The 1,153,433-nt window shown below is 43.6% G+C and overlaps 1 protein-coding gene across 1 annotated transcript; it reads right to left on the minus strand.

Annotated features, from left to right (window-relative positions):
- Nucleotides 1-100,272: 100,272 nt before the first annotated feature.
- On the minus strand, nt 100,273-622,251 carry SLC7A10 (solute carrier family 7 member 10). The gene is made up of 11 exons (XM_086945141.1): nt 621,959-622,251; nt 378,053-378,257; nt 293,445-293,596; nt 274,578-274,703; nt 214,922-215,075; nt 202,015-202,138; nt 201,818-201,921; nt 185,399-185,495; nt 116,346-116,495; nt 104,896-105,073; nt 100,273-100,424 (listed from the first exon to the last, which is right to left on the minus strand). The coding sequence occupies exons 1-11, from the start codon at nt 622,128-622,130 to the stop codon at nt 100,294-100,296; spliced, it is 1,593 nt and encodes a 530-aa protein (XP_086801267.1). The 5' UTR covers nt 622,131-622,251; the 3' UTR covers nt 100,273-100,293.
- Between the last annotated feature and the right edge of the window lie 531,182 nt (nt 622,252-1,153,433).

Below are 1,153,433 nucleotides of genomic sequence, written 5' to 3' on the forward strand. Positions count from 1 at the left end.
AGATGCTAAAAAACAGGTCAGGGAGATCTTAGATCAACTTGAATACAAAGGGGTGATTGAAACATGCACCTCGTCAATGAACAATCCTTTGTTTCCTGTCTCCAAACCAGACAATACATATCGTCTAGTTTTGGACTACAAACATTTAAACTCTTGTTGCAAAACCTTTGCAGTTCAAAATGCACACAGTGCAGCACTGATGAATAACATTGTGCGCAAAAAATATAAAACCACATTAGATATTTCTAACGTTTTTTTTCAGTCAAAATATTGCACCTGAATGCAGGAAAGTGACCACATTCTCAAATATGGGGACACAGCATCCCTTCCGTCGTCTCCCCCAGGGATTCAAGAATAGTCCGGGGTTATTTTCAGCCAGAGTAACGGAGTTTCTACAAACGTATGATGATGAGGCATTATCATTATACATGTCAAGTCAAAAGTCTTTATTTCGATAAAAAATGATCATAAAAGCTTCAAGTAAAAAAATATACACAAGTTCATTTGGTAATGAAAAAAGTACAACAAATTGATTACATTAAAGTTTAAAAACCATACTTTTTCGTTAAAAGAAGCGTATCATAAAGGTTTAAGTTAAAAAAGGATTAAACATTTTCTTTAAGCCTTTTGCTCCTAATGCGCCAGGCCCACAATAGAAATTTTGAGAGGGTGCAAACATACAATGGACGTGAGTCTGACATTAAAATACGCAGTGCCTCAGCATGATACCTAGTTCCCAGCATGCAACACAGATTCTTGAGCCATTTTCTTCTTGGTTGGGCATACTCCTGACACTCAAACATAAAGTGTGCCACTGACTCCTGTTTATGTGGGCACGAAGGGAAGAAATCTGTGGTCTGAGTTGGCAGTTTCCACCGAAATGTAAAAGTATGCAGAGGTAGTGTTCCAGTTCTAAATTTGAAATATAGGGACCTATCAAATGGTTTCTCAATAATGTCTAGATAGAGTTCCTGAATTGGTAAGTCCTTGAATCTCAAAAAGTCCTCTGTCAATCTGCCCAGTGTACGGTCGGTACTCCTTTTATTCAGAATCCAGCTCCAGTACAAGCTCTTGAGTACTGCCTTTGGTGGAGATGCTTTTTTTGTCCAGGCTTCACTTATGCCCAAGTCACACAAAAGGGATTTCATGTCTCTTATCCATTTAATTTCATACCATCCTGGTAAAGACATTATTTTGGAAAGCCCTTTTGCGTAGTTCGCGAGCTCCGGGACTCGCCACAACCGAGCCCATAGGAGTAGGGGTCTGAACCTTGCTAGGTCTTCAATAGGTCGACAACCTAGATCAAGCATTAGTGGAGTTGTGGGAGTACCTTGGGGGGAGTGACATAATTGCCCTGCAGAACTACCTTTCAGATCTTGCCAATTCATTGATTTTACATGAGCCCCATAACTCTGCCCCATACAGAGCAGAGCTAACTCCCTTTGCTATATAGATGTCAATGACAGGGGCTATGGGTCTTATGGCACAAGAACGTTGTTCCTTCAGAAGGGCCCCAGTTACCCTCTTGTGGGCTAACAACATTTTATCTAAGTGGGGGGCCCACTGCATATTGTGCGACAAACTGATGCCTAGGTAATCAAATACGTCTACCCTCCCGAGGTACACCCTTCAACTTAGGGGGGCGTACAGGTTTTTTGGGGGGATTCATCACAAGATACTTTGTTTTATCGGTATTGATTACCAGGCCCCGTTCCACGCAAAAGGTCTGGAAGTTGTTGAGAAGTTTTTGGAGACCCATTGGGGATTTAGACAGGAGGAGCGTGTCGTCAGCAAAGAGAAGGGTCTTTCAGCAGGTGCTCAACCACTCCATTGATGTACAAAGAGAAAAGGGTGGGAGCTAGGACACATCCCTGGCGAACCCCTCTCTCCACTGGAATGCTGGTGGTTTTTTCTCCCCCTGTACCCCATCTAATCTGGGCAAAGCTATTGTCATGGAGTCTTACAAGTAGTGATAAAATATAGTACAGTATCCCCATATCACTAAGGACTCTCCAGAGGGTCTACCTAGGTACAAGGTCAAAGGCAGTCTTTAAATCGATAAATGCAAGATAAAGACTGCCTTTGCCTATGACCACCACCTTCCAGTACACTAGCATCAGTCTAAAGGCGTGTTCTATTGTGCCAGTGCCTGTTCTAAATCCTGCCTGGAAGTCGGAGAGGATGTTATTATCATTGATCTATTCCAGTATTCTAATCAACAATACCTTCCCGACTACCTTTTGGCTTATGTCCAGCAAACTAATAGGCCTGTAGTTGGACGGGTCGTCCCTAGCGCCTTTTTTATAAATAGGGACGACCTCCGCCCCTTTCCAGGATGTGGGAACAGGTGCGCCCCTACAGATGGCAATAAGTAAACTGTGGATGAATTTCCCCCATGTCGTGATGTCAGAACGCAATAGATCCCCGGGAATGCCATCCGGACCAGGTGCCTTTTGGGGCATAATGGTACTAATGGCGTATTCTACTTCTTTTATAGAAAAGTCTACATCTGTTGGGTCTACATCCCAACCCTTTTGTAGCATAGTTGGAGCCACTTCCCATACCTGATCTTCCTTGGGTGTATCTAGGGTGTTGTGATCAAATTGGCGAGTATATAATTTAGAGAAGTGGTTAACCCACTCTTGGCTAGTGATGCTACATCACTATATGGTCTATTTCTTGTTCTGATAATGTCCCAGAAGCACCTTGAATCTTTCCTGGCACTTGCCTCTTTTAAAGTGCACCAGAAGTCCTCATCCCACTCCTTTTTTGCTCTTGCCAGTGTTCGTCTATACCCTTTCCTGGCTTCCTGTATCTGGGGTTGTAATTTGCCTTTGACAGCTTTAATCAAGAGAGATTTGGCATGTCTGCATGCGGGAGTATACCAATCATGCTTACCCGTAGGCAACCGGGATACCGTATTTCTTTTCACACACCCCTTTTTCAGAAATATTTCCCCTATGGACCTAAGTGTGTCTTCAAAAATAGATGTCACCCCACCTATTGCCAGGACTGGATTGGTGGTATCTAGTTCCAATTATGAGGTCACAAGTAATTCATTAATTGTTTTAAGTTTGGCCTCATCAGTAGAGATTTGATTCCACTTTAGGCGTTTCCCGCAAGTGGAAACAGAAATTTTGTGGGCATGTTTGGAGGGTTTTTCAATTGATTTGTTGGGCCAGGGATTTGATAAAAGGAGAGAAAGCGGATTATGGTCGCTTTCTACCGTGGATTGGACTGCCATATCTTGAACTAGTCCCCATAGCGTGAGATCTATCAAGATGTAATCGATCCTCGAGGTGTGGTTGACTCTATTATATGTAGCAGCACCCAGGGGGTCGGATGGTGTGCGGCCGTTCGCAGCTCTTAAGCCAAACTCCATTGTCAGAGCATTTAACTGGATCGCACTATGAGACCATCTTTTGATCGGGAGAATGGTTAGGGGCGGAATGCCCCTTCTAGTGTCATCCTCGCCCAGGTCCAAAATATCATCTGAGGAAAGTGGCTCATAGGTACGATTAAAGTCACCCGCAACTATAATTTTGGCACCCTCAGTTTTTTTTCTTAATTCCACTTCAAGGGTGGTTACGGTAGGGGACATAGACCCATATTTGGTACCTCTGACATAAATGTTAAACAGGTCCAATGTAAGCCCCCTGCGAGGACCATTTAAGGAGAGTCCTAGAATGTCTGGGCTATTGATCTGCTTAAATTTTATGTGACAGTTAAGAGAGATGCTTATCCAAGTAAGCAGACCCCCTGAAGGGCGTCCCTTCCCATTCGTATGTCTCCCCGCAGGCACAAAATATGTGACGTAGCCGACTCGGTGGAGTGGTTCTAAGCTCCAGGTCTCCTGGAACAGGCAGATCTTGTGCGCCTCCACTAGAGAGTTCCATTCAGGCGACGCCAATTTCCTGTGGATACCTGCTAGGTTCCAACTAAGGATTGTTAGTACACCCTTGGGATCGTGACCATCACTCTTTTCAGGACCCAAAACTTTATTTAGAGGCATAGTCACTGTTGAAGATGTTAGCTCGGCGTGACTAGCCATTGCTACAGAGATGGGGAGGGGACTAGAGATTGGAGTTTCCATTAGGATATTCCCTTCCACGTCTAGCCTCAAATCTAGTGGCGGAGTATTGGTTTCCTCAGTATTGAGTCAATCCACTTCATCCAGTGCGCAAAACCTGTTCCAGTGTGCGTACTGAGATAGGAATGGATCGAAATTAGGGGTACCTTGCCAGGGGGATTGCCTTTGCAAAAATCTTTGCTGGGGAACTTGCTGGTATGCCCTGTTCATAGGAATTCTGTTTCTTGGAATTTGCCTTTGGTGCATTAAAGGATAAAAGTATGAGAGATGTAAAGGATGGATCTGTGTGTTGGATCCACAGGTGGGTGTATTGCATATGTAATCTACTGCAGCCATGTCTCTAAAGTTAATGGTTATAATGTCCCCTGCTATTGTTTTAATGCTTCTACCTATCCATTCCCCTCGTCTCACCGCTAATATTTCTCCAGAAATGTTGGGGGGTAAGGGTCTGTTTAACTGCAACCATTGTACGCATTTGTTCTTTAGTTCAATTTGGGTTTGCCTTTTTCCCTCCTTCATCGGTGGTAGTCCTGTTAGCACGACCACAAAGGGAAGGGCTTCAGGGGGGAGATTAATTGTTCTGAAGCATGTCAACCTTGTCTTCTCTGCTTGGTTTTTTGTCTGGGCAGTATCTATGATTGTTCCCTTTTCTAGGTGTTGTCCAGTTTTGTCTGCCAGAGATAGAGCATTTCCCAATCCGTGCCCTTGCTTTGGTTGAACTTGTGAGGTGGTAGAAGATGCACTAGGGTTCAAGGATACGGGAGCTTTCTTCCCAGGCAAAATATTACTTTGAGTTGTGTTCTTTGGTTTAACTAAGGGTTGTTTAGCTGTAGAGACCTTATCAGTCGAGATGTTATTAGCAGTACCCCCTTTTGCCCCCCCTTTGGTTGATGTACTGTCCTTTACAGTTTGCCTGGTCGCGCCCATCCCTTTGTTGTTTATTAGGGACGTCAGCCTGTCGATTTTTGACATAAGTGGTTTAATGTGGGCAATGATAGTATCTTCGAGGTCTGCCTTAAGATGAGCTACCATATTTGCTACCCAGCAAGGTATTCCTGGTGTAAGATTAGGGATTGGGGCAACAAGGTTATGATTTTGCGTAGTGCTCTGACCCTTTTTCTTCTTCTTATATACAGAGGGATCACTAGCTTTGATTGACTCTAGATTGCTTAGGGTTGACTTTTCTCCGTCCCGAAGGTTGCTCAGATTGGACTGGGGGAGTTCTGTATCCCCTAGTAGCTCAGTTGGAGCCTGAGCACACGGAAGCTCAGCAAAGGAGGAGGTAACACCAAGACTTAGATCTAAATTGTCAGTGGCATCTATAGTCGTTGCCAGAGGATCTGTAGCTACATCTTGCGAATCATGGTCAAATATTGTCTGTGGTAGCGACATCCTTCTTTCTGTATTGGCTATAGCAGTTGATACCGCCCCTATAGTCTGTTGCAACATTATATCAATTGCGGTAAGTGTAGGGACTGGTTGGGGGGCAACCCCCTTCTGCTTAGTGCTTGACCTTAGAGTAGGCATCCTGGTCGATTTGATAGTCTTCCTCATATCGCTCAGAGAAGGGATCAGTAGCACCTAGAGATTATATAATGAACAAATAGAGCTGACAACGGACCACCCACACACAGGGAAATAGAGAAAGTTTGGGCTTCCAATGGTATCAAGATAAGAAGGGTACCTTCATCGGTGGTATGCAGCAGTTAGGGGGGTGGCCCAGCCCAGCCTCTTCTGGCCTTGGAGGGCCGTAGAGGGCCCGCCCTTTGCCCGGGCTTCGCCCGGCACTCCCGGGCCCTCCCGTGCCGTGGGTGTGGAGCCTTGTTTATAAGCGCCGCCTGGCGCGCTGGTTCACTGTCGCCCTTCCGGTCCCGGTGCAAGGGCAGCTGGGTGTTGAAGTTCGGCACCCTCTCGCTCTCCCTCACTCGGCGGCTGCTATTGGTCTGCGGAGGGGGAGCGGTGAGCACACGCAGGTCCGGGGTCGAGGAGGCAGGTACTATCGGGCAATAGGGAATCCGGTAAGAAGCTATGGGCAAAATGCGCTGACTGCGTCCCTCGCTCCACCGATGTGGAGCCTTGTTTATAAGCGCCACCTGGCGCGCAGGTTCACTGTCGCCCTTCCGGTCCAGGTGCAAGGGCAGCTGGGTGTTGAAGTTCGGCGCCCTCTCACTCTTCCTCACTCGGCGGCTGCTGTTGGTCTGCGGAGGGGGAGCGGTGAGCACACGCAGGTCCGGGGTCGAGGAGGCAGGTACTATCGGGCAATACGGAATCCGGTAAGAAGCTATGGGCAAAATGTGCTGAGTGCATACCATTATACTTGGATTCGCCTCTGAAGGGTACAAATTCAATTTTAAGAAATCGAGAATTGCCCAACTCAACGTCCTTTTCTAGTATACGAGTTATTAAGTAAAGGCAAAAGCCTGGCAGCCAACTTTTTAGAAAAATGTGAGCTGCTCCAAGCTCCAAAAACGCTGAAAAACTTAGTCAATTATAGGTTTCCTGAATTTCGGAAGAACATACATTCTAAATTACGCAGAAAGGGTTAAACCTCTCTACGAATTAATCAAACCTGATTTTAAAACAATAAATTGGACTCAAAAACACACAGAAATGTTGCGTTCAGTGCAAACAGACATGTTAGCAACATCACATTTACAGACACGCGTAAACGTACGCAAACTTGTAATCAGAATAATCCCAGGAAGATGCAGATTTACATACTTAACCTTTAATGAAGGTGAAAAAGTACTATTGCTTACAAAATCACACTTGTACACACAAGCTGAAATGAAATTCACTTTAACAGAAAAAATTCTGACAACGGTTCAAACTGCAGGAGCAAAAGAGAGAGCTCTCGCACAGGGTAAACGCATAATGGTCGTTACTCCTGTACCTGCCTTAGAAGCAGTGACAAAAGCAAGCATTCCGAATGCAAAGGCTTACATCCAAGATGGATACAATGGGTTAACTCTCTTGCTGCAACAGACGTTGAATACGTTTTTGACCCCTACTTGAAAACTCAAGAATTTCTACAATACGATCAAGAATGTCCTCTGCCCACTGAGATTCTGCCTCTAGAACAGTACGAATGTATAATTTATACAGACGGATCAGCACAACCCGCAATTAGGGGTAAACAAGCCTATAGTGCTGCATGCGCGATTGTTAAAGGTCGCAGGCGCAATGGTAAATTCCGACCTATGGTAACACAAACTCAATCACTCAGACTGTACAGCTCAGCGAGCTGAACTACAGGATGGCGCTTGAAAATATCGATCGCGATTTTCCCACACTCATAGTGTGAGATTCGTATTACTGCATCCAGTTTTAAAATGAATACTTGCAGAACTGGGTTCAAAATGATTTCAAAGATGCAGAAGGTGGCACAATCAAGCATATGTTGCTTTGGGAAACAAGTAGTTCAATTACAGAAGGAACTAGAAAAGACTCACATGATCCATACACTGAGTCATCAGCGTGATGGCGTTCACGTTGAAGGGAATTCATTTGCGCATGAAGCCGCAAAGGCAGCTGTGAAGACAGCTTCCGTATCTGCAATCACTCGTTCACAAACAAAAATAGACAGCAAAATAATGCAGGCTGTCACCTCTTCCAAAAAAAGACAGTGGTAAAATGTTACCAAAAGGCTTTCCACTCAAGTACTCATATATAACTGATGTAAATAATGTTCCTTTTGCTCAAATCCCTGTAGTGGGGGATAGAGTAATTCTAAACATGGAACACAGATTAGGACTAATTTTAGCAGCATATGAAGGGCTCGCCTCTGCACAAGCAGGTGTTTCCACTACAGTGTCATTTTTAGGCAAAGATACTGGTGGCCGCGCATGAGGAAACAGACCAGAAATTACGTTTTGGAATGTGAAATCTGCCAAAAAATTAAGGTTTCAACCGTAAAACGCCCGGCGCAGACGCCCCTTTTAATTTCAGATAAACCATTAGCATGTGTTTACCTGGACCACTGTGGTCCCTTACAGTGGGATGGTAACAAAAAATATATCATTGTCGCAGTAGATTCTTGCTCAAGATTCATTTGGATGTGGCCTCAGCGCTCGTCTGACGTACAAACTGTTATAAAAGAATTGCGAGTCTTTATCAGCACATACGCAATTGGCATGCTACATTCTGACCAGGATCCTGCGTCTAGCTCCTGAGCTTACAAGGAGGCCATGGACAATTTGGGCGTTGCATTGCGGTATTCGAGTCAATTCCATCCTGAGGGAAATTCGGTTGTGGAAAGAAAAAAACGTGACATAAAGCAATCTATAACAGCTAGGGTATTAGGCTCGGGAGACAGTTGGTCAAACATCTAATAAGTGTCCAACGTAGTTTAAACAATCTGCCAAGAAATTCTCTGGGTGGAATCACTCCATATGAAATCTTTTTTGGTACTAGAAGGCTTGTCCAGGACCTCGATCGTCACACTTCAGTGGTGGAACAAAAACCCTTTGATATCAAAGACCGTTTGGCTGTTTTGCAGGACTTAAACGAGAAAAGAAGTCCAAGCTACACAATACAGAAGCCAACAACCACTGAAGGAGAACCACCCGTCCCAGCAAGGACTGTCTGAATTCCAAAGATTGAGGATCTAGTCAGAGAAAAGATTGCGGATAAGAAGGAATTTGGGCCTTCTTACAGAAAACCAGTACCTGTACTAGCAATCCACGGATAAAGAACAGTGTTACTGCCGCCCCTTGCTGGAAGAAAAGAGAACAGGTTTGTATCCATCGACCTGGCCAAACCACATCATGTGGCCGATAATAAGTAGTAAGCCCAGTGGACTACAAAGATGTAGCAGAAGACCAAATCTTGCTACTATCCAAGAGGTTCAAACTGAAAGACCCATCACCTTTGAAGAATCTGCAGTAGGAAAAGAAGGACTAAGCAAAAAAGCAATGGAACTTGTACCTCTTGAAACCTAAATTACAGTTCGTCTAGACACTCCCATCTACAATGATGTAGCATCGGACTACACTAATGTGACAAAGGATCCGGTAGCCGCAGCGATTTCAAATAATCCTGATGCAATTCCAACAATTGACAGAACCTCCTCTGGCTATTTCATCAACTTTGATACGTTTTCTGAGGATCCCAGTGAGCCTGAAACGACGCCAGCAAATAAAACTTTTAAAGATCAAGTAACAGAACTCTTTCATCAACTTGAAAAACGTATCTAGTTTTACCATGGGTTGAACTTTGGATTGTGCTTGGCGTACTTTTTCTCCTACTTTGGCTAATTATGGTAATAACTTTGGGGATGCTGATAAATCGAAAATATAGTAAAATGGACACAGCAATTAAGAACATCAACTTGCTCCTGAAGCCACACAAATCATCTCATTGTGAACAAATAGACTTGACATCAGTAAACCTCACAGCCGTTCCTATACCTAGTGGTATAGCATGGGATAGAACTGATTATGATATCTATGGTCCAGCATAGCTGCTGAAGATTCCACATCAATTTAAGGTTTCCTTGAGTGACTCCGTGGATGGAGCTGCTGAAGGGTACGGAATAAAGCCAGATTAGGCATGCGGTCACTAACCAGTCAACTAATCACCCTAAGACGCAGGCTCATGAGGCCCTATCACCACGCTTCAAATAGACCATATTAGGTCATTTTTCATGATAATGCCTCACAAAGGGACAACTCAAGCCCCGAGGCTAAACCTAGCACCCGATTTTTGCTGTTAAGTTTTAGGACCATAGGCATTTACCATTTAGTTTAGAATTGAGTTTTTTTGTAGGGATCAACAGAGGTCCTGATGAGCAGGCAGGAGGGGTCTGCTATGAAACATGTAATGTAGACAGAGTAGACCACCCTTGTAATTCTACTTACTAACCCCCTTTTTAATGATCCCAGCTTGCGAAGCCATTAAAGTTAATTTTTTCGACTAGCCAGGGAATTTTTATCCTTTTTTTACACTTCTATTCCCGTAATGAGGTCCCTACACTCCCTAACACATATCACTATCCTCATCACATCACATAGCCTATTGTCAAAAATACAAGTGCTCCCGCGTCACTCGTAGGTCGAAGCACGCCCCGCCCCGTAGAGGGACGGGAAGACCCCAATGATGGGAGAATGACACTATGGGATTCATAGTGTGTGAGGGGTATTTTAAAAATACACAGTGCCCTCATTCTGCCACTCGCAGAGAGGCCTGATTTCCAAATTGCAGTGTATCCACGAGTTTAGAGAATATACAATATCATATAAAATTAGTCACGACTTACATTGATAGAATCCCATTGTTTACAAGTCTAGTTCAGGAGGGTGATTCTATCATTTCCTCTACACTTCCCCAATTGTTTTTTGGGGATTTATAACACATCATGCTTTAAATATGTTTTGAATGCTTAGAATGTAGTAATATTGAACATAATAAAGTGGAGTGGGTGTTGTATGGCGTTTTAAGATCCGATAGAAATTTACAGATTCATGTCCTTGTATAGGTATAATTCACATTGCCCTTATATAGACATAGAAATCATAGCCATATTTAGACCTAACCCATCCAGTCCAAATACATGCATGGCTGCTTCCATTAGTTCCAAAAAGCCACAACGATTTCTTGGAAAACTTGGCTTCAGCAGTCAGGGACATCCCCTTACTTGAATATTGATTTGTCCTAGAAATCATGGCGTTTTCAAAGAACTATCATTCCCTTGGAGTTCTTTGGTGACGTTATTATGTCCGACTTTACGTCAAACAAGGCAACTTCAAGGTATAAATATACCTACACTTGCCCTAGCAAACACATGGTGGTTCAGAGCAGCTCAACTATCTACTAGCCGGACGCAGCTCCCTACAGCAAGTGCCGAAGGAAGCCGACCCTCCAGCTGACGCACTGACAGAGAAGCTGTCCTTTCTCTCGCTGAGAATCCAGCTTCAGTGTTTCCAAGCTCCCCTCGCGGGGTGTTGGGAAATCGAGTCCCGAGACAGAGATACCAGACCTCCTTCATTCTAAAACCAAGGTATGGAGCTGATTAGACCCTAAGAGAAATCTTGGTTAGATTCTTGGCAAAAACAGACTAAACCTATGCTACACCTCACTTACTTCTTCCCTGGGACTACACTTAGATTAGGTACATTTGAGGTAGGCATATTTTAGAAACACCAGTTGAGTACTTTTTAGCCTTTGTTATTTATGTATGTATTTATATATGGTTTAGGAACCATACAATGCTTTTACAGTATTATTTTATAATACTCTTCTTACAGTACGCATTATACTTTGCAACCAGTATTACAATTGTAGCAGTTCACTTTACTTGCATGAGAAAGAAGACTGTTCAATAAATCCTTTTATTGAAAACGCCCATCTCTCTATTTTTCTGCACCTCTGATAAAACAAAGCATGCACGATTGACTCAGTAAAATATCTATCTATTGTTTCCACGACTCTGAAGATCAGTTTTATTCTTGGAGAAACAAAGTTGTCATGTTTATGCGGTTGTCAGAAACTAATCCCCTCTTGTGTATTCGAGAAAGTTTCTAGTGACCTCTGAGCTAACTGGCACTCACAATTAAGTCTAATATATTCGATAGAAACATAGTCGACCTAAATCCTACATCAAATCTATAGGATATAATATTCCAATGCGCAGAGCCTATTGGGAGTATAGGAACTACACTACAGCAGGGAGCGGTCTTCACTGGCACCCTGCGCCTCTCTTCTCCCTGCGCAGAGGCCTCTTCTTCTGGGCACCGGTCCTGGGCTCTTCTTCTGGTGCTGTTAGGGGCCTGGGTGACAGTCACTCCTTCCAACTGCCCATTGCCAGGCTCCAGCACCTTCTGCCTCAGCAGACCACACCCCAGAAAGAGCTTCTCTTCCTGTGCAAGTACTTTTTAAAAGTTGAGTGCGGGGCTGGTAGGAAGTCTCTGTGTGTCCCATCAAACAGCAACACATCACTTCCCTGCCCCGGCTCCCTTCTTCTTGTCGAGCCTCAGGGTTTGTTCAAAATGGCGTCGTCCACTGTCTCTGGCCTCATCGCCTCTGAAACCTAACTCCTTCCCCCCTCACTGCCTACACCGGGGTTCAGCTTGGTGCCTGACATCCAGCGACAGCAGTTGATGGATTGGCTTGTAGCTCCACCTCTCTTTTCTCCTTGGAGGGAAAATCTTCGCTCTGGGAGGAAAGGTCATCAATCTAACCTGCCAGGGCCAGACCCCAACCAGGGACTCAGAGAAATATGACATTTCTGGACGACCCAAAAGCAGTACAAATATGACTTTGGACTCTGCAGAATACTTCTTTTCACATCTGCTACACTGGCCTTTAGTGCATGTCTGGAATATGTAGGCCTTGTGAAAGTTACTCTAGCCATGGGTTCCACCTAAAAAAAAGAAAAAAGTGAAAAATCCAGGCGGTGCCTAGTCTCTGAACCACCTTCTAACAGATCTCAACTGATCTTTCTTGGTGAGCTGTGGGGCCTCATCAATGGCCCTCACTAATTTAATTTTGGGTTCCACTCCATGTTCAGATATATGATGACTTAGGTAATCAACACTTCTATCCTCAAACCTTCATTTGTCATGTCTCAATGTCCCACCTCTTTTCTGAGGAATTTGACAAACGTTAATCAATCACAAATTATGTTGCTCAGTACCATCCCTAAAAATCAATGTTGTCTTGAAAACACCTCACGCCCACACATCCTTTAAACATCTCTTGATCCTCTAAAGTACTGAAGTACTAAAGAGGCTGACACCAAGACAAACGACATATGCTTAAAACAAAAGCATCTTCAGAAATCACAAAAGATGTCAGATATCTTGACTCTTGATTAAAAACTACTTGATGGTATGCAGCGGACATATCCAGTGTGGTAAACACTAAGGCGTCTTCCAAAGTAGTCAACATTTCAATAATGTTTAAATGACATTAAATTAAATTTGTAGATTTATATAGCATGACTTATCAACTGTGAAGGTATCCAGGCACTGTCCATGGGCCCTGGAAGATTACTTGATTTGCCCAGAATCACAGGATGTTGACGCCAAGACTCAAACTCAGATCCCCAAATCCAGAGTCTAGGGCTCTGACCACTGCTCTACATCCTCTAATAAATGTTCTGATTTAAATGATGCAGATCAACACGCAAATGTAATGAGTTGTCTACCTTGTGTGCGAAAACCCCCCAGAGAAAGCCACTCGGGGCCTTCTGTCTGCTCAATCACATCCAAATTACACAGTCTGTCTAACTCTTTCCAGAGATTAGCCATTAGGGATAATGGTACTCTGCTAACCTGAAGAGCAACTGGTATGGTTCTAGACTTTAAAACAATTTTATGTTGGAAACCTCTTAGTTTTCCTAGATGCTCAGCAAAGACTTCAGGATATTTTCTTACTCATTGGTTCTCATTAACAACATTCAAACACATTCGCTTAGATCTTGAAACTACACTCTCTGGATAATCGGGATCAAGTGCTATGTCCAATTCACCTTGATGATGCCATCCTAATACATTTCATCCTTGCTTTGCCACATAGACCACACATCTTGCTTTTTGTTGCCCAAATTCTAATAAGGCATCAAATTGACCCTCAATTTTGATTATTTTCCCCCATAAGCATACACTGTAATGCTTGACTCAACAAGTTTTTGAGACATGAACTTATTGAACACCTCAGAAGCAATCAATGTGAATGGTGATCCCGAATCAGCCATTAAACGTATGTGTATGCCATTTTCCAAAACATTACAGTACAGGGGCTTCCTCCTCATCTGTTTTAACCCTGGAATTTCTATTCCATTTTCACACACTCCCACTGAGGAGCGGGGTTCATTGCAGCGGACACCTACCTGTTGGAGGGTGGATTGGCCACTCGTTCAGCACCATTCGTCTGGGGCCCTGACGCTGTCGGTCTTCCCTGCCGCCACCGCAAACTCCATCGCGGGGCTGCAGCGGGGGAAGACTACAGCTCCCAGACTCATTTGCGGGGACGCCCACTTCCGGGAATCACCACGCACGGAGGCGCACAAAGCCGAGCAGCTTCCTCCACGTCGCGGACGGCGCCGGGCTAAGCCCGGGAAAAGGGCGGGCCCTCTGTGGCCGGAGGAGGCCGGGACAGGCCACCCCCCTTGACTCTACTACATCACTGAGATAACGAGTTCTTTACTCCTCCTTACACACTGGCAAGGGATTTCCCTACTGGACACTAGTCAAAAATTCCCAAATATCCCCAGATTGTCTTGTTGTCCCGCTATACTCTAACATTAGCACACCCCATCATGACTCGCAAGGAGGCTACCAAGAAACCTATCAGCCAGAGAGGCTCACGTCCTGGGTCACAAGACCATGGTAGGTCATCTCCGCCCACCTCTAACACGAATGAATCTTGCAAGATTACAGATAGCATATCCACCAACCAATCTCCCGAACTAACGAATGGTACATCGCAAAACCTCTCGCTGTTGGACGAGTTAAATTCCCTTTGCAAAACTAGGTATGCCACTGTGGAAGTCAGAAAAAAGTCCCCCACCTTGCCCCGCCAAAATAACCACTATATCAACTCCAATCGCCAGCCCACTGGAACACTCCCCATTACCCAAAAACGCAAATACGCAAAACATAGTATTTCCCCAGCACTCATCCAGTAAAAGGAAGTGGGATGGGGTCAATCCCACAGGGAACCAACCCAAACTACAGAAACTGTGCGCTAGCCCCTCATCGACAGTAACTAATCCCCCCTAAATTCGGTAGAAAAATTAGATCAACGGGTAACTTCTTTCAATTTGAATTTTCTGTCTCGGATCGAACAATTGGTTAGATCAATCATTTCTCAGCTGATTGAACAAATTACTACTCTAGAGGATAGGCTGCTGGGAATAGAGAAAAGTATGAAGGCCAAGTTACCTCCCATTGAAAAATCTGTACCACCTAACTGTTCCAACCCACCTGGTACAACCGAAGTGCCAATGCCACCTGCAAAAAACAGTAATAATCAAACTCATCCTCTAGTCTCTAACTTACCATCCCCTACTGCCCCTAAAGTCCACTCCAAACCTGGTCTATCACATAATACTGCTACAAGAGTAGAGCCTTATAAAACAACTCATATACAGCTACCTCCGTGTATGTCCTTGCAGGAGTCCCAGCACTCGAACATGGAAAAACCGAACGGGAACAAGACCTACTAAATAAAGTCACATATTGGCTACCTAAAAATAGGCCCTTGCCTCTAGATCTTGATGGTACAATCATGTCTGTTAGAAGGGTGGGCTGGTTAGGTCCCCTACAAAAAGACATTGACGGCGACCTAGTTCTAATAAGATTTAAAAGTAGTCTAATTGTTCCCTACCTGCAAACTTTGCATCCCCGAGAAGGCGACGGCCCTATATCCATCTGGGACCTAAACGATTTTTATCCAAGCAGGGCATACATCCCTCGACTAAGACCAAAGGCAGAGACAATTTACTCGATGGGTAGAAGCATCTGTGCATTGAGTCGCTGTGACCTGTCCGCTTTCAATTACCCCGTAACAATGCATATTGTCCATAAGTACGGAAAACTATGAATTGTCATATGGACCTAAGGAACTTACTCCTGCAGCTTGGACCAATGTTTTTATCTTTTAGGCATCTTGTGTTTTTGTATGTAAGTTTTTATGATTGTTTTTAATTGTACGCTTTTATGATTTTAAACTAAAATCGGATAAAGCTATGAATTGAATTGAACATACACACTACTCAGCCTGTAGTTTGATATACACCTCATCGCAATCTAAAGCAAGCACAAAATCACTTTCATCCTTACTTGGGCTTGTCACACCACATTCATCTACCAGACCTACTGTGGATTTACATACACCACAACATACTAGCAAAATGTCCTTTACGGTTTCATTTGAAACACATTTGTAACAGTGTCAGACAGTTTTTTGCTATTGCCACATGTGTTGTACCACCTCCTCTAAAGTAATTGCTCCTGTATCTTTTTTTTATTTGTTTTCTCCATTTGCTTGTCCCAGATAATCTTGTCTTCGAACTCCATATATTTACAAGTAATAGCTAAACTCCTTAGAGCTGGTACAAAGTCATCAATTGATTCTCCCTGTTGTTGAGAACGTTGCAAAATTGTAAGCCTTTCTAATACCACATTACTGGATGGTGAGAATCTTTAATCTAACTTTGTGAGAATTAAGGAATACTCATCTATGACTTCTCTTGTCACCACTTCCCCAGATGCTCTCTCTTGATTCAATTGAATATTCACAACACTCAACGGTAATGTCTTTAATATAGCCCTGCCTTCAGGAATCAGATTATTTAGCAATTAGGCTTTCTTTTTTTAATTATTAAATGTATCACTATCTATTGCCACCAAATAGGTTTCAAATCGATCTTTACAGTGCAGCCAATCCAGAGGCAGAGGACCAAAAACAACCAAAAAGGAGCCGGATCAGAAATAGTTTCTATTTTGGTTGTAATAGTGAGGTAACAAATCCTAAAAATACAAATTGGGCCCAATCTAAGATGGCAGCTAAGAATTCTCTGTGTATACAAATTCTTTCCCAAGTCAAAATGGGGCTGAAACTCTAGAAATGGTTCATTTGAATCCAAACCCAGATAATTGCTGTAGATACACTCCACCTTGACAGGAAGTCAATCTAAGATGGCGCCTGAAGCTGTACAGTATAAAATGGTGGCACACAATGCACAGTCCTCTTTCCATGGCACCTCTTGTAATACCACCAATAATGTGTACATTTGCTGCAACCTAATGCCGCATCTATCTCTGCAATGTTTGCTGTACCGGTCAGGGAGTTGGATAATCCCGTAACACTTCCATCCATGTGCAGCTGGCAGCAACAGGGATTTAAGCTCCCCAGAAGTGGAAAACTGGTGGTTGGCAGGCTCCAGACCTACTCGTTGCCAATAAAATGAAAGACACTGCACCAGAACTTGGAGGTAAAGAGATTTTACTTGGGTCTCTTCATATTGAGCGACCACCAGCACCTCACCTCCTCCAACTGTCTCAGAATCCTGAACCTACATTCCAACCGTGCGTTCTACCACCAGCTATGTTATCACAGCACTACGTAGATTACACAGTCTGTTTTTTTTATGGCGAAAATTCACATTGATCATCGTGGATCAAACCCAAAATCACTTCAGTTAACCTCATGCCCAGTACTTTGCTAAGTACTTTGGCATCAGCATTCAACATTGATCGTGGTCGGTATGCCGAGAATTACTCCGGGACCCTATCGGATTTAGGAATAAGGACTGTCTGGGCCTTCCTCCTGGACTCTGTGTAACACAGCGGTGTTATATGCTTCTTTATTGACCTCAAACAATTTCTCCTATTTGCCCTATATATTTCTGATGGAATTCTGTTGGTGAGCCATCATCTTCTGGGGCCTTGGCCTTCTGAATATCCTTGATTGCTGCTGTGACGTCTTCTCAACTTAGCGGTGCAGCAAGTATTTCTGGTTGCAATGGAGTGACTTTTTGAGGGGCAAGCGCTCAGTGTAGGCTCTAACCTGTTGTTGATCGGATATCTGATCTTGACTATGTAGGTTTCCATATTGTGAAAACATGTGTGTTTATGCTTTCCTGGATGAGGACCTCATATCCCCACCTATCTCTAACCCTTAATATATGTGTGTATGGTATCTCTGTCTTAAGTAGCCATGCCAGTAACCTACTTGCTTGTCCCCTTCTAAGTATAATATCTGTGCCTATATGTCCTGTTAGTGTACGTTTTGAGTCTATCCCTGGTGTCCATATCTGCTACCTTTAAAGCTGCTCATAGCATGATTTTTGTGGATGCTGGCGTAAGTAGTCCATCTGAGTCTCTGCCTCAACTGCGGAGTCTCTGCACCTTTAAGTATAGACTTTAGTAGTAAATGTGGGAAGAGCATGGGAGTGGGTTGGAAAAGTGGCAGACATACTACTAAAAGGGATGGGATAAGGAAGAAGCAGGAGTAGTTTAGGAATATTCATGGAGGGATTATAGGAGGGTTGTCCAACACCCACACAAGAGTAAACCAATTGCTTTACTCTGGAGGTGGAGATGTAACTTACCTTTTTGTAATAAGTTTATAGTCTGAGTTTGTGAATAATGAAAGTAATTAGCTTACCTTTGTGAATCACGCTCAGCATTTTCTCGTGGTTGTGGTGTTGCAGATCCACTGCAGTGAGATGTAGAAACCATCTCCCTTCCTGGATGTGGTTCGGAAAATCGGATTCCCCCCTGCTCCAGTGGCTTTGCAAGCTTGTACTGGGATGAGTGATCAGCGGGATAGGGTGTAGCTAGGCCTTTTGCTGCCCATGGTGGCTGAATATAAGAGCGGGGTGCTGGTGATTGCCCCGTGACAGCTGCAAATAAGAGCTATGCCACTGGATCACCTCCTCCTGTGGAGCTGTCTATGTTGAAGTAGCATTGTGATCAGGTAGGCCCACTTACTAGCTCTTCCTCCTCTCTCATGATTGAGGCTGGCACTGTGCCGATGAGTAGTTCAAATGGGACCTCCATACAGGTATCCCTGTTAAGTCTTTCCACAAGAAACCTAGGAGGTACATCTCCCCCAGTGCAATGAGCTAGCTTTTCTGGATACCCTGTGGCCTCAGTCTTGTCCAAATTACTCACCTCAAATTCCTTCTTCAATGCACTGAGTGTGAAGTTGATGACTGGAGGGATCACTGACAGAATATCGAAATCACAAATATCGACCTACAAGAATATCGAGTCAACAATATCGAAGGCAAAAATATCGACATCCTATCTACAACATGGTAAGTACAAAAATATCGAAAATTTAATATCGATGTAAAAAATATCGATGTTAAAAATATCGATATTTTTTTAAATATATATAAATGTAAAATTAAGTATATAACACTAATAAATAAATTATACATATTTAAAAGTATCTAAAAATGTTTAAAATTAAATAATTAATACATATATATTACTAATACATTAATTAAATATATACACTAAATATATAATATATAAATACAGAACAATAAGTATTAATACTTATTTTACTAATTTATAAATTAATAAAATATATTCTAATTTACTAATTAACATTTACAAACATAAAACAATAACATAAATAAAATGTAAGTAATAAAAAATGAAAAAAAATTTTTTTACAATTAATTATATAAAACATTGGATAACATAAGGGTAAAAATTACTATTCCTACTCCAGAGAGTGCAACAGTAGTCAAAACTGACCCTGATCCCTAAAAATACCCCTTTACCCAAAAACTGAAAACTGACCCTGAAGCCTAAAAATACCTTTACCCAAAAACTGAAAACTGACCCTGAACCCTAAAAATACCCCTTTACCCAAAAACTGAAAACTGACCCTGAACCCTAAAAATACGCCTTTACCCAAAAACTGAAAACTGACCCTGAAGCCTAAAAATACCCCTTTACCCAAAAACTGAAAACTGACCCTGAAGCCTAAAAATACCCCTTTACCCAAAAACTGAAAACTGACCCTGAACCCTAAAAATACCCCTTTACCCAAAAACTGAAAACTGACCCTGAAGCCTAAAAATACGCCTTTACCCAAAAACTGAAAACTGACCCTGAAGCCTAAAAATACCCCTTTACCCAAAAACTGAAAACTGACCCTGAAGCCTAAAAATACCCCTTTACCCAAAAACTGAAAACTGACCCTGAAGCCTAAAAATACCCCTTTACCCAAAAACTGAAAACTGACCCTGAAGCCTAAAAATACCCCTTTACCCAAAAACTGAAAACTGACCCTGAACCCTAAAAATACCCCTTTACCCAAAAACTGAAAACTGACCCTGAAGCCTAAAAATACCCCTTTACCCAAAAACTGAAAACTGACCCTGAACCCTAAAAATACCCCTTTACCCAAAAACTGAAAACTGACCCTGAACCCTAAAAATACCCCTTTACCCAAAAACTGAAAACTGACCCTGAACCCTAAAAATACCCCTTTACCCAAAAACTGAAAACTGACCCTGAAGCCTAAAAATACCCCTTTACCCAAAAACTGAAAACTGAAAACTGACCCTGAACCCTAAAAATACCCCTTTACCCAAAAACTGAAAACTGACCCTGAACCCTAAAAATACCCCATTACCCAAAAACTGAAAACTGACTCTGAACCATAAATATACCCCTTTACCCAAAAACTGAAAACTGACCCTAACACTAAAAGTACTCCTTTACCCAAAATTAATTAATATTACAATTATATTACTTCCCACCCTATTCCCCTATAAACCCACAACCCGCTCCAGTAGTAAAACATATAATTTACTTAAAAATATACATAAATTATCAATTAATTAATCAATTAATCAATTAAAATAATTAATTGACAATTAATATTTAATTGTAAAATAATTAATCTTTTTAAAAAAATTATTTAATTAAAAATAAATTACTTCCCACCCTATTCCCCTATAAACCCACAACCCGCTCCAGTAGTAAAACATATAATTTACTTAAAAATATACATAAATTATCAATTAATTAATCAATTAATCAATTAAAATAATTCATTGGCAATTAATATTTAATTGAAAAATAAATTAATCATTAAAAAATAATTATTTAATTACAAATAAATTACTTCCCACCCTATTCCCCTAAAAACCCACAACCCGCTCTGGTAGTAAAACATATAATTTACTTTTATATTTCTTTAAGTTATAAAAACATATTAAACACATATTATAACAATTACTTTAAATACTTAACTAAAATTTCTAACACATATTAGTAAATCGAAATTACTTACATCGATATATATGCTATCGATATTAGTGATTTCGATATTACTTACATCGATATATATGCTATCGATATAAGTAATTTCGATATTACTTACCTTAGGGTCGATATTCTGGCCATCGATATTCTGTCCTATCGATATTTGCAACTCGATATTAGTGTGGTCGAAATTACTGTAATCGATATTTTGACTGTTTACCGACTGGAGAACATCTTGAAGCCCTTCTGCCTCCGATCGAAGTGCAGATTCTGCTTCCTCTTCTCTAGTTCATCCGCCCCAGTCTCTGTTATGGTTCCCAAGACCAGAGGACCAGCCAAAGGCACCAGTCCCCTACTAATAGTTGACACTCTACTGGTCTGGTTCAGGCCCCTAGATTGGTTCAACTTCTGACTGCACTTACTGAAAAAGTACTCCCTGGAAATCCCTCCCAAGTTTACTCCCTGCAAAAGGGTTTGTCTGGGAGAGTTTGACACTGACCCGAAGACTGATGCTGGTGACTGAGGGCCAGCTCACAACTAGGTATGACCATGTTGTCATAGCCAAGGCTTTGGATTGCCTTTCCATCAAGACCATGTTGTCCCCATCAGAAAGTGTTGGTCACAATAACTCCTTCATCAAAGCTAACCCTGACTACAGAAACTGAGAGGCAATGTGTAAAGTAATTATGCAGCACGCATAGAGTAACCAAGTGAAAACACAACACAAGAAAAATCCCAAACCAATTTGGAAAAATAGAGTAAATGTAATAAATGAAATGAACAACAAAAATCCAATCAAAGCGTAGCGATATTCTGTTTTAACGTTTTTTTATTGAAAATAGCGCCTAAAAGCATAAGGAGTCCTTTGCTATTATCTGGTTACACTGGACCAGGATAAAGGGACAAGCTCAGGCTGACCACGGTGGAGCATGGGTTGGATACAGAGATCAGGCTCGTCCCACTGAAGAGTTATCTACTCAAGTCCTGAGAAGAACTGCTGTTCACCTCGGCTGCAAGGAGGTTGTTGTTTGTATGAGGAGCAGGTTGGTCGTTGTGGATGGTCGCTGTTTCAGAGCGAAGTCCAGGTCTCACTGGAGCTGTGTTGCTGGTCGTCACAGAAGGTCGCTGTTGGCATGAAGTGCAAGTCCTGCTGAAGCTTTGTGTTGCTGAATATACTCTGATGCCATCCAAGACTCCTGGACCTAGGAGCACCTGTTGGAGATCAGAACTAACTCCAACAGCAGGACATAGGCTGGTCCAGTTGGTGCTGGTCAGTGGGGCAGTTGCATGGAGGCCTCTGGAACCTTGTTGTGTTCCTATAACTCAAATAATAGGTCAGCCACCTGACCCTTGGAGTCACTTCTGGGGAGCCTGGGTTCAATGCAAGCAGGTCTAAAATTCCTTCTTCAGACAGCAGGGCAGTCATCTCTTTGAATCTTCCACAGGCCCAGGAGTGTTCTGATGTAAGGTTCAGAAGTGCCATCTTGATTGCCAGTGTTTGGGTTGGGAGAATTACCTGACCTACCCCCAAAACTGGTTCTGGTCAGTTTCTTTCCCTTCTCTCTGGTCGTGGCTTCAAACTGTAAGGGTGACATAGGCAAGGGCAGGCTTGGTGTCAGGTTCCTTTGTGTGTGCTTCAGGCAGAGCTCTTTGAAGCCTAATCAGGCCAAGGCACAACTCCTCCTCAGTCATTCTGTCAGGAAGTTCCGTCTCCCCCACACCTAAGCCTCTTTTATCCCAATGTCTGGAATGTATACACAGCCCACAATAGGAGAGCCACTCATTCTGTGACATGTAATAAACACTATGTACATTGCAATACAAGACTTTCGCGCCTACCCTAGGGTTGGTCCACACATTCCAAAAAGCAAGATATAGGCTTGGCATAAGGGCCCACTTTGCAAGGTTGAAAATGGCAGTCTCAAAACAGCAGTACAGGCTTCAGTAGTAGGCCTGAGACAGGTTCTGCAGTTCTACTTTAGTAGGTGTCACAATGTGTCCTGTAGTCCACTGGCAGCATTTAATTTGCAGGCCCTGGGCACATGCACAAACACACCAAGGACCTATAAGTAAATTATATGTGCCAACTGAGTGCATTCCAATATTACCATGTCTAAAGAAGAGAGCACAAGCACCCTGCCACTGGATAGCAGGAGGAAGGTCCCAATGGCCCTAGCCGCTAAGCCATATCCCCTCCAAAATCAGTTTGCAGTCTGATACTGAGAAACAGCTGGATGCAAGTGTAGGATAGAGTTACCTTTATGGTAAGACTCTAAACTCATAGCTCTAAGGTTGGATGATTTTTCCCAATATCTATAGGATCACACCAACTCCTATGCTATGATTCATGAAACATACAATGATCGGCTCTTTCTGGAATGTAGAACCTGCACACATTGTCAGTAGTGTGCATCATGTGGCAGGAATTTGTGTTTCGTACAAGTCTGCAAAGCCTTGTATTGGCTTGACCAGTATTTTCATGTCAGGGCTGACTGCATGGGTCAACCATAACCTGGGTTCTTCATCATCACTATATTGTACATTTGCAAGCTCTACAGGCAGGTATGATGAGATGGAGCTCACACTGGTGGGCCTGGAGTACTCTGGCAAGACCATCTTCGTCAACTTGCTTGGGGTAAGAGATGTTCCTACTCCTGCTTTCCATTGTGTCCAGAATTATAGATGGGTCTGTCCTGTACCTTATGTTTAACTAAATGGATGTTGTGTAAGCATGAAAACACGGGGTAATGCTGGAGATGGGCAGCCAGAGAGGTGAAGGTTGTGGGTGGGGGGCTGATGAGGTGGCGGGGGGGAGGGGGTCTGAAAATTGCAGGCTGCTCAAAATATACATAACAAATCCTTGTGATAGAAATGTAAAAAGGGTTGAAATATCTTATTAAAGAGCTGTCATTACTATGCAGGGCCGAGAGAAGAAAATGCAATGATCTGAATAAAATGTCCGGGAAGATGATATGGTGGGGATTGCAACGCAGCAGCAGAGTGAGGTGGGGCATCACAAGTTTTGTATCAGAGGCATTTATTGTTTACCATCATTGCTGTAGAACCAGTTGGGAGTGGTTCACCTTTCTAATGTCCCTTCTAGGTTGTTCGCCAGACACAACCTTTGTTGTAGTGAGTGATGGCCCTCACAGAGGGGAAGACTTCAACCTGGAACACCCATAACAGAGGACAAATAAGTGTGAGGTTTCGGCACTTGTTTGTCTTTAGCCTAAGTGAAAGTGTGATCAAGAAAGACAAGAGGCTGGGCATCATCTGAGGCTCTCTTTCACCTTTCAGAACAGTATCTATCAATTTTGCACCACCATTTACCAAAGGTCAGTGCTTCCGGAAGCCTAATGTGCATGCAGCCTCTTGCTAACAAAGTTTTCATTACTTTTCTAATGGGAAACCCCATTCCTGCCACCATCCTCTTCATCTCAATATCTGGATCACCACTGCCAGGCGCAGGAATTCAGGCAATACCCTTCAACTATCTAGGGAAGCTGTCCTGTTGTGACTTGTCTACTTTGTAATTAATACTATGAGCCAAACATGAGGATGAACATCAGACAACATCTGCTGCAACCTATATCTTTATATGCTGCAGCCTTTAAATGTTTATGCTATCTATCCAATGTTTTCTCACATTGCTATGATCTTCAATTTCTGCTTTTGCTTCCTTTACACTCAGCCTAAAGCATGCCATATATATGTACCCAGCCATTGCTTTATGCTTCCAGCTAATGAGGTGATCAGCTGACCTTGCGTGAGAGATGGCCTAGTGGTAACCTAGCAGTGGACAGAATGTTTGAATGTTTGATTAATTCTAGCGCATATTAAAGGTACCTAATATAGCACTTTCTTCACAGACTTGCATCCTCAAATTGCACGGTCTCAAAAAAGCATCCTCCCTATTATTAAAAATCCAGCATTAAAAAATGACTGTTAAATACATTGTCTGATTGTCACTCCTCCTTTTTTTTCTTTCAAATGCCCTCTCCTTACTTTTATGCCTTGCTGTCAAATGCAAGGTTTGCTTTAATCTCTGATCATTTACATTTGCAATTTGCCCACAACTCTTTACAAAGATCTCAACCTCTCCATATTAGAAATTTATACCCTACAATTTCACAATTCCTAATCTGCTCCAGCTCATCTATTAACTCCACAACCATCCGCATGAACTCACATATTCACCCCCAACCCCACTAATGTTAACACCTAACTCACATTCATTTAATCCACCACAAAGAAACTTGAGTGAGTGCATGGAATAGTTTGGTGAAGAGCACAAGACTAATCCCAATAACAAACAATAACCATTGGATTAACCACTAACCTTCAGTTCCAGAGCAGTTGCTGACTGGCGTAAAGCACGTCAACTCCTTGTCAGGAGAGGTAAGCGCTTTATAAATACAATTATAATGCAATATTAAAACAGCTATAAAAGTGGTTTACAGTCCCACCGCAAAGTGTCATGGTTACCAACAGGTTAGTAATTGGAAAGCGACTAAGGGCTTGTATTCGCCATAAAGGTAGCTCTAAAAGTGCAACTTGTTTTTATGTGGTAAGTCTGCCATTTCTAAGTACTGCAATTACAAGGTGTTGTTTTACCTCATTTCATGGTATTCAATTTACTGACTTAAGTCTTCGTAACTACATTTTGACAAGTGGTCTCAAAAATCAGAGGATGTGTATTTGGGCACTTGCGTACAAAGGCAGTTTTTGAGATGCTACACAACTTCTACACTCCTTTCCTGTGTTTTTTGCAATCAGTTCCCCAACCAAGATCTGTATTCAAGTTCAGTGCATTGTCAAGTAGGATTACCTGCTGTGCCTATTTCGGGTCTCCCGTCGCATGTGCTTTTGATTTTATGACTCAAAAAATGGCTTGAACATGACAAAATCTACTTTTGGAACAGCAGGCTACTCCACTTCAATCTATAACCAAGCCACCCACATACCCATCACCCAAATAGAAAATAATAAACAATCCTGCAACTTGTTGCAAAATATTATGGCCCTCATTCCAGATTTGTTGGAATCAAGATGCTGTTTATCGTACCTCATCAGTAACAGTATCTCAGGATGTTATTTATCGGGTGGGAAAAACCATGGCTAATGCCCGGTATATACTGTCCCATGTGGACACATGGGACAGTATATACCGTACACTTTTCCCCTGTTAAATTTCGACAAGCTTGACCTGTCCAAATTTGATGAAGGGTGAGGTATTTACTGTATACCCAGTGCCTTTCATAATCTGATCGTAAGTGTCTCCTGTCAATTGATTTGCACTATGCTTTATTGGACTGCTTGTGGAGTTCCTGCCACTTTCCTTTTATTGTTTGCTTATCATGGCCCAGAACGCCTTTGGAGTAGCTCATTTGCCCCTTCAAATTTTGTATTTAAAGGCAAACTTGATGCAGTTACAATCATTGCTTAAACTAGTAGGTATTGCTTTTTTTGTTAGAAGAAGTACCTGGTAATAGTTGGACTTTGGAGTGTGTTGTCCGGGATATTCAGGCTATGATTCCGATCTTTCAGCCTCTAACCCGGGTTTCAGTCAGGATGACCCTCCGGCCTCCTGCATCCTGCTGGTGACACATGCCAGATGGCATATGCAGGCTTTGCAGTGGTGAAGAACCAGGGTTTAACCCAGCGGCGTCAGGGGCACGCCTAAGATCTTCGAGTTCACCTGTCTTGGTATACAGAGACACAGAATACTTCTGGATGGCATCAGAGACCAAGTTTATTAGCTGCAGCTAGTAACAGTGATCCTAGAAATACATCACAGTGTAAATTCTCAGGAGACTGCTCATTTTACTAAGGCGAGACGTCTCCTTTTATACCCAATATTCACATTATAAATGTACACCCACTGCACAAAATTCTAGCCAATAAGGTAAATTTGCAAACAAAGTATCACATAACAAAAACTCAATTTACAGTATCCCAACCCAAAAGTTAATTATTAGGAATGTCCCAAATTCAATCTCCACAAGCCGGACAAACCAATAATTGAAAGCATAACCCATGTAATGAAGAAACATAAAAAAGAAACAGTAACAGATGCTGAACAAGATAAGACATGTGCAAGGAAACTAAAAGTTAACGATGTCCTGAACATTAATTGGCAATCTCAGACAAAGATCGATCAGGGAAATTGGCTTTGCGAGGTCCGTTTCAGGTGAAGAGGTCAGTTTCTTACAGTTCATTTCAGAGACAAAAAGAAACCTAGTTAATGTATACATGAACTAAGAAGGCCAGGCCACTTTTTTCGCCAGGCTACCTTCACAGGCCTACATGAGGGCAACACAAAATGGTGGCACAGAACAAAATGGAGTCAGACTCGAGAATTACAAAACCTCAGACCCTCCTTTTGCCATTACGTAGGCAATAACCTAAGATTCATGTTAATCTGAGTCTAGGTCTATGTCGATATTCATTAGGTCATCAAGGTGTTGCTGTAGCATCATCTTATTATATTCTACTTCTCTCTGGACCGGTCTCCGAACACACATAGTAGCACAAAGACTGCAAATGGCGGGACCACACTGAATGCAAAGACAACAAGAGAAAAGGATGGTTAAAACCATACCAAGGAATGTCCGAGTCTTCCATCCCCATTTGGACAGCAGTCCCCAAAACCATCCCGTCAATGACCAGTCTCCTTCGTCTACATGGATAGACTCAGAGATTTTATACAACCTAGAGATGGCATGGTACACTGTAGGGGCATTATATGGTATGTAAACACAGGAACTGGATCCAATCAATTTACATACTCCTCTTTGATCTGTAAGTATGATGTCTAATACCATACGGTTCTGCAAAGTCATAAGGCTGTCCGCTTGAAGCTCAGCTGTAACATTACTAAGAGCACCAGCTGTCTCATTAATAGTAGCTTCAACAACGTGGACAAGCTGTCAAATATGCCTACTATTGATCATAGGACCCCAAAAGGGCAGGAAGCCCTTGGAGAAATCTCCTACTTCGTGTGCTGCAGTATCTTCCTGATTGAAGACACCTCTACCATATCTCGTTCTATGATAGTCTGAAGCAGTAGTGTATGTAGGGGGAAGCAGAAACGCCACATAACACGTTCCTCAAAAATCAGGTGGCAACCATGTGTAGGCTCTGTCATGACAAACAAAATATGTGCCTTTAGCTGGCACAAACGGTAGGGAAGTCTGAGATGAATAGACATAGGGTTGAGCACACGCACTCTGACCTAGCTGAGCATTCGTATTCCGACCATTACCTTGCAAACAAAAATTGCCTCGGTGGGGTACAATCCAAATAGGGGGAGACCTTTTTCGTCTCTCCTTCTCTGTCTAGCTGGTACTATATCCAGTCACGGTCCAACCAATGTAAGCCTGCACCTCATCCTTAGGGATAGCATTGTATGCATCAATATCTCGAATCATAGCTACTATTCCCCTTATCAAGTCACTATTGCTCGAGTTATCTTTAAGGGAACGTAAGGGGCGTACCTCATTTGCATAGATAAACATGGTCTGAAAAGCCCACACAGACCCATTAAATGAAAAAGGCAAAACCAAATATGGCATATCTTTATCTGTCTTATAAGGCATAAGACCACAAACCCCACAATTAGTGATATTTACTACTAACTGATGCTGATGAACAACTGTATGAACGAGTTGTTGACAAATTCTGATCTCCTTGTCTGTTCATGTTCAGGCAACGTATAAAACTGGTGCAAAGAAACAGTAGTGAAAAAAAGCATAGGTTGGGAGGTGGGTGCAGGTGTCTGTTGGGTAGCATAGACAGTCCAACCCACACAAGCTAATGTGATACTTAAAAACATCAAAAAGAACAATATTATAAAACATTTACTATGTATAAAGGTACAAAATCTTGTCTTAAGATCTATTCTCTCAACATCTCTTTCAGTTACAACAGACTCCATCCTCTAACGTGCTGCTCGCGGCAATTTTCCTTCTTCACTCAAGTGTGCGTCCAGGCATCCTAGATGTCCCTAGAACCGCAGACCTTTCGTCAATATGCGGGCCACCCCTTAAGTCTTATACCGCGACCCTGCAGCTGAACCCGGATGGTGGTTCAAAAAAGAAAAATAGTCTCTTGTCTGAAAGAGTGTAATTCACAAAAAAATTCAGATTTTATTTGTCCTTTTTAGACCTTAAGTTGTAGCGTTCTTTACCAGGCACAGTTTGATCCTGAAAGAGTGTCTCTGGGTGCGTAGTATCAAGTCTCAAACACGGCGGCACAGCTCCTTGCAAGAATTCATCATCTGCACGTTCTGACTGAGTCCATTCCAGATGTGCATCGCTAAAAGGTACAAATCTCAGAACCCTTTCACTCTCAGAATTGGCAACATCTTCCCGGACCCACTTACTGTACGGTAAGGGCAAAGGTATCTTCTTGCAATGGGTACCATGTACCCAGTTTTTCTTGCTGAACACCTTAATAGCAGTCCGAGTTGATAACAGGACTTGGTATGGACCGGTCCATCTTGGTTCCAAGTTCTTTTACCTCTGGAAATTTCTGGTTAGAATCCAGTCACCAGGTTGAATTGTGTGGCCTGCGTCTACAGAAACTGAAGGCAAAGTGCCATGGACCTGTTGGTGAAGAACATGCAATTTAGCAGTCAAATCATGTAAGTAGTCAACCAACATAGGGTACTCGATATCACTGTACTTCTTAGGCCTCGGCACACCCCAGACATTCGCCGGACGTCCAAAAACAATCTCGTATGGGCTAAGTCCCACGCGAGAATGTACTGTTGTTCTCGTGGACAAAAGTGCCAATGGTAAGACATCGGGCCATGTAAGACCAGAGCTCACTTGCACCTTGGCCAACTTCAGCTTCAGAGTGCCATTATAGCACTCGACCAGGCCTGCTGACTGGGGGTGATTCGCAGCGTGAAATTTCTGTTTAATACCCAGACCCGCACATACTTTCTTCATAATCTGACCCATAAATTCACTTCCATTATCACTCCATACCATCCTTGGCAAGCCATATTTGGGAAAAAATTATTTGAGCAAAACCTTGGTTGTAGACAAGGCATTATTATCCTTTAGGGGGTAGGTCTCTATCCATCTGGAAAAGGCACAAACAACCACAAGGACATACTTCAAGTTATTGCATCTTTCCATATGAATGTAGTCTATCCGCAGCACCTCGAATGGATACGTTGGAGGAGCAAAATGACCCGCTGAAGTTGGGGTTCCCTTTCCAGGATTATGCATCAAGCAAATCATGCAGTGTTTAACCAAATTCTCAGCACACCTAGGAATTCCACCATTCTGCCGGAGCCAACAACTTATATATCCCTTTTGAACTAATGTGAGCCAACCCATGAGCCATAGTAACCATCGGAAGCACATATGCATCCGGCAACAACCATCGCTGGTGCTCGACAACTCAACCCAACAGCCTGTTGAATCCAACATTCCCGTACTGTCTCTCCACATACTCAATTCTTTCTCAGTAGCTTCTGCCTGAATCATCTTCACACTTTCTGTTGTATCTTCACACATTCCTCCTTCCACAACCCATCTGTCAGGACATGCAACATACATCCGACTCGTCACATCTTCCGCTGTTTCTCTTGCTACTTCATCTGCAAACGCATTCCCTAGACCCACATCATCCGTAACCTTCTTATGCACACTACACTTCACTATCGCAATTTAGGTCGGAAAAGTAAGTGATTCAAGAAGGTCACTCACTAATTGTCCATCCTTCATTTTCGTACCATGGGAAGTAAGAAATCCTCTCTCTTTCCACAAGCGACCAAAACTGTGAGCCACGCCAAATGCGTATTGGCTATCAGTATAAACATTGGTACACAGACAAAATATCGAGTTTTAAATTTCGATATACAATTATATCGAAGTTTAAATATCGATGGGACAAAATATCGAAGGTAAGTAATATCAACAGTCTTAATATCGATATTAGTATGATATCAGTAATATCGATGTTTTAAATATCGATGTCAATAATATCGAAATAAATAACTTCGATGTTCCTAATATCAATTTTTAAATAAATGTAGTGTACATTATATTGTATTTATTATGTTTTATTATTTATTTTTAATGTAATTTAATTAAATATTGTCTTTTACTACTGTAGCGGGTTGTGGGTTTATAGGGGAATAGGGTGGGAAGTAATTTAATTATGTTAAATTAATTATTAATTAGTAGGAATTATTAATTAATTATTGAGAATTAATTTTTAATTAATTTTAATTAATTGATTAATTGATAAACATGTTCTGTAGCGGGTTATGGGTTTATAGGGGAATAGGGTGGGAAGTAATTTAATAATATTTAATTAATTAATATATGTTTGTACATATTTTAATTAATAATTATTTGGTAATTAATTTATATTAATTAGTTAATTAATTAATATAATTTTGTACATATTTTTAATTATTAATTAGTTGGTAATTAATTTATATTAATTCGTTAATTACATTAGTTAGAGTAATTTTTTTATATATAATTATTTGTTATTCTTAATTAATTAATTGGGAAAAATAATATTAATTATTAAATTAAATTAATTACAGCTAATGTGCTAATATATTTACTTTATTGTTATTGTTAATTAATAATTAATTGGTAATTAAATAATATTAATTAATTTTGGGTAAAGGAGTATTTTTAGGGTTAAGGGTCAGTTTTCAGTTTTTGGGTAAAGGGGTATTTTTAGGGTTCAGGGTCAGGTTTCAGTTCTTGGGTAAAGGGGTATTTTTTGGGTTCAGGGTCAGTTTTCAGTTTTTGGGTAAAGGGGTATTTTTGGGGTTCAGGGTCAGTTTTCAGTTTTTGGGTAAAGGGGTATTTTTAGGGTTCAGGGTCAGTTTTCAGTTCTTGGGTAAAGGGGTATTTTTAGGGTTCAGGGTCAGTTTTCAGTTTTTGGGTAAAGGGGTATTTTTAGGGTTCAGGGTCAGTTTTCGGTTTTTGGGTAAAGGGGTATTTTTAGGGTTCAGGGTCAGTTTTCAGTTCTTGGGTAAAGGGGTATTTTTAGGGTTCAGGGTCAGTTTTCAGTTTTTGGGTAAAGGGGTATTTTTAGGGTTCAGGGTCAGTTTTCAGTTTTTGGGTAAAGGGGTATTTTTAGGGTTCAGGGTCAGTTTTGGGTTTTTTGGGTACAGGGATATTTTTAGGGTTCAGGGTCAGTTTTGGGTTTTTGGGGTACAGGGGGGTTCAGGGTCAGTTTTGGGTTTTTGGGGTACAGGCGTACAGGGTAAAAATAATTTTTTTTACATTAAATCAATTAAATGAAATAAAAAAAAGAAAATTACAATAAATTATTAAGTGTTTTATTTATTTTAAAGGTATGTGTATTCGTTTTAATTTTGTTTAAATATTTTTATTTAATATTTGTAAAATTATATGTATTTTAAAATTATTTTTACATTATTATTAATACATTTATAAAAACGATAGTTTTAATTTCGATATTTTTGTACTACGATATTATTTTTTCGATATTTTTGTACTTACCTTAATGAAGATATGACTCCGATATTTTTGATGTCGATATTTTTGATGTCGATATTTTTGTGCCGATATTTTTGTATTCCGATATTCTGTCTGTCGATATTATGTCAGACATTCATAAACATTCACTCACTTTCCTTTTGACAACACACACGCTCTATTCAATGCTATCAACTCTGCTGCTTGCGCTGAATTCTGTGCAATACGTGCTGTTTCAACAATCGTGTGCAAAGATGTGACAGCATATGCTGCAGTTGTCTCTCCATTCGGAAGCTTAAAGCACGAACCATCTAACCATAGGGTGCCATAAGGATTCAAAAGAGGAGTATCTTTCAGATCAACTCTACCCTTCGTTTCCTCCTCTGTCCAGAGAAAACAATCATGCTGTTCCTGAGCATCTATCTCTACAAAAATCGGCAATAATGTAGCTGGATTCAATGTGTTGCACTGCTTGATGTGCACATGGCTAGCCAAAAGCGTCAACTCATAACCTGGCAAACGTGCACTGGTAAGATGTTGAGTCTTCGTTCTATTTAATAGGGTATCCACTGCATGTGGGACCATCACAATCAATGTATTATCCAATATCAAACCAGCAGACTGTCTGATAGAAACAGCCGCTGCCGCTGTTGCTCTTAGACAACTTGGCAACGCCCTAGCTACCGGATCTAAAGTAGCTGAAAAATACGCACATGGGCGCTGCTTGTCTCCAAATTGTTGCGTCAACACTGACAACGCACAACCTTCTCTTTCGTGTACATAACGTGTAAAAGGTTTACTGTAGTCGGGGGTACCCAACACCGGAGCAGAACACAATGCATCACGCAATTCAGAAAAACTCTTCTGACATTCGTCAGACCAAGGAAGAGGGTGTGGTGTGTCCTTAAGAGTAAGTGCCGACAAAGTTTTCGCTAGCAAAGAAAAATTCGGAATCCACTATCTACAATACGAGGTGATACCTAAGAAGGCACGCACCTCTCTCTGTGTGCATGGCAGTCATTTGGGCAATCGGTTGAATACGCTCTGGGGTCAATCGTCTTTCCTCCTTCGACAAGAGATGGCCTAAGTAGGTCACTTCCTGGCGGCAATACTGCAACTTCGAAGGTGACACTTTGTGATGAAGGTCAGACAGGTGTCGCAACAAAGAAAGAGTAACTTCTTTACAAATCTCTTCAGCATCAGCAGCAACCAACAGATCATCAACATAATGGATAAGAGTAGCACCAGAAGGCAATGCAAGAGTATCAAGCTGAGTTTTCAAAGCCTGACTATAAATGAAGGGACTCTCACAATAACCTTGAGGAGCGCGCTTAAACCGGAAATTGCGGCCTCCTAAAGAGAAGCCAAAAATATCCCTACTTTCCTCAGCAATCGGAATACTGAAGAAAGCGTTCTTCAGATCAATAACAGAAAACCAAGCAACTGAGGCAGGGATTATAGTCAATAAAGCAGTAATGTCCGGGACAACAGGAAACTTTGGCACAACGATCTTATTGACCTCTCGAAGGTCGCTCACAAACCGATACACAGGTGGCTGAGAAGAGTCAGTACGCTTAAGGACAGGCAGACCAGGACTATTACACACATTACCTCTTGTTTCTTCAACCACACCTTTCTCAACCAAATCATAGATAATCGCTAAAAGAGCTCTTTCGCCATCACTGGAAATTTTGTACTGAGGAATGCGAGGTAACTTAGCACTCGACTTAAGGGTAAAAACGTAGGGTGGAATCTGCAAGAGACCAACATCATTGGGACCTGTAGCCCAAAGTGTATCAGGGAGAGAACGCAGTTCCAGTGGAAGGCGATCCTTAGACAGATACATCGGGGAAATCACTTTCTTACCCACCGTAAGATGTACTCCAGAAGGAAAACAATGTAATGTTGCATGCAATCTTTTCAACAAGTCCAAACCCAACAGATTCTCACCACAGCCAGTCGTCAAAATAAGGGGAGCCTCCAATTCACAGGGACCAATAGAAAGGGGCAAAGGACAAGAAACCGGGTTACCAACTGGGGTGCCAGAAAATCCTACTGAAACATTGGTCAAGCCAGACAAAGGTGTGCCAGGGAGTTTAGAGTGCATGATAGAACTCTTTGCTGCACCGGTATCCAAAAGAAAATGTTCTGCCACACCTGATGTAATCACTTTAACATAAGGTCCACTCTGGTCTACTGGAACTGACACTACTCCCTTCCTTTGTCCATGGCTGTCCTAAATATCATTAAAACCAGCACTCTCACTTCCAACATAATAATCATCAGTGTAGTACTGAGCGGACTGGACGGTCGGAACATTCTGTTGGTCAAAATAATTCATAGAATTCTGAGGGGAAAAGGAACGTTCATTCTGGGGAAACGTACCACGCCCCCTACCCCTAGGTACTTGTTGGAAACCACCACGACCTCTCAGACCAGACATACCATTCACACGCTGTAGCTAGATCGGGCAACTATTCTTGAAGTGACCTTCTTCTTTACATTAAGCACACTGATTAGGGCCTAGCGGGAGTCGCGAAGCTAAAGACTCTGACTTCTGAAACAGTTTCTGAAACTGTGGGGGTTGCTGAAACTGGGAAGGTTGCTGAAACTGACGCTGATTTGAAAGAGGCGGATAAGCCTGCTGCAGAAGAACTTTTGTTTTTAATTCTCTAATCTTCTTCTCTACTTTATCCTTCTCATCTTTATCTCTATTCTCATAGTATTGTGCAGTAGCCAATATCTGGGCCGAAGAAGAAACAGCCCATGAACTCTGAGTCCTTTAACTTATTAGAAAGTTCGGGAAGTAAATTAAAAGCAAACTTATCTACAAACAACCTCTGACCACCTTCTGTACTCATGTCCTGACCACTATGATCAATGAATGTTTCCTCAAACCTAGTGAAGAAATCAGACACACTCTCATCTTTCTTTTGTATGCATGCTGCTAACTTGTCCCAATTCACCCGCAGAGGAGGCATCATAGTTTTCATTAAATTAATAATCCTACCAGTTAGTTCTGCAACTAAGGGTTCAGGTTTGGCACGTCCTACCTGCTGACCATCTGCAGCAGTAATACTAACCCACGTATCTCCTAACTCTGGCGCGTTATCCTCGTGACGGATCTTCGCTCCCAAGGGTTGAGGAACTACATTACCCATCAACATATCTATGTCAGCTAAATTCATAACACACGCATCAACTGTATGAGACAACTCCTTGTAATAACCAGCAGGATTTTTACGGGGGTCAGGCAAGGTCTGCTTAAGAGCCAGGACCTCAGCTCTCTTCCAACGGACCTGCACCCACACTTGCTGAAAATGAGCCGGTGCAGCCACAATGCCATGAGCGGCATCAGCCACAACTGCCTCTCTCCATACAGGGGGAACCTCTCTCATAGGATACTGCTTCACTTTTCTCCTAACAGAAGAGTCAGGTTCGAACAATGACTGAGGTGGAAGTCTAGACCTAAAAGTGAGTAGTGTCCCTACCGCTTCCTCAACATCGGATCCCACTATCATCCCTTTAGCAAATTCAGGCTGAACATTAAGCAATTCCAGTGGAATTGAACCCAACTCATTATCTTCCCACTCCTGACAAAGGAAGGTACACATGACATCAAAAACATACCTTTGTTTTGGTGCCTCCCACTGTAGGAAGATATCCATAACCACTTGTGGACTGTACTTGGAGGTATTCAAAACCGATCTACGAGCAAGGAGATCTAACACTGCTCGGTCTTCGGGACCAGGGAGCTGACTAAGTCTCTGCTTACATTCAGAAACAGGGGTCATATTCAGTGACCCAAAGAAAGGAGACAAAAGACTAGTGACAGTCTCAGTCATTCGTTGCCGAGCAGAAGGAGAAGAAGTTGACATAAGGACAGGAGACAAAGTGTTTTGAGGCGACAGAGACGTACGGACAGAAATAAGAGAAGTCGAAGATAAAGGAGTGTAAGGCAAAGGAGTTTGAGGTGAGGCTGGTGACAAGGCTGGCGACCCTGGAGGGGGCTGCGCCGGGGGAGGAAGAACCACCCGTGAAGCAACGGGTGGCTGAACAACAGGGGGTTGAACGACAACAAGGGGTGCAACAACTGGAGGTAACGGAGGTGCAGTAGCACCCTGTACATAAGGGGGTGGTAATCTCAGTAAATGTGACATCAAAGGATCCTTTTCAGGGTCTTTAGTCACATTTGAAAGGGGGGGTGGCAAAGCCGGGTAACATTTGTCAATGGCCATGCAATGTTGCCTATCTGACACTTCAATCGCACAATCTTCTTCATCTTCCTTAAACTGCCTAGCAGCTTGCATTACCGATATATTCCTTTCCTTCCTATCTCTCTTAGCTTGCTTAATTTCTCGCTGTTTGGCTTCCTTACACCAAACGCGGAAAGAGTCAAACATCGCCGGCCGGGCTTTCTTCTTAAATAGCGCAACTTCTAGGTTATCTAAAACATCTGATTCAAAACTACCATGTTGGGGCCATCATAAAACACCATCTTTCCTTCTATAATGGACCCATACTTCATTAAAGGTAATGGGACCTACACCATGCTTTGAATAGAGCTCATAAGTTGGAGTTCCAACCGGAGGTATCGGACACAAGTCCTCCAATCGGGAATCTCTATTACAACTACAACAAAACCATTTCCTATATTTGCTAACACCAGCCATATTTTAGCTCACTAGTCTTGCTTCAAACTTCAAGGGGTTATCAAAAATGATACACTCGCAAATATACAAACCCCTCGGCTTCGACTATTGCAATGGCCGAATCAAAACCAAGAAACAAAACAAAGTCGTGGGAGCGACCCACCTATACTTAACCAAACTGTCTGTCACGCCACCAGAAGACCGTCTAAAGTCTCACCTTACAAATCATCACAAGAGGGTGCAAGACAGGACAACAGTCAGGGCAGCAGTCCTTCGCAGCCGTCGGAAAGGGGAAGCCTCGCAGAAAAAAACCTTCGGTCCACGTCGACATGCAGAGGTCGATGAAGTGGCGGCCATCCTCCAGAATTTCCTCACGGGGCTCCTCACAATCTTCGGGCTTGGACCAGTACCGCTGAAGTCGCCCCACGTTTGGCGCCAGTTGAAGAACCGGGGTTTAACCCAGCGGCGTCAGGGGCACGCCGAAGATCTTCGAGTTCACCTGTCTTGGTATACAGAGACACGGAATACTTCTGGATGGCATCAGAGACCAAGTTTATTAGCTGCAGCTAGTAACAGTGCTCCTAGAAATACATCACGTGTAATTTCTCAGGAGACTGCTCATTTTACTAAGGCGAGACGTCTCCTTTTATACCCAATATTCACATTATAAATGTACACCCACTGCACAAAATTCTAGCCAATAAGGTAAATTTTCAAACAAAGTATCACATAACAAAAAATCAATTTACAGTATCTGAACCCAAAAGTTACTTATTAGGAATGTCCCTAATTCAATCTCCACAAGCCGGACAAACCTATAATTGATAGCATAACCCATGTAATGAAGAAACATAAAAAAGAAACGGTAACAGATGCTGAACAAGATAAGGCATGTGCAAGGAAACTAAAATTTAACGATGTCCTGAACATTGATTGGCAATCTCAGACAAAGATCGATCAGGGAAATTGGCTTTGCGAGGTCAGTCAGTCAAAGTACTTTATTCGGTTCATAGCAAAAACCATAAAAGTATACACACATCAGAAGTCATTACCAAGGTAAAACACAATATTAAAATAATTTCTTCATATATTGCACTAGCCAGTTAAAATGGACATAAAACAGTTTTTTTTAAATCCAACTAAATGCAACATTCCAATTAAATCCCTTAAAATCTGCTACTTACAACTAGACCAATTACATTTTTTCCCTAGTCTCATAGCTATTGTTAAAAAATTCGCCACATTAAAAATTTCCCAAATGTTAGATAGTAGCTGAAGAGACATAAGGGTAGGTTTAACTTGTCTAAACCCTTTATATTTAATTAGGGGTACAATAAACTTTTTCTGTATCCCGTAAAAGTATTTACAAAAAAACATAAAATGTACAGTGTCCATAACAGAGAACCCATCACAAGGACAGATATCCAAATCTGTCACCTTGGACCAGCCTGGGCGTGCAGTTAGAAGGAGATGGAATTTATTCAGCCTGAACTTGGTCAACAAAAATCTATGGTTAGCATTATTGACTATTCTCAGGTATAGTTCATTGTCTACAGAGTTAATTAAAAGCTGGTGAGCCCTCACAGTTGATTTACTCAGCTCCTTTTCCTCCCTAGCCAAACCCTTATTAAGCTTAAATGTGTCTTTTACCCATTTCACATCTCCCTTAACTAATTTAAGGGGCTGATCAAACAGTTCTGGGCGACCTAATATGTCAGCTAATTTTTTGACGTATTTCAGCCATGGGATGGAGTGGCTATGGTCGAGGTCCAAACAGTCTCTCAGAACCTCGTGATTTAGAACCAGTTCAGGGTTTAACTATACTGTAATCCACTTTAAGACCGGTGCCACAGCTATACGATCTTCCAGATAATCAACCCCGAGTTCCTGATGAACAATATAACCAGGGGTTGATTGTGGCACTGATAGAATGGTTTTCAGGAACTTAACCTCTGCAATCTGTAACACTTTTGGATTTTTAAAACCCCATAGGTCTGCTCCATACATGGCTAAAGAGACACACTTGGAGTTGTGAACTTTCAAGACAGCTTCCAATGTCTTCACCCCTAATTTGAGAGAAAAATCAAGAACAGCCAAAATTGATCTCGCAAAGACATTGCGTTTGGTGGCCATTCGGGGCAACCATGTAGAGCTGTCATCAAAAATGACTCCTCGGTATGGGAAACTTGTAACCCGGGATAAAACGTTCCCCTCACAATACAGGGTTTTCAGTTTTTTGCCCCTACTACTCACCGCCATTACATGGGGTTTAGAAAAATTTACACTAAGGTCTAGTGCTTTTATGAAATTGTAAAATGAGTTTAAAAGACGTGGTAGCCCTACTTTTTGTACGGGCTAAAAGAGCGGCGTCATCTGCATAAAGCAGAGCCGGTATGGTAAATTTACCCACCCTTGTATGTCCTTAAATGCCTCCCCCAACACAACGCCCAAGTCGTTAATATAGAGGGTAAAAAGTAGGGGGGCTAAAATACAACCCTGCCTGACCCCATTCGTAATCCCTATCTTTCCTGTACAGTTGCCTTGACAATCATATCTGACTGTGGCCGTGAGGTCCCTATGCAGGTCAGCTAGAAAATACACAATATTGTCATCTATAACTAGCTTCAAAAGCAAATCCCATAATTTGGACCTGTTCACTCGGTCAAAGGCCTAGGACAGGTCCATGAAGGCTATATATAGAGTACCCGTTTTAGCAATTGTGTATTTCCCAATTAATAATTGGAGATTGAGGCTTTGGTCTATAGTGCCTCGCCCTTTCCTAAACCCGAATTGAAGGGGTGAGAGGGTATTTGTGTCCTCCAGTTTATCTGTTAGTCTGCTTAGGATCACTCGGCCAAGGACTTTCACCGTAGAATCAATAAGAGAGATTGGGCGATAGTTAACGGGGTCACCTCTATTACCTTTTTTAAAAATCGGAACAATAACTGATTCCGACCATGTGGATGGAATGCCAGAATTACTAACTCTGTTAAAAACATTGGTTAGAACTTTAGCCCAGGTCTTGACATCTGACTTGAAGAGGTCTGCGGGGACACCATCGGGACCTGGGGCCTTGTTACTAGTCATTTTCAGAATGGCATCAGCTACTTCTGTCTCTGTGACTGATAAAATGTATGTATGTGGGGCAGGGGTGCGCAAAACCTTACCTCCTGCATTTACCCCTTCATACACAGTTTTAAAATGGGTAAGCCATTGTTGTTCCTGGATACCACAATCCAATTGGCTGTTACAAGGATCAAGGAAATAAGGCTTATTGATAACAGCCCAAAATTTGGCACTATTTTTTAATACATCAATAGAAGTTAATTCATCCCATGCGGCTTTCCTGATTTCTCGTTTCCTCGCTTCCACGACACTTTTATAAGTTGACCTTAAAGAAGCTACGAGGGACCTATCAATTGGTTTGCTTTTCAGAGCAGTCCTTAATTTTTTATTGGCTAGTGAGCCTTTATGATCAAACCAGCCAATCCCCCCTTGCTCCTTCACTTTGCCTGGTCGCTTAAGATCGGCTGCTATCTGGGTACAGATCTTTAGAAATGCATCAAGGACCTCTCTATCCCCAGCTTTGGGGTCCATACATTTCTGCATCTCTGTACCTCTGCTCTTAAAAAGATTATTTAGGAAATCCCCCGGAACAACCCTGTCCCATCTGATCCTGCGCGCCTGATCTGTTGGTCGGATGTCATACTTGTCCACCCTAATTTGGCTTTTCTCACATGTTTTAATAAAATTCATTATGGTCAGATTCACTGGGTTATGGTCACTAAAATGTGACCGGGCCACAGAATATCCACTAATGTAATTCCCCAGCGCAATGCTAATAAAGATGTAATCAATGTTTGAGCGACTAACATTATTTTCGAAAGTTGGGATCTCCTCGTCTTCCCTCTGCGGTAACATCAGATCACTATTCGCCAACATATTCTCAAGGACCGCACCTTGAGCAGTTTGCTCAAAGTGTATTTCACCTTGGTTAAGAGGGCTTCATTTGTCCAGTAATAAACATTTATCTGGGCACCCGTGAATATTAAAGTCTCCCAACAATATGACCAAACAATGATTATTTCTAGCCTCATTATACCTTGACAGAAAAAGGTCCAAGGTTGTCAAGTGATCGGTCGGGGTAGCTCTGTCGTAAGAATTATAAAAATTGACAATTAAAATTGTTGCGTGTTTATCTAGGTTCCTGATCGATACTGTGACCTTATGCCCCTATTCGGCTATAAATCCATTTATTCCCTATATTGGCATAACCGTTCAAGTGCGATTTTCTGAAAAGTCATCTCTGGCCTCACACGAACAGAGCCACATTCCAGCATAGTTCTCTCTGCCACTTCCTTTGCGACCAATTAGTGCAATGACAGAGCAGTAGTCACTATCTGATATTCCTAGATAACACTCCGAGTTCTTCAACAAGATAAAAACTCAGCAAACCTGGAAATCCCCGCTTGCTGTGTTTTGATTAGTAATGGAACTCTAATGAGCAACTGATAACTATCACTTCCTAGTGACATCTTTAATTGACGTCTTATGTCCAGCAAACTTGCGTCAAACCCGGCACCTGTCAGGTATAAATATTACCAACGTTGCCTTAAGCAATGCGAGCTACTGTTGCTGATGCCAGCTGCCTGCAAGACCCCGTGTTGGTAAATCTAGCACTCTGTCGCTGCAGCCTGCTGTCCCTGTGGTGGTGATTCAGAAAAGGGGGTGGTGATGAACAGAGTGTCTGAATTAAGCAGACCACTCTTACCCAGTCCAAAGATCAGGGCTTGATCCATCACCGTTATTTATCTCACTGCCCCATCCCAGCTCAGAACCTGGCTATATGCAAATTAGTCTGTCCCTGGCCCAGTGCATCATGGGAACAGGGCAGACCAAACTACCAAGCCAATTCTTCACCAGAAAGGAGACAAGCTACCGTGGACCGGTTTCTGGCATTTCAGCCTCTTCGGCCCGGCTTGCTTGAATCCTGATGGAGCAGTGAGAAAGGGACTCATGTCTGAGTATACCCTGCCACACTTATAGTGGCCAAAAACGATTCAGAAAAGGGGGTGGTGATGAACAGAGTGTCTGAATTAAGCAGACCACTCTTACCCAGTCCAAAGATCAGGGCTTGATCCATCACCGTTATTTATCTCACTGCCCCATCCCAGCTCAGAACCTGGCTATATGCAAATTAGTCTGTCCCTGGCCCAGTGCATCATGGGAACAGGGCAGACCAAACTACCAAGCCAATTCTTCACCAGAAAGGAGACAAGCTACCGGGGACCGGTTTCTGGCATTTCAGCCTCTTCGGCCCGGCTTGCTTGAATCCTGATGGAGCAGTGAGAAAGGGACTCATGTCTGAGTATACCCTGCCACACTTATAGTGGCCAAAAACGATTCAGAAAAGGGGGTGGTGATGAACAGAGTGTCTGAATTAAGCAGACCACTCTTACCCAGTCCAAAGATCAGGGCTTGATCCATCACCGTTATTTATCTCACTGCCCCATCCCAGCTCAGAACCTGGCTATATGCAAATTAGTCTGTCCCTGGCCCAGTGCATCATGGGAACAGGGCAGACCAAACTACCAAGCCAATTCTTCACCAGAAAGGAGACAAGCTACCGGGGACCGGTTTCTGGCATTTCAGCCTCTTCGGCCCGGCTTGCTTGAATCCTAATGGAGCAGTGAGAAAGGAACTCATGTCTGAGTATACCCTGCCACACTTATAGTGGCCAAAAACGATTCAGAAAAGGGGGTGGTGATGAACAGAGTGTCTGAATTAAGCAGACCACTCTTACCCAGTCCAAAGATCAGGGCTTGATCCATCACCGTTATTTATCTCACTGCCCCATCCCAGCTCAGAACCTGGCTATATGCAAATTAGTCTGTCCCTGGCCCAGTGCATCATGGGAACAGGGCAGACCAAACTACCAAGCCAATTCTTCACCAGAAAGGAGACAAGCTACCGGGGACCGGTTTCTGGCATTTCAGCCTCTTCGGCCCGGCTTGCTTGAATCCTGATGGAGCAGTGAGAAAGGGACTCATGTCTGAGTATACCCTGACACACTTATAGTGGCCAAAAACGATTCAGAAAAGGGGGTGGTGATGAACAGAGTGTCTGAATTAAGCAGACCACTCTTACCCAGTCCAAAGATCAGGGCTTGATCCATCACCGTTATTTATCTCACTGCCCCATCCCAGCTCAGAACCTGGCTATATGCAAATTAGTCTGTCCCTGGCCCAGTGCATCATGGGAACAGGGCAGACCAAACTACCAAGCCAATTCTTCACCAGAAAGGAGACAAGCTACCGGGGACCGGTTTCTGGCATTTCAGCCTCTTCGGCCCGGCTTGCTTGAATCCTGATGGAGCAGTGAGAAAGGGACTCATGTCTGAGTATACCCTGCCACACTTATAGTGGCCAAAAACGATTCAGAAAAGGGGGTGGTGATGAACAGAGTGTCTGAATTAAGCAGACCACTCTTACCCAGTCCAAAGATCAGGGCTTGATCCATCACCGTTATTTATCTCACTGCCCCATCCCAGCTCAGAACCTGGCTATATGCAAATTAGTCTGTCCCTGGCCCAGTGCATCATGGGAACAGGGCAGACCAAACTACCAAGCCAATTCTTCACCAGAAAGGAGACAAGCTACCGGGGACCGGTTTCTGGCATTTCAGCCTCTTCGGCCCGGCTTGCTTGAATCCTGATGGAGCAGTGAGAAAGGGACTCATGTCTGAGTATACCCTGCCACACTTATAGTGGCCAAAAACGATTCAGAAAAGGGGGTGGTGATGAACAGAGTGTCTGAATTAAGCAGACCACTCTTACCCAGTCCAAAGATCAGGGCTTGATCCATCACCGTTATTTATCTCACTGCCCCATCCCAGCTCAGAACCTGGCTATATGCAAATTAGTCTGTCCCTGGCCCAGTGCATCATGGGAACAGGGCAGACCAAACTACCAAGCCAATTCTTCACCAGAAAGGAGACAAGCTACCGGGGACCGGTTTCTGGCATTTCAGCCTCTTCGGCCCGGCTTGCTTGAATCCTGATGGAGCAGTGAGAAAGGGACTCATGTCTGAGTATACCCTGCCACACTTATAGTGGCCAAAAACGATTCAGAAAAGGGGGTGGTGATGAACAGAGTGTCTGAATTAAGCAGACCACTCTTACCCAGTCCAAAGATCAGGGCTTGATCCATCACCGTTATTTATCTCACTGCCCCATCCCAGCTCAGAACCTGGCTATATGCAAATTAGTCTGTCCCTGGCCCAGTGCATCATGGGAACAGGGCAGACCAAACTACCAAGCCAATTCTTCACCAGAAAGGAGACAAGCTACCGGGGACCGGTTTCTGGCATTTCAGCCTCTTCGGCCCGGCTTGCTTGAATCCTGATGGAGCAGTGAGAAAGGGACTCAGGTCTGAGTATACCCTGCCTCCTTCCCCCTCCTTCCTCGACGCGCTGAAGAGAAGCCGCTGCCTTTCTCATGCTGAGAAATCCAGCTCCGGCGTTTCCGGTCTACCCTCGCGGGTGACTGGGATATCGAGAGAGACCCCTGAAGGAGAGACCAATCCTCCATCATTCTATTCAGAGGTATGGTGTTGACTAAACCCTTAGACGAGAATTCTTGAAACAAACCTTGGCAAAACCAACTTAACTTAAAGCTACTTACTTGCTCCCCTTCCACGTGTTAGGCTTAGGTCAGGCACACTGGGGTAGGCTTAGTTAGAAGCACCAGTTGAGTATGTTAGCCTAATGTATATATGACTGTATATATGTTTTATTACTTTTAAACCATTGTATGGCTAAGAAACCATATCAATGCTTTTACAGTTCTATTTCGCAATACTTATCCTACTGTACGTACTTTTTATAATAACAATTCTTGCAATTGTGGCAATACATTTCTCTTGTACGAGAAGAAAGACTGTTCAATAAATGTTAACCCTTTATTGACAAACGCCCGTCTCTCTATTCTCTACATCTCGTGAAAGTAAACTGCACTAGACTGACTGAGTGAAATACATGTCTATTGTTTCACACGACCCTAGAGATTGACTCTTGATCTGAGGAGCAAAGTTGTCATGTTGCACAGTTGTTGGAAAGCTGAATCCCTTCTTGTCTGTGCCAAGGAAGCTGATCACTTCCTATGCAGAGAAGAAAGTTTCCAGTGACCTCTGAGCTAGTTGGTAACACAACCCAATTAAGTTTAGCATAGTCAGTGGAGGCCTGGAATATCCGCAGTTCCATGTCGATACTACTGTTTATGTTATTCCAATGCGCAGGGCCTAGTGGGAAACTAGGAACTACACTACATGGCGCCCTAACGTTTGGTAAGGCGATAAACTAACGCAAGGCAGTTAGAGTAACTCAGTCGTGCATATTTCACACCCCTTTCTCCCGTAAATACTCCAATAGACGTCTGGAGTGGGTGAAAGGTTAAAATCCGCCCGACCTTAGTAGGAAGAGATTCCTATGTAAAGCTCTGGTTTATTCAACGTTGAAGGATACAGTGTTCCAAAATATTGTGCACCTAATCTTTGTCTCCTTGGAGACCTACTCTGCAAAACCTGCATTTATACAATGTCAGTAGAAAATAACGGAACCACTGGGGGCGCAGTAGAAGCGACTCAGCAAGGTCCCGAATACACAGACCCGGATGCTATTATCATCCCGGTCCACTTAAGAAGATCTATAACGTTAAAACTTATAGAAAACGGACTGACACCTCAAGGTGGTACAGTAATTTTCGTGATAGAGGCTCACGAGTATCGGCAGACAGAGGTATTCTATTCATGGATAAACTTTCCAGCGGTAAACGCTAGAACAAAAGAGTTTCACTATTACAAAATAGAGAAACCTCCGGAAGAGTACGCTCCTTTCGAGGAGATTGAAATTCCACTTAAATTTCAAGAGCACCTGCTCTGGTTTAATGGCGCCCTAAAACATAATGATCACATTACCAGGCTCGGTCCACTAGGTAGACCAGGAGCAACGTGGCCGGTTCTAGCCAGCTACACACCACATCCTGACATTGAAAAAATGTCTAGAGAAGAGCTGTTAGTACAGCTAAACACATTAATAAAAATACATAGGCAATTATTCCAATATGTAATGCGGACTGCAACAGTCCAACCAGCTGTCAATATACCACAGCTGACCCCTCATCAGGGGAACACAAATAAAATTACACCACAGAACATACAGTCATGTCTTGGTAAAACACCCGTAAAACGGGAACAAATTCCTTTCTGGTTAGCACAGAAAATCACTCAAATAGAGGCAGTATTTCCTGATACTACCCCCATTGAGAAACACAGAATCTTGACCATCTGCCTTCCTATGGGAATCGCACCACACGTGGAGGACTGCGACACTTGGGGTACAGTCTTTGCTTCCATTTACACAAAAACACACGGTGTTCCGTCTATGGCGGTAATACCAGAAGTGCTAAAACAGATTAAAAAAGAATTCGGTCCAGAGCCGGCTTTAAATCTAGGTGTGAAATTACTGAAAGACTTCAAGCAGGTCACGGCTATATTATTAGCCAACATTAAAGGAGAAGCAGCATCTGTGGCGATCCGCCAGAAGTTGAAGGAAACAGATATAAAAGATCCTGTTGAGCTTGCAAAAATCATAGAAAAATGCTATGAAGAATTAGGTAGAGACAGCTTGAGTGGGAAACCAGTAAAGCCCCAACTGCTCAAAAATCCTGAAAAATTATTTATTAAAAATAATTCAAACACTCCTAAAAAGAGCTGGGATGGAAATAAACAATCCACTCCCAAGGAAAAAGTTTTCCAGTCCAGAGGAAGGTCTCCTCGACGGAGGGAAAGAACTCCGACTCGAGAACGCCAGTCTCCCCAGAGGAGAGCCCTCTGAGAAAAGATATAACCTTAGAAATAGGGATAATCTGAAAAAACCTGATAGATATCAAAGTATTGATACACGTCCCTCTCGATCTTTTCCACAGAATTCGGAAAGAAGAGGACGGTCAGACCCAGGAGAGCACACCAAGTCCAAAGACAAGGAACCTGCTCAGAGTAAAAAATCTCAATTTCAGAAAAAGAAGGTAGCCAGTATTAGAGTAATCAACCATGCCGAGAATACTGAGGACACAGTTGAAAAACGGGGAGTGGGCATTGACAATGTTGGACAGTGCAGCAGAAATCAGTATAGCGCGCAAGATCTTGATGAGTCATCTGGAGACAGTGGACACGAATGAATACATTCAAGTTGAAACTGCCGACGCCAGACTTAGCGAGCCCCATAAAATATACGAAATAACATTGCGTATAGAGGGTGATAAGACTAGGAAAATTAAGGGTCTATTTTGGGATAAGCTCTCAAAAGGCTATGATATTCTGTTAGCTGAAAAAGATTGGCCCCCAGAGTTTGTCAGGGAGTGCCCTCGTGGCGAAGAAGTGATTATGCCTGCCTTCTCGAATCACATTCCGATTCACAAAAAATATACATATGCAAGGAAAAGGGCAGTAGCCCAGGCACCTGCATTATATAAAAATCATGTAGGATGGGATGAGGATTCACCTCCTCACAAAATCCAACTAAAAAGTGAACCAACTGCCCAACGGCAGTATCCCATAAAGCAAGAAGCTAAAAAACAAGTCAGGGAGATCTTAGATCAACTTGAGTACCAGGGGGTGATTGAAACATGCACCTCTCAAATGAACAATCCTTTGTTTCCTGTCTCCAAGCCAGACAATTCATATTGTCTAGTTTTGGACTACAGACACCTTAATACATGTTGCAAAACTTTTGCAGTACAAAACTCGCATAGTGCAGCCCAAATGAATAACATAGTTAGGAAAAAATATAAAACGACATTAGATATTTCTAATGGTTTCTTTTGTCAAAACATTGCACCAGAAAGCAGATATTTGACCGCTTTCTCCGCATTTGGGTCGCAGAAAAAATTCTGTCGACTCCCACAGGGGTTCAAGAACAGCCCAGGACTATTCTCAGCTAGGGTAACAGAGTTACTACAAATCTATGATGATGAAGCATTGTCTTACGTAGATGATATTTATCTCACAGACGACGACTTGGATACTCACTTGAAAAGAGTGAACACCATTATACTTGGGTTCGCAGCAGAGGGTTACAAATTCAACTTTAAAAAGTCCTGAATTGCCCATCTGACAGTACTATTTTTAGGGTACGAATTATCAAGTGAAGGGAAAAGCCTAGCGGACAACTTCTTAGAGAAGTGCGCTGTACTCCAAGCTCCAAAAACGCTGAAGAATTTACAATCCATACTAGGTTTTCTGAATTTCGGGAGAACTCACATACTAAATTACGCAGAGAGGGTTAAACCTCTCTACGAACTAATTAAACCTGATTTTAAACAAATCAATTGGACTCAAAAACACACAGAAATTTTGAGATCGCTGCAAACAGACATGTTAGCAAAAACAAAATTAGATACACGTGACAACACACGTGATCTTGTAATCCGAGTCATCCCAGGAAGATGCGGATTCACATACCTGACCTCTAATGAGGGAGAAAAGGTACCAATAGCTTACAAATCACATTTGTACACAAAGGCTGAAATAAAATTCAGTTCAACGGAGAAAATTCTAACTGCGGTTCAGACTGCTGTAGCGAAAGAAAGGCCCCTAGCACAAGGTAAACGAATAATAATCGTAACACCCATACCGGCTTTAGAAGCGGTAACTAAAGCAAGCATTCCTAATGCTAAAGCTTTGCATCCGAGATGGATTCAGTGGATTAATTCTCTTGCTGCAACAGACGTAGTTTCCGAATTTGATCCTAACTTAAAAACACAGGAATTTTTACAATATGAATATGAATGTCCTCTGCCAATTGAAATCCTGCCTCTCGAAGAATACGGAAGTATTATATATACTGACGGATCGGCACAACCCGCAGTTGAGGGTAAGCAAGCTTACAGTGCTGCGTGCGCGATTGTTAAAGGTCGCTGGCACAAAGGAAAATTTAGACCAGTGGTCACTAAAACACAATCTCTAGGAGATTGCTCGGCTCAACGAGCTGAATTAGTAGCATTTAAGATGGCGCTAGAAAATACCGATCGCGAATTCCCCACACTAATAGTGTGCGATTCTTTTTATTGCGTACAATCTTATAATGAATACTTGCAGAATTGGGTGGAAAATGGTTTCAAAGATGCAAAAGGTGGCACAATAAAGCATAAAATGCTTTGGGAACAGGTAGTTCTTTTACAGAAAGAACTACAAAAGACTCACGTGATACATACACTGAGTCATCAACGTGATGGCGTTCACGTTGCAGGGAATTCATTGGCTGATGAAGCCGCGAAGGCAGCTGTGCAAACGGCTTCCGTAGCTGCGATAACTCGGTCACAAACAAAAATAGACAGCGATATTCTACAAGCTGTCAGTGCGTCAGTAAAAAATGATAAGAAAACACTCCCAAAAGGCTTTCCTGAAAAGTACTTGTACTTAACGGATACAAATAATGTTCCTTTTGCTCGAATCCCTGGAGTGGGGGATAGAGTAATTCCAAACAGGGAACACAGATTAGGACTAATCAAAGCGGCACACGAAGGGCTTGCTTCTGCACACGCTGGCGTTTCCGCAGCAATATCACTATTAAAACAGAGATATTGGTGGCCTCGCTTAAGAATACAAACTAAAAAGTATGTATTAGAATGCGATATATGCCAAAGGATAAAAGTATCAACAGTAAAACGACCAGCGCAGACACCCCTTCTCATCTCGGATAAACCATTTGCATGCGTTTACCTGGACCACTGTGGTCCCCTACAAAGGGACGGCAACTATAGATATATCATGGTAGCAGTGGATTCCTGTACGAGGTTCATATGGATGTGGCCCCAGCGCTCGGCTGACGCTAGAACGGTTATAAAAGATTTGCGAGTATTTATCGGCACATACGCAATTACCACGTTTCATTCTGACCAGGGTCCTGCTTTCAGCTCTCGAGCTTATAGAGAGGCCATGGCTAGCATGGGAATTGGGTTGCGGTATTCTTGTCCGTCGCACCCCGAAGGGAACAGTGTGGTAGAAAGAAAAAAAACGTGACATAAAGCAATCTATAACAGCGAAGGTATTAGGTTCAGGCGCTGGGTGGGTCAAACATTTAATAAGTGTCCAGACTAGTCTTAACAACATGCCAAGAAATTCTCTAAAAGGTTTCAGCCCATACGAACTATTGTTCGGAATTAGAATGCGAGTTCAGGACCTCGATAGTCAGATGTCAGTGGTACAAGAAAAAACAACAGACTTTGACATCAAAGATCGTTTGGCTGTTTTACAGGAACTGAATGAAACAAGAAAATCCTTAAGCAACATAAAGTTAAAGCAACAGCCAAGTACCACTGACGAGGCACCACCCGCAACAGCCCCAGCAAGGCCTGTCTGGATTCCAAAGATTGGGGATCTAGTCAGAGAAATGATCGCGGTTAAGAAGGAATTTGGGCCTTCTTACAGAAAAGCAGTACCTGTCTTGGCAGTCACCGGAACAAGATCAGTTGTGCTACCGCCCCTTGCTGGTAAAAAGGAGAACAGAGTTGTGTCTATCGATCTGGTAAAACCACAAGCATGTGGCCTATAATCAACAGTAGGCCCAGTGGACTCCCAAGAAACAACAGAATACCCAAACTTGCAACAATCCAAGAGGTTCAAACTGAAAGACTAATCACATTCGATCAGCCTGCAGTGCACAATGAAGGACTATGCAATAAGGCCATGGAACTCGTGCCTCTTGAAACACAGATTGAAACAGTTCGTCAAGAAACAACACCAGTCTACAATGATGTGGCATCAGAAAGTGCTACCGAAAGACAGATTGAAAGAACAATCCCATCAATTGACAGAACTGCCTCTGGTTATTTCATCAACTTCGACAACTTCTCTGAAGATTTAAATGACCCTGAAGTGATGCCAGAAACAAAAAGACTTTTAAAGAAAAAGCAACAGAACTCTTTCATCAACTGAAGGAAATCTACCTAATTTCCCCTTGGCTAGAGTTCTGGTTCGGTCTAGGTGTATTTTTCCTCCTGCTTTGGCTCATCATGGTACTGTGTTTGGGAAAATTCATTGAAGGAAAATATATTACAATGGACACAGCAAGTCAGAACATCAACCTAGTCCGGAAACCACACAGATCATCCCATGTGAAGAAAAGAGAACTGTCAACAGTAAATGTCACAGCAATTCCAATACCTGGTGGGGTAGTATGGGAGAAAACAGACTATGAGATATATGGTCCGGTCGAAATCCTGAAGTATCCTCATCAACTAAAGGTTTCCTTAAGTGACTTTGTGACACCTAGTACATTCTCTGATGATTGGGACTTTAACAGTATTAATGACATGATGTCTGATTTAGTAATGTCAGCTAGATTCACAGATCATGATTATTTACAAGGTTCATCTAGTTATGAGCAGTTATTCTGTTACACCCACTATGGGGATCATTACTTGCATAAATCTGCACAGCCTAGAAATGTTTTTATGTATAATCAATGGGAACATTGTTCTACACCACCTAAAAGCAGTTCTAAAGCATTTTTTGAGAAATTCAAATACTTCTCAGGGTTTAACACCAGTGATGCAGAAACGTTTTATTACAAACTGTTAGATAAAACAGGAATGAAAACAATGCTGACAAATTCTAAATTGATATATTCAGAAGCATTTTATGACCAAATGATGACATTTGGTTTTGATTATTGGAAAAATAATATTGAAACAAAAACAATTTGGGGTACAAAAGATTGGCAGGTGCAAGGCATTGAAGCACTATTTAGAACCTGCATGATACCAGAACAAATGTTATTTTTAAATGACACAATACACCAAACATCTTGTCTTGGCCTAGCTAAGATCAAAGACCTTAAAACACCGTCTATACCAAAGCCAATACCTGAGAATACAACCACAGATATTGAGTTAGACGTGTCACAAATTTTACATTTCAACAGAACAAATCCTGATTGGAAAAAGTGGTTAATCTGGCCTACAGACACAAATAGCTGTCAAGATAGATTCCTGAATAAAACACAGGGGTTAAAAATGACCAGATTAGACCCTAGATACTCCCAGAGACAACATCCGGGGATTATAACAACATACAGTGTAGGGAAACTCTGCCTTGAATGGCTAACTTCGTCCACACTGGCTGAAATTAAGCAACACTTGTCTTTACTAAAAGATGGTGCTGATTTGCGCGATTTCATTCTTGGACCACGCAAACAGCGTCAAAAGTGTTCCATAGCGACCAGTATCTATGCTGCTTACAACGAGGCTTGGAAAGTAAAGCAAATTGAAACTGCTGAAAAAATACGAGAAATTGATCGTATTAATTTGGAGAAATCACTTTCTGTAGTAGACAATGGGTTAATGACTCTGTCTTCCAGAATATATTTGTTGGACAATATTGTATCCTCTGCCTTTGATGTGATAGACAGAGACTTGCTAATGTTACAACATGGCCAGTCTCAATTACGTTCTATTATAGAATTAGGCTGGACGCTGCAAAATCTTCGTTCAGGCTATGTGCCTTGGCGTTTAATCAACACAACGTCATTATTTTCCAGTTTTAACCTTACTGATAAACAGATCAGTTTGGCACAGAAAGGAGCAGACTATACAATCCTGAGCATCGAAAAACTCGAGAGATTACCATTGACAATGTCAGAGAGTCCTGTCATTGAATGGATAATACACGGAATTATCACAATTCCGATAACAACTTTCCGATTTAAAAAGTGCCTTGAGTACATACCTGCTGGCCAGTATGAACAATTGGGTAAAGGATATGTAAAATCAGAATGGAAATTACCATACACTCATTCTTGCTATAGTGACAGCGACAAAAATGTATTTCTTAGTGGTGAAAATTGTAAACATTCACTAAGCGGTATACTTTTGTGTCAGGGTATTAATTTACACGGAGCATGTGATGGAAATTCAAACAACCTTTCATGCCACCAGCTAGTCACACCTGCAACTCAGATAGAGCCCTTCTTTATGCAACTCGCGAACGGGAGTTACATTCTTAGAACGGATCACAGATGTTGTGGCCTCGTGGCAGGGAAAAGTTATCTAGTAGAAGTAACATCCATGGTCAAATGCTGTATGCAAGCATTGTTTCCGAGTGGGCCAGCAGACATAGTGACTCCCATCTGGCCTCATCTGAATCTCTATTCTATACGAATTGATACATTAAGCAAAATGAAATCTGTACTTTTACAGACAACAGTGCCTATAACGTCATCTAAAGAGACGTATGATCTTCTAGTTGCAAGGACAGCTACTGAAGTTCATGACCTTTTATCAACAAATTGCCCCGTGCATTTCGTAGAAATGTTCAGCCAACTCCTTAACATGTCTAGTGCAACAAGCATCCCAGGCATATTTAAGACAGTCTTTACGGGACTGCTAACACCCTTCCAGGCAATTTTGGGAATCTTTCCTAATTTTGTGCACTCCATTTTTGGCGGCATACCATTATTTTTGGGACTCGTCGCAGGGATTCTATTTTTGACCCTCCTGCTACGTTATGGCAAGCCTCGGCTCAGACATAGCTCCCATGGGAATGGAAGAGACAATCCTAGCAATGCGCTACCGGGACAGGATAACTAACGTCCTTGGATTGGCCAGGCTGAGAGATCTAAACATGACCTGGTTCCTTTCATTCAGACCGATATGGCAAAATTGCATTTTACCTGTGCTACGGTGTATGCTTTGCGGCGATGAATGCATGTTGGACATCTGTCTTTCACTTCCATCAGCAGTACCAATGGACGTCGATACTTTGCTCAGTCCAATAACGGCTCACGCATTGTGTTGTCCCCAGCGGCTACCAATCCTGATGACGGCATTCGTGGAGACTCCTGTACTACAGCCAAGTGGTAACAGTGGAGCGAGTGACAAAAGCAACATCATCCAGGTACAACGTTCTGTGAGCATTGCTAGTCCCGACTATGATGACAGCAATCATTCTCACACCTGCCAAGTTACAGCGCTATCTAATTTGGTTGAACTATCACCTGAATTTGTAGACCAATTCTTTGTGAGCCTGTCTGATACGATGTTCTCACCCGTACAGAAACAATAACTTGTAGAAGCTTTCCGACACACGGCGTTCCCATGAACTCTGAATTCGGCCTTCAGTTTTGATCAACAAAAACTGCCAAGAGCTTTGGAAATCTATTTTCTTTGAATTGGACAATTTTTCTAATATTGACCTTTTTTGGCACGAACAATTCTTTGCTTAACGTAAAAACTATTCTTAGAGAACAGAAGCTTCGCACTTCTATTTCTAAACACATCTAGAGACATAACAACATTACACCAGCCTCTAGCACACATGTTATTACTATGCATTTTTATGTAATGATTTGTCTCGCCCTTCTTCTGTCAGAGATACTTCATGTGTAATTCCTTTTGCATAATCGTTCATTGATTTTATATGCAATAATTTTTTGAATGATTACTATGCTTTAAAAAATCGTACAGTACCTAAATTCATGTATTAAGTACGCCTATTTCGATTGCATTTATGTATTTTGGGGTGGGCAATGTTACACATGCATCTAATTGCTTTAGTTTTAGTAATTTTGATGGACATTAACCCGTGGAGTGGGTGTTGCGTGTTTATCTAGGTTCCTGATCATAGCTTTTCACCCTCTGAGGCGGAAGCCGGAGGTTCCTCTCTGCTATTCTTTATCATTACGATTTAACATTCATTTATAGAGGGTTTTTGTGTACTTTTAGCGCGTCCCGAGTGACGCGTGTATTTTACTCGTTCTCGCTTTTTTAAAAGCGGACTTTTACTTGCATCTGTGTCTCATACCTCCTCTACCTCCTGGGCCGCTCTCAGCTGAGTATTGACGCTGAGAGCTGGTCCCGGGGAGGCGAGGGCTGTTCGGCGGCCATCTTTAGTGTAGGCGCGCCCTCGCGCTCTAGCTTCTATAAAAGAGTACTCAGCGGCTCCGCGCAGCGGACGCGGCAGCGGATGCGCCGGATGCCCGCCGGAGTCACGCCAGAGTCCAGCCCGTCTGCGCCCGTCCGCGCTAAGGACGCGCTGGACGGCGGGACACTGGACTCGGACAAAATGTCACCCCCCGCCTGTAGCTATTCTCTGCGTGACATGTTGGCCCTTAAACCTAGGAACAAACGCTGTCATCATACCTACGATCCGGACGCTTTCTTGTTTTCCCCCCGTTGCGGCTGCTACCTTTCTCCAAGATCTTCCAATCCCGTTTCCATCCACCCTACCTCTGAACCCTCTACTTCTCCCACTTCCAATCTAGTAGAAGTAGAGGGCATCTTAATTAATGCCCGCTCGCTGATTAAGAACAGGGTTATGTTTAGGGAGATGGTATTGGATAGAACGCCTACTGTGGTGTTTGTGACAGAAACTTGGGCCAAGGACTCCTCTGACCCCGATCTAACAGAGGCCGTTCCGGAAGGTTACTGCCTGGCCAGACTCGATAGGCAGAGACGAGTGGGAGGGGGGATAGCGATCCTCTATAAGGATCACCTTCAATGCCACACTGTACCCCTTACTGATTTCCCTGATAGTTTTCAAGCTCTTCACTTCTCAATAAAGGAAGAACAACGCCCCTTCTTTAACGGCATTCTCATCTACCGTCCCCCTGGCTCGAGAACTCATTTCACACACCACCTTCTCCAATCTCTTGAACCCTACTTTGGTCTAGATAATTTTTCCATCATGGGTGACTTCAACTACCACCTAGAACGACACGACCTCTCTGACACTTCCTGTCTTACTGAGGCCTTACAATCTTGTGGGCTTATGCAACGTGTCATGGGAGCTACTCACCGTGCTGGACACACCCTAGATGGCATCTTCTCCAATGATCCTCGTCTGACTACCAAGGATCCGATCCACCTTTCTTGGTCTGACCATCTGGCGGTCCCTTTTCTCTTGAATCATCTTAGGGTAAAGTCCCCTATACCAGCAAACCACACTATAGAGACGACGAGGAATTTTAGGAATATCAACAGCAATTCCTTCGTGCCCTGGGCTGCAAACCTTGCCATCTCTGGCCCGTGCAGCGTTCAGACTGCAGTCGCCCATTTTGACCAGGTCACGACTGAGGCCTTGAATCAACTGGCCCCAGAACAATCCCGACGCCGCGCTAGAAAGAGACCCTCTGCACCCTGGTTTTCTAACTCCCTTAGGCTTCTTAGGCAAGAAGTGAGGAGAATGGAGAGACTATGGCATGCCAGTTGGGATTTTAAAAACAGGGAAGCGCATCGACTTCTGGTTAAAAAATACAAGGCAGAAATCTTGCAGGCTAAACAACAATACTTCGTGACAGTGACCTCCTCGCTTTCTTCCCCGAAGGAACTTTTTAAAACTGTTGACTCCCTGATTAGACTGCAAGTCCCTGACCCCGTTATCCCCTCACAGGATCTCTGCGAGAAGATCGCCTCCTTTTTTCACTCCAAGATCCAGGACATTTACTTAGCCCTTGAGGAACAAAGAGCTGCCCTCAGTGCACCTACACCTGGTGTGGAGATGAGTCTAACCATCACCGAAATCTCCACTCCTTGCACTCTGGACACCTTTCCCTCGCTGACCGTACAAGATCTTGAGCTCTTGTTAGCCAAGACTAAGTCCGGATCTCCTTTGGATCCTTGTCCGCTGAAGGTCATTAAACAATGTAGGGAGACCCTCCTACCTCCTTTGGTGGAGATAATGAATCTTGCCATTAGAGATGGTATCTTCCCTGCAGAGTGGAAGAAGGCGGTAGTGAAACCCCTGCTGAAAAAGGCTTCCCTGGATCCGGGGGTTTTAAAAAACTTCCGGCCTATCTCCCTGCTCCCCGCTCCTGCCAAGATGCTTGAGACTCATCTCAACAAACATCTCGCCGCCTTTGTCGAAAGTTCTGGATGTCTAGACTCCTCTCAGCATGGATTCAGGAAGGAATTTAGTACTGAGTCAGCCCTCACCATCGTACTTAACAAGATCCGTACATCAGTAGATGAGGGCCAGACATCTCTCCTGGTCCTGCTAGATCTAACGGCGGCTTTCGACACCCTCTCCCCCTCGGTACTTACATCTCGGCTGAGGGAGGTGGGGGTGAAGAATGCAGCTCTTGATCTCTTGACCTCCTTTCTTACAGGGAGGGAACAAAGAGTCAAACTTGGGGAGTTTCTATCTCCATCCCGTCCGGTGCTATGTGGGGTTCCTCAAGGGTCGGCCCTCAGCCCGACCCTTTTTAATATCTATGTTACCCCACTGGCCAAACTTATAAGATCTTTCGGGATGGAGGTAGTCTCGTATGCAGACGACACTCAAATCCTCGTTTCTCTACCCCATTCAGATGAACCAATCGCCTCCAAATTTAGATCTTGTATGGAGGCGGTCGGCAGGTGGATGGTTCTGAATTCTCTGAAACTGAATGGGGAGAAAACTGAGGTGATGGTGTTTGGGGGAAAAGAAAACATCTGGTCAGCCAACTGGTGGCCTGACTCCCTGGGTACCTGTCCCTCCCCCACCTCCTCTGCTAAAAATCTCGGGGTGATAATAGATCCTGCCCTTGACCTAGGCAACCAGGTGAGCAGAACTGTCTCCACTTGCTGGGGCTTGATTCATACTCTCCGTAGGGTTAGGAAATTTCTTTCCCTCCAGGCAAGAAAACAAATAGCTGTCGCTCTCATCGGCTCGCGCTTGGACTATTGCAATGCGCTGTATGCAGGACTCAATAAAGGACAGCTGCAGCGCTTGCAGGTGGTCCAAAATGCCGTAGCCAGATTTGTTCTGGATATCCCCAGACGCTCTTCAGCCACGGCAGCCAGAAAAACTCTGCACTGGCTGCCGGTGGAACTGCGTATTCGGTTTAAGGTCCTGTGTATGACCTACAGAGCCATTGCTAAAAAGAGCGACACTGGAATTGGATCCATTATCTCCCACTATGTTCCCCGTAGAAACCTGCGTTCCTCCGGGAAGCTGCTTCTTGCAACTCCCCGTGTACGGAAAGCCAGGTGGGGCGGCAGAGCCTTTTCCACTCTGGCTCCTAAGTGGTGGAATGAACTTCCTTTGGATCTGAGATCCCTTCCATCCCTACAGATTTTCCGCACTGCCTTAAAGACCTTTTTCTTCAAGCAAGCTTATGTCTAAGATCTTTGTCTCCCCTCTTGGTCCTTCCTGACCTTTTGCTAGGCGCCTTGATACCTTCGGGTTATTGTTCTGCGCATTACAAATTATTTTTCAATTCAATTCAATACTGTGACCTTATGCCCCTATTCGGCTATAAATCCATTTATTCCCTATATTGGCATAACCGTTCAAGTGCGATTTTCTGAAAAGTCATCTCTGGCCTCACACGAACAGAGCCACATTCCAGCATAGTTCTCTCTGCCACTTCCTTTGCGACCAATTAGTGCAATGACAGAGCAGTAGTCACTATCTGATATTCCTAGATTAACACTCCGAGTTCTTCAACAAGATAAAAACTCAGCAAACCTGGAAATCCCCGCTTGCTGTGTTTTGATTAGTAATGGAACTCTAATGAGCAACTGATAACTATCACTTCCTAGTGACATCTTTAATTGACGTCTTATGTCCAGCAAACTTGCGTCAAACCCGGCACCTGTCAGGTATAAATATTACCAACGTTGCCTTAAGCAATGCGAGCTACTGTTGCTGATGCCAGCTGCCTGCAAGACCCCGTGTTGGTAAATCTAGCACTCTGTCGCTGCAGCCTGCTGTCCCTGTGGTGGTGAAGCTGCTGATACCATTATCGCTGCTAAAGCGCAAACTATGGTGCAGTACGCTTAGGAGCTGAACAGCCGTCCTCTGCGAAGACATCCAGCAGATTCCAGCTGCCCGCGGACGCTGTCCCCCCTCCTTCCTCGACGCGCTGAAGAGAAGCTGCTGCCTTTCTCGTGCAGAGAAATCCAGCTCCGGCGTTTCCGGTCTACCCTCGCGGGTGACTGGGATATCAAGAGAGACCCCTGAAGGAGATACCAATCCTCCATCATTCTATTCAGAGGTATGGTGTTGACTAAACCCTTAGACGAGAATTCTTGAAACAAACCTTGGCAAAACCAACTTAACTTAAAGCTACTTACTTGCTCCCCTTCCACGTGTTAGGCTTAGGTCAGGCACACTGGGGTAGGCTTAGTTAGAAGCACCAGTTGAGTATGTTAGCCTAATGTATATATGACTGTATATATGTTTTATTACTTTTAAACCATTGTATGGCTAAGAAACCATATCAATGCTTTTACAGTTCTATTTCGCAATACTTATCCTACTGTACGTACTTTTTATAATAACAATTCTTGCAATTGTGGCAATACATTTCTCTTGTACGAGAAGAAAGACTGTTCAATAAATGTTAACCCTTTATTGACAAACGCCCGTCTCTCTATTCTCTACATCTCGTGAAAGTAAACTGCACTAGACTGACTGAGTGAAATACATGTCTATTGTTTCACACGACCCTAGAGATTGACTCTTGATCTGAGGAGCAAAGTTGTCATGTTGCACAGTTGTTGGAAAGCTGAATCCCTTCTTGTCTGTGCCAAGGAAGCTGATCACTTCCTATGCAGAGAAGAAAGTTTCCAGTGACCTCTGAGCTAGTTGGTAACACAACCCAATTAAGTTTAGCATAGTCAGTGGAGGCCTGGAATATCCGCAGTTCCACGTCGATACTACTGTTTATGTTATTCCAATGCGCAGGGCCTAGTGGGAAACTAGGAACTACACTACAAAATGTTACATTCCCCTTTGCGGGCAATTTGAACTGCTAAGCAGTACGGGGAGCCTGTTACTATCTGTTTATGAGTCCCAGGGATGGAGGCCGCAGTCAAAGTGGCTAGCCCCCCCTTCGCCCTCCCCATAGCAGAAGCCGTGGCTGGGAGAAAATATGAGGAGTAACCGTCAATGCTAAGAGTGTTCCCAGTATCCCAGGTTTCTTGTGGCCCTATGATATCAAATGCCCCTAGAGAATTTCTCCAGATTGGGTTATCTACCTTATTTCTTAGGCCCGCAATATTCCATGACGTGAGCTTTAGAGTTGAGTTTCTGAGTGGAGTTACATGGTTTATCTAATTGGCTATTTATGCTAGTCTGGGAGGAGCCCTCATCGTCTATTACCCGGGTATCCGGTACGTAGTCCTCAGTCTTCACAACAGGGCACATAATTGCCTGTTCATTCGTTACAAAGTTAGGAGTGAGGATTTCATGTCCCGTTACTGTTAATTTATTGCCCACTTGTCAATCAACCCAGCCTAAGTTAGACAATGCATCAAAACAATTGGTAGTTGGGACATTGAAAAAATGTCCAGCTTCATGAATACGTTGAGGATAATGTTGGGAATAACCTCCAGCCCAAAGCTCTCTTTGAGGACAGTTTCTCCCCTGATATGGATTGAATAGGCTCCCATACCCAGCCATAGCGGGAGTCAGGGGATAAAAGTGACCTAGATCCAAAGACACGATCCCACCCTCAGTGTTCTGATTCGGAAAACTGCTAATGAACTGGACTACATGTGGGTTTCTAAAGTTCACTATGATGCAATCTCTGTCTACATCCTTGGCATTAGGGCCTACCCAACTTGTTCTCCTGACATTGATAATTTTCCCATCCAGGACTGGTCTAAGGGGCCGATTTTTAGCTAACCAAAACATCACCTTGTTTTTTTAATTCATAGAAGGTTTCCACCCTGTCATTTTGCCATTCTGGAACCCTAGGCAGTACAATAACAAAGGGATAGGATTCACAGGGAAGTTCAACTCTATGTTTATGCCTCCGGCCATTTAGTGGTACCGTTTTTACCTGATCTAACATGGTATCTGTTTTCTTAAGCCCTTTAACAGTACTATCGTTAACAATTGCTGCACCTTTGGACACTTTACTCCCTTGCTGAGGTGTATTACATATGCTCAAAATCTCGCCTTGCTTTTCAGGGACGCTGTTCTTTTTTGGCAACTTCTCATTTGGGACTGTTTTTTGAGCAATTTTAGGTTTTTTTTCGCAGGAACGGGCGGAGTACCGTTAACCAAGGAAGGATGTTGTCATCTGCCAGTTTCTTCAGCACAGCTGTATTTGCCTGGGTAACCTCATGAAGGGCATCTAATTGACTACCTATCCTTTTCAGACGCTCCACTAGGGGATAAATTAAGGACTTAACCAGATGTTGTATTTTATCTAATGAGAATGCTATATCCCCTCCATCTTTATGAGCACAGTCTACAATTTCAGGGATAGAGCAGTCTTCTATACAAGTAAGTGACTCCCCCTGGGTTGAGGTATTGATGTTATCTTTCTTTGCCTTAACCATGTGAGTCAATGAAGTTACTTTAGACCTCTTTATACGGCCTCCCTTTTGTCGAGCTCCACCACGTTTACGCTTGACCGCAGATACCGGCATACTTTCCAAAGATTTTTGTATCAGTGGTGGTGGGTTATTTAATTCGACACTTTTTCTGCTCCCCTTGTCAACATTCGGATAGGCCATAAAGGAAGCCAGACTAGTGTCTATCCCACTTATGTCTAAGGTAATCGAGTGCTCTCTAATGGTCTGGGTTATAGGTTGGTTCTGGGTCTGAACCTGAATAGGAGATTTCGCTAGTTCTATCTTCCCAAGTGAGGAAGTTTTTTTTTTTGGAGCACAGGTTCTAGGGACAGACGTCGAATCTCCTTATCTAAGGCAGAAGCGGCCATGGTGATGTAAGCATCAATATGACCGATAATTCCCCCTCCCCACCCTTATTACTGGCTTTGCTACATTTAGTTCTGTTGGATACCATACTATGGTACTAATGTAATAATGTTAGTGCCGAGAACAACAGGTAACTATTATTAATAACCTTGATGAATCCCTTCTAGAACAAACAGCCCACTATACGCAAGGATGGTAAAATGTAAGGGGGTTGGCCCAGCCCAGTCTCTTGCTGTCTCTGACGGGCTCAGATGGGCCCGCCCTTGGCCCGGGCTTCGCCCGGGAGCTCCCGCGCTCGACTCGCGGGGTGAGAGGCGTTCCTCTCTTTTCACGCGCCTCCGGGCGCTCTGAAGGCGTCACTCGCGCGCCTCAACCGCCAGGGCACCTAGGGGTTGGAGTCCCTGCTCTCGCGGCAGCTGCGATGGTGCTGGCACTGGTGCTGCGACGAGCCGTTCCCCTCACGGCAGTAGGTGAGTCTATGTGGGTCCGCAAACAACACTCCTCCTCGGACAAGAAGTTCCTTGGCTTTGCGAGGTCAGTTTCAGGTGAAGAGGTCAGCTTCTTACAGTTCATTTCAGAGTCAAAAAGAAACCTAGTTAATGTATACATGAACTAAGAAGGCCCGGCCACTTTGTTCGCCAGGCTACCTTCACAGTTCCATGTGAGGGCAACACAAAAATGGTGGCACAGAACAAAATGGAGTCAGACTCGAGAATTACAAAACCTCAGTGGGACCTGAAGTTCCAGCGGGCGCAACATCAGGGCAACATGTCCGATCATGTTCAGATCTCGGAGGGCACTGCATGACAATTGCAGTGGTGGCTCATGAATCGCCATTGGGTCAATGTCAGATCCCTCTCCCTTCCCCAACCGGAGCACACAGTGGGGACATATGCATCCCTCCTGGGGTGGGGAGGCCACTTGGGAGAGGCGGAGATCAGAGGCCTCTGGTCTACGGCGGAGTCCCGGCTCCATATCAACCTTTTGGAGCTGCAGGCGATCTGACTTGCACTGCAGACATTCCTTCCCTCTGTCCAGGGAAGTGTAGTGCAGGTGTTCACGGACAACACCACCGCCATGTGGTATTGCAACAAACAGGGTCCTGGACCCTTTGTCAAGAGGCTCTGCGCTTCTGGACATGGATGGAAAGTCAAGGTAATACCGTGGCGGTTCAACACCTGGCAGGTTCTCAGAACGCCAGGGCGGACGAACTCAGCCGCCGGTGCTTGATGAATCATGAATGGCGTCTGAACTCAGACGTGGCGCACGGTCTCTTTCTGCAGTGGGGAGAGCCTTGGGTAGAACTATTCACCACCGAAGAGCATGCGCCATGTCAGTTCTGCGCGTTGGAATTTCCAAGGCAGCGCTCGCTCGGAGACACTTTTCGTCACCAGTGGAGCTGCGGTCTGTTGTACGCCTTCCCGCCTATACCACTTCTGCCCAGAGTGCTGAAGAAGATCAGGCGCAACCAGGCCCAAATCATTCTGGTGGCTCCGGACTGGGTTCGAAGAGTATGGTATCGCGAGCTACTCAGTATGAGCATCGATCCCCCAAGCCGTCTGCCTCTTCAGGAGGCTCTTCTGTCGCAGCTGCAGGGGACAGTCCTCAACCTGAACCTGTCCAGCCTTCACCTCCATGCGTGGAGATTGAATGGCGACAGTTGACCGCTTTCGACCTTCCTCCCGAAGTCTGTAATGTCATTCTGGCAGCCAGGCATCCCACTAAAACAGTGTACGCTTGCCAATGCAACAAATTTGTGGCATGGTGCACAGCAAAGGCTGTGGATCCCCTTTCTGCCCCTCTTTCTGAGGTTCTTCTGTTTCTTTTGTCTTTGGCCCAGCAGAGCTCTGCTCTGGGCATTCTCACAGGTTATCTTTCTGCCATCTCTGCTTTTCTACGGCTTCCTGATCAGCCTTCTCTTTTTAAGTCCCCAGTTGTTAACGTTTACTCAAGGGCATTACACACACGTTTCCTCCCGTGCCTTTCATAATGCTCAGTGGGACTTGAATCTTGTCTTGACTTATTTGATGTACTCTCCCTTTGAGCCCCTTCATAACTGTCCCTTACGTCTTCTCACTTTAAAGACGGCTTTCCTGGTACCTATCACCTCTGCCAGAAGAGTGAGTGAGCTCCAGGCTCTTTCTTCCAAGCCTCCTTTCCTTTCGGTTCATCTGGACAAGGTGGTTCAAAGGACCCGTCCTTCTTTCTTGCCAAAGGTTGTTACGTCCTTCCACATCGGGCAGACCATCACTTTGCCCACCTTCTTTTCACCTCTGCATCCTTCCAGGGAGGAGGAGAGGCTCCACCGTCTGGACCCAAAGCGTGTGCTCACCTTCTATCTGCCGCGCGCACAACAGTTCCGGGTGGATGATCAGCTCTTTGTTGGCTAAGTGGGTGCCAAAAAAAGTTGGGGCATGAACAAACTGACCATCTCCCGGTGGGTCATTCTGTGCATCAAAGCTTGTTACTCCTTGGTCAAAAAGGAGCCTCCTGTGGGGCTGCATGCCAATTCGACCGGTGCAACTGCAGCCACTACTGTCTTGGGACGGGGCTTTCCCTTGCAGGACGTTTGACAGGCAGCTACGTGGGTCTCGCTGCACACGTTTACAATGCACTACTGCCTTCACAGTCAAGTTTCGGAGAGACCGCTTTTTTGGCCGTTCTGTATCCATGACTTTCTGGTGTAATCCTGTTCGCAGACCCACTTCTGGGATTGGTACTGCTGGGGTATCTATTCTAAGGTAAGGAATCTATCACTAACGTGTCTCTTTCAGATGCACAAGTTACTACTTGTGTAACAATAATGTAAGAGTCATTAGTTAGTGATAGATTCCTTACCACCCCACCCATCTTCCCTGTTCTGCGGACTGATTACTAGGGTTAAGGTCATCCCTGTCAGGGCCCTAGTTTTATGCACCAATGGTCAGTATCTTGCATGGCTTTGTGTTCCTGGCGCTGAAAGTCGTATACAGAACTGATGTCCGCGCGCATGGGTGACGCCTAAGTAATCTCTGTGACGTCATCCCGCCAGTGACGGACACGGAGCTGCAGGACCGCACCTACTGACACGCTGGGATACTGCTAAGCAAAACTTTCCGGATCCAGTCTGATGCCTGGAGATATTCGAAGGTAAGGAATCTATCACTAACTAATGTCTCTTACAGATATATCGTTACACAAGTAGTAACTTGTGCATTGAGTTGTAAGCAGTGAATGAAAGAGGCTTAAATAGCGAAATATTCTCTAATAGATACTTTAACAAAGGGCCAGTATTTTAGAGTCCTCCTTAACCGCATCGCTGCGGCGGCTTTTCCCGCTGTGTGCGGCTATTTTCAAAATACCGCGTTACATGACGAGATCAGCTCGTCAGCATACGAGCGCCGTAGCTGATGACGAGCTGAGCTCGTCATCAGCAACGAAGGGGTTAAGTATGTTTGTGTGCACACACGAATGTAATTGGGGAATAAAAGCTGTAAAACTAAAAACATGGTATCATGACAGCAGGGATAAACAAATGAACATGTAAAGGCAATTATTGAATAACACTGTGTCTTTGACAGGCTAAAGCATCCAAAAATGCATGCACTTCCTAAGCAAAATAATGAATACATGTAAAACTAAAATGTTGTCCGGTGAGCAAAGACACACACTGCCTCTAGTCTACCAAGAAAAATGGACTTTATGCCCAAATCACCAAAGGCTAATAAAAATGTAAATGGTACAATGCAACCATCCGTCAAAATTCAAGGATTTTGATAAACCGCCCATGGAAGCACTAGCAAACCATGGAAAATACGTGATGCAAATTCCAGATAGGGGCTATGCCAAAAAACACCATATCTCTGTATTTCCTACTATACTAGATCTTAAAAAGCTAAAGCCGCCAGTACCCAGATTTAGAAACAAAATTCAACAAATAATGACAAACCACTGTAGTTTTGTAGATGTTCATGAATCTGATGTTTTGGCGGCTCTACTACATATTTTTAGCCATTCGGAGCAGTAAGACCTCATCTCTGGACTGTTTTATTAGCGCTGGATATTAACTATATAAACTGAGTGTAAAATAAATGGTTAATTTAATCCATGTAAGTATTGCAATTTCAGTACAGTATTCCTGCTTTGCAGTGTCAATCTGTTTCTCTCATAATTAAAACGTGTGGAGTCTACTCAATCAAATCAAAATTAACTTAATTCGGTTTTCATTGTTTACAAAACCATAAAAGTACAGTTTGATAAAATTTTCTTTGAACAGCTCATAAAAGAGATTTCATAATTTAAAAGCAATTGTAAAATAAAATTTAGGTTTAAAGAGCTTCTTGTGAGGAATAGAAGAGTCTAAGTTAAAAAGGGCATGATTAGATATTTACAGTACAGGTAGTTAAAATCCTGGGCTGGAGGATGGTGCTCTATTCCAAGTTTAATCTGTGGCAAACAATGAATTTTAAAAATTTAATTACAATATTTATTAACCATTCCTCCTCAGAAACTGTAAGAATAACATTGCAGGTCGACATCTCCTAAAAAATAACATTGCAGGTCGACATCTCCTATTCAAACTACCTTCTTTCTTTGATTCTATTCTCACATCAATTCGAGTATCTTATACCATAACACTCAGTATTCAAGCCAGATGCATTGAGTATCCTTGTTGTGAAGTGCTGGAGTGTATCCTTAAGAAGGGATGTCAAGAGGGGTAACATTGGGCTGCAGAAACCATGCCAAGTGCAGACTTCCTGTCATTGAAACAGCGAGGCATATATTTCTTGGACCCCTCATTGACTAGGCACAATAGGTGCTTTCAATGCCAGGAAGGGTGAACGTACCTGTCCGTATGACCGTTATTCCCACAATACATGTTTTTTTGTTTCCGCGAAATCCAATTTTTTAAAACTCCAGGAAATGGGTGTCTGATGCCTTGTAGCTGATGGCCATTTGGCTACCAAACCACACCACTCCACAGACTCTTCACTTTTGTGTGGATATCATTTGGTGGCATTTGTAAAATGGGATTGACCAAGTATGCTGTTGTGGACTTGTTTCTGACCCATTGCACTGAGATGTTAATCATACATCCTTCTATGGTCAAGCGCCATGAGACCCAACGGGGTTTGCACAGAAGAGTAGAGTCAACATTAGTTTCTGGCATCCTCTTTCTTACTGTCAGTTTGGCAAGGCCTGTCCAACTACCCCACATTTGAGTGGTACTTTCTTTCACTGCAGGATGCTTTTATTATTATTATTATTATTACTATTATTATTATTCTTTCAGAATTTATAGTGCGCACAGCTACTTCATGGGGTTTCCTGGTGCAGAACGATGGAAGGGAACAGAGAATGATGGAAAAAAGGATCAAGTTTGAACAGCCAAATATTTAAACCCTTGCAGAATGTGAGAAGAGGTGTTGAGTCTCTCAAAGAAGCAGGCAGGGAATTCCATAATGTCTGCTCTAGATAAAAGAAAGACCGGCCTTTCATGTGGGTAAGGTGGATTTTGGGAGCCACAAACCAAATCTGTCTAGCGGGGAATGGGAGGAAGGTATACATTGACCAAATCCATCAGGTATTTGGGAGCAGATCCCGATTTGACCGTGAACATATAGCACAGTGCTTTGACCTTGATACAGTTGACATAGTCACCCAGTGTAGGTCTTGAAGGATGCCAGGGATGGTGGTGAAATTGGGTAGGCTGTAGAGAAGCCTGGCAGCTGCATTCTGAACAAGTTGCAGTCTATAGATGGTGGTTTTATCAGCTACCAGACACAGGACGTTACTGTGATCCAGTCTCGAAATCAAAAGGGATTGGATCACTGATCTCTGTGCTAGGAGGGGAATCAGCCATAGTATCTATTTTAACCACTTCAAGACTGCAAAGCAGGTGGACGTCACCTTGCCCACTTGTTGTTTGGTGGATAGTGACTCATCCAAAATGAACCCCAGTTTCTTAGCACTACTATCAGATGTGGGAAGAGTTCCCAGTTCAGTGGGTCAATGCTGAGCCCCCCAGAGATTAGGCTCTTTGCTTGAAATCATGTCTTCAGTTTTATCACCGTTAAGTTTGAGCAGATTATTCTGCATGCAAAGGGAGACCTTGCTCAGGCCCAAACTGAGGTCTGAGGGTTCATACACTGAAGAAAGGGTATGCATAATCCGTGTATTTTCAGCAAAGGAAAAGAGAGACAGTCTTGCATGTTCGTCCACCACAGCTAAAGGGCGGACATATATATCAAATAGAAGAGGACTCAACATCGAGCCCTGTGGAACTCCAAAGGGGAAAGCGTGCAAGTTTGAACTGGCCAATAGAGAGGAGACCTGGAAGGTTCGGTCCTTAAGAAAGGAGCGAAACCATTCTAAGGCTATTCCTTTCAGGCCCAATGTCTTCAATTCTCCCAGGAGGATATGGTGGAACACCGTGTCAAAGGCTGCACTAAGATCTAACAGGATGAGTGCCAGAGTTTCACACTCATCCAAGCTGTGTCTTAGCATTTCTGTGGCCCCCCAGAAGGTTGGATTCAGTAGAGAAGCCAGCTCTGAACCCCAATTGGGAAGGATGAAGACAATTCTGGGTTTCCACAAAGGAGGACAATTGGCAATTAGCATGCTCCTCCAAATTCTGGAGAAAATGGGGAGCAGAGAAATGGGACGGGAATTAAAAGAGTTGCCAGGATCCGAATTTGCTTTCTTTAAGAGGGGAAGAACTATTGCATGTTTCCATCTTTCAGAGACTATCCCCTCCTTCAGAGAGGCATTGAGGAGATCCATTAACATCGATAGTATGGAGGGATTCAGCTGACCCAACACATGGGGAGGTAGAGGATAAAAGGGGGAGCCTGTTTTGGTGAGTAAGTGATTTGGTTAAAAGAAATACTATCCAATGGGCACAGGTGTCCAAATTTACGTGGGGGGGTTACGCTATTTGTGGGAATTAGCTGCATAGGTAAGCCTAGGGTTCTGTCTCATATTAGGTGAGTTCGCTTCCTCAATTACTGAAAAGTGAATGGCCACAGAGTCACTAAGTACAGGGCCATATTGCAAGTAGAAGTGAGAAAGGAAAGCGACTCTCAGTATCAGTATGCAGTCCTATACCACAGATTCATAATAAATACAAAAAGTGGAAGTTTTAAGGGGCACTGTACTCCACTGTGTACACCTCTCTGACTGGGCATCTCTAGGTTCTGCTGTGAGTTAGCTGTTAGATTGAAGCAGCACTGAGACCAGGAGTATGTGACACTACCCTCATAAATCCTGTACCAAACTCTCGAGGGACAAACAGTTAGACCAAACTCTCTGGATCATTCCTCGACTGTGCAGCAGTTACCAGTGGTCATTCTCAAAACTCCCTTAACTTCAGAGTTATCCACCGTCTGTCCATTTTTCTTGAAGGGTCTCCAGTAGTGAAGGATGGATCATTCAAAAACAATTTTATTTTGAGTTGATCTGTTTTCATCTGCTTTCCGAATTTGATCCACCAACTTGCTGTCATACTTCCTGGTTTCACACTGCCAAGTTGAAGGCCAGGCATATGGCTAGAACTCCTTCTTCACGATCCACTCTGCAGACTGCAGTGGTTCTAGAACAGCTTCCTGTACCACAAATCCTTTCCTCCAGTTACCTCCTGAGTTGCTAATATTCTTGCTGCACCACCCCCATTGCTGCTTCAACAACTACTGCTACCTACCCCGCAGTCATTTTAGAGCATGCTTCTGGACTTCCTTGTAAGACCAACAATTGCAAGGGAATCTTCATCTTATCATTCTTCATGATCGCCAAGCCATGCTTAGTGGATCTGAAGGTAAACCAAATACTGACTCCGATGTTGTTACCTATGGGCCCATGGAGTTGCGTCATACCAAACAGTACATCTTTGTGTTCGCTAGGGTTTTTAAAGAGCAGTCTACTGATATACCTGTTCCCTTGCTGCAGGCAGCGACAATCTATGCACTGATAAAAAACGCATCCTCTCTTTTTTCCCTCTCCAAAATTTGTGCCATTGTGAGTTACAAGTCCTCAAACAGTGTTAGGAGATTTGGAAGAAGCCATTCTGGGTACATATGCAGAGCATATGTGCTGAGGATGGTCTGTTAAGGAGTTCGGACGGAGTGACCTTGAAAAAATAAAGCTTTTTGACACTAAGGACACTCCGAAGGCACTCATCTTTACTCCTGAACTAGTGAACTGTACAATGGAGGGACATCCTCTTAGGTACATGAATAAGTGCAAGGTATTTGAGACCTCTAAAGATAGGGCATTGTACTGATGAAAACAAAAGTGATAAGTGAAATGCTTCACTTAATCACAGTCATTGGTACCACATCTCAATCCACTGTGCCATCTCACATTGGAACCAGTCAAAAACAGATCAGCCTTGGTCATGTTCCAATAGTACAGTCCACCCCAAACTGCCGGGACCCCACTGATTGAGAACTTAAGCTGCCCCTGCCTAGTTACACCTGGTTATTGAGCTATACTATACTGAGTGTGACTAGCTGTGGGTCACTTGAACGCTTTGCCACCGGATCCATGCTATGCCTCACTTCTTTAGGTAATTAGGTCATAATTGCTCTGGAGTTGCTTCTGTTCCCTCCTGAAGGAGGCCTCGCTTTTCAGTTCAAGATAGACTGTTGCTTCTAGGAGCAGGGTCAGTACTGATTTGCATAATGTGGACTTTGGCTAGAGATAATCTCTCTTTGTTATTTGAGTTTATCCCCTGGAATAAAAGGGGGCATCCTACCGAATTGAAAGAATCAGAATCATAAAATGGTGTCAAAACATATTGTAAAAGGACATGTTGTTCTGGAAGTTGCATGTATTTACCAAAGTCAATTAAAGGCATTGAAAAAGTGACAAGTGCCATGATACAAATCTTCACATTGGTGTAGCAGGAGTGGATATGAATCATGTAACCTGACAGGAAAAGTAATTTACTTACAAATAAACACAAATGTGTACAAAAACTTTATTTTGGACGAAAATTCATGTGATAAAAAGCTTGACATTGGATTTTGATTGACAGGGTAGAGGTGCCCCTGCAATCGGTGTTTTGGAATATCGATATAGGGATTTGCTGTTGATGTTGAGTGTGTAGTCCACAAATAGGATTATCTCTGTACACTTGTGGGTCAGAATTGGGGGTCCTCCAAAAATGTTCCTCTCTATCACACTGTGGTCTTAACACACTGGGATGCTTAATAAACATCCAAATTGTATTTGTTCATTTGATGTCTAAATAGTATATGATGTTCTAATTCCTGAGCCATGTTTTAGGAAAAATATATGTTTTTATTATAGGTGGTTGCTTATTTTATTGGGTCAGGGTTTCCACAGTTTGCAAGATTTGTACTTAGAAGTGACTTTCACCTATATGGTTTCTTCTGAAAGGAGATATGATTAATAGCAGCACCATTCTTGACCTACGGTTCTTCCTTTGGGTGTAGAGTATAGATTTCAGTTGGAGAAACATCACCCCAGTGGTATGAAGTGCCCTCTGGGCAATGCAACAGGTTTGAAAGGAATGGTAACCAGTTTAGGGACTTGAGGTCGGGTCATGTAATCACTGGCCCCAATTGGCGAGAAGAATTTTTACAACTAGAAAATAATATTCAGAACCAACCTATGTGCAAATCAGTCAGTTTGGATGGTTCAGATTCAGACTGGATTGCACGTTGCTTTCCACTCCGAATAGAGGCCGTCACTGGATGATGTCCTGCTGCAGTCAGCAGCACATTTCTGAAGCCCTCTGGCTTACCCCCTTCTTACTGCTTGCTGTCAGTGCTTTAGAAGTTATCGCGGTACAAAAGGGGGTGGTGGTGGACGGAGCATCTGAATCAATCAAACACTCGCACCCAGTCAAAAGATCTGGGCTTAATCCATCACCGTTCTTTAGCCCACTCTGTCACCCCAGTTCGGACATGGCTATATGCAAATCAGTCTGACCCTGTGCCTCATGGGAACAGTCCAGCCCGAACTGCCAAGCCCTGTCTTCCCTGGACCGGAAACAAGCTTCCGAGGACCGGTTTCTGGCATTCCAGCCGTCTTCAGCCCGGCTTGCTTGAATCCAGTGGCAAAGTGAGCAAGGGACTCACGTCTGAGCATACCCTGCCACACCTGTGGCGGCCAAAAGTGGTACAAAAGGGGGTGGTGATGGACGGAGCATCTGAATCAATCAAACACTCACACCCAGTCAAAAGATCTGGGCTTAATCCATCACCGTTCTTTAACCCACTCTGCTACCCCAGTTCAGACATGGCTATATGCAAATCAGTCTGACCCTGTGCCTCATGGGAACAGTCCAGCCCGAACTGCCAAGCCATGTCTTCCCTGGACCGGAAACAAGCTTCCGAGGACCGGTTTTTGGCATTCCAGCCGTCTTCAGCCCGGCTTGCTTGAATCCAGTGGCAAAGTGAGCAAGGGACTCACGTCTTAGCATACCCTGCCACACTTGTGTCATAGGCAGGGGAAACCCAATAAACCCTTGTAGGTGTAGTATTCTCTTCATATCTATTGTATGTCTGTACCTTGGAACCTAGAATGTTAATAGGATGAATATTCCTGAAGTGTCAGTTGCTGCCTGGTAGCTGATGGTTAGGGTGTTAAGAATAAACCTTGCTTAAACCTTCATCGTACTTATACATTCATTTACATCTTTTCATTGGCGACGAGGACGGGATAGATTGAAAGAAAAGAAGAAGAACACCTTAACATCAAGCTAAGTGGTTTGACGCGTTTGTTGAGCTATTTTTTTTTTTAGACTTTGTGAAAAATCGGTTTGAAGATTAACATTTTAAAAATTTACATGAGGAGTTGGAGAATTACATTTATAATTATCTTTATCTATTTTGACTTTGAGCTTCCCCAGCGGCTGAAATTTTGAATGGGAGGTTAAAGATCTTCCCCAGTGGCAGTTAGTTGAATCTGAGGAAGCATTTTGAAGGTTAAAAGGGAGATTACGATAATTTTTGTTGTGGCTCACTCAATATTATTCCTTCTCCAGCGGATGTAAAGAGCAAAGAGAAGTATAAAAATATAATATCGTAATGGTGACTTCTCCCGCGGCAGTTTGAAAGATTGTGTTGTGAAGGAATGGAAGCGAAGGTGTAACATTGCAGCATAAACGGGAAGAAGAAAATTGTGTGGAGTTAAAGTGGATGAAACATTAGTTTTTGTTACCATTTACTTCTTGTTTTGAACTGCAAAAATCTGCGAGTTGAGCTCTTCTTTGGTCGGCGTTTCTTCAGGAATGATGACGTAGTGAAACGTGAAACGGGAGTTGGCGAAAGGCACGCATGAGACATTGTGAGATCTAGAGCGCCTGCTTCTCATCGCGCATTCAAGGAAACGTCATTTCCAAACTGCCTGTACCTGTCATTTCATTTATGTGTGTGGATTATCATTTGCGCGGCAGCCTTTGTTTCAAATGTGAAGAAAACTAACGGAAGTGAACAACCAAGAAGGAAAATTGTTGTGGCACTTCGAGAATAAGATAATTAGTTTATTTTATTTTCGATTTCTTCTTGCTGTATGATTGTTTGCTCTCTTTTCATTTATTAAGAGAAGTATATATATGTAATGCAAATTAGAGCGTAATCTCTTATATATATAGCAAAGGAAGATATCTACTTTTATTTAGAATATAGGTATTTTATGACAAGAAGTTATTAGATATCTAGTGCTGCGCATTTAATTTTTGATAAACTTTAAAGATGCAGAATGTAACAACTCCACCATTTTGTTTGAGTGATCCGGGAGAACCAAAGGTAAAATAGAGTAAATGGAAAAAGATTTTTGCACATTATGCAAGGGTTTGTGGAGCAAATTTAAGCGCAGAAAGAAAATATTCCTTGTTAATGCATTGTTTTGGTGGGGAGGGCAAGAAGTTCTTGAAAATTTGCCAGCTTTGTCTCATCAGGAACAGAGAGGTTTGGATAAATATGAGGTATGTTTGTTACAACTTGACAAACATTATTAACCTCGTGTAAGTACCATAATGGAAAGATATCATTTTGGTAGAAGGGAACAAGGTAAAGACGAGTCAGTTGAGGAGTATTTAACTGCGTTGAGAAAATTATCTTCTACTTGCAAGTTTGGTCCTGCTAGTGAGGAACGTTTAAGGGATCAGCTTGTGTTGAAATGTATAGAGGATAAAATTAGAGAAGAATTGTGGCTCAAGGATGAACCACCTCTAGAGGAGGTTGTAAGTATAGCCAAGAGGGTTGAACACATGATTAAATGTGTTGATGAATTAAGGAATGACAAAGGGAGGATTGAAGAAAAGGTGGAAAAGTTAGAGGAGAAGGAGGATGTTTCTCAGATAAAGGAGGTGAAAGAAATTAAGACCTCGGTAAATGATAAAAGTAAAGAGGAGACTACTTTGTCAGCTGTAACATGCGTTAGATGTGGAAAATCTGGTCATAAAGCTAATTCAAAGTTCTGTTCGGCAATGAGTTTTCTCTGTCATGGGTGTGGGAAAAAAGGTCATTTTGTTAAATTTTGCAAATCTAAGGAGAAAAAAATAATTAATAAGGAAATAAAAGAAATTATATGTCAAGTGAAGGACAAAAATGTTAAGGATTATCCTACTGGAATAGTTAAGATTGAAGGTATAGAACTTGAAATGAAATTTGACTCTTGTGCACGTATAACAATTGTATCAAAAGAGTTTTATGAAAAATGTTTAAAGATGAAAAACAAGCTAATAAAAATGGATGTAAGTGCAGGAGGTTATGGTGGTGCCCCTATAAGCATGATGGGTTATTTCAATGCTTCCATTGAAAGGATTATTGTTGGAAAAGTGTATGTTTCCAAGGTTGGTGATTGTTTAATTGGGTGGCCGCATCAACGTTTGCTGGGGGTTATACTGAATCCAAATTCTAATCCACAGATTCAAATTCAGGAGATTGAATCAAAAAATAACTTTTTTATGGAAGAGTTTCCCAAACATTTTCAATAAGAATTGGGTTGTCTTAAAGGCTATAAACATTGTATAAAATTAAGAAAGGATGCTGTACCTGTGGTTGCTAAAGTTAGGAGGATTCCAATAGCTTTTCAGGAAAAATTTGAACAGGAATTGAGGAAATTACAAGAACAAGATATAATTACTTCTGTTGAGGCAACTGAATGGTTGGCTCTAATTGTTGTCGCTAACAAACCTAATGGCGATATAAGATTATGTTGTGATTTAAGGTCACTCAATAAGGAAGTTGTAGTGGACAAATTCCCTTTGCCTAATATAGATGAATTACTATCATCTTTAGGTGATGCTAGAATTTTTACAACACTTGATCTTACTCAGGCTTATCATCAAATTGAGTTGACGCAGGATTCACAAGACCTTACGGCTTTTATCACTCCAATGGGTGCATTCAAGTATAAGAGAATGCCGTTTGGTCTTGTGTCTGCTGCGTCGGTTTTCCAACGTGTTATGGCATCCATTTTGAAAGGAATAAAATCTGTGAAATGCTATCAAGATGATTTGTTGATCTATGGTGTGAATCAAGAAGAGCATGATAGAATTTTGAGGACAGTTCTTAAAAGATTAGAAAATGCTGGTTTGACTTTAAAATATGAGAAATGTAGATTTTCTGTCACTGGAGTGAATTATTTAGGTCATTGTATATCAGCGGTTGGTATTTCACCTAAGAAAGAATTGGTTGATACCATTAAAAATCTGGTCTCACCAAAGAATAAGGAGGAGGTTGTTTCTTTTCTTGGTATGGTGGAATATTCTGGAAAGTTCATAAAAAATTTAGCAAGCAAATCTGGTGGTTTAAGAGATATTTTAGGAAAAAACAAAGAATTTAAGTGGTCAGATGAATGTCAAAGGGAGTTTGAGGTTATTAAGAAAGATTTAGTTGTTGCTCCAGATTTGCAAGCATTAGTTCCTTTTGAAGAGACTTATGTAATTACAGATGCAAGTTTGAAGGGATTGGGAGCAATTTTGAAACAAAGAAGGAATGGACAAGAGAAGCTTATTGCCTGTGCTTCAAGGAGTTTGAGAGGTGCAGAACTGAACTATTCGGTCATTGAGAAAGAAGCCTTGGCTATATTTTGGGCTTTAAGGAAGTTCAGGAATTTTCTATGGGGGTCTAAAATTTAAAGTTTGTACAGATCATAAACCTCTAAGAGAGATTTTCATGGTGAAAGGTTTGGATAATGTTTCTTCTGAAATCAGAAAATGGGTTATTTGTCTTCAGGAATTCAGTTTTGACATAGACTATATACCAGGTGTGGAGAATGTATCTGCGGATTGTCTTTCACATCTTGTGGATGACTCTCAAGGTGTTGTTTATGAGGAAGTTGACTGTGAAAGTGAGGTAAATGTATGTGAAATTACTTCAGGTGTCATACTTGAAGAGGAATGGTTGGAAGAGAGTAGTAAAGATTGTAAGATAAAAAGTGTAATTTCTTCGGTTACATGTAATTCTGATTTTGACAAAGATTTATCTAAAGTGTGGCATTTGATTAAAAATGAATTGTCTGTAGAGAATGGTATCCTTTTAAGGGGTTCAAAGTTGATTCCACCAAGCTCTTTGAGGAAAAGGTTGATTGAAGAGGCACATCAAGGTCATATGGGAATTGTAAAAACTAAGGAAAGGATTTGTTGTTCTTTTTGGTGGCCAGGGATGGATTTGGAAATTGAAAGAGAGGTGAGGGAATGTTTACAATGTACAATAAGTGATAAGATCTTAGTTTCTCGCACTGCTCCCATGATATGTCGTAATCTTCCTAATGGACCTTGGGAAGACATTGCTATGGATATTGTGGGTCCACTTTCTGGTGAACATCGAACTCCTTATCTGATAGTTGTGATTGATCTTTATTCAAGATGGGTTGAGATTTCTTCTGTTTCAGAGGTAACATCTTCATGTGTCATAGACTTTTTAAAAGACATTTTTAAAACAGAAGGTTTTCCGAAAACTCTGTTGTCAGATAATGGTCCTCAGTTTTGCTCAGGTATGATGTCAGATTTTTTGTTAGCATGTGGAATTCAACATAAAAGATCTTCGGTTTATCATTCAGAGACCAATGGAACTGTGGAAAGGTTTAATAGGGTGATAAAGGAAAATATTCAACTTTCTAGGGTTAATGCGTTAGATTGGAAGAAGGAATTCCAAAAGTGTATTCTGGCGCATAGGTTTTCTCCTCAGATGTCTACCATGAAAACTCCTTTTGAATTATTTAAAGGAAGAACTCCTAATACTAGTTTAAGTCCAGCTTGGATGTTCTGGGGCAAAGGGGTTAAGGATAATAGTATTGGTGATTGGAGACTAAGAGAGATAAAACTGCGTTTAAAAAATAAGTTGTGTTTTGATGAAAGAAAAAGGGTAAAAGAAGGTAAAGTTGCAGTTGGAGATGAAGTAAAAGTCAGAGCACCAGTAGGTTCTTTGTCCTGGTCTAAAGACTCTTCTCCCATGAAGGTTATCAAATGTTTTAGTAATTCAGTGAAATTGGAGAATGGAAAGATTTGGAATTTAAATTGTGTTGCTATTGTTAAAAAATGCAATTCTGATATGAATTCTAGTGTATATCATTCTGTCTCTTCTAATAGCTCTGTGGTATATCAAAATAGATCTAGCACTCGTGTAAAGGAAATTCCAACTTATCTCAAGGACTATACTACTTGAAAATTCCTTTATATGTTCTTGTGCTATGTTCTTTACACTGCATTCTGTTTTATTCTGTTATACAAATTCTTACTTTGTGAAGCTGTTTTTATTTGTATTTTATTTGTAAGTTCTATCTTGTTATAAGAAAGAAGATGTGTAGTATTCTCTTCATATCTATTGTATGTCTGTACCTTGGAACCTAGAATGTTAAGATGATGAATATTCCTGAAGTGTCAGTTGCTGCCTGGTAGCTGAAGGTTAGGGTGTTAAGAATAAACCTTGCTTAAACCTTCATCATACTTATACATTCATTTACATCTTTTCAGTAGGCTTGGGCACTGAATATTTAAAGTCAAAGTATGCAACAAGGGATTTGTTTTAGAAAACAATAAATCTTAGTTGCGAGCCGTACACATGTAACACACTCCAGTGTATCCACAGGATATCACACTTTGTAATTAGCTAGAATGAATCAAAGGAAGGAAAAGAGAACACCCGGAGAAAGTAAGTTTACTTGGAAAAAAGTTTTTGTATTTAGTGATGAAGCAACAAATTTACATCTGGGGAGACGAATACAAAGAAATGAATTCAAGCAAAAAGCTATGAACAGAGGTATAGATAACAATAACTCTTCAGTTCACAACTAAAACATCAACTCCTGGTGAATATAACATAAAACCAAGAATAATCAATAGACAATGGTCGTATGTTGGTGACAACGCAACGTTTCTGGAGATGATGAAGGTGTCAACGTTTCGTTCTAATATGCAGTCGTCATGAAGACCATCATCAGGACAGAATATTTCATTGCTGAAAAAACTCCCTACATTAAAACAATAAATCCAAGTTACTAACAATACATGTTAAAAATCACTAATCTAACACATAATCAATAGTCTATCAGTTTAAAAAAAACGTGTCAGTCAGGAACCTGATGTCTGATTAATACCAAGCATATTACCCCTTCCTGGTAATGCTTAGGAGAAACATTCATTATACAGTTAATCATAAGTTTGATTTTTCATTGAGCATCATAGAATCCATATGAAAATTCTCAAATCTTAAAGACTGGCAAGAGAAGAATTGTACATTATTTGATCCTGAAAACGTTGTTGCCATCCCAAAAAATATTTACATTTGTGCAGCAATCAAAACAAAACACAGAAAAAAGAAAGACTTATAATCCTACTGGATGTGGATACAATCGTGTAGTCATTGCAAAGAACTGGTAAAACAAAATGTTTGTCACCTGAAATTTCCAAGAAGGTATATTTTCAAAATTCGGTGAACGGCAAGAGATGTGGGGCAGAATATCCAATTGATTGGTTCAAATCTAAAGGGATATATAACTCCTATTAGTGTGCTATTTCGAATCCTAGGAGAGGTAGCCTAATGGAAAAGGTGTAGTTGAAAGCCTACCTTTAATCTGGTATATAGAGACCCCCTTTGATGAGCGGTTTTCAGCTAGTAACTGAACATACGGCGTAAATTTGCAATTCTAAAAAAGATGGACATAGCGTCTTAGAATACTTATCTTTATGTAGCCTTTATCTATTCTACGGCATGACATGGCAAACAATCTAATTTTGTTAGCAAGGGTCATGAAAGAAATGTGACAACTTATGCGGCATGTGGAAAGTCCGATTCTATTTCAAATAGATCTACCCTGCCGCTGGTGGCTCTGAGATGACAAATGGGCACATTAGGTAAATAAAGACAGTGGTTATATAGATCTAAACTGTGTCTATTGTGAGAAATACCCTGACAGGTATGCTGTTTATGTTAGCGAAACATGTGGCAAAGTGGAGACACGATTCTGTTTAAGCTAATAGTCACCACTCATAGCTACAAGATGACAAATATGCACATCATAAATGTAAACAATTAGGAAGAATAAAGATTCATCAAAATAAACGACACTTTGGGCATACGGCTAAAATTCTCACCGTCTATGACTAAGATTCTCATGGTCCACGGATATCTTAGACACGGAAATACAGACTAGCGGTACTGACTTACTTCAATCTGACAAGTTGCTCGGTCAAGAGAACAGCGTCTTGCGTCGGCATGCCGGGTCGTCAATTACCAATAGTGACCCAGGTTGTGTATTTAAACCTGACGAACCGGAAGTGTGACACATACAACCACAGTCGCCATATTGGATGAGGATATCGCTATATCATGAAATCTACTCGGGGATTAAGCTCAGTATCTGACACGAGATAATTCTGAAAATGTTGTATTACGTGCCAACACCCTCTTAAAGCTCATGAGGCAAATAAGGTGTCTATCTAGTTACTGATGATTTATTAACATATATGTGCGCTTGGCAGACATATTGGAGCAATGTCTCCACTTGGCAGATATATTGGAGGGATGTCAATGCCAATTGTATATCGAAAAAATATTAAATAACAAAGTCAGGAGATTTCAAATGACAAACAGAACGCATGAACAGTTAAATCTCATAGTTTTAAGTAAAGTACAAAGTCACATTAACATTTTAATAGAACTCGGTTAGACATGAAATGAAGCCTATATGTAAGAGGACAATGAACATACTAGTATAAATGGTCTTAAACGATGGATATGTTGCAATGCTAATCACTAGGTGTAAAGTGACTGCTACAGTAATTTAAGTAAGGGTTCGATTCCCCGCCTCGGCGGGTCTCGGGCTCAAAATTCCACGGACTCGACAATTCTCGCTCTGGTGCCTACTCAACTCACGGGGTCACACTCTGCGACTCTGGGCAATAGCTTGCTTAATCTCCACTACGGCCCCTCGCGGTGGGATGCCTGGCTTTCACCTTGTGGACACCCTGCCGTGGTTTCTCACAGGGGAATACCAGGACGGGTTCCCTAAGCAAGCGCCGGGACGCTTACGGGCAGCTGTGCACTTTACAAGTCCAGCACATTTACATTTACATTTACATCTAATGCATGCCATTCTGTGCTAGAATTCAGGCCGAATTTCACTGAGTCTGCCAGACAGATCCAACGTTGTTCTTTGAGTGTCAACAAGTGGTCGACATGGGGGGGCGTGGCCTGGAACCGAAGATGGTGGCCGTGTAGTTATCAAGCTCCGTCCCTAGCCCTAAATACTTGCAATCTATCCTGCATCCCCTACCTACAACCCACCTGATTCCTGTGCAACAGGCCCCCGGGGGTGTGCTGCGTGAAGCGGAGCGGTGTCTCTCCCCGCGGCCCGCATTAAAAGAACGTTGTGGGTCCGGCACCTTTTGCGGCCTATGAGACTATGAGAAGCCCCGGGCTCAGGTGCATGGCCTACCCGACCTGCCCCCATCTGCTGACGCGGTCCGATAGGGACCCCAGACTGGAAACACCCCGAAACACCAGTCGAGGTAGCGGAGTACAGAGAGGCATCCTACCCTCCCTGTGGCCCCGCTGCCTCCCTCTCCATTGCTGTGCCCTGCCGGCCATCCTACTGCGAGGTCCGTGGAGGACTCGGGAGCATACTTGGACCGGTTTGTCGGCTCACCGCCCGCCCGCAAGGCCGGCAGCACGCCTCCCATCTACGGCGCTGGCCGGGACAGCGGGGCGGGCGATACAGGATACAAGTTACCCGACACCAGCACTGTGAGCCCGGCTCCCCCCGGAATTCATTGGGCACTACAGGTCGCGGAGCGGCCGGTCCCTGGGGCGCACTCTCGCCGGGGCCATCTTGTCTCCACACCCGGGCCGGGATCATCATACCCCCGGGTCTGGATAGTGACATTTTGCACGCCCCCTGGCTTACTAGTTGGCGGACCGGGAGCGAGGACTCAGCACGGGGTGGCGCACAGCGGGGACCAGCGCACCCCACAGCGAGAAGCGGACCCCGGATACCCGGGCTGCCGGCCCCGGCCCACGGTAAGAGAGTGTGTCAAGCGCCTCGGAGCCCTGCCACTGCGCTCCAGTCCTGTCGTCTGTCGCGCCCCTACTTGGGTTTCAAGAATTGCATGGTGACAGCTTGGGCCCTACTGTCTGCCCCCACCCGCCCCTGCCAAGCCGGAGACACACCTGCCTGCGGGGCCCCCAGTGGAACATCGGCTCACCCAGCAGCGGCACCACGTCCAGATAGCTTGCACTGTCCCTGTAGATCCTGGGGTCTACACTGCTGCCACCTTTAACCACCATAACTCGATCCCTTTGCATCCACAGTCCGACGCTCTAAGAGGACACTTAAGTGGACAGCGTCAGACTGCCGCGCCCACTACAGCGCCACCCTGATAACGAGATCCATGGGCAAACACAGGGGAAAGACTCATGACCAGGGCACTACGGCGGACATGCAGTCCACGGGCTCCGAAGACCCGCTGGCCTCCTCCAATGTGGACATCATTCCACCGACCGGAATGGGGTCACAGGACGCCAAGTTGGACCTTATCCTCAATGAGATACGCGCGACGCCCTGGAATCGCGCATAGACAACATGGCGACTGGCCTGTCCCTATTGAGGGCGGACCATAACAAGTTGGCGGAACGGGTTGCGGAGCAGAAGATGGCGCTGAGTGACCTCGTGCCGCAGCAGACGGAACACTCCACGAAGTTGGAAGGCGTGGAAAAACAGCTTAAACAACTGTGGGAGAGGGTGGACGATGCCGAAGGACGGGCCCGCCGCAACAACGTCCGCATCCTGGGCATACCGGAAAGAAGCGAGGGGAGGATCTCCACCCAGTTCGTGGAGGACTGGCTACGAAACCTAGTGGGCCAAGAAGACCTCACTGCCCTGTACAGTGTAGAACGGGCGCATAGGATGTCACCGCGGCCCACGAAACCTGGGGCACCTCCTCGCCCCCTGATCGCACGCCTCCTCCACTACAGAGACAGAGACACTGTCCTACGTGTGGCCAGGGAGAAAGCACCGATCCGCTTTGAGGATAAGAACATTTCGATCTACCCTGATTTCACGCCCACTGTCCAGCGCGCCAGGTCCACCTTCATGGGTGTGAAACGCAAGTTAAGAGACAGGAATATGAAATATGCACTTCTTTTCCCCGCTCGGCTTAAAATACTGCACAACAATAAATCTCACTTCTTCGACTCCCCAGAAGAGGCGGAGGAATGGATGGAAATCACTCTGACGCCACCGACCTCACAGGACCCGTTTGAAGATCACCACGGTGCCGACCACAGGGACCCTCTGGACCGAAGGAACAACGCTTCCAGCCCCGGGCGTCACTCTTCCCACGGAAGACCACCGGCGGAGACGCATCCTCATGGTAATCAGATGGAGGGCCGCTCGTCATCACCTCGGCTGCGGCTAAGGGAGGAGGCACTGGCCGCTCACGACGCGAAAGCACCCGGAGACAGACTCACCGCCACCACCGACACCCACACGGAGGTATCCGGATCTGTAGACAGTTTGCAGCTCTTTCTGAAGATCACAGCTCAGATGGCGGCGGAGTTCTGATCTGCTACACGTTTGTTCCATCCGGGTGGTAACGTATAACTGGTCCCCCCCTTTTTTCTTTCATATAAGGTGGGTTGCATAGGGGGCACACTTTGTTGAGGGCTATCATGCCCATGCAGGCCGTTCAGTGACAGTTGCCAGAGGCCTACCACCCCCGGTATGCACACAAACTTAACTGACTTGTGCCCACGTTGGGCACCATGGTTTGGCTCCCGGGCACGTTGGCTTGGGGACCTTTTTGTTCAGGGGTTACATGTTTACGGGACACTCTCAACTTCTAGCAAAGCAGAACTCACATGGTCACCCAGGTGTTTCACTTGGCAGCAACACACGGATAGTTATGGGGCCACTTAATAATTACCAATTGTGCACCTGGAACGTACGCGGCATGGGGTCAGTACACAAACGTCATAGAATTTTGGCTCAGCTCACGCAGGGGGACACAGATTGCTTGCCTGCAAGAGACACACTTGAACGCTGCTGAAAACATGAAACTGCGCAAGAAATGGAGAGGTCAGCTCTTTGCTACCTCCTATTCTGCGTTCTCCAGAGGAGCGGCGATCTGGCTCCGCGGCTCTGTCCCCTTCCAGATGTTGGAGAAAAGAATTGATCAAGAGGGACGTTATGTATTTGTGCGGGGGCTGTTAGACGGGGATGCTATTGTATTTGGGTGTGTGTACTCGCCGAACTCAAGTCAATCGGAGTTTTTGTTAACTGTGAACGGGGTACTTGCGGATTTGGCTGATCATCACTGGTTAATTGGAGGTGATTTTAATGCTGTGCTTGATGTTACATTGGATAGGTCGCATCCCCCTTTACAGGCAACTGAGAGTAAAAAACAGGCAGATGCTCTTACAAGGTGGGCGGAGGGTTGGGATCTGGCTGATGCATGGCGCAGCACACACTCACAAGAGAAGGAATATACTTTTTTCTCCCCACCTCACCAGCTTCACACCAGAATAGACCATGTATTCTGCTCCCGCTCCCTCGCAGATTCAATTGTCCAGACACAACACGTGGGGAAAACTCTCTCCGATCACAGCTCCGTAGAACTCACCTGGCAATGGGGCAGGCGACTGGCCCCCATCCCAACTTGTAGACTGTCTCCAGATCTCCTTGAAGACTCGGTATTCCGGTCCTCCCTATCTGACACTATAGAAAACTACTTCTCCACAAATGTGAACACAGGTAGCACCCGGCAAGTGGAATGGGACGCTTTCAAAGTTTGTCTGAGGGGGGTAGCTATGACCGCTGGAGTGGGCAGGAAACGGGAGGTAATCAGACAACTGAAAGAGGTAGAGGGCTCGCTAGCGTCCCTAGAGAATGAGGCAGCCGGCACAAATGTTCCCTTCACACCACTGCAGGAGGCTCGCATTAGACACGCAGAGCTGCTGGAAGACCTGAGGCTCCTAGACTATAGAGAATACACGAATAGGCAGCACACACAAGCAGATAGGGCCGGTCCCCTTCTAGCTCGCCTCCTGCGAGACTCCCCAGTTCACCACCCTATCCTGAAAATCTTAGACCAGACAGGCAGCCCAACTACCACCCAAATTGGGATTAACACAGCGTTCAAGGACTATTACACCACGCTGTACAGCCCCCAACAGCCCCTATCCGAGACTGTATTCGAGGCCTTCACGAAGGGCCTGGACCTGCCTCAACTCACTGACAAGCACACCAAAGACCTGAAGCGCACTATTACAATAGCAGAAATCAGGCAGGCAATACAAGCTCTCCCAAAGGGCAAGGCCCCTGGAACAGATGGCCTACCGGCCGACTTTTATGCTACATACATAGATATACTGGCCCCACGGTTGCACACTGTTTATTCGGAAGCACTACGGACAGCCTCCCTACCACAATCGTCCATGCAGGCATTGATCACGTCCCTCTTGAAGCCTGCCAAAGACGGCCTACAGATGGGCGACTACAGACCCCTGTCCCTTCTCAATACTGACTCCAAGATTTTGAGCAAAGTGCTGGCGTCGAGGCTGGTGCAATACGTGCCACAGTTGATCCATCCGGATCAATGCGGTTTTGTGCCGGGCCGCAACACGGCCATGAACCTCAGGCGCTTGGCCCAGCTTATGCTCGGTGACCGGGTGGACACGAGCTCCGAAGGCTGCATATCTCTGGATTTGAAGCAAGCGTTTGATTCCCTTAGGTGGGACTATATGTTTGCCACACTGTCAAAATTTGGGATACCACCCGAATTCCTCGCCTGGGTCAGATTGCTGTACACCATCCCCACAGTTAGAGTGCGCACCTCCAGCCACATATCAGCTCCTATAGCTATAGCACGGGGCACCAGGCAGGGCTGCCCGCTCTCCCCCCTCCTTTTCGTCCTGGCCCTCGAACCTCTGCTCTGTAGACTTAGGTTGATGGCCCCCCGACATGGCATACAGAGACATGGGACGGCGCACATTGTATCCGCTTACGCGGATGATATAATATTATATCTCTGAGACTTAAGGGGCGACTTGAGCCCTGTTTCCCAGGTCTTTGAGGACTTTAGGACGATCTCTGGCCTCACCATAAGCGAATCTAAGTCCTATGGGTTCACCTTCGCAGCCACAGACCTGACTACCCCCCTACCCTTCGCCCCCCACGAATTCCAGATGGCGGAAACCACTTTCCGATACTTAGGTATGCATATTTACAGGGAGGCTGACATGATGATCAACGGCAATCTTGAGAGGGCAATCAGAGCACTGAAATCGCAGATCCAATTCTGGCCAACACTACCACTGTCAATACCCGGCAGAGCGGCAATATCTAAGATGGTGATGCTCCCCCGCCTCCTCTACCACTTCACCAACTTACCGTTCCTGATCCCAGCAGCGACATTTAAAACCCGTGACACTCTACTCACCGAACTTGTGTGGGGCCACGGCCGCAGACTTATAGGTCTATCCAAGCTACAGCTCCCCTCTGACGCCGGTGGTATGGGTCTGCCGGACTTTAGAGCCTATAACTATGCGTGCCAGTTACAATGGCTGGCATTCTGGGTGGTGGGTCGCAATCTTCAGGAGATCAATATGTCGGAGGAAGAACATGAAAAGGGGAGAATACACACATTACTTCTACCCAACTCGGATATACCGAGAGATGCCCCGCCACTCCTCAGGCTGGCTATAACTTACTGGCGGAAGGCATTAAAATACACGTCCCCTAAGTCATCTTATGCCCCCACGATCCCGCTCTTGGGCATCCCGCTGGGCTCGGGAATGCTCACGGCGAACTCACTTGCGCCCTGGCACGACGCAGGAGTGTCACATGTGGGGGACCTGTTTGCGGAGGGACACTTGTTGTCCTTTGAAGACTTTAGAGCCACACAGGGAGTTCCTAGAGGCTCATTCCTTTTGCACGCTGGCCTCCGCCATTATGTAACACACAGGTGGTCACCTGAGGGCTAGGAGCCTGCTACCAACCCTCTCATCACGATGCACTACCTCATGGGCACGGGTGACCACCTGACAAAATGGCTCACTGCTAGCATCAAGACGGGGAGGGCGCTTACACTGTCGCCACTCCGGGTGACATGGGAGGAAGATATTGGTAGGCCCCTGAGAGACAAAGAATGGGAGCGTATACTTCAGTTTCCCAAAAAGGTAGCTAGGAACCCCAAGTTCAAGTTCATTCAATTGATGTTGCTGCACAGAACCTACCTGACCCCACACCGCATACATGTGATGTTCCCTGATGCGAAAAGCAACTGCCCCCGATGTGACACTGACGATGCATCACTGATACACATGCTGTGGCAATGCCCCAAGTTGGGATATTACTGGACCACGATCCATGAATCGCTTGAGAGGGCGGGTGCTCTGTCCCAATCACCTACACTAGAACCCACACTGCTGGGGCTGGGACCCTCAAAACGCACCAGAACCGTGGCGGCACGTTTTTCAGACCTAGCCCTGTTGCTGGCAAAACGTGCCATCACGATGAGATGGAAGTCACCCAAACCACCCAACCCTGAACTGTGGAAAGCGGAGGTAGTACGGTGGGGTAAGGCAGAGGGCGAAGCACTGCAGCGAGAGGAACACAGAGGTCTGCGGAAAACGCCGATCTCGCTGGACTGGTTTGCCACATTGGAAACGTTTGAAACAGGGGATGATGGGGATGTCGGGGATACATGTGGCTCACCGCTTGTGGAATAAAGGTGTCCTGAACCAGTCTTTCATGCACCATCACTGACTATGGTGCACCACGATGAGGCACGGGGAAACCCAAGATTTTGGCCATTCCACCTCATCCTACCTGTGTGTATAGATAAATGAAACTACATGTTACAGCACCATGGGTGACCCAATATAACAATATTTCAATCATATGCATGTTGAGAGAGTGTCGGGAGGGTTGCTTGAGGGCAGAGGGAGGGTTGAATAGACCGGGGTTTGTTTACTTGTAATGTTCGAAGTCACCATCAAAAGGAAAAATCAAGATACCTATATAATTGTATGCCCTGAGCAGGCACATACATGTACCACCCTGATTACTACTGAGCTCGGTAATTTATGTAACTGCTTTACTTACTATGCTAATAAACAGATTTTCAAAAAAACAAATGGTCGACATTCGGTTGTCAAATTGTGGGCTTGACAACCTCTACTACCCACCAGTGCAGCTCATTTTCGCTGTGTTTTTTGGCAGAATAATGATCTACAAGTGGAGCATTCTCAGTATGGCAGCGAATTCTGGATTGATGTTGTAGTATTCGTTATTTGATGGGCTGTGATGTCTTACCAAAATATTTCAGGCCACAAGGGCATTCAATGCAATATACAACATTAGTTGTGTTGCAATTAGAGAAATTCTTTAACAAAAAGGTTTTGTTATTCAAGCTAAATTGTTTGGTGTTGACCGTAGTGGCACATGCTGTGCAATTATTGCATCTATAGTGTCCTTGCAGTGGACTTAGTTGTCTCATGTTGTCCACTAAATGGGTTTCTTTATTCTTATAGGCATGCACCAGCATATCTCTCAGGTTCCTACCTCTTTTGAACGCAAACATTGGTGAGTCGACCAATTTCGGTAAATCTGAGAGAAGGGACCAATGTTTAGAGATTGATTTTTTGATGGAATTACTTGATGTGCCAAAAGTGGTACTGCATACAAGTTTGGGTTCAGTTGTTCTAACCTTAACTTGAAGAAGTGATTCTCGGTCATTATACCATGCCCGCTTTAATGAGCGTTTCAATAATCTGTTTGGGTAACAACGTGCGCGCAATTTAAGTTTAAGTTGTTGTGCTTCTCTGAAATAGTCAACCTGCGTAGAAATTGTCCAAACGGTAACCCATCGCGTAAAGCTTGTGGATGACAACTGTTATATTTTAACAGGGTGTTTTTAGCGGTGGGTTTGGTGAACAGAGTAGTATATAGGGTTTTTTCTTCATTTATCTTAATAGAAATGTCTAAGAAATCAATACTAAGGTTGTTAAAAACCATTATAAACTGTAGGTTGATGTTTCTAGAGTTTATCCATTCGTGGAATTTGATTAGTTAGTCAGAGTTACCATGCCAAATGAAAAAAATGTCATCTATGTAACGCAGCCAACATCGAAGATGGGCTGCGAAAGGGTTGTTAATGTCATAGATTAACCTGTCTTCGAAGTCAGAGAGATAGATATTAGCTATGTCTGGCGCAAAAACTGCGCCCATGGCTACACAATATTCTGCCCCACATCTCTTGCCGTTCACCGAATTTTGAAAATATACCTTCTTGGAAATTTCAGGTGACAAACATTTTGTTTTACCAGTTCTTTGCAATGACTACACGATTGTATCCACATCCAGTAGGATTATAAGTCTTTCTTTTTTCTGTGTTTTGTTTTGATTGCTGTACAAATGTAAATATTTTATTGCATGCAACAACGTTTTCAGGATAAAATTATGTACAATACTTCTCTTGCCAGTCTTTAAGATTTGAGAATTTTCATATGGATTCTATGATGCTCAATGAAAAATCAAACTTATGATTAACTGTATAATGAATGTTTCTCCTAAGCATTACCAGGAAGGGGTAATATGCTTGGTATTAATCAGACATCAGGTTCTTGCCTGACACACATTTTTTTTAAACTGATAGAATATTGATTATGTATTAGATTAGTGATTTTTAACATGTATTGTTAGTAACTTGGATTTATTGTTTTAATGTAGGGAGTTTTTTCAGCAATTAAATATTCTGTCCTGATGATGGTCTTCATGACGACTGCATATTAGACTGAAACGTCGACATCTTCATCATCTCCAGAAACGTTGCGTTGTCACCAACATACGACCATTGTCTATTGATTATTCTTGGTTTTATGTTATATTCACCAAGAGTTGATGTTTTAGTTGTGAACGGAAGAGTTATTGTTATCTATACCTCTGTTCATAGCTTTTTGCTTGAATTCATTTCTTTGTATTCGTCTCCCCAGATGTAAATGTGTTGCTTCATCACTAAATACAAAAACTTTTTCAGAATATAACTTACTTTCTCCGTGTGTTCTCTTTTCCTTCCTTCGATTCATTCTAGCTAAGTACAAAGTGTGATATCCTGGGGATACACTGGAGTGTGTTACATGTGTACGGCTCACAACTAAGATTTATTGTTTTCTAAAACAAGTCCCTTGTAGCATACTTTGACTTTAAATATTCACTGCCACACTTGTGGCGGCCAAAAGTGGTACAAAAGGGGGTGGTGATGGACGGAGCATCTGAATCAATCAAACACTCACACCCAGTCAAAAGATCTGGGAGATGATGGATTAAACCCAGATCTTTTGACTGGGTGTGAGTGTTTGATTGGTCAGATGCTCCGTCCATTACCACCCCCTTTTAGAAGTTATCGCAGCACAGCACTCATTTCAAAATTTGGTGGGTGACATCCCCGTCAGGGTGACGGAGTAATTTACTCTGTCACTCTGGTGGTGAAATTGACCGCCCACCTAAATATAAATTGGGCCCTGAAACTGCAAGCCAGCAATGCTCCAAGAAACCACCACTCTAGCACAGAAGTTCATTTATCTAAACATGTAATTATGTCGGAAATGTTGTTTTGATTCTTTTCCCCCAGCATCCATGTAGTGAAGTGGTGGGAATGCCTCAACACTCAAGAATAAAACACATAGGATTTGGTGATGGCCTTTATCCTTCTCCTAGATTATTGTCCCTTACGCTTCTTGGGAGCAGTGACCACTTGCCCCTTCTATCTACAGTCCCTCATTACAATGCTGCACTTGTCACATTGAAAGCATGTGTCTGCTTTCCATCGTGTTCCTAAACAATTTTTCTGCTCCCTTCCCTCTAAGGTTAACATTCATCTACTGTTTCAGTAATTTGGTTTTTGGTAGTTATAGTTGTCAGGCACTGGGAAAAAAGTAACTGATTTAACATAGCACTGTGTTCTGATCTTGGTAGGGGCATTGTCACATGACTTGGTCATTACCACACACGCGTGAAGGCCCTTCTTGTGAAACAGGAGTTGACACATACATCCAGGTTTATGGTGGCGAGTTATTCAGGATAGCAACATGTGAACAACAATTTTAGCAAAGAAATAGCATGTAGCTGCATAATAGTACCTTTCTTCAACTGCATACGATGCGTTTACTCAGATGCTGATATTATTATTAGAGCACCATTAGAGCTAGCTCACTTTATTCTCCTATGACAAAGACAGGTGATGGAAGGCCCAGTCTGTTGTGATGCTTTGTTTTTCAATATCCTTCTTTCTCGACCATAAGGCTTGTTTACTCTTGTGCTCTGTTTTGTTTATTAAGACTGAACTACTATTTAATTTGTTGCGATCAATGAATAATTAATTACAATTCAAGGTTAGCAAATTGAGGTCTTTCAAGTGGATTTATTAGAATGATAAAGTGATATATTGTGATGGATATTGTTCCCCAAGTGCCAGATTGCAGCTGGAAACTTTTCAAAGCAGTGCTCTTGCGCGCAACCAGGTAGCAGCGTACAACACTGCATTGACCCCAGAGGTGAAGAAGTAGAGCAGCATAAAAGTGGCACCCATGTCTGCTGATTTCAGTTCCTTGCCTTTGAATGCAGATTTGGAGCTCCGCTCCTCCTTTTGTCAGTATTTAATGATTTTGATTCAAAATCCAGTGTGCAACTGAATAATGATTTCCCAATCTAAAACTACATGGATAAAGCCTTGCAGTGACTGTAGGACACAGATGTCAGTATCAGACCTGCAAGAAGTGTACCTTTGGTGTTTGGACACAGGACACTACTCTAAGTCGTGCAATGAGCCTACCTGAAGGTGATCCGGGACAATGAAGCAAAGTTTTATGTTGCAGAACATGCTCAAGGTCTGTGACTTTCTTAGTCCCATTTGAGTCGAGCCCGTGGACCCACTCCCACTCACATGCCCGATCCCGCAACTGTTCTTCTGAATGGTCAAAGTCATCTGGTAAGTCAAAGTCCAAATCGTAGAGGAGACATAAGAAGTCAATGCAGGACTTGACCCATCTCGTCTCTCTAGCTAAAGAGAAGTCACCAGGGCGTCAATGTGGCTATTGATCTCACTCGATTCCGCAGTTGATCCCAATGCACTCAAGTTGCCTGACCCATTGCTGATGCTGTAGGAGGTCGAGGCATTTAAGAAGGCTATGCTACATATTGTTGGCACTTTGCATCTTGTGCGTCTTTGGTCTCCAAGGATCCGCATGGGCCTTTAGTCAAGTCACAACCAGCAGACCCATCATCTGCACAGTATGAGCCCGTAGAACCTGTCTCTGGTTCCACACTGACCCGGTGCTAACTTCCATTCTAGCGTCAAGACCTGCTCTGGTCCATCTTTCATTGATACTGGTTCCAATGTCATTAATACCAGAGAGGAATCCTGTGTAGACTCCGATATCTGATACAAAGCTAAATTTGTCTCGACCCCGATAGGTCATGTTCCAACTCCACTTCAGTGCAGCCGGTACCTGTTCAGCTTGATTCAGCCAATATACTTCCATTAACATGGAGCCATACTCAGAGGCTCCATCATCTTTTTGGTTCTGATACTAACCACAGTTTGCCTCCACTTGGAGTTGACAATGGTGATGATGGGGGTGATTTACTCCCACAGTATGATGACAGTTTATACTATGGGTTTACAGGATGCCAGTAGGCTTGATACCTTGCCTGATACAGGGGTTCATTTCCCCCCTTGGGCCACCAAAGGAAGAAAGTGCTTCCTATGCTGTGGTAATTTGATGTGCTGCTGAAGTTTTGAATTAAGAACTGACTTCCGTTGAAGTTCAGACAAATGTCCTTACAAAATTCCTGCAGCTTGGGTCTGCTTCTTTTGAGCCTTTGCTAACCACTATGAAGCCCTAACTAATACTCTGATGGGCACTTGGTCTGAGGCTTGTTCTTGCCCACCAGTGAACAGGCAGGTGGCCAGATGCTATAGACCGGCACCTGGCAGCCTTGATTTTCGTGCACAACATCCTACTTCTGAGGGTTTGCTACTCCAAGCTTCCACCAGAAGGTGAGCCCCAATTAAGTTCCTACAACAGCCCAGACAAGGAGTCAAAAATTATTGAGGCTTTCAGAAAACAGATGCTGTCTTCGGCCAGTCTAGCCTTGAGTTTGGTTAATGCAGCATGCCTCTTAGGGTAGTAAATGCATGCCCTCTGGGATAGTACCAGCAAGATCTTCCCCGGGGCCCAGGAGAACTTAGGCCCTCCTTATTTAAGGTGGTCAGAATGTACATCATTTGTGCTGGTCTGGATACTACAGAATGCTTGGACTAATCTGTCAGCACTAGTGTGTTTTTTAGCTATGTGTAGATGCTATCCACATCCTTTTCATATGTGCAGGCAATCCTTATGGATATGCCTGTCGATTAATCCCGCCAATTTGCAAATAATTGCTGACTCTGCTACAGAACGCTTAAAGGAATGTTGGGGCAAAGGTTGTTCTTTGAGCATTTCGACCCCTGCCAGACTGTTACCCCATCAGTTCCTGCCTTTTCAAGCTACTCCAAAGTTTTGGTGTACACCAGGGCCACCTGTTCCCACTGCAGTCATTTCAATCTTTCTGTGGTCAGGGACAGGGATCTGGAAGGCAACATTAAGATCACCAAAGGCAACATTCTTGCAAGTACCCCTCCCCTGCAGCATCAGCATCCAAGCCACTTTAGTTTGCCCTTGGTGGTGTATAACTGCCAATCACTTTCACTGAGTGAGGCAAACCATCACATCTGACAGATGGCTCCTCCAGATCATTCAGCAGGCTATGCCCTTCCATTCATATCTGAACAGTTACAGCTTCCTCCCACACCAGAGTGGATTTCAGAGGCGCTCCTTTCCTTGTTACTGCAAGAGGTGTAAGGTCTACTGTCCAAAGGAGACATCAACAGGGTTGTAGACTCGGATATAGGGACAGGATGTTACACCCGCTTTTTCCATTTGCCAAATAAGCATGGAGGTCTTCATCCTAGTTTAGATCTTCGCTCTCTAAATGTCTACCTATGGAAGTACAAATTCATAATGCTCACAATGGCCCAGTTTCTGTCTGCCCTGGATCCAGGCGTCTGGATGGTAACCTTAGACCTGTTGGACGCATACTTTTATGTACCTATCCAGCAGCTGCAGTTCAAGGTTGGCCTTTTCAGTTGCCAATTTCAGTTTGTTGTGCTTCCTTTTGGCCTTACCATTGCATTGCCCCTTTGGAGGGTAAAGATTCCAGTTTTCCCCTACCTGTTCAACTCGGTGTTGAAGGACGGCCTTGCCAAAGTCAGTCTTAGACCACCTGCAGACGATTATGAACATCCCATTCAGACATCGTTGGGTTCCTTAATCCATGAGCCAAAGTACCACCTGACTTCGTCATAGAGTTTATACGAGCTGTTTTGAACAGTGTACAATTTATGTTCTTTCCTCCATCACATTGAGTCAAGGACATTCAAGCTATGAGTCTGATAATTCAGCCTTGGATCTCAGTGACAGCAGCTCAAAGATGTCTTTGCCTCATACATCCTGTTTATCCACTGCGCTAGGTGGTATATCCAGACTCTACAATGGGATCTGAAGTCTCAGTGGGCCCAGCACCAAGGAAACATGGCAGATGCCATTCCACTTTTGGAGGAGACTGCACAAGAGATCTACAGTATTGGCTGCTCGATCACAACCTGACCAGCGGAAGACCACATATTCATTCGTCCATCCCTCCCTCTACAGATGACAGTAATGATGGATGTGTCACTGCTAAGCTGGAAAGATCAACTGGTAGATGTGGAGATTAGAGCACTTTGGTCTGCTGTAGAATCACAGACATCAATCTTTTGGAGTTACTGTTACTGGCCATTCGTCTGGCTTTGAAGGCCTTCCTAAAGTCCACTAAAGGGAGACTAGTACCAGTCATAGCACAGCACAACCACCATGTGAGCCACCTGCCATGAACCTTGAATGGCATGGCAGACAAGCTCAGCTGGTGATACCTGGTGTATCACAAATGGCAGCTGCACACCAAAGGGACACAGGGCATCTTCTCACAGTGGGGGGAATCCTGGCTAGATCTCATTTGCACCGTCAAGAACTCAGTGTCCATACTTTTGCACATTAGAGTTCCCACAAAGGCTCAGCTCTGGAGATGCATTTCGACTAAAGTGGACTACTGGACTGTATGCCTCCTGCCTCTAAGTCTGCTCTCCAAAGTTCTGAAGGAAATTAGGAATGACTGGACCCAATTCACTCTAGTGGCTGGTCACTTGGCCAGGAGAGTGTGGTACCTCAACCACCTGTGCTTGTATGTCTGACCCCCAAAAAGACCACCCCTTTAGGAAGATCTTATGTTGCAGCAGCAGATCAGGGTTCTCCACTCGAGCCTGTAGATTCTACATCTCCATCAGTGGTGTTTGAGCAAAGCAATTGACTGAATTTTATTTGTAAACTGAAATTGTGGCTGTCATCCTTGCTGCCAGACATCCTTCTATGAAGACTATTTACGTCAGGTGCTGGGACATATTTCTGGCATGGTGTGCAGTTGGCAGGACAAATCCTTTACATGCCAAACTGTTGAATATTTTGTTATTCATTTTGTCTTTGGCCCACCAAGGCCTTTCAGTGGGCACTATTAAAGGTTATTTATTGGCTCTTTCTACATTTCCCGGACCAAATGCCCTTCAAGTCAACTGTTGTGACATGATTCTTTTTTAAGCCTTGCCATCCAAGTTTACTCTCAGACCAGTTGTGATACCACGGTGGGACCTTAATTTGGTTCTGAAATTTAGCATGTCTACTCCTTTCAAGTTGACCCGCAGCTGCTCATTGTTTCTTCTGACCCTCAAGACTTTATTCCTCGTTGCGCTCACTTTAGCTCATCGCGTAAGTGAGCTTCAGGCTCTCTTTGTACAACTGTTCTGCACCACCTGTCCCTGGACTAACTGGCACTGTGGGCCAGGGCGACATTCTTGCCAAAATACATAACTTTTTTTCATGTAGGTAATGTATTATCCTCCCAGTGCTCTTTGCCGCACCTGATCCCTTGAAAGAGGAGAGACTCCATCGGCTAGACCCCAAAAGGGCTTTAAGCTCATGCATCAATTGCTTTAAAGATCAGGGTCAAAGAAAGGAAATGCGATGCAGAAAAGGAATCTATCAAAGTGAGACTAGTCCCTTGCATTAAGATCTGCTACACATTGGCCAGAAAATGGCCACTGGAAGGCCTGAGGGCCCAATCCACTAGAACCAAGGCCGCCACCACTGCTGTGGCCATCAGAGTGCCTGTCTGTGACATTTGCAAGACTGTGACATGGGTATCAGTGAGCACATTCATGTCGCACTACCATCTTGACAGCCAGTTAAGAAAGGAAGGGTGTTTCACCTGTTAAGTCCTGCATGACTTCTTGGTCTCAGTCCACTTCACAGACCCTGCATCTTTGAGAGGTACTGCTTTGGTATCTAATCCAAAGGCATCTGCATTTAGAAGTATCCTTCAGAAAAACTGATTACTTACTTTCAGTAACGTGCTTTCTGATGCATACTCTTTCTAACTGCAGGTTCCACACTGACCTCTCACCTCCCTGTTCTGTGGAGTGGACTCTTCTTACCATCTAAAATGGTTGCAATATAGTGGCCCGTACATTGGTACCGCCAATTGTTTTGAGATCCACATCCAAAGGTGTGGAAAGAGTGAAGCCAGAATCTGACATTGCTGCATCAGTGATGATTATATGTGGCCCTATGTATTCTGGGGCAGTACGAGGACAACACAGAACTGCTCAGCATGTGAGAGCACTGTACTGAAAAGGTTCCAGGTCCAGTTTGACACCTGTGGAAGAATCTACCGGTAAGGAATCTTTGGTTAGAGCATCCACAAAAAGGAACGTTACCGAAGGCAAGTACCTTGTTCTCTTTCTAATTATTCCTAGTGTTCTTTTGTTTGTGCTTTGAGAAGTGGGGTTCAGAACTAATTTTTACTTTCAAGATGCACACAGTTTGCTTTTCATGTGAATATACTTAAACTTTGAAGATAATTATTTGAATGATAGAATAGATGTAGAAGCTAACCAAATGGAATTCACAATGATTCAAACCTCACTGAGTAAATCCTGTTGAATTTCATAAACCAGATTCTCCGGTGAGCTCTTATACATCGTACTTGGACTTTACAAGCTAAAGAAATGTCTACCATTTTAAATGTTTATTTGTTGTTTTGTCCGCCATCGAGGTGAAAGACTGGCTATGAAAAATATAGAAGCATGTAGCACACATTAGGTGCTTCTTTGGTTGGAAGGTTATCTCTGTCAGTACAAATTTCTACTTTCACTTGAATGGTCACACACAAAGTGTATTGGGCCATCCTGTTCATGGGATAAGTCTATCTGTATTTTATACCGGTTTTTTTTATATCTGGCTAATTTGGACCTCTGTGGCAGCTCTGTTATTGCAAAAGCTCTCTCTTGTTTCTTAGCATCTCACTTTTGTTGATGCCTTTTCAAATTAATGGCAAGCTATGCATTACATTGAGAAAGAACTTCCACTTTATGTGAGCCATAGTGGCATTGAATAGGACAATGATGTTTACCTCCACCAAGAGAACCTTAATGCTCAGATTGATAGAGCTTCAACCCTAATGGCTTTGTTTATACCAGTTGTCTCACTGGAAGGCTCAATATGACTGACTTGCAGATTCCTTGGCCCTAGCATCGGGATTGGGAAACAGAGCAACGATCAAAGGTGGTTGATCATTGTGTTAATAATCCACACAGTAGTTGTCCAGTGGGCGTTGAAAAATTACCTTTTTAAAGTGGACTTCAGACGAACAGGCCTTGGGGATTCACTTCCATCACATCGGCAACCTTAAGAGGGATAAACCTTGTCAACAACTTAATTTCTGCATAGACATGGCTTTTATAAAGCATCACCAAAAAATAATAATATGGAATGCACCCTAACTGGCACAGATTAATTTAAGCATTTCCAATCAGCACATGTTTGCTGTCTAAGTGAGTCACCTTAAGTGTTGTGGCTATGGCCAGACAGGGCTCCTTTGTCCACAAAGGCTGTTTGTGGCCTCATTAAGAGGCATTCATTCTCTCCATCACTTTTTTGCTGTCTATTACATCAACCTGTTTTAACTATGACTTTGTCAATTTGCTGGTCTAACTCCATTTGTAGGAATTTGGGCGGTAGATCCAGGTCAATGTCATGATCATTTTGAAAACAGTGCTTTTGGTGCAAAGGTTTTGTAGATAGCAATGTATGTTTCTGGAAAGGTCATTATATAATGAGAGTGATTTTTATCAGAGATGTTGGAGGTGCCTTATGCTCCATAAATTCCTAGAGACCATGATAAAAGGATGATGGTGGGCACCACTTGAACACAAAATGCTTGTGAAATGGTCTGGGGCCATATTACAGAAAGTTCCCATGTGCACCCTGGGCACTTTGGTATTACAGAAGGGGTTGCAAACCACTTCTGCAGCCCCTTCTGTAATACCGATAGTGCTGGCGTACATAAAGCGCCAGTGCTAGCTTCAGGGGGTATTCCCTCATTTGCAAGGGGGAGTGCCCCATGCAAATGAGGGAATCCCTTTGCCTCTGTGCCCCCAACGTATTACAGGCACGGGTGCAGGTGCAAAGAAACTGTCAGAGGACACACTCGCAGTGCGCCACCAGAGAGCAGCCCTCTAGAAGGGGAAAAGGGGGTCCTACGGATCCCCCTAGACATTCCCTTGCAGGCGGGTGCAGTCACTGACTGCACCCGCCTGCAAGGGGGTCTCTAATGCCCTTTAAAGTGCACAGTGAAAACACATAGTTGCTTGAAAGCAGCCACTCCGTTTTTCACTGGAAGTCGCTGCCCCAAAGGCAGCACAAGCTTGCGTCTGCCCTGGGGGGAGCGCATTCCCAATAATAGGGAGCATAATCATTTTTTTCGTTTGGCGCACCCTTTAAAAGGTGTGGTCGACACAAAGAATGAAAATACACAATGTACATAATATGGGCCCTGATGTTCACAGAAATTTTTTTTGCGCTACACTAGATGGCCATGTGCATCCAACCTAGCTGATTATTATGCCTATTGTCCCAACATCGCCGGATCTTGGTTCTAGGCAAACAGATCATCTCGTGACTGTCTGAGTAATGAGTAAAGAATGTGGTGTTGGAAAGACGGGATTGAGGTGAACATAAAAAAAACTGTCACAAATTCCCACTTTTCTAGGGTTGAGATGGTTGGTGTGACCCTTCCTCTCATCTCACCTGACATACCTTTGTAGATCTCACCTGGTCAATCCTCCTCTGTCTCCACATTCTTTTTTGTGGTTTTCTTAGTCATTTCGTCCGGGATTATGGGTTTCCTGGTAATGGGGGTAGTGTTTTTAACATAATGCTTGACAGACTGTGCCAATGGACTCTGTCAATCAGAACAACTCTAAGTGACAGGCCTAACATGAGTAAGGACTCAAGGGCTTAAGTGGTTAAGTAGCTGACTTTGTATTGTTTAGACTTAGACTCTAATTTCTTCATCTTCAGGGTTTTAATCCTTCTGGCACAAGAGGCACCATGAGTATTATTTCTCCAGTGGAACCAACACTCCTTTGTTGTGAATCTATTATTTATACTAGAAGCCGACTAGAGACAGCACTACTGCCTCAGAACAATACTGCGTTCATGTACGAACTTTGGCATTTTAGCTAATCTTTAGGACTTTAAAAACAAATGTCAGCTGAGCCTCTACACTGAGGTACCACATTTTAAGAATACACAAGTGCCACATTTTCAAAAACATACAAGAGGCGGGTAAGCCCTTAAATGCTAGCTTTCCTAGACCCCACTTGCATGCTACATGACAAAGCAGCCGATTCACAAAGACAAAGTGCTCGATTCACAAAGACAAAGGGCCTCTGCACTCGTGGCGGAGGCCCCGCAGTCTTATTCGGGGACCTGCACTTGTTGCAGGGACCCCACACTTGTGACGTGACCTCTGCAATGGCTAATGGCAGTATTGAGGTCCCGCCACGAGTGCCGGACCCCCGCCACGACTGTGGGGCCTCTGCCACGAATGCTGAAGCCCTTTGTGAATCAGACCCAGCGTTTCTTTTGTCATTTTGTTCGGGATTATGGGTTTCCTGGTAATGGGGGTAGTGTTTTTAACATAATGCTTGACAGACTGTGCCAATGGACTCTGTCAATCAGAACAACTCTAAGTGACGGCCTATCATGTGTAAGGACTCAAGGGCTTAAGTGGTTAAGTAGCTGACTTTGTATTTTTTAGATTTAGACTCTAATTTCTTCATCTTCAGGGTTTTAATCCTTCTGGCGCAAGAGGCACCATCAGTATTTTTTCTCCAGTGGAGCCAACACTCCTTTGTTGTGAATCTATTATTTATACTAGAAGCCGACTAGAGTCAGCACTACTGCCTCAGAACAATACTGCGTTCATGTACGAACTTTGGCATATTAGCTAATCTTTAGGACTTTAAAAACAAATGTCAGCTGAGCCTCCACACTGAGGTACCACATTTTAAGAATACACAAGTGCCACATTTTCAAAAACATACAAGAGGCGGCTAAGCCCTTAAATGCTAGCTTTCCTAGACCCCACTTGCATGCTACATGACAAAGGAGCCGATTCACAAAGACAAAGCGCTCGATTCACAAAGTCAAAGGGTCACTGCACTCGTGGCGGAGGCCCCGCAGTCTTATTCGGGGACCTGCACTTGTTGCGTGACCTCTGCAATGACTAATGGCAGTATTGAGGTCCTGCCACGAGTGCCGGACCCCCGCCACAACTGTGGGGCCTCCGCCACGAATGCTGAAGCCCTTTGTGAATCAGACCCAGCGTTTCTTTTGTGACTGAATTGTTTATGACTGAGGAAGGCCTATAAATAGCTGCCACGTCATGAACCGTTTCTCCTTGTTTGACGCTTTTTAAGTAGTGGCCAGAGGTAATCCTCCGATTAAAAATCGAAATAATAAACAACTAGTTTCTGGTTGTATTTTTTAGGAAAATCCAAGAACATGTTGGTGTCTATAACACGAGTTGTGGGTGAAGGAGTGCCTTAATTTGTGAATTTCTCTATCCTAAACACATTTTTTAAAGTATTTTTATAAAAATCAACCTGGAAACACAAAAGCTATTTCTATTAGAATATTTTATTTTTTCTTTAATGAAATTTCATTTTCTGCAACTTCTGAATTATTGTAAGGTATGATGTCTTCTGTTGGTGCATCGTCCTGGGGATATACCACATAGCAAATCTTCTGGCCACAGTATGTCATGGACTCTGCAGAAGGAAAAAACAAACAAAGACGGCTCTGTAATTCATCTTATTAAAACAATATATACATTTGGACTACGCAAAGACATCATTGGGCTGCAATTAACGAACTGCAAATGCTGTGCCACGTGATATTCAACTCACAAACTACAAATCGAATAAAAATGTTAACTTTTAGATGTTGGTTTAGAGATGCGATACAATGTATTCAGACAGATGGCACGTTTGAAAGATTTGTTTAGATAAGCAAATAAACTATTCTGTATGACACATAGATTTTGGTCTTGATTAAATGTTTTAGATTGTTTTGCAATCCTTGAAGAAATTGCATCACACTCTATTGTTGTTAAGTAATAAATAAAAATACGTGTTACAAAAAATGGACATTGCTTTGCCAGGCTTCAAACAGTAATATTAACACAGTAGCAATAACTGACACAAAGTGGACACAGACAGTAGTGCAGTGGGTTAAATGTGTATACACCACGTAATTTATGTGATACATGTGTAGCCTCCAAATTGGTGTCAGAGGAGATTAACAAATACCAAAAGTTCTTTATACATTCTGTTTATAGGTTGTGCAGGATTGTCCATTAGTTCAAATAAGCTTTATTCGGCGTTTGGCCATAAAAGCAACACAATAAAATACATACAAGTAAAAAATAACTCAACATAACATTGCCTGGTTAAAAGAAAAATGAGATAAGACCCAACTAAAAACAGTTTAGCATGTAAGCAGTTATAAATAAAAAACCCAAATACACAGAATCCCCCTTTTTCACCCGCTGTTATTGTGATTCGGTGCTCGAGGACCAGGATAAAAGTCATGGAGGTCCCAAATACGAATGGAGCCATCACCAAGTTTTGGCTGGATAGATCGCAAGTAGGGGGCAGTGTTCCTGTCCTTAAACCTAACCAGAATTAAGTCCCCCGGAACATTTTTGGGCAGATGACCAAGCCACCCCACCCTTCTGACGCTCTGTATCCCACCGTCTAGCAGGGAAGGTAATGGTCTATTGTTTTGGAGCCAAAAAATGGCTTTGTTCAGAAGGTCCCGATGCAGTTCACGTATTCCTGGTCTGAGAGCAGGGACCCCAGAGAGAATGGTGACATATGGGGCTGCTACGGGGGGTAAATCGATGCAATGTCTTCTATCTAGTGCGATCACAGAAGCTCTTTGTGGGACATGCTCGTGAATACGGGTGATATTGTGATCACTTTGAGTCAGTGGTGTAACAGGGGAGTCACATGTTTGGAAAATCCTTGGAGCATTGTCCGTAGGCCTTTTGTGGGTATTAGTGGGGGAAGAGCGTATGGGAGTAACAGTGTTTCTAGTCGGTGGGTATGACTGTGATACCGTTTTTTCAATCCTGCACAGTCTATCTCCCAAATCATTTATTTTAGCAACCAGTGGAGAGAGAGCAGTATCAAGCAGTCGCTCGATTTGGGCCAGAAGAGACGATTGTAGGGGGGATCGAGACTCAGCCTTGTCCACAGGTGATGAGGCTGTACTGGGTCCGGGTACTGAGGGGCTGCAATTAATAGATGGAGGGAGAGTTGTAACGGGGGAAGCCTGGGGGGAGCAGGTAGTTTGAGCAGTGTCTCGAGACACTATGGGGGGGGATAGAGCATCCGGGATATAGTGTGTGCCACAGAGGGCATTCAGCTCTTCCCAGATGGACATTGAAGTTGAGTGACTGTATACAGTTATCCTGATGACAGCTATAAGCAGTTCAAGGCAATAGGGATGGATGAAAAGGGGCTTGACTGTACCTTGTCCAAAGCTGGAGCCAGGAGTGGTGGCCCGTCCCGTCCTCCTAGTGCCTCTGAGGGCCACAGAGGGCCCGCCCTTTGCCCGGGCTTAGCCCGGCACCCGCCCGCGCGCGTCCGCGACGCGGAGGGAGCTCACTCCGTTTAAGCGCCTCCGGGCGCGACTGACCAGGAAGTGGGCGGTGCTAAGAGCAGAGCTCGCTGGGAGATGTAGTTTCCCCCCACGGCGGCCGTGCTAGGTGGTGAGCAACGGCGGCGAGGGAAACATCCAGCGTCAGGAACCCAGCGGTGATCCCCGTGGCAGGAGCGTCCCTCCAGGTAAGTTGTCCACAATGTCCATTAAAATGTTATAAGTTTCTCAACATTTTCCAAGTTCTCTTAAAACACTTAATGCAGAGCCATTCTTGTTGCTTCTCTTTTTTCAATGTTATTCCGTCCTGTAAGGAAGTTATATTTTCATTGAGATATGCAGCTGACACCGCTTTAGTCCTGTATTGTTGGAAAACTAGCATTCTAATGGTTGATGAGATGCAACCTTTAATCTTAAACAAAGTACTAAGTGCCAGATTCATTGGAGAATGCATACATCTACACAGTGCATGTTTCTACCTATTGTTCATGTTAATTTCTGTTTTTTGTTTTTAGGATTTACACTCTGATTTGTTTAATATTTAATTGTTTATTTTTAGTTTCCTTATATGTATGTTGCCTCACACTGTAGGGATGTGGTACTTTCCACCTGCTACCTTTTCAATGAAACTAGGGGACGATGCAGCCAGCGTTTTATTTGACTGTAGCAATCTTCTGAATAGACATGGAACATGACAGGATCATTACACACAACATTTTACACACTTAAGTGACGTCGCACAAAGTTTAATTAGAATCCTCGAGTATTGATTCACAGAATGAGGAATGCCTGACTGCAGATTCCACTTCCAATGTGGGAATCAGGATTTTCAAACGAGAAATTATTTTTGCAACTGGGTAATATCGGGAAGAATTCCAGATTTTCTGCACTTGTTTGGGCACAGGTGTGTGGGTAGAATTAGGGACTTATGGGCAAGACTAAATCCGGAGGAAGATCCTTCTACCCCTCAGGAAAGACAAGGAACACCCTGCTCTCCACCTCAGGCAATCATCATTACTGCCTCATTTCAGGAAGGACCTCACGACTTTGCTGTTTGACTGAACCACAGTGCCTTCGATGGATCAGCACCGCCACCAACCCCCCCATCCCCCAGTGCCTTGAGACACTTATAGGTGAGTAGTCACGCTTTACAAGTCACTTGATTGATTGATTGATTGATGACAGTGTTGGCAGGTGTGACGGACTCTGCAAAATGTTTGGAATAGTTACAAAGTGGGACACCTGTGAGTGTTCCCAAACATTATACATAGCCATTCCCACTTTGAAAATGCATGTGAAGTTACTCGTATTGAAGTTAAGAACCAGTGTTTCAAGAATGTCAAAGTGTTTTTGCCATCCCCTTATTTTCTGTGCGCATGAGGCAATGGAGGTTTCCTTCCCCTAAAAAAATATATTCTTGGTGGAGAAAAAAAATGTTTGCTCATACTGATGTGCATAACTGCTATATGTACACCTTCATGTAGCAGGTTCTGTGGAATATGGATGGGCCAGTAAAAATTTGCATGGAATCCCACAATTTGTAAAGAAAAGAAGAACATCCTTATTTACTTCTGGGGATTTTCATAATTCCAAAAGTCGTCAATTTTCCCAACTCCTAAAAAGAAATCTATTGATTTAATTTGTGACCTAATGAAGACTAAAACTTACTATGGTAAATGACAGAGCACGAGGCAAGAGGTGATGGTCATAATTGGTATGCAACACATTTGGTTGCTCTGATATACTTTAATTTGGGCTTTGTTGACAATTGATCCTAAATGCCCTTTTAAACTGTCTGGTTTGATTTCCCAGTGCAGCAAAGCAAACTCTGTCTGGCTTCTTCATTGTTAAAACTAAAGAGAATATATTGAAGGACTCTAGTAGTGCCACTTAATTCCCAGTGGAAAACAAGCTTGGGATCTGATTAGCAAACATGCGTGCCACAACATTAATTAAAATAGTTAAGAAAGAATCACTGTGGTGGCGTTAGAATAGCCGCTGCATGAGGACAATGTATACGTTGAGTAGTTGCCTGCGTGGTTGATCCTGATCTCACAATTGATCACTCCCCTGGTCCTACAGTTACTGGTCAGGAGATGTCCTATGGGAAATTGTAAGGTTATGTGATAGTTGTAGTTTTATTTCATGCCTTATTGAAGTTCTGTAGACAACTTTGCACGGCATTTTGCAACACTACACCCCACGCATATGAATTTGGAAGGATAAATTCTACTTCCTTTTGCAACTGTACATAGAAAACACTGATAAACTTGAATTTAAAACAATCTATATACATCTTTGCTGGATTTAACTAGAGTGAAAATTTTCTCGCCGTGAGGTGAAAATTACTTTGCAATACACATAAACTATGAAGGGGTGATGGCGGCCCTTTATCAAAACATTGTGCAAACTTCAGAAATTAAGGAAAATTGTGAACTTTGCTGGCATAAAATACTAAGAAAACCCTTACATTATACTACAGATGTTTTCTGGTGTTAAAACAATATATTACCCTTGACATTCCGAATAAAGGAGACCATATGATGTTTTGTACAGTAAAGTAAAATTAGTCCTCACCAATAAAACTATTTATGCATTTTGGTTTGTTTCTCCAATATACGCCCAGAAAAAAGACAGGTACTCCTGTCAATATGATTATGAGACCAACTCCGCAGACGACTGGTTCCGAGTAAAAACTGAAGATGAGTAGGAATGCCCAAAATAGCAGGTACGTAATTGGAATAATCAGGCTAATCTAGAGAAAGAATAGACATGTTAGCACATTATATATATAAACTGCGCATTTTTTAAAATAAAATTATGCAATTAAATGTAATCTAAGATATGCATTTCTATACACATTATTGGCTTTTTTGTATAACACTCAATTTGACTTTTTCTGATTTGACAAAAACCTACCCGCATTATGTTTTTTTTTCCAGCCCATACTGGTAAAGACAAAGTATGAATTGTGCTATCTATACTAATATACCTCCTCCTAATGTTATGTGTTTAACCCTTATGTTTATTTCTCACACAAATTTGCATTTTACACAGCGCTCTGTCACTTCCTTAAGTCTGATTTCCACTACAAGGAAAGGGCACTAATTTGGCCATAACCGTTGGTTCTTACCAGGAGAAATAATTTTCCTGTGCAAAAGTAAAATGTTGTGGCGTACATGCCAGATGTAGTTTTATTTTCATCTGGTAGGCAATAAAGGTTTATTTCAAGTTGGATAATTGGGAAGGGGACATTCACCAAGCATAGTACATTGCTGGCCTTTAGCATTTGAACAGCAGACTCAGCTTCTACACTCCCACCCGCCAGCTTTGCTCTGCCAACCTTACACTCGCCGCTGTCCCCCGCATCCAACGAATGACCTCCGGCAGCAGATCCTTCTCCTACCTCGCCGCCAGGACCTGGAACACCCTCTCTACCCACATATGACAGACCCAAGACTTACTCGCCTTCAGAAGAATCCTCAAGACCTAGCTCTTCGAGCAGTAGCAGCACCCCCTCTCCCATCAGCGCCTTGAGACCCTCACGGGTAAGTAACGCGTTCTACAAGTACTCTGATTGATTGATTGATTGATTGATTGATTGGAGAACTCCTATCCCCCTTCTTTGGAGACCAAACTATATCAATTAAACTGCGTATTGTTTAGTAAGTCTTAAACCAGCTTAAACCCTTTACTGCTCACTTTGCTGCTACATGCTCATTTTATACTATTAGGTATTTTAGATTCTTAGTCAACAAGTCCCTTAACATCTCCCTCATTGAATCCTTAGATGGCTTCTTGGCATCCTCCATGTACCACTATTGCTGTGCTTGAGACAATTCTTCAATCGTCTTCACAGATTATCTGTAGCACTAAATAGTAGGTCAACACATAGCATGTTTACTTCATGCCAACAACCTTGTAATTATAGATAGGACTCAGATAAGCCTTCAGATGAAATTGCATGCATTTGCTTGCTACTGTAGAAAAAAGTGGTTAGTGGTAAAAATGGATAAAACTAAAATACTGGTGTGTGGTAAAAATGGATTTAAGTGGGATCTAGGTACAGCAAAGATCGATAAGGTAGATGCATATACACGGATGTATGACGTTACAGCGCATGCTTTTGCAACGCATGCCTTTACAACACGGTTTTTACAACGCATGTCTTTACAACGCATAGTGCTTTGGGGCGCTGGATAGTGAGTAGTTTAATTTACTATTCCAAATCCAGTCCCAGTGGATAGTAGGGAAGGTGTTGGATAGTACATTAAACCTATTCCCTATCCTAGAGCGCCCCCCCAGCGCAATGCGTTGTAATGGTTTGCATTGTAAAAGTTGCGTTGTAATGGTAGTGCGTTGTAAAAGTTTCGTTGTAAAGGTTGTTTACCCATATACACATTTGGCATGCACTTCTTCTATGCAGATTTAGGAGACACTATGAGGGGGTTTGATATTAGTTGGAGTCCTTACTACTTTTAAGGTATTGATTCAGACTAAGCTTTTTATAGGGATCAGCAATTTTATTTTTGAATCTCATGCAGGATTGGGAAAACATTGAAGTGCAGTGTCTAAGACTTGTATTGAATCTACCCAAATCAGCTATGGTCCAAGCAATAAGGCTGGAAACTCGGCTGATGTCATGGTTTATCATCTCGAAGAGAGCCCCTTTGAAATTTTGGAGCAAACTATCAGTTTCAGGTGAGGATAAGGTGGTTTCTTATTGTAGAGATGAGATTCTGAAAAGTAAATTAAGATAGGCTGCAAGTCTAAGAAGGGATTTCCTAAATGCTGAAGAATACTACCATTGTCTCCATACCTGTAATCCACTCAAAAGAAAGTGCATCTAACAATGGACAAAATCTCAAGTTAAGGATCATAGGCACACGTTGTTAACTAGAAAGTCCACAGACCACTTGTGAGACACTTGGTTTAAACACCCTCCATTTACGTGTCTATGCTCTTTGGTTAATTATGAAATGAGATAGAAATGTTTAGATTTAGGATTGGTCTTAGCTCCATTTATTCTTGTACAGTGATGGCTAAACTTTTAAACAAAAGTGCTGGGGTTTGTAATTGCGGGTTGCAAATGAAATGTACAAAGGATCATATTTTATGTGACTGTTTTTATTTTTTGAACGGACGGATAGACAATTTTAAAGCCTAGTTTAATGCTCTATGGGATGTTATTTTTATTTATTTATTTAAAAGGTTTTATATAGTGCTGCTGGACCCTAGAGTATCGATTGGCTTTGAAACTCTTATTTAACATACTGTTCCTCAATACTGTGTGCATAATTGGAGGGTTTTTATTGTTAATCAAGCATAAGATTGCTGAACATTTTATTGAGGGCAATGCCATGATGGAATTGTTAGGGTTTTTGTTTGGCAAAGAAGAGCAATGTTAGCTAGGAGATTTTATGATTCTTGTGTTTTTTTTTGTTTTTTTGTAAATATTTTAGTGTATTTCTTGGATGAAGGTCTAAATAAACTTATCTTTGTAAAAGATAAGATAATGTTTCACTCTACTGGCTCCCCCTAATTTTCTGCATTTCTGTCAAGATAGAATACATGTCTTGTAAATATGTCCGAATCTCCCAGCTCTGAAAACTAAGGTATAAACTGCTGACCGGGGGAAGATTCTGCAGCACTGGAAACATTTAAATATGCTCAACCACACATCTTATACCTCAGTCACTTGCTGTTGCATTCTATCCCCCATGGCATTAGATTGCTGCCAAACTGTTGTTCTTCCAATGCCAAGTAAAGCCATTGCATTTTAGTGCCAATCCAGAATTCTTCCCTTAACTCTGACCAAGTCTTGCAAGCATTTAGACCTCTATCTACAAAAACTCAAGATACATAATAATGAATGATACGTCTGAAATTCCACATAGTCAAAACAAGTGACTGTTTCCTCCAGTTATTCAAGAAAAAACATATTTTCATTAATACTTTAAAGAAAGGGGCAGGATGAGATACATTACCAAATGCTCTGCAAACATCCTACAGTGTCATTCTAGTAGTGGCAGTATGGCTAAACTAAGGAAGAATGCTGCTGGATAGCAAACACAAAGAGGCTGCATATTGAACAAATAACATTGACAAATACCATTTCTCTTCAGATTCTGGACCTACGCATAGATGATCCCTAGTAGGGAAAGCTCAAGGTAAGGGTACTTCAGAAAAGTACCTCATATAGTTTAAAGAGTTAGATTTTAACTTATGGCTGGAAAGGTGACCCTTCTGCAAACACTTGAGGATCCATCATTAATGAAGAAAGGCTTTATTTCAAAAGACTTCAAGAGGACTAGACCAGCACATCGACAACCAGTAAATAAAGACACTTGCAATAGGGTATCTTTATCAGACATTGATGTAAAAGGGGCTAAAGCAGGATTTCCTGTCTTCCGTTTGGAGGTGCTCGAACCAAGACTCTTTACTTCAGGGCCTTCACATCTGCAGGTCACAGCAATTGCTTTTTAAATGTGCAAGAGCAAGGCTAAATCCATTTGCCTGCTCTGCACCAAGGTTTCCCTGATCCTAGACATGTTCTTGATGAATTGAATGAATGTACACTTTTCCTTGTACATCAGTAGTGCCACTGCATATCTGGCACAAATCGCTTCAGAATTAGGGCTTCATTTAACCCTGAAAAGTCCTCTCCCGATGCAGCCATGCATGAGGACATGATGAAAGGTTTTGTGACTCTTTAAAATGGACTACCTTATCTTCCTCGAAGTGACCAAAGACCTAAATATAACACATCTGTGTTCAGCTGAACCCAAACTAAAAACTCTCCCTGACAAACTCCTAGTTTTTTTTACAACCCTCTAAAATGTGTCTTCTTTTTATTGATCACAGTTTTATGTAAGGCACAATAGACTTGAAAGTCATTGCATGCTCATCTGACTCCAAACCCTTGACTCACCTACCTGCTAATTCTAAGAACATAATTTGTAGCTTGTATGTGGGATGCTCAAATCATTAACATGAGATGGTTTAGAGGAGAGAGCCTAGGAGGAACCCTTGATAGACCTCCCTTCCCTCTAAAATTGATGCTGCCTTCTCTTCATGTTGTCCTCATCTGACCCTCAATGTAGTCTTCACCTTTTAGCAATTATACTGTTTAGCAATGTCGATTGCATTTGAGAGATTGTACTTTGTATTAACATTAACATGCCTAATTTAGGTTTGCTTTAGTTAGCATAACTAGGCTGCATTACAATAGGGGGCATGTTTATTTAGCTGTGAACGGGCTGTGCACATTCATGTTTTATTTTGCTTTCAGGTATCATTCAAATTCTGCTGCAAACAGTGGTCTCCAAATGCATGTAACAAAACAATGTTTCTCTAGCTTCTCTAGTAAAGGATGTTCTGATATCGCAACACTGCAAGGCCACTCAGCTGAGCCTCTATTAACACATCAATGTTTTGTTATGTGCAAATACAGTTTACTGTTCTCATGTTTTGCATTAATAAAATAAACCATATTTTCTGTGCAATAAATTATGTGCACTGTTAACCAGTGCAAGTAATGCACAAGTAGAAGTTATTTTAAATTGATAGCTGACTGGCTCACTGTAATTTTTCAGTGCTGCTTTTTCCAAATTTTGTGCTATGAAAATTGTGTGTGTGTTTTCATTCTTCTGAGCAATAAAAAATAAAAGAGTATTTTGGGGAAGAACCAGCTATCTTTTTCTTTTCTCCTTGATCCTCAGAGAGGGCTAGATGGTAGTGGCCCATTCTGTATTGAGTACCTATTTACTATTATTTGATTGACTTCCAGATGTGCAGTGGCTTGCCTATTTTGTTAAAGGCACATTTATCCTGGTTTGGGTTTATGCTAATTCACATTATGAACAAATGTGTTTCCCTTTCTGTAATGATACTTATATTTGACTAAATGTGCAAATATTGAGAACTTACATATTCTTGTAGTGCAGCCTTTCGTAATGATCTCAATTGAGTGGTAATGTCCAGGATTCTCTCTTTCCTGCTTATTGACCCACCTCAATTAATTATAGGTGGGCGGTTGACACATTATTTTAAAGCATTACCTTCCTGTAGAAATTATTACTCTAATAGACTGAAGGCTGAAGTTTGAAAAAGCAGTGTTCACTTCGATGCGAGGAACTCATGGACTTGCATCCCTTTCTAGTTAATTGTACTTTTATATTGCAGTTCATAGGTGACACTTGTGCACCCACTTATGCTAATCAGGATAAATTACACCGCCATGAAGGTATTTCCATGGGTCCATACAAGTTAAAAATCTATTTGACATGGTTTCTCACAGTGCTTTGATTCAGTCACTTTTATATTTGACTCCTGTAGACTATAATCAATTGCAAACATAACTTCTTGTTTTATACCATCACAGGTATGAGCATTTATTTCCAGAGTAATCCCTTCATATAATGTTCCCAGATGGGGACTTTTACAAATATTACTAAGTGCCTTTCATTTTGTTATCAGACCAAGAACAAGAACTTCTGACGGTTGGAAAATTCAAACACCTATGGCACAATTATTGTGAAACCAAGTCATTTAGTAATGCCTCAACAATTATGCCTAACATTATTCATGCAACTTTAAGGATTAACATCCACTTACTTTTGAACTAAAGTAGCTCTTCCTACATCATTTACTCTGTTTTCTGCACCAAACCCATTCAATAGCATTAGTCTTCAGAAGGTCAAGTTCATTTGATAGTATAATGTATATTGTTTAAAGTAAATGGATCCCTGAACATTGGAAATTAATGTTGAAAGGAGTGGCTGGCCATGGGTCAAGTTTCAATAGTAATCAGTGAATGCAGAATTATCAGTTGAAATTTATTGCATGCAAAGTTTTGTCATGTGGCTATCATGAACATCTGGAACAGCTCCAGCCCTTTTGGAGAGCAATTCTATGAATGCAGAACTGATAGAATAACCAAATCTGATTGCTGTTCCACAAGGAAGCGATTATCTGGAGATAAAAAACTGTTAAACACTTGCATGAACTGCTGAGCAATCCATCTCACTAGAGTTATATTTTAATGTATAACAGTGCCTCAAGCAGGAAGGAATTTTACTTTCAATACCTTTTGCGTTTTCTGTTTTCCAGGCACCTCCGATTCCACACCCACCAAAGTACTCTGAAATTGCCTTACTTAACACTTGTACCAGTAAGGAAAGCAAAAAATCACATTCCCCAAAACATTGTATCTTTAAGGGGGATTAATTATTGACTGGGCCATAAGAAAGATAATTTTTCACTTAGCACGGTTATTATCCTTTGCATTTGCACTCCACAGCGTTGCTTACTGTAGTAATGTATAAAGTATGTAGCAGTGTATAAATGCACTTTAGCAATTTACTTTAGAAGCAATAGCCTTGCATCTCTATGCCTGTGTTCATTTGTATATATTTGAGTAGCACCATGGTAATAGAACCTGGGGCTAGAGAACCGGTTGTTTAGCTGGTCAGTTGCACCTGACTCAACCCACTGGATGGATGGGACCAGTTTCCTTCTTGGATTAAATTTACCTCTTCATCTACAAAATTGAATCTTCTTTTATTTGATTAGCAACCCCTTTCTCGAGTTTCAAGAAGCGCTCTGTTTTATATCTACAAGAAGTATTTGGTCCCAACAACCTGAAGTCTCTTATGGAATCCTATGCAACCTGTAAGTTTATTTTCTCATATTATCTCATCACCTTGAACTTTTAACTTTCCTCACACACCTCACCCTTTGACTTTGGGTTGGTGTGACTGCCCTTGGTGCAGGCTTTAGTTACATGGGACAGTTTATCACAATACGCTTATTGGTGCATATCTCGCCTTGTTGAGTGGCCTGGGAGGTCACTGCACGTTTGCTCTTGAATGGTTGAAGTCTGCGTGTTACTCACCAGTTGAAAGTGAGTTTTGTGACACTGCGTCTTTCCCTCACAAAGTTTATAAAGTGACATTTATTTGCACACTCAATTAATTTTTTTAGAGGAATGCTTACAGGCTCTGCTCTTTATTATTCTTATTTTGGCATGTTCTGTTACAAGTTGATGAATGCACATGCACATCAACGTTGATAGACTTGTTTACACTTGAATCTAATTCAAATTCTTACTTTGAAGTCGTGCTTCATGAAGATCTGGAGCAGCTGTATTGTTCAACTCATCATTGTGTAGTGACGACATGCCAAACGCTTCGCCTTTGTTACTGCTGTCACTGAAGAAGAAATCTAATCCTGCGTGTCTGCCTATCCTGCGTCATTATCCCACGTTACGCTTCCTTTACAGTACGTGCGTAACGTGGCGGCCATCTTGCTGCAGCTTTAACTTGTTTGTAATTTTTTTGTGTGTAAATTCCAGCAATATTTAACAGTGTAGCGCACCTGCCACAACAGTGATTGCAGCCGTTTATCAACCTTCATTTCAAGAACATGTAAGACTATTTTAAATTATTTAACTATCTTTGCAATTATTATTTTTTTCTTCTTTTGCGGTGTCCGTTTTTTAACGGAATGTGACACTTTGAAGGAACTGTTTTGCCACTGTATTCAAGTAATCTAAACATTTGTTTTCACTTTCAAAGATCTACTTCTACCATCTCCATTCAAGTTAGCTGTAGAACTATTTCTGCATCTACATTCACGTAAACTGTGTCCATTTTCACTTTATTCAACTTAACTGCATCTCTTATGGGATTTTAACAATGATACTAGTGGATGTGGTTGTTTTTATGCTATATCTTATGCTGTGAATGCTATAGGTGGTCATGTTTATTTTTTTATGTTTTCATTTTAATATTGAATGAGACTTTGACTGACTTTACGCTGTACTTACACTTTAAGATAACACTTTTGTTCTTTATTGGGTACAACTATGCAAAACGTTGCAACACTACCTTTCTTTCTTTCATCTTCTGGTGATCTCCCCCATCAAATGGAAAAAGTGGAAGAAAGTCTTTGAAAGATATGCCAAAGTGTGTGGTACAAACCTCGGTGAGGAAAGGAGAACTGCTCTCCTGCATTGTCCTGGCTCATAAGTTCAAGAGGTTTTTGATCATTTACCTGACATTGACGATTAAAGCTTGAATGAGTATGAAATATGCATTTTGAAACTGGACAAACACTATTTACCCAAAGTGAGTACTATCCTAGAACGTTATCATTTTGGTCATAGGGCTCAAAATAATGGGGATTCTGTAGAAAACAACATTACTGCTCTAAGGAAGTTAGCTTTGTCATGTAAATTTGGGGCCCTACTAGAGGACAGAATTGGAGTTCAATTCATGGTAGGGTGCAATGTCAAGAAAGTCAGAAGTCATTACTAAGCGTGAAACAAAGGATAGTACTGTTCATTCTGTAAAAGGGTATTCTAAAGATAAAAGTATAAAGAAAAATCAGTATGGAAAACCAGATACAAAAATGTATGTCAAATCACAAATGAAAGCTCTCCGTAATGTTCAACCTAAGTGTTACAGGTATGGTCATGATGGTCATCTTGCTAATGATACTAAATGCCCAGCTCTAAAATCTACCTGTTCAAATTGTAAAAAGATAGGGCATTTCACTGCTGTTTGTAAGGCAAAGAAAAGTAAAGGAAAGATTTACACTGTTGCTTGTGACAGCAATAGTGATAGCGAAACTTGCTCAGAATTTGACTGTCGTCAGATTGAGTCTCAGGTTAGTGACAACTCTAAGAAAGGCCCTTTGGATGATATCTGTGTTGAAGGTAAAACCACAAGGGTACTTTTTGATTTGGGAGCTAAGATTACCATTGTGTCTAAACAATTGTATTTGTCGAATTTGATAAACACAGTGAAGATTTTGAAAGCTGACATTAATCCAACAGCTCACGGTGGTGAGCCTATAAAACGTATGGGATAATTTTCTGGATTAATAGAATACAAAGGAAGATTTATATCAGGAAAAATGTACGCCTCACAGAAGGGTGATAGCATCTTGAGCTGGTTTCACCAGAGGGATTTAGGTGTGATGCTAGATCCTTCCAATGAAGCACCCATCATTTTGAGAGAACTTTGTAGTGAATGAAGTGTTAGCCAATGACAGTAATAATGATTTCACCTCAACTCTCAAGGAAGAGTTTCCCAGCTTTTTCAGGGATAAATTGGGGTATTTACATGATTATATTCACAAAATCAGATTGGTGTCAGGAGCGGTTTCTGTAGCTGGTAAAGTGCCAGTGGATAAGTATCCTCTTCCCAAAATTTCAGATATGTTGATGTTATTGCAAGGGGCTAAGGTGTTTTCCACCATGGACATAAAGTCCACGTATCATGAAATTAAGTTGGATGAAGAATCCAAAGACCTGACTGCTTTTATTACACCCTTTGGAACGTTTAGATTTATAAGACTTCCCTTTGGTTTGGTGTCAGCAGCATCAGTATTTCAGAGAGCATTGGAAAGAGTGTTAAAAGGCCAATCAAGGGTTAAGATCTACCAAGATGGTGTACTAATGTTTGGGAAGGATGAGAGTGAACAGGATAGGAGACTTAAAGAAGTGCTTGAAAGGTTCCATAACAATAACCTTACAGTTTGGTTAGATGAATGTAAATTCAGGAGGTCTTCTATTGATTATCTAGGTCACACTATTACAGGTCAAGGTGTTGAACCCAAGGGTGATTTGGTTGGCACCATACAAAACTTAGCTTATTCGGTTGACAAAGGAGAACTTCCATTTTTAGGTATAGCGGAGTATTACAGCAAATTCATGAAAGATTTTGCTGGAAAAGTGTGTTAACATGCAGAAGTTACTATGCAAGGGGGTTGATTTTGTTTGGTCTGATGCTTGTGAGGCAGAGTTTATAGAAATCAATAAAATGCTTAGAAATACCCCTAAATGGAAGAGTGTTGATCCCACAAAAAGGTCCACAATTATCATAGATGCCAGCATGAAAGGTTTGGGGGCTGTTCTACAAGAAAGAGATGGTGACCGAGAAAATGTGATTCTATTTTTGTCACGAAGTCTTTGTGAAGCTGAATTACACTATTCAGTTATTGAAAGGGAGGCCCTTGCCGTTCATTGGGCTGTAAAGAAGCTAAAAAATCTTCAATGGGGTCTGGTATTTGTAGTGAGGACTGATCACAAGCCTCCATGTCAAGTGTTTAATAAGAAGGGCATTGATGCCATTTCAGGCAGAATATCCAAATGGGTGGTTGCTCTTCAGGGATTTGACTTTAACGTTGAATATTTATCAGGAACCAAAAATATGATTACTGACACGCTTTCGAGACTTGTTCCACTTAATGTTTGTGATTTGAATATTGAGAGTGATAAACTCAATGAATGGATATGTAATATTGAGAGTGATGGCATGAGGGAAAGTAGATGGCGTGGGCAATGTAGTTTTGACAAAGAATTTACTGAGCTGGCCTAGTTACTCAAAGAAGGTGAGGATAACAAGGTCAAAAGAGACTGTACAAAACATTGGAATGTGAGGCAGGAACTCTCTAAATGTGAAGATCTTATATTTCAAGGTACCAGATTGGTTCCACCTGTTTCTCTTCGCCAAGAACTCCTGGATTTGGCACATCAGGGTCATCAAGGTGTGTCCAAAACGAAAGAAAGACTCAGACTCAATTATTGGTGGCCTGGTATGGATCTGCAGGTTGAGCGCTTGGTCAGAGAATGTGTGCTGTGTAGTTTGAGTGACAAGAGCCTCAAACCTAGAGTACAATATATCTTTGTCAGAGAATGCCCCAAAGAGCCTTGGGAAGAATTGGCATTTGACATCTTTGGGCCCATACAAGTGAATGGGTGTGAGAACTATGTTTTTGTTCTCATTGACATGTATTCCAGATGGCCGGAAGTCAAAGTTACTAAGGGTATTGATTCTAAACATGTCGTTTCATTCCTCATGGATGTTTTTGGACGAGGAGGGTTGCCATGGAGTCATGATCACGTAACTTTTGATTCCAAGAAAGGTGTTAAAATTACTCCTGTCAAAGTTGGAGATTTTGTCATGATTAGAGCTCTTTTTGGTATTTGGATTATCAACATAGCCTAATTTTACACTTACCTTTATAGGCCGGTAGAGTTTGGGCTTCTTGAAGCGTAGTACAATCAAGCCCATGATCGTCACTCCATAGCAGAGGTAGTTAATGAAAGACACATAATTGATTAGTGTGTACGTGTCACCCACGAGCATGATGACGATGGTGGTGCCACACTAGAACAAAAAGAAGTCAGATGGAAATGGTCAGTGACATCGAATGAATGATTATCAGAAGCAAACAAAGATATATTGAATGTCAAGTTGTGTGCCTTAATTCTGATGTTGTAGGCTCTGACAACCCTTGAGAGTGGTGGGCCACTGATCTTTGGAACCTGCCATGAGATTGAATAGTTTTATGTTCTCCGCTACCTTCAAGAGAAAATGCCTCATTGTTTAGTCACTCATATGATAGAGTGCTGCTCGGGAGATACATTAAATACTCCAATTTGAAAATTTGCCAGAAACTTTTGCCACCTTTCAGTTCTAGGCACAGCTGGCTTTAGTTGGTTTCTTGATCGGCTGAGAAGTCCAGCTCGTGTGAGCAGGATCTGCATATCTTTCATAATCATAATGAAAGTTACTACTATGTTTTATATCTGGTTGAAAGTGCTCACTACCACCTACGAAGACCTGTTGTTAACAGGCCCCATGTGTCCGCTCAGGTGATCAGTCCTAGTCCTCCCCGACCATGGGATTAAAGGTCCTCGTTTGCAGTCAACATGTAGCATCTGAGGGGCGTGCAACCGTTGGTGAGGTGGAGGTGGGTAGATGGCAACAACCAATGATTGTCTCAAGCACTGTGTAGGATTCAGGTTGGGCGCATGGTTTTCCATGAATTCTACTATCAAGTTTTATTGTAACTGTGTTTGCACAAGTAAAAGTGCTGCAGTGCAGTTCAGTAAGAAAATGCACATTTATTTTTAAGCTTTTCTTCGTGTGTATAAATTACATGTCCTAAAGTTCTTACATGTTTTATGGCATAGGAACTCAACAAGACCCACAAGAAGTACATTTCATTAAGCTATAGGGCAGAGTTCTATTTCGCCATAGCACTATAATGAGGGAACAGAGCCAAGCCACACCTTGAATAAACTGATGGTTTTATAGGTCAGATAGGTTTAATAATGAAATGTATACAAACCCTTTGGGCTCTCTGCGTTTGAAAGGCCCATGGAGCTCTTTGAGTTAACGTTAGATGTAAAAATATAAAATACAGCTTCTGGTGTAAAATGAAAATAAAATTCCACTTTGTGCAACATTTGAACAAAATATACTTTTTCTAACTTTCCCCATCTGTACTGCAAGCTACAGCCACACAACTGAAGCAATGATATGTCTTGCATGACTTTAGAGTTCAGTCATGTTACATATAATAGTGTGTCGCTCTTAGGAGGGTAGCTCACTTAAGGACACTATCAGTTTTTCACTGTTTGTCGGTATTCTGTACTTTGTTTTGCCCCCAACCAAATGTGACATTCACCCTGCACAACAACATAAAGGTCCTGCTCTATAGCTGTTGACACTAATATCCTGTAACAGCTGTTGTGAGTCTTTCTGGGCATTTTAGCATCGGCTACTTATATATGTAGGGCATAATGTTGATGTGGATATGGTGTCATTGACACCACTTTGTCGCAGGTGAAGAAGTAATGTTTTCTGCGTCACTATTTTGCATACATAGAGTACTGGTATCATCATGTGCCTTATTTACGTATGACAAGCCAGGGGCCTTGGTATTGCCAATGTTTTTTTCTAGTTTGAATCCCAGCATGTGGAATGGTTGGAATATCTATGCAATTGTTTGCAGCGTGCTTATTTACTAACAAATTTCGAGAGGAATTTTAACATGAAAACATTGTAAGCTACAGTATATCGACATCGGAAGAACAAAGAACGTTACTGTTGGTGGAAATGTGTACAGACGATGTAAAATAATCGCAAGAAGGACTGTGTCGATGTTACAAAATTATGGAAAATCATCACTATTAACCTTTCTTTCATTAAGAAAAATTGCAAACTGATTTTGCTTAGTTATTTTAAAGTTGTTATCTATGATACAGGAGAATGTAATTGCATTTGTGAAGAATTTCGCAAGACATGTTTTATCCAGTAGACAAATATCTAGACACTCTTGCAAAGAGTAGTCTTTGCTTAAAATATGAATTGAAAATTTAACAACTTAAATGTGTGGCTGTAGCTTTCAGCGCAGATGCAGTAAATGATGGCAAAGACACAGGGCAAGTATACATGCAAGGCTACGAGGATGTCTATATATAAGCCTCTGTACAAGTCACTATATAACTACAGTTAAGAAAATTGTTAGTGAGCGAGCATTTGAATGACTATACTTTATTAAAAAGCCATGGGATGACATTTGTAAGTAATCCATTATCTGCAAGAAACAGAACCCCCATGTTAGTCTGGTGGAATCTTCTTTTCTAGGTTCTCTCAGCAGAGATTTTTCTCAAAAAGATTGTAATTGAGTCTTCAGTAAAACCTTTGAAAAAGGGGTCTCCCATATGTGTAGATGATGGCGGTATACATGCCGTATCTACATGAAAACCACTAACCATGTAGATTAGGATAATTTAAATGAATTGCATTTAAAAGTATTTTATGTGAGATCCTAATATTCTGTCGTGGATCCGGTCCCTTGGCCTATATTGGACACCTATGCTTCAGAAGGTTTGCTACTTGTTTTTGATCACTCCAAGGTAGCTTCGGTATCGGTATTGCTTATCACCTGTTTTCAAAGCGTCCTGACCCATTTCACTTCTTTGTTGCTGAAAGGAGCAAAACCGAAATGACAGCAACTTCCCTCTACCTATATGAATTTTAGGTTAAAAATACACTGCTATAAATACTAGCCAGGGACGAACTAAGGCCGCAATAAAGCCTCCAGTCAAAAACAAGATGGAGGCACTGGAACTGTTATCAAGATGTACACTCTGGACCTGTAAACAACATCGACGCCCTGGAAACTGTAAACAAGATGTGCACATTCCATCAGAAAGTTATTTCTTGGCATTGGGTTAAAGCCTGAGGTACAAGGGTAGCAGAGATTACAATACACCTCTGTTCTAAGGAGGAATAGGACTTAATTGTTGGGGTGAGGAACGCTACAAAGCCAATTAGTTGCACTTGAGTCTACTTGAGTTGGCCTGTCAGTCCTATACATTATACTTGTACCTTTGAATATCACACCAACAGTAAAAACGTTCTTTATTTTTCCGTTTATTAGTTCACTTTTTCCCCCGTTCTGATTCCAACAACAGGTTCATCCAATCACTCATTTTCTGGTGACAGTGTGACCCTCTGGTAAGCAGACAAGCATTTGGAGCTAGACAGAAAACAGAAAAAATTACGTCTTTTAATACTGGTGGAAATTATTTCTTAAAGAAGTGCGTGTCACATGTGAAATCAGACCCAACAAACAACTTTGTTGATCAAAATAGTTCCTGTATTTCCCGTGACATATTTTGATATTTTTTCAAACATGTAATTCTTTTGGGAGTGAACTTGTGGGTTCTAACTATGTGTACCCATCCTAACTTCTGTTAATTGTTGTAAAGGGAGACACATTGGTGAAACAGCAGGCCTACTGAGAATTTAAGAAACAGAAAAACCCTCTAAACCTTGCTTTCATCTTAATCCGACTATCCTGGTCATGTTTTCTAGATTTCAATTCTGGACCTGACTTAGTGTTCGGTGGTGTTGAAAAACCTTCTGATATTTAGAGATGGTGCTGAATTCGAGGGAAAATCCACTTGTGAAATTTTCTTTACCTTATGGTTGTATTTTCTTCATTTTGTTTATATAGTGTAATGTTGGAATAAAAATGCTTCACATAGCAGGGAAAGAGATAGAGAGGGTGGATACAGATAGAAGTAGTGTTACAACATAGTACCCTCAACTTCAAGAAAATCATCAACAGACACATTGCCAAATACCTCATTGACCACCAAACTCCTCAAGACCACTCATTCTGGTTTCAGACCCAACCACAGCATGGAACCTTCCCTTATTTCCTTCAAAGATGAGGCCAGTATGACTTTGGATGGAAGAGACATGGGCGGCCTCATCTTCCTGGACCCGTCCGGATCGTTTGACACGGTCTTCCACCTCATTCGACACCTACACGGCATCGGAGTACAAGGACACACACTGTGATGGATCTGCTCCTTCGTTACTGGAAGGTCCCAGTCAGTCACCCTGGCACAGTTCATCTTAGACACCCGCAACCTCATCTGTGGAGGTCCACATGGAACCTCCTTCAGCACAACCCTCTTCAACGCATACATGATCCCTCTAGTCAGCATCATCCACTCTCACAACACCAACTTCCTCTTCTATGCCAACAAAACACAACTCATTCTCTTCCTCGTGGATAAGATGCAGAGGACCTGGCTCAAGTTCAGAGCATGCATGGCTGACATTTCCCACTGCGTGAAGAGCAACTGTCTGAAGCTGAACACTGACAAGACCGAAATTGTGATCTTTGGGAAAAGAGCCCTTCACTGTAGGACACTACCTGGTGTTCAGCAGACTAGGACCAACACTCACCCCCACCACCCTCACCAAAAACCTCGGGATTCTCCTCAACAGAAAACTCGAGATAACCGTCCAAGTCAATGCTGCCACTGCCTCATTTCGCTACTCTCTGAAGATGCTGAGGAAGATTTTCAAATGGCTCCCAATCAGATTTTGCTGACTTACACCTGCTCAGCACCATTCCCGGGTGATAGTGAGATCTACAAATCTGCACAACATAAGATGGCACATTACTTCTGTGGGCATCAGTCTTGATATACCAAAAGGCATGCCCCAACAGATGCAATTTCATGTCTTTCCTGAATCTTAGAAGGTCTGGTTCAAGGTGGTGGGGACGAGTTGCAGAGGACAGAGCCTATTTTCAGGTGATATCTGCTCCCAAAATATTTACATCTCTCCTGATTGGTGGAGAGACAGCTGGAGAGGCTTACCATAGATGCTTGGTCAGTTTGTAGGAAATCATCAACTTGGAAAGGTGGTAGGCGCATGTTCGTGATGAGCCAAGTGTGCAAGGTATGACGTTTGGAATTCAGCTCATTATTTAGTTTTGTGCTAGTGCATGGCCGGTAATATCAACCAGATTTGTGACTTTTTCAGCAATCAGAGGTTTGTACATTGCCTCACAGATGGAAGGAAGAGGAAAAGTCCATGATGATGCACTTTTTGCAACAGTGTGGTGCGGGAAATAGTGCTATTTTAAATAATTTGTTTACTTTGCCTGATTCTATTTTATTTCATTTTAATTTGGCGTTTTCTTATTCAATTTTACTTTAATGATTTACTTAGGGATCCTTTACCTTGTAATCGCTTAATTTGCTTGCAGATTCCTTGTGAACAGCAGAGGTTACCTGGTCTCTAGTTCTTGCCTCAAAAGGACTTGTGTGACCTTTTTGTACAGTCAATTCCCTGAAATCGCATAGCCTGAGAATAATGTCATGGAATATTAATGGATTGGGGGGGTCCGACAAAGGTGGATAGCCTAAATCATGTTGCAAAGTATGTTGACATTATTTGCTTACAGTAAATGTGGCTATGAGGCAACACCCCAGCAGTTGAAGGGTTTGTTGAGATCCATAAGCCAGCTAGGAAATGGAAAACGTTTGGACGACTGTCAGGCGGGATCATGACTCTCATCTCAACCAGGCTGGTGAAAGAGGCAAAGTCAATTAACACATTAAGTAAATGGTTGTTGGTCTGTAAGGTATCCAATTCAGGTAGTAATGTGAAGGATGTTTACCTGATTCTCATAAATGTATACATTCAATGGGGTTCTCAAAAAGAATATGATACAGAAATGGGGCTTTTTAAAAAGGATATAATACATTTAAATGAAGTGTACAGAAAAGACGCAATGGTGATAATGGGGGATTTTAATCACAAACTAAATTATGGGAAAATAGATCACTGGTTTGAGGAGATTTTGAGCTCTTATAATTTAGGGTTAGCAAAATTCCCCATTTGTCTCTCCAATAAACAGGATGAAGCATTAGGGAAGTTTCTGGCTTCTAGGGGATTAATAGGTTTAAATGGCAGGTTGGACCCAGACAGCCCTGCTTCACAGACTTTCAGAGCAGGCAATCAACAGTGTCCTATAGATTATATTTTTATACAGGCCTGGAATTACGTAATGGTAAATAAATTCTGGGTAATCAAGCGCAGAGATAGCGACCATAATGCATTGTATTGCGAATACTTAAGGGGGACTTCAAACTATTGTGGGAGAGTGATACCCCAAGATGTGGAATATCCCAAGCGCCAGACGAAAAAACTGTCTGAAGAATACATTGAGGAATTAGTAATCTTCCAACAAAAAATAAAGGAGGCCAACAGATAGGATGGTACGTGGATAGAATAGAGCAGGCAGTGCAATGCCTTAGAGCGCATTCAAAAGATAGGAAACAGGTTAAGGTAAAAACACCACATAACCATGGTAAGCATCCTAAGTGGTTTGATCTTGCCTGCCAGAATAAAAAAAGGCTTTATAAACAACAAAGTGCCGACCATACAGTTCGTTTTTTTAAGCTCCTGAATTTGAGCAACAAACCAGTCTTATTTCTAGATTTGTTACGGTATAATTTATTTATACCCTTTACTTTATCATTTGTTCAGAATTAGGAATTGATTTGAGTGAGAAAGACGTTACATTTGGACATTACACATATACACAATTCTTAACAATACACATACAGATGCCAGTACATTCAATGAACATTACATATATATTTATATGCACCATTTATATGCAGCAAATATTAAATCTTTGCATTATATTTCATCACATATTTGAAGGATAAAGTCACATTTTAAAGGAATAGAAAACAAAATTAATGAAGACAACTAGATTTGGTCAATATTATAGTCACTCCAAGCATTAATTAGCTCCTTTTTGCCAACAATTAATTTGCTCCTTTCTGCCGACGCGTTTCGAACTTGTTATTTCATTTTACGGGTTCTCATCAGGGCTTTATCACTTGTTATCTTTAATACAATTTGTAGCAGTTCTTGGGATTCACTCAGTATCTTTATCTTTGTTCAAGGTTCTTTTTCGTGAGGTTTCTATCTCTGTGTCGCTTTTCTTAGTTGTGTCGACACGGAGAGAATGTATTTTTTTGCGTCAGTCGCAAGTTCATGGATGCCTACAGGATTCCTACACATCTTTGTCTTTTGGTGTGCTCGCTCGAACTCTTCTTCGATGCGGCGCCTTTTGAACTTTCGGCCACATGCATCAAAGTCCGGTTTTGCGATTCCTTATTTGCGATTTTTAGGGAATCGCAAATAAGGAAACGCAAAATGGGATGCATGATTTAAATCGCATAATATTTGAGATTCGGTAAAAATCGCAATTTTTACCGAATCGCAAATATTATGCAAATTCTAATTTGCGATTTCGCAATTCCCATTGATTCCTATGGGCCAAAAGGCGCATAGGAATCAATGGGAAGGCATTTATTTATTTTATTTGTTTACATTTGTATGGCGCACAGCTACCCAACAAAGGGTTTCCCGGCTGAGCAGATCCCAATGTCAATGCGGTTACAGAAAACTAGATGTTAAATAGCCATGTTTTTAAGGCTTTTCTGAATTTGATGTAACTCGGCTCAGACCGCAGTGTATGTGGCATTGAATTCCAAAGTGAAGGTCCTAGGAGTGAAAAGGACTTGCCACCCATACGTGACAACTTGATCTTTGGAATTTCAAAATGATTTGCCGTGGAAGATCGAAGAGATCTGGAAGGACGATAGGGGCGCACCAGGTTTTGCAGATATTTTGGAGCGGTATTGGTGGAAATCCTGTGCATAAAGCATAGGGATTTAAATTTGACTCGTTTTTCTATTTTTAGCCAGTGTAACTTCCTAATATATTTAGTGGTTGGAGTAGAGATGGGAATTTTCCAGAGTAGTCTGGCTGCTGCATTTTGTACTGACTGTAACCTGCAGACAGTGGCTTTATTCGCCCCCAGGTACAGAACGTTGCCATAATCTAGCCTGGATGTTATTAGGGCGTTGACAACTGTTTTCTTGGTGTTTTCAGGCAGCATCCAACAGATCTTTTTTAGCCATTTTAATATGGCGAAGCAGGTGGCCGAAGTCTTTACCGCTTGCTGGTGTAGACTGAGTGAGTCGTCAATAATGACGCCCAAGTTGCGAGCATGAGTGACAGGGGTAGGGGGGGGGTGCCCATTTCAGTTGGCCAGTGTTGAGGTCCCCAGAGTTCTTTATTTTTGCCCAACACAATTAACTCGGTTTTTTTCGCCGTTAACTTTTAGGAAGTTTTTTTGCATCCATTCAGCAATTTTACTAAATCCGAGTTGTAAGGAAGAGGAATTGTCAGTGTCTACAGCTGATAAAGAAAAGAGCAGCTGAGAGTCATCAGCGTAAGAAAACATTAAAAGCCCTGTTTCCTCCACTATCTTGGCCAGGGGACTCATATACACGTTGAAAAGCAACGGGCTAAGAATGGAGCCCTGTGGTACTCCGTGTTTAAATGTCATGGTATCAGAGCAGGCAGTCTGTGAGAAGACCTGGAACGTGCGGTTTTCCAATAATGATCTGATCCAGTTGAGAGCCGCCCCACGGATGACCAGGGAGTGGAGTGTCTGGGCGAGGACTGCATGCGACACGGTGTTGAATGCCGCGCTGAGGTCGAGTAGCACAAGTGCCACTGTTTCGCCCTTGTCCACCATGCGACGGATATTTTCGGTTACCCCCAGCAAGGTAGTCTCTGTGGAAAAACCTGCACGGAATCCCGACTGATGGGACGGTAACAGGTCATGAATGGTGATAAAATCAGTAAGGCAACGATGTACATGCTTCTCTAATATTTTTGCAAAGGTGGGCAGCAAGGATATTGGGCGGAAGTTAGCTGGCAAATTGGGGTCTGCGCCAGCTTTCTTCAAAAGCGGATGAATCATTGCATGCTTCCATTCACAGGGTACAGATTGTTCCAGTAACGAAGCATTGAGAAGATCAGTAATAGTAGCTAAAACGTTGCTGTTAAGTTGCTTTAAAACTGAGCATGGCAATGGGTCTTTAGGTGAGCCAGATTTAATAGTTTTTAGCAGCCTTTGAACCATATCAGGATTCAGCAAGGGCCAACTATCAAGTGTGGCAGAAGATGCATCAGCCAGAGTAGGGCACTCAGGAGTACCTATGGCATTACCTGGAATAGGTGATGCACAGTTGGAGGTAGCTTCAGAGGTTGAATCATGTTTATTAGAAGCTTGGTTAATATCTTGGTGAATTTTGTCAACTTTGTTGATAAAGAAGGCGGCTAACAGGTCACATTGTGTTTTGTTAAGTTCAGGTGGGAGTTGAGACGTATTAGAGCCAGTCAGCTCTTTTACTAACTTGAAAAGTGTTTTGGAGTGGTCTAAGGCATTTGTGATTTTAGTGCAGATGAATTCTGCTTTAGCTTTGCTACACTGCTTTTGGTATGTTATTAACTGAATTTTATATTTTTCCTTATCTGCAGGTGAGTAACTCCTCCTCCATTGACGTTCAAACTTTTACATCTAGTTTTTTCGTTTTGTAAAATATCATTGAACCAGGGTGCAGGAGAGCGGTGGGTATTTTGTTTTAGCTTTGTTTTGGGCAGGGTGGAATCAATGGCTGCAAGAAGCCAATTTTGTACTGTAGAGGAAAGCTGTTGGACAGTAATCTTAGTGCAAGGACTATGTACTTCCAGGAGGGCGTTAAGACTATCAATGTCAAGTTGTTTCCATTTTCTTATAAACTGAGTGGGTAAGGGTGTGTTGTCTTTATTTGTTAGATCAACCTGAAGAGCAAATTTAACCAAATAGTGATCGGACCAGGGCAAAGGCTGGGCAGAATGCGTCACAATGTTGTTAAGATTAGAGAAAATAGGATCTAGCAGGTGTCCGGCACGATGTGTAGGCCCTGAGTTCTTTAAGGTTAAATTGAGAGCTGCTAAGTCATTTATAAAATCTTTGGCCAGAGAGCATTCCTCATCCTCTAGATGCAAGTTTATATTGCCTAGGATTGTGAAATTGGCAGTTCTCATGACTAACGGTCCGATAAGTTCAAACATATTTGTCACCCCTTTGGATGCTGCCCCCGGAGGCCGATAAACAAGGACTCCGGATAAGGTGAAATTAGGGGCTAGTGTAAGTTTGAAGGTCGCCGCTTCACAACCACCACATGAAAGAGGTTTGAATTCGCAGTTAAAACATTTTTTGAAGATGATAGCAATTCCTCCGCCAGGGTTCTTATCCCTGTCAAGTCTAGTGATGGCGTAAGAGTCCGGAAGTGCCATGGCTATTTCTGGACCCGAACTCTCTTTGAGCCATGTTTCTGTTATAAACAATGCGTCGGGTGCTTCATCTAAGAGCAGGTTAAAAATTTCTATTTTATGCATTGATAAAGAGCGACTATTGAGGCTAATGAAGGAAAATGATTTTGACTTTGATTTTGGATGCTTCTTGATGGAATCAGTCAGCGTGGATTTGATCCCTACAGGGTCAATGTGTAATTGGCAGGTTTGACAGGAATCCTTCTCCCACCCCAATTTTAACAACCTGCAGGAGGGTTTTGTTGCCGGTTGTAGAGCCTTCAAGTTGACATTTTGCGAATTTCAATTAGCGATTCGCAAAATGTTAATGCATTCCATGGGTGCAGGGGGGTCCAAAGGACCCCCCCTGCACCCCTGAAATGTGTTTTGAAGTGCATGTTTCACACACACATGTCCTAAGGACATGTGTGTCTGTAACATGACAGTGTTTTAAAATGCAATTTTGAGCATTTTAATCCATTTTTGCAAATTACCACGAGGTTCACCCTCGTGGTTATTTGCACCCCATAATTGTGGATTCGCAATTTTCAAAGTAATCATGCATTGCTTTTAAGGAATCGCAAATTTGCGATTCCTTAAAAGCAATCGCATTTTTGGAATTCGCTAAAAATAGTGATTTTTCCAAAAATGTTTGATGCATTCCAAAAACCTATTTACGAATCGCAAACGGCCGAATTTACCGATTCGCACCGTTTGCACTTCCTAAATAGGTTGATGCAGGTGGCCGTTAGTTTCTTGTGCTTGTGTTCTAATCACGATCCTGTTATCTCCATTCAGCGCTGCTACAGTCAATCACCGCGGCTCTTCGTCAGTGCCGGAGAGCCGCGGTGATTGACTGTAGCAGCGCTGAATGGAGATAACAGGATCGTGATTAGAACACGAGCACAAGAAACAAAGTTCAAAAGGCGCCACATCAAAGAAGAGTTCGAGCGAGCATACCAAAAGACAAAGATGTGTAGGAATCCTGTGGGCATCCATGAACTTGCGAGTGACGCATAAAAATACATTCTCTCCGTGTCGACACAACTGAGATAAGCGACACCGAGATAGAAACCTCACGAAAAAGAACCTTGAACAAAGATAAAGATACTGAGTGAATCCCGAAAACTGCTACAAATTGTATTAAAGATAACAAGTGATAAAGCCCTGATGAGAACCCGTAAAATGAAATAACTAGTTCGAAACGCGTCGGCAGAAAGGAGCAAATTAATTGTTGGCAAACAGGATTTAATTAATGCTTGGAATGACTATAATATTGACCAATACGCCTAGTCAAATCTAGTTGTCTTCATTAATTTTGTTTTCTATTCCTTTCGAATGTGACTTTATCCTTCAAATATGTGATGAAATATAATGCAAAGATTTAATATTTGCTGCATATAAATGGTGTAATATATATGTAATGTTCATTGAATGTACTGGCATCTGCATGTGTATTGTGTATTGTTAAGAATTGTGTATATGTGTAATGTCCAAATGTAACGTCTTTCTCGCACCAATCAATTCCTAATTCTGAACAAATGATAAAGTAAAGGGTATAAATAAATTATACCATAACAAATCTAGAAATAAGACTGGTTTGTTGCTCAAATTCAGGAGCTTGAAAACAAACTGTAGGGTCGGCACTTTGTTGTTTATAAAGTCTTATATGGTCCAGCTGCCCCTACTTCCTAGGACCTATCTTCCCATTTTTATAAAGAATAAAAAAAGGGCCATTCCGAAAATAGAGTGGCGTCAGGGGATATGCTATAACTATGGTAATTTAGAGACCCTGCTAATTTTGAAGACCGAATACTAATCCTTAGTAAGGAAGCAGAAAAGGACCTTCAAAGAAAAATGTTGGGAAAACCTACTAGAGACGATAAAAACTAAAAATATAAAACGGTTTTGGAGGTTGATACAGGATGCTGCAGGTAGGACCCCGAGAAATATGAGCTGTGTGGTGGAAGAGGCGGCCTGAGTAAATTACCTAAGTAACCTATACAAAGCTAGTAGGACTCTGAAAGTAAATGAGGGAAAATCTACTTGGACAGTGTCGTAAGAAGCACTAAAATCAGCTTTTAATACTGAGAAAGTAAAAGAAACAATCAAGAAGTTGAACTTATCTCGGGCTGCAGGCCCTGATAACCTCCCCGCCATCATAATTAAAATGCAGATAGATTGGTGGGCAGGTTTCCTATCCCATATGTTTGTTGCTATTTTAGACTCCGGCTGTATCCCCAAATCCTGGAGAGGTTCAATAATTAGACCTTTACATAAAAAGGGTGAAAGGTAGGATCCAATGAACTATAGACTAATTAATCTGCTGGACATTGGAGAAAATGTATTTTCAAAAATAATCCTTGGTAAATTAAAGGAATGGGTGGAGCTGCGGTCGATAGCCCCATTAGAACAGGGTGGTTTTAAGGAAGGAAATTCTACTATTGACCACAGCTTTGCCTTGTGGGGTGTGGCGCGGAAGTCCATAGAGCTGCAGGGTAAGTTTTACTGTTGCTTTGTGGACTTTCGAGCAGCTTTTAATTGGGTAGACACGGACTGTCTGTGGGAGACCATGATAAAGTATGAGATTCCCGACGATCTATTGTTGGTAATCCAGGAGTTGCACAGGCAAAACTGGGCACAGGTAATCAAAGATACATCAGGCGGGCTGTGATACTGTCCCACGGGTCGTAGGTCCCTTACTCACCCCGCCAGGATTGCCGCCCCTCCGAAGCCCTCCCTTCCAGGAACCGCGGTCAGAGACAACCACTAAAGCGTCCATGACAAAGGGAATCCCGCCCCTCTCTCTATTACAGGACCCAATCCGGAGAGATAACGGACCGGAAGTTCTTCCCCCTGACCCCGGAAGTCCCGCCTCTTCACCGACGTCAGGATACAGAAAAGACGGAAGTGGAGGTTCAGGAGTCGTCGGAGTATCGTGGCAGGAGATTTGGACTGGAGCGGCCGAAGTGGAGGACGGGAGCGGAGAAACTGAAGAGTGGTCCGAAGACTGTTGGTGTCCCCCGGAGGTGGCTGAAGAGCGGCCGTAACTCGACGGAGAGTTACGGCAGAGCGCTTGAGTACCAGCTACCTTCTTTATGGCACGCTAGGTGATCTGTGTAAATACTCCGGCCCCTGTATAATTACTCCCTCTATCCTAGGCATGTCATAAGTAGGAACCCAGCACCGTATATATATTGTATAGCACCTCGCACTGTATAAAGACTTCCCCTACACGAACCCCTTTTCGAACACACTCAGTACTTTGCCTTTCCTTGTCCTCCCCACCCTTCCCTCACGGTCCTTTCTCTTCTCCACACCCTGGTGAAGGTTACGGTACATGACCTCCAGCCCCAGTGGGACTAACGGCTCCTTCTCCTTGTTTCTCTTGTTGCCCTCCGAGGTTTCACCCTGAACACAGAAGACGTCTGCACCCAAGACCGGACCCTACCGAACCCCTACAACACCCGGAGACAGACGACGACTACACCCCTTTGGAGCCCTGTATTTTGTTTCCCCTGTTTCTCTACGAACAACCTTGTGTGCAATAAAAAACCAATATTGCCCACTATATCCGGCCTCCTTGCCTGCTTTTCCAGTCCGCCGACCGCCCACGATCACACGGGCTAACACCAGAAATAGCAATAAACAACGGACTCGGGCAAGGGTGTGTTCTGGCCCGCTTCTTTTTGCAATATTCCTTGCTGATCTGCCCCTTACTTTTGGGGTCAGCTAGAGGTGCAAGCCCAAAATTAAATGGAAGGCATCTGTCCTGTTTACTGTATGCCGATGACCTAGTAATCCTGGATCAAACCGAGGTGAGTCTTCAAAGAAAGCTGAACACATTTATTGCATACTGCTCAGCAAAACGACTAACAGTAAACCTGGACAAAACAAAAATCTTGTGCTTCGGGAAAAGGAATATGAAGTTTAACTGGTACTTGGGCCAAACCAAACTTGATATAGTAAATGAATACACATACCTTAAAATATGGTTCACACACACTTTGAAGTGGGGGTTGCATTTGGAGGCACAGAAAATAAAAGCACATATGGCGGTATATGGGCTGAACAGATTTAACCAAAGTAATGGTGATACGTCACATAAACCATTATTGCCGGCCTATAAAGCAATGATCCCCCCGCAACTCCAATATGGTTCAGAAATGTTTTGCATTGATGGTAAAATCTCCTGGGATAAGGAGGAAGGGAAATGTTTAAAATCTTTACTGTCCCTCCCTAGCTTGGCAATGGTCCAGGCAATTAGATTGGAACTAGGACTGACTGCGTGGAATGGTCAGGTACAATTAAGTCTACTCAGATTTTGGAATCGCTTGGGCCTTGAGGAGGTCACAAAGGTGTCGCAATGGTGTATGAAAGAAATTCAAGATAGTGAGTTAAAATGGGCGAAAGCCACAAGGAGTAAAATTCAGACCATTTGCGACCACCTAAATGTGAAAATAGACCCGAAGACATTGCATTTTAAAATAACAAAGAGCGTTCTTGAAAGGCAGGGAAAAGAGTTGTCTAGAGCCCAGGAGAATTTGAGTAAAAAAGATTCTGTAAAATGGATGTGCAGTAGCTGGGAGAAAGATATAAGTTACCCTTACCTAGACACAATAGCGAATCGTTGGCTAAGAATGGAAGTGCTAAGGATAAGAATTGATATTAACCCAGCTGTGATAAATAGTGCTATAAAAGCTGGATTAATGCAACAAGATGGTAAATGTATATGTAACATAGGGATGAAAATCAATATTTTACACATTTTATTGGATTGGGAATTTTTTTTTGAGCTACGTAAATTAATCTTCCGTCCTATCTTTTAAATGTATAATGTAAGGGCGTTTCTACAAGCATGGGAGCTTCTTGCGGAAATAGAACATTTAGATATTGCGATAGCCATTGGGAAATTTATGCAGGGTGTATATAAGTTCCCTGCTGCATTAGAGGTTTAAGTGCAGAAAGGTGTGTCATAATCTAAAAAGAAATGTTATTAATGTTTAAATTGTTAGGAATTAATTTTTAATGTTACCATGATTTTATGAGTATAATGTTTTATGTGTAGATTCTTTTTAATATTAATGTATGAGCTGTTGTTTAAAGACCGAATGGTCTAAATAAACTTAGTTTTGAACTGAACTGAACTGCACCCTGAAATCAGATGGAATAGTAGCAGAGTAGAAGATGCTGCACCCATTGTGGTGAAGTGGACCATGACTGCTTCTATTTTAAAATGTCAATTTTCCATACTTGGTTTGACTGGTTCTCTTTTGTTTCTTACAATTTTACATTGTAGGCCACTGCCTCACTTGATCCTATTTGAGTTGGGGCTACTTTACTTTGTAATCAGTTGCTTTCCTTATATGCTACTTGTGGAGTCTTGAGTGTGCCTTACCTCTGTCCCTACCTAGGGCACTTATGTGACCATCTTACTCCACCCTTTCTAAAATGACATCATCCAAACTCAGCATTTGTGCCTATGGTGGAACAGCTAAAGAGGAGAATATGCCATCCTTGTCGCAGCATGATGGTCAATCAATCAATCAATCATCGCATTTATATAGCGCACTACTCACCCAGAGGGTCTCAAGGCGCTGGGGGAGGGGGGTCCGCTACTGCTCGAACAGCCAGGTCTTGAGTTGCTTCCTGAAGGCGGGGTGGTCCTGGGTCAGGCGGAGGTGGGTGGGGAGGGAGTTCCATGTCTTGGCGGCGAGGTAGGAGAAGGACCGTCCCCCTGTGGTGGCTCTTCGGATGCGGGGGACGGCGGCGAGGGCGTGGCTGGTCGATCGAAGCTGGCGTTTGGGAGCATAGAAGTTGAGGCGGCTGTTGAGGTATCCTGGGCCTTGGTTGTGTAGGGCTTTGTGTGCGTGGGTGAGGAGACGGAAGGTGATTCTCTTGTTGACCGGGAGCCAGTGCAGGTCTCTCAGGTGTCCGGAGATGTGGCTGCGATGGGGGATGTCCAGGATGAGTCGTGCTGAGGCGTTCTGGATCCGCGGGAGTCTCTTCTGGAGTTTGGCGGTGGTTCCGGCGTAGAGGGAGTTGCCGTAGTCCAGACGGCTGGTGACGAGGGCCTGGGTGGCCGTCTTCCTGGTTTCGGTGGGGATCCACCGGAAGATCTTACGTAGCATGCGCAGGATGTTGAAGCACGACGAGGAGACGGCGTTGACTTGTCTGGTCATGGAGAGGGAGGAGTCCAGGATGAAGCCCAGGTTGCATGCGTGGTCTGTTAGTTTGGGTGCGCTGCCTAGGGTGGGGGGCCACCAGGAGTCGACCCAAGCGGCGGGTGAGGATCCCAGGATGAGGACTTCCGTCTTGTCCGAGTTCAGTTTCAGGCGGCTGTTCTTCATCCATTTGGCTACCTCTTTCATCCCTTCGTGAAGGTTGGCTCTGGCGGTGGCGGGGTCGTTGGTAAGGGAGAGGATCAGCTGGGTGTCATCGGCGTAGGAGATGATGTTGAGGTTGTGCTGGCGTGTGATGTCTGCGAGGGGGCTCATGTAGACGTTGAAGAGGGTTGGACTGAGCAAGGAGCCTTGTGGAACGCCGCAGATGACTTCGGTGGCTTCAGATCTGAATGGAGGGAGGCGGACTCTCTGTGTCCTTCCGGCGAGGAAGGAGATGATCCACTCCAATGCCTTCTCCTGGACTCCGACGTTGCTGAGGCGTTGTACTAGGGTACAGGGGCAGACAGTGTCGAAGGCCGCGGAGAGGTCGAGGAGGATGAGGGCCGCTGTTTCTCCGTTGTCGAGCAGCGCTCGGATGTCATCGGTGGCTGCGATCAGGGCGGTCTCGGTGCTGTGGTTGGCCCGGAAGCCAGACTGCGAGGGGTCGAGGGATCCGTTCGTCTCGAGGAAGGCGGCCAGCTGCTTGTTGACGGTCTTCTCGATGACTTTTGCAGGAAACGGGAGCAGCGAGATGGGGCGGTAGTTCTTGAGGTCGGTGGGGTCGGCCGATGGCTTCTTGAGTAGGGCGCTGAGTTCGACGTGCTTCCAGCTCTCCGGGAAGGTAGCGGTGTCGAAGGAGGTGTTGATGATGTTCCGCAGGTGGGGTGCGATGACAGCGTCGGCCTTGTTGAAGACGTGGTGGGGGCAGGGGTCATCCGGAGTGGATGGAGTTCATCGTGCGGACGGTGTCTTTGGTGCTGATCGGAGTCCAGGCGCGGAGGGTGGTGGTGGAGGGCGGTGGTTCGGTCGTGGCGTTCGTCGGTTGAGTGCTGAAGCTGTTGTGTATGTCCGCGATCTTGTTGTGGAAGTAGGAGGCGAGGGAGTTGCAGAGGTCTTGCGAAGGGGTGATGTCGTTGTTTCCGGCGTTGGGGTTGGAGAGCTCTTTGACGATGTTGAAGAGTTCCTTGCTGTTGTGTGCGTTGTTGTCCAGTCGTTCCTTGAATGCAGTTTTCTTGGTGGCGTGGATGAGTTGGTGGTGTTTTCGGGTGGCGAGCTTGAGGGCAGTCATGTTGTCCGGCAGTTCTTCTTGGAGCTCTTGAGTTCGTCGGTGAACCATGGGGCTTTCTTGCTACCGGGTCTGCTAGGCGGGGTCCTCAGGGGGGCGAGCTCGTCTGCGCAGTCGCTGATCCACTTCGTGAGGTTGGTGGCCGCCTGGCTAGGATTTGTTGTGCTGGTGGGAGGGTTCATGCTCAGGAAGGTCGCGAGTTGTTCCAGCTCCTGCGTGCAACCTGTTGCTGGTGGTGGTGGATCGTGGTCCTTCCGAAGCTGAAGTGGACACAGCTGTGGTCCGTCCAGTGGAGTCCGGTGGCGTGGCTGAAGGCGATGTCCTTGCTGGATGAGAAGACGGGGTCGAGTGTGTGTCCGGCATAGTGGGTGGGAGTGGTCACCAGCTGCTTGAGTCCCAGGTTGGTGAGGTTGTCCAGCAGGGTGGTGGTGTTGCGGTCGTTGTTGGTGGATCTTCTGTTTATTTTACTTTTGAAGTTTTTTATGATTTCTATTGGCTTCCTTGTAATTTGATGTTGCAGTACATCACCTCACTCTAAACAATTTTCAAGAGCTATTTTTCCTTCTAATATGCTGCTTTCTTTCCAAACTACTTGTAATATCCAACAGGTGATTGGCCTCTTTCCATGAAAAGATGGGGCCTGTTGACCTTGCTGCTCCCCTTTGGACTGGCTTCATTCACATTCAGGGTGTGCCAGTAGGCAGTTTGTTTCATCCCATCTATGTCAAACCTCTGCCAATGGGGTAGGGCATTATTGTTCAAGTAAATTCCACTCCACTCCAATACAATATTCATCTGTGGCACTTCAGCTGAGGTTTGCTTTTCCACTAGTGAATTCCGATGTGCAGTTTTACATCATAGGTAGATAACCTCTTTGGAAGAGACCTCCCTAACTACTTGCAAGTGACTGTTCTCTGCTCAGTCTATTCCACATGTGACATCCATTGTTACGTCCAAGGGCGCCTTCTGGAACACAATTATCACACCTTAAAGCAGCTCTTCTAAACACTTGCTCTCTTCCCCGCCTTCAAGACAGATTGATCGTACTGATGGGAGAGGATTAGAGGACATAAAGTTCCTTAGAGAAACTTGGCTTCAAACATCATCCTTGGGGAGTCTTCCAGTGACCATTCATTGAGTTACAAAGTTCTTCCTTTTGACAACAGACTGAAGCTGACTTTATTCACCAAAGTACTCCATGCAGACCAAATTCCATCATCCTGGCAAGTGTTACCTATTTATCTACTTTATGAAAAAGGTGATACTGACAACCAGAAAAAACTATTGTCTCAGTGCATTATATTGGATGCCGAAAAGAACCAATTTGGAAAATTTTTGTTGAAATACATGTTTTACTGTGCCTTTAAATAGTTAATTCACCACTGTTAAATCACCTTGGATTTAGGTCAGGTTGCTCTGCATAAGACAACATATTGGCATTACATTGTTTAATCAATCATACCCTGCCACTATTTGATTGTTATATTGACTATTCTGCTTTTTCACAAAGTTAATCCTTCCAAACTCTGGGAAAAGCATAGGAACAGGGGAATTACCCATTTGCTTATCCACTTCTTGGTTGCTTTACATGATAACACCTGCCGACAATTCAGACTTTCAGAGTGAACACTTTCTCTGCAGATAAAAAAAAACTCCATTGAGCTTTAAGCAAGATTGCACCCTCGCACCATTGCTTTTTTCTCCTATGACCTCTCCTTATACCTTAACGATCCGAAGGGGCTGCCTCTCAAGCATGGTGGAAAATGCATCTCAGATTTACCTTATGCAGATGGCATTGTCATTTTCTCTTTACCTCAAGCTGATCTACAGTTTTAGTTACAAAACCTGCAAGAACATAATGACATCAACAACTTACAGGTCAATTTGGCAAAAACAACAATGATGTCGTTTGGTATCTCTTAAAAAACTACTACAGATGGAAAATCGATAACAATATTATAGAAAAAGTAATCAAATAAGACTACCTTGGTGTAACAGTGGACCATAAACGTGCTTGGACTGACAAGATCATAAATAAAGAAAAAAAGGCCAATATTGTTGCGAATTTTATACACAGATGTTCTAAGCTCTATGGTGGCTGAGCAATTGTTCAGGCATTACACATTTTGGACAATTCCTCCTATATGATTCTATAATTTTCAATAACAATGCAATCTTGGCAAATTTTCAATAACAGTGCAATCTTGGCTCTGGCCAAAATTTATATGAATGGGATCAGAACCTCGTGCCCTCCTAAATGATTATACCTAGTGAGACAAATCGAAGCCATGAAGCCAGATTGTGGACCCAAGGGAGAGGGAAACGGTAACCAAACTGGAATAAACTGCAGGAAACAGTGAAAAATAGGTGTTGCTAAGAAGAGTGGGGAGCAGAATTTGGAGTATTGAACATCAGACACAAGGTACGTAGAAGCCTTTTAAAAAATTATTTGTCGATGTTTCCTGCACAACATTGCTCGAAAACTAGTTTTCTACCGATGTACTTTTAAGGTCAAATGTTTTGTGTGTTACTGGTTGTGCAGCTAAATAGCACACCAGGAAAATAAAGTTGGACAGTCTTACTTACTCAAACAAAAACTCTAGTGTTACAGATCTCACCTGACCACTGTTTAGATAAGACCTATATAACAGGGACACTTGAGGATAGCTGTGAGTCCACCGAATTCATTCATATCCATCGAAACCCAGTTTAGGACACATAAAGGGCTGCCAATCAGGTCTTGGAAATTAAATATGATTTCTCAAAACAAGAAAAACACTCCTAAGGAAGGACGCCTTATAAATTAAAATGATGATGAATTAATGTGTGATCTATTTGACCTACAAGAAGCAAATGCTGCTCTTATAGATAAGGGTTCAAAGGTTTGGAAAATGCTAAATCAGAGCTTAACAGTGGAGTGCTTCACAACATCAGACCCACAAATCTGGTCAGTAAACAAGCTGCTAGTGAGTATCTTTCTTCATTATTATACATTGAAACTCTGACCTTAGTCACGACTCGCTTAATCTCACTTAATAATAAAGTAGTAACTATAAAGCAAATAAATAGTACAACGGGTCCTGAACATGCACCAAACCTAAACTCCAACACAAATTTAACTTTTATAAGCTTACAAACGGCCAAAGCTTTAAATGATATCGTGGCTAAAATTGTTCAATAAATCTTTAATTTAAGAACATCAACACGTTGTGTCCAGATCAGATTAGAATTGGGTCTTGAAGATTTTTCAGATCAACGTAAATTATCTATGTCCTTGTCACAATGCACCTTAGTCAAGATTAAAGAGTTTAATCAATAAAGACTCAAACATTCACACTAGCAATAGAGTTGCGTCTACAGAAGCCGAGTTAAAGATAATACTACAAAACTGTAGTCACACTTCACTATCGACGCTTTTAATCAAAGGAAACATGACATCCATATTCTATGATAATTACAAAGAATGCTTAACTACATATAAAAACTCAAATTATATGATTGAAACATATACAGGCAGAAGGCAAGACTATTCAGACTATTATTCAAATGCCTGGCCAAAAAAAGGCCTATCTAAGATTCACACTGCAATACATTTCTTTTTTACATTTTGAAAGCTTCTAGCTAAAACCAGCAGAGAAAAATAGTAAGTGTTGCCTGTGCAATATATACTTAGAAAAATAGTCCACACGATATATTTATTTTCAATATGGCAGGATCTGAGGCATAAGCTTTTAAAACCACTCTTCTGTGAAGCTGGTGTAAGAACAATCAAGGATGCAACGTTATTGTGCTCCTCTGGTACAACAAACAAAATAATCGGGTACACATGCACGTTTCTCTCACTTATGACCTCTTATTTAAAAGGATTAGTTTGACTAAGTTGGTTGAATAATGATACATTTTGATGGTGTTAATTACCAAATGCATTTTCCTAATAAACTTGACACACTCGCAATTGATGTTTAACAGCAATGTTTTTCTTTAAAAAAGCCAGTTTTGTAAATGATTTTTTTATCCAATTGTATTGTTTAAATTTAAATTGCACAGTTAAATTATTACTACTGCTTCTGCTAGTGAAAATGTTTTTGCATTGTTAATATGCTTTGTTTGTTGAAGAGTCTATTGTTGCCTTGTGATTGTTATGTTATGTTAAAGATATTTATCAAGCGCACGTTCACCACACGGTGTCTTGGCGCTGGAGTGGAAGTAAGGTAGCAGCAGAAGGAAGAAGCCTAGTTGTCATATGCCTGGGAAAAGAACCAGGTCTTCAGCTGTTTTCTGAATAGTGCACATGAAGTAACCTATTTCAACTCCACAGGGAGCGAATTCCAGAACTGGTAGGGCTACGACTGCGAATCGGGAGCCACCATGTTACTTACGTTAAAATGTGGGAGTGACTAACAGATTCAGATAGAAGGTTCATAGGTTACGAGTGGGGGCATAACATAGAATCTTGGATGAAGGCTGGACTATTGCAGCGGAAAGCTTTGAAAATAGTGCATCCTAACTTAAATGAACAACACATGGCCACTGTGAGCCAGTGGAGGCTTTTCATCAGTGGTCTGACGTGATGCCATTTAGGTTGGTGAAAGATCAGTCTAGCAGCCTGATTCTGGACTAGCTGAAGGCATTTGCGTTGGGAAGCCAGGATACCTACATAGAGGAATTGGCATAGTCCAGTCAGAAGATGACCAAAGTCAAGATAACTAAGGTCAGGGCTTCCCGAGACAGAAATCTGCTGATCTTCTTAATTCTACGCTGTTGAAAAATCCCAGCAGAGACCACTGAGTTGATCTGAGCATTCAAGGTCAGGCCATTGCTTATCACTATGCCCAAACTTTTGGCTTAACTGACCGAAATGGGAGGGTCACCCAGGAAAGAAGGCCAAAAGTTGGAGTTCCATGGATTAGCAAGCCCGCCAGTGAGAATAAGCTCAGTTTTATCAGTGTTGAGCTTCAATTGATTTTCGTTCATCCATTCACTTATGAAGTTCATAGTGTCTTGAAAATGAGACACAGAGGATGGAGAGAGATTGATGTCGAAGACCAATTGAAAATCATCAGCGTAATTATAAGTCCCAACTTTCCTTTCTCGCAAGGAGGAGATTAAAGGAAGGAGGTACACATTGAAAAGAAGCACGGAAAGAGAGGAGCCCTGGGGAACCACCAAATCAATTCCATTTTCTTAGAGGAGAAGTTGGCAAGACGTACTTATTGAAAACCGGTTGCTGAGGAAGGAGGAGAGCCACTTCAGAGCCAGATCCTGGATCCTGGCATTGCTGACACGGTCAGTCAGAATGTTATGATCAACCATGTCAAAAGCTGCTGACAAATCCCGGAGAACCAGGACCTGGGTTAGGCCCCTCTCCGTCCCCCCTCTATTAAGGTCTTAGATTTTCATTCTGAAAGTAAATTGTCCAATTCTTGACTAAACATTTAGCCCATAGGCTGGGGAGCGACTGATAAGGGTGTTTTATAACCTCAAGCGAGTGCAGAGGTTTTTTAAAAAAAGAGAAAAATGGGAAAAAGGAATGAAATTGTTAGTCCATCTTTTATTTTTTTTTAAAGAAAAAACTTTAAGTGGTTTGTCAAACATATTAGTCGGATTCAAGATTTTCTATGCCAATGTGAAGTTTTCTGGTCTCCTCTTCATTTATTGTGATACTATCAATGGTAAACGTTAATCTAAGAAGGAGCATTGCTCATCAAAGTCTTTTATTGGAAGGCGAGAAAAGGAAAGAGTCCTGAATTCCTTTGAGGCACACTAAGAAAGGAAAGCAGCACACAGAGAAGAAGGCCTTATCTTTCAAGGAAATGCAGGTCTTAATTATAGAGGCAGTGACTTGTGTATTAAAGAAAAAGAGAAGTAGGAAGACGAAACAAGAAGGAATGCTGATTTCTCATCTCCTTCTACAGAATCAGGCACATGTTCGACAGTGGCTGGCAAATACATTCACAAAGAATAGGTCTGTCAGGTCCTAAAGCATGTGAAAAGTGACCTAGGATTTCATGACGGTAATCTGTTGGATGAAGAGGAAGGTCTTTTTCTACAATGTACAAGACCAGGGAGTTTGACCACGCTGCTACATGACAAAATAGAGAGCTTAATTCTGCATGAGGGAAAGGATTTGGACCATATAAATATTCCTTCCAAAAAAGAATATGCTAGACGAGTGATGCCATGCTAGCTCCATTGGTTGAACATACTTCTGAGAACCCAGTGGGCATACTGCTAAAGATCAAGTAGATAGAATAATTCATAAAGCTATGGATATAAATTTTTAGGCAAATAACATGACATTGAGTGCAGGTACGTATGCAGCGTATATGGCACAATCTTTAGTGAAGGACTTTTAAAATCCAATGGCTGCAATATAAGAACAAAAGGATTGTTCTGAACTGTTGAACAACATTGAGCAACAAGCCAGATTTGTATCGGTCATTTAGTGTGACTCAATTAAATCTTTTGCATCTGCAACTGGGGCTTCAGTTCTGGCCAAGACGCATGTGGCTTAGAGACTAAAAAGCAGACTGTGCGGAAAAAACTACTCTACTGAAAACTCGGATTCAAGGAAAAAAGTTATTTAGATAGCAATTAGAGCAAATGTTTACAAAGACATTCAAAGAGAGGAAGCATGCCTTACCAAATAAAGGTAGAATGTCTTCATGATCTGAGGACAACAAGAATAGGAATATATACACCGTGGAAGGCATTCACAGCCAAAGAGAAAAAAAAACGTTCTGAATACTCAACTTTCAAACCAGTACAAAAGCATTAAATAGTTTGACATTCAAAGGGGAGATACTTCCAGCTGGAGGACATCTACAGCATTTCCTACACAAACAGTAGTTAGATGTAATGGATCAGTGGGTTCTGAATATCAGTTGCAGAGGTTAAAGAAAGGAATTTGAGTGCAAGCCTTCAAATTCAGAAAGCATTCTTACTCCTGTTTAATGCACAAGCTAAAAGCTTCAGCACTGATGGGTGGAGTTCTGACATATCTACACAAAAAGGTAATTGTTGTAGTACGAGGGTAAAGTCAGGGTTTTTTCATTCCTTTTTTAAAAAAAAGTTTTTATTGACAAACTGATGAGGAAGACATACCAATATACATATAATGAGACAACCATTGTTTACAAAATAAAAATAGATAGTTCTCAAGACAGGACTTATTTTGGTTTCCACTTGGAACACATTATAACATAATTCATTTTTTACGCACAGAAGGCAGAACAGCAAAAGAGAGAAAAAGTTTTTACTACAGTACAACAGCTGTCTACCCAAAAACAGAGCGTCTACCAGATAGGGAGTATTACGGTAAGTGTATAATCTTCAAATGATAAAATTACCCGAAATTTTCTCAATTTTTTTTAATGAGCGTGCTCCTCTAATTTTTGCAAGGGCTAGCTCCATAGAATAAATCTCAATTACTAGTGTCCACCATTCCCAGACGTTAGGCGGTTTGGGGCAGATCCAGGCTCTAGCCAGTATTAATTTGGCACAAGATATAAGAATCTTCACCAGAGCGGGCCGAGGTAAGAAGACAGGATGAATGTCTAGTAATACTGTTAAAGCGGTGATAGAAGGTAGCTGGATCTTCTTAATTTCCAAAACGTTGTGTACTTCCCCCCAAAAGTCCCTAAGGTTAGGACAAGAGAACAGCATCTGTTCCAGATCTGCTGCTTCAGCTAAACATTTAGGACATTTTGTACGATCGCTATAAATGTTGTTAAGGGACCATTTAGAAATCCTTTCCGGTGTGTAATACAACATACAAATTGTTCTAAACTGTTGCAGCCTTAAACTAGATGATCGTACAGAGTTATTAATATTAGATAAAGAGAATATTATCTGTTTAGTTGTTATATTTAAACCCATTTTACTGCTCCATTTCTCGGCTAGTTTTGAACAGTCATTAGTTTTAAAGGCCTAAAGATGCCTATAAGCTTTGCTTATAACTGACTTATTTTTATTTGAGTATAAACAATTCCAAATATCACAGTCTGAAATGTCATAGATTTGATTTTTCCTGATCAGAAAATCATGCATTTGTAGATATTTGAATCTCATTGTTTCGGGTAAGTCGTATAAAATTTTAAGTGTGTGAAAATCTAAGAACCCTTGTGTGCCTTATAAGTCTCCCAAAACATGAATTCCCTGCCTAGACCATATAGGGGCCGTGCCATCATTAAAAATCCCCGGAAGACCCGGGTTACCCCACAGCTGGAGTTTCGAGTCATAGAAGGAGGTCTTACAAAATGCTAATATATTAGCCCAAATCCTGTCTATGTCCAGGGCAGTCTTAAATTTCACCCTCTTGTAATAATTAGGGTCGTTAACTCGAAACAAACATGTTTGAGTCAGTTTTTACCAAAAATAAATGAAAGAAAAATGTGTCTTCACTATTAAGTAAAGACCGGAGGCGCCTGACAAATGAAGACCAAAAATATAGCTTAACATCGGGAAAGTTAAGACCACACTTATGCGTGCTATTTTTTAGGAATTTAAATGATCTTTTAGCTTTTTTGTAACCCCATATAAAACTGCTAAATATTCCATCTAATTGCTTGAAGAACTAATTATTTAGTGCTAGTGGAATGGAGCTAAAAAGATACAAGAATTTGGGTAATACCTTTGTTTTGATTAAGTTAATTCTGCCAATTAAATTCAAGGGCAATCTATGCCATATTTTTCAATAGTAGAGTAGTAGATTTAATTAGTTCATTATAGTTAATGTTGTTAATTTCCCGTCTTTTAGATGTAACTTTAACACCTAAATATGTAGCGAGTTTACAAATCTCAGGGACCGCTACCACTGGTACATAACTAGCTATAATTTGTGTCTTGTTTATGTTAAGCTTATAGCCTGATACTTTCCCAAACTTACAAGCCTCAGTGGTGATCCCTTGTAGTGCCTCGATGACATCAGAAGAATAGATGGCATGTCATCGGCATATGCCGTAATTTTCAATACCTGTGAACTGTACCTAAAAGGTACAATTTGGGGTTGAGCCTGAAGAGCAAACAAAAATGGTTCTAAGGAAAGGGCAAATAATAAAGGTGATAAGGGGCAGTCTTGACGAGTGCCCCGAGAAATTAAAAAGTTAAAAAGTCTGAGGAGGACAGCCCCCCATAGCTGATACAGGCTGAGGGATTATCATACAATGCCTGTATACCCTTTAAGAAGTGCCCACCAAACCCCATTTTCATCATAGCGTGCCAGAGATAGTCCCACCCCACTCGGTCAAAAGCCTTCTCAGCATCCAACAAATTCATGCCGAGTGGGGTGGACTCTGTCTCTGCCACGTCAAATGCCGTTATGGCCATATTGACGTGGGTGGTAGTGTCTCTCCCAGTCACAAACCCGTGTTGCTGCGGGGTAACTACTTTAGGCATAAGAGGGGCCAACCTAGTTGCTAGTATTTTCGCAAATATTTTTGCATCAGTATTAATCAGAGAGATGGGTCTGTATGACCCTCTCTCCTGTTTTGGTTTACCCTTTTTAAGAAAAAATATCATTTTAGCCCTGTTCCATGAGTTGGGAGGTTTTCCAGTTGACCCAATAGATTGTATAACATGTAGTAATAGGGGTGTCAGTTCTTCTAAGCAAACTTTATAGATCTCGAGGGGGATAGTGTCTTCCCCTGCAGCTTTTCCTGAAGTGAGGGTTATGTAATCTCAATTCTTCCGACACAAGACGTCTCTTATTTTTACTGTTTAACCCCGAAACATTCCATGCTAGACATCTTAGTTTATGCATTCAAAAGAAAAACATACATCAAACCAAAAACCAAGTGGAAAACTTCTATCCTTAAACCACACAAAAGTAAATATTTGCTCGTAATTTTATTCCTAATAGCATGTCTCCCCATCAGATTGAAAATACAATTTTTCAAATTTTCATCTCCCAAACCCCCCACCCTGCGGAGAACGGAGAACCCCCTCCCTCTACCCCCCTATCTCCCACCCCCGCCGGGGAGGGACCACCCTTCAGCTTCTGCTGCCGCAGTAGTGGCAGCACCTACGATAGAGCGCCTGGTAGAGACCCCACCTCCCCCTCTGAAAAGAAAACTTTTTTTAATCAGAATAATTATTCCTGAGAACTAGGAGGAAAAAGTAACAATGAATTAGAGCCCCTAAAGTTTTCTAAACTTAGTCTCCCTAGTTATTATACCCGCCTGATAGTAGTTCTACCTAATCAATTACTATAGCCTAGCTCTTACTCGTACTAGATAAAAATGCCTTGGCTTCTTTTGTATCAGTGAAAAAGAATGTACGCCCGCCTTTAATAACCCTAAGACGGGTGGGTTCCTGAAGAAAAACCTGTCTCCCAATGGATTTGATTGGGTCGATCAGTTTACGAAGCTCCCACTGTCTGTCCATAGTGGCTTTACTTAGGTCAGAGCGAGCAAACAAAGAAAGATTCCCTATAACTGTAGGAGCATTAGGACGTGCTTTCTGCCAGACAGCCTGTCATAATAAAAAGTTACCAAAGCAAATGAGATAAGGGCGTGGAAATTTGCTCTCTTTGTTCTTTTGAACTAGATGCAAACAGTGTGCCCGTTGGATTTGGGAGTCCCATTCCCAGTCTGCTAAGTCCAGGAAAGCTTTTTTGTAGTAAACCAACAAGGAAGGCCCTCTGGTCGGAGCCTTCAGATCCCTCCGGTATCCCAAATAGTCTCAGGTTTGATCTTCTCTGCCGATTTTCCAAGTCCTCGACTTTCAGCTGAAGAGACGTCATCTGGATATCGTGTTGGCTTACTACAGTATTCATACGTGTGGTCACCTCCTCTACACCCACCACCCGATGCTGCAATTCTTCGATGCCCTGCGAAACCCCACTAAGATTAGAGGTCAGCTCTTGTAAAGAGGTCTACAGTTTGTTATTTTCCTCCCTCAGCTGTAGATAGTGTTCTTGCGCTTCTGTGCGTTGGTTGGTTAATATTTGCAGTATAATATCCAGTTGGGGGAGTCAGTCTCTTGTTTATCTTCATCTTCAGGTCCCTGAGACATGATTGGAATTTTATCGGTCATAGAAGTAGCTGGTAATGCTGGGGTTATGACAGTAGAGGAGGCGACACGTATGGCTGGTGGCTTTGTGTTGGTAGTAAGCTTCGAGCTATTAGATAGTAATATTACTGGCTCGTGCTCTAACATAGGCAACGCCTCTTGTTCGGTTGGTGCAATTGATAGTGCATTTAATGATTCGAAAGTCAGGGTTTTAACTCTATTCTGTTTCTAGTTCAAAAATCTTCAGGAACCTTCCTCCAAGTTCTGGATTTGAAAAGAGTCAATCAATGGATTACATCTATGCATTTCAAAATGGACAGCCTACAAATGATTATTCCAATGGCCTAGCCAAAAGGTTTTATGGTGGCTATCAACTTGCAAGACGTCTACATTACTTATCCATTTTTTCATGATCATCAGAAATATCTTAAGTTTGTGAATCAAGACCAACATTTTCAATTTGTAGTTCTTCCCTTTGGGATAAAATCAGTGACAAGAGTCTTCACAAAGGTTCTTGCACCTGTGGTAGGCATTTTTCACAAAGAAGGGGTGCTGCTATTCCATCCTTATTTAAATGACTGGCTTGTTCGTGCAAGATCAGAAAATCAGATCATTAAAGAAAAAAGACCAATTGCTAGAGGTGTTATAGTCCATGGATTCCTGATAAATTGGGAGACATCTCCTTCACAAGATCTGGAATTCATTGAAGCAAGATTTCAGACAGATGTGGTAATTCGTCTGTCTTCCACGCAGGAGACAGAGGAAAACAGTCAGCAATTTAGTTAACTATCTGGAGAAGAAGTGGCAAGGGAATGATTTAAAATTGAAGAATTCAAAGCAGCAGAATATTTCCTTCATCTCAAAACTGTCCGTTTAATCCTCTAGTTTTTGCAAAGATTTGCCATAAGTGAGATAGAAGAAAACTTTCTTGTCTGTGGCCTCAATGAATATTGTATGCCTTTCCCCCATTTCCTCTGATCTCGATATTTCTAGTCCAGATGAGAGCAGTGATTCTGATTGCTCCGGCTTGTATTTGCTCTGCCTGGTAACCTCTGATAGTACATGTAGCGTCCTCCCAAGCCGGGGTATCCGCCAATGACTACCCCATACACAGAGCTTGGCATTACATGTCTTTATTCATCTGCGTGTAACTGCAAACTCAACATTCTAAAACAGTCTTGATTCTACTCTGCTCTAACACTTACGTCACAGCTCTAAGGAGACTATCAGGAGATGGAAAAGTTCCATAAATTCTAATTTGAAAGACAATACATCTCCCCCTCTATTAATTTTTTTAATTTTGTTTACAAAATAAACATATATAAACAATGTTCAATTAAATCTCTTCAATCAATCTTTTTGGCACTTTAATTGTTCAGTGACCAATCCGGGGTAGTGGAGAGCCCCCCCACTATCCACACAAAGGGGTAAGAGAGTTAAGGGTGAGGATACCTCCTCCCAAGTTTAAACTCTACTCACAAAAGTGTATGCAGGTCCGAAGTGACTCTTAAAGTCTCTTTAACTCCTTATGGTGGTGTATACCGCACCAACGGAAAGGAAAAAAATCATTTTTTTATTTAACCCTCACACGACCTATTGGTGTCATGCTTCATCATCGTGTTCACCCAGACTCGTAAAGGTCTGGGTGGGTTCAACCGTATTTCAGGGAGCTCTTTGGAGATGTAGGCCAAGGGGACTTAAAGATAAAAATCTTACTACATCCCCAGGTATCCCTTTATTAATGGGGATGTAGTTGATGTTAAAAAGATATAAAAGCGGATCTTTTTTGGAGTTATGGTCCCAAGACCCTACAAGATTGCCAAAGGCGGATGGCCAAAAATGGTCCTGAGCTTTCATCAGGGCACGATGGACTTCCCTCCCTGGTATAGATCAAAAACAAACTATGATGACCTATGTATTGGTTTTGAAGGTGCAGAAAGCTGCAACCTTCGTGACAAAAGTGACAGTAAAAACAATCACAATAGGGAGAATACTTATCTCCCTTCTTCTGTTGCGAAAAATTCCGCCTGTTGGGAGAAAAAGGAGAAAACAAAGAAAGGGACAAACAACATTGTATTTCAATAGTAGTCTTAAAGTGCAACTCCTCATCATGCATGGGTGCAGATGTCCTGTTCATGCATTGTCTGTGTTCATATGACCACATCAGGCAAAGCCATGTTGAATCTATTATTCCAAAACTGCCCAAAAGGGTAATGAGCACATTAGCATAGCATACAATTTGTACTTACAAAGTGAAAAACGGCTTTTCCAGTTTCACCACCCGAGCTTAAAACAACAATCTGTGTCACAGTTCATACACTCAAAGACAGTGGTCTCACTTATGCCAAATGATGTTATTCTTGACTGAGGAATTCAAATTCATGTCATTTTTGCCTTATATTCTTCAATACATTGTAACTGTGTAATCTTCTTTGTGTATATGTATTACATTCATGCACTCTCACTCAGTAATATTTTGTATAACAGTATATGTCACTCGTGCCTCATTCTTTGCAGATATACTTTTAATCACCCGTACCCAATTAGAGGGGAATGTGCATATCACCGGGTCACGATAGGGTAGCTTTGTAGTCAAACGCTATTAAGAGGAGAAATGGAAGTAATAACCTTCCGTATTAGTATTAAAATTAAAGGTTGCATTCCAGAGTACCTCTCTCGATGTATCAGAGTTTTTCCGCTTACTACTCCAAAGGTCCTGCCCAGCAGTAAACTTATTTGGTACCTCTATATGCGAGTGATTTACTCAGCATTGCTATCGGCATGGGGGCGGGGCAAGCGCGCATGGCGCTTTCTGGTATGCGTCACTACCGGTGCGCGAGTCACAGAACCATCATTGCCTAATGGGAAATGTAGTCCTGTCTCAAAACGCTGTCTTTTATAGCGGATAGTCTACCCGGAGTGTCTATATCAGAATCATCAGGATAAGTAAGAAGAAATACAATTATAAAAATATTTTTAAAACCAAGTGCGAAGTAGAAAAATTGGGGCAACGGTGTTAAATTATTGATATATAAAAAACAAACTTTGTGTACTTTTTCTGTATTGCAACGGATCACCAGTCATGCCCGGCTCGGACAAGAGTCTTTTTGATAATATGTTGAGCCATATGGACATTATTAACCATAAATATGTTGATGGTAATGGGTTTTGCAGAGATAGTATTCTTCATCTATGTTAAAAATGTGTATAATTAACACCGGGTTTTGTATATATTTTTAGTGATACACTACAAAGATACCAATGATAAAAGGGCTTTGTGCAGCAGTATTTAGACATCTGTGGAATGCCTGTAATTTACACCATGGTAAACCTCCACAATGGATGGGATGTTATAAAATTGTGTGAAAAAACTTATGAACCACATGTATGACACTACAATTATTGGTTTTTTAAATTGGTGTTCAGTCTTTAGAGCATGTAATTATGAATTTGAAGGGATCAACTAATATGTAGTCTTAAATTCAAGGGCAGATCTCAGTGTATTCATTTTTACATAAAGTTTTCAACTTCTATTCATGGTATTCCAAGGGATAGAGTCATTCAGTCCATGGTCGTCAGCCCTCAACTTATATACCCAACGTTGTTCTCGTTCAAGGAATTTTTTAGCGATGTTGGGAACTTCTTTGACTTTTTAAATCACTGTCCATTCCAGGTCCTAATGTTTTGTTATGTTATGTTATTTATTCTTTTGTATAGCGCTCGGCTACTCAAAAAGAGTGTCCCTGCGCTTTATTGGAAAAGGAAAACTGCGACAGAATAACATAACACCGCTAAAAGAAAGAACAGAGTGCCAAACAAAGACTCACAAACAAAACAGGCTACTGAGTAAACAACCAAGTTTTAAGGCCTTTTCTAAAAGCCAACAGGCTAGTAGCTCCCCGCAGAGCAAGCGGCAAGGAGTTCCACAACTGTGGTGCCAGCAATCCAAAAGAGCGGCCTCCGAGGCGCGCTCTCTTTACACGCGGAACAACTGCCAAGTACAGGGATTCCGACCTCAGAGACCTGGTCGGTTGATAAAAGACCAGTCTCTTTTGAAGGTACTTTGCTCCCCCCTCGTGGAGAGCTTTATAGGCCAGAGTCAAAGCCTTAAAGGCGATCCGTTTCCGGATGGGAAGCCAGTGCAAGGTTTTCAACAGGCCCGAAGCACTGGAGCGTCTATTTAGACCATAGATTGCCCTTGCAGCGGCGTTCTGCACCACTTGAAGCCGCTGCAGCAAGTACTCTGGGAGGCCCAGGTAGAGAATGTTGGAATAATCCAACCTGGACCCAATCAGAGCCTGCACTGTCAGTTTCCTGTGCTCCTCGGACAGCAGGGGAAGAAACCTTCGCAGCATCCTAAGAATGCCGAAGCAGGTGCCCGACACCCCCAGGATCTGGGATTTCAGAGTTAGCCTATTATCCATCTTGACCCCCAGATTCTTGGCAACCTGGGAAGAGCAAGACGGGGGGAACATATTCATCGGCCACCAGGCCTGCCAGTCTGGCTCTGTGTCACACCCAAAGAAAAGTACCTCGGAATTATCGGAATTGCACTTGAGGCTGTTCAGATGGAACCATTGAAAAACAGCCCCAAGGCAATCCCGGATACTCTCCCCATCAAAGTCACCTCCTCTCTTACATGAGAAGAGGAGCTGGGTGTCGTCAGCGTAGGATACGATCTGGGCGCCATGCGACTCCACCAACGCCGCCAACGGGGTCATAATGATGTTAAACAGGGTCGGGCTCAAGATAGAGCCCTGTGGGACCCCGACTCCCAGAAGCGGCATCACGGCGGAATCAGGCGGAGCCCAGATCTTTTGCCGGCGGCCGGCTAGAAAGGAGGAAAACCAGTCGAACACCGTCCCCCGTAGACCTATCTCAAAGAGTCTTGCGAGAAGACCATCATGGGGAACGGTGTCGAACGCCGCCGACAAGTCTAACATCACCAGCATGGCTTTGCCCCCAGAGTCCAGAACCCCTTTAATGGTTTCTGCGACCTCAAGGAGCGCAGTCTCTGTGCTTAGATGGGGCCGAAAACCCGATTGGGTGGCATGCAGGATCTCGTTGGTTTCAAGAAAATTGGAAAGCACACCCTGAACGTGTTTTTCCACAATCTTCGTGAGAGCCGGCAGCAGAGAGATGGGCCTATAATTAACCGGGGCCTTCGGATCTAGGCCTGGTTTTTTGAGCAAAGGAATCACCATCGCCTGTTTCCAGGCTTGTGGGACCACTCCCTGACTCAGCGAGAGATTTAACAGCGGGTTAGCCAGTGGATTGATCACCTCCGCAACTTTCGCTAGAAATTTAGCAGGGCATGGGTCGAGGGGTGAACCCGATTTTAAATTGCCCATTAGAGCTAAGGAGTCAGGAGCAGAGATCGGTGGAAACACGCTCAGCGTCACACCTGGCCAGGTCTGCGGTGATATGGTGGTCTCAGGTTCAGTCTGGACCATGGGCCCTGGTGGAGGGAATGAATCCTGAATGCGTTGGATCTTGCTCGTAAAGAAATCAGCAAGGTCCGTAGCCCAGGTACCTGATGGCTTTTCGTCCGAGGTGTTAGACCATGGGGAAGTGAATTCTCTCACAATGGAGAAAATCTCCTTGCAGGAGTTAGAAGCAGCTTCTATTCTCCTGGCTAGATATGCTTTTTTTTCCAGGCGAATGTCCCGGTAATAGGCCTTAACCACCGTCTTGTAGGTCAGCTTGGCAACAGTATCATATTGTGCCCGCCAGACTCTTTCGGCTACCTTGCACTGCTGCCGCGTAGCCGACAGTGCAGAGGTGAACCAAGGCGCAGAGACCCGTTTCGGTGTCAGGCGAGATGTCAATTCCGGGGCGAGATCATTTAGCCTGTCAAAAAGCCAGTCCTGCAGGGTCTGCAGATCCCTGTCCAGATCGCCAGAGAGGGGGCAAGGGTGGGCCACTGCTGCCTGGGCCAGCATCTCTGGGGTTACTCGATGATATGCCCTATGGACACGACCCTGTTGCTGTGCCAGGATAGGCACCTGTTTAGCTATGCCTTTGATCACAAATTTGGCAAGAAAGTGGTCTGACCATAGGACAGGAGAAATCTCTATTTCCTCAAGAGGGGAGGACGAGAATACCTGGTCAAGAGTGTGCCCCTTCTCGTGCGTAGGCTCCTGTAAATAAGGGATCAGTCCCAGCGGGGTCAAAGCCTCGGAAAGTTTGATGGCAGCAGGGTCGGACGGATCATCCATCCGAAAGTTGAAGTCCCCTGCCACGATACAATGTTCAGCTTTCAGGGCCAGCCCCAACAGCACAGAATCCAGATCTTCAAAGAAAGTGCCGGGTGCGCCAGGTGGCCTATACACGAGTAGTCCCTTAAAGGATTGATGTGGCGACAGAGTAATAGAAAAGGCTAGGGTCTCCGAGCCTCGGATGTCCATTGCTGGCAGGATCGCACACGGGGTACCTTTCTTGACCACCAATGCCACTCCACCGCCCCTTCCTTAGCTCTATCCTTCCTGAAGATGTTGTAGTCAGGCGGGATTGCCGTAACAACATCAGGGTTGGAGAAATCACCCCACCACGTCTCAGTGAGCATAAGACATAGTGTCTTCACTGTATCTAGGAGCTCAAAAAGGTCTTGCGCATGTTTACATGCTGACCTGGCGTTTAATAGCATGCAACAGAAGCCCACACTAAGGGTGTTATTGCTCGGCCGTGGAAAGAGCGAGCGGTTAGGGCGCCAGCCACAACCCGGGCAACAGGATTTCCCATGATGACGTCCGTGAAAGACAGTGCGACAGCCTGAGACCCGAGGGTTGAGAGAACGAAGTTCCAAAGGGGAATAATGCTGGACAGGAGTACCAGGGGGACACATCCCTGGTGGTAGAGCCCCACCCGCCGCTCCGCACGCCTCCGGGACGCTGACGGGGGCAGACGGGCAGGACTCTGGCTTGACTCCGGCGCGAGTCCGGCGCTACCGCTGTGCGTCACCGCTGCGCGCAGGAGGCGAGCATTAAGTAGGGCTCACCTGTGGTCCAAGTGAGCGCTAGAGCGCTCAAACAAGTGGCACACTCGCTACACACGACCCCCAAGATGGCGCCCGGCGCCAAACACGAAGGCAGAAGAAAAAGTGACACAGATCCGCGAAAAGCGCGGTGGGGGGCCCAATTTAAGGTGCAAGTAAGAGGGCACACAAGATTGAATTAAAAACGGGGGAAATGCAAATTATAGCAACCAAGATACAAAAGCGGTATTTTTAAAATATCAGCAGCGCTGAGGATTGCAATTCAGCAGCATAGCGCGCGTGCGTGCTACTACCTTCTCCAAGGCCGAGCAACTGCCAAGCTCACCTTAAGTAGGGCTCACCTGTGGTCCAAGTGAGCGCTAGAGCGCTCAAACAAGTGGCACACTCGCTACACACCACCCCCAAGATGGCGCCCGGCGCCAAACACGAAGGCAGAAGAAAAAGTGACACAGATCCGCGAAAAGCGCGGTGGGGGGCCCAATTTAAGGTGCAAGTAAGAGGGCACACAAAGATTGAATTAAAAACGGGGGAAATGCAAATTATAGCAACCAAGATACAAAAGCGGTATTTTTAAAATATCAGCAGCGCTGAGGATTGCAATTCAGCAGCATAGCGCGCGTGCGTGCTACTACCTTCTCCAAGGCCGAGCAACTGCCAAGCTCACCTTAAGTAGGGCTCACCTGTGGTCCAAGTGAGCGCTAGAGCGCTCAAACAAGTGGCACACTCGCTACACACCACCCCCAAGATGGCGCCCGGCGCCAAACACGAAGGCAGAAGAAAAAGTGACACAGATCCGCGAAAAGCGGGGTGGGGGGCCCAATTTAAGGTGCAAGTAAGAGGGCACACAAAGATTGAATTAAAAACGGGGGAAATGCAAATTATAGCAACCAAGATACAAAAGCGGTATTTTTAAAATATCAGCAGCGCTGAGGATTGCAATTCAGCAGCATAGCGCGCGTGCGTGATACTACCTTCTCCAAGGCCGAGCAACTGCCAAGCTCACCTTAAGTAGGGCTCACCTGTGGTCCAAGTGAGCGCTAGAGCGCTCAAACAAGTGGCACACTCGCTACACACCACCCCCAAGATGGCGCCCGGCGCCAAACACGAAGGCAGAAGAAAAAGTGACACAGATCCGCGAAAAGCGCGGTGGGGGGCCCAATTTAAGGTGCAAGTAAGAGGGCACACAAAGATTGAATTAAAAACGGGGGAAATGCAAATTATAGCAACCAAGATACAAAAGCGGTATTTTTAAAATATCAGCAGCGCTGAGGATTGCAATTCAGCAGCATAGCGCGCGTGCGTGCTACTACCTTCTCCATCATTGTGTTTTTGCTCTAAATAATGTGCCGTCAGTCTGGTGGCGGTGATTGCTCTTCTGATCCTGCTTCTGTGTTCACCAATTCGGAGCTTCACTTTTCTTGCTGTCCTTCTGATATATTTCAACCTGCATGGGCAGACGGTTGTGTAAACCACAATCGCTGAATTACAATTGATGTGGTTTGGTTGTTCTCACTCAGATCACATGCCCAAATCAATGCTTCTGGTGTGTTTGGTGAAGGGGCATACCGCACAGTTCCCATAGGGAAAATGGCCCTGAACTTTTGGTTTCTCAAACTTCAATTTGATAAATGTTAGAATATGCCAGTTGTTCTGTATGATTTTCTTTATGTTATTGGAGGATGAATTGTGTGTAGTAACACAAATAAGTGCTGTACTTTCTTCTCTTGTATTGGTTTGCAGTAAGACTTTTCGGGGAGTATTACATGATCTTTCTTTTAACTTGTTCATTCACCTTTCTGGGGTAGCCCTTCTCTTCCAGTTTGGTTGTGAGTGTTTTGGCCTCTTTATTGTAATCCTGCAGATTTTAACAGTTTCTTCGTATCCTTAGATATTGTTCAACCGGGAGGTTTTCTCTTAAGGAACGAGGATGCACGCTATTGAAGTGCAGAAGACCGTTCCGGTCGGTAGATTTCTTATGTGGCGAGCTTTATAGTCCCCCATCTCTGGCTAAGATGTTAATGTCCAGGAACGATACACTCATGTTATTACTGGTGCTGGCGAATTTTAGAAACAGATTGATGTTATTGATCCATGTCATGAAGTTCTTGATACTGTCATCATCTCCATGCCAAATGGCAAAAATGTCTTCTATGTACCATAGCCATTTTCGTACTTTATCCGAGAAGGGATTGTTGTTCCAGATGTATTCTTCATCTATATGCCCCATGTAGGGACAGACAATACTAGGGGCAAATATACTGCCCATCGAAGTATCATGGACTTGCAAGTACATCTGGTCCTCAAACCTGAAAAAGTTTTCCTTGAGAGTGATCAGCATAAGTTCCACAATAAATTTGGCTGGTGCATTCCAGGGCCACTCAGTTCTCCTTAGTATAGTCTGTATGACTTGGATGCTCTCCTCTTGTGGGATGCTTGTGTATAACGCTTCTACGTCTAGACATAGCATTGTTTCCTCTGATGGATCATACTGAACATCTGCAAGTATGTTGTGTAGGTGTTTAGTATCCCTGACATAAGATTTCATTTCTGGAACCAAGGGGCGTAGGAAGAAATCCGTACATTGTGAGAGCGTTTCCAGGACTGAACCTATTCCAGACACATTGGGTCTCCCAGGTGGTGGCATCTTCCCTTTGTGTATCTTGGGGATTGTATAGAACAAGGATGTTCTAGAATCCTTGTTGTTCAAGAAAGCTTTCTAATTTTTATTAATCCTTTATCTTTTGAATGCGTCCTTCGTGATCTCAGTGATGTTTTGTTGCAGTCTTGAAGTAGGATCTCGCTGGATCTTCCTATAATTCCGTCCGTCAGAGAGGAGGGAGATACAAGCTGATCTGTAAGCATTAATCCCTTATAGTACTCTTGCTCCCCCCTTGTTGGCGGGTTTTATGACAAGATTCTTCCGGTTGTTTAGTGACTCCAGGGCACCTCGTTCAACTTTGCTGAGATTATTGTATGATTTGTAATTAGGTTGGAGTAGTTCAATTTCCCTGCTGACTCCCTGTTCAAAAGCCATAACCTCAGGTGGCATCAGGGATGGTGGAGGGTGAAAGGTATATTTCTCACGAAGTGTGGTATATCCAGTGTCCTTGTCTTGGATTGGTTGACCATCAAAGAATGTTTTCACACAAATCTTCCCAAAGAACTCTCCAAGTTCACAGCGTGTTTTGAATTTGTCTATATGTGTAGTGGAAACGAATCCTAGGCCTTTATTCAGTACCATTAGTTCTGCTGTAGTTAGTACTTCATCAGTGAGATTGACCACCAAGTCTACTATGAGCTGTAGCCTGCTATTTTGATCCATTGTTTGGCTTCTTGTGTTCATCCATTTGTCCTCTCCCCATTGGACTCTTCGGTTCGTACATCTTCCTCTTCTGTCTCTCCTCCCGCCCTGTCCTAAAAATACTGTTGGTTTTGGTTGGGCTAGAAGAAGGGCATACCGTAGAATTGAGGTAGTCCATGAAAAGGTTGTTGATGGTATGGATTTTGCCATTGAAAGATTGGGGGTGGGGTATCCCTGGTTGTATCCCCCTCTTCTTTGTCTTCGTTGTTTGCCTCGCCAGCTTTTGTTGGAATTTTCGCTGGACCATTCATCTTGGTCTGAATTTGATGAGCCTGAATCACTCCTGTTTGAAGATCCCGTATCACTATCCGATTGTTTGTTGTAATCGTCCTGAATATACGGGTAGATCTTCTCGTGTGAGAATGTTTTTAGGTCCTTCTGTAATTTATCTATTTTGCTCTGCATCAAAAATTCTTTGTGCTCAGTTATGTTATGTTATGTTATGTTATGTTAAAGTGCATTTTTATAGCGCTCGGCTACTCTAAAAGAGTGTCCCGGCGCTTTCCACAGGCAACTTACAGTGTATAATCAACATAACAAGTAAAAACAGAACCCAAAAGAGAAGGAGAAAGAAACCCACCTAAACCGAGTGATTAAAAAGCCAAGTCTTCAAATTCTTCCTGAATTGAAGCAAATTGGGAGTGCTACGGAGTGCCAATGGAAGCGAGTTCCACAGCTGGGAGGCCTTAAGGCTGAAAGAGCGCCCCCCAATGCGGGCCTTCCTCACGCGTGGAACCACAGCAGTGAAAAGGGATTCCGAACGCAGTGAGCGAGCAGGGCGATAGAAAGCTAATCTTTTCTTCAGATATCCTGCGCCTGAGCCAAACAAAGCCTTGTGCACCAGCGTCATAGATTTGAAAACAATCCGCTTCCGGATTGGAAGCCAATGGAGCGTCTGCAGCAACACAGAAGCCCGTGCTCGTCTATGCAGACCAAAGATTGCCCGGGCTGCCGAGTTCTGTGCCACCTGCAGACGCTGAACCAAATAATCCGGAAGGCCTAAGAAAAGGGCATTAGCATAGTCTAGCCTAGATCCGATGAGCGCCTGCACCGTAATCCGTCTGTGCTCCGCAGACAGTAAGGGAAGAAACTTGCGGAGCATTCTGAGGATGCCGAAACAGGTGCCGGACAGGCCAAGGATGTGCGCTCTCAGATAAAGTTTGTTATCAAGCTTAACACCCAGGTTCTTGGCAACCAAGGACGATTGTGCCGGAGGACACATGGCGGTCGGCCACCACTTCCGCCACTCGGGATCGAAGGCACAGCCGAAGAATAGAACCTCCGACTTGCTGGAGTTGGCCTTCAGACTATTTCGCTGGAACCAGCTGAAGACCCTGTCCAAGCAGTCCCGGATTCTCTCCCCATCAAATGTCTGATCTTTTTCACATGTGAAGAGGAGTTGTGTGTCATCGGCGTAGGACACGATCTGGGCTCCGTAAGCCTCAACCGCAGCCGCCAGGGGGGACATAAAGATGTTAAATAATGTCGGGCTCAACACAGAGCCCTGTGAAACCCCAACACCCAATGGCGGCATCTCGGCGGAGCTCTGGGAAACCCAGACCGTCTGGCGGCGGCCCTCCAGGAAAGATGTAAACCATCTGAGCACCGTCCCCCTTAGGCCGATGTCATAAAGCCTGGCGAGCAACGCCTTATGGGGGACGGTGTCGAAAGCCGCCGACAGGTCCAACATGACTAGCATGGCCTTGCCACCCCCATCCAAGGTCTCCCTGATGATCTCAGAGACCTCCACCAACGCTGTTTCCGTACTGAAATTCGGACGGAAACCGGATTGGGCTGGATGGAGCAGATTGTTAGACTCTAGGAAGTTCGACAAGACGCCATGAACATGTTTCTCGGTGATCTTGGCCAGAGCCGGGAGAAGTCAAATTGGCCTATAATTGGCCAAGACCTCGGCATCAAGACCAGACTTTTTCAGGAGGGGGATCACCATCACCCTTTTCCAGGTGTGTGGTACACTCCCCTCGCTCAAGGAGGCATTGAGGATCGGGTTGACCAGGGGATTCACCACTGCCGCCATCCCGGCCAAAAATTTGGCGGGGCAGGGGTCAAGTGGGGAGCCAGATTTAAGACTGGCTAACAGAGTCCGGGACATGTCACTGGAGACAGGTGGAAAGTCCTCCAGGATGGCCATAGGCATGGCCGATGTTCCAAGTCCTGCCCCAAGATCACAGCAACCCTCCACCGTGCTCTCCGAGAAGGAGGCCTGAATAGCCTTAATCTTGTCGGTGAAAAAGGTGGCAAGATCACGCGCCCACGCATCAGGTGATACAGGCGGAGGTGAGTAAGAGGTGGGAGACGTGAACTCCTTCACAATCGTGAAGATCTCCTTACAGGAGTTCGCCGACGCCTCAATCCTCCTGGCAAGGTATTCCCGCTTGGCACCAAGAACATCACGGTGATAGGCCATCACTGCCGACCTATAGACGAGTTTGGCCTCCCCATCGTATTGATGGCGCCAGGCCCGCTCAACGACCTTACATTGGCTGCGAGCCTTACGTAGCGCCTCTGTAAACCAAGGCGCAGATTGCCGTTTTGCCGTGGACCGGGGGGTTGCCCTGGGGGTAAGGTCATCTAACCTCTCAGTCAGCCATCGCTGCAGGGCCTCTGTGTCTCTTTCCGGATCCCCCGAGAGAGAACAAGGATGTTCCGTGAGCGCCTGCTCTAGCATAGCAGGCGTCACTCTGTGTAACGCTCTCGAGGCCGATCTGGGCACCGTGGGGGCGCAGGTGTCAGACCGCCCATTCTCCAACACAGAGAACCCAATCAGCCTATGATCCGACCAGAGCACAGGCCGCGTTTCAATGTCGACAATAGGGACAGAGGAAACCACTTGATCAAGGGTATGCCCCTTCTCATGTGTAGGCCCCGACACAAACGGTGCCAGGCCAAGCGGAGATGTAATATCCAGCAATTTAGCCCCATCCAGGTCGTCCGTGACATCAAGATGAAAATTGAAATCGCCTGCCAGCAAACAATGCTGTGCAGACAGCGCCAGCTCCGAGATGGCTGTCTGTAGGTCCTCCCAAAAGGAGCACACCGGGCCAGGAGGCCTGTAGACCAACAGACCCTTAAGCGCTTGGCCTGGAGACAGTCTTAGCATGAAAGCAAGGGATTCAGAGCCCCCAATGGAGTTCACGGGAACAGTGGCGGCTGGTGACATTTGAAAGTGGTGGGGCGGAAAGTGGTAATCACACTGCACCGTAGCACCTCAGGACCTCACACTCTGCTGCCTGCTGTCTCCAGGCCTCTGGGCTCAAGCCCTCAAACCCAAGACCTCAGGCCCACTCATCCTGTAACACAGACCCCCACACTCTCTCTGTAGCCCTCTCACCCCGGACCTCAGACCCTCCCACCCTCGGACCTCAGTCAGCCCCTCTCACCCTCTCAGACCTTAGACCCTCACACCCTGGCTGCAGCCCTCTCACCCCCGGACCTCAGACCTTCACACTCTCGGACCTCAGCCCCTCTCCGACCTTAAACCCTCAGGCTCACACCCTGCAGGCAGCCCTCTCACCCCCGGACCTCAGACCCTCACACTCTCGGACCTCAGCCCCTCCCACCCTCTCGGGCCTTAGACACTCACACTCTGCAGCGCTCTCACCCTGGACCCCAGCCCCTCTCACCCAAGACATCGGGCTCTCACACTCTGCAGCCCTCTAACCCCCGGACATCAGGCCTTCAAGTTCTCACCCTCGGACCTCAGGCAGGCCCACGGACCCTGCCGTGCTTGGCTGAGTGAGAAGCGATCACGGTGGCGCGTCCGACTTTGTGTTAAGACCAGTCACGGCACTGACATTGCTGACAGCATAGTAAAGGCACTAAGGCAGGCATGTTTGATCTTTACAAAAGGTAACTACAAACAGTAAGGAAGGACTGGACCATTCACATATTGTTCCTATTAAAGTGGCAGAGGCTCAATGGTTGCAGAGTTATTGTCACATACAATGCATAAAGACAGTGCATCTTCTCGCCATTCTTATCATGCAGTTAAGTCTTTAGTAGTTACATGACTTCCCAAATTTCATTTCAGCACTGTCTTAATTTAGCGTCTTTTATTCATTTCACAATACTCGAGACGGACCACAGTAGCCACAACGACGATTTGTTCTTATATTATCAGATCCCAGACCTTACCCGTTTCATCTTTGGTTTACTGTTTCATTCCATCAGTGTCTCTTCAAAGCCATTAAAGAATTCTTTTCCACACATGGCAAAGACATTTGGTTTCAGTTGATGTCACGGAGATGTTGCCCACATTCCCAACATACTTGTCACATAATTCGTTCGTAACTTGCCTTTCTTCCATGTCCTTCAAATCGCACGTCGTGCTAGGGTAAAATACCCCTACTACAAACCCTGGCCGGTCCATTAAGTTTTTAAAAATAGAGGCGGCCCTTACAATCATACTCTGTCCGTGTCCTGTTGTTCTTATTTTCATATCAGAACCCTAGGTCTGGATCTATATATCCATTGTGTCTGTCCTGCAACCAAACCCAGCTACATCCACCTCTCGGGCTGGTACAAATCATCGGATACGGGTCCCATAGTACACTCATAGCAGTCATGGACAGGCAGTTGCTATGAATGCCGTCAGCTGGTACCTGCAGATTAAGGACGACCGACGAGAATACATTTTATGCAAGAAATTCACAATTGCACCCAAGCATTCCAGTGTTAATAGCAAATAAATTTGCTTTCAGTCGCTAAAATGGAGAAGCTCTGATAGTAATTTGAGGCAGTGGGAAACAGTACTACCCACTATGCGCATTCTGCCCCCAGTGCATCATCGCCGGCGCCGCCAGTTAAACGCAGACAGTAACTCTGTACATGTAAGCATAGTAAAATATGCGATAACATAAACCAACCAATGGTAATAACGCACCACCTGATGATTGCGGGGATGTTACCACATCGAGGTATTACCAATGTGGTAATACCTCGATGTGGTAACATCCCCGCAATCATCAGGTGGTGGAATGAGTTTACTGACGACGCCCTCTAAGAGCGGTATTGAAGCATGATTCTTAACTAATGCAACGAGGTGCAGTAAAACATTCAGAGTCCAATCAGGGCTTTTACCTGAAAAGAAAAATAACTTTAATCATTCACTACTACATTATGTTAGCGCACGTGTACATAAACAGTATCACAATCACGTACAATAGGCCTAAAAATACCATTTGCCATAATGTAGGACAACAAACAATACTCACCCCACCCCACAGACCTAAAAAGTTCTTTGTTGTGGAGCAAGGAGTAAACAAGAATGCCAGGAATACTTCCAGACTGTTTATTCTGAGAGCCTCTAAGCCTGCAGGCAGGGAGAACGCGTAAAGCTATACTGCAGGCTTTCTAACTTGGCATCTCAGAACTGGCGCAAGGGCATTGTCTGGCATACACTCGAACCGGAGTGGGTGGTAGCGTAGCAGGCAGGCGCAGAGGCGCGGGAGCCATCCTGTGGGTATTTATTTGAAGAACACAAGTTTTTTGCACTTGTGGCGCCTCCGAGCCTGTGGGTCAAATGCGACTCTCACTCTTCATTCTGGTCACAAGACAGTCCCACCCCACAGTTCACACCAGTTTTCAGCCTTCTAGTAGAGTTCTCAGTACAGAGAGTTCTGGACTGGTATGCGGTCATCAGATTCAGCAGGGTAGGTTAAGTTTAAATTAGGGTCACACAGGCCGAGTGCAGCCGACTACTCACCTGCGGCAAGTTACAGTAAGTAACACTAACGCATTTCATTCACATTATGCTAACTGTAGCAGCAGCCTACAGGCAAAAGCGCGGGGGGCGTCTGTAACATGCAGGTACAGGTGAAACAGTACTCGTGAAACAGTGGTGTGGTGTGCGCTGCTACTGTCTGTGCTGTGCACAGTAAAAGACTTACGTCGTAGACGGTGGACGAGGTGCCGTGTCACGGTGGTCGTGAGGTCCGGTCCGGGTCCGTAGGGGCACACTGGGCACACACACTCTCAGTCTCTCACTACTCTGTAACCAGGCCAGGGCAGGACGACGACGACGGACGGACTCCTTGTGAGTTGTGAGTGACTCTAGATTAGAAGACACACTCTCTCTGACGATGACGAGTCTACTTCTACTTTCACTTAGTAGACTTGTTGTTAGTTTCGTATTCTGGTTGTTGTTTTGGTGCGCCACGCGTGGTAATGGCCAATCACCTCTACTTTGCTGGATAATAGCCACAGGTGATTGGCCATGCAGTGCGGGCCGCAGCAGAGCAGCCAACACCCACGCCGCGAGGTACCATCCTGCTGCAGCAGCCAATCCTGGCGCAGCGTTAAGAGCGCCACAGCGCCAGGATTGGTTTACGAGCAGACTGCTATTTGCCCCTAATGAGACCGGGGCCCGGGTCCCATGCCTGTCTAGTCTCTGAGTGATATGGGGGGTGGGGGGTGGATGGACCACAGTACGCATGCGCAGGTCAGTCAAAATATCGAGGCCTCCTGGATTTCACTTGCGCGGTGTGTACAGTTACTGTAGTACACACTGCGCATGTGAAACCCACGAGTCCTCAATATTTTGACTGGCCCGCGCGCAGTTACTGCCAGTGCCAACGCAATTCTGCTTGCGCCGCCCCCCGCACGGCCCACTCCCTTATGCGCTGCCCGATTCTGTCGGGCTTCTCCCGGCCGGGGACGGTAGCACGCTGCTCAGATTAATCCCGTTCTGAGAACGTTCTGACTTAGTTTTTAAATTATGCATGTTGTTGTTGTTGGCAGGTGCGTCCATGGCTAGTGGGGCAACGCCCCAACGCCCCCAATGGACGCACCGCCACTGCACGGGAAGAACTGAACAAGAAATGTTCTTCCTCACCACCACCGCGACTCCGCCCCCCCTGCCCTTAGCTCTGTCTTGGCGAAAGATGTTATAGGTTGGAGGGATCGCAGTGAAGATATCCGGATTGGACGCTTCTCCCAGCCAAGTTTCGGTCAGGAGTAGACAAAGAGGATTATCCCTGACCAATAGATCATAGATGTGCAGAGCATGTCTTCCTACCGACCTTGTATTAAGCAGCAGACAGAGATGCTTCGCATGCACCTCGGTAGCCCTAAGGGCGCTACACAGCGTCCCCATGGGCGACCAACCGCAGGCCGGACAGCGGCGTTTACCCTTGTATCGACCAGGGAAAACTGAGCGACACTGACAAGATGTAGTACGCAAGGCGCGGAGCGTCGCCGAGGTATAATGGATCATCCTCGCCCACGCCTGACCAGAGTCCTACGCCGCCCTGCCGCCTCCGGGACGCTGACGGGCAGGACTCCGGCACGACTCAGGCTAAGCGAGGGCGTCCACCTGCGCGTCCCGCTGCGCGTGGGGAGCGACTTTAAATAGGCTCTCCAGTGAGCCCTTGGCGCGCGTGACCGGTCCAAAATGGCGGCCGTCGCCGAACAACAATCCCCAATCAAAGATGGCGCCTGAAATGGAGCCCAGGAACCCGGACCCACCAAAGTGGTGGTGCTTTAGAGGCACAGAGGTGCACTTTTTAAATGCGGTAAGGGGAGCGGGGCGCTAGCTGCAGGCAGCACAATTTAAAACAGGGGTAAATGTAAAGCAGGCAATAACCAAAATACAAAACGAGGAAAGCTTAAAATTACACAGCGCTAGTGCAGCGCAGTCGCAGCAATGTGGTAGATGGTGGAGAACGCCACCCCACGAAGGACCGCCTTAAATAGGCTCTCCAGTGAGCCCTTGGCGCGCGCGACCGGTCCAAAATGGCGGCCGTCACCGAACAACAATCCCCAATCAAAGATGGCGCCTGAAATGGAGCCCAGGAACCCGGACCCACCAAAGTGGTGGTGCTTTAGAGGCACAGAGGTGCACTTTTTAAATGCGGTAAGGGGAGCGGGGCGCTAGCTGCAGGCAGCACAATTTAAAACAGGGGTAAATGTAAAGCAGGCAATAACCAAAATACAAAACGAGGAAAGCTTAAAATTACACAGCGCTAGTGCAGCGCAGTCGCAGCAATGTGGTAGATGGTGGAGAACGCCACCCCACGAAGGACCGCCTTAAATAGGCTCTCCAGTGAGCCCTTGGCGCGCGCGACCAGTCCAAAATGGCGGCCGTCGCCGAACAACAATCCCCAATCAAAGATGGCACCTGAAATGGAGCCCAGGAACCCGGACCCACCAAAGTGGTGGTGCTTTAGAGGCACAGAGGTGCACTTTTTAAATGCGGTAAGGGGAGCGGGGCGCTAGCTGCAGGCAGCACAATTTAAAACAGGGGTAAATGTAAAGCAGGCAATAACCAAAATACAAAACGAGGAAAGCTTAAAATTACACAGCGCTAGTGCAGCGCAGTCGCAGCAATGTGCTACCTCCAATTTATTTTTGAATACCGTGATCTTTATTTGTGTGCTCACTTGTTTTTATGTGTATAAGAATTGCCTTAGATAGATGTTTGGCCTTATTAATTATTATAATCAACTAGTTGCGCGTACACTTCCACGAGATTAGTGACCACTCCTTTTTGAAAGTGGGATTGTCCAGAAAATGCAGGGTTCATTTGTAACTAACATGCCGGTTGGGGCTGCATTGCCTCTTAAATATTCAGTCATAATCGCCCTGTGGATTTAGATCTTCCTTTGATTTCGCGTCATTTCTTTTAGTTCATCCCAACTCTGGCATTGGCCTAGACACTGGGTGATGTTGGTGTCCGGTAGTAATGAAGGAGCTGCCAAAATTGCTGATGCCATGTCATCAGAATATCCTACTCCTAGTTGTTCTGCCATATTGGTGTTTACCGCTATATCTATGCAATTAACAGGTTGTTTGCATGGTGGTTGGTTAGGTTCAGGCGTTCATTATTTTCTTTTTTCTTTGAACAGACGCACTTTTTATATTTATAGAATGTGGAAATTATCCTATACCCCACAGCTGTACGCTGCACAAGTACTGTTCTTCAGCCTGAGCTTGTTTTTGGAAATGGAATTGTCATCACCACTGTCCATAATCTCCGTCAACAGTTTAGAGGCAACAGCAGTCACTGATGTTTCAGACCCAGTCTCTCCTTTAACAGTTAGAACTGATAAATGATTATTTAAGTGCCTGAAATGAGAAGAGTCTCTGGTAATAGACTTCCCAGGGCACTTGACAGTCACGATGTGTCCTTTAGTAGACACCACTTGTAAAGGTTCTACATAAAATGGAGCAGATTTTCTTCTCCGCATTTGTTGTGCGAGCATGGATCTCCGTTCTTAAAGACTATGTTTTTCACATGTTGTCTTTTGTCAGCATACGCTGTCATTTTTTGTTTGTTAACCAGGTCCTTCTTATGAGTTGCTGTCTCCTCATCTTTCTTTCTCTGATTGGTCCACTGAGGGAACTTGGTGTTCATTGCGCTCCCAAACATCAATGTCACAGGACTTTCACTTGTGGTCAAGTGGGGTGCTGAACGATAAGCTCTCACGGTAGAATTCAACGCAGTTTTTAATTTGAGTTTTTCAAGAATTGCACACTGCATTGCTTTCTTTAGCGTACTCATAACACGCTCAACAAGTCAGTTGGCCAGTAGCCACAAAGGTGTGCTCTTCTGATGCTTTATTTTCAAATGCTCCTAGAAATCTTTAAGCTCTCAACTGTTGAAAGGCAGGCCATTGTCAAACTTCACTATGGCTGGAATGCCCCATGTATAAATTCATAATCACCAGCAGGTGATGTCCATTGTCGGGTGAACTGAAAAACTCAATAGATATACTCTCCCATGCATGCTTTGTGAGTTCTGACATGTTCAAGGTGTGGTGAATAGTTTTTGTAGAAAGGCATTGCATAGATGACAGGCCTTTTTTTTTTTTTTTTTGTAAGACATTTATTATAAACAAATGAAAAAGAAGATGCACACTGCGTCACGCCAACAACCCGGAGGCAGGCCGCTATCAGGTAGTTCATACAAAGATTTCAGAGAAACAGATCAGAGGCCGTCATCCGGCCGGGTTAATCATTCAGAGGTAAACATGAAACACAATAAAATCTGTAGCGTGTGCAGTGCAACTTCAGCGAGTAAACGGTCTTACTTTTCTCACAGTGCTGCTGACAATTGAAAAATAGCGAAAATCAATGAAGCCGCCCCTAAGTAAGCAGCGGTCAACCACCCGCTACAGCGGCCTATGAAAAGGATGTGTCTGTCAGCACCATTTTTCTCCCAACAGGACCCCCCAACAAGCTAAACCAAAAACGTCAAACATAGGTGCAAGTACGTGGAAACAGCATCCATACAACACTTCAGTCCACAAAAGGGTCTCGTGGGCCTGCCACAAGTCGTTCAGATAGAGGGCCAGCCATATTCAGGGCGGGCATGTAAAGGCATCTTGTCTGTGCACGTATAGGCAAAGGGCGTGTGGGGGGGGGGGAGGGGGGGAGGGGTAATGAATAGGCCACAGGAGGGCCAGTGGGATGGGGGGGGGCCAGGGACACAATCCGGGTCAGTGGGGGCAGCAAACGCATAGCGTGCGTCTGGGCAGGGCCTGTCAGTGTCAGCGCGGGACTGCGGGACCACAATCATTAACCTACGCAGCGCGCACCTTCAGCCCATGTCGTCTGAAATACTCGTAGCACGTGAGGTACCTGGGGTGTCTGAGCTCGTGCGTTCTTTAGTCCACTGTATAAACGGGCCCCATATGTCAGTGGGTCTGGAAGCGGTGGGCATGGTCTCCCAGTAGTGCGTCAGTTGTGTGTGGCCGTAAGTCACATCTCTAATCCAGCTCTCAAGAGATGGGAGGGCCGGTCTGCCCCAGTGCAGTGCGATCTGTCGTTTGGCGTATAAAAGGAGTAATGCATGCAGTCTCCTGTCGCAGGGCTCAGTGTCCTTAACATACCCCAGCAGACCCAGCAGTGGGGACGGTGAGTCATTCCTTTGTGTGATTTGATTAATGGCAGTGAAGACCTCCGACCAGTATACACTCAGCTTGGGGCAGCTCCAAGCCACATGAATAAAGGACGCATCGTCTCCCCCACACTTCCAGCAAGAGGCATCCTCGCGGATACCCATTCGGTGTAGTAGTGTCGGAGTGCGGTAATATCTGTGTAGGAATTTGAAGTGGATAAGCCGCAGTCGATAATTTGGGGATAGGGCTGTGAGTTGCGTACAGCAATACTCCCATGCGTCGTCCGGTAACTGGTCCCCCAGGTCCGCAGCCCAAGCGGTTTTGGCCGTGGCCACTGTCACCGGGGCCTGTTCCTGCATGCAGTTATATAATCTGGACACCAGCTTTTTGGGGGAAGGTCGTGAAAGCAAGTTTTGGAGGGCGGCTAGTGTGCAAGGTTCCTCCGGGAAGCACGGCCCTATCGTCTTGCAAGATTCCCTAAGGGAATGATATAGTAATTTGTCAGCAAACGTGTAGGGCTGGTCGTCCCCATCAGCAGGCATCTCAAAAAAAGTGCCATCTGGATATAGGTCAGCGAAGGTGAGAAGCCGATTTCCACGGATAGTGAGGACGTCACCCCTTGCTGTCAAACAAGGCAGCATCGGGTTGCCCCTCAGGGGGACAGCTGGCGCATAAAGCAGGGAGAGACCGGCTCGTTTCTGAAGTTCGCGCCAGGACCAGCGGACCATTTCCACTGTGTCTACCTCACGCGACAGGCATGTAACTTTTCCATATAGTGCCACTCGTAATGGCAAGGGGGCGACCACTGCTAGTTCCACCGCCGCATGTGGCTGGTAGGGGGTGGGGTAGGCCCAGAAATGCAGGAACTGAGCTTGCGCACAGAGTGAATAGAGCTTCAAGTCCGGGGCACCCAGGCCCCCCTGTCGGAGCGGAAGCGTGAGTAGGTCCCAGGAGACTCTGGCTTGACCGCCAGCCCACGCCAGTTTCAGCAGCAGTGAGCGGACACGGGCGTGGAAGTGCGCAGTCATAGGCAGTGGTACGTTGACGAACAAGTATAAGAATTTGGGGAGGACCACCATTTTAGCCAGTGCAATTCTCGCGACCAGGGACAGCGGTAGTCTGTTCCAGACCTCGACCTTCCCTTCCAACCAGTCCACCGCCCTACCGAAATTCAGCGACCACAACTCCTGCACATCTCGGCTGATCCAGATGCCCAAATACTTGACAGCTTCCGTCTCCCATCTGAGGGGGTAGTCAGGGGCAGGGCGATCAGTGCTCTCCGTCAGGGGGAAGGCCACTGACTTCGACCAGTTAATGGATATCCCCGCCAAGCCCTCAAATCGTACAAATTCCCGGAGTAGGGGGCTCAGGTTATCTTTAGGATTCAGGACGTACAAGGTGACATCGTCCGCGTATAGCGAGATCAGTAAGCTTCTAGCACTAAATCCGATGCCCCTGGCGGTGTGGTGCTGCCTAATTCGAGCCGCTAGCGGCTCCATCGCAATCGCAAAAAGGAGCGGGGACAGAGGGCAACCCTGCCTAGTACCCCTTGAGACACTGAATGGCTTGGAGACGAGACCATTAACGCTCACCCGGGCTATGGGTTCCGTGTAAAGGAGCTTGATCAGGGTCATGAAGTTCTGGCTGAAGCCCATCCGCCTTAGTACACTGAAGAGGTAGGGCCATTCTAAGGAGTCGAAGGCTTTGGTGGCGTCCAGAAACACCACCGCCGCCTGTACTGATGGGTGTAAATAGTGAAGGACCGAAAAGATCATTCTGAGATTATGTGATGTCGCGCGGCCAGGGATGAATCCCGATTGATCTGGGAGCGCTATCATAGGCAACATCGGTTGTAATCTATCTGCAAAGACTTTCGCGTATATCTTAGCATCCACGTTTATAAGGGACAGGGGCCTATAGGAGTCTAGCTGCCGTTCATCTTTATCCGGCTTGAGGAGCGTGATAATCAGAGCCTCACGCATGGAGTCTGGAAGGGAATTTGATTCGAGAGCCTCGACAAATACAGAGTGTAGTCTCGGCGCTAGTTCAGCTACGTAGGTTTTATAGAAGGAGGTGGTCAGGCCATCTGGGCCAGGAGCTTTATTGGCCGGCATGCTTCTAATCACCTGGGCGATATCTTGTATTGTGACGGTGAGGTCCATGTATTGTCTGTGGTTGTTGTTGAACCATACGAGTGCTATGGAGTCAAGAAAGTCTCGCAGTGATGCCGGTGCCGTGGGTTGTCTTGAGGTGTACAGGGTAGCATAGAAGTCTGCGAAGGCGCCTAATACTGCCTCCTGGCCTACCACTAGGTGTCCGGTGTTATCATAAATAGTGTGGATATAGTTCGATTGTGTGCGAGGAGCAATCAGTCTGGCAAGGGTCCTGCTCGGCCTATCTCCCTCCCCATACCTGCGCGCCTCTGCTTGTTTCCCCAGAAACCGCACCTCCCGCTCCGCTTCCTCATTAAAGGCCAGCAATTTGGTTTTTAGAGCGCCAGCAATCTCCAACGACGGGTCAGAGCTAAAAGCAACATCAAGGTCTTTCAGTTCCCCCTCAAGTTTAGCTAACGCGCCCCTTATGGTGCGTAGGACCCCTGCTTTTCGTGCTATACATTGACCTCTGATTACAGCTTTAAAGGCATCCCACACAATAGCCTCAGATGTGGCAGACCCAGCATTCTCAACAAAGTAGTTAGTGATGTCCTCTCTTATCTCCTCTACGAACACAGGGTCTGTGAGCACGTGTGGGGGAAGGCGCCATTGGAACGCCCTATGTATAGTGTCGGGGGGGGTGCAATTCCAACATACACGGAGCATGGTCTGACAGTGATCTAGCCATGATATCAACATTCGACACCCATGTCGCAACTTCAGGAGACACCAACCAGAAGTCTAGCCGCGACCATGCAACTTTATGGTAGGTGTAACAGGTCCCCACTTTTGCTCCCGGATTTCTAGCTCGCCACACATCTGAAAGCAGTCCCTCATTCATGATATCAGAGATCGCTTGACGCGCTCTAGTGTGCTGCGGTCTGCTCACACCTCTACGATCCATGTCGTCATTTAACACAATGTTGAAGTCCCCCCCCAACACAACCGTCTGGCAATTCAGCAACACAATTTTCGCCCAAACATTTCTGAAAAAGTCAGGATCGTCCACATTGGGGCCATAGATTGCAGCTAGGACAATGGGTCGCCCCTGTAAAGACCCATGGAGCAGGACATACCTTCCCTCCTCATCCCGCACCTGTGAGTACTCTCGCCAATCCAACCCTCTACGAATGAGTATGGCAACGCCCCTCGCATAATTTGAGTAGATGGAAGAATAAACGTGCGCCCATCTGGAATTTTTCAATCGAGCTGAGGGGGTGACATTCAGATGGGTTTCTTGTAGGAAGCAAATATCTACATTGTGTCTGGACAGCATGCCATGCAGCAAACGGGCCTTCTTGAAGTCCCCAAGGCCTCTAATGTTCCAAGTCCAGAGTTTGATACCTCCCATTAAAGTACTTGACAGCATCTAGCCCCCACCACATATCCCCGCCCCCGGAGGCCATTCGGGCACCCAGACACCATAGTTGCAGACACAGCGCGCAAATATATAGGCATGTGTAGTAGTACATTGCACCAGATACGAACCAAAACTCGCAACTTTTGAAAACCCCCCATCCACCCCCCTCCCTCAGCAACCCCCCAATTAGGTCGTGACATATCCCAGAAACATGCACGCAGTGCGTGGAAATACCCCAACATCAACAACAAAGGGAGGCACCCCATGAGGCGTGGTGCGCTCGGCAAACACCCCCGTATACGCGGGGTGGCTACAGTCAAACTTTAAGGTTCCTGGGTTCTGGCAGTGCCCCCCATCCCGTAGTCCTCAAGGTCCGCAGACAACCAATGTCCCAGAGGAGGCGCGGAGACAGCAGCAAAATTTGCCGCACAAAAGCGTCTCAATGACTTACCCCCAATGAGTCAGTTCGGGAGGAGCAGACCTGTGCGAGAGACCGATCCAGGCTCCCAACCTCAATGCAAAGAGTAAATTTGCAGCCGTGCAGGGTGAGCGTTGTAGAGTTCTCAGTCATTGTCACTGAGTTGCTCCGAAGCTTCCTCAAGTCTTGGCGATTTTCTCCTGGCTCCAGCACAAATGTGTTTGGCGAACTTGAGGGCAGATTTGGCTTCAGTGAAGAAGTGAGAGGTGTTTTCGTGGTTAACCTTCAGCTTTGCCGGGTACAGGAGAGAGTAGGGCACGCCAGCTTGCAGTAGAATTTTCTTTGCTGGTAAGAATTCCTTACGGGCCGCTTGCACCAGGGGGGTGAAATCCGGGTAGAAGGAGATGTGGTTGCCCTGATGTGTGATCTTACCCTTCTCTCTCGCCAAGCGTAGAATGACATCCCTATCTTGGTAGTTGAGCAGTTTAGCCAGAATTGGACGCGGTGGGGCGCCCACCGGGGGTTTTTTCCCAAGGGACCTGTGTGCTCTCTCCACCGTGAAAACCGGGGACAGATCCGGATCGAACAGTTCATGCAGGAGGCTCGATACAAACGATTTCATCTTTCCTGTGTTTGTAGTCTCTGGAATGCCTGTAATGCGGATGTTGGATCTTCTGGAGCGTGCTTCCAAATCGTCCGACTTGGCGCGCAAATTGTCGATTTCCCGCTCCAGCGTCGTGATGTGTCGCTTGGCCTGTTGCTGGAATTCGCAACATCGGTTTGCCTATTTTCGAGACAGTCCAGTCTCTTCTCGTGAGTGTCCACCTTTGCCTTCACGGTTTCGAGTTGCGCCGCCATGTTATCAAGCTTGGCATCTATGCTCTTCAAGCTGGTTCTCACCTCCATGATGAGGGCCCCAAAATCTATGTCCGGGGCAGCACCTTGCGATGACGATGCGCCAATATCCGACTCCATCGTCGTGTTCTTCGGTGGTTTTCTATTGTCAAAGCTCAGTTTAGATTGTTTGGCGTCATTTTTCCCCATCTCAGCAGTCCAGAGAAATCCACCGGCCACTTATTGGGGCAGCATCTTTCTGCGCCACAGCCAGCAAGTGCCCCGTTTGCTTGTGACTGCCCAGGCGGTGCCAGTGCGCGCCAGGCGTGACTATGCAAACGCGGTATGTCGGGCCAGCCGCGTTAAGGACCGCTGTAGGTTTCCAGTGAGGTCATCAAACTGCCGCGGGTGGCTAGGGCCTCCTCAGGTCCCAAAATGGCGGGCTCCCGCAGTGCAATGGGGGATCCACTCGCACCGCTGGAAAAGTGCAGCTCAGGGGCTCCAGGGGATCAGGGCTGCAAGGCGCCTCTCCGTGCGTGCGGCGGTGTGCCCCGCCGAGTTTAAGATCAGCGGGAGGTCCAGGCGCAACTGCGGAACGGTAGGATCATCAAGGGAACCCCGTCCCACCGTAGCACCTTCTCACCTCCTCTCCGGCCACCGCAGTGATGTAGTTGGTGCAGGCGCGACCTGTCCGTCCCTCACCGGGCTCCACACAGGTCAGCGCCGCCTCCGGCGGACGCAGGATCACTTCTCCACAGCGCGGCTGTTCCCGCCAAGCCGCGCCGGTCTCCGCTAGCTCCCCGCAGCCTCTCGCCAGTTTAGATCGTTGTCGGCTGCAGCGGGGGTTCAACAGTGAGACGCCGTCGGCAGTGTCGTAGCAAGCGTCGGTCCTTCGCAAGGTCCGCTCAATCTGCAGGGGCCTCCGCAGCCGCGGCCCACAGTGTCTCGCGGCTCCCAGCAAGAGGCACTTCCGGTGAGGGTCAGGACCAGCCCGCCGGCCGGCGAAAATGCAGTCCGTCTCCGCTTCTAAGGAGAGCCGTCTCCGCGCTCCAAACTCGGGCTGGAGGATCACCTGGGTGTAATGAGCAGAACCCGGGAGGAATGGGGGTCTGCAGTCGCCAGGAACAGGATAATTAAAGGATTAATCGGAGTAGCCGGCGGAGCTCACTCAGAGAGCGGCCATCTCGCTGCTCGGCTAGCCACGCCCCAGATGACAGGCCTTTAATTTCCTTTCAACCCTGTCATCAAGTTTAGAAAACCAGGCTCGGTTTTTGGAGACCTCGTTTTGTGGCAACAATTCTGCAATGCCCTTCATATACCTTTTCAATTATTTCTGTCGCAGACTTTCTGGAATCAGAATTCTCAATCCTCATAGTAAAATACTTCCTGAGTTATGGACAGTTCCTTCTTGACATTTTTGTATTTTTGATATTCACCATCACTGGTGAGCAGTTCGAGTGTGTTGGATCCATGATTGATGTTGTTAGAAATGGGCTCTCTGGTTGGCAGAGGTTTGCACCCTGTCCAAGTAGGAACCATAATTATAGTCATAGGTCATAGACCCTAAATTAACCTGTACTCAACTTGTGGTAGCTTGGCACAGTGCAGTCATGCTTAACTTAAGAGGCTATATGTAAACTTTTTCTGCAAAACACACACGCACAAAGTAACACAATGAAAGCGCTACAAATAGACTCCACACCATTTTGGTAAAATGGAAAATATTTATCTGAGTGAAACAACAACAAGACCAAAACAACAAAAATCCAATAAGTAGAAATCAAGGTATGAACTTTTAAAGATTCAATGTGAAAACACTGCTTAGAAGTCACTAGCTGTCTAAAGGTTACTTGAGTTCACGAGGGACCAGTACAAATTCAAAGTTCAGTCTGACCGCGATCAACGGTAGGCCAGCTATAGGACACAGACAGGTCCCTTTGACAAAGTACCTTGGATTGAGCAAAGCGTCAATTTCGAGTACTCTGGTTGAGGAGGCGATGTGTCATTGATGAGTCAATGTAGAAAAAGTTACACAAACCCCCTTCTGAGGCCCCGGACAGAAGAGGGCACCTCAATCAAGGGTAGGACTCTCAGATGGCAGAGTCTAGCAGCACCAGTAGGATTGTAGGAAGTTGTCTGTGATCTGGGACTTCAGAAAACAGAAGGCAAGCCCTTGGAGTCACTGTGGGTTCAAGTGAGATGGGTCCAGGCCTTGCCCTCAGCAGAGCAGAGATCAGAAGGCAGTGAACAGCTCAGCAAAGCAGTGAAGCAGTTCCTAGGAACAGTCAGTCACAGCAAAGTGGCAATCCTTATAGCACAGTAGCATTTACTCCAGCAGAGTTTTTCCCAGGCCCAGTAGTTTACTGTCTTGGTAAGGTCAGAGCCCTGGTACTTATACCCAAATGTGCCTTTGATGTGGGGGATGACTTCAAAGTAACACTCTGGAGTGCACAAGGATCCCGTTCAACCCAACCCTGTCTGGCAGGCTATATGTGGGGAGCAATCAGCCCTTTTTGTGAGGACAGGACACAGTCTTTTCAGATGTATGTGTGAGCCACCTCTACCCCTTCCTGCCCAAGAAGGCTTTCAGAATTCAGAGGATCCCTCTTTCAAACTGAGCCTCAGACTCCTAAGGCCAACCAAAAGATACAGCAGGAAATACTGCCTCGATTTGAGTAATTTTTTGAGGTATCCAGAATGGAATTTGTTCCCTTTTTGCGGGTAATTTACCAATGACTGATTGTATAGTCTGTGGTGTGATTTTATTTGTGTTCCCCTGGTAAGGGGTGTGTTGTGGAATCCTTATATGAGGTTGGACTGTTAGAGCCCGCATGACATATTGAACCAATTGTCTATGGATTTTTATTAGTTGTTTTAGTTGAACAAATAGTTCAGCATCTGACATTTCTTCAATGGCAGGATGTGGTGTATAGCTGGCCAATACCGGCCATGTTGCTCCTGGTCGACCTAGTGGACCGAGCCTGGTAATGTGATTTTGATGTTGTAGTGTGCCTTTAAACCACAGCGCATGCTCTTGGTAAGTTAGTGGAATTTCAATATCCTCGAAAGGAATGTATTCGTTGGATGTTCCTCTTCTTTGTAAAAGTGGAACACATGTGTTACTGGATTTGCTGAAGCAATATACCTTCGCTTGCTCTAGCAAGAGACAGTGGTTTGGAGCAGTTCGAATATCTACTTGCAAAAAGGGAACACATTCCATTCTGGATACCTCAAAAAATTACTCAAATCGAGGTAGTATTTCCTGATACTATCCCTCATGAGAAACACAGGATTTTAACAATCTGTTTAACAATGGTGATCGCACCACACCTGGAGGACTGCAACACATGGGGTACAGCCTTTGCTGCAATCTACACCCAAACCCATAGTGTTCCGTCTATGGCGGTAATACCAGACGTTTTGAATCAGATTCAAAATGAATACGGGGCAGAGCCTGCTTTAAATCTAGGTATGAAATTACTGAAGGATTTCAAACAGGTCTCAACAATAATATTAGCTAATATTAAAGGTGAAGCAGCATTCGTGGTGATCCTCCAAAAGCAAAGAGAATTTGATGTAACTGAGCAACCATACGAACTGGCCAGAATAATAGAAAAATCCTATGAAGAACTAGGTAGAGACAGTTTGGGTGGTAAACCAGTGAAAACCCAGCTGACTGAGAGTCCTGAAAAGGCCTTTATTAAAAACACTCTCACGCTTCCTAAAAAGAAGTGGGAAAACACTAGACAACTTCTAAAGAGAAGTGTTCTCAATCCCGAGGTAGATCTCCTCAAAAGGAGCACACTGAAAGGAGGTATAACCTCAGGAATAGGGATAATTTGAGAAAACCTGATAGATATAAACATACTGATACACGTTCCTCTCGAACCTTTCAGACATCATCACAGAAATCCAAAAGAAGAGGACGGTCAGAACAAGAGGAAGAAAGCGTGAAGTCCAAAGACGAACAACATGTTCCAAAAAATAAGAAAACTTAATTCCCCAAAAAGAAGGTAGCAGGTCTAAAAATCAGACATGCTGAGGATCTTGAGGACACAACTCAAGAACGGGGAGTGGGCTCAGAGACAGCGCTGCAGAAGTAACCGTAGCTCGCAAGATGTTGAAGGATCATCTGGAGACAGTGGACTTGAATGAGTACATCCAAGTTGAAACTGCTGATACCAGGGTTAGTGTCCCACACAAGTTATATGAAATAACACTCCGGATCGAGGGGGATATAACTGGAAAAATAAGAGCACTCTTTTGGGAGAAGCTCTCTAAGGGTTATGACATTCTTCTAGCTGAACAAGACTGGCCACCTGTATTCGTCAGGGAGTGCCCACATGGCGAAGACATCATTATGCCAGCCTTCTTCAATCCTATTCAAATTCATAAAATATATACATATGCCAGGAAATGGGCAGTAGCCCAGGCTCCTGCATTATATAATATATATCATGTAGGATAGGATGAGGATTCTCCTTAACATAAAATACAGTTAAAAACTCATCCAACTGCACAAAGGCAATACCCAGTTAAGCAAGAAGCTAAAAAACAGGTCAGGGAGAAATTAGATCAACTAGAATACCAAGGGGTGATCGAAACATGCACCTCGTCAATGAACAATCCTTAGTTTCCTGTCTCCAAACCAGACAATACACATCGTCTAGTTTTGGATTACAGTCATCTAAACTCTTGTTGCAAAACTTTTGCAGTACAAAATGCACACAGTGCAGCACTAATGAATAACATTGTGCACAAAGAATATAAAACTACATTAGACATTTCTAAAGGTTTCTTCTGTCAAAACATTGCACCGGAAAGTAGGCATTTGACCGCGTTCTCAATCATGGTGGCACAGCATCAATTCTGTTGTCTTCTCCAGGGATTCAGGAATAGTCCAGGGTTATTTTCAGCCAGAGTAACAGAGTTACTATAAAGGTATGATGATGAAGCGTTATCATATGTTGATCTAACAGTCGATGACTTGGATAGGCACTTGCACAGGGTGAACACCATAATATTGGGCTTCGCCTCTGAGGGGTATAAAATCAAATTTAAAAAATCACGAATTGCCCACCTCAACGTCCTGTTTCTAGGATATGAATTATCAAGTGCAGGCAAAAGCCTGGCAGCAAACTTTCTAAAGAAATGTGCGCTGCTCCAACTTCCAAAACGCGGAAAAACGTTGTCAATTCTAGGTTTCCTAAATTTCAGAATATCTTACATTCTAAATTATGTAGAAAGGGTTAAACCTTTCTATGAATTAATCAAACCTGATTTCAAAACAATTATTGGACTCAAAAACGCACAGAAATTTTGCGTTCAGTGCAAATAGACATGTTAGCAACAAAACATTTACAAACATGCATAAACATACGTAACCTAGTGATCCGAATCATTCCAGGAAGATACAGATTCACCTACTTAACCTTTAATGAAGGAGAAAAAGTACCTATTGCTTATAAATCACACTTGTACAGACAAGCACAAATGAAAGTCACTTCTATAGAAAAAATTCTGACAGCAGTTCAAACTGCAGTAGCAAAAGAGAGAGCCCTCGCACAGGGTATGCGCATAATGGTAGTTACTCCTGTACCTGCCTTAGAGGCAGTAACAAAAGCGAGCATTCCAAATGCAAAGGCTTTACATCCGAGATGGATACAATGGGTTAATTCTCTTGCTGCAGCAGACGTTGACTACGTTTTTGGCCCCTATTTGAAAACACAAGCATTTCTACAATACGAACAAGAATATCCTCTGCCTACTGAGATTCTACCTCTAGAACAGTATGGATGTATAATATATACAGACGGATCAGCACAACCCGCTATTGGGGATAAACCAGCTTAAAGTGCTGCGTGTGCGATTGTTAAAGGTTGCTGGTGAGATGGCAAATTCCGACCAGTGGTCACTAAAACTCAATCTCTAGGAGATTGTACTACAAGCATTCAAAATGGCGCTTGAAAATACTGATTGCGAATTCCCCACACTCATAGTGTGCGATTCCTATTATTGCGTTCAATCTAACAATGGATACTTGCAGAACTGGATTCAAAATGGTTTCAAAGATGCGAAGGGTGGCACAATCAAGCATAAGTTGCTTTGGGAACAAGTAGTTCAGTTACGACAAGAACTACAAAAGATTCACATGACACATACACTGAGTCATCAATGTGATGGCGTTCACGTTGCAGGGAATTCATTGGCTCATGAAGCCGCGAAGGCAGCTGTACACACTGCTTCCGTAGCTGCAATCACTCGTTCAAAAACAAAAATAGACGGCGAAATAATGCAAGCTGTCAATGCTTCAAGCAAAGACAGTGGTAAAACATTACCAAAAGGTTTTCCACTTAAATACTCATACATAACTGATGCAAATAATGTTCCTTTTGCTCGAATCCCTCGATTGGGGGATAGAGTAATTCCAAACATGGAACATAGATTAGGACTAATCTTAGCAGCACATGAAGGGATCGCCTCTGCACATGCAGGTATTTCCGCTACAGTATCATTATTAAAGCAGAGATACTGGTGGCCGCGCATGAGGAAACAAAACAGAAACTATGTTTTGAAATGTGAAATCTCCCAAAAGATGAAAGTCTCTACAGTGAAACGTCCTGCGCAGACACCCCTGTTAATTTCAGATAAACCATTAGCTTGTGTTTACCTGGACCACTGCGGTCCCTTACAGAGTGATGGTAACTATAAATATTTCATAGTCACAGTTGATTCATGCTCAAGATTCATGTTGATGTGGCCTCAGCTCGCAGTTGACGCTCAAACTGTTATAAAAGATCTGCGAGTCTTTATCGGTACATACGCAGTCGGCACGCTACATTCTGACCAGGGTCCTGCGTTTAGCTCAAAAGCTTACAAGGAGGCCATGGTCAATCTGAGCATTGCATTGCGGTATTCTAGGCCATTCCATCCTGAGCAAAATTCGGTAGTGGGGAAAAAAAACGGGACATAAAGCAATCTATAACAGCTAGGGTATTAGGCTCGGGTGACGGGTGGGTCAAACATCTAATAAGTGTCCAATGTAGTCTTAACAATCTGCCAAGAAGTTCTCTAGGGGGAATCACTCCATATGAAATCCTTTTTGGAACTAGAATGATTGTCCAGGACCTTGATCGTCACACTTCAGTGGTAGAACAAAAACCTTTTTATATCAAAGACCGTTTGGCTGTTTTGCAGGACTTAAATGAAATAGGAAAAAGCCAAAGCAACGTGTTCCTAAAGCAAACGACCACTAAAGAGAAACCACCCGTCCGAGCAAGGCCTGCCTTCAAAGATTGGGGATCTAGTCAGAGAAAAGACCGCGGAAAAGAAGGAATTCGTGCCTTCTTACAGACAACCAGTACCTGTCCTAGCAATCCACGGATCAAGAACAGTAATACTGCCATTTTGCCTTGCTGCTAAAAAAGAGAACAGGTTTGTATCCTTCGACCTGGTCAAACCACATCATGTGGCCACTCATAAGTAGTAGGCCAACTGGACTCCAACGATGTAGCAGACACCCTAATCTGGCTACAATCCAAGAGGTTCAAAATGAGAGACTCATCACCTTTGAAGAATCTGCAGTGCGAAAAGAAGGACTATGCAACAAAGCCATGGAACTTGTGCCTCTTGAGACCCAAATAACAGTTTGTCAAGAAACGCCTATCTACAATGAAATAGCATCTGACTATACTAATATGACAAGTGATCAAGTGGTTCCAGCGATTTCATCGAATACTGAAGCAATCCCTACAATTGACAGAACTGCCTCTGGCTATTTCATTAACTTTGATACGTTTTCCGAGGATCCCAGCAAACCTGAAAGGACGCCAGGTAAAAGTACTTTTAAAGAACAAGCAACATAACTTTTTCATCAACTGGAAAAGACGTATCTGGTTTCACAATGGATTGAACTATGGATTGTGTTGGGTGTACTTTTTCTTCTACTTTGGTTGACTCTGGTATTTACCTTGGGAATGCTGATCAATGGGAGATATACTAAAAAGGACACAGCAAGTAAGAACATCAACTTACTCCTCAAACCACACAAATCATCCCATCGTGAACAAAGAGACTTGCCATCAGTGAACATCACAGCCGTTCCTATAAATGGTGGTATAGCTTGGGACAGAACTGATTATGACATCTTTGGTTCTGCAGAGCCGTTGAAGATTCCACACCAATTCAAGGTTTCCTTGAGTGACTTTGTTTCATCCAGCACCTTTTCTGGTGATTGGGACTTTGAGACTATTAATAATATGATGTCAGACTTAGAAATGTCGGCAACATTTACAAATCATGAATACTTAGAAGGTTCATCAGATTATGAACAAATGTACTGTTATAATCACTATCGTCATCATTTCTTGCATAAATCTGCAAACCCTAGAAATGTCCTGAAATGTAACCAATGGGAACATTGTCTACGCCAGCGAAGGGTAGCTCAAAAACATTTTATGACAAATTTCCATACTTTTCAGGTTTTAATGTTTCAAATGCAGAAATATTTTACTTTAAAAATGTTAATAAGACAGGAATGAAAAGTATGTTGACAAATACAAAGCACATTTATTCATCTGCCTTTTATGCTCCACTGTCTACTTTAGGCTTTGACTTTTGGAAAGACAACATTGAGACAAAAACTGTCTTGGGCACAAAAGCCTGGCAGGTGCAGGGATTAGAAGCTTTATTTAGAGCCTGCATTATCCCAGAACAAATAATGTTTTTGAATGACACTGTTCAACAGACATCTTGTCTTGGATTAGCTAAGATAAAAGATTTAAACAAACTGTCCATACCAACACCTATACTGGATAGTAATAACACTACAGCAGGGGTGGTCGACGTACATACTATATTGCTTTACCACAGAACAGATCCTGATTGGAAAAAATGGTTAATCTGGCCCACAGACACAATCACCTGTCAAGATAGATTCCTGAATAAGACACAAGGGTTCACATACACAGCATCCAGGAATAGTAACATCATACAGTGTAGGGAAACTGTGCCTTGAGTGGCTACACAAGTCCACACTGAAGGAAGTGAAACAACACTTATCTTTACTTAAAGATGGCGCTGACCTGAGGGACGTCTTACAAGGATCTAAAAAACCACGTCATAAACGTTTTATATACGGCGGTATCTATGCGCTATATAATGAAGCATGGAAGATTACGCAAGCAGAGACTCGTATATGAGAAATTGATCGTATTCATTTAGAGAAATCTCTCTCTGAGGTTGACAATGGGTTAACTACTCTGTCATCCAGGATATATTCTTTGGACAGCATAGTATCCTCTGCCATAGACATAATGGAACAGGACTTGGTCATGTTGCAACATGGTCAGTCACAATTGCGTTCTATAATGCTATTAGGCTGGACGTTACACAACCTTCGTTCAGGCTATGTGCCTTGGCGTCTAATCAACACCACGTCATTGTTTTCTGAATTTAACTTTACAGTTAAACAAATCACACTGGCACAGAGGGGAGCAGACTATACGGTGCTGAGCATTGCAAAACTGGAAAGATTGCAATTAACTGTTTCTGAGAAACCAGCAACAGAATGGATAATATACGGTTCAATCACTCTGCCGGTTACAATTTTCCATTTTCAGTATTGCCTAAAACATATACCAGCAGGCGTAGATGAAAGGTTGGGTAAAGAATGCATCAAGACTTCCTGGGATTTACCTTATACATACAGATGTTGGAGTGGGGGGAAAGAAGTGCTTCTTAGTGGTACAAATTGTGAAAGTGCACTAAGCGGTTCACTCCTATGTCAGGGTATTAATTTACACGGGCCTGCAATGGTTCTTCGAACAACTTATCCTGCCACCTGCAAGGTTCTCCAGCTGCAGTGATTGATCCAATTTTTAGGCAGCTTTCTAATGGAAGTTACATTATGTTGAATGATCATAGCTGCTGTGGCATGTTGCCAGGAACCCCCTATCTCATAACTGTGTCAGCCAGGGTCACTTTCTGTATGCATGTACTGTTTCCTAAAACCAAGACTGACGGGGAGTCGCCATTATGGCCGTCACTGAACATCTCTTCTATACAAATTGATACTTTAAGCAGAATGAAAGCCATTCTTTTACAAAAAATGGTGCCACTGACCTCGGCCAAAGAGACGTATGATCTGCAAGTTGCAAGGACTTCTGCAGAGATACATGTCCTTTTATGGACAAACCGCCCTATACAGTTCTCAGAAATGTTAGGTCGTATCTTAAACATGTCTGATACGAGTGGAATTGTACATTTATTTAAGATGATTTTTTCGGGTCTGTTAGCACCCTTTGAAGCAGTCCTAGGCATATGTCCAAACTTCGTGCACTCTGCGTTTGGTGGACTGACTCTCATTTTGGGACTCGTAGCAGGGATACTATTTTTGCTCCTTCTGCTCCGATATGGCAAGCCAACTCACCATCGACACCCAGATCACCTTGGAGAACACTCTCCTGGCAATGAAGTGTCGTGAGCACTTGATACAAATTCTGGGATTGACTTGTTTAAGAGATTTGAATACCACGTGGTTTCTGTCATTCTGACCAATCTGGCAAGATTGGATCCTACCTGTTCTACGATGCCTGCTATGTGGAGAAGAATGCATGCTAGACATCTGTCTGACACTCCCATCAGTCCTGCCAATGGAAGTTGATACTTTGCTTGAACCAGTAACGGCTCATGCACTGTGTTGTCCCCAGCGGCTACCAATCATGATGATGTCATTCGTTGAGATCTCACAGACGCAAAATGCTGACTGTGAGGTACGAGAGGAAAGCGGCACACAGGTACCTTCCAATTCGAACATTGCTAATGTGACTGACGCTGATGGCAATGCTTCTCATCTATGTGCGGTTAATCTGCTTAATGAGGTAGTCCAACTTTCACCTACAATAGTAAACAAATTATTTACAGACTTAAAAGGTTTGATGTTTTCTCCCAACAATAACACTGACTTTTAAGTTGGCACACAGTGTTCTGAGAGACTCTGAATTCAACCTTATTTTTTTCAAAACAAGTTTCTAACTTTGGAACTCTATTTTTTCTAAATTTGTATTTTTTCATTTTTTGGCACAAAGTAAATCTGCTTAAAGTAGAACTATTCATAGAGAACTAGAATTCTTTGAAAACTTCCAAGAGGCAATATTTGACCTTGTACACATTCAACCAGTTTATATAATTTGCCATGGAATGGTCTCGACTTTTTTTTCTGTAATTCGGAGCCATTTCATAAATGTATTTTCGTGATTCATTCGGATAGCGTTTTCAAATGTCATTTATATGCTTTGAATTAACCAATGCATTCAATGCGTACAGCACTAATGCTTTTGGTGTACAACCAGTACCAATGCATCTTTATGTATTTTGGGTGGGTTTTAACACATCATGTTTTGATATGTTTTATGTGTTTAGAACTTCGTAATGTCGTACATAATAAAGTGGAGTGGGTGTTGTGTGGCGTTTTAAGCTCAGAGTGAATTTTCCCTTTTCATACCCATATATAGGTACAATTCACATTGCCCTAATATAGGCATAGAAATCAAGCCCTTATTTAGACAAAGCCCATGCAGACCAAATACAGGCATGGCTACTTACACCCGTTCCAAACGTCACAACGATTTCTTGGAAAATCGGCTTAAGCAGTTAGGGAACTTATACTTGCTTGAATATTGATTTGTCCAACAACTCATGTACTTTGCAAAGAACGACAATTCCCTAGGGGTTCTTTCCTGACGTTATAATGTCTGACTTTATGACAAACTATGGCATTTCTAGACACCTTCAAGGTATAAATATACCTTCACTTGCTCTAGCAAGACCCAGTGGTTTGGAGCAGTTCGACTATCTACTTGCCCAACGCAACTCGCTACAGCAAGTACCGAAGGAAGCCGACCCTCCAGCTGACGCACTGATCAAGAGGCTGCATTTCTTTCACCGAGAATCCAGCTCCAGTGTTTCCAAACACCCCTTGCGAGGTGTTGGGAAATCGAGTCCCGAGACAGAGACACTAGACCTCCTTCATTCTATCTAAGGTATGGAGCTGATTAGAACCTAGAGAAATCTGGATAGATTCTTGGCAAAGAATACTAAACCTATGCTACACAATACTTACTTCTTCCCGCGTACTAGACTGAGGCTAGGTACATTGGGGTAGGCGTATTTTAGAAAACACCTGTTGAGTATTTTTTAGTCATTTATATTTATGTATGTATTTTTATATGGCTTAAAAAACATACAATGCTCTTACAGTATTATTTTATTATACTTTTCTCACTGTACGCATTATACTCTGCAGTCTGCTTAACGATTGTAGCTGTTCACTTCTCTTGCATGAGACAGAAGACTGTTCAATAAACCTTTTTTATTGAAAACGCCGTCTCTCTATTTCTCTGCAACTCTGTTGAAATGAAGGTTGCACGATTGACTGAGTGAAATACTTATTTATTGTTCGGTGACTCTAGAGATATATTTCTTATTCTTAGGAAACAAAGTTGTCATGTTTATGCGGTTGTCAGAAACTAATCCCTTCTTGTGAATTCAAGAACGTTTCTAGTGATGTCTGAGCTAGCTGGCATTCACTATTAAGTTTCATATATTCGATAGAGACCTAGTCAACCTCAGTCCTACTTCTAATCTATAGGATATATTATTCCAATGCGCAGAGCCTATTGGAAATATAGGAACTACCACTACTACACCAAAGGAAGAGAGGCACTATGACCCAATAAGCATACCAGGATCTCAACACTGGTGTATTATTTTTTAATTTTGAGCCAGCAAACAAAGGGGGCCATTCATCACTTCAGCCTTTGAGCAAGTGGCTTAAATTAACAGTTGTTTTGGCTTACCAGAATTAGGAGATGCTCCACCACCTGATTTACAATGTAGGCAAACTAGAAGCATGTCTGCTTCGTTGGCAGAATCTCAAGAGGCTTGTTAGGAAGGGATACACAAGGCTGCCACGTGGACAAATCAGTCTACTTTTGTCAATCAACAAGACAAAATGTTTACTGTAAATTTTTTATATGGTATGAAGTTATAGTAGAGAAATAAAACAATATTAGTGCATGATATTGATCAGAGCTTATACTTCTTTTCCACTATAATAATTGCCTTATGACTTGAGCATTCCTCATATGTAATAAAAAGAACAAGGAAGGGGATGAGGACGTAATATTTAAATTACTTACTAGTAATTCCATTACTCTGAGTCCATACTTCCTTCTTCTGATCAGTATATAATTCAGATCACTCCCTTTAATGTATTCTAAAATATTTATTGAGGGGAAATGCAAGTGTGACAAGCATGATATAAGTCAGGAGTAAGCAAAAAAGGGGAGGTTGTATATCCACTGCCTGGGGGAGGAGCAAGCTGCATACTTACGTCTAGGGGAAATTGGGTTTGAAAACGTGTCTTTTTTGGCATTACGCATCAAGTGTATTGATCAGAACATGAAAGTATGGACTCAGAGTAATGGAATTACCAACAAGTAATGTAAATATTACTTGGATCAATATCACGTTTTCTGGTCTTTATGAAAACAGCTTATCAGTCTTTGGATGCGAAAGGGTTGTCAGTGTCCTCTGGCCTAGTTGTATAAGGAAGAAGATGGCATTCAATAATCAACCGTTATGGCACCATTCTGCTATGGACGTTTTCTTCCCAGTACTTCCCCACCCCTGCCCATCTCATCTGAGTTACCAATGCCAGGAACATCCGTAGTTCTAGGGGGAAGAAATATTCCAAATTAGGAGATTTTGTAAAAAAAATGTAAGAATTTGTATTTTACACTTGGTTATGCACATTCTAGTCTGATATTTAACCTTTAGATGATGGTTGCTTTCAGTCTTCCAGTAGACAGTAGAAAAAAGCTTTTAGATGCATACAGGCAATCAATAGTGGTTGGTATTCTTGGGCAATGCAAGTGACAAAATAGCGCCTCTGATGCGTGAATTTGGAATGCAAGCAAGTTAAATGTGTTCTGTGATCTTTTATTCCAATTTATTTCTTTGTTTCTGTTACAGCAGATAGTATTATCCATAATCTATTTACTATCCTATCTCTTATGGAGAAAGCAATTCAGGTTTCACTTGAATATTCTACCACCACAGATGGTTTCCTCCAACCCTTCATCAACTGGGGAAGATAGATGATTTCATCAATATTGTTTTAATCAGAACTGTTGGGTCTAATGCATTCTTCCTAGGTCACCCCTGTGATCACCATAGGTATAATTGTACTTACTTAGGTTAACAAGATTGCTACAATACTATACAATTTTGGAAACTTACACAAACTAGAAGAGCTGGAATCGGAGTGCAATATTTAAAATGAATCATAGCAAGCAAGCTTGGCAAATGACCTTCTCGTGCTCCAGAAAAACATAACCTTAACAAAGAAAAAATAAAACTAATTTTAATTCATGCATATAACATTTTAGCATTTGAACGTGAGTGGAACAGATTTAAAGGTTGCATATCCATCAAGTATTTAATACAGTTCATGAAAAATACAGTACAATATTCTATCATTAATACACAGAATGGATATGATAACGGATTGCTCTGTAAATAAGGCAATTTTCAATCGTCAATTTGTCACTGACTGTGCAACTGTTCACCAAGCTCCTCCTAGTGTTTTCTATGGACCATATACATTGTTCATGGCTCTGTAGATTTTATAATGTTTTATGTTTGGCAGACTATTTTAAATCTATTACGCATGTTCCACAAAATAATCCTTTAACATTTTCTAATTAATCAGCAGTCAAGTTCTACTACTTCTATTTAAAAAAGCAGGGATATCACTCTAGTCTTTTGTTGGTGAATGTATGGAATCTCTAGATCGTAGACTTTGTGAAACGTCAGCCTTCCAACTTCAAAACCCTGATTGCGTTTAAGATCTTCCATAATCCTCACTATTAACATTCACCAGTTGCTGCTGTTCTTGCATAACAGGATATCACTTTTGAATGTGGCTATATTTATGGAGATTCATGAAGTAACACAGAGCGGCTGATCTGGAACATTGATACATCTTTGCTGAAGTATACAACCCTCTATATCTCTTTACCTTGATTATTTTAAGCATGACGGTCTGGCTGCCCAATTTAGATGCTAGCGTACCATAGGTTTGGCTACAGTGGTGATTTTCTGTCATTGCCATAGCCAGACTCTCTGACGGCCCTTACTCTGGATGGGAGTAAGGGTTAGAACACATATAGCCATTTCTTTACTGTGCATCACCACCAGGTAAAGCCCGGTGGTGAGGGACATTAAAATGATAATAATGCCCCCGTCGCCATTGGAGATAGCTTCCATGGCAAGGGGAGCATTACAGTTTTAATTGCTTTAGACCATTTCTTCCTTTTGTATCCCCCAACCTCTCACGGGAAATAATACCTCTTCTTTATTGTGTGATGACCTGGACTCTTCCTGTCTCAAGGGCTTGTAGCAGTGTGTGTTGTGGATGGCTCCTGCTAGGCTTGGGGCTAAAAGTTGTGAACCATGTTGAGCTGCCTACTTGGTGAGGCTGACAGGAAGGGGGTGGAGGTGCTGCTTACTGATCTGTCTGGTTCGAGTTAGAGGAAGCAGTACTACAAGGCCATTTGCACTGAGTGACTTTCAACAAAGTAAAGGCTGCCTGTCATTACAGAGTATGGGCGCTAACTGGAATCAGGGGACGCACACTCAATTCACATGGGGATCATGCTACGCATTGGAGCAGCAGCAGTGAAGTACGTTTTCTAGCGGGTCACAGATTGTTGAGTGTCTAGAGAGACAGCAGCCAAGTATAAACTTTCTTTGTGGTGCTTTGCACCCTTACTAAGCAATTGTGCTATGATGTTGCTGCAGTCGGACCTAGCTACATGGATGTTGGTTTTCAGTCATTGAAATCTCTAAACCTTAAATGATTGGATTCTGGACATGTTGGTTTATGGAGAAGTATCCTGAAGTTGTGTGTGATTTATTAACACAATTTGAAAGCACTTGTTTGACTCTAAAGACTGGGGTTATGTTTTGTGCTTAGGGCTCCTGTGATGGAATAGAATGGTTACTTAATAAGACAATTAACATGTGTATGTGCCAATTGACCTAGTGTGTAAGGTAACATTGCCAGTCTTTATATGCAATGCTACGTTTCTTTTTTCCCTGTTCTACGTAAGTCAAGTTGATAATATATACATCTTCCACAAAAGGACATGTAGTGACATAGCTTGAGGATGTTATTCTAAAGATAGTGAAATGTTTAAGTTCATATGCATTTAGCCAAATATCAATGTATCTTATGTTTTACCTTCAAGACTTCAAGAAATTCCAGTTACCTGTCAAAGCACAGAGTTGGTTACACATAAATACTGCTAAAGGAAGGGGGCGTGGTTCTTCCCCCCCCCAAAAAATACCATTTTGGGTATTTGTTTTGGAAAGTGATATTTTAAGTTTGCAGCTCAAAGGTCAACACAGAATATCTGATTATTTACTGAAGGAAATGGTCTGGTGGTAGTCCTGTGGAGGATTAAAAAAAAACATAATTTCAATGCCTTTGCAAATGGCAGACCCAGCAATGAATCTTACTGTTCATCATTCTAGGGAAGCACCCTGCAGCGTTAGCTCAGATGTACCCCTACCTTCATATTCAAGCCACCAAATGTCACTGGCAGCTCCTCTTAGTTCTAGTGAGGACATTCACAATTACTTCAAGGTCTAGGTCTTCATTCTCAAGTTATCACAAAAGTCCTGACTCCAGTAGTTGGCCTTCTAAATTTGCAGGAAAGCTCTGTTTTACCAGACCCGGATAACTGGCTAGTTTTAGCACCTCTGTAGAATAAAGTGGAGCATGACATGCACTGTGCATGCTGAAATCTCCTCAGAACGGATTCTTATACAGTGAGCACAACCACCAGTTGATTCTTTCATAACATCTAATTTAGAGCAGGGCCAAATACATGACCTCGATAAGGATGGTGTTTTGGGCAGAGGAGAGGGACAAAAACATCTGGGCTCACATGATCGAGCTGTTAAATTTCAAATAAGTGTTGGCTCAGCAATGGCTCTGAGTACAGGGACATTTGACTACATGTGAGTTCTTGGGCCCACTCACACCTCAGAACTTTAATATGGGGTTCCATCTTTATACACACTCTAAACCTCAGAGGTACAGTGCGAACATCCCAGTCTAACTGGAATGACAAAAGTCATGCAATTGTGACTGGTTTCTGATAACCTGGCAAAAGAAATTCTCCTGACCCTAACCATCCGAAAACAGATCTGAGCGATTGCGAATGTAGATGTAAAGAAAATAAGCACTTATGGGATGCGCAAGAGAGGCAATGCTTCTTCAAATGGAAAGAGTTAGCTGTGTTGTTTGGAACCCTCTAAACCTTCCTGCCATAATTTAATCAACATGCTTCTGAACTCAGGGCAGAGAATATAAGAATGCTTTGTCATAGCTAGTAAGCGATATGTAAATATATTCAGTCAATAGTGAGGCAGAAGATAAAATCCCTTAAGAGATGAGTGGCCAAAGAAACACCTTTACACTGCAAGCAGTGCAAGTGAGGGGAAAATAAGACACAGAGGTGTGCCTTTGTCATCCACGGACTGAAGTCAGAGATAACAGAGGTTGTTATGGTAGCTCCTTTTTGTCCGAAGGGATTGTAGTTTGATTTCTAGTCCAAATGCCTATTATTCATGTGAGGTCTCTCTTTCCATAGAGGAAATCCATCTCCCACTGAGGGTATTTTGGTATTTGAACCTCGACCAGATGGGCATGAAGAAGAATGTCAGCAACGGATAGAGAGTCACTTTAGTGTGGATTGTAGATGGCAGAGAGAAAGTGTCTGGCCCAGCTGCATGAGAAGGCCAGAGGCCAAATAAAGTGAGAGCTGAATTGAGAATGGAGATCAGTAACAATCGAATATGTTTCAGGGAGGATGGTAGTATTTTGTGCATATATGTATTTATGCATGCATATGTCCATATGTACTCGTGCACATTTATCGGATTGCTGTCTGTGTGCCTTGCATTGTGTCACTCTCTGATAGAAGGCACCCCAGCCTGGTAGCTTATCCTCTAGTCAGAGACCACCAAAAGGTATCAGGTGTTCCCATCATAAACTTTATCTTTTCTGTCACAATGGGGTTTATTCCTGGTGTATTGATGGCTCTGGTGAATTAATGGACACTCTTGACATATTTTGGGCATCCTTTGATTAATCATCTCGCAATGGCAGCCATCCTTGGCATAGGAAAGGGCATCCTTGGCCTAATTGTGCCCATCCTGGATTATGATGACCACCCCTGGCTTACCTATGTCCACGTTTGACATATTATGATCATATTGGCATTATGATGCCCAAACCTGGCACCAATATGCCCTGGCATAGTGGTGGGCATTCTTGCGTTATGTGATGGTAATACCTGGGAATGGCAGGAAGTCCGTTTAGGGCTTTGATCTGTGTGAATAGTTGATGTCACTGACAAGCTGCTATTTGGTGACCATGCACTTTTTAAAAATGAAACATGGTATTTTGTGGCAAAGATTGTGTTTTTTGTTCTTGGAATTTAATCAGTTTGCCAAACACGGAAAGTATCAATTACATCGAAAAAGGTGCATTTTCACCACCATGTGTGCTGATGTTTAAAGCAAAGTTTATATATTTCCAAAACATATTTAAAGCTAATATTTGAATGTTTATTCATGCTGAGTTGGGGTAATATATTGCTTTTGTTATTTCTTTTGTACCAGAGGGCATTTGCTGCTCTGGCTGTTATGAAGTTAGTTGTGCAAAGGCATTTCATATTGATAAAGCTTTTGCTGGCGTTATTGTTGGCAAACACACCTAATTCTTTGGGATGTTCACCAATAGCAGCTCTGTGTAGGGGGGTCATTATTGTAATCTTATAGGTTGTGGCCACTTGTGTAATCGTGGTAAATGTAAGTGGCTCTGGGTGATATTCTTTAATCAGAAGTTGCTCTTTTTATGGAAACATATGGAGGCCCCTAATTTGCAAAGAAGAACAATGTTTTCGAGATAATTAAATGGGTTTAGTGGGGTGCATAGGGAATGGTGTCTTCAAACGAAGCAACGGTTGGGTTACCACTTTGTATACTCTATAAGTGTTAGAAAGCTAAACCTTTTGAGTCCTATGTGCCGTTCTGGAGATAACCCCACTGTGAAGGACTGGGTTCTTTTGGACCCAGCGGTGCCAGGGCACAACACCTGAAACCTTCGTGGGTAACCTGCTCCGGCGTACAAGTCACAGAGACACGGGACACTTCCTTCGGCGTCAAAGAGTCAAGGTTTATTTACTGCAGGGAACACAGAAATCACGACAAGCACACCACGTGCAACTTGGGGAGACTGCTTCAAATTGGTTTTGTGGATCGCTCCTTTTATACAGTTTTTACCCATAGGCTAACATTGAACACAAAGGTTTACAACTCAGTTCCCACATCAAGCTCCCAGAGGGGTCGTTTTGGTCGCTTTGAAACATACAAGGTCCGGAACATAAGTGCGGAAACATTTGGCGGTTCCCAACTGAAAAAACCCATCTTCCCACCATTAGCAAATTCCAATCGGCAGTAAAGTACATCGAAACAGGAACGAAGACAGGTGCAGAGGAAGACGGAGACAGTGGGGAGATCGAAAAGGGTGTAAAAGGGGAGGTGCCGGGAAGCACGAGATACAGGCATCAAAGGGACGTGCCTAATGAGATGCACGGCTGAGACAATAAGGCCGTGCGGCAAGATGAGCCTCGAGCGGCGCCATCTGCCTTACAGTAGCAACCCCCTCGTCATAAAGACACTTTCAAAGGACATGTGTCTTCCGCAAATATCTTGGAAGTCCCAGGGTCGCGAAGCGGACAGCGTCCGTTCGCTGACTACTTGAGGGCAAGAGAAAAAATGGACGCCGTATCTAAGATGGAACCCGTGGGTACAGATGAAAAGCCCACGTAACAAACGAACGGTTTAAGTTAGCACAGTGAAACTGCGCACACTTACTAAACTCGTCATTTGCGGTTCATAGATACTAGACTCGACCATATTCGTGCGAGTCGAAAACACCACTTACAATCGTCACGGAACCTCAGACGCTCCTTTTGCCCTCATGTAGGCAAGCACTAGTCGGAATCATATTCGATATTCATCAGACCATCAAGATGTCGTTGCAGCATAGATCTGTCCGACCGAGTCCCCTTGGTAACAGGTGGTTGTCTCATACACGTTGTAGCACAGAGGCCACATAAGGCAGGACCACACTGCACACAAAGGCAACACGTGAACAGGAACACTACCACAACCCCGATGATCGTCAGAATCTTCCAACCCCAGGTAGACATCAGGCCCCAAAACCAACCGAGTAGCGTCCAATCCCCTACATCCACGTGTATGGATTCGGAGATCTTATGCAACTTCGAGATGGCTTGATAGACAGTAGGAGCATTATCAGGTATGAAAATGCAACAGCTCGAATGGATCACTTTACATACCCCACCGCGATCTGCCAAGACGACATCTAAAACCATACGGTTTTGTAACGTCATAAGTCTCTCCGCCTGAAGTTCTGTGGTGATATTACCAAGGGCACTGGCAGTAACATTAGCTGTCGATTCCACCACTCGAGTCAAATGTCTCAGGTTCCTACTATTAACCATAGGTCCCCAAAACGGGAGGAAACCCTTGAAAAAGTCTCCTGCCTCTTGACCGGCAGTATCCTCTTCGCTAATTACGCCTCGTACAACTCTAGTCTTATGGTAATCGGCATCTACAGTGAATGTCGGAGGCAACAGATTTGCAACAAAACATGAGCCCATGAAGTCTGAGGGCAACCATGTATATGCACGATCATGACAGATGAAGTACGTACCCTTGGCAGCCAGAAGCACAGGGATCGGGGACATTGACAGAACGTAACTTTCAGTGCAAGCACTTACTCCAAGTGAGGCTTGCGAACCACGACCCACGATACAAAAATTACCAGTGTGGGGTACGACCCATATCGGAGGCGAGCTTTTAAGCTGCTTTTCATTAGTGAACGCAGTATATTCCCCTCTATCCGGTGCCCTATAGGCTTGTACCTCTGCCTTAGGGATGAGAAAAGCATCATAGATCTCATCTTCCAAATCCTGTATTATCATCGATACCACCCACTGCCACGAGGTAGGACCCGGTTTGGGGGAACGTTCTAGAGAGGGGTGGAAACCTAGTGCGCTTCGAAGCATTGTTTGGTATGCTCGAGCTGACCCTTGGGAACTATACGGTAACACCAGATATGGGATCCCCTTACCCGTAGTATGTGGCATCAATCCACACACCCAACAATTAGTAGTGTTAACCACTAACTGATGCTGATGGAGGAGCTGGATAAAGGAATTGTTGCGGAATTCTACACGTCTAGCCTGTTCGTGTTCCGGTAAAATATGAAAGGAGTGGGGAGAAGCAGTAGTAGCAGTAGAAGTAAGGTTAGGGCAAGAAGTAGGAGTAGGGGTAGGAAGTAAAAAATAAGACATAGCATAGTACACCCCACCCGCCAAGAATGCAGAAGCAGTTAAAAACAGTACAAACAATTGGAATACAACACATTTAGTACGACTGAGTTTCTGTAGTTTGACTCTATACGCCTGAGCTCCTTCCAAATCGTTCAGCTTCGAAAATGCCATTTCCCTACGACCGTCCGCAACGTTTCTTGACGCACTTCGTTCTGTGCAGCAATGGTCAATCCCCAGGAGTTCCTAGGAACCGACGGCCTTTAACCTAGCGTCAAGACCTACTGTCCAGAAGGAAGTACGCGCGCGGCCCTACGGCCCTCAATGCACAATATGTATTTTATTTAGCACAAAAAATCAGCTGTGGAAGGAAAAAGATGCAAAAATCTCAATATATGTACAAACAATTTTCAATCATACGAAATGTTCAAAGTTGATCAGGGGAAACGAGGATATTGCAGTTATCAGTTTCAGCAAAGCAAGAAAACAATTTTATTTGTCCTTATTATGAGAACGCAAAGAATATCGATGTTTCCCGGGACGTGTCTGCTCGTCAAATAAAGGATCCGTTGAAGAGACAACGTCCTGCTGATCAGTTTGTTGATTTGGTCTTGAGTCTTTTGCTGACAATGTTCCAACAGTGGCTTTCTGCTGCGCTGAGTGTTCACCAACAAGCTGTGCGTCGCTGAAAGGTACGAACGCCGGCAATGTCTCTGCTTCTGTTGACGCAATGCCTTTCCTCACCCACGGGTCTGCCGGCAAAGGAATAGGGACTCGTTTGCAATGGGTAGCATGTACCCAGTTCTTCCGTCCCTCAAGACGAACGGCAGTCCTCGTGGCCAAGAGCACCTGGTGAGGTCCAACAAAGCGGGGGTCCAGATTCTTCTTGCGCGAAAAATTTCGGGTGACAACCCAATCACCAGGCTGGAGCTGGTGGCCTGGACCCTCCGTCTGCGTCGGCAAGGCGTCGTAAACCTGTTGATGAATTAACCTCAGTTTAGCAGTCAAGTCATGTAAGTAGTCAATCAACATCGGATACTCAAGATCAACGAACATACCTGGCCTAGGAACCCCCCACACATTCGCAGGACGGCCGAACACTATTTCATAGGGACTAAGCCCTATTCGGGAGTGTACAGTCGCCCTAGTTGACAGTAATGCTAGAGGCAAAGCGTCAGGCCACGAAAGTCCAGTCGTAGCCTGAATCTTCGCTAATTTTAGCTTGAGGGTACCATTGTAACCTTCAACCAATCCAGCTGACTGGGGATGATTGGCGCTATGGAATTTTTGATTAATTCCAAGGCCCTTACACACACTCTTCATCACACTTCCAACAAACTCACTTCCGTTATCTGACCACACGACTCTAGGCATTCCGTACCGAGGAAAGTATTCCTTCAGTAGGATTTTCGCAGTAGACAAAGCAGTATTATCTTTGAGGCGATAGGCCTCGATCCATCGGGAGAATGCGCAAACCACAACCAAAACATATTTCAGGTTATTGCATCGCTCCATATGGACGAAGTCCAATTGAATCACCTCAAAGGGATACGAAGGAGGAGCAAAACTGCCAGGGGGGGTTGGGGTTCCTTTGCCAGGGTTGTACATTATACACACCATACAATTCTTCACCAGACGTTCAGCACACTTCGTAATACCATCATTCTTCCACACATCAGCCAACAACTTGCAAATACCTTTCGCGCTAATATGTGCTAACCCATGTGCCATTGTCACAACGGCTAGTACATACGCATCCGGTAACATCCATCTTTTCTGATCCGACAAATCAATCCAACAACCATTCGCATCCAACCTTCCCGTACTTTCTTTCCATTTCGTCTTTTCAGTGTCGGTGGCCTCATTCTGAATTGCTTTCACGCTCTCTATAGTATTCTCACACATACTCGATTCTGTAGGCCACCTAACCGAACTCGTCACATACATTCGAGTGCTAAGGTTCCGGGCAGTCTCCTTAGCAATCTCATCTGCAAACGCGTTACCACGACCAACATCATCCGTCACCTTACGGTGCGCACTACACTTAACAATCGCAACCTGAGCAGGCAAAGTCAATGCATCCAAAAGATCGTTCACGAGCTGGCCATGCTGTATTTTCGTGCCATGCGACGTGAAGAAACCACGCTCTCGCCACAACCGTCCAAAGCTATGCGCTACACCGAAAGCACACTGACTATCGGTGTACACATTCACACGTTTATCGTTTGCTAATACACATGCTCTAGTAAGAGCAATCAGCTCTGCAGCTTGGGCAGAATTCTGATTCAATCTCGCAGTCTCAACCACAGTATTCAACGTTACAACAGCATAAGCAGTAGTCACATCACCATTCGGCAATTTGAAACATGACCCATCCACATACAGGGTGCCGTCAGGGTCTTCCAATGGGGTGTTTTTAAGGTCCACTCGACCTTTCGTTTCCTCCTCTGTACGCAAGTAACAGTCATGTCCTGTTACTGCATCTGACTCTGCACTAATTGGTAACAAAGTTGCCGGATTTAGGACATTACAACGTTTTATCTGAATATGGCTTGCCAAGAGCGTCAATTCGTACCCAGACAACCTCGCACTCGTCAAGTGCTGAGTTTTCGTTCGATTCAAAAGAGTATCGACTGCATGCGGAACCATCACCGTAAGCATATTATCCATGACCAATCCTGCTGATTGTCGGATAGAGACCGCAGCTGCCGCAGTTGCTCTCAAACAACTCGGCAATGCTCTAGCTACTGGGTCTAAGGTCGAGGAAAAATATGCACATGGACGTTGCTTACCACCAAAAGGTTGCGTTAAGACACTCAACGCACAACCTTCCCTCTCGTGAACATATAACGTGAACGGCTTGCTGTAATCAGGGGTACCTAACACAGGAGCCGAACACAATGAATCACGTAGTTCAGAAAAACTTTTCTGACATTCTTCCGTCCATGGTAAAGGAGTTGGAACATCCTTGCACGTAAGAGCCACCAATGGTTTCGCTAGCAATGAAAAATTTGGAATCCACTGCCTGCAGTACGACGTGATACCTAGAAAGGCACGCACATCTCTCTGGGTTTGTGGCACAGCCATTCGTGCAATCGCTGCAATTCTCTCTGGGGTCAATCTCCTTCCCTCCTTTGACAATAAGTGACCTAGATAGGTTACTTCTTGACAACAATATTGGAGTTTAGAAGGTGACACCTTGTGATTTAACTCACAGAGATGTTGCAGCAACGATACCGTAGCAATTTTGCAAATGTCCTGAGTATCAGCAGCCACCAATAAGTCGTCGACATATTGGATTAAAGCCGCACCAACCGGCAACCTAAACGCATCTAATTGACCCTTCAAAGCTTGACTGTAAATCGATGGACTTTCACAGTAGCCTTGAGGAGCGCGTTTGAAGCGGAAGCTACGTCCACCAAGAGAGAAACCGAAAAGGTCCCTGCTCTCTTCGGCAATCGGGATGCTGAAAAACGCATTTTTCAAATCAATCACCGAAAACCATGAAGCAGTAGCTGGAATCAGAGTCAGTAGCGCCGTGATGTCAGGCACAACAGGGAATTGAGGAACCACAATTTTATTTACCTCCCGTAAATCGATAACAAAACGATAAACAGGCGGTTTGGTAGGATCAGTACGTTTAAGAATGGGCAGTACAGGGCTATTGCACACGTTTCCCCGAGTCTCCTCAATAACATCTTTCTCGATCAAATCATAGATGATCGCTAACAACGCTCGTTCACCATCAAGGGAGATACGGTACTGGGGAATACGTGGCAATCGCACATTCGATTTCAACTGAACAACATAAGGGGAGATATCAAGCAGGCCCACATCGTTTGGACCCGTCGCCCACAAAGACGCAGGAAGAGAATCCAATTCCGGTGGAAGCTTATCGAGGGACAAATACATGGGAGAGACTACTTTCTCTCCGAACGTAAGCTTTACACCCGCAGGAGAACAATACAAAGTTGCATACAGACGTTTAAGCAAATCCAGACCCAAAAGATTTTCACCACAACCAGTGGTTAAAATCAACGGAGCTTCGAGCTCACGAGGCCCAATTTTAAGGGGCAAAGGGCGCGAAACTGGATTGCTAACGGGGGCGCCAGAGAATCCAACGGATACATTTGTTAAGCCAGACAAAGGTGCGCCAGGGAGTTTCGAATGCATGATAGAACTTTTCGCTGCACCAGTGTCCAACAGAAAAGGCTCAACGACGCCCGATGTAGCAACTGCGACGTAAGGCCCTCTCTGATCGACCTGAACTGATACCACTCCCTCTCCTTGTCTTTGGCTGTCCTAGTAATTACTGTCGTCAGTTCCCTGATCGACGTAATAATCGTCTACATTGTACTGCGCAGATCGTCCTTGTGATGATCCACGTTGATCGAAACAATTATTAGAATTTGATGAATTGTCAGAGCGGTCGTTCTGAGCACCACGACCTCTACCACGTGATGCATTCTGTGAACCACCACGGCCTCCTCTAGATGAATTACCACTATTACGATCATTTAAAGCAGGACAATCAAATTTAATGTGTCCCTCCTGTCTACAATAAGCACATTGATTGTACCCTAATGAAGATCTGTTGAAAGAGGAATCATTACGCGATTGCGATCGATTCGATTGCGACTGTGATCTATTCTGCTGAGACGCATTCTGATTAGAACGCGGCGGATATGCTTGTTGTAACAACACTTTAGTTTTCAGCTCTTTTGTCTTTTTATCAGCGCGGTCAGTTTCCTCTTTTTCTCTATTTTCGTAATATTGTGCCGTAGCCAGAATCTGAGCTGAGGTAGAAACGGCCCACGCACTTTCTGAATTCTTCAATTTATTGCACAAGTCGGGCAATAAGTTCGATACAAATTTATCAACAAACAACCTCTGTCCACCCTCAGTACCCATATCCTGTCCACTATGATCAACGAATGTTTCCTCAAACCTCGTAAAGAAGTCTGAAACACTCTCATCTTTCTTTTGCTTACAGGCTGACAACTTATCCCAATTTACCTTCACAGCTGGCATGAGCGTTTTCATTAACGTAATGATTCGCTGGGGAAGAAGTTCAATCAACTGATCGGGTTTAGTAGCAGCCGCTTGTCCAGCGTCTGCCGCTGTAATAGCAGCCCAATCACCACCTAATTCATTTGTGTGATCTTGGTGACGAATCTTGGCCCATACCGGTTGCGGTACGACATTGCCAAACAACATGTCGATATCGGCAAGATTCATTACCGTAGCATCTACGAGCTGCGATAATTCCTTATAATACCCAGCAGGATTTTTGCGAGGATCGGGCAAAGTTTGTTTCACCTGAAGCACTTCCGATCGTTTCCATGGGAGATGTATCCATATTCTCTGGAAATGCGCCGGTATGATGTTATTAACATCGGTATTATCAGCAGGTACCCAAACCGGCGGAACTTCACGCATAGGATATTGACCAGACTCAGCTTGTTGGCGTTCAAGATCCTCTACAAACAGTGCGTGAGGAATGGGAGCTAGACGGAAAGACAACAACTGCTCGATAGCACGTCGGACATTAGTATCGACTATCAGTCCAGTTGCGAACTGAAGCCGAAGATTAGACAGGGCGGTCAGCACCTCGTCAGGCGCAACAGCCGCTATCTGATCATGTAAAAGTTTACACATTTCGTCAAACACATATCTCTGAGTCGGTATGTTGAATTGACTAAATGTTTCAAGAACAACACGGGATGGATTTCTCTGCGGATTGTCTATCCAACTCATCGCCATATTGTATAGCGCAGCGCGTTCCCTATTACCAGGAAGCTGACTACGCCTCTGCGGTGGACCAGCAGACCCAAAAACAGGTCCGAGCGACTGAAAGAAGCTAGCCGCAATGGGAGAATTACGATTACGAGTAGAGGGACAAGAGTAAGACACAGGACTAACAAGAGAAGGAGTTGAGACATTAGCAACGACAGGGGTTAACAACACAGGAGCAGTAGTGTGAGCAGGAGTATGTGGAAGCGGAGGAGCAGTAGGAATAGACACAGGCACAGGAGCGGGAACAGTCGGAAGAGCGGGTGCAGGTTGAGGAATAGGTGGAGGAATAACAAGTGGGGGAACAGGTACGGCAGGGACCACAGGAACTGCGGTACCCTGTACGTACGGAGGTGGCGACTTCATAAGATAGGACATTAAAGGATCCTCAACTGCCTCTTCCTTCTTATCCGACTCCGTAGGCAAAGCAGGATAGCATTTATCTATGGTCATACGCTGCAGCCTCTCAAACACTTCCTTATCCTTCTCCTCCTTATCACGCTGAAACTGCTCAGCTTTCTTTACAATAGTAGCAACATTATCTCGCTCACTACGCTTATTCTGTCTGATCTCTTTCTGTCGGGCTTCTTTGCGCCACAACCGAAAGGCATCAAACATGGCCGGCCTAGATTTACGTTCGAACAACTTAATTTCCAAATTATCTAAGATCGACGCTTCGAAGCTACCGTGAGGTGGCCAACGAAGATCGCCGTCTTTCTTTGTATATTTTATCCAATAATCGTTAAAAGCAATCGGGCCTAGCCCATGTTTGCTATATAAGTCATAAGTAGGAGTTCCTACCGGAGGTATCGGACACGAGTCCTCCAGCAGGGAATCCGCCCCACAAGGTCTAAAACAACTAAACAAAGTACTGCGACCAGGCATCTTGCACGCTAGCCGAGTTTCACAAACTTCAAGGGTTACGAGATTTACCAAGTCCCAGCAAGAACAAAACCCTCGGTCTTTGGCGGCTGCAGTCGTCAAACAAATACAACAACAAAGTTACGCTAGCAAAGTGTCACCGACAAAAACACTCACACAGCGTGTACAACAACAACAAACCACTAGTGTTTACAACAAAGACACTCGCTAAAGTGTCTACAACCAAGGATTCTGGGAGCGACCCACAAATACTTAACTCAAAGATCAATGGCGTCCTCAGGAAGGCCCGTCAATCGTCTCGCTATACCAAGGTCTACGCCAGGCGCCAAAACAGGTCTACAGTCAGGGCAGCAGTCCGTCGCAGCCGTTAGGAGGCGGGAATCTTCGCGGGAAAAGTCTTCGGGCCACTTATTTCGACAACAGGATCGATGAAGCGGGGTGCACCTTCCCTCGGAGATTTCACACGAAGTTCCTCACGATCGTCGGGCTTGGACCGGTACCACTGATGCAGCCCCACGTTGGGCGCCAACTGAAGGACTGGGTTCTTTTGGACCCAGCGGTGCCAGGGCACAACACCTGAAACCTTCGTGGGTAACCTGCTCCGGCGTACAAGTCACAGAGACACGGGACACTTCCTTCGGCGTCAAAGAGTCAAGGTTTATTTACTGCAGGGAACACAGAAATCACGACAAGCACACCACGTGCAACTTGGGGAGACTGCTTCAAATTGGTTTTGTGGATCGCTCCTTTTATACAGTTTTTACCCATAGGCTAACATTGAACACAAAGGTTTACAACTCAGTTCCCACATCAAGCTCCCAGAGGGGTCGTTTTGGTCGCTTTGAAACATACAAGGTCCGGAACATAAGTGCGGAAACATTTGGCGGTTCCCAACTGAAAAAACCCATCTTCCCACCATTAGCAAATTCCAATCGGCAGTAAAGTACATCGAAACAGGAACGAAGACAGGTGCAGAGGAAGACGGAGACAGTGGGGAGATCGAAAAGGGTGTAAAAGGGGAGGTGCCGGGAAGCACGAGATACAGGCATCAAAGGGACGTGCCTAATGAGATGCACGGCTGAGACAATAAGGCCGTGCGGCAAGATGAGCCTCGAGCGGCGCCATCTGCCTTACAGTAGCAACCCCCTCGTCATAAAGACACTTTCAAAGGACATGTGTCTTCCGCAAATATCTTGGAAGTCCCAGGGTCGCGAAGCGGACAGCGTCCGTTCGCTGACTACTTGAGGGCAAGAGAAAAAATGGACGCCGTATCTAAGATGGAACCCGTGGGTACAGATGAAAAGCCCACGTAACAAACGAACGGTTTAAGTTAGCACAGTGAAACTGCGCACACTTACTAAACTCGTCATTTGCGGTTCATAGATACTAGACTCGACCATATTCGTGCGAGTCGAAAACACCACTTACAATCGTCACGGAACCTCAACTGGAAAGATTAAAATACACTGTTGGCAGCTCAGAGACATGCTAGCAAAATGATGCGTGGTTGGAACCACATACTCTGCGGTGTGAGAAGAGCCTCAGGAATTGAATGCTTTGTGGGATGGAGTAAAGGAACGTGCGAGGCATGTGAAATATGCATAGATGTTCCTAAAGTGAATATTCACTGTATATAAGGCAAGTGGTTTGAACCGCCTAGAGGTTCCTTAGATGAGATTGATTCTTTTTTTCTTTGAATAAATATGTGTTATTGTTTCTTCTGCCATATTCTATCAGTCACCAAACAGAATATATGGAAAGCAAACTAGAGAATGGATTAAAACGATATCCAACAGGCACTGAGCAATGGTAATAGAGAGAAATTGAGAGATGTTGGGAGACCATGCATTCTGCATATGTCAAGAGTGGATGCAGGGAATGCCCAGTCTTTTATTATATATGTTCTCTCAAATAATTTGTATGACTGCTTCTGTGGCAAAATGCAGAAATACCATTACTGTTTCAATACTTACCAACGAAATTTCTTCTGAGAAAACCACAGCCTCACTTATCAATCAAGCAGGGGCGCTTTTATCAACTGTTGCCCATTCTCAACTCGCTCCACTAGCTTTCAGTCAAGGAACAAAATCAATTATTGTGCTTGAGCCTAACTGCAAAGTCTACAACAACAATGTATCTCTCCAGTTGGATCACACCCATTCACCCCATGTATGTTTGCTTGTGGTAGCCTCGGAGACCTCTTTGTCGTTCGTCACATGATCACAGTGAAAGCATACTTCAAATCCTTCTGTCTGGGAGGGAGAGGATTGGCTTGATAGGAGCAACCTTATTGAAAGCTCTGTAAATCCTGTTCTCTTTCTGGGATACTGAAGAATTGGTTAATACCCAAAGCCTCTTAATAAATGTTTCTGCTTTCACACCTGTTCGCTCTACTCTCCACATCCTTTTGCTGAGGCACCTTGAAGCAATAGTGATATGTTGCACCTTAAAATACCCAACATAAAATATAGATTCAAATGGTTTATTATGCTTTTGGTTTAAAAGGAAGGCCTGTGTAAAACCCATTGCAATAAGCAATCCCACTTACCTTGATGAGGTAAATAGGTATCCATTTATTCCACCAAATGTGGACAGCGCGACTGATACCGGCATGATCCATGAAAAATAGCCCAGCAACTTTTCACCGAATGTCTGAAGTGAGAGAAGGCAGACTTTTGAAAATGCAGAGCAAGGTGTAGCACAGATATAATGACATGTTGTAAGGGTTTAGGGTGTCATACTTACAACTGCTACTGCGTTTGAAGCCAGGAGCTCTTGAGGTGACATGGCAGTGAAATATGCTATATTCGTGAAGGTGTACACAAATGTCACCAATGGAATAGATATAAATATGGCACGAGGTAGGTTCCTGCCAAAAGAATGCAGAGTTTAAAAGCAAGGTTAAAAACTTCCGTTAACTTTTCAGCAGGTTTTACTGCAATGGTTATAATACATTCTACAGAATCTATGAATCTATATGCAAACAGGCACTGGCAAAGCACATTTGTCTGACGTTTGTTGGGGGAAGTGTTGGGTAAGAGGTATGCAGATTTATGTGTTGACTCCAGCAGTCCTAGAAGAGAAAATCCCATTACTGAAGTAACATATTGGGTTGCAACAATGTTGAATATGGAGTTCTTCCCTTTTGCTGATCAGACTGCATTAGCAGAGTTCCCCTTTACTCTAAAAGAAGTGTGCTATGAAAAGGAGTAGAGATATGGAATTTGTGGTAAACTTAACAGGCATATACAACAAATATTGCCTAATAGATACCTTTGACGACACAGTATTTTTATTACATCTTTAAAAAAGGCTGTAAGAGTGCATGCCTTTACTTTGTGAACAAACAAAAAAGCAAGCAATCCAATATCATGTTATCCTAACAGCAAAGTAAACCACATAAATGCAGTCGGAGGCCAACTCGAAAGAGATTACTGTCTTGAAAGGGAATGAGATCCTATTAAAGGAAAAGATGGAATCCTTAGAAAACAATCAGAGAAGAAACAACCTCCGTATTTTAAAAATCCCGGAATGGACAGAGGGAGAGGATATTAAGGCTTTTGTTGCTCATTTGATTAAATTGGTAGTGCATATGGAATGCTCTGAAAAAGATCTGGTTAAGGACATGCAGAGAACTCATAGAGACACTTTCAGGTTAAAATCAAAACCCAGGAGTAAGCATGGGCGGAAAATCCGTTCCGCTCGCGGATTTTGAGGATTTTCGGTAAATTCGCAATCCGCGAGATTCACGAATTTCCCGCAAAATCCACGAGCGGAACGGATTGGGTCAAAAGTTCAAGCTAACTTTTTGTAACTATTTTAGAATGCGCCGGCAAGCTGCCAGAGCCTCTAAAATAGTTACAACAAGTCAGCTTCAACAGGAAGCACTAATAGATAAAGTAAAGCAGGTGCTAGAGTTGAATCTCAAATTCAGTTACACAATCATTAATCACCCCAAACTTGGGGTGATTAATGACTGTGTAACTTAATTTGACCTTCAACTCAAGCACCTGCTATACTTTATCTATTAGTGCTTCCTGTTGAAGCTGCCTTATGGCTGAGGGCAGAAAGGCACAAAGTGGGACAGAGGGCATGAGTTAGGCAGAGGGCAGAAGGGCACAGAAACCAGTGGGGCAGAGGGCAAAAGGGCACAAACAAGAGTGGGGCAGAGGGCAGAAAGGCACAAAAACAAGTGGTACAGAGGGCAGAAGGGCATAAAAAACGAGAGGGTGGCAGTGATGAACCAGGCGAAAAAAAAACCGCGAACACGCAAAGCGCCCCGCGAATACGCAAAATTTCCCCTCGAACACTCAAAAATAAAAAATACGCAAATTCGCGCGAATTTGCGAATTTTGCAGACTGCGAATTCGCAAATTCGCGGATCGCTAATTCGCAAAATTCGCCCATGCTTACCCAGGAGAATCCTGGTTAATTTTCTTACCTATAAAATAAAGGAGGAAATACTATCAAGAGCCTTAAGGCAGAAATATTTGCAGTAGATGGAATAAATTTCGATATTAGATCTGATGTCAGCCAATAAGCAATGGGAGTTTGGTAACCTGATTGAACCTTTTAGAAAATGGGGAGCGACAGCACAAGTAAGGTTTTCTGCTTGTCTGAGAGTGATGCATAATAAAAAATGCAGACCTTTCACAGGGTAGACGATGCTGAGGAATTCCTTAGATGTCTGTCAGGTACTGAGGTGAGGTAGGAAAGTAGAGATTGGTTTTCTTTATATACAACTTTTTTTTGACTACCTACTGACAGTCTCTACCCCCCTAGCTGTAAGTTGAGATTTTCTTTAGTGCCTCTTTTGTTGTTTTTGTTTAATTTTTTGCCGGTATTCGTGCCGTATGCACTTAACTTCTGAATAGAGAATCACTTGTTTCACTGGGATGTATAAATTTATAGAATAGGTCTCTAAACCTCGGAAAAGTCTCCTAAGGCTTAGGCTATGAAGAAGGAAGAGGAGAGTTTTCCAGGGAAGGGAAGGAAGATGATACAGGTTGAGTTGTATGCACAGGTGGGGGAGCAGAGGAATAAAATGCAAAAAAATATTTGTCCCCAATTAAGATTATGGAACTCCGGAAGCAAGGGACTGAAGAGAGTAAAGATTAGAAGATGAGTATAAGACGGGAGGCTCAGATAGAGCTATTATCTTGGAATGTTAATGGCCTCAGGGTAAAGCAAAGAAGAGAAAAGATCCTGCAATAGATAAGAGCTGCCCCAGACCAAATTATATTCCTCCAAGAGACCCATCTAACCAGCAAAGAAATTACCGTATTTTCCGGCGTATAAGACGACCCGGCGTATAAGACGACCCCCGACTTTGGCAGAAAAATTTTAGGTTTAGTGCTATACTCGCCGTATAAGACGACCCCCCACTTCCAGCGCAGCATAGCCATTCCGAGTATGTACCGGTATTTTGAACTTACCGTATTAGTCTAGTCCTCCTCCCTGTGGGTGAGCAGTAAGGCTTTATCAGTGGGCAGTGGGTACCTATAAGCGTTTATTTTACAAACTGAAAGACTGAACGCAAAGAAATTGGTTGTAGAAACAATCTTGCTTTACTCGGAAACATTTTATTTAAAACCATATCAAAAACTGTCACTTCTGAATAACGGCAAACATAAATAACGTAGTGCATGAAACAGTGCAAGTGCATTAAACGTTCCATAACTTCCCATAAATCCAAGCGATTTCTACAGGATTTATAACGTTCCCTTTAAAAACCTTCAAAATCCTCCTCTTCGTCATCTGATCTCATAAGTAAGTCTATGAGATCTTGTGGTACATCTGTAAGGCAGTCATCGTATGGATCTTGTACCAATTCCGTATCAGATGATGTGGTCTCTTCTTCGGCATCCTCTTCACCTTCCCACAGATAGTCGTCCTCCATACCATCTAATGAGTTCGATATGCCACACTTCTTGAAAGACTTTATGACTGTTTCTGCATCGATGTCGTTCCAGGCCTTTATGACAAAGTTGCACAAAACATCCAACTGTGGCGCACGCATGTTTCCTCCTTTTGTGAATGTTTTTTCACCGCTAACCATCCACTCATTCCACTGTTCTCGGATGCGATCTTTAAATGGCTTGTTTAGGCACACATCCAGTGGCTGCACCAACGATGTCAGTCCTCCAGGTATAACAGCAGCATCCGTTTTCAGTCTTGCCAGCCTTTGCTTGGTGCTGGGAGTTAAATGAGCCCTGAACATATCCCACACCAGTAGACTACGCCTTTGTAGAAGTCCACCTGGTCGCCTGCTCCATACGTTATCAAGCCATAGCTTTACCCCTTCTTCATCCATCCATCCTTTCTCATTAACATGCACAAAACAACCAGCAGGAAACTTAAGTTTCGGCATTGTTTTCCTTTTAAAAATAACCATTGGCCTCAGTTTGCCACCATCAGCTGTGCATGCAAGTACCACAGTGAAACTGGACTTCTCATGTCCTGTTGTTTTTATTAAAATTGTCTTTTCGCCTTTTTGATGGACAGTTTTGTTGGCGATCATATCAAAATTCATCGGAGTTTCATCCATGTTTCCGATGCTACTTAGCGCATACACATGTTCATTGCGCAGCCTAATGACGTAGCGATGGAAGCTATGCATTTTGGCATCAAGATCCGCTGGTAATTTCTGGGCAATTTTTGTCTTTTGCCGCAATACCAGATTATGCCTTCCCAAGAATCTGGTACACCAGGACACAGTGGCCTTAAATCTGTGGCTGAGATCGGGATTAGATTTGGCCCACTGAAGTGCAACCAAGCGGATTTTATTTCGGGTCACGACATACCCGCTTTGCCGATGCTCGGCCACCATGTCTGCTACATGCTTTTCCAGTTCTGGCCAATGTGGGGTGCCTCTTCTTAGTGCACACTTGCCCCTTGGCATACTCCGCAATGCTTGCTCATTTGCTCTCCAGGCCCGAACCATCTTCTCTGTCACTCCATATTGCCTAGCAGCAGCACAGTTATTATGTTCCGTGGCAAAAGCCACAACTTTGAGTTTGTAGCTGGCTTCATATTTTCTTCTCCTTGCCACTGCTGGAGCCTTGCTGAGTTCTAGACTGCCAGCCATTTGCTCTGGATGCGCTGCTGGAGCCTTGCCGGGTTCTTCGCTGTCTGCCATTTGCACGGAATGTGCTGCTGGAGCCTTGCCGGGTTCTTGACTGTCAGCCATTTGCACTCGATGTACGGTACTGGTGCTGTACAGAATGGACAGGTGCAGAGACTGTCTTCAACACCACACGTACGGTACGGCAAATACGCTATCTGGTCACGAGACTGTTTTTCCTCTTAGCAACAACCAGCCAATCACGGCAAGTGCTCTACTGCCTTCGGGAACATTCGGGAACATTGTACAGTCCCCTTTCTATGCCACGCCCATGCCAAGGGGAGAGGTGAGCGTGCCAAAACGTGCCAAACGTGCCAAACGTATCAACACACTGGGCGCTGCCATCTTCGGCGTTGGCTGCCCATTACCATGTACCGTGTTTCGGACGTCCTGCTGCCTCGTCCTGCTGCCTCGTCTGCCTGGGGATGTGCAAGCGGTTGGAGGCGCGTGTACAGCGGCAGCGGCAGTCGAGGTAAGACTCATGGCGCCATTTGCTCGCTTGTGAAGCGGTTTGACACCTTCGAGTGAAGTCCTTGCTATGAAAAAAACGCTCGCTTTCGATACTTCATGGCGCGGGGCCTGGGTGTGGACGTTGCCAGGGTCGGTGGCTGTATTTTTTGACATAAGGTGTGTTGTTTCTTGTTATTTCCTATTGTGAAGCGGTCTGACACCTTCGAGTGAAGTCCTCGCTATGACAAAAACACGCTCGCTTTCGATACTTGCACAATTCATGGCGCGGGGCCTGGGTGTGGACGTTGCCAGGGTCGGTGGCTGTATTTTTGGACGTTGCCAGGGTCGGTGGCTGTATTTTTTAACATAAGGTGTGTTGTTTCTTGTTATTTCGTATTGTGAAGCGGTCTGACACCTTCGAGTGAAGTCCTCGCTATGAAAAAGCGCATGAAAAAATACCATAAAATTTTATACCCGGCGTATAAGACGACCCCCGACTTTCCAGAAAATTTTAAGGGGTTAAAAGGTCGTCTTATACGCCGGAAAATACGGTACTGAGATCTTAAAGTCTAGAAGATGGCTTCAGAATGTGATGTTTACAGATCATCAACTCTCTATAAGAGTGGTGATCTTTGTGAAAACCAACCGTCAGATAATTATTGAAGAAAGTAGAGGAGATAAGTCTGTCAGATGGGTGATTGTCAAAGTCAGATGTTCTAACCAGATGTACAATATTGTTGGCTATTATGCCCCAAACGTAGACAATTCTACCCTGTTTAGTAACTTACTCTTGGAGATTCTGGACTTCCCGGACCCCATTGTTATGGCAGCCGATTTCAATGTGGTCCTAGATGATAGGCCAGATCGTTCCACCAAAAGTAGAGCGACAACACATAATGAATCACGCTCCTTAATAATAAACTCATTAAAAATTCTAGGTTGGTGTGATATTTGGAGGAAAAGACAGGGATCCCTAAAGAGTTTCACTTTTAACAATAAAAATATGGACGCCAATCGAGAATAGACTTTTTTTCATCTATAAAGGGCCAGGTTAGGGATGCCAGTCTTATAGGATCTCATTTGTCTGATCACTTGGCTATATCCTTACTTTTGGTCCCCCCAAATATGGTGAGCCAAAAGAGATGGACTATCGATCGTACCATACTGTCGGATGAAGGGATGATAGAGAAACTGGGGCTGGAATCTCAAGAGATTTTTTAACATAATCTAGATAGTGCCCCAATAGGTATAGTATTGGATGCTTACAAGGCCTTCTTGAGAGGGAGGATAACATCTATCCAATCTTACAAAAATAAGCAATGGAGAGCACAAATAGCTAATATTGAAGACCAGATTAAGCGGCTAGAACAACAGATACAGGGAAAAAAATAGTACAGGAGTCTGGAGCAGTTGGTATTGAGGCCCTTAAAATGGAGTTGGTTGGCGTTCTGGAAAAAAGACTTCAGGAAAGATGGCAAGCCCCATTTTAACTACAGAGAGGGCTGTGGTAAGCTACTTGCCTGAAGATAAAAAATGACCAAGTAAGCCATTTTATAAAAGAATTAAAGTTTGATGGGTCAGGATGCCTAACTAGGTCATGTGAGGGTATAGAAGAGGCCTTATTAAATCCCTTTGGGGAAGTGTGCTCCGAAAATGTATCTACATGGGGCGAGGAAGTGAGAGAGTGGCTGGGTCAAGAAGCTCCCCACAAGGTGTCTGAAACACAGAGGGAAGTAATTAATAGCCCAATAGCAGATTCCGAAATTAGAAATGTTATTAAAGCAGGAAAAGCGAATAAGCCTGCAGGTCAAGATGGTCTTCCAGTTGAAGTATATGAAAAACTGGAGAGATTTTTAGTCCCGGTGATGGTCAGGCTATTTACTGAGACTTTTGAATGTGGTAGGGAGAACCCACACTCCTGGAATGATGCCATTGTCACGCTTATCCTCAAAGCGGATAAACCACCTAACTGTTGTGACTCCTTTAGACCTATCTCACTGCTTAACTCAGACTGCAAGATCTTTACGAAAATATTAGCAGATAGGCTGAGTGGGGTTTGGAGGTGCTACTACACGAGAACCAGAAGGGCTTTGTGCGTGGCAGGGGAATTAAAGAACTTACTTATTACCTAATTGGAGCTGTTGATATAGCAACCACATTCAAAATACCACTGGCAGTTATTACAGTGGGCGCAACAAAGGCATTCGACCAGGTGAATTGGACTTATCTGCAGGAAATTTTGCGGCTTTCTAACTTGGGGGAGAACTTCTGTAAGGCAACAGCTCTCTTATATAAGAATCTGACAGCTAGGGTTTTGGTGAATGGAAACATATCTAATAGTTTTAAAATCTATTGAGGACCAGGCAGGGATGTCCGCTGTCCCCCTTAGTTTTTAAAACGTTTTAATCTGTACATTGAACCACTGGGTGAAAAGATAAGAGGGCTTGAGAGCATACTTCCTTTTGGATTTCAAGGATGGGAGGAAAAAGTAGGGCTTTATGCCGACGATTTAGTGGTCTACTCCTCAGATCTCAATACAGCTCTACCAACAGTATATGACTTGGCATCAAGGTTTGGGCGGCTCTCAGGCTATGAAATTAATGAAAAGACAACTGTTGTAATGAAGTGGATTATAAAATCGCAACTGAGCTGTGTGAAGGAAGAAATTAGGTATTTAGGCATCAAAATTGTGCAGAAAATAGAACAAATCCCAGAAATTAACTTTCAAAAGGTTAACAAGGCAGTGGGGAAACTTTTGCTTAGCTGGTCCCACCTTCCGCTAACAATTTATGGCAGAGTTAATCTTGTAAAAATGACAATCCTTCCCAAGTTTACTTTCTTGTTTCAAAATATCCCAATGGCCTTTAAAGAAGAGTGGCCTAAAAAATCTCAATCAAAGATTACTAGCTTTATTTGGGCGTCAAAAGGTACGAGATTTGCTTGGAAAAAGCTTAGATGGCAATATTATAAAGGGGGCCTACGACTCCTAGATCTTTCCTATTATGCCTGGGTTTTTCATAAAGGGAGTAAATGTCTGCTAGGCAAACAAGATAGTTCTGATATGGGCAAAATATTTAAAAAGATATGTTATCCGATGTAGAACGGGGTGAGCAGGTTTTTACACATAAATATGGAGACCCACACTATTTAAAAAAAAATGCTGCTTAAGACTTTGCAAAGTTTTGCAATAACCTGGTATAACATCAGGTAAGAATCTAATATTAACTACTATAGTGAATTAGCCCCTGTTTGGGACTCTCCGGGATCTTCAGAGTGGTCAAAGGACAGATTGGCTTGTCCATTAAAAGAAGCAGGGATAAAAACCTGGGGACAATTGATTGTAGGTGGAGTATTGATTCCCTGGGAGGAGGCCCAGGAGATAGCTAAGGGGCAACTGTCAAGATTCAAATATCTTTAAATAAAGAGTTGGAGCCTTACTGATGGGCTAAACGCGGGACATTACAATGAACTAGAATCTTCAATAAAATCTGAAGGATCCTGTGGAAAAGAGGTGGCAAGATGGTATGGGATCCTAGTGGAGAGTTCGATGGAGACTTTAAGTTACCAGCAACACTGTGGGAAAAGAGCTTGCCAGGAGAGCACCTAACAGAATTATGGGAAGTATCTCTTGTGACATGCTGTACTCCACGGTATGCGTTGCAAATTTAAGGCGGAACCACCTTTTCTGTCTCCACAGGGTCTACTGGACACCATATAAGCTGACAAAATTTGTGAAAGGCGTTACGCCCGAGATTCCCCAAGTGTGGTAATGAAAAAAGCAATGACTAACATATATTTCTGGATTGCCCGGAACTCCACGTATTTTGGCTGGACGTGAGTAACACGATATCTTTAATACTTGGAGTGTTGCTCCAGGTAAGCAAATCTCGTGTCTTTTTTGGGCTCCCGGATAACTATGAATCATTGTCACAAAACACCCCAAAAATTATTTTCTACTTAATACTGCTTGCCCGTAGGGAAATTTGTAAGAATTGGACAAATGCTTTGACCTCAAGTAAAGCAGAATGGCTGGCCTCAATAAAATATATTGGCCAGCTAGATAGAGCTATTGAGCTTAAGCACAATGAGTTCTGGATCCCCTATTAGAACTGGGTAAATTCCGGTATTTAATTACAGTCCAATGATTAGGCATTTATACCATTTTTGCTTGATTACTCTGGTTGTAGCCTTGAAGAGGGTCAGGTCGAAAGATAGGCTTCCTATGGTTGGAGTACAAGAAGCAAGGTATAGAGTTACCCATCTTAGGTCTAATAACAAAAGGACTCTGGACGGTGCTACTTTTAGGGAGACCCGGGAGCTCGTGTTTTCTTACCTTTTGTGGACCTGGGCTGATGAGGACAAAAGAAAAAATAAATAAAGGTGCAATGGCTACCCGTGAGTAGCATTGTAACTTACACTAGGCCAAGGCAACCACATAGTAAGCACTCTATGCGCAAAATCGCCATAAAGAAGCAATTAAAGTCTAACCGTGGCAACAAAGTAAACACATCACAGTATACACAATGGGCCTTGATTAGAAGCTGAAACTCATGTCTCATCTGCAATCTAACAAAAAATCTAGTTGATGTCTCATCAATAACACCTAATGGGTACACAAATGGGACAATGTAACTCATTTAAATGCCATCAGCGTCATGGACAGCTCAGACGAGCAATGGCAAACAATGAAAAACACATGAAAGCCAATGGCTGAAGGGGCTGACCACTCTTTCTGTGTAATTAATTTTCATGTACTTTACTTTTAACTTGTGTGTGAATGACGAGAAGGTTTCATCATCAGATTAGCCCAGTGGCGGCAGGTATGATTAGCAGGTGGCAAGGAGGGGGGAGAATTCCGGGAGGGTAGGGTCACGCTTGGTGCAATAATAGCAAGAAAATAAAAACTTACCTTGCAACCGGCCGGGTCCCGCATCTCTGCTCCTGCTCTCCTCGTACACGTCCAGAAACAGGAAGCAGGCCCACTGACCAATAACAGCACTGCAATGCAGCATTGTGATTGGTAAGCACCCAGGCTTCTCAGACCAATCACAACGCTGCAATGCAGCATTGTGTTTAGTTTTGAGTATCCTGGTTCGATACTCAACCTGGGAATGGGGGGCTCTGCATGTTCTCCATGCAGGTTGTAATGCAGCCTGCATGGAGAATGGGAAAAAGTGGCATGACTGGTTTGGGCGGTGTGAGAAGGCTGACCAAACAGTCACTGTGCACTTAGGAGTGGACAAACCACTCCTCCTCTGGCCTGCTCCAAGAGCAGAGCAGCCCCGATAACCCACCCGCCCACAAAGCAGCAGGAAACAGCATAACATGATAATAATGCAAAGTTAATATCATTTTATGTTTCTACTTCACACTGCTTCAAAACAGTGGGGTGACGCTCCGCCACCATAGCGGAGGAGCCACCACTGGTTTAGCCTGAGGATGTGACCATTTCGTCCAAGCACCCTCTACATGAAATTCCTCTGTTGCTCGCACCAGAGAGATTTCCTTTTTTAGTTCAGACTGCTAAGAAAGAGCTTCTCCAGCAAACCAAGAGTTTCTTTTTTTTTTGTAATGATGATCAGCATGAATGGCATGCTGACGTCATTACAAAAACAGCGAAAGTAAAATAACACGATCAGCTCAGTTACTGACAATTACATTAGTGCTCGGAGAATATTTCAGCCCGCTGAGCACTGATTTACACGTGGGGGTATTGTTAGGAGGAACAGAATGTCCCCTTTCCATTGGTGTCCCTCCCTAGTGGATCCTTGCTTGGGAATTCCCACAGCAGTATGATCCACAAGCAGGGATACACCCAGACACCAGGGAGTAGTTTTGGAGGAGAGGAGCAGCCTCCCTGGCAATGGGCTAGTGCTCCCCCTCCCCATACCGAAAAGGTTTTCTGACTGCTCCCCTTGGGAGGCAGATTCATGGTTATTACCTTCAGTCTGTCCTGGGGGCATGGGAGGCAGAAAGCACATTATACACCTGGGTTTAATAAAAAGTGGTTGGGAGCAGCCCCCAAGGTATCAGGTCTAGGCGCCACCCCCCAAATCACCCACAATAGTCTTTCTGTACCCTCTCAGTGGCATAAAGGTGGTATTTTCAACAAATAAGCCCACTAGATCCCAGGAAGTTCATTTGGAGAGTGGGAACAGCCCCCTGGCTATGGGCAAGTGCTCTCACCTCCTTCCAGCCACAAACATTGTTCTGTGACCCTGGAGCAAATAGTAGCATTACCTCCAGTTTGCACCGTGGGGGGCCAAAATCCCACTAGGCACCACAAATTATTTCCTTTCAAAACATGATGTGGGCAGTCTAACAAGGCATTGGGGCCTAGACACCACACCATACATTATACCCAACAATCTGTCTGCACCCCTTAGGAGAAGAGGGGGTGTCTATACCTCCAATCAGCCTAAAGCCCACTAGACCCCAAAGAGTTATTTTGGAGTGGGGAATGGACCTTCTGGTGTTGGGCTAGTGCTCTCCCCCACCCCATGCATAAAAGGCGTTTTGCCACCAGGGGCATATAGGAGGTCTTTAGGGGTTGGAAGAAAACCCACTAGACCCTAGGGATTTGTTTTAAAAATATAAAAATGGGTGGGATGGCCCACCAAGGTTTCGGGCCAAACCCCACAGTGGGCGGAGAGGGGGTTTGGCCCAATTATCTTAACAAGGGATGGGTAGAAAGCCACCTGGATACCAGGAATACATTTTATTAATTAGTAGGATTTGATCTGGCCCATTCGGACTTTAGGCCCCACCCCTAAAGGCTCAACTGTCTTTCTGCTCCCTTGGGGACTAAAGCATTCCTATTCCTATAGCAAGAGAGTCAATTTTGATCGGTGCAGTTTTTCTAAATGGGCCAACCGAGAGTGGGGCTAAATCCCAGTATTGTCTCACTTGCCATGCTGAACGGCTGCACTTTCGGGCTCAGTTCCGGTGCCAACTGGGAAAACCTATACATTTCAGACATTTCTTAAAACTAGACACCAGGGGAAGAGTCCAGGGTGGTGTGCCTTGCATGGATCACACAACATTTTCTTACGCACAATACCCTGCAAACTTCAATCTTTGTCTCAAAACGTGCATTTTCTTTGCATTTCCTTGATGTAAACATCCAGAATCAGTAGGGATCCACAAAATTCCTACCAACCAGCGTTCCCTCACTTGTGCTGATAAAAACGCTACCCCATTTGTGTGGCTGGGTCTAGTGCCCACGACAGGCACAACTCAAACCAGGATCAATGTGAGATCCCCTCTGGTAGCACTGCCAGTTCAAACCACAAAAACTAGGAAAAATGCACAACATCTTCGAAAATTCACTGATCATTGCGAAACCAGTGGTAATTTTTTATTTCCATACTGTACTTTTTCTGAATGCTGGGAATATGGTGGTCCAAGCACAGCAAACCTTTTTTTGCCAACGTATGCTTTATTGCACAGCACTTCTTTTCCCATTTTTCACCCAAAAACATTTAGCCATATTTTGGCTATGTTCTTGGCCCCCTCCAGGGGAAACCACCAACCTTGGGTACCTTTAGAATGCTGAGGATGCTGGGAAAAAAGAGGCACATTTTGCATGGATACTGTTAAAGCAGAAGATCGCCTGACATGGAAGATTTTCTACACTTATTTATTCAGAACATATCAGCTTCCACACAGCTATGCAGGCAGTCAACTCAACTGCCACCTCCAACTGACAGTAGAATGTTGGCATGCACTCGTACCCTGAGCAGAGAGGGGTATACCGCGGGAAAAACAAGGAGGGGGAATTAGTGACAGTACCATTGTTCATAATAAGATGTTAAAAGGTAGACAATTACAGCAGATACCTTATGTAGATAAAACTTTATGAAGGCGTAAGTCTGAAGTACCCCAAATAGCAAAAAAGGACATAGCAAGGGGTAAAATAATAAAGAACAGGAGATCTGCCACATTGCTAAAACTGATTTCAACCAGACCTAAAATAGGAAGCCACTCTTCACAAGAATGTTCACTTAGTTCAGCCTCTAGCTCTTTAACCATTTGCATGTGCTACTGTTGCAGGTACAGTGGTGTAGAGTGCATACTTGCCTTCGAGGATCTACCATCTCCTCGGTCACATAATTGAGAAAGTTCCATCCACTAAATGCAAATGACCCCTGGAGAAAGGCTAATGCCAAATGTCCTACTGTGGGGGTCATCCAGAAGTTTAATGCATTGCTCGGCTTCAGCTCTTCATAATGCCCTGTAGGAATCACACAATGGAAAAGCCAGAAACATATCTAGTTACTGTTAGGCTTTATCCAAAGTCAAGTTTCTTTAAAAAATTCCATATGAAAGCTGTGCAATGTTAAACATACAGAAAATAAATCAGTAATTGGAACAGTTTCTTTTTGAATAATTAAAGATAAAATAAAAGTGTTTGCTACATCATCACACATTAATTTTATAATAGTTTAATAAACATTCCCAATATTTCAAATCAGTAAAACAAGTATATCTTATTCATTTTCAACAGGTAATTATTCGAACTTTGAGATAACTAATAAAAAAGCCTTGCCTTGTTGGTTTTGATAAAACAATTTTCAACACCATCAAAGTATGCATATCGCTTAGGGAAAATACTCACATTGTTACATAGCGATATCAATGACAGCAACTTTTGGCAAAGCCAATAGCGCTCTCCTTTATAATGCAAGTGCTAACACTCGTTTGTAAAGCATTGTTAAAAAGAGAATGCTGGAGGAAAAGCTAACATATCTTAAGGTATCTTGAAACTGTACCCTGGATTGAGTATTTTCAATATTTATGAATGGCATGGTTTAGGATGTGTTCGAATTTAAAGGAAACTGGTAACTGATGTTCTACAGGACTGGTTCCAACCATTTGGTGCTCTGCAGGAACCCCAGGATCAGGTTTATGGGCCTCTGGGAAAAGAGATACTCTTTTAGTCAGTGTTCTGACTGAAACACTGGTTGTGTGAGTGTTGAAGCCTGACCCTTGCCCAGTGTCATAAACGCCGCCTTTGTGTGTCACAGTGTCGACTTTCATGCTACAGATGCACGGAAAGAGATAAAAGGAAAATTAATCTTGATAAAGTCCGCTCTGAGTCAAGCCTTTGCAGTATCTTTATGGATGAGCTGGGACGGGGGTGGGGGAGCAACATGGAAAGTCAGGGGAAAGCAGCACATGAGGAAAGAACAAGAAAGCACATGTTCTCCCAGGGAGCACCTTCCACAGCTCCCTTATGTGAGCTGTGGAAGGTTAAAAGACATGCAGTTCAGAAGGATGGTGACAAGACTATGCTTTGGAGGACGGACAAATTCAGAAAGAAGAAGGAATGGCACTGAATAGGACAGCAGAAAATGAGATTGATAAAAAAAACAATAAATGATGAGCAATTTCCTGCCCCAAATCTCAGACCTGAAAATAAATAGCATCTGTTGCTCCAAAATCTTAATTGTTAATACATTATTCTGCCTCCCTTGTGTTAGCATAAATTTAATGAGTAGAATAAATTGAATTTATTCTAATTAATTCAAAGTAAGACCTTATGGAAATAGTTACATTTTCTTTTTAAAAGACTTAATTTGCAGAGTCATTTATTTTTAAACAAAATTGCATTTCATAAAACGTCTTCATTCCTAACATGCATTGTTGAATGTTGTTTAATTCATTTGTCAAAGCAAGATTCTGTAGCAAATAAAAATGAATTACTTGACAGGCAGTTTGAACTTTTGTAACATTTTAAACTTTAACATATTGAGTCGAATTTTTATTAACATTTAGATGAAGTGAAAATATCTGTAGACACAATTTTTTACTTTTGTATACCTCCTGAATAACCTTAGAACAAATTGTGTTTTGTTACACATTTCCAAATAACATATAAGACTTTTTAGCAAACAATTCTAACTAAGAACAATTCAAAGACCATAACTTAAAATGAATGTCATAAAAAATTGGGTTTTCTACAAAGCTGTTATTAAAGTTTAGAGTATTGTCAAATATTCTTAACTTTGTAAAAATCCTAGCTAACGTTTAAAAATAGCTTTTGCAGCTGACTGCATGTGCTCTTTTTGTACAGGGACTACTTTTTTAGGTGTGCTGCGAGACAAGACCTTTTGTTTTTACAAAAGCTATATAAAACATTTGATTATAGGGGGTTTGCAGGCAGTCCTTTTCATCAATTTGTCTTTTGTCTCATTCACATTTTTTTTGTTCAGGATAGCAAAGCACCTGGGGCTATGGATCATCCCACTTCAACTATTGACTAACTTCAATATAAGTGACCCATTCTGTTCTTTTACAAAGAGCACAGTCATGCAGAGTAGATCCCTTCAGTAACACGGACTGCTATGGCAAAGGGTGCTTTATGAGGCCATACATGTTTTTGCTTTAGTCAAAATCTATTTTTTTGTAGCTGAAGGCCAAGTATCTCCCCAGAATTAAAGTTTTACAAAAGCCAGGACAAAACAAAACAGTCATTCACAAACCAAAAACGCTGGCACCTGATGTCAGACCTACTACCTTTGCCAATGCGTGTTATTCTAAACTTGCAAGCTAATACCTTCCTGATTTGGTACTGATGCATATATCCTATTACAAAAAAAGCTACCTTATTACAAGGTGAGTACCAGGGAGAGCAGGAGGGCCAGAGTGACATGGATGAGATTTCAGAGAATGACCAGGGTGCAAGGTAATCAAAGTATTATATCTAACGCTTCCTTGTCTCAGTCATTCCATCATGAGGATCTACCAAAAAGGATGACACCCAGAAAATGCAAAGTCCATACACAAAGGAGGAAACACTGAACCAAGAAGGCTCGGAATGCGAACACAGGCACAGGTGCCAGTGGTGGTTCAACAATGTTTTGTGGAAAGAATATCATGAGACACAAATATTGTGTATTATATATCATGATGTCAAAAATGTTATGGGTTTTGATATCACAGGTAAGACAGTTTCCTCAAATGTATTTTAAGATCTTTTGTTAGAAATATTGTTGTGTGTTATTGTTGTATTATTTTTAAAGTGCTTTTAATTTAAAAAAATCTGTTCGGTATTTGATTTTAAAATATTACTTTTTTCTATAATAATTTTATGAGCAGGGTGTTGGGTTTATATGGGAATAGGGTGAGCTGTAATTAACATTTTTAAGTTTTCTATGTTCAAATCGTGTTATCATTTCTTATTTAATTTGCATATTTTTGTAACTATTTCTTTATAAAATTAATATTTACATTAAAAAATTGATTTATTATTTGAGAGGGGTAATAACTCTACAAAAGCAACAACCACAATGCTTGTCGGTTGAAACACAAATGTCACTAAATTAACCTGTGCTTCCCCCTCCCCCCCCCCGGTAGCTTGGCACAAAAGCAGTCAGGCTTAACTTACAGGCACTGAGTTAAGATTTTATGCAGCACACACAAAATAATACAGTGAAAACATAGCAGAATCAATCTTTAGAAAGTAGAACAATTGTAATAAATAAAATGACACAAAACTGTTGCGGGGATTCTGCACATACACAGAACTATGCGCAAGAAAGCAGGACTTTGGTGTATAGGGGTTGTACCTTCCTACCACCTTAGTATCCAAAATCCCAATACCGACTAGCTATAGTGTCTCATTCGTTCTCCTACATAATCATGAAGCTACAAATGATTAGACAACCCAGAACACAATACTCCTGACTCTCTCAGGAATCGAGGAAGCAACACATACACCTTCGCTCACTCACTCGGACTTGTCCGCAATAAGGATTGTCAGAGTCACTGTATAGTTTAAAATGTTTATTTTATCTTTACCATTAAAGAGGATTTTTAATGACAATTCATTTGTGTCTAAACATAACAGTTCTACCCGCACCCAAACAAAAGATAGCACTTATTAAATGTTATAAGGTAACCCAATGTTATCCAATGGGAGAGGTAGCTCTTACAGTAGTGAAAAAAAAATGTATGTGTTTTTACACTACCAGTACATGTAAAACTTAAACAACACATGGACTTCTTAGAGCGTACCTTAGGGAGTCACATATATTTAAAAAGGAAGATGTCGGCCTGGACAGGTCGAATTTGCAATTTAAAACTACACTAAAGATTGCAATGGCAGGCCTTAGACATGTTTTAAAATGCCACTAGAGTGTGTGGCACAAAGTGTGCTGCAGGCACACTAGTAGTATTTAATTCACAATCCCTGGGTGAATGTAGTACCATATACCAGGGACGTATAAGTAAAATAAGAGTGTCAATCAGGCATTAGCTAATTTTACCATGTTTTAGGGAGAGAGAGCAGAGGCACATTTGCTCTGGTTAGCAGTGGTACAGTGCACAGCGTCCTAATACCAACAAAAACAAAATTCATAAAACAGGAGTGGTGAAGACAAAAAGTTTGCGGGTGAGCCTGCAGAAAAGCCAAGTCTAACATTTACATTAATTTGTCTTTTTCTTAATTATGTAAAATAAAAATGTATTTATGTAGTATTTTTATTGTTTATGAAATGTCAATATGGTTATATTTTTTACATACATTTCTAAAACTTAAGCTCATTGTTTTTTCAGAATGTTTTTTTTTAATTTGTATTTATTTATTTACATTGGCAGTTTTGTATTCAAGCCATTTAATTATATAGCTTTACAATTAACTATTGTATTATTCATATTAATTATAGTTATTAATTTCTAAGTTCAAGTCAATATTTTTTATTTTCTGGTAGTACTTTCTATTTCTTTTTTTATGTTGTATAGTTTAATTGTTTACAATAATTAAATTGGATTTCTGTAATGTATTCTTTTTAGTGTAATGTCTAGTATAGGTTTGTATTACTAGTTGATTTTAAAATCTGTTTGGAGTTCGAATAGTAAATTTGATTCCGCCACATCAAACTACTATACTCTTGCCATTGTGGTTACATGGAGTTTAAAGATTATATATGAACCACTCAAATCCAACATTTACCCCAATATGCTTAAGTTTGGAGTGATAATATACATTTGACCCCTTCTGAGTTTAACAGTTTCCCAACTGGCTGAAAAAAGGTCATTTTTGCTCACTTTCCCTAATTGAAAAAAGCGTTTTTTGTTTATTTGGCAGAGGGAATTGGGGGGAATACTTCTCTGTGAATTGTAGCATTTTTAGAACTTTTTTAATAAAATCAAATTGTAGGAAGGATTTTATCGGCTGACACTTTTTGGGAATTTAAAATTGATTGCACCATACCCCACACTCTTGGGTTGCACTCGTGGGAGGTCATTGCGGGATAGCGGCCATCTTGGACGCGACTTGCGTAGTTCGCGGTCAGCGTTTTAGTTGAGGCACGCTGCATACCAGCTTCAGGCAAACCCTATTTAATGGGGTTAGTCCGGTCGTGCGGCGCTGAAAAAAGGTCATTTTCGCTAACTTTCCCTAATTGAAAAAGGCGTTTATTGTTTATTTGGAAGAGGGAATACTTCTCTGTGAATTGTGGCATTTTTAGAACTTTTAAAAAAAAAACAAATTGTAGGAAAGATTTAATCTGCTGACACTTTTTGTGAATTTAAAATTGATTGCACCATACCCCACGCTCTTGGGCTGCACTTGTGGGAGGTCATTGCGGCATAGTGGCCATCTTGGACGCGACTCACGTAGTTCACAGTCAGCATTCTAGTTGAGGCACACTGCACACCGGCTTCGGCCACACCTTTTTTAAAAGGAGTCTGCTCAGACGCACAGCGGGCGTGCCTAAGACAAGCCTGTTTACACCCGTCCGCACTCAGGCCGAGCCATTCTGTCTGATGTGAATCAAGGATCTGTAACTTCATTCACCTATTAAGTGAGGTATTGAAGTCTCTCAACCCTCTTCCTTGTCTGTCCCACAGCAGCTCGTGGGAAGTGCCTTCAAGGGACTTTGTATCTATGGATTGCGGGTTCAAATTTTCACCGGAGCACCCATCAACTGATACGTCTGCTGACACACGCAGGCCTGGGAGTATTAGTGCTTGCCTTATTAATGCTAGATCAGTGAAGAAGCACTATGTAGACGTTGCTGATTTGATCACTGCCAATGATTTAGATTTATTGTTTATTACTGAGACGTGGATTGATGCCTTTTTCAACCCCACCGTGCCCATGGCTACACCTGCTGGCTTTAAAGTCCACAGGGTGGATCGCCCCGTAGGCAGAGGTGGTGGTTTTTGCCATTTGGTATAGGGAATGTTGGACCCTTTACAGTGAAACATCCACCCTTTGGGGTGACTGTGAGGCTTTGGATTTTAGCCTGCAGCTCTCTGCCCACTGTACTCCGGGGGGGGGGGGGGAGGGGGGGAGTCCCTGATTTATTGGCCTCCTGGGTCAGCCAGGGTTTTTTTGGATACCTGTGGGGATGTGCTGGCAGAGCATGCATTGCGATTCTCGAATAATGTGCTTCTTAGGGATGTTAATCTCCATCTTGACCATACTGAGATGACCGATTCTACAGCCCTTCTGGACTCCCTTCACCTGGCCAGTCTTTCACAAAGAGTCATGTTCCCCACACACCAAGGAGGGCATATCTTGGATATCATCTGCTCTAATGTCCCTATATCGGTGTTGAGGCCGAGGCCGGTCGCTTAGTCAGATCATTTTCCCATATTCTTCTCTTGGTATACGAAGCATTAATCATGACCAGCTAACTGCCACCGCCCCCCATCTACTAGGAAAATGGACCCAGGCCATCTCAGTGACTTGTTGGCTACTTCCCGACCCTCCCTTTTGGGGGACCTGGACAAAAATGTGTCTCAGTTCACTGATTGGATTGCAAGCTCGGTTGCTACTCTATCGGCAACATGTCAGCCAAAGCTGAGGAGAGAGTCCCCCTCTAAGCCTTTGTTCACTCCTGAGCTGAGGACTCTGAAACATGCATGCAAAATATTGGAGAGAGCAAGGCGCTCCAGTGGCTATTGCCCTACTGATAAACACACTCTTAGAGCCAAACAAAAGCTCTTTTCTGTGGCTATTGGAGTGGCCAAAGGACAGCACAACTCCGCTCACATTGAGCGGGCCAACAACAACTCTAAAGAAATCTTTGCAATTTTGCAGATCTTTTTGACCCCTAGCGCCCAGGCGGCGGTGGCACCTGTCTCAGAGACTTGGTGCAACACTTTGGCAAAAATCTTTAGGGATAAAATAATTAGCATCTAAGAGACGTTCTCGACTTCTCCCAAGAAGCCCTTGGGGCTGTATGGGCATGGCCAATGGCAGAATCTGCCCCCACTTTTTCTGCATTTAGGTCTGTCGATCTCTCCAGCTCCCTCAGATTTCTTAAGGCCCTTAAGTCGGGTTCACCTAATGACCCATGTGCAGCCAGGCATTCTGTCTGATGTGGCAGATACCATTATTTCAGCAGTAAATTTCATGGTTAATAAGTCAATTTGTGAGGCCCCTGTTCCAATGTTTTGGAACCAGGCGCTGATTCATACCTTACTTAAGAAGCCGTCACTTGACCCTCTGCTACCTGAGAATTACCACCCGATCTCGCTTTTGCCAAGTGTGGCCATGGTATGCGAGAAGGTGGTTACGTCTCAACTCACCAACTATGTTGAGGTCTCAGGTCTGCTTCATCCAGCACAATCTGGCTTCCGAGCTTCGTATAGCACGGAGTCAGCATGGCTAGAGGTGACAGAGGCGATTCTGTAGTGTCTGGATGCCGGTGGGAGAGCAGCGATGGTTATGCTTGATCTCTCTGCGGCATTCGACACTGTGCCCCACTCTCTGCTCCTGGACCGTTTAATGGAAATAGGTATCTCTGGCCTGGCGTTGCAATGGATCAGGTCCTTCTTGGAAGGACGATGGCAGCAGGTTTGGCTTCCTCTGTGTGCCTCTGCACCTATGTAGATGACACTCAGCCCCCTACTTTTTAACATCTACGTGACTCAGCTGGTCTACCTTGCGGAGGCACTGGGGGCTAAAGTGATGGCCTATGCCAATGATATCCAGCTGTTGTTCTCTTGGAGTAAGGAGGATGATTCGGTTGTGGTAGCCCAACACTGTATGTCTTCAATCTTTCACTGGCTGGCGAATGCACAGCTGAAATGCAATGAAGGAAAGTCTGAAGTGTATGGCTCCTTTTCGACGGATTTCAGAGAGAGGCTCTGGCCTCCTGGTTTTTCACAACCTATTGTGGGCAAAGGCGCGGTTAAAAATCTAGGCGTCTGGTTCAATAAACATCAACATTTTGTGACACAAGTGATAAAGTTGACCGGTACCTGCTTTGGCAGTCTGAAAATCTTGAGGAAGTTTCTCCACCTCCTGCCAGGTAGTGCCAAAGAAACAGTGGTCCATGCCCTGATTTTGTCCCGCTTAGACTATGCCAACGCCCTCTTGGTCGGCAGTCCAGGTTCTCTTGCTAAGAAATTGCAAGTTGTTCAAAACTCGGCGGCCAGACTTCTCTTGGGTTTGTCATCAAGGCATAGTGTTTGCACCCACTTGCGCTCCTTGCATTGGCTCCCTGTTCAATCTCGTCTGAAATTCAAAAGGTTGTCAATCGCTCATCTGGCCCTTTATGGCCTAGACCCTATTTATTTGCAGAAGAGGTTTGGCTTCTATGCACTAGGAAGACAACTGTGCTAGTCTGCTCAGCTGTTGATGCAGACCCCTAGGTTTAATCGCCAACGACTTGGTGGGAATTTCTTCGTGTGTAAAGCGGGTCTAGCCTGGAACATGCTGCCCCTGGCTCTTCGGGGCATACAGGACCCACTGCTCTTTAAGAAAAAAATAAAAACGCTGCTCTTTTAATCTTTGATGGTTGTGCATTTTTCCCTTTTCTGAAGCTAGCGCCGGGACACTTTCGAGTAGCCGTGCGCTGTATAAATTAAAATAACATAACATAACATAACTGTGGGTACACTTAGAGTTGGAACAGTAAATCTGACCACCCCCTCGGCCCCCCAAAATCCAACCTTTTGCCCAATGTGGTTAAGCTTGGAGTTCAGATAGTACATTTGACTTCCCACGCCCACTCCCCCCAAAGAAAACCTTTCTGAACCCTTAATGTCCAAAACTTTCCCTAATGTGGTTAATTCAGGAGTTTGAATAGGAAATGTGAACTCCCCAGAGTCTAGCACTTTCCCTAATGTGGTTAGTTCTGGAGTGATAATAGTAAATCTGAGCCTCCCAAAGTCAAACACTTTTCCTAATGTGGTTAAGTTTGGAGTGTGAATAGGAAATCTTAACCCCAGTTCAAAACTACAACACTTTCCTGGATGTGGATACGTTCGGAGTGGAATATTAAATATATTTCATTCAAACACTGTCACCAGTGCACCATAGTTTCAAATCAGAAATGTAGTTTTGAATGCTTCCAAAGTACAACAGATCCCAATAAAGCTAGGTTTGGAGTGGGAATAGTAAATATGAACCTTCCAAATCTACCACTTTCCTTAGTGTGCTTTAGTTTGGAAAGGGAATAATACATTTGACCCCAACCCAATTCTTTTTTCCATTGTGGTGGTTTAATGTAGGAGTAGTAAACTAGACTTTGCGCACATGTAAACACTTTCTCCAATGTGGTTACGTTTATTGGAATAGTAAATGCAATGACCATAAACTGGTTGCATTTGTTTGTAATTTTATTTAGTACATTAACAAGTTAGAGCCATTTATAGTAGAAATTGTTTGTTTTTAATGTAATTCTGTACCAAAGTATTTTTCAATAATTACAGCAACTTGTTTGGATACTACTTTTTAACACACATATTTACTTACATTTTTTAAACATAATATATTAGAATACACTGAAAAAATGTTTTTATAATGTATCAATTTTTTATATTATATTTTATATTATATATTACATTTTTATACATTTTTAACAGACCTTTTAGCATGTTTATTATTTTATCAACAGTAATAAATAAAATATTTTTACCATTGATTTCATTGTGATGAAAGTCTTTTCCTTTTTTTTTTTAAATCTTTTTATTCACAGAATTTTTTAACTTTTTTCCACCCTCTGGAGCACAGAGAGGGCATGGAGCAAATAATAAAGAAAAACAGCATTGTCTACTCATATGAGGTTTACACCATATGTTTCAGCTGAGGTAAACAAACAGAAAAAAAAGAGACATCTTCTTAATATCAAAATAATACAACCCTCCATATTGGGGTGAATTCCCTCTACTTATACATACAAATTAACTTCAAATACATTCTATATATGTTATTCGTTGTTAAGCCCCTTTTTTTTTTTTATATACAAGTTATATATATATATATACATTTCCTATACACACTAATACAAGTTATATACAAATTATATACATATACATTTCCTATACAGATCATTCTTCTTCCTTCCATTTCGTTATTATCCCCCATATTTCCAAGCCTATTTTCCTCAGCCTTTTCCCTCTTCTGGAGTAGATCGCTTTTTCTAAATTGTATATACTCAACAGCCTGGCTAACCATTGTTGGAATGATGGAGCCATTTGGTCTAACCATGCAGTGGCAACACACAGTCTGTACACTGCCATAGCCACAAAAATGAAATATTTCCCTGTCTCAGCAGCATTATTTCCATCTACACCTAGCAAGATAATCGCAGGTGTTAGGTTAACAGGTAGTTTTAATGCCCTTTGTAGAAACATTTCTATATCTTTAAGTACTGTAGCTAAACTCGGACATGTTGCAAACATGTGGATGGAGTCTGCGACTGCGCTCGTACATCTGGGGCAATTTATACCAGTTGTCGCTCCCCACTGTGCCAGTTTAGCCGGAGTATAATATAGCCAATACATAGTCTTGTAGTGTTGTGCTTGTAATGACGCAGAGCATAAAATATTCACCCCTAATTCTAATGATGTATTAAAACACTCTTGTTCTACGCCCAGCTTCATTGACCAAGTTTCCCCCCATTTAGCCATATCATCTGGCCTTTTTTCGTTTAGCTCAAAATAGAATCTTTTAATTGTGCAATCTACTCCAGTCTCTATTATCTCTAATATGCTATTTTTTTCAAATCCACATGTACCCCCTCTTTTGTTTTGTAAACAACTTCTTACTTGTAAATATTTGAAGAAATGTCGTGTTGACAAATTACATTTTTTCTGTATTGTTACAAATTGTTTCACCCCTTGTATCCCCATTACATCCCCTAATTTTCTTATCCCTTTCCCATACCATTCTGTAAAAATTGAATCAGAAAATATATCTCCCGAAAATAACATATTCTTGTATAACCTTGTGTACCTATTAAACTTCCCTAAACCAAACTTTTTCATAAAAGCCTTCCATATTTTATGTGCATCCAATAAGGTCTTAAAGCGTGTTCTTTTAAAATATGCCGTGTCAAAATTTTTCAAAAAAATATCTTTTGTTTCTTCACCCATCAGTATACCATATACCGCTAATGACCCTAAGTGATCTTCCCCTTCTACTTCAGCTCCGCCTATTAGTCCTACCATATACTGCAGGGCAGCGGCCCAATAATACGACTTGATGTCTGGTAACGCCCATCCTCCTCTTTCTCGCGGGAGTGCCAAAAATCTCGCCGCTCTCCTTGTTTTACCCTTGGACCAAATAAATTTGTTGATCATATTTTCAATCCTTTTGAACCACGTGTTATCAAACCATAAAGGAATTGTTCGAAAGAGGTATAAAAATTTCGGCATGATTAACATTTTTATAATATTCACTCTTCCAACCAGGGTAAGATGGAGATTATTCAATCTATCTAGTTCCCCCCCAACTTTCCGTACAATAGGGTCGATATTTAATTCAACTATCTTATCTAATTCTGAAGTTATGGTTATTCCCAGATAGGTTCCCGTCCGTGCCACCCGAGGGTCCTGGCATAAAGCCTTACTATTTTTTATAATTTGTGTTTTTCCAGTATTCAAAGAGTACCCGGAAATCTTCCCAAAATTCTTTGCCTCCTGCTCCACGTGTCTTATAGCCTCTGTGGGTGATGATGTTATAACCGCCACGTCATCGGCATAGGCTAATATCTTACACTCCCCCCTAAGTGTGACAATTGGGGAGATGTTCCTGTTTAACTCCAGTCTTCTAATTAGAGGGTCTAGATATATTGCAAATAGCAGCGGGGAGCATGGGCAGCCCTGCCTTGTGCCCCTGTTAATTTTTACTTTATCCGTTAACCCCGCATTGATTCTAATTGCCGCCACAGGCTCTCTATACAGTGTTTTTAACGCTGTTATAAAACCACTCCCAAATCCAAATTTTTCCAAAACACTCCACATATATACCCGTGACACACGGTCGAAAGCTTTTTCGGCATCAAGTAATAATACCGCGAATGGGTCCCCATCAGCCTCTGTTTTATCCATAAGGGTAATTAACTTCCTTACATGATGTGTAGTCCCCCGCCCCGGTATAAAGCCATGTTGATTGTTAGTAACTAAAGGTGTTATTACACTGGCAAATCTTGTTGCCAGTGCCTTTGAGTAAATCTTAGTGTCCGTATTCATAAGAGTAATCGGTCTGTATGACCCCGGGTTAGTTGGTGTTTTCCCTTTCTTAAGAATAACCACAATTTCAGCCTCAGACCAAGTGCCTGGTATTGAGATTCCCTTCTGTGCCTGTTTCATAGTATAGAGCATATCTCCACATAGCTCCTCCCAAAATACCTTGTAGAACTCTAGCGGGATTTTATCCGGGCCAGCCGCCTTTCCTGATGGTAAACTCTTCATGGCTGCTTTTACCTCCTCTAATTCTATCAAGTTGTCAATCCTCTTCTTCTCTACTTCCTCCAACTGTCTCCCCTCATGATTGTTCAGGTACTCCATTATGTCTTTAGGGTCTCTTATATCACTTTCAGAGTATAGATCCGTGTAAAAATTCCTGAAGACTTCCCTTATTTGTTGTGCATTGGTAACAATCGCCCCTGAACTGTCTTTGATTGCTTTTATCTCCCCAAAGGACACCTTCTGCCTAGTTCTAGCAGCTAACATTTTGCCCACCCTTTCATTCAACTCGTAACAATTCTCCCTGTTTACTGTATGTTGTTTGGCTGCCCTTTCTGCTATCTGTTCTTCCTCCTCCATTCGCAGTTTTACAAGTTTAAGGTATGCGGAGTCCGTTGGAGCGTCATTATCAGTTTGAACTGTCCTACTGTTCAATTCCTCCTCTGCCCGCAGTAGTTCCCTCCTTACCCCCTCACTTCTTTCTTTCTCCTGTTTCCTTTTCCTAACCCCATAACTGATGGTCTCGCCCCTCACTGCGACTTTAAAGCAATCCCACACTGTTCCTACGGGTGCTGTATGCCTATTTATATCCAAGAACTCAGTTATCCATCTCCTCATATGTTGGATATATGCGTCCTCCACTAAAAAAGCCTTTTCAAAGGACCACTCCGAAACCTTCCTTACCACTGTCATATCTTTTAAAGTGATTATAAGAGGATTATGGTCCGATAACAACCTTGGTATTCTTTCGATATCTATCCCATCAATGCCTTGGTTGTTGACTAAGAAATAATCTAGTCTGACACTTATCCTATGGGGTGCTGAATAATATGTAAAACCGTCTTGACCAGGGTTAAGAGTATCCCAAACATCAATCAAGCCATTATTCCTGGCTAAATTAACAACTGCTTTATAGACTCTTTTCTTCCTTCCCTTATATTTAATTGGGGGCCCCAACCCCATTCCCAATCCCCCTGCTCCATTGATGTTAAAATCTCCTCCTATCACTATAAATGGAGCCCAGGTTGCCAGCTCAATATCAATTTCTTCAAAGATCTCAGGATCATCTCCTGTAGACCCATAAATAGACCCAAGGGTGACCCATGTTTCTCCAATCAAACATTCTATCAAGGCCCATCTACCCCATACATCCTCCCATTTTTTCCTAGTAGTGACGCCTCTTTGCCTTGCCATAATCGCAACCCCCCTATTCCTACTTCCCTGCCTAGAGTGTGCTAAAACAGTAAAACCCAACTGGTCTAACAGACTAATTTCAGACAGTTGTATATGGGTCTCTTGGAGTAGTAAAAAATCTATTTTTAAACTTTTAATCAAGACAGCTGCCTTATTCCTTTTGGTCTTATCATTAAGGCCACACACGTTCCATGTCATTATTCGTATACTCATCCTGGGTTTTTAACAGATACAATCACAATTTTAATCATATAAAAAGAAAACAAGTTGCACATTGTAACCACGGCTTTATATAACACAACGAACACAAAGCTTCCTTCAGTTTCATTATTCCCCTTATTCCGTAATATTTCCTGTATTATACATTTCCTGTATGTTTTACGCTCCTTGCCCCCCCCGTGTCTCCCACCCTTTCCCCCCACCCCAACTATCCCACCCCCCTACAGGCAAATAGGTCCATCGGACCTATATGTGACAGCTGTGTCTGTTTGGGTCCCACGCCACCCCCCCCGCTCTTGTTGTGTCACAGACCCTCTACGTAGGAGATGCTCACTTATTGATATCTACACATTTATATAGCAATTCTTGTGTTTCTATAGAAAGTTCAGAGGTCTTAGTTTTTATATCCTACTGCCTTTAGCTGGTAAGTCTACCACTAAGTCCTGAGATTGTGCACTGTTCTGCGGGCTCCTTTCCTTGAGCCATGTCAAAAATTCAGCTGCTCTGACCTCAGAATAAAAAATCTTAAACTGGCCATCCTTAACCACTTTCAGCCTGCTAGGGAACATTAGGTATGCCTCACACCCGATTCTCTGAAATGGAGCTATTAGCTCCCGGAGTCTCCATCTACGTTCTACCGTTATATGGCAGAAGTCAGGTCTAGCAAAAAACTCTACCTCCTGGTATCTGCATTTTGCTTGTGGTCTTGCTTTGGCCATTATCTCCTCTCTTAATAAGAAATTGCCCACATATATTAAAAATGCTCTAGGCTTTTTTAATCCGTCCCCCTTTCTCTGTATAAAAGGAAATCTATGGGCACGCTGAATCTCAGCTTCCCAGTTCCAGCCTTTTATATCTGGGAGAGCACCCTTGAGGAATTCGATTATGTAGGCTCTTGCATCCTGCCCCTCCCTTCCCTCCGGAATACCTAAGAGTCTGACATTGTTTCTCCGCTGCCTATTCTCGAAATCTTCGAGCTTCCATAATATATCATTGTTCATTTTCTCTTGGTCTTGTCTGAATTCCTTCCATCCCTTCATTTCATCTTCCAAACCCCCTGTTCTTTCTTCCACCTCTGTAACTCTCCCTGCCAACTCTGTGCACGCTTTGTTTACCTTTCGAAGAGCATTTTGTATCTTTTTACTTTCCTGTCTGGCTCTCTGGCTCTCTACCCTTGCCTCCGTCTGTATTTGTTTGAGCATTGAAAACATCATTTCAAACCCTAAGGGCGATTTTTGGCGTTGGGGCTGCTCCTGATTTTGAATCTGGGACTCGGGTAGGCCTTGCCTTACTCTCTCCTCATTCAACCGTAAAGACCCTAAGGACACATCTACACTCCCAACCCCCTCTTTATACATCTGAGATGTAGCTGCATAGTCCCAATCGAGTCTCTTTGCTACATTTATAGCTGCTGGGCTTATAGATCCTTTTGCTCTTCTCCTTTTTTTCGTCAATACCTTAGATTTATGCTTTGTAGCTGTGTCTTTTTCAGAAAGCTCTCCAGAGCTAGAACCAGATGTAGATGCAGTCTCTGTTACAAGTCCTGACAATGTCTGGTCACTTCCCAAGTCGGCGATAGAGGAATCCTCTGACTCACCCCCCCCCAACTGCCCCCACCTCCTCACCTTCCTCCTCACCCTCATTAACAGAGAAGAAACATTCATCAGAAGGGGAGCCAGTTAGAGAGATCACGACCTTAGGGTCGCTGCTAATCATTTTGCTCAGGTTATCTCTTCCGTTTCCATCACCAGACCCCCCAACAGCTATCTCCCTCTCCGGCTGCTTAGATGCATTAATATCCTTACTGCACCCCTCTATAGTAACAAGGGTACTGGAAGCATTAATATTGCTCTGCTCCTCCCTTAATGCCTCTGTCAGTGCCTCCGTCAGAATCATAACATTGTCTGACCCCGGATCCGGAGGCGGAGTACTCTCTTCAACATGGTGTGGGAAACTGTCATTCTCTATGCAGCCGTGTTTAACATTTGTGTAAATTGGAACATTATTATTATTTCCAGCATTCCCATTCCCAGTAGCTTTCCCAGTATCAGGAAGAAGTTCGCCCCCTGTCTCATGACTCTGTTTAACCTGTCCAATAGGAATCTCCACAGTCTCCACAGTCTCCACAGTCTCCACATTCTCCTCATTCTCCTGTATCGGAGCACCTCGTAGCGGCTCATCTTTCCTATGCACCTTCTTAATTAAGGCTCCCAAATGATCAGATTGTGTTAGAGAGCTGGCTGCCAACAAATTAGTGTCTATCTCTCTCATACTGGGACCGTTATCCAATCCATTATCCAGCTCTGAGGCCACAGCTTCACCAAGATCTGTTTGGGGGATAGTTGAACCAAGCGTTGCATGAGAGCTGGTTGTAATTACCGGAAAGAAAGCTTCTGAAACCAATGGCTGCCTCAGGTTCCCCTGCTCCGTTACTTTTCCCCTGTTACCTTTCATTACCAATACTGCCTTAGTTTTGTCTTTTTCTTTTTTTTTCGGCCTCTCCCCCACGCCGCTGCCAGCCTCCTTGCTCCGAGTTACACTCCTTACTTGCTCGGTAGCTTGAAGATCCTCACTCGTCTCCTGTGTCCGCGTCGGCTTCTTTGTACGGAGGTTAGCCGCCGGAGCGTCCGACTCGCTCCAGGCAGCTTTCTCCTCCCTCAGCGCTTTCGAAATCTTTGGCGCCATTGAACGCCAACTCATGGATGAAGCTCCCGCTGAACTTTGCTGCTGATACCGCTTCAGCTGCTGCTGCTGTCGGTACTGTTTTTTCCAACCGCCCGCCTTCACCATCAGCTGACGAGCAGCAGCCAATGCTCGAGTCAGCACCACTTCCACCGTCGGGAGGGCTAGTGCCTCCGCAATCACCTTCGTGGTGAACCACATCAATCGCTCTTCAGCCCGTTACACCTCGTAATTCGGAAGCCGCTGAACAGAGCCAATAACCGCTATCAGAAGCATCGCTTACAGTCCATTCTTCTCCTTTCTCCTAGCATTTGCACCTTTTCGGCGAGATCCTGAGCGAGGGAGCAGGTAGGAAGCGCGTCCTCACCCCGACAGACTGTCAGCGGCCATCTTGCCTCCGGACTACCGCCGTGATGAAAGTCTTTTCCTTTCACTTTGTAGTTTTCGGCATTTTGTACTGTTCATTGAATTTTTTCATTTGTGGTTCCCATTACTTCTGATTCAGGTAATACCATTTTAAAGGATTTAGTTGTGGGGGAGGTGTATAAACTTAGTTAGACTAGTCTTTGTTTTAGCATATCTTTTCTTTAGTGTAGTATGTGTTAGTTTACATTATTGTAGTAGGCCTTATTGTGAAATGTAATCTTTATATGTATTTTATATTAGTTTTCTGTGTCTAACTTTCATTTTAATGTTATTTTGCTGAGTTTTGTTTCATACTAGGATTGTAAGTGTTTTGCATGTTTTTTCCTTTGCAGGTATATAATTACAGACTTCGGACTTTATTTTTAAGCTGAAATATAGTTGGTTATTTTTAACCCAAATTATTTGTTTCTTTCTCCTTGATTCTTCAGTTTACCTGGAGCGTTTCTTTATTTATATGTTTGGGGTTGGCTTGGATAGATTCATTGGATTATAGGATTTGTAGTGAATCTTCAATTGTGCTCTGGTATAGTTTTGGGGGTGTTGTGTTTTTTTTGGAATTGGTATTTCACTGACCAGGACTTCAGCTTCAAAATAGTAATGGTTAACTTATTTGCTTTGTGTTTTTTGGGTAGGCAGTGTTAATTTGTTGATATTATGTTATTTCTTTATTCTTTCAATCTATGAATTTTATGGTGTTAGCATATTTTTGAGGTTGTACAAAACAGTTTTTTTAATCAATGTTTTCTATTTTATATTGTCTATTTATTTTTAAATATTTATTGTTGGAATTTTGACTTATCAATTAGAATTTTCAGATTTCGTATTTTAAATGTGCTTAAATATTTTTTAGAAATAAATATTAATAAAGTATCAGTGTTTGTGCTTTAGTGTGCTTAAATGGTGTTGTTGTTAGGTATGTTTTTTTATTAAAGTAGGGTTCTTGCAATTGAGTCTAGATATTGCATGCCATGGTTCTTAGTAAAGATTCTTACTTAGAATGCTAAGTGTTCATGTGTTTGTTTAGTTTGTTAGAAGATTTTTGGTTTGAGTTAGGTTAGGGGTTGTTCGAATTCTTAGCTCCTGGAAATGTTGTTCTTTTCATGAACTGGTAGAGTCTAAAGTGGCTTCTTCCAAGTGTTCCTTGGAATAAATTGTGCAACCCTTGAAATGTGTTATTTGTCTTTAATTATAGGGATATGGTACTGTCTTAGACATCCCATCATGGAATGTGATAATTGGGTTGGCGTCTGTTGCTTGATTAGTGAAGACGATTACCCCATATACCTTCCAAAAACTTCATTAGTGAAGCTAGTTTTGTTTCATGTTGTTAGTAATGGGGTGCAGAGTTTAATTTGCAGATCATAATCTTTACTGCCTACAGTTACAGGAATGTATGCTACAGCAAATTAGCTTTTTCATATGGTGTGAAAATTCTAGGTTAGTTACATATTTTATTCTTAGGGTGCATTTTTGCAAGTGCCTCCACATCTTCTGGTTAAAGTAGAAGAATCCCCTTTAAATTGCAGGTTGTGGGTAACAATTTAGTATGGTTGAAATCACTGCCTATTCATAATCTATGTTTATTTTCTCTGGGTTATAGATGTTAGTTTGTTGTTTTATATGTGTTAAAATGTATTTATAAATTTAAATTTGTTTGTTAAGTTACAGTCCATAAATGAATGGGATGTTTATATTTTGATATTGATCTTGTAGTGTGTCTACCTAAATAAATGGTGGGGGCACGACTTAAAAGTTTAAGCCATCATCCATGTATTACATTGCATTAAAGTTAGTAAATTGTTAGTAAAGAGGAATCATGTGAACAGAGGTCAACTACTGAGCTGAACTCTCAGTTTGAATAGTGATAATGTTCACTGGAAGAAGAAAGCTGGGGTTTGCTATATGAAAAAGTATTTAGAAGGCTAGCTTTATCAATATCTACTGGCTCCCTGTTGGTTCCTATCTTTCCAAGAATCTAGGAGGATAGAGCATTTGAAATTTTTACAACATTACAAATAATCTGTAACCATTCCTTAACACTATGAATTGTACCATCCATGTGTAAGAAAGCCATGGTAACACCATTGTTAAAGAAACCCAGGACTGATGCCAAGGACCCTTCTATCATCCAGTTTCTTTTCTCCCCTAACCTATTAAAGTCCTTGAAAAATATGTCAGCAAAATATTGGCTAGCTACTTGAAACAAAATAAACTATTAGGGCCACAGCAAATGGGCTTTAGACCAGTCAATGTCAGTGACGCTGCCCTTGTAGTAGCTACAGACGAGCTAAGACTGATGGTTGATGGTGAACAGGTAGCAGTCTTTGTTGTGCTGGACCTATTAGCTGCCTTTGACACACCAGCCATCACATTCTGCTTACCAGACTTAAGGAGATAGTTATAGGTGGCTTCCTTCTTGACTGGATTGAATCCTACCTTACTGGTAGATTTCAGGCAATATCTCTTCCCCCCATGCGTCTGAAATTAAAGCAATTCTCCAATGTGTTCCTCAGGGCGCAGCTTTGAGCCCCAATTTGTTTGTTATTTATCTTCAGCCAATTCTGATGAAGATAACATTTTTAGGTGTCATTTGTAAACTACTCCGATGATGCACAGCTGATAGTGTCCATTGACAACAAGGATCTTAGACAGTTTGAAAAATGTTGTGCCTGCTTAATAGAGATGGCCAAATGGCTCAGTAAGAACAGGCTCAAATGTAATTGCAGCAATCCTGAATTTCGTTGCTACTCCTCTAGTAAAATACAGTGTGCACAGCTGTGTAATGTTTGGCCATGGTTGAGGCTACTAGCCTATGTTCTGCGCAATCAGTTTGAAATTTAGGAGTGCTGATCAATGACAGAGTCTCTATGGAGGTGAATTTTAACAGAACAGTGGCCACATGTCAGGGACTGTTGAGGAGTTTAAGCTTGCCAGGAAATTGGTGGTGCAAGGTATAATCTTGAGCAGGTTAGACTACTGCAACTCTCTTTTGATGAAAGCACCAGACTGCCTGTTCAAAAGACTTTATAGGCTATAAGTGCTTGCTGCCCAATTAGCCTTGAATAAAACCAGGTTCAACTTGGTGACTGAAACCCTGAAAGAACTTCAGTAGTTACCAGTTAGGCATAGAAGGATTTTTGAGACCATGTGCTTAATTCACAAAACTCTAAATGGGCATGGATCAAGTTTCTACAGGAAAAAGTCTGTTAATATTGACCCTTCATATCTTTAAGGTCCTTCACTGCAAACCTGGTTTGTGTGCCAAGATTTGGTGGGAGAACCTTCAAAGTCAAGGTTGCACAAACATGGAAGGGACTCCCGAATTCTTTGAGATGAAACACAAATTTGTTGAGTTTTAGAAAAGGTCTGAAAACATCTCACAAGCAGAGGATAAAGGATTTGTATCTCGCCTATCCAGAGAAAAGCCATGTTATCAGACTTTTTCTAAAACTCAGCAAATTTGCAATGCATTTGGAAGCTTTGAGGCGTCAGCTGAACAGTGGCAGAACTGTAAAACAACCCACTGTGGTTTTTTATATTAGATACTGGTTGTTCTTGCATGACACCTCACATGAGGAAAAACTTTGGAAGCACTCCAGATACCATAAGGCCTTGTGAGCGGCCACACCCACTGGGGGCGGTATCAATGTGGAAGATAAAGTGCATCTTTCTGCCACTAGAACAATTTGAATTGACCTTGGAAGAAGGGCGGGAGCCCAAAACGCGTCGGCCTGAGAAAAGACTTTAAGGACTGCTTTGTCACTGCTGCAGCTTTCAAATAAATTGGAGAGCATTACAAACCTGTGTGGGCCTCAGCCGTTGGGGGCAACTCTTTTAGATGTGTGTATGTATATATATAAGTGAGAAGGCAAACTACCCACTCGGGATGTATTTCTTGACAGCTTCTCTCTTAGTTGTTTTGTTTGTTATTAGCAAACTTTATCGATTAATTACAATTGTAGTATTGACATGTGGATATTATGATATAATATATGAAGTGATATGGCCCAATTGAGAGTTATATAGCCCACTGGGGATTTTGCGTTGGCAATATGAATTTTTTATTTATCAATGAAAACTTTATTGAACAATTGTGATATGGGAAGATTCATGATTCATGAGATCTTAACTTATATGAAATTCGATTGGATCTGTGACTTACGCAGCAACAATTATGTTTTGTTGGGCACCATTTTATATTTAAATTCAGGAGAGATATAATACTGTGAACGATGATTTTCAGATTCACTCGAAAGTTTACAATTTGGTGAAAGTCAGGAATATGTTTTCAAGACTAGATAATAACATTTTGAAATTCAAGAGAAGATTACACATAACACTTAAAAATTATTGTGTTTGTGTAAGTAAAAACATATTGTAAACAAGAATTGAGATAATGTTAAGTTTCACCATTCAAAGATGGCTGATACTTTTACTGTTTTGAGTCTATTTTCTTAGTTTATTGTGACGTACTGTTTCTGTGCACGTAAAGTTGAACTATATTTAAATGTCTGCTTGTCAATGGAAAATCACCCGTGACCAAGGCGATTTATCGCCGAAACGCTTTGGGTTTCGTTGGCTTGATGTTTGAATATAATTTTTCAAGCTTCTCTGGCTCGTGGATATTATTGGAAAGAGTGCATCATGTACCTGATTGTACGATGTGGAAGGTATGTGTATATGTATATATATATATGTGTGTGTGTGTGTGTATATTTAATATATATGTAGTTGTCATGTAAATAAAAGGTTTATTTGTTATGTGTTGTTAGTAAATGTGGGGGTATGTCTATATTTTCTTATTTCTAAGTACTACAGCTGCTTCTTTGACTGTTCTATGTGTTTTGACAAATAATATTGTAGAGTTGGTATAGAAGGGAGTTGGCCTGTTTCTTGTTCAGGAATGTTTAGTATAATATTTTTCAATATCGCGATTGTTGGCTCTTGTGTGCTGATACTGGCCTTTTCTAGGGCTTCTAAAATATTTCTGACTTCTATTTCAGTATTATTAGAGAGATTGTTATGTTCTGCCATAGAGTGAGTTTGATTAATATGTTGTGCATTTCCATTGTGTTTGCCACTGGTGGTATTCCCCTTACTATCCATAATATCCTCTGTAATTTATTAACAGCTTTACTTTTTGGGGATCTGATGCATTTTGCTGTTTGTGATATTTCATCCATGGATTTATTATAGCAAAGAAAATGTGAATATTTTATTCAAATATGAGAATCTGTGGATCTGCAGTACCTCACATATTGCATCATTTAGGACATGCCATATTACACCATTGTTAACATCAACTCAATATCGGAAATAAGATCATTGATTACATAACTGTGCATGGCAGGGGTGTGAGTTATAGTTACTTGAGGGCACGAGTTAGTGTAACTTCAGATCACTATAACTTGTGAATTTCAGTTGCATTGCTTAATTAAAATTGTATGTTTTACCTGACCTTTTCACTTGAATACTGACCCTTTAACCTTTGATTTTTTTTCAGTGAATGAATATATATATTTATAACTTTAGAATGATTAAAAGTTACTCCAATGCAGCAAGCAAGATAAGAGCCATTTGGCAAAGGAACTAGATAATTTAAAAATACGATGGAGTCATATGGAAAGATCTGCCTTCTCATACATGAATGACATTCAGGAGATTGTGGTCGATAAAAGACCATTTAGTAGAAAGCCATCTACCGATGGTAAAACAAACTCCAGTCTACAACATCTCTGTGGTTCTTTCCCATGTGGGAAATGTAAGGCAGGTGCTAACAGCAGAAAAGTAATTTCATATCAGATCAAGGGCCTTACGAAATAGAAGAGGATAATAAAATGTGTGATCTATACCACAACACATGTGGTCTATTGCTTGGTCTAGAGTTGTGTTTGCGGGAACCGCAGGTACATCCCCAATGAGGCACACCAAAAATGATCATCAAAAGTGCTTCATAGATTCGTGAAAAGTATAACGTTTATTTTCTTCAAAGTCGTTTCATTTGTAACTTGTTGGTTATTTGCTGATATTTAAGGCATATCAGAGGACAACATCGTTGGACACCTGAACGGTTATATCCAATGCATTTCGGGCTGTTTAGCCCTTGATCACGGATAGGCTGAGGAGGAAGAATACATAAAGAGGTGTAAGGAATAATGAGGTGAAATGACATGGGGTTATTCTACGAGTGCTCGTGGTGCAGATTAAACAAACTACCAGCAAATTATGGCGTGAGGGAATTGTGGCGGAATTCTCAACTAATTAAAAAAACTATGCAAGCAGGGTCGGCTAGTGAAGCCAGGTTATAGGGCTCAAGTAGCTGAGTAACGTGCGCATGCTTTGAATATGTTTAAGCCGGCGAGGGCGTGCTCCGGAAAAAAGCCGGTTGCGTGTTTCTTAGAGCGAAGGAGATGCGAGTACGCGTGTGTGCATGCACTTACTTCAAGGTGAATAACGTGGCGGCGTGAAGACGCATGCTCATGCAGGTAACAGCCGGTTGTCTGTCGTGCAGGAAGAAACACGAGAAAATAAATAAATGAAAAGTGAAGATGGACTTACACATGCGGGTTGTGGTGGAAAGTGTAGCAGCCATATTGGAATGGTGCTGTAGTGGCGGATATAGAAGCAAGGTAGAACAAATGTGTGAGCAATGCAATTATGTACATTTCAGAATTATACAAAACATTTCAGAATTATAAAAAACAACTAAATTCAGTGCGGTCATTGAGCCCATACGGCTTAAGTGTCTGTAACATGTAAAGACGGACAACACCACCCTGTGAGAGCACCCTATAACTTCAATAACCTGTGTCAAACTTCCAGTTTAATCCAGTTGTGCACCCCCCAAACTCTTTTTCGAAACTCTTTTTCTATTGCTTGGTCTGCCCATGTGACCTACTTTACGTGGGCAGCACTATACATCCTGTCAAAACACGAATTTGAGAGCACCAAAGGGCGATAAACAATAATGACTAATAATAATTGGGGAGAGGAATTGGCCTAACGGTTGGGGAAGTTGTCCTTGAATCTGGGGAACTGGGTTCGAGTCCCGGCAACGACGCTGAACATCCTGTGATTCTGGGCAAATCACTTAATCTCCCTGTGCCTCATAAAAAAGGACTGTGTCTTCATGTAATACAACTGGTGCCATGTAAAGCACTCTGATACCCGATTCGGGTCAAGTTCGCGCTATATAAAACTACGTAGAAAAAAAAAAAATGACGTGAACTATCCAGTTGCATGTCATTTTGCGAGCCATCATAATAGCAACAGGGCATTCCTGGAATATTTCTGTTTGGACCATGTGCCTAGGGATGTTAGAGGAGGTGACAGGGAGAAACAATTGAGGCGATTGGAATTGCAATATATAATAGACATGAAAACTAAGTCACCAGACGGCCTCAACAGTGGAGAGGAACTAGCAATACATTTATGATTTGCATAGTTGGAAGGGAGGAGATGTCATTGAGGAACAGGGATGGACAGCACAGGGTGGCCCAGTGAGGGCTTGAAAGCTGATGCATATAGATAGAAGCACACAATGTAGAGAGTAATTTGCCATTTGCAAGTGAATTAGCAATAAGGAGAAATATTTTTACTCAACCTGAAGAGTTAATGCCCATACATGGCATAATAAGTGGAATTGTGATATACACATAAATGACCTTAGATTGGGTATACATATCATATTGGCACCTGAAATTATTTAGGCATTTAGGCCGAATTTGTAATATGGCGACAATTGTTGATACAGTGATGATCAAATGATAATAATAATTAATTATGCATGCTGAAATATATACATGAAGCAGCGCGTATGATGAATTAAAACATTGCCTTATGTTTTAATGAAGAATTTGCACATGTAAAGATGGCACCCAAAAAATAAGTAAATGTGATTGTCCTTCCACATTTTCAATGAAATGAGTTCTATACAAATATGATTTCAGAAACGGTGCCCGTCGACATTGATGAAGGCTCATGCCCAAACTCATCTGTTTGTAATAATTGTGCGTGCGCAATAAATCCCAACGAGGATTAACCCAACATGAGTGCTAGTCCTTCCGTTTGGAGTGGAGCGGGAGATATATATGTGTATATATATATGTATAGTTTTAACTGACATTTTCACCTAATTATAATACCCCTTAAAGCTTTGGTTATTGTTTGGTAATATTTGTGTATGTCATATTGTTTTTCCTGATATAGCGTCATGCAGTCAGGGCCAGCACTAAAAAAGGCACTACACACCCAAAGCCAGACAGCACAACCAATATGTCCACAGGAGGAGCTTTAACCAATTTTTTAACATTCTTACCATAGTTTGCCATTTTACAAACTATATAAAGATATCTTTTCTTCTGTTACTGACTTTTCCCATGAACTGTCCCACATAATGATTTCATGGTTTCATTTACATTATCTCACTAGATGCACAAACTAACATCTAGCTGATGTTGCTCCTGGCTCATCAGGCATCAGCTGGGCATACCTTTATTGGTGTAACCTTTACCTTCTTAGTCTTTGGATATAGAAGTTTGCTCTATGTCATGTAGGCGTACATACATGTTTAGGTGAGATAGCTGTTTGTCTACTGGGATGCACTGTCCTTTCCTAAACTGTAGCAGGACTTGTACTGTCCATTGGTGTATGAATATCAATGATGGCATTATTCTGATTCTCTACCTCATCCTGATTTTTTTCCCTCATGGCCCTCTGATATGTTTGCCTCAATGTCTGTAGTGCAAGGATTGAAAGGTAATAGAAAATAATGACAATGTCATGTGGACATATTTAAAATGAATTCTATGTGTGATGTGTTTTTCAACTTTGAAAGGTATAACAATATATCCCACGAAGAAAAACAGATTTTAGATAAATGGAACCAATTATTGAACTATCATGCAACACTTCTAATAAAAGCATTTATTATTAAAAATAAATAAATAGTGCATTTTGGGTTTGACTGAGGAGGTTGAGACGTGTACATAGAAGTCCAGATATCATCTATGATGATAAAGTACTTTCTATAGTATCATCCAAAGGTGTGGGTGGTGGCTGTGTGGATGGACCCCGCCTAGATCCAGCAGGTTCATTTCCATGCAAAGATTCTCCTTTGTTCTGGACAAAGGTCATACCACCTCTTTCTTATTTCTGCCACACTGTTTATTTCCCCCAAAGCTGTAATGCACTCTAGGATTCTGCTCCGGATTCTTTTTTTTGGTGGGTTCTGAAGTTAAAGAAGCTTTCCAAAAAAAGATGTTCATTATTGTCCACACATTCCTCCACAAGGATTTAAATTTCTTCATCACAACTTAATTTTTTTATTTCGCCCTGAATGGTCCTGCTGACCTTCGTAAATTACCATTTTAGCAGAATCCAGTAGATTGTATGCCCAGCTCTTATTTCCTGCCAGTTCCTATGCTTTTTAATGTGAGTTCAATAATGTAGTTCCTGATTCTTATGTCCTCACTGTGGCCCAGATGTACGGAGTCACTTAGCATTTCTTAACGGGCCGAATTGTCATTTTGGCCCATTAAGAAATACTGAATGGCCTTTTCCGATGTACAAAGGGATAAAACTGGTTGTAATTTGTGATTTCTACAAGGTAGAATGTGCAAATTGAAGGAATCGTAAATAGAGATTACCTATTTGCGATTCCTAAACCAGAAGTATAAAGCATTTCCTAAATGCTAATTGGGCATTTAAGAAATACAATAATCATCAACTACAAGATGATGGTTACCCTGTGCAAAAACAAAATTAATAAAAATTGCATTCATTTTCTATTGTGACATAAAGCTCACATATGCCCCTGGGGCATTAGTGCACTTACATGTGCACTAGGAAATTCAGGGTACCTCCAGGGGGGACTTAAGCCTAGATGCACCCTTGGCTGTGCATTTCTTAAATCGTGATTTCTTATTAGGAAATCGCAAGTTAGGAAATGCAAACCATTTCCTATTTCGCCCATAGGCAGGAATGCAATGGCATTTCCTATTTGCGATTTCCCAATAGCGATTTCTTACCTGTAGGAATCGCAAATTTTGTACATATCCTTTTGCATTTTTTCAATAGAGATTCATATGGTGTCGCTGTTTAAGAAATGCAAATGGGAACCTTACTACACCTGGCCCCATGTATCTTACATTCAACATTTTACAAACATGAATGATTCGCTTTGACCAAATCTTCATTTTAGGAACGCAAATCTTAAAAAATTGCTATTTGTAACATGTACTCAATAGTACATTTCATTTACCAAATCATAAATAGGGCTCCCGGTTTATGGTATTTATTTTTTTAACATTTGTGTCTGTATTTATCCATATTTATTTTTTGCCTATCCATTGGTGTCTGTACATATTTATTTTGTGTTTTGAGAGTTAATGGAGTCATAAAATGGTGCATTTCCACATTTTCACATTTATTTAATTGATAAACATGCACTAATTTATCAATGCCTGTCTCGTTTTAGCAAGTAAAGCAGCCAAATATATCAAAACACTACACCCTCAGGTAAATATCAACATGATATAAAATATATATATATATTAATAATTGCCTGTATTGAAGGAAATATCATCATGTTCTCTAACTCCGCGTGCTGTCTATCTGCTCAGTTGGTGACCTGGAATTCATGGAGAGCCACTATTTGCTGTATTTTTCCCTGTTAAAAAATAAATACAGACAGGAAACATATTGTTTTCTGTCTGTATTTATCTGTAAAATACTGCAAAAACGGAAAACTGAGAGACTTAATAATAACATTTGATTGCTTATCAACAAGAATTTATGATTCATTATATTATACATGAGTACTTCTAACCCTTAGTGATCAGCTATGGTTAAGCTCATTGTGGCAAGGAGTCTTCAAATTGATGTCTAGCAGGAAAATAAAGGAAAACAAAAAAAGAGCCAACAAGGTGAGCAAGGCAAAAAACAGCTTTAAAGATTCCAGCATCCACATCATCCATCCCACTTACAACCAACACTATCAAGAGCAAAGTGAACAAGACTAAACTTGAGGAGGAAACAAGGATAAGTTATAGGGGCATTGAGAGAGTGGAAATTGTGGAGGATGCATGAAGCACGGTCAGCATAGCCTTCTCTTCAGGATGGAGAGCACCAATGTGAAAGACGTGTAATGTTAAATAGAGATGGGGTAGAGAACATGGAGTTCAGGCAGGTTAGCAACCAATGTGGCCAGCAGATGGGTCAGTGGAATGCATTGGATGGGGTAGAGATGGTAGGGAAGAGGACCAGGTACATTGCACTCTAGAGGGTTGGTTAGGTGCTTTAGAAAGTGATATGGCAAAGTGAAAGGAACAAGGGCTGGGTCCTAGACCAAAGAGCTGTTGCAGTCATTCAGTATGAGATTTAACCTGTGGGATTTGGTACCTCTGTACTTCTGTGGAGAGCCAAGAAGCAAGAATATGATAGTCCCACTCAAAACTATCTCTTCCTAGGAGAGCTCATTACCCCAATACCAGCAGCCAAGCCAATGCCTAAGTACAGCCCTTCAAGCTTCCACACACTAAAACCAACACACCTCTCACCCAAACAATGTGCAGTCCACATGCTCTGAGTGTGAGGAGAACAGGATGAGATGGAATAAAAGCATGCTGGACTTTGGTTAAGGTTGAATAGAATGGGAGGTGGATGCATATAGACATCAGTCAGGACGGCCCCTCTGTGCATGAGGGTATGCGCTACAGAAGAGGGTCAAAAGTGCACAGTGAGTTATAAAGGAGAAATGGAGAGTTTGGCCAGGTCTGTCCCACAGGACAGTTGATGGGTAGGGCTGCTGTGCTGGTGCTGAAGTTGCAAGGCTGCAGATCTCAAGCTGTCTTGCCTTGAGTTGCCTCCTGCCTTGGCTCCAGTCAAGGAATGTTTCTATCAGTTCTTTGTTCTTTTTTATTGCGGTAATCTGCGGTCCTCGCACGATCTACTGGCCAGACGTCTGGAGAGGTATGATAACAGGGTCCGACGGAACAACATTCGTCTAGTCGGAGTACCGGAGGACAATGGTGCTGCTTCTATCGATCTCTTGATCGAAGAGTTGATTGTGACCAAGCTTGCTCCCGCAGGTCTCAGTAAATTCTTTGCGGTCGAGCGCGCGTACTGTTTCCCGGGTGGACAGACCAAGCCGGGGGCACCCCAGATGCCTATCATTGTTAGGCTATTCCACTTTCGGGACCAAGACGCCATCCTTCAGGCCTCTCGTAGATACGGTCCGCTGAAATTTGAGAACAGCTCCATTTCCATCTACCCTGACTTCACTCCTCAGGTGCAGCGGCAACGATCTGGATTCATGGGTGTGAAACGTCGATTGCGGGACTTGGGACTTCAGTACGCGATGCTGTTCCCAGCTCGTCTTCGCATCGAGTATAGAGAACGTACTTTCTTTTTTGATCAACCGGACAGTGTTAGCGACTGGTTGGACTCATTGCCCAAAGAGAACACCAAGAGCGGAGGCCTTGGAGGCGCGGACGGAGGTGCATCGGCATAGGAGTGACATTCTGGTTCCTGAGGTTCAATCCTGGGTCGTAGTATCTACAGAGTATCGTGTATATGCTTTCATTGTTAGGCCCGAGGGTGGGGCGGGGTGGGATTGTCTCTCCCTTCCTCCTCAGGGGTTCTTTGTGTAGAGTTTGATGAAGGGGCGACAGGCACACTGCAGTTTGGGGTGGCTTCTAAGTCAGCAGGGGTGCAGGGTGGGGGGTGTTGTAACGGGTTCTTGGTTGGGGGTGGGGGGGGGGGTGTTCCGGGTTGTTCTTTGTGTTTTGTATGTGGTTTCTCACATGGTACTTTTTCATTTGCTTGTATCCTTAGTTCTGGGATTTCGGGAGAGGGTGGTTTGGGGGTTCTGCGGGGATGGGGGGGGTGATATGAAAGTGTTGTCTTGGAACGTCAATGGTCTGGGAGACAGGATTAATCGGGGTATTGTGCTTCAATTTATTAGACGTCACTCCCCTGATGTAGTTTTACTGCAGGAGACCCACTTGATAGGGAACGCTTGTAAAGCCCTGGATCGTCATGGCTACCGACTGGTGGCACATGCGGGTTTCACTTCCGGTTCCCGGGGGGTTGGCATAATGGTGAAATCCTCCCTGCCCCTTGAGATAGACGAAGTCACGCTTGACGATCGGGGCCGCTATGCTGCTGTTTTGGGGAGGTGGGAGGGAATGCTGATTGTAATTGTGGTTGTTGTTGTTTATGTTCCTCCGGGACTTCAGGCTACTACGTATGCTGATCTTGGTAGGACCCTCTTAGGGCTTCCAGACGGTGTCCTTATAATGGGAGGGGACGTTAATTCGGTGGTTTTGGGTGAATGTGATTGGTTGCCTCCCAGGGTTTTGCCCTCGTCCCAGTTGTGGCTGACTGAGTTGATTGAGACTTTTGGGTTAGTGGATGTCTGGCGGATGTTGCACCCTACACAAACCCAGTACACCTTTCACTCTGGGGCCCACGGCAGCCTTTCGAGGATTGATTATTTTCTGATGTTAACTGCTAATACCTCCTTGGTGCGTGGGGTCCGACATCTTCCCAGGGGTATCTCTGACCATTCCCTCCTGTTGCTCGAGGCTTCGGTGAGAGACTGTTCTGGAGGTAGGGTCCCCCCTCTTCATCCCTGGCATTTTAGAAATCCTCAGCTTCGCTCAGACCTGGTTAAGGCCATTGACTGTTACTTCGACGAGAATGAGGGTTCCGTTTCTTCACCTACTACCCTGTGGGAGGCCTTTAAGTCCGTCATACGGGGCTCCGCGTTGTCCTTCATTGCTGCTGACAAGAAGGCCAGGAGAGAAACTGTGTCAGCTCTTGAGGCGGAAATTACTTCGCTTGAAAGTGGCCTGGGTGGTGACGATACCCCTGCAATCCTGCACTCCTTAGCGTTGAAACAGGCAGACTATAGGGCCCTGGTGACTGACGCGGCTAAAGTGATGCGTATGAATCAGCTGGGCCGGCTCTATGATGTGGGCGATAAGGCTAGTAAATTGTTGGCGGGGTTGGATAAATCTGAGCGACTGAATCGAGTAGTGCCCGTAATAACCCATGAGACTGGAGTGTGTGTGACTGATCCGGGGGAGATTGTCGAATGCTTTGTGGACCACTTTCAAACCGTATACCGATCTGTGAGTGACCGAGACGAGGCTGACTCTCGGTTGCTTCTGCGGGACATTGTGCTTCCCTGTGTGTCGAAGGAGGATAGCTCCGCTCTAGATGCACCTTTTACGGTGGATGAGATTGCCATTGCCATTCGGTCCTTGCGATCAGGTAAAGCGATGGGGCCCAACGGTTTGCCTATCGAGTTATACAAACTGCGTCCGGACAAAATGGCGACCCATCTGTGCACTATGTTTGTTGATGCTTTTGAGGCGGGCAGCCTCCCTCCCGACCAGTGTTTGGCCACTATAGTAGTAATCTACAAGGACGGCAAACCTCGGGATCGATGCACCTCATATCGCCCTATCTCGTTGCTTAACGCCGAGCCTAACATCCTGGCTAAGGTCCTCGCTAATCGTTTACTGACAGTTATCTGTGACTTGATCCATCCGGATCAGTCCGGTTTCATTCCTCATCGGAATACTGCGCTCAATCTCCGTAGACTGCACAGCGTTCTTGCGAGAGCTGGGACCCTTACTGAACCCGCTGTCGTGGCCTCCCTGGATGCCACAATGGCTTTTGATACCATTGAGTGGCCATATTTGTGGGCGGCCCTCTCGAAATTTGGTTTTGGCCCTAACTTTATCGCGTGGGTGCGGCTTCTGTATGAACAACCGTTGGCCCAAGTCGTAGTTAACGGCAGAGTTTCTGGACCGTTCACATTGGGGCGTGGCACCCGGCAGGGCTGCCCGCTCTCTCCACTTCTCTTCGCTCTGGCATTGGAACCACTGGCGGCGTGGCTTCGATGGGAGCCCTCGATTAAGGGGATCCGGTGGGCACCGGACCTGGAGGATCGCGTCTCTCTGTATGCAGACGATATTCTGCTCTATTTTACCTCACCTCAGAAATCCCTCAACGTGCTCTTTGATGTTCTTACCTCTTTTGGGAGGAACTCTGGGCTCGTTATTAACTGGACCAAATCGTGTGTTTATGTTATAGCCGGGGAACTGCCTCTGCTACCTCGTAGATTCCCAATCCAGGTGGCAGAGACTGGGTTCAAATATTTGGGAGTTTTCATTTCTATGGATTCCTCTGTGCGGTATGATCGCAACCTTTATGCTCCTCTTCGTCGCCTCAAACAGGATGTTCGGAGGTGGCGCGGTTTGTCTCTGTCCCCACTGGGACGCGCAGCACTTTTTAAAATGATGTCCCTTCCCAGATTTTTGTATGCCTTGCAGAATTTTTTTGATCCTGTTCCTTCCCGTTACTTTCGCGAGGTTGAAGGTCTACAGAGGCAGTTAATTTGGGACGGATGAGCTCGTATCTCCTTATCTAAACTCACGCTCCCGTGGTACGATGGTGGCATAGCCCTTCCAGACATCAGACGTTACTACTGGGCCTCACAGCTCAGCGCAATTAACCACGTGACGTACTCCCCGGGGCCCGCACCCGCCTTCGCTATGGATAAACTCGTGTTGCCGGGCGGCAACTTCAACAGGGCTTTATATTCGAAGGCACCACTCCGCCTTCTGACTGGCCCTACGAAATGCGCCGTGCGTGCTTGGAAGGATGCGACTGTGGCCACAGGTTGGAGTGATAGATTGACGCGAATGACCCCGCTGTATGACTCAGAGCGGTTGGTGGCCTGTGGCGAACGAAAGGGTTTGATAGATGGGATATGATCGGTATTAGCAAGGTGGAAGATCTTTGGGCCGGAGGCACAATTAAGTCCTTCAAGGCCCTGAAGGTGAAGTATCAACTGGATGACAGGGAATATTTTTGTTATCTTCAGGTGCGTCATGCGTTGCTCTCTGTTTTCCCCCCTGGGACGGAAATCCCCCAATCATCCCCGCTCGAGCATCGGATCCCTGACGGCCATGTGCCGGACAGCACGATTTCTCTAATTTATAAAAAACTTATTAATAACAGAGCTGATCTTCTGGTGAGGCCTAGGGCCTCTTGGACGGCAGATGGCCTTGAATTAGATGATGAGGACTGGCAAATGGCGATTTCCTCCCCCTTGGGAGGTGGCTATTCCGGCCCGCCTTCGCTTTGTGCAGTTAAAGATCCTCCACTGAGTTTACATGACTGGTACGCGTCTGGTTCGGATGGGGTTCTCGACTGATGGGCTTTGTAAACATGGTTGTGGTATGGATGGCACCTTTCTTCCCATTCTATGGGAATGCCCGGTGATTGCCGCTTTCTGGTCCAGAGTGCATGATGTAATGGGGCAAGTCACCAGGGTCTCCCTCCTCCCTGAGGCGAGGCGCTGCCTGCTTAATGTGTGGGAGCCTACGGATTGTACGGCTGCTCAGATCTTTTGGATCACTCTGGGCAACATGGTTGCCAAGAGAGATATAGCGCAACTCTGGGGCTCCCACAGACCACCTGGGATCAGTGCTTGGAGAGAAAACATGGACTGGTGCATGTTTCGGGAGAAGACGGTATATGAGGCTCGGGCCGACCCAGGAAATGGGGTAGAATTTGGTCACAATGGAATGCATACCGTGGAGACATCTGTACCCCACCACTTGATTTTACTGCTGACATCCCCTCGTCCCCGTAGTTGACGTTCATATGGACTGACTACTATACCTTTTCAATGATCCTTTTCACCGTCTCCACCCTCCCCAGAAGGTTGCCTTTATTCTTTCAAATTGATCTCCCCCTTCCCCCATCCCGTGCCTTAGACACTGATCTACCATGTGAGTGTTTGTGTTGATTCTTTCAAATTTCATCAAAATTATAAAAATGAAACCTACATGATCCTTCCTCTATGTATGATGCCAATGCACTATAGTGATGCTATTTTTGGCTTTTTCCGCAGCATAATGTGGTCTGGAATATTGTAGATTGTCATAGCGGCCGGCCCGATTGGGTTGTAGGCAGACGCTGTGTACTGCGCATACGATAATAAAGGTTTTTAAAAAAAATTTAAAAAATGAAAAATAAAAAAATATTTTTTCTTCTCAGTGTGGGTGTAGGGAGCAACTGTATGTTTTGAAATGCAATTTTTGTACATGTGTGTTGGCATATTGGAGATATGTATATATTGCATGGTTTCTTCCTTTTTTTGTACATATATATGTATACAAATGTATATTTTATTTGCTTTCAGTCCTGATGAAGTCCCATTCTGGGGAAGAAAAGTTTGGCTGGCCTGCTGTTGGAAGTTATAAAGAATAAGGAAAATTTGTTTTGAAACACAATACCATGGCTCCAGCGTTATTGAATGTATAAGAAGACCATATTTTGTGTGTTAAGAATGTGAACCAATTGAATTTTGAATGTTCAAATTGAATATTGCTGAACTTCTTAAGTACTCCCTTTTTTGTATATATTTTCTTTTTTGGATTTACGATCTCTGAGCAGTAGGACCATTAGAAGTTTCAGTGCTGTATTCACATACTTTTGTTACGAACACCTGTGTTGCAGAATTGGAGCCAATACAGCTCTTTCTAGTGGGATTGGTTTTCCTAAAGAACTAACTATTTAAAAAGGTCCATTGTCGTGTTTGGTGGAGTCTCAAGAGTACCAGACTAGATTTTGGATTTGTTATGCTAATTGCAGTATGTAGTAACGAGGTCCATACAAGTAGATGTGGTTCAAGGTGTTTTATTGTAGTTAGTTACAGAATATGTAGATGAGTCGCACCAGGAGCAGCCAGCCTGCTGCTCAGCCCACTCTCAACTGTGACATCTCCACACAGGCTCCCAACATTCCTAAGCACATCATTACTGCAACATTCCACTGACTGAGTAGATGGTTAAAATGGAATGACATTAACATGGATAGGATTCTAGGATACTACATAGTAGATTTCAGAGTATATGGATCCCAGTGAGAGCACAAGATGAGATATGCAGAGTTTAAAGCTGAGCATTTTGCCTTTGCTACTGATAAACGGGCAGCTCATGACTTTGTAAACATGGTGAGAAGTGGCTGGTAGGTCAGGATTGGAGGCTTTGTGCATCCATTACTTGTTTGGGAAGAAACTAAATCCAACTTGCAGATTTGTTTTTAGTTTCGATTTGACCATATACTAGGCATTTATTAGAGAGCAGTGCAGGGTGCCAAGGATGTTCCTCAAGCAGGGGAGAGACATTTCTAATCAAGGAAGGCAAAGGACTTGCATAAGTAGAGGATTCTGCCTGCTGAAGGATCAGAGCCAACGGCATTGTGGAGTCTACATGTTAGTGAATAGGAGCATAAACGGGCAGGGTACCTGGTGCTGGAAATGGTGGGTTATAGGTAGCTCAAACTAGCTTTCCTCACCTGTGTTTTCAGAACATCAGCTGCATGCCTGCAGTGTGACTGTGACAAGCCCATTGTAGGAGGATAAATCAACTGATCTCAGAAGCCAAAGTCTTGTCTTGGGCAACTGTACATTGTAGGTTAAACAGAAACGAAACACAGGTGAGGAAAGTAAAGGAAATTAGCTCAGCAACTCTTGCATACAGGAAATTCACACCCAGTACAGCTTAGTGAGAAATAAAAAGTATAAATAAACTGTGAGCTCTAAATCAGGGAAGTTAAAACAAAAATAACAAAGCGTTCCACTGAGTGCCTAACTTAAACTTAAATATAGATTATAAAATATTACCCAAAGATTAACAAACCAATTCATTTCCTTTTCTCTGTTTTGAAAAACCTTAGATTAGAGTGGGGTTATCTCCTACTACCTCCTAACCTTTTCTCTTACGGCAGCAAACCAAGTGCTAGTATTCTCTCTTTGGGTAAAAGCCCTCTTAATAATACCCAGAACTAAACTCTCAACCATCCCATGTCTTCAGATTACAGTCTAATCATAGAGAATAAACAAAGAATTCGCAGATAAAAGCAGCGTGAGGTAATTTTCTTCACCAGAATCAAAAATATAAACAAATGGCCCAGAGGAACAAAAAAGTAATATCCTAGTGATGTATATACAGTGTGTTATTGTTATGCATGATTCATTAGGAAGCATCTTAAAGACTGCTCCAGGGTCTTATTCAACCTCTCAATCTGCCCATCAGTCTGAGGATGTAAGCTTGTCAACATGCAATATATTACCCCGAGATTTGTATGTAAGGCCTTCCAGAATTTGGCAATAAACTGGGATCCCTTATTTGGTGTGAAAACAAAAGTTAATCCATGCAACCTTACTCTTTCATTCAGGAAAGTTATTGCCAAAGCAGGGGCAGTAGCCATCTTGTCAAGGGGAATGAAATGGCCACTCTGAGTAAAATATTCAAGCACAATAGAAGCACTGTTCTCCCTTACTGTCACAAAATCAATGGAAATTCGGCACCAAAGTTGTTGGGGGTAGGAAGTGACAGTAATAGTCCCCTGGGTTTACTTCTGGAGGGATTAGCTTGTGTGCTTAACAAACACTGTTTAATAGAGTACTCTGAGGGTTTGATTTAGAGGTTGACAGACAGGGTGAAGGTAGCCTGTGATACACCGTGCCTTTACTCTGCCTGCCAAAGTTAATGTTCAGCGCCAACCCTGTAGTGAACTCCATGGGTTTGTATGAAGTTCTGCCACACCATTTAAAAGTTTGGTGTGCGTCCGTCATCAATAATGGACATGTACAGTAAACTTTGAAAATGTTTTTCTTTTCCAAAAACAAACCTCCAAAGCATTTGTTTTTGGAAAAGTATAATCTAATGGCCCAAACACCATGGGAGTTTTCTTCCATGGTGTAGGGGTAAATTTTTTTATTCTTCCCATCACCGCCTGGAATGGACAGTAAAAGACAGCTATCCGACAGCCCACTCTATATATATGGCAGACAGTTGGATGGCTTACCTCTGATAGATCGTGCTTCCTCCGGGCCATACTCCCTTGGGTTAAACGAAGAAGGTTTATACCGACTGAGTAAAATGTACTCCATCAGTGTAAACGTGGACGCCACCCGACCCTCCTTGACAGTTTTGACCCTACATCTTTTCTTGGAGAAATCACGTCCTGTGTCTTTCGCATCCCTGGATATCATACCACAGGGGAATAAGATCCTCTCTTGAAAATGTTTTGTTAGAGATCTCTGACAGGGATATGAATATTACTTTGAACATGACATAATGGTTGATTCTGTTATTTTCTTTTGTAGAGATCTTTGGAAACCTATTGTTTCAGACAATTTTGTAAAAGGTGTTTCATAAACCTTTGATCAGTTTCTAATTAATTGATCTGAGTGACTAAAATGGCTGTAAGGCTACTGATCCCCTTTCCCATGTTTGATTCCTAGTCTGTAACTTACCTCATTGTCAAACCTAGAAAAGAAAAGAGATCACCTGGCATGTCTAGGACCATCTCTTGTTCCTTGCCCATTGACAAGGAACCTAAGCTGGTTGTGCTTTGAAATCGGATGTAAATCTCAACATTTTTAGTTATACAATACCTATCACAATCGGAGAACCCCAAGTCCTGCTGAACTTCTTTAATGGTTCAAGATGGGGAGTCAATCATGTGCTGCCTTAACCTTTCCCAAATCCACAGGTATTCCTTTTGGTGAGATACAGAACCCAAGGAATATGACTTCAAGCACTGCATACACACATTTTTTTTACTCTCCAAAAGCAAATGTTTTCTTAAACTTGTTAGTACTTCCTTGACATAGGTATAATGTTTTTCTAGATTATTTGAAAAGATCAAGATGATATCAGGTTATATAATGATGTATGTGTAGAGCAGGTCTCAAAAAATGTTATTTATACAATTCTGGAAATACGCAGATTCATTGCACTGACAAGAAGCATCATTGCATACTCAAAATGCCTGTATCTTGTGTTGACCGCTATTTTGCATTTTTCTCCTGGTCGTAGCCTCACTAAATTGTAGGCTTCACGAAGCTCAGTCTTGGAAAAGATCTTGGCTGGCTTGATCTGATGTAATAATATGAATATCAATGGTAAGTGATACCTATTACTAATGGTGATGCATTAAGTCCTCCATAGTCTATGAGTGGTCTAAAGTCACCCCCCTGGACAGGAATGAAGAAAATCGGGTCTCCCTCAGGTGAAGCAGAATTGTGAATTGACCCCTTCTGTAGATTTTAGGTTAAATGTTTTTCAAGGATCTTATCTTCTTGTACTGTTAATAGATATGTCTCCCCATCAGGAATCTTTGCTCTGGGGATCAAACCAATAGGGCTATAATAAGGATGATGTAACAGGGCAGTTGAACCACTCCCCTTTCTCTAAAGACATCATGGAAAACCTCACGTGAATCTGGCATCTAAATTTGCTCTTTCCCCTTTGATGCTGTCCAACATGATAAAGAAGTACACGTTAATACGTTCAGAGGAGAGCAGCCCCTATGGCAACCTTGGGATGAAAATGTAATGTTCTATTGTTGCCAATCAATAAAAGGCTTACGTTTGTATAGGCAAATTGTACCCAGCACAATGTCAAAAGATAGAGTTTCAATGAGGTCACATTAAATGGTCTCAAAATATTTATTGTTCAAAACCATTCCTAATATGGAGTTTCCAATCTGTTTTCCCCTGAGTCAGTGCATTCATGGAATCTATGGTCCATCAAACATCCTGAAGGAACACAATCCATGAGAGCCAAGCTGGAAAGCAGACCTTGACTGTTAAGAATCTGTACCAGGAGTGGGAAATGCTCTCTACTTGAGAATATGGTGAGACTTAGATTGGGGAACTCCCTTTATAGTTGAGACCTTAAGTATCCTATTGGGACGGGAACATTTTTGAACAAAATTTCCTTTGTTTCCACAATAAATGCAAAGGCCTTTTGTAGCAGGGAGGCCTGGCGGGAATCAAACACTACCCCGGTTCATGACTGGTGGAACCATAACTCATGTCCTGCCTCTCTTTCACCATCCCAGGAACCGTGGGAGACTGACTCTGTCAGCTGGTGGGAGCAGCCCGAACCGCAAGGAGAGACATGTACCTTTTACGGGGCCGGCTTCGAGGCAGAGACACGCCCCCCTGCAGCGTCAATGCTGTGCCTACCAATTAGTGGAGGAGAAGCTGACATGCCCCTGGATGACGTGCATCCAATCACGCCGCTAAGAAGGCCGGAAGGCGGAAGAGCGGTGTGCAGCGACACCGAGGCGAAGAAGAGTGGAGAGCGAGCCGACATGGAGAAGACCGAAGGAAGCGAGGCTGACCGAGTAGCAGAGCCAGGAGGCCAACATTTTCGCTCAGTGCCCAGCCACGCTCACGGAGGAGTGTGGCTCTCCCAGGTGCGTGACCGGGTGGCCGGGTGGCAGGGGAGGCGGGACGCCACCGTGTAGATGTGTACAGTGACCCCATTCTTCCTGACTGCTTCACCCGTCCTCGTTTCCCCCCCCTCTCTCTCCCCGAACCTTACTTCTTGCCTGCCCGACCTATCCTCACAGAGTGACCTCACCGTACAGAGCACAGAGTGTAATTAAGCGCACCGGTGTCCTCACTTCCCCGGTCCCCCCCCTCTTGGGTATTACTCAACTCATGAACGCCTTACTGAGAGTGTTCTTTTCTCCCCCGCATGTGGCGCTGGAACACCGCGAGAGACGACGACCGCGCCACCAGGGAACCCGAGCGCAGGCGTGCAAGTCCAGGAAGATCCAACACCCTAGCTGACACCTTGGATCCGGCAGCCCTAGCCCGAGAAAGACTCACACAGAGACGTAAAAAGACCTTTATAATAATAAAACCTTCTTTACCACGCTCCCGACTCAGTGTCCCTCCTTCTGAAGTGCCACAACTGGTGTCAGAAGTGGGATCTGACCCTCCCATCCTGGTAATAGAGATGGAACAAGTCATTCAGCACATCATAAAGGGTCAGGAGAAACTCGAATGGGCAGTGGAACGCCAGATGACGTCAGTACAGGCCGACAGGGAGGCGTTCAAAGCCGCTATGACATCACAGATGGAGGGACTACAAAAGGCAATGAAAGAGACGGGAGCAGGGCCGTTTATAGAGAGAAGGGCACCAGTACCCCATCCCTCCGGAGTGTCTCTACAGATGTATACGCATGGCGAAGACCCGGACGCTTTCTTAACGAACTTCGAGAGGGCGGCCAGAGCTTGTGGTTGGCCAGAAGAAAAGTGGCCGTTTTTTCTCGCTCCTCTCCTGTCCGGAGAGGCCCAGGCAGCCTACCAAGTCGCTAACCCTATGGGTACCACCCCCTACCAACAAATAAGAGCACTAATACTCGATCACCTTGGAATGGACGCTGAAGCCTATAGAGTCCGTTTCCAAAAAGAGAAGGGCCTGCCTGGCGAGAACCCGAAGACCCTGTACTTCCGCCTCAAGAACGCAGCTGACAAGTGGATCAAAACGGAAGGAAAGACCAAGGAAGAGATAATGGACTGCATTTATCTTGAACAATTTATGGAGGCCCTACCTTATGGGACCCAAATATGGCTGCGGCAACATGCAGGTCTTACTCCTACACAAGCCATTGACATGGCCTCCACCTTTTCACGGGCACAGCCCAAGACGGGGCCGTGGGGAGGCGATAAGGCGAGGCTCCAGACAGCTGCTGTGAAATCCGATAAAAAAGGAAAGCCCATACCCGATCTACCCAAACCCCGACCCTACAAAGTCGAGTACCCGGTAAAGCGGGGTCCACAATGTTTTGAGTGCGGGGAATGGGGCCATATCGCCAGGATGTGCCCCAGAAAAAAACAAGGAGAAGAACCCATGGAAGTGGGCTATGCCCCGAAAGCAGTCATGTACACGGCCGAGATGGGCCCCTCATTCTACGTAAGGGTTTTAGTCAATCAGCGATGGGTTAGAGCCTTACTGGATTCAGGCTGCCGCCAGTCTGTTATTTAAAAGTCATTAACGTACTCCCACCAACATATTCCTGGGTCATGCGTCTTCATACGGTGTGTCCATGGGGACGTAAAGCCCTATGCTATAGCCAGAATCACGATACAACCAGAAGGAAAGAAACCTTGTGTAGTTCAGGTGGGGGCGGTTGAGGCCTTACCCGAAGATCTGATATTGGGGGTGGATAATCCAGATTTCTTAGCCTGTTTTATGGAGAAAGCAAAAGCCCAACGGGAGCGGAAATCTAACACCTACCCCAACCTGATAGCAGCCGAACCCTGGGTTCTAGATAGGAATTTCCGTTTTGCCCAAGCCAATGACGCCACGCTGTTTAATGCTTGGGAAGCGGCACATGTACACCAGGGAAACCCCAATGCTCCATTTCCTAGGTTCATCATCATGAATGACCTTCTTTATAGGGAAGGGAAAGAAAGGGAGCCTAAACAGCTGCTAGTTCCCAAAGACTTCAGAGAACAAATACTGTATTACGCCCATTCCCATCTAACAGCAGGGCATATAGGAGCGGAAAAAACCTTGCAAAACATCCTCAAGTGCTTCTATTGGCCTGGTGTATACCAAGAAGCAACAGCTTATTGTAGAACGTGCGAGGTCTGCCAGAGAAAAAACATGCAAAGACCCCCAGCAGTTCCCCTTCACCCCATGCCCATCATAGGAAAGCCGTTTGAGCGGGTGGGCTTGGACATTATTGGACCCCTCCCCCGTACATCGAAAGGGAATACCTATGCACTGGTACTCGTGGACTATGCCATCCGCTTCCCGGAAGCCTTTGCCCTCAGAGCGCCCACAGCCAAAAACATAGCCGAAAAATTCCTGGAACTCTTTTCCCGAGTGGGGTTCCCCAAAGAGGTCGTAACCGACCAAGGAAACCCCTTCATGTCCAAATTAATGAAAGAGGTCACTCAGATGTTAAACATACACCAGATTCGCACGTCTGCATATCATCCTCAGACAGACGGCTTGGTGGAGCGCTATAATCGCTCCCTTAAGACCACCCTCAGAAAAATGTTGTCCCTAGAGAGTCAAGATTGGGACCGACTTCTCCCCTTGGCTCTATACGTACTGAGAGCCCAGGTCCAAAGTTCCACCGGCTACTCGGTTTTTGAGCTCCTCTATGGCAGACAACCGCGTTCTTTACTAGAAATAACGCGGGATGCTTGGGAGAAAGAGGAGCAAGAGGACTCCAGGTCACTGCTAGAATACACTCAGCAGTTGCGAAGTAAAATAGGGAAACTTAGAGACCTCGCCTACTTGAACTTAGAGCGTAGTCAACAACGTCAGAAGAAAACATACGACAAAGGAAAAAGGTGGAGGTCCCTGAAAGTAGGGGATTGGGCCCTAGTCCTTCTACTCACCTCGGCCCATAAATTCCAGAGGGAGTGGAAAGGCCCTTATCCGGTCATACAGGTAATAGGAAGCACTACATACCGGCTCCAAATCTCCCCGGCTAGGAAACAGTGTTTTCACATCAATTTACTGAAAAAGTGGTTAGGGCCCCCATCCCGAACCACCCAGTTTGGGCTTCATACCCCCTCCGAAGCCTCGACACTGAGGTCCCTACCGATAAACGAAGAGTTCCCCTCAGGAAGCAAGATCTTGAGCAGCGACGGGTCGTAGCTCGCACTGCATTGCATTTTGCGATGCAAGGCGCACTACGAAATTCGTTTTATTAATTAAATTGTTTACTTACCTGCAATTATCCATATGCCGGTTTTTAGCAACCTCCACCCTGCCCCTCCCCCTCCCCGCCCTCCTGCCCCACCGTAACTCCCTCCACGAGCCGTCGCTGAACTTGAGTCCACCCTGAAACCCTTCTCTGACCTCTTCTCTGACCAACCGGGGCGTACATCCCTGATCGAACATAAGATAGAAACGGAGCCAGGAAAAACAGTCAGATTACGGCCCTACAGGATTCCCGCAGCCAGGCGAGAAGCCGTCAGAAAGGAAGTACAGGATATGTTGAAACTTGGCGTAATCAGACCTTCTCGCAGCTGCTGGTCCTCTCCCATAGTAATGATCCCAAAACCTGATGGGTCCTCCCGCTTTTGTATGGATTTCAGAGCCCTCAAGTTCATTTCAACCTTTGATGCTTTCCCCATTCCTCGGGTGGATGAGTTGATAGAGAGCATAGGGGAAGCCCAGTACATAACCACGCTGGACCTCACGAAGGGGTACTGGCAAGTACCCCTACGGGAGGAAGATAGACACAAAACAGCGTTTTCCACCGATGAGGGCCTCTTTGAGTTTAATGTGTTACCTTTTGGGTTACATGGGGCCCCGGCGACCTTCCAGCGTCTCATGCACCAAGTCCTCCTCCCTTATAGGGCATTTTGCTCGGTGTACTTGGATGATATTGTCATATTCAGCAACTCATGGGCAGAGCATCTGGTACACCTACAAACCATAATGTGCGCGTTAAGGGAAGCAGGGCTACACATAAACGCCAAGAAGTCACGAGCAGCTTATGGCAAGGTCAAATACCTAGGATACATGTTGGGAGAAGGGGCCATAGCACCCCAGGAAGAGAAGATAAAAGCAATCCGAAGCACTCCCTTTCCCTCTTCCAAAAAGGATCTTAGGGCCTTTCTGGGCCTTATCGGTTATTACCGTAGGTTTATCTCAAATTTTGCTGAGATAGCCACTCCACTGACCAACATGTTGCAGAAGGGAGCAAGCCACAAAACCCTACTACACCCCTCTGACGAAGCAAAACAAGCATTCGAGGAATTGAAAAGCTCCATAACCACCAGTCCCGTCCTGATAGCCCCCGACTTCGGTAAGACCTTTATGTTAGCCACTGACGCTTCTGATAGGGGTATAGGAGCCGTCCTTTCTCAACTGGGAAAAGACGGATTGGAGCATCCCATTCTATTTATTAGCAGGAAACTATACGATCGGAAAAGAAAGTACCCCACTATAGAAAGGGAGTGCCTGGCCATTTGGTGGGCGGTGGAGAAGCTGAAATACTATCTGGAAGGAAAGCCGTTTATTCTCTTCACTGACCATGCTCCACTACAGTGGATGTACCATCAGAAATCCCAAAACCAAAGGGTGTTAAGGTGGTTCCTCTTCTTACAGCCCTATTCCTTTTCAATACAGCACAAAAAGGGGAGAGACAATAGTAATGCAGATTACCTGTCCAGGACACACACTCTCCCCGATCGGGAGAATCCAAGGAGGGAGGAGTGTAGCAGGGAGGCCGGGCGGGAATCAAACACTACCCCGGTTCATGACTGGTGGAACCATAACTCACGTCCTGCCTCTCTTTCACCGTCCCAGGAACCGTGGGAGACGGACTCTGTCAGCTGGTGGGAGCAGCCCGAACCGCAAGGAGAGACATGTACCTTTTACGGGGCCGGCTTCGAGGCAGAGACACGCCCCCCTGCAGCGTCAATGCTGTGCCTACCAATTAGAGGAGGAGAAGCTGACATGCCCCTGTATGACGTGCATCCAATCACGCCGCTAAGAAGGCCGGAAGGCGGAAGAGCGGTGTGCAGCGACACCGAGGCGAAGAAGAGTGGAGAGCGAGCCGACGTGGAGAAGACCGAAGGAAGCGAGGCTGACCGAGTAGCAGAGCCAGGAGGCCAACGTTTTCGCTCAGCGCCCAGCCACGCTCACGGAGGAGTGTGGCTCTCCCAGGTGCGTGACCGGGTGGCCGGGTGGGTGGGGAGGCGGGACGCCTCCATGTAGATGTGTACAGTGACCCCATTCTTCCTGACTGCTTCACCCGTCCTCTATTCCCCCCCCTCTCTCTCCCCGAACCTTACTTCTTGCCTGCCCGACCTATCCTCAGAGAGTGTCCTCAACGTACAGAGCACAGAGTGTAATTAGGCGCACCGGTGTCCTCACTTCCCCGGTCCCCCCCCTCTTGGGTATTACTCAACTCCTGAACGCCTTACTGAGAGTGTTCTTTTCTCCCCCGCATGTGGCGCTAGAACACCGCGAGAGACGACGACCGGGCCACCAGGGAACCCGAGTGCAGGCGTGCAAGTCCAGGAAGATCCAACACCCTAGCTGACACCTTGGATCCGGCAGCCCTAGCCCGAGAAAGACTCACACAGAGACGTAAAAAGACCTTTATAAAAATAAAACCTTCTTTACCACGCTCCCGACTCAGTGTTCCTCCTTCTGAAGTGCCACACCTTTCATTCTTACTTGATTCTTCTTCTCTGAAGATAAATCTCTACAAATATTGCCAATTGCATGGTTTTGTCAGAGACAGTGATGGATATCTTTGCTGAAATCCAACAACTTTCTTGCTTTCTCTGAGTTTTTTGGACATATATTTGCAATGGGAGATCAATTAGCACAGCAGGGGATGTTGTTCCAATTTACTACTAATGAAAGTGCCTCCTTTATTCCCTCAAAGTGGCCTTAATAGATGATGGCTGCTGCATGTTCATCTGTCTAGGTTACCTTAGTGATTACCTGCTGGTAACAGATAATATAGGATCGCCGATTCTCCTTGCCTTGTCAAAGGAAGTAAAGCAGCATGTATGGCGGCCCTTATCTGACTCTTACTGAACATTGCTATCAACTGCTACACTAATGATCCAGAGTAAATCAAATGAGGTTTTAGAATAAAATGATGGGAGTTGTGCAGTCTAATGCATTCTTGCTTATGTAAGATAACATAACATTTACCTTAGCCTGATCAGTTGCAAATTGCTGAGGTTTTGCTTAAAGTGCAAATTACTATAAGCCATTAACGCTTGAAGGGGATATGAATTCCCAGTGCATTTTTAGGGTGGTGCCAAAACAGAAACTACATAAGGTGCAGCTCATGCCTGACTTGTTGCTGAATTACTCCCTCCTGTATCTGGGGTGGTATCGATACTAGGAAAAGTGGTAGGATTCAATCCTCCTCACCTGAATACATTAGGAAGGTTGAGTTCCTGATTTATTTTCGCTAACATGAATGCATAAACTGAACAAGCAACTTCAAGATCCTTTTGGATCTTATGGATCACATGTGCCACTGTCTGCAAAGGACGGGCTTCCGACAACATTTTATATAGTTCTGGCAATTTGTCACAGATACAGTTATTCAGCAATGTGGATGTGAGGCCAATCTCATAGTCTACCCCTTGGAACAACTTAGCCACTTGCACTGTGACAAGGATGCTACTGAAGACCAAGGCTAAGGTGAACAGGCGATAAGGAGGGTGAGAGAAACACACTTTCCTTTAGGCTGATTTTTGGAAAACCTGGAATGCATTTCAGAGGTTCAGCACTTCAGGGCGCAACTATGAACATCCCGGTCTTCCCCAATGGGAGACAGAACACAATTACTCTTGAGGTGACTAAATAGGATAGGAGTTAGAATCAAAGGGCACAAAATGTGGGACTTACCTGGTGCAAGAAAAGGGGCTGGTATAACTAGCCCCCAACATACTGTAAATCCTGCTGAGGAGCCGAAGGTGAAAGCCCATGCTGCACTAGCAGAGAGTCTGTTTGGACAAGGAGACAAACTGGCAAGATGGTAACAAGACAGGAACCCCTATCAGTAGGTAAGAGAACAAGAGAACCAAACGAGGGAGAAATCAACTAAAGTTAGTGGGTAAAACAAGCTGAGTGCAACGTGTAGTAATTTGCGAAGCATGGCACCAACTGCTGTTGCCAGAGAAGTGAACTCTATACAGGTGGATCGGAAATACCCAGATTGCCACTACTGATCTGGAAGTTTGCCTGATTGTGCTGGTCCTATAGTGGCTGTGGCTGTGCGTGTTAGTGAGAAATCTAGTCTTTCGGGTACAAATGTTTATGTTTCACTGTCGTTGTAACCTTAGTTTGTGAGGCTTGATAGCAGAGTTTGACGTCAGGGAGAGCTCAACCTACTCTCCATAGACATTTACGGGCTAGGCAAGAAGATTTCAAAGTCGTAACAACATTTTATATTACTTTCTATATTATATTTAAGAATTTAAGTTTGATGTATATTGGGAAGGCCTGAAAAGGAAAGTTGAACTGAAGGAGAGCTACAACTTTCATAGCATGAATCTAGTCAATTTAAGTCAGGAATAGGGAGTTCCACTTTCTGAATTCTTATTGAACACATGGACTAGAGTGCACATGGGTATAGTCACTGATGCTTTTGAACATTTCCCTAATGATCTTCATGAATTAATTTCACCTGTTATGTTAACTTGTGTGTTAACTAAGCCTTAAGCCAAAATCTTAGCACAAATCCTAGCATCACATTTCAGTAAAGATAAGGAGTGGTAAGAGAAATATTGATGTGGATCTTTTACCAGCTTTTTGAAAACTATGATCAATGCAGAGTAACATGAATGGCGAGCTACAGCCAAGGGAAACATCTTATTAAATAAAGTATCAAACTGAGGAATAAACCCCTCCAGAAATATGTATACATTTCGACGGAAATTACCTTCCCATTTGCCTTTTTAACTAGGGTCATATGCATTTCTTCCTTTGTTATGGTGGCAGTTACAAAAAAAGAATAATCTTCATATGACCCCGTTGTGTGAGGTATCATTTATGAAACTCTCTGAGATGACACTTACTGCCATTAAAACTTTTTAGTAGATCTTCAAAGCACCCAGTATATTGTTGGTGCCAATAAGTCATTACAAGTGATCTCCTTAATTCACAAACATACCTGTTGTATTTATTGTAGCCATGCAAGTTGATATTATCTTTTCTCCACTATCTTAAATGTTCTAATGTCTTTCTACAGCCAATTTCTCATCATTGTTAAAGATCATAAAGTTCAGTTATTTTACCTCTAATGGGTCTTGCCTGTTCGTCATCTAAATGGAAACCAAGATCTCTCCCTGCCAAGGGCTACTGAAAGAACACCAAGATTTTTACTGGTTGCTATATACTAGCTGGCACTCAATGAGTTATTTAGATCTTAGTCTTTCAGTTAACCGAGTCATCATTTGGGAACAAGCTGATCTGATTTAAGTCTGCCATAAATGTGATCACATATTTGCTGCTCCCGGCCCCTCCACATTCCCCAGAAATTCTAGGTTATTTCTCCATGCTCAATCCTCTAAGCTTTCCATCATAGTCTTCATAGGTTTCATATTACTTTTGTTTTTCATTAGTGTGGTTTCTTGCTTCCTCATCTCCTAATTTAACTTTTTATGAGCAACTTTGAGCTTCTGTAGCTACATCCTAAATCCCTCCACCTTACTAACAACCTGTGCCATAGATTGCTGGATCATGCTAAATTTAGAGGCTGTAGAAGAAAGCTCTTTTTGATTGTCATTACCATTTGGATAAGCATCTTTGTGATGAAATCCGGAAGCAGTGGTAACTCTTTAGCTCTCTCAGTTTTGAATGTCCCTTTGTTGTCAAAGCACCTCAACACTGACATCTACTCCATTAGCTTTGTGAGTAGCTTGTAAACTTTAAAACGATTGAGGCCATAGTCTCTCAACATATCTTCCCCTGAAAGTTTCTTCATTCATCCCAGGAGCTTCCCTATTGACTGCTCCCTGTAATGACCTGACTGGAGCTTGTAGGAACAGATATAATCTTATCATTCTGAGGCCCACCAATGGTTGTGGCTGATTGGTCTCATGATGGCCCCAGTGGAGCTCTATCCATAAGTATATTAGGTGGTTGAGTATTATCCTTATCTTCTCTCCTCTCATGTGTAGCATGACTGAAGGTCCAAGTCTGTGATCTTCTTGTTGAATATTATTGGAAATCTTCTTTATTTTCATCTTGAGGCTATAGTTTAGGTCACAGATAAAGTCATAGATATTATAACAAGTATGATAGGGGTCTTTCAGGACATAATACTCAAATAATGGCATTTTAAAGTGACTTTCATAAGGATGTGGGTGGAACTCCTTGAGGGCAGGGTCCCTTCCCCTCACCATATATTGCAAACACATTTTCACATATTGTAAAACACACACGCTTATATAATTCTTTTTTATTTTAATTTAATAGATATCAGGTGTATACAAAAATAATTTTCCAATTAAAACAGATGTTCCAATGCAGTACCAATCCATCTACAAAAAATGTAATAACAGTTCATCATAAAAATCCATAAATACATTAATACGCCATGATTAAATATGGGTCGGAATTTATCCACGGAATAAAAGAGCAGGGTATCCATCAATGACTACATACTACCATCCCTACAGCTCGAAAGGGGGGCCCAGATCTTTTGCCCCAGCTCCCTCATTCTTCTACCCCTACGGGAGTACAAGGATGCTTCCATATTGTGGATGACAAGCAATCTAGATAGCCACATCTGGAAAGAGGGTGCCGAGGAATCCTTCCACCGTGCAGCCACAAGTATTTTTAAAACTGCTATACAAATAAAAACAAAAGCTTCCTCCTCCTTTTTCAATCTTAACTTAGAATCCATTTCAAATATCATCAATACCGGGGATAGGGTGATCTTAATCCCTAGCAGCCCCTCCCAAAATTTTTCAATCTCCGTGCCAAGTTTGTTCAGTGCACTGCAATCATAAAACATGAGGACTAAATTTGCCGGTCCTAAGGAACACCGTGGGCACCTATCGTCATCTCTTTCCCCCCACTCAAACAGCTTGGCTGGAGTAAAATATAGCTTATACAGCGTCTTATAATGTTGTGCCCTAAGGTTTGAGGAGCAGAATATATTACTAGCCATTCTGCAAATCCACATCTGGGTCCCCTAACGTCAGCGCCCAGGAAGCCTCCACCTTCTCCATATCGTCTTGCAGTGTATCAGATAGAGCCCCATATATCGTGCCGATCCTGGTACCAGCCCCTAGAACATAATTGATGATCTTGATCCTTCCACCTGGGTTAATACGGGGTCTGATGGACATTAGGGTTTGAAATATTTGCATGTACTTAAAACTATGTTTACCCTCAACCCCAAATTTCTGTTGGAGCTTCATAAAGCTCATCGGGACAGTGCCTACCCAAAAATACCCTATTCTGCTAATTCCTTGCAATTCCCAAGCAACCCACCCTCCATCACTACTCAGATGACGAAAGAGTTTTGACTTCCAGAGTGACGTATAATAATTATATCTCGGAATTCCTAGCGCCTTCCTGACCACTTACTACACCCCCCAAACACTATCCAACACCTTATATATATTTTTATTATATTATCAGCGGTCAGTGTTACGGAGCAAGAACCCTACTGCTTCTTTCCACAACAACAAATCATAAATAGAGGGGGGATAGGTACTTACAGATTGGCTATCAGGATAACCAGAGATGTTGTCCATAAGTATCGCCATTTGGCTAAACAGAGAGGCCACTAAGTAATACCTAATATTTGTTGCCCCCCAAACCTCCTCTTTCTTGCGGCAACAACAAATATTTTAGGGATCTTCTTATCTTTCCATGCTGCCATAAAAAGTTGCTAAATGCTGATTCCATAGATTTTAACACATTTTCCCCTACCATAAGCGGGATCTATCGAAAAAGATACAGCAATTTCGGAAGCATGGTCATTTTTAAGACATTAATTCTCCTATTAATGAAAGATGAATAACATCTATCCTCTTTAGCTCCGATATAATTCAGTCAGCCAACGGCTCATAATTTTCTTTAATTATAGACTCCATTGAAGAGCTGATTCTAACTCCCAAGTAGATTTCCGAATCTGTATATCTACCATCCCGCTGTACGATGTTATTTGAGCAGACTATCTGGGTCTTTTTTTCATTAAGTAGATACCCGGAACAACAGCCAAATTCTTAGGTAATTGCCTTCAGAGCGGACATAGCAGTATCAGGGTCTCTAGTTATAACTGCTATGTCATCCGCATAGGCTAACACTTTTGTTTCAAATCCATTCTGTACCACTGCTTTAATGTCCCAACATCCCAGAATCTTTCTTATTAACAGATCTATATATAGAGCAAATAAAATTGGGGAAAAAAGGCACCCTTGACTGGTCCCCCGGGAGATGAAAACTCTGTCTGAACCACCACCCATTAACTGAACTCTGGCATATGGGTCGGTATACATTGCCTTAATGGCCTTAATTATTTTAGGGCCTAAGCCCCTCCGTTCAAATATCCCCCATAAATACATCCAAGTAACACGGTCAAAGGCTTTTTCGGCATTGAGAAGGATCATGGCGATCCGACCCCCCCGAGGCAGCAAGTGCATCAAACAGCGTGATAGCATGCCTTATATGGTCCGTTGTTCCCCGACCCGGGATAAACCCATGCTGCCAAGGGGAGACCAAACCACCAATGACCCCCCCAGCCTATTAGCTAAGACCTTCGAATACATTTTAGTGTCTGCATTTATGAGGGATATTGGATGGTACGACCCGGGGTCCTCCTTAACTTTACCCTTTTTATTGAAGATTATGATATTCGTCTCTTTCCATAAATCTGGAATTACACCAGAACATGAAATACCACTAAATAGGTCCAATAATATTGGGGTCAGAACTTCCTGCAGACTCTTATACACTTCAGCTGGGATATTATCTGGCCCAGCGGCCTTGCCAGCTGGCGAGTTCTGCAGTGACATTACCACTTCATTCAATTCAATGTCCCTATCTAATATATTTCTCTCTTCATAAGTCAAAGGGGGTCCACAATCCTCAAATGCTAAACTGAGGGATCTGCCCTAGTCTCCTCTTGATACAGTTTTTGGTAGAATTCCATAAATATCCTTCTGATGTTCTGTATATTCTTGATTATTAACCTGTATTCTACCTATCAGATGTTTACTAAACCCCTGCCTAACCCTTAATGCTAATAGCTTAGCAGCCTGTTCCCCAGTCTTGTACATTCTTCCCTTATGCACCTGGTAGTCATCAGCACTTTTCTGAGCATCCACCATATAAATTTCCGCCCTTAGCGCTGGGATCTTGCATAGGCTTTCATTTGCATCTTTCCAGACTGCAATATCTCTTACATGTTGTTCCTCTCCCAATACTAGTTGAGCCACTATTGTCTTGTGTACTTCCCGAGCTTTTTTCCTTTGGCTAGCAGAGAAACTGATTACCTCCCCTCTTAATGCTGCCTTGAAGGCGTCCCAAACAGAAATACGAGAAGCACTATACCTGTTCATATCGAAATAGCCCTGGGTCCAGTTCTTAATATGGTTCACAAATTCAGGGTCTAGCAATAGTCTCCTCTCAAACGTCCACCTATAGGGGGGATTTCCTACATTCACCATCTCATATTCTAGAATCAATGGGCTATGATCTGATATTACCTTCAGCATTTTACGAATCCCTATCCTTCCTGCCTCAGTATGTGACATGAAAAAATAATCCAGTTTGGTGTATTTTTTGTAGGGGCATGAAAAATAAGTAAAGCCTGGATTCGATGGTTCCTTAAACCCCCAAACATCCAGCAAATTGTGCGTGTTAATTAAGGCGGACAAAGCTCTAAACACCTTAGGTTTACGCCCTACATAAACCACATTATTATCTCCACTAGTAAAAACTGCAGATATATTAAGGTCACCGCAAACTATAAGAGGATACGGCCAATTCAATAATTCCATCTCCAGTTTATCAAATAAGTCAGGTTCGTCCTCATTGGACCAATAAACTGTACACAATGTGATCCCTATCTTAAGTTCGACTATAGCCCACCTCCCCCAAGCATTAGATATAGAGCGTTTACATCCACCCAGATTATTTGTAACCAATACGGCCACCCCCCCCCTGACCACAGATGTTTGCGTAGAGCACCCCCCAAGATCGAAACCCTTAATATTTAACAGATGTTTCTTGGACCAGGGCAAGTGCGTTTCCTGAATGCAAAGAACGCCCAAGTGGTTCACATCTGCAAAATGTCCTAATTTCTGACTTTTAAGCCCGTCATTCAGACCCCCTACATTTAAAGAGCAGATCCTAAGTTTTCTCATCATTCCTTAGCTCAAGAGATGACCCTCCATACATTGGAACTGTGACAATAATACACCTGAATCTATTGCGTTTTTCTCTTTTTACCCCCAACTGCCCACCCAACCCGCCCCCAAAAGTGGGACTCCTCCAACTTCCATTGTATGTCCTTGATCTGGGCATAATGGGTCTCCACCATCGTAACTGCTTTGTCAGCATCAGTTTCGGCACCCATCACCATTTCCTCCAGGTTTGCAACTCTTTCCCCCATATTGGAAAATGCCTTTGATAGTTTTCTGACCACGCCCAGCATTTTCCTCATCTCAGCCTGCATTTTTCTCCTATCTTGGCGTGCCTCATCACTATGGGCAAGTATAGCCTGATGGATGGTATTGAGCTAGGGGGATCTTCGGGTCTCAACTGGGAGGTTGATTTACCACAGGCGCCTGAAAGTGGGGTGGTCGCAGAATAGTCCCATGAGAGACCTTTTCTCCCCTCTTTTTCCCTTCCCATTTGGCCTGGTACTTTTTTAGTAGTTGAAAATAATTCCTCCTCGCTCTCCTCCAAGTCTGATTCCAGGCTACTAGCCCCCTGCGAAGTACTTAAAACATCATCAGACCACTCAGCTTACTCCGTCAGGGAAAAAAAAACAGTCACTTGGCTCCCTCTCTTCTTACAAACTGTTTTTATCCTCCAGCGAACACTTGTCTTCTAGTGTACCAGATGCTTTTTGACTGTCTATATTATTCTCAACCTCTTGAGTTACTGGCATACTGATAGACTCTGGTGCTAGATTAGTACGGATCTCAGTGCCCTCAACACTCTTATTACTGCCTTCATTATTAATTGGTGGGGTATTCAAATATCCGTTTTTTACACCCTGGCTGGTTACAGGACTCTGTTCCTGGAGCGCCACTCGCCCCTTAGCACCCCCATAGCATCAGGGAGACCCGTACCCGACAAGCTCTCTCTGACCCGGGTTGCCTGAGCTGCTTTGATTAATACTTCGGGGCTTTCCGCAATATCCTTCCGAGCTCCCACTCCGCTTCCAACACCGTCACCAGTGTTTTCAGCCGACAAACTCACAGCACTGATACTCAATGTGGCCGCTGATTCTCTTCCTCGCTGCAGCAGGTCTACCACTGTAGGTCCAGCCAGCTTGTTTTTCATGGTGCCTGTATTCGTGGATCCGTTCTTCCCTCTCCTTATCTCCATCAGGCATGGTTTTTGTGCTTGTCCAGGAGAGTTTTCGGTGGGGGCCGGGCCGCTCTCACCAGAGGGGAGAGAAGCCTCGCTCTGCGAGCAGCTGCCGTTGCTGCCACTTTGGCTGCTGCTCCACTCTGCACTCCTTCGGTGCCATGACGAAATCCTTCCTCAGACAGAGGACAAGCAGGCGTCACAGGTAAGACTCCACGCAACGTCTCATCAAAGAGGCAATTCCCAAATTTTGAAGCCAGGGGCCTTTACGGCAAAGCAGCATTCATAGCGCGCGGGGGGGGCAGAGACAAGGTCCGACGCGGGGGTGCACTCTGTTCTTCAAACCCACACCAGCCACATCAGAGCAACCGGACCGCTACCTCCTAGCTCCGCTAGCGTCCACCTATGCGGGCGCCATCTTGCTCTCCCGAAGCCCACGCTTATATAATTCTATACTAGAATTACTGTATTCATCATAGTGTGTAGAAAAAAGAAAATGTTGGAAATACAGTTTGTGGTAAGGTATTCTGTGTTCTTCATTTGATGCAATGACAGCCAACACATGTTTTGCCTCATAACAGCACACAAGCCAGGGTCCTTTTCAAGGCTTTCAGGTTCACTTGTCACGTGGCTAAGTTGGGCCCAGAAAGAAACACTGCCATTTTACATGTACACATTTCTTAAGTCGCCTTCTTTTCTAAACAATAACTGATACATGTGCTTGTGTGACAATGCAGAATTAGTTTCTCTGAAACCATATTGCTTACAATTTTACTTCGTAAGTACACTATCACGATGCCTTGAATATTGAGTACAAGGCCTTAGCACACATTGTACAAATTTTGTTGTTTGTTATTCGTCCATGAGGCTAAATGGCTATCACAAAGAAAATAAACATTGTTGGCCCTGCTGAGGCCTCGACAGGGAAGCACGCATTTCCTTGCTCAAATTAGAGGAGCACTCTGCTGTTATTGCAAGGTCGTTGCTGTGTCTGAGTCTTAGCCAAGCTAAATCCTGTTTACCCTTTGCGAGGTGGGATGTCCAACACGTGACCAAGATGGGGACCTATATACCTTGCCTTCAGGTAATGGAGACTTAGATCATCCTGTAGGGATTTCTTGGTGGAACACCCGCCCTAGGCAACTAGGTTAGGGAGCACATAGTAGGAGTACACTATACCCAGTACTTATATGCCAGCATACATACATTGTTTTACCACAATGGTGGAATCTTTCATTCTTTTCACTGTCCTTATATTGCTAATCACTTTTATCTGCTTCTGCCTATTAATCATGGCAGTGCATACATTTTATGCAAGAATCACAATGGTTCAATAAATATTGAAGATGCCCCTTTGTGTATCTCTCTGAGTGAGAATGAGTGACTGAGAGAAAAGGATCTAGATCTGGTATGATTCCTTTTGGAGTCAGTTGTCATATTCTGAGGTTACCTAAACCATTTATTACCTTGCCAGATATAGGGGTACTTATGGTGGCACTGAGAGCCAGCAGGTCTATAGGCCAACATATCCTGAGGGGGGAGTGAGGAATCGTTCTGGCACCATCTCGACATAGAACAGTTCCTACTGAGTAAGTGGAAACCGTACACCATATTTATCAGGGTCAAATAACCTTGACTGTCGCAGGAATCAATTTAAAGTCCTGATTGTAAAACTGTAAGGACTAGTGTCCCAGGCCACAGGTGACTCAACTTCTCTCCATGTTAGACGGACTGAGCGGAGATGGTACTGGAACTACATCCTTCTTGTAAGGGGTATTAAGTGGCACAACTTTCTTCCTTTACAGAATCTACAGTCTTACACTCCAGATTTTCAATTGACTTCTAAGACAATCAAGGGTATTTGACCCCAAACAGAAATACCTGAAAGCCTTGAAAAGGCCCCAGGCCTGTGTGCCCATAGATTTCTGTGTTTAAAAACTGAACCTAACTATAAGTTGTTTTTAATTCTATTTCCTAACTATAACGTCCCTGTAACCTTTGTTTGTTTCAGTGAATTTCGACAGTCTTTTTAATGCAAAGTAATATTTAATTACCATATGTTAAACCAACCGCTGCTGCATACTGCATGTGTAGTGGGGGTTGACCACAAGGCCTAGCCATGTGGCCAGCCCCCCCAAATGTGGCCCGCCCCCCGAAGACAGCCAACCTGTGCGCCCCCACCCTGGGCTGTAGTATGTATGAGTGGGTCTGTGGGTGGCTGTATGGGTCAAGGAGTGTGTGTGTGTGTGTGTGTAGCTGTATGGGTCTGTGAGTGGGTGTGTGAATGGTTTTATGGGTCTGTGAGTGGTTCTGTGGGTGTGTGAGTGGTTTTGTGGGTGTGTGAGTGGTTTTATGGGTGTGTGAATTTTTGTGGCTGCCTGAGTCTATGAGTGGGTTTGTGAGTATTTGAATGGGGGTGTGAGGGAGTGTGTGAGTGGATGTACTTTTTTCATTGGCCCCTGGATCTGTGGCTCCTCGTGGGTGTAAAGAAAAAAGCTTTTCGGCAACTTCCTGCACTTATCCCTCTACCACACACATGGTGGCAGGGTATCTCTACCCTGACCTCTTCTATTTTCACTTTTATTTTCTGGCCCGGACCATGTCTCAATATGTAAAATGGTAGCTGCAACTTTCCTCTCAGACTTCGGCCGGCCAATCACAGCACTGCTATTGGCGCATGGATCCGCTGACCTGCCGCGGTGGATTCACGCCCGTATATATCTATAAATATTTTTCTTTAATAACTCTAAAACTACTGAACAGATTCACACCAAATTATAAAAAGAGATCTTTCTGGACCAAGATCTAGCTTTCTGCCTAATTTGGTGTAATTCTGTTCAGCCGTTCGGACTGTCGTCATGTCTAAAATCCCTTGTGGAAAACGAGATTTGGGTCCCCCTTAGTCTCAGCTTTGCTTGATGACTCAAACCGAAACTTTCAAGAAAGCAGCAGAGGTGAGTGGCAAACAACTTTTGAGAATTTTGTAAAGATTCATCTATCACGCCAAAGTTATTATCAAAACCCAAAACACTTTGTCTATGGAAAGTAGGTCCTAACTATAACTATCTACTGGCAACTGCCTGCAAGTTTGACATATATATATATATATATTTCAAGGAGATCCGAATCTAGTGCAGAGTTTCGAGGCTGCAGAAACAGATACGGGCCCAAAGTAGGTGCAAAATTAATTCTTTATTGTTGGTGCTTTCAAATCACCGTGACACATTTCGCGCTTCCCTGAGCGCTTGATCACATGACACAGTATATCGGCAGGGTATTGGTTTAAGTAGTCACATTGAGCAGTCACATGTTACAGCCTAAATTGCATATAGACATAGAAGAGTTTTGTAGTTTAAATAAACTACAAGCAATTATTCGAGTGTAAAAGACAATTCATCAAATAAAATACAATTTGGCTGTAGCTATATATATATATATATATATATATATATATATATATATATATATATAGAGAGAGAGAGAGAGAGAGAGAGAGAAAGAGAGAGAGAGAGAGAGAGAGAGAGAGAGAAAGGAAAAAGAGAGAGAGAGGAGAAGAGAGAGAGAGAGAGAGAGAGAGAGAGAGAGAGAGAGAGAGAGAGAGAGAGAGAGAGAGAGAGAAAGAGAGAGAGAAGCTTAGATTAGGAAAATAACCCACACTTACATTTGTTTTTTGGAAAAGGCCCCATTTTGGGTTATATAATACAGATCTCTTACTTTCTTGGGGGACAGCTTGGTCTAAAACATGTTCCTGGGGTGATCTGGTGAGTCAATTATTTTGTATTTAGACAACCCAGAACATTTTTTTAGGTCTCTTAAGGATTATGTAACGTGGTATACAAACAGTAATACAATACAGTAAAATCATGGACACATATGTCTGAGTTTGTCAGGGCCATCCCATCCTATGGTGTGCATAGTATAACTCTGTGTAATGCTCTGTGTAATGCTTGCTGCCCCTAAAAGTCAAGAGCCGGTGTTGCATAACATAGACCACCTTCTCCATTAAGAGAATGCTGGGCCTGGAATATTTCTATCATAGGAACATCCACTGGGCCAAGCTGGAATCCCCTTCTTTACATCTAGCAGATTGCAAAGGAAAATAGTTGCTTTTGTCAGATTGCAACCTCAGACAGCACATGCTCCTCTTTGTACAGGGTTGGAATCCAGAACATGGTGTCAAAATACTATTTTCTAATTATGGGTGTCACAAATGCAAGTGTAGCCTCATCCCTGCCCCCTGCTGTCAGCTAAAGAAGAAAACTGAAGAGACGTGAATCGAAGAAATAGCCAGTATTTGGTTGGAGGACTTCATAAGAAAGATGCATATTATGTGCTCGATATCTCTAATACCATGGAATCTGATCCACTGAGAATTTTATGGAATCTTTGTTACTCATAGATCAAACTATACCTGGATATAGAAGTAATGATCCAAATTGGTGCCTTCCACAATTTCAAATATTACATCTGCTCTCACTGGTTGATTGACCTGACCCAGCGGTCACTGTTTGTGAATGCATGTTGGCCCTTTTTTGACCTAAAGGAGAAGGAAGCAGACTGTTCTAAATGCTAAGAACCTGATTTGCATTTGATCAACAACTATAGGCCCATCTACATCAGGTGCAGCCACAAGGGCCACTGAAGAGAGAAGTGTGGCCTAAGAACCCAAAATCTCAATCAACAAGAGTAGTGCATTCAATGCTCTCCATATGACACCCCGAGAGAGCGGAACATGAACCCATTGTGCCATGCCACCAGCAAAAGTCCAAGAAGGAACAGTTCAAGTAGCCTTTGGGCATACCTGTTCCATTGAGTATTGCCTGAGGAACTGCTCCTTCGCCTGGGAGTGCCACCCCCATTAAGTGAGCTTGTAGGTTGTGGAGCTTGCCTCATTCTCCTTGTGGAGCCTTGGTGCTGCCCTGCCAAACTGAAAAGGCTTCACCACCTCAGAGAGCATGCACCCTCACCATCTGTTGTTGAACCTGGGCCTTTCCCCTTGTGATCAGTTTGCCCTGTGTGCTGAGGCCTCACTGCACACTGTTGCCTGAGAGAACCATTCTAAGGACTTTCCTGCACCTGATGGAGTCCAGTGGTTGCACAGCAAACCAACTGTGCCACCATGCTTCCATTATAAAGTAGTGTGACTTGCTGACTAATTGACTAGTCTTTGTGAATGGATCACTCTACATGTTTTCCTTAAGTAAGCATATCTTACTCTTGAGTTTTATCAGTAAGTGACAAAAAAGTCTTAATGAATAAGGCCTGACTATTTAGGTGTAGTTTATATACAAAGATTAGTAAGCCGCAACTACTCCGAAAACGTTTTGTAAATTAGCCCCTGAATGTAGCAATGAAGTGATAGGCTTGCATCTTTCCTAACTTTGTAGCCAGGGCTTAAAATAAAGTTGTTTATTCATTTTTGATAACCACAGTCCCAAACAGTGTGCTTCGCTATAAAACTATTTCTATGCCCTTAAGCAGCAATAAGTTGCTTTTAAATTCTTGACTACCTCCTCTTTCGCCTAGCTTCTGTATTCAGTAATCTTACCAGTAAATATCTTTCATTTTGTAAAAACAAAGAGCAAATCTAATGTTAGAAATAATAGAATTATAATGTAATATATGAACAGAGCAAAGGTCCTAGTTGTATGGGTTAGTAGTACCTTTAAAGATCTGCATCAATCCCACAGCGATGATGAGGGCGAGGGCCAATAGTTTTCCGGCTGTGAATATATCTTGAATGCGAGTAGCCCATCGAACGCTGGAGCTATTCACCCAGGTCAGAAGTACTGCATGGAGAAGAAGAATATTCAATAGAGCAGGGTGGAGTGTATGCAATTTACAGTAGAAAAATGTGACAAATGCTTCCAGATGGAGCATTAAACAAATTGGCTATAAAACACAGAACCATTCACATAGCAAGATTTGCTTAGGCCTGCTTCTTCCACACTCATAGCTCACTGCCCAACCAATCAGTGAAAAAAGTAACAATAACTGCACGATCAATAATAGACCATATAAAGTTTGCTAAAGCAGAAAAAGGCCAATTTTATTTATTAACTTGGGCACTGGCATAATATGCCATTTGTCTTGATATTCCTTCTGTTCATCCTTGTTGTGCCACAACTGCAGTCATCTTCCACTTGAAAAGTGATCATATACCAAAACAAAGCATCGAATAAACAGGCACAATACCAATTCTAGGCACAGATATGTAGGAACAGCTCTAAATGCTTTAGACAAATCGCTAAGTGATTAGGCACAACCTCCAAATACAAAACACAGCACTAGTGCCCAGCCCCAACGCCTACTGCCCAGGTGGAACTATCAGTGCACATATACAGCTTCAAACGCAGACACCATTATTGCAAATCACAGCCAAACACAGAGTAGGGAGAGCATAAGCAGCAGCAGAGTAAGTGAAGTGGGCACAAATGCCCAAATAAATATAAAATGAATAAAAGTTATTCTCTATGGAAGTCCGTCTCTTTGGTAGCTTTGTAACTCAGTGAACAAACAAGGGGTAGGGATCCAAATTGAGTGGGAGATCAGCAAGAATAGGTTGTAGAGAGAAGGAATAAGTGTGACTTTAGTTGTTTCAAGAACTTGATGAGGGTTGTCAGAGTTCTGAAATGTGCTGTTCCACACCAATGTTGCAGCCCCTGAACAAGATCTGTTTTGGTTATGAGCCTTTCAGAATTCGGAGACTTCAATTCCCAGTTCATTTCCGCTGAGGAGATTTCTTTGGTCTCTGATATGAGAATAAGAGTTGTAAGTGGGATTCTTAGCCCTTATTGCATCGTAAGACAGTCAGCACAGATTTAGATTCATCCTCACTTTTAGCGGTGACCAGTATAGGTCACAAAGTATGGGGAGATGTTGCTGATCTTTCTTGAATACATTGCTAGCCTAGTTGCTGAGTGCTGTACTGCCTTTAGTGGGGCAGTATATGATTGAGAGATACCTGGCAGAACAAAATGTCTAAAGTCTAGCCTACAAATCACAAAGACATGAACTGCAGTTTTCATTTGATCTTTTGGGAATGATGTATCTACTTTTTTGACACAATAGTGATAAAGAAATGCTGGTCTTGGCCACATTGTTCATGTGAGGCGTAAGAATGAGTGAGGAATCGAAAGTCCAAAGATGTAATATTTGGTTTGCAGGTAGGGGGAAGCCATCCATTTTCGTGTAATCAAAAAGATTGGCATCCAGCTTACCCCTTGGTGGGGTGAACGTGGGGATTGGTAAACATTCAGCCTTATTTGAAATCATTAGGAGAAATTGTGTCGACATCCAGCCTTCGATTGAACGAAGGTATAAGTGGGCTGGTATCTGAGATGGTGGAGGTTTTGAGGTAACTTTGTGTGTTGTTCGAATATTAATGGGAGGACACGCCTGCCTGGCTAAGGATCACACTTAGTGACTCAAGGTCTGAGGTAAAAAGAGTAGGTGGGGCATAGATGCTTGGGGAACCCCAAACAACACCTCATTTGCTGAAAATGTATTTTTTACATACAATTAAACTTAGACAGTGCAAAAGTACATTGCATATGCATCTCATGGTACATTGGTAAAATGTTCTAAAACATTCTAAACTTACAAAAAGTAATGAGATTTGTGCATGCTATAGTGCCAAAGGAGCATTCTGTTTTGTTACCCACTAACAATGCTGGCAGATCCTATAGAATCATGCAACCTTGTAAAATCTGAAAAAATTGAAAAATGAAATGTGTTATTAAAAAAGAAGTGGAGACCTTTGTTGGGAAGTGGAGAATCAAGAAAAGAATGAAATACTACTCAGCATGAAACCAATATTTTCTGGTCAATATCAATCAAGGGTATGATGTTTATAAAAGTATTTGCACTGAATCACTCTCCGAGTTGGAATAGAGGAATGGGAGAGTCCTTTGATGTTGCAAAGATTCTGCACCCATTCATTTAGATAAACGTAAGCATTGTTTTTTGAGTCGGATTTACAAAAAACTGAAAGTGAGACTTGTAGAGTTGCACCTGAATTTAGGAATGGGTTTTCACAGTTCTGGAATCCTCAAAGAATTTCTGGAACTTTTACAGCCATAGCTTTCAAAACTCAATCATAAGTAGTTACCTATGTGCAAACATATATAGTGGACAATTATTGTGAAAATGCTTGCCAAAAGGGCATTTGCACATGCTTTTTGATCCATGAAGAAAATATTTCCCCGTATGTAGAAACTAATTCTCTAACACCTCCACCAATTTTGGGGGTGTCCCTTTCTCAGTTAGGGGTAATCTGCAACCATTTACAGGATGGGTATAAGCTGAGAAGAGGTTTGTGAATGCCATCAAAGTACCAGGTTTATGGACCTTCATGAACTGCCCTGTGCATCAATGCCCTGAAAAGGACTAGATAACAGCTTTCAAAACCCAGGCCATGCAAATCTGAGTACTGTAAGTGAAAAATTATAGTTACTCTTAGTTATATGATCATGCAGTCTATTTGCGAGATGTAATGCATATTTCTCCTTGACATCAATTAGCAATTTGTGTGTGCGAAAACATAGCAGCTGAAAAACAGTCACACATACACACACCCTCTCTCTCTCTCTCTCTCTCTCTCTTTCTCTCTCTCTCTATTTCTCAACTTTCACACACAAATTTTCAGTTCTCACATTCTATTTGTCAACTCTTTGTCACCTGGCAAGATTTGACAGTCCTTTATATACAAGACATTCTACAAGAGATATATTTTATGGGACAGAGCAAATACTACGACCGCCAAACAATTTGTTGCCTTTGCAATGCGGGCGAAACAACAAATGGGTCTGAACCAAGCATTGCCTTTGCAACGCAAGTCAATGACCTGCGCTAGGTAAAGTGGCGTTGGACTTTAAATTCCAGCGCTTTCCCTGCTGTTGCAGGGACTGGAGTTGGAATAGAAAATTATACTATTCCAAAGTTCAGCAACCCCCTAAGGCAAGTTGTTGTAACAACTTGTGTTGTAAATGGAATGATAGTTCAGGCACATTCGTTGTTCCGAAAAAGAAAAGTGTGGTTGTCTCATACAATCTTTGAGTATTGTGGCTCAAGTTTGTCAGGAGAGATAGGTAGGACTAAACGAAATTTGGAAAAGCTCTCCTTTAGGTAAAGTTTAACCACAGTGAGACCAACTTATTCATCTAGATATTGTTCTAATGAAGTAAGATGCCAAATTCCATGACATCCATCAGTGCGTAAAAAGTCCATGATAATCTTGATATGCATCACAACTAATTGCTAGGTTTCTGTGAATTTTATTTGTTTGAAAATTACTTCAATGTCACAATTAAAACTGCATTCTGTAGCGGGGGAAGCAGTACTGTATGACCAGCAAGAGGACTACAGTAACGCGGGGGGTAGTAATGTATGGATTACGGACTTTAACAGGTAAGTAAACATATAAATAAATAAAACAAATTTCATTGCGGGCACTGCATCGCATTTGGTGATGCAGTGCACACAATTAAATTAGTTTTATTTATTTATATGTTTACTTACCTGTTAAAGTCCGTAATCCATACATTACTACCCCCCACCCTGCCCCTCCCCCTCCCCACCCTGCAGTTACACCTACTACCGGCCGCGGCGGCATTAACAACTGTTTATGCTCTACATAACAAAAACATTTCTTCAACATTTTCAACTTGTAGTGTTTTCTAAGAGCTAAATATTTATATCAATGTTATGGCCATATCTACAAATTTGACTCTGGCCATCTGTGCAACATGTACTGCAAAATGTGTCAGATGGGTGTTTATTGGACTTAGGGAAAAAACGTATAGTGCCATCAATGTAATGTAGTCTGGGAGTCATAAAAATGTGTAATCAAACACCAACAGATTGCAAGTGCACGCCTAATTCATGGCCTCACCAAACAACATTGGTTGATTGGGGTGCTACATCAGGATAGATCACAAGTACAAATGGATGAACTATGTAATTCTCTTTTCTATAAGGAATGATCAATTTGATATGTGACCACTTATGATCCTGACCCAAAAACCACATAAATTAAAAAGTGTATTGTGCCATCAATGCAATGTAGTCTGGTAGTCATAAAAATGTGTAATCAAACACCAACAGATTGCAAGTGCACGCCTAATTCATGGCCTCACCAAAAAACATTGGTTGATGTGGGTGCTACATCAGGATAGATCACAAGTACAAATGGATGAACTGTATAATTCTCTTTTCTATAAGGAATGATCAATTTGATATGTGACCTGACCAAAAAACCACAAAAATTGAAAAGTGTATTGTGGTTGATATAAATTGCATCTGGTGCACAGACCCAATAACATCCTTGCTCACCCCCTAGCATCTGATGAAAAATTGGAGTTTTTGCACTGTACTGTGTGAAATGTGTCATTGATACAGCCAGAATGTTAGGAACTACACACTACTAGCCTACCATGCAAAGGTTCATGAAAGTTTCTTCATGTTGCTTTAGCTTTCTACTAAATACATTAAAACAGAACTTATATTTCAGATTTGAAATGGATGCTGTACATGTTGATACCTCAATTTATAAAGTACAATGACCCCCTACTGTGTACCTGTGATACATAAGTACACTTGCAAAGGCTTTTGCTTTTCCATTTTATAATGGTCATTTTTCACATTTTGTTAAAACTTGATATTTTAAATGGGTGTAGTGATACAATGATTACACTTTTAGAACTTCTTTTAACCAACAGCAAAGCAACCAAGGGCAACAGTCAAAGTTAAACAAAAAAAGTGGATTATGATACTTGATCATATCTTAGTCACAAGGAATCTGAGTGCACTACTATTGCCTCTATTTGAGGAAGAAAATGTCCATTGTGCCACTTTTTTTTTAAGACTTGAGAGAATCAAAACAATGTGGGTTCTATTCCTTCTCTTGAACTTTGCAGTTCATATTTGCAGGCACTAGTGTGAAATATGGTTTTATGATATAGTACTTGTTAGAAATGGGGGTCTCTAGTTGACAGAGGTAGATACCTTTGTCCAAATAGGGACCCTTCTTCCTAGTCAGGATAAGGGAGTTACACTACTAAAATAACCCCTGCTCACCCCCTTGGTAGCTTGCCACAAACAGACAGGCTTATCTCAGAGGCAGTGTGTAAAGCATTTGTGAAAACATACAGTCATACAGGGACAACACTACAAATGGACACCAAACCAGTTTAGAAAAATAAGTAATCCTTACTGGACTTAACACCAAACCAAATGACAAAAATCTGCAATACTGTAATAAAAATATGACTTTAAAATGGTAGAAATAGCTAGAGGCATTGTATAAAACATTTGCACATAACCAAGAGTAATTCAGTGTAACCACTACAAAAGGAAACAACACCAGTTTAGAAAAATATCCAATATTTTTATATATTCAAGACAAGAGAAAAAATTATTAAAAAATCCCCAATACAGTACTAAGAAATTTTCAGTTATCAAAATCACCTTGAAATACAGTTCCTTGAAGTCAATAGCTCCGTCTGGGGCTATCACAGTGTCGTGAACAAACAAATCCAAACAGTTTTGGCTGACTGCGGTGTTGCCGGCCAGCTACTGTGTCTGGAAGACCCCCAAACAGTACCTTTAGAAATGGAGGTCAGGTCCTGCCTCGCATTTTATACCTCTTCCAGATGTTGCCTTTGAGCCCCCAGCCGGGTACCATACAGAAGCTGCAGGGACTGCTTACCAAAGTCTTATGGAATCACAAAGGTCCAAGGATTGCCTCCTCGGTGCTAATGGCCCCTAGAGCTAGCGGTGGGCTGGGCTTTCGCGCATTGCAAGCGTATTACCAGGCGGCCTGTCTGCGATTTATTCTCGAATGGAATAGGCCATACTCCAGTAAGCATTGGGTGTTTATGGATCAGGCGGTGGCGGCCTGCAATGTTTGGCGCGAGTTATGGCTCCCCGAAAACATAGCGCTTGGGGCTTATTCTCGTCCCCGGTGACGTCGCCGACTATGAAGGCGTGGAACCAATTGGCGAGGCGTAAATGCTGGACCACCTTCCCCTCGCCCTTGACGCCCATTGTCGATAACCCAGACTTCCCGCCTGGGTGCTCCTCCCCGATCTTTCAGCGCTGGAGGGAGTAAGGATGCAAGAGGGTGGGCCAACTCTTTGATCTGAATGGCTTAATCTCATTCCCCTCGCTCCGTCGGGACTACTTTTTCCTCTCCGATTCTGATGCCTTTCCCTACTCGCAAGTCGCACATGGGGTCACTCAGTCTCCTAACATTGCTGATATGTCCCGGCCACTGACGGCCCTGGAACATTGGGTGGTTTGAAAAAAGATGATCGCAAACTTATCTCTGACTTATATGCTAAGATCATTGCATGCCTTAAGGCTCCGCGAACTAAAGCGCAGGTTTGCTGGGAGACGGAGCTGGGACGCCCTTTGTCACATAAGGAGTGGGAAAAGGTGTTTTACCGGGCGCATCACTCCGCTGCCAATGTTGCAGGTGCTGAATCGGCCTACAAGGCAGTGGCATACAGGTACCATACCCCAGCGCGTATTAAGGCCTGGTACCCGAAATGCTCAGGCCTGTGCTGGCGGGGCTGTGGCGCGCCGGGCACCTTGACGCACCTGCTCTGGCACTGGCCAAAGCTAGAGCGCTACTGGAAGGTGATCCTCGATGATATAGATGACGCATTTCACATCACATTTCCCAGGGCTCCTGAACATGTGCTGCTAGGACTACCGCATGCGAAAGCGTTTCCTCTGCGTTCTCTGAGGGGTAAGCAGATTGCTCTGGCATTGTTAGCGGCTCGCTTAGTTATCCTTACGCATTGGCGATCCGCTGACCCTCCTGATCCGAGGGACTGGATTCGGGGGCTGTGGCATTCATTGGCGATGGAAAGACTTTCTTTGTGCATGGATGGCAGGGGGGAGGATTGTGCACAGCTGTGGGAACCATTCATTCACCTCCTATCTCGTGATCTGCGCAAGGTAACGTGTCCAAAGTATCTGCAGATCCTGCAACTTATCCCGGTGGTGCCCCAAGGGGTAGTCCAATAGATTCGAGGGCTTTGGGTTGTGCTGGGGGGCGGGTGTGATTTAGCGCGTGCAGGGGGAGTAGACGAGACTGATGCGGAGGGGGGTGGTGGGAGGAGGGGTGGGGTGGTGGTGGGGTGTGGGGTGGCGGGAGGGGTTCCTATTTTGTTTGCTGTTCCTGTTTTTATTCTTAAATGCAGTAAAACACTAAGCGGGCTGGCCCTTCCACCTGACATTGCATACACCCTCGCCGGGTCACCCCGGGGTGTAGACCCAAAGGCTGTGTTTAATTAATGTTTAGTATTACTTGATCTTGCTCTGCCGGCTGGTGGATGTAGGCAGCTGAGCTGTGTTCTGTGACGTTATACTGCTCAATAAAAATGATTGATTCTAGAAATGCAGGTCATCTAGGACCTCTCGATGAGCTTCTGGAAGCACGACGTCCCCAGGCATTGGTTCCGGACGTTGGTGGAGGAGTCAACGGGTCCTCGAAGTCACAGGGGTTGCAGATCGAACTCCTCATGGTTGAAGTCAGGAGGGCTGGTGTCGGCAGGTGGTGTGAAGAGCAGCGGTGCGGCGTGCATTGCCCTCAGGTGGCGGTGCGAGCAGCGGCACAGTGGCGCGTCAGATGGCGTCATCAGTAAGATCAGGGGCACGGTGCGAAGTGATGTGGTGCTCGTTGCGGTACTGGCGCTGGAGTCAATGGTACCTGCATTGGTAGGCCAGGGCTGCGGTACTGGATGAGGACGGTGCGTCGTGCAGCTTTACGAGCGGTTCCCTCGAACCACAGTGCAAGCTGCTGCATTGATTTTGGCATGGAGCGTCGTTGTCAGGGATACCAAGGCGGCAGCGTGAAGTGGGGTGATGCGGAGTGCAGTGCCCACAGGTTGTGGTGCAAGCAGTGGCTTGGTGGTGGTGTTAGAAGGCGTGGTCAGTGAGACCTGGGTTGCGGTGCGGCGTTGCCACGTGCTCTCAGCGGTGCCTTCAGGACATGGAGTCGGCAGCAGCATCATAGATGGCGTTGGGTCGCTTTTTCTTCTTTTGCAGCACAAAACACACTGGCCCCAGTGCTTAGGGTAGAAGAACTTGAAGTCTTTGCTGTTCCTGAGACTTCTTAAACAGGGGGCAAGCTCTACCTCAAGCTCTTGGAGAAACTCACAATGATGGACTGCAGGCCAACATAGCAAAGCACTAAAACAAAGTGGTAGTTCCTCCTCACAGCTTCTCCAGCTCTTCGCCAAGCATATTTTTTGAAACCAGAAAGCATATAGACCTAGTACCACCCAGTTTGAAAAGCAAACAAAACCATTATTTTATACTGATAGTTCAGTTTCTGACATACATTTCTACAAAGAAAGAAATGTTTTTTTAGCATGCTGTAGAAGGCACAAAACATCAGGTGGATATCCTATATAGATGGTGTACCAAGACTTGTATTTACCACTGATACATTCAGTGCTAGAGGCACAATTAATTTATAACCCAGTAGGGTATTAACTTTGAGTAGCATCCTCAACTGGCATTGGTAAATACACATGTGGTTTCCAACCACCACATTGATGTCAGAACCTTCTGGGAACATGAGCAACTATAGATGTTATGAAAATGACTTTTTTTTAAGAACATGGGTCTTCTAGAGTCTCCAGAGCCCTGCAATACTTTATTTCTCCAGTATTAGGGGTGTCTTTCATAGATTCACATGCTTGAATATTCCCCGTCGTCGAAGTGGGAGTCCCACGGTACATAAAATAGCAATAATGCTAATATATATATATATATATGTAATATCATAATACATAATAAAACAGAAAAAATATACACTGAAAAACCTCAACAATGGCTCCTACATAGGAATGCATTAGAGAGAGAAAACTCATTTGCAACATATCAGTGTCATTATGTTAGTCCAAACTGCAGCCAATCAGGCTCAAGCACCCTCTAGAACCTTCTCCTCAGAAGCTCAAGCCCTCAGATTTTCTACCGCACGTCGTGTGAAGGGAGTCTCCCTGAGCTCTGCTCAGTTTTCTTCATATCGACTCTTCTACTCAGTGTTTTTCTCAAGATGTCAAGTAAGAAGTCTTTGTTTAGACCTTGCTCTTCCTGTGGGAAACTGCGTTTATTTGAGAAGGACCCCCACCAAAAGTGTATTTACTGCTTATATCCAGAACACAAGGTGGCTGACTGTAAGTTCTGTAGAACTTTCCCTGCTAAAACCCTCAGAGACAGGGAGGGTCGTCTTCTGTTATGGCTGAAGCGCCTTCAGGATAAGGACGCAGTTTTGTCAGACGCAGAACGTTTCCAGTCAGGTCCTTCTACTGTTGCTGCCAAGCGTGGCAGTGTTCAGGAGTTACCATCTCCTTTTCTAAAGAAGAAAAAGCTGGCCTTAACTGTAGCTCCAGTAAAACCTACTGCTACTATGACTGCTGTGTCTACGCCCACGAGACTTGGCTCTCAGGCGTCTTTTCCAGCCTCTATAAGTGTTGTTACACTTATGACAGCACGGTCGTCGACGGGCTCGTCGACGACCATTCCATCGACGAGATTGGCTGCTGTGGCTTCGTCGACGACTACTGTCACTACGACGTCGGCGTCGTCGACGAGGTTACCGTCGACGGCTTTCACGACTACGAAAGCCTCTACCTCTTCAGTCTCGTCGACGATTCCTATTATATCGTCGACGAAGAAGCCAACGTCCACAAAGAAGTTATCGTCGACGATTCCGTCGACGTCGAAGATCTCGGCGACTGCAAAGTTCCCGTCGACGGCGAAGTCTCCGTCGACATCGAAGACTCCGTCGACGGCGAAGATCCCGTCGACGGCGAAGACCCCATCGACGGCGAAGACCCCATCAACGTCGAAGACCCCGTCGACCAGCTTGTCGACGACGGCTTCGTCGACGGCGAAGATATCATCCAAGGATTCGACGACGGGCCCGTCGACGAAACCACCGTCGACGGTTGTATCAAAGCATTCGACGTCGACGAATACATCCAAGACATCACCGTCTCCGACGACTGTTTCTAAATCATAGTCGTCGACGACTGCTCCAGTTGAAGTATCTACGTCAACGGCTGTGTCGACGACAGCTTTACCTTTACCTTCAGGTACACAGCAAGAGGACGCAGCATCCACTTCAGGATCACTGTCCTTCGCCAATATGCCCTTAGTTCCTTTGGACATTTCAGCCCCTACAGTCATTATGGAGTCTTCTGTCAGCAATGTTGAGGATTCTGCTCTCCAATTGCCAACTCCTACTCTTCAGCCACCTTCTCCATTGTTCGTAACTGACCATGAAACGGAATCCGTTGCGGACGACACTGTTTATGGTGATGCTCAAAGTCCATCGGATTTGATTATCAAGTGTCAGGACACTAGTTCTGAAGAAGACGAGGATGAGGCTGTAGACCAAACAGGAAGAACAATATGTGCAGGTTCCTATGGCGACTTTTCCAGTATCGCTATTTTCCAACCTCCAACATATGTTGGATGATTACAATAAGAGATTTCCTCCTACCCCCCAGGGGTACTCCGGGACATGTTACCTCTGAGACCACAAGGTCTTTTCAGCCTCAGCAAACTCCTCCGAGTCAGGCTACTCCATCAGAAGAGCCACGTCCAGCTATCCCCACTAATTCACAACGAGATGGGGAGTCAGAGCCGGAAAGAAAGGAAGGGGAAGTTAATCAAGATACAGATGATGAACAGGATCCAGATATGGCAGAATTCGATGACTATCGAATACAGACACCCTCGCCTCAACAGGGCGATTCCAGTGATTCACCTCCGGTTGACATCGCTAGCTTCCATAAATTGATGGATAAAGCGGCAGACCGCTTCAAATTACCTAGAGTGTAGTGAGAGGAAGACTGCTTTCTTTATGATTTTAAGAACCAGCCTTATAGCAGGTCCATACCATACCAATTATCGAGTTTGTTTGGAAGGAGGGAATGAAGATCATGCAGGCTCCTAACTCCTTGCCTGCTCAAATACCTCGATTGGAAAAGAAATATAAGGCCCCAGCAGGCTCGCCTGCTTGTTTGCTCTCGCATCCTAAGCCAGATTCCGTAGTGACTCAGGCAGCGCAGCGTCGGGCGCGTAACCCGGCAGCTCCTATCACTTCCCCTCCTTGAGGAAATATAAATTTTATGGTCAAATTGTGTTCCCTAGCGCGTACGCCACCGTCTCCATGTACCAGCTTAAAGTGCATGTAACTTCCCTCCTGTGCCAGCTATGAAGACGCAAATACATTTGCGTCCAACGTTAACATGTCCTCTTTCAGACCCACCTTGAATGGATTAATTAGTCCGTTCCTAAGTATGCTATGCCAACGTCTTTTTGTAATGTACTTTACACGTTTTTCAGCTCTGGCAAAGTAGGCCCTGAATTTCTGCCATCGAGCCATTTTTCTGGCTTCTGACTCTGAAAGCCTTAGCCCAGGCTGCCTCTGTACCCGTGAACTCTGACTTACTTCCAGCGCGGCCCACCGCGCTCAGCTCAGCCTGCTGCCTGCCAAGACTGACTATAACCTTCGAGTTATCTGTTCCGCTCCTCGAAAATACATTCCTGCCTACTAGCTTCAGTAAACATCCCCCTCAGCTACAGGGCCAGAGGGCCAACCCGTCTCCGTGCAAGTAATTCATAGACTCTGTTACCATGCTCCCATGGAAGGCCCCATGCCCCACGCTTCTCATGCAGACACTCAGGCGCTTACACACGCATCCATAGTCAGTATAGAGTAGCTTCTGCCCCAGAGACCTTTCCGTCCAGATAATATGGTTCCCAAACATCAGATATCAGATATGATAGAAGTACAAGTTGATCTGACATGCCAGACTTCTGTCTCTTTCCGTCAGTGTAAATGTCAAGTCCCCTGCACCCTCCAGTTTCACGTCAATCACACGTCATGCAGCTGCGCGCGCATCCAAGCTTCCGATTTCTGCTGACATTGCAACATTTCTGTTAGTGCCACCCCTTTTGTGACACCTACCGGTGACGTTTCTAGCACACACCTCCAGTTCACGCCTAGTCCACGCCTTCTGATTACGTACTAGTAACACGTGGATACTGTTATCTTGTCTTCTCTCAGCTGTTACGCCTACTGTACTGTTTTCTATGACATGAATTAAGTATATAAGCTATGTACTGTCAATAAAATGTAGCGCGCTCTATCCCTTCTTCCACTCCTGTGGTGGGAAGAACATGATATTCTGGTCTGGACCATTCCTTTTTGAGGAATAAAACCCCTAAGAACTCTAACACCACGGACTCTGATTCTTTCTTTCCGATTTGAGTTATTATTGATCAATTACTTACCTGCATAGAAATTAAGACGGTAAATTATATATTTACATCATCCTGATAGAGAGGGTCGACGTTTGGATGCAATTGGGAAAAAGTTTTCGTCCATGGCATCTACTTCAGCCCGTGCCGCTAATGCTTTGGCCATTTTAGGTCGTTTCGACCGACAAATGTGGTCAGAAATTTCAGCGCTGATTGCGTTAATTCTGGAAACATCCAGAGCGGAAGCGCACCAGATCCTTCAAGATGGGCAAAGGGCTTCAGAGAAAATAATTGACTGTGCTGTGGACGTTGCGGGTACTGCCTTCCGTATCCTTGCCAGTGCTGCGGCGCTCCGACGCCAGGGTTGGCTGAAATCCATGTCGTTCCGACAAGAGGTCCAGTCAAAAATACTTGACATGCCGTATGACAGAGAGTCTTTGTTTGGTTCTCACATCGATGAGTCGTTGGAGTCCATAAAGAAAGATACCGACACGGCAAAGTCGCTTGGGTCCTTACAGTTCAAGAAACAGCCTTTTCGTGGAGCGGGGCACCTCGTCCAATTTTTCCTGAGGAGGACAGTCACAGTACCGCCAGTACAATCAGGGGAACCAGCGTTACTCAAACCAGCAATCTTCTCGTCAGCAACACTCCAATCCCTATAGAGGAAAGTCTAACTATAGAGGATCCAACAACAACAACAAACGTCATTGACTTTCAAGTTCAGCAGAAAGTTGGAGGGCGAATCTCGCAGTTTTACTCCCAGTGGTCTTTGATAACATCAGACCAATGGGTTTTGGACATTGTGCGCAAGGGTCATGCCTTGGAGTTCACAGAGATTCCTCCACATTCTCCGCCTTCCGGCCCGCCACCTCCCTATCTAGAGGAACTGCAACATCAAGTTCTTCTTTTATTAACAAAGGGTGCAGTCGAAGTGGTTCCTGTATCTCAGCGAGGGAAAGGTTTCTACTCAAGGTTTTTCCTCATTCTAAAAAAGACGGGGGAGTGGCGACCCATTATGGACTTGAGAGCTCTCAATCTATTCCTCAAACAACAATCTTTCCGCATGTTGACGTTATCGGAAGTCTTACGACTTCTCTGCAGCGGAGATTTCTTAACGACGATAGACTTGCAAGACGCCTATTTTCATGTGCCAATTATCCATCAACATCGGCAATACTTGAGGTTCAAGGTGGGTCACGTTCACTATCAGTTCAGAGTCCTACCTTTTGGCCTCCGATCAGCTCCTCGTGTCTTCACGAAGGTTCTGGCTCCGGTCATGGCTCATCTGCGTCTTCAGGAAGTTCACATTTTTCCTTACCTCTGCGAAAAAGGAACTTCCTCGGAGCAATCCTAGACGCAAACTTGTCAAAAGCCTTCGTCTCCATCGAACGGCGCCAGAAGATAGTTCATCTGGTCTCAATCATCAGGTCAAAGCAGTCAGTTTCTGTGCGAATGTTAAAATCGTTTCTGGGGATGGCATCATCTTGTATCGCAATGATCCCAAATTGCAGGTTACGTACCCGTCCTGTACAGGAGGAATTGGACCTGCAATGGCGTCAAGTGTCAGGGTCGTTCAACCATCAGGTGGCGGTCACACCCCGCATGAAGACCAGTCTGCTCTGGTGGGAACAACCAGCCAATCTAGACGAAGAGATTTCTTTTCTTGCCCACTCTCCGGATCTGACATTGACCACGGATGCGTCCATGGAAGGTTGGGGCGCTCATCTTCTGGACCTTTCCATCAAGGGCAAATGGACGGCGACACAGCAAACCTGGCATATCAATCGGCTGGAGTTGATGGCAATCTTCCTAGCACTCAAAGCATTCTTGCCCGTAGTGCAGGGGGAGTCGGTGCTGGTTCAAACAGACAACACCACCAGCATGCACTACATGAACAAACAGGGCGGCACAAGATCTCAGCCACTGTCTCGTCTAGCTCAAAGAATTTGGGAATGGGCACTTCGTCACAACATTTCTTTGACGGCAGTCCATCTGCCGGGGGTATCCAACATACTGGCAGATTCCCTGAGCAGGTCCGCGTCATCCACTCACGAATGGGAGTTGCATCAACCAACTCTAGACCTGGTGTTCCGCCGATGGGGTCATCCCAGGATAGACCTCTTTGCAACCCCAGTGAATCGGAAGTGCCAATCTTTCGCAAGTTGGCATCCTCATCCAGAGTCCAGCGGAAATGCCCTACTGATGGATTGGAGCGGACTGTTTTCTTATGCATTTCCACCGATCCCGTTGGTGCCAAGAACGTTGTGGAAGATGCGCAGGCAACCCTGCCGCTTGATACTGATGGCCCCACGTTGGCCCAGACAAGCTTGGTTTTCGGAACTCCCTCTACTGTCACAATGCACGCCCATTCATCTGCATCCACGTACGGACCTCCTGACGATGGACGACGGTCAAATTTGCCATCCAGACCCATTGACGCTTCAATTGTCGGCATGGAACCTGAGTACGTTGAATTTGCCTCCTTAAGTATGCCCCAAGAATGCAGAGACATTCTAGCGTCTGCTAGAGCTCCATCAACCATCAAGACATATAAGCTAAAGTGGAAGCGTTTCTGTCATTGGTGCGCTGCTTCCAATGTTCACCCAATTGACTCCACTCCGGAGCAACTTTTGCCTTTCTTTCTGAGCCTCGCTCAGTCTGGTCTCTCTCATGCCACCTTGAGAGTTTTTCTGGCGGCTATCTCATGCTACCGCCATGACGGCTGAACGTCTCTCTGTTCATCCAGAATCATCCGACAGTCCTTTTAAGGACTTTTCAGGAAGTTTCCTCCGATAAGGCGCCCTCCTCCAGCATGGCACCTCAACGTGGTATTGTCACAGCTTATGAAGCCTCCATTTGAACCGATTCACCGAGCACACATTAAGTATCTTACCTGGAAGGTTGCTTTACTTTTGGCTTTAACATCGTCTCATCGTGTAAGTGACCTTCACGCTTTCACGATCAAGCCTCCGTATTTACAGTTTAAGCCCGATGGAGTGTCACTTTGTACCAATCCCTCGTTTTTGCCGAAAGTACCTACTGACTTCCATTTGAACGAACCTGTCTTCTTAAAAACTTTTTTCCCGGATCCTAAATCTCCGGCAGAACAACGACTACATTCTTTAGACATCAAGCGTTGTCTAAAATTCTACATTTCAAGGACCACCCATTTCCGTAAATCCGATCAACTGTTTATAGCATATGGACAGCTGCGGAAGGGGCATTCAGTGACTAAACAAACAGTTGCAAGATGGCTCTCTTCAGCCATATCCTTTTGTCACCAGCAGGCTGGCAGGTAGGCCTTTACAGCGTCCAGTGAAGGCACATTCAACGAGAGCGATGGCGTCATCCACCGCGTTGTTTGCTGGGGTGCCTCTACACCAGATTTGTCGGGCAGCGACATGGTCCAGCAGGCACACCTTTACCAGACATTATTGTTTGGAAGCTATCAACGAAGCGGATACCGCAGTGGGGCAATCAGTGCTTCGTCATCTTTTCAAATAAGGTGAGCCTCTATTCCCTCCTCCGTTTCTCTTGAGATTGCTAATGCTTTTAAGCTATAAGTTGTTCTTTTCAAGTGTTAAGAATATATTGCAATCTCAGCTTCTAAGTAGGTTACTGCTATCTATTCTATTCAAGCATGTGAATCTATGAAAGACACCCCTAATACTGGAGAAGAACAATTGTTACTTACCTGTAAACAGGTGGTTCTCCAGTATTGGTGTCTTTCATAGATTCACATGCGACCCTCCCTCCTCCCCTCAGAGGCTCTTTTCTCCTCATACGCTTTTATTACTTGTGCTACGAAAATCTGAGGGCTTGAGCGTCTGAGGAGAAGGTTCTAGAGGGTGCTTGAGCCTGATTGGCTGCAGTTTGGACTAACATAATGAAACTGATATGTTGCAAATGAGTTTTCTCTCTCTAATGCATTCCTATGTAGGAACCATTGTTGAGGTTTTTCAGTGTATATTTTTTCTATTTTATTATGTATTATGATATTACATATATATATGTATTAGCATTATTGCTATTTTATGTACCGTGGGACTCCAACTTCGACAACGGGGAATATTCAAGCATGTGAATCTATGAAAGACACCAATACTGGAGAACCACCTGTTTACAGGTAAGTAACAATTGTTCTTGTACACCTTTATAGCACTGTAGCAGAAGGAAAAAAGTACACTGCAGTTTTGTGAGTTTTGGCACCCTTGCATGCACTGCTAATTACGTCCCATATTACATCACCCATGACATATTCTATGACTCCATTGATAACATCACTGCAGCATCTGAAATTACGTCATTGATGTCAACACTGTGCATGGTGGGGTAGGGAGTTTATAGTGCCCATAGGGAATGAGTTAGAGGTACTTAAGATAACTGTAACTGGTGAAAGGAATTTTTGCGATTTTGTTTGTTTAAAACTGAAAGTTTTACCTACGATTTTTATCTAACTATAACGTCCCTTTAACCTTTGGTTTTTGCAGTAAATATATATATGTGTGTTTGTGTGTGTTTTTGTATTCTTCTTCCTTTCTGTAACAAAATGAATCCTTTTTCAAACATGTGTTTAAAAACCTTTTAACTTTTTCAAATATTACAATTTAAAGTTTCTCCTTCCTTTTCCTTTTAATATTGATTGTTAAGAATTGAAAATCAATATAAAGCACTTTCTAAAGGAGTTTCTTGCAGTTTTCAAAACAGGTCAGGGTATATTTACACATATTTCATGACATGGTGCAGGGTATATTCTTATGGGATTGGTACACTATACTATATTATGGTAATCCTCTATGTCACTTTCCCTGTGATTTGCCTGGTAGAAAGTGTGAGGGTGGATTGACAGGATGTAGGGTCACTAGTTCCATTACTTACTGCCTATAGCACTATGGGAAGAGTTGAAGGAGAAGTGTGGTTTGACCCCCTGGGAACCTGGAAGTTAGGGTCACCAGTTACATCACTTCTTGCAGGTTGGATGCTCAGAAGGTTTGCAGAGATAGTGTGGTTTGACCACTTTGGACTTGGATATTTGGACACACCAGTTAGAATACGTCTGTGCATTGCATGCAGGTAGAGTTTAGGGGTAAGTGTGGTTTGAACTCTTGGAAACTAGTTGCTCAACTCACCAACTAAGTCAAGTCTTACACACTGTATGGTTGGGATATGTTGAAGGGTAACTGTAATTGGACCACTTGAGTTTTAGATGGTGGGGTCACTTAATACAGCACTGCCTGTCAAGCCCCTTCATACAACACCAATACCTACCAAGTTACTTCTTGAGTAAGCTTCTGGCAGGTTCATGGATGATATCACTTCTGGGGTGGGACGTTCAGGTCATGGGTCGTAGGTATCATCACTTCTAGGACAGGTGATGGAGGTCCGGATCAGGAGTTCATGGGGTGTGGTGTTACCCAAAAAGAGGCAGGGTCACCAGCAAACCACACTAACCTTTAGCCTGATAAAGGTTGTGTGATTTGTAGAGTGTAGTCTTTGTGGTGACAGCTGTAGCAGCATGTGGAGTAGAAGGAGTAGCTGGTGCTCCACATGCATAGCGGTATAAATACTGTACCATGTGGCTACTTTATGTAAATACAAAAAGGGCAGCTTAAGGCCCTACCAAGGTCTGTCTAGGACCGACCTTCCCTGTGCACCTCTTCTGGCACTGCTATTAAGGCAATTGTCCCCTAACTGTTGTTGAAAATGGTAGGGCTCGTGGACATTTACAAGTAGCATAACATTGTTCTTTCAATATTTTTGGCTGGAAACACATATTGAGCAACCCAGAAGGAAGTGTAAGAGAGCTGATATGATCAGTGTCGAGAGGATGAAAGAAACGCGGAAGGGGTGAAAGTACATAAAAATATCAGTAGCATCTGTGGAGATAATTTGCAAACTCTTTCTCACAAGGACTATTAATGTACAGAAGGAAAGAAATTGACAATAGTTTTCAAATTCACTTTTTCCATTTTGTTTTATGTTAATGTAAATGTTATCAAGATACTCCCCTTTACAATGCACATAAAAGGTATTTGGCAATTTAAGAAAGAGAGCTCACTCTGGGCCTCCTCACATTGATGATTTAGCCACAATGTTACCATGCCAACTTAAAGGAACAGGCCATTTGAAGGTTAATGCAAACAATCATATTTATTGATGTCAACCGCCAATTGTGGTAACTCTTTAGCCTCACATCTCTGTCTGTTGTTACTAAAAGGATAACATACATTATCAATACTTACATAAGCAGACGATGGAAAGTACTCTTGAAGCATTGTAAGGTGGGATACAGTCTGGGAACACAGGTTGCAGAACATAGTTTGAAAATGTCAAGGTGATCACAGCAAGGCTAGTGGGATACATGATAATTACTGTGCTCCATAGCAGCAAAAAACTGTAGACAAAAAGAGACACAATGGTTGATGCATTTCCAGGTCAAGGTACTTTTTACAATACAATATTGTCACTTGTGCACTTTTCAAATTTTCTGGAAAGAAAAATCTGTTTTCAATGATTAACAGGTATCAGTTTTTGCGGAGCGGTCTTAGAATGCAGCACTGATGGTCAGTACCGCACAGCTTTCTGTAACATATGGCTGCAAAGAAAGCTTATCAGTCATTGTGATGTTGTTCACTAGTAGCCTGCATTAACTGTGAGTACCATCTGAATTTAATTGGCTATTATATATGTTTGAGTATCCTTTCTGCTCACATGGTCCGATTTAGAAAGTTACTAGGAAACGTTATACAATTTCCTCCCACGAGTGCTGCTTTGTTAGAAGCACATTTCTGACGTTTATGGGATTCACAAAGTATCCCAGTAGTAACTCATGAAAACATAAAACAGATGAAGTTTCAAAAAGTATTCAAGCATGCAAATTTTACCAATGTGAAATTTTCACATGATGGAAAATTGAGCATGAGTAAATCAAGCACTTTATTGTCTTTGTATTTGTACCCTGGGAGAAATCTCATGTCTTTTAGACTACACCACCGTGAAAGATGGAGCTGTTACCTTGATGCTGTTAACACACTCAAAACCAAAAACTTCTACCTTTAACAGGAACATACATGTGTGGATTTTCAAGTTGGTAAATTAGCTGCAAGGACTATGTGGACCTAGGACTTTAACTGCTCCTATAGAAGCCTGTTAGAAATCGGATTTCTGTTGGTAAGTGAGGTACACATTAAAGGATAATTTGTGCTCACCCTCTCCTAGTTTGGCACAGAGCAATCAGGCACATCTAAAGAGGCAATGAGTAAAGTATTTGTGCACACACACACACAGACAGTAACACAGTGAAAACAACACTAAAAGATTCCACACCAGTTTAAAAAAATAAGTTATTATATTCTGAACAAAAAAGACCAAAACAACAAAAATCCAATAAGTACAAGTAAAGATTTAATTTTTAAAAGAATAAGTGAAAAACAGCATTTAGAAGCAAATAGCGCTTTGGGATTACTCAGAAGTCAAGAGTTCAGGACGCCCGTGAAAGAGCGCAGGCTGGTTACAGGACCCATGGAGGGTCCGCTGAGCAAAGTACCTTATTCCTTGTTGCAGAACAAAATACAGTAGTGGCAAGGCCTCGTTTCCATGGTCGAACCGCCAAGTCTGGAATGCAAGGGCAAGGTGCTGGATCAATTCACACTGGAGACAATGTGTTATCTTTTCTACGCGCTGGTGGCGATGTGTTGAGATTCTGGAGGTGCTGCTGTGGTGCTGAGTGCAGTATGCCAGGTCCAGACCTCGCAGCCGCGGTGGCGATGCGTCAGTCCCAATGTCATGGCAGGTGATAGATTGGTGTCTGATTGGCTCAGAGATATCGAAGGGCAGGTACTGGCAGATGCATTACTTTAAACTCACATCCAAGGGTCATGGACTGGATTGGTACCACTTGGCAGAGCAAGACTTATATCGAGCAAAGTCCAGGTGCTGAAGTGAAGATGAAATGTGAAGTCTTTGCTATCCCGGAGACTTCAGCAACAGGAGGCAAGGCAACAAGTCCTTGGAGAACAGGTACAGTCCTTCTCACTTTCAGGCAAGAAGAAACAGGTAGCTGTCCAACATAGCAGAGCAGGTAGCAACATTGCAGTCTCTCCTACAGCACAGCATCTCTTCTTCCTGGCAGAATAGCCTTAGTTCGAGCAGTTTTCTGAGTATATGGTGTCAGAGGACCAGTGCTAATACACATTTCAGCCCTTGAAGTAGGGAGACTTCAAAACAGGTCTTTGTAGTGCACAAGACATCCTTTGTGTGTGACTGGAGGGAATGCAGAAAGCTAGCTGTCACCCACCCCAGACGAGTATTCCAGAGGCAAGCAGAAGGCACCAAATGATATTAAGTAAGAAAATGCCAACTTTCAAACAGGTAAAAAGAGGTGGCTGGTTTTTATAGCGTTTTCTGCAGCAAAAAATATCCCAAAGTCATTGAACAAGAAAACAACTTAATTTTATCGTCATCATAGCTTAATGAGGTGATTAGGACTAGTGGTGTTACTACCAGCACTGATAGTTATGGGGGAGAGGTATTAATCATGTACAAGGCCCGGATAGTTTCGGTTGGTCCATACTAGCTTGGCTAGGACTAAATTTAAATTAAACAATCAATTTGTAAAGAAGTTCCATTTCAGAATTCCGGCAAGTCAAAAGAATTAACTTACAAATTATGTTGAAAAAGCAGTTATAAGCATGGTTTTAAAAGCTATTGCATGCATTGTACATGCCAACTACACTTTTAAGATAGATAATTATGCGCAGCACACAGTTGGTGAGATTGCTAAGCGCCCCCCTCATTTGAGTGAAATGTGCATGCAATTTAGTCATGTCACTGGGAGCACCAATATCAATAAACTAAGTATATTGATTTGTAGGTCCAAAATGCTAATTTTAATTCCAACTAATCCTTACAGTTTCAGGAGGCTCTACAGTCCGGATGATGATCTGAAATTCATACAGATCGAAACGTCGTCGACCTACCCAAGGAAATACCCCCACTCCATTGTATATATTCACGTGGTTTTGTAGCCTTGTTGTTGTGTGAGAGTCCGTTTTTTCACTATGTTCACTCATGTCACGTTCTGCACCTTACCACTTATTTGAGCACCTGAAAAACGTTATAAGAATTGTATACAAAAAGAAAGAAAGAAAATAAAAAATATTTCGTATGAACCTACTTCTCAAGCTCCCTAGCGTTAAGTAATTATTCGCTATAGTAGTATTATTATTCCTTTGAGGACCTTACCAGGCCACCCTTGAACCATTGTTCTTTTAATAGTACATACCTACCCCAGGTTCGCTTTATGGGGTACCCTTGTTCTTCTAAAAACAACTTTCAAACAGTGGCATTTTCAGAACTGCAATCTAAAAACCAACTTCACTAAAAGATGTCTTTTTTTCTCTAATGCAACAGATACTAACGCACAATACACTACAGACCTACATTGTCCTTCCACTTTTTACCCACCATCAAATACGTGCCTAAAGAGGTTACAACATTTGATTATGTTTTCTTGACAGAAATAGAGTTCAAACAGCTCAAATATGTGAATTACAACTTTACTAAATCAAAAAGTGAAGCTCTAACAACTTTGTGAAAATGTAGGAATATTGTAGTAAAACCCGTGGATAAGGGTGGGAGATCATAGTTCAAGGTGAACTAGACTATGACACCAAGGTGTTGAGGCAGCTACAGAATCCTTTGTATTATAAGAAACTCGACTTTATCAAGAAAGAAATCCTTACACTATCTGTGGCATGTTTGATTGCTATGTGACTGAGTAACAAAATAATTTTATTATATGAACAAAGATGTTTATACCATACCAGCATTGTATACGCTACCTAGTTTACATAAAAATGACAAAAGACCACCAGGATGACCGACTGTTGCAGGGTTTCAATCCATTTCACAGCCACTTACAGAATACGTAGACTTTTTCCTAAAACGTTATATTCCTGTGACTACCAGACTATACCAGAGATAGTCTTACAGTTATTACACAAATGGAAGGTGAGACATTCGATGCTGACTGTAAAATTCTTTTAACAATGGACATCGAAAGTCTATAGACGAAAGTCCCACAATCAGTAGCGTTGGAAGCTATAGAGTCTACTCTTGAAACCAGACATAGGCCTCATAATATACCAACCAGTTTTATTAAGGATTGTGCTAAGATAGCTTTGGAACGCAACAATTATATTTTTAATGAGGACTTTTATGCCCATAGAAAAGGTGTTGCGAGGGAGGCAATTTTTGCCCCAGACGTAGCTAATTTGAATGTTACTGCTTTTGAAGAGGGAACTATTTATACTAGTACCAACCTCTATGAGAGGAACATAAAGAAGTGACTATGATACATAGATGGCGTTTTGTTAATTTGCAGGGGTCCACTGATGAATCGCTTGAAATTTACAGTTCTCGAAGTTAACAATTTGATAAATTTTATGGATCTGAAAATCACCAATGAGAAAGGCTGCCTTTATATAAGCCTCCATACTAAACATACAGCAAGAAATACTCTGTAGAAATATAAAAGTCACTATCCTAGGAACTTGAGAGATAAGCTTCCCTTTGGGCAGCTGTTACGGATTAGGCATAAGTGTACAAAAAAGGATGACAATTTTGCCGTCACAAAGGCACTACTTTCTAAATTGGTCACCAGAAGTTACTCATATTGGTTGGTCAAAAGATCGCTAAAACGGGCATGGTATTTTGATCGTGATTCATTGTGAAGAGTAAAAGAGAGACAGAATCAGTCCCATTGGGCATGTATGACTATGTTTGGTACGGAGTCTAATAGGATTAAAGAGATAATCCTAAAAACAAGCATTTATTAGATGCACTCCACATCAAACGGGAGAAACCTTTGTTCTCCTTTAAACGAGCGAGAGATCTTAAAGATTGATAGGTCATAGCATGTGCGGAACCAGAACCAATCACAATCAGTCAGATGTGGGGGCTAACTCCTACTTGTGGACATTATCATGTGTCAATTGCACAGCATGTTCAACCACAACTTTCATGAAATCATGTGTTTTGAATGAAAGAACATGGGAACTGAATTTATTTTCCAACTGCTGGTAATTTTATTATTTAGAGCAGTGAATGTCCTTGTTTATTGTACATTGGTAAAACCACACAAGAGGTGAGGAAAAGTATCATACAGCATCAATCTAGAATCAGTTGTAATGTCATCAATTCTCGTTTGGTTGACCACTACAAGACTATGTCACATGCCCCTAATGCAATGAAATGGTTCGTTCTGGAAGTTGTGAAGTGCTCCAGGAGAAGACATGATGTAGATCACTTGCTCACAATAAAGGAGAATAGGTGGATTTGGATGGACAATATGTTAAAGGAGGGGCTTAGCCAACAGGTTCAATGGCATGTTTTGGCCATCTTGTAAGAATATGATCGTTGCTGTGGATAGCATCTGAACATGAGTATATGATATTGTCTGATTTACATTTAGGAAGAGATTTGAATAAGAATTAGATCTTGCTTTGACATTTCATTGTCCCTGCTTTGAATGTGGTTCCATTTTCACAACTTGTTGTTGGTTATATTTAGGCTGTAATATTGTGCCATGCAATCTTTTGATTATTGGTTCGCTTTTAGTGTTTCTTGATTGTTGTTTTTTCCTTAAGTGTACACTGGAATGAGTCTATAGTTAGTTATACACTTATTTAGAGACATAGGCCGGGTGTTTATGTGAGGTCTAATAGTTTGCTCCTGAGGATTTTCTATATCCCCGGAAGGTAATTTTGTTATTCCTCAAAGTCTTGTAGTATGGCCTAAGGCCTGCTTTGCGCGCATGTTATGTTAGCATGGCATATTAGAAGTTTAGAGAGATGAGAAAAACAAGGACCCCCTGGGTAGTAGTAAAAAACAGACTCCTAGGGCAGGGTAAGTAAGGTATGTGAGCAAAATGTCCTAGGCCGTCTAATGAATAGGAAAACAATTAATCTGACCCAGTAGTGAAAGGAACACCCAAGAAATAAAATTATATAAAAAACATGTTTTTAATTAACATAGTAAAAATCATATAGAACCTGAACATAAATCAGACTATATGATAAGATCAAACAAGAATCGTGATATATACAATCAAAACATCTACATTTAATACAAAAGCATATAAAATACACGAGAATTATACACAATTCAATAAAAAGTACACCCTAACTTGTAAGTGGTGCCTAGAGTACAGGAATAAATAAAAACTAATTTTGCTCACATACCTTATTAGAAGTTTAAACACCATTTTACCTTTTGCCGCTTTTGCACACAATACTGCATAGCTGTTTTTGTAAGTTAACCTTTGTGAAGGTCTACACATGAGAAAGGGTTTTGTTTTCGACATCTCTAGACTTACATCATGCCCCTAGTCTGCAGAGTGAGTGCTGAAGCCGTCAACGTTATCAAAACATGGTAGCTGTTTTTCGACATGATCGAGTAAAGCTTTCTAGACATAACAATTTGGCAGCTGTGAGCCAACTAAGATTCTGGCGCCCTTATTATTGCACACTTGCTATGATTTCACACACTTGGAAGATTTTCCGTTTCCAGGGATGCAGAGAGCTTTAGCTGATCCAGATGTGATTTACTCTTACTGAGCGGAAAGGTAATGGGGTCCCTAAAACAAGCCTTCTTTAGTTCATAATACATTGTCCCTATGTAGGGAGGGTGTTAAAACTAGGCGCTATAATTCCTGTTTTCACCATCATTGTAATGTGATTTCTCCTTTTGTATTTTATTAAATTATAACAATGATGACCATATAATTTTTAATGATATGTCTGCTTATGTTGGCTATGATACTGCATCTGAGATCACGTCGTTAAAATAAATATTTTAACCTTACTGTGTCTCTTCTTTACTCCTGTTGTGGACTGGTATGAGAGTATAACAAAAGAGTGTTCTTACTTCCCACCATTCCTGAGTGTGTACTAAGTTGCATGTTCTAGGTTGTCTAATCATTGGTTACTTTGCTATAGGACGAAGAGCTAATGTGACACTGATGCTAGCTGGTTGGAGTTTTTCTAGGTACTGAGGTGCGTTTCTGGTACACCATACGTCACTGATGTCCTAGGCCTCTGTGCACAGTTCTGTGTATGAGCAGGATTCTTGCAACTGGCTCCTTGATTAATATATTCACTTTGAATTATTTACATTAGTGTTGCTCCTCAATATAGGCTTTTTGACTATTTTATTCCCTCTGAATTTATTGCATTAGTGTTTCTCCTCAATATGGCGCCGATTGTACAGTCTGTAGGTAGAGCCAAGTGTCTGTGGTCCCCCCTTTCTGTTTATGACTCCGCCTGTGCCGTAAAGCTGCAGTTTGGTTTTGATAACCTAGAGATTAGTAAGTGTCTAAGCGGTTGTTCCGTTCAGCTTTTAGTGGGCTGATGTACCCCTAATCTCATTATTGTTTAATACCAGCTACATTGTCCGCCCTCTTTAATGCAGTTGGGCTGCTTTTTTTGTCTCAATATAGCGCAGATGGGACCACAGTTTTGAATTAACAAGTGTTTGTGGTCCTTCTTCTATGCTGATTGGCTCTGGGTGCGCCTTATAGTTACAGACTGACACCCTTTCTCCATGAGTCTAGTAAGTCTTTAAAGCTTTGATACATACAGCACTGAGGAGGTAGCTGCACTCTGAATTAATTTATTCATGACAGCACTTTCTTTCATTTACTTGTGATGGTGGGAATGCACATTGTAGTAGCTTTTAGATGATGTGTCTTATACTGAGAGTGTGTGCCCCATTCTCAGTGTAATGCTATAGGTAGGTTCTTCTTTAATAAGGGACAGTGATGGCCTGTGCCATTAAAATATTATGCGTTCCTGTTAGTGGGTACCACATGACCTTCTCTGGGCATGTCCACCACACATGCAGTTATAGCATTTTCAGTTACAGTGCTGTTGATTGCAACTTTTGGAGGTGATCTCGATGCGAGTTAGGCGGACGTGTGCATGTGCAAAATTGATTAAGATTGAGCATTGGTAAGAATGTAATTTTTTCATTTATATGCCATTGGGTGTAATTTCTTTCAGATGCTTGACATACTTTAACATTTTTATTTCTCAGTTTGGTGGTCAAAATCTAGGCGAGATACATCTTTTTGACACACCAATGTGGTTGAATGTGAAATGGGTACTTGACACTGTGGGCCTATGTTCTGATGTGTGCATTCAGAGGCACAGTGTGGTGTTCTGAACCACCTCCCCAGGGCATTCAGTAAATTAAATATAGGGATCTGTTTCCTCCCAGGGGCTATGCAAATGATGGGAGGGGGGCCACACATCCCTCTCCTGGTGCCATTCATGGCCCTGGGGACTGCCAACCCCCAGGTCCGGCTTCTGCAATGTCCTGGGGTGCCCACACCTGGGACATTGCTGTTTGCTATGACAGGGCAGGAGCACGACTCCCACCCTGCCATAGAAAACTTCTGCTTTGCTTCTTGAAAGCGAGAGCCAGAAATCTGCTCTTGCTTTCAAAAAGCAAAGCAGAATTGCTTTTGGGCAAGGGGAGCTGCATGTTAGCAGCTCCCCTTGTCCAAAAGCAATGCCAGCTCCTGCAGGAGGCGGGGAGCCGGCAGGGACCGTGGGGGCTTTGGGGCTCCCTCCATTGTACCCATCAAAGAGACCAGGCCCTGGAGGATTGGGTCTCGGAGCCAAAAGTGGCCCGGAGAGGGGGACTGCACAACCCCCTCCATAAAAATGATAAATAAAAGGATTAAATATGTGACCAGGCCCAGGGGGATGGCGTCACCGGGGTCAAAATAGGTCACCTGGACCCTCCTGTTTTATTTTTTATTTTTTTTAAATACCAAAAAATGTTCAGGCCCTGGGGGGTGGGGTCCCCAGGGCCCAAAAATAATAAAAGGAAGGGGGTGCCACACAGCCCCCCTTCCAAAAAACAAATTTTAAAAAAGCTGGCATATAGCCGGAGGCCCCCACTCCCTCCCTGCACCACTCTGCAGACACGTCCCCTGGCTCGTTCTAAGTTGGGGGATTAAGTTCCCTTCATTGCTGAGGGTCCCTGAGGGCCACCTAGCCCACTAGAGTGGAATTCCTGAGAGGTGGTCTGAGGCCATGCACCTTTTATACACCACTCTGCAAATGCCACTTTTGACGCACTGCTGGTGGGGCAATGAGGTCCTCTTGTGTCCTGAGGACCTCAGGACACAAGTGGACTTCATCCTCCGAGCTGCAGTGCACCAGGAGGCGTGTTTGAAGAGTGGTGTAAAAAGGGGGCATGGCCTCGGACCGCTCTCCGCAATCCAGCTATGTGGGGCTTAATGGAGGTACCTGGTGGGCTATTTGGCCCCAAGGGACCATCAGGAGACAAGGGGACTTCATCCCCCAACCAAGAGTGTGCCAAGAGGCACGTTTGCAGAGCAGTGGAAAAAGGGGTGTGGCCTCTGCCCACCTATCAGCAATTCCACTATCTCGGGCATACTGGAGGTATCAGGTAGGCTAGTTGGCACCTAAGGACCCCCAGCAGCGAAGGGGACTTCAATCCCCATCCAAGAGTGCACCAGGGAGTGTGTTTGCAGAGTGGTGGGGAAAGGGGGCGTGGCCTATGAAAATTTAGCAATCCTGCTCAGTGGGACTTACTGGAGGTAATAGGAGGGGTAATTGGCCCCCAAGGTTGTCCTTGGGGGCCATCTACCTCTCCTATTTCCTCCACTAAATCCAACACAGTGGGATTGTTAAGAGGTCTTCGGAGGACACGCCCCCCTTTCTCCACCACTCTGCAAATGCACCTCCTGCCACAGTACTGGTTGGGGGATGAAGTCCACTTTACTCCTGAGGGACTTTAAGGGCCAAAAAGCCCTCCTGGTATCTCCTGTAAGTCCTACGCAGTGGACTTTCTGAGCGCTGGTCAGAGGCCCAGCCACCTTTCTGCACCACTCTGCAAACCAGTTATAGAAGCATTTGAAATGTAATAGGTCTTGCAATTGCGAGAGTTAGAGCTATTGGCATTGTAAATGTAAAATATTTTTACAAATGTTTTTGGGTGTAGAGTTGGTGTACGTTGTGTGTAGTAGAATTATGTTGTATGTTGTGCAATGAAATTATGTGAATAGAAAAAATATGGTATTTAGTATATAGGAATTATGTGGAGTGGGATTATGCGTTTTGGAGAGTAATTATGTGATATTGAAGTCAGTGTTGTGGAGTGGTAACCTCAGGATTAGTCTTCCTCGTTTCCATGGAAGTTAAACGATTAACTCTATGAAAGACAAAAAACAGAAAGAACCACCGAGGAGCACTTCTGTAACTAGTCGGAAGTATGAGCAGGGCCACTGGAATTATGTGACTGTTTGGTGCACCAATTTTCACGTAATTAAACAAGTTCCACATTTGACAAATGTTCCATCATCTGCTGCCTAATCTGCAGATTTGAACAAAAAAGCCTTGTTTCAAGCTCAAACGACTCAAATGTTCCCAAAAATTAAGTATCAACTGCTACAGTGTGGTGGAAGGCCCTTTGCAAAGCTGAAATGGTCACGTATTACTTATTGCAAAATGTCGGTCTTAAACTGGTACTAATGGTGCACAAGCATTTCTTCTTTCTGTGCCTCTTTCTGCATTTCTCTTGCTTTTTTTCACACCTCTCTTCTTTTGTTCTGCAGATCTTTTGCCTGCACCTCACTGTCGTCTTTCTGCACTTCAGTTGCCTCTTCCTGCACCTCTCTTGCCTCTTTCTGTACCTCACTTGCCTCTTTCTGCACTTCTCTTGCTTCTTTCTACATCTCTCTTGCCTCTTTCTGCTCCTCTCTTGCCTCTTTGTACATTTCTTTTGCCTTTTTCTGCACTGCCCTTGCTTCTTTCTGTACCTCTCTTGCCTCTTTCTGCAACTCACTTGCCTCTTTCTGCACCTCACTCTCTTCGTACTGCACCTCTCTTGCCTCTTTCTGCACTTCTTGAGCCTTTTTCTGTACCTCTCTTGCCTCTTTCTGCACCCCAGGTGCCTCTTTCTGCACTTCTCGGGCCTCTTTCTACACTTATCTTGCCTCTTTCTGCACCTCACTTGCCACTTTCTGCACTTCTCTTGCATCTTTCAGTGCCACTCTTGCCTCGTTCTGCACCTCTGTTGGTTCATTCTGATATGCTCATGCTTCTTTCTGCACCTCTGTTGCAAGTGTATGCATCCCTCTTGTACCTTTCTGCACCTCTCTTACCTCTATCTGCACACCTGTCCCCCTGTTTGCACCCGTTTTGCCTGTTTCTGCAACCCTCTTGCCTCTATCAGCAGTTCTTTTGTCTTCTTCTGCACCTCTGTTGCTTCTTTCTGTACTTGGCTTGCCTCTTTCTGCACCTCTCTAACCTCTTTCTGCACCGCTGTTGCTTCTCTCTGTACTTCTCTTGCTTCTTTCTGTGCCTCTCTTCTTCTTTCTGAACCTAGCTTGACTCTTTTTGCACCCCTCCTCCCTCTTTCTGCACCTCTCTTGCCTCTTTCTGCACCTCTCTTGCTTCTTTCTGTACCCCTGTTGTCACTTTCTGCACTCATATTCCCTCTTTCTGTACATCTCTTGCTTCTTTCTGCACATTTCTTGCTTATTTCTGCACCTCTCTTGCTAAGTTCTACTGCACTAAAACTGAATTAACAAAGGTGCCTGCCTTCCCTTATCTGGGGGTGCTCTTTGATGACCGACGCTCGTGGGTTATACAACGTACGCATAAAAGAAATACTTTAGCCCGAGCGTTAGGAGCCATCATGGAGTTTGCGAAAAGAATTGGCTCAAAACCCCTCCCTGCACTTTAAAAAATATATAACGCAAAGTGAGTCCCAATGGCAACTTATGGGTGCGACCTATGGGGTTATCTAGATACGGGCGACATCCAGGCGGTAGAAAACGGGTTCTTCCATAAACTATTGTCGCTACCAGTCTCTATCCCTATTTTTAATATCCATTAGGATCTTGGAGCTGGGTATATCTCAGACCAGATTGCGGTTGCTCCGATACTGTGCTGGTCAAGAATTTGGGCACAACCATCACCTAATTTAAATCAGCTGATAATTCAAGACTGCATTACGCTAGACAAGGGCTTAGATATACCCTGGATTCGCTACATTAAGACTCAAATGGCCATCCTTGGCTGCCCCGAATTATTCTCTAGTCCAAGGGCTATGGCCAAATTGGCAATCAAAGACTTGAAGCAGCAGTTTTTGAATAGATCTATGCTGTACAGGGAGGAGAGGGAATTAGTGAAACCTAAAGTAAGGAGTTTTGTCACACTGAGTATAACTAGTCAGTTGCAACCAACTCTGACATATATAAACAAGCCTTATCATCTGTTTGTCTTAGTCAGATTTAAGCATAATATGGTACCCTGGCTGCTTGCATTCCCGAAAGGGTTCTTTAAAGAAGGTTCGATAAGACCCTGTCCTTGTGACAACTTCTCAGAACAAAATCTATTACACATGGTATTTTTCTGTGAGTATCATGATTCTATGCGCAGGAAATTTATTATCTCCCTCCTAAAAGGCGAAAACTTTGAGAAAGTAAGACCAGCGCTATTTTATTTACAAATGTTGGCATCGCCTGTGGTGTGCTTTGGGGTTGCAAGCTACTTAATAGCCGCCATTAGGTGCAGGAATAGACTGATGACTGTATAATGGATTATGTTTTAAATTACATATTTATGATCTTTTGTTATATTTTTAGCATTATTATCTGTATTTATTGATTATTTATTACTTAGTGTGTGGGATAGGATTGCGTTGTATCCGATGGGTTTTAAAGACTGTCTAACATCATGAAATAAGAATTGTAATTAATGTAACTAATGTATTAATTGATCATATGCACTTTGATGGTTTTAATTTACCCGAATAAAGTTATACTTGACTTGACTTTCTTGCTTCCTTTCTACAGCTCTGTTGCTTCTTTCAGCAATTCATTCTCTTGCCTTTTTCTGTACTTGCTTGTTTCTGCACCTCTCTTGCCTCTTTCTGCACCCCTCTTGCCTCTTTTTTCACCCCTACTCCCTCTTCCTGTACCTCTGGTGCTTCTTTCTCTACCTCTCTTGTTTCTTTCAACAGCTCTGTTGCTTCTTTCAGCAATTCTCTTGCCTTTTTCTGTACTTCTCTTGTTTGTTTCTGCACCTCTCTTGCCTCTTTCTGCACCCCTCTTGCCTCTTTTTGCACCCCTCCTCCCTCTTTCTGCAGTTAAATGTTAATTTCTAACTATAACGTCCCTGCAAACTATGTTTTTTTCCAGTGAATATCTAAGCTTTTTTAAATGCTCATTTCTAACAATGCCTGCAGAAAGAGGAAGAAAGGTGCAGAAAGAAGCAAGACATATGCAGAAAGAACCAACAGAGAGGCAGAAAGAGACTTGTTGCAAAGTCATCCTATGCCCCCAACATTTTGCTGACGGGTACTGGTGGTCGCTGACTCTGACTAACCAGGCCTAGAGCCAGTGCTATGCTAAAAGACACTTAGAATACAGTGAAAACAATGACATACTCTAGGGTACACTATACGTTGGGGTACCCCTGTGATTGGCCTGTAAGGCCCTAGTATATAATAGGGCAGGGGGATTAAAACTACCTCCAAGTCAGAGGTGAAGAAATACGCTTCTTTAACTAGTGGTCATTTTTGCAGAGTGGTAGAGAAAGGGTGCCTGGCCTCCGGCCAGCGCTCAGGAATTCCGCTGACCACGACTTACATGAGGTACCAGGAGGGCTTCTTATTCCCAAAAGTCCCTTAGGAGTAAAGGTGACTTCATCTCCCATCCCATATTCTGCCAGGAGGTGCGTTTGCAGAGTGGTGGAGAAAGGGGGTATGGCCTCAGAAGACGTCTTAGCAATTCTACTGCGTGGGACTTACTGGAGGTAAAAAGAAGGGTACTTGGCCCCCTCCTATTACCTCCAATAAGTACCACACAGCATGATTGCTAAGTTCTCGAAACGGGCCACGCCCCCTTTGCCTACCACTCTGCAAATGCGCTCCCTGGGGCGCTCTTTGATGGGGATTGACGTGCCCTTCACTGCTGGGGGATCTTAGGGGTCAACTAGCCTATCTCATACCTCCAGTAAGCCCCACACAGTGGGATTGCTGAGAGGTGGTCACAGGCCAAGCCCCTTTTTCCACCACTCTGCAAACATGCCTCCTGGCATGTTCTTGGTTGGGGAATGAAGTATCCTTTCCTTATGAGGCTTCCTGAGGGTCAACTAGTCCACCAGGTACCTCCAGTAAGCGCCACACAGCTGGGTTGCTGAGAGTGGTCTGAGGCCACGCCGCCTTTTTACATGCACTCCACCGGCCGCATCGATTCTTTTGTTGAAAAATGTAGCACAGACCACAAAGTAAGTGCTTGAAGTTTGTTTTATTCCACCAAGTTTACATGGCAGCCATAACACGTTTCAGCCCCTGAGGTCCTTGATCACATGACGCGCATACCAGTCAACAGCTGATTTTGAACTTGTTTTTTTACCCTGAATTAAATTGACAAGTGCATGAAAAAAGGAAATGTAACTGGAAACATAGACAAAATACTGCTTGTTCTCTGCCTTTTCATGCACCATCCAATATGTGTATTTAACTACTGCCATATATACACATTCAATATTTATTATAAATTGTCATTGTGTGATCGGTATGACTGCGTAGATAACTTATGGTTTAAATACCATTTGCCAACTGGTTTATAAACAGATTAACTAGCTATACAATAAAAGCAAGTATATCGTAAAAATTGCATGTTAAAAACTGTGAAAAATGAAACATCATTGTACAGTACAATATGTGCAAATTATTCCAAATACAGTACTTGATTCTTCAGATATTCAGAGTGAGCCCACTCTGAATTTCCAAAATAAGGTGCTTGCATCAACAGTGTCCTCAACCGCTTATACTATGTAAACATAAGCTACAAAAGTGCAAAAGTCCTTGGTTTATAGATTAAAGCGCAAGTGCTAAAAAAACTCGAGTGTCTGAATGCTAAAAAGAGCTAAAACGATACATATAGAATAAAAACCTATTGTTTTTTGACTGTCCTATCGAGTAGTCTATCAGCATATTCCCAGTATGTATATTGGGTTAGAGATAATCATGGTCAATACCTTGACTTCAAAGATGTATATATCTTGAGCATTCCTAACGTGAGTTATAGACATGGATAAAGGTCCTCATAAATATTTAGTCCACCATGGTGCTTTGAATCTAGCTCCAGAATTTATCGAGTTTCTAACCTGCACAGGGCTTTTTCTCTTTTCCCACCTCTTTTACTGACTTGTACAGCATCAATTAGAAAATATTTCAGATCTTTAGGATCAGATTGATGTTTTTCTCCGAAATGGCAAGCTACTGTTACATTTGGTCTTGGTTTTTTATGGCTCTAATATGTTGCAATATCCTCTTGTGACCCTGTAGTATGGTACTTCCCACATACCTCAGACAACAGGGACACTGGAGCACATATACATCATAATCAGTTTTGGAAGTCAGAGCTTTGTCGATGGTAAGAAAGATTAGTCTCTATGCTGATATTGGCTGAAAATTCCAAATTAATGTCATTGTTATTCAGACTGTCTATAAATTTTTGTACATCTGGCACGGTCCCATGCCAGATTAAGAACAAATCATCTATAAATCTTAACCACATTTTCACGTTATTTCGTAATACTGTCTCATAGGTTTTTTGTAGAACCAGCTCCTCCCACCACCCCATGTGGTGGCAGGCATAGCTGGGGAGAAGCTGGCCCCATTGCGTAACTGTTGGTATAAGGTACTCTGAAATAAAAATATATAAATATTCAAGCAAAATTCAATCATATTGATGAGCATTTTGCTGAGCTGCTCATGTGGGGCGGGTCTTTTTCTGAGGTAGTGCTGCACCGCCATCATGCCATCTTTATGGTTAATGCTTGTATAGAGTGCCGTAATATCCAGGTTATTAAATGAGAGTCATCTTGCCCCTGGAAACCTTGAATTTTAGTTAGGAAATCTCCAGTGTCTTTTAAATAGGAGAGAAGTTGCTGGACGTGCCCCTGCAAAAAATGGTCTACATATTGTGATGTTTTTTCAATCAGACTGTTCCGTGCAGGTATTATTGGCCGTCCAGGGGGCTAGCGAGTTTTTATGTAGCTTTGGGATGACGTAAATGACCGGAGTTGTTGGTGTGTCATTTAAAAAAAATGTATATTCATCCGTTGTAAGCAGACCTGCGCTTTTCCATGCTAGTAGTCTATTATAGTATGCATTATAGGTTGCTTTTAAGGACAGCATGTCACTCTTGTGATATCAGTTTCGGTCTGATAATTGCCTTGTAGCTTCCTCTATGTAGTCTGTTTTCCCCCAAATAACTAGATTGCCTCCTTTGTCAGCATTTCTTATGATTAGCTGGGGATTGTTCTTCAATTTGGCCATGAGTTGGTGGTTTTGGATTTCCTGTCTGTTGTTTTTTTTTCTTTTTTGAATCCTCTTACTTTGTGGTTTAGTCGTTTTATACCCGGGATGGTCTGTTCGTGGGATATATCAATCGAATCTCTTGCCATTATTGGAATAAATGTTGATTTAGGTATTAAGAGTGTGGTGGCAGCGATCTGTTTATTCCTGTTAGTGCCGAATTCTTCTGTTGTTGCTGATGTTAGAACGTTCACTTCCGCTTGTGGATTTTCTTTTGCAAAGTCCTCTAGTATAGACCAATTGGTCCAGTTAGCCCTCAACAACAGACATTCATTGACATTCAGTATAATATGTCACTCACTCATTCTAGAATGATTATCCTGGGAGATTTTAATCTATGGGCTAACGGGAATTCAGGCCCGGCACTTAAGTACCTTCTTCAATCTTGTGAGAATTTAAATCTGCAACAGAACCAACGCATCAGGGAGACCATATTTTAGACGTAATCTTTTCGGAGAAAAACGTGGCAGAAGTGGAAGCTATTCTACCTTTATACTGTACTGACCACTTTCTTATTACATTTTCAGTGTCCAACCCCAGAAGGAATAAAAACAATGTTGCCACGTGCGATAACCATCAAGGCAGGGGATGGAACAAACTGCTAAAAATAACAAAACAATCCCCAGTATTCACTGATATATATGCTTTTGATGAAAGTACATCAGTGGATAAAACTATTTAAAATTCTGTAACCAGGTGAGCAATACTCTTGATCAGATCATTCCAGTGAAAAAAAAGAAGCATAAGTAGTCAGTCCCTTGGTATAATGAGGAGCTAAAAAATTAAAAGCAGGGCTGCAAACAAGCAGAAAGAAAGTGGAGAAACCTTTATGAGGAGAAGGATAAAATAGACCTAGAGGTAAAATTGGGTAACTATAAAGGGGAAATCGCTAAAGCGAAAGCTGAGTACTATGCCAAATACCATCTTAGGGATGTCTAACAATGCTAGAAGCATATTTATAATAGTGAATGATCTATCCAAACCCGACTGCATGAAAAATAAGATCATTGTGACTCAAGACCTATGTGTTGGTTTAGCGATTTTCTATGAGGAGATGATAACTAAAATTATTGACAATCTTGAAATAGACCAGGTGGATGATATAGAAGGTAAAATCTGAGCGACGAGGTGCTGCTACTAATGCAGAAGGATGCAAAAACAACAGTTGATGGACAGAATGCAGAACCATGTCATACATTCACCCCAGTACAGAGATCAGGGCCTAAATCGATCGTTTTTTGCACTCCACACCACCCCAGTTCAGACATGGCCATATGCAAATCAGCCTTGACCCTGTGCCTCATGGGACAGTCCAGTCAGAACTGCCAAGCCATGTCTTTCCTGGACCGGAATCAAGCATCCTAGGACCGGTTTCTGGCTACCAGCTGTCTTCAGCCGGGATAGCTTGACTCCAGTGGTGTGAAGAGCATGGGACTCACGTCTGAGCATACCCATCCCACTCGGGGTGACAAATGCAAAAAAAACAATAATTCAGAAGGAGGAGGGGACAAGTTATGTTATGTTATGTTATGTTAAGATAGATTTATTAAGCGCACGTACACCATAGGTCTCTTGGCGCTGTTCCTACACTGGCAGCTGCGAGGATCCGACTTAATCAGTTTGTCCAAAAAGCCAGGTTTTTAAGGTCTTTCTGAATCCTAAGAGACTGTCGCAGTTCCTAACTGAGAGTGGAAATGAATTCCAGAGCCTAGGGGCTAAATAAGCGAACCTGCGTCCGCCTAGTCGTTTTAGTTTATTAGTTGGAATAGACAAAAGATGAAGATGAGCGGAACGAAGGTTGCATGTGGGGACGTGTCTCGTGATTAAGCTGTTAAGGAATTTAGGGCTAGTGCAGTGCAAGGCCTTAAAGATTATACAGCCCGTCTTGAACACCGAGTACTGTGCTATAGGTAGCCAATGTAAGGTGCGCAGAAGCATCCTGGCCGACTGCCATCTCGGCTGCTTGTAAATCAATCTCGCCGCCTGATTTTGGATTATCTGTAAACGGTTTACCAGGCTTATGGGGAGGCCAGAATACAGTGAGTTAGAAAAATCAAGGCGGGACAAAACCAGCGCAATCACCACCTGGGTCAAGGCTTGATGAGACAAAAGGTAGGCGATCTTCCTTATTTTCCGTAGTTGAAACAGAGAGGAGGAAATCACCGTGCCCACATGGCCCCTAAGAGAGAGATCTGGGTCTATAGTCACTCCAAGACTCTTCACCGAGGGTGACGGTACAGGAGCGGGGCCTAGTTCGGCCGGCCAAAAATGGGGTCCCCAACTAGCAAGGCTTTACCCAGGCAACACCAATTCGGTTTTCCCGGGATTAAGCTTCAGTTGGTTCTGATCCATCCAGCCTTGAATGTGCAGCGTTGTAGCTTGAAATTCAGCTGCTGCATTTTGGGGATCTAGCTTAAAGACCAGCTGAAGATCGTCAGCATAATTGAATACTGTTACATTCCTATCCTTGAGTGATTGAATCAGAGGTCGAATTTACAAGTTAAACAATAATGGGGATAGTGATGAGCCTTGGGGAACTCCACATGAGGTGGTCAAGTTAGGGGCAGTTTAACTTCCAAGACGCACCGCCTGGGTTCTACCAGTCAGGAAAGATTTTATCCACCCAAGTGAGACAAGTCAGTGACTTTAGATCACTTTGAGACTCCTACAGAGGAAGATTTTAACAGACTTGCTCTAAGTATTTTGTTCAGGGTCCCCAATGGATCCTCTCCCACATAGGGTATGGAAGGAGCTCTTTCCGCAGCTCAGTCAAATTTGCTGCCAATCCCTGAGTAGTGGGGTAGTACCTACATGTTGGAAACAGGCAACTGTGACACCCCTGTTAAAAAAAGCTACGCTTGATTCCCTGTGCCCAAATAATTACAGACCCGTCTCTTTTCTATCCTACCCTGTGAAAATTTAAGAGTGCTTGGTCAGTAAAACTCTTTCGCAATTTCTAGAAATTAATCACATTCTAGAAGATGTACAATTTGGCTTTGCCCAGGTCATGGAACTGAGGTTGAATTAGTAACAGTCCTGGATGAACTTAGAATGCGAGCAGAAGGAGGACAATCTGTTATACTGATCCTACTGGGTTTGTGATCCGCATTTCGATACGGTCAATCATAAGATCCTTCTGAGGCTGCTTATAGAAATTGAGATAGAGGGCATGGCATTGAAATGGTTCCAGTCATACCTATCGAATAGAGAACAAGCAGTACCCTTATCCCCCTTTCTATCTAAATATGGTACCATTCAGTATGGTGTCCCCTAAGGATCAGCAATTAGTTTGATTCTGTTCAACATATATATGAGCCAGCTGATTCCAATTATTAAATCATATAAAGTTAATTTGGTGAACTATGCTGATGATACGCAACTCATTTTGTAATTGGAGGGGAATCAGTCATTACCACTCAGTAGTTTTCATGAGTGTATGCAAAAAACTGCTTGATGGCTTTGAGATAATTCCTTGCAGTTCAACGGAGATAAAACACAAATTCTGTATTGCATGGCTAAGAAAGTCCCTCTCCCTCTCCGGACCAACTTTTGGCCTATCCCTACAGATAAGCCATTAACATCCTCTGAGGCAGTACGCAATCTGTGGATGCTATTTGATGACAAGTTGAGGTTAGAAACCCAAGTGAACAAAACGGTTGGAACATGTTTTTCCCTTATCAGAACACTGTGAAAAATACTCCCAATGCTAACGACAACAGCTAGGGCACTTGTGGTGAGAAGTGTCATTCTGAGTCGGTTAGATTAGTGTAATGCTCTGATACTGGGTGCCCCAAATTCCTTGATCAAAAAACTTCAAAGAATTCAGACAATAGCTGCCCATAGGAATCAATGCCAATTACCGAATCGGTAAATACCGATTTGGTAAAATTACCTAATTTGCAAGGGGGACAGGGTGTCACTTTGACACCCTGTTGCACCCCTCAAATGTGCATGGGTGCACATGTTGCTGACATACATGCCCTTAGGGCATGTATATCTGTGAGAGAGCGCAATTTGAATGAAACATATGTCCGTACCATATTTACAAGACTGTAGCATATTTAGGACTTGTAACGTGAAATTAGAAGCTTGTAGCATGAAGTTAGCACATGTAACTTAAGTAATAAGAAATGTATTCGTATGTATTCTAGAATGTGCATTAGAATTAGAAAGGCTCATATATAGGTTGGGCTAATATAGAAATGTGAAAATGCTTAAGAACAGTAGAACGTGCTAAACAGAGTTCATATATGTATGTAATTATTAAACGGAGAAAGCGGTGCAATGTAAAGTGAAGAAATGTGCAGACTATATAGCACTGTGTAGGAACGAGAGTATAACATTGTATTTTATGTAACAAGGATTCGATTATAATGAATAAGTTACTAATTCGATTATATATATGTGTGTTAAAAGTCATACTGTGTAGAAGAGTTTGTAGGAATTTTAGAATGGTGTGATCATATGTGATTTTAACCTAACGGACCAAGGGTTCGCAAGAGTGTAGTCCACTGCATATAATTTAGTGGCCTCTCAGGAAGAGGGGGATAGCTTTGATCTGTACGTGCGAGCCAAGAGTCAAAGGTCTTGTTAAATTAAAGTGACAATGCTGGACGAAGTTTATGGCTTAAGTGAGATAAGGGGCGCTTGGAATTTGGGGTCTTGTTTAGAAGTGACTGTTCACAGGACCAAAAGAGGTTACAATCACATCTGTAATGAATAGAGCTCTGTTGAGGTGATAGACTTTGCTCTGAAAGTGTCAACTGGAATGTCATGAGGTTACCAGCACGATGACGAAGATGGCGCCTAAGAAGCAAGGTCAACTTAACAGACGACGCGAAGAGATGAAGCTATGGAAAAACCCAGAAGCGGGACTACGTGAAATGTGTACGTGGTGGGCGTCTCAAAGGGGCGTTCCACCCATACTGTGATTTTGTATTTAGGGACAGCACCCCGGGGAGAAGACAGAGCAGATGGCCTGAGCAAGAGAGAGAAGAGAGCAGTAGGCCGAGGACCCTTAGAGAGCGGATGGGTAGGCAGATAGGGTACTGTTTCTCGACATAGGTTTCCATCAGAGATTAAGAGAGTTTGAACTTCTTTGGAAGTCAAACTGCTGACACCTTTTTAGGTAAAGGACTTTCTGAGTAGGGATGTCATCTAGCATAGAGTAGGGACAGATTTAACTTGTTTATTCTTTTATGTAAATGACGCATCATATTCATTTTGTATCTATGCTATTCAATTTGTTGATTCTAGAATTGGTTTTAATCGTTTTCTTTTGTAGACTGAGATTCTTTAGGGAATTTATGTTCCTTTTAGTTCCTGTATACTTGTTGAATCTTATCTTGAGAGGATTGTATTTACAATTGACTTTAGTTTTATATTAAACTTTTAAACTTTACCAGTCGTAAGTGGTTCTTCAGAGTTGCGTCAGTTTATGGGGTTGATTTAACTTATGTGGGTTTGCCTTTTACTCAATGACAGTCAATAATCGATCCAAAAATTGGATGAATGAGATAGGTATCTAGGTAATCAGAAAAGATATCAAAATCTCATTCCCCGCAGTTGCAACATGGCACGTTTTTTAGAGCAAAAAAAATATTTTTTGAAGAGTTTTCATTATTTACCACCAACTTCTAGTTGGTGGTAAATAACGAATTCTTAAACCCTTGTAGCACTGATTACAGTGCTACCTACATGTTGAATTACAGAATCAGTAATTTTACCAATTCGGTATTTTACCGAATCGGAAAAATTACAAATTCGGTAAAATTACCGATTCTGTAATTTAACATACCCCTACATCTCAATATCCAAATACCGGTCAGAAACGGCCGAAAATCGGTATTTTTGTCCATTTCCGACTGGTATTTGGATACCTACATCTGCCCCTTAATAACTTAACATAACATACCATTTGAAAATCCTGATATTATTTTGCAGAGCAGCTCTTTAGATTGAAAGAAACATATATCACCCTGTGGGCTAGGGAAATCTCCACACATATACATTTCTGCAAATGCCTGGACACAGACAGGCACACAGAAAGCTCTGACATGGATGGTATTAACCAATTATGGTTGCATATATCTGCCACCTAGTAGTAGAATGCGTCTTCATCTCCTTACACAGGGATGTAGCAGGTGAGGCATGTACTCCAAGGCATAAAGTATAAATGTCAGTGGAAGCAAAGCTGAGGAAGAGATGTCGGTCTCTGCTGTTTAGAACTAGGAATTGAAGAGTATAGGGAAGCAACACTCATCTCAGCAAAACAACACACATCTGACAAACATGAATCCCGCAGGCATATAAAGTGCAGAGCAGACCAGCTGAGCTCAGCACTCTTCCCCTTGTACTGGCAGTTGCCAGATGGCAGCACCAGCCTCTAAGATGCAGCTAACCGCATTCAAGAGGAAGAAAAACTTCACTGAGCAAGAGGCAGAACTTAAGGTTAACTTTGTAGTGGATCTCTACAGGCAAATAGTTGATCTGCCTCCACACACCCTCAATGAAGCTGGAAAGGAGGCCATGTGGGAGGAAGTCACAGACTCTGTGAATGCATTTGGGTGGTAGAGGTATGCATTGTGGAGATTTAAAGAAAAGGACGTAACACCTTTTTTTCTAAAAAACATAAATGCAAAGATGGAACACAGAGTCAAAGGACTGAGGAAGGGTGATTCACTGTGGCTCACAGTTCAGTGAATTAGAATCAGAATGAAGAAAAGTGCTTTACGTGAACCCTCTGGTGATGTTAATTAACTGCAGATGTGATTGCAATGCTAAGTGACTTCTGCTTTTCTCTAATCTTCTCGGTCACTCAGTCAGTCAAGAATGTTCATTGTGACCTTATTCTGTGGACATCATAAAAACCACACCATATAAAAAAACATTGTCTTATATATAAAAGCAATCAAAATCACTTTACACAACTAGACATGAAATGCATACATTAGATAAACATTTTTTTAAAACCCCTTTAAGAATCAGATAATATGCATTTAATGGCCACTGCAAATCTTCCTACGGCGCATGCCACGCCCAAAAAGCACACTTCAGTTATTGGCGCTACTGCTTGCCTCCGTTCATAAGTGCCATATTTAAAAAATATTGTCTTCAAGATTGCATTGCGAGGTATCTGCAACTTTTAACAATCCAAAAGGATGTGCAGGCAGTTATGTTTTACCTGCAACCCACATGTACATTTTCCCTGCTCATCCATCATTGCAGACTTTAATTGGCTGCTTAACCAATTCTTAGTCTTAAAATCTCCCCTCGTAGACTGGGTTTTAGTAGGGCGTCAACATAGGGAAACCATTCTTCATTCTGCCAGGACGTAAATATAAACCGATCGAAGGATTTTCCCTGAAGAAACTGCATGTCCTGTTCTCTGGCTTTATTATTGACCAAACTGCGGATCCTACCCTTTGTGATCCCCATCTGTAAAATCTAGACCCAGGATCCTGCAAATTTCGACCAGGTTTCCATTGGCATTCTTGACCCACTTCAACTCACTACACAGGATCTCACTTTTGCACAGCGACATATTTTGCCCTTCTTCTGTCTCCAGGCGTAACCAGAATCGTACTGTCTCGTCATAGGCGAAGTAACTCCAGGATGTTATGCCTGGTTCATTGCGGACCTCTGTAGTGATAGCACGCTTTTCAGGCATTGTCCCTCCTCATGTTCCCAGATCATTTTGCCACTTATACATAATTATCCTACACCATAATGAAATTGCAGGTATAGCCATGTAGGCAGTCAACACAGGTCTTAGAGACATGCATCCACAGTATTTCTTAAATATTTAAGGGCTAAGGCAACTTATTGACACCAAGGTTTTCCCTTGAAGAGACTCAATATGTTCTGTCTATGTTAGGCTCATTTCAAACCAGACTCCTGAGCATTATATATGTTCACAGTTTCTAATTTGTGCCACAAAGTACCATGCACATTTTGCAAGTTTTTTCTTAAATGCCAGGACCTTGGACTTATCCATATTTATCACTAGCTTTTTCTTAATATAGTACTCCTGAAATGCATTCAATTTGTTTTGTAGGTCTCTTTCCATCATATCCATTATGACCAAATCATCTGCGTATAGGAGGCATGCTATATGGCTACCAACCATTTTTGGGCTGAGGCCCTTTGCTGTAGCTAACACTGCCGGAGAGTCGGCGATGAACAGCAAGAAGAACAATGGGGCCATGACACATCCGTGGCGTAGGCCATTCCTAATTGGAATTTTATGGGTAAATCTGCCTTATATGTCAATGATTACCTGGGCCCTATTTTGTTAATGCAGACCGTGTCTAACAGAAAAAAGACTTGAAGGAATGTTCATTTGGATCAGCGTTTCCCATAGACATATGTGATCCACTGAATCAAATTCTGAACGGTAGTCAACAAAGTAGCTAAACAAGTCGCCCCTTTGTTCCACTGCCTTCCTTGTACAGGGCCACAGGCTGAAACAACGGTCAGCCATTGTGTGTCCTTCCTTGAACACCTCTTATTCAAGTGGGACAATGTTATGGAGTTCTACCCAGTCCTTAAGGCTGCCTAGGACAATCTTTGCATTTTTGAAGGTTCTTCTTCAACTCAGTTGGTAAGTTTTCAATTACTTCTATTGATTGCTCCACTGGTTTGCCTATTTGGCGCTTCCCTCTGTGCCTTTTTCCCACCTTCTGTATTTGCAAATCATGCCCTTGGCGTATCTTGGATCTTGTAGGAGACATATTTGCTACCTCGGAATTCCGCTCCTAAAAGCGTATATTTGCGCTCTCTGGCTATTTTCAAAGGGAGCTCAGGAGAGTGTGGAGACTATGGAGCTTAACTTAAATGTCTTCCCCTGTCCAGTGTGTACCAGCTACATAATGCGGGAGATAAGCTGCTAAACCACTCACATAATCAACCAGACCTCTTACACTTACCTCACCCTCCTGACATGCTGTTTCTGAGGATGACGCCACCACCACCCTTCCACTCCGCCAGTCCCATTCCTGCAAGTACTCAGGGGCGTAGCTAGAGCTTGTGGCGCCCGGGGCTACCCCTCGGATTGCCGCCCCTTGGGGGGGGGGGGTCCTGGGAAAAAAGGACGGTGAGCACTTCAAAGATGTCCGAGTCTCCGAGGAGAGACACGTAGTATTGCTGCTAACAGTTACCTCGATCATGAAAGTTACATTTAGTTATTTATAAAGTTTTATATAGAGCGAACTTGAACCCGAAGGATATCAGAGCGCTTTAAAATTTGAGGCAAACGTAACAAATCAGAACATTAGTCTAACATGGGGAATCTAATGGGCATTGAGATGTTTACTCCTCTCAAAATCGCAATGGTTGTTTGTTAGAAATGGGGGTCTCAAGTTGGCAATGGCTGGCCACTGTCCAAGTGGAGACCATTCTTCCTAAGTCAGAGTAAGGGGGCTACACCCTTTGATAACCCCTGCTCAACCCTGTGGTAACGTAGCACAAGCAGCTAGCCTTATCTCAGAGGCAGTGTGTAAAGCATTTATGATCATACACAGTAACACAGTGAAGAACACTACAAAGGGACACCACACAAGTAGTTATAAAAAATATGTATCTTCATGCATAGACTTAACACAAGACCAATAACGATAAAAAGCCACAATACTGTAAACTAGGGATACTCTTGAGATGATGGAAAAATAGTTCAAAGTGTGCAAAAATGCACATACATGACACGGTCAAAGGCTAGACAGTTGAATACACCGGTGTCTGGCAGTACAAAAGAGAACACATAGACTGCATGATCTATCTGGGGACTCAGAAAAACCACATGCGACATCCATCAGAGAGCTTTGTGAACAATTACCCTTCAGCACAAAGCAAACATGCACATACATGACACTGTTCAGGGATCCATCATCTACAGCTGACCATTAAATGACCATACATCATAGTCCCCCTCAGCCTGTGTCCGGCCCCCAGAATTGTAGCTTTCTCCTGGCAACACTGGAATGAAGTTCTTCACCACACAAGCATAGTTACTCTTTCACCAACACCATCCACGAGCCTTGCTTGCATTATACTCTGCATCTATATATTGTTAAAATAATGAAGGTAGCAGCTGGTCCGTTTACACGGACAGATTTACATAACCGATCTTAAACAAATCTTTATTTTCCCCCCAAAAATTGTTTTCTCTTTTGAAAGGGCTCAGTACTTGGGTGAGCACAACGTGTCATACATCGAAACATTATTTCTTTGAATATGTGCAAAACCAGTATAATATAATGTATAACTTTTTTTTAGGACTTCACTTTACACCTTTGTGATAGTGCAATTTGTATTTATTCATTTATTTATTTGCACCATCGCATGTTAAGAGCAAAACACCACCGGGTTTTGCGCTGACACTTCCCAGCATTCTTTTTGATCTTATTGCACTAGCAACCAATAATGCCTGAGAATGAGTGATAGTGGATCTGGAACCTGAAGGTAATGGTTACATAATAAAGCATTTATAGAAGAGTGGATATGCACATAAACCACATAATAAGGTTTCCAATGCTGAAAGAGGAGCTTGAGAGTAGAGCTGGTCACAATGTCATTTACACTGGCATAATGTTGCATAATTTCCGGCATTTTGTAATTTGATTGTTACGTGACATGCCTGAGTTTATAACATTATGCAATGTTGTATAATTGAGTCTTTGTTCACATATAAATCCTATCAAGTGAGCACAGGAAGAACACGATTGAACTGAAGGAGACCCGCTGTTGTGCACATCACATGCGTTTTTGCTCTTTAGGGCGAAATGCATCCGTGTGCCAAAAAACGTTGGGAGGATGCATTTTACTCACAAATAGTGAAAAATACAGAAGCTGGTATTTTGCGTATTAACGTATCATTTTGTATATATTATTGGGCATATTATATTATTTCCACAAAGGAAATTATGCAAATTTCACCCTGGTCTATAGTAGACCTGTGCAAAATTCTCGAGTAATTTGTGTCATTTTAGTTCTGTCTTGAACTTATGCTTTTCACTTTTTACCAGTAGAGGCAACCACCCTCCTAATGCATTGAGCAGTTATCTCTCATGACTTGTGTACTTGACTCGTTTGCTGCGTGCATCGGCCAACGGCCGTCGCGATCACTAATAGTGCTGTGCACGTCCGTTTGCCGACGCGGCCCCGCCCGTGCACGGAAACGTCCGCACCGCAGCGGATTCTATGCCGCGCGTAACGGGTTAAAGACACACTTTGTGATTTCCTGCAGAAGACTGCACAGCGCATGCTTCATGTCACTCATATATGACTTTTAAACACAATGGCATGCACCGTGTGCAATTTGCACTCGAACATAGGCCTACATATAAGTCAAATACTTCTGAGAAAATATTGTGAGAAAAAAATCATTCCATTTTGCCCACTCCTGGTTCAGAGTATCCCCAATGCCTGATAGAAGCTGACTCTACGGGGCGTTTGACAACAGGTTCCACCTAGTGAACCCTTAGGGGCTCCTTCACAAAGCCAGAGGGAGTTAATTATTCTCAGATGTACGATGTCATATTCTAGCTCTCTTTCCTATAACCAGATAGGTATATACCATGTAGAACACAGTTCAAATTTAACCTACCCCTCTGAGTGAAGGCATGTACGTAGGAAGCTGTGAAAAATGGGGTTTGCGATTACTGTAGAATACTGAGACATGTACACACGCCTACATAACCACTTCTAAAAGGATGGTGAGATGTTAGAAAAAAAAGTGTTCAGTTAACAAAGCGTAGGGTACACTTAGTACATCTGCTAACATGACGGCCAATTAATCTTTTGTAGCTGGACATTCACCAATATGTTTTCAAAGAAAAAAATAGGAAGTGAGAATGAGTGATGGTATAACCAACCTAGTTGCACTTGCTATGCTATTAATTTTTTTAGGCTAGCGCAGGTCATGAATGAAGATGTCACAGTCACACTCACACATAGCCATTTGAAACTCAGCTATAATCAATCTCTCACCTCAATTATTTTGGTGTGTGTCGCGCAGAGAGTGCTTCCCGCCCGCAGCTACAGTGACAGCCCACAGCACAGAGAGACAGTACAGTGAGTACTGTAAAGCGCTGAACAGGGCAAGGCGGAGGGGAGCAGGGCCCCGGCCAGGCCGGGCAAGAAGAGAATTGTGGTGGTGGTGGTCTCCAGTCCACTCCTCGACACGACGGGAGGGGCTGGGGCAGTGAGCGCGCAGCCACAGCCCCTAACGCGTCACAGGTCACACTGGCGCGGCGGCGAGAGGGCTGGCCCAAAATGTTACAGGGCCGCCGTCATTGGTTGCGGCTGTGCGCACCGCGCACGCTACCTGATTGACGGCCCTGTGAGTGAGTGAGGCTGGGAGCCCTGAGTTGATGACGTCGTGACTCGTGATTCATGCTAATCGGAAACCGACAGGTGTACATTTATAATTAAATGCATGATCGATGTGCTACTGCTACTGTGCTTAAATAAGAATGGGAGATGGCCTGATTTACTTTTACTGACTGTCACTGTCCGTCCCGTCCGACGGGTGTCACCACCGCACGGCCGGCCCACCACGGGTGCCGTGGTCAAAACTCTGATCCTGATAATGTGTAGAGCAGGCGCTGCCCTGCGCCACCGGCCACGGGCCGCCCTAGTCACTCACAGTTCACAGGCCTCCGCGGCCGCAACGGGCCTCGGCCGGGCCTCCTCCAGTCAGTCAGTGACAGTGAGAGTGCCGGCCCGCCCGTGCGGCCTCGGCGGCCGCCTCAGCCGCCTCTGCCGCCTCAAAAAAGGTGCCGCCTGGGGCGGACCGCCCCCCCCGCCCCCCCCTAGCTACGCGGCTGCAAGTACTCCTTATATTCTGCCATTCCAAAGCTCCCCCATGCGTAGAGTGTAGATGTCAAAGGTTTTTTAAACATGGCATCGGCCTGTCTCTAGGTACGCTCAATAATTATTAGGTTTTCCTACTGCCTTAACTCATGCCTTATCAGCACCTGTCCATCAGAGAATTACCACCCCAAGCTCCTGTAGTTCATATGGCACAGTAGCTGCTTGCAGCCTCAAATTTACAAAAAAGGAAGCTGATTTAACGGTCGGTGGCAAGCAGGCTCTAACTTAAATTCAACTTTTTGGTGTTGACTTGGCTGCTGGCCTGAATATCTGCCGCCTTCCACCATTAACCTCGCCCCCTCTGTGCCTCCTTGCGCTGCCCTGTGGTGAAGACCGTCTGGAGTACCGACGGACAGAGCGGTGCTTCATCTCCCTGAGCCGCAGCCAGGTGAGGTGGGGTGTTATCCTCCTGCTAACTAGTGGCGTAACAGCCCGACTGCAGAGGAATTCCCTATACACCTAGGACTGCACTTCTCCAAGACGGCTTGGAAGACCGCCTTCTATGTCTCTCGATGGAAACACTAAGAAGAAAGCCCAGATGATGACCAGGGCGGTATCGAGTGGCGACTGATGGGTATCTTCATTTTTGAAGAGTTTTTCATTTTCATTATAACCTATACACTTAACTAATGAGACTAGGTAGTTGCATTTCTAAGGCAGAACTCTTGTTAGACCCGTGGACACTTGTGTTGTAATTTAGACATATACTATCCTCATAAAAAACCCTCTCTTCCTCCTAGCTACCAATCTCTCCTGGTTCCCTTGAAGCTTAGTAGGAGGCAATATAATTCCACTGCCGGACAGCGTTTCCCTTCCTAGTGTTATCCTCATTATTACAAGTCCCTACTGACCATCACTGAGTGCTCATGCCTCCCAGTATCTCTGTTGCCTCCCCTATTCCTTCCTGCCACATGTCATTGAATTTTGATATGCCACAACAATCCGTCCTGCCACCTTTCCAGTGATCCATCAGACCCCAAGTGACTGTACTGGCCAAACCCCCACAAAATATCTAATAGAGGCAAAAAGTAATCCGCAAATACTAGAGAACTAACTTTAGAGGTGCTTCTAGAACAGAAGAGTTTTCATTCTAAGATATATAATAATAGCTCAAAACTGTAACAAAACAAAACTTTCTCAGAACGTTACACTTTTCCTGTCACAGATGGGACAATGACTACTGCACCTCTCCCAATCCCTAATGCACTTTATTATTTGGGACCTTTCCTTTTATAAGTAAATTCTTCGCAAGGTTTGTGTACTGCAGAAGTGTTCTTTTGAGCTAGTCTTTAAAAATCTCACATTTAATGCACATTTTGCCGTCTTGTATGGCATGGAACATCGTAAGGTAGAGTAGGAAGCTGGCTCTCTATATATAGTGAATGAAAACATGGTACATTGTGTAGAGAGTCCAGGCGAACCCCAATTGGTTTACAGAGGCACAAATGGTATCCCAAATGATCTCTTTTGTGGTAGTGTTTGCGAGCCTTTAGTTGTATAAGAGGGTAGTGCTAAGCATTTGTTGTACACAAGGAGGCAATACATGACACACAAACTCAAGAATAATTCGGAGACCAATTTTTTTTTTTAAATTCATATTTTATGTAAATTTTCGTACCAAAAACGTAATTATTATGTTTGTACTTTTACAGGTAAGTAAAAGAGTTCAATGTCATGCGTCTTTAGGCAGTAATGCTTCCCTATGGCATATGTTGCACACAGTTATTTTCTATTGGTTTCTGGGGGTCCCCTTCAGGACCTAGGGTCGTAGGGAGCCTAGGTCCAAAGTACCACCAGCAGTTATTTGTTACCTCCGGGTGCAGAGGTGCTAGTCGTTGGTAGCTGTGCGCTCTCCGCTGGTGGAGAGAAGGGGGTCCACCTAGAAACAGACTGCAGAGGGGGGCTTGGGGACAAGACTGGGAACTCCCACACTGGGGAGCTCAGGTCACATGGTTCCTGTGGAGAAGGGGACAGAGTTGGTACATCGGTACATGGGCTGGGGTGCTTGGGTGCAGAGTGAAAAGGTCGGCTGGGCTCTGTGTGTCCTAGATCCTTGATGTTTTCAGTCTCGCTGGTTGAGGATGCAAAATCAGGACAGCTCATCCACTCAGGAGGTGGGTCTCTGTGGTGCTGATGTCCCTCGATGGCTGCTTGACCTTGGTGTTGTTGGTGTCTGGATTGGACTCTCATGGTCCTTGTTTGTTGCAAGAGTTCTGGTACCCTGGGTATTGGTCCTGTGAGGCTTTGATTGGCGCTGCTGTCCTCTCACCTAGGGCTAGATGTAGGTAATTCCCATTTAAAGACTCTTAAATACCGAATTTTACCGATTCGGTATTTAAGAGTCTGTAAATGGAAAGGGGGCAGATTTAGGTAATTTTAAAATCTGAATTACCGAATCTGTAAAATTCGGTATTTGTCGATTCTAAGCCCATAGGAATCAATGGGAAATACCGATTCTGTATTTACAGAATCGGTAAATACCGAATCCTGCAAGGGTGCAGGGGGTGTCACTTTGACACCCTCTAGCACCCCAAGTACAGGCTTGTGTGCAATGTGACACACATACATGCCCTAAGGGCATGTCTGTGTGTCACATTGCACAGGTGTGCATGCACAGATGTGCATGCACACCTGAATTCGGTATTTTACCACACAATAGGATTGTGTGGTAAAATACCGACTCTTAAGGGCCTCTGGCACTGTAAACTGTGCCACCTACATTTGTAATTACAGAATCGGTATATTTACCGATTCGGTAATTTACTGAATCAGTAATTTTACTGAATCGGTAATTTTACCGAATCGGTAAATATACTGATTCTGTATTTTTTAGCCCCCTACATCTGAAAACCCTAATACCGGTTGGAAACGGCCGAAATCGGCCGTTTTCGACCGGTATTAGGGCTCCTACATCTGGCCCTTAGTGAGGGGACAGATCTGACCTTCAGGAGCACAGGGTCTTATTCCAGGGGGGTGATGTGTCTGGCTGGGTGGGGAGCAGCAAGTCAGTCGAGCAAACTTTGCGTTTCGTTGCTAGTGGTCTGCAGGGTAGTAGCTCTACTCCAAGGGAGAACGCTTGGGAATTTGCAAAGGGCTGGTGGTCTCCTGGGGTTCTTGGAAGCTGCTTAGCTGCAGGACGAGTCGTTGGTCAAGATAGTCGAGACTTGGTGCAGGAAGGTAGGTTTCATGCCAAATGTCTACAGCAGTCCTCAGTTCTCACTTTTTTCATGGTTCTTCTTTGTCCTCTCTTCTTCCTGGTGTGAGAAGTGCCACCTAAATACTCAATTTAGGTTTGTTACTGGGAATTACAGGTAGTAGCCAATGTGCTACTTTCCTTAGGGTGTCTACACCCTCTATATTACTACTTCCTGTGGGAAATGTGCATAACCCTGATCCAGAGAGGGAAATTCCTCCAAAAGTAAGATTGTGAAATTCTAAAAGTTGTGTTCACTTCAAGTGAAGACCACTGCAGGGGTGGAACTAACCTGAGAGGGGAACGCACCTCCTGACTTACTAATTTTCCCACCTGTCCTGGTGCCAAATGGGCCCGGGCGGGGGAGGAGTGGCAATTTCTCTTGTCTAGGGAAGCCATGGGTTACATATTAAAGGTGGCAGAGGCCTTTGAAGCCTCCCGCCTTGATATGCTGATTACTTAGCCATCCTGCTTGGAGTGACAACACCTCTGGTCAGGGCAGGCATTGCTTATGCCTTCAGAGAGTGCAGGCTCCTTCTGGCGGGGAGGTCAGAAAGCTGTCTGTGGTGGCAGGTTGGTCTGCACCAGTCAGCCAGTACACAGGCAATTGGTAGGTGCCCTCTGGGTGCATGTGCTAATAAATCCATCACTGGAATCAGTTTGGGCTTATTAATAAGAGATGTTTGATACCAAACATCTCTAGTTTCAGTAGAGCCATCATGTAGCTGAGGAACTCGTAAACACCAGTGTCCAGCACAAGTACTCAAAATGGCTTCCCTGTTCACATGCAATATCTAGGAATTGACTTAGACATCACAGGGTCATATCTACTCATGCAGATATGCCCAGGCAGGTCATATAGTGCACCCTACCATAGGGCTGTAAGGCCTGCTGTAGCGGTGACTTACCTATACTGCATGCAGTGTCTGCAGGCATGGCACACAGGAGGTGTGCCTTGTTGTGTCTTCAATTTTCTCTGCGCCATGGCATGCAGCCTGCAATAGCAGTCTGTATGTTTGTGCTGAGGGGTCTCTTAAGTTGTCAGAATACATGCAGCAGCCCTTAGAGAACCTCTTTAGCCTCCTGCCCTAGGTAACAATGGTACCATTTACTAGGGACTTACAAGTGGGTGCTAAAGGTATTGCCAATTGAAGGAACAATTGTAAAGATTTAGAGAAAGAGATCAAGCACTGGGGACCTGGATAGCAGGTGTTATATTCCATATAGATACTCAAATATAGACTCAGGTAACATCCTAAACATTCACCTATATTCTTCCCTACATTACATACATAACGGTTCTTAGGGACTGACCTTTTACCTGGATACGACACTGCACACAGAACACGGAATTGTCACTCGTAAAGGCCTCATACATTACGCATAAGGATTCTCGGAAACTCAGTAGGACTACCATCTCCTGTATAATATCTATATATAAAGTTCATTCCCAACGTCATCCTAAGTTGGACAAGTGGTACAGCAAGGTAGAACCTCCGGGGAGACCTTTGGGTATAAAAACATCACATCTTGCTGAACCAAGGGGAGGAGATCAGGACTTCCCATTTTGACACACACTGATGTGAGACGCTGAGGTTCCTGCATGCATATATTCCAGCAAGCAGTGGTCTAACATCCCTTGTGGGGTGTCCAAATCGAGACCAAGACAGAGTCCTACAGTCTCTCACTTCAGGTAATGGGGTTGACTTTATCCTAGAGGGATTCTTAGCTTGACACCTACATACATGCTAGGTACATTTAAGTACATCTAGTTGGGGTAGCATTGTGGGAGTACGCATTTTAATGCCATGTATTTTATATACCTGCCTGTATTGATGGTTATAGCAAAATGGCAGGAATCTACCATCCTTTTACTTTCTTAGTGCTTCTAATCATTTATATCTTTTATTGTCTAACTAGCAGCCCGCCCCAGCGTTGCCTGGGGTAGAAGGGGGCTGGGGGCTGGGGGCTGCATTTTTTGGCCAGGGCAGAAGGGGGCTGGGGGCAGCATGTGGTGGAGCGAGCAGAGGTAGGTGTGATGTACCTCACGACCCCCGCAGCCCCGACCCCTGACCCCCTGCCCTGGCAGATTGCTCCTCCACCATGCTCCGCTCCGTTCTCGGCCGCCCTCAGCCCTCAGCCGGTCAGCTCTGCTCCCCTCCCCTACGCTCGAAGTGCTGCAGCTGACGGGACTCCTCCTTCTCCTTCATGCCATCAGAACACGGACAAGGACCACCTCCCACCCCCCTCCCTCCCCGACATTTTCCGTGTTTGTAAATGCCTTACCTGATCCGCTGCTCCTCACATCACCGCCGCTCCATGTCCCGTCATCACGCACGTCGCGGGCAGCGCGTCGCGGCCAGCACTACGTCGCGGCCGGCGCTTCTTTCAGGGGACTACTTTGTTTTTAAAGTTCATTTTTTAAATTTACGTTTTTTTTAAATTTTATGTAGCCTATGTCCATCTACACACCCTTTTTTCAAACAACATTGGTCCCATGCATGCAAAGGAGTTGGAAGCAAATAAAAATATAGACAGAGTCAATCTATATTAAGAGAGACATGTCCAGCCGGACAGTGGTCTTTCAAAGTTTTACTCAATTGTCATGTAGTTGATATCACACAGAGTACCTTCCACAAGTCCAGTGGGAACACAAGCCTGTGCCCAGCACTTACAGAGCGGGTACAAAGGGTGGATATAGAAAGCAAAGAAGGGCTTTATAAGGCAAAACACGTTGCTCTGTCATAAATGCAATTGTACAGAGTATTACAACTAAGCACCTCAGAACACATAGTAATCACGTTTAAGCTTTTTTGGTGCTTTAAAGGTCGACGGCGTTTCGTGGCCACTCCAGGTGTGGAATGTGTGTTGTGTGTGACTTCTCAGTAGATGGTACAGAATTTGTCTACAAAGATGTAAAAAATGTACTGAAAACATTCACTAATTGTAACAGTCAAAATATTATTTATGCCATTTTTTGCCCATGCGATAAGATATATGTGGGCCAAACCAAACAGAAAATTAAGCTGAGGATATCCCAACACCGGAGCCGCATTCGCTGTAGAACACCAAATGCCCCATGTCTCTCCCTGGTAAGAGAAGTTTCTAGTAGGCACTGTGAGCTAGCTGGTACACAGGCCAACATACCCAGTGGGGGTGTCTAGAATTAGTCTGACACCATTCCTGCAGTGTATTTTGTCTAAACGCACAGATCCTATATAGGATTTATAGGAACTACACAACACAGAAACCCAGTGCACTTCTGTCAAAATTGAATCAGAGACTAGGAAAAACGTGGGGGTGAACATGTCAAAAAGGTGCCCTTTCCTACAGATATTGGTTTCGAATGTTTGAACTGCCCATCCCCCATTTGTTTTGCTTTTGTTCCTCTGGTTTTTGGACCTCTGTAGAGACATGGGAGTTTCTAATGTAGGCTTGCTCAGTGTATCTATGTTAAAATGGATTTGGCCTGTAACCTCCAGTGCACACCTTTTAACGTCTGGCTCACTGAGGTGGAGCTGGAGCAAGCTACTCTGCAGAGGTTATGTTTGAAGAACTGTGTAGATGCATGTGCAGACACATGCAGACTAAGTAAGGAATATTATTGTCTTACTTAGCCTAGTACCTGCCGCACAGATAGTACTATATCAGTGAGGTACGAAACAAAATTGGTTGTGGCCTGCTACAGTCATATGATTCAATTGAGGATCCATAAGGTAAGGTCAGATTTGTTATTGGATGATGTGTAAATCTGTAGTGCTTATAGTGATTTGTACTTTAAGTACTGTGTGCCTAAAATGTAACTTAATTTGCGCAAGGTAGAAAGGTCATTTATGTGCCTATTTCTATCATTACTAGGTCAGGACCTCATCTCAAGAGAAGGTTTTAGGGGCACATGCATCAAGGTATGATTTTGTGAGTCCTTAATTGCGATTATTAAGCAATCACAATTAAGGACTCGCAAAAGCCTATGCATTTAGGAATGACTATAAAAATAGCGATTCCTAAACATTCCTTAATTGCGACTTGCCAATTGCCTACAGGCCCATAGGAATGAATGGGAAGTTCCATGCACTATTGGTACTCGCAAATTGCGCATGCAATTTCAAGGGTGTTAAAGGACACCCTGTTCCACCCCTGGAATTGTGATGTGCACTCATGCTGCGCACACACATGCCCCAAGGGCATGTGTGTGTGCAACATGAAACTCTGAAAAATGCACTTTAGTGCATTTTTCAAAGTTTTTGCAAATTACCGACCAGTTCAATTGTTCGGTAATTTGCAGCCCCAAATAGTGAAATTGATATTTAAAAGTGGTTATTGCTTTGCATTTAAGGAATCGCAAATTGCGATTCCTAAAAATGCAATCCCAATTTAAGAAATCTCAATAAATCGCGATTTCCTAAATTGCGAGTGACTTACAGTTTGATGCACCGCAAAAGCCCTTTTTGCAGGTGCAAACGGCCGATTTTTGCAAATTGTACCGTTTGCGCTCTCAAAAAAGGTTGATGCATGTGCCTGTTAGTCTTTATGAGTTCTTTCTTATACTTCTAAATTTCATGTTTTTAGCTGCCCTGCTGAGAGTGTTCATATAATCTGCTGTTTCTTTATGAATGGTCTGTCCACCTGTCAGTTTGTAAATATTTTTAATATTATGTGTAGTATGTAGTTACATGTGTATTGACATGATTTTATCTTTTGAAAAGAAAAGGCCCCAACTAGACAATGGTATTTGCTGTGTTATGAGTTTCTAGCCTACAGTACGTGCCTGAGTCAGCCATGGACTGCTCTGCCTTTTAAACCTTAGAGGGAAGGGGTACTTGGTCCCCAATTTGAGGATCCTCAGAACAGGTCTGCCAAGATACCAGAGGTGAAAGATCCCAGTTGATGCAATTGAGGCCCAGTAACTTCTGATTTCCCTGAGACCTGCCGACCCTGATACCTCATGTTGGCACCAGCCATGTAGGATCACTGAATTCCAATTAAACATCTATTAATAGTTTTTATTATGTCTGGGTAGCCTCTTAGCTGAGTGAGAAACTGTACAACCTCCCAAAGGGATCTGTATGGTCCCTGGACTATCCTCAGTTTAACTACTTGGAAACAGGGAAGTTGTTGGAGATTGGGATATATCAGGTGAGGCCTAAAAAGTGCTAGAGACACTCCCAATTGACCCATTGGGTTTTACAGTTCCTAGGTAGGAGCTTTGCATCCTGTTCTTGAGGGAGGCAGGTGGGTTAGTGTTCCTAGATCGGTTGGTTTCTATGAGTGGGATGGGTGGGGCTAACAAATAGAGCGTGTAGAATGGTCCATCCGGGGTGACATCAGCACTCCTGAAATCACCAGCATGCTGGTGAATGGCTTTGGCCTGATACATGGAGGCAAGTGCTGGTCTCTGGTGCCCCAGACAGAAACCAGGTCAATGACCCTGAGGTGAGGTTGTTACTCAGGGGATTGAGTGGGTTGTTCTTCCAGAAGAGTAACAAGTACCAACCTTTGTGGTAGACAGTATCTGTGCTGAGCCACTGAAAAATTGCCAGAGAGAGTTCAGGAAGAATTGTGTGATCATGGGCAGAAAAGACCATATAACTGCTATTGCCATAGAGTTGGTTAGAGGTTTGGATCCATCTAACACAGAATAAATTTGGATCTTAGTGAAGTCTAGCTTGCGGAGGCAGACCGTGCCCTTTTGGCTAGGTATGTGGGGTTGCTCTAAATTTAAGAAGGTCATGTTAGGATACCTGGTTTCCAAATAACAGGTGTGTCTTATGAAATGTCAGAACCCGTTTATTTATTTATGCAGGTTTACTTAGTGAAACATGGCTCAAAGGCACTGGAGTTCTTTACAATAAATAGATGGAATGCAGTAGTTTACGGTTGCAATACATAATCAGACAAGTTACAGCACATAGTAATGCAGAATGATAAAACATATCTAAACTGCAGGACGGGGTAAAATACAAGTAGTATTACATTTTCTAGAATAATACAAGGGATATTTTTTGAGGAGCAGTAGAATCAACATATACAAGCAAGGCAATTTTAAGAGTGCATTATGGATTAAAGTGATAACCAAAATTACTATAAAAGGAAACAGTCATATATAAAACAAGGAATGGAGCAAAACTAAATACTTAGATAGCAAAATAGATATGGAGTTAAATGGAAGGAATGATAACATGCAATCCAAACATATCAGTGGGCAAAGTAGTCGAAAGTTCAGTGGTAGAAACATCTGTACTTAATAAAGGGAGCCACAGGATGAGTTAACACAACTCTTACAAAGGAGTAGGAAGCATCATATGAATAAGGAGAACAGAGTTAATAGGAGAAAGTGAACAGAACCAGCAACCGGTCAGTGTGTAAGGTTAAGGTTGGCAGCAGGACAGGAAATGGTGATAAGGGAATACATGGAAAGTAAAGGAGGAAGAACTGGGGATGTGACATTGGAGAATATATTGGAGCAGACAGTTAGGGCCCATTTCCATTGTGATTGCTTGCATTGGAAGAACACTTACAGTGTTGGCTTGGTTCTTCCTAAGTCTAGGTGGTGAAAGAGTTTTTTATATTTAATGTTTTTGCTTCACCATGACAGTAACACATAGATATATTATTGTCATCATGTGGACAGAAATTATGTTTATTCACGTTTACATTTAGTAAAGCTAACGAAGGCCTCAATGTTAAAATTGCTAGCGTTGGTTGCCCTCTTTGCTTTGTGATACATGCACATTTTATTTGTAGGTTAGCTGGAGGTCCAATGCTGCCAAACCCAATATTCTTTTCCTTTCGTTCTATGTGAAGAAATGTTTTATTTTCTTTATAGTAATCTTGGAAACTTTTCTTGAATGGCACATTGCAGACAAAACGCAACAGTGTCCTAAAGAAGGAATTGTTTGATACATTAGTGCGATCCTATGTTACCACAAGTCCACAATTATCTTTAATTTATTGGTAAGATCCTTCTGGGAGAACGCCACGAACCTTACGAACTTGTCAGACCCTGAACCGCTGTGTCCACGCAAAAAGGACCAGGGGAGGAGACCAGGAAGAAAGCAGTAGCAGGAGCAGAGTCCCCCCCGCCGCCGCTTATTTCCACCTGAGCGGCCACCGAGCGAGGGGACTACAACCCCAGGAGCCTTTGCGGGGGCGCCATCAGTGATGCGCTACAGGCGCCCGGAGGCGCATAAGACAGCAGCGCTCCCGGAGCGCTGTGGGAGAACGCCACGAACCTTACGAACTTGTCAGACTCTGAACCGCTGTGTCCACGCAAAAAGGACCAGGGAAGGAGACCAGGAGGAAAGCAGTAGCAGGAGCAGAGTCCCCCCCGCCGCCGCTTATTTCCACCTGAGCGGCCACCGAGCGGGGGGAGTACAACCCCCAGGAGCCTTTGCGGGGGCGCCATTAGTGACGTGCTACAGGCGCCCGGAGGCGCATAAGACAGCAGCGCTCCCGGATCGCTGTGGGAGAACGCCACGAACCTTACGAACTTGTCAGACCCTGAACCGCTGTGTCCACGCAAAAAGGACCAGGGGAGGAGACCAGGAGAAAAGCAGTAGCAGGAGCAGAGTCCACCCTGCCGCCGCTTATTTCCACCTGAGCGGCCACCGAGCGGGGGGACTACAACCCCCAGGAGCCTTTGCGGGGGCGCCATCAGTGACGCGCTACAGGCGCCAGGAGGCGCATAAGACAGCAGCGCTCCCGGAGCGCTGTGGGAGAACGCCACGAACCTGTCAGACCCTGAACCGCTGTGTCCACGCAAAAAGGACCAGGGGAGGAGACCAGGAGGAAAGCAGTAGCAGGAGCAGAGTCCCCCCCGCCGCCGCTTATTTCCACCTGAGCAGCCACCGAGCGGGGGGACTACAACCCCCAGGAGCCTTTGCAGGGGCGCCATCAATGACGCTCTACATGCGCCCGGAGGCGCATAAGACAGCAACGCCCCCTCCGCGTAGCGGGACGCGTGCGGGACCAAGCGCGGGGCTAAGCCCGGGCAAAGGGCGGGCCCTCTGTGGCCCTCAGAGGCCTGAGGAGCCTGGACTGGGCCACACACCCTGCTCGATCTCCACCAGCTTATGGACATTTGGACTTCTAAATTGTAAGTTTGCCGACCCCATATGTATTTCATTTCTACATAATAGGGCTGAACGTTGACTGCCTGTGCCGGGAGCTACCCATGCACTTGACTTATTAGGATCAGTTAACATAATTGTTGATATTTCCAACTGCTTTATTGGTGGGTAGTTATAGGGTCTGTTATGAACTGTCGAGAGACCAGAAGCATGGCAGCTGCAGGAGCAAAAAAGTTGACTGGTACCCTCGACGACTTTATTGTTCGTACCCATGCCTTAATCGATGATGGGATTGTTTTACTGGACAGAAGGGTGTCTCAAGACTTAGCCATGGCTAAGCGATCCTCCTTAGGCCCTATCGCTCAGGCTTGTACGCCTAACAATGTAACCGGTCCGAATACTCTTGCTATGGTACATAACGATGTGGACTATGATGTTCCAAGTTCCCAAGAGGGTTTGGAGGCCACCCCCAATCTCCATCTGTTGACAGACGGTGGCTTAGTTAGTAACGAGACAGATAATCCATCTATGGCTAGTGTCTCAAATCAAAGGGGTTTGAAAGAGGGAGCAATTCCTAAACAAAAGGCCATTAAATCTACCATTCGTAAAGGGAAAAAAGCACACACTACCCATAACCGAGACTTAACCAACTCAGACTCGGCGATTGCGACTGTGAATAGCAACCTGGTTGCTTGTACTAATGATACTGGGGGAGCGCACCCGGCCAATGTTGGCCTACCTTTAAGCCTCCCGGATGATACTGTTGTAGACAGCAGTTTGGAGGAAATCTTGGAACTAAGTGGCGAGGTAAATAACCTAGTCAGAAGAAGTGAGGATGGAAGTGGGTTAAGCATGGTTAACAACAATATCTTTGAAATGTTAAAAATCCTCCTCAAACCCATTGAGGTTAGGTTACGTTGCTTAGAAACAATACTAAAAAATATCCACAAAGATATAAGTGCCCCTAGCTTTAACTTGAATAACAAGGCACCCCATGTGAAGACCACAGTGAATAAGCCACCTTTAGCTGATAAAAGTGTCTCTATCGCTAAAAATAATGTGCTTAGAAATCCTGGTAATACTACAAATCCAGGAGGTGCTATGACAAAGTCCCCTGACCCCAAACAAACACCGAACCCAGCCAAACCTAAGACAACTCCTCAAGTCAAATTTAAAGAATCCACACCCTTGACCCCAAATCTGGACCCGGCCCCAAAAGATAAGAGAGAGGCCCGGAGAAACATTCATCTCCCTCCTGACGCATGTCCATATGTAGTGATCCTGACTGGGGTTACTGAAATGTCTCCAACTGAAGCAGAATCTTACCAGGCTCTGAAAAACAAAGTATGCCAATGGCTGTCCAAAAACCACCCCCTACCACCCAACATGCCCAGCAACATTTTAATGGTGGAGAGAACTCCATGGGTTGGCGGAAATAGAAAAAATTTACAAGGGGACTGTATCGTGGTCACCTTTGAGAACCCACAAGTGGTAAATTACATCTGTGGAGGAACTCCGCGTTACCATGCAAGCACTGTCACTGCCAGGCCCCTTTCTTATTTCTACTTACCAGGGAATCAAGTGGACAAAAGATGGAGTTGGTTAAGGGGTCCACAGGAACACAAAACTAGACAGAGGTTTAATTCCCCATGGGAGGTGCAAGCTCATGGGTGGGACGAGGGCGGTGAGGACGGATGGAACCGGGTAAGGAAAAGAAGAGGTAGACCTTTTCAGGGAGGGTTCGCCACAGGGCCTCGAAATAGTCATCCATATCATGACCACCATATTGCGAATGGGCAAGAAAACTACTTTAATATTCCGACGTTTAACCACAATGAGTGCCCGTCATTTATGGATTGGGTTGATTGACAAAAACAGGGCTCACCTTTTAGACAGACGCAAAATACCTTTCCCATTGCCTCGCAAAATGAACAATGCAGTCAGGTCGTGCAGGAGCTAAATACTGATCTAATTTTAGCTACAGATCAGGGCGCTGAAGGCGGGGCCTCACTCTGCGGGAAAATTGATAACGCAATGGGAGGGCGGGAGATAACCTTGGCAACATGGAACATTGCGGGTCTTAGGAGTAAAATGGATGACCCCTTCTGGAGGGATCTCATAGGCACCATGGACATAATAGCTATACAGGAGACTTGGGCCACCCAAAATATGCTCACAGTTGACGGTTTTACCACCATTTTTCTCCCAGCAGTCAGCTCAACGCGGGGGCGGGCCAGAGGTGGCCTGGTCACTCTGATATCCGCCAAAATCCCGGGCACTTATATGGAAATAGCAACTGATAGCCCCTATTGTCTTGCGGTTCTAATTACCCACAGGGGTACCAATACCATATTGGTAGTGAATTTTTATAATTCCTTTGATAGGGACCAGCTAGTTGGCAACCTGATGAGGTTAAATTCTTTTTTGGCCAACTTTAAGGACTCTATAGAGTCTGAATGCATCATTATTTTAATGGGAGACTTTAATGTCCATGGCTGTCAGGATAAATGTCCCCCTAATGTTCTATTTGGTCGTCCGGAAGAGGAGAATATTCACTTTGAACACTCAGAACAGGGCATTTTTTTGGAATCCTTACTGGCCGAAAATGGGTTAATATTACCAACTGGGTGTGATGAGGATATCCCCACCTTTACAGGTCATGGCAGCGGGTCTGTAATTGATTACATATTTTTGAGTAGCAGTTGTGGAAACCAAATCACTAGTTATTCAGTTGTGCGGTCTCATTTTAGCGACCACAATCCGGTTGTATTAAAAGTTAAGAATGTAATTGTTATTAAGGAATGTAGCTTGAATCTAGTAGATAAATGTGATATGCGGTTGACTGACCAGGCACGTAGAATCAAGTGGTGCAAAATAATTCCTGAGGATTTTTTTTGTAATCTTTGTAATAGTAGCCAGGAGGCTTTAAAGCTCTGTATGGATGATCAGGCTGGGGACAATGAGGTAATGGAGGCATATAAAAAGGTTTGTGCCGACATTTTTTCCAACCTGACGCGACAGGGTAAAGGTAAATCACAAGGGAAGGAAGGCTGGTTTGATAAGAAATGTTCTGCTGCTAACCATAAACTTAAAGGAGCACTTAAATCCAAACCAGTAGACAGAATGCTCGTGGCTAATCTCAGGAAAGAATATAAGACAACCATTGAAAAAAGGCGGCGTGAGATCAGAGAGGATGCCTGGGCTGACTTGACCTCAATCGATGTATTGAAAAGCAGCGCCAAGTTCTGGGCCGTGGTCAACCAACCCTTTTTCTCTGATTCAGGCAATAATGAACTGGATTGTGGAATCCAAGCAGATAAATGGCACTCACACTTTAAGTCTGTTTACGAACAGGAAACTTTGGGGGCTGAGGGCACGACCACCTTTTCCCAACTACCTTATAGTCTAACCGTGGACGAGGAAGAGGTGGCCGTGGCCATTGGTAAAATGACTAGCAATAAGGCACCCGGGCCGGATGGCGTTCCCTCTGACCTTTTTAAAGTTGATATTTTATTTTGGTCCAAAGTTTTAGCTAATGTTTAATAGAATCTTCAAAGTAGGAATCCCAGAGTCATGGACCCAGTCAGTGATTGTCCCTATCTATAAAAAAGGGGATAGGGGTGACCCTGGAAATTACCGCCCCATATCCCTTATCGATTCTGCAGTTAAGGTCCTAGGGAGAGTGGTCCTATGTAAACTTACTGAATGGTTAGAGGAGACTAACACCCTTTCCCCTCTACAGTATGGCTTCAGAAAGGGGCATAGTACCATTGATCAAAGTTTAAACCTACAACTGCTCATACACACAAGTGAAGCAAGGATCTTTGTACATCGCATTCAATGATCTGTCCTCGGCATTTGACCGAGTTAACAGATCCAAGTTGTGGGGCCAGCTTCTTAGTGTTGGAGTAGATCCAAATATTGTGTATTTCTTAGCAGACCTCCATAGGGACCTTACTGCCACGGTTCGTTACGATAGAAAAGGGAACTGCACGGGGAAAATCAGCATCATCAATGGTGTAAGGCTCTTTACACTATATATAAACGATTTGGGTGGAATTTTGGGTACAGCGTGTAAGGACATCTCCAGGGCAGGGAAACATCTATTGCCCGCCTTATTATACGCGTATGACGCTGCTCTCATAGCCAGAACTGCAGTGGGTCTTCAAAGCCTGTTGAATTCTTTTTATGTTTTTATGACAAATCTTGATTTAAGTATTAACTTTGGAAAATCTCATGTTATGGTGGTAGGCCGTAAAGCAAAGGCCAAAAAATTGTGATGACGCTGCATAGTAACGGCCACAAGCTGACAAGAGTCTCCAGATTTCCCTATCTGGGGGTCGTTTTTGATGACCGTTCTACATGGCACCCTCAAATGCTGGAGAAAAAAAAAGTTTTGGCACGCTCTATTTCTGCGGTGCTGGGTTTTTCACGCAAATTAGGGGTGAAGCCCATTGAGGCAGTTTTAAAAGTGTATGCTGCTAAATGTATTGCCATCACCATGTATGGTGCACACCTGTGGGGCTTTAGGCCAATTAAATCGCTCCAGGTTACGGAAGATAATTTTTAAAAAACAATCCTTTCCCTGCCAAGATCCACGGCCAGCTTCATAGTCCATCAGGAATGCGGCGTGGATTATCTGGAGGATCGAATCGCCATGGCCCCCCTTTTAAAATGGATATCAGTCTGGCTTAATTTAGAGCTCGAAGTCAACCACGAAATTTTGAAGGACTGCCTAATGCTAGATCACTGGGACAAGATCCCCTGGCTGAAATATGTACAACAAATGTGTGTGAAGTTGGGACGGCCTGAACTGTTTCACAAACCATCCGCTCTGGTGAAAGCTGATCTGAAGTGGGCAAAGAACACTTTTTTGCTGCATAGAGGAATGGATAGAGAAGGCAGGGAGCTGTTAAAGCCCTCCGTCAGGACTTATCAACTGATTGCCTCTTCTGACCATGATTTAGAACTCTACCTAAAGGTTGTTAACAACGCAAACCATAGGTATCTTTTAACTAAGTTCCGACTGAATAAAGTCCACTTATTCATTTCAGGCCGCCCTGGCTGGACCAGGGATTTGGATTTGGATCTGTGTAAATGTGACGGTTGCTTGATCATGGATACTGTCCACTTCTTGTTTTTTTTGTGACTACTTCAATGACATTAGGAAAAAATTCATTATACCCCTGTTAAAGGGGAAAGGGTTTAGGCAGGTCAAGCCAGCTTTATTGCATCTCCAATTGTTAGCAGAAATATGGGAAATTTACAATGTGGCTAAGTTTTTAACCATAGCAGTGAGATTGAGCAAAAAGATCAATTGGTCTTAGAACATCCATCATAAATATTGCTCATTGTAACTTGAATCAAGTTTTTTCATTTGTAATTCTTAATGATGCTTCTTTTCAATTATAGAATGTTACACATATCGCTGTTTTTAATCTCTGACACCATGTGCTGCACGTTTTAATGGGTATTCTCCCCTTTTTTTTTTGTATTTTATCAATGTCATGCTGCCTGGTGACTCCTGGACCATTTTTACGTGTCTTGTACTTTTATGGTTTTTGTAAATTGAACCAAATAAAGTATTTCTTGACTTGACTTGGTAAGATCCTCACACACCTATTGGAGTCATGCTTCATCATTAGCTCATCTCGGTCCCTAAAAACCTGGATGAGCTCAACCATTCGGTGGGGAGAAGAGGCCCAAATAGGTGCATGTGTGACATGGTACCCTTTACGACTGGCTACAGGGACATGTTCCTCACTCCTCTGGTTTAGTTTAACTTCCTGAAAATTCAGAGACCCAATGATATCATGTCGTGGGACAGGGCAAACAAGCCTTTCTTGCATGCTTTACATGTATATATAGGTATATATATATACTGGTTGTTGTGGTAAATGCTTCTATGTATTTTCCCTCTCTACCACTTTATGAGAATGTCCTGTGACATCATGGAATGTTGGTGTGCCTCTCTGTGTAAAGATTGTCAGTTGGTCATCTGAGGCTGAGGAGCTGGTAGCAGAATGTCCTGTGACATCATGGAATGTTGGTGTGCCTCTCTGTGTAAAGATTGTCAGTTGGTCATCTGAGGCTGAGGAGCTGGTAGCTCTCTCCTGGTGGGGTTTCTCTCTACAACTTACTATCCTGTAACCTGCCACCTAACTACTTGTCAATAAAGAGGGATCTTCCACTACACCTGGACTACGCATCCTTGTTTGTGTACCACAGTTTGGCGACGTTTTGAAGCTGATGAATCTACGTGTCAACCAAGAACAAGTGTCTACTTAAGGACTAAGCAATTTAAAAGAAGGAACCTGAACCTAAATTCAAAGGTAACGCCCAGCTAACCCCACCAGTGTCCTTTTCATCTTGGACAGCCTCCACCCTGGGCGTCTGTTTTGTGAAGGAGCTAACTGCTGTTCTACTGTCATCTGGAGATTGTCTGCCTCCAGCTTCAAAAGCGAGTGTGACCCAGCTGGCCTGATCAACCCGTTGTGTCCCTGTTGCTTTTACTCCTTGACAGTTCGCCCTCGCTACATTTGATGTGGGACTGGCTAGACAGCTGTGTGTTCTCCCACGTTTCTTGGGTGAGTCTTTCCTGCCTTTGCCTTCATGGATGCTCTGGGCGCAAGCAGTACTTCTTTCACAACAGTCACTACTATCTGTAGTGTCGTACCAGTCATGTGTCTTGGGAGGGCCTGTTGAGCTGGATTGTGTTATCCTTTTTCTTTGTCTGCTTCGGTGTTCTACTTGACACACTGCCGTCTTTCAGACATGCCAGCACACGTTGAATTTGAGGCCGATATCGAGGACGGCAAGTATCTGACTACATTGTGGTGAGACATTGAACCTTTATTTTCCGAAAGTGACTGTGTGGAGGATTTTAATGTTTGACTCGTCAGCGTATTTTACCCTGAGCGTAGGGTCACGCAATCCATTGTGCTGTGTCTACGCTGCCTGCTTGGTTTGATGCGCTCGAGTTTGAAAGAGTTTCAAACTTGACTGTTGTTTACCTGCTTTGGCGTGGGAGTCGCGAGACTGCTCGTTCGTTGCCAACGGCACTTCTGTTCTCAACCGTTCTGCACTCCCTGCTCTCTTCTGCCTTACTGATGACGTTCTCGGATGTCCAAGGGAGCTGGTGGAAGGCATTGATGACGCGTATTCTAGCCTCCAATCAGGTGTTTCTACGTTTCTTCTTCTTTCCGGCTGAGGTCACACGCCTGATTACGTGACTCCTTCCTCTCTTCTTCGTTGGGCACACGTATTGAAGGAAGCCGTTTTCGTTACCATGGTAACCTGTTCGTCTCTTCAGTCTTCGGTGGAAATTCAAAGCTGATCCTCTGTTGCGCTTTCAAGTTTACACGGTGCATCTGTTCTTCCGTTTTGTCATAATCTGAAAAGGAACAACAACACACGATCTTTTCCTCAGTGTAATTCACACGCTGCTCGTGTGTATGTCAACATGTATGTCATTAGTATCCAGAACTTGCTTGCGTATCACCTCACGTTTCCTGTGCTGCAGTCACCCATCGGAACTTTTGGACTATTCTGCCTAAGAAGATCTCGGGTGAGATATCGCTCACCGGAGCTAATGTCTGTTGTTTTATCATTTCCTGTGCTTCAACTCATTTGTTTTTCAGTGTATGTTGTGGGTTGGTGTATGTGTTGAGCATATTGGATTGTTATATTTACCTTTTGGGGGTTGTTGTATGTCAATGTTGTTTTATGCTGTACTCTACCATTGTGAGTTTGCGTTGGGTTCCTTAGGCAATGTTTTAACACCTAGGGGAGTGTCTGTGGCCAGTCAATGCCATATTTCTCCTTAGGGGGATGTTGTACCTTTTGGTGTACCCTGTATACTTACAGGGGATGTTGTAGTTTTTTTTTTTTTCGTTTTCACAGGGTGTGTATCCTGTGTTTCATCCTGCTTATGCAGCTAGGGTGTTTGTGTCTAATTAATACCCCATCCATGTACTTAGGGTTAGTACTCATGGTGTATCCTTACTTAGGGGAGGTTTTGGGGTTGTGGTGCCAGTCAGTGCCTACATGTGGTTTCCTAGGGTCTTGTCGTTATTCTTTGGAGATGTTACGTTGCGCACACTATTTTTCTCCAAAGTTTCAAAGTTTGGTTTTCTTTGTGTACCCTTTTCTGGGGAAGGTGGTGTGCGTTGTCAGCGCCGCCACTTAGTGATGTTATCTTGAATAATTCCTACATTGTTCAATGGTGTACCCTTTTGTTTGGGGAGGAGTTGCATCACTCTATGTGGGTTGTCGGGGTGCGTTGTCAGCGCTACCTCTTGGTGTAGTTGTGCCACTTTTGCGTGGCTACTGTCTATTTTGTTCCAGCGGTGTTATGTTCCTCTGGTGTACCCTTTCCTGGGGAGTTGTTTTGTTCCACGGTTTTAAGGTTGCCTTTCTACGTGTACCCTTTATGGGGAGGTTGTTAGTGCACGTCATGCACTAGTCTCTTTTGCAAGGCATTCCTTTTTCTGTAGGTTGCTATGTTCATCTTTTTGTGCTTATTTCCATCTGCACTGATTTGGTGATTATGTTGTTACACCCTGCTTGATTTGCCAGGATCGCTACCTTGTTTTATTAAGGAGGGTGGATGGGCATGTTATATAATTTGCATTTAGTTTATCTGTGCATCTTATGTTTATCTTTCTACATGCCTCTTTTTATTGTCCTTTGTTTCTGCTTTCTTGCTTGAGTTTCTTGCTTTTCAATATGTCCCTTTGATTAGCTTTTGTGTCTACAGTCTCCTCTGAATCCTTCTGCTCCGTCTTAACTTCTTTCTTGCTGTTGTTTGTTAACGGAAGAGGATGTGTGGTAAATGCTTCTATGTATTTTCCCTCTCTACCACTTTATGAGAATGTCCTGTGACATCATGGAATGTTGGTGTGCCTCTCTGTGTAAAGATTGTCAGTTGGTCATCTGAGGCTGAGGAGCTGGTAGCTCTCTCCTGGTGGGGTTTCTCTCTACAACTTACTATCCTGTAACCTGCCACCTAACTACTTGTCAATAAAGAGGGATCTTCCACTACACCTGGACTACGCATCCTTGTTTGTGTACCACAGTTGTCATGGTTTGTCCTGACTTGAACTGATGGTTAGGGTGATGTACATATATAGAACTCTGGTATAATTCTGGAACATACAGTAGTGATTTAGTCCTGGCCCCTTAGGCCTCTCATGTAGGGCTGAAACATGTTGACTTTACACAGGTGCAGGAACACTATCTCCATAGACACCCCTTCTTGACCTTTTTAATCATAGCAGGAATGCCCCTAATAAAGGGATACCTAGGTGTCCGGAGGTATTTTTTAGCAATCCCTGGTAGGAAACTATCCAAAGTGCTCCCTGGAATATGGTTAAGCCCATCCTGGTTTTTAGGGACCAGGATGAGCTCAGATAACGAAGCATGACAAAAATAGGGTGTGTCCGGATCTTACAAAAAAATCAAGGATGTTTGTGAACTTGTGGTAACATAGGAAGATACTAATGTATCAAACAATTCTTTGTTTAGGACACTGTGTTGTGTTTTGTGTTTAAGACAGGAGGATGTGTCCTAAACATCCTTCCACTCTTCCCCCCATGTGTAGCTTTCGATTGAGTTTGATCACTCCTTTGCTATTCCTGTGAAATTGATATAGCACATTGAAGGAACACCTGAAGTGCACTGACGAATCCCTTCTTCTTATCCTGTTACAGATAGTGTAAGTTTGAAGAACGCAGAGAAAAGCTTGTACTGTGAGATATCATGAGAACCTAATGAGTATGAAATTAAATAATTTCTCATTAACCTGATTGGACAGCCTTATGAGAGCTCTGTATAGGTGTGTAAAATGTTTGAGTTTGTCTGCTTTTAGTTTAGCAGTATAGCACTTCAAAGCAGGAGAGTGAAGAGGAGAGTAGGGCAGAGCAGAGTAAGAGATCTTTAGAGTGCTCTCTCAGAGAGAAGACTGACTTTCCTTTGAGGCGACTCTATACTGGATTGTCATTTAAGTTATATGATTGTGATTTATTTGAATTGCATTTTAAATGGAGCACACTAGTTGCAGGTAATTTGATTTTTGCATTCTGAAAACCATTAACTCATAAAAATACCTTCATGGATGGAAACTAAAATATTTTCTATCCTTTCTGTGGAGCCCAATGTGCTTCACATAATGTTAGATGCATTTATTTGTTGACCACGCTCAGCCATGAAACTCAATCCATCTGATATTTAGCACACACAGAAGCGCCAGCAGTGGTATGTGTCAAGTTGTAGCCCCTTTTTGATTTTCGAACTCTGATTTTTGGAACTTTGTTGTGGCTTTGGTCCCCCAATGGGGTCTCACTCACCAAAATCTCTATTTTTAAAAGGGATTTCAGCTGCAACCTCCTGTGCCCTGATTTTAAAATAAGGGACACTGCTGCACATCTGGGGTAAGAGGCCCTCCGATGGTTACACATGAACACATGCACAGAAATATGCACAGATGCAGGCTCAGCAAAGAAAACTGTAATCTGAGCTAACGGTTGCACTAGTAAAGTGCTGTTTTCTATATTACCTTGCAGATTGATTCCTTCTCTTTTGTACTTTTTAATGAGTTGTTCACACTTAGATGCAGAGGGGGGATATAATACCACCACTACTACTATTACGACTACTACTACTACTAATACTACTACAATGGATGGAATTTAAAACTGTTATTATACGTCAATTTTATGTTATTGTGCATATGGTACTCCACAGAAACCATCAAAGTTAATACGCTTTTGAGCCTGTCTTGACCTAATTACCCAATTTAATTCAGTGTAGAAGTAATCTAATTGAGATGAAAACTACAACTTGTAGCTTATTTTTATTTCATTATATTGTTCTTTACAACCAAAATGCTGAAAAACAGAGCTGTATCAAAAGGCTTAGAAACATGGGAGAATGCTTAAATCTCTAGGCTGAAAAAAGCAGGGAGGTCTGGGTGACAGGATAGGTTTAAATGCATATTAAATTTTATGTCAGTTATTTATTGGCAGCTTAGTTGACATCGTGACATCTTAACACATGCAAAGTGTGAACAGTTAATTCTCCATACATTTCATACACAATTCGTCCACCAATGCTTACTCGTTCACATCTTTGATCCATTCCTCTAAAGTGGGGAGCTATAAACCCTTGCATTGTATGTAGTTTATTTGTTTGTGCAGTAGTACAGCAAATAGGCAAACATTGTGAGGTTCTTAGCCTTAATTCTGAAAAGAGCTATGCAGAGTGGGCCAGTATCAAGGCCTATGCTGTCAACCCTATGTTTTGTGTGTGTCTGTTCATGATTTCCTCCCAATATGTCTGAATAAGGGGTATGGCTTAATCAAAGGTATAAATGTTGCACCAGCCCATTGACATTTCAAACACATATTTGACCTACATGAATCTATTCGACGTAGGTGTATCATACGTACAAAGCAAAATCTTAAATTGTATCACTCAAAATCTAGCCTTACATAATGATTTTGTTTTTATATTTACCAGGACTTCAGTCTAGTCATTGGCTATGATTACATCTCTGCAATTCCTCTCTTATGTACTCTTCATCCGTAATGCCTTCTTTATATCTACCCCAAGAACTCTATATACTGTCACAACAGTTGATCTGGACCTTTGCAAGTCTAGCATTGCTGTCAATTATATTATATACATACTGTCCCACTGGAAGCAATTGCCATGTATTTCTGGCTGCTTTCCAGACTCTGCTTTGTTGCAAGTGTTGACCAAAAAAGGCCTAGCCTACTCAAATATCAAACACCTATAATTGAGGTATATTTCTCCAATCACCACACAGACTCCCATCCTCCATTTCCCCATGATGCTATCCACCATTACTTTTCAAGGAGCGTTTTGTAAGGTCTTCCAATAATTTTGGTTCTAGGAGCAATGTCCAATCTAAACTTGTTTCCTCAGAGAGCAAGCGTACTTGAAAACATTTGGCAGGAGTTAGAGTTTGGCTGTCAGGGTATTCCGCTACAACATGGTGGAGTACTTTCTTGACCAATCTGATAGACTGCCCACTTTGTAGAGTCATGTGGGCTGTCATGTATCAATCAGCAGTGACCCTGGCACTGCAAGTGCAAACCTTGCCTGACGGCTTGACGTACTTGGAGGCTATGAGTGTAAATACATGGGTATGTGATGTCGGTCCAGCACAAGGGCTATATCAGCGAACCTTGAGGTTATTATCTCAGTTTTGGGTTTCGGGACTAATTTCAAGAGACAGACGATTGAAGTCTGATCTGGTTTTTTTAGTCCTCTGGTGGTGTTAATAAGGTGTAACACTGTTTCCCAATGTGGCATGAGAGACGGGATGCTTGGGCAAAATATCAAGTGTAGTTTTTAATATTGCTGAAAGACATATTGTTCGAGAAAATATTGTTGTGTATAATATAGGTAAATAATTTTAAAAACAATTTTGCTTAAAAAACTTTTTTTTTAAATGTGCTAAACTAATTTAAAAATAAACGTGTATTTGTATGCTTTTAATCCAAATTTCGTAAAACATATATATTGTTACTTTAAGAAATAAAAACATTTGAAATTAAAATAATATTTTTTTAATTATTTAATGTTAATGTTTTTGTACATTTATTCATTGAATTCATGTATATATTTTCATTAAAATATATATATATATATATATTTGTACTTTTACAAAAACCTTTTCATTGTGATAGAAAAACAATATTTCAATATTTTATTAAATAAAACATCTACATTATATTTAAACAGTCTTGTATGTTTTAAATGTTTCTGTATTTTTTTTATTTGTGTTACATAAATTTGCTAATATGAATAGTTATTTCAAGTACATTTTAAAAACTATTTTTTAAATTACTTTTTCAGTATATATTAAATCACACTATATTTGTATAGTATTATTTAATTTATACTTTACATTTTTTTCACATATTTTTACAATTTTTTTTACATGCTTTAAGTTATTTAGGCGAATTTGAAAACATTTTTTAAACAGTTTTACATTAAATTTCCATTGTTTTTTTTAGTTTCATTTAGTAGCTATTTTTTATTGTTAACATCTATTTTGCAATCTATTTGACTCATTTTGAGTCTATTTTTCTGGAGCTTGAGGGCTCGTTATGATGTCAGTGGGACTGACACCGACGGCACATCAGTGTCGGTCCCAACGACATCTGAAGCAGCAGTCAGACTGCCGAATTACAATGCGGTCACTCCACCCGCATGGGTGAGGGACCAACCGATGCAGTTCCAACGGGCTCAAAAAGTTAATCAGCCAAGCGGTCGAAATGTAATCCCTACAATGTGGGGGGTGCCTGCTCAGGCACCGCCGTAAGGATTACGATGGCCCTTTCCGATGGCCTCTTTCAACGGCTGTCTGCCTGCCATTTAAAGGCTGTTGGAAACAGACTTTGGGGGCCCATAGTAGGGCCCAAGCCCCTACGTAGCCTCCGCTATGAGGCTAGGGGGCACCACAAGTGGCCCTACAAACATCCATGCCCCATGTAGCAGACACCGTGAGATGCCTGCCACAGGGCGCAGAGATGTTTAAAAACATGCCTTTTGGCCAGTGGCGGTGCGTCCATTAGGGGCGATGGGGCGTTGCCCCACAAGCCTCCCGTGCCCGCAGCTCCTGACATTAAGATAATGTATGTCAGTCACTTTGAGTCAGCATGACGCTGGACCGCCCACCCCCGGGTAGGCGGTCTGGCGTCATGCTGACACACTGTGACTGACATGCCTTGTAGGGCCGGCAAGGGGGGGGGGTGCGCGGAGCGCACTGCAGGCAGCAGCACAAGTGCGCATGCTGGGCTCAGGTCAGAGAATTTTTCCGACCAGCCCACTCATGGGCACTAGTGTTGCGTCTGGTTGGCGTGCGCATTTAGGAAAGTGACGTTTGAGCAACGTTGCAACCCTCGCTCTCATAATGGGCAGGCGGGCGGTGAGTCACTCTGCTCTGAGTCAATCCTGGCGCTGGAGCAGCGCCAGGATTGGCCCAGAGGGGTTGCCACTCCAGTCAGTCACGTGGACGTTGAAGGCGCCATCACAGTGTGGGAGTCGGACCCCAGCCCAGCCGCAGAGGCGGCGCGGACCGGGTAAGTTGTTTGCTTTATTTTAGGCTTCCCTGTGCTCGTCCCTCCCCCGCTAGTATTGCGAGCGCCGTGACTGGATATTACATGCTGTCAGAGTTAGCTGCTATTTCCGTGTAAGTTGTTGCTTATAAACTTTCTGATGTCGTTAGTGCTGCTGTAAAAGATATTAGATGCCGTTATTCGATGTGACAGGGTGTTCGTAGATGGTGTCTCGGGTGTTGGCCCCAACATAGAGGAGTTTGTGATATAATCACTCCTAATGCTACACACATGCAGGCACGGCCGTCCATGCAGAGCGGGATTTGTTGCATGTCCATTTATTCTCCTAGTAGTTTCTCCGCCTCTCCTGACACATGTTGTTCCCTGTTCTTCTCTTAAGAAAATAGGCGGCTGCTGTACATTTAAGGACGGGCTTTGCATTCGGTTGGTTTCTGTCAGGTTTGGTTGGACAGTTACGTTGCATGGACTGTGTACTGGGGCTGGGTTCTTGTACAATCTGTGTTGATGCTCGGTTTCTGGCCCAGTCTATAGTAGGTTTAGCTGGCAGGTCAGCGCCACGGCTTTAATTTCACAGTAAACAGACGTCTCCTTCAATGTCTATCCTCTGTGCACGAGAAACACTAAGGCCCTTCTTCCTCGCGTAGCTAGCGCCCACCTCACACACAGAGATCCAGGCGCTAGTCCGTTGGGTGGTGGTGTGAGAACAGTACCTCGCTCCGGAGTATGGTGGAGGCTAGTAGAATAATGCATTAATTGCTTGGTATAGGATCACACCATGGGTCAGAGGGATTCTGGTCTCCTGCAGTCTACACAGCAACACCTCACATGTTAGTTAGATAATTATTTGAAAACAGGGGCCCAAGAAATGTTTGCAGTATGTAGCTGAAAGTTGTTTAGCATTTTTATATCTTACAGGGTTAAGTACATCCATCATATCTCCATTGTCCCATAGGTAGTCCCATGTTGCATGCCCATCAACAATAAAGTAGTTTATTGCAATTGTATCATATTACTTCTTGGCTTGTGTAATAACATTATTCATATAGGTATTGTGCCACCAACACAAACAGTGCCATAAAGTCAAATCCGTTATTTGTTTTTATCCAAAATAAACTGTAAATTGTTCAAAAGCATTTATTTCATTGCCCCTAAAAAGCTACACAGATCATTTATAGCTCAAATTCAGATATTTCTTTCAAAGTTTACCGTTCATAGCCAATATCAGTTCAAGAACTGTACAAGGTACCATCACTCACTACTCATTCTAAGATACTGTGTGAAAAGTATGTCAGGTTAATCGTAGCATCATGCAGCCAACAGCAGACTGTATAAATAAGGTTTCATGCAGCCCAAACGGGGTCTCCACTTGATATAAAGGGGTGGCCTTTTTAAGAACTTCTTCAGTCATAACATGTACATACGGCCAAATAACTGGAGGCTAGAGAAATGATCTCCTAATTATTTCCATGCTTTCTTACACGTTCTGCATTCCCTCGGAGTGGGTGGTATATTGTCTCCTATCAAAATGGGTCTAGTTCACTATAAGCTATAGACTCACAAGCTGTTTATTTAAAAGTGCGCCACAAAAACACGGGCGGTTTGCAGGCCCAACTGGGCGCTGTGGGTAATTCAAAGAATTCAATGTATGTATGCATGTGTATTTGTGAGTGTTGTGAGTGGGTGTGTGTGTTTGCGAGTGTGAATGCATGGGTGTAAGTGAATGTGTATGTGTGTTTGTGTGGCTCCCTGCTAAAACTACCGACCGCCACTGGATTGGGGCTTGTGCTGCGGGCCTTTTCCTGGCAGCAGTACAAGCCTCAAATCAGAGGCATGTTTCCGACCACCTTTACAGCGGTCGCATCCTAATTTGGCAGTTGGGGCTGCCTACAACCAGTCGTCCAGTCTCTTTACCACAACGATGCCCGAAAGCTCGTCCGGCAGGCAGCGTAATTAGGGCCTTAGTGCTGCTATTTATCGGAACAGGTAAGACTTTTTAATAGTTTTTTTTGTGTTTTGAAGGTTTGGGGGATGTAGGGAGTACTTGTGCATTGTAGTTAGAAAGTTATTATTGGGGTTTGTGGTAGATTTAGTTCTTTGTGTGGTTTTATTTATTAGTGTTTTGGGCTAGGTTTATGTAGAGTTTGTTAGAAATGTATCATTATATTAGGTTACATTATGGGCTTTGTGTTGATTAAGTGCGATATATAAGTTTAGTTTGAAGTTATTGTTTTTTGTAGGTGGGCACGTCCTTCTGTTTTACAGGTATTCTTTCGCCAAGGTGTCCTAAAGACGTTTGAATTTTCACATTTTCTTTTAGACAAAATCAGTTTGGGTTTCTAGTCAACTAATATTTCAGGAGTCTTTCGGTTTTGAAACACTTTTTCTGTTTTTTAGGTTCTTGAAGACTTTGGATTGCTTTGCTGGATCTCTAATGGATTTATTTTATTTTTGCATTTTTGGTGCTTTTTAAAAATTATTTTTCCATTTTTGGCAGAATTGACTTCTTGAGTACAAGGATACAGAGGTGGATCTGCAGCTTCAGAACTGTAAGTTATATTTGAGTTCTTTGTTTTGGGTGCAAAATATTATATTTTATGAATTATGTGAATTTTATGTGAGTGTCATTTGTTAAATATATTTTCTGTGTTGTAGTTAATTTTTAAATTCCACTTCATTTGTAATTTCAGGTTTGTTGATGGTGAGACTAACATGTTTCATTTAATTAATATACATAATCTTTTTATTCATTAGCCTTATAAAAAATTCTAGTTGTATATGTTTTTTGGCTCATGAATAGAAATCATATGTTTATTATTTATTTTAAAAATAATTTTGTTATGCTGCTTTCGATTGTGATTTTGATTGATTGGGTCTTTTGTTGATTATTATTTCTTTTATAATTGGGTTTTGGCTGTTGATTCTAAGTAGTGTACTCATTTGTTGTTAATAAACAGACTCATAAATCCTCCATTTTATGTTGTACCATCAGGACAAGGTGTTTCTCTCTTTTCAAACAGAGGCTGTGCCGGTGGGGTCGGGACACTGGTGGGAGGGAATTAAAATTCCTTTAGGAGGTCCTCCTGGTGAACGATCTAATGCCAGATATTTTGGCAGTACAGTGCCCCCTAATGACTACTTAAAGGCCTCCCATTCCACTAGGGGAGAGGACATGATTCAGTCGTTCTCTGTGAAACAGTTGCATATAGCATCAACTCAGACTGAAAAACAGAGTCATCGAAGGCAGCAAAATGTAGGCACTAACTGGAGATGCAAGGTCTGGGGACTCCCCAAACGTGGATGAGGAGCACTGTTTTATGGGGGTGGGGGGTGGGGGTTGCAAGGTTATCAGTGTCAACCACCTGATCATGAAGTGTTACTGTGCATAGGAACCTATTGAGGCAGACAGTGGGCTGATGAATGCCAGAATAATAGGAATATGTCATACCCCTTGTGTTATGGGCCATCCAGGAATCAATGAGGCCCCACTCTGATGTCCTGTTGCAAAATAGACTAGCATCCTTGTGAATCTGAGATGCGGGGAGGGGGTGGGACCTGTCAAGGTTGACATCTGCTATACAGTTGAAATCCCCACCCACCAACAATGTGTAACGTAGTACAGTGCTAAAGAGGACAAGAAAGATGATTGGTTTCTGTTTGGGGCATATACATTAATGAGAGTAATATTTTTACCACCTAATTTGCCCCCTAGCTCCACATACCAACCCTCTGGTCCAATGATCTCCACTTGGGACAGAAAGGGAGTGCCAGGGAGCACCCATATCAGTGGTCCCCTTGCAAAGCCTAAGTGAGTGGCATTTTGAGCCTATCCACATCGGTGCCTCTGAAGCACCTGGCTCTCCCCTGTAGAAAGGTGTATTTCCTGGATAAATGCTATCTGCACCTTCCGTCATCTAAGAAAGGCTTGAATGTTATGTCTTTTATTAGGGGAGTTGAGGCCATACATATTCCAGGTGATTGCCTGCAAAGTAGGGGCAATGCCAGCCCATTGAAGAACATAACCAATCACCCACATCAGTGAGCAAACAACAAGAACATACCCCAACAAGATCCCCCCCCCCAAAGGACAGTCGTGACATGGGTCCCATAAAACTCATAACAAAATCTCAGCTCGCGTGAGGTCACAAGGGCCAAACACTGAAGGTCAGAAGCCGGAGCGGGCGAGAGACACATGAAATGTGGGGAGCCTATCCCTTTTCTCCAGACTCCCCCAGTGAACATAAAACACATTGCTACAGAGAAGTGATAGCCCAGGCCCCAATATTGTAAGGTACAAATGAGAGAGCAATAGAAGCCCTGTTGGTTCCCAGAGAATCCAGTAGGGAAAGGAGGCGGTTAGATAATGTTGTCTGCAGTGCCAGGCAGGACCCAGGGCAGGGCAGTGTTGGGACACTCTCTCTGCTAGATCTACAGTTTTCAGCTGATGAAGCTCTAGTGTCCCTACTTTCCGTTGACCATATCATAGACGCGGCACAGCCAGAGCCTGAGCTCTGCCAACCTGGGCCTCCAGTGGTGTGGGGAGAGCACACCCTCCACCTCCTCAAACAAGGCCATTTGCGTCTCCTGGGAGTGGGAGGAACTTGCTATTTCTCAGGGAGAAGGTGGGTTTCATAGGTCTCAAACCAGTTCCATGCCTCAGTGTGAGTGATAAAGAATAAAGACTTTCCAACAAGCTACACATGTAGCCTGGCTGGGAAAAGAAGGGCAAAGGGTATGGAAGGGCATAGAACTTAAAAAGGCCCTCAGGGGTCACCACCTCCTGGACCCAGGTCCTCAAGAAAAGTGACAATAGAGCTCCCTTCAGTGTTCTCTCAGAGACTGATCTTAGCATTGTCGCTCCTGGCCCTGCCCTCTTGATCCTTGATTCTGACTTCAAGAGTTTGGACATGGTCAGCCATAGCAGCAAACTTAAAAGCATAATATTGCATGGCTGGGACAAGGTCAGATACAGTAGCTTAAACTGTACATACGTGATCAGCCACTTTCCAGTGATCATCTCTTAGGCGGGTGTCGTCCACTGCCAGGGAGTCGATTTTAGTCTCTAATGCTTCCCTCAAAGAGCAGATGGTGGCCAGAATAATGCCAAGCGTATCTCCTGTCCCAGGTGTTGACTCAGTAGAGGTAGAAGCAGCCCATGAAGCCGGGGTGGGTTCCCCCACTATAGGAGGTGGGGGAATCCATCTTCGGTCGGTGAGTGCCCCCAAAGCAGAAAGAGGACAAGGAGGGGAGGCAGCCAGCCAGTTGGAATAAGCATGATAGGCGTGGTGGCGATGGTCAACACAGCTACATGGTAAAGGGCTCAGCAGCAGCCAAAGGTGGTCGGAAGAGTCGGTGTAGGGGGCTGCCAACAGACCCACTCTTAGCAGTATTACACAATGGCCCCCTTTTCATGAGAGGGATGAACTGGGGTCAGGAAATGAAAGATGCAGTTCAGGAGGCAATGTGGGCCATTGTGCCACCCTGTAGACACATCTAGGTACTACTACCAACAAGGGGGTATTCTACCATGGAAGAGAAGGCGGTCAAGTCAGAGGTGGCTGTCTCCCCTGGTGTCAAGGTCCAGAGGTCAGGTCAAGCGTGAAAGGGACACCTATCTCCAATGATACCCCACTTGCAAGGGGGCAGCTGCAAGTGGTGGAAAAGGTGCAGTAGTCCCGGAGTGGTTCGACAGTAAAGTCTCATGTGGGAGTATTCTCAATTTCCAGCAAGGGAGTAGGACCTCTGGTCTTAATGAAGGCACTCATAGGTCATGGACCCTGGCTATGCAGGCACCTTAGAGGAGCTTTCAGAGCGCAGCCATCCTCCGTAAACTCACAGCACCTGCTACAGGCTCTTAGAAGCAGGTTACCAGTAGGGGGTGGTCTCCAACAGTGTCAAGTTCTACAGGTCAGGTGAATGTGGGTTGGTGGAGCGGCTATCTTCTCTGAACACAATCCCCGCTGAAGAGGGCAGTTGAAGAACAGCAACAGAAAGGTGCAAAACATAAACTATATGTGGGCCATCACACCACAGATGACTGCATCTCACCCCACAAGGGAGCCACAACTAAGCAGGTGAGCACCAAGTGACCAGTGGAGAGGGGGCCTAATTTCCTAGCAGAGGTAGCCTCAGTCTCTGTGATCACCTCTGGAGAGTTCACGGAGCTCAGCTGCCATGTTGGAATCTGATGCGCAGGCCGACTGCAGCTCCCAAACTGGCAGGATTAAGGCAGTTGCAACAGTCATAGGTGATCGGCAACTAGAGAGACCAGCTTCCTTGCACCCAGCCAGCGTTCCTGACTTATCGAGTGGGGGTCCTGACAAGAATAGAGTCGGAAGGATCTAGGAAAGACAGAGAGCTCCAAGACTCTGCTCCTTACAGCTCACCCCTGATGCCTGACTTGAGTTAAAACAGAGGAGTGCTGAAATAAGATATTTGTCAGAACCAAGCCCATCAGATAAACCGTACAGTTGGAAGAACATGTAAAGTGGCATTACCACTGTTTTAGGGTTGCCACAAATACAAAACTTCCCTATTCAACTTCATTGGATTATTTAAAATTATGTGTAGTCCGTTAAAACTGCTTGCTAAGGATACAGAAATAGTAAAGTAATTCAACTATATTGCTATGACTTCAGTGCATACTTACTAACCATCGGACCTAGGTATGCATCCTACTCCTTTCCTTTTTTTATTTATTTTTATTTATTTTTTCCACAGTAACTCAATGAACCAATACATAAGTTACAAAATCACTTCAAGTGGACACATAATCAGAGAACATTCCCCAAATTCCTAGCCCAACATTTCGTTTCTTGACACCTGGGCAGAATACAAACTATACTCTAACAGAAATCAATTATGCATCTTAGCCCTCCATCGATCGAAGGAGGGAGGTTCAGCCTGTAACCACTCAGCCGCAATGCAAAGTCGGGCAACAGTCATTGCAATAAAAATAAAATATCTATGTTTTTATAAGGGAGTACCCTTGCCAACATCCTATCCAATACCCAAAAGCATCATTATAGGCGTTATAACAATTTGAACTCCTATTACTCTAGAGAAAAATTGTTCAATGTGTTGGATATAATTTGTCATACAAGCACATGAAAAAAAATGCAAAATATCTGCATTATCCCCCCGGCATCTAAAGCATTTTCCATCTTGCCCATTCCTCCATTTTAACATACGTGCCTGTGTATAATATACATTGAAAAAAGCTTTAAAACATTGAGCTTTCAGGTTCGCAGACAGCAGAGTCTCCCTGGATCTAATAATAGCATCCTTTAAACTCAAATTCTCAATGCAAGGATTGCGGCCCATTTAGCACTTTGTTGATCTAGGTCATCCTTTCTGCAGGATAACAATAATTGGTACAGCTCCCCGATTTTGACCTGACGTTGGACAGTAGGGACTACTGAAGTGGAATCCGATCTGACTTTTTTTCTGGAAAATAAAATCTCTTAACTGTAGAAACCTAAAAAATAGTTTTTTGGGCAAATTATACTGTCGTGATAATTCTTCATAAGACATCAGAGAGCTATCATTACCAAAAAAATCCCCCAATTGGACAACGCCCTTTCCCCTCCAGCCCACAGCAGTAGTATCCCAGAAAATAGAAGGAAGAATATTTATAGCACTTGTTGGGGTATACCGGGACATTTTCTCAACTAAGCAAAGCTTTCTTATTCTTTTCCAGACATTAAAGGCGGATATAAGAACCTTAAACCTTGTGCGCTTGTAGTAACTGCCGTCAATTTGTTTAAAGAAACATTGACGTGCTACAGGACCCAGAAGAATCTGAAAAATAGAAGGGGCCTCCGCGATATTACCATATTAAAAATAAAAGGCAAAGTTCAGAATAGCAAGCCCCCCCCCACCCGCTCAGTGGATAAAGTCATAAGTCTCATTGCTCATCTTGGTTTACCCGGGGCCCAGAGAAACTTAGAACAAATAGACTAGGTGCTGCAGTTGCGCTATAAAGATTTCCAGCGGAACTGCACAAAATACATACAACACCTTAGGTAAAACATTCATCCTGATAATATTGCTTCTGCCAATCAAGGTAAATTGCATCCTGGACAATCTATCCAACGAATCTTGACTATGACGTAAGAACGAGATCCAATTGACATTAACCAATTCATCCATGGATGCCCAAATTTTGACATCCAGATATACCACTTCTTTTACCACACGAGGATCGTGCATGTTCACTTGATCAGTAATTAAAACCTGTGTCTTAGCAACATTTAGTTTGTAGCCAAATACTTGCCCAAATGAAAATGCAAGCCGCTCAATCTCTTGAAGCGCTAGAACAGGGTCAGAAGTAGTTACTGCAATATCATCTGCAAAGCAAACACTAAATAAGACACATTGTGCACCTTGAAAGGCTTGATCAAAAAGTTATTCCTTAGTTGTTCTAAAAACGGATTTATAAATAGCGCAAAGAGGAGCGGGGTACAGGGACACCCCTGCCTTGTGCCTCGAGTGATTTGAACCGTTTCAGAAAGTAGGCCCATTGAAGCGATCTTGGCGACCGGTGAAGTGTACAAAACTTGTAGGGCATTTATAAACTGTGCACCAAATCCCATCATTAGCATCAATTCCCACAAGTAAGCCCACTCCACACTGTTGAACGCCTTTTCTGCGTCCAATAATATAAGGCCTAGTTCCCGCTTCTTCATCTGTGCAATATCAAACAACAGACACAACCTTATTAACATGTGAAACTGTACTGCGCTGAGGAATACAACCATGTTGATTTTGTGACACTAAAGGAGTTATGACTTTAGAAAATCGATTAGCTAAAAGTTTAGAATATATCTTGCTATCGCAATTCATTAATGAAATTGGCCCATAAGAGCCCACTAATTCAGGGTCTTTGCCTTTTTTTCCAAAAACCACAATAGTGGTTTCTGCCCATGATTTAGTGGCGGATTCATTCTGGGCAGCCCTAAATGTACTTAACATATAATGTTTTAAAACACTGAAAAATAACGTATAAATTTCTGCCGGAAGTCTGTTCGGGTCCAGCCACTTTCCCCAAAGCAATTCCATTAACAGCTGCTTCCAGCTCTTCCATGGTTATTGGCTCATCTAACCTCAAACTTTCAGCATTATCAAGCTGTAATATAGGCCAATCCCTACTTTATAAACTGGGTATACTAGAAGATAGGTTTCTGAATAAAACTGTTGAAAAATGGCTTCCTGGCAACGTACTCCAGCATTATCCTTTATACCCGCAATACGCCGCACAGAATCTTTCATATGTAGGCGAAGCGTCAAACACTGGCCAACCGATTCCCCAATTTGTGAATTTGTTTTTTATGGACCAGGGATTTCCTGGCATTATCAATGTTCCAGACTCCTTTAATTCTGGACCTAGCCACCTCCACAGCCTCCTCTAGTACTTGTAAATTACCAGTGCATGCAGTGGTCCCCTGAATTAATTTCTTTTCTGCGTCACTCAAATTTGCATGTAGCTCCAGAATCTCCTGTTTTCTCTTCCTATTCTGATAACTCACAAAGCTTAGTACCTCCCCTCTGAAACATGCCTTGAATGAATCCCATACTATAGCACATTGTGTAGAGTTGCACTTAATAGAGAAACATTCCCTAATCCACTCCGACATACATCCCTGAAAATCTTCATTCAGACATAATTTTCGGTCAAAAGAAAATATTTGAATCGGTGGTAAAAAAGCAAGAGCAGGTACAATTGGAGAGTGATCAGATTGGATTCTTGACAAAGTTTGCATTGAAGCCCCATCAATTAATGAGCCCGACACATAAAAATAATCTAGACGCACAAACGTTTTGTGAGGAAATGAATAATAAGTTTATCCTGGATCTACCACATTCAAGTACCCCCAGGCATTCACTAGTCCATGATCTATTACCAGATTATACAAAGCTTTAAACTCTTTTGGCTTGCGTCCCTTGAAGGGGCCCCTTCTTTAATTCTCCAATGGATAAAGATATATTAATATCCCCACAGACTAAGAGAGGTGTCCCCCACATTGCTAGCTCATTATTAAGTTCTATTAAAGCAGAAGCGTTGTCCCAATTGGGGCCATGTATTATGCAGAGGGTAAATTTAATCTGCCTTATTAGACACTCCACAATAGCCCATCTCCCAGCTTTATCAGCTAAACTTCGTCCTACCGTAACTAAATTAGATTTGGCAAGAATCGCTACCCCCCTAATCAATGATGATTGTTGAGAAGCCACTAGCAGTGAGTACCCCAGCGTTTCTAAGGTTGCACGCTGTGACCAAGGGATGTGTGTCTCTTGGAGACATACCAAGTCTGGATAGATACTGTGCAGTTCTGCAGAGATTCTATTTCTTTTATGCCAATTATTAAGGCCACTGACATTTAATGAATAAATCTTTACCCCATTAGACATCATGGTAATAATTTGACACTGTCACATCAACCATGCCTTCATCGCATTTTACCTGAAGAACCGACCCAATAAATCTAACTTTATTAACTCCTTGAGTTACTGTGATTTTTTTACCCCTTTTCCCCCACCTCAGTGCCCCCCCAATCAAACCAGCCCTCTCCCACCTTAGCCACCCTCCCCACCCACCATCCCCTGAACAAGGCTTTAGGACACAGGGTCCTGTAGATGCAGGTGATCGCACTCCTCCTTGCCCCTACTCATGACTATAACTATATCTAAACACAGTAATACAGAAAATTTGGAATTGCAACATCTCTCAATCAACAAACCAAAATTAGACTAACGCTACTGTGAGGAGGATCCACAAGGGGCGGACCGGAAGTGGGAGAAGAGCGAGCCGACACCGTTACCAGCAGAAGCATGCAGCGGTCTAGCCGCTGAGCGAGTCAAGAAGGAGGGGTCAGTGAGGTATGCGGAAGGGGAAAAGCCCAAAAGGAGAACGGGAGTAGAACCGGCGTGCTACAGAATCAGAGGCGTACAGGAGCGGAGCGAGGAGTGGAACAAGGAGGCGAAGGAAATCATCAGAGGCGTACAGGAGCGGAGTGAGGAGCGGAACAAGGAGGTGAAGGACAGCACCAGAGGAGGCGTGCAGGAGCAGAGCGAGGAGCGGAGCAAGGTGGAGACCGGAGGAGGCACCGGCGCTAAGGAAGCAGCACAGCAGGACGCCAATGGAGCACTGTACACCGCGAGTATACCCGGCAGGCTGGAGAAAGGAGAAGACGCCCCGGGTCCTGACGCCACGGCCCTGGACACGGTTCGTGGCCTGAGGCGAGTACTTCTTGGTGGATCGTTCTGGTGTGGGTGGTGGGGAGGTCTGAGGAGATAAGGCACTCGGGTGTGTCAATAAATAATAATCCCCAACACCAACCTACCCTAATCACACATTTGTATTTGGTGAAGGTAGCACAAGCCCTAACAACTGAAAAGCAAGACATTGACCCAATCATTTATTTTTTCTTTCTTTTCTTTCTCCTTTCTTTACCCGACGGCCACAAGAGAAAAGAGACAAGAGAGAGAAACCCAGAAGACCCTGACAGTCTCGGCCCAGACCTCGAGGAGAGGACTTATTATTTTATATATATTCTTAATTTTCTTTTGTGCTGTATTCAGCCAACCTTGTCCACATCACCAAACTGTGTAAAATAAAAAGCAAATCAAATACACCATTCTTCCCATTTCTTGTGTTCCCTCATACCCACACGGCCACAGCTACATTGTTACCCCTTTAGCTAAGATGGGCCGGCCACTAAATTGATTTAAAAAACTCATTAGCGGAGCTCTCACTGGAAAAAAAATATGTGTGATCCCTAAAAATCACTTTCAATTTTGCTGGATTCAGCAGATACGCTTGTGCATTTTTTGCCTGAAATCTGGGGATCATCTCGCGAAGCAGCCATTTAAGCTCAACTGTTTGCTTACAAAAATCGAGCTGTACAAAAAACTCAAAGTCACCCCCTGATCTTTTTTTGTTAGGTCGTGAGAGCGATAGACTTCCTCTTGCACCAAAAAACTATTGAATGCAATTAGCAAGGCTCTAGGGCACTCTTCCTGCTGGGCATTACTAGCACCAGCCACAGAACGCCTATTAAATGGAAAACGAAGCGCTCTCTCAATTTCACGGTCCCAGTCCCACTTGGACAATTCTGGGAAGGATTTCGTAAAAAGTTCAACAATATAACACCGTGGGTCCTGTCTTTCCTTCCCCTCGGGAATCTAAATCACTCTCAAATTATTACGACGAGTACGGTTTTGAATGTTGGCCCTCTTCCATTGTAAGTCGTCCTTGACAGATTAAATCGAAGCCATTTTAGATTTTTGCTGAACCAGTTCATCCTTTAAATTGGATATCCGAGTTTCAGCTTCGGTCACCTTAGAGAGAAAATCAGCCTTTGACTTAGACATCTGCCGTACAGAGTTCTGTAACTTCCTACATATATTCTGGACTCGCTGGCTATCTTCACGAGTTTCGGCTCGATGAGACATGATGGATTGATAGATAAGAGACAAAGAAATCTCCTCTTCCCCTAGTGGCTGTAAATTCTCATTGGAGTACTCTGGACCTTTATCCTCATTTAATGGAAATTTTTTCCGCACAGTATGTGATTGCCCTTCATTAAGGCTGGCAGCATCCTCGAGGAATGAGCTACTGTGCTCACTACCATTATTAATATTTATCTGCGTTTCTATATTGTAGCTCCGCCTCATCCCCTGATGTATTAGATTGGTCGGACAATGAAAAGAAGTCGCCAGACTCTGTGTCAGGCATCACATTTTGATCATCAGGTGAAGTTTGCGAAAGACAATCTGGTATCTCTATCGCTCTGCCTGTAGCAGTCCTCTCCTCCACTACTGCACTGGCCCCCTCTCCCCATACCGTATCTCCACCAGGGTTTAAATCATTATTTCCCCATCTAGTCATCACCATTACACCACTAGAAGAATCATTGTTTTGCACAGCAGGTGCACAAGTCCCAGACATAGAATCCACAATTGACTTCAATTGTGCAGAGTCATTGACAGAGGGGGGAGGCAGTTTACCTTTGCGCTTCTCTTTAGTGGCAGAAAAAATTGCTGGTATTTTCTTCACAGCTCCCTCTTTATCTTTATCTTTATTTTTAGCTGACCCAGACACCGGAACAACACCAGCTTTCCCAGAGTTTTCAGAACTTTCACCCGTGTTATCTCGTGCCTCCAAATCAGCACTACTACCAATAATATTCGCCATGTCTGTATCAGGTGCCCGGGCTCTCCCACGTGCTCCCTTAGGGGGCATCTTTATTATTTAAATCTCTCCTCAGATGTTATATGACGATTAAATCACAGTAATTGATCTCTCCACCGCGGGGATATCACAAAATCCCAACAGCCTCCTGAAAACGCCTAAAAGCACTGTATCGTCAAACGCCGTCCGCCGAGTCTGCCAAATGATGTACCTCCTCGTAACGCTCTCAGAAAAGCAGTCCGACATTCGCTCTGCAGCCCGCAGGCAAGGTGAATCCACTGCCGAATGAAAAAATCAATTTGTCCGTTGACAAGCGCTGGGAGCTAGACACCAAACTCCACTCCCCGAGCCTAGGTCCCGAAACGCCAACGCACCAAGCCCCGAACTCCCAGGGCTTCTCCCGATCAAACAGGGCCCTCTGTCACCTCTTCATCGCACCACCGGTCCAAGATTCAGGAAAACCGCTGTAAGTAAACCGGCAACAATGTAGCAGCAGTGTAGCGATTATTGCACAATACTCATGAGAGGGTGCAAAGGAACGATCCTCCTATGCGTCCGCAACGGGCGCCATCTTGCCTCTTCCTCACATCACCCTACTCCTTTCCATTGAGGAAAACAATGTTTTAGTGTGTGGATTTATCACTCATGGCCATATAAGATGCATTCATATGTGTTGAGCTCTCCACCTTTAGGTACTCCTGTATGACCTGACCATGAGCTAGTGATTGTTCCGTGTTAGTAAGTAAACTGCGTTAGATGGTCTCAGATTGACTTCAATTATATCTATCAGACCATTTGGGGATATGCATGGCCTAACAAATAAACTACCCCACAAGTATGGCATATCCAGAAAATGAATGGCCTGGAAGAACAGTTTCATCCCAAGCCATTTTCAGGTAGTCATTTGATTCCTCTGTTTTTGAAGCAATTAAGGTAGGGCATACAGTTGAGGATTACTGGTCATAGCAATGGTAATGTGAACAAAACATTTGGGAGATTTAATTTTCCCCATCGCTATCTCTTTGGCTCCTCTAAGCACAACATATCATATTAATACGCCAAATCAATAATAAAGAGAGAAACAGAGTTGCATAGAAGGACCTTGACGGTTTTGATGAAAAACCATCAAGGAAAATTTAGCACATTGTTTCACATGCTTTGCTTGATCCTTACTAAACGTGAACAGCAGAGCTACTTTGAGGTGAAACCTAGAGTCAGTTGTGTAAGACTCCCACCATGGGATTTTCCATATTTTCAGAAACCATAGGATTCCCACCAGTATAGCCTTAATTTCCGCCACCAGGAGTGTAGATTTTAGGTCAAACAGACTTGCATGCAGGAGTCCTGAAAACTAAAAACAGCTCTAGAAAATGCAATATCACACCAGTATTGCACAGAGTATACAGTCATAGTGAATGAATCCACCAATTTGGGGAAATTGAGAGAGAGTTAAAGAGTAAGGCTTTTTTGTCAGAAGCAATTTAAAAGTGAAATTTAAGTAAAGTCAGTATATCTGTATTTGAATTCATATCTGATGAATAGGGGTGTTAACACAATTTGTATCATTTGTTTTAATAAATTATGCAACATTTTAGAATATTTATGCAAAATCATGCATATTTACACGAAACAGAATTCCGCTATTTAGGTCAAAATGTGTCCTAGTGTACAATTCTGACACAAGGAGTCATTTGGCACTGCAAAAGTGCGAAAAAACAAAGGCACTGTGAATATGAGCTGCTCACATTCTGCTGTTCCCATGCATTGCTGTAAATGTTAAATGCGAATGGCGTGTTTGTGTAGTTTTTTATGATGAGTGGCACGTACATGATGTGGCGTAATGGCATAATCTGGGGAATTTAGTGTAACATGTGTAATGTGAAATTCCTGAAATTATGCAAATTACGCCACCATAAATTACATTTTGCCCAGGCCTAATGATGATTTGCATACAATGGCATTGATGGAGAAAGGAGAACACTTTATGGAGTGATGCATGCTGACATTGCAATAATAAGTGTAGTTGAAGGTTTTGATTGTCATTTGTGATTATGTGTCAGAAGTTGGACAACAAAAATATTGTCCTACACAAATATCGACACAAGAATATCGATTACCACAATACTGTCATGGTATTTATATAAAGGAAAATATAGTTCTATATTTATCTATATATTTATTCACTGAAAAAACGTAGGTTTCAGGCAAGTTATAGTTAGGAATTAGCATTTAAAAAACCTTAGAAATTCACTGATAAAAACATTTGGACATTTCACTCATACAAAACCATTGAAATTCCCCTGTTATAGTTAGTTCAGCTAACTATAACTTGCGCCCCCGCAATGCACTGCTTCTGATGTCACATGTTACATCACTCATGAAATGGTCAGTGACATCACTCATGACATCACTGATGACATCTCAAATGTTTTTTTCAGGGAATTTCAAAGGTTTTTTAAATGATAATTTCTAACTTTAACGAGACTAAAAGCTATGGTTTTTTGAGTGAATTTCAAAAGTTTTTAAATGCTAGTTTTTAACTATGCCTACAGAGGTAGGACATGTGAAGAAAGAAGAAAAAACGCACAGAAAGAAAAAAAAGTAATGCAGAAAGAACCAACAGAAGTCCTCAAAGACGAAGAAAAGTGCAGGAAGAAGGAAAATGTGCAGAAAGAACAAACAGAGGAGCAGAAAGAAGCCTTGTTGCAAAATCATCCTGTACCCTCAACTTTTTCAGACGGGTACTGGTGGTAACTGAGTCTGACTAATCATTCCTAGAACCAGTGCTATGTTAAAAGACACATAGAATACAGTGAAAACACCTACATACACTAGGGAACACTAGGCGTTGGGGTACCCCTGTGATTAGCATGATCTCCTCTGTAAGCCCCTAGTATATATTAGGGCAGGGGGATTAAAACTACCTCCTAAAACGCGCCACAGGGTGTGTTTGCACACTGATAAAGGGAGGGGGGGGCTGAGATGACACGTGTGCAAACACGACCTGTGGGCATTTTAAGTTGTGGGATAAAGTCCCCTTGAATCCTGAGGGTTCCTAGGGTCCAACTAGCCTACTAGGTACCTTCATTAGGTGCCACAGAGCTGCGTTGCAGAGAGGTGTAAAAAGGAGCACGGCCTAGTCCACCACTCTGCAACACAGCGTAGTGGTGCTTACTGGAAGCACCTGGTGGGCTAGTTAGCCCCCAGGGGCCCTCAGGGTTGAAGGGGAAGTAGTTCCCCAACTTAAAACGCGCCACAGGGCGTGTTTGCACACGTGACCTAAGGCCCCGTCCTCTCCCTTCACCACTGTGTAAACACGCTCTGTGGCCGTTTTAAGTTGGGAGAGTAAGTCCCCTTGAATCCTGAGTGGCCCTAGGGTCCAACTAGCCCACTAGGTACCTCCAGAGTGCTGCAGGAATGGGACGGGGCCTCCGGCACAATGGTGGTCTTTTTTTTTTTTTAAAGAAGGGGGGCTGTGTGGCCCCCATTCCTTTACTATGTTATGGGCCCTGGGGACCCTATCCCCCAGGGCCTCACCCCCATTTTATAAAAATAATAAAAATGTTACGGGAGGGAGGCCACGTGGGGCCCCCTCCCGTGGCTGATTCTGGCCCTGGGGACCCCATCAAATTTTTGTTTTTTTTTTATTATGGAGGGGGGCTGCGTGGCCCCCTCCTAAGGCCTCTATTGGCCCCGGGGACCCCATCCCCCTAGCCGGCCTTTATCTATTTTTTCTTAGGGAGGGGGGCTCTGTGGAAAAGCATCTGCTTTGGTATTTGGAAGAGAGAGCAGGTTTCCTGCTCTCTCTTCCAAATACCAAAGCAGAGTTTGCTATAGCAGGTAGGGAGCCGCGAGGCTCCTGCCCTGACATAGCAAACTACAGTGTCCCTGAGCCGGCCGGGGGCCCGGGCGGTCCCCAGTGCCATGACAAGGCTCCAAGAGGGGGGCCGCGTGGCCCCCCTTCCACCATTTACAAAGCCCCAAGAGGAGGTGGTCCCCGGGGCTTGAGGGGGTGTTCAAGCCGCCCCACAGGTTTTTTTTAAAGAAAAGCAAGCCCTGGGGTTGGTGGTCCCTGGGGCTGCGGGGGGGACCATGAGCCCCCCTCAAATATTTTAGATAAGCCCCGGGGTGGCAGTCCCGGGGCTTGGGGGTGCCTTTGAGCCCCCCCCACCCATTTAACTCAAAATCCCCGGGGGTAGCGGTCCCTGGGGCTGGGGGGGCTGTGAGCCCCTCCCACACATATTTTTTAAAAGCCCCGTGGGTGCGGTCCCCGGGGCTGGGTGGCCCCCTTGGGCCCGCCATTACAATTTAACAATTGCCCCCGCGACTTGGCCCACCCAGGGGCTAAATATTAACGTAGCGTGGGAGCCCGCACTTCTCTTTTATTTTTTCTTCGGCCGGAACCGCAAATCCTCCGCGGATTTTGCTGATTTATAAAATCCTTGTGGGACCCCCTAAGCAGGCCTAGGGGGTCAGGGTGTTTCTACCCTGTCCCCTTTTCGTGTTTTGCACATTTGTTTTACTGATTTCTTGTGTCTCGGTTCTACTGAGGCACAAGATGGCTGCCAACACTTCCTGGTTTGGAGTGTTGACAGCCAATTAGCATAAAGTTCGTGATCGGGAGGGTGCGTGGATCCTACGTGGCCATAGATATCAAAACTTTTTTAATTTTGATTTTCTCAGCAATCACTGAAAGGATTTACACAATTTAACAAAAAGGGATCTTTCTGAACCGAGGGCTACCTTTTTACCAAATTTGGTGTAATTCCGTTCAGCAGTTAAGGGCTGTAGCCGTGTCTAAAATTTCCTATAGGAAATTGCATAGGGAAAACATGTTTTGAGATCCCCCTTTTTTCTCGGCCCCCGCTTGACGAAACTTTCAAGATAGGAGTGGACCTGAACCCCCTACGAGTTTTGAAAATTTTGCGAAGATTCGTCAATCGGCGCCAAAGTTATTGGGAAAAGAATGTTACGATTTTTCAATGGATAATAGGTCCTAACTATAACTACCTACTGGCGACCGCCAGTAGGTAGTATATGTATGTATAAATAAAACCAAAGGATAAAGTGGAGTTATACCCAGGTCTTCTAATATTAGAAAATTATGTTTTAAACTAAAATAAGTCTGAAATTCACCAGTGATATGTAACTGACCTAAGTATAACTTGCACCGCCATATCTTTCAGATGTCATTTGTTATGTAATATTTAAGGTCATAAGCAGTGCATCATAGCATACACTTAGGTCAATTATGTATAGGTGGTGATTGTCAGTGTATTTTTTAAGCATTACTTTATTATTCGGAGATCTACTATAACTGCACTTTAACCTTTGTTTTTTTAACATGAGTTAAAATCTTAATATCATACGTAAAATTAAATGGAGTCAAAAAATTCAAATCATGCAGCACATTCTCTGACTGTATTATTTTACCCATTCAAACTAGAAACATAATGTCTGTGAACTCCGTAAATTATTCAAATTAAGTGAAAATGCTGTAAATCCTTAATAACTAGGTAAATGTTATAGTCATGGGATCAGATTAACACTTGCCCATACCACTGTCCTTTGGTGTCAACAATATAATCATAAAGGACAAACCACTAAAGCATTCTAATTAGATTGTTATATGTACTTTGAAGAAAGCAGTGTGCTCTCTCTAACTAACCCAAAATACACTTGTGATATAAAAATGCCAAATTGAATAGCATATGTAATATAGTTCTGTATTGTTGTCTCGGGGTTCTGTTACAAACCACTTGCCTTTCAGCCTTGTTGGCACCCAGAAGCCCTAGATGGCAATATAGAATCTTAGGCAAACTGTGCACCGCAGAACCTTCGACATACACAGTCAGACTTGACATCAAGACTTGCGCTATTCCCATTCTATGCACACACATGTGCTGACAGTAATTGTGTGAATATATATGACTATAGGCCCTTAACTCCCAACTTTCTTTGGGAAAACGATGTAAGGGTTTATGGAGTAATGTGAATAGCGGTATCATGGATGACGTCATTAGTTATAAGTGATGTTATCAATGACGCCATTTGAGATATCATCCAAAATACCATTTAATATGTCATAAGTGTTTTAATAATGAGAGGTGTAATATGTGAGATCATATGCAGTGCATGGCAAGGCCAGAAGTTATAGTTAGTTCACTAAAGTTATTTGAGTGGCTTTTAGCTTTTGCTTTGTAACTGCACTTTAACTTTGTTTCAGTGAATTGCTGAATTTTTAAACATTTTTTAAAGAAAGAAAGACATTGTTAGACCTAAAATATGTTAAGATCTTTATCATTTGTTTTTTTTGCTATGCATTTGTTATGTTTCTTAATCTAAATGGATTTTGTTTAATCTCACCTCTGTGTACAGCTAATGGCATGCTAGGCCCTAAGCCCCACCCTTTGCAAGTGTCTAAACTAAGCTGCACACAGCCTTCAGATGTGCACAGTGTGAGTAGGGCACACAGCCTAGCCTGGGGATCCCAACTTTGATCAGAAGCCAGCTTCATGACATTGGTGCCTCAGTCCTGTGGAAGCTATCATGTTGATAGGTCCCAAGAGGCCAGGTTCTGTACCTCGCCATCCACGAACTCCAGTGCACACAGCACTCTCAGACTCGCACCCCGTTCATGACATGTGACCTGCCCCACCATCCAAGGCCATTGGCTGTACACAGCAGTGTGGGCGCATGGCCTGGCATGCAAGGCACTGCAGTTTTCTCTCTGTGAATGCCCAATCTTGCTCAGTGGCATAACAAATATTTAAGGCCCCCCTGAAATGTACACGGAGGCGCCACCACTCCGAATTTAATCCAGAGCGCTCAGGCTTGAACTCTGCGCTGAGGGGACCCGCTGCAGCTTGGGGGCCCCTCCGCACCACGGGGGATGCGAGGGCCTGTTTTACGCCCCTGACCTTGCTCTGAATTGCATTTGGCCCAGTGTAGGATAGACACAAGGCCTGGTTTTTGCCCAGGCCTTTGCTCTTCCCTCCATGGATGCCAAACTGGCTGTGCGTAACAAAGATGGTGTGCAGTGCCTGGCCTGTGGTCAGACCCTGCATCCATGCCTCCCTGGCCAACTAACCCTAACATGTACGAACTTCAGCACCCCAACCTTCACGAGCAACTGACTGATTACGCAAAATGCAATGCAGCGCAAGTAACAAAATTCGTTTTATTTATTTAAATGTTTACTTACCTGTAATTGGCTGTAATCTGGAATTTTCTACCCCCCACCCTGCCCTTCCTCCTCCCCACGTCAGCCCGGCAGACCTCCCACCATGGGCCGCTACTGAGTCCAGGCTTATAGGCAAATAAAAAAATGGCTTCTCAATGGAAAGTGCGGCTAGCCTGTCATGTGCCAGAGTTAGGCCTGGTAGAAAATAGTACCTTTCTTGCACACACATGCATCTTTTTATCTATAGTTGCCTTCTCTTTGCCACACTAACATTTGTCACACATTTTGCATTTGTAACACTTGGATAGGTTTTTGCAGAAACACCGACCTTGCTGACACAGAACACTTTGTGAGAATCCTATCACACTGCCATTGCATTTGATGCAAGGACTCTCACATGCATAATACAAATGTATTTTATTATTGCATCCACATGGTGACACAGCAATCTGTAGAACACAAACATTGGTTACCAGATTACAATCTCAACTCAAGGCAAGGATGTCATTTTCTATATATAGCCTTTTGTTTCCTAACATACACAGAGGAGACACTTCTGCTGATCTCGAGGGATGCCTGCTTGCTTAAGCTTTTGTATAACAGCTGACTGACATCTCCGTGATGGGTGTCCAGTTCATGACCAAGACGGGGTCTTACACTCTTGTCCATCAGGTAAAGGGGTTGGATCATCCAGAAGGGTATTTTCTTTGCAGACCACAAATTCACATCTTAGACACATAAGTTAGGGCTAGCTTCTTAGGTACGCTGGATTGTTATGATCCTTTATACGTTTGCATATATAGCTTGTCCCAACAAGATGGTGGAACTCTTTGTTTTATTTTCTGTGTTGACACTTATTATAACGTTTATCTGCTTCTGTCTATTAATCATCACAGCCAATATATTCTACATAAGAATCACTCTGGTTCAATAAATATTGAAAACACCCCTTTGTGTATTTTTTGTATATTTCTCTGGGCGAAAGAAAGCACAAATTACTGAGCGAAAGTTTGAAATCTGTCACCGCGGTTCCTGAGGGACCAGAGTTGTCATGTTCAGTGGTTGTCAAAACTGTTTGCTCCCTATTCAGGTTTAGGGGGGATGGCAGTGGCACTACTAGCTACCCTCTAAAAGGGAAAATATTTCCTACCAGCGATGTCTCCTCGGTTAGGGCAGAGAGGTGTCGCCCGACAGCTTTTGAACAGTGAAAAATGAAAAATACAATGATAAAGACAAAGGTTATTATTCGTTTATTTTTCCTTCCTTCGCCCTTACTTCTGCGACTGAGCCAAGGGCGGGCCATCCAATACAGGCGCTTGTACGAATACCGCTGTGGAACCCATCCTGGCTTTCCCTGTGAGGCGTCCACTCCTGGGCACCCCCAAGGTGGAGGCCAGGCATCCTTAGCGTTGTGGAGACCGTTGTGGAGATTTAGCAAGCTATTGCCCAGAGTTGCAGAGTGGGACTACATGATTGGAATAGGCACCGAGGCGAGAATTATCACGTCCGTGGAATTTTTGAGCCCAAGACCCGCCGAGGCGGGGAATTGAACCCTGGTCCCGGGCTAGACCTCTGCATCAGGGTCTGCCGCTCTAATCACTGACCGTACAAAAGGGGGTGGTGATGGACGGAGCATCTGAATCAAACACTCACACCCAGTCAAAAGATCCGGTTTTGATCCATCACCGTTCTTTAGCCCACTCTGCCACCCCAGTTCAGACATGGCTATATGCAAATCAGTCTGACCCTGTGCCTCATGGGAACAGTCCAGCCCGAACTGCCAAGCCATGTCTTCCCTGGACCGGAAACAAGCTTCCGAGGACTGGTTTCTGGCATTCCAGCCGTCTTCAGCCCGGCTTGCTTGAATCCAGTGGCAAAGTGAGCAAGGGACTCACGTCTGAGCATACCCTGCCACACTTATGGTGGCCAAAAGCAGTACAAAAGGGGGTGGTGATGGACGGAGCATCTGAATCAATCAAACACTCACACCCAGTCAAAAGATCCGGGTTTGATCCATCACGGTTCTTTAGCCCACTCTGCCGCCCCAGTTCAGACATGGCTATATGCAAATCAGTCTGACCCTGTGCCTCATGGGAACAGTCCAGCCCGAACTGTCAAGCCATGTCTTCCCTGGACCGGAAACAAGCTTCCGAGGACCAGTTTCTGGCATTCCAGCCGTCTTCAGCCCGGCTTGCTTGAATCCAGTGGCTAAGTGAGCAACGGACTCACGTCTGAGCATACCCTGCCACACTTGCCACACTGGCTGAAGACGGCTGGAATGCCAGAAACCGGTCCTCGGAAGCTTGTTTCCGGTCCAGGGAAGACATGGCTTGGCAGTTCGGGCTGGACTGTTCCCATGAGGCACAGGGTCAGACTGATTTGCATATAGCTATGTCTGAACTGGGGTGGCAGAGTGGGCTGAAGAACGGTGATGGATTAAACCCAGATCTTTTGACTGGGTGTGAGTGTTTGATTGATTCAGATGCTCCGTCCATCACCACCCCCTTTTGTACCAATTTTGGCCGCCATAAGTGTGGCAGGGTATGCTCAGACGTGAGTCCCTTGCTCACTTTGCCACTGGATTCAAGCAAGCCGGGCTGAAGACGGCTGGAATGCCAGAAACCGGTCCTCGGAAGCTTGTTTCCGGCCCAGGGAAGACATGGCTTGGCAGTTCGGGCTGGACTGTTCCCATGAGGCACAGGGTCAGACTGATTTGCATATAGCCATGTCTGAACCGGGGTGGCAGAGTGGGCTAAAGAACGGTGATGGATTAAACCCGGATCTTTTGACTGGGTGTGAGTGTTTGATTGATTCAGATGCTCCGTCCATCACCACCCCCTTTTGTACCACTTTTGGCCACCATAAGTGTGGCAGGGTATGCTCAGACGTGAGTCCCTTGCTCACTTTGCCCCTGGATTCAAGCAAGCCGGGCTGAAGACGGCTGGAATGCCAGAAACCGGTCCTCGGAAGCTTGTTTCCGGTCCAGGGAAGACATGGCTTGGCAGTTCGGGCTGGACTGTTCCCATGAGGCACAGGGTCAGACTGATTTGCATATAGCCATGTCTGAACTGGGGTGGCAGAGTGCGCTAAAGAACGGTGATGGATTAAACCCAGATCTTTTGACTGGGTGTGAGTGTTTGATTGATTCAGATGCACCGTCCATCACCACCCCTTTTTGTACCACTTTTGGACGCCATAAGTGTGGCAGGGTATCCTCAGACGTGAGTCCCTTGCTCACTTTGCCACTGGATTCAAGCCGGCTGAAGACGGCTGGAATGCCAGAAACCGGTCCTCGGAAGCTTGTTTCCGGTCCAAGGCAGACATGGCTAGGCAGTTCGGGCTGGACTGTTTCCATGAGGCACAGGGTCAGACTGATTTGCATATAGCCATGTCTGAACTGGGGTGGCAGAGTGGGCTAAAGAACGGTGATGGATTAAACCCAGATCTTTTGACTGGGTGTGAGTGTTTGATGATTCAGATGCTCCGTCCATCACCACCCCCTTTTGTACCACTTTTGGCCGCCATAAGTGTGGCAGGGTATGCTCAGACGTGAGTCCCTTGCTCACGTAGCCACTGGATTCAAGCAAGCCGGGCTGAAGACGGCTGGAATGCCAGAAACCGGTCCTCGGAAGCTTGTTTCCGGTCCAGGGAAGACATGGCTTGGCAGTTCGGGCTGGACTGTACCCATGAGGCACAGGGTCAGACTGATTTGCATATAGCCATGTCTGAACTGGGGTGGCAGAGTGGGCTAAAGAACGGTGATGGATCAAACCCGGATCTTTTGACTGGGTGTGAGTGTTTGATTGATTCAGATGCTCCGTCCATCACCACCCCCGTTTGTACCGCTCTAATCACTGAGCCACACTTCTCCACTCGGTGACCTCCCCCCCACCCCTGCTGCCCTCCACTATGCTGCCCTACTACTTAACTGCTGTAGCAGCCGGCACTGTATCCTATGGGGTGCATAGAATCAGTCTGGCACCATCCTAAGTTTATGTTGTCCACAGATGATCAGTTCCTACTGATTAGTGAAAACTACACAACAAGCCCATAATTACATACCAGCGACTGCCAGATGTACGCCAGACTTGGCATGAAAGTTGAACTTTACTCAGAAAGCATTTTTTTATTGGGTTGGTGGGAATATATTCAGTAATTTCTGAGAAATTAATGTTCAGAAAAGGGGACAGGTGTGAAGGATTAACACTTTTGTGTATCTGGACACTTTTGTCCTCAGAGGTTCAAGGACTAGGTCTCAGATTAACATTAAAAAACATGAATGCTTCAATGAGCTGAAGAAAGTTTCTGCTGCTGTGGCAACTTTGGGTCCATGGACAAAAAGACACAGCTGCATACCTGATAGCCCCATATCAGTAAACGTTGTCTTGCTGCTGCCATTATACATGCTGGCAACCCTCCCTGGACTCTAAAGGAAAAAAGGCAAAAGTATCACAACTACTTTGAGATTCTGATTGGTTGCCCGCTCAGATAAAAAAAAAGTGCAATTTTCTTGGCAAGCAGTGTCATAAACAGTATTTGCTGAGAAACCGGAGATCAGAGAGCGCGTTTCAGCAAGCCACTGCTCTATAGTCCAGAATATGTCACGGTCGAGATAAAATAATCTAGGATTATCTGCTGTGCAGGAGGAGAAGGAAGATGTCAAAGAAAGAGAAACAATCTGACCTGTGGGAAATCTTTAACATCCTAGAAAGGGAGAAAAACATGAATGAATGCAGAATTATGTAAAACCTCTGCAAGAGGAAGCTTAGCCTGGAAAAAAGAAGCCTATACTCCTTCGGCACCGCAACCATTCAGTGAGATCTAAAGTCTAGGCATGACAAGGTGAACAACACGTGTGAGAAAGTGCATGCTGAATTGCATGAGTGTAACAGAGGCAATGATGGTTCAAGTAGCAGAAAGAAACCCAATTGCACCTAAGAGTGTTTGCAGTCTATTGCATAGAGTGCAAGGTTCACATCTGCTGTTAAGAGCAGAACAAACGGTTTTGATGAGTACCAGATGGAGTAACAATATCAGAGGTTCTACTAGTAAGAAAACAAAGTGGAAGCTTGAAAAAACACATTCCCACCCCACAAAGACAAAATCTCCACCCAAAACAAAAAGGTTTTTTCAAGAACCACCCACAAAATACTGAAAAATAGCTTGTCTCTATTAACTCATAGGCCCTGCACATTTGCACATAGTGGGTGTGCCAGGCCCTGTGGCCAAAACCAGCTGCACAAGGCTTACAACCCTGAGGCCAATCATTTCTGCACATGGCTTGGCGTAAGCCCTGAATAGCTGGGTTGTCTACCTACAGCAATTGGGTGAATGGATTGGCTTCAGGCCGGGGTCTGTGGACAACTTTGGCTGTGCATGGACAATGCATGCATAGTGGGAGTTGGTCATTAACAGCAGATTGGGCTCAGGGCCCAGTTGCAGGCCTGACCCTGCGGCCATCGCCCGCTGTTTATAGGTGGAGGCTGTGGCAGTTGGATGTCTGTGGCAGGTTTGGAGTAGGCATTGGCTCCTATGGTGGCTTTAGTAGAGTGACTGTGTGCAGGATAGGCCCTAGGGCGAATCTTCACTGCACATGGATATATGGATATGGCCATGCACATCCGGGTTTGGGCGCTTGTGATGGATTGGGCACAAGCCTAATCACAGTTCATGATCTGCAGCCAACACCTCTTGTGTACAGATGAAGGCTGTATGCAGCCTGAGTTGGATGCCTGTGGCAGGTTGAGCGTACCGCCTAGCAAAGAGCCATATGCAGTTGGGGTTAGGAATAAAAAGTATCATAAAATACTCCTAGAAATTCAAAGCAAAAATCAATCAGAAACTGGGTTATGATTCTGGCTCAAACACGGAAAAATTCCGAAATAAGTCCGTTGTGGTATACAATGCACTCATTGAATGCCATAACTTACATGGCCACAATGCTCAAATGACACATGTGGAAATGGCACAGGAAAAGGTCACTCTCTCAATAGAAAACCATGCCAAATCTGATGAATTGCAGTGTTTCCTTGTATTTGAGCCAGAACCATAAGTCAGTTTGTAACTTGACTTTTTTCATTGACTCTATCTGTCTGTCCGTCCATCCATCTGTAAGTCTGTCAGTCTGTCAGTCTATATATATTTATATATAGATAAGTTAAGTATATTAAATCTATAATTGCCTCTATATAATTATGTGAGAAAAGAAAGATCCCTTTGAGTAAATTTCTTAACCCCTTCCATGCTGATGACGAACCCCAGCCGTCATGCACTACGGTGCTCGTGTGCTGATGACGGCTGGGGTTCGTCACGGCCCGCCCCTGTTCGTGTTGTTTACAGCACACCAGGGGAATCGCGGCCGCATGGAAGGGGTTAACAGGGAGGAACCTGTCTGCAAGTAACATTCACCCTAATGCACTCTAACTATCATTCATCACTATCCAAACATTTTAAGATTGAACCATATGTAATAGGGAAAACACATAACATTTTATGTTGGAAAAATATATCACAAAAATGTATTGTTATAGAATTATTCAATAAAAACCCAGGAATAGCCAGTCAGTCAATACATTTAATATCACAAAAATTCATAAAAAGCACACTACAATTAAAATATTTATCACAATATGCATGAAAATATAAAAAGAGTGAGAAAGCAAGGGCTAGGCTGGAAAACTCAGTCTTAGCTATTTACACATCCGTTAACATGTCATGTTATGGGCATGCAGATAAGCATTCTATAATTGGCTTTTTTTGCACCAATGTCCAATGGGCGGATTGTGTATCAAGAAATGACGTTGATGCGTTTCGATGGAAAAAACCTTAAAAATCCATCTTGATCAAGACTTGGGTATAAGCACTGTGTATCTTGTTAAACATTTTTTCATGCAGACACCTGTTTAACTAGGGGAGACTCCCTTAGTTGTGGTCTTTCACACATTTTATCATTGAAAACATCAATAAAACTCAGTATTTTCATAAAAACTTTGTTTGACATAACAGGGATCGCAGCTGGTATCAAAACTGATTGTATCTAAAATACGGACCTTCTCTGTATTTATCCTTTAGCAGAGAATCAAAAGCGTAGTAGAATAACTGCTTGGTTTTATTGGAAGTTCATCCTCAAACTGGCATTACACGTGATGGGCGGTGTTGTAGCTATCGGTCCCTTTAATAAGTAGGGATCCGTGCTAGTGTGATGGTCGGCGCGGTCCTCTCCCACGGGTCAGCTTATGTCTATATAATTATGTACCGAATATGATGATAGTTGATATTCTAGATACAATAGTTTGTGGGCAAATATTTAAAAACTCAGTATTCTGGTAGTAGACCTCACTGGTAATGTAACAAATGGGAAACGTTTAAGCTTCATACATAAATTGAGGAAAATGTAGTAGAACTATGTAAACATTGTTATAGGGGCATTACCGTCTTATGCATTTAAAGTTCTTTGTGCTATTTGTAGTGAGGTATTTATTTTATAGACAAGAGCATGTGGAATGAGCAGTTACGATTTATAGTGGAAAGAAAATGTTGAGGTAGATGCTGAATAGATGTTTGAAAGTTGAGTAATACATACACAAGTCACCATATGGATAGTAGCAGACAATGCTTATTTCAGATACACAAAGAATCTTTACATGCTGCTGCACTTATTATACCTGCTCAGCCTGTATAAGAGTGCACATGCTCCTGAGGCCTGTGCTTTAACTAGTCGTTGTGTTAGGAAAGCCTGCAATGCTGCTGTCTAGGCTGTATTTCTGTTTTTTATTAGTGAAGCTTACTGAACCTCATTCTACTATCCAAAAGCCAAAGCGATAGTTATGATAAAGGTAAAAAAGTATAGGGACACTACCGATTGCATTGAGGAGCACAGGTTGCAAAAGGAAATCAATAGTGCAAATGGATTGGGTAGTATTCCAGGAGTGCAGACTTTCTTTCCAAAAACACAACTGGTTTGGAACAGGCAGCAGCATTTTAGGCTCCTCCTCACCCAGAACAGGTACCCCAAGGGCATCAGCAGTGTAAATGCGCCTCACACACACAAAAGTGTTACATGTATGCATTGATGTCAGTATACGTTTGGTAGGTTGCACATCTCAGAGATTAAATCAGTGTTGCTGTCTTTGTCCATTTGTGTACATTCAATGGTTGAAGTGGTTGTTAAGACAGGGGATAAATGACTTCAGGAACATCAGGTAATTTCTTTCCTGCCCTACAAACCTTACAGTGTGTGACTGACTCTGTCATAGACCTACTTGCACACAATACATAAGTACTCTAGTGAACTACACCATAAAAGTACAGTGCTCATATATTGTTAATCCAGATTGGTATCCCAACATTCTCTGTTTGTTTTAAATAGCAGTAGAATATTGTATGAACTCATTTAGTCATGTTGGCTGGTCAACCAAAAACCATAGTTTCCTGGAAATGTTTTCCTGGTCCAGAAAATAGAAAGCAGCTGCATAACACAAAGACAACAGGGCACCCCTTTGTATGTGGCCCTATCTGACTGTTGGACCAATCAAACTGTGTTTACAAATTCAAAACTCCAATAGTCAGGAAAAGCATATGCACTCAACCTGTTGCTATTGAACGTGTTGAATGACAATTCAAAAAAATATATACTGTTCTCTATATACATTAGATTAGTTCCAAACAATAGATAAAGCTGTCTATCAGACCTAAAATTGAGGGCAAATAATACATTTTTCTGCAAAGTTCTGAAACTATTATGGTAAAATATATTCAGTGAAGAAACATATTTTTTGTGATCTGTTCTGAAGGGTAACCTGTCAAATATTCCAGTATTCTGTGGGCTGACACAGTATCTAGGAACATTATTTCCTGGGAGGCTCCTCCGTAAAGGTGGAGGAGCGTCGCCCCACTGCCCGCAGATGATAAATAAAACTATAATAACACACTGTTATTAATGTTTCATTTATCTCTGTCGGAGTTACTTACGTCACACAGAAGGGGTGGGACCAGGCTGGGGCAGGGAAGAGTAGTGTGCACTTATAAGTGCGCATGTGTGTTTATCTGGACGACACACATGTCCACTTATGTTTACCCAATCCAACTGTATTTTTTTAAAGCCAAGTTGGAGAAACTCGACAGGCTCCCAGGCATCATATGAGCGGCAAACAAGGCCGCTCACACTAATTCTGGCACTGCTCTCACGCTGAAGAGCAGCACCAGAATTGGGTGCGGAGCCTGTCCTGGGAGGACCTGGCATAGTAGTTAGGGCTGAACAGTCCAGCCCGAACTGCTAAGCCAGGTCCTCCCTTAACCCGAAACAAGCATCCTGGGACTAGTTTTGGGGTATCACTCTTCATCAGCCAAGTACTTTTTGCTGGTTTGCGTTATTTTTTCTTACAAACCAACACAAATACAATTTTGCGTTTGTTTGTAAGTCCCCAAAAAGATTTTGCATAGGTCTGCGTTAAAAAAAGTAACAGAAACCCGACGCAAAACCTTTCTAAATCTGGACCTGAGTTCTGTTCCCCAAGCCTGATTAGACTGCGGATCATTCCGCCCCCTAAGCCCTGAAATCAGCTATTGCCTCCCAGCCCATTTTGCGTTTCCCATTGCCCCCAAACAGCAATCCTGCATGTAACAGAACCAGCTCATTATTTGGTATTCCTATAAGAAATAATTGTAAAGCACATCGTACGGAAAAGGAAATATGGTCAATGTTTAAGTTTTAGAACCATTGAAGTCATCAATTTAAAATGTTGACATTTGACATGATGTGAAATAATCCGGTAACAAGGAGATAAAATAAGAGGATCTAGTACTTACCCCGCTAAACCACCAAAGATCTCTGTGACGTAAGAATAATCACCACCTGATTTGGGGATCGTTACCCCAAGTTCAGCATAACATAAAGATCCAAGGGCAGAAATCCCCCCTCCAAGAACCCAAACAATCAAAGCTAGTCCAACTGAGCCAGTGTGTTCAAGAACTCCTTTGGGTGAAATAAATATTCCGGAACCAATAATATTACCTGCAAGAAAGGAGAGGATAGGGAAATGTTATAGAGGCAATATGAAAGCAGATTTACAGCAGCTACCATTGTTAAGCACCAACACAATAGAGGTGATGGTACACCCATGAGGTTAGACTACATGCTGCTCTGTTAAATGCCTCTCTAATATTATTATTAAAAACTTGTGGTTTTATCTCAACAGTAGAGTGTGATGCAACAAGGAATAAATGAATTTTGTGCACAGCTATTTTTTGATTTGTGTAATATAGGATGATGAGTCTTTCTTACTCTATTTAACATGTGCAATGTATATATTTTACATCAAAGAAACAGGTTTGCTTCATAGTTTAGGAGCACAAATAACCTAGGCACCATGCACATGTTTGTGACTGCAGAACTCTTGGATCATGAAAAACAGGCTTTGTGACTTTGTGACTGCAGATGAGCATTTTATGTACAGAACCCCTTGTAGGAATCAAAAAAGTATTTTGGACCCAGACAACGTTTTTTCCATTCCAATGGAATATATCAATTAATAGTTATCGTGGTTGCAAATCATTGATCAGCTACAGATATCTCAAAGTCGTTGGTATCTGATTCCCAAATGGGAAGTTATCCTGTTGTAAGAAATGTGGTTGTTGGTTGACTGGGTGTGAACCCTGGTCAAGCAGCAACCGCAATATTTTTCAGGCTGAGGTACAAACCACCCATAAATTAACCTGTGCTCAACCCTCTGGCAGCCTAGCACAGAGCAGTCAGCCTTAACTTAGAGGCAATGTGTAAAATATCTGTGCAACACTTCAAAAAGTAATAAAGTGATATAATCACCATACAAAAAGATTCCCACACCAAGTTGGAAAAATACAGATTTTGTTAATAAATAAAACAAGACCAAAACAACAAACATCCAGTCAGTAGGGCGCCAGGACGCTCCTTTGCTGGAGCAGCTGTGCGCACAATAAATACCTATAACATAACATAACATAACATAACATAACATAACATAACATAACATAACATAACATAACATAACATAACAGTAGAACTGGAGATCTACAATTTTAAAGATTTTACTGAAAATAGTGCCAAAATGGTCAAAGCACCAGCTGTGGATATCTTGTCCCAATGACCTAGGACAAAGACACACGTTCAGGCTGACTGTGATGGAATGTGGGCCAGTGATATGGATCCGGTAAGACCTCAAAGCCTGGTTTGTGAAGCATTGTTAAGATTCACGTTGAAGATGTGTTGCACAGCTGAAGTGATGCATCGGTTCCCAGTTGTGGGGAGGCTGTGCTGCAAGGTCCTCCACCATCATCGACGATTCCATCCATGAGGGCTTGTGATGCGAAGTCCGGTGTTGAGAACGCATCACACAGTCGGGGTGATGCATTGGTTCAGGAGAACAGCGAGTCTGCGATGTTTAGCCTGGTGTCATCGCTGAGGTTGTCGTCAACAAAGGATGTGAGGGCTTGTGCCGAGGATGTGTTGTAGAGCTGTAGTTCCAAAGAGGCTGTAGAGGCAATTTGGGTCTTTGCAGTGGGTCCAATCCACATAGCAAAAGAGATGTGTTGGGTTTGTTCTAGGTTGCGCCGCGCAGCAGAGGAGATGCATTTGTTCCACTGGATCCACAGAGGATGGCAGAGCACTTTTGGCCCACTTCCAAGGATCCAGGACTGAGGTGGAACCACTTGGCAGGACAGACTCACAGATGACAGAGTCTAGGTGCTGGGGTCAAGGTGGTTGGAGCCTTTCGTACCTGAGGCTCAAGTAACGCATCTAGCACACTAGCCCTTTGAGTCACTCTGGTGTTTCTGGTTTCAACAGATGCAGGTCCATTCCTTTTCGCCGAGGCAGGAGGGCAGCAGGTCAGCAATGCAGGACAGCCGTTCCTTCAGAGGAGCAGTCAGCAAAATGATAGTGCTTTAATCAGCACACCAGTCCTTCTTCCTAGCAGAGTATCCACAGTTTCAGAAGTGTACTAAAGATTTGATGTCTGTTGTCCAGTATTTATTCCCAGTTGAGCCTTTGAAATGTGGAGAAGCATCTAGAGGTATGCCTTTGAATTGCCCTGTCCTCCTGGCCCTGGCAGAAGACTGACTACAGGGGGTATACAGTCCTTTCTGTGGCAGCAGGACACAGCCTATTTAAGTATAAATGAGGCTGTGCCCAACTCCTTCCTCCAATACAGCCAGTTATAGCCCATCCATGTACACCAAAGCTCCCTATTGTGTGTGACTGATTATGAGGAATACACAACGCCCAACTGTCAACTACACCTAGTCATGTGACCCAGAGACAAGCTGCAGACACCAAATGGCTAAGGCAAGAAAATGCCACTTTTCTAAAAGTGGCATTTTCAAAATAGTAATTTAAAATCTGACTTCACCTTAAGTTAGGATTTTTCATTACAATTCCACAGACACCAACCATGAACTGGCTACTTGTTCCCATTTGGAAATTACAGCTTGTTAAATGTAATAAGGTAACTTTGATAATATCCTATGGGAGAGGTAGGCCTTGCAGTAGTGAAAAATGAATGTAAGAGTTTTTCACTACCAGGGCATGTAACACTTAAGAGCACATGTCTCTTTAAAAACATTGCAAACTGACACCTGGGCTGTCCAGGGCCTACCCTAGGAGTGTCTTATCTGTATTACAAATGATAGTTTGGGCACTACAAAAGGTTTATATTTCCAGGTTGAAAAGGCAGTTTAAAACTGTCCATACAGACTGAAATGGCAGGCCTGATGCCTATTTAAAGTGCTACTTAAAGGGATGACACAATCAGTGCTGCAGGCCCTATGCTAGCATTTAATTTACAGGCCAAGGGCACAGGTAGTGTCAGTTTAAAAGGAATTTACAACAAACTGAATTATTCAAAATGGATAGAAACTAATTCTACCATGTTTTAAGGAGAGAGCACAAGCACTTTAGCACTGGTTAACAGTGGTAAAGTGCACAGAGTCGCAAGTACAGCAAAAACAAATGATGGGGGGAACCACACCAAGAATGCCGGGTCTAAATCATTTGAACAGTTTCTCCTTTGGAAATTCTGTTGGGCAACCTAGGGAAGAGCAGGCAGTAGACCAAGGGACCACTACTTGCTCACCCTGATGTGGCCCCAAACGGGAAGCATTTTTTTAAAAAGCTGCTCCTGAGAATATAATCTGTCAAATCTCCCACTAAACAGTCCTTTCCCACCTTCAATACACAATCGGGTCTATCATTTTCATTATATGAAGTTGTTGAGTCTATCCAGCAGAGGATAGGTATCAATGTTTTTGGCCCTCAGTTTTCTACAAATGAAAGCATGCCATTTGCCTTGGTAGTGGTTGACTATCACTTAAAGTGGATCTCTTATTAGTTCATACATATAAGAACTAAACATCTATAATGTAATAGAGTTTTTGAAGGAGATGTTTCATTGAAAAGGCTTTCCAACATTATTTGTCGCCTATAATAGTGTGCAGTTTAAATCTTGTCAGATGGACTCCTTTTTAAATGAGTTAGAGGTCAAGCACTTGACCACAGTATTACAGTGGCATGGTGACGTGTGAACTGAATGCTTAAAGAAACCATGCAGCTAGCTCTTCCTTCTGATTTGAACGTGCAGGAAACGATTGCTGAAAGGATCTGGGCTACCATAATATTCAGCTAACACAACATTGTTTATTATTATTTTCCACCTTTCCTCTGTTACTGCTGAGTCTGGCTTGATCACCGAGAGACATTGTGTGCTGCCAATCTCTTGATTGAATAATCTTTGTTAATCATCCAAGCAGGTGTGCCTGGAGCAAAAATTATACTGAGGAGGAGAATACAACCCTGTAACACAGAAATGTACAACTGATAATTTGAAATATGGGTGATGAAATGTCAGTCTTTAACAATATGTACCATGAGCTCTGGCTGCATTAACTCACTTTCCTCTTGCTAGGTTAGGTGCCCGGAAAAATTCACTCTGCATTCAAAATTCTAGCTGTAAGCACCTCTAGTTCTTGCATTTCATTTTCCCATATTGCACATGAACTTTTAATAACTTCATTTTCAAATATTCCGAATGAACTTTTAAAAATGACTGCAGATTTGCATATGTTGTTTGAGAGAGAATACAGCGTTACAGCCAGAGTAGTAGACTTTGAAACGGGGGAACCACTTTCGAGTATCGGCGTCACCTCAACATCTTGTAGTTCTTGGCAAATCACCTAGGGCCACATGCATCAAACTTAGGAATTGCGATTCCGAAATTGCGATTCTTAAAAATCGCAATTTAGGAATCACAATTCCTTATGCTTGTAGGAATCAGAAAAAAATGTGCAACTCCTACATGTTCCTTATTTGCGACTCGTAAATTGCGAATCGCAAATAAGGAATGGCTTCTCATATATTTCTTATGGGCCTAGATGCCGATAGGAATCAATGGGAATTGCATGCACAATTTGCAAGTACCAAATAGGTACTCGCAAATTGTGTATGCAATTTCAAAAGTGTAATGGTGCCAAAAGGACAGCCTGATGCACCCCTGAAAGTGCAATTAAAAAACATGTTGCACACACACATGCCCCAAGGGCATGTAAATGCACTTTTGTGCATTTTTTAATGTTTTCCCAAATTACCATCAACTTTAGGTTGATGGTAATTTGCATTTCTTAAAAGCGAAATCGCAAAAAAAAAATGTTGTTGCATTGCATTTAGGGAATTGCAATTTGTGATTCTCTAAATGCAATTGCAATTTAAGTAGTCACAAATTTTGTGATTACCTAAATAGCGATTATTGCATTTGGGATGATGCAGCCCAAATTCAAAAATTGCTGTTGCAAAGGGGCATATTCTATGTACCTGCCCCTTTGCTACCGCAAAAAACTGTGATGCATGTGCCCCATAATCTCCCCGTGCCTACAAAAATGAATTGAATCTGAATTTCTGTAGTGTAACTGGTGCTCATGATGTAAAGCATTCCAATACCTTTGGTTTAAGTTTGCGCTATGTAAATTTGCAAAACAGAAATAACTTAAAAAAACAAGCATTGGCCAAGCCATTACATCTGGCATTGGCCACCAGTCATTTGGCAATTATTGTTTTGTTTTGTAATGGTTTTTACAAAACGGTATTGTCCAAGAAGCTGATGGGCTCACATTACATCTAAACAAAAACACAACAGCTGTGGGCAAAAATATTTGTGAAAAAATGGAAATGGAAAACAGAAAGAAAGAGGGATCGAAAAGCAAGAAGGTAAACAAGTAAGAAAATAAGAAGGGAAAGAAAGAACGACAGAAAGAAAGGAAAATGAAAGAAGAAAAAATGAAAGGATAAAAAGAAAAAAGAAGGAACAAGAGGAAAGAAGCCAAAAAGAAAGAAGAAAAAGAAGGCAAGAAAGAGGGAAAGGTGGAAAGAAAGATGGAAAGAAAAAAGGAAACAAGGAAATAAAAAGAAAGAAGGGGAGAAAGAGGATTTACAATATAAAATATTGAATACTAAAAAAAAATTGCACCCGACAAATCTTTAAATAATGTTTAAATAACACTATTACAATTGTAGTGCAAATTAAAAACCATTAAGTGTGGCTTTCCTCCTAGGCAAAGTTAATTAATAAAGAACCATTGGTGAAAGGATGTCCAGGAACGCTACAATATTGTATTGTGCTGTTGTAAAAGCAATTTACAACAGCACTTGAATGGGACAGGAACTGATATAGCTGGAATGTGCCCTGTGCTCACTTCAAGTGCGCCCTACTGTCACACCAAGCAACACCAGCAAGCACTAAAGGGAACTCCTTGTGTGCGGATGCCCACCTTGCGAAAGAGAAAATGCAGTCACTCGAGGTGACTTTTACCAGAGGCTTAAGTAGGCTGCACTATTGCCCTTTCCGGTATACTGTAGTGGGCATAAACAAAATAGGAAAGGCACAACAACAGAAAAATGGGTGAAGAGAGGTGGCTGAACGCTTCTATAAATAAGTATATTATGCATATTATTTTAGTAAAATCAAAAGGTCTTGGCTAACGCCAGTCCTAGAAATGTTGCGAAGCTCTGTCATTGGTATCTCGTGATTAACACACCTGCCAGGACAATGCAACAATAAACTTATTTAGAAAGAACCGTAAAACATTTGAAACACTTTAAAGATACTGACGTCGTTGGCAGAAAGCAAATAAGGTTTTCAAATGTTTAAATATGCTTATTGCTAATAGCTCCAAAGAGTTTTTGGCAGTTGTTTACGTACAAACTGTTTTACTAAGTTAATACGTTCTTGGAAGTATCATGGCGCACTTTGGACCTGGCGACTCGCGTCATGAATAAAAGATTGGCTAACAACATAGAGAACAGACCAGTGAATACACAAGCTGGAAGGGGCCTGCCCACGGGCCTCGCAGTGCCATGGGTTTCCCACAGGAGACTAAACTCGGTGTTGTCTGTAAACCTTGTAAACGACTTTTTGAAGCAAACTGTAAACTCATTAAAAATAGCACAGAATTAGAGAAATTGGATTAACAACGCAGGCACGCCGAGTAAAAAGGATCCGTTTTGCAAACGAGCAGCATAATTTGTCCCAGTTTTCTTTGCTAGAAGACAATCTTTCGAGTATTCAGCAAAGCTCCTATTATACAGCAAAAGGCTTTTAGCTCAGTGGCACGAGGTCAAACCAACACCCCCTGCCACATTTCCAGCTTTCCCTTCCCCAGGCAACCACACTGAGAAATGATGTCGTTGTTTTAAGAGCTTCCTGCTTACCATGCAGGCCTGCAGCCAGACATTCAGACTTCTGGGGCCTGAAAGAGATGGGGACAAAGGAACACCATATCACCGTGAAATGCTCTGGTGACTTATTTTGTCCAATCCTGCCCTCTTTGGACTTGCAGACTCCGGCTCTATGATATGGCGTCCACTTTGGTTGGCAGTGGATAAAAAGATTGTGCTAGTTCACAGAAATGCGTCGTTAATGCTGAACCGATTGCGCCTTTATCCTTCAGAGGCCCTTCTTTTGCGTTGACAGTCGATGCATAATCCACCTATTTAGTGCAAGCTATAGGGGTTAGGGTTTTAGGTCGACGAGAGTAGAGCTTTCTAGAAGCATCGGATGTCACTGAAAGTTTGTCTGTAGCTGGCTGTGAATTTGTATTGGTTTGGTCCCATGTACAAAGTATGTTTCTGAGGTGCCAGCGACGACCTGGAAACCAGTGACCCGGCGAGGGTAGTCGAAGCAGTGCTGTCACTGCATTCCTATTTTTTTTATTAACATAAATGTGTAAATTGGAGACAAAGGCACAAGCATACATTCATGAAGAAACACATGCACTAAAAAATATACAGACATCTGCACAAGTCAGACAGCCATGTACTAAGCCAAACAGCTGTGATTAAACACAGGTAGCCATATGCTAATGCAAGCACCTGCGAGCGCTGACTGCCATTCAAACAAGCATTTGCAATGCAATAGGTCTCGCATTTGCGAGAGTTTAAGCTATTGGCATTGTAAATGACAATATTATGCGCACAACGTGACATTCACCCTTCTCCGTTTCTGACATTTTTCTTCCCGCTATACCCAAGAACTCTCACAGTCAGAGCATGTTGTGTAGGCATAGCCTTTTATTTCACATCAAACCAGGTAATTCTTCACAGACCAATAGGAGAAAAACATCCTGTTTGGATATATAAAATTATTCATAGCATCATGCTTTACCCGCCTCAACCTGTCAAAGGCATTAAGTACTTCAGGCATGACATTACTTAAACTTCAATTTTGGCTGTACACTTTAGTGGCAACAACATGTCAAAGGCAGTAAGAAAATTAGGCACAACATTACACCTGCACTTGAGCTTGGCCTTACATGGAACTTGTCCGACTCATCCCGCCAAGCTCTCCACTCAGCTGCGCACATAGTGCCGGCAGGCCCCAAGTCGCACAGCAAACAGTTGCATTACTTAAAATCTAGGGCACCGCATAACACACCGGCCCACCGGGGTGCCTGAACAAAGGCAGCCTCCCCAAGGTTCTACTCAGTCCATACGTTGCTGGTTAGGACAGTAGAGGCCAGGACCACTGGCGTGTTGGTCCTCCTTTTCTGCCTACCCTCAGCAGAAGTGGAACCTACCCCCTCCTGTTATGCTATGTTAGGTTACCTTGTTTTTGTATAGCGCAAATCACCACTGGTCTCTAAGCGCTTTCCAGAGGAAACAGAACACCCTGCCACTAAGAGCTCCTCACAGCCTGACCATTATATTGCGGGGAATGTCTTTCTAAACAGATGAGTTTTCAAATGTTTTCTGAAAGACAGGAGCCCTGGGTCTCCTTGCAGGAAGGCGGGAAGCTCATTCCAGAGCTGAGGGAGAAGGACCGAGAGAGCTTTACCTCCTCTGGTCTTAAGTTTGAATCTTGATGACGTCAAATTCACAGCTTTGGAGGAGTGTAGGGCTCTGCCTGGGACGTACCTCACCAGTCGATCCTTGATATATTTGGGGGCCTCCCCCTAGTTGGCCTTATGGGCTACACAAAGACATTTAAACTGCACCCGATATTCAATAGGCAGCCAGTATAGTTTGTGCAGCAAAGGAGTGGCACAAGTTCTTCTCGGAAGAGAGAAGATGAGCCTAGCCGCATCATTCTGGACTACCTGCAATTTCCTGATGAGTTTTCTTGAAAGGCCCAGGTAGAGGGAATTACCGTAGTCCAGCGGGGCTATGACAGTGGCAGACACAATGGATTGATGCGCTGGGACTGAAAGAATAGGTACCAATTCCCGCAATTGGCGGAGTAGGCCAATGCAGGTGCCAACCACCGAGGTAACTTGGGGGGCCATAGACAACTCAGAGTCAATTTTTAGGCCCAGGCTCTTCACTACTTTCCCAGGAGTAGGTGCCTCACCCAGTTCTGGGGGCCAGAAAAGCTCACACCAGGGATTGTTGGGAGTATCGATGATAAGTACCTCTGTTTTACCAGGGTTAACCTTCAAAGAGTTATTGGCCATCCAGTTAACCGTGAACCTAAGAAGTTTTTTGACTGAGTCTTGGGTTTGGCTTGTATTATCCAGTTGAACCAAGAGTTGCGTGTCGTCCGCATAATTAAATACTTGACAGTCTCTCTGCATTAGCTCAGCTACCAGAGGCTCCAAGTAAATATTGAAGAGAAGGGGAGACAGTGCTGAACCCTGGACTGGCCCTAGATAATTGGTCTCCTATTTGCACTCTCTGCGAGCTACCAGTTAGAAAGGAGGTTAACCATTTAAGCGCTTGCCCCCTGATCCCAAGATTCGACACCCGGTCTAGCAAGATGGCGTGGCTGACCATGTGGAATGCTGCAGACAGGTCCAGGAGAATCAGGGTGCATGGTTGTTTATTGTCTGCTCTGATTCTCAGATCATCCACCACTGACGCCATAACTAGCTCAGGGCTGTGTTGTGGTCTAAAGCCTGCCTGTCTAGGATGAAGTAGCTTGAACTCTTCCAGATAGCTCACAAGCGTTTTCAAGACCTGTTTCTTCAGAACCTTTGCTAAAAAAGGGAGCTGGGAGATAGGTCTATAGTTTTTCAAAGTTTTTATATCAGCCCCTGCTTTCTTCAGGAGAGGAATAACTCTAGCTTCCTTCATATTCGCCGGTAGATAACCTGAGTGCAACGACTCATTTAGAAGATCTAGCATCAGCTCTTCCAAACCAGGCAAGGCCATTTGAAAGAACCTAGATGGGCACGGGTCGATTCTAGAGCCATATTTAACCTGATTTGCTGTGGCCGTGAGGCTCTCCGCATCAAAGCGGGGAAAGCTCATTAAGGTGCCACTCCATTGTGGGGGGCTCAGAGGGTCCTTAATGCTGGTATCATTTGGGGTAGTGGTAATCTCTAGATGATACCTTTTGGAGAAAGAACTCCTGGAGCTGGTCACAATTGGGAAGATCGTTTACTTGAGTCTTGCTCCCTCTCAGAATAAGTTCCTTCAAAATCAGGAAAATCTCTTTTTGTTTGTTTACTGCGTTGCCTAGTCTATCCTCCTCGTAAAAGGATGCCTTCTTTCGGAGAATATAGGATTTATATTCAATCATGAGACTATTATAAGCGTCAAAGTCCGCTGGCTTATTATTTAGTCTCCACCTCCTCTCTGCCCAAAGGAGAAGCCGTTTTTTCTCCCTTAGAGTAGTATCAAACCAGGGAGCTCCCTTACCACTGTCTCTGACCCTCTCTAGTCGTTCAGGTGCAAGTGTATTGATGGCCGACTGAAGGCAGGAGATTAACGCAATACTTTTATCATCTAAATTGCCTTTACCCATGACAGGAAGTGGCATAGAGCGCAGTGTGGAGACTAGGGGGTCCGCTTCCACTTTTTTCCAGGATCTGATCTTCTTCCACAGGGGAGTGGTCGATAGTGGAGGATGACCGCACAGGACCCAGCATCTTAGCAGGTAATGATCAGACCAAGCACATGGGCTAATATCTGTTATCTCAATGTTGGGCAGCGAGGACCAGATCAGATCGAGGGTATGACCTTTCATATGAGTAGGGCCCTTGACCAGTTGTGATAGATCTAGAGAGGTCAAATTTGTTTCAAATCCCGCTTCTGTCTTGTCTCTGGGTATCTTGTCCCAATGATAATTGAAGTCCCCAACTATTACCAGATGTTTGTATCTTGAGCTAAGATCTGTTAGGAGCTCTAAGAATGGTTCATTAAAATCTGGAAAGCATTTGGGGGACGGTAAACTACCAGTAACGCAAGGCAAGCGGATTTCAAGGTAATTTTTATTCCTAAAAGTTCCGCCATATCGCAATTCTCAGCGATAATCTGAGCCACAACAAGACACTTTTTAAATATGAATGCGATGCCACCGCCCCTTGAATCGCCAGGTCGGTTGTACCATAGCCCGTCATATTCAATTGGAAGCGCTGCCAAAATATCCGGGGTCGATGAATCACCTAGCCATGTTTCCGTGAGGGCTAAGATGTCAATGTTCCCGTCCAAAAGGAGAGACAGCACTTCCAGATGATGTTTCTGCAGGGTGCGTGTGTTAAGCAGTGCTAGCCTAAGGCCATTGATCTTATTTACATTTAGGGGGCCTTGCTTTGTTATAGGTCCCTTCCCTTCAAGTTACAGTCCATCGGTAACGATTCATTCCGTAGCCTGGCTAGCACATTGGCCCCTAATAGTTCAGTGTCTGTTCTTAGTAAATGTAATTGTTCAATAGTATAAACAAAATGTACGCCATGGGTCCTGGTCCCTGGGCCCGGCAGGGCGCGTACGGGCGCAGACGGGCTCGCTAGTGGCGCGCCCGCTGCACGCGAGCGCTGCGCGCTTGCATCCCTTCTCCTTAAGTAGGGAAATTGCAAGCCTAGCGCGCTGACTGGGAGACCTCTGAGGGCTCCGAGTCCCCACCCCACACCCAAGATGGCGGACAGAGACCGAGAGAGGCTGAAAGTCGCCAAAATGGTGAGTCAGTGAAACATAATTTTTAAATGCAGGCAATGCGGGGGATGCAAGTGAATGTCTCAGGAGGAAAATAAAAACGCTATTTGAACCACACTCTTTTTAAAAATATCGTTGCAGTAGGGTTAATAAAAGATAGGGTCCATCCAGATGCTGATCTTCCCTTTTTGTGCACCCCACTTTGTTGTTAACTGTCAGTGCTGCGCCACAGGGTGTTAAGCTACCCGGTGGACTCGCCCCCCCCCCCCCTCGGCAGTGACAGTGCTCCCCAATACTCAGAACTTGCGTTATCCCTCGTTCTGAAAAACGTCCCCAGGATGCACTCAATCAAAACAGCTTCAATAATATTTTCAATATTTAGATTCAATTTTAATTGTGTTTATTCACACATGTTAGTCTTAATTTTTTCATTTTGCCATAACATCAAACAAAAATTTCTGCCCAATGCATTTTGGGCTTGAGCTCTTCTTCAGGGGTCTTAATATTCTGCAATTGTAAATTAACAACAGTATTACCAAAAGGAGTGCTGGTACTATCTGATTTACACAATTCAGACATTGTAACCACATAAAGTGCGGTGTTATTCTATGTTGCCGTGGGTATACCTTCCTCCTATTTATGACTTGGTTAATGTGAAAGGAATTGAGGGAAAGGGTAAAGAAACAGGTACTTTAACAAACTTCCCCAAGTGTTCGTATGTCATGTACTAAATCATGCGAATTGTACCTCAAAGTGAATGAAATGTGGAAAAGTGAAAAACGGAGTCTAGTTACTTTAAACTGGTGACAAAGATAAGAAGTGCCCACGAGGCGTGGGTTAATGACGTGCAACTTATATAGAAAAAGTGATCGGAGTGTGCAAGTTGAAAAACCAAGACGCGCTACGTTGTACTAGTGACAAAAATAAGAAGTGCCCATGAGGTAAGCGTGAATGACAATGTGTCAATCTAAAATTACTCACACGAGTTTTAGGATGCGTACGTGCATTCCCCATACACTGGGAAAAGTAAACAAAGATTTGAGCATCCAACGTTTCAAAACGTTATAAAGTTAACTGGCTGTATGGAAAAAAGTAAAAGTAGATTAGAAGCGAGAAGGTATCGTGTTTGAAAAGGGGGCGCTATGCACCCATATCGACGAAAAGCTTACCCCAGGTGGTGTGGCGTTATCCATGCTTTTTTGGCGTTTGTTTGCCATTAACATCCAATGGGTATTTAAATTCTATCATTTCCGCCCGATCGTATCACGTGTCAGTGTAAACAGAGTAAAAAAGACTCATGCAGCTTAGCGTGATGAAAGAAAAAAGGAAAAAAGAACAATGACGGTAAACATCCGCCCGATTGTATCACATGCCAGTGTAAACAGAGTGAAAAGACTCATGCAGCTTAGCGTGCTGAAAGTAAAAGGACTATGACAGTAAATACGTCCCGAGTGTCACATTACTATGAATTTAAAAGAATTTAAGAGAAATATCTCAGTGGACAATGAAAGTTGATAACGGTGAAATACTGTTGAAGGAAATAAAGTGCAATGTATTAAAAAATATATTTATATAAAAAAAAACGAGTAAATCGTGTGCGAAAAAAAAGCAGCTGTGGGGTACCCGCAAAATGCGTCTCAAGCGACTTATTCATGGTACAAGAAATTACGAGGGATTATAAGCAAGGTTTCACTTAAACATATTAGATGGTGATGTCAAATTCAAATATCTATCAGCTACTGTACGTGTCTGCAATGTCTTTATCAAATAAAGGGGAACAAGAACTAAAAACCATTTACATTGATCCTCCTGTGTAATGAAACTCTGGGTATTTCCGAGGTTACCAATTCATCTAAGAATACAAAGCATTCTATCAGCACATCCTACATTGCAGATCTAGAATTAACATGGTTTCTATATTACCCCAACTGTGTGGATAGAAGAATTTATTCAGGTTTCTAAGAATTGAAGACTTAAAGAAAACAATTTAAATCAATGCGTTCATTAAGTCCAAGCGGATGTGCGGTGTTCAAAAAGTTTATCCAATGTACTTCCCTTCTTAGTAAGTGTTGGGTATTGTCTCTTCCAAGGAGAACTTGTGCTTACTCCAAAATGAAGAATGGTAGTTGACTAGGGTTATGATTGTGTGAGTTAAAATGTGTTGCTACAGTAGATTTACTTTGTTTGGTACGGATATTACTTTTATGTTCTGTCAAACAAGTTTTTATTTTCCGTTCTGTCTTGCCCACCTAGGCTAGTGCACAGGGCCATTTTAACATATAGATGAGGTTGCTGCGGTCACATATAGCTGTGACCCGTAAATGTATTGGAGTTTCTTTAGTTGGGTGCAAAATTTGGTTACCTCAGATGATAGCATTACAATTGCCAGAGTTGTGGCATGGCACTGTTCCCTTGTATGTTCCACTTATTCATGTTTCTATTTGATTAAGCATTTCTTTAATGTTCCATGTTCGTGAATATGCGAATCGAGATGGTTTGGAAAAAATACCATTAAAATCTTCTTCCAATGTCAATAATGACCAGTGTTTGATGATGGCTTTTTTATCTGATGACTTTTGGTGGAAAATTTTGAAACAAATACCATTCTTTCTTCTTCTTGTGGTTTCAGTTCCTGTGAAGGTAATTTTTTTCGATCCAAGTTTTGTATTTGGTTACTGCCTCTTCTAAGATGTTATTAGTGCTCCCCAATAGCCACCAGAATAATGCGGTTAACAAGCTTATATGCATTTCCTGAGAGATGCACTCCAGCTCTGCGGAACTGGTCCCTTCCACTACTAGCGCCAGTTGTGACCAACTTCTACCTGTTGTGGTAGCTTACGGAATTACTTCTGATCACAGGAATGCACCAGGCCACCCGTAACAGATGCCTTCCTAATGACATTAGATCCTTTCCACTAATGACTAAAGGGACTAGACACAATCCTGAAATCTGTACTCCGCCCAAATGAATGGGCCTGCTGCTTTGCTGTACCCCAAAAGAATGCCTAACTTAACTTAGGCGGACCGTGCTGCACCCATTAATGGGGTGCTGTTGCCCCCGCTAAAGTGCAAATGCGGGAGACAGAAACCCTACATGTCACTAACTTTCGGCTAGTGTGGGCTTTATGTATGAAAAGAAGCTTGATCATAAAACCTTATATTCTCCCTTGTCCAGGGTCTGGCGCCCACAAATGTGGGACCCTGGCCCTAAATTTTCTCAGAACCACAGACCCATAGGAGAAAATGCTACTATTTACATATAAACCATTATTTGTAGCATTATGCTTAGACACATGAACCTGTTAAAGGCATCAAGTAAATTGAGCACAACATTACCCTGGAATTTTAGTTCTGGTCGTACACTTTAGCGGCAACAGCATGTTGAAGGCAATATGAAAATTAGGCACAACCTTACACCTACACTTGAGCTTGGCCTTACAATTGAACATGACTGACTCATTCTGCCAAGCTTTTCACTCTGCTGTATATATTGTTCCGGCAGGCCCCAATATGCTCAAGCAAACAGTTGCATTACTGAAATCCAGGGCACCGCATACCGCCCCACCCACTGGGGATCCTGAACACAGGCAGCATCCCCAAGTCTTTTCAGTCCATACAATGCACGTTAGGGCAGTAGAGTCCAGGACCCCCAGTAGGTCAGTCCTCCTTTTCCGCCTGCCTTGGCCATAGTTATAATCTAAACTGATTTCTCGCAATCCCACTCACCTGTAGATTATGTCACCAATAAATCATAACCCTTTCTAGTTATTTGAGTTTAAAAAAGAAATACAGCCCTATAAATTTGCAGGGCTGCATCCACGCTATAGAACATTGCATATCAAATCTTGGTCATTTAGCAACGCCGCCCAATTGTTGAAATATTAACCAGCAATCCCTATTTCCTGTGGAGTATGCCTGAAATAGCCCAACACCTGTATTTGGGATGGTGTTTTCTAATAAATGTGTTGTCTAGAGCCAGCAGTTTGCTGATAATATTGCACACCGCCTGTTCCCATGTCAAAGGCACTACGAAATTAAAATTGTCATTACAGTTGAGCATAGCATTAAGTTGTCCACAGTCTTTGAGCCTGTGCTGCGCACATTGTGCCAGCAGGTCACAACACGCTAAAGCAAATGGTTGCCTTACTTGAAATCCAGGGCACCACATAGTGCACCAGCCCACCAAGGTACCGGAACACAGGCACCCTCCCCAGGGCACAGCATAGCGCACCGGCCCTCCGAGGTACCTGAACACAGGCAACCTCCCCAAGATTCATCTCAGTCCATAAGTGGCGGGTTAGGGCAGTAGAGTCGAGGCTCACCAGCAGGCCGGTCCCCCTCCCCGCCAAACCACTGCACACTTCAATCCTACCCCCTCATGGGGTACATCCAGAGACTGAACCTCCATTGTCCTTGTGAAGTCTTCTGACAATTACACAGTAGGAGAAACTTTGCTGGTAAATATTAGGCAATTGGGTTTTGTCCCAAAAGGCGGTACCTTTTAATGAGATGTGCTTGTACCATGAATGGTGTTGCACACCACCCGTCCTCAGCTATTATAATGTGTGTCTTTCCCGAGGCCCACTGCATGAGAGTTGCACCACAGAGTACTCACTAAGAACTACTGAGGTCCCTTCCAAGGATTGCTGACAATTCCCTATATAACCTGTGGTTTATGGCCTCAGAAAATTGCTACTTCCAGCCACCATCACGGAGGACTGATGCCACTTGGAAGGAGAAATAAAACCTGCATAAAACCATTTGTCGATTACATAAAGTTACCCCAATATTGCTAGAATTGGCGATTTCCCACAAAGACTACTGAGTATGCCACCAATAAATCTCCACCCTTGCAGGGATGAGCTTAAAGATGCAGTTAAACCTGCATAACCTTTTGTTGATTACATAAAGCTACGCCAATATTGCTAGAATTGGCAATTTCCCACAAAGCCGAATATGCCACCAATAAATCTCCACACTTGTGAGGATGAGCTTAAAGATGCAGTTAATTAATGCCCGGGAGAAGGCAGGTTCCATATAGAAACGCCACATCTTCCTGGGTGATTATGTTCTAAACAAAAGCATAATTCAACGTTTCGCTATAGAAGGATTACGTGCAGCACCCTTGGGTTGGAACATTGGACTTACTCCACACCAGGTGAATAAAATCACCGCCGGGCAAGCAGTTGTTTTGGTATTGGGGGCAAATTAGGTACAAAATGACTTACCCCACCCGGTGAACCCGAGGACGAATACCAATTTGCAGCAGCCCATCCTTATTTTGACCTATAGCATGATTTGTATATGCCTGAATCTTTCATCCCCCAAAGAGGCATCCTGGCAATGAATAACTGATGCTTGGTTTGCCAACCAAATGTTGCTTAGTAGCCACCCCCTCGAGTGGAAAGGCTAAGCGTACACACAGGGAATTGAACCTGTTTGCTTGAGGTTGAACACCGACCCCTGTAATGCATGGGTTAATACATAATACGAACCACTTGTGGATGCGGACGCCAGGAGATTTCAATAAAGAAATATTATGCCTTAGGGCTGCCACTACCATCCCAACTTGCAAGGAGTGACTCCCACGTTGCTGCCGCCCAAACCCCTGGGCATACTGTTGCTGAATAACAGATGCTCCTTTACCTAATGGAATCATGTTTGTCTACCTCAGCCACGATGAAATCCTAAGAGTACCTCGCCGGGAATTGAACCCATGACCAAGAGATGGAACCCGGGGCCTGCAATCGATTAGTTAATCCATTAACCTCCCCAGCCCTGCCTGACGGCCCATATAACAGCTGTTGCAAAAAAGGAACTACCTGTTTGCAGCCTCCATAGAATGACATATGAATTGTAATCTGAGCCCTAGTTGGTGTATCCCTTGAACCCTAACTACTTACGTGGAGAAATAAATCAGAACCACTTAAAAGGAACACATTTAGTACACTGGAAAACCAACCTAAATGAGGAATGTACTAAGTAAACACTGATCATGCGGAGCCAACACATGTATTGTACATAACTGCGCTCTGCCTTGTGTTATGAAGTCTGGCCCCCTAGCTTATGAACAGGGATCCCTGGTTAAATCACAGAGGGATATCATCCCCAGTAAATATGTTTGGGCCCAACCAACAACGCGACCCCAGGTTTCTTCTACATGTCATGGTAAAGGAAAATCGCATCACCGTCACTTTCCTGTAATAACTGTATTACACCAATGTCACCATTGCAATAGATTGTGTTACCAAAATCTTAAAAATTTTGATAATAGGCTCAGTAAATGTCAAACATCTTTACACACGGTTACGCTTTCCTTCAAGCTTGAGCTTCAAGCAAAATAATTTTGGCATTATTAAATACCGCCATGGAGGGGGCCATCGCATGAAGTGCTTGTTTTAGGAGCCCCTTTGAAGACCCTGTGGGAGTCAGAGCGGAACTGGCAACCGACTTTCCTTATGACTGACGATACAGTTAGCTTAGCATAACATGAAAGCATACCCTTAATACTTCTGCTATTTCAGACGCTCAACTTTCCAATAAAATCAACAGCATAACATGAGTGCATAGACTATGACTGACGATACAGTTAGCTTAGCTAGGGTGACCAACTGGCATTGGTGCAAATTCAGGACGGGGAGTGTAAAAATTCAGGACAAAGGGTCGAAATTCAGGACACCAATTCAGGACAGGAGGTCAAAATTCAGGACAAAACTTCAGGACAATTGGATACGTTTTACAGACACATCAGAGGTCGCGCAATAGTATAGAAGTAAGCCCAGCCATAACCAAACATACTCAACAATTTGCAAACCTATCCATCATGTATTCTTCCATCTATCATTTCACTCATCCATCCTTTCACTCATCCATCCAATATCCATCCATCCACCCTTTCACCCTATCCATCTGGACACTCATCCATCCACTCTTCTACCCATCCATCCATTCACTCATCCATCCACCCATTTACCTTTTCACCCATCCAGCCATCCTTTCACTTGCTCATCAATCCACCCAGTCACTCATCCTTCCACCCTTCCACTCTATCAGTCATCCGTCCATCATCCCTTTCTCTCTCCATCGACCCTTTCACTTAGCAATCCTTCCTTCCATCCATCCACCCACCCATCCATCTACTAATCCACTCATGAATCCATCCATTGACCCTATCACTCATCCATCCTTTCTCTCATCTATTTATCCTTTCACTCCTTTACTCATTTATTCATACTTTTGTCCATCTACACTCCCTTTTACTCACTCATCCATCCTTACATCCACCCTTTCACTCATTTTGTCCATCCATTCAACCTTGCATTTATAAATTCATCAATCCATCCATCATTTCACTTATCCATCCACCCATTCACTCATCATCCACCTTTTCACTCATCTATCCTTCCACTCATCCATCCACCCTTTTACTCATCCAGGTACCCTTCCACCCATACATCCAGCCATTTACCTTTTCTCTCTTCCATCCTTCCACTTACTCATCAATCCATCCATCCTCTCTCATTATCCATCTATTCAATTTTTCATTTATCCATTCACCCTTTCACTAATTCATCCAGCCATCCACTCATCCCTTCACTTACTCACTCGCCCACCTTTTCATATTAACTTTGAGCAGAGCCTTTTTGACAACAGGCCCATCAAGAACTTCACCCTTGCTGCATGAGCCATTCCAAGACTGGGACAGAAGCCACCCAGGGCAGAGACAGGATCCACCACAGGAGGGAGACAGGAGCCATCACAGGCGGGGGGGGGGGGGCAGGTGGGGGGACAGGAGCCATCACTGGGGCGGGGCAGGAGCCATCACAGGAGGGGGAACAGGATCCACCAGGGTGGACACAGGGGTGGGTATGCAGTATTCTAGTATCATCTTGGTCTCTTCCAGGGTGGGGTAGGGCTCCTCACCCCCTCCTGGACAAGACAACGAGAAGACAGGCTCTTTCCAAAATGTTAGTTCTGCCATCCCCCGCTGTGATGTACAGTACTTACAGGAGATGCTCCAAGAGAACTGATTTAACTGATTGTCCGCCATACTTTGTTAATTAGTGTGGGTGCGATTGTGCCATTTCTTAATTTTATTACATTAAGACTGCATGTTAGAAGAACCGAGGTTTAATTACAATTTAGTGACAGTATTTAAGCTCTGTGAAGAGAACCACTGCTGCACAGTGTAATGGGCAGAAATGAAATGTGTGAAGCCCTCCTAAATCGCAGAGACACAGCGCATTCAGGGCTGTTTGCATCTGAATAGATGCCCCTGCTCCTGATGCTGCCGCCCCTCCCTCTCAGTCACCTTCAAGCACTTCTTAACAGCTCATCCAGGGCTGAAGGTGTGAGGGTAGCCTCCCCGCTGTGCCTCTCCAATGCTGCGGGGTATCTGAGCTTTGCATCAGAGTCAAGAAGGGAGGAGGTTGGAAGCTGTGCCGGCTTAAGGGTAGTGCGACCGGTGCCCGAGGTTAAAATTACGGACAAATGGCGTCCGTTAAAGAATGCTTCACGGACAACAGACAGACGGCCGAAATTACGGACTGTCCGTGAAATTTACGGACGGTTGGTCACCCTAAGCTTAGCTGAGCCCAGCCCGCAAGTTACCCTACTTCACCGGCTCTGACTGCGTTAACATGCTATTACATTAGTAACTTTCCAATAAATTAACTGCCTAATAAGAATGCATACACTTAATACCTCTGCTCTTTCCATCACTCAACTCTCCAGTAAAATCAACAGCATAACATCAATGCATAGACTTATTACCTTTAATATTTCAGACGCCCAAGCACTACCAAGGCAGGAAGAGCTAGGGATACGTGCGGACGCGTGGATGTTAAGCAAATACAGGAAGCAGATGGCATAATATGCAGGAAAACTTTTGAGACTATGTGGTACAACTACGCCTATTATACTGATTCCGCTAATGATTGTGACTGAGGAAAGTAATTCCACTGGTACATAAAGTACGATCATAAGGAAAATTAAATACTATGTAAAGGACTAATGGTCCCTTGAAAATGTTCTTTGGAAAGAAAAGCATTGGCAGGACTCTGGCTTACGGGTCTGGAAATGGGACCATCCCTATGTGCCGTCCCAGCTTTGGATAACAATTTGGAAGCTGGCTGCGGCGCGGGCCCGCCTTAACGTTGTGCAATGTGTGTACTGTGGACTATCGCCGCCCCTTTGAACTGAGGGCACGCTCCCATACAGCTGCGGGCTGCCTCCTGGTGTGAGCACATCCAGGGCCGGACTGGCCGTTGCGGGCACCGGGCAATCCCCCGGTGCGCCGCAAGGGTGGGGGCCGGTTTTGGGCCCCTGGGGGCCGTTTTTCCTACAGGACCGTTTTTGCAGCATAGCTGCAAAATCGGCCCTGTAACAAAATCGGCCAAAAACCGGCCCCGGCAAAGAGCTCGGTCGCACCCCCAAGGTCAGTTTTTGTTCCCAGTCCGGCCCTGGCCACATCTCAAGTGCTCCTGGTGTCCCCCCCCTCACTGCAACTGCGAGCTAATGTCTCCTTGTGTTAGGCGAGCAGAGCCTTGCAGGCTGCGAGGATATTACCGCCCCCCCTCACATAGGTCTTGGCCCCTCCCCTTGGTCATTGCAATCGTAAGAATTAGCGCGACCCTGTAACACGGTCACATGTCTCCTGCATCCGAGCTTGCTATGGGCGGGGGCCCCCACTTCAGTTGCCGCGAGCTGCCAGTACCGCGCCCCCCCGCACAACTCCGGAAGTGAGAACAAGGGCGCGTCCTAGCCATACACTGCGTTGAATACCGCTTCTATGCTGCGCGAAGGCGCTTTTAACGCCTAGAAGTCTAAACTGAATACGCAAACTAAACACACACTAAAATAAACATAAACCAATCAAAACACTACGCCTAGGCCCCCTCAAACCTCCTGAGCCACCCTGCACACCGAAAACCTCGCTCCCATTCAGCGGCGTGCCTCTACCGCTTGCTAGAGGTCTGAGGACAACTACTCCAGGGCGCAGCCTTAAACAACCTCCCCAACAATCCTGCGCGCCCTGATGACATCACCGTCCCGCCTTACTCGATACACCCCCTTCTTAGCCAGCCCTTAGGGGGCTCAGTCACGTGGCTCAACTGAGGGTGCCCCTCCCCTATGCGCGGGGGCGCCTGTTCATACCTTTTATTTATACGTTTTGATAATTAACACATAAATAAAAGACATTGTCATGTACAATGCCAATAGCTCATACTCATGTAAATGGGAGATCTATTCAAGGAAGTAGCCGCCAATGTCCCGGGCTGCTTAGAAAGTGAAAACATGCATGGCGCACTGAATGTTGCATGAAAGCATGTCGTGCCTGCAGTAGGCGAAACTATTAAAAGAAAATGGTGCTTACAGTCTAAATAAGACTCACCATATAACAACCGAAGTAAATGGGCCAGTCTTCATAGGAGGTTACGAATGAAGACAAGGCGGTACTAAGGGGGGACTAACAAGCCTTTAATGAATCAGAGGCAAGCATTTACGAAGGACAATGACACAACCCAATGACAAATATAGGTGAAGAGTGGCCGGGGCTTCTATTCCATACTCCAATACAGCATGGTGTGCAGAGCTGTGCATGCGCTGCCCAGACTCGACCTAAAAAACTTGACCCTACTCATAAATTAGGACAGCTGTTCACCAATGCAGGCAACTGTAAACACTTTCAAATATATGTATGTGGTCAAAGGCTTAGACATATTCAACATGTCATAGGAGAAGTAGTGGTTTGAGGACTGTTACTGCATCATGATGTACTGTTCCTTAAAGAGATGATTCTTCAGGTTGGCTCTAAATTAGAGCAGGGTTGGGGTAGTCCTGATAGAGGCAGGCATCTACTAGCAAGCACTACCCGAGGTGTAAAACTGCATCCTTCTACGAAGAAACAGCGACAGCTATTCACAAATGCAAGCATCTTATCATATCTTATCACCCAGTACCTTACATTTACTTACTTACATGAGATGTATTAAGCTCTGACCAGGCATTCAGGGTGTCGAAGATCTGTTCACATGAAAGCAATTGCAATTTTTGACAAATTTGATATCAGAAAGCAAGAACAGTCACTACTAAACTCAGAACAATGGAAGACGATGTGGTGTTTTAATGTAATGCCTGATTGACAGGACAGTGGTGCTTTCCTAAACATTTAAAAGTGAAAAACAAGTTGTTGTGTTGATGTGACAAGTCTGGCAAAACAGGGGTGCTTTAAAGCAGGAATTTTCGAAATGCATACAAAAACTGGTGAATGTGGCTGCATGGGAAGATAGAAAGCATGTGTAGAAAAATAATACATGGGATTCTGCAAAACTTGTATAAAAGCTTGTATCAAATTTCTTTATAACAGAAGACCTGTGACAGAACTCCACTGTAATAGCCTACTGCAGTTGAGTTCTGATCTCACAATGCGTGCTGCCAGGGGCAGCAGCCAGGGGAAAGCAGGTCATGTCATGGAGCATAATTAAAGCATCTGTTCATAGAACGAAAAGCAAACATGGCTTTTCTTTCTTCTGCTCTGTTTTTGTAGCTGTACAGTGACAACCAGAAAGGAGATATGTATGGCAACATGTTATTTTTGTACTCCTTATGTAATTATAGAAAAGTTAGTTTCTTCCTGCACTTGTCCACACATACAGACTAATGCACCTTTAAAAAACAACAAAAAGCTGACTTGTATTAAACTGATTCTAAATTCCTTTTACAACATATGTCTCACAGTTTTTTTTATGTGTTTAATTTTGCACTAGAGATTCTATCTTTATTCTTCATGTTTGCAAACATGCTCTCTCTTTTATATGAAAGAGTTATGTACTGAAGATTTAAGGACCAGATTTTCAAAAAGGTCACACAACCCAGCAGTCGAAAATGCTGCGGTGTGTTGCGTGACAGGAAGAGAGCAGGAGACTGCTATATCTACAGAAATATAGCACTCTCCTTCCCTCTTCCTAGCACCGCCGCAGAATTCTGCTGCTGAGCACCACGCACACACCTTTGAGCCATAGTGCAAGGGTACATGAGAGTCGAGCATAGGTTTTGCAATGGAAGGGTTTCCTTTGACTACCAAATACTATGCTTAGACCAGTTTTAATACGTATCCTACTTTGTATGTGTGCTGTACAGTGCAGCACACATGTAAAGGAGTAAAAGAAAGGAGAAATGAAAAAATGTCTCGTTTTAACTCCTGCTTTCAAGTGGTGTTAAGCTTTAACGCAAAACCCTGTCTACTACTGTTAGATATGGTTTTGCATCAAAAACCATAGGAGGTTGCAAGGAAATGCCCATTTACCACCAATGTAAAGTCCTTGTAACGATAAGTAACACAAAGCAGTACTTTTTGCGCTGGAAAGTATATTAAAAAAACTTTTTGTACTGGTTTACGCCACTTTTGTGACACAAACCCTGAGTAAAATGTTAGTAAAATCTATTTCCTTAGTGGTTTGAGGGAAAGATGATGCTGTGCCTATGTATTATGCGGAATAACATACCTCCTGCCGTACATGATAAGGATATTGCAAGTCCCTTCAGACTTACATAACCTTATAAAAGAACTTGGCCTTTGGTCTCATTCCTCTATACGTTCATGCAACTCTTCAGTGACTTGCAATATCCTTATCATGTATGGCAAGAGATACTTCATCCCTTATATAATTGAAGCAGGACCCACTAACAGCATGTCTTATTGCAAACCACCAAGCATTAAAAAACTAACAGTATGGTGAATTTAGCTACCTCTTTGTAAGATCATTTTTTAGCTCATTACTTATAAATGCTGATAGTAGGCTTGGTGAAGGTAGGGCAATATTGAGTTTGTGTCATTTCAGGGCCTCACTAGAGAAGGCTTGTGTCTGGTCTCATATTTCTGTTTTTACAGAGGTTCAAGTTTTAGACCTATTTTATGAAAGCACAGATCTCTCCTGGTATTTTGAGTTTTCGTGGTGCCAGTTATTTTTCTGTGTTTACATGGACAACCTAGTTCGTGGTGTGCTAATTTGTAGGCACATCTTGTTTCCACTGGAAGCTATTTAAGGTCATTGAGCACTGGGGAGATGTGGTCCTTGCTGCTGGTGCAAGTCACAAGGCCATCAGCTGCATTAATTATTGTGTTAAGGGGTTTGCCTGGATTTCAGGACCAATCAAAGCTAGCATTACTGTATTCAACTTTTTTAAGTACTAGTGATTGTACGACATGCTTCAAGTCTTGCTGGGGAATGAAGGGTTTTAGTTATCTTAGCAATTTCATTTAAAGTTAGGCACCTTTAATGATATTTTTAATGTGTTCATCCATTTGGAGCCTCTTATTTGAGTCAGCGTCTTGACACATGCAATCCATTTCCCTTCTTCCCTAAGACCTAAAAAGACCTTATTCTGCAAAGCACTCAAAAATAGGTCTGGATGTACTGAATGAGACCTCCTCCACCAGCCATCAGACAGGCCAGTTTTGGTCTGTCTCCTGGGATTAAATCCTACCTGGTCTTCAGGAGAGGGTACTTAACTTTTGTTGGCATAGTACTTTCTGGTCACTGCCTGACAAGGCAGGTAACCAGTTTCATAATGTATTTATTTATTCTGAATTTTTGTATACTGTGCACAAGACCCAAATAAGTTAAAAATATATCAACAAAATCCATTGGGGCCAGCCCTTTTGGTGCTTTTAGAATTCAGCTAAAGGATGCAGTTACTACACAAACTGAGTTAACTTCAATTTAGATACAAAGGAATAGAAACATGTACAACATTTGTTCCCCTAATAAAGCGCTCTGATACCTTCGGGTCTAGCCAGGGCTATGTAAAACGTTTCAGATGTACCTTGTAATGCAACGATCCTCTGGTTAAGCTCTCTGATACCTGTGGGTCTAGACAGCGCTATATACACTTCTCAAATCAAATATACTCAAAACTGTTTTTTCTGAAGGCTGAGACCTGAGCAAGATGTCTGATGCTCGGTGGAGCTGCTAGACAGCTATTGAGGAAATTGGCCCTGGTTTCCCCCCTGACCGTCACCTACCCATGCAGGCATTGGGCACAGTTCCTCCTCAGCTCCCCTGCTTCCTCCCCTCCCTCCTACGAATTCTTGCAACATTGTTTTGTGTACTGTACTTTACTATGCTCTTGTAACTGCTGTAACTTTTAACGCAAAGATCCTGCATGTAAAGCTCTGTATACCCTCTTGGGTCAAGTTGCGCTATATATAAAACTTTATAAAGAAATAAATAAACATATGCCTCCATTGGCCTAGATGATTCCAGGAATGTGCAGTACTACTCTTACTGCACATACCAGAATTATGAAATTGGCTTCTGAAATGTACTAAGGGAAAAATGTCTACTTTTGACTATTCACCCGTTACTAGTGTGAAGTTACTCAAACCTGTAAGCTTACATGGCCCACCCTCTGATTTCAGCGGGTGGCGCCTAATTCATGAATGTTAAGTTACTGCTTATAACTCTTCACACGTAGAGGGAGATCTTCACCACCAGAGTAGAGATTTCCTATATTAAAAGATAGGGAATAGTGTAAAAGTTTGTTAAAGTAAAAAAAAAATCTAAAAATATATTCATGTTAACTAATACTGTAAAATAATGTAAATTTATTTAAAATATAGAACAACATTTTAAAATGCTACAGCATACATAATGTAATGTCAAATCAAATATTTAATTATTTTGAACAATTAAATTCAAATTATTTTTCTCAAGCACTAAATAGAAACACCCTCCCTGAAGTATAAAAATGTATATTTATTTATTATGCGGTATAGATTAGTTATGTATCAAATACATTTTGCATTAATTTCATTTTAAATAATTAATGTTACATCAATGCTTAAATTCAAAAGAGGTTTAGAAAATGTCATAATAAATGATACATTATGTTTTATTTATATATGTTTAAACATTAAATTAGACAGATTTATAGTTATTTACATTTCATATTATTTCCTAAGTGATTGCTTGTAAATAAGAAAACTTTGTTTTTTAAAGCAGCCAGTAACCCTTCAATTGTTTGTGACTGGCTCTCCCAGAAAGCCCACAACATACCCCATATAAATTTCAATCAGGTAACCATTTGGAATCCCACCTTAATAATTGGTAAAAGTTTACTGACTCCTAAAATGGAAGTTGTATATTAGAAAAACTTATTTTGTGGTCACAAACAATCTAAATAGGACTATTATCAACTACAAAATATCTGAGATCTGGTCGCAAGAGTGGTGTTCTGTGGTCTGAGGGGAAAACCAAGTGCTCCCTCCTTTCTTCAAAGTGATTACTTTCCTTTGGTTGGGTTGAGAAGCACTGGCAGTCATGGCAGCAATTGATTATAAAAAGCCCGGTATTTGTAAGGAGCGAACTAATTACCCTTAAGGGTCTCAAGGCGCTGGTGGGCATCGGAGAGATTAAGTAAGCTATTGCCAGGAGTCACATGATGCTGAGCTGATCTGCCTCCGGGACTGGGGGATCTACCCATGATCTACCCATGAGCCCTGCACTCATGAGTTAGCCACTCTGACCGCTGCGCCCACCTCTCCTTTATTAATATTATTATTATACATATAGCACTAAGATTTTTTCCTGTTATCTTTATAAGGTGAGTGGCCTACTGCTCACTTTTTCCAAAAAGAGTTCTGCTAATCCATTTCACCCATGCCCTGCATGTGCATGACAACTTCGAAGGCAGCACCTGGAAGATTTCCGCATCCCTAGCCTTCAGGAGTGGGATTGTCAGCCAGTGGAGCTTGAAGGCACAACCAGAGTGTTCAATCCCAGTGAGAAAGGTGAGAGACTCAACCAAGATCCCAATACTTGACTAAAACTGTGTGGAGCAGATTTACAAGCCCCTTGCACCACTTTTGCATTACTTTTAACGTGGGAAAAGTGACACAAAAGTGCAGCAAGGTGCTTGTAAATCTGGCCCTGTGTTTTTTTGCAACTAGAAGACGCTAGTCAGGGATTCTTATTTGAGGAAGGATTATGGATGGAGATGGGAGGGCTATCCCTAACTAAACCATGGTCAATGGACTACAAACCGAGAGTGCACAAGGGCAGCTTATTGAAGAAGCACAAAAAAATAGTGGGAGGGGGCCTCTTCAGAAGAGGCAGGGGATTCTAGAATTCTAGTAAAGAATAACAGCTGCAGTTAACCACAGACTTTGATTACCCCCAGAAAATTGGGTTGATACCTCAATCTCATTATGGGATGATTAGTATTCCTTTATACTGATGCAAAAGCACTTTTTCTTTTTAAAGATAACACACTGGATGGTCATTTATCTATTGTAAAAGCACACTTTTCTGCTGGTATTACAGCAATTTTGACCCGAATGACAGAAAACCGTCTCCAGCTGAATGCCAGTAAAACTGAGATTATCGGCTAGATTCATCAAGCCGAAAACGGCTCGCAAAGGGCCAGATTCTGAGAATCTTGCCCTGTGCGGGCGCTATTTTTGATTCATCATCCCAAATGCAAAAATCGCATTTTTAGAAATTGCATATTTGCGAATAATTGCATTTAAGGAATCTTAATTAGAGATTCCTTAAATGCAATTCAAGAAGCATTTAAAAATTGCGAAATCGCTATTTTGGGCCGCTATTTACAGCGAGGTCAAACCTCGTGGTTAATAGCGAAAACTTAGAAAAATGCATTTAAATGCATTTTTCTAAGTTGCATGTTACACACATATGTCCTTTGGACATGTGTGTGCGCAACACCAATGTAGATTACATTTCAAGGGTGCTACAGGGTGTCCTTTGGGCACCCCTGGCACCCTTGGAATCGCATCCTTATTTTCGATTAGCAGGCCCATAGGAATGAATGGGGAGTTATTCCTTATTTGCGATTAGCAATTTGCTAATCGCAAATAAGGAATATGTAGGAATCGCAATTTATTTAGCGATTCCTACATGAATCCCGTTTTGCAAGTCCTTAATAGTGATTTCTTAATAATCGCTATTAAGGACTCGCAAAACGGCACTATGATGAATCTAGCTGTAAGTTCCTTGGCAAGGCCCAATAGCTTTGGACACCCTGACTCGTGGCCCTTGGAATGGTGCTCTGCACCTACTACAAAACTGGTTGTAAAAGAAAGTGGCAGTTTGTCTAGGTCAAGCACTCACTATTAAAGAGCAGGTTGGTACGACCATAGGAACTTGTTTTCATGTGTGGTGCTTGTTACGGAGAGTTTTTCCTCTGCTTCTACACTCTACAAGGTAGACCTTGGTTCAAGCATTAGTCATCAGTTGCCTAGATTATTGCAATGCCTCACTGGCTTCAATCAATGAGACAGCGATAAATAAACTGCAAGTGGTCCAGAATACTGCGGCACGTCTCATTACCAACCTTCCACCCAGGACGGCTTCTTCTCCCCTTTTGCGCTCTCTTCATTGGCTGCCAATTCGCAAAAGAATCATTTGCTGCCTGACACATAAATCCTTAATTTTCAAAGCCCTGAGCTATTCGTCTTTAAGCTTTTTTCTTACCGGCCAGGTAGATCACCAAGGTCTAGTGACAAAGCCCTGCTTACTGTACCTTGGATAACAAAGTCTTGCTCAGGAGGCAGGTCTTTTTCGTACTTAGCCCCTTTGTATTGGAATGAGCTTCCATTCCACTTACGTCAATGTACTGATCATTTTAAATTCAGGAATCTTTTTAAGACAAAGCTGTTTGTGGCCTAAAAGTTTTGATTATCTATTTATGATCTGGGCTGCGCAAGATACCCCTTCTGGGGTGATTTTTTGCGCGTTATAAACTTGAACTAACATAACAGATTGCACTTTCAGACCCTTCAACTCACACAATGCCACAGTGTGTCACACGATTTTGGCTCCCCTCAAATGGTCACCCTGTGAGGAGCCAATTTCACACAGTGGCAGAGAAACAGATAGAAACTGCTGTACAATGGTGTTTTTTGGCTGTTTTAGAAGATTCGGAGTAGCCAATGTCAATTAAGGAGTGTGAAAACACCCCACAAGATCGGCGGCACCAGCCTCTGCAAGCCTTTATTCCGTTTTCTTCTGTTTGTTTATTGGAGTAGGAGTAATCGCGGGTGGAGGGGGCAGAAGTGCCTCTTACGAGGCCCCACCCCTTTCACGGCCACATCCACTCCTCACATGGTAAAATGTTTTATTAAGTTGGCAGGTCTGCACTGTAAAGTGCTTGTGCTGAGTCTCTAACCCTGTAAAAACCTCTCTGAGTGAGCCTTGGATTAGTCTGCTTTGCGACACTGAGGATCAAGTGTGAACCCCTTCCCTGCTGATGACAAGCTGGACTCATCATGGCACACAGTGGATGTGTGCTGATGACGAGTCCAGCTCGTCATGGGTTCCACCCACGGGGGAAGCGCTGGTGCTCCCTCCACGGGTGTCCAATTTCGGCCCCACAAAATGGAATGGCAGCAGAAGAGCTTCCGCTGCCACCCCGACCCCCCCATTGGAATCCCATGACAACAGCGCGCACAGCGCGTACTGACGTCATCAGGAAGTCCCAGACACTCGGGAAGCCATTTGCTTCCTGAGCGTCGTTGGACCAGGTAGGATTCCTCTGTCCCGGGGGGGGGGGAGGGGGGGGTTTGGGGAGAGCATCAATGCATCAGGGGAGAAGAAAGAGATTTTCCTCTCCCCTGATGTCTCTTTGCAGGGATTTCTGCTTCACGATCGCGCACAGCATCGCGATCGTGCAGCGGAAATGCCCCCATTAGCACCAGGGATTTTACATTTGTGCATTGGAAGCGGCCCCTTGGGCAAGGGTCGCTTCCAAGTGGGGGCCAATATTATTAATGATTTTCTGCTCCCCCCCCCCGGGCACAAATTGGCCCATTTTTCCAGCCGTTTTGCCCCCAGGGGAGGCAGAAAATGCCACTAGGCACCAGGGAATGTAGTGGGGCAGTCTAAATGATAATAGAAGTGACCCCTTGGGCAAGGGTCACTTCCTAGAGGGGGCATTTTTTTAGGAATATTTTTCTGCCCCCGGGGGTAAATCGGCACGTTTATTTCGCCGTTTTGCCCTGGGGGGGGCAGACAAATGCCACTAGCCACCAGGGATCTACTTGGGGTCATTTTCATTTGGATGAAAGCGACCCCTTGGGCAAGGTTCGCTTCCTAGAGGGGGCATATTGTAAGGAAAGTTTTTCTGCCCCCCTGGGGGAAAATCGGACCATTTTTTCAGCCTTTTTGCACCCGGGGGGTCGAGAATGCCACTTGGCAGCAGGGACTGTAGTTGGTGCATTTAAATTTGGATGGAAGCAACCCCTTGGGCAAGGGTGGCTTCCTAGAGGGGGCCCTTTTTTAAGGAATGTTTGGTGGCCCCCCGCGTGCAAATCGCCATGTTTTTTCAGCCGTTTTGCTCCAAGGGGGGGGGGGCAGAAAAACACCACTAGGCACCAGGGATTCATTTGGGGGCATTTACATTTGGATGGAAGCGACCCGCTTGGGTAAGGGTTGCCTCCAAAGAGGAGCATTTCTTGTTGATGTTTGTCTGCCACAGATCAGCCCGTTTTTGTTTTGCCTTTCTGGCCCACAAGGCCCTAGGGATTGTGTTTTGTAGTGTGTGGAAGCAACCCCTTGGGCAAGGTTCGCTTTCAAAGGTGGTTATATTTTTGGATGTTTTTTTCTGCCCACCCCCCTTGGGGGAAGTAGGTCTTTTTTTGTCCTTACTGCCACCAGGTCTCAGCCGCATTTGAAGGCCCATCTGGTCAAATGACCATTTGGGTAGCGACATTGTGTGTTATAACTTTAATTGTCACATTGTTTGTGAAATGTAATAGTAATTATTTTATTTCTCTATTTTATTCTAGTTCAAGGCTTTTGCTGTTTGGGCTGTTGTAGGTTGCGGTTTTGTTACTGCTGGTTTTGCAGCTTGAGTAGTTGCATGTGCTTGGTAAGTGAATTTATTTTGTACTGTTTACTCTAAATTAGTTTAATTTCCCTACATGAATGTGTTTTTTGTAAATGGTGCAGTAATAGCAGTTTGTTTGGCTTCTGTGTTTTTAGTGTCAAAATCTTTTTTGCATTAATGCTTGATGTGTACTTTGTTGTCTTATGAGTAATTGTTTTTTTTCCTTTCTAGTGAGATATCATTGCATTTTGCTGTGTCTCTGCAGAGTAGGTGCTGGTGAGTGTAGCTATCTTTGGTAAGAGTAATATAGTTTTGGAGTGTATAGATCTTTGTGCTAAAGCCATACTTTGTTTACTACTTACTTTGCACAGTGTTGGTTGTTTATGAGTTGTTTGTGCAGTTTCCTTTCTTAGTAAGGATAATGGCTAGCCGCAGGATTACTGCTCAGCAGGTTGTTGGTATGCTTTTTGAGTCTTCCTCTGACCTTGGTTCAGAGACTGACTCTGATTCTGAGGCCGAGGTAGGAGGGAAAGATTCAGGAAGTGTGTTTTCTCTTCACATGGAATCATAGGATGATGAAGCTTCTTCTAGTGCGAATGAAGTGCCTGTGTTAGAGGAAGACATTGATGTGCCGGTAGTGCGCCAAGAGGCATCTGGGCTGCAGCCTGGGGCTGCAAGGCTTCCCATTGGTATAGGTCGGCAAGAGGCATCTGGGCTGCAGCCAGCGGCTACGAGGCTTCACGTTGCTGTGGTGCGGCAAGAGGCACCTGGGGCTGCTAGTCTTCCCGTTGGTGTAGTGCAGCAAGAGGCATCTGGGGCTGTTAGGCTTCCCGTTGGTGTAGTGCGCCAAGAGGCATCTGGGGCTACAAGGCTTCCCGCTGGTGTAGTGCGGCAAGAGGCATCTGGGCTGCCAGCTGGGGCTGCAACACTTCCCGTTGTTAGTGTTGCCATCTGGGTTTCCCCTGGCATGGGGCAACCTGCATTGCCAGACTTTACTGGTGTTCCAGGGTGTAGAGTGAATACTGAGAACTTTTTGCCAATACATTTTTTTCAGTTGTTTATGGACGATGTGTTTTTGGCAGAGATTGTTGTGAAGAATATTTTTCATGCCGAACAGTTTTTGAGGGACAACAGTGCCAGCCTTAAGCCCCATTCTAGAGCTACCCGGTGGACTCCCACAAATCTTGAAGAGATGAAGAAGTTCTTGGGATTCACTTTTTTGATGGGCTTGCTAAGGAAGCCATCAATGTCTTCATATTGGTCTACTAATACCTTGATGGCAACGGCTAGATTTCCGGCTGTCATGAATCGTGATAGGTATTTCCTTCTGCTTTGGATGATGCATTTTGTCAATAATCGTTTAGCATTGTCACAAGATCACCCTATGGTGAACGTCTTTTTAAGATTCAACCTGTCCTTTATCATTTTGTTGATCGTTTTTCTGAGATCTATGCTCCAGGAAAAGAAATAGTAGTGGATAAGTCTTTGGCGTTGTTCAACGGCCGCTTAGTTTTTAGGCATTACATTCCTACTAAGAGGGCACGCTATGGAATTAAGCTGCATATGCTGTGTGACAGTGGGACTGGATATATCTCAAATTTCAGGTTGTACACCGGTGAGGAGTCCAGCATTAACCCCCCATGGTTGTCCGTCCACTTTTGGAGTGACTGAGAAAATTGTGTAGGAATTTGGTAGAGGATTATTTAACAAGGGCCACCATTTATATGTGGATAACTTCTACACTGGTGTGTGGTTGTTCAAGGAATTGGCCAAAGTGGGCACTGTTGCTTGTGGCACAATTCGCTGTAACTGTAAAGGTTTCCCAAAATAACTTGTTTGTCAAAAGCTTGTGCGGGGACAGTGCAGTGCGTTGTGATGTGAGGAGCTTCTAGCTGTGAAGTTTTCAGACAGGAGAGATGTCAACATGCTGACTACCATCTATGATGAAAGCACTGCACCTGTGACTGTTTGGGGTCAGGCTGCTGAAGTGTGCAAACCTGTGTGAATTTTAGACTATAATAGCACATGGGTTGGGTTGACAGAGTAGATCAGAGGTTGGAACCTTACTGGCGGTGTGTGTGGACTGGCGCTTGGCTGGCGGTGTGCGTGGACTGGCACTTTGCTGGCTGTGTGCGTGGACTGGCGCTTGGCTGGAGGTGTGTATGGACTGGTGCTTGGCTGGCGGTGTGCGTGGACTGGTGCTTGGCTGGCGGTGTACGTGGACTGGCGCTTGGCTGGCGTTATGTGTGGACTAGCACTTGGCTGGCGGTGTGTATGGACTGGTGCTTGGCTGGCGGTGTACGTGGACTGGCGCTTGGCTGGCGTTATGTGTGGACTAGCACTTGGCTGGCGGTGTGTATGGACTGGTGCTTGGCTGGCGGTGTGCGTGGACTGGTGCTTGACTGGCGGTGTGCGTGGACTGGTGCTTGGCTGGCGGTGTACGTGGACTGGCGCTTGGCTGGCGTTATGTGTGGACTAGCACTTGGCTGGCGGTGTGTGTGGACTGGCGCTTGGCTTGCGGTGTGTGTGGACTGGCGCTTGGCTGGCCTTGTGCGTGGACAGGCGCTTGGCTGGCGTTGTGCGTGGACTGGCGCTTTGCTGGCGGTGTGCGTGGACTGGCGCTTGGCTGGCGGTGTGCATGGACTGGCGCTTGGCCGGTGGTGTGTGTGGACTGGGGCTTGGCTGGCGGTGTGCGTGGACTGGTGCTTGGCTGATGGTGTGCGTGGACTTTCCTTTGGCTGGCGGTGTGTGAGTAGTGACTTGCTGCTGGTCACTACACACACTGCTAGCTGAGCGCCACTCCACGCAATCCTTCAGTTTGTGTAGTTGCTATGTCAGGAATGTGGGCGTGTGAAAGTGATGGGCCCTTGAATGGCGCTGTTTGCTGGTGTGGGTGTTGTAATGTGATGGGCACCGCGGCTGGCGGTGTGAATGTTTTGTATGTGTCACACGTATGAAAGGTGTATGAATGGCCTGTAAAGCGGTTGGTGCCTTGTCGTGGCTTTACAGCTTACAAGCTGTGAGTCAATGGTTCAGTTTCTCGTTCTTTCAATTATTAACAGTGCATTTTATTTTTGTGAAATCACTTGCGAATACAATTGTATATACTGAATCATCACACACCCTTGTGCCAAATCCAACCAGTATGTGTGTGTGCTTGAGGATTAGATGGCTGTGCAGTAATATTTGTCTTTTTTGTCTTTCTGAAGCAGGGTGTAACTTGTCCCTTTTTGCGTAATGTTTTGGTTTTGTGCCTGTTGGTGGGAATGGTCTTAAGTGTATCACGTATTAAAGGTGTGTGAATAGCCTGTAAAATGGTTGATGCCTTGTCATGGCTTTACAGCTCACGAGCTGCGAGTCACTGGTTTGGATTTTTGTGCATTTAATTATTGACAGTGCATTTCATTTTTGTGAAATCTCTCGTTATTAAAATTTTATGTACTGAACCATCACTCACCCTCGTGCCAAATCGAACCTGTATGTGTGTGTGTTTGAGGAATAGATGGCTGTGTTGGAATCTTTGTCTTTTGTGTCTCTCTGTCAAGGTGTACATTCAATCTAAGAATAACCTACCAAATGTAATTTTATTGTTAACCCATAGGAGAACATGGTGATGTCTCTCTTGTGAATTCCAACAAGTTATTTTACCCACAATGTCCTGCAAACCTAAAAATGTCTGTCACATTTTCCTTGCAATATTGTGCCAAAAATCTCATGCTGCAGAAATAAACACATAATTATGTCAAAACGATTTGGTTTTGCAAGGGAGGTCACCTGGGTGTTTGGTCCTGTGCTCGGCGGCCATCTAGGGAAAGCTACCAAACCCACACACTTCTGAAAACTAGACACCCGGGGGCTTCCAAGGAGGTATTGTTTGCGTGGATCCCTCAATGTTTCCTTACCCAGAATCCCTTGCAAACCTCAATTTTAGCTGAAAAAAAACAGTTTTTTCACACATTTTTGTGTGGGAAAGTGTGGTACCACTGGGCTCACACAAATTTCCTACCACCCACCGTACCCACAGGTCTCCCGATAAAAATGGTGCCTCACTTGTGTGGGAGGCATAAGTACGTGTGGGAGGCATAAGTACCCGTGACAGGGAAGGGCCCAAAACGCAGTGAGGCAACATCAAAATTGCCTATCTCAAAACCCTCTTTTTTTGCAAAGGGTGTCACCTGGGTTTTGAACCCCGTGCTCGGCGAGCATCTATGCAAATCTACCAAGCCCACACATTTCTGAAAACTAGACACCTGGGGGCTTTCAGGGAGGTATGGCTTGTGTGGATCCCCTAACGTTTCCGTACCCAGAATCCTTTGCAAACATCACTTTTAGCTGAAAAAAACAGTTTTATTCACACATTTTTGTGTGGGTATGTGTGGCATCACCGGGCTCACACAAATTTCCTACCACCCAGCATATCTTCAGGTCTCCTGATTAAAATGGTGCCTCACTTGTGTGGGAGGCCCAAGTACCCGAGACAGGCAAGGGCCCAAATTGTTTTTGGATTGGCAATGTTGATGTTGCCTCAAAATGTTTTGTGCCCTTGCACGTTGTGGGATCCACGTAAGCCATATCTCCTTGGAAGCCCCCGGGTGTCTACTTTCCAGAAATGTGTGGGTTTGGTAGGTTTCCGTAGGTGCCCGCAGAGCTAGGGTTCACAAACTACAGCTAGGCACTTTGCTAAAAAAGGGTTATTTTTCTCTTCGAAATTGAGGTATGACCACGTTGCGTTTTGCAACGTTTCCTGTTGCGGGCACTAGGCCGACCCACACAAGTGAGGTACCATTTTTCTTGGAAGACTTTGGGGAATGCCGGGTGGGTAGAAATATCTGGATCCACGCAGATTCCAGAACTTTCCACCACAGAAATGTGGGGAAAATGTGTTTTTATTTAAAACTTTTGTCGGTTTGCAAGGGATTCTGGGAACAGAATCTGGTGGGAGGCAGTCAAGTCACCCCATCCTTCATTCCCCTGGGTACGTAGTTTTCAAAAATGTATAGGTTTGCTAGGTTTCCCAAGGTGCCGGCAGAGGTAGGGTTCAAAAACTACAGCTAGGCACTTTGCAAAAAAGAGTAATTTTTCACTGCGAAATTGAGGTGTGACCATGTTGCATTTCGCGCCATTTCGTGTCACGGGCACTAGGCCGACCCACACAAGTGAGGTACCATTTTTCTCAGAAGACATTGGAGAACGCAGGGTGGGTAGAAATTTGAGGATCCACGCAGATTCCAGAACTTTACACCACAGAAATGTGTGGAAAATGTTTTTTTTTACAATTTGTTAGGTTTGCAAGGGATTTTGGGTAACAGAACCTGATGGGAGGCACTGAGTTCACCTCATCCTAGATTCCCCTGGGTGCCTAGTTTTTAAAAATGTATAGGTTTGCTAGGTTTCCCTAGGTGTCGGCAGAGCTAGGGCTAAAAAACGACAGCTAGGCACTTTGCAAAAAAAGGGTCACTTTTCACTGCGAAATTGAGGTTTGACCACGTTGCATTTTGCACCGTTTCCTGTTACGGGCACTAGGGAGACCCACACAAGTGAGGTACCAATTCGTGGTTCCACGCAGATTCCAGAACTTTCCACCACAGAAATGTTGGGTACATGTGTTTTTTTGACAATTTTTTAGGTTTGCAAGGGATTCTGGGTATTAGAACCTGGTGGGAGGCAGTGAAGTCACCCCATCTTAGATTCCACTGGGTGTCTAGCTTTCAAAAATGTATAGGTTTGCTAGCTTTCCCTAGGTGCCGGCAGAGCGAGGGTTAAAAAAACTACAGCTAGGCACTTTGCCAAAAAAGCGTCATTTTTCACTGTGGCTTTTTTGACAATTTTTTAGGTTTGCAAGGAATTCTGGGTAAAAGAACCTGATGGGAGGCAGTCAAGTCACCCCATCCTGGATTCCCTCAGTGTCTAGTTTAAAAAAATATATAGGTTGGCTAGGTTTCCCTAGGTGCTGGCAGAGCTATGGTTCAAATACGACAGCTACACACTTCACAAAAAAAGGGTACATTTTCATTGTGAAAATGTGGTGTGTTCATGTTGGGTTTTGATCCCTTTCCGGTCATGGACACTATGCCTACCCACACAAGTGAGGTACCATTTTTATTGGATGATTTAGGGTAATTCGAATTTGTAAATCAACAGTTATTACCTATTGATTTTTGATGCACTTCTCTCCAAATGAAAGACAAAAAATAAGTCATTTTGCAAAATGACCAATAATTCTCATGCTAGTATGAGTATTCCCAATTTTGAAAACGTGCAAATATGTACTGTTTCTAAACTCTGTAATTTGCTCCCATTTCAGAAATACATAGGTGTCTTTCATACAGATTTTTCCATGCAAACATTTTCACACAATAATTGCTATATACCGGGTACATAATCAAAAGCCATTGCAAATTGCTACTCAGTTTTTGACTCTTGGTTCGTCTGGTTCTTGGTGAACCTACAATTCCTATATATCCCCAGAACTAGGAAGGTCCAGCGGATGTAACAGTATATTGCTTTTAAAGAGCTGTCACAATTACAAGAAGTTACAGGTGAAAACGTTGACACAAAAGGCTGTTTTTTCTACAAGTTTTCAATTTTTCCAATATTTAACAGTTAGTTTCTACAAAGAAACCTTGATGCATCTACATAAATGACCCCTTTCTGAATTCAAAGTTTTGTCTACTTTCTTAAAATGTATAGCTTTCCAGGATCCATTATTGCTTTTACACTAATTTTTACCATTAACTGGAAGGAGGTTTAAAGCTCAAAAAATAGCAAAAATAGGCTATGTCCTAGAAAAATGCCAAACTGTAAAAAAAAATTGGTTTCCTGACAAAAGTCTGTCATTCCCTAAAAGCTGGGAAAATGGTGATTTCAGCCCCACAAACCCTTTTTTGATAACATTTGCAGGGAAAAACCCAGACATTTTCATTTGTAACCGGTTTTTCAAATTTTTTCGAGAAAAAAAAATTTGATGTATTTTGGCTAATTTCTGGGACCCCTCCAAGGGAATCCACAAACCCTGGGTACCTTTAGAATCCACATGATGTTGGAAGACAAGGACGCAAAATTGCTGTGGATAACTTATGTGGTCAAAAGGTTACAGGGGCCTAAGCGCGCACTACCCCAAATAGCAAAAAAAAGGCTTAGCACAGGGGGGAAAAGGCAGCGAAGGGGTTAATAGAGTGTACTTGATGCTTAGTTTTGGGTTCTTTAGTAGGTCAGGCGCAGGACAGCAGTGACAATAGGCCCCGATTGACACAGTAACCCTTGCATGCCACATGATTTGTGGACCATTTGCCAAAATTACCCAGGTAGGTACATAGGAGCTCAATCAGGCAACCCAACATGATAAGTGTCCAGAATCGCAGAATTCTGGCCAGCACTGAAAAGTAGAAAGAGTTCCTTAAGTATTAAAAACTTCCTTTGCATTTGTGACCGTGGATTGAAAACATCGAGGTACTGAACTTAAAAATATATGTAAGTTATGGAAAATGATCAATGAGGGCGATGTTGGAAAGGCTTGTATTAGTTGTGGAAATTGCATCTCCCAAGAATCTTAGGAATTGCTTTTTGAATGCCTTTATAGTGGCTCTCAAATGATTTTAGCAATTCAAGAAGTGGCCAAGCTCAGTCAGGGTATATGGTCAAAATATTGATTCCAAAATATAGACTAACACAAATATCGATTCCAAAATATAGAATGAACAAAATATCGAATGGACAGAATATAGACATCAAAATTATAGTTTTTAAGGTAAGTAATGTAATATCGATTTTAAAAATATAGAAAGTCAAAATATCGAAGTACATATTATAGTTTATTAAAAATATCGAACTTTTATTAATATCGAATTTTTTTAAGTGTTTAGTATGTGTGAAAAGTGTATATTATTTGAAGTAATTAATTTTATGTTATTTCATTTGTGCCTAATTTAATTCTGTAGCGGGTTGTGGGTTTATAGGGGAATAGGGTGGGAAGTAATTTAATTATAATTAATTAAATATGTTAATTAATTTATTGGTATTTATGTTGAATAAATTGTCAATTAATTTTTAATTGGTAATTAATTCATTCTTAATTGATACTTTTTATTAATTGATAATTATGTGAATAATATTAATTGATTTATTTTCTGTAGCGGGTTGTGGGTTTATAGGGGAATAGGGTGGGAAGTAATATAATTATAATTAATTAAATATGTACATTTATTTATTGGTATTTATTTTGGATACATTGTTAATTAATTTTTAACTGGTAATTAATTATTCTTAATTGATAATTAATATTAATTGATTAATTGATAATTCTGTGAATAATATTAATTTATTTTCTGTAACAGGTTGTTAGTTTATAGGGGAATAGCGTGGGAAGTAATTTAATTATAATTAATTAAATATGTTAATTTATTTATTGGTATTTATTTTTAATAAATTGTTAATTCATTTTTAATTGGTAATTAATTCATTCTTAATTGGTAATTAATTTTTATGAATTGATTAATTGATAATCATGTGAATTATATTAGTTTATTTTCAGTAGAGTGGGAATAGTAAAATGTACCCCTATGCTATCCAACGCTTTCCCTACTGTTGTACTCTCTGGAGTGGTAATAGTAATTTTTACCCCTACGCTATCCAACGCTTTCCCTACTGTTGTACTCTCTGGAGTGGGAATAGTAATTTGTATCCCTACGCTATCCAACGCTTTCCCTACTGTTGCACTCACTGGAGTGGGAATAGTATTTTTTACCCCTACGCTATCCAACGCTTTCCCTACTGTTGCACTCTCTGGAGTGGGAACAGTAATTTTTACCCCTACGCTATCCAACGCTTTCCCTACTATTGCACTCTCTGGAGTGGGAATAGTAATTTTTATCCTTACGCTATCCAACGCCTTCCCTACTGTTGCACTCTCTGGAATGGGAATAGTAATTTTTAGCCATACGCTATCCAAAGCTTTCCCTACTGTTGCACTCTCTGGAGTGGCAATAGTAATTTTTACCCCTACGCTATCCAACGCTTTCCCTACAGTTGCACTCTCTGGAGTGGTAATAGTATTTTTTACCCCTATGCTATTCAACCCCTTCCCTACTGTTGCACTCTCTGGAGTGGGAATAGTAATTTTTACCCCTACGCTATCCAATGCTTTCCCTACTGTTGCACTCTCATGGAGTGGGAATAGTAATTTTTACTCCTACGCTATCCAACGCTTTCCCTACTGTTGCACTCTCTGGAGTTGGAATAGTAATTTTTACCCCTACGCTATCCAACCCCTTCCCTACTGTTGCAGTCTCTGGAGTGGGAATAGTAATTTTTACCCCTACGCTATTCAACGCTTTCCCTACTGTTGCACTCTCTGGAGTGGGAATAGTAATTTTTACCCCTACGCTATCCAACACTTTCCCTACTGTTGCACTCTCTGGAGTGGGAATAGTAATTTTTACCCCTTCGCTATCCAACGCTTTCCCTACTGTTGCACTCTTTGGAGTGGGAATAGTAATGTTTACCCCTACGCTATCCAACGATTTCCCTACTGCTGCACTTCTTGGAGTGGGAATAGTAATTTTTACACTCCCACTATCCTACGGTAATAATATTGTGTATTTTTTTATTAATATTATGTTAATATATATATATATGTTTTAACATATATGATTGTATGTTTGTTTTATAAGTTAAATTAATATTTTATAAATTTAAGATAATATAAGTATTTTTAAGTATATTTTAGCTATTTATTTTTAATTTATTTTTGATTTTACATTATTTTTAAGAAATTCGATATTTTTACAAAGTATATATTTTTAAACGATATTTTGGGTTCGATATTTTGGTAATTACCTGTTTGTAGATAGCAATTCAATATTTTGTCTGTCGATATTTTGGAATCTATATTTTGGGTAGTCTATATTTTGTACTTCGATATTTAGTCAGTGATCCCTCAGCCAGACATTCTGAAAGAAAATGGTAGAGTCTTTGAAGACTTCTCATGCACTGGGCACAGATGCTCTAGTATATTTTCCAATAAGTGCGACAAAAGATGCCCATAGTCCTAAAAGGAGTCTGTATGCTGCAAAAAGAGGTGGTATTGTACCACATTCTTGGACAAGGTTATATTTGGTACCTGTCTTCAGAAATGAATACTGATCCGAGGATGCAAATGTGATATTTCAATATCTGTGTTCTAAAGTCCTCTGCAGTCCCGAGCGTGTGTACACTGCTGAGCTTCACACCCACTCCTCGTATTGTTTTGGGAACGGTATATAAAGGGGCGGTCGATTCTTTGTCACATGTATTGTTAGGGCTGGAACTTAGCCAAGGAGTTTCAGGGTCGGACTGAAGCAGAAAATAGGTTCCTGCATCACAATAAAAGTGGTCCATATTTATAACTTGGGTATTGAAAAAAGTGGCCCACATTTGAAGATTGGGAAGCTCTCAATATTAGCATTACGGCACCAATATATGTTGAGGTGAATGTCTGACATAATATCGACGTTGAAAATATCGACGTCCAAAATATCTGAGGTGGAATATCGACGTCAAGAATATATAAGTCCTATCTACATTAAGGTAAGGACAAAAATACCGGAAAAAAATATTGTTGTTAAAAATATTGTTATAAAAAATATCTTTTTTAAATATGTTTAATAATAATATAAAATTAAATAAATGACACTTATAATTAAAATAAATATGGTTAAAAATATGTTTAAAATTATAAGTAATACATATAATGTAAAAAAATAAACATATATATATAAAATATAATATATACTTACTTAATAATACTTACAATTAATTACTCTAATACCTTATAAATTGTTAAAAAACATTTTATTAATTATTAATACATACTTACACATACAACAATAATATAAATAAAATTATCAAAACTATATATAACAAATTAAATTTTTTTTTTAAATAAATTAGACACTATATTAACTAAAACAGTAAATATTGGATAGCGTTGGGGTAAAAAGTATTGTTCCAACTCCAGAGAGTGGAACAGTAGGGACAGTGTTGGATAGCTTAGGGGTTAAAATTACTATTCCAACTCCAGAGGGTGCAACAGTAGGGAAACTGTTGGATAGCGTAGGGGTAAAAATTACTATTCCGAATCCAGAGGGTGCAACAGTAGTGAAAGTGTTGGATAATATAGGGGTTAAAATTAGTATTCCTTCTCCAGAGGGTGCAACAGTGGGGAAAGTGTTCGATATCGTAAAGGTAATAATTACTATTCCAACTCCAGAGGGTGCAACAGTAGGGATAGCGTATGGGTTAATATAGCTTCCTAATAATCGAAATTATAATTTTTTTTGTAACAAATAATTTAATTATTAAATTACAACAAATTCATTGACACCAATAAATAATTATGTAAAAATAATTACCAATTAATAATTAACAATTACAATAAATCAATTAAATATTAATTATTCAAAATGTATTACCAAATAATAATAAAAAATAAAAATAAAATTCCAATGCGAAAAAACAATAATTATTCAAAAACACATGGCCATTAATAATTAATGAACAATACATTATTGATAAATACCCCAAAATTATAACAAATCAAATGTAATTATAATGAACAATAAATTATTTTTGTGTATCTGTTAATTTTAAAAAATGTATTCCAATTAATAATTGATTAACAATAATTTAATTATCGATACTCAACACAAAAAATTATTACTTAATTACAATTAAATTACTTCCCACTCTATTACCCTATAACCTCACAACACACTTAATAATCAAGTAATACACTTAATATAATTACCAATTAATCAAGTAATACAAATGAATTACCAATTAAAAAAACGAGTTACTGATTAATAAATAATTAACATAAAAATATTGATCAATACCAATAAATAAAAATTAAATATTTACCTAATTACAATTAAATGACTTCCCACCCTATTCCCCTATAAACCCACAACCCGTTACAGAACTAAAACGCACAATTTATTTAAAATATTTAATAATTCCTAAAAAATGTTTAATTAATTTACTATAATTAAATTACTTCCCACCCTAATCCCTTATAAACCCACAACCCGCTACGGTACTAAAACGCGTAATATTACTAACTTCTAAAGATGTAATACATATATTTTAAAACTAGTACAATAATTAACACAAATTATGAAAACAAACATATTTAAAATACATAATAAAATACATAACACTAATATCAATATCGATATTAGTAATATCAATATTTTTGCTATCGATATTACTAATTTGGAAATTAACAAAAAAAATCCTTACTTTCAGGTCGATATTCTGGTCGTCGATATTCTTGTTTTGATATTCTGTCCCTCCGAAATTTTGAACTTGATATTATTGTATGTCGAAATAAAAAAAGTCAGTATTTATTTGTATTTGTATTTGTATTTGTATTTTTGATTTGTAGAGCGCCTTATCACCCAGGGGTCTCTAAGCGCTTAGCGGAGAGTGGACACAAAGTTGTTAGGGGAACAAGCTAGATGGTACCCCATGCCTCCTGGAGTAGCACGTTTTTTAGCTTTTTTCTGAAGGGCAAGAACTTGTTTCTTTGCGCAGGTTCTCAGGCAGTTGATTCCATGCTCTGGGAATTGTGTAGGAGAACGTGCGTCCTCCTAAAGAGGACAGTTTGAACCGTGGGCAGATCAATAGTGCGGCCTCTGCTGATCGTAAGTTCCTGCTAGGGGCATACGGGACAAGACGTTCCTTAATGTATTTAGGGGCTTGCCCATACAAGGCTTTCTGCGTGATGCATAGGCCCTTAAACTTGGCCCGTTGAGTCACTGGCAGCCAGTGAAGTTTGCGAAGAAGGGGGGTGGCATGGGTCCTTCTTGGTTTGTTGAAAATGAGTCTGGCCACGTCATTCATGACAATCTGAAGTCTGTTCATTAGTTTTTGCGGAGTACCAAAATACATGACGTTGCCGTAGTCCAGCCGTGCCAGGATTAATGCTGATACTGCTCTCCTGAGAGTGTCCGCCGTCAGGATGGGAGACAGTTTGCGCAGTTGTCTCATTAAGCCCACACATGTGCCCACTACTGCTGAAACCTGGGCTAACATAGTGAGGTTGGCATCTACAACTATGCCTAGGCTTTTATCCAGTCATTTAGACTGTTTACTGTTGAGGTATAGAGTCATTTAAGGAAATCGCATACCGTTTTTTAACCCTATATGCTGCCAGCCTGTACTTCTATTGATATGGAATTCATAAATGAATTTTCTATACTTTTTCACTTTTTAAATAAATACAGCCAGGAAACACACTGTTTTCTGTCTGTGTTTATCTGTAAAAATGAGGGGTAGATCCTCCTCCCTCAGGACTGACAGCACACACAATCAGCATATGGTATGCAGCGCAGATACGACTAAAATGCAAAGAAATATCACCCAAATTACTCCACTCTGGTCGGCACGACAGCTAGGACGACTTCAAAACAGCAAGGGATTCCAGGCGTGGGACTGGATAGGTATCTCCACGGTGGGGGATCCATGGAAGAAGTGGTGTCATTTGAACAGATTAGGATCCAATATGAGATGGCACCCACCAAGAGGTTTCGGTACATGCAAATTAGACATGCACTCAGTTCAGTTCTACTGCCTGGTACCGATATACCAGAAAGGCAACCTCATTCACTTATCACAAATGAATCAATAAGATGCCAGACCCGATGCTGACACTTAAGCGCAAATGCTCTACTTACTTGGGTGATATCGATGATGCAGACTGGCAGATGACACTGTTGTCCCCACAGGAGGTGGCCATACCTTCGAGACTCCGTTTAGTGCAGCTAAAGATACATCATTGCGTGTACTATACCAGGGTTACCCTCCACACTAGAGGGAGGGCCGCACACCATTTTTGCTTGCGGGATTGTGGGGAGGATGGAACCTTTATTCATCTTTCTGGCAGAGCCCCCAGATTGCAGCTTACTGGGTCAAAGTCATGCGAACACTATCACAGGTGGTGGAGGTATCTGTTGTCCCGGAGTCGAGGTTCTGTCTCCTGAATTTGTGGGAACCAAATAATCTCTCCCAGTCTGCTCAAGACTGGGTTACACTGGGTGTAATGTTTGCCAAATGTAATATTGCCAGGAAAAGGGGGTCCGGGGAGGTGCCAGTACTCAGAGACTGGTGCAAAGATATGGATGAAGCTATGATGGCGGAAAGAGTGGCATACACACACCATGGATGCCCCCAAAAATGGGAGAAAGTGTGGGGAGCATGGAACAAATTCAGGGGCTATCTCTGTGACCCACCCATGCAAGAAATGGATGATGTGTCGGAGTGAGGGGGTATGGGGAGGCGGGTCCCGCAATGTGCCAACAGTGATAACTAGGCTGTATCATGTATTAATGATGTGTGTGATGTAATTGAGGTTAGCTGCAATCCACAGTACTCAATGTAGATGCCATGAACTTATATTATGCCCTGAATTCTTTCTCAATAAAAACAATATTTAAAAAAAGCTGTAAATATGGAAAACTAGGAGCCTTAATTATCATCCAATGATGTGGGCTGATGATTATGAGATTTTACCATTGGCTTAAACAAAGTTCAAAATCAATTTCTCAACTTTCAGAAAGGTCTGTTTCTGTGTATCTTATTCAAATGAGTCTTGAGAAAAAGAAAGATGTTGCTTACTGTCACTAACTTAAAATTTTAAATCTACTTTTGCAAAACTGACAGATGGCATTTATGGTCCAAATCAAAAGTGTTAGGAATACCCATCTTCGTGCTGTACTCTATATAGTTACTGCAATTCATCACAGAGATCACTGCCATATTGGCAGGTATTTCTAAATGTGGCAGGTGGCTCTCTGCAAAGGGTCAGAAGCCAGACTAAACTGATACATTCTGTGGGTCGTCTGTCCCAAAACGTGGCTGATTTGAAGGGGGGAGTCTAGAATTTATCAACTGTCGCTGGGAGCACTCTGCGAGTTTGGGTCTCTATGCTTATATTTAGAAACCCATTAATTCTAAGGACCCTGAAGTATTCCATGTAAATAAAGGAAAAGTCCACATACGGGTTCTTGAAGGATTTATTCATAAGAGGATACCACCCACCAAGCAGGAGGTCAGGACAGCCACTGATAATTCTTTACTTCAAAACTAAATACAGAATTCCAAGCCATACTTAAGATTCCTTAGTGACTAACACAATGACATGCTTATATTTCTACAATGACACATAACTATTCTAACATTTTCCTATTGAGTAGGTTAATACAATTACAGGATTCCACACATCTCCCTTCTTTAACAAACGTAATCAGTAAATTATATGATGGACGTTTACACATTCTAATGGAGTTTCTGGTGACAGGACCATTGAAGCAGTGTTCACCTACTCTAGGCTTTACCTTCCTATTAACAACTACAACTCTATTTAAATTCCAAATTCGATGATCACGTGTCTTTACTGCATTATTGAAAACCTTTATGACTTCAATAGGTTTCATGAATTTGGACACAAAGGGGGTCATTACGATGTCGAACGGATTGCCTCCGCCAGGCGGAGGCAATCCGCCCGACATCCACACTAGTTTCCCCCCTCCATATTAGTATGGCGGGGGGACCTCGGCAGACGGAAAGACCGTCCGCCGCTTTTCCGCCCCGGTCTCCTTGCGGCCGGGGCGGAAAAGGAATAATATGGAGGCGGTGTCTATCAGACACTGCCAGCCATATTATGATAGGCATTTTTCAATGCCTTTCCGTGTCGGCAATGCCGCCACAAGAAGGCATGCAGACTTCACTCTGGGGGCACTCTGCGGGCCCCCAGAGTGAAGGAGAGTAGGGGGGTGCACACGGGGGGGGGGTACCTGTGGTACACCCTGCATTTGCATAATCAAAGCGGCAGGCATCGCGCGGTGCCTGCCGCTTTGATTATGCAAATGCTGAAATGCATTTTTAGCATTGTGGCGGGCGGTGCAGAGAGCACTGCCCGCCACAATGCTAAAAATACAGGATGTGCCCGCCACTGTGGTGGGCACATCCTAATACTCCCCACGGGACCCCTGCCCTTATGGCGGGCGGTCCCGATTACCACGAGGATGGCGGGCGGGCAAAGTCCGCCCGCCATCCTAATGACCCCCTTAGTTTCCAACCATTCCCGGTCGTTTGATCATTACAAAATCCCCTACAGCAACACTTGTTTTCCTTACACTTTCTTTTCATCCAAATACTGTTTACGTTGTATCGCCTTCTCGTCTTCCCTTTTCTGAATTTCAGTATTATTACATTTGCTCTCCTTACCTTTCTCCAGTTCATATTTATTAACCCATGCAGGCTCTGCACAAGTATTAGGTACTCTTCCTCTAAACAGCAAAAACTGAGTTTTCCCTGTAGTCGAATGAGGAGATAGCCTATACTCCTCAATTTTCTTTTAAACTTCACTCTTCCAATTCAAGGCTGATAACTTTGCTAAGATAATAGTTTCTTTAAGTACCTTATTAAATCTTTCAATCATTCCATTAGCCTCTGGGTGGTACAATGAGCAAGTTTTGTGAATAATGCCTTTGGAAGAAAACAAATCCTTCATTTCTTTTGATATGAGTTGAACTCCATCGTCTGTTAAAATTGACTAAGGAATCCCTTCTCTGGCAAATAAACTTTCTAAACATTGAATAACACGTGAAGAATCAATAACTGACAAAAAGAACATTTCAGCCATCTTGAAAACATGTCAATAATAACTAAAAGAAAAGTTTGAGAATCATTACTGTGAATAGGCCCTAGAATATCTAATGCAATATCTTGCCAAGGACCAGATGGGCGTCTCCGTAAGACCATAGGTTGAACGCTGGTATTTTTGGATTTATCACTTAAGGTACATGGAATGCAATCATGAACTACACACTCCACATCTCTGTCCATTCCAGGCCACCAGTAAGACATCCTCAATCTCTCTTTGCTTTTAGTGAGACCTGAATGACACGAAAGAACTAAATCAATTCATTCAATTCTCAGTTAGCTGAGAAATTGACTCCGTTCTCAAAGCAATCATTGACTTTGTAGAGTTGCTAGGTAACAGGAAAAGATGTCCGCCACGCCAAGAGACGTTACGCGATGACATCAGGCGTCGACCATAGAGATTGACCGCAAACCTTCATCGAAGAAGCAAGAGGACGATGAGGAATGCGAACCTTGCCGACACTGTATTCTGAAGAACTCAGGCTATGCCAGTGAAGTACTCCATGTAAATAAAGGAAAAGTCCACATACAGGTTCTTGAAGGATTTATTCATAAGAGGATCCCATCCACCAAGCAGGAGGTCAGGACAGCCACTGATAATTCTTTACTTCAAAACTAAATTCAGAATTCCATGACATACTTAGGATTCCTTAGTGACTAACACAATGAAATGTTTATAGTTCTACAATGACACATAACTATTCTAACATTTTCTTAATGAGTAAGTTAATGCAATTACAGAATTCCACACACCCACAATGTCAAAAAGCAGTGGAGGTTGAATAGCATATTTGGAGCATAGAAAATTGTATAGAGTTGGCTCGAGATCAGGTGAGGGAAAATAGAGAAACAATAGAAACAACAGAGCAACAACTGAGGTGCCTAGCACACACAAGACACATAGGTAGACCTTTGGCAAGGTCAGGTTTAGTCTCTCCACCAGTAGCTTAACTTTTGTAATTGAAATTTCACTTAGAGATACAGTGGAGGGGGTGCTGACAAATGGTTGTATGGTACAAACCTTCAAAACCTATGGGAAAACGTAGAGAAGAGAAACTTGTATCAGGCACTATAGCTTGGAAGGCTCAAAAAGTCAGAGAAAAAGCTTCAGGAGGTAATATGAGCAAAGACAGTGCCTCACATGGCCGACGTTCCATAAGGTAAGGAGCCAGTAAGGTGGGGGAATGGGTGCAAAAGCCACAGATGTGATATTGGGTGCAGAGGTACTTGAGGGGCTGTACCTTCGCAACCATGAGCATTGGAGTACTAATTGGTGTTCTGCTTACTGCATCCCCCTATATGGAGAAAATAGGTTTGAAGAACTGCTCTTCAAAGGGTAAATTTAGCATGCTGAACTATACAGCTGGTAGAGAATACACAATGACGAATGTGCAAGCAGGACCTAATCCCTCAGATCCTGGCGTACATTTTAGGGCGACACATGGTCCCCCTCCCCAGGCTGATTTAAGCACCGAAGACTCCAGCCCCCCGGAACTCCGGTGTCATTATTAGGGATTGCAGGGCATGCAGCCCCCCTCCCTGGCCCATTTTGGCCCTGGTGACCCATTCCCTCGGCCTGGCGTAAATATTCAGGTACTCGGCCCCCCGCCACTGTCCAATTTCAGCCGAGGGAACTGATCCCCCCGGGGCACAGCATAATATTCAGGGGGAGTGGGCACATGGCCCACCTCCCTGGGCTGACTTTTCCCATGGTAGACCCCATCCCCTGGGGCTCAATGTAAACTTCATGGGAAAGGGGAACCTGGGCCACCTCCCCGGGCTCACTTCGGCTCCAGGGGCCCTATGTCTTTATTAGAGATAGGGGGCACATAGCCCCTCACCTCTGGCTGACTTTGACTCAGGGGACCAACCTATCCCCTGAGTTAGATATACATTTCATGGGGAAGGGGTATGTGGTCCCAACCCCGTACTCACTTGGCCCTGGGGAACCCATTCCCCAGGGCCCAGCATCATTATTAGGGTTATGAAGACATGCAGTTACCCTCCCCAGGATGATTTTACACACCCAGGGCACCCACCATAGTGTTGTTAGAGGCTGCTGGGGAAGTCCCAAGGCACACGCAGCCCATATACCGTGCTATCCGGCATTGCCCCTTCCCACAGGGAGCAGCTCCACATGCAGCTGCCTGTGGGGGAGAAATATTTCGATCTGTTTCTTTGCTACCATCACTCCCAGCAGGGAAACAGATCAAACGTCTGCTCCCAGCCGGTGTGGGCATTTTTGAAGATCCTGCCCACATGGAGAAGGGTGTGTGTTTGCTCCCGCTTGGCAGGAGTTTTGACAATGCTCTGGCCAAGCGAGAGCTAACACAGGTTTCCCTGCCAATACCACTGTGGGCAGGGACACCGTGATGACCTGGTGGTGGACTCCCCAGGCTATAGCTTGAGAGCTGGCCCTGGGAGATGGGTTCCGGGGCCTTGAAGGAATTGACCCCGGTTGTGGGCTCTCCACAGCCTTTTTTAGGCTTGGAAAGGGGGGTACATGGCCCCATCCCCATTTGTTACATTTTGGCCCTAAGGGTGGGCTTCCAAAGGACCTTTCAGGCTTGCAGAGGGGGCCGCATGACCCGCCTCCTCATTTTCTAAAGTATCAGTCCATGGGGTGGGCTCCCTGTTTTTTTTTTTTAGGCATGGGGGGAAGGCTGCATTTTCTCCTCTCCTTTTTGTCCAAGGAATTTCAGCCCTGGGGTGGAATTTCCTGGGCCTCTGCAGGCTCAGGGAGGAGGGCTGCGTGGCCCCACTCCTCATATACACTATGGAGGTCATTAGGATGGCGGGCGGACTTTGCCCGCCCGCCATCCTCACGGGGATTGGGACCGCCCGCCAAAAGGGCAGGGATCCCGTGGTGGGGATTATGATGCGCCCGCCACAGTGGCAGGCGCATCCCTAAATTTTAACATTGTGTGGGCGGTGCTCTCTGCACCGCCCGCCACAATGTAAAAAATGCATGTATGCATTTGCATACACGAAACGGCAGGGACCGCGTAGTGCCTTCTGCTTCGTGTATGCAAATGCTGGGGGGTACCACAGGTACCCCCCGTGTGCACCCCCCACTTCTCCGTCACTCTAGGGGCCCACAGGGGCCCCCCAGAGTGAAGACTGCATGCATCTCACCAAGCCCATTGTAATATGGCTGGCTGTGCTAATAGACACCGCCACCATATTAATCCTTTTCCAACACGGCCGCGGGGCGACCGGGGTGGAAAAGCGGCGGGCGGTCTTTCCGTCCGCCGTGGTCCCCCCCCACCATACTAATATGGCAGAGGAGAATTTAGGTGCGGATGGCATTCGAATTGCCCCCGCCAGGCCGGCGGTGGCTACCGCCAGCCTGGCAAGGGCAATCCGCCCGCCATTGTAATGGGCCCCTAATTGTTGCCCCGCGGTGGGTTTCCCGGTGCCTCTGCATGCTTGGGGAGGGGGCCATACGGCCCCCTCACAACCCCAGGGGTGGGCTTCCTGGTGGCTAATAGGAAATAAATATGGCCCGGCTGCCATTTTTTTCTTTTTGTTTTCAATCCAACGTAAGTCTTGCTGGATCATGGCATTCTTTGCCCTTTCATTTTCTTTTTGTTGGCCCCAGGGTGTCTCCCTCATAATGTCTAAGGGGACAGGGTATACCTACCCTGCGCTCTCATACTATAATGTTTTTTAACTGGCGGGCGCATCTTGTATATTTTACATTGCGGCGGGCGGTGTTGCAAGCAGCACCCACCGCAATGTAAAAAATACATGTTGTGCTTTTACATGCACAATGTGACAGGCACCGCTCAGTGCCTGCCACACTGTACATGCAAACGCAGGGGGGGTACCATAGGTACCTCCCATGTGCACCCCCACCCTCCCAACAGCAGGAACCACCAGCCTTTCCATGCGGCAATGCAGCCATGGAAAGGCTGATCACAGCCTGCATCGTGACGACGACATGTCTGCCAGCGTGGCCACTGATGTACTGTGCGGGGACATCGTGACTATCAATGTTGTCGTGTATATTGGTGAGAATGTAAAAAATATATCAGTGAATTATTAATACGCATTATTATAGAGATATTGAGATTTTGATAAATGTTTTAATAGAGTTATTTATATAGCAACCTATCTACTGTGATGGTTAGAATTAATTATATAGTTATAATTTTTGTATGTGCTGGTGGCCATTGAATGTCTGCTTTTGTTGTCCGCTTTTATGACATGTCCCCTAGGAGCGTGATTATTCACGTCATTGCAATCTCCGGAGCCATGCAAAAACAGAAAATAGGGTTTAGAGACAGTTTTTATAGAAACTCTCTAGAAAAACATGTCTTCAGAGAAAACCGTAAGAAAGCCCTAGTTAGTAAAATACTGTAATATGTGTGCATGTATGTGTTTTCACTTTATAGAAAAGGAGCGATCATTGCGGTTAGCAACTTCATCTCAAAGTCCCAAATAACCGCAAAAATAGAGAATAGGTCTGAAAGATGGTTGTGAAAGAAACTTAGTGTAAAAATATGAGTTTAAACATGGTTTGAAAGAAGTGTGTATATAGTAATATGTGTAGTGCAATGTTCAGAATGGATTTTTTTTGTTGGTGGTCATTGAATGTCTGCTTTTGGTTCCTGTTTCACGATGTGTGCGGGAAAGTCGCGATTACCGATGTCATCTCAAATTCTGCTGTCTTTGCGGAAACAGAAAATATTGTTTGAAGACGATTATTACTGAAACTCACTACAAAAATATGAGTTTCAAAAGTACACTAATAAAGCTAAACTGTTAAATTTACTGTAGAATATGTCTATATTTCCGTTTTACATTTTGTACAAACCACGCTTTAGAGACTGCCGACGTCACTGTGATGAGGCCGGTAGTCGCGAATAAAGATTTTTTTGTTGTAAAGGTGTCTTTCTTCTAAATTGATCACAGAAAGAAAATTTAAAACATTATTTGGCTAAATGTTAAGACTTAAACTTTAATGAAAAAATATGTCTTTGTGTGTATTTTAATGTATGTAAAATATATTTACTGATGGCCGATTTTCACCAGTAAATGGAACAATTTGTGCCGACTTACGAAATTGTTAAAAATAGAACCAGTAAGTAATTTACTTTCTGATAAACACATATGAAATCCAACAATTTAGTGGTATATAACATAAATATAATACACAATGTCCAATTATAGATAGAAAGTGCGAACATCTTAGAGGTTCACTTAAAAAAATGGACATTAATTAAGAAATAGAATTTAAAAAACCTTAAAAACTGAATAAAACAAAGGTTACAGGGATGTTATAGTTAGGAAATAGAATTCAAAAAACCTTCAAAATTCACTGATAAAAACCAAAGGTTACAGAGACATTCTAATCAGGCTGACATTTCACTTGTACAAAACCAGAGAAATTCAGCAATTAAAGTTAGCTGAGCTAACTAGTTAGCTGAGCTAACTATAACTCGCACCCCGGCAATGCACAGCTATCGACCTCACATAATATATCACGCATGACATGGTCAGTGACATCACCGATGACATCACTGAGGATATCTCAAATGACATCACTGATGACATTATCCACAGAATCTCTGATGCACCCACTCACAACCCATGTAACCTTTCATACACCCACTCCAACTTTCACACTACCATTCTCAAAATCATTCATGCATCCATACCAGTACTTAACATACCCATTCACTGATTCATAGGTCTACACACGCATCCACTTAGTCACCCATACAGCCATTCATACACCAACTCACTCACTAATAATGCCCCTGATAAATCTACTCATACAGCCACACAGCACCTCACACACTCTCAGTCACCCATAGAACTACTCACACACCTAGTCACTCACCCATAGAGTCAATCACACAGTCACTTACTCACCCATACAGTTATACACTCACCAACTCATTCATACAGATACTAACACATACTTACTCACCTATACAGTCACTGACACAAGCACACACCCATACAGCCACTCTCAAAATCACTCACACATACAGTCACTTATATACTCCAACATTCACCTAAACTGCCCTTCACATATGCAGTTACTCACCCATATACCACTGTCACATCCATTCACTCACTAACACAGCCATACACACACTCACTCACCCATATAGCCCCTCTCAGATGCACCCACTAACCCATATAGCCACTGATTCACCCACTCACTAATGCATACAGGGAGTCACACACTCACCTCACCCACACACACAGACACTCATACACCTATACAGGTACTCAGAAAACCAATCAATGACCCATAAAGCTACTTATGTACCAACTTATCAAGCCATAGATCCACTTACACACCAAATGAGAGACTGATACAGACATTCACACAAATTAGTCACTCACCCATACATTCACTGAGACACGTATAATCACTCACTTATACAGTCAGGCACACACCCTCTAAATCATCCATACAGGTACTCCTACACCCACTGAATAATTAATACATCTACATATATTTAACACTCATTAACTTTTTAGAAAGACTCACAGTCACCGGAGGATGTCATCAGTAATGTCATCAGTGATGTCATTTGAGATGTCATCAGTGATGTCATGAGTGATGTCACTGACCATGTCATGAGTTATGTAATATATGAGGTCAAAAGTAGTGCATTGTGGGGGCACGAGTTACAGCTAGTTTAGCTAACTATAACTGCTGAAATTCTCTGGTTTTGTATGAGTGAAATGTCAGCCTAACTATAAAGTCACTGTAACCTTTGTTTTTTTTCTAGTGAATATAGATATATCTCCTATTGGCGGTTGGCAGTAGGTGGTTATAGTTAGGACCATGTTTCCATAGGAAATGTGTTTTTGACTTGCCTATATCTTTGGCGCCGTTTGATGGATCTTGACAAAATGTTCCAGTAAAAATACCCCTATGAATTTTGTTCTGCATGGAAAGTTTCAGTGTGATCTGTGAAGTGGAGCCGAAAAAAAGGGGAAGGGTGTCCATAAAGTGTGTTTCCTATGTCAACTCCCATTGGACTTTAGTCAAACATGCAGACCGAAGCACGGAATAACACCAAATTTGGCAGAAAGGAAGATTTGGTTGCGCAGATCAAGCTTGTAGTTATTTGTTGTAAATCAGTGATATCTGTGGTTGTGGAACCTTTGCGATTATTTGTGAAAAATGGATGCCGATCCCTCCGTTGCGGCGTCCAGCGGCCACCAGATTTCCCCCGCCGAATCTTCCAGGGACCTTTATCACCCCCCACATGAAATTGGGGGGCTTCTTTCTTAGCCCCTCTGCAGGATCAGGTTAGGGGTCGGTGCGGAGCTCCTCGCTCACGAGTCCGGTCCCATCTGCATCTTGGCCATGCCTCCCCGATTGATGTATTTTGGTGTTAAACTTATCCTAATTAAGTGAAGCCTTTGCCCATGCATTGTTAGCATGTGTAAAATGTAAAAATAGTAAAGTAATACTGCCACAAATGGTGCTGTATTATGCCGCATAATTTGCCTTTCCATGTCTCATAATTTAGTCAACCCTGCCGCATAACCTGGTTATCCCCGTTGCATAATTGCAGTGCCTCTAACTATAACGAAGGCTACATACAACAAGGAAACCTTCTGTGTCTCTGTAAAACTAAGCCTGTACTTTGCAGCCAGTTAATGGAAAGTTATACACCCTTGTTTTTCTTGAATGCTTTACCCTGCCACTACTATTCATGCCAGACCAAGACGACACCACCAATGATACTACACATCACAAACGTCACCATCACTAGTACTTCATTTACAAAACTACTACCACTGACATGGCTTAAACCTACCTGCACTGATACAATCAGTACCAGACCACAATAATACCCCCAACAGTTACACCGTCGATATCACCAACAACACCAATACCACCAAAACCATCCTACACAAAATCATCACCATCCATAATACAACAAGACCACCATCAATACCACCACCTTCATCAGTCTCACTATCACCACCTTCACCAGTACCAGTACTTCACATATACGACCTATACCAATAGCACCACCACCACATCATCAATACTGCTAATTGACAATAAATACAAAGCCAGGTGACCAAGTCTTCAGGAATTAGGCTCTTGTTGGGGGGGGGGCTTTGGGGGAAACCATATGGTAATAAGGGGAAACAGGCTGCATGAGCTAGGCCTTCTCCTGTTACTGATTGTAGTGTCTGGGCACTCGTTAGGCTATGTGAACACAGGTTGTAAAATTTACACTTACTAAGACTCATGACTCCCTGAGTCAGCACATTGCTGTCTGCAGGGTATCTCAGTTCTGAGTCATGTGATTGGTAGAACAGCTCAGATTGAAATAGTTTCCTGAAATCAGGGATTCTTTTTCTGAATTATGTTGGCTGGATGAAAGCTGGACCAGAGATTTTGGCCCTTTACTTTCAAGGATATTTCCTAATGCTTTGATCATTTGAATATCTTAAAAACGTACTGATTCTACTATGATTATATTTGGTTTATTATGATCAAAGGGCTGTGCATGGCAGAACAAATTTCTATATTTTGATCTGATCTAACCTAACTGATTAAGAACATTATGGATGATGACAAAAACAACACTGCTCAGGGTTGGCTCATTATTCTGGAATGCTATCCCAAAACATGTCACTCATTCACTTGGTAACCACGATGCCAGTCAAAGGAGCCTCACAGACCAGGAAGAGGCTCACATAGACCATTACTATCGGCACATGTACTTATGAGAAGACATCTACCTCAAAAGTTACAAAGTAATAAACAACCAATTGGGAACCTCATGTGGTAGGCTTGGTTGCTTTTTCAAATCACATTGCTGGATACTTTTGGCGAACCCTTGTGACCCTTACCTGCTATCTTGGGGACGTTTGTTGTTGAGGCAGTTTCCTTTGCCGGTCCCGCTGCCCTGTGTCACCCTCCCCCGCTCACCCCCCCCGCCGCCGCATTCTCGCAACATCAGAGCGGCCGCTGTGAGGGGGAGAGCGCGTGTCATAGCGGACTACTATCCCCAGCAGCCTTAGCGGCCGGAAGCCACCCACGGGGGAAGGGCACCAGGAGCCGCATAAATCATTGCGTCAGTATCGGTGGAGCCGGGACATTGCTGGATACTTTTGGCGAACCCTTTTGACCCTTACCTGCTATCTTGGGGGCGTTTGTTGTTGAGGCCGCTTCCTTTGCCGGTCCCGCTGCCCTGTGTCACTCTGCCTGCTCACCCCCCCCGCCGCATTCTCGCAACATCAGAGCAGCCGCTGTGAGGGGGAGAGCGCGTGTCACAGCGGACTACTATCCCCAGCAGCCTTAGCGGCCGGAAGCTGCCCACAGGTGAAGGGCGCCAGAAGGTGCATAAGTCATCGCATCAGTATCCACGTCGCGGAACCGCGTGGGAGCGCGCTGGGAGAAGCCCAGGACAAGGGCGGGCCATCTGTGGCCGTCCGGGGCAGGACGAGGCAGGGCTGGGCCACCTCTCTTGGTTCAGCTGCACCGACCCCACTGGACCATCATTATTGCGAACTTAAGGTACTTTATATTATTGACCTAGAGGTTTCTTTTTTCGTCATCTGAACCATGGGTAAAAATACTCCTGTTACAACAAGATCTAGTACCAGACAGAAAATGTGCACTACTACCCCTTTGCCAAGTTTGACTGCAATAGATAGGATGCTGCAGAAAACAATAGGGGTAGTTGTAACAGCTATAGAGAGTACTGAGAGACGCCTATCGTTCCCCCCAAATATGTGTCTTCCTTCATTACATACTAAAACCATTGCAACACAGGCAAATTCCTCTGATTCTATACTATTGGATTCCTATGCAGAGCTCCCAAGGATAGAGGGTAATTACATCACCTCGCCACCACAAAACCCACCCCTTGAACCGTTTCCTACTGCTAGCAGACTTTCACAAAACCCAATTCTGCTGACCCAAGATTTATTTGTGGAGTCCCCCCTTTCAAAAAACGATTTAACTGACTTAGAGGGTTTGGACGCCTTTTCTTTGGGGCCTCTAATGCAGGTTAATTCCATAAATGCATTAGATGGGCCACCAATTCCGTTAATTAATGAGGAAACAAACCATCTAAACCATAATGACTTGATATTAGTTCAGGAGGCTTCTTTAACTAATGCTTCTTCTTCTTCTAAAATGGTTAATCGATACCCCTAAACTCGAGCAAACACTGGAGGTACTATAAAAAGAAAAAGGACAGAAACCGTACAATAAGGGAGGAAGCCAAAAACATCGAAAATTGTGAATCCCGCAAACCCCGAACCAGGGTTACTTGCAGGTAGGGTTTTAGTAAGGTCTGATTATGACCAAGTGAGACCAATCCAAACCACTATAGGTAACTGTGCAGAAACTATCCCTCCTGCCCCTACCGAGGAAGTTGGAGGGTCAATGGCACAAATAGAGCATGTTGTTAGATCATTGATCCTCCCCCTTCTTGAAAGAATAAAATTGGTAAATGAAAAGCTGGAGAGATTTGAACAGTTAACTTTAGACAATTTTACCTCCTTAAAAAACCTGATAAAACTTGAAGTTAGAGAGAGAATGGAGAACACAGCGCCACCTCTTGGGGATTCCGTAACTGCTACAGGAACTGCAATCGGTGTAGCCACTGTTTAACCGACAGAGGTAGGGATTCAAAATGGTCCCATTAGTAACAAACGAACTAAAAAAGCCCCTGGTAAAAGTATACAAGGCATAACAACTAGCGTAGGTAAAAGTGCGATGGAGAGCACAGCTTGTTCTGAAGGTGCACAAAAAACAAAAGACAATTATGACAGTAATCCGAAAGTCCCATTGGTAATGGTTGACCTACTGCCAGAGTCATTACCATATGCAATTGTGCTCACTGGCGTCCCAGAACTAAAGAGTGGGAAACCAGAAACTTATCAAGAACTAAAAAATAAAGTGATATTCTGGTTGAACAAGAACAGGCCGATCCCTAGATACTTGAAAGGAGGAGTATTGTTTGTTAGAAGGGTTAATTGGGTAGGAAGAAGACCAAAAGATATACAGGGAGACACAATCATTGTTAACTTTAGGGATAGCAACGTAGTAAGACTAATTTGTAATGAACAGCACTATATGGGCAGGGGCCCTATTCGAACAAAAAACCTCACTTATTTCTATAGCTCGAAGGCTATGCGAATACTTGGGCGCGAGCAAATCACCACTCATGAAGAGATGTCGGGAGGTTTTAATACCTATCTTCCGATAGCTACAAAAATTAGTTTTACATAATTATATGGGCTAGATGAGGCTGATTGACTGGGAGAAATTCATGGAAAGGAAACAAGCGACACAACAGTTAACTGCACCCAGGAGAGTGAGGACAGGTGTAATATAAGGTAAGTAGCCAAACAGGGTTCTACCCCCGTTGTGTTGGATCAGTTGGGAAATATTAACCCACCAATATCGATAACCCAAGGAGGTATAAATATGGACCATAACCAATTCGATGGCAAGGTCAATTCTGAGGTTAAATTAATTTCTTGGAACGTTGCCGGAATAAGAAAAAATATCTCTGACCCTGCATGGCACGACTATATTAATAGTGGGGACCTTATCTTATTTCAAGAAACATGGGGAGTAGAAAACCACTTTGAAGTAGGCTACAGGTCATTTTATATACCGGCCACAAACTTAAATTAAGGTAGACCCTCTGGTGATTTGATAATCTGGGCAAAAATTACACTGGGCATTGTTTTTAAACAGATAGATTTTAATAGTCCCGACATTTTGGTTATAAAATCCCAAGATGTTAAAGGACGGGCAATCTGTATTATTAACATTTATAACAGACCCCAATAGCCGAATAAAGAATCAGAGACAATAGCCCAGTTAGATAACATTATTTCCAACCTAGACCATAAAACCATGTTGATCATAGGAGGAGACTTCAACAGGAGTTTCGGACCAGTTATGGGCCTAGAAGATATTTATGGGGAAGAAGACAATGCTAATAATATTCCCCGTATTGATGCAAGCCATACAATAGCTTGTACAAAAGGCGCCCTGCAACTGTTAAAAATGACAATGGAACAAGGTCTACGCTTCTGTAACGGGCAATTTCCATCAGATTGCCCAAGTAAACCTACCTTCAAAAGAGGTTGCAGTGCCAGCCATTTAGATTATATATTGGTTTCTTTAAGCCTATGGCCAATGCTTCTGGATCTGAAGGCGGATAACCGCATAGAAAGTGACCACTTCCCTCTCTCTTTGACCATTCTTAGTTCATTATTCATGCTTCCTACAGAGATGGTCTCTCGAGATTACAACTCATCACATGACCCTCTAGAGTCTAATAATCGTAGGTCCTTAAAATGGCCCTCTGTGATGGGTAATGCAGGCATTATTAAGAAAATCTATGAACTTTATGTAACACTTATCTCACCGATAGTCAATACTAACACTGAGGGTTCCTCCCTAACAGAAGTGCATGGGAATCTGATACTGCAACTTAGCGAGATTCTTTAAAAAGGGACTAAAAAAGCACAATTTGGCCGAAATAACTGTCCGAAGGAAGGACTCTGGTATAATAAAGCTTGCCGCCAGGCCAAATCAGAATTAATAAAAGCTGTGAAAGAGAACCAAACAAATATTGTTAGAGACAAAAGAATGCATTACAAAAAAACCATCTTATTAGCGAAAAAGGGATGGGATGAAAAAGTTTGGACGGACTTGCTTCAAGCATGCAAACTGAATGACCAATCTTCGTTTTGGAATCTTATTGCCAGAGGCACTAAAGAAGGGACTCCATCTAGGGATAGGTTTCTTGAAGAACATATCTGGGTCAAGCACTTTCTACATTGTATTGGTGTGGAGGGGGTGGGGAAGAGTGGATACATGAATACACAGAATTAAATTCATGTGAAACATCCTTAACATTCAGTTTGACAGATACTATATTAGCTATTAATGCAGTCAAACAGGGCAAAGCTCCAGGCCCAGATAAAATACTCCGGGACCTTTGGAAACATGAGAATCTCTTGTGGGCTCCGTACATTAATTTGCTCAGTAATGATATTGCAAGAGGAGCTCCAATTCCGGAGACTTGGAGGGGCGCAGAAATTGTGACTATTTTTAAGAAGGGAGGCAAACTTAATCTATCACACTATAGACCTATCAGTTTGATAGATGTCCTTCGAAAGATTTTTGCTCGCCAACTTTTAAGTAAGTTAAATACGTGGATCGAGGATAATTCTATTTTAACAAAATACCAGGCAGGTTTTAGAGCTAGCATTAGTACGGTAGACCAAGTTTTCAGATTTCTATGTCTAATCTGGAAATATATTAATATAAGGAACTCTCACTTCTATGTAGCGTTTGTGGACCTCAGAGCGGCCTTTGAACTGGTCCCCAGGGGGAAGCTATGGAAATCGCTATGGGACATGGGTGTCCCCGGGGACATTCTCCAACAACTAATCAGGCTGCATGAGGGAAACTATGCAAGAGTGAGGTGGGGACCTAATGGAGAGTTAACAGAGAGAATAGATATAAAAAGAGGAGTCAGGCAAGGCTGTGTCATGGCGCCTACCCTCTTCTCCCTTTATGTAAATGACATTCCAGACACCCTCTTGGGCTGCGAGCATGACTATCCCAAGTTGTGTGGTCAAGCCGTTCCTGCCCTATTATTTGCAGATGACACGATTTTAATCTCCCAGACCCCTAAAGGATTACAGAACCTGCTGAACAAATTCCGTGTTCGGAATTAAACACCTTGACATGCGAGATTGCTGGGCTGTGGTCTTTTTCTCAGGTCCCTAAGACTAAAACAGCTATTTATTTTTAAACGCTCCCTTAACAGAGAAAAGAGGCACGGCAGAACGTAGCCTTTGCTTGGCTTACTGTTCCGGTACCACGCCCCCTCTTCACTTCCTGGTTCCTTGCTCGAGGTCTCCGTGGCGTCCTTCGGATTTCTTCGAGGCTCCTTGGACCCTTTCCCTTTTTGATGCCTTCATTCCCTGACCCTGCAGCTGCTGGCTGGTCAGTTACCTTGTGAGAGTGTCCTTTGCCGAGCTTCGGTATTTCTTGGTTTCTTAAGCGAGAGTTTATCGCGACTGCCCTTACTTTGCTCACGCATTTAGCGGGCGTTAGTTCGCTCGGTTCCTTTTCTTTTCTTCTGCTGTATGAATGGTACGTACCTGGCGAGTTATTTGTTGTTTAGTGCCTCCTGTGAGAGTGAGCGCTCTGCCCTTACCTCCTTTTAGGACCGGGTGTCTCTCCTCGTGTGTGTGTGCTGCTCCGCTGTTTCTGCCCACAACAGCCGGCCGGTGCTCCTCAAATCCCCTCAATTTGATTTCGTTTTTGTCTGGTGTGAATGTCCCTTGAGAGTTCTACTCCTCATATCCCGATACTGAGTATCCTGCTTACCTTTACTGAACTCTTCGATAAAGTCCGCCTCACCTACAGTTGGGGTAAGCACACCTGAAGAATCACGCATGTCAATGTCTCCTGTATGAAGGTTAGTGAAGTAAGGAAATATTATGTGTATTGCCTATTTTGTTTTCTAGCCTGGACATGCACCTGAGACTCCTGCTGTACCCTGCATACCCCCTCGTATGAGGAGAGTGGTGGACACTCCTAGGGTAATTCCCTCATACTTTTAGGGGACAGTAGACAGGAGTGTGTATCTATTTTGCATTCTTGCTTCTGTGTCCTGGAGGTGTAGGGATTCCTCTTCGCGCCCGTGGAAACTTGGTGACTAGCCTGACAGAAAGCCAAGCCCACGAATTGTACTTCCCCTGAGCGAAGATGGATCCTGACCCTTCGTTAAGTCCTGTAGACCTCCAGGCTCATTCAATGGAAGAAATTACTGCAGCCTTAGTAGCCCTTCAGTCAGAAGTGGGTAGATTGGGGGTAGAGAATCAAAGACTCCTAGCTGAAGTGCATCAGTTAAGAACAGGAGAGAGAGACACAGGCACCATACCCAAAACCAGAAAAAACTATATACAACCCGCTAGGTTCACTTTATCTCCCCCAGAAACAGACCAAGGGGCTAGCGGCGATTCCCACATCTCCCCTGTTCACGTCACTGTAAATACCCCTAACCCTGTTCCTCTAGCCATGCCTGAACGATTTACAGGGGATAGTACCAAATATAACGTATTTATGAACCAATGCCAACTCCACTTTTTGTGTAAGACTGCCTCTTTTCCTGATGACTCAGCCAAGGTAGCCTTTATAATTTCCCATCTTGCAGGGAATGCAGCAGAATGGGCGGTTCCCTTAGTCCAGAACAATGATCCAGCGCTATATGATTTGGATCTCTTTAAGGAAAAAATGAGAAGCCTCTTTGCCAAACATTCATATATGCAAGCAAGTGATACAGAACTGCTCAATCTAAAACAAGGCTCCAAAGATCTCTTGTCTTACATTACCAGTTTCAATCGTTTGGTGGCGGAAACGCATTGGCCAGACGACAAGCGAACTTTCTTGTTTTATCGTGGGTTGGGTGATGACTTAAAAGACTTACTCTCTCAAATAGTGAACCCCGCAGAAGATTGTGCCTCTTTTATTGATCTTGTAGTGAAATTGGATCATCGATTGCATGAAAGGAAAGGGGAAAGAACACGAAACATTGTACCTAGGTTTCTTTTACCTAAAGTTGAGAAACCAGTACAAAAAGATGTCCCTGAACCCATGCAAATCGGGGGCCTACGCGGTCCTTTATCCACGGAGGAAAAAGACAAGAGACGAAAATTAAACTTATGCTTGTATTTTGGAAAGGGTGGCCACTATGCTAAAGACTGTCCAGTTCGTCCTAAGACACCAAGACTATCAGCTAGCAGTCTTTCTAGTTCGGAAAACTAGCAAGCTTGAGGAATAGAGAGGTCACTTCCTCAAGCTACATCCCTCATCAGATCTCTACCAACAAAATACATGTAGTCAAACATTTCACACTACCCATTACACTCACGTACAGTTGTAAAAAGCAATTCACTATGTCTGTCCTCCTTGATTCAGGAGCAACAGGAAATTTCTTTGATACCAAACTTGCAAAACAGTTGTGACTGTCTTTTGTTGCAAAACCCCAGCCTGAATCCATATGGGCAGTAGACGGGTCCGAGTTGTCTTCAGGGATGATAAGTTATCAAACCCCGCCTATGGTTATTGTTTTTAATAATGGGCATTAAGAAAGTCTTGTTTTTGATCTCATAGACGCTCCTAATTTTGGTGTTATTTTGGGAGTACCCTGGTTACAAGTGCACAATCCAGTTATAGACTGGGTTAAAAGAACAGTTACCTTGATGTCCCCGTATTGTAAATCCCATTGCTACTTAGAAGCCCGAGAACCTGAACTCCCCCTATACTGCGCCATCCAAACAGGACTAGACCTGAAATTACCTGAATAATATGCAGAATTTGAAGAGGTGTTCAGTGAACAAGAAGCAACTAAATTACCTCCTCACAGGAGTTACGATTGCAGAATTGACTTGATCCCAGGCGCAGATTTGCCCTGTAGTCGGATTTATGCTTTAACTCCCGCAGAAAACGACTATCTAAAAAACTATCTGGACGAAATGCTAGCGAAAGGTTTTATCCGACATTCTACTTCCCCCGTGTCTTCTCCTTTGTTTTTTATTGATAAAAGGGAAGGTGGACTCAGGGCATGCCTTGATTATAGAGCCTTGAATAAAATTACAATAAAAAACAAATACCCTCTGCCTCTGATTCCAGTCCTTCTGGAACAGATAAAAGGAGCAAAAATCTTTACTAAGATAGATCTCAGAGGTGCTTACCATTTAATATGCGTCAAACAGGGCGATGAATGGAAGACCGCATTCCGCACCAACTTTGGGCTCTATGAGTATTGTGTGATGCCATTCGGTCTGTGCAACGCACCGGCTGCATTCCAGTATTTTATCAATGACATTCTACGTGAATATATCGACATCTTTGTTATCGTCTATATCAGGGGTCTCCAAACCGGTCCTGGAGGGCCGGATCCATGCCAGATTTTTAAAATTACTACATGTATCTCAATGGGGATATCCAAAAAATCTGGCATGGATCCGGCCCTCCAGGACCGGTTTGGAGACCTCTGGTCTATATTGACGATATCCTTATATTCTCGCAGAATGAGAAAGACTACGTGGAACATGTACGAAAGATCCTTACCAAGCTAAAGGAAAATCAGTTGTTCTCTAAATTGGACAAAAGTATGTTTCACACTACTGAAGTGGATTTCTTGGGCTTTACCATCAAACCTAATGGCCTGCAGATGGATCCCAAGAAAATTGAGGCCTTGGTGAACTAGAAAAGTCCTAATTCTGTGAAGGAAATCCAATCATTCCTAGGATTCGCCAATTTTTATCTGCGGTTTATTAATCATTTCTCTGATACTATAGCACCAATAACTTGACTCCTGAAAAAAGGAGTACCTTTTCAATGGTCGAATGAAGCAGAAAGAGCCTTTTGTGACTTAAAAAACCAGTTCACTTCCGCTCCTATCCTTCATCACGCCGACAATACTCAACCATTTATTGTGGAGGCGGATGCCTCTCAATACGCTGTGGGAGGCATATTTTCACAAAGAGACCCTGAGACAGGACACATGCATCCTATAGCGTATTTCTCTAAAACCCTATTACCAGCGGAGAGAAACTACACTATAGGTGAAAGAGAATTGTTAGCTATCAAATTGTCCTTCCAAGAGTGGAGGCATCATTTATTAGGATCCCCACATGTTGTCACATTTATTCTGACCACAAGAATCTTCAGTTTTTTAAATCAGCTAGAGCCCTCACGCCCAGGCAAATGCGGTGGTTATTATTCTTTAGTGAATATGACTTTGTAATCACCCATCGCCCAGGGATACAGCAAGGAAAGGCTGATGCTTTGTCAAGGCTGGGTCATGACCAATGTTTGGAACAAGAACAACCCCGTCCTATAATACCTGAAAACAAAATACTGGGAGTGGGGGAAAAAGATCATAACCTTCTTGAGCAAATCAAACATCTTCTCTTAGATTTGTTACATGAAGACTGGTTGAAGGATACTCTACACACCATTAGAGAAGGGTTGTTCTATCATGACAACAAATTGTTTGTCCCTGCTTCAGAGTTGAGACTGAAAATCATAGAATGGTGTCATAGTAGCACCGTGGCTGGTCATCCAGGCATTAGGAAAACCAATGACTTATGTAACAGGTGGTTTTGGTGGGAGTCTATGTTCAAAGAGGTAGCAGCATATGTACAAGCTTGTGCCACTTGCGCTCGCCAAACGGCGTTGCATTGTGCTCCCACAGGACTCTTAAAAAACATAGCCATTCCTCCACATCCTTGGCACACGATTAGCATGGATTTTATGACGGATTTGCCCTCTTGTCAAGGTTTTACCTCGATCTATGTGGTTGTTGATTTACTGTCCAAAATGGGACATTTCATCCCTCTGAAGAAAGTACCTTCCTCCAAAGAACTAACATCTGTCTTCCTGAGAGACATTGTCAAATTACATGGTTTACCCACGGTCATAATCTCAGACAGAGGTCCACAGTTTGTCTCAAAGTTCTGGAGGGGGTTGTGTTCTATGCTGGGGATAGACCACAGATTATCTACTGCTTATCACCCCCAAACTGATGGGCAAACAGAAAGGACCAATCAAACCATAGAATAATTTTTGTGTTGTTTATTGACTTCCCTTCCATCCACCTGGGTCCAAGCCTTACCTTTGGCTGAATTCGCCTACAATAATTCTAACCATTCCGCTACACATATCTCTCCTTTTTTCTTTGTGCAGGCGCAACACCCTAGGATGATCCCTATTACAATACCTCCCAAGGACTCCTCTGTGCCTTCCCTAGATGAACACCATGCCCAATTTAAGCTAGTATGGGAAACAGCAAAGACAGAGTTAGGTAAGGCAAAAGAAGCGATGAAAAAACAAGCGGATAAACACCGAAGACCCGAACCCATGTACACAATGGGAGAGAAAGTGTGGTTGTCCACCAGAAATCTAAAGATGGAAGGATCGAAAAAACTCCAACCCAGGTTTATAGGTCCCTTCCCCATTGAGAAAGTCATATCCCCTGTCACCCTGAAGTTGCAACTACCCCCTTGCATGAAAATACATCCTGTTTTCCACAGCTCCTTGTTAAAGAAATATATCCCGTCTATTGTCCCTGAAATCCCTCCTCCACCAATACAAATTGACGGAGAAGCTGAATACGAAGTGAGAAAGATTCTAGATTCCCGGAAAACAAGAGGCAAACTCCAGTACCTCATAGATTGGGTAGGATACCCCCCAGAGGTTTTTGTCATGGGAACCTGCAGAAAACATACATGCAGCGAGATTGATGCAACAATTCCACAGACTTCATCCTGCTAAGCCTGGTCCTCTGAATAGACCTTTGAGGAGGGGTACTGTTAGGAATTAAACACCTTGACATGCGAGATTGCTGGGCTGTGGTCTTTTTCCCAGGTCCCTAAGACTAAAATAGCTATTTATTTTTAGACGCTCCCTTAACAGAGAAAAGAGGCACGGCAGAACATAGCCTTTGCTTGGCTTACTGTTCCGGTACCACGCCCCCTCTTCACTTCCTGGTTCCTTGCTCGAGGTCTCCGTGGCGTCCTTTGGATTTCTTCGAGGCTCCTTGGACCCTTTCCCTCTTTGATGCCTTCATTCCCTGACCCTGCAGCTGCTGGCTGGTCGGTTACCTTGTGAGAGTGTCCTTTGCCGAGCTTCGGAATTTCTTGGTTTCTTACGTGAGAGTTTATCGCGACTGCCCTTACTTTGCTCACGCATTTAGCGGGCGTTAGTTCGCTCGGTTCCTTTTCTTTTCTTCTGCTGTATGAATGGTACGTACCTGGCGAGTTATTTGTGGTTTAGTGCCTCCTGTGAGAGTGAGCGCTCCGCCCTTACCTCCTTTTAGGGCCAGGTGTCTCTCCTCGTGTGTGTGTGCTGCTCCGCTGTTTCTGCCCACAACAGCCGGCCGGTGCTCCTCACATCCCCTCAATTTGATTTCGTTTTTGTCTGGTGTGAATGTCCCTCGAGAGTTCTACTCCTCATATCCCGATACTGAGTATCCTGCTTACCTTTACTGAACTCTTTGATGCTTACCTTTACTGAACTCTTCGATAAAGTCCACCTCACCTACAGTTGGGGTAAGCACACCAGAAGAATCACGCATGTCAATGTCTCCTGTATGAAGGTTAGTGAAGTAAGGAAATATTATGTGTATTGCCTATATTGTTTTCTAGCCTGGACATCCACCTGAGACTCCTGCTGTACCCTGCATACCCCCTCGTATGAGGAGAGTGGTGGACACTCCTAGGGTAATTCCCTCATACTTTTAGGAGACAGTAGACAGGAGTGTGTATCTATTTCGCATTCTTGCTTCTGTGTCCTGGAGGTGTAGGGATTCCTCTTCGCTCCCGTGGAAACTTGGTTACTAGCCTGACATTCCGGTCTTATTGTCTGGATAAAAACCTTGAAATTAATTCTTCTAAAACTAAGGTCATGACGATCAGTCCTCATAAGGGTTTTAACAAAGTTTTTATTGTAAATAATGAAAAGATTGAACATGTGCAAAATGTTAAATATTTGGGTATTACCCTCGATTCTAAAATGAACTGGAAGCCACAAATAGAAAAATCAAGGTTAATATTAACACAAAACCAAGCCCCCATAATCAGGAAGCATAAGAATAGTTTTGTTAGAGCTGTATCACCTGCAATTGAGCTATTTAAATATAAAGCTCAATCGGCTACTTATACGAGGCAGAACTGTGGGGCCACGTAGTAAGAGATGCCTTTTCAGTACAAAAAAACTGCTTCTTTAGGCAACTTTTAGCTGTTCCAGGTTGCACCGCTTTAAATTCCTTTATTCTGGGATCTGAATATACGCCGTTCTGATGATTATGCCTCCCTACGTCCACTACTATACTGGGTTCGCCTGTGGTCTACCGACGAGCTAGTGGACTATAGAGAAGCACTAAAGGAAATAATGCAAATAATGAACACTACTCGGTTGGCATGGTTAGTGCACATCGAAAATTGGTTCTTGAAGCTAGGCCTATGTAGTTTTTGGACAGATCCTGACTCCCTTACTCATGCTTCTACAAAATTGCCGAAGGCAAGGTATTGGGAATATACCCACAGCTGTTTATTACAAAATTCTAAAGTAGAAACATTGACCCTTAAATTCTTTGATGTTAAAATTGAAAGTAAATTTGAATGCTTTATGGATGAAATTCTGCCCCCTGTGGCTAAATCATTGTATCTAAAGTACCGTTATGGCATTCTACAAATCAAATCTAGAACATCAACGTGGGCGTGTAATAAAGGACCTAGGGGCAGTACCAAATCTGACTTGTCTGAACTGTGTGACATGGGTGCTAGGGAAGATGAGGCCCATGTTTTATTCGTATGTCCTGCATACTTGCAGGCAAGGAAAAAGTGGATTAAACCCATTTGCCTCCTCCTACGCTTTCGGTATATTAAAGATGGGGAAAGAGTGTTCAAGGGCGACACATCACAGACTATAGTATTCAGTCTGAGACTTTTTTTCTTGCTGTGGCGATAGCTAGAAAAAGAAATGGCCTAAAAATGTAACAGTATTATCGGGACAAGTACTGATATGACATGTATTGGCCTTAAAGCTCAATCCATTGAATCAAAATATGCTAAGCAAGGTGGATTTTTACTAAAGTCCCCTCTATATATTTTAATCCTAACTGTAATATGTGTAATGTCTTACAGATTGCCATGATTAAAATATTCATTAGTCTTAACATTTCTTAACATATTAGTTCCTGGTATTTTTACGTTTTTTTTTAAGTTTAAAAAAAAAAGCTTATCTATTATATTTATTCTTTTATATATGTATTACCTCGCCCACGGATGCTTGGACTTGTTGCAAAGGATTGATGAATTTATATTGTGTCTGGAAGAATTTTTAATGTCTCCACAAACTGTGTGCCCTTCAGAGTCAACCTTTTTACTGAGTACATCATGTACGTACGTACCAACTCCACTTCCTTTAATTGGCACATCCTGTTTATGATGAATGTTTTTAAATATTGTATTGTATTCTTTTATGGTTTGTTTTAACCGAAATAAAGATATTGATGATGATGAAATCACTACCTGTTGAGATGTATGTGCGACATACGAAGGGGCCCATATGCTATGCTACACACACCTGTGCTCACCAGGGAAGCCACTCAAGAGACCATGAAAGTCAGTCAATTGGTTCAGAATGCTAATTGTCAAGAGTGAGAAGCTTGCATACACTGGTTTGTTGCTACCCAGGTTTGAACTTGCCTATATAAGAGGCATGCCTATTTTAAAACTGCACAATGTGTTGGCAGATAGGTTCAGAGTTAGATCAATGACAGGGTTAGGGGGACCAACTAGCAAGGAGGCAAATTCTGGTCAGTGTCTGTAAAAATTCAAGACAAAGATTACAAAGTAAGGACAATAATTCAGGACCAAATGTCAATATAATGATACATCTTAATGGAATGTCATACCTCAGTACTTTACCAATGCGATTATATACTGAATGTTATATTGCACTGTATATTTACTGTGTTCTGTATAGGATTCTCTTTAGGCATATTACATTTATGTAGTGCATTGTGTTCTTGTTCAGTAGCAAATTGGGGCCCTGAACACAATGTCAAGGGTGTCACCCCTATATAAGCTACACAAAGGGCTTGATTCACAAAGATAAATGTACACTTTTGTGTATATGTTTACTACATTTTTCTATTCACAAACTACAAGTTTATAGAAGGTTTTTCACTGCAGAGACTCCGCAGTCGGGGTAGAGAACTCAGCACATAAAAAAAGATCAAACAGGCGTATCTTTTTATGTGCAGAGTTTTCTATCCCAACTGCTGAGTCTCCACATTTGTAAACTTACTAAGAACTCTTAATTTATGACTATCAACTCCCCACTTGTGCGTGCATTAAAACGGCTATTCAGTTGACCTCATCTCTGAGAGACAAAGCACAAGCAACACCATCAAAATATTTGAAATATAAATTACACAACAACAATATGTAAACATGATATAAACTACCTTAAAATAACATATTGCGCTTAACAATTGGAACTGTTTCAATTTAGTACATTAACTCGCATCACTAAATTTACATTATTTAAAGTGTAAGTTTTCAAGCATGTACTGAGAAACCTTAATTAAGCCTCCTTCCCTCCTGACATATGTATTGTTTAGTCAACAAAACTTTGCATTCTGGGGTTTTGAGCCCATAATTATAGTATTAAAAGCAAAACGACATGCCTCACAATGCAGCATACTGTTGGCTGAAATGTCAGGAATGGCTGATGGTATATGCCATAGTGCTACTTGACTGACTTGTAAAATGAAAATAGAAATAGTTCCTGTTTTTCTGCCTTTTTCTTGTAGTCAATCAGGGGTTAAACATCCCAGTGGATGAGCGAGCAGAGCTTGCCTTTCACATTCAAGTGCATCTCACTGCTAATGGGCTATCATTAACACTCCTTGGAAAAACAAACCGTTATGTTAAAAAGACATTATGTACCCGAACTAATTAAGCAGCGGTTAAATGTGCCTGAAGAGACACTGAGTCAGTAAAAAGAATATCTGGGCTTCATTCTCCCTGGGCCCATCCTCGGTCTAGAGATTGGTGTGATTTAGGTGAAGCCCCAGCAACACCACAGTGATGCACCCTGCCTTTGAACAGGTGCAGCATGGGGTGCCTTTGGTGGCAGCAAGTGAGTACAGAAAAATTTAGCGAGTTCAGGAAACAAGCTATTTTTTTCGAAGTTAATATTTAGGACAAATGTCATTTGTTGACCAATTAATAATGGACAACAGACAGAAGACCTAATTTATAGAGAAATCCAGGTAAATACCATACGGTGGTGATGCCAAACAAGGTACACGAACCATTCAAAACCAGCACCGCTCCCTGGGTAAGTCTCTTGGCCCTCTTTCCTCCATGAGCAGCAGGGGGAAAAATAGAAGTGTTAGTACTCTGTATCAGAGTACCAGCTTGATTCTGAGAAGTACTGGTACTTTCCAATTAAAAGTATTACGTCTCTCTTGAGAAATTCAGCTATACACCCTCTCAAAATAAAAACGCACTAGTACTCAGTACCAGACAGTATCTGCCCATTTAAAGCACTGATGTTCACAAGACTGAAGAGGTGAGTGCTTGACATAGCTAATAGGATTGTTGCGTTTTCGAGACATAGTTAGGCCTGCGTTGTTCAACTTGACTCAGACTCTTGGAAAGGAGCCATTATAGTGCCAACCCACAAAAAAAGAGATCAAGGGCCAGATGTAGGAGCCAAAATACCGGTCGGTAACGGCCGAATTCGGCTGTTACCGACCGGTATTTGGGTTCTCAGATGTAGGGGCATATATTTTACAGAATCGGTAAATTTACCGAATCGGTAAATTTACCGATTCTGTAAAATACCAAATCGGTATTTTTACCGATTCGGTATATCCAAATGTAGGTGGCACTTCTGAGAATGCCACAGGCCTTACAGATTCAGTATTTTACCACCCAATCCAATTGGGTATTAAAATACCGAATCCAGGTGTGCATGCACATATATGCATGCCCACCTAGTCATGTGACAGACAGACATGCACTTAGGGCATGTCTGTGTGCCACATGGCTCACATGCCCGTCTTTGGGGTGCTAGAGGGTGTCAAAGTGACACCCCCTGCACCCTTGCTGGAATCGGTATTTACCGAATCGGTAAATACCGATTCGGTAATGCCCATTGATTCCTATGGGCTTCAATGCCCATAGGAATCAATGGCATTACCGAATCGGTATTTACCGATTCGGTAAATAACGATTTTTACAGATTTGGTAATTCAATTACCGAATTTTCCTCACACCTTCATATTTACCGATTCATAAATACCGAATCGGTAAAATTCGGTATTTATGAATCGGTAAATACGATTTTTCTACATCTGGCCCAAAGTTCCCTAAGAATTAACAGACCCAGAAGCTTAATCGATAACAGCCAGAATGTTTCCAGTTCCCAGATACTTAAAAGGCTATGGTATTGGATTGAGCAAGCCAAGGCACTATCTCACCTACAGGCAGGCATGCGGGCGAACTGACAGATGAGATACCCATCTGGAGAGGGGTGCACCAAGAGTGCATATTGGCTCCTACACTCTTTCTCCTATACATCAACAAATATCTCCCATATCTTTTCAACTGAGAGAACGATTTGCCCAAGATCAAATACATCATGTTTGTTATTTGCTGATGATACCCTGTTATTGTCAAAAGTCACTGGGCCTTTCCTTACTGCTCAGGAGATTCTCCTCATACTGTAGGGACTATGGGTTAGAAATGAACAACAACAAAACCAAGTATATGGTGTTTGGTGATCGCAAGGGCAAAATGGAAGTTCTATAGCAGTGGATGGGGTAGCCCTCGAGCGGGTCTCTGAGTTCGATTACTTGGGTGTTCGCTTGGAAGGCTCGCATAGGTGGCCAGCTCAATTGAGGAAGAGCACCCTGTCGCTAAAGCAATCTACAGGGTCTATCATAAGGTTTGCATATAGCGCACCATCTTTTCCCATTTCACCCTTTTGGAAATCAATAAGAACCAAGTGTGTGGGGAGGCCCTATACGGAGCAGATATTTGGGATCACTGTAATCTGGAGATGCTGGTCAACAATGTCTTGCAATCGCTGTTAAAAATTCCTCCTAGCACCCCCACACTTCCTATCTGCATGGATTTAAATTTGAGATCTATCTCTCATATTGCAGCAATGAGACTGTTTTAGTATTGGCTAAGGGCTTGGGTGACAGGAAAACTAGAGCCCTATAGGGAATGGCTTCAAGGTTCGCTTGAGGGGTGGTGTGCTGATAGGATCCCTTGGTGTGCCTACATAAAATCATGGTTAAACAAGCTGGGCTTAGGGGACTTTTGGTCAAATCCCAATGATATCTCATGCAATGCCATTGAAAAGCTCAAAATGGCCTACTGGGACCATTTTTTGGGAGAAAACACAACCAGGACCACCTTGGGCAGACTGACTGATGGCTTCCTCTTATTCAAATGTGGTGTTGAATTTGAACAGTGTTTAGATATGTTACAAACCCGTCTGTTCTGGCACGTTTTATTAAGTTTAGAGTGGGCACATTGCCAATAGCTTCCTTCACCTTTCGTTGGAAGAAGGGACCAGGCAAATCAAATATGTAGCCGATGGGATGCGAGGCCATAGAGTCCATTGAACAGGTTTTATTCTTTTGTATGGCATACACCAAGAAATGTAAATGCTTGATCACACCACTAAGCAGAATGATGGGCTTCAATGGCCGCATTACAGCAATGAGAATATGTATTACAAACACAAGTGGAACAGTTGTCTTTTCAATTGGTTCATTTCTCACAGCCACATGGTATTTGAGGACCAAGAAAATTACTGTGGGAGAAAGGTTTTTATGGACATTTCAAATTTTTTAATTGTTTATACTTTTGCCAAAAGGGCTGTAACCAGCTTTTATCACTTCTTAGCCTATAGTATTTTTATATGTACACTTCTGTATTTGGTATTTTACATTCTTACCTTTTATGTTTTTTTATGAACTGAAATGATAGGAAAATGAATGAATGAATGAATGAATGACTCAGATCTGTTGGGAATATTATGTGAAGTTCCAGAATTAATGTTTAAGTACATTTGGGGCATTTATGTCTGAGCAAGCAATGTAACACACTGGTATCAGCTGGTAATTTTGGGCCTACTGACATTGTATCTTCAGTATTTGCAGTCTTTCCTGGATTGGGGTTGTGGTTGCACCTCAACAGAGGTGTTATCTGGCTCTCCGAGCGGGTTGCAATGTCCAAGTGTACATTTCTGGGATCTGTGTGGTCCAGTTAGTAGTAGCTTCTTGTATGCTGATTGACTGTAAAAGGCTTAATAGCCTTAGTGCAGATGCTAGGAATTTGGGCCCTGATTCGCAAACCTAACATATACTTTTGAGTATTTATACTTTTGAGTGCCTTTACTACTTTTTGGCTGTTCACAAATTCCAATTGTGAATTTACTCCGAATGTGTAACTTACATGTCTCCACCAAATTGAAAGGCATGAATGCTATACCCTCGTGAGTAATTGACACTTTTGAATAAGTTTACTGTTTTTGGCTAATATTAGACTAATTGTGTGAAGTTACAATTTTAGAGCTAATGACTCTTTTTGAGTAAATTTACACTTGTGAATTCATTTCCCCAATGAGCTTGGGGAATTCTCTAATGTAGTTACCTAGAGCAATATGGCAGGTACTAATAGGCAAACAGTTATAGAAAGTTTTGTTAAGAACTGCTTCGAAGTACTCATTGATGACAATTCTCTGTTTTTAACTCAGCGGGGAACCCACTGTGATGACATGATGGCGAGGCTTCCCAGAAAGCTGGAAGGAAGCAGGGATTGGAGCACATTGAGTCAACTGTAAAAGTGCTGAATGCTATATCGATCCAAAAAACTAAAGGAAGTGGAAAAAAAGTCACCAGTGGTTGGTAGTCATGTGTCGGTAAAGGAGGAATTAGTCCCTATAGTTTCTGTGGTGGTTAATGAGGATGTCTGATTAATGTGTCTTGCTCTGTGAGGCATTAGATGTAGTTTTCTCTGGGGTAGCTGTGTGTAATGTTGCTGAACAGTGACCATCATGGAGTACACACAAGTATTGTGAGTCGGTTAATTTTCGTATGACCAGAGCACCTTTAGTAGTTTCACAGTATTTTGCAGCAAGTCTGGGAATTCAAATAGCATGGTTGCCAGCTGAATCTTCTCTTATAACTCCTTTGTAACCTGTGCTTAGCAGAATGACACAGGCTACCAACACAAAGAGCCTCATTATTGGCAAAAGGACTCAAAGCAAGAGGAATAGGAATGCACCCTTCCTTGTTCTTTGTGTCTCAGCCCAGGAAGTTTACTGTTTCCCTTTCCTGATGGTCTTATTTTACTACAGCAACATTTTTTTGGTGCTTCCTACCTCCGAGGGTGCTCTGAGGTGCTTCTCAGGACACTTAAGTCTTTTAATTACTGATATTAGCACACATGGCCAATTACGGCAACAGGACTCCCTCTCTACATCCACTGAGGGTCCTAGAGCAGGTGGACCTCGACAGTCTTGTTTTATTGCAATTGCATGTATACAGCACTTCCTACCTCTGATGGGATAGTGAAGCATCCTATGGGCCACTTGTGTCTCAAAGGCACTGATATTATTGAGCATAGATATTTATGCCTTCATCAGTGCTTAATTTGTGCCGGTGGTTTCAAGTGCTCGGCACCTGCACTTAATTGTTTGCACCAGCTCTAGTGACAGTTCCCCACATGGTGGCATTGTCTTTTTAATTTGAGATGAGCACAACAACTGTGTTTATTAACTCAATATACACTGGAAATAAATAATAATACCTGTCTCTAATGCCATATTCTAGTTTTGTGTGGCCTGAAATAGTCTGAATTGTCACACTTGTAGGAGTGCGAGGGTTAGGTGTTTTGTTGGTACTGCCTTTGGCAGCGCTGGCAGGGTACAGGTGGTGCAGGCTGCAGTAGCCTTCCAAGAAGGGCCCTGGCACTTAATTATTTTTATAAATTAAGCACAAGCCTTCATGATACATGCAATGGACCGGTTCAAGATCAACCAGTGAGGTCAGAATGCCTAAATAACATGTGCCACACAGGCCGCGTGAATACCCACCCATCCAGATCCTCATATTCAGCAATAGTCTGCCTGGCACAGTGGTGGCAAGTAAGCCAAAAGAGAAACGTTCATGACAGAACACCATCATTGGATGTTTCTCAACCCTTTTCATCAGTGGCGGCTCCTTCGTTAAGGCGGAGGAGCGTTGCCCACTGCTCACAGAGCAGTGTAAAATAAAAAATTAAAATAAGAATAACTTAAGTTAATATCATTTTATTTTTAGTATTGTCACGGGTTGGGTGGGGCTTGGCTTCCCTGACTTCGGGGAGGGGAAGTGGTTGCTGCACTCTAAAGTACGCATCATGCTTTAGCCATCCATCTCGAGCCGGCCAAAGTGTCATGCGCATGTTGCATGTTCTCCACATAGGCTGCATAACACCCTGGATGGAGAACACGCCCAGGACCCCACACCTGTCTGAGCGCCGAACCACTGCACTCAGACTAATCACAACACTGCTCAGGGGAGCCTGGGTGCTTCCCAATCACAACACTGCATTGCAGTGTTGTGATTGGCTGTAGGGACCCTGGGTGCTTCCTGGAAGAGACACAAAGTGGGAGAGACAGAGGAGGGATGCGGCTAGATAAGGTAAGTGAATTCAAATTTTTTAAGCTCCCCCCACCCTACCGCCACCCCGACCACCCTGCCATCCCGCCAACCACCACCCTGCCTTCCACCCCCGTACCGTTTCTACTGCCACTGCTTTTCATGGTGGTTGTGCTGGGTGCAGGACTGGTTGGAAGACTCAAATCCTCTAGCCCTACCCCAGTGTTGCCCACATTGTGTGATTGGTGTGAGGCACGTGGCGCCCCAAACAGGAAGAGTTGTGAATCAGTTCCCTAGTTTCTGATTCTGTAAATAAAAAAACTCCGTGTTCAGCTGGAGGTCATGCGCTTGCTTAATTTGCTCCTATGCAAATGTTTCTTGGCAGCAGGGCCTGCCCCACAAGGAAGATGCAAATGTTAAGTTTGTGTGAACTGCTAATTAAGCATTATGCGTGTCGTCAAGATTGGGAAGATATGTCATTTGGCGACAGTCTTTGCCAAACAATCGGTAAAAACTTGTGACATGCAATTTACAGACAGGCTTTGCAGTAAATCTAAACTGCGCCCTGCTACTGACGACCTCAAGCCTGTTAACGGCTCATCCTTCATAATCAGTTGTTTGAAATGTGGGCCCATGACATTGTGCATATGCACGAATTATTTTAAAATAGATGGAGTAGGCGTGGCAGGGGGGGGGGGGGAGCCTTCAACGGGCCACCAACTCATCAGTGGTGCCTCATTCAGCCTAAGGCCATTGCATATTTGTGAGCTATGATATACTCAGGGGCCCCGTTGCACATTCTGCAGGGTGCCCCATAATTTTGTGTTACGTCACTCGGACAGAGAGGAAACACAGATTAGCCCCGTCTTGCCCATAATTGTCCATATGACAACTACCTGCAAACACAGTCGTTAAGTTCTGCTGTAAAATGTTCAATTTCTCATACATTTTTTTTTTAAATTAATGGAATTTAGAAATAGCGTTTCATTTGCAACATGGTTACTCATTCGTTTAACTGTGAATGGTAAATGTAATGGTGTATGGGAAATGGTTTTTACTGATTTTTCTTATAAACTTGACTGCTGCATTCAAATTCCTAAATTGGAAATGCTCTGTAGAAGAAACATCTGTAAGAAATGTATTCTGTTAAATGCATCTCTCTCTCTCTATATATATATATATATATATATATACACATATATATATATATATATATATATATATATATATATATATATATATATATATATATATATATATATATATATATATATATATATATATATATAGGATTATGAAAAATATTGGAACTATTTTGAACTAGTAACCTTAAATACATGTATGAGATTATTTCACAATAAGTTACAGAATGCTATGACCAATGTGACTTGAACCTGCTTGAAATCTTTACATTCCAAATCTTGGCAAGTAATAACATGACCAATCATTGTGCATTGTAATTTCAGCATTCCTGCTGGATTTCGCTCTGCTAAACCTGGAATCGGATTACACTTTGCCCAACTTTAAAGATTTTTAAAATTAGATTGCTTAATACAGCATTGACAAAAATGCAATTTTCAATCTTGTGGGGCACATACGTGAAAATCCATCTTTTAAGTCCGATTTGTTAGAAAATGTCTTGTTTTTTGTGAGTAGGAGTGGAGATGATATAGGAGGATATCCAAGACAAAATAAACAAAAGATTGTAGAGAAAGCGGACAGGGTGAGAAAATGTGCAATGGTTAAAGAAGTAATGTGAATAACGAGTCCAAAAATACAATCTTAACTCTAACAATAACACACCTCACCTTTAATAACTAACACTACAACACAATTCATGACCCACCAAAAGACAACGCACTGGTGAGCTACGGTGGTAATCTTGCACTCATTCACATTAGTGTTTTACATTAGTGTTTCGAAACCTTCGACTTCACATTTCACAACATTTGAGAGTTCATAGGTATTTTTGAAAAATCACGATAAATGCGCGTTATTTCACTTCATTTTTTCAAATTCTTTTTGAGTGATCACTAACATAATCTCTCATTGTGAGCATTGTTTTTCATCTATTTGTATCCTTGATGTTTTTTTTTAAAGAGAAGATAGCAAGTATATATAGCACTGCTCTATAATGTCTGTGTCCATGGGACACCACCATGTTTGTCTGAGAAAGTGTGTATGTGTATGCTTGAAGGCGCATGTACCAGTGTGAGTGGGCATCCATTTTGTTTATTTGTTGTAAAAGAATAAGGACTTAATTACGACTTTGGCGGTCTCGCATGCAGGCGCCCCGCTGCGAGGCAGCCGAAGCCCTCCACTGCCCGTCTGCCAGATTAGGAGTTTTCACCTGTTCTGGTGGTCCTGCAGCTGTGGTCCCAAGGGCGGAGTCTTTCAAAGGCTCATATGTGAGCTTCAGGAAGGCAGTGCCGTGGGATCACCACTGCGCGTTCCAGCACGGCATAGACTGTGAAGTCCATACAGTGCTGGAAGTGGAGGTGCATGCATGCAGGGGGCCACACCATGCGCCCCTGCATAGATCACCAGGCTTTGAGCCAACAGGGAGACAAGTAGGGCCCCCTTTATTTCCTCACGGCCACACTTTTCTTGGCAGACTTGTCACCATGAATACTGTGGAAGTGAGGAAACTTGTAATATGCTTAGCTGTGCCGCAGAGGCAACGCAAAGCATGCTGCGGGCCTCAGACTGCCATGAAACCGCTGGGGATCACGGATCCCCGGTGGCGGCAGCGGCCAGACCACCTCTGTGGCGGTGCAGTAACTCCACAGCAGCTACGGCAGTCCATAGAACTGCCGTTGTCGTACTTAGCCCCCTTTTTTTTCACTGCTCAACACTGTAAAAAAGAGAAAGCGTTGATACCATAATAATAAAAAAACGTTTGAAGCCTATCTCCTGTACAAATACGAAAACATCTGTTTTTATCAATAAGTGGTGGGAATTCTTTCTTTGTATTAAATGAGTAGGAATCCATCTTTCATGATATCGTAGGGATGCCCGGCGAATGGCTTACAACTTTAACGTCTGATCTATTCTAAAGTGAATGTTTTACTTTGACTCCATATTGGATATAGTACTGGCTTAGCTCCTAAATAAATGTCACAAGCATTGTATTTAATGTGATGTCACAACAGACTGCTGAGGCAGAGTAGCTGAATTTGTGGCAGTTGGACAAATGGAGGAAAGGCAGTGGGCTGCTCAGGACTCACTGTTCTGTTAATTACTCTATACAAATTCCTTTATTATTGCTTGGCCTCGCAAATGCCAATTGTTAGTGAGCAGGACTCACACGTCAAGGTCAAGAGATAGTTTGAAAAAACAATAGCTTAGCTCATATCACCAATTCTTTCGCCTCAGAATATGCTCAGCTTCTAGGTCAGAATTATGTACCTGCACCAATGCTTAATTTGAGCCGGTGGTTTCCAGTGCTTAGCACCGGCACTTAATCGTCAACACTGATATCTATAGTGCAAACTCGACCCAAAGGTGGCACTTCACGTGAGCACCAGTTAAGAACACATCAGTTTTTATTTTTTTGTAGGCCCTGGGAGATTAAGTGATTTGCCCAGAATGACAAGATGTTGAGCCTTTGCTGAGACTGAAACCCAGTTCCTCATTTCTAAAATCGGCAGCTCTGGCTCTTATGCCACATTCTCTCCCCACTTATAGGGTTTTGGTTAGTTCTGTTATAGACAGAAATGGTCTGGTAGAACCTGTCTCCTGGCAAAAGCCCCGGCACCTTGCTTTTCACAAATTAGCCACTGACCTGCACTACATTGTGAAGCAAATTTCATACCATGTCTTTGGTTTTCAAATTATAAGTGCCACTGCTCCTGCATTTTCATCTACAAAAATGAGTGTGATTCAGAGGCTAATCTTCATTCTGCACTAGTCACTGTAATGTATTCATTAGTAAAATCTGTGTTTTACTAGTCAACTCTCCATTTTTTAAGTGGATCTCTCCCTTAAATCTAAGAAAACCAATGGGGCAGATTTACTAAGAATTTGCGAAGCCGCAATGTCTGGTACAGGGATTTACTTTTCAGTGCAGAAGGTGTCTTGTGCTGGGAAAGTGTCTTTTTCTTGCAAATATTTTGCTACTTTGCAAAACATGGATCAAGGGGGAGTTACAAAGGTGGGACCAGGATTTACAATGCGTGCACCAATGGTTTTGACGCAAATCGTGATCTACTAAGATAGTGAGAGTGGCCTTTGCATAAAAAAATAATGCCTTCTTGAAGTGGGTGCAAAGTTGGACAAATTATTTTATTTCTCCTAACATTTAATCCAATGCATGTGTGCTGCACTGTATAGGAAACACACATCCATTTGTGGAATGTTATAAAAATGATTAAGGCACAGGATTTGCAGTAAAAGGATATACTTTCACTACAAACCTACAGTAGACATCACACACACACACTTTGCACCATGGTGAAAAGGTGTATGAATTATGCTAGGCAGCCTGTTTGTGTGCCAGCACCATATTTATTAAATGTGACTATGTACTGCTCCCCCCCTGTGCAACACAGCACCTATAGCCGCTGTGCTGCATTGCCCTAACATTTAGTAAACCTGCCCTATTATTTCACAACTAAAGGCCAGATGTAGGTTGCCAAATACCGGTCGGTAACAGCCGAAAATACAGAATTTCGGCCGTTACCAACCAGTATTTGGATATTGAGATGTAGGGGCCCAAAAAAGACCGATTCGGTAAATACGAGTCGATAATTTATAGAATCGGAATTTACCGAATCGGAATTTACCGAATCGGAATTTACCGATTCAGTATTTACCGATTCGGTATTTACCGAATTCTTATTTACCGAATCGGTAAATAAGAAATGGAAAAATATGAGTTTTGAGATGTAGCAAACTTCTAAAACACAGAATTTCATGAAATTTGGTATTTAAGAGTCGGTATTTACCATGGATTGAAAGCAGGTGCTAACCAGGTGCAGGCTATAAAAAAGGACCCAAAATGCAATATTGTGACCAGAATGGCAGCATTCTACATGATAGCAATGCGGCTAAGGCTACAGGCAGCAGGAGAGAGGGTCTGGATGAGGGAGGAGCAAGTCGACAGGCAGAGGATTACGCTGTTCCAACTAACTGAGCCAGAGATGGACTTAATCAGGGACCTGCACCCACTATTGGAGCACCTAACCCCAAGGGCGCATGCCATCCCACTCCATGTGCAGGTGCTCTGTAGCCTACACCTGCTTGCATCTGGGAGTTACCAGGGGGTCATTGCTGTGGCAGGTGGGGTGTCTCAGAGCTGTCTGTCCCGTTTCTTCAGGAAGTTCCTAGAGACCATGATGCAGAGGATGCATCATTACATCTACTTCCCTGACACACATGCGGAACTACTGAAGACTAAGACTGATTATAATCAAATTGCACATTTCCCACACGTCATCGGCTGTATTGATGGCACCCACATCCCTATATGCCCACCTGCTGCCACAGAGTACATATACAGAAACAGGAAGTCAATCCAGTACATCAATGTACAAGTAATCTGTGATGCCATTAACATAATCACAGACATTGTGGCCAAGTTCCCAGGAAGTACCCACGACTCCTACATCTTTCAGAACAGTGGGATCTACACAAGCCTGACAGCAGGGGAATTTGGCGAAGGATACCTGCTAGGTAAAACACTGTAACACACCCTGATAGATATAGCAGATGTATGTGTATGTGTGCATGTGAGTAATGGTTTTCTCATTTACATATAGGGGACAGTGCATATGCCATCCGCTCATTCATCCTGACACCCTACCTCAACCCTTCAACCCGCAGCCAGAGTCGATACAACGTGGCACACAAATCCACCAGGAACGTTGTGGAGCGCACCTTTGGCCTGTTAAAAAGCAGGTTCCGCTGACTCCACAAAAGTGGAGGGGCACGGCAGTACTCATCAATAATCTGCTGTAAGATGATTGCAACTTGTGCAATGTTACACAACCTTGCTACAAAGAGGGGCACAGAGGTGGATTTGAGCGACTTTGAGGACCACGATGATGAACATGCACTGCCTGAATCAAACACAGCAGGAGTTGCGCCACCACCCGATGGCAGACAGAGACGGGCAGAGATCACACAGATTTTTTTCTGAGTAAGTAAATACTCACAGACAGGTGGAGTATGCACCCAACATAGTTTAATATTTGGCACTACGCAGGTACTCAAAAGCACAAATGTGCAACACAAATGTCATCCATTCAATAATGGTAGTCCTGTCTCATTTCCCCATTTAAGTTCATGGAGAACGGGCTGTATGAGTCATTTCCGGGCACGCCTACCAGTGCCAGATGAAAGTGGCTGGCTGTCCTTACTGGGGGTTTGGGCTGTTGGCTCACCATGGCGCCTGCTGCTCCTCTGTGTCTCAACTACAGGGGGGCTTGTCATGCTGCTCCTACTGGTGCTTTCCTCACTTTCCGGTACATCCAGAGCAGCAGTTTGTGCTGTCTGTGCATTAAGCAGCTTTATAAAGTGAAAGGAGGACCCCACGCAGACTTATAGGGGACTGGGGGGAGATAGTTTTCAAAGAAAAGCAAAGGTGTCCCCACACAATGGACAAAGTGAAGATGTGTCCAATTTCAATGAGTATTCCCTGAGGTGAACCTATTATCTAAAAAACAGCACGCCATCAATTGGGCGGGAAAGGCAAAGGTACAGGGCGTTGTGTTTAACTTATAACAATATGCTCAAACTGGACAAACAAGTCTTAGACTTGTTTGATTCTTTGTGTTTTAAATGTAATTTTCAATAAAATGTATAACATGAGTTTTTAAATATTGTGATAATGAATAATGGAGAAAATTTTTGTATCAGAATAAATCTAAACAGAGTTTTACCAAACATATAGTGTGATGATCATCTCTCTCTTTTTTAATTTTGGTATTTATCAAACATAGCAGTATTTGAGAATAACTTGTTGTTGTCCAGTTTGAGCATATTGTTATAAGTTAAACACAACGCCCTGTATCTTTGCCTTTCCCGCCCAATTGATGGCGTGCTGTTTTTTAGATACTAGGTTCACCTCAGGGAATACTCACTGAAATTGGACACATCTTCACTTTGTCCATTGTGTGGGGACACCTTTGCTTTTCTTTGAAAACTGTGCATTAAGCAGCACCTCTACAGCACTGGTCACCCTTGCAAGGCCCCTAGATATCTCATTGCTGCTGTGTGTTAGTCCCTCTTGCATGTTGATGCATCGTCTGCATAGAAGGGAAGTGGCTGTGGCCAGGCGGTTAGTTGCTGCTCATGTTGTCTGTCCTTGCGCCTTGCTAACCTATCATTGTCCAGTTTACTGCACAGAAGCTGCACTGATTGTGTCATGTCCTGCACACCTGTGGCCATCTCCCGCATCCCTGCAGACATCTCCCTCATACCTGATGCAATGTCTTTATTCTCATCTACCAGTGCACTGATGCCCTTCCCCATGTTTTCCATATGTGTATTCAGGGTCCTCACCTGGTGTTGCACAGACTGGATGGCCTTCCCCTGCATTCTTTAGATCTTAACCATGCTACCCTCCAGCCCACGGAAGACACTGGGACCCTCCACATGTTGTGCAGCACTGCTATCTCTGGGTCTGTGGCATCTGATACCTATACGGCCAACCTCTGCACTGGACTGCTGTGTGGCAGTGCTTCCTTCCCCAGCCAGGGTTTGAGTGTCTTCACCCTCCATTTCACCTGCTGAAGTCGCTATTTCTATCAGTGGAGCTACTGCATGCCTCCTTCTCTTTTGAGGTGCAGGTGTTTGCGGCAGTGACGCAGGCAGTTCAGGTGAGGACACTAGCAGAGGGGATCCTGAACGTTCTGGGGACGCCTGCAGATGTGGAGACATTTCAAGGTCTTGGGATGCTGGCAGTGGTGTTTGTGCACCAGTGTCCTTTGTGACATTCTCTGCACTTGTGCCTGCCTCCTGGCTGTCATCCCTCTGTGGTGCTGTGCCTTCCTTCTCCCTGGTACGCCTGCGAGATGTCTCGCCTGTGGACATAAAAGCATTAGCTCTGTGCTCCTGTCTCACTGCTTCTACAATTACATTTTTTCACTCAAACACTGTACATATTGCCTCAGCCTCATTATGACTGATACTACATGTCCCATGATGCATTGCTCCTGTCTAATACTACCTCTACTGCAGTGGGGAAAACTTTGCCACATAGGGAAAAGGGAAGGTGATGGGGTGGGGGTGATTGCTGTGCATGCGTCTTACCTTTTCTGGTGGCCGCTCTGGCTGAGCTGTCTGCATCTCCCAGTCCACAGACGCTCTCTGGTTCAATGGTGGACCCCACCATCTCCTCCAGCTCAGTCAGGGGAGGTGCACGGTTCTTCCATCCTCCAGTTTTGTTTGCCTCTTTGTGGAGCTCTGTTATTTTCTTCTTGGTTATGCTCCTGAGGTCATAACACCTCTTTTTCAGGTCATCTATGTCCCTTGGAGTCACTCCTGCAGCATTCACCTTTGTCTGTATTTCCAGCCAAATCTTTCTTTTTGCAGATTCAGCCACAGTCAGGGACTGCTTTCCAAACAATTTCTGGTGTTCTTTCACCACTTCCTCCACAAGGACCTGCAGTTCCATGGTGCTAAATTAAATATTCCTCTTCCTCTCTGGATGTTCCTTTTCACTGCTGCTTGCCATTTTCAAGGGTTAAAAGCAGAAAGTTTTCATTTGGCTCAGTGACGCAGCTCTGCTTGCTCTCCCTCTCCAGAAGATTCTAATTACTTCCATCTGCCTGGATTTGGCCACTTCCTGGTTGGGAGGGAGTGGGTGGTAGCATCTGATTGGCTGACTCATAGGTTTCACTTTCTTCCCTTTCCGATTCGGTATTTACCGAATCGGTATTTACCGATTCGGTATTTACAGATTCAGTATTTCCCATTCATTCCTATGGGCCAAAAGGCCCATAGTAATGAATGGTAAATACCGAATCAGTAAATACCGATTCGGTAAATTCCGAATTACAGATACCGAATTTTACCGAATCGGTAAAAATTACAGAATTTTTACCTACATCCCAAATACCGATTCTAAAATACCGAATCAGTAAAATTCGGTATTTTAGAATCAGTATTTTCGGATTACCTACATCTAGCCCTATGTTCTAACTAACCTTCCTAAAATACTCATCACTTTTGGTCCAATGTGTAGATCCCCATCACCATCACTCTCCATCTTTATCTTTATCCTCAGCCCCCTCCCCAGTACTCATCTGTACCCTTGGTGTTTTAGGGGGTTCAGAGACTTAATATCGAGGGACATAATATAGAATACTCCAAAATATCGAAGGACAAAATATAGAATCCCTATCTACAAACAGGTAAGTACTAAAATATTGAATCCAAAATATAGATTGTTAAAAATATAGTTAACTAAAATATCGCATTTTAAAAATATATTAAAAATAATATAAAATGTATTAAATATTAAAAACAATTAAATAAAACATACTTAAAATAATGTAAAAAAATCTTAAAATATACAAATAATAAATGTAATGTATAAAAAAGTAGAGAATTTGTTGGATAGCGAGAGGGTAAAAATTACTATTCCCACTCCAGAGAGTGCAATAGTAGGGAAAGAGTTGGATGGCTTAGGGGTAAAAATTACTATTCCCACTGCAGTGAGTGCAACAGTAGGGAAAATGTTGGACAGCGGAAGGGTTAAAATTACTATTTCCACTCCAAAGACTGCACCAGTAGGGAAAGAGTTGGATAGCGGGGAAGGGGTAAAAATTACTATTCCCAGTGCAACAGCAGGGAAAGCTTTGGATAGCGGGAGGGTAAAAATTACTATTCCCACTCCAAAGAGTGCAACAGTAGGGAAAGCGTAGGATACCGGAGAGGGCAAAAATTACTTTTCCCACTCCAGAGAGTGCAACAGTAGGGAATGCATTGGATAGCGGGAGGGTAAAAATTACTATTTCCACTCCAGTGAGTGCATCAGTAGGGAAAGCGTTGGATAGCGTAGGAGTAAAAATTACTATTCCCACTCCAGTGAGTGCAACAGTAGGGAAAGCATTGGATAGCGTAGGGGTACAAATTACTATTCCCACTTCAGAGAGTGCAACAGTAGGTTAAGCAATGATTTAATATTAAAATAAAATTACATTATCAATACCAATAAAAAATACTTAAAAATAATAACCAATTATTATAAATAAACTACCAATTAAAAACATTAATTACCAATTAAAACATTAATTACCAATTAATAAAAATTAATTTCTAATTAATACAAATTAAATACCAGTTAATAATTAACAATTAACTATCAATACATATAAATAAAAATAATTTTTAACTTTATCACAACTAAATTACTTCCCACTCTATTCCCCTATAAACCCATAACCCACTCCAAATAAATACAACATAATTATCAATTAAAAAAAATTATTAATCCAATTAATAAAAAATAATTGCCAATTAATAAAAATTAATTACCAATTAAAAATTAATGATCAATCAATTAATTATCAAGACATATAAATAAAAATGAATATTTAATTTACTATAATTAAATTACTTCCCACTCTATTCCCCTTTAAACCCACAACCCGCTGCGGAATTAAATTACGCAAAAATAAAATTACACATTCATTTCTTTAAAAAAATTAAACATACATTACAAAACGAATACATAATTTTAATACATATACTACTATACAATGATTTTATGGAAATCGATATTTTAAATTAGATATTATGGAATTCGATATTTCATACCCTAAATTAGATATTCTGGGCTGTCTATATTTTAGTAATTCGATATTTTGGGCTGTCTTTATTTTTGATCCGATATTTTGGGCAGTCTATATTTTGGAATCAATATTTAGGGTGTTCACTGTTTTAGGGTGGTCTGAGGATGGATTAAGCAGTTTACAAGCAAACGTTATAGCGTGAGACTCAAGTGCTGATACACTGTCACGGGGTGTTACTACCACTGACACCAGAAAACTGACATAGTTGAATAGATCGAGAACACACCAACATCCACATTCTAAGTCCTGATTTTCTAAGAGTTATGCATGCACATGTACAAATCTTCACAATTGTGCACACACCAGTGGGCTGTTTTCATGGTAAGTAAATCAACACAATGCAATGAGAGTATTAAAATCTTCAACTTTTCATCCGCAGGCTCTTTACTTGCGTCTTACTGCTTTTAATTTACATTCTCTTCTCTGTGTTGTATTCATAATGAACCGCCTAAAGCATATTCAAATAAACCTGTTCGAGTTGAAAACAGATCCTACTTGTATGAATTATGTTTTGTTCCAATGGGTAGACCAGTGTGACTAGGTACCTTGAAATACATTTTTAATTTTGTAAACGAGATACCTTGGGACCCTCTTGAGTATATCCTAAGGAGTCCTTACCAAAATAACAGTCGCCAGCAAGTATTTTATACAGGAGGAGCACCATTGGGTTGGGATCATTACAGCACAGGGCACTGACGAAGGCGAGTGTGCCGAAATGCATCTGCCGCTGCTGGGATGTTTGGAATAAAGGGTTTCCTGCACTGAAATCCCCTTGTGGCCTCTGATCTTTTTTCGGAAGGATGGTGTTGGAGATATATATATATATATATATATCTCAAGGTTTCCACCTCCGCTTCGATAGAAACCACGCACTCCGGGGGTAATTCTCCAAATTAGATTTTATTTAGTTCGCAACAGACGCGTTTCGGCGCTCCGCCTTCCTCAATGTTATACTAGCAGGAGGAGAGAGCGCGGATATATATATATATATATATATATATATATATATATATATATTTTACATTTTTTTTAAGCAAACAGATGCTCAGCAACACATCATAGATATACAAAACACAACATCTTGTGCGCAATCATATTGACAGATTCCACCCTTATGTGCAACTGGGTTCTTCCAAAACATCAAAATCAACAGAGTTTCAAGTCCATTGGCCTATTTTACATTGTACACAGGTATTCCCACCCGCCTTACCCGCAGCCCATTACATCATTGTGATGTTTCAAATCCCTCTGTATTCCGTCCATCTACCCCATACATCCGCACGAAAATACCATATTTAAGTCAGTTTTACTAGACTTAAGCCTGAATATTGTATGCATTGTGTAAAATACAACAGTTTAGCAGCAATAAATTATATGTTTTTAAATAAACTCTGCAAATTGTTGTATCCATTTAAAAAAATAAAAGTTTCTCAACATTGTTCCTGCTTCCTCATCGTCCCTATGAAAACTGAATTAATTGGTGCTCTCTTTGCATTTATGCAGGAATTACACTACAATCTTTCAGATGTGCTATAAGTGTGCAGGTCAGGTAAGTGTTGGAAATGTATTTACAAACGTCCTTGAACACCCACGCTCGAGTGATTGTTCGCCATAGTTGTGGGAGATTTCCATGAAAACTTCTCTGACACACAATTGGATAATGCCTACAAGTGTAACACATGGAAAAACTTGCACGTTCGTAAGTTGTGAACATACAAGTTATGTCGTAATAGTTCACCGACCTACACCAGTAATGAAAATTTTGTTATTAACCCTTTCCTTGCTGCCCTCGGCCATTGGCCGACGGCAGCACTACCTCCCCAGTGCTGCCGTCGGCCAATGGCCGACACGGCCCCACTCGCACACGGAAACGCCCGCACCACGGCGGAATTACCGCCGCGGTTAACTGGTTAAGGGGCAAGTCACTTTTCTGGAAAAATTGCAGGTTTTTTCAACATGTTACATTTTATGTATGGATATGGTACTTTACTTGCTGAGTCCCCTTCCCCCTCTCTCTCTCCCCCCTTTCTTTTCTCTCCCTCTCTTTTTCCCCTTTTCTCCTTTTATATTAACTACAGTTTTTACTTGCATTGTTTTTTGACATTAATACTGTATCTTTTTTCCTCATTGCATTCTCATGTCCAATAAAGATTTCTTTAAGCTTAAGAAAAAAAAAAAATTAAGGGGAAAGTGACATCTTAAAAATGGTGTAAGTCATTTGTCAGTCTGGAAAACTTAGTAAGTCTAAACAGAATGTTCTGGTTTGGGACAGTAATAGTGAAAGTCCATGGACATTTTCATATAGTTTCTGCACACGAAAGTATTTCCATAAATGTGAAGGATGGGCTGTTAATAGGAGTCTTGACTGTTAGCATTGTCTAAGCTTGTCTTTTAAGCAGTTTCATTGCTGTGTTTTTATTTGGCAGCATTTCTTAGGTTTTTCTTTAGGGCATGCATGCAGTGCTTAACTGGAGTCGGTGATTGCAGGTGGCACACCAGCATTCATTTTTGGGTACCAGCACTTATATTTTGTCAACAGACATTGGTTCAGAGCAAGAGAACGAAAAAACACGAAAGGAGGAAAGAAGGAGGAAAAGAAAGACAGACAAACTGTGCCGAAGAGAGACATCAGGGGTAAAAATAGAACCTGCAAGAGTGAGCTAAATAGGCAGGAAGAGTCTAGTGGTGGATTAAAGAGGCATGAGGTGGAATTAAAGTTACCTTTGGGCCCTGACACCTATTCTTTTGCAAATTATGCATTGAGTGTACGTGTAGGTATGGAACTGAACGGTGCTGGTGCATCAGCCAAACAGGAAGGTGATTAGAAGTTTAGTGAGGCTGACTGCAAGCACTGGAACTGCGGGTCCTGAAAACAGAAAAGGAAAAGAGCAAGATGCTCAGGGCTTTTGACCCCGAAGAAACACTAGACCTCAGAAGAGAAGCACTTGCTTCAAGACAGATCCTGGGGCTTCTTTGTGCTATATGTTGATGGGGTTGCTAGTCTTTGATTGCATTGCATGTAGATGGAAGAGCTGCAATATTTTACAATAGAAGCCCTGGGTGAGAGAGAGTGTGATTACAGGCAAACTATATGGATGCATAATGGTATTACTACAGAAATAGAGTTGCTTTGTCTGACTTTTCTACTGGTAGGACTAGGACTATAAGAATGTAGAGTGAGGGAACAGCAGTGCTTAATTTGAGCCGGTGGTTGCTGGTGGGGGTCACTGTCACTCTTTTTTGGGGATGGGCATCTATTTTTTCACATCACACTTTATCCCGGCTCAAGAAAGAGAAAAACACACAAAGCAGAGAGACAGAAAAATCAGACACGTGTAAGAGTTAGATGAAGGGGCAAGTAGCGCCTGGTAGTGGATTAGAGAGGTCTGACTTGTACTACGCAGAAATACCAATGCGCTCCAATGGATTGCAGCTTGTTAACTGGTTTTAAAGGTTTATTAAATAAACAAAACATACAGGTCACTCGGATTATGAGTGGCAGGCCTATTTTTGAGATTTCCAGTTTTACAATAAATATTCAGGGATTTCCTTCAGTCTTTATGTGGTCGTGGTGGGCCACTGTGAATTGACCTTGACTACGCTGGAGATAGCCGGCCATCTTATATTTATTTTAATGTCTCCCGTCGGGGCATTACGCCCAGATGGGTTCGAAAGTAGGGTTTCAACTCCCTCTTCTCCCCACCATGGGGGATTGTTTATCCTTTTCCCCTTTGACAGTGGTTTGCCCTTTCTCCCCTCTTAACTTGCTTAACTAGTACAAGCACTCTGTATCTATACCCTCACCAAGGAGTTTAGTATCTAACATGTCAGAAGGCATGAAGCCGAGCAAACAGTTGACTATAGTCAGAGGAGGGCTACTAATAGAAGGGGCACTTATACAAAGACAGTGTTGGGCAAAAGAAAACATTTCAGAAATCCAGCCTCTATTTATTACACTATTATACAAATACAGCAAGGATAAAAACAGATCCTAAAATCAGTATCATGCCCTGACCAGTAAACTGCTCTTGCGGTAATGTGCAAGTGTAAATGCATCAGCATATGTTATAAAAATTTGCATTTCTAAAAAGTTGGAAATGATCCACTCTGAGCAATCAAGACCCCACACACGTGAGTAATCCACCACGAGCTACACCCTACGCTTATTTTACTAGGTCCACATAAGAGCTCATGTGGGAAAAGGTTGACAACTGCAGCGGTGAAATTACAGGGGTAGTGATTATCCAGAACCGCGCCTCCCTTCGAGGATTTATGTTTTTTTCCCTTCCATTCCAATGGCTCATTTGAGACAAAGAGCCCATGGGGCCGAGGCAAGACTCCTGAATATAATTTCACAGTGGGTGGCTCGTTTCCGTAAGAAGTCCACCTCAAATAACCCCAAATGCCTTTATAGTAATTAAAGGATACACATCGCCTGCGTATAGTTGGCCGCTGCCCAAGTCCCGCTTATGTCTTTTTTTCAAACACCAACCCTCATGCTTCTCTTTATCCGTTTTCAAGTTATTTGAGGGCAAAAGCTACTTAAGACATTATTAAAAATACATTGTGAATGCAGAAATAATGCATGCTTTGCAGTTGCTGCATTCCACCCTCGGTTATGTGCATTAGAATGCTTAATCCCCCCAACGTAATATGTGCATTAAAATATGTGCCTTTCCTGCTGAAAAAGCATATTTGTATTTCTAATTTAGTATTTTAGGGAGCAGTGGATACTAGCTGGCACTGGACTGTAAAGGCACTGAGAACAGATACACAGTCACATTCAAGGCTGTTAGCTGAGACTGGCTCTGATAGTCACATTCAAGGCCCTATAGTGTTAGAGACTGGCGGCCACAATCTCCTAAACAGTTCCCAAAGTACTGACACCAGTTTGGTATTAATTGCTTTAAAAAACGTAGGGGTTGGTTTCAGCTGGGTGACAATTCTACTTTCATGGGAATCCTGTGCTTGCATTTTTTTATTCTTTACATAGGCTGACAAATGCCACTTCATGTTTAGCATTGAGTTTGTATCTTATGCCTGTTACTCTACTTTTTTTCACATTTGAGAAAATGCTCTATATTACAAGTAGGGGTGAGCGGAATTGAAGCGGTGAGCGGAATTGAAGGAGTTCGATTCCATGGAATCAAGAGGAATTACATACAAATTCCACCAGATTTTGCGAGTTCTACAATGGGCATTGGCCCACATGCATCAAGCACTTTTACATTCGCAAACGGTGCGATTTCTTAAAATCGGCCGTTTGCGAATGCAAAAGTGCTTTTTGGGATGCATGAAGCAATTTTAGAATTCGTAACATGTTTGCGAGTTCTAAAATTGCGGGTGCTTTTAAGAAGTCGCAGATGTGCGATTTCTTAAAAGCAATGCATCATTATTTTAAAAAGTGAAAATTCGCAAATAGGGTGCCAAATTTACCGAGTGGTTGAACCACTCGGTAAATTTGGAAAAAGTGTTTAAAATGTTGAAAATGCTTTTTTTTCAACATTCATGTTACGGACACACATGTCCTTAGGACATGTGTGTGTGCAACATGATGCGAAAAATACATTTCAGGGGTGCATGGGGGGGTCCTTTGGACCCCCCCCCCTGCACCCATGAAATTTTCTAAGTGCCACTCGCAATTTGCATTGACTCCTATGGGCCTTTTGGCCCATAGGAATCAATGGGAATTGCGAAAATTACTTAAGAATTCGGTATTTCTTTGGGATTCGGTAAAAATTGCGATTTTTACCGAATCACAAAGAAATACCGAAAAAAATGATGCATAGCATTTTGCACTTCTTAATTTGCGATTCCTTACTTTTCGCAAATTAGGAAGTGCAAAATGTCACAATGATGCATGTGGGCCTTAGTGTGCAATTTTTTAGCGCCATAATGCACCCTTGTGTCTAAAAATGGAAAATAGAGCACATGTAAGTGTGCAGAGTGGTAACTATGTGGTTTCTAAATTTAGAGAGCCTGCTCCACGGCAGGAAGAGGGAGCAGTCCTCTATGTTTAGAAACTGAACCCTCTCGGCGCCCCTTCACACTTTCTAAACAGTGCTGGAAGAGGGAGCAGTCCCCACGTTTAGACACTGTACCCTCTCGGCGCCCCTGCACACTTTCCTAATGGTGCTGGAAGAGGGAGCAGTCCTCTATGTTTAGAAACTGAACCCTCTCGGCGCCCCTGCACACTTTCTAAACAGTGCTGGAAGAGGGAGCAGTCCCCACGTTTAGACACTGTACCCTCTCGGCGCCCCTGCACACTTTCCTAATGGTGCTGGAAGAGGGAGCAGTCCTCTATGTTTAGAAACTGAACCCTCTCGGCGCCCCTGCACACTTTCTAAACGGTGCTGGAAGAAGGAGCAATCCTCTATGTTTAGAAACTGAACCCTCTCGGCGCCCCTGCACACTTTCTAAACGGTGCTGGAAGAAGGAGCAATCCTCTATGTTTAGAAACTGAACCCTCTCGGCGCCCTTGCACACTTTCTAAACGGTGCTGGAAGAGGGAGCAGTCCCCACGTTTAGAAACTGAACCCTCTCGGCGCCCCTGCACACTTTCCTAATGGTGCTGGAAGAGGGAGCAGTCCTCTATGTTTAGAAACTGAACCCTCTCGGCGCCCCTGCACCCTTTCTAAACTGTGCTGGAAGAGGGAACAGTCCTCTATGTTTAGAAACTGAACCCTCTTGGCGCGAAACTGAACCCTCTCGGCGCCCCTGCACACTTTCTAAACGGTGCTGGAAGAAGGAGCAATCCTCTATGTTTAGAAACTGAACCCTCTCGGCGCCCTTGCACACTTTCTAAACGGTGCTGAAAGAGGGAGCAGTCCCCACGTTTAGAAACTGAACCCTCTCGGAGCCCGTGCACACTTTCTAAACGGTGCTGGAAGAGGGAACAGTCCTCTATGTTTAGAAACTGAACCATCTCGGCGCCCCTGCACTCTTTCTAAATGGTGCTGGAAGAGGGAACAGTCCTCTATGTTTAGAAACTGAACCCTCTCGGCGCGAAACTGAACCCTCTTGGCGCCCCTGCACATTTTCTAAACGGTGCTGGAAGAAGGAGCAACCCTCTATGTTTAGAAACTGAACCCTCTCGGCGCCCTTGCACACTTTCTAAATGGTGCTGGAAGAGGGAGCAGTCCCCACGTTTAGAAACTGAACCCTCTCGGCGCCCCTGCACACTTTCTAAACAGTGCTGGAAGAGGGAGCAGTCCCCACGTTTAGACACTGTACCCTCTCGGCGCCCCTGCACACTTTCCTAATGGTGCTGGAAGAGGGAGCAGTCCTCTATGTTTAGAAACTGAACCCTCTCGGCGCCCCTGCACACTTTCTAAACGGTGCTGGAAGAAGGAGCAATCCTCTATGTTTAGAAACTGAACCCTCTCGGCGCCCTTGCACACTTTCTAAACGGTGCTGGAAGAGGGAGCAGTCCCCACGTTTAGAAACTGAACCCTCTCGGCGCCCCTGCACACTTTCCTAATGGTGCTGGAAGAGGGAGCAGTCCTCTATGTTTAGAAACTGAACCCTCTCGGCGCCCCTGCACCCTTTCTAAACGGTGCTGGAAGAGGGAACAGTCCTCTATGTTTAGAAACTGAACCCTCTTGGCGCGAAACTGAACCCTCTCGGCGCCCCTGCACACTTTCTAAACGGTGCTGGAAGAAGGAGCAATCCTCTATGTTTAGAAACTGAACCCTCTCGGCGCCCTTGCACACTTTCTAAACGGTGCTGGAAGAGGGAGCAGTCCCCACGTTTAGAAACTGAACCCTCTCGGAGCCCGTGCACACTTTCTAAACGGTGCTGGAAGAGGGAACAGTCCTCTATGTTTAGAAACTGAACCATCTCGGCGCCCCTGCACTCTTTCTAAATGGTGCTGGAAGAGGGAACAGTCCTCTATGTTTAGAAACTGAACCCTCTCGGCGCGAAACTGAACCCTCTTGGCGCCCCTGCACATTTTCTAAACGGTGCTGGAAGAAGGAGCAACCCTCTATGTTTAGAAACTGAACCCTCTCGGCGCCCTTGCACACTTTCTAAATGGTGCTGGAAGAGGGAGCAGTCCCCACGTTTAGAAACTGAACCCTCTCGGCGCCCCTGCACACTTTCCTAATGGTGCTGGAAGAGGGAGCAGTCCTCTATGTTTAGAAACTGAACCCTCTCGGCGCCCCTGCACACTTTCTAAACGGTGCTGGAAGAAGGAGCAATCCTCTATGTTAAGAAACTGAACCCTCTCGGCGCCCTTGCACACTTTCTAAACGGTGCTGGAAGAGGGAGCAGTCCCCACGTTTAGAAACTGAACCCTCTCGGCGCCCCTGCACACTTTCTAAATGTGCTGGAAGAGGGAACAGTCCTCTATGTTTAGAAACTGAACCATCTCGGCGCCCCTGCACACTTTCTAAACGGTGCTGGAAGAGGGAGCAGTCCCCACGTTTAGAAACTGAACCCTCTCGGCGCCCCTGCACACTTTCTAAATGTGCTGGAAGAGGGAACAGTCCTCTATGTTAAGAAACTGAACCCTCTCGGCGCCCTTGCACACTTTCTAAACGGTGCTGGAAGAGGGAGCAGTCCCCACGTTTAGAAACTGAACCCTCTCGGCGCCCCTGCACACTTTCTAAATGTGCTGGAAGAGGGAACAGTCCTCTATGTTTAGAAACTGAACCCTCTCGGCGCCCCTGCACACTTTCTAAATGTGCTGGAAGAGGGAACAGTCCTCTATGTTTAGAAACTGAACCCTCTTGGCGCCCTTGCACACTTTTTAAACGGTGCTGGAAGAGGGAGCAGTCCCCACGTTTAGAAACTGAACCCTCTCGGCGCCCCTGCACACTTTCTAAATGTGCTGGAAGAGGGAACAGTCCTCTATGTTTAGAAACTGAACCCTCTTGGCGCCCTTGCACACTTTTTAAACGGTGCTGGAAGAGGGAGCAGTCCCCACGTTTAGAAACTGAACCCTCTCGGCGCCCCTGCACACTTTCTAAATGTGCTGGAAGAGGGAACAGTCCTCTATGTTTAGAAACTGAACCCTCTTGGCGCCCTTGCACACTTTTTAAACGGTGCTGGAAGAGGGAGCAGTCCCCACGTTTAGAAACTGAACCCTCTCGGCGCCCCTGCACCCTTTCTAAACGGTGCTGGAAGAGGGAGCAGTCCTCTATGTTTAGAAACTAAATCCTCTCGGTGCCTTTACATACTTTCTAAACAGTGCAGGAAGAGGGAGCAGTCCCCTATGTTTAAAAACCACTGCAGATTTAACTTTAATCTCTCCTATTTAGAAATCACTGCAGGGCATATTCTTTGGTGCCCTTAAATACTCTGCAGTAATCACTGCAGAGTATGTAAGGGCGCCGAAGAGTGCGCACTGCAGTGCAGTGGTATTTAAACGGGGTGGAAAGGGGGAGCAGTCCTTCTATATTTAAACACCACTGCAGACTTAACTTTAATCTGTAGTGGTTTTTAAACATAGAGGTACTGCTCCCTTTTCCTGCTCTGTTTAGAAACCAAAGCACTACAGATTAATACCCGTAGTGGACTGGCGGAATTGATCAGTAAGGCTGTCTTCCAAGAGTAATGATGAATTAGCAATTTCCTTCGATTTCACTGTTGGAATTAAACATTCCAGCCAGGCCTAATTATAACGATACAGCAGGTCACAGAAGAGTTCCATGACCAAATAGAGGAACAATGCTGAAGGCCCAGTTGTTCACAATGTGACAGAGCGTCTCTTTTTTGTATGGTAGGGGTATTTTATTCCTTTCTATATACCATGAACCATCACTGTAGAATATCCGCCTTTTCTGCCTGGCCACCCTCAATTTTTCTCTATTATATTGCTTTTTGCCTCTGCCTATTGGGGCATTGCTGTTCAGTGCCCAGGTGTGTGTGTGTGTGTGTGTGTGTGTGTGTGTGTGTGTGATCTGACCCCGAAAACACAAAGAAATTGTCTAATCCCAGATTATCATATTTAACTTTTTCTATAATGTAACAGTATATGGTGAGGAAATGTATCCATGACATGAAAAGTTAACTATCACCCGTGCACTGCAGCACTTACTGTGTCATCCATTAATGTAACAAAAGAAAATATGGCCTTAGGCCTGCCATTGCAACCTGGCCGCTGCAGTGTTAAACCTGCAACAAGACCTTTTGAAATAGCCCTTTTTAGCAGGTACAAACCCCCTTTTTAAATATTAGAACGTTTTTCAACCCCCAAGGGAGGGGAACATGGTTTTAAAAGTGAGATTTTATATGCAGAAAACTAATAATAGCATGTCTGTACAGTGGCAAGGCCCACAAATCTATTTTCCCTGTGGCAGGTCTATCTGTTTCATGTAGAAAACCAGAGTAGAGAAAATACTAATACTATATCTCAAGAATGGGACCAGCTAGAATAATAATGAAACCACTATTTTTAATAGTTATTAAAAATCCAATTTGTAAGAAATTGGGTTGTCGGTTGACTGGGGTGCGAGCCCTGGTCAAGCAGCATCCACAATCCTTGTCAGGGTGAGTCACAAGTCAACCCTAAATTAGCCTGTGCTCAAACCTCTGGTAACTTTGCCCATAGCAGTCAGGCTTAACTCAGAGGCAATGTGTAAAGTATTTGTGCAACACTTCAAACAGTAACAAAGTGAAAACGTCACAAAAAAAGTATCCCATACCAAGTTAGACAAATATGACTTTCTTTAATAAATAACACAAGCTCTAAATGACAAAAACCAAACCAGTAGACTCTGAGATATGTGATTTTGAAGATTTTGATGAAAATAGTGCCAAAAACCACAAAGCGTAATATGTGGATTTCTGCTCATGCCAGATTGGGACAAATTCACAAGTTTAATTCAATTAACTTGTATTTCCTGAGTGCATGGCTACCCAAAATGGGATTCCCAGTGCTTCGAGCTCCTGCTTGAGTAGTGAGCGATTAGGTGATGAGGTAGGTTTTAAGTTCTTCTCTGAAGCTTAGTAGATTTTTGTTAAGTCTTACGCTGATCAGCAAGGGGTTCCAGAGTTTAGGGGCGATATAAGCAGATGCACGGCCTTAGTCACTGTCCCTCTTCATTCTAGCGATGGTGAGGAGACACGGGTTGTTTAACCTCAGTTATCTCTTGGCATAGTAAGGATTGATGAGGGGATGAAGGGTGCGTGGGCCTACTTTCTGTCTTGCACAATGTGAAATGCACAGTTTTTAAATAGGATCCTTCAGCTCATTGGCAGCCAGTGAAGCGTTGGCAAGGGCCAGATGGGTTGATTTACTCCTAGGAATACCTAATAGTATTCGAGCAGCATAGAGAGTATAGAGAGTTGCTGTAGTGGAAGTGCGATAGTATTAAGCTTTGGACCACTATTCTGCACGCATACATAGGAAGCCATTTAAGAGTCTTCCTGAGGGCTCTAAGGAGACCGAAGCAGCTGGCTGCAAGCTTCTGCAAGGGAGGCCAGAATAAGATGTCTATCCAGTGTAACTCTCAGATTTTTCACTTCTTGTTAGGGGGATGAGCGAGCACCAAGGGACGGGGGCCAGTTGAGTTGGTCCCATAGTGATGGATTATTGCCTACCTTCTAGTGAAGTAGTGTGGCTCACTGGTTAGAGGCGGCAGACCCGAGAGCAGAGGACGGCCCGGGACCAGGGTTCGATTCCCGACGCGGCAGGTTTCTGGACCAGGGTCAGCGGACTCGATAATTCTCTCGCCTCGGTGCCCACTCTGATCAGCGATCACACTCGGCAACTCTGGGCACTAGCTTGCCTCATCTTCATTAACGGCCCCACCAGACCGCCGGGGATGCCTGGTCTCACCCTGGAGATACCCATTAAGGGACCATCTCTCAGGGAAGCCAGGAAGGGTTTCGCAGCGGTCGAAGCGCGGAGGTACCCCTTCGGGAGTGATTCCAGCGCTATATAAGCACATAATTAATTACCAGGACCTCTGTTTTGTTTCAGTTTAACTTTAGGCAGCTAGCTGTCATCCAGTTAGAGACCTGCTCTAGAAATGAGTGTTGTTTTTGGGATGAGTGTCGTTTTTAGGATATGGAGCTTGTATTGGGAGAGAGAGATGATAATCCCTCTAGCGTCCGTGTATGATACCATGGTGAAACATGAGGAACCAATGACGATAGATAAGGGGCAAACGTAAAGATTACAAAGCGTAGGGCTTAGGGAAGAGCCCTGCAACACTCCACATTTTAAGTAATGGTTCGTAAAGAGAAAAAGCCTCTTGCTGACTTGAAAACTCCTATTGTTTAGGGAAGATGCTAGCCATTTTAATGCACCCTGAGATGCTGATTTCTTCCAGTCTGCAAAGTAGAGTGGAGTAGGAGACCGTTTCAAAGACTTTTTGAAGATATTCTGCAGCCATTAAAAGTGCTGCTTCTGTACTGTAGCCTGGTCAGTAGCCCTTTTGAGTGGGGTAAGTATCTGATTTGCTTCCAGGAATTCAGAGTGATGGCTATTTATCGCCTTTTCAAAGATTTTGAAAACAACAGGAAGTAGTGAGATGAGTCTGTAGTTTTCAAGTTGATCCGGATCTAGTGACATTTTCTTTGATAGGGGCGTATGATGGCATGTTTCGATGCATCTGGGATGCTACAGCTAATCAAGGAAGAGTTATAGATGTCTGCCAAGGATGAAAGAATAAAGTTCCCCCACTTTTAGGAGGATGTCGTCAATAGAAGCAGGATCAAGCGGAGAGCCAGATTCACTAAGCTTGCTATAGCCAGGATTTAAATGTTATCCAGTTTGGGGAATGTAGCGAGCTCAACTTTTTTATTAACTGATCTCCACTTCGGTCCGCCCGCCATGGAGCGAGGGCCAGCTACAGGCACCCATTAGGCCTACTTAATACAGTACATTAAATAGTGGTTTGCGCAGGATTGCTAGGGTCTCCATCGAAGATGCAACACGCAGACGAAGCAATGCATCTGTTCCGAGAGGCGGCAAGGCTGCAATTCGAGGACTATGTCATCGTCAAGAATCCCATTGATGGGCTTGCAAAGCAAAGTCCGTCATTGAGGATGCGTCATGCAGTTGGGGTAATGTGTTGGGTCTGAGGAGCTGTGGAGCTATGAAATGGAGCCCGTCATCTAGGCTGCCATTGATGAGGGATGCGAGGACCTGCGCCGAGGATTAATCGTGCAGTGGTGGTTCCAATGAGGCTGATAATGCGATGCTGTTTTTTTATGGGACCAAATCCACGCAGCCATGGCGATGTATTGGGTGTGCAGCAGCGGAGATGATTTGGCTCCACTGGATCCGCAGAGGCTGGCCGAGCACCTTAAGCCCACTTCCATGTGTCCAGGAATGGAGTGACACCACTTGGTAGGGTACCCTTACAGATGGCAGCGTTGAGGTGCCGTTGTAGATTTGACACTGTTGTGTCCCTGAGGTTTCAGATTAGAATGCTACCCAACTAGCCGTTGGAGTCATTCTGAGGTTCTGGGTGCAGATCCAGTCCTTCTCAACCAGACAAGAGGTCAGCAGGCAGCAGGTCAGCACAGCAGTGCAGCAGTCATTCAAAGCAGCAGTCCAGCAGAGTGGCGGTCCTTTCAGCAGTCATGTGAGATGGGGGAATGCACACCATGGCTTCAACATTCTTATTTATCACTTTATTTTTGTCCATCCTTAAACATGGTTGCGTGCAGATTGGTTAAAAAAGCATGCCCTGCTGCCTCCAGTTACGAAAACATTAAGAAGTGAGGGACTGTGTAGCCCCAAAAACCAAATGCACAGCTTAGTGCCGCTGTGTTAGCGTGCACCTTTCCATCGAACAACTGTTTAACCTTTTGGCTTCATTTTTCAAACTTTCTCCGTATTCTTAAACTGATATATATCCATTTCATCCAGATATCCAACTTTCAGGGTTTTATTGCCAATTTACAAGTTTCTGATATTCAAACTGTGCCCATCCAGGCCTTAAAGGAATGAATACGATTAACGCAAGAAGTCCATCGCAAGCAGTCTTTAATATTTCATAAAAATACCCAATGCATTTCGGGCTGCCAAGAGCCCTTCTTCGGGGGTCACTACAAATAAATCATAATATCAATTAATTACAATTTATCCACTATATAACCAACATTGTAACATTTATTCACCGTTAAAAATCATCTGGCTGACTAAACAAGCATTACCACAAAGCTGCGTAATCTCACGGAATCTCCCTTTAATTAAGTGTCTATTTCCCATTCCGTCCCTACATGTTCGGGGTATAAACTAAATTGCACAACCCACTTTTAATTACAAGAGTATATTCCGATGTTGCTCCCATCCCTACAAATGTTACACTTTTAATCCTTCATTACTCGTAACGGTAACAGTGTTGTTCTTAAGTCATCCCCTCTTAGTCATTATCAGTTCCGTCAGATCTTATGCGTGTACATTTCTACATTCATTTTTATTCAAACATTTTCACCTTTTCAGTATGCAATCCCTCTAGCGCTTATCCTTGAAGTACTAACGCTCTAACTGTCGACCTTTCAACATACCTGCTTGGCTTCGTTTAAAAACAACATCGTCTCCCACTCTCGTGGTGATTGCTCCAGGTTTAAAGGAGACTTGTCACGCCCTTCCTTTAAGCTCCTTTCACCCCTACATTCTCCCCTCCCATTGGCCCGGAATCTAGGACTTCCTATTACTTCCTGCCTTGAGTGCAGAACTCCATTTCCCAGAATGCATGTTTGCAGCAGAAATAAAAACCATTAACATTTGAGTGAATAAATGCGTCAGTCTCTAAGGGTCCTCGAGTTAGGTTACTGAAAGTCCATATTATATTTTCAAACCCTTTGCGATGAACTTAGATGATTACTCTGAAAGTGCTGGAATCTTAAAGCGTTCTTTTTATTTACATGAGTTTGTCGATTCTTCTGGCGGGTGCAATCCCTGGGTAGGGCTTTAGTTAAGACATTCATGTGAGATGGGGGAATGCACACCATGGCTTCAACATTCTGATTTATGACTTTATTTTTGTCCATCCTTAAACATGGTTGCGTGCAGATTGGTTAAAAAAGCATGCCCTGCTGCCTCCAGTTACGAAAACATTAAGAAGTGAGGGACTGTGTAGCCCCAAAAACCAAATGCACAGCTTAGTGCCGCTGTGTTAGCGTGCACCTTTCCATCGAACAACTGTTTAACCTTTTGTCTTCATTTTTCAAACTTTCTCCGTATTCTTAAACTGATATATATCCATTTCATCCGATATCCAACTTTCAGGGTTTTATTGCCAATTTACAAGTTTCTGATATTCAAACTGTGCCCATCCAGGCCTTAAAGGAATGAATACGATTAACGCAAGAAGTCCACCGCAAGCAGTCTTTAATATTTCATAAAAATACCCAATGCATTTCGGGCTGCCACGAGCCCTTCGTCGGGGGTCACTACAAATAAATCATAATATCAATTAATTACAATTTATCCACTTTATAACCAACATTGTAACATTTATTCACCGTTAAAAATCATCTGGCTGACTAAACAAGCATTACCACAAAGCTGCGTAATCTCACGGAATCTCCCTTTAATTAAGTGTCTATTTCCCATTCCGTCCCTACATGTTCGGGGTATAAACTAAATTGCACAACCCACTTTTAATTACAAGAGTATATTCCGATGTTGCTCGCATCCCTACAAATGTTACACTTTTAATCCTTCATTACTCGTAACGGTAACAGTGTTGTTCTTAAGTCATCCCCTCTTAGTCATTATTAGTTCCGTCAGATCTTATGCGTGTACATTTCTACATTCATTTTTATTCAAACATTTTCACCTTTTCAGTATGCAATCCCTCTAGCGCTTATCCTTGAAGTACTAACGCTCTAACTGTCGACCTCTCAACATACCTGCTTGGCTTCGTTTAAAAACAACATCGTATATAAAAACAACATCGTATCCCACTCTCGTGGTGATTGCTCCAGGTTTAAAAGAGACTTGTCACGCCCTTCCTTTAAGCTCCTTTCACCCCTACATTCTCCCCTCCCATTGGCCCGGAATCTAGGACTTCCTAGTCCTTCTCAACCAGACAAGAGGTCAGCAGGCAGCAGGTCAGCACAGCAGTGCAGCAGTCATTCAAAGCAGCAGTCCAGCAGAGTGGCGGTCCTTTCAGCAGCACAGCAGTCCTCCTTCCTGGCAGAGTATCCACAGGTCCAAAAGTGTACTGAAGATTGGGGGTCTGTAGTCCACTATTCATACGCAGTTGTGCTTTTGAAGTGTGTGGAAGCTCCTATAGGCATAGCTTTGAAGTGCACAGGTGTCCTGCCTTCCTTGCCCTGGCTCAAACTAACGACAAGGGGTATGCAGCCCTTTTTGTGGGGACAGGACACACACTATTTAAGGGTAACTGGCGCTGTGCCCAGTTCCTCCCTCCCATACTTTCAGTTGTGGACCATCCAGTCATATCTAAGCTCTTCATGGTGTGTGGCTGTCTAGGAGGAATACACAAAATCCATTTGCCAACTACACCCAGTCCGGAAACAGTCGGAACACTTTGGTCTGAACCATGCATGTTCCAACAATACAAGCGCAACCACGCTTACTCTAACCACGCATATGCCTTAACGGCGCTTCCTGCACACTTTTAGGGGCTTTGCAAGCCTACCTTTGGCCACCACTGGCTCCCTGACTTTGGTGCTGGTCGTCCTGCTCTCCCTCCCGCCGCCGCAGCGTCCTATCCCTGCGGCCGCAGTGAGGAGGGGGACTACACCCCCAGGCTCCATTGCGGCGGAAGCCGACACCGTCATTTCCGCGCCCGTAGGCGCTTCAAACATCGGACAGCCCCGGTGGAGCGGGCGCTTCCGGCACACTTTTGGGGGCATTGCAAACCTACCTTTGGCCACCACTGGCTCCCTGACTTTGGCACTGGTCATCCTGCTCTCCCTCCCGCCGCCGCAGCTTCCTATTCCTGGGGCCGCAGTGAGGAGGGGGACTACACCCCCCAGGCTTCTTTGCAGAGGAAGCCGCCACCGTCATTTCCGTACCCGGAGGCGCTTTAAACATCGGACAGCCCCGGTGGAGCGGGCGATTCCTGCACACTTTTGGGGGCATTGCAACCCTACCTTTGGCCACCAATGGCTCCCTGTCTTTGGCGCTGGTTGTCCTGCTCTCCCTCCCGCCGCCGCAGCTTCCTATTCCTGCGGCCGCAGTGAGGAGGGGGACTACACCCCCAGGCTCCTTTGTGGCAGAAGCCGCCACCGTCATTTCCGTGCCTGGAGGCGCTTTAAACATCGGACAGCCATGGTGGAGCGGGCGCTTCCTGCACACCTTTTGGGGCATTGCAAACCTACCCTTGGCCACCACTGGCTCCCTGACTTTGGCGCTGGTCGTCCTGCTCTCCCACCCGCCGCCGCAGCTTCCTATCCCTGCGGCCACAGTGAGGAGGGGGACTACACCCCCAGGCTCCTTTGCGGTGAAAGCCGCCACCGCCATTTCCGCGCCCGGAGGCGCTTTAAATATCAGACAGCCCCGGTGGAGCGGGCACTTCCTGCACACTTTTGGGGGCATTGCAAACCTACCTTTGGCCACCACTGGCTCCCTGACTTTGGCGCTGGTCGTTCTGCTCTCCCTCCCCCCGCCGCAGCTTCCGATCCCTGCGGCCGCAGTGAGGAGGGGGACTACACCCCCCAGGCTCCTTTGCGGTGGAATCCGCCACCGTCATTTCCGCGCCCGGAGGAGCTTTAAACATCGGACAGCCCTGGAGGAGCAGGTGCTTCCTGCACACTTTTGGGGGCATTGCAAACCTACCTTTGGAATGAAAAGAGAAGAACAAAACCCTGCCAGAAACTGTGTATGGGTCTATAGAAGGATCCTTCAATTAGAAATTAGGGTAATCAACTCCAAACCATCAGAGCCAATTACTATTCAGCATAGTTTCATATTCTTTTTTATACATTTATTTTTTATCAAAGACATAAATTTTCATGAACGACATTTGTTTAATATTAGAATAGTGCATAATTCTGTTTGTACAAAAGATATTTAAAATCAGGTTCAATAACAGTGTTTAAAAGACATAGGGGTCCCACACACACCCAATCATCACGACAAAAAGCATACTCAATTACACACTATAGTCATTCAAAACTCAATCATACACCATTTTCACTTTCATACTGGTACAAGCTGTCCTACAGTCTAGATGGAAATAAGACTTTGTAGATAGAGAAAAGGAAGGTTAGATGGCAGAGACACAATAGTAAGGTTTGGCCAAGGTAACACAGCTTCTGGCGCTCACAGCAACCACGCCAACGAGCGTTTCGGTGTGAGGCTTTTTCGGGCCACACTTTCGTCAGGGCGATAGGATGCACCGTGGGGTTGGGGACACACAACTGATAGGTTTCTGCATCGAGGCAGAATATTTAGACGAAGCGGAGATCCACTATCTTAGAGTACCCAGCCGGAAGATCGCTTGGATGGCGGGGGAAGAGGCGACTCCTAGACTTTGGCGCTGTCGTCCTGTTCTCCCTCCCGCCGCTGCAGCTTCCTATACCTGCGGCCGCAGTGAGGAGGGGGATTACACCCCCAGGCTCCTTTGCGGCGGAAGCCGCCACCGTCATTTCCGCGCCTGGAGGTGCTTTAAACATCGGACAGGCCCCACGTCGCAGGATTGCGCGCGGACCGCGCCGAGTTAAGCCCGGGACAAGGGTGGGACCGTCCACGGCTGTCAGGCGCCAGAAGAGGCTGGGCTGGGCCACCCCTCCAACCCCTAAATCTGGGCATAAAGTAAGAGAACATTGAATTTTAGACTCTGTTGACCGCTCTTTAGCGGTGAGGCGGTGACCTTTGGAGTGTTTAGAGGACATATTATAGCTGCATTGTGAAACGTTAGTGTGCCTGTCACTTATAGCCTCTCTAATTGTATGCTAAGATCTTCTTAAAGCGCCTAGTAAATCAAAAAAGTTTTTAAAGAGCACAATAATAAATTGGGGCTATGACTTCTAAACATAATAGAGTGGGGCAGAAGACAGGGGTAGGGGGAAGTGTGGTAGGCACCTTGGATGCCTTTTTGGTTAGAGCTGGTTCTTTGCTCCAACATGAGATTATGCAAACAGAAAAAAAGCTTTCATTAGGAGTCTACGCAGCTCAAACAAGATCTTCAATGGGTAACATTCAATCGGTCAAATCACCTGTGATAGCGGCTCAACCTTTAAGTCTCCTAAATGCTGACCCCGTAGATTGCGTACAGGGGGACACAGGGGATATAGTTCTAATGTCAAATTTGGATCAGAGCATTGGGCATAATTCACGGTCATATGAGTGTAACACTCCCCAGGATGGTATTGAGTTTGAGGCTACTCAAGATAGGAGTGTGGTGCCTTCTACCATGTATAATCTGGCCTGTCCTCCTGATCAAACCGTAGCCAATGTGAAAACGTTTCCCCTTTTAGATAAAGGGGAAATTTGTGACACCCAATCAACCAGGCCGAAAAAATCGGCCAGGGAATGTAACGGTGTAAGTGGTGGCTTGGGGGAGCCTTTGGCAAAACGGACAAGGGGTGGTCTAGCAACACGGTCACAAAATAATGCCAAAGGGAAAAGCAAAACTCAGAAGGGGATAACAGCAGGTGCTCCTGATGTTGGGGTGGACCAGGATCATGTTTTACGCTCTGATGTAAATGATACATGTGACTCAGGGGGTAGTCAGGTTTTTTGGGAGCGTGTGGAGACATAGATTTCATCTATTCTTGCCCCCTTTTGGACCAAGCTCGAGGTTATTGAGGATAAAGTCACTAGCTTGGCAAAAGACATTGAAGTAAAAAATAACACTAACCAACAGAGTGTAGGGGAGGTAATGTACCTATTATCAATCCAGGAAGCATAGCAACAGGCACAATAATTTTGTGCCTGGTGGGAGTTTGCATTCTGGCTGCCAGACACCGTTAGCCGGTAATAGACAGCAAGATTTAGCCCAGCAAATTCTCCAACAGCCTCCAGGTGTACAACATCCGCCACCCTTTAACAATCTGCCTGGAATGTCCCCACAGTAGGGCAAGGTAGCGGGCAGGACAGACAAGCCCATAACATCATGATGAAACCAGCCCAAGATCTCATTGACTTACCACCAACCGCGGGCCCTTTGGTTGTAGTCCTGGCTGGTGTTCCCCCATTAAGATCAGACCAAGTCGAAACCTGGTCCTAGTTAAAAAATAAAACTGCGGACTGGCTTACTTGACAAAGGCTTTATACCATTTTTATCAAACAACATCTTGATGGTCCGTGGAGTTGCATGGCTTCGCAATTCGCAGAAAAGGATAAGGGGGATTGTGTTATTGTCAATTTTAGAAGACCAGAATTTACACAAACAACACTTGAAGCACAAGATCACTTCACAACCACTACCTGCATTGCGGCTCTCCCATTGGGCAATTTTTATAGGCCTTCTGTGAGTCCAGAAGGGGTGTTTTTTCCGTTTATCCCAGTCACAAATAGTTTTGAGGCCCTGTCCAATTTAAATGACCAAGGTTGACTGCAGGACAGTGATGTGCTTGTTGTACGTCGGTCAGCAGTGGGGTTGTTGGCAGAGGGCAAGTCCCCGGCTCTGGCGCCTGACTTTGAAGAAGAGGTTGCATGCCAGTTTCTGCAGCCAATTCCGGTTAATATGGCGGTCCCGGATACAAAACAAACCGGGCAGATTGTATTCGAGAATAAAGTAGAGATTCTGTCATGAAATATTGCCGGGCTGCGGTCAAAAGGAGGGGACATAAACTGGGAGGCCTTTCTGTCAACTTATCAAATTATTGCTCTGCAGGAAACTTGGGAGGCTAGAGACCCCTACCATTTGGATGGGTACTATTCTTTTAGCAAATACGCTGAACCATCTGTAATGGGGAGATCAAGGGGGGGGTCTCTTGTTATTATTCAGCCTCAAATTATTGTACAGGATGGAGTTGGTTGCGACAAGCTCCCCAAATATTTTAGCCGTTAAACTTGTAGGTGATAACCTCCCTGCAATGTTGGTGGTCAATTTTTATAACTCTTTTACTAGGATAGATGAATTGGACCATTTTAGAGCATTGTCTATTTTTTGGATGATTTTGATGTTAATATTGATATGCCTTATCATCTTTTAATTCTTGCTGATTTTAATATTCATGTCTGTCATCTAAATTGTTTACAAGGTATTAAGTATGAATACGGCCCACAGGGGGTTACCCATTTTGAGCACACAAAGAGCGGGACGTATCTGGAGAGTCTTTTATCCGCCCACTATTTGTTCTGCCCTTCACAAACAGAAACCCTGTGCCCTGTCCCGACTTATATAGGTCAAGGTCACTGTAGTATTATTGATTATATTTTAGTATCATCCCCTTTGATGGACCTGATAGGCTATTTTTATGATACACAAAATGGTCTGAGTGACAACAATCCGCTTACGATGGACATTAAAATTAAGGCCCTTGAAAGTGAGATCCCATTGGCCCTTATTTCAAATTCCAGGATAGCAACGAAATGTCAGGCTCGAAGGTTGAGAAATGAGGTAATTACTCCAGCTGACTTCCTTGATATTTTGTAAATTAGTAATGCTGAGGATCTGAGTTTATGCCTAAATACGGACTCTGAGCCAACTGCAATCCTTGGTGCCTTTGACCGTATTACCAAACAGGTAGCAGTAAATTTGACTCGGCGTGGTAAACCAAGGTCTAAGAAATTTAAAAACTGGTTTGACCAAGCTTGTAATAGTGCACATACGGTTCTTTTGGAGGTTTTGAAAGAGTCAGTTAGGGACGCTAATAAAATTGCAGAGGCCAGAAGGGCCTATAAATTTGCAACTAAAGCAAGGAAAACTCAGCTAAAAGAGATGGCCTGGGAAGAACTGACCCAAGCGAGTGTTCTGACAAATAGCACCCATTTCTGGAAAGTGATTAATAGCCCATTATTTGATGAGACCGATAATACAAGTAAAGATTGTCTCATCCCCCCAGAAAGGTGGGTGGAACACTTTAGTGGCCTATATGCTGAGATCAGTCAGTCATTATCCACTTCTCATGGGGAAATTTGTAAGGCCCCAAAAATTAATTTTATAGAGGAAGAAGTAAGGGAGGCGATTGTGTCCACAGCAAAGGGGAAAGCACCAGGCCCGGACGGGGTACCAGCTGATTTATATAGGGCTGATCCTAGTGTATGGGCAAAGATTTTAACTTCTGTTTTTAATGCACCCTCTAAAGTTGGTTTCCCAATGTCCTGGGGTAAAGCTGTTATAGTCCCAATATTTAAAAAGGGCTCAAGAGAAGATCCGGCCTGTTATAGGCCCATCTTTCTGTTGGACTCGGCTGCCAAGATTTTGGGAAAAGCCGTACTAGCCCGCCTTACAGACTGGATGGACAAAAATTCCATCGTCTCGGGCTTACAGTATGGGTTCAGACAGGGAAAGGGCACAATGGGAAAATGCCTTAATCTTGTTATAGGGAAGTACACGGTCGCAAAGCAGGGGGACATACATCTAGCTTTCATGGATTTGTCCACTGCTTTCGACCTTGTAAATAGGCAAAAGCTATGGGCTTCCCTCTATGGTATGGGGCTGGACCCTGCATTGATATTTTTCCTGGCTGATATCCATGAGAGCACCATGGCAGCTGTCCGCTATAATGAAAATGGGAGTTTAACAGAAGCTTGGCCAGTTAAGTGAGGGGTAAGGCAGGGATGTATCCTTGCACCCTTGCTGTTTACGCTTTATATTACCAACTTGGGAGATTCATTAATTTCATCTTGTAAGGACATCCCAAGAGCTGGCTCAAAAATGATCCCTGCATTACTATATGCAGACGATGCAGTTTTAGTGGCAAGAATGGCAAGAAGGCTTCAATCACTTTTAGATTGTTTTATTAATTTTATGCACTCTCTAGATTTAATTACCAATTTTAAAAAGTCACACTCTATGTCAATAGGTGGGGGACGTGCAAAGAAGGCTACATTTTTCTGTAAAGGGATGGAGCTCATTAAAGTCCCAGCCTTTCCATATTTAGGGATACTTTTCGATGATAGAAGGTCTTGGGTCACGCAGCGTGCCCATAAAAAGAATACCCTTGCTAGGGCGTCAGGGGCACTGTTAGGGTTTGCAAAACGGTTAGGCTCTAAACCACTCCCGGCACTCATGAAAATTTATAACGCTAAGTGTGTTCCAATGGTGCTATATGGGAGTGAGGTATGGGGCTACACAGATGCTAGCAAAATCCAAACAGCAGAAAATATCTTTTTACAAAAGTTGTGGTCGCTCCCAGCTTTTACTGCAACATTTAATATCCATGAGGACCTTGGTGTTGGTTATATTTCAGACCAGATTGCTGTGGCCCCTTCATTAGGTTGGTTGAGAATTTGGGCACAGCAGCCACCTAACCTAAACCAATTAATTATCCAAGACTGTTTGTCTTTAGACAGAGCCCTTGACATCCCGTGGATTCATTATATTAAAACCCAATTTGACTAATTGAGTAGCCCTGAGTTGTTCACAAACCCTAGTGTGTTAAGCAAAACGGCTATTAAAGCCGTAAAGTCTCAGTTCCTGAACAGGGCAATGGTAATGAGGGAAGAAAGGGAATTGGTAAAAGCTTCAGTCAGGAGTTTTGTAATGCTGAGTATAGGGAGAGAAATTTAGCAGTACTTGACCTATATAAACAAGCCATATCATCTGTTTGTCTTATTAAGGTTCAAGTATAACATGCTCCCATGGCTATTATCTTTCCCAAAAGGTTTTTCCTAGGAAGGGGCCTTGGGGCCCTGTCCATGTGATAATTTTTCCGAGCAGAATACCTTACATATGTTTTTTTCTGCAAATTTTATGTGTCATTACGTAAGAAGTTTATTTTGCCACTGTTAAGGGTTGTAACTTTGAGCAAGTCAGACCGGCTATGGCCTACCTGCAAATGCTTGGGTCCTTGGTGGTGTGTTTTGGGGTAGCTAGTTACATCACCGGGGCCATCAGGCGAAGAAACAAAGTACAACTACAGCAGTAATTGCCCTTTACCTCTTTACCCATAGCGATTTTTAATTAGAAAAATTGTGGTGTGACGATTTAGTTGATGAATTAGTGGATTTTAAATAGAGAACTCATTGGGTGACAAACCTTTTAAACTATGTATGTATGTACGCCAAGCGCTTTTCTTTTTTTTTTTCATTCTTTGAGGGTCTTATGTAACATATTTTGTTTATGTATTATTCATAGTATTTGATTATTTGTAATGTGTTATCGTTATTATTTGTTTGTCTGTAATGTGATTATTTACATCATGAAATATTGTCCTATGATTTGATGGTTTTACATTTTAACCAAATAAAGCAAATCTTTGACTTTGCCTTAAACACGCATATGCATGGTTAAGGCAGTGCGCGATCTAGCTGCTGGAAGACGAAGCACAAAGATGCTGTGGTGAGGTAAGGGGGGCTGGGGTGTAGATTTAGGGCTGGAAGGGGATCAGGGTAGGTTTTGGGGCAGTGGGAGGGCTTGGGGTAGTTTAAGAAAGAACACAGGGCTGGGTAGTGTAACTTATGAGGCAGATTTTTAGGCCTTAGGGCAGTGGGAGGGGAATGGGTATTTGGGTTCGTTTTTAGGGCGGGTGGGGGTTGGGGTAGCTTTTAAAGCAGTTGGGGGGTTAGGGTAGTTTAAGGGACAGCGAGGGGTGGGAAGAGTCGGGTAGTAACATAAAGGTGCACGGTTTTAGGCCTCAGGGTAGTGGGAGGGGAATGGGTAGTTGGGTTAGTTTTAAGGTTGGGAGGGGGGGTCAGGGAAGGTTTTAGGGAAGAGGAGTTGAGGTAGTTTAGGAAACAGTGCTGGAGGGGCGGGTGGGGTAGTGTACTTAATGGACCAGGGTTTTAGGCCTTAGGGCAGTGGGATGGGAATGGGTAGATGGGGTAGTTGTTAGGGCTGAGGGGTCGGGCAGGTTTTAGACCAGTGGAAGGGGTTGGGGTAGTATAAGGGGCAACTTGGGGGGGCAGGTGGATAAAGATAGTGTACGTAAAGGGGCAGGGTTTTAGGCCCTAGGGAGGGGTAGTGGCGACTTTAGCCACACATACCCCTTTACCATTCATAACTATACCACAAGATTTCATAGGGAAGGTATTCATGGTAAAGGAATGTGTGGTTAAGATGCATTCGTGGTTTGGTTTGTGTGGTAGAGTCTCACGTCGTTTAACAATGCATGCTCTTATCATAGAACCCATTCAGCCATGCGACCCAAAGACAGGCTACAGGCACCAAATGGCTAGGGCAGGAAAATGGCAACTTTCTAAAAGTGTTTTTTTCAAAATTGTATTTTGAAATCCGACTTTACCATAAGTTAGGATTTTCATTACAATTCCAAAGACACCAAACATGAACTGGTTAACTGTTCCCATTTGGAAATGACAGCTTATTGAATGTAATGAGATAACTCCAATGTAAGTCTATAGGAGAGGTAGTCCTTGCAGTAGTAAAAAACAAATTTATGAGTTTTTCACTACGAGGATATGTAAAACTTAAAACTGCATGTCCTACTTTTTAAACACATTGCACCCTGCATTCTGGGCTCTTTAGGGCCTACCCTAGGGGTCACAGTTAAGTATTACAAAGGAAGATTTGGGCGTGGCAAAATGTTTACTTTGCCATGTAGAACCAGCAGTTTAAAAGTGCACACACACAGGCTGCATTGGCAACCCTGAGACATGTTTAAAGTCCTACTTAAGTGGGTCACACAATTAGTGCTGGCAGGCTCACTAGTAGCATTTAATTTACAGGCCCTGGGCACAGGTACTGCCGCTTTGCTAGGGACTTACAAATGCATTAAATGTGCCGATTGAGTATAAACTAATCTTCCCGTGTTTAGAAGAGAGACCACAAGGACTTTAGCACTGGTTAGCAGTAGTAAAATTCACTTAAGGCCAGCAAAACAAAGTCTGCAAAAACAGGCGGTCTAAAGGCAAAAAGTTAGGGTGAAAACCATGCCAAGGAATATTCAGAATATTCAGCATGAGGGTTGTGGGAATCCTGTGACACCACACTGCTAAATCCTCCTTGACAGGTCTATTCAGCCAATTATAACACTTGGGGTACACTGGAAAGGGAGAGAACAGGATTCTAGAATAGTTCTTTCGGATCCTCTGACTGTTATTCCCATGCAGTGGTTGGCATTCCGCCCCAGCCGTCTCCTGAAGATTCAGCATCTAGCAGGTGGGATGTCTCTGTCTCCCCACACTACTTGTGCTTGGAGGCTTGAGGATGCACCGAAGGGTCACCTTATTCCCCAACCCACCTCACCTGTTGCATAGTTTCCCTTCTCTGCTTCCTGTGTCTGGCCTATAAAAGTTTAGCCTACTAATCCCTGTATTATAAATCGCTTTACTTTAGACAATCATCAAATGAGAAGTTCTCATTTGATGATTGTCTAAAGTAACCTATGATTAATTAAGAAACAATTTTGGAAGGATGTATATGCATTTTGAAGTAATCAGGTTACATACCCGACAGAACCATTGTATATATTATACTAATCCCTGTGTCGTAATGCACTGAGTAGTAGAATTGTTGTGTTCCTAACTCAGTCCAGGTGTTTTATCCCAATCTAGTGCCAGTTTTCCATCATAACCTAACCTTTCTTACTCATGCTTTCCTTTGGTGTTCAAGCCTTCCAAGCCTGCTTTGCCTTCTGTTTTCTCCTTTGCATCCTATGTCTTCACATTCTTTGCATGTCAGCCACTAGCTGGTGCCAGGCATTAATAATGCATTACCAGACAGTCTTTTCAAAACACTTTCTGGATCTGCGCAAGAGTCGCATGGGGTGAGGTGCGATTAAGGGAGAAAAGGGGTGATGGGTCCCAGTCCCTTACTGGCGGTTAGGTATTGAGCAAATCTTGTTGCAATATTTCTCTTTGACAGGTGGAAATCCCCAACCCCCTAATCATAAGCGAGTTCCAAAGTGGTTATCAGGACAAGTCAAGTTAGTTGTTTTATTCAGAAAAAGTTCCAGTAAGCTGGGTTCATAGTGATAGTTCTTTATATAAAGGTGTTGTAACTCATTTAAGAAATTCTGAGTTGGTATACAAAAGGTGAAAAAACAACCAACACGTGTTTCGGCCCAATACATGGTCATCCGGCCTGGGGCTTCCTCAGAGCTGTACCACCTCCCTATAACCACTCCAATGTGGCGCCCACGTTCAGGTTTACAGACTTAATGCCTCTGACTACAACGCAAGGCGCAGACGCGGCATTCCACTAAGACAGACCGGTGGGCATTACGCCTGTTACTTCATAGGTAAGCTACCCTGGGTACCTGCGTTTTCTTTTTAGTACCCATAACTTCTCCCACTTAAAAGACGCCTAATGTTATACCAATATTCCCTCAGATCGACCAAGGACCTATAAGAACTTTCCAAGACAGCACAAGCCTTTTTAAGAATCGCCACAGTAAGAGGACATTATCATGGAGTTTTTCAAGCGCGTACGCTTCACCGCCAATAGCTCTAGTTCCGATCACTTGCCGCTGAGACCCCTAACACTGCGGCCTCAGTAGACTTCTTTTTTGACACCATTTTCCCAGCGACCACCACACCCACCACCTGCACACCAGGTTAAAACACAGCTCCCCCACCAGGGGACAGGACGATATTGTTCTCAACATGGACATTTAGTCATACAGTATACTACACACATGGCACTGAACTGTTACCATACTATGTTGTCCCAGGACTAATCAAGTCACATGTCATTTCTTTTTCCGATCGGGACTGGACCTCTGAACATGAATCTCCTACCTGCCTTGTAAATATACATATTACTTTATACGATGCACACCGGTATACTTTATGTCACAATACATGCATGACCTGCTTCACCACTGCATATTTGCTTCCTTTCCTGATGACTAAATGTGAAATGATGATTTGCATTCATAATACTGCTCCACCATGCCGTGATGTTATGTATGTCACCTCCTACCGTCAATTTTTGCTGTGCCCCCCTCCTTCTCTCCATATTCTCTAACTGACCACGTGCCAAGACCCATAACATCATGTATGTAATATGGCCAATTACCTTAACTTTGTGCATACAGCACATCCCGACTTCACTATAATTCCTTATATAAACCCCTCTGGTTCTGTTCGGTCTCCTACACACTCAAAACAAACTCATACCAAACATGATCCACTTTCTGCCATATCCCATTAACCCCCATGCTCGATTCTCTCTTGCGATCCACTCCCATTCACCCATATTGTTTTGTTTGTATAACATATTGATCTTTATCTTTTCCTCACAACCTTGATGTGATGATCCGTTAATTCTCTTCTCCCCATTTTGTGTTTGAACCTCCCCTGTATCCTATTTCTTATATATATCAAATTGTTTGTGTGTACATATTATGACTTGCCAACATACAATGGTCGCTGAATGTGTTTGATGACACGGTACACTCCTGCAATGTCAATGTTTGTATGTGTTCCTTGCTTTTCACTTTTTAAATTTAACTTGCATCCCTGTACTGTTGTGCGTCCTTGCATATGATGATTATGTCTCTGGCCTCTACAATTTTTGATTCACTTCTCGTATTGTTGTGTGTCTTTGCTATGTGCTACACTGACCATAGTCCTTAGGGGCGATCCCGCTGGTGAGTGAGTGGTGTGCGACCCCACCCCCTTTTTGAAATGTTTAAGCGGGCTGACGAGCCTGGGACCCCGCACCCGCGCGCCCGTGTGGTACTAGACCTGGCAATATTTGGCAGCCACCGGCAACCCCAGAAGATAAGAAGATGGCCTATTCCCTGCTGATGAGGGGTAAATACCCCGAAGCACGTGTCCAGGGATGGCGAAGATGGATACATCGCGGAATACTAAACTACACTGATCATAGTCCTTAGGGGCGATCCCGCTGGTGAGTGAGTGGTGTGCGACCCCACCCCCTTTTTGAAATGTTTAAGCGGGCTGACGAGCCTGGGACCACGCACCCGCGCGCCCGTGTGGTACTAGACCTGGCAATATTTGGCAGCCACCGGCAACCCCAGAAGATAAGAAGATGGCCTATTCCCTGCTGATGAGGGGTAAATACCCCGAAACACGTGTCCAGGGATGGCGAAGATGGATACATCGCGGAATACTAAACTACACTGACCATAGTCCTTAGGGGCGATCCCGCTGGTGAGTGAGTGGTGTGCGACCCCACCCCCTTTTTGAAATGTTTAAGCGGGCTGACGAGCCTGGGACCCCGCACCCGCGCGCCCGTGTGGTACTAGACCTGGCAATATTTGGCAGCCACCGGCAACCCCAGAAGATAAGAAGATGGCCTATTCCCTGCTGATGAGGGGTAAATACCCCGAAACACGTGTCCAGGGATGGCGAAGATGGATACATCGCGGAATACTAAACTACACTGACCATAGTCCTTAGGGGCGATCCCGCTGGTGAGTGAGTGGTGTGCGACCCCACCCCCTTTTTGAAATGTTTAAGCGGGCTGACAAGCCTGGGACCCCGCACCCGCGCGCCCGTGTGGTACTAGACCTGGCAATATTTGGCAGCCACCGGCAACCCCAGAAGATAAGAAGATGGCCTATTCCCTGCTGATGAGGGGTAAATACCCCGAAACACGTGTCCAGGGATGGCGAAGATGGATACATCGCGGAATACTAAACTACACTGACCATAGTCCTTAGGGGCGATCCCGCTGGTGAGTGAGTGGTGTGCGACCCCACCCCCTTTTTGAAATGTTTAAGCGGGCTGACGAGCCTGGGACCCCGCACCCGCGCGCCCGTGTGGTACTAGACCTGGCAATATTTGGCAGCCACCGGCAACCCCAGAAGATAAGAAGATGGCCTATTCCCTGCTGATGAGGGGTAAATACCCCGAAACACGTGTCCAGGGATGGCAAAGATGGATACATCGCGGAATACTAAACTACACTGACCATAGTCCTTAGGGGCGATCCCGCTGGTGAGTGAGTGGTGTGCGACCCCACCCCCTTTTTGAAATCTTTGCTATGCGGTATTGTGCTCTGGACCTTTATGTCAAATTGTTATGTCTGAATGTACAGTCCTGCGGAAGCCCCAGGCCGGATAGCCATGTAAAGGGGCAAAACACGTTTTGGCTGTTTTTTCACTTTTTTGCGTACCAACTCAGAATTTCCTAAATGAGTTACAACACCTGTATATAAAGAACTATCACTATGATCCCAGCTTATTGGATTTTTTTTCTGAATAACATAACTAACTTGACTTGTCCTGACAACCACTGTGGAACTCGCATGGGGTGAAGTGGCCTTATGTCTGCACAAATTTCAGCATCCAAGTATGTATTATGGGTTTGTAAAATGAATGGGACTCTTGAGTGTGAACACATTCCAATTGATTATTAGTAACCCTCATTCCTCATTATACTATTTTGTTAAGGAGCGAAACACATTGGCTGTTATGCTCATCATATATTTTTTGACTGAATTATTTAATATGAGTTTGAGTTGGATTCATCTCATCCATGGAAGAGTATTTCTGCATGACTTATTGGACTATGACAGTTGAAATTGTCCAGTTAGAGCCCATCCAGTTAGTTATATATTTATTTAAAAATGTTATCAATATTTTACCAAGCCTTTAAGTAGATTGAATAGTGTCACTAAACAGTGAACCTGAAAATTATAAAAATGTAGGTGTGATGGTTGTAAGGTGCTCCTATTGTAATGATGCGGAAAGAGGCAATGAGTCAAGTCACTTTGAAATCATTGTAAAAGATTGATCACCTGTGGTTACGATTAATCCAAGCATTTCCATAAGTCCGAATTAGACACCTACTCGTTATAGTTTGCCAGACAGAACTCTCTGCCAAAATTATGGAGGATATCCAGTCTGCCAAACTCGTAGTCCCTGTACTCTGTTTTGAGTCAGGGGAACTGCCATGTTTCTTGCAACAGAGTGCACGAGGACTCTGCAGGTGAAAATCTTTGACTGACAGCCCGAAGGTCACTGCATCATTGGTCAGTGGACATCAGACTGTCTGCCCCATTTTTAGGTCAGTCATCATAATGTCAATTTTTCCTGTTTAGAATCACAAGGTAAAGCCTGGAGGTCCAAACCGGAAAAAAAAATATTGAGCCCTTCAAGCTCTGGGAGAAAACTCCCAACAAGTCAAAGTTTTCTTTGTTTTCCTTGACAAGAGTTGGGATTGCTTTCTCTGGTAGATAGTCGCTCAAACCAAATAATAATAACATTTCTTACAATCAACCTTTTTTCCTCCTCCTTAAACATTGCTCTCCTGCCCTGCCTGCTGTGAGAGATTTTTGGTCAATAAGTTTGGTTTACATTCTTGGAAAATAAGATAATCAATGTGAAGCTTGTTATGTGTTGTAAAGACAATAAGCAATTTTGTGTATGCTAATTGTAAAGCCAGCTTTGTAATTTTCAATGCATGTTACATGTACAATTATTCCTTCACTAATACTCCAGCTGTACAAAAAACCGCCATATTACTGCAAATACCTCCTTATTGGATATTCACAGTAATTTTTCAAGAAAAGCCTCTGTATAGCTATTTATGCTTTTAATCGACTATGCAGCTGCTGGTATCTGCTCATGTAGTTTATTTTCATAATGGCGACCGGTTTTGTAACGTCACAACTCCATTATAACAGGTGTTTATGCCATACATTACTCTTGATGCTAGTGAGTCCCTGATTGAAGGTCCCCAAATAGAATACGGTTCTAATTATCCTTAGATTCTGATTGACAATGGCCACTTGTTCTGTGTTCAGAGATATGACTGTAAGGCTCTCCAGCTCACTTGAATTGCATTTTTTTCTTGACCAGCTCCATATCACTCCTTGTCTAATAAACTCTTTTTTATTAGTTTTACTTTTTAAATAAGATAACATTTAAAGCCTGCTAGTTTTTCCTGCCTTGATGCCTGTTCTTCCTCCCGCCTCCCACCTCTCGCAAACCCTGCCCAGCCGCCCACCCACTCCCAGGGCCTATTTGATGGAGGCCACGGCTCCAAAGGTAAGCCTGTCTGTACCTGTATGCACCTGGACCGTGCCCAGCACCAGGAACCCTGGCTCTCCCTCCACCCACAGCTACACCAGAACCCTGGACCGCTAAATAACAACTGCAGCCATGCCTCTCCCCGCTCAACGGTAGGACCAGTCTCCTGCCACCACTATCTCTTCTCTTGTAACTCCAGAGCCCCCGCACTCACCACCACCACAACCGGGCCAGGACAACTCAACTGCCTCCTGCTCAATGGCCGATCACCATAAGAACATAGCGCCCAACGTTGACCTGGCTCAACCCGAAATCTATGCCCGACATCGCCACAGCCACACCCAACAGTTACAAGATAGCAACTCAGGACCGCATCAACAGACACAGAGATGGAATGGCCATTATCCACAAGGAATCCATCCACTGCACCACCACCCTAAATGACACCACTACGATCATGGAACACCTCAAGTTCCAACTCAAAACAGAAGGCAAAACAACCATCAGAGGCACCCTCACCTACAGACCCCCAGGACCATGCCCCAGCTTCTGCAACGCCATCCCCGACTTCATTGCCCCACTGGCCATCAACACCAAAAGTTTCATCTTCCACGGAGACCTTCCTTTTCACCTCGACAATCCCAAGTATGCCAACACAGCCAACCTCCTTGAAAGCATGAACAACCACGGCCTCACTCAAATAATCACCAACCCCACTCACAATGCCAGAGACACACTCTACCCCATTTTTACAGCCAACAACAGAGTCACGTACGTCCATGTCACAGAGTTCACCTGGACTGACCACCTAATTATCCATTTCAACATCACAGCTGCCCCCACGAACACCATCAAGCCACACAGCACTGCACACAGAAGCTGGAACTAAATATCCAAAAGTGAATGAACCAATGCCCTCAACACCTCCCACCCCCACACCACTACTGACCTTGAAGAGGCTGTCAAGAACTTCAAAACCTGGATCACTAACTGCACCGACAGAATCGCCCCCATCAAGCCCACCAAACTCAGGAGACCCATCAACCAGCAAATGCATTTGCAAGTGACTAAAAAGAAATTGGCATACCAACAAGAAGCCAACTGATCACACCACCCTTAAGACTGCACTCAACCACTACCACCAACTCCTGAAGGAGACTAAAAAGAACGCATTGGCTGACCACCTTGAATCCAGCAATAACCACACCAAAGAACTCTTCGTATTGTCAAGGAGTTCTACAATCCCTCAACAACTGAAAGCATCATCACTCCTTCCCAAGATCTCTGCTACACCCTGGAGGATTTCTTTCACAATAAGATCACCATCATCTACAACCACTTTGACCCACCACTGCTTGCATCCTCAGCCTACTCACCTGCACTGACCCCAATCCCAACCACTGTATCACCGCATGGGACCTGCTCACCATGCAGAGCACCACAGCCATCATGCACTGTCCACTCTGGACCACCCATGGGCCATTGTTCCCACCAAATCTTCGTCCTCGGAAATAGGACTATCAGCAACGAGCTCACTACCATCTTCAACATATCCATCACACCAGCCACCTTCTAAAAAGAATGGAAACATGCTGAAATCAAACCCCTTTTCAAGAAACTGCCTGCAGACCCAAATGAGGTCAAGAACTACGGCCCATATCACTGGTCCGTTTTCCTGCCAACGTCCTCGAAAAGGCCATTAACTTGTGGACTATAACGACCATCTGGACTCACCCCAATCTGGATTCTGCTCAAACCCCAGCACAGAAACCGTTCTAATCGCAGCCACTGGCGACATTGGGACTCTCCTAGACCAAGGAGAAACTAATGCCCTTATCCTCTTCGACCTCTAAGCAGCTTTCAACACCATGTCCCACCACACCCTGATCAAGAGGCTCCATCAGATCGGGATCCAAGAGGACGTCCTCAAATAGATTGCATTGTTCATCACCAGAAGAATGCAGAAAGTCCTCCTTTCAAATCACACCTCTGATCTCAATAACACCATCTGAGGCTGAAGGATGACCCCTTAAGGGTCATCCTTCAGCTCCACCCGATTCAACACCTACAAGACCCCCTGGCCAACATCGTAATGACCCATGGACTCAACATCATGTCATGTGCAGATGACACCCAGCTTATCCTCTCTCTCTCCGCGTACCCATCTACCACGAGGGCCAGTTTTCACTTGTACATGACTATTGCGGGGAATGAGATTTTAATATCAATTTATGATCACATTTAATAACTTATCTCATTCGTCAATTTTGGATCGCTTGTTTTCTGTCATTGAGTAAAAGACAAACCCCGCATAGGTTAGATAAACCCCATGAACTGACGCAACTCTGAAGAACCACTTACAACTGATGAAGTTTTAAAAGTTTTTATATAAAATCAGGATTAAATGCATATACAATCCTCTCAGGATACATCTCAATAAGTATACAAAAGAATACAATCAAAGTCAATTCCAAATCTGTTCCAATCTCCAGATTAAAGCACAGATACAATGTAGTCCTGTTGCGTCATCTACAAAAGAATAGACAAGTTAATTCTGTCCCTACTCTGTACTATGTGACATCCCTACTTCGCTAGTTCCTTACCTAAGAAGGTGTCAGCAGTTTGACTTCCAAAGAAGTTCAAACTCTCTTAACTCCTAATGGTAATTCCTATTGAGAAGCAGTACCCTCTCTGCCTACCCATCCGCTCTCTAAGGGTCCTCGGCCTACTGCTCTCTTGCTCTCTGCGCTCTGATCTTCTGTTCTGCGCTCTGAGCTCTTCGCCCCTCTTCGCTTGCCTCTCCTCCCCAGGGTGCTGTCCCTAAAATACACAATCACAGTATGGTTGGAACGCCCCTTCGACGCCCACCGCGGACTTTCCCCATGATCTCATTCTTTGCTCTTTTCCATGCCTTCATCTCCTTCCGTCGTCCGTTAAGTTGACCCTTCTCCTTAGGCGCCATCTTCGTCTTCTTGCTGGTGACTTCATTGACATATCAGTTGTCCTTTTGGAGCAAAGTCTATCACCTCAGCAGACCTTTAGTTCTTTACGGCTATATGCATAACCTTTCTTGGTCCTGTGAATGGTCATTTCAAAACAAGACTCAAATTCCAAGCGCCCCTTATCACGTTTAGGCCATAAACTCCGTCCGGCATTGTCACCTTAAATCTAACAAAGACTAGACCCCTTGGCTCGCACGTTCACATCAAGGCTATTCACGACTCCTGTGAGCCCACTAAATTACAAACAGCGGACTACACTCCTGCGAACCCTTGGTCAGCTAGGTTAAAATCACACATGACCTAAACCCTTCTAATATTTTTACAAGAAGCTTTCTACACAGTATAACCTTTAACACACATTTATATATTATCGCATTTAGTAAATCGTTTGCTTAAGTGAATACATTCTACATAGAATATAAATTACATAGATACAAAGTTATATTCTTGTTCGTTATCGTTATGTATTTTCTCTTCACATCTCTTCATGTTACATTTCTCGCCGTTTCTCCATTTAAAGTTACGCACGTACATGAATTCTATTTTGCACGTTCTTCAGTTCATAAGCATTTCTACACATTCCTACATTAGCCCACTACGTATACGGGCCTTCTAAATCTGATGCATGTTCAAGGGTAAATACAGTTACATTTCCTATATTACCTTGATAACATCAGTTAATTATATGCTATAAGTGTCAACTTCATGTTACGATATACATTTCATTCCTACGTCATACGATATGCTTGTAAATATGGCTCGGATATACGTTTTATTCAAATTGCGCTCTCTCAGTTCCCCCCTTTGATGACTTCTAGGAGTCATCACTAAATGCAATTTGAATAACACCTTTACACAGAACTAGTTACAATATTCCCTCTTTTTATCGTTTCGAGAGCTCTTAAACTCTTGTACTGTTGATCTTGTAAAGCAGCTAATCTTCTTTCTTGCTCTCTCATGGATCTTTGTAACCGGTTCGACCTATACCATTTATACAATTTCACTAACCCTAATATTGTGATTATACAAATCAATACTATTAGTACAGGTTTTAATATATACCATATTATGCTTTTACCAAGGTTGGCAAACCAATTTCCAACTTTTCCTACTCCATGACCTACTTTTTCCCAAACATTTGTTTTTGATAAATCTTCGATTTCTTTATGTATTTGTGTAATGTTCTGTATGACTCTCTCAAGTGGTTTTGAATTGTCTGGAATGTAAGTACAACATTCTTGGACCTTCAAAGCCTTGCAAACTCCGCCCTCTTTTGCTAGCAGTACATCTAAAGCAAGTCGGTTCTGAAGAACCATTGCTCTAATCGACTGCATCTCTCCTTCTACTAGCATTAATGACCTTGCAGTACTTGCAGATAATCTATCTACGACTGTAGCTAGTCTCCTGATCTTAACATCGTTAAGTATCAAACCTAACATAGGAAACATTGCTCCAAATATGTCTCCAACTACTTCTGCATCTCCTACTTCCCTTTTCGCTCTTGTCGAAGCCTTTCCTTCTATGATCGCTAAATCCTTTGCATGATATATTTTGGGGAAGACAATTGCCAAGTAACACGAACCATACCAATTATCAGGTAGTTTTACATAGGCATTTCTTCCACATACAAAATATACATTAGGAATCGCTTGCATCCCTTTCATAAAATCCTTCGTGTAGTACTCTAACCTAAAAGCATGTTCGCAATTTACTTCACCTACAAATACACTTTCATAATACGTCTTGCTTCGAGTTAAACATAACTTTCCTTTCTGCGTTCTATCCAAAGCTATTGGACCATTGCTACCCTTCTTCTTGTGTGCTTTTTCTTCTTCGGTCCAATCTGTTTTCCACTGTCCTGACATTTTCAGAATCTTCTGCCTTCTGTATCTATCGTCTACTTGTCCTATGAACTTTTTCTCTACTTCTGACACTTTGCAAGTCAGATTATTTCTGCGTGCATATGATGTATCTAATGTATCCCAAGGAAGAAAGAACTTTGCCAATCTATCTTCCTTTTTGTAATAGTCCCACTTATTCATTTGCTTATAATTCGGAACTTCAGGTAGTACCGAATCATAATTTGAAAAGTAGTACTCAAATCCTTCCCTACCATAAAATATACTAAGCAGTAAACTACATGTTATCCCATAAGTCAGTGGGAGATGATGATATCTGATGCCTTCGTCTACGGAAGCCGGCAATTGCATACAAACGTAACATGGCCTCCATGGCATCGTTATACTTGTACAACAATTTGGCATATGCATTTGACCTAAAGTTTCCCTGTGACTCGTCTACATGTAACCTACGAGCTTCATTCGCCAGTAACGCCTTTTCACGGATGACATTGCTCTCCTCTTTCTTCCCAACAAGAGCAGGTTTCAAAGTCGTTACAGGCTTTACATCTGCTACTTCTTTATCACTTTCAGGTCCTACCATGTATGATGTGGTTACTACTGTAATTATGAGAAAAATTACTACTGCTATTAATGTACCTATTATGCATTTAGCTTTTCGGTTTGGGTTGCCGTTCTCCATGTTATCAAAAACAGCGCAACTCCTTCTTTTGCGAAGAAAAATTTCTTTTCAAGTCTTTGGTTTGCTTTATTTGCTTTCTCAGTCTGTAAGGTGCTCTTTACCAACAAAAGTCTCTTTTCACAACAATGTCTTTTTTTTTTTTTTCATTTCAACAGTAGACAACCCTAACCCTTCTCCGTCCTCTAAATGTAATCCCTAAATTTATTCTTCTTTCCACTCGGCGCTAGGTTATCTTCTTCTTTATAGCTTATATACAAAAGTTTTTATGCATCAACAATTATTCTCGTACCTGCAGCTTTAACAACAAGTTCCAATAGTTCAAAACGAACAACTTTTTCTTCTTCTTCTGGAATTTGATGACCAAAAGTCGGAAACTGTAATCGATTTAGCACTAGATCTTTGATCCGACTTAGGTATGGGGGTATGGGAAGTGTGAAAGTCAGTAACCCCTCAGTCTCGAGTCCAGGCGTCAACATCCATATCTCCACTGCCACAAATGGATCGAGATCGATTACCTTCACTTCTTTCACTCTCCCAGATTTCTGTCCCCAAGACATCTGCTAGATAGGTCCACTCTGGGGTGGCGTACCTTCTGCAGGGCACACGTACCCTTCTCGATCTTCTTGGACTCTCAGTGCCTGAGTCTGTAGTTTCTTCTTCTTGGTCCAACTCTTCAGAGATCGGGACAAGGGTTCTTTCTTGATCTGCTTTTAAGCTTGGCCTTCTCCTTCTCTCCGGCCAACTAGCTTCGTCACTCCTTGTCCTCCTACTCCTTGTTCTTGGACCTATCTCTTGGTCACTCTCAGCTTGTTCGGTATCTGATTCGGACTCCCAATTACTTTCTTCTCCTGAGGCGACTTCGGTCCCACTGGTGTCCTGACCGTCGTCAACCTGTTCCGACACCGGCTCAACCCCTTCGATCACCTCTACAGCTTGGCTCTCCCCCTCTGTGGCTTCTCCGCTTTCCGCTGGATTCTCATCCGAGAGAGGAGCTGTTTCTTCCAGAGGTGTTGGCACTCTTCTGGTGTGTGAAGCATGTATCCAGTTTGGCAGGCCTCCACACTTTACTGCAGTGTTCATAACAAGTATGACTTGAAACGGTCCTCGCCAACGCACGTCTAGACAGTTCTTTCTAACGTGCTTCTTCACCAGGACCCAGTCCCCCGGACACAGGTCATGGCACAAGTCTTGTGCTGATGGAACCTCTGCAGCCTGGACCTGGAGGGACACAGAATTAATGGCATCAGATAGTCCCTTGCAGTAGTCCAAGATCAAATCGTCTGTGATGTTCAACAACGCTGCAGTCGGAACCGATGGCAATCTCATAGCTCTCCCCATTAGCACCTCATGTGGAGAGAGGCCTGTTTTTCTATCTGGTGTGCTACGTATGCTCATAAGAACCACTGGAAGTGCGTCTGGCCAACTCAGGGATGTTGATGAACAAACTTTGGCGAGTCTGGACTTTATCGTGCTGTTGATTTGCTCTACAATCCCTGAAGCTTCTGGTCGATAACTGCAATGGAGCTTCTGATCGATACCCAAAGCTGAGCACAACATCTTCACTATTTCGCTGTTAAAATGAGTTCCTCTGTCTGATTCCAGAGAGGATGGCACCCCAAACCTCGGTATCAACTCTCTAAGTAACAATTTCGCTACTGTGAGTGTATCACACCTACGTGTCGGGTAAGCTTCAACCCATCTAGAAAAGATACAGACAATCACTAACACGTATCTGAGTCTATTGCATTGAGGCATTTCAATAAAATCCAGCTGCATTCTATTGAAAGGCCCCCCAGACCTCCCAATGTGACTCAATGTGACTGGCGTTCTCTTTCCTACGTTTAGCTGCTGACAGATCGCACACCGCTGACATACTGCTTCTGCCGCTACTCTAAACTTCGGGTTAAACCACGTTTGTCTGAATACTCTCACCATAGCATCTCTACCTATGTGTGCTGATCCATGTAATTTCCTTGCCATTGGACTAACAAGTTCATTTGGTAACACTGCTCTCCCATCTGTAGAGATCCAAAAATTCATCTCACTTCTAGTACATCCAGCTGTCTCCCAGCCCTTTTTCTCATCATCTGGTGCATTTTCTTGAACACACTTTAGCTCATCCCATGTATCTACAGTATCTAACAACATTGTCAATTCAGTTCTTTCCTGTATTCCCCCACTTCTACATTGGTGTGAGAATAACCTTGTTCTGCGCAATAACGCGCTACCTCATCAGCATAACGATTGCCTTGCGACACAAAGTCTACGTTCTTCGTGTGCGCAGCACATTTGACAACTGCTATGGCTGACGGACCTTGCAATGCCTCTAACAATAATCTCACGAATTCTCCATTCCTAATTGGAGAACCCGAGGAGGTCATGTAACCTCTTTGAGACCATAACTGCCCATAGTCGTGAACTACCCCGAAACCATACTGGCTATCGGTGTATATGGTGACTCGAATTTTGTTACCTGCTAAGCAGGCACGGGTCAAAGCAATAATTTCAGCAACCTGAGCGGAATGTACTCCTTCCAGGCAAGCGGCTTCCACAACTCTGGTAATAGTACAAACTGCATAAGCTGCTCTCAGCTGACCAATATCGTCTCTTACGCATGAACCATCAACAAAGAATATCTCATCGGGGTCAGTCAATGGCTCATCTACGATATCTGGTCTCGGTTTGGTGCATAGTTCAGTCACATCTAGGCAGTCATGATCTGTACAGATTTCGTCATCAATATCATTTGGAAGTGGCATCAAAGTAGCAGGATTCAAGACGGAGCATCTCTTTAGGGTCACATTCTCGGCAGCCAATATGACTTGCTCGTAGCGTGTGAGCCTGCTATTTGTCAGATGCTGAGTCTTAGTCCTGGTCATTAACAATTCCACAGAATGCGGTACGTACACCACTAACTGATGTCCCATTACCACACTTTCACAACGTTCAATGCTGACACCCGTTGCAGCAACGGATTTGAGACATCCGGGCAACGCTGCGGCTACTGGATCTAATGTAGCCGAAAAATACGCCACTGGCCTACGCGCATCTCCGTGTATCTGGGCCAAAACTGCTAACGCGCATCCCTCTCTTTCGCAGCAGTAAAGCAAGAATGGCTTTGTATAATCAGGCATTCCTAAAGCCGGGGCACGACATAGGTCCTCCCTCAGCTGCAAAAATGCCATCAAACAATCTTTGTCCCATGGTACCGGATCACTTACTCCTTTGTGCGTCAGTTGTAGTAACGGTTTTGCCTTCAGTGAGAAGTTGGCTATCCACTGCCGACAATAACCGACCATGCCTAGAAACATCCTGACTTCTCTTTGTGTTGTAGGCGCGTTCATTTTCATGATCGCCTCTATTCTGTCTGGAGACACCTTCCGCTTTCCCTTTTCAATCCTATGGCCCAAGTATTGCACTTCAGTTTTACAATACTGCAATTTACTTGGAGACACCTTGTGTCCGTTCTCGGCCAAGTGATTTAATAAGGTAATGGTGTCTACTTTGCAAGCTTCCTCAGTTTCTGACGCAACTAGGAGGTCGTCTATGTACTGGACTAGAAGCGAGTTCTTGGGCAGTACTAGACTTTCAAGATTCTTCTTCAGTAGCTGGTTAAAAATTGATGGGCTTTCTGTATACCCCTGAGGGATACGACACCATGTTAAAACGCGATCTTCCAGCTTAAAAGCGAAAAGATACTGGCTCTCTTCATCTAAAGGAATCGAAAAGAAAGCCTGGCACAAATCTATTACGGTGAACCATTCAGCTTGGAACGGTATCTGGAATAATATCACTGATGGATTCGGTACCACTGGACAACATGAAACAACAATATTATTAATCTTTCGAAGATCCTGCACTATTCTGTATTTTCCACTAGGCTTCTGTAAACCCATAATCGGGGAGTTACATGGACTTCCCACGATCTCCTTCAATATTCCCTGCTTAATCATGGATTCGATCACAGGCTTTATTCCTGCAATCGTCTCCGGTGTCAACTTGTATTGTGGTATTCTCGGATACTCGGCATTGGGTCTTACCATGATCTTTACTGGTTCTACCCCTTTGATCAATCCTATTTCTTCTCCTGTAAAATCCCACACTTCAGCTGACACTTTGTCCCTCAAATCCTGTGGAAGCTCCTCCACTGTCAAGGTAGGATATAGTTCCACACATTCCTGTGAGTTTACGACTTTAAAATCGGCGTCCTCATCATTGGACTGCACCTCTACCCCTTCAGGTGTGCAATGTATTGTGCAATTCAATTTACACAACAGATCTCTTCCTAGCAAACACACAGGGCTAGAATCACAGATTACAAACTGATGTACGTCACTGTAATTCCCTATCTTTACTGACACTGGTTCTGTTAGAGGATTCGTCATCCTCCTGTTTGCGACTCCTACCACCTGAATCGTCTCTCCCGACATTGGCAAACCTGGGACTACCGCTGATCTCAACGTGGATCGAGTGGCCCCCGTATCCACCAAAAAGGTCGTAGGACATCCAGCTACTTCAGCCTCTACGTATGGTCCTCTCTGATCTACTTCCAGGGCTGCACCTAGAGTACAGTCCTCTTCTCTATTCACTCGTTGCCCCGTAAGAGGATCAACGTAGTAGCATTCTTCTCCTCCTACGAACAATGGCATTTGTCTATAGGTTTTCCCTCCATTGGTAATGCGAGGTGGTTGAGGAAACGGGGCTCGAGGAGTCTGATTCCCCCCTTTGATAAACTTTCCCTTCGGGACTGCTGTTCCCTTTACCATGTTGGGTTGAACCTCGTCCTCTTCCTGTTCTAATTCCCCCGTCTCGACATTATATGGACACTCGCGTCTCCAATGTCCCACCTCGTTACACTGATGACACCTCATTGTCTTTTTCAGTGTCGCGATATCTATTCTCGGTCTCGCTCTCTCTTCCTCATCTCTGTTTTGATTATTCTGTTTCTTTACTGGTGTTCCTGTTCCCTGTTGCCGCTGTCCACCCTTTCCAGCTGATTGCATTTGCACCAACATCAGCTTTTCTTTAAGTTTCTTTGCCTTCGAATCTATTTCGTCGCTACAGTACCTTGCATACCTCAGAATCTCATCTAACGGTTTGTTCTGCCAACAAATCAAATGCTGTTGAATCATTAGGCTTATGTCTGGTCTCAATCCTAGAACAAACTTCGACACAAACTGTCCTATGTCTTTAGGATCCATGACATCCAACCCGCTATACTGTTTAAATGCTTTCAGCAATCTCTCGTAGAATTCATGAACTGTCTCTTTAGGTTCCTGAGTTGTTCGATCTATCTTAACCCAGTCTATGTCTTGCACTGGCACTTTCTCTTTTAACCATGCAATTACTCTTTCGTACTTTTCCATGACTCTATCGGATGGGCCGTTTGTCTGGGTATCTCTCGGAGGCTCACAAGTGGGCCATTCGATACTAAGTTTGCATGCCGTCCACAAATCTCGCATTAGGTCTCCATCCTGGGACTTCACAAGGGCACTCCTTCTGACAGATCCCCTCTTGGACCATTTTTCCTCCCATCTATCCAGATCTTTCCATATCCTAATACACATGATCAGTTCCCTTATGTGTACTCTTAGCCCAATCGTCCTACGCTCATCTAGATCTCGATCTGTGCAATTCAGCCTATGGTTGGCCTGTAAGGCTTTAGTTCGTGACATGTCTATCATATACTTGTCTGCCAGCTCAGATAATTTCTCATGAGCTGCCCTTGCTTTCCGAGTAACATCCTTAGATAAAAACAGTATTTCATCTGGTTCGTACAATTCTAACCTTTCTATTGCCACTGTGCCATCAATTATCTCATCCAAGTCTGATTTTAAACTCATTACATCAATCCGTCTTGCTTTAATTTCAGCTCTCAGTACGTCAGTCCTAGGTTGTTCTCTTACATCCCTCTCACCTCCACTATGCGCCCTACGCCTAAGCACAGGTGAGTTATGAGGAGTTTTTCTTCCATCTCTTTGTTCCCACCTCTCTAGATCCCAAGCCTTTCCATCTTCCCTTGGGGTGTGGTGGAACATTACTCCATTCCCCATCACTACATTCCGTCTTTCTGGCTCGGTGTCTCCAGATACGATATAGGATCCACCGTGCTGTTCTAAACCATTGTAACTCGCTTGCTGTCTGGTGTCGCTCAACAACCGATAAGATCCTTCCTGGCCCTCCATGTTCCCGCAATCTCGTTCGTGATCACCGGATGCATGGCGAGACGTTTCGCGACTCCCTATATTCCCGTGACTTCGTTCGTGTTCACCGGATGCATGGCGAGACCCTTCGCGGCTCTCCATGCTTCCGTGATTTCGTTTGTGATCACCGGAGGCATGTCGAGACGTTTCACGACTCTCCATGTTACCGTGATTCCAATGTCGCACATTTTCTTCTGGGGCATGGTGAGTGCATCTGAAACTATTTCGATACTCCTGCGTCCTTCGTTCTCCCTCGCTAAAAGTGACGCGAGGCACCTCCCCACACCCTGTACTTCTGTCGTTACACATTTGCCTATTGCCGCTGGTAATATGGCAAGTATCTCCTGTGCTTCCTTGACTCCCTCTCTCCCACTCTGGGCTGCTTTCGCCAGCTCCACAATGAGAGAGGATCCTGTTATCCTGATCAATCCATTCTGCTCCGGTTTCTAATTTCTTATTCTCTGTTTCTTCGGCAGTATCCCATTCTCTCAAATATTCCCTTAATTCTTTATAGGATTTCGGTTTCGGTCCCCTTAAATCCATCTGTCCTCTTTGGCCCCCCTGTTCTATCCAGGGACCCGTTGCGGAATCTAGTGGGGTACTCCGACTCATTGGTGCTAGTATCTGCCTCTGAGGATTCATCATCCTATTCCTATTCTCCATCTCTGCCCTTTCCCTGTCCCATTGTGCCTGTTCCTCCTGCTGGACTCCCTCCGGGTTATAGATTGACACTATAGGCCCTATGGTAACAGGTACTTGCAGAGCATCTGGCATTTGATACGACCTTGCATACTGCATTTCTGGCACCTTCTGGACCACGAATCTTCCTACTACTCTCTGTTCGGAACTAGATTGAGGTACTTCCTCACTTTTCTTGGCATCCCACTCTGATACTGGGAGCGATTTATATTCCCCCCATCTAGCTCCGTCCCCTTGTTGTAATACAGGACTTTCGGCTTCTCCGCTGTACGCAGGTGGTCTATCTGTTAATAGCCTCTCTATCAGATCCTCTTCTGTCTCGCTATCCTCATCTTCTTCTAGAGGTTTCTTTTCCCCTGTAACTTCTAGCATCGGGTACAGCTTGTCTGCTTCTATCTTTTGCACCCTCCACTTTTTGGCTTCATCGTCCCATTTAGCATCCTGCACTGCTTTTACCGATCGCCTCACTCTTTCCTGGCGTCTCTTTACGCTCTTTTCGTGTGCTGCTCTAAACCATGCACTAAGTGCTTCGAACTGTGTTGGCCTCGGTAGAGGTCTTGTTGCAAGCATTACTGCTTTCAGTTGGTTCAATACTTCTAGCTTAAACGTTCCGTATCTCGGAAACGTCAGTTCCTTATTCCCTTCTGTTAGCTTATTCCACTCGGAGATCCATAGTATCGAGTGTAAGCCTACATTTACTGCCATATGATAAGCTGGTGTGCCTTCTGGTGGAGCTTCTTCTCCAGCATATAAGTTTCTTCTATCTCTCTTGAAGATCGCCCTTAAACTCTTAAAACACTTCATTTTCGATAATCTACGATTTTCCCCTTACTCTTCCTTGTTTACGTCCCGATGACAAACCAACCAATCACTACGCGGCTCTCGCTAATCGGCCTATCCCAGCGCGACTCTACTCTGACCGACCAATCTCAGCGCGGCTCTACGCTGACCGACCAATCTCAGCGCGGCTCTACGCTGACGTCACTCGTTCCCTTTGCAGCAATTCCCCTCCTTTCTCAACTCGTCTCACGATCTTGCATGCGTTTTCATTCATACGCCGAAAAATGACTACTTCCGTCCAAGCGATCACTTTTTTCTGACTGTACGGCCACAGTCTAACTGTAATTGTCACCTCAACTGACGAAACGTCTTTCCTCGCACGGTCAGACGATCGCCTTAACTGATAGGTTACTTACACACAGTAAACGTATGACCAGCGTCCGTTACTCATACACTCACTCTTACGCTCCCCCTATCATCGGTCTGTCGGGCGATCAATGGTACCTCATGACCCCCTTTCAATGGTAGACAAATTACTCTGGGTGTTCGATACACCTGAACCACTTAAGCTCTCTTTGAACTTAAGATTTTATCCGGTTGCGCGCGCTCACAACCTTCCCTCACTCACACTACAGGCATTCAACTCCGCTTGACATTACAACACAAGTACAACATAAAATACCGCAATCTTACAACGCATGACCCTTATACTCACTCTCGACCGACTCTGCTGCTTTTCTCTCGACGCACCGTCAGCACCTTCTTCGGCAGGGATTCTTCTTCTGGTCGTTGATGACTAGGGACCTTGGGGTAATCTAGACCTGACCTAGGTTGTCTTCCTCAAGAAGAAAACCATCTTTCTCTGCTACCAACTGCGGGGAATGAGATTTTAATATCAATTTATGATCAAATTTAATAACTTATCTCATTCGTCAATTTTGGATCGCTTGTTTTCTGTAATTGAGTAAAAGACAAACCCCGCATAGGTTAGATAAACCCCATGAACTGACGCAACTCTGAAGAACCACTTACAACTGATGAAGTTTTAAAAGTTTTTATATAAAATCAGGATTAAATGCATATACAATCCTCTCAGGATAAATCTCAATAAGTATACAAAAGAATACAATCAAAGTCAATTCCAAATCTGTTCCAATCTCCAGATTAAAGCACAGATACAATGTAGTCCTGTTGCGTCATCTACAAAAGAATAGACAAGTTAATTCTGTCCCTACTCTGTACTATGTGACATCCCTACTTCGCTAGTTCCTTACCTAAGAAGGTGTCAGCAGTTTGACTTCCAAAGAAGTTCAAACTCTCTTAACTCCTAATGGTAATTCCTATTGAGAAGCAGTACCCTCTCTGCCTACCCATCCGCTCTCTAAGGGTCCTCGGCCTACTGCTCTCTTGCTCTCTGCGCTCTGATCTTCTGTTCTGCGCTCTTCGCCCCTCTTCGCTTGCCTCTCCTCCCCAGGGTGCTGTCCCTAAAATACACAATCACAGTATGGGTGGAACGCCCCTTCGACGCCCACCGCGGACGTTCCCCATGATCTCATTCTTTGCTCTTTTCCATGCCTTCATCTCCTTCCGTCGTCCGTTAAGTTGACCCTTCTCCTTAGGTGCCATCTTCGTCTTCTTGCTGGTGACTTCATTGACATATCAGTTGTCCTTTTGGAGCAAAGTCTATCACCTCAACAGACCTTTAGTTCTTTACGGCTATATGCATAACCTTTCTTGGTCCTGTGAATGGTCATTTCAAAACAAGACTCAAATTCCAAGCGCCCCTTATCACGTTTAGGCCATAAACTCCGTCCGGCATTGTCACCTTAAATCTAACAAAGACTAGACCCCTTGGATTGCACGTTCACATCAAGGCTATTCACGACTCCTGTGAGCCCACTAAATTACAAACAGCGGACTACACTCCTGCGAACCCTTGGTCAGCTAGGTTAAAATCACACATGACCTAAACCCTTCTAATATTTTTACAAGAGGCTTTCTACACAGTATAACCTTTAACACACATTTATATATTATCGCATTTAGTAAATCGTTTGCTTAAGTGAATACATTCTACATAGAATATAAATTACATAGATACAAAGTTATATTCTTGTTCGTTATCGTTATGTATTTTCTCTGCACATCTCTTCATGTTACATTTCTCGCCGTTTCTCCATTTAAAGTTACACACGTACATGAATTCTATTTTGCACGTTCTTCAGTTCATAAGCATTTCTACACATTCCTACATTAGCCCACTACGTATACGGGCCTTCTAAATCTAATGCATGTTCAAGGGTAAATACAGTTACATTTCCTATATTACCTTGATAACATCAGTTAATTATATGCTATAAGTGTCAACTTCATGTTACGATATACATTTCATTCCTACGTCATACGATATGCTTGTAAATATGGCTCGGATATACGTTTTATTCAAATTGCGCTCTCTCACTATCCTCACCCACTGAATGCAAAACAACTGCCTTCAACTTAACACTGACAAACAAAGGTATTAATCTTCAGGAGCAAGACCTCTCCTTGAAGCCACTACCCGTGACTTGCAGAACTGAGACTCTCACCCACAGCAACAGATCATGCTTAGAACTTCAGCATCATTGTGGACAGCAAACTCACCATGAAAAAACTGATCAATGCAGCTTCCTCACCCTGCTTCCTCACCCTCTGCATGCTCCGGAAGCAGCAGATGCACTGTTACCCAAGCCCTTGTCACTAGCCGCCTGGACTACAGCAACACTCTCTAATCAGGATTCACCACCCACCTACTGACCATACAGAACTCAGCGGCCAGACTCATCCTCAACCTCCCTATGCAGACCCAAATCATTCCACACCTCAGGAAACTCCAATGGTTCCCCATCCACAAGAGGTGTTACTTTAAGATGCTAACCCACGCCTACAAACCCTGCACAATCAAGGACCAGCATACATCAACCACTGCCTGAGCTTCTACCAATGGTCCAGACATATGCATTCCACCTCTCTCTCCCTTTCCCATACTTCCCATCTCCACTGAAGCTGGAGTGGTGGATGCTTTTGTCCTACCTGGCTGCGAAAGCCTGAAACAATATCCCTCTCCACCTCCGGACCTCACCCTCCCTGCTGGTATTCAGAAAGGAACTCAAGACCTGGTTGTTCAACTGGTTCCACTTGAGCAGCAGAACCTCCGGTGCATGGATACCCTCACAGGTGATTAGCAGCGCTGTACAGATCTTATTTGCTTGATTTATTGAAATAATACATGTCAGGTATTCAATCTCATTTCCCACTTCTGTCATTTGGGTTATCAGTCAAAAGAATTCGAAAACTTGCAGGAGGTAAACATGCTGCATGGATGCCAACTATATCACACCTTTATATCCAAGGTTCCATCACCTTCAACATGTAAGTACCCTCACCATTAACCCTACATTTTTGCATGTTTTGAGAAAACATCTTGCCTTACACACTATTTCTTCAACTTTGGTGCTGTAGCCAATGCCCCTCGTCCATTCCCCCAGTCCAACATCCTGTCACTCCTGTTCTAATGACCACAATGCTTTCCGGTCCCGCTTTCCAAAGCAAAAGTATATATTTGCAAGCATAATTGATTTTTCCCAGTTCGGTCTGTTTTTCACATAAAATGTCATTTATGTGTCTGGCTAAATAAAGCATGGGAAAAGTGAAGTCCTATAAGATCTTGAGCAAATCACTTTGTCCCATGTTTCTTCAATTCCCATAACTGTTCAAAAAATTGGAGTTCTTAGAAACTACTGACTGCCAGATCTTTAAGAAGAATCCTATTATGAACAAGAAAGTGGATTTTATTTGTCTCACAGGATGAGTAGAACTGCCTATCCATAGAATACTCTCATTTGGAAAAGCAGCACATATAGGTAGTATGCCCATGATAAGTATTATACATTAAAATGCTTGCATCTCAACTTCCCAGCCTAGATTGACTTGGATTAAGGTGTATTAGTTCTATTTTGCAATGTCCATCATATTGTTAACACTGCTACACACTTGTGTTACTTTAGTCAATGCAGAAGAGGCTACCCAAAAGATTTCATATTTAGATAATAAAAGGAGTGATAAAATCATAGCAAGTTGATGCAAGGCTTCAATGAGTTTAGGTAGGACTGAATACCAGCAATGACTAAGTTTAACAAAAAAATACAAGTGGCAGGTTTCGAGGCTTCAAGGTCAATGTCCACAATTTAGAATTTGACCTAACATGGTCCATTACTCAGTTGTAGATAATTATAGTGAAATATATAAAAAAGAAAGGCTTAATTGACTGCATAGTTTAACAGTCAGGAATTTGTCATGGCGTTTCATTGAATTAGCTCATTTTGATTTTAGCAGGATGTATTCCTGTATTCTTTCGCGTTGCTGAGTACTACCTGCCATATTTATGGATCTTCACCAGGCAGGCCGCGAGCTCCTTTCCTTTGCCTTCAGCGGAGCTGCCTCTACAATGGCTCCATCTTATGCACTAAAGCTTTGCTGTGTTGGTATTATACTTAATAAGCCAGTACAGCAACGTTTTATTAAAGAAAAACAACAAGAAAACAATGACTTTGACTTGTTGGGAGTTTTCTCCCAGAGCTTGAAGGGCTCAATATTTTTTTTCCTGCTTGGACCTCCAGGCTTTACCTTGTGGTTCTAAACAGGAAAAATTGACATTATGACGACTGACCTAAAAAATGGGGCAGACAGTCTGATGTCCACTGACCAATGATGCAGTGACCTTCGGGCTGTCTGTCAAAGATTTTCACCTGCAGAGTCCGCGTGCACTCTGTTGCTAGAAACATGGCAGTTCCCCTGACTCAAAACAGAGTACAGGGACTACGAGCTTGGCAGACTGGATATCCTCCATACTTTTGGCAGAGAATTCTGTCTGGCAAACTATAACGAGTAGGTCTCTAATTCAGACTTATGGAAATGCTTGAATTAATCGTAACCACAAGTGATCAATCTTTTACAATGATTTCAAAGTGACTTGACTCATCGCCTCTTTCCGCATCATTACAATAGGAGCACTTTACAACCATCACACCTACATTTTTATTATTTTCAGGTTCACTGTTTAGTGACAGCATTCAATCTACTTAAAGGCTTGATAACATATTGATAACATATTTAAATAAATATATAACTAACTGGATGGGCTCTAACCTAGAAGAGCACAGACTTCTACATTTAAGTACATTTCAGGAGACGTCTGGTGTCAGCATGAAGCATTTAATGAGATAGCAGTGATCATGGGGAGCATCCGGTGCCAAAGTTCCTAGAATTTCTCTTAGTGTCACAAGTTATAACATTCTTATACATTCTCAATGGGAAAAATGTGATCATTACCCACTATCACAATCAATCAACAAGCTTTATTCTAATTGAGTTAACAAATTCATAAAAGCATACATGATAAAAATCACTTTAAAAACAAACGGCGATTATATTCAGAAGATGGTCACTATTTGTACTGTACAGATAAAATATTACATTTTTAAAATATAAGATTTGATTAAAATTCATGTTTACACATTTTGAAAATGTTCAGTTAAATGGTCTTTCTAAACCTAAAAATTGCTCGCAGGAGGGAAGTTACTAATATAATGGTATGCTCATCTTCTAAAGTTCTGAACTTGTTGTAAGCCTCTCTGGATGATCTTAAGCCCCATGAAACAAGGAGGGGTTTCAACAATTTCCTCCTTGGATGAGTATAAAAGGAGCAAAAGAGGATACAATGGATGTTCGATTGCATAGACATATCATCGCAAGGACAAAGTCTTTTTTCCCTAGACCAATCATTACAATGTGGTAATGTTACAAGCCTATAAAACGTTTCAAGCCCACTAAATCAAGGCCAATCCCACAACACAGTGGCATAACAAAAGTTGAAGGGCCCCCCTGCATGGTACACGGAGGGCCCCCCCGCTCTGGATTTAATCCTGAGCTATCAGGCCTGAGTGATGTGCTGAGGGGGCCCCCCTGCGACGCGGGCCCCCCTGCCGCGGGGGCTGCAGGGCCTGTGTTACACCCCTGCCACAACAATGTCTTGCAAGACAAGCAACACTGAAACAGGGGCTGTCCACTCAGGCATTTTATTGATTGTCATTGGAGCCCAGAGAATGAGGCAGTTTACACCAGCATGGAAACACAACACATCTTTTCCATATTTGTATATTAATTTGTACATTATGGGAGTGTCATCCTACTTAACCCTGTTTCAGTAGGGCCTCACTGACCCCATTTACATAGAGCGCAGGCTTGCTTCTTGTAAAGGGCCTTTCATGATCTTACACCTTTGCCCCTGTTTCTACCTTGCCTCTTGCCAATCAGAGGCGGTTCCTGCATAGGGATGGAAGGGTGTTGTACCACTGCTTTGATCTGCCACCCACCCGCCATATATAAAACCCATGGTTGGCTGAGCTTCATACAGGGGCAGGACTGGTTTGAAACTGTATTTTTAAATAGCAACTCAAAGGAATGGGGGTGGCTGTTGCCATGGAATACTGCAGCAGTGTGTAGTTGACGTATGCTTGACAGACTGACCAGGCTCTGGACTCAGCCAGCCTGACATGCATATTTCAGGTGTTTCACTCCAAATCCACTCTGTGTTAAGGCTGGGGCAGCAAAAGCACATCTCCATGTCTTCACTTGGGTGCTGTGCAGACCTGCCTATCCAATCCCAGCACAGCTCTTATGCAATATACCATATTCAAAGTCAAAGTCAAAGTCAAAGTCAAAAAGGCTTTATTTCGACATATAAAATATCTTAAAAAGCGTACATACAAGTAAAATTCATTTCAAAGCATTTAAAGATAAAAACAAGTTTTTTTTTTTTAAAAACCCCTTGCATGATCTAGGACTGCAATTTTTACTGTTATTATCTGGGGGAAGAATAATTAAATTACCTAAAATAGGCATGGTTTTGAAGCAGACCATAAAAGTAAAAGCATAATTAAACAATTTGTCTGAGTCTTTTTGACCGAATCCGCCATGCCCACCCAAGATACTTTGAGGTGGCGCATGCATAAAAAGTACGAGTGTCTGAAAGAAGAATCCTTAGTGCCACTTTACAGTATCTAGTTCCCAGTGTGCGACACATGGGTTTTAGCCATTTTGACCGTGGGACTTTATAGGCAGGACACTCAAATAAAAAGTGAGGGACAGATTCATGGCGCTGTGGGCAGAAGGGGCACCACGGAGCAGTCTGGTAGGGAATTTTCCAATGACTAGTAAATTCCATTACGGGGAGAAGACCGATTCTGAATTTGAAATACAGAGATCTTTCCCAAGGGGCTGAGATAATGTCCAAATACAGTTCTCTAATGGGGACATCTTTGGACTCCATAAAATTTCTGGTCGACTTACAAATCGAGGTAGAAGAATTCCTTCTGTTTGCCACCCAGTTCCAATAAAGCTGTTTTATCGTTGATTTGGGCGGGGCTGTCTGTTGGTGCCATGCTTCTTCCAGCCCCAGATTGGTGAGTAATGCTTTGATATCCGTTAGCCACTTTATTTTCGCCCAACCTGTCGATCTTAATATCTCCCGCAGTCCATCCGCATAACTTGAGAGCTCAGGGACTCTCCAGATGCGGGCCCACAGAAGCAAAGGGCGTAGCTTTGCTAGATCTTCAATCGCCCGACAGCCCATGTCCAGTTGCAGAGGCAAGATGGGGACAGAAGGGCCGAGGGACATCAAGCTTCTCAAGAAGGTGTTCTCAGCTCGAGTAAGATCTTTCAAGTTCGACATTCCCCACAGTTCCGCCCCGTACAAAGCGGCGCTTACTCCTCTGGCCGAGTAAATGTCCAAAACTGCAGCTATAGGTTTGGTTGAGGCTGCTCTCTGCTCTTTCAGCAGGGTCCCGGTTACTCTTTTCAGATTTAGCAACATTTTGGTCAGATGCTGGTCCCATTTCATGGAATCCACCAGCCGGATACCCAGATAGTCGAAGGTCTTGGTCCTGTCCAGTGCAACGGAGCCCAATGTTGGTGGAGGGCCATGTTTTTGCGGGGGATTCAAGATGAGATACTTTGTTTTGTCTGTGTTTATACAGAGTCCTCTTTGTTTACAAAAATCGTCAAAGCCAGAGAGAAGCTGTTGTAGGCCCATTGGCGACTTTGACAGGAGCAAAGTATCGTCCGCAAAAAGCAGGGTGGGAATTAAACGACCTGCCAGGCGAGGGGCATCTGCTGGTATCCTTGACAAGTGGTCCACCACCCCATTAACATAGAGCGAAAAGAGTGTTGGGGCAAGAACGCACCCTTGCCGCACTCCTCTATTCACATCTATTCTTCGGGTCTTTTGACCATTCGGACCCCAGCGAATTTGGGCATAGTTGTTTTCGTGGAACTTCATGATCAAGTGAAGCAGATAAGGTGGCAGGCCAAGATCACTAAGAACCTTCCATAAGTTGTTTCTGGGGACCAAATCGAAGGCCGTCCGGAGGTCGATAAAGGCAAGATATAAAGTGCCCTTCCCAATCGTGACGACCTTCCAGTGAATCATAAGTAGCCTTAACGATTGTTCAATTGTTGCTGTACCAGTTCGGAACCCTGCCTGGAGATCCGAGAGTATCCTGTTTTCATCTGCCCACTGCTGTATTCTGGTTAGGAGGACCTTGCCTGCTACTTTTTGCGAACAGTCTATCAGGCTAATCGGCCTGTAGTTCGCTGGGTCTTCTCTTGAGCCTTTTTTGTGCAGAGGGACAACTTCGGCGGCCATCCAGGAGGCGGGTAGAGGAGCACCCGCCATGGCAGCGTTCAATACAGATGAAATTAACATACTCCAGTCGCCTAGGTCTGCACGGAGCAGGTCGCCCGGAAGTCCATCGGGGCCAGCCGCTTTGCGCGGGACAAGAGATTTTATTGCACCTTCCGCTTCTTTCTTGGTAAACAGACTTTCCTCAGGTCTCTCCTCAACTCGAGAGAACTGTGGTAATGCGAAATCCATCGCTTCAGCTGCAGTTGCTGTATACAATTTCGAAAAATGTGAGTACCATAGATCCTCAGTTATGTTGCAGGTGATGACTGTGTCAAGGGGTCTGTTTTTCTTGCGTAATAAGTCCCAGAAACCTTTTGCGTTTTTTCCAACACTGGCGATTCGGAGTTCCTGCCAAAATTCGTCTTCCCAGTCTCTCCTTGCTGTTTTAAGCTCCGCTTTGTAACTCTTTCGTTTGGTGGCTATTAAGGTTGCATCTCCACTTTTTACAGCCAATATCAGTGCTCTCTTTCTAGCACGACACTCCTTCGAGTACCATCCGGGTTTGCCCTGCCGCTTATCGCGGTTAGTGTTTCCCTTTTTTACTTTAGCCTTGAATAGGTCCCCAATTGACAGCGAGACCTCGCAGAACAACGCTGTAATCCGATTTGGGCTGACAGGCTCATTTTCTAAAATGGCGCAGACTGTAGAAGTAACAGCTCTGATACATAACAGTTTCTCTTCATCTATTGCCACTTTGTCCCATTTCAGGCGTCTTAAGCAGTTTGATGGAACCACCCCTCCCAATGGCCCTGTCGCTAGTGTATCATGGTTTCCACAAGCTGGGTGAATCTCCCTCCACCAGTATGATAGGGTCAAGGAGAGAGCGTTATGGTCACTATCCAGGGAAGGTAGAACTATCATATCCTTCATGTGAGCCCACAAAGAAAAGTTTAAAAGGATATAATCAATCCGGGATGAATGACCAACCCTATTATATGTGTGTGCCCCCGCTAAGTCTGAGGGTGTCCTCCCGTTGGCTGCTCTCAGGCCGTGCTCCAGTGTGAGGGAATTTAGCTGGATGATTCTGGGGGTCCAACTGTTTATGATTGGAAGATCAAGTGACGGGACACCTCTCCTTGAATCTTCGTCATATAAGTCCAGGGATTCATCGGGCAACAAGGGCTCGAATGTACAATTAAAGTCCCCCATGACCATAATTAATGAATCGCTACTACACTCACCCAAGACTACCTCCAGGTCCGAGAGCGTTGGTGACAAGGCTCTCCCAGAGGCCCCTCGTGTGTAGATGTTAATAATCTCCAGTTTTTCGGCTCTCCTCGGGCATGTTACGGTGAGGCGCATCAAGTCTGGAGATTTTTGGGGATGATGGTGTACCCTCCATCCCAAGGAAATATCTACCCAAACTAAGAGACCTCCATAGGGGCGACCTCTTCCCGATGTTGGAATATCTGCCGGGACAAAGAAGGAGGCATGGCCCACTCGGTGCCTTGGTTCTACGCACCACGTCTCTTGGAATGCACAGACTGAGTGGGGTTCAATGAGCGCCACCCAGTCCGGGACATCTAGCTTGCTGTTTAAGCCTGCCACATTCCAACTAATGGCTTTCAGGGATGCATGATGCAGGGGCTCATCGCATCCGGCATTCCCACCCTGTGAACCGGGAGTTTGAGCTCCATCCACTAACTCAATATTCTCTGACCCGTCGCCTGAGAGAGAGGGCATAAATGAGTTAGGCGGGGATTGGGGCACAACATTATTGGACAAGGGTACCTCCCCAACTATGCGTATTGTATTGACCCTAGGAGGGGAGGCATTGGTTGCCGCTAAATTATCAAGTCACCAACCCCAACCCTGTGGAGGGGCTGCTTGAGTAGGTGTCCATGCCCTTGCTCTGGGGTCCAAAGTTGGATAATGAGGGAACCATGCTCCTCTGCCCCCATCTTGAAGGGATTTTTTAGGCCCCATTAGAGGAGGGGGGTGATAGAAGTACCCCAAATCCCTAGTTTGTATGTCGCAGAAATTGTAATGCGACTGCTGACTACAGATCATACCTGCTGCTCTGGGGTCGTTGAAATTGATCAACACACAGTCCCCGGTAATATCCTTACGTCTGTTGCCAATCCAACCCACGCGTCGGACGAAGGCTATTCTACCATCGATATGCCCTGGGAGGGGTCTATTAGCTTTGAGCCAGGAGAGCGTCTTGTGTTTAAGGTCAGAGTATGACTCACAAGAACCCTCTTCAAGCTCAGGGACCCCCGTTAAAATTACCACATAAGGCTTACAGCCAGGGGGAAGGCTAGCATTTGGCGTGTGCCTTCTTGCCCTGTCTTTCGCCGGAGATTTTACCGTGGTTTTTGCTGGAGGTTTGGGCACGGCCTGTTTGGCAGGAGTTGGAAGGGATGGGGTTGTATCACCCTTCGTTGCGATCACTGTGTTTCCAGGTACCTTGGTGTTAGGCACTATAGGCTTGGAATTTACAGCAAAGTTAACCTTAAGTGCCTTGGGAGCCTGGGTACTAGCTTTGTTCCTTGGTCGGGCCAGACTAGGCTCAGGAGTAGGAGTTGGTGGTGGGGGTGTGGTTCCGGTGTTGAGTTGCTGCAATTGGGGAGCCTTTCCCAAGGCGGGCGTCTTTTGGCAAGATGTGAGCTCAGGGTGGGCTATAGAAATAGAGGGGACTAAGGGGACAGCACCACTCCTTAGCCCTCCGTTTTCTTTAACCTGGGCTTCGGCGTGAAATTTGACTAATGATTTCACCTCGTAAAAGTTGTCCAGCATTGACTGTTCAAGTGAGGCTAGTTTGCGAGTGAGGCCGTCAATCTTATCTACGAGAGGCATCACCACAGACTTAATTATGCTCTCAACTTGAGGGAAAATGCTAATATCTATAGGAGCCATTTGACCAGGATTGCCCTCCAATGAAGAATCTCCGGTGTGGGTCGCGTGTGATTTTGGGTGAGGAACCTTATTCGAACTAGTGCCCCCTTTGGGTACAATGTTCCTACTTACTTTACTGTGGGGCTTTAGAGAGCCTCCCCTGCGGGGGCTAGCTGGACGCTTTCTCTTCTTTTGTAAGACTGGGCCTAAAGCTAGATTCCCTGCTGGTGTGGTTTGGGGAACTACTACTCTAGGAGTACTGGCTTCGGTGTGTCCTACAGTGGGTGGGGAATTCACAGCTTCCCTAGTAGGCACAGGGGGGCTAGAGACTTCATAGGTTTCAGGATTGCAATCCAGAGTTTGTCCCCCTGGCGATGGGATACTTTGGACGGAGGAATTGGAGTGTGTCGGGTCAAGTACAATGCTTGGTGCGGTGGTAGTTACCCTTTCTAAACTAGCCCTAATCCGGCTCACTCTCTCGTCAATTGTTGGGGAATCAATTATCAACAATGGAGTTAGGGAAATATGTCCAGGGCTAGCAGCTAGGGCAATGGCGCCCAGAGATGAGCGCTTGTTAGACATACTCGTAGAATCCCGGGATAACCTTCGTTCTGCCAGGATTATCTCCTTTTCGACTATGGAAACTGCTTGGGTTATAAACTGGTCCATAGTGCCTAAAACAACGTCTCCTGCAGATTTCTTTGTCTTACAGGATCGAGTACCTGAAGCCATTGTCCAGTTGGCTGGGTGCCCACTTTGCAGAGCCAAGGGATATAGCCCAGCCCGGCCTCTTCCGGCCCCTGACGACCACAGACGGCCCGCCCTTTGCCCGGGCTTCGCCCGGCGTCCCGCTTGCGTCCCGCAAGACGGCTCTCGCTTGGTGATGTATGCGAGGCGGTGGTGGGCGGGGCACTCAGGGGGGCGCTGACCAGATGTCAGGTGGTCATGCAGGGACTCCTGGGATAGTGAGTCCCTGCCGCGCTACCCCTGCAGCCTCCTCCGATGTTCTCTCCCACAATGCAGTCACGGCAATCACGGCAGCAGGCAGGATCCGCGCTGGTTACAGATGGTGGGTCCACCCACAAAGGCGAAGCGGCTCCCGCGCAGCGGGAGCGGCGAGAAGTCAATTTCAAAGTCCAGGGGACAGGGTGAAGTTCCGCAGCGTCTCAGGCTCGTTAGGGGGACACACAAAGCAGGTGAGTCCACTTCCTTTTACCGGTCTGCCGGTGGTGGGCGGGGCACTCAGGGGGGCGCTGACCAGATGTCAGGTGGTCACGCAGGGACTCCTGGGATAGTGAGTCCCTGCCGCGCTACCCCTGCAGCCTCCTCCGATGTTCTCTCCCACAATGCAGTCACGGCAATCACGGCAGCAGGCAGGATCCGCGCTCGTTACAGATGGCGGGTCCACCCACAAAGGCGAAGCGGCTCCCGCGCAGCGGGAGCGGCGAGAAGTCAATTTCAAAGTCCAGGGGACAGGGTGAAGTTCCGCAGCGTCTCAGGCTCGTTAGGGGGATCCCATCATAGGTGATAAAATTCCAGCCAAACCATCAATCACCTGCATTTGGGTCTCCTCTCTTCTTCTGCGCTGCGGTATCCAGGATTGGGCTCCAGGCGAGAGCAAGCAGAGATTGTCTCATATATATATATATATATATATATATTGGAAGTTCCGTGGCCCGCCGCTACAATCCGGGATTCACACTCCTGCCTCTGCCTTTATTGGTGCCTGGAACGAGCGGCTGAAGCAGTGTTTGGGGACTCAGGGAGAAGCAGGGAGTCCATTTAACGTAGGCTATTGGCAATTTGAAAAACCATAGTGTGACCAGCATCCCGCATTTCCACTGGGACAGAATATCCCCCCTGCAGCACCTACTCAACTACAGGTGCATTCTGGGACCTGGAGTTCCGACAAACTTTTGGTTGGTGAGCAAGTATTTGGGAGAGGGGGCGGAGCGGATTCCCATCTATGGGGAAGTAGCTGGACATTTATATTCAGATGTTTCAACTGCCTCCTGAAAACTTCAGGCATCCGCAGAAGGCCGTCAGGGCGAAATGCATTATGCCGTTTTTATTCAATAAAGCGTCTCCAACTTGTCCCCCGTGTGTCTTCCGCTCTTTCTTTGGGAGGAGGTGTTGGGATATTTTTCACACTCACCAGCAACGTGACTCAGAGGGAGGCCCCCGCTTTGCAAGTTTGCCACGGACTCTCCTGGCAGCTGCCTTGACAGGTTCTGTTGTTTCTCCAAGGGATAGGAAGTTCCGTGGCTCACCTCCACAATACAGGATACCCGAAGGCGGTGAAACGTATTCAACTTCATAAGAGCATGGTTGGGACTGGCTCCTGACTTGCAGAGCAACGCAAAGATCACATACAGAGGATCCAGACAGCACGGGTGGGTAGATCATTCAACAGGGTATCAATTATGGAGACACTTTATTTGAACATGCACAACGATTGGCTGTGTTGATTATCTTCTGCCCAGGCTTTCTTCCTGGTAGCATTTGTGAAAATATGGACTGGGGTGCTGTGTGCAGGATACTTGTTTCCGGTTCAGGGAAGAACTGGCTTGGCAGTTCAGGCTGTATTGCTGCCATGAGGCACAGGGTCAAGACTGATTTGTGTATAGCTGGGTCTGAAATGAGGTGGTGAAGTGAGCTAAAGAATGATGATGGATTCAACCCAGATCTGTGTCTGGGGTGAGTGTCTGTAAAGTTTCAGCGCTCCATCCATCATCTCCTTGAGTTTTCTTTGCAGGCAACTTACAACAGCCCTCGTGCACAAAGTCCTGTTGGAAATTATAATGGGGAAAAGTGCCTTTTCTGAAGCCTCATGTTCTTCATGAGACATACCTGTACAACAATCACAGAATGTGGAGTCATAGTCAGAGCTGCTGACTTTAGAGTGGGGGAACTAAGTTTAAGTCTTGACGTCAGCTCGACTTTCTGTGATTCTGTACAAATAATGTAATCTCCTATACCTTAAAAAACATTATGAACGTGACCTTGTCTATTGTAACTGATGCTCCTTTAAAGCACTTCAGAAATATTGTATCTAGTCACAATACATAAAAACTGCACTGAGGTAAAGTGCCTTTTATGAATTCTCATGTTCTTCAGGAGACAAACTTGTACAAGAATATGAGTATGGGGGTGGTGTTCTGGTCAGAGCTGCTCACTTTGGAGTCGGAGAGCTAGGTTTGAGTCTAAAGACAAAGACTAAAAGAGTGCTCCTGTAATACTACTGACCTTATTCATAAATGCCTTAGTGAACCGTCTCTTAAGTGTCTTCAAGGACAGACATTACCATGATAAATAAAACTGAAAAGGATGGTGTCTGTTCTACTTGTCTGGTAATGTTGCCACCGTCTGGAGTAGAAGTGTATCAAGTACCTTTGATAGCAATGGAGCTAGAAAAGTGGACTGTCATATGAAAAAAAAGGATGTCCAGCAGAAAACACCAATTTCGCCGACGAGATACTTTTACTCATTGCATATGGGCAGTCAGAGAACTTCATTGTGAAACACATTGTTGGGTGTTTTCATCACTTCAGCAACAGTGGCGGCTAGTGACTTTTGTAAATGGTAAGGCATAAAAGTCATCATCGACTGTCACCAAGTGAGCAAAGCCAGTTACACCAACTGACCCAAGGGAGTTTCAGGCTTAAAAAAATAGCTTGTGGACTACTAACACATTAATGAGCTGCATAAAATAGTTTTGAAAATAACTTTCATAATATAAAATGACCAATTATAAATGCCCTGCATCACATTCATTTTTTAAGTGGTTTGGTGATATTGAACTCAACTTTCTTTTTAGTGTAATTAATCAGTGTCTCTTCTCAAAAGACCGAGGACTTGGTGCACATTGCAATGAGGGCCGAACTTTCTGTGTAGCCCATGGACATCTGCAGATACTTTTACACTGTGAAGAGCATTCTGAGGTTGTAATTGACTGAGAAATCAGTTATCCTTACACCACATGAAAAGTACCTATCAGTTTTCGATCCCAAGCCTCTCCAACATCTCGTGAGGGCACGAGACCAGATCAGAACCTGCTCCTATTCAGTTTCAGCTTCATCTTGCTCCACTGTGGTGCATTGTGAAAAAGGATTAGTTCTGGGACCATCCTCCGCTGTTGCACAGGTGGAGAAATAAGATGTGCAATGTCTTTGTGAGAGAGTGTTTGAGCTCTATTTCATGGGGTGCAGGGTAGACATATCGCGTGGCGAGAAAAACTACCCAATATGAGATGATGAAAGAACATTTCCCAAAACCTTTGGAAGTGGGCTTGTCCCAAAACAGTTTTAAAAAAGTTAAAACACAAAAACAGTCTCAAACTAAAAACATAAAAAACCTTTTTTTTTCAGAGCTAACACAAATTAGTCAAAGAGCTTGTCTCAATTAACTCTTAGGCCCTTCTAGGCCACCCATGGGGACTGGAATCAGGACTGGGCTGAAGATCAAGATCTAAGGCCAACCACCATGGCACACTATGAGCAGCATGGGTTAGCCGACCCTGTCATGTTAGGAATAAGCACCTGTTGCAAGTGATATGAAGAAAGCTACAAAAAATGTGCTGAAAACAACAAAGGTTACTATGGAGGTATGGTTACCTTTGGGTTAAACACATTGTCTGGCAGAATTGCCTCTAGAAGCATTTGTTTGTGGAAATCTTCAAGTTATATGGCACAATATGTAGCATATGTGTTAACTTCATAATCATGCGGATATGCTGCCACTCCAGAATAATATCATTCCTTCCAATGACCATTGTTCATTGTTTTATCAACAATCTATTCATGAACGGTAAACAAAACTAAGCATTCTAACTACAATCTGTGCCAACGGTAAGCTGTACCTAGAACTGCTTCAAAATGTCTCCTGCTACTGGGTGATCAGGTTCTTTGTGCTATTTTTAGCAAAGTTAGGGGTGCTTTTGTCTAAAATTATATGTTTTTAACTACATAATTAAGTATTTTTCACTTCTTCATGCTGCATAAAACCAAAGAGTATAGACCAGTAGTTGACTTACTTTTATAAATATACATTTTCATCTTAAAGCTAGTAATCCAAAAATAATGAAGCAATATAAAACATATGCTAAAGGTAACAGGTATGGTCCTATACAGTTTTTGGGGTCAACGTTTATAATGTCAGCAGAACTCCTTAAAGGCAGTATAGGGCCACATTGCACAGTTACTGCCTTGGTATCCTTTAAGAATATTCCACAGAAAAGATTTTGGGGAGGTTTGTATTGATTTGTGAGTCAGGTTTACATCTGAGCACAGGGCTGCTCGCAACACAGTATCAAAGAGATTATTAGCTACATGGAATGAGAGCAAGTATCTGGATGGAAAGAAGATGCGGGCTGAGGATGGCACAGGAAGTGGTTGAAAGGTCAAGGAACGGTTAAGACCTTGAATGTTGCAGTTAGGTAGCTCAGCAGATTAAAACACAACTGCAGAGACCCATGTGTAATATGCAGGTCTCAGGGTTCCAGTGGCAGCGGCCACATTAAAGAGGTGGTGGGGTGGGTGGAGGTGGCGCTTACCTGGAGCTGCCGCCCGCCTCCTGCATTGCGCCTCGTCCTTCCTGCTTCCAGCAAGCACTGGGGCAGTGTCACGGACTCCCTGCAATCCCCCGCTGCTCTCATACTATGAGAGCTGCGCAGAGATTGGCCTGCGCAGGCTGGGAAAACGCTCCGCTCAGACCACCAGGGAGTCTGTGGGGGTTTCCCCAGGCCAGCAGTTTTCATGCAGCCAGGCTGGAGAAACTTAAGTGCGCATGTGTGTTTTGGTCGGTCTGAGACGGCCGTCCAAACACATATGTGCACTTAGGGAGTGCACATAGCATTCCTCCTACCCATGCCCTGCCCCTCCCTGCACAAGCAGGCTCAGAGTCGACAAATGAAAAAAAACACAATGACATTGTTTTTTTTTTTATTTTGCTGGCTTTGTGCCAGGCATTGGGGCGCCATTGCGAAGGAACCACCGCTGCAGGGTTCAATCCTAGCAAGATGTCTTTATGTGCTGAGGCTACCTGAGACAGAGGCCTACTTGTGATATGAAAATGACAAGTTCGAAGGCTTTGAGATATCTTTGTGGGTTAAAGTATCAGCTGCCAAGGTCTGGGTGGAACTTGCAGGCCACATTATCCAGGACTAGTCGGACAGATGAGACTGTTAGGAACTGCCTGTAGGAATGGGAGCTTGCTCCCTAAATCACAAGCTAAAATAACATTAAAATAGCTTGGATGGATTGCACAGATGCTGCAGAAGCAGAATACGAATACTGCTTGAAAATAGACTCCTCCTCCTTGGGATTGTATCGTCAAGTGTTTCCTCCTGAGTGAGTCGGACCAACACAGATGAGTGTACCCACTTTTGCCCGGCCAAGCTAACTGAGCAGCTGCAGTGCAGTGCTGCGCTATTCAATCGACTCAAGATCAAACTGCTTGCCGTGCAGCATCAGGCCTGTATAAAACCAAATGGCACTGAGGCAGTAAGTAAATGATTTCATTTTGTAAGCAATGCATGCGCTAGTGTGAAGCAAGTATACCTTCCTGTTTAATGGAGGAGGCACGACAAGTGCCTGAATAGTGTAACCTCAAAAGTAGCATATTGTAGTTACCAATGAAGTGGATTCTCCATCAGCAGTACCCACGTTAAAATGTTCCCCCAACTATTCTCGTGGCTCATTAACCAGTTCTGAATTTTGGAAAGGTGGGCAGCTGGGTTGATCACAAACATCTGATTGAATAAACCTGCATTCTTGTCTCCAGCTGGTCTGTGCATATTCGGTGTCCAGAAGCAGAGAGGTTCAAGAAATGGCGCTGCGAGGAGTTCATTCAGCCCACCTCGCACCACAGCCCCCACCACAGTCAACTCTGCCAGACTAGAGGAGCTCGGAGACACTGGGAACATGCTGGCCAACTAAACTCCCCGGCACTGTGCCCCGACTACTGCTATGGGAACTTCCAGTTCACCATCTGCCTCGAGGAGCTGCTGAGGAGCTACAAGGAGCAGTACTGAGGTTATTGGGCAATGAGGCCTACACACTTGAGGCAGGCCACCTGATTAAGCATCCACTGAACTCAGAGTCACTGCAGATGTACAGCCCCCCCAGGTGGAACATCGTGGTCTTCGCCTCTAACCTGCCTGGGGGTTGCACCCTGAACCTGGGAAGGAGCCCCCTGAAAAGTTCTCCAAATTATAGGCATACAAGATTGTAGTATGTCTAAGAGGTTTATTAAGAAACACTGAAAAAAGAAAAAAGTGGAGGGGGGGTCCAAGGGTTAGTTTAATGACCTATATATCTCAAAACCCTATAAATATCAGAAACCAAATAGGAGATATAAAGTCAAATTATGTGTCTGTACTTGATCCTAAAGCTATACTGAGTCATGGAAAACACCAAAGATTACATTTGGCTGAAAAACTCCCATCAGACCACCAGAGTGGTGGAGTATCATTACGTGGGATACGGATAGGTAAATCCAAGTCTTACCCAACCCATCAGGTGATGGTGTAGAGATGGATTCAGAATAACCCTCTAGCCACAATGTATCAATCGGTGGTGATGGTGTGCTATGTGAAAAATGTGAATACTAAAATTAACTACTGTAACAAAAATTATATTTAATAGGCATTGTTACAGTGTTAAGGCTAAAATATCGCCCCATAGCATAAATAAATTGTAACTATGTGAAGGCGAAGTGCAGAGTGGTCGACATGTTTCAGCTTGACGGATAAATTACATCCAGCTTTCTTCAGGACCGTGCTGTAATAAACACTGCAAGTGTCAGTGATCAACTACTATGGTGTGTGAGACGAACAAAAGATCAAGTTATAAATAATCCTACCAGTAACTTGGAGCCCCAATGTAGTCTGGAGGAAAATTAAATGGATAATCCTTTCCCAGCCTTATGTGGGAAGTCGCCTCACCTCACCCGGCACCCGCTCGGGAAAAATGAGGCACCGTTCTCTCCGTCGGTACCTCTCGCCTGCATCCAAGCTACAAGGAGCAGTACTGAGGTTATTGGGCAATGAGGCCTACACACTTGAGGCAGGCCACCTGATTAAGCATCCACTGAACTCAGAGTCACTGCAGATGTACAGCCCCCCCAGGTGGAACATCGTGGTCTTCGCCTCTAACCTGCCTGGGGGTTGCACCCTGAACCTGGGAAGGAGCCCCCTGAAAAGTTCTCCAAATTATAGGCATACAAGATTGTAGTATGTCTAAGAGATTTATTAAGAAACACCCCATCCATCAGCTACCAGCGAGTAACTGATTTCCAGGGAACACCAGCAAGCATAGCATTCTAAGTTCCACAGAACCTTAAGTCATGTAAATGGAGAAGACACTACACCCCCTCCTGGGAGATGGCAAAGGGTCTGTTCGGTTACAGCAGCCACATCCTGAGACACCCTAGAAACAAATATATAACCAAAGAGCGGCAGAATACATCATCCGCGAAGAAAGTGGAAAAGCCTGATTTTTATCGCCATGATCCCTATTTTCATTGACTTTTGCATCAACCAATACCCAGACACACTGTCCTTGCACAACCGCTTCTTTGCCCTCCTTTTCACGCTGTGTGCTGCCACTGAAGGCAGGACTCTCTCCGATAAACTTACAAGAACCGAAAGCAACCTTCTAATTTTTGGCAGGTGTGAAGTTCACACCGACCCGGAGGATGGGTGACCTGTTACGCGATACCCACCATGCTCAGAGGGCCAAGGCTTTCACACAGTTCAATATGTGGTCCATGTTAAGGGGATTTGGATGGCTTCTTGTAACTTGAGACAGAACTCACCTTCGATGTTCTTTAACATCCCAGTGCATTCTGGGATCTGTAGTCTTGGTTGACTTTAACTATACCCATAGCAGTAATAGCAGTAATTAGAGATTACACAGTTTATTAAAACAAAAGCACAACTGGATTAGCCTTTCCCTACTGATGTAGAGCCATCAAATAAATACCCAACTGCATCCCTTTAGATGGATTTTTAGCAACACCAGTAAAGTACCTTGGTTTCCATGGGTGACATGGGGGTGATGTTTCCCCTGTGATTAAGGCAAACCGTCAATTGATCTAGCCATCAACTTTTGCTCCATACAAAACCAGAAAGCACCACAGCATGAGCATTATTGTTTACTTGTGAACAGCATTCCATTGGAGCAAAGAGGGCATCAACATTCTTTACAAAAATGTTGTTATTGGCAAAACAATAAATATTTTTGGTAATGGTAATGTAATTAATCCATGAATAAGCCACGTGGCAGTAGTGGTTTCAGCAACAGAGAAAGGTAAGGATTCTAGCTTCTCAATATGTAACATAGAAAATGAAGCATCACGCATTGAAAGCATGCGCTGTTTTTCAGTCAGATTAAAAGGGGCGAAAAGGGATGAAACGTTCAATGAGGTCCAGGGAACTCGACCAGCCTTAAGTGTCTGTAGGGTCCAGGCAAACTGCATTACAGAACGCAATTGATTCTGACCATGGTATAACGTGGACACTTCATCATGTACAATATCAACAACAGAAGAAACAATATTATCCAATGTGTAAATCCTGGAAGAAAGCATGTTAATACTGTTATCGACCACTGCAAGCACTTTTTCCAAATTTGCTTGATCAATAGCCCTCAGGCGTTTAGCTGCCTCAACTTGTGAAAATTTCCAAATTTCATTGTAAACAGCATAAATAAAGCGTTTAGATCTACCCCTAGCCGGGCCTTTTATAAAATCATTCAGTTCTATATTCTCATTCAAACGTGACAGATGCAGTTTTACTGCAGCCAAAGTGGAATGTTACAACCAGGTCTGACACAATTTGCCTACTGAATAAGTAGTAACTGTGTGATCTGTTTCAAAACGGGGATCCGGCCTGATGTGTTTAAAACCTTCAGACAAACCCAAAAAACGACGTTGGCAAGAATCAGAGCTTCTTTGCCACAAAAGCCACCCATCTGGATCAAAACTGGACATATTGAAGGAGGAATTGTGCAATAGGTCTCGCATCTCACTTATGGACAATGTAGTGAAATTATTCCAGCCTGAATATTCTTCCACATCAGGTATGGTTGGTGCATTTAATTTTTTAGATGTAGCCAATCCAAAACATGTTGTCTGGGAAATAGTAGAATTTAAAAACAACATGTGATTCGGGATGAGACATGCACGATGCAAAGCCTCAGTGCCTTGTACCTGCCAATCTTTGGTACCCCAAACCGATTTAAGGTCAATAGCTTCCTTCCATAACTCATAGCCCTCTACAGCTAACCTGTCAAGAAAGGACTTTGAATACAGCAATTTTGTATCGGTAAGTCTGACCTTAGACATGAATTTCTGTTTCACTTTAAAATAAAACGACTCAGGATTTGATTGATTAAAATCTGTAAAATATAAGTATTTTCCCAGAAATGTACTCGAGCTCCCTTGCAAAGGCGCAGGACAATGTTCCCACTGTGTGTAGTTTACCGGAACCCTCACGGAACTCGTTTTGTGTAAGAAATGATTCCCATAATGTTGATAGCAAAACAAATCACCATAATTAACAGAATCCAAGTACAAATCCTCAGCATCAAAGGCCGCATAATATTTCAAATCAGAGAACAATGTTTCTACGGCCTGAATATCCCAATCATCAGAACGAATATTTTGCTTAATCACATCTCCCATGTTTACTCTAAGCACATTAGGAACATTAATAACTTCTGTGGGGCCATGTATCTGAAACCTAACCGCATCCCACACAATCCCATCAAGGACAGGCCAAGCAGTAATCTCTACTGAATGTAAGTCTCTCTTTAGTCTGTGTGCTGAATGTGAGGAGGTAAGAGGGGCCAATGTTCCATTAAGGTACCGAATTCCTGTTCTTTCTTTCACATAATGGCCATCGATCAGGCGGAAAAAATAAAACACAAAACCAATTGACATAAAAAGATAAAATGAAAATAGTATCAGCCAAATGTATGTCCAAGGTGGAATCAGAAAATGTTTCTTAAACAACGTGGCATATTTTGCAATAGTCGATGGTTTCTTTGAAAGTTCCGAAACAGAGTCAAAAGAGAATCTGGACTGGTTAGCCAAACGAGCTTGTAAATCGGACATAGATAAATCAGCAGGATCTGCATAGGTCAGCTCATCAATGTTAGTAACAGGAATAGTATTTAATAAAGGACTTGATATAGCAGGCATCTCCAGGGACACCTCCTGATCTGCACCAGATGTAATAGCCAGCACAGAGTGCCTCACCATGGAAGGACAGGATACAGCCGGTGTCATGCTATGAAGAATCGGCCACCCTGTGTGTCTTGACATTGTCAATAGAAATAAATCTGTTTTCTTTACGACCTGGAAGTGGTGGTAAAATGACTGTTCTTGTGCCCTTCACTCCAAGAACCCGAACTGGTGCACGATATGAGGGACCAAACTCCTTCTTGTTATCGATCTTCTCTCGAACCAGTTCTCCAACTTGGGGTAGCCAGCCAACTACCGGGATCTGCAACGCATCATCCGACGTGGAGGGCAAGTGTTCCTTTGCAAGACTGTCTCTGGTCTTTTGTAGATCCTGTAAAACATTGCAATGTTCATCTACGTCAAAGGCCGCGGCCTGGGCCTGGCAGTCTGCACCATCGAGGTCAGGGACGTACATCTTGATACCAAAGAGCATTTCGTACGGGGTCCGCCCACCCAGAGACCTTCTAGGGAGATTATTAAGCGCACGCTGCACGCCATAGAGGTGGGTCAGCCAGTTTCTACCAGTGCCTATAACACGGGCTGTCAAAGATTGCTTTAAGTCGCGGTTCATTCTTTCTACTACAGAATTGCCCTCAGGCCTGTAGGGACTTGAAAACTTCACCTGTACTCCCAACGAAACCATAGCATCCTTATACGCCTTAGAGGCGAAAGCCGGACCCTGGTCCGAATGGAAAGCACCACAAGCAAAGATTCCCACAAAGACACGCAAATCCTTAATGACAGTTCGCGAATCAGCGCTTCGATGCGGCCATACCCACACAAAGCGTGTGCATGAGTCAACTGCTACTAAGATGTATTTATACGCAGTATCAGAAGAAAAAGGACCGCAGTGATCCAAATAAACACAACCAAGTGGTTTATTAGAGATGTACAACTGTGTCTGAGGCGGACGCGCAGCAGTAGAAGGCTTGATCTGCTGACAAATGTCACACATAAGGACATAATCGCGCGTCTGTTTGTACAGTCCCCGCCACCAGAACCTCTGTTGTAGCTGAGATACAGTGGCTGAGACGCCCGCATGCGCAGACGCCACACCTTCATGAGCCGCTGTAATCAGAGAAGCTCTGCGATCCGAGTTGGGAACTAGACGCTCTCCAACTTCAGGAATTTTCACATAAGGAACCTTATCGGGACTTAAGTGGTATGTGTACTTCGAAGGGAACCCCGCAGGATATTTACCTCCCTTCTCCGTGGCAGCAACAGCCGCCAAGATGTCATCATCTATTTTGCTTTTGGACCTCGTGACTGCTGCAACTAAGTATTTTGATACCGCTGACTTCGCTGCTTCATCAGCAAGCGAGTTGCCAACAGCGTGGACCCCCACGCGCTGGTGGCCGAGAGTATGAATCACAAACACGAGCGGCAGTTTCTCTTTAAGTTCCGCCACTCGGACCCAGATCATTTTATGTTTTATTGTGCTACCCTTGGAATCACGAAAATCATTCTGAATCCAAAAGAACAAGTTCTCATTGTAAGACTGGACACAGTAGTAAGAATCACTTACGATTAAAGTTGTCACACAAGGATCTGTCATGTGCTTATCTAGGTTCCTGATCGATACTGTGACCTTATGCCCCTATTCGGCTATAAAGCCCCTTTTTCCCTATATTGGCCTAACCGTTCAAGTGCGATTTTCTGAAAAGTCATCTCTGGCCTCACACGAGCAGAGCCACAGAGCCACATTCCAGCATGACTCTCTGCTACTTCCTTTGCGACCAATTAGTGCAATGACAGAGCAGCAGTCACTATCTGACATTCCTAGATAACACTCCGAGTTCTTCAACAAGATAAAAACTTAGCAAACCTGGAAATCCCCGCTTGCTATGTTTTGATTAGTAATGGAACTCTAATGAGCAACTGATAACTATCACTTCCTAGTGACATCTTTAATTGACGTCTTATGTCCAGCAAACTTGCGTCAAACCCGGCACCTGTCAGGTATAAATATTACCAACGTTGCCTTAAGCAAAGAGCGAACATGTTGCTGATGCCAGCTGCCTGCATGACCCCGTGTTGGTAAAAACTAGCACTCTGTCGCTGCAGCCTGCTATCCTGTGGTGGTGAAGCTACTGATTACCATTATCGCCGCTACAGCGCGACCTATGGTGCAGTACGCTTGAGGAGCCGTGCAGCCGTCCTCTGCGAAGACATCCAGCCCAGCTGCCCGCGGACGCTGTCACCCCTCCTTCCTCGACGCGCTGTGAGAAGCCGCTGCCTTTCTCGTGCAGAGAAATCCAGTCCCGGCGCTTCCAGTTTACCCTCGCAGGTGACTGGGATATCGAGAGAGACCCCTGAAGGAGATACCAATCCTCCATCATTCTATTCAGAGGTATGGTGTTGACTAAACCCTTAGACGAGAATTCTTGAAACAAACCTTGGCAAAACCAACTTAACTTAAGCTACTTACTTACTCCCCTTTCACGTGTTAGGCTTAGGTCAGGCACACTGGGGTAGGCTTAGTTAGAAGCACCAGTTGAGTATGTTAGCCTAATGTATATATGACTGTATATATGTTTTATTACTTTTAAACCATTGTATGGCTAAGAAACCATATCAATGCTTTTACAGTTCTATTTCGCAATACTTATCTTACTGTACGTACTTTTCATAATAACAGTTATTGCAATTGTGGCAATACATTTCTCTTGTACGAGAAGAAAGACTGTTCAATAAATGTTAACCCTTTATTGATAAACGCCCGTCTCTCTATTCTCTACATACTGTGAAAGTAAACTGCACTAGACTGACTGAGTGAAATCTATGTCTATTGTTTCACACGACCCTAGAGATCGACTCTTGATCTGAGGAGCAAAGTTGTCATGTTGCACGGTTGTTGGAAAGCTGAATCCCTTCTTGTCTGTGCCAAGGAAGCTGATCACTTCCTATGCAGAGAAGAAAGTTTCCAGTGACCTCTGAGCTAGTTGGTAACACAACCCAATTAAGTTTAGCATAGTCAGTGGAGGCCTGGAATATAAGCAGTTCCACGTCGATACTACTGTTTATGTTATTCCAATGCGCAGGGCCTAGTGGGAAACTAGGAACTACACTACATGGCGCCCAAACGTTTGGTAAGGCGATAAACTAACGCAAGACTTATAGAGTAACTCAGTCGTGCATATTTCACACCCCTTTCTCCCGTAAATACTCCAATAGACGTCTGGAGTGGGTGAAAGGTTAAAATCCGCCCGACCTTAGTAGGAAGAGATTCCTATGTAAAGCTCTGGTTTATTCAACGTTGAAGGATACAGTGTTCCAAAATATTGTGCATCTAATCTTTGTCTCCTTGGAGACCCACTCTGCAAAAACTGCATTTATACAATGTCAGTAGAAAACAACGGCACCACTGGGGCCGCAGTAGATGCGACTCAGCAAGGTCCCGAATACACAGACCCGGGTGCTATTATCATCCCGGTCCAGTTAAGAAGATCTATAACTTTAAAACTTATAGAAAACGGACTGCCACCTCAAGGTGGTACAGTAATTTTCGTGATAGAGGCTCACGAGTATCGGCAGACAGAGGTATTCTATTCATGGATAAACTTTCCAGCGGTAAACGCTATAACACAAGAGTTTCACTATTACAAAATAGAGGAACCTCCGGGAGAGTACGCTCCTTTCGAGGAGGTTGAAATCCCACTTAAATTTCAAGAGCACCTGCTCTGGTTTAATGGCGCCCTAAAACACAATGATCACATAACCAGGCTCGGTCCACTAGGTAGACCAGGAGCCACGTGGCCGGTTCTAGCCAGCTACACACCACATCCTGACATTGCAAAAATGTCTAGAGAAGAGCTGTTAGTACAGCTAAACACATTAATAAAAATACATAGGCAATTAGTCCAATATGTAATGCGGACTGCAACAGTCCAGCCAGCTGTTAATACACCACAGCTGACCCCTCATCAGGGGAACACAAATAAAATTACACCACAGAACATACAGTCATGTCTTGGTAAAACACCCGTAAAACGGGAACAAATTCCTTTCTGGTTAGCCCAGAAAATCACTCAAATAGAGGCAGTATTTCCTGATACTACCCCTATTGAGAAACACAGAATCTTGACCATCTGCCTTCCTATGGGAATCGCACCACACGTGGAGGACTGTGACACTTGGGGTACAGTCTTTGCTTCCATTTACACAAAAACACACGGTGTTCCGTCTATGGCGGTAATACCAGACGTGCTAAAACAGATTCAAAATGAATTCGGTCCAGAACCCGCTTTAAATCTAGGTATGAAATTACTGAAAGACTTCAAGCAGGTCACGGCTATATTATTAGCCAATGTAAAGGGAGAAGCAGCATCTGTGGCGATTCGCCAGAAGTTGAGGGAAACAGATATAAAAGATCCTGTTGAGCTTGCAAAAATCATAGAAAAATGCTATGAAGAATTAGGTAGAGACAGCTTGGGTGGGAAACCAGTTAAGCCCCAACTGCTCGAAAATCCAGAAAAATTATTTATTAAAAATAATTCAAACACTCCTAAAAAGAGCTGGGATGGAAATAAACAATCCACTCCCAAGGAAAAAGTTTTCCAGTCCAGAGGAAGGTCTCCTCGACGGAGGGAAAGAACTCCGACTCGAGAACGCCAGTCTCCCCAACGGGAGCACTCTGAGAAAAGATATAACCTTAGAAATAGGGATAATCTGAAAAAACTTGATAGATATCAAAGTATTGATACACGTCCCTCTCGATCTTTTCCACAGAATTCGGAAAGAAGAGGACGGTCAGACCCAGGAGAGCACACCAAGTCCAAAGACAAGGAACCTGCTCAAAATAAGAAATCTCAATTTCCTAAAAAGAAGGTAGCCAGTATTAGAGTAATCAACCATGCCGAGAATACTGAGGACACAGTTGAAAAACGGGGAGTGGGCATTGACAATGTTGGACAGTGCAGCAGAAATCAGTATAGCGCGCAAGATCTTGATGAGTCATCTGGAGACAGTGGACACGAATGAATACATTCAGGTTGAAACTGCCGACGCCAGGCTTAGCGAGCCCCATAAAATATACGAAATACCATTGCGTATAGAGGGTGATAAGACTAGGAAAATTAAGGGTCTATTTTGGGATAAGCTCTCAAAAGGCTATGATATTCTGTTAGCTGAAAAAGATTGGCCCCCGGAGTTTGTCAGGGAGTGCCCTCGTGGCGAAGAAGTGATTATGCCTGCCTTCTCGAATCACATACCGATTCGCAAAAAATACACATATGCAAGGAAATGGGCTGTAGCCCAGGCACCTGCATTGTATAAAAATCATGTAGGATGGGATGAGGATTCACCTCCTCACAAAATCCAACTAAAAAGTGAACCAACTGCCCAACGGCAGTATCCCATAAAGCAAGAAGCTAAAAAACAGGTCAGGGAGATCTTAGATCAACTTGAGTACCAGGGGGTGATTGAAACATGCACCTCTCAAATGAACAATCCTTTGTTTCCTGTCTCCAAGCCAGACAATTCATATCGTCTAGTTTTGGACTACAGACACCTTAATACATGTTGCAAAACTTTTGCAGTACAAAACTCGCATAGTGCAGCCCTAATGAATAACATAGTTAGGAAAAAATACAAAACGACATTAGACATTTCTAATGGTTTCTTTTGTCAAAACATTGCACCAGAAAGCAGATACTTGACCGCTTTCTCCGCATTTGGGTCACAGAAAAAATTCTGTCGTCTCCCACAAGGGTTCAAGAACAGCCCAGGACTATTCTCAGCTAGGGTAACAGAGTTACTACAAATCTATGATGATGAAGCATTATCTTACGTAGATGATATTTATCTCACAGACGACGACTTGGATACTCACTTGAAAAGAGTGAACACCATTATACTTGGGTTCGCAGCAGAGGGTTACAAATTCAACTTTAAAAAGTCCCGAATTGCCCATCTGACAGTACTGTTTTTAGGGTACGAATTATCAAGTGAAGGAAAAAGCCTAGCGGACAACTTCTTAGAGAAGTGCGCTGTACTCCAAGCTCCAAAAACGCTGAAGAATTTACAATCCATACTAGGTTTTCTGAATTTCGGAAGAACTTACATCCTAAATTACGCAGAGAGGGTTAAACCTCTCTACGAACTAATTAAACCTGATTTAAAACAAATCAATTGGACTCAAAAACACACAGAAATTTTGAGATCACTGCAAACAGACATGTTAGCAAAAACAAAATTAGATACACGTGACAACACGATCGATCTTGTAATCCGAGTCATCCCAGGAAGATGCGGATTCACGTACCTAACCTCTAATGAGGGAGAAAAGGTACCAATTTCAATTAAGTCTCACTTGTACACACAAGCAGAAAAAACATTCAGTCGCACAGAAAAAACTGTGAACGCAGTGCAAATCGCATTAGCAAATGAAAGAGAACTAGCACACGGTAAACGGATTAATATCCTTACAGCGGAATCCGCCTTCGAGGCGCTATTCAGCCCAGTAAACCTGCCTACAGTGTCACTGGATCCGAAATGGATACAGTACATAGATTCTCTTGGAGCGGAAGACGTGAAATACTATTTCGCCCCGCAATACGAAGAACTGAATGATTTAGAATATGAAGAAGAATATCCTCTGCCAATCGAAATCCTGCCTCTCCCACAATACGCATGTATAATCTATACAGATAGCTTTGTACAGCATTTCAACGTAGAGAGTAAATCCTACAATGCAGCATGTGCGATCATTAAAGGTCGTTGGCTGTGCGGTAAATTCAGACCGAAAGTAACAAAAACTGAATCTGTAAGAAACTGTTCGGTTCAAAGAACTGAAATCAGATCTTTAAAGATGGCGCTCGAAAATGCAGAACGTGAATTCCCGACACTTATCGTGTGCGATTCTCATTTTTGCGTCAAATCTTACAACAACAAACTGCAGAGTTGGATCGAAAACGACTACAAAGATGACACAGGTGCCACAATAAAGCATAAATTGCTTTGGGAACAAGTAGCTCTTTTTCACAAAGAACTACAAAAGACTCACGTGATTCACGCACAGAGTCTTCAACGTGATGGCGTTCACGTTGCAGGGAATTCATTGGCTAATACAGCCAAAGCGGAAGCAACTAAACCGGCTTCCGTAGCCACAAAAAAGCGTACAGATAAGTATATAGACGGGGAAACCATGCTAGCAGTAAAAACGACCGTAAAAGGCGACTGTGCAGCACTACCCGTAAACTATCCACTCAATTATGCATACATAATCGATGCAAACTCCGTTCCTTTTGCTCGAATCCCTGGAGTGGGGGATAGAGTAATTCCAAACATGAACAGGAGAATATTTTTAATAGCAGACGCACACATGGGTTTGGGTCTTAGGCACAGAAAGATCAAGGAATCACTGACTGAATTACAATCAGTATTCTGGTGGCCGGGAATGAGTGTAGAACACCAAATATATGCAAATAACTGTGAAAACTGCAATAGGGATCGCAGTAGCGAACCTTGCTACCGGCTACCAATCAGAAAGAGCGTAACGCTGCCTACACCCCGTCCTGCGTCCTATTAATAGTTAAGACGAAATGCACTTAAAAAAATGAGGCCACCAGCACTCGGCTGACGCCTAGAACGGTTATAAAAGATTAGCGAGTCCATATCGGCACATACGCAATTACCACGTTCCATTCTGACCAGGGTCCTGCTTTCAGCTCTCGAGCCTATAGGAGGGCCATGGCTAGCATGGGAATTGGGTTGTGGTATTCTTGTCAGTCATACCCCGGGAGGGAATAGTGTGATAGAAGGAAAAAACCGGGACGTAAAGCAATCTATAACAGCGAAGGTATTAGGTTCAGGCGCTGGGTGGGTCAAACATTTAATAAGTGTCCAGACTAGTCTTAACAACATGCCAAGAAATTCTCTAAAAGGTTTCAGCCCATACGAACTATTGTTCGGAATAAGAATGAACGTTCAGGACCTCGATAGTCAGATGTCAGTGGTACAAAAAGAAACAACGCAGTTTGAAGTAAAAGACCGTTTGGCTGTTTTACAGGAACTGAATGAAACAAGAAAATCATTAAGCAACATAAAGTTAAAGCAACAGCCAAGTACCACTGACGAGGCACCACCCGCAACAGCCCCAGCAAGGCCTGTCTGGATTCCAAAGATTGGGGATCTAGTCAGAGAAAAGATAGCGGTTAAGAAGGAATTTGGGCCTTCTTACAGAAAAGCAGTACCTGTCTTAGCAGTCACCGGAACAAGATCAGTTGTGCTACCGCCCCTTGCTGGTAAAAAGGAGAACAGAGTCGTGTCCATCGATCTGGTAAAACCACAAGCATGTGGCCTATAATCAACAGTAGGCCCAGTGGACTCCCAAGAAACAACAGAATACCCAAACTTGCAACAATCCAAGAGGTTCAAACTGAAAGACTAATCACATTCGATCAGCCTGCAGTGCACAATGAAGGACTATGCAATAATGCCATGGAACTCGTGCCTCTTGAAACACAGATTGAAACAGTTCGTCAAGAAACAACACCAGTCTACAATGATGTGGCATCAGAAAGTGCTACAGAGAGACAGATTGTAAGAACAATCCCATCAATTGACAGAACTGCCTCTGGTTATTTCATCAACTTCGACAACTTCTCTGAAGATTTAAATGACCCGGAAGTGATGCCAGAAACAAAAAAGTCTTTTAAAGAAAAAGCAACGGAACTCTTTCATCAACTGAAGGAAATCTACCTCATTTCCCCTTGGCTAGAGTTCTGGTTCGGTCTAGGTGTATTTTTCCTCCTGCTTTGGCTCATCATGGTACTGTGTTTGGGAAAATTCATTGAAGGAAAATATATTACAATGGACACAGCAAGTCAGAACATCAACCTAGTCCTGAAACCACACAGATCATCCCACGTGAAGAAAAGAGAACTGTCAACAGTAAATGTCACAGCAATTCCAATACCTGGTGGGGTAGTATGGGAGAAAACAGACTATGAGATCTATGGTCCGGTCGAAATCCTGAAGTATCCTCATCAACTAAAGGTTTCCTTAAGTGACTTTGTGACACCAAGTACATTCTCTGATGATTGGGACTTTAACAGTATTAATGACATGATGTCTGATTTAGTAATGTCAGCTAGATTCACAGATCATGATTATTTACAAGGTTCATCTAGTTATGAGCAGTTATTCTGTTACACCCACTATGGGGATCATTACTTGCATAAATCTGCACAGCCTAGAAATGTTTTTATGTATAATCAATGGGAACATTGTTCTACACCACCTAAAAGCAGTTCTAAAGCATTTTTTGAGAAATTCAAATATTTTTCAGGGTTTAACACCAGTGATGCAGAAACGTTTTATTATAAACTGTTAGATAAAACAGGAATGAAAACAATGCTGACAAATTCTAAATTGATATATTCAGAAGCATTTTATGACAAAATGATGACATTTGGTTTTGATTATTGGAAAAATAATATTGAAACGAAATCGATTTGGGGTACAAAAGATTGGCAGGTGCAAGGCATAGAAGCACTGTTTAGAACCTGCATGATACCAGAACAAATGTTATTTTTAAATGACACTGTACACCAAACATCCTGTCTTGGCCTAGCTAAGAACAAAGACCTTAAAACACCGTCTATACCAAAGCCAATACCTGAAAATGCAACAGCTGATATTGAATTAGACGTGTCACACATTTTACATTTCAACAGAACACATCCTGATTGGAAAAAGTGGTTAATCTGGCCTACAGACACAAATAGCTGTCAAGATAGGTTCCTGAATAAAACACAGGGGTTAAAAATGACCAGATTAGACCCTAGATACTCCCAGAGACAACATCCAGGGATTATAACCACATACAGTGTAGGGAAACTCTGCCTTGAATGGCTAACTACATCCACACTGGCTGAAATTAAGCAACACTTGTCTTTATTAAAAGATGGTGCTGATTTGCGCGATTTCATTTTTGGACCACGCAAACAGCGTCGAAAGCGTTTCATAGCGACCAGCATCTATGCTGCTTACAACGAGGCTTGGAAAGTAAAGCAAATTGAAACTGCTGAAAAAATACGAGAAATTGATCGTATTAATTTGGAAAAATCACTTTCTGTAGTAGACAATGGGTTAATGACTCTGTCTTCCAGAATATATTCTTTGGACAATATTGTATCCTCTGCCTTTGATGTGATAGACAGAGATTTGCTAATGTTACAACATGGCCAATCTCAATTACGCTCTATTATAGAATTAGGCTGGACGCTGCAAAATCTTCGTTCAGGCTATGTGCCTTGGCGTCTGATAAACACAACGTCATTATTTTCCATTTTTAACCTTACTGATAAACAGATCAGTTTGGCACAGAAAGGAGCAGACTATACAATCTTGAGCATCGAGAAACTCGAGAGATTACCATTGACAATGTCAGAGAGTCCTGTCATTGAATGGATAATACACGGAATTATCACAATTCCGATAACAACTTTCCGCTTTAAAAAGTGCCTTGAATACATACCTGCTGGCCAGTATGAACAATTGGGAAAGGGATATGTTAAATCCGAATGGAAATTACCATACACTCATTCTTGCTATAGTGACAGCGACAAAAATGTATTTCTTAGTGGTGAAAATTGTAAACACTCACTAAGCGGTATACTTTTGTGTCAGGGTATTAATTTACACGGAGCATGTGATGGCAATTCAAACAACCTTTCATGCCACCAGCTAGTCACACCTGCAACTCAGATAGAGCCCTTCTTTATGCAACTCGCAAACGGGAGTTACATTCTAAGAACGGATCACAGGTGCTGTGGCCTCGCGCCCGGAAAAAGTTATCTAGTACAAGTAACGTCCATGGTCAAATGTTGCATGCAAGCATTGTTCCCGAGCGGGCCTCCAGACTTAGTGACTCCCCTCTGGCCTCGTCTGAATCTCTATTCTATACGAATTGATACATTAAGCAAAATGAAATCTGTGCTTTTACAGACAACAGTGCCTATAACGTCATCTAAAGAGACGTATGATCTTCTAGTCGCAAGGACGGCTACTGAGGTCCATGACCTTTTATCAACAAATTGCCCCGTGCATTTCGTACAAATGCTCGACCAACTCCTTAACATGTCTAGTGCTACAAGCATCCCAGGCATATTTAAGACAGTCTTTACGGGACTACTGACACCCTTCCAGGCAATTTTGGGAATCTTTCCTAATTTTGTGCACTCCATCTTTGGTGGTATTCCACTATTTTTTGGACTCATCGCAGGGATTCTATTTTTGACCCTCCTGCTACGTTGTGGCAAGCCTCGGCTCAGACATAGCTCCCATGGGAATGGAAGAAACAATCCTAGCAATGCGCTACAGGGACAGGATAACTGACGTCCTCGGATTGGCCAGGCTGAGAGATCTAAATATGACCTGGTTCCTTTCATTCAGACCAATATGGCAAAATTGCATTTTACCTGTGCTACGGTGTATGCTTTGCGGCGATGAATGCGTGTTGGACATCTGTCTTTCACTTCCATCAGCAGTACCAATGGACGTCGATACTTTGCTCAGTCCAATAACGGCTCACGCATTGTGTTGTCCCCAGCGGCTACCAATCCTGATGACGGCATTCGTGGAGACTCCTGTACTACAGCCAAGTGGTAACAGTGGAGCGAGTGACAAAAGCAACATCATCCAGGTACAACGTTCTGTGAGCAGGGCTGGTCCTGTCTTCGATGACAGCAATCATTCTCACACCTGCCAAGTTACAGCGCTATCTAATTTGGTTGAACTATCACCTGATTTTGTAGACCAATTCTTTGCGAGCCTGTCTGATACGATGTTCTCACCCACAGAGAAACAATAACTTTTGAAAAGCTTTCCGACACACGGCGTTCCCATGAACTCTGAATTCGGCCTTCAGTTTTGATCAACATAAAACTGCCAGGAGCTTTGGTAAACTGATTTTTCTTTGAATTGGACAATTTTTTAATATTGACCCTCTTCTTTTGGCACGAACAATTCTTTGCTTAACGTAAAAACTATTCTTAGAGAACAGAAGCTTCACACTTCTATTTCTAAAAAACACATCTAGAGACATAACAACATAACACCAGCCTCTAGCACACATATTATTACAATGCATTTTTATGTGATGATTTATCTCGCATTTCTTCTGTCAGAGATACTTCATGTGTAATTCTTTATGCATAATCGTTCATTGATTTCATATGCAATACCTTTTGAATGATTACTATGCTTTAAAAAACGTACAGTACCTAAATTCCATGTATTGCAAGTACGCCTATTTCGAATGCATTTATGTATTTTGGGGTGGGCTATGTTACACAATGTTACACATGCATCTAATTGCTTAGTTTTAGTAATTTTGATGGACATGAATTCGTGGAGTGGGTGTCATGTGCTTATCTAGGTTCCTGATCGATACTGTGACCTTATGCCCCTATTCGGCTATAAAGCCCCTTTTCCCCTATATTGGCATAACCGTTCAAGTGCGATTTTCTGAAAAGTCATCTCTGGCCTCACACGAGCAGAGCCACAGAGCCACATTCCAGCATGACTCTCTGCTACTTCCTTTGCGACCAATTATTGCAATGACAGAGCAGCAGTCACTATCTGATATTCCTAGATAACACTCCGAGTTCTTCAACAAGATAAAAACTTAGCAAACCTGGAAATCCCCGCTTGCTATGTTTTGATTAGTAATGGAACTCTAATGAGCAACTGATAACTATCACTTCCTAGTGACATCTTTAATTGACGTCTTATGTCCAGCAAACTTGCGTCAAACCCGGCACCTGTCAGGTATAAATATTACCAACGTTGCCTTAAGCAAAGAGCGAACATGTTGCTGATGCCAGCTGCCTGCATGACCCCGTGTTGGTAAAAACTAGCACTCTGTCGCTGCAGCCTGCTATCCTGTGGTGGTGAAGCTACTGATTACCATTATCGCCGCTACAGCGCGACCTATGGTGCAGTACGCTTGAGGAGCCGTGCAGCCGTCCTCTGCGAAGACATCCAGCCCAGCTGCCCGCGGACGCTGTCACCCCTCCTTCCTCGACGCGCTGAGAGAAGCCGCTGCCTTTCTCGTGCAGAGAAATCCAGTCCCGGCGCTTCCAGTTTACCCTCGCAGGTGACTGGGATATCGAGAGAGACCCCTGAAGGAGATACCAATCCTCCATCATTCTATTCAGAGGTATGGTGTTGACTAAACCCTTAGACGAGAATTCTTGAAACAAACCTTGGCAAAACCAACTTAACTTAAGCTACTTACTTACTCCCCTTTCACGTGTTAGGCTTAGGTCAGGCACACTGGGGTAGGCTTAGTTAGAAGCACCAGTTGAGTATGTTAGCCTAATGTATATATGACTGTATATATGTTTTATTACTTTTAAACCATTGTATGGCTAAGAAACCATATCAATGCTTTTACAGTTCTATTTCGCAATACTTATCTTACTGTACGTACTTTTCATAATAACAGTTATTGCAATTGTGGCAATACATTTCTCTTGTACGAGAAGAAAGACTGTTCAATAAATGTTAACCCTTTATTGATAAACGCCCGTCTCTCTATTCTCTACATACTGTGAAAGTAAACTGCACTAGACTGACTGAGTGAAATCTATGTCTATTGTTTCACACGACCCTAGAGATCGACTCTTGATCTGAGGAGCAAAGTTGTCATGTTGCACGGTTGTTGGAAAGCTGAATCCCTTCTTGTCTGTGCCAAGGAAGCTGATCACTTCCTATGCAGAGAAGAAAGTTTCCAGTGACCTCTGAGCTAGTTGGTAACACAACCCAATTAAGTTTAGCATAGTCAGTGGAGGCCTGGAATATAAGCAGTTCCACGTCGATACTACTGTTTATGTTATTCCAATGCGCAGGGCCTAGTGGGAAACTAGGAACTACACTACAGATCAGCGTACTCCAATGCGAGCATAAGAGCACGAAGTTCTGCTAATTGTGCGGTGCAGTCCCCTAGTGTTTACGTGTGCACAACACTGGACTTGAACTCATCGTTCACCATGGCACCGACTACAATGGCGCAAGCGGAAACGTAGGCATGTTTAGAGCCATGCGCAACCTGCGCCGAACCATCCATGTAAATGATACAATGGAAATCCTCCAACGGCCGCATTGCTAAAGGAGCAGGATGAACAAATTCATACTGTAAATACTCCTGCGACCGTAAAGCGGCGTCAAAAATAAACGTGACATCCTGAGATGTCAAGGATGTAGCCCACTGAATCCACCGAGGGTGCAAAGCTTTAGAATTCGGTACACTGGCTTTCGTGACCGCCTCCAAGGCAGGACACGGGGTAACCACCAACATGCGCTTTCCCTGCGACAGGGCACGTTCCTTAAGAATTGCCATCAGCACAGCCGTTAAAACTTTCTCCACAGTGGAAAAACGCAGTTCAGCCGAAGTGTATAAGTGTGACTTGTAAGCAATAGGTACAGTATCCCCTTCATTAAAAGTCAGGTACGTGAAACCCACCGTCCCAGGGATAATTCTTATCACCAGGTTGGTCTGGTTATCACGAGTCTGTAAGTAGTCAGAAGCGAGCATATCAGCCTGCAAGGACTGCAGAATGGCTGAATGCTCAGGCAGCCAGCATGATTTGGAAAAAGATGGTTGTACCAAGGCATATAAAGGCTTGATACGCTGGGCATATTCCGGAATGTATGTCCTCCCGAAATTTAAAAAACCCAGTAAAGACTGTAATTTTTTCAGCGTTGTCGGAGAGCGCAACTGCGCGCATTTCTCCAGGAATTGAGGAGCCAACCCCTTTCCTTCGTGGTTAAGTTCATAACCCAGAAACAACACTGTGTACTCCGCAATGTGTGATTTTGCAAAGTTAAACTTGTAACCCATGTCTGCAAAGTTACAAATTATGCTGTTTACTCGACACAGATGCACCCAAAGTTCGTCGTCTGTGAGATAAATGTCATCCACATACGAACAAGCAACTGGATCGAAGCTCTCCAAAAGAGAGACTATGCGGGCGGAAAACACTCCAGGACTATTTTTATATCCCATTGGGAGTCGTTTAAACATTTTTTGTACGCCGCCGCACGTAAAACTGGTCCATTGGGAACTTAGACCATCTAATCTATGTGCATAAAAACCATTGGAAATGTCAAGCGTGGTTTTGAACCGTTTACGCTCAAGACTATTTACTAGGGCAGAGCCGTGAGTATTCTGTACTGCACAGTTACGGCAATGCGAGTTCAAATGCCGGTAATCCAAAACCAGACGATATGAGCCGTCCGGCTTGTTAACAGTAAAAAGGGGATTATTCATTGGTGACACACACGTTTCAATTACACCTTGATATTCTAATTGTTCAAGGATAGCCGGGACCGAAGCTTTAGCTTCACGCCGTATGGGGTACTGGGGTTGTGGCTGCGGCTGTGACCGTAAAGGAATCTCATGGCTAGGGGACAATTTATCCCAGCCACACTGATTTCGGTACACAGCCGGCGCAAGCGCCAGAGCCCACTCTTCTGCAAAATGCAGCGCTTCCACTCTCGATACAGTGTGCGCGAAACTGGGGAGGATCACCTCCTCCCCTCGCGGAGCTGCGAGAACAAAAGGTGGGGGCCAGTCAGCCTCCGAAAGCAAAATGTCATACGTATCCGAAAGATTTTCCCAAAATACCCCTTTTACAGTTCGCTGCATGTCACCTTCAATTAACAGGACAATTTCAAAAAGTCTTTCAGGGGGAGCAACATGTGTATCAGCTGTTTCAATCACAATAAAAGTCTCAGTCGCTGTCACCTTCAACAGTGGACGGAGGGCCTCTCTCACTATGGTAATCTCCGCCGCGCTGTCCAGCAAGGTCAGAGCCCACGTCAGATTCCGAAGCCGCGTTCTCACTATCTGGGGCATATCGATGCGCCGTTAAGGCTGCGACTTTCTTCTTGGCAAACTGCGGTCTCTTTGGCGTAGAGTCGTCCCGCTGATCCCCTTCACTTCGCGTGCGGGGCTGGCCACGTCCTTGCTGGCCACCCCTGCCCCTGCCGCCCCCTCCACCACCGGTTGACGGAGCCGATGAGTCCTGAAAGGAACGAGGAGAGCGTTGGTCAGAAGCCTGAAATCTCTCAGGCGATTTAATCGTCGCGCGATCGCGCAAATCATAAACTCGATCTGACTGCGCAGGCTGCGAAGGCATAGGACTAGAAACCTGTGTCTGCTGTTGTTGTTGCTTACCCTGATTCTGTTTTTTAGGCCAATTTTGTTTTTTGGACTTGGGTTGTCCACCCGTTTCCGAAGACTGCCCCTGGGGCTGCTTCTTCTCTTTTTCAGAAAAAGCCTTTATACCCTTAGAATTGCGGCCAACCGTTTTATAAGCCGCCACAATAATTCTTGCCAGCTGACGGGGTTTCTCGGCCTCGGGAATTAACGCCAGAGCATTGGCCACCTGAAAGTTCACTGCATCCCCCTTGACATTCGCAAGGATAAGACCGCACACTGTCTCAAACGATCCGCTCAGGCGCATACCCAATTCAACCGCCGACTCCGGTCCGTGATCATCCTGAACACGTTTTAGGACCGCAGAAAGGTTCGACACTGACGGGGTGCCAAAGCACCTCGAGAAAACCGCTGCAAAAGTCTTACCCCATGTTTCACAGTCAGCAAGTTCCGGGGCTAAATCCTTCGGTAAACTAAGCGTAAGAATCCGGTGTTTTTCACCTGGAGTCGTATTAGGAAACACAGCTTCCAGCTGGTCGAATTTCTCGGCAAGCCAGTAAGGAAAATCATCCTTATTCTCTGGCTTTCTGCCCATAACGGAATTCACCAAGACAGGACTGATTTTCAAACCAGCCTGTTCTGCCCGAAGCTGCGCACCTGCGGGGGCTGCGCCATGAATATTACGACCAATGTAACGAACAAGCGCTCTAATCACTCCAACCGCGACATCATGAAGACGCCGCAGGTCACCCACATTACAAGTGGCGCGATTAGGATGAGGAGTAAATCCACCCAAAGCGGGCCAATTTGTGCCCGGAATGGACAAAGGACCTAACCTCGGAGCCGTTAAAGAATGGGGTAGGGCGCCACCAAACCAAACTCCGTGCTGCCAAGCGTCGATAGGTACTTCCAGTGCCCTGTACGGAGCATAAGCCGCCGGTACAGCCGAGGCAGTGTATGAATGGAACACACCAGAATTAGCGTCCACTGCCGGAAATGTCACCCAGGAATAAAACAATTCGTACGGGTACGCATGTTCCGCACTCACCACTAGAACCACAGCCAAGCCTTCCACAGGGACATTATATGCCCGCAAATGGTCGCGAACCGCGACGCGGCTATGCTGCGCTATGTCCACGGCCATGTTAGCACAGGAAGAGAAAAAAGACAAAGAACAGTTTGTAGCACAACTGGGTAGTAATTCAAAGAAACCGTTTTTAGAAGAATTCAAGCTTGAAAAGACCTATTTAAAAAATAGGTAGGTTTTTCCGACACCACCGTTTACCGGAAACGGGAATGAAGGTGTAAAGGTTTGAATGATATACTACTCGAGTGTCATGATTAAGGCCAACAACGTACGGGCGCCATGTAGCAGGGTTTCCGTTCTCCCACAGAACTGTGCATAGAGATCTAGAACCTCAGTGAGTTAGGATGATCCAAAACTCATCTCAGTGTCAGAAATCCCCTTACCTAGCTAGCTACAGTGTCTCATGGCTCATTATGGAATGATCCATGTCTTAGACAAACCAGAACATGAACTTTAGAATACCTCAGGAATCGTGGAACACATTAACACTCTTTCGTTATATAATCATTTCAAACCAAAACTGAGAGTCAAAGAACACAAGTGCAAGTTTGAAATATTTATTATTCAATGCAAAGTTCTCAAACGCAGTATCTTGTATAATACCAAAATGCAGATTATAAAAATCAGAGTCTGCAGCATAGTCACTAATCCATAGTAAGCAAAAGGTGATAGCATGTTACAATGCAAAATCTATAGAAATCTATATCACCTATATTTCGCGCACCCTATTTTAGCATATTATTTTATACCTAAGAAGGTCTCATTCGGGCTTTAGCAGGGCGAACCCATACCTCTAAATGTCAGTAGGAGTAGATCACATCAACAGCTACCAGCTCTCTTCATGCGCAGCACCAAGTGTCTACGTTCATTCCGTGTAACTCTATCTTAAACCCGCGTAGAGCCCAAAATGTTGGCATCAACATTATTTGTGTTATGTCTAATGTGGTGCGAGGATCAGGCCTCCCAGCAACCTTGTGTTAGGTTAATTTTAGAGTGTGCAGCTCTCAGTGTGCAGACAGTTGTACCAAGTGTACCAGGCAAAGCTGATAGCATAGAAATAACATATTATTCTCAAATAAACCACCTCACCGCTTCTAGGGTGAAAGCGACAACAACAAGTATGTGTCGTGTGCAAAACTGAAGCCGAAGGAAAAAAGGCTGTTTAAACATGTAATGCACTCATGCTAACTTAACGCAATATATGTAACGAAGTATCCATATGACACAAAGAGCGGCAGAATACATCATCCGCGAAGAAAGTGGAAAAGCCTGATTTTTATCGCCATGATCCCTATTTTCATTGACTTTTGCATCAACCAATACCCAGACACACTGTCCTTGCACAACCGCTTCTTCGCCCTCCTTTTCACGCTGTGTGCTGCCACTGAAGGCAGGACTCTCTCCGATAAACTTACAAGAACCGAAAGCAACCTTCTAATTTTTGGCAGGTGTGAAGTTCACACCGACCCGGAGGATGGGTGACCTGTTACGCGATACCCACCATGCTTAGAGGGCCAAGGCTTTCACACAGTTCAATATGTGGTCCATGTTAAGGGGATTTGGATGGCTTCTTGTAACTTGAGACAGAACTCACCTTCGATGTTCTTTAACATCCCAGTGCATTCTGGGATCTGTAGTCTTGGTTGACTTTAACTATACCCATAGCAGTAATAGCAGTAATTAGAGATTACACAGTTTATTAAAACAAAAGCACGACTGGATTAGCCTTTCCCTACTGATGTAGAGCCATCAAATAAATACCCAACTGCATCCCTTTAGATGGATTTTTAGCAACACCAGTAAAGTACCTTGGTTTCCATGGGTGACATGGGGGTGATGCTTCCCCTGTGATTAAGGCAAACCGTCAATTGATCTAGCCATCAACTTTTGCTCCATACAAAACCAGAGAGCACCACAGCATGAGCATTATTGTTTACTTGTGAACAGCATTCCATTGGAGCAAAGAGGGCATCAACATTCTTTACAAAAATGTTGTTATTGGCAAAACAATAAATATTTTTCTGCCTCCATTCCTGTGTATCCACATCTCTTTACTTTGCCTGTTCATCCACTCTTGTCTAATGTCTTTCTTTGCTGGCTGAACTTTCCCCAACTTCAAATTTTTTTTCAACAGATGTACTCCATTACCCTCTTATTAGATCCTCTTCCTCCCATATGTCTCTATCTATCTCTTTTGCCTGCACCCTTCATAGAACTCGCTTTCTCTTCATCCATCTCAGTACCTCGATTTCTTTCTCTTCTTCATGTTTGTCTCTCTCTTTCAGGCACTGTCTTCTCTCTTGTTCTCCATCTCTATTCGCATTCTATGCTTCCACCTCGTTCAACGCCACTCATTCTGCCTCCTTTTTTTCATTCCATCCCTTTCTGGCTCCCTTTACTTCAATTTCTCTTCCTGCGTTTGGCTTCATGTTTTGCTTTTTGTTTGCAGCACACATCTGTGTATCCTCTTACATTAGTTGTACTTTCAGATATCATTTCTGGTGCACATGCTGTTGACGATCTTTCAGCAGCAATACACCTACAAAAACCCTTGGCCTACCTAGCAGTTCAGACATTTTAAGGCATGGGCAAAGTGGGCTCTGGCCCACAGCCCCAGCCTTTCAGGGGGCACCCTGATAAAGGCAGCTATGTTCTGCAGAGAGTCTTGCCCTGATTACATTGACTAATTCTTAAACAATTTTTTAAATACCGTTTTCCTTTTTAATGTGGGTGATATCTGAGAGTGTATTATGGACATTTTGGAGGGGCATGTTGCGCATTTATGTTTCATGTAACATCGATAAAAAATAATTCTTTTAGATTGAAACAGCACCTCTCAAATGATAAATGGGAGGGCGTCACAAAGATTATTTGCTGCAATATTAGTACGCTGCTGCTGTGTTACAGTATTGAAAACAGAGGTCACTGTTTCTAAATATGAAATGTAAATACATTTAGAATTTGGATAAGTGCTCCTTGGTCACATGATGTGCATGTGCCTTGAAGCCTAAAATACTGGGCACTTGTCCACAAAATATGCATTTGCCAAAGGTTTGAAACACTGGGCAAATATCAGCTGCCTGTATGATATGCATATGCTAGAGGATATAATAAGCTAACCAAACAGAAGGCTGCACAGGTGGACACTTCTGACTCAGGTATGTGAAGTTTGCAAACCTCCATTATATGAGCTGTAATTCCAAAATTGTGCTTTAAATGCACTTTTGATTAAATCTTTTTCAAAATGTTCGCGGGGTGGGCAGAACCTCCTATCCAAACCCTACTTGAGGAAGACTCACTTGCTGAAATTTACATTGGGTACTACATCAGGCCTTCAGCAATGCCAATTGAGGATGTGGGTGGAGCCAGTGAAGGAAGTGGGTGGAGTCGGGGAAGTGGGTGCGGCCTCCTACAGAAATTTGAGCACCTGGACTTAATATTTTACAAATTAAGTACTGGTTGATGGGCCACACCTGAAACCATCGGTTCAAATGTGGTACTCACATATGTCCTAATGAAGTCATTAGAGGACGTGAGACTCAGTATGTGTTTTGTACAAAAAGATTCCTTTTTGTACAGCGCACATTCTTAGCTCAAATATTTCGAGGCACTCTCATATGAGCTAATGACGTGATAAATCATGTCAGTAGTGAGAGCAATAAGGGCAGTGAACGTAGACAGGGCCATGCCTCAAGGGTACAAAAGAATGTTTGTCATGGTAATAAAAATGACTTTGATGCACGGATGCAAGAGTAAGACTGTATATATGTTGGCTGAAACCTAGAATTAAACTCTCGGTGTTTCATAAGCTGGTGTCCTGTGCTGTGCCAGAGCCTGTCAATATATATATATATATATATATATATATATATATATATATATATATATATATATATATATATATATATATATATATATATATATATATATATATATATTCACAGAAAAAACCATAGGTTATAGTGGATATATAGTTAGGAATTTGCATTTACAAAACCTTGAAAATTCAATGAAAAAACCATAGGTTATAGGCCATATATAGTTAGGAATTAGCATTTACAAAACCTTATTTTACTCGCATAAAACCATTGAAATTCCATATATAGTTAGCTAACTATAAGCGCTAACTATATATCGCGCACCCGCAATCCACTGCTGATGATGTCACATATTACATCATTCATGACATGGTCAGTGACATCACTGATGACATCACTGATTACAACATCCAGTGACTGTATGTTTCTGTAAAGTTAAAATATGTTTCACATATTGAAGAATGAGTGGATGTATAAGTGTCTGGATGAAGAATTTAGTAGGTGCATGACTGACTGTATGAGTGAGTGATTAAATGTGTCTCACTGACTACATGGGTTAGTGACTAAACTGTCTTAATTCGTGCATCAGTATGTTTGTTGTTGTGTAAGCTGCTGCATGTGTTGATCAGTAGCTATAAGAGTAGCCATATGGGTTATTGATTGGTTGCCCAAATATTTGAATGGGAGGCTGAGTGTGTGTGTGGGTGGCTGGGAGGTGCGTGACTCTGTGCATAGATGTGTAAGCAGTTGATTCACTAGGAGTATGAGTTCAAGAGTGCATGTGGAAACAGCTATATGAGCGGTTGACTGTGCATGGGTGTGTTGGTGAGTGAATGGATTTCTCATTGCTACATGTGCAAGTAAGTACGTATGTAAAACACAATACATGTGAGAGTTGAGATATATAAATAACTGAACATAAGAGCCAGTGAATGTGTGAGTGGCTGTATCGATCACTGTGAGCTTGTATCAGGGATTATATAAGAGAGTAAATATGTGTTATTATATGTTTGAATAAGTAAGATGTGTATAACTGTATAGTTGAGGAAATGGAGGTGTGATTGATTCTTTGCATGACTGACTAGGTGTGTGAGTAAGTCCATGGATGAGTGACAGTCTGTGAGTGTCTGTTTATACTGAGTGTATGTAAGGTTATATTAGAGTCTGAAGAGGTTCATTGTATTATCACATGAGTGATGTGATCAGTGATGACAAATGAGATGTCATCAGTGATGTCATTTGAGTTGTCATCAGTGATGTCATTTGAGATGTCATCATTGATATCATTTGAGTTGTCATCAGTGATGTCATTTGAGATGTCATCAGTGATGTCATCAGTGATGTCACTGACCATGTCATGAATGATGTAATATGTGACATCATCAGCAGTGGATTGCGGGTGCGCGATATATAGTTAGCGCTTATAGTTAGCTAACTATATATGGAATTTCAATGGTTTTATGCGAGTAAAATAAGGTTTTGTAAATGCTAATTCCTAACTATATATGGCCTATAACCTATGGTTTTTTCATTGAATTTTCAAGGTTTTGTAAATGCAAATTCCTAACTATATATCCACTATAACCTATGGTTTTTTCTGTGAATTTCATTGGTTTTTTAATAGCAAATATGAAAAGCTTTAAAATGTCAAGTACGTGATAGATAAAAACATTTTCGTATTTATGCACGCTGATGTGCTTTGAACGCTGCCCCCCCCCCTCCCCTCTTTTGCCTTTGTTAGTACTCTCTCTTTGCAGATACAGAAGGGTAGTTAACGCAGGCCTTTACCCCCGTTGTAATCCGTCGTACCTCCTTGTCTCTCCATTTGATTGATTGTTGTCCAAGCATTTACTGTTTTAGAATTGGTTCTCTTTGGATCATTCTCTATTTACAAACAAGCACAAAGTCGCAATACTCTGTTTAGTCTTTGCAGATAGTGAAAAATCGTGTAAAAAAATAAAAGTAATCGAGCAAAATCAGTAGGCCACTAATTGGATCTCTTTTTGACCTCGCTAAAATAGAAATATTAGGAACAACCCTTCTTGAGAAATACGAAAATAGTGAGATGAACTGAGCTCCACACCATGAGGGCTGCAAGACAGCTCGGCTCCATCACCCATCCCGCACAAAATAATGACAAACCCTATGCAAATATTAAAAATATAGACAACACACCAGCAAAGAAATAGGGTAAAACATTTTATTAAAAAACTATTTACATAACGTTGGTTTATAAGATGATGTCAGTAGTGGACCGATGTGTGAATAGATCGAAAACAGCACAAGGCTCCAAGATCCGGATAGCAAGCTCCTGGATGTTGGGTGCCATAGTTTAGAGTTCTGAATTTCAGCCTTTTTCAATGCCTGTGCTTTGTTGAATCAAAATGGCGGCTTGACACAAAGCTGACTCAAGCGTTGTTACTGATGCTATGCAGACCAAAACTGGTTTTCAGTTTGTACATTTTTCTAGATTTTTCAATCCAAGTTTGGTTGACTTTGTAGAACGATGGCTTCAGATTTTCAACATACGGTGTGGTGGCGCTGACTGGGAGGGGGCGCTTCGCTCCTGCCCCCTCCCCAAGTAAGATTTTCATACGTGAAAGTACGTTAATGGTTTTGGTCCCCGAGATGCTTCGATGTCACTACCATTCTCAAATAGCATAAGTTCTGGATGTTGGGTGCCATAGTTAAGAGTTCTGAGCAGCGCTTGTAACACTGTCTGAAGCTTATTTCCTCCTACTGCAGCTTCACTATTCTCAAAGTAAGTGAGTGTCGTTTGTGGACCTGACTGCATTAGAAAACAATATGATATGTTACCTTCCTAAACAGCTTGACGGAGGCCCCTGAGGGGCGCTGTGATGGCCATGGACTCGGAGAAGACGCTTGGCTCCGACACCCTCCCCAAGTCTTATAGCACTGGTGTAGCCTGAGATCGCCCCCGACATAGGCGGCCGGCTCCCGGGGTCCGGCGGTACTTTTTGCCTTTTGATGACTCTTCAATTCTGGACCTTGTCCCACAATCCGTTTGACCTGAAGACAAGCTGTAGTGAGGCGCCCCTTTATCGTTTTAGTTGCCATTCCGCCCGCTTTTGCTACACTGTGCCTCTTCCGCCATTCAGCTGTTTTCCGCCCGCTCTTGCGACTACAGCGTCTCGCTCACCATGTAGTTGAGATGCGCCCGCTCTAGCGGTGCAGCGATAGGCGGCTGCCACAGGACTCTCAAAATGGCGGCCGGCTCTTCGGTTTTGGGCCTGGTCCACTAAAATGGCCCTGGGACACCTTGGAACTCGGACGCTTGTCTGCTAGGGCTTGGATCCCATTCTCGAAAAGCGTCCCCTCAGCCGTGAAGATTCTACAAAAGTCTTGGGGGCCTCCGACTCCCGCAGGCTTCTGGTGGGGAGCGGCTGCCATGATTGCTCGTGGAATGGCCACGACGGAGCTACGAGATGGTAGTGGTCTCATGCTGACGCCAGCTTTAGTCTGAAACATCCAGAAACACTGTAGACTACCAATTCGATCAGTTCCGGTAGCGCCCCAACATGACCCGGAAGAGAAGAACTTGCCCTCCCCTCTTTGACTGATGGTTCTTGTTGCCTGTCCCCTCTGTTGTCATTTAACAGAACTTTTTGGACTGCTGAAAGGGGTTGTGTTCTGAACGCTGGTTGGTGGAGACATTTAGACTATATTCTTGACCTACGTTGTCGCGTAATGCGTTTTATGACACGCCGCGTTAGCGCACCCGGAAGTGATCCGAGGCGCGGCGCGCAGCGCGTAACGTAAGCATAACAGGTCATGTGACTTGTTAATAAAACTTTTCATTGGTTCATTTTACTTTTGTTAATTTAATGATGAAAAGCTTGGTCATATGACCTAAAAATTACGCTTTTTATTATTTTCGAACAATATTTTTTTTTCAAACATATGTTATAATATTCCAGGCTAATGTACTTTCCCGGAAAATTTACAACTGTCTGGCAAGTAAAATATATTCCTTTTTCGAGAAAAAGGGCGTTTCTTCCTTCCATGACGGAGCCGTTGAGTAAAAGAGATTCGGCCTGCTGTCTTAGTCGCCGATACGCCTGATTATCAGATTCTTATCGATCACTTTATGTTGCAGACATGAAAAACACAACTGCCCTTGACCATTTATCTTTACTGCGTTCCTACATATTATACCTTTTATCCGTCATGTAATTGGACTGCTTTATTTCACTTGCCTTTTACTGATTCGAAAACAGTCACTAAAAGTAAAAACTTTACAAATGAAAATACTACTACCGTGTTTTGTTTTAAAAACCTTTATTGTGAAAATGTCAGTATACAAATACGGGCCTATAACCACGTGGGCCGGCCACGGAGCAAACTCAAATCGTATATGATGAGGAGACATTTACACTGTAGAAGAACGTAACGAGCGGACCATTAGGTGACAAGAACAAAGGTGTCTAACAGTTGCGGTATCGGTGGACGTACATTTTGTAATTAAAATACGACAGGGCCACTTACAATAACATTTTCTAGATATACATTTGCGGGCAAAGAGTTACGAGTCCCATTTATACCGGCGCCATTTTGGGCGAGGCCGGGCAGGTCCAAGATATAGTCAAAATGTCTCCACCAACCATCGGCCAGACCAGAACCCCTTTCGGCCCTTTATGTTACAAGATGATGTCTTCCATTCAGAAAATATTGGTGGCAGCATTTTGAAAGGAAACAGAAACAGCCGTTCTCCTAGTGAGTTTCACATTGTTACATTTAGGAAGAATGTTGAAGAGTAGTATGTGGAAAATCTGAAGCCATTTTTCTACAAACTCTCAATCAGACTTGGATGGAAAAAAAAACCTGAAGAATGTACAAACTGAAAACCAATTTTTGTCTGTATAGCACCAACAGTAACGCTTGAGTCAGCTTTGTGTCAAGCCGCCATTTTCATTCAATCAATAGCGTCCCCCTGCACACATTCAGGGACCTGGTCGTGTCTTCAGATGAAACGCATTGTAGGAAAAGAAGCAGAAAGGAAAAGGAAAAAAGTTCCGCCGGACCTAGTGAAGCTGCAGCAGGTGCAAATAAGCTTCAGACAGTCTTACAAGCACTGCTCAGAACTCTCAACTGAGGCACTCAACATCCAGGACTTGCCATTCGGATCTTGGCGCCTTGTATTTTTGTTTTGTTTTTGATGGAAGGGAAAGAACAAAAAACAGACATTGAAAAAGGCTCAACAGTGCAGGGCGCCTTGTGCTGGTTCCGACCTATTCACACATCGGTCCGCTACTGACATCACCTCATAAACCAACGGGGCACCCCACGCCGACTTTCGGCGCAGCATTGTAGGATGGACACACCAGTGCGGCAATTTGATGGACACCACCTCGGTGCCATCCAGATCTCGGCGCGTTCATTCATTCAATAGCGTCCCCCTGCACACATTCAGGGACCTGGTTGTGTCTTCAGAAGAAACGCATTGTAGGAAAAGAAGCAGAAAGGAAAAGGCAACAAGTTCCGCCGGACCTAGTGAAGCTGCAGCAGGTGCAAATAAGCTTCAGACAGTTCTACAAGCACTGCTCAGAAATCTCAACTGAGGCACTCAACATCCAGGACTTGCCATTCGGATCTTGGCGCCTTGTGCTGGTTCCGACCTATTCACACATCAGTCCACTACTGACATCACCTCATAAGCCAACGGGGCACCCCACGCCGACTTCCGGCGCAGCATTGTAGGATGGCCACACCAGTGCAGCCACTTGCTGGACACCACCTCGGTGCCATCCGGATCTCAGCGCGTTCGAGTCACTGTGCCGGAAGAGTGACCGGAACTCAGCTGAACACGCCGTCTTTCGGCGCAGCATTGTAGGATGGCCACACCAGTACGGCAATTTGCTGGACACCACCTCGGCGCCATCCGGATCTCGGCGCGTTCGAGTCACTGTACCGCAACAGTGACCGCAATTCAGCTGGACACGCCGTCTTTCGGCGCAGCATTGTAGGATGGCCACACCAGTGCGGCAATTTGCTGGACACCACCTCGGTGCCATCCGGATCTCGGCGCGTTGTGCTGCCTTCGGCCTATTCGCACATCGGTCCGCTACTGACGCCGCCTCACGTGCCAATGGATTTTCTACGCTTTTTGTAGCCCTATGTCGCATAACAGGTCATGTGACTTGTTTATAAAACTTTTCATTGGTTCATTTTACTTTTGGTTTCCTAAAGATGGAAGGCTTGGTCATATGACCTAAAAATAACACTTTTCATTGGTTTAGAACATTTTTTTTTCCCAAACGATGAAAGCCCCACCTTGTTTCTGGATCATTCAGACTGAAGCTGGCGTCAGCATGAGAGCACCACCATCTCGTGGCTCCGTCGTGGTCATTCCGCGAGCAATCATGGCAGCCGCTCCCCACCGAAAGCCTGCGGGAGTCGGGAGCCCCCAAGACTTTTATACAATCTTCACGGCTGAGGGGACGCTTTTCGAGAATGGAGCCCAAGCCCTAGCAGGCAAGCATCCGACTTCCAAGGTGTCCCAGGGCCATTTCAGTGGACCAGGCCCAAAACCGAAGAGCCGTCCGCCATTTTAAGAGTCATGTGGCAGCCGCCTATCGCTGCACCGCAAGAGTGGGAACAACTCAACTACATGGTGAGCGAGACGCTGTAGTCGCAAGAGCGGGCGGTAAACAGCTGAATGGCCGCCACCTGGGGAGGCCCGTTCACGCCGCCTCCCCCCCCCCCCCCCCGGGCCGCCGCACGCCAATTTTCGGAGCAGCATTGTAGGATACCAAAACCAGTGCGGCAGTTTACTGGACATCACCTGGGTGCCTGTCGTACATGTTGTGTCAGCCATGTGACACTGGACACAGACCGCTACTGACGAGGCCTCCCCCCGCACCACCCGGGACGCCCCACGCTGTTTTTCTGTGCTGCATTGTAGGATCCCTAAACCAGTGCGGCACCCAGGCGACATCACCTGGGTGCCGTCCAGAACTCTGCACGTTGTGCTGCCTTGGGACTATTCGCACAACAGACCGCTACTGACGAGGCCTCCCCCCGCCCCACCCGGGACGCCCCACGCCAATTTTCGGAGCAGCATTGTAGGATCCCTAAACCAGTGCGGCACCCAGGCGACATCACCTGGGTGCCGTCCAGAACTCTGCACGTTGTGCTGCCTTGGGACTATTCGCACAAAAGACAGCTTCTAACCATTGTTGCTTTTTGTGTTAATAAATGTTTAAATGTTTTTAGTTTTTGTTCTGTTCATTATCGTTAAAAGTTAATAAAGTTTTATAACCTTACTTTGTTGGAGTGTTATCTATTTTTTGAAAAACGGGTGAATGGGGCCTTGAATCGGGTTATTGTCATGTGTGGGCTTTGGAAGTGTGCTGCTGCAGGATCGGACATTTCAAACTCAAATGCACGTTCTTTTTCTTACCTTTCCGAAGCATGGAGCGCAATAGCAGGCAGAGAAAGGGTGATGCACGTGTTGAACACTACCTGACCTGGCAAGTTGCTGGCAGTGCCCCCCCGCCCGCTCCTGAAAGAGGGCACACACACACCGCCGCCCCGAGTACTTCAGAAATCTTTAAAAGACCATGCGCTTGTTCATGAGGCTTAAATGGTTTATCACCTCTTCTAGAACCCCTACATCGACCCTCTGACGTTTCATGGAAAAATTACCATGTAACACAATAACAAGCCCTATCAGCTGAAACCCCCAAGGAATCGTGGGGCATATTATCAAGGGGGTTTATCTCCGCTTTTTTGGCTTTAAAAACCATGAAAGCGGAGATAAAATTATTTCCCTATTATCAAGCTGTCGCTAACACCAGTTAGTGACACCTAAAAGGAGATAGCGACCATCTTGGGCCCGGCTTTGCATGTCAGTGATACTTATCACTAATGACATGCAAAGTGGCGTGCCAAGATGTTAGCGACTGGAAACAGTCCCTAACATCGCTACCTTCTATTACCAACTTTTGGAGATATTCGCACTAAGCGCGAATATCTCCAAAAGCTAACACCTGCCCTGAGCAGTTCTTAGCCATGTTATCCAATGGGAGGTGGATAACATGGCTAAGAGCATTAGGTCGATAATACATGAATATCGCTGACTTTTCTGCGATAATAGCAAGGTTTATCTGCGATAAAAATCGCCGATGTGCGGCGATAATTTTTGTCTCTAAACAAGTTATAGACAAAAATTATCGCTAGTTGTTAGTAATATGCCCCCGGGTTTTTGCTTGCAGAAATCGGGAGGCGGGAGACTAGCACTGAAATCAGTACTCACACGCCTGAATCAGGAGAATTGGCATGTCTGAATTCTCTACAGCTGGGGCCATAAACTACATCCGCAGGGGTAGGTGATAGCCTGGGACCAGCCTGGCATCTAAAATGGCTGCCGTGCACGACAAAATTGTGGCATTCGAAAAAAGGCAAGATGGCGCAGCCGCTGGAAGAGATATATCAACATATATCAGCCTCCTCAGCCACCCTCAGGAAACATAGGGGATTAGGATATGTCTCCCGCACCCCCTTATACCTAGTACTTTAATTAACGAAGCACAAAATGGCGAATTCCCGTTTCGCTACCAGTTTGCGGCCCAGTTCGCGGCCCGTGAAGCGCTTCTACCGTGAAAAATCATTTTTTTTTTATTTTCCCCACGGGACCCTTTAATAACCCCAACAACATTCCTAGGGGGTCAAGAGGGGGATACCTTGCCCCCTTTCATTAAATTCCCCCTTAGTTTTTCACCTTTTCTTCTCTCTCGATCCTACCGAGAGACAAGATGGCGGCCGCTCCGGACTGTCACGCAGCAAAAAAAAAAAAAAAGCTCACGCACAGCCGCTGGAAGAGATGTATCAACATATATCAGCCTCCTCACCCACCCTCAGGAAACATAGGGGATTAGGATACGTCTCCCGTACCCACTTATAACTAGTAATTTAATTTACGAAGCACAAAATGGCGAATTCCCGTTTCGCTACCAGTTCGCGGCCGCGCTTCTACCGTGAAAAATCATTTTTTTTTTATTTTCCCCACGGGACCCTTTAGTAACCCCAACAACATTCCTAGGAGGTCAAGAGGGGGATACCTTGCCCCCTTTCATTAAATTCCCCCTTCGTTTTCCACCTCTTCTTCTCTCTCGATCCTACCGAGAGACAAGATGGCGTCCGCTCCGGACTGTTTAGAATGTTGACAGACACCGGAGAGCCAATCAGCTTTCTGCGCGCAAAGTTCCGATAAGCGAAAAGTAAGCGGACCGGATCGCTGCCCAGAGCGCTGTTACAGATATATATCTTGGTTTGAACGTTAATTTCTCAAAAACTACTGGAGCACATATATTGAGACCTAGCAAAGGCACATCGGGCTAACAGTCCCTACAATTTTGCCAAGTTTCGTGCAAATCCATTCAGCCGTTCGAGCTAAAAGTGAGTCCAACCGCCCTATGGAAAACTCAATGCAAAAAACGCGTTTTGGGACCCCCCTTTTTTCTCAGCCCCCCCTTGACGAAACCCCACCAAATTTTCAGGAGCAGCTCAGAAACAAAATGTGCCATTTTCCTGAAAATTTCAGCCGATTCCATCCACAAACGCCAAAGTTATTAGACATAGAATTTTCAAAAGTCCCATAGGGAAAAAATTCTAACTATATATACCTACTGGCGAACGCCAGTAGGTAATATATATATATATATATATATATATATATATATATATATATATATATATATATATATATATATATATAGTTTACAATGCTTCTTTCTATGGAAATTTGATATAATCAAAATGAGAAAATTGCACTTTGAAACCTTTATAAGCTGCAATTTCTATGATATATTGTATGGCATAAAATCCTCAGTACTTTAAGGAGATTGGGGACAATTGCCGTAAGGACAGCACATGGCACTTTAAAGTCTGGTTATATTTACATTGGGCAATGATGACTTATAAATATTATATACTTTATGAGAGTTCTCTATATAAGAATTCAATCATAAAACTAGCACAAGGCACTTAACAATTATTAATAAATTGCCATTGCTATGCTATACTACATGTCATTTACTTATCCGTACTTGATTCATATTGGAGAGATTTTTCGTAGGGAGATCACAAGGTGCTTTAAAATCTGGTTTATAGCTGTGCAACATTGACTTTCTCTAAGCAAATGGCACTTTAAACTGTTTCTTATATCGATATTGTGTAACGATGTTTTATTAATGTGAAAATTTTGTATTTTATGATGGCTTTTTCTATATAGAAATTCAAACATTATAACTAGCACAATGCACTTTATAATTTCTAAAAACCGCTATTGCTATGCTATGTGGCATGGCATATATAAGTACCAGCATCTTATGTAGGTTCAAGACAATTTTCGGTGACCCAGCACAAGGCATTAGAAATCTGGCTCAAAGTTGTGCTATATTGACCTTCTCCAAATAGATAATTCGGCACTTTGATAAGAAGGTGACACACTTAAAAATGACTTCAAAATCCCAGTAGGACATTTCAGAGAGAGGAAATTACTGTATTTATATTTATTTTTAGCTACAGTGGAAATAAAATCTTTAGTAAAGCTTCATGCACTTTGTTGTTTGTTGTTTTTTTATAGACGTGTGAATAGATCTTAGTATAATTTTGCAAATGATGTACATTTACTTTTCATATTTGTGGATTAGAAGATTATTAGATTGAAATAAATTGGGCTTGGACTATACTGCCCATATATAGTTGAACTTTTGCCCCTCTCGAAATGTAAAATTGAAGTGAGGTATAGCAACTGAACATGAGTTTTGCCAAATATATAGATAAGAAGTAGATCAGGCTGGGTACTTAGAGATTGTAGTACTTTACTATTTCCTTGCCTTTTCTTTTTAAAATAATCTGTGTTTAACCCTAAAATTTGGTGTTTTAAAATTAGTGGATGGACAGTATATGTAAACTTGCATATATATGGAAAAAGGTCTTGTCGCAACATTTGTGTAAATTAAGTTTTGTTGAGGTGTGGGTAGGGGCATCTGCTCCTTTAAATAGGCACTTTGCACATACATCTCTGTGGCCCTGTTGAAGGTTATGGCTGAAACGCTTAGGCCATTACACGCTGCGGTTGTACATGGGTGAATATGTAAATAAATCATTGTGAGATAATTGTTTGGAGGTGCAGTGTCCTGCTTTTGAGCGCCGAAGGGATTAATGGATTAAACACAAGGTTACTGGGACAAAATAGTTAGGATCAGAGTTCACACACCCAAAACCATTGATTTTCATCAGTTATAGTTATCCCAAGTAACTATAGATTGTGCCCTAAGGTAACTATAACTCACACCTCCACCATGCACAGTTTTGGCATCAATAATTTCACTGCAAATGTTGCAGTGATATTATAAATGATGTCATGAGTGATGTAATATATGGAGCAAATATCAGGGCATGGCGCGGGCACGAGTTACAGTTACTTGAGATAACTATAACTGCTGAATTTCTATATTTGTGTAAAACCTGACCATAACTATAGCGTCCCTGAAATCTTGGGCTTTTTCAGTGAATTTCAAAGTTTTTTCAAAATTCTACTTCCTAACTATAATGTCTCTGTAACCTTTAATAGTGTGTATGTGTAAATTGGTGTGTGTGTGGTGAGTGTCTTAGTGCTTGTGTGGGTCTGTAAATGGGCATAGGAGTGGATCTCTGAGTCTGTAAGTGGGTGTGTGAGTGGTTTTCTGGGTCTCTGAGTGGGTGTCTGACTGGCTGTATGGGTGTGTGAGTGTCTGTGGGTCTTTGAGTGTGTGGCTATATGAGTCTGTAAATGGGTGTGGGAGTAGTTTTCTGGGTCTCTAGCTGTGTGTGTAGGTGCCTGTGTTGTTCGGTGTCATCACATGGAGCCATGCAGCCACTTACATAAACATTCATATTCCTACCCATCGCACACCCACATGTCCGCTTACACACCCACACAACCACTCACACCCACACAGCTACTCACACACCCACTCAGAGACCTAGACAACCACTCACACACCCACTCAAACACCTTTACAGACTCTCACACACCAAATCACACATCCACCCATACAGTTAGTGAGACATCCACTCTGAGTCTCTGAGTTCGATTCACAAAATGCAACTTTTCTGTCAGATTGCGGTCAGCTAATCATGGAATTGTTGTTGACGTGTGGATCTGCAGATCCTTCTCTGTTGGATCCAAGTTTCTGGATATACATACATCTTATTTCTTGTATAACTCCTAAACTATGAAACAGATTTACACCAAATTACAAAAAGCACTTTTTCTAGACCAAGATCTAATTTTCTGCCAAATTTGGTGTAATTCCTTTCAGCGGTTCAGGCTGTGTCTAAAATCCCTATGGAAAGTTGCAAAGGGAAAATATGTTTTGGGTCTCCCCTTGTTTCTCAGCCCCCTCTTGACGAATCACCCCAAAACTCTCCAGACAGTAGCTGAAATGACTGACATACTAGATTTGAAGATTTCGTGAAGATTCATCAAAAAGCACCAAAGTTATTTGCAAAGCAAAAAATGCTTTTTCATGGAAACTAGGTCCTAACTATATCTACTAACCAGTAGATGTACGTTGTTACAACGCATGCTTTTACCACGCATGCTGTAACAACGCAAGTTTTAAAACGCATTCCATTACAACGCATTACACTGGGGGGTGCTGGATAGTGAATATTTTAATTTACTATTCCAACACCAGTCCCTGTGGACACTAGGGAAGGGGTTGGATAGTAAATTAAAACTATTCCCTATCCTACAGAGCCCCCCAGTGTAATGCGTTGTAATGGTTTTCGTTTTAAAGTCTGCGTTGTGATAGCATTGCGTGCTAAAAGTTGCGTTATAAAGGTTGTTCCCCCTAACCAGAAACTGTCAGCAGGTAATAAATATATTTTTATTGTAAAGGGTTTCTGAAATATTTCTGAGAGATGGTGAGAGCCCTTCACCCTAGATCTTTATACCTTCAGATCTTCAATGAGTTATGTCATTAGCACATACTTCGATCACGCATTTTAAGGTGCTCTCATATGTGGGAATGACATCAGGACATAGGACAGCGCTTTGTGTAGAGAGAAATGACCATCTCTCAGCAGGGCTGTGGGAACCATTTTACCATTTTTCTATATAAGAATTAATACATTTATTTATGTACATACCTTTCTCTAGAGTAGAGCAGGCCTCAGGGGCTTTGGAGCATTGTACAAAAGAAACAGTACGAAGTGAAAAAAAGGTGACCTTTATACATGGAGGAAAAAGCAAGACTGTAACAATGCATTGCTGTGAAACAGCAAATTGCGTTCAGGTATGCTATATATGGCATGCATCATACAGTATCACCCAATCAGAAAACAAAACTATGTAATCTGACCGCCAATAAAGAAATTCTGGTAACTAATGATTTCACTCCCCACTACCCTCAAAGCATTCACTTCAATGGCCTGACTGCACTGACTATGTTCACTGCCCTTGTTGCTCTGACGACGGTACCATTGGTGAATCAATAGACAAATCATGGGGCTTCATTTATATATTTTATACTGTAAAGACGAGATCCCAAGGTGTCTTGTCTTGCAACCACACCTCTTTGGAGGGTAGGCTTGTTTGGCAAACAAGAAATTCTACAAAATATTTCATGAGTTTTCCTTTACAAATGCCTATACAGACTATGGGGCATATTTCAAAGCCCTTTTGCATCACTCTAGCACCACGCAACATGATGCAAGAGCAACACAAATTAAAAATGAAATCAATGAAGCCACACAAGACCACCTTGCGTGGCCCTAAATGGCTTCATAATCTCAAGTAATGCAACGCAGCGCAAATCGCTGTGTTGCATTACTCTATGCCAGGGAGGCATTTCCATTGGCGTTGCATGGGTGTTCCCACTAAACATCCATGGATTTTTATGCATTCCCAGATTTACCAGAACTGGTAGACCTGGGAATGCACCAAAATCCTATGCCTCCCCGGGTGAGGTGTAATAAGGGGGAGACATATGTTTATTTCTCCTTGCTTTTTCCTGTCTCTATATGTGCTGCAGAATGCAGCAGACATAGAAAGAAGAAAAAAGCCACAGGAGATTATTTTTGTGCAGGAAAGTGCCTCTTCATGCACAAAAACAATCCTATTGACAACGCATGCACTCTTGCACCATGGTTCAAGGGCGCCTGCGTTAGTGCTAGGCAGCCAAAAACTGTGCTAGCACAGGGGAAAAGGCAGGAATGCACCGTATTGACTTAAATAAGGTGCATTCCTGCCTTTCCCGGTCACGCAGTGTAGCGAAGAGCAGCAAGAGAATTTGCTGCACTGCACTGTGTGACTTGGCCATAGCTGTGGCCCTACGTTTTTGGTTCACTTATTACAGAAATTGTTCTAGAAATGACACCATTATACATCAATTTTCTTTGTTTGTATGAACTATGTTTTTGGTCCACTGATTAGAGAAACTGTGCTAGATATTGCACCATCATACACTACTTTTCCTGTAGAGAGAAGCCCCAGCGCCTCCAAATCCCTCTGTGAAATGTCCAACTTCCTTGCTTTACTCGCTCGCATGCCAAAATCCATTCATTGGTCTTAGGCCTCACCACTTCCAAACTCCCCCAGCCGCCACGAACAACTACTAGGATATACAGGGGATTTCTTTTTGCAAACTGTCTATCACAAAACCTAACATATGTTCTAGGTATCCTGAAAATGCCAGCATATTTAAAAGAATAATAGGGTTATGTTCCTTAGATTATAGTGACTTCCATTTGTGGCCAAATACCACCAGATCTCCTCACAGGGCCAGTATCCTGAGTTGCTCATCTCTATGATTGAGAGGGAGCAATACTGTGTTGTTTGATCTGGTGGAATGAAAGAGAGTTGTGGAGAACAGACTTGGAGTGACCTTGGCTTTGTGGAAGTGCAAGACCACCAAATATGAGGAGGAGCATGGCTGAAGACAGCATGAATAGCATTGTGCCAGAAACTCCATAAAAAGAGAGACAGACTCTGATACTCGTGCTTTACTAAAATAGCCCTCTTTCTTACTAAACATTTTTTTCTTTATATTGTTGCCTTTAACAAAGTATTACAATTATGTCTCAAGAAGATTAATTTTCAAAACTTAAAATATTTGTCTCATCAGTCAGTTGTACACCTGAATGCGTAATAGGTTGGGTTCCAAACTGATAGGAGGAGACGAGTTGTGGTACAAGAGTATCGTAACCAAAATATTGGCTGACAAAAATATTATGTCCTAATTTTTTGGGGAAAAAAATATCACCCCATTTGAGTTAATGATGTAATCATGTATATAATACTGCACTAAGCAGAACATCTCTAGGAGCTATGCTATTATCATTGATTGTTCTGAGCCATTCCCAATATTTAATGTTAAGAATTTAAAAGTAAAAATGTGAGAATACCCATACAAAGATTTAATGACTATGAATATGATCAAGTATATTCATCATCCCACTGCCACACACATACTAGATAATTACTGTCATTTAGTTGTGTTGATAAACAATTGATTTACTCAGCTGCTAGGGGGTTTTCCCCTCTGGTGCTGAAAATCCAGATCTGCATTGTTCATGACAAGGTCAACTCGTCATAAGCACAGGGCAGGTAAAACCCATGACGAGTTGACCTTGTCATGAGCACTGAAGGGGTTAAGATGAGTCTGAACCTCGATGAATTACCGTAGTGCTGTAATGAAGCTTCTCTCTGCACAGTTGAAGAATATGTGAATAGTTATATCCTTTGCTGTTGGAATTTGTAGTCATAGTGTAATAAGCACTACTTAACAGCAGCTTCAATGAACAAAACCCTTGTGCCACTTAAACTCAACGAATCCCTGGCACAGATCAGCAGGCATGGCTTTGCATCTAAGACCTCTGGGCTGATAAAGATTACACTGCAAGTGTAAACTGTAGTAATGTGAAACAGATTGTTCTTTGCTGCTGCAAACTATTACACAGACAGAGCATGGACAAGTTTATTCTTCTGCTTGTTTGCTAAAATGTGTACTACTTGTTGCACTGACTGTCTCATAGATGTAAGTAACCAAAAAGGTGTGAAATAGTTAAATACTGAATGAGTGTAATCATTTTAAGGTGGCTATTTTGGCTTGCTGTTTGAGAGTGGTTGTCTAAAAGACATCCTCTTTGTTCTCTGCCTAATGGTCCGATATTTAAAGTAATTTATACACATAAATGAAACTCAGGTGTGTAAATGGCCTGGTTGCTAAGAGTAAATCCAAGTTTGATATTCCCAAAAGGTGAATTAGAAATAAAGTTGCTTTATTTAAAGCTGGTCACAGACATTGTGGTCTGCTGACCCTAGAAGGTCATGATCCATGTGCTAGCCTCCAAACAGAGTGAGCCACAATTTGTGACATACCTCCTTAATAGTCATGAGGTAGGATGGATTTCATCTCACTCCAAATGGGAAGTTTGCAAATTGACCTATTAGTACATAGATTAGTTATCAAAATCAGAATCAGTTAGCAAAAAATCAGTGCGTACTATGCAACCGCTTTTGCATACTGGTTCTTAGTATAACTGGGATGTTGTTACTTTTTAATTAGTAGGAAGGGGTCATGAACATCATTCATGGGGTGGAAAGGAACACCATACCCTATCTATGGCTCACTGGGGCAGATGTCACCTTTTGGTGGTGGATTGACACACAGAGAGGACCTAATCCCCCTCCAAAAGGTCCTTCCCTCACTTTGGAGCAAGTCTTATGCTGAGTATGTGTTTTTGTGTATTTTCTCTATGTTTACTATTGGCTTTTGTTTACTAATTTGTTTGTAGAGGGAAGACAGATTGTTGTAGTCTTGCCTGCAAATTGCTGGGTTACAGTGCATTATGTTTCTGGATGTTGCCTATAACTATCAAACAGAAGGTGGACAGTGTTTTTTTTTGGGCGAGGGAGGCAGCTCACAGGCAAATAGAGCTGATATCCCACAAAGTATAAGGTGTCACTGGTGAATGTTAACTGTCTTAAGAGAAGGTGATTTGGAGCGTTCCTGAAAAATGATGGGCCTGACACAATAAGTATACACCAAATAAATTTTACACATATATGGTGCAAATAAAGCATGGGCCCTTCCCCTAAGCCTTCTATTCCTCGTCTATTGTGAAACATAAGGTAATGACCTTTCTAAACAAAAAGCGATTTCCACTTACAGATATCTGACTTCAGGAAAGATAATGCTTAAAGATACTTTGCTATATACATCATAAATGATCACCAAGGTCCACGCACCTAAGTCAGCTCAGGATACTGTGACTCCTGGTAGGGATTTTATTTTTTGAATTGTTTTTATAAGAACATTGCTCATCATACATTGCATACAGGATAGAAATAGAGCTCTTAACAGAGTAATGGTTTCACTGTAAATAGTTGGGTCGGAGCTCTGATAGAAAATTGTGCTTATACGGCCCAGTGTTTGACAGATGACAGTCATAACTATCAGTACATCAGCGCCCTACCTTGATCCTCTCCTAGCTTAGTCATGTATCAGTGCCCCTTAAATCTCGCCAGGACCCCCACACCTTCTCTATTTTTTAGGGCAGTCATGACTTCGGTAGATCACCCCTTCCACCCTTTGGTACCAGTCAAGGTTTGACTCCAACTCTGCAATGCTTGGGGGAGTATGTGCACCCCCGTTCCTTGATATATTGAGCTTGGCCACTCCTGCTGCCATCCTGATCCATATTTTATTATATTTGGGCCAGTTACCCTCCCCTTGTACCATAAGTATGAACCATTTTGCATCTAAGGGCACCTTCAAGGAGACAACTTGGGACATCACCTCAATCACCTAGGTCATTGCCACGGCAGTGCACAATCATGAGGTGAGGAGCGCTGCAATCCACAATAATTGTAACCAAAGCCAGCAACTGATGAAACTTTAGCCCTCCGTGGCCAAACCAAATAATCTCCACATTTGGTAAAACCAAATCCTTGTCAATACCTCTCTTTTTTGCAGCCTCTTTATCCCACTAGGCATAGCTGTGGCCAACAATCCACACTAAGTATTTAGAAGTGAAGGAGCAATAGAGGTCAGAAGGCTGGAGCTGATGAGGTAGTTTTCCAAATGAAAAGCAGTAAAAACTGAGGTGTTTTTTTAAAGATGTATTTCATTGGATTTTGTCAGCATGTAAGGGAATAAAATTAGGTAGTGTGTTGGATGCTATGACTAAGTCATATTATTGGCTGACATGGATATGCTTTTGAAGCTGTGAAGTAAACCGCGCCTGCTGTATCTCATTTGGAAGTAGCATGTTCCTTCTAGAATTTTCTGTAAACATGTGACATGCTGGTTCCACTGGATTACGGTACACTGAGCTAAGAGTGTATTCGGGGGGGGGGGGGGGGGGTTAATAATCAGTAACAGATCAGCATATGTCGGTGATATGGAAAATCTTGAATGGATTGACCGGTGTTGGCTATACCGTGTCATCTCTCTTTTGCAGAAAGCACAATTAGTGGACATTGTTGAAAAATCAGTTCATCCTGGCATATTAGCCTAAAGTTGATTTGTCATATTGTTTGATGTAAAGTGGACTCACATTTATGCTATGGGTGATTCAAACAGCACGCTCTACCCTCTGCCTCTAAAGAAACCCCTAAAGCAGAATCATATTTTATGTTAACAGTAATTGTGAGGCACACTGCAAACATAAAATTGACAAAATATTTTTATTGTAATTGGTTAAAAAGAAATTAAAGTTGAGGAGTTATGACACAATTTAAGTAATGGTAAACTTTAATTTCCAACACAGGACTATGTATTAAACTGTTGTGCAGTATTACATTTTTTTTTTAAATGAAGCTAAATATCGTTGTGGACTCTCATTTTTTCGCAATTATTCTGTGATGATCGTGAAAACATCGCAAACACGCGGATATCGAAATCTCGTTTTGAAAGAGAGGGAAAGGGTTAACAGCTGCTAACCATGCACAAGTGAAGCTAGAGTAGTCTAAAATGAAAGACATGATTTCATTTGCCGCCTTTCTCATGATCATAGAGTGGAAAGTTGAAGATGTTGACATTTTATAGTTGCTTTCTACGAGAGTGGTGTACCATTCTGGTGCTTAGTTTTTACAAATCTTAACACTGCCAAAACTATAGAGAAAGAACTAAAACAACAATATAATCTACAAACTCAATTCACTAGTATGCATATAACTATTTAATTATTTTAAAAAATTACATTAGAAATGAAGATGTATATTGGAGTTTGATAAAAAATGAGTATCACAGCGATGTGAAAAACAATATCTCAGACGAATTGTACCTGGCAGCGCGTATGTGTTTAAGATGTTAGTACTGTTGAAAGTAACCATGAGCAATGCCTGTAAAATTACAATGTTTTAAATGTCTAAGCATCATGTGCAGATCACACATATCTATGTTATTTGCATTCTGGGAACTGTAGTACTTTTAGTCACATTATTAAACAGGAGTAGTGTAGTCATGAATAAAAAATAAGAAAATGTGCTGTGCATGTGTATGAATTATAAAGTATTTGAACATTGGAATGTGGAGCACTCCATTGAAGACAATGGAGTGCTCCGTCCTACTATGGAGTAGTAGTATGGCAATTAAAGACCCGCAAAGCAACATTCCAATGTTTTCACAAAGGCCTCTCAGAGCGCAAGGGAATTTAAATCCTCTCGGGCTTCGAGAGACTTTTATTTTATTTGTTAGAACATTCTGCCCTCTAGTGGCAGAATGATCCAGCAGCCTTATAGCCCTTCGTAGCTGGGTTATACCGGCTATTAAAGTCCCGCTCCCTTGTTAAAGGCTCTCGCGTTCGGCTCGGGCCTTTAACACTGGAGCGGGCCTTTAATAGCCGGTATAGCCCTCTACAGCAGGCTATAAGTCTATAGTTAGGTAGGTATTAGGAAGTGTTTGTCAATGTAATTTTTAACTTATATGGCAGATTTGCATATGTTTAGAGGGTGGGATATGGTTTTTCTGGTTGCAGATAGTTATATGAACGATGAGACTCGAGTTTCTTAAAGATCTAGAGAACTATACATTTTTGGAAAGATGGCCTGAAGGTGTATATCTATTATGAAATCACATATATGTTACATGATGATCTATGTTCTTTAAGGCTGTTGAAATGTTCATGTATATGGTGCTGGTGATGCATTTCTTTAAACATGGTCTGTTTCAAATTGAGGTTAATAGTTCAGAATATCCCATGAGAGTTCTTGTGCTTGCATCACTTGGTGTGTAACTTTTCTTTGAGAAATGTTCAATATATGCTTTAAAGACACAAGAAATATTTGAGAAATTATGTAGAAATGCCATTAAGAAATGGTTTTGTGCTTTGAAAAAGGGAGAATTGTTGTTTTCAGTTTTAGAAACTTACCGATGCATGTGCACGCTGAGTAACAGAGCAAAGTATGCTCCTAGAGAGCCATGTATTTAATTACATATCAAATGTGATATCTAGATTTCACTCTCACATAGCTTAGTAGAAGAGGATAGATACACTAAAACAGGTAGTTTCATACTGACAAGAGGACTTAAACAACGAGTCTTAGATATAGTCACAACTGTTATGTATCTAACAGCAATGGAGGTACTTTCACAGTAAGCCAGGCACTCATCCGGTTAGTCAGGCACTACTAAGGCATTCATCAAATGCACTGTTTATGCACTTATTCAATTACCCAGCCACTACATATCATTGAACTATGCAGGGACTACCTATGCATTCATTTATTCACCAAGGCTGTACCTATGCAGTCATTCAAACACCCAGGCACAACCCATTCACTCATCTCAAACACCCATTTACAACCCATGCACTCATTGAAATACTGAGACACAACCCATGCACTCATCCAATTAAGTAGACCTTACAATTACAGTGAACCTATCACCCATCCAGTACCTACGCACTCATTCAGTTACTGAGGCTATACTGTTGTAAAGCGCGAACCATCACCCGTTAGGGTCTCTAGGCGCTTGGGCCGTTGGGAAGATTAAGCAAACTATTGCCCAGAGTCACATGGTGCTGGGCTAATCTGCCGCCGGCCCAGTGGATCGAACGGTGATCCCCAGATTCCAGATTCAGTCACCCTGGCCGCGGTGCCACACCTCTCCCCTAATGTAGTACATGTGCTTTCACCCAATCACTAACACTTTAACAATGGACTGATGCAATCATTCAGACACTAGTCATGCACTCATCTAATCAGGCAGGCACTACTGATGCACTCATTCGAGTATCATTATTGAGAGACATACATTCACCTCAATCAAGCATAATAGCCAGAAACCGATCCTAGGATGCTTGATTCCGGTCCAGGAAAGACATGGCTTGGCAGTTCGGGCTGGACTGTTCCCATGAGGCACAGGATCAAGGCTGATTTGCATATGGCCATGTCTGAACTGGGGTGGTGTGGAGTGCAAAAAGAAAACCGATGGATTTAGGCCCAGATCTCTGTACTGGGGTGAATGTATGACATTGTTCTGTATTCTGTCCATCAACTGTTGTTTTTGCATTTGTCACCCCAAGTGGGATGGGTATGCTCAGACGTGAGTCCCATGCTCTCCACACCACTGGAGTCAAGCTATCCTGGCTGAAGACGGCTGATAGCCAGAAACCGGTCCTAGGATGCTTGATTTCGGTCCAGGAAAGACGGCTTGGCAGTTCGGCTGGACTGTTCCCATGAGGCATAGGGTCAAGGCTGATTTGCAAATGGCCATGTCTGAACTGGGGTGGTGTGGAGTGCAAATAAACGATGGATTTAGACCCAGATCTCTGTACTGGGGTGAATGTATGACATTGTTCTGCATTTTGTCCATCAACTGTTGTTTTTGCATTTGTCACCTCGAGTGGGAAAGGTATGCTCAGACGTGAGTCCCATGCTCTCCACACCACTGGAGTCAAGCTATCCTGGCTGAAGACGGCTGATAGCCAGAAACCGGTCCTAGGATGCTTGATTCCGGTCCAGGAAAGACATGGCTTGGCAGTTCGGGCTGGACTGTTCCCATGAGGCACAGAGTCAAGGCTGATTTGCATATGGCCATGTCTGAACTGGGGTGGTGTTGAGTGCAAAAAAACGATGGATTTGGGCCCAGATCTCTGTACTGGCGTGAATGTATGACATTGTTCTACATTCTGTCCATCAACTGTTGTTTTTGCATTTGTCACCCGAGTGGGATGGGTATGCTCAGACGTGAGTCTCATGCTCTCCACACCACTGGAGTCAAGCTATCCTGGCTGAAGACGGCTGATAGCCAGAAACCGGTCCTAGGATGCTTGATTTCGGTCCAGGAAAGACGGCTTGGCAGATCGGCTGGACTGTTCCCATGAGGCACAGGGTCAAGGCTGATTTGCATATGGCCATGTCTGAACTGGGGTGGTGTGGAGTGCAAAAAAACGATGGATTTAGGCCCAGATCTCTGTACTGGGGTGAATGTATGACATTGTTCTGCATTTTGTCCATCAACTGTTGTTTTTGCATTTGTCACCTCAAGTGGGATGGGTATGCTCAGACGTGAGTCCCATCCTCTCCACACCACTGGAGTCAAGCTATCCTGGCTGAAGACGGCTGATAGCCAGAAACCAGACCTAGGATGCTTGATGCCGGTCCAGGAAAGACATGGCTTGGCAGTTCGGGCTGGACTGTTCCCATGAGGCACAGAGTCAAGGCTGATTTGCATATGGCCATGTCTGAACTGGGGTGGTGTTGAGTGCAAAAAAACGATGGATTTAGGCCCAGATCTCTGTACTGGCGTGAATGTATGACATTGTTCTGCATTCTGTCCATCAACTGTTGTTTTTGCATTTGTCATCCCGAGTGGGATGGGTATGCTCAGACGTGAGTCCCATGCTCTCCACTCCACTAGAGTCAAGCTATCCTGGCTGAAGACGGCTGATAGCCAGAAACCGGTCCTAGGATGCTTGATTCCGGTCCAGGAAAGACATGGCTTGGCAGTTCGGGCTGGACTGTTCCCATGAGGCACAGGGTCAAGGCTGATATGCATATGGCCATGTCTGAACTGGGGTGGTGTGAAGTGCAAAAAAAGATGGATTTAGGCCCAGATCTCTGTACAAGAGTGAATGTATGACATTGTTCTGCATTCTGTCCATCAACTGTTGTTTTTGCAATTCTCCTTCTATCACACTTTTCCTTTCTATGTCTTTCTCCATTTGCTGCCTTTCTCTCTGTCTCTAGGTCAAACTCTGATGATGAAAATTAAGTCCTAGTCCCCCAAAAATGAGTGCTGGCACCAGCACCTGCACACGCTTGCAGAAATAAGGCAGCTCCCTTGTGAACAATTATCTGCCAGCCATTCTAAATGGAGATGTGTTAGCAAGAGACCCCTTTTCAGCTATTCTGCTTTCACCTCATTTGGCACTTTGATCAATGCTTGCTCATTCGCTGACTTTGTTAGAGACTGAGACTACATGTAAAAACTGTCACTGCATGTACCATCATGCATTTGTTTAAAGACTGTTTGTGACTAAATGTACTATCAAGTAGATAGGTAGAACTGGGAGAGTTTGTGCATTCTCACCCCCTCTGATTAAGTGCACCAGTTGGCTGGCAGCCCTACGGACACTTGCACCCTCTGACTTGTGTCCACAGTCATCTGTGTTTTAAATGTGCCTGGGATCCCCATTGAATCGCCCAGGTTTGTGCCGGTGTCTCATTACATCTAACAGTCATTGCCAAATAGAAGCATACCTACCAACGATATAGGCTCCCATCACATGGTATTCAGGTGAGGAGCCGATGTGCATTAAGGGGTTTGAAAACACCCCAGGATGTTAGTACCAGCCCCAGCGAACTTTTTATTTTTTCGGTGAGGAAGGGGCTTTGGTTAGGGGTGGGGTGGGGATCAAAAGTACATTGTAGGTACTTCTCAGCACGAGGTCTGCCCACTTCAAGGCCCCTCCCCATCTCACACGGTGAGAATGTTCTTCAAGTTGGCAGGTATATAGCAGCATGGGACGGAATAGTGCTGACCCTTAAGGTCCATTTGGCATTTGCCTTCAGACCTTTACAAATAAGCCTGTTTGTGGCTCACTGCCACCTCTCCACCCATGGTTGCTAACTTTCGTATTGCATTGTTTAATGTACCACTTTTCTGATTGGTATGCCAGGTAATGCGATGGCTCGATTGGAAAGCTGCTGATGTCTAGAAATTGTGGGAGTTGTGCAGTCACGGCCGGCATGATTCTTGGGTGGGGTGGGTCTGGGAGGTCACATGGCGTCCCAATAAAATACATTTTTTTTAAAGTTAACTTAACTTCGCTGGCCCGGTCCTCCATCGTCTCTGCTCGTCTCCTGCTCTCCTGCCTCCGGCAGGAATAGGGAACAGACAGCCTCCCTCCTGTACCCAAGCCAATCACAATGCTGCAATGGCAGCATTGTGATTGGTCGGGACACCGCCCAGCCAGGCCTACATGGAGAAAAGGCATATCGCGCATGACTGGTTTGGTTGGCCCCAGAGGGCCAACCAAATAGTCAGAGCCCTCAGCAGTGGGCAAGCCACTCCACCCCTGCCCCAGAGCAGCACCAACCAAACACTTCTGCTTTCTCGCAGTGCAAGAAGCAGAAACAAAAAATGGTAGTTTTACCATTTTATGTTTCTACTTCTCGCACTGCGAGAAAGCAGTGAGGAGACGCTCCTCCGCCTTAGTGGAGGAGCTGCCCCTGGAGTTGTGAATCATTTCATTGAGAAGAAACAGACCTATAATATTATTTTATGTTGTGGTTAGTGCTTGTAAAAACTAAAATCAGTGCACAGACACTCCGTGTTAAAACTGCAACGCAGTTGTCCGCCTTAAATTGGTCTTTGCTCCTTAGAATGTGGAGGTCTGGTTGAGGCGCTTTTCAGTGGTATCTCGTTTCTTCGTGTAGTCATTTACTCATTGGTGTGAAGTTGTGGGAGGACTTGCATGGTGAGCAACTTCTAGACAGGAATTTTGGGATTTGTGGTGATTTCCGTTACCAAACACTGTGTGATAATGATTCTTAGCATCTAGGGAAACGCATGCAGGATCTCAGAGGTCACACTACTGCGACGCCTGCTCCACTCCACTCCAAATGTTTTTTACTAAAAAATGGAGCGTCGTAGCGGGGGTGTTTGTTACAAATTTGGGGAAATTTTCAATTGCGTGCATGATCCTTTCAATGTGCAATGTTTCGCAGTGACTTTGTGAGGAAAGTCATTCTCAAAGGGAGTGGTCACTGAATTTATTGTGTTTAATTAATTACTGGGCAATTCACCAAAATGACTGTAACTGGACACTTTAGCTAGAAAATTGGTAATAGAGAATAACTTCGATTAAGGAAAGGGCTGTGGTGTGCTGCAGAGCCAGTAGGTCAAAGTAAAAAATAAAATTGGTCATACAACTAGAAATACGTCTGTGTGCTTGGGTCATATTAGACCCTTGTCATGCATCTGTGGCAAACTGAGGAACATGCAAATTGGTCATTATAGTAAGGTTCATGCCCAGTGGTTCTTCATTGGCCGCACCCCTTAATTTTTTTCAAATTTCAAAGTTGGACAGGTGAGCAGCGAAGAGTTGGATGCCAATCTGGCCGCTGCAGCATGTTCTTATAATCCAGTACACTGCAAATCCATGTACCTGCTGCATTAAACCTCATTGTATATATATACAGAGCACTTTTTAAAGAACAAATATACACTTATGGGCATTTATAAGCATAGAGCATTTCACATGTAGAAGCCATATCTGAATATATTATAGGCCATAGAAAATAAATGCCATACCCTTAAATTAGAAACCATAAATGCTTTGAAAGTAGAAACTTAAATTTATGATGCACAAAATCTAGGTTTTAAGTCATCCTTGTGCTTTGATGGAAATTGACCTGCATATGTTTTTAAACCTTAATATGTAGGCCTTGTCCAAAATAACATAGATAGGTAATGCACATTAAAAGGAAATTGCAAGCCACCACTTGCACTATCCTTTTAATGTAGATCAGAGGGTATTTTATCCCTTATATTACATGGTCACACAATCACTCTTCCCAAACAGTGCGTAAATTCTTGGAGTCTTGGCATTTCATGTTCATTCAGAGCAGAAAAAAGCTGAATTTGCACTGCAAAATTACACACACGAATTAGCAGTTACTCATTTTAATAAAAAGATATGAATCAGTTTAACACTGGTCAGGTTAATAAATGCTGTGGTTCAGATTGTGCAGAAACATGCAGCGTTTCTATCTTTTTTGCAGCGACCTGTAGTGTTGAAAAATAAACAGCCATAAACATCCTTCAGAAGACCACTTTTTCTTTTTAGAAAAACATAACAGTAGAAGGAAAAATCTGTTTCTGTTTTACTTGTTTAAACTGCACCTGTAGCATGCTCTGTTATATTGCTCTTGGAGCAGGCATTTGATGTTACAACTTGACTGTAATCAATTATTACAGTTAAGTTAGAGACTGGCTTTTATAGAGGGATTTCATGCCCGTTGTATTGCAGAGAAATTCAAAAAGCAGAGCCCTCCTTACAGGTGGTACAAATGAGGGTATTTGGTAAAAAGGCATGAGATAATGAGAGCGAATTACATTGATTTGCCACTATTAAAACAAAAGCGTTAACTGGTCGTTAAGTTGGAAGGGTTGAAGGAATATTACAAAGGTACAAAACGTACTATGAAGCGATCAACTTCATTTGCTTGTGACCTCTGGGGGTGCATTCCTTGCAAACCAGGTGGAAATAAGGCCACTTCATTTTCATTCACTGCAGTCCAGGTCTCAGAAACTATGGCTGTCTCTGTTCTGGGGATGCCCTCACATAACTGATACTGTTCTCTGGCTACAAGGTTCACAGACATCCTTCAAGAAACCCATTGTGATGAGCACATTACTTTAATATCCAGCATTCTTGGCTCTGGAAGAAAAGCGCGCCGACGAGGATCCGGTATCCCTAAGAGGAGGTTTTTAATTTACCGGAAATTAGTTTGAAAATGGCAGGAATTCAGCCATTGTGTTTCATTAATAGTTACTCTGGCTACCTGGCTAATCTCCTGTGGAAGTACAGAAAAGTCTCCAAAATGGAACTCTCAATGTCAACAGTAAGTCATGTGCACTCTTCAAATACTTTGTTGTCCAAATTGGCTAAGTTTATATCAGCATTATGTGGGTCACAGGGGACATACACGATATTTTAACAAAGGTAGTTGGGAACTACTTTTTTAGGTTTTGCCTGCACAGCCCTTCTCCTGTGCTGGTTAGGTTTTGCCAGCACAGCGCGTGCGCTGTGCTTGAGAAATCTATTGTTTTTAATATACACTTAAAAGGGACTTACATCCTGCCTCCTCTCTTTCCTGGCTTCTCATTGGTTCCTGAGCCTGCCACTTACCTTTCCTCCATTTCTATTGGCTGTAGCAGATTTTCTCGTCTGCTTCTCTTATCAGTTTTCCAATGCTGAAATACTGTTAATATCTGCTTTGGTGAAACTATAGTTTCATAAAGTTTGGCGTTTTACTCTTGCAGCATATTTATATAACAATTTATCACTGGGAGAGATAAGTGATTTGCCTCAAATCCCAGGATGTTGCGTGGCGCCACCGAGACTCGAACCATAATCCCCAGCTATCGAGTCAGCAGCTCTGGCCGCTGCGCCACAGACTCTCCACTCCCATTATCTGTCAGGCAGCTCTTTCCTTCTCCCGGATGAGGATTGATGAAAACAGCTCTTTTTTCATTACATAGGCGAAACCAATATATTACCAATGCTTGTTCTGTTACTGTCCTCACACTGGCATACACATTTCAGGGCATGTTTTCTTTTTTAGCAATAGTTTACTACCAAAGTAGATGGATTGCCCTTTTTCATCCCAAAGGGGGGAGAGAGTGGACTTAGTTGTAAGGTTTATTCATGACAATCGCGGGGAGATGCAGAGAAGTAAATGGAGCCACAGTGTATGTACAGAGAAGTGAAAATATGAAGTAGTAAAATGCAGGAGGTAATAACCAGACTCGTTACATTTAGTCAGATACTTAAAAAAGAAAAAAAGACAATAAAAAAAATACAGAAACAGCCTTTTTCTGAGGGCATTTTAATTGTTAGCTAGGGCCTAGAAGATGGTTTTACCATTCTTGCCAGGAGCCTAACTGCAGGGGGCTTCCAACACTACAGATGCCCCAGACCTTCAGAGAGCCCCCTATTCAGCCGAGGGCCAATGAATATCAGTAAGACACAGGAGACTCAGGATACTTCATCCTAGTCTGCAGTGGGACTGGGGATGCCATTTTGTGGTACGCCACTCATCAGAATATTGTTTTTTTAAAATATATATATGCGCACACATATAGAGAGAGAGAGAAGAGAGAGAGAGAGAGAGAGAGAGAGAGAGAGAGAGAGAGAGAGAACAGAGCCTTTTGGTCAGCAGGCTTCATCCATTGGCCTGTTCCATCCATCTCAGCACACACAGGTTTTCCCACTTCAGCCATAGGCTTTCTTCACTGTGAGTGACAGCACTTGCCTATGGACAAAGTGACCATCCCCAAATTAAACAGTGCACTTCGGTGCCAAGGCTCATGGGAGAACGGTTCCTCCTTTTATTTTTTAAGAAGCTTTTATGTCAATGGTTTGAAAAGGGCTCACAGCACTTCACTCAGTGCTAGCAAGCCACTTGGTTCTCATCATGTGCATGGCACCCTGAACACATGCTATTATCACTTTAATATTTCATAATGCCTGCCTTTTTTATTGATACCATTTGCAACTCATCAGCCATTTTTTCAGCAGTAATAAAACATTTCCAAAGCATTCAACAATGGATGTCTGATCCAACTTTGAATGCTCTTGAAATACTTTATTGCTAACTAAGAAAGGCTAATAATAATGCAGAGAGAGAGGTGTGGCTTAGGGCTTCAAGATGGCGGTCACACTCTAAGAGTGCTCTGGACCCCTCCATCATTGGCCACGGTTTACAAGGTGTTCTCTGCTCCCCTTCTGCTTCTGGATATCGGTTCAACCAGAAGGAACTGTACTTGCAACCGTTTGAGGACCGGGACAACCTTGAGGCAAGGCGCGTACTGAGTGGGCTCTGGCCAAGATCAAAATAGTAGCCCTTCCGAGCACCGATGCTGCAGTGAATTTACTGGAGTGTGGCTGGTATAATGAGGATCACGAGCAACGCTGCTGTGAGTGTGTGTCCCTGGAGGCTGAGAACGGCCGGATGCCTGCCAGCTCTACCTGTGCTGGGCTGTGGCAAGTGAGCAGAGTGGGCCTAGCTTGTGCTTCCTCTGAGGTTGGACGGTTTCTAGGGTCTGGCCAGATGAATTGGGGGCCATCAGCTCTGGACTACCTCCTGATGGACTTGCAATAGGCTACCGCAAGACCAGGTTCAGAGGAAGGTGTCCCGGGGATTGGGCTTGCCAGATTGCGAGGCCATGCAGAAGGATCTTGACTCTTGGTCCTGGCCCGGCGGCGCTTCAGGCTCCTATTTATATCACAGGGCAGGGATTAAAGGTGTGCTGGGCCGAGGCTCCCCGGGCTGTTCCTTCACTTGTCCTGAGCCTCTGGCACCAGGGAGCGCTGGACCCCCTGACTGCCTCTGCTGCAACATTCTTGGCTTGCCTTCCCGGCTTTTCATTGTCTTCCCCACATTCTAGACTACTGGGCACCACTGCTGAATGTCTCCCCCTGTAATGACCATGGATAGTGACACAATGCTAACAGGTTGCGACTGACTCCACTGTAAGGGCTGTGAATAGAGGCTGGAGCATACATGTACTGCTGGGGTGATGCGTACTCTGGGCTGCTGCTGATCCTGAGTTCATCGCTCTGCCCAAGCTCCTGACTACATTTGAATCAACATTCCAAGATAATAGGGCTTATTTATAGAGCCATTCTTACCACACTAGTACCCAATCCAAGATGGCACCCTCCTCTACATATAATGCTGTCTCTTCCTGATCATTCCAGGCAGAGACACTATAAAAGGCAGCAAGATGCACTCAGTGCCTGGTAAAACTTATTGGCTTCTTTGACTCCTGCATTAAATTGCACCCTGCCCTCTCCCTTGCTACACCTTTTTTTGTTTTCTCTGACCCTTTTTCAGCTCCCGTTGCATGTGCAATATTAGTTCTCTTGACTTTAGTCCTTTGCAGGTTTTTTATACACTCCAGCTGAACCTCTGTTTCCATACCTTCATCTATACTATTGTTGTTCAATTAAATAAGAACAAGTCACCCATTTTACAGGATTGGTGTGTTCAGTTATGACTGGACCTCCATTGTCTCTTCTTATCCTTGTTTTTTGGATCAGGGAAGCTGGAGCTTTGACGCTGGAAATGTTTAGTTACACTGGTGGGTGTAACCCTGGAAAACTGCAGGAATGTAAGAAAACCTGTCTACCATGATGGTATGAATACAGATGGAAGGGGAGGTGTTAGATCCCCCCTGCACATTTTTAATTTGAGAATCCAGCCCCTCCAACTTACCATCTATGGGTGCAAATGAATTAACACATTCTGACAATAAATCCACTTGCATTCACAGGTAATTACAGTATTTAGACAAACCCATAATCAACACAATCATTACAACAGTCAGTGGGCAACATGTAAAGGAGATCTCCCACATATTTACATCTGGACTCCTTCAGTGTGGTGTCATAAGAGGGCCTCAAAGACACTTTAGATGGAATACAGAAGAACTCCACATACATAAATGAAACACGTAAGTGCTCATTAGATTGTTGACTTGTTGGTGCCTCTAGGTTGGAAAAAACAGACATACAGTTGTTAGTTTGTTCCTACTTTCCTTTGCCTCGCTGTGAAAGGGTTTGAATTAGGTCCCTCAATTGCAATTTAAAGTGATGTATCTTTGTGTACCTGGTCTATTACTTACACCTGTTTTATTTGTCAATTTGAAGTGGTGCCATAATGAGTGGAATGAGTGGTCCAAGAAGCAGATAAAAAAGGGTCCCCTGAAAAATTGGTGAAACAATTCCTAGGACAGGGTAAGTATATAGTACACATTAAATTCCTAGGCAACTGAACAAGTAATTATCACTCTATAGTATAAAGCTCAGTGTAACAAAAACAAACATGTGCAATATTACCTCAAAAGTATTTAATCTTCACATATACAAGTTCATAATGGTCATATTTATTATTAAAACGTACCAACAGTGTCTAAAATATTCAAAACATTATATCACTTCATAAAAATACATAAAAAATATACATAAAACCCCATATGTGTAGAATCTTGTGAAATAAGGTGTCCAACTGAATTTACAGTAATATGGGATACAATGTATCTACAACATTTTCTTTCTTCGTATCCTGTTCTTGACATTAGACTATGGGACTTATGATCTCTCATTGTTACTTTCAAGTTTACTATCACTTGTTTTTATATAAAAGGGAATGTATGTCTTGTAACTTACTATGTAGGCAGAATTCGCTGTATGCTTTGCATCTCATCACCGGCGTGCACAGAGGCCACGCCTCCTCGAGGCCACGCCCCCCTTCTTCGTTATAATTGGCGCTGAGTGGGAGCGTCCAGCCAGAACCCTACTCCTGAGGCGGAAGCCGGAAGTCTTACTGCTTAGCTTGTTTTTTAAATATTACACTTTGAGAGTCACGTTATTGTGTTTTGTTTTTAAACTCACCACCATTCTCTGATGGTCTGACAGGGACAGAGACCTTCACGTTGACATACCGCACTGCGGATTTTATCACAGCTGCGGCCCTCTTGCAAGTAAGAACAGCTGCCGCCATCACCGGCATGCACAGAGGCCACGCCCCCTCGAGGCCACACCCCCCTTCACCTTCCCTCCTCCCATAAATCATGTGTATGTGGAGGAAGCGCAGCGGACGAGCGCAGCGTGCACGACGATTGCGCGCCAAAGGCGCGCTTAAGGCAAGCTCGTCTGCGCTCGTCCGCGCCGAGACCGGGCCTAGGGCCATCCCCCCTATATCTCAGGCAGCAAAGCCCAGGCATTACAGTGCCGTAACTCTCTGTGGACTAAGACCCCATGGAAAGGAGTGTAGCCAGCATCTGCTCCACGTAGAAGACATCCCACAAACTTGCCCTATCTGTAAATCTACCCTTAAACCCAAGCTGGCCCCATATCAGCTGCATGAGTACCGCATGTTCATGCTAAACTGTAGATCCCTACCTAAACATAGGGCAGAGTTTGCACTGCTGCTGGAAGAACGTATGCCAGACATTGTCTTCCTGACAGAAACTTGGCTTGCCACAGATTCGGACCCTGCCCTAGTCACAGCCCTTCCGCCCGGCTTCCAAATCACTCGGCAGGACCGTCCTGAGGGTAGAAGAGGAGGCTTAGCAATTATCTATAAAGATCAATTCCTCTGCCGAGTCATCCTGGAAACCATCCCTGACTGCGATAGTTTAGCCTTCAGTCTCGAACTCTCCCCTAACAACTGCTTCTCAGGAACTCTAATCTACCGCCCTCCAGGTCCCCCCAAGCAATTCCACAACCATCTTGCTTCGATTGTGGCTGAACGGGTTAGCACCTCTTCTAACTTCACCCTGCTAGGTGATCTTAACTTTCACTTTGACTCCGTAGCAGATCACACGGCAACCACACGTAGACGACTTAGCAGCTCTGCAACTAATCTAATTTGTCAAATCTCCAACCCACGTCAAGGGTCATTTGCTGGACCCAGTATTCAGCAACTGTGTAGATCTGGCAACTAGTCTACCAATTCCCCTTCCGTGGACTGACCATTTATTAGTTCCCTTTACCTGGACCACTCCTAAGTCCTTAACCATCAGACCCACGGTAAGAATGGCCAGAGCCTAGTCTCGCCTTCCAGTCGAAAAATGGACCACCAAACTGGCTAGCAGCCTACCTCTCTACAATGAGGACCCCTGCCTATCGAACCAGACATACGAAGAATGGATCACTCAATCACTTGATAACTCTCTCCCCAAAAGAAAAACCACACTGAAACGTCCCCATAAACCCGCTCCCTGGTACTCAGAGGTCCTTAGGGCAAAGAAACGCCAGTGTAGGAAAGCTGAAAGGAAATGGCGTCTGGATTTCTCACCAGGGGAAAAAACTCAATACCGTAGTTTAATCAAAGAGTATAAAGAAGAAATCAAAATCACCCAAGCTGCATATTTCTCTAATAAAATTATTTTAGCCAAATCAAAACCCAGAGAAATTTTCCAAATTGTGAAAAATCTTACTAAGTTGCCACCTAGCCTGCTTGAGACCAAATCCACAGAACACTGTAACAAGATGGCAGACTTCTTCCACCAAAAAGTCAACAAAATCTATGCATCCTTCCCCCCCCGGCCACCCCGTCCCAGCCCTGACCAACACAACTTTGGCACACCCTTCATCTCAGTATCTTCCCACACTAGACCACTTTCCCCCTCTTGATCTTGCGTCCCTGGAATCGGTGGCTCGAAAAGTTAAATCTGGTTCCCCTGACAATCCAGCCCCGCCAGACATTGTTATGTCAGCATCCCAGGTCACTTTGCCCATCATAATGGACCTCCTGAACTCTTCTATCACCTCCGGCACGGTCCCACCTGGATGGAAACGGGCCATGGTTCGAGCCCTGCTAAAGAAACCCAGCTTGGACCCTTCAGACTTTAGCAACTACCGGCCAATCTCTCTACTCCCCTGGCTGAGTAAAGTCTTGGGGAGATACATCAACGGCCAATTGGTCGCTTTCCTAGAAAACAACCAACTGCTAGACTTCACCCAGACAGGCTTCAGACCCAAGCATGGAACTGAAACCACCCTTCTCATGGTCACCGAGGAATCCAGAAACATCCTGGACCAAGGAGGATCAGTGGCAGTGATCCTCCTCGACCTCAGCGCGGCCTTTGACACGGTCAGCCACGACATTCTGCTGAATCGTCTGACTAGTATTGGTATCAAACACAAGGCATGGCTATGGTTCAAGTCCTTCTTGAAGGACAGATCCTTTCGGGTATTCGACGGCGAATCAGTGTCCACTAGCAGACCATTAAGATGCGGGGTCCCACAAGGCTCCTCATTAAGCCCTGCGCTCTTCAACATTTATATGAGGCCACTGGCTGAGGTTGTTCGTCCGTTTGGAGTTAAGATCATTTCCTATGCGGACGACACCCAGCTGGTGGTCTCATTGGCGCAGGAGGCCAACATGCCAATTGGAGGAGGGCTCAGAAAGTGTCTAGAGGAGGTAAAGAGCTGGATGTCCTCCTCATCACTCAAACTAAACGGGGACAAGACAGAGCTGATGCTTCTGGGCCCTGCTGATCCTAGTTCCTTCAGTGCCCTATGGCCACCCTGTCTGGGCACCCCCCAACACCTAAGGATAACATCAAGAGCCTTGGGGTGTGGCTGGACAGATCCTTTTCATTTGGCATCCAAGCTACCAAACTCTCGGCTACCCGCTTTGGCCTTCTTGGGATGTTAAAGAAAGTTCTTCATCTTTTACCCATGGAGGCTAAGCAGGTAGCCATCCAGGGTCTGATCCAGTCCCGCCTGGACTTTAACAACGCCCTCTACCTTGCTGCTCCAGATTATACACTGCAGAGACTTCAAATAGTGCAGAATTGTGCAGCTCGCACACTGCTTCAGCTCCCTCGTCGACAATCAGTAAGAGCTGTCTTGATCAGCCTACACTGGTTGCCAGTACGCCAAAGAATTCACTTCAAAGCTATGTGTATCGCCCACCAGCCTTTCTGGGACACTGGTCCTCTGATCACCTGTGACCTAGTCTCCCACTACCAACCAAGCAGAAATCTCCGCTCAAACCAGGCCTTTATGGCCACAGCACCCAGAATAAAAAAAGCCAGATCAGGCGGTAGGACCTTCACCCATAATGCTTTCAGGACGTGGAACGCCCTACCCCTTCATCTGAGAGCCAACCCCAATCTCTCCTCATTCCGGAAACAGCTTAAAACATTCCTCTTCAACTCCCCACAGTAATTCTCTGCTAGACCTCCTGCTTCCGCCAATCTCCTCTGTTGGTTCCTAGCGCTTGGACGCCCCCAGGCAGCAATCGGGCTCTACAAATACACATACAATACAATACAATACATTCTCATGAATACCAATGTGGTGCATGCTACCAGCCGTGAGGGATCTGCCATTGGTCGTTATTCTTACGCTGGTGTGGGAACTCTGTATATCTTTTAAGTTCCCATGTATAAATAAAGTACACTTTAACATCGCAGTGTGGAAGCTTCTACCTTACAATAATTGGTTGCGTAAACTTCCTTACTTGCCGGATATCAATGTATTTCTACTTCTCCCTTAGAGACCAGCCCCTGTATTTTAAACATGATTGGATGCTGGACATTATTGACATCATAGGTAACAGTTATACATTAGTGTGCTCTTCTGTACTCAAATGACCAAAAACTGTTTTCCCTCAATATGTGTTATTATTGTTTATATGAAATGTGGTCTTGAAATTGACAGATTTATTTCCTTTTTGTTTGCCCTTGAAGAGCTTTCGGACATCTTCACTGATGTGCTGGCATTTCTTTAGCTTCCAATTGGTGGGGATGTTTATAGAGTACCATATTCCAGGCTTCTCTCCAGTTGTGGCCTGTGTGTAGTGATGCCCTCATATCCTGGTAGTATCCAGCCTAGAGCACCCGTAACAGAGGCACAAAGAGGTGAGATGTGTCTATCCACTTCCCCCAGGGTCTGGATCTCCACCCTCCAGCTACAGGGATGCATGCAATACACTGCCACTGCCTGGGGAAGCTCTCTTCTTCTTCCACTTTGTGCAGTGTCAAACCAGAGGCATCCAAAATGGATCCCATTTTGTCTTGTTAAATAATACTGCAAGCCAAATCTGAGGATGAACACCTGAAGAAACCCCCTTCAGCACTTGTAGAGCCACATTTTTAGGTTTTGTTTAAGACAGCCCATGCGTTGTCTCTTGCAAGACTTATTGTTTTCTAACTGAGGGCTTAGAGGGCACCTACTGCTTATCATTGGTTGGTTTCACAGTCACTCTCATTTGTTTACTTCTTCTTGATCAGCTGCGGTAGGCTTCCTTGCTATTCAGGTGTTTGTCCCTCCACTGGAGTATGGACGCATTACTTATATCCTTCCACTGTAAATTTTTGCAGGCACAACTTTTACCTTTCGGTTTAAACATTCTATCAAAGTATGCCTTTCTCAGGTGGCTTTTCTGTGTTTTTGTCCCCTCTCCACCGTCCGTCTGCTAACCCACTCCCTCCTTCCATCCCTTTATGTTGCCTCCTGCCACGCTCTTTCTGTGTTTTCTCTGAAATTTAAAAAAAAAATGACAACTTGCCCGTCATATCGCTTTCTTTTAACTTTCAGCCAAGCTGCACAACACACTCGCTGCAGTACAACATGGCTAAACAAACAATAGCTCTCTCATAGATGTTTGCCTTAGTTACTCATCTATTTTCTCACATTGCTATGATCTTGATACAACTGCTTCCTTTGAGCTCAGTCTAAAGCTCTTGAGATTTTTCTAGCTATGCATCTTGCCATTACTTTACGTTTCCAAACCCGGAGTTGATCAGCTCTCCTTGCTGAAGCATGGCCTAACAGCAGCCTAACATTGGATAGACTGTTCACCTTAGGACAGAACGGTGCATTAAACTACTTTCTGAACCATTACACTATTAAAACATGTATGAATAAAGATAGAAATAGCCACTTGAGTGCTAAGGGCAAGATGGTCTTGTCCTCAACCCAGCTAGCATCAGTGGTGCTGGGGACAAGACCATCTCATCCTTAGCACTCAAGGGGTAAGCTTCATGGAATGGTGTACTGCAGGACATTGAACTTCACACAAGGGCCTGAGTGCTTATCAAGAGTATCTAATATAACACTTTCTTCATATGCAAATAATATTGTTCCTTTCCACAGTCTTGGATCCTCAAAACTTATCCTCAATATTTCTAAAGTCCAGCATAAAAACTGACTGGTAGTCAAAACGTCTGATTGCTGCCTTTCCTTTGTCTTTCAAAGAAGTTGCGTGCCTGTTTGTCTTAATCTCTGTAAATTTGTTTGGTGCAAATTTCTGACAACTAATTTAAAACATCACAACTTCCTAGAAAGTCATGATCCTGCAGCCTAACAATACCTAATCTCCTCTAGTGCATCTATTTACCCCACCAATCATCTGCAAAAAACTCATATACCTCCTCTACCCTGCACCCCACTAATGATCACATCTAACATCTATTAATTTATTTTACCACAAAGAAACTTGAGTGAATGCATGAAATGGTTTGCATGAGTGCACAAGACTAATTCCTTTAAAGATCAATAACCAATGACACAATTAACCACTAACCTTGGGTTCTGTAGCAGCATGCTGATGGGCATTAATGCCTAGATGCATCAACCTTTTTAGGAAGTGCAAACGGTGCGATTCGCAAAAATCGGCCTTTTGCACTTCCTAAATTGGTTTCTGGGATGCATCAAGCATTTTTGGAAATTCGCTATTTTTTGCGAGTTCCAAAAATGCGATTGCTTTTAAGGAATCGCAAATTTGCGATTCCTTAAATGCAATGCATCATCCTCACAACATTTGCAATTTTTCAAATTGCAAATGCAAATTACCACGAAGTTGAACTTCGTGGTAATTTGCAAAAATGTGTAAAAACGCATAAAAATGCATTTTTTAAACGTCTACGTTACAGACACACATGTCCTTAGGACATGTGTGTATGTAACTCACATGTAAAAGTGCATTTCATGGGTGCAGGGGGGGGTCCTTTGGACCCCCCTCTCCACCCTTGAAAGGCTTTGTTGCATTCCGATTTCAAATTGCGAATTCGCAATTCCCATTCATTCCTATGGGCATTTCAGCCCATAGGAATGAATGGGAATTGCGAATTCGCTATTTGAAACTCGCAATTTTATTGGGATTCGGTAAAAATTGCGATTTTTACCGAATCTCAATAAAATTGCGAAATTAATGATGCATTGCCATTTGCGATTCCTTATTTGCGATTCCTTATTTTTCGCAAATAAGGAATCGCAAATGACAACTTTGATGCATCTACCCATAAGTGCTTCACTGGCACATCAGGGGTAGTAAGTGCTCTTTAAATGCAATTATAGGTACAATTACAATTTCTACTCAGGTGTACTCACTTGTTAAAGGCGGTCCACAGTCCTCTATTTGTCAATGTTTGACCCTTAGGGTGACTTAAATGAGGGTCTTCATCAGGGCAAAAATGGATTCACATTATGCATAGAGCAGTAACATTCATATCAAAATAGATAGAACATCAAAGTTTCCTGTTCCCTTTACTCTAAAGGACAAGATCAGATGATATATGGCTTGAAAGCGGCCGCTTACTGCAATAAGCACAATGGACCTGGCCAGCCAAATAATAAATACTGTATATTGGAAGTATCCTTTAGTTACGCTACAACTTCAGAATTGTGTCTTCTGTGCTATAAAGTAAATCTGTGCTGCACCATCCCTTGCCTTTACCTCAACTTGTTCCTCACGGACTGGCTCACTCTTTTTGCCACCAACATATCTATAAATGTTCAGTGAGTCCTAAGTCCTGGTTGAGAAAGGCTCCTATTGTACTTTCGGTAGTATGATAAAGAACACAAGTAAGAATGTGGATAGCAGAAACTGCACCTTAACTTATTTTGGCAGTAGCAATAACCAGTATCGCCCAAATGAATTGTATGTATTTCTGTGTAAATTTCTGTGGAACTGATCTGTGGTGTCCCACTTTTATTTACTTTGTTGCATATATTTCTCTCAGTATTTTTATGCATCCTTTTTTTTCCAATGACACATTTTCCCACAGGTTGCAACTCCGCCAAACAGTCTTATTTTATTTAAATGTTGTGTATTAATTAATTTACTGTTTAGTTAAAAAAACGTTGAAATATAAATGTTTATTACATTTATGTCACATATATAAAACACATAGTTAAAACAGTAACATTTACAGAACATCCTTACCTAATTTTACAATACTTTTGTATAACAAAACAGTAATAGCACGTATAAAATACCCATTCCTTTTCACACAGTGCAAATATATTAGTACCACGTTGAGTCTAAAATGCACAACAATTTCTCACTCTTTAGAGGCACCTAAAGGATCATCGACAACTTCTCATTTTACAATATCATACTTACAGAACGCAATATTTCCAAAAGAACTCATTTCTTTGTACTGACACTTAAGAACAATCAATGGTTAATGTACCAAGGATCCACTCGTATACTAATAACAGCAATAAAACCTTTTGATAGATGCTCGAGTTTGGTACATCATCTGGCTTTGATACATCTTCATAGGTGCTGAAGTATTATACATTGCTAAGTGCGGTTTTAAATGTTACTTCTTCTAGAGATATCATAAGAGTGATCATTATTGGTCAGATAGATCAATGAAACAAACCTTCCATATTTTTATATTTGGAGAATAGTTGTTGTTGTTTCATTTGCCTTTGAGAGTGCTACATTACATTTGCGTCCCCCAATCCCTCCAGGAACTCACTGACAAGGATCAAAACCTGTTGTATGAGTGAGCAACACATTAATATATTTCCACTGGTGCTTACAGTGGAATTAATTCTAGCTCTCTCTGTATAATGGGGAGTTATGTTCCTGGCAACAAACCTAAAATTATCCTCCATACTTTACCTTCAGCAATAGTACCCCTTGTTAAATTAACTTCATTCCATTTCTCCAATACAGTGGCAATCATGTGTTTAACTTTCCCAGGATAAACCCATGAAAGGAATTATGGGTAACCCCAATTTCGCATTCAAATGTTAACAACAATTTTTTTGCAGGCTTCAGTTTAAATTTTTCTTAATGGTGTTTTTTTATTTTTCTTCGAAAATCACATTCTAAAATCCTCTGTGAATTTTTCAAATGTAATCCTAATTATTCTCTTCTGCTTAGCACAGTACAGAGATACAGCCCTTATGTTCACACCTCATTGTACTACCCAAGGGACACAATCTGTACTAAAATAGAAATAAAAAGGGAAATGTTTTTGGTTTCAGCGGTTCTCAGTATGGTTGATCTGACCGTCGGCCATTCTCACCCACCTGAGACAGGTGGGCCTTGCAGCTGCTCCTATTGCTGTATCTATTTGCAGCAGGGAGCTGGATAGTTCATGTTTCATAATTTCTTTTAAAGATATATTAAAAAAATGAAATGCTCCACTAATTAAATTCACTTACAAATACACATACTGCGCCACCATGTGGTGATTTCTCATGAAATTGCACCAGTATTTACATATAAGTGCCAGTATGGAGTATCAGAAAACCCTGGTACAAATTAAGCATTGGTGTCTGTCCTTCTCACTTCATTGTCTGGCTTGCTGCCGTCCAGCCACAAGAATGAAGACAAAACACTTGCACTGTCTTATGAAGATGTCCTTTTACACACACACACATATGCACTTTTACACACACACACACACACACACACACTCTCACACACACGTGTACACATAACATAGCAACTTTAATCCACAGTCTCACCGACACAGATAAAATAAATTTGGCCACCTTAAGTCACAACAAACACAGTATGCTGTTACCACTGTTGTATGTGCTACACTTAGGACAGGATTAATAGCGGCCGGGCAAGATGGCGGCCGCTACTAGCGGGTGAGCAACAGCATCAGCAAAGGGCTCCGGTCTCAACCGTACATCGCTTTGTGTACCTCATGGAGTTCATAAAGACTCTTTTCTCTCATTAGAACCCTCCGTGAAACTCCTTCTGGGCAAGTAAAAAGTAAGAAAATACCGGTAACAGTGCGGATGGATGTTACATTTCGCCTGTCCTCAGACCTGCTCCGGGCGATTACCGAGCTGTGTTCAGGCCTCGCAGCTGCTCTCAGCAGCGGAATACCAATCACAGGCGGTGGAGCGGGCGGAGCAGGCGGAGCGGGCGGAGTTCGTGCTGCAGGGAGGCGTAGCAGATTCGGAGGCGACGGAGCAGCCGGAGCGAAGCTCACGGTCAGGATCAAGACGGAGATCACGGGCTGGGTAACCACAAGGCGGCGGTGGCGTGTTGCGGTGGAGAAGAGGCAGCAGTACAAGATGCCTCCAAAGCAGACCAACGTCGGCAAAAACTACTAAAAAAAAGGCAATTGAGAATATCAGTCCCGGCCCCGATGAACAAACAAACCTTGGTAATGCTCAACCCGAAGTGTGTACAAAAGGAAAGCAGAGAATGCAGGAATCAACAAAGGAAACTTCGAAGGAAATTAGACCGCCGGCAGCAATGACCAGGTTGGCTGCAGCTAATTTGAGCATTGTGGATATGTTCAGTCGTGTTGGCAAAGAGAAGGAGACTAAAACCCAAGGAGGGGAGTTGGATATCGGTCTGGCTACTGAGTCTGAGCCGGAGAAGCCTGGTGAGGCTGAACGACAGGAAACTGGGGTAAGATCTAAGATGACTGATGACTCTGACTGTATGGCCGAAAGCATAACTCAGGACCAAATTTCTTCTCTAGTCTCGGGCACCCGCTACATGATAGGGAGTAGTGAGTCAGACCAGGGCGTGAAGACAGGAGGTGATGGTGATGGTCTTCTAGCTAAAAAAGATGTGAGCAGCATGGGGGTTAATCATGAAAGTGTACAGCCTGGAACCGCGCAATCAAGCGATATCCCCCAGACCAATATCAATATGAGTCAGGGGCAAGAAAGGGATGAGGAGAAGACACCAAGTGAGGGTTTCGTCTCAGTACCAGAAGAAGCAGAATGGTCAGAGGACGAAGAGGAACAAAGCTCTGATATCGATGGAAGTAACCCAGAGACAGAGAGTGACCCAGAGGGCAGTTATGTTACTACTGCTGTTAAGACGTTGGTACCTTCAAAGAAACATATGAAAATGGCCTGGGACCATTCGCCATCCACCCTGCTACAAGGAAACTCAATTCGTGAAAATAACTTCGAGGATTCTCAAGAAGCTACTCAGCGATCAATGCTGGAGGCAATCCATCAGGAGATTATCGCGCATCGGGAAGAGACCAGGCAGGATAGTCTGAAAGCACAAGCAGCCATGAGGAAAATGAAGAGTGTGGTTAGGAAGCTGTCCAAGGCAACCGTGAAGGTCGGGGATAGAGTCTCAAACTTAGAGGAAAGAGTGGTTGCCACCAAGAATGAGGTCACGCAAGCCGTTGCCAAGGTGGAATCATTTGGAGCCCAAGCACAAGATGTCCAGTGGAAGCTGGAAGACTTGGAGAATAGGTTGAGGAGAAATAATCTTAGAGTCCTTGGCATTCCGGAAGGTAGGGAAGGTAGTGATGTCAAAGCATATATAATAAACCTATTTGATAAAGCTTTCCCGGAACTGGATAGCTGGAACTGGGCACTAGAAATTCAAAGGGTACATCGGACACCATTTAGGGTACGCCAGAACAGGAAAGAAGGTGATAAGCCTAGAGCAATTTTGGTATTCTTCGGGAACTTTATGCTGAGACAAGCAGTGGCTGAGAAAGCAAGACCGCATGCCAGGAGAACAGGAGAGGGGGTTACTTTTTTTTATTAGACCTGACTTCTGTCATTCCAAGGTGGAGCGACGATGGAGGCTACGACAATTAATTAGACCCTTCCAAGACAAAAAAATTCAGGTTTACCTCATAAATCCGGCTCAGCTGAAAGTAATCTATTTGGGCAAAACAATGTATTTTTCCTCAGAGGTTAAAGCCCAAGAGTTCCTTGATTCTGTATAACTGTATTACTAAGGGACTATAAGTGAAATAGAGGCATTCCAACTATATGTTTCTGTAATTGGGGCGTTTGTGCGGTGGAGGAAGTGTTTGCGAGGCAGAAATCTCAGGTTAAGTATGGGTCTGAGAGGAGTGTTGAGCTCAGTTATGGTGAAATAAGTAGAAACCAGATATAAATCACGTAATTATTAGGGTTTTTGTTCTATGGGCTTCTGTGGGTTTCTGATGTATACACAAGTAAGCTGGTTTATTGAGTCTATTTGCTGTGCTGCACCCATCACATGCACAGACTTTGTCTGGGCGCCTTGCCGGGGAGAGTGCGGGGGGGGGGTCAAGAAGGTGGGTGGGGAAGGGAAGGGGGGGGATTGGATGGTGGGTGAGGGGTGAGAAAACAAAAAATTGAAGAGAGTTCGTACTGGTAATGGGATCATAAATGTAAGAGTAAATTTGAAACAAAGGATATGTTTCCATCATGTATGTACTAGCTACTTGGATAGGTTGATGAGCTGGCAATGTTTGAAATCCAGGTATGCCTAAGTTAAGGATTGGATCTCTTAATATAGGAGGATTAAATGATTGGAAAGAGAGGGGGAAGTTTGAACAATATCTTAATGTGGTGAGCTTAGACATTATATGTCTACAAGAGACCCACCTACCCTGGAAGAAAAAACATTGGTTAAACTTTAAAGGTTATGAACTGCTGTCATGCTCATCCCAGACCTCCATGATAAGAGGGGTGGCCATTATTGGCAAAGTTGGGCTAGGGGGGGTCAAAAGATGTAAGGCAGATCCATTAGGCAGATGGGCCATATGTGAAATGAATTTGGGCATTACTATCTGCTCGGTATATGGGTCTAACACAGATGAGCCTGAGGTCTTTAGTCGCATCGAAACAGAATTAATCGACTGGCCAACCCCCATAGTATTATGTGGGGATTTTAACATCTCAGCTAATTTCTCGGATGATAGCTCCTACGTAGGTAGGAAGCCGAGGGTGTTTAGAGCGATAACATCAATGATGCAGTCACAGGGTTTAGTGGATGTGTGGGGAAATTTAGTGATAGGTGACCCAGGGTTTACTTACTTTTCGCATCCCTTCAATAAATACTCAAAACTGGATTATTTCATGATCTCAACCTCCCAGTTGAATAGTGTCCAAATAAACAAGCTTCCTAAAATTCTGTCAGATCACAATCCTCTAGTCTTAATCATGGATATTAATAAACCATATAAGGCCCCTAGGCCGTGGACATTTGATACAAAACTATTAGTAGATATGGATTATATTAAACATATGAAAATATGGTCCCAGGCCTTTTTTGATGCCAATAGGTACAGTGCATCTAGGTGAGTGGTTTGGGACAGCTTTAAGGCAGGACTAAGAGGTGAGACCATAAGTTATACCACTCGGGTTTGGAAAAAGATTAAAAGGGAAAAGGAAGTATTGATGGCAAAGTTGAGTGAGGCAGAGACACAACACAGACAAGATATAATTCTAGGGGTTCAATCTGCCGAGAGTCTACAAAGAGTAAATTCCGTAAAAGCAGAGATCCAGAAACAGCTAGCTATAAAGGCGGCAGCTAACTACCAGTCGCATAGATCAAGGCTCTACGAAACAGGGGAGCAAGCAGGAATCAGGCAGGTGGCCTCTAAGAACATAGTGACACAAATTGAATATGAGGGCCAAACATATGATAAATCAGGTGAAATTTTAGAGGCTTTCAGGAAATTTTTTCAAGAACTGTATCAGGAGGAGGCGGGTGCAGAGGTTCCTAAGTTGGCTAGACATGGGTAGCAAGTTAAAACAGGCCCATATCGATTCTTTGAAACAAGATATCACTATGTCTGAGTTATTAGAAGCCCTGCAGGATCTGGCAAGCGGAAAGGCTGCGGGCCCGGATGCTATACCGCTAGAGTTGTATAAAAGCTTAAGAGATGAAACAACACTGATGCTTTTAGATTTGTTCAAGGGCGTCATGAATACAGGCATAATACCCGAGTCCTGGCAAGAAACCAACATAGTGATCTTTCACAAAAAAGGAAAACCAAAGACTAACCCTGGTTCCTACAGACCAATATCTTTGATTAATAGTGATAACAAGCTGTATGCAAAAATCATGGCCGTACGCATGGGGAGGATCATTGCGTCTTTGGTTTCCCCCTGGCAGCATGGGTTCATCCCAGGTAGGGGTACCACCGACCACATTAGGAGAGCTATTGCCCTATTTGACATTGGCGCTGCTAGGGGGGGGGGGAGGGGGTCGCAATGATCCTCCTCGATGCGGAGAAGGCATTTGACCGCGTCAGATGGGGCTTTCTCTGGAAGGTCCTGGAGGCAAGGGGGTTTGGCCCAAGATTCTACCAAGCTATCCAGGCTATGTATTCATCATCTATGGCAAGAATCCAACTAATGGGAGAAAGATCGGGTAAGATCAACATAACAAGGGGTACGAGACAAGGCTGTCCATGTTCAAAAAACCTGTTTGCGCTTTATATAGACCCTTTAATTATACAAATAATGAATAGTGTGGCCATTAAACCAGTAGTCAATAATGGGTATCAGACCAAACTTCTCGCATACGCGGATGACTTAGCAGTTATCACCAAAGACCCAGAGTCAGGTATGAGGGAAGTAGTGAATATAACCGGTCGGTTTGGAGATGTGTCGGGCTACCGATTAAATGTGGACAAAACACAAGTTCTATGTTCCAAAAAAATAGCCAAGTTGGATGTCAGATATGTGGACTCTGTAGTTTATTTGGGTATAATAATAAATGCAGAACCTGGTAAAATAATTAATGATAACTTCACACCACTCATGCATTCAATGGAAACAGATTTAAAAAGAATGGACTCACTCCAGTTGTCGTTAATTGGGAGGGCCAACGTCATAAAACTGACAATGTTTCCCAAGGTTCTTTATAAATTTAGGTCAATCCCATTCAAAATTGATGAGAAGATTATTAAACAGATCGAGGCCATATTTATGAAATTCCTGTGGCAGTATGGCAAAATAAGGCAATCAAATAGATATATGTCACTGCCACAAGATAGAGGAGGGTTGGGACTCCCAGATTTAAAGAGCTATCATTTTGCTTGTCTCCTTACAGATATGGCAATCCTATTCCATCCAGGGGGGCCCAACCCTCAGGCAGGCGGGGATACCATCAATTTTTCAACTACTATTGGGTAATGAAGCAGTAGGGGTGTTATTGAGGAGAACCCAGAGGTGCTATTATAAGAAATTTGGGTATAGGACGCTTGAAGATGTATGGCATATGTGGGTAACTGTTAAAAAAACCCTAGATATACCCAGTTTTCATCATAGCACACCACTCTGGAATTCAACATTCTTTCCAAACCTTAGTAGGGATGGATCATGGCGTCACTGGGAGAGCCAGGGCATTGTCACGTTGGGGCAAATAATGATCAGGGATGAGTGTAGAACACTGGAAGAACTTACGCAGCATTATTCACTACAAGGTTATCAAGAGTTTAAATACCTACAGCTTGTCAATAGAATTAAATCAATAAGGCCACGTATCATTTTGACAAGGAGATGTGAATTATTGGAGTATCTGAAGTCGGGAGGTCATAGAATTAAGGATATATATAAAATATTTAGTGAAGCATCAATGGATGATATGGGTAAAATGGAATCTGTCTGGTCCATAAAATTGGGGGATCCGGAAGTTGATCTTGATAAGGCCCTAGCTATGGATAAAAGATTTCTGCGCTCCTCGAATCTCAGGGCCCAACACTATAAAACTTTATTCAATCTATACTATATGCCGGAAAATTATTCTCTTGGGGGAAAGCGGCAGATAGCAATTGTCCCAGGTGTGGAAACGGTCCAGCTGATATTATACACATGTTCTATGGCTGTGAAAAACTAAAAATTATTAAAACTGAAATAGAGCGGTTTTTAGAGGGGCTGCTAGATGTGAAAATTAATCTATCCCCAACCTTGATAATAACTGGATGCGATGTGAAACTAAATATGCGCACTGAGGCCGAAGCTTTAGTTTTTATCTTTGTAGCAATTTTTAGGATTTTAATCAGTGCAGCTTGGAAGGATACAGAAGCACCTACGTTTCAAATGTGGATGTGTTGAATGTTGGGTATTCATAACATTGAGGAAGCACTATATGAACTAAAGGGAGCCAAGACAAGGGAAATGGGTATGCGACTTTGGGCCCCAGTAGCTGCCTGGAGAGCAGCAAGAGTTTAAAATGACTCATTGGTATTGCAGCTATTCAATCTGCCTATTATCTTTTTTTATGGATGGTATATTTGTATGTATGTATTTATGATGGGAAAGAATTGTTTTTTTACTATGTATTTGTAATTTACTTTGTATGAACTCTCAATAATAAATAAGAAAGTAGGTAAAAAAAAGAAAAAAAAAAAGGACAGGATTAATAGCTCTCTGCCCTCCAAGAGCACGCTTGTTGTGACCCCTCCAATGTCATGGACAGGCCTAGGCCACAGTGCATACCCTAGATTAGTATGATGCCAGGGCCAAAATAAAAGTCAAGATTCCAGATTCACATGCAGTCAAGCACTAGGGACAGAGGAACAAGACTGTAACCATGCAAGGAACATTCCCAAACCAACCTCTGATGACCATTTATGTTGCTTCAACTGGTTTCTTCACTGTCTCTGTGAGGTCCTTATAAATTAATAATGGTTTAATGAACTTGCCGATGGGTTTCACTCAGTAATTTCCAAATTGCAGGCCATACGCCTTCCCATTATCAAACATGTTAAGTGCTTGATGCTTTTTATTGCAGATTAGAAGTTGAGAGGCAGTAGACCTTTAGATGCATGAGAAATCCGAGACTTTAATAACAAGTGATCAGACCATTTTCTATTCACGCCGATACAAAAGGAGGTGATGGACGGAGCGTTTGAGCCGATCAAACACTCACCCCCAGTCAACTGATCTGGGTTTAATCCATCACCATTTTTTAGCTTACTCAGCCACCCCAGTTCAGACATGGCCATATGCAAATCAGTCTGACCCTGTGCCTCATGGGAACAGTCCAGCCCGAACTGCCAAGCCATGTCTTTCCTGGACCGGAAACAAGCATCCTTGGACCGGTTTCGGATTCATAATCCTCATCAGCCAGGCTATCTTGAATCCAGTGGCCAAGTGAGCAAGGGACTCACGTCTGAGCATTCCCTGCCAACTTAGGGCGAACAAAGCGATTTCTATTCACGCTCAGGCAGTAGCGGTCTGCAGGTTGCAAAAAGTATTCTTTTTGCTGAGATACTGATACCTCCCATGAAAAATGTACTCCCATGAATATAAACATACATTTCGGGTTCTGATATTTTTTTCTTCAAATGGCTTTCAAAAATAGCTTTAAAAAATATCTCAGGAGGATTGAAGCAGCTACCCCTTGTTAGCCATTTTGTAATGTCTTCTGAAGAAGAGGTCTGAGGGCCCTCCAAAGCTAGAGTATTGTAGTATCTTGATATTATTTATTCAGTTAGTCAAATGTAAGGCATCTAAAACTGGAGTGTTTACATTTGTAGACTGTACTTACAAGCTGTTTAATCTTTCTTTGCATATAGCTACTTGTAGAAAATAGTCAAATCCCAGTGCCACATTTATTATAAAGTAACAATTTGCTGTGCATTGTTGCGTGACAGGGAGAGGGGAGGAATGCACCATATTTTCAAATATATGGTGCATTCATGCTCTTTCTCTGCTCTGGCGCACTGAGTGCAGTCTAGCGCCAACACAGGCACCCGGGCCTGCTGTAAGAATCCAGCAAACGCAGTTTGAAGTAGTAAATGTAGGCTTATTCCAGAAAAAGGATCCCATCCACAGACAGGCAGTTACACAGGTCCAAGCCAGGCTCTAACTGATGTCAGATCAGACTGATATCATAACATTCTCTAGCACCTGCCAACAAGTACAGAACCGTAGGATGCCACACATCTCCTTTCTTCACAAACAAGAAACAAAATAGAGAATGCTTAATTTAGATTACAACACAGGAAGAAAGAAATATAAAAATAAGAAAAACATGAGAGGATTCAAGATAACAAATACATTTACTTAACAAATCTTTTAAATATCTTGGGGGAGAGGACACTCTCGAGGAATTGTGAATGACACCTGGATCATTAGAGGTGTGACCCAACTCACCAGAAGACTCCTTAGATCAGCAAACAAAGTCTTTCCTAACCACCACCACCACCACCTTATATAAGCGTTCAAATCGGAATTGCAGGGTTACTTTGTAAATGTAGATCACAAGCAGAATTGTGATTCTGCTCGTGATCTACTCATACCACGAGCTTTAAGTGTGATCGGCACCAAGCCCTTGAACTGATTAATCGGATGCTACCCGGACATCCATGTATGGCGGCACCTCCTCCTCCCAATAGGTCTTGTACAAAGTAACCCCGCTATTCCGATTTGTACGCTTATATAAGCAGTTCTCAAACCACTTGGAACTTATTCTCGCTCCGTAAAATTAACAGCTCAGGCTTCCGATCCAGCGTACTACTTCAGGCTTGCAAATCTGCTTGTCCTGATGATGAACCAAGTATATAGTCATGGATCGAAACATCGTCGACTTTTGTAATAGCTTGCACGTTAAACTGATTTGTTAAAACCAGTGCAACAGCTGTTATTTCAAAAAAAGCTTGCCCTGATCAATTGTATTGGCTAAAAGCTTTTCCCTGTTTTGCCTGAAAACAATTTGTGTTTATTTGTGAATGTTTTTTGTTTGTTTCCGAAGGATACAGGACTGTGTCCCACTCGATCACTCTGTGTTGGATCACCACTGAATTACCTTGATTAATTAAATTAGTGTCCGGCTGGACATCCTTTATAAAATATAGTACTGATTCCGGTCTATATTTATTGTTAATTGAATTGTAATGTTTGAAGGACTGAAAAAAAGTACTACTTTATCTTGTCCTTTGTCATTTTGTAGAAGAACAGCACCCAGACCTTTCAGGCTGGCATCAGTCATTAAGATAGATCTCTTCTCTGGGTCAAAACTACTAAACTGACAACAAGCGCCCCCATGTAAATTAAAACAGCATCAACGGTAAAGTGTGTCAAGAGCAGTGAATAACCATGAAACCAAAATACAGTTCAACATTCTCGTTAAAGCTTGTATGCAGCTCCTGGTGTGCTCATGCTAAACAAATGCCTCTGGTGTTTGTCCTATGTTTCCAGTTATTACACATGACACTCCTGAAAAGCATGTAGCTGAGGAATTAAGATATAGAGTCCACTCCTTCCTCCCATTTTATAGCAGAAATGTGCCACTATTTAAAAAAAAAAATTTGAACACACAGTACCTTAAATTCCCAAGAAGTAGACATTACTTTCCTTAAAGAAAGTTATTATAGTAGTGTTGAGATCCTTCCCAGAAGAGTAGAGCCCTCCTCCGTCGCCAAGAGTAAGAATCCAGCAAACGCAGTCTGAAGTAGTAAGTGTAGGTTTATTCCAGGAAAAGGACCCCATCCACAGACAGGCTGTTGCACCGGTCCAAGCCAGGCTCTAACTGATGTCAGATCAGACTGACATCATAACATTCTCTAGCACCTGGCAACAAGTACAGAACCTTAGGATGCCACACCTGTGTTACACCCAGGTTGTTTTTGTGCAGGAGGGGACAGATTTCTGCACAAAAACAATACTCTGAGGCTTTTTTGCCTTTCTAAGTGTGTTGCAGAAGGCAGAACACTCAGAGGAAAAAACAAATAGAGCAATTTCTCCTTGTTACACATCCTCTGGGAAGGCATACCATGTTGATGCATTACCTGGCTTACTAGTGTTGGCAAATCTGAGAAGGTGCCAAAATACATGGGTGGATGCGTGGGAACACCCATTCTCTACTCATGTGAAGCCTTCCCAGCGCAGAGTAATGCAAGGCAGCTGCTTGCGCTGCATTGCGCTATTTTAGATTTACTCTGCCACGCAAGGTGGCTCTGGGTGGCATAGTAAATCTCACTTAACACAAGTCCATGATAAACCTAGCCCCTATGCCAATGCACATTTAAAGCAACACAAGCTAGTTACCAGACTGGAATTCAAATCTATATTCTAGTCTTTCTCTGGGACATTAGCACATGCTGATTCATTAGGACCTGGTTATGATGCCAAACTAAACACAAAAGGTGCTTGTGACTCTGAGCCCTTTGGAGGATTAAGAGCTGAGTGCATACTGTATACGCTCGGGTTTTACACTTGCATTTACCACAAGCTTTTAGCCGAAAAAGCAAGTGCAGTATTTCATAAACATGGAAATAAAACGAAAAAAACGATTGTGATAACAGCTGTTGCATGTTATTCCCCATTTTCCCACATGTACATTGTAGCTGTAATAACAATTCCGATACTTATAATCAGCGGTTGGGGCATCTATAGGCTTTAAATGAAACTCAGTTTCTTTTCCAAAGATAAATTTAAAAAACGCATCTGGGATTTCAGGTACTCCCGATTTCACATCCCTTCCCAACACCCATTCTGAATCAAAGGGATCTCCCTCCATGGTCCTAGTTTTGTATTTAGTAAACAACCCAAGTATTCAGGTTGATTCCTCACAACAATCAGACCCTCGTTGAGTATGCAACGCATTTGGTAGTACAGGGTTCCTCGTCTGAATTCTGGGAAGGAATCATTGTGTACAGAGGGAGTGGACCTAAATTCAGATCTCATTACAACCATTGTTCTCATGGTTGTGAAAAAGTGCTATCTTTCTCTTCATGCGCTAAACTCTCACTATGATTTGAAAATGAAACATGGGTTTATATATTCTTCACTTGGTAAATGAAGCGGCATGCAGACCAAAGGGATGGCTGGCCGGTCTCCCTCAGTACATCAACCACAATCAGCAAACAATTTCCTTGTTCCGAGATTCATTTGTAACAAGGCCTTGAGAAAGTGAAACATGTGTCAGCTGATCTATTTATTTTCTCTAAGCTTGGCTGATCATACCATACTAGATAAGAAACAAACAGTTTTTCCAAACATTATATGGCATCAAAAGATCAATTATTTATCAAGCAGGGCTGTAAGAAACTAGAACGCTTATGGAGGAGAGAGTATAGCCCCGAGGCTAAATCCGCCCTTCGACTTGCTCAAAAAAACTATTATGGAGCCATTAGGGACGCAAAAGGTCTCTATTATGCCGGGCGCATTAACAAGGCCAACAACAACAGCAAAGAGATCTTTGCGATCGTCTAAAGCTTTGTGTCCCCTGTGGCGGAAGCCATGCCCCTCCCGTCCTCTGCACAATGGTGTGAGGAGTTGTCTACTTTTTTTATAACTAAAATAGCGAAGATCCAGCAAGGCCTTTTAGAGGCACTTCCCGCTGATCGCTCTGTAGCTGGCCCCTGCTTACCCTCTCTCGCACTCCCTGGGCACCAACTTACCACCTTCGCACAGGTTATGGAAGATGATGTTCTCCATCTTCTCCAGTCCCTTAAATCGGGCTCCCCTGCCGACCCATGCCCTGCCGAGTGCTCTCGGAGGTGGCGGAGACTGTTTGCAGCGAGATTACGCAATTGGTGAATCTTTCCCTGGCCGCTGGCGTGGTTCCCCAGGTTTGGAAACACGCTAAACTCCTTCCACTCCTGAAAAAACCAGGACTAGATGTGTCGTCCCGGGAAACTATCGACCCATCTCCCTCCTGCCTGCTCTCACAAAAATCTGTGAGAAGGCTGCTCTTCTACAAGTGGAGAGCTTTGTTGAAACATCTAATGCCCTCCACCCGGCCCAATCGGGCTTCAGGGCTGCTTATAGCACCGAGACGGCCCTGGTGGAGATGTCTGAAGCCATCCGGGAGTGTCTTGATGGAGGTGGCAGAGCGGTCCTAATTTTATTGGACCTCTCTGCCGCTTTCGATACTGTCCCCTATGATCTCCTTCTTGGCCGGCTGTCGGACATTGGTATTGGGGGAGTGGTGCTTGATTGGCTTTCTTCTTTTCTATCAGATAGGACCCAGCAGGTTTGGATGCCTCCGTATGCTTCGGAGCAAAGACCTTTGCTTACAGGGGTCCCGCAGGGGTCCACACTTAGCCCCCTTCTGTTCAATGTATACATTACACCTTTGGTATACTTAGCTGAACAGTTCGGGGCTAAAATTTTAGGGTATGCTGATGACACCCAACTGTTGTTTACCTGGCCAGATGACAACCTGGACACATCTACAGTTCATCTGTGTCTGTCCTCAGTATTTCGCTGGTTAACACAGGCCCAGCTGAAGTGCAATGAGGACAAGTCCGAGGTGCTCTTTTACGGCTCCTTTCCCCCCTCATTCAAGAGCACACTCTGGCCCCCAAACATTCCTGGCCCAACAGAGATGGGGAGACCTGCAAAAAATCTGGGCATTTGGTTTACGGAGGATCTCAGATTTGAGTATCACATCAAAAAACTCACCGGCACTTGTTTTGCCACTCTGAAAATGCTCCGCAAATTTTTCCCCCTGCTCCCCAGGGAGGCCAGAGAGTCGGTTGCCAGAGCTCTCATACTGGCTCGCCTTGATTATGCGAATGCACTGTTTAGTGGCATTCCGGCATACCTGGTCAATCGCCTCCAAATTGTTCAGAATGCGGTTGTACGCTTATTATTTAACATCCCCAGGTGGAAGAGCGTTCGCACGGAGCTGCGCTCGCTTCACTGGCTTCCAGTAACACAACGCATTCGGTTTAAAGCCTTGGTGCTGGCGTTTCGCGCAATTCATGACCAAGGCCCCTCATATCTGAAGAGAAGATTCACTAAGTACATCCCGGCACGCACCCTGAGATCTGCCTCGTTGTTCAAACTGTCTCTTCCCCGCTTCAAACGCGCCAGACTGGGTGGTATGTCGCTGTCGGTGGTGGTGGCTCGGGCCTGGAATGCCCTCCCTTTCCATCTTCGCTCCATGCCGACAGTCACTGCTTTTAAAAAACATCTGAAAACCCACCTATTCACGAGTGCAGGTTAGGAGGATTCTCTTCTGTCTTGTTTTCTGCCGCTTTGATCCCTTCCCCGCGCCAGGATACTCACAAGTAACAGAGCGCGCTACAAAACGGTTTATAACATAACATATAACATAACATTTATACCTAAGGAGCTTCAAATTTGCTGTGTTTTAATTATGAGGATGGCCACTGAGTGGGGAGATCTATTGGGGAAGTTTCCTATAGCCAAGTGCAGAGTCACATTCTGCCTCTCACATGACAAACCCAGTTTTTAGGTTGAGCCTGAGCCAGCATGCATGTGCTGCTCTGGCGATGTGCTGTAGTGGAGTAGGGAATAGAAGCCACTTCCACTCTCCGCCCATATTTGCTGTTGGCTTGTGTCATTGTCTGTCCTAAATACTGGCTTCTGATTAGTAAATGGGCTTGCTAGTCCCTTCTTAGTACTATCCCCTCTTCATTTGTCACCTCCCATGGCTACTGGCCCCTTTACTTTGGTGGTTACACAGTACATGTTATTTCGCTGTGAGCACTATTTTCTTTATCCAGTTTCTCTTACTGCAAGCACAATGTGCTTTGGTGCCTTCTTTACAACTCCACCTTCCCTCCCATTGTCTGTGCCTCCTTTACCCACGCCCCCTTTTCTCGTGCATTCTTTACCCATGGGCCTGATCCTCATCCTTCCATCATCACGATGCCTACCATTTGCAATAGTCTTGCATTTCCTCGAGTTTGAGTTATTGGCATTGTAAATGACAATGCCTTTTAGATATATTTTGTTTTTTTAAACATAAATAAAACACATTGTTGTTTACAATGCCAATAGCTTAAACTTGCGTAAATGCGACACCTATTGCATTGCAAATGCTTGTTAGTGTAGGCCTTCATGAACTGCTCTCAGCCAATAACATTTGGACAGAAACCTGTGCTTTTGTGTTGCTGTTCCTTTCAACTAAGCATGTACTTGCTCCACCCTGAGGTTGCAGTGTAACATGTTGACGGAAGAGATTTGTAAGCAGACGGGAATGTGGGTGCCAGCGCAATGCTCACACCCCAAAAATAGCGGTAACCTCGGCGGGTATGGCAGAGATGTTGTGCAAGTGGCTGATGACTGTCCTGCGGGGCTGGGAGAAAGAGCCCGGGGCCTGTGCGTCAATCCTAAGTAGGACAACAAAACATTCAACTATGTTGAGGGCATGTCATAACAGCGCAGCTAAAAAAGGCGATGTGCATCCGTACATCACTCAGTTTGTCATGAAGGCGAGAGTGACTGAAAACAATGTCTGAAAACCCATCACCCAGATTTGTTTACTTTCTAAAAAAGCTATTAACATACATTTTGTGAGCTTGTTGCTTGGTTATTTTTTGGAAGTCTTTGTTTTTCAGCCAATGGATTTAAACAATTTGTCTTCATCAACTGGTTATAGCATTTCTACCAGATAAGTTGTTCTTGGTATCAACTACACAAGAATGCCTAATCAACATGGTGAATACCTTGAGGTTTAAGGAGGTATTCATGGTCTAGTGATGAGTGGAGAAACAGAAAATGACATAGACATACTTTACGTTTATTGTCCTGTTCCGTTAGGCCAAAGGACAGGACATAGTTATGTGTTGGAGGTGTGATTTGAGGCATTTGAGGAAGGAGACTGTAAGCTAATCAGCCATTTTGTTTTGCCACAATCAGAGTTGGTGTTGGGTTTTTTTTGCGCAGTCTTTATATTTTGGATGCCGGTGATTGCTTGCCGGTTATCGGGGAACAATTTTTAATTTTGTGTACCAAGCAGGTCGAAGGACCAATATTTAGAAGTGGCACAGGGGCCTTGTGTGTGGAAAGCAATTAGTGGTTGAGGGAACATTGGTGGTGGGAAGAAGGGGCGTTCAGTGAATTGGAATTGAATACCCTATTCATAACAGTTGCATTAAAATAAACTGATCTACACCATGTGGTTGATGATCGAGGTAGTCTTGTTTCAGCTGCACTGGCATTCCATAGTTAGAATAGGGGGAGGGTGTCAAATCGATTCTGTTGTAGTCCATTGTCTGCTAGGGGTTCAGACCCTGGGGTGGGGTTAGATCACATAGCAGTGTTTTGCTTTGGTTTCAAAGAGGACGCTATTGGGGGCAAAGAGGAAGTGATGTAAGATGTGGCTAAATATGCAATTGGTCTTTGACAGGATATGACAGAGTATGCTAATGACGGTGGCCGTGGAGGTCACAATTGTATGGATGGTGATCAGATCATTATAGTAGTCGAGTGCTATGAGGTACAGAACATTGCTCACTGAAAATAACTTTCCAAACTCCAGAGAATATTTATAGGCTCTGTAATGCTTTGCTTTTTGCTAAATGACCTAGGGCGAAACTGGGGTTCTAAATTATGAAGTAGAATACGTTCTGTTTCTTTCAGGGAAAACAACGTGTCCTTTGGGTACAGCTACCGACATTATTAATGTCAAAGCATAGATGCAACGGAATTCATTTTGATATATGTTAAATCGAGCTGTGTGGTTGAGTCAGTTTTAGTTAACGGTGAGTTTGGGACTTTCCTACAGAGATGTAATGTATGCTTATGTGTACACACAAGATAATTTTGAGGTTTAGCCTGGGCCCTTTCCTGACAAAGCCGACCTAATCTACGGGTACACCTAGTCCTTTCCCGTGTCATTGGAATTCATAGCTCGTTCTTTCAAAAGTGTTAAAGAGTTGAGTGTATCATAATTTGAAATCTAATTTGTGGGCTGACACACCTTTTATGCTAAATGCATTTTTGAAACTTTTGGAGATGTGAAGCCAGTATAACAGAAAGTGCTCTACCCCAAATTTGACCTTGCATTTCACACCTTCATTTGCATTGTTCCAATTGTGATCTTGTGCCGCTATTACCTGAACAGGAAAGTACAAACATAGTTTCCATGGTGATTGGAGCATTCAGTTTGTGTACATGTAGTTCACGTAGTGAGTTGTACGTGTTGCTGGTAGAATTGCAGTTCACATTGTCAAAGGTATGTACAAATGGTCCGATTGTAATTCCCCAGGTGAGTAGTACATGCACAGAGTGGTATGCCGTTTTGTTCAATTTCAGTAAATTACGTTTGGAGAGTCGTACATGCAGTTAGTGGGAAATGTTGGGTTCTAGTGGAAACAAGTGTACATCTGATGCTCTACGCCTACCATTCTTCATGCCGTGAATTCCCGACCTGTAGATTAGTCCCATGAGACTAGATTGTTTATCCTGCTTGCAGTGGAGCGTGCTTTGCTTTTGGAGGGCATGGTAGTTTGGTGTCATGGGCATGTTTTCCTTTATCGGGTTCCTGGAATTTTTGGCTGTTAGGGCGGCGAGCTATGCTGATGTCTCTCAATCTTATTTTTCATTTGCATTTTCTGGTGATTCTGATATTGTCTGGTGAGTGGTGATGAGTAAGGGGTGTGTTTGGTATTTTGTGCTGTCTTTGTGGATTACTGGAAGGGTGGAACACGTTTCATCTTGCCCTAAGTGTTTCTACCATGCAGTGCAGTTTATGTCTTTATTCGTGATGCAATCACATGGAATGTGCTGTCAGTGATTGGCACAGAGCTGCCCTTGGGACATTTGGCAATAGATGTATACACAGGAAAACATGTGTTGCATGTATCCTGAGAGATGATTCATTTAGTGGTTTTTCCATGGATCCTATAGTTATTTTTCTTTCAGTCCCATAGCCCTTTGCTTCAAGGTCTGTGTTAGGGGTTAGTTCAAGGTGGCAGATTTTTGCGGCCATATAGCAACGTTCTCTTTGCTATTAGAGCAGGTCTCTAAAACTTGCAGGAATCTAAAGATATCAAAGAGGAGAGGATAAAGACGCTGACCAACTTGAAGAGAAGGGTTCAAAGCAAAGGAAACACCAGCAAGGAAACACCAGCAGTAGAGACATACACCACCAGCTCTGACTATGCTATGTATTGTGTGTTTGAGGTGTAGAGGGTTGACCAGACCTTCCAGGGTGAGTAGAAATAACCTCATTCATATTCTGCCACTTTGAGAGTGATTGCCAAGCCTCTTTCAGAAGATAGTATGTACCATTCTCCCTACTCTCCCTCTCCTGTCCCAAAGTCTATACTCATTGTTTAGGAAACGAAAAGCAGTGACAGCTTTTTTGATGACTATTTCGACAGCAACCACTTTAGCACAAAGCTGAGTACAATTTGGCATCCAAATACCATATACCAGTAAACTGGATGAACTGAACACAGATAGTGACTGCACCTTGATTATTGGTTGTTTTCCATAAAACAAAAAGGTGGTGATGACAATGCAAATTTCATTCATGAGACTATCTACTCGTGGATGAGGATTATGGCGACAAATAGGGAGACACTACTTCCTGACAGTGCAAAAAGTGTAATCTCTTGGAAAATCTGCCTCTTCTGCGGTCACTTAAACGTGTGATACAAAATGGTAATATCCATGCAGGCAACACATTACTAATGTTATTCTGTGTGGATTATATTGATACTCCTTTAGCATCTAAAGTGGGTTTATCCAGGATACCAGTTTTCCAGGATCGTATTTGCCGACAATAGATATTTTTGTAATCCGTTTACCAGTGCCTTTCCAGTTTCTTAAAAAGAAGAAATAGAGTCCCCGCCATATTTAGTGAGGGCAAAGATAAAATTGTCCCGTTTAAAAAAGTGTGTGACCAACAGTATCAGATACGGTTTTAGGTCGAGCCTGAGCCAGCGCGCATGCGCTGCTCTGGCAATCTGCTGTAGTGGAGTTGGGAATAGAAGACCCGCCCACTCTCTGCCCAAATTTGACTTTGGTTTGTGTAATTGTCTGGTCTAAACACTGGCTTCTGGTTCGTAAATAGGCTTGTTAGTCCCACCATACTACTGCCTCCTCTTCATTTGTCACCTCTCATGGCGACTGGCCCCTTTACTTCGGTTGTTACACGGTATGTGTTATTTAGACTGTGAGCACTATTTTCTTTACCAGTTTCTTTTACTGCAGGCACGACATGCTTTGGTGTCTTCTTCACAACCCCACTCTCCCTCCCGTTTTCCATGCCATCTTTACCCCCCGCCCTCCCTCCTGTTGTCATGCCTTCTACCCCCCACCCTCCCTCCCTCCCTCCCTCCCGTTATAGTGATGCCTACCATTTGCAATGGGTCTCACATTTAAGCGTGTTTGAGCTATTGGTATTGTAAATGACATTGCCTTTTAGTTAGGTTTTGGTTTTTAAAACATAAATAAAATGCATTGTCATTTACAATGCATTTAGCTTAAATTCGCGTAAATGCAAGACCTATTGCATTGCAAATGCTTCGTAATGTCTGAATCCATTTGTGTGGCTGGTAATGTCTGACTCCATTCATGTGGCCAAGTCTCCAGGAGCAGATGACTTTATGGGATTCCTGCTATGTGTGTTATAAATTGGCTACAATTACAATCATTGTTGCCTAAGGGATTGCAACAATGTAGGCACTGGTTGAAATGGAAAAATAAAAAATGCAGGTTCTCATTATCTCGGAGAACCTGTTTGCTACTGAGAAGAGCAGGTAGTCTCCCCTTAAAGGTATCTCATCAGTGCTGAGAAACAAGCATTAGCAATACCAAACAGGTCTGTCTTTAAAGGAATGTTTTATGGTAATGTGAAGCATTACCAGTAAATAGCACAGGAAAAGATATGCGTGGAAGCAAAGAACCGTAGAATAATATTGGTGTAGATTAAAAGATCAGGTGACAGTTGACCTGGCAAGTCAGACCTAAAAATTCATGTAGGTTAATGACTGCCATTCTCCAATCTGTGCTGCTGCCAAAGAAAAATAACATAAATTATCTAGTTATCCAAGACACTTTAATAGCACTATAATGCCATGTATGTGCCCCTGAAAGGGCAACCTCAGGCTGCTGGATAAATAAACAAAATGATCACAGCTGCATGGAGGACACACTTTTTTGTGGAAGGACACAACTTCTGCCCAATCAAAACATGTATTCTTGGCTCCCACATAGTGATGCTCATACAATTGCCTGGCCACAGCTGCGCTGTCAAGCCAGGCCGTAAAAAGTGCAGGTACTCTGGGTGAATACCTACCCTTTAAAGCCACGAATATATAACTTGCTGGTCGTGGATACAAGGAGCCAGTCAGAATTCCACTGGTATTGCTGATGGCTTTTTTGAGAATGCCCACCACACAAAGAGTGGACACATTCTACTGTGGACCTCTTCCATATTTAATTCTATTTTAGAAAATGGACAAAGTGCTCAGTCCTTTGCCATTTGCCTGCATGATCACAAGTCTATGGCACATCTTCTTGCCTCTTGTAACAAATCTGTATTTGCCTTTCTGAGCTTGTGTGTAATCAGCACCTGCAATGTGAATTTTAAGATTCATAAAGACAATATTTACATTACTTATATTTATTCATGCAAGTATTTCAGGAGAGCAGACCTTGTCAACAAGTGGGACGCTTTGCTGTGAATGTCAATCACATAAAAACATAACTTACAGCATATGATCGACAAAAAAAGGGAGACAGGGGTAAAGGAGGCTCAAAGTGAGTTTAAGTAAACATGGAAAAACAGCACTTTACACAAAGGAAGCATCCAACACCAGCTCTTTACTCAGGGGAAGTATGGAATACCAGCACTTTACGCAAGGGAAGCAGTGCAGGTACACACTGAATGGCTCGAGGGGCGGTGCTCCACATCTTTGGTAGCAGCCAGAAACAAAGGTGATGTCAGAGGCTAGCTGAGTCACAAGGCTTTGAATATTGCTGCAAGCCTTTGATGCAGGGCATATCCAGATTTTTGTCCAGTTTCAGAGTACTGAGAAAATATCGCCTTCCTAGGCACAGCTGTATAAATAGTGCAGTCAAAAGAAGTAGGCCTTGGCGGAGAACTCCGCTCCGTTCGTGGAGTTTGCATCGTTTTTCAGGCTCTGCAGAGCTGGCGGAGTTCCGAAAAAATCTGCCCCGCGTAGCATAGTGGAGTTTAGTCCTCGCTTGCGCTTGCTAACAATAAGTTGGCGAGTTCCAGTGAGGAAAATCCAATGCTAGACCGCTTCTCCTCGATATTTCTCAACGTGGGCGGTCGCGGATGTTCACTACTGCTCACATTGAGAAACCTTCCATTTGCGTTGAGGAAGCTGCTGCTTGAGTAGAACTTCTACTCAAGTGGCAGAAAGAAGCAGCGCCCTCTTGAACTGTGTGTGATGCCGTTCACGCTGATTTACACAGCCCAGAACAAACACCCAGCGCTAAAAATTTGCACGAATAGCGTGAGTTAACGCACTGCGCTGCTCGCGTAACTCCGCATAGCTTGGCACAGTTGTTTTGTCAGTGAACTCCGCCCAGGCCTAATAAGAAGAAGCTATGCACAGAATTAAATACTGGCTCAAGGAACTTCTTGGAGTTCAAAAGGAGGGACTATACCAAATCTGCTGCAACTCTTGTCAACTTCTTCCAGAGTTAGGAGAAAACACTTCCTTTCCTGACCCGAATGACATGCTCATAGCCTAGGACTGTCTTAGTTATTACTGATTTGTGAAGCTAAATGTAGTGGCAGCTAATGGTTTCTGTTAACTGCTCATCCAAGCTTTACAAATGTACCACATCAACAAAGAGTCTATTCCATGGCCGCCCACTCCCACTTTGTAAAACGGCGTTCCTAGGGCAGGGGTAGAGTGTCAATTCCAGCCTTACTCAGCGCCCATGTGTTCTTTTTACTATTCTATGGCTCAACTGTTTTCTGACATATCCAAAACTGAACTAATAAAAACAATAATAAAAATGAAGCATTTTGGATCTTGATGTAGGCCATTTATAGACTTAAAAAGGCTCATTGCCATCTCATTCTTATTTTCTCTAGACAAACCCTCCAACTGTTTGAGACTCTCTTTGTTGGACAGTTATTCTACAATCCCTCTGTTGTTTGAGCATCTTTCAACTTTCACAATTCTCCAATAGATTATTTTCACCTTTGATACCCATAAAAGCCATAGCATAATGTTGTACCATAGTGTGAATTTAAGATCTTTTAACACATAAACATGGCCTATTTTTGGGCCTCAAACTCTTCACTCTAACTCTGGTGTTTTTATGTCAGAATCAAAGTTCTAAAAACCTGATTTCTGATTCCCAGGATCGGAATTCGGAAACTCTGAGTGTAGGCGAGATCACACAGAATATGTTCTTGTTATGATGAATTCTATTGCATTATATTGTCATTACAACTATCTAGCCCATATGATGCGGGATTGAAGTGCATTATGACGCGTAGTACACTATTCTGGAAAGCCAATGGTATTGATTAATCCAGTGCTTATTGGTTATTGTTTTTTTTGGCATAAGTCATGTGCCCTCAAGGAGACTATTCCATGCATTTACTGCACCCAGGGCCACCCCCCTGGCCTAGCTTCCTCAGAGTTTAAAGTAATAACATACTCAGGTAGCGATCTTAAACATCTTTGCCCTGCAATTACATGCCCTCCTGAGGAGCTAGATAGCTCCCCAAACGCCCTACCCACCACCTGCCCGAATTGTGATTGACTTTTACTCACTCAGCCCAAATCAGCGGTCCTCCAAGGACACTCTCCCTTTGCCACCCATGAAACTATTGCTGCGGCACTTGTGAATGCTCGCTCATTGTTCAAACATAAGTACGAGATACAAAACTTTATTTCAGAACATGACCTTGATGTTCTTTTTATAATCGAAGCTTGGACAGATTCATCATCAGGACCTGATCTCACGGCCGCCACTCCTCAGGGTTATGCAGCTGTCCCACAAGACAGACCCATTAAGAAAGGTGGCGGGCTAGCGATAATCTATCGCAGTAAATTTTCAATTAAAATTGACAATATATCTCTTCAGACTTGTGAAGCAATGAGCTTCTCTATTTTGCTTTTTCCCCCTCCCAAACGCCGACCGCACATGCGTTTATGGGCAGGCCACTTTCTCCATGTAGGCATCCAGCCTACATGGAGAAAATGGAGAGAGCGCATGACTGGTTTGGTCGGCCCCAGAGGGCCGACCAAACAGTCTGGGCCCACAGCATTCGGTTAGCCATTCCTCCCCCGTGCTCGAGCAGACCCGCCCCCAACTAAACCCTTCTACTTTCTCGCAATGCAAGAAGCATAAACATAAAATGGTATTTATAATATAATTTTATATTTCTGCTTCTCCCACTGCGAAAAGCAGTGGGACAACGCTCCTCCGCCCACAAGGAGGATCCACCCCTGCTAGTTCTGAAATATCTTTGAGGGCCTGGAAGAATCAAATAGATCAATCAGACCTCCAGTCTAATCTATAAAGGTTGCATACTGCCCTGGCACTATGGAGTGCGGGAGGGAGAGGAAGTAGAAGCGATACTCCACCAATACCTCACTCCCATGACGGATAACATTATTGTAGCATAATGCACTGCACAAACCAGTTATATATTTTTTATAAATGATCATACGGAGTTAACCCCTTCTGTGCGGGGCTGTTTCCCCCGCTGTGCTGGGGGCGGGGGGACATGTACTGCGCCCCCATGCTCATGACGAGGTCAGCTCGTCATGAGCTACGGCGCTCCGGTGCTCATGACGAGCTGAGCTCGTCATGGCCACACCCGTTCCAATGGAACGTTCAGCACAGCAGGGGAATCAGCCCAGCGTGAGAGAGTTCCACGGAACGGGCGAGGTCATGACGAGCTCAGCTCGTCATGGGCACTGGAGCGCCGTAGCTCATGACAAGCTGACAAAGTCGCCATGAGCACTCAAAGGGTGAATTGGAATACTGGCGCCCGTTCGAAGAACAAAAGATGCACACCTTTTATTCCAAAGGTCACAGACCAAAAATAGAATCAGATTTTGAAGGGAAAAGATGTCCCTATCTGACATCAAATACCACTGATTGCAGCTAAACATACACCATCCTGTGTAATTCTGGAAACTCCAATTAGCATTACTTTACTTTACTCGCTGTACTTTTTACATTAAAACGTTTATTTGGGGTTTCAAGGGATGCTGTAGTCCTGCTGCATCTCTCAAACCTATCCAAGAATCCAAACACATACATACGAGCCCTTGAAGCAGGCAAGAAACCTGTACTAATCCAGGCTCATATGTTCTATGGTATTTATTTTCCATGTAAAATAAGACAATCTAATGAACTGTGTAGGAGGTATGTGATTTTCCAATCTACACAGGCACACTTCTAAGGCATAGACGTATTTACTGTTAAACATGTCAGTCGCTGACTTCCATTTTCTTGCTCACTGGTACAAATTTGTCGTTCTTAAAATATCCTAGAGCATTTAACACATAAAGTACTTTCAACAATAATTTGTGCGTTTCAAAATAACTTGTACAAGTGTAACACATCTTTCTGGTACCCCCCCCTTGTACACACACACTTTTTATAACATCCATTCAACTGCCAGTCGTCCAACATTATCATAAGTGCTGGAAAAGAGGGGTACCTCTCAGATCCTGCATCCTGCAGCAATTAATCAGACAGGAAATCTTATTGGCTGTTGGCTGCACACTGTAAGGCACCGGGGCATATACTGCGCCGCCAGCATGAGGCGCTGCAGACCTCCAGATTTTCTTTGCTGCTCTTGCCCATTGCACTTAAAGGGCAAACACCAACTCTCTCTTTGTCAGACAATGCTGGGAAAAGTTATATGTTGAGGGATCACAGCTGCAACCTAACACCCTGATGCCAAACGCAAAGAGACATCAATGCAAAAAAGTGTGTCCCTTCACAAGTTTCTAAGACACACAATGACATTTGGAAAACATATTCGTCACTCTAAAGTTGTGCTTGTAAAATGAGTAGGTCTTTGTGGATGTACCTGCCTATATGTTTAATTACCTGGATTGTACCTCTTGGTCTGCAGGTAGCCCAAGGATCAAAGCAAAGAGACGCATTAATCCATTGAGCTATTTTACGTAAAATACAGAACTGTAATCTTCACATTATTTGGTATGTTCTGAAGCAGGCAGTGCTTAATTTGAGCCGATGGTTTCCAGTGCTTTGCAAAGGCAAGTCATGGTCAACAGCGGCACTTGTGGCACTCTGCCACAAAGTGGCACTGTCTGGCTAATCTAGAGATGACCACAGCAACAGTTAATTATTAATTCAACACACATTAAAAATTACTTTTACCTACCGCCCAAGCCATTCTTATATCTTTGGGGTCTGAAGTAGTCTGACTAGTCACACCTGTCGGAGTGTGATGGTTAGTAGTTGTGTTGTTCTATCATCAGCAGTATAGCTGGGGCAATGTGTGGTGCAAGTTGCAGTGGCCATATGAAAAGAGCCCTGGCACTTTTTTTTAAACAAATTAAGCACTGGAAGCAGGTATACTACCCCTCTCCGTTATTCTGTGGTGCTTCAAAACTATGATAGGATAAGTCTCGCTCTAGCCAATGGATTTGCCACCAGTTAGTTTACCACTATTATCCCCTGAAACTTGCAGGATGCCCACAGATCTATGACGTGGAGAAGGACGAGGAGGTGTTACACAAGTAAGAGGTAGATCAGGAGCCTGTCCAGGAGGATGAGCAGGAAGACCTGGCCCACAAGGAGGGTAAGGAGGATGGGGATAGCCAGGCCTAGGGGAACCAGAAATTGAAGGATCGGATGCACTAGAAGGCGGACGAGGATCAGGACGGAGATGAGGCCAGATATCAGAGGAGGTTCATGAGTGTCAGGTTAAACCCAAGACCAGGGCTCAGAGAAGGATCAGGCCTAGCACGCGGAGGAAAGCTAAGAGGATCAGAAGTGAGAGGAAGAGGAGAAGTACAGGAGTAAGCGAAGGACCATGAGCATGAAGTCCAGTAGGAGGTGGATGGTGAGGAGGGGAAAACCAGGAGGGAGAGGAGACCAGAAGGATGATGGTGAAGCAGGGAAGAAGGGCCAGGAGCAGGATCTGAACAAAGGAGAAAGAGCAAGACTGGGAGGAGCTGGGAGCCAATGTGATTCTAGACTTGTAAGTAAAAGTGTCAATCGCAGAAATATCCAGCTACCAAAAAAAATCGCAGCCTAAAAATCAACTACCTAAATATTGTGAAGATAAGTATTTAGAGGTAAGTGTGCCATTTACTATTTTTAACTCCACCTCTATGTACCCTGCAGTTATATATATATATACTGAAATAACATATTGGTTGAGCGTCAATTCGCGCCACATGACAATGGCCTGCAGGTCTTTGCCCCTAAGGACTTAGCCACCTTTAGCGGCACCCAATGTGTGAGATCCCAGAATAAACGTTTTGCATTTCCAGCATTGCACATTATGGAATAACTGGAACATGAAAGCACATGATGCCTGCCAGACACTGTGGGTGAAAGAGCCGCAGCAAACATGCAGGTCTCACAAGTTCCCATAAGCAAGCGCTTAATTTGACATTCGTAGCACACAATTGTGCCCCTAATCGGCTGTTAGAATTATGCTCAGCAGAGAGAACAAGAACTCTAGCAATAAATCGTTATGTAATATTAGGTGATATATAACTCTGACATTATGATCATTTTACAACCATTTGCTTTCTAGAAGAAGGGCACCTCAAACCGGTGGTGCTGCACATAAAAGACTATGGTATGTTTATGGGGGGGTGGGGGGGGCGAAGGGGTTAATGGCTGAGATTGGTATACAGTACCTAACTCGATTTACAGTACTAATAATCGACTGCACACAGTTTTCAGATAGTGGCACAGAAAAATAGAGTATTTTGCCCAGAATCAAACAGCTTCGGATAAATCGCGAAGCTGGGATTATTAATCACGCTTTCAGGCTCCGAGCTCAGCAATATGAGCTCTAGACCACCTTCCCTCCAAGTCTTTTCCCAGTGAGAAGTTAAAAAGTTACCCTGAATGTTTTAGTTGCGTTGGCCCAAAAGTGACAGCCTTTCAAAAGTACTTAATTAATGTATTTAACGCTGCCAGTTCGATTATTTTAAAGTTTACAAAAACTCTCAAGTCGTGAAACTTTTATTAGACTAGCAAAACATGCTAAAATGGTGAGTGAACTTCCGAACTAAGGCAGACCTTTTCCAAAGTTTGCACTGCTGCAAGCCGTCGTGTTTTCACACCCCCAGCACCTTACCTATAATGATGGCACACGCGCTGACGAGTCCTATCTCCTTCTTCAGAGTCACCTTTTCTGAGCTGCTGTCGCGGGCGGCGTTGGCTGTCGCCGACAGCGGGCTGGGGGCTGGCGGCTCCGGGTGGTGCGTGCTGTTCGCACTCAGCTTTTTAAGCCGATTTTCTCCAGCCATTTCTCCGCTCCACTGGACGTCCCCGCTGTGTCCCTCTGCCAGCCTGCCAATGCATAAGGCAAGGAGTGAACTTGGCAATGAGCGAGGCCTCCCAGGCAGCGCTGTCCGCACGGCAGATAAGTCCCCGTTGTTGCCGGAAGCCACGCCCCCCGCCATCAATCCCTCTCAGCCCCATTCATAAGGACTCTGTTTGGGTATGGCCTCTGGATGCATTCACTGATCGGGCACGCCTCTTGATTTGCATATTCACACCTCTTTTACTGCATACCCACGCCAGTTTGTGCAGCCAGCTTCTATTTGTTAATTCCCTACCAGTTTAATGCTGAAAAAAAACACACCAAAAACTTTTTCACTAGGAGATTCGCAGGCGACCCGTTTGGTTATTGCAGCTGCTTTGGAACCAACAAATTGACACTTTTGACTGTAGTAGATTAACATATGCACATTTGTGTACCTTTACATTATTCAAGGTACCATTAATTCATTTCCAATGGTACACTTCAGTTGGAAATAACAGCGTGTGTGCTCTTCATTTTAAATAAGAAAGTTTTCTATGATAAACCTGATTAAAAAATTTCTGACCTATTTATTATTTTTATTTAATCACTTTTGTACATGGCTCTGTTTGCAGTAAAGTACCTGAATGCTTTTCTCACGCAGAAGTCCTACAGAAAATCAGTTGAAAATATTCTGTCTGCCACACTGTCTTGCCGTTTACAGCAATCATAAAGCAAATGGGCAGTTTTAATTACTTGCAGGAGGTGCTAGATTTTCATCATCGACATTACCATGGAGCCTTGAATGCATTTTTAATGTAGTGCGTTTGCTAAAAGCATTTTGAAAGCTCAAACCTCTCTACACTTCTTTCGCGTTTTAACACAAGGCACTTTAAACACGTGCAGCCACACCAGAATTATATTGAGGCTTTTGAAAGGAAAGTGGCCTTTGTGTTTTAAGTATCCAGTATGTTAAAATAAGCCCAATGCCCACAAAGACAACACCTTACTTAGTGGAGAAGTGTGGCTCACTGGTTAGAGGAGGCAGACCTGGAAGCAGAGACCGGGACCAGGGTTCAATTCCTGGCTCGACGGGGCCTTGAGTCCTAAAAATGTCCATGGACTCTCGCTCCGGTGCCTACTCGATTCACGGGTTCACACTCTGCGACTCTGGGCAATAGCTTGTTTAATCTCCAAAACGGCCCCTCGCGGTGGGATGTCTGGCTTTCACCTTGCGGATACCCTGCCGGGGTTATTTCACAGGGAAATACCAGGAGAGGTTCCCTAAGCAAGCGCTTAGAAACCGCTCGGTGATTTGCGCTATATAAATTAATTTACATTTACTCATACTCAGCCACTTGAAATATACGGCAAGAGTCAACCATACTTGGAAAGGCTGACAAAGTTATGCAGCAAGACAGGGCACATTGTGCAGCATAATGCGGCACCTTTTCACTATTACGATATTTTAACACACAATACTAGTTCCTGAGCAAAAGCCTCACCTCTTTAGCGCAAGCCTAACACCCGAAAGTAGCAGTCACTAACTGAGAGGTGACCTGTTACCTTAGCAAAGTTACCTTTCTTTTAGTAACTTTTTGCTGACATGTGCAAGTTATGGAAGAGATAGTGGAATATGTGGCAAGTGTGGCAACTCCACAATTATGTGGTATGAGAAGTTGGGTTGTTGGTTGACTGGGGTTTGAGCCCTGGTCAAGCAGCAACCACAAATTTGTGTTAGGGTGAAGCACCAACCAACTCTAAATTAACCACTGTTCAGCCCATTGGTAGCTTGGCACAGAGCAGTCAGGCTTAATTTAGAGGTAATGTGTAAAGTGTTTGTGCAAAACATCAAACAGTAACACAGTAAAAACACTAAACAAAAAGAATCCCAAACCAAGTTAGAAAAGTAAGGCAAAATGTAAGAAATAAAACAAGACCAATATGACATAAATCAAATTAATAGAATTGGATTTATACATTTTTTAAGATTAAAGTGTAAAATAGCATCAAAAAGCTACAACCAGGGATATCTGGTCGCTCTGGATTGGATCAAAGTCACACTTTCAGGTCTACCATGATAGACTGCAGGTTGGATATGGTCACCATGTTAGGACAGTTGGGGCCTTATTTATGAAGGACTTGCGCCGCCGGTGCGTCACTTTTTCCCATGTTAAAAGTGACGCACCGGCGGCGCAAGTCCTTCATAAATAAGGCCCTTGAAGTTTACCTTCTCAAAGTTCATGCCAAGAGTCCCATTCGTGTTGTACGGGGCTGTGAGGAGCAGAAAGAGCAGTGCAGGTGGCTGCTGGCGTAGAGCAAAGAGCAGGCCAGGCCTTGTGGACGGAATTTGCTGGACCTTCGGGTTGACGGTCACCGTAGCAGTCAATGCTGGAGCACGAAGAGTCGTGCTTACGGAGCTTCACGCTGAATCGGGGTGCGAGCGGTGAGGGCTCCGTGCAAATGGTGCTGTTTGCGGTCGTGAAGAGCCCAAAAGCTTGAATTCAGCTCCTATGAGCCACACCAAGGGTCCCGGCCTGAAGGGCACCACTGATTAAGCATGGGCGGAAAATCCGTTTCGCTCGCGGATTTTGCGGATTTTCGGTAAATTCGCAATCCGTGAGATTCGCGAATCTCCTGCAAAATCCGCAAATCCGCGAGCAGCGGATTTTGCGCGCACTGTTCGCACTGTTCGCGTGAGTTCGCGGCTTCCCAGTACAACTTCGCGCCCCGCGAATAAGTGCAAAATTACAGAAATACGATCTTAGCAAAACTGAAACTACTTACCAGGTTCAAAAGTTCAGGCTCATCATTAGTAGCCATTTCCTGTAGTGCTTCCTGAGGGGCCCCTCCAGAGTTCAGTTGCCAGTTGCAACTATTATGTGACTCTGCTCTGAACCTCAGAATAGTTACACATATGCCACAAAGGTCCTGAATTACAGCTAAGGGAGACAAGCAGGAGCCAGGCTGGAAGTTCAAATCCATTAATCAGCCCCTAATTCATTATTGTCATTTGGGGCAGGGCAGGTGTTGTAACTAATTTTGCAACAATGAAAGCACTTAGCAAGTGCAAAAGATCACTAATCAGGAAGCACTAAGGAAGCAGGTGCCAGCTAAAAAAATATTCTGTGACACATTAATCAGCCCCAAATTAATTCAGGTCACTTGAGGCAGGGAAGGTGTGCTTGCGTTGCCACAATAATGTACACTGACTGGACAACCAGAGGGTGCTGTGATGAAACAGAGGGTGGCATGGGTGGGCCAGAGGGTGGCATGAGTAGTCAGAGAGTGGCAGTGGTGACAGAGAGTGGCAGTGATGAAGAAGAGCGTCCCAAACAGGCTGGACACGTAGAAACAACAAGTTCGCGAAACTTGCGACCCGACAGGTAAGTTCGCAATTTGCGAAAGTGTACAAAACCCTCGCGAACTGGCAGAAACCCGCGCAAACACAAAAAAAAATCCGCAAATTCGCGAGAATTCGCGGATTTTGCGGATTGCGAGTTCGCAAATCCGCAAAATTCGCGAACGCGAGATTCGCAAAATTCGCCCATGCTTACCACTGATGGGCCAGGAGCGTGCCGCAGCTGGGTCTAGGGGCTGATGCAGGATGTTGGGGAACCTTTTATGCCCCTGAGGCCCCTATCAGGAGGCCAGCAGAGTAGCCCTTGGAATCACTGGTGTCCTGAGTTCAAGATGAAATTGCAGGTCCAGTTCTTCCTCCTCTGCAAGAGAGCAACAGGCAGCAGGTCAGCACAGCAGAGCAGCAGTTCTTTCAGAGTTGCAGAAGTGTACTGAAGAGTTGGTGTCTGAGGTCCAGTGTTTATACACAGTTGTGACTCTGAAGTGAGGAGAAGCATCTAGAGACATGTCTTTGAAGTGTACAGGTGGCCTGCCTTCTTGGCCCTGGCTCCAGAGTGACTACCGGGGGGATGCAGCCCACTGTGTGCAGACAGGACACAGCCTATTCAAGTGTAAGGGGTGTTAGGCCCAGATCCTCCCCCATCATGTCAGTGATTGCCCATCAAGGCGCACCTAAGCTCTCCATTGTGTGTGGCTGTCTAGGAGTAATACACAAAGCCCAACTGTCACCCACACACAGTTGCGTAACCCAGAGACAGGCTGCAGACAACAAACGGCTAGGCAACACAACACCAACTTTCTAAAAGTGGCATTTTCAAAATTGTAATTTAAAATTTGACTTCACAATCAGTTAGGATTTTTGATTCCAGAGATTCCAACATGAAATTGTTAACTGGTCCCATTTTGAAATTATACTTCTAAAATGTAATAAGGTAATTCCAATGTTATCCTCTGGCTTGTAGTAGTGAAAAACAAATGTTAGAGTGTTTTACTACCAGGAAATGCAAAACTTAAAAGTACATGGCCAACTTTTTAAATACATTGCACCTTTTCCTCTGGGCTGTCAAGGGCATACCCTAGGGATGACGTATATGGATTCAAGATTTTTATTTAATTTGATTTAGTCCTCTGCTGAGGACAACAAATTATAAAAAATACATTCAGTTTAAAACAATGACACTGTAACCATATCAAAACAGTTTGAAAAAGCGCTTCAACAATTAAAAGAAGTTATGATTAACCAATTCATCAGGGGGTGATTTAAAAAGCAATATAAGGCCTTGTACCGTAATTTTATTGTGTCTGGTACGGATAGGGTTTAAATACCGGCATCTGGCCCCGGCCAGTGTTGGGTTTGGACATTCAAACAGTACATGCAGTAAATCTTGCACTCCTCCATCACATAAATCGCAAGCACTGGTGGTATTTTCACAGGGGTTCCATTTAGAAGTAAAAGCTTTTAAAGGTAAGATCCCTAGCCATAATAAAATAATACAACACCGGACCCTGTGTACTAAGGTAAAATGAGTGCAACGTTGCTGGGATTTATATTTATTAATTCTGCATTCTGTTCTTAATGTTTTAGTTTAGAGCAGTGTTTAACATCAAAATCATAATGTTTTCCTGGGGTCAGGGGTTTTAAGAAAAGCCTCAAGTGAACAGGTGTCCAGGATTTCAAAAGTGCTAATGGGCAATTCGATAGGTAAAGTGCTGTAATAAAATTCTGTTTAAACGTATATTGCAATGATTCATACCTCAACATCTCAATTTTTAAGATACATTGTAGGGATCCCTGTCCAGCATGTAGGAGATTCTGATCCCATTTTATGATGTTTGTGATGGCTCTTGCATATGAGCTTACTCAAGGCGCAAGCTTGAGCTGGAACTGCTTGGTTGACTTTTATCAGCTTACTGAAGATATTGCCTTCTTTTAAATTCACTTGATGCCAATTTTTATTGGAATGTATTCCAAGGCATAAAATAGAATAGGTGGGATTTTCGAACTATAAACATCTAAAAGGAAGTGAAAATGTCTATTCCGGGTAGAGGAGTATTAAATGTTGCAGTACACCAACATGGGCATCTGCTGTGCGCCCTATATGCTGAAGATGAGAGGAATTTTGTAAAGTTTATGGAAAGATTCGCCCCAAGGTATATTCTTTAACCACATCTAAGGATTTCCCCCCTAGTGACCAGTTAAATTTAGTAAATTGCCTTCTTCCTCTGAAAGGAACTACTTTTGTTTTAGATATGTTTGGGACAAAAAAATGTCTTCTGTATAGCTGATCAGTGACTGTAAGTTTCTTTGTCGGACGATTGGTGTGAGATCTAATATAATCACATCATCGTCGTACATCAAGTATATGTATATTACAAGATTGTAATTTTTTGGGTGAAATATATTTATATATACATACATGTATTAAAAAGGAAGGTTTAGCCTAGCAAAAGGATTAATTTGCCAGTTCGACATTTTAGGTAAAAATAGCACAGACAGGCTCAGCAATGGGAGGCCTGAGAGACGTTTAAAGTGCTGCTTAAGTCAGTGGTGCAATCAGTCCCGTAGTCCCACTAGTAGCATTTAGTTTACGGGCACTGGGCACAAGGAATGCCACTTTACTGGGGACTTACATGTAAATTAAATATGCCATATGGGTATAAGCCGATTGTGTCTTGTTTAGAGGAGAGAGCACGGCCACTTTAGGACTGGTTAGCAGTGGTAAAGTGTTCTGAGTTCTTAAACCAACAGAAACAAATTCAGCAAAACTGGAGGGTAAAAAGCAAAAAGACTGGGAATGACCCTACAGAAAGGACAAGTCTCATGCATGAAAAAAGTTATGGTCGCAGGGGCACACAATTCCAGTAGCTTTGCTGATATTACACTGTACACCTTGCTATCCTGCACCTGTTTGTGGGAATCATCATTTACCATGAAGTCTGAACCACGCGCTACCTTTCCAACATTGTCTGTACAGTGACCCGACTTTACCACTGGATTACATTTTCCACGCAAGTCTTTACAACCACTTGCCATAGGTCGTAGTCCAATGCTTTCCGTACTGTTGCACAGACTAGAGTTGGAATAGTAATTTATACCTCTCCACCAAAGTCCAGCGCTTTCCTCTAAGGCAAAGTGGTTGTGCTTTGTACAGACTTGCGTGGAAAAGTAATGCAGTGGTAAAGACGGGTCGTTGTAAATACTGCGTTGTAAAGCCATGTGTTGTAATGGCTTGCATGGTTTCTTCATACATCCCCTGCTTGCGTGGGGCTCACTGTAAGAAACATTTACTTTTAGTTTACTTGTTTTTAAAAATACCCCGACTGTTATGATTCTTGCTGCAAAGAAACACCTTCATAATAATGTCTTCACTTTGAGGAAAGACCCTCATGTGAAGGTTTTCTCTTAAAGAACACAAGTGCCTGAAATGCTGATCATGGTAGGGAAAGATCTGTCTCCCTTGTTACCCAGCACCCAAAAACCTACTGACATGGTTCTTCCCTTAAGGAATCAACAGCCTGTCATGACGCTCACAAGTAAGCACCAAACTGGCTGCGTCTCACCTTACATAATCACTTCTGCCTGTGTAAGTGCTCATTGAGGGAAAACACCGCCCTGAGATAGAGGTCACCGGGATAAAACAAAAAAAATATTCATCTTCCAGTGATCATTGTGAGGAAACATCTATTATGTGTGCTCAGTTTGAGGAAACGCTTGGCTGTCATGAAGCTCATTCTTAAGGCACACACACACCTGTCTTGGTAGTCATTGTAAGGAAGCATATGCTTTTCATTGTAAGGAAACATCTGCATGCCATGTTTTCAGAGTAAGAAACATATGTGTTTTTTTTTTAGGCACTACAAAGAAATCCATGTCTTTTACTGGGCTAATTATGATGAAACGCCTCCTAAGCATTATGCTCTCTTTGAATGAAACACTTCTCTTCAAAAGTGCTCACTACCAAGATACACCTGCCCGCCATCTTGCTCACTGTGACGAAACATGAATGTACTGCAAGGATTTACCTATCTTTTCTGTTGCTATCTTTGAGGAAAGATGTGCCTGTCAAGTTGCTCTAGGAAAGGAAACATTTGGAGATATTCTGGATCTTTAAAGAGACATTTAACCAGGGTCCAGGGAATGCCACAATGCATTTCTCAGAAAACCAATAAATACCCCCTGATAGCTATTGTACAGTACTACCCCTTTGCTGAATTCTTTTCATGAAATGGCACCATTGCGTAATTGCTCAACTCACTGGTCCCTTCCATCTATAACTAGGCTTATGGAAGCACCAGGGCAAAGGTTACAAACAAAGAGTGGGCCCCAGATGTGGGCAGGAGAAGGAGTAAGAATATGGGCAGGCCCTGGGATCAGCACACTTTGTGGTAGTGGATCAATCTGGGCTCACATTAGTAATGCATCTGTTCAGTTTTAGGTTCTCCTTGCTTATGAGCCAGAATGTGCATGATTAGTACAGCTCAGGGTATTAATTCTCTCAATAGAATTAAAACAAGGTACCAATAGATTACACACTGATCCATATGGTAGGCACATTAACCCACTGAGTGTTCTCCATAGTATTAGAATCTGTGACCTTCAAGTTGCATACAGCTCTCTGTAGTGGTTATATTAACCCACTGGCCTTTCCCATTAGAACTAGACCAGAGCAATACAGCGTTCATAGAGATCTCAGTAGTAGGTGCTTTGACACACTCAGATTTGTTGCTCATATTTTAACCGGTAATTAGTTTACAATATCACTCCCATCCCCTGATATTTCAGAACATGTTTTCAGAACAGCTCTTTCCGGTCTACTTCTAAACTCATTCCATTTTGCTAATGCATGTTTGTGTATGGGATGTCAACATTTTGCCATAAACCAGTAAGTGGAGCACAGATGCTGCTGACAGCAAAAAGTTGTCATCACGGCGACAGCTCCAAGGTCATTAATTTGCTCAGTGTATATAAAATAAGACAGGAGATGCGCCATCAAAAAGTGGAGAGCCCCCCCTTTCTAAACTTGGCTTTCGTGACCAGATTTTTGCTGAATGATTGAAGCTGGACTGTAATCGTTGAATAGGAATCCTTCTAGTATCTACTTTTGAGCCTCTAATTACATAATTATGTGGGTCTATGCACAGGATCTGCACTTTCTAAATCCTCAGAAAATCTAGTAAGGCGAAAAATTAGAAATTCTGGTGGCTGAGCAGTGATGGAATCAGTGTGAGGAGGAGCCGCGATCCAGCCGCCTCGCCACTGCTGCATGCTGGGAGAATCCCTGAGACTCGGCTCTCGCCGCGCGGGCTGATTGACTGACAGCCTGTCATTCAGTGCGGCTACTGTAACAAGGAGGCAGCGAGGCAGCTAGGCAGCGAGGGTGCCGACTCGTGCACGCATCCAAAGTAAACCGAACAACCCGTTGCAGAGCAGAAATCTGCGAAGTACTTTGTTTTGCCGTATCGGTTACACGCCGGCACAGGATTTGTTAAGTCACAGCGATCTTTACGACCTTGAACGAACGATTACCGACGGCGATCAAACGGCAGCAGCATCCAGACAGGAGAGGTAGAACCTAGGAAAAGAGGATGACGACAAGGCAACAGAAGACCAACCTGAACGCGGTGCAGGCCAAAGGAGAGAAGGCGGATCAACCCACGAAAGGCAAAAGGGACTTGAGGGCAGTTAAAAAGAATATTGTAAAACCTAATGTGACTAGAGAGGCTAAGGAGGCAACCACGCACCACCCCGGGCGCCCTCCCTCAATCAGCCAAAACTTTTCTATCCTGGGGACTAAATCTACTAATGCCATGACCCCCATGGCAGGAAGTAGCGTAATTGAGGATAGTACTGATAAGCCGAGTAACTGCCCCCAAGATCTCTCATCAGAGGAAATTATACAAATGCCTCAAGATGCACCAAGTGCGTACCCTGAGACAGAGACTGTGACTGAGGCTACGATAAATGAAGTCGGGGATAATGTACTACTGACACCCTCAGTCGGCGAGACAGTAGACGGGAACAAAAAGAATGAAGAGGCTCATGTATCCAAACCTGGCGACCTACCCCCTCAGACCACAGACGCTAGCACCAAACATTTCTTCTCTGTATCTGATGGGTCTGAAACAGAGAATGACCAAGAAAGCTCATCTCTGTCGGAAGATCCCCAGTCAGAAGGGGGCATAAGTGAAGAGGAGGCCTCTCAGAACAAATTGGCTGACACTGTTCTAAGAAAGCGACAACCTAGAAAGAGGCGAAATCAACTAAAATGGGACTATACTGACTCTACTAGCTTAGCCCCCAATGCGGGGGCTTCAATGGAACATCTACGGGCCACATCACCAGCCCCGGAGTCAGATGTACCCTCTTTGGCCTCCATCCTCAATTCCATTAAGCAATTTCAAGAGGAGGTGCGCTCTGATAGCCTCACAGCTAGAAATGCTGCCAAGAAGTTGCAGACTGGTATGAGGAAACTAAAAGCATGTACTGGGATTGGGGACAGAGTGGTAATGGTGGAGGCCAGGACAGAGATATTGGAAGTAGAGGTATCAAAAGTCAAGGAACAAGGAAGCTCTCATGAAGCATGCCTGATTGATCAAATGACTAAATTCGAGGACCAGGAAAACAGACAACGCCAAAATAACCTAAGGCTGTTGGGTATTCCGGAGGGGGTGGAACGGGATGACCCAAGGGGGTATTTAGTCAAGTTATTGCAAGCCGCATTGCCGGAAGAGATTAAATGGAACTGGGAACTGGAGGTGCAAAGAGCACACAGATTCCTATTCAACATCAAAGCAAGAAGAGGGGAAACCTATACAAACGCAAAGCCTAGAGTATTCTTAGTATTTTTTGGGAACTTTTTGCGGAGACAGATAGTCTACCATCAGGCACGACCAAATGCACAGAAGGAAGCTAACGGGGTCAAATTTTTCGCAAAGCCAGATTTCTGTCACGCAACAGTCGAGCGGCGCTGGAGACTGCGCCAATTAATCTCTCCTTTTCAGCAACAAGGGGCACAAGTTTTCCTCATGAATCCGGCCAGGCTAAAAGTACTGCACGAAGGAAAAACACGAGTCTTCTTTTCAGAAATTAAAGCAGGAAAATTCCTAAAGGAAATTACCGAGCGCAGGCGCCCGAGACGAAAAATATATATATATATATATATATATATATATATATATATATATATATATATATATATATATATATATATATATATATATATATATATATATATATATATATATGTTGTCCAAAGAACCACCGTTTTGAAGGTGCACACGCAAACAGGAATTGACAGCACCGGCTTGACCTCCACAAAACAATTTTTATTCGCCTTACGCTTTTCAGAGCGTGTCTGCTCCTTGGTCACAGGCATATCTTAAAGTGGCGCAGCAAGTAGTCAGAGAGGCTTTTAAACAGTATGCACATATAACACGCCCTCCCAAGGGTGGCAGAAACGCGTACAGGCGAATAAAAATTGTTTTGTGGAGGTGAAGCCGGTGCTGTCAATTCCTGTTTGCGTGTGCACCTTCAAAACGGTGGTTCTTTGGACAACAAACATTTAACGGCTAAACCGAGCCGTGAAGGTTGCACCACCTATCTTCTTAAACACGGGACCCTGGAGACACAGAACTGCTCAAGTCTTCAACTGGGGCAAACAGTAAATCGGACTCGAAACACAAAAGATGGCAACTCCTTCAAAAGAAACCTACTGGAGGTTGGAAATAATCGTGAATATTAGTGCAAGCAGCACCCACTAAAGGTAATTAAAAATGTCGAGGAGGCTTAAAGTAACCTACTAAAGGACAAGTACGACTACAAATACCAGCATGCAGTACTAACTGGGATCATCTGCCATCCTTGGGAGGGCGTGTTATATGTGCATGCTGTTTAAAAGCCTCTCTGACTACTTGCTGCGCCACTTTAAGATATGCCTGTGACCAAGGAGCAGACACGCTCTGAGAAGCGTAAGGCGAATAAAAATTGTTTTGTGGAGGTGAAGCCGGTGCTGTCAATTCCTGTTTGCGTGTGCACCTTCAAAACGGTGGTTCTTTGGACAACATATATATATATATATATATATATATATATATATATATATATATATATATATATATATATATATATGAATAAGACATATATATATAGGAATAAGACTTATATATATATATGTATATGTATATATATATATATATATATATATATATATATATATATATATATATATTCACTGAAAAAACCATAGGTTTCACACCAGTTATAGTTAGGAATTAGCATTTAAAAAACCTATTAAATTCACTGAAAAAACCATAGGTTTCACACCAGTTATAGTTAGCTGGAAATTTTACTGATATAAAACCATTGAAATTCCCACGTTATAGTTAGATGGACTCACTATAACTTGCGCGTGCAATGCACTGCTGATGACATCACATATTACATCACTCATGACATGGTCAGTGACATCACTCATGACATCACTGATGACACCATCCAGTGAATGTGTGTCTTTCTGAAAAATAAATATATTTTATATATGTATATGTAAAAGTTGATGGAAGAATAAATGTTTAAATAAGTGTCTAAATGGATGGTTTTTAAAAATTGATTGGTTAACTGGCTTAATAAGACATCATCAGCAGTGCATTGCACGCGCAAGTTATAGTGAGTCCATCTAACTATAACGTGGGAATTTCAATGGTTTTATATCAGTAAAATTTCCAGCTAACTATAACTGGTGTGAAACCTATGGTTTTTTCAGTGAATTTAATAGGTTTTTTAAATGCTAATTCCTAACTATAACTGGTGTGAAACCTATGGTTTTTTCAGTGAATTTCATAGGTTTTTTAAATGCTAATTCCTTTGTATATCGAGTTTCTAACCTTTTTTTTTTTTTACAATTTGCTGTTTTTTTTTAAGTATTCATTTTTTTTATATAATTTTTTTCTTTTGCGCTCTGGGTGCGCGCTCCGGGAAGCTTTCAGCTAAGCTCTCCGGTAAGCTTTTCCGTGAGCTCATCTGAAAGCGCACCCAGAGCGCAACTGTCGTTCGTGAAAAAAAATATGAATGAAAAGTTAATAATAATGCAAAACATTTCGTACCATACAAATAAAATTAGTTTTTTTTAATAAGGAAAATGATTATGCATTTCTATAAAAGATTGATGACGTCACTTCGGCGCGCAACGTAAGTGCCCTCGGAAGCGCCTACGTTCGCGGCGCATAAACGCACGCAAAAGCGCCTACGATCGCGCCACGTTTGCGCCCCGGAAGCGCCTACGATCGCGCTGCGTAAACGCACCGGAAGTGCTCCGGAGCGCGCAGCGTAAACGCGTCGGGTCATGTGACCCTAAAATAACACTTTTCATTGGTTGCTAACAGTTTTTTTTTACAATGAATGAAATCCCCACCCATTTCCTTCACTTCTTCTTTCACTTGTGTGACTGAAAGACCTGCCTTTTTTGCTGTTCCATATTCCTTGATTAATCATGGCTGCCAGACCATCCAGCAGTGAAGATGACTCCAATGATTTCATTGATGAAGAGCCTCCTCAGCCGAAGGTCAAAGAACATTTCATCTGGAAATTTTTTAAGTTTCCAGCAGACCAGAAGAAGGTGAATGCACCAAAAGTAGAGTGCAGGATCTGCAAACAGGTCCTGTCACGGGGTAACCCCCCAAAAAAATACTCTTTTGGCAACTTCACCATGATTCGCCATGTGGAGAGGAGGCACCCCCAGAATTTTGCCCGGGAAAGTGTCAGGGCTCTGGCACAAGAGGTTCCCAGAGATGGGGCCTCTACATCAACAGGAGGAGCAACTTCTTCTGGGAGAGAACAATCACAGGAGCAGGTAGCAAACATACAACCTGCATTTAACCATGGGGTCGTCAAATGCAGATACTGCAATCAACTCCTCACCTATGGGGAGCAAAGTGTCCTGCTCATGGTTCGAGCATTGGAGAACCATCGCTGCCCTTCCCACCCCTAATTTTTTTCTTTTCTTTTTGCTTCTGTTGAGCAGTTTCCATTCCCTGTTTTTGTTCCTGTTCAGTTAAAAGAAGAAAACCAAAAGTTCTTTTCAGAACTACCTCCAATTCTCATCAAAGAGCTATATTCTTAAAAAATGAAGAGTAAGTGAAATATAGTGCATTGATAATTGTAAGGAGAATGAGTAAGAAAGAACAGAAAGGTATGAGAGGTGAAAGGAAGTGAAGTAGGAGGAATGAAAGAAGGTGAGTGTTAGAAAAGAAAGTTATGACACAGTGAATAAACTGGAGGCCTCATTTCTGAAAAGTGACGCATCGCTACGTGAAAACAGCGATGCGTCACTTTTCTGGACACACTCCTTATGACATTCCAGATATGTCATATTTAATATATGACTAATCAATTCGCAAGGAGTTACAGATATGTCAGTATTTCTGACGTATCTGTAAACACAAAAGTAACGCATTGCAGGAGTGCGTCACAAAAGCGACGCAACTCCAGTAATGTGTCCTTTCACATGGAAAAAGCACCATGTGAAAGGTTTGCTGTGAAGCAGGCGCAAGATTTTGGCGCAACAGCATCCTAAAAGTGACGCACTGCGTCATTATTACCAAGCTTTTTGCAGGGGAACACCCCCTCTGCATGCATTATACCTGACACTATTTTTTAAAAAGTGACGCATCTAGGTACATGGGTCACTTTTTAAAACTCTGCGCCACATTGTATCTGCATCAGGTATAATGTATGCAGAGGGGGCAATCCCTCGCAAAAAGCTTGGTAATAACGACGTACTGAAATCTATGAGATTTCTCTGCGTCACTTTTAGGATGCTGTTGCGTCAAAATCTTGCGCCTGCCTCGCGTCACTTTCATGTTTACAGATATGTGAGAAATACTGACGTATCTGTAACTCCTTGCAACATGATTCATCATACATTAAATATGACACATCTGGAATGTCATAAGGACTGTGGACAGAAAAGTGACGCATCACACCAGCAGTGTAATAAAATGTGCCTCGTTGCACTATATTTAAAGGATGCAACAGCATCCTAAAAGTGAAGCAGTGAAATCTCAAACATTTCACTGCGTCGCTATTACAAAGCTTTTTGTGGGGGAACACCCCCTCTGCATGCATTATACCTCACGCAGATATAATGTGGCGCTTGATTTTAAAAAGTGACCCATCTACCTAGATACGTCACTTTTTAAATATAACGCAACGAGGCACATTTTTTTACACCACTGGTGCGATGCGTCACTTTTCTGTGCGCACTCCTTATGACATTCCAAGTAACGCATTGCTGGAGTGCGTCACAAAAGTGACGCAACTCCAGTAATGCGTCCTTTCAAATGGGGAAAGCAGCATGTGAAAGGTCTTGCCTCAGTCTAACACCTGCTGTAAAGCAGGCACAAGATTTTGACGCAACAGCATCCTAAAACTGACGCAGTGAAATCTCAAAGATTTCACTGCGTCGCTATTACAAAGCTTTTTGCGGGAGAACACCCCCTCTGCATGCATTATACCTGACGCTATTTTTAAAAAGTGACGCATCTAGGTACATGGGTCACTTTTTAAAACTCTGCGCCACATTATATCTGCGTCAGGTATAATGTATGCAAAGGGGGCATTCCCCCGCAAAAAGCTTGGTAATAACGACGTACTGAAATCTATAAGATTTCTCTGCGTCACTTTTAGGATGCTGTTGCGTCAAAATCTTGCACCTGCCTCGCATCACTTTTATGTTTACAGATATGTCAGAAATACTGACGTATCTGTAACTCCTTGCAACATGATTCGTCATACATTAAATATGACACATCTGGAAAGTCATAAGGAGTGCGCACAGAAAAGTGACGCATAACACCAGCAGTGTAATAAAATGTGCCTCGTTGCACTATATTTAAAAAGTGACGCATCTAGATAGATGCGTCACTTTTTAAATATTGCATAACAATGCGCATTTTTTTACACCGCTGGTGCGTCACAAAAATTGACGCACAGGAGGCGCAAAACTAACAGCGCAAGGCCTTCATAAATATGGTCCTGGATTTTCCCCGTGCTTCGCCGGTGCGCGTACCATGCGCTTCCCCCGCGCAAAACGAAAAAAAAATTTAATGCCCTGCAGGACCCTATTTTAGTCCCTACATCAAACCTAGGGGGTCAGAGGGGGTCTACTCTTCCCCCTTATGGTCATTTGCCCCTTTTTTTTTCAAACCCCTTGTGTCTCGATTTTACCGAGACACAAGATGGCGGCCGCTCCAGACTGTTTAGAATGTTTACAGACACCAGAGAGCCAATCAGCTTTCTGCGCGCAAGTCGCGTGTCGCGCCAGGAGCGCACTCAAGTGCGCGCACCGGAGAGCGCCTATAGATATATATATTTTTTTGAACCTAAATTACTCAAAATCCACTGGAGCACATATCTTGAGACATAGCAAAGGCACATCGGGCTACCAGTCCCTACAATTTTGCCAAGTTTGGTGTAAATCCATTCAGCCGTTCGAGCTAAAAGTGAAATTGACCGCCCTATGGAAATTAACATGGGGAAAATGCGTTTTGGGACCCCCCTTTTATCTCGGCCCCCGCTTGACGTATCCCCCCCAAACTTTCAGGGAAGGACCGGAGCTCAACGAGGCCATTTTCAGGAAATTTTCAGGCAGATTCGTCAACCGGTGCCAAAGTTATTCCAAATAGAATTTTGAGATTTAACATTGAAAAAAATCCTAACTATAACTACCTACTGGCGACCGCCAGTAGGTAATATATATATATATATATATATTCACTGAAAAAACCATAGGTTATAGACCATATATAGTTAGGGATTAGCATTTACAAAACCTTATTTTATTCGCACAAAACCATTGAAATTCGATATATAGTTAGTTGCACTAACTATATATCGCGCACCCGCAATCCACTGCTGATCATGTCACATATTACATCATTCATGACATGGTCAGTGACATCACTGATGACATCACTAATGACATCTCAAATGACATCACTGATGACATCACTGATGACAACATCCAGTGACTGTATGTTTCTGTAAAGTTAAAATATGTCTTACATATTGAAGAATGAGTGGATGTATAAGTGTCTGGATGAAGGATTTAGTAGGTGCATGACTGAATGTATGAGTGAGTGATTAAATGTGTCTCACTGAGTGCATGGGTTAGTGACTAAACTGTGTGAATGTGTGCATCATTATGTCTGTTGTTCGGTAAACTGTTGCATTTGTTGATCAGTAGCTATATGAGTAACTATATGGGTTATTGATTGGTTGCCCAAGTATTTGTATGGGAGACTGAGTGTGTGTGTGGGTGGCTGGGAGGTGTATGACTCTGTGCATAGATGTGTGAGCAGTTGATTCACTAGATGTATGGGTTCAAAAGTGCATGTGGAAACAGCTGTATGGGCGGTTGACTGTGTGCATGAGTGTATTGGTGAGTGAATGGATATCTCAGTGCTACATGTCAAAGTAAGTACATATGTAAAACACAGTACATGTGAGAGTTGACATATATAAATAACTGTGCATAAGAGCCAGTGAATGTGTGAGTGGCTGTATGGATCATTGTGAACTTGTATCGGGGATTGTATAAGAGAGTAAATATGTGTTAGTATATGTTTGAATAAGTAAGGTGTGTATAACTGTATAGTTGAGGAAATGGAGGTGTGATTGATTCTTTGCATGACTGACTAGGTGTGTGAGTAACTCCATGGATGAGTGACAGTCTGTGAGTGTCTGTTTACACTGAGTGTATCTAAGGTTATATTAGAGTCTGAAGAGGTTCATCGTATTATCACATGAATGATGTCATCAGTGATGTGATCAGTAATGTCAAATGAGATGTCATCAGTGATGTCATCAGTGATGTCATTTGAGAAGTCATCAGTGACGCCATCAGTGATGTCATTTGAGATGTCATCAGTGATGTCATCAGTGATGTCATTTGAGATGTCATCAGTGATGTCATCAGTGATGTCATTTGAGATGTCATTAGTGATGTCATCAGTGATGTCACTGACCATGTCATGAATGATGTAATATGTGACATGATCAGCAGTGGATTGCGGGTGCGCGATATATAGTTAATGCAACTAACTATATATGGAATTTCAATGGTTTTGTGTGAATAAAATAAGGTTTTGTAAATGCTAATCCCTAACTATATATGGTCTATAACCTATGGTTTTTTCAGTGAATTTTCAAGGTTTTGTAAATGCTAATTCCTAACTATGGGGCCGATCAGGATCGCGGACGGACTTGCGTCCGTCCGCGACCCCAGAGCAGGAGGGAGCCTCCGCATGGCATGCGGAGTTCCCTCCTGTGCAATTAGGATGTGACCGCCACCCTGGCGGTCACATCCTCTATTTTTAACATTGCCGCGGGTGCAGCTTCAAGCTGCACCCGCGGCAATGTTAAAAATGCACGCATTGCTTTTGCATGCAGAAAGAGGCAGGCACCGTGCGGTGCCTGCCGCTTTCTGGATGCAAATGCAGGGGGGTACCATAGGTACCCCCCATGTGCACCCCCCACCCCCCCTTCACCTAGGGGGCCCGCAACGGGCCCCCGCAGTGAAGTTCCGTATGCTTTTCCACGGCGGGAAACGCGCCGCGGAAAAGCATACTTCACTGCCCATCCTAATATGGTGGACGGTGTCTGAGAGACACCGTCACCATATTAGAGCTTTTCCGCCGCGGTTGTAAGCCAACCGCGGCGGAAAAGCTGCGGACGGAAACCAGGACCCACCAGCCATCCTAATGTGGCGGTGGGTCCTTGGTCAGTCCGCTGCGGTTTTTCCGCATCCTCGGGGCCGGCGGTGGCTTCCGCCGGCCCCGAGGATGCGGAAAAACCGCTATCCTGATCGGCCCCTATATATGGTCTATAACCTATGGTTTTTTCATTGAATTTCAATGGTTTTTTAAAAGCTAATATCTGTAGCTGTAAAATTTATTCTTCTTTAAATCTTAAAATTTATTTTACATGTTTTTTAGCCATTTTTTTTTTTTTTTTTTTTTTTATGTTTCGCTCCCAGTCCGCGAACCGGCCTGCTTCCCGTTAGCTCAATTTAAAGCCGCGGCTCGGTCCGCGAACCGGTAAACATTCCTTTAGCGTAACTGTTAAGTTAGCATGACGTTTTGCGTTGCCGCGTAATACGTCATTGGACGCGCCAAGTTAGCGGACCCGGAAGCGGACCGGAAAAGCGGAGCAAAGCGCGAAACGTAAACACAGCAGGTCATGTGACTCGGTAATAACACTTTTCATTGGTTCATTTCACTTTTGGTTTCCTAATGATGTAAAACTAGGTCATGTGATATAAAATTAACACTTTTCATTGGTTTAGAACTTTTGCTTTTCCCAAATGATGAAAACCCCTCCTTCTTTCCTCACTCTGACTTTCATCTTGGTGAGAGAAAGACCCCTTTTCATTGTTGAGAAATGGCTTCAATAGTTGCTTCAGCTAGTGTTCCCCCACCACCACCTCCACCTCCTCAAGGGAAGAAAGGACCACCTGCTCAAGCTATCTTTGAAGAAGAGGAAGATCAAGAAGAGGAGGAAGAGGAGGAAGAACCTCAGTTTTTGCCAGAGGAGCCTAGGAGGTACAACAGAAAAGAAAACTTCATCTGGCAATTTTTCAAATTTCCAGCAGGGCAAAAAAAAGTCAATGCCAGATATGTCTTTTGCCGTATTTGTGACGATCGACTTTCAAGGGGGACTGACAAAAAATATAGCTTTGGAAATTATACGATGCACAGGCACATGAGTAGGTGGCACCCAAACAATTATAGTGCTGCCCAGCTTCGCGATGAACAGCAAAATCCCCCGGCAATGGCGAGAAGATCTGTCGTCCAAGAAGTATCGGGACCAGAGGCGAGAGAGGTGGTCCCGAACATTCAAATGGACATGGGGGAAGTAAAGCAAGTGTGCGTGCGGTGCAATCAATTAATATGCTACCGAGAAAGTAGCATTACTCTTATAATAAAAGCTATCAATAATCATGTTTGCCCGAAATGCCCCAAAAAATAAATTCTTCTTTTTTTCGTTGCTCCTGTTGAGCCCTTTTCAATGAATCATTTTTGTTTCCCCCCTCCCCCCCAAAAAACAAAAAAATTACAAAATGTTCAGAAAAAACAAAAAAAATATAAAAAATGTTCAGAAAAATAATAAAAAAAATGTAAAACAACAAAAACCAAAAAAAAGTTCTTTTCAGAACTACCTCCCCATTATAAAAAAAATTGGTAGAATTTTTGAAACTCTGCCAACCTCTATTTCTTTTAGTTCGCTCCCAGTTCGCACTCCGGTACGCGAACCAGGAGCGAACCAAACATTTTTTTTAAAAAAAAGAACAGTAAGTATAAGGGAAGGAAACAGACAGTTATGTCACAAGAAAGACAGCTATAGGGAGAAAAGAAAAGATACTGTTACCCGCAATCCACTTCTGATCATGTCACATATTACATCATTCTTGACATGGTCAGTGACATCATCAGCAGTGGATTGCGAGTAACAGTATCTTTTGTTTACTTCCTATAGCTGTCTTTCTTGTAACATAAATGTCTGTTTCCTATCCTTATACTTACTGTTCTTGTTTTAATATTTTTTTTGAGATCATTCAGAAACAGTAACATTAATAGAGACAGAATGAGTGAATAAGAATGAAGAAGTATGAGAAGAGAGGGACTGAGAAAAATACTGGAAGGAGTAGAATAATTAAGTAATAGAGAAAGGAATGAGGGAAGTAGCAAACGCAGGAAAGTAAGGATTAAAGAAATGAAGCAGTAGAACTAATAGATGTTAAATGTGATAGATTAAATGATTGATTCAGGATGACGATAAGGTGTGTCCTCTCCAAAAGTTTGTTTAAGGTGAGGCCTACTCAGGGTTGCATATCAAATTTATGCTTGTTGAAGAATACAGAGGAGATAATACATGTGAAGGTCTACCATTGAAGTAAAACATGTCCACTTCACTCTTGAACAACGGCCAGACCTCTTCTGTGTCCATAGACAGACCTAAAGTTCATCTGCACAATGTCATTCGTAAACTTAGAAAACACAAGTAATGTAATTGAAAAACGTGGAGTTTCTTTTGCTCATTTCACAATCACATCACCTGTGTTGCCTTTGCTTAGGTATCTCATAGTGCAGATGTAGTCCAGCATATGAAACAGTACGCAGAAGTGCAGCAGTGTATGCATTAATACATGTGAAGGCCTACCAGTGAAGTAAGTCATGTCCACTTATTACATCATTCATGACATAGTCAGTGACATCATCAGCAGTAGATTGCGGGTTAAAAGAGTAGAAAACATTTACCTTATAATTCTTGTTAACTTTTTCAAATATTTTTTCATACTTTCAATCTGTAAAAGAGAGAAGAAACATTTCAAAAATATTAAAACATGTATTTAAAAATTTGAAAAGACAAGGGAAAAGGTTCAAGAAGAAACAGTTTTTCAACAACTTTGACATTTACAGAAGCCTCTGCTGCTATACGTCCCCTACACAATCCTAAAGATATATATTTTAAACAAACAGTATCTTGATGCTGATGAAGTGAGGCCTATTTTGGAACATGGTGCATCTTTTGCACTGCTGATGTCTCACAATAGTGATGCAATAGCAGCGCAAAAAAGATGTAAAGCCATCATAAAATTGTGTCTAACATTTTAAATGATTGTTTCAGGATGCAAATAAGATGTGTCCTTTCAAGAGGTTTCTTTAAGGTGAGGTCTATTCAGTTTTAAAAAAAAAACAGTACCCAGAAGTGCAGCACTGTAAGCATTAACTTTGACACTTACAGAAGCCTCAGTTTCTCCATATCTACCTCACATTTCTAAATGTATATCATAAGTACAAAAAGTAGAACATTAATTATACATGTAGAATGGTTTATTTTTGCTGTTCTCAGAATGTATCAAATTTCACTTAAATCAGTGACTTGAAGGTATTCATCATGTAACAGCGGGGAAAAAAAAACACAAACAAAATGATTGTGTTTAAAAAACCCATACAACCTAAGAAATCTGAATTCAAAACTCCTTAAAATTAACTTACTTTCCATAACGTCGAAGGATGTCCTATGAACAGCGTCCACTCTGTTGTGCTATAAATATTTTCAGCCCGCCACTTTCTGAAAGAAAACCTCCATCGTTTTGAAAAATATGTTACATACAATAAAAGACTTCTCACATTCTACCACATGTTTCCACTTGGCCAAATCATGTTGCAGCGTTTTTCAACTCTTGTAATTCTTCTAATGAAATCCCGTCATTTTCTATTTTCGCAACTTTCAAAAAGAAAACATTTAAGATTACTTTCACAATCCTGGACTACTAATATCTTACCCTTCTTGCTCACTCATGTTCTACTTTTCCTATGACACTGATACTGCTTACTATGAAGCAGACTTACTTGCATCAGGTTTATATAGTTGGATTTTTAAAATGACATTATAATTAAAAGTTTTGGACCAATAATCTAGACAGCATTGCAGACTTACATTCCCTCTACTTCATGAACCTTTTGCAATTCCTCAGAGGAAATCCCGAGATTCTTTCCTTAAAATTTTGGTTTTAAAAACACCAGGTAAGAATTTTTAAGGTCAAAAGGCAATTTTTTTTTGAAAGTTACAACAGAATCGTTGCAGAATGACCAGCCGTTTCGAGACTTTAAATAAGCTGTGTAATGTCCTGATGTTGTTGAAGGACCATCGTGATAGATAATTGCTACAGTTACAAAAGTCCTTCCTGATATTGACAGCTGAGAAGCAACAACATTTTTTATTAAAGTTGACAATTTTGATCCATCAGGCCTACATCGTTGGATCATTAAAATGACATACTGGCCATATCTTCGTATAAATAATGTTGACATCATTTCAGATTTACATTGGCTACACTCCATGTTGTGATCCGCTGCATTTACTAGCTTATTAAAGGAGACTGATTTACTGTCTGGCAAAGTTAAATATATAAATCTTTCTGAGTCTACACTAGTAGTACTTGATACCATACAGTTCTCGCAGTCATGCTGCCATTGATAAGAAAGCCCAAACAGGTGATCTGCATCTACACCCTCATCTTGCAATACATCAAGCATATACATTAAAAACTCCTGACAATCCTGCTGATTATTTTCAGAGAAGTCTGTTTGACCTGAACATTCATCTAACAGATAACGAACTTCAGACACACTTTCTACTTTTGTTCGATCAGTGCTACATTTCTCTAACACAGAATTCAACAAGCAGCATAAACTTTGTTCCGAATTGAACACAATCTGTTCTTTTAAAGTCTCTAGTGAAAAGAGAACATTAACCACTACATTTGCATAGCAGTTGACACCAGAACTGTTTTCAAATTGAAAACCGACAACATCTTCAACAGAATCCACTTTCTTTCTGCATACAATTTTCGGTTCATCGACTTTTGGGCTTTTTGCTACAACCTCCCTACTATTACTGATATTTCTTCGTTTACGGCCTACCACACGTTTCTCAAACAAAGGATATTGAGGCAAATGTGGCGCATACTCTTTTCTTAACCTATTGTATTCCTTAACACAATCTAGATCCGCACAAATGTTTGTGACATCACAGTCAATCAGGTACAATCCCGATAAAGTTCTAACTCGTGACAATGCCACATATGCCATACCCTCCTTGAACACAGAACTGCCAATATTCACCAATGCAGTATCTACACTTAAACCTTGCGATTTATGGATTGTCACCGCATATGCCAAGCAAACAGGAAACTGTTTACGGCGAACATATAAATCTTTAACAAGCAAAAACCTAGCAGAACAACGACCAATTAGCTGTACTTCCTCAATGCCATCAAATTTAATTTTTAAAAATTCAATACCATCTCTACTTCTGTATTTCTCAAAATCAACAACATTGCCCATTGATCCATTTACCAGACCTCTTTCAAGATGTAAATTCCTTCTCAAAATGATTCGGCAATTTAAACACACATTCAAAGTCTTTTCAAAACCCGCTGTTTTAGATATAGTCTTCTCTAATGAATCCAATTTTGATTTCAAATTCTCAGACAAAATAATTGTTGATCCCATATGCTCTATTTTGTCAATAGCTTCAAGTTTCACAATCTCTTGCTTTTCTAAATTCAACATTTTGTTGTTGAAGATGGCACATTCTGCAAGAGTTGGCATCAAACATATTCCGGATTTCTTCTCAGTAATTTTCTGAAAAATATTCTCAGGCACAATGTCTTGTTCGGGATATAAATTTGACAGTAATCGTGCATTTAAAGCTTCTTTCCCATGCTCGGTCACTTTTCCAATTCTAATATCTTGTAGAATATTCTTGTAATCTTCATCCTTCGCCTGACGCATATTTTCATGCAGTTCAGCATAATTGAAATTTAACCATATATTAACGTTGCCAATGCTCCCTAGGCACTTCCTGGTATCTTCATGCGTGAGTATTTTGAACACGGGTTGTCCTTTTACTGGTGTCAGCTGCAGAAGATCTCCAAAAACAATGATGTGTTTGCCACCAAATAACACATCATATTCAGTTTTAAGAACTTCTTGCATTCTCAAATGCACAAAGGCAAGCATGACATTGGAAACCATGCTTACTTCGTCAATGATAAGAAGTTTCATTTTCCTCAAGACTCTTGAAACTTCACAACAAGCATCCCCAGATAACTTGTGGTATTGTAATTTGTTGTCATGCTCCACCGGCAGCATCAGTAGACGATGCAAAGTAATCCCTTTAATGTTATGTGCTTCCAATCCAGTAGGAGCGGTAACAACACAAGACAACGATGTCTCAGTCCTTTCCTGCAAATAACAAGAAATTGCTTTAATGAGGAAACTTTTTCCAGTTCCCGCTTCTCCACTCACGTACAGTCGGACAGGCTTCAACGATGTACATGAGCACTCTTTCTTCTCATGACTTAATCCATGCTCAATTTGCTTGGTAACTTCATCATATATTTTCCTCTGCTCAACGTTGAGTTGTTTTTCCAAGTCTTCTAAGTTAACTGCATCCTCCTGAGCATGTGCCATGGCTCTTTCCACTTCATTCATAGCAGTGGCAGCTTCATTTTCGATAATAGGTCCTCCTAGTGGATCCTGACTCAATGAAACAGAACTCTGACTGTCCTGAGAACTGTCTCTGGCAATCTCAGCTGCAATCGTTGCTTCCTGCTCAATTTCCAAAGTCAACATTTCTTGATATTTGGGAAAAGCAGGACATTCTATGGTCTCCTTAGCAGCAGTGAAAGAGTCTTCATAACAGAGGAAATCTCCAAGCAGTTCCTCTTCTGCACGCCAAGGCTTGAAAAGTTGCAAAAGTGCTAAATAGAAAAACTCCTTTTTTTCTGGAGATTCCCCACTCAATTTTCGATGGTTTACTAATTGGCATTTTCTTTGCTTGACCAGACATCCCTCACTTCCAATTACAGCATACACTCCTTTCTCAATATCTTCTTTGATGTTCCTTTTGAATATATAATTTTGTAGAACCTCATATAGACAAACATTCTCAAGGTGACTGCTTCGATTTGGATAATATGTATCCAACATGTTGGTCTTCAAAATGTCGGTACTGTTTGGTTCCTTTTCTGCCAAATACTCAATTTCCCGGACAGGTTTTAGAACTCGATTTCGCGTTGCAGCAAGACCAAGACTCGCCCAAACGATACTCCTGGATTTGGCATAGAGACTTGCTGAAGACAACCGGTCACAACATTCGTAAGCTCCGATTTCTCGATGCGACAACATCTTCAGACTGAAACTGTACAACTTCTTGCTGAGGCTCTTTTCATGGGAAATGTCCTCCCACATATCCTTCAATTCTGTCTTTTCTTTTTTGGTGATGTAAGATGTCACATACCGAGCCACAGCCATACAGTTGTCAGCCACAAACTGTATATCCATGTTAGCATTCCACATGGACAAAATCACTGGGTTGTAGTCGTTGATGTACTTGGACTCTTCGTTCCTTTTCAAATTGTATGTATTTTTGGGTGATTTCCTCATCACATTATGTCGCAGCGAAGACATCAAACTGTTCACTCTTCCTTTAGAAATCACCGGTCGTGGAAAGTTGAAACGACATTTAGTGTAGAACTTGTCCTTGTTTCTGAATTTACGACGACAGTACTTTCCACAACGATGGCTTTGGAAACCTAGAACTTGTTCTCTTAGGCTTTTCTTCTCCGTTGCGTTTGGAACAGCACACGTAGAATACTGTTCTATGAAATTCATCACTAAGTCATCCGGATCTGTTCCAAATTTAGGTGCATCCTTGATCCACAACAACATATGTATATGAGGAGCACCTCTTGCTTGGTACTCCTTTCTCCAGAAGAAATCCAACACCTCTCCAAGAGGTGGATTCTTCTTATTTGTGATGAAAGACATCATAGCTTCAAATCTATGATTGAAGTACCTGCATACATTCACTGGATCCAAAGAACACAGTTCTCCAGGTGTCTTGAATTCAATGTTTTCAATATTTCCATTTGCCTCTCGTAGAAATTCAAGTAAGTCTTCCCAGCCATACTCGGCACAGCTCAGAGTAAGGAACCATATTGGAGTTCCTAAGTTCCTCAGCATACATTTTAAATCACCATGATGACGGTACCAGTACTCATTAGTACCACGCTGACACGCCATGAGATTAATTAGGTGAGAATCCAAAATACTGTCTTGGACATTGACTTTATGCATAAAGTCACTTGCCGAGATGTTTCGCATCTGTATATCACTTTTTAAGATGTGGTTCACTGCATATGACAGTCCAGACAGATCGCTTTCAAACAGGAGATGAAACAAATAGGGAATACATTGACGAAACCTAGGATCTTCTGCATACAATCATAAAGTCTGGTATTCAGACGCAGGAATTTGATGAGGTCGCTCATCATATCTTCCTCCTCGACCTGTGGGAAATAGCTGTGGGAAACAGCGAGCTTCCAAACTTTCCTCCCAAACACTAATGGGACTCCCTTTGGCTTGTTTCATTTGAAACAACTCAATTGCATTCCCCATGACTTCCTTGGAATGCAAAGGATGAACACTATAATGTTCATATATTTCTTCACTTTTAGAGGCCTCTACTTTCTCAATTTGGCCAGCACACAAATCGCTATCCTCTTCATCACTTACTTCCTCTTCTGCAACATATACATTTATATAGTACTTATTATTTTTCTTCAAATACAATGTTGCCTTTTTGACTTTCCTAACATCCACTAAATCTTGCCATATTTTCTTATTCTTTGTCGGAACCCCATTAACCAAGATAACCAAAGGTTCCTCTTCAACTTTTTCTACTCCAATTGTGTTAATGTTTTTGTTCAAATCTAGAGGCAAATAAACAACTCTTCCCTTTAATCCTCTCTGTAAATCTGCTGGAGGCAACTTCCCTGTCTTTGGCTCCATTCTTACAATAGCCTGAAAGGGATGGATACTTTGAATCAAAATAGATTCATAAGTATTTAAATCCTTCAATTCAGAAGGAACCTCAACCAATTCAAGATTATTATGAACCGCCCTAGCAGGCATCTGGTTTTGGTTTAATTTGTTACAACAATAAGTACACACACGTTGATCCGATCCCAAATCAAACCATTCACTATTATTTTCCCTTTCACTTTTTGCATATAAATCCACTAACTTAGTCTGATTCTTATAATAAGTGCGTCGACAACACACACAAGTGAAATTAGGCCTCTCACTTGATTTCATCTGAAACGTGGCAATTTCCTTCTGAAATTTATCTGTACTAGAAACCTGTACATTATCTTCAACATTACCTTCTACTTCTGGGTCAATTTGAACATTCTCATCTTTACTACCAAAGTAACAAAACTCAATTTCTTCACAAATATTCTTGACATCTATTTCGGAACCATGCAAAAGAGCAGCACATAATTGTTTAAGCATAATTGCTGGACTCTTAGCATAATACAACATTCTCACTAATTTTCTCACTTTATTATGATGCACTGCTAGCATCCTGAAATGATGAAAAACACTCTGGCATACTCTCCTGGAAAGACAAGCCAGTGAATGACCACGCAAACCTGTCATTTGTCTCACTCTGCAAGGATCTAAATCTTGCAACAACTTCATTTTCTGCTTCAAACTTTTCTTATTAAATGTCCGTATAAAATCACAAAGCAAATTGATGGAAACCTGTCGCACACTGCAAATAGAACTACACTTCCAAATGTACACAGGACCCTTAGGACGTCTTCCTAAAACTTCATTACCTAACACCTCATCTGTCTCTGTTGTCACAAGTTTTTCTTTTTCAACTGGACAACCATCCTTCACTTCATAAGCTCGACCACTGGTGTCAACTGCAAACACCAAATCATTATCCTGAAAATAATTCTCCTCATTAAAAAATGCCTCACAACTTGAACTATGCATCCATTCTCCGGAAAAAACTTCACAAAAGTTACTACGATTTACTACTCTCTTCCATCTACTTTTTGATTTGAAATCAGAAATTACCTTGCTTAGTTTCCTAATTCTATTGATTACCAAAATAAACAACTTTCGCTTAATTTCAAAAGCATGATCAATAATTTTCTCTACATTTTTCTTCTTCTTATAAAATGCCACTTTCTGTTGGCCTTTCTTAATATTTTTTAATAAATTAACTATTATCCTGTTGTGGAACATTCGTTTTCGAATGTCCCTAAACTGTTGTTTCCTTCTACTATCATGCACAGAGTTATCTCTTGCTCTACCAGTAACATTTTTGATTGGTCTTTCCTTTCCATTTAAATTGCTTTTCTTTTTCTGAACTGAAACATTTTTTGGAGAAATACTTTTTTTACTACAAATATTTCTTAAGAATGATTTCGTGCTCTTACCCGGAGCTTTCTTGGTGATTTCACAAGTATTTTGGGGAGAGGACTGCTGCAATAAAAGATCATCCTGCTGTCTTTGACGTTTTCTAGCCTTTCTAATTCGATTCTTAGTTGGCATTTTTCAAATTTTGAAATGATCTGCAGTTGAATCTGTGGAAAAATATAATAAAAAATGTTATTAACCACTATTACCAAACAGTAAATGAATAACAGTCATCAAAAACTTAACGCCCTACTTATTATTTAACATAGCAAATCTTTTGCACCAGCACTGCGTCACAAAAATGACACACAGTGGTACAAAACAGGCATACAACAATCATAAATCTCTCCCTAACATTTTAAATGATTGATTCAGGTTGACGATAAGGTGTGACCTATCTAAAGGTTTGTTTGGACCCAGATCTTTGGACTGGGGTGAATGTGTGTCATTGATCCACATTCGGTCCATCACCTGTTTTGTTTGTTTGAGGTGAGGCCAACACATGGTTGCAGATAAGATTTTCACTTGTTGAAGAAAACAAAGGAGATAATACATGTGAAGGCCTACCAATGAAGTAAGTCATGTCCACTTCACTCTTGAACAAAGGGCAGACCTCTTTTGAATCTGTGGTCACACCTAAACTTCATCTGCACAATGTCATTCATAAACTTAGGAAACACTAGTGATGTAATTGAAAAATGTGGAGTTTCTTTTCCTCATTTCAGAATTACATCACCTGTGTTTCCTCATTGACTTAAAATGTCCTTAAGACGCATAAAAGTGTTTTTTTACATTGCCCTTGCACCATTTTTGGGTCATTTTGAACATGGCTATGTTACTCCCATAATCAAAATCTAAATTTGCCAAGCACAGGTGGGAGCGTATTTACAAGAAACTTGCCCCATGAAAAACGCTTTCCATTTAAAAAGGGAAAAATAACATCATAGACACTCAAATGCCTTATAAATATGGCCCAAACAACCTATGAAGCTCTAGCAGTACATATCCAGAAATGTAATTGATTTCAAAAATCGTTTTTAAACACAACATATAAATCAATTGTATACCTACATTCAGTTGGAAATGACTGTAAATGTCCTTGAGACACATGAAAGCGTTTTTTTGAATGCCCTGGAACCATTTTTGGGACATTTTTAACATGGCTAAGTAACTCCCAGAATCAAAATCTAAATTTGCCAACCACAGGTGGAAGCGTATTTACAAGAAACTTGCCCCATGAGGAACACTTTCCATTTAAAAAGTGAAAAATAACATAATAGACACTCAAATGCCTTATAAATATGACCCAAAACAACCTATGAAGCTCTAGCAGTACATATCCAGAAATGTAATTGATTTCAAAAAATCGTTTTTAAACACAGCATATAAATCAATTGTATACCTGCATTCAAGAGGAAATGACTGAAAATGTCCTTGAGACACATGAAAGCGTTTTTTTTTAATGCCCTTGCACCATTTTTGGGACATTATTAACATGGCTATGTAACTCCCATAATCAAAATCTAAATTTGCCAACTACAGGTGGGAGCGTATTTACAAGAAACTTGCACCATGAGGAACGCTTTCCATTTAAAAAGGGAAAAATAACATCATAGACACTCAAATGCCTTATAAATATGACCCAAAACAACCTATGAAGCTCTAGCAGTACATATCCAGAAATGTAATTGATTTCAAAAAAATCGTTTTTAAACACAGCATATAAATCAATTGTATACCTGCATTCAAGAGGAAATGACTGTAAATGTCCTTGAGACACATGAAAGCGTTTTATTGAATGCCCTTGCACCATTTTTGGGACATTATTAACATGGCTATGTAACTCCCATAATCAAAATCTAAATTTGCCAAGCACAGGTGGGAGCGTATTTACAAGAAACTTGCCCCATGAAGAACGCTTTCCATTTAAAAAGGGAAAAATAGCATCATAGACACTCAAATGCCTTATAAATATGACCTAAACAACCTATGAAGCTCTAGCAGTACATATCCAGAAATGTAATTGTTTTCAAAAATCGTTTTTAAAAACAACATATCTGTTTCAGCTTACATGAGAGACCATGGAATGGGCTCCATGTACAACAATAACTTGTGTTACTGCATGCCAGAATGCTACACCGAATATGCAATTACAATTTCTCCAAAAAAACAAAATCTATTTGTATATCACTTGAGACAAAGCCACATTTTAAAAACACAGCTTTCTTCATCATTTTCTCCTTAAATCATACTATTCTCTATCTAAATTAAATAAATCTTTTCTCACCTTAGCAAATACTTTTTGAGTTTCAAAACAGTCTCAGAAATACTCCAAATTGTCTTCAGCAGAATAAAAAGGATGCACTCCAGAGGCTGCAGCTATTGAAAGCACACAAATACAGATATTCATTACACATATCTCTCATATTAGCCAATCATAACTCTTCCCTCACTTTTTTCAAATCTAAACCCTTCCCCCCTCTGCCCTCTCTGCCTTTTTTCCATAGCAACCACCTCCTGAAAGACCTCTCATGTTTGCAAATTCACACAACAATGTTTCAATTGAACTCTGAACTCTCAGTGCACCTGCGTATCCAGTGCAATCTTTCATTAAATGTTTCTTCCTTGACCATTCAAATTACATCTTTCAAAGAACACATCCATGCACCCTAACTTTCTGTTTTCAGAAATGGAAATGCACCAATCACTGCTAATGAATCATTAGGACTGGAAATCCACAGTTTTTTTTCTTTACAAACTCCTACTGTTTCAACTGCCCTTTCATTACCACACTTCATCTGACTGCAGCCCAACCTTCTCTCACCATGTTTAATGTCTGGATTGTTGGACATAGTTACATCTACTGGGCTCAAAGGTATGCTGAGAACATAAATTTACCTAACCTCAATTTACAAGATGTGGAAATTAAATGGTTGGGCCAAAGAGGATTAAAATGTCACCAATTGATACCATTGGTGAAAACCTTTATGCATTTGCCAAAACCTGACCTGTTAATAGTGCACTGTGGAGGTAATGATTTGGGCACTTTGACTGGGGTAGGTCTGGAAATGCTTTTAAAGGACACCTTTGAGCAATTAATGGCACTTTTTCCTCAAACTGCCTTGGTATATTCCAATATATGCCAAAGACAGAAATGGAGGTGGTCCAACCAATTTTGTCCACAAATTGAGAAAGCGAGGAAGCATGTAAACAAATCTGTTTCAACTTACATGAGAGACCATGGAATGGGCTCCTTGTACAACAATAACTTGCGTTACTACATGCAAGATATCTACAGAGGAGATGGAGTTCACTTCTCAGATGAGGGCAACAGAATTTTCATTTTGAATTTAAGACTGTGCATTGGTACCTACTTATAAGTACCAAAATGAACCATAAACCCAAAAGCTCTTCTCAGAGCTACCCTACATCTGATCACTCACAATTATTATTTTTCTCTAACTTTTTTCTGTAATTTTCAACAAACTACGGTCAAAGAGCGCTATTGTACGCGAACTGAAAGCTAACCGCGCAAAATTTCAAAAAAAAGTTTTTTCCCCGCACATATGGTCCTCCTCAGCCACCCTCAGAAAACCTAGGGGGTCAAAATACTTGTACCGTGCCCCCTTCTACCCATTCTGAACATTATTTGCCCTCCATTTTATATCTTAATTCGACCGAAACCCAAAATGGTGGACTCCCGTTACGCTCCTAGTTCGCGGACCGGACCGCTTCCCGGGAAGCGGTCCAAAAAAAAGGTGGGAAAGTAATTCACAGAAAAACGACTGGAGACACTCTCACCAAATATAGATTAGCTCATACTACATAACAATCCCTTTCATTTTCACAAATTTGATTGAAATTCCATTTAGCCATTAAGCCTGTAGACCTCTCTAAATACCGTGAGGTAAATTACTTCACAAAACACATCTGAAGTGTTGGAATTGACAACCAATGAAAATGTTACTTTCATTTTCTACTTATATTACCTGACATTTGATTGGTTATATACCTGAATATATATAAAGGAAGAGAAGAAAACACAGCCATTTTGACTACTACTTCATGTTGTACATCACATTTGAATAGCTACCAAACACTTCAACTTGTTTGTGAAGGTAAGTTGTTATTTTTAAAACTGAAGTATATTGTGCACTATAACTTAATATGGTAGACTTTTTCTGATAGATATACACTATCCCTCTGTAGTAGTTATGGATTTAGATAGACTTCTCTGTTATAGTTATGAATGGAGTTAGGCTTGTCTTGGTTAAATCACATACCCTTTTTTATAGTCCTATTTCCACTCTGATACTATACACTGCCAAAAGATAAATTCACTGATAAAAACTGCCTATCTAAAATTAATCCCAACAGTGCCCTATCTCTACTAATATATATTTTTTTAATCAAAATTTCAGGCAAAATGGAAGGCGAGCAGCAAGTTCAATTTACAATTGTACTGGAAGAGAGCAGCCAAGGAAAAATTGATGATTTTATGGATCAAAGTAGAGACCAGGAACTACTACAATGTGTTGAAGCAGTGGATAACCTGCTTAAAAATGAGGACATGTTACACCCTATATTCAATTTTGAAATTTCTGACAATGAAATGTTAGAAAGTTTAATGAATTATGAAACACAATCAAAATAAAAAAAAATACTTTAAAAATAAAGAAAACAAAAAAAAACAACAAAAACAACAAACAATTAACATACAGTATTAGAAAAGTCTATCATTCTTTTATCCTTATAGTACGCTGCCCAGAACGCTTTACGGTTCGCGTACTAGGCGCTCACCACGCAAAAAAAAAAAAAAAAATTTTTTTTTTGCCCTGCTGGGACCTTTTAAAACCTCCACATAAAACCTAAGGGGTCAACGAGGATCTACTATGCCCCCTTATGGTAATTTCCCCCTTTGTTTTGGCCTCCTCTTGTCTCTCGATCCTACCGAGAGACAAGATGGCGGCCGCTCCGGACTGTTTAGTATGTTGACAGACACCGAAGAGCCAATCAGCTTCGCATCGCAAAGTTCTGTTACGCGAAAAGTACGCGAACCGGAGCGCTACCCGGAGCACTGTTACAGATATATATCTTATTTTGAACGTTAATTTCTCGAAATCCACTGGAGCACATATATTGAGACCTAGCAAAGGCACATCAGGCTAACAGTCCCTACAATTTTGCCAAGTTTCGTGCAAATCCATTCAGCCGTTCGGGCTAAAAGTGAGGCCAACCGCCCTATGGAAATTAACATGGGAAAAATGCGTTTTGGGACCCCCCTTTTTTCTCGGCCCCCCCTTGACGACCCCCCCCCCCAAATTGCCACGGGCTGCTCAGAAACAAAATGTGCCATTTTCCTGAAAATTTCAGCCGATTCCGTCCACAAACGCCAAAGTTATTAGACATAGAATTATCAGAAATCCCATAGGGAAAAAATCCTAACTATATATACCTACTGGCGACCGCCAGTAGGTAATATATATATATATATATATATATATATAGGAATAAGACTTATATACCTTGGCTGAGACTTTAAGGATCCCAGCTCTTCTGTTTGGGTTTTTCTTTTGTTGCTTATTAAAGGGTGGCGGGCGGTTGGAACTCACACATGATCACCATCGCACAAAACCATCTTGGCTGCTCAATAAGGAGGGGGGCGGGGGAGGGGGCACACCTAAAAACGAGGCAACAAGGGGAGCACCGAGGCACAATGGGTCAGGCGTAAGGGAAGAAGAAAGGGGAGGAAAACACTACAGCAGACAAGGTCTTTTTTGCTACAGTTTGGGAATGGTAGTAGAATTCAAAGCTGGAAAAGATGCAGCTAATAGGGAAAAATGATTGGAACAAATAAACTGAAAATATTGACTGAACATTTGTAGGCTCAATGACCAGAGTAAAAGACAGAGAGTAGCACTAGGATTGCAGACATTAGGTCCAGGTATAATTTGTTTACAAGAGACACACATCGTAGGGGCTCAAAAACAACTTTTAAACTCAATGGGATATAAATTAATTGGGGCAATTACTCAGGGGGTCAGGGTGAAAGGAGTGGGAATTCTAGTTAATCACAGACTATCTTTAAGCATAGATAAGGTCAAATCGGACTGTATTGGTGGATGGGTAATCGCAAGCTGCTCTCTATCATCACACCACACTTTCACAATCTGCTCTATTTATGGGAGTAACCTAGATGAACCTGGGGTAATTAACTGGATGACCGATGAACTGACACATTGGCAAACACATAGGGGCAGATTTATGAGGCCCTTGCGCCACGTTTACGCTGCTGTTACGTCACGCAAGGCGGCGTAAACGTGGCGCATCCCTACGAACGATTTACAACGTGACGCATCTAAGCAGATGCGTCACGTTGTAAAGCCCTGCGCCGCTTGTGGCCGTTCCAGCGCAGGGTGGGCGTTCCGGGGCAGGTGCTCCTCGCAAAAGTGGCTGAGTGAAATTTATGAGATTTCACTCAGTCACTTTTAAGCCAATGCTGCGTCAAAAGCCTGCTCCTGCTTGAAGCAGGCGTAGGTCTTGATGCAGCATTGTTAAAATGGGGCACCCCCGAGCCTTGCTGCAGCTGCGTCGCGCTTGCGACGCAACTCAAGCAATGCGCCACATTTCCGGCACAGATGCATCACGCATTTGTGCCGTTTTTGCACCATGGTGCGCCGCATTATAAATGTGGCGCACCATGGCTGGCGGAGCTGTGGCGCATGTTAACTGGCGCATCCCTGGGGATGCGCCAGTTAACATAAATCTGCCCCCTAATATATTGTGTGGGGATCTAAACATAAATCTACCAAGTCACTGGCAGGTGGAAAGGAACTGGAAATACATGGGGAGAAAACCGAAGGTATATCAAGCCATAATAAATCTGATTGAAACGCACGGTCTTGTGGATGTCTGGGCAGACCTGAGGCCAATGCAAGACAGATATACGTTCTTCTCAGCACCTCATGAGTCACTTGCTAGACTGGACTATTTCTTTATCTCCTCTGCCCTGATTAATTCCTCGCTAGTTGAAATTTCGCCCCGGTTTTTGTCAGATCACAATCCGCTAATATTAACTTTGAAAGATCTAAGCCCAGAAACCCCAAATGTAACATGGACCTTTTGAAAAGCACTATTGTTTGATGACAAGTATAAAACACATATGAAGAGTTGGATCTCTGAATTCTTTAAGGTAAATGTGGGATCCGCCCCTCTTATGATAGTCTGGGACACATTCAAAGCTGGAGTCAGGGGCGAGACTCTTAGCTACTCACAAAGAAAAAATAAAATTGAAAGAGAACAGGTGCAGAAACTCCAGGATAAACTAATGAGAGAAGAAACTAAATTAACACAGTCCATTAAAACTGATGGGGGAATTGAGACAGCCCAGCAGTCTATAGCCAAACTAAAATCAGAAATAGGCTCTGTTTTTGCTAAAAGAAGCGCAGCAAAATGGGCTGCAACGCGTGGGAAGATCTACGAATGTGGGGAACAAATAGGACACCATCTAGCCCTAGCCATCAGACAGCAATCAATCATAAACACTATAATGGCAATAAATATAGAGACTGAGGGGGTTACCAAAGATCCGGGGAAAATACGCAAGGCCTTCGAAGGGTAATATACAAACCTATATTCCGAGACAGACGATAGGCCTCTAGAGGACAGGAACAATGACATTGCAGATTATTTAGATCCTTCTCCAGTGATCAGACTCAGCCCTGAAAGGCAAGAGCTAATGGAACATCCCCCCTCCTGGGAAGAAATAGATAATGCAATAATGACCCTGCCGGATGGCAAAGCAACCGGTTTGGACTGTATTCCTGCCGAGTTCTACAAAACATTTGTAGGGCAAATTAAAGAAATTTTTACCACAGTCATTCTTTCTATTTTTGTTGGCGCCCATCCTCCTCCCTCTTGGTTCCTTGTGAAGATAGTGATCTTTCCAAATAAAAGACACAAATCCGCTTGAAATGCCATCATACAGGCCAATAACCTTGATCAATACGGATTAAAAAAAAAATTCTAAAATATTGGCCAGCAGAATCAACCAAAACATACAGGACTTAGTTTCCAAATGGCAACATGGCTTTGTTCCTAAAAAAGGCACTACAGAACATGTGCAAAGAACAATTATGCTGTTTGACGCCGCTAAGATAGCAGGAGACCCGATCGCCTTAATATTGCTAGATGCTGAGAAGGCTTTCGATCGGTCTCCTGGCACTTCCTATGGGAGGTTATGAAGAGGGCAGGTTTTGGCCCTAATATGCTGCAGGCAGTCCAGGCATTGTATAGAACCCCTAGGGCCAGAATTATGGTGAATGGTAAACTTACGGACACAATAGAAATTACACGAGGGACTAGGCAGGGATGCCCTTGCTCCCCTCTACTCTTCGCCCTGTTTATTAATCCGCTCATCTGCAAAATAGAGGCAAATGTCGAGATACTAGCAGACATCAGACATGGTATGAGTATGAAAATCATGGCTTATGCTGATGATCTAGCTATTGTGACCCCTGACCCCAAGAAATCCATAGAAGCCTTAGAAAAGGAAGCCCAGTCATTTGGGAAAATATCTGGAAATGCCCTAAACAAAACTAAAACACAGATAATTTTAAATGAAAACATAGTCTGGGTAGACAGGCGAGTAGTACCCCAGGCTAGGTACTTAGGAGTAAGCATTATGGCTAACCTAGAGCAGATCGTGGAGGAAAATTTGAACCCACTGTCTATGGACATAAAAAAAGCACTCAAAAAAATGGATAACCTGCATTTGACTATAATTGGATGCTGTAACGTAATAAAAATGACCTACTTCCCGAAACTATTATATTACTTTCGTACGATTCCCCTGGAATTTAATAACTCAATCCTGCATCTATTTGAACAAATTTTTTGCCAATTCATGTGGGCTTATTCAAATACAAGGAGGTCATATAAACTGCTAACTTTACCCAAAGGGCGAGGAGGCTGGGCACTGCCAAACCTTAAATTGTATTATTGGGCAACCGTCATACAGTACAGCTCATGTTTGTTGCAAGGGACGGCTGGAACGATCTATTCAGGATTACCCTTCCCATATACCGCCTTACTCGGGGAAGTTATCAAGGGATGTCTATGGATACAACTTGAGTTTGGGTACTACAAACGTGTTCAGTTCAAGACCCTTAGGAAGGCATATCGGGCCTTTACCAACTTCCGAAAATTATTTGGCCTGGGTAGACTGAACTATTACACACCACTAGCGAATAACCCAATGCTCCCACTAATATTTGGTAACACATATCTCCAGAGATGGTATAGTTCAGGAGTCAATAGATTGGGGGACCTGATAACAACAAAGGGGGTTCGGTCATTTGCGGAACTCAGTTCGCAGTTCTCGATTGATGGGAATCAGATCTTCGACTATCTTGCTATCAGGGACTTTTTAACACGCAAAACAGGGGGCCTAGCTGGATTTGTAAAAATATCCAGTATACCCAGTATACATAGGATTTGTAAAAATAGACATTATTGATATTCAAATTCAATTCAAAAGACCTTTATTCGAATTTCATAAAATTCATAAAAGCAACATATACAAAAAACAGTTCCATGAATTTTTAAAAAATCTATTTACAATACACAGAATTTAGATTTATTACAGGTCTCATATATTTAGTTTTCACGGATTTTCCATCATTTTGAGGGCATGCGTTATCAGTATCAGAGTCTTTTAGTGAAAGTGGTCTTCGTTTTCTAAAATACTGTGATAAAAACCATTTGAGTTTGAGTTTAAAATATTTATAGAGCGCACGTTCACCTGGCGGTTTCATGGCGCTATGGAGTACTGGACCCGAGAGGGCAGGAAGATCGAGGGGAGATAGAAGAAGTGGTTTATGGAGAGAAGGCTTGTGAGAAGAGAAAAGTTTTTAGTGCCTTACGGAAAAGTGTATATTGAGTGGAAGATCTGAGGTGAGCGGGGAGAGAGTTCCAAAAAGCAGGGGCAAGTGTAGAGAATTTCGTGCCTCCCCACTTTTTGCGTTTAAAGCGAGGAACTATCAACAGTTGTTGGGAGGAAGAGCGTAATTCCCTGGCAGGGACGTAGGCTTTGATTTCCGAAGAGATGAAGGCAGGGGCTGCGCCGGCCCGAGCCTGATAAGTGATGCAGCCCATCTTGAAATGGGCTCGTTCTCGGATAGGGAGCCAATGTAAGAACTTGAGGAGAGGTGTGACGTGATGGGATTTGGCCAAGTTGAAAACCAGGTGGGCAGCATGGTTTTGGACCAGTTGTAGTCGTCGCATACCATAAGCGGGCATGCCACAATAAAGGGCGTTGCCGTAGTCTAGGCGGGAGATAACCATTGCCAGGACTATGAGCTTGAGGGCATGGAGAGAAAAAAAACGAGAGACATTGCGGATAGTACGGAGTGAGAGAAAAGAAGAGGACACCACTAGGTTGACTTGGGAATGCAAAGTGAGTTGGTCATTCAGTTTAATCCCAAGAGTTTTTACAGAGGATGACGGAGAGGGGGGGGGGGGGACCTAAGGATGGAGGCCAGAAGAGAGAGGTCCAGGGACTGGAGCAACCACCTGTCACAAACAGCTGCGTTTTGTCTGGGTTTAACTTCAGGTGGTTGTAGTTCATCCAGTCCCGGATGAAGATCATAACAGACTGGAAATTAGACATGGACTCAGGGGATGTGGATAGGGTGAGGATGAGCTGAAGGTCATCCGCGTAGTTATAGACGGAGACCTCCATCTGTTGAAGGGCAAAAATGAGGGGGGCAATGTACAGATTAAATAAAAGAGGGGAAAGGGAAGAGCCCTGGGGAACCCCGCAAAGAACATCGCGAAAGTCCGCCGAGAAGTCGCCCAAACGCACTGCCTCAGTGCGGTCGCTCAGGAAGGAGGACCGCCAGACCAAGGCCAAACCTCCAATCCCCGCCGCCCTGACACGGGAAAGTAAGATGGAGTGGTCGACCGCATCAAAGGCGGCGGAGAGATCGAGGCGGACCAGGGCCTGGGGGTGGTTGGTGTCCATACCCTCTCTGAGGTTGTCAAGGACCAATAGCACTACGGACTCCATGTTCTCCTCCACAAAAGAACTGAGTGCTTTGGTCACATGACGCTCCAGAACCTTCACCAAGAAGGGTAATAGAGAGATGGGGCGGTAGTTGACGAGGGCGGTGGGGTCAGCGGCAGGTTTTTTAAGGATAGGGACGATGATGGCTGATTTGAGGGGGGGAATGACGATGCCCTGGGACAGTGAGCTGTTAAGAAATTTGAGGGAGGCTGTGTACAGGCCAAATAGATCTGCTTCAGGATGTGAGCAGGACAGGGGTCCAGAGGGGAGCCTGATTTGACCATAGTCAGGAGGGAGAGTGAGGAAATAGACATTTTCAGGTATCCAGTGTGTCCCCCCCTCGCACCCTATTCATGTACATATGTCCCATGTTATCATGTAATTCCTTTTCCGTGCCTGCTTTAATAATGTCCCTGCATTTCCGTCTAATGTTAGCATGTCAGTAATTAGGCCCTTCATGGTTCTAATGTCAATTCCGCATCCAGGTCTACGTTTCCAATGCATTTACATGGTGCACTTTTAAATATTGCAAAGCACACGTTTTCCACGTTTTTCTGGCTCAGTCGAGCCAGGCCCTTAATTGAGGCTCCGAGCCTCTTCTGTCTCTGAAAGCTGCAGTTTAGGTATGCATCCCTGACCTCTATCTTACTTCTTGCCCAGCGAAGCGGTGCCCGGCTCGGCCTGGCCTGGCCTGCCTGCCAAGACGGTATTTTGCCTACAGTTATCTGCTCAGTCTCCGCAAAAACACATTCCAGTCTAGTGAAATAGGTAAACATATTCCTGCCTGCAGAGCAAAGGGCCCGGCCTTCCTGTCTCCTTACAAGTAATTTACTGCACCCGTTGCCATAGTAGGCCCATGGCCCCGCGCATTGCACGAAGACACGTATGCACCCACTAGCATTCAGTGATGTACGGCCTCTGCCCGAGAGACCTTTTACTTCAGACAACACATCCTCCAAACACAAGATACCAGATATGCTATAGGTGCAGGTCGTTCTGACATCCCAGACACCAGACTCCTCTACTAGTGCTAAAGTCAAGCCCCCCAGCTCTCCCCAGTTACACGTCCATATACGTCATGCTCAGTTGCGCCCACATATGTGGTAAAGGTTTCTGCTGACCCTGCAGAATTTCTCTATGCATCCACCCACCTATGACACTTCTGTGACGCTTCCAGCACACACCTCCGTGTACGCCCCTGTACACGCCTTTTTTTACGCCCATGTGTTCTTATCTCTCTCTTTTTCACTTGTTACGCCTACTGTATTCAATGCAACTGTTCAGTTTTACTATATATAATGTGTGATGTTAATAAAACGTTGAATATCCCTTCCTGAACCTTAGTGGTGATGGAACCCGATGTCCAGTGACTCAAGCCACTTAATTAAAGCCCGTATGACTCAGATACCACGGACTCTGCCTCTCATTTATTGAGCTATCCTTATTGTCATTTAATGTATAGAAAAATAGTCCCGGTAATTTTATTTACCACATAATCTGGTGCCCGAACAGGGACCCCTCCACTTTCCCACGCGCCGGCGATGTAACGCAGGCCCCTGACCCCTTCTACAGCCGTGACGGACACCTTTCTGTGCACACTCGCGGGTTTTGCTGCTAACTCCCTCAGGCCCACGGAGGAGACGGAGACTGCGATCTGGCATCCAGACGAGGCGGTGAAGAATGCGGAGAGTCCCGACCAGAGCCCAAGACGAGAGAGCAAGGTCTGAGGTATCCGGAGGCCCACCTGTTCCGAAGCACATGCGTAGCAGCCAGACGCCGTAGCAGTCCAGTCCAGTCCAGTGTCTAGTTTCCGAGGCCTTCAGTTTGCTTCCCGGTGAGTACCGTTGTTGGGAACGCATCTAGACGGGTTCATTAATTTGTGCCCGGTCCAGACGGGTCTGGGTACGCAGACCCGGTCCAGACGTGTTCACTTAGGTGGATACGGTATGACGTGTCTCTTTATGGGACCGGTATGTCTGTACTGTTTTAGCAGTGCATCCAGTAATTCAGTATTCTAGTATTGTCTCTCGAGATTTTCAGAATTATGTTTTTCTATGTACCAGGTAGTATCTGTCCGAAATGTTTTTAATGTGTTTAATGTCGTGGTATGAATGATTGTTTGCAATTCGTTACTGTGTTCATTGTGTTCACGTTCAAGTAAGTTCAAATATGCCGCTGTTTTTCGAAATTACGTCAGATAGGAACCAGGAAAGGGATACTCGAAGAAGCAGTTCCCGTCCCGCCTAGGGACACTCCCGGACATTTTATGTACCATAAACATGGCTTAGATGCCATACTGTACTTAGACTTATGGGTTGACTATACCAAAGATCTGGAAGAGAAATATAGATGGCCTGTCTCAGGGACATGGGATGCTGATTGCATCATGAGAGTAGAGGAAGCATTGTGGAAAAAGAAAGCCAGACAATCCCAGAAAGATGCCATAGAATTGTGGCGTAAAGAAGCGCATAGAAGAACAGAGAAAGAAATTAGGAAAGCAGAGAAAAGTAGAGAAGCATCAGAAAAAGCCCAAGAAAAAGAGTTACTAGAAGAAGGCGAACGAGTTAAAGCAGAACAATTAGACAGACAAAGAAATGCCCTTATGAAAGGCATGTATCCCGTTCTTGCTGAGGGCCTACCCAAAGTGACCCCGGAACTACCCCTTAATTTACCGCCACCATTGGTCCCGACTAAACTTCATCATAAACAGACCGCAGCGGAAATTTTCCTTTCTTCCTACTTAGATGACACTGTCCCAGAGTATGCAAATACAAATCCTCCTCCAAATATTCATCCTCACAACCCTGTTAATGACACGATTCCCCCCACTGTTTCTCCTGCCACTGGTCCTGGCAATCCTTTTAATCCACCTGTAACCCAGGACCAACCTACATTACCTACACCTACTTTACCAGCACCAATATTACCAGTGCCAGTGCATCCTGCAAGCCCTGGTGGCTCACATCTAGGAGCCGCGGGAGGGGGTTTCTCCACCCCTTCTCAAGTAAAACGAATATCATTACGAGATTTAGCACTGGAACAAACGCCAAAGGCAACATACGCAACCCTTAGAAAGAACCTTACTGATTTTATATATATGATCCAGTACCGGGTGAGGACTCATTGGTCTTACACTCACTACGATTGAGGCGCGTTGCAGATTATTTGATCACATTACCAGGCATGAAAGAGAAATTAGACAAGATATATCACTTCATTAGAACGGGGGAGGGACCAGAAAGTATACAGGAGGCCATGGCACACAGAAAGGTGGAAACTCAACGCATGGTTTTACAGTTCTTGATAAATTGCTTGATCAGGGAACAAGATCAACCACACAGAGAAATAACTAAACGTATGATAGATTGGAGTGATAACATAGCGGTCGGAAAGCATGATAAACAAAGTTGTGTAGAGGCAATGTACAGGAAAATCCATAAGGAAATTCTTGACATACGTGAGAAAGAACGGGCCGACGAGAACGAAACCGAGAAAGAGGATGAAGTCTCAGAAGACGATGATATAGAAACTGAGAACCCAAATAGAATAGCGTACGTAGGTAGGGCGAGACCCTTTGACAAACCCATACGCCCAGAATGTAAGAAAAGTTTTCTTTCTCCCATACCAGAACAATGTTCTCTTGAGCATCTATTCCAAGCCACTGATAAAGTACTGAAACAACGAATAGGTTACAGTGAACTTAGTACCATGCATGAACAGGAACTAGCCCGGTCAGCAGTACAATGGGCTGGCAATACTAGCGTATATAAAGATGACATAGTAGCGCAAACCTTTTTGAATCTTTCCCCAGACGAACAGCGACTAGCTGGTATGTACATGATTCAACATCTCATTACATCGTACGAAAGTCAGCATTCTGATCCAGGTCCCCTATATAATATATTGGAAGAGTTACTCCTAAGTAGATGGAGAGGCCTAGGTACCGATTTAATTAATGTCATTCTAGAGCAGCGACACAAATACAGGACTTTCCTGACTCCACATTTCGTTCCTGTTCCACCCCCAGTAAGGAAAATATTTTACATAGACAGACAGAATCCCTTACGAGAGGTTCATCCCGTTAGAGATACTGGAGGTACACTTCATCGAGTATTCGTATACACACCTTTGACGAAAATGGAATGATTGGAAATGAAAAAATTAGTGCTGTGTCATGATAAAGATCCAGCAGGGTTCCACCGTGAATTAAAAGACATGCTCCGCATGGGAGAGTATACATATGCTGATATACTTAAAATGTTAAAAGTTCTGTTACCTGCAGGTATTTACGAAAAACTTAAAGAAAAAGAATGGGAAGTGGGAGAGAAAAAGATTAGTTGGACAGAATTAGAAGACGAGGAAAATAGACGGACCCCTGGTACTGGCCTCGGGGCCAAAGCTAAAGAATTACCAGAATTATTAGTACAAGTCTTGCCGAGGTTATTGACAACTAAAAAGGAAGACTGGGATGCTATCTCAGCCTGCAAACAGAAACAAGACGAAGACACTAGCGATTTTTATTCCAGATTCAAGAAATGTTTCATTATTAATAGCGGCCTAAAAACAAGTAGTGAATCATACCCACATCTTTTTGTGACCAAATTAGTAGAGAATTCCTTACCACAAATTAAAAATAGAGTACTAAAGGTTGAGAGTACCTGGCAAGCTAATACCCCTTCCCAAATGTTACAAATGTTACAGTACCATCAAAACCGAATTAGAGAAGAACACGAACACGAACAGAGACGTATAAAAGACACGAAAATGAAAGTATTAGTTGCCCAAACTGTTCCGGTAGCTGATGGTCCGAAAAAAGGCGCGCCATCTGTAAAAGGGACGTGCAACTATTGTAAACAGCCAGGTCACTCTATAAATGAATGTGCCGTTCTGAAACACAATATATCTACAGGCAAGACGAAAGAAAGACCGCGGCCTCCAAGACAGGAACATGTTCCGCAGAACACGCAACCTCCTCAGAACGCGCAACAGACAGTAGCCGTACCCCAGCCTATAGCTGCCACACAACACGTTACACAGCAAATGTACCAGTATGCTCAGTCAGATTACCCCGATTATCAACAGTATTCATGAAACAGCCTAGAGAGGGAGGTTGGCTTGCCCCTTATCGAGGTTCCTGTAGATCAAGAGGGTCCCTATGTACATAGTCAGGTATTAGGGAAAGACAGAAAATTTTTGATTGACACAGGGGCGAGCAGAACTACCATCAGTCATGACGAGGTTCCAGGGGCACCCCTCTCAGGCTCAAGAAATGTTTCCCTGGGATTTTCAGGAAAGCCTATTGTTAACGAAGTGTCAAAGCCAGTTTCCCTAGAAGTTGGTCCATTGTCCCGTACTACTGACTTGTTACTTACGAAATCATGTCCAGAAAACGTGCTTGGTATAAAAACATTGAAAGAACTAGGAGCAGTGATTTGTTGTTCTCCGGAAGGAGTAAGATTGTTTTTACGTGATTTTAAAGGACATTATGTGTTAAGAGATTTTGATCCAAGATTGCAGAATGTACCACAGCATTTATGGGCGCAAGGTCCAACTGATGTAGGTTGCATGCACATTACACCATACGGTGTCACTCTTAAACAAGGAGTTGTACTGCCCCGAATTGGACAATACAAATTACCACCTGAGGCTGTAGTGGCCTTACTGAAGATTATTGACGAGCTCATTGCACAAGGAGTGGTTGTAGAAACTGACTCCAATGTGTGTAATTCTCCTATCATCCCGATTCTTAAACGAACTGACCCGAATGCACCACCGGTCTACAGACTGGTGATCGACCTTCGAGAATTAAACAAATGCATAATACCCCAATACCCAGTGATCCCAGACATTTCTTCCTTATTGACTGCCATTGATTCCGAAGCTGCGTTCTTCACTGTAATTTATCTCAAGAACGCCTTCTTTAGTGTCCCCATTCATCCGGAAAGCCAGTATCTCTTCGGATTCTGTTTTAATGGCCGAAGCTTCAAATTTGCAAGAGCTCCTCAAGGGTTCACAGAAAGCCCTAGTATTTACAGCCAAGCACTGAAATGACAACTAGACAGTATTCACATGCCTACTGACACTGCCCTGCTCCAGGCCGTTGATGATCTATTGATCACAGCACGAACAGAACGTGATTGCGAACGTGCATCACTGACAGTCTTGTATTTCCTGGCCGAAAAGGGGCATAAAGTGTCCCCTTCGAAGCTACAATTCTGTGCCCAGCAAGTGGTTTACCTTGGACACTTGCTGTCCAAGAGGGGTAGACAGTTGACACCTGATCGTATCCAGTTAATTGCACATCTTCCACGACCCAAGACACAAAAGGAAGTACGGGCCTTCATTGGCCTCACTTCTTACTGTAGACAATGGATTCCCCAGTACGCATATCTAGCAAAGCCACTCATACAGTTGACAACACAGGAGGCAGCGACTTCGACTGTCCTCCCTTGGACTCAGGAACATACACTTGCTTTTGGTGAATTAAAGAAAGCCCTATGTCAAGCACCTGTTTTAGCGACACCATGTTACAGCAAACCTTTTACACTTTTTGTCACTGAACGCGATGGCACAGCATTATCTGTTCTCACACAAGATCAAGCAGGAAAACACAAGCCTTGTGCTTATTTTTCTAGTACATTGGATCCAGTAGCCCAGGCTCTGCCTGCGTGCCTAAAATCAGTTGCAGCAACAGCTCTAGCTATCAGACAAAGCGATTCCATAGTGTTAGGACATCCCCTGACAGTACGGGTCCCACACTCTGTGGAAGTTCTCTTAAACAGGACACAGACTCAGCACTTGACCATAGCACGACTGACAGGATATGAACTGACACTGTTTCAGCCACACATAGAGATCAGACGTTTCAACATATTAAACCCTGCTACACTGTTACCCTCGATTACAGCAGACCCTACACCACATGACTGTGTGGAAGTCATTAACACCATGACGAAGCCAAGACAAGACTTGACAGACATTGCATTACCCGACCCAGACCTGACACTTTATGTGGATGGTTCATGCATGAGAACAAGTACAGGAGAGTTAGTGGCTGCATATGCAGTGACTACTGAAACTGAAGTCATAGAAACACATCGTATTGACACCCTGTCTGCCCAAGCAGCAGAGCTCATCGCTCTGACCCAAGCCTGCATACGAGCCAAGAACCTGAAAGTAAACATATACACAGATTCACAGTACGCATTCGGAGTCGTTCACGACTTCGGTGTCCTCTGGCAAGAGAGACGTTTTTTGACTTCTCATGGAGCCAAGATACAGCATGGTCCCCTCATTCAAGGTCTGTTAGACGCAATACACTTGCCTACAGCCATAGCCATCATGAAGTGCAAAGCACATACTAAAGTCACTGACATTATTTCCCAGGGTAACGACCTGGCAGATCGAACAGCCAAGCTTACAGCTCAGACTCATACAGACATTCCAGCTAACACGACAAAGACCGAAGTACCATCACTGACAAATTGCATGACAGTCAGGGATCCCACACAAGATGTACTCGACGTACAGACACATGCTACTCCGGACGAAATCAAGAAATGGACTGAACAAGGAGGGGTCCAGACAGATCAGGGATGGATGACAAAGGGGAAAGCCACATGGTTTCTCCCCGACTCTATGGTTCAAGTTATCATTAATACAGCACACAGTCCAGCACACTTAGGATAAAAAGCCATGCTAGACAGCATACAGAACCTTTGGTTCAACAAACATTTACGTACAGCAGCAAAACAGAAAGTACGTACCTGCATGATCTGTTGTCAGTTCAATCCAGGCAAAGGCATTCCCGTGGAACAAGGTGGATTTCATCCTCCTGACCACCCTTTTGAAGTCCTCCAGATGGATTATATTCAGATGGACCGATGTCGAGGATTTAAGTATGTCCTCGTAGTTGTATGTGCCCTATCCAGATGGACAGAAGCTTATCCAGTTCCAGATTACACTGCTGTGACCACTGCCAAACAGTTGGTCCGTGAATTCTTCCCGCGATACGGCTTGCCCTGTGTCGTGTACTCAGATAATGGACAGCCATTCTCTTCTGAGCTCATGAAACAGGTATCTCTCCTGTTAGGGTACCAGTGGAAATTTCACTGCGTACGACACCCCGAAGCAGCTGGTCTCGTTGAGAGACATAATCAGACTCTGAAAACACGGTTAGCGAAGGTCTGTGCAGAAAAAGGTGTAGATTGGATGGTAGCCCTACCGGTTGCCCTCTTTTACATGCGTATGGTAGCTCATTCCAGAACCGGACTATCCCCGTACGAAGTGGTCTTTGGAAGACCACCGAATATGTGGGGTACGCCTATGCCGCGCAAGATCACCGATGTTGATAGTAATATGCTGACAGATTACCTGGCTTCCTTGATGTCTGCACTACTCTCTTGTCGTTCACAGGTCGCGGCTGCTTTCCCGGACAACACCCAAGTGAAACCGCATGAAATCGTTCCGGGGGATCTCGTTTGTATAAGGAACTTCGACCACTCAAGCCCTCTGGAGCCCAGGTGGCGGGAGCCGAAGCTGGTGTTGATGACCACGAGGACCGCAGTGAAAGTAGAGGGAAGGAAAGGCTGGCTTCATTCCAGCCACGTTAAAAGATTCTATGGACTGTGTCCAGAGACATTTCCCAAGGACTGCCCTGATTCTGATACTGACACTAAACTCCCTCTGTTAGAGAAAACTCAGCAGCAGGAGTATAAAGCCAAGCTACGGTCTAGTAAGTCAGACAGCGTTTAATTGTTTAAGTCCCCCTCGGGTGAAGCGGTTAGACAGGTTTCTGACATGTATGAGATAGACCCAAATAGTGAGAGAGATAGACAGAAAGTCAAGAAAAACAAATACTGTAAGAATCTACGTAGTAGATGCATCGTTACATTGCTTTTTATGTTTTTTCTGAGTATTACGATCATATGTATAAGCTGGACGTTACATGTTTTCTTTCCTCCTCTTGGTTCACATGTACATTCTTCTTTCAATGACACCATAGAGCACACATTCAGTGACCTGCCCCTTCACGAACTATCCTACCGACTAGCACTGCGCAACAACACTTTTATCCGTATGTTACACCATTCTCATCAGACCAGCAATGTCACGAATTGCTGGGTGTGTGGCCGACTCCCACCTTACCAGAAAATGAAGGGAGCTCTGCCCCTCTTTCCCTATCCGTTTACACATAATGGTTCGTGCGGAGCATGGTTTACTTTAATGTCCTCACTAGACAGTAAGTCCAAAGTTTCACAGGGCAATTGGATATGGGGAGACCTGAATACAGTTATGAATAAAGCCTGTTTCCCAGACAAAGACGGTCTTCCCCAACGGACAGGGACCGATCTAGAAAATGAAGTGTATGGATTAGGAAATTTTACCCTTAGCCTCATGATTCTGAACGTTCAGTCCGAGACTAATTCGGACTTGCCGTTTATAATAGTTTTACCAGTGAAAGGTGAATTATGCGTCAGGAAAAATGGTTCAGTACACCTAGGACACAGTGATTGTTATACTGTGGTCGAATTCAGTGATAAAGGAAAGTCTACTCTCAAAGCTTCCCGCTTTCTTATTTTATTTGTGGTCAGACAGCTTATGTACGTCTGCCATTAGATTGGGGTGGAACATGTTATATTGCGTTCCTTTTACCACCTGTTTTTCTAGCCCCATCCAATTATCATCGAGATACCCATCTTGTGCATATAAGACATAAGAGAGAGATTGAGTCCCCAATTGTCGATCAGACTGAGACAGCGTGGGAGCAATATACAGATTTCAATAAAGGATTCTTTTTTTTTGTAGGTCATGTCCAAAACAGTAAACTGATATGCAAATTAACCAGAACTTTGGAAGCAGTAGTGAATGAGACTACTTCTGCCTTAGGTAACCTGACCGAAGAGCAGTCTGCTATGAGACTTGTTGTTCTTCAAAATCGCCTTGTTCTTGACGTCATCCTGGCCGATAGGGGCGGGGCTTGTAGAGTGATTGTATCCAGTTGTTGTGTGTTTATTCCTGATAACGCACCATCGGTATATAAAGCAATAACAAGGCTTCATAAAATAGCTCACCAGATACACCAGAATCCTGGCATCTGGACTTGGTCCGGTTGGCTCTGGAGTGTGATATCCGCCTGGGGATGGAAAGTACTGTCATTTCTAGGAATAATACTGCTCATATTGTTCAGTTGTTGTCTCTGTCTGCAATGTGGGCCAGCGATTTGCGGCTTGTGCGCCACTGCTTGTATTCCCCGTCCACGTTCACGTTCCCGTGCCCGAATGAAAAAAGATGAGCAAATGATGTTATACGAACAAATCGATGGTCTCATGAAAATAGATATATTCTAAAGGGCGCAGTAGGGGCCAAGGAGGGGATAAGGAAATATAAATTTTCAGGTATCCAGTGTGTCCCCCCCTCGCACCCTATTCATGTACATATGTCCCATGTATGTCCATGTTATCATGTAATTCCTTTTCCGTGCCTGTTTTAATAATGTCCCTGCATTTCCGTCTAATGTTAGCATGTCAGTAATTAGGCACTTCATGGTTCTAATGTCAATTCCGCATCCAGGCCTACGTTTCCAATGCATTTACATGGTGCACTTTTAAATATTGCAAAGCACACGTTTTCCACGTTTTTCTGGCTCAGTCGAGCCAGGCCCTTAATTGAGGCTCCAAGCCTCTTCTGTCTCTGAAAGCTGCAGTTTAGGTATGCATCCCTGACCTCTATCTTACTTCTTGCCCAGCGAAGCGGTGCCCGGCTCGGCCTGGCCTGCCTGCCAAGACGGTATTTTGCCTACAGTTATCTGCTCAGTCTCTGCAAAAACACATTTCAGTCTAGTGAAATAGGTAAACATATTCCTGCCTGCAGAGCAAAGGGCCCGGCCTTCCTGTCTCCTTACAAGTAATTTACTGCACCCGTTGCCATAGTAGGCCCATGGCCCCGCGCATTGCACGAAGACACGTATGCACCCACTAGCATTCAGTGATGTACGGCCTCTGCCCGAGAGACCTTTTACTTCAGACAACACATCCTCCAAACACAAGATACCAGATATGCTATAGGTGCAGGTCGTTCTGACATCCCAGACACCAGACTCCTCTACTAGTGCTAAAGTCAAGCCCCCTAGCTCTCCCCAGTTACACGTCCATATACGTCATGCTCAGTTGCGCGCGCATATGTGGTAAAGGTTTCTGCTGACCCTGCAGAATTTCTCTATGCATCCACCCACCTATGACACTTCTGTGACGCTTCCAGCACACACCTCCGTGTACGCCCCTGTACACGCCTTCTTTTACGCCCATGTGTTCTTATCTCTCTCTTTTTCACTTGTTACGCCTACTGTATTCAATGCAACTGTTCAGTTTTACTATATATAATGTGTGATGTTAATAAAACGTTGAATATCCCTTCCTGAACCTTAGTGGTGATGGAACCCGATGTCCAGTGACTCGAGCCACTTAATTAAAGCCTGTATGACTCAGATACCACGGACTCTGCCTCTCATTTATTGAGTTATCCTTATTGTCATTTAATGTATAGAAAAATAGTCCCGGTAATTTTATTTACCACAAGAGGAAGGACTCCTCTGTCAGAAGGGGAAAGGAATCAAGGCGTGTTCAAACAAACGGACACTGGGGGTCAACAAAAGAAGAGGGGGGGAGGGATATTTGCTTTGATGTTGGAGATTTTGTCCAGGAAAAAGGTGCTGAGGGAATCGCATAAGTCCTGGGAAGGGAAGGGTTTGAGGGTAGCTCTGTCAGAGTAGGTGAGATCGTGCACGATGGGAAAGATTTCTCTTGGCTGATTTTCGGCAGCCAGGATTTTGGAGGAGAAATAAGCATTCTTGGTTGCCAAGATTGATTTTTTGTACAGAGACAGTTGGGTAATGTACTGATTTTTAAGATTGGGACAATAATCTCGCCTCCAGGTCCGTTCCGCATGGCGTACACTGAGTTTTTGAGCCTTCAGTTCCTCATTGAACCAACGGTTCGTGTCGTTCGTGCGCCTGACGGACACCCGCTTGAGGGGGCGACGGAGTCGCAGCCTGATCGGAGCCAGGAGTTAATGGAGTCGGCTTGTGCGGAAGACGACAGCCCATGGAGGTCCGGAGTAGAAGCGGAGAGTGTGGCGGACAGAGCGGCCACGTCCACGCGGTTCCAGGAGCGGGTCCAGGTGTTTTTGGGGAGAGAGGGTTTGTGAGCTGAGCAGAGGTGTAAGGAAAATGATATCAAGAAGTGATCGGACCAAGTGCAGGGGGAGATAGACAGGGAGGCTACTGGGCAATTGAGGGACCAGATCTGATCAAGGATGTGGCCCTGAATGTGGGTGGGGGAGTGAACGTGGGAATCGAAGTTAAGAGAGCGAAGGGTATCCGAGAATTCTTTCGAGGTGGAGCATTCGGCCGGGTCAGAGGGCCAAAAGTTGAAGTCTCCTAACACCAAGATGGAGGAGTTGTTGACTGCTAGAGTGGCTACCAAGTCTTGGAAGCTGGGAAGAAAGAGTTGAGAGGGTGGGGTGGGGGGGCAGTACATGAGTACGCAGGTGAGCGGGGTACTGAAGGAGAGTGAGCGAACAACTAAAAAATCTGAAGAGCCGATGGAGGAGAAGGCTAAAGTTTGAAAGGAGAATTCTCTACGGGCGATCAGAGCGACGCCACCGCCCGATTTTCCGGAGGGTCGGTCAGCTCGCAGAGCATAATATGAGGCAGGAAGCGCAGCTAACAGAGCGGGGAGGGAGTTGTCGTAAAGCCAGGTCTCTGTGAGGAATAGGAGATCAGGTTTATGCAGGTCCAATAATATGAAGAGTTCATGGCAGTGCTTAACTGCTGACCTGGTGTTCAGGTAGTAGACGGATAAGGTGGTGGGCACAGGGGGGGCCGGTAGGTCAGGAAGGGGGCCAATGGGGGAGGGGGACGATGAGGGGGGGATGGGGAAAAGTGCGCGAGGCAGTCAGTCCCAGCCTGTCGATTCGGACGGTCACCATGTCATCCAGAGGCCACGGGCCTTGAAGGTTGAACAGCTGCGCGGAAGAGTACTGTATAGTTTGGGTATGATGAGGGGCCCATGGGCCCGGTCAGGCCCATGGGCGATATGGACGATATTTCAAATAAAATTTACAGAAAAATAGGAAATGCAAATTGTTTTGTGTACTTATTCCATCACAAGGGCAGGGTTTAAGATATAATGTCTGATAAAAACCCAAAGGAAAACACAGCAAGAATTTTACAGTGCCAACCCTTAGGCGAAATAGCAACGATCTTTCCCAGTTGGTCATGGGGAGGATAAGATATAATGGCAATGGTTGCCTAAACAGTTCATTGCCCATATAAGTCACAACTGATGTATTAAGTCTTTCCTTTTCCATTCTTTCTGAATTATAAAGTACGTATAGTGCATGTTTTAACTCATGTTTGTTTTTAGGCTCTATTCTGGATGGGTCGGAAAAGAGGTCACCCCTGCCCACGGAATGCAAGGTCTTAAATACTCCCGCGAGCCAGGGGATTAATAAACCTTTTTCACAGCCAAGGCAATCAGTTATAACATCCTGCGTTAAGGCAGCCAAATTGTTCTTCCATACCCTGATCCAGAATAAAGCCGATCTAGTCCTGATAAAATCACATATATAGGACAAGTTTAGTTCCTTGTGACAAATGAACTCAGATGATGAGATTGGGGCACCCAAAATCTTTCTGCAAAAACGATTTTCTTCTCGGTGGATGTTAATGCTTTTAGCCAAGCCCCAAACCTCTGCCCCTTATGTGGCTACAGGTACGCACTGTGAATTAAAAAAATTTAAAATAGCTTTAGTGGCACCTATTTTCTTTGGGCGGGGTAGGCTCAGAATAGAGTAGATGGCTTTTGAGTACTTGCCCGTGGCGTGGGCCAAATGCCCACTCCATGAGCCGTTCACAGCAAAAACCATCCCCAAATATGAGAATGTGCTCACAGAGTCTAGCTTGTCAGTTCCCACGTATATGGTGTTGAGCTTCCATCTCTCTGGGCCACATGACATTATAAATGATTTTTTTTAATTCACTCGCATATCTAATGCCTCCATATATTGTACAAAAGTTTTAACAAGTGTACGTAACGCGTTTGGGGTGCGGCCTATTAGGACCGCATTGTCTGTGTATAATAGAGCCGGTAACAATTGCCCCTTAATTATAGGGACGTCTGAGGTTACCTGTTTTAGGGATTTGGTTAGCCCATTGATATAACTATTAAAAAGCAGGGGTGCTAAAACGCACCCCTGTCTGACCCCTCTTCCTACTTTAATGGTCCTCGAAACTTCCCCGCCCATCCCGATTATAACTTACGCTTTGAGGTCAGTGTGGAGATAAGCCAAAAAGATTACAAGGACCTCATCTAGCCCATAATCCAAAAGGATAGCCCAGAGTTTAGATCTGTTAACCAGGTCGAATGCGGATGAGAGATCCATGAATGCTAGGTAAATCGGGGCCGATCGAGCAATGTTATACTTATCAATCACCAATCTCAAATTCAAACATTGCTCCACCGTGCCCACCCTGCTTCTAAATCCCATCTGACAGGGGTCCAGCAATCCGCAGTCTTCCGTCCACTCCAATACCCTATTATAGAGAACACGCCCTAGGATCTTTAAGGTGTTGTCCAAAAGCGAAATGGGTCTGTAGTTAATCGGGTCATACCTATCGCCCTTTTTAAATATTGGAACAATGGTACTGATGGACCAAGTGTCTGGCATCTGGGCTAGGGGCTAACTGTTAAAAACATTGAGTAATATCGGTGCCCATAGATCCATACTCCACTTGATGACATCTATAGGAAGTCCATTATTGATAGAATACAAGAATAGATGACACCTCGAATCGGAAATATATATATTGATATTAACACTAAAATGCCGGACGACTTGGGAAAAATTGAAGCAAAGTGGAAGATTAAACTCAATAGCAACCAGAACTTCTTTCACAAAGCCCTGACGTTATCTCATAAATATTTATCATCAACTAAACTACAGGCCCAATTCTATAAAACAGGATTCTTCCTATATATAACACCCAATAAAATTGCAAAGTGGGGATCAGGTAGTGGAACTTTCTGTCCCAGATGTCATGCATTCTCAGCTGACCTAGTACATATGTTCGCCACCTGCCCGAATCTTAGCCCACTCCTAGAGCAAATTCAGCACTTTATCTGAATGGTTTTGGGACAGGACATACTACTAACACCTACAATCATCACACTTGGGCTGGATAACACGAACCAGACTGGGCGACCTTTCATCTTTATAGCAATGACCTCAATAGGATTTGCATTACGGCCAATTGGAAAAGTCAGGATCCCCCTTCATTTGGTCAATGGCAAGCCAGGCTGCTAGCTACCTGCAAACTTGAGACAGCCCTCTATGGGGAAAAAAGGCAAGCAAGCCAGAAAAATCGGGATACTGGTGTGGGAACAATTGTCTAACTGGATAGAAGGGACATCGGATGAAACTACTAGCGGGTAAACCGGCAGAATTGATTAATTGAAAATGGCATCTTTGCTAAAGACTCACTACTCCTTCCTTGAACATGGCGGAACACCAAAACCAGATAGTTTTTTTGCTTACTTTAGGATGCAAAGTATATCCGGTTTCTTCTTTTTTTTTTTTTTTTTTTTCTTCTCTTCACTCTTTTTTCTCCTTTCTATTTTTAAAATTATTTCTTTATCTTTCTTTTTATCCCTTCTTTCCTTTTCTTTTCTCTCTTCTCGTTCTTTTGTAGTAAGCTCTCATGTATGCGATTTAAATACGATGTGACTAAATGGTGTGCGGGTGGGGGTGGGGGGAACGCTGGAAAATAAGATGGTAACTTTGCAATGTCTGGCTTTTCTTTGTGACGAAAAAAAAAGAAAATCTAGTAAAACAAAGTCCAATGCAAATAAAATAATATTTCATGAGACAGCATTCCAGGTTAAACCTCATAGGTTTATTTAAATTAGGATTATTACAGAAGGTAAAAAGCAGCTATTTAATCAATCATGGAATAGCTCAAATCAAAATAGTCAAAGTCATAATCTAAAGTGAAAAGACAGACTAACGTAGAGTCTTCGTAGTTCAAAACCTCAAAAGAAGTCTACGTATAACTCAATAGACAGACCGACACAGCATCTGCTCTTTAAGCCAGTGCAACAAGATCTTCACCTCTTCCAAAAAGTTGATCTTTTATAGTGATTTCAGACAATGGAAACACACTAATTCATATAATGACTTTACATAATAGTCTATACTTATGTGTTACTTTTGCTTAGCAACTAATCAAAATATTAGTTAACAAACAGTGAATGTATTGCCTGCTTCCAAAATAGAGTGATTAGTTAACATAATACAAGATCTAACCACCAAAGGAAATACACATAAAATGAAACATTACACAATTAACTGCTCATTCATAACAACAAACATATCTTGCAAGTTATTCCATCAGTAGGAAACACACCGCTATTTAAGAAATACACATGCACAGAGACCATGATTTGCCTCTGAATTAAAATGATTTTCTGAAAGAGAACAAACACATACAGGTGCTCAATGTGTACACAGCAGGTAAGGAAAATGACATAACACTTATATAAAGCAAAATTACAGTGGTTCGTTCTTCAACTGGATACATTCTTATGAAAGAGTTGAGCAAAGGGCCTTGAATGTTATAAAAACAAAAACACTTTCTGAACATCTCTTCCTTGTCATAACATACATTAATACATTTTATCATTACAAAGACCTCAAACAGATTTTATTTCATTGATTTTCTAAAATGGAAAGCACACATGAACGCGGAGAGGCTTGTTTGCATAGTATAAAAGTGCACATTACAGTCTGCAAACAGGAACAGATGTCAATGCAGGCCACCTGAGGCCTAGTCATGCTAACTAAACCATGTCTAAATTAAGTATTATTTCTGATGATTAAAAACACTCCTGTACCACCATGGATATTATTCATGGGTGGAGTGCTCCCATCAGTCCAGGGGCCGAATCTTTCCATCATTTCAAGTCAAACACAGCATTTCCTCATCTCTGCGACCCTTAATAAATGCTGCCAGGGAGTAGGCCTTTCTCACACAGGGCCCAACTTCACAAGAACCAGAGCATCCCAAAGCCTTTCTCATCTACAGGGGGATTGAGAGTTTACTCTGCATCTGTGCCCCAGGTTAGGACAAGCCCACAATGCTTCCAGGGATAAACAAATGCGGAGTAGACTCCCCACACAAAGCCTGACTCCTGCAGATCTAAGAGTGGGGCAGAAAAAGATAATTTATTGTATTTTTAATGAATGAATGAACATTGTGCACACGTATTGCCTGCATAACCCTTTGCAAACATCAGAATAAATATATTTTGTAAATGCTTACCAAATATTACAAGTACACAAGTCTTTTGGGTTACACAGAGCTGAGTTTACTATAGTATAAGTTTGCTAGATAGAGATTGATTGCAGCCCAAAGCGGACTACCCCATACCTAACTTTCCCTTTCACCTTGGCTGCTGCTTGAAGAACTCTGGAAATGGAGGTATCTTACAGGCTTTCCTGGAAAGTGAGGCACTGACCACGTTTGATTGTCTGAACCCTTGGAATTGTGACGTGTACTGGACACTGGGCGCCTGGCTTTAGAAACATAAACAGAAGCTAACCTGCAACTCTCAGATCATCTTTTGGGTTGGTTCCATGTCAATTGTTTTGTTGTGTTGTATTTCAAATGTGGAGCTGTTGTACTTCCTACATTCTCTTAGCTAAGACTAAGCCTGAAGTCCTCCTAAGCTCTGAAGTTGTTCTTAGTGCTTAATTTGCAGATGAATAAGTGCCAGGGCCCAAAATCTTTATCAGAACTTACTTCAAGGCGCCATAAAGCATTGGATAAGGGAAACAAAAAATGCTGCAGAGCAACAGACCAGGAAACAGCTCAGTTGAAGAACGTTGAATCATGGACCTCAACCCCTTTAATACGGGGAGAGGGACAGGAGTTGTCATCTAAAGTGCATGAACTTTATTGACTGACATTTTGCCCTTTCCTCTGCATATGGTAAATACATACATGGAAGTGAGTGAGAATTCAGAGGGAGGTGTGTCTAGCCTGCTTATTTGTGCATTTCCAAGGGAAGCAGGGAGAAGAGACAATTTACTTTTGGACATTTGTGTTGAAAGCACTATTTACTAATCATTTGTAAATATGTCCTCATGTGATGGGACTTTAGGGGCCATACTGTCATTGTGCCCGTTGCTTCGCCAGCCCAGTGGTGAGAGGTAACTGTAAACCTACCTACGTAAAAGTGTAAGTATGAAAATGAATGTCCAACAAAAACATGTACACACACACAGCAAGCACCTTGTGTTTCCGAGACAGGAACCCAACAACTTCATGTAACACACATGCACCATAGACCGGTCAAAGAACTTCTAACAACCACTAAAGAAAAATGTGATACAATTTTTCTAGGCAGGAAAATGTGAAGATACATTTTCAGAGTGGCCCTAAGCATGTGGTAGGTGCCCTCAACTTCAGGTGAACATCTTACCTTTGAATCAACATGTACTATATAGAAAACCTTTATTAAGACCCCATTATCAAAATAGGTTAGCCAATCAATACTTAGTAAGACCTTTTTTAGTATTTCATTAGTATTCCAAGTGTTTCAATCATATAACTACCTTTTGATGACGCTGCTTAGAAAAAGGTGTTGTCTTGCATTCGCAAAGCGCCTTAGCTTAAGATACTGTACAAAGGAAGACTGGCTTTTTTAAGAGTGGAGTATCAATCAATCAGGGGTTTGTAAAGCGCAGTTACTCCCCTGTGAGGGTCTCACGGCGTTGGGAGGCCGTCTCTGTTGGGTACTGGAGTTCTCTGAAGAGCCGGGTCTTGAGGTCCTTCCTGAACTGGAGCAGTGTAGGGCATCGACGGAGGTGGGGGGGGAGGTCATTTCAGGTCTTGGCTGCAAGGTAGGAGAAGGACTTTTCACCCGTCCTGGTCTTGGAGATGCGTGGGATGTTGGTCAGGGACAGGTCAGCTGATTGGAAGTTTCTCTTGGGTGTGTGGAAGGAGAAGTATGTGCATCAAAGGGGCCAATGTTCTTGATGAGTCCTTAAGGGGCCAATGTTCTTGATGAGTTCCATCAGTCAAAGAAATGTAGGTGAAATTCAAGTTAATCTTCATAAAGACGGAGTAATAGAGCTCTACTGATATAGCGAGATAAGCATTGTTGAGAAGGCAGAAGGTGTCTTCCACTCTATTCTAAATAGAACTATGTATAGCACAAACAAACACTTTTACTAGCGGGTCTCTTTGCAATTTGGAGCAGAATCTGCTCTCATAGGAAGGCTTGGCTATCCTAGAATGTTTTCAGTTATTCTCTAAAATTCAGATTAGATATAATGTGAATTTGAAATGGTAGAGCGTTCCAAGTTTTTGCTCCATGACAACTGTAAGAGCGCTATCAGGGTTCTAGGAGCCATCTTTATCATTGCTTGAGCCTTTTGATACCTTTATAATGCTTTGTGCCCCCGACGCACCACCAGGTCTACTGATGAGTGACTTCCCCCACCACACAAGCTGTTTCTCCACAAACACATGCTATTAGAAATGTTTGAATATTTTTTCTCTTGAACCAAGAGTGTGCTCAAGATGTTTGTGCTTAGGGTGTGCACAACTAAGTATTGCATATATTTTAGTATGGCTTCATTGTTGATGTTATTGATGTGAAATAATAAAGCAGATATTAAAAACAGATGACAGGCACTGCACATGTGCTAATGAGGACTGTTTTTTTAAATCTAATAACAGGACAGTTTAGATAGAAAATATGGTACATCATCACACAACCTTGAAAGTCACTCTTTTATAGACAGGTAGCCATAGCAGAGCCTTTAGGCTGCCCAAGCATGATTTGTTCTTTCTAAGGCTGAACAAAAGTTTACATGATGAGTTTTGAATATATTGATGTCGTCAAATCACCTTTTGAGATAGACCAAGTTACATAAGTCTAAACCTGGGTTGGTTAAGGCATTTATGATCACATATTTATGTGACATACTAAGAAAGCCTGATATGCAACTCAACAGTCACAGATGGAAAAGGCGTATTTTGGAGACCACTGGGATCTGTTAATTTAAGAACTGAGAAACTTCAATGTTTCCTAGGTTTTGTGCTTCTTCGGTTGGAACATGGCATGGATCCATCAAAGTTGACCACAGATTAATGTCTTATCACTCTGCAGTGCTTTTAGCAAGAAGTATTTCTGTTTTGTCAGTTATAGCTTAAAGCAGCTGTTTTTCATCCATCTACGGACTAGGTCAAAGCCTGCAGCTAGATTAGCTAGTAGTGCACCATTTCCACTTCCTAAACTCAGCAATATTTGCTTGCTATCTGTATACATATAAAATGTTGAACCTATACCAGGTAGTAGATGCACAAGTAAGGAAACTTAAAGATTAAACAGCAGATTGGAGAGAATTGAGCAGTAGGGAACTCCTAAAAGAACAGGATGGGAGCACATTGGCAGTTGAACTGTACAGACTGAGATGTTTCTGATAAAAAGGATTTGATCCAATCTCTTGCAGTTCCTTCGATCTGGAAATCCTGAAGATGTTGTAATAGGATATTCAGCTCTATGGTGCTGAAGGCCACTGATGGGTCTTTTAAAATCAGCTCGCCAACACTGATATCATCCTCTATCCCCCTAAAGTGATCCATGGCTGAGGTTACCACATCTTCCGTCCTGTATCCCAGATAAAGTCCTTGCTGGAATGAATTGTGAACATGATTGTCTTCTACTTACTTCTGGAGCTGGATCATGACAGTCTTTTTCTGAACTTTTGCTGCTAAAAAGGCTTTATATAATGTGATAATTAGTTGGATTTGTAAGTCTAATCAAGGTTTTTTCAGCACAGGATGGGCAATGGCCCCTTGAGCTCTGTCGCAAGAGTCAGTGAGCTGTTAATAAAATAATGGTAAAAAAGCTTCTTTGTTTCAGGCCCATTTATACCAGAGGCAAATGTCAACAGCTGCACCCTTGAAATCATTTCTTCACCACATTAATTATAATGCTTTATAGGTATTACGTGGTTCAATAAGGTGAGTCACTCACTTTTATAGGGGCTTGTGTACACTGTTGATGACAAGAGGTTGCATGGCATCAAGGAGGAGACCCACTTACATTTTAGGGGCTTGTCTTGGCTGTTGTGAGAATCTTGATGAAGTTGTAGAAGTTAATTTGATCACCATCTTTGTCGGGGGCAAGGCAGGCCTTGTCCTTTATAATGTATTAAACAAACAGTATCCCAACAGGTATCATTCAATTAGACAATTAAAAAGGATATGAAAAAACATTATCAATGACAGAAAAGAGAGACTCAATATATCCGTTTGTATGTGCCATTGGCATCAAATTTATGCAAACAAATTAGGAGAAGCAGTACTATCAGCACTGGAAGTTAAAATTACACAACCCAAGTTGTACTTGGTGCAGACAAGGTGCAAGTGATGTGCACAACAGCGACGCAAGTGACAAACGTGCTCAGCGTGAACGGCGTAAGAAATACAGGTGTACAATATTTACAGTGATAGAATACAGTGTGACTAGATCCTTAATAGGAACTAAATGTATTGGCTTTCGAGGGTGGTCACATTGTAGATAGCGCCTTTTGAGTGGGCTGGGGAGTCGACGACGTTTTCGATCCAGTCAAGTTAGGATCATCCTCAGGACAGGGTTGTAGGATGAAGCAGTGCTGTAAGGTATTAGGGAATGTTCCCGGGTGTCGACTCAATCAGATGATGAGAAGGAACTGTGACCTTTATGGCGTCTGTAGTCCCATATAAAAAATGGTGTCAAGGACCAGGAACCGGCGGTCGAATGCGATGTCGTCCGTCCGATAAATAGTGCGATAGCTCCACTGGGGGAGCGGTTGATGGGTTGTATTCCTGTTCTTTTTACAAAATTGCCCTTTATAAGGTTCTGGCACTTTCGAACTTCAGGATATTCTTGGTCTCTTGCTAAAGCAGCTTTCTAATCTAAGCTTCAGTTCAACTGGAGACCTGGTCCTTTGGTCAAGTGCCTGAAAAAAATAGATGGTGGATAGCCATGTGATTAATAATTTCTAGATGAAGGAGGTAGTAATAAGGCTTTAACCACTAATAAATAGGGCCATGGAAGTGGAGAAAAGAGTCTGGGCCATAGAGAAACAGACATTGCCAAATAAGATCCCACCCATTTTATGACAAACAACAGCTTTGTTTACATGCTGCCCTGAATCTTGCACCACTAAGAACTCCTAAAATTTTTATGTTAAGATTCATTCTACATTGAAACGGCCCCTTTCAGGGTACACAGGCCTGTCCTGCAGAAGTCAAAACAGCTTCTGGCCTCTATTTTGGTAAGACATTTTTTTACCAAGTTTGTTGAGGCATCAGGGTATATAGAGACCTTACTGCCTTTTGAAGGTCAAGAAGAAACCGGTTTGTGCTCTGGTGAACACCTTTAAGATGTATAAGCAATGCCTGTCTAGTTTATAGAGCTCCCCTTTATTTATAAGGAGCAGGCTTAGGGTGTTCTGCTTACATTGCTGCTTGCAAAGCATTGTAGAGTAATGCAGCAATCAGGAGCAAGGAGACTTGACTTGATGAGGTGTGAGATAACACAGTTTGTAGTAAGGTTTAGGGCCTCCTTTTGCGTGCATGCTATATTAGCATGTCTTATTAGAAGTTTAAACGCCACTTTACCTTTTGCTGCCTTTGCACATGACACTGCATAGCTGTTTTTGTAAGTTAGCCTTCACGAAGGTCTACACATGAGAAAAGGTTTGTTTTTTGACATCTCTAGACATACATCATGCCCCTAGTCTGCACAGTGAGTGCTGAGCCATCAAGGTTATCATAACATGTGAGCCTGTTTATCGACATGTCCGTGTAACACATTCTAGACACAACATTTTGGCAGCTGCAAGCCAAGTAAGATTCTGGCGCCTTTATCATAGCACACTTGCCATAATTTCACACACTTGGAAGATTCCAGGGATGCAGAGAGCCTTGCTGATCCAGATGGTATTTACAATTACTGAGCGGAAAGGTAATGGGGTCCCCCAAAACAAGCCCAAGAGACCTTCTTTAGTTTATAATACATAGTTCCTATATAGGGAGGGTGCTAAAACTAGGCGCTATATAACCTGTTTGCACTATCATTGTAATAAGATTCCTCCTTTTGTATTTTATGGAATTGTAATTATGCTTACCATATTATTGTTAATCATATGTCTGCTTATGTTGACTAAAATACTGCGCATGAGAATAAATATTTTAACCTTACTGTGTCTCTTTTTTACTCCTGTTGTGGACTGGTATGAGAGTATAACAAAAGAGTGTTCTCACTTCCCACCATTCCTGAGATGGTCCTAAGTCACATGTCTTAGGTTGTCTAATCATTGGTTACTTTGCTATAGGAGGAAGAGCTAATGTGACACTGATGCTAGCTGGTTGGGGTTTTCTAGGTACTGAGGTGAGTTTCTGGTACACCACAATTCACTAATGTCCTGGGTCTCTGTGCACAGTTCTGTGTATGAGCAGACATCCTTGCAACAAGTTCTCTTAGGGGCATTAGTGAAAAAGATGAGTGTATGTACACTATATTACAGTATAATAGAAAAGGGAAAGCTTGTTGTCAGTGACTTGAGAGTAAAGCAGATAATTATTTTTTAAAATAACCTCTGCGACAATGGCAACAAGTCATGGCAATTGTTGATGGCCAAGGCAGAGGGGCACCATCCTTGCAAAGTAATGTACTAGAGTGTAAGGCCATAAATTGCTTCCACAAGCCCAGATGCAGGACTGCAGGAAGTCTGTTCCCACTTTGCAGGGTGTCACAGCTTGCAGTGTGACCATGGCAAACATTAGGCAGCAATAAGCTAAATCCTAATGCAGAAAAGACAGAAACATTTGTAGTCAATGGATGAAGCAACCAATAGCTTGCACTAAATGACCAGTCAAACTCTGTCTGCCTCTCAAACCAGCTAAGACTGTCAAAAATTCTAGGAGTGAAGTTTGATAGAAAACTTTCTATGGCAGCAAAACCTTGTCTTATAGTTTTAGCCTGCACTTACCATATGAAAATGCTCAAATAGTATTACCGTATCTTTCTTTTATTGGAAGACACATGGCTGTTACAGACTTAATGGCTTTGCACCTAGAATATGCTGTTGGCATTCAGCCAATGCAGTTTGCGCGCTGGTGGGGGTCCGCTCCCATTTTTCATTTTCCTTTAGCTGGTGCACATGCCTCCTGACTTTTCTTCACACCCCGCTGCACCCTTAGTGCCATTATTGGCAACTTCCCCCACCCACAGTCTGAGCATGCATTAATAAATAAATACACAAGACCACTTTTGTTATGGGAAATATTGCTGCAGGTTTATTCCTTTCAAAAGAATGCAATATGGTGGGTTATCTTACGGGCGATCCAAGTGCAGGCAGCTCTACCAACCTATGCTGCCCCGCCTGCCTGATGAGCCAGCACTGTGGGACACCCAATCAGTGCCACACCTTTTTGTGATTCTCCTCCGGATCACGTGACACGTTGGTCTCTTATTACTCACGCTCTTTTTCAGGGCAGAGCGTAGCAGAGCAAACCCCTGGTTGGTCAGGCCCCCAACCGCCTGAAGGACTAATGGGGCGCCGTCGCAGTTTTCCTGGAACCTACCCTGAGGCTGCTGGTCTTTGGCTCTGGCACCCCTTCTGTGCCATGCAGAGGTACCCTTACTGTACCCGTCTGCCACAGAGGTACCCTTACTGTACCCGTCTGCTTCCAGATCGCCCTATAACTCCGCCACAGCTCTGGAGGCTGCCTAGTCGCTGCCGAGCCCCCCCCCCACCAAAACAGCTCATTTCTGACCTGCAATCTGCTTTCTAGGGCCTTGTGCATGCCCAGTGGAAAGTGTCCATGACCACCTGTGACAAATGCACCCCATGTTTGTCAACCTAACCTAGGCATACCCCTGGATGGCAATGGTGATAATGGGCCCCATCTTTAGCAAAGTAGCCTTTAACATTAGCCTGAATCAGCTCGTGTTTGATGAAACCCAGACCCTCTGGTCTCTGAACTTATGCCATGAACAGTTCCCTCTTACAGGGATGTTCAACTGCCTCCGCTGGCTTAGCTTTGTGCCACCTCTGCGGGGGATCATCTCAGACTACCAGAGCTCACATTGACCCATGTAGTTGCTGATCTCACCAAAACAGCACATTTCACACATGCAACTGCTCATTTCCAGGCCTCCTGCAAATCTAAGGGAAGAGATCCCTCCCTACTGGTGATAGATGAACCCCATTTATATCACAATAGCCCTTGACGTTAGCCTGAATCAGCTAGTGTCTGACGAATCCAAAGAACCTTCTGGCCTGTGTAACCTGTGCCAAGAACTATCACCCTCCTGCGGGAAAGTTCAACTGCCTCACATGACCTATTCCGTGCCAACTCTTGGGCGGACGATTTCAGACACCAAGGCTCACGTTGCCCCATCTATTTGATGCTTTAAACCTGCCAAAATGACGGAAACCAAGATTCCCAGATCCCTGTTCAGCTGCAGTACACCTTCAGTGGGTGCGCTAGGAGATACCACAAACCGCATTGGTAATGCAAACGTTACATACACAATTTTCACCTGGGCGTACCTCTAAATGAGACAGGCTCCACACAGCTGTACGGCCAGAGGCACACATATATGTATTGTTCCCACCATTGGAGACAACTCACCCCTTCGTAGAGTGACGACTACACAGGTGCCTACACAAGTCACCCAACAGACAAGTTGACCCTGACTACCTTGTGTTCTGGTGCCAGATTTGGAAAGAGGCTTGCCTCCACTTGCTGCCCCCTGGGAAACACCCAATGCCCGTGCTCTGGGCACAATGCGGCAATGCCTTCGTGTAGCATCGAACCCCTGGTCAACTAAGAGTGCCACTCCAACTACTTAAACCTACACCTTGACCATGGGTGGAGTGAAGCTCTCCCAAAGCTTCTGCTGGTGTAACCCAAGGACACGCCTCCTGTTCAGTTCAATTTAGTAATTCATGGCACTGACAACCACAAGGGCCTACTGCTGGGCTGTGTAAATGTGTCCCAGGGGGACCTTAAACTATCGGCTTGGTGTGGATGGGTGCTAACATTACCTGGCTTAAGTGCAATCCCTTTGACAATCACTCCTGACAAGATGTGCCAATGCAGGGAGAAGCAAGAGTTATCTAGCCCACCTTACTTCCTGTCCCAGTTATCTGAGTAAATTAGTTAAAGGTGCACATTTGAACTGGCAGCTGATACTGTTACTTATGCTTGCAAATGCTCTGCTCAGAGCAGCCCACTAGACAATGGCTTCCATTGAAAGGCAGTGCCAACAGACCTCCAAGCACTTAAGGTGGTACCTCCTGAGTACGGCTCTAATCTAACAGATGCCTCTTGCATTGGAAACCGCCTCTGGCTGTAAGCTGCTCAGTGCTACAGATGCCTTGCGCTTCCTGACCCACAGCCAGCTCACCCTGATAGAATCCGCTTGTGACTGGGACTCAACAGTGAGGTGAAAGCATAAGATATCATAGCCTGACCTTAGCTCTTCACCAGGCTCCCCCACAGGAGCCCTCCACAAACCTTGTTTCCTAAAACATTTGCCCTGTGGAGTGGTTGCGAATGAACTTCAAACCACTCCTAGGCATTCTCTACCAATGTTGTAAATGGAGATTATGGTTGGCTAGGGTATGCACCTAAGCCTGGCCGAACCCACCTCTCTAGTTGGGAGAAGGGAGCACACATGTAGGCTGACACCTGCCCACTCTCTAGGTGGCTAGGCTGAGACTTTGGCTTATCCCAGAGGCAGTGTAAATTTAATGTGCCAACCCCACTCCCACAGTGGCACACTACAGAAGAAACTCCAGACCAGTTTATTTTAATTACCCTTCGTATCGTCCATACAAGAGAGACTAGGTACTATCTGCCCCTATTACCCTGTGCTACCAAACATCATCATGACATCACAGGGATTACACAACTCACTAGGTCAATCGGGCCACCGTCCTACAGCTCAGAAGTGAGAAAAGTCTTTCTAACGTAGCCAACCGACAGTTTATACGTATGTGACTGCCCCCCTTATGGTACGACCAAACCAAGGGTGAAGCAATGGGAGCACGAGGCCTTAAGCAACGGGTGTCTTTGTGTACTCGAAACATTTATTAAGCACGCAAAGAACCATGGACATCCCCTTATATGTGCGTCACCAGATTGTCAAAGAAATATTGATGGATTCGAGACATAGGCTCTATCCAAACTACTGAATTAAAAATTGGCAAGAATAGTTCTTTGAAAGAAAAGCATTGAATGAATCGCTTATCAAGGACATATCAAACCGCTTTGGTCTACCTTGCTGAGAAGGATTGAGTAATGCCCATTATTGGTATTAGTGAATAAAGACATTATTCATTTATGTGCAGCCAAAGTGAGAAACACTGCCCCCAAGTGGCCTTCCCACTTTATGGCAACCTGGCCGTACAAATTGGTTTAAAGCACCAATAATCAACCCCAAACTGATATACTGTTTTGTCCCACCCAGGGCACCTGTCCGGTTACTGCCAAGGCAGACGCCCCGCAACACAAAAATGAAATCAAGTCTGTGATGTCATAGTCGCTACATCTGGCATATTCTCATAAATCGCTATATATGACTGACACCGCACTCTCATCCTATGCTTTGTGTGATCTTGGCCCACTTTAGTGTGAGCAGAGCCCTTTGATGGATACTTGGCTTCATGGTCGATAATGCACACGTAAACTACCCTAGCTGCTCCTTGCCACTGGGTCATCCTACCCTATGGAGCCCTTCAGAAAGACCAGGGAACATTATATCACCCTCAACACTTAAGCTTAAATCTTTGCTTAGCATAGGTGCTGAAAGCGATGTGTACACCTTCCACCTGGTCCCGGACACAGCGGTGAAGGGTCCCAGAAGGACCTGGCCAATATAAAAGACACCAACAGAGCTGAGGGAGCCCTGAGCAAGCTTCAAGGATTCTTTAGGAGTTAAAACTAATGTGCAGGGCTACCCAGCTTGCTCAGGCAATGACTATGTCATTCAGACCCGCCACGGGCACACAGCGCATTTACTAGGTATTCCGCTCCCTGAAAAGCCTGACCGATCCGCCATTCATAGTGTTAATCTAACGCGCATTGAGAATTACATATTAATTATACAAATGTAACGTATATGTGAATGCAAAGGTATTGAAATGCTATACATGAACGCCAGTTAGATTACATATTCAGCATATGTCATTGCATCTCTATATTTACTACAAAAGGAGCACTACCTACAACAAGCCCATCTATTGGCTAGTCAGTGCTTCTATTTGCATATGGTGAAATAAGCCACAATTATAGCTCAGTTGCATAGCCAGCCGAGTGCTAGCCACCCCCATCCATAGCTGCCCAGGTTTCAGATTGCTATGTGTGACATTTTTATCATTTCAGTGCAGCTGTGAGTGACATTCAAAAGACTATGAATGACACTTTCTTGCGAGCAAAATCAAACAATGATACACCGGTTAGAGGCGGCACACCCAGAAGCAGAGGTCGGCCTGGGACCAGGGTTGGATTCCCGACGCGGCAGGGTACGGAACCAATGCCAGCGGGCTCGATAAATCTCGCCTCGGTGCCTCTCTAACCATGGGTCCCACGCTGCAACTCTGGGCAATAGCTTGCTTAATCTCCACAACGGCCCCCTCGCTGCCGGGGATGCCTGGCTTCACCTTGGGGATGCCCAATAGGGACCATCTCACAGGGAAAGCCAGGACGGGTTCCCCAGCGGTACACAGCGCCACAAGGTGAAGCACCAATAGGGACCATCTCACAAGGAAAGCCAGGACGGGTTCCCCAGCGGTACACAGCGCCAAGAAACCCCGGGGTGAACGTGCGCTCTACAAATTCATACTAACATAACATATGCCATCTACCCCCTGCACATTTCAGAAAAAGGTAGTCGACAGAACACTATGAAGGGGTATTCAGTGATGAAATGTGTTATGGAGTTCATCAACACTATCGAAAACTTTATTCGAGTATAATGTCTATTCAAGATAGCAAGATGGAGGGAAGGCTTGCCAGAATGTCGCAGCAGACGAAAATGGTATTTCTGATCATGCTATGAACCCAACCACGAGGAAAACGTCCCCGAATGCAAAAGGGCTCCCCAGGCAAAAAGGACGCCCGCCGAACAATAATATGATTATTCAGACGGGAGACATTGCTAACCGTGGTGTGAGGGTTAAGAGCAGCACGATTGCGATGTGCCATGCTCTTTCTACCTTTCCCATTGCTGCGGGAGTACAACACTGACGCAGTTTCCCAAACTCACAACCACCTTGCACAGCCAGAAGAAGAATACCTGTTAGCAAAACGATCCGTGAACCCTCCTACCTGGCACTTTGAGGTTTTAAGGCTGATTATTGTGAAACATTTCCGGGCTTGGAGTCTGCCTTTGTGTGATTATACGTATATAGAGAAATCAAATGAAAAAAACGGCGGCAAATTGCTCCTTTAAGTGGCAATCTCAAGAAAATAGTGCTCAGATTCGAGATGCGCTGTTGTTTCCTAAATAAACTACTTCCGCATGCCTGCCACTTGAAAGAGGCCAATGATTTTCAAATTTATATAGAGTAGTCAGTGTGCCATCCTCTAACTATAAGAAATCACACCTTGGAGACACTCACTGTAAACAGCAGTGATTGGCAACAAACCTTTAAAACCGTTAAATTGCATTTGTATTTCATGCGCGCCTCATGCCATGATTTCTTTTAAAGACGGTAAACCGACAATAAATTACAACGTCGTGCCCCTGTGAGGAACGGTGAACTGAGGGGGGCATACAACAACTGACATCACTCTTGACCCATCAATGAAAGATTTCCAAACATGAAACAAGACTTCTGTCAGAGAATGTCGCCCAGCTGGGGGCACCTGCAGGGGCGTAGCTAGAGCTTGTGGCGCCCGGGGCTACCCCTCGGATTGCCGCCCCTTGGGGGGGGGGGGTCCTGGGAAAAAAGGACGGTGAGCACTTCAAAGATGTCCGAGTCTCCGAGGAGAGACACGTAGTATTGCTGCTAACAGTTACCTCGATCATGAAAGTTACATTTAGTTATTTATAAAGTTTTATATAGAGCGAACTTGAACCCGAAGGATATCAGAGCGCTTTAAAATTTGAGGCAAACGTAACAAATCAGAACATTAGTCTAACATGGGGAATCTAATGGGCATTGAGATGTTTACTCCTCTCAAAATCGCAATGGTTGTTTGTTAGAAATGGGGGTCTCAAGTTGGCAATGGCTGGCCACTGTCCAAGTGGAGACCATTCTTCCTAAGTCAGAGTAAGGGGGCTACACCCTTTGATAACCCCTGCTCAACCCTGTGGTAACGTAGCACAAGCAGCTAGCCTTATCTCAGAGGCAGTGTGTAAAGCATTTATGATCATACACAGTAACACAGTGAAGAACACTACAAAGGGACACCACACAAGTAGTTATAAAAAATATGTATCTTCATGCATAGACTTAACACAAGACCAATAACGATAAAAAGCCACAATACTGTAAACTAGGGATACTCTTGAGATGATGGAAAAATAGTTCAAAGTGTGCAAAAATGCACATACATGACACGGTCAAAGGCTAGACAGTTGAATACACCGGTGTCTGGCAGTACAAAAGAGAACACATAGACTGCATGATCTATCTGGGGACTCAGAAAAACCACATGCGACATCCATCAGAGAGCTTTGTGAACAATTACCCTTCAGCACAAAGCAAACATGCACATACATGACACTGTTCAGGGATCCATCATCTACAGCTGACCATTAAATGACCATACATCATAGTCCCCCTCAGCCTGTGTCCGGCCCCCAGAATTGTAGCTTTCTCCTGGCAACACTGGAATGAAGTTCTTCACCACACAAGCATAGTTACTCTTTCACCAACACCATCCACGAGCCTTGCTTGCATTATACTCTGCATCTATATATTGTTAAAATAATGAAGGTAGCAGCTGGTCCGTTTACACGGACAGATTTACATAACCGATCTTAAACAAATCTTTATTTTCCCCCAAAAAATTGTTTTCTCTTTTGAAAGGGCTCAGTACTTGGGTGAGCACAACGTGTCATACATCGAAACATTATTTCTTTGAATATGTGCAAAACCAGTATAATATAATGTATAACTTTTTTTTAGGACTTCACTTTACACCTTTGTGATAGTGCAATTTGTATTTATTCATTTATTTATTTGCACCATCGCATGTTAAGAGCAAAACACCACCGGGTTTTGCGCTGACACTTCCCAGCATTCTTTTTGATCTTATTGCACTAGCAACCAATAATGCCTGAGAATGAGTGATAGTGGATCTGGAACCTGAAGGTAATGGTTACATAATAAAGCATTTATAGAAGAGTGGATATGCACATAAACCACATAATAAGGTTTCCAATGCTGAAAGAGGAGCTTGAGAGTAGAGCTGGTCACAATGTCATTTACACTGGCATAATGTTGCATAATTTCCGGCATTTTGTAATTTGATTGTTACGTGACATGCCTGAGTTTATAACATTATGCAATGTTGTATAATTGAGTCTTTGTTCACATATAAATCCTATCAAGTGAGCACAGGAAGAACACGATTGAACTGAAGGAGACCCGCTGTTGTGCACATCACATGCGTTTTTGCTCTTTAGGGCGAAATGCATCCGTGTGCCAAAAAACGTTGGGAGGATGCATTTTACTCACAAATAGTGAAAAATACAGAAGCTGGTATTTTGCGTATTAACGTATCATTTTGTATATATTATTGGGCATATTATATTATTTCCACAAAGGAAATTATGCAAATTTCACCCTGGTCTATAGTAGACCTGTGCAAAATTCTCGAGTAATTTGTGTCATTTTAGTTCTGTCTTGAACTTATGCTTTTCACTTTTTACCAGTAGAGGCAACCACCCTCCTAATGCATTGAGCAGTTATCTCTCATGACTTGTGTACTTGACTCGTTTGCTGCGTGCATCGGCCAACGGCCGTCGCGATCACTAATAGTGCTGTGCACGTCCGTTTGCCGACGCGGCCCCGCCCGTGCACGGAAACGTCCGCACCGCAGCGGATTCTATGCCGCGCGTAACGGGTTAAAGACACACTTTGTGATTTCCTGCAGAAGACTGCACAGCGCATGCTTCATGTCACTCATATATGACTTTTAAACACAATGGCATGCACCGTGTGCAATTTGCACTCGAACATAGGCCTACATATAAGTCAAATACTTCTGAGAAAATATTGTGAGAAAAAAATCATTCCATTTTGCCCACTCCTGGTTCAGAGTATCCCCAATGCCTGATAGAAGCTGACTCTACGGGGCGTTTGACAACAGGTTCCACCTAGTGAACCCTTAGGGGCTCCTTCACAAAGCCAGAGGGAGTTAATTATTCTCAGATGTACGATGTCATATTCTAGCTCTCTTTCCTATAACCAGATAGGTATATACCATGTAGAACACAGTTCAAATTTAACCTACCCCTCTGAGTGAAGGCATGTACGTAGGAAGCTGTGAAAAATGGGGTTTGCGATTACTGTAGAATACTGAGACATGTACACACGCCTACATAACCACTTCTAAAAGGATGGTGAGATGTTAGAAAAAAAAGTGTTCAGTTAACAAAGCGTAGGGTACACTTAGTACATCTGCTAACATGACGGCCAATTAATCTTTTGTAGCTGGACATTCACCAATATGTTTTCAAAGAAAAAAATAGGAAGTGAGAATGAGTGATGGTATAACCAACCTAGTTGCACTTGCTATGCTATTAATTTTTTTAGGCTAGCGCAGGTCATGAATGAAGATGTCACAGTCACACTCACACATAGCCATTTGAAACTCAGCTATAATCAATCTCTCACCTCAATTATTTTGGTGTGTGTCGCGCAGAGAGTGCTTCCCGCCCGCAGCTACAGTGACAGCCCACAGCACAGAGAGACAGTACAGTGAGTACTGTAAAGCGCTGAACAGGGCAAGGCGGAGGGGAGCAGGGCCCCGGCCAGGCCGGGCAAGAAGAGAATTGTGGTGGTGGTGGTCTCCAGTCCACTCCTCGACACGACGGGAGGGGCTGGGGCAGTGAGCGCGCAGCCACAGCCCCTAACGCGTCACAGGTCACACTGGCGCGGCGGCGAGAGGGCTGGCCCAAAATGTTACAGGGCCGCCGTCATTGGTTGCGGCTGTGCGCACCGCGCACGCTACCTGATTGACGGCCCTGTGAGTGAGTGAGGCTGGGAGCCCTGAGTTGATGACGTCGTGACTCGTGATTCATGCTAATCGGAAACCGACAGGTGTACATTTATAATTAAATGCATGATCGATGTGCTACTGCTACTGTGCTTAAATAAGAATGGGAGATGGCCTGATTTACTTTTACTGACTGTCACTGTCCGTCCCGTCCGACGGGTGTCACCACCGCACGGCCGGCCCACCACGGGTGCCGTGGTCAAAACTCTGATCCTGATAATGTGTAGAGCAGGCGCTGCCCTGCGCCACCGGCCACGGGCCGCCCTAGTCACTCACAGTTCACAGGCCTCCGCGGCCGCAACGGGCCTCGGCCGGGCCTCCTCCAGTCAGTCAGTGACAGTGAGAGTGCCGGCCCGCCCGTGCGGCCTCGGCGGCCGCCTCAGCCGCCTCTGCCGCCTCAAAAAAGGTGCCGCCTGGGGCGGACCGCCCCCCCCGCCCCCCCCTAGCTACGCGGCTGGGCACCTGCCAATGCCCGACTGGTCTATGCCCCACAACCCCGAGCACTAGGGAGCCACTCTGAAACCCTCAACCACTCCCATGGTGTGTGCACTGAATGATATTCATGTGACGACACAGCAGACGGTGCTCACACAGAACAGGAATAAAAGCACCCTTTTCACTAGCTATGGCCGTACAATGAACCCAAACAACCAAGGGCATCTGATATGTGCACGATTATACCGCGAATCTTGATGATGCATGACCCAAACTGCAGATTGAACTGTGTCCCTTCACCTAAACAGTAAGCGCATATCCATGCACTATCCCTGTTCACATTTGACCACACTGTTATGGCCTTGCACCGGCAGCAGAGTGAACCATGTGCCCATGAATAGCTTAGTCGGACCATGCGCGTCACCAGGAGTTATGGGCAGTTGGATGGGGCGGGTGCCCGGCTGAATACACTTTCGTCTCAAAGGTATACAGCCTGAGCACCAAAGTGGTGGCCTAACCGTGGTCCAATCACACTTACACATGCTAGGCACCGCGCATTTCCCAGCCATGACTCACCCACACCAGGCGTACCTCGTCGGAAGCCGTCAGCCGGGCTCGCCGGTAGGTCCTGAAGTGCCCTCTAGGTGTGCGGCTTCCTTAATTTGTGTGCACTACAGGGCATGAGCGCAGGCTGCATCTGGGCCGCAGCGCTCCGCTCCAATCACTGTGGCCAGTGAGGAGGAGCGCCGGAGTGAAACGGAGGACACTGGGAACTCAGCAGCTCCGAGGAGTTAAGCGATTTGCCCAGAATCACACTAAGAGAAACCAGGCTTCAAATCTGGCTCGTCAAGCTCCCAGATGGGAGCTTGGACCGGAGGGCCGCTTCTCCTCCCTTGAGAGCGAAGGAGAGCGGCCGCCAGACCTTCCAGCCTCCCGCCATAAACAGTCCCCGTGTGCGGTGAGCCCGGACCCCCTGCAACAAAGTAAGGGTGGGGCATGCTTGGCTGGAGGTTCGTTTAGCGGTAGTACAAAGCTTTATTTCGATATGAAATATCTTAAAGAGCACATGGTAGTTAAAATACAATTCATTTGTAAAAGACATTAAATAAGCATTTAAACGGGGATACAACAATAAAAAATCATTAAACCGAATACAGCTTTGGACATAATTAAAAAGTAGTCGCCTTGTAAAATCATCTTAAGTCTTTCAGTCTGATCACCCACGCCCAACTAAGAAATTTGGCCACCCCACAAGCTAGGGTGGTGTTAGGATCTGTCTGCAAGATTCTAAGGGCAGAGGCATGATTCTTGGTCTCAAGCTGACGGCAAACAGGTTTTAACCATTTCCACCTAGGTTTATTATAAGCGCGACATACAAAGAAAAAATGTGGGATGGTTTCAGGTGCATCGGTACAAAACGGGCAATTGGCAGGTGTTTGGTTGGTGGTTTCCACTTACAGGTGCGTTCACGAACCGGAAGAGTTCCCAGTCTGAACTGAATATATAGAGCCCTATCTCTGGGTTTCCTAATGAAATCCTGATAGGGTTCAAGCCAGGTCGCCTATTCTTTTTATCCCAAGATTGCTAAAAAGTGGGGTGAGTGGTGTTGTGACAGGTAGCGAGATGAGAGTCCTTGCAAAGTTATTCTCGCAAACTGTTAGTTAGTTTACAGAGGTAAATCCCCATATCTCTGCTCCGTACAGAGCTCCACTTTAGGCTTTTGCTCGATAGATTTCAAGGGCCTGTGAGAGGGGTTGAGTATAAGATTGTTTTAAGAACCTTAGCACTGATTTAGATCTTTGGCATAGTATTAGAGTACTCTTTCTCAAATGATATTCCCAACAGAACTTCTCGTTTAGACCTATGCCTAAATTTTCAAAACTGCTTACTCGCTCCAATGTTTTATTTAAGATCTTAACCTCTCGTACATCGCCCGTACTTTTCTGAACACCATGAATTTTGTTTTGGAGGTATTCAGTTCCAATTTCTTCTCTTTACAAAAGCTCAAGAATTTGTCCCATAGCGCTTGTAGGCCCATAGGAGTTGTAGATATTAGTAGAGAATCATCAGCAAAGAGCAGGATGGGGACTTTTCCATCGTTCATCAAGGAGGCGTCGTTCTTGCATCCCATTAGGCTACTAACCACGTCATTAATGAACAGGGAAAACAGTGTGGGAGCGAGAACACACCCTTGGCGCACTCCACGTTGGATCAAGATCCTCTCTGTCAGTTCCCTGTTTTTCCCCCACCTAATCAGGACATAATTGTCCTTATGCAATCTGACAATTATGGACACCAAATTTTAGCCATAGTTAACTCTTTCAAGTTGCCAATGAACTGCTAGAGTTTCACATGGGCAACAGACTTATACAAAGACAAGTGAAACAGATGGTGGTTTCTTAAGTTCCATCAATGGATTCATTTAAAATAAATATTGCACATTCAGCTCTTCCAATAACCACACCGCCGTCCTGCTCCGAGAACACCAAAGCCAAAATAGACCACCCCCTAGAGTACGACTTCTAAAGTCTCTGGTAGGCAGTTCTTTGGCGGTCCCAGGGGGGTGCCTTTGAAATAGGCACCGCAATGGGAGCATCAAAGTCAGTTCATGCAGGGCATGAACTGGTCAGTCCATGCCCTGCATGAACTGGGGTGCATGCATGCAGGGGGCACCGTATGTGCCCCCCTACATGGACCCCAAGGCACAGAGGCAACAGGGGGCCCTCTTTCTTTTCTCACTGCTATGCTTTTCATGGTGGGCTTATAGCCATGAAAACTGGGGTGTGAGGAAACTAGTACTATGCATGGCAGTGCCGCAGAGGCACCACCAGCATATTACCAGCCTGACCACTGCAAGAGAGGTTCTGTGGCAGTCTGACCGCCATAGTCAGAATATGGTGGGTGGATTGCCATTCTGGCGGTCCATGGACAGCCACCATGACTACGGCGGTCCAATGAACTGCCATAGTCATAAGAAGGCCCTAAGTGCAGTGGGCAATGTTCCCTCTAATTATTTCTCTCTGTGTATGGAAATTGAAAGTCTTTGTGTACTCTTCACTCAGTCATGTACACAAACAATTAATTCAGTGAGGTATTATGTTGAATGTAGAGAAGAAGCTACTCCCTTATTGAGAGGGTTTGAGGTTTTTCTTATTAAGTTGTAAACGCTATTGGAAAATGAAGCTTTTCTAAAGAATATTTTTGTTACTCCAAACATTTTATGGCTGAGATTCCCTTTACAATCACCGTTTTATATGTTTAATATCCCCAGTGCTTTAAGTGTGTTCAAACAGGGTACTGTGAGCTTGTAAAGGGGATCTAGCCTACACAACATAACTATAAACATCTTATAAGATGCATGGGCTCTGTCATTATGCAAATAGCCTAATACATGTGAATAGAATCACACTGATCTCTTGCTTCTGGTATTCTCCCTACTGTTTCTCATGGACCTTGTTCTACTGGTCTTCTTTGTCCTCCTGTCCACAGTCCACTTTACCCTGGTACTCTTGGTCTTTTTGTCCATGGTCCTCTGGGGTCTAGCCCTGCTAGTACTGGTCTTCTTGGTTCTAGTCCTCTTTGCCTTGTCTTTCTGGCATGTTTTTACTAATCCTTTTTGGAATAGTCCTGCCTCTCCTGCCACTAGTTGATTCCTACTGCTTTGATGGAGCTATAGCTCTAGATGTCCTAGTTCTCCTAGTCCTCGTTTCTATGTTGTTAAAATAAAAAGTAATTGCTACCTGTGAATAGTTAACATAGACGTCTGTGCTTGAACTAGATCACTGTCCCTGAAGAAAAGTAACCACCATCTTGCATGTGGGTTGTACTGTGCCAGATGCTCAAAGACAAAACGCCATGATTGGTATGTCCACACATCATGACACTAAATAAGCATTTGGACCTTAGACAGCTCTTCCGAATCGGTCACACTTGCATGCACAGATACTATTTTCCGCGCTGCTGCTCTGCTTTTAATTGTTTTAAAAATTGTGTAACTGTAATAAATGGTGTTTAACTTTTAGATTATTTTGCACTTTGCACTTGCTTCGACTGCCTAATTACATTGTTGTCTGCTTACCGAAGTGAAAGCGGCAGTTAAAATGCTCTCTCTTCCTGTGGCTCAGTCCTTCACTTCCGGTGAGCTCCGGTAGCATTCAGGAACTCCCAGTCAGCGTTCTAGATGCGCAGTGACAGGAGCTTCAAAAACACGGCCGCACCGTCGGTGCGCCAAAGGCAAGCCCGTCTGCGCCGGTCCGTGCACCGGCCCTGCACAGTGCCAGCCATGCTGCTGGTTTTGACTCTCAAACTGGGGGGATTTTACACCATATATATAACAGGGAACAACTCCTAAGGGAAGGTGAGGGTAATGATTACATCCATACCTTTCCCTTGCAGGTGAAAGTACCACTGGAGATTAACAAAATGAATGGTCTCAAGTGTGGTTTAATTAATGTGAGGTCCCTCGTAAAACATCATCAGGAGATATACTTACTGATTGATTCCCTCAAACTGGATGCTCTATTTCTTACCGAAACCTGGACTCGTCCTGACTCTGTGGTGGAATTGGGAATGGCATGTCCAGTAGTGTATAAGGTGTTTCGCAAACTGCAGATGACTGGTAGAGGAGGGGGAGTGGGTTTGATTTTCAAAGATAGATGGAACTTTGTATAACTTTCTATTGACAATATTGAGGGCATGGAGCTCATGGGACACCTGCTCTCAGGCAAGGTCTGCTACTGTCCCCCCGGTGCAGTCAACCCTTCTTTTCAGAATTTTATTAATATTCTGTTTAACTTTGCTCTCACCCATTCACGTATGGTAATTGTGGGAGATTTTAATCTTTGGGCCAATGGAAACACAGGGTCGACACTAAGGATCTCTTGCAATCTTGCTAGAGTTTGAATCTACAGCAATTAGTATTGGATCCTACTCACCAGGGTGGTCACATTCTGGATCTTATTTTTGCCGAGGATAACACTTCCAAAATAGAGGCCATCTTAACTCTTTGCTGGACGGACCATTTCCTCATTACTTTTACACTGGCCATCCTTAGGAAAAACACTGACCATGCTTCCATGTCTAACTGTCACCAAGGCAGAGAATGGAGTAAACTGCCTGGTATTGCCTAAGTTGCGCCTATATTTACTGTTACTAATATGTTTTATGTAAAAAAAACAGTGTAAACAAACTATCAGGTATTCTGTGAACAGATCACTAAGGCCCTTGATTTAAACACTCCGGTAAAAAGTTTGAAGATTAAACATAATCCTTCTGCCCCTTGGATTAATGAGAAGCTAAACATTCTGTAAGTTGGCAGAAAGGAAATGGAGGAAAGGCTATGATACAGCTAATAAAGATGCTCTGAAGACTACAATGAGCAAATATAAAAGTGAAATCTTAAAAGCCAAAGCAGAGCAGAGTTTTATGCCAACTCAATTATTGAGGCTTCCAACAAAACCCGGAGGGTCTTTAAGATAGTAGATGAACTGATCAATCCTGATTGTTCAAAAAACAAAACCATTGCGATCCAAGAACTATGCAAAAGCCTAGCCACCTTCTTTGAGGAGAAACTTTAAAAAATAATCATCAGGTTATCAGAAAGTAATGAAAACTCTTGTGACTCTGCATCTGAGGCATGTACACAGCCAGTAGCCTATCATACAGAAAATGGGACTCACAAGACTAAACTCGCTTAAAGGGGTCTCAGCTGTAGGGGAAACATGGCGGCGGCCGGCTGAGCCGCGGCAGTACTCCGCCCACGGACTCCTGTAGTTTCTCGGCTCGGAGGGCAGAAACTTTTGCGGGCTCGATCTTTGATCTTTGATGTCGTCCCGTTAAGCCGCAGAGAGCCGCATTTTAATTTGGATTAGTTTGTCAAGCATTTCCCTCGGTATCGGCGTCTCTCCACCATACCGCTACACCTCCGCCTCTCATGTGTTTGGGGGAGGAGGCAAACTCGGAGCCCACAGAAGCAGTGTGTGCGGCGTCTTCTATGGAGGCAGCAGCCTCTCAAGCTACGATCTCATCCGGCAAGCGAGAGCGAGAGCAGGAATCACAGCGTTCCGTGATAGTAAGTCCGCCAGCATTCAAGCCCTCGCATTCCTTAGCGAGTGGCTGGATTTGGTCGCTGGCCGCCCTGGGCTCCGGAGAGGACGCCGCACACGAGGTATTTTACTGGGGCAGCATGGTGCAGCGGTGGCTTCAAAGGCACAGATAAAAACACATCTAGAGCTGCGCGAGGACGAGGAGGAGGAGGAGGAGGAGGAGGAGGAGGAGGAGGGAGAGATTCTGGAGAAACGGCCCCTAGCTCAGCAGCGATATCAGCGCAGACATCAGAGCAAGAAGCAAGCCGGTGATAACAGCAGTGATAGCACTGAAGGGGGTAGTGAGGAAAACTCTGCCACTTTGAATCCTGTGGGCATATCACTGTGTACCAAGGAGGTTTTCCAGGAGGGCAGTGGGAGAGGGAAAGTGAGAGGGCGGGTGAGAAGGAAACGCACAGTTGACAGCAAGAAAGAAACTAATAAGGCGTTCTTCCACAAAGCTGAACTTAAAAATATAAATAAGTTTCCCTCTCCTGGTGTGGATACATCGATAAATCCTAACGTTCTGAGTGGGGTAGCCTCTGTTGGTGTTCGGAAAGAGGGTTTGATTACAGAAGGCTTAGTCACCCACTCCACTTCTGAGACTAATATCACTGCTGCTGTTATTGCTGAGGGTACGGGGAAAATAAAGTTGTCGACCTATCTAACTGGTCAGGTAAAGGCAAAGCGCTCCTATACTCCTAAGTCCACAAAAAATAAATCACAGAATTCCGCTACCACTTCAAAAAAATAACTCCCTCATTGCGCTCTTACTTTAAAGTGGTTCCTCAAGTGGTGCTCTTGGCAAGCAATTCTTGCTCTCCTTTTTTGAACCAGGAGGTAGGGGATACTTCACCGGAGCTACAGATGGCCTCTAAATATGTGGAGGAGCATACTATAAGGGAAATGGCAGGAACGAATGTCCCTACTTCTGAGCATACTATTAGGGAAATGGCTGGAACGAATGTCCCTACTCCAGATCCCTTTCTGGAAGCCGGTGTGGCCTTGAATGAAATCAGTACGTCTGCCACTGCCACTGCCAAATCCATAGATGATAGTACCATCGTGAACAATGGCAATATTGATACACACAAGATAGATATGGACTGCCATTTGGATCACTCACTCTCCTCTAAGTCAGGAGGATTAGGTCAATCGAATCCTGCAGATAACCAAAAGGTTACCAATTTAGAGCAATCAGCGCCCTCGTTGGTACTGTTCGCACCGCTGGCACCCCCATTCCCTCTAGCGCCACCGAGTGTAGCATCCGGCCTTAGCCTACAGTCCGTTTTCCAGGAAACAGGCACAATATCTTCTACTGATAGCAGGGGAGATCCCAGTTTACCCAATGATACCACACAGGCCCTGAATTCAGATCTGGTTTCCACACTACAGGCCTCTTTCCAGGCAATGTTTGCGACCCTGGCCACAGATATTAAAAAGGGGTTTGAGATTTCTGCATCAAATCAAGCCGATATTCGATGCTACTGTCAGTCATTGGATAGCAAACTTGGTGCTCTCACGACTAGGACAGAGACTCTTGAAGATTCCGTCACAGAATTTAATATTAACTTAAGTGCCACAAAAGCAGAACTAAGGAACCTTAGACAAGAGAATCAGAGCTTGTCCGAAAGGCTGGAGACGTTGGAAAATCATGCCCGCAGGAACAATCTTCGAATTTTGAATATACCGGAGGAGAAAGAGGGTTCGGACATCAAGCAATTTATTGTTTCTCTCTTGAAAGAGGCCCTACGGCTCGATATGTCAGAACAAGAAATAGCTACGGATATTCAGCGCATTCATAGAGAGCCATTTCGGAGAAACTCTCAGAGAACAAAGCCTAGGAAAATCCTGGTTAATTTTCTCACATACTCCCTAAAAGAAACTATTCTGAATATCGCATTGAAACAGAAAGTGGTAAACGCCAAGGGGTTCAATTTTCAGATCAGATCTGACCTCTCGAGAGTCACGCTTGATAGACAATGGGAGCTTGGAAAAAGGTTGGAAGCTTTCAGGAGTCAAGGGGCCGTCGCTCAATTTGTCTTTCCTGCGGCATTAAGAGTTATGTACAAGAACACAATGCATAACATAAGATCAGTACAGGCTGCAGATGATTTTTTGCTGAGTATGGGCAGGGCGTCTGAGTCTGCTAAGTAGTATTCTCTCCTTCCTTCTATCTGTTTTCTCTTTAGGTTGCCTCACTGTATCCTAGTTTCTTGACAAATTCACAAATTTACAACTAGCTCTAATAATTCTTTCTTTAGCCTAGGTTCTTTAGCCTAGGTTAAAAACTTGCTAGATGGCTGATAGTCGGCAGCTAGGCATATAAAAGAAATATGAGTTCTTTAGTATTGAATAATAGGTGGCGGGCAGGTGTTTAAATAAATAACAAAAAAAAAAAATAATAATAAAGGATTAAAAAAAAAGGTATACATATATAAAATATATATATTCTTCCTGTTTAATCCTGTTAAACTAGGTGATATATACTCACTTGTGGGCTTTAATTTAGGAAATCATAGTATCTTTTTACTCTCATTTAGGTCTTTTTCCTTTCCTGCCCTTGTTTCTTTTCTTCTTCTCTATTTCCTCCCATAATTGGCAGATGATTGATATTCGCAGGGGTCCACAGCGGAGTGCTATCTTTCTGGGATTCCAGATAGATTGTGTGGGGGTTTCCCGTGGGTGGGGAGCATGGAGTGGGAGGGGGGGCAGGGGGGGGGGGAAGCAAAAAAAGTCCACTTAAACGTCCTTTACAGTACTCTCTAGAAAAAAATGAAAGGAGTCGATTAATTTATAGTTTTCTCTTTGGAGTTTGGCAGTATTGGTCTTTGAGTTATAGGATATTTTTTCTCTTGCTGTAATGCATAATTTACGCATTTTGTCCTGGAACACTAATGGTCTTCGCACCTCACTGAGAAATAATAATATTATGCAATATCTACGAGATTCGGCTGCGCAGGTATTAGTGCTCCAGGAGACACATCTTGCAGAAACGGAAATGCAAAACCTCTTGAGCAAGAATAGATGGGTAGATTTTGGAGTTATAACATCTCAAACCTCACACATTAGGGGGGTGGCCCTTCTTTTTAAAAAACTCTATCAAGGCTAGGCTAGTCGCTAAACAGGTAGACCCGTATGGTCGATGGGCAATAGCTTCTGTTATTATTTCGGGTTCACCATTCACCATAGTAGGGGACTATGGTCCAAACCAAAACAATCCATCAGTATTGGTATCTCTCTTCGCAGAACTATATGCATTTTCAGAGCCGGTTATCCTAGCAGGCAACTTTAATATAGTTCTAGATCCATTATTAGATAAGTCATCCACTAACAGGGCTATAACTTTATCCAAGACTAGGACGTTTTTATTAAATAATATGAAAACATTGAACTATATCGATATATGGAGGACTCTACATAGGTCTCAAAAGGGGGTCACTTTTAAAAATTATAAATTTCATCACCAGTCTCGGATAGACTTCATTCTGATTAATCAAACTTTAGTTAAATACGTAAACTCAGTTGCTCATTTACCTTTCCATCTCTCAGACCATACTGCCATCTTGCTTGAGCTTGAGGTTCCATCCAGGCCCTCGTTAAAATACTGGTCGTTCGATAGATCTATACTTTTCACTCCGGACATCTCAGAGGCACTAAATCAGGAAGTTAAATTCTTTTAGGAGTTTAACCAGGGGTCTGTGCCTCCTGGAATAACATGGGACGCATTTAAAGCAACTCTAAGGGGCTATCTAACCAATATACCAGCATATAAAAATAAGACTTATAGGGAAGCAGTTGCCTCTCTGGAATTGGAGATAGCAAAACTTCAAGAAGAGATCATCACGAATTTAGCATCAATAGGCTCCACCCCTGTTGGGATGCAAGAGAAATTAACAGTCCTAAAAGGAGATCTTTCCTCAGTCTTGAGTGCACGGGTCTTAGAGAGATGGGAGGCTACTAGACTGGCCCACTTCGAATATGGGGAAGGTGTCGGTAAGCTCCTTGCCTGGAAGTCGAAGACTGATAGGGTCCGAAATAATATTAGTGCCATCAGTAAAGATGGTATACTACACTCTACAGATGAGGGAATTAGTGGCGCTTTTAGAAGTTTCTTCAGTGACGTATATCAAGAAGATAGTGTTGTACAACCCACTCAAGCAAGGGACTGATTATCCAGGATCGCTTTACCGGTTCTGGATCCTGAACAAATGGGAATTTTAGATGGCCCTATGACATCGGAGGAAGTTAGCTTTGCCATCTCGAAAAGTAAAAAAGGCAAAGCAGCAGGACCAGATGGGTTACCCTCGGAAATATACAAAGTAATATGTCCAACTATTCTTCCCTACTTAACAAATCTGTTCAATAACATCTTACTAGAAGGTGCCCTACCTCCTGCGTCTTCGGACAGGGCCTCCATAACCCTGATTTTAAAGCCTGGTAAACCCGCTTCCAACTGTGGGTCATATAGACCAATTTCAATTCTTAGTACGGATTATAAAATCTTTGCAGCCGTACTTGCGAATAGATTGAGTGGTGTAGCAAATAACATCTTGCATATGGATCAGAAAGGTTTTGTGAAAGAGAGGCAACTGCACGAACTGACCTATGACCTCATTGGTGCAATAGATATGGCCACTTCAGCATCACTTCCTCTAGCAGTTTTCACTCTGTATGCCACCAAAGCCTTTGACAGGGTAAACTGGGTGTATTTAGAAGAAGTGTTAAAAAAGTTCAATCTGGGAGACAATTTTAGACGAGCAGTAAAACTACTATATAAAAATCCTTCTGCTTCATTACTGGTTAACGGGGAGCTCACGGAGCCATTCGATATTACACGAGGAACCCGTCAAGGGTGTCCCCTCTCACCACTTTTATTTGATTTATATATCGAGCCTTTTGCTCAACTAATTCGGGACAATACTAATATAAAAGGTTTTATTTTTGAAGGTTGGGAGCGGAAAGTCGCACTATACGGGGACGATGTTCTTATCTTTTCATCTGAGTTAAGTTCAGCCTTCCCTACGGTCATATCTATTGCAGAAGAGTTAGGGCCATATCCGGTTATGAAGTGAATGCATCCAAAACCGACATTATGGTTTGGAATCAACCTGCTCCGGTTGTAGGAGTACAGCCAAGTGCCACCCTTAGGTATCTCGGGTTAAATATCTATACGGATATCAATAAGATCGCTCCGTTAAATTTTGCCCGTGTGGCTAAGGAAGCTCGCAGTTTGCTGAGATCATGGTCAGCTCTTCCTATTTCCCTGATAGGTAGATCTAATTTGGTCAAAATTACCATTTTACCCAAGATTATGTTTTTGTTTAACACTACCCCTCTGTTCTTTGATCCATCTTTGACTGCCAAACTTCAAACGGAATTAAATAGATTCATTTGGAATAGCCGTATGCCCAGGCTATCCTGGAAGAAGATCAGACGGCGTCGAGAAAAAGGAGACCTCGCAGCACCAGACCTCCAGATATACGGCTGGGCTTTCCAATTTTCCCATATTAGGATGCTTTTAAAGACCCCTAATAACGTAGGGAGCGGAAAATTATTCGTAGCACTTCTCAAAGGGAAAAAAATTGGGCCAACAAACTTTCTGTTAAAATTTGGGGACCCAAAATACTTTAAGAAGGTCAAGTTAAAGGTGCTGAGGGACTTAGCTAGAACATGGACAAATCTAAGACGTACACTTAATTTGGATTACTACCTGAGTCGGGCCCCGTTATGGGACTCGCCAGGTGCTTCATCTTGGCTTTTGGACAGTTTAGCCCTCCCAGTTAGAGAGGCTGGGATCTCAACTTGGGGGGACCTGTTTGATGATGGAGTATTACTTCCATGGGAGACCTTGAGCTCAATATTAGGAACTCGCTTTTCACGCTTTAAATATCTTCAAGTCCAGAGTTGGTCCCAAACTTACAGCCTAGGAAGGGGTAGGCATAAATTAGGTGCTGATCACAATCTAGTAGCCTATCTGATGGACAAATCTCCATTTAGAAAAGAGATAACATTTTGGTATAACCTTATACTAGATGAGATTGATGGCGAATTTTTGCTACCCCACTCCCTTTGGGAAACATATATACCTAATACTGATGTAGAGGGCTTGTGGCTCAAATCTTTTAAGATTCTGGGGGAGACTGTAAAACCTTCTTGGCTTCGTCGGAACCACTTGTTGACACTGCATAGAGCATATTATTCTCCACTACGTTTATCAAAGTTCACCAATAATGCTCAGGTCGCATGCCCTAGATGTGGTTTAGTAGCAGCATCAGATATACACATGTTCTTTGAGTGTCCCTATATAACATCTTTTTGGAACAAAATCTGTGCTTCCCTCTCACTAGCAATTGATCTACAAGTCAGTCCCTGCCCTACGTTAGTTTTCTTTGGTATTATACCCGAGATTGAAGGTATAAGTAAAAAACTGGTCTTTTATAGTTGTTTATTAGCAAGAAGAGAAATTTGTAAACGCTGGAAAGACAAGACTCCTCCTCTTTATACAGATTGTCGAGCAGCGATGTTACAGATGACTAAATTAGATCTGGCTAGAGTAGGCAACCAACACAAAAGGAGATTTTGGCTACTTTTGAACTGGTAACTATAGGCCAGAACGTTGTGGTTTTAAAAAAATAAAAATTCCCCCAAGTCCTATGATTGTGCTGCTTGGATGGATCCTTTGTTCTTTTGATCCCTTTTTGCTTTACATACCCTATATATGCGACTCTGGCTATAAAATGGGTTGTACATAGCAGTTCACTAACCCTGTCGGTACCATTGGATGAGGACAAAGTTGGGATGCGTGGCATTGTGGGATACGCTGTCAGGTACCATCTAAATCCCCCCCAGTTTACCTGGTCCAGTGCCTCAGTCATCTTCTATACTTCTTCGTCACTACATGGTTACCAAGGGCGAATATGAGGACACAAAAAAAAAAAGAAAAAAAAAGACTAAACTCGCTACTCTTAGCCAGTTTAGTATGCCTTCGGAAGAAGAGTTTTTCAAGTTTGCATGAGCACTAAATCTGGGTCCCGATGGACCCCCTCCCACACAAGGTCTGGAAAGAGTGTGGCAGGGATCTATTACCTCAGCTCCATCAGATCTGTAACCAATCTCTGAACATCGGGATAGTTCCTTTCTGCTGGAAACAGGCAATGGTGACACCTTTGCTGAAAAAACCCACCCTCGACCCTCAATGCCCTAATAATTATCGACCTATTTCCCTCCTCCCATACCCGGTAAAAATTCTTGAATGCATAGTCAGTAAAACCCTATCCCAGTTTCTGGAAACCAGCAGGGGACTGGATGATGTGTAATTTGGCTTTAGACCAGGCAATGGGACAGAGACAGCCCTAGTAGTCGTCTTAGACTAACTGAGAATACGGACAGACAGCGGCCAGTCAACCGTCTAGATTCTCTTAGATATGTCGGCTGCATTCAACACGGTCAATCCTAAAATATTACTGGGGTGGCTTGCTGACCTGGGGTTGAAAGGCGCGCCTTTAACTGGCTTCAGTCATACCTAGAGAATAGGCTACAAGCTTTTTTTGATCTAAATTCAGAACTGTCAAGCGCGTAGTTCCTCTGGGGTCATCTATTAGCCCTATCCTTTTTAATATTTTTTTGAGACCTCTGATTCCCATTATTAAATCTTACAACATCAAGCTGGTAAACTATGCTGATGACACGCAGCTCATCTTGTCGTTAGAAGGCAGAGAGCTTACTTCACTTAGCAACTTCCATGAATGCATGCAGAAGACTGCTAGATGGCTGATGGACAACCCGCTGCAGTTTAATAGTGGCAAAACAGAAATCTTACACTGCACCATGAAGAAAATCCCTTGTTCGGTTCCAGACACCTTCAGGCCCATGCAGGCAGACACACCTCCTATACCAGCAGCCGCAGTATGCAATTTGGGCGTAGTCTTTGACAATAAGTTGAACTTGGAAAGACATGTGAACAAGACAGTTGGGACTTGCTTCTCACTAATAAAAGCCCTGCGGAAAATTCATCCCATGCTTCCTTTGTCAGCTAGAGCACTTGTTGTCAGAAGTGTTATTTTAAGCAGGTTGGACTACTGCAACGCCCTGCTCCTCGGTTCAGCCAACTTCCTTATTCTGAAACTACAAAGAATACAGACAATCACAGCTAACCTGGCTTTAAAAAGGACCCAAGGCGACTCTGCAGCTGCGGCCCTTAGTGATCTGCACTGGGTCCCTCTAGCTCAAAGAATCCAGTTTAAATCACTATGTATTGTCTTTAAGCCCCTTCATGGATCGGGACTTCTGCCATTGCAGAAAAAGTTTGCCTGGCATGCTCCATCACGTAATCTTCACTCTTCCGCGGCTAACCTGGTTGGTATCGCCAGAATAGGAACCTCCAGGTTTGGGGGAAGAGCCTTCAGCTGGGCGGCTGCCCACCTGTGGAATAATCTCCCGCTCGATATCAGACAGGTAGAAGAATACCTTCAGTTTAGGAAAAAACTTTAAACTTTTCGTTTCCCTAGGAGGTAGTGTAGGTTTTTTTTCAGCTGGTGGGTAAATAGGTGCATCTAGAGGAATCATTGTCAGTCAGCGCCAGGATACCAGTGGGGTGATAGTGTGCTTTAGAAATTCGGTTCAAATTACATTACATTACATTACAGAATGAATACTGTCATTATTGTGGGGAAAACAGTAATCCCCCATTTCCAAGTGTAAATTGGTTACATGAGCATCTATTTTTGAAACTGAATACTATCACTGCAGAAAAATGACCACCATCTAATATGTGGTTTGGGCTATGCAAAAGATATAAGAACAAAATGACGTGACTGGATCGCTGTCTCAAAAAAAAGGAGCTCACTGTATTTAACACATTAGGAATCTGTGTATAGAAGAGCTCTAAATATTGCCGTTCTTAAGTGTATCCACACATCATCATGCTTTATAAGTGTCTAGCCTTCAGATAGACGGCTGTCACTGTTAAAAGATGCCTCTCTTCTTAAACACATGGCTGCTGGCCATTTCCCCCCCCCCCGTGCTGAAAAATGCCATTTTAGTGGCACCATGACGAGCTCAGCTCGTCATCAGCACACGACACCCGTGGGTGATGACGAGCTGAGCTCGTCATCAGCATCGAAAGGGTTAAACATAAGTAAGTAGAAATAAACTGCTACTGAAGAAAGCATCTTTTCACCATATTAGATGTACATTATCTACACGAACCACCTGTGTCCCAAGTGTCCCCTTATCAGTGTGATACCCTCAGACATGCCTGGCTTTTGATATTAAATCATTATGCATTTTGCGATTTATAGTTTTGCCTTTAAGGTTAGTAGACACACAGAATCCCACCATAAAAACATCTGCAGGCTCAGACGTCAGAACTAGTTGTGGGTGTCACTCTTAACCAAAGTGAATACTTGGTAGGTGTATATTACATAGATCAGGAGGACCAGAAATCCAACCACAAGGAATATCAGAAAGAAGAAAAAGGACTACCAGATAGGAGTGTGGATTGCGGATTCCTTGCTGTAACCAGCACGAAAGGCTGACTGAGGGTAGCATGTTGTTTTCCAGAAAACTGGAGAGTTGTCGGTTGACCCGCTTCTAAAACATTTTGACAGTAGCAGGCAGCAGGGAAATAGACCTGAAGTTGCTATGCACTTTTGGTTCCACATCAGCTTTCTTCAGTAGAGGTAGAAGCATGGCTTGCTTCCAACTTTGTGGCACTAGAGCCGCATGCAGCGATGCGTTCATCAGTTTATTAAGGATGGGACTGATCCTCAGAGCAGCCAGTTTGAGGATATCGGGGGTGGGGGAGAGGCAAGGGTCAAGTGTGGACCCAGACTTACAACTAGCCGATAAAATGGATGAGTCCTCAAGGGTAAGGGGATCAAAATTGGTTAACAATGGACCTGGAAGGTTAATTCTATCTGAAGTGGAGTTGGGGCCTCTTGGGGAGGAAATGTGTCATAAATCACTTGGATTTTATTATGGAAAATTCAGAGAGTTCCTCACACTTCAAAGCCAAAGGAGTCAAGTTGTTTTGAGAGCTGTTGGGTGATAGAAATGAGTTTACCACCCTGAAGAGCTCTTTGGGTTTATTCGAGGCATCAGCAATCGAGGATTAAATAAACTGATATGCGCCTTGCGTGCTGCACTACAAAAGGTATTTAGCGCGTTTTTATAGATCGCTTTCACACTTAGATCATAAGATTCCTCCATCTGCATTCCAGTTGTTTACAGCATGAGCTTTATTTTTATAAAGTGGCTGTAAACCACAGAGCTGAGTGCGTTGATCACTATTGGGAAACTGCTTTTAGAGGAGCGATTTGGTCAAGTGCCGAGGACAGCCAGTTCTTCCCTCTGGCCAGGTCAGGGTATACTGCCCCTGAAAGTTCGAGCAGGTGTGCCTGTAATGCTTCTGATAGCTGTGGTTAAGAAACGTGACTCCATGACCTGGAGACTTCTTGAAACGTGCGTTGATGTTTCTTAGGGCAAACCCTAACAATTTTAAAAGGAACGAGGAAGTGGTCTGGCCAAACTAGTTTAAGGATTGGATCCAACTGAATATTCAGGGAGTGAGAGAAAACAAGGTCAATTGTGTGACCGGATTTCAGGGTAGGCCCGGGACATGTTGGACTAGGATAAATCCCTCTAGCGTTGAGTAGAAATGTTTACTCAAAGAGCAGTTAGGGTCATCTATGTGTAGATTAAAGTTGCCCAGCAATATGCAGAGAATTGAAAGTTGACCTGTTGAGTCCATTAGAAGGTTCAGAGAGTCAGAAGAGCAGTTGGGGGGGTCTATAAATTAATAGCCCTGTAATTGTAAAGGGGGGTTAAGGTGACTGCAAAAGAGAGACCTTCAATAGGAACCATATTTAGAGGGTTAGACATAGAGCACTGGTAGAAGTTTCCATACACAATCGCCACCATGCCACTCCGTTTATCCAGTCTGTTTATATGCCAGGTTTGAAAGCCTGTCGACATAGTAAAAGTGATATCCGGGGCAGAGAATTCCGATAGTCATGTTTCTATCAGGAAAAGAATATCACAATAGTTTCCTGTGAGTAGTTCACTAATTTTGAAGGAATGTTTTGGTAGAGATTGGCAGTTGATTAGTAACAGAAAGCACGGTTCTGTCTTTATCTTTACTGGGTCAAGCAGTCTCAGCCAGGGGGGATTTAAATTAGACATATTGGTCCTATTTAGGAAGTTGAAGAAAAAGCTACAAGATGGACAGATAGTCCTGGAATCTGTGTTCAGTAGCATAAGTTAAATTTGGGGCTGCAATGGCTCAAAGGTAGCAGATGTTTGATTGCCATTAAATTGTCTTTAGAGTATAGCTAGTTGTAGAGGAGACTTGCTTGACTCACCAGGTCCCGGTGCAGATAGGCTTTCTTTTGGCATGCCAGCGGCGTGTCCACGGCATCTCCCGCTTTTATCTAAGTGAGGAACTTGTGATTACAACCACTAAAGCGCGACCTGCCAAAATGGGGTCTCTGTGGTGGAATTATTATTTTTTTTAATATATTTTTATTAAACCTTCATGACAGACATACAGAAATTACGGATTCATAATATGGATTGGTTACTCTCATCAAGGTACAGTATAGCAAGGATGATACAACAATTACATTACATTTACATTAAGAAGTCACATTCCTGAGCATTTCTAACTCCACCACTGGAGATACACATATTTCACCTCTATAGACATTCTATTTGGTCCATTTTCTATCCCACTTTTTCAGGCATCTTCGGGTTATAAAAACCTCTCTCTCCGCAATCATTAATGTGTCCAATTCTTTCACCCATACCAATGTGTAAGGCGGTGCCACTCCGCCCCATCCCCTCGCCAGTTCCCTCTTTACCAGTGTGTACCCCAGTGTCACTAGCTGTTGTTCAATTTCAGTTAGGTCAGTGGCTGCCCAGATGTTTAACAAGCCCAATTGTGGTGTCAGGTCTACCGTCTTTCCCAGTGCAGACTGTGTATGATTTGTGACTCTCTCCCAGAAGCAATGCACCAGCGGGCACTTCCATAGTGCGTGATAGAAGGTAGCCTGCTGCCGGCAACCCTTCAAACAGAGGTCATCTTGTCATGCACCTATTTTTGAAAGGGTTATCCCCGTCATATAAGACCGATGTAAAGTTCTAAGTTGTATCAGTTAAAATGTAAGCGTGATGTCCGCCTCCCTAGGTGACATGAGGGCCAATCTCCAATCCTCCTCGTCTATCGTCCCAAGTCTCTTTCCCACTGCTCCTTGAGCTTGCCTAAACCATCCAATAGATTATTACAAAATTTCTTGTATGTTAGGGATAAAGCTTTAGACTGCAGTGGCCCATCTAACAAACAGTCTTCCAGAGGCGATGAGTCCGGAATATTTTCATAGCTCGGAAAAACCACTTGTAGGGCATGTCTTACTTGCAGGTATCTGAATACCCCCCCAGGGCCAACTCATAATCCTTTGGAAGTCTTCAAATTTGAGTATCGCACCTTTTTAACTAAATCTTTCACCACTGAGATTCCTATTGTATCCCATCTATCAAACCCTGGTTGATAGCACAGCATGCCCAATTTTTGCGTGCACCACAATGGTGTCACCTCGGTGAGGGTGTTAGCCCAACTCAGTCGCGAGTTCGCCTGATGGCAAATCTATATTGTGTGTGGTGTTGGACCGATGTATCTCCTTCCTCTATTGTGGGAGTATATGGCACCCAGGTAGCCCGAGCGACCGGTCTAGTGCATATCCAGGGCATAGGCTGGGTTAGTCGGTGTGAAATATATCCAATGATTCACAGTCACCAGCTGTGAGGCCCAGTAGTACAGCCTGAGGTCTGGCAACGCTATCCCTCCTCCATACCACCCTTCCGTTAGTTTCTTCAGCGCGACTCTGGGGGCCATGCCATCCCACAGCAGCGTTCGTATCTTGTGGTGGAACTGTTAAATTGAAATGGATAAAAAAGTTATTCGCTGCTCCCAATCCCAGCACCCTTTCGCAAATTCATACAGTTTTTCAAGTGCAGAGTTTCTAAAAGTGCAACGTTTTTTCAAATTGCTTCAGTATGAGCTGCTGCGTGTCCATGGCCTCTCCCACTTTTATCTAAGTGAGGAGCCTGCGGTTCCAACCACTAGAGCAGTACCTGCCAAAATGGTGGCTCTGAGGTGGAACCGAAGTGAGGTAAAATGCTCCACAAAATTCACAAGGCTGATAAATTAAAATAGGTAAAACGTTATTAGCTGCTTGCAATCCCATTACTCTTCTGCAAATTCATAAAGTTTTTAAAATACAAAGTTTCTAAAAGTGCAAAGTTTCAATAAATTGCTTCCGAATTAATCAAAGTCCCTTGTAGTCCACTCCTCTTCCCCTCTTTACATTTCCTTCTCACTATCTCTAGTTCTTTCTATCTCTTGCCTCTATCACTACCTCTCTTTCCATACCAATCAATTCTTTCTACCTCTCTATCGTTCCTTCTGTTTACCTCAACTTTTAATCTTCACCTCACATCTAGACCTACAACACCTTTCTCTCCACCTCCATTCTCTCGTATTTAACCTCTCACACTATACTGTTCTCTTTACCATCCTCTCATTCCCCTGTCTCCCGCCCTTCCTATCTTTCTTAGTCAGCAGAGTCAGGGGTAACTGCCTCCATGAATTTACACATTGAAAGAAGGGAAGGAAAGGGCAGCAGAGGTAAATATGGAGAAAACTATTTCACCCATTGGAATGGTAAGAATCCTCTGTACAGTGTTATGCTTTTCACCGTTGCAGCTAGAAAGCCAACACCGAATGTTGCTTTATTTGTGATTAAATTTATGAATTGTTTTATTTGTAATTATGAGTCTGACAACCCTGTTGTCTGTCTAGTATGACCGGTATCTCTAACCTCTTGTTCTTAAACCTGTCTCTCTGTTCTCTTCACGCCCCTCGCATTCCCTTCCCCTGCCGCCCCCCCCCCCCCCAGTTCTCTTTCTGAACAGAGACTGGGGTGACTGCCGAGCCAGATAAGCACACACCAAAGAAGACGGCTGGAGTCTCTTTGTTATCTATCAAGTGTGAACCTTTCCTTTCTCTACTCCTCTACATCTTTGATTTGGGCGTTCACTGAGGCCTCTATGTATGCCTCATCCCTGTTGCAGGTTCCATGGTTGTCTTTAGTAAAAAAAAAAATAAATGCAAGTGTGTGCCCCAAAATTGAAAAAAAGGAAAAACCAAAGCATGCCGCCTCCTAAACTGGGCAGCCATGTGCTTGCAATAGAAATTGCACATTTCTTAAAATAGTATCTTATGTGCATAATATTAAGAGAATAGGGGCTTCCTAGCAGGCAGGTGTACTTAGAAAATGTATAGAATCTCTATTTTGTTGTATTCTACATTGCCGGAAAATATGATTCGTAATGGCATAAAGAGAACATACTATTGCCTTTAAATAACTATAAAATGAAGACCTGGCTTAAACACACAAACATAAATAAAAAACATAAAAGGATAAAGAATGATGAGAATACCATATGGAAAGAAAACTGCATCGTCAAGGCAATTGAAGCTAAGAACCAGAGGCCCTCTACCTAGCATGCACGTTTGGATGTATTTATTATTTTAATTAAAATAGAATGGTGAACAGTTTAAGATGTCTGTAGGCCAGGGGGCTTGGTAGAAGTCAGGAACGCTAGTTAAAATGTAGGGAAGCTGTTTATATATAAAATATAATAATAATTGCACCTTGAAAACTGCTCCTGCATATTCGGGCCTAGCTTTGTCATCACATTTTCTTCCAGTACCATTCGTCCTTCCCCTCATGCAAGCAATCCCTTCTTTGATTGTGGCCAATGTCTAGAGTGAAGCATGTGTCCTAACAGACTATAGTAAATGACTCCATTTTGACATGTCTAATTGGCTGCCCAGTTCTTAATATTCAATGAATGTGCTACTGATAAAAGCGTCCTATTGTGGTCTTGGAATGTAGTTTTTGCTCAGAAAAAAAGGAACTGCACCCAGATAAACTGTGAATTCAATTGTGCGCCTGAGTTTGCAAGATGTAGAGTTACTTTGTATCTCACAAATTCTGCTACATTTATACTTTTCGCTGCTGTGATGAACAATGGTACTTTTTATGTTCACAGCTGTGCTTTCGCTTTGCTTCACACCGACAATGTTACGGGGACGTGTATCTGCATTAAATATTACTTTTGATTTCTTCATGTGCAAAAATAGGAGTGTGTATTTCATTTAGGCATCTTATGATCTTTGCATAAATTATGATTTGCATTTGTTTTATAACCCTTGCCTAATCAAACCTAGCGGTTTTCTTTCTCTGTTTGTGTGCATTGTATTTAAGTATCCACACAAAATGTACTCTTTCAAAAGTCTCTTACAGGTTTTAGTTTCCACTAATGTCAATTCTCCTGCAGACTTCAGTTCTTCCAAGATTGATTTGATTTTGATCAATATCTCTAGCCGTTGCGTTTATTTGGATGGTATTCTATGTTTTTATTGTGTGAGTTAATGACATTCTGTCAGATTTCTTTTCACTTAGCAAGTTATGTTTGGATTATCAATAAATCAATCAATCAAAATTTGTGAAGTACAAAACTGTCACTCCTGGGGGTATCTGGGCGCTGTGTCTGTGTCGAAGAGCCAGGTCTTGAGTTTCTTTCTGAAGTCTGCCAGCGAGGGGGCTGTACAGAGCTGGAGTGGGAGGTAGTTCCAGGTCTTGGCAGAAAGGGAGCGGCCACCGCTGCAGCTGCGATTGATAAGGGGGGAGTGTGCGAGGGTGAGTGAAGCGGAGTGCAGGTGTCTAGAGGGTTAGTGGAAGTTTAGTCTTCACTGTTTTATTTGCTCCCGTCTGGGAGAAGGAAAGAACTCCTGAGAGATAACATGGGAGTGGAGAGCTGCCAGAGCTGCTGACTTGAGAGCTGGGGATCCCAGTTCGAGTCTCGGTGTCACCACACAACATCCTGTGATTCTATGCAAATCACTTAATCTCTTCAGGTGCTAAATTGTTATATAACCCCTTAAGCGCTGCCGTCGGCCAACGGTCGTCGCGAGCACTACCTTGCCAGTGCTGCGCACGACCGTTGGCCGACGGGCCAGCGCTCGTTATTCGAACGTTCAGGACTGGGTGCTGAACGTTCAGCACTGGGTGCTGAACGTTCGACGCAGCTAAGAGGTTAAATATGCTAAAATAGTCAAATGCAAAACTTTAAGAAAATATAGTTCCACCAAAGCAGATGTTAACAGCAGGAAACTGACAAGAGAAGCAGACAATGAACAATCAATGGTAAAGGCAGGAAAATATGTTGCAGCCAATAGAAATGGAGGCAAGGTAAGTGGCATGCACAGGAACAAATGAGAAGCCAGGAAAGAGAGAAGGCGGAATGGAAGTCCCTTTTAAAATCATATTAAAAACAGATTTCTCAAGCACAGCGTAAGCGTGAGCAGGCAAAATCTAAAAAGGATCAGTTCCAGGATCATCCTTATTTCCTTGCTTCCCTCTGCGGTTTCTCTCCTGTTTACAATATCGGCTCCTTTTAGGTCTTGCTACAGACAGCTTTAGTTTGCAGGCGACCTAATGTTGCCAATACTATCATTGGCAAAGCCAACAGATTTCACTTTTTGTAAACAATGCAGTGGAAAAGTGAATAGGTGTGACATTTTGTATGGAATATGCTTCGTAATCATTGGATAACTTTGTGTAGATTGGTCAAGCAGTTATAGGAAAACATACCATGTTGAAGCAACTTTTTGGCTACAGCCACATGAAAGCTTGAGTTAAGGGATTGATTCCAAATGCTCTTGCCACCCTCGCAGTCTCTATTCCATTAAATCAAATAAACATTCAGCCCAAGCTCACCTCGATGAACTTGTGTTGGCCCTGACTGCACTGCCCATGGTGTGGGACCTTGTGAGCATTGGGTTTACAAGACTGTAGGCAAACACCATTACTATTGATAGAGGTAGCCTGCAGCCCAAGTAGAGATGAAAATGTGTGAAAGGGAATTAGAGGTAAAATTCTTTTACACAGGAATGTTCGGTGGTTTAGTTATGTGATTGATTAGGACAAAGTGTTAACAAAGGTAAAAAGGTGTCTGTTTCTACGTTAAGTTGTTGGATTCGACAAGCTATTTCTCAAGCATGTAAATCGGTTGGTGAGTTCCCTCCTTCTCAGATTCAGGGTATTTTCACCAAGTCTGTATCCTGTTCCTGGGCTGAGGTTGGTGGGGTGTCTATTCAGCAGATTTGCCTGGCTACCACCTGGGCATCCCCTCACACATTAGGCCACAATTACTGAGTGGATGTGTTGGCTGGCACTTCTGATAATTTTGGATTGAATGTTGTGAAAAAAGCAATGTGTTAATTGTTGTTCCCCATATTACACTTTTTTGTCTCATCGAAAGGTGCTGCAGTGTTTTTTGTTCACAGCTTGTGACATCCTCCTTTCGTGCCAACTGAGCCAAGGGGGACCATGGAGGGGTAATGACTCCATTACTTACGGGTAGCCTTCATTACCCCGAATATGGTCCCGCTCGTCCCAGTCAGGGACCCTCCCTCCATCCCTGGTGAGGGGTCCTGCACCTCCTTTCTCTAGGTCTTGTTACTCACAGAACTGAATGTGGGGGAGGATAATTAAGTCCATGTAGGTCATGAACATAGAAGTAGGACTTTAAGCACAGTATAGGACCTGTGGTGAGTAGGGACACCTCATGTTGTGCCAACAGGGACGAGGGGGACCATATTTGGGGTTATGAAAGTTACCGGTAAGTAATTAAATCAATACTTGCTGTGGGTTTTGGATCAGCCCATTGCCTATCATTGGTTGGGCTCTCATCAATTTATTTGTCTTGCTTCCTATTTGATGGCTTTCTTTTCTCTTCTTGTATTTGTTCCTCCTCTGGTGCATAGCTTCTTTGCCATCCTTATTATTGGATTACTTGAATTTTTACACTACTTATACTAAAGGACTTTTTTTGTTTTGCTCTTAGTACTCCATGAGAGTACATGTGTTTTGCTGCTTTCTCTTGTGTGCTGCTCTCTTGTGTGCGGCTGTCTCTTCAACCCTTTCACACTCTGTTACTTTTCACCAGACTTCTCTTGTTGCTTCCCCATCCCTTACTGTCCCACTCAGCTTTCTTTCCATTTTGCTTTCTTTCCCTCCCGAGCTCCTCCGTTAAACCGTTGTTCAATGCTGCTTGCAGTTCTGTACTTTCTGCCATTTTTGTTGCTATATGCCTCTGAGTGACATTACATGGCTTCCCTTGCAGTTGCTCTTCTGTTGCTCCCCATCCAATCCAATTTCTTTTTTTTTCTTTGTTTGCTGGCCTGGCAGCTGTAATCCACTAAGAGGGCACACCTTTCTTTCTGAACAGTGCTCTCGTGCAACTTACAAATACTTTTCAATGACCCATTCCAAGAAGGGCCTTGACCATCTTGGAATAGTAAATTTAAAAAAAGGGCAAACTTGATGGTGTCTTTGTCAATGCCTGATTTATCTGCACAGCATATCTCAGTAACTGGTCATGATAGGTTGCACAGATAAAATGCAGTCATCAGCCTTTCATTTCATATATGGTGAAAGCATGGCCGTAATAAATAATCTGTGTGTCTAGTACAATGCTCAAATATGTTTTGGTGCTGAGACATGCACATTTTTCAAGCTAACCTTTGTTGAATGTTGACGTTATTGCCAAAAGAGCACTGGCAAAGCTAATAGCTTCTGGCTTTAAGGCGTTGCATTCTCACAGACACACTATTTACCCTCTTCACACAAAGAAACGCCTCTCACACTACACACTGTTCACCAAGCGCTAGCACAACACACTGCCCACCCTGCACTCAAATACCCACAATGCTCACACTGTACTTCCACAAGCACTCTGCACTTACAAGTAAATCTTTCACCCTGCATTCAAACAGGCACCGAAGACACCCAGCACACACTCCGGCACCCCCTTACCTGCACTCATGCCGATACAACACTCATCCTTCACCCATACAGGCACTCCTCTCACCATGCACACAGAATGAACACTGCTCACACTCAATTTGTACAGACTTACCCTGCACTCAGGCACTGTACTTCTTGAAGGGCACACAGTGCAACCCAGATGTTCACATCCTGATGCGTTTAGATATGGCGAGCCTTTATGCAAGCCTCCCACATGCAGAAACCCTCAACATCATTGAAGAAGTACTTTTTGATGAAGAGTGGTTTTTCAAGACACCAAGGAACGTGGTAATAGTATGTTGTAAGTGGGTCTTAACACAGAATTTCTTCAAGTTCGAGGAGACTCTCTATCTACAACAACACAGGATAAGCATGGGAAGCATCTTTGCCCCAAGTATAGCCAAACTCTACGTACACCATTTAGAAACACACAGGATCCTCTGCTCACAGAACCCTTTTCTACACCATATCAAACTATGGAAGTGTTACATTGATGATGTGAATGTAATCTGGGAAGGTGATCAGGGCCGGACTAGCCATAGCGGGCACCGGGCAATACCACGGTGTGCCGCACGGGTGGGGGCCGGTTTTGGGACCCTGGGGGCCGTTTTTGCAGCCTAGCTGCAAAATCTTCCCTGTAACAAAATCGGCAGAAAACCGGCCCTGGCAAAGAGCTTGGCGGCACCCCCAACCCCCGCGGGCCGGTTTTGGTTCCCAGTCCGGCCCTAAAGGTGATGAAACCACAGCACCTTATTTCCTGACCTGGCTAAATACTCAGAACGATTTTTTTGAGATTCACTAGGAACATGAGCACAACCGAACTGGTGCTCCTAGATCTTTATATAACAGCAGATCAGGGATCACTGAAGACTACAACACAGGAGAAACCAACAGCAAAGAACTGCCTCCTACAATATGACAGTTTCAACCCCAGACACCTAAGGGAGACTCTGCCCTTTGGAGAATTTCTGAGAATATTGAGGAAGTGCTCCGACTTGAAAGATTATCGAATACAAGCCAACAATTTGGCTTGTAAACTAGAAGCTAGAAAATATCCAAGTAAGATGGTGTCACGAGCAAAGAAAAGGGCACACAACATCAATAGAGATGCCTTCCTAGAACCTCCACCACAGAGAGACAGAGAAGAGAGACCAATATGCATTACCACTTTCAAACTTTCTAAATGAACATAGCATCCCCTTTAGTAACCAAAATCATCCAATAGAACTGGCACATATTGAAAACTGGGTCCTTATATATACCATGTCCTATGTTTTTTCACAGATGAGGAAGAGCTAGAAAGACAGGTTGGTACACGCAGGCCCTCGCCGAACACAAGATGAGGCAATAAACACACAGAGCACCATAATATCTATCATGGGCCACTATCCGTGTGGCACCTGCAGTGTCTGCAATTTAACAAAACCAACAAAAACAGTGACTTTGAAACACCAGATGACCTGGCAATTAAGAAATGTAATCAGCTGCAACACACAAAGAGTAGTGTACCTAATAACATGCCCATGTAACCTACACTATGTTGGAATGACAACCCAGAAAGTTAAAACCAGAATTTGTGAACATTGCAGCAACCAAGGTGTGGTCACACAACCAATAAAATGTCATCCCACTATATAGCAAAGAAACATACAGCGCAAGACTACCAATGGGTCCTTCCTTGAACACATAAAATATACAGTGAATTCAGAACCCCGTCTTTTTGAAAGGAAACAAATGGGGGTGTTCAAACGCAAAACGCATACCCATGGTCTGAACGACCACATTCCATGGGGCCAATTCATAAGGTGATATGCAACACCTTTTTTCATTTCTATAAATAAATAATACAAGATAACTAACCCCAGAAAAATCCGTCATAAGGGTTAATTTGCCTTTTAAAAACCCACCTTTGCATTTTACTTTACATATTATGTTGCATGTCTCCTACAACTATCGCCGCACATCCTGTGGAATTTTCCTCACTTTAATGTCATCATCAAATAATACACGTCCCAGCAATGAAAAATAGCCAGGTACCTACTACCTAACACGACCCCTATCAATATCAGTTCTCAATATACCCCGTTTAACCCCATTATAAATATTTTTTAGGAACACGCTTTTCAATAAAGATTTTTTTAGTGCCTGTGACGAGCTAACACCAAAATAGAGCAGAGAACTACCCTCTCATCTGTTCTATGACATTTTGTCAGATACCCCAATGGAACCGAGTTATAGTTCTGCTGAACACCTACATTTTGGTATGCTTAGCAGTCTAGTTGTTTTTCAGTACACAAGGACGCAACGTCCCTGAAGCATCGTAACCGACTTAGGGCCAGATGTAGGACACCAAATACCGGTCGGTAACGGCCGATTTCGGCCGTTACCGACCGGTATTTGGTTTTTGATATGTAGTGGGCCTAAAATTTACCGATTCAGTAAATTTACCAATTCTGTAAAATACCGAATCGGTAAATTTACTGAATCGGTAAATCTAGACGTAGGTGGCACTGAAAACAGTGCCACAGGCCCTTAAGAATTCGTTATTTACCACGAAATAATATTTCATGGTAAATAACGAATTCCAGTGTACATGCACATCTGTGCATGTACACCTGTGCCATGTGGCACTTGTGTGTCACATGGCCAGAATCAGGGGTGCAACAGGGTGTCAAAGTGGCACCCTGTCCCCCTTGACAATTCGGTAATTTTACCGAATTAGTATTTACCGATTCAGTAATTGACATTGATTCCTATGGGCCTCAATGGCAATTACCGAATCAGTAAATACCGATTCGGTAATTACAGAATCATACCGATTCGGTAAAAATTACCGAATTATTTCCTACATCTCATTTACCGAATCTAGAATACCGAATCGGTAAAATTCGGTATTCTAGAGTTGGTAAATGATATTTACCTATATTGGGCCCTAAGCCTATCCGGTCCTCTGAGGTTTATTCTAGTAGGAGGTAAAGCAGATGTGTTGCCTTGAAGCGGAAAGTGCCGCCCCGTGCTCAATCACAATCGTCAAGAGCCCATAAATGGCTCTGATTTAGCAGCGAGGACCAAAATGGAACAGTCATTGTTCCAAAGAGACTCATTACTTTTCAAATACTTTCTTTGGAAATTCTTGTAAAGGCCATGCATTTTTTTTGGAACAGAGAGTATATTTGCAGCAATCCTCTAGTAACGAGTGCCATATCTATCCCTCCCGCACCAACAAAGTGTTACAACAGGCCACCCTCTCCCCAGGAGGTACCATGATGCAACATTACAGCATCATATATGCATGTGGATTTTTCATTACAATTTCATTTGCATGGTGTGCATATGTATGTGTACGTGTGTCGCAAAAACAATGTGATCATTTCTAATTTCCCAAATTGCACTAGTTATAGACCCATATTCCTCAATGAAAGAATCTCCTTCTACGCCCCTAGAGAATCATCCGCTCTGCTGACCAGGCCCTGTCCAAAATCCCCTGCATCCAAAGAGCCTGAACAGGAGACAGATCCTTCTCCTAAATCACGACCAAGACCTGGAACAAATCCCCCCTCAGCATCAGACAAAGCCCCACACTGCAAGCATTTAGGAAGAGCCTCAAGCCCTGGATTAGTGAATGACCAGAGCTGCCTGAATCCCACTCCAGCGGCTTGAGACCCTCACGTGTAAGTAGGTCACTCTATAAATCCCCTGATTGAATGACCAACAACGTATGCTGAAGTGATCACTTTTATCTTTCATCTAGAGGTGTCTCACAAACAAATAAAATCACTCAATATTAAAAGATTGAAATATGTACACAGACGCATGCTGGTACACCTAACTCTCCTTTTGTATCCCCACAGATTATCAAACAATGAACGCATAATAGGTGGTAATTGTATATATTTCCATATTTTCTGCATGCAATTAGTGTGCATTCAGTGTGAACCGACAGGAGTTTTACCAGGAAACTAGCTTCCCGAGGCCCTGACAAAGAGCCAATTAGGGGCACAGTTCGAAACATGTCCATCCATTACCAAATCTCTTATCCTAAAACTCTCCCAATTTTTAACCATACTCACTAGAAGGTAAAATAATCTAAGGGACACCTACTAGCCAGGTATTTTTACCTACACACCATAAATCCCCACTCCCATTCTTTTTCAGAACAACTTCTGTATCATTGTATATAACAACAGAAAGTGCTCCCATGTAGGTGGTATGTCGGACTCGTAGCATGCCCCGATCCGCAGTGGAACGGGATGGACCTGATTATGAAGCATGCCACTAAGGGGTAACCCTGGTGGGTGAGGGTTTTACAAGAAACCCCCATTGTTTTTCTTCAGTGGAGAGTTATTTTGAACTTAACTGTACTTGGTTTTTCTTCTTTTTTGGAATTACTTACATGTAGAGGAGGCTAAACCCAGTGTATTCTCGTACTTTCTTGGTACACAGATAAAATACAGTCACCAGCCTTTCGTTTCGTTCATGGTGAAAGCATGGCTGTAATAAATAATCTGTGTGTCATGCACAATGGTAAAATATGTTTTGGTGCTGAGATATGCACATTTTTTAAGCTCATCATTGTTAAATATTGACATTATCACTAAAAAAGCATTGGCAAAGCTAAGAGGTATGCTTTAAGGTGTTGCACTCTCACAGACCCACTATTTACCCTCCTCACACAAAGAAACAAGAAACGCTCCTTACCCTACACACTGTTCACCAAACCCTAGCACAACACACTGCCCACCCTGTACACATATGCATAAATTGCTCACCCTGCACTCCCGCAAGCACACTGCTCACCCTGCGCTCACAAGTAGACCTCTCACCCTGCATTCGAACAGGCACAGAACACTCTGCTCTCACTCAGGCACCCTCTTACCCTGCAATCATGCTGATACAATACTCATCCTTCACCCATACAGTCACTCCTCTCACCATGCACACACAATGCACACTGCTCACACTCAGTTTGTATAGACTCACCCTGCACTTAGGCACAGCACTCACCAGACACTCAGACAGGCACACCCCACATCCTGCACTCACCTTAGCACATTGCTCTCCCTCCACTCACAATACACACAGTGCTCACTCTGAAGTTATATAAACAAAACCTACATTACATAGACACAACCCTCATCCTGTACTCACACAGCCACGCAGCTCATTTTAGATTTATATAGACTCACCGCTCATCATGCCTGTGTACTCTTTCACCTTGAATCTCCTGTCAATGGCTCATTGTAATCCTTTCCCCACAGCCATATCTTGAGAACCCTTACATGTATTTCCCAGTTGTAGGGGAGAAGCCGAGGAGGTTTGGGGCACAAGACTCCCCAAAGTAAGTGCACCCGTTGTGCTGGCTTCTGCCTCCTCTGGCAACACATACAAATTGGCTCCAGAGATGGCATGCCACTCCTACTGGAGCAAAGTGTACAGCAGGTTAAGGGTGCAGGTTTAGGGTGCTGGAGACTGACAATAGCAGCTGGCAACTCATATTCTTCCAAGTTGAGGGGCTCAGGAGTTAGATAAAACTTCAGCAAGATAAAGCAGAGACCACCATATCATTATGTTTTGACACAGCAGTTGGTAGCTGACTCAGTGGAAGTGAAGCCCCTTGCCAGCCAATGAGATTCATCTTCCAGCCGGATGGAAACACTGCCACGTCATTTCATTTGATCGCAGCAGCCATTTTAGGGGAAGGAAATCCCTTCACCAACCAAAGAGGTTTCTTATAGATCCAAAGAGAGACTTAACAGACTAGGCGCTGTGCTGCTCATCAGCTGTGCTGTTGCTGCATCAGCCCTGCTACTGTCACCACAATTAGAGCCTGCTGTGTAACCATGTCATTGGGGGATCCTCTATCAGCAGGTTAATTTTGTCTTGAGGTGGCCAGTATAATAATAATTCCTCCATTGCAGTGCAGCACACACCCTGCCCATGCAAGTGTGATTGCACTGCAATGGAGATACTCTAGGAGCAATATAACAACTTCTGCCAAAACAAATGCCTGTCGATTACATCTACATGGCAGGGGTGGCTTCTCCGCTAAGGCGGAGGAGCGTCATCCCACTGCTCTCAGAGAAGGAAAACAGAAAAAAAAAATGATAATAACCTTGTTATTATCGTTTTATTTTTCTTCCCTATGGAACTGGAATAGGGCGGGCGGTGCTGGCGTCAGAGCCTGGGAGGAGTGGTTCATGCACGCTGTAAGTGTGCATGACGGTTTGGCCGACTGTCTTGGCCCAGCCAAACAGTTATGCACACTATGCATGTGTCCCACCAGGCTGTGATACACAGCCTGGTGGGGAACATACACAGGATCCCTGTTCTCCGTCTGAGTGCCGAACCACGGCGCTCAGATCAATCACAACGCTGCATTGCAGCATTGTGATTGGCTTAAGGGAGACTGTGTGCTTCCAGGACTCGTCAAGAAGGAACGACGGAGGACAGACAGAGATGGCTATGAGGAGGTAAGTGTTTTTTTAACGTGCGCTGGCAGTGGGGATGGTGTGTTCTGCTGATACGGCCTGTTAATTTTAACTTTGCGCTTGCACAATTTTAGTTTTATTTGTGCTTTTACTAATATTGCTGCTAATTCTACACTTACCCTGCACTCTGCTCTCAGCCATTCCTCTCCGGTCCACCGCAAGACTAGCTTGTTTGCTTTGAGGGAGTGTGGTCCTACTTCCGGCTGAGAGGGAGGTTGGCGCTCTAGTGGCACAACCCCCTCTACATAACCGGATGCTCCACTCGCCGCACAGCGGACGCGCGCTGGCAGTGTGGATGGTGTGTTCTGCTGATACAGCCTGTTCATTTTAAGTTTGCACTTGCACAATTTTAGTTCATTTGTGTTTTTTCTAATATTGCGGCTAATTCTACACTTACCGTGCACTCTTGCTCTCGGCCATTCCTACCCGGTCCATCGAGAGACTAGCTCGTTTGCGTGGAAGGAGTTTGGTCCTACTTCCGGCTCAGAGGGAGGTTGGCTCTCTAGTGGCACAACCCCCTCTACATAACCTGGTGTTCCACTCGCCGCGCATCTACCCCCGTCATGTAACACTCCTGCAGACAATGGAATAGAGTTATCCCCGAGGGCTTTCAAGCTTCCTTTGTAAGAACTTGGACCACAGTATCGGATAACCTAGAGAATGCCCTTGCTAAATACAATCTGGTTGTCTCTAGTGCCATCGACCAACTGGCACCACTGAAATCACTCCCCAATATCCCCAAACGTCCTCAGACTGCCTGGTACTCCCCTTAACATTGAGCTCAGAAGCAACTCTGTAGGAAATACGAAAATCATGGCTTCTCACCCATGATGAGAAAGACAGAGACCGGTTCTTTGCTACTTTGTCTGATTACATGGGAAAATGAAGGCGGCACGTAAAGCCCACATTGCACTTCAATTGGATTAGGCTCACAATGATCCTAAACTTTTATATTGCATTCTCCAGTCCTTTACCAACCCCAGGGCCTGTGGGAATCCAGAGGCTCCTACATAAACATTTTGCAACACATCGCCAATTACTTCACACAGAAAATAGAGCTCATTTACGATAAAATAGTCCAGCCAGGGAGCCAATCTCCAAATATTACACCATCAGTTCAGCCAGCACAGACAACCTCCCAGTTACTTGAAAGTTTCCCTCCGGTGACACTGGCAGAGGTAGAAACACTGATTTGCACTGTCAAAACAGGTTCCCCTCTTGATACCATCCCGGCCAGGATCACCACCACTCTTGCCTGTCAACTGTCCTCCCCTATCGAGTGTCTTATCAATCTCTCTCTGAGAGAGAGTCACATTCCATTAGAATGAAAAGCAGCACAGGTCATGCCTATCCGCAAGACCATCAAGGCCCCGCTGACCGAGCTCTCTAATCTCAGTCCCATCTCGCTCTTTCCTTTCCTGAGCAAGTTACTGGAGAAGCATATAAATAAACACCTCTCCAACCATGTCGAGCTGACCTGCAGCTTAGACCCTTCCCAGTCAGGCTTCAGGCCCAAATACAGCACAGAATCAGCCCTACTAGCGGTCACAGATACCATCAGGATGACCCTAGACAGGGACCAATCTATGATTCTGGTGCTGTTTGACCTATCCGCCGTGTTCGACACTGTTTCACATAAGATACTGCTCAGGAGACTGAAGGAGATCGGACATAGAGACTCGGCTCTTCAGAGTTGACAAACTTTCTATCTTCCCGTTCGCAGACAGTAAATCCTGGCCCGTATTGTTCAGTGCCCACAGAACCGACCAAGGGAGTACCCCAGGGCTCTTGCTTGAGCCCAACCCTGTTTAATATCTACGTGGCTCCCTTGGCCAACCTTCTAAGGAAGTGTGGGTTTATTCCCATCTCCTATGCCGATGATACACAGCTGCTCATTCCGCTTGATAAATTTACTCCATCGGTACAGTTGGCCTTTTCTTCAGGTATGATAACTATCTCTCACTGGATGAGGAGCAACTTCCTCCAATGCAATGTGGGGAAGATGGAGATTATGCTCTTCGGAGAAGCCCCATTACTATGGAATCCTAAATGGTGGCCAGCGGATCTGGGTACCCCCCTGCTCCGAAAACCTGTATTAAGAATCTAAGCATTCTCCTGGAACCGGCCCCTTACCTTGAAGGAGCACTGTGCTCAGACAGCTGGTTCCTGCTTCCATACGCTGGGTCTGTTGCACAGACTCTTCCCATTGCTCTCCGACTCAACTCGGAACACACTGACCCAGACACTTATTTTAAGCCGTTTGGACTACTGCAATGGCCTGTTGGTCTCTGCTAATGAGTCCGCTCTTAGCAGACTGCAGGTAGTCCAGAATACGGCAGCTCGTTTGATCCTTAATGCCCCTTCCAGGACTGCCTCCCGTCCCCTGCTCTATCAGCTCCACTGGCTCCCTATACGGGAACGGGTGAATTTTAAAGTCTGCTGCAGCATACATAAGGCTCTGTTCAACCTCGGTCCCACTTATCTTTCCGACAAATTCATACCATATATGGGTCCGAGGTCACTTTGCTCGGGATCCAAGTCTTTACTTGAGGTTCCCAGAATCCAGAAGTCCAGATTGGGCGGGAAGTCCCTGTCCTATGTGGGCACTCGCTATTGGAACGAACTTCCACTATATCTGAGACAATGTTCGAATCACCTTCAATTCAGGAAGCAGCTTAAGACTACTCTCTTTTGCGTCTGATTCTCAGCAGATGTCCTTTACACGCCTCCTTTCCAAGCGCAGAGATACCCCTTCGTGGGTCGATTCTGGCGCTATACAGATAAATAAATAAATAAATGTTTTGTTCCCCCTCACCCCCCGGCTCTCCACCCCGTTTCCTGCCAGCCGCCACTGCTACATGGAATGAAGCCAAAGCTGCACTCTGTATATTACTTCTTAGTCCTCTTGTTCTGCAATTACCTGCGCCCTGGCCAACAGATGCATTGTCAAGCAATATCTAAAAATGGACATGACACCTCCAGCCAGGCTGCTGGATTTCAAAGCACTTTGTACTTGCAAGACACTGATTGTGTGTTTGAACAGTACTCCCCTTCTTTGTAGCTGTCCGTGTTGCTTTTCTATATCATGTGCTGGCCTCCTAGTGGTATCTTGTATTCATCACAGACCCAGGAGCATTATGACCCATCCCCTCTCATACAAAGAAACATCAGCGAGGGAGTTTTAACTACATCTAAACTTAAATCAGGAGGCAAAATATGTAAAAACTAAAGAAGGTCTGCATTAACTTGACTCAAAAAACGCAACAGTTTGCTGCACATTTATATTTATTGTGCCACAGAATTTCCTAATCCATTGTTCAATGTCCTGGATGGTTTGTACAATGTGCAATTCACATTTTTTCCTTTTCTTTTTTTTCTCCAAGAGAAAATATTTGTGCCTGTGACAAAACTCATTTCCCTACATCCCCTACAAGTTCGGAGGTGATCCATTCAGTTTCTCACCATGGAAGGGGAGTTACTCCAACCCTTTGATGGAGTAAAATCTTACAACCATTTCCAGGGTGGGGAAGGCTTAGATCAGAGACAGTGAATGGCAAGAAACTGGCAAGTCTGTTGGTGTGCACAAACTTACCAGACAATCCGCTCCTTGCTTGGGTTTACTATAGTGTGATTTTACACACTAGTGGCAGACAATTACACAATAGTAAAAGCTTTAATGCCTTTCAGTGGATTCCTCACTGGCATAAATAAAAGCCGTTTTCGCCTATAAACTTTAGTTTATGGTTGACAATACCTGTATTAATCAAAATCCCAGTGCATACATTCTGCGATATTATACTTTTATGCGGGGTCAACATAGTCATTCTTACAGATGTAAATCCCAATGTATTTTAGTAATACCTAGTCAGTTCAGTTTTATAACAGCAGCTGCAATTTTCTATCAAATCACAGTCACTACTCTGGATGGGCTTCAGCGATGGGGTGACTGACCCCTCACCCCCTGGCATCGACCCTGTCTACGTGTATACAATGTACTGAAAAAACACTTTTATGGGACTTTGGAGTAAAGTACCAAATGATAATTATAACATTTTCCTCATATTTTAGCAATGCATTTTATTGCACTGAATTGCAAAGTACATAAAAGAATGGGCATTTATAAACATTTTAGTTTTCTAACTGCTAGAAGCAGATAGCGATGAAGAAGTTAGAACCTCATATGAGGGACAATGTTGGTGTTATTACTGGTTATTATTGACCATAAACTAAATAGTAACTGAAGAATTCAAGGGAAAAAACACCTCATAGAGAAACACACAGCTAGGTGGAAGGTAAAACTCTAACCATACCTAGGGGAGTGAAAACCACATCTTACCATCCTTAGCTTTCCTGTCTGTCTCTACCATAATCATGATTGTCATAACAGATTTTATTTTTGTTCATTTTGATCATTTTCTGCTTATTTTGTATTGTCATTTAATGATATACTCCGCGGATGTAGTCAAGGCACTTTATGAAATTCTTATGGCAGGGGGCCAATGTCCAGTAGTTCTCATGAGGCTAGAATTGACATTTCCTACAGCAGTATGTTGATACCTTAACTAGATGCCTGTGGTTATTAACTGCACCCCTGTGGGATAAATGTGGCAGAGAAGAGATGGAAAGAAAGTCCAGCTAAAGCTGAGGGAACGATTGTGACAGGTCCACCTATAGGAAACAAGCTGCAGCTCTATTACTTCCAATCAAAATACTCAAAATATAACACTGTTTTAATAGTTTGGGTCGCCACATCATAGAATCCGGAAATTTTCAGATTGTCATACCAGGTTGACACAGTGGACATGTGCATGAATCTTCAGCTCTCCCTCTCCCAGGCCTCAAACTGACCAATGGGTAGAGCTGATGAGAGCCCTTGTTGTGAATTGCTTAGGCTACTTAATTTACGTATTGTAAACAAACGTCATAGGGTCCAGAATAAAGTGTCTGTGGCATGCAACCACATAAAGAGGGCTTTGAAAAAATATTATTTCTGTCTTGTTGCTCAACAACAGATATTTATTGTTGCCAAAGTCAATGGTACTCATTTGATCAAGCTCAGAAGAATGAAAGGATGAGAGGATCCACAGGATTTAAACCTGTGATCATGAGGTCAAATATGGATCCATGGATTTGATGATTCAGACTGTTGAGGCGCTAGAACCAGCCCTTCTCTGCCTCTCAGTAGAACCAAGAATACATTTAAAAGGTCTTTAAACAAGAGGTAGTGGGGTTGAGACCACGAAACATGCTTGGGTTGGCCTCCACTTCACCCACTACAGAAATCAGTGGGCAGCCATGGAAAACCTTATCTCCTAAAGGGACTTGAGGACGAAGAAGCATGATGGCTGTTTCCTGGGAGTCTAGGGACCCTCTGGAGTTCACCTAAAATGAGCCCCAGGACAGAACCTAAAATACCTTTTACAAAAAGACTTGAAAACTGAGATGCTTTAGGGTGCCTTTAGCAAACCCTATGCCTTTGAAAAATATCAGACCAGAACGCTTCTTTCCTCTATTAGACTATAACTGCCCTATTGTATAACTTACCTAGCGCTCCGAAGTCACCTGAAGGAGACATTCGCCGCTCTACAAAAACTTTAAATGAGAAAATAATTAAAGACCAATAAAAGCAGAAAATATGAGGATACGGTTGTGTAATATTAACTGCCAGATTAACAGTAAGACCCTTCGAAACGCAGAGGATAATAGAGCGCCTCGGGAAGTGTCCCACTTGGCACAAGAGAAGGAATTTTTAAGTCACATGAAGGGTTTTGACTCAGTGAGATTATGAACTTAATGAATTACTTTTGCAAACGAATTTCTTAAACAGCGGGAGCCCCCTTTCACTTCGCCCTTTGACCTTTCCGTCGATTGTGCCAAGCTCAGCTATTTCAGGAAAAAAGTCACGTGGCAGTTCTCTGATGGTGTATTTTGTGCTGATACTTCTCTTTTGTGACAATGAGTAAAGTAGTGTTGTAATATTTAGCTGCGCCATTTCTCTTTAGGTGCAAATCTTTTCCCGTTGCTCTCTGGGTTAACTTCTAATCAGAGAATGGTCCAAGTTAAGTGAGTGTCAAAAGCCGAGTGAACTTTCTCCATGCTCCAGGCTGCGCATTGTGACTTACACGGTCCCTATTTAATTCATGATATTATTATTTTATATTATTCGTATGTTTTTCTATTTTTATTATTATTGCTATTATTGTCATTATATATTTGTAGCTTGCACAATTGTATGCAGGGACCTGCGAGTTGGATGGGAGGTGAGGGAGGTTGGTGGGTGGAGTAGGTGTCAGAAGGGAGGAGCATTGTATAAAAAACAATGGATAATGATCCAACGCTTCATGTGGTTTTCCTGGCCGGCATTACAAGCAAGAAAAATAGAGTATGGTTCTTGCACACCCAGAAAAAAGCGAGCATTGGTAATGCCAAGAGTTCTGACTTACGACAAATGTCAAGCCAGATCTAAAAATCCACGTGTGTTGACTATCCTCCTCCCATCGGTGCTGCTGCCTGAGAGAAATGCCATGAATTATCTAGTTAGCTAAGATACTTTAATAGCATTGCAATGCCTGTATGTGCCTCTAAAAGGGCAAGCCCAGGCAGTTGGATACATAACCAAATCACAGATGTGTGACAGACAAGCTCTTTTTTTGTGGAAGCACACAACTTCTGCCCAATCAAAATAGGTACTCGTAGCTCCTAACATGTAGTCAGAGCCAAATACCTTTTCCTGGTGATGCTCCCGTAATTGTCTGGTTACAACTGTGCCTTCAAGCCAGAATATAATGAATGTGGAAAAACCAACCCATTGTAGAAATGTGTCAATCCAGTACAGCAAGCACATCATTGGAAAATAATTCATTCTTTTATATTTAAACCAAAGATTTAAAAAGATGTGCCAGTGTGTATTTCATGGTGCTCTGAAATGGTATGAAGAAGACAATTTCTCTTCTCAGTATTCTTCCACGTGTAGTGGCTTCTCAGTCTATGTTGATTCGACACCAAGAAACTGTGAGAGGCTTCCTGGAAGTATTTCAGTGAGAACCAGGTTAAAGTAGTGGTTGTTTAGATGTAAAATGCTTATAGCGTGAGAGGGCAACAGCATATACAGCCAAGTGTTGGGAGAGCAATGTATGTTTCTGTTAATGTAAGCACAAGAACGAAATGTCTGATGGGAAATGTCAGATGCTTGCTTTATGCATTTTTGGCAGAATATCTCAAAGCATAACAAAGTCCATGACACACATGCCATGTTTTAAATATATGTGCCCAATTTTTTATGAGTAGGTGTAGCCTACTTCGGTGTAGGAAGGGTATCACCTCTCTTTACAAGATTAAAGTTTGGACCAAAGCTTCAGCGACAGCAACAGATAGCAAAATTTGAATATTTTGGGGTGTAAACACTCACCCCAAACTGCAACGAGGGGTCAAGCACTGCAAGCACACAGACTTCATCCCAGTGAGTTCAAGAGGCTCTCCACCAGAAAAAAAAAAAATTGGGTCCGCAGAGTGTGTCGTACTGAACAATTTTCAAATAAGTTTTCTAAAAAGCCATAGGCTCTGAAAGGGCATGTGTTAGAAATGGGGTCTTTCGTTGGCAGAGGTAGGTAGCTTTGCCCAAATAGGGACCCTTGCTTCTAGTCAGGGTAAGGGGGATACACACTTTAGATAACCCCTGCTCATCCCCTTGGTAGCTTGGCATGAGCAGAAAGGCTTATCCCAAAGGCAATGTGCGAAGTATTTGTACCAACACTCACAGTAACACAGAGATAAGACCACAAATCAACACCACACTGTTTTAGAAAAATAAAGTACCTTTATGTAAACGTAAACTTAAGACCAAAACGACAAAAATCCAACATACAAGTATTAAGAAAAATGGCTTTCAAAAGGTTTAAGCAACTGAGTCCATAGGAAACTATGGATGCGTGATTTCTTGCAATGTACTTGGACACAGGCGAGCGGTGCGTTGGGTCCGGTCGGTAGGAGGAAGCGATGCGTCAATTCTGAGACAACTCCGATCCGTGGGTGATGCGCCAGGGAAAACTTGCAGCACAGGGACAATGCGTGGAAACCTGGGATGTGTCGCAAACGATGCAGCGGCGTCAAGTGACGCTGCATGGGTTTCTTCAGCCGTGATCCCTGATGCATCGATTCTTGCAGTGGCAACAGGCCCTACAGCAGTTTCAGCTGCATCGGTGCAGGGAGATTCTTCTCACACCATGGCGTTGCGTCGGGAAAACTGTCACAAGAAGAGCGATGCGTTGATTTTTTTGCTGTTGCGTTGCATTCCAGCTCCCAGCAGTAGAAAGAACCTCCAGAGGCCCCACACAGTCCTGGGCACTCCTGGCAGGTCAGAACTCCAAGCAAAGAAGTTCAGGGGAGCTGGAAGTGAAGTCCTTGTGTTCCTGAGACTTCAACACAGGAGGCAAGCTCTACTCAAGCCCTTGGAGCTTTTCCTCAAGCAGGGGATACAGCAAAGTCCTTCTCCTTTCCTTGGCAGAAACAGCAACTGCAGGCCAACCCGAGAAACACAGCAAGGACAGTGCTTCACCTCAGTTTCTCTAGCTCTTCTCCTTGACAAAGGTTCCTCTTGATTCCAGAAGTAGTCTAATGTTCAGGGTTGTTAAGTCTAATACTTATACCCCAAAATGTATTTGTTCTCTCTGTGCAGAGAAGCCCTGTGCCCAGTCAAAACCAATTCTGTCCTCTCTGGTGCAGCTTCCTGGCAGGAGGTGGAGACCGCATTGTGGAAGGCAGACCAGGCCCATTCGGGTGAAAGGTAATCTCCTCTCCCTACTCTAAACCCAGCCCAGGTCTATTCAGCCCAGCCCTGACTCATCAGGCTCTCTGGAGCTGCTGCTTCACCCCAGACCCTCACACTCCAAACCCAGACAGTCAATCCACATCCTAGCAGAGGCACACTGGATGACTAAACAAGAAAATACCTACTTTCTAAAAGTGGTATTTTCAAACACAGAATGTAAAAATTACCCTCACTAAAAGAGGTATTTTAACATTCTGAATTCAGGCATACTAAAGTTTACTTTCCTACCTTGTTCCCAGGGGCAGTTATCTTTATAAGATGTTATAAACAAACTCCACATTCTGTCCTATGGGAACAGGTAGCCTTGCAATAGTGAAGAAGGGGATTGGCAGTAATTCACTATCAGGACATGCCACACACATCGGGCATGTCCTACCTTTCACATACACTGCACCCTGCCCACAGGGGTACCTTGGGCATACCTTAGGGGTGTCTGAGATGTATGAAAAATTAAGGGTAGGTCCTGGTAAGTGGGTGCACTTGGCAGTTAACAACTGCGCACAAACACTGCAGTGGTAGGTCTAAGTTACCGTTTCACAACTACTTATATGGGTGGCACAATCAGCACTGCGGGCCCACTAGTAGTATCTGATTTACCAGCCCTGGCACACTGTGTGCACTTTAATAGGGACTGACCAGTAAATCAAATATGCCAATCAGGTAGAACCAATCATATTAACAATTTAAAGAGGGAGCACTTGCACTTTGACACTGATCAGCAGTGGCAAAGTCCCCAAAGCATCTAAGCCAGCAAAACTGAAATCCAGCACAGCATGAAAAATAGAGGAGATAGAGGCAAAAAGTCAGAGGAAACCACACCAAAGATGCCAAGTCTAATAGCATGTTTGAAAAATATCACTACTCGGGCATGGCCAGCCCAGGTAAAGCGGTGGGGCGAGGTGGGGGCAGGGCGGGGTGGGGGGGGGAGTCTGACAGACGCCAGTATAGGTAAAAAAAGTATAAAAGTAAAAACAACCACTTACCTTCCGCTTGCCGGATTTTAGCTATCCTGTCGTCCACCAACTACCCCCTGCCCCACCCCCGCCCTGCTCCACCACTCTTACCTGTGCTGCCCGCCCCACCACTACTTTTATGGTGTGCCAAGAAAATCTGATTCTTCTCAGGTGTGTTGAGGGTGCAGCCAACCAAGAAAGGTTTGAGGAAAGTATGGAAAATTATGAATGTTTCAGCACATTTTCTCACGGATTTCTAAACCTCTATAGGTGATAAAGTTGAGTCAGAAAATGTGACTTCTGATGGCATTGGTGCAACTTTCAGATTTTCGTTTATATGTTATGGCTGACAAACATAATTAAAAGGCTATGGATTAAAAAACTGCATGTTCAGATCCCAGGTTACAATAAACTTACAGTCTAGGTTGTCAGAAAACAGTAGTAATTCTGATTCAAATATAGATTTGGGAATGCAATCATTTTATAAACAAAGATCAGTCGTGAGACTAGAAAAGTAGAGCAAAATGTAATAAATAAAATGAGACCAAAATTGCCAACATACAATCAGTAGAACCGGAGTTATGATTTTTCAAAGAATAAACTGCAATATAGCACCTAAAAGCATAAAGCTACAACCGCGGCTATATGGTCACTGGGCCGGGCCAAATAAAAAAGTTCAGGCAGAACTCGATGAAGCATGGGTCAGATATAGTTCCAGCTTAGTTCAGCTGAAGTTTTAACTTCTCAAGTTTTGTGCCAAGGTTGGAGAGGGTTGCGAGAAGCAAGCAGAGTGTTGTGGGCAGCTGTCAGCATGGCATGAAGAGCAGGTCAGGCGTCACGGATGAGTGGGCAGGAGATTCGTGTTGGCAGTCTCCTGCGAGCTGACGATGCTACTGGGCGAAGAGATGGGCTGGCGGTGGCTCATGCTGATTTTTAGATCGAGTGACTTGGCTTTGGTGCAAGCTGGCCCTTTCACGGTTGTGAAGAGCCCAAAAGCTAGAATTCAAGAGCTGGAGAGCAACACCAAGGGTCCAGGACTTGAGAGGCACCACTTGGGGGTCAAGAATTTGCTGAAGGGGGTCCAGGAGCTGTTGGGGAGCCTTCTATGTCCATGTGGCTCAGATCAGGAGGCCAGCAGGCTAGTCATTTGAGTCACTCTGGGGTTCTGGGTTCAAAAGTAAGTTGCAGGGCCCATTGTTCTTCCCCAGGTATGAGGGCAGCAGGCAGCCAGTCAGCACAGCAGGGAAGCAGTACCTTTAGAGCAGCAGTCCAGCAGAGTGGCAATCCTTGTAGCAGTACAGAAGTCCTTTTTCCTGGCAGAGTATCCACAGGTCCAGAAGTGTACTGAAGTGGTGGTGTCTGCGGTCCCTCTTTTATACACAACAGTGCCTTTGAAGCGGGGAAAAGCTTATAGAGGCATGCCTTTGAAGTGCGCAGATGCCCTGCCTTCCCTTCCCTGGTTCCAGGCTAACTACACTTGATATGCAGCCCTTTGTGTGGAGACAGGGCACAGCCTATTCAGGTGTATGTGAGGCTGGTCCCAGCTCCTCTCTCCCATCTTGACAGTGATGGCCCATCCAGTCACACCTAAGCTCCCGTTGTGTGTGACTGTGTAAGAGGAATACACAAAGCACAGCTGCCAACTAAACCCAGTGATGTGACCAGAGACACGATGCAGGCACCAAATGTGGAAAGCAAGAAAATTCCACCTTTCTAAATGTGGCCTTTTCAAAATTGTAATTTAAAATTCGGCTTCACCATAAATTAGGTTTTTAGATTAGGATTCTAGAGACACCAGACATGAACCAGTATCTCTTCCCATTTGGAAATTACACTTATAATATGTACTAAGACAACTCCAGGGTTATCCTATGGGAGAGATGGTCCTTGCTGTAGTGAAAACCGACTTTAGGAGTTTTTCACTACCAGGACATGTAAAACTTAAAAGTACATGTCTAACTTTTTAAATATACTGCACCCTATCCTTGGGGCTTTCCAGGGCCTACCTTAGGAGTGACTTATACGTATTAAAAAGGAAGGTTTGGGCCTGGCAAAAGGTTTACTTTGCCAGGTCTAAATGGCAGTTTAAAACTGCACACACAAGCTCTACAATGGTAGACCCGAGACATGTTTAAAGGGCTACTTAAGTGGGTAGCATAACCATTGCTACAGGCCCACTAGTAGCATTTAATTTACACATGTTGTGCCACATAGCTAGGGACTTGCAAATAAATAAAAAATATGACAATTGGATATAAGCCAATGTTGCCATGTTTTAGGAAAAGAGCGCAAACATTTTAGCACTGGTTAGCAGTGGTAAAGTGGGCAGAGTCCTAAGGCCACTAAAAATGAAGTCATCAAATACAGGAGGTCTGAAGGCAAAATGTGAGGGAGAAACCAGACCAAGGATAGAAGGTCTAACAAGTGTCTTCCCCAGCTGAAAGTGGGGAGAACTATCCAATCCTGTGAGAGTTCTCTTCACTAAGGCAGAATAATCTTGAGAGACCATCAGCATTGGTGTGGTCTGTTCCACCATAAAGTCCATTGCATGTAGGGAGATGGACTACCTAAACTGTTTGGAATTCTCACCACTCATCTGAGGGATCTGTGATCTGTCTGAACCCCAAAGTGAGTACCAAACAGGAATGATCTTAGGCCCTGATTACGACTTTGGCACAGCAGCTTTGGCTCAACGGCAGCTCTGCTGAGCCAAAGCTGCACAAGGACTGCCGCCCATATTACGACTTAAAAATGTGCAACTCGTAATACTGTTGGCATTCCTTTGGCTGGTCCCATGGCTGTGCCTTGAAAACAGGCACCGCAATGGGAACGGCCAAAAAGTTCCAGCACGGCATGGACGGTGACTTCAATGTCGTGCTGGAACTGGGGGGAATGCAGACGGGGGCTCCTGCGCCACCACCAGGGATCAACTGTTCCCTGGCAAAGCAAGCGGTCCACCGGCAGTACGACTTTGTGAGTCGTAATTGGCAAAACAGTAGAGCGCCACTCCTGTGACACCTCTAGTCAGGTGGTCGCAGGACTCGTAATCAGTCCCTTATCTTCTTTAGTGCCCAGACCACAGCAAATGCTTTCTTCTCTATTGCATACCAGGTTAATCCAACCCCTCTTTGTTTAACTGTGAGAGCATGGCCCCAAAGTCATGCTTTGAGGTGTCTGTCTGCACAATACATTCTTTTGAGAAGTCAGGACCCGTGAGCACGGTTGCTATGCACATGGACTCCTTCAGGGTGTCAAAAGCATTCTGGCAGCTTCTTTCAGATCACCTGAAGTAGCTGCTTCTTGGAAGTCAGCTCTGTAAAGGGGTCAACAACGGTGGCATACTCCTTGACAAATCTCCTGCAGTAGCCAGTGAGGCCCAAGAAGGCTCTCACCTCTGTCTGGGTCTTTAGGGGTTCACAAGATAGAATGGTTTACATTTTTGATTGGAGGGGCCGCACCTTGGCTCCTCCCACTTTGTGGCACAAGTAGACTAATGAGCCCTGCATTCTCTGGCACATACTGGCCTTTATAGTCAGGCCTGCCCTCTGCAGAGTCTGAAGCATGTCTCGGTGGGGGCACAGGTGGTCCTCCAAGCTAGAATTGAGGAGCACAATGTCGTCCAGATAGGCGGCATTGAAGTTAGCCAACCAAAGCCAGTACCTGGTTGACCACCCTCTGGAACCTGGCAGGGGCGCTTTTCAATCTGAAGGACATTTCCCAGAATTGGAAGTACCCTTTGTAGTAGAGAACACAGACCTCTCTTTGGTCTCCTCAGCCAAAGCAATCTGCCAGTACCCAGACGTTAAGTCAAATGTGCTGAAGAACTTGGCAGCTCCTAGCTGATCTAGAAGGTCATGAGCTCTGGGGATGAGTTGTTTGTCGGTCTTTGTGACTGCATTGAACTCACAGTTGTCCAAACAGAGCCTGAGTTCTAGAGTGACACCTGGAGGGGCAACCTTGGGGACCAACTAACTACAGAATCTTGGAAACCTCCTCCCTAATGCTGGCTCCACATTATCAGTTAGGCTGTAGATTTTACTCTTCACAGGCGTATCGTGTCAATATCATGGGTACACCAAGAAGTGAGTCCTGAGGTAAGCGAGAAGAGTGGGGAATACTGCTTCAACATTTGGCTGCAGTCTTTCTGTTTTCTAGTGTCAGTGTAGGGGAGAGGCTGACAACCTCCACTGACCAATCCTGCTCCTTGGAATAAAGGAGTTCAGGGTGAGGTTCACTCTCCTCTTCCATCCAATCATCTGTGGCTAGGAGCATGGTTAATTCAGACATTTCAAATTGAGGATTTAAGGAATTGACATGTAGGACCCTTAAAGGGTTCCTGGGTGTCTTGAGGTCCACCAGGTAGGTAACATCACTTTTGTGCTCCTTCACCTCATAAGGCCCAGACCAGCGGACTCCATAAACCACACTTTTTGGACAGGCGGAAACTTAACCTGAGTGGCTTTCTGGTCATATCTCCATTTCACGTCCAACTGTCTTGCTTCTAGATTTTTCTATGATTGCTTCCAGAAGTGCTTCATCTAGCTGCAGAGTGCCAGCATGTAGCCGGCCACATCCTGGGTAGCTTTCCTGGGAGCTTGCTTCAAGTTCTCCTTTACCAGACGGAGAGGTCCTCTGTTGGAGATGGCTCTTTTATCAGGGTTATCCCCAAACCTTTTGCTTCTTCCTCCCTTGTTTTTCCTGACCTGTGGTTGTTGGCAATATGACTCTGGGAACTTTACCACTGCTGATCAGTGCTAAAGTGCATATACTCTCTGTGTAAATTGGTATTGTAATTGGTTAACCCTGATTGGCATATTTGTATTAGCAAAAAAGTCCCTAGTAAAGTGCAGGGCTGATAATTCAAATGCTCCTAGTGGGCCTGCAGCACTGATTGTGCCACCCACATGAGTAGCCCTAAAATGGTGTCTCATGCCTTCCACCGCAGTGCCTGCGTGCAGTCTGTGAACTGCCATGTCCTCCTGGCCAGTGTCCACACTGACCAGGCCTAACCCTTCCCTTTCTGTACACATTGGACACCCCTATGGAAGGCCCAAGGTACCCCCTTGGGCAGGGTGCAGTGTATGTGAAAGGTAGAGCATGTACTAGTGCAGGTGACAAGCTCTGGTAGTGAATTACAGCCATTTTCATGTTTCACTATTGTAAGGCTATCTTGCCCGTAGGCTATCATGGGGAATGCTGGCTACAGTGGTTACCTGCATATCTCCCCATAGGAGCAAGATAGGACATACACGTCTGGTATCCCTGAACTCAGAATTTAATAACACTTCTTTTAGGAAAGGTGTTTTTTAAATTTTGTGTTTGAGAACAGCACTTTTAGAAAGTGGCTGTTCTCTTTTCTGACCTTTCGGTGTGCCTTTGGCTGTTTGTGAATTGACTGTCTGGTTTGTGAGTGACAGGGGCTGGGTGGCTCCCAGAGGCTGAGTGGGCCATCCCTGGGCCGAATAGCTCCCTCTGCATCTAGAGTGGTGGGAGGGGGTAGCACCTAGGCCTGAATAGGGCTGTGCATGCCTTCCACAATGCTGGCTCCAGCTCCTGCTGGGCGGCAGACGACCCTGCCCCCCTCTCTGAAAGGAAAGGAGAGGCCAGGAAAACAAAGTGTTCAAGGAACATCCAGAACTGGTTCAGACCGGGCTCAGAGCCCTCCTGCACAAAGGGAACACAGACTTTCAGGGGTATAAGCACAGGACCCCAGACTACAGAAAATTAGATCATCCTGGAATCAAGAAGGAACCTCTGCCAAGGAGAAAGTTGGAAGACTGAAGAGGAAGGACTGTCCTGCTGTGTGTTTGTAGGCTGATCTGCAATTTCTTTGCTGCCAAGGAGAGGGGAAGGACTTTGCTTTGTGCTGTGTCCCCTTGAAGAGAACTTCAAGGGCCTGAGTTGAGCTGGCTCCCTGTTAAGAAGTCCCAGGAACAAACGGACTTCACCCCCAGCTTCCTTGAACTCTACTGAGAGAGTTCTGTCCTTCCAAGAGTGCTTGGGCCAGTTGTGGTGCCTATGGAAGTTGTACCTGTGTTTGGGAAGCTGGAAAAGAAGATACTAAGGACTTTTTGCAAAGTTTCACGCATCGCACGCTTGCGGAGCGCATCCCCGTCAGTGTGAGGAAAATCCAGCTGCCGCGAAGATCGAGATCGTCGCAGTTGCCTGTTGCCGCTGCAAGAACCGACGCATCCTTTGCTTGCGGAACACATCGCTCCAGTGCGGGAAAAGTACCATCGCTGCGAGTATCGTCGCAGAGCCTGTCGTCACTGGGTGAGATCATTGCACCGCCTGCTTGCGGACCGCATCACGTCGCTGCGAGAGTAGTCGCAGAGCCATAACATTGAGGGGCCGCAAGAGAAGAAGATCGATGCTGCGCCACACATCGACGCAGAACCTGAGATCGTTGCCGTCCCGAAGATCGTCGCATCGTACCTTTGTGAGACGCTTCCACTGTAACCTGCGCACCGGAATCCACGCAAGGTATCGCATCCCTCCCCATACAGACTGGAGTTATCGCAACAGGCCCGCTGCATCCAGCGGGGTTGTCGCATCGCCTCCCCAGAGTGACGCATCGCTTGCTTTTCAACACTGCAGCTTTCACTTGGAACTTTTGTCGCATCTAAAGGTACTGTTGGCTAAAACGTGACGGAACTGTGAATTATTTTAACGCAACCTTAAGAACTCCATATTCTTGATCTGTGTATGTTGGATTTTTGTCGTTTTGGTCTTCTTTAGTTTAGATTAAATACTTCTATTTCTCTATCACCTCAGGTTCTGAAACAATGACTACCTGAGCTGCCTGTGTTGTTGCACATGCATCTGTTGGGGGTTGTATATCTCGAGTATTAGCGCTGAGTGATCAGAGAGGGCTCTTGGCTCGATCTCGATGTGTGGATGAGTTGGTATAAGTCATGGGTACCTAGAAAGTTATCCCGGCATAGGATTTATGGGCATGTGAGTAAAATGTGAAGTCCTGAGTGCCCCGGGTAGGATGCTCTCCACAGATCTATTAGCCCTGCCTCTTTTAACCAGGCAAGGCCATCTGTTGACAGAGGACCAGTTCCCCCCTCCCTATGTACGGAACGGTCCATATTCTGGTTGAGAACTATATTAAGGCCGCCCCCTATCAAGACCAGTCTGTCCTGCGATGTTAACATCCCAGCTAAAGCCTCCCAGATAAGCATCTGTGAAGTCAACTGTATTTGGGAAACCAAGAGATGGCCTTTAAGTTCCATCAGTTTGGGGCCAATTCAGCCTTGAAATGTGTGTGAGAATAAGATGGCAACACTGCTGTCTTGCGCCCTGATGAGGAGAACAGCTGCTGCAGGAAAGAGCTAGATTCATGCCGTTGGGAGTCACCCCCCAGGAGATGGGTCTCCTAGTCTCCTGTAGGAGGCAAATATCTGCCCCAGTGTGCTCTAGATAAGAGAGGACAGCCTTGCATTTCACTGGGTTATTTAGCCCTTTGACGTTCAGGGAGATTACCTTTAAGGTGTTGCCCATAGTAATTGCGGATGAGTGTGGTCTAACTGTGAAGAACTGGTCTGTTCCATCGGCCTCCTGTCAGTGTTGTAGTGTAATATCTAACACACTCAAATGTTAAAAGTGATACAACAGAACTTCTCAGTAGTGCAGCACGGGTTACACTTTAAACAAATATTCATAAACAGAGAACAAGAAAATAAAACTCCCCATTATACTAGATAGAGTCTCTGGAAGAAAGAAGGCCATGACCGTAGCCTCCGCGCTCCAGTGAGAGAACCACAGGATGGGGTCCATAGTGACCTGAAATCTTCTTGGGATCATCCCCCTCACAACCCTGGAAAGCGTCCAGTGTGTGCCCCAGCTGTAAGCAGGGCGAGTTGTGCTGTGTCAGTCGGCCCCCTGGGCTCTTGATCACATGCCAAGCTCTCCAGGACCGACTTTCTCTCCTGTGCCATAGCCTCACAATTGGGTTTTAGGGGCCCCCTGCCCCTCGGCCTCCGTACTTGTTGTTCCCAAAGACCAGCCCTGGTCTCTGCTCCGGCCGCCTCTCCCGCTGATGCCTCCAGCTGCTCAATCTGCAGTAGGGCACAGGCCACACTGAAGAAGCGCTACTGGAGAGTTTTCCCCTTCCATGTGAAGATCAAGCGGAAGGGGTGACCCCAGGTGTATGAGATGTTATGGTCTCTGAGGAAGGAGGTCACTGGGCAGAATTCTCTTTTCTTCAGGAGCGTGATCACCAACAGATGCTGGTATAATTGAAGCAGATGGCCCCGGAAGTGCATCGGATTGGGGCCTCGGACAGTCCATAGAATACTTTCCTTCAAGGGGAAACTGTGCACGCAGGCTAGGATATCTGGGAGCAGCATGTTCGGAGCTCTGGGGGGCCCTGCCCGGTGGACCCTTTTCAAGCGGATGTCTGACTCAGGTGTGTCACCTAGGATCTGGGCGAACTGAGCCTTTCACATTCCCTGCTTCAGCGGAGGTGGAAGCGTTCCGGATCCTGATGTAGTTTCACCGTGACCTATTCTCAAGGTTCTCGGCGTGGGCCTGAAGATCGATATGTCTGTCAAAGAGGCGTATTATTTCTTGCTGAAGTTGTTCCATTTCCTCCTCTCTGGAGGTCTCCTTTGATTCCAGTGTGTCCACTCTGTCACCAATATCTGAGATCTCCTTCCTGACTCCCTACAAATCCTGAGCCAAGTCTCCTTTGATCGAGTGCCGGTCTTCTTTAAGCCATGTGAATAGGGACTCGAGGTAGGAGCGAGTGATATGGACCTCTCCATCGTCCGCACCCTTCGAGGATAAAGAAGCTGTCGGGGGTCCGGTTGGTCCTGGGTCGGTGCGTTTACTAGCATGTCTTTTAACATGCAATCTTTTTTAACTCGTGCTGTCGCCAACCTCTCCGGTAGGATGAGGGTCCGAGGATCACTTAGGGAATGAGGAGAGTGAACCCCGTCTACCGGAGCAAAGTAGTGGGAGCAGGATCCATTCCTCCCCTGTTGATTCCGCGCAGAAATGCGAGGCTAGGGGTGCCGGAATCCTGGCACTCTTCAACCCCAATCCGCCCATTCCACCATGAAGCCCTGGCCCACCAGCAAGGGGATCCATGTCCAGAAGTCTGCACCCCTCCCTGGGGAGTTCAGGGTGAGGTTGCCGGTGCTGTGGCTCCGCAATGGTTTAGGTCAAGCAGTGTGTTTTCAAATGGGGTCACCAGGATACAGTTTCAGCAGTCTCTCATTCCCTGATATTTAATCACAGAACATTTAGAGGGAGCTGGGCCAAGATGCCATCCGGGCCTCTCGCATCTGCCCGTCTCTTCACCATGGCCCCGTGCCTGCCGTTCATTTATGCTTTGCAGAGGGGCCTGCTCCTCTTTGCTGATCAGGGCTTCCTCCCATGGCGGTGCCTGCTCCAAGATAAGGCCTGGCCACCTAGTTCCTTGCCCCAGTCAAGGTCCCAATGCCAGAAGTGCTCCCAGTGAAACCCCCGTGCACCGGGCCCAGCCAGCACCCGAGGCAAGATGGATGCTCCCACCTCCTCTGGGGTGGAGGGACATGTGCTGCTCCAATTTCAGGGCCAGTCTCCATACTCCCCGTGCTCTGCACCTCTCTTGGGACCCCGCTTAGGCACACTGCCCGGATCCCATAGGCCAGGCCCACACCACCCCGGGGGGCCAAGGGGATCCGCCAAAGGCGCTCTTGGGGTTGCCCAAATATTCCTCAAAAATCAAAAACTGGAGTCAAGATGGAAAAACAAAATACACACAAAAACGCCTTAACACGACTATCGCTATAACGCTATAAACTCTTTGAAGAGAAATGACAAAAGAGAAAATAGTAAGTGTCCTTTCATGGAATGTCAATGGGTTAAGAACTCCCAAGAGAAGGAGGAAATTAATGGAGTATATAAAGGAAATAGAGAGTGAGATTATCATTTTACAAGAGACTCATCTTGTTAGTGCTGAATGGGAACAAATAATAAAAAAATCAAACTGGATAGAGAACTGTGTATACACTACCCAAGATTGTAATGTGAAAGGTGTAGCGATAATTTTTAAAAAATCTTTAAAGGCAAAAATCAAAAGCAAAATAGTAGACAATAAAGGGAGATGGGCCATGGCGAAAACTAGAATAGGTAGAATAGGATGAAACATTTTCAACATTGTAGGATACTATGGTCCAAATCTAGACGACCCTACACCTCTCCAAAATTTATATTCAGAACTTCTATCGACATCGAACCCCATAATCATGGGAGGAGATTACAATATAATATTAGACCCAAAAAAAGACAGACTACCTCCAAACAAACATTTAAACCTTCCCAAGATGAGGGATTGGTTAAGTATATATAAAAAAGATTTGGACTTGGAAGACATGTGTGCACAAAAAGGAGATAAAACTTACCCTTTCACCTTTCACAATAAAAAGCTAGGACATAAATCAAGGATAGACTTTTTTCTCCTAAATAGATCTCTACAAAATATAGTTAGCAACATTGAACACCTTCCGGCACACTTATCCGATCATTCAGCAGTAAAGTTAACTCTACTCCTACCTAAAGACACAACTCCCTTTAGATGGACAGTAGATAGATCCTTACTGACTAATCAACAATATATTAGTAAACTAGAAAATGTCTCATCATATTACTTCGAAGAGAACGCAATAGGCACCTCAAAACAAACAACTTGGGATGCTTATAAAGCCGTGATAAGGGGCAAATTACTTAGTTTAGGAGCATATAAAGCCAAAGTTAAGAAATTAGAAATAAACAAAATGGAAGTAGACATTAAGAATGCAGAACTACAATTAGAAAATGTAGCCTCTCCAGGAGAAAAGGAAGAGTTAGAGAAAAAACACCAAAAATTAAAAGAAAATCTAGCAATTTACCTAGAAAATACTGTGAGAGAAAAATGGGAAAATAGTAAACTAGCACATTATGAATATGGGGAAGGTTGCGGGAAATTATTGGCCTGGAAAACAAAAAGTGAACAATCTAGAAATAATATACCATGCATTCAGATAGCAGAAACATCAATAGAAACCTTTGAAGATAATATAATAAGGCAGGAATTCTCGAAATTTTTTGCTGGAATGTATAAAGAAGATATAGATCCTACCAAAGATCATATTGGTAAATACCTAGAAGCCATCCCCCTCCAAAAACTAACAGACGAAGAAAAAACAGAACTAAATCAAAAGATCAAACCTGAAGAAGTCAGAGAGGTGATAAACAACCTAAAAAGAGGAAAAACCGCTGGTCCTGATGCCCTTCCAAACGAATTTTATATAACATTAAAAGAACACCTAATCAATAAACTAACAGACTTAATGAACAGCATATATATAGACCATGAAAAAATCCCAGATACTTGGAATGACGCGACAATTAGTATCATTTTAAAACCCGGGAAAAATCCAAAAACATGTGAGTCTTACAGACCTATATCGTTACTAAACTGCGATTATAAAATTTTTACACAAGTCATAGCAAAACGTTTAGCAAAGAGTATGCCCGGACTGATTAACTTGGATCAAAAAGGTTTCGTAAAAGGGAGACAAATTCATGAAATTACTCATGAATTGTTTGCAGCAATTGACATTGCCACCTCTAAAAAACTTCCCCTCACGATAATTACCTACGACGCCGCAAAAGCGTTCGATAGGGTAAACTGGTCCTTTCTAAATGAAGCAATAGGGAAATATGACCTGGGGGAAAGTATCGCTCATTCGATAAAAGAAATTTATAAAAATCCAAGAGCCAAAATACTAGTAAACGGCAACTTAACCAACAACATAAACATACAGCGTGGTACAAGACAAGGCTGCCCACTGTCGCCGCTACTTTTTAATCTCTACATCGAACCATTGGCCACGTTGATTAGAGAGCACCCACAGATCTCCGCTTTTAATCATCAAAATTGGATAAAGAAAGTTGCATTATATGCCGATGACCTAATGGTGTTTACAACAAATTTTGAAGAGACCTATCAAGTAACAGAAGGAATAATGAGTGACTTTGGCAAAGTTTCGGGTTACTTAACAAATAAAGAAAAAACGGAAACAATGAGCTGGAACTGTACTCCAACCACACCGTATAGTAGGGACAAATTAAAATATCTGGGAATCACCCTGGTAAAAGAAGTAGAGAAAGTCCCACAACTAAACTTAACAATAATCGCTAAAGAAATGAGAAGACTCTTTAAATCATGGTCAAGATTACCATTAACTTTTCTAGGAAGATCTAACATAATAAAAATGTCTATCATCCCAAAATTCACTTACCTCTTCAACACCATACCATTGAACTTTAAAAAAGATATCATGAAGAAGATTCAAGGTGAAATTGCAAGCTTTATCTGGGCCTCCAAAGGAACGAGAATAGCTTGGAGTAAACTCAGAAGAAAGAAAGTTCAAGGAGGAATAGCCAGCCCAGATTTATTTGAATATTATAGATCCTTTCAATTCAAGAATTTTAGATCATTACTGAGGAAACATCAAGAATACCCAAGTTTTTTGCAAAGTATGACTGAGAAAGCAGACCATTTCCTGTTTAAATTCGGACATCCGAAATTTTTCAAAAAAATAAAACTGAAGATACTATGCCACGCTGCTAGACTCTGGTTCCAAATAAGAAGTACCGTAAACATACCGTATTATAGCACAAAAGCACCGATATGGGACTCTCCAGGGTTGCCAGAATGTCTAAAAGACTCCCTAACAGTGCCACTTAAAATAGCAGGAATTAAACTATGGGGACAATTACTAAAAGAAAATGAAATAATCTCATGGGATTCGATATATGATCTTACAAATGGTAAGATATCAAAATTCAAATATTACCAGCTATCAAATTGGGCAAAATCAATACAAGAGAAAAACACGGGAAACGAGACACTTGAAAATGAAATGACAAGAGCTACAGCAATAATAAAAGAAGTATCAATGTGGTATTGGGCACTTATTGAATCAAAAGAAGAAGACTTTATAATCCCGGAAAAACTATGGAGGAAAGACATACCTGCTCAGGAGATAGATCTACAACTGGTATGGCAAGACTCAATGGGAAAATGCTGGTCCTGTGTAAAGTCAGCACCATTAAGAAGGAACCACCTGTATACAGTACACCGTGCCTATTGGACCCCAAAGAAATTGTCTAAATTTAAAGGAGTCAATGTCAAGCTATGCCCAAAGTGCGGAGAAGAGAGAGCAGACGACATACATATGTTTTAAAAATGCCCCGCAATAACAAACTATTGGGAGAAGATTGGTAAGACAGTGAACTTGATACTAGGAACCAACATAACTGTAAGTACCACTCTAATATTCTTTGGGATTTATAACAACACAGGTGCTGACAGAGACAAATTAAATAAAAAACAGGAAAGTTTACTTTTTGTATTAATACTATTAGCTCGGAGAGAAATTTGCATTAACTGGGTTAATTCGACTATCCCAAGTCATACAAACTGGTTAAACTACGCCATGAAAATTAATAACTTTGATAGAAACATGGGATATACGAAGAGAACGGATTTCTGGGAAATTTGGGAGCGATACTTCCAAAGTAATTAAAAACTTCTCAACAGGCCATGAATAATAAAGTCCAATGATTAACGCGATAATCAATAATACCAGGCAAAAATGATTTTTGCCGAGTAGCCAAACCGGCTAGCTCACATCCCACTAACCAATGGTATTGTTGGAATCGATAAAGGGTAAGTGGAGAAAATTGATGTATCAATTCAAAGAAAGGGACACTCCCCAGATAAACATTCCCGGAAAGCGATGGGGTCGTGAAGGCAAAGATCATCAGTTCTCCAGAAACCTCCTTATCTATACAATCGCAAAATGAGGATAAAAAAAAAAAAACAAAAAAAAATAAAGCAACTGTGAACTTTTCACGCATCTGTGGTTTACTTTACCGCAACTTGAAGAACTTTGATTATAACCTTAAAAACTCTTTTGAAACCATATTCTTGAACTGTGTATGTTGGATTTTTGTCGTTTTGGTCTTGTGTAGTTTAGAATAAATACCTTTATTTTCCTAAACTGTTGTGGAATCAGTTTGTGGTGTTTTCACTGTGTTACTGTGAATGTTGGTACAAATACTTTACGCATTGCCTCTGATTAGCCTAGACTGCTCAGGCCAAGCTACCTAGAGGATGAGCAGGGGTTATCTCAGAGGGTTATATCCTTGCCCTGACTAGAAGCAAGGGTCCCTATTTGGACAGTGGTACCTACCTCTGCCAACTAGAGACCCCCAGTTCTAACAACATGTGTATGCCTTTTAATTAAATGAAGATTCGAGGAGGAACTTTTGTGGCCAAGTGGAGAATATGTGCAGAAGAGCCTGAAAGGACTTATGTAAAGAAGGGTCGAAAAAGTGAGGCAAACATGCAAATGATCTAATGTATTGACAGCACGGATTATAAGGATATATTCCTAAATTATACCTTGTCCTGTTGCTCTTGCAGCATCTGTGCCTTCAGCCCCTCCAGCTCCCTGGGAACCCTGTGCCGCAATGACAGCAGCTCTTTTTGATGTCATTTCCGCAACTCATCCCCTAGTGCCAGGCAAGAGTCCTGAGTGCTCCTGCAGACAGGGCCAGGAGAGGCCACATGACTTCATAGAGCTGTGAGGAAGAGGGAGCAGTGGAGATGTGGGGATCTGTGTAAAATTAACCTCCTCAGTACTGCACGTGGAGGGTGTCCTATGGCCACCTTTTCCCTTCCTCTGCCATGCTGACAAGATGGCTATGACTACTTGCACCAGAGTTAATCGGTCTCTTATAAAATTACCACCTGGTCTTAACATCTTAAGCAACAGAGTAAGTAACTTGCTGCCCAGGGATGGGCGTCAATTTTAGCAATAAAGCAAAGTGAGGGGATCGAAAAGCAAAAACACGGCTGTAAAACAAGAAGCATGTATAAAAATGTTAACATGCTTTCCGACTCTCTCATGCAACATAATACATGATCGGCGTAAATAACAAGGACCCCCTGTTACACCACTGGATTTGTTATACAGGGAAAATAGACAATGTAATAATAGCAAGCGGTTAGATAACGTAGCCAGGGAGAAACAACATGTAGGAAGCACAGCAACCAATTAAAAAGTACAAAATGTAATTTATTTATGAGTATACATATTCATGGTAAAAACATTTTAAACTCAAAAAACATGGACACAAAACAAATTGAGAAAACAATTAATCAAATGCAAATAAAATATCTTTCTAACACAGTTACACAAAAATTCATAAAACAGTGGCAGACAGAAATAGTCATCGACGCGCGTTTCGGCGTTTTAACGAGAACGCCTTCCTCAGGAGCCACGTTAAAATCTGACCAGGGGGAACATGGGATAAATGTTCACTCTGTATTCCTTAATTAAGTATCACAGTTGGATAGAAATATATTTTCCTTTCATCTAGGCACAGTCACTTTCTACTCCACGAAAGTTGTAATCAAAGTAATCGATGCATTCGTGATTTCCACTGAAACAGGCACTGTAGAATGACTCCGGTGTTTAACTATGTCAATAGGCCATCGGGTCTTAGTGCACGTGTTGAATCAACATGTGAGATTGCACCTGGGTCAACGAAGAAGTTTCTGTCAATCTTCGGTACGATTATATGCAAAGGGATAATTGCAAGTATACAAGAAAAGGCGCCGAAATCGGGATATCCATAGGCGTCTCTAATTTACGGTTTTCAATACAATTCTATCTCACAGGAGCTTGTTACTTGTAGCAAAATGAGGGAGCCGCATGTGGAATATTTGCTAGCCTCCCTTAGCAAGTCTTCAAACAGGATTGCCTGTGGACGAACGGTGACATCAACCTGCGGGCGCCACCTTCAGCGTGTGTGTTAGCGTCCTGCAGCCGTTGGAAGAGCTGGTTCATAATACATGATCTGCATCCAAGAAAAGAATTCCCATTCTGCGATGCAATGGAGAAAATAGCTCTAAATGCCCTGTTAGAAATGAAAATGAAATGCTAGAGAGGCATATTTTAAATCAGAATTTTGTGAAGTGTATTTTAAATGAAAGGGAAAAAAGCAAACCTCGTGGCAATGTCAAACCACTTTTTATCCTGCCCCGGTTATGGTGTTCTTTTTTTTTTTTTTTTTTTTTTTTCTTCTTGTACTGCAGTAGCAAACTGAAACAGACTGCTTTTGCCACATTTTCTGCAATCCCGACGGAGCGGCAAGGGTAAATTAAGGACTTTGCTCAGCTTGGTTGCTTAAAACAAAGTAAAGTGGGAGCGGGGGACTAGGGGGAAGGGCAAGGATCGGCTGAAAACACAAGTTACAAGTGCTTGTGTTTTCAGCTGATCCTTGTTAGTTTGCAAGCACTTAACCGCTGAAAACACAAACACAATTTAAATAAATAAACACACACCTTTTCCCCTGCGAGAGTGAAAGTTTTGAAGGCGCGTCTGGGACAGTTGCTGGAGCAATGAGTGCAACCGGAGGAGACACAGCACCATGTGTGCTGCAGAGGCTGGGACGGACTTGCCAACGGCATCTGTGACATTTCTTGATGAGAAAGTGTCTTTCAGAAATTTGATAAACAAGGAGCCATATAAATCAGCAGTGAGTGCAGCGCACAGCTGATGGGGATAGGCGCAGCGATGGGTGATGGTGGTGGAGTGCACCACACGGAGAAGGGGTAAGAACAAACAGGGGCACCAAGGCACATAGTGCCAATATCGGCAACATTCATCCGTTCTCATACAGCAACATACATAAATAAACCACACAACACCTTCTTAGTAGAGAAATTTGCTGCAGGTTTATTTGCATAACCAATATGCCAACATGCTGGGTTATTTTACCGGCGATCTCAGGGCAGGCCAGCCCCTAGGCTGCCTGCCCGCCTGATGAGCCAAATTGCACCGTGGCCGTCGCCAATCGGTGATTACCATTCATTGAGAGGATCTACCCCTCCCATCAGTGGACTGCCAGTCCACTCCCTTGCTCACGCCCCCCAAAAGGTGGGCGGAGCGTTCCAGGCAGACCCCGGTTGCTCAGACCCACAACCGCCCGTTGGACTACCGGAGCGCCGTAGTTCTTCCAGGGGACACGCTAAGACATCCCTGGGTATCCTCGGCTTAGCACCCTAGATGTGCTGTTGCAGTATAGTCCCTTCTGTACCTTGCAGACTCTGGATCGCCCTGTAACACCTCCTGCAACACAAAACAACCAGTTAGATTTTCCCCTTCCCCGTACCCCTTGGCACTCCGCAGGGTAAGCGGTAGGGCGGGAAACAGAGTGACGGCAATGGCTGCGCCTGGCCACCATGCATACAGGGTGGCGGGGGTCGTACACTCCCGAGATCCCTACGGGGCACCAAACAGCGCGACGGCAAGCGGTCAAGAGACTGCCAAGTGGACCGGGGAAGGATTTGAACCCCTGTCCCCCCGCCCACTGCCGGAAGGGACGCGGCCAGCAGACCCCTTTGGTCACTCGCCCAGGGAGCCTGGGCAGCCAACTTCTGTGCCTTCCTGTGACACTAAGGCGGCCGCCCTGTTGGAGGGTCCCCTACGGGGCACCCCGGGCAGCCTTGTCAAACTGCCAATATCGGCAACATTCATCCGTTCTCATTCAGCAACATGCATAAATAAACCACACAGCACCTTCTTAGTGGAGAAATTTGCTGCAGGTTTATTTGCATAACCAATATGCCAACATGCTGGGTTATCTAATGGGCAATCCCAAGGCAGGCCTGCCCCTATGCTGCCTGCCTGCTGATGAGCCAAATTGCACTGTGGCCGTCGCCAATCGGTAATTACCAATCATTGAGAGAGGCTACCCCTCCCATCAGTGGACCGCCAGTCCACTCCCTTGCTCACGCCCCCCAAAAGGTGGGCGGAGTGTTCCAGGCAGCCCCCGGTTGCTCAGACCCACAACCGCCCGTGGGACTAACGGGGCGCCGTAGTTCTTCCAGGGGACACGCTAAGACATCACTGGGTATACTTGGCTTAGCACCCTAGTTGTGCTGCTGCAGTATAGTCCCTTCTGTACCTTGCAGACTCTGGATCGCCCTGTAACACCTCCTGCAACACAAAACAACCAGTTAGATTTTCCCCTTTCCCGTACCCCTTGGCCCTCCACAGGGTAAGCGGTAGGGCGGGAAACAGGGTGACGGCAATGGCTGCGCCTGGCCACCATGCCTAGAGGGTGGCGGGGGTCGTACACTCCCGGAGATCCCTACAGGGCACCAAACAGCGCGACGGCAAGCGGTCAAGAGACTGCCCAGTGGGACGGATTTGTACCCCTGTCCCCCCGCCCACTGCCAGAAGGGACGCGGCCAGCAGACCCCTTTGGTCACTCGCCCAGGGAGCCTGGGCAGCTAACTTCTGTGCCTTCCTGTGACACTAAGGCGGCCGCCCTGTTGGAGGGTCCCCTACGGGGCACCCCGGGCAGCCTTGTCAAACTGCCAATATCGGCAACATTCATCCGTTCTCATACAGCAACATACATAAATAAACCACACGACACCTTCTTAGTGGAGAAATTTGCTGCAGGTTTATTTGCATAACCAATATGCCAACATGCTGGGTTATCTAACGGGCGATCCCAGGGCAGGCCAGCCCCTATGCTGCCTGCCTGCTGATGAGCCAAATTGCACTGTGGCAGTTGCCAATCGGTAATTACCAATCATTGAGAGGAGCTACCCCTCCCATCAGTGGACCGCCAGTCCACTCCCTTGCTCACGCCCCCCAAAAGGTGGGCGGAGCATTCCAGGCAGCCCCCGGTTGCTCAGACCCACAACCACCCGTAGGAATAACGGGGCACCGTAGTTCTTCCAGGGGACACGCTAAGACATCCCTGGGTATCCTTGGCTTAGCACCCTTGTTGTGCTGCTGCAGTATAGTCCCTTCTGTACCTTGCAGACTCTGGATCGCCCCGTAACATCTCCACAGCTCTGGGGGTGGCCACCTTCACAATCAGGGCCCCCCACAAAGGTAGACCTCTTTACCTACATCATGCTAATTCCCAGGCCTCTCCAAGGATCAGCAGAAACCAGTCCAATCCCATACTGGACCGGAGGCCAGCCTGCCCCTCATGGACCGGTGCCCCACTCCTTTTTTAACTCCCTGTGAACTTTTAGCCTGAAAAAACCCAAAGCCCTTCTGTTCAGGGATGGATGCATAACTTACACCCAGGGGAATTCAATTCTGGCCGCAGGACCCTCCAACCCTGGAAAGTAAAAGCATTGCCTCCCACCAGTCATACCCGCGTGGTGAGAAGGGCGATTGCCCCCCCTGCCTGGGCCGCTGCTTCTACCGAAGCTGTTCCAGTGCCTGCACAATTACACCACGCCTCCCCGGGTGGCTTACGGCCGGCCTGCCTCACCCAGTCCTTCATGTGTATGTGTCCAGGATGACCTGAAACAACTGGTATGGGGTAGGTTCCCTGTTAACCTTGCCTGGCTGAGGAGAAATAGCTTTGACAAGGCCCTCCTGGCCAGATATGCCCAAGTGGGTGGAGGTAAAAGTTAACAAGCCTGCCTTTATTCCTCTCACCCAGTTATTTGAGTAAGGACTTGTCAGAGTGTGTCCCTCCCATTCTGCCAGTCACCACCCCAGGTGACGCCTTGCCCTCCCAAACTTTTATTAGTATACCAGGGAGCAGACAGTATAGTGTGGACAGCAGGGGAACGCAATGATAGATACCTGCCCATTCTTGAGTAATGGGAATACCAAGTCCTTCACTAGTTAATAGCCTACTTGTGCTTAACCCAGGGGATTCCCCAAGGTTTGGCCCATAGCACACTCGTTGGATGCCAAGTTCCACAGCCTGCAATGCTGCCAGCCAAGGCTAAAGTGCGGGAGAATTTGCCCATGTTATTGTTAATCAGCTCAATGGTATTTGTTTCATCGACCTCAGAAAGACGAGATACTAAGTGGACCTACCAGGATCTGAACCTGTAACCAGCGGTCGAACCCAAGCCCCTTTCAGTTCTGCCGCTCACCTGCCTGGGATCATGTAACGCAGGGCCGACTTCCGGCATCTAATCCATAATTGGACATCCCTGAGCTAAAAACAAAAATGTAAAAGGCTTGACAACTGGCTAACCACCAGCCCTACAGTTGGTTGTTCGCTGACCACTCCCAACAGAAAATTTGCCTGACGGACTCTATTGGTAACATGCCATTAATTAATCAATTTAACCTTAACAAGGCTGCAAAATGTGCTCTTGTGGTTGTCTGTATTCGTGCTCCCTCCCATCCTTATCAGCCAAACCAGGCAACCTGCTCCTTCTTGGGACTGGCACACTCCCGCCCCCAGCAGCGAGAAAGTGCCTATTTGTGTGTAGCCCATAACCTTACGTGTATCACTGACGGTATACCAGGGTATATTGAATCCCCAGCTAGCTCCATGCTGAGTAAACATCGCGTCCTGCCAGGTATGTCCTTGCCTATTCCGTTTCTGGTTGCAAAGTGGATGACATTGCCAGCCCTAAACCTGGGCGAAATAGAAGGAAGCTATACTGCTAGCCCTGTGAGCCGCTGCTGTTGCTAATGATGGTACAAATCATACTGGTAAACTAGATGTTGTACTATAGCCTTAGAGGGCCTTGTCAAAGCTGCAGCCCTGTGGATAGGAGCAGTGACGGTGCACAGAGAGATTAGGTGCTGATGAGCAGGGGCACTGAACACCTGAGCAAGGCTTCTAGTGCAGGGAAGAGCAGCAGTACAAAACAAGGAAGTAGCCCCTAAATAAAACGATAACAGCCCAGTAGCGGAATTAAACTTTAGTCGGTTGGTGCTGCTTCCTGCAAAGCAGAAGCAAAACAGAAGTGAGGTATCGGACCACCAGCCAATCAATGAGCAAGATAAGAAGAGCAATGCCAGATTGAACCAATGGCAAGCGACAAAACAAATAGAAACGCAATCGGTGGAGTTTCACCACTAATAATGATTACTTAATGCCTCATAGAGGCAGCGCATACGCTGCCTATGGAAAACCTAAAAAGGATGTAGTTAAGACACAGGGTATAGCCAAGAATAAAAAGTTAAACAACGGGAGAATGGACATCTTAATCAGAGAGACAATCCCTGAAATTGCCAGGGGTAAAGAATTCCAACGTGAAAATACGTATTGTATTTTTAAATGCAACAGAGAGAAATTTTGAGCGTACAAGTCCTCCAACTGTGAGGAAAACTTAGTTCCTAAATATTTTTTGGGGTGTGAATTGACACACGAGACAATATCCGGATGCAAAATGTCTGATTTACACCAGCATAATATTATTTTTGTTTTCTTTTTATAGATCCTATAGCCCCAGAGTTGCTTGAATTGTGCAAAAGTCTTAAATACCTTTACCTGAACACCCTTACTACACTCAAGCATCAACATAATATAGTCTGCATATAATTTTATCTCACCCATTAATGGCAGAAGGGGACGGATATCAAGATTTTCTCTAATTATTATTGCCAGTGGTTCAATAAAGACGGCAACTAGGATCATAGGTAGAGGGCTGCCCTGTCAGGTTCCATGCAGCATTATCATTATCCCCACCTCTAATGGGTTGATAATATTGCTAATTTCTGCGATATGGTACATCTTTTGCATCAACCTTGTGATCTGCGAAGGTATCCCAAATCTGGACAAAGTACAAAATAATGTTTCCCAGACTACGAGGTTGAATGCTTTTTCCACATCCAAAAGAAGCACTAGAGCAGGTGTATTACTCACCTCAAAATATTCTAATGATTCTGCTAAATAATCTGTATTTGTCCGTAACTGCCTCCCTGCGAAAAAACCATTCTGATCTGGATGAATTAATTTTAGTGCTATTAAGTGAAATTTGTGTCTAAAATTTTTTTGATGATTTTATAATCTGTGTTTAGTAGTGTATTGCGGTGAAATGAATTCGGTCCTCACCATCCTTCCCTTTATGAAATGACTCCGATACAGGACCTCCCTCTAATATAGTGTTGCCAACCAGTAAAAAATATTCAGCCAGAACGTCTAGAAAAATGTAAAAGAATTCCGCTGGGAATCTTTCCGGCCCTCAAACTTTATCTTTTGGAGATTCCTAATATCCTCGATCAGTTCTTCTTTGGAAAAGGGTCTCGCAATGTTCTCCCCCTCAGCCACCAATAAAACTGGGATATTGTGTTCTGATAGAAACTTTTCAAGGGACACTTTGTCAATTTATTGATTTTTTTCCATAGATTTGTCTATAATGTTCTAGCATGATTCTGTCCACCTTTCCGACCACTTACTCAAAGTGCCTGTGATGGGGCATTTTGGAGCATCAATCCTATTATTGGCAGCCTGGCAGCGGTTGGGAGTGTGCCAACTAACAAAGTCCAGATAGTCATTATAGAGTTTCAAAAGAAGTCTTTATTTTCAATCGGTTAAGGGCGTCCCTTCCTAATAGCAAACGTGTGAATGTTTTGCTACCGAAATGTGGTTGCAAAACATTTACATTTTACTGCCTACTTCAAGTAGCTGGTAGCCCATTTGCAAATAGGAAGGGGTCCCCCAGGGACCCCTTACCCTTTGTGAATGTTTGTAAAAACGTTTTTTAAGAGTGTGATCACTGCCTAAAAAATTTTAAGAACATTTTTCATTTTTCTTTTTGAAGGCACATCTACATTAAAAAAGAAAAAACCTTGCTTTATTTAAAAGCAATAAAAGACATAGGGGTTTATTACGATGGCAGTCGAAAAGCCTCTGTCTGACCTTCAGTCGGAGGCTTTCCGACCACCATCATCGGTTTTAATTCTGACTGGCTGATTATGAACCAGCCGTCCATTCCGTCTGGCTTCCGACGGGCTCAAGAAGCCCGTCAGCCAATTGGAGGCCAGCCCATAATTCCAAAGAGCAGCCTGTCAAGTCAAGTCAAGTCAGAAATTTATATAGCGCGCTACATACCCAGAGGGTCTCAAGGCGCTTGAGGAAGGGATGGGAATTACTTGTCGAATATCCAGGTTTTAAGTTGCTTTCTGAATGCTAGGTGGTTCTGAGTGAGACGTAGGTGAGTGGGGAGTGAGTTCCATGTTTTAGCTGCGAGGTAGGAGAAAGATCTACCTCCCATGGTGGTTTTATTAATGCGAGGAATGGTCGCAAGGGCTTGGTTGGAAGATCGTAGCTGGCGAGGGGGGGTGTAGAAGGAAAGTCGTGTGTTGAGGCATTCGGGTCCGAGTTCGTAGAGTGCTTTGTGAGCGTGGGTTAGGAGGCGGAAAGTAATCCTCTTATTGACGGGGAGCCAGTGGAGGTTTTTCAGGTGGCTAGAGATATGGTCTTTACGCGGGATGTCTAGTATGAGTCTGGCTGATGCGTTCTGGATGCGTTGGAGTTTTTTCTGGAGTTTTGCGGTGATACCGGCGTATAGGGTGTTTCCGTAGTCCAGGCGACTTGTAACCAGTGCATGGGTGACTGTTTTTCTGGTTTCGGTGGGGATCCAGCGAAATGTTTTTTTGAGCATGCGGAGGATGTTGAAGCATGAAGATGAGACTGCGTTGACTTGTCTGTTCATAGAGAGTGAGGAGTCCAGGATGATGCCCAGGTTCCGTGCGTGGTCCGTCGGGATGGGTGCTTTTCCAAGGGCCTCTGGCCACCAAGAGTCGTCCCAAGCGGAGGGGGAGGTGCCTAAGATAAGGACTTCTGTTTTGTCTGAGTTCAGTTTCAGACGGCTGTGCTTCATCCACTCTGCTACTTCTTTCATACCTTCATGTAGGTTGGTTTTGGCGGTGTTTGGGTCTTTGGTGAGTGAGAGGATCAGTTGGGTGTCATCTGCGTAGGAGATGATGTTGAGGTTGTGTTGGCGAGCGATGGTCGCGAGGGGGCTCATGTATACGTTGAAGAGGGTGGGGCTGAGTGAGGAACCTTGGGGTACGCCGCAGATGACTTCAGTAGCCTCGGATTTGAATGGTGGGAGGCGGACTCTCTGGGTTCTTCCGGTGAGGAATGAGGTGATCCATTCCAGTGCTTTTCCTTGGATCCCGATGTTTTTGAGGCGCTGTAGAAGAGTGCTATGGCAGACTATGTCGAAGGCTGCGGAGAGGTCTAGGAGGATGAGGGCGACTGTGTCTCCATTGTCCAGTAGAGTACGAATGTCGTCTGTTGCTGCGATGAGGGCGGTCTCCGTGCTGTGTTTGGCTCGGAAGCCGGACTGTGAGGAGTCGAGGGATTTGTTGGTTTCGAGGAAGGCGGCGAGCTGGTTATTGACGGCTTTCTCAATGACTTTGGCCGGGTATGGAAGGACGAGATGGGGCGGTAGTTTTTGAGTTCGGTGGGGTCCGCTGTGGGTTTTTTCAGAAGGGCGCTGAGTTCGGCGTGTTTCCAGCTTTCCGGGAAGGTGGCGGAGTTGAGGGAGCAGTTGATGACATCTCGGAGGTGTGGTGCTATGATGGAGTCAGCTTTGTTGAAGATGTGGTGAGGACACAGGTCTGTGGGGGATCCTGAGTGGATGGAGTTCATCAGGCGGATGGTGTCCTCGGTGGAGATTGGGTTCCAGTCGTTAAGGATGTTCAAGGGGGGTGAAGGTACGGCAGAAGATTGGGTGGGATGGTCTCCGGGTTGGTTGTCGAAGCTGTTGTGGATGTCTGAGATTTTGTTGTGGAAGAACGAGGCTAGGGAGTCGCAGAGAGCTTGAGAGGGGGTGATATCATTGGAGTTGGCTGAGGGGTTGGTGAATTCTTTGAAGATGTTGAATAGTTCCTTGCTGTTGTGGGCGTTGTTGTCTAGTCGGTCTTGGAAAGCGGCTTTCTTAGCAGACCGGATTAGTTGGTGGTGTATGCGGGTGGCGTTTTTGAAGGCGTCCCTGGTGCTGGTGTTTGGGTCTTTTTTCCAGGCCTTCTCGAGGGAGCGACAGAGTTTCTTCGATTTCTTAAGATCATCGTTGAACCAGGAAGCGGTTTTGCTGCCAAGTTTGATTTGGCGTTTTTTTGGCGGTGCTAGGATGTTGGCGCTGTTGGATAGCCATTGGGTGAGGTTAATCGCTGCTTGGTCTGGGTGTGAGGAGTGGGCAGGGGGGTTTTGAAGAAGCGATGAGGAGATCTGGTTGATGGTGATTTTGTTCCAGTTTCTACGCAGAGTGGGTTGAGGATGGTTGTTGGTAGGGGTCTTGTTGTAGGTAAAGTGGACGCAGCTGTGGTCCGTCCACTGGAGGGTAGTGGTGTGACTGAAGGAGACATGTTTGCTGGAGGTGAAGATGGGGTCGAGTGTGTGACCTGCGATGTGGGTAGGCGTAGAGACAAGTTGTTTGAGTCCGAGGTTGGCGAGATTGTCCCGAAGGGAGGTGGTGTTGCTGTCGTTGCTCTTTTCCAAATGAAAGTTGAGGTCTCCCAGTAGGATGTATTCCTCGGAGGGGAGGGCGTGTGGGGTGATGAAGTCAGTGATAACGTCGCTGAATTTTGCACGGGGTCCTGGAGGTCTGTAGAGGAGAGTGCCTCTGAGTGTGGTCTTGGGGTCGGTGTGGATCTGGAAGTGAAGGTGTTCGGCGCTAGCGAGGTTGACGTCTGAGCTGGTAGAGATGCGGATGGAGTTCTTATGGACGATAGCGATGCCTCCTCCTGTTTGGTCGGTGCGGTCCTTACGGATGATCTTGTATCCTTCCGGGATGGCAATGGTGATGTCAGGGGCTGAGGAGGCGTTCATCCATGTTTCTGTCAAGAAGGCGACGTCAGGAGTTCGATGGCGTGTCTGTGGACTGAGCGGGTGTTGAGCAGGATGCATTTTAGGTGGTTGGGGTCAGATATCTGTTTTGTATCCGTGGATGTGGAGTTGATCTTGCTGCCGTCGAACTTGCAGGATTTGCAGGAAAAGGGACCATGGATGTGTCCAGGAGTGGCTTGGACGCAGTGGGGGAGTCGGCCGGGGTTAAGGGCTAGGAGGGTGGCGGCGTCGTAAGTAATGCGGGGGAGGTGGGTGGTACGAGGACCAGGGGGTCTGGCGCTGGGCGCGGTCCAGGCGGGGACGGGCGTAGACGGGCTTACCTTTGGCGCACCTTCGGCGCGGCCGTAGCGCGTGGACGCTGCGCGTTGGGACATCTGACATAAATGGGGAGGTGGGGGGCGGAGTGTGGGAGGGTCAGCTGGGAGGCGGGGTCTAGGTGCAGGGAGGGTCTGCAAGGGGTCCTAACAAAATGGCTGCACAGTAAACACAGTAAACAAACAGATCAGCAAAGCTCCGACAACAATCTCGAGGTGCACAACAATAAAAGCGCTAGCAGAAACAAATGCGAGGCAAGTAGCGTTATTGAGCGCTGCGTGAAATAATTAATTAAAGCACTTGCAGAGGCACTAAAGCGCACAGGTCACGAGCGCTGCACAGTCAATTATAAGAATAGCGCCTGGAGTACAACTGAGCACAGGACACGAGCGCTGAACAGAATCAATTGAAATTAAAGTGCCAGGAGTCCAAATGAGCACCGTTCTCGAGCGCTGCACAATACCAGTGATACCAGCAGGAGGGGGAGGTGAGGGGAGCAGCCGCTTCTGCGAGGAGCAGGACGGTCACAGCTGTACACGAGGGCAAGCACAGGCTCTACCTCTGTGGGTGGGAGGGTCAGCTGGGAGGCAGGGTCTAGGTGCAGGGAGGGTCTGCAAGGGGTCCTAACAAAATGGCTGCACAGTAAACACAGTAAACAAACAGATCAGCAAAGCTCCGACAACAATCTCGAGGTGCACAACAATAAAAGCGCTAGCAGAAACAAATGCGAGGCAAGTAGCGTTATTGAGCGCTGCGTGAAATAATTAATTAAAGCACTTGCAGAGGCACTAAAGCGCACAGGTCACGAGCGCTGCACAGTCAATTATAAGAATAGCGTCTGGAGTACAACTGAGCACAGGACACGAGCGCTGAACAGAATCAATTGAAATTAAAGTGCCAGGAGTCCAAATGAGCACCGTTCTCGAGCGCTGCACAATACCAGCAGGAGGGGGAGGTGAGGGGAGCGGCCGCTTCTGCGAGGAGCAGGACGGTCACAGCTGTACACGAGGGCAAGCACAGGCTCTACCTCTGTGGGTGGGAGGGTCAGCTGGGAGGCGGGGTCTAGGTGCAGGGAGGGTCTGCAAGGGGTCCTAACAAAATGGCTGCACAGTAAACACAGTAAACAAACAGATCAGCAAAGCTCCGACAACAATCTCGAGGTGCACAACAATAAAAGCGCTAGCAGAAACTAATGCGAGGCAAGTAGCGTTATTGAGCGCTGCGTGAAATAATTAATTAAAGCACTTGCAGAGGCACTAAAGCGCACAGGTCACGAGCGCTGCACAGTCAATTATAAGAATAGCGCCTGGAGTACAACTGAGCACAGGACACGAGCGCTGAACAGAATCAATTGAAATTAAAGTGCCAGGAGTCCAAATGAGCACCGTTCTCGAGCGCTGCACAATACCAGTGATACCAGCAGGAGGGGGAGGTGAGGGGAGCGGCCGCTTCTGTGAGGAGCAGGACGGTCCGCCTTTGGGCTTACAATACTCATTCTCCAGCAGGCTTTACATGCTGGGCTTTCTGACATGGAAAGCCTGTCGGAGAGCGAGTATGGGAGTCCTTTGCAGGCCCCACTTTCCTTGTCAGCCCCCGTTTGTTGGCCCTGTTTATCCCTGCACCTTGTGGCAGGCACCTTGAGGTGTCTGCCACGGGGTGCAGGGATTAACACTGCCTCCCATTTCCCTATGGAAGCATGTACCTCATCTGGTTTACAGGCGTAACTCATGCTTCCATAGGGAAATGTCGGAATGCGACTGCACAGTGTTTCGTTGCATCCTATTCAGACGGTCGGGACCGCTGACTGAAGGCCAGTCGGTCCCGTTTCAGAGACGGTCCGCCCAACATCGTAATAGGCCTAAAGTGTTCTGCTGACCCCAGCAGACTACTATCACTGTGATTTTAGTGATTCCCAATGGGTCGTAAATTGCGCCCTTCCTCATGAATATTAATGAGGTAGGTCTTTTTGCGACCCACTGGGAGTCACAAAAAATCTGTGAAACACACATTTTTATATAGCTGTTTGAGATTACCAAACAGCGAATCGCAAACATTCGCTATTAGGTAATCGAAAACTCAAATCTATGTACTTTTAGCCCTAGGTTTCTAAATACAAAGAGACAGGTCTCTGCACGAAGGGCAGGAGAAACAGCATTCTTGGCAATGAGGGCAAAGCAAAAAAAGGGTGCCCCCTCAAATTTCTTCACCTCAAGCAGGGGACAAAATAGTTGGAGTTAGCTAGAGGAATTTAACAATTGAACCAATAATTTCACCTCTTTAGTCACCTGTGGTAACAAATAGAATTCAACCATTTCCACTGGTGCAAGCAGCCTGTGGATTAGTTGTCCCTACTTTAACTCATTTATGCATATTCTTCATTACATATAGGCATTTAAACATAAATAAGACCAACCACTGCGGTTTTGTGCTGAGTACTATGACCCAGTAATGTCTGTTTAAGGGTAGCAGTACGATATTTCTCATTCTCATCAATAATGGCATTGAAACAGTTATTGACACACTACTCTACAAGTTACTCATCAAAGAGACAGGCTTTCAATACTTGAGCAATGTGTGTACACATTATCAATTCCCAACAGCTTTCAGTGAAGTATTTTGCAACTTATAAAGTGGTACATTCCTTTTACAACATTGATATTTACGGGAAAAATTCAGAAGAGCAGCAGTTCACAGAACTAATAGCACTAAATCATGGAATAGTTGTTAGACATTGGTCAGAATATCATAAAATATGCATTAGAAGGCATTAAATCACTTGAGAAGAACTTTTGCTGGAGTGTGTTTTAACATAATTATGAAGAAGAAATAATGTCTAGCCGTTAGTTAATTAGGGCTTCAAATATATAAGTGAATTCATTAATTTGATTTATTCAGCACTTGTATCCACTGTGTAGAACGAATGCTATGTGGAGCGAAGGTAAACATAGTTAGGAATATATGGAACTCAAAGGTAGGAGATGTTTGACTAAAGGTCAGAGAACATAAATGCTCTTTTAAGATCTTTTTGAACAATGGTAAGGATAGGGGCGTTTGCCCTGCAATACCAATAAAATACAGTTCTTTTTTCCAACATTTGGGAATAGGTGGAGACCCAGCACTTGTGGCCATGGGGACTTAATAAGCCTGAATGATTGCCTTGTGCAGTATATCCCTCATATGGCACCACCAGAAGGAGAACCAAGAACAAATCAAGACGGCGTCCTAGGAGTTACGGTCACACATGAACAGACTGTAGTAGTTACAGTTGTGTCTACCATTTTGTCATCATTAGAGTGTTGCTCACAGCGTTCTGAAAAATGGAGGACCCTCAAGCTTCTCACAAATCCCAACACACTGGTAGTGGGCCTTGAGCAGAGTAGCGTGGAGGTGGAGGCAGTGCTGGAACAGCGGTACACGAAAGGAAGAACCAAACCCCAAGACATCGTTGGATTGCATATTTCAAGAGACCCGGCTTACTGGCAGCTGCCAAGTAGTTTGAGTTGTATCCAATTGCTTGCTGGACACCACCAGGAAGCTTTAACATTGCTGCCTGAAATAATGAAGAAAATCGCACAGGAAACCCTGGCATAGTTGCTTGCTCGTCTTGTGGCTCCTCAAAGCATCAGTTACAGGTTGTGGCTGACAATGTCAGGAACAGGCAGTGGTACAGCTTCCAAAGGCAACTCATCAGCATGTTAATTACCCCATAGTGCATGGGATTTTCAAAAAAAACAAGACTGAGGCAGTGGAGAAAAACATAAGGTTAAAAACATAGAGAGGTATAAAATTCATATCTTATGACATTTCTAATGATAATAATAGTGGTAATAACAGAGACAATAATCGTACTTACTGAATCAATTTGCATAATATACTAAAGAATACATTGCTTTCTGGGAAGGGTAGAAGACCTGTTGCTGAGGGCAACAAATCCCATTGCAGAGGCTATGCTGAGATAGATGATTCATCCTTGGCTTTTCCGGCACCTGCGATATTACAAGAAAAGTAGAACAATGGGGGCAGATGTGGAATCACAAGGATTTATGAGAAAAACACAAATATTGTTGACCCTTCTGCCCTGCAGTTCAACATTAATTACATAGCACAGATGAAGGGGTAATTACCAATCCAAATAGTGAAATTACTGGTAGCACCTGATCTAACAATATACGGATAAGGGCATTGAATTAATGAATATTGAACTTATAAAGCGCAGACTTAGCCCAAGGGCGTCAAGGCACTATGTGGAGCTGAACAGTGCAGACAGAAGAAGGCATACTCATACTGAAACCTGTTCGGAAAGCCAGGTCTTTAAGGCTTTGCGGAAAAGAGAATGAGACACCTGTCTGGAGAGTTCTTCAGGGAGGGAATTACACAGCTTCGTAGCATTATTGGAGAAGGCTCTGCCTCCCCATTTTGCCTTTTTAAACCTGGGTACTGTTAGCAGATTTATATCGGAGGATTGCAGCTGTCTGGCTTGGACATATCAATGGAAAATTGCCTTAATCCCATCTGGGCCAGAGCCATAATAGGCATTATGAGTCAGGCACAGTGTTTGGAAAAGGATCATTCGGTCAATGGGGAGTCAGTGCACCGTCCTAATGGAGGCTGTGACTGAATGGCATTTCGGTAGGTTCATCACCAGCCTGACCGCATCATTCTGTACCAGATGGATATAACAGGCCTTTATTAATGTCCAGATAAAGGGAATTACAATAGTCCAGTCTGGATGCTACGAAAGCAACTACAGCCTGCTTGCATGACTCATAAGCGAGGAAATGGGATATTTTTCTGAGGATTCTAATAATCCCAAAACATGTTGACACCGTCCTGTTGACCTGCAGACTAAGGGAGAGTCAGTTGTCCACTATGACCCTTAGATTTTTCCCATGGGATACCGGGCAGGGACAGACGCATAGCATTTCCAGCCACCAATCACTGGACCAAATCTCAGGTTTGCTGCCAAAAATCAGGACCTCAGTCTTCTCCCCATTCCAAAAAAAAAATCCACCATCCAGGAGGAAACTGCCTGCATAAAATTCCTGAAATTAAGGGCAGACTTCCTGATACTGTGTGTGATAGATACCATAATTTGGGTGTCATCCACGTAGGACAACACCTCTAGCCTAAAGGATCTCACAACCTTGGCCAGTGGGGCAACATAGATATTAAACAGTGTCGGGCTCAGGGAAGAGCCCTGAGGGACACCGTACAACAGGGGTTTAGCGGCAGAGTGGAATTTTTCCAAATTTGACTGTCTGTGCCCGATCACTGAGGAAGGAGGCAAGAAGCCCTAAGGCCGAGCCCCCAATCCCTATTTCTCTGAGTCATCCAACCAGCCTCAGAGGAGACAGGGTATCAAAGGCTGCAGTGAGGTCAAGTAGAACAAGTAGTTGGTGTGCCCTGCGTCCACTTGAATACAGATATTGTTGAAAACATCGGTCAATGCTGTTTCCGTACTATGGTGGCTTCTAAACCCATGTTGTGAGACATCAAGTAATTGATGCTCCTTCAGGTAGGCATTGAGATGGGAGTTTAAGTAAGAATCAAGAATCTTGGCTGGGACAGGAAGTAAAGAAATTGGCCAATAGTTTTTCAATTCTACCGGATCCAAAGAAGGCTTCTTCAAAAGTAGCTTGACCACTGCTGTCTTCCACAGAGTTGGATACCGCCCCTCTAAGATGACAACATTCAGAACCGTCATAAGGTGAGGAATAATATTCTCATGGACAGTTTTTAGCACCTTGAGGGGGCACGGATCCAAGGGTGAACCCGATTTGACTTGTTTCAGGAGCCGATCGGTCACCTCTGGTGATATCAGGGGGAAGGTGGATAGCCTAGGAGTCTCCCCATTAAATAGGTCCTCACCTGGAAGGAGAGTAGGCTGAGCAGACGACCCTGCATTGGAGTTGGAAGCTTCCAGCCAGGAGTAAATATCTGTGATTTTCATTTGAAAGAAATCAGATACTTTATCACAGAATTCCTGGGAAAATTCTGAGGGATCTATAACATGGGGGGAAGTAAGGGAGTTGATGACGTTGAACAGCTCCCTGGAGGATTTCATAGATCCTGTGATCTTTGAATAATATAGCCCTGTTTTCTTCAGGATGGCTGCTTTGTATTCTTTTAGACACAGTTTGTGCAATCCCCTACCCAAGGGCTCTAAATCAGTACACCACAATGTCTCCTGTTTACGGCACCCTTGTCTCAACTTTCTAAGTCTCTCCGTGAACCAGGGGGCAGAGAATTTTCATTGCTACTGATAATTGTTACGATAGCTCAGCAGATGCCAAGTTAGCATTATGGTGCCTAGTGGGCTCAATGTTATCAAAGAGATTCAAGAGCGACTCCTTACTTATAATGTTATGGTTCCTTCTTTCCTCCAGATTCCTATTTCCAGAGAGACCCATCTCTGATACCGAGATGCGAAGATCAAAAGGGATAGCAAAATTATCAGACCAGGCAAGAGGAATGGGTTCTCCAACCCTTATACGAGGATCATTGGAAAAGATGCCATCAAGGATAGGCCCTGCCTTATGTGTGGGACAAGCTGTGGAAAACCACATTCAGGATACAAAATACAGATTTAATGACAAAAACCCACAATTGTAAACAAAAATGACTGAAAACGGATAGAGGCTGAAAGTTAGAAAATACCAGTAGGACCTTGGTACAGTATGTACCTGCAGTGTGTCCAAATATGAGAAAGAATGCTGCTTGGATCAAAGATGTATTAAATCATCTAGTCATGATGACCATAGTAATCATGGTTAGCACTATGGCCTAGTACTGAAAGCTCCCTTGTCCAGCACATCAGAGAAAAGCAGTAAAGAAATACTGCTGCAAGAAGGTGAACTGCAAGGTAAATGCTGTGATGGATCAATGTGTTGTAGTAAATGAGGTGGCCACTTGATGAGTACAAAGTCAGGCAGTAGATGACTCCCTGGATCAATAAGCAACAATGATGCAAGAAGCAAGATGCAAGTGGCGCTAACAATAGTACTCAAGAGCATACTCTTCCTTAGATATGTCATCTAATGCAAAGGCACAGAGAGAAAACACGGTTTCTTTACACAGACATACAGTCTGATCAAGCAAAAACTCCAAAGACCATGCAAGCCATTGGCAATAACATTGGTACGATCATTGATTGATACAGAGTTAGATCAAAGATTTTCTGAGATTGAAAACAGTACTACAAAAATTCAAGAATGTGTGGAAGAGCAAGTTCAAATAGTGCAGGATTTAAAAGGAAAGGTTTAAGATTTAGAGAATCAACAATGCCGAAATAATCTTCAAATTCATGGTAAGAAGGAGGGTGTTGAGGGTAGAGAAACACTTTTCTTTATAGTAGACATGGTCAGACAAGTATTTCCAGAGTTATCAGACTGGGACTGGGATTCACAAATTCAGCAGAGACAGAGATTTCCTTTTTTGGAAGAAACCTATAGTAAAGGGTGCAAGTAAGGCCCATCCTGATATAGGTCAGGAACTTCACTTCATGTGAATAAATATTTTGAAGAACAAATCTGGCAGCACCAATCTCATTTGAAGATATTAAATTCTGTGATTTATTTATTTATGGAACTTATAAAGCGCACAAATACCTTTGGGTGTCTCAGCGCTGTGGACTAGACCAAGGAAGGCTGTGTCCGAACCCAATGATCTTCGCAGAAGCAGAACGGACGCAGATCCCTATGCCCGCCCACTGGTGCCGCCGCGCTTCTCACAGAGCAACGTCACCAATAGGGGAAAAGGGGAATGCGAAAGAGAAGAGATACTCCTTCATCGGCTACCACCCTCGTGCTGCTCCCACAAATCTTCTATGTAGATGTTCCTGACTGCCAAAAGGGTGCCTAATACACTGAAGGGAAGAGAACATAAATACAACAACCTATAGGTTAATTATGTTATACTTTATGGGCTCTTGGGGTTAAGTTATCCTCCTACCAGCTGTTACTGGAGTATAAGCCTCTTTTCTATATTTACAATGTCGTTGACGTGATGGTGTTTAATCGGAGATAGAGTTAAGATACTTGCAACTGATAGAAGATATCATGAATAGAACTCAATGAACATTTTCCTTAAACCTCGGTAAGCACTTTTTTGAAATATACTTCTGTCTCAGACTGTACTATGGTTGTTTGATATTCCGACATAGTCTTTGTATGATGATTCTTTCTTCTTGGTGTGCTCTAGTCTTTAGCCAGTGCTAAGTAATCCTCTATAGGTTGCGTGCAAAAAGGTACCAGGAAGGGAAAAGAGGGAGGAAAGGAAAGGTAAAGCGCAAGAGAGGGTATAGTAAACTACCTTAGCTTCAGGTAGTAAGCACTCAGCTACTGGCGTGAAATATATTATACAAGCGTTACTTCTTTGGACGAGTCTTAATTGAAAGCGGAGTTGCTGAAATGTTGAACTCTCTTACTGGTAAGCTGGACTCAGAAGATGATATACTGGAATTCTGTGTTCTCGATAATGTAGAAGTAACTGGTTCTAAACTCCAAACCTTTCAATGCTGGTCAGGAGAACTCTGGAACTCTGAACGGATAACTGGGAAGAAAAATACCTCTTAGGAGCAGGAGCGAGACGAAACTCTCTCGCACCGAGTTTACATGGATTATTGTCTGAAAGCTAAATTTTCCTTTACTGCTACCTCAGAATTTCTCTATGAAAACCGTTCTCTCCCGCTCACCATAACTGAGGAGAAACGGTAGAAACGTTAGAAACGTGCGTATTCCCATGACCTTCAGTTGAAGTGCGCAGCAGGAATCGCGTGCACTTCCCTTAACCACTAGACTGTACAGGTGTTTACAAGTGTGGGGATAGCAGTTACGAATGAAGAGGCCATCTTGTAATGTCCAATTACCTATTCTAAATCATACCACAAATTAACCAAACAGGGTTTGACAAAGACTATTGCCTTTTTTAAAGTACTGCATGGATACTGACTCATTACTGTGGCAATCATGAATTTCTTGACAGGCTGACACGGCTGACTATTGATTAAAGAGCCAGGTCTTTAGTTGTTTCCTAAAGGTGAGTAGAGTGGGACTTGTCTTGATGTGGAGGGGGAGACTGTTCCAAAGTTTGGTGGTGGCGAACGTGAATGTTCGGTCACCCCAGGAGTTTTTTTTAGTGCGGACACATTTAGGAGGTTTCCTGCTGAGGAGAGTAGAAGTCTTGGGGGGTTGTAGGGGCAGAGCAATTTCCTTAACAACTCTGGTCAGCTGGCGTGGATTGCCTTGTAGGCAATGCAAAGCGCCTCGAACTTGGATCTGCTTCTAACGGGCAGCGAGTGGAGCTGTTTGATATCGGTTTGAATTCGTGGGTGGCTGTCATTTATGCTATGAAACTGCTGAACGTTAGTGGAGAATCAGGAAATGGTTCTCGCATCTGCAGGAATTGGTTGTGCAGGTTTAGTTGCAAGAGCAATCCAGGCTGCAAGTAATTTTCTATGGTCAATACATTTCTGTTATGAGAAACATGTGGTCAAAGAGCTGATCTCAAAATGCTGTAAAAAGAACAGATCTAGCCAAAATTCTGTGACACAGCAAAATAGCAAATTAAGGGCTGTAGTTGACTGAGTACAATTGAAAGAGAGTTTGGCATTCTAAGGTCAAATTGATACCTGACACAAAGAAACCTATGATGTAATGTTGAGATGATGTGATGATATGCACTGATAGACAAGGGCAGTGGGCTGTAATTCAAATTTTTGCTGAAGCATAATGTATAGTATTTGAGCAGTTTACGGGTAAAATACTGATGACTATGTATTTCATTTCATTGCAATAAAACTATATAACCAGTTTGGTGAGATGATACTGATTGGTGACTTAGGTGCATAGGTTGGCCACATCAAAAATGAGTAGCACTGGTAGTGCTACTATAAGGCTTACCCAAACATATGGGGTCAGATATCTCTGGAGATTGCTGAAAGAAGATGAACATGGATTTTATTATTTTTCACCTTCTCAAAGGCGTTATTCTCACATCAATAATGCATTTTGCTAAACATGATTGATTGCTAAACCCAATATTAAGATATGTCCCATGCTAGTATCTAATCACAAATTATCATTATTGATGGGTATGGGCAGTTAGTTTGAGATGCTTTGAACACATATGTCTGACGGATAATTTGGCAATATGATAATTACCACAACAGGATCTGAAAGAAAAATAATAAATTCAGCTAGGTAGATTAGAAATATTACATGCAACAGTTATCCAGAAAGCACATTATAGTAAACATTATATTTGTAGAGAGATATTTGAGTGTAGTCCCAAAATTGGCCATGATTTAAAGGAGAAAGCAGTGGCAGCCTGTCTTGCAAATAGAGCGCAGTCAATAGACTATAGAGAATCAATTGGATGTATATCAGTATGCAAAATTAAAAAAAGAAATATTTAATCTATGCCAGAAATTACGGATAAGATAGGTCAGGTCTTCAGAGACTCTCATGCTATTTTGGAGCTATTTCCAAACCTTTAGTAGAAACTAAATACATGCTTTGATATTTCTAAAATGAATACTCATGATAATAACAAAGACCAATTAGCATTAAAGAACATGGATCAGGTGATGTTAGCTGATGCAATTACTTTACAGGAGATTAAAGATGCAATACAAGCTGTGGTGGGTGGGAAAGTTCTGGAGATATATGTAATTTCAGTGGAATTTATATAAGACATTTTCAGGGTGTTTGCACCTGCAGTGGAAATGGTGGCTAGGGTCATTGAGAATAACAGTAAACATAGAAATACTTTAAAAAAAAGGAACAAACCTATTACAATTGTACGTGTTATTAACCAATATTATTGATCCATAACAATGTTAAAAACTATGCAAAACTGATAGCTGAGTGGATAACATCTATAATTAGTGAACAACATGGCCTTATTCTAAGGTGGGGCACTACTGTACAAATAAGCAATGCAATAGCCATGTTTGATGTGGCCAAAATTTGCCATAAATGTGGGTATGATTCTGCTTAAAGCTGAAAAGAAAAGGTGAGTGGGTAATCTGAAAATTTCTAAGGTATATTATAGATAAGATTGGGTGTGATCAGAGATATGTTTACAGAATTAAAATCCATTTGATAGGGTTAAAGCTATGGGGAAACATTCAAATACATTCTCCATTTCTCATGGCACACAACAAAGGGGCCAGGTAACACCACTAAAGTTTGTCCTATACTTGGACTGTACTTACAGCCATTAGAATAATTGTTGTTATTATCAATGATATAAGGTTTGAGATACAAGTGTTTTAACAGGTCCTGCTAGTGATGGTATGCTCTTTGACAAGTATGAGGTGAGCAGGCTAGTCATTTACTCCTCTGTTGTACACTGGTCTTCAGTACACAACTTTCATGTTATTCTTATGTGTTTGTTTTGTTTTTTCAATGTCTGTTAGCATTTTATTGTCCATTATGCTGCTGCCTTTGGTGTGATGGGTGTTTGTATTGGCACAGAAATGAAAATAAAAAAGTTACAAAAAGGAATGGACATAGTCATCCACTTCAAATTTCTGACTTTGAGATGGTCCAATATCTATCCAAGGTTGTATGACAGAGGCATGAATGGCTGAACAACGAATGCCTGTAACATGCAGCCCCAACAACAAATGAGTCTAAACAGCACCTGTATTTACCATGCATGCCTTTACTGTGCAATTTTGCGGTAAAGGGATGTTTGGTAAAGGGGATGTGTGGTAAAGTTCCCACTACAGGCCCTCCGCCCTGAGACCTAAAATCCTGGCCCCGCCCTATAACCCAACCCTGTGTCCAATAAATGACCCCACCCCACAAACCTGAAACTATCCCGACTCCCCCTGCTCTGAGCCCTAAAAACTTCCCGCCCTTAAAACTGCCCCTTCCCCCTTGCCCTGAGACCTAAATCTCTGCACCTACCTTACAAGCTACACTAACCCCCCACCCTGGGCTCTAAAAACTGCTCTGCACCGAAAACTGCCCCTTCCCCTCCCCCTGCCCTGAGCCCTAAAATTCTGTCCCCTACCTTAAAACCTACCCCGACCTCGGACCCTCACCCTGAGCCCTAAAACTGACCCCGTCCCTCAAAACCGGCTCCTCCCATAAAACCTAACCCCCTTGACCCCCTGCCCTGAGCCCTAAAAACTTCCCCGCTAGGAAAACTGCCCCTTTCCCCTTGCCCTGAGCACCAAAACTCTGCACCTACCTTAAAGCCTACACTAACCCCCCGCCCTGAGCCCTAAAAACTGCTCTGCACCGAAACTGCCCTTTCCCCTCCCCCTGCCCTGAGCCCCAAAATTCTGTCCCCTACCTTAAAACCTACCCCGACATCAGACCCTCACCCTGAGCCCTAAAACTGCCCCCCCCTCAAAACCGGCTCCTCCCTTAAAACCTAACCCTCTTGATCCCCCGCCCTGAGCCCTAAAAACTTCCTCGCCCTGAAAACTGCCCATTCCCCCTTGCCCTGAGCCCTAAAACTCTGCACCTACCTTAAAACCTACACTAACCCCCAGCCCTGAGCCCTAAAAACTGCTCTGCCCCGAAAACCGCCCCTTCCCATCGTCCTCCCTTCTGGTTCCTCTCCCTAATCGCTTAGTAAGCTGAAACGCTGACTACCTTAACCATGCATATGCGTGGTTCAGGCATATGTGTGGTTATGGCAAGCTTTGTTTAGCTTACGATGAAATGGAACGAGTGCTGTGGTGTCGCGCTCTAGTTTACCAGCGTGTACGCGATGATGCGTCACGTGGTAAACGAGAGCGGAGGACGTGCGCAGGCGCAAGGGTATAACTGAAAGAGCGCGAAGGCGAGAACGCCAGTTAGCGACCGGAGCGGAGGCCATTCTTACGCTCGGCGCTCTATGTCCTTTCCACTTGTGTTAATCTGAATAAACCTGTTATCAGACAAACGCTGACTCGGAGTGTTGTGTGCAGGACACAATAACATCATTACAGTGGCGACGAGGACTGGGATCACCCCACTGTCCACACGCAACCAGCGGAGCCGGAACTCGAGAGCCAGCCCAGGCCCAGGAAACAGTGGAAACTGCAGCGACACCAGGAAAGCATAGAGCGTGGCAGCAGCGCGGACCCCTCCACCCTACAAAGGCGCAATCAGAGACAATTCCCAGGTCAGTGCAGCCCCGATAGAGGGAGGTTCCACAACCAGCACACTGGCAACTAAAGGCGGCGACCAAGTGCCAGAGAAGGGCGAGCAAGCGACCAATCCACATCGTGAGTCAGGGGACAACACCCCGGGCAGCCCCAGAAGCCAGGGAGACACCGCAGGTGTAGTGGAAGCCCCCAGCACGCCTAACAGCCCCAGGGCCCAAGCAGAAGCACCCAGAGGTGAACCAAAGATGGCGAACCAGTCCTCAGCGTTAATGGCTCCTATCCCTTTCCTACCCCGACCGGGGGAACCCCAAATGAAATGGGAAGATTGGAGGGAGTACTTCAGGAACTACGTTGAGGCGTTAGAGGACGAGAATGGAGAACCGTATGCTCCTGCGAGGAAGAAGAGGTTGTTGCTCCACAACCTAGGCCCAGAAGGGGTGAGAGTCTTTGCCAACATAGTGCCCAATGAGCGGGAAGCAACAGAGGACGACGTCTTCAAGAATGCACTAGAAGATCTAGACAACCACTTCCGACCAGCGGTGTGTGTGTCTATAGACCGTTACAATTTCCAGCAAAGGAAACAAGAAGTGGGTGAGCCGATCGATGACTATGTGGCCGCACTTAGACGTCTGGCCATCACGTGCAAGTATGGGACACTGCAAGATGAATACATAAAGGATCAGATTGTCATGCATACTACTAACAAATCGGTCCAGGACAAACTGTGGGCGCAGAGCGAAACATCACTCAAGGACGTCATAGCCATGGTGAAGAAAGCAGAGATGTCCAAACGTTGTGCGGATGCCGCCAAACGTGAAAGCACACAGAAGCAGATGGTCAACAAGATTGATGAGGCCTTGAACACGTACAAACCAAGAGGATCACAGGGTGACCAGAAGCATGATCCAAAAGGAGCAGCGAAACAGACGGGAAGGCAGGTTGCAGACGGCAAGTTCTCGTGTTACAGGTGCGGGAGCACTGCTCACTCAGCCCAAGACAAACGTTGCCCGGCTTTTCGCGCCAGATGCGCGTTCTGCAGCCTGGTCGGCCATTTTGAAAAAGTGTGTCGTAAGAAGGGGAAGAGATCCACTGTAAAATGCGTGGAGTCGGCCCAATCGGAATACGGAGGAGAAGACGATCTGGAGGATGGCGACATGGTGTTATGCATTGATGGACAGGTACTGGACGTCGATGGGAAATGCACGGACAAACCACGCACAGACATGTTCATAGGCGGAGTGAAGGTGCACGTGGCTGTCGACTCGGGGTCTCCATGGACGATTGTGCAACGATCCATTTGGGAAGGTGACTTCGTACCCGTAGTAGGGCCTGAACTACGTCCCCCGGACATCCGGGCCATATCATACACGGAAAACAAGATTCCCATGATAGGCTATCGTCCACTCAAGTTCGAGTTCAGAGGGAGAACGGCAACCTGCAAACTATATGTGGCCGAAGGAGGACCCTCAGTACTTGGTTGGAGAGACGCGGGAAGCCTGGGAATCAAACTTGATCCGGGTGGCAAAGAACAAATCCTCCTGAATGATGAGCAACGCCCCACCGACGGAGAAGAATGGAAGTCAGCCTACCCCAAGGTGTTTGATGGAACGGTAGGGAAGCTCGACAAATTCGTCCCCAAGAGGATACTCAAGGAAGGGGCTACACCTGTGTCCCACAAAGTTAGGAACATCCCCATGTCCACCATTGAAGCAGTACAACAAGAACTCCCCTACGGCTGGAAAGACAGGGCATCATAGAGCCCATAGACAGTTCTGAATGGTTAGCCCTCTTGGTCGTAGCCAAGAAACCCAACGGCAAGGTCCGTCTATGTGTCAGTCAGTCTGCTCCTCCATTATATAGAGTTGCTGTCTGTGAATCTTGCATAGTTGTCAGAATTTTGTCGTAAACATGTATATCATGTAATTATTTTAAATCATTTTAATCTTGTATTGTTATGTTTCTTTCAGGAGATTAGGAAGGGGAACTGCACTCTGTCTGACCACCTCACCACGGCCCCACTCATCTCCAGCTTGAATGGAAGAACTCACGTCACTATGTTTAAAGATAAGACTTTCACTTTGGGCACTTTTTCCTTCTTTTTGTGAAACATATTTTTTACTTGTCCCTTCGCCATTACTATGGTCATGCATTATCCTTAGCATCCCCCTTTTTTTTCCCCCGGTTGAATCCCTTGTGCACTAGACAGCCGGCATTGGTTCAGTCCTATGTAGTTCAAAATTGGCTACAAGAATCGGTATCAGGGGGGCACTAGACCGCCAGCATACACAATTATATAATTATATCATTTGGTTTTTACCGATTTTGAGGCTCAGGCACTGCACGAGGTTTGTGTAGTCTAATCCTGGCTACAGTACTAAGTGGGCACTAGACCGCTAGTATAGAAATCTGAACAATGGCTATAAGTACGGACATTGTTGACTCTATATGTATTGTCTCATTGGTTTCATTTAAACATGGTTGAAATGTCGATTAGCAATTCCTAATCAATTTACTTTCAGTTGCAATGCAAATTGTATGGTTGATTAATTCACTCTAATTTAAATTAATTTGAGTTGATTTACAGTATGCGTAATCCCTCACATGGGTTTCCTGTTACCTTTTAATACGAGTGACTCCACTCCAATATGGCCGAAAATTTATTGACCGGAATGGTTGAAGGGTTGTTGACCTTTTTCTATGTTCATGAATTGTTTTCACATTGTGTACTTAACATGTTGAAAAAGGGATAATGGTTATCGTGTGATCAAGACACCTTGGTGTGTCGAAACGCGTAGCGATATCCGGTGATTAAAAACTTCACAACTGAAATCCTTGAGTGCGCGACTCTTTGCTTCACTGCAGAACTTTTGGAATTGTGATTGAAACTTTCGGCTGAGGGTTTGCCGAATTTTCGCGCCACCTGACTACGGGAGGAGGTCCCAGCAGAACCCAGTGTGCTTTGGATTATGTTATGGAGGGACCCAGTGCCGGCCGCTGAGAACACCACCGACTTCAACTTGAAACGTATCCCGGAATAGCACCGCCCTCAACTCCCGGACGGGTAAGCCTTTCTGTGTCTTCCGCCGTGTCGAGGGGAGAGCCGGCATCTCCGTGCTGGTTCTCTTCCGAGACCGGTGGTGTGCGTAGAGAGTGTGCTGCCCCGGTTGAGTGAGGATTTGTAGGACGGAGTTAAAACAATCAATCCCACGATTTTGTAGTCCCATCTGGGACTCTGGTCTCCGTAACTCTTTCGGTGTGCTTTCTGGACGGGACATTAGCGGCATCAGGAACTGCTTACTTAAGCGGGAGGATTTTCAGTTCAAAAACTTTATTCTCACACTGTCTATGTGAAACGGTAAGCCATTCCGTTTCCAGCACCGGACATATACCATCAGTGCCAAGCGTTGTTTACTGTGCAAGATCAATTCATTCAACTCATAGGAGTCAAAAGACTACAGTATGGAGGAAGAGGGAGAAAGACGAAAAGAGGCAGTAGCCCTGTTTGCCAGAGCACCAGGCAAAGGGGGAGCAGGGGCAGCAGTAATGGAAAGACCCACAAGCAATCCCCTCAACGTGCAATTAAGAAAATATGAAAAACTTAAAAAACAAGAAAGCGCTAGGTGGTGGGAAGCCACTTCCTTACAGGACTACGTAGAAAAAGAAATGGTGCCCCGTGGTCTAAGGATTTACATAACACCATCCCATGAGTCACCCAACACCAAGATGCTGGAGGAATGGGCACAAAATTCAGCGGCCAGTAGTAAGAACATGCTTTGCATATTGATCAAGTATGCATGGGAAGACCGTGAAGATATCTTGAAACAAATCAAAGAATTAGAGGAAGAATTCAAAAACAGTAAAGATCAAGATATAATCAACAAATTCATGGATGAACTAAAAGGCCGACTAAAAAATCATGAGGATGATATCAAATATAGGAAGCAGCGCAAATTACACAGGGATTGTGGGGATTATGACAGCGGGAGGATCCTTACGTACAGCCCAAAATAGGATTATCTGTACAAGCAAACTACCCCCCAAATGCAAACACCAGACAATGCGGAAGCCAGAGCTGATAGCGTGACAGTGAGCAGCGCTAGCGGATCGGAATCTGATGCTTCAAAGAAAACCACAAGTACCTTGTCAGAAACAGAAGTAACCAAAAAGCCGGCAAGTTTTTTAGACGAGTTCAGAGTGCTCAGGACCCGGCGCAAGAAGGAAACGGAAACAACCCAACAGCAAACCTTCCAGAAAAGAACAACACGAGGAAGACCAAGGGGACAAGCAAGAGGACGGGGAGATCACGCCAGAGACGCATCAAGCTCCAGCAGAGACGAAGAAAACAACCAAAAGCCAGTGGGAAACAAAAGAGGTGGCTACAGAAGAAGGAGATAATTATGGATGACGCTATGGTAAATAAAACTATAATCAATTTATCATCTAGATCTCTAACTCTTAAAGAAAAACGAACCCTATGTCTGGGTTTAACTTTTTGCCCAACTGAACTATTTGATTATGCCGGGACTAGAGTGGACATGTTCAAATTTGTCCGCAAAATGAAATTAAAAAAATGGCACTCAATGAGACCAGATAGAATAGCACCAGCAACAGTGGTTGAAGAAGATACATCTGAAGTCACTGTAGGCGACACGGACACCCTCCAGGACATGTATTCCTTGGCAGGGTTGTCCAGTGATAGCCAACCGAATAGCTCCATAATGGGAGTAAGGGAGACACAAACTGACAGGGCGGCTTGTACTTCTTTTAAACCCAAATCGATATTCTGTCCTATATTACCACATGATGCAATCGATACTTTCCATGAGGTAGTTACCAGGGAACTCATCAAATTGAAACATAAACAAACTAAAGTAGGAGTGAAAAACTTTAATCTATCTAAAGAACAGATGGATTTCATTTTTTCACTAGCTGATGACAAAGAGATCATTCTGAGGCCTTCAGACAAAGGAGGCAATATTGTCTTGTGGGGTAGGGACCTGTATATTACCGAAGCTCTCAATCAACTTGAAAGGAGCGCATTCTACTGTAAGTCTAACTCTGATGAATATAATGCCAGCATCACTGAAACATGGGAAAGTTTAATGGAGTGGAGAAATGAGGGACTCCTTTCTTGGCAGGAATTCTGTTTCCTGAAAAAGGACTACCCCAAGATGCCCATTTTTTACCTTCTCCCGAAGGTTCACAAAAATATCAGTCAACCTCCGGGCAGACCCATCATCTCTTCAATAGGAAGTGTCAATGAAAACCTATCCGTTTACATTGATCACTTCCTACGTGAATATGTTTGTCTTCTCCCTTCTTATACCAGGGACACCACCGATATCCTTATCAAAATCGAAAAAATTGTTTGGGTGGAGGGGGCATTGCTCATCACGATGGATGTAAATGCCCTGTACACCATAATTGACCATATCCAGGGTATGGAGGCTTGTTACCATTTCCTTAAACAAAGAGAAATTGGCTACAGAGATCACACATGCATGCTTGTTAACATGATGAAACTATGTTTGAAAAATAATATTTTTTTGTTTGATGGGTCCATCTACAAACAAACTAGAGGTGCGGCCATGGGATCAGCATTTTCCCCTAATTTTGCCAATCTTTTGCTAGGTAAGTGGGAGGAGGAGATAAGAGAAGAAAAAGACCTTGAGCCATATTTTACCAAAGTTCTAACTTGGATAAGGTATATTGATGACCTGTTTGTCATCTGGCAGGGCACTGAAGAGGAAGCTGTAGAATTCATTGACAAATTGAACTCTAACAGCTACAACATATCTCTCACTTTCAATATCAGCAATAAAAGTGTCGAATTCCTTGATACCACCATAGAAGTAAGAAATGGTCAGCTCACTTCCAAACTCCATAGGAAAGACACATCAGGGAACAGCCTCCTTCACGCCCTGAGTGCCCACCCTGACCCCTTAAAATGGAGCATACCCTATGGTGAGCTCTTAAGAGCTAGAAGAAACTGTAGCAGTCAAGAGGGTTTCATTGAAGAACAAGAAGCCATGCTGATTAGATTCAGAGAAAGGGGTTATCCTGAATGGGTACTCACCAAAGCTGTCAAAAAAGTAAATGAAATCGAGAGATCCAGTACATTGATACCTAAAGCCAAAAATGAGCCTGTCACCTCTGATACCAGACTCATCACTACCTTTCATGAACAATCCAGCAAAGTTAAAAAGATCATTAACGAGAACTGGAAAATATTACAAGCAGATACCATCATAGGCCCAAAAATCACTGAGAGACCACTAATAACATACAGGAGAGGCAGGAATCTCAGGGATATTTTAGTGAAGGGAGATATCACTGAGACCAAGAAACAACATATCCAAGGGCTCAAAGGTTTCTATCCCTGTGGACACTGCCGGGCATGTGCGGCTAGTGTCATGGTCAAAGAAATAGAAGTCCCAGGTACCCATGTGCGTAGAAAGATCAAGCAATTTCTCACATGCGCCACCAACTTTGTTGTGTACGTCCTAGAATGTCCCTGTAACATCAAATATGTGGGCAGCACCACATGTATGGCCAAAAAAAGCGTGCAAGAACATCTTAGAGCCATTACGAACAAAGATGCCAAATACCCCATAGCTAGACATTTTCAAGATGTCCATAATTCTAACAATTCCCTGTTAAGATATTATGCTGTAGAACAAGTGAACATAGGCAGAAGGGGTGGCAACAGGGAACTGGCCCTTAGAAAGAGGGAGTCACGTTGGATCATGGAGCTCGAGACTAGGGCCCCGGGAGGACACAACATGGATGAGGAATTAGCAACTCATCTCCATAATGAATAGGTGTGCTGCTGTGTTGATATGCTTTACCTGTAGATGACCTGTAGTCAGTCTGCTCCTCCATTATATAGAGTTGCTGTCTGTGAATCTTGCATAGTTGTCAGAATTTTGTCGTAAACATGTATATCATGTAATTATTTTAAATCATTTTAATCTTGTATTGTTATGTTTCTTTCAGGAGATTAGGAAGGGGAACTGCACTCTGTCTGACCACCTCACCACGGCCCCACTCATCTCCAGCTTGAATGGAAGAACTCACGTCACTATGTTTAAAGATAAGACTTTCACTATGGGCACTTTTTCCTTCTTTTTGTGAAACATATTTTTTACTTGTCCCTTCGCCATTACTATGGTAATGCATTATCCTTAGCATCCCCCTTTTTTTTCCCCCGGTTGAATCCCTTGTGCACTAGACAGCCGGCATTGGTTCAGTCCTATGTAGTTCAAAATTGGCTACAAGAATCGGTATCAGGGGGGCACTAGACCGCCAGCATACACAATTATATAATTATATAATTTGGTTTTTACCGATTTTGAGGCTCAGGCACTGCACGAGGTTTGTGTAGTCTAATCCTGGCTACAGTACTAAGTGGGCACTAGACCGCTAGTATAGAAATCTGAACAATGGCTATAAGTACGGACATTGTTGACTCTATATGTATTGTCTCATTGGTTTCATTTAAACATGGTTGAAATGTCGATTAGCAATTCCTAATCAATTTACTTTCAGTTGCAATGCAAATTGTATGCTTGGTTAATTCACTCTAATTTAAATTAATTTGAGTTTGATTTTTTGATCCCTTAAGTGGGAAGTTGTTTTCTTCTTTCTTTTCTTTCTCCATCCATGTGTAATCTTTTTTTCTCTTTTTCTTTCATTTTATCTTTTGTTGTTTTTCTTTTCCTTTTTCATTCATTTTTTTCTTTAGGTATATTTTCATTTTTTCTCTTGTTTAGCAAAGTTTATGATGTCATTTCTTATAGGTGAATATATAACTCCTCCGACTGATTAAGGCCATGCGGACTTAGAGTTCTGAAATTTAAAATGTGGCATGACTCCTTCTGTCTTAATACTTTTCTCGGTCACCTCCTCGGATTACACACGGAAGGAGAAAGAAAAGAAAGAAGAAAACAACTTCCCACTTAAGGTATCAAAAAAAATGATGAAAGCCACATAAACCCACCAGTGGGTATAAAACATTAAAATATAACAAGAATACCAAAAGTGGGACATTGTCATAATAAGAGACTCCAACACCAGAAAAACAATGAGAAATCAGTTACATTGTTTGGTATAAATTCATTTTGGTGGTTTTATTTAAAAACTATACTATCCACAATGCAATGTAATCAGGAAACAGGAAGTGATGTAATACACATTTTTGAATGCTTTTAAATGAGTTGAAAAAAAGTGTAAAGTTGATCGTGAGCAAGATGCTTGTAGCATCGAAACGCGTAGATCACTCGCTTTCATGTTAATAAGATCGCAATAAACATCCTGCTGTGGAAATAAATTCTGAAGGAGTGCGCCCCAATTCTTTTGTGAATCGAAGGAAGTGTTGGGATACGTAATGGCGTGGTTCTGCCGTAGGGAGAAGCACCCATAACGTGCGCTTAACGGCCCGGGAAACTTGAACCGGTGTGTTGACACAACGGCTGTCTGAGTGTGCTTTGAATGGGGCAAACTGTGTTTGATATTTAAGGGCAGTCCAGCCGTGAAAGCAGCACCATCACAGAGAATCAGCGGCTCTGAACTCTTCAGAGCTTAAATACGGAACAGCAGAAATATAAATATGCAAACCGCACTTATCATTTAGAGGCCCACTGCAGGGCTTTTAAAATAACTTAATACTGCAATGGTTTTGGCACACAACCCACTGGAGGGTAAAAATTGTTTTACAATGGACTACGAACTCCAGCATGCTTTGGGAGATTGACACACTAGAGAAACCCCCCGGAGGGCAATCATCCAATTAGTATGCAGAGGAGAGTGAAGTCCCGACGTGCTGCCAGGACTATCCAGAAAAGCCTGTGGTCAAGAGCGATGACGCTTGAAATGCGTAAGGCGAAGGAAACTTACCCTAAATGCTAAATGCTGTTTGCTGCAAATAAAAGACTCTGTTGAGTTATACATTGCCTTGAGAGTGCGCTTTTAATGTAGGGCAAACCTTGTATGATATATATATATGTATGTATATCTATATATCTATATATTACCTACTGGCGGTAGCCAGTAGGTAGTTATAGTTAGGACCATTTTTTCAGAAGAAAAACATGTTTTCATGTGTTTATATCTTTGGCTTCATTTGACGAATCTTTATGACATTTTCTAAAAAGTTTCTCTTTTTAGATCAGCTCCTATCTTCAAAGTTTGAGGGTGATTGGTCAAGGGGAGGCTGAGAAAAAAGGGGGGTCCCAAAACATGTTTTGTCCATGCAATTTCCATAGGAAACTTTAGACAAGGCTGCAGGTCAAACTGCAGAACGGAATTACGCCAAATTTGGCAGGGAGAAAGGTCTTGGTCCACAAAGCACACTTTTATTTAAATGGAGTAAATCTGTTCAGTAGTTTTTGAGAAATATCAAATTTTACAGATATTGATATTTGAGAATTCTGACATCTGATTGGCTGAGGAGGCACAAGCTTGCGGCTCTTTGGCTGTGAACGGTTGAAACTAGGAAGTGTTGGCAGCCATTCTGTGACTCAGGTGAAAGGAGTAGGGGGAAAAAAAGAGAAACATTGTATAAGAGGGTATAGTAGGAACACTGCGGAGTTACTTTAAGCAGTCTGTACTGTGCAGAGGCAGGGAGTTTGAATGTTGCGTTGGCCGTGGAAATCACGTCCGCAGAACAACAGTGCGCGGTATTGCGGCAAGGTTGCGTCGGCTCTGGAAAGCCAGTTAGGAAAACAATGCGCCGTATTGTGACAATCAGTGTGTAGGGTGCAACACAGGTAGTGTGAATGTTGCGTAGGCCATGGAAATCACGTCCGCAAAACAAAAATGCGCGTATTGCGGCAATGTTCAGAAGGCTGTTAAAATCATATGGGGAAAACAACAATACGCCGTATTGCTGCCTTCCTTTAATATAATGCGGAGTAATGTTTACTTATAATGCAGTCTTCACTTTTATCACGGATAGTGTCACTTTGTTAGAGGAAATTTAATATTATGTGGGAGGGTGTGTTCTCCCCCTGTGTGCGGAACAAAATTAATGTTCAATTGGCTGAGGTGTTCCAACAACGAGCTTAATGTTCATTGGCTGTGAACCATTGAAAGTAGAAGTGTTGCCAGCCATTCCTTTCCCCTCCGCGGAGTAGCAAGGACATCTGATTGGCTCACATGTTCCAAGGAGGACCTTCCAGAGCTTATTGTTGATTGGCTGCGAACCATTGAAAGTAGAAGTGTTGGCAGCCATTCCCTTCCCCTCCGTGGAGTAGGAGGGACATCTGATTGGCTGACGTGTTCCAAGGAGGACCTCCTTCCCAAGCTTAAGGTTGATTGGCTGTAAACCATTGAAAGTAGAAGTGTTGCCAGCCATTCCCTTCCCCTCCGTGGATTATCAGGGACATCTCATTGGGTAACGTGTTCCAAGCTGACCCTTCCCAAGCTTAATGTACATTGGCTGTGAAGCATTAAAAGTAGAAGTGATGGCAGCCATTCCCTCCCCTTCTGCTGAACACCATGGACATTTTCTCGACTAAAATGTTCTGAGTACAACTTTGCTCCTTATTGTATGGGAACGGTTCACTGTTGTCAGCCATTTTGTGACACACTTCAAAGGAGTACAGGAAAACAAAGTAGTAGAGGGGAGGGTAGGAACACTATTATCTCTGTACAGTGGTCACAAGGGGGTGGACAGGGACTTTGAAGGTAAAAATTGTTTTTTATATATTTTAAGTGCCATTTATATAATTTGCGTGGGGCCTACAAATCACGCCAGGAAAATAACAGTGTGTTGTGGTCTTCTTTTTATTAAGTCAGCAGGTGGGATACTTCACAGGAGCAGTATTTACTTATAATTTGGTGTTTACTTTTCTGACGAGGAGTGCTACATCTTTGGAGAAAATATTATAATATGGAGGAGGGGGTTGAAAAAGAAAGCGCGCTGTTGCAGTCTTCATTTAAATAAGGTTCTGAGTAAGTACTTCTCGGGAGAAATGTTTACTGATAATGCATAGTTATAGTGCAGTGCTTACTTCTGTCATGGGTAGTGCTATTTCCTTGCAGCAAAATAGTAGGTGTAGTTGTGCTGCAAAGAATTAAGTCTAGGTTTGAAACAGTTTTTATTAAGCAATCACAAATATACTTTCTTAGGAAAGTGTAGCTGTATATATCAGAGGGGTGACAAATAAAAACGCAATTCATAAAATATCCCGTAAGCGTAGCTACTCCCTCCTTCTTTTTGTCGCCTATAGTTTGTAATTATAAGTTGTTATATTGTTATTATAAGAGGGCATCAGTTACTTTTAGATAAAGTAGAAAAGAAGTGCTACAAGAAATACTCCTGCACTGCATCATTCAGGTCACAACAACAATAACAAGTAAAAAACAGTGAAAGATAAAGGACGTCATATTACCTATAAATGTATGCTTCATCAAAACACTAACCCCTTCCACGTGGGGCTAATTTCCCTGCGGTGCGGGGGGAGGGGCCGTGCGCTGCACAGAGCTGCTCATGACGAGCCCAGCTCGTCATGCTGCACAGTAGAGCTGTGCTCTCCTCCCACTCCTGTAGAACGCCCGCACAGGCGGGGAATTAGACCCGCATGGGCCGCCTGCGGCAATAATGACGAGCTCAGCTCGTCATGAGCACAGCTCCACTATGCCTCATGATGAGCTGAGCTTGTCATAATCATGCAGGGGGTAAAATAAAGCACTATGAATACACTTTGTTTTTAGGGACTACTAGTTTATAAAATATTAGCAGTGTTACAAACTGTGAGGTAGTAAGCTATCAATTGAAATAACTGGGGGAGTTTATAGTATTCCACAGGAGAAAAAGAATAACGAGCACAACAAAAAAACTAAATTTTTACAATCTCTATTTTGTAGAAATCAGGAAAGTTTTGTCATAGGACTTAGAAGTCGCTCACTGCTCTGCCAACAGATCACGTACTCCTTTAAGAATATATGGGAAAGGAGTAATATATATACAATACTTTATTTCAGATGGTTTACTCCTGGCGGCGACAAATCTCCAATTCCTCTTCTTTGAAAACATGACACTCTGCTACAATATACAGACTATCACTGATGCCACACAGAAAAGGAAAAGGAAAATAAAGTGATAAACACAAAACAAGATCAAAAAATGAAATATTTTCCAGCTGTGAATATGTTCAATGCTTTTTTTCTCCGGAACTTCGAAATCATTCATCTTCGCGTCAACGACTCATAAACTCCTCTGAGATCATAATGACTGTAAATATTATAATATATAGATATTCACACCATAATCACAAGGGGGAAACAGAGTTAGATACCAGAAGCTGCTGATGTTACATATAAATCTTTAGTCTTCGCGCTGACGTGTCATGAACTCCTCTGAGATCACCATAACTGTTAATATTATTATATATATTTTGACAGTATATGATCCCAAAGGGGAAACACAGTAATAACCAGAAGCTGGTGACGTTACGTATAAATCTTTAGTTTTCGCGCCGATGGGTCACCAACAACTCTGAAGTCAAGTACAGTGTCAATATTATAGTATACAAAGTCACAGTATATGAGCTCAAATGAGCCAGAAAAGGAGCAATGTTTGCTGTATTCTGTCTGTTTCTGAAAACAAGCTACTGACGTTGTGGAAAAAAAGCAAAAACAACCAATAACACTTTTTTCTAAATACAAATGTTCAAATATTCACAAATAGCTACGTATTATAAACATCTGCTATGCCATAATCAAACAACTTACATCTCTGGAATATGTATGCAAAACAAGAATCTGACGCTTCAAAAGGAATGTCATCATTGATGTCATCAGTGATGTCACTGACCATGCCATGAATAATGTAATATCTGACGCCATGAGCAGTGCATTGCGGGGGCGCGAGTTATAGTTAGCTAAACTAACTTTAACAGTGGAATTTCTATGGTTTTGTACGCATTAAATGTCCAGCTAACTATAACGTCCCTGAATCCTATGGTTTTCTCAGTGAATTTCTAAAGTTTTTTAAATGCTAATTTCTAACTATAAAGTCAGTAAAACCTGTGTTTTTTTCAGTGAATATCTATATCTATATTTATATATATATATATATATATATATATATATATATATCTAAATATAAAACAAAGGTTACAAAAATGGTATAGTTAGGTTCAGATTTTACACGCCCAAACAAAAGATATTGAAAAGTCATAGTTATACTTATCTCAAGAAATTATAACTTGCGCCCTAACTCGTGCCCCCACCATGCACCATTTTCTCATCAATAATTTTATTGCAAAAGTTGTAGTGATATTATTATTATTATTATTTCATAGGAGAGGTAATTTGTGATGTAATATGTGGGGTAATTAGCAGTGCATGGTGAGATTGCATGTCATAGTTACCTTAGGGCACGAGGTGACCTTAGGGTACAAGATGCAGCCAGGCACTTCAGCCAACCCCATGCAGCATTAATGGCTATGTGAGTGAGTGCCTGTGTGGGTCAGTAAGTGAGTGCATGTGGGTGGTTTTGTGGGTGTTTGAGTTGGTTTATTTGTTGCTGTGTGGGTCTGTTAGTGGGTGAGTGGGTGATTGAGTGGCTGTATGGGCCTGTGAGTGGGTGTGTAAGTGGGTGTGTGAGTGGCTGTGTGAGTGGCTATGTTGATGTGTGAGTGGTTTTGTGAGTCCCAGGATGGCTGCAAACACTTTCTGTTTGAGGTGTTAGCAGCCAATTAGACCTCAGCATGAGACCTGTCAGATCTGTGGAGGATTTGAGTCCCTAAATATCTATAAATCTTTTATTTTTTAATTAACTCCAAAACCATTGAACAGATTTACACCAAATTACAAAAAGCACTCTTTCTGGACCTAAAGGAAGCTTTCTGCCAAATTTGATGTCATTCCGTTCTGCCATTCGGAAATATCTTATTTCTGATATTTCTGCTTCCTGATATTTACAACTCGATATTTCGTCCAAATAGTTAGCATACTCTGAAGATGCAAAAGACAAAATCACCTTGCCATGCTTGCACCTGTAAAAAAGAATCACTCACTCATGTTGCATGCTGCTGTCTGTCTTTTTACCTAATTGGAAAACATTGTTAATCCAAATGTTTTTGACAAGTGAATTTAAAACCGTACAGCTACTATTCCTTTTTAACTGTGCTTTAACAGTATTGAAGGTGCTTTAATTAGTAGATTTCTGAAATGTATGAATATGGTTTTTAAAACATTGCATGCATTTTATCCGTGGAATGAAAATTATTGAATATATTGAATGATGTTTATTAACTAGCAATAAAAGTGATTTCCATTTTAACTTTCCACTAAAGTAGTCCTGATGTTTTGGCCATGATATAGTGACCCCATATATTGTTACCCCTTGTTTGTACATATGTGTAGGAAAATACCGTCTTCGGCATAGTTCTTCCCAATTTCTGCTCTACCTGTTTTACTGAATTTAGAACTCTTAGCACTTTACCCTTGCCAAACAGGAGTACAGAGCCTGTGCCCCCCTTTAAACATTGCTAAATTTGCTTACCCCTAATTGACTTATTGAATTTGTCTATAAGTATATGGTAAAGAAAATGTATTAATGGCCTGGAGGTTAAATGCCAAAGGTGGACTCCAGCACCCTTTGTGCCATCCAGAATGGGCCTGGAAAACATAGTTTCAGGTCTACCATGTCCAGCCTGCAGCCTGATTACAGCAGATGAAAAAACTATTGACAACATTGTCAAACCCTTTATGACTAACTAGAAACCCTGCATTTGAACATTAAAACTCATCCCCAGGTACATATTTTAGCCAACAAGGTTTGGAGCTTGATATTTAAAATTGGAACATATGTGACATTAAAATTGGCATTTTCCTCTCGTGTCTAGGCCCTAAAAGCATTTTTCACTGGCAAGGCAGTAGCTGAATCCTACAAAATGCCAAAGTCCAAATTATAATCTTTAATCTGTAACCTTTGAAAGAAGACCCCTACAAAAGTCATTAAAATGCTATTTAATATTTATTAAACCCCCAATTCAATGGTGAAGTTAGATGTTTGCTAAATGTTCAGTAAAATGAAATTTGGAAAGTTGCCTTTTCACTTCCTTATGCTACCAGGCGCTAATTTATATTAGATCTCCTGCAGCTGTACAGCCAAGTGCTGGACCTTAGTGAGCTGTTAAAACTGCTCTCAGGGCACTGACAATGACCTGAGTGTGGGAAGGTGTTTTTCTTCTCTTGGCTGCAAGACTAGTTAGGGTGGGTCCAGGAACTTAATTAACTTCAAAGGTACCTGCCTTTTTACAAGTAAATATCAGGTGACACCTAGGGACCTTCCTTTGTGAGCCTCGTCAGGCTGGCACCAAACCAAGTTGAAAGAGAGCTACTCCAAACTGGTTTTAAGTGACTACAGAGGAGGGGGCCACCCATCAGGGCACACAGGCTCAGCACAAGGGTAGAAGGTTTTTTCAGTTTGGACTTCGGGACTACCGGCAGAAGAACAAAAGAAGACTGGACCCTGCTTGCTATGACCTGAGAGGAGCCCGGAAGGACTGGATCTAATACCTCTGGTACCCAGGACAAAGAATTGGACTCCAAGTGTCAATGGGTTTATCTCCTGTTTGCTACAGGTACAAAACAAGCTGACAAAACACACTTTTTCCTGGAAGCACTTGACCCTACAAAGCCTTGGAAAGATCAATCTGTAAAATCCCTCAGAGCTTCCTCTGAATTCTGGGAGCCTTAGGTAAAGAGCGGAGAGAAAATGAGACTGACCACTGGAAGAATCTAATCTGCAAAAAAGAGACTAATGGATGATGTACGTACATTTGTTTTGCTAAAAGGGATCACAATTCTTACACTGATGTTCAGCGAATCTAACAATATTTCGTGAACCAACCTATCTACTAATATAGCAGATCACAAAATACTGATTCACAGTGGGTCGCAATTTGACCTACCTCATGAATATTAATGAGGTAGGTTTCAAGTTGCGATCCAAAACTATTCGCTGCCATCACAGGGATGGTGTCCTGCTGGGGTGAGAAAACCTTTTAAATAAAACGATTTATTTTAAATGCTGCTGGTTTTCCTTCAAGGAAAACAGACTGTGTTAAAAAAGAGAAAAATGTGAAAAGCTATTTTAAAACGTAGGCAGTGGTCCCAAGGACAACTGCCTATTGCTATAAAAAGTTTTTTTGGAGCACAGTGGGGAAAAGGTCCCCACAGGTAAACGGGTTACCATCCCCTTTGAGGTAACGGTAAAATATTAATGTTTTCTGACTGTATTTCAGTTGCAAAACATTACGACATACGATAAGAAACCATAATTTCGAGGGAAGCCCTAGACACACTGCACTCAAATAGCAGTTCCTAATGATATCCTAAATTCATTGAGCAATTCAGCAGCACATTACCAAATTGATAAATGGATTTAGTACATTGGAAAAACACATTTTCTAATTGCAAACCCTGTGATTTACTACAAGAGAATACTTTAGTACATCTGGTTCTTATTCCCAATGTAAGTAATGTTAAGGAGCCAAAAGTATCTGGCTAATGCTATGACTTCGAAATTTGAAGTTTACCTGCTCAGTGATTTTCTAGCCAAAACCAATGGCTTCAGCTGGACCTCGCTCAGTGAATATCCGACTTTGGTGGAACCTAGCCAGCTACAGTCAGATAACTTGCCCTGCTAAGACATTTGACTTCCACTTTCAAGATAAAGTCAGAAGGAAAACTCCTTGACTGGGCAGTGGTGTCTGCAACCTCGACATCCATCACAGTCATTCTTTTAGGGGCATATTATCAAGGACGGTGTTAAAAATTATCGCTGGTCTAGCGGCAGAAAACTGCTGCTAAAGCGGTGATAATGGGCTTGATAATATGCCCTTGAGAATTCCAATAGAAGTTCATGTTCTGGTGTAAACATGGGCTTCTATTGGAATTATCCAAGGCATATTATCAAGCCCATTATCGCCACTTTAGCTGCAGTTTTCTGCTGCTAAACTGGCGATAATTTTAAAGCCGTTCTTGATAATATGCCCCAAAATTCGTTTACGTCTACCATGACCATAGATTATCATTGGTGCCTAATTTTGGTGCCATTTTGCTACTTAAAATGTTCTCTATTTCTCTGGGTCTTTTAATATTGTTTGGTGTTTTTACTTTATTATTGTTTTAATTTGGCATAAATACTTTACACATTGCCCTACATCAAGCTTGTCTGCTCTGAGCCAATGCTACCTGGGAGTTGCGTGCAGGTCAATTTTGTGACTGTTGCCTGAAGCCATGTTTGCACTGCCATTATAGAGAATGGCAAAATAGTGGTGTATTCCACTAGTGGCATTTAACTTCCAAGCCCAGGGTACTTTATTTTACCACATATATATATAGGGACGTATATCTAAGCATGGGCGAAATTTGCGAATTCGCAAATTTCCCCGCAAAATCGCGGATTTTTTTGCGATTTGCCCTGGAGTACTTTTTACTGGCTAATCCAGTAAGTGGTCCCTCATTGGGTAAATGTATAGTGCTTTTACTACACTGCAGCTGTGTAAAGGGCCAGAAGATGTGTCTCCAGTGACCATGTGTGCCTGTAACACAGGCACAGGCACACATAGTCACTGGAGACACATCTTCTGGCCCTTTACGCAGCTACAGTGTAGTAAAAGCACTAAGGGGCAGATTTACAAGATGCTTGCGCCTCTTTTGCGCCGCAGTTGCGTCACTTTTGTGATGCAGCGGCAGCACAAAAGATGCGCCATGGTGCTGGGTACTAACAACGTGACGCATCTGAGAGATGCGTCACGTTGTAAAAGCCCTGCGCCATCAGGCCGCGTTCCTGCGCAGGGGAGTGCGTTCCTGCGCAGGAATGCCTCCTAAAAGTGGCTGAGTGAAATCTACAAGATTTCACTCAGTCACTTTTAGGCCAATGCTGCGTCAAAACCCTGCACCTGCTTGAAGCAGGCACAAGGCTTGTTGCAGCATTGGGGAGATAGGGCCCCCCAGAGCATTGCTGGAGCTGCGTCGCAATGCGCTGCTTTTTTGACACATGGTGCGCCGCATTGTAAATGCGGCGCACCATTAATGGCGGAGCTGCGGCGCTCAATAACTGGCGCATCGCTGGGGATGCGCCAGTTATTGTAAATCTGCCCCTATACATTTAGCCAACGAGGGAGCACTTACTGATTAGACAGTAGAAAGTACTCCAGTTGAGTAGAGGTATTGCACAAAAAGGTGGCATCTTCGTGGACAAACACGCAGGGCGGGATTCATTCTGCCCTCTGTTAGACTCATTTTTCCCTTGTTTTTCTGCCCTCTGCCCTCTGTTAGACTTGTTTTTTGTGCCTTTCTGCCCTCTGTTATTCCCTTGTTTTTGTGCCCTTCTGCCCTCTGTTAGACTCGTTTTTGTGCCTTTCTGCCCCCTGTTAGACTCGTTTTTTGTGACCTTCTGCCCTCTGTTAGACTCGTTTTTGTGCCTTTCTGCCCCCTGTTAGACTCGTTTTTTGTGCCCTTCTGCCCTATGTTAGACTCGTTTTCCCTTGTTTTTCTGCCTTTCTGTCCTCTGTTAGACTGGTTTTTTGTGCCCTTCTGCCCTCTGTTAGACTCGTTTTTCCCTTGGTTTTCGGCACTTCTGCCCTTTGTAAGACTGCTTTTTTTGCCTTTCTACCCTCTGCATCACCACATCACTCAGTACTACCCCAGCATCACTCCGCACCACCACATTATCACTGAGCACCAACCACATTATCACTCAGCACCACCACAGCACCACTCAGCACCACTACAGCATTACTCAGCACCACCACAGCATCACTTAGCACCACCACAGCACCACTCAGCACCACCATAGCACCACTCAGTGTCACCACAGCATCACTCAGCACCACCACAGCATCACTCAGCACTACCACATTATCACTCATCACCACCACAGCACCACTCAGCACCACAACAGCATCACTCAGCACCACCACATCATCACTCACCCTAATCACAGCACCACTCAGGGCCACTACAGCATCACTCAGGGCCACCACAGCATCACTCAGCGCCACCACATTATCACTCAGCAGCACCACTCAGCATCACCACAGCATCACTCAGCACCACCACAGCATCACTCAGCAGCACCACAGCACCAATCAGCACCACCACAGCACCACTCAGCGCCCCACAGTATCACTCAGCACCACCACAGCATAACTCAGCACCACCACAGCATAACTCAGCAGCACCACAGCATAACTCAGCACCACCACATTATCACTCAACACCACCACAGCACCACTCAGCACTACCACAGTATCACTCAGCACCACCACAGCACGACTCAGCACCACCCCAGCATCACTCAGCACCATCCCAGTATCACTCAGCACCACCACAGCACCACTCAGCATCACCACAGCACCACTCAGCACCACCACAGCACCACTCAGCACCACCCCAGCATCAATCTGCGCAACCATTCAACAACAACTGGTTCAAATATGTTCTCTCACAACCATTCAACAACAACTGGTTCAAATATGTTCTCTCATTGTTTCAAGCTCTATTACAAATGTCACAAAAAGATGTTAATATTTCACTTCTGTTCTTGGATTTTCGTCACAATAAAATACACTGAACATAATCTTCACAAAAGTTATTTACAAAAGTTTAAGCTATTGCCATTATAAATTAAAATCACTTTTATTTAAGTATTAATTATTTAAAAAAAATAAAAGGCATTGTAATTTGTAATATCAATACAGCTAAGTCACGTAAACTAACTAACTATTGGCATTGTAAATGACAAAGCTATTAATTTAGCTATTTTCAAAACCAACACATAAATAAAAAAAATTGTCATTTACAAGACCAATAGCTCAAACTTTCCTAATGCGAGACCTATTGCATTGCAAATGTTTGTTTTTATATCTGTCAGTGCTTCCTGTTGAGGTTTAATTTTCGTGACAGGTGCCTCATTGCCTACTTGTAAATGTTCTCTGACCCTGCTTCAATGGTCAGAGCAGGGTCAGAGATAGTTGCAAGTAGGCAACGAGGCGCCAGGAAGCACTTACAGGCTTGCAGCAGCAGGTGCCCAAGTTGAAGTTAATTTCTTTGTAACCCTTTTATAAAAGGTTACAAAAAGTTAGCTTCAACTTTTGCACCTGCTGCTGTAACCCTGAAAGTGCTTGGCTGAAAATTCGCCCCCGCTGATTTGCGGATTTTACTGCGATTTCGCGAGATTCGCGGATCTTGAAATCGCGAAAAATCTGCGAATTCCGCGAGCGGAACGAATTTTCAGCCCATGCTTACTTATATCCAGGTTAATATAGGGAGCACAGGAACTGTACTACTAGTTAGCCGGGGTAAAGTGCGCAGAGTTCTAAAGCCAGCAAAAATATAGGGTCCAGCAAAAGGTGAAAAATCTGGGGTGACCTTACAGAAAAGGTAATTTCCAACAGTTGCATATTGGTTTGCTGTACTATCCACCTGGTGTAATTAGATGAAAACACAATATGAACTCACTTTCACCAGTCTCCACACCTTTTCATTTGTGAACACAGCACAAAGCGTCACTAAATTGAAATTAGTTTTGCTCAAATACTACCAAACCACTACTTTTTCTACACTCACTCTAGCCATCGCTACTCTGACAGCCAGTATGAAGCTGTTAAACCTCTTTGGCTAACATCTGTACCACTCCTCCAAAAATCACTTTTCAGGAACACACTCACCATCTTCTTTACTGCCTACCTAGTGCTCAAGGTTCTGCCCTAGTCTACTTGCCAATTTTAGATTCTTCCAGTGCATTTTCCAAGCTAGGCCCATCCCCAAGCACTGATATGCAAACCCCTCCAGAGCACAACCATTTCGCCTTTAATCATTTAGTCACTGGAACTCTCTTCCTAAATATTTACCAGTCATTAAATTATTTTATACTAAATCTCTACTCAGCATCATCAAAAATCCAATGCAAACCACCCATACTTTCGTCCACAGAAAAATGCAATGCGATCAACCTCTCCTTCATTTAAAAATGACATAAGACCCAACAGCTCATTGATGGTCAGCCTTTAAAGCCCTATCTCTAATGTAACTGGCTGACATATTCAAGTTGCTCGAAGCCACTTCTTATGAAGATGATGTATTACCATCTTCCTTCATCAAAGTTATCTAGAGAGGCTCTCCTGTCCCTACTTTTTTCAATGCCTCCCTCCTCCAAGGTATCTTATCAGAATCTCTCAAGACTGGTCCAGCCCTCTAAATCATAAAGTAACCCACAGTAGATCCTGATTACCTCACAAACTACCGTTGCATCACACACCTACCATTCCCTCTCTCTTAGTTCAGTGTTCCTGTGCTTCTGCATTAGAATATCTGCCCTAAAATACTCTTAATTACTCAAGATGCCACAATTACTTAATCTCTATAATTTCAAATCACAAGAGAAAGGCATAATTACTGAAATTGCTCCAATTACTCTGGCATAATACATTTTGCCCTGGGTCTAAAAAACATCCTTATCGCGTGTGGTGTACCCCAGGGTTCCATACTGTTTCCTTTCATTTTTAACCTTAAGTTAAGACACTTGGGGCTCTACTCACAGATAACAGCATCACGATTTGGATGAAAAGTATCCTTTACTTCAGACATGAAACACATCTAACACTGCTTGCACATCATCCTGACCTGAATGCCCAGTGACTACCTGAAGCACATCCCATCCATGACAGGATTTGTATTATTTGTCAGGAACAGAAAACAAGAAACAGGACGAACCTCCCTCAGTTAGGTTGAACTTGACAGTTTTGAACCCCAACTGTCACTGAAGGCCAAATCACTTGGATTCACCCTGGACATCAGCTTCTCCCTCAAGGAACTCATTGCCAAAAAACAAACACGGCCTGGTACAAGCACTTCCTTCCTAAGAAAGTCATACTGTTTCTGGAAGGAAGGTGTTAATGCCCTACTCTACGGCCTCCCAGGCTCTACACTTGCACCCTTTGTGTCATTCTACATACAGCAGCAAGTCTCATCCTTGGCCTGAAGAAATACAACCAAATCACCCCCACTCCCATGGAAGTTCATTGACTCCTCTTGTCGGCCTGCATCATCTTCATAACTAACTGCATTATTTACAAAGCCATCACAATCAGCACCCACACTTATCTTGCAGAAAAGCCTACAATCTCTGGTGGCTCTCGGCACACCCGCAGCCCAGACACCGTCACACAGCAAATTAAGAAGTGTAAAAAATATTCTTTAATTATTACTACTACTATTACTATTCTTCATCTATTACTCGACGACTTTCAATTTAACTCTGACCATGTACAGTGCTCTGATGCCATTTGTCTAGGTTTGCGCTATAGAAATGCCATATACATATATATGCTCTACCCTTTCTCCCATTAATTGCATCTTCCTTATTTACTCTTCTATTAATTGTGACATTTGTCAATAACTAATGTTTATGTATAATGTATTGTTATTTGCTACTTGATAAATATTTGTAGTAAACCATGGCTATTTCTTTATATACATCGTGCAACTTTGTTTTCAATAAACTTCTTAAATTTAAAAATCTATACATATTGCCAAGTTTTTTCAAACTGTGAAATTTCTCTTCTCTCCAGCATCTAGACAATGTTTTCAATCAGCAGTGGTCACACCACAGTTAGGGAATCTGACTGTGACTTCTATTCACCATTCAACTTTCCTTCCTAACTCCCCTTCTCGAAGACACATGAACACATGGTGTTAAGTGCTCTGCATCATTTCTCATAACCGTATTTTTCTTCCCATCTTCCCTGGTTTGGCTTGAAAAAATATGTGCCCTAAATAGTTTTTGTTAGACAGTAGACTCACTGGAAAGTAAGGCAAGTTTTTCAGAACATTGTCAACTTTCCCCTAAGTGAATAAAGGGCAGGTTAGTGTTCCACACCTCTAACACAGACCCAAGGTGCTGATTATTACTGAACCTGTTCCATAAAGAACCACCTTTGGATTATTTGCCTGAAGGTAGACATTAAAGAACCGACTGGTATGGCAGCTGGCAGTGTTTCCCAAAGTTAAACCATTTACATGGAAAATAACATCCACCCCGTGTTTAGAAGTGTTGTCCTTGGTATCTCACCAGAGTTTGACCTCCTGAGTATATCAAGTATTCAATCCATCGAATGATCGATCACCATACTCTTCTGTTCTATGGGAATATTAACCTTAGAGAAGAATGTATCTTCTTGAATTATTTGCATAGACCTGTTTATGTTCATAAACAATGTCTACCTGGACCTCCTCTTCCCCCAGACCCGATGGCTTGTTAGTGTTCGTGAAGGAAGTACATGCCTGTTCACACCAGGTTCACAGAGTTTACCATCAGCGCGTCTTGTATCGCCATTGATAATTCCAGCTTGATATACCAATTGGAACTCGCCTCTTGCTCGATTAGACATTGATATTTGTGAAAGCCATGATCCTCACAAGAGCAATCCTCAAGGTCTGTGAATGTGGTGCTACTCCTCCTCGCTGTGAGTAGTGCATGGGAGCACCAGCTCTGCCCTGGCTGAGCTCCACTGGGGCCAATCGCCCACACCATGGTGATGGCTGTCACAATTGTGAAAGCTACCTATGATAATTTCAACTGCTATAGTGAGCAGTGGTGATTCATCATTAAAGAAAGTGCTTGTGTATTTGAACTTTTTTGGGTGGTGGAAGCACTAGAATGGGAAGCTGTGTACTATATATTATTTTTAAATGCTGAGTAATACATTTGCAACCTCTTTTCAGACCAGGGAAAAATGGCAATTCTTTGTGTGCATTTTTTTGTTTCAAAAAACTATTTAATAGGAAAAAACACGTTCAAGTATATGTGTTGATTGCCTGAAGAACTATATTAAGTTCATGGTCTGTTTTGGCCCAAGCCACATCTTTTAATTGCTAGCTCATAAAATCTAAATATTTATTTTTAGGCTTTTTAAATCCACTGTTGAGCTGTGTTGCTTTGCACTGTTTTACCATGTTTCCAGGTATGATGAACTCTTTAGGGGGTGTGCAGTAAGCAGGTGCCCCGCTAATAAACATTCACAGGAAGCTCCCAGTGGCAGATACAGTTTATGGAGGTTTTGGAAGTTCGACAGTATGCTAGTGAGCAGAAAAAGCCAAAGTTGTTTACAGCCAGGCCATTGCTGCATAGCAACTGAGCAGAAAAGATGTAATGAAGCTTGCACGTTTTCTCTTTTGTTGCTGTTTCCGATTCTGCATTTCCCAAAACGCACACAGGAACAGAAATTCTAACTTCCCAAAAAAGCTGCAATGTGTGTGTACAAGGTCATTAGTTAAAAAAAAAAAAAATACCACTCCGTGTCCAAATAAGAAACCCTCAACTTTACCACAAATGTTTGCACCCTTTATCTGCATCCAGTAACTGGTGTTATAGACATGCCTTTGAATACAGTTTCTGTCTAGTGCTACATGTGGCTTTAGTGGCCTTCCGGCGGTGGCGGTGTATCATTGTTTTTTTCAACTTTATATTTATGTATTGAAATAAAAAATAAGAGAACTTTAACATAAATGTACAATTAAATAACAAGAGTTATCAGAATTTTTTTTTAAAAGGTACGATTTCCAGAATAAAAAGCACCAAGCAACTCACTTGTAGTTAAGAAATAAACATATTTGTAGGTAATTATTATATTTTTGCATGTCGTTTAAACCTACAACAACACAGTGTTCTAAAATTAAAGTTAAGCGAAGAATGAAGTTGGGAGAGTGTAATGGTTAGTAAATGCTGCAGTAAAGAATTGCTTATTTTCACTGACCTTATCATTGCTCATTTTTTTAATCAACAATTTGTTAAAGAAGAGTAAACAAAAACAATACAATCTAATTCCAATCAATGCCCACTGACAGCCGCACTTGAACAAAACCCCTTTTCAAGATTACTAGCTGTAAAGTAATCATGCAATGTAAAAATACATAGTGGTTACAATGTGTGGTATGGTATTATATTACCATCTGAAGGTTATGATGACATTTACAAAGTACTCAGCCTTCAGCCTGTTGACTTATAATGCCACAAGAACCAATCAATGGCCACATCAGACCATATAACACAGTTACCCACTATTTATCCTATACCTATGTTGATTTGCAGTTCATTACGGGTTACAAATCCAAGTGCTTCAATATTATTATTATTAAATTAGTTTTGTAATGCGCTCAGCTACCCAAAAAGGGGTTCCTGGTCCCTAGCACACAAATTGCTAGAAAAAGAGCAGTCAAGAACCATTTGCCACTAAAAGAGTCAAGTTTTAAGATTTCTTCGAAAGCTCAGATAAGACGGGTCATTCTTCAAGGACACCGGAAGAGAATTCCAGATTTTGGGGCCAAGACAAGAAAAAGAACGGCCTTCCATTCTTAGAAGTTTAAATCTGGGAATCACAAAGTCTCCGTGGGCTGTAGAGCGCAGGGGGCGAGAAGGAATGTAAGGATGGATGAGCTCTTGCAGGTACGCTGTTGCCACAACTTGTTTGTAATTTTTTGATCAATTCGAAGCCAGTGAAGGTCACGCAAATATGGCGAGATGGAAGCCTGTCTAGGAACTTGACAAAGAAGGCATACTGCAGAGTTCTGAACTACCTGTAGCTTTCTCAATACCGTTTGGCAGCTACCGAGATAGAGAACATCGCCGTAATCGAGGCAAGAGGTGATGAGTGCCTGGACTACCGTGTGTTGGGTTGAGGCAGAGAGCATCCAAACGATCTTACGAAGCCACCTCAAGATCATAAAAGAGATGGCAGCAACACTCGCCACCTGTTGTCTCATAGAGAGACTATCATCAATAATGATACCCAGATTACGGACATGGGTGACTGGTAGGGGAAAGGAACCCATTTCCTGAAGCCAATGGTGAGGGCACCATAGGTCCTTATGCTTGCCCAGGATAAGGACCTCGGTCTTATCCCCATTTAACTTCAAAAAGTTAAGGCGCATCCACTCTGTCACTTGCCGTAGGCAGCACTGAAGGGCAGATGTCGTAGCGTCTTTAGTGGTGGAAAGCGAAAAGACAATCTGCGTATCATCAGCATTTGAATATAGGGAAGGACCTGCCTCTTCCATGATCTTTGCCAGGGGTCTGACATAGATGTTAAAAAGCAGGGGGCTTAAAATGGATCCCTGTGGGACTCCATATGCTGATACGCAGATCTTAGATGATGCCTTAGCAGAAAAAACTTGAAAAGTGCGACCATCAAGGAATGAAGCAAACCAGGATAAGGCAGTGCAGTCCAGCCCAAGAGACCTAAGGGCGTTAAGCAAGATGTTATGCGACACACTGTCGAATGCGGCACCCAAATCTAATAGAATGAGTGCCGGTGTTTCCCCTTGATCTAAATGCTGCCGCAGTTTCTCAGTGACCCCAAGCAGAGTGGTTTCCGTAGAAAAGTTAGATCTGAACCCGGATTGTGAATTATGAAGAAAGCCAACTTTGTCTATGTGTTGTGTCAGTTGAGTATTGATGTGTTTCTCCAAAATTTTGGAGAATGCCGGAAGCAGGGATATAGGTTTAAAATTAGATAGTACAGAAGGATCTGCTTCGGCCTTTTTCAGTAAAGGGATGACCATGGCTCGCAACCGCTTGGGGGTACCAAGGCCTCCCACATAGAGGCGTTAAGAAGATCTATAAGGACGCCTTTATATATGGCAGAGAGCTGACAAAGGATGTTAATAGGCAAAGGATCAAGAGGAGACCCAGATTTAATACTGTTTAAGCAATTTTGGAAAGACGTCTCTTCAAATGGGTGCCAGGTAAAAATCTTGGCTGTCTGGTCACTATTACTGTGATATTTAGGGTCAAATGCAGAAGCCATACTACACAAGGAAGGGGGAGGAGCAAAAAGTGACTTGTCAATGAGTTCAACCTTCTGGATAAAGAAGTCAGCAATGTTGTTACATTGATTTTCATCGAGGACAGGAGGGGAAGGGATGGTAGACTGCTATGTAGTAATTGCAATATGCTTAAATGTTTCTTCTTTAATTGCTAAACTGGCACTAGTAGAACACATAAATACATACATATGTACATACATACACACACACACACACACACAAACATTACCTACTGGCGGTCGCCAGTAGGTATATATAGTTAGGACCTAGTTACCATAGGAAATTCCGAACAATTTATTTGAAATACCTTTGGCGCCGATTGAGGGATCTGCCTGTAATTTTCCTTAAATTTGCCTCGCTGCGCTCCGCTCTTTCCCTGAAAGTTTCGGGGGGATTCGTCAAGCGGGGGCCGAGAAAAAAGGGGAGTCCCAAAACGTGTTTTCCCCATGTTAATTTCCATAGGGACATTCTGACAAGGCTACAGCTCGAACGGCTGAACGGAATTATACAAGATTTGGCAAAATGGTAGGGACTGGTATGCAGCAGTGCCTTTTGTATGTTTGGTGTAAATCCCTCCAGTAGTTCTTGAGAAAATTGAATTTGAAATTTTTCAAATGGCATTTTCTATGGGACCTTTAGACACGGCTACAGCCCGAACGGCTGAACGGAATTACACCAAACTTGGCAAAATGGTAGGGACAGGTATGCAGTAGTGTCTTTTCTATATTTGGTGAAAATCCCTCCAGTAGTTGTTGAGAAAATGAATTTGAGCAAATTATATATCTATATGCGCGCAGCATTCTATTGGGAATAACTTTGGTGCCGATTGATGAATCTGTGTGTAATTTTCCAGAATTTTGGCCAGCTCCGCTCCACTCCTTCCCTGAAAGTTTCTGGGGATTCATCAAGCGGGGGCCGAAAGGGGGGTCCCAAAATGTGTTTTCCCCATGTTAATTTCCATAGGGACCTTTAGACACGGCTACAGCCCGAACGGCTGAATGAAATTACACCAAACTTGGCAAAATGGTAGGGCCTGGTATGCAGATGTGCCTTTGCTATGTTTCGTGAAAATCCCTCCAGTAGTTCTTGAGAAAACTGAATTTGAAATTTTTCAAATGGCATTTCTATGGGACCTTTAGACACGGCTACGGCCCGAATGGCTTAACGGAATTACACCAAACTTGGCAAAATGGTAGGGACAGGTATGCAGTAGTGCCTTTTCTATATTTGGTGAAAATCCCTCCAGTAGTTGTTGAGAAAATTGAATTTGATCAAATTATATATCTATATGCGCTCACTGTACGCGCACCGTATGCGTACGGTACGCGTACCGTATGCGTACGTGCGCGTACCCTTACATGTGCGAGCGAGTTTCTGATTGGCTGTCAGTCGACTGTCAACATTCCAAACTGTCCAAACCAGGAAGTGTTGGCCACCATCTTGTTTTTCAGGAGAACTGAGGCACAAGAGAGCCCAAAACAAGAGCGGAAAATACAAAAAGGGGGCAGGGTAGAGACCTCCCAACGCTCTAGCCCTTCTCAGGGGGTCCCAAAAGGACCCCCAAGGGCAAAAAAATAAATAAAATAAAATAAAATCGTTGGGTACGCGCACCGTACGCGCAGGGTACGCGTACCGTGCGTGTACCCCGTGATTTTGCACTTGGTGGTCCTTCTGGGACCCCCTGAGAAGGCCTAGGTGGTCAGGGGGTCTCAACCCTGCCCCCTTTTCTCATTTTCCACTCTTGTTTTGTGCTCTCTTGTGCCTCACTTCTCCTGAGAAACAAGATGGCTGCTCAGGTTGTCCTAGAAGGATAATAACATATATAAACGTTATCCGCTGATAGAATTAGCATTTACAAAACCTTTGAAATTTATTGAAAAAAAATATAGGTTTCACGCCTGATATAGTTAGGAATTAGCATTTAAAAAACCTTGCAAATTCACTGAAAAAACCATAGTTTTCAAGCCTTATATAGTTAGGAATTAGCATTTAAAAAACCTTGCAAATTCACTTAAAAAACCATAGGTTTCACGCCTGATATAGTTAGGAATTAGCATTTAAAAAACCTTGGCGTCCTCGAAACGCGTCGAACGAACATGGTTTTAACTTCAAGACATTGGCGATGTATGCTACCTCGAGGAAATCAATGTTGGGGGCATCGCGAGTGCACCCCTGAGCGCCAGGGCTTTGTGGAGAAATAGTATACACGGCTGCTCGAGCCGGGGAAACAGGCCAGTGCACCATTTCCTAGGTGAAAGCTTGGAGAAGAGACAAACTCTTTTTCTATTGGACAATGTTTCAAGGCCAAGTATACAAAGCCAGAAGTCTTTTTCCTACTAAAGGAGGTCAAAAGCTACAAAGAGCACACAGAAGCAGGGAGCCTACGATAGGTTGGACACTAATACTAACCTACTCAAACTACAATTACCAGCATGCATATCTGGCTGCTTGTGTAAGCCACGTCCACTGTGGAAGTATGTTGTCAATAAAAACGAGTGAAATTACAGGTGAGCCTTCAAAGATTCTGTGAGCAGTCCATAATTAAGAGGCGGTGTCCTCGAAACGCGTCGGACGAACATGGTTTTACTTTCAAGACATCGGCGATGTATGCTAACCCGAGGAAATCAATGTTGGGGGCATCGCGAGTGCACGCCTGAGCGCCAGGGCTTTGTTGAGAAATAGTATATGCGGCTGCCCGAGCCGCGGAAACAGGCCAGTGCACCATTTCCTAGGTCTGCGGTTCCCAAAGTGTGCACCGCGGCAACCCGGTGCGCCGTGATGAGCAGCGAGGGGCGCCACGCCGCCACGCAGGATGTGGGTGATATACATTGCAGCCCAACATGCTGGGGGTTAAAATGCCACCTTTGGCATGGTTTTGCCCAGCACAGCCATATGCATCCATGCGTACGTACGCACCCACGCGTAGTACTTAAGCTGCGTAGGCTCACCATTACTGCCTTAGCAAGCTTGTATCGTTGGAGGAACGTTGCTTGTTGACCCCCGTGCCCTGCCCTGCCTGCCCTGCCGTGCAGTGCCTCTCCTCTCCTCGTGGGAACCTGTTCAACTAAAATCGGTAAGCAAGCACATCTCAAACGAGGAAATGTGACACACAAACTCGTCAGCGTCAAAATATGTCCTCATTCAAATACCTCATCACTGCACTCTCCTTATGCAGACACGTTATGCTGCCTGCCTCCCCAGCACTAGCTTCCTCATTTTCTCTCCCCCTCGCCAGACCGTATTATTTCTCACCTGAATCATAATTCTCAGATAGGAACATGGGGATGGTATGCGTCATTTAAAGCAATACCGCCACCCCGAGTGTTGAAAATAAACCTGTATGGAGGCACCAGTTGTTGCTATTATAACTGAGTCTGAAGCATAAAATTGTATTTGCCCAAATAAATTATGTATGTATCTTTGTTGCTTAACGTCCCTTATGGGTAATACATAACGGATGCATTTGCCTCGATGACGAGGTTGCACACAGGAGCACTGTTGCCTCCTTATGAAAGATTTTGGTCCCAAAAAATATGACTAAAACGAAATCATATAAAATCAGATGTCCTTTCTTTACCACCTACCTAAGAGAAACACTTAAATTGCAATATAAGTTCGAAGCACGCTGGTTTACCTCGCCAATAAATGTATTGGATCAATTTGTATTAACACGCATCTCACGGGCCCATACAACTTGTTGGGAATTACTTGTGATCCAGAGGAAAAAAGTCAATGAAAGCCTTTTTGCAATAAATGAGAGCCTCCAAAGATGCGGATCTGCGGAAAAGACACAGAACATTAAAAAAACACGAGGAACGCTACCATCAGCTCATTTGCCTCATACACCAACATGCAAATGCGACTCTGAATAGGAAGGACTTGCTTGCTCCTTTTACCCAGGACAAGCAGGAAGGATGCATTTTATTGATGGATGACATCTTATCAGGTACATTACAGGAGGAAAAAGTGACATGTGTGCAAGTTACAAAAATGTACAAACTACAAGTAAAGGTATAATACTGCAATAAATGGCAAACACTCAAGCACAAGAACAAACGTTATGTAGGCATTGGTGGCACTTGTGCAAATATCTAAAGCAAACAAAATGTAAGAGGTAGCAAACAGTGTTACAAGAGAAAAGTGACGTGTGCATGTTACAAAAGAGTTCCAAACACAGGTAGAAGGATAATACTACAATAAATGGCAGACACTCAAACCACAAGAACACACTGGGAAGGCACTTCCATAGTCATGGAGAATAGAATTTTCTATACTGGAAGGTCTTCCTTCAGATAATAGGGTGTGAGTTAAATTTGGAAGTGTCTTTGAAGGAGGAGAACTTTGAGGTCAGTTGTGAAGGCCTGGGAGGAGGTGGTGGCTCCCGAACACATGCAGACAAAATGGGTTTTCTCTGAGAAAAAGGCCCCAAGCAGGGCGGGTTTGTCACTCCCTGGTGAAACTAGTGACTGGTAAACGGAGTGTGGCTGATCCAGGGGCCGCAATGTCCCGAGGCGTCTCCGTGCAGCAATACTTTGATGAACATGCTCTCTGTTCATGACTCAAGTCTATCTGCGGCTCAAAGCTGTTCTGCTGCGCTCCCATTGTTGCTTTATGACAGGTGCCATGCACAGTGCCTGAAGGCTCTTTATTAAGGATGTTATTTAGTTTTTGCACTATTGCAAGCGTTCTGTACTTGGCCCATGATGCCCTGTTTTGGTGCTGACTGCTGTGTGGTAAGCACGTGGTTTTACCAAATGCCGCTCCTTTGCAGTCTATCTATCCCACACATCTCTTCACTCAATTTCAGTGGGGGAGGCATGGGCCCTCTTGACCAGTAGAAAGGCCCACCAGGATGTTGCAGATAGCTCAAGCCCCCTCCAGGAGTGAAAGGGAGGTTGGGAATGGAACCATAAATATGGTGGGGGTTTTCAGACTGGGGGGTATATTTTATTATACAGAAGTTTTTAAACTATTGTTGTGTGGTTAAAATAAATTGCGTGTAAACATATTTGGCTATTAATCTTGCATTGTTTCTCACGTAACGAGTTTTTATTAAACAACTGTTATCATCTTGTTTTGTTACAAATATGATTATAATACCTTAATTGCGTCCCAATTACTTTAAGGAAGACAACAGGAAGTACTCCCGAGGTTGGATTACATCCCGCTCACAGGTAAAAAAAAAATGGTGGGGAGCCACGGCCAACTGCCGATTAGGTTAAGGGAGCCACAGGTCAAAAAAGTTTGGGAACCACTGTCCTAAGTGAACACTTGGAGAAGAGACAAACTCTTTTTCTATTGGACGATGTTTCAAGGCCAAGTAAGCATACAAAGCCAGAAGTCTTTTTCCTACTAAAAGAGGTCAAAAGCTACAAAGAACACACAGAAGCAGGGAGCCTATGATAGGTTGGACACTAATACTCACCTACTCAAACTACAATTACCAGCATGCATATGTGGCTGCTTATGTAAGCCGCGCCCACTGTGGAAATATGTTGTCAATACAAACGAGTGAAATTACAGGTGAGCCTTCAATGCTTCTGTGAGCAGTCCATGATTAAGAGGCGGTGTCCTCGAAACGCGTCGGACGAACATGGTTTTAATTTCAAGACATTGGCGATGTATGCTGCCTGGAGGAAATCAATGTTGGGGGCATCGCGAGTGCACGCCTGAGCGCCAGGGCTTTGTGGAGAAATATATATATATATATATATATATATTACCTACTGGCGGTCGCCAGTAGGTATATATAGTTAGGATTTTTTCTCTATGGGATTTTTGAAAATTCTATGTCTAATAACTTTGGCGTTTGTGGACGGAATTGGCTGAAATTTTCAGGAAAATGGAACATTTTGTTTCTGAGCAGCACCTGACAATTTGGGGGGGTTTCATCAAGGGGGGGCCGAGAAAAAAGGGGGGTCCCAAAACGCGTTTTTCCCATGTTAATTTCCATAGGGCGGTTGGCCTCACTTTTAGCTTGAACGGCTGAATGGATTTGCACGAAACTTGGCAAAATTGTAGGGACTGTTAGCCCGATGTGTCTTTGCTAGGTCTCAATATATGTGCTCCAGTGGATTTTGAGTAATTTAGGTTCAAAAAAAGATATATATCTGGGCGGAGCCTAACCACATATCTGATCTGATTGGCTGTCAGCACTTCATCCAAGAAGTGTTGGCAACCATCTTGGGACCAATATACATGATAGCACCTCATTAAAAAGCATTGTAGTTAATAGAGGGTTTTAGGACTTTAGTTACATTATAAATCATTTGTTGATGGTACCATACTCGTTTTAGGAATTGTGGTGGGTTCTAAGGTGATTTTACCATGTGAAAAAACCTTCTGCTGTGATATCATGAATATTGTTTGAAAGAAAACTAATATCTCATGATTTTCCCACAGTGGTTTGGAAGGGGATCTATAAGCTAAACTGAAAGCATATTTTCTGTAAATTCACATTATCTTTCTCAGTCATGTGAAAATGAAGTCTGACATTCTCAGTAAAACATGTACATCCAACAAGGACAGAGACTGTCAGTTGATTCCTTTGTGTTCTACTGCAGCCTCCTAGAGTGTTCTAAAGAACAACTAGAGCGCTAACAGTCCTACTTATTACAAAGGTATGGCACACCTGAAGCCATCTTGATTGGAATAAAGTGGTAACTCTTAAAACATTTAATTTAAAAAGAAACAACATGAGGGGGTATATTTTGCCATAGAAAGTATGATTAGTGCTGCAGAATGAAAAATTAGGGCACATTTTGAGTGACTTCTCAAATCCTTTTCTATTTCATTAAAACATTCTGACATGCAGTCTCCCAAAATGACCACCAGAGACAAAAGAGCCCAAATGTAGCCCAAATATCACCCAGATGTAGCCCAAGTATAGCCCAAAGACAGAATGTCCCAGAGTGTTCTAAAGAACAACTAGAGCGCTAACAGTCCTACTTATTACAAAGGTATGGCACACCTGAAGCCATCTTGATTGGAATAAAGTGGTAACTCTTAAAACATTTAATTTAAAAAGAAACAACATGAGGGGGTATATTTTGCCATAGAAAGTATGATTAGTGCTGCAGAATGAACAATTAGGGCACATTTTGAGTGACTTCTCAAATCCTTTTCTATTTCATTAAAACATTCTGACATGCAGTCTCCCAAAATGGCCACCAGAGACAAAAGAGCCCAAATGTAGCCCAAATATCACCCAGATGTAGCCCAAGTATAGCCCAATGACAGAATGTCCCAGGGTGTTCTAAAGAACAACTAGAGCGCTAACAGTCCTACTTATTACAAAGGTATAGCACACCTTGAGCCATCGTGATGGGAATAAAGTGGTAACTCTTAAAACATTTAATTTAAAAAGGATGAAAATGAGGGGGTATATTATGCAATAGAAGGTATTATTAGTGCTGCAGAAAGAAAAATTAGGGCACATTTTGAGTGACTTTTCAAATCCTCTTCTATTTCATTAAAAAATTCTGACATGCAGTCTCCCAAAATGGCCACCAGAGACAAAAGAGCCCAAATGTAGCCCAAATATCACCCAGATGTACCCCAAGTATAGCCCAATGACAGAATGTCCCAGAGTGTTCTAAAGAACAACTAGAGCGCTAACAGTCTTACTTATGACAAAAGTATGGCACACCAGAAGCCATCTTGATTGGAATGAAGTGGTAAGTCTGAAAACACTCAATTTAAAAAGGAACAACATGAGGGGGTTAATTTTGCCATAGAAAGTATGATTAGTGCTTCAGAAAGAAAAATTAGGGATCATTTTGAGTGACTTCTCAAATCCTCTTCTATTTCATTAAAAAAATTCTGACATGCAGACTGAAACATGCACTTTGAATACCAGCAGCAGACGTCCCTGGTGAGCAGTAGCTTTACTACAGTGATCTAATGTGCAACTAGAGTGCTAACATTCAGAATTTATGGCAAATGTGTGACACATCTGAATGCCTTCTTGATGGAACCAAAGTAAACAAGCATTGAAAATGCAATAGACCTCGCCCTCGTTTAAGTTAAAGCCATTCTGTTTGTAATGAGGTGGCTTTTTAGCTTTGCTTTTATTAGTGTTTTTTCAACTTTCATGTAAATAACATGCATCTGTATGCATATAAGTATATGTATGCATGCATTTATGTTTGTATTTATATAGATATACAGATGATATATGTTTATATATGTATGTATATATATATATTCACTGAAAAAACCATAGGCTATAGACCATATATAGTTAGGAATTAGCATTTACAAAACCTTGAAAATTCACTGAAAAAAACCATAGGTTATAGACCATATATAGTTAGGAATTAGCATTTACAAAACCTTGAAAATTCACTGAAAAAACCATAGGTTATAGACCATATATAGTTAGGAATTCGCATTTACAAAACTTTATTTTACTCACACAAAACCATTGAAATTCCATATACAGTTAGTTGCACTAACTATATATCGCGCACCCGCAATCCACTGCTGATGATGTCACATATTACATCATTCATGACATGGTCAGTGACATCACTGATGACATCACTGATGACATCTCAAATGACATCACTGATGACATCACTGATGACAACATCCAGTGACTGTATGTTTCTGTAAAGTTAAAATATGTCTTACATATTGAAGAATGAGTGGATGTATAAGTGTCTGGATGAAGGATTTAGTAGGTGCATGACTGACTGTATGAGTAAGTGATTAAATGTGTCTCACTGAGTGCATGGGTTAGTGACTAAACTGTCTTAATTTGTGCATCATTATGTCTGTTGTTCTGTAAACTGTTGCATGTGTTGATGAGTAGCTATATGAGTAACTATATGGGTTATTGATTGGTTGCCCAAGTATTTGTATGGGAGACTGAGTGTGTGTGTGGGTGGCTGGGAGGTGTATGACTCTGTGCATAGATGTGTGAGCAGTTGATTCACTAGATGTATGGTTTCAAAAGTGCATGTGGAAACAGCTGTATGGGCGGTTGACTATGTGCAAGAGTGTATTGGTGAGTGAATGGATATCTCAGTGCTTCATGTCAAAGTAAGTACATATGTAAAACACAGTACATGTGAGAGTTGACATATATAAATAACTGTGCATAAGAGCCAGTGAATGTGTGAGTGGCTGTATGGATCATTGTGAACTTGTATCAGGTATTGTATAAGAGAGTAAATATGTGTTAGTATATGTTTGAATAAGTAAAGTTTGTATAACTGTATAGTTGAGGAAATGGAGGTGTGATTGATTCTTTGCATGACTGACTAGGTGTGTGAGTAACTCCATGGATGAGTGACAGTCTGTGAGTGTCTGTTTACACTAATTGTATCTAAGGTTATACTAGAGTCTGAAGAGGTTCATCGTATTATCACATGAATGATATCATCAGTGATGTGATCAGTAATGTCAAATGAGATGTCATCAGTGATGTCATCAGTGATGTCATTTGAGATGTCATCAGTGATGGCATTTGAGATGTCATCAGTGATGTCACTGACCATGTCATGAATGATGTAATATGTGACATCATCAGCAGTGGATTGCGGGTGCGCGATATATAGTTAGTGCAACTAACTGTATATGGAATTTCAATGGTTTTGTGTGAGTAAAATAAGGTTTTGTAAATGCGAATTCCTAACTATATATGGTCTATAACCTATGGTTTTTTCAGTGAATTTTCAAGGTTTTGTAAATGCTAATTCCTAACTATATATGGTCTATAACCTATGGTTTTTTCAGTGAATATATATATATATATATGTATATATTCCTGCTCCAAACAACACCAAAAGCGAGTCACTCTTTCAAGCAGGTGCTGCAACGTGGTGGTGTACCGCGATATTTATGAATGCTCCACAACTTTTCAGTCTCAACGAAAAGAAAAAGCAGCACTCCCGGGATTTCAGCACAGGCGAGTTTTATTTTCACAACAGACGCGTTTCGGGAAAGCTCCCTTCCTCGGTGTCAAACATTTACGCTCTGCGCGGCGCCATTTTTAACCAAGCATCTGACCAGAGATGGTAAACACAAACGAGGGACACCTGCACGTACCACTAGGTGGTGAGCGCCATTTGTAAGTAGAATATTTACAAAATCAGTGTTTCTCAGACAACAATACATTTCCATGGTTATCTGTAATTTCAAGATGTTATCTTGCCGTGGATCGGCAATCGCGACCCAGCCGGGTCGCGTAGGCCCTCCTATAAACAGTCAAGCATAGGTGGAAGGTGAGTGAGAGGGATACCTGCGCAAAACCTATATTGAGCGCCACATGTAAATGGAATATTTACAAGAAGTGAACATTTACAGATAATAATACAGTTCATTAGTTATCAGTACAAAGATCATATGCACAATTCTTATTCAATATCAAGCCGTGGATCGGCTATTGCAACCCATCCGGGTGGCTACATCCCTCCTATAATGCATCCAATAAATGCGTCAATTCAATTCCAACTGTCCACCAAAGTTGACCGTTACAAAAAATTAATTCGATGTTGGTCCAGATACAAAATAATTGTCTATCACATAGTTTACTGCATCCCGAAGGCCGAGATACAGGGACACGCTGGGCACATCCAACAACAAAACTAGCATGTTCCATGTCCTTTATTGTACATCTATCCAAAGACGTACGTTTTCAACTTTATGTGGAGACATAAATTATGTGGAGAAATACATCAAAATACATGATCAATCCATGTGTAAAAAAAACGAATTACATAATATACATCTTATGTTCATCCCACTGTGATTTCATTTTAGCCCACATGTACAGCCATCTCCTCCCCGCTGTTGAGGCCCTCAGGGACCTACGATTGTAGGTCCACTATATATCTTGATTCTAGTCTCCTGAGCTTTTGTAACCTATCCCCTCCCCTAACATTTTCAGGGACATGGTCCAGACAAAAGTATTGCAGGAGATTTCTGTCACTTTTATGCTTGATCGCAAAATGTCGAGCGACGGGGTAGGAAAAGTCTTTGTTGGCAATTGCTCTCATATGCTCCAGGATTCTAAGTTTCACCGGATTGATAGTGCTCCCTATGTAGATAAGTTTGCAGGGACAACGCAGGCAGTATACAGCATGGCTCGTATGGCAAGACATAAATTTGTTGATTCTTCTACCTCCTTTACACCCTTTTACTTCATAGGATAGTACACTTTTACTAAAGGCACAAGCTTTACATCTTCCACAGGGTAAGAATCCCTTAGCTTCTTTTATCAATCCAGTTTTCTTTACTATTGGATCAAGATGACTGTGCACAAGTTGGTCGTGAAGCGACGTAGCCTTTCTAAAAGTATTCAAGGGGGCCGGGGGGATATCCATGCAGATGATATTGTCCGTCTCAAAGGATATGCCAATGTTTCTTCATCAGAAGTCTAAGTCTATTGGAATCACAGGAATATGTGGTTATTAGTCGAAACCTCCCTTCTTCCAGACTAGTTTTTTCTTTTTTCTTATTAAGAGGAAAAGCCACACCCACACCAATGAGAGTCACGAGGAGCAAAAGAGGAGCCAGATGGTAGAGAAACAAGATCTTCTAATCATTGTAAATTTATCGAGTAAAGAATTAACACCTTGCGAAGAGTCTGTATTGAAACTAGGACTTACATTCTGCTTGAATAATCGAATGGAATACACGCAAACGAGAATAGACTTATTCAAATTTGTACACAAAATCAAACTGTACAAATATCACAAAACCAAACCAACCCCTAAAGAGATCAAGTATCAAACGAACAGTTGCGTCTGAGTCTCAGAAATTCCCCGTAAGGGATACTTTTCACTAGACTCTGGGGATGGCTGCTAGATGCATGCAGAGTGCTGTTTCCCGCAGTGGGTTTTCTATAGAGTGCTGTCTTAATTTTCCCACTGCATATCTCCACTTTCAGATCCAGATAATTGGCTGATACTAAACTTATCTGGCCAGTAAACACTAGATTACGACTGTTAATATTTAGTAATCTCACATAGCTTTCAGCCTCCTCTTTCAAACCATTCCAGACTAGGAACAGATCGTCTATGTATCTAAACCAAGATACGATTTTATTCGACCATTCCCCATTTTCTGGGGCCCAGGCTACCTGCTCCCCCCACCAGCCCACGAATAAATTCGCCTAGCTGGGGGCGAAGCAGGAGCCCATCGCCGTACCGGAGACTTGTCTGAACATGTTATCCTGAAAAAGACGTTATTTCCAAGACAGAATTCAATTAGTTCCAGTAGCATTTCATTGTGCATTGCCAAGTTTAATAGTCATTTCTGCAGAAAGTAATTGACCGCATGTAAGCCCTTAGTGTGGTCAATGCACGTATAGAGACTGGTTATGTCAAGTGTTATTAGGCAGTATGAAGGTTGCCAGTCTTGTTTCTCAATTCGTTCGATAAAGTCTGTAGTGTCTCTTATGTAAGATTTCAAAGAGAGAACCATTTCGAACAAAAAGTGGTCTAGAAATCTCGAGAGGTTCTCCGTCAATCCCCCCATCGAGGAAATGATGGTTCGTCCCGGTGGTTTATCAATGTTCTTATGTATCTTGGGAAGATAGTGAAACGTTGGGAGAATCGGGTTAGTTGTCTTTAAGAATAGATACTCGTCCAAATCGAGCATGTGTTTATCATGCCATTTCTTCAATAAATTGCATGATTTCTCAATGCTCTCAAGGTACACAGTCTTCGAACAAGATTCATAACAGGTCTTGTCTCCCAGTTGCCGCATTGCCTCCTCAACATATGACTCACGTGATAAAATGACCACATTGCCTCCCTTATCGGAAGGTTTGCAGATGATACTGCTGTCCTCAGCTAGGTGTCTCAGTGCTGTGCGTTGTGCTTTGGTCAGATTGTCCTTCCTGTTCCTCTGCAACTTTTCTATTCTTAGAGCCATCAGCTCTTTGATAATTAAGTCCGAGAAAGTGTCAATGGCATCTGAAGGCATTTGTGGTCAGAATTTAGAGGTGGGTTTCAGCCCACTGCTTGGTGCCTGTTGCTCTGTATCAACTCTCGATAGTCTCTGAGATAATGTTGTGGGGGTTGCGGTATAATCCACGATATTTTCTTGTCGTAGATTTTCCAATAATTCTAATGCTGTTAAGTCGTTCACATTGAGAAGGTCTGTTTCTCTGTGACTGATTTTCAGATTCTTGATCTCTTTAGGGGTTGGTTTAATTCTGTGATATTTGTACAGTTTGATTTTGCGTACAAATTTGAATAAGTCTATTCTCGTTTGTGTGTATTCCATTCGATCATTCGGGCAGAATGTGAGTCCTAGTTTCAATACAGACTCTTCCCAAGGTGTTAATTCTTTACTCGATAAATTTACTATGGTTAGGAGATCTTGTTTCTCTACCATCTGGCTCCTCTTTTGCTCCTCGTGACTTTCATTGGTGTGGGTGTGGCTTTTCCCCTTATTAAAAAACTAGTCTGGAAGAAGGGAGGTTTCGACTAATAACCACATATTCCTGTGATTCCAATAGACTTAGACTTCTGATGAAGAAACATTGGCATGTCCTTAAGACGGACAATATTATTGGCATGGATATCCCCCCGGCTCCCTTGATTACTTTTCGAAAGGGTAGCTCGCTTCGCGACCAACTTGTGCACAGTCATCTTGATCCAATAGTAAAGAAAACTGGATCGATAAAAGAAGCTAAGGGATTTTTCCCCTGTGGAAGATGTAAAGCTTGTGCCTTTAGTAAACGTGTACTATCCTATGAAGTCAAAGGGTGTAAAGGAGGTAGAAGAATCAACAAATTTATGTCCTGGCATATGAGCCATGCTGTATACTGCCTGCGTTGTCCCTGCAAACTTATCTACATAGGGAGCACTATCAATCCGGTGAAACTTAGAATCCTGGAGCATATGAGAGCAATTGCCAACAAAGACTTTTCCTACCCCGTCGCTCGACATTTTGCGATCAAAAATAAAAGCGACAGAAATCTCCTGCAATACTTTTGTCTGGACCATGTCCCAGAAAATGTTAGGGGAGGGGATAGGTTACAAAAGCTCAGGAGACTAGAATCATGATATATAGTGGACCTACAATCGTAGGTCCCTGAGGGCCTCAACAGCGGGGAGGAGATGGCTGTACATGTGGGCTAAAATGAAATCACAGGATGTATATTATGTAATTCGGTTTTTTTTACACATGGATTGATCATGTATTTTGATGTATTTCTCCACATAATTCATGTCTCCACATAAACTTGAAAACGTACGTCTTTGGATAGATGTACAATTGGGGACATGGAACATGCAAGTTTTGTTGTTGGATGTGCCCAGCGTGTCCCTGTATCTCGGCCTTCGGGATGCAGTAAACTGTGTGATAGACAATTATTTTGTATCTGGACCAACATCGAATTAATTTTTTGTAACGGTCAACTTTGGTGGACAGTTGGAATTGAATTGATGCATTCATTGGATGCATTATAGGAGGGATGTAGCAACCCGGATGGGTTGCAATAGCCGATCCACGGCTTGATATTGAATAAGAATTGTGCATATGATCTTTGTACTGATAACTAATGAACTGTATTATTATCTGTAAATGTTCACTTCTTGTAAATATTCCATTTACATGTGGCGCTCAATATAGGTTTTGCGCAGGTATCCCTCTCACTCACCTTCCACCTATGCTTGACTGTTTATAGGAGGGCCTACGCGACCCGGCTGGGTCGCGATTGCCGATCCACGGCAAGATAACATCTTGAAATTACAGATAACCATGGAAATGTATTGTTGTCTGAGAAACACTGATTTTGTAAATATTCTACTTACAAATGGCGCTCACCACCTAGTGGTACGTGCAGGTGTCCCTCGTTTGTGTTTACCATTTCTGGTCAGATGCTTGGTTAAAAATGGCGCAGAGCGCAAATGTTTGACACCGAGGAAGGGAGCTTTCCCGAAACGCGTCTGTCGTGAAAATAAAACTCACCTGTGCTGAAATCCCGGGAGTGCTGCTTTTTCTTTTCGTTGAGACTGGAAAGTTGTGGAGCATTCATATATATATATATATATATATATATATATATATATACACATACATACATAGGAACTGCGTTCTGATATTATCATCACCTTTCTTGGGAATGAGTCGTTTTTATTTGACTTTTCTTTTCTAACATGCACTTTATTTATTTATTACGTCACATATTTGTTGTTCAGCATTTTCATCACAATCCGTTTAGAAAAGAATACAAAAATCAGTAATTCCTCATTAGATCAGACATTGAGGAGTTCAGGGTGTTGCTTGATTACCTTTGGGGTAAGATGGAGGTAAACAGCAAGTTGCTGTTGACTCAAACACATGAAGGCTTCAGGCTTCTTTTTGTCTATTGCATTGATACAGTAACAGTCCCATGTGACCCCCCTTTTCTATAGCACTCCTTGCCCGAGACCACCTGTTACGTCACTTTGTCTCCGCTAATTCTCCGCCCATCCCTAACTTCCAGAAGAGCCATGGGTTGAAGGGGGGGCAGCAATGGCCAACAAAGTTCACACATCTATGGAAAATGAAGAGGAGCTGAAATCACTAGTACTCCAGCTGTCTGAAAGATGACATTGAATCTGCTTTAGGAATTGACAATTTTCATCCACTGCCACACACAATGAACCCTCAAAAGAGATGATGTACCATTGGGGATGTGGGACATGATGACAGCTGATAAGGCATGCTCAAGTTGCCTTGCTCCTAGCTCTGAGTTGCATATTGAATTCTCTTGCCTCTTTGCTTGCTTGAGTAGTAGTTGACTGGGATTAGCTGGTTGGGGTAGAAGTTATCAAACTATTTAGTTGATCTATTGGGTCATTAGTATTGTTGGGATGTGAGCATTTGGATTTCTAGATTGGATGCATTCTACATCCATGACTCGGATAATAAAGATGTAAGTGCTTTGAGGAAAGCAAAAAGTATGCAAAAGCACAAAGTGAAACATCTTTCTTTTCTAACACAATATCCACTTGCATAACATACAAAACAGGCATGATCCCCTGGATACTAGAAAGCGCCGATGAGAGCCTGTTGAATATTTGTGAACTATTAAGTACATTAGTAGTGATTTGTGAAAGTGCAGTTTGCAACTTGTTTGAGTTTTTTTATAGGTTCTGGTGTATTACTTACTTATGTGTGGCAAAAGAGGGAATCAATGGTAAGTAGGAGTCGTGAATAAGGCATGGATTGAAGTTGCACTGTAAGACTAACATCATGTGAGAATGTAGTTCCATCTTAAGGCAAGATATTCAAATATTATCAAATATGGCATAAAATGGCAAAAATGTAGAGGACACGTTACTTCTGGTGGAGGGCTAAGACACCCTTAAGGTCTTCAAACCAGAGGATGACGAACACACAAAAAGTGAATTTGGAAGAAGTGATTTAAAAATAAATGAAAACGGGTGGAAAGAGAGGAACATACTAGGTTTAAGAGGGAATGGCAGAGTTGGCAGAAGAATGCAACTAGGTGAGGGATGGCATGTTACATTTTGGGGAATAATGAATGGACACTGTTCTTCCACTCTAAGTTATATCCAGTATTTTTACTAACCAAAAACTTACTAGCACATTTTAGATTCTAAATACTCACAATCTTGTCAAAAGAAAGAGAGAACATTAATTAATTCTAACAGTGATTGCCCAAGAGAAAACACATTTAGCTAAATGGGGTGACTGAGATTAAAAGAAAGTGTCTCATGGTTATACAGTTTCCAACTAGCTGAGTAAATCACAACTAGGTGGCAGTGATTCTGATGGCAAGACCAAGGTATTACCTTTCCTGAGGAAATGTCACTTTGTGGTGGGCCCTGGCCAGACTTATAATAAAGTGTTTATTACTCACATAGTTAGGTGAAGAAATAAATCCAAGATTAGACATCAAGTTTCATATTTCTATGGCTAAAACATACCGGTGGGTGCCTGTCCACCCCATTGAGGTGCCCACCTTGTTTGGAGTAATGTTACCGCTTTCTTTCTTTATAGATCTTGCTTCCTGAATTGATCTTGTTTCTAAGCTCCCCAGTAATCACACCAAACATGAAAGGCTTGATATCTGTCCAAGTTATTTCTTCTAACATGGCCAGATTTAGACATGGGGGTTATAGGATCAAACACTAAACGTCTGTTGTGTGACAACATCAGCCGGAAGTCATACACAACAGTGGACACCCACATGCACATTTACAATACACACAACAAACAAATGATCAGCACACTCAGACATATTCACAAAACTTGGGAACAATGTTAAGTATCCAAGCAAGCCGACAAACACTCAGTCAGGCCTTCAGGGACCCAGGAACACTGTCAGAAACCCAGGCAAACTATCATATTGGCAAGCTCAACACACATTAAAAAATCAATATATGAATCTGTATAAATCCACATGCATTTTCAGATGCCCATCACACCCTGAGTTGTCAACACAACAACCTCTGTTGCACTAACATTGCTCTTTTGACACCCATAAACACATTAAAATACCCAAGTACAACCTTAGCCACCATCAGATATCCCTGCACACATTCCTACACCACCCAGAACATATGAACACCAACACATAGTAGAATCCAGATATGCATGAAGAGATACCTATATTTGCCCAAAATGCAGGACTGCGTTGAGGGCTGAGATTGGGCCAGTGTTGAGACGGAATAGATAGCCAGTGAAGGTCCTTCCCTGACAGCAGACAGAAGTAGTTCTTTGAGTGGACTAGCAATCATTTCCAGAGTCACTCTCTTTATCATTGTTTAGAATCAGATTTGTACCTTGGCATTTTTAAGTATGAGCATGGATCAGGGACAGTGAGATGGTTCAGAACAGATCCTGGAAGCACGAAATGTGATGCCAATCTGATACTTAACTCATTATAGCCCAACTCAGAATCACCGTTATAACTTAGGATATAAAAAAAAGTTTAGGCCTATGTTTTTATGTGCAGAGCCCCTGCAATCGTAAAATTACTATAAGTAAAATTAAACTTGTAGTTTGTGAATTACAAAAAATTAGTCAACTCACACAAAACTGTAAATTTACCTTTGTGAATCAGGTCTAAATTAAGTAGTACAGAGAAGTGTCAAGGGCAGGCACACAAGTCCTGCACTCGTCAACACAGAATGATAGGAGTAGAAAATACCTACATTGTGGTGCAGTGAACCAGAGACGTGACCCCCCTATGTCTCCATAGGGCAAAAAAAAAATCCCCAAGACAAAACACACAGAGTGGTTCAGCACTCAGCTTACAAGTTAAATGTTCATGTGATGGAAATTATAGGCCATAGTTCCTAGATAAGAGAAACGAAGCATGTCTTCACAATAAACTAATGTACAAGTTGTGCTTCCTTTCAGAATATTTTCTTTATTCTTTATTCATTGTTTTTTCTTATAAATCACAGCAGGCGATTGATAGCCGACGAGTTTTGTCCCCCTTCGACTTCTTCAGGGCTTAGCATGCGATTAGTGTTTCCCCCATGTTCTCCATGTCGTGCCTTATTAACTGAATCCCGACGTCACGCTGTCATATCTGGGAGCAACTGTACTCCATTAATTCTATTCACCATTGTTTCTCTATTATAAGGCACAACATGGAGAACATGAGGAAAACACCATTTGCATGCTGGGGCATCCAGACTATTTTACTAACCCGTAATCCCTAGTTGAAATCATTAGGAAAGATTGAAAAGCTGACTGTTTAACACATTTAGAGAATATAAGGATGTCTGCAGAATTGTTAAAATCCACTGTTTTAAGAAATCAGCTTATTTTATCTAGCTATGACATGCAACTATACTTGAAAGCTGAACAGAATCAAAAGCATTGGTACATTTAACTTGTTTTAGAATGGATATTTTTCATCGTATGTAACCTTCCCAAAAACTAATGATTGGTCCTCAAACTTACGTAAATGTCCCTGTGATAGCTCCCCAACACAGAGTACAATGCATGTTGGTTTTTTTTGAACATTTTATAAAAGTTGGAGGACATATTATATATCAAGCTTTTTAAAACACGTATCCTTTATTTAATATTATCTGGCATATTTTTTTTTACAGCCCTTGCCCACTATCGATATCTGTTTAAGAATGTCATACTTTTTATGGAGTGTCTTTTATGCCAGGAATAACATTTTGATAGAGGATACGAATAACCCAGTCCGATAGGAGAAGAGCGCTCAGAAGAAGCATGCTGGTATATTGATCCATTTTGTACATGGAAAACACAGACATATTGTTTTCTGCATGTTATTCTAATTACATAATTTAAAGTAAGAGAAAGGAAATAGGATTGTATGGCGGACCCAGATCTGAGGTTTTTACCCTCCTGTATCTTTCACCTCTGATTACATGTACAGAATTCTAATAGGCATGAGCTAATATAAGGTATAGAGGATTTTTAGACTGGTATGGAATGAATTGTTTTAAAAAAAGTTATTTTATTAATGGAATAGGATTTGATTATGTTTGGTATTTTTTATTATATAAGTACATTTACGTGCTAATGAAATGAGATTTGATAATGTATTGTATTGTGTATTATATATGTGTTTTTATGCTTGTTGTGCTTTCATGGTCTAATAAATATGATGATGATGGTGTAGCATTGTAAATTAGAAATCTATACCTATTTTAATGGGTGAGTAGTTGCCTGTTTTCTCTTTTACAGTATTTAAGAGTTCATTGTAGCTGTATTTTGTGTGGTAGCATTGCAAATATGAGGTGTATATTGTTGTTTTGATATTGTCTGTGAATGTTATATAAGTGTTAAAATGGAGGTGGGCAGGTGTTAAACATAGCATCCACAAGGCAGATAAGAGATTGATAAAAGGTTCTGTGCTGTTGCGAAAATTAACTTTTCTCATTACTGGGGTTATCACATAAAATGAAATCCTCATTTTCAAAGTTAAGTGTTTGATGGTGAGGATTGTTTATTCCTCAAAAACTCTTTGGAGAGGAGACAGTGATTCTTGCAGTTCTTCCTTTTCTCGAGAGTGTCCTTTTTGTTGGTTAGTTGGACAGAAAGTAGTTGGGTTATATAGTGAGAAGGTGTGCTATATGGATAGTTTTTCTTTTATATTGTTCTCTCTGCTGTAGATGTAGCATTGATTCATTAGAAGGGGTTTCACTTTTTGAGCTTCACTGAATGTGGCTTCATTGGACATGTTGGGATCAGTAATTTAATAATATGCAAAACAGTATTATTGTAATGTGTGTTAAATTAAGTATAATTATTCTTTACATGCATCTTTTGTTCACATTCATACTTACATTTTCAATAGCTTCTTTTGTCATTTTGGATGTTTGAAGTTTAGGGACCACTTGTTTTTCACTTTCTTTTTTTGAGAATATTTGTTTCCCACTACTGGAGGTATACAAACAATAGAGGAAATATGTTTAGTTTTCGGTTTTTGATTTTTTAAAAAAAGTTTCTTGTGTTTTTTTGCTTCAATAAGTTTTAAATTACTGAAGCATTTCCATTTACTTTTTTGCAGTTGGTTTTCTTAAATGCTTAGTGTGGCATGCTTCCCTCTTCTTTTTTAAGGTGGAGGCAGGATAAAGGCTTGTTTTTTCTTCTTTTTATAGTGCGTTGTTTATTGTATTGTTATTTTGATTTGATAATTGCTTTTACTTTGAATGTTTGTATGCATGTGGCATATCTATAGCACAAACCTAGCCAAAAGGCAGAAGAGTACTGTACATGGTAAAAATCCAATATAAAGTCAACAAATGATAGATGAGGTAGTTGTTTGGTGGATGTTAAGGCATTATAATGTTGTTTTATTTAAAGAGGTATGTGATGAATTTGATTAGTTATTTTTTGTTCTTTTTTTTTATTTTATTTGGCCTTTTCCTTATATGGAAAACAATTATTTAGTTTTGCATGGTATTTTCAAAAATACTATTTTGAATAATGTTTTCAGTTGGTTTTTATTAAAATACATGAATATTTTTAATATGTAATTGCTATTTAATTTCTCGATATTTTACATTCAATATTTTTGTGTTTTTCTGCAATGCTGATAGGATGCAAATATTTTGTTACTCTGTATTGTGTACTAAAATATTGTGTTAACACTGATATTTAGAATCACAATGTTAATGTGGTTGATATTTATGTATTTTACATAAAGGTTATTTAAAGTTTGTTTTTTAAAAATATTTTTATTTGCTTTTGTAAAATGCGTAACTATAACAGGCATGTCACATATAACTATCTTCCATACCCCGTCTCCCATCCACCCTCCTCCCGCCAAACCCACACTCCCAGTATCCTCACTACTGGACAATATACTACTGTCTCATAACTCTGTAAAGTGCATAGATCGTTCCGATGCCGCCCCTTCTGCAACCTGTTCAGCCGGGTACCTCCTCCTCTCCCTTTCACAATCCCCCATCTAGGCCATGGTATTGTCTCCATTTCCCCCATACTCTATTGAATTTCTTAGGGCACCCCCTCGCCTTATATGTGACCCTTTCCCCGGCCATATATAGATCCATTCCCCTCCTACAGTCGTCTATCTAAAAAGGCATGGGAGCCCCCCACACCCGGGCCACATCCCTCTTAGCCACCACCAGTGCTAGAACTACGAATATCAGGAGTGGGCGATTTAAGTCTACATCGTTTGTCATGCCCAGCAGCACCAATTTGGGGTCCACCGGTAGCGCGACCTCCAGCACCTCACTCAATTCCCCCAGAACCTCAGCCCAGTTTGTCTGAATTATAGGGCACTTCCATACAATATGGTAAAAGTCCCCCTGCCCCTGACCACATCGTAGGCAATTAGTGTAGGCAATTAGTGTCACTAGCTCGTCCCATGCGGTGCAGCCATAGCCTGTCATGATATAGCCTATTTTTTGTTCTTTTTTACATTTTCTTTGGCCTTTTCCTTATATGGAAAACAATTATTTAGTTGTGCATGGTATTTTCAAAAACAATATTTCGAATAATGTTTTCAGTTGGTTTTTATTAAAATACATGTATATTTTTAATATGTTATTGCTATTTAATTTCTTGATATTTTACATTATATATTTTTGTGTTTTTCTGCAATGTTGATAGGATGCAATATTTTGTTACTCTGTATCGTGTACTAAAATATTGTGTTAACACTGATATTTAGAATCACAATATTAATGTGGTTGATATTTATGTATTTTACATAGAGGTTATTTAATGTTTTTAAAAAATATATATTTTTATTTGCTTTTGTAAAATGCGTAAACATAACAGGCATGTCACATATAACCATCTTCCATACCCCGTGTCCCATCCACCCTCCTCCCGCCAAACCCACACTCCCAGTATTCTCACTACTGGAAAATATACTACTGTTTCATAACTCTGTAAAGTGCATAGATCGTTCCGAAGCCGCCCCTCCTGCAACCTGTTCAGCCGGGTACCTCCTCCTCTCCCTTTCACAATCACCCATCTAGGCCTTGGTATTGTCTCCATTTCCCCCATACTCTATTGAATTTCTTAGGGGAACGCCCTCGCCTTATATGTGACCCTTTCCGCTGCCATATATAGATCAATTCCCCTCCTCCAGTCGTCTATCCGAGGAGGCATGGGAGCCCCCCATGCCCGGGCCACGTCCCTCTTAGCCACCACCAGTGCTAGAACTATGAATATCAGGAGTGGGTGATTTAAGTCTACATCGTTTGTCATGCCCAGCAGCACCAATTTGGGGTCCACTGGTAGAGCGACCTCCAGCACCTCACTCAATTCCCCCAGAACCTCAGCCCAGTTTGTCTTAATTATAGGGCACTTCCATACAATATGGTACCCACCAAGCATGTCGCAGTTGCACATACCTTAGGTACTGAGTGCGGTGCAGCCCGTATTCTGCCCTTAAGACCTGGAATGACTTTAGGTCTCCCCTTTTCATCAGATCCCTCAGTACGGAAATTCCGATGTCGTCCCATCTCTTGAACCCTCACAGCTTATTCAGTTCCTTTAACCATGCGCAGTGCCATATTGGGGTCTGTTTCGTCGGTTTATGAGTCCAATTAACCGCTCTCGTCGCCCTCTCCCATATCTCTATCGTAACCCATGTTGCTGAGTGCAGTCTTCCTTCCCTCTGCCCCCGTGTATAGTGCAAACAGGTGCGCTGTGCCATTGTCCTCCTCTCTAAGCTGTATGTGAGATGGTCTGCTGGAGCGTGGAACCAGCCGTTGATTTGTGATAAGTGTTCCTCCCAGTAATAAGCTTCAATATTCGGCAGTGAGATCCCCCCATTGTACTGGCTCCTTTGCAAAGTGCCTAAGGCTATCCTGGATTGTCTCCCCAGCCAGAGCAGTGATCTCAGCTCAGCAATTATGTCTTTAACCCCTTCCATGCTCATGACGAGCTCAGCTCGTCATGAGGCATAGTGGAGCTGTGCTTATGACGAGCTGAGCTCGTCATGAACAATGGTATTCAAAGAATGTCAGCACAGGAGGGGAAAGGTCACAGCAGCCAAGGTGTTAAAAACATGCCGGGGGAGTGGGAAATATTCATTCTGTATGGCGTACAGGAACCACGGTAGCAAAACACACAAGATGATGGACAGAATGTTGCACAATGGCAAAACATTCACCCCCAGTCACAGATCTGGGTTTAATCCATCGTTATTTTGCTCACTAAGCCACCCCAGTTCAGACATGGCCATATGCAAATCAGTCTTGACCCTGTGCCTAATGGAACCAGTCCATCCCGAACTGCTCAGACATGTCTTCCCTGCAACGGAATCAAGCATCCTGGGATCAGTTTCAGGCTATCAGCCAGGATAGCTTGACTCCAGTGGCTTAGTGAGCACGGGACCCAGGTCTGGGCATACCCTTCCCATATAGGGTGAACAGCAAAACACACAAGATGATGGATGGAATGTTGCACAATTGCAAAACATTCACCCCCAGTCACAGATCTGGGTTTATTCCATCGTTATTTTGCTCACCAAGCCACCCCAGTTCAGACATGGTCATATGCAAATCAGTCTTGACCCTGTGCCTCATGGGAACAGTCCAGCCCGAACTGCCAAGTCATGTCTTCCCTGTACCGGAATCAAGCATCCAAGGACCGGTTTCTGGCTATCAGCCGTCTTCAGCCAGGATAGCTTGACTCCAGTAGCTTAGTGAGCACTGGACCCAAGTCTGGGCATACCCTTCCCACATAGGGTGAACAGTCACAGATCTGGGTTTAATCCATCATTATTTTGCTCACCAAGCCACCCCAGTTCAGACATGGCCATATGCAAATCAGTCCTGACCCTGCGCCTCATGGGAACAGTCCAGCCCGAACTGCCAAGTCATGTTTTCCCTGGACCGGAATCAAGCATCCTAGGACCGGTTTCTGGCTATCAGCCGTCTTCAGCCAGGATAGCTTGACTCCAGTGGCTTAGTGAGCACGGGACCCAAGTCTGGGCATACCCTTCCCACATAGGGTGAACAGCAAAACACACAAGATGATGGACGCAATGTTGCACAATGGCAAAACATTCACCCACAGTCACAGATCTGGGTTTAATCCATCGTTATTTTGCTCACCAAGCCACCCCAGTTCAGACATGGCCGTATGCAAATCATTCTTGACCCTGTGCCTCATGGGAACAGTCCAGCCCGAACTGCCAAGTCATGTCTTCCCTGCACCGGAATCAAGCATCCTAGGACCGATTTCTGGCTATCAGCCGTCTTCAGCCAGGATAGCTTGACTCCATTGGCTTAGTGAGCACGGGAACCACGTCTGGGCATACCCTTCCCACATAGGGTGAACAGCAAAACACACAAGATGATGGACGGAATGTTGCACAATGGCAAAACATTCACCCCCAGTCACAGATCTGGGTTATCATTTTAAACATTTCAGCATGCCCTAATATCGTGAGGGGGAGCGTCCTCCACCTAGCAGCGTCATCAACAAAGTTTGCGAGCACCCACTTGAAGTTTCTCTGGTATGAGAGGTTTCTATCCACGGTTATGTATACCCCCAGATAAAGAAACCCTTTGTCTGTGACCCTAAGAGCATCGGGCAAGAGGGGCCAGCCTTCTCCCTGCCTGGGGGTATATAAGATCGACTTTTGCCAGTTTATCTTGTAACCTGCATGGGCGCCATAAGGACTCAACGTGGTAAACAGCACCGGGATCGTGGTGGCAGGGCGGGTGACAAACAAGAGGACATCATCCGCATATAGCAATATTTTTTCCTCGTACGTGTCTGTCTGCTCAATTCTAAACCCTCTAATTTCCTTTTCCTGTCTAATTTCACATGCCACTATTTCTATAGTAAAGGCAAAGAGCAACGGGGACAGGGGACGTCCCTGTCGGTTCCCTCTTCTTATGGGGAAATCCTCCGATAGCACCCCATTTACTTTTACTGTGGCTTGTGGGTCCGTATAGAGGAGTCTCACCCACTTCCGGTACTTGGGGCCAAATCCAAACTTGACTAACACCCCTTCAAGGAAAGGCCAGTGCACCGCGTCAAACGTCTTTTCGGCGTCCAAGGATAAAAAAACATCTTGATGATTGTGCACCTCCATCAGCCAGTTATGGGTCCTCCTGAGATTCAACCTAGTTGCCCTGTCTGATCCAAGTGGACCAGGTCGGGAATTACCCATCACAGTCGGAGGGCCAATATTGTCGCCAAGAGTTTAACCTCCACGCTCAGGAGTGAGATGGGGCGATACGATGCGCACTCTTCGGGGGGTTTACCCTGCTTATAGATCGGAACAATTGTGGCCATCCGCAAGTCGGGCGGTAAGATGCCCTCTTCGGCTGCCCCCTCGAACAGGGCCAACAGATGGCCACCAAGGAGATCCACCGTTTTTTTAAAATTCAGCATGAAACCCGTTCGGGCCAGGAGATTTCCCCGGGCGGAGTCTGGTCAAGGCCTCTTTAATCTCGGTGATTGTTATCTCACCTTCAAGGCCCAGCTGGTCCTCTTCAGATAAAATGGCGGTCTCAATGTTGTCAATGTATGTCAGTGTATCTTCTAGCGCTCCCAGATCCCTAGCTTTGTAAAAATCTTCATAATAGGCGGTGAAGGCTTGGACTATCTGGACATCATTCCGCCGAAGCTGCCCCTGCTTATCAAGCACCTGTTCCACCCAGCGGGCATCCTGCTCTTTCCGACTTAGCCACGCTAGGAGCTTTCCCGACTTATCCCCTACATCGTACAGTCTGTGAAGGGTCGCCAGTGCCTGCGTTTTGGCCTCATCCTTCACCAGGGCCTTGTAGTGTTGTTGCTTGTCCAGTAGTAGTCTAAGAGTCTGTGCGTCCCTGTCAGCCACATGCCTGCGCTCTAGCTCTAGAATCTGCGCTTCCAAAGAATTCAGCTCTTCCTGCACTTTCCTTTTCTCCCAGGCTATTATACTTTGGGCCCTGTCCGCAGAACTGCCTAGAAAGCTTCCCAGATAACTACCCCTGGCGAAATCGATCCTATGTTTTCCGCGAAGTATGCCTTTATATCTGCCCTGAGACCCTTCACTAGGTCCTTATTCTGCAGGTCACACGCAGGCAGCCGCCATCCCCTCTCCCCCGATGCACGCCTCCCCCCAATCGCACCAGAAGAGGTGAATGATGCGAGATACCTCGAGCTTGATACTCCCCCACATCCTCCACACTGAGAGCACGTCGCGGCAGGAAGACATAATCTAATCTGGAATACACCCTATGAGCCCCTGAGAAGTTCGAGTAGGTGCTAGAGTCCGGATGCAGCCACCTCCAAACATCCACTAGACCAAGAGTAGAGATGGTTCTAGCTAGGAGAGTTAGTACAAAGTCATCAAGCCGATTCCTTGACCTGCAACGCAGAGATTACATAAGATCATTAAAGTCCCCTCTCACCACCTGTATTGTATCTGATGTGTTCAGTAGGATATTAGTGACGCCGGACAGAGTTCTAGCCTGTAGTTTCGGTGGTGCATATATTGAGATTATCGTGAGTCTCTGGCGTCCCAGGTTCCCATTACCCCCCACGTAGGTCCCCAGTGGATCTGTCCATGTCTGAGTAGCCACAAAGGGTGGTGATTTCCTAATCAGGATAGCAGCCCTCTGGAGCCTGTCGTGTAACCTGCATGAGCCAACACTCTATATGGTCCCCTAGCCAAGAACCCACACCGGGTGCCCTGAAGGTGCGTTTCCTGCAATAGGACAATATCCGGCCCTTGCCTTTTCACGTATGCCAGGACTAACTCCCTCTTAACTTTATTGCCCAGGCCGTTCACGTTCCATGTGAGGATATTGACACAACCATTAACCTGGACAGCTGCCCGGGGACCAATCCGTCATTGTACAGGTGAAAAATACGTCTGTGATAGCAGGAGTCGGGTGTTTAAAACACAGGTGTATGTGATGGTCTGAACCCTGACATGCGTAAAAAACGTAACAAACAGCCCCAACCAACAGGTAGCCCCCCCCTTCCTCCTTCCTACCCCTGCAAACATTCGAGATCCCCCAGCAATCTCCCCCTCCCCACCTCCCTTTACCCCGCTGTCCCATCTTCCACCAAGTAGCAGAGAATAAGATAATCGGGTGATGGAGGTCTGTCGCCCTCCCGCTCCCAAACACCCCTAAAGAAAGAAGCTCGCTCTAAACCTTCAAAGTCACCACATGCAAAGGTGGGAACAAGAGCAAGCACAAACCAAAATAACAAAAGACCAAAGCAACAATCCAATAGGGGGGTGCGATTGTCCAGCTTGCACGCTCCAGGCGAGACAATATCTAGACTTGGGCGGCCACTTCGGTCCCGTCTTCTTGAGTTAGAGTCGTGGAGGCCCACAGGAGACTCCACGGGTTCTGGCGTGGGCTCCCATTTCCATTTCGTTGATTTCGATTGCCAAAGGATGCAGCGACTGCCCGTCCAACTCTTCCCCTTCTGATGAGGAACCCCGAGGCTCACCATAAACATCTGAGCGTGATGTCTCTGCCAGGCAAGAGAACCAGGACCCTGAGAGTCGACTAAGGCCACGGGACCCGTCCCTTCATCTTCTCTGTCTATCAGGTCCAGATTTGGGGTATGGGGTCGCACATTGAAGACGTTCTCCACGACCCTGTCTCGACCTCTGTGATTTGGGCATTCCTCTGGGGCCTCCAGGAGGCCTCTCTGCGTCAAGTGATTTTTGAGCAGTAGTCGTGGGTCTCGTCAACCGGGGTAGTTCCTCCGGCCATTGCCAGGCCTCTTCCGGAGTCAGAAAAAAATGTGTCATTCTTGTAGATCAACTTCAATTTGGCTGGGAATAACAGCATGTACTGAATTTGGAGGGATCTAAATTTTGCTTTCACTGAGTCGTAAGAGCGTCGCTGCCTATGCACTTCCTGGCTATAGTCCGGGAAAATCATTATTTGGGCATTGACTAGCTGGATTTCCAGTCACCCTTTCTAGCTTCCCTGAGGATCATGTCCCTGTCCAAAAAATTCAGGAAGCGAGCAATGACTGGCCTAGGTCTTGCTCCAGCCGGTGGCTTGGCCAGCAGTGCTCGGTGAGCCCTTTCTATGACGAAACAGGTAGAGAATTTATCTTTTGGGAAAGTATGCAGGAGCAGTAACGTCGCCATGTTCGTGCCTTCAATTCCCTCCCTAAAACCTACAAAACGGAGGTTTTTGCGTCTTGCCCTGTTTTCCGCGTCGTCCACCTTCCACAACAGCTGCTTATGCGACGACTGAAGCTCCGCCATACCTTTTCTCACCTCCTGTATTGTGTCTTCAGCCTCCTCCAGTCTCGTTTCCGATTCCTTCACTCTATCTGCCAGATTTCTGAGAACGAGCCATAAGAGCGTCACTTCTGTGCCCACGGTTCCAATCTTGTTCTCCAGAGCTTCGCGGGAGGCCTGGATTGCGTTCATCAGCAGGGTAGTGTCCAAATTAGTGGCCGCAGAGTCTTCATCGGGTGGTCCATTGTGCCCTGCAGGGGGGTTCTAGGGTACTTGTCCTTTATCCTGCCCATAGTGCGCTGCGTCGTATCCTACACCTTGAAGGACTAGTTTTCAGGACGTATTTCCAGCCCAATGCTCTGCTTTGCCGCTCTAGAACCCTCACCAGGCAGTCCCTCTGCCACTACTTGTCAGCATGCTCCACCGCCAAGCCTCCACCTCCACCAGCGTCAGGTACTCTCCTCAGCGTTTCTGCCCCGGGAAGGGCTAGGGTGGGCAGGGTGGGGGGGTGTCACGGTTAGGCCGGCCGGCCCGTGCACTCGGTCAGTCTTAATCACAGACCGGGGTGAAAAGGTGCCACACTGTCTCCACACTCCCTTGCCAAGTCTTCCCCAGTCCATGCGGCCCTAGATGGGTCTCTGTTGGATGGACTCACCAGGGACAAGCCTGATGCCACTACTGGCGCCAGTAGCCCTTGTTGCCCCAGGCGTCTCAGACCTCCTAGCCGCAGTTCACCAGCCTCCCCGGGCCGCGCTGCCCTCCAAAACTGTGCCCCTTGTACTTTTTTCTCTTGGTGTCCCTGGGCCGTCCCTCAATACACTGCACCGGTCGGAGGCCCCAGCAGGGGGGGAGGCAGAGCAGGCCCACTCGGTCCCCACAGGATCGTGAGGGGGACTCCCCCACTCCAAACAGGCAGTCTCTGTAGGTCCTCTTCACCGAGGCCTCAGCGGGCCCGTCCTAGAATTCGCCCAGGCTCCACACAGTCCCCCCGGGTGCCGGCTGAGTGAAGGACCGGCAGCTCACCTTTTGTTCCTCTGCTGTATCGCGGTACCGTACCACTCCCGCTGGGCCCCGCAGACCACGGCGCCAACCTCCGCCTCCTCCTCCGGCAGGGCAGTCCTGGTCGGCGGCGAGCGGGAAGTCGTACATCCGCTCCGCTGCTTTCCGTCAAAGCTCCCCCTCCTCCACGGGTGTGACGATCGGCGTCCCCGGGGCCCCTTTCGCTTCCCCAAGGACAGATGGTGGCCAGACTGGGAGACTCCCTGGGGCATCCGCAGCTCTCGATGGGCTCCGACGTCGCCAGCTGCACCGCTTTCGCTCTCAGCGAACCAGTGGCACCATCTTGGGTCTCGCTAGCGGGCCTCCAGGCTGACCCTCATTGCCGCCAAACACGGGACTGCCACAGCCTCCTTGCGGTCCTCGGGTGCCGGGGGGTACTGGACCCCCAGAGATCACATTGGGTAGGTTTTCGGGACCTTATGCCCCCTTATCTCACGTCGGATCACTTGCCTGGGCTGGAGCTATGCAGACTCGCATCTTACTCCGCAATGTTGCTGGCCACGCCCCTAAAGTTGGTTATTTTTATGTTGGAATCAATATTGGTGTATCTCGATATTATTGTGGTTGATGCAACCGTTCGTTTTCAGCGCCAGTTGCAAGAAGAAATGTCCCTGCTCATAGGATTCACAGGGGAAGAAAAGAAGTTCAATAAAATATGTATTCCCATCCTAACACATGACTCAACAGCATGCAGCAGTTTTCACATTGTATTTAGTTATAGTTGATTTTTGTTTAACAAAATGTTAAATAAATAGACTTGTGTGGCAAATATATATTATACATATCATTATAAAAATAGTGCTGTCTGTGCAAATAGTGAAAACCTAGTAAACTGGTGCCAATGAGGCAACATCAATCTGCATTCAAAAATATTGCAGTACCATGATGTAGTTTTTAGGTTTATGTGAAAAATGTAATGCATCCAATAGCCAAATACCCTCTGCACAACATTAACAAGGCTTTGAGCCCTTGTGGTTCCACCGAAAATAACTTCCATCTGATGTGGGGGCAACTTGAAGTTATTAAATTGTGGTGTTCTGCATAATTGTGAAATATTGTCTGCACCATGTCTTGCAAATCCTAAAGAGACCGCCGGAGGCCTATCTTGTGAAAGTTCATCCAATCACAAAATCTTGTTACATTTAGAGCTTAGTTCAGTATTTCTAATACATAAATAAAACTGCAAATATAGGATAATTGGAAACCAACCAGTAGGAAAGTATAAGCTTCTTATGCCTAGCACTACTTCTGCACTTCAGACCTATTAAATGGAAGCATGAGTGGCTTAACTCAAGAAAGCACGTTTGCTTTTCTACACTGTAATGCATGCACACATGTGCCCTCACATTTTCGTGAGCACACACATTCACATGCACATGCACACGCACACTAACACACATCACAGACATATATGGAGTGCATAATAGGCAGGTCTATCTCTGCCTGAGGAGTCTAGTCAACCTTCTTCAGCAGTGATCAGGCCCTTAAACAAGGTACTCCGAGAATTAGTAAACACCACAGCATAGGTGAATGCACTGTGTCCTCATCCCTTTCCTCAAAACACTGCCTCAATTACTGACTACAGGCGTGGGCTGTGTCCCAGCCTTATGTGAACAGTAGCTGACCTAAGAACATGGTTTGGGACAGAGCACCTTCCCCAGAGTTGGAGACCTTTAAAATGATTGAAGTTGTGGAAACAGTGATGTAGACCCTACTGTGCAATGAAACATTCACCACTGTTTGCACACAGAACATCTAATCTATATCAGTGCCCACCCCTACGCCCCTTTGCCCTAAATTATCCATTGACACCTTAAATCCCTGTCACTAATGCATGTAAATGTGTATATTATACAAATATATTTTAATTGCCATGCATCAAATTGGTGTATGTTTCCATTATTGACACCTCAGAACATCAAACCCTGATGTGACAACCATCACTGACAATTGTTCTTATGCAGCACGTTGGTTCAACGAAATGGCTGACCAATGGTATCAGAGCCGACAAAGCTATTTCATTACAACCCCTTCGGGCACGCTGGGAGGGAGACGTAGGTAGAAGTGTCAGCGACAAGGAATGGGAAAAAATCCTGAAGTTACCGAAAAAGGTGTCACACAATCCTAAATTCAAATTTATCCAGCTCATGATTGTCCATAGGGCATATTTAACTCCCCACAGACTGCATGCGATGTTCCCGGACGCGGCGGACAACTGTCCCAGATGTAACTTGGACGATGCAGAACTGTTACATATGTTCTGGGACTGCCCCATGATAGGATATTATTGGGTAACGATCCATCAGATCTTAACTGTGATCGCACCGGGCAGGCCTTACACGTCACCGTTGTACGGCATATTGGGATTAGGTCACAAGGAAAAGAAAAGGAGTGTGGCTACTAGATTCGTGGATCTAGCGCTGTTGTTAGCAAAAAGATCGATAGCAATGAAATGGAAATCAGTCAGACCACCAGCCATAGAGACATGGTACGGAGAGGTACTGAGATGGGGGAAGGCAGAAGGGCAGGAATTACACAGAGAGGAACGCAGAGGTCTACGAAAGACTCACATTTCACTAGACTGGAATTCGATACTAGTGGAATTCGAAACATGTGCTAAGACGCACCTTGAATAGCTTCACACGCTGGTAGACATTACAGCTGAGACATAACCGAACCATGCAGTGGCCAACATAGAGGGTACCAAATACACTACAATATGGTACACATACTCATGGGACGAGTTGCAGAACTTGACTACACAGTACATTGCATACACGATACAGTAGGAGAATAAACGACACACGAGGAACTCACAATGGAATGTAACGACGAGACATTGCCAGAAAGAGAATAATTTGTATAATATGTAAGTGGTGGGAGGGGGGAGTTAACAGAGTTGTAATAGTCAAAAACAAAAAAGGAAAATTGTAATCTTTGATATATAATGCAAATGATACCGAATATGTAATATATCAGCGATGACATGATGCGAACGAATGTATAATGGTGAAATTGATGCAACAATAAAAATACCTTTAAAAAAAATGCAGCACGTTGGTTCATATTTAATAAACCTCTGTGAAGTGAGCTTCCACTTGCTTTAAAACTATATTATGTACGCTTAGGAGTTAATAAAAATATTCAACATCTCCAAATGTATTGGTTATATATCAATTAGTGGTGTACAACATCAAACATCTCCAAATGTATCGGTTATCAATGAATTAGTGGGTACAAAATTATGATTTTGTAAGCTTTCCCAACATGTAAATGAATCAAAACAAAACGTTTTGCAGAGAAATGTTTGCTGGAAAACCTTTTCTGTGAGACAATTCTCTCATTTATAGTGGGTTTGCTAGGATTTTATTCTCTTAAGAACCTACTTTCATTTGATTCCTTTCTCCTTCTTCAATTTCAAAACTGTACAGTCTACACTTAATTTAATGAAGCCTGCAAGGTTTTGAGAAAATCCTTCACTGAATAGGTAACTTGCCAACATTCTCTTTTGCTGTTTTTGGACATGAAGAGTGATCTTTCACGACCAGATCTTGATTGGCTACGAAGCCACTATAGATGTTGGTGTGGATTATGTTAGCCCACAATAAAAAATGGCAGTCGAGCTTTGCACTTCTTGTAAGTACGTGCAAATACCAATGTACCTAGCTAATCAAATAAGGTGGACAATTTTGATACACCGTAAATTCAAAGATAGGTGTGATAGGATTACTGACCTGACTTAAATACCATAAATATCATTTAGAAAAAGTGGGAAGGATGTGTGGAAAATGTAACTGTTAAGCCATGTGGGATAGATATTACAATCTTAAAATGAGCTGTGATTGTGCTTCCACATGGCCCAAACATTCCAAACCCTAAAAGATAATTTGTTTTTTCTGAGGAAACTCTGGCTCAATCCTTATAGCTTGATGCAAGCACCAAGGCTTTCTTCTGAGAAATGCATTTGGTACAACAACGACCCTAAGAATTAGGTCAATAAATAAAAGAGGAAAGGTTCGAAAATTCTACAAAATAGGAATGTTCTTTTTTGCTTACATGGCTCACTTTCAAAGCAATATTGTGAAAGCACTAATCTTGCTATAGTGATGGAGATTATCCTCACCCTCTTAATCACTTATTTATTTAGTAAGGGCCAGATGTATCAAGGCTTTTGCGACTCGCAAAGGCCGAAATTGGCAGAATTTCGGCCTTTGCGACTCGCAAACGGCCGATTTGAGATTTTTGTAATGTATCAAAGAATCGCAATTTAAGGAATCGCAATTATTTGCGATTCCTTATTTTGCCATAGCATTTAAGGAATCGCAAATTTTGCGATTCCTTAAATGATATGTATGACACATTTTTGGTTTGCGAATTTGTGTTAAGAAATCGCAATTTACCACCAACTTGTAGTTGGTGGTAAATTGCGATTTCTTTAAAAAATTCCCTAATTGGCATTTGTAAGGGTGGCATGTGACACTCATACATGCCCATAGGGCATGTATGTGTGCCACATGTACATCCATGTAGATTTGAGGGGTGCAGCAGGGTGTCTTTGAGACACCCCTGCACCCTTGAAATAATTCTCAAATTGCGATTAGCAATTTGCGAATTCGCAATTTGAGAATTATTGCACTATCATTCCTATGGGCCTCCTGGCCCATAGGAATGCATTGAAAATTATTCTTTATTTGCGAATTCGCAAAATGCGAATTCGCAAATAAAGAATAATAAGGAATCGCAAAAAAAATGCGATTTTGTACATACATACCGTTTTGCGAATTCTAAATAGCGATTCGCAAAAAATCGCTATTTAGGATTCGCAAAACGATATCTTGATACATCTGGCCCCAAATGATTTATAAATCGCAAACCATCACCCACAGCTGGGTTTCGGGGTAGTTAACGAAGAGAAAGACAAATAAATCTACACAAAGGGGCCGATTACGATGCCGCAGTAAACGGCTCTGACCATATGTCAGAGCCGTTCATCCTAATCAGCTGTTCAGATTCATTTCCGATATACCCATTTGTATTGAGTCGGTAGGAAAGGAATCCAAACTGGATTTCCGAATAGCTTCTGACGGGCTCAGAGAGGCCGTCTGCCATTTGGAAAGCCTTCAGTAATCCCAAGGGATTACAATGTCGGATTCAGACAGCCTTTCTGTGCTGGCCTTTTGGACACAGGAAGGCTGTTAGAAGTCAACTTTGGAAGCCCCCAGCAGGGCCCCCATGGGTGCACAACCTCTGGTTCGAGGCCGAGGGGGCACCTATGGAGCCCCCTGTTAATCCCTGCACCCTGTGGCATGCCCCTTTAGTGTCCTGCCACGGGTTGCAAGGATGAACTGCACCTCTTCTCTTTACAATGAGCGCATGCATTCTGGTCGGAATGCATGCTCCCGTTGTAAAGAACAGGAGTGCAACCAAACAGTGTTCGGTCGCATCCTAATTGCTGGGTTGGCACCACCGACAAGAGGTTGGTTGGTCTCGGTAATAAATTGATGTCGGATGGACCCAGGTCCGTCCGACAGCAAAATCTGGCCCAAAGATGTAAGAAGGCTAAATCCTAAGATTATTGGTCAAAAAAACAAATAACAAACTGAAAGGCCAGAAACATCTGTTTTAGAAAATCAGTCCACAAACTAGGAATATTAAGATCACTGAAATAAAAATTTCTCTAACCAGGTTGTGATCAGACCACGGTACAAATTTAATTTCTGTTGCAGTGGTATGAGTGTCATCAGTCTACATATGATTTAGAATATGACTGTTAGTGTGAGTAAGAGAATTACAAACTTGGTTTAGGGCAAAAGCCTGGAGACCTCTCATAAGGAGGGTAAAGTTATTTTTTACCTTGAAAATGTACATTAAAATCACTGGTTATACCTTAGAAAAGCTCACCAATTTTATCAATCATTTGCTGAAATTTGTCTCCTCGTGGTTAGGCATTCTATAAGCTAATAGAATGTACAAGCTGTTAAATTACAGTGTGCTGCTAATACTTCACAATTATTGTGCACACTAGATTAATTTGTTGGACAGCTAAAGGAATCCTTCAAAACAGCTACTATACACCAACTTTGTAGTGATTTATGTTTGCTCTAAGCAATTAAGCATTGGACATGAGTGGCCCTCTAACCATGTTTCAATAAGAAACAGAAGGGCATATTTACAAGCCCCTTTCGCCACTGGAGCGTCACTTTTTTTGACGCTCCAGTGGCGTAGCAATATTTCACATATTTGCAAGGTGGCACTAAGCCACTTAACCTGGCTTAATACCACCTTGTAAATATGCCCCTTTCCGCCGTAGTCCTCTGCGGTAAAGGGGCGTGCAATAGGTGTTGCAGTGGGCCTGCCACCTCAACACCCATTGCTTTTTGATGCTGCCTCAGATTTACAAGGCTGAGGCAGCGCCAAAAACTAATGCCAGGGAATACCTGGTCTTAGTATGGTAATACGAGGAGAAAGTATTCATTTCTCCTCATATTTTCCTCTTTCCATGGGTGCTGCATTGTGCAGCACACATAGTAAGAGCAAATCGCCTTTAATGATTGTTTAATTTCAGGAAGGTGTCCCTTCCTGCTCATAAACAATTGCCCCTGCAGCGCTGGCACCCTTGCAAGATAGCGGCAGGGTGCTAGCGATGATGCAAGGCAGCTTTTTTTAGCACCAGCACTAGGGGAAATGCAGGGGTGCGTCGTATTCTTATGATTATGGTGCATCCCTGTATTTTAAAAATGTCGGAGTGCGGCATTGCCAAATGTGGCATAATAGAGATTAAAACAGACTAAAACACATAGGAAAATACTAACTTTCAGAAATGGCTGCCATGCTGCATTGAGTTCTACAACTCAAATGGGTGCATGCTCAGTAGGGCTCCGAGCACTAGACTACTAGCGCCCCAGTAATGGCAGATATGTTGTCAATCAGCTCTACAAAACTGTAGCCCAGCCAGCTGAAAGAAACTGGTTCTGAAAATCTGAGAGCCAAGGGGGAATTGGGATTTGGAAGATGGGTCTGGATCAGGTGATCAGCCACTGTTGAGTTTATAACTAAATTGTCATTCACTGGCTGAACCTTCAAAATATAGATATGAATGTGTGGATGAAGAAAGGTTCAAATATACATATTGCGAATGCACATGTATTCTTATATCTATCTGATGAGTGTTGATATATCTGTGAACATAATATGCCTCTTGGCTAATACAAGTTCTGCAGGTCATTACTTGCTACACTAAAAACAATCAAAAGACGAGAATGAATTTGCTGTTTTGAACTGATTAGGCTTATTCACAGGAACTTTGAAAATCCCAGGTAATTTTTCTTGTAGAGCTATTGAATATATAAGTAAAGATAAAAGTGAATGGTTGTTTTTATTGTGTTTCTGCCAAAGAAATCACCACTTCTGTCTTCCCTTTGTTGAGCTTTAGATACTTGGACTACTTTCATTCGACAACTTCTGCCATGCAGGTAGTGAAATTGCTTCTTGTGTTAGGGGTCTTGTCAGAGACCAACAGAATCAGTTGGCTGTCATCAGTGTAGGAGAGGATGTTGTCCACAGATGACGTTGTTCAGAGGGATCATGTATGCATTGAAGAGAGCGGGACTCAGGGAAGAATCTTGAGGCACTCCACAAATACGTTTGCTGGCTTCCATGGAGTAAGGTGTACTCTGTTCCTATTCTACTGGCAAGCGTTTCAGGTAATGTGCATCCCAAAGTAATATTTACGGCAGAAAGCAAAGAGGATGAGCTGCTTAATTCCCTGAGTTATGGTCCAAAATCCAGTTATTTCCTTCAAGATCAAATGGAATCTCCACCTCCATGTCCCCTTCTGCTCCAGCCCACATTTGAATTTTGGCTTCCAAAGTCTGGCAATGGTCACCAGATCAAAAATAAGTGTGCTGACAGGTCAAGTCAGAAGGAGGTTTGAAGGCCTGAAGGTAAGCTTTCTTTTCCCTGCTGGCCCTTTTTCATGGTTTTCATTGCACTGCAGCTGCAGCTGCTGGCGCCTAAACGCCACACAGGAACAACAGGATGCCAACCAGGAATGTAAGTTTCCTTTTTCGTAGCACTGCAGCTAAGCTTGGGCAGACACTTTTTTGTATTTCAAAATTGATTTAAGCACTGTAGGCAATAGAAACCTAAGTATTGTACGTGTGTGGTTATATATGCTTGTGTATATGTATGGATGTGGTATTTGTGATGTACAAACCCTGTTAAAAGTTAGCAGAATGCTCTACTATGTCAAAAACAAAGATCCGGTCATTGAGTGCTTGGAAGGGTAGCAAGTTCTGAGAATAGAAAGTGAACTATTATGATGTAGTATTCTTGAAGCAATGTATGTTTATGTATTTTCAAAAATTGAGTCAGGTTGGGGAAATCCTGATTGATACAGAAATGTCAGTCCAGATCCTAGGTTTAGATAAATAAATGGACTGTTGCTACTTTTTCATTGTTGTACTTCTTTGTCTCCAGTTTGATGATAGTCAGGCAGGGGACTGTTGAGGGGTACCAGAGATGGTTAGCCTTTTAGCCAGAGAAATGTGCCATTCATGATGGTGTTGTAGATGATTCAGCTGGTTGTTAAGGTGGTGTGGATGGACAAGAGCATCTAGTGGATTTTTATTAAGGTGGGGTGATGTTATATGTGTATGGGTCCTTGAAGAGGTGCTGTCATGAGTAGGATGCCCATTAAGGGATCGAGTCTGGGAGGCTGCGGAGCAAGCACTTTTCTCCATCATGATACATGAATGCAAGGGCTTGGTTGACAGTTATTTTCTAGAAGGAATGAATTCACTTTCTTTAGTGTAGAGAGTTGGTAACAGGCTATCTGAATTTTCTTACAATTTTTTCCCTGCGAGTGAGGGTGGTTTTTCATGGTGAATCGAATTACTTGGCATTTGGTGAAAGGTGGAGTATGGATCCAACCACGTTCATGTCAGTGATCCAGGATTGACCTAGTTGATGCTTGTTTTTATTGGCAAATAGAAGGAATTCTCTTTGGTGGGATTGAACTTCATATAACTACTGGACATCCAGATCTGAATGTGGCAGGTAGTGCTTGTGTTGTTGGATGTCTGGAGAACAGGAGACTTTCAAGTAGAGTTATGTGTTGTCGTCGTACTGGCAAGATTTGGTATCTGTGAGTAGAGTCCCAAGAGGTAGAGATTGAAAATGACCAGAGATGAGATGGAACACTGGGGGATTCTACAGTTGTTGGGCATTTTCTGAGATTTGGAAGTGTTCATTCAAAAAATATATTTTGGTTGTGTGGGTAGAAGGATAACAAGTGAATGGTGTTGCCAGTGAATCATTTTCAAGACTTGTGGATGAGATTAGTATGGTAGACATTTCAAAGGTAGAAATCATGATGGTGGTTTGATGGATGACCATTGTGGGAGGCAGGACAGAAAGACAGATGTTGTTGATGTGCTGGAATCTCCTTAATTTTCGATTGAAGAAGGGGCTGCTTGCATTGCGCTTGAAGGTGGGATTGGGTGTGAGGCAGAGGATTGATGTAGTGCTTTAGTACCTCAAACAATGTTCTGCCTCTGTTGCCAGCTTCATTAATGGTGTTGGTATAGTACTTGGTTTTGGCTGATGTTATCAGATGTCTCCTCCTTGCACAGAGCAACTTCAGTAGCATAAGATCATGGGAGTTCTATTTTTCTCCAATTTTCTGTGAATGGAGTATTTGTTGTCGGTGAGGCATTTGGAGTACTAGGGTGCTGAAGGGTTCAGCTTGCATTTGTGTGGTTTAGTTTGAGCTTTGCTTTTCAACTGGTGTTCTAGAATCATTAAGGAATTATAGGTGTTTAATAACGTTTTTTTCTAAAAAATAATATTAACCATAGCTGCTTAAATGCAGACTTTGGTTATCCACTCTTGGCAAGCCCAGCTAGAAAAAAATGATTCCGTTTTGTAGAATATAGTTTATTGTTGCCATGTTTAAATTGTTATCTATATATATAGGTATACCCATAATGGATCTGGAACTGGGAGTGAAAGGGGAGCTGTTGCTCCCTGTTGATCAATGAACTTTGGGGTCTGTCACTGTGGAGTCTCAATCAGCACCCTATTTAAATGACTATTGCACTGCATAATAATAAAATGACTCCGGCAATTCTATTGTCTTGATTTACTAACGCTTTCTTTCAGGTTTGCATTACTTTTATAATGCAAACCCCCTTCAAAGTGTTATGCTGAGATTTCATAGTCAATGAAATATCAGAGTTGGCTTTGGAAATGTTGTGTTATGTTATGTGGTTTTGTAGAGCACACTAATCACCTATGTGGCTATCTAGGCACTTGAGCAAGTGTGTGGGAGTGTGGTTCCCACAGTTATTCGAAGAAATAGTACTTTAACTTCTTGTGAAACTCAAGGAGTGAGGATAAAGCTCTGATTTGTTGGGGGAGGCGGTTCCACATTTTAGATGCAATGTAGGAGAACGAATGACCTCCTGCTCTGCTTTGGTGAATGCGGTTTCTGTGTGCAAGTGAGAAGGAGGATGAGCATAGGCATCTGGCGGGCTGTTGAAAGTGTATGTGGCTGATCAGGTATGCTGGTCAAGTGTTGTGCAGGGCTTTGTAGGTGTGCGTGAGGAGGTTGAATTGGCTGCATTTGTGAATGGGGAGACAGTGGAGCTTTCTGAGGTGAGATGAGACATGAGTGCAGTGGGGAGGGTTGAGTATGGATAGTGGATACGCAGCCTTTCTCAAAGGTACTCAAAGTTGCTCTGTGCACTGTTTTGCATTACTCTGCTTCAAGGGGGGATTCCATGAGTGGTACTGGGTGTTCCCATGCAGCCAACCATGGATTTTGGTGCATATCCCTATCTACAAATATTAGTTGACAGGGGTTTGTGCCAAAATCTTTCTCTTTCTCGAGACGGGCGTAACAAGTAAAAATGTTTTAGTTTTGCCACAATTCTCCTACTTTTCCTGTGGGCCGTATGATCCAGCACAAATACAGAGCAGAAAAGTGTTAAAGGATAGTTTTTGTCCTGGATGGGTCCCCTTACCATATAAAAACTATTCCTTACAGAACGCGCACACCCTTGCACAATTACGCAAATTGTGTGTGTTGGAGCATAGCAGCCTAAAGTACGTCAGTGCAGGGAGAGAGCAAAACACTGTTATATCTTAGCAAATATGGCACTGTTTTGCTCCCCCCTTTTCATGCAATGCAGCACCACAACATTGCACGAATTTTGTATATATCTGTAAATGTAAATTGATAATTGTATAGCGCACTACTCACCCGCAAGGGTCTCAAGGCGCTTGTATGTATACCGCTGTGAAACCCATCCTGGCTTTCCTTGTGAGGCGTCCACTCCTGGGCACCCCCAAGGTGGAAGCCAGGCATCCTTAGCGTTGTGGGGGCCGTTGTGGAGATTAAGCAGCTATTGCCCAGAGTTGCAGAGTGGGACTCCATGATTGGAATAGGCACTGAGGCGAGAATTATCAGGTCCGTGGAATTTTTGAGCCCAAGACCCGCCGAGGCGGGGAATTGAACCCTGGTACCGGGCTAGGCCTCTGCATCAGGGTCTGACGCTCTAATCATTGAGCCACACTTCTCCATCTCTATCTGGCCTATACAACCATGACGATCATGTGTCCTGCACACTTTCTGCAGAGTGCAGCATATTGAATACATTCACAAAACATCTCATTGGCTAGCCTGCTTTCCTCTCTCATTTATAGCCTGCTGGTTTGGGAAGTACCACATTGTCTGTAATAATCATTACATTATTCATGGTAACACCGATGAAAACAAGCACTGGCAAAGCCAATAAGTCCCGCATTTGGGACCTATTGGTTTTGGCAGTGTTTTTTAGTGATTCTGTAAAGCATTCTGCTGATGTGCAGCATTCTGTTTTTTTTTAAGCAGGTTGGGGGACGCAACTTCGCGGCAGCAAAAACAATACTTTGGGCTGGGTGGGAAGGGTGGAAGCAACACGAGAGCTAGGTGGGAGGTCAGAAGCAGCACGGGGCCACAGATGGGTGAAATCAAAATGGGATCCGTGGAGGGGAGGCGCAGAAAAAGCAAATGGGTGAGAGAGCGCAATGTGGAATGCAGGAGAGAAAAGCAAAGAGGCAAGAGAGAGCAAAGCAAAGGAGAGGATGTGGTCTCACGGCTAGACTGCCGACCTTGGAGCTGGGAAACCAAGGTTCGAGCCTCGGGGTCCACTCCACATCCTGTCATTCAGGGCAAATCACTTAATCTCCGCTTGCCTACCAAAAAAATAAAAAATGAATGTCCCCTTGTGTAACGTAACTGGTGCTCATGTAAAGCGCTCCAATACCTTTAGGTACAGTTTGCGCTATATAAATCTGCAACAAAAAAGCGGAGCTGGGGTGAGGAGCAAGGGGCGAGAAAAGGGGGAAGCATCATGAGAGTAGGTGGAAGCACAGGTGTGAAAGAGAGCAACATGGAGCACACTTGTACTTTCGCCAGGGAGCACAACACGGAATCAAGAGTCTAACCGTCCTAGAGCGGCTTTGACAGCAGCCATAGCAAGCAAAACCAGGTGTAACCGGAACCCTTAAATACCCACCCAATTAACTAAAATCCTGTGACCAAAAGCCTGCAGCGTTAGCATGACAGAAACAAACAAAATCCTCTGGCATTCACCCAAAACCCCCATTCTATGATACGTGAATAAACATGCGCTTTTGCATAACATTCTCGACAAATATCGTGAGTTTCGTTTTCGGCATGAATTTGTTAATGCAAACTAAAATGAAACAATGTGCCAATATTAAGAAAACGTTTGAAAAAATATTTGAGAAAATAAAACCCATATAAACATAACCTGTTTTTGACAGGGGGAACTCGATCTGTAAAAAATCACTCCTAACCTCCCTATGTGTCTTCGAAGGTGAACCTTCAAATAAAATATATGTGCAACACGAATGTTTTGCTTTTGTTTTTGTATATGGAAAAACTTACTTTCAATAAAGAATATTTTGAAATTAAAAAAAACAAAAAAAAATATTGACATGAATATCAATGGCTCAGCTTAATTATACAGTATTTTATACCTCATTACAGGGGGCAAACAGCCGAGTGGACAGAAAAATTCATAATGATAAGGTAAATGACAGAAGGCACAACCTGTTTTCTAACAGTTTTACTTGTTAGGTTGTGGGCTGACAGGGGGAGGATATGCTAGTGTCAGTTTATATTGAACTGCTTAGTACACATATAGCATTTGATGAAGAACTTCTGAGTTACTGTGGGTGTTTGTTTGGGGGAAACATGTAATTAAATGTTGATTCTGATGGAACTTTGTTCATAACTTTCCCATTTCAGTTACCCCTGATGAAGAGAGAGAATGCATTGGGTGTTGAACATTTGCGGGTGAAATTTGGATTCTTACATGTGAAGAAATTAATATCATGGATTGTTACACGTTGGAATCATCATGTTGCTAATAAAACATGGAAGATGTGTATTAAGGTTTTGTTTTGTTCAAACTGGATTAAACATGCATTAAAATGGATGAAAATGACAAAAGAAAGGATGAACAATATTTACTGTAATTACCGCTGGATTCACATTGGCCCATAGGCCTATTCAAGGGCAGTGCACCTTGACATTGTTGTGCCCAACTAGGCCATCAGCTTGGCACCAACATGCTTCCTTAAAGCCCATGAATGAAATGCGTGACCAAAAACAAGTACTCTAAGCCAGTATTTTCCTTTCTGACGCTTTTCAAATTTCCAAAATGCTCTGCACCCACTTAGAGCTTGTGGGCACCCCGTCCCCAAAAAAATAAAATTGCTATAAAACTGATAAATGTATGTTCATTGTGTACTACCAGCAGTACGTCCGAGCAAGGGAGGTTTGCCTTGCACCAATAGATGTATTAGGTTGCGATGAATTAGAAAACTATAGGGCCATATGTATCAAGCTCCCCTTTTGCGATTCTCAATGAGCGATTTTTAGCGAATCGCAATTTCAGAATCGCAAAACAGCATGTATGTAAAAAATCGTACAAAAATTGCGATCTGTAAAAATCGCTATTTTCATTGCGACACCCCAAATAGCGATTCCTTAACGAAAAAAAACGCAAAATTGCGAATTTCACAAATCTGAGAATCGGAAACTCAGGTGCAGCTTCAAGACATCACAACCAGGAAGTGTGACTACCCATGCTGCACCTGAGTTTCTGAAGCACAGTCAGAGAGAGGGAGTGGTAGAGAGGGAACTCTGCAGTGGTGAAAACAATGGAAGACACTGGAGACACGGCGAGCAAGGACACACAGCAGCAGCAGCAGGGGAAAACCCAGAGGAAAAGGAAACAAAAGTTTCTTGAAGCTGATTTGGAGGTGCTGATACAAGAAATGGTGACAAGCCATGAGCACCTATTTGGGAAAAAATCACTCCGGGTGCCTGAGACACGCAAGCGGCGTATATGGTCAGAAATCCAGAAGAAAGTAAATGCTGTTGGTGTCACACACAGGAGTGTGGAAGACTTAAGAAAGCGCTGGTATGATATGCGCCAGGGCTCCGAGGAGAAGGTGGCTGCCAGGTTGGAGCAGGCCAGGAAGACTGGTGGAGGGTCCTCCACTGCCACTGACTCCACACCTCTAGAGGAACTGGTGGAGGGTACCCTGCTTCTGGAAAGTGTAATGGGCATGGCCAACCTTGACAGCTCCGACCCGGCCGTACCAGGACAAGGTAAGAAGCATGCCATCACCCCCCTGACACCCCCCAACTACCCCACACACCCAGCAGCGACCCAGGGACAGGGAAAAACTAGAAGTCCAGTGCAGGTACACAAGCACACACTGCAATGCATTATGGGAGATGCAGTCACATGCACATTACAGTGGTGCATTTACACCCAGCTAGTTCCCAATAGCATGTGCACATCAGGAAAGGCAAATATAAGACACATGTAATCCCAAACAGTGATAGTTAATAATTGACAAGTGCAAATCAGAACAGTAAATAAATGTGTGCTTTTACGTCCACAGCACCATCTCGAACACAGGCAACAGGCAGTGGAAGACAGGGCGATTCCCCTAACAGACAAGCAGAAGGGCAAGAGGAGGACGCAGAGGAGGAGGACAGCCCAGTAAACCCTCCAAAGCGCCGCAGATGAAATGTAGTGCCACCACTACCCCCATTGGAGGAGGAGGGCCAGGACACCGATGGCGATGTCCAACCGGATGTAACACAGGCAGAGCCACAACACCGTGCACATGCTGATCCCATCCCAACAGTCCAAACCAGGCGCAGGTCTTGTGCATCCAGCAGTGCTGCAGACCCAGGGAATGACACAGTGTTCGGCGGACTAGAGATGCACATATTGCAAGTAGAGCGCCTGCAGGCCAAAATTATAAAATCATTACAGAGGGAAGTCAGGGCAGGCTTCAGGGGCATGACTGGTGCCCTGGAGGCACTCTGTGTGGAACTTAAGGCCGACCGTGCTGCTAGGCACAGGGAGATGCAGCGCCTAGACCTGTACACATGGGCTGAACCGCCTGTCCTCTGCTACCAATGTACTATCAAGGTGCAGCATCTGCATCCAGCGCGAGGTGGCACACAACAGCCAGGACGTTGCAAGGGCCCTGGTCCAAATAACATCTGCTGTAGATGAGCTGCGGGCAGTTCGCACTACTGGGCCAGGAGTTCTAACTCCCACAGATGAGGACGCACAATCAGGAAGGAGAAGCCTCACCCCACCCCCCACCATGGATAGGCGCCGTAGTGGCCGTACCAGTAGGCCTAGTATGCCACGTGAAGAGGGCACTGTGAAACCCCAAACAGAGGCTTCCTCACGGCAGCGCCGCATTTGAGGTGCAAAAAATGGGACCACTGGATGGGTGCAGCTACCCACTTTACATGGACACTTGCTCCCGATGAAAGACTTGCACTGTGACAGTAACATGTGCTGGACATTGGGAGAGACATTGTGTGTCACCCAGGCTGTGTGGTGTCATTCATCCTGAAGTTAAGGAATAAAACACAGTCTCACAAATTATATCTAGCATTGTGTCATATTTTAGTACCTAGAAATAGTTGTGTGTAATCTCTTCTCGCCTCTGACGCCCAGCAGCTGCACCAACTACAGTGGATGGCATGCGTCCTGGATCGGGCCCCTCCACAACTGATGAATCCGATTCACTGAGCTCCACCGGTGTGCCTTTCCTGGTGGCGTTGTTGTGCAGCATGACCTATGCTACCACTATCTTGCAACAGGTCTGGGGGCTGTATTGTAGTGCCCCTCCACTCTTATGTAGGCATCTGAATCTGCTCTTGAGTATCCCGAATGTCCGCTCAATGGTTCCTCTGGTTCCTATGTGGGCGTTGTTGTACCGCCGCTCCCCAGCGTTGGCTGAATTTAGGAAGGGCGTCAGTATGAAGTCACGGACCACATACGCACTGTCACCTGTGGGGTGGGACGAATATGGTTAAACACTGTCCTGCACATGCTATCCTTAACAAGTGTGGCCTCTGTTCAAATGCATTTGCCTAGTGGATATCCCTCACCAAACTCCCCACTTGTGAGTCGACGGTGTATCCAACTGTGATGGAAGATTAAAGCGTTGTGCGTACTGCCTTGGTATTTAGCAACAATGTCCGTGATGATGTGTTTGGCATCGCACACCACCTGTATGTTCAGGGAATGGTAGGATTTGCGATTTCTGAACACATACTCATTCTGGGAGGGCGGGATATTGCAACATGTGTCCCATCTATGCATCCAATGACGTGGGGAAATTGGGCTATTTGACAGAAGTCCTGCTTGGTCTTGTCTAGTGCCTGTGGGGTGCTTGGGAAGTGAATGTGGTGATGCAGCCTCTGTACCAGGGCATCAAGGAACGCTTGGAAAAAGCGCGAAAGTGCACTCTGTGATACCCCTCCTGCTGAGGCAATCACCCCCTGGAAACTACCTGATGCCAAGAGGTGCAGTGAGCACAGGACCTGGATGTGGGTGAGGATGGAGTTTGTCCTGCGTGTGGGGTGTTCAAGAAAGGGTTTGAGTTCCTCAATTAAATCAAGGATGCTCTCTTCATCCAGTATGTAGTGTGTATAGATGTCCTCCTCAGTCCGCTGGAACATGGAAATGTGCGCACGGAATATCCTCTCCTGGCGTCTCCTCCTCTGTGTAGCAGCTGTGAGTCGCAGCCTCCTGGCTATCATGTACAGCCCAGCCATTGTGGAAAAAGTCTGCTGCATTGTGGTACTCCTTAAATAGTTTGCACCTGGTTACCACCTGCTCCTACATGGTGTTAATTGCGATTCTCTAAATAGCAAATTTCGTGAATTCGCTAATTGCGATTTTTTCATACATTCCATAGCGATTTCTTATTTTACGAGTTCCCGTTTGCGAATTTTGCTAACTTGGAAAATCGCAAAATAAGCAATCGCTAGGGAATTCACAGAATTCTGGATCTCGCAACGTAAGGAATTGCTATTTTAGCGATTCCTTATTTTGCGATGCGATTGTGCATCATACATTGGAAATAGCTAATTTTTTTATCACAAACGCAGTTTTTTCGATTCGCAGCATTTGCAACTCAAAATTAGCTTGATACATATGGCCCATAGTTGTTATACTTTCTATAAAGTCTTCAGCTTGATATTGTGTGTCAAATGAGACATATACTACAAGCAGTGACTCTGCCACAATTTAGTGGTCAGAGGTAATATTATATTTTTCATTATATTTTTAGGCTACAAAGAGTTATTATTGATGTGGGGTTGGCACCAATACGTAGCCTTGATTATATGCTCAAAAACCATGAAGTCTGTATTGGTGTACAAAGAGTCCAATGAGGTAAAGGTGTTTAAACAACACAATGCCAATTTTTTTTAAGAAAGTGCTGGCATCGAAATCTGTAACATTTGTGAGTGAAATTTGGATTGTTACATGTGAAGAAATTAATATCATGGATTGTTACACGTTGGAATCATCATGTTGCTAATAAAACATGAAAGATGTGAATATTAAGGTTTTGTTTTGTTTAAACTGGATTAAACATGGATTAGAATGGATGAAAATGACAAAAGAAAGGATGAACAATATTTACTGTAATTACCGCTGGATTCACATTGGATCACAGGCCTATTCATGGGCAGTGCACCTTGACACTGTTGTGCCCAACTAGGCCATCAGCTTGGCACCAACATGCTTCCTTAAAGCCCATGAATGAAATGCGTGACCAAAAACAAGTACTCTAAGCCAGTATTTTCCTTTCTGATGCTCTTCAAATTTCCAAAATGCACTGCACCCACTTAGAGCTTGTGGGCACCCCGTCCAAAAAAAAAGAAATTGCTATAAAACTGATAATTGTAACGTCATTGTGTTCTACCAGCCAGCAAGTCCGAGAAAGGGAGGTTTGGCTTGCACCAATAGATGTATTAGGTTGCAATGAAGTAGAAAACATATAGGGCCATAAGTATCTAGCTCCCCTTTTGCAATTCTCAATGTGCGATTTTTAGCAAATCGCTATTTCAGAATCGCAAAACGGTGTGTATATAAAAAAATCAAAAAAAATTGCGATTCTGTAAAAATCGCTATTTTCATTGCGACACCCCAAATAGCGATTTCTTAAGAGAAAAAAATGGCAAAATTGGGAATTCCGCAATTCGGAGAATCCAAAACTCAGGTGCAACTTGATGACATCACAACCAGAAAGTGTGACTACCCATGCTGCACCTGGATTTCTGAAGCACAGTCAGAGAGAAGGAGTGGTGGAGAGGGAACTCTGCAGTGGTGAAAGCAATGGAAGACACTGGAGACATGGCCAGCGAGGACGTACAGCAGCAGCAGCAGCAGCAGCAGGGGGAAACCCAGAGGAAAATGAAACAAAAGTTTTCTGAAGCTGAGTTGGAGGTGCAGATACAAGAAATGGTGACTAGCCATGAGCACCTATTTGGGAAGAAATCACTCTGAGTGCCTGAGACACGCAAGCAGCGTATATGGTCAGAAATCCAGCAGAAAGTGAATGCTATTGGTGTCACACACAGAAGTGTGGAAGACTTAAAAAAGTGCCGTCCATCACCACCCCCTTTTGTACCGGCACGATATGCGCCAGCGCTCCAAGGAGAAGGTGGCTGCCAGGTTGGAGCAGGCTAGGAAGACTGGTGGAGGGACCTCCACTGCCACTGACTCCACACCTCTAGAGGAACTGGTGGAGGGGACCCTGCTTCCGGAAAGTGTAATGGGCGTGGCCGACCTTGACAGCTCCGACCCCCCCTGTACCAGGACAAGGTAAGAAGCATGCCATCACACCCCTGACACCCACCAACTACACCCACACACCCAGCAGTGACCCAGGGGCAGGACAAAACTAGAAGTCCAGTGCAGGTACACAGGCACACACTTCAATGCATTATGGGAGATGCAGTCACATGCACATTACAGTGGTGCATTTACACCCAGCCAGTCCCCAATAGCATGTGCACATCAGGAAAGGCAAATACAAGACACATGTAATCCCAAACAGTGATATTTAATAATTGACAAGTGCAAGTCAGAACAGTAAATAAATGTGTGCTTTTACGTCCACAGCACCTTCTGGAACACAGGCAACAGGTAGTTGAAGACAGGGCGATTCCCCTAACAGACAAGCAGCAGGGCAAGAGGAGGAAACAAAGGAGGAGGACAGCCCAGTAAACCCTCCAAAGCGCCGCAGGAGAAATGTAGTGCCACCACTACCCCCATTGGAGGACGAGGGCCAGGACACCGATGGCGATGTCCAACCTGACGCAACTCAGCCAGAGCCACAACACTGTGCACATGCTGATCCCATCCCAACAGTCCAAACCAGGCGCAGGTCTCGTGCATCCAGCAGTGCTGCAGACCCAGGGGATAACACATTGATGCGACACCAACAGCTGCGGATGCGACCGCTTCTTCTCTTTGAGTCGCTCTTCCAGCTCCCAACAACACGCCGGCTTCTGCTGACAGAATTCCCAGCAAGGAAATTCAGGGGGGGGGCTGGTGGTGAATTCTTGTATCCCTGAGACTTCAGCAGAAGGCAAGCACAGTTCAAGCCCTTGGAGATTCTTCTTCCAGATGATGAAAGTTGCAAATAAAAAGTCTTTCTCTTTACCTTGGCAATAAAGAAACCACTACAGGCCAACCCCAGCAATTACACACTGGCAAGAAGGTAGTAAAAAACTCATGCAGATTCTCTGGTTCTTCTCCTTGGCAACAGGTCTGTCTTGATTTCCAGAAGTGATCTAAAGTTCTAGGGTCTGGATCCCTCTTTTTATACACACAAATCCTTTGTCTCTGAAGGCAGAGAGGGTTTGTACCTAGTCCAAACCAGTTCTGGGTGCATTCTACCAGTGCACAACTTCTTCCTCTGTGATTGTGGGCCAGGGTCATCAGACGTACCACAGGAGGTGGAGCCAGCATTGTGGAAGGCAGGCACAGCCCTATTCACGTCCAGGTGCTACTCCACCCACCACTCCCAATGCAGATAGGTCTATTCAACCTAGTGCTGACTCACCCTGCCTCCTGGTGCCACCCCAACCCCTGTCACTCACAAACCAGACATGCAATACACAACTTAACAGAGGCAGGCTGGATGGTTAGGCAAGAAAATACCTGCTTTCTAAAGTGCCATTTTCAAACACAGAACGTTAAAACCAACTTCACTAAAAGATGTATTTTATCAGTCTGAGTTCAGGCATACTAAATTCGTTTTTCTACCATGTTCCGTGGGTCAGTTAGGATTATAAGATGTTATAATCAAACTGCCCATTCTGGCCTATGGGGACAGGTAGCCTTGCAAGAGTGAAAAACGAAATTGGCTGTAATTCACTATCAGGACATGCCACACACATGAGGGCATGTCCTACCTTTCACATACAATGCTCCCTGCCCTAGTGCCTACCTTAGGGATGGCTACCATGTAGAAAAGGGAAGGTTTAGGGACTTGTATGTGGGTGCACTTACCAAATCACACGGCAGTACTAGACTGCACACAGGCTCTGCAGTGGCAGACCTGAGACACGCTTTACAAGCTGCTTCTCTGGGTGGGACAATCAGAGCTGCAAGCCCACTAGCAGCATTTGATTTACAGGTCCTGAGCTCACATAGAGCACTGTACTAGGGTCCGATAAGTAAATCAAATAAGCCAATCATGGAGTCACTGATCCATTACAACAATTTAACATAGGGAGCACTTGAACTGTGGCACTGAATAGCAGTGGCACAGTGTCCAATGCATCTAAAACCAGCAAAACATATCAAAAACAGAGAAGGCAACAGTAAAAAATGGAAGGGAAACTCATGCCAATGGTATCAGGTCACTTTTTTTGAGGTGTATTGGTCCAGAAGGTTATTTTCATTAACACTTTTAAGCTACTGATTTAGAGGAGCAGACTGAGTGTACGAAAGCTGAAAGACGCATCCTTAGCTTATCACTCACTATAGAGTGCGGTAGTAAGATGTCAGATTAGGTAAAAAACATTTGCATCAATATGTACTCACATTTGTGGACAGAAAATTGAAGTGATAATTACTTTGGTGAAAATTCCTTTGGGGCAACAATCGCATGAGTAACAGCTTTATAATCCCAAATGACACTTATAGGCACAAAATTAGTTAAGTGTAAAGTCCGCAGGAGTGTGGTTTCAGATTTAGGTGCAACATCGCTCAGTACAGAGAGAAAATGCAGTAGTGAGATATCATATTATGTGTAAAAAGGTGTGCATTAGTGGGACATCTCATTTGTCTGTCATTAAATTACAGGAAGAAATAACTATTCGCACAACATCAGCATGATGTGGAAAAGTCTTAGGACACAGGTCCAGCACCACAAGGTCTAAAATCACCAGCAGTGCACAACACACCGCACTGTGATATCACATTCAGAAGAAAAATCCAATTTAGGATGCAAAATCAGTTGTGGTGCAGTACCATCTTTAGGAGCACTGATCGTTTAAAGTAACCCTGGGCGGAGTTGGCGGAGTGGGGCTTCGCGGAGCTACGCGAAGTGGGCGAGAAACTACGCCCACCTCCGCACTCCGCGTAGCCCCACTCCGCAAACACCACTGGCTGCCAGCCCCGCCACCCGCCTCCCTCCCGCCCTCCCTAAATACTTTAAATTAAAGGAATAAATTAATTTAAAACGCACTTACCTTACCCGCCGCTGCCAGCCGCGTCCCCGGGGCTCGCTATCTTCCGTCTTCCGTCTTCTTTACTAATGCACATGCGCAGGCGGCCGCGCATGCGCATTTCTCACGAGAAAATGCGCATGCGCGGCCGCCCGCGCATGCGCATTAGTAAAGAAGATGGAAGACGGAAGATAGCGAGCCCCGGGGACGCGGCGGGCAGCGGCGGGCAAGGTAAGTGCGTTTTAAATTAATTTATTCCTTTAATTTAAAGTATTTAGGGAGGGCGGGAGGGAGGTGGGTGGCGGCCAGCTACGCTCCGTCTGCGGAGCGTGTGTAGTGCCGCCTGGCTATGCCCGCTCCGCAAAATGCGGAGTAGGCGGCACTACGCACACTCCGTGCACGGAGCGTAGCTGGCCGCCCACCCCTAGTTTAAAGCCTGATCTGGATGAAAGTCTGACTGTCCAAGCAACCTGTCATGTAGTCGTAGGTGCGGTCAGCATAGAATGACAGGACAACAAAGAAGGTTAGTTACTTTCTTTATTTTGTTTGCAGTGTCAGCGTGGCTCCGCACGTCTGTCCTCGTCCTCGGTCTACCGTCGTGTGTCCACTTCCTGTCCCCTACAGGATGTCGTGTCCAGTGACCTGGTCACTGCCCTGTGACCGACAGGGTCCTAGTGCCCTACGTCAGTGGTCACTACATTTCCCCCTTTGTCACAAACAAAACGTCTTTGTCACATGCGCAAACTCTTGGTACATTATCCACATAGTGATGGGGAAAGAAAGAAAAAGAAAGAGAGAGAGAGATAGATAGAGAGAGAGAGAGAGAGAGAGAGAGAGAGAGAGAGAGAGAGAGAGAGAGAGAGAGAGATATTCTCTACATTTCTTCGACTAATCTTCTTGGCTTCTTTCACACTCTGCTTGGTCTTTGTTCTCTGTTAGGTTCTTGTCCTCAGTTCTCCACTTTCAGTGATATTGTCTCTCTGCTAGTTCCTTGCTCTCTTTCTTCCACCTTTGGTGATGTTGTCACTGGTCCTTCCTCTTCCACTTTGAGCTCCTTGAAATGGGAACTGTTTCTTGTTATTCTTTGATGGTCTGATGCTGCAGTCACCATTGATCCTTTTACGTTGGTCACAACTAGCGGATCTTTTGAAAATGGACTATCTGACTTCCGTTGTTGTCTCTGTCTCACTACCACCAGATCTCCTTCATTTAGCTGGTGTTCAGATGCATTTCTCCTTTTGTCAGCATATTCTTTAATTTTTTCCTTTGCTTGATGATCTCTTTCTGCAATGTCGCTTCTATTCGTGCTTGCTTTTAGGTCTATTTGAGGCAGTCTTGTTTTGCTTGATCTTCCCAGCACCAGTTCCGCTGGGCATTTACCAGTGGAGCTGTGAGGGGTGTTTCTATAGTCTCTCAGCACTTGACAAAGTGCTTGTCCAATTGATATCTGTGTCAATTTTGCTCGCTGGATGGCTTTCTTTATAGTCCCCATGAACCGTTCCGCCATTCCATTGGCCTGTGGCCACAGGGGAGTTATTTTCCGATGCTTGATCCCCAAGTATTCCATGAATCTACGGAATTCTTCTCCAGAAAATGGAGGGCCATTGTCTATTTTCAATGTTTGTGGTGAGCCCCAGGCGGCAAATATGTCATCTATAATGTGGCACTTGCTGATGTTGACGATACTTCTCTCACTATTGGAAATCTTGAAAATTCGTCGATGACCACTAGCAGGTATTTTCCAGTCTCTAGTGGTCCATAGAAATCTGCTGCCAACTCGGTCCATACTGCTGGTGGCAATTCTGACATCTTCAATGGTGCTGGCTTGGTAGGTGGTCCTGTCACTTGACAGACATGACAGTGTGATACTTCTTCTTCCACCATGTTGTCCAGTCCTGGGAACCATACTTTTTCTCTCAACATCTTCTTTGTCGCTACAATGCCTCGATGTGATTCGTGAGCTAGTTCAACTGTTCTCTTTCTCAGGCGATGCAGTATTACAATTCTTAAGCCTCTCATCAGAATTCCGTTTACGGTTTCAGACACTTCTTCACTTATCTTTTTGAAGGCTAGCAGTTCTTCTTTTATCACCCCTTCTCCTGCAGGGCTGTTATTGTTAATGTGTCTCCATCTCTGCTGCCGCACTACAGTCCCGATTGCCTGCATTGTCGGATCTCTTTTAGTTTCTCGCTCTAGTTCTGCACTTGTTATTGATGCTGGAGTGTTCTGTTTTAGAATGAAGTTTAGATCTTCTTCTGCCATGGTGGTGCCACCTTTTCGATGGGGAAGCGGGTGTCGTGACATATAATCCGCTGGGTTTTGGTCTTTCCTGGGCTTGTGGACAATCTTGAAGTTGTAGTCCATCAGTCTGATCCCCCATCGTTCAATTCTTGGTGGTATTTTGGCGTTCGGGTTTCCGTAGATGGTCACTAGTGCTTGGTGGTCTGTTACTATCGTGAATGGCTTTCCATATATGAACATGTGGCAGTGCTCACATGCCCATACTACCGCCAAACTCTCCTTTTCTGGTTGAGAGTATGCTCTCTCAATGTCCGACAGACTCTTGCTTCCATATGCTACTATCTGTCGAGGTGAGTCTTTTCCAGGCTTGTGTTGTGCTAGTATTGCGCCAAGACCTACCGGGCTGGCGTCTACTGTCAATTTGGTGCATAGGCTCGGGTCAAAATATGCCAGGAGGTCTACTGCCGTTACCGACGCCCTTATTTCTTCAAACGCCTTGCGGCATTCTGTGGTCCATTCGAATGTTTGGCCCTGTTTCGTTAGTTCTCGCAGTGGGGTGCTCACCGTCACGAAGTCCTTGATGTATCGCGCACAATAACTGGCAAGGCCGAGGAATGAGCGCACTTCAGAAACATCATTTGGTTCTTTTGCCTTTTCAAGGGTGTCTACTTTACTGCGATCTGGTCTCATCCCTTTCTTCAAAAAGATGTGTCCGAAGAACACTAGTTCTTTTCTTCCCAGTTCACATTTCTTCTCATTTACTGTTAGGCCCACATCTACCAGCTGTGAGCATACTTCCCTCAACGCTTTATCTTGTTCTTCATCAGATTTGCCAAATACCAGGATATCATCACTGTAGTTTAAGCTATTTTTGATTGGTCTAATGATCTGCCTGATCGTTTCCTGGAAAATCTCAGCTGCTGACGACATCCCAAAACTTAATCGTTTGTAGCGAAATAGGCCTAGATGTGTTGAGAAGGTCGTTATGTATCTGGATTGCTGGTCCAGCTCCAGTTGGTGGTATCCCTTGCATAGGTCTAACTTGGAGAATTTTCTCATTCCCGCCAGGCAACTTATCATATCATCTAGATGCGGCCCCGGATGTCGTTCTCGTTCAATAGCTGTGTTGGGGATTCTCATGTCCACACATATCCTAATCTGTGCGGTGTCCTTTTTTGGTACAGCCACTATTGGGGACACCCATGGCGTTGGCCCTTCAGCTGGCTCAATGATGTCTTGTTCTAGTAGTGCCTTTATTTCTTCTTCCACCTGAGGTTGTAGATGGATGGGTACCCTTCGGTGATGCTGGTCGACTGGTCTGACTGATTCATTTATGTGCAGAGTGATTTGTTGTCTTTTCAGCTTTCCAAGTCCTTTTGTTAACTTCGGGTACTCTTGTAAAATGTTCTCTTTGTCCGACACATGATACATCATCTTTAGTAGGCCCATGATTTTCGCTGTTACATTGCTTAGTAAACATGGTGCGGGAATGTCTCCTCGTAGCACATGGATTTCCTCAGTGACAGTCTTGCCCTTGTGTGTCATGGTGTCCGTGAATTTTCCTATGTTTGTTACTGGATTTTGTGCACCCCAGGTAAACACTCGTACATTTGATGGCTGTAGGGGTGGTTTTCTCTTCATTTTGTCATATTCTGTGGCGCACATAATGTTACACGTGGCCCCACTGTCCAGCACAAATTCCGTTTGGTGAGGTCCTACATCGATGGTCACCCAGTCCGTCTTCTTTATTGATTTCCTATCCACTAATCTGATGTGCTCTTCCTCATGTCCTTCGTCCGTGGACATGAGGTATAGGCGTTCCACCTTCCCTGCTGTTTCTTCTTCTTCTTCCTCTCCCGACTCCAACGACGAGCTCCTGGTGGTCGCTTCCATATGTCGTACGTGTCTGTTTGTTGTTGTTCTCGGTCTCCCTGGCCTTCCCCATTCATTTTTGAATTGCATTCCTTGGCGCATGGTGGCGAAATGGTTGCTTCTGTTACCGAATGCTGGGCAGGTTCCTCGGTGTGGAAACTCCAACCCGCATCTGTAGCATTGGGACCCTTGTTTCTTTGTCACTTGTTCCTTTGATCCGCTCTTCCAATTTCCAGTTCTGCTTGTGTCCGTCATTCTGTGGACTTGCTCTTCTCTTCGGTCCATCTGTCTTGCGTGCACCATTGCCATTGCTTCCACTCTCGCTAGATCTAGAATCTTTTCTAGAGTGATGGGTTCTTTTAGTAGTCCTGTGCGAAATTCTGTGTCACGACAGCCTTCTATCAGTCTTAGGCGAATGGCCTGTTCATTGTCGTATTTTTCGAATTCGCAATGAGCTACTAATTTTCTCAGCCTTGTTGCAAAATCGTCCATTGACTCTTCCAGCTGTTGAAATGCTATGTTGAAGCGGTATCTTTCAAAGTCGACGTTTCTTTGAGGGTCGAACTTGTTCGTTAGACATTTTATTCGTTTTTCGTATGTTTCCGTTTCGCTCTTTGGGAGTGTTATCAGGAGGTCATCCACTTCATCCCCCACTAGATTTAGAAATAGTCCTAGTTTCTTTCCCTCTACTACATCTGTCGCCTCCATGTATCGCTCAAACTTCACAATCCACTTTTCCCATCTTATTCCCACTTGTGGCTCTGATAAACTGAAAGGCATTGGTCTGCGATATTGTGCACTTTACTTTGTTTCAGGCATTTTGCTTTCTTTTCTTTTGTTGCCTTTGTATTTTTTTATTTCTGATGTTTTTGTTACTTTCTTATTGTTTCTCTTCTTATGTTATATTTTATCACTTGTTATTTCTTGTTGTAGGGGATCTCTCTGTGCTTTCTGCCCCTTTATTCTTCTATTTTCTTTGTTTTCTGCTTACTTTCATTTTTGCCTGCCCTTACAATGGCTGCCCTGTATCTTCTCTTGTTATTTTCCTTTTTTTTGTCCCAATTAAAATGGCCGCCCGTGTTCCCGCGAGATTTCGCGATCAAAATCTCGCTTCTCCTGGTTCTAAGATGGCCGCCGCGTTATTGCTCGGGCACTAGCGCTGCTCCTGGGCGCTTCTTACCGCGCTTATTTGTTTCTCGTTGGACGCTGATAGGGGTGGGCTCCCGTGTAGCTCCTTGCGTCTCCTTGTTGCTCGCACAATGATGTCGATACACGACGAAGATTTCACGCGTGTCTTGGCAATCGTTTCTCCTTCGTCGCCAGATGTCATGTAGTCATAGGTGCGGTCAGCATAGAATCACAGGACACCAAAGGAGGTTAGTTACTTTCTTTCTTTTGTTTGCAGTGTCAGTGTGGCTCCGCACGTCTGTCCTCATCCTCGGTCTACCGTCGTCTGTCCACTTCCTGTCCCCTACAGGATGTCGTTTCCAGTGACCTGGTCACTGCCCTGTGACCCACAGGGTCCTAGTGCCCTATGCCAGTGGTCACTACACAACCCTCCATCAGTCATTTACTGAAAGTCAGCAACAGAAAGTGCTGCTATGGTTGCAGAGGTGATGGTGTCTTAAAAGGGAATAATTAAGAAACTGGTGATCCAATTTAGAAGGGATTTGCAAAATGTGACAGTTAGATGCACATGAAAGAGCAAATTTACCAGCTTTAGTGCCTACCACACAGGTGCTGATGCAAGTGCCATTTGTTTAAATGCACAATTTACAAAGGGAATTCTCCCTTCCCATGCTTACAAGAAAGTGTTGATCAGGGTCAGCTATGTAAGTGGCCAAGTCTTGATAGTCTTTTAAGTGCGTCCTGATTCACATCTGGAGGCACGTGCATAAAGTGCTCTCAACTACAAATTCAACTGCTCTGCACATCTCCTGTTCAAATTTGAGTCGAAATGCTGAGCAATGAGGGCTCAACTTTGATCACTGGGAGCCAATTCTTTTTTTTTAATTGGTATTTGCAGCAGCTGGGTTTTCACCTCACATGTGTATGGATCGGTAGAATTATAGGAATCTGCAACCATTTTCCAAGTATCACCTGAAAAATGCATCTATCGCAGGGTACCAGGCCTACTCATGGAAAGGTTTTGTGAATCCCATTGTTGCAGGAGAGAATTTACTCGCTTAATATTTTTGCGCGAAAAACAACATCAATATAATATCGCTCCTCCTGCTCCTTTTATTTTTTCGTATGTGCTGATGGTGATTAGAAGAGAAAGATTGTTATTGTAATTAAGATATATATATATATATATATATATATATATATATATATATATATATATATATATATATATATATATATATATATATATATATATATATATATATATATATATATATATATATATATATATATATATATATATATATATATATACATGCTTTTGTCCATCCCAGCTTTGCATTGTAAGTGTAAATCGTGGATGTAATGTTTCAGGGTCTGCTTGCTTTATATTTCTGTCTTGTAGCGCTGCAGTAGCTTCTATTTGCTTCCTGCAATGGGCTGATGATTTCAAAATAGTTCTGTCTGCCTACGTCTGTACATCTCACGCACGCTGCCAAGATGACCACAACAGAAAAGCACCCAGCCGGGTCTCGAGCTGCGACATGTGCACAAAAGTAACTTTATAAATATCATGATGCTTATGAACCGGCCATGCGGGCTTCCTTCAGCTTTTACATGTGTGTCCAAGACAAAAGCTGTCACGATAAATCAACGTTATGAATGCTTCTTACTGAAACCTAGAACAGTCACGAGATAACAAGTTATAACACCGACAAGATAAGGTCAATTCATCCTTTCATCATTCCAAGGCCGGTAAATTAAGTACCATTACATTAGAACACAATAAAAGTTGTTATTTACAGCGCTTAGAAAATGTAGAACATATGAGAATAAGTAGGAACGAATCATTCCAAGGGGCAGAAAGATGCGCTGTTTTTGGCCTCGCCCCAGCTACTCATGGTGGAGAAGTGTGGCTCAATGGTTAGAACGGCAGACCCTGATGCAGAGGTCTAGCCCGGGACCAGGGTTCAATTCGCCCGCCTCGGCGGGTCTTGAGCTCAAAAATTCCACGGACCTGATAATTCTCACCTCGGTGCCTATTCCAATCATGGTGTCCCACTCTGCAACTCTGGGCAATAGCTTGCTTAATCTACACAACGGCCCCCACAACGCTAAGGATGCCTGGCCTCCACCTTGGGGGTGCCCAGGAGTGGACGCCTCACAGGGAAAGCCAGGATGGGTTCCACAGCGGTATTCGTACAAGTGCCTTGAGACCCTTGCGGGTGAGTAGTGTGCTATACAAGTATCAATTTACATTTACATGCCCGACCCCATTTAGCGCAGCAGTATCTTCTAACCAGACTGAGATTCTAAAATGGCTCGTTCCTCTTGTCTCTGCGTCTTTCACGCATAGTTGCGTAGCAGAAGCTGACGCACGCACTAGCGAGACTTACTGCAACATTTGTATAAAAATAGCTATAGTGATGTCAGCTTACTGGCACTGTGTGCTCCTTTCGGCTCTCACTTTCTGGTGCCCCACCATCAATATGACAAAAACCTGGAAACATACAAAAATGTTTCATATTATCAAAAAAGGTAAATTAGGTAGCACACACTTGGGGTCATAGTAAATTCTGAACATCACAGCGCTTAGAGACCTTGGAAGTCAATTATCAAATGCAATATAAAAACATGTTTAATTTTAGGATTACTATTATTATGATTATTTTGATCATGATCAAAACAAATAATACAAATATACGCAAAATGCACCCTCGCCTCCAAAATGTACCTGAGGATGCATTTGGCACTAACAAAATAGTGCTAAATGCAACAGAACATGAACAGCAGCAGCCAGCAGACGCTCGTGCTCGCTAAGCGCATCACTTCAGTGCTTCTAAAGTAGGTTTTTTGTCCCAAATTACTCTTTATCACGTGAAGTGGTGTAATCACGTCATTTCACTAATTCCACGTCTCAAGAGTAACACAAAGTTATTAAAATTACTCCGATTAGTCCAGAGTAATGAAAATGTATCCTAGGCCTAGACAGGAGCTCTGTGAGCGATGCATGTAAGTGTAAAAACAACAGTTGATGGACAGAATGCAGAACAATGTCGTACATTCAACCCAGTACAGAGATCTGGGCCTAAATCCATAGTTTTATTTGCTCATCATGCCATTCCAGTTTGAACCCAGCCATATGCAAATCAGTCTTGACCCTGTGCCCCATGGGAACAGCCCAGCCCAAACTGCCAGGCCAGGTCCTCCCTGGACTGGAAACAAGCATCCAAGGACTGGTTTCGGTCTTTCAGCCCTCATCAGCCTGGATAGCTTGATTCCAGTGGCATGGAGAGCACGGGACTCAGTCTGAGCATACCCGTCCTAGCATTATATCTTCTCTCAGTACGTGTGTGAGAACTAGTCTGATAGTAGAATGCCGTTGAAGCAGGTACAGTACTGCTCACGTTCTCCCACCTTCCTCAGGTCTGTGGACTTCTGGGAAAGGTGGGTGAGGCTGCCAATTACCATTCCCAGGTTCTCCAGAGACTCAGCGCGAGGTGAAAGAACAAAGGGAAAGCAAGCGCTGCCCCTAAATGATGTCACAACAACTGCAGAAGAGATAAGCTCTCCATCTATTACAACAGCCAGGTTACTGTTGTTCCTGAGAACAATGCACGTCCATTGCACTGTAACAACATGCCACCCTCCTTGCACTTCAATAGGAAACACTACTTAGGACTCCTATTTACCCTGGATTGATCTGTCCCTTTCACAATTACTAGGCCCAGTCATACATGGGAGGTAGCGTTTTAGTGGGACTAGTAGGGGAACAGGAGGTGGTCTGAAGTTTGTGGATCTCAGCAGATTCTGAAAGTTTGTATGTATGGAAACTTCAAGATTTCTGGCAAAGTTTATGGTCCTAGGGCATTGTGGGTAAGAACACATTAAGGTATCAATGCAAGGCTCACCACGTTGGTTTCTAGTTTTCAGAAATGAGGGTAGGTTACCCTGGGTGGCAGTTGAGGCCAGGACCAAATACCGCAGCTGCCCGCATTGCCAAATCAGGTAATTTTTTTTCATGAGCAATGTTGAACGCTCCACATTGTGATTTATGTCCTAAACCTCAAGGAATCCAGGAACCCACCTCCTCTGTTGCTGTAGCCTTCAGAGTCCACAGGAGCTCAGGATCAGCAGACCAGTCAGCTGTGTTGCGGTGCCTGCGAATGCAGACGAGTGACTCCTTCACCCTGAGGGAGAGTCTTTAGTTGCCCTAGATGCCCCCACAGGTCCTGCACAGACTTAGGGTGCATCCCCCACTGACAGGCTGGCACTAGTTATAAGAATGTTTTCAAAAACACAAGGGAACCCGAAAGGTAGATAAGGACCTTGGGTAACAGTTTAGTATTGGACCAAGGTCTTTTTAACGACCATTGTTTTAATATTAAACTACTTATAAGAATAGCACCTCCAGAACCTCTCATTAGTACACTGTTGGAACAGCGGAAAATTCAGACGCCCTTCTGTTTGAAGAAGGAAGACTGGACTTGCTTGTCTGAATCCAGGCTCCCCGAAAGTGACTCAAAGACCAGTTGTCTGGCCTCCTGTTTGAGCTACATAAATACAAATGCCAAGCTCAAACACCTGCACCTGTTTAAGCCCTGCTGCTGTTCTCTAATAGAGTGTGTCCTAATACCCTAGAGATAGCTCCCAGTTCCCGGACCCTTGGCTGGTCTCTGAGTGAACATCTCTTGAACTCCAGCTGAAAATCCAAAAGTTTTTGGCCTTTCATGGCTGTGAGTCTACTGCTCACATCAAGAAATGACTGACGGCAATGCTCGACAAAGCAAAACACCGGCGACGACCTGTATTTTGCATCAGCAACAACCGCCCACATCAGCAATGATCACCACGCCTCACAGAAATGTGAAGCTCCACTGACAACCAGCTCTTTGAATAATACAGTGACATTGGCCACTAATGTGAAGCTCCAGTGGAGACCGGCTCCTCACGCCAACTACAACCTCCTTGCAGCCCCTGCCAACATGAAGCTTAAGACAAGGCTCCTTGTGTGGACATGGACTTTGGGAAGGTAAAACTCCTGATTGTGGCAAATAAGGATCCTGCATATGACCAGCGCTTCATTGTGGTTGCAGCCTAACTTGTCATGTTGCCCTGGTCCAGTGCGACTAGATACCTGTGAGTAGGGCTTTGTGATTTTTCACGCTATTTTCACTTATAACCTTAACAACTCCTGCTCTGATTGGGTGTTTGCAATTTTGGATTAATTTCATTACTTACAATTTACTCTATTCCTTTGAATTGTTTTGGGAAAATCTTTTGTTGTCTTTTCATTTTAGAACTATTTGATTGTTACATAAATACTTTACACATTACATCTAAGTTAAGCCTGACTACTTTTGTGCCAAGCTACTAGAGGGGTAAGCACATGTTTATTTAGGTATTTTTGCGGTTCACCCTGACAAGGACTGTCTTTATTATTTGAGAGGGCTCTCTCCCCTCCCAGCTAATAACTCTTACAATAACCATTTTTCATTCTAATATTTTACCATATGAATTTCTGGGTAGTCGGTACAAAATAAAAAATCATTGGAAGGTGCAGCTCAGTTGGCTCTGGGTTTCACATGTTTTTGGGGAAATCTTACATATCACTGTGACCAGAAGGGCCTGCTGGGCATAATGGTGTATTGCTTATGTTCCACGGCCATTGTTGCAGGAATTTACAGATGAAAATGTAGTCACGAATGGCTATTTTTAACACTTATTTTCATTTTGTTTTTAAATCTTAACTGTTTATTTCGTTGGAATACCTCCAGGGATCTACACAAATAACCCCAGTACACAGACTCTGTGCCATATTTATTTTGCCATTGGACATTTCGCTGCCTGCACTGCAGTGCCTAATTAAACAGCACTACAGTTGAGGGTGGCAAAATGCCTGTGGGCAGGGAATATGTGGAGTGGGGACATGGAGAGGCACCCTTGCAAAAAAACAAAAATGGCAGTCACCAAGGGGCAAACATCAGCATTGAGAGTGTGTCACTGTTTTCCCCGATGGTGAGATGTGTGCAAATCAAACAGCTTTTTGCTGAATTCACAATTTTGTCTACTTAAAAAAAATGTACAGCTTTGTGGAATCACCCATGGGTTACGTACTTGCTTCCACCTCTAACTGCAAGTAAGTTGAACACACAAAAATTAGGAAAAATAAACTACCTCCTAAAAAAAGGCAAATACTGTAGAAAAACTATGATCTTTTTTAATACTACTGTGCGTGTTCCTGAAAGCTGGGAAGATGGTTGTCCAAGCATAGCAAACCTTTAGCTGAGCCATTTTTTGAATCCATAAACCCTGGGCACCTTTATAATTCCCAGACTGAGAAGCACATACATTGAGAGAGGCATTGATACAAAAGCAACAATTCATAGGTTTTAATCCCACAGATGATGGAAGAAAATGATGAGGTCAGTCTTTCACTAGAAGGTATTGTAGATCCTTCTATTAATTTATTATATACACAACAGCCAAAGCGTTTCACCTGTTGCGGGCTTCTTCAGGGCTGCAAAAAGACAATATAAAAATAATCAAAAAGATATCAATGTCAATATTAATAACGATTTCAGATAATATTTACATAGATGTACATCAACGTATACCTCGGTCCATTTTATGACTCTAATATACAGAACGCAACTCCAGATGCAAATGTGCAATGTGAACAAGACAATAACCAAGGTGCAAGAGTCAACCATTATGTCCATTTAAATATATACAATACTGTGTTTAATCAGTTTTTGTATACACTGGTTTAAAAATGCAGAATAGCCATCACAGCAGCGGACCTTGTTGGTTTGTTTCTACCAAGAGAAAATTCTTCCTGTGGATTACTAACATTGCATCATGAACAAACACGATTGAGCCACAAGTAGTATTTTTGTATTTGTTGATTAATTAAAACCATTACAAAAGAAGAAAAAAATCAAATACAATACAGACACAATGACTAATTGAACACATGGGGATACAGTGCATAGATAAAAGAAAAATTGTTCATAATTGATTAACATTTTCCAGTTAGGGATTATAGTGCTGTCGATATTTTCATAGTTCGATAACAATCCACAGGTCCAAAATAAAGTGCAATGTGCAAACAGGGCCAAAACTAAAGTACAATGTGCTAGCAGCAAAAATAACATTTTACAGAGTCTCTATATCTGTTGTATTGCCAAATCAATGCTAAGTTGACTTATATTATCATAAAAAAAATAAACAGTGCATTCAGTGCGATAGACTAGCAGCAAATATTCAATCGCAAAAAGTGAACAGTGCATTAAGTGCAATAGGCTAGCAGCAAATGTTCAATAACAGAAGGCAACAGAGCTAAAAACAGTATCAAGGTAAAAATAATTTCAGCAAATGTCTAAAACTAAAACACGTTAAAATACACTGGTATAGCAAAATCAATACTAAAATAACTTGTGCTATCAGCTAACTTGAAAGGTGCATTTAAACTTTCACTGACGAGTCTAAAATGCCTTGTACTAACGACAAGGAATTATTATGATTTTTTGTTTTTTTATTATCTGTTATGTATGGCTACTGTCGGGGATAAAGTGCACATATGCCGAACAATAAAATTAGAAAAAAAACATAAAAAGCGGGACATTATTAAAAAGTACTCTAAAACATGCATATATTACATTTCATTGTAAGTTGTGCTTTGTTTTGGTAGATAGCAGTGTATATAATAATGAGATATTTGTATTACAAAAATGACCAAGTATTGTATATATTTGACTGAACGGTGAAGGGCACAACTTGAAAGTGCCATTCATCATCCATGTCTTACATTGCATTAAGGTTAGTGAATTGCTATTGTTGGCATAAATGATAATTAATGTATCTTTATTAAGGTTGTCATATAATAAAAAGGTGTATTTTTGTATGTGTAATTAGTGAATGTTGGGGTATGTCTATTTGTTCATATATTGTAAGTGATACTAGTGTTTCTCTTAAATCTCTTTGTGCTCTGGCAATTAATTTATTGTATATATGGTATGGTGTCCCAGGGAGCCTGTCTGTTGCCTACTCAAGTTTTTTTTATTTAGCATAGTTACTTAAAACCGTTGCTACAAAATACCTCATTACAAATTAAAACTGGTTAAAAGACATTATAACTAAATGGTATTTACAGTACATTAAAAAAATAAGCAATTATTATAGCAGCGTCAGTCTTTTTCCTTATCTGCTGTATAGCTGTTCAGACTTTAGCATTTTCTTCTCCACTTGTCTTAAAAAATTTACAAAGCAACAGTTAAGCTGCGTGTCCTCGGGTGCAAAACATGCCAACACAGCTTGTCTCCGTTTGTGAATGCCTCTCTGGTTAAAAAGTGGTTTTAGAAGCTGTCTCCTTTCCTCTGTTAGATCATGTGCAGAGGAGATGCAGCATATCTCCTTGCATTGTCCCACATAAACGGCAGTTAGAATCAGATTAGTTTTCAGCAATGTGGAAAGTGCTTTGTGCATTGCAACAAGCCTAATCTGTATTTTAAAAATAGAATTTTTGTATGTTTGGCAAAACCCAAAGCTAAATACTTTTGTGCAGCCAGAGAGCAATAGGTACCAAGAACAAAGTTCGGTAAGACCCAGCGTTGACACGCTTGTTGCTAGATATTTTGCCGCTGGTGATGACTCTTTCTGTTGTAGCACAGTCCACAAGTGCCAATTTGGGGTACCATGTTTAGATTTCCTTACTTTGTCCCAAAAGATGACTATCGCACCTTTCCTTACAATGGTCTGTTTTTGCACACCAAACTCAAGCCTAATTTGTGCTGGAAAGACTCGTGTTGGTAGACCAAAAAATATTCTGTATACTTTTGCGACCACGGCATCCAAGAGCTTCGAGTCCCTCCCCATCTGTGCCTTGTGGGTAGAAGTTGTGCCCGTATAACTTCAACCAAAGGAGCGAGTGAGGGGCCCGTCAGTCTGGAATTGAGGTTTCTCATTGAGGCTGCTAAGGCTATGCCTTTCCTTTTAATTGTGTCTCTCTGGGTTACAAAGTGCCCAACTTTGTCAATGAAATATGTATACTCTGTAGCTGAATCTATTTGAATCTTGTCCCAAAACCAGACAGGTGTTTTCTTAAAATTCTTTTTAATTGTCATGGTTTTTGTTTTTTTTCAAGTTGATATTTAGGTCATTAGCCTCTGAGTATTGAAACGTGATGTCAAGAAGACGCTGTAGACCCATCTTCGTTTGGCTGATCAATACTAGGTCATCAGCGTAGAGTAGCATGGTAATACTAGTTTCCCAATCTTTGGAGAATGCGAGTTGCTTGCATTTAGTAATGGAATCAAATCTGCTAAAAACAGATGAAATAGAATTGGGGCCAGTACGCAGCAGCCTTGCTTGAGGGATTTTGTTGTTGAGATTTTCCTCTATAGTGTTGACCCGTCACCGAGCTTTATTTGCACCCAGGTTTCAATATGAAAATTAATAAACAGGTTCAGTAAAGCCTGAAAAATGCCCCAGCCTGCCAGTTTTAACCTACGTTTGTGTCGGTTTACATGATCAAAAGCTGCCCAATAATCGATGAAGCACAAACGTAATGGTGTTCTTGGGATCCCAGCCTTATTGATTAACAGAGCCATTGTTGTTATGTTTGTTGTGGTCCCAACAGATTTAGAAAATCTGGTTTGGTGTAGGGGGATGATTGAATTGTCTTCCGTCCAGAGTTGCTGTTCGTCCAGCAGAGTCCAGGCAAAGTATTTTGCCTCGTTGTCCAAACTGGCAACTAACCAGTTGCTCTTGGGTTGGGTCTTGTCACCTGATTTAAAGATTGGTGAAATTATCGAGGTCCGCCATGATGGAGGAAGACTGCCTGTTGTTCTTATCTCCCGGAACAGAGGACTGAGTGCCTTCACCCAGTATTCTGTGTCTTGTTTGTAATGCACGGGTGGGATTCCGTTTGGCCCCAATGCCCCTTCTTGCCTTCCCTTCTTAATGTATTTGTTGATTGATTTTATGTGATCATTTAAAGGATTAAGTCTCGGTGGTTCTCCTTCGTGCAGCTCCTCTGGAGGTACATTTCCCTCATTTGATTGATGATTCCAAATCCTAGACCGCTTTGCGTAGTCCATGCTAGTTTCAGCTTGCGGTACGTTTTTCCCTTGATGAAAATGATTTCCAAGGAAAGTGGCCCAGTCTTCCTCAGATATATTTGAAGACAGACCCTCGTGCATCGGATTGGTAAATCTTTTTATTGTTTCCCAGAATCTCGCACTATTTTTCAACTTAGAGTCCGCATGGAATTTCGCCCATAAGGTATCCTCGTTATCATGCCCAGCTTCCCAAATTTCTTGCTTTAGGTATATTTCTGCTGTCCCAATTCAGCTAGTTTTGTGATGTCGGTTGGATACTGACGCACCTGCCGTAAAGAGTAATTGATGTTCTTTTTCATGGATTTTATCTTGCTCTTATGCGGCATGGTGAAATTGGTGAGAGCCTGCTTTAGTTTACATTTAATTGGGGCGCAGAAAGATGTTACCAAGGCATGCGTATCATTTATCCATTTCTCTATTTCGTTGTCCCTTTCTCATGATTCAAATAAAAGTTTTGCAGCTTCCTGAAAGTTATCTTGCGTTGCTAGTGTGAATTTGCCTACTCAATAGTGTTTAGTATAACAATTTTGAGTATTGTTACAGTTGGTTTTAATGAGCATGTGCTGGCCTCTTTCAGTTCCAGTAAAATATGTCTGACTGGTATTTCAATAATATTAGAGTTCCCTAGTGGTTTTTACTATTTTTGTGGTAGCCCTGCAATAGTGTGCATTTGAATAAAAAATGGTACATTTTCCACTGTGTTTACCCACTTGTGGTGCTCTCCTTCCTATAAGCATAGCCATATAATTTAATAGCAGCTCCCCTTTTTGGGATTTGATGTATTTTGCTGTATCTGGCATTTTATCTGTAGATTTTAAAGTATAAGATATATGCATTTTTTAAGTAATATGTGTTATATTTTCTTTTTATATTTTTACATTACAACGTCAAATTTTCATTTACGTTGTCAAGTTTGTCTTTACTTTGTTTTAGTTATTTTTTTTGTTGCTTTTCAGGCCCATTTGGGGTAGTTATTGGCATGGGTTTAATTTGTTGCATCTGAGAGATTTGTTAGTTGTGTTTAGTTTATTTTATAATTTACATTTTAGTATGGAATTATTTGTTTATTTTATTTTTACAAATTTAAAGTGTACTTTTTACTTTCATTTTAGTGTGTGCTTCAGTTTTAATACTTACTTTCAAGGTGATCTTTTTGTATTTTGCTTAAGTTGGTGCCTTTATCTTTTTCCCTTTTAGCATTTTGTTTTTTTATTTTGGAGGGTGATAGTTTTTTTATCTTAATAATTTTATTTTTTATTGTTTTAGTTAGTAGTAATTCATTATCTAATCTATTTTGTGTGTAGTATCTAATGGTTCTTTGAAGTGTTGCAATCTTCTCTGGTAGAGGTGCAATCCAGCAAAGGGAAGCTGTCCTGCTGTAATCGTATTTAAGGAAGCATTTTGTTATGCATTTTTGTAGCCTTTTTTTATACTGCTTTAATTGGAAAAGTATTTTTATATATGAACTATTAGTAAGCCTACTTCAATAGGTTGGTTGGAGACTAGTTTTAATTTTTTGTGTATCATTTATGGAAAACACTAATGTTTAATTTTATTTTGATATGTTTTTATGTGTATACATATTTAACAAAATATTGTTTGATCAATTTAGAATTATGTCCACATTTTGGCTTATATGACTGTAGTTTTGTTTCTTTAGTTTAAAGTAGTGATGATATTTAGTATTTCTTTATTTTTGTTTTCAGTATTTTAAAATAAATTCTGCAGTGTGTCTTTGCTATTTATGTATAGGGTTGCAATATTTAATTATGATATAGCAGATGTGATCCTAGCGCATGATATAGACATTGTTTTCCTAACGCACACCTGGCTCAATCCTACACAGTTCCAATAATGGACCTTTTCGTTCACCCGGATCTTGCCAAACAACGTCTTGACTACACTGTGAAGCAGGGTGGAGGACTCGCTATAATCTACAGAAACTCCCTAACCTAAAACCTGGTTTTGATAGATGTACCATCATCATTTCAACTCTTGGGAACAGAAATTAAAATTGAAAAGAAAATGATAGCGAAAACTCTGTTTTTATACCATCCACTGGGTGACAATACAATCTTTCTGGAACAACTTATGGAAACAATCACAATTAATGCTTTTAAAGTCTCTAATACTACATTATTAGAAGATTTCTCTCTACATTGGAACAATGTCAATGACCCCCACAGTGCCACCCTCGACCTCATCATTGTTAAACCATGTTCAGCAAATATGCTCAACATCACCCCAATAGAAATTCCCTTAAAATTATTCATACAAGAAACCAAAATTAAAGGTCAAAAGAAAAGAGAAAAAACATGGGTAAGGGATTTCAGCAACGTAAACAGATCAGAACTGGGGGACATCTGCCAAACCGCCTAGACACCCCGGTCTGACCAAACATTGGCTCATGATTGAACGCATTTCAACAACAGCAATATGACCGGCATAGTTCAGAAAGCAGCTCCACTAAAACAGCTACCGGCAAAAACCATCAGTTCCTTGGTTCAACCAAAACTTTGAACAAGGAAAGAAGACAACTAAGACAGTGGGAACGACTATGAAGGAAGAACCCAAACATTATCCAGCTTGAACAACTTAAAAAGCACAGAAGCTCTTCCAAAAAGGTGATCCTGAAAGCAAAAACAACAGCAATAAGGTCTCAACTTGATAAAGTGAAGAAGTGGCCCAGTGACTGTTTGACATAATAAAGCAACAATCAGGAAAATTTGCAGAACCCACAATGGCTAACAACTCAACCGACATTTGCTACTCCATCTCAACCTACTTGAAATTCAAAATCGTAGCCATAAGCCACTCTATTGCCAGCTTTGTAAGCACCCAACCTAGTGATTCCACCAATACCACCCTCACAAAGTATATACTGGCCAACACTCCACAAATGTCCCAAGGATAAACAGAGCCTTCCTTTATCTGAGAGAAATCCAGAAAACCATGCAATTAATGAAACCAACCGCACATTTTGAAGAGCCCATCCCCTCCCACGTACTGAAAGAGATGTACAATCCGTTGCTCCCTTATCGACCAAAATTGTGAAGGTGTCTCTCCAACAAGGATCCCTACCAGATTGCCTGAAGATGGGCCAAGTATCACCCCTACTAAAAAAGGGCTCTGATCAGAAAGAATTTAACAACTACTGACCTGTAGCCAGTCTGCTTCTCCTGACGAAATTGATAGTAAAATGCACCCACTATCAACTACATGAACACATTAAGAATTTTGGCCTATTAGACAATCACCAATATGGGTTTAGACCAGGACACAACACTGAGGTGGTATGCTAAATATTCTAAATGGCATACAAACTTCACTAGACCCAAATAAATCCTGTCTCCTGAACTTCTGGATTTATCTTCAGCGTTCAACACGATCAGCCACCAATGTCTCAGAGAAACTCTGGAAATCAGAGTAGTCCTATCCGAAGCCATCCTTAACTGGTTCACCTCCTTCTTGCAGAACAGACAACAAAGAGTTAAAATCAGCAACACCCTATCTTATGTAGCAGACATTGACAGGGGTGCACCACAAGGATCTATCACAATGCTCTTCAATCTATACATGGAACCACTCACTGAAATTCTGATGCAATCAAAAATATCGGACCACATGTATGCAGATGATACTCACTATCCTCTCAATAGGATATCCAGAGACTAGATTATACCCTGAGGAAACACAAGTCTGGCTGGCATACAACCATCAAAAACGAAATCCACAAAAACATAAATAAATTCACGTCTCCCCAAATCTCAGACACCAACATTGGTCTCAAAATCTCAACTCGCTGAACTGCACCCCAAGAATCTTTGAATCTGTAAAATCATTAGGCATCACACTAGACTCGCAAGCTAAACATGCAAGCTCACATACAAGCTACATCCAGGAGTGCCAACCTACATCTGCACATTCTAAGAAAACGTAAACCCTTCATACCGCCTGATGACCTAAATACGGCAGTCCATTCTAGACTAGACTAGGGGGAATGCTACTCTCATAGGTCTACTGAAAGCCAGCTTTGCCATAAAAAAGCAACAATAAATGCAGCAGCGCGACTGTTAACAGGTACACTTCATTATGATCGCATTTCCCCATCCTAAGAGCCCTTAACTGGCTCCCCATCAAGGCTAGGATTCAACTGAAAATGTCATGTATAACACACAAAGCTTTGCAGTTCTTTTCCAAAATTCTTGCCAAACGGAATCAAGCTTTCAGTATGTGGAAGAGGATCCGGAAATGCAAAATCCCTCATACTAGAACTGGCCAGATTAAAAAAAGGAAACTCAATGCAGCACTTTCACCAGATATGCTCCTAAAGTATGGAACGCCCTTCCATCCTCAACACGAACAATTACCTTATTCAGGCTGTTCAAGAAGGAAGTTAAAGCTTTACTTGTGGCCTATCAGAACTACTCTGAAACTGACGTTCACCAATTCATTATTATATACTATTGTTTTATACCTTACTCTTCACACTTTATATATGATAACTCGCTTGTAATTATCATTCTCCCTATTAGTTATTGTACATGATTGTTAGAGACCTTACTTTTGGAACCCTATGTATATGCAGCATTTATTAAATAACTAGGATCCTTACTGTATTGTAATCCTTTTCAAATCTCTCTATGTACAGCGCTCTGATACCTGGATGGTTATGTACACACAAGACATCTTCTATCAACTGAGAAGTCAGCTGAACCCCATTGAAAGCCAACAGAGAAACAGGGAACCCTTCTCTTCCAAATAATTCTTCCAAAAACAGAATTATATTCAGTGTCTCCTCTGAGTTCACTACTTTCACTTCAGACCACCTAGAGTACCTGTCTAGGTGTGTAATTTAAAACTTTTCACTACTTGATAGCCTAATGGGACCAGCAATTAGGGGTGGACGACATTTGTAGAGTTGCACTACGTGGAATTCTGCTGAGTTGCATAAAAACTCTCTAGATTTCCGTGGAGTTCCAGAGCCCATCACAGTCAAGGATGCTCAGGCTGGTGCATACCTTTCCAAGCATACCCCACCACCTCCACACCACCCCCCCCTGCTCCATACTTCACAAAACCTCCTTGGCTGACACCTCGAAATTGGCCAGCTTCAGGAAGTGCTCCTGGGTTTGGGTTACACCCCCTCTCGAGGTCTGATCCACAGAGTATTCGTGGTGAGGTCACACCCCTAAGGGGACCAGAAGGCTGCATATCACCAGAACACTGCTTAGACTACAAGTTCCAGAGTGCACTGCGATGCACAAGGAGTCCAGGAACAGAGGAACTAACTTTACGCTATTGTTTCACACACCTGCACCATCCACAGCCTAGGAGAGTCACCGAGCCCTCAGGCTTATTCCATAGGTCACCCCCCATGCCACCCTCACCTAGAAGATTCTCTCTTTCATCCTGAAGTGCAGCAGGGCCAGCCTCAAGCAGTGCTGCAGGCAGGCCGGTGGCAGGAACCAGGCCTGAGGCGGAGGGCATGCACTTGTGTTCCATGTTGCCCAAGATGAGCTGGGCAGTCTGGCACTTCGCCTGGGATTAGCAGGCCCACTCGAGCAGGTGAAGTTTTCTCAGGGCACTGGGAAAAATACAGCTCCAAGCTGGTGGTGCCCGCCAGCACCCCCAGATAGCCCAATATGGCACCCCAAACACCCAGTCCATCATATAGCCTCTGAGAGTCATTTCATGGCTGAGCACATGCCCACCAGCACACAAACTGGGGATGGCAAGGCCGCGGGCAGCAGCGGCAGCCCTGGGCAGACTCACCATAAAGCACCATGCCAACTTTAACAAGTCCACAAGTACCACAGTACCCAGGCAGTGCTTCTCCATGAACTCCACTTATAAGATTGAAACAAAATGTTTTAACTGGTTTTGACCATATTCTAGAGCTGCGACCTGGTAACCTCAGATGGTCACACAGGACTGACAGCTAGTAGCTCCAGAAGGCAGAGCCCACTTACCTATGTATGAACGGTATCCATGTCTGCCACTCTTGTCCTGAGGGCTCTGTGTGGGCAGGGAGCAGTGACCCACTAACTTTATAGTAGCCACTACAGGGATTGACAGTATTCTGGTAAAGTGGCCACTCGTTTCTACTACAGGCATAAAAGTAACATATTCCAATTAGAGGAAGGACCCATAGCAATGAGGCAACACATGTGACCAGTACATCACATCCATCCTAGGTACATCATGCCTGTGGCTATGACTGCAGACAAAAGTAAATTACTTAGTAGAAGTGGGCAGTGTGGGCAAACTCTGCACGTAGTGGAATCAGAGTTTTTGCTGAACTCCACACTCCCGCCAGAGCGTGGAGTTGTGAAAACTCTGCAAATTACGCTGGCTAAGCGGAGTTCACTGCCTTCTCCTACCAACATTATCACGTACTAGATTTACCCAAGGATCAGTTGCTAAATCTCAAGTGACTATAGGTAGTATCCTGAATTTTAAAATCGTGTCACACTTCTCATACTCAATACAATCACGCACAAGTCTTTCAATTAAAATGTCCATCCCCGGCCAGCAGTAATTTTCTCGTACTCTTGCCTTGGTGTTTGATGGTTTTATTGGGCCCATCTAATCAGATCCATTCTTACTCTCTCAGGCACAACTAACCTTTCTTCTCTCATCATCAAACCATCTTCAAAGAAAAGTTTGCCCTTTACCTGACAAAAACCCTTTATTTCATCACACACCATATCCTATGCAGACCAACCATCCTTTACCCTGCATGCTACATTTTATTTAATTGTAAATCTCCTTCCAGTGCTTCCTTCCATTCCCCTTCTTGTACAATGTCATCCAAAACTTTACAAATTTTGACTGTTTTATCACCAAACTCACCTTCCATTTCAAAACAATCATCCTTGCCTTCACCATCTATGAATAATATTGAACAACAATCCGAAATGATGTTCAACGCACCCGGCACATATGAAACAACAAAGCCAAATTCCTCAAGGCCACAGCCCATCTTCTTATTCTTCCAATACCCTTTTTACAAAAGCCATCAACCATTTGACCTATTTTGATCTCAAAAGCTCTTCCTCCTTACCCCCTTCCCTGTTCCTCCCATACCCCCCTTCCTGTTCCTCCTACACCCTTTCCCCTTCATCCCTAACTCGCATAAAGCTCGTATTGTATGGTTGTTATCCATAGGAACTAAATACCAATCCTATTGGGGTCACACCCAATGCTGTATCGTGATGGAGAAACCATGTGAATGTAATCCATTCTTTTGTATCTATAATACTACCTTTTCTTTATTTCTTTATGCATGTTTGATTATTCAACAAAGAATTACAAAAAAGCACTACCCCATCGCTACCCAATAAGAACATTTTAAGTCTTCTTGTCACCCAATAAACAGCCAACGCATATTTTTCAATGACTGAATAATTAGGTTTAGCTTCACGTAATGACTGGACAAAAACAAAATAGTGCTCACCTTCCCTTCAATAACCTGTGTAAGCATCACAATTCACAACCAGACCTTTTGCTCTACCATCAGCCCTCAGTATAGTCTTTGCTCCTGGTTGAAAACTACCTAGGTTTGCCGCCTTCGAAAAATTTATTTTTACTTGCACAAATTCTTCCTCACAATATGTGACCACTCAAATCCTATTTCTTTCTTTATTAACTTTCTCATGCTACTGCAACCTTCAGCAAAATTGGAAATTGACTTGCTATAAAATTTTGCAGTCCCAAGAATGTCACCAATGCATGTTTAGAATGGAGACTTGGCATATCTTTTATGGTATTGACCAAATTCCCTTTAGGTCGAATGTCATCTGCAGGACATGTCTTAAATATTAAATTTCTGATACCCCAAAACTACCTTTCTCATACTTAAGGGTGAGTCCACTTTAACTCAGTCTACTTAACACTTCGCCTACTCTAGAATCATGCTCTACCAAGGTTTTCTCAATCATCAACACATTCATCTGGGTATGTTTTCACTCTGTTAACACCTTTCAATACACGTTCCATTGCCCTCTGGAAAACAGAAAAAGCAGAAAATAATCCAAATAGCATCTCTTCATATTTGTATGCACCAAAAGGCATAATAAAGGATGTTAATTCCTGTGACTGAGGATACAATGATATCTTATGATATGCTGAGTTTAGGTCCAATGATGTGAACCCCTTCACACCCTCCAAACAACACAGCATTCTAGTAATACTTGGTAAAGGACAGTGATCCACCACCTGAGACTTGTTCAATTCTCACAAGTCCACACAAAGTTGAACCTCTTCATTTGCCTTTCGTGCCATAACCACTGGTGAATTGCATTCTGATGCTTCAAGCTCCTGAATCACACCATCCTTTAAATGTTTCTCCAACTCCTTTTTCATACCCTCCTTGATCATCAGAAGCACAATTCTCACTTTGCCAATCTCGGGACTCACACCAGACTTACGTTTTATACAATTCACATAATTCTTCAAATGTCTAAGGTCTTCCCTAAAGACTGCAGAGAACTGCTCCTCATAATTGATCTTCTCCTCTATGCTGCAGACTTTTGAATCAAGACCACCTTTCATGGCAACCCACCCATCCTTCAATTTCACTGAAGGAGTTTCATTCGGATCAAGAAACACTCACAATTCCTTTTGATTAAACCAAATGATTAAGGAATCACCCTTCACAGACATCACAATTCACAACCAGACCTTTTGCTCTACCATCAGCCCTCAGTATAGTCTTTGCTCCTGGTTGAAAACTACCTAGGTTTGCCGCCTTAGAAAAATTTATTTTTACTTGCACAAATTCTTCCTCACAATATGTGACCACTCAAATCCTATTTCTTTCTTTATTAACTTTCTCATGCTACTGCAACCTTCAGCAAAATTGGAAATTGACTTGCTATAAAATTTTGCAGTTCCAAGAATGTCACCAATGCATGTTTAGAATGGAGACTTGCCATATCTTTTATGGTATTGACCAAATTCCCTTTAGGTCGAATGTCATCTGCAGAACATGTCTTAAATATTAAATTTCTGATACCCCAAAACTACCTTTCTCATACTTAAGGGTGAGTCCACTTTAACTCAGTCTACTTAACACTTCGCCTACTCTAGAATCATGCTCTACCAAGGTTTTCTCAATCATCAACACATTCATCTGGGTATGTTTTCACTCTGTTAACACCTTTCAATACACGTTCCATTGCCCTCTGGAAAACAGAAAAAGCAGAAAATAATCCAAATAGCATCTCTTCATATTTGTATGCACCAAAAGGCATAATAAAGGATGTTAATTCCTGTGACTGAGGATACAATGATATCTTATGATATGCTGAGTTTAGGTCCAATGATGTGAACCCCTTCACACCCTCCAAACAACACAGCATTCTAGTAATACTTGGTAAAGGACAGTGATCCACCACCTGAGACTTGTTCAATTCTCACAAGTCCACACAAAGTTGAACCTCTTCATTTGCCTTTCGTGCCATAACCACTGGTGAATTGCATTCTGATGCTTCAAGCTCCTGAATCACACCATCCTTTAAATGTTTCTCCAACTCCTTTTTCATACCCTCCTTGATCATCAGAAGCACAATTCTCACTTTGCCAATCTCGGGACTCACACCAGACTTACGTTTTATACAATTCACATAATTCTTCAAATGTCTAAGGTCTTCCCTAAAGACTGCAGAGAACTGCTCCTCATAATTGATCTTCTCCTCTATGCTGCAGACTTTTGAATCAAGACCACCTTTCATGGCAACCCACCCATCCTTCAATTTCACTTAAGGAGTTTCATTCGGATCAAGAAACACTCACAATTCCTTTTGATTAAACCAAATGATTAAGGAATCACCCTTCACAGACATAATCTTTTGCTGGAATAACTCTATAATTCTTTTCCGCAGTGCCCCATAAATAGCCAATCAACGTTATAGGTTGCCCACCATACCCTTTTTGGTTTGATATCGAGTCTGATTAATTTTACAGAACAGAACTCTTTAATTTTCCTCAAAGAACTTTATAGGAATCAGCATTATTTTAGCACTGGAATCACATAGCATTACCACAGGAAAGCAATTCATTTTCACCACTTCAAGTCGCCCAGCTCCTTTTTGACCCTCTATTGTAAAACACATTCTTCAGACTTAGCCCCAGAATTGTAAAGTACTTCACTCACATTTTTCGTATTTTTTGCAGATCTGTAACTAGATGTAAAATGTCCCTTTCTTCCACATATTTTGCATAAAGCCTTCCACTCAGAACATACCTTGAAAATTGCCATTACTATACCTAAAGCATTTAATCTGAGGTTTCTTGGTAGGCTTTACATCTTGCTTACCCACAACCTGTCAATAGAAACCCCAAGTACCTATAGTTTGCAAAACATGTACATTATCCTTCTTTTCATCATTGCCCTTTTGGCGTCGGATAACCTCCACAAATGTCTGCAGATGTTCACAAGATGTCACCGTGGTCAAAACCTCAATGAGTGTAGGACTATACTTTAACCCAAAACCCCCTTTGCTTTATCCAAAGCACATCCTAACATGACTGGTCATACAGCCTCTCATCCATTGTAGCACTAAAACTACAATTGGAAGCCAATTTTCTAAGAGCATAAATCTATGCTTCCACAGACACTCCAACATTCTGCATTCTTCTTCCAAAATGATATCATTTTAAAATAGTGCTTAACTTTGCTATATAGTGGAGATCAATCTTCTTCATACAAATTTTGTACTCATTAAGCCCATTTACCTCTTCTCTCATGGCCACTCATCAAAGACGTAATATAGAATCCTCACAACCAACAAATTTACATCCGAACTTGGCGAGTGATCCGCATGCTCACAACAGTCTATACTTGCTTGTGCTGCCGCACGCTCGCCCCAGCAAGAGGTTGCTCATGCTGCACCACAGAAAATGCTTGCTCACACACAGCCAACTGCTAGCACTACCACATAACTGGGCCAGAAATGAAGAAACTCACTTAGTAGTACGGAAGCCCAGCAGTACTATTACACATGGAACGAGACTGATAAATTACATTTCCATTAGAAGTCCTGCTTGTACTTCCTTCACTGCTTCTTTTGTCGTCACACAGCACATTGCTTTGTGACCTGACCAATTTCGATGAACCAAAAAAGATGTTGGGATCTCCCACATAGAATTTGTTTCTAATTGTCACCAATGTAAAGTTAAAGGTCACACTAATTAGTATATTGATAAATCCTTTATTGTAGGTTACACTCCAGAGACCCCTTCCATCAGAGGTCTGACCACTCCACCTCCCAGCGTAACCACTGTCTCTTTGAACAAACACATTCTAACCTGGAGTGATCATCACATGCAATTCCATTACCCTTACTTCCATTCTAAGTGTCAGTAGATGCAACACAAGTTTGAATATTTGAAGAACGTGTTGGTATAGATGAGGAAGAATTTCTTGTATTACAACAGATCAAAATCAGAGATTGCAGTACATATAGAAGTGGCCAGAAACATAATATAAATCAAATCATCTCACGAGTTGGGATACATTCTTATTTCATCACTTAAAGAGCAAACCAAGAGAGTCTTCCTCCCTGCTATCTGCCTGCAAATGGCAGCTGACTCTGATGTGCTCTGTGTTCTGCCTCTGCTGACAGGCTACTAGTTTGATGGACATTGGTTCTCACTGACAGTGAGAGACTTCAATTAAAAAATGAAACTGTTGCATTTGTGTCGACATCTCATTGAGTTTATGTTGTAGTTATGAATGATGAGGAGGCAGGTAAATGTAGACACTTCGGTAAACTTTATTCTAGCAAAAGTAAAGTCAGCAATAACTGGAATAAGGGTTCACGACGGAGCAGACAAGAGAGGCAGGGAGATGTTGTTGTCCAGCCTGGAGTCCAAGACAAAGCACCGTACCCGGCAGAGTGCAACTCCAACTCCGAAGGGAGAGCATGTTCAGACATGCACAAGGTGCTTTCAAAGGAAAACACCAAGCATGCATAACAGAATGACAAGCGTCACAATACAACAGATCCCTTTCTTAAAAATCAAACAGCACAACTATATAATAAAGAAACTGCATGCAAGAAAATCTTAAAGTTTTACACACAAATTATAAATATAACAGTACAAACATATATAAATGGAGACATTTTCAATAAAGCAAATAATCTTGAAATTTTGCACCACCCTTTTTCTTTTTGAGACACCACTTGAAGATACAACATTGTCACTATCATTTGTAACAACTTCACTAGATACGGTGGGCACAGGATTTTCATCCTGTACATTCTCAACATTATCAAAATTAACATCACCCTGGGGCTGTGATTGTGAACTGTCAGGATTGGCAACAGACAATACTCCATCAGTACTCACATGCCAAGACAAATAATGATTGTTCTATTTTAAGGTTTCTGTCAATCAATTCCTTATGAAAACATTTAACTGGCACAACAGCTCATTTGTTCCACCAACCCCTACCACTCAAGAAAACAGGTGTGTGAAGCCCATGCAATCTGGACAGGTTGAGTAAAAATCGATTCGCTTTTGCAAACGTTTTTCGGTTTATGAATCAACAACTATCCATTCACTTTAAAAAAAAAACTTATAATTAAGTAAATCTTTTATCATCAAACCATCAATTGTGTTCCTGCTCTTTCTTAAACTTTCATCAACACTAATACTCACGCATAGCCTTGTCTGTCAATACATCATAAATATTATCACTACCCCACTGTTTTGTGAGAGAAGTCCTGGCTTCTCTACCTTTGAGAAGAAAGAATGGTGAAGCACTTATGAATGAATGAGGAGTATTTAGATAACTCCAAATGTTATCTCTCAATGTTTCTGTACATTAAAGTAAGATGATAAAGCAGTTTGAATTACTTCCTTGAGGAATTTGTTTGAACCTTCTACCAGATCATTGGCTGCTGGAAAGTAAAGTGGTGTCCTTTCATGCTTAGTACTCAACTTATTAAATAAATCAGCATCTTTCTTTGCCTAAAATGTGTACCATTGTCAGAATAAGCACTTGAAGAACTCCCTCACTAGTAAATATTTTCTCTAAAAAATCAACCACATTGTCAGTATTGGGTATAGGAAGAAAATCATAACAATCCCACTTTGAGTAATAGTCTGTAAGTTTCAATGACGAATCCCATCCTCGTCACCAAATATTGGAATGAAGAATGATGAGGAGGCAGGTAAATGTAGACACTTTAGTGACTTTTTTCGAGCAAAAGTAAAATCAGCAATAACTGTAAGACGGGCCCATGAAGGAGTAGTCAAGATAGACAGGGAGACGCTGTTGTCTGGTCCAGAGTCAAAGATGAAGTGGGACGCCAACTCCAAAGGGGGAGTGTTCGCAGACATTCACAAGATTCTTTCAAAGGTAAACACCAAGGGTGTATAACAGCATGATAAGTGCCACAATGCAACAGTTTGCATGTAAAGCTACTGTGGTATCAGAACCGTATTTTGCAAAATCTACATAATAAGGACTTGAAGATGGGAAAGTTCATGTTTGGATAGCCTATAATGACTGAAAAAAGAGCTCAGAGTCCAAATTATCCTTGACAGAAACCCAATTGTCAATGGCTTTCTTCGGGTCTTATCCCACTAGAAAACTTTCTTGTAAGATACAGGTAACCAATTCCATCTAAATCTGCTTGAAAAATCCATTTTAGCTTTCCATTAACCTTGCCAAAGGTGTAGTACTAGACCCAAGTTGTCAAAATGTTGTTTCACATAATGTTGCTGCCTAAATATTATCTACTAAAACACTGTCCCATCAGAGTTAACAATAAAAAACCTACACTCAATGAAATAATATTTTTAGGACAGAATATTTATGTCAGAGATATTTATGATTATGACATTGTGACAACACTTCGTAATGGAGTAGTCACTAACAGCTGGGCTATTGCAACATTCTTCAAACTATCCCCATTATTTCTTCCATCCTTATATGCTAATTTTTGTCACAAAATACTGTGGACCTACCCCAGATAATGATATCCTCTCGACCTGCAGAGATACATCTAACTGGCTCACAGTGTGCCAAGTCAATAAATAAACTCCTTATTTTTGTGTTCAAATCCTTGATGGCCTTGCCCCCCCCTTACATCGCACACACCATCTTCCTCTACAGCCTTTGCTGCCCTTTAAATCACAAATCCCACATTGCCTCATTGTACCTAAAACTCATTGCAACATCCTCAAAATTCAATAATATTTCCTTTCTGCTATCCCCACAATGGGATGTTTTTGCTCCGTGATCAGCTTCAAAATAGCCTTGATACACCACTTTCATCAACTTGTGTCCCTTGATCTCCTCTAAGCCACCACCCACCAATTTGCAAAGACTAGTTGGACTACCTTGTGGCGCAGGGTGACTGACTCCGGAATCTGGGGATCAGGGTTCAATCCCTGGGGCCGGCGGCAGATTAGCCCAGGGCCTAGATACCCTAACGGGTGATGGTTCGCGCTTTACAAATGTGGATTATTATTATTATGATTACCTTGCATAATGCCTAATTTAGCTGATGTAATCATCTTGAAATATATTTCAACAAGCTTACGTCCCAAAAATACTAGTATATAGCGTATGATTCATTAGTCACCATTCTCCATGCACCATGCTGTACAGATATAATTATACCTGCAGAACATGTGTTTGAGATGCACAGGAAACAAATAATATTTATTAACTTATGCATATTTTACAGAGGAACAATGTATATGCAGGGGTGCTAGGAGAGAGGTAACACCATCATGTCCAATAACATTCACTGTTCTGCACAGAAGGTCCTTTTAAAGGTGGGCCACAGCTGTCCTTAAGAAAGAAAACTTGCTCCAACTAATCATGGTTCCTTCTGTCTCTCTGTAATGGCACATGGTGATCTTGAAAGCATTCTCACAAACCTCGGTTGCATGCCTGATGAGCTGTAGGGAAGCTTCATTACTGAGATTTGCTTGCTGCAAGCTTCTCTAATGGCTTAATTGAAATATGTAGCCATCGCAAATATGGAGCCATCTATTTCTGCATCTGTGCCATGGTTTGCCTTTACAAATTAAATCTGGAAAGTAACAAGAAAGCAGACACTTACACAAAGTGAATTTAATCTACTTCTTTTGTACTTTTTTCCAACTTTTCTGTAACATGCGCATGTTGCAAATATACCTTTTCCGTATGATCTCCCCTGATTTATAACTTTTTTTTCCGGACTCCACTTTTGGTTGGTTTTTTAATTCTGTAAACTTTACCCCTGCTAAGCAGGAGTGTAGTGCATGTGGTCCCCCTTTAAACAAGGTTAAATTGTCTTATCTGTGATTGACATTATTAACTAGCCTATAAGTCCCGAGTAATTGGCGTAGAAAAAAGACCCAGAGCCTGCCACTGGGTGGATTGAAGTGCCTGTTGTACCATCTAGAGTGGGCCTGTAAAGCATGGCTACAGAAAGTAAAATTTTACGTGCCTCAAACTTCTGGATGCTATTTTGCATTAGTTCTCAAGCAGCTGCCACCAGGTGCTTGAGCTGAAAGAATTCTGAAAACTGCTTCCACAACAAGTCCATCTGAGACTGCCCGAAATTGAACCTATGTCCTGGACTATCTCTTCAATAGACAATCATTAGTGCTCTGGTTCCCCTTATTGGATTTTTGTTGTTTTTGTGTCATTTCATTCATACACATTATTCTATTTTTGTAATTCAATGTAATTTTTTTAATTGTTTGATGCTTTGACTTTATAACTTTTTTAGCACTGCATAAATACTTTACAAATTGCCCTAAGTTACGCCTGTCTGCTCTGTGCCATAGCGCCCTGGATGTACAGCTCAAGTTAATTTAGTGACCTTAGACTTCACCCTGACAAGTTAGTGTTATTATTTATTTCTTGAACGCCCAACCCAAATATTACATACATACTTTTTTACAGTGTTTAGTCCAGAAGTGTTTACACATAGAGTAGTTCCCTACTGAGTGTATTGTAGTTGTTCTCAGGATTTTCAGTTTCAAAACTGCAGCTCTCGGATCACCACAGTTGTATACTAGTTCTAATCTAGACCCAGGGCCGGGTCCTCCGTTTGAGCGGAGGAGCATCGCCCCGCCTGCTGCAAGCACAGCAGGCACTCACAAATAGGTAAAATAGCATGTTAATGCCATTTTACTTAAACGCCCCATTGCATGGGCATGGAGCGGGGCTGAATCCTGCAATTGCAGTGTTACAGCTGCCCCTGCAGTGCGCATGTTGGTTTGGCCTGTTCTATTGCTATGACCAGCCTGCCATGCGCAGTGCGCAAACAGCAATCCCCTGGCTGTGAAACACCTGGGGGATTGCTGGCACAGGCCCCCAGACTCAAAATTTGCGCTGATTTAGACTATTCCCGCCATTCCCTGGGCTCCTCTCAGCATGAGAGAAACTCCAGGATAAATTGTATTGCTGTTCACTGAGCAGGAAGGAAATCCTTCCCTTTCCTGCTCGTGGATGATGTTCGGGGAGAGAGGTGCTTGCCTAAGGGAGCAGTATATGGTGACTTTGGCACCTTAGCGCCTCACCATATTTTTATAGTTGTAACCGCCACTGTCTAGAGCTTAGATGCTTTGGCAACTCTCCATTTACGACTGCAGAGATGAGAATGAGCCCTTGTCTGAAACAGATGTTGCCCATCGTTTTGTGTTACTAATTATTTGCTTGTCTTTGTTTTTTATGTACAAGATTCTTTTTCAGAAGGATCATATTATGAAACCGAACCCAGGACCCCCACTTGGGGGGGAGGGGTTTGAGTCTGAAATACATTCAACCCAAAATATTTGTGATGTAACTTGTGTTTTGCTGGTTGTCCATATCATGAAATAATGTCTATTTAACCTAGAATGTTCCAAAATACGTGTTTTAGGTCTATTTAATGTACAAAGGAATGCACTGGAAGCTGCAAATTCTGTGCAACAAGGAAGCCAGTATAGATGACAAGTCAGGCATGTGTCATCTGAGGGTAATGCAGAACAGTTCTATTTACATATGTTAAGTTGGGTAAGCATTTGTATATACCCAATTACTGTGTACTTTAGTTTGTCAATATTCTTTGTGCAAACAAATCTCACACAAACATTTCTTGCTGATCCTCTGTCTCCCTGATCACATTCCAGTCATTGCCTCCAGTACGGCTTCACGTTTTGTCATGTTTTATTTAGCACTGTCCTCCATCACCCACAAAGGGTGATTTCTGGGTGGAAAGTCCAGTGAGCGGGTTCTTTGCTAAGGATATGCTAAAATAGTCATACTTTTGTTGTAATAGATTCTAAATTGTATACAATGTGACAAGGTTGCTGGTGGATGTCCCTGGCCCAGGATGACAACAGGCTGCTTTTGCTCACATTGCCCAGACTGCAAACTTTACCAGAGGCATATCACACAGTGGGAGAAAGAAACAGGACATGTAGTCTTGTACTCTTTGTTCTCTGGTACTTCTATCTTTCTTTTTATTGTAAAATACAGCTATTTGGTAAAGTATCTTCTCAGGCGAAACATCCATTACAACACAGTCATTACATCGCACTGCTTTTGCAAAGCAACTGCTACAATGCAACTGCCTTTACATAGCATGCCATTCCAATGCATGCCATTCCAACGCATGTCACTACAACGCATGCCATTACAACGCATACCATTACAACACATGCCATTACAGCGCATTATAAGGTAAGTGATGGAAATGTTTTAGTTTTAGGGTGGGTATGCGTTTTGGGGTAGATGGGAATAGTAATTTTTACCCCCACAATATCCAACACTTTCCCTACTGTTAAAATCACTGGAGTGGGAATAGTAATTTTTACCCCCACACTGTCCAACATTTACCCTACTGTTGCACTCAATGGAGTGGGAATAGTAATGTTTACCCCTACGGGAATAGTAATGTTTACCCCTACACTATCCAACACTTACCCTACTGTTGCCCTAAAAGTATTATGTGTTGTAATGGTATGTGTTGTAATGGAATGTTTGTAATGTTAGTTTTAAACAAAGCGTTGTAATGGTATGCGTTGTAAAATCATGCGATGTAATGGTAGTTGCGATGTAAAACCCGTGTTGTAAAAGCATGCGTTGTAATTGTTTGCATTGTAACGTCATATATTCCTTCACAGCAGGTGTGTAAATAAAATTGTTGAAACAAAGGCAGTATTTTCCCCAAACTTGTACCATTAGTTCTCCTGTGTTCCTATATTTAACACATCATATGTTATTTGTTTGTTGCAGGCCATAAGTCTAGACAAAAATGTATTTTCATAAAGTGATTCACATCATCATTGTCTAAAACATTTTTTACATTTTGAACTTGGTGATGAAGTTTCTATTATCTGTATTGCGTGGAATTCTGCGCTTTTTCAGTGACTGCACAGCACTTGGCGAAGGGGACATATGCTTAAATCCTTGTTGTTAATCATTCATTTGTGACTTATCTGAAAGCAGAGTCCACCTAATTTGAAAGTGGCGTTGTGTAAATGTATACTGGGTATCTCTTAATGTGACTTTTTAATGACATCTAGCGGACAATACCCAACACCTCATCCTAGTAATTAGCGCCTTAACTGCAGCGGCAATTCCGCCGCGGTGAGGGCGTTCTAATGGGTAGGCGGGGCTGCAATGGCCGTTCACTGTTCGCAGCACTGTGGAGGGAGTGCTCCCGTCAGCCAACGGCCGATGGGAGCACGGAAGGGGTTAATAAATTGTGTTTTCATTCTCCCTCTTACACGTCTAAGTATGTGCTTTGTGCAGGTTCACATTTAAGTTTGTATTGCAAGGAGATGTTTGTCTGCATAAATTTACAAAACTAGGTGTAGCATGCTATCTGTGTGGATTAGTGTGTGAGGGCATATACTGTGGGTAGTGTGAGGGCATATACTGTGGGTAAGAGGCACTAAACAAATGCTACAATACAATATGCAATGCCACGTGAAAATAATGTTGTTTCTTTCCAGTTTTACATTCTCAGATTGCATGCTAACACACAAAAGCCTCCTCCCACTATGTTTTCAAAGACCTGCATAAAAATGTAACCTTAACTTAAAACTGTTGATTGTTCTCTTTCCTTTCATCCTACCAAATGACTGTAAGAAATTCGGTTACTGGTTAAGGGGGGGGGGGGGTAAAAACCCTACTCAAGCAGCAACACCAATCCTTGGCAGGTTGAAGGTGCAGGCAAACCCAAAATTAACCTGTGCTTAGCCCTCTGGTAGCTTTGCACAAAAGCACATAGGCTGAATTTGGAGGCAATGTTTAAAGTATTTATGCAGCACTTCAAACAGCAATTAAGTGAAACACAACACAAGAAACATACCACAACAATTTAGATAAAGGGAGTAAAATACAATAAGTAATTTAAGACCAAACAGAGAAAAATCCAAAAAGTAGGAAATATGCAGTTTTAAAGATTTAAGGGAAATAATCCCAAAAACTATAAAGTGTGGATATCTGGTTATGCCAGACAGGGACAAAGGCGCAATGAGCATGGGCTGGTAAAAGGAACTCAGTTAGGCCCGCTGAAGAAGATTGACTTAAATCCTGGTTGAGGAGCGATGCAGAGTCTGTGTCAAGGATGCGTCACGCAGCTGCAATTCCTAAGAACTGGAAAGCTGTGATGCAAGTTACTTCATCATTGCAGAGAATGCCGTTGACGGGGGGCCAGCTATTAGAAGGCCTGCATCGAGGATGCGTTGCACAGCTGTGGTTCCTAGGTGGCTGTGGACAGCAATGCAAAGTCCTGTGCCTTGGATGTGTCACGTGGCGGTCCCAAAGCAAAGTTTGGTTAGGTGATGCATCGTACAGCGGATCTAATGCATGGCTTCTAGGAGGTGATGTTTCATAATGCGTCAGTAGAGCAGAACCCAAAGATGTTCTGGCAGTGCACCTTCAGGCCCACATCCAAGGGTCTAGTACTGGGGTGCCACCACTTGGTAGGGCAGGACTCACTATTGGCAGATTTACGGTGCTGGGTTCAAGATGGAGGAAGCCTGTTCTGTCCCTGAGGCTTCTGATAAGGAGGCCAACCAACTTACCCTTGAATTCACTCTGGTTGTCTTTGTTTCAAAATACAGGCCTAGTCCTTCTCACTCAGGCAGGAGGGCAGGACAGCTGCTTAGCAGAGTGGCAGTCCTACTTGCAGCAAAGAAGCACAGTGGTCCTTCTTCTGAATCTACCACAGGTCCAGATGTATACAGAAAAGTTGAGATCTGAGGTCAAATATTTATGCCTGGTGCCAACTCTGAATTAAGAGAAGGTTCTGGAGGTTTCCATTCCACCTGAGGTGTCCAGTATCCCCTTCCTCCCTTCCCTGGGCCCAGCTTGCCTGGGGGCACAAAAGACTAATGACAAACCCTTTGTGAGTGTGTTCAGGTGTTTGTGTGTTTTTTATGTCTTTGTTATGTGCAAGTGTGGAAAGTAAAAGCACCCCCGCTCTTTAAGATGGAGTCGACCATCCTCTAACATCTAGCTTCTCGTTGTCTTGCTATCTGGGAGGAATACACAAAGACCAACTGCCAGCTACAGCTAGTCATGTGACCCAAGAACAGGCTGCAGGCATATTCAGAATTGTGACTTAGAATCTGACTTTACCATTGAGGAGGGCTTTAAATTATAATTCTTAAGATACCAATCTCAGGCGTAAACCTGCTCCCAATTGAAAGTTATCACTTGATAATGTAATAAGGAAACACAATGTTATTCTTTGGGAAAGGTAGGTCTTGCAGTAGTGAAAGATTAATGTAATAGTTTTTCAGTACAAGGACATGTAAAGCTTCAAAGTACATGTCCTACATTTTAAATACACTGCACCCTGCCCTATTGGCTGTTCAGTAACTGCCCTAGGGGTGGCTTATATGTATTAAAAGGAAAGGTTTGGGCCAGCCAAAAGGTTTTATTTGTGAGGTTGAAATGGCATTACAAAACTGCATACACAGGCAGCAATGGCAGGACTTAGGCATGTTTTACAGGGCTACTTAAGTGGGTTGCAAAATCAGTATGGAAGGTTCACGAGTAGCATTTAATTTACAGGCTCTTGGCATATGGGTTACCATTTTACTATGGCCTTACAAGCACATCAAATGTGCCAATTGGGTGCTACCTAATTCACCATGTTGAGGGGAAAGAGCACCCACTCTTTAGTACTGGTTAGCAGTGGTAAAGTGCACAGAGTCCTGCAGCCCACTAAAATGAGATCTGCAAAAATAGGAGGGGTGAAGGTGAAATGTTTTGGGGGAAGTTTACCATAAGGCTGACAGGTCTAACAATGACCAAATCCTTACCCTCCATCACCTACAGGCCTTGCTCTCACTGAATGTTGCATGCTCTAAGTTGTACCCATATCTGCATTATTTTGCATTAGTATATGTCTGCCAGTTGCCCATACCTCATTTCATTGATCACAACCACTCTTTCCTTGAAATCATATCACTGCAATATAACAATAAATAATCTCATCTAGACTATCCAGTCACCCCACCAACCATTTGCATGAAGTCCTACTAAGACAAACATCTTCTTGAACTTGGCCAAATTATTCAAGCATGGTTTTTCAGAGTCAACTAGAGGAATTTCCCAGGCCCGCACTACATTGGCCAAGGAACCAATCCAATACCCCACTTTGGATTGCTCAGAAAACAATTTCCCAGGTCGAAAGGCAAATTAAACCAATATGTCAAAAAAACTCAACCCCATAGGATCTCGAGAATACTTTGATGCTGAGGAGCTGATAATGGAGAGATTGCAAGACCTGGAGCAGACTGCATGCCAACAGGCAGCATTCTCGATCCTCAATTGGTTCAATTCCTAGATTTGTTGCTGCAGAACAGAAACCAGGTCAACACCAGGATCCATGCCGGAAACAGTCAGATGTTTTTGGCTCGCAATCTGTTCAGGACTGAATGCTTACCCATAATCCACGTCTGGGTCTTCCGCTGTTCGAGTAAATGGCAACTGCTTCTGGGAATCAGAATGTCACCAAAAACTGGACTATGTAGTAGGCAGGCACCCACAAGAAGCTGTCAACTTTACATGAGATAAAAGCTTAAGGTGTAAAAAAATCTCCTTGCCGATAAAGTCTACATAGGATTGGATAAAAACAGGAGTCAGGAAAACAATCAAAAAAAGCCACAAGAGTGAAGAAGGGTCATGAGCAGCAAGGATAGTGAGTGAGGAAACAAACAAGGGAACACACCTTTGTTGAGATGCACTCTCCAACCAGACTGAGGGCTTTAAATAGTAAAAGAACAGGAAAAGGAATTTACATAAAACACTGCATGACAGGAGCCATAACAGATTTGGAAAGTCAGGAAGAAACCAAGAGAGGAACGGACTGTGATTGAAAAGAAAAGATAATAAAATCCTGAAGTGGACTGTCTGCGGAGTTGATTAAAAGGAAGCTGCAAACCCTCAGGCAAGTGACTGTCATTTTAGAGTTCAAGAGCAAAAGAGCAGCAAACAGAAGCATAAGAGGAAATGGACCCATGTGAAAAACTCTCTCAGTCCTCAGCTGCTGGCTTTGTCTTCATGGTCATCGATTTATCAAACTTCCAGGTGTAGCATAAGTGACATCATATGCCTTTTGAACCCCTCGTGATGTCACAGAAAGTGACATCATGCAACCTTTGACCCGCTGCTATCACAAGAAGTGATGCATCTGGCCTTTGGTTGATTACATCAAATAAAGGGACTGGAAAGTCTACACCTGATACAATATTAAATACTGTATTAACAAAATGTTTTATTCAAGTCCTTTTAAAAATGATCTTACAGATGTTGTTATCAGACAGTATCCTCAGATACGGATTTTATATAATTCAGCAGTGGTTAAGAATCAATTAAATATTGTACACAATGAAACATATGCTGGCTAGATTGAAAGCAACCAATATCAAATAATTGTTATATAATGAACAATATATAACGACGGTCGATGAGCAAATACCACAATTTACATACCTTCTAATGCTCCTACATAAAGCACTTCTTTAGGTGCACCTATACCAAACAATAAGTGGTCGCTGTGCAAGTGTACTAGCAGGCAGCTCTTTAAGTGAGCTGGAAAGGGGGGGGGGTCTCTAATGAGCCCATGGGCAAATAAGAGTAACTAAGCCCTTTCCAAGAGGCATGAAACATGTAATTGAGGGCGCTGCTTAAAATATGGGGAATATAATCCTGTGCTTCACCCAGAGCTGACTGGTACTTTGGGGGCTGAATGTGAATTTTGTGTCATTGCTTTCAGACATATAAGACAATAATGGAACTTTGCCTAAAACTAGCCCGAATTATTGCCTTTGCCAATGCTTGTTAGAAGTACAAAAAATGTCTTACAATTTTGTTGTACATAATAAGAACTGAAATATGTTTAGGTTCTGAAAATATGGCACTGTGAATTAGGCATTACCACAGTCTTTTAAAGGAGTAATGGTCTTCGGAGTGTCTAAATCATGCCGTTCTCCCTAGTACACACTTATTGCTGCAGTTTCACTCTGTTAACAAATTACATTTTTGGCACCCATCTCTCATCTGAATATCTCACATGTTATCTCTTTCCTCTTCAGCACCATATTTTCACTTTCTCTGACTATATTGCTTACTTTCATCTCCAAAATGTCATTGCCCCCATGCACGCAACCAAAGCTGGTTACCTATTGGCACTGTATTTTATTTTCCTTTAGTTCTTCTAGAGCTGTGTACCTTCTTTGCATACATTTCCACATTCAAAATTGGCCCATACTTAACCATCACTCAGCAGAGTGGCCAAAAACTGGATGGGCAAATGATCACAACACATTTATGACTCACTGACAGGCCCTGTGAGAAACACTACCTTCAGTTTTTACTCCATCCACCACTTTGACAAACACACAAATAGGTAGCACAATCAAAGTGTGCTCCACTCAAAAGCCATATCTTTCATGGAAAAAAAACTACAGAAACATAGCATCTGCAACAAACAAATACTTTTAGGAAATGCAGGGTGAACGGAAACAAGCGAAGTGTGAAGGGGGACTTCATGTCTGACATTAATTATCTCAAACGTTATTATTACAGTCAGAATATCTTTATTTTGGTAAACAAATATCCATAAAAGAAAAACCACATTAAGAACACATAAAAACATATAAAGTATAAAATATGAAATAAAACACAATTCCTCACACAGTAGTGATATATAAAAGCACTACAGTTTCAACGAGGCAGTCTTGACCAGGAAACATTATAAAGTATAAAACACAATTTATTACACACAAAAATAAAAACCAACCTATTATGGCATTTATAATCACTGCAATTACAACAGGGACATCTTAACCGGAAAGCATGGTACGCAGGGCCCAAACTGCTGCTTTAAGAAGAACCTACATATAAGCTTGTCTCATCATCCAGCATTTGAAAGAGAATGCCACCTTAAAATTCCTAATATAATTTTTTTTAATGAGTGGAAGTAACAATTGCTTCCTATATCTTAAATAAAATTTGCAAAGAAGTGCAAAGTTCTGCATGGACTGATCAGAACTCTCATCACAGGGGCAAGGGCAGGCATCAAGGTTCATTTGAAAACCCAGGGGGAAGAATAAAAAGTATTTTAATGTGCCAGCCCTAAACCGAGACAACAAGCTGTGTGTCAGCATCCCCTTGCTGTAAAGAGGCAGCTGATAGGAGGGCTGCCTACAGCCATGTTTAAATAGGCTGTCACTGTTGACTTCCCCCCATCCATGTTCTATCTAGTGGTACACTCAAAATTAAACAGGGTCATCTGCACAGATTCCTTATTTACATTCCAAAAAATGTTATGGTCTGAAGAGACACATTGTTAACCAATCTTTTGAAAAACAGACTCCACAGCTGCGAACCATGGGATTTGGCGTCTCCTTTCACACCCATGCTAGTTCCTAATAATATCCCTTGTGGCTTCTTCATTTTTTCATACTGCTAACCACAGTCATGCAGGACATGCTCTAATGTGATCATATATATGGTAAGTCCAGTTCTTCATGGCAGCATAGGAGGATGATATAGAGACCGACAGACCCTTTCTGCAGAACCTATTGATCTGTATGGCATTGCAGTTGAAGATACCCCATATCCCACCTCCATATGTTGCGACAGGAGTGTGAATCTGCAACAAGGGCCCAAGAGTGCCTACTCCTGGTGGCTGAGGTAGACTACACAGTGAGCCAACTGCCCTAGACAATTTAGACCTAGACTTAGAGATATGAGACATCCTCGACCCAGATGCAGCAAAGGTAACCCCCAAATAGGAAAAAGTGCTAGTGCATCTTAAACTGTTAGTACCTACAAAAAGGGTTACTAACTGCTTGCTCTTTGGACCACTTGCCATAATGTAGGATTTAACAAAGTTGGTTCATAAGTCCAAGGAAACTATAATGTTCACAGAGGCATACACCAGCGGATGCTGGGCTTATGGTGTTCGCGCAAAAAACGAAAGAGGGGCCCTAAAACCTAAATAGGATAAAGGGAGGGGGAACAACCCACCAGGGCAAAATATATATGAAACAACATGGAAAGAGTAGTTCCCAATTATTTAAAGTACCAAAGATTTCCAATGAGAAATAGAAAGTGTCCACAGAATAGCTGAATATATTTCAAATGTTTATTATCTTATTTGTTCATAGAAAACTATATCAAGTGTAGATAGAGAGCAATACATACTTCATTTAGTAAAAAATACATATCAAACAGTGCAACATCAGCCCAGGGACACGGAGAACAATAAAAAATGGAAACCCAAATCTCTCACTCATTCTATCAACCACTGACTCATTCTAAAGCCTTTACATCCATACCAACTCAATCAACTACCACATATCATCAGACACACGAAAAAAGCGCCGACGCGTGTTTCCGAACAGTGCCTAAGTGGGAAATTCCTTCATCAGGGTGCATATCATCAGTGTACTGGTAGGCACAGTCTCTTAAAATCCAAGAGGATATCAACGATTCTCAATCATTTAATCAGGGCAGGAAAAGCATATCTGTGGGCGACAAAAGAAATTCAATAATATAGAAAAATTGAAACATAAAAAGAGGAAAAAACTGGTCACAATAAGGAGTAAAACAGGGTACACTCAAAACACTTACAATACATATGTCAACATAAATATTGTGAAGACAATGAGGTGGTGGTACAAAAACTATCTTTATCGCCCAAGTAAGTATAGACCCCACCCTTCAGTGCAACAAAAAACATTAAGTGAGACATTTTTAACAGTGTTTCCAAGAAAAAAGCCAGAAAGTCTAAACATTTTAGAAAAGGCACCTTAACAAATAGGGAGGAAGACTCTATTATGGTGTTCGCGCCATCAGCATTGCGTTGTCAGCATAAGGAGAGAAGGGAATAGTAGCCCTTGGATTATGGCTACATTTGGGGTAGCAGTGGCTGAAAAGAGTGAAGCTTAATAATATATAATATAAATAAAAGAGGGGCCAAAACACACCCTTGTCTCACCCCCATAAAATACTTATATCATTGGACACCATTCCATTCACACTTGTTCTAATCTTAGCCTTCATATCTCTGTGCAATACGGCATAAAGTGCACCAGTGCTTCATCCATCCTGTAAGAGAGAAGAGTTTCCCATAACTTGGAACGATTGACGTAGTCAAATGCTAGAGAAAAGTCCATAAATGGCAAGTGTAAAGGGGAACATTGCTGAATAGTCACCACCCAATTTCTGGACCCGTATTGACAAGGATACAGAATAGGCGTTTCCTGTATACACTCTTTAATCCTGTTATACAACATCCTCCCTAAAATTTTAACAGATGTGTCTATTAGGGAAATGGGTCTGTAGCATCCCGGGTGAGAGTGATCTTCCTTTTTAAAGAGGTTTACAATAATGGAAGTTTTCCAGGACTCCATTAGCAGGGAGTTAACAAGGTTGTTAAAAACATTCATTAATAGTGGTGCCCAAATTCCAAGATGCATTTTATAACATCAATTTGTACAGTCATTATTGAGAAAACAATCAATCAAAGCTGTTGCTATTAAGTTAAGGATATGAAAATAGGGCCAGATAAGTATTTAAATCCCTGCTAGAATGCTAGGAACTTTAAACAGTTTCCAACCATCTTAATTGGTCGGTCGGAAATGTTTCCGAGTCGGTCGGAACCAAGGCTTCCGACACGGGTTCGGACGAACTGAATGCCGTTCGGAGCCTTTACGACCAACATCGTGATGAGGCCCTTAGTTGAATTAATATATATGTAAACACCTGTTCCTTGTTTTTTAGTAGCAGGATATTGGGTTACTTGGGGATACGGGTGGTGAACATTTTAAGACATGTTTATTTTAAAATTAAAATAATGTTAATAATTTTGAAGGTATGAGAATTTATAAATTAGATTGTTTTTAATTGTTCTTCTTTTATATTTACCAAAACTTTTATTTTCATAAAGATATATATTAATGGTATGGGAACATTTTGAAAAAATATTTTAAATAGTACAAACGTTTTCATAAAAATAACATTTAGAAATATTTTTATTTAAAAATCTATAATTTTTTCAAAACTGTAGACATGATTTAAAAAAATACATTGTAATTTTATTTTAAATGTAAAAAAATATAACATGTTTTCGAATCATTTTCGATTTTTTGAAATCTGAAATTTTGAAATCAGTTTTTTTTATGGTTGATAGTTTTGGAAAGGTTAAAAAAGAATTTCAAAAATATTTTAATTGTTAATAGCAATAAAATAATGTTTTGCTTAAAATGTAATATTTTAGTATGTATATATAGATTTGTAGTTTAAGTTAGATGCATTTAGGTTAAATTATATTTAATATTAAATTTAAAAAAGGCGCATGAATATGGAGTGTTGATTGTGTTTTGAAATTGCTTAATTTGTATTTCCCTTTTTAAAATGTTTTTTGTTAAAGTGAATATTGTAAATTCTGCATCTTTAGAGCCAACACCTTTTTTCAATATCCATAGATCTAAGTGGTGTTATTAAATGTTACCCTTTTAGTGTCCAACCCCTTCCTCCAATATGGTTGGACTGGAGTGGATATAGTAAATGTCACCCTTTTTGTGCCAAACAACTTCATCCAATATGATTGTATTGGAGTGGGAATCGTAAATGTCACCTTTTTAGTGTTCAATGGCTTCCCCAAATTGGTGTAGATTGGAGTGGGAATAGTAAATGACACCCCTTTTGTATCCAACATCTGCCTCAAATTGGTATAGAGTGGAGTGGTAATAGTAAATGTAGCCCCCCCTAGTGTCTAGCGCCTTCCCCATTTGGTTGGTTTGGAGGGGGAATAGTAAATGTTACCCTTTTACAATCCAATGGTTTTCTCATATCGGTTTAGATTGGAGTGGTAATAGTAACTTTCACCCCTTTAGTGTCCAACACCTTCCTCAAATTGGAATAGATTTGATTGGAAATAGTAAATGTCACCACTTTAGTGTCCAACACCTTCTTCCAATAGGGTTGGATTGGAGTGGTAATAGTAAATGTCACCGGTTTAGTGTCCAAAGCCTTCCTCACATTGATTTAGATTATAGTGGGTTGAGTAAATTTAACCCCTTTAATGTCCAGCACCTTGCTCAAATTAGTATAGACTGGAGTGGTAATAGTAAATTTCAGCCCTTTAGTCTCCAACACCTTCCCCAATAGGACTGGATTGGAGTGGGAATAGGAAATGCACCCCTTTAGTGTCCAACACCTACCCCAACTTGATTTAGATTGGAGTGGAAATAGCAAATCTCACTCATTGAGTGTCCCACACTTCCCCCCAAAATGGATGGGTTGAATCCGGAATAGTAAATGCCACCTCTTTAGTGTTCAACAATTTGCCCAAATTGCTTGAAATTGGAGTGGTAATAGTAAATTCCACCTATTTAGTGTCTATAACCTTCTAAAATTGGTATGGATTTGATTGGGAATAGTAAATGTCACTCCTTTAGTGTCCAGCACTTCCCTCCAATAGGTTTGGATTGGAGTGACAACAGTAAATGTCACCCCTTTAGTGTCCAAGGCCTTCCTCAAATTGATTTAGATTGAAGTGGGAATAGTAATTTTTACCCCTTTAGTGTTCAAGGCCTTCTTCAAATTGATTTAGATTGGAGTGGGAATAGTAATTTTCACCCCTTTAGGGTCCAACACCTTCCTCAAATTGGTATAGACTGGAGTGGGAATAGTAATGTCAAACCTTTCGTGTCCAATATTCCCCCAATAGGGTTGGATTGGAGTGGGAATAGTAAATGTCACCCCTTTAGTGTCCAATACCTAGCTCAAATTGGTTTAGATTGGAGTGGGAATAGTAAATGTCACTCCTTTAGTGCCCAACACCTTCTCCAAATTGGTTTAAATAGGAGTGGGAATAGTAAATTTCATCCCTTCAGTGTCCAACACCTTCCTCAAATTGGTATAGATTGGAGTGGGAATTGTTAATGCCACTCCTTTAGTGTCCAACACTTTCCCCCAATATGGTTGGATTGGAGTTAGAATAGTAAATGTCACCTCTTTAGTGTCCAACAATTTCCCTTAGTTGGTTTAGATTGGAGTCGTGATAGTAAATATCACCCCTTTATGGTCTGATTACAAGTTTGCTGGTCTTACTTCCATTCTGCTGCGGTCCCAAGTAATCCATGGAGTGGCGGTCTTTTGCCCGCCCTATTCAGATGTATACAGCCTGAACCGCTGACCGCGCCGATGGAGTGTGTCCTGCCTGCAATGAGGGGGACAGCAATGTTGGCGATTTGAACTCAAACTCCATCGCCGTCACGACTGTGGGTTCCCGCTGAACAGATTAAGAAAACACAGTTGCACTGGTGGTCACCTTTAGGAGGTTGCCCGACAGTACACTCTCAGCAAAGCACAATTGCAGTGGCCAGTGGATAAATACTAATATAGCACACCTGATGTCCATTGGCCAAGCGGATACACACTATAAAACACACCCTCCTTCAGACCATGATCCTTTTCCACTCACCTGCAGCACAGCAATTCTGAGGCAACATTTTAGTGAGAGAAGACAAGCCTTTTCCCCATCCCTTTGTCCACTTTGGAGCACATTTATTTTCATCTCTTGGTATATTTTCGGTTGCTTTGTCACTGACTTTAATTTCAGTATATGGCCAGGAAAAACTTTCTGCGTTATTCGGTGGCAGATTTGTCAGTGATGGTGGATGAAATCAGAAGAGTAGAGCCACAATTGTTTGGAGCCCACGTGCAAAATACTACTATCAGCCAGAAAAGGGACATGTGAGCCAGAATGAGAGGCAGAGTGAATGCTGTATGTACCACCCTGCAGAGACAGGAGGAAATTAGGAAGAGATGGGTTGACCTGAGGTGGAGGTGCATTCCCTGACCTCCAATCATCACCTGGAGGTTTAGAAGACTGGTGGTGCTCCTCCTAACACCCCCAATAAAAATGTTTCCCTGGGGGAGAAGGTCTTGCAGAGCCTACATCATCAAGCCTTGACAAAAATACTTGGGAGAGTGGGACCTGGTAAGTTATAACTTACTAACTGTCACAATACCTCCATTTTCGGTTTCCTCTCAGTTCAGCTTTTGCCCCAATGTTGTGTACCTAGTTACCTAGTTTGTTTCCTAACATGCAATCTTCATAGTATCAGAGATGTTGGATTATCTGTGTTAATTTGTATTGTTGCATATAAGATCACATGTGTCAATCTCCATTACATTACATTACATGCTGGATTGGTGTCTGTAAGTGTATTTCTATAAAAAAATATAATTCCAGGAATTGTCAATATGTAAATGTATGGTCCACCCTGACTGCATATTTTCAACAGGTGTGTTACACTAACCAATTTGCAAGTGTTGGCAAGTTGAGATTAAAATGACTACAACTACCATAATGCATTCTTTCTGTAACTCAAAACCGAATGAAAATGTGATTTTGCCCATTCTCACTTGTCTGACATATTACAATTGATGTTCAATTCTCATGCATATACAAGGCTCTATTCAGAGAAATGTCTGCCTACTTTGCTTTATGTTGTCCTGGTTTCCTCAACTGAAAATAATTATATTATGAGTGACACCATACCAAGTGTGTAGCTCAAATATTTGTAAGGCATTAAGGTTAACTCAGCTGATTAGAAGTGGCAGGTAACCTATTGACTCTACGCTGCTCAAATGATGACTAATACTAAACATAAAACCAAGTTGTGTGGTTGCCTGTTTTGTTCACAGCTAAGCCTTGAAATGGTCATATACACATGTTACTTCTCCACTGTGTTGGCTTGAATGGTTGGGAGATGTCATGTTTATTCCTTAATCCAAAATACAACATCTTAGGGCACCAAGGGGCTTATTTACAAGCCTCTTGCGCCTCTTTTACGTCACAAAAGTGGTGTAAGGTTCTTGTAAATGTGACCCCTAATGAGCCCCTTAATTCAAGTACATGTATTTACCGTCTCCAAATATCTTTTTAACAAGTTTAACACCAATGAAATATATTGCAGTAACAATCTATAACTATTTTGTTAGGTTTCTACTTACTGTGTCACAAAAGATTTGGATGTAGATACCACACGTCAACCAATAACAATGGGGCATATTACCAACAACTAGTGATAATTATCGTTAGGTTGGCTTAGCGGCAATATTTTTATCGCCGAGCTGCAACGATTTTTATCGCTTAGGAACCTTGCTATTATCAAGGTTTACCTCCTAAGCGATAAAAATCGGCCGAAATGCATGAATATCGCTGAAAAGTCAGCGATATTCATGCATTACCGAGCTAATGCTCTTAGCCATGTTATCCACCTACCATTGGATAACATGGCTAAGAACTGCTCAGGGGCAGGTGCTAGCTTTTGGAGATATTCGCGCTTAGCGCGAATATCTCCAAAAGTTGGTAATAGGAGATAGCGATGTTAGCTTTGCATGTCATTAGAGATACATTTCACTGACATGCAAAGCGGGGCCCAAGATAGTCGTTATCTCCTACTAGCTGTCGCTAACTGGTGTTAGCGACAGCTAGGTAATAGGGAGATAATTTTATCTCCGCTTTCTTGGCTTTTAAAGCCAAAAAAGCAGAGATAAACCCCCTTGATAATATGCCCCAATGTTCTCTATTTCACAACAGGTCTATCTGGCAGAGCACCTGCCCAGAGCTTGGCTACAGAATAGACACACACTCCACCCCAGGAAAAAGCCTTCAGTGATGACAGCACTCCTGTTGATCTAGATGAGGATGATAGTGCTGGTCCATCTGGTCAGCCTGGGCAGACGACAACAGTGAGTCTCACTGGCCCATAACTACACCTCCTACCCCAGCTACATCACCTCAGCCAATCTTCGTCCCCACAGCCTGTGTACCTAGCACAGTAACATCTATTGTGTCCTAGTCCTAGTCCTGGATCCTGATCTGAGAATCACCACCCCATCTACAGAAGAGCTAGGACCCAGAGGGAGCAGGCACACTGAGCCAAGGGCACAGGGCTTTAGGAGTAGGGGTTATGCACAAGATACTGTGGGCTGGCAGGGTGAGGACACTAGGGTGACTCAAACACGAGCAAACATTGACCAAGTCTTGGGAGCCTATCATGAGTCCCAAGGCGTGATGGGACAGGTACTCACTGAAATCTGGGAGATGAAGCAGTTGCAGAGGGATATATATTATCAGATGGACCCACTCTAACATGGGTTCCTTAATTGGGGTGTTGCAAGACATTCACACATACCTGTGCAAGGCTTTTCCAGCACCAGTTTCCTCTTCCTGTGGCCCAACAATATCAAGATTACCAACATCTGCTGCAGCCACTGGAAGGGATGCCCTGCTACAGGAAGAGACACCTGCAGACACCCCTGTTCCTGCAGTTGTGGATCCCCCCCCCCCCCCCCAGCACTGGCAGGTGGGGACATCCATGCAAATTACCAGTAGGTGTGGATGGAAAGACCTCTACCACCAACAACGAACCTCAGACCTAATTTCCTCTAGTGTGTGCAATGCATTAATTCTGAGAACTATTTCTGGACACATTTAACTTTCTGATGACAGTAGTACTTTGGACATTGGACTTTAAACTATTGGGCATCTACAAATATGGTTTCATTCAACTTGATTGACTTCATTTTTCTTATTTCCTGTTTGGTTTTCACAATGTTTCATTTCTCCTTGTTCACATAAGTAAATCAACTAGTCTATAACTCATTGCCTGCTGTAGTATATTTCACATCTAGCAATGTATATACTTACTCCCATCTGAACTTTACAATGGCAAATATATCAACTCGTGTAAGCAGCATGGATATGTTGCATGGACACAATGTTTAGCTCAGGGTCACAAACCTGTTTCACCAAAACATACATACAAGTGTGTTCTCATATGCCATCTTTACTCCTTTGTACCAACAAAGGCTGGCATTATGTCAGATACATAGCAAATTGTACATGACACCAAGAATCTGTGCCAGTGATCACATTTTCAGTTGCTGACCTTAACAACATTAAAGGAGGGGATACATCAGACAATTTCCTATTGAATAGGCACAATAAAATTGGTCAATGTCATCATCTGGAGCCATATTGCCTAGATCACAAAAGGGATCCCACATCAATAACACCAATAGGCAAACACATGACAATACTACATTATCTGATCACAGTATCATTCCAATCCATTGTTCCAGTATCTGGTGGAATATCACAACCAAATTACAGTTGTGTGCCGCAAGCACTTTGCCCTCCAGATCAACAGGTACATACACTTTACACACAATGAGGATTTAGACAATGTAAAGGGGGAATAACATGAATTGGCTCCCCAACAACATTTTGTTGGAAAATATGATGGCATATATATTGCATTAGGATCACCACACAACAAGGAACAAGTCCAATGGATTCCTAATAATTTCCATCCCATCAATGTGCAAGCTCTCTACTACAGGAAATGTACACCCACTCTGTGTCTGTCTTTCCCAGTAGCCTCCCATTTCCCCTTTGTACTTCCAAACAACATCATATACCAGCAAGCGTCACAACTCTGAAATTTTCAAATGAAAATGCCATGGAGAAAGAACCTAAAACAGACCAAAACAAAAAAAAGATTGTTCAACCTATACATATAAGACAATTTACATAGTCAACGTCTGGAGAATACAGTCCATGACAAAAATCAGAGCAAAACAATGCAACACAAACAACATTACCATGTATCAAAACCTTGTTCAACAAACACATTTCACCTGCATTTCCCAGAGCTTGCCCTTCCTAATATTTTACCTTAACATACCCCTCTCATCATGAGAGTTGCTGTAACAGTCTAAGTTATAATATTTGACAAAACACTTGCTTAGTACGTGGTTGCCATCTTTAGATTTCTATTTCCTCCATTGGGTGTGGAAGCACAAGCTGAAGCTCTGCAGACACCAAAAAGATGAACGAGGTGTTCATCAAATCATCAAGGAGAGCAAAGAGAAAGTACACAATGAAAGACATATTTTGAGAGAACAGAATGAAAACTCAGATTATCACAAAAAAGGAGCTGAACTATGTAGGTGACCAATCATGTCATTGGGGAATGCAGCGGGTAGGAGCCTTAGAGGGAAATGGAGAACATCCTCTTAAGGGTCTGTCCCGAATCTCATCATTAATTCACCCAGAGCAGCAACCACCAGGTCTGCAACCTCTGCCTGCCAAAGGAACACAGTGCCAAATGCTGCTAGACATGCGAGGCATGCATATCCTTTCAGCCATGGACACAAAAGACTAGGGCAAAGCAGAGGCAGGGACACTACTCCACCATGCAGATGCAGAAAAAGAGGATCTTGTTGCTAAGCGAACTTGGGCTGTCCCATGAAGAAAACGTGGGCTTAGAGTTGGTGCACCGCCAATTACCCCGCCCCTTTTTCTCTTCTGTACCCTCCCCGCTCCCGCCTCCCAGCTGCTCCGCCCACCTGCGCACTTCGCCTTATATGGAGACCGTGCGAACGCGCAGTGGTCACGCGCAGCGGTCACGCGCAGCGGTCACGCGCAGCGGGTGCGCCGATTGTGCGCCGAAGGCGCGCCAAAGGTAAGCCCGTCTGCGCCCGTCCGCGACCGGATCGCGACCATCGCCAGGACCCCTGGCCCACGAAGACCCCGACCGACCCGCCTGACGTACTCCGCCGCCACCCTCATCGCACTCAACACCGGCCGACTCCCAGAATGCCACCAAGCCTCACCACGACGCACCCACGGACCTTTCAGCTGCCACGCCTGCAAATTCACCTGCACCCGGACCTGCCTCGCACCAGCACCCGCCAAGTCGAACACCAGCAGCACCCACCTCAAGTGCATCCTGCTCAACACCCGCTCCGTCCACAGACACGCCATCGAACTCGGGAACCTCCTAGACGCAACACCCCCTGACGTCGCCTTCCTCACGGAGACCTGGATGAACGCCTCTTCAGCTCCCGACATCGCCATCGCTATCCCAGAGGGCTACAAGATCGTCCGGAAGGACCGCAACGCCAACCAGATGGGAGGAGGCATCGCCATCATCCACAGGAACACCATCCGTCTCACGACCAGCACCGACAACACCCTGACCACCGCCGAACACCTGCATTTCCAGATCCACACCGACCCGAACACCACCCTCAGAGGCACCCTGATCTACCGACCCCCGGGACCACGCACACAATTCAGCGAGGACATCGCCGACTTCGTCAGCCCGCATGCCCTCCCCTCCGCTGACTACATCCTCCTGGGGGACCTCAACTTCCACCTGGAGAACAACAACGACCGCAACACCAGCTCCCTGCGCGACAACCTCGCCAATCTTGGACTCAAGCAGCTGGTGTCCACCCCCACCCACCTCGCCGGACACACACTCGACGCAGTCTTCTCTTCCAGCACAGACATCGACTTCAGCCACGCCACAGAGCTTCAATGGACGGACCACAGCTGCGTCCACTTCACCTTCAAGAGAACGACGACCCACCACCACCAGCAACAGGCCGCCTGCAGAAGCTGGAACAAGATCACAGCAGACCAGCTCGCCACCTCCCTGAGCCAGCACCCTCCTGCCAGCTCAGCGAACCCCAGCCAGGCTGCCGACAACCTCACGAAGTGGATCAGCATCTGCGCGGACGAGCTCGCCCCGCTGAGGACCCCGCCCAGCAGACCCGGCAGCAAGAAAGCCCCGTGGTTCACCGACGAACTCAAGAGCTCCAAGAAGAACTGCTGAGCCCTCGAGAAAGTCTGGAGAAGGGAACCTACACCGGACAACAGGACCACCTTCAAGCTGGCCACCCGGAAGCACCACCAGCTGATTCGCGCCGCCAAGAAAACTGCATTCAAGGACCGGCTGGACAACAACGCACACAACTGCAAGGAACTCTTCAACATCGTGAAAGAGCTATCCAACCCCAGCGCAGGAAACAACGACATCACCCCATCGCAAGACCTCTGCAACTCCCTCGCTTCATACTTCCACAACAAGATCGCAGACATACACAACAGCTTCAACAACCAACCAACGCACACCAAGACCGAACAACCACCCCCCACCACCACCCTCCACGCCTGGACCCCGATCAGCACCGAAGACACCATCCGCACGATGAACTCCATCCACTCCGGATCACCGACCGACCCCTGCCCTCACCACGTCTTCAACAAGGCCGATGCTGTCATCGCACCCCACCTGCGAGACATCATCAACACATCCTTCGACACCGCCACCTTCCCTGAGAGCTGGAAGCACGCCGAACTCAGCGCTCTACTCAAGAAACCCACAGCGGACCCCACCGAACTCAAGAATTACCGCCCCATCTCGCTCCTCCCGTTTCCAGCCAAAGTCATCGAGAAGACCGTCAACAAGCAGATGGCCGCCTTCCTCGAGACGAATGGATCCCTCGACCCCTCACAGTCCGGCTTCCGAGCCAATCACAGCACCGAGACCGCCCTCATCGCCGCCACCGATGACATCCGAGCCCTGATGGACAACGGAGAAACAGCGGCCCTCATCCTCCTAGACCTCTCCGCGGCATTCGACACTGTCTGCCACCGCACCCTAGTACAGCGCCTCAGCAACGTCGAAATCCAGGACAAGACGCTGGAATGGATCATCTCCTTCCTCGACGGAAGAACACAGAGAGTCCGCCTACCACCGTACAAGTCAGAGGCCTCCGAAGTCATGTGCGGCGTCCCTCAAGGATCCTCTCTGAGCCCCACCCTCTTCAACGTCTACATGAGCCCCCTCGCGGCCATCGCACGCCAACCAAGCATGGGCGGAAAATCCGTTTCGCTCGCGGATTTTGCGAGCAGCGGATTTTGCTCGCACTGCTCGCACTGTTCGCGTGAGTTCGCGGCTTCCCAGTACAACTTCCCGCCCCGCGAATAAGTGCGAAAGTGCAGAAATACGATCTTAGCAAAACTGAAACTACTTACCAGGTTCAAAAGTTCAGGCTCATCATTAGTAGCCATTTCCTGTAGTGCTTCCTGAGGGGCCCCTCCAGAGTTCAGTTGCCAGTTGCAACTATTATGTGACCCTGCTCTGAACCTCAGAATAGTTACACATATGCCTCAAAAGTCCTGAATTACAGCTAAGGGAGACAAGCCGGAGCCAGGTTGGAAGTTCAAATCCATTAATCAGCCCCTAATTCATTATTGTCAGTTGGGGCAGGGCAGGTGTTGTAACTAATTTTGCAACAATGAAAGCACTTAGCAAGTGCAAAAGATCACTAATCAGGAAGCACTAAGGAAGCAGGTGCCAGCTAAAAAAATATTCTGTGACACATTAATCAGCCCCAAATTAATTCAGGTCACTTGAGGCAGGGAAGGTGTGCTTGCGTTGCCACAATAATGTACACTGACTGGACAACCAGAGGGTGCTGTGATGAAACAGAGGGTGGCATGGGTGGGCCAGAGGGTGGCATGAGTAGTCAGAGAGTGGCAGTGGTGACAGAGAGTGGCAGTGATGAAGAAGAGTGTCCCAAACAGGCTGGACACGTAGAAACAACAAGTTCGCGAAACTTGCGACCCGACAGGTAAGTTCGCAATTTGCGAAAGTGTACAAAACCCTCGCGAACTGGCAGAAACCCGCGCAAACACACAAAAAAAAATCCGCAAATTCGCGAGAATTCGCGGATTTTGCGGATTGCGAGTTCGCAAATCCGCAAAATTCGCGAACGCGAGATTCGCAAAATTCGCCCATGCTTAACGCCAACACAACCTCAGCATAATCTCCTACGCCGACGACACCCAGCTGATCCTCTCCCTGACCAACGACCCCGCCGCCGCCAGAGCCAACCTGCACGAAGGGATGAAAGAGGTAGCCGAGTGGATGACGACCAGCCGCCTGAAACTGAACTCGGACAAGACGGAGGTCCTCATCCTGGGCTCTTCACCCTCCGCCTGGGACGACTCCTGGTGGCCTCCCGCCCTGGGCACCGCACCCAAACCAACAGACCATGCACGCAACCTGGGCTTCATCCTGGACTCCTCCCTCTCCATGACCAGGCAAGTCAACAACGTCTCCTCGGCGTGCTTCAACATCCTACGCATGCTACGGAAGATCGTCTGGTGGATCCCCACCGAGACCAGGAAGACCGTCACCCAGGCCCTCGTCACTAGCCGACTGGACTACGGCAATGCCCTCTACGCCGGTACCACCGCCAAGCTCCAGAAGAGACTCCAGCGGGTCCAGAACGCCTCTGCCAGACTCATCCTCGACATCCCACGAACCAGCCACATCTCCGGACATCTGAGAGACCTTCACTGGCTCCCCGTCAACAAAAGAATCACCTTCCGCCTCCTCACCCACGCACACAAAGCCCTACACGACCAAGGCCCGAGCTACCTCAACAGCCGAATCAACTTCTACGCTCCCAAACGCCACCTCCGATCAGCCAACCACGCCCTCGCCACCGTCCCCCGCATCCGAAGAGCGACTACAGGAGGAAGGTCCTTCTCCTACCTGGCCGCCAAGACCTGGAACTCCCTCCCGACCGACCTGCGCCTGACCCAAGACCACCTCTCCTTCAGGAAGAAGCTGAAGACCTGGCTGTTCGAGCAGTAGCGGCACCCCCCCTCCCCCAGCGCCTTGAGACCCTACGGGTATGTAGTGCGCTCTATAAATGTCATTGATTGATTGATTGATTGAGTGCAGGCTGAGGGATCTGACTGTAAGGGGGAGGCTGTCATAATGGAGCCAGAGGTACTACTGGGGTAAAAAACACAAGGAGGGAAAACACTGAACACTGAGGGAAACATAGAAAGGGGAGGGGGCACAGAACCAAAAACATCAGACTCCAAATCCCACAATACTGTCTTGTGTGAAAAGAATCTTCCAAAGGAAAGTCAAAACCCAAGAAGCCCTATGGGTTCCGACACCATTGGAGAACGTCTCTAAGAGAAACTCTCCACGAGGAAGGATGATTGAAAGTGAACAAAGGAATTGATAGCAGTTGAAGGCCCGGTTCTGACGAGCAGCAGGTCAAATGTGCTCGACGCCTAAAAAGAGGATGCTGAAATTCTACTGAAAGAGACGTCTCTTAGCCGAAATGGTGGAAATCCTTCAGAAAAGGAAGGGATTATGATGTATTCCTTAGAGATCTTTGGATCTCATTGAAACCAAAGGTGGAACTGAACCAGGAAGAGGTAGAACAGGTCAAGCTCAACTCTCTACCACACCTGAGCAACAGGAAGAAGAGCAAGAGATGTTCTTCGAAAAACAAGACCCAGAGTACTAGGGTATATTCTAGAATGCCAACTCACCGGCTGAAGGAGTCAACTCCTATCCTTCGAGGTCATCAACTCCGGATGAGAGTGCCCTGTACAATTCAGTCGTGAAGACAGCAATAGACAAATAAGGGGTTCAGCTGAAAGAAGAGAAGGCACAGGTCTCTTTTCTTATGGAAACTCACCTACCTTTGTAGTGCAAGAACCAATACCTCCCAATGCTGCCCAGCACCCTGGTCCAGAGAACCTTTCTGAAAACTGGTGGTGTACAAGGCCGTAACCCTAAGGGTTGAGAAAAAAATAAAACTCTTTGTTGGAACTGGCCCTTTTTGCAGGGTCATCCCCAAACTTTTTGCTTCTTCCTCCCTTATTTTTCCTGACCCGTGGCTGTTGGCAATAGGACTCTGCGCACTTTACCACTGCTGATCAGTGCTAAAGTGCATATGCTCTCTATGTAAATTGTTATTCTGATTGGATATACATGTTTGGCATATTTGTATCACCATGAAGTCCCTAGTAAAGTGCACTGGGTGTGCCAGGGCTGGTGATGACAAATGCTACTAGTGGGCCTGCAGCACTGATTGTGCCACCCACAGGAGTAGCTCTAAAATGCAGTCTCAGGCCTGCCACTGCAGCGCCTATGGGCAGTTTAGAACTGCCATGTCCTCCTGGTCAGTGTCCCCACTGACCAGGCCTAACCCTTCCCTTTTCGTGCACATCAGTCACCCCTATGGAAGCCCCAAGGTACCCCCCTGGGCAGGGTGCAGTGTATGTGAAAGGTAGAGCATGTACTAGTGCAGGTACCATGCTCTGGTAGTGAATTACAGCCATTTTCGTTTTTCACTATTGTAAGGCTATCTTGCTCCATAGGTTAACATGGGGGATGCTGGCTACAGTGGTTAACAGCATTTCTTCCCTTAGGAACAAGATAGGACATAAGTATCTAGTATCCCTGAACTCAGAATTTAATAATACATCTTTTAAGAAAGGTGGCTTTTAAATCCTGTGGTTGAGAACAGCACTTTTAGAAAGTTGCTGTTCTCTTGTCTGACCCTTCTGTGTGCCTGGGCCTGTTTGTGTATTGACTGTCTGGTTTGTGAGTGACAGGGGCTGGGGAATTCCCCCAGAGGCTGGATGAGTCAGCACTAGGCTGAATGAAGCAATTGCAACCTGAGTGGTGGGAGGAGTTAGCACCTGGGCTGAATAGGGCTGTGCCTGCCTGCCACAATGCTGGCTCCACCTCCTGCTGGGCGGCTGAGGACCCTGCCCCTCACTCTGAAAGGAAAGATGCAGCCAGCAAAACAAAGTACTCAGGATCCACCCAGAACTGGTTCAGACCGGGCTCAGGGCCCACATGCACAGAGAGAACAAAGACCTTAGGGGTATAAGTACAGGACCCCTGACAACAGAAAATTAGATCATCCTGGAAATCAAGAAGGAACCTCTGCCAAGGAGAAAGCTGACTCTGAAGAAGGAAGACTGTCCTGCTGTTGCTCTGCTGGACTGACCTGCTGTTGCTTTGCTGCCAAGGAGAGGGGAAGGACTTTGCTGTGAGCTGTGTCCCCTGTCTTGAAGGAATCTCCAAGGGCCTGAGAAGAGCTGGCTCCCTGTTTTGAAGTCCCAGGAACAAAAGGACTTCACCCCCAGTTTCCCTGAACTCTGCTGAGAGAGTTCTGTCCTTCCTAGAGTGCTTGATCCAGTTGTGGGGCCTCTGGAAGTTGAACCTGAGCTGGGAAGCTTGAGACTAAGCTGAGAAACTTGTGAAGCTGAAAAGTGTCGCATCGCTCGCTTGCGGAGCGCATCCCCGACAGTGCGAGAAGTTTTCCGCCGCTACGAAGGTCGAGATCGGCGCAGCGCCTGACATCGCTGCCGGAGCCGTCGCACCCTTCGTTTGCGGGACGCACCAGACCGGTGCGGGAGAATCGAACATCGCTGCGAGTGTCGTCGCAGAGCCTGTCGTCGCTGGGTGAGATCGCCGCACCGCTTGCTTGCGGACCGCATCACGTCGCTGCGAGCATCGTCTCAGAACCATCGCATCGAGGAGCTGCGATAGAGAGGATCACCGCTGGACCGCACATCGTCGCCCCGGAGATCGTCGCAGCCCCTACGAGATCATCGTATCGTGCCTTTGCGAGAACAGACTTCCTACGGAACCTACGCACCGGAATCTACGCAAGCTGCCTTCCTCCCCATACAGACCGGATTCGTCGCAACACGCCCGCTGCTGCAGCGGGGCTGTCGCATCGCCTCCCCAGGGTCTCAGGAGTAACGCATCGCTTGTTTCCACCGCACCAGCTTCCTGCTTGTGGAACTTTGTTGCATCTAAAAGGTACTGTGAGTAAACGTGACGCAACTGTGAACTTTTCACGCATCTGTGGATTATTTCAACGCAACTTAAAGAACTTTGATTACAACCTGAAGAACTCTTTTGAAACCATATCCTTGAACTGTGTATGTTGGATTTTTGCCGTTTTGGTCTTGTGTAGATTAGAATAAATATCTTTATTTTCCTAAACTGTTGTGGAATCGGTTTGTGGTGTTTTCACTGTGTTACTGTGAGTGTTGGTACAAATACTTAACGCATTGCCTCTGGTTAGCCTAGACTGCTCAGGCCAAGCTACCTTGAGGGCGAGCAGGGGTTATCTAAGAGGGTTATCTCCTTGTCCTGACTAGAAGCAAGGGTCCCTATTTGGACAGTGGTACCTACCTCTGCCAACTAGAGACCCCCAGTTCTAACATTGGTGGTCAGGCGGTGGGATTTGAACTTGTGTTTGTACTTGACCCACAGTAATTGGTGTACATCACTAGTGAGTGCAGACCACTACGCCACCGCATACTACATTTTTTATTTTTGGTTCTATTTTTGATCGTATCCCTGAAAGAATCCAAGCATCATGTCTCAGAATGGTAAACCAGCAAGTGATGTTGCAGAACTGGAGTTTGATATTGAAATGTTAAGTGATTACAAAGTAGGTCAACTCAGGCAGTTCTGCAGGAACTTTGGATGTCCCATGAAGCGCAGCTCCAGGAAGGAGGAGCTACAGGAGGCCGTAAGGGCCTGGTGGGAGACCAAAAAGGCTGGGGAGACAGATGATGCAGAAGTGGATGAGGATGCACAGAGGGGTGGTTTCAGGCCACAGGATCTGCCTGTGTCCGGAGCAGCCTCAAGGGCTGGCAGCAACCATTCAGCTGAAAGTTTTTCCCCAGAAGAGTTGGAGGAAAACCAAAGGGCTAGAGATCATAAATTAGAAATGTTGAGGCTTGAAATGAAGATGAAGCAAATGGAAAGGGCGGCGGAGGAGAGCAAACATGCCCGTGCCCTGGAGGAATTGAAATTGTCCTTGGCCCATGAATTACGAATGAGGAAGCTTGAGATAGAGCTCAAGAGGCGTGAGGCCATGAGGGTCTCAGCTAAAGAAGAAACATGGGTAGCTCAAGAGAGGAGCTTTGCTGAGTTGGAGGTGGAGTCCAGCTCAGATGGTGGCAGCATGGTTATGATATCTAGTGCTGAGAGAAAGGTACAAACACCCAGAGATGTGGCGCCTGACTTGAGGGAGGGGGTCAACATACACCAGGGGGTTCAGGTTTATGATGTAGTTCCAGTGGAGTGCAGTGTCCCTGAAGTAGATTGGGGGACTGGCACAGGGGACCATATTCCCAGTGGTGGGAGGGACACTCTACTGACTCTAGATGAGAGGTACAGGGAGAGGGGTTCCCCCGTGGTAGAAACCTTGGTGTGTGTGAGTGAAGACCAGCCAGAAGAGTGTGGGTTGTGTGACAGAGACAGTCAGATACTGTCTTGCAAGTCTCAGGAGAGTGGTGTGGGATACTTGTGTGAGGCACTGGAGGGTGAGGCAAAGGGTAGCTTGGTTAACAACTGTGGGGGGCTGTGTGATTCATTTGATGGAGAGCATATTTTAAGTCCCTGTTTTCCAGAGCTATGTCAACGCCCGGTGGAGTGTGAGTTCTCTGACCCCAGAGAGCTTGCGTTGGAGGCAGACCTCTTGGTGAATTCCAGAGAGTCTGAGGAGGCATTGGGGAGTGATCCCAAAAGGAGTGGCTTAGATATCTTCCAGACCTGTGAGGTGGAAGAGGTTCAGTGTAGCCCGGTTAGGTCCCAGTGTAGTGGGAGGGGTGTAGGGGCTCATGTCCGGTCTCAGGCGAGAAGGAATGAGTGTGGGACGGTGTGTCTCACGGTGCCCGAAACCCAGTCTCAGGGCCTGGAGGGTTCCTTAAGGGAACACCAGGATGGGGACCTAGACTGTACTTGTAGGCCATTTGAGGAGGATCTCCCAGTGTCTGTTGAACAGGGAGTGCCTGTAACCAGGCCTCCATCAGTTCTGGTGTTTGGCAGTGCCGCTCCATTTGGGAGGGTACAGAAGTCCAGACTGAGGGGTGAGAGGGGGAAGGATTCCCCAGTGGGAGAACCAGTGGGTCAGGGACCAGTCAGAAGGGCTGAGTCTCCCAGGAGTGACCATGGTGACACCACTTCTGTCCTGGGGGATCTTCCCGCACTGTCAGGTGGACAGGGGTCGGGAGATCTGCGCCAGGCAGACTGCCACAGGATACATGAGTTGTGTGTCACCCTCAAGGGGGTACTATGTGAGTCCCCAGAAGTCCTGGCGTGCCAGGCGAATGCACAACCGCAGGTTTTGGTCCCTGGGTTGGGAGACCAGGTTCAGGATCTGCCTGACCTGGGAGGGAGGACATCTGTAACCAGTGTCCTGACCAATATGGTTCCCAGGGGTACCCCTCCAGTAGGGAGGGTGCTGCGCTCTGGAAGGGGGTGCAGAGGGAGGGAGCACTCGCCTCTGACCCCGGTGCAACCTGAGGGGTTAAACCCTAGGTTGGGAGACCAGTTGCTGGCGGAAGGTCCTGAACTGGTAGGAAAGTTGTGTTCTTGGTTGTCTTGGTGGACGGATACAGGTCCGGGACTGGTGGGTCAGTGCCAGAGTGTCAGACCTGAACTGACAAGAGAGAGAGTGGACAAAGGGTGCCAAGCACCTGGGGCTACTGCCCCCCACCCTCTGATGCCACAGGGGTTTGAGAGCCATGAGAGGCATGAGGCCTGGGTCTCATCCCTGATCACTGTTGGTGGTCACTGTGGCTTGCTGTTGGTCTGTTGGGACACACCTGTGAGGAAATTAAGGTTAGGTGCTGCACAGGTGGTGTCCACAGGTGAGGTGAAAGGTTCCACATGGATTGGCATGGTGGACCCCGAGAGTATGGATAGAGTGATACAACTGGGTTTAGGACGGCGTAGAACAGGACTGCCCTGCTTTTTGGGCCAGGTTCCGTGTTCTATCGCCTTAAGCAGGGAATCCCATCGAGGTATCGTTTGGTCTACCCTGGCTTTAGGCTGGAAGGGGGTTGTGTTGGAACTGGCCCTTTTTGCAGGGTCATCCCCAAACTTTTTGCTTCTTCCTCCCTTATTTTTCCTGACCCGTGGCTGTTGGCAATAGGACTCTGCGCACTTTACCACTGCTGATCAGTGCTAAAGTGCATATGCTCTCTATGTAAATTGTTATTCTGATTGGATATACATGTTTGGCATATTTGTATCACCATGAAGTCCCTAGTAAAGTGCACTGGGTGTGCCAGGGCTGGTGATGACAAATGCTACTAGTGGGCCTGCAGCACTGATTGTGCCACCCACAGGAGTAGCTCTAAAATGGTGTCTCAGGCCTGCCACTGCAGCGCCTATGGGCAGTTTAGAACTGCCATGTACTCCTGGTCAGTGTCCCCACTGACCAGGCCTAACCCTTCCCTTTTCGTGCACATCAGTCACCCCTATGGAAGGCCCAAGGTACCCCCCTGGGCAGGGTGCAGTGTATGTGAAAGGTAGAGCATGTACTAGTGCAGGTACCATGCTCTGGTAGTGAATTACAGCCATTTTCGTTTTTCACTATTGTAAGGCTATCTTGCTCCATAGGTTAACATGGGGGATACTGGCTACAGTGGTTAACAGCATTTCTTCCCTTAGGAACAAGATAGGACATAAGTATCTAGTATCCCTGAACTCAGAATTTAATAATACATCTTTTAAGAAAGGTGGTTTTTAAATCCTGTGGTTGAGAACAGCACTTTTAGAAAGTTGCTGTTCTCTTGTCTTACCCTTCTGTGTGCCTGGGCCTGTTTGTGTATTGACTGTCTGGTTTGTGAGTGACAGGGGCTGGGGAATTCCCCCAGAGGCTGGATGAGTCAGCACTAGGCTGAATGAAGCAATTGCAACATGAGTGGTGGGAGGAGTTAGCACCTGGGCTGAATAGGGCTGTGCCTGCCTGCCACAATGCTGGCTCCACCTCCTGCTGGGCGGCTGAGGACCCTGCCCCTCACTCTGAAAGGAAAGATGCAGCCAGCAAAACAAAGTACTCAGGATCCACCCAGAACTGGTTCAGACCGGGCTCAGGGCCCACATGCACAGAGAGAACAAAGACCTTAGGGGTATAAGTACAGGACCCCTGACAACAGAAAATTAGATCATCCTGGAAATCAAGAAGGAACCTCTGCCAAGGAGAAAGCTGACTCTGAAGAAGGAAGACTGTCCTGCTGTTGCTCTGCTGGACTGACCTGCTGTTGCTTTGCTGCCAAGGAGAGGGGAAGGACTTTGCTGTGAGCTGTGTCCCCTGTCTTGAAGGAATCTCCAAGGGCCTGAGAAGAGCTGGCTCCCTGTTTTGAAGTCCCAGGAACAAAAGGACTTCACCCCCAGTTTCCCTGAACTCTGCTGAGAGAGTTCTGTCCTTCCTAGAGTGCTTGATCCAGTTGTGGGGCCTCTGGAAGTTGAACCTGAGCTGGGAAGCTTGAGACTAAGCTGAGAAACTTGTGAAGCTGAAAAGTGTCGCATCGCTCGCTTGCGGAGCGCATCCCCGACAGTGCGAGAAGTTTTCCGCCGCTACGAAGGTCGAGATCGGCGCAGCGCCTGACATCGCTGCCGGAGCCGTCGCACCCTTCGTTTGCGGGACGCACCAGACCGGTGCGGGAGAATCGAACATCGCTGCGAGTGTCGTCGCAGAGCCTGTCGTCGCTGGGTGAGATCGCCGCACCGCTTGCTTGCGGACCGCATCACGTCGCTGCGAGCATCGTCGCAGAACCATCGCATTGAGGAGCTGCGATAGAGAGGATCACCGCTGGACCGCGCATCGTCGCCCCGGAGATCGTCGCAGCCCCTACGAGATCATCGTATCGTGCCTTTGCGAGAACAGACTTCCTACGGAACCTACGCACCGGAATCTACGCAAGCTGCCTTCCTCCCCATACAGACCGGATTCGTCGCAACACGCCCGCTGCTGCAGCGGGGCTGTCGCATCGCCTCCCCAGGGTCTCAGGAGTAACGCATCGCTTGTTTCCACCGCACCAGCTTCCTGCTTGTGGAACTTTGTTGCATCAGAAGGTACTGTGAGTAAACGTGACGCAACTGTGAACTTTTCACGCATCTGTGGATTATTTTAACGCAACTTAAAGAACTTTGATTACAACTTGAAGAACTCTTTTGAAACCATATCCTTGAACTGTGTATGTTGGATTTTTGCCGTTTTGGTCTTGTGTAGTTTAGAATAAATATCTTTATTTTCCTAAACTGTTGTGGAATCGGTTTGTGGTGTTTTCACTGTGTTACTGTGAGTGTTGGTACAAATACTTAACGCATTGCCTCTGGTTAGCCTAGACTGCTCAGGCCAAGCTACCTTGAGGGCGAGCAGGGGTTATCTAAGAGGGTTATCTCCTTGTCCTGACTAGAAGCAAGGGTCCCTATTTGGACAGTGGTACCTACCTCTGCCAACTAGAGACCCCCAGTTCTAACACTCTTACAAAGAACCCCCAGAATATACGGGGCAATGCAGCAGCGGTCTCAGTCATTGTAGACACTGTAAGAAAGAGGGCCATTTGTGCCCATATTCACTGTCCCACCCTCTAAGAAGGAAAGTAAACGAGTGAAGATGATAGATCAAAAAGAGGAAAGAAGAGCAGCAGCGCATTGGAGGATTGCTAACTCCAAAGCCCTCTTAAACCGTTACGCACTGGGACGAAGTGAAACACCCCCAGAGCAGTTTCAGAGAGGGGCAGTCTTGCTTATGGAAAAGGGGATATATGACCAACACGTGCCTGAAGTCTGCATTTGATGTCGAAGATACAGCAAGCAGGCAGATGATCACAGGGACAACCCTGAGGAGACACGCATGGCTGCGGGTGCCGTGCACCCTGTTCCGGTTGGCGGTAGATGACACACTGCAGCAGTTTAAAAGAAAAAAGAAACAAGGTTTAAACACGTGGCAGTGCTGCAGTTTGAGGATACCAATGAAGAGGCACAATTCCCATGTGGAGACCAACTGGAATGGTAAGCTTTCAGGAGCACTTTAAGTCACCCTATCAGCACACAGGTCAACAGCAGGTAACAAGGCAGCAGTAACAGTTCCAAACAACTCAACACCAGCCCTTTTGGGGTGGGGGCAGCCCTCCAGAGGGACAAGTGCCTTAACCCCTTTAGTGCTAAGGCAATATTTTCATTTCCCTTTCATTTCCATTGAAATGAATGGTAAGTGCATGACGAGTTACCCTTGTCATTTGCATCGAAGAGGATATACAACTTGTAGCACAAAACACCATCTGCCCCACCACAAATCACCAATGTAGGACAGAATAGGGGCTTTCCTCCAGGATTGAAGGTGAGTCGCATCAAATAGATTCTCAACACCATCTAGCATAGTTATTGCATAGAACTTTTGAAGACATCACTGGGGGTCAGACTAAAGACAAAATCACACACAACTGGAAAAAATGTGATACCCATAACACGAAGCACAGCATCTCTTAAAAATGTGCAATACCACCCAGCAGACACCAGTCAGAGAAGCTATTCAACTTACTTCCTAGTCCCAAAACCAGACAAATCATTGAGACCAATTTTGGACCTTCATTTCCTAAACAAAATGATAAAGACACAAAAATTCATAGGATAGCACTCCAGGTAGTCATTCTGCAGCTGCAGGAAAAAGACTGTTCGAGGACTATAGAGCTAAAGGATGCTTACTTGCACAACCCCATCAACCACAAACACAAAATATTTCATCGGTTTGTTGTAAACCAAAATACTATCAGTTCATGGTGTGTCCCCTTGGAATTATGTCAGCATGCACAGTATTTACAAAATACCTAGCATCAGCAGATGTACACACAAGAAAAGGGATACGTGTATACCCCTATCTAGATGGTTAGCAGGTGAAGGCAACCTCATTCTTCTAGGCCAAGAGCAGCACCAATATGCTCAAGGATACCCTTCACAAACTAGAGTTCACGATAAACCTAGAAAAATTCTCAGCATAACCAGAGAGAGAAAATGTTGTTCAAGGGGCAAGAATCTGCACAGCGGAGGCAGGACCTTCCCCACCCACAAGAGGATCCAAAAGTTCACAAAACCGTCTCACCACTACCCCCAAGGGTATTTCGCTAACAATGTGGACTGTGGGGAAAATGATAGACATGATGGCCTCCTGCAACCCACTGATTCTCTATGAGACCATTTCAGAAATAGATCCAAAAGTTACGTTCACAGGCAGCGGGGAATTTGGAAGATGTCATGGTTGTAATGCAAAAGAGTAGATCACATGATGGATTGTGGAAAACATAGCACTGGGCAGACCTTTCTTGAAACCAACTTCAACTGTGACCGTCACCACTGACACAGCTCACACTGGCCTAGGAGCTCAAATGGGAGACTTCAACATCAGAGGGCTGTGGGAAGCAATCCACCACATAAATGTCCTAGAGCTCAAAACATTCTTCCAACCTGCAAAGGCTCTCATAATGTAGGTGTGGGTAGAGAAGGTGCATGACCAAATGTACAACACAATCACAATGTTTTACGCCAGCAGACAAGTAAGGACAACATCATATGTGTTACCAAATTAAGCTCAGGATATTTGGAGATCTGCCAGCCAAGAGTAGAATACCCTTGCAGCAGTATACCTGCCAGGCATAGAAAACACAGAAACAGAGAGTAAGCAGACAACATTCATCTCACACGAGTGAGAGGTAAACCCACAAGTATTATAAAGGATGTTCCAACAGTGGGGTGCTCCAGAAGTTGACTTGTTCATAACTCCAGAAAACACCAACTGACAAGACTTAGCAATTTCTTGTCAATATACATGTTGAGGAAATTTGCATACGCCTTTCTACCAATTCTTCTCATCCATTTAGTGATAAATGAAAACAGTCACAAATGACAATGAGCCTTATTGCCTCGCAATGGGCAAGGTACATGTGGTTCTCAGACCTAGTTGAAATGGCACAAGCAAACGTAAAAAGACATCTACTGACACATGACCTGCTCTACACTAGGGTAGGTGGGGTCCACTACATGGCACCCAACAACATAACTCTAGCAGTCTCACTCCTGAAGACATAGGGCCCGATTGGGATCTCGGTCGGAAGGGCTCCGAATCGGATTTGGTTTTACCTAAATAGATCTGGAGCCCTTGTTACCGACTGACTCATTCCCAATTCTGAACTACCCAGTACGATGCCTGGAAACCCTTAGTGCTGACCGAATCATTTCCGGAAGGCATACGGAGGGAGAGAGCCCTCCAGAGCAAAATTGTACAGCTCTATGGAGTAGCTTTTCCAAGCAAGCAAGTACGATGGACGATTCGGACAGCCTTTACCATTCCTTTTGCCCGGAACAAAAAGGCTGCCAGAATCGGTCATTGGGGCCCGTAGCGGGCCCCCCATCACCCGGGGCCCACCGACTCATGCCCGGGGGGAGTAGCCATGGGTCACCCTTTTCAGACCATGCACAGTGTGGCAGGCACCAATGGGTGCCCACCACAGGGTGCACGATGATCCCCAACCACCCCTTTTGTCACTGGGAGCTTGTGTATGTGGTCGGTACACAGGCAACCATTGAAGTCAATGGGAGTCCAACTGAATCGTATCAGGATGCATTCAAATGCTTTGTACTTGTTCGGTCAGACTCCCCTGACAAGAGTCGTACGGAAATCATTCTGGACATGAGTCATTCGGTTGCTTTCTGAACAAGGTCGAAATCGGGTCCATAGTGTTTGAGCACCTAGGCCTCCCAAAGTGGTCAAAAGGAAGCTTGAAGACTAAGTACAAGGAAATGCTACACACCAAAAGGGAGGAGATATGCACTGTGGTGCCGAGAGAGAGAGACCTTTTCCACATCAGGACGCAAGATACCACAGTGGTCAGGTACCTAACATAGCACTGTGAGGAAGTCCCCCGGTTAGCCCTTCGAAGCTGAGGGGCCAATGGATCACTCACCTTGGTTGCCGTGTGCCGCGGAGGAGAGGAGAACACCGTAATACACCAAACCCTAACCAAGGACTGTCTTTCCCCTTCCCAGGGTGGAGCTACCGTGGTTCCATGATCTGAGCCAATTCAGATCAGGCACGTGAGTGACGAAGGCGAATCGGATGTCCTGAGGGGAGACGAAAAGGAGTCAGAGACAGTGAGAAAGGACGTCGTCATCAGGAACGAGGAAGACGTGAAGGAGGATTCCGGGGAGACCGACTCCAAAAACCGGACCGGACGGGCAGACGACCCCCTGCAGTACACGGGAACCGGAGCTGTGGCAGAGGAAGGAGACGAGACCCACTAAGACCCAGACGTCCAAGAAGACCCAGACGTGTGGTGGGAAGAGTGGTGGACACCAGGAGATACACAGGAGCCGCTGCAACCCAGGAGGGCAGCAGCTGGAGGCGGTACATGCTGCGGGCACAAGGGTGTGTTGGTGGGTGGAGGGTAGATTATGGAATTATCTAGGCTGCATTAGAAAAGCTCAAAGACCGACTCTGGGTATTAAACAAAGTTGGGGGATTGTTTACCCTCCTTCCTTTTCCTGCCTCACTATCCAGCACTACCCCACCCCTTTCAGGGATCACAAATCAGCACACTCAAGCAAGTAATAATCCAACGCAAACAAAACAAAAAGCCCTATAGATAAAGTGCACCATATATATATATTATTTTTTTCGGCACTTCAGTAACTTACCTGGGTGTGGTGGAAGAATACCTCTCCCTACATTTCAAATATACTTACTGCTTCCTTTTGTTGTGTTGTTCTATTCCTCCAAGCCTCCCAGGATCCCGTCCTCCAGCAGGGGAATACCTAAAAAGAAAGAAGAAAGAAGAGGAAGAGTGTGAAGAAACGTTCTAAAGATATTCTGAACAACCATATAAATACTTGCATATGTAAAGATTTTCCCATAAAGAACTTGTATGAATGAAGAATAAAAATAACCACTCTTAACCCATTACGGCCTCCTCGCTTCTGTTTCCGCCCATCCCTCCGACAGGTGGTGTCAGAACTGGGATCGGGGGAAATGGAGGCCACCATGACTAAGATGGTGGAAGGACAAGAACGTCTAGAAAAAATCATGGGACGCTTTCTGGAGGGGGCGGAGGCAGACCGGGCATCCCTGCATAAAACCCTCCAAGAACAGAGTTATTCTCATGAGACAATCATCGGCAAGCTAGCAGAAACCCTTGGTCAACCTAGAGGACACACTTCCTGGCCCTCGGTTGTATTACAAAAGTATGTCCCCAGAGAATCCTGATTTCTTTTTCTCAAATTTTGAGAGAATGGCTAGGACTGCTATATGGCCGGAAGAGAAGTGGGGACAATATTTGGGCCCTCTTCTAACAAGAGACATACCAGGCGGCGCAATCCGACCGGTACCACCCCCTTTCCAGATGTAAAGCAGAGTATCCTGGAATGTATGGGCATAGATTAGGAGATGTATCGGATTAAATTATGCCAGGTGAAAGAAGGGCCACAGGAAAATCCCAGAGCTCTGTATTTCAGAGTGAGCAAGATGGTAGAGAGATAGCTCAAACCAACACCATCGTCCAAGGAAGAAATCATAGCGAAGATCTGCCTGGAACAGTTTTTGACATCTCTACATCTACTGATACAAAGATGGGTCAGGCAACAAACCAACCTTACATTGGACAGAACGGTGGAAACAGCAACGGCTTACTACCGGGCTCAAGAACTACAAAGAGGGAGAGACGACATTCCATGGAAATAGTCTGGTGGGACATCTGCAAGACCCAAGGCTCCTTCAAATCCCCGAAAGTTAAAACAGTGACTCTGACCCCAGGTCCCATGACCATACCACCACAACCCCCCCCCCCGCCGGGACCACAGTATTTACATTGCGGTACATTTGGTCACGTCACCCGGGCGTGTGTACAAAAAGAAGAACCTATGGAGGTGGGGTATGCCCAAACCAGGTATTGCAACTCCGCAGGGAAGGACCTCCCTTTTCATCGAAAGGTGTTGGTCAACGGAGAACATCGAAATGCATTGGTGGATACGGGGTGTCTACAAAGCGTTATGCTGCCCCAAGCTATTCCAGGGGGTGTTCCACAAACTAACTACAGGGGTAGTTACTATCCAATGTGTCCATAGAGACAGCAAGAAGTATCCTACGGCTGACGTAACCATCCAACATCAAACAACCAACCCTCCAGTTCACTTGAGAGTGGGTTTGATACCAAAATTACCTGAATCCTTAGTGCTGGACAATGACTACCCCCATATTGACAATCTCCTCCAGGAAATATGGATGAAAGGACGTGAATGGAGAGAAACAGCTCCCTTCGCTCAAGACCCGGAACCAGATTTCAATAGAGGCAAAGATCGGAAAAGCAGAGACAAAAGAAAAGAGAAAAGAAAAGTGGGAATCTGGCAATCCTCACTACCCCGGGCCAAGACCTCTGGGATCAAGATCGTAATTTTCACTCCACTCAAAGGGAAGACCCTACGCTTCAAGAAGCCTGGCGACAAGCCACCTATCAGGAGGATTCCCCACTAAGTAGGTCCCCAGTTTTTCATACAACAAGGCCTGTTGTACAGGAAGGGAGAGAAAGCAATGTCAACCCAGTTATTAGTACCCCAACCCTTTAGGGAGAAAGCCCTATTCTTGGCACATAGCTACCTTTTGGGGGGACATTTCGGGACAGACAAAACAGAGAAGGCTATTTTAGATAGATTCCATTGGCCAGGGATTTTCCAACAAATCCGCAGCTATTGCAAAGAGTGTGCAGTCTGTCAAAAGCATATTGAATATGTACTCCCCCAGGTTCCTTTGAGACCCCTGCAGGTGATCGACGAACCGTTTACATGGGTGGGTATGGATATCATTGGGCCTCTTCTCCCTTCCCGTAGTGGATACCGATATGTATTAGTCCTTGTAGACTACGCAACCAGATTTTCAGAGGCCGTAGCCCTCCAGCATCCAAACACGACCCAGATAGCTAAAGCCATGATTGACATCTTCTCATGGGATGGTTTCCCAAGAGAGATTATTACCGACCAAGGGACCCTCTTCTCCTCAAGGTTAATGCGACAGGTATGCCATCAACGGGCTAGTGGAATGATTTAATTCCACTGGTAAAACTACCCTAAAGAAACTGCTGAATTTGGAGGCAAGAAAGTGGGAGGATATGCTTCCCCTGGCACTGTTTGCCATCCGATGCGGGCAACAGAAATTTACAGGCTACTCCCCTTTTGAACTGTTGTACGGAAGGCAACCCCGAACTCTCTTGGACATGGCCATAGAGGAATGGGAAGAAGAGAAGGATGACTCAAAACCCATTTTAGAATACGTATCTAGTGTAAAAACTCACCTTAATCAGGTGAGAGAGATTGTTAGAAACAACATGGAGAGAGCCCAATCCAACCAGAAAAAGCAATACGATAAGAAAGCTAAAGAACATGCCTTGGAGGTGGGAGAAAAGGCCCGTCTTATGATGCCCTCCTCAGAACAAAAGCTATTAGGTCAGTGGCAAGGCCCCTATACAATCACAGAAAAGGTAACCCCAGTAACAAATAAACTAGAATTAGACCCACGCAAAAAGATTACACAAATATATCATATAAACGGACTAAAAAAATGGGAGAGTACCCTTCCGGTTTCAGTGGGAACCTCCTCTTTAGCTTTGGCCGAACAAAGCATCGACCCAGAATTGCCTGACTCACTAAAGCACAACTTGACACACACTCTGCAACCGTTAAAAGAGGTCTTTTCTTTAATCCCAGGTAGAACAACGGTCATTGAGCATGAAATTCATACCCTGCCTGGGAAGAAGGTGAGGTTACAACCATATTGTATCCCTGAAGCCAGGAGGGAAGTGATAGACCAAGAGATTCAGTAAATGTTAGCACTAGGGGTCATTGAGACATCCAAAAGTGAATGGAGTTACCCGTCAGTCATAGTGCCGAAACCCGACGGGTCCATTAGATTCTGCATAGATTTCCGCGAAGTAAACAAAATATCCCAGTTCGATGCATATCCCCTTCCCAGGGTTGCTGAAATGATAGAGAGACTCGGGAAAACCCAGTATGTCAGCACACTGGATTTGTGTAAAGGCTACTGGCAGGTCCCATTAGGATAACAGGATAGGGAAAAACTGACTTTTCCACCCCCAAAGACCTCTATCAGTTCAGGGTATTATCTTTTGGTTTGCATGGTGCACCAAAGGCTCATGAATATCATACTACAGTCATATGCCGAATTTGCAGCGGTCTACATAGATGATATTATCATCTACAGCTCCTCTTGGGAGGAGCATCTGCAGCAGCTGACCCGAGTCATCCAGGCACTGGGTAACAGTGGGCTAACCATTAATCCCACCAAGAGCAGCTTGGCTGCTAAAACTGTAAGATATCTAGTGTACCTTTTGGGGGAAGGCTTCATTAGACCAGAAGAGGGAAGGTTGCTGCCATCACCCAGATTCCTTTCCCCAATTCTAAAAAAGATCTCAGAGCTTTCTTAGGACTGTTAGGATATTATAGACGCTTTATCCCACACTTCTCGCAGATATCCTCACCCCTTACCGATCTCCTCATAAAGGACATACAAACAGCAAAATGACTTCAGCATCCCTCACCAGAAGACTAACAGGCATTCCATCACCCAAAACACAGCTCAAGATCTCCAAGAAGAACTGCCGCACCCTCGAGAAAGCCTGGCACCACGACCAGACCACAGACAACATGACGGCCCTCAAGCATGCCACCCGCAAACACCACCAGCTGATCCGCACCACCAAGACAGTATTCAAAGAACGGCTGAACAACAATGCCCACAACAGCAAGGAACTCTTCAGCATCGTCAAAGAGTTCTCCAAACCCAGTGCCGGAAACAACGACATCACTACCTCGCAAGACCTCTGCGACTCACTCGCCTCGTTCTTCCACCGCAAGATCGCCGATATACACAACAGCTTCGGCGCACCAACCACGCACCGAACCAACGCCCCCCACCACCACCATCTGCGCCTGGACCCCGGTGAGCAGCGAAGACACCACCCGCACAATGAAAACCATCCACTCCGGATCACCAACCGACCCCTGCCCCCACCATGTCTTCAACAAGGCCGACTCCATCATCGCACCCCAACTCCGGGACATCATCAACACCTCCTTCAACACCGCCACCTTCCCTGGGATCTGGAAGCACGCCGAGCTCAGTGCCCTCCTGAAGAAACCAACAGCGGACCCCACTGACCTCAAGAACTACCGTCCCATCTCGCTCCTCCCTTTTCCTGCCAAAGTCATCAAGAAGACCGTCAACAGACAGCTTGCCGCTTTCCTCTAGACGAACGGATCCCTCGACCCCTCGCAGTCCGGTTTCCGAGCCAACCACAGCACCGAGACCGCCCTCATCACAGCCACTGACGACATCAGATCCCTGCTCGACAACGGGGAAACAGCGGCCCTCATCCTCCTGGACCTCTCTGCAGCTTTCGACACTATCTGCCACCGCACCCTAGTACAGCGCCTCAACAACATCAGAATCCAAGAGAAGGCACTGGAGTTGATCATCTTGTTCCTCGCCGGAGGAACCCAGAGAGTCCACCTCCCCCCGTTCAGATCCGAGACCACCAAAGTCGTCTGTGGCGTACCACAAGGATCATCACTCAGCCCAACCCTCTTCAACGTCTACATGAGCCCTCTCGCAGCCATTGCATGCAAACACAACCTCAACATCATCTCTTATGCCGACGACACCCAGCTGATCCTTTCCCTCACCAACAACCCCGCCACCACCAGAACCAGCCTACACGAAGGGATGAAAGACATCGCCGAACGGATGAAGAACAGCCGCCTGAAACTGAACTCAGACAAGACGGAAATCCTCATCCTGGGATCATCGCTCTCCGCCTGGGATGACTCCTGGTGGCCCCCTGCCCTGGGCACCACTCCCAAACCAACGGACCACGCATGCAACCTGGGCTTCATCCTGGACTCCTCCCTCTCGATGACCAGACAAGTCAACGCCGTCTCATCATCATGCTTCAACACCCTGCGCATGCTCCACAAGATCTTCCGTTGGATCCCCACCGAAACCAGGAAGACGATCATCCAGGCACTCGTCACCAGCCGGCTGGACTACAAAACACCCTCTACGCCGGGACCACAGCCAAACTTCAGAAAAGACTCCAGCGCATCCAGAACGCCTCCGCACGACCCGTCCTGGACATCCCCCGACACAGCCACATCTCCGGCCACCTGAGAGACCTGCACTGGCTCCCCGTCAGCAAGAGGATCACGTTCAGACTCCTCACCCACGCACACAAGGCCCTCCATGACCTGGGCCCCAAGTACCACAACAACCGCCTGACCTTCCACGCGCCCACCCTCCAGCTACGATTGTCCAGCCTCGCCCTTGCCGCCGTACCACGCATCCGCAAAGCCACCGCCGGGGGAAGATCCTTCTCCTACCTGGTAGCCAAGACATGGAACTCCCACCTGATCCACCTCCGACTGACCCAGGATCATCTCTCCTTCAGGAAGCTCCTCAAGACTTGGCTCTTCGAGCAGTAACGGCCCCCTCCCCGCAGCGCCTTGAGACCCTCCCGGGTGAGTAGCGCGCTATACAAATGCCCATGATTGATTGAAACTTCAAGACCGATTTCCTTAAGTCCTGATTTTACCAAAACCTTCCTATTACAAACAGATGCATCTGAAAAGGGTCTTGGAGCTATATTATCACAAACGGATGATCAACATCAAGAGCGACCAGTTGTATACATCAGTCGGAAACTCTTTCCCCTGGAGGTTCACTATACAGTGGTCGAGAAGGAAGCTCTAGCAATCAAATAGGCTATTGAACCTCTCCGCTATTACCTAGAGGGAAGAGAATTCGTTCTTTATACAGACCATGCTCCATTAGGATGGTTATCGCAAAACAAAGGTCATAACCCAAGAATCTTACGATGGTTCCTTACATTGCAGCCCTTCCGTTTTACCATCCTCCATAGAAAAGGAAAAAACCAAGCCAATGTGGACTATCTGTCCCGATACCCTCTAGATCCCTTTCTTGTACACAAGAATCTTAGGAGAGGGGGATGTGAGGAAGTCCCGCAGTTAGCCCCCCCCCGCCCCCCCCGAAGCTCTGAGGGGCCAATGGACCACTCACCTTGGTTCCCGTGTGCCACGGATGAGGAGGAGAACACCGCAATACACCAAACGCTAACCAAGGACTGTCTTTCCCCTTCCCAGGGCGGAGCTACTGTGGTTCCGGGATCAGAGCCCATCCAGATCAGGCACCTGAGTGACAAAGGCGAATTGGATGTCCTGAGGGGAGACGATAAGGAGCCAGAGACAGCGAGAAAGGACGTTGTCATCAGGAACCAGGAAGACGTGAAGAAGGATTCCGGGGAGAACGACTCCAGAAACCGGACCGGACGAGCAGATGACCCCCTACAGAACATGGGTACCGGAGCTGTGGCAGAGGAAGGAGACGAGACCCATGAAGACCCAGACATCCAAGAACACCCAGACGTGTGATGGGAAGAGTGGAGGACACTGGAAGATGTGCAGGAGCCGCCACAGCCCAGGAGGGCTGCGGCCTGAGGCGGTACGTGCTGTGGGCACAAGGGTGTGTTGGTGGGTGGAGGGTACATTAAGGAATTATCAAGGCCGCATTAGAAAAGCTCAAACACCGACTCTGGGTATTTACCGGCCTTGGGGGATTGTTTACCCTCCTTCCTTTTGCAGCCTCACTATCCAGCACTACCCCACCCCTTTCAGGGATTAGAAATCAGCCCGCTCAAGAAAATGCACCATATTTTTTTTTTTTCGGTACTTCAGTAACTCGCCTGGTTGTGATGGAAGAATACCTACCCCCTTCATTTCAAACTTTGTTGTGTTGCTCTATCCCTCCAAGCCTCCCGGGATCCCGTCCTCCAGCAGGGGAATACCTAAAAAGAAAGAAGAGGAAGAGCGTGAAGAAACGTTCTAAAGACATACTGAACAAATATATATATATATACTTGCATATGTAAAGATTTCCCAATAAAGAACTTGTATGAATGAAGAATAAAAACAACCACTATTAACCCATAATGGCCTCCTCACTTCTGTTTCCGCCCATCCCTCCGACAAGCACCTAGACAACAATTTATCCTATGCTCACACTACCTTGCAACAGTAGTGATCCACACAAGAGGACATATAAGAGAAGTATCTTCACAACATCAGTTATCTAAAGGTTTCTAGAAGGAGCAAAGAAATTATCTCCACCCACATCAGCATCAACGCCCTTGTGGACCCTCAACAGGGTGCTGACACAACTAATGAAGGAGTCTTTTGAACAACTCCATAAGAAAGAACTAAGGTTCTTAACCTTGAAGACGACTTTCCTAATTGCTACCACTCCGCTTCGCAGGATCAGCGAGCTGCAAGTACTATCCACCGAGGAGCCTTACCTGCAAATACCAAGGACAGAGAAGTCATGCGTACAAATCCACAACTCTTACCAAAGGTCATATCAGAATTAACCCTGGGCGAAGAACTACGCTCCGTTCGCGGAGTTTGCGGAGTTCAGCAACTCCGCGTTCCGCGGAGCACGCGTAGCTGTCGATTACTCTGCGATCCGGTGCGTAGCATAGTTCTCGCGCACTGAATAACATTATCGCGTGCGCGGCAATGGCTTACCTTGGTTCTGCGTTTGCTTTTTCCCGGTCGCGTGTGCCACCATGTTTGTAAACCCTCCAGCACAATTCCGTGCGACTGTGCAAACGCGATAACGTCATTTGGATGCGCGATAGCGTCATAAGGACGCGCAAGGATGCTTGTTGGTAAGATCGAGCGATATTTAGCGCGATCACGCACTTTTGTAGTGCGAACGAGAAGATGAGTTCCTGAACATGTCTTGCACAACCCGAACACGTTACTTGTGACCCGGAACAGGAAGTAAGGGAACGCAAGCGGGCGGGACAATCCTCTTGGGTAACTTAGCGCGCTAGCCATCCGGAGCATGCAGGCAACGTCCCGAACACGTGCACCGCGCTCCCGAAGACGAAAAACGGGGAGCGAAAGTGTCTAGCAAGCAACTACGCATGGCTGCGGAGCTACGCGTAGTTCGCGGAGTGCAAGTGCGTCTTCGCGTAGCTCCGCGGAGTCCGACTCCGCGAACTACGCCCAGGGTTAATCAGAATACAAACAGACTCACTGGTTAAAAAAAGACATAATGGCAAGATGGATAGTTCAAACAATCCAGATCTGCTACCAAAAAACAAACTTGCGACTAGAGGGAAGACCTAGATCACATTCCACAAGGAACAAAGGAAGCCAGTTTTCCTTTCTACCAAATGTTTAAATAAACAGCATATATATGACAGGCACTTGGTCATCTCTTCCTACCTCCGCAAAACACTCCTGTGTGGAAATTCAACTGAACAAAGAGTAGATGACTAAGGGTAGTTGAAGCATTTGTTTGCAAGTTCAACCTCATTTCAGCCTCACCTCCAGGGGTCACCAAGGATACTGCCTCAAAACCAATGCACAGCATGTGATTCCAGAAAAGTTTTGCGTTGCAAAACAAAATGATTACTTACCGGTAGGAGTACTTTTTAGCTTGAAAACATTTAGATTCACTTACAAACCACAACTCTCCGATAAATTAGGTGCAAAAAGCTAAGAAGAGACAGTGATACCTTTCATATACAGCAAGAAGTCAATAAGGAGCAGACAAGTCATCAAGGGGAAAGAGGAGACTGAGGATGGTGACCATGCACAGAGACTTCTGTGGTACATGTCTGGTGTCGTGGGTGGATGGACGTAGCACTGTGTGGTGGCTGATGATGCCCAGCAAAATCTTTATTCGGCCAGAGCCATAAAAGTCAGAGATAAATAGTGATTCTCCCAAGAAAATGTCAAGAGAATCTAAATTTCATTAAAGACACAGGGCTGACATTGTGCATTGTTCCTTTGGTGCCACTCCGTGCGGCACTTGGGGAAGCAGTGCATCGAGGAGTGGGAGCAGACTAGAGTGGAACATCTGTGCAGTGTTAGTGATCCAGGTGCTGTACATTCTTCCTCTATGAAATGCTAAACTTGTTCCCTCCTTTCTTGTTCAATGAGGAATGAGTAAACAGCAATGGTGTAACTTCTTACAGCAACTGTTTAACTCCTTACAGGAACTGTGCAATTGAGTATTATCTGAAAAGATTAAGAATTGTTAAAGTCTCAATCTAAACAAAGCTTTCAATAAAAACTTTTAAATGCAAAAATAATCACTTACACATGCAAATACTTTATTTAACAATTAATGTTGTTTTCTTTCTTTTTTTATATAATCAAGAAAAAAGATCCATGCCGGACGGTTCGAAGTCCCTGACTGTACTCGAGGACTTCCTCACCATCTACATCTTTCAACAGACTGTCAATAGCAGGAAGAAGAAATGCGGAATATCTCATGCGAGTTCCAGAATTATTTGAAACCATGCTTGAGAATTCCAAAACAAGGTTATCAGTATAAATGAGCACCTCTCTTGCCTTACTTTCTGAAGGACTCTCTCACTTATTGAGAAAGGTGGACACGCATAACGATTTGTTCCTTTCCAACTCTGAATAAATGCTTTCACTGCTAGGGCTCCTGGATCTGGCATCCAAACGTAATACTTGTTCAGTTGAAATGTCAGCCTTCTCGCAAAAAGTGTCTACCGTCAGAGGACCTCGAAACTGAGCTAAGAAGTTCAGTCTTCACTCACTGTAATCCCTCAAAATTCTTGAATTCCAGCCCGCAGATACATTCACCTTTCAAGGCAATTACTCTGGCTTAAAACTGATTTTGGGTTCTAACCCAAAAAACCCAACCTCATTTTACAACACATTCTTTAACAATGCATGCGTCTACAACACAAATACTGTTACAATGCGAATACACTATTGTGTTGTAACAGTAGCTCTGACAAGTAGCTTACACTTTCAATGTTTACTCGAAAGTCATAAGGTGCAGACATTTAACTCAGAACTTCTGAGTTCAACATCTGTGCCATTGAGAGCACAGGTCAGAAACAGTGAAAAGTGAGTGCCTCTAATATGAAGCTGTACTGTCAGCAACACAGGCACTAATTTCGAGAAATCAGGTGAACATATGCACATTAGAAAGTGCAGCCGCATAAAAAAAAATCATGCAGCTGAGCCCTTCGTGACTGCACAACTTTATGATACAGGCCATGATCAGCTTAAATGCACACCCATTCCCACCGTACAACATCTATCTCATGCTGTCAGCGATCAAGAGTGACCATACGAGGGAAAGCACGTCAACATCCAAACTTTTACTTATTACTTCGTTTGTAGATGGATTGTGGATATTGATCCATTATGAGGAGATGGAGTCAACAAACTTTCCATCGATCAGCAGCTTTGTTGTTGGCACAGAGGATATGGAGTATGCCACAGAAGGAGAATACCTTTTTTATCATCTTCTTGCAAAAGATAGGGACTCTCAGCATTCGTTAATTGAATAATTTTTCAACCCTCTCCGATGAGTGTGCTGATCATTGAGCAAAAAAATACTCAAGTATTTATTGAGTATTAAAGTGAGTATTATAAGCACTTTAATATTTTAAGCGTGTTGATCATTTAAAAAAAAATACAAGAGTATTAATTGAGTATTAAAGTGGGTATTATAATCACTTTCATATTTAAAAATGTAAATTAGTATTATAATCACTTTAATATTTAAAATAAATTACATAAAATGATGAATTACATTATTTTAAGAGGTGCAGAAAAAAATGTGAATGTAAAAAGAAGATGTTTAAAAGTTTTCCCACGGTTTAACAATGGTTTCAGTTGAGAGAATTATTCTTTTTCTGATTCAAAGGAAAATACTGTACGTAGACGCATGAACGTAATAACGTCATATGGAAGATCGCCGCAGGAAGGACGAGAAGCATGGAGGAAAGGTGAACAGGTAAGATGAGTTAAAATAAAAATATAAAGGTGAAACGAGGTATAGCTAAATGGAAGGAGGGTTGCAGGAGGTTAGTTGGAAGGTAATTATGTAATATGGAAGTTCGTGGGGGAAAGGACGAGAAGAGTGAAGGAAAGGTTAACAGGTAAGAGGTTTTAAAAAGTTCAATACAAATGAAAGTAGAGGAAACGATAAATGGATTGAGGGTTGCGGGAGGTTAGTTGGATTAGATTCGAGTTTAAAAAGTACTATAATATTAATAAGTGCAGAACGAAAGAATATTGAAAAATGTATTGGTATGTGTTAAAAAAAAGTGCAATCAGGAGTTTGTGAGGGTTAATAATCGAGTGTAGAGGAAGAAGGAAAGGGAAAGAGAAAGGAAGCATGAAAGATATGCGTAAAACAAGGAATATTAAATCAAGAATTAAAAAATAAAATTGATATTTACTTACAAACTAGTGTGAAACAAAAAAAAGACAGATAATTAGGTTTCATAATAATTTTCATAGAATTATAGATATCAATAAAGAGCTGAAAAAGGCAAGCCTTTTTTCAAAGTTTTATTTGGATTTAAAAAACATTATTGGAAAGTAAGAATAAGATGTCATTTTAAAATTTTAGGAAAATCCAGATGCATGAACTTCAAAATGTCACTTGGTTGAACGTTGAGCAAAAGAGGAGAAGCATAGAACTCAGCCGTCCAGGTAAGGGGTTACAAAACGTGATTTAAAAAGTTACACATAGTCCAGTTTAATGTAAGGAGAGAGTAGGGAGGTTTCTGGTATTTGTGATGTTTGCATAATAAAGGAAAAAAATCCTATACAGGTAGCAAGTTAAAGGCACATGTCGGGTCTGTATTTTATAAAACACTGTTTTAAAAATATAACTAATCCACATTGTTATGATTTAGTATATTACTTGTTTTGTTAATATTTTTCGCGTAAAATATATTTTAATTTTTTTTAAGTTAAATGAAAATGCATGTGTGAGAGATCCTTGTGCATTTAAACTCCCACACCCAAAGCCCCTATTTCCATTGCATGAAGTTCCAGGTGTTCGGTTACATTCACATTTGTTTTCACCCCTCCCCCATCCAGCACTTTCCAAAAGGTAAACACCTGTTGGAGTTTCAATTGTAAATTTTTACCACCTCCACCATCCCGCACTTTCACTGAGAGCAACACCTGTTTGTGTTGGAATAGTAATTTTTCACCCCTCAACCATCCTGCACTTTCCCTGTGCACAACACCTGCTGGAGTTGGAATAGTAATTTTTCATCCCTCCACCATCCTGCACTTTCCCTGTGTCCAACAACTGTTGGAGTTGGAATAGTAATTTTTTCCCCCAACCACCATCCAGCACTTTCCCTGTGGACAACACTTGTTTTAATTTTATTTGCAAGTGAAACTAAAAACTAATTTAAAAAGTCTTGTATTATATTTATTATTGTTTGCTTTTCAATAGAAAAAAATAGATTTTGGTCCAGTTGGTGAGAAGCGTTTATGCTGAAAAGATGTTTAGAAAATTGAAATTAATTTTTTGCATATAATAATGTTACCATCTTTTAACTTTAAAAAAAAGTATCAGATTAGCTTTTTTTGGCTTGGGTATGTATGAAGAAATAGACAGGCTGGTTTGGTTGTTGTGAAATTACATTATACTCTTGTTTAGGTATTCTGTTTAGAACAAGAAAAATATGTTAATATTTGTATTTATCTAACCATATTAAATTTGAAAAAAAGAGATATGTCTTTGCTGTAAATATAATAATCTACACAACGATCTACAGATAATTTGTGCACTAACACCAGCTTCACTCTTGCCAACTCAAATTGCATAAAGAATTGTAAAACACTTTTAATATTCCTCCTCCACTCAAACCAGCCACCCTACAGCACTTTCCTTGTCCCCTACATCATTTGAGAATTTTATATGTAAATTATACTCTCCCTACCATCTACCAGTTTCGTAATGGCCAACAGCTGTAGGATTTTGAAATTTAATTTCTAAATACAAACTTACATCCAGTTAATTCTATTTTGTCTATGCCTGTTGGAGATAGTAGACACCATACGCCACCACCATCCAGCTCTTTCCCAGTGACCTACTCCTCTCTGAGATATGAAATTTTAATTTTGAGCACCTTCTCACCATCCTGCACTTTCACTGTGTGCCATTATTGTGTGAGTCACAATTGTAAATTCTTGTCTCACCACCATCAAGCGGATTACATGAGCTCCACACCTGTGGGACTTGGATATTAAATTAAAATGTCCACAAACAATCCTGCATTTTCTCTATGTCCTACGCTTGTTGGATATAGATTCATAATTTTGACAGCTGACACAAACCTGCACTGTACCTGTGCTCAACACGTGTCGGAAATAGTTTCCCTTTTTTGACCCCCCCCCACATTCCCCCACACCCTACTCCCCACCAGCACCTTCCCCCCACCATTTCACATGTTGCCTTCTCGCCTACACCTGTGAAAGTTTGATAGGTAAATGCTGGGTATTAAAAATTAAAAAACAAGTATTTATTATAATACCCGCTTTTTAATTGAGATGTCCACCCATTTTATATATTCTCTCAAACCTCTATCCACAACTCTTTCCAATGCACTACCCTATTTCTCACCCTATACCACTATCATGATATCCATTACCTTCACTCTCTCATTCATCCCAAACCTACTACCACTACTATGATCTCCAAAATTCCCCTTCCGAGACTCTTCCCTACGCTACCCTTCCTTGCATCATCTCAGACCTCTTTTTACTATTTCGATCCCCCAAAGCAAGCTTTTTCTAAATCCTCCCTCTGACTCTCCCCCCTCCACCTCCCTTTTACTCATCCCCTCCACCTCCCTTTTCATCATTCCAAGCCTCCTCCTACTGCTATGAGTTCCAAAGCAAACAAACAAAGAAATATTATAAATCCTTCCCTTCTATCCCTCCACTATCCTTTTCAATCTAAATAACAGATTAGCATGTCTACCACTCAAATTAATTTAATATTTAATTATACTAACTCTCCATTAATGCTTTATTGGTTCTGGAGTAGCGTGCTACTCGCTGAAAAAGCCCTTCAACCCCTCATTTGGGTAGCAAGCGCTATATAAATGCAAACCTTTTAACCTCTTCTACCCCTCCCCTACCCTTCTCAATCCAAATAACTGACTAACATATCCACCGCTCAAATTACTTTCACATGTCACCATGTTGATTTACTGCTAACACTGTATGGGCTCCAGAGTAGTGTGCTACTCGCCGAAAAAGCAATTCAACACACCATCAGGGGTGGCACGTGATATATAAATGCAAACCTTTTTCCCTTCTCTACCCCTCCACTTTCCTTCTCAATCTAATTAACTGGCTAACATATCCACCACTCAAATTACTTTCATATTTTCACTATACTAATTCACCACTAATCCTTTATGGTTTCCGAAGTAGCATGCTACTCGCCGAAAAAGAATTTCAACATTCCATTAAGGGTAGCAAGTGCTATATAAATGCAAAACCTTTTCCCTCTTCTATCCCTCCACCATCCTTCTAAACCCAAATAAATGACTAACATATCCACTGCTCAAATTACTTTCATATTTTCACTATACTAATTCACCACTAATCCAAATGGATTCTGGAGTAGCGTGCTAGTTACCAAAAAGGCGCTTCAACACCTGTCAGGGGTAGTAAGGGCTATATAAATTCAATTACAATACAATACCACCACACCCACAGGCACCCCACTACCATCACATCCACAACCACCACTGAAAAGACAATACCACCACATCAACATACTCACACCACTCTCCATCACATCCCCATACATCACAGATGACAGCACACATGCAAGCACACACCACACCCCCACCACCACATCCACAGTCAACACAGACAACACCACACCCACCCCCAGCCACTATCACTTCCATACACACACCACACACAACCACGCCCACTGTCACCACCACATCAGCATCCATAACAGCCACACCCAACACTTCCACTGCCACAACATCCACAGATCCACCAGTCACATCCTACACACATAAGGAATTCATACGTACACAATCAAGCACCCAACAAACACCACAGAAACAAGACACACCCATACTTGCAGCACATACACCTGATACATATGCATCTGCACCCACAACAGACCCAAATCCATCACACACACTCACTCCCTCTACCTCCAAGGCCTCACTTCTTCCCAATCCTACTACTAAGTACCCTCCCAAAGATCCTTAATTTTCCCTTGCCCTTACCCCTTCCAAACCTTCAGTCACCACTCCCAAGAAGCTTACTACCCCTCCCACAACCAAGACCACACCTTCCACCCACACACCCACTCCTATTATGACCCATCCAGACCTTCCAATTCCCAAAACACCCCTGCTAAATGTTGTTCCACCACTTCACATTCCTGAACCCCCTGCCCTAAATGTAATTCCACCCTTTCCTTTTCCCAAGCCACCACTTCCCAACCCAAGGACAACCCTTCCAAAACCAAAAGTCCCCCCTCCCCCCCAAATAACATGTTTTAGATGCCGGCCCTGCCCAATGGATGCCCCGTCCTGAGGAGTTTTTCCTAGCAGTGTCTTTCGGGTATGCTTTGTGGCCCTGCAATGTGCTAACCCACACAATTTCTGTTTGGACTGGCCATTGACCTTTTGTTATGTTTTGACCATGTGTTTTAATCAGACAAATACATTCTGGTTTGTTTTTTAACACATTAGTCCTGGCATTACTTTTCCCTAGCTATTTTTGTGAACCTAGCAATGTTGCAGAGGTTAGATTGTGACGCAATGCTATTGTGTTTATACATTATGGCAGATTATACTACACATATTTTCAGAGTGTACTTTGTTATGTACATGCACAATTTGATATGATATGTGATGGTGATTCATTTTTATGTTCAGGCATTCATTATAGTGAAGACCACTTGCACCATCTAATTGGTGTGTTTTTTTGCATTGGGATGTGTGACGACTGGTGTGTTTGTTTCACCCTGATTGGTGATCAATACGAACAGGTTTGTATATTTAGAGCTTAGAACCAGTGTGTTAATCACACAGGACGAGGGGAAATGTTCCATGGATGGATATATAAGGAATGAATTCAAATTGGGCCAGACATTGATTTGTGTGGTATTTAAAATGGCAACGATTTTAAATTGTCTTGAGCAATATCTAAATCAATTTGCTTTCACTCCTCCCATGATGTGTGTTGGATATGTGTTTATTGTGTGCAAGTTAGTTATTTGTTTATCCACACCTTGAGGCTGGTTAGTTGTGATACCTTCTTCTTTCATTTTTTGGACGTGTCAATTAATTTTTGTGGACCGTACATCTACTTTAGTAATATGAGATGCTGTTTCTGATGTGTTTTTAAATATCTTGCACTTACACATTACACACATATGCATGGGACTTAGTGATTTTATTGTTTGTCCCTGATATATTTAAATCCAGGAGGCCTGTGCAGAGAGACGTTTAGAGGAATGGGAAAAGTTGGCTCTGTCCCAGGGGCCCAAACTTTCAGGGTGCCCCCTGATTTGAGCCAACCCTGGCTTACAGAGAGTCTTTCCATAATGACTTTGTAATATTTCTTGAGCAGATCAGTTTAAAGAACATTTCCCAAAAACTACTTTTTACTGTGGGTGATATGTGGGAGTCTACTCCTTTAGAATGACAGGGAAGTGTTCTCAGTGGTATGGGAGCACTTAGTGTTTTGCAAAATACCCCTTACACACCAAAAGGCCCCTTGGTGTCATGCTTCATCATATGGGTCTTCGCAACCCTCTAGCGGGTTGTGGTATGCTGCGATCTACGACTACACAGGAGCACTTTTAAGTTTTGGCTATATGTGGTGCATGTGAGAGGGTATGTGTTTATGTGAGTGGTGGAATTTAGTGAGAAAATTAAAAAGCACCTGGCTCGTGGGTATAGCAGAAAAGAATTTATTCATGACCCCGGGCTGGTACTAGTTAAAGAAGTGAAATGCGAGGCGTGTTTTGTCGTGATTATGGGCAAAACCTCATGTGTGCATCGACATGTTTCGGAGGCAGAGCTCCTTCTTCAGGACGGGGGCACAACTTCCCCACCTTACTCACGTTTCACTAATAGTTAAAGATATGTTTAAGTCAATTTAACACAAGTGAGGAAAAACTAAATATGTGTCTGTGTATACAGGCTATTATGTATCTACAGCGGTTTTTGGCTCAAGTAAATGCAAATTGCATGACCTGAGAAAAAGGAAACAAGAAAAATATGGTCACCCTAGTCATGGGTAGCTCAAACAGGTGCAGTCACCTGGAACAGACCATCCAGCACACATGAGGTTTTGTCCATAATCACGACAAAACACGCCTCGCACTTCACTTCTTTTACTAGTACCAGCCCGGGGTCATGAATACATTTTTTTTCAGCTATACCCACGAGCCAGGTGCTTTTTAATTTTCTCACTAAATCCCACCACTCACATAAACACATACCCACTCACACGCACCACATATAGCCAAAACTTAAAAGTGCTCCCACGTAGTCGTAGGTCGCAGCATGCCGCAACCCGCTAGAGGGTTGCGAAGACCCCTATGATGAAGCATGACACCAAGGGGCCTTTAGGTGTGTGAGGGGTATTTTACAAAACACTAGGGGCCCCATTAGGATGGCGGGTGGGCTTTGCCCGCCCGCCATCCAATCGGAAATCGGGACCGCCCGCCCTAAGGGCGGGGGTCCCGCACACACCATTAGGATGTTCCCGCCACAGTGGCGGGCACATCCTGTATTTATACTATTGTGGTGGGCGGAGCTCTCTGCTCCGCCCGCCACAATACTAAAAATGCTTAGCAGCATTTACGTAATCAACGCGGCAGGCACCGCGCGGTGCCTGCCGCTTTGATTATGCAAATGCAGGGGGGTACCACAGGTACCCCCCTGTGTGCCACCCCCCTTTGGCCTTCACTCCGGGGGCCCACAGGGGGCCCCCAGAGTGAACACCGCCTGCCTTTCCGTGGCGACATTGCCGCCGCGGAAAGGCATTGCACACTTGCCATTGTAATATGGCTTGAGGTGTCTCATAGACACCGCCACCATATTAATCATTTTCCGCCCCGGTCGCAATGCGACCGGTGCGGAAAAGTGGCGGGCGGTGTTTTGCTCCGCCGTGGTCCCCCCTGCCATTCTAATATGGCGGGGGGAATACAGGGAAGGATGGCGGGCGGATTGCCCCCGCCAGGCTGGCGGTGGCTACCGCCAGCCTGGCGGGGGCAATCCGCCCGCCATCCTAATGGAGCCCTAAGTGCTCCCATACCACTGAGGAGAACACTTCGCTGTCATTCTAAAGGAGGATTCCTTTTGTTTATGCATATTAGTTTGTGGAGTAAGAATCCTTCAAAACTACTCTACCTCCCCTCTCCTGTTTATTTATATGTGGGAGTCTACTACATGACTTTTGCAGAGAAGGTGTATTTCTGTTTCATAAACACTCTTACTTAAGTTACTTTTAAATCAAAACAGGATCTAGCATGTGAGAAATTGGAGGGAGTCACAAAGATTATTAGCTACAATGATCGTGAGGAGCTCCTGTTGAGTTACAATATTGAAATCACACATCACTATACAAAAATATTAGGGGCCAGATGTAGGTTACTTCCATTTAGCGAGTCCTTAATAGCGATTATTATCGAATCGCTATTAAGGACTCGCTAAATGGAATGTAGGTAGGAATCGCTAAAATATTAGCGATTCCTTAACATTCCTTAATAACGAATCAGTAATTCCGATTCGTTATTAAGAAATACCTAGCCCTTCATTCCTATGGACTAGGAGGCCTATAGGAATGAATGGGAAGAGATTCACTATTAGTGATTCGGTATTATTGAATCGTTAAATGCGGGAGGTATTTCAAGGGTGCCAGGTTGTCCAAAGGACACCCTGTTGCACCCCTGAAATGTGCATGTGTGCAAATGTGGCACACATACATGCCCTAAGGGCATGGATGTGTGCCACATGGCACATAATAAAAGCAAAAAGGTATTTTTTTTAAGGAAATCGCTAGTACTTACCACCAACTTGAAGTTGGTGGTAAATAGCGATTCCTTAAGGCAGAGGTGCACTGTTTTGATAATGAGAAAGATCTGCAGCTACAGAATACTATGTTTTCTTTATTTGATTTTCTTTTTGGTGGGAAATGTCATTTTATAATGTTTGCGTAAATATGATGAGATTTTTATGTGGAATTGTTTGGCTTATGGGTTATAATTAAGGCTCGCTGTTTTTGTGTTTACAGATTTTTACAGATAAATACAGACAGAAAACAATGTGTTTTCTGTTTGCATTTATTTTTAAAAGTGGATAAATACAGAAAATGTTGCTTCTTTTAAGTGAAACTCCATACTGTCTTTCATGAATCATAAGCCAGCAACTGAGCAGATGAACAGTGTGGGAAATTTAAAAACAGGATGAAATTCCTTTAAATAATGGCATATGTCAACGTAAATGTATGGTATGATGCTAGTATTTACCCGTGGATGTATTGTTATGTAATATTTGACAGCTAAATAGATACAGAAATGTACAGTTTTACATCTTCATTTATATGTAAAACACAAAATAAATATAGATAAATACCGATAAAATGGTCCAAAAATAAATATGGATAAATACAGATGGAAATGGCCAAAAAATAAATAACATAAAATCTGGAGCCCTATGTATAATTATTTTATGTGATGGATTGAGTTCTTTTTTTAACTTTCTTTCTTGGTGATGATAATATTTAATGTTAAGTAATTTGTATAAAGTGTTATTATATCAATCTAATAAAATTGACTGATGTAATAACATATCATATCTATGATTTTTTTTTAAATCAAGGTCTGGTATGTTGTTTAAGAAATTGTCAGTTTTTGAATATTTTGGTAGGTTAATATTTATCTAATATTACGCTTTTGGCTATCATTTCTAAGTATTCTACTCCTTTGTTGTTTATGAGTTTTACTTTCAATTGCAGCATATCTTACATTCTTTTAGATTGCTTGCTAAGTTTAGAGCTATTTGGCTAACAGATTGATCCATTTTTTGTTGTTAGTGGCTTTGCTTTGCTTAAGAATTTTGGATAGTGTCTGTGTCCTGAGTGATGCAGTCTGCCAACCCATGTGTCTTTGAAATAGTATATTAGTGTGCTTATTTTGTCTTGATGGTTGAAAGGGGTTTTTATTAGTTAATTGTAGTGTTAATTCTGCTTTTTAATGTTTGTTACAGGTATGGGATTAGTGAGCAGCTAAAAATAACTCACCCATTTTTATTCTTTGGGATTGTGCAATTTGTGTAGGGCTTGTGCAATTTTGGGACATTGCAAAATTGTTTGGTTCCACCACAGTGGTGCCATTTTTGCTAGGACGTGCACTAGTGGTTAAAACCCAGCTCCCTCATTACATATAAAAGTGAGAAATGCCGCAGACATGCATCGTGGGCGTGGCGCTATCATGCCAAATGCAAGCCCATCTATGCCCAGATCGTGCTCAGCGCCAGCCACACTGCCTGTTAGTCATTGGAGCTGTATCCCTTGTTAATCCACTCTAAAACTGACTTAATGGCCATTAAAAATCAGCTATCTTCGTCCTGTTGCAGCCACAAACTTAACCTTAGCACTCTATTAAGGGCTGAGGTCAGGACTGTCTGTCCATGTTGTGGCTTTTTTCAATTCTTTAGAAGTATCCCACGACTCACATTACTTAAATGCATAGCATAAGTCTAATTCTAAGTCACCTCCGGCTGTGATCACCAACAAGGATCAGAAGGAAGCCACACTTTCGGACTCCTAATACACTGCTGGCCCTTACCTGAAAACTCTTAAAAAATCAGCGAACTACTCACAGGAAATAAATGTGATATTTTTCCTGAACAGGATTGTGGTTCTCAGGTTTCTCTGCCCCACATATTGCTCTCTCCATCCCGGCTGGTTTTAGGTTCAAGCATATTAACAGAGAGTACAAGCAGGGTGGGTGTTAGGATTCGGTCCCCAGTCCTCTTTTGCTGACCATAGCCTTCACCATCACGTGACACGCCAGCAGTATAAAAAGGAGTCCTACCATAGGATCCTTGCTTGTTATTACAAACCTGTGGGTTCCTGCTCCTTTTGGTTCCTGTGAAAGCTGTTGGTCGTTGTCGTTCCTCACGGGCTCGTGAGGAACTTTGGAATACTTGCCTTTTTCCCGTATCCCTTACCTTGATTCCCAGTGTGGTTAATTCCCTGATCCAGCCCCCTCTTGTTCCTTTGTTGTCACTCGCCCTGTGTTCCCGTAGTGAGTTAGTTAGTGTTCCAGTTCCCGTTCCCCTCCGTCTCTTGTTAGAGATTATCCAACGACATCCAGGGGCTCCTGTTTGTCAGACACTATTTTTTGTGTCTTTTTTCCTTTAGACCCCGAGACTTGTTAAAGATCTGGATCGGGCGCTAGTCGTTCATTCTATCAGCAAGTCTTGTGGAGTGTATCCGCCTCGTTTTAGACGGATCTGACGTTGTGAGCTATATCCCGGCTGGGAATAGTTTTTACTCTCACTCGTGAAACGAGCATTATCGTTTCTCACTTGTTTTGGTTTTTATCACTCACCACTCGTTTTGATATACAGGGGTTTTTTGTTCATGCACGTTCCTTTTGCATGTTTTTTACCCTGTGCAATCCCGTCACGCCCAAACCTTAAACACCCAAGAAATCTGTTTAATGATTATCGGATAATTCCCCTCGAAGCAAAACCTGCATTTGTTAACGGTAAGTGTCCGTGTGGTGAACTGCTCGATATGGTCTTTGTTCGCTATAGCAGGATTGGGAACTGAAGATTATTGTGTGCTATCCCTTTTTTGTTTCCCTGTTTATGCAGGTGCGGAAGCGAGGAGGAGGGTGTTGTTTGAATCTCCGTTCTACAGGGGTGGAAGGTTTGGAGCCTTTTGTTTCCACCCCCTTTTCTGGTTCAACGGTTAACTCATTTGTGCCATCTAGTGAGTGACCGGTGAGTCGGGGAAGTGGTTGGGACTTGCAACGTTCCTGCAGTGTGTGGGTTGGGCTGGAACCTAACAGAATAACAAGCCCACGTTTTAATACACTGCCCGAACGAATGGATGTAGAAGGAGGAGCTACGGCAGGGAAGGAAGTCCCTACCATGCTCAATGTTATGGGTGCCTTAGCTGCCTTACAGGCTCAGGTGCAGGACTTGAGACAGGAGAACGTAGGATTGAGGCAAGAACTGGGGGCGGTAAGAGCGCGGGAAACCGTGCAACCAAGGGGACCGACACCTCTCATACACCCGGCTACGTTCCAATATGGAGGGGCGGGACAGAGTAACCCTGGAGGTGGTACTCCGGTTGCCATCACGGTGTCATCCCCTGTTCCTGTTCCCCTGGCTCAACCGGAACGATTCTATGGAGACAGTGGGAAATTTGGCATGTTCATGAGTCAGTGCCAGTTACATTTCATGTGTAGGCCGGGGGCCTTTCCTGACGATGCGGCAAAGGTAGCCTTTACGCTTTCTTATTTGGCTGGTACTGCTGCCCAGTGGGCTATCCCCTTAGTGGAAGGCAAGGATCAGGTGTTGAGGGATTATGATGCTTTTAAGGAGTTGATGCGGGGGTTATTTGCCAAACATGCATTCATGCAAGCCAGCGACTCAGAACTGCTGAAATTGCGACAGGGTAGACAGGACCTCTTAACATATATAGCGACCTTCAACCGGTTGATCTCTGAGACACATTGGCCAGCCGATAAGCGGACCTCATTATTTTACCAGGGTCTTAATGACGATTTAAAGGATGTGGTATCTCAGGTGGTAGATCCACCGGAGGAGTGTGCCGCATTCATTGACCTGGTTGTTAAATTGAACCATCGGCTATCGGAAAGACGTGGGGATCGTTTACGTTTTCAGGTGTCCCGCGGTAGCTTCATAAAACCTGAAGTAAAACAACCTCCCGGGGAATCGAAGCCTGAGCCCATGGAAATAGGGGGAGTAAGGGGTCCTTTGACCCCTGAAGAAAGAAAACGAAGAAGAGACAAGAATTTATGCCTCTATTGTGGACAGGGTGGCCACTTTGCAAGGGAGTGTCCCGTCAAACCATCAGGGGCGGGTTATAGCAAAAAGGTGGCATATGTGCAGGTGGAAAGGTTGCCTCTCCCTGAGCATAAGATAGGGCAGTATGAGGTGTTGGGGGCGGTTGATCTGGCGCCTCGACATTTCGTCATCTCAGCTCAACTTCTATTAACTGCTCAGAATAGAGTGCCTGTATCGGTGCTGTTAGATTCGGGTGCCACTGGCAATTTCATTGACATCTCCCTAGCGGAAAAACTTGGTGTGCCCTGCCAGTATAAGAAACAACCGGAGCTGGTACGAGCAATAGACGGAACCGAGTTGTCCTCTGGGTGCATCACTAGACAGACGATGCCGTTACGGTTGGTATGTGACAACGGCCACTCGGAGTGCGTGGTGTTCGATTTGATTGATGCACCTTCCTTCGGGTTGGTGTTGGGGGTGCCTTGGCTCCAGGAGTACAACCCCAGGATTGATTGGGTACGGCGTCTAGTCACTCTGGACTCGCATTATTGTTTGAAGAACTGCTATAGTGTGGCCAGTAAGAAGGTCCCTCCCTTGTACTGTGCGACCGTGGAGGAGAGTGGAGTTCCGAGGCAGTACGGGGATTATGCTGATGTCTTTGATAAAGGATGTGCTCAGTGTTTACCTCCACATCGGTCTTTTGACTGTAGAATCGATCTGGTGGAGGGGGCTCCTTTGCCCTGTAGCCGTATCTATGCTTTGTCTGAACCGGAGGAGAAGCATCCTAAAGACTATCTGGATGAGATGTTGGAACTAGGGTTCATCCGTCCTTCTTCTTCGCCCGTGTCTTTAGCAATCTTCTTCATACCAAAGAAGGAAGGCACCCTGAGGGCTTGTGTAGACTACCGGACGCTAAATAAGGCTACCATCAAGAACAGGTACCCTCTTCCACTAATCCCCGTGTTACCTGATCAACTCCGCAAGGCCACGGTGTTTACCAAACTGGACTTGCGTGGAGCCTACCATCTGATCCGTATGCGACCCGGGGATGAGTGGAAAACGGCTTTTAAAACTAAACACGGGCTGTTCGAGTACTGTGTGATGCCGTTTGGCCTGTGCAATGCGCCAGCGGCATTCCAGTACTTCATTAACGAGGTCCTGAGTGAGTACCTGGATAGGACGGTAATTGTGTACCTGGATGATATCCTTATTTTCTCAGAGACCTGTGTAGAACACCATACACATGTACAGCAAGTGTTGCAGAAATTGCGGGAACATCAGCTCTATGCCAAACTTGAAAAGTGCCTATTTGATGCGGAGGAGGTGGAATTTTTGGGTTTCTTAATATCAGCCGAAAGAATACGGATGGACCCAAAAAAGATACAGGCAATTCTGGACTGGCCGGTACCAACTTCTGTTAAGCACATTCAGGTACTCTTAGGGTTCGCCAATTTTTATCGGCGTTTCATTGCTCGATTTTTGGATATTGTGGCGCCGATGACCAGGTTGTTGCGTAAGGAGGTCCCTTTTGTGTGGTCTCAGGAAGCTCAAGGAGCTTTTCGTCTGTTGTTGAAGACCTTTACAACGGCTCCGGTATTAGCCCATCCTGATCCTGCGTTTCCTTTCTTTGTGGAGACAGATGCGTCCGCGGGGGCAGTAGGAGGGGTGCTGTCCCAAAAGGAGGAGGACACAGGCCATATGCACCCTATTGCATATTTTTCGAAGACATTGTTACCTGCCGAACGCAATTACACGGTGGCGGAACGGGAGTTGTTGGCAGTGAAACTGTCTTTTGAAGAATGGCGTCACTATCTGTGGGGGGCCCGCCATAGAATCACGATTTACACGGATCATAAGAATCTGGAGTTTTTTAGATCGGCCAAGACAGATGCGGTGGGTCTTGTTTTTCAACGAATATGATTTTATCATAACCTACAGACCGGCTGCGCAGCAGATTAAATCAGATGCGCTGTCTAGGATACATATGGATCCGGAAGAAGGGAAAGCAGGAAAAGAAAGCAGACCAATGCTCGATAGCAGGAGGATTGTGGGAGTGGCCTCGGTCGAAGAGTTTGCTACTAAGATAAAAGAGCTGTTGAGGCAAATGGACTTGGCCCCGTGGTTACAGCTGTCGCAGGTGGTGCTCCGGGAAGGGTTGCTGTATCAGGGGGATAGGTTGTTTGTTCCGCCCGAGTTGAGAGCAAAGGTGGTGGAGTGGTGTCACTCTTCCTCCTTGGTCGCACATCCAGGAATAGGGAAGACAAAGGAATTGTGCTTGAGGTGGTTTTGGTGGGAAAATGTGGCGCAGGATATTCAGAAATATGTGACAGCTTGTCCTGTCTGTGCCATCAATAAGCCCTCACATAGTAAGCCTTCCGGTTTATTACAGCCTTTGGTGATACCCCCTTCCCCTTGGCATACCATCAGCATGGATTTTGTCACGGATCTTCCCTTGGTGTCTGGCTTCACGGCCATTCTAGTGGTAGTGGACTTGTTCGCCAAAATGGCCCACTTCATACCGCTTCAGAAGATACCCACAGCTAGGGAAATGGCCTTAGAGTTTATGTCTTCGATAGTGAGGTTACATGGGCTGCCTACAGCAGTCATCTCAGACAGGGGGGCGCAATTTGTATCCCATTTCTGGACGGAGCTCTGTCTGGTGCTTAAGATGGATATACGCTTGTCATCTGCGTACCATCCCCAGTCAGATGGGCAGACAGAGCGCACCAACCAGACAATGGAACAATATCTGAGGTGCTTGACTACATCCCTGTCGTGCGATTGGGTGATGGCATTACCCATAGCAGAATTTGCATATAACAGCAGCATACACACGGCCCTGGGAATGACACCATTCTATTGTTCTATGGGATATCATCCAAGAGCCCTAGCAATCCAACCCACTGGGCACATGCCAGCCATTGACGATGCGTGTAAACGATTGGGTGACATCTGGGAAGTGGCTAGGGTCAGGCTACAGGAGGCCAAAGCAGCTATGAAAGTACAGGCGGATCGCCATAGGGTTTCGGCCCCTGCTTATAAGGTGGGAGATCAAGTATGGTTAGTTTCACGTAACCTGAGGCTACAGGGGTCGCGCAAGCTACAGCCCCGGCACGTAGGCCCTTTTCCGATTGTACAGGTAGTCAACCCCGTGGCGATGAAGCTGTTGTTGCCATCGGATTATAAGATTCACCCAGTATTCCACACCTCATTGCTGAAGCCCTTTGTCCCGTCAGATCAGGTCTTGCCCCCTCCCGCTCCGGTGGTGGTAGATGGAGAGGAGGAGTTCGAAGTTCAGGCCATTCTTGATTCTAGGAGACAGAGGGATAGATTGTATTACCTGGTAGATTGGAAGGGGTATGCTCCGGAGGACAGGACGTGGGAACCAGCTGGAGGGGTTCATGCGTCCCGTTTAGTGAGGCTATTTCATAGACAACATCCCCGGAAGCCAAGACCTGTGGGGAGGATCATTGGGGGGGGGTACTATTAGGATTCGGTCCCCAGTCCTCTTTTGCTGACCATAGCCTTCACCATCACGTGACACGCCAGCAGTATAAAAAGGAGTCCTACCATAGGATCCTTGCTTGTTATTACAAACCTGTGGGTTCCTGCTCCTTTTGGTTCCTGTGAAAGCTGTTGGTCGTTGTCGTTCCTCACGGGCTCGTGAGGAACTTTGGAATACTTGCCTTTTTCCCGTATCCCTTACCTTGATTCCCAGTGTGGTTAATTCCCTGATCCAGCCCCCTCTTGTTCCTTTGTTGTCACCCGCCCTGTGTTCCCGTAGTGAGTTAGTTAGTGTTCCAGTTCCCGTTCCCCTCCGTCTCTTGTTAGAGATTATCCAACGACATCCAGGGGCTCCTGTTTGTCAGACACTATTTTTTGTGTCTTTTTTCCTTTAGACCCCGAGACTTGTTAAAGATCTGGATCGGGCGCTAGTCGTTCATTCTATCAGCAAGTCTTGTGGAGTGTATCCGCCTCGTTTTAGACGGATCTGACGTTGTGAGCTATATCCCGGCTGGGAATAGTTTTTACTCTCACTCGTGAAACGAGCATTATCGTTTCTCACTTGTTTTGGTTTTTATCACTCACCACTCGTTTTGATATACAGGGGTTTTTTGTTCATGCACGTTCCTTTTGCATGTTTTTTACCCTGTGCAATCCCGTCACGCCCAAACCTTAAACACCCAAGAAATCTGTTTAATGATTATCGGATAATTCCCCTCGAAGCAAAACCTGCATTTGTTAACGGTAAGTGTCCGTGTGGTGAACTGCTCGATATGGTCTTTGTTCGCTATAGCAGGATTGGGAACTGAAGATTATTGTGTGCTATCCCTTTTTTGTTTCCCTGTTTATGCAGGTGCGGAAGCGAGGAGGAGGGTGTTGTTTGAATCTCCGTTCTACAGGGGTGGAAGGTTTGGAGCCTTTTGTTTCCACCCCCTTTTCTGGTTCAACGGTTAACTCATTTGTGCCATCTAGTGAGTGACCGGTGAGTCAGGGAAGTGGTTGGGACTTGCAACGTTCCAGCAGTGTGTGGGTTGGGCTGGAGCCTAACAGTGGGGTGGTGAAAGTGTATAGAGACTCCTACCAGTGCCCAATTGCTAAACATCAAAATAAGGGTACCATTGAGGGTCTAACTTTCGCAATTACTCTGGACCCCTCCTTCACACTTTCGGGGCTACTAGTTTATAGACCCTCCAACTGTTCGTCCAGGTCACTTAACCTACTTATTGACTGGATAAGTCAACTTTGTATCCTCTACTACTAGGTGACTTCAATCCACACATAGATAATCCTACCTGCTATTCGGCTCAACATTTCCTCACAACTTTAGAAGTATTTAACATAGTCCATCATGAGATGGGGCTGACCAATAAGGTTGGTCACACACTTGATTTTATTTTTTCTCATTCCTTGAATATTCAGATAAATCTGTCCTTAAATTAATTTAGTCAGATCACTTTCTGGTTACTTTAAAAATTGACTGGGTCAGCCCTATAAAACACAGCTCTCTGTTCAGAAAGACTCCAGGTCTTAAAGTCAAGTCTCTGACCCGCAGTTTTCTTAGGCATTATTGGTAACCCTGCTCGAACTTTCAGGTGCAGTATGTCCTGACTTAGACAGAATGAATAACTGTCTGTCCTCAGCTCTTGACATATCGCTCCTTTAAAAGCAGCATCCTAATGTAGATTAACTCCTTCAGCACGTTGGTTTGAATACAGGTGCATAAAGAGTTTATTTAATCTACTATTGCCGCTGCCTCTAATAAACTCCATGAACTCTTTAGGACAGTGAAGTCTTTTTGTTGCCCAACGCTTCTCAAATGAACCTTGTTGATGCAACATACTCTTGCCACGTTGTGTAAGGAACTCTCGGATTTCTTCTACAACATGTGATTTACAACAAATCCCCACCCCCCCAAGAGTCTTCTACCCCTATCACTGATAGAAATTACCCTGCCGGCACATTGCTATCTTATGTTGATACCCTCAACCTTGAGGACTATTCTACTCTTCTGGCCATTTGAAATCTGGGTCTTTACTTGTCCCATGCCCCCTGGATATCCTTAAACTAGTAGTGCCAAGGATCAATCGCATTTAAAAAAATGTATGAATGCATCGCTGCAGGCAGCTATCGTGCCACAGAACTGGAAGCTAGCCATGCTTTAGCCTCTACTAAAGAAAGCCAATGTGGAACTCATGGTGCATCGAAATGTCAGGCCTTTTTCTTTGCTGCCTGCTGCTAAACGAATGCTGGTGAAGTAGGTCAGCCAACAACTTTCCTGTTTTTTTGGAAAACAACAATTTGCTCCATGACCATCAGTCAGGCTTTCGTGCTGGATACAGAATGGAATCCTCACTCCTGGAGGTGGCTTAATTCATCAAGGAAAATCTTGATCATGGGGAAGTGCCTATGCTTGTCTTTCTTAATTTTTCAGTGGCCTTCCACAAGGTCTCCCATTCCATTCTTCTGGATAGACGGTGTAATGCGGGCATCCAAGGCCAAGCTTGGGCCTGGCGCAAATCCTATTTGTAGGGCAGATCACAGATGGACTAACACCCCCCTTTACATCCTCTGCAACCCTCTTGTGTGCGGGGTAGCCCAGGGCTCCACCCTGAACCAGACATTTTATAATACCTATTTAGTGGAGGCATGAGGCATAAGGGGCATCTCACATGCCGATGGGTTGTATGTTCTTACAACATATTCCGTTGCAACGCATGCATTTATCACGCATGTGTTACAACGGAATGGTATTTCAACGCATAACCTTTTTCTCGTATTCTTCCGTGGTGACGTTGTACGTCGTTAAGAGGAAGCGGAAGTTTCTTTCCCTTTCCTCTTAAATGATGCCGATTGCCTGCACATTCTGACGTGATTTCAGGTGAGGGTTTTTTTGGGGGGGAGACCCCCCAAGCTCCCCTTTTTTAATTTGAACCTTTACCACATATGCCTTTACTACATACCTCGTAGTAAAGGTATGAGTGGTAAAGGCTTTCATGGTAACCACGCTTGCGTTGTAATGCATGCGTAGTTAATGTATTCGTGGAAACGGCCGCGTTGTAGTGGCCGTTTCCCATGCCGATGACATGCGGTTGATGCTCTCCTTCCAGGAGAAGGATAGGTGAGCATTTTCTGAGTACAAGGGTTTTCTGAAGGCCTTCGATGCATGGATAAATAGGAGCTGCCTAAAACTAAACTCAGAAAAATGGCAATGCTCTTTTTTGGCACTGACTGTCTCCCAGAAGCGTTCAAATTGTAGCCCCCTGAACTAGGCCCCCACATCCTACTCTGTTGTTAGAAATCTTCGTGTGAAATTTGACTCCAATTTATCCTTCAAACCGCAGGTGAGGGCTGTGTCTGCAAGTTGTTTCCTCAGGCTGAAATCAATCAGAAAGATTATTCACTTGATTCCTGACTAAAACTGTAACTCCATCTTTGTTGCCCTGGTATCCGCAAAATGTGATTATGCAAATAACCTCTAACTAGGCCTACCTTCATATCTGCTTCACTGTCTGCAGATCATTCAGGGCGCTGCAGCGCAGTTGATTCTGAAGATTAAGGCTCGCACATTGGTAGTGGCCTCCTTGTACAGTTTAAATTGGCTGCCCCTCGTGAGTCGCATCAAATTTAAAGCCCTTTACCTTTAGAGAGTATGAGCAGAAAACCCCCCAATGTCTAAGAAGAAGATTGCTTCCCTACCAACAGGAAGGATCACTTCAATATAAAGGAACAAGCTCTATCTACCACAGGTACTTGTTTTTACATGTTACGCCTACTAAAAAAAGCCCTGCTGTTTCTTCGTTTGACAGTCATAAAGACCTTGGTACAGGCCGATTACAGAAATGCATTACTGGCTTCTGTCAATGAGTCACTACTGTCTAAACTTCAAGTAGTGCAAAACATAGCCACACAGCTGATCTTTAACCGGCCTCCTAGAAGGCCTTCTATTCCTCTTCTTCAATCTTTACACTGGCTGCCAGTAAAGAAAAGAATATTTTTTTTATATGCTGCTTAACCTATAAAGCTCTGCAGGGGAAAGGGTCCCAGTACCTCTGTCAGACGTTTAAGCGCTAACACCCCATTAGGAATTTGCGTTTCAGTAATAAGGTGCTTCTATTGGTCCCACACATTTGATGATCTAGATGTGGTGGTAGAGCCTTCTCCTATTTGGCTCCCACCTTCTGGAATAAATTGCCTTTTTTAGTCCAAAATTGCCATGACTACTGCAAATTCAGGAAAGTGTTAAAAATGGCACTGTTCTAGATCTTACGTTCAGTTTTTGGGTTGACTGTGTGCTGAGTAACCGTGGGTGAAGAACTCCACTCCGCCCATGGAGTGTGTGGAGTTTTGCCTACTCCGTGTTCCGTGGAGAACGCAGAGTAAGCAAAATCAGCACACTCCACAGCGGAGCAGAGTTGGCCCGCCGCCCACCTCCACCCCCATATTAATAATATAACTTAATAGTATTTCTAAATGCAAAGAAGAGGAGAAAGGCAGCCTAGGGATGCCGCGGTTAAAAGGTCTTTTTAACTTGCTTTAATGTACTTTTAAGTTATATATGAATAGTGGGGTGGAGGCGGGCGTCATAGCGAAGCTACGTGGAGTTCCACAGAGTTTGTTGCCAACTCGGTGGCACTCCGGGTAGCCTGATACGTGAACTCCGCCCAGCCTTAGTGCTGAGATACCCCTGTTGGGGTAATGCATGTACGATATCAATTTAGTGTATTATATTGTATCACTGCGCTCCAATGGACAAAAACTTCTATGTGATGAAAGGGTCGAGAAGGCAAGAAGAGGGGCTTGATCCTTTTCATTCCTGACTGCCAAACTCTGGAACTCTTTGCCTTTGACTCTTCGAGCCCACCAAATCAATCTTTCGTAAACTCCTGAAGACCTATTTGTTTGATATATAGGCCTCCTGCTTGGAGCTTTGATCAATTGCCTGCTGTGCTGCTTGCCGATAGTGCTGGTACCCCTCTCCGGATGCAGCCATGCTCTTTATAAATCTTATTGTATTGTTTTCTATTGTGGTTGGCTACCTTTGTGGCAGGGACATAGGCTAGTTATATAATTCTTTGGATTTCAAAGGCAAATTGCTGTTTTTAGAATAGTCTGCAGTTAGTGCAGATTTTGGAGGTGCCTTTATATACTTTGATTGAAATTATAATACCAACATTGTATGGGTGTGGGAGGGTAAATGTTTAGAATGGTTTCAATCATGGCTTGCTAAAAGCCAATGATTATTTTTTGTGAGTAGTAATTATTTGTTTTGTGTTTGATATAGTTTAGGAGCTTGTAAAAAGTGATATTCATAACATATTGTGTATATCTGAGTGAATGGTTTGGGGTACATTTTGAAGGCCCCTTCCATTATTCACGTTTCACAGTGTATCCATTTTAATAATATAATAATAAGGGAAGTTTGTATAGCGCCTGGTTACGCACAGAAGGCGTGTCCCCGCGCTGTGGTAAGTGGAATCAGCAGAGTCACAGCCGCAAGGACAGACCGACTTACTGCGTGTAGAGGTGGGTTTTTAGTTTCTTCCTGAAGCCAAGTAAGCTATTTGCTGTAGAGAGTATTAGGATTCATCCTTCATTATTTAGGTTGTCATGTATGTTATGTTATGTTATGTTATGTTAAAGTTGATTTGTAAAGCACTCGTACACCGGATTGGTTTCATGGCGCTACTGGGAATAGGTGAAGGGGTGTGAAATGTTCAAAAGTTACTTGAAAGCCTGTCGGAAAAGCCATGTTTTTTGGAGTTTGCGGAATGTCATGAGGTCAGTGCAGGACCGGATCTCAAGCGGCATGGAGTTCCAGTAACTTGGAGCCAGTGTAGAGAATCTGGATCCTCCAAAACGTTTCTGTTTGAAGGAGAGCGTTGTCAAAAGATGAAGGTTGGCGGATCTTAAGTTATGAGTTGGGTTGTATCTTTTGATCATGCTGTCAATTAATTTAGGGCTTTTGTCAGTCAGGAATTTGCAGATGATGCATCCCACTTTAAAGGCGCATCTCTGTGGTATAGGAAGCCAGTGGAGTTTTTCCAGGAGGGGGGTGATGTGTTGGCGTTTGTTTTCCTGTAGAATCAGTCTGGCTGCCTGATTCTGTACCAGTTGGAGGCGGTGGGTGAGGTAAGCTGGGATGCCAAAGTAGAGGGAATTGGCGTAGTCAATGTGCGACTTCACCATCGCCAGGACTGCCAGAAGTTTAGCTTCTTGAGTGAGGTACCTGCTGATTTTCTTTATTTTCCTTAGTTGGAAGAAGCAGGTGGAAATGTCAGAACCAATGTGGGATTTCATGGTGAGATCACTGTTGACCACCACTCCTAGTGTTTTGGCGTGTTTGGATGGGGTTGGGGGTTGCCCTAGCTCTTTGTGCCAGAACAGAGTACTCCAGGGGTTGCGTGAGCCTCCCGTGAGGATTAGTTCTGTTTTATCCGGGTTCAATTTCAATTGATTACTAGAATGTCCAGTCCAGTCCCGGATGAATAGCATTGTTGATTGAAATTTGGGAATGGAGGCCGGGGAGTCGCTAATCTGAAATACTAGCTGGAAGTCGTCCGCGTAATTAAAGGTTTGATTGTTCCTTTCTTTTAATGCGTGGACTAGGGGGAGAAGGTAGAGATTAAATAGGTGAGGTGAGAGTGAGGAGCCCTGCGGGACTCCACACGTGGACTTAATCAAGGGAGTCATGAAGCCACCAAGATGGACTAACTGGGATCGGTTTGTAAGGAATGATGTGATCCATTCTAGGGCAGAGCCTTGCACACCCGCATCCCTGACAGGTCGATCAGGATGTTATGGTCGACCGTGTCAAAGGCAGCCGAGAGACCCAGAAGTACCAGGACTTGGGAGAGGCCCCTGTCTGTAAAAGGAAAGGTTCCTCATAATGTGTTAAGTCTTCAGGTATGTGTATGTCTTGGTATCTTCTAGGGGAAGGTGGAGTATCACTGGTGGCTCTTTAAGTTCATGCACGCAATCATTTTAAAGTGGTGATTGGTGGTATTGGTTTGTTATGTGTTCAGGAACTTTAGGTAGTATATCTTTAAGGATTTTGATGGTGAATTCCTGGGAGCTAATGCTTGCCTCTCCTATCTCCTGCAATATCTCTCCTACTTCTATTTCTGTTACATTTGGGGTTGGTTGTGCTCTCTAATAAGAACTACAATATCATTTTAAGTTGTTGCTCTCCCATAGTGTGCATTAGAATAATACTTAGTACATTTTCAGTTTATGGTTTCTCTTGATGCAGTTACTTGGCTGCAGGTGCAGCCCATTTGATTTAGTAACTTCTTTCCATTCTGTGAAATGATATACTGTGCAGTATCTGTCAGTACATCTGAAAGTAGTGTAGTAGTATAAATAAATAGAATATGTTTATGTTAGTATATTTATTATTTACATTCAAAATCATTCAATCACTTCTATTTTGTATACTTACATGTATGTTGCATATAGATGTTTTCCAAGATTTTGCAGTTTTTCCGTTGGGAGTGTTCTTTTGGGATGCAAGTCCTTTTGTTTCTGATGGATGAAAAAACTCATATGTTTCACTTTAAATGTAGAACCGAGGTACAATAAACCTAAATAAAAAACGCGCAAAATGCGAAAAGGGGGCAGGGTAGAAACACCCTGACCCCCTAGGCCTGTTTAACGATCAGCAAAATCCGCGCAGGATGTGCGGATCCTGCCGATAAAAAAAAAAAAAACGAAGCATGTGCTCCCGCGCTTCTTTGGTAATAGGCCCCCAGGGGGGACTATATCCCGGGGGCAATACTTATGTAAAAGGGGGCCCAGAGGGGCCCCCCAGCCCTGGACACTGCCACCCTTGGGGCTTTATTTAATTATGTGCGGGGGCTCTCTGACCTCCCCAGCCCTGGGGACCACCACTCCCGAGGCTTCTTTCAATTGTGTCGGGTGCTCTCAAGCCCCCTCAGTCCTGGGGACCGCCACCTCAGGGCTTCTTGAAATTAGGTGGGGGCTCTCATGCCCCCCCAGCCCTGGGGACTGCCACCCCCTGGGCTTCTAGAAATTTGGTGAGGGGGCTCTCACACCCCCCAGCCCCGGGGACTGCCAGCTTCCAGGGCTTCTTTAAATTCATTGCGGGGGGTCTCAGGCCACCCAGCCACGGGGACCGCCACCACCAGAGCTTTTATAAAAGAATGGCGGGGGCTCACGGCCCCCCGCAGCCCCGGGGACCACCACCCCATTTTTTTAAATAAAATAACCTGTGTGGGGGGTCAAGCCCCCGCCACACGCCCCAGGTATGGCCACCTCTCTGGGGCTCTAAATATGTAAATTGGGTGGTCCGTGACGGACCGCCAGACCCGAGGACCACCACCCCTTGGGGCTTCGTAACAGGTGTCACGGACCACCCAAATTACATATTACTCCAGGAGGGGGGCCACGCGGCCCCCCTCCTGGAGCCCTCGAGAGCCCTGGGGACCATCACCCCCAGGGCCGGCTCCTGCAGTGTCCCGGGGTCCCCAGCCCCCAGACACTGCTGTTTGCTATGGCAGGGCTGGAGCCTTGTGGCTCCACCCTGCCACAGCAAGTGATGTAATTTGAGATGTCATCAGTGATGTCATCAGGGATGTCACTGACCATGTCATGAATGATGTAATATGTGAAATCATCAGCAGTGGATTGCGGGAGCGCGAGTATTAGTTAGTAGAACTAACTATAACGGAGGAATTTCAATGGGTTTGTACGAGTGAAATGTCCAGCTAACTATAACACCCCTTAAACCTATGGTTTTTTCAGTGAATATATATATATATATTTTCGGAGGGGACCCTCCCTACGTATGCACATCTCTAAACCTTGCCCCGAACTGTCTACAAAAAATGCTTGGTTTCCACCCCGTTTGGTATTTTACAAATGCAGCAGCTGCAGAGCCTGCAAATTTGGAATTAACACACAGCAGTACAATACTCCATTTAGCCCAGTACCACTGCCCATTAAGGGAAGTTACGGTTGCAAAACAGAGTATGCTGTTTACGTCCTGGCATGCACCTGTGGTCTCAGGTATGTGGGAAGCACCAAGCTACTGGTGCATGCCAGGATATTGCAGCATATTCGAGCAATCATCAACAACGATAGCTCCTATCCAGTAGCTAGACACTTCAAGAGTGTTTATAACAACAACCTCCAGTGTCTTAGCTATTATGTTCTCACCTCAGTACCCAAACCCAGAAGGGGAGGAGACCGTGATAGGATGCTTCGGCAATTAGAGTCCAAGATGATCTTAGAATTGGATTCTAAGGTACCAAATGGACTGAACACCATGGACGACTTATATCACTTTTTGTAAATGATAACAACTAACAGACTCCGTGGTTAGATATGTGCACTTGAACTGTGTGAGCAACATTAAGATTGTGAGTTGTGCTCCAAGCGAGCAACATCTAATGATTTATTATCACAACTATGTCTCAGTCTGACACCCAGAACAGATTTATTTACATTCTCTCTTTTTCTCTTTTTTCTTTTAACTGTTTATAACGGGGATGAATCATGGTTCTCCCTGTGAAAATTCAGTCACTTTATTGAATACTTTCTTGGAAGTAGGTCACACTAATCACCAGAATAGGGGTTGCCATCTATTTTTGATGTCCCCAACTGTGTGGATAGTTGGACTAAGAAAATTAGAGGATTCGAAACTGCATCTTAATATTTTGCGTAATATTGCACATTTTTGCTTTATGTTGCACATTAGAGTGTCAAGTTTATAACACCATTGCACTTTGAAAAAATTTATTGAAATGATGAAATTATATAATGCTTTTTTTATCCAAACAAAATAGTTTTTAAGTATGTACAGTTTTACTGTTAAACTAGTATTGGAGGTAGAAGGCGATGGAGATTTGCATATTTTATTGATGTTTGTTTTATATCTATTTATATTGTAAATAGGATAAAATATATTTTTTGATATTGCAATATATTTATTGCCATTATTTTGCACATACTAAATAGCGCAATCACAACGCACTTTATTGCAGTTTCTGTGAATAAAAAATACAACTTAAGCATTTATGCTGATATTGAATGAATGGATGACATCCATATAAAATAATAATATATTATTCCAATTACTCACAAACTACACCACTCAGAATTTATGGTAAATCTATGGTGTATTGAAATGTGACCTACGAGTATTTTCGTTATGTTTATTATTTGGGTATCACATGGTGTATATGAACTTGGTTAAAAAGAGGGCATGATGGGAAATATTTTTTATGTGAGCAAGGGCAACCGCCCGAAACGCGTCATCTGCTAACGCTGCTGTGATCGTAATGTGAATAAAGTACCTTTTGCCAGCACCTTTGGGATTCGTTGGTCTCCTCCTTGTGGTAATCTCCGAAAAACGACTGGTGATTCAAGGTTGACCTGTGTTGTTGATATATATATATATATATATATATATATATATATATATATATATATATATATATATCACTGTATATGGCCTCTAAATTCGGACTCCCGTGACCAGCATGCACCTGCAAGATCTAACAGCGCAAGAGTAGTTGCAATCTTTAGGAAGAGGAGGAGCAAGTGACCACCTGACTGGGAGTGGTCTTAACACCGGCTCAACAACGCTCCACTCTCAGGATCATTGAGAAGCACATGAAACCGGCACTGATGAGGCCAAAGGGATGGCTGAAACGCGTCCCCGGAGCTGTGTCGCGCTTTTTTCCTATGGTGGGAGAGAGCATTGGACTTTGTGTTTAGCCGGCAAGCAGGCGCTGGTAAACGACACACCCTCTCGTTCTGGTGCACCGCGTTATCCCTGCAACACTTCTTGGACTTTGTATGAAATGCAAAACGCGGCGCCCCCCCTGTGGTTCTGAGGCAATTGGGACTAAAGGGGACAGAGTAGGCAACATTGTTTGCCTGATAAGGGGACAACGACGAGGCTGAACCTTTTCAGGTAATTTTGACTGTTCGTGGGAAACAGAATCCAATGGAAATTGGGGCATCACTTGATGTTAAGAGAACCTATCACTGTATATGGCCTCTAAATTCGGACTCCCGTGACCAGCATGCACCTGCAAGATCTAACAGCGCAAGAGTAGTTGCAATCTTTAGGAAGAGGAGGAGCAAGTGACCACCTGACTGGGAGTGGTCTTAACACCGGCTCAACAACGCTCCACTCTCAGGAACATTGAGAAGCACATGAAACCGGCACTGATGAGGCCAAAGGGATGGCTGAAACGCGTCTGCCAAAGCGTTTCGTGACTTCACTCACCTTGCAAGTTTAAAGGAATAAAAGCCTGGTTGTCCCCGGAGCTGTGTCGTGCTTTTTTCCTATGGTGGGAGAGAGCATTGGACTTTATATATATATATATATATATATATATTGTCGCTCCAAGGTTGTCCACCTTTGAGTAGCACACGAGCAGCAGCTTGATTTATGTGTAGGTGAGGACGGGGATCCGCCTGTAGATGCCGCTCCGTAATGGATCTGCCCGACACGTTTTGAAGCTTCATATGCTTCTCTTCAGGGGCTTTAACGGAAGCGGTGTGCACAACTGCTAACCCACTTCTCCATTTTCCATATGACACACCCACCAATGGGAGGCTCAAATGAGACTGTGTATTATGGGAAGTGTGGTGCGGAAAGCACATAAGCAAGTCCTGTATGGACCCCGCAAGTGGGCCCGTCCTCGATCCCGTGTACGGCTGCTGTTTCACTTCTTTACCTGGATCGTCTGCTTGTATTGGTGATGTCTCACGTGCTCTCTCAGGTTGAAATCTCTTCTCTTCTTCTGCAATGATTTCAATCACACTTTGAGAAATCACAGGGACCTGTATTAGTGCAACTGTTTGTCATTCTTCACTCCTCTCTCTTCCTGTGCATCTCTCTGTATAGCTTCTTGAGATTGTCCAACTTGTGACTGCTTTTCCACTAGTGCTCTTCAATCTGGCTCATAGAAAAGTATTTCTTTGTATTGATTTCTTACTCTCTAGGTATATAACCCATGCACCCAGTTTGGTATTACGGCACATTTAACAACAGTGTTCATGATGAGGATCACCTGGTCAGGGCCTTTTCATCTCGGTTCCAGGCAAGACTTCCGAACATGCTCCTTGACCAACACCCAAACAACAGGATTGAGGTTGTGGCACTGTTCTTGATATGTATTTAAAGTAACAGCTTCAACCTTGTGAGAAACAGAATGCAACACATCAGCTAATCCTTTGCATTAGTCGAGCATCATATCATCTGTGACATTCAAAAGTGTATTTGCAGGTACAGCAGGCCATTTCATCACATGCCCCATCAAAATGCCATATGGGGATAAACCAGTTCTCCTGTCAGGAATATTTCAGAAACTCATAAACCCTAAAGGCAAAGCATCTAGCCATTTATTGATATGGAACCATAGACGTTTGCCAATCAGGACTTAATAATTTCTTTGAGCTGTTCAGCTATTCCAGAGGTTTCTGGTCTATAACTGCAGGCTAATCTCTGCTGAATCAGTAATCCTGCACGTATCATTCTAAGGTACTCATTATTAAAATGAGCCCCATGATTTGACTCCAGAAAAAACCTTGGTATTAACTTCCTAAACAACAGTTCAGCTACAGTGAGACTGTTATTTCTCCATGTTAGGTAAGCTTCCACCCATCAGAAAAAAATTGCGCATTATAACAGGACATATCTCAACTGATTGCTAACAGGTATTTCAATAAAGTCCATTTGCATTCTGTTAAAGGTTCCACCTGATCTCCCTATGTGACTTAGGGTTACTGGTGTCCTTTACGCTCCGTTCATCTGTTGATAAGTCCCACAACGATGATACAGTTCTTCTGCAAGCATCCAACATCTGGTAATAAACCATTTCTGCATGAATGGTCTCACCATTGCTTCTCTTTCTAAATGTGTTGATCCATGGAAGTATTGTGCCATTGGGAACAATATAAACTGTCTGGTAACATTGTTCTTCAATCTGCTGGCATCCAAATGTAATTTACAATTTTCTCACATCCTGTTCTGATCCAACCCTGCTGCTCCATTCCTAAAACATCTTCCTGCAAACTCTTCCCAGGTATCAGTCACTGACAACAACATCAAGAAAACAGTGTCTTCTTCAAATTCATTTTTGTAAGCTCCATTAAATGTGCACAATACTGTGCAACTTCGTCAGCAAATCGGTTTCAAACAGTGACATATCCACTGTCACTTCTGTGAGCTGCACGTTTAATAACTGCAATTTCTGCTGGTGTTCGCAGAGCATCCGATAATTTTTTTGATTGTTTCCCATTACATAGTGGGATCCCAGATGAGGTCATGAAACCTCTTTGTGACCAATACTGTCTCTAATAAGGGATAACACCAAAGGCATATTGACTAAGTGTAAATATAGGCATTCTTAATTGTGCTGTTAAACTGCAACCTCTTGTGAGGGCAATTAATTCTGCAGCTCGTGCTGAGGTCGCACCTCGAAGCCAGGAAGCTTCTACAACTCCTTGAATTGTACAACAGCATAAGCTGCTCTCCAGGTAACCTTCATTGTTTCGTAAACATTGCCATCAGCAAACATTGTATAATCAGGCTCAGTCAAAGGTTCATCTTTTTTGTCTGGTCTTGGTTTGGTGCATACATCTGTGACATTAGACAATCATGTTCAACTTCATCTCTATTACAATGTTCATTCACAGGCAATATTGTGGATTGTTTTATAATTTGACAACGCTTTACAATTATGTTGTCTGCTGCCAATATTTGTTGCTCACACTTAGAAAGCCTACTGTTAGTCAGGTACTGACTTTGTATTCTGGTGAGCACAATAAACATCTTACTGTAATCAGGCCTTCTTGGTGCAGGGGCATGATAGACTTTCTCTCAGTTCTAGGAAATCTTTTAAGCACTTGTTATCCCATGGAAGTGAATCAGCCTCAGAAAAGGCTTAGCCACTAGAGAAAAGTTTGGTATCCACTGTCTACAGTAGTTAACCATTCCCACAAACATTCTGACTTCTCTCTGTGTTCTGGGTAGATTCATTTGAAGAATAGTCTCAACTCCCTCTGATGACACTTTCCTTGATCCTTTCTCAATGATTTGTCCCAACTATTGGACCTCTTTCTGGCAATATTGCAGTTTACCTGGACACACTTTGTGTACCTTCTCAGCCAGGTGGTTTAAAAGAAAGTGCAATTGTACAAGCTTTTGTGTATCTGAGGTCAAAAGCAGGTAATCAATGTATTGTGTGAGAACTGACCTGTAGGGATTCCAGATTATTTTTCAAGATCTGCTTAAAAATAGATGGACTCTCTGTATACCCTTGTGGAACTCAGTACCATGCCAACACTCTCTCTGAACCCAAAGGAGAACAAGAACTTGCTGTCCCCGTGCAAATAAACAGAATAGAAAGCCTGACACATTTTCATGGCAGTGAACAATTCTGTGGTGCACGGAATCTGGAAAAAGATGATGGTTGAATTCCATACCTAGGAATAGCATGGAACAACAATGCTGGTAATATTTTGGAGACTCTGCACAATCCATTGTTTACCATTGGACTTCTGTAAACCTCTAATCAGAAAGTTGCAAGGGCTTCCAACAATTTCTCTTAACTCCATCCGTGCTATGCGAATTTTTGCTCTGTGCGGGGGTTTTATTGAGTGAGCAGGATTTTGACGGCCCCCCAGCTGTCGTCAGAACACGCCCACTGTGACATCAGTCGGCCTTGGGCCATCCGAAGCACCCAAGGGGTTAATATATCCCTTTCCTCAACATGTCTTTGATTACTGTTGTTATTCCTGCAATTATTTCTAGGCTCAAACTGTATGGAGGTTTTCTAGGATACACAACATTAGGGTTCACTGTAATTCTGACAGTTTCTACATCTTTAATCAGTCTGATATCCTTTCCTGTAAAATACCACACCTCTGGGTTCATGGTTTCGTTTAAATCAGGCGACAACTTTTCAATTGTCCTCACTGATACAATCGTACAGCTATTTCTTGTCAGGCCATTCTATATTGCACATCCTCCTTATGTGTTTGAAATTGAACATCATTGGGTGTGCATTAAATAGTGCAATTTATTTAACTTGCACAATAAATCTCTTCCTAGCAAGTTTACAGGACTCGAATCACAAACATCGAATTGATGATTTCCTTCAAATGAACCAAGTTTTGCAGGGACCTTTTCTGAAACTGGGTTGGTAATCTGTTTATTTGAAACTCTTATGACTTGGTCCTTCTTTCCTGAGAGGGGTAGGTCTGGGACTTTCACTGTTCTGACAGTGGATCAGGTAGCACCGGTGTCAATCAAAAATGACACTTGGTGACCATAGACCTCTCTTTCTACAAATGGTCTACTCTGGTCTACCTCCAAGACTGCACCCAGAACACAATCTTTCTCCCCTCTTAGGCATCATCATTGGGAATTGCCAGAGTGAAAACTGTCATTGTTCATCATTGGGAACTGTTGAAATTGGTTATGATTCCGAAATGGATTTGAATTTGCTTTGGGCAACTGATTAATATTAAATCTAAGGTTTCTCATATTCTATTGAAATATCTGGACTTGTAGAACCTGCATCATTGGAACCTGTTTCTGCATTGGCACTTGCATCTGCTGAACTGCAACATTCTGCATCTGATTTCCTCCATGCAGCAGACCTTTTCCACTCATTCCATCTGAATTATGTCTACACTTCCTCTTTCAATGCCCAGATTTTATTACAAACGTGGCAAAGGGCCATTTTCTTCAGTGTTGCAACATCTACACCAGAATTTGGTTCACCTCTATCTTGTGAAACATCAAATCCTCCTTGAACAGTTTGATTCTGCATTCCAGCACCTTGCATTCCACTCTGATTTCCTACATATGACTGATTCTGGAAACCTTTCTGAGCAAACTTTGTCTGAGAGAACATGAATTTCTCCTTCAACTTTTTCTTCTTCATCTCTTGTTCATCACTGCAATATTTTGCCTACCTCAGGATCGTATCATCAAATGTATCTGCCAGCAAAACACACTCTGTTTTATGTGCATACTGATCTTTGGTCTCAAACCAATAACAAACTGAAACACAAAAAATCCCATATCACTTGGCTCGGGATATTCCCTTCCACTGTGTTGTTGAAACACCTGTAGCAATCATTCATAGTAATTATGCACTGACTCTTTTGGCTCTGTGGGGTTCTTTTAATCTTTACTCAATCAATATCCTTTGGCAGAGCTTTCCATTTCAGAAATGTCAATGTGTCTTATTTTTCCATGACTAAAAGAGATGGTGCATTAGTGCGAGCGTCTCGTGTTGGCTTAGCACGTGACCTTGTATAGCAACTTAACACTCAGCCCTTAAACCATTTGGCACTACAATGTCAACGAATGTATTCAAATCAATCCACAGCACTTTTGAAATCTAAACAAATCTGTCAACTTGTGTGTACCATTATATAAGTTTGTCACAATTTTGGGAAACTATTCATAAATGCTGCAAGATCTTCTCCTCTCCATGGCACATGAACATATGCTCCTCCTGGGGTTTTTCTCAATGGATAAGCCCAAGCTTCTCCTTCATCTGGGGGACCTGTAGGTGGTTTATTATTTGTTTTATCTTCTTCTGATCGTTTCTTTTCTTTCCACTTTGCCCATTTGCTCTCTAATTTTTCAAATTCACTCCATTTATGAATATATTTTACCAATTCATGAAATCACATCCCTGTAGAATAAATTGTTACAATAGCTTCATCATTCTAATGTACCCTGAAACTTTTCTGAAATGGAACACTTTTTGAAAGATCAACTTCATATTTTGTGGCTAATTCTATTAATTTGTCATGAGTAACTGCTGCACGTCTAGTCATTTCTTTACACAAATATATCAACTACTTTTCTTGATATTAATTCACTTGATAAAGATCTAAACATCCTGTCATAATTTCTTCTAATGCTATGTTTAATCTCAGGACACTTATTGGTCTCTCCTTCACTGGTTGCAGTGGAGTGGGAACCTGATTTTCTCTCTTTCTACTGCAATCCCATCTTCAAATAGTGTAGACTAGCCTAACCTTGTGTTGTTGGTGTCATAAAGACATTCCTTCTCCCTTCTTTTAATGATTGAACTGGTTGTGATGGTCTCAATGCAAAAATCTTTGAATGCTGTGATGTCAGGATAAACCCTGTCCCAGGTACTCTTCCAGCAGAACTTTGAGCTACTATATTTGGAATGATATAATTCAGAGCAGTCATTGTAATAATCTCTAATGGCTTTGCTGCTACAACTATAGTAACAGGTGCATGTACCATTACAATTGAAGCAGTAACACCTGGAGGCATCACTGTAGGAATATTTTAAATGTGTGCATGTACAGCATTTGATATAACAGATTGTAGAATAGGCTGTGTCGTCTATAATGCTCATTAAATATGAACCGTATTTGGGTCAAAAGGAGCTGTAGCTACTATCACGTCTGATGTCGAAATACCTTCCGCATTTGCTATAGGGGCCACATAAGGTGGTGGGTGTGCTGCTAAAAATGCATCCAAAATGTCTTTCCTTGACTCACTCTCAGTATCTGATCTCTTTACAGCACCCTCATTATCTTTTCCCTGTGTCTTAGTCTTTTTCGGCTTCTCAGATTTTTCAATAGTAATAGCTGGGTACAATCTAGTTCCCTCGACTATAGCTTTCTTCCATCTCTGTTGCTCCTCATTCCATCAAGCATCTGCATAATTATACACTGCTCTTTTAGTTTTATTCTGGTTTTGCTCTTTCTCTTCAGCATGTGCTGTTTTCTCCCAAATGTTTAATCCTTCGCATTGTGTGGATTTAGGTGGTGGCTTCATCTCGTATAGCTTTTCTCTCAAACTTTCAATTATTCTCAATTAAAATATACCAGTTCAAAGGACTTTCCTTTCAGTGACCTTGCACCATTGACAAAGTCACAAACATATATGTAACCCCACATTCATTGTCATAAAATATACAGGTGTTCTGTTGGAAGGCCGCGCTTCACCTTCCCATACTGGAATTATCACATCACCTCTCCCATTGTTTTCTCAATGTCTTTAATTTCATGATTTTGGATTATTCAACTAATAGCTAACAATGTAGTTAAACTTCACAAATGTTTTGATTCTATTCTATAAACGTCATAATAATTTTCTCCAATCCTATAAAAGCTTTAATTCTTGAAAACTTGTTAACGAATCACAATGTGGCACTTATGCAACAATTGACCTATAGCAGCGTGGCACTCTGTGTCATAATCAACCAATAGCAGTGCAATAGTACCCCCATTAACCAATCTCAGCCAGGTACAGTATGACATATGATCTCACTCCTTGCAGTGGCTAACCCTTCTTTACAATTTCTCTAATGCGCACAATTTCAACAACTTCAAGCAAACACAAAAAACAATGGTTGTCTGCTCCACTAAAGAAAATAAAAGGTAATTCAAAAATCAGAATATTAAGGTTTTCATATCCTCCGACTTTTCATGCAAAACAGAATTTCATAAACACACAAATTAAATGTTGACCAGTGGGAATTCACCCTAATCATTCCAAGTTCACCTACTGCACAATTTGGTCCTGCAAACACCAATCAATATTAGTACATTCGCAACAGTTTGTTATAAACCCTACTTCAATTGTGTAGTCGATGGTAACTCATGACCTACACCTCAAATCTCTAGTAGACAAGAAAACCATATAAAGTGTATTCTACACTTACCTCAATATCCAGGTATCTTAAGCTACGTCGCTCACATTAACCTCTTCAACTGCTTTATGATAAACACATAAACATCAATAATTCATCCAAATGGAACACGTGACAGTATCAACAACAATAATTACAAAAACAATGCATAACCCTATGAATACTCCCACATCTAATAAGCAAACCCCATCAAAACAGCACTGTGTCAGGCTTCAGGGCATTGCACTAAGGCACTCTGACATTATTCTAACTCCGGGTAATTATTTATAGCTCTTCTTCTCACGATGTAAACCTTCCTTCTGCTACCAAATTTTTCTGGAGCAGGAATCAGTACATAATTTTTAATGTATCATGGTTTACCATCAAACAGAGTAATTCCCACTCTATATTGTCAGCCTTTGCTCCTATGGAGGATATTTGCTATTGTTTTAGAGAAGAAGAAAGCAATGCATTGGATAAATTATCATCACAATCGTTAGTTTAATTTTTAGTCAATAAAGAGAGCTAGTACGAGTTTAAAGGGTTTTAATAATTGAAATCTTTTTAGTAGATCCTCTTTATTGTAAAACCCAAGATAAATCAGATAAAACTCAATAGTCAAATATGACAGAAATATCAAATCAATATTAGTTAATCAAATCATGTAATAAATGCATTTAAGTGTGTTCTATGAAGGAAGGAATACATGTACTAAGAATTGGGTGAAAATGGAGTGAGTCAGAACCCATAAAGAGTTCTAGTCTAAGAGAGAGTGAGGTAAAAGCATATCGCTTTGGCATTTAAATCAGCTAAAAAGATCAAAATACCAAAGCAGAACTTCCCATAGAGAGAGATTTGGGAAACTCAGTAGTCTCAAAGCAATGTTACATAAAGTCTGGGTCTTGAAAGTCCCAATAGCAAGTGGGACGAAAAGAAGGGGCAAAAAGGTAAAAAACATATTGGGTAACCTACTCTAGAAACACGCTCTATTATAGACACCACATTTCATAAGGCTTTGCAACGTTGCTCTTCTCATCTCCAGCCAGCCAATCAGTATTGGATGCTCTGCTGGAAACAGAATCACTCCTAATATTCTCACATGAATACAATAGTGCATAGACAGCAATGAAACGTTTGCAACAAAATTATAAAAATTATATATGCACGTGGAGTTTGCCTCATTCAGGCTTATTTCTCCATAGATACACTTCATTTTAACCTTCTCATACAAGTTTCTAAACAATAAATCGAAACATATGTTTTTCATGAAAAAGAAAACATGGTGCATGATCAACACTGATGAAGGAAAAAAAGTAAGGTAGAAAGTCAAGTTCACATTTTAAAAGCTGCATTCCAATGTATTCTCTCTTCATTACCCCATTAAATGACAAAATGTAATCATCTGTCAACGGTGGTGTTTGTTTATATTGAAACACTCTGTGTAAATACTTGAAACTATAAGTAACTTATTTTTTTTTAAACTTGCTCATGGAGATGTCAGGACTCAACTTTTTATGCACATTGAGCATTTTCTATTCAAGCTTGTTTTTGAAGAAGCATTGTTTTAGCCAGTTGAGGCCTAGTTTGAGTTAACAGGATAACTTGCATGTGTATGCATTCTAAACACATTCTTTTTTTTTATCACAGCCTGCATGTCAATTCTGCATATTTTATTATAACCAGCCTTATTTTCTTGCAAATTAATTTAAAATCTCTTTACCAGTAGCAAATGTATTCAGCAAAAGAGTGGTAAGAGTGTAGCTGGTGGTGCATTTTTGAAACAGACTGTTGCAAATATATTACTACCGCACAGTGTGGTAATGCACTTCACTTTCCATTGAAATAGTCATCAAATTTGCAGACGCAAAATTATATAGCGCACAAACAATCATACATGAAAATCGAATTTCGATTAATATTTATCATTTGTGAATCACCAAATAAAGTATTTCAATTTGTTTTGATCCTATTAAAATCTTTCTTTCCATAACACTTAAGAATTACAAAAAATGTGCTTCATTTGTGATTTCCTAACTGCTGATACATTTTGAAATATTTGCTCAGTTCATTTACAGGTATTTAAATGTTGCTGAGCATTGGAAAAAATTATATTCTACAGCGTTCCCTTGTAAATGCCCTGTACCCCTTTAAGATTGTTATGATTTGTTCCACTGGCACAGCTTGTGTGCTTTACTTAAGTTAGAAAGCGGTGGCGTGCTCCGGAGTGTGTATTCCATCATACACTGTGAAAACTTCTTAATCGCGTAACCCTACAATTGAGGTGCCGTCCCCCGGTCACTGCCTGTATCCTTTTATGTTAGGGTTTATGCCATTTATCCATATATTTCAACATACCATTCGTTGTTTTAGTTTTTGTAAACTTTTATTATTCCTTTCTTTACTTTTTCATTTTTTCTTTGCTTTTTATAATGTATATCCCCTTATTTACAATTCTTCCAATGCATTTCGGCTTATATCGAAGCCTTCATCAGGGAAATATTTCTACAACACAAAAAATGCATTCATTTGTACACGAGATGATTTGTGCATGTTATACATCATTCTATATCATTCTATTGTATTAAATACATCTAAATTAAAGCGTTAATCTCATCGTCGCTTAATAATTCATAGCTTGCTTATCATGTGTAGTTGCACTCCTCTAATGCTAATCCTAGTTGGGTTGACCTGGTTCATGATTAACGTAATCAAAAATGAATGGCAACAAAACCTCAGTCAATAACTTAAATTTCAAACCTCCCAGTGCCCTTTTTAGAAAACTCTCCCCTTCTTACTTTAACTATCTCTGGCAGCGTGTTCCCTTCTGTTTGTGGCTCGGTGTGATTTCTAGTAATCCTCCCCGGCGCGTACTTGTATACAAGCGTGTCGGGTTAGCGTTATGACGGTCAAAACGTGCCTACGTACACAATTGACATCGAAAATTGACTCGAGTATTAGGCGCCATCTTAGTGGTGCTTACACACTGTAGTTATCGTTAGGGACTGAAGGTGAAATGAAACGTAAAATGAAAAGTAAAAATGGAGTGTGAACGTTTTCCATGATAATATGATCTTCAGTATCTAATACATATAGTTATATACAGTGTGTCCTATAGGTCATTATATAAAATACTCCAACAGGATTAGTGGACACGATATGCGTTTAACTCTTAATGTGCTGAACCTCCTAAAACAAGGTACAACATATTAACTTCAATCGACTAAACCTCCTAAGAGGGAAGCAAAAAACATCCAGGGTTATTAAAGGTAACAACTAACAACTAAATTCTACCCTGTCATTCATATACAGTGTGTCCTATAGGTCATTATATAAAATACTCCAACAGGATTAGTGGACACGATATGCGTTTAACTCTTAATGTGCTGAACCTCCTAAAACAAGGTACAACATATTAACTTCAATTGACTAAACCTCCTAAGAGGGAAGCAAAAAACATCCAGGGTTATTAAAGGTAACAACTAAATTCTACCCTGTCATTCATTCCGTGCGGTTTGAGGGTCTCAAGGAAATTAATCCAAAACTTCTCCCTTTATAATAATTGTAGATTCATGTCCATTCCATCAATGTTCTGGACCTCCTCCAAAATTACAAAACGCACTTGACTCACAGTGTGCGATTTTTCCATAAAGTGGCTTGCTATGTTCGATTTTATTGTTTTATTCCTTATGTTTGATTTATGCTCATTTATTCTTGTTTTTATTTTTCTTGCTGTCTTTCCAACGTATCCATAGCCACACGGGCACTTCAATAGATAAATTAAATTTTTCGTATCACATGTAGCTGATACCTTCAATTTGATATTGTTTCCTTTCCTGGGATGTGTTATGGTTGTTCCTCTTAGTATGTTGTTACAATTATTACAGTTATAACATGGCTTTGTTCTTTCATATTCTTTCTTTTCCTGTGTGTTATTGGTTTTGAGGATTTCTCCTAGGTTTCTCGCTCTTTGATAAGCAAATATGGGCTTTTCCACGAAACAATTGTTGAAATCTGTTTCTTGCGTTAGTATTGGCCAGTGTTTTAATTTGATATTTTTTTAATGCTTTGCTTTTAGTAGAGTATTTGGATACTGTTACCATTCTGGTTTTTGGTGTTTTTTTGCTTTGAATTAGTAGTTGTTCTCTTGTCTTTTGTTCACATCTTTGTTTGGCTGCTGCCAGTGTTTTCATGGGGTACCCCCTTTCCTTGAATCTATTTTCCATTTCGATAATGCGTGCTGCTGCTTTAGCAGGTGTTGACACTATACGTTTTACTCTGATCGTTTGTGAAAAAGGTAAATGATTTTTTAGACTTTCCTGGTGAAAACTTTTGTAAAGCAATACATTGTTTCTGTCAGTGGGTTTATGAAAGAGATCTGTCGAAAATCCTTGTGATGTTTTTGTGATTTCTACATCCAAAACGTTTACCGTTGTATTCTGTATATCCCATGTAAATTAAATTCGTTCATCTCCTAGGTTTAATTCATTTATAGCTTGAGTTAGTGTTAGTGTGGGTCCATCCCATATTAGGAAAAGATCATCAATGAAACGTAAAAGCATTTTAACTTGTTTTTCCATGGTTCTTGAGTTAGTATATGTTCCTTTTCAAATTGTGACATAAACAAATTTGCATAGGCTGGAGCTGCCGAATTTCCCATGCTTGTACCTGTGAGTTGTTGAAAGTATTGTTCCTTCCATTTAAAGTAGCTATGGTGTAACGAGAATTCCAATAGTTGCATTATAAACACCTGCATGTCAATGTTTAAATCTGATTGTAAGATTGCATTTTCAACTGCTTCTATTCCTTTGTTGAGTGGTATGGAGGTATATAAAGCCCTCACATCCATAGTGCATAATATCAATCACTCTTCATTCGTAGTATCCACTTTCTGTAATTTGTTTAGCAGGTCCGTTGTATCCTTAACAAATGTGCCCATCTGTGTTACACTGGGTTGTAAATATTTGTCTATAAATTGACCCACCAGTTGGTGCATACTTCCTACATTAGATACTTTAGGTCTAAACGGCGGATTATTAAGGTCCTTGTGGATTTTGGGAACCATATAAATGGTTGGACTTTTGGAGTGTTGTGGCAACAAGAGTTTTCTTGTGCAATCATCTATGATTCCATTGCTGTAAGCTTGATCTATAATTAAGGTTAGATGTTTACTAAATTCATCCCTCGGGTTGGTTTCCAATTTCATGTAGGTGGTAGTTTCCGCTAGATGGGTCTCTACTGCTTGTTCATAGTGTGTGACGTTCATGATAACTGTGGCTCCTCCTTTATCTGCTTTTTGGCAGATTATGTTTGGATTTTCCGCTATTGATTTTAGGATTCCCCTTTCTTTTTGTGTTAAATTGGGTTTTCTGGGATTTTTGGTGTAATTCAGTTTAGACAAATCCGATTTCACTAGGTTTTCAAATAGGTCTATAGTTTTGAGCCCTATTGGCGGCACGTATGTGCTTCGTGTTGTCAATCCTCTTAATTGATCCTCTTTTTCTTGTTCTTTTAGTGGGAGTACATTGTCAAAAAAGTGTCTTAGTTTGATTTTTTTGGTTAGTTTAAACAAGCTAACTTCCAATTCCAATCTTGTGGTATTAGTAGTTGGTACAAACGTTAAACCTTTTTGCAACGTATTAAGCTCCGTCTGAGTTAACGATGTGTCTGATATGTTTATCACCAAACTATTCGGGTCTTTGTTACTTTTTTGGGTTTGTCCTTCTTTGTTGTGGTACTCCGGGTGTTTGGTCCTTTTTCTATTGCTGCTCCTGGGTCTGCCCTTTCTAAAGGGCTGACTTCTAAAAAAGGCTCTGTACTTGTATGTGCTTGTTCACTCAATTGTTGTTGCCCTGTTAGTTGTTGTTCTTCTATTATTTGTCTTAATGGTCCTTCCCTTGGTTTACTTGATGTGTCACTCCCTGACGATGATGTGTCTGTTTGTTGTTTATCAGGTCTTTTTTGGCGTCTCCGGGCATATACCTCCGCCCATGTATAGACCTCTCCTAATTTGTAGTCAACCGTATCCCTACGGAATTTTCTTATTTTGCGTTCGTTCACTTCCTGTGAGTGTTTTTTCAGTTGTATATTGATATCATCCAAGACTTTCGTCCAGTCTTCAGTCGACATAGAGTTAGTGAGTTCTGTTGTTACTGTGACAATTTCCTTTGACAGTTCATCCAAAATTTTGACAGTTCTTCAATGATCAGGAGGATTAGATCTAACAAACATTTATTAAGGATAGCGTACCATCTTTCTTTGAATCGCTGTGCATTTTTACATAGGGATGGTTTTAAAGCAATCCCCAACCCTCTCGGAATGCGCTGTGCTCTATTGTATTTTATCAATGTAGTTGCGTGTAATCTTTGGTTTATCTCCCTCTTAGATAGGTAAATCAATTGCCTTATATTTTGTTCTTTGTTGTGGTTTGATGTTGGCTCAGTCGTATCCTCGTGTATAAGGGCATATATTTTTGAGGCCTCCTCCATTGAGAAGGCCAGAGTGTCCGCCCGTTGATCTGTTATGCTGGTTATTTCCTCAAAGTTCATGTTAGTTGATTGGGCGTGCTCAGTGGGTGATTCGGATTGTTTGATAGATTAATATGATTTGTTCTACTGGCACAGCTTGTGTCCTTTACTTAAGTTTGAAAGCTGTGGCGTGCTCCGGAGTGTGTATTCCGTCATACACTGTGAAAACTCCTTAATCGCTTACCCCTACAATTGGGGTGCCGTCCCCCGGTTACTGCCTGTTTACCTTTATGTTAGGATTTATGCCATTTATCCATATATTTCAACATACCATTCGTTGTTTTTGTTTTTGTAAACTTTTATTATTCCTTTCTTTACTTTTTCATTTTTTTTGCTTTTCATAATGTATATCCCCTTATTTACAATTCTTCCAATGCATTTCGGCTTATATCGAAGCCTTCATCAGGGAATTATTTCTACAACACAAAAAATACATTCATTTGTACACGAGGCGATTTGTGCATGTTATACATCATTCTATATCATTCTATTGTATTAAATACATCTAAATCAATGCGTAAATCTCATCGCCGCTTAATAATTCATAGCTTGCTCATCATGTGTAGTTGCCCTCCTCTAATGCAAATCCTAGTTGGGTTGACCTAGTTCATGATTAACGTAATCAAAAATTAATGGTAACAAAACCTCAGTCAATAACTTAAATTTCAAACCTCCCAGTGCCCTTTTTAGAAAACTCTCCCCTTCTTACTTTAACTATGTCTGGCAGCGTGATCCCTTCTGTTTGTGGCTCGTGTGATTTCTAGTAATCCTTCCCGGCGCGTACTTGTATACAAGTAACACTTAAGAATTACAAAAAAATTTGCTTCATTTGTGATTTCTTAAAACTGATATATTCTGAAATATTTGGTCAGTTCATTTACAGGTATTTAAATTTTGCCGAGCATTGGAAAAAATTATATTTTACAGCGTTCCCTTGTAAACGCCCTGTACCCCTTTAAAATTGTCCCATACCCCACCTTAGAAAACCCTCTAACTTTGCATTCAGAGAAAGTAAACTCCAATCTCCATGTTATAAGAATCAGTAGCAATTTGTTAGAAGACTAGTCTATCATATGTACTCTGTCTTTGAAGCAGAACAAGATAAAGATAAAGACAAGATAAAAAAACTATAAAGGCATCTTTATTGCTCATTCCCCTTCTGAACTCCATCATGGGTATTGAGGGGGTGCTGCAGTCCCCTATGAAACAGGGGCACCACGGGGCAGAAGGCAAACAAGATGCTTTGACGGGCCACACAATTTTGTGAGTGGGCTCTATGCCAGACAGGCTGCCTGGCGAGGGGGCATATTCTAGGGGCGCAATTGAGGGGAAGTCAAGAAGGCTTCGAGGGGCGGCCTGAACATTTACCCACCTTGCTGTTTGCTAGTCTCAGCACTCTTTTTCCTGGGCTGTGATGCTTTGAAGGTGGAGGAGGTTGGTGCTAGGGAGGAGACTTTTAGGAGGTTGGTTGGAGTTATGGGAGTTGATGGAGTCACTCGTAGTGGGCAGGAGAGGAAGTAAAAACACCTCTCCAGCTTGAAGCTCAACCTCATTTTATTTTAACTCACAACAGCACACATGGCTGTAATTGTGTTATTTTAATACAACATCCTGAAAAGTCTGATTCAGCCTTTAGCTCAAAAGATCATCTGTCAGCAAAGAGGTGCTGATTCGTATATTTATACTAATGGCCTTCGTCACTTCCTGTCAAAAACTAAACACAGAAGTGATACCTTAACGACAGGGGCGGATTGGCAATGCGGGCATTCCGGCATCGGCCGAAGGGCCGGTATCTCCGTGCCCTCTGTGGGCCGGTTTTTTTCTCCCCTTTACCAGCCACACAGTGAAGCTGCATTAATTTCTCTGTCTCTGTCTCCGTAATCGCTGTGGACTAGGAAAGGGGAGGAAAAAAAAGGTCCACAGAGGGCACGGAGACGGAGACAGAGAAATGAATGCAGCTTCACTGTGCAGTGATTCTCCGCTGTAGCCTCTCCTTCACCCCCTGCCCAGGAAAGCAATCAGGCTGAGGGTGGCTGGGGAGGGGTGATTGTTTGCAAAAATCGGTCTCCCTGGGGGCCAGGTGTTGCTCAGGCCTTTGAGCCATTTTCACCTCGGCCTCCCTAGGGCCCACGCAGCACATAAACAGTGTTAGGTTTTTTTTTTGTTTGTTTTTATTTTAATGCGATTTTATATAGCGCAAACTTTACCAGAAGTTGTCAGAGCGCTTTACATAAGAATCAGTTGCGAAACATAAGGACTTAGGATTACATGCGTTACATAAAAGATACAAGCTGAAAAAATTGCACATGTACAAGATGTAAAGTCACACAAGGAAGAGATACAAACAGAAAGAAAAATTGCAAATGTACAAGTAGTAAAGTCACTCAAGGAAGAGAAACAAATGGATATACTCTGAGTCACATAGGAATGGTAGAGAGTACGAAGGTCTACTGCATATACCAGTGATTAGAGTTATCTCTATATACATAGGGAGGGGATATGACTGGATATACTCTAAGAGTTACATAGGAATGGTAGATAGTACAAAGGTCTACTGCATATACCAGTGATTAGAGTTCTCTCTATATATATATATATATACACACATAGTAGATTTTCTCAGGCAGAGTTCCATGGAGAAGTGTGGCTCAGGGGTTAGAGGCGGCAGACCTGGAAGCTGAGATTGGCACTGGACCAGGGTTCAATTCCCCACCCGATGGGGGTTGGGCTCAATAATTCCACGGACTCGATAATTCTCACTCCGGTGCCTACTCGACTCACGGGTTCACACTCTGCGACTCTGGGCAATAGCTTGCTTAATCTCCACAACGGCCCCTCGCGGCGGGATGCCTGGCTTTCACCTTGTGGATACCCTGTCGGGGTATCTCACAGGGGAATACCAGGACGGGTTCCCTAAGCAAGCGCATAGATGCCTGCGATGTGGGCGATTTGCGCTATATAAATACATGTACATATACATTTACATTTGTACATTTACATTTAAGTGGGGTTGGAGGGGGGATGCAGTCACAGCACCGAGGGTGGGAGGGATACAAGGGTATGGAGAAAAGGCAAAACAGAAAAGGGAAGAAACATTTGAGGATCGTCAAGGGGGAAACGAGGTAGAAGGGTAAAAGACGAGGGAATGGACAAGATGGCGGGTCGGGGTCCAGAGAAAAACGGCCGAGGGAATAGTGGGCGAGGAAGAATGGGACTCACTGTCAGGGCCACGTGATCTTTGCATCTTGCACCATCTTCACCTCAGCCTCAGCCTTCCCCGGGCTACCATGGATGACCCAGCAGCTGTGTTTTGTGCTCCCCTGCCAGGACATTGCCCTGAGGCCTGGAGGGCTGGGGAGGGCTGATTAATTTACTAATTGCAGGGGCTTCACTGCTGTTCATGTGCTCTGAGCTGAAGGTCTGGGGAGGACTGAGTAGGTTAGTAATAGCAGGGGCTTCGCTGCTTATTAGGTGCTCCTTCCCTGAAGGGCTCGAATAATTTTGTGACAGAAAGGGCCCTTGCTGTTTTTTTAGTTGCTCAGCATGGCGCCATTGTCACTTTCCCCTATCCCCGCCCCCGTGTCTCCTGTGCAAGAACAGTATCCTCTCACTTTAATTCATTTCTGTGCCAAACATCTTAAGGATTTTGGGGGCCCTGGGCCAAACATATTTTTGGGCCCCTGTTCGGAACAGATTTGAATTTATAATCCAATTTCTGATCTTTGATGCCCTCTTTCAGCTGGTCACTGGACAGTGCACTACCATACTTGTCCAAATTCCTAATGTATTTACATCTAATATTCAAGCACAGCCAAATGGTGTTTCATGAAAGGGCACGCCCCTTGATTGTGGGCACGCCCCTTAATTGTGGGCCACGCCCCTTGAATGTGGGCCACTTTTTGCGTCAGTGATCTATTTTAATTTTAATGTAGTGACTTTGCAACAGGCACGATTCCACTTGTGGCCTGTAGGTGGCAGTTGCTGTCCACTTATAATGCATCGATCGTTATATTTCAGAAATGTATAGTGAGCTCTATTATAAGGAATTCCAATTGTATTATGCGATTCAGATGCAGCAACACTTTACATCTTAAATATGATTTAATGCCCTCGCCACATGATTAATAGGTATTACACTGACAACACAGATAAGTAACAGTGGCACATGTTGCTGCATTTGCCATTTCTTGGAGCATAATTTGGTCAACGCAGATGGATGATTTGTTTTGGCCTCAATGTTCCATGCCTTTTACAGAGACTCACCCTTCAGCCTTGTGCCATCTACAACTAGGGACTTCTCGGAAGCTTGCAATATCCTTTTAATGTCCAGAGGGGCGTATGTATCAGAACTATCGGGTCACTGGTAAGCGGGCTTAGATGAGAAAAAGTAAAAAAGTGAATGACGCTCGTGCTCCAACAATGTTAAGCATTTACTAAAACTAACTCTATTTATACTAGATAAGATGCTCATTTGTTGACTAGCCACTCAAAGACGGTTTCTTCTGGCGGCCCTTAAATGACATGGTTCTGCTCTTACTCATTCCTTTCTCCATTTCGCGACATATAAGTTCTTAGCAGTGCTGATGGCACAATTTCCTGAGTGGGGGTGCTGCCATCATTGCTACGTCACTGAAATAACAGGTATTGTGAAAAACCCAAGAGTCGCACTATGAAGTGTAGCACGTGAGCCACGCCCACTCGGCAAGAGAGTGGCGATTTTGGACATCTCATCGCAAATATATTACTAAAATGTGGGGTTGCAGGCTAGCACACTGTCATTACCCCCTCATGGGTCCTCCCCGTCCCAGTCCTTACAACATGAGGCAGTCCTGCCTCCACCCAGCCAATCACAACGCCAGTATTCAAAAGTTACATAAGCCCCTCCCACCTACCGCCATGCCTGTTTTTTTTCTGCTCCGACGGCTGTCGGAACGCTGGTGCTCCCGGTTCCTGTTTCTGTTTCTGGCTTTCTTCAGGACGGTGCCGTGAGTGTTTCGATTGCAGTTTTATGCTTTTGCGTTATTTACTGTGTGTATTTCACAGGAGTATTTCATTTGCAGTTTTTTAATTCTGCATTGTTTCCTGTGGGTTTTTCTCTCTGCGCGGCTGCTCCGGTCCCCCGGTCAGCTGTGCTCCTGTTCTGGGGTCAGGGACTCTCCCCGTTCATGTGCTGGGCTGGGGCGGGGAGTTTTCGTGGTGTCCTGGCCCCGGGTCGTTCCGGCGCTGTGGTTCTAGTGCAGCGTCCGGCCCCCACGGTCATGGACTTTTGACCTGGGGCTGTGGGTGGAGACTACAGGGCTGCCCATTGTAATTTTCACCGGTCTCACGTTGTGTGATTTGGTGATTGGGGGCAGTGTTGCTTGGAGGTTGCTGGGCACTTCCTTTGTTGTGTGGTGAGTTCCTGTTTGGTTCGATTGCTCGGGTTCACTCACCATGTGTGAAGGGTCGTCTTCACCTGTGCCTGCCTGGGCTGTTTCCATGCGGCATAGTTTCCAGGTTCTGCAGGTGGATGACATTTTTGCAGATTCTGGGGCTGCGCTGAATACTGTGTAGGGCTACTGGTGTTCACGAGATCTTCCTGCCTATGCTGTCCAATTACCTGGGTTGATATAGTTTCAATCTGTGATTTTCCACAGTTGGTGGTATTGGCTGCCCAGTATGTGCTGCCAGGGCCTACTTTGCGTTGTCCTGAGGATAGGTCTTTATTAGGGTGATGCTGGGTTGTGGCCCTAGATCCCTGGATGCAGTGGGGTTTTCCGCACAGTTTGTTTACTCTGTGGTGGTTGACCTTTTCCTTCCATGTTGTCCTGTTGGATATCCTGTCTGATGCATGGCTTGCGGCAGATACGCAGGGTTTTCCTCGTTTTCTGGGATGGTGGTTTCGCCTGGCGGACTTTATTTCTCACTTTCCTGCATTTCCATGTGTTGCTTCTTCTTTTGGGGTGCGTGCTGGCTCTTGTTCGGCCTGTGCTTCACTGTTCCTTCTCATGGGTTGTGTGGAGTTTGGCTGTTTGCGGGCCTTCCTTCCTGTCTTGGCTTGATGGGTTGAGTCTTCTCCTCGGCTGACGTGGTCCTGGCGTCTTGTTCCACTGTCTGTTTTTCTGTGGCTCCTTGGCGTTTTGGCTCCCTCTACTGACAGTCTGTGTGGTGGTGCTCTGTCTTCCTCTCGGCCCTTTCGTGGTCGGGGGTGGGGGAGGCTGTGTTCCGTTTGGTTCCCGGCCTCTGTTGCGCCTACGGCTGCCCCTGGGTGTTGGTCGTCCAGGGTTTTGGGTATTGTTGTGCCCTGGGAGGGGGGTCTCTGTGACCTGGTGGTTGCGGTTGCGTCTCTTTTTGTTTGGGTCTGTGTCCCACTCCTGGTGTTCATCTGGCGGTGGGTTCCCTGTCTCCGTTGCTGTTTTTGTTACGGTTTTGGGGGCTCGGATCCGTTGTTCCTGGCTTGTTGGTCCGGTCTGCTTTCCGACTGGTGGGTCCTGTCGGTCTTCGCTCTTGGTTTCCGGATTCCATTCCGGGCTGTCCCCCTTTTTGGGCTGTTTTTACGGTTGCTCCGTTGTCCTTTGGCCCGTGTTGCATTTACCTTCTTCATTGGGCGTCGGTCTCTTTTTGTCTCTGGGCGCTGTTGTGCTGGTTCCGGTGGCGGAGCGGGCCAAGGTTCCTCTTCCTCTTTGTTCTTGGTCCTGGCGCCCGTTGGTTCCTTTTTGCACGGTTCTGTGTCCCGGGGCTTTATACCATTTGGTGCCGCTGGTCGGTTGTTCCCCTTGCGGTCTGTCATTCCCCTCTTCCTGGTGGGTGTTTTTTATTTTTTATTTTTTTTGGTCTTCCCTGGATTTGGGTGTTTTCTGTTTTTCACGTTCCATCCGTCTGGCTGGTCCGCGGTTCCTGCGGTTTGCTGTGGATGGGTTCCTTTCTCTGTTTCGGGTGTTGCCTTTCGGCCTCTCTCCTGTTCCCCAGGTTTTTTCCGCGGTGCTGGCTCCTGCTGTGCAGGTTTTTTGCTGGTTGGCGGTTCCGCTCTGCTTGCACCTGTTGTTCTTTGTACTGCAGGGTTAGGCCTGGTCCATACCTGGGTGGGTGACCGCCTGGGGGGTGCTGTTGGCTTTTCCCTATGTGGCTTTTGTCCGGTTTCTGCTTCCACCCTCCTTGTGACTGTTCTGGCGATGGTGGCGTTGTGGCCTTGCTCCGGTTACTGGGGTTCGTTGTGGTTCTGGCCATTTTTCTTCTGGTTCCTGTTCGGGGCCTTCGGTTTCTCGGGGCCTGTTCATCACTTTGCAGGGGGTTGTTTTCACCCTCCGGCTCGGTTCTCTTCCCTGTTGGCTCTTTTGTGGGTCCTGCTGGGTCGCCCTTCTGCCCTTTGGGGTTGGTTGCGGTTCCAGGAGGTGGTGGCTGCCTCCACGGCTGTGGTTCCTTGGGTTTGCCTGTTCCTCCTGTCCTTGGTGTTTCTTCTGATTGGCTTTTTGGATCCTTTTCAGTGCAGGTTACTTGTCTCTGGTTCCTCTCTCCCCTGTTCTGGTTCCTACTTTGGCCTGGTGGCTTTGCTCTCCCGACCTGGTGTTTGGGTGCGTTTTCAGCTCCTTCTCTCCTCTTGTTGTCCTTGGACGCCTGTCCTTGGGGTTGGGCGCCACATTGGGGTCCTTGGTGGCGGCCGAGTTTTTTCATTCGTGCTGGCCTTCTTGGGGGGACCAGTTGCATGTCTCTGTTCCTGCTGGCTTCCATGTGTTGTTCCCACGACTCTATGGCTCATTGGTGTGTCTTGTGCCTCTGGTGGTTCGGGCTCCCGCAGCTCTCTCTGGGCCGTGTCTCCTCTGTGGGCTTTGAGTTTGTGTTCAGGACTGACTGCGTTTTCGTTTGTGGACGCTGCTTGGGCCATTTCCTCCTGTCCTCTGTTTTGTGCCCTCTGTGCTCGCTTCAGCGGCGCATTTTCTTTGTTTGGTTCAATTTGGTGTGGATTTGCATGGCCCCTGCACATTTCCTTGGCCTTCGGGCTTTCTGTGTGCCTTCCCTCCTTTTCTCCTCCTGCATAGCCTGGGGATGTGAGGGGGTGTGTGTAGGTGTCTGTATCGTTAACCTCTCTGTCTTTGATTTCTGCTCCTGCTGCTGCTGGCGGGGGTCGGGTTTGGCCGGACTTCATTGACTCCGGCTCCGCTTTTTGGTCCACAGCTGGTTTTTGCCCTGATGTCACTTGCTTCTGACGGCCTGGCTCTTGTGCGGCTGTGGTTGGCGTCTTTGGGCTGTTCCTCTGTGGTGGCTCGTGGCATCCCGTTGTCACGTCGGCCTTCGGCCCTTGGGTGCTGTGGTCGTCTTTGGGGTTCTTTTTTCTCTTTGTGTTCTTCCCATTGGGCCGTTCCTGTGCTGGGGGATCCTACCTCTGTGTTGGATTTTCTCAGGACTGTTTTTTTTACAGGGCCTTGCCCCTTCCGCTTTGTCTTCTCAGTGGGCGGCGGTTCGTGCTTGTCGGGGTCCTGGAGCCTCCTCGGTGGTTTTTGCCCCTTTGAAGAGTCGGTTTCTTCTAGGCTTTCGGCTTCGTCGGCCGGTCTCTCCTGTACTCGTGCCTTCTTGGGTTTTTGCCTGCTGTTTGGGGGGGTCTGCTGTTGCCCCCTTTTGAGCTCTTGCTGGTGGCTGTCTTGTTCTGGTTGTCAGCTACTGTGGCTTTTTTGCTGGCCATCACCTCTGCTCGTCGGTTGGGTGCTTTGGGTGCTCTGCTCGTTTCTTTTCCCTGTTGGGAGTTCCTGCCGGATTGGGTTGGTTTGTGGCTTGTTCCGGTCTTTCTGCCTGGGGGTTCTTCCCGTTTCCTTTGGCAGCTGGAGGTGTTTTTCCTGTTTTACCTGCTGGGGGGGTCCCTTGTTCCCCCTTACTTGGTGGTTCGCTGGACTCTCCGGTTTTTCCCACCTTTGTTCCCTGGTGTTTTCCCATTTTCTCCTTCCCTGTTTGTCTCCTGTGGAGGTGTGACTTGGGGGATATCGTTTTCCGGTTCTGGGGTTGGTCAGTGGGTGCGTTTGGCGGTCTGCCTGCCTTTGCGGTCCTTTGGGTCTGCCTCCTCCGTCTCTGGTGCTGGGTCGTTAGACACGTTCTGTGCCTGCTTCCTGGGCTGGGGCGGCAGGAGTTTTCTTTCCGGGAATTTGTTGGGTGGCCACCCGCTGTCCCGTCTCGTATTTGTGCTGCCTTCTTGGCTTGTTGTTTTACATGCCTCTGCTGGCTGTTTTTCTGTTGGCGTCTTGGACGTTGCTGTTCATTGATCTTTACTGATTTGTACTCTGCATGGATCCCTGGTGTCCTGCGTTTTTTGTTGGTTCTCTGCTTGTGAGTTCCTCATGTTGTAAGGACTGGGACGGGGAGGACCCATGAGGGGGTAATGTCTTATTACTTACCGGTAATCTTCATTACCCCGATTGGGGTCCTCCCCGTCCCAGTCCTGTACCCTCCCGCCCTCCCGCTGTGTTTGTGTCGGAGTCTTGTTGATAACAGGCATGGCGGTAGGTGGGAGGGGCTTATGTAACTTTTGAATACTGGCGTTGTGATTGGCTGGGTGGAGGCAGGACTGCCTCATGTTGTAAGGACTGGGACGGGGAGGACCCCAATCGGGGTAATGAAGATTACCGGTAAGTAATAAGACATTTACAGACAGCACATTGGAGGCTGATTTTGCATATAGTTTTATTGATAAAAACTATATAGCGCACAAATGATAATGTGTGGCAGCCGTGTTTCAACGTGTATTTGTCATTTGCACATCACAAAGTAAAATGTATTGATTTGAAATTATTAAAATCTTTGTTACACTTTAGGATTACAACAAAAGTGATTCATTTGTGTATTTTTTCCTAACTACAGACCTATTTTTAAATAATTGTACAATTTATGTTTTCAGGTATTTAATGTTGCGTGAGTTAGAAAAAATGACACCTGCAAGGTTGTCACATAGTTCACTTCTCAAAAACCCTCTCACTTTGCAGTTGGAGAAAAAAAGTGAACGCAATCTCCATATTAAAAGAATAGGCAACAATTTGTCAGAAGACGCAGCCCTACGTTCGACCACTGACTTTGAATGCGTAGCACATGTGGCAAAATAAACACACTTTTAACTGCTTATTCACTTTTGAACTCCGGGTGGTTCTTTTGGGAGTGTTGCTGCACCCCCGCACCCCTACTTCCACCGCCATGGGTCTTGGCCTCCTGTCAGGTTCTTGACTCGGTTTCAGAGGGCTGTGTAACTCGGCCACAGATTCCCACGCATGCTTGCTACCACGAGTTACAGTTGTCTGGTTACAGAGCCCGGCTTGCGGAGTACAGTTGCTTTCAATGTCCTGAAGGGTTCGTAGAAAGGAAAGGGAGAACACTATTTAAGGATGCGCGCGCGACGCTCGCGAGGAGCAACACCCGAGCACAGCGTAGCTTCACCTGACGAAACGTTTATGAGAAGAAGCAAAGGTGCCGTGTTGGCCTCCTCATTAATAGGGTACAGGTTCTCAGAAAAAAATAGACGAACAATACAGAAGCTAACTTTAACCCTCCCGCTGCCTTAAAAAATGTGGTCTGAATTCTCCCGTCCGATCAAGTTTTCAAATCAGGGAATATCTAGGCAGCCATAGACAAACATTTGTTGAGTTTGCGAGCTGACCCCGGCGTAACCTCCCAAAAGAACGGGTGCGTGCAGGGATTTTGGCTTCAGATGAGCGGGCTGTTCATCAGCCACGCAGGCCCATTGAAGTAGTCCAAACTGCTAATTGAGACAGTGGGCGGCTGGTTCTTTACAGCTGCGCTGATTCACGCTTCTAGGAAAGCAGAAGGGGGGTCTTTACTCCTGGCGTAGGCCCCCGGCCGGGCTTCCTGGAAATGAATGACGGACTCGTGACCGACCTATAACTTATGTTATCTGCATGCTAAGAATGTTAACTCAATCAAGCAACCTGCTAGCATGGCGTTTCAGAACAGAGCATATCAACAAGTTGCCAAATGCTAAAACATGCGTGGACTGACCCCCGCTTGTAAGTCTGCTCAGAAGTCACGGATGAGGAGAATATTGTATTTATTAAAATTTCCTTATGTAAATATTTAAATCCAAGAGCTCGTTTTATGTATAAATAACAAGAAAGGTCATAGTGTCGATTAATTAAATGACCTTCAGTTTTGGGTAGATTGTTTAATCAGCCTTAGTTTCAGATTTCTTCTATGAATCTCCATTCGGATCTTGTCTGGGCAGGACAGTGGGAAGCAGTTTCTCATCTACACCGAAATACTAAATTATACGGAATATTCAATACCATCTGTTTGTAGACTCTCATTTGCCAATGATTGGTGACAATACTGTCTCAGGGGCCGTATCACAGAAAGTGCTCTAGGGGTAACACAGGCGTGGTCCTCCCACTTGCTCTTCTCATGGGGGAACATTGATATTACATGAGGGGCTTCAGATGCGTGCGCATCCCCTTCTGTTATCCAGATTGTGCCGCGCGCATATTTAGCACACACACAATCCTAAGGGGGTGTTCCCTCATTTGCATGGGAGTGTACCCCATGAAAATTAGGGAAACATATTGCCTCTGCGCCTTTGCCATATTATGGCCAGGCATAAAATGGCTTTCAGGAGGCACACTGACTGCACACCAGAAAGAGGGGGGTCACAGTCAGTGCACCCCAGAGGAAGCCCCCGGAATAAGGAGCAAAAGTGTGCCATGAACCCCTCTCCCGAGACAGCCCACTACGGGCAGGTGCAGTCACTCACTGCACCTGCCTGCATGACTGCACCTGCCAGCACCTGCCTGAAGTGCACCACCTGAGGGTGGCCCCGCAAAAGGTAATGTGGTGCCATCTACCCAGGGCTTTAAGTGGGATTAAAATACTGGGGGGTCTCTCAAAGGGGCGTGGAAGTGTAATTAGGGGCGTGGCTTTAAAACACTTATGCTAAAAATCTGTGTTTAGCATAGTGTGCCGCCCGACTTGTATTTTGCTGTTTCTGCCATTGCATCCAGGTATGTGATACAACAAGTAACATCGTACCTACAACAAGAAAGGACTATTGGCTTTGTCAATTGTTATTAGTTGCATAAGATAAATAGGCTGCAACTATGGCTTGTTACATATAATATTGAAAACGCTTCCAATTAAAGCCCTGGTGAACCTACTGCAATGTTGCTGCTCTTGCGTTTCAGAAAGAGAAGGGAAATCCAGAAAGAAAATTACTCTTTAAAAGGATTTCCCTTCCCCCACAACCCTCACCTGGCATGACGTCATGCCGTAACTTCTCTGCTAGTGAGAAGTGAGCAGTGTGGGCGGCGCACATCGATGTGCCTGCTCTCTCGTAACGGGTCTCTATCAGGCTGTTTTGCTCCCTGGCTCTTTTTTCCGGACTGGAGTGACAGCAAACTGCTGTCACTGCAGTCCGGAAAAAAACGTACCGTCTGTGCCAGGGCTCAAAACAGAGCCCGATAGAGACCCATTTCGAGGCCCCTTTTAAAAAACTGCCGGTGCTCAGACCCCTGGAGACCAGGCCCACTTAAAGCCCTGCATCTACCCCATCTTCGGACACCCTACCACAGGTAGGTGCAGTGACTCACTGCACCTGCCTGCATCTGGCTGTAGGGTTAAGCAATGTCCCCCTTACTAAAGCAGGCCCATTTCCCACCTGCACTGAGGAAGATTGTGCAACAGCGTCAAATAAACCAACCATCTTTCACTGATTCACTGGCCCCAGGGTAGGCGTGAGTTCAGAGCTGATCTGGGAACAGGGCATTATCTGTAATAGGGCACACTGTCCCTAATTGCGGTCGCCAGTAGGTAGTTATAGTTAGGATTGTTTTCCATAGGGAATCCGCCACATTCTATTGGGAATAACTTTGGTGCCGGTTGAGGAGTCTGCCTGTAATTTTCCTGAAATTTGCCTCGCTGCGCACCCCTCCTTCCCTGACAGTTTGGGAGGGATTCTTCAAGCGGGGTCCGAGATAAAGGGGGAGTCCCAAAACGTGCTTTCCCCATGTTATTTTCCATAGGGCGGTTGGACTCACTTTTAGCCCGAACGGCTGAATGGATTTCCACCAAACTTGGCAAAATTGTAGGGACTGGTAGCCCGATGCGCCTTTGCTATGTCTCAAGATATGTGCTCCAGTGGACTTTGAGTAATTTAGGTTAAAAAAAAAATATATATCTATAAGCGCGCCCCGGTACGCGCACCGGGGCGCGTACCAGCGCGCTACGCGAGTGGAAAGCTGATTGGCTCTCGGGTGTCTGTCAACATTCCAAACAGTCCGGAGCGGCCGCCATCTTGTGTCTCGGTAGGATCGAGACACAAGAGGTGGCAAAAACAAAGGGGGAAATGACCAAAAGGGGACAGGGTAGAGCCCCCCTGATCCCCTAGGTTTGATGTGAGGGCCATAAAAGGGCCCCGCGGGGCAAACATTTTTTTTTTGATTTGCGTGGGGGCAGCGCCCGGTACACGCACCGGGGAGCGTACCATGGTGAAAAAAGAATGACAGTTTTTTTTTTTTAAAAATTGCATTTTTTTATAAATTGGAGGTAGTTCTAAAAAGAACAGTTTTTTTTATTCTTTTTGTTGTTTTATTTTTTTTATTGTTTTTTGGAACATTTTTTAATTTTTTTGGCTTTTATGAACAATTTTATATTTTTTTGTTATTTTTAAGGGGACAATCAAAAAACAGGGAATTGTTACCGGCTCAACTAGAGCAAAAAAAATCAGGAAAAAATTACGTTTTTTTGGGGCAGTTGTGGTTGTCACCAGCACGGTTGATGAGTTTAATGCTTTGCTCACCATAGGTAATTGTTTTTCGACAAAATATACAAACGATTTTGAATTCTCCAAACTTGGGTTGGATGTTTGGGACCATCTCCCTTGTCTCTGGACCCGATGGAGTGGGTTGTTTACTTTGGGAGGTGCTGGGAGAAGATTGGGGAGGGTTTCTGGTCAGTTCTCTGACCTCTGCCGCAGCATAGTTGTTAGGGTGCCGGCGTTGCATGTGGCGAATCATGGTGCTATTGCTAAAAGAGTACTTTTTGTTAGGGTTCCCCCTGGAAAGTACAGTGCCACAGATTAGACAAGTAACCTTTGGCGCATTTACTTTCTTGAGGTCCTTTGGGATTGAAAAAACTCCCTGATAATGTGCTCCTTTGGCTTATATGGGGTAGTATCTTCAGGCAGGAACCTCCTCCTCTCCTCCACCTCCTCTTCTTCATCTCCACCACTGTGGTGTTGTGGTGGTCCTTGTAGTGGTGGTGGTGGTGGTTGAGATGCTCCTGCTGCTGCTGCTACTGTAGCCATTTTTCAGTACAAATAGGTACAAACAGGTCTTCCTCACTCAAAGTACAAAGTGAGAATGAGGAAAATAGGTGGGGGCTGTCATCATTTGGAAAACAAAACTGTCCTGAACCAATGAAAAGTGTTATTTTCAGGTCACATGACTCGGGCTTTCATCATTTGGAAAGCAAAACTGTTCTGAACCAATGAAAAGTGTTATTTTCAGGTCACATGACCTGATGCGCTTACGTAGCGCGTTCGTATGCGCGTGGGTGCTTCCGGGTGCGCTTACGCCGTGCGTATCACGCGGACCCGGCTACGCGATACATCACGATGATGTTTTCGTTCGCGGCAATAGCGCTAACGGGACGCTCACCGGTACGCGCCACAAAACTGCGCTGACCGGCGCGCTCACCGGGAGCGCCCCAAGGAAAAAAAAAAATGAAGAATATACATATAAAAAATAGTATTACATAAATATACAATATAGGATTCATTATAAAAAATATATTTGATAGCATTAGAAATTTGCAATTAAAAAATCTGTGAAATTCACTGAAAAAACATAGGTTTGAGGCCCTATATATAGTTAGGATTTATCATTTAAAAAACCTATGAAATTCACTGAAAAAACCATAGGTTTCACATCAGTTATAGTTAGGAATTATCATTTAAAAAACCTATGAAATTCACTGAAAAAACCATAGGTTTCACAACAGTTATAGTTATTCATTAGCATTTAAAAAACCTATTAAATTGAATGAAAAAACCATAGGTTTGACACCAGTTTATAGTTAGCAGGAAATTTTACTGACATAAAACCATTGAAATTCCCACGTTATAGTTAGTTGGACTCACTATAACTTGCGCGCCTGCAATGCACTGCTGATGACGTCACATATTACATCACTCATGACATGGTCAGTGACATCACTCATGACATCACTGATGACACCATCCTTGTATTTAACAACAAGGGGTGGTGATGGACAGAGTTTCTGAATTAAGCAGAATACTCTCACCCAGTCAAGAGATCAGGGCTAGATCCAACACCGTTTTTTAGCTCACTGCACCATCCCAGCTCAGAACCTGGCTATATGCAAATTAGTCTGTTCCTGTCCCAGTGCATGATGGGAACAGGGCAAACCAAACTACCAAGCCAATTCTTACACTGGGAAGGAAACAAGCTTCCGGGGACCGGTTTCTGGCATTTCAGCCATCGTCGGCCCGGCTTGCTTGAATCCTGATGGTGCAATGAGCAAGGGACTCATATCTGAGTATACCGTTCCACGCTTAGGGTGGACAAAATATTTAACAACAAGGGGTGGTGATGGACAGAGTTTCTGAATGAAGCAGAATACTCTCACCCAGTCAAGAGATCAGGGCTAGATCCAACACCGTTTTTTAGCTCACTGCACCATCCCAGCTCAGAACCTGGCTATATGCAAATTAGTCTGTTCCTGTCCCAATGCATGATGGGAACAGGGCCAACCAAACTACCAAGCCAATTCTTACACTGGGAAGGAAACAAGCTTCCGGGGACCGGTTTCTGGCATTTCAGCCGTTGTCGGCCCGGCTTGCTTGAATCCTGATGGTGCAATGAGCAAGGGACTCACATCTGAGTATACCCTTCCACGCTTAGGGTGGACAAAATATTTAACAACAAGGGGTGGTGATGGACAGAGTTTCTGAATTAGGCAGAATACTCTCACCCAGTCAAGAGATCAGGGCTAGATCCAACACCGTTTTTTAGCTCACTGCACCATCCCAGCTCAGAACCTGGCTATATGCAAATTAGTCTGTTCCTGTCCCAGTGCATGATGGGAACAGGGCAAACCAAACTACCAAGCCAATTCTTACACTGGGAAGGAAACAAGCTTCCGGGGACCGGTTTCTGGCATTTCAGCCGTCGGCGGCCCGGCTTGCTTGAATCCTGATGGTGCAATGAGCAAGGGACTCACATCTGAGTATACCCTTGCACGCTTAGGGTGGACAAAATATTTAACAACAAGGGGTGGTGATGGACAGAGTTTCTGAATTCTGTTCATCACCACCCCCGTTTCTGAATCGTTTTTGGCCACTATAGGTGTGGCAGGGTATACTCAGACATGAGTCTCTTTCTCACTGCACCATCAGGATTCAAGCAAGCCGGGCCGAAGACGGCTGAAATGCCAGAAACCGGTCCCCGGTAGCTTGTCTCCTTTCTGGTGAAGAATTGGCTTGGTAGTTTAGTCTGCCCTGTTCCCATGATGCACTGGGCCAGGGACAGACTGATTTGCATATAGCCAGGTTCTGAGCTGGGATGGTGCAGTGAGATAAATAACGGTGATGGATCAAGCCCTGATCTTTGGACTGGGTAAGAGTGGTCTGCTTAATTCAGACACTCTGTTCATCACCACCCCCTTTTCTGAATCATTTTTGGCCACTATAGGTGTGGCAGGGTATACTCAGACATGAGTCCCTTTCTCACTGCACCATCAGGATTCAAGCAAGCCGGGCCGAAGACGGCTGAAATGCCAGAAACCGGTCCCCGGTAGCTTGTCTCCTTTCTGGTGAAGAATTGGCTTGGTAGTGAGATAAATAACGGTGATGGATCAAGCCCTGATCTTTGGACTGGGTAAGAGTGGTCTGCTTAATTCAGACACTCTGTTCATCACCACCCCCTTTTCTGAATCGACACCATCCTTGTGACAGAGTGACAGACCTCCTTTCAGTGTAATGTAACCCTTGAAACACATGTTCAAAAATAGAAACTAACATTTTCCAAAAAATAGAGATACCCATACCAGTTGCCCCAACCAATTCAGTAATACCACCATCCATATACACATCCACTCATTCACCAACAGTTCTATATAGTCACTATATACACCTATACATCCTGTTACACACCGACAGTCATCCAAAAGTTACTCACACACATAATCACACATGCAAATAAACTATTGAACATCCATTTATTTGCATATACAGCTATACACACACTACCACCTTACTTATAAGGAAACTTACACATACTTACTCTCTTAAACAATCACTTATAGAAACACATACTTATTTAAACAGGAACTCTTTTAATCTCTCACTCTCACATATACTCACTTATATACATCAATACTCACATATACTAGATGAAAACACATGTAGTTACTGATAACGACACTAGTGAGACAGTCATTCACTCACTAACACCCACATATACACACTCATCCACCCATACAGTCCTGCACATATGCTGTCTTCAAAACACATACAAACAGTGAGTCAGTCATTGATGCATCTATATGCTAAGTAACACCCCCACCAAACCATACAGACACTCATACTGATACAAAAAAAACATCTAATAACCCATATACACACACATGTAGCTACTCACCAACCCATGCAGCCACTTATACACAAAGTGAAACACTGATACAAACATTTAAATATTTAATACTCGCTAACATATGTATTCACTAAGATACACTTAATAAGCCAGCTAACCAATCAATTAAAAAAAAAAACATCCATTGAGACACTTATTTAAACATTTATTCTTCCATCGATCTTTTTCATATACATATATAAAACATATTTATTTTTCAGAAAGACACACATTCACTGGATGGTGTCATCAGTGATGTCATGAGTGATGTCACTGACCATGTCATGAGTGATGTAATATGTGACGTCATCAGCAGTGCATTGCAGGCGCGCAAGTTATAGTGAGTCCAACTAACTATAATGTGGGAATTTCAATGGTTTTATGTCAGTAAAATTTCCTGCTAACTATAACTGGTGTCAAACCTATGGTTTCTTCAGTGAATATATATATATATATATATATATATATATATATATATATATATATATATATATATATATATATATATATATATATATATATATATATATATATATATATATAATATATATATATATATATATATATATATATATATATATATATATTCACAGAAAAAACCATAGGTTATAGTGGATATATAGTTAGGAATTTGCATTTAGAAAACCTTGAAAATTCAATGAAAAAACCATTGGTTTTAGGCCATATATAGTTAGGGATTTGCATTTACAAAACCTTATTTTACTCGCATAAAACCATTGAAATTCCATATATAGTTAGAAGCGCTAACTATATATCGCGCACCCGCAATCCACTGCTGATGATGTCACATATTACATCATTCATGACATGGTCAGTGACATCACTGATGACATCACTGATGACATCTGAAATGACATCACTGATGACATCACTGATCACAACATCCAGTGATTGTATGTGTCTGTAAAGTTTAAATATGTTTCACATATTGAAGAATGAGTGGATGTATAAGTGTCTGGATGAAGAATTTAGTAGGTGCATGACTGACTGTATGAGTGAGTGATTAAATGTGTCTCACTGAGTGCATGGGTTAGTGACTAAACTGTCTTAATTTGTGCATCAGTATGTTTGTTGTTGTGTAAGCTGCTGCATGTGTTGATCAGTAGCTATAAGAGTGGCCATATGGGTTATTGATTGGTTGCCCAAGTATTTGAATGGGAGGCTGAGTGTGTGTGTGGGTGGCTGGGAGGTGCGTGACTCTGTGCATAGATGTGTAAGCAGTTGATTCACTAGGAGTATGAGTTCAAGAGTGCATGTGGAAACAGCTATATGGGCGGTTGACTATGCATGGGTGTGTTGGTGAGTGAATGGATTTCTCATTGCTACATGTGCAAGTAAGTACGTATGTAAAACACAATACATGTGAGAGTTGAGATATATAAATAACTGAACATAAGAGCCAGTGAATGTGTGAGTGGCTGTATCGATCACTGTGAGCTTGTATCAGGGATTATATAAGAGAATAAATATGTGTTATTATATGTTTGAATAAGTAAGATGTGTATAACTTTATAGTTGAGGAAATGGAGGTGTGATTGATTCTTTGCATGACTGACTAGGTGTGTGAGTAACTCCATGGATGAGTGACAGTCTGTGAGTGTCTGTTTATACTGAGTGTATGTAAGGTTATATTAGAGTCTGAAGAGGTTCATTGTATTATCACATAAGTGATGTGATCAGTGATGACAAATGAGATGTCATCAGTGATGTCATTTGAGTTGTCATCAGTGATGTCATCAGTGATGTCATTTGAGATGTCATCAGTGATGTCATTTGAGTTGTCATCAGTGATGTCATTTCAGATGTCATCAGTGATGTCATCAGTGATGTCACTGACCATGTCATGAATGATGTAATATGTGACATCATCAGCAGTGGATTGCGGGTGCGCGATATATAGTTAGCGCTTCTAACTATATATGGAATTTCAATGGTTTTATGCGAGTAAAATAAGGTTTTGTAAATGCAAATCCCTAACTATATATGGCCTAAAACCAATGGTTTTTTCATTGAATTTTCAAGGTTTTCTAAATGCAAATTCCTAACTATATATCCACTATAACCTATGGTTTTTTCTGTGAATTTCATTGGTTTTTTGATAGCAAATATGAAAAGCTTTAAAATGTCAAGTACGTGATAGATAAAAACATTTTCGTATTTATGCACGCTGATGTGCTTTGAACGCTGCACCCCCCCCCCTCCCCTCTTTTGTCTTAGTAGTACTCTCTCTTTGCAGATACTGAAGGGTAGTTAACGCAGGCCTTTACCCCCGTTGTAATCCGTCGTGCCTCCTTGTCTCTCCATTTGATTGATTGTTGTCCAAGCATTTACTGTTTTAGAATTGGTTCTCTTTGGATCATTCTCTATTTACAAACAAGCACAAAGTCGCAATACTCTGTTTAGTCTTTGCAGATAGTGAAAAATCGTGTAAAAAAATAAAAGTAATCGAGCAAAATCAGTAGGCCACTAATTGGATCTCTTTTTGACCTCGCTAAAATAGAAATATTAGGAACAACCCTTCATGAGAAATACGAAAATAGTGAGATGAACTGAGCTCCACACCATGAGGGCTGCAAGACAGCTCGGCTCCATCACCCATCCCGCACAAAATAACGACAAACCCTATGCAAATATTAAAAATATAGACAACACACCAGCAAAGAAACAGGGTAAAACATTTTATTAAAAAACTATTTACATAACGTTGGTTTATAAGATGATGTCAGTAGTGGACCGATGTGTGAATAGATCGAAAACAGCACAAGGCTCCGAGATCCGGATGACAAGCTCCTGGATGTTGGGTGCCATAGTTTAGAGTTCTGAATTTCAGCCTTTTTCAATGCCTGTGCTTTGTTGAATCAAAATGGCGGCTTGACACAAAGCTGACTCAAGCGTTGCTACTGATGCTATGCAGACCAAAACTGGTTTTCAGTTTGTACATTTTTCTAGATTTTTCAATCCAAGTTTGGTTGACTTTGTAGAACGATGGCTTCAGATTTTCAACATACGGTGTGGTGGCGCTGACTGGGAGGGGGCGCTTCGCTCCTGCCCCCTCCCCAAGTAAGATTTTCATACGTGAAAGTACGTTAATGGTTTTGGTCCCTGAGATGCTTCGATGTCACTACCATTCTCAAATAGCATAAGTTCTGGATGTTGGGTGCCATAGTTAAGAGTTCTGAGCAGTGCTTGTAACACTGTCTGAAGCTTATTTCCACCTACTGCAGCTTCACTATTCTCAAAGTAAGTGAGTGTCGTTTGTGGACCTGACTGCATTAGAAAACAATGTGATATGTTACCTTCCTAAACAGCTTGACGGAGGCCCCTGAGGGGCGGTGTGATGGCCATGGACTCGGAGAAGACGCTTGGCTCCGACACCCTCCCCAAGTCTTATAGCACTGGTGTAGCCTGAGATCGCCCCCGACATAGGCGGCCGGCTCCCGGGGTCCGGCGGAACTTTTTGCCTTTTGATGACTCTTCAATTCTGGACCTTGTCCCACAATCCGTTTGACCTGAAGACAAGCTGTAGTGGGGCGCCCCTTTATCGTTTTAGTTACCATTCCGCCCGCTTTTGCTACACTGTGCCTCTTCCGCCATTCAGCTGTTTACCGCCCGCTCTTGCGACTACAGCGTCTCGCTCACCATGTAGTTGAGATGCGCCCGCTCTTGCGGTGCAGCGATAGGCGGCTGCCACAGGACTCTCAAAATGGCGGCCGGCTCTTCGGTTTAGGGCCTGGTCCACTAAAATGGCCCTGGGACACCTTGGAACTCGGACGCTTGTCTGCTAGGGCTTGGGTCCCATTCTCGAAAAGCGTCCCCTCAGCCGTGAAGATTCTACAAAAGTCTTGGGGGCCTCCGACTCCCGCAGGCTTCTGGTGGGGAGCGGCTGCCATGATTGCTCGTGGAATGGCCACGACGGAGCTACGAGATGGTAGTGGTCTCATGCTGACGCCAGCTTTAGTCTGAAACATCCAGAAACACTATAGACTACCAATTCGATCAGTTCCGGTAGCGCCCCAACATGACCCGGAAGAGAAGAACTTGCCCTCCCCTCTTTGACTGATGGTTCTTGTTGCCTGTCCCCTCTGTTGTCATTTAACAGAACTTTTTGGACTGCTGAAAGGGGTTGTGTTCTGAACGCTGGTTGGTGGAGACATTTAGACTATATTCTTGACCTACGTTGTCGCGTAATGCGTTTTATGACACGCCGCGTTAGCGCACCCGGAAGTGATCCGAGGCGCGGCGCGCAGCGCGTAACGTAAGCATAACAGGTCATGTGACTTGTTAATAAAACTTTTCATTGGTTCATTTTACTTTTGTTAATTTAATGATGAAAAGCTTGGTCATATGACCTAAAAATTACGCTTTTTATTATTTTCGAACAATATTTTTTTTTCAAACATATGTTATAATATTCCAGGCTAATGTACTTTCCCGGAAAATTTACAACTGTCTTGCAAGTAAAATATATTCCTTTTTCGAGAAAAAGGGCGTTTCTTCCTTCCATGACGGAGCCGTTGAGTAAAAGAGATTCGGCCTGCTGTCTTAGTCGCCGATACGCCTGATTATCAGATTCTTATCGATCACTTTATGTTGCAGACATGAAAAACACAACTGCCCTTGACCATTTATCTTTACTGCGTTCCTACATATTATACCTTTTATCCGTCATGTAATTGGACTGCTTTATTTCACTTGCCTTTTACTGATTCGAAAACAGTCACTAAAAGTAAAAACTTTACAAATGTAAATACTACTACCGTGTTTTGTTTTAAAAACCTTTATTGTGAAAATGTCAGTATACAAATACGGGCCTATAACCACGTGGGCCGGCCACGGAGCAAACTGAAATCGTATATGATGAGGAGACATTTACACTGTAGAAGAACGTAACGAGCGGGCCTTTACGTGACAAGAACAAAGGTGTCTAACAGTTGCGGAATCGGTGGACGTACATTTTGTAATTAAAATACGATAGGGCCACTTACAATAACATTTTCTAGATATACATTTGCGGGCAAGGAGTTACGAGTCCCATTTATACCGGCGCCATTTTGGGCGAGGCCGGGCAGGTCCAAGATAAAGTCAAAATGTCTCCACCAACCATCGGCCAGACCAGAACCCCTTTCGGCCCTTTATGCTACAAGATGGTGTCTTCCATTCAGAAAATATTGGTGGCAGCATTTTGAAAGGAAACAGAAACAGCCGTTCTCGAGTTTCACATTGTTACATTTAGGAAGAATGTTGAAGAGTAGTATGTGGAAAATCTGAAGCCATTTTTCTACAAACTCTCAATCAGACTTGGATGGAAAAAAAAAACCTGAAGAATGTACAAACTGAAAACCAATTTTTGTCTGTATAGCACCAACAGTAACGCTTGAGTCAGCTTTGTGTCAAGCCGCCATTTTCATTCAATCAATAGCGTCCCCCTGCACACATTCAGGGACCTGGTCGTGTCTTCAGATGAAACGCATTGTAGGAAAAGAAGCAGAAAGGAAAAGGCAAAAAGTTCCGCCGGACCTAGTGAAGCTGCAGCAGGTGCAAATAACCTTCAGACAGTCTTACAAGCACTGCTCAGAACTCTCAACTGAGGCACTCAACATCCAGGACTTGCCATTCGGATCTTGGCGCCTTGTATTTTTGTTTTGTTTTTGATGGAGGGGAAACAACAAAAAACAGGCATTGAAAAAGGCTCAACAGTGCAGGGCGCCTTGTGCTGGTTCCGACCTATTCACACATCGGTCCACTACTGACATCACCTCATAAACCAACGGGGCACCCCACGCCGACTTTCGGCGCAGCATTGTAGGATGGCCACACCAGTGCGGCAATTTGCTGGACACCACCTCGGTGCCATCCAGATCTCGGCGCGTTCGACTCACTGTACCGCAACAGTGACCGCAACTCAGCTGGACACGCCGTCTTTCGGCGCAGCATTGTAGGATGGCCACACCAGTGCGGCAATTTGCTGGACACCACCTCGGTGCCATCCGCATCTCGGCGCGTTCGAGTCACTGTACCGCAACAGTGACCGCAACTCAGCTGGACACGCCGTCTTTCGGCGCAGCATTGTAGGATGGCCACACCAGTGCAGCAATTTGCTGGACACCACCTCGGTACCATCCGGATCTCGGCCCGTTGTGCTGCCTTCGGCCTATTCGCACATCGGTCCGCTACTGACGCCGCCTCACGTGCCAACGGATTTTCTACGCTTTTTGTAGCCCTATGGCGCATAACAGGTCATGTGACTTGTTTATAAAACTTTTCATTGGTTCATTTTACTTTTGGTTTCCTAAAGATGGAAGGCTTGGTCATATGACCTAAAAATAACACTTTTCATTGGTTTAGAACATTTTTTTTTCCCAAACGATGAAAGCCCCACCTTGTTTCTGGATCATTCAGACTGAAGCTGGCGTCAGCATGAGAGCACCACCATCTCGTGGCTCCGTCGTGGTCATTCCGCGAGCAATCATGGCAGCCGCTCCCCACCGGAAGCCTGCGGGAGTCGGGGGCCCCCAAGACTTTTATACAATCTTCACGGCTGAGGGGACGCTTTTCGAGAATGGAACCCAAGCCCTAGCAGGCAAGCGTCCGAGTTCCAAAGTGTCCCAGGACCATTTCAGTGGACCAGGCCCAAAACCGAGGAGCTGTCCGCCATTTTAAGAGCCATGTGGCAGCCGCCTATCGCTGCACTGCAAGAGTGGGAGCAACTCAACAACATGGTGAGCGAGACGCTGTGGCCGCAAGAGCGAGCGCAACTCAGCTAGATGGCCGCCACCTGGGGAGGCCCGTTCACGCCGGCTCCCCCACGCCCCCCCCCCCCCCCCCCGGGCCGCCGCACGCCAATTTTCGGAGCAGCATTGTAGGATACCAAAACCAGTGCGGCAGTTTACTGGACATCACCTGGGTGCCTGACGTACATGTTGTGTCAGCCATGTGACACTGGACACAGACCGCTACTGACGAGGCCTCCCCCCGCACCACCCGGGACGCCCCACGCTGTTTTTCTGTACTGCATTGTAGGATCCCTAAACCAGTGCGGCACCCAGGCGACATCACCTGGGTGCCGTCCAGAACTCTGCACTTTGTGCTGCCTTGGGACTATTCGCACAACAGACCGCTACTGACGAGGCCTCCCCCCGCCCCACCCGGGACGCCCCACGCCAATTTTCGGAGCAGCATTGTAGGATCCCTAAACCAGTGCGGCACCCAGGCGACATCACCTGGGTGCCGTCCAGAACTCTGCACGTTGTGCTGCCTTGGGACTATTCGCACAAAAGACAGCTTCTAACCATTGTTGCTTTTAGTGTTGAGAAATGTTTAAATGTTTTTAGTTTTTGTTCCGTTCGTTAAAGTTAGTAGTTAATAAAGTTTTATAACCTTACTTTGTTGGAGTGTTATCTATTTTTTTAAAAACGGGTGAATGGGGCCTTGAATCGGGTTATTGTCATGTGTGGGCTTTGGAAGTGTGCTGCTGCAGGATCGGACATTTCAAACTCAAATGCACGTTCTTTTTCTTACCTTTCCGAAGCATGGAGCGCAATAGCAGGCAGAGAAAGGGTGATGCACGTGTTGAACACTACCTGACCTGGCAAGTTGCTGGCAGTGCCCCCCCGCCCGCTCCTGAAAGAGGGCACACACACACCGCCGCCCCGAGTACTTCACAAATCTTTAAAAGACCATGCGCTTGTTCATGAGGCTTAAATGGTTTATCACCTCTTCTAGAACCCCTGCATCGACCCTCTGACGTTTCATGGAAAAATTACCATGTAACACAATACCAAGCCCTGTCAGCTGAAACCCCCAAGGAATCGTGGGGCATATTATCAAGGGGGTTTATCTCCGCTTTTTTGGCTTTAAAAGCCATGAAAGCGGAGATAAAATTATCTCCCTATTACCAAGCTGTCGCTAACACCAGTTAGTGACAGCTAAAAGGAGATAGCGACCATCTTGGGCCCCGCTTTGCATGTCAGTGATACTTATCACTAATGACATGCAAAGTGGCGTGCCAAGATGTTAGCGACTGGAAACAGTCCCTAACATCGCTACCTTCTATTACCAACTTTTGGAGATATTCGCGCTAAGCGCGAATATCTCCAAAATCTAACACCTGCCCTGAGCAGTTCTTAGCCATGTTATCCAATGGGAGGTGGATAACATGGCTAAGAGCATTAGGTCGATAATACATGAATATCGCTGACTTTTCTGCGATAATAGCAAGGTTTATCTGCGATAAAAATCGCCGATGTGCGGCGATAATTTTTGTCTCTAAACAAGTTAGAGACAAAAATTATCGCTAGTTGTTCGTAATATGCCCCCGGGTTTTTGCTTGCAGAAATCGGGAGGCGGGAGACTAGCACTGAAATCAGTAGTCACACGCCTGAATCAGGAGGATTGGCATGTCTGAATTCTCTACAGCTGGGGCCATAAACTACATCCGCAGGGTTAGGTGATAGCCTGGGACCAGCCTGGCATCTAAAATGGCTGCCGTGCACGACAAAATTGTGGCATTCGAAAAAAGGCAAGATGGCGCAGCCGCTGGAAGAGATGTATCAACATATATCAGCCTCCTCAGCCACCCTCAGGAAACATAGGGGATTAGGATACGTCTCCCGCACCCCCTTATACCTAGTACTTTAATTAACGAAGCACAAAATGGCGAATTCCCGTTTCGCTACCAGTTTGCGGCCCAGTTCGCGGCCCGTGAAGCGCTTCTACCGTGAAAAATCATTTTTTTTTTATTTTCCCCACGGGACCCTTTAATAACCCCAACAACATTCCTAGGGGGTCAAGAGGGGGATACCTTGCCCCCTTTCATTAAATTCCCCCTTAGTTTTTCACCTTTTCTTCTCTCTCGATCCTACCGAGAGACAAGATGGCGGCCGCTCCGGACTGTCACGCAGCAAAAAAAAAAAAAAAGCTCACGCACAGCCGCTGGAAGAGATGTATCAACATATATCAGCCTCCTCAGCCACCCTCAGGAAACATAGGGGATTAGGATACGTCTCCCGCACCCACTTATAACTAGTAATTTAATTAACGAAGCACAAAATGGCGAATTCCCGTTTCGCTACCAGTTCGCGGCCGCGCTTCTACCGTGAAAAATCATTTTTTTTTTTATTTTCCCCACGGGACCCTTTAATAACCCCAACAACATTCCTAGGGGGTCAAGAGGGGGATACCTTGCCCCCTTTCATTAAATTCCCCTTTCGTTTTCCACCTCTTCTTCTCTCTCGATCCTACCGAGAGACAAGATGGCGTCCGCTCGGGACTGTTTAGAATGTTGACAGACACCGGAGAGCCAATCAGCTTTCTGCGCGCAAAGTTCCGATAAGCGAAAAGTAAGCGGACCGGATCGCTGCCCAGAGCGCTGTTACAGATATATATCTTGGTTTGAACGTTAATTTCTCAAAAACTACTGGAGCACATATATTGAGACCTAGCAAAGGCACATCGGGCTAACAGTCCCTACAATTTTGCCAAGTTTCGTGCAAATCCATTCAGCCGTTCGAGCTAAAAGTGAGTCCAACCGCCCTATGGAAAAATGAATGGGAAAAACGCGTTTTGGGACCCCCCTTTTTTCTCAGCCCCCCCTTGACGAAACTCCACCAAATTTTCAGGGGCTGCTCAGAATCAAAATGTGCCATTTTCCTGAAAATTTCAGCCGATTCCGTCCACAAACGCCAAAGTTATTAGACATAGAATTTTCAGAAGTCCCATAGAGAAAAAATTCTAACTATATATACCTACTGGCTATCGCCAGTAGGTAATATATATATATATATATATATATATATATATATATATATATATATATATATATATATATATATATATATATATATATATATATATATATATATATATATATATATATATATATATATATATATATATATTCAATGAAAAAACCATAGGTTATAGACCATATATAGTTAGGGATTTGCATTTACAAAACCTTATTTTACTTGCATAAAACCATTGAAATTCCATATATAGTTAGTTGCGCTAACTATATATCGCGCACCCGCAATCCACTGCTGATGATGTCACATATTACATCATTCATGACATGGTCAGTGACATCACTGATGACATCACTGATGACAACTCAAATGACATCCCTGACAACATCACAGATGACATCATTCATGTGTTAATACGATGAACCTCTACAGACTCTGATATAACCTTAGATACACTCAGTGAAAACAGACACTCACAGATTGTCACTCATCCATGGAGTTACTCATACACCTAGACAGTCATGCAAAGAATCAATCACACCTCCAATTCCTCAACTATACAGTTATACACACCTTACTTATTCAAACATATACTAACACATATTTACTCTCTTATACAATCCCTGATACAAGTTCACAATGATCAATACAGCCACTCACACATTCACTGGCTCTTATGCACAGTTATTTATATATGTCAACTCTCACATGTACTGTGTTTTAAATATGTACTTACTTTGACATGTAGCACTGAGATATCCATTCACTCACCAATACACTCATGCACACAGTCAACCGCCCATACAGCTGTTTCCACATGCACTTTTGAACCCATACATCTAGTGTATCAACTGCTCACACATCTATGCACAGAGTCATACACCTCCCAGCCACCCACACACACACTCAGTCTCCCATACAAATACTTGGGCAACCAATCAATAATCCATATAGTTACTCATATAGCTACTGATCAACACATGCAGCAGTTTACAGAACAACAGACATAATGATGCACAAATTAAGACAGTTTAGTCACTAACCCATGCACTCAGTGAGACACATTTAATCACTCACTCATACAGTCAGTCATGCACCTACTAAATCCTTCATCCAGACACTTATACATCCACTCATTCTTCAATATGTAAGACATATTTTAACTTCACAGAAACATACAGTCACTGGATGTTGTCATCAGTGATGTCATCAGTGATGTCACTGACCATGTCATGAATGATGTAATATGTGACATCATCAGCAGTGGATTGCGGGTGCGCGATATATAGTTAGCGCAACTAACTATATATGGAATTTCAATGGTTTTATGCGAGTAAAATAAGGTTTTGTAAATGCAAATCCCTAACTATATATGGTCTATAACCTATGGTTTTTTCATTGAATTTCAATGGTTTTTTAAATGCAAATTTCTAACTATATATGGTCTATAACCTATGGTTTTTTCTGTGAATTTCATTGGTTTTTTAAAAGCTAACATCTGTAGCTGTAAAATGTATTCTTCTTTAAATCCCAAAATATATTTAGATGTTTATTGATAATTTTTTTTTTAATATTTTTTTTCTTCGCTTCTAGTTCGCGAACCGGGAAGCTTTCCGTTAGCTCATCTTGATGCCGCGATCTAGTCCGCGAACCGGTCAACGTTACGTTAGCGGAACTGTGACGCGTCGCGGAAGCGCGACGTATCACGTTATCGCGTAATGCGTCTAATGACGCGCCGCGTTAGCGCTCCCGGAAGTGCTCCGGACCGCGAACCGGAAGCGATCTGGGACGCGGCGCGCGCCGCGTAACGTAAGCGGAACAGGTCATGTGACTTGTTTATCAAACTTTTCATTGGTTCATTTCACCTTTGGTTTCCAAATGATGTATGACTAGGTCATGTGACCTAAAAATAACACTTTTCATTGGTTCAGAACTTTTGCTTTCCCCAAATCATGTAAACCCCTCCTTATTTCCTCACTCTGACTTTCATCTTGGTGAGAGAAAGACCATTTAGCTAGAATTGAACAATGGCTTCTGTACTTGCTGCAGCTGGTGGAACCCCACCACCACCTCCACCTCCTCATAAGAAGAGAGGACCACCTAGTCAATTTATCACTAACAGAGAGGAGGAAGAGGAGGAAGAAGAAGAAGAGGACAGAGAGGAACAACAATTTGTCCAAGAGTTGCCCCGGGTTTCAAAGCGAAAAACAAGTTTCATCTGGCAGTTTTTCTCCATCCCTCCTGGATCAAAGAAGGTGAATGCTAAATATGCCACCTGCCTCATCTGTGATTACAGATTGTCGAGAGGCACAGATAAGAAATACAGTATGGGCAACTATACGATGCATCGACACATGAGCAGGTGGCATCCCTTAAACTACAGCCGGGCTGAGTTAAGGGATCTTCAAAACAATCCCACGACAACTCCTGTGGCCAGATCTACCTCCACAATGTCTTTGACGGGAAGAGAGGCACAAGAAACTGTGCCAAACATTCAACCCAACTTCCAGCATATGAAGTTAACTTGTATATACTGTGGTGGTATGCTGTCGTATGGCAACATGAGCGTCAACCTGATGAACATCGCGTTCGAAAATCATAAATGCCCTAATGCACCCAAGAAGTAATTTTTTTTTTTGCTCCAGTTGAGCCGTTTTCAATGCCTGTTTTTTGTTGTCTCCCCTCCATAAAAAACACAAAAAAACATAAAACAGTTCTAAAAATACAAAAAAATCAAAAAATGTTCAAAAAAAAAAAAAAAAAATTAAAACAACAAAAACAAAAAAAACAGTTCTTTTCAGAACTACCTCCCCTTTCAAACAAAATTGCTAGAATGTTTATCACTCTGGCAAGCTCTATTTCTGTTGGTTCGCTTCAAGTTCGCTGACCGGTTCGCGAACTTTAAGCGAACTAAAAAAATTTTTTTTTTAAAAAAAGAAGAGTTAGTATAAGGGAAGTAAACAGAGAATAATGTAAAAAGAAAGACAGCTATAGAGAGTAAATGAGAGATACTGTCAATGACATCATCAGCAGTGCATTACGGGTAAAAAGAGTAGAAAACATTTACCTTATAATTCTTGTTACCTTTTTTAAATATTTTTTCATACTTTCAATCTGTAAAACAAAGAACAAACATTTCCAAAAATATTAAAACATGTATTTAAAAATTAGAAAAGACAAGGGAAAAGGTTCAAAAACAAACAGTTTTTCAACAACTTTGACATTTACAGAAGTCTCTGCTTCTCTACGTCCCCTACACAATCCTAAAGATATATAAACATCAAAGACACTAAAATGCCTTCTAAATATGACCCCAAACAACCTATGAAGCTCTAACAGTACATATCCTGAAATGTAATTGATTTCAAAATTCGTTTTTAAACACAGCATATAAATCAATTGTATACCTGCATTCATGGAGAAATGACTAAAAATGTCCTTGAGACACATGAAAGTGTTTTCTGGAATGCCCTAGCACCATTTTTGGGACACTATTAACATGGCTACGTAACTCCCATAATCAAAATCTAAATTTGCCAAGCGCAAGTGGGAGCGTATTTACAAGACACTTGCCCCAAGAGGAACACTTTCCATTTAAAAAGGGAAAAATAACATCGCAGAAAAGTCAGCAATATTCATGCACTTTCCAGCAAATGCTCTTAGCCATGTTATCCACTTCCTATTAAATAACATGGCTAAGAACTGCTCAGGGCCCCATGAGGAACGCTTTCCATTTAAACAGGGAAAAATAACATCAAAGACACTAAAATGCCTTCTAAATATGACCCCAAACAACCTATGAAGCTCTAACAGTACATATCCTGAAATGTAATTGATTTCAAAATTCGTTTTTAAACACAGCATATAAATCAATTGTATACCTGCATTCATGAAGAAATGACTAAAAATGTCCGTGAGACACATGAAAGTGTTTTCTGCAATTCACTAGCACCATTTTTGGGACACTATTAACATGGCTAGGTAACTCCCATAATCAAAATCTAAATTTGCCAAGCACAAGTGGGAGCGTATTTACAAGACACTTGCCCCATGAGGAACACTTTACATTTTAAAAGGAAAACATAACATCTTAGACACTCAAATACCTTATAAATATGGCTCAAAACAACCTATGAAGCTCTAGCAGTACATATCCAGAAATGAAATTGATTTCTTAAATCGTTTTTAAAAGCAACATCTCTGTTTCAGCTTACATAACAGACCATAAAATGGGCTCCATGTACCACAATAACTTGTGTTACTGCATGCCAGAATGTTACACCAAATATGCAATTACAATTTCTCTATGAAACTAATTCTATTAGTATATCACTGGAGACAAAACCACATTTTAAAAACACAGCTTTCTTCATCATTTTCTCCTTAAATCATACTATTCTCTATCTAAATTAAATAAATCTTTTCTCACCTTAGCAAATATTTTTTGAGTTTTGAAAACAGTCTAAGAAATACACCAAATTGTCTTCAGCAGAAGAAAAAGGATGCACTCCAAAGGCTGCAGCTATTGAAAGCACAGAAATACAGATATTCTTTTCACATATCTCTCATATTAGCCAATCATACCTCTTCCCTCACTTTTTTCAAATCAAAACCCTTCCCCCCTCTGCCCTGTCTGCCTTGTTTCCATAGCAACCACCTCCTGGAAGACCTCTCATGTTTGCAAATTCACACAACAATGTTTCAATTGAACTCTGAACTCTCAGTGCACCTGCGTATCCAGTGCAATCTTTCATTAAATGTTTCTTCCTTGACCATTCAAATTACATCTTTCAAAGAACACATCCATGCACCCTAACTTTCTGTTTTCAGAAATGGAAATGCACCAATCACTGCTAATGAATCATTAGCATTGTAAATCCACAGTTTTTTTTCTTTAGAAACTCCTACTGTTTCAACTGCCCTTTCATTACCACACTTCATCTGACTGCAGAACAACCTTCTCCCACCATGTTTAAGGTCTGGATTGTTGGACATAGTTACATCCACTGGGCTCAAAGGTATGCTGAGAGCAGAAATTTACCTAACCTCAATTTACAAGATGTGGAAATTAAGTGGTTGGGCCAAAGAGGATTAAAATGTCACCAATTGATACCATTGGTGAAAACCTTTATGCATTTGCCAAAACCTGACCTGTTAATAGTGCACTGTGGAGGTAATGATTTGGGCACTTTGACAGGGGTAGGTCTGGAAATGCTTTTAAAGGACACCTTTGAGCAATTAATGGCACTTTTTCCTCAAACTGCCTTGGTATATTCCAATATATGCCAAAGACAGAAATGGAGGTGGTCCAACCAATTTTGTCCACAAATTGAGAAAGCGAGGAAGCATGTAAACAAATCTGTTTCAGCTTACATGAGAGACCATGGAATGGGCTCTCTGTACAACAATAACTTGCGTTACTACATGCAAGATATCTACAGAGGAGATGGAGTTCACTTCTCAGATGAGGGCAACAGAATTTTCATTCTGAATTTAAGACTGTGCATTGGTACCTACTTATAAGTACCTAAATGTACCATAAACCCAAAAGCTCTTCTCAGAGCTACCCTACATCTGATCACTCACAATTATTATTTTTCTCTAACTTTTTTCACTAATTTTCCACAAAATTCGCTCCCCGGAGCGCTACCCGGTTCGCTAACCGAAAGCTAACCTTGCGGAATTTTTTTTCCGCACATATAAGCCTCCTCAGCCACGCTCAGAAAACCTAGGGGGTCAAGATAAGTCTACCATGACCCCTTCTACCCATTCTAAACATTATTTGCCCTCCATCTTGTATCTTAATGCGACCGAAACACAAAATGGTGGACTCCCGTGACGCTTAAGGTTCGCTAACCGGGCCGCTTCCCGGAAAGCGGTCCTAAAAAAAGGCGGGAAAGTAATTTACTGAAAAACGACTAGAGACACTCTCACCAAATATAGATTAGCTCATACTACATAACAATCCCTTCCATTCTCACAAATTTCATTGAAATTCCATTTAGCCATTTAGCCTGTAGACCTCTCCAAATACCGTGAGGTAAATTACTTCACAAAACACATCTGAATTGTTGGAATTGACAACCAATGAAAATGTTACTTTCCTTTTCTACTTTTATTACCTGACATTTGATTGGTTATATACCTGTATATATATAAAGGGAGAGAAGGAAACACAGCCATTTTGACTACTACTTGTTGTTGTATATATCATTTAGAATATCACTAATAACATCAACTTGTTTCTAAAGGTAAGTTGTTATTTTTAAAACTGAAGTATATTGTGCACTATAAGTAAATATGGTAAACTTTTTCAGATAGTTATATACTATCCCTCTGTAAGAGTTAGACATTGAGAAAGGCTTCTTTATTATAATTATGGACTGATTTAGGTTTCTGTGGTATAATTATGAATTTACTTAGGCTTCTTCACAGGCAATTTTTGAATAGTACTACTTCACGCCTGAAACCATACAGTGCCCATAGATTACTTCTCTGTTATAAACTCACAAGTGCCTGTCTGAACTTAAACCCAACAGTGCCCTATCTCTACTGATATATTTATTTTTTATGCAAATTACAGCAATAAAATGGAAGGTGAGCAGAATGTTTCCTTCGAAATTGTTCTGGAGACCAACACAGAAAAAGTTATTGCGGACAATGATGACTCAGATTTCATGGATGAATCACGGGACCATGAATTAGTTCAATGTGTAGAATCAGTGGATCATTTACTTTATTATGATGACGGTCAAATGTTTGAACTTATGTTCACTGAACAAGAACACATATCAGACAGTGAAATGCTAGACGTTGTATTAAATTTCGAAAAACAATCCGAAAAATAAAATTGTATGTAATATTAAAAAATTGTTTGAGTCTTTAATCATTTTTATATGTAATTCATAAACTAGTTAAATGTTAGAAATGTTATTAAATTTTGAAACACAATCACAACAATAAAAAATTGCTTAAAAAATAAAAAAATTAAAAAATAATCAACAAAACCAACAAATAATTAACATACAGTATTAGAAAAGTCTTTCATTCTTTTATCCATAAAGTTCGCTGCCCAGAACGCTTTCCGGTTCGCGAACTTGGCGCTTACCACGCAAAAAAAAATTTTTTTTTTTTTTTTTTGGACCCTCCTAGGCCCTTTTAAAACCTCCACATAAAACCTAGGGGGTCAACGAGGATCTACTATGCCCCCTTATGGTAATTTCCCCCTTTGGTTTGGCCTCCTCTTGTCTCTCGATCCTACCGAGAGACAAGATGGCGGCCGCTCCGGACTGTTTAGAATGTTGACAGACACCGGAGGGCCAATCAGCTTCGCATCGCAAAGTTCCGATACGCGAAAGGTTCGCTAACCGGATCGCTGCCCGGAGCGCTGTTACAGATATATATCTTGATTTAAACGTTAATTTCTCAAAATCCACTGAAGCACATATATTGAGACCTAGCAAAGGCACATCGGGCTAACAGTCCCTACAATTTTGCCAAGTTTCGTGAAAATCCATTCAGCCGTTCGGGCTAAAAGTGAGTCCAACCGCCCTATGGAAAACTCAATGCAAAAAACGGTTTGGGACCCCCCTTTTTTCTCAGCCCCCCCTTGACGAAACCCCACCAAATTTTCAGGGGCTGCTCAGAAACAAAATGTGCCATTTTCCTGAAAATTTCAGCCAATTCCGTCCACAAACGCAAAAGTTATTAGGCATAGAATTTTCAGAAATCCCATAGGGAAAAAATCCTAACTATATATACCTACTGGCGACCGCCAGTAGGTAATATACATATATATATATTATATATATATATATATATATATATTTTACCTACTGGCGGTCGCCAGTAGGTATATATAGTTAGGATTTTTTCTCTATGGAACTTTTGAAAATTCTATGTCTAATAACTTTGGCGTTTGTGGACGGAATCGGCTGAAATTTTCAGGAATATGGCACATTTTGTTTCTGATCAGCCCCTGAAAATATGGGGGGGTTTCGTCAAGGGGGGGCCGAGAAAAAAGGGGGGTGCCAAAACGCGTTTTTCCCATGTTAATTTCCATAGGGCGTTTGGCCTCACTTTTAGCTCGAACGGCTGAATGGATTTACACGAAACTTGGCAAAATTGTAGGGACTGTTAGCCCGATGTGCCTTTGCTGGGTCTCAATATATGTGCTCCAGTGGAGAAATTAACATTTAAAAAAACAGATATATCTGTGACAGCGTCCTAGATAGCGTACTAGTTCGTGTACTTTTCGCGTTTCGGAGCTTTTCGAAGCAAAGCTGATTGGCTCTCCGGTGTCTGTCAACATTCTAAACAGTCTGTAGCGGCCGCCATCTTGTCTCTCGGTAAGATCGAGAGACAAGAGGAGGCCAAAACGAAGGGGGAAATGAAGGAAAGGGGGCAAGGTAGACCCCTTCTGACCACCTAGGATTGATGAGAGGGATATTAAAGTGCCCTGCGGGGCCAAAAAAAAAAAAAATGTTTTTTTCATGGGATGCGCCCGGTTCGTGTACTGGAAAGCGGTCTGGGGAGCGTAGTATAAGGAAACAAGAATGATTGACTTTTAACTTATTGTATGTTTTTTGATTGTTCGTTTTGTTGTTTTTTTGTTTATTTTTATTTACGTAGCTACATGTAGGTATCAATGTAGAGTGTATAATTTAATAAACGCCGTCTCCTTTGTAGATGTGTTGCTTGTTGTTAAGGAAGTTATTGTGGTATATGGAATTCATACCATAGTCTATCTGGAAAGCCGAAACAACATGGAGGCAGGAGATGATAAAGAGATGTTGTTGATGTTGTCACTTGTTGTTTTTGCAAATACACATTGGAGATAATATAGTGGGAGAAAGGAAGTAACTATGTACAAAGTTAGTATGTAACACCAAAAAGTTGCACAGTATATTTAAAGCCTGACTTCACGTTATAATCAATTTGCTACTAGTTTTCAATATATTTATAAAAATAAATAATGTGTCAAACAATTTTTGAATTAAGAAATTAAAATTTATTTTTCAGATTGCTTTTCAAAATTTAAAAGAAAATCTAAAAAATCGGGATCATTTTTTTCTTCATTTTTCAGTAGAAAATCTACTGCATCTACACATTGCACAAGTTCATTGTTTATTGTGTCGTCGTAGAAATCCATGTCAACTTCTGTCTCATTTTTTTTTCCTGTTTCAGTTTTAAAGTTGTTTACTTCTCCTTCCATTTTGAATTCTGAAAAATGAATTTTTAAAAAATATATCAGTACAGATAGGGCACTGTTGGGTTTCAGTACAGACAGGCAGTTTAGTTATTTATACAGTGTTTTTTTCTTTGGGCAGTGTATGGTATCAAATTGGAAGTAGAAATATGAAGAAAATTATCAAATAAACTCTTAGTCAATTCTGAATTATACTAGAGAAGTCTAACTCTATCCTTAACTCAGGACCAGCGCTAGGCATGGGCAGCGTGGGCTGCCGGTCAGGGCCTCGCACTCAGCCCATCAGCATGGGGCCACACACTGGTGATGTGTCCTTTTGTTTTCCTGGAGATCTATCACAAAGAAAGGTGTCGCCTGCAATTAAAGTCCATTGGCGGGGCCCCTCCTTGGGCCTCTCATGGATGGTGTCAGGAGGTATAGGGGAGGGAGAAGGAGACGTTCCCTCAATTGCAAGGAGACCATTCACAGACACTGTGGGGGGCCCATTGTCCAGCATTTTGGCGCACCCTCAGTTTTAAAAATAATATCTTACCTTTTAAATATAATTTGAAGTTATCAGTTGATTTTTTGTTGTTCTGCACTTCACGAAGTAGTAGTCAAAATGGCTGAGTTTCTTTCTCTTTGTTTATATATATTCAGGTACATAACCAATCAAATGTCATGATATAGTAGTAGAAATTGAAAGTAATATTTTAATTGGTTGTCATTTCCAACACTTTCGATATATTTTGTGAAGTAATTTACCTCAGGGATTTTAGAGAGTTCTACATGCTAAATGGCTAAATGGTATTCCAACGAAATTTGTGAAAATGGTAGGGATTGGTATGTAGTATGAGCTACTGTTTAATTGGTGAAAGTGTCTCCAGTGGTTTTTCTGTAAATTACTTTCCCACCTTTTTTGTGCGAGTGCTTGTCAGTGCATTTCCCGGTACGCGAACTTGCAGTGTCACAGGAGTCCTCCATTTTGTGTTTCGGTAGAATTGAGATACAAGATGGAGGGTAAATAATGTTCAGAATGTGTAGATTGGGGTACTTTAGACGTATGCTGTTTCCCTAAGTTTTCTGAGGGTGGCTGAGGAGGCTCATATATGTCGATGTGGTTAGCTGCAGGTACGCGAATTGGGTAGCGTACCGGGAAGCGAATATAGGTGAAATTAAGTGAAAAAAAAAGGTTCATTCGAAATTTTAAAAGAGTACACTAAGTTAAGGTAGCTCTGAAAAGAGCTTTTGGGTTCTGTGTCTGTTCTAGAAAGTTATAAGTAGGAACCAATACACATTCTTAAATTTAGTATGAAAATTCTGTTCCCCTCATCTGAGAAATGCACGCCATCTCCTCTGTAGATATCTTGCATGTAGTAACGCAAGTTATTGTTGTAGATGCAGCCCATTACATGGTCCCTCATGTAAGCTGAAACAGACTTATTTACATGCTTCCTCGATTTCTCAATTTGTGGACAAAATTGATTGGACCACCTCCATTTTTGTCTTTGGCATATATTGGAATATACCAAGGCAGTTTGAGGAAAAAGTGTCATCAATTGTTCAAAGGTGTCCTTTAAAAGCATTTCCAGTCCTACCCCAGTCAAAGTGCCCAAATCGTTTCCTCCACAGTGCACTATTATGAGGTCAGGGGTTGGCAAATTTAAAAAGGTTTTCACCAATGGTATCAATTGGTGACATTTCAATCCTCTTCGACCAATCCATTTGATTTCCAGATTTTGTAAATCGAGGTTGTGTAAATTTCTGTTTTCAGCATGCCTGTGAGCCTAGTGGATATACCTATGTCCCAGAATCCAGACTGAAAACATGGCTAGAGGAGTTTTTGCTGCAGTCAGATGAAGTGTGGGAATGAAATGGCAGTTGAAATAGTGATGTTTGTAATGTAAAAAACTGTGGAGTTTAAGTGTAAATGATTCATTAGCAGTGATTGGTGTATTTTCATTGCTGAAAACAGAAAGTTAGGGTGCATGGATGTGTTCTTTGAAAGATGTATTTTGAATGGTTATTTAGAAATGTTGTTATGAAAGATTGCAGTGGATTAGCAGGTGTACTGAGAGTTCAGAGTTCATTTGAAACATTGTTGTGTGAACTTGTGGCCATGACAGGTCAGGCAGGCGGTAGTTGCTATGGAAAAGAGGTAGAAAGGGCTGAGGGGGGAAGGGTGTTGATTTGAAAAAAGTGAGGGAAGAGTTTTTATTGGCTGACATGAGAGATATGTGTGTTGAATATCAGCGTTTCGGTGCCTTTGTTGGTTCCAGCCTCTGGAGTGCATACCTTTAATTCTGGTACAGAATAATTGGTGTGTTTCTGAGACTGTTTTCAATTTCAAAAAGAATTTGTAAAGGTGAGTTATCGTTTATATATTTCAGTTAAAGAGTAGTATGCTTTTTTGCGTAAATAAGAAAGTCAGCTGTGTATTTAAAATGATGTTTTGCGTTAAGTGTCTGCATTCTGCTTTCAAAGGCGGTTTTGCATTCTTCATTTATAGAATCGGAAAAAATTTTGGTTCGGAAAAATACCGAATCGGTAATTTTACCGATTCTGTAAATTTGCTATATAGGGGGGAGTCTTCTGAGTCTCAAATGACTTAACGAATCGGTATTTTAGCATGAAATCAAACTTCATGGTAAAATACCGATTCCGGTGTGCATGCACATTTGTGCATGCACACGTATGTCATGTGAAAGGCAGACCTGCCCTTACATGATTGTAGGTGTATAATTGTTTTACATAAAAGGTTTTAAAACTTTGTTTGAAATCAAATGCATGCACACTTAGGGCCCGATGTAGGTGGTCGTTTAGGCCATTTACCGACCGGTTATGGCCGATTTCGGTCGTTTCCGACCTGTAAATGGCGAAAAGGTATGTAGGCGCCTAAATCCAGGGTCACATGTAGGTAAATTTACATTTACAGAATCAGAGAAATTGTTTTTGATGGTAAAATGATGTGACTCCTGCAATGCGTCGCTTTTGCGGAACAGATATATGATGTAATTGTGTTGTTAATGTTACGGTGTACATGTAAAAAATGATGCATAAGTGTTGCACGGGCATTGCAGATACTCTCTTATGTGTGCTTAGCAATTTCAAGTCACTACCCCCGGATTCAAGGACCTTGTAAATACGTCCCCATGTGTGTCTGGTCATTTGAAGTCATTTTCCTTGTAGTGTAAGGCCCTTGTAAATACGCCTCCATGTGTGCCTGGCAAATTTTAATTTTGATTGTTTGAGTTACATAGCCATGTTAAAAGTTATTGAAAAAAAGGTGCAAGTTCCTTAAAAAAACATTTTCATGTGTATTAGGGCATTTTAAGTCTGTTCCCCATGAATGTAGGGGCCAGATGTAGGTGGCTGAAAATAGCCATTTACCGATCGGTAACGGCCGAATTCGGCCGTTACCGACCGGTAAATGGGCATTGACATGTAGGGGCCCTTAAATGTTGCGTTTTCGGTAATTTTACCGAATCGGTAATTTTTCCGATTCGGTAATTTTACCGATTCGGTAATTTTACAGATTCGGTAATTTTACCGAAAATGCAAGATTGAAATGTGGGTAGCCAATTTTCCATTGGCACATGCCTTTCAGAATCGGTATTTTACCATGGAATACAAATCCATGGTAAAATACCGATTCCTGTGTACATGCACATCTGTGCATGTACACATATGCCATGTGACAGACAGACGTGTCCTTAGGGCATGTCTGTGTGCCACATTGCACACATGCCCGTTTTGAGGGTGCTAGATGTTGTCAAAGTGATACCCCCTGCACCCTTGACAAATTCGGTATTTACCGATTCGGTAAATACTGAATCGGTATTTGAATTGAATCCTTTGGGCTTCAAGGCCCATAGGATTCAATAGCAAATATCGATTCGGTATTTACCGAATCGGTAAATACCGAATTTTTAAGGAATCGGTAATAAATCAGATGTTGGTACCTACATCCCATTTACCGATTTTGAAATACCGGTAATATTCGGTATTTCAAAATCGGTAAATGTGATTTACCTACATCTGGCCCTAGGTGTTTTACATAAAGGGCCGATGTAGGTACCAAATACCGGTCGGAAACGGCCGATTTCGGCCGTTTCCGACCGGTATTTGGCCTACTGAGATGTAGGGGACCTTTTTTGTGTCCGATTCGGTATTTTACCGATTCGGTAAAATTACCGAATCGCAAAAATACCGAATCGGTAATTTTATCGATTTTTAAATTTGGGATGTAGGTGGGACTACTTTCTGTCCCACAGGCCCTTTAGATTCGGTATTTTAACACCCAATCCAATTGGGGGTTAAAATACTGAATCCAGGTGTGCATGCACATGTGTGCATGCACACCTATGCCATGTGACAGACAGACATGCCCTTAGGGCTGGTTTGCTTGCCACATGGCACCTGTGCCTGTTTTGAGGGTGTCAGAGGGTGTCAAAGTGATACCCCCTGCACCCTTGTGCATACTTTTTTTTTTATAGCATTGTCGAATCTAGTTCTTACTGTTATTGATTTACTGTTTGGTAATAGTGGTTAATAACATTTTTTATTATATTTCACCACAGATTCAACTGCAGATTATTTGGGAATTAGACAATGCCGTCTAAGGATAGAATTCGAAAGGCTACAAAACGTCAAAGACAGCAGTTACCAAATATTTTGCAGCAGTCCTCTACTTTAATATTATCTCAACGGACGAAGAGAACACCGGGTAAGAGAACGAAATCATTCCTTAAAAACATTTGTAGAAACAAAAGTATAACTACAGAACAAGTTTTAGTCCAGAAAAAGAGAGCCAATTTAAATGGAAAGGAAAGGCCCGTCAAAAAAGATTGTGCTAGAGCAGGAGATAACTCTGTGCATGGCAGTAGAAGGGCAAATATTTTCAGGGACATTCGTAAGCGAATGTTCCGTAACAGGGTAATTGCCAATTTGGTAAAACAATTTAAAAAAGGTCAACAGAAAGTGTTATTTTATAAGAAAAAGAAAAATGTAGAGAAAATTATTGATCAGGCTTTCGAAATCAAACGAAAGTTATTTATTTTGGTAATTAATAGAATTAGGAAACTAAACAAGGTAATCTATGTTTTCAAATCTAATAGTAGATGGAAGAGAGACGTTAATCGGAGTAATTTTTGTGAAGTTTTCTTAGGAGAATGGATGCATAGTTCAAATAGTGAGGCATTTTTTAATGAGGAGAGTTATTTTCAGGACAATGTTTTGGTGCATGCAGTTGACAGCAGTGGTCGAGCATATGAGGTAAAAGATGGTCATCCGGTTGAAAAAGAAATACTTGTGTCTGCAGATGCAGAAGAGGCGCTAAGTGATGAGGTTTTAGGGAGACGTCCTAAGGGACCAGTGTACACCTGGAAGTGTAGTTCTATTTGCAGTGTGTGACAGGATTCTATCAATTTGCTTTGTGATTTTATACGGACATTTCATAAGAAAAGTGTAAAGCAAAAAATAAAGTTGTTGCAAGAATTAGATCCTTGCAGAGTGAGACAAGTGACAGGTTTGTGTGGTCATTCACTGGCTTGTCTTTCTAGGAGAGTATGCCAGAGTGTATTTCATCCTTTCAGGATGCTTGCAGTGCATCATAATAAAGTGAGGAAATTAGTTAGAATGTTGTATTATGCTAAGAGTCCAGCAATTATGCTTAAAAAATTAAGCAAAGCTCTTTCGCATGGTTCTGAAGTAGATGTGAAGAATATTTGTCAAGAAATTGAGTTCTGTTATTTTGCTGGTAAAGAGAACAATGTTGATATTGAACCACTAGAAGATGGTAATGTGGAAGACAGTGAACAGATTTTCAGTACAGATAAGTTTCACAAGGAAATTTCCACGTTTATGGTGAAATCAAGTGAGAGGCCAAATTTCACTTGTGTGTGTTGTCGACGGACTTATTATAAGAATCAGAGTAAGTTAGTGGATATATATGCAAAGAGTGATATGGAAAACAATAGTGAATGGAAGGATTTTGCCACATACTTGATGGTAGCAAATTGTTTTGATTTGGGAGCAGACCAACGTATGTGTACTTATTGCTATAACAAATTAAACCAAAACCAGATGCCTGCTAGAGCGGTTTATAATAATCTGGATTTGGATGACATTCCTTATGAATTGAAGGATTTAAATACTTATGAATCTATTTTGATTCAAAGTGTCCATCCCTTCCAGGCTATTGTACGAATGGTGCCAAAGACAGGGAAGTTGCCTCCATCAGATTTACAGAGAGGATTAAAGGGAAGGGTTGTTTCTTTGCCTTTGGATTTGAAGAAAAACATTAATACAATTGGAGTAGAGAAAGTGGAAAAGGAACCTCTGGTTATCATAGTTAATGGTGTTCTGACAAAGAGTAAGAAAATCTGGCAAGATTTAGTGGATGTTAGGAAAGTTAAAAAGGCAACATTGTATTTGATAAAAAATAATAAGTACTACAAGAATGTATGTGTTGCAGAAGAGGAAGTAAGTGAAGAACAGGACAGCGATTTGTGTCCTGGTCAAATTGAGAAAATAGAATCCTCTAAAAAGGAAGAAATATATGAACATTATAGTGTTTATCCTTTGCATTCCAAGGAAGTCATGGGGAATGCTATTGAGTTGTTTCAAATGAAACAAGCCAAAGGGAGTCCTATTAGTGTTTGGGAGGAAAGTTTGGAAGCTCGGTGTTTCCCACAGTTATTTCCCACAGGTCGAGGAGGACGTTATGATGAGCGACCTGTTCAAATTCCTGCTTCAGAATACCGGACTTTACGATTGTATACAGAAGATCCTAGGTTTCGACAATGCATTCCCTATTTATTTCATCTATTGTTTGAAAGTGATCTCTCTGGATTGTCTTATGCAGTGAACCACATCTTGAAAAGTGGTATACAACTGCGAAATATCTCGGCAAGAGACTTTATGGATAAAGTCAATGTGCAAGACAGTATTTTGGATTCTCACCTGATTAATCTCATGGCTTGTCAGCGTGGTACTAATGAGTACTGGTACCGCCGTCATGGTGACTTAAAATGTATGCTGAGGAACTTAGGAACTCCCACATGGTTCCTCACTCTCAGCTGTGCTGAGTATGGCTGGGAAGACTTACTTGAATTTCTATTAGAGGTAAATGGAAACATTGAAAATATTGAATTTAAGACACCTGGAGAACTCTGCTCTTTGGATCCTGTGAATGTTTGCAGGTACTTCAATCATAGATTTGAAGCTATGATGTCTTTCATCACGAACAAGAAAAATCCACCTCTTGGAGAGGTATTGGATTTGTTTTGGAGAAAGGAGTATCAAGCAAGAGGTGCTCCTCATATACATATGCTACTATGGATCAAAGATGCACCTAAATTTGGAACAGATCCGGATGACTTAGTGATGAGTTTCATAGAACAGTATGCTACATGTGCTGTTCCAAAGACAAATGAAGACAAAAGTCTAAGAGAACAAGTTTTACGGTTTCAAAGTCATCGTTGTGGAAAGTACTGTCGTCGAAAATTCAGAAACAAGGACAAATACTACACCAAATGTCGTTTTTCATTTCCACGGTCGGTGATATCTAAAGGAAGAGTTAACAATTTGATGTCATCGCTGCGACATAATGTGACGAGGAAATCACCCAAAAACACATACAATTTGAAAAGAAACGAAGAGTCCAAGTACATCAACGACTACAACCCAGTGATTTTGTCCATGTGGAATGCTAACATGGATATACAGTTTGTGGCTGACAACTGTATGGCTGTTGCTCGGTATGTGACGTCTTACATCACTAAAAAAGAAAAGACAGAACTGAAGGATATGTGGGAGGATATTTCCCATGAAAAGAGCCTCAGTAAGAAGTTGTACAGTTTCAGTCTGAAGATGTTGTCGCATCGAGAAATTGGAGCTTATGAATGTTCTGACCGGTTATCGTCAGCAAGTCTTTATGCCAAATCTAGGAGTATCATTTGGGCGAGTCTTGGTCTTGCTGCAACGCGTAATCGAGTTCTGAAACCTGTACGGGAAATTGAGTATTTGGCGGAGAAGGAGCCAAACAGTACAGATATTTTGAAGAGCAACATGTTGGATACATATTATCCAAATAGAAGCAGTCACCTGGAGAATGCTTGTCTGTATGAAGTTCTTCAAAATCACATTTTCAAGAGGAACATCAAAGAAGATATTGATAAAGGTGTGTATGCTGTAATTGGAAGTGAGGGATGTCTGGTGAAGCAAAAAAAATGTCAATTGATAAATCATCAAAAATTGGATTGCGAATCTCCCGAAAGAAAAGAGTTTTTCTATTTAGCTCTTTTGCAACTTTTCAAGCCTTGGCGTGCAGAAGAGGAACTGCTTGGAGATTTCCTCTGTTATGAAGACTCTTTCAATGCAGCCAAGGAGTCCATAGAATGTCCTGTTTTTCCAAAATATCTACAAATGTTGAATGCAGAAATTGAGCAGGAAGCAACAATTGCAGCCGAGATTGCTAGAGACAGTTCTCAGGACAGTCAGAGTTCTGTTTCATTGAGTCAGGATCCACTAGGAGAACCAGTTATTGAAAATGAAGCTGCTACTGCCCTGATTGAAGTGGAAAGAGCCATGGCACATGCTCAGAAGGATGCGGTTAACTTAGAAGAATTGGAAAGACAACTTAACGTTGAGCAGAGGAAAATATATGTCGAAGTTACCAACCAAATTGAGCATGGATTAAGTCATGAGAAGAAAGAGTGCTCATGTACGTCGTTGAAGCCTGTCCGACTGTACGTGAGTGGAGAAGCAGGAACTGGAAAAAGTTTCCTTATTAAAGCAATTTCATGTTATATGCAGAAAAGGACTGATTCATCACTGTCTTGTGTTGTGACCGCTCCAACTGGACTGGCAGCTCATAACATTAAAGGGATTACTTTGCATCGGTTACTGATGCTGCCAGTGGAGCATGATAACAAATTACAATACCACAAGTTATCTGGAGATGCTTGTTGTGAAGTATCTCGAGTTTTGAAGAAGATGAAACTTCTTATCATTGACGAAGTAAGCATGGTTTCCAATTTCATGCTTGCCTTTGTGCATTTAAGAATGCAGGAAGTTCTTAAAACAGAGTATGATGTGTTATTCGGTGGCAAACACATCATTGTTTTTGGTGATCTTCTGCAGCTGACACCAGTGAAAGGACAACCAGTGTTTAAACTGCTTACACATGAAGATACCAAGAAGTGCCTAGGGAGCATTGGCAACGTTAACATATGGTTAAACTTCAGTTATGCTGAGCTGCGTGAAAATATGCGTCAGGCGAAGGACGAAGATTACAAGAATATTCTACAAGATATTAGAATCGGGAGAGTGACTGAGCATGGTAAACAAGCTTTACATGCACGATTACTGTCAAATTTATATCCAGAAGAAGACGTTTTGCCAGAGGATATTTTTCAGGAAATTACTGTGAAGAAATCTGGAATATGTTTGATGCCAACTCTTGCAGAATGTTCCATCTTCAACAACAAAATGTTGAATTTAGAAAAACAAGAGATTGTAAAACTTGAAGCTATTGACAAAATAGAGCATATGGGAGCAACAATTATTTTGTCAGAGAATTTGAAATCTAAATTGGATTCATTAGAGAAGACTATATCTAAAACTGTGGGTTTTGAAAAGACTTTGAATGTGTGTTTAAATTGCCGAATCATTTTGAGAAGGAATTTACATGTTGAAAGAGGTCTGGTAAATGGATCAATGGGTAATGTTGTTGATTTTGAGAAATACAGAAATAGAGATGGAATTGAATTTTTAAAAATTAAATTTGATGGCATTGAGGAAGTACAGCTAATTGGTCGTTGCTCTGCTAGGTTTTTGCTTGTTAAAGACTTATATGTTAGTCGTAAGCAGTTTCCTGTTTGCTTGGCATATGCGGTGACAATTCATAAATCGCAAGGTTTAAGTGTAGACACTGCTTTAGTGAATATTGGCAGTTCTGTATTCAAAGAGGGTATGGCTTATGTAGCATTGTCACGAGTCAAAACTTTATCGGGTTTGTACTTGATTGACTGTGATGTCACAAACATTTGTGCAGATCTAGATTGTGTTAAGGAATACAATAGGTTAAGAAGAGAGTATGCGCCACATTTGCCTCAATATCCTTTGATTGAGAAACATGTGGTAGGCCAGAAACGAATAAATATCAGTAATAGTAGGGAGGTTGTAGCAAAAAGAGCAAAAGTCGATGAACCCAAAAGTGGAAGCAGGAATAAAATGAATTCTGTTGAAAATGTTGTTGGTTTTAAATTTGAAAATAGTTCTGGTGTCAACTGCTATGCTAATGTAGTTATTAATGTTCTCTTTACACTAGAGACTTTCAAAGAACAGATTGTGATCAATTCGGAACAAAGTTTATGCTGTTTGTTGAATTCTGTGTTAGAGAAATGTAGTGCTGATAAAACGAGAGTAGAAAGTGTGTCTGAAATTCGTTTTCTGTTAGACAAATGTTCAGGTCAAACAGAATTCTCTGAAAATATTCAGCAGGATTGTCAGGAGTTTTTAATGTATATGCTTGATGTATTGCAAGATGAGGGTGTAGATGTAGATTATCTATTTGGCCTTTCTTATCAATGGCAGCATGACTGCGAGAACTGTAGGCTATCAAGTACTACTAGTGTAGACTCAGAAAGATTTATATATTTAACTTTGCCTGACAGTAAATCAGTATCCTTCAATAAGGTAGTAAATGCAGCCGATCAAAACATGGAGTGCAGGCAATGTAAGTCTGGAATGCTGTCCACGTTAATTTTACCAAGTTATGGCCAGTATGTCATTTTAATGTTCCAACTAAATTGACAACTTTAATTAATAATTTTGTGGCTTCGCAGTTGTCAATATCAGGAAGGACTTTTAAAACTGCTGCAATTATATATCATAACGGTCCTTCAACTAATTCAGGACCTTACACAGCTTATTTGAAATCTGGAAACGGATGGTCATTCTGCAATGATTCTGTTTTAACTTTTAAAAAAAGATTGCCTTTCCACCTTCAAAATTCTTACCTGGTGTTCTTACAACCAGAATTTTAGGAAAGGAAGCTTGGGATTTGTTTAGAGGAATTTACAGAGGTTCTAATGGCTCCTACTATATATGGCCTTGTGGATAATTGTAGTACAGAGCGAAAACTCTTTGTTTTTATAAGCAAAGTCAAGCAGCAGATCAAAAAATGGAGTAGAGGAAATGTAAGTCTGCAATGCTGTCCACATTATTTTTGAAAACTTATGGATGAAACGTCATTTTACAATTTCAACTACATAAACTAGAAGAAAATAAGTTGTCCAGTCTAATTAAAAATGTTTTTGCTACACAGTCATCGATTTCAGGAAGAACATTTGCAACTGCAGTTATTACATAATATGCTGGTACTTTGACAACATCTGGATATTACACAGCTTATTTAAAATTTTAAAAATGGCTATTCTTTCAGCAAACATTACTAATTGAGTATGAAGCAATGTTGCCTTTTAACTTGATTTTTGAAGTCAGAATTTAGGGTAGGTAATTGGACTACAATGATTCTAGGTGTTGCTGTAACTTAGTGTGCTGTTTCAAATTGCTTTGTATGTCTCAGTTTTCTTAAAACAATTGAGTTTATTTTTCAGAAAGTGGCGGGCAGAAAATAGTAACAGCACAACTGAGTATAAGCTGTTTATAGGATATCCTTTGACGTCATAGAAAGTAAGTTACTTTGGAGAAGTTCCTATTTCTGCTTATTTATGTTATTTGGGTTTTTTAAACACAATCATTTTGATTGTGGTTTTTTTTCCCAGCTGTTATATGATGAATACCTTCAACTCACTGTTTTCAGTGAAATTTGATTTTTTCTGATAACAGCAAAAATAAACCATTAAATATGTTTAATTAATTTTCTACTTTGAATTGTAATTTTGTAATATGTATATGGATTGGTGTGGCTCACTGATTAGAGGCGGTAGACCCAGAAGCAGAGGTCGGCCTGGGCCTTGGTCAGCGGACTTGATAATTTTTGCTTCGGTGCCTACTCCAACCATGGGTTCCACTCAGCAACTTTGGGTAATAGCTTGCTTAATCTCAACTAACAGCCCCATCAGCGCCGGGGATGCCTGGCATCACCTTGGGGATGCTCAGGAGGGTTTATCTCACATGGAAAGCCAGGATGGGTTACCAAGCAAAATACTGCGCCGGGACGCTTCTTTGCTGGGTCAGCTGTACGCTTTACTAGTTTACCACATTTAACATTTAACATTCATTTTGTCTTATGCTCACTCTTTTTTTTACCATCTTGTATTAATTTAAATTTTTTTGTTCTTTTTTACACAGATAAAAAGTATGAAAATGACAATACAGAACGGTAATGACAATTATAAGGTAAGCGTTTAGTACTTTTTACGTTACATGTCTATCAGATTTAACTTTTATTAGTTCCTCTGCTTCTTTTTTGTAACCCTTAGTTTCCTGTCTTTGCTACTTCCTTTATTTCTTTTTCTATTACTTATTTATACTACTCTTTTCACTTCTTTTATCAGTTCCTCTTTCTACAGTAACTGTGTGTTATTCACTCTATTTTTCTTTGTTTTCACATTACTCTCTGTTTATTAATTCGTCTTTTTAAAAAAAAATTTTTTTTTTACTTCGCTCCCGGTTCGCGTACTCGGACGCTAATCGGGAAGCGTATCAATAGAAATAGAGGATGCTAGAGTGCTAAACATTCTTGCAATTTTTTTGGAAAAGGGAAGGTAGTTCTGAAAAGAACTTTTATTTTTTATTTTTGATGTTTTATATTTTTTGGGGTTTTTTTTGAGGAAGGAGAAACAAAAATGATTTACTTCAAAGGGCTCAACAGGAGCAACAAAACAAAAAACAAAATGTACTTTCTTGGACGTTTTGGACATTGATGATTTTCAAATGATCTATTTATTAAAGTAATACTCATTTCTCCGCATGAAATTTATTTTCCACACTGTACACAAGTCAATCTCATCTGACCAAAGTTCTTTTGCAGATTTGGAATCGTTTCCCTTGCCTCTGACTCACTTATTGTAAAGTCATTGGTGGATGTTTTTGCCGGTCGGGGGTTATCCACCAAATCTCGAAGTTGCGCTCTAGAATAATTAAGAGGATGCCAAGTCTCGATGTGCCGATGCATGGTATGATTACCAAAGCTATATTTTTTTTCGGTCCCTCTCGAGAGTGTTTTTTTGCAGATGAGGCAGGTAACGTACCTAGCATTAACTTTCTTTTCATGAGAAGGAAAAGAAAAAAATTGCCAGATAAAATTCACTTTCACACGGGACGTTCTTGGCATTTCTTTCAGAAAGCCACTTGTCCCTTGCTCCTGTTCCTCGTCTTCCTCTTCTTCTTCCTGGTCGAAGATGACCTGGCTAGTCGGTCCTGTCTTCTTTGGTGGTGGTGGAGGTGGTGGAGATCCACCAGCTGCAGCTAATAGAAATGCCATGTCTTAGCAAACAAAAACAGGTCTTTCTCTCATAAAAATGAAAGTCGGAGTGAGGAAAAAAGGTGGGACTTTCATCATTTGAGAAAACAAAATGTTCTAAACCAATGAAAAGTGTTTGTTTTACGTCATATGATCAAGCGTTCCATCATTAGGAAACTAAAAGTAAAATCAACCAATGAAAAGTTTTATGAACTAGTCACATGACCTGTTATGCTTACGTTCCGCGTTCCGCACCGCGCCTTAAATCGATTCCGGGGCTTTACGTTTCGCGCCTTTGTTCGCGTTCCAGAACGCTTCGGGTGCGCTAACGCAGCACGTCATAAGGGGCATTACGTAGTAACGCGATATGTTGCGTTTATGGGACGCGTCACGATGTGCCTTTCTAACGCGGTATTTACACTAACGGAACGTTTTCCGATTCGCGGACCGGCAACGAAACAAGAAAAAATAATTTAAACTATAATATAAATTGAATAAAAAAATATAATACAAATATATATAAAAAATATTTGTGAATTAGAATAAAAAAATATATGTTACAGCTATAGATATTTGCTATTAAAAAAAACATTGAAATTCACAGAAAAAACCATAGGTTTTAGGCCATATATAGTTAGGGATTAGCATTTGCAAAACCTTAATATACTCGCACAAAACCATAGAAATTCGCATATATAGTTAGATGCAATAACTATATATCGCGCACCCGCAACCCACTGCTGATGATGTCACATATTACATCATTCATGACATGGTCAGTGACATCACTGATGACATCACTGATGACATCTCAAATGACATCACTGATGGCATGGTCAGTGACATCACTGATGACATCACTGATGACATCTCAAATGACATCACTGATAAAATCACTGATAACATCTCATTTGTCATTACTGATCACATCACTGATGATATCATTCATGTGATAATACGATCAACCTCTTCAGACTCTAATATAACCTTAGATACAATCAGTGTAAACAGACTCTCACAGACTGTCACTCATCCATGGAGTTACTCACACACCTAGTCAGTCATGCAAAAAATCAATCACACCTCCATTTCCTCAACTATACAGTTATACACACCTTACTTAATAAAACATATACTAACACATATTTACTCTCTTATACAATCCCTGATACAAGTTCAGAATGATCCATACAGCCACTCACACATTCACTGGCTCTTATGCACAGTTATTTCTATATATCAACTCTTACATGTACTGTGTTTTATATATGTACTTACTTTGACATATAGCACTGATAAATCCAATTACTCATCAATGCACTCATGCTGATAGTCAACCGCCCATACAGCTGTTTTCACATGCACTTTTGAACCCATACATCTAGTGAATCAACTGCTCACACATCTATGCACAGAGTCACACACCTCCAAGCCACCCCCACTCACACACTCACTCTCCCATACAAATATTTGGGCAACCAATCAATAACCCATATAGTTACTCATATAGCTACTGATCAACACATGCAGCAGTTTACAGAACTACAGTAATAATGATGCACAAATTAAGACAGTTTAGTCACTAACCCATGCACTCAGTGAGACACACTTAATCACTCACTCATACAGTCAGTCATGCACCTACTAAATCCTTCATCCAAACACTTATACATCCACTCATTCTTCAATATCTAAGACATATTTTAACTTTACAGAAACATACAGTCACTGGATGTTGTCATTTGAGATGTCATCAGTGATGTAATTTGAGATGTCATCAGTGATGTCATCAGTGATGTCACTGACCATGTCATGAATGATGTAATATGTGACATCATCAGCAGTGGGTTGCGGGTGCGCGATATATAGTTATTGCATCTAACTATATATGCGAATTTCTATGATTTTGTGCGAGTATATTAAGGTTTTGTAAATGCTAATCCCTAACTATATATGGCCTAAAACCTATGGTTTTTTCTGTGAATATATATATATATATATATATATATATATATATATATATATATATTCATTGAAAAAACCATAGGTTTCAGGTCATATATAGTTAGGAATTAGCATTTAAAAAACCTTTGAAATTGCACCTATATAGTTAGTTGGACTAACTATATTTCGTGCACCCGCAATCCACTGCTGATGATGTCACATATTACATCATTCATGAGATGGTCAGTGACATCACTGATGACATCACTGATGACATAATTCATGTGATAATATGATGCACCTCCTTACACTCTAATATAACCTTTGATACACCCGGTGTTAAATCTAGACTACCATTCTTGAAACCATTGACACACCAATACCAGTTACCACATACGCACTCACTGATTGCTAGGTTTACACACACATCCACTTATTCACCCATAGAATCACTCATACATACAGTCATTCATCAATACAATACTAACATATGCACTAATACCCCTATACAGACACTCACACACTGCCACTCATCCATGGAGTTACTCACACACCTAGTCAGTCATGCAAAGAATCAATCACACTTCCATTTCCTCAACTATACAGTTATACACACAACACCTTACTTATTCAAACATATACTAACAGATACTTACTCTCTTATACAATAACTGATACAAGTACACAATGATCCATACAGCCACTCGCACAATCACTGGCTCTCATGTATAGTCATTTATATATGCCAACTCTCACATGCACTGTGGTTTACATATGTACTTACTTGGACATGTAGCACTGAGATATCCATTCACTCACCGACACACACATGCACACAGTCAACCGCCCATACAGCTGTTTCCACACGCACTCTTGAACCCATACACCTAGTGAATCAACTGCTCACACATCTATGCACAGAGTCACACACCTCCCAGCTACCCACACACACACTCAGTCTCCCATACAAATACTTGGGCAACCAATCAATAACCCATATAGCCACTCATATAGATACTGATCAACACATGCAGCAGCTTATGCAACAACAGACATACTGATGCACACATTCAGACAGTTTAGTCACTAACCTATGCATTCAGTAAGACACATTTAATCACTCACTCATACAGTCAGTCACTCACCTACTAAATCCTTCATCCAGACACTTATACATCCACTCATTCTTCAATATGTAAAACATATTTAAACTTTACAGAAAAACACAGTCTCAGTCATTTGAGATGTCATCAGTGATGTCACTGACCATGTCATGAATGAGGTAATATGTGACATCATCAGCAGTGGATTGCGGGTGCGCGAAATATAGTTAGTCCAACTAACTATATAGGTGCAATTCCTAACTATATATGACCTGAAACCTATGTTTTTTTCAATGAATTTGCAAGGTTTTTTAAATGCTAGTTCCTAACTATATATGATCTAAAACCTATGGTTTTTTAAATGAATTTGCAAGGTTTTTTAAATGCTAATTCCTAACTATATATGACCTGGAAACTATGGTTTTCTCAGTGAATTTGCTATTTAAAAAAAAAACATTATTTTTGACCTTTGGAGTCCTTTAGAGGCCCCCTGAGAAGGCCTAGGGGGTCACGGACTCTCAACCCTGGCCCCTTTCCACGTTTTCATCTTTTATTCTTAACTTTCTTTTAAAACCACAAAATGGCGGCGGTAGGGTGCGCTCTACGAGCACTCACAGGGCACTCTCCGAGCACTTCCCATGCGCTGACCTATAGAATTTTTTTTTTTTAAATAAATATTATTTTTGACATTTGGAGTCCTTCAGGGAACCCCTTTCTACGTTTTCATCTTTTATCGTTCACTTTCTTTTGAAACCACAAAATGGCGGCGATATTGCTCTCTATACTACAAGTCTTACATCATACCACAATCACTTGGCAACTACCTCATAAATTACAAACAAACAATTCTTACTTTCTAAATATAAATTTAATCTTCAGAATTTTCTAAATTTAAAGGAACTTCCAACATTAACTGATCTGGTATTTCTTCTTCATTTACATCTTCTGGATTCTCCTCATGAAAAGTCTGCAAAGAAATTTCCTGGCACTCTATGGTGTCCAAACATTCTACAAATTCATCATCCACAGACTGATCAAAGAATTTCATCATGTCTTCGCTTCCAACTTCAACTTGATTATTACTGATACTGTCAATTTCTGGTTAATTCATAATCTCAATATAGGTTGCAGAAAATTCATAAAAACTTACAACGGCCTCCTCATTGTGGTGATACATTTTATATTTACATTTTCTTGCTGTAACTTGGAAAGAAAAAGAAATCACTTTAATTTATCGTTTTTAGAAATACTTAATATTAAACTAGCTTTTTCAAGTCTTTAGTAATAAGGATAGTGCACTGCTGTTAGGGTAGTATAAAAAGACAAGGCAGCATTGGTATTTCAAAAATTACAGCAATGCAGTTACATTTACACGGTTCCCATACTGTCATGCAATCTCCATGTCCTTACATTTCAATAAGGCTTAAGGATATGAGTAAACTTACTATATAACTCACAAATGTTGCACTCTATACTACAAATCTCACTTCATACAACAGTTATTTGACCACTACCTCATGAATTACATTTAAAAAAAGTTTAATTTCTCAAACAAATGTTATTTACTAAATGTAAATTTATTGTTGGGAATTTTCGAAATTTAAATCATCGTCTAACATTGCATCATCAGCAATATCAACATTGAAAATCTCCCAAAAAGTATCCTCAAACTCAATGAACTCCAAAGCTTCCATTAAATCTGAATCCAAGGATTCATCATAGAAATCCTCCATGCCATCTCCTCTATCATAAAGTTCTCCTTCAAAATTACTCTCATCAACAGGAACACCGAAGACTGAGAGAAAAACAACAATATAAAGAGAAAAGAAAAAGGAATAAGTGAAACAAAAGAATTTTTAGAAAAAGATAAAAAGGAAAAAGAACAGAGGTGGACAGAAAGGGACACAGTGAGAGAGAGAAAGACATTTTTCCTATTAACATAAACTAAACAACATAGATATCCTTACAAATTAACAACTCACCTTCTAGAAAACTGTTGAACAGTAAATACTGTGTCAATCTCACACCAGAAATTCAACTAAAAAAAATCCCTCAGAAGTGTACCTCAGACACTACAATTACAAAATTGCTGTGTTTCCCTCTCATTTCTCATACATATTCAGATACCCAGCCAATCAAATTTCATCACACACAAAATCAAAACCAAAGTAACATTTTAATTGGTTCAAAATTTCAACACTTTCAAACTCACATAATCTTCAACCTACACACACTGCTCTCTATCTAGTACCATACTAACTCTCCACAAAACACCTATCTAAACCCAAAGGTGAAAAAGTCACCACTCAATATTACATTTAACCAACATCTAAACGCTCAAACTTGTTATTTAAATGTATTTTTTTGTCTTTTTAGATCACCGTCCTCGCAGGGTGCGCGGACCCTGCGATTTAAATATTTTTTTTTCGATCTTCGGGGTCCTTTAGAGACCTAGGGGGGTCAGGAACCTCTACCCTGCCTTCTTTTCAAGTACTGGACTTTTGTTTACAGCTACCTTCTGCCACAAAAACAAGATGGTGGACAGCACTTCCTCATCTCGACTGACTGGAATGTTGACAGACGTCCAAAAGCCAATCAGAATTCCGCTCGCGCACGCTAGAGTCTGCGCACAGTGCAAGGACCGTGCAAGGACCGAGCATGAACCGTGCGCGGACGGTGTCCAGCCCATAGATATATAATTGGGAAAATTCAATTTTCTCAACAACTACTGGAGCGATTGTCACCATATATAAAAGAGGCACTACTGCATACCAGTCCCTACCATTTTGCCAAGTTTGGTATAATTCCATTCAGCTGTTCGGGCTGTAGCCATGTCTAAAGGTCCTATAGAAAATTGCATTGGGCTACATTTCACATTCAATTTTTGCAAAAACTACTGGAGGGATTTTTACCAAACATAGCAAAGGCACATCTTCATACCAGTCCCTACCATTTTGCCAAGTTTGGTGTAATTCCATTCAGCCGTTCGGGCTGTAGCCGTGCCTGAAGTTTCCTATGGAAATTAACATGGGAAAAACACATTTTGGGACCCCCTCTTTTTCTCGGCCCCCGCCTGACGACTTCCCCCCGAAACTTTCAGGGAAGGAGTGGAGCGAGGCAATTTTAAGGAAAATTACACACAGATTCCTCAATCGGCGCCAAAGTTATTCCCAATAGAATGTTGGGGATTTCCAATGGTAACTAGGTCCTAACTATATTTACCTACTGGCGACTGCCAGTAGGATATATATATATATATATATATATATATATATATATATATATATATATATATATATATATATGTAGAAGCTCCACAAACGCCACTTACAGAACTACACAAGAACGGCGAGGCAGGCAGAGAAGGAGACGGATCACGAAATTCACAGGTTCTTGGCTTTATTGCAGTTGGTACAACAGGAGGGCAATACGCGTTTCGGGCTTCAAGAGCCCTTGTTCACATGCAAAGAACTAGCGCAGCTTTTTTGTTTTTAAATGTTTTTAGGTGAGTGACATAAGCTCCGCCCTTCCAACGGTCATATGACTATAGACATAGAAAAAATCTTGTGTTTATAAATACCCATTCTTCGTGCAAATACGCAAAATAAGTTTAAACACAAATTTTACACATGCCAGTTAAATACTTAACCATAGCAAATTGACATTTCATCATTGAAGATCTTTTTATGAAAGTGTCACTAAAAGCAGTTATCTTAAAAAATATAACTATATATAGATATATGTATGTTTTTTGGGGGGGGGGGAGTTTTTATATAGCGCAAACTAGACCGAAGGTACCAGAGCGCTTTACATGAGCACCAGATGCGTTACAGATGGAGACACAGTAATTTTTTGTTAGGCCCGAGCAGATGAAGTGATTTGCCTAGAATTAAAGGATGTTGAGCATCCCTTCAGAGACTCGCACCCGGTTCCACAGCTTTGAGGTCGACCACTCTTGCTATCAGTGCTCCACCCATCTGGCATTAGGGCCACTAGTTAGCCTGAGGCTTCGTGTCCAAAGTTATTTTGGGTGGTAAAGTTTATGTGCAAAAGCACAGGGTTGGTGAAAAAAAAACATATTTTGAAACAGAATCAAAACATTTTACGAGATGCACATATTGTTTCCGACTCATAGAAGGGCTTTTGCTATCTACAACAAATTGCACATCGAAGGAGGGCATGAAAGATATATCTCCCTCTTATTTAGGATTAGAAATGGAATGTAGGAGAGGTTTAAGACTACAACTGTGGTCGCAAACAGTTACTGACTTCCATAAACAGATTCCTCTTTGCCAATCATTTTATTGGCCTATGGGAACAGAAATATTTTTCTGAAAGCATCACCTGTTCCTTTAATAGACATTAGCTGCTTTAAAAAACAAGTTTCCCATTTCTGTATGCAAATGCATGAATCGATTCTGCAGTCCTTTGCAGGCCTCCATCATTGCTTTCAGTGTCTCTGACAGAGCAATGTGAATTGCAACCACCATAATAATCATTAGGGAAGTTGTTCCGAGACCCATCTTCGAATGGACAATTTTAAGGGGGGTGCGAAATGTGCTTAGTTTTCTTTCACACAATTACTTGAAATGTACGCAAAATTATGTTTTACTACGTAAAATGCCAAACAGTCATTCAACGCCATATTCGATTTTTGATGCAAAGATGCATTTTGCTTTAAAACAATTGTTTGAAAAACACAAGGTGTCACGAACAACAGCTGCTCACCCTCTGATTGTTCGTGTTGTTTCCAAGAGTTTGCAATCACATTTACTGTGATTGGTATGTTATTATGCAAAGTGGCATAAATGGTGTAATTTTGGGAACTTTGTGTAACAAGTGCAACACGAAATTTCAGAAATTATGTGAATTTTGCCGCCAAACTAATTTAATCTGTGAAGCAACTTTTTGTACATAGGCAACATTGTACATTGCATTCCCATTTGCACACCAGTCGATGTGGAAATTGAGCATGCCCTGCTAACTGAAATAGTGTATTCGGCCCATGGTGAATCTGAAAGCATCCATATTCTAAGCTATGTGCCACAATCTATTATTTACTGTCAGTGGGTTCATAAACAGTGGTTGCCCAACATTGTGCAACTCATTTGTTACCGAGAGGTAATCAATAAAGAGTAATGAATGTACACATAACAATTACTCTGGGCCATCAGGGTAGCTGGGTTTCACTTAAAAGATAACAATCACATATAGAATTAGACATCCATCATATAGTTCTTATTAATCCTTTACCTCTCTAGGATTGAGGTTCCGTGAATTCTGAACCCGTTTTATAAATGCCATGGTTTCGTTACGAATTTTATAGTAGCAGACCGTAACTAGTGAGTTCGGCAAGTACGAGTGATTTCGTCATGTTAGACCGACAGATTCACTATGTATTTGGAGATTTCGTTCCGAACCGTGGGTTCCATTTTGCGCATGGCAGCCATTTTGTGGTTGCCCTCACATAGGCCGTTGACTGCGGCCGAACGAGTCCTTAGTACACGTACACGTTAGCTCGAGTTCGTGCTGACTTTTGGATGAACCGAGTGAACTGACCTCGTTGCCTGAAGCTGACCTTGCTAAGCCAGTTCCTTGCCCGATAGCTGATCAAGATTGAGGATCAAAGCACAGGACATTGTAAAGTTTAGTATGCACACACATCCCTTATCCTGCTCTGTATCAGTTTCTGTTTCTTCTTTTATGGCCTCTTTATGACATGGGTTGTGGTCTTTTTATTATGGGCTTGTCCGGCTTGTGTAAGAAGGAATGTTGGGCTTTCCTGTATGATTAATGGTGGTCCGTACAACTGAAAAGTGGGTTTGCCGTCATGCGATACCTTTTGTAATAATGCTTATGATTGGACAAATTGTAAATAGTGGGTGTTTGTCCGGAATGTGATTTTTGGCATAAAAGAGGATGTCTTGTCTTACAAATTTGAGCAGTCTCCTACGAATATACGCTGTGTTGTACTTCGTGGACTTCTGTTTCTGGTTGCAGCCAATAAATTTGATCTTTGATGCCACAGAGAAGTATCCTGTGTCTCTGTATTCTAAGACAGGTGAACCTGAAGACTTTGGGCATGCCCCTGGCGCCGCTGGGTTCTAAAACCCGGTTCTTCAGTTGGCGCCCATTGTCGGGCGACTTCAAGCGGTACCGGTACAAGCCTGAAGATCGTGAGGAGCTTTGTGAGGAAATTCCGGAAGAGGGCCCCCACTTCATCGACCCCGGTATGTCCAACGTGGACTGAAGGTTTTTGCTGCAAGGCTTCCTGCTTTCCTGACGGCTACGAAGGACTGATGCCCTGACCGTCTCCCTGTCAGGGACCCCCCCTTTGTGATGATTTGTACGGCGAGACGATAGATGGGTCTTCTGGTGGCATGACTGATACCTTAGCTAAGTATACGTGGGTCGCTTCCAGTCATTTGTTTTGGGTTTCTTTGGGTCTTTGATTTGGTTCTTGCAATTACCAAAGCCGAGTGACTCGTATATTTACGAGACTATCATTTTTGATAATCCCTTGAAGTTTGAACCTAGATTAGTGAGCGAAGATGCCTGGTCTTAGCAAAATTAGGAAGATATTTTGTTGTGGTTGTAACAGGGATTCCCGATAGGAGGACTCGTGTCCGATGCCTCCGGTTAGAACTCCGACTTATGAGCTCTATTCTAAACATGGCGTGGGCCCCATTACGTTTAATGAAGTATGGGTCCGCTACACTAGGAAAGATGGTGTCTTACGATGGCCCCAACATGGTAGTTTCGATACTGAGATTTTAAATAATTTGGAAGCTGTATTATTTAGGAAGAAAGCCCGGCCGGCATTGCTTGACTATTTCCGCCTCTGGCATAAGGAAGCCAAACAATGAGAAACTAAACAAGCTAAAAGAGATAAGAGAGAAAAGGGTGTATCGATAATGCAAGCTGCTAGGCAGTTTAAAGAAAATGAAGAAGATCAAGCGATTGAGGAGTTGCATAGGCAACATTATATGGCTATCGATAAATGTTATCCAGCTTTGCCATCTCTTCTACAAGGTACAACGAAGGACCCTAAAAAGGATCCTTTGATGTCACATTTGTTGAGATTACCACCCCCGTATGTGCAGAATGCTACGGCACCTCCCCAACCTCCAGCTGCTCAACCTCCTGTCGTTGCTCAGCCGCCAGCTCCTTCTCAGCTGGTTTCTCCTCCTACGGCGCAGCCTCCTCTGGGGCCGCCGACTTTACTATCAGTTCTGCCTCAAACTTCTTTGTCTTACTCTCCTGTACCTTCGACTTCTCTTGCTACTACTCTGACGTCTCTATCACCTCAAAATACTTTGTCTCCTGTCCTTATGACAACTTCTCCTTCTGTTCGACAAAGAATGACTGATACTGTTGCTTGCCGTTTGTCTCCTTTCTTTGGGTCATTGAGTGTGACCCCTGTTTCTGCACGCAAACAATTACGTAGCCAGCTTCCTGGTCCCGAGGAACGGACAGTGTTAGATCTTTTGGCTCGTAGATGGGTTTCGAATGTCTTGAGATGTGATCTAGAGTCAGTTATGGATGTCTTCCAGCAGTGGGAAGCACTGTAGCAAACGTACATTTTGATGTTATGTGTACTCTCCTCCGTGAGGAATGGGAAGATAATGAGTTGGGTCAGATCCCATTGGAGTTACTTAATGTACAGTCCGAGTTTGCGAAAGGGACGATAGTGGGTCCCGGTGTTGAGAAAGCAGTTGCGACGATACTTGCGTTTAGGAGTGAGTTTCCTTCTCAACCACTGTTTGAGTCTGATCCTTCTGTTAGGAGAAAAGTAGACAGTATCCGATGAGAGACGTTCCTCCAGTATGGCGCGAAGCGGTACCTGCTGTTGCGAATAGTAATCCCCCAGCTGTAGAAGCACATTTCCAAAGAGTATGGGTACATGGTCCGTAGAAGAGAGTTAAGGTTTTGGGTCTTAAACAGTCTTTACCTGATCCCCGTAAGAATCCGGCTGGATATTACAAGGAATTGTCCCAGACAGCTGACGCATGCATCATGAATTTAGCTGATATAGACATGTTGTTTGGTAACGTAGTTCCTCAACCTTTGTGGTCGAAGATTCGTCATGAGGATCATGCGCAAGAGTTAGGTGATACATGGGCGAATATTGGTGGTGCGGATGCTAGACAGGTTGGTGGAGCTAAGCCTGAGCCTTTATTTGCAGATTTACCTGGCAGGGTTATCAATCTTATGAAGACAATGAAGCCGGCTTTACGAGTGAATTGGGATAAGTTAGCTGCATGTAAGCAGAAGAAAGATGAAAGTGTGTCTGATTTCTTCACTAGGTTTGAGGAGACATTCATAGATCATAGTGGTCAGGATATGAGTACGGAAGTGGTCAGAGGTTGTTTGTGGACAAGTTTGTCTTTAATCTACTACCCGAGCTTTGTAATAGGTTGAAGGATTCTGAGAGTTCATGGGCTGTTTCTTCGTCGGACCAGATATTGGCGACTGCACAGTACTATGAGAATTGGGATAAGGATGAGAAAGATAGAGTAGAGAAAAAGACTAAAGATTTAAAGACGAAGGTTCTGTTGCAGCAGGCGTATCCGCCTCGCCCGATTCAGCAAGAGTCACAGCAACGTTCGCAGTTTCAGCAACAGCCACAGTTTCAGAGAGTATCACAGAAGCCTGAGTATTTTCCTCCGAGGCCGTCGTTAGGTCTGAATCAGTGTGTGTATTGTAGGGAGGAAGGTAATTTCAAGAGTGATTGTCCTGTTTTACGACAACGTGCGAGTGGTATGTCGGGTCTGAGAGGTCGTGGTGGTTTCCAGCAAGTATCGAGGGGTAATGGGTGTGGTGCGTTTCCTCAGAGCGACAGTTCTTTTCCCCCACAGAATTCTATTAATTATTTTGATCAGCAGAATGTTCCGACTGGCAGATCTGCTCAATATTATGCAGATGATTATTATGTTGAGAGTTAGAGTGCTGGTTATAATGATTGCTAGGATAGCCGAGGACAAAGGGAGGGAGTAGTGTCAGTTCCAGTAGACCAGAGTGGACCTTATGTTGCAGTAGTTACATCAGGTGTGGTAGAGCCTTTTCTTTTGGATACTGATGCAGCGAAGAGTTCTATCATGCACTCTAAACTCCCTGGCGCACCTTTGTCTGGCTTAACAAGTGTTTCGGTAGGATTCTCTGGCGCCCCAGTTCGTAATCCAGTTTCTAGTCCTTTGTCTCTTTCTATCGGGCCTTGTGAATTGGAAGCACCCCTTATTTTAACGACAGGTTGTGGTGAGAAGTTGTTGTGTTTGAATTTATTGAAGAGGTTGCATGCAACATTGCATTGTTCTCCTTATGGGAGTGCAGCTTACATTGGGTAAGAAAGTGATCTCTTCGATGTATTTGTCTTAAGATCGGCTTCCACCAGAATTGCGTTCTCTCCCTGATACTCTTTGGACTACTGGTCCTAATGACATTGGTCTTTTGGAGATTCCACCTTATGTTGTGACGTTTAAAGCGAATGTTAAATTGCCACGTATTCCCCAATATAGGATTTCTAGCGATGGTGAAAGAACGCTTTTAGCGATCATCTATGATTTGATTGAGAAAGGTGTGATTGAAGAAACGAGAGGTAATGTGTGTAACAGTCCTGTTTTGCCTGTCCTGAAGCGTACTGACCCTTCTCAGCCGCCTGTTTACAGGTTTGTGATCAACCTTCGAGAGGTTAATAAGATTGTTGTGCCACAGTTTCCTGTTGTTCCGGATATTACTGCTTTGCTGACTATGATTCCTGCTTCAGCTGCCTGGTTTTCGGTTATAGATCTGAAGAATGCTTTCTTCAGTATCCCAATTGCCGAAGAGAGTAGAGATATTTTTGGCTTCTCCTTAGGAGGCCGAAGCTTCCGGTTTAGGCGTGCTCCTCAAGGTTATTGTGAAAGTCCCTCCATCTATAGACAGGCTTTGAAAACACAGCTTGATGCAATTGTCTTGCCTGCTGGTGTTGCTCTTATTCAGTATGTGGACGACCTGTTAGTTGCTGCTGATGATGAGGAAACTTGTAAAGAAGCTACTCTTTCTTTGTTGCGACATTTGTCTGACCTTCATCATAAAGTGTCACCTTCGAAGTTGCAGTATTGTCGACAAGAAGTGACCTACTATGGTCATCTCTTATCGAAGGAGGGAAGAAGGTTGACCCCAGAACGAATTCAAGCGTTTGCGCAAATGACTGTGCCAACCACACAGAGAGAAGTGCGTGCTTTCTTGGGTATTACCTCGTATTGTAGACAGTGGATTCTGAATTTTTCGTTACTTGCGAAACCTCTGTTGGCACTTACTCATAAGGATACTCCGAATCCTCTTCCTTGGTCTGACAAATGTCAGAAAGGTTTTTCTGAATTATGTGATGCATTGTGTTCTGCTCCGGTGTTGGGTACTCCCGACTACAGTAAGCCTTTTACACTCTATGTTCACGAGAGAGAGGGTTGTGCATTGTCAGTTTTGACGCAACAGTTTGGTGACAAGCAGCGTCCATGTGTGTATTTCTCGTCGACTTTGGATCCGGTAGCTAGAGCATTGCCGAGTTGCTTGAGAGCTACAGCGCCAGCGGCTGTTTCTATTCGACAGTCTGCTGGTTTGGTGATGGATAATACGTTGATTGTGATGGTTCCACATGCAGTGGATACTTTATTGAACAGAGCAAAGACTCAGCATTTGACTAGTGCACGGTTGTCAGGTTATGAGTTGACACTTTTGGCGAGTCATGTGCACATAAAGCGATGCAACACGTTGAATCCAGCTACATTGTTGCAGATTTCTGTAGAGACAGATGTTCAAGAGCAGCATGATTGCTTTCTCAGGACAGAGGAAGAAACAAAGGGTAGAATTGATCTGAAAGATACTCCTCTTTTGAATTCTGATGGTACCTTATGAGTAGATGGTTCATGCTTTAAGCTTCCGAATGGCGATACGACTGAAGCGTATGCGGTTACGACTTTGCACAAGATTGTTGAAGCTTCACGTATTCCACAGAATTCAGCTCAAGCAGCAGAATTGATTGCACTGACAAGAGCGTGTGTGTTGTCAAAAGGAAAGAGAGTGACTGTGTATACCGATAGTCAATATGCGTTCGGTGTTGCCCATAGTTTTGGGCGTTTGTGGAAGGAACGTGGATTCCTTACTTCCCATGGTACGAAAATTCAGCATAGACAGTTGGTGAATGAACTTCTTGAGTCACTTACATTGCTGACGCAAGTTGCGATTGTGAAATGCAGTGCACATAAGAAAGTTACAGATGACGTTAGTCGTGGTAATGCGTTTGCAGATGAAGTGGCGGGAGAAACGGCGAAAGATGTGACGAGTCGAATGTATGTTGCAGGTCCAGCGAGTTGGGTTCCGGATAGAGGAATGTGTGAAGACACAATAGAAAGTGTGAAGTTAATTCAGGCTGAAGCTACTGAGAAAGAATTGAGTGTGTGGAGAGAGAGTAAGGGAATGTTGGATTCGACTGGTTGTTGGATTGAGTTGTCAGAACACCAGCGATGGTTGTTGCCTGATGCGTATGTGCTTGCAGTGGTTACGATGGCACATGGAATGGCTCACATTAGTGCGAAAGGGATTTGTAAGTTGTTGGCTCCAGTGTGGGAGAATGGTGGAACTCCTAAGTGTGCGGAGAATCTGGTCAAGAATTGCATGGTTTGTCTGATGTATAATCCTGGCAAGGGAACCCCAACATGATAAACCAAACGCTATTACAGGGCTAGAGGGATGTTTAAAGACCAAGCCTAAGTATTATCCCCCACTGGAACTAAACTTATAAACAACAAACTTAGGGGTCTAAATTAGAAATCCGATAGTGATTCTATGATGTTGTGCCTATGCCAACTCGTGTACATAGGAACAAAAATTGGGTAGGACTAACAAACCATATCACCAGAATGTGAAACACCAGCAACCGTAAGTCACCCTTAGTTGAGGATTCCCATCAAAGTCTTGTATGGATCAATATTCTCATCTGGTAATCCTTATCGGGTATTGTGTCTCTTGATCATTGAGACCACTAGCATACCCTGATAGCCGGTTCGGGGTAGCGACCCACAATCACTCGGTTGTACCACATGATGTTGATATGATGGGAATGTGCAGTGCGAAAATAATATATGTGGTGGTTAAAAAAGGATAGGGAGCTTAACAAAAACCTGTTTTAATAAACGTTAGCCCCTTCCCCTTTAAAAACAAGAACAGTGTAACATAATCATCGCAGTACACACAAATAGCTGCGAGGAGACCAACATGTTTCAGCCACAACGGGAGGTTCCCCAGGCTTTCGTCAGGGTCTCTGTTCTATAGTAATGCTACTGGCTGTAAGTAATGAAAAGTGTGAAAAAACTATATGAAAAAACACACAAGTGAAATACAACAGTAAAGGATATAATGTTCCCTCATCTGTGTGAACTCCTCTCTTCGGCACCTGGTGTCTTAGTAATGTCTGTTGGAAACAAACATACAAGTGAATCACATTCAGCTACCCTGGTCTGTGCAGAGAGATACAAAGTTTCTGGAATATATACAACTTCATAACTCACCCAGTGTGTCCGGGGAGTGGACCTCACCTCTTCCTGGACCTTGCTCAGGATATGTGAGACCCCGCTCTACAAGGACAGAAACCGACTTCGTGATTACAGTGAGCAGAGGGATCAAACGTTGATCTGCTCTGACAATACACATACTACGAAGTCATAAGGTCTTCTGTACGTAGAGTTAACTAGCATATACCAACTAGTTCCTATTTCAACCCTCCCATCCATTCTATCATTAGCTATAAGCTTAGAATGTAGCCACATTTTTATAACTAATCAGAAATTAAATGACGAGAGACAAGCTGGAAAGCAGCCTAGATCTAGACACTGTGGTTAGAGTGTGATGATAGACTTTAGAGCTACGATCCTACCTGTCCGTCGTTGTCTCGAACTGTGACTGAGTCAGGGGGAGGCACCGGGCTACCTTCGTCACTCCCATTTCAATGATTTGGTCTGCAAATCCACCACCAATCAGAGCCTCTAGAGGAGGGGCTATGCCGAAAGGCTGGGATGAATACCATTATCAAAAGCATTAACTCTTTTCAAACATGGATGTCCGGGATTGTATTTATGGCTAAGGGAATCAAGTTTGTGTCTCAGTATGCGCTCAGTGTTAGCTTGGTGTAGGACAATACTCTGGCTCGTAATCTCACGGGGCGATCGTGTATAGAACTACAAAGTGATGTAGTGCATGGAACTTGTGTAGTTTACTGGTTCGACCTCCGCTAAGAGTAACAATGTTATTCGCTCACATGTCAGGAACTACATAATGACAACGCCCGCTCGATGTGTGTAGTTCAGATAGTGCGCCAAACAGCTATAGGGCGTTATCGCGTGGTAGTGTGAAGAACTACCAAATGACGTGATGTATCTTACGTCGGTAGTTTATGTGAAGATGCTGTCACCACATTGCTTCTTTGCAAAATCAGTCCAACTTAAGTGAAGGTCACAACGCAGTTGCCTCCCTTCATGTATGCTCAAGATAGACTGAACAACGGTATGTCATCATTCAGTCCTTGTCTATCTGTGCCCAGTTTATAGACCCACTTCTGTTCTTTCTGAAACAGAAATTTGGACACATCACTCACATGTGGTGGAATGAACGGCTTTTCCAGGACATGCCACTTGAAGTCTGTTTCTCCATGATTGTGTGTTATAAAGTGTTTGGTGAGTTTCCAAATGTCTTTTTTGCACCGAAACGTGCTTTTGTGTTCTTGCATCCTCACACGCACCTTTCTCGTGGTCATTCCCACGTAGCGTTCATTGCACGTACAAGTGAGGAGATAGATCAGATTGGTACTATTACAGTTGGAGAACTGTCGCAGTTCCCAAGGCCGACCAGTGCCAATGTCCACGCTGGTAATTTTGGATGTCTGCGGGCAAACAGAACAACCCCCGCAAGGATGGTGGCCCAACACGGGGGGTAGGTCCCACAAAGTGCCTACCTCTCTCCTGGGTGTGACTTTGGGACGAGTGTGTATCAAACGGCCCCCTAGGTTTCTGGAACGTTTGAAGGCAAAAAGTGGGAACTCAATTTTGTCTTTGCCACTATTCAGAATACGCCAGTGTTTTTTGATACTTTTTTGAACATTGTTAGACTTGGTGTTGAAAGTACTCACTAGTATGAGTCGATCCAAAGGTGGTTTCTCAAGTCTAGGTTCAAGTAATGCAGCACGATGGTTATTCGCTGCTCGTTTGTATGAACGCTGAACAAGTTTTTTGGGGTAATGTCTAGAGGTCAGCTGCTTAGATAGATCACCTGCGTGACGTTCAAAAGTTTCTGGAGTGGAGCAGTTCCGTCGAACTCGGAGAAGCTGCCCATAGGGCAAATTATCTCTCAAGGACTTGGGGTGCTGGCTTTCATACAAAAGAAGAGAATTTCTTGCCATGGGCTTGCGGTATAGTTCACTCTCTAAGCCTGTCTCGGTACTTTAGATCGAGAGGTCCAGAAAGGGTACCCTCTCTTTGCTCAGTTCGATCGTGAAGCGGAGGTAGTTGTTCTGACTATTGAGCCATTGATGGAAAAGAAGGACCGATTCCTTAGTACCTCTCCAAGCCATAAGGATGTCATCTATGTATCTTTTCCACCAAATTATGGATGGAAAGAAAGGATTAGTGGGGTGCAGCACTATGGTTTGCTCGAACTTGTGAACGTATAGGTTCGCTAGGGACGGGGCAAAAATACTGCCCATACTAGTCCCAGAGATTTGGTGGTATATCTGGTCCTCGTACATAAAGAAATTCTCCTTCATGGCTATGGTCGCCAGAGCCATGATGAAAGGCACAGGAGTGATGGAGTCAAGTTCCGATTCCTCCAGGATGGATCTGATGGTATCTAGAGTCGCATCCTGGGGAATGGAGGTATACAGGGACTCTACATCAAGAGAGACTAGGTAGTCAGTCTCTCGATCAAAAACTATGTCAGGAATCACTCTCAGGACATCAGTGGTGTCCTTGAGATAAGTTGGCATTGTGTGTACCAGGGGTTTGAGGAAGTAGTCCGCAAACGCAGAGAGTGGTTGTAAAAGGGAACCCTGGCCAGATATTATGGGCCTGCCTGGTGGAGGTCTCTGGGGTTTGTGCACCTTTGGTAGGGTGTAAAAATAGGGCATGGTGGGATGCTTGGCCTGCAGAAATTGTGCCTCTAACATGGTTATCCAATCCTCTGCTAGGGCCTCTTCCACTAAGACTTTGATTTCATTCATCAGTCTTGGAGTGGGGTCAGTGGTCAGGAGTCGATATGCATTGTTATTGTTCAGCTGTCGGAGACACTCAGTCCTATATGTCTCCACGTCTTGGACCACGATGGAACCCCCTTTGTCAGCAGGCTTCACGATTATGGTCCCATCTTGGGTCAGTGTTTTTAGTGCCTGTCTCTCAGCTAAAGTCAGGTTATTGTAGCCAGACCTGGAAGAGTACTGTATTTGTTCTAAATTGTTCTTGACTGCCAGTTCAAAAGTAAGTATTTGAGGTGGTATGGCATGTTCTGGAGGTAAAAAAGTGGATTTAGTCCTCAAGCCAGTATTAGTATATGTTTCCTGTTCTGATTCCTCAATACTCTTGTTCTTAAAGAAGTAGTATAACCTTAGTTTGCGAAAAAACTGGGCTAGTTCAATTTGGAGTACAAATGGGTCACCCTCATCTGTCGTCACAAACCCTAGACCCTTGTTCAGGACGACTTCCTCAGTGTTTGATAGAGTTCTTTGACTTAAATTTGGATCGACTCACACTAGTGAGTACTTTCAACACCAAGTCTAACAATGTTCAAAAAATTATCAAAAAACACTGGCGTATTCTGAATAGTGGCAAAGACAAAATTGAGTTCCCACTTTTTGCCTTCAAACGTTCCAGAAACCTAAGGGACCGTTTGATACACACTCATCCCAAAGTCACACCCAGGAGAGAGGTAGGCACTTTGTGGAACCTACCCCCCGTGTTGGGCCACCATCCTTGCGGGGGTTGTTCTGTTTGCCCGCTGACATCCAAAATTACCAGCGTGGACATTGGCACTGGTCGGCCTTGGGAACTGCGACAGTTTCTCCAACTGTAATAGTACCAATATGATCTATCTCCTCACTTGTACGTGCAATGAACGCTACGTGGGAATGACCACGAGAAAGGTGCGTGTGAGGATGCAAGAACACAAAAGCACGTTTCGGTGCAAAAAAGACATTTCGAAACTCACCAAACACTTTATAACACACAATCATGGAGAAACAGACTTCAAGTGGCATGTCCTGGAAAAGCCGTTCATTCCACCACATGTGAGTGATGTGTCCAGATTTCTGTTTCAGAAAGAACAGAAGTGGGCCTATAAACTGGGCACAGATAGACAAGGACTGAATGATGACATACCGTGGTTCAGTCTATCTTGAGCATACATGAAGGGAGGCGACTGCGTTGTGACCTTCACTTAAGTTGGACTGATTTTGCAAAGAAACAATGTGGTGACAGCATCTTCACATGAACTACCGACGTAAGATACATCACGTAATTTGGTAGTTCTTCACACTACCACGCGATAACGCCCTATAGCTGTTTGGCGCACTATCTGAACTACACACATCGAGCAGGCGTTGTCATTATGTAGTTCCTGACATGTGAGCGAATAACATTGTTACTCTTAGCGGAGGTCGAACCAGTAAACTACACAAGTTCCATGCACTACATCACTTTGTAGTTCTATACACGATAGCCCCGCGAGATTGCGAGCCAGAGTATTGTCCTACACCAAGCTAACACTGAGCGCATACTGAGACACAAACTTGATTCCCTTAGCCATAAATACAATCCCGGGCATCCATGTTTGAAAAGAGTTAATGCTTTTGATAATGGTATTCATCCCAGCCTTTCGGCATAGCCCCTCCTCTAGAGGCTCTGATTGGTGGTGGATTTGCAGACCAAATCATTGAAATGGGAGTGACGAAGGTAGCCCGGTGCCTCCCCCTGACTCAGTCACAGTTCGAGACAACGACGGACAGGTAGGATTGTAGATCTAAAGTCTATCATCACACTCTAACCACAGTGTCTAGATCTAGGCTGCTTTCCAGCTTGTCTCTCGTCATTTAATTTCTGATTAGTTATAAAAACGTGGCTACATTCTAAGCTTATAGCTAACGATAGAATGGATGGGAGGGTTGAAATAGGAACTAGTTGGTATATGCTAGTTAACTCTACGTACAGAAGACCTTATGACTTCGTAGTATGTGTATTGTCAGAGCAGATCAACGTTTGATCCCTCTGCTCACTGTAATCACGAAGTCGGTTTCTGTCCTTGTAGAGCGGGGTCTCACATATCCTGAGCCAGGTCCAGGAAGAGGTGAGGTCCACTCCCCGGACACACTGGGTGAGTAATAAAGTTGTATATATTCCAGAAACTTTGTATCTCTCTGCACAGACCAGGGTAGCTGAATGTGATTCACTTGTACGTTTGTTTCCAACAGACATTACTAAGACACCAGGTGCCGAAGAGAGGAGTTCACACAGATGAGGGAACATTATATCCTTTACTGTTGTATTTCACTTGTGTGTTTTTTCATATAGTTTTTTCACACTTTTCATTACTTACAAGCAGTAGAATTAATATAGAACAGAGACCCTGACGAAAGCCTGGGGAACCTCCCGTTGTGGCTGAAACATGTTGGTCTCCTCGCAGCTATTTGTGTGTACTGCGATGATTATGTTACACTGTTCTTGTTTTTAAAGGGGAAGGGGCTAACGTTTATTAAAACAGGTTTTTGTTAAGCTCCCTATCCTTTTTTAACCACCACATATATTATTTTCGTACTGCACATTCCCATCATATCAACATCATGTGGTACAACCGAGTGATTGTGGGTCGCTACCCCGAACCGGCTATCAGGGTATGCTAGTGGTCTCAATGATCAAGTGACACAATACCCGATAAGGATTACCAGATGAGAATATTGATCCATACAAGACTTTGATGGGAATCCTCAACTAAGGGTGACTTACGGTTGCTGGTGTTTCACATTCTGGTGATCTGGTTTGTTAGTCCTACCCAATTTTTGTTCCTATGTACACGAGTTGGCATAGGCACAACATCATAGAATCACTATCGGATTTCTAATTTAGACGCCTAAGTTTGTTGTTTATAAGTTTAGTTCCAGTGGGGGATAATACTTAGGCTTGGTCTTTAAACATCCCTCTAGCCCTGTAATAGCGTTTGGTTTTTCATGTTCTAGAGCAGCGTTCAGCTGCGGGCTTCAAGGTTTGATCACATTAAAAGTGATCAGTTCCATTCTATTAATAAGTATAGGTCTGAATATTGACATATACCTGACGGTTCCTTTTCTTTTGCCTCTTTTTCTTGCTTATTGATTAGCTACAATGGCTGAACGCCACGGTTTAGCCTATGACGACTCAATGTACCAATCCATCTTAGACAACATGCCGAGCATTCTAGAATCACTTCCAACACCAACAGTCAATACGACCGATGACTGGACCAAAGTCCTAGCACTGAAAAAATCCCACTCTCGGACTCAAACTCATGGGATTATTATGGCAGAATACATGAGAGCAAGTTGTGCACCCCCCGGGCTTATAGTTACTAATGCTCCACGACTCTTTCTCAATGATAAACCATTCCTCAAGGATTGGTCGATGATTGCCTGGCGCTGCACCCGGGATTGGCTAATACTCATTATTAGCACAGCCAAACGGGTAGCAGACGCGATCTTGGTCGAAATACAAGTCCTGGAGGGACAGATCAAGGCAACCGTCACCACTAATTTTAAGAAACACAAAGACGAATCAGACAAAACCAACAAAGAATTTGCTGACTCTATACTCCAGACCAAGCTAGAGAAATTTAAGAAAGATCTGGCCAAATCCAAATTAGAAACTGTCTATCCCTATACTAGTGATAATTACAAAGCCCCAGACTTCAATAAGCAAGGGAGAAGATATGGATCCAATTATTCAGGATCCAGCTCAGACACAGGTAGTGACTCCGATGCCAATAATCAGTCACCAAACGCCGGACCCAATCGAGGCAGAGGAGGTAGATATCAAAACTACAGAGGTCAATACAACATGCCAGGTCAACCTTGGTGGCCACCAGGACCTTGGGGATATCCAGGCAATTTTCAGCCACCAATGGCTCCATTTCCTGGTTTTTCAAATTTTAATAACCAGGCTTTTTTAGCGCGTGGCCCCAGACGGTCACGGGGCAAAAGAAGACCGACACAAGGGCAACCTCAGGTCCAATGGGAGGATACCGCAGGCCCACACGCAGGAACTCGGAGCCACATGAGAAGGAGTGCCCAAGAATAGCAAACATACCTGAAGAAAGTTTGGTAGTTAATTTAAGTCAAAGAACTCTATCAAACACTGAGGAAGTCATCCTGAACAAGGGTCTAGGGTTTGTGACGACAGATGAGGGTGACCCATTTGTACTCCAAATTGAACTAGCCCAGTTTTTTCGCAAACTAAGGTTATACTACTTCTTTAAGAACAAGAGTATTGAGGAATCAGAACAGGAAACAAATACTAATACTGGCTTGAGGACTAAATCCACTTTTTTACCTCCAGCACATGCCATATCACCTCAAATACTTACTTTTGAACTGGCAGTCAAGAACGATTTAGAACAAATACAGTACTCTTCCAGGTCTGGCTACAATAACCTGACTTTAGCTGAGAGACAGGCACTAAAAAAACGGACCCAAGATGGGACCATAATCGTGAAGCCTGCTGACAAAGGGGGTTCCATCGTGGTCCAAGACGTGGAGACATATAGGACTGAGTGTCTCCGACAGCTGAACAATAACAATGCATATCGACTCCTGACCACTGACCCCACTCCAAGACTGATGAATGAAATCAAAGTCTTAGTGGAAGAGGCCCTAGCAGAGGGTTGGATAACCATGTTAGAGGCACAATTTCTGCAGGCCAAGCATCCCACCATGCCCTATTTTTACACCCTACCAAAGGTGCACAAACCCCAGAGACCTCCACCAGGCAGGCCCATAATATCTGGCCAGGGTTCCCTTTTAGAACCACTCTCTGCGTTTGCGGACTACTTCCTCAAACCCCTGGTACACACAATGCCAACTTATCTCAAGGACACCACTGATGTCCTGAGAGTGATTCCTGACATAGTTTTTGATCGAGAGACTGACTACCTAGTCTCTCTTGATGTAGAGTCCCTGTATACCTCCATTCCCCAGGATGCGACTCTAGATACCATCAGATCCATCCTGGAGGAATCGGAACTTGACTCCATCACTCCTGTGCCTTTCATCATGGCTCTGGCGACCATAGCCATGAAGGAGAATTTCTTTATGTACGAGGACCAGATATACCACCAAATCTCTGGGACTAGTATGGGCAGTATTTTTGCCCCGTCCCTAGCGAACCTTTACGTTCACAAGTTCGAGCAAACCATAGTGCTGCACCCCACTAATCCTTTCTTTCCATCCATAATTTGGTGGAAAAGATACATAGATGACATCCTTATGGTTTGGAGAGGTACTAAGGAATCGGTCCTTCTTTTCCATCAATGGCTCAATAGTCAGAACAACTACCTCCGCTTCACGATCGAACTGAGCAAAGAGAGGGTACCCTTTCTGGACCTCTCGATCTACAGTACCAAGACAGGCTTAGAGAGTGAACTATACCGCAAGCCCATGGCAAGAAATTCTCTTCTTTTGTATGAAAGCCAGCACCCCAAGTCCTTGAGAGATAATTTGCCCTTTGGGCAGTTTCTCCGAGTTTGACGGGACTGCTCCACTCCAGAAACTTTTGAACGTCACGCAGGCGATCTATCTAAGCAGCTGACCTCTAGACATTACCCCAAAAAACTTGTTCAGCGTTCATACAAACAAGCAGCGAATAACCATCGTGCTGCATTACTTGAACCTAGACCTGAGAAACCACCTTTGGATCGACTCACACCAGTGAGTACTTTCAACACCAAGTCTAACAATGTTCAAAAAATTATCAAAAAACACTGGCGTATTCTGAATAGTGGCAAAGACAAAATTGAGTTCCCACTTTTTGCCTTCAAACGTTACAGAAACCTAAGGGACCGTTTGATACACACTCGTCCCAAAGTCACACCCAGGAGAGAGGTAGGCACTTTGTGGGACCTACCCCCTGTGTTGCGGGGGTTGTTCTGTTTGCCCGCTGACATCCAAAATTACCAGCGTGGACATTGGCACTGGTCGGCCTTGGGAACTGCGACAGTTCTCCAACTGCCATAGTGCCAATCTGATCTATCTCCTCACTTGTACGTGCAATGAACACTACGTGGGAATGACCACGAGAAAGGTGCGTGTGAGGATGCAAGAACACAAAAGCACGTTTCGGTGCAAAAAAGACATTTCAAAACTAACCAAACACTTTATAACACACAATCATGGAGAAACAGACTTCAAGTGGCATGTCCTGGAAAAGCCGTTCATTCCACCACATGTGAGTGATGTGTCCAAATTTCTGTTTCAGAAAGAACAGAAGTGGGTCTATAAACTGGGCACAGATAGACAAGGACTGAATGATGACATACCGTGGTTCAGTCTATCTTGAGCATACATGAAGGGAGGCGACTGCGTTGTGACCTTCACTTAAGTTGGACTGATTTTGCAAAGAAACAATGTGGTGACAGCATCTTCACATGAACTACCGACGTAAGATACATCACGTCATTTGGTAGTTCTTCACACTACCACGCGATAACGCCCTATAGCTGTTTGGTGCACTATCTGAACTACACACATCGAGCGGGCGTTGTCATTATGTAGTTCCTGACATGTGAGCGAATAACATCGTTACTCTTAGCGGAGGTCGAACCAGTAAACTACACAAGTTCCATGCACTACATTACTTTGTAGTTCTATACACGATAGCCCAGCGAGATTACGAGCCAGAGTATTGTCCTACACCAAGCTAACACTGAGCGCATACTGAGACACAAACTTGATTCCCTTAGCCATAAATACAATCCCGGGCATCCATGTTTGAAAAGAGTTAATGCTTTTGATAATGGTATTCATCCCAGCCTTTTGGCAAAGCCCCTCCTCTAGAGGCTCTGATTGGTGGTGGATTTGCAGACCAAATCATTGAAATGGGAGTGACGAAGGTAGCCCGGTGCCTCCCCCTGACTCAGTCACAGTTCGAGACAACGACGGACAGGTAGGATCGTAGCTCTAAAGTCTATCATCACACTCTAACCACAGTGTCTAGATCTAGGCTGCTTTCCAGCTTGTCTCTCATCATTTAATTTCTGATTAGTTATAAAAATGTGGCTACATTCTAAGCTTATAGCTAACGATAGAATGGATGGGAGGGTTGAAATAGGAACTAGTTGGTATATGCTAGTTAACTCTAGGTACAGAAGACCTTATGACTTCGTAGTATGTGTATTGTCAGAGCAGATCAACGCTTGATCCCTTTGCTCACTGTAATCACGAAGTCGGTTTCTGTCCTTGTAGAGCGGGGTCTCACATATCCTGAGCCAGGTCCAGGAAGAGGTGAGGTCCACTCCCCGGACACACTGGGTGAGTAATGAAGTTGTATATATTCCAGAAACTTTGTATCTCTCTGCACAGACCAGGGTAGCTGAATGTGATTCACTTGTACGTTTGTTTCCAACAGACATTACTAAGACACCAGGTGCCGAAGAGAGGAGTTCACACAGATGAGGGAACATTATATCCTTTACTGTTGTATTTCACTTGTGTGTTTTTTCATATAGTTTTTTCACACTTTTCATTACTTACAAGCAGTAGCATTAATATAGAACAGAGACCCTGACGAAAGCCTGGGGAACCTCCCGTTGTGGCTGAAACATGTTGGTCTCCTCGCAGCTATTTGTGTGTACTGCGATGATTATGTTACACTGTTCTTATTTTTAAAGGGGAAGGGGCTAACGTTTATTAAAACAGGTTTTTGTTAAGCTCCCTATCCTTTTTTAACCACCCCATATATTATTTCCGCACTGCACATTCCCATCATATCAACATCATGTGGTACAACCGAGTGATTGTGGGTCGCTACCCGGAACCGGCTATCAGGATATGCTAGTGGTCTCAATGATCAAGAGACACAATACCCGATAAGGATTACCAGATGAGAATATTGATCCATACAAGACTTTGATGGGAATCCTCAACTAAGGGTGACTTACGGTTGCTGGTGTTTCACATTCTGGTGATATGGTTTGTTAGTCCTACCCAATTTTTGTTCCTATGTACATGAGTTGGCATAGGCACAACATCATAGAATCAGGTTTCAGGTTTTAATGTCTTTATTTCGATAAATGAAATCATAAAAGACAACTTTAACAAAACTTTTACAACAATGTCATTATCAATTCATATTACAAAACAAAATCTTATATAAAAAGTAGTTGTGCCTATGTATGTAAAATCAACACTATACATCAAACTTGAATCCAAGGTTAAAAAGTTATTAAACCATTATACGAAAAAATCAAGACATTAAGTTTTCCAAATCTTAGATCTTAATACTTTAAAACTCTAAAATAAGTTTAGCAAATATTGGTGGTGGGCACTATACAGCTTACACTCTTTGTTTAATCAAGTAGCGGTTGGATTCCTTCTTGCTCTGATTACCCATGCCCAACCTAGGTATTTAGCCAAACATATCACAATAAAATCAGTTGTGTTTGTTTTTAAAACCCTTATTGCATCTGAAGATTTATTACAGTTCATGCGTTTAAAAATGGGTTTTAACCATTTTGAACGGGGTTCACTATATCGGGGGCAAGCAAACAAAAAATGACCCTCTGTTTCCTTACACCCAGGGCAGTGGCTACATAGATTACTAGTTTTGTTATTCCACGCTGCTGTGAAGGAATTGAGGGGTAAAGTGCCCACCCGAAATTGGTGATACAATTTTTTGTCTAGTGGCTTTGAGATAAGATCCCAATATAGCTCACGAACCGGATCCATTTTAAATCTTAAAAAATGCCCTGTCAGATCTTCATAACTGGATGCGTGGGCCAGAGAATGGCGGGTAGAAGCCCAAAATAGGCTCTTAAATTCCTTTTTTGAGGGGAAGTTGCTAATACCTGGCGAGGACCACAAGTGGCTAAGACCCATATCGAACAGGGTCTTTTTCACCATCTGCAGCCATGGGATTCGCTCTGAGCCCCCAATAGCCTTCACCTCGAATACCTCCTTTACAAAGAGTGACAACTCCTCCGTAGTCCATAGACGCCTCCAGGTAGACACTACTCTGTATCGTGCCATGTCCATTATTGGACGGCAACCCATGTCGTGACAAAGAGGGATCAGTGGTGTTGATTGGGGAAGTCCCACCAGATTGCGAAGGAACCTGCACTGGATTTTGTACAAACTTGAAAGATCCATGAAACCCCATAGCTCTGCCCCGTACAATGTCGCAGCATTAATTTTAACATCATAAATTTGTAAAGCCGGGGCAACCCTTTTGGTAATCGATTTCTTTTGCTCCCGCAAAAGGCAGCCAGTGAGTTGGGACAGTTTTAAATGCTGGGTCTCTATTTGTGGTTTCCAGGACAATCGGCAATCCAGAGTGACCCCCAGGTACGTCATCGTGTCAACTTGTTCTAGGTTAACCCCATTTAGTTGTACACTACTACGTATTGTTTTTTTCCTGGAGAAAACCATAAATTTGGTTTTCCCCACATTTATCTGTAGGTCATTTCGGTTGCAGTATTCCTCAAAATGATTTAATGCCCTCTGCAGACCCCCCCTCGTCTTAGATAAGAGGAGGGTGTCGTCCGCAAAGATCAACAATGGGAATTTGGTCCCCGCCAGGGATGGAGCATCGGTGTTAATAGACCCAAAGAATTTCACTACCTGGTCTATAAAGAGTAGGAATAGGGTGGGTGCGAGAACGCACCCCTGGCGGACTCCTCGAGAGACTGGAAAAGAGTCCGTAAATTGGCCTTGTGCCCCCCATCTGACCCTAGCGAAATTATCTTCATGTAGTCTAATGATAATTTCCACTAATTCCCCCGGCATTCCTAGGTCCCTTAAAACCTGCCATAATTTCCCCCTCGGCACCAAATCAAAAGCTGATTTTAGGTCTATGAATGCAGCAAAGATGGTACCGCCGCCAAGTATGACAAACTTCCAAAAGATCATACAAAACCTCAGGACCTGGTCTATGGTGCTTGTACCGGGTCTAAAGCCCGCCTGTAATGGGGATAATATTCCTTCAAGTTCCATCCACCCATGAACCCTCACCAAAATCATGCGAGCAAAAACTTTTTGAAAGCAGTCAATTAGGCTAATCGGGCGATAGTTCCCTGGGTTAGTTCTATCGCCCTTTTTGTGTATGGGGAGAATCTCCGCCCCTTTCCATGTCTTAGGGATGTGGGCACCTCTCGCAATGGTGTTAGCTATATATGTTAAGTAAGGTACCCAGAGACCTGTATTAGCTTTGAAGAGGTCTGCCGGAATTTGATCCAACCCAGGCGCCTTCCCCCTCTTTGTTAGCCCCAATGCATATTCTGTTTCTGCTTCAGTGAAAGACAGGGTCAGATTGCCAGAAGTTGTTACCGGCAATATAATCAGTCTAGACGGGGAGTCAACGGCTACTGGACAGAATTGGGTAGAGTAATGTTTGATCCAGTCTTCCGGGCAAACATGGTTGGACGGAGTACGGAACTCACCATCCTTTCCACATTTGACAATGTCCCAGAATTTAATCTGGTCGTTCAATTTACTGGCTTCCAGAAGATCTGCCCAAAATTCGTCTTCCCATTCCTTTTTCGCCACCCATTGTACTTTTTTGTACCTTTTCCTGGCCTCTTTAACAGCACAAGTGTCTCTGGATTTAACTTTTTCTATGAGATAGCTATGTGCCTCTCTACATTCTCTATTATACCATTTAGCTCTTGGGGGATTCAGATGCCCAGTATTAGAATTACATGGCTTTGATAAAATAATTTTAAGTTCGGAAAAACATTTATCATGAAAACCCATCATCTTATGTAATTCGTCCTGACCCCGCTCAACAGCAACAGACTTCATGTTAATTAGAGCACATGTCACCACATTTTCAATATTGGACTGAATCGTTGCATCATTTGAAATTAGTGACCACTTCACTCTCCTCCGGTCATTTGATATAGTTATCACCCCTTGCCCCCTAGGATCAGGTTCCCCTAATCTTGTCTGATCGCACGTTAAAAATTTCAAGGACATGGGGTTATGGTCACTCTCAGGTCGTATTATAATTTCCATATCATCAATTACATTCCAATGTTCCATTTTTATAAAGATGTAATCTATACGACTCTTCCTCACACTATTGTCAAAGGTAGGGTTTGCTCCAATATCTGATTTGGTGCGACCGTTCACAGCCCTTAGACCCCATGTGAGACAGAAGGCTGTCCAGTTCAGAGCGGCCTCCGTTGCTTTGACTAGAGTTTTATTGGAAAGTTCTGGGATTTTCCACGTGACGTCTTCTTCGAACCCCCAGTTGTCCTCTGGCAGATACAAAGGCTCAATCGTGCAGTTGATGTCACCTGCTAACATGATAAGGGAGGCTTTGTCCCAGCCCGTTAAAAGTGTATCTAATGCACCTATCAATTTGGGGCATCTGCCGCCAGGGAGACCTCTAGAATATATGTTGATAATGAGCATATCCTGCCCCCCTGCTTTGCTCAACCTTATAGCCAGTATATCAGGGTTATCCACATACAGTTCAGAAGCTGAAAAACCCCAGGCCTGTTTAACCCATGTGGTTAGGCCCCCAGACGCCCGCCCCTTTACACCTTTTATTGCTGGTTTAGAAAAGTTTATGTATCCAGCCATATAAAACGGTGCTGTAGCCCACGTTTCCTGCAGTAGCACCACCTCATAGTTGCCTATGAACCCCAACCAATCGTCAGAAACCAGGCGTGACTTGGCTCCAGCAACATTCCAGGACACCAAGTGTGAGAGTAACAAATCTGACTCTGCGTGGTTGTCGCTAACAGAGAAAGGGGGTTGGGGACTCAGTAAATGGGTGTTTGTTGGACCTGATTCTTCTGCATTAGGGGAGGTGCCTTTAACCCCCAAAGATCCCCTTAGTGGCCTGCTGTTATAGGGCGTGAACTGTTGCTCTTCTACTGGTTCTGGGGTGGGGGTGAATGTGGTATGGGCTCCTTCAACTTCCACTAGTGCTAGGTTGGGTGACTGAGTTGGTGCACATAGTCAGTCAACCCATTCTAGGTCTGACAATGCATCAAAATGGTTGTAGAGGGGGGGATAATATGGGGGATGATGTATTACGGGCTCTCGGGGTCTTCCCCCTTTGACTTTCCATGGGTTATATCCCGTATGGCTTGTTTGATACGTGTGGGGATAAAAGTAGCCAAAATGTAAAGTCTGAACATCTCCTAAACGGGCGAATCTAGCTTTCCTTTGGATTCTATCCACTACCCATGGGTCTCTAAATGAAATTAGAATGCAGTCCCCTTCTAGATCTTTTTCGCCCTTTCCTACCCAATCTACTCTCCTTACATATAGGATTTCGGTGGGGGACGACGGGGGGAGTGGGCGATGTTTATTCAACCAGAATGTAACCTTGTTCCGCAGGTCCACTTGGGATTCTCTAATACCCTCCTTAAGTGGAGCCACTCCTGTTAGCACAATAGTATATTGTGCCGCTTCTGGTGGTAGGTTAACCCTCAGAGGCTTTCGTGTATTTCTATTATCTAACCTCTTGTTCCTGTCTGAGTATGGGGTTTTATTATCCCTACTCAATGCAGGGGTATGTACTGGGGTATTTTTTGGTTGCTTTGATGCAGCATTAGCTTGATGTTTTACCCCCTGAGCGTTATTGGCTAACGATGCATGTTTAGCCTTCGGTGTGTCTTTAATGGGGGCTCTGCTTACAGATGTTGTTTTTGCCCCTGTTAGTGGTTTCTTATTAATATTTGTGGATGATGTCACTGCGGGAATAGTTGTAGTTGTCCCTGTACTTTGGGTAGTACCCCCTTTTGGATTTGGGCCCCTTGGCTTAGTGCCAGTTAGATTTTGTAAGAGGTCCATATTAATATTAATTGCTGCTTCTAAAACATCAATTTTAGCTGACATTATCCTTATATTTTCTAGAACCGGAAACAATGAATTTTTAACCATTGTTTCCATTTTTGCCAACAGGACGTCATCACTACTGAAGCAGGTTGGACAAGGGTTAGAGGACCCTGAGTGGGCCAATGATGGACAATACACTATCGGGGGTATTTGGATGGACTGAGAGTGGGAGGGACTATTCTCGGAATCTATTTTAGGTAGTTTCTGTGTCTTTCCTCCCTGAGGGCTTGAGACATGTTTTCTTTTCCGTGGTACCTGTTTAGTAGTTTCTATTAGCGGGACAGGGGTACCAGGTAGGGTAGGGGCATTTAATTGAGAAGCTTCTAGCACGATAGACCTATCGTCGTTCTCAATAAATTGGCTATTCCCTTCTATGCTAGTCACATTACTATTGGAGACCAAATCCATGTTTTCACATAACCTAGGAGTAATGGCTTCGACCCCATCTTCATGGACAATTACGTCAGTATCTGATGTTGAAATACAATTAAATGCTGCGTTAGTTAAAGGGCTTTTAACACGAGCCAGTGGACCTATTGAAGAACGTTTCCCAGTAACTAAGTCCAGGGACAGTCTATGCTCAACCAGTTCAATTTCTTTTTCTAGTATTCCGGTCGCTCTGGTAATAATCATAGAATCACTATCGGATTTCTAATTTAGACCCCTAAGTTTGTTGTTTATAAGGGAACCCCAACCCCAGCTGGTCACTTTGCGCCTCCGACGTATCCGTTCAAGGTGTTGCAATTGGATTTTATCCACATGGAGAGATGTAACAATTTGAAATACGTCCTTGTGGTTGTCTGTGCCTTTTCAAGATGGGTAGAGGCTTATCCCCTAAAATATAACTCTGCCTTATCCCCAGCTAAAGTCTTGCTCAAGGAATTCTTCCCTAGGTTCGGTTTGCCAAGGATGGTGTGGAGTGATAACGGAAGTGAGTTTGTGGGCCAGATCATGAAGAGAGTGTGTGAGGGTTTGGGCATAAGGCAGAAATTTCATGCTGCTTATCACCCCCAATCAGCTGGTTTAGTCGAGTGCTATAATGGCACTCTGAAGCTTAAGTTAGCCAAGATTCAGAAGAGTTCTGGTCTCCAATGGCCCGATGAGTTGCCGTTGGCACTTTTGTCAACTAGAACTACAGTGCATTCTCGAATAGGCCTTAGTCCATATGAGATTGTGTTTGGCCGCCCAGCAAACGTGTGGGGAGTGCCGAGACCAACGAAGTTTAGTGACATTGAATATCCTGTGTTGGTTGATTACTTGTATGACTTGACTGCTAAATTGCGTGTGTTACATCAACAGGTTCATGATAACCTCCCACAAGCATCTGAAAATCCAGGCCACACCATAAATCCTAGAGATTGGGTACTAGTGTGTAACTTTCAGCGGACCACGAACGTTCAGCCCCGTTGGACTGGCCCACATCAAGTACTTCTATCAACACGAACTGCAGTAAGAGTCCACGGCAAGAAAAACTGGATCCACGGCGTATATTGTAAGAGGGTACCTTTACCTATGCCGTACGACCAGTGGATCCGTGAGGGTATTGGTGATTCAGATACAGAAAGACTGCCGAAGCTTATGCCGTTTAGCGACGCGCATTTGGTATAGACCAGGTCTGAGCGAGAGGACGACGATATCTTGCAAGCAGCTGTGCCTCCGCCTTTGAGATTGGACACCACTGAGCTTGAATTGTTGTTCCGAGATCAGACGGTGCCTGGTAAAGACCGTTATAATTTGCGACCGAGAAACAATGGACTAATAAAGAAATAATTTATTTTTGTTTTTGAAAACTGCACTCTCTCATCCAAGAAGCTGTTTTGTTCTATTATTTTCATTTTCGAACTGCCATCCGGGTTCAGCTGTAGGGTCGCGGTATCAAAACTTGGAGTGGCAAGCCGTGTAGACACAAGGTCGACGGTTCTGGTTTGTTCTAGGGCATTCCCTTGACTTACAGATGCACACCTGAGAGAAGAAAACCAACTGCAGCGAACAGCACGGTTAGAGGATGGAGTTTTTTGAGATTGAGAGAGCTGTTTCAGAAATGAACTTTAAGACAAAAATGTGTAAATTGATTTGTAGCAAATGTTTTTTAATAACGTGTTTTCTGGTGTTTTTTAGCATGACATTGTCTCTGATGGGCTGGATTGTTTTTTCTACCCAATTGATATTTGCACCCACCTCCCAACCTATGTCTTTTCCTACTACTGCTTCTTTGCATTCTTTCCATACTTTACCTGAACATGAACTGATTAGAAGGTCAGAGTTTAGTAATAATTCCATTGTACAACTTCTGCATCAACACCAGTTGGTAGTGAACACCACTAATTGTTGGGTGCGTGGTCTTATGCCACATACTACGGATAGAGGTGTTCCCTATTTGGTTCTGCCATTTAGTTACAATGGGTCTGTATGGGCATATCAGACGATGTTTATTTATGACAACGAAGTCTATCCCCTACATTCCATGAAAGATAACTTGAGTAATAGCGCCCTAGTGAAGGGAATAACGGATATGATCAGAGATATCAATACATATGAGACTATTCCTAAGGATGAGGCACTAGCTTATATCAGATGGAACGTGACTGGATATAGTGTTAGTCTGAGTGAAAAGCAGAGACGAAAGAGGTCACCTCCGATTTGGATCGTACCTCATCGTGGTCATTTTTGTCTCCAAGGTAAAGGCAAGAATCTGAGAGCTCAGTTAGGGAAGAGTGTTTTACTCAGACGTATGTTTTTGCGTCCCAGACTTCCCCACCATTTTTAGCAGCTAAGGGCACGTATTTTGTTTGCTATGACAGAGCATATGCATGGTTGCCTCCTGATTTTTCGGGAACCTGTTATGTTGCATATTTGTTGCCTCCTATGTATACTGCTGCTGCAGATTACTACAGAACGAGAGTTGTTAGGGGTGTCTTCAATCAGGAAGATACTACGGGACAAGAAGTGGGAGACTTTCTCAAGGGTTTCCTACCATTTTGGGGACCTATGGCTAATAGTAGAAACATACGGCAATTGACGAGAGTGGTTGAGTCCACCATAAATTAAACTGACGGTGCCCTTATTAATTTGACTGCTGAGCTTCAAGTGGATCGCCTTATGACATTACAAATACGTATGGTTTTAGATGTCATACTCGCAGATCGAGGTGGGGTGTGTAAATTGATCCAATCGAGTTGTTGCGTTTTCATACCAGAAAATGCTCCTACAGTATACCAGGCCATTTCTAAGCTACATAAGATCTCTGAGTCTATATATGTGGACAAAGGAGAATGGTTGTTGACTGGATGGCTCTGGGGACTTTTATCCACTTGGGGATGGAAGATTCTGATGATCATCGGGATGGTTTTAGCAATTCTTTTCCTGTGTTGTCTCTGTGTACAGTGTGGTCCTGCTATATGTGGCCTTTGTGCTACTACGTGTGTAAGGAGACCTGTCTCAAGAGAGGTACTGAGTAATAGGATGATGCTCCAGCAGCATCTTGATGATCTGATGAATATTGACATCGATTCAGACGCAGACTGAGTGATTGCCTATGTAAGGGCAAAAGGAGGGTCTGAGGTTCTGTGAATTCTGAACCCGTTTTATAAATGTCATGGTTTCGTTACGAATTTGATAGTAGCAGACCGTAACTAGTGAGTTTGGCAAGTACGAGTGATTTCGTCATGTTAGACCGACAGATTCACTATGTATTTGGAGATTTCGTTCCGAACTGTGGGTTCCATTTTGTGCATGGCAGCCATTTCGTGGTTGCCCTCACATAGGCCGTTGACTGCGGCCGAACGAGTCCTTAGTACACGTTAGCTCGAGTTCGTGCTGACTTTTGGATGAATAGAGTGAACTGACCTCGTTGCCTGAAGCTGACCTTGCTAAGCCAGTTCCTTGCCCGATAGCTGATCAAGATTTAGGATCAAACCATAGGACATTGTAAAGTTTAGTATGCACACACATCCCTTATCCTGCTCTGTATCTGTTTCTGTTTCTTCTTTTATGGCCTCTTTATGACATGGGTTGTGGTCCTTTTATTATGGGTTTGTCCGGATTGTGTAAGAAGGAGTGTTGGGCTTTCCTGTATGATTAATGGTAGGTTGGACAACTGAAAGGTGGGTTTGCCGTCATGCGATACCTTTTGTAATAATGCTTATGATTGGACAAATTGTAAATAGTGGGTGTTTGTCCGGAATGTGATTTTTGTGTAAAAGAGGATGTCTCACCTTACAAATTTGAGCAGTCTCCTACGAATATACGCTGTGTTGTACTTCGGAGACTTCTGTTTCTGTTTGCAGCCAATAAATTCGATCTTTGACGCCACCGAGAAGTATCCCGTGTCTCTGTATTCTAAGACAGGTGAACCCGAAGACTTTGGGCACGCCCCTGGCGCCGCTGGGTTATAAAACCCGGTTCTTCAGGATGAGCCTCCTTGCTTGATATGCTTCCCACACCCTTGGACAGGGACACCCCTACGTTCCTAAGTGGACTCAAAGGGGCCACATCACCTGGGTTACGTGCTGACAATTGGTCACTTCAGCAAAGACAGGATCCTGTGAGCTGATGTCACAAATTAACCCTCTCCTATGCCTCACAAGTTCACTAATTGGTTGGGTAATTAGTACCTGGCTGGGCTGTGGGCAAAATTTAGGGAAGGGCAAAACGCTTGGACACAAATGTTGGTCAAATCAGTACTTTAGCTCCCTCACTGAGATTGTCAGTAAAATAGCTAGCCGCCTTGGTGTGGCAAACTTGTTACTACCAAGAGGAACCAGGTTTGAAAACTGCTCCGATCTTTCTGCAGCTATGTTCTGAGCTGCAGAGGTGGATCAGGAGTGCTCCATGAAAGCTGGCCCCAGTCACTTGTCTGAGGATCCTGTCACATGTGGTAAGGCAGCCTATCCCATGCTGGCCTACCTATAATGAATCATGACCCTTGTTGTATTGGGGCGCAATCTCTGTGATGCAGATCTGCCCTTCTTGACAGCTTTCACAAAAAGGTACATCCTATTATAACATCTTGCCTACGGTATAATCTGTTACTATTGTGTGAAAATTCTTGTTTTTGTGTGGTCACCCTCACGTTATAAGGCTGCATGCTGCTGCTGTGTAACTCTGCACATTGGGGGACTGCTGTTTAGTCCTCAGTGTATGTGCCCCAAACCATAAAACACAAAACATTAGCTAACTCCTAATTGGCATATTTAGTTACCTAGTAAGTCCATAGTATATAGTGCAGGAAATATACTACAGGCATGTTGGAAAGTGAACTGTCACCTGTGGGCTGCAGCACATGTTGTGGCATCTACCTGGCTGGCGAAAAAACATGGCAATAGGCCACTTGTGCAGCCTGACTCCTGCAACATTTAAAGATGCAGACAAACCTGTCAAAAGAAACCTTTTTAATACGAAATAACTCTAAATTAAAATATTAAATAAACCACCATAAGTAGTCTTTGCAGCCAATAGGGTAGGGTGTCTAGTATTTAAAAGAAAGTGGTGAATGCAAGAATTTAGTCTTGGTATGTATATTGACTAGCACCCAAAAGTTAATTTCACTGTGGAGGCCTGTAGCTGTCCTATGTGAAAACTGAATATTCAGATGAAATAATTGTTCAGCTATCTTTGGGTTGGGATACGTTACAGAGATAATTCAACCACAATTTGAAATGTTTATTAGAAATCCAAATCTTTTGTGAAGTCAGATTTGTATTGAATATTTAGAAAGAGCTACTTTAAAAATGTTTAACTTTGCCTGAACCTCCAGTAGGCTAATTAGCATTAGTAGCTGGGCCCTGTCACTGCTTTCTCTTATTGAGATGTGAAAACTACTCCCTCACAGAGCAGAAACATTGGCCTAGGCTTTTTGACAGAAGACCTGGCTGTTAGGCTTGTAACTTCTATCAGTTGAGGAAGGGCAGCTTTGGTGGGTTATGAAACATCATTAACTTGTCAGGGACCAATGTGAGGCCTGTCCATTTATAGTTATGTGTAAAAGGGAGACCTGTTGAAGAGAAGCCTTTGCATCCAGGCCTATCTGTAGTCAGATCGGCACCAGGCCAGTGGTATGGGGTGCTGATCACAGAACTGGTTTGGTTTAGCTTAGGAGTGTCCCTTATCACATCCCTAAACACACATCTGGCTGGCCTAGCAATAACTTCCAAAGGCAGAAAGGTGAATAGTCAAAATAGTGCACTGTGGGATAGTTTGCAGGGAGGCAAACAGGATGGCTGCAAATGTGTGAAGGGATGCCAAGGGACTTTTTTCTCATTGGGTAGGGAGTATCCAGGAATTACCCCCACACACAGGTAGTAACCTACAAAAGTAGCACCTCACCCACAACTCATCAGAATATATCTAGACTTAAGTCAGAATAGAGGAGGGCTGGACCTGCTGTCTGTGACTTATGTGGATACATAAAGAGCTGCTCCACTACTGGCCCAGGACTGAGAAATGGACTCCAAGTGTAAATTGGCTGACCTCCTTTTTGGCTGCAGAGATGCAACTAGCTGCGAGAGAGCTTCTCCCTGGAGTATCCACCTGACAAGTAACAACTTAGCCTTGGACTTGGCCTTGCTAGTGGCCTCTTTTGGAGTGAGTCCAGGTCCCTAAATGTTGTCTTTGCTGTCCTGGACACCTTACAAATTACCCCGAGGAGCTGCTCCAGAAAGTCTGAAAATTTGGTCTTCCATTATCTCCAGAGTTTCAGCGAGACCTTATGGAAAATATGTCAGATTTCGAGTGGACTTCGTTGGATGCAGCTTCAGGCTTCCCCATGTGGAGGATATTGAGTTGCACAAAAAGAATAAGTCTGAAGATACTAAAACAATAATTTTTGAGGGATGTCATCCAACAGCTATCAGGCTTGAAGAGAGCAGCTTGCAACCTTGCAGCATGATTTCAACTTCCTTTTTGAATTTGCCCATTCTCTAGGGTTACCCTAAATTTTTTTGTGGAGCCTATATTTGTTGGCCATCAAATTCTATACACTTTACCCCAGTTAACCCATGGCAAAGTGCATGTGCTCCCTCTTTAAAATGATGAAATTGGTATACATTTGATCAGCACCTTTAACATACCTATAAGTCCCTAGGGTATCATAGAAAATGAACCCAGGACCTGTAAGTTAAATGTCACCAGAGGGCTGCAGCGTACACTGTGCCACCTACTGTACTGACACAGCAAACCTGACCACAGGCCTACCACTGCTCACTGCAATTCAACCTCTCAAAATGAACCCTTTTGACAGGTCTAAACCTCCATTTTAAATGCTAATATGTTGTTCTTAAAGTATGAATCTGTGCCCATAATACAGGGTCCATGGTATTTAGAAGGAACACCTTATAGTAATATTGCTAATTCCGGTTTGCAACATCTAGAACAATAGTGCAAATAATCTTTTTAATATTTAAACAAAATTCACACTAATAGTACATTTACATTTTATATAACTGTTATAGAAAAGTATTTTAGAAAACCCAAATTTTTCCTCCTGCCTTTTGCCTTTAAACCTTTCTGTAAGCATTTTGCAGCTGTCATCAGCCAGGCGAAGGCTCCCCCATAGTGAGGATTGAATTGCACCCAGGATAGGGACAAAGGGCCTTGGGTGTGAGGTGTTAACCTTCCCTTGACAGGATGACCAGGGGTCTGTGTCTAGGCACATGGTGTACTTCAAAGGAGGCCCACCCTGCCACAGGTAGATTTAGCTCACACCTAGGCATGGCCTTTAATTCTCCCGCTAGTCAGGGTGACACCTATTCCTGGAGGGAGTGGCTGCCCCAGAACTGGCCAGAGTGACCCCAGGAGAGGGGTTGCCCATTTCTATAGCCACACCTCTGGGTGGTCACAGGAATCCACGACCAGGGAAAGGAAGGATCTGTCATGTTGCATTCATGGAGAGAGTGGCACTGTGGGATTGTTTGCAGTTGGCAACACAGGAAGTGCTGCAAAAGTGGGTAGGGTCACCCCTGGGAACTTTTACCCCATTGGACAGGGAGTGGCCAGCAGTTTTCCTCATCCACAAGCGGGTGTCAGGCATAAATGTGGCACCAATAGTAGTCACCAGAGAACACTTGCAGACCTGTGGAAGAGCAAAGGAGTACTGGAGCTGCTGTCTGTGTCCTGATAAGAGCTCTTAAGACTGGACATGCTTTTCTTTTTCTCCTTCCTGTTCCCAGAGAAAGAAGTGGACTTCACAGGCCACAAGGCTGACCCCCTTTGAGCTACACACCAAGCTTCAGAAGGCACTTTTCTTTGCATTCCCAGCTGACCAGTTCTAACTGGCTCAACCCTGGGCCCTTCTGCTGGCCTCAACTAGAGTTTGTCCTGGCACCTAAGTGCTTCCCCCAAGGTTCTGCACTCTTCACTAGTGTCAGAGTGTACACCTCCAGAAAAACTGGTATTTAGAAACTTTCTGCAAACATTTTACCTGGAGAAAAATAAGAATATTGAGTCTAACCTGCATAGCCTTTCTGACAAAGATGCATCACCAGTGGGCCCGACTTTGCCATAGCTTCTATTACATCCTTCTTTCACTGCTGGAATCCATCTACCCGAGCCATCTTCCTCCGACTCACAGCTCCATAGATACTGCTGTCAAAGGGGATCTGATCGCGGCCTATGACCAACAGGGTGCAAAAACGTACACTTTTTCCAACTGAGCTTTTCCCGCCTAAAACCAACTGTTTCATGAGTCTCCTTCTCAACGATGAAATTTGTTGATGCAGGGCCTGCCTAATGTCCGATTGGCCTATAGGTCAATCAGGCAGTGCCCATTGGGCTTGTCTGACAGGTCAGTGCATGGGCTGTTTTTTTTGGTTGTTAGGGGGCCTGTTTTATGACCCGCCGAGCAGGATTCTACTGTTGATTTTCATTTTAGTTAAGCAAACATTGTATGCGGCAAACTTGGATTCAATCAGTTCTTCATACCTTGCAAAACACTTATGCAATGTGTTTTTACAAGTTCAAAACTGCCCAGATTAGCAAATATTGGTCACTTTTTTAGCTATCCAGTTCACTAAGGGGACCACTTTTATTTTGGTGCCAAGGCCTATTTTCCGTTGCAGCCTGACCTTGAGTTGCCTGCACGCAGCCTCCTCTCATCGATTTTGTCGATGTCAGGAGGCAACTTTTTCCCCTAAATGAACCTGGTCCTTGTATCCAACACATGCTCCATCTTGGTCAGCTTTTAAATGTATCCTTGTCCTGGTCCTGTACAACCAGATGACCGCGGTTGGCCCTTAAAGTTTTCTGACCCTATTTATCATTTTATAAGTGAAAAAAGTCAGAATTCCAGTTCTGATGATTGGATCTTTGTTGTTTTTTTATGTAATTTTATTTATTAACATTAACTCTATTTTTCTAATTTGACATGGGATTTTTCTTGTGTTGTGTTAAACCACGGGTGGAGAGCTCCGCTCTGAACACGGAGTGTGCAAAGATTTGCCTACTCCACGTTCCACGGAGAACACGGAGTAGGCAAATCTCCACACACTCCGGAGTGGAGTTGACCAGACCCTGTGTGGTTCTGTGAAAACGGGCCTCGTTACGTAAGGTCATGGTTTTGGTGATGTCGGACCGTATTTAGCGAATGCGGCTAATGTGGAGTGAATTCGTCACGTTAGTTAGCAAGTTCACCATGTATTTGGAGATTTCGTTTTGAACATGGGTTCCATTTTGTTTTGGAGTCTCCATTTTGTCTTGCCATCACGCAGGCCGACGAGTATGGTCGAGCGAACGAAGCGTCCTTGCCTTTATGTATTGGTATACATTAACTGGGTCTTTCTTGACTCCGAGGTGAATTGCAAGGATCTCATTCCTTCACCTGAAGCTGACCCTGCCAAGTCAATTTCCCTGGTTTGATCGTTGTCTGAGATTGCCAATCATTGTTCAGGACATCGTTAACTTTTAGTCTCCTTACACATGCCTTATCTTGCTCACTATCAGACATTGTTTTCTTTTCTATGTTCTTTACTACATGCATTGTGCTTTTCAATTATGGGTTTGTCCTGCTTGTGGAGATTGGATTTGGGACATTCCCAATGATTAACTGAGTATTTCGTCATGTGATACTTTGTTTGAGAATGTACCTCATCGGTTAGATTTTTGTGCAGTGGGAGTATGTTGTAAATGTGAATATTGTGTATAAAAGGAGATGTCTTGCTCTACAAATTTGAGCAGTCTCCTGAAATACTTCCATGCCGTATTTCGAGGATCACTGTTACTGGCTGCAGCGAATAAACTTGGTCTCTGACGCCACCCAGAAGTATTCCGTGTCTCTGTAAACCAAGACAGGTGAATCCGAAGACTTTGGGCGTGCCCCTGGCGCCGCTGGGTTCTGAAAAACCCGGTTCTTCAGCTGGCGCCCAACGTGGGGCGACTTCAGTGGTACCGGTCCAAGCCCGAAGATTGTGAGGAGCTTCGTGAGGAAATTCTGGAAGAGGGCCCCCACTTCATCGACCCCGGCATGTCGAATGTGGACTGAAGGTTTTTGCTTCGAGGCTTCCCCTTTCCGACGGCTACGAAGGACTGCTGCCCTGACTGTTGCCCTGTCTTGGACCCTTTTGTGATGATTTGTAGAGCGAGACGATAGACGGTCTTCTGGTGGTGTGACAAGACATTTTAGTTAAGTATAAGTGGGTCGCTCCCACGACTTGGTTTTGTTTCTTGGGTTCTTTGATTTGGTTTTTGCAAATACCTAAGCCGAGGGGCTCGTACATATGCGAGTATATCGTGTTAGATAACCCCTTGAAGTTTGAAGCTAGATTAGTGAGCGAAGATGCCTGGTCTTAGCAAACTTAGGAATTTGTTTTGTTGTAGTTGCAACAGGGATTCCCGATTGGAGGACTCGTGTCCGACACCTCCGGTTGGAACTCCGACTTATGAGCTCTAGTCAAAGCCTGGAGTGGGTCCCATTACGTATAATGAAGTATGGGTCCGCTATACACGTAAAGATGGTGTTTTAAAATGGCCACAACATGGTAATTTTAAATCAGATGTTTTAGATAATTTGGAAGTTGCGCTATTTAGGAAGAAAGCTCGGCCGGCGATGTTTGACTCTTTCCGCCTCTGGCGTAAGGAAGCCAAACAGCGAGAAATTAATTAAGCTAAAAGAGATCGGAAAGAAAAGAATATGTTGATAATGCAAGCTGCTAGGCAGTATAAAGAAGACGAAGAAGATCGTGCGATTGAGGTGTCAGATAGACAACGTTGCATGGCAATTGATAAGTGTTATCCGGCTTTGCCACCTCTCGTCCCGAATGTGACTAAGGACCCTGAAAAGAATCCTTTGATGTCGCATTTGTTGAGTTCACCACCCCCTTATGTGCAGAGTGCTACGGCACCTCCGCAACCTCCAGTTGTTCAACCTCCTGCTGTTGCTCAGCCACCCGTTCTTCCACAGTTGGTTCTCCCACCTCTAGCGCAGCCTTCTCTTGGGCCGCCAGCTTTGCTTACAACTTTGCCTCAAACTCCTTTGCCTTCTACTCCTTTGCCTTTAAGTTCCTTTTCTACTGACCCTACGTCTTTGTTGTCTCAGAATACTTTGTCTCCTGTCCTCATGTCGACTTCTTCTCCTTCTACTCGACAACGAATGTCTGAGACTGTCACTAGCCTTTTTTCTCTTCTCTTTGGGTCATTTAATATGACCCCAGTTTCGGTGAGGAAACAAACGTGTAGTCAGCTCCCTAGTTCTGAGGAGCGGACTGTGTTAGATCTCCTTGCTCGTATATGGTTTTTGAATGCCTCTAGGTATGATCTGCCAGCGGTTATGGATGTTTTTCTACAGTGGGAAGCGCCAAAACAAAGGTATGTTTTTGATGTTATGTGTTACTTTCCTTCGTGAAGAGTGGGACGATGCTAAATTGGGTCCAATTCCATCGGAGTTACTTAATGTTCAGTCTGAATTTGCTAAAGGGAGGATAGTGGGTCCTGATGTTGAAGAAGCGGTAGAGACGCTTCTTGCATTCAGGTGTAGACTTCCTTCTCAGTCGTTGTTTGAACCTGATCCTTCAGTTCGGAGAAAAGTATCCGATGAGAGAAGTTACTCCGGTATGGAGAGAGGAAGTTGTGGCTAATCTTAATCAGGGTATTCAAGCAGTACCGGCTCATTTTCAGCGTGTTTGGGTGCATGTTCCTTGGAAGAGAGCTGAAGTTCTGGTTCTTAAGCAGACTCTACCTGACCCCCGTAAGAATCCTGCAGGTTATTATAAAGAGCTGTCCCAGACAGTTGATGCGTGTGCGATGAATTTAGCTGATATAGATATGTTGTTGGGGAATGTAGTCCCTCAACCTTTGTGGCGAAGATCCATCACGAGGATCATGCAGTAGAGTTAGGAGATACATGGGTTAATATTACTGCCGCAGATGGTCGTCAAGGTGGAGAGGTTAAAGCAGAGCCTTTAGTTACAGAACTCCCTGGTAGGATTATTAATTTAATGAAGACTTTGATGCCTCCTATGCGAGTGAATTGGGATAAGTTAGCAGCATGTAAGCAGAAGAAAGACGAGAGTGTGACTGATTTCTTCACTAGGTTTGAAGAGACATTCATCGATCATAGTGGTCAAGATATGAGTACAGAAGGTGGCCAGAGGTTGTTTGTGGATAAGTTTGTCTACAATTTGCTTCCCGAGCTGTGTAAGAAATTGAAGGACTCAGAGTTCATGGGCTATTTCTTCTTCGGCCCAGATATTGGCTACTGCACAATATTACGAGAATAGAGATAAAGATGAGAACGATAAAGCAGAGAAGAAGACTAAAGAATTGAAGACGAAGGTTCTTTTGCAACAGACGTATCCGCCTCGTTTTAATCAGCGTGAGTTTCAGCAACCTTCACAGTTTCAGATAGTGTTGCAGTCTTTTCCGCAGCGAATTCCAGTAGGCCCTAATCAGTGCGCTTATTGTAAGGAAGAGGGCCACTTCAAGCATAGTTGTCCGATTTTGTTACAACGTGCGAGTGGTGCGTCTGGTGTGAGAGGTCGAGGTGTTCAGCAAGTTACCTAGGGGTAGAGGACGTGGTGTGTTCCCCCAGAGTGGACGTTCCTTTCCCCCTCAGAATTCTATGAATTGTTTTGATCAACAGAATGTTGCGTCTGGTCAGTCGGCTCAATATTATGCTGATGATTACTATGTTGAGAGTGAGAATGCTGACTTTAATGATTGCTAGGACAGCCATTGACAAAGAGAGGGAGTAGTGTCAGTTCCAGTAGACCAGAGTTGACCTTATGTTGAAGTGATTACATCAGGTGTGTCAGAACCTTTTCTGTTGGCTACTGGTGCGGCGAAGAGTTCTATTATGCACTCTAAACTCCCTGGCGCACCATTGTCTGGCTTGACGAATGTTTCGGTAGGTTTTTCTGGTGCCCCAGTTAGTAACCCGGTTTCTTGTCCTATGTCTCTTTCCATTGGGCCTTGTGAGTTGGAAGCACTGTTAATTCTAACGACAGGTTGTGGTGAGAATCTGTTGGGTTTGGACTTGTTGAAGAGATTGAATGCAACATTGTATTGTTCTCCTTCGGGAGTACATCTTACAGTGGGTAAGAGAGTGATTTCTCTGATGTATTTGTCTAAAGATCGGCTTCCACTGGAATTGCGTTCTCTCCCTGATACTCTTTGGGCTACGGGTCCAAATGATATTGGCCTTTTGCAGATTCCACCATACGTTGTTACCCTCAAGGCAAATGCTTAGTTGCCTCGTATTCCACAATATCGAATCTCGAGTGATGGTGAGAGAGCTCTTTTGGCGATTATCTATGATTTGGTTGAGAAAGATGTGATTGAAGAAACTAGAGGTATTGTGTGTAACAGTCCTGTTTTGCCTGTCCTTAAGGGTACTGACTCTTCTCAGCCACCTGTGTATCGGTTTGTGATCGACCTTCATGAATTGAACAAGATTGTTGTTCCGCAGTTTCCTGTTGTCCCGGACATTACTGCTCTATTGACTATGATTCCAGCTTCGGCTACCTGGTTTTCTGTGATATATCTGAAGAATGCTCTCTTTAGTATTCCTATTGCTGAAGAGAGTAGAGATATTTTTGGCTTCTCTTTAGGAGGCCGAAGCTTCCGGTTCAAGCGTGCTCCTCAAGGTTATTGTGAGAGTCCATCAATCTATAGTCAAGCTTTAAAGACTCAGCTTGATTCTTTTGTTTTGCCTTTTGGTGCGACTCTTATCCAAAACGTGGATGATTTGTTGGTTGCTGCTGACGATGAAGAGCTTTGTAAAGAAGCTACGCTTTCTTTGTTGCAGCATTTGTCTGACCTCCATCATAAAGTGTCACTTTCGAAGTTGCAATATTGTCGCCAAGAAGTGACCTACTTAGGTCATCTCTTGTCGCTATTTTAGGGGCTGTTTGTATGTTGGATGCATTGCGGGCAGGGTGTCTCGTGCTGTAGTACACCCCCCACTCCTGCTGTGTCAGCTGCCTCCCTATTTAGAATTCCCAGCGCCATTGGTTTGTAGTTGTAACTTGCGGGAGAGGTTGTCGTATTAGGCTTTATATTTCAGTGACAAGCTGTCTATCTGGTGTCTTTGTTATCAGCCACTTTTCAAAAATGGTAATAGGGTGTTGTGCTCCCTGGCAGACTGTCGGATGTGACAGCCAATGTCGCATTTTGAGATAGTGCAATCTCTCCACTTCAGGCAGTGCATAATCGGTGCAGAGCAGATCAAAGAGCAATAGTCCCTCAAACATATGACCTATAGAGCTACTACTGCCCGTGCTGAAACGCTGCCTGGTCAAGGCCTGTTAAGTCCTTGTTACTTATTATTGGTGTGAGTGGGGAGGGGAACAAAGTCAAACCCTTCTTCTCGGCCTCCCGATCCCAGACATCTATTGTGGTTTTGGTGACTGGAGATAGGTATATGCTTCTCGATCGGGTGATCTAATGCTTAAAGGGAAGTTTCCTTAAGTGCTGTCCTCCTACAGCTCCATCCATTAACAGCCAATGTGGCTCTGATTCTTCCCATGACCATTTCTCCAGGAATTGAAGTTGCATCACCTGGTAATATTGTAATAGGCTCCCGCGATCAGAAGTTTTTAACACTGTTGAGGATGACCCCCCCCACCCTGACATAGCGGTTAATGCAGCGACGACGGGCACGGGTAAGCGTGGTGAGGTGGGGTAGGGGCAGGGGCAGGGCATAGGGGGGGCAAGTCGACAGATGAAGGAATAGGTATAATTGAAGAAATAAATAAGACTTATTCTATCGTCTGTCGACTCCCCCGCCCTGCCTTTCCTCACCGCACTTACCTGTGCCGGCCACCGCTGGGTTAATGTCTTGCTGCAGGGCTTAGATGGTGATGGCAGGAGATTCCACTGGTAAGGCCTGGAACAAGAACTAACATCTTCAGTGTGGCCACATGACCTACCCAGGAGAGAGGGTATGATTGCCATCTCCTCAGTTTTGATTTGTTGGCAGAGGGAGGAGTAATTGAGGGTGGCAGTTGCGTGTGCATAGGGGCTAGCTGAATGCCCAGGTAGGAAATGGAGGTAGCCCATTGCATAGGATATTAATGAACCAGTGCGTATTCCATATCTGGAGATAGCAAGAGATTGAGTGTCTGGGATTTCAGAACATTGGCACAGAACCCTGCTGCGTGCCCAAAGGTTTCTTGTTCCTCTAGAAATGCAGGGAAAGATGTAATCGGTTCATCTAGGGCCACTATTAAAGCGTATAAGCTAATCACATGTTCCTCCCCTCTGAATGTAATTTCCTTAACAGCGGGGTTATCCCGAACCAGCTGGGCCATATATGCTATATATAACACTAAAAGCAGGGGTGATTATGGGCACCCTTGATGTGTGCCTCTGCGTATTGGGAAGGGGCTGATGTCTGTCTGTTTACCTGTCCAGTAGCTGTTGAACAGTCATAGTGGCTGAGAACCCACATGCAAAAATGTTCACTGAGGTCAAATTTCTGTAATGTAGCCACTAGGTATGGCCAATGGACCCAGTCAAATGTCTTTAAGGCATCTATTGACAAAAACTTTCCCTCCTGATTAGAGCGCTGAGCATTATTAATCAGGTGTATGATCCATTTCATATTATCACTGCAGTGGTGGTGTGACACAAAACCTGCTTGGTCGGGGACAATCGGTTTTACCTTATCACATAGTTGTGCAGTGCACCCTTTCAAGGTGTGGGTGTGGTTTCGTGTTTTTCTACCCCCCTTTTTTTGATTTTGGTTTTTTATTTGAATATCATTTCTGATGCTGGAGTGATCTCTGATTTAGTCTGGTGCACTTGTTCTGGTTATATCTCTTCTTCTTCTTGTTTTGATAGAGTCCCCTAGTGACACTGCATTTCCACACTTGTGGGGGAGATATATTGTTCAATCTGAATTTTTGCAGCTGTAATGTAATGTGTTTCCTTGTTTTGGTAAGAAAGAGGATAAAATAATATATGTGTTTGTTGTTATTAGAGTACCCATGTCCTGATGAAGCCTATATCATCTGGCTGAAACGCGACCGCGACTGCGTCGACACCTTTGGCTTTGAACGGAGTCCCTTAGTTCAATACAACAAAGATTTGATTTATTCATTGATGCACCTACACAAATATAGGTTGGGTATATGTGTTAACCCCCTGGTGCTTGTCTGTTGGGACTACCTTTTTTGTATACTCCATTAGATTGTAAGAGGAGATACATATGTAAATTGGTGTATATATATATATTTGTACATATATATTTTTTTCCTTAGGGTACATAAAAGTGTTTTTGATATCATATATGTTGTAAATTTGTATAGAATGTACATGTGATGTGTTGTATATAAACTGTTTTTTGTTGTGCCTCTCTGGCTGCCCGCCCATATATGTATATATGAATTTATAGATATGCTTCCTTGATTTAATTTGCTATTCACAAGAAAATTAATTGTTTCTTGTTTGAGAAATAAAAGTGGATTGATCCCTTCAGTACCATTTTTCTCTACTTTTTTCATCCGTGGATGTCTCCTGCTCAGGTACGGGAGGGTGAGGTGGGCAGAACCCCCTAACCATTTTTTCTGGTCGGGGACAATGACACCTGGCATGAGGGGCCAATGCGGGCAGGTAAAACTATTGTAAATAACTTAATATCTACTTACAGAAGGGATATTGGACAATAGGATGTGCAATACCGCTTGTCTTTTCCTGGTTTGGAGATGACCACTACAGAAGCTTCCAACATAAAGGGCGGTACTGAGTCTGGGCCGTTGAGGGAGTTAAAGAGCCTGGTCAAAATGAAGGTGAATGTGGTGCAGAATACTTTCTAAAAAAACACTGGGAAGCCATCCAGTCCCAGGGTGTTGTATGGAGTTTCTGCAGTGTCATAGCAGAGGTGACTTCTACTATTGAGATCAGTCGATCCAAATTGGTCACCTAATCTGAAGTTAGTCTCGGGGTCCAAGCCCCTTTGAGGTAAAGACCTGGTCCACTCGGGGGCAATAATGATTCAGAAAAGGGGGTGGTAATGAACAGAGTGTCTGAATTAAGCAGACCACTCTTACCCAGTCCAAAGATCAGGGCTTGATCCATCACCGTTTTTTAGCTCACTGCACCATCCCAGCTCAGAACTTGGCTATATGCAAAATAGTCTGACCCTGGCCCAGTGCATCATGGGAACAGGGCAGACCAAACTACCAAGCCAATTCTTATACTGGGAAGGAAACAAGCTACCGGGGACCGGTTTCTGGCATTTCAGCCGTCTTCGGCCCGGCTTGCTTGAATCCTGATGGTGCAATGAGCTAGGGACTCACATCTGAGTATACCCTTCCACGCTTATAGTGGACAAAAATGATTCCATTTTTGGGACCACTCCCTTTGGACTATGTTGTTCTTTTTAGTATTGTTTTCCTTATTTTGTTTGTTCTTGGATGGCTTGGATCCTCACCCATAGGTCACTCCACAATATGCTCCCTATACCCCCACCATGCAAACCACCATAAAGATTGTCTCCCTCAATGTGAAAGGACTTAACAATCCCATCAAGCACCACACCATATTATCATACATAGAACAATCAGAGACAGATTAATGCCTCCTTCAAGAAACACATCTAGATGCTGGTGATTAGCAGAGGATGATCTCCAGTGCCTTCCTGCATCAATTTTGCTCATCTACTCCATACAAAACTGCAGGAGTTGCCGTATTAGCATCTTGCTCATTCCATGGCACAGTGGGGCCCAAATTGACCAAAATTAAAGGCAGGCTCCTTGCCCACTCAGTGACCATTGGTGCTCACACATTCACCCTAGAGTGGCCTGCTGACTAAAGTACTCCTATAGGAGAGTCAGGCCTTGCAGTAATGAAAAAAGAATGAATGTAAGAGTATTTCACTACCAGGAATTGTAAAACTTAAAAGCACATGTCCTACTTTTTAAATACTGCATCCTGCCCATTGGCTGTCCAGGGCCTACCTTGGGGTGACCTACATGTACTAAAAAGGAAGGCTTGGATCTGGCAAGTAGGTTAACTTGCCAGTGTAACATGGCAGTTTAAACCTGCACATACATGTTTAAAGGACTATTTGAGTAGATGGCACAATCAGTGCTGCAGGACCACTAATAGCAATTGATTCACAGGCCCTGGGCACATGTAGTGCACTTTACAATTGACTTATAGGTAAATCAAATATGCCATTTTGGGAAAAACTGATGCTACCATGTTTTAAGTAAAGAACACATGCACTTTAGCACTGATTAGCAGTGGTATAGTGCCCAAACTTCTAAATCCACCAAAAATGAAGTCAGCACAACAGTCAAAAACAGGAGGTCAGAAGGCAAAAAATCAGGGAAATCCACACCAAGGATGACAGCTATAACAGGATTATTAGTGTGAATTTGAAGTAGTGATTTGCAAAGAAGTCTATGTGAAGAAGTTGGCCTGGCATATGCTGTCCACTATTCTAGTGGGCACCTTGCACCAGTCCAAACGACCCTTATTGATGGTAGGTTAAAGACAACCTTTAAAGAAAGCTATCCTAGTGATAGCTGTAGAGAGCAGCCTTCAGGCTAAGTCTTGAAGGAATGTAAAGCAGCTTATTTTACCAGTCTATAATCTTGTGAATGATCAAATGAAATGAGAATCACACCAGGTGTATATATAAAATATATGTATTTATTCTAAACAGATCCCTCTAGTCTCTTTATGAGGATAGAGGCAAAAGTACAATCAGTAAACTTAATTAGCACACAGTAAATTAGCACAATATACGTTGAGCCCTAGGGGCATACTAAACCATATATTGTTGTAATACTTTATTCGATAAATATTTATCATAAAAGTACAAACATACATACAAAGTACATAAAAACAATCTGCCCAAAAGTACTACATTTTCAACAGAATAACACAGACAATTTAAAAAGAAGGAAAATTAAAACTATACAGTCGTTTCAGATAAGTTTGGTACATTGCCTAACAACCTAGATCGAATTATCCAGGCACCCGCAAGATATTTTGCCACCCCACAAACGATATACATTGAGGCGGTGTTGGTTGACATAATGCGCAGGGCTGATCTATGATCTTTCACACCCAGGACCCTGCACACTGGTTTCAGCCATTTGTTCCTGACGAGCTTATAAGCTGTGCAAGCAAATAAGAAGTGGCCCAGGGTTTCCTCCAGGCAACTACAACCTGGACAATTTAAGTCATGCCCCCCCATGCCTTTCCAACCTTCCATGATTTTCTTAAGGGGCAGAGCACCATATCTCAATTTCAAGAACAGGGTCCTGTCTCTGGGTAGCTGAATAAAGTCCAAAAAGGGTTCCAGCTTACACGTTGGTTTGTGTTCAAAGAAGTTGGTCATCAGGGATCCCAAATTGGGGTTGACATGGACCTTGGTCTCAACCCAATTCCAATATAGCTTTTTGACAAATTGTTTAGGAGGTGGACATTGCGAGACCCAAGACTCTCCCAAACCTATAGAAATTACCAACAGCTTAAGATTGTTAAGCCACTTTATCTTATTGTTAACATTAAGGGAGATTAATTCGTACAACACTCAGGCATATTCAATTAATTCTTGAGTCCTTCTGAGGCGCACCCAAAATAACAGGGGCCTGAGATGGACTTTATCAGCAATTGATTTCTTGCTCATGTCATGCCAGGCATCCCGCCGCGGCCCGCCGCGGCCCCCCGCGGCGGGATGCCTGACTTTCACCTTGGGGATGCCCTGTAGGGGCTATCTCACAGGGAAAAGCCAGGACGGGTTCCCAAGGCAAGCGCTTAGAGACCCCTGGGTGATAAGCGCTATATAAATCCAACATACAATACAATACAAAATAATGGTAACAAGGGGGTCGACACTGGAAGTGATACCAAATCTCTGATAAACTTGTTCTCTGCAACCATCAGAGCCCTGATGTTTTCAGTACCCCATAATTCAGAACCGTAGACTGCCGAGGCTACAGCCTTCCCCTCATAGACTGCCAGGGCTGGAGCAACCGGTCTGCTGATGGAGAGGCGCTGGTATTTTAGTATCGCTCCAGACACCCTTTTGAGATTAAGTACCATTTTAGATATATGAGGGCCGCAGGACATGTTGTTGGATAACCTAACCCCCAGATAGTCAAATTCATTTACCACCTCCAGAGGTGACCCGAAAAGTGAGATATGTACCTTTCTAGACTTTCTTTTTGCAGATAAAACCATTAGCTTTGTTTTCGCGGTATTTATTGATAGACCACGCTCTTTACAAAAGAGAGAGAAATGGTCAAGCAGTTTCTGCAGGCCCTTTGGGGTCTTGGACATCAGGAGGGTATCGTCCGCAAAGAGGAGTGTGGGGGTCTTCTCTCCGGCAAGGACGGGCGCGTCCGCAGGGTCCTCCCTTAAATGGTCCACCACCCCATTTATAAAAAGGGAGAACAACGTTGGGGCCATCACGCATCCCTGCCGCACCCCTCTGTTGACTGGTACCCTCCTTGTCAGTTGCCCCTGACTCCCCCACGGTATCCTAGCAAAATTGTCCTCATGGAGCTTGATGATAAGTTGCAGCAAATAGCTAGGGAGCCCCATGGCCAATAAAACCTCCCACAGTTTAACACGTGGAATGACATCAAATGCGGTTTTGAGATCTATGAAAGCCAGATACATGCTGCCCTTGTTAATAGATACTGACTTCCAATAGACCGCACAAAACCGAAACACCTGGTCCATTGCTCCGACATTCTGCCTAAACCCAGCCTGGAAGTGTGTTAATACCCCTTCTTCCATGAGCCATGTCTCAATTCTGCTTATAAGGACCCTGCCAACTACGTTTTGTATTGTGTCAATTAAACTAATTGGTCTGTAGTTGGCAGGGTCCTCTCTATCTCCTTTTTTATAGATCGTGATTACCTCCACCCCTTTCCATGAATCCGGGACGGGGAGACCTAGCTGGATTAAATTCATTAGGCATGCTATAAAGTCTGCCCATATTAGGGGTCGTGGGATAACAAATCTCCAGGCAAGCCATCTGGACCGGCTGCTTTACCAGGAAGGATTTTGGAGATGGCATCTCGGACCTCTCGCGCAGTAAATGGGATTGCCTTGGTGGGTGAATCTATTCTTAAGTGGGACGAAGCTAATGGTATTGGATGAGCTTGAGCGTCATCATCACAGTATAGTTTTAAAAAATGGGCATGTCATTGCTGTTCACTAATGTGATTTAAAATGGGATCAACTCCTCTACGGTCTAAAATATTAATTAATTTCCAGAAAGTGACTGAATTCTTTTCACATGCTGCGATTTTAAGTTGCTGCCAGTGGTCCTCCTCCCAGTTCTTTTTAGCTAGGGTAATGGTTTTGCGATAATCCCACCTGGCCAGTCTCACTGCTCTGGGGTCTTTTAGTTTTACTGCTAGGGCAATAGCCTTCCTCTTTTTCCCGCAGTTTGCTGTGTACCAAAGATTAGTCTTCGGGGTTCGCAGCTCGGCCGAAGGCCTCCCCTTGGAAATTTTAAGGAAATGCTTTCCTATTTTAACTACAAAGTTCTGATAATGGGCTAGTAGTTTCGGCCCAGAGAGATTTGAATTTGCCAAATCCATCGCTGACAAATAGGAAGTTTCTGCAATAACTAGTTCCCTGATATGGTTAAGTTTTCCCTCTTCACACTTAACCACATCCCATCTTAGTTTCCTGTTGCAGTTAGAGGGAAAGACCTCCTTAGTGATCAGCTTCGGTCCTGCGCTCTCACTTAGCCCATTGGCCCAATTAATTCCCATACACAAAGGGTTATGATCACTGTCTGGGGACTGCTTGATCTCCATATCTACAAGGTTGGCCCAGGATTGGACATCTAGGAAAATATAGTCAATTGGCGATGGGGAGCCTAACCTATTATAGTTCATCGCCCCATTGCGATCAGAAATGGTCCGCCCATTAAGAGCTCGTAGGTTATGGTCCAGGGCCAGGGCATTCAGCTGTATTGCTCTAGGGTACCATTTCTTAATGGGAGCCAGATCTAAAGGGGGTATAGAATATCTCAAGTCCTCCGATCTCCAACCCAATATGTCCTTATCATCCAGGGGTTCGAATGTGCAGTTAAAATCGCCCCCCACCAGGATTTTAGATCCAGGTGGCAGTTCTGATAACTTGGAATCCAACAGCTCGATTGTTTGTGAAATTTGGCAACCCTGTGCCCCTCTTGCATAAATACAAAAAATTTGTATTTTGCCCCCATGGGGGCTTTTCAGGGAAATATCTATCCTAGATGTCATTTGGGGGACACTGTGCATGGTGACAACATAGTTTAAATTAACTTTCACCCATATGTGGAGGCCACCAGACGGGCGACCTTTCCCTGAGGAAACTGCCGGAACATAGTAGGTGGAATACCCATTTTTATATTGCGGGGACAGACACCAAGTTTCCTGGAACATGCAGATATGGAAAGGATCGATAAATTTGTTCCAATCTGGAGTTGCAAGGTTTTTCTTAAGCCCTGCTATGTTCCAGGAAAGGATATTAATAGGAGTGCCGTCTACAATCGGTGCAGTAAATAAATGAGTAGGACCGGGTTCCTCTTCAGTGAAACTAGGTCCGCAAGGTTCCAAGTATGGCTCGCCCTCCCTGACACTACCAACTTCAACCTCCGAAGGGTCTATCAATTCCCTCAGTACTTCTTTATCCAGTGCAGTTGGGAGTGAAGGACCATCTATCTCTTTACTAAAACTAGGGCTACAGGTTTTCAGGTATACTTGAGCCTCTCTAGACATACATACATCATTCCCTGAAGGATCTAGCACTTCCCTCGGTGCTACTTTCCCCGGTGAAAAAGCTAGGAGTCAGTCAACTGCTTCCAACCCACTATAACGATTAAAACAAGCTATAGGAGGAGGGTTAAGCTGTTGTCCTGACCATGCTCCATTAAAATGGTTTGCCCCATACAGTGGCCTGCCGGTTCTTCTCGGGACTGTGCTCCACCCTCCATTGTCGCCACCATCCCACTGACTAGTATTATTGTGATGTTGCCCAGACCATGCCCCGTTTTGCTGGTTGATGCCATGGGAACGGCTACCCATTATAGGCTGCATTGGATTCCACCCTCCGGTATTACTACCATTCCACCGATTTATGTTATGGTCCTGCCAAGGTTCCCCTCTTGTTCCTCTTCCCGTGTGGTTGGAGCCTCTCAGCCAGCTCCACCTATTACTGCGATAGTCTGAAACCATATAGAAATAGGATAGAGGTTTGGCTGAAACTGAGGAGTTAATGTTACATGGGGGCCCTGCAATTATATGTTCCACCGAACACGAGTCCTCAAATGTCACAACAACACATTCCCTTGAATGTTTTTTTTGTTCTCGCCTACCCAGGGGGCTCTCTCTACCATAAGTAAGTTACTGTGGATATTTGGTGGTAGTGGATGATTTTGATCTAACCAATGGCAGACTTTGTTTTTGAGAGCCCAAAAGGATTCAGTTGTTGTGGTGGCAAGCTCAGGAAAGCCTGTTAACACTATTACATAGGGGCATGCGTCAGGTGGTAAATTAATATTGCGGTGTACCTTAGGTTTCACAGGTGGAGGAGTTGGTGGTTTAGGCACCGGTATGGGGGGTCCTTCAGAAGTCTGGGATTTACTGGGGGCATTGGGTGGCAGTTGAGCGGGGTGGCTACTATTAGTAAAATGGCAAATAGGGGATGAGACGATTGGATTTAGTTCAGGGGTAGGGTGGATTTTTAGTGGCGTGCGTGCAGAGGCTATAATACCTAAGGAAGACCTTCTCGCATGTGCGAGGTACTGGGACACCCTTCTTTCCATAAGGGCGATGCCTTCATCAATTAATGAATTAGTGCGTACAATAAAGTGATCTAAAGTGCCCGTCAATTTGGAGGCACCAGCCGCGGTCTTACTACGTGTTTCACGGGTACACATTCCTATAGTATGGGTTTGGGCCTAACTACCTAACAAGGCTCAAATCAAGGGACCCGCTTTCTAAATACAAAACAAATGCAGCAGGAAAAGGTAAAACACTCACAGTAATAGCGGGCCCCAATAACTACACAAAAACATGGAAATAACAAAGCCAAGGGTTCTGGCCCAGACCAGACTCTACAGGCCTCGGAGGGCCACAGAGGGCCCGCCCTTTGCCCGGGCTTCGCCCCGGGCACTCCCGCGCGCTACCGCGCAGCGGTATTGTAGATCTACTAAATAGGGAGGAGGAGGGGGCGGGGCAAGCAGGGAGAGCGTCCCAGGTGTTGAGGGTTAGTCAAGCAGGGACTCCTGGGAAATGGAGTCCCTGCGACAGCGCTCGCAGCCCTGCTGCTAAAACAGTTCTCCCCTGGATAGATCTGTGGCACACGACCCCTGAGGCAGCGCACTCCCGCTGAGTCCAATCCGCGATGCGGGACCCGCGAAGCGGGTCCGGCGAGGTGCTGAGTTGACAAAGGGCTGAAGAGCCGGCAAGCAGAAGTCCTTTCCTGATGCTCCACAAGGTATGGCGATATTTCAAATGGTATAAGAACCACGACTGACATAGAGACAAGGCCTAGAGCCTGTAGAACCGCTGGGGCCACCAGGAACCACCCAAGGTTGTGACACAGGGGACCTACGGGGGATGCGTGCAGTGTCCAAACAAAGTCGCAAATCACCATTAACTTCTATGGGGAAAGTCGGGTTGGAATTCTAAGGAAAAAGGACACTAAAAAGAGGACTTTGCACAAATCCCTTTAGAAGTAGGAGGTTCTAGAGTCAATAACCACAGGAGCACCGGAGTACTTGAGTTACCTTACCCAGGGAAGCAGGGTACATAGTTGTCTTTTGGTGTTGGGTTTAGTTGTCGTTTTCAATGGCGATCTGCCTCAAAGTGCTGCTGGCGTCCAAGTGGAAAGTGTCCAGAGTGATCCATGCCTGGATCAAGGATGAGAAGAACCTAAAAGCAGAGGTGACAGAGTCTGCGTTTCTTGCCAGTGACCAGGTAGGCGAGAGGCGGATGCCCACCGATGTTGGGTGCTTTCAGGTGAAGAAGGTGAAGCTTGACTCTTCAGCCATGAGGACCAGATGGTGTTGACGACAAACAGGTTCTGGAATTGAGCTGTCCCACAAAGGATATCGAGTGCTGCCATGTCGGTTTCCGGATTGGACCCAACAAGCCTTGGCAACAGCAATCCACGTAGAAAGCAGAGATTGGCTTCGGTGCAGACCAGCAAGATCTGAGGGACTCACCACGTGGTGGGGAGTCAAGGCACATCTGGAGCAACCAGGAAAGCTCAAGGAAAAGTAGAGTTACCTTCAAGGGGACCCTCCAGTGGACAGACCAGGGATCGCGAAGGAGCCTCAGGCTGAAATTCAAGAAGCAGGCTCACGGAACACTCGTGGTGTGTGGGCCCACAGTCTTCAGTGCAGATGGTGCTTGGGACTTGGGCTACATAGAACCCAATGCACAACTTCGGGAAAGCTCGAAAAGCTGATTCACTAGCAAATGTGCATGGTGTCCAGGAGTTCCAGTCCCATGTCACTCGTGAGAGCTGCGGGTCTTAGCTTTGCTGCAATCTCGTGTCGGCTTCTGAGAAGTCTGGAAGTCCATGTCCTGTGTCACAAATACTTCGGAGTCCGGCAGGAGCTTCAGAAATGCAGACCGGCAAGATGCTTCTTTGGTGCCTGCTTGAGCAGGGTAGTCACTCCTTGACCCCAAGGGAGATTCTTCATTTCTCTAATCATTAGTAGTGTACCGAAGTTCCAGGATTCAGCTTCAGAGTTTCATCCAGGTATAATCTAAAGTCCTGTGCCAGGGGTCCCTTACTTATACTAAGAAAAGGGGTTGGACATACTCTGGGGACCCAACTATGGGAGGGCCAGGAAAGAGGGGTGGCTACACTAATTTCCTTTGTCCAGTTTCGTGCCAGAGCAGGGGCTGAGTGCCCCTGCAACCGGGTTGAACTGGGCTATGCACAGGGACACCAAATGTGCCCATAGTGCTGTCTGAAAAGCACTCTCTGAGTGCCCCCACCCAGCCCCAATACTCTAGAGTGTTCCCTGCCTCCCCTGCCGGAGTTTTGTCCAGCAGCAGGAGGTCAGACCCATGTCTGTGGGTGCAGCATCCATTTTGTGATGATAGGGCTCTTTTAAACTATCACCGGTTAGACCAGTGTGTATATGTCTCTCCCTCTAGAAGGGAGGAGTTCTACCCTCATTGCCAGGACTGGTAGAAGGGTAGGATTCCAATGTGTTTGACACCAAACACAACATGTTTCAACGCAGCCATTCCAAAGTTAGCATTTACCGCGAGGTTATAATCAATGTTCCCTCTAATATTTTTCCTCTGTGTGCGGCAGTGTAAGGTCTATGTGCGCTGCAACCAAGGCTATGTGCGCCAGTAACCAGACCGCGCATGTGGGTGTAGCGCCAAATATCACTCCAAACTTGCTTAAAAAAGTGAAAAGACGGTGCATTTTCTCACAAATAGATCCAAGTGAATATTGTTAAGGCAGGCTTGAAACCGTCCCACATGTCAATTTGAAACCTTGGCAGCTATGTTGCTGCATTTCTTTTCTTAATAGAGCTGGGCTGTGGGTTGATTGTGTGCATTTGTTTAAGTTTTCATGTTAATTTCAGCTCACGATGGGCGCTGCGATTAACATGAAAACTTTAACAAATGCAGTTTCAGAGCTGGGTTAGGGTAGGGCCGCATAAGGCTATCGACTAACGCATTTTAATGCTTGTGTCCACATGACAGCATTAAAATGAATTAGTCCCGTATTCTAGCGCCCCTCTGACAATACTGCAATTGAGGTACACTGCCAATGAGGCAGCACCAGTACTCTAAAATTGTCTAACATATATGAGCATGCAACTGCGCCTTCAAATTTAAAATGCTATGCGTCAGAGATAGAATATTCATGAACAGCGCTGAGCAGGCCTGGCCGCTAGCAGTTTTAGGCAACAATAAAAATGTCATGGTAACTCCGTTGATTAATGTTCTTCCTAGAGATAGATAGAGTTTTGTCAAGTGGAAGTTTTGACTCATGGAAAGGTAGCATAGAGGGCTAATTTGCCTGCTGCAAACAACATGTACCATCCAGATAAAAAAGTGCACATAATGTAAATGGGTCAGTGGGTTACTGCTTTTGTCAGTGAGATCCTTTTGATACTTGCAGTTTATAAGTCAAAATCCTAAAATAGAACAGTGAGCTATTAACTTTCATGTTTTCTCCAGTCTGATTACCCTATGGTTGCAAAAAGGGTTCATTTGAATAGAAATCAATTCTGGTTATTAAAGAGAACCCCCAATCATGATATTACATTCTAATTTCAGTGTGTTTCTCTAAACCAATCACTATTAAACTATACTGCGTACTAGTATGGATGTCATGTCACTCCTACACCGTGTAGTCCTTTGTCTTATGTAACATTTCCTATACAAAGATTTACACACATATGAGTAAGTGCTCTGCCACCCTACACTGGTATGAGCGGCGCTGTAAATCAAGTTAAATTTATCTGAGCGAGACTATGGTTATGGAGACTTGAGGGGCACTGATAAAGGGTGGTAGTGAGGGAATCAGTGACAGAGGGAGTCTTTGAGGGGGCACCAACAAACATTGTTGCACAGGGCTCCACCAGCGCTCATGCCACCATTGCCCTTGAGGTCAGTCCGACTCACCCATTGGTCCCTCCGTTGGCCTTGTTTCAGCAGTAGTATCTGTAACTCACCAGGGGTCGACAATGCATGATTTGCCAGCACACCAAACTAAGTTCACAATCTTCACAGTCTCTCTCTGCTTCATGCACAAGCACTTTTAACATGTGCAGCCTGCCTTGGGGCCACTGGAATTATGCACCAATGGAGGACAAAATTATGCTGCAGTGTTGACTAAATGATGCAGCAAAAAAGAGGCTGGAATGTAATGCAGTATATTTTCTGATACTTTATTATTTTTTCATTTTTACCAACGCTAACAGTCTCTGGAAAAAATGTTGCCTTATTAGTAGTAATCAGGAAAACGTTACTTCATGCCTAACCATGTATTTGTCATGATGAAGGAGGACATTCTCTTCCTGTATCTAAACATGGGAACCAAGTCAAACAACATACGTTTCGGAAAAAAAACTTGAAAAGCAAACTTCTCAAACTCACTAAGTCATGGTGGAATATGGAGATCAAATTAAGAATAGCAGGATAAATTCTTACCCCACCAGATCAAAATCTAACCTTCTAAATTCCTGCTAGAGCACACTGTTCTATCACATTGACGTCCAATGCTAGGAAGCACCCAAAAAGCAACCTGTAACGCTTTAAAAAACTACAAACTAGATAACTCATCCTCAGGAAGAGCCCAATATATATTGCTCTACCATAGTCCTGTTTTGTGACTGATAAACCTTGTCCAATCCGTCAAGAGGCTGCTAAAGTTGTGGTCCAGCTTTATGGACCAGTAAGTGATTAAATAGCGTCCCGACCCTGACATGTGGCCTGCCCGATATAGGTAACCCTTTTGCCATGTGACACTTTTTTTAGTCTGACATGTTACTAACTTTGCTCCGCGCCTGCCTCTGACATCGCATATGTTCATTCTCCTAAGTCTTCACTAAAACTATGGAAACACAAATCGTGCTTCTATGATTGAAGTGGTCTATTTGCAAGCAGCAGTTAGGTGACCAGTTCAGATCGATAACCATGTTGTTGGTGTATTGATGGGAGGGTAAAGTTGCGTAGCACAACGCCTCACCAGAAGTCAAAACATTTCACTTAAAACCACTCTAAATCCCTATCTGGCACAGTCTCAAAACAATCTATATAATATTACACTTGGTTGATCAAAGCACGGAAAGTATTACATGATGGAACATTATACCAGCTAGCCTGTGACAAGGCTTAGTGTGCAACACAAACCACTTTAAAGCATGCCTTTTACGTTTAAACAAGAAAGAAGGAGCCAAGAGTTTCACACATCCATGTATGCCAACTAACCCCTTCAGGCTCATGGCTCTCATAATTAAAGTGTGCACTTGTTACTGCCATAAATGAAACACTCAGGAAAAGAGGCTTCCTGCATTTCTTATCTTAATAAAGCGCAGCTGTGGGGTGATTGTGCGCCTTTCTTAACGTTTTCATGTGAATGGCAGCGTCCATGAGCTGCAATTGACAGGAAAACTTTAAAAAAAAAAGAAAGGCACAGAATCACACCCCACAGCCCAGCTCTGTTTAGACAAGAAATGTAGCAAGTCTACAAACACAGCGTTTGCTTATAGGTGCTTCTAAAATCACACGCTGTGTTTTGGTGCTGCATTTCTTTTGTTCTCCAGAGTGTGGCTGAAGGGCATATCGTGTGCTTTTGTTTTAAGCATTCGTGTTGATCGCAGCTCGTGATGGGCTCTGCAAGTAACACAAATGCTTTAAACAAAAGCACGCAATGAGCCACACAGCCACACTCTAGAAAACAAAAGGAATTTAGCAGGAGGAAGCACTTGCTAAATACCTCTTACTCAGCAAGTTACAAATGCCGGTTTTTCACTCCTGCTTCGGTGGCGCGAATACTTTCTGAGATCTGTGTGCGCGCCACTCGCACAGCAGTGCGCGCTCGGGGGCACTGATGTGCGCGGGCACCCAGCCGCGCGGCTTGCAGGGAACACTGGTTATAATGCACTTAAGAGTATATGGTCTGGCTGCACCCTCTCACATAAAACCAAACACTCTGCCTTCAGGATTGATAAGGCCTGTCATAGGAGTGACTGATAGGTTTATATGTGTCAGTGATTAAAGGTATACATAGGTAGCCTATATCTTAGTAAGGGGTGCATGCACCACATTACCCAGGCTGCAGTAGCAGTCTAATGGTGACATTTTGGAAGGCTTCCCAGGGGTGGCATAATCCATGCTGCAGCCCCTGTTATGCTTCTTGTGTACCTATGCCCTTAGTACATAGTGTAACATATACTGAGGTCTCACAAGGGTACCCCAACAACCAAGCTGGAGTGTACCTAAAGTACATGCAATCATTTTAGAGAGAAAGCAGCTAGGCTGTTGTCCTGGATATCAGGACCCCCAGCCAGACTAAAGTTGAAAAACAGTGAAACACCAGCAAAAAGTGGGGGTAACCATAGTAAGCAGATCCTACTCTCCTACAGTCTATCTCCAAAACAGCGGCTGATATGCAAGCCATTGCTAGGGCAATGAAAGTGAGCATTCTGTGTCTTAAAGGTGAAAATCAGTGCTGAAGTTCCCACTCTGCTGGTTGGCACTGCAGGGCAGACAGATGGAGGAGTGAGGCACAGAAAAAAACTGGTGTTCACAGACATGGTCCATCTGTGACACTCAATCCTATTGTGAGAGGAATACCCTTATGAAAGATGGCTGCCCTGTGAATATGATGAAACAGTCACTGTCTTAAATCAGGGGGTTAGTCATGCAATTCAGTGGCACCAATTCATTCCAGCTTTCAGTCCACTCCTTTGCAGCACTGGAGTACTCAAAGGTCGTAGACAAAGAGCAACACTAATATTTTGTAATATACTTTGAACTCCTACCTGAACATTTTGGGCTTCTCTGCCTGTGGGAGCAGCAGGCTGAAAGTGGCTTCCATTTCTGCATCCATTGCAAATTACCGACTAGTAGGCAGAGATGTTTTAAGATACGAGCAAAATGTGCTCTTCACCCTTGGCCTGAAACTTTCAAAGGGCCCATCCCTTACTTAAGCTTTTGGTACAATGCAAGACTGCATATATTTTTAAAATAGGCTGTTCATTTACTTAATTACTTTTTTGGTGAACATTGTAGGCTGTCTTGTCTGCCTGCCCCTGCCTGGGAGCTAGTAGTGTATTGAAGAACAATACCGGTTTGATCTGGTTAGCTTCACACAGCACTCTAACCTTTCAAAGTTCATAGGCCCAGCTCACTGCACAGGCCTTTGCTTTCCTTCATGTGCCACTTGTGTGCTCCATCTGTGACTGCATCATCAATGTGGAGTTGCTGCCAGGAGGTGTGATCATAGCCTGCTGCCTCCAGAGTCTGTATACCTGTCACACACAGCAGAAGCTGTGCAGTAACAAAAGCACCCATCATCATTATATGCATGAATGGTGATGACAGACTAGCTACAACACACATTGTGAGTAAAACCTTGGTCAGACTGTAGTAATCCACTCCACAGCATGAAATACAAAAAGTGATTTATTTGATAAAATGACTACACAGCTGGTCACCTGCTAGGCACCTCCATCTCCACAGTCAGTTGACAATACAGAGTTGAAATATAACATTCTAACTGGAACATGATGAAGTGACATCATAAACCCCATGACAGCTGTAACTATCGAAAGATGATACATACTATATAAAACATTGAACATAGAATATACCATACCTCCTTTTCTCCAACCTAAAGTAAAACATAAAAGCAAAACTAAATTAAAAAATATAGTACTAAGGAAAAATACAATTATACAAACTTAATCACTAAACCTATGAGGGGTATCAGAAAGTCTAGAGCTTTTCCTACGTTGTTCAACAGAAAAAGTGTTAGAACCCTCCTTCCTATTCAAACTTGGAACATTAGAAACAGGACAAGACCTGGTCCTGACTAGCTTGGATAAATTCCACCAACAACCACCGTCCACCTGGACAGCATTGTTGTGGATTATAATAACCTTGATAGGTTCACCAAATTTACATTTTCCTTTCTTGGTGTGCACCGGATTCTTAATGCATACAAAATCACCAACAGAAAGCGGCACAATCTTTACACCTTTCTTTATGTCAAACCATTTCTTCTCTTTTCCTTGTGCAATATCAGAATTGTTTTTCACCTTATCCATGAGAGATTCAAAATTTATCAGAGCATCAATCGATTTCCCCATCCATCCCGGTCAAAAACTGGTATTCGCCTTTCTTCCCCTTAACACATCAAAAGGAGAGACTTTAGTAGAAGAATGAGGCGTGGTTCTGTAAAACCACAACATTCTCTCAAGTGAATTATAAACATCATGTTTACCATTCACAGCCCACTAGACACACTCAGCCACAAATCTGTTCATTCTCTCCACCAGACCATTGGTCTGTGGGTGATATAAAGAACTTCTAAGATGTTTAATTCCACTCAAACTGAGAAAAGGCTGAAATTCCTCACTTGGAAATTGAGTTCCATTGTCAGAAACCAAAAACTGTGGAAATCATTCCCTCAAAAATATATCCTTGAGAAACTTGATAACACTTGAAGATCTGGCCTCCTTGACCACTTTAATCTCTGGCCATTTGGAGGTATAATTCATCAAAACCAAAATGTACTTCATTCCTGACGGTGAGATTTCATATGGCCCATAATGTGAATGCCAACATTGACCCATGGAGCAGAAGGACATTCAATGAGAGCTAAAGGCGGAGTAACGACCTTCAATGTTTTCTCCGATGAACAGCACACAGAAACATTTTCAACTGTCGTGCTGATCTCATCATCCATGCTGGGCCACCAGAAATCTTGATGGGCACGTTGTTTAGTGAGGGTGATGCCTAAATGCCCCTAATGAGCTTTTTTGATAATAGTAGCCCTAAGAGAATGTGGTGGAATAAACTTATCACATCTCATTATTAAACCATCTTCCACCGATATTTCCGACTCAACTTTCCAATATGGTTGAAGTATGATCGGCAAAAAAAATTATTTTGCCCATCATTCCTGACAAATTTGAATACTTGTTGTAGAAGACTATCTCCAAAAAGAGCTGTCCTCCAATCCGCTTCAGTAACAACAGCAAGTATCGAAATATCAAGTGAGGCAACAAAACAATCTTCATCATCTTCTTCATTTAAATCTTGAAAACTAGTCCCTTCACCAAACCCACTACTCTGAGGAAAATGAGACAAATAATCAGCTCTTGTGTTCTTTCCCCCAGCAATATGTGATACCTCAAACTGATACTGAAGAAGCTTGCTGACCATTCTGGTAATCCTTGGCGTACAGCTTTTGCTGGGACCAGAAGTTAAAATTGACAAAAGTGACTTATGATCAGTGATCTAATTAAAACGTCTGCCCCATACATAAGGCCTTTATTTATCAATAGTCCATAAACAAGCAAGTAACTCTTTCTCAATTACAGAGTATTGGACCTCTGCACACCTGAGTATTCTAGAGGTAAAGGCAATCGTTTTCTTCTGACCACCACTCTGTTGTGTGAGAATGGCCCATAGACCGACCTGACTTGTATCTACAGTTATACAGCATGGCAAGTCAGGGTCAAAAGGGGTGAGTGCATCACTTTCTTTCAAGGAACTCTTAACTTCTTTGAAGGCTCGATCACACTCCACACACCACAGAAATTTTGATGAGGTCTTCAGTAAATTACTGATAGTTCTAACTATTGATGCATAATTAGGAATACATTTTGAATAATACTCCAATAGACCTAATAAAAATGTAACCCCAGTCTTGTCTGGGTTTGATCCCTTCATGTTACAATAGATGACAAAGGTATTCTATTTCTTTACACAAAAACTTACATTTCTCAGTTTTGCGCACTACTCCGTTTTTCTTGAAAATTTTAAGTACATTCCTAATAATGACATCATGTGAATCATTGTCCTTTGCAAAAATAAGAACATCGTCCTCAAAAACAAGAACTCCCTGTACACCCTTCAACATGTTTTGCATGACCCTCTGTAACACTGCCGCAGCGAAGGCTAACCCAAAAGGCATCCTCCGATAACGAAATGTTCCAAGAGGAGAAACAAACGCAGGCAGGGAACGAGAGTCTGGGTGCAATTCTATTTGATGGTAGGCACTAGCCAAGTCCAATTTGGAAAACACTGTGCATCTTTTATACTGGTAAATAGATCAGAAATTCTAGGCAAAGGGTGAGAATCAACCCAGAGCTCTTTGCTGAGAGACCTGAGGTCCACACACACAGGCAGTTGTCCATCATGTTTACGAGCGACCACAAGAGGTGACAACCATAGAGAAGATTCAGTCGGTTCAATAATACCCTTGTCGCATAGTTTTAAAAGCTCCTTATTGAGATCTTCCTTGATACAGAAAGTAACACCTCTGAGCTTGTGCTTAACAGGGATAGCACCGTCTCTAACAATAATTTTGTGTTTGAACGCTGTAATCTTACCCAGGCCATCACCGAAAACTGAAGGAAATTCAGTTTTCCATTTGGCACACTCTTCTTCACATGCAACTAACATGACTTGTTCTCTTGTTCCTGGTTTAAGTATCATGCCAAATAGGCCCTGGTGAAACCACCCAAGAATGTTGAGGCCCTTGACAGCTACACACATTTTGCCTCTGATTCTCCTTCCCTTGAAAATAAGAAAATCTTCAATAAAACCCAATATTTAAATTGTGTGTCCCTCATAAGAGACAAAAGATTGATCAGAAGGGAACAACTCCCTCTCCCCCCACATATCATTAAATACATTTTGGGTGATCATAGTGATCCTAGCACCAGAATCTACCAGAAGTTTCATATCACCCATGAGTATTTCATCAATAGGATTGACACATAGTGACGGATCACCGGTAAGAGGAATAGAAGTATCATCCAGAAGAATATCATCATGAACAACAGAAACAATTTCTCCCTCTGAATCATCGTCTGATTCTATAACACAAGCTACAGATTTCTTTTGAAATTTCTTTTTGAGACAAACCGTTGCAAAGTGCCCCATTTTCTTGCAGTAGTTGCACATAGAATTCAGAGCAGGACATTTTGACCCTTTGGCATGATGAGAACTTCCACAATGTAAACAAACATTGCTCGGTATAGATAACGGCTTAGAGGAGGAGCGCGCCACAAGCTGCAGGTCCAAAAGCGAGTATTTTTTTTTTAATATATCAAGAGCTCACTAACTGGAGCTTCCGCAGGCTAGTGTTGAACTGGGAGCTTAGTTCTTATAACTCCGATATCTGCTCATGGAGGGAGGGTGTACTTTAAAGGTTGCTCGTGTGGAGAGAGCTCACTGGGTGAATACAGCTCAAGCGAAAACTGCCACAAAATTGACAGTCTCGGCACCGGACGGCAGAACACCAGATCAAAGCTTCACAGGGCAAATAGGAACGAGCTCAATTGGTAATGGTGCAGACGTTCTTTAACAACTCCAACAAGAGCAGCAACACTTGAAAATTGACTAGTAGATGAAATAGAATCATTTTAATATGAAACTTGTTGATAAGCTGAATAAAAATTCCTCAGTAGACGCTTTTGAAGAAATGTCGAAGATGAAATAACTTGATAGCAGATGATCAAAAGTATCCAAAATTGATTAAATGTGGGTTCTGCTGTGTAGTCAAATCGTTGCAAAAAATCTGTAGTAATCCACTCCACAGCATGACATTTAAAGAGTGATTTATTTGATAAAATGACTACACAGCTGGTCATCTGCTAGGCACATCCATCTCCACAGTCAGTTGGCAATACAGAGTTGAAATATAATATTCTAAGTGGAACATGATGAAGTGACATCATAAACCCCATGACAGCTGTAGCTATAGAAAAATTATACATACTATATAAAACATTGAACATAGAATATAACACAGACTACCAATCTTTCTGCTTTTCTGGTGGGTAGACCAGGTGCCAGTGAGCCTTGCAGAGTAGCATTTTTTGTTCGATCCATGACTGCGCCGTCCTCTTGAAGAAGCTGCTGGGCTGGTGCGATCACAGACTCATGCCACCTGACTCCCAGTCACTGTTCCTCAAGGAGCAAGGACCAATAAACAAACAAAACACCCTTCAGATACACAGTGCCAAATGGTGAAACACCAGTCCACTGCACCAAATGTAGAGCGCTTGTTCAGTTCTCTAGTCCTGCTCCTTTTCTGGTGCTGTGAGAGACTCTTTGCACCAGGGTTGGATCCAGATTTAGGCTGGCCAAGAAAGAGCATTGTCTACGATCAAACCATAGTCACCAAGGGCGTTAATGAGCCTAAAATGGATATTAAATTCAGAGTTGTTCTGAACTTTAGGGCTCTAAATTATGTGTGGCTCATGCCCCAAAATCCTTAAGATGTCTCTGCTAGTAGGTCAGGCACTGTCTTTACTAGGACTTCCACTGAACTGTATCTTAAAACCTCTGCAGAGTAGGTACATCAATCCTTGTAAAGCAGGAGCATTGAGCTATTCATCACCTCCCAGCTTAGTGATTTCCTTCGGACTTGGCTGGAAACTGCTACCCTGCCTCCCACATAAATTGTCCTATCGCCATCCAGGCTAATCCCGAATCCAGTTTAGAGCCTACGTTGCCCACCTCATTAAGAACCCCTTAAGTCATGCTGGGAAGCAAAACCTTGAGAATGTGTACATCTTCTCCATCCCTTTCTCTTCATGCTGCAGCTGAGGTGAAGCTGTATTTTTGTTCGGGATAACATATTCTGGTCACACCTGTCTGCAAACTGCACAGACCCGGGCACTGTGAGTCAAGCATGAGCAGTGCCAAGGAGTGGAGCAGAGGCGGAGCACGAGTGCAGCCTTAAGCCATGCACCCGCTGCTGCCTGGCCCTCTCCCACAGTACTCATTAACGGACAGGCAAAGCGTGCTCTAAGTCACTATGTTTTTTGAGTCAGGCATCCGGGGTAAAAAGAACAGGCGAAAGTAAAGATATACTAATGTGATAGCAGAATAAGGCAAACCCAAGAATTCAGGGCAAGAAGAATCTATTAAAATGCACTAATGCAACTCACAGAGGTAGTAATACATGGGCACTCCCAGAGTAAGGGTCACAAGTAAAAATAGCAAGCAATGGCAAAGCCATTAGGTTTGGCTTTAATGTGCTAACACGTGCAAACACAGGCATGCACAAGTTCTTTACCTTAAAGTCAGTCCTATTGGCTTTGCCAGTGCTTGTTGAATGTGCTTGTTAATTTATGAGGGAGGGAGAGATGAATGAGAAGAATGAGAAATCATTAGGGAACCTGGGCCCATCCATTCCATATCATACTGATTTTCAAACCTTTAGATATATTTAAACATGCCTATCTTGCAAAACCAATGTGGTTTAAAATGGTTTTGCATGCTCTGATATGCAGGGCTGGGGAAGGCGCTACACCGACAAAGTAAACGTAATTCACATTAAAATACAAAAAATATGCAAGCTCCATAACAAGAGCAAGCGCCCATTTCCAGCTACAAATATCTATATTTTTTATCTATAATAAACCCGTCTTTAATTTGGGATTGTGACATTGCTGGAAAACTATAACCAAATAGAACCAGAACAAATATAGTCCAGCTCACTTTGAAAAACGTTTTATTTTCCTATAAACTTCAGATTTTACAGATTGTACAATTCTCATAAGAAACACCAGGTGGCATTGTGTGACCACTATTCACAATGTTATCGCTCCACTGATAATATTGAATTGTAAAAGCTTAATTTGCTGCGGACCTTTTAGATTTATATCAGAATGATTGAAGTCTATCAATCCAATCCCAAGTGGAAATTCACGACAATGATTATTCTTATTATGAGAACAGATGGATGAACTCGTTGAACGCTAAAATCCATATTAGGTAAATCCGGCAGCGAGACCTAGCTGCCTAGGTTTAATAAAATGTATGGCATAAGTCAATGTTATGGTACTGTATGCTTGAGCTAATCCTCACAATCACATGGAGGCAAATACATAATTATAAGTTGTTTAAGTGCATAATATAATGCTGCAGGGTGTATGTAAAGCAGTACTCCTGTTCCTGTAGTACTCTTTCACATACTCTTAAATGCCTTTGTGAATTGCACCGAAAGTATAGTTTCCAAAAGCAGCAGGTACATTACCAATACCAAGCAAGCGCTGACAAAGCCAGTAAGCCTTACGATGACAAACTGATAAGATAGTTATTTCAAATAAAAAAAGAAAAAACATTGGAAGCATGAAAAAAAATCGAAAAGCTGTATGCTTGCAATACAAAATGTAAATTAAAGAAAATAAAGCTCATACATTATTTTAATAGAACAGTGTGTGTGTTTTCTAGTAGGCAGGTGTAGAAAAGGTATAGCCTCCATTTTTATTAGTTGTCATGCACACCAAAGGAAAATATGATTCTAATTGGCATATAGAAAAAGGCACCATTGACTTTGAATTGCTGCAACACTGAAGTAAAAGTTTACGAAGAGAAGGCTGACTTAAACAAGCATTTGCAATGCAATAGGTCTCCCATTTACGCGAGTTTAAGGTATTGGCCCTGTAAATGACAATGATTTTATTTATGTTTAAAAAACGAAAACAAAAATAAAAGGCATTGTTATTTGCAATGTCAATAGCTCAAACTTGTGTAATTGAGAGACCTATTGCATTGCAAATGCTTGTTAGATTAGTGAATAGAAACACTCCCTTTCGGCCCGCGCAGCAAATTAATTAAATAAACAAGCGCGGTCGCTAAAGTGAAAGCGGACCGCGCCGCAAAAAAAACCCCAGTGCTTATCGACTTATGAAGGAGACCATGTAACTCCACAAGTAAAAGATCCAGTCCCCATGGGAGGTAACAAATGGCAACAGGGCGGTAACAAGGAGGGACTAACAAGCCTCATTTTCAATCGGAAGCCAGCATGTACCAAAGACAATGACACCAGCCAAAATATGGGAGGAGAGTAGGTGAGGCTATCACAGCATACTCGACTACTGCATGCCTCGCAGAGCGAGTAGCGCATGCGCCCTGCCGCTACCCTCAACCTAAAAAGTAGAACCTGAAAAAGCGGTCAGTGCATCCACGCTCCATGAGCGGGACAAACACAGGAAAACGAAGGAAGGGATGTATGACGTTACAACGCAGGCTATTACAACGCCTGCCTTTACAACGCGGTTTTTACATCGCATACCTTTACAACGCATAGCGCTTAGAGGTGCTGGATAGTGAAAAGTTTAATTTTCTATTCCAACTCCAGTCCCCGTGGACACTAGGGAAGGTTTTGGATAGAAAATTAAACTCATTCCCTATCCTAGGGCAATGCGTTGTAATGGTTTGCGTTGTAATGACCGCGTTGTAATGGTAGTGCGTTGTAAAAGTTTTGTTGTAAAGGCTGTTTACCCGGAGGAAGCCTACCTAAGGTAATGAATATGAAGCAACCAAATGAGAGTGACAGTAAAGCAAATTAATGGTAAGCAATAGGCAGCCTCTATGCCCCTCGTAAGGGAGGAATAGGTAATGCAAGAGGCAGCACATGCGCTGTCTTAGGAGACCTAAAAAGGATTTCCAGACTTCCCAGTAAAATTATCCATCCAGTTATGTTTCTGAAGGTATTTACTGCTTCCATTGAATGTTGAGCCAATACTCTACAGAACTTTGAAATGTCAGTGAATGTCACAGGAGAATACGGTTACAGAAGGCCGGATTTAGAGTCTGGCAGCTGTGGGACATACACTAAAGAAGCGTGTGTCCTGTCCGTCCTATTTAGAGTGCAGATACATCAATACACCCTAAATTGGGCGGACAGGGCATCTGGAAATCTCTCAATCCACCCAAAGTTAGTCAACATAAATATGGAGGCCACATCGTGTCTGTGGCTCAAGTGGGGTGAAGCGAGTGGGTGGGCTGACTTGATCACACGTCTAGGGGTGCTAAGGTTCTACATTTCCATTGTCAGTATCGAGTATTGAGCTGTGTTCCTCCTTCCCGCCCCTATTGGGATTGCAAAGGGACTATTGACTTTGGGTGGTTTGTGTAAAAAATAAACAGGTAATAACAAATATGACATGTTCCAATATTTTAAAACCCGAAAGTGGGAAATTTTGAAAAAAAAAATCGGGGGATGTGTTTTCCCCATTCACTTATGCTACAGCAGAGGCAGCTTTTGGCGGGAGACTGTTGAAATTAAGCCATTTTGGCTTACAAAAATCGGGAGTCTCCTGTCTGATTCTGGTCTGTTGACATGTATGAAATATAATCAATATTGCATGGGGAATGTCACATTGGGCAGGCAGGAAGCAATTAGGACATTTTTACTTTGAGGGAGAAACTAGGCCACTTATTTGAGACGTTGACCTTAACAGGAGGAAAGGGGCTTTTTGCAAAGTTTGAATGAACCTGATTATCAGCCTTGAGTGAGTGAGGCCCTGCGCCCGGGGCACTGCGGAAAGGCCCAGCAGAGACGCGCACCTGTAACCAAGGGGACAGCAGGCTGGCTGTGTACACTCCGGCTCCAGGCCATAGGCAGGGCCAGGCGCTGCCGTTCACCTCAGTCCGAGGGGGCGCTAGCACCGGGCAGCGTCCTTGTGCTGCCAGTCTTGGTTAACCGAGCACCGGAGGTGGGTTTAACACAGGGGTGAGGAGTCCGAGAGCCTTTCACCTCAGGGCTCCACTGCTCTAGCACCATGTGGCAGTACAAACCAAATACTTTGCAATGCACAAAGGCGATGTGAGTGCACTCCAGAAACGTTCATGTAATGTAAGGGAGATTTCGAGAGCGCTGCTTGTTACCCTGGCTGTGAGAGTATTGAGGCGCTGGTTCTTACAGGTTCTAATGCACAGAGTTGCGAAAACCCCACGATGATTTACTTTTTATGCAGGTGTTAGTTTCATCTAACACAGACCCTAACTAACATTGAGTAAGAGAGAACGGCACAACATACAAATACATCGGTATAAGTGTAATGGCATCAGTAGGGCCGGACTGAGAACCAAAACCACCCCTGGCAAAGTGCTCTCCCATACCCCCCCCCCCCCCCCCACCTTGGGCGGGTGGGAGGTGCCGCCGAGTTCTTTGCCAGGGCAGGTTTTCGGCCGATTTTGTTACAGGGCCGATTTTGCAGCTGTGCTGAAATAACGGCCCTGTAACTAAAACTGCCCCCAGGGTCCCAAAACCGTCCCCCACCCGTGCGGCGCACCGGGGATTGCCCGGTGCCTGCTACGGCCAGTCCGGCCCTGGACATCAGTACGGATATTAATCAACATGCAACTGTTCATTAATGATTCGCGCATGTACATCCAATCCCACTGAAAATGGTGACAATAGAGCGACTTAGAAACCTTCCAACAAAGCCTTACACGAGACTATCAAGCATTTGCATCCCAATAGGACTTGCATTTACAAAGACCTATTGCATTGCAAACAGAAGTGCGGGCGGGCGGACGGGCCAGCCGGGGGTGGGGGGTGCTCGAGAAGGCACGGACCGCTGGAGTGCTGGCGGGGGAGGCTGGGGTTTGCATGACGGCATGGACAACAGAAGTGCGGGGGAGGGGGAGAAGTCACAGGCAACAGGAGTGCAGGCGGGAGGAGAGCGAGAAGGCACGGACAACGTGAATGCGGGCAGGGGGGGGGGAGAAGGCAAGGACAACGGAAGAGGGGCGAGGGAGGGGGAAAATAGTGCTCTAAATATCACATACCATACAGTGTAACACTCGAAGCAAAGGAGCCAATAGCCATGGGAGGGTACAAATGACGACATGGCCATAATAAGGCAGGACCAACAAGCCTCATAATTAATCAGAAGACAGAATTCATGAAGGACATAGACAGAAGTCAATGAAAAATATGGTCAGAGAGTGAGGGCAACTTGTCTCCCATATCTCTACTGCTGCATGCCTCGCCAGCGAGCAGCGCATGCGCGCTGCCGCTAAAGAAGGACACAAATTGCCATTTAAATATTTGTCTAGCTGCCCCTTTCTTTTAACAAGGATGTGATCTTGCAAGATGCCCGCATTCACAGCGCCAGACAGCCAAAGGTCGAACAACTGCTGTATGGTCATGGTTGGCAGAAAGAAATTTAAAATGAAGAGGTGAATAGACTGATGGAAAAAGAGGTCTGACACCAAGCCTCTCTATGCTTTCATTATGTACAATTGACAAAACAAGTAAAGGTGACAAAGAGCCAGGCATAAAAATCAGGCAATACCAACACATTTAGGGGCCATATTTTAAATCGTGTAATAAAATGTAAACCTACATACATAATAGCTTAACTGCTAAAGTTTCTAGATCGATTGTGGTTTCTCAGACTGCCTTTTCCAAAGTTTTCCATCACAGTTTTCTTTTCTTTTGTTTTACCCATTTTATTATTTCATAATCAGTTTCACTAACTTGTTTTTATACACGTACAAATTAAATAGGACAAATGGGGCAAACTACTGTGGGACCTTTCTATGCTGTAATACTGCGAGCTTCTTCACCGGAAGACGTTCTCGCAGAAGCAAATTTAACCTTGGCATGAACTCTACTCTAGTGATTCAAGGTAATTGGGAATGGTTTTTAAAACACACACAGGGCATGAAGTTGCAAAAAGGCATATTTTTATCCATTAACTACTGGTTTCCAGGCTGTACTTAATCTTAGGCCTGTAGTTCCTGTCTGGGTTGTGGTTTTGAATTCACGCCTGATAGATTTTCGAAGAAAAAAGACACTTGAAATGTTGTAATTAACGTTTTAATTTTTCATTTAAACAATGAAATATATGAGGCAAGCAAAAAAGGAGAGTGTGCTTTTACAGGGGTAAAAATCAGGCATGCCAACGGATGCCCAGGGACCGGAGCATGACTGTCTCTCATACTGGGCCCTGCCCCGCACACAGATAATGGTCTTTTACAAGTGTCTCAGTCCACCTTTCTACATTTACAAGTCAAATCTAGGTGCACGTATGGGGTGATCTCTGTATTTGGGGCAAGATTTCTGCACAGAAAAGAAAAGAGCAGCGGAGGTGTAGACCTCGGCATATAAGTTTGGGACAGGAAATGTGGCCTAATGGCTAGAGTGGTCGACCTCAAAGCTGTGGAACCAGGTTGGAGTCTTGGCAGGGACGCTCAACATCCTGTGATTCTTGGAAAATCACTTAATCTCCCACTGCCTAACAAAATGAATGTGTCGGTCCGTAACGCGAGTGGTGTCTGATAACATTGGGTCAGGTTCGCTCTAAATAAAACGCTCCCCCCCAATAGGTTTTTGAATGGCATTCAGTGGTACAATGTGAAGTTTGTGAATGGGTTTCTAAGTGCGAAACACTGATCAACCTAAAATAGCGTATCACATATCAGCACCAAAATGTAAGTGGGCAAACATGGCTAAGAACTGAAGTGAGGTTGTTCAACCAACTAATGGGGTAGCCATGGGTTTATTTTATTTTATTTTAATTTCTTATAAAGCGCAGGAATCAATCCCGGAGGGGTATCTCCGCGCTTTGCCAGCTAAGAAGGTTATTAGGTAGAGCAGCCTGAGGTTTATGTGGGTGGAAATGCTTCTTGGAAAAGGAGGGTTTTTAATGCCTTTCTGAAGGACAAGTGATTTATGGTGGTTCTTAGGTTAATGGGAAGGTTGTTCAAAGGGCAGGACCAACAGCGGAGAAAGCACGGTCACCCTGTCTAGTCTTCTTTGTATTGGGAGGTTTTAACAGGGCTTGGTTGCAGGAGCGCAGGGACCTGCTAGGCTGGTACAGTTCAAGAGACTGGGCTAGGTATTTGGGGCTTGCTCCATACAGACATTTGTGTACCGTACAACAGATCTTAAAGTGGATGCGCTGTCGTATGGGAAGCCAATGCAGTTCTTTCAGCAAGGGCTTGGAAGGAGTCCTGGCAGGTGCACCCATGACCAATCTGGCTGCCGTATTCTGGACCACCTGTAAGCGGCCTACTGCATCCGTACTGGCTAATGTCAGCAGGCCGTTACAGTAGTCCAGGCGGCTGGTTACCAAGGCCTGTACAAGTGTCTTTCTGCATGTGGCAGGAAGAAAAGGAAAGACACGCCTGAGTAGACCAATGGTGTGAAAACACAGACCCGCGATGTAGTTGGTGTGTTCTTTCATGGTCAGTTTTTGATCAAACTACTGGGCTGGATCCCTGTTGAGTGCTAATCTCCACCTGTGGTATCCCATGACAAATCCCACCCTATGTGACAGGTTTAGTCATCAGGGTGAAGAAGAGAATCAGTTTGTCCTCTGCTGCACATTTGGGAGTGTTGTCTGCACGCAAGTTATATGTGATGACCGACCAGGCCATCGCATCGATTTCTTTGCTGCCCAGAAGCTAACGCTGTCACTTTTCAAAGCCAAAGCATGTGTCTGCAAGAACCATATTTAATTGACATTTGACATAGAGATGCTGTGGGAGTTTATGCACCTAAATTGGGCACCCATCTACTAGTATTAGAAACAGCCACCTGCATCCTCTAGAGCACCTGGCACCTTCCAACACTAACCACCACCGGGCCTATCACCTTATTTCACGCCTTACCCCGTTTGGTGCCTGATACTTGTAGTCACTCACAGAGGCACCTCCTTTTCCCAATGCATCCCCATGGCCCTGCTGCAAAGTCACGAGATTTTAATTACATTTAAAAACATTTTTTTTGTTTTCATTAATCTTTTCCAAATGTTAAGTTGTCAATTTACATAAACATTTGACTCCAATATAATGTAAATACGTTAATGTTCACCAAAAATTAAGTCACAAATAAAATAATGCAGAACTTACACCCAAGAGGGTGGCACATTCAAACAAATTGTACTGTTTAGATTGGTGGAGGGAAAATTACCATTTTAATACATTTTATTTACTTATAAATATTACGAATATTAAAATTGCAAATGTAGTTGTTAAATATTAGTGAATTAATTAAAAATATATACATTTTTAAATGGTACATATATTTATACCCACTAATTTAAAAACAAAAAACGTTTTTGCCACTTTGTATAGGGGTATGGGTTATGTAGGTCATCTCTATTAGAAACAATACATTAAATACATTCTAGAGGAATTAATATTTAATTTCGTATTTAAAGGCATTGATTTTTATTTCAGTAAGATATTGGAGTTCAGTGTTTAAATTAATATCTGTATTTAAAGGAAAAATTAAATTCTCGGTTAATTCTAAAAATTAATTGGGGTTCACATTTGTTTGTATTGTATTTTTTCATTTTTCACAATTAAAATAATAATTTAACATATATGATTTATTATTTATAAAGGAAACACTTTCTTTTTAGGATACAGGTTATTTTACTTTTATTTACTACAGGTTGGGTAATGTTTTATTTTAAGGCTCGGCTAATTATAAATTAAATGCGTTTCTCTAAAAATGTTAAAATTATGTTATTTAGTGGAAGTCAAAGCTATGTTGAAATATATCTCACAACTAATGATCTATAATTAGTATTTTGAAAAAAAATGGGTTCTGTACTTTGTATTTGGGTGCTTGTTATGTAGTTTATATTTTTTAAATATACATTTATAGACAGTTTGGGGAAAGGTAAGAGATAATTAATTTTTAATTTAGTATTATACATGTGTAAACTTTATTTTAAGTATAATATCGAATTCCAATGTTTACATTATTATAAATGGATTGATTCTAAATTTGTCAAGGACCAGTTATAAGAAAATGTTATGAAAAAATCGAATAGATATACAGGTGAAAACAAAAGTACAACATGCATGCATTTAACAACCATCCATGTATTCGATAATGTGCAAAGGACCCCGCCCACCCCCCCAAAGGTTTAAGATACTATAGACAATTGATCTCATTGGAACCATTTCTGGTGGTAGGAATAATCAAAAAATAATTTCTAAGAATTATAAGCAAAATTATGTAAAATATTCCATAAACAGAACTGGGTTCAGCACTGTGCGAAAAATTAGTATGTGTCTGTGTATGTTAACCTATTATTTTCCACATCAAGAAATTTAGCACAATTACAATACAGCAAAGGGTATTTTGTTGACATTCCATGAGTATGAACAAAAAACACCTGAGCATTGGATTGAGAAAACGCACAGGCTGTAAAGAGAGAGTAATTATGTCTGAATTTATTAAATGAAAAATACAAGATCTGGTGAAAAAGAACAAGGCCGTGCCAAGTAGTTCATTTTTTATTGCTGACTATCTTTCTTTGTCATTCATTAGGAGATTCAGCTGTCACTGCTGTCAACATTATCAGCACACTGTCCAGCACCAAAAGAAAGATTAACAACAGAAAACTCCTACTGTTAACTCAGTTTTGAAAATGTTCCAACTAGTTTAAAAGGGTGTCATGCGTTTTCTTTCATATAACCAGGACCTAAGCAGTTGCAGACGGAATAAAACACGATAATTTGAAAATAAATACACCCAATATCGTCGAGATTTGTTTTGCTCATTTAAAATCTAACAGCCAGTACTAGTAAAAAAAAAAGTAGCACCAAGATGTAAGAAAGTAGCAAACTTTAGAATTTACGGTGTATGACAGACAAGCATGAAGATAAAGCAGGTTATTTTAAGGAGCAGCCTGCATTTCCATTATAAAGTTATTCCTGCTGCTAAATTAACCCTTTGATAATAATTATAACGTCAATATCAATATGGAAATAAAGAGGTCTTGTGAAGAGAAGAAAAAGTAAAAACAAAGATGCTAGAAACGGTAGTGATTTCCTGACATGGTGCGGACAGCTGTGCCATATATCGCTTTCATTTCTCTTCGTGCCTCAAACTGTGCTCAGCCTATACCTCCACCCCCCCCCCCCCCCCGCCCCCCCGCCCACTGGACTTTACATCTGTGAACCTGCTAGGCGGCTTCTTGTGGTTTTGGGGGTGCAACCAACGAGTGCCTCCACACATATTACCCCTCACCAAGCCCAAGTGAGATCGAGAGGAGGGCCGGACTTGCCGTAGCGGGCACCAGGCGTTTCCCCGGTGGACCGCTAGGGTTGGGGAGGGTTTTGGACCCATGAGGAGTCATTTTTGTTACTGGAGGCCAGTGCAATATCGGCCCCTTGTAACAAATGCAGCTTCAGTGTTTTACACACGTTCCCCCCCAAACCCCGCTGGCCCAACCGACTCAATTGCCAGGGCCGGTTGCCTTCCCAGTCCGGCCCTGGTTGTTAAAACCGAGATCAATCGATAGACACTGGTCCTTTAACTCTGAGAGAGGAGTGTGAGTGGTGCGTTTGGGCTGAGGTATTGTGTGCATGAAGACCATGTATATAAATGATAATATTTTATGCAGTAAAGGATGGTGGCTTCCTGTCCAAGGTAAGGTCACAGGTGCATGTGGTCAGTGTAGCAGTCTCTGAGACCGTGCCTCAGAGACCCTGTTACGGTTTAATTATCGACTCGTTAAAGATTGCACACTTTTTTCCCAATCTTCTCACTCACTCACTGGAGATACACTCACCCCCAGTCACCCATTGGTGATTAAAAGATCTCAGACAAAGAGCCCTCTGGCAGGACCCGTAGGGCACAGCAGGACCAGCCCGACGAGGAGCAAGCCCAATGATGAAGCATGCCACCTTTGGGCAGATGAGGGCACTTGCTCAAATGAGCACATGCTCCCAGTGACTACATACAGACTCCACACAGTGGCTGCCATTGTCAGAGTGCAACAGTATACCCCTTGATTGATGGTTCAAGTTTAGAGGAGACTGATACAGGGCCGAAATCCTCCTCGGCTTTCCTCATATAGATGATCGTTAGATTACTACCTACACTGAAACACTGTGATACAGGATAATAACTAAAACGCGCAGTGCATCTCCTATGAAATAGTGAACAGCTTCATACAATGTTCAAAAACATGTAACATTCACAATCCCCAGTGGATCATAAACACCACAAAGTGGAGGATTGTCATCCTAATGTAAAAACAGCTAAATCAAAAGTCACACAATGTCGAATTGAACATTAATGTTAACTGTGCGCCACCAAATGGAAGTCATTCAACTCCCAAGCCAATCGCTTCATGTAAACAACTGAAAAAATTGGCTGTGTACATCCCCCACCACTTTCTAATCTCTGTTGTTCTTATTCAGCTCTCATCTGTAACACCAGGATAGTAATTCAGGACACTGCTTCTTAAATTCTTTTAACTCATTCCTTCATTCATCCATTCACCCAACCAAAACTAGAGTGTCTCGAATGTCAGGAATGTGAGATTCAGTGTCAAGAAAAATAAGACTTTCCCTTAGTTTAAGGTTAGATAATGTTGGTCTCTTACAATGGGGGTATCGCACAACTTGAGGGCACTACAGGGTTCTGGTCAGCAACTCAACACTCAGTAGGGACTAACTTTGATAATAAAAGGGTCAGGCTGGAGTGAAACTCACAAATATAACAGCCAGTGGTCCTAACCGTACAAATGGAAGACAGTGGAACCACTCAGGACCTTCTCCATCCATCTGGCTGGCTCATTGTCACCCAGGTTCTGGGCCTCTGCACCTACAACAGGGTTAAAGGCTTTACGAAAGCCATATAAAATGTTTTGCAGAGCAAGAGCGTTGTCGCTGAGTAGAATCACCAATTAGCTCAGGTGCACTTCTTGCATTCTCTTCTGATCCCATGTGTAAGAGAGAGAAAGGGTCTGTGTGCTGTTTCGAACTTTCAGGTCTGGCTATGAGACTGCCAAGGAAAGAAGGTCAGCAACATCAGCAAGGTAAACTGTTCAAGCTTTCGCCTTTTGGGGTGTTCCCAACCATCAGGAAATGAGTACTGAGGTCACTTAGAAGGGAGATTATGTAGACTTGTACATGTAGGATGTACACTTTCCCAGGGGAGGCATAGCAAGGAAATATATGTCTATTTCCCCTAGTTTTTTCCTCTTTCTAGGTGTGCTGCTTCCTGCAGCACGCATAGAAACATGAATATGCCTCCTAGGATGGTTTTTGTGCAGGAAGGTGCCCATTCCTGCACATAGACAATCCTACATGCCACAAAGGGACGCTGGAACCATAGTGCAAGTTTAAAACCAAGAAAAGCCCACCTCAAGGAGGAGTGGGGTCTTGGCGGTGTGGGAATCACCCCCGTCTACTCTTACCCTCCTTATACAATAAAGGGGACCCGGAAACCTTTGTCTGCAGAGAGAACCTCCTTTATTACAATATCCCGGGCTATGGAACAGAGTCCCAAGCTAGTCAGAGACAAAACCCAGGAGGCTGCTGTTTTACTCCACAGCGAACAAGTCTTATATACATTTTTATTCCACTATTTTGGCATTCAGTCCCTTGTTCAATAAGGGTGGTGTTTGTAGTTGATGACCTGATCAAGGCGGTGTTTGTAGTTGATGACCTGATCAAGGCTCGGCATTCAGTCCATTATTCAATCAGCTTGATCAAGGCTCGGCATTCAGACCATTGTTCAATCAGCTTGATCAAGGCTCGGTCAGTCAGACCATTGTTCAATTAGCTTCATCAAGGCTCGGTCAGTCAGACCATTGTCCAGATGACCTGATCACGGCGTCAATGATGTTTACCAAGCAGGGAGCAGAAGATGAAAAACAAGCTCGTTTACACAGGGCGTATGTGTCTCATGGCTTTCTGTTGATGAATTGGTTAACTGCAAAGAACAGGGGGCTTGGGTATGTGATAGTTTTTTGGAGGCAGGGTTTTGTCGCGAGATGGCAAGAAATGGAGGAATGTGAGGAAATTAATAGGACCTAGAAAAAACGTATTTTCTTCACAAGGGTGCCTGCATTGGCACTAGGCTGCCAAAAGGAACCCAGAGCAAGGGAAAGGACAGAATGCATCGTATTGCCTTGAATATAGCACATTCCTTCCCTTTCCCTGTCACGCATTACAGCACAGTAATGTGACTTGCTGTGCTGCACTGCGTGACTTCCTTATAAATGAAGCCCTAGATATTTGAACGGTGAGCAGAAGAAGCAATTGTCTTTCTTCAGAGCCACAGGAGACCTAGAGAGCGAAGATTAAAAGTAATCTCTTGGTCAAACCCGAATTTAAACTCACACATAGAACACTTGCAGGATTGTTTTCTATAGAAATGTTCTCCCTGTCCTTCAAACGTGGCAGGGCCTTATGTCAGCCAGTCAGTCATCACTGAAATACTACCCCTCTCTGTCAATAACCGCAATAAAGTAAGTTAAGCATACATATTTTAAGTATAGCGTGCTCATTTCTACATTGCCTCTAAATTATCTCTATATACAAACTTAAAATGTAGACTTTCAGCATTTGTGAACGGTTTTTGGCACATCTTGCTTTCATGTTTTCCCCGAGGAAGTTTATCAGCACAAACATCATGGGAACACTTCCAGGGCAAGCCTTGCACATCTGAAAATCTTGGCGAGTTTTCATTTGGCAATAAAAACATATTTCAAACTCTTTTGACCTTCGGAGAGTAATAAATTGTCCTTTCAAATTATAAATGACATTTTAATATACAATACATTGTAAGAAACCATGACTTAAATGGCCATAGGTTACAGGCAGATCTATTATTGCATAAGTCATAACTACATTTTGGTCCATATGAAGGTAACAAGGGTGATATCTGTGTTTACAGCACATGGAGCGATTATTGGGCATCAAGCAACTGTGAGGAACCAACAATGTGGCTGGCATTTTGCTCCACCAACCTTGCCCACTTGTACAGAAACCCGTTAAAATAATGCTAACTAGGTGTAGGGATTACTATTGTATGCTATGTTGCTGCTTCATCCCTTGTGGGATGCTGAGAAGCTGCTGTGATTTAACCACTCAGGTGTCACTTTTGCTTCCTAAAGTGCCTGGCTGTGTTTGCTATTTAATGACTTTTTATTAGTGAGCTGTACCTTGAGTATTCGTGAAAATTGTAGAATTACAGATTGTAACAGTGAATGACGAAGATGCTTTTCACCAAGGGGTTCAGAGTGATGTCAAATAGAGAACGAGAGTGAAGCTCGAGTTGACTATGATGTCACGCAGAACGCCGAATCCCTGTAAGTAACTTTTTAAACATCTATATTTTGATATGTATGGTGCTCCAAATTATCTGCCCCTGACTTAAGATGCTGCACTGTGGCAGATGACGATGGCAGAGCTATACATAACATGCCCTTTTCTCCCTGACATAAATCTGAAAAATAATGCTATTGTTAACCAAAGCTCACTATCTTCCTTCCCCCTCCTGCAGCTGTGCTTTGCTTTCAATCAAAGCAGACACACAGAGCTCTGCTGACAGGCTATTGGAGAGCTCTGTCACCTGGCCTGGAAGGCCTTTATGACATCACACCAGTTGATAACCAGTTGTGTTATTATTAGACCTGACAGCCTTAGAGTGGCCTTCTCCCAAACATTTTACCTGAATGGCTCCAATTATGCTAAATAATTTTTTGGGACTTAGGACTCTGAGCACTTTACCACTACCAACCAGTGCTAATGTGCATGTGCTTCTTTCCTAAAACATGGTTTGTTTGACTTATACACAATTGGCATATTTAATTTATCTGAAAGTCCCTTGTAGAGTCCAGGGCCTGTAAATTAAATGCTACTAGTGCGTCTGCAACACTGATTGTTCCACCCACACAAATAGCACTTTAAACATGCCTCAGGGCTGCCACTCAAGAGCCTGTGTGTGCAGTTTACAATGCCATGTTGACTAGGCATTTCAAACCTCTCGCCAAGCCTTAAACTACCCTTTTATTTAATTTGTCACCCCTAAGGTAGGCCCTAGGTATCCCATTGGGCAGGGTGCTGTGCAATCGAAAGATAAGACATGTAATTTTAGGTTTTGACTGTGCTAGCAGTGAAAAACTCCCCAGTTCGTTTTTCAATACTACATGGCCTACTTCTCTCATAGGTTAACATTGGGGATTTCTTATTACACTTGTAAGCTGTAATTCCTGATGGAGAAGGGGAAGGTATCTCATGTTTCATAACACTGGAATAGTAATGGTAAATCCTCTTTACTGGAAAAGATGAGTTTATCACTACCCTTTAAAAAATGACACTTTTAGAAAGATGCAAAGGGAACAAATGATGGGTGGAATGCTGAACAATGAAAACATTCACCGCCCATTCGCAAAGTTCTGGGTTTAATCCATCTTTCTTTTGCTCACCACACCACTCCAGTTTGGGCACAGTCACATGCAAATCAATCTTGACCCTGCTCCTGATGGGAAAGGTTCAGCACGAACTGACGGGCCATGTTCGCCCTGGTCTGCAGCCAAACATCCTGGGACCAGTTTCAAGCATCACCTCTCATCAGCAAGACTAGCTTGAATCCAGAGGCGCAGTGAACATTGAACCCACGTCAGGGCATACCCTTCCGACTTAGGGGAACAAAAGCAAAAGGAACAAATGATGGACAGAATGCTGAACAATGCAAGCATTCACCCAAAGTGACAAAGATCTGGATTTAATCCATCGTTGTTTTGCACACCACACCACTCCAGTTTGGACACAGCCATATGTAAATCAGTCTTGAACCTGCTCCCGATGGCAACAGTCCAGCCCAAACTGCCAAGCCAGGTCCTTCTTGGGACCGCTTTTTGGGCATCACCCCTCATCAGCCAGGCTAGATTGACTCTGGTGGCGCAGTGAGGACAGGATCCACATCTGGGCATAACCTTCTCATTTAGGGCAACAAAAGCAAAAGGAACAAATAATGGTGGATGGAATGCTGAGCAATGCAAATATTCACCCCCAGTCACAAAGATCTGGGTTTGATCAATTGTTTTTTTGCTCACAACTCCACCCCAGGTTGGAAACAGGTCTTTTAGAAAGATGGCTTTTTTTTGCTATTAGGGCAGTGTGCCTTCAGCCTGCAGCCTGTCGCTAATACAAGTAAGTCTGTGGTGGGTGGGTGACAGCTTGACTTTGTGCATTCCCTCTAGCCAACAAAGGGAGCTTAGATGTGAGTGTGGTGTGGCCATCCACATCCTGATGGGCCACGCTGAGCAAGATGAGCGGGACGAGCTGACACTTACACCTGTATATGCTGTGTCTTGGCCCCACACAAAGGGATGCATACCGCTCTGTAGTGAGTCTGGAGCCAGAGCTGGGCGGGAGGACCTCTGTGCACTTCAAATCCCCTCTTTGAAGTCATATCCTCTTCAAAGGCACAATTGGATATAAGTACTGGGTCTCTGACCCCACCAAATCAGACATCACTGGACCTGTGAAGAACTCTGCCAGGAGGAAGGATTGCTGTACTGTTTCAAGGACTGCCACTCTGCTGGACTGCTGCTCTGGAAAAACTGTTTTTCTGGTGTGCTGCCCTGCTGCCTGCTACCTCTGCCCTGCTGAGGAAGGACTGGATCCATCTCACTGGAACCCAGAGTGACTCCAAAGACATGTTGACTTGTCCCCTCTTCTAAATCTCAGGGACATCAAGGACTTCTTGTCCATCTGCAACAGTACCTGGGCTTTGCTTGCTATAGATCTTGTCCTGCCAAGCCGTGCCAATCCAGTGCTGGACCCTTTGAAATGGGTATTAGGTGCTGCAACTGATAAAATTCCATGCATCGACGATGTGCCGATCAGAACTGGCCCACCTCCCTAGAAGCCGTTGCATCGCCGCTGCTGCATGGACTACGGAGCCCTAATGGCCGACTATAGCGCGCATCATCTCCAGTTCAGGGCGCATTGTCTACAATCTGCAGCTCTGCGACAACACATCTCTGATTTGTTTGGCTAAAAGACAACGCATCGCCTTCAATTCAATGCTGATGCATCGCTCTTTGCTTCTCGCATCTCAACCCCATCGATGGCGCATCCCAGGCACTTTTCAGCCGGCCAAGTCCAGTCTCTGTATACGATCCATGCTCGATCATGGTCAGCCTGAATGTTTGGATTTACCCCAGTCAAGCACGTCCAGATGTCCACGGTTGAAGGTTTAAGCTTAAAAGCACTGTATTTTCATGTATTCTTTAAAAATTCCTAACTCCAGTTATACTTATTGTTTTTTGTCATTTTGGTCTTGTTTTGTTCTTACAAATGTAAGCTATTGTCCTAACCTGGTGTGAACTCTTTTTGTGTTCTTTTCACTGTGTTACTGTTTGAAGTGTTGAACAAACAATGTACACATTGCCTCTTAGGTTAGGCCTGCCTGCTCTGTGCCAAGTTACCAGAAGGTGAGCACAGGTTAAATTATGGTGCATCTCTGACTTAACGTGTATATAATTCACAGCACTCCGTTTATGTTAGTGAAGCAGCTGAAATGCACACGTTATTCTCCTAACAGCATGAGCTAGTAACACAACGCGCATGTTTTTTCACCACGTGCTTCAGATTTTATTATTTTATCTATAATCTTTTGCTTTCACGTTATATCACCCTTTATTGAGATAGACCATTTTTCTGACCATTCACACCGCATGAACACGCTATTGTATAATTATTTAACATGCATTAGGCAGTCTATGAACTATTTCTTTCACATGATGTAAAATACAAGCATTTCTTCGTTTTTAGAAATATATCCCCAGATGAAGGCATAATGGAAATGCCGAAATGCATTGGGATGGTATGAGTGCAAAATGTTAAAGGAACATGAACAGCAGCAAACACTTGTGAACATAACAAGTCATGAATATATGTGAATAAACATTCAGACTACAATTCTTGGAGCAGAGTCATAATCTTTTTGTGAAACCTTGATACAAGGACTTCTCTGGATCCTAGAGGACATCTCTCAGTGTTGAGAGTGCAACCCTTTATTTTCAGTATATCACGCCTCCAGACAGAAGGCGATACTCTGGAGATCCATACAAATTTAAAAGCTTATTAAAAAACGCTGTGCGCCCGGCAAAAAATCCTTTTTGCATCTCTGACTTACCCTGACTAGGATGGTAGCTCCAGCTTGGACTGGGTGCATACCTCTGCCAACCAGAAACTCAATTTCTAACAGTTATCAACTGTTGTAATGTCATAGCAAAGAGCTATTACTTTCAGAAACAGAAATAAACGATAGAGGCTCTCTATGAGAGCCTCTCATAACAAATATATAATGATCCGTTATCAGGGTGAAAGGTCATGGATTGTTACTTGTAGTGATGTCAGTGTGGGCCAAAAGACCTATGAAGCCGGTTCCCCTATGGGTATAATTTGGTGGAAGGGTGCCACAGGAGAGTTATTATAAATCCTCATTCTTGATGTGGCTAGCTCATTCTGCTGGCTACTTTACAGGAGTGATTGAGATAATTTGCATTTTTATTTTAGGAAGTATACTTGTGTGTGTGTAGTATTCTAAAGCAGATCTAGTGTTTTTTCTCGTAGGCAAAGCTTTTGTTCTGAAAACGTAGGTGCAGGTAAAACCCTGGTATTCTGCACCAAACATTTTAGCACAGCATGATGGTTGTCATGTGTTATTTTAGACTTTCGGCTAATGCACATGAGAGAAATTGTGTACTTTTTTTATGAAACGTGTGAAGCAATGCTACTGTTTGGCTAGAGATGTTACTGACCGTTCCCTCTGCCAGATTGCCACTGGTCCACTCTGCCTGAGTTGATTCAACATGTGATTGGTGTCACTGCGTGTCAGTTATACATATGCTTGTTTTCCATTGTTGGAAGATGGTTTGTGTGCTGAGTATTTTTTGGTTTCAGATTTCCTACTGTTTATCAAAAACACAAGTTCAAATATTCTTCTCTGTCTGGAACTCAGACTCTAGGAGAATCATATTTAGTCTTTCTTTTAGTTAGTCGTGGATGCAGTGGTTAAATTTGTAAAATATTATCTACCAGGGCGGAACCTATTGGTCAGGAGACCACTGGTGCTCAAACTACCCACTTCCCTTGCCAAATTCCAGTTCTGGCACTACCTATTAGCCATCAAATTAATGCAATTTTGACATTTTGGACTTTTCTAGGCTACCTCGAGCACTATGGAAGGACTAGGCTCACTAGTCCATTATGGTTTTTAAGTATATGGAACACTCCAACACTTTGCTGGTCACTTTGCTGGTCTTAAAAAATGCAGACAGTTCCATCATATGGTGGACTGTCATAATTAAGTGCCAGTGTTTATAAATAGTTCCCGGAGTGAAGCCCTGTAGAACATATTAAGAACTGCATGGATGTCACTTTCCCAAAGCTGATGTGACTAAGGTGGGGCTCCAACTCACAATCTGCTATCTAAGCAACATGCATGCATACACATGTACACTTATATTTAAATCCACACAAACATATAACACGATATCAGAGTCTTTCAAAAAATTGGGCCCAATATATATGTTGTCGGAAAGGGAATTGACTCATGGCAGCAACAGCGTTCTCTCCCTGCCAACGTAGTGGTCTGCCCACCCAATTTCATTTTGGGTGGGCCATTAGTTTGGCCATGGCCGAGGCTACTCTGTCTCCGTCGGAGAAATGGCTACCTGTCGCCCGCCCCATTCAAATGGGCAGACAGGTAGCCATATTTTAGTGTTTTTCACTGCTAGACAAAACCTGCTGGTGAGACTCCCAAGGCAAGGGGAACATTATTATTTTCTTTACAAAATGAAGCACTGGGTGGACCGGATACAACCACCTGATTGAGAAGCCTAAAAAGGCTCAGATAATGGTGATACAAGATTTCTTATCCACATCACTAACTGAGATACCTTCAGTGTTAGGGACACCACCATTTCTAGCCAACAACGTGAGAAACCTTGGTATCTGGGTAGATTCAGGCCGCACAATGATCAAATAAGTCACACAAGTGAGCAACACTGGCTTATATCACCTGGGGGGGGGGGGGGGCAAGATCATTTGCAAATGCTAGAGTCTCCACTAGAGGACGTGGGCAACAAAGGTTTTAGTTGACATTTGGCTAGATCATGCTAACCGCCAACTTCGGCATCTACCTCTTCAAAAACCTACACCAATTACAAAATACTGGGATTCATGCCTTAATGCGAGTTACCATCTCAAATTGGGAGTCAGTAATTTAGCAATGTTTTGCCACCAAAATCCCATAGGGAAACACAGCTATCTGAACCGCAACACAATGCATCTCTGCCAAATTGAGATTCAGAGGTATTCACAAACTCATTTTTAAAAACATTTTAATATTATTCTTATACAGGATTAAATAGTGAAATCTGCATTAAAATAGCATTGTATGTCTCATAGTACACAGCCACTTCAGCAAAGAGATAACACATCACAACTGGCCCTCCTATCTATGCCCAGTTTTATAGATTCCCCTGCCCCCCGGGTCCGGTCTGGTGTGGGGACCAGGCCCCCATGACAATATAGCAGAAGTAAACTCTAAGAGAGTCCAATCCTAGACCGTAGTGCTCTCTTTATCTATCCCATTCTTTGTCAAACATTTTGGGGCATCCTCTGCTGGTGTAAACCACTCTGCTGCCTAAGTACACGTGTATGCCTATGACTCGTGGTCGGTTAGTTGTCAATTGTGGCCTGCCCCACAGCATAGCAATGTCCCTCTTCGCTAGCATGAATCCTCAATTACAGAACAGGAGATGAGCTCGCGCGAAATCAACATTGCACAGGACGCCAATAGGATCAATTGTGGCATTGTAGGGATGGCCACATCAAAGTTGGCTTCAATTTTTTCAATAATGGTGGCCAAGTACCTGGCGATAAGGTGGCAGTCAGAGATAGCATGAATATACCCTCACCCACCCCACATTGTGGGTTTGGAGCTCTGCTCATTTGGTACAATCAACTTCTATTGTGGTAGGTCCTGTGTAAGATTTTCAGCTGTATTATTGGTAACTGTCTCCCAGTCTATTTTCTCTACTTGCAGAGCATGATGCAGTTTCAGGAAGGGGGGCGTGGCCAAGTGCCGAAGATGGCGGACGCGTTTCACTACCTCTCCGCAGTGAATCCCCAGTTTATCCTGAGCATCCTCTGAAATATGTGGTCTTCCCCGGCTTGGCCCGCATCTGCAGTGCCCGTGAGACTCGGCGGCACCTGGCGAGGACTTCCCTGAACCCCGGCGACCATTTATTGGAGCCCCGGGCGCTTTGGCCTGTTGCACAGTGGGAGCCGGTGGCAACCCGGTCTCGCGGCAGTCCCAGCAGGGAGTTTGGGGGTAACATACTCTGCTACCCCCTGAATCAGTGACTCCTTGAAAGGGGGCAGTACCGGCCGGCCGCGGCGATCTGCAGAGTAGTGGACATCATGTTTGAGCCCACGCGGACCTGGGCTACAGTGCGGGGTGCTCTTCCTACCGGCGGCCTGGTGACGGTTGGCGAGGCCTTTAGTGGAACAGGTAGGCCTGTGGTCTGTGATAGCGGTGAGTCGGGCAGGCCCAGGGGCCCCCCAGCCAGACACGGAGCAGGGGTCCCCGCGTGACTGCTGGGGCGAGCTCAGATATTTACAACAAGGGGTGGTGAGGGACAGAGTCTCTGAATTAAGCAGAAAGCTCTCACCCAGTCAAGAGATCAGGGCTAGATCCAACACCGTTTTTTAGCTCACTGCACCATCCCAGTTTCAGAACCTGGCTGTATGCAAATTAGTCTGTTCCTGTCCCAGTGCATGATGGGAACAGGGCGAACCAAACTACAAAAGCCAATTCTTACACTGGGAAGGAAACAAGCTCCCGGGGACCGGTTTCTGGCATTACAACCGTCTTCGGCCCGGTTTGCTTGAATCCTGATGGTGCAATGAGCAAGGGTCTCACATCTGAGAATACCCTTCCACGCTTAGGGTGGCCAAAAATATTTACAACAAGGGGTGGTGAGGGACAGAGTCTCTGAATTAAGCAGAAAGCTCTCACCCAGTCAAGAGATCAGGGCTAGATCCAACACCGTTTTTTAGCTCACTGCACCATCCCAGTTTCAGAACCTGGCTGCATGCAAATTAGTCTGTTCCTGTCCCAGTGCATGATGGGAACAGGGCAAACCAAACTACAAAAGCCAATTCTTACACTGGGAAGGAAACAAGCTCCCGGGGACCGGTTTCTGGCATTACAGCCGTCTTCGGCCCGGTTTGCTTGAATCCTGATGGTGCAATGAGCAAGGGTCTCACATCTGAGAATACCCTTCCACGCTTAGGGTGGACAAAAATATTTACAACAAGGGGTGGTGAGGGACAGAGTCTCTGAATTAAGCAGAAAGCTCTCACCCAGTCAAGAGATCAGGGCTAGATCCAACACCGTTTTTTAGCTCACTGCACCATCCCAGTTTCAGAACCTGGCTGTATGCAAATTAGTCTGTTCCTGTCCCAGTGCATGATGGGAACAGGGCAAACCAAACTACAAAAGCCAATTCTTACACTGGGAAGGAAACAAGCTCCCGGGGACCAGTTTCTGGCATTACAGCCGTCTTCGGCCCGGTTTGCTTGAATCCTGATGGTGCAATGAGCAAGGGCTCACATCTGAGAATACCCTTCCACGCTTAGGGTGGACAAAAATATTTACAACAAGGGGTGGTGAGGGACAGAGTCTCTGAATTAAGCAGAAAGCTCTCACCCAGTCAAGAGATCAGGGCTAGATCCAACACCGTTTTTTAGCTCACTGCACCATCCCAGTTTCAGAACCTGGCTGTATGCAAATTAGTCTGTTCCTGTTCCTGTTCCTGTCCCAGTGTATGATGGGAACAGGGCAAACCAAACTACAAAAGCCAATTCTTACACTGGGAAGGAAACAAGCTCCCGGGGACCGGTTTCTGGCGTTACAGCCGTCTTCGGCCCGGTTTGCTTGAATCCTGATGGTGCAATGAGCAAGGGTCTCACATCTGAGAATACCCTTCCACGCTTAGGGTGGACATAAATATTTACAACAAGGGGTGGTGAGGGACAGAGTCTCTGAATTAAGCAGAAAGCTCTCACCCAGTCAAGAGATCAGGGCTAGATCCAACACCGTTTTTTAGCTCACTGCACCATCCCAGTTTCAGAACCTGGCTGTATGCAAATTAGTCTGTTCCTGTCCCAGTGCATGATGGGAACAGGGCAAACCAAACTACAAAAGCCAATTCTTACACTGGGAAGGAAACAAGCTCCCGGGGACCGGTTTCTGGCATTACAGCCGTCTTCGGCCCGGTTTGCTTGAATCCTGATGGTGCAATGAGCAAGGGTCTCACATCTGAGAATACCCTTCCACGCTTAGGGTGGACAAAAATATTTACAACAAGGGGTGGTGAGGGACAGAGTCTCTGAATTAAGCAGAAAGCTCTCACCCAGTCAAGAGATCAGGGCTAGATCCAACACCGTTTTTTAGCTCACTGCACCATCCCAGTTTCAGAACCTGGCTGTATGCAAATTAGTCTGTTCCTGTCCCAGTGCATGATGGGAACAGGGCAAACCAAACTACAAAAGCCAATTCTTACACTGTGAAGGAAACAAGCTCCCGGGGACCGGTTTCTGGCATTACAGCCGTCTTCGGCCCGGTTTGCTTGAATCCTGATGGTGCAATGAGCAAGGGTCTCACATCTGAGAATACCCTTCCACGCTTAGGGTGGACAAAAATATTTACAACAAGGGGTGGTGAGGGACAGAGTCTCTGAATTAAGCAGAAAGCTCTCACCCAGTAAAGAGATCAGTGCTAGATCCCACACCGTTTTTTAGCTCACTGCACCATCCAAGTTTCAGAACCTGGCTGTATGCAAATTAGTCTGTTCCTGTCCCAGTGCATGATGGGAACAGGGCAAACCAAACTACAAAAGCCAATTCTTACACTGGGAAGGAAACAAGCTCCCGGGGACCGGTTTCTGGCATTACAGCCGTCTTCGGCCCGGTTTGCTTGAATCCTGATGGTGCAATGAGCAAGGGTCTCACATCTGAGAATACCCTTCCACGCTTAGTTTGGACAAAACTATTTACAACAAGGGGTGGTGAGGGACAGAGTCTCTGAATTAAGCAGAAAGCTCTCACCCAGTCAAGAGATAAGGGCTAGATCCAACACCGTTTTTTAGCTCACTGCACCATCCCAGTTTCAGAACCTGGCTGTATGCAAATTAGTCTGTTCCTGTCCCAGTGCATGGTGGGAACAGGGCAAACCAAACTACAAAAGCCAATTCTTACACTGGGAAGGAAACAAGCTCCCGGGGACCGGTTTCTGGCATTACAGCCGTCTTCGGCCCGGTTTGCTTGAATCCTGATGGTGCAATGAGCAAGGGTCCCCGGTAGCTTGTCTCCTTTCTGGTGAAGAATTGGCTTGGTAGTTTAGTCTGCCCTGTTCCCATGATGCACTGGGCCAGGGACAGACTGATTTGCATATAGCCAGGTTCTGAGCTGGGATGGTGCAGTGAGATAAATAATGGTGATGGATCAAGCCCTGATCTTTGGACTGGGTAAGAGTGGTCTGCTTAATTCAGACACTCTGTTCATCACCACCCCCTTTTCTGAATCGTTTTTGGCCACTATAGGTGTGGCAGGGTATACTCAGACATGAGTCCCTTTCTCACTGCACCATCAGGATTCAAGCAAGCCGAACCGAAGACGGCTGAAATGCCAGAAACCGGTCCCCGGTAGCTTGTCTCCTTTCTGGTGAAGAATTGGCTTGGTAGTTTAGTCTGCCCTGTTCCCATGATGCACTGGGCCAGGGACAGACTGATTTGTATATAGCCAGGTTCTGAGCTGGGATGGTGCAGTGAGATAAATAACGGTGATGGATCAAGCCCTGATCTTTGGACTGGGTAAGAGTGGTCTGCTTAATTCAGACACTCTGTTCATCACCACCCCCTTTTCTGAATCGTTTTTGGCCACTATAGGTGTGGCAGGGTATACTCAGACATGAGTCCCTTTCTCACTGCACCATCAGGATTCAAGCAAGCCGGGCCGAAGACGGCTGAAATGCCAGAAACCGGTCCCCGGTAGCTTGTCTCCTTTCTGGTGAAGAATTGGCTTGGTAGTTTAGTCTGCCCTGTTCCCATGATGCACTGGGCCAGGGACAGACTGATTTGCATATAGCCAGGTTCTGAGCTGGGATGGTGCAGTGAGATAAATAACGGTGATGGATCAAGCCCTGATCTTTGGACTGGGTAAGATTGGTCTGCTTAATTCAGACACTCTGTTCATCACCACCCCCTTTTCTGAATCGTTTTTGGCCACTATAGGTGTGGCAGGGTATACTCAGACATGAGTCCCTTTCTCACTGCACCATCAGGATTCAAGCAAGCCGGGCCGAAGACGGCTGAAATGCCAGAAACCGGTCCCCGGTAGCTTGTCTCCTTTCTGGTGAAGAATTGGCTTGGTAGTTTAGTCTGCCCTGTTCCCATGATGCACTGGGCCAGGGACAGACTGATTTGCATATAGCCAGGTTCTGAGCTGGGATGGTGCAGTGAGATAAATAACGGTGATGGTTCAAGCCCTGATCTTTGGACTGGGTAAGAGTGGTCTGCTTAATTCAGACACTCTGTTCATCACCACCCCCTTTTCTGAATCGTTTTTGGCCACTATAGGTGTGGCAGGGAATACTCAGACATGAGTCCCTTTCTCACTGCACCATCAGGATTCAAGCAAGCCGGGCCGAAGACGGCTGAAATGCCAGAAACCGGTCCCCGGTAGCTTGTCTCCTTTCTGGTGAAGAATTGGCTTGGTAGTTTAGTCTGCCCTGTTCCCATGATGCACTGGGCCAGGGACAGACTGATTTGCATATAGCCAGGTTCTGAGCTGGGATGGTGCAGTGAGATAAATAACGGTGATGGATCAAGCCCTGATCTTTGGACTGGGTAAGAGTGGTCTGCTTAATTCAGACACTCTGTTCATCACCACCCCCTTTTCTGAATCGTTTTTGGCCACTATAGGTGTGGCAGGGTATACTCAGACATGAGTCCCTTTCTCACTGCACCATCAGGATTCAAGCAAGCCGGGCCGAAGACGGCTGAAATGCCAGAAACCGGTCGCCGGTAGCTTGTCTCCTTTCTGGTGAAGAATTGGCTTGGTAGTTTAGTCTGCCCTGTTCCCATGATGCACTGGGCCAGGGACAGACTGATTTGCATATAGCCAGGTTCTGAGCTGGGATGGTGCAGTGAGATAAATAACGGTGATGGATCAAGCCCTGATCTTTGGACTGGGTAAGAGTGGTCTGCTTAATTCAGACACTCTGTTCATCACCACCCCCTTATCTGTATCGGGGCGAGCTCAGAGGCTGGTGCTGCAATGAACACTGGTGGGTGGCCACGGGGGTCGGCCAGGCCTAAGGTCCCCACCGGGGTGATGCACTGAAGTCCCTGAGTGGTGTGGAGGCAGTCTCTTCTCTGCAGTTGCCACGCCTAATTGGTGTTGTGGGGCCACGGGGTTCGGTCGGACCAAGGGCCCCCTGACTTGACACAGAACGGAGGTAGCCATGTGGCTGCTAGGTGGGCCCCATGACTGGCTCTGCTGGGTACCCTGCGTGATAGTGGAGGCGGGCCGCTGATTACTGCTGTTGTAGCTGCCCTGTGGTGGGGGGCCATGGGAGTCAATCAGACCTGGGGGTCCCGCTCGGACTTCACATGCCCTGGGTGATATGGTTGCTGCACTGGTCCTGCAAACGAGGGCTACGGCGCCTAGGCTGATGTAGTGGACCACGGGGGTAGGTCGGGCCTAGGGCCACTCACCTGCAATAATCTGGGGACTGTTAGGTGCCTTGAACCTGCGCTGCTCACTCCTTAGGGACCAGGATCTGTGGGGCAGTGCCGCGGACTGGATCTCGTGGGCTCTGCTTGTCCGCACTTATGAGGGCACCCAAGGATACAGTGAGCCTCTATAGTGTTGCTGCATTTGCGAACTTGAAGACGGGTGGCCCGAGTGTGATGACCTTGCAGAAATCCTGAGGTCGGTGGACACCGCTTTCTCCCCTGGTGGTGCTATGGGCGGCGCCCCGTACTCTCTGCAGACCGGTGGTGGCTTGTGGGGGGCGCCTGGACCCGGCGACGCGGGCTGCATCTATGCAGGCCACCGGCGCAATGTTGGAAGAACCTGGTGGGCTCTTCGTCACAGAGGTAGGCCTGCGAGGAATGCTTAGGGTGTCTGATGGTGGTGGCGGGGGACCATGGGGTCGGTCAGACCTAGGGGCCCCCTGCCTGATAACGGCGCTGCTGCTCCTGTGTTCTAGATGGACGGTGCGAGTCATGAGGGTCAGTTGGGCCTAGGGCTCCAGAGGTGGTTACTTGTATGGGGGGTCTCATTGACTGGGTGCATGCGACGGCCCTGCAGTTCTTCTGGACCTGTGAGGCTGGTGTGAGGTGGGGGTCCATGGAGGTCGGTTGGGCCTAGGGGCCCTCACCTATATGGGGCTAAGACTGAGTGGCTGTGCCTGCTGTGGTCTGGGAGAGGTGATGGCACTTGTACCTTGCTGCCCCTGGCTTTAAAAGTTGGCACACGGTGTCACCCTCCCCTCTGAGGTGGTCGTTGTCTGCTGGGGCAGTGGTGGCCCCCCCGGTTCTTGGCCTCTTGATGCGGTACGCTCCTGCGGTGAGACATTTTGACTAGAGTGCAGCTCCTCTGTGGAGAGCCTGATCCTGGTCACAGATGGGGCCTCTAAGTTGGGGGGATCGCAGAGATTTAGCAGCTCGGCCTTGTTCCCTTTAAATAGCGTTCAGCAGATCGCCATGGGTCCCATGCGCAACAACGCCTCTCGCGATACGCTTCCCGGGGGCCAGACGGGGGCATTACACATGACCCCCGGGTCAACTACGGCAATGGACCCACCCGACATTGCCACCAAACTGGATTCTGTGCTGGCAGAGGTGGAGCGCATTAGCTTCGCCCCGGACCTTACCCGCACATCCTTGGAGGGCCACATGGATACTATCACCTCGGACTTCACACTTCTTTGGGCCGACCAGCACAAACTCTCAGACCGAGTACGTGAGGCTGAGGCCACGCTAGCAGACCTCCAACTAGGCCTGGGCAAAGCACTATGCTACGCTCGCGTAGTTTGCGAAGATTGCTCAACTTGGCACTACGCGAACTGCACGTAGCACAGTGTGAACACGCGTAGCGTAGTGCAGCGGTCATTTTTTGATTGCTCGCGGTCCTCAACGTCAAGTTGGCAACCGCGAGCAAGCAAAATGACATCCTGCTGAGACTTTTTCCTCGTTTGCGATCAGCAAAATCAAGTTGCCGATCGCGAGGGTGGAAAATAAACCTCCCTGCGAAATTCTCAACGTGGGGAGGTCTGGTTTCTCATTGCGAGTGGTCGCGTATCCTATTCCCCCACAGTCATACAACGACGATAGTTCCATAGCCATGATTTGTAATGATTGTTTGGGCAGTTCCCTACGCTGGGGTTCCGCTCCCTTCCTGTTGCAAAGTTTCATATTGCCCCATCTTCTTAATTTTCTTCCCCTGTACGAGTCGCCATCCCTGCAGACCTGTCGCCTCTCCGTCCTCCCCATCCAAGGGAGTCCTTCACACAGAGTACCCCTCGGTGCCCTGGTTGGACTCAGTGATATTAATTACCCTGATGACCAACCTTAATGTCCTAACTTGGAATGTCAAGGGTATCCAAACACCTTCTAAGCGATACGCCATCTATGCCTATTTGCAGTGTCATAAGACGAGTGTTGCACTCCTGCAGGAAACACACCTAGCAACCATTGAAGTCACATGCTTACGCTGGAGTTGGCGTGGTCAGGTTTACAGCATCAACCACTCGTCTGTGGCTAGAGGGGTGATGATATGGATCAAAACTGGGGTCCCATGGGAGGAAAAGGAAGTCCTGACAGACCCAATTGGGCGGTATGTCCTGATAAGCGGCCGACTGAATAGCCAACCGATTTTACTGGATTCCCTATACACCCCAATGTTGCCCAGGGCACCTTTCTGAGTGATCTGTCTGAGATACAGCTCCGCTGGAGGGACGTCCTGTGGCTCTTGGGTGGGTATTTTAATGCAGTACTTGATGTTTCCCTTGACCATTCCTTTCCTCCCCTCACTAGTACCACAGCCTCCTCCAACGCTCGCCTCTTAAACACATGGCTAAGTAACTGGGCCCTTTCAGATGTCTGGCAGGAAAGTCATCCTCACTCCAGGGTATACTCCTTCTATTCCCCAGTCCAGAAGTTACACGTGCGCCTTGATCGTACACTCTTGTCCGCAGCCCTCCTCCCCTTGATAGAAGCGATGGACTACCTTGGTTGGACACACTCTGATCATGATTCCCTATTGATGCATCCGGCCTGGGAGGCACCACCCCCACCGGTTCGGACCTGGCGCTTACAGACCGCGGCCCTAGAGGATCCCCTCTTCCGAAGCTCGCTGGAGTCAGCAATAGCCAACTACTTTGTGCTTAATACCGGCTCCGCTGACTCAGTCGTCATTGAGTGGGAGGCCTTTAAGGTCATTGTGTGGGACAGACTTGGAGTATTCGCAGGCAGCTAGACACCTTATTGACCCACATTGAGGGGCGGTTACTCCTACTTGGGTCATGAGTAGTCACCAACCCAGTGAAACAGCAATAACTTGATGCTGCTCATACTGTACGAGAAGCACTTCTAGACCGCTTGCACACTCAATCCGTTCCCACTCGGCCGTGGACAAAGGCGGGAGACTGCTGGCCTACTTGATTAGGCAGGAACATCCCCTGCGCCCCATACATCTCTTACTCGTAGACCTTGGTAGAGAGCTTAACACCCAGGGAGACATACACGCACTGATGACTGACACTACACTCGTCTGTACGACACCCTTCTGAAGGGTAACACACAAGACGTAAAATCCTTCCTAAAAATGGTGGAGTTACCTACTCTCATGGTGGACCAGTTCCTGGAGCTGGACTCTCCTATAGTTGAAGATGAAATATTGGATGCGTTGCATGCCTTGTCCTTGGGTAAAACTCCAGGAGCAGACATAATTTCGACAGAATTTTTTTTAACTTACAGAAAACATTTAGTGCCGCAACAACACTCAATATTTCTGGAGCCAATCTCGGAAGGGACCCTGACCCCCACCATGCGTACCGCTAATGTGGTGTCATTGTTGAAACCTGGTAAGGACCCCACATCCCCTGGCTTCTACCTACCGATTGCTATATTAAATTCGGATTATAAAATCCTGGCAAAGGTCTTGGCCAAATGGCTGGCCCCGCTAGTCCATGATCTGGTGCACCCTGACCAGAACAGTTTTGTTCCACAGCGCAACACGTCTCTGAATCTACGCCGATACTTTCGGGTGGCGGAATATGCCCCAACCGCCTGGCCGCTCTTCAGTTGCATGATATTAGACCTTGAGAAGGCCTTTGACTCACTAGCCTGGAACTTCCTATTTACTGCCCTGGTTCGTTTTGGGGTTGGCCCCTACTTCCTAGGCTTACTACAGGTGTTATATTGTAATCCATCAGTCCGTGTTCGGACGGGCCCATATATTTCAGATCAGATTCGAGTGCAGCGTGGGACCCGGCAGGGATGCCCGTTGTCCCCACTACTATTTGCGTTATTTGTGGAGCCGCTGGCGGCTCATATCTGCACGCATGTGGACATGGGAATTGAACTAGGTGATGGTGCACACACCATATCACTCTACACCGATGACCTGGTAATATATTCCAGGGATCTTCATGATATTCCTCCTTCCCTTGATTGTGTCCGTAGCCTTTTTGCGCAAGCTTCTGGGCTGCGAGCAATACTCCATACTCTCCCTGTTCCTACAAGACACGCCGGAACCAGGTTATATGCTTGAGGGGACACCGGTGGCCTGGTGCACTGACTCTTTCCGTTACTTAGGTGTCCAGATTTATCACGCCAAGGCTGACCTGTTTGACGGAAACATTGTCCGAGCTACCACTGCGATACGATCCTAGATGGGTTTCCGGAAAACTCCCTTTAGCGATCTCTGGTAGAATCGCTCTGGTTAAAATAGTGGTCCTTCCCGGCCTCCTCAATTATTTTGCCACTCTACCCCTCATCATTCCCCCCCTCTTCTTCAGGCAGTAGGAGGGAGTAGTGCAAGATTTCATATGGGGGACCTCCCGACATAGGGTGTAGATGAGAAAACTTTATCTACTTATGGAGCTGGGCGGCCTCGCGGTACCCAATTTTGAACATTACTACCTGTCCTCCCAGCTGCAATGGATCGCCAGGTGGATGTCATGCCGTTGCCTACTAGACACAGCCTCCCTGAGACCCCCACTGCAGCTGAAAACTCTACTCCAGGTCTTCCACCCCGTGCAGCGCTTAGACCTCCAGATAGTTTCTTCCTCACTGTTGCACACAAATGCTTTCACAGATGCCTTTTCCTCAATAGAACCGCCATTCCATACGCACCCGCCATCCCACTGTTGGGAACCCCACGGGGGGACACTTACACGACGGCATCAGAGTTACATCACTGGACCTAGGAGGGGGATACAAGATGTGGGGGACCTATTTCAAGATGGCGCTCTTATTCCGTTTCAGGAACTTATAATAGGGAAGACTATACACCCTGGGAAGTTTTTACTACACCGAACACTCATAGCCTCATTAGCGTCCAAATGAGGTGCGCTCGCTCAGGAACCTCCCATACACCACACTTTGCAATACCTTCATGTGATGGGGAGAGGACGACATTGGTTTGCATCCTCCTCACTTCGACAGCACACGGAAACAGATCTCACTCGACTCCGACTTCACTGGGAAAGAGACCCTGGGTAGAGCGTTCACATATAGAGAATGGTTGGCTGCCCCTAGCGGTCCGACCCGCATCCCCCGGAATCAACGATTGCGACAGATACAATTTTTCATACTGCATCAGGTCTACCTTACCCCAGCCTCATAAGCAGATACTTCCTTCGCGTGGATGTAGCCTGCCCACGCTGCCGACAACCAAATGCCGGCTTGATACATAAGCTTTGGGGTTGCTCGATCCTGATTGACTACTGGAACACTGTGACTGCTACCCTCATAAGCTGCACATCTGCACCATTCCCCCGACCTAGGATGCCCATGTACTGCACCTCTTCAGCAGAAACAAGAAATATCGAGCTACCACATGGTTTTTAGACCTAGGTCTAATAACAGTCAAACGCTTGATCACTAAGCAATGGAAATCCCGCCTACCATCTCACCCTCTTGCTTGGCGACAATCCCTATCTAAGTGGGTGAGGGCAGAGGGTGCAGCGTTACGCAGAGTAGACCTGCTTGGCATTTGCATGTTCCCCCTGGCCCCTCAATGGGATGCGATGGTCTCCAAACTTTTGGGCACAGACACAGACAAGGGATCCCCACCTACGGCACAGAGGATCATCACTCAGAACACAACCACAGAATCCCGCTGCCACTGAGTATTAGAGGTGTTTGAGGTCCTCCGGCAAACTTGGCTATGGGGACAGGTCTTGCACGACTCTACCCTACCCTTACTTTGCTTTCGTTGTCCTCATTTTGGTGTGCCCTATGTCCTAGGTTACGTTTGAACTGCGCTGCTCTCACATTACTCACATTCTATTTGATACTGTGATTTGTCAGCATCACTCTGTTTTCTTGAGAAATTGCCACAAGCTTTGATGTAATTCATACACTCTGAACTTTCATTGCCATGTTGTTATTAGCCCGGGAGTGCCTTGTTGCTGACAATCAATCTTCTCTCCTTCTCCATCTGTTACATGAGTAATACCCTGACTGTATGTTTTATTGCCTGAATTCCTTGCATACAACCCGATTCTGGGATTTGTCAGCACCACTCTGTCTTTCTTGGGATAGTGTCCCCAGCCTTGATGTAACGAATGCAATCTGAGTCTTCATTGTCATGTTATTAATAGTCAAAAAGTACCTTGCTACTGGCAATTAATCATCTCCCCCTCCCCTTTTCCATCTATTACATGAGTGCTGTTCTGACCGTATGCTTTATTGATAAATGTGCAAGACAAACAAAAAGGAAAAGGTTAATAAAAAGGATTTAAACAAAAAAAATGCAGTTTCAGGAATCTATATTTCTGCATAGGTCTCAGATCATATTCTTGCTTTAGGACTTTGAAGGATTTCGCTTCATCCACATCCATTATGTCCCCTATTGTGGTGATGCCTTTGACATACCATTAGCAATATTCAGTCAATTTCTCAGGTTCCTTTAAAATGTGTCATTTTACCTTTCGCTACCAACCCAAGTGCCTAGTAGCCTCGTCCCATACATCTAATGTTGCCTGCATGGGTGCAACATTTTTGCTGCATAAATATTGTATGCATGTGTGCTCTTCCAGTCCCAACTGTTCCAGTCTTCTAGCAGGGTCTTCTCCAGTGAATCATAGTTTGCTAATGTTCTGTAACTGTGTTGCCCATTAAAATGGCCCAGTATCCTAAAATGTGATACCAACATTGTATAATCAGTGCAGGGAGCAGAAGGCTATCTGGGGTGTGCCTCTATCATGTAGGAAAAGACACACGGATGGTGGACGGAATGTAGAGCAAATCAAACATTCAACTCCAGTCAAGAGATCTGGGTTAAATCCATCATTCTTTTGCCCACCGTGCAACCCCAGTTTAGACACATCCATATGTAAATCAGTCTTGACCCTGTGCCTCACGGGAACAGTCCATCCCGAACTGCCAAGCCAAGTCCTCCCTGAAACAGAAACAAGCATCCTGGGACCGGTTTCTGGGCATCACCCCTCATCAGCCAGGCTACCTTGAACCCAGTGGCACAGTGCTGCATGTGATTTGATCTATTCTCTCGAAGTATGGCTCAGAAATAGTGAAGAGTGTGTTTTGATTTTGTAGGATGTACAGCAGCTTGGAAAGTGTTATCATTTAAAAATGTGCTGCTCACTCCATTAGAGACAGTGACAGCCATCTCTATTGTTCCATGTCTGCCTCATATTCCCTTGTGACTCTATCAAGGTTTGCGTCCAGGAGCTGCACATTGTCTAAAGTTATTTCGACCCCAAGGTATTGAAACCCACCCCTCATGACCCAGGTAACAAACCCAAATGTCTATCTTTTAGATTTTTTTGATCTCTATACATCTGTGAGGCCCAGGGCATATGTAAACTCCACTAGGTTTGTGACCAAGCGTTGTATTTCAGTATGAGGTTCAAGTCAATCTGCACCCATACCTAAAACTTTGTGAAAGTTGCCTCCTATTATGTGTCTTCTGGCATTAGATTCCAATAATATGGGACCTGTTACCTTAAGAGCCCATTGTTGAAGCCTGGGAGGGGCATAAACACTAAGCATCAATATTGACTGCTGATCCCATATGCCCTGGAGTCTGACATATTAGCATTCAGGGTCTTACCATGTTCTAGTTATCTAAAATGGAAGATTCTTCCTCATTAGGATTGCCACTCCCCTAGAGCCCCTAGTAAATCCAAAATGGGCCAGGGACACATAGGGGCATACCGAGATCCCAGTAGGTGAGTTTCTTGCAACAGCACCAGGTTCTGTGCCTGTCTGCGGAGATATTGGGTGACTCCCCTTTGCTTAATTATACTTGCTAGGCCATTGACATTCCAAGAGAGGATTCTCAGGACAGTGGGTTCTACTTCTTCAGTTGCCATTAGATTAGGGCTCTGCCTGGGAGACCAGAGGATCTACTCTAGGTCCATTCCTGTTCCTGTGCATATTTTCATATGTACATTTGGAACTTGCGATCATAAGAAACTTAAACAACATCCCCAACTGCTCCCCACTTTTTGTATTTGTAGGATCAAAATTACCCAGTTCCCTAACTTCAGAAAGGTCTGTCCCCCACCCATATCTGCCTGTGCTACTTAGGATCAGCACACAACCTTTATGGTACCTTTAAAAACAAAAAACAATAAGCAAGCTCAATCAGAAAAGAGCTGGTGTTGACAACTAAGAGCTGGTGCTGAGCATCGGAAACAACCTACTAAAGTTAAGCACTAGGCTCATCCCTTCCCCACAGTAGAAATGGGCATATGCAGCTGCCTGGTCAATCAATCATCTTTTCAGGGTCTTACTGCCCCAGCTGATGGGGGACTCTCCACCTCAAGCATGGGAGTCCATTTGTTTACTACAGCTGTCGTGTCAATCGGGGGTGTCCTATTGTCTCTAGGGTCCGTGTGCGAGCAGCTTATGTCAGTTCCTGATGAGTCCAAGGAGCCTCCAGTTTGCACTTGGTCTGTGTGTGAGTGAGTTTTGTGCCTGCCACATTGGAGTCCATCCATAGGGGGGGGGGGGGGTTAATTTTGTCTATCTTAAGAGGAATGTAGCAAGGGTTTGTAGCGTCTCAGCACTCTCTTCTCCACCACCCATTCCCACCGCTCCTCCGAGGTGCCAAAGAAGTAGGACTTAGATCCATTGACTACCCTAAGTTTGGGAGGAAAGAGGATCATGTTGGATAGATTCATGTCTCAAAGTTTCCACTGTCTCAAATGATTTCTGTGATTCTTAACTTGTCTAGTGTAGTCAGGGAAAATCATACATCAATCTCGCAAAATGCACACCTCTGTCTCAAAAATTTAATTTACAGGCAATTAGGGGTCAAGGGGGTATGCAGGGGGAAGGTTTCTGTGTCAGTGCCTGATGTGCTCTCTCAATCCCAACCAGGGTGGCAGCACTCTACTAGGTATCCAGGGTACAATCCAGTCCACCAGGAATTTATCTAGAGAGAATGATCCCCTGGCCTCCAGAAACCCAATGAATCATAATTTATTGCATCTGGATTTATTTTCAGCCTCCTCATCCATCATTTCTAGGGTTTTGGTAGCCATGAGTAGCATTGAAATATCAGTTCAGAGGGTAGCCTTTCATCTTCCAGTGTTGAGACCCAACCATCTGCCTCTGAGATCCTGTTGTCTAAATTATGTAGGTTTTGTTGTAGAAGTGACACATCCGCCCCTACTTCTTCAATCTTTGTCTCCACAGCTACTCGGGTGGGCAGGATTTCTTCTGGTATTTTCAGGGTGGGAGCACTGTTAAGGCAGCACTAGACAAGCCCATCTGAGGAACCTTGTATCTGTTTATCTTTGTCTTTATCGGTTGCCCAGGTCCCTTGTATTCCCTATCCAGGCCATTTACCTGTCCCAAATGTACAGTTCAGGGGACTCAACCTGTTTTTTTGATCAATGGCCTTTAAACACATCTGTTGGTACCAGGAGTGGCACTGGTGCCAGTTCCTGCAGCCCTTTACCTCCTAAAGAGAATAGCAACCCAGTACGCCACAGCCAGGGTTCTAGGAGGAGTAGCAGACAGTAATCAGCCACAGTTCAGCCCAGTCATCTTGTTGGGTATCCACCCTATGTTTACAGCACAGCCTGCTTGCACTATCCATATGTGTCCAGACAGGCAGCACAAGCAACAGTGAGTTGTTGGTGTTTACTGGCCCATACAGCTTTCTGCCTCCGTAACTGCAGCTCCCTACCCCCAGCAGATTCAGTGTTTGCAATCAGTTTCAGCCTCCACAAACACAATTTGATGTAAATGGCACCAAAAGGCATCCCCCGCCGCCTTTCAGTCCATGGGGAGGAAGCCCCCTGACCTGGACACTCCTGCTCTTGTGTTGAGTCATGTCAACAGGGCCTCAGTTCAAAGCAGGAGGCCCAATCACCCCTTCACCTTCTAGGCCCATGGCCTTGTAGAAGTCTACATGGGCCACACCTCCAACACAGCTGTGAGCAATGGCCCCCCTGAACAGACACCCTTGGGCCCACCCCAGCAGGGGCCAGAGGGACATTTGCCATGCCGAGCACCAGATCCTTCAGCCCAGGGCAGTCCAGTCACTCAACGTGGCCTCCTAGTACAAGGCAGCACAATCAGCTGGAACCTCACATGACGGAGTTTGTTCCCTCCTGTCCAGCCAGTGGCCAACTGGTCACCTCCTCAGACCTCTAGTCAATTGGTGAGGCCCACTGGCAGCAGGGTGATTAAGGATTACAGAGGAAGTCAAGGAGCAAGATCACGGTGCACCCCCCATCTTTGCTAGCTCGGCCACGCCCGCTTTCGAATTTATTTTAGGAGTATGTAAAACTCAAATCAATCAGAGTCTTATAAGGCGCAACTACTCACCTGTGAGGGTCTCAAGGCACTGGGTGGGGGAGGGCTGGGTCTCTGTTAAGTCAAAGAGCCAGGTCTTGAGGTCCTTCCTGAATTGCGGCAGTGCTGGTGAATGCCTGAGTTGCAAAGGCAGGGAGTTCCAGGTCTTCGCAGCAAGATAGGAGAAGGATCTTCTTCTAGCCGTGGTCTTGAGGATCCATGGGACGGTGGACAGTGCCAGTTAGGCAGAGCGGACATGTCTAGTGGGAGTGTAGAAGAGATGCAGTGGTTGAGGAATGCAGGTCCTGCATTGTTGAGTGCTTTGTAGGCATGTGTGAGAAGCTTGAAGATGATTCTCTTGTTGACCGATAGCCAGTGAAGATGTCTCAGGTGGCGGTGATGTGGTTGCTGCATGAAATGTTCAGAATGAGTCTGGTATGGGTGTTTTGGACGGTCTGCAGTTTTTTTAGGACTTTTTTCTGTGGTGCTCTCTAAGAATGCATTGCCGTAGTCGAGTCTGCTGCTGACTAGTGAACGGATGGCGTTTTTCCTGGACTCGGTGGGGATCCATTTGAAGATCTTACAAATGAGGCAGAGCGTGTGGAAGCTGGAGGATGAGACAGCTTTGATTTGGCAGTTCCTTGAGAGCGAGGACTCCAGGATAATGCAATGGTTTCGTGTGTGGTCCACGCGGAGGGGGAGGAACCCAGGACGAGGACTTTGGTCTTGTTTGAGTTAAGCTTAAGGCAGCTGTCCTTCAACCAGGTGGAGACTGCCTTCATCCCATCATGGAAGTTACTCTTGGCGGGTGTGGGTTTGTCTGTGAGGGAGTGAATCAGCTGGGTGTCATCGGCATAGGAGATAATGTTGAGCCAGTGGCTTTTGATGATGGCTGCAAGGGTTGCCATGTAACTGTTGAAGATGGTGGAGCTCAGAGAGGATCCTGAGGCACGCCATAGCATATCTCTGTGGGTTCTTATTTGAACAGTGGAAGTGTGACTCTCTGCGTTTGGCCGGGGAGGAAAGAGCGGATCCATTCTAGGGCTTTTCACAGTTTCCGGTATTGTGGAATCTTGCGCAGAGGGTGTGGTGGGAGACAGTGTGGAAAGCAGCCGAGAGGTCCAGGAGGATAAGGGCTGAAGTCTTGCCTTGGTTATGGTGGGTGTGGATGTCATCTGTAGCAGCGAGGAAAGTGATTTCCGTGCTGTGGTTGCTTCTGAAGCCCAATTGGGAGAGGTCCAGGATCTTGTTCATTTTGATGAATTCAGGGAGTTGGGCGTTGATGGCTTTCTCAATTACTTTGGCTGGGAAGGGTAGCAGAGACATGGGTCTGTAGTTCTTAAAGTCCGTCTGGCCAGTGGAAGGTTTCTTCAGCAGAGGTTGATTGACTATTCTCTTGCTTTTATATGTTTTTTCAAACCCAGCTTGTATACTCTGAGGACATTTTTTGAAGGAAAATTTTTAAGCAATAGAAGTTAACAGTTCTATGTTACTGCAATGAGCAATGCCTCCAAAGGGTGTCTTCCTATACTCCTGTTGCAGCCTAGTGCATACCCTTGCCTTCAATGATCTTAGTGAAGCTTTTCCAGCAAATCAAACTTCATAAAGTTCATTTCCATTGTTCAGGGTGTATATAAGTGCCTTGGAGTAATGTCTGGTAAATCTACCTCCCGGAATTACCATTATTGGGGCATTGGGAGCTTTAAAGGGTGGCATTAATGGGGTTTACACGTGAGACTGTAAGGATACCCTTAGACATGATGAATTAGTAATGGAATCAGTAATGGCAGCTCTGAGTCCCCTCGTAATGCCTACTTTTTTGTTCAGGTATTTTACTCAGAGACAAGACTGTAGGTGAAACACTACAGCTTTGCAGCAATGCCTCCGACCGTGGAATCATGACAAGGTTTCTAACTCATGTTCCCAGCTTAACTGCGATCCCTGGGGGCTTGGAATGAGGCTCATTGTGCCTTCTGCAGCTACCTGTGTCCTACTGCCTCCAGCAGCAACTTCCTTCTTTCAGTGCTACTGCTCCAGTTGTCTGTGCTCTTTGAACCTGTCCTTGTCGCCTTTACTTGAGACCTCCAGCTACATCTTGCTGTTGAATGTTGTGTTTGCTCAATTTGGCATTCTTTTTATTTTCCACCACATTTCTTGTCCTTTAGTATTCCTGTCCATAATATTACCTTTACTCTGTGCTTTTCATTGTTCTTAGTACTCAAATTGACAGTGTCTTTAATACTCCAGTCCATGTAGTCTCAGTTCATGTTATTTGCAGTAGTTGAGTCCACACTGTTCCAATTGCTTAAATCCCTAAGCTTCAGTTCCCAGTACTTGTTATCTTTAGTTCTTGAATCTCCTTGCCTTATCTGTCGGTACTTCAATTGTCTATTCCTTCAGCCCTGTCAAGTATCAAGCATCAGGTGTTACACTAACGCATTTCAATGTGGTTGTCCGCATCACCTCACTGAAATGCAATATCATGCCATGTAGCGCTCCAGCTGTTAAGCCCCTGGGGCTGATATAATGCACCAGTTACAGTTGCAGTGCAGCGCTATGCTCCTGGCAGGCTTTGGGGCTCTGGCACAGCTGCTAGAGCTCAACCTGCACAGTGCTACAAAGTAACAGTCACCAGGTCAGAGGCGGGTCACCACAGCAGTTCTTCTAAAGTTTTGGGCTGATGCTGCAAAATGCAACTCAGGTGCAGATCTGGGCCTCACGAATGGCGAGGGCCAGCCGGAGCCTGTCCCACACTATCATCAGCACCAAGGCAGTGAGACAATAGAGGCTCCCAGTCATAGTCATCACGTCCCAGAACTGAGACCTGGAGGCGGGCTGATGATACGGCTGTGGCCCTACACAAGTACCTGCAATGCAAAGGAGGTGAGACGGGAGAAGGCCTGGGCGGTAACGTCTAGGGTCACATGCCGGTTATATTGCACCACTTGTGGGGATTGGCTGAGCCCTGCCTCCGTGCACCTGGACTGGAGCTGGTGCTGCTGCTCTGACTGTGTGAGAGGCTCAGGGGCAAAGCAACTGGGCCACATGGCAGCAGGCATAAGATGGCTACAATACACTGCTTGGCCTCAGGACAGATAACCTTGCGGGCTTGGCCTGTACAGCTGAAAGAGTGAGCAATGCAATGCAGCTCCCCCTCCACGGTATCAGGATCCAATCCTGGAGATTCCCATGATGGACCCGACTCACCACAGACAGTTGCAGTTGGAGATCCGCACAGCATTATACGCGCTGGACGTTTCAAGTAGTACGATCAAGAAACACTACCCCCGGGAAAATTATACCTATTCTTTAGGTCCTGTTTATGACGACCTTGGCGATTCTCTTCCTTGTTCATATCGCAAATTGGGAATTGCTTCAGATCAAATATTTACCACTTCTTTTGGCATTTCACGGATGTTCCACGGTTCTTTAAACTCTGTGGTGAGACTGGATGATTGGTTCCCCACTGTGGGACTATCCCTTACTTCCTCCGACACACATCAATTATTGATCATTGTTAATCCCCAAGTCCATGGATATCGGCTGGCACCAATAACAGGAAGACTGATTCAGTGCTTAATTCTCTGAGGCTTTCAAATTTATCTTATTGTGAGCCCTTCACCACATATCCGGTGGTGGCTCTACTGTTCACTGATGACCCTTCAAACTTGAAAGTATATTTTCGCCCTGACAAAGGAACCGTATATTTGTTTTTGTGTTCCGAAACGCGTGTCGGTGTTTTTGTTAATTTTGTTAATTCTGTGTAGTCCTTTTTGGCATTGTCATTCTATTGTGTCATTGTATTATACTGTTTTTGTGCTTTATGTTTGATGCTTTGTGAGTACTGTTGTTTTGTATTATATGTAGTGTTCCCTATTATTCCTTGTCTATTTAACTATGGGCCTTTTGCTTGTTGTTTGAAAGAAAAAAATGCCTGAGAAATACAAACAACCATTTTAAATTTTATCTGAGATTTTTTCTATTGTTTTGATAAACAATAAAATATGAATAAATAATATGCTTTGATGCTTTAACACCTTGGCTGCTGTGGTTATTTTTCCCCTGTGCTGAAAAATGTAAGGAGCAATGTTACATGACGAGCTCAGCTCGTCATCAGCACACGACCACCGTGGCTGATGACGAGCTCAGCTCGTCATCAGCATCGAAGGGGTTAAATCTGCGGGACAACTGTATGTATATTATGGATGTATCACCAAGGATGCTATAGGTAGTGGAGGAAGATTTTGTATTTTGCTTGTGTCTATGTCCCTGTTTTCTTCCTCCCGATTGAGACTTCATGGACCCTCTGCGTTATTTCGGTTGGCCCGACCTACCACAGACCACCTGGCTCAATGCTGCTGATGGCACACACTGGCCTGCTGAATGGCAATAAATATGGCAGTGGCAGCCCCGAATGCCCGTTTCCTATATCTCGCCACTGAAGCACCTGACTGAAACAGTGTGTGTAGTGTGCTAGCAGCCTAGAGCTCAGGGCTGAGCTAGAATTGCAGCGCTGCTACTCAATGTGGCCACCACGGGGCCCGCTAATTGCCATGGCCTCTCGTCTTCGAAAGAAGTAATCGCGCAATAATTACAATCCACGCTGTTACTTGAAGCGTAAAAGGCCATTTTGTTAGGACACGGTTGTAATCATTTAACTTTATTAACATTACATAACTGTAAAAAAATACTTTTCCCATCCCATCCCATGCCGATACATTCTCCGTTCAGCCTTCTCAAAACCATCTCACCTGTTTGACTCTTCCCCATTCACTCAGTGACCTCCTTCCTCTCCCCATTTTCCCCATTCTCACCTTCACTTGCCCTCCAAGCATCCTCTGTTGACTTTCCTTCATTGCCTCCCGCGCCCCTCTATCAGTCACCCGTGTACCGTTCTTCCTCCCAGAGGGGTGTATCGACCCGTATGTGACTCACCACCCCTCCATAGTACCGTAACGTCACTACTCTGCAACTTGCCCTAACCTGGCATGCTAAGACCGCTCCTGTCCCAAGCCCTCCACGTAACCTGTAGGGTGGGTGGGTGGACAAACTTTTCCTCCCTAATCCCCCCGGTGGTGCTAAGGTGTCAGGAAGAGGCTGGATCCTCCTCTCCTGACACCTTATATGTGTCCCTAATGCCCGCCCCTTCCCCTGTCCTCTAAACCCTCCCACACCGTCTCCTTCCGGGCCATCGTGCGAATAGCCCCGGGGGGAGACTGGTCTGCGACCTTAACTTCCCCCGGGGGCCCTCATCGCGCAATAACTACACTCCACGCTGTTACTTGAAGCGTAAAAGGCCATTTTATTAGGACACGGTTGCAATCATTTAACTTTATTGACATTACATAACTGTAAGAAAATACTTTTCCCATCCCATGCCAATACATTCTCCGTTCAGCCTTCTCAAAACGATCTCACCTGTTTGACTCTTCCCCATTCACTCAGTGACCTCCTTCCTCTCCCCATTATCACCTTCACTTGCCCTCCAAGCATCCTCTGTTGAATTTCCTTCATTGCCTCCTGCGCCCCGCTATCAGTCATCCGTGTACCGTTCTCCCTCCCTGAGGGGTGCATTCGCCCGTATGTGACTCACCACCCCTCCGAAGTACCGCCAACCCGGGAACCCCCATAAGGCGGTTCTCTGCCACCCCCCCAGTCCTGGGCACCTTTCTTCTCCAGTCAGCCGACCCTGCGGCCCCCCGGTGGTCAACCAATCCACCACCAAAACCTATGTCCCCTATAAATGAGTTTTGTGGGTACTGTCGTTGACCGAGTTAGGCGCCAAACTTCCGCCCGACCACCTGGTCCTCCATGTCCTGTGCACTCTTTCTCCTCCAGTCAGGCGACCCTGTGGCACCCGGTGGACGACCAATCCACCACTGAAACGTGTGTCCCGTGTAAATTCTTATTGTTGGGACCATCATTGACTGCGAAAGGCGCCAAACCTCTGCATGACCACCTGCTCCTCCAGGTCCTGTGCACCCAACTCTTCCCCAGTGTGCTCCCGGTGGACGACCACCCACTGCCACAACATGCATCCAGTGTACCTATTTTCGGACAAACCTGGCCCGTAAACACCCCCCACCACCACCACAGTGAACGACCATCCACCGCCTGGACCTCCATCCCGTGTAACAAATGAACATTGTTGGGCCATTCGTAGTCCAAGAAAGGTGCCCCCCCACCGCAGTGAATGACCATCCAATACCTGGGCCTCCAACCCTTGCAAACCCGGAACAACTTCGGGTTAGCCCTCGTCCATGAAAGGTGCCCCCCCTTGAGGTGAACGACCATCCACCGATGTACTTGCGACCCTTGTAACCTTGAACATTGCCGGGCCAATCATGGTCCCTGAAAGGTGCCCCCCCCATCATAGTGAATGACCATCCACTACCTGGGCCTCCGACCAATGCAAACCAGAATACACTTACAGGTTCGTCCTTGTCCATAAAAGGTGCCCCCCCTCACGCGGTGATCAACATTTGCGGTGATCAACCATCCACCACCTGTACCCGCAACCCGTGCAACCATGAAAATTGCCGGCCCAATCATTTCCTGTGAAAGGTGTCCTCCCTATAGCAGTGAACGATCATCCACTACCTGGGCCACCGTCATATGCCACCCGTAATACTTTCGGGTTAGTCCACGTCCATGGAAGCCGCCCCCTTCGCGGTGAACGACCGTCCACCTGTACCTGAAACCAGTGAAACCATGAACATTGCCAGGCCAATCATTGCCCGTGAAAGGTGCCCCCCCCCCCCCCCAATCGCAGTGAACGACCATCCACTACCTGGGCCTCCGTCCTATGCAAACCAGTAACACTTTCGGGTTAGTCCTTGACCATGAAAGGTGCCCCCCTTTGCGGTGAAAGACCATCCACCACCTGTACCTGCAACCTGTGTAACCATGAACCTTACTGTGCCAATCTTTATCATACCCAACAGGCTCCTGTCTGGCCTGTGATTTCCATAGGACCCCGTTCCCAAGTCTTCAAGGCACCACTCATTCACGCAACTAACATTGCCCCACGGTCTATGTCACCGAACCATACCCTAGTCCATGCCTCAGAACGCAAAGCCAAACCTGACATAACCCAGAATACTCCATTGTCCCACAGGTATCCTCATATCGTAGCCAATTCTCGTTTCCTGCGATACCATGACAGCCATAAAGGCCCCCACTCCCCACTTTACCATCCACTGTTACAATTATCATTTCACCTAATAATGACGGCATTCCCCACTCGGTGATGTCTGTACACCTGGTAGTTCGCCTCGTTTGCCGTCCAAATGCCCAGGTGACTGGCCACCCAACCAGGCGACCGCCCTGGAGCCCAATCTACAATATTTCCTGTAGTAGAAAAATAATGATTAGTCCTTTAGATTTACATCCCCTTTCCCGTAGTCCTTTCCTGGGAAACCCATTGTCTATGACCCCCTGTTCAAGAGCACCCATCCGCTGAGACCAAAGACCAACTCAACCACCCCCAAAAACCACCCTCATCCCCACGCACAAAACCCCGACCCAACAAACTCTTCAACTGTGCAGACCCTGGACCACCCTGCCTAAGAAATCCTTGCCCGTGGGCCACCTCCAATACACCAGGTGCAGCAAATACCCCTTCAGCCCAGCCGTGACCCTTGTCTACGTTCTGTTCCAACCTTATCATCCCGTCACCCCACTGTCCCTCCCCAAAACACTCCAACCCAACCTGACCTCCAGAAGAAATACCACTATCCTTGTTATTTGGAATCTTTTGTGTGCCGCCCCTCCCTGACATCCCCCAACCTTCCTCGTCCATGGCCTGCCTACACATCTCTGGTGCCTATTCACATAGCCTCTGACAAAACAACCTCCTTCCTTGCAACATTCTAGGCTTGCTCTCCGTCACGCTGTCCCCACCTCAAACCTGGTCACCCCCGGACCAATTTCCTCCCCACTGAAGGACTGGGTTATTCAAGACCCAGCGGTGCCAGGGATAACACCTGAAACCTTCGTGGGTTACCTGTTCCGGCGTACAAATGACAGAGACACGGGACACTTCCTTCGGCGTCAAAGATTCGAGGTTTATTTACTGCAGGGAACACAGAAGTCACGTGAAGTACATAGCATGTAAGCTCGCGGGATCTGATTCAATTTGCTACTGTGGATCGCTCCTTTTTATACAGTTTTCTCCCATACGTTAGCATGATACACAAAGGTTTACAACTTGGTTCCCATCATTATCCCCAAGAGGGGTCGCTTTGATGTATTCAAGGTCCGGAACATAAGTACAGAAACATTTGGTAGCTCCCAACTGTAAAAACCCATCTTCCCACCATTAGTACATTCCAATCAGCAATAAACAGATCGAAAAAGGAACAAGGACAGGTGCAGAGGAAGACAGGAACAGTGGGAAGATCGGAAAGGGTGTAAAAGGGGTGGTATCGGGAAACACGAGCTGCAAGCATCAAAGGGACGTGCCTAATGAGATGCACGGCTAAGACAATAGACCGGCACGGCAAGATGAGCCTCGAGCGGGGCCATCTGCCTTACAGTATCATCCCCCTCATCATAAAGACACTTTCAAAGGAAACGTGTCTTCCGCAAGAGTCTTGGGAATCCCAGGGTCGCGAAGCGGACAGTGTCCGTTCGCTGGCTACTTGAGGGCAAGAGACAAAATGGATGCCGTATCTAAGATGGAACCCGTGGGTACAGATATAGAATCCCACGAAACAGACGAACGGTTTAAGCTAGTACAGCGAAACTACGTACACCCACTAAACTCGTCATTTGCGGTTCATAGATACCAGACTCGACCATATTCGTGCGAGTCAAAAACACCGCTTACGAATGTCACGGAACCTCACCTCACTAACCTCAAACTGGGACAACCAAAATCCGAGAGCCCCAAATGGCTGCTTTTCAACCCCCTTCTGACACTGAAATTGAAAACTATCCACTGCCGATCCACCTGATCATGTTACCCTGAATACGTAACGGACTACCCATCAACTTCAGCTGCATCCACCCCTATCCCTGCTTCAAGACAGGCCTGAACATCCTCAACCAATCCTACACTGACCCAGGCAACCAACCTAAGCGCCAACAACCCAAACCCCTTTCTCGGGCATCCACAGGGACCTGAAACGTGTGCTCCTCAACCAATAAATTACCAACCAACTCAACCCACTGAGGAGTCAACCATCCCACTGTACTCCCCTTGCACTTTGGCCCACAAGGATGAAGGCCATCAGACTGTCAACCCCCGAGTATCCTTTCCCTGCACTGTATCCATAGGTCCGAAATGGTTGCATATTATCATGTGTCCCAAGCTGGAGGCAGTTGCTCCCTTCCTTGTGCCCATGTACAGCTCTGATACCCACGGGGCTTGCAAGTGCTGACTATAAAAACCTCATGAATAAAATGAAATAACCACATAACCACTATGATACCATATAACGTCACTATTAAACGCTCGCTTTGCAGAGAGACTGAGCCTTGAATGCCCCCCCTGGTTCAAGTAAGTCAGGTCGAAGCCTTGCCCTCCTTAGCCCTGTGGCAAAACCCCATCTTTCTTGCTACGCTGATGCCTACCCTGGTTTATCAGCCAGGCAATCTACCTGGCCTCCCCTTCACAGTAAGATATGGCCAACAGTGGAGACTGATGTCCTCTTGCAGTTAACGCATCCAGCCTGGCCAACCACCCCATGTAACTCATTGGTCAACCCCTCTTAGCATGATTGTATACCACTGTCCATTGGGACCCATCCCCACCAACTCGCCAAGCTCCCAATTCCCCCTGCATGATGCCGCTGCTGCACCTGCCTCTGTGCCAAATCCCACACCACCCCACTGACAAGCTGAAAACCCCACTTGCCCGTGCTCCCCCAACACCTGCCCCGCGGCTTTAGTCCTTTACCTTAAAGTCCGTCCGGGACCTCCATGTCCTGACTGGCGCAGCTGCGCCCTACTGCTCCATGTCCACTGGTCCATATGGAACTGCACCCTTGTATTGGAAAACTAACAGATTCTAGTTACCATAAACCCCCCCCCCCCCTTAAAATTCCCCACTCAGCCACATCCAACCTCACAATTTCTCCGTCATCCAACACTCCCATCCCTTCATACAACACCATGCTCCCAAAGTCCAGAACCGCTCACCATCCACGTCAACCAGCGCCACTTTAATTCCTCATGTTGTATTCCGTGATGCGGGAGCCCTTGTTGGAGGGAAGGCCGCAGCAGACCTCCCTACTGCTTCTGGCCAGCGGCCCGGGGCCGTCATGCACCCCACTGGCTATGCCCCAATCTTCCGGATCTATTGCGGTCTTGGTTCCCCCATATCCCCCAGGTCGCTCCGACCTGGAGGGGGCCCAGCACCACCGGGCCTCATGACGTGCTGGCAGTCCCTCACCTCCTACAATTAACAGCAAAACCCTATGCAGACAAACTGTCCCTTACCCCAGGAATCGCATGGCAGCAAACAAACCGCCCCCCCCCCGCCCCGAGCGCCAGCCCCACTCCTAACAATTAACAACAAAAAATGACAAGATGGATGCTTTTGGGCATCCATCTTGTCCCCTGGGAAAAGAACTGAAGGGGTGTGCCCGCTCCTCCCTTTTGTCTATGCTCGGCTACCTCTTGTTTTTGTTTGCTTTTGCCACTTGCACAAGCGCCACCATTGCCTACGTAACGTTTGTTCTTGTGGTTGAGGGTCTGCCATTTATTGCAGTATTATACCTCTACTTGCACTTTATACGCTTTTGTCACCTGCACACGTCACTTTTTCCTCCTGTATTGCACCGTGTGCTACCTTTTGTATTTTGTTTGCTCACAATTGGCACGTTTGCCTCATGTAACTTAACATTGGCTCTTGTAATTTGCTCACTCATAATTCTCTCCTCATGTATCATTACTGGTCCTATTGTGAAGCGCTCTGACGCCTTCCGGTAAAGTCCGCGCTCTATAAAGATGCATAAATAAATAAATGGAGGCGAGAGACACAGTTTGCCACAGCCATCAAGTGGCGGACTGCGCGAAAAACGAGAGGTTGTCCCCCCCCCCAGTACCAGGCCGCAGCAGACACTTTCACCGCATTGACAGGCAGGCTCCGACATTCCTCCGGTGGGGGCAGGCACGCATAAAGCTCCCCGCGCTGTCCTGTAGACCACAGCCCGGCGCCTCTCCCCCTATACAGGCACTCCGCTACCCTTGGCACGCTCCAGGCAGATTCCTTGCCACCAACTCAGAGGGGACTCCCCCCTACGACTCAGACAACCCACGATGCCCCCAAACGCCCCCCCCCCTCCGACCTCAACACAGTGCAACAATGCCGGCTAAACCCTGCATGAGCTCTGGGCCCCCCACCCCCGCCATTAACACCAAACGTGACGCGGGAAGCCCATATCATAGAAGCGACGCCCCCCCCCCCCCGACGACACCCTCGTGAAACCCGCCCCCAGGCCCAGCTAACCTGCACAAACTTTTCCTCTTTAATCCCCCCGGTGGTGCTAAGGTGTCAGGAAGAGGCTGGATCCTCCTCTCCTGACACCTTATATGTGTCCCTAACGCCCGCCCCTTCCCCTATCCTCTAAACCCTCCCACACCGTGTCCTTCCGGGCCATCGTCTGCAACCTTAACTTCCCCTGGGGGCCCTCAGTGTGCCCTCAGAGCCCGGTATCTAGTTGCACTTGCTTCTTGTAATGATTGCTATAAAATTGGGTTCATTCTGAGCTGCCTGCTGTGCCCCTGTAGTCTGAGAATTGTGCAGTAATGCAGTTTGTCTCTGCTCAGTTTGATAAGTGACGCGTTGGCACACTTTAGTGTAGCCTGAGTTAGGGATCCTGTGCGAGTCGACTAGTGCTGCATGCAATTCCCCTGGTCATAGCACCGCGGGTGCTGCTGTATGTAAGACTGAACAATGATCTCTCCAGCACCTGGCCATCCCGTCCAGGTTAATAGTCGATCAGGTTACAGAGACACTAGGTCAGTGCCATTGCATTTCTGACATTTTGCAGTAGATTTGAGCTCTTCTTAGAGTTTCTTGTTGCTCATATGGGTTTAATTTATGATATTGATACGTTTCGCTCCTCTTGATTGCTTGATTTTGCTTGCGAAAAAGTGCCACTCATAGTCGTTAAAATGTCACTCAAAATGACACTGAAATTATGACACTGTCACACATAGCAATTGAAACCTTAGCAGCTATGTTCCTTTCCTGTGGTTCTGTTACATCTGATGCAGTGCGTTTTGCTTATATTTCTTTCCCTTCCTTTCTTCAACATCTGTGCCCTTTGGCTCTTCGCAATTCCTCTTTTTGTGTCATGATCATGAACTAGAAATTGAAGCAGCCCATCGCTATCATTTTCTAGAAATTTCCCGTGTTCATGGTGTATTTTTATTTTATTTTATTACTCATGCTGACTAGTCGATTTGTTTGGCGGTTGCCTGCTGTTTTTGCAGCCGCTTCCCTCTTTCCTTTTGTCCCTGCCTGTGGTCTCCTGTGCCATATGAGTGAAAAGTGTACTTGTTGTTTTCAAGAACCTGTTACTACTGTGTTCCTTCTTGGCCTGTTCAGGTGACTGTCTCATGAACATTGTTTCCTTGTTCGCACTTTATCTTCTTGACACTGATGTCTGCGTCTGTTGCTCCCTTTCAGGAGTTAGCTGAGTGAGCCATGGTAATAGCAATGTGCTGAGAATGACGCAGATATTCCTGTCAGACCATGAGCGCTTTGCATACGCCTCTAGTGGGAGCCATGCATTTCATATTAGTGATGCAGCTGATAAGCAGCTAGATCCTTTGTTTGCTACTTAAACTAATTATTTGACCTTTTGGGTGTTCTATGAACAAACGTGCACTAATCATACGTTGGAGAGACATTGGAAGTAACTGTGAGAGAATGTAGTTACTGCATCGTAAAAGCATGTAGATGAATGTAGAATAGACACAATTCTATTCATTCAATGACATAGGTTCTTAGTTTATAAAAACAGCCTTAGTAAGACATTTTAATGTGTATTAGAGTGCAAAATCGATGTACTCATATGATATGAAATTCTAACTATGCTCATCAAAATAGTAATGTGTGTGAAGATTTTTTTTTTTTATTTGTTAAACACAGTTCCAAGATAAAGGATGTGCAACACCATACAAAAATCAGAAAATAACGAATAATACATAAAGCTGGATTACAAAGTAATAAATTATTCGAAGTGGGCTTACATCATGCAGTCATATAATCCGAAAAAAATTCCCATATATACAATCCTATTTTTAGTTTCCCTGCCCCCTTTATAGAATAAAGACTCAGTTCTAAATTAGCTAAATTATACATTTTTGCCCGCTAGGTCTCAAACACTGGGGGATCGGGGCGAAGCCATTCTGCGGCTATACATAATCGGGTCACAGTCATTGCTACAAACAATAAGTATTGATGTTTATACAGAGGACTCCTTTTCTTGACCACCTGTCCCATCCCTAAGAGCATTAGGGCAGATGTTATTTTTAGTGATTGCCCAAACATATTAGAGAAGAACTTTTCAATCCCCTGAATAAAGAAATTAAGTTTAACAAAAGCAAAAAATATACGGAGGCTGTCTGCATTTTCACTCCCGCAGCGATACCATCTTCCGTCAAAACGATCACCCCACTTACACATGCGCGCGGGAGTGTAATATAAATTAAATACTGTTTTAAAAAATTGTGCTTTCAGATTTGCAGACAGAAAAACTGTATTAGCCCTATCCATTGCCTCTGCAATAGATATATCAGTTTCCCCCTATGCTACCTCCCACTGTGCATTATGCTTTGCCAAATTATCCATTGCAAATGAAGACAGTAATTTGTACAATGATCCTATCCTCCCCTGAGCCCTTACTGTTTCAAAAAGCAAGTTTGGACTAACTTTCACATTTCTACGAGTAAGGAAATCCAGAATTTGGAGAAATTAAAAAAATTGTGAATGGGGGAGATTATATTGTCTTGAGAGATCCTCATACAGATTAATTAGTCACCCACTATCATAAAGATCTCCTATCTGACTGATGCCCTTGTCTCTCCAATCGAAGACTACCTTATCTCGGAATATGATCGGAAGTAATTTCGCCGGATTTAATGGTGTATAATATGTCGGACCTTCTAACGCGGATACTTTACGTATCTTCCTCCAAACTTTAAATGCCGCTTCCAGAACCTTAAAACAAGTTCTTTTATAGTAGTTCCTATCTATTTCTTTAAATAAACAGTGTTTTGCTTCTGATTCTAAAATTAAATGAACAATTGAAGGGGCTTCAGCTATAGTGCCAGCTTCGTTACCAGTCAATAATACAGACATTTTTCGCAAAAAAGTAGCATAATAATATAACACAAACTTAGGTAATGCCAGACCCCCCCTTCTAATTGGAAGCGTCATATAGTTAGTAGCTCTGCGAGGCTTCCTGGGAGCCCAAAGAAATTTAACACAAAAAGATTGCAAATTTTGCAATTGCAATGGCATTATCTCGAGTGGAATAGATCTGAACAAGTAGAGTACCCGCGGGAGTATATTCATCTTTAAAATGTTCCCTCTACCTATTATAGTAAGGTGTAGCCATCCCCACCTCTCCAGAGGGGATGGGGGGTCCATGGGAGGCTGAGGGGAGCAGGGGTGGTTGGGGGTTGGTGGGGTCACGGTGTAGGGGTAAAGAGGGGGGAAATTTCACAGTTCCAAGGAGGGAGAAATATAAGACAGTGGGAATACTCAGACCTAAATGGGTTGTTTTCTTTAGGGCAGTACTCAATGCTGATTCTTTATGGCTACTAGTGGGATGAAAACATGCTTTGTAAATGTTTTTGGCCTTAACAATATTAATAAAAGGAGGAGGATGGCTGCTGAACTTCGTAATATCCACCCAGACTTTGTTTGTCTGCAAGAGACACATTTACCTTGGGGTAAATGGCATATGTTAAGTGACTTATGATTCTCAACAGTTGTTGCGTCACAGCAATCAGGGATGGTTCGGGGGGGGGGGGGGGTGGCAATCTTAGCCAAATCTAATTCATATATGTCTATTCGAAGCTCAGCGGATAAACTCGGTCGTTGGGCCATTGCGCAATTCCGTGGGGGCACTTGCAATTTTAATTTTACTTTATGTACCATTTCTAGATCTAATTTAGATGAGGCTATAATTTTGGAACACTTGAATATAGAGCTAGTGGCTTGGCCAACTCCGTTGATCATTTGTGGAGACATAAATATAAATTTAACTAATCAAACATTGGTGGGGTCCCAAGACTATAAGGGACGGAATCCCCGGGTCTTCAAGGCTCTGGCTAATTTGCTAAGGGTTCACGGGTTGTTGTATGTATGGGGTAAGTTACATTTAACAGACCCAGGATATACTTTTTACTCCTACCCTAAAAAAGAATGGTGAGATTGGATTATTTCTTCACATCCTCTGCTCTGTTGACTGGGGCAGAAATGCAGATATATCCCAGAATTTCGTCAGATCATGCCCCTATTTTATTAGTATTGACTGGCTTGGGAGAGACGGTAAGGCTTAAAAAGTTCACTTTAGACCGGAAATTATGCCTTAATGATCAATTTAAAGCACAAATTGCCAGGTGGCTGGGGGAATTTTTTGAAAATAATAGACAGTCGACTAGAATAGATATAGTTTGGGATATGTTTAAGACCTGTTTTAGGGGTGAAGTAGCGAGTTGTGGGCCATTCTTTCAAAAAAAAATTAAAGAGGGAGATGCAAGATCTTTATTCTGCTTTGAAAGTGGCAGAGGAGAAATTGACCCAAGGCATATTACATCAGGGGAATATTCAACAACTAGAGGACGATGTAGCCAGGAAACGTGCTAAAATAAGGGGGGTCTGGGATCAAGAAAATGCAAGGAAATATTTGGCCTATCGAAAACAATGCCATGAATATGGGGTAGCAGTTGGGAGATGTCTCTCCCTCAAATTGTGTATGAACGAAGCAGCCAGACGCATATCAGGTTTACAAGATAGTGCAGGGTCATTAAGAACTGACCCATCAGGCATCTTGGCTATTTTTCATCAGTTCTATACTGAGCTGTACTCGCAACAAAGTATAGGGGGTGACGGACTAGAATTTTTGCAGACCCGAGATTTTCCAGAATTGGATCCAGACTTGGCAGTGCAACTTGATACTCCTATTACTATGCAAGAGCTTGAGTGCGCAGTTAAGTCTTTAGCGATGGGCAAAGCCACAGGTCCTGACAGCATTCCGGGAGAGTTATACAAGCTTTTTTTTAATCAATAAAAAGATACGATGTTGGCAACATTTAGAGCAGCTAAATTGGGACTGGCTCCTAAAACCTGGGAGGAGGCAACAATAGTTGTATTTAGTAAGAAAGGTAAAGACCCAGAGATACCTAGCTCATATCGCCCTATCTCATTACTTAATTGTGATGGGAAAATGTATTCTAAGATATTAGCTAATCGTCTTTCCAACATTATGTTATAGCGTCTTTAGTTTCAAATAGCCAACATGGATTCATCCCAGCCAAGGGTACAGTCTCACATTTCAACAAAGTAATTACTATGTTTGATATTGCTCAAACTGAGAAGCGACAACTGGGGCTTATTTTATTTGACGCAGAAAAAGTGTTTGATCGAGTGGAGTGGGGTTAAAGTGGAGATTGATGGAAAGGGTGGGTTTTCAAAAAGGTTTTATGAGAGCCTTGAGGGTTGTGTATGCATCCCCAATTGCGAGAATAGCTGCAATCGGTATGATCTCAGAGCCGGTAAAAATCACTAGAGGGACCAGGCAGGGATGTCCTTTTTCCCCTTTACTTTTTGCTCTATATATTAATCCTTTTGTTGACATGCTTTTAAAGAGTCAGGGGATTAAGCCTTTTTTAGTTCATTCTGTATTCGCTTATGCAGATGACATCGCTGTGATTTCGGAGAATCCGTCTACAGCACTTCCAGAGATAGAACGTCTAGCACTTGAATTTGGCAAACGACCGGTTATAAACTTAATGTCAATAAGATGCAAATAGTGTGTACAGAAAATACCGTATTTCAAGATTCGAGAGTACTTGTTGAAACTACATATTTGGGCATTAAAATCAGGACATCAATGAGGGAATTAGTAGATGCTAACTGGGGGGCATTATTAGGGAAAGTCAGAAACTCAATGTGTGTGAAGAACTAATGAAATCTAACATGATCTAGATAACTTTATGCGTCATAATTGAAGGGTTTAATTCTGAATTTAATTGTTTGCATATGTAAATATGTGTCCGAATAAGAAAAGAAAAACTGGTGCTGCATGGCAATATTTAGTGCAAATGTTCTGAAACCTTCAGAATATTATCTTCAATTGTGTACTAATACAAACTAGTTGAAACAATATTAATATTTTATAATTTGATATCATTTTATATGTTGGTACTTTGAAAATGCAGTAATGTGTCATAGGCCCACATGCATCAAGCATTTTTGTAGTCGCAAACGGTGCGATTCCTTAAAATCGGCCGTTTGCGAATGCAAAAGTGCTTTTTGGGATGCATGAAGCAATTTTAGAATTCGTAACATGTTTGCGAGTTCTAAAATTGCGGGTGCTTTTAAGAAGTCGCAGATGTGCGATTTCTTAAAAGCAATGCATCATTAAATTGAAAACTGTAAATTCGCAATTAGGGTGCCAAATTTACCGAGTGGTTGAACCACTCGGTAAATTTGGAAAAAGTGTTTAAAATGCTTAAAATGTTTTTTTTTCAACATTCATGTTTCACACACACATGTCCTTAGGACATGTGTGTGTGAAACATGATGCGAAAAATACATTTCATGGGTGCATGGGGGGGTCCTTTGGACCCCCCCCTGCACCCATGAAATTTTCAAAGTGCCACTCGCAATTCCCATTGACTCCTATGGGCCTTTTGGCCCATAGGAATCAATGGGAATTGCGAAAATTAACTTAAGAATTCGGTATTCATTTGGGATTCGGTAAAAATTGCGATTTTTACCGAATCACAAATGAATACCGAAAATAATGATGCATAGCATTTTGCACTTCTTAATTTGCGATTCCTTATTTTTCGCAAATTAGGAAGTGCAAAATGTCACAATGATGCATGTGGGCCATAGTTACATGTAAGAATTACAATACAATTAATAATGCATTTCAAGTGCCTATACGTTGAAAGGATGTTAGTGAATTGCTTTTTATTCAAGTAATGTATATTTTCATGACTTTATATACTACTTATCTTTTAATGAAATATAAAAGGCCTACATTTTTCCTCAACTTTCAATGTGAAATGAAACTGTGTCTTACTAGAAGAGTTCTCACTCGCTTACAAGGACTATCTGCAACATAAGTTGATACTTTGGGATCGTCTGTTATAGGAAACTGCCCTCTTGAACTCACTCATGTGCCTGTTGCTAAAAGATCATAGTTTGGAGGTTTACTTATACCAGATGATCTGACAAATTTACATGACCAGCACTACCTCTCACCTACACATTGTGTCTTCTTTATGTCGCACAACAACCATCATATACAAAATGACCAATGGACTGAGTTGTCTGACACAATGAGGTGACCAAGTAGGTGTTACCAAAGGATTATATTATACATTGATCAGAGGTAACTGAAGCCCACTTACTCTTACTACTTGTTGAGAATCGAGCTAGACCTGATCCCAGAGACTGCCTTTTGATTGCGAATTTTGTAGACTCTACCTTTTCACTTTTCAGGCTGACGCATACGCTGTGTCCACTATCTGTGTACTTTTTTCACTGTGACACTGCACATAAGCTGTCGTGGCTTATGTTCTTGCTTAACTTTCCAGAGTTTCTGTCACCCTATGAAAAGCCCCAAATTACTCTTCACACTCTAAATCTCAAAAACATAATAATGATGCTCTTGTTTTTTGACTTTCTAATAAAATGTAACCTTAACCAAACTATAGGTTCTCTCTTGTCATGATTTGTTTCCTCGACTTGATTGAGCATTCCAATTGATTTATTAATGATAAGTAAAGATCGGCATAGAGGGATCGCCGAATACCAAGTACTAATGTTATTGTTTTGCATTACATTAACAGAATTATTAGTTTGTATGATTCCGGTTCGACCGAATTTCTTTTGGAGATTCAAATTGGCAGTAATGATTCTTTATTATTCATGTAACCTGGTGGTGAGAATCATATATATGAATTTGAGCACTAGTTTCTAAGCTGGTTTTCCAATTCCTGATCCTCATTGGATAGCCCTATGTCTGTTTCTCTATGTCAAGCCCCTCATTGGCACAAAGCAAGGTTCATCGGAGGACCAAGTGAGTGTCAGAAAAAATGTGTGTTTAGAACTAAAGGTGTTCCAAGAAAAGGCTCAGTAATGCTGGAACACTAGTTATAACTTCCATATTCATATTCACTTCTTTTGTTGCCACATAAGAGGTTATTGACTGTTCTGTTTTTGTAGGACTTTCGCTCATTCCCATTTCTGCTAATTTTATTTAGACTAAGTAGAGTTGAGTTAAGTTGAGATGAGAAACATATATAAAGTGCACTGTATGCCTTAGCATCTCTTAGTCTTGTCTGCTCCACTGTAGTAACACACAGTGAGAGACATGCCTCAAGGAATGGAGTGGTTTTGATGGTTGATTTAAATCTATTGGTTGACCACTGAAGCTGGAGGAGACAATTCCAGACCCTTATTCCCTGTGTGAACAGTTTTCTGAGCAGCAAGTTGGAAGGGAGCTGGGTTAGGCAAGTCAAAACCCTTAGACCGTAGGGTTTTGATGGAGAGAGGAACCATTGTTTTGTATATTACATATGGGACAGACCCTCAGAGTCAAACATGTAAGGCTCTAAGGGCCTAACTTTGCAGTTGTTGGACAGTTTATTCCATCACAATGTGACAGGCATCCAGTCCACCTTATCTTAGGTACCATAGGATACATCCCTCAGGTTTGTGATGAAGTAACGTTCCTGCTAAACTCTTAACCAGGCCATAAGGAACGTGCAGTGAATTTCATCTTCTACCGATATTGAGTGAAAAATCCTTCTATTAGCTGACGTATGGTCATGCTTCCTTAGGCCAGAGACACGTCATATGCCTTTGTTTTGTGGCATTGCTAGTTTGTGTATCAGCCTGTTGCTGCAGCCCAGGTATAGGGAATTAACATAGCTGAGTGTAGAATTGACCAGTACTCCTAATGCTGTTTGAAATAATGTCCACCATCTTTCTCAGAGACAGAAAAGAAGATACTGCTGATGACTGTGTTCATTTTATTTTTCACATTGAGCCATATGAGGCTTCAACTTTATTCACTACCTTCAGTCTCAAGATGTAATTACTACCAGTTCACTTACAGATTTTAACTTGCTAAACAAATGTAACCTAGAGATTGCGTCTTAGACCTTCCCCAGCTTAGGGCAACTTGTCCCAGTTATAATTATTCATTATAGTTTTGATTAGGGAGGGCCATAGCATAGAATCATGGAAAAAGTTTTCCACTGTTAAAGAAATCGAAGTTGGATAATAAATATGTAGCCATTATTTGCCCCATTACTACCCTGAACATCATGCCTAAAGTAATGGAGAAGACTGTGACAGGCCAACTTCGTGGTGTCCACCAGCACCATCATTTTGGCATCCTCTCCACTGTCCATTTTCAGGGAATGCCAATGGATGGAAGCTGCCCTCATGGCATTCAGGAATGATAATTTCAAGCAATTATTGTTTGTTTGTCCCTTTGGTAGCATTTACCACAATGGATCATGTCATGCCAAGAATCAGTCTTTTCATATTGGTTAATACTGACACTCCTCCAGGAGACAGTTTTCCTGTTGTTTTGACAATGTATCCCTAAGAGTTAAACAAGGTCCCCGCCTTCCTATTTAACATCAGCAAAGTGGTTAGTGCTGCAGTTCATATCTGTTTTTTTCTGGCTGAACTTCTTAAAAAATCATTTGGCCTCCGCTTTCTTTCCATCACACAGATTTGATTCTGGGTGTGTCTGTAAATATACACTTTAGTAACATGAATGTTTTTTCTGCTTGATTTCCAAAAGCCTAGTTGGCTGACTGCAGATGGTCCAAAATATTGATGTCAGAATCAACTAAGGCCTTAGAAAGAGAGGCACCGAGGGACTGATCTAAAGTTTGGCAGAGAGGATACTCCATCGGAGTGGTGTATGGGGTACCGTCTCAGTCAAACTGAAGGCCAGCCAGCCTGATTTACAGTTGGGTGGACTTTAAGTATGTCAGCGAGAGAGCCTACTTTGGCACCATTGATGGCATCCTCATCCAGCAGCTCAAAGGAGTATGGGCCATCAGAAGTTCACATATAACACCGTCTGCTCGAGTTAGATTGGATCGTTTTATATATTTTCTTGCAATTCATCACCCTCAGGTAAAATCTGGTGGTGAGGGACAATAAAAAAAATGAACCCCATACCATGGGAGACCGCTCCCATGGTGTGGGGAGTGAGGGCATTAGTTTTATTTTTTTCCAAATGCAAACTCCTGATTTGGGCGTTTGTTTTGGTAAATGGCAAAGCGTTATAAAAGTTTGAAGGGCAGCTGTCATGTTTGATGGCGTTATTCATCAAACCTTTATAACATTGACAGGAACTGCTGTCAATATGGTCCCTTGCAATGCTAAGAGTTCTCAGCAGAGCTGGAAGATTTCTCAATATTTAGTGGATGGCGGACCCTCAATATGGGAGGAATAATGTACTCCGCCATACCGACGGACTTATGTCCACCTGTCAAACTCTAAATCACCCCCACAAGTGTTCAATTCAAAGAAATACGTGTACTGGTTCTCTGTGAAAAACTGGGTTTGGTAGTATTTAAGCCTCTAATGTTGAAAGGGGATAATTCTAGCCAATCTCCCCCACCCCCCAAGAATTGGGTAGAATAGCAAACACTGGCTGAAGAGCTTCATGAGTATTTTTTCACTGTGCCTTCACATGACATAAGCACAACTTTAGACTTCAGGCTACTTTACTTTGTAATGGTCTTTCAACATACGTCCATCTGAGTACCCCTGATCTCACAAGTTTAAAAAGCTTCCTCAACACACTTCTTTCCTGTCGGCAGAAACTGGTCATCAGTGCATAGGCAACCTTGATTAAACCTTAGCTTATTAAATGGGCTATGATATATTTGTCACTTGTCATACTTTTTTTGTAGATTAACTTGGTAAAAAAGAGAGCTGCTCAGTCCTTTTGATCTGAAGCTGCTAAGATTTTTTGAAGACTACATTCTGTCACCAACAGCTGAATGGGATTCTCAACAAACCAGAAAAGAGGTTTATGGTTGGTATATCATTGGTTGGTATGGCTGGTTATTCTGACTGGCTTAAGAATTAAATTCCAATTGAGGAGTAAGGGTGCTGTCAAATTACTAGTATCAAAATGTAGTACCCAAACCACCAAAATGTAGGACCTGTACCTTGTAAATGCCAAGTCAAATCTAGATTTTCCCAGTGGAGGTGACACTTGTGGGACATTATATTAACAAAACATGTGCCTGAGTGATACGCCGGGCGTGGGGTGACCCCCTACAAACAGGCCCATGGGCCATTATAAATACAGCAACATTTTAGCAACATTCTTCTCTACTCAAAGGGTATCCAATGTCATCCAATTTTTCAACAAAATGATAGATTGATATTCAGATCTTCCATCCTTTGTTCACATTTTAAAACTTCAATTAAGCAGAGTCCTCAACACAAGACTGCTTCAAGCGTAATTCATTCACTTGTAACATTACAGATGACATCCATGATCACAAAAAACCCAATTCATTTTTGGAAACATCTCTTCATCTGGGCTAAGTTATATATGTCATGCAAGTCAAATCTCTAGGCCCTCGGAAAAGCCATTTTCTTGTCCAGAAAAGCTCAAATGTGATAATGAAAGAACTGCCAGTATGGCAATTAACCAAGTAGTGTCTTCGATAGGAACACTGAAGACTTCATGAACAGGCAGCCATCACACTGCCCCTCCACCAACCTTGAGCGACAAACCTGTTCTACCTGGACTTGTGGCACTGGAGATTAGGTTTATCTTTTATTTCACTGATAAACTGCAGTAATTAGGAACGGCATGGATGGTTCCTGAATTAAGGTGAGCAGTGTCAGCTGAGAGGACACTTCAAGAGCACAGAGTCAAAAAGTGAAAACATTGATGTTCCTCACAGGTTGAAATAGGGGGATTTGGGCCCTGACCAACTCAGCTGGGTACATGTAACAATCAGGGACGGGTCCTCCATTGGAGTGGGGGAGCGTTGCACCACTTAAAATCCCCCCAAAACCCCATGAAAAATACAAACGGTATGCGTCAGGACGGGGCAGGGTCACTGCTGAGTGACAGCAGCAGCGAGGAGGGTGAGCTGTCTATGCAAGTCAAGTCATATTAACTTTATTCGGCACACTGCCATAAAAGTTTCGACAATCAAGCAATAGAAATTTAAAATACACATTTTTTCCCAAAAAATATTAAGAAGATAAAAGTTCCTTTACAAGCTAAAATCATACTTATGCATAGATGTAATAATGGCCGTAAATTTGAGCCCATTTGATATAAAAACAAGTATTACATATCATTTCAACTCCCCACCCATTTATTGCACTTCATAGCGTTTCCTAATGCCCATGGCTGTTCTAATAAAATTTAGAACAGCAGTGCAAATAACGGGATTGGTAAGTGATTGCAGATATCTATACCCCTCAATATGTGTACATGGGTGAATACTCAATAGTAGGGGTAACAAAAAGTTAATATTGATGTTTGGGCATGAAAGGGCAACTATGGCCTGGTGCCTCCAATTGTAAATGACGCAAATTTGCCCAGGCCCTATACTCCTCTTTAATTATACTCTTTGCATTTAAGGGAATACTCGACGGAGTGTCAAAGTACTCACCCAATCAAATCGCAGAAAAGGTATCCCTCACAAACCGAAACCAGGGGATCTTCAGAGACTTATCCAAATTAATACAGTCTTCGATGATCTCCCTGTCTATGCACTTATGTTTAAAGTGCGCATGTGTTTTTGGCGGGCTGTCTTGATACGGCTACCAACACATGCACAATTTAAGCAACTCAATTCCAGAACCCTGTAGGCCTGTTTTAGAGTCAGTGCAGGCCTCCAGGGTGCTGTGAAGCGCCAAATGAGTCCCCTCTAGGGTCTGATTGGTCTAGGGAGTTCCAGGCTCCATATTCCAGTTCCTGTGGAGGTCCGAAGCAGAGGACATCACGTTTATCTAGCACGTTTTTTAAATTTATTTTTAACAAGCACACCTGCCCCCCTCTCCCCGTAGATGCCAGCCGCTACTGGTAACTATACAGACTCACCACCAGATTAAGTCATTGATTAGCTCAAACAGACCCTGGGCCCTTATGCAAAGGATATGTCTAATGTTCAATAACAGACAACTGGCTGAAGAAACTTGTGCCTCCATGGCAAATTTGTTTCCACCATGCAGAGACGGACAGCTGGGACTTGCTTTTGGGGTTAGATAACTTCTCTCCACTTCTAGGTAGGACATCTAAAATCATCTAAATAGGTAACACTAGCATAGCTTCTCCAGTGGCCCAGCATTTGTCGCACCTTGGGTGGGAAAAAAGCACATTACGAAGTCCATTTTTAGGTCAGACATTTGACCTAGCAAATGCTGCAGATTTTCACCAAAAGTCCAAACAATAGAGGAAATTGTCTCTTTAGAGGATAGTTCACATCCAGTTCTGTTGGAAACCTGGGGGAAAACAGAAACACTCAAAGGCAGTGCAATGCTTAAAATCCATTATTTTGGCATAACATGCAAGGCGCATCTTCCTGGGCAATTCCACAAAAGAGGGTAGTCGGACAAACAACAAAGTGTGAAAGGAATTTAAAATCAAGGAGTGAATGTTCAGACTTCCTTAGTGGCCCCTCTTCTGTTTCCAGACCATCCTCAGTACAGGACAATGGGGTGCTCACAGATGGCCTCAAGAACTTGTATTCTGAGAAGTGTGAGGCATACAGCCAATGACAGGGTAAGCTATCTCTGGATGGATTAGGGAATGAACCTGACAAGGCATCAAACCAGCCTATAATTCGTTCTGTTTAGGAGGTGCCATTAAATCCTCTCAAATTACCTGCAGTCTGTGAAGAGACAAGCTAAAAGATGGATGCAACATTCTCAGAGGCAACATTGATGGCAACTCTTACCTTGTGCTACACTAGTTATGCAGGTGTGGGAGAAACTAGTCATCCAGCACGCAGACACAAAAACACATAAGGTCCAGCCACAGTCATACAAAACACACACCACATGACACACAACTCCATCATCAATAAAGGAGGAGGAGGAAGTGATGAATTCGAGTGCTGTGTTCACTGAAATTACTGGG

Source organism: Lissotriton vulgaris, chromosome 12 (assembly GCF_964263255.1).
Source record: "Lissotriton vulgaris chromosome 12, aLisVul1.2, whole genome shotgun sequence".
In the NCBI taxonomy this organism is placed as follows: Eukaryota; Metazoa; Chordata; class Amphibia; order Caudata; family Salamandridae; genus Lissotriton; species Lissotriton vulgaris.

Coding starts and splice junctions, on each gene's coding strand:
- SLC7A10 (XM_086945141.1), bottom strand. CDS start 622,130: ATGGCTGGAGAAAATCGGCTTAAAAAGCTGAGTGCGAACAGCACGCAC. Junction 202,139..214,921: donor GAGATGGTAGATCCTCGAAG/GCAAGTATGCAC, acceptor TTCTTTTGGCAG/GAACCTACCTCGTGCCATAT. Junction 105,074..116,345: donor AACTCTACCGGCCTATAAAG/GTAAGTGTAAAA, acceptor TTCTTTCTCTAG/ATTAGCCTGATTATTCCAAT.